The sequence below is a fragment of the Rhinopithecus roxellana genome, chromosome 13 (assembly GCF_007565055.1).
Source record: "Rhinopithecus roxellana isolate Shanxi Qingling chromosome 13, ASM756505v1, whole genome shotgun sequence".
Classification (NCBI taxonomy): domain Eukaryota; kingdom Metazoa; phylum Chordata; class Mammalia; order Primates; family Cercopithecidae; genus Rhinopithecus; species Rhinopithecus roxellana.
Window position 1 is genome coordinate 83238879 of NC_044561.1, and position 1153433 is coordinate 84392311.

General features: G+C 43.3%; 3 protein-coding genes, 1 long non-coding RNA gene and 1 other non-coding gene across 13 annotated transcripts; 3 read left to right on the top strand and 2 right to left on the bottom strand.

Moving 5' to 3' along the window:
- Positions 1–564: 564 nt before the first annotated feature.
- On the bottom strand, positions 565–251258 carry RIN2 (Ras and Rab interactor 2). Of its 6 annotated transcripts, none has more exons than XM_030915634.1 (13): positions 251127–251258; positions 213524–213649; positions 116626–116718; positions 70502–70602; positions 47535–47727; positions 43499–43610; positions 39309–39381; positions 33448–33539; positions 28632–29768; positions 13275–13580; positions 11323–11454; positions 6785–6948; positions 565–2396 (listed from the first exon to the last, which is right to left on the bottom strand). In XM_030915634.1, exons 3-13 carry the CDS (start codon positions 116680–116682, stop codon positions 2073–2075), a joined length of 2691 nt encoding a protein of 896 aa, XP_030771494.1. In that variant the 5' UTR covers positions 116683–116718; positions 213524–213649; positions 251127–251258; the 3' UTR covers positions 565–2072. The 6 variants fall into 6 exon arrangements, with proteins under 6 accessions (XP_030771494.1, XP_030771495.1, XP_030771496.1 ...); XM_030915635.1 differs by lacking the exon at positions 251127–251258 and adding an exon at positions 250739–250919; XM_030915636.1 differs by lacking the exons at positions 213524–213649; positions 251127–251258 and adding an exon at positions 119463–119714.
- LOC104667443 lies at positions 250508–251474 on the top strand (the record flags this gene model as incomplete). Its single annotated transcript, XM_010369857.2, has 2 exons — positions 250508–250760; positions 250975–251474. Coding segments are annotated over exons 1-2 (753 nt in total), but the record flags the coding sequence as incomplete, so codon positions are not given.
- Positions 251475–288747: 37273 nt separating this feature from the next.
- SLC24A3 (solute carrier family 24 member 3) lies at positions 288748–791341 on the bottom strand. Of its 4 annotated transcripts, none has more exons than XM_030915170.1 (18): positions 790990–791341; positions 727906–728034; positions 496129–496205; positions 431774–431848; positions 426790–426874; positions 426305–426408; positions 357057–357131; positions 345371–345396; positions 337410–337463; positions 331045–331178; positions 329063–329113; positions 328680–328840; positions 327653–327914; positions 319317–319483; positions 315894–316008; positions 314109–314221; positions 294058–294123; positions 288748–290652 (listed from the first exon to the last, which is right to left on the bottom strand). In XM_030915170.1, exons 1-18 carry the CDS (start codon positions 791132–791134, stop codon positions 290503–290505), a joined length of 1989 nt encoding a protein of 662 aa, XP_030771030.1. In that variant the 5' UTR covers positions 791135–791341; the 3' UTR covers positions 288748–290502. The 4 variants fall into 4 exon arrangements, with proteins under 4 accessions (XP_030771030.1, XP_030771031.1, XP_030771032.1 ...); XM_030915171.1 differs by having other exon boundaries at positions 329063–329110; positions 790990–791240; XM_030915172.1 differs by lacking the exon at positions 329063–329113 and having other exon boundaries at positions 790990–791329.
- Positions 791342–791790: 449 nt separating this feature from the next.
- LOC115892893 lies at positions 791791–795193 on the top strand. The gene is made up of 5 exons (XR_004052812.1): positions 791791–793207; positions 793575–793656; positions 794050–794086; positions 794221–794421; positions 795105–795193. It is a non-coding gene; the product is annotated as an uncharacterized LOC115892893 (long non-coding RNA).
- Positions 795194–1136972: 341779 nt separating this feature from the next.
- On the top strand, positions 1136973–1137079 carry LOC115893127. The gene has a single exon (XR_004053067.1). It is a non-coding gene; the product is annotated as a U6 spliceosomal RNA (small nuclear RNA).
- The last annotated feature ends 16354 nt before the right edge of the window (positions 1137080–1153433 follow it).

Sequence of the window (1153433 nt, forward strand, 5' to 3'; positions counted from 1 at the left end):
AATATCAAAAGCAGGCAGCCCATTCAGTCCTCATTCTGATCTTTACGGATCTCTCCAACTGATGAGTTAGAAACCCTTTTAAACTCATGTTTTCCTTCCTTCAGCCAGGAAGGATTTATTGAGCACTTACTATTAATATATGCCAGGCACCGTTCCAGGCATGGGGAGTATAGCAGCGAGGAGACCAAGCCTCTGGCTGTCAGTTTTGAAACAGCACTGAACTTTCAGCCAGGGCACTGCAGAGGCTGCGTGAGGACAGGGTGGGGCTGTCTGCAGGGCCCCAGCTAACTCCATGTTCAAATTACCTGTGATTTTCTCTAAGTCCGACTGAGCCAAGTACTGTACTAGATAACAATGGAAACACTTTCAGGCGGGAGGATGATCTTTTCCTTCTGCTCCTTAACTTTTGCCCCATATCAGGAGGAGCTTCTGAGAAATGTGAGCTTTTCTGCTTAGCCCCTCAATACATCATCTAACCACAAACCCTGGCTCATATTTCATCTGTCCATGACACTGTGTGGTGCATGAATATATTCTTACTCTAAAGAAAAAAAAAAAACCAAAGGATATTTCAAAAATTATTTTCACACATGATTATCATACAGTATTACAATGTATTATGTGCAAAATTCCATTTAAAAAATCATTTACAAAAGTACAACACAGTATGTGCTGAGGGTTCTAGTTCAACAAAAGCCAAGGCTAAAAAAGGTACAAGGTACAAAGCCAACCAAATTAGATGACTATGCATCTTTACACAGTACAATAACATGTTTTTGTAACTACCTGTGTTACATGGATACAAGACCCTCATAGTTTGTGCACCTGCAAACTGGTTTTATTTAACGTAAGTTTAACTTCACTGCAGGTTCTGATAATGTAGATTTTGTGTGTGTGTGTGCATTTTCGAATTCTTCTCCATTATACAGCATCTTATTTAACTCAACAAAAGCCACATTATACATTACTTGGTTTCTGGTCCCAATAATTTGATGCTGTTAGTTTTAATTTCTATGGAAAAGGGAGAAAAGGTGTTCTTCTTGATTTTTATTTTTCTCAAGGGGCCTTCAAAATTGTTTCTAAAAGCAAATCACACATGGAATAGATTTTGCCAAACCTCATTGCATATTTACAGTATTTGAAGCGTAGGTGGTTCCTTCTATCTCTTTTTCTACATCTTTCGAAGAGCCTGAACCAGCAGACTGCACTCCTCAGTCCTTTGTTAGAGTCCGTATTTCTCTCTCTACCTCTCACTACATTCATTTCTCTCCTTTTTCTCAGCATCATTTGTTTAAAAAACAAAACAGCAAAACACTACTAAACGTGAACAAGAGAACAGTACATCCGATTTCCAAAGGCATTCTGCGGCCAGTGTCAGGAATACGTTGCTTTAAGAAATCCAGCAGTCTCTCCCCACAAAGTTGCCAAAACATCCAGTTACAGAAGAGAGACTTTAAAAATGCAATACTCTCAAATCCAGCAAGAGATTTATTTTTGAATATTAAATGTTAAAATCACATGCATAATTATAGAATATTTTAAAGTTACAAAAATATTTTAAAAACCAATCCTGACAGTTTACCTGCAACTGCTATAAAAATTTCTATGAAATATATAAAAACATGAAGGCTCTTTGTATAAAAAAAAAAAGGAAAAAGGAAGGCAGGAAGGGATGAGGCCATCCACAGGAGTGAGAATCGCCTGACGCACTGCATCGCAAACATCTGCTGTTGAATTCAAAAGAACTTGTATCTGAAGTGTTTCTTCTGCACATATACATACATGTAAGCCAACCTAGAACCTGACTGGGGGTAGGTAGCAAACAATCTCAGGACACTTCAACCATCAAATGCAATTCTCCATTGCCAAAAGGGAATCCTACTGCTTCACAAACCTCAGCTACCTTGCGTGGCTAAAGTTGCCCTTGGCTGAGTTGGCCTGTGGATGGCTTAGTCACTAAACGGAGGGGTCCCCGAGGAGGTGACTGCTTTTCAAGCTCAAGCACATAGAAGCCAGAAGGCAAGGCTTCCAGCTCCCCTTTGGATGCACCACTGGGAAGTCCTGCCTCTCTTCTAGGAGGTGGTGAGGTCTTCTTCTCCGTTCTGGAAAATGACACCGTAAGGATCGTTCTTGATGCGTTTGTAGACAAAGTGGAAGATGTGGGGCTGTGGTCGACTATGCAGCTCCGCCTTGATTTTTTGAGGGTAAGTGTCCTCTGCCAGCTGCTGCCATGTCTCGTCAACGAAGAGAAAGAGGCTGTACTCCTCAGGGTCCCCCACCTTGAACTTCTCAGCGCAGATCTGACACACATCCTCAGTGGTGATATAAGGTCTCACAAGGAGCGTCTTTCCTGTGCAACCACTGTTGACCTCCTGAAATGCAACTCGGAGGTAATTCTGCAGGTGGAAGAGGAATGTTGAGACAGTCAGAAGAGAAAACTAGGTAGTGAGCATGATGGGGGACCGAGTGGGGGGCGGTGACTGTGAGCCACTTCCAGGCCCTGTCCTGTCATAATGCCCGATGTCAGGCCATGAGGCCTCAAATGACAAGGAAAGAGGCTGATCTGACTTTGGACAGTGGAGAGGATAACTACATGATTCATTGCAACTGTAACAAGCAGGAAGTCCAGGCAGCCCTGGTTCTGATCTTTCCATTTCCCTCATAAAGTCTGCTTAAGAAACCCCTGCTTAAGAGTGTGAACCACATCCAATGCTGGGTTTCTTCCCAGCTTGAAAAATAAACCAAATAGCACAAGAGTATGAAGGAAGTCAGCAGGAAGAGATTTAAAATATCTCCACACAACAGCACGCACTGTGCTCACATTTTGTTTTTTTCTGTTCCTTTTAAGAGATGAGATCTCACTATGTTCCCCAGGCTGGACTCATACTGCTGGGCTGAAGTGATCCTCCTGCCTCAGCCTCCTGAGTAGCTAAGTCTACAGGTGCATGCCACTGTACCTGGCTTGTGCTCACTTTTGACACACTTTTTAAATAAATCCTAATCAAGGGCAATAATTTAGGTTGAATCACACACATACAAAAAATATGCTGACATTTGACTATTTTTTGTCTCCCTCAAATGGTGATTTCAGGTAGTTCAATCTAATACAAGGCTCCTAGTGGCTCTGGGCACAATGTGGAAAAAGTCAGAAGGAAAAGAACGTTGATCTTGCCAAACACTTTGCAGATGGAGGTGATTACATGCAAGGTGGTCCTGCAGGAAATTAAACAAAGACATTTGCAGGCTCAGGCGCTGCCATCATGGCAAGTACATACTATCATGAAATATGTAAACCTGTGGTCTTACAAGATACAAAGCCCAGACCAGGCATAAGGAATCTTAAACTCACATCAGGCTCTCTTAGATTTTGTGACCCCAGACAGCTTTGCTTCTGTTTCCTTAAGAGTGGCATTATCAGATGAAATCTAGAACACCCAGTGAAATTTGAGTTTCATCTAGAAAACAAATACATTTTATCTTCTAAATCTGGCAACCCTGCTCAGCAGTGAAGGGAAGGAGGGCTCTCTGCCCAGGCGCCTGCATGGTCACCACGAGGGTTTCCTGGGATAATGGAAGGGGAAGCTCTAGGGAAGGACTGTGAGCTCTGCACATGTAAGCTATGTTTCATATCTGCTTCCAGTGGGGACTTTTGCTAGCCCAGTGACTTTGCAGGAGAGGTGAGCTAGTGGGAGGTGCCCAGATTGACACTGACACTCTTTGAACCTTTTTTTTTTTTAAGAGACAGGGTCTACATGATCCCTGTTTGACTAGTGCAGAAACTGAGGCACAAGAGAGGCTAAGTAACTTGCCCAAAGCCACACAGCTAGGACATGGCAGAGGCAGCCCCACCACCTTGACCACTAAGATGCACTGCCTCTTCCCGTGTGAGAAGACCTCTGTGCCTGTGACCTCTGATTCAGGGGTTTCAGATGGAGCTTTGGGTCTGAGGTTTTGCTTTGACCCCCGAGTCGAGTGCTGAGCATTTCCTTCTTTGGTTACACTCTGAGAAGGCATGCACCTCCAAAGTGAGCAGGGTCAATGAAGGCAGGAGGGGGCGGCTGCAGAAGAAGGCAGCTCCACGGTGTCTGGGGGTCTCCAGGTGAAGAGGTGGAGGAGGAAATATGTGTTGGCAGGTGGGCAAAGGAACAATGAACTTTTCTCACTTCCTCTGTTCTGTCTCAGCCAGCCCCTCCCTGGATGGCTGTATAATGGCACCCCAGGGGTCTGCAAACACTGAGTGGCACAGGGACCTTCTTAGTGCAACAGGATGGGGAGAGTGCAGCACATGTATTCTCATTCTTTAGGTTTATGTGCTTGAGAAGGAATTTCTGAGAATACTGAAATCTTGGAGAAGAATGAGCTGATCTCGGCTTTCAAAGATGGGCTTGCCTTGTTTTTGTTTGTTTTTGAGAAAGGGTCTTATTCTGCTGCCCAGGCTGGAGTGCAGTGGTGTGATCTTGGCTCACTGTCGCCTCAAACTCCAGGGCTCGACAGATCCTCCCACCTTAGCCTCCTGAGTAGCTGGGACTACAGGTGTGCACCACTACTCTGACTAACTTGAAAATTTTTGTTGTTGTTGTTTTGTAGAGAAGTGGGTCTCACTTTGTTGCCAAGGCTGGTCTCCAACTCCTGGCCTCAAGCGATCTTCCTGCCTCAGCCTGTGAGGTGCTGGGATTACAGGTGTGAGCCACCTCATCTGACCCTCTATTTTCAGAGCTCTTATAAAAGAAAAAAAAAAAAAAAAAAAAAAAAAAAAGGCCAGGCGCAGTGGCTCACGCCTATAATCCCAGCACTTTGGGAAGCTGAGGCGGGTGGATCAGTTTGAGGCCAGGAGTTTGAGTCCAGCCTGGCCACCAGGGTGAAATCCCGTCTCTACTACAAATACAAAATAAATTAGCCGGTTGTGGTGGTGAGCACCTGTAGTCCCAGCTACTCCGGAGGCTGAGGCAGGAGAATCGTTTGAATCTGGGAGGTGGAGGTTGCAGTAAGCAGAGATCGTGCCACCACTGCACTCCAGCCTGGGTGAGCGAGACTCCACCTAAAAAACAAAAAAAAATCGCGGTGGCTCACGCCTGTAATCCCAGCACTTTGGGAGGCCGAGACGGGCGGATCACGAGGTCAGGAGATCGAGATCATCCTGGCTAACGCTGTGAAACCCCGTCTCTACTAAAAATACAAAAAATTAGCCGGGTGCAGTGGCGGGCGCCTGTAGTCCGAGCTACACGGGAGGCTGAGGCAGGAGAATGGTGTGAACCCAGGTGGCGGAGCTTGCAGTGAGTGGAAATCGCGCCACTGCACTCCAGCCTGGGCGAGAGAGCGAGACTCCGTCTCAAAAAAAAAAAAAAAAAGAGCAGGTGAATCTGGACATGAAGGCTAATCTGTCCTGCTTTCCAGATCCCTGCTTGGAAACTCATCATGAGGAACATAGAAACAAACCACACACAGGTGTTATCATTTAATTTAAAACCTTCAAAATATTATTTGAAGACACTTGCCAACTCACTTGTTATTTCATAAACAATGAGCAACTCAGGAATTGTGTTAGATAAGGATTTCTTTTTTTCTTTTTTCTTTTTTTTTGAGACGGAGTCTCACTCTGTCGCCGAGGCTGGAGTGCAGTGGCGCGATCTCCACTCACCCGCCTTCCGGGTTCACGCCATTCTCCTGCCTCAGCCTCCCGAGTAGCTGGGACTATAGGCACCCGCCACCGGGCCCGGCTAATTTTTGTATTTTTAGTAGAGACGGGGTTTCACTGTGTTAGCCAGAGTGGTCTCAATCTCCTGACCTCGTGATCTGCCAGTCTCGGCCTCCCAAAGGGCTGGGATTACAGGCGTGAGCCACCGCGCCCGGCCTCTTCTTTTCTTTTTTGAGACTAAGTCTCACTCTGTTGCCCAGGCTGGAGTGCAGTGGTGCGATCTCGGCTCACTGCAACCTCCGCCTCCTGGGTTCAAGCGATTCTGCTGCCTCAGCCTCCCAAGTAGCTGGGATTACAGGTGCCTGCCACTACACCCAGCTAATTTTTGTATTTTTAGTAGACACAGGGTTTCACCATGTTGGCCAGGCTGGTCTCAAACTCCTGACCTCAGGTGATCTGCCCGCCTTGGCCTCCCAAAGTGCTGGGATTACAGGCGTGAGCCCTGATGCCTGGCCTTGGGTAAAGATTTCTATAGCCCTAACCCACCTCTCCATTCTAAGAAACAAGTTCATTGGGAAACCCACATTCCCAAGCAGCAGCTCATGGTCAGGAAAAACCCTGGCCAGGGAACCTGAGCAGGACTCGCTCAGATGCTTGCCTGGTCACTCTGCGCTGTGGATGGCTGCCATAGCTGTTGCTGCTGCTGCTGAGATTCTGGGGTCTTCTGTTTTGGAGAGAGGGCGAGTGAAAAGGGAAGGAGACATCACTGTTCCTCTCTCTTTTCCCAAAGAGAAACTAGGCCAATTGCATCGCGTAACACAGCGGCTGTTTCCTGATGAAACAAAATCTCCAACGCCTGTGCCAAATGCTTCCTCCTCCTTTTTGACTTATCGTCTGCTTGTTTGGGCAGAAATCCTGCCTTAATTCAACTTGGTTTTCTTAAGGACAGCAAAACTTGGGCCAAATATCCCATGCATATATAAATGTAAAGAAAACAGAGCAATGTAACAAGGCCAGAGGGTGGTTTGAGATATCCCTTTCCTGCCAACTAATTCAACACAGTGGGGACCTCTGAGCTGGGATGTGCTGGGTGAGCCAGCTCTGCGTTCCTGGAGGACGAAGGAAGCAAAGCGAGGGCCAGCTGCACACCTGGAAGTCGTCCACAGAGGGAATGGTCCGGTTGGTGGTTCTCCGTTTGTGCCACTGCCTCAGGGTGTCTCTGGTTTCTGAGCTGAGCAGTCGCGCTGCTTGTTCTTCTTGGAAATTCTTTATCAGAGAAAGTGCTCCATATGCGCTTGTCAAGTAATAGCCTCCTGAAAAGAGTAGAAAGAGTGGGTCCTCCCAGTGCCAACCTCCGCTCACAGGTGATAATGGGATGCCAGCGTTAGAGGGCATGTTTTGTATTTTTAGTATTTCTTTAACATGCATTTCCTGTAGGATCACAGAAGCCCACATCCAAGAGCATGGCACTCACTCCTCCATCCATCCCTTCACACAGCCATCCCACAGAGATTTATGGAGTGACCCAGGCCTGGGAGGGGCCGGGGAAGCACAGACAAGCCAGGCTGACAAAGTTCCTGTTTCCACTGATGGGATTTCCATTCTAGTGGGTGAGACTGACCAAGCCTCTAAAGTGTTTTTGTTGTCGTTGTTGATTTTGAGATGGAATCTCGCTTTGTCACCTAGGCTGGAGTACAGTGGCACAATCTCAGCTCACTGACACCTCCACCTCCCAGATTCAAGCAACCCTCCCACCTCAGCCTCCTGAATGGCTGGGATTCCTGACTGTCTGGGATTAAAGGCATGCGCCACCATGCTTGGCTAATTTTTGTATTTTTAGTAGAGATGGGGTTTCACTATTTTGGCCAGGCTGGTTTCGAACCCTGGCCTCAACTGATCCACCCATCCCGGCCTCTCAAAGTGTTGAGATTACATGAGCCACCATGCCTGGCCAAAATTATTAAAGTGCAATTGTGAAAAACGTTTGCTAGAAATAGTTGGGGTATTAAGGCCTGACGGGGTGGTCAGGGGAAAGTCAGGCTTGTGAGACAATCCAAGGCCAGAATCTCCTCCATCAATCCAGACTCGTGGCAACACTTGCTTTTGGCGTTTTCTTTTAGTAGTTGATATTTTCTATCTCTGATAAAGAAGAATTTGGTTTTTAAAAAAAGTAAAAAAAGAAAAAAAAAAAACAACGAAATGAATATTTTCTAAATTAAGTATACTATACACTTTGAAAGAACTGTTCGCAAAAATGTGGGTACTTCAAAAATAATTTCTCTCTCCTGATTCCCTTTCTTACCCCTTCCTTTGGGACTAACATAACATCTGGCACTTAGGATAAAATAATTTACAGGAAAGTGATGCTCCTGTGATGGTGCATTTAGGAATGATCTCTTATGTTCCTGAGGAGTGTAAAAGGGCTGACGACCCTGTAAGATGCATATGTATTCCTTCATAGTTTTTGTTGTAACATATAATTAGGTGCCTAGGGAGGAACTTACGGTCTCTGTGCTGAAGGACCACCAGGGGTCGCCCCGAATGTTTATTAAAGATTCCCTAACTGGGCACAGCACATTTTAGATTTAGAGACATTCTTTGTCAAAATGCCCACTGAATCTCTACTGCGAGCCACAGCTACAGAGGAGAAAGTAGGTTTGTAAGAAATAGAATCTGAGTCCTCACTCTCCAGAAGTTTATGAATGTGTGTTTTGTTTCGTTTTGTTTTGTTGTTTTTTAAAAAGACACTGGTAATTTATGCCAGCAGGGACCAGAAGTTAGTTTGGTGAAATGAGTTTTGTGCAGAAGTGTTACCTTTAGGGCCAAAGTATTTAACTGTTCATGTGAGACCCTGCGGAAGCCTCTCTCTGGTCAATAAGTGGCAATATGCAAGATGGCAACTGTCTCCTCCATGTGGATCAGGAGCTGTACGCCCTGCAAACTTGTGCTGGACATGAACTCGAGAAAGAAAAACACCCTTCTTGTTTTCAAGTTGCAGATAAAGACTTGAGGTTATTTTTTCCTGCAGCATAATCTGGGTCACCCTGAGCCATGCACTTTCCCTTGATCACATGTCAAGCTTTCTGTGTACAGAGTGATCTGAAAGGTTTTCCAGACCTTGCCACCTACAGTATAATCACCCTAGTTAAGAGTTTTGAGTTGTTGATTTTTACCAAATATTTGCCCCACAAACAAATCAGCAGGTGACTGTGTGTGAAACTCAGTAATCCAGAATACAGATGCTATAGGAAGAATTTCAGGAGAAATCAGTATGAATGTAAGTATTCGGGAAAGGCTGTATGGAGGGTCAGGATTTGAGCAAGGACTTGGAGAACTGTTACAATCTTTGTGGGGGTGGTGGGGGGCTCCTTTGGACTTCAAATTTTAGACTCCCTAGCTCTCATCTGTTCAGGACACTAAGGAGAAAACTCAAATGCTGGAAGCACAAAATTGACCACACTTTGAAACATGTGGATGCAATTAGAGAAGGTTTTAAATTTCAGCAAAACTATAACCCTACCACAAGAGCTGTGCAATTCTAAGGATTCTATGACGCCTTTTTGGTAAATGAGAATACCTGCTTAAACAGCAGAAAACAGACGTGGCTGCTACCCCGCAAACCAAAGAGGACTTTGGGCAGGCACGGAAAAGTCCAATCTGTATTTTTGCCACTGCTCAGTAGCCTCTTCCTCCCAGGCTGCATAGCTTCAGTTTGATGCTACGCAGGCCTGGTCTGTGATCACAGCCAACCCGACTAGGCCGCCTGCTCTCCCAAGGAAGGCAGCCAAGAAGCCCCAGACACGGTTAAGTGGAAGCAGGCTCCATTTAAGTGCGAGCTCACCAGCCGCTTTGTGTCCTCACTAGTTGTGCCCTTGTCTTTCTTGTGGGATTCGTGGAGGAGATGACAGCCACCTGTCCATTAGTCATCAACACAGGGCCTTGCCCTGGGCCAATCTGGGAAAGGGGCAGGAAGTAGCTGTCTCTATCCTTGGGCCACAAGATGTAAGCAAATGTTTGTCCTGAGTGCACATTGTCAGTAACAGAATCGACTTTCTAAGTGAAACCGGCATGTCTTTTTCCCCAAAGCCCTAAGAGCTCCACATACTTATTACTAGAATTAAACATGATTGAAGCTTGAAAAAGAACAACCAAACCCCAAACTGTATTAATAACAAACATTACAGTGGAAGGAAGGAAAGCATGCCATGTAGACTAACATGCTTCTCTTGGTCCCTGGGCAAAACCACATGTTTGGCCTTGTCTAATCCCAGGGCAGAGCAGGCAAGAAAAGCTCCAGGGAGGGCCTCAGAGGCTCATCAGGGAGTGTCTGGTTCCATGGTTAGGAATATTAATGAGGGGACAGAAGAGGCTAAAGGGTGAAAGAATGAAAGAGGCCCATTCATACCTGCCTGGGATAGGGAACAGGAGGAGAGATATTCATCCCACATCCTGAGTCAGCACTACCCATGGCCACGTGGGAAGGGCATAATTGGGCTCCAGGGAGGGTGGTCCCTCCGACAGAAAAAGTAGGACTGAAGAGACTAAGGGGCACATTCTGGGGTGGTAAAAATGCACTTCATTCCCTCCAGGGAAAATGCTGGGATGACTCATTCCTTAGGGAATCCTGTCAGAGATGGACCTTTCCACTGAAGCCCAGATTGAAACTCACTGGGGGAAAACAACAACGACAACAACAACAACAAAAACCCCATAACAATCCCCCCTAGGGCTTGTCTGGGTTTTTATCTGGTTATATTAAAATGGATTAAGAGGATTCACAGTGCACAGGCCCTGATTTGTTCTCCTTTAAAAAGATAAGCTCACACAGAGTCCCAGTTATTTCTGCTTTTCAAGGCTGTGCACTAGTGTGCCAAACATCCTCATCACTTCCATGGTAAAATACCTAAGCTATGCGTAAGGAGAAGGAATTTCTGCTAAGACATGTTGGGGTTAGGCAGACATAAGAAGGAACCCGACTGACAGGGTAAATTGAGAGCAAACTGCACGGATTCCACACCCCTGTGTTTTTATTATAAAAATGAAAAGATACTTTAAAAAAAAACTGGAAAACATTTAATACTGTTTTTACCTTAAAAGTGAAATTTTAAAAAATAAAAACAAAGCCAAGCTTTTACCCATTTCACTAATATAAGAGCAGGTTATTTTTCTGGCAATGGAAATATCCTCAACAAAAATTTATAATTTTCTCTTGGAGTCAAAGAAACCATTTCTTCAAAAAAAAAAAAAAAAATGGCATTTATTCTACTGAACGTAGTTTTTTAATTGCCATTAAGCAATCTTAGTGAAGCATAGTTAAGATGGGGTTATATTTTTTCTTTGTGTTTTTCCTGGCTTTTCCAAATTTTCTACCATGAGTGTGTATTACCTTTGCAATCAGAAAAAGCTTAGTACACTCTTTTAAATAAAAAAAAAAATTCAGTTAACACTTAAGATGTCAAAAAAGCACCCAAGTAACTGCTTAATAGGTGCAGAATTTTATTTTAGGGTGAGGAAAATAGTTTGACGCTAAATAAAGGTGGAGAATGCATGACATTGTGAATATACCAAATGCCACTGAATTATTCACTGTAAAATGATTAATGTTATGTAACATGAATTTCATCTTAATTTTAAAAAAATGAAAAAAATAGCACCCAGTTCCTTCAACTTTTCTCAAAAGCAGTTACCTTCTCCATGTAACAGCGATGGGTCTAGGAGCTCCATCATGTACTCGATTTCAGTGTCCAATTCAAGCATGTCACACTGGGCTATGACATAGGTCAGGACTGGCAAGAAGTCATCAGCGCCATACATCCTCCCTGAGAGTAGGAAGAAAGAATGAGATGAAATGTTTTTACCAACTTTTCTTTCTTTCACATCCTACTTGTTGCTTTTATTAGACAGCAAGGAGTCACTCTGGAGGACTGTGCTATTTATAAACAGAGGTGGGTGTTTCTGGAATCTTATGTAGCCTGTGACCCTCCCAGCTGCTAATGTTAGAGACCAGCCCTTACAGTTTCAGAATGAATGTCTATGAACCAATGAACACATTACAGATTTTCTCCCCACTTTTATAATTTGTATAAAATTATATGATAGAACAGAATGCTCGTTAAAATATTTTAATTTTCAGCAAACAATAAACAATATTATAAAACACAAAATATTTACTTATGCTAATTCTTTGTGTCTTATTTCCTATTTCTTGCTGTGCATATTATTCACAAACATAATGACAAGGCCAAACTCAAACCAGGAATAAGCCAACTTTGCTCTGTATTTAACGTGAGCACACAGTTAATTCGGTATATGTTGAATATACACATTGTTTAATAGAAATATATGGCAAAAAGTGTTAGTCTGTACTTCTAGTTTTCTTTACATCAGTGGTTCTCAACTGGAGATGGTTTTGTCCTCCAGGGGATATCTGGCACTGTCTGAAGACATTTTTCATTGACATAACTGGAGGGGGGGGATGCAGATGACATCTGGGATGCTGCTAAACTTCCTACAGGAAGCAAGACAGCCCCTGATTAGATTAGAAGAATTATTCTGTCTACATCAAGTCTTTAGTGTGTGTTGAGAAACTGTGCTTCAGAAGAGCAAAATCCCATGCAGATTAGTATTTGGGGAATTTTTATAAATGACTGTGAACTATAGAAAATATGTTTCCTACATGTGAAATATGCTTGCAAACTTATGAGGTGATGTTCACATGCTATCATTATCAGGCCCAGAAGCTCATATTTTAACATCTTCACTCAACAATTCCCAAAGTGCACACACATTCCTGTCTACTCAAGCAGTGGTTAATAGAGCCTGTGTTTTCTCTCTGCTGCTTCTTCATTAAGCAATTTCACTCAGAAGAAAAGTTCGTAATCGTCCTTGGAATTACAATAAGCTTACTGAAGACCTGGGACAGTGCAAGGCTCCATCACTATCCATGATTCATGGTTACCCCTGCATCTACAGGAAGCAGCAAGGCTACATCCGAGGGCTGGCTTTCCAAGTTTGTAACTCTTTGGTGAATTTCAATTATATTGATTTGGCTTGTAGCAAAGAAGGGCTAGCCAATGAAACGGCTCTAATGCGGCCTCATTATGACTGAATGCTCCGAGTTCCTTTCACATACTATAGGTCATTGACACAAACCCTCATTGGCCAAAATGTTGTAATGATACTCGCTGATATTTCCATTGCACTTGGGACTATGTGTGAGCTGTCTCAGCTGATCCCCACCTTATGAAAGAAAGGGTGACATCCAGCTAAAGACGCAGAAAACTACAGCGTGCAAGGTTGATTAAGGGGACCAAAGTCCCTCAGTTAATTTTCTTCTTCTTGGAGGGAAGATCTGAACTCAGACTCCAGAGACTGAATTTGTAACCATACTCTGAACTAAATCTTTACTTAAATCGGCCAGGTACAAAAATCTTGTTGCCCTCATCTGCTTACATTTTAATCCGTTGCATGTGGCTAATTTGCCAGATATCAGAGAATCACTTGTAGTTTTGTAAGGCACTTGGTGAAATCAAGAGACCAAAGGGAGGAGAAATTGGGAATCAGAAAGCCTGACAGGAGACAGGCCTGTCTCTGGCCCGGGAGGGTAGCAGCATGGAGCCTGGGCTTCCAGCAGCCTCACCTGAGTTGTTCTCCATGACCGTGTAAATGAGCTTGCAGACCCGCAGCAGCAGCATGACCTTCTTTTCTGGTGAATACATCTTCTGCATGGTCATAAACTTGACTTTGATTTTCTCCACATCCACAAAATCAGGGGTCGGGGCGAAGACCCCCAGCTCCTGCGGATTCCTCTGCCGCACAAGCTGCAGGTTCTCCTTGAGTTGCTTCCATGAGCCGTCGGCCATGTGAAAGTCCTTCAGCATGGCCTCCACGTGCCCCTTGAGAGGCTTCAAGATGCACTTGTGCATGGCTTTTTCCAGCACCACATCTGCCAAAGAAAGTGTAGCTACTATGACCATTGTCTGAAGAAAGAAGAAATGCAACATCTGCTTTCTTAGAATGGACGTCTGCAACTCTATGCATTCATTGCAGGCACACAAGTTGTACACCTTAACATCCAGCTAACAGACAACACCAAGCAGCACCATGACTCACATGTTAACATTTTTTTCTGAAAAGCCAGGAAGACCTAATCTTCCCCAATGATGTCTGACTTGCATATAGCCAATACAATGAAATATACTTGTTTTAATTACTTTCATGCCCTATCCCTATAAGTACAGGCAAATATGCTAGAAGACATTCTTTTGACCTAGTCCTTCAACTGGTCATCCAGTTAACAGGAGAGCAAAGATGTTATCTTAAAGGAAGGATTTTCTAATAATGAGGGTTCAACATCTCTTAGAATACTTTCTGAGGGCCTGGCGCGGTGGCTGACATTTGTAATCCCAGCAATTTGGGAGGCTAAGGCAGGCAGATCATTTGAGGTCAGGAGTTGCGGAGACCAGCCTGATCAACATGGTGAAACCCCATCTCTACTAAAAATACAAAAAAATTAGCTGGGCGTGGTGGTGCACGCCTGTAGTCCCAGCTACTGGGGAGGTTGAGGCAGGAGAACTGTTTGAACCCAAGAGGAGGAGGTTGAAGCGAGCCAAGATCGTGCCACTGCACTCCAACCTGGGCGACAGAGTGATACTCCATCTTAAAAAAAAAAAAAAAAAAAGGCCGGGCGCGGTGGCTCAAGCCTGTAATCCCAGCACTTTGGGAGGCCGAGACGGGCGGATCACGAGGTCAGGAGATCGAGACCATCCTGGCTAACACGGTGAAACCCCGTGTCTACTAAAAACTACAAAAAACTAGCCGGGCGACGTGGCGGCGCGGGCGCCTGCAGTCCCAGCTACCCGGGAGGCTGAGACAGGAGAATGGCGTGAACCCGGGAGGCGGAGCTTGCAGTGAGCTGAGATCTGGCCACAGCACTCCAGCCTGGGTGACAGAGCGAGACTCCGTCTCAAAAAAAAAAAAAAAAAAAAAAAAAAAAAAAAAAAAAGATATTTCCTGAGGAAGTAGATCCACCTAAATATAATATGTGATCTTGGATCAGATTCTGGACTAAAAAATTCTTCATTTGCTGTAAAGGACATTAGTAGGGCATTGAATACAGCCTGCAGACTAGGTTATAGTGCTAACAAGGCATCAGTGTTAATTTTCTAGGTCTGATAATTACACTGTAGTTATTAAACAGGAATAGCCTTGTTTTTAGGAAATACGCATTGAAGTATTTAGGGATGAAGGGATGCAATGTCTGCAACTTAAATGGTTCAGAAAAAATGAGAGAGAGTGTATATGCATGCATTTGTGTGCACGTATGTGTACGTGCGTATATGTGTGCCTGTGTGTGTGTGTGTGTGTGAACAGAGAGAAAAGAATGAGGCAGATGTGGCAAAGTGCTAACATTTGGGAATCTGAGTGAAGGGTAGATATTTCTTTATGCTATTTTTGCAACTTTCCTGGAAGTCTGAAATGATTTCAAAATTAAAAGTTAAAAATGTGTGAAATGTGTTTCTGTTCTGAGTTAGGAAACACCTTTGGGTGTGGGAGGCGTTATTCTTCCCTCCTTCTTTGAATGGTTGCCCAGTGGAGTAGCTTTCTTGGCTAATACCAAAATGACCAGTACCATAAATCCAGAGATGTGGGCTGAAGACTATTTATATAACAATAACTCCCCTGCTTTGTCAATAGCAGCTTTTTGATCTCACATGTTTGCACATTCTCATCTAAGCCCCCTGGGTTCTACTGCAGCATCTACACAAAAAATGATGACTCCTTAATTTGATTCCATTTGGGAAGCCAATGGATCCACTTACATATGAGATTAGAAATAGTTAAGTTAGACTGGGCATGGCGAATCATGCCCGTAATCCCAGCACTTTGGGAGGCTGGGGTGGGCAGATCACTTGAGGCCAGAGGTTCAAGACCAGGCTGGCCAACATAGCGACACCCCATCTCTACCAAAAATACAAAAAATTAGCTTGGTGTGGTGGTGCACGCCTGTAATCCCAACTACTCCGGAGGCTGAGGCATGAGAATCTCTTGAACCCTGGAGGCAAAGGTTGCAGTGAGCCTAGATCCTGCCACTGCACTCCAGCCTGAGTGACAGAACGAGACTCTGTCTCAGAAGAAAAAAGAGAAGGAAAAAGAAATAGTTGAGTTGTCTCTCTGGCCTTTGGAATTCCTGACGCTGGATCAGATCATATTGAATTCAAATGATTACCCATTATTAGAATGGCCAGGGACAAAGAGAAATCTAACCCAGAGGTATAAACAATGAAAACAATCCCTCAAGGTTAAAACTGAGGCCAAAAGTTAATGCTGACCCCACAATCATCAGATTCCCCTGCCCAAGTTGTTTTTTTTTTTTTTTTTTTCTCCTCCTCCATCTTATCCAGGAGATCTCTTTGTTTAAATACAAAGGTTTATGTAACTATAGAAATCAAGGTTGATGCCAAGGAGGTTATAAAGTAGGAAAAAAATCAGAACAACTTATTCACATCTGGCATTAAAACAAATTACTTGGTTTACATTGGTTGCTTTGTGTCAATAAGCTCATGCAACTTTATAGCATCTTTGACTTTACCTTATATCATCTTTATGGTAAAAAATTAATAAAAGCAATTAATATTTAGTGCTCACATGAGCCAGGCTCCATCTAAGCGCTTTACTTCACTATCATCTAATCCTTGCAACAATTCTATTATTTTTGCACAGTACTAATATTATGTCCATTTAACAGATGGAGAAACTGAGGCTCAGAGATGACTAGTGGCTTGATAGAAGCTACACAACTATTTTAAATAACCATTTATACAGCTTTTCAAAGTAAATAATCTTTTAATTGTAAAGTTCAAGTCACTTTATAAATACTTGCCAGTGTATTCCTCGCATCCAAACATTCTGAAAGCTACATTCATGGTTATAAGTGACCACTACTTGGTTATAATAGGGTCACCATGGGAGGACAAAGGCCATGTCCATCATTAATTAGAAATGTACATGAATGTCCATAGTAATGTTATTTATAATAGCCCCAAGTTGGAAATAACCCAAAGGCCCATTTGGACAGAAATGAATACATTGGATATATTCATTCAATGGAATACTACAATGAAATTCAGACAATTGAATGTATTTATTCAATGAAAAACCTCACATTACTGCTCCAGAACAACATGGATGAATCTCATGGACACAATGCTGTGTGAAAGAACCCAGACACAAGAGTATCTCCTACATCATTTCATTTATATGAATTTTCAACAGCAGGCAAAACTAACCTGTGGGACAGAAGTCACCATGGCAGTCCCCCCTTGGGGAGGATCCGGGCTGGGACAGGACACCAGGGATTGGAGATGTTCTGTATCTGGATCTGGGTTGTGTCTACATGGGTGTGCATGTGTGTAAAATTCTGTTGAGCTGAGCACTTAAGATTTACATGCTTTATGGATATAAGTTAAACCTCAATAAATGTATATGAATCAGAGAAACAGAAAACAACTGAAGACCTGGATGAGATTTTCACCTTGAACCCCAAGGGCAACTTTTATCATCAGAGTGAGCCCGGTCACCTCTGGGCCAGAGTGTTAGTACACATCACCCCCAAAAGGCTCCCAGCTGCACCTGGGCAGCAGAAATGTCATTACTAGCAAGTTGGACAGGCTCCCTTGTGCAACTCATCCTTGCTGCCAGGGAGGGGTGCTGGCCTTCGAGAGGAATTCCACCCTTAGGTATAAAAGGGGCTGTGGAAATCTCTTAGGAGGGTTGAAACCTAGGACCAACTGCCAAGGGGGTAGCCCATTTTCTGAAAATAAGATGAAAAAGTAATTGCTAGTGGTAGATATTAGTACATTTTTCTTTCTTTCTTTCTTTTTTTTTTTTTGTGAGACGGAGTCTCGCTCTGTCGCCCAGGCTGGAGTGCAGTGGCGTGATCTCGGCTCACTGCAAGCTCCGCCTCCCGGGTTTACGCCATTCTCCTGCCTCAGCCTCCCGAGTAGCTGGGACTACAGGCGCCGGCCATCTCGCCCGGCTAGTTTTTTGTATTTTTTAGTAGACACGGGGTTTCACCGTGTTAGCCAGGATGGTCTCGATCTCCTGACCTCGTGATCCACCCGTCTCGGCCTCCCAAAGTACTGGGATTACAGGCTTGAGCCACCGCGCCTGGCCTAGTACATTTTTCTTTAAAGACCATAATTTAAAATAAAAATAAGGAAACTGGTCCCTGCATTTTTTTTCAGAGGTTTACCCCATTCCTCCTCCCCACACTCCCCAAATCCTTAATAAACAAAAAGAGTAGGGGACAAGAGCCTAAATGAAAAGAGGGACCCAAGACCCAACTGGCTCTCTCCAGTAGGGAAAGCAAGGTTCTGCTCATAAAGCAAGAAGGAAAAAGGATTTGAGGAACCCAAGAACAGACGATCTTTCATATCGTGAACCACCTCAGACAAAAGAGGAAAGAGCAACTTGGTCACATTTCTCATAAATTACTACTCTCCATTGTTTTCTGTGATTTCTGTTTGCATTAATCGTTAATTCCTGGAAAACAAAAAAAAAATCTTTTAAGCTCTCAGAACAATGACACTATTCTAGCCACTTTACTTGCAGTGGATCTTCAAATCCTCAAACAAATCCCATCCAGGGAGGAATACTATGTTTTCATTTCACAGATGAGGAAACTGAAACCCACGGACATCTTTGTCAAGCAGCTATCAAGAGCGGGAGCCAGGACTTGAACCCACAAAATGTTTCCTGAGTTCTTGGAGTAATGTCAACTGTATTCATCCACAAGCGCGCATGCAAAACAAACACCTGAAACCTTTACAGATGAATAAGGTGAGTATATGCTTTTGAAGCTCATTACTGTTTTTTTGTTGTTGCTGTTGTTGAGATGGTGGGGGGGTCTCACTATGTTGCCCAGGTTGGTCTTGAACTCCTGGTCTCAAGGGATCCTCCCATATCAGCCTCCCAAAGCACTGGGATTACAGGCGTGAGACACCATGCCTAGCCTCACTCATTTCTTTTCTATTTTTCTAATAACAAGCAAACAGTAAAAAATCATTCAAACCACAACATTGAATTTTAGAAACGAAATGTTTCTAAATGACCGAAACTGGAAACAAGTTTTCTGAAAATATTTATCAAGATTATATCAACTGGCCCCAAAATAATCCATAAGAGGAAAGTGGTAGAGACCATAGCAATTGCTGGCTTTTCCTTGACTAAATGTCACTTACTGTAATAATTTATAGGGAGTATTCAATGTGTGGCCTCTAGACAAGAAGTGATTCACTCGTATCACTTCTCCAAGAATTGATTCACTCCTCCATTAAGGATGAGAGACAGAAACCTTGACCCTTTCCTTCATGCTGACCACCTATAGCATGGATTCCAGAGGCTGGAGACATCACAACACCAGCAATGTAGTGGCTTTGTTTGTGCACTTTCTGTGTTTCTGCTGCTGGCCAGAAGGCAGTGAGACTCTGAGAGGCAAAGCTGAAGACTGGAGAAATTGCTCATGTTAGAAAGAGCCCTGGGAGCCATGAGGAGGCCAAGTCCCTTCCCCTCTCACTGCCACTGTCTGGACGGCCATCAAAATCATTGTCCACGGAAGGCAAGACAGAGCCAGCAGTCTGAACCTAACTGAATTGGTGATTGTTAAAACAACACAAAGTAAAAATCAATATTCTCCAGGGAATCTAACCACACCCAGAGTCTAAACCACGTAATATAATCACATGCTTCATAATGATGTGTTTTGGTCAAAGATGAACCATATATGCCAGGGTGGTCCCATAAGATTCGTATTTATTTATTTATTTATTTATGTTTTGAGACAGAGTCTCGCTCTGTCACCCAGGCTGGAGTGCAGTGGCACAATTTTGGCTCACTGCAACCTCTGTCTCCCAGGTTTAAGCAATTCTCCTGCCTCAGCCTCGTGAGTAGCTGGGATTACAGGCATGCACCACCACACCCAGCTAACTTTTGTATTTTTAGTAGAGATGGGGTTTCACCATGTTGGCCAGGCTGGTCTTGAACTCCTGACCTCAGGTGATCCACCTGCCTCAGCCTCCCGAAGTGCTGGGATTACAGCCATGAGCCACCGCGCCTGGCCCCATAAGATTCTGATACCGTATTTTTACTGTTCCTTTCCTGTGTTTAGACATGTTTCGATATGAGATACTTAGCATTGTGTCAGAGTTGCCCACACTATTCAGTATAGTCACATGCTGTCCAGGTTTCTAGCCTAGGAGCAGTAGACTACACCATACAGTCTAGGTGTGTAGTAGGCTATGCCACCTAGGTTTGTGTAAGTACTCTATGATGTTCCCACAACAACAATATTCTCTAACAGTGCACTTCTCAGATGTATCCCTATCGTTAAACAACACGATTGCATTAAAAATGTACAGGTGTGTGATGTCCCCCGTTCTGTGTCCAAGTGTTTTCATTGTTCAATTCCCACCTATGAGTGAGAACATGGGGGTTTGGTTTTATGTCCTTGTGACAGTGTGCTCAGAACAATGGTTTCCAGCTTCATCAGGGCCTGTCGTTGGGTGGGGGGAATGGGGGAGGGATAGCATTAGGAGAAATACCTAATGCAAATGACGAGTTAATGGGTGCAGCAAACCAACACGGCACATGTATACATATGTAAAAAACCTGCACGCTGTGCACATGTACCCTAGAACTTAAAGTATAATCATAATTAAAAAACTGTACAGGTTACAACCTAAAGTTATTTGACAAAGATATAACATGAGGTTAGGGTGGGAGGGAGGTGAGGGTTGAAAAATTACCTATTGGGTTACAATGTTCATTATTCAGGTGATGGGTATACCAGAAGCCCAGACTTCACACTACACTACATATGCATGTTGGAATTCTGCACGTGTACCTCCTAAACACATAAACATATTTAAAATTTAAAAAGCCATGAGTTTAGATCATATGACCTCTTAACTTATTCTAGTTCTAGCATTCTGATTTTTTTTAAAAAGGTAAAGTAGTAGAATAGAAGCTAATGTTTGATAACAAGATATGGGCCTTTTCTTGTAGGGAAGTCAAATTGTGGACATGTAAACGTTTATAATTGCTAACATTTATTGGACATTTATTTCAGCATTTCCTAGTCTAATATTATATGTATTACCTCATTAACCCTCACTTCAGCCCTACAACGCTGGAATTACTGTCATTCTGTCATTCATTTTACAGATGGCCATGAGGCTTGGAAGTCAGGTGACTTTCCCAGGTGTTGGAGAAGAAATGCAACCGAGGTTACTTCTAGTCTGACAAGTCAGGAGATGGCACATAGACCTCCCTTGGTACAAAAAGGGCAAAACGGCTTGATGCTTTATTTTTTTATGTGCTAGCATATTCTCCTTTGGCTGTATTATTGGATTAAGGATCAGAACTAACACTGAGTGAAAGCTCAGTATGTCTATTAAGTACTTTACAGGTATTTAAACAATTCTTTGACTAAAATGGGTGCATAATCCCTATTTGTCTTAGTTTGGGTTCTCTCAGAAGCCAATCCTGAGACAAGGATTTGAGTGTGAGTGGTTAAATTTGGGAAGTGATCCCAGGAAGCACTGACTGGGGAGAGAAGGCAGCCAATATAGTTTGCTTTATTAAGCCAGTTATCACCACTGGCAGGTGGATCTCAGCCCTGCTGGGGAACTCCAAGAGGCGGCATTGAACATGCCTTAGAGTTGCTCCCCCTGGAGGAGAGAGGCAGCTGGGTTACGGATACACATGCTCCCTTCAGACCCTGGTTGAGGCTGCTCCTGGAGGTGGATGGGCATCAATTCCCCAGGCTTTCTAGCCCACCCTGGGCCAGAGCTCTGGTGAAAGCCCCATGCAAAATGTCACAGGTGCTAGAAGCTGGACATCAGACTGGTAAGCAAGTGTCAGTGGGCAGAGCACAATGGCGTCTACAACACCATGTTACACGTGAAGCAACTGAGGCACAGAGATATTAAGAAATATGACCAAGCACCCACAAGTCAGCCACAGCAGAGTCAGGGCTTCAGACCCGACCGAGCCCTTCCTCTGAGCCACCACTAGCCCTTGACTTTCAGTCAGGAAACTTCTCTATCTTACGTGAGCAGAGCTGATGGCTGAGGAGGGTGGAAGGAAGGATCTTGAAAATATAACACTGGGGCCGCCATGACAGCATTTTGCTAATCTTCTATTACAAACCACACAAAAAACGGCAGGCCACCTGGGGTTGCAGAGGCACTCAGGTCAGATGCAGAGTTTGAATGCGTAGCTTTCTGGTTTCTAACCATCAAAGAAGATGACCTTTCCCCGCCTCAGCTTCCTCATCTGTAAAATGGGGCCATTCACAGTTTCCCAAGGTGGTTGCTGGGAGGACTGGGAGGCGTCTCCACCAGGAGCACTTGTATGCATCTGATGCCTGGTAAGCACGCTGCTTTCTTTGTTGTCTCTGCCTTGACATAGAGTCAATTCGTCTTCTCTCTTTGAGGGGAAGCTCTCTGAAAACCATGCTTGGGTTTCTGCAGTCCCTAGTGTCAGCTGAAGTCCCCAGCACGAGGCCCTCATGCAGCACACATTCCAAAAGTGTGAAGTTTAACAGAAAATTCTTCCTTTGGGAGAAGACATGGAATTATCCCTTACCCTGCAGAATACAGGTGTGTAACTCTAGTGATGAAATCATCACCCAGGTGTGGGGCAGGCAGGTGTGGGGCACCCCATCATTCTGCAGGGATGTCCTGTAACCTGGACTGGTTTTAAGTATTGTTGGCCATGTACACTTTGACTAATAAATAATAAACAATAAAGGACACTGTATGATTTTAAGGAAGATCCCATGAGCCCAGCAAGGAAAGGGGCCGAAATAAGGATAAGAAGCACTGGGGCTTTGATCCACTTCAGTTTCCTCTCATTTTGGTGGGCTTCAGGAAAAGCCAGTCTACAAAAGTATGGGCTACATCTGTGTGATATTTGATGTTGGGACTCCATCAGACTGATTTCAGTGTCTTTTAGTAAAAGGATAGGAAAAATGAAAGCAGGGAAGAAGAGACCAGTCTCCCTTATGGAAGAATTCCAAATAATTTATGTAGATCCTCCCACCTCTGGGAGGTGGAGCTTAATTCCACTCCATCTCTTGAGTGTGGGCAGTGCTAAGTGACTTGCTTCCAAAGAACAGAGTGTGGAAAGAGGGGAATCTTTAACCTTACAGGGCAGAAACCTGGCATACACTGCCTTGGCCAGGGGATCAGGAGAACAATGGCAGTGATGAGTCATGCAGACAGCAGGACCCTCTGGTGTGATGTGCCTTCACCTCTGAGGTCACCTTCCCGCCACATAAAACCGACTGGAAGGCAGCGGTAATTCCCCACCACCAGAAGTATAGACAAGGCCTGCCAAGGGTCCGTGTCAGTCACCCTTGCATCTTGGCTTGACCTTGCTACGCTTTTGGTTTCTTCATCTATAGAAGTGAGGGCAATAAATGGAGCCTCCCAAGGCATTCGGAGGATTAAAGGGGATTCTACACATCAAAGTGCTTTGTAAACCATAAAGGGCCGCCCACGAGGAGCGATTACCAGTGCTCTCACTTGGCTCTTTTAAAAACAGGGATACATTTAATTTGCACGCTTTGACTCCACAGAGGCGGCGGCTATGACTTCCCCTGGGCCTGGACAATAACTGAGAAGCTCCAGAGTGGATACTGTGTCTGCGAGAAGAGAGTGGGGGCTGTGTCTACACCACTTGTGCCCTGTTGCTAGACTGAGCTAGTGAGACAAGGCCGTGGGTAGGACCTGAGGACCAGGGAGGGCTGCATCTATGCAGTGCTGGCCTCACAGAGGCGTCCAGTGGGAACCCTCCTTTTGGCTGGAATGGAGGGGTGGGAAAACATAGGTGTGCCCTAAAAGAGCCTGATGCTGCCACAAAATTCATGCAGCATTTTAGGTGTCCTTTGGGTGACATTCCTCAATTCCTACACGAATTCCTCTTTTACCCGGTGAGGTTTCCTGCCTGGGAGGTAGAAAGACTCTAGGAATATGGTCAGAAGATACTCTGGAGCAGACATCTTCGTGTGACTTATTTTGTGATGCCATCCCCCACCCACCTTGTGAGGAAGGTCTTTCTGAATTACTGAGCTAATAGCCCCCTTGTGCAGGCTGTCATGGAGTCAGGGGCTCCGGGGCAGAGAGTCACAACTCCAGGGGTATCAACCTTGTTTTGGTTGATGTAACATAATTGACCCCATTTTGTGCCCTAAAGTAAAAATTATTCAACAAAGGATGTCCCACAGGAGAAAAACAGGTGCTTTCTATCATGGTTTTCTATTTAAATTAATTTTTGGAAATAATACGAGTATCCTTTTGCATATCACAATCTTTCTTCTTTTTCTCTACCTCTTGTTAACTACAAGGACATTTGTTCTCTCAGGCGATAGGGTCACATGTACTAGATCAGAAGTCAGAAGATTCAAGGTTTTAATCTCTGTTTGGCACTAACATGTCTCCCTGGCTACACCTCTCAGAAGAGCTTTTTTGTTTGTTTGCTTGTTTGTTTGAAATGGAGTTTCACTCTTGTTGCCCAGGCTGGAGTGCAATGGCATGATCTTGGCTTATTGCAACCTCCACCTCCCGGGTTCAAGTGATTCTCCTGCCTCAGCCCCCCGAGTAGCTGGGATTACAGGCATCTACCACCATGCCCGGCTAATTTTTTTGTATTTTTAGTAGAGACTGGGTTTCACCATGTTGGCCAGGCTGGTCTCAAACTCCTGACCTCAGGTGATCCACCTACCTTGGCCTCCCTAAGTGCTGGGATTACAGGCGTAAGCCACACGTCTGGCCCCAGAATAGCTCTTTATCTTAAAAAATGACCCAGATAACTCAGGGGCTTGAACCAAACTGTGACCTGAAAAATTAAAAACAAACCAAGTCACACCAGATATTGACGCTAGAGCCAGCTTAAATACTCACTTGAAAAAAAAAAAAAAAAAAAAAACAACAGATCTGAACCAGAGTAGTTGTGATTGTTTAACTCCCCGGGAATCATTTCAATCCTGTTTTCTATGTGTGCTATACTCTCTGGAATCATTTCAATCCCCTTTTCTATGTGTGCTATACTCTCTGGTGTCTTTTCCCTATCATTTCTCTATTAACAAACAAAAAACACTTAGATACGTAAATCGAAGTGATCTTTGAAATATGTGGAAACTGATTTTAGGGATACTTTTTCTTCAAATCATTAAATTGCTCTTTGGAGAAACCATACATTTTGGTTTGTAGCACTTAAATAAACACAGTACTGTCTTGTTTTCCACTACTGACTTTTAAGAACATGAACAGTTGGCTCTTTTGTATCACTGCTGATAGTCTGTGGAGAGTATCTGAATGAAATAGAAACTTTAAGATTACTAACATTTTTGGAGTTGGATGAATTTTGTTTTTCTTGAAACAAGCCTTGAGTACCGAGGGATTTCCCAAGACTGACATCAAGTCAGAAATAAACTTCATTTTACCAAAATGAAAACACTAACCACACCATTGCAACAAGTTCTGCAAAATGAAGATTTCTCTACCCGAAACTTCGGATGGATTTCCCCCATGGGTTGAAAAAGACTAAAGCAAGAGTGGTGGGATGTGAACACCCACCAGTGAGGAGTGTGTGTTGGAGCAGGAAGTGATTTCACCCCATCTAGATCCTATAGCATGAATCATCAGCAATGAGCGCAGCACACTCACTGTCCATGAAGTGGTTGATCCCAAGGCTTTAAGTAGGGCCCCCAAACTGCACTCTTCTTATTAAAGCATTTGTTTGTTCTTCCACGTACCACTCTGGAGGGGTGAGAGTAGGTGATGGCTCTCTGGGTGGGAAGCCCAGTATGTGGCCTGGAATGAAGAGAGAGCTGGCGCACACAGGAACAAGCCCGTATCTTACCGCGTTGGCTTCTTCCTCCAACCAGGAGAGCCAAGCTGGCGCCAGGCAATGAACATGTATTCAGGAAACTCTGCATAGCTGGGCTTTTGGTTGGAAATGCTCCAAAGGGTGGTCTACATAGAATGCAAATTCTCCAAGAGGGGACATAATCATTTACAGGGGCGATTTCTCAGTTTTGAGATTGATTCACTGTTTATCATTTGCACTTGTCCAGAAAGTGCTAGAAGGGATAGTGACACCAGCACATGGGCAAAAGGAAAGTGAGTGAGAACTATTTGTTTTTCTCATTAGCTTTTCTCTATGCAACTGAATAACCACCCTCTGAAGAAGACAGATGAGTATTATCTCCACATACTAAAGGGATACATGTGCATGCATTCATGGGTTCATTTTCACCTAAAAAGGACTGCCCTATCATACATGGAGTAAACCAGTGTAATATCTCCTCCTACCTTCTTGACTTCAGGATGTTGCATAAATCTAGGCTTTAAATTAGAATTCTGTCTTCTAGTTCAGAGCTATCTTCTTCAGAAGCTATAGGAAATGAGGATAGAAATAGGTTTTTTTTTTTTTTTTTTTAAAGCAGACATAGACAAGTTTTTAAGCCCACCTAGACAAGTGGGCTATCTAAGTCCATGTTCTGGTCAGAGGCCTAATCCAGTCAAGTGCACCTCTATGGGGACTGGCTTTCTAATAATTAGGGTCACATCTTTTCTTCCACCTGGACTTGTGATGAGTTTCTCAGGTTGACCTCTGCTCCCACTCACCTTCTTTATTTCAAAAGTCCGACATTTTCACTATACTTTCAAAACAGAATGATGTTTTGAAAGTATAGTGCAGTTCCAATCAGCCACTCCAAAAACATTTTTGAGCCTGGCAGTTAGCACCTACTTTGAGAAACAGAATGATGTTTTGAAAGTATAGTGAAAGTTTGAACTGGTAAAGAAACAGGAGGAACTGACTGCTTTTAGTGCAAAAGTTTAAAAAAACCAAACCAGACAAACCCATGGAAAAAGCATGGCAATGCTTGTGGAGGCCATACCCATACCTCAACAGAGAGCTTTATTCTGAGCTGCCTCAACACAGGGTTGGCCCTGCGGTTACAATTCCCCTGAACTACTGATGAGAAAGTAGAAACACAAGCAGCAGCAGCAGAACAGTGAGCCCAGCAAACGTGGGCTTCTGATCCGACGGAAGCTCAAATACCGCACCTGCTAGTTTACTAGAGAGTGTGGCTATCGGACAAATGGTATGGCCTGGCACGGCCCTCCTTGCCTTTCTCCAATCCTTAAAGGATGCCGATGCCTGTTCACAGGGGTGAGGTGAGGACCCACTGGAATAGATTGGACAGGCTGCCGGGCTCGTACTCGAAGCTCCATACATCATTTTAAATTAAAAGCTGCATCCTTCTAGAGTAGTGAAGTATATAATTTTCAGCATGTTTTTGGAGAAAATGAGTGAGTCCTTGAGTTCTAAGAGCAAGTACCATATCCAAATTTAACTACAAAAGGAGCTGGCTGAAGAGCTTCCCGGGACTAACTTGGGTTGGTGCTTACAGCATCAGCAGGGAGGGAAGGCCAGGCACTGTGGGCTGGTTGGCGCCGCTGGCCACATAGCTCAGCCCTGACATCAGCGCCTGCCTGGCTGCACCCCCTCCGACCCCAGCCCCTAAGAGGAAGCTTCCCCTGCAGGTTGAGTTTCTGTTAATACTGAGTCTGATGTGGTCTCCCTTGAGAGTGGGTCTCTGGTGGGATGGGGAAAGAGGCAGCCTGCATGGATATTCTGCCGTCTCCTTGACGTCTTTTTCAATTAGAAGGCACCTCACAAGGGCACATTCCTTTAGCCACTCACTCCAGCAACACCCCAGCTTTAACCACGCCCTGATCAACCAGGCCTGGCCTCAGTCAAACCACAAGAAAACAAACAAGGCTTTGATTCCTTTGTGAGAAAATCAAAGAGCTGCTGAAAATCACTTAAAGGAGAAAAAAGGCGGGGGGGGGGGGGGGGGGCGCGGAGAGAGAGAGAAAAAGAGAGAAAGAGAAAGAGTCCTCTATCACACACTGTTTACTACTTTCAACAAATGGAACCAATCAGAAAGAAAAAATTGGGGTTTAGCTTCTGAACCGCCTGGAAATGTTTGGTAGCTCCAACTGCTCCTGCTGCCTAGTGAATAAAGTCTCTGAAATTAACCTTCAAGAGTCAACCTTCTAAAATTAAAAACAACAAACAAACAAACAACGCTTCAACATTCTCACCCTGGAAAAAAAGACTGCTTGCCAAATTCAAATCTGCCTTGGCCAAAGTAACCATTAGCAACTCATCCTTTAAATGAGATTATAAAGAATTTCCCCTTGACGTTGGAGAAAACACCTTTCATGTGACCTCCAAACTATGTTACTTATTTTAAAGGTACACAAAACAAACCTGTCTTTTTCAGTTTTTGCTTACTCTCAAGCTGTGCTGCTTACAGAAGTCTATGGGATGAGGAGCCAGCAGGATGGTTCCCTTGAGGGAGAACAGGGGTCCCAGGCTCGCTAGATGCTGGTCAGGTTCTGCTTATCCAGGGGTTGGTAGTCGTCCCACAGGTAAGCTCGCGGTGGAAACTCATTCCAATGCATACCTGAGTTTTGTACTCTCTGAACATACGCTACAGCTCAATAAAAAGTTTACTTTGCAACCAAGGCAGAACAAAATACCCACTGCCTCTCACAAGATAACAAAAACACCTTTGTATGTATGCACAGCCTGCAGAGAAGCGCACTTTCAGGAACGTCCAGCCCATGTAACACACACACGTTACCACAGCAGGCGGCAGCTGGACCCACAGAGGGCCAAACGCCATCCCTGAATAGAATCACTCTGCAGTTCCAATCTGCCACTCCAAAAACATTTTTGAGCCTGGCAGTTAGCACCTACTTTGAGAAACTGATTTTTTCTATTCAAACCAGGAGAGAAGGTGGAGTTGGGTGTTGTTTTGATGGAACAAACTTCATCAAAAATAACAAACATAGGTGGCACTGCCCGGACAGAGTTACAATAGATTTTATATTTTAAAAAAGCGGATACTTACCTATTTGGTCTTCAGGGATCAGCGACTCGATGGGGGGGTCCAGCTCCGAGCTCTGAGACAAATAGTTCTTGACCTGGGTCATGAACTGCCGGATGGTCTGCAGCATGTCGGTGCTGGACACGTGGCACTCCTTGTTCTCCTGCAGGAAGCTCACGTAGTCCTGCACTAGGCACCCGAAGTAGGTGCATTTGTCCCGGGACAGCTCGGCTATCCTGCGGACCATCCGCTTCTCCGGGGTCATGAAGGAGCTGAACACCCCGCTCACCTTCTGCAGCTGGGACTTGACGAGCTTGGGCAGCACGAAGGAGCTGCTCCTTTTCTTTTTGGACTTGATGGGGGGCGCCATGGTCTCCTGGTCACTCTCCCCCTCGTAGTCCTCCAGGCTGCTGTTGGTGTCCGCCTCGTAGCCAAACAGAGGCATGCTCCGGTCGAACTCCAGCGAGTCGGAGGAGGAAGTAGAAATGCTCATGTCGCTCAGCCGCTGCCGGCCTCCATGGCACGGGGGCCGTGATTCAGAGCTGGGCGGCGGGGCCCTTGTGCAATCCCCCGGGGCGGCCTCAGGCGGGGCCCCACCTGGGCTGCCAGCTGTGCCCAGCTCCAGCTCCGGGCCCGCGCCCGGCCGGCCGCCGCTCAAGGTCTTTGCGCCGCCCTCTGCTTCCAGAAAAGAAGCCTGCTTCTTCAGCCGGGGTGGAGGGATGGGAGTTGGTTTCGTTCCAGGCAGAGCTACGTTCCCATGTTTGTTATGGTTGACTGTTTCTGGCATGCTCGTCTGGGTTTCAGTCCTGGCCAGCCGAGGGCTTGTGTGGAGACTATTAATAGCGGGTGGCGGGGGCCTGGGTGGGGGGGACCGAGTCCGCTCCGTGCCATTCGCGTTGGGAGTCCTTGTGCTCGGCCGTTTCAGGCCTCCACTGAGGTCCTGGCTGTGCACTTTCAAGAAAAGGGGATTAATAAAGCACAGGGCCCCGTTGGTCTGGCTGCACTCCAGCTCTGAAGGCGTCCTGGTTTTGATAGAATGCACTCCATTTATAAGGCAGAGCTGACGCAGGGAGGCAGGACAGACACCGTCGTCGGAGGACAGAGGCCTATGGGGAGGTGGAGGGTTCGGGGGTTTGCTGTCAGCTGGGGAGCTCCAGAAATCTGAAAGTCATTATCAGTGAACACAAGAATGTAAATACGGTACTCTCAGACCATTCCTTCACAAATTAAAAAAAGCACACTGCATGACAACGCGAGTCTTGCGGGGTGGGGTAGGGGGTGCGTTGTACTCGGGTTTACTGCATTCCTTTACTGGAAAGGGCAGAAAGCCTGCCAGGCCCAGCTGTGGGCTCACAGGAAAGCTCCAGGGGCCTGTCACTTCAAAGCCCTGGAGAAATGGCTTGGCCAACATAGGATTCCAGCCCTGCCTTTTCACAGGTAAGTTAGAAGAAAAAAAGGAATGGAATTGTTCCAATATAAGCTCAAAAAAGGTCACTGGGGCTTCCTGACTTGCTTTACAAAAACTGAACCGACTTACAAAGCAACACCACCCTTTCCCAACAACTTCTCCTGGGATGCCCTCCACGGTGCAGCTGCCAGTCAAGGAATCGGGCCTTGAAGTTCCCCTTTAATGGGCAGGACCAGCAGCTGGGCCTGGGGGATGTTACACAATCTGCCTAGGGTTTTACACATTCAGCATTAAAACCACCAAAGGAGGAAAACTACATTCATGGGTTCCATCAGCAGAAAAACCACAGCAAGCTTAATGTGCAGTGCAGGCCCAACCATTTACCTTTGTGGTTTGGAGCCCTTCCTTCCCAAATCCTATATAACCTCCTCACCGTGCTCATAAATATGCAATGCTCTGCAAAGTAGTGCAGATTGCTTATTGATCCATACTACTTGTGTCTCCTCTTGCAGATGAGTCTCAGTGTTCCATGTAAGTTGAGGGAGGTAGTGCTGTGATCAGTGGTGCCTGTTATAATTTCCATTTGGGATAGGTTATTCTTTTTTTTTCTCTTGAGACGGAGTCTGGCTCTGTCACCCAGGCAGATGGAGTCTGGCTCTGTCGCCCGTGCAGTGGCACGATCTTGGCTCACTGCAACCACCACCTCCCAGGTTCAAGTGATTCTCCTTCCTCAGCCTCCCAAGTAGCTAGAACCGCAGGCACATACCACCATGCCTGGCTAACTTTTGTATTTTTAGGAGAGACGGGGTTTCACCATGTTGACTGGGCTGGTCTCGAACTCCTGACCTCAGGTGATCCACCTGCCTCGGCCTCCCAAAGTGCTGGGATTACAGGCGTGAGCCACTGCGCCTGGCCTGGAATGGGTATTCTCTATCTCTAGCTATGCTTTGCAGTGTGTTTCTTTCCCATGGGCCCAGAATGGCTGGGCATGGGAAGACTGAGGTGAAGCCCTTTGGGAGCCCTGCCTTATCTGTGAGGTGACAGCCGTGTCACCTGCCTTATGTAATCCGTCCTGCATCCTTCCTTCTCTCTCCCTACTCCTGCACTGTCCAAGAAAGCCAACAGCCACAGGTGACTATTGAGCACTTGCAGTCGGCTAGTGCAACTGAGGAAGTGAGTATCAAATCTCATTCAGTGTCATTCAATTTAAATTTTAGAACTGATGCTCAGTTCAGTCACTGGAAAACGTTTAAGTATCTTTGGAACTCGGTTATGAGAATCTACTTTTTAAACTGTGAATTTAATGAAATCTAAATATAAGCCATGTATTTCTGACAAACATTCAGGGCCTGAGTTGAGATGTGCTGTAAGTATAAAATATACATTGGGTTTTCAATACCTGGTATGACAAAAAGAATGTAAAACATTTCATACCTTAAAATTTTTTTAAATTGGCTACATGTAGAAATTATAATGTTTTGGATATATTAAATACAACAAAGTAAATTATTAAAATCAACTTAACCTGTGTGGCTGCTAATACAGATTAACCTTATGTTTCTATTAGCCAGGACAGCAGGTCTTTGAGAAACGACTTCCATCTCCTTTGAGTCCTCCTTAGACTTATACTGTCACAGCTGTAAAATTTTTGTAAGGCTTTGTATACTTAGTTCATGTGTGTATGTATCTCCCATATAAACTACAAATCTCATTGGCAGTGGGTAGGGTCACAAGGAGTGAGAGGGGATCTTATTAATCTTTGAGTCCTTGGTCTAGGGCACAAAGCAGACCCTCGAGAAATATTAGTTTGATGAACAGTATTTTTACCGAGGCACAGAATTTTAAAATATGCTATCTCTACACAAAATGGATAATATGCACTTTGAGAATCACAAGTCGAATACATGTTAATTAGCCCTTAGTCGCTTCTGGTTAGTAGCCACTGAAGCAAACTCTTTTCCCCTCTCTTTGGCATAGCACAAGCGTTGTCCTTGATACTCCGGTCCTTCAGACTCAGCACTATGCACACAGGACCATCAAACTGGAGCTATGTGGACAGAGGTCAGGAGAGAGAACTGAGACCTGGTGCATGTCTTCAAGAGGCCTGGAATCTAGCTGACAATATTGACTTAACTTCAGCAAGTATTTTAATCTCTCTCCAAAGGTATGCAGAACTTAGTTGCAAGAGAAGGTGCCAACTTTAAAATAGGGACATTTCTATGGCCTGAGAGTTTTACCAGGATTCTCTTTCCAAATCCCATTACCCAGTCTTGCCATCTGACAGGCCTGAAACACAGAAGGCAATCCTTCTACAGATACAATCTAAGTTTCATGGCTGAGCACGGTGGTGCATGCCTGTAATCCCAGCACTTTGGGAGACCAAAGCAGGTGGATCACCAAAAGTCAGGATTTCGAGACTTTCCTGGCCAACATGGTGAAACGCTATCTCTACTAAAAATACAAAAATTAGCTGGGCGTGGTGGCAAGTGCCTGTAACCCGAGCTACTTGGGAGGCTAAGGTGAGAGGATCACTTGGACCTGGGAGGCAGAGTCTGCAGTAAGCTGAGATCTCAACACTGCACTCCAGCCTGGGTGACAGAGCAAGACTCCCTCTCAAAAAAAAAAAAAAAAACCAGTTTCAGCAGAAGGGAATTCAAAGCCATGCCCAGGCTCCTCTCTGAAGCTTCCCTGGAAATGATACTTGCTTCAAAACAAGTTCTTTAAGAGAAAAATATGCTGGAGGAGGAAGACATACATCTTTTATTTGCTGGGTCAAGTATCATAGTGAGTGAAGTCCTAAAATCTTAAGAGAATTTCCTCTTTTGATCTAGGAGGAACATTTTTTGCAAAAGCTAAACCCACATAGATTCCCCCAGGGCAATGGGGAAAAGAGGTTAAGGTGGGTGAGTTGTATGTCTTGATCCATTGTCAACTATTGTCCGGCAGAATTGTGCGGACTTAGGGGACATCGGCAAAGGGACAGGACGGGGAAGCAAGTACCCAGCTGCCAGAGGAAGGATCCATAACAGGTTAGGACATGGCCTGGAGCAGCAGGACGAGAATTGAATGACGAGAGAGGAAGTGGGACAGATGTTACTCTAGATGTCTGTGCTGTCAAATTCCTCAAAGCACAGAAGTGCCATCAATGCCCATGTGCTTTAAAAAAAAAAAAAAAATTGTGCATGCGAGATGCACTACACTGGATTTCCCTTTCTGTCAAGTGCTGCCTCTCCCCAGCAAGATTCCTCAGAAAAGGAAGACATCAACACGTTACAGATGTTTACATGAGGACGTCAACATTTTGGGTAGCCCAAACTCATTGATGGAGAAGTTGGAGAGACTGACGAAGCAATGTAGCCTCAGTGAGCCCACCATTGACTCTGCTCCGTGGATTCATTTTTAGATAGACCTAGGCAGGGGGCACACACTTACTTAGTCCCATCTGGGCCAGTTCTTCAAGCTGAGCCTCCGACTTGGCTGTTGAAATGGCATAAGGCAACTTCAAGGTAAACGGCAGAACATCCCTGATTGTTCAGAAAAAGAGAGAATGTTTGCAATTACATGTCTGATTTCTATCTGGTGTTTATTTTCATCATAGAGACGTTTTAGCTTAAACTGTTTAAAATGTCCTAAGTAGACACCATACCATATCAACCAGAAGTAATCTTTCCTGGTGGTAAAACTTAACACTTACAATTCCTGTCTTATTACCACACTCAGCACAGGCTGAGAGAAAAGCCAGCATAGTTTCAGTATCAAAGTAGGGACCCAATTGCCCTGCTGAGTAGCTAAAAGGTATGTAGAGTTTACATCAGAATTGCTGACTCTGTTGGCAGATCTGGCATGCATATAAAACACTATGTGCCAATTTACTGCATGCCCATGTGAATGTTGGCCGGAAACTGCCTGGGCAGGAATGTGGAATCCTAAACTGAGATGAATTAGCCCATTGCCTTGCACACTGCAGGCTCTCAATGAATATCTGTTGCCTTTACTTATGAAATCTTCCCATTAGAGCCCACACATTGGCCTTGGTGTGCTAGAGACAAAACTTTCTCCTGTGTTTGGAGGCAGAGCTTCTCCAAGGTACAGATAGATACCCACGGTCTTCTTATACTGCATACTCTGATTCCAGAGGTCTGGGAGGAACTGGAGATTTGGCATTTCTGCCAAGCTCTTAGAGGAGGCTGATGCTGCTGGACCCTAGACCGGACTTTGAATAGGAAACCAAGTCTAAGGCCCCTCATGCCAATAACCCCAGCACCCAAGCAGCGTGGTGCCATGTGCAGATGAACAAACACACATGGCAGAGAGAGCAACAGATCCAACAGGAGAGAGCCAGCCAGCATCAGGGGCCTGCCACAGCCATGGGCCATGACTTGCTTGCTTGGAAAGGGCAAAGGCAGACTTAAACATTTGCTCATGTTCATACACAAAGGTTATGACCATGCTCTAAGCACTGATGAATTCCCCACAGGGCAAAGCACGACACTGTCCTGACACAGACGGCAGAAATTGCTTTTGAATGAATAAATGAATGAATGAATATTCAATAACTATGGCGACTTTATCAAAAGGGAGGGTTTGTTTTTTTTTCCAGTGGTGACAGTAGTCTTACAAAGAAATAATTATTCATTCATTTATTCCACAGATGTTTATGATCATCTGCGATGTGCCAGACATTGCATCAGGGGCTGGGAACAAAACAGACGGAAATTTCTACCTGCGTGGAGCTCCACGTCAGAGGATACCGATAGATTATAAACAAATACACAATTTACAGAATCTACAAGGAGATGCATGACATGGATAAAAGTGAAGCAGGAAAGAAGAATAAAGAGTATTTGAGTGTGAAGGTGGCCAGACAAGGCTTCATGAGCAGGCAGCATTTGACTGAAGATCTAATGGTGGCCAGGGGTTAAATCATGAGGGGAAGGAACTTCCAGGCAGCATGAGCAGCAGGTGCAAAGGCCCTGGGGTGGGGAGGGTCTGGCATGGATGAAGAACAGCAAGGAGGCCACTGTGGCTGGAAGGTGCTAGTAAGGAACAAAACTTGGAGTCCTGCCTGGATTTTGTCATCATGAGACGTGCTGAGAATTTCCACTGGCAAGAATAATGATACCAAACAACCTATTGTTTACAGTAAAATTAGGCAACATTCTTGGATAAACCAGATTAAATCTGGATGACTGGAGAATTTTGGAGCCATGGAAGCTGTTAACAATGAATGACAAATTAGTAAGTCAATGAACAGAAAAAAAAAAAACAAACCAAGAATGTTTTGACACTGTACTACTCTGCTAAGGTAAAGCCAGGAGGCTGCTCTTTCTTTGGGGTCAGGCCCAGATCACCCCTTCCTTCCACGAGACCTTCCATTTGTCCTCAAATGTTGTGAGCACCCCCTTTGCTTGGCCACTTGTGTCTGTTTGAGATGAAGCAGGCAGCACTGCAGGGGATGGCTGTGTCTTTAATAGCTGCTGCCTGACCTGGCAGGGCGGCAACCCTGATGATAATCTCAAATGAAGATTAATGGGAACCAGAACCTTGTAACACCAAACTAGCCTGTAAATATATGTTTGTATGGCCAGACCAACTTAATTAAAATCTACTTTCCTCAGACAATTTGGGGGGAAAACTGCATACAACAAAACCAACCTATGTTTATATTAAGCTTTTACCTTGCTCAATGCAGTACCTGGAGCTTAAACATCATGTGACTGGTTTTGATTTTTCTTAATGATATATGACAGGAAGCCACACCTGTCCTTGGTTAATGGATGCTTTCAGGCTTTGATCTACTAGAAAATTAGATGTTGTATATACATCCTCTCCCACTGTGCCAACCAGGGTGCATCCCAGCATCTTCACACACACGTGCACACACACAAGCATGCGAGTGCACACACACACACTCACACAGGGATGCCTTTTCACTTACATCCTATTAAAGAAGGGGGCCTCAATTCTAAAGCTTGCATAACAGACAAACAAAAGCCATCATCTTCGATATAAATGTTTCACCCAAGACTTAAAACATGTACAGTCTAGATTCATTTTGTTTAACTTTGCTCTATACATAGATTTCTAAAGGCGAGGGGACAAAGATCATCGGGCAACTACTATTAAATGACAGCAGGCACTGTAACTCGTGTGGGGCCTGGAACAGCCCTGGGAGGAAGCCGTGATTCCCCCATTCTGTGGATCAGGAGCAGATGACGACGCAGACAAGTGAGGTCCCTAGCACACCCTCGCAGAGCTAATGGAGGTGAAGTGAGGGTCGAAACCCAGATGTGTTGGGCCCTAAGGTCTGTGCAGCTGAATAGTATGGTGGGAAAATACAGGCTTTGACATTAAGGCAGGCCTGAGTTCAACTCCCACAACTGTCACTTACTGACTGAATGATTGTGGGCACGTGCTTCACTTTTTCTGCCTCAGTGCTTTCATCATCCTAATTTACAGGGTTGCCATGAGGATTAGAAATATGTATGTATGGTGCTTAGCACAGATACAGAAGACCCCTAAAATTATTATTTCCTCTATTCCTCTATTCTGGTCTGAGGACAAGCAGCATCAGCCTCATCCCCTGGGAGTTTGCTGGAAATGCAAAATCTCAGGTACCACCCCAGACCCACTGAACTGGATTCTGCATTTTAACAAGACTCCAAATGACTCTAGTACTCTCTTTATTACACTGATAACACCAAATCAACAGAGTGCTGCCAGGCATTGGGGGTGAAGGTGTGCAGTCACTATTTGTATTCTCTACAACACTTTTCAGTGAGCCTTCCCACTATGGCAAATCCTATGTTTATTGATTCGTGAATTCTCCTGTGCAATGCATATTTGCATATGCATGCTGTGTGAAACACCAGAACCAATAATCCGATCATTTTCTTTACTTGAATATATTTATATACTAACAACCAACTAAAAAATGTCACAAATATTCTTGTAAGACTGGGTAAATCAACTACCAATTGCCAAGAACATAGATGAGTAGCCTAGAAAGAGAAACAAAAACATCAAATATCTTTGCATGTTGGAACAAACGGAGAAATTAATCTTGGCCTTCCTAGCTGCAAAACATCAATGTTGGAGTTTTCCTCTAAGTACCTTATATATTGGTATCAAGCTTTATAGTTTATAAGGTTTTCATATACTTTATCTCCTTGGATCTTTAAACAGTCCTGGACAGCAGGCCCTCCAGTCTACCATGAACACTGATGGTATCTTTTCTATGCTATTGCCAAATATTGCTTTGTAGGTGTAATGATTTTTCCCAACAACTCCACAACTACCAAAAAGCAAGCTGTGAAAAGTAAGTATCAGCCGACTTCACCTCTGGCCAACATGTTAGCATTGATACTTACTCCTCCAAACTGGTTGACTTTAGGCCAGACCAGGTGTGTGCTTCCCTGGGGATGAGAGTGTGTGTGTGTGTGTGTGTGTGTCAGGGGCTGTGCTTCTGCACCAGCCTCCTCTCTTTGGGCAGCACCTTTCCTTACACAGGCTCAAGTGATCCTGCCCAAATCATGGCAGGCAGGTTGCATCCTCTTGTGAGGTGCTCCCAGGTACTGGTCCCATTCTCAGCAAAGCCCTCACTTTCCTCCTGCTGGTGAGCAGCACTGAATTCCTCCTCTGGAAGTGCCTCCCCTTCCTGAGGCCATTTATTATGTGGCTTCAGCTGACCTGGAGACTTCAGGGGTAAAGAGCTTAGTGGCTCCTGGCTGGGCACGGTGGCTCACGCCTGTAAGCACTTTGGGAGGCCGAGGCAGGCGGACTGCCTGTCAGGAGTTCGAGACCAGCCTGGCCAACATGGTGAAACCCTGTCTCTACTAAAAATACAAAAATTAGCTGGGCATGGTGGTACATGCCTGTAGTCCCAGCTACTCAGGAGACTGAAGCAGGAGAATCGCTTGAACCCAGGAGGTGGAGGTTGCAGTGAGCCAAGATCACACCATTGCACCCCAGCCTGGACAATAAAAGCAAAACTCCAGCTCAAAAAAAAAAAAAGAACATAGTGCCTCCTGCCCTCTGGCAGAGTCTAGTCAACAGGCACTTAGTCTTTGAGAAACAACCTAATCCTTAAATGAAAATAAACTGAGCCAAACTCAAATAAACTCCCCAGCCTATATGTGTGATTGCTGTGAGAAGTGATGTCTGAAAACATCCTAGTAACACATTTTCCTGTCTCTGCCATATCAGCGGCCATGCACAGACAGAGAAGGTCAAATTGAGTCCAGCCCCATAAGAGGAGGCAATGCCGATCCCTGCAAATAACAAGAATTTTGATTCTTACTGAAAAAACACGTGATGTGAAAAAACTGTTATTGCTAGAAAGAAAAAAAATGGAAAAAAAAAAAAAAAGAAGGCCTTTCACACTCTGTTTACTCTGGTTAATATTCTGATTTTGGGCCAGGTGCGGTGGCTCACACCTATAATCCCAGCACTTTGGGAGGCCAAGGCGGGTGAATCAGCTGAGTTTAGGAGTTCAAGACCAGCCTGGCCAACACGGTGAAACCCTGTCTCTACTAAAAATACAAAAAATTAGACAGGCATAGTGGCAGGCGCCTGTAATCTCAGCTATTCAGGAGGCTAAGTCGGGAGAATTGCTTGATCCCGGGAGGCAGAGGTTGTAGTGAGCTGAGATCGTGCCACTGTACTCCAGCCTCCTGGGTGACAGAGTGAGACTTCGTCTCAAAGGAAAAAAAAAGAAAAAGAAAAAAAGAATCTGATTTTGGAGTTAACGTTGTGTAGAACAAAACAGCTGCTTTGGTTATGAAAAGGACGTGGGCACCCAGTTGACCTGAAGGACAAGACTGATGGGCCGGTTTAAGGAACCCACATTTGTAGAATAAACTCCATCCCTTGCAGAGTTTTCAGAGGCATTATCATGAACCTTTCAATGTCACAGGTTTGCATGCTCAGTCCCTTTCTGTGTGTATGTGTGTGTGTGCATGTGTGTGTGCATGTGTGCACGTATGTGCATGTGTGCGTGTTTCCTGCTTGATGGGTCTGGCTGAAAGGAGCCCTGGGAGCAGCTTGAAGAAATAATCATATGAAGGAGAATTTATTGTTTGGAGGGGTTGGGGTAGTTGTTTTGACCTGAAGCCTGGCATGGTGTGAACTAGGTGAACCTGTTCACCTGGGGAACATTTTACTTAAGTAACCAGTCTTAATCCATCAACATCAAATAGGTGGCCAGCCTCCTAGGTACTTTAAGAAACCTCAGGTTAATTATATCCCACACACCAAACAGGGCCTTGAAACCATATGAGAGGAAGAGGCCTTACCTGCTGATGCAGTAGAAAGCAATGAGCCGGAATAAATCTGCAAAACTGATTCCTGAGCCTTCCAGGGAAAAGGCTGGAAAAGAGATTTCAGAAACCAGCTGATTCTCCCTGAGCACATTCTGGGATAGGAAGAGCCCCCTAACACCACGTGTGTGGGACCATCTGAGTACTCTCAAACAAACTACCATGTGGCTTATCAGAACCAGCTGTGCAGAGGAGGCATGTCAGCCAGCAGCCACCGGTAAACAGCCGATGATCTGGAAGTTCATCGCTTGACTCATTCCGAGCACATGCTCCAGTGCTTGGTAAACAGACCAGGACAGACTCAAGTTGCACAACTGTCTTTTTTTTTTTTAACTTCAGAACACAAAGGGCAGGGGACAAGGGGCCAGTCTGTCTGGATTGTATCAGCACGGGACAGGGCTTGGGGAAGACCAAGACGCCTACTCCCCTTGATCCCTTGACCCTCCTAGGACACACACTTCCCTGGTCACTCCTTTTTGTCATAACAGGGCACCTGTGATAAAAGCACAGGGGAGAAGGAATGTAGAGCTGGGAGGATACAATGAGGTTCCCCAAAATCAGCTTTTGGTTAAATTCAACATGAAAGATTCCAAAACTGGCCAGGCATAGTGGCTCATGCCTATAATCCCAGCACTTTGGGAGGCTGGGGAGGGAGGATCTCTTGAGCCCAGGAGTTTGAGACCAGCCTGGGCATTATAGTGAGACTACATCTCTTTTTTCTCTCTCTCTCACTTTTTTTTTAAAACAAAGATTCTAAAACCCATTTACTTGGAGTGTTGTTCCCCCCTCCACCCCTGCTCCAGTGTACACATTTTCTAACACAGAAGACATATTCTGGGCTGGCCGCAGTGGCTCGTGCCTGTAATCCCAGCACTTTGTGAGGCCAAGGTGGGTGGATCACCTGAGGTCAGGAGTTCAAGACCAGCCTGGCCGACATGGCAAAACCCCATCTCTACTAAAAATACAAAAATTAGCTGGATGTGGTTGTGTGCACCTGTAATTCCAGCTATTCGGGAGGCTGAGGCAGGAGAATCACTTGAACCTGGGAGGTGGAGGTTGCAGTGAGCCAACATCGAGCCACTGCACTCTAGCCTGGGTGACAGAGCAAGACTCTGTCTCAAAAAAAAAAAAAAAAAGAAGACACATAGTGGCAAGATGGTGTGGTATTTTGCTCATCTTCCAAATGCTGGAGCAGCAAGTGGTCTGACTTCAAATACTCATGAATTTGCTAGCCAGCCGTCACACAACCTCAGCTGAGCAACTCACACTGTTATTCCTCCTAACAGTGAAATATCCTCAGTTTTATGAAGATTTCCTCAATCCGATGTGTTTCTTCTCACTCCATACCCTCATTTATTTTGCTTATTTGCTTTGTTTTTTTTTTTTTGAGACAGTTTCACTGTTGTTGCCCAGGCTGGAGTGCAGTGGCGTGATCTCGGCTCACTGCAACCTCCACCTCCCGGGTTCAAGCGATTCTCCTGTCTAAGCCTCCCAAGTAGCTGGGACTACAGGCATGTACCACCAGGCCTGGCTAATTTTGTATTTTTAGTAGAGATGGGGTTTCTCCATGTCAGGCTGGTCTCGAACTGCTGACCTCAGGCAATCTGCCCACCTCAGCCTCCCAAAGAGCTGGGATTACAGGCCTGAGCCACTGCGCCCGGCCACTTATTTACTTTTTTGTATTATTTTGTTTATTTCTGTAGCACTCCCAAAAAACATCCATACCGCTACACATATACCATCACAGACACACAGAAACAACAAACACACATGTGTGCCGCCATTTGTAGAGTTAAGTAGGAGAGAACTGATTTGGAGCAGGTTAGCTTCTCCAAGCCTCGGTTTTCTCATCTGGAAAATGGACTGTAACAGTACTTTCCTTATCTCCCAGAAGGGTGGTGTGGGGAGCTGAAATTTTAAAAAATGAAAGAATGTATGTGAAAGCACTATATCCAAATATGAGGTGTTGTTCATTATTAAGCTGCACTGTCTGTAAGTGATGACAACATATCTGAATGTTTATTTATTTGAGATAGAGTATCGCTCTGTTGCCTAGGCTGGAGTGCAATGGCACGATCTCGGCTCACTGAAACCTCCGCCTCCCGGGTTCAAGGGATTCTCCTACCTCAGCCTCCTGAGCAGATAGGATTAGAGGCTTGCGCCACCACACCCGGTTAATTTTTGTGTTTTTAGTAGAGATGGGGTTTCACCATGTTGCCCAGGCTGGTCTCGAACCCCTGGCCTCAAGTGATCCGCCTACCTCAGCCTCCCTGAATGTTTTTTATAGCAAGTCCTTCCTTCACCTCAATTCACAGAGAAAATAAACAGGCCCTGGCTGGGAAGGGGCCATTGCAGTGGGACCCAGGCCTGTGATAACTAGTTATGACCAGGCTAATGCTTTATTTAAACAAGCTCTTTTAACCTCTTGAAGTCACCTGGAGAGAATTGGGGAAGTGATAGAGGCCTCGTCAAATTATGGGGGAAAAACCTTTGGCCACAAGGACCTCAATGAACAACCAGGAAGCTTCCACACACATTGCCCACACTTCTAGAAGAGGAAAGGAAGTGGCTTCCGACCAACACATCCCGTGCTCCACTTTGGACATTAGGGAGGAATTTCAAAACCAGTTAGATCTGTGGCATCTTGCCTCGTGGACTTTTACATATATATTTTTTGTTGGGCTGTTTTTTCATTTTTAAGACACAGTCTGGCTCTGTCGTCCAGGTTGGAGTGCAGTGGCACGATCACGGCTCACTGCACTTAAGTGATCCCACCTCAGCCTCCTGAGTAGCTGGGACTACAGGCGTGTGCCCCCATGCCTGGCTAATTTTTTTTTCTTTTTTTTGTAGAGATGGAATTTTGCCACGTTGCCCAGGCTGGTCTCAAACTCCTGAGCTCAAGCAACCCTCTGGCCTTGGCCTCCCAAAGTGCTAGGATTACAGGTGTGAGCCACGGTGCCCAGCCCCTCACAGACTTTCAAAAGTCAATTCAGAATTCCTTAATTAATTCACTTAATATAAATTCATTATCAATTCACCTAACACATTATTAACTCAATATGAATTCATTACCTTTCAAAGAGTGGGTTTGCAATGTACCTTGTGGTTGCATCCTAATGTATTTACATTATTGGCTGGGTTCCGCCTGCTCGTGCGCCTTTCGGGAGGAAGCTTTTCCCTGGCGTCCATGACCTTGCGGCCTTGTGAGATTGAGGTTGACAGTTGAGCTGGAGGTGGATCACAGTCAGCCCGGCAGGTTTTACCCTCCACTGACTGAGTTAAAGGTCATTTGGCTCAGCAAGATTGTGCCCTCCCGGCTGAGTAGAATCTCATCTCAGCCCTGAACTTGACCTCCATCTACAGCTTCAGCTTCTCCAAATGCAGGAGGTGAGGTGCTGGGAAATCGGGAAGCAAGAGATTGGAATCCCAGGCTCTGTCCGTCTTGCTTCTGAGCTCTCTCCTCCAGGCCTGCTCCTCCCACTCCTCCCCCTTTGATGTGCAGATCCATCTTCCGATCCTTTCTTGGAGGCTGGCAGTACATCAGAACTGCCTGTTCCCTTTTTTATTTACAACTTGGCCTCCCGACACTTCACATTTCCAATGACCAATCATGGAACAGCAGAAAGGAAACCAACGCTACTGAACACCACTCTCCCTCAAAATATTCATCAAAAGGTTGGATTCTGCCTCTGATGAGCTGCATTTCACAGAAGACTGAACACTGATTGCCTGGAGGGAACAGGTCTGCTCAGGGATTCTTTATTCACGAAGAAGTGCAGACACATGCTTTAGGATTAGATCCTGTAAAAGGGCTCTCTCACTACAGTCTCCTTGCAACTTAGTCATTGGCAAACCTGGGAACCAAATTCGTGTTCCACTTAACTGGGTAGTGGGAGAGAAAGTCAACCTACCATATGCCATGCAGTAGGCATGCACACTTAATATTCAGGTTGTTTGACTCATTAACAACTCAGAGGTTACCATCACCCCATCACACAGATGAGAAAACTGAGGCTCCTGGAGTAGGTTACCTGCCTAGTCATTCAATGCCAAGACTCAGACCCCTATCTGCCCATCTCAAAACCAGAGCTCCTTCCACTTCCACTCCCTGCAGAGCCCCGCGGCCCTCAAGTCAGTCAGGACCGGAGCATCCAATGACCACTTACTGTATGTGCTTTCCTTTATGGCAAATTCCTTGAGTGGGGCCCCAAATTCACAGGGCAGGCGGAGGGAGAGGACTTTCTTCTGCATTTTGGTAGATTTATGAACCAGGAAGATCTAGTGGAGGGAAAAGAAATAAAGCTTTAGGAAATATTTAGAACGTTGGAACCCAAGAATCTGGTTTCCCTCACACCCAGTGAATAGAGCCCCTTCATATCCACACTGCATGGCTCCATGGAAGAAACTCTCCTGCCATAGAAAGGGGTCCTCAGTGCCCAGGCTGCAGACACCTTTGTTCATTACTGGCTTCAAAAGAATCCTGTTTTCCTCTGACAAAAGCTTCTCCGTGGGGCTAAGAATTCCCCTAGTCTGCATAAGCATTTTCAGTTTGGTGACTGTTTTACTGCTGGAGTTACATTCTCCAGCCCCGTCTTATATGATGTCTTATATGAGTTATATTCTCCAGTCCCTGTCTTATATATCTTGGTTGGTGAAACCTAAATTCTAAACACAGGTAACATGGCTAAACCATAGGTGGTGAATTGGGAGTTCATTGGTTAACCTGGCTTACGAGGATATTTACAATAGAAATTCAAGTTTGTTGCCAACAGTGAAAAAGCAGAAGTTGCTTTGTTTTTCGTTTTCAAATTGAAATCTGAATTTCTAGCTCCTTCTGGAAAATGAGATGACATAGTATGACCAGGCAACAATCTACTGGAGCTGAAAAATGGCTGTTCCATTTGGGCGATGGGTGGATGCACACTCAAGTTCACTCCGGTGGACATGGAGGCTGTCCATTTATTCCTGAGTCACTTCACATTCTACCAGTTCCCTCAAGATCCTAATATTGTCTTTAGACACGTGCTTTAAAACAGCCCAATTCCTAGTGCTGATCTCAGGACACCATTCTGGCCCTCATCACTGCAGAGGTAATTATGCTGTGTACTGTTGTGCAGGCCGTGCACTGCACAACTCCAGGAAGCACCATTCACCTAGTCTACGAATGAAGTGACTCTCCCTGGAATGTGGCGTGTGGCAGCCCAGCTGAGTCCTGGTTCCCTTCTGTGGAACATGACCCTTCTCCAAGGATCTTATTCTGTCTGTCACGCTTCTTTAGCTACGTCTCTTTCCTCTGCATTTAAACACCTTACTCTCTACCTCTTCTCTCCCTACCTTTCTACAGCCTTTCATTTTTTCCCCACCTAATCTTTGCTCCTCTCTTTATCTCCAGTTAATAGCTTGTAAGATACTTTATTTAGGGGGTGCGAAGATGGGTATGGGACTTCAGTATCTGGTGAAGAATGGGGCTGGAAGACCTTGAGTTCTCTTTTCTCCTGGCACCATGGGGATGAATCCATAGGATTCATCCAGTAGCGGGTTCTGGGAGTCAGTGCCTCTGGGACACCCTAAAACTGAAGCAGATGCTTCCTAAATAGCATCCTGATGGGTAAGAGGCCGAAGCACTGCGGAGAGGCAGCTGTTGGTTGTTAGGAGAAAAGTATCACTCCCTTTTACAGGTGGAGATCCCCCTGAGCTTTGGGGTTGGGGAGTGCAACCTCTAGGCCTTATTTTTTGAGGACTGCAGGCTTACATTATATCAGGGGTTGGCAAAGTCTGGCCTGCAGATGAAATCCATCCTGCCATCTGTTTCTGAGTAAAGTTGTATTGAAACACAGCCAAGCTTGATCATTTACATATTGTCTATGGCTGCTTTTGCATGACAATAGCATAGTTGAGTAGTTGTGACAGAGACTGTATGGCCTGCAAAGCCAAAAATATTTCACTTCACCCTTTACAGAAACAGTTTTTGGACGCCTATCTTAGATTGTAGAATAATTAAGGATGGGCACCCCAAAAGCCCACTTCACACTTCACTCATGCCTCCATGGCCAGTCTCTGAAATCCTCCTCCTTCATACACTTTCAGCCACCTGCTTTTCTGTCTCTTCTTTTTTATTTTATTTTATTTTATTTTGAGATGGAGTCTGGCTCTGTCATCCAGGCTGAAGTGCAGTGGTGCAATCTCAGCTCACTGCAACCCCCACCTCCTGGGTTCAAGCGATTCTCCTGCCTCAGCCTCTGGAGTAGCTGGGGTTACAGGAGCATGCCACCATGCCTGGCTAGTTTTTGCATTTTTAGTAGAGACAAGGTTTCGCCATGTTGGCCAGGCTGGTCTCGAACTCCTGACCTCAAGCGATCTGCTTGCCTTAGCCTCCCAAAGTGCTGGGATTACAGGCCTGAGCCACCATGCCTGGCCTCTCCCTTCATTATTGTTGACTGTCCTGGTCCACATTACTCGTGTCCTGGCCCTGCCCTCAACCTGCCCCATCTCATCAGGCAGGCCCTGTGCAGGGAACAGGCAGGCGGATGGAGAGAACATGCCTGGCTTGTTTCCCACACAGGTCTCAGCAAGAGTGGACGTGACCTACCCTGGGAGGCGGAGCTGGGCAGGGTATTGCCTAGCTCTGCAGCAACTTCTGTCTTTGGAATTGTTTGCAGAAATGCAAGAGCAGACAATTCAACAGGCTGAAAGTGAGGCTTCACAGAAGGTGAGGCAATCCTGATCCTACAGAGCAAAACTAGAGGCTGCAGCTCTGTGTTATGGCCAAGGGATTCTTTGCAAAGATGAGAAAGCACCATGCCTTGTTCCCCTGAGCATGTTCTAGCAGATGTCTTAGTTCTGCCTGTTTCTGCCTGATGAGGAATAAAGAAAGATTCATATGTTTTTTAAAAATTGAGAACAGACTCTGACTGCTAGGAAATTCAAAAATGTATTTGGTGCCCAATTCTTATGACACTCCTCAGCTGGCTACTAATGGGATTTTCTCCTTGCTTCTCCATCTAGTTCTTAGTCTCTCCCCTGTGTTGTGCGTGAAGTCTTATTTTATCTGTGACTTACTGTATTTACCCTTTGGAAGTAGACACTGTACACAAGTGCTGTCCTCTATAACTTTGTACTACACTGAAAATGTTCCATATTCTGCACCATCTAATATGGTAGCCAGCCGAGGCCAGAGAGCACTTAAAATATGGCTATGATAACTGAGGGGCTGAATTTCTAATTTTATTTGCTTTAATTCTTGTAAATTTAAAGAGCCACATGGGGCAAGAAGCTACCATACTGGACAGCACAAGAGATACCAATCACTCTTTTTTTTTTTTTTTTTTGAGACAGATTCTCACTCTGTCGCCCAGACTGGAGTAGAGTGGCACAATCTCTGCTCACGGCAACCTCCATCCACCTCCTGTGTTCAAGTGATTCTCCTGCCTCAGCCTCCTGAGTAGCTGGGATTACAGGCATGTGCCACCACACCAGGCTAATTTTTGTAATTTTAGTAGAGATAGGGTGCCACTGTGTTGCCCAGGTCGGTCTTGAAATCCAGGCCTCAAGTGATCTGTCTGCCTTGGCCTCCCAAAGTGCTGGGATTACAGGCATGAGACACCGTGCCCGGCCCCAGTCGCTTTTTTGAGGACCTTCCGCAAGTCGTGGAGTGGTCTGGATGGGACAGACAGTGGTCTTGGATAGACAGTAGCTGAGGAAACCATATTAGACTTTGGTCTGTGTGGAAAGCCCAGGGTAAAGAGGACTACAGAGCAGGCAAGTCTGTGGACACAGAACTTTTGAAGGCTGGGTCCCAAGTTGGATGGCAGGACCCTGGCAGAGCTCCCAGGCTCAGAAGGAGAGGAAAGCAGCAGAGGCCACCAAGGATCCCAGACCCAGGCTCATCCTTAGTGTCTGGGCTCAAGAGGTCAGACCCAGGCTTCTGGCCAGTGGACCCTACCCGCTACCTAGATGCCCAGTTACTCTGCTGAATCCTTGTACCTCCCATGGTAACTGATCAGATAAAGACAGAAAGACATGCCGTGAAGGTCTCTGTTCCTGGGTTTCCAGAATACTTCTGCATTGAAAACCAGTTACACATCAGGAAACATGCTCCTTACAAGCTGGGAAGAACTTTCTGGAACTAACTCCAAGTGTTTTTCTTTAAGCCAGCAGCAGTCCTGCCTGCCTCAACCTGCTTCCCGAGGTTCTGAGTCTTACCCCCGGAGGCTGGGCCTGCAGGACCTCTGCTGCCTCCTCTTCACTCAGACCCAGCTGCAGCCATATGGGGTGGGTGTGGAGAAGCCGGTCCAAGATGCTGAGCCTGTTAGAGAGGCTGTCATAGCCTGAGTCCCGGGCACAGGTCTTCACGTCCTCTTCCTCGGAATAGCCACCATCCTTGTGTCTTACCATGCTAGGAGAAAGAGAAGCGGCAGGGTCAGCTGGCTACAGTACCATTTCCCTAACAAGGAGACCGTCCCTACAAGTTCATAGGCCAGGCTTGCCACCGCACATACCCCATCTTGTGATTGCCCCCTTAATCATCTTCTCTTCCAGACTGAAAGCTTTCTGAGGGCAGACACATTGTTTTATTTTACCCTATATCTTTAATATTAAAAAGAACACTTTGCACTGGACAGACCTGACCTTCTATTTCTAACCCCATTTTCAAAAGTTCTAAGCATCCGAAATGCTGTTTATTCAGGCTTTGTCTTCTGACATAAAACATGTTTTTTTTTTCTTTTTTTTTTGAGATGGAGTCTCATTCTGTTGCCCAGGCTGGAGTGCAGAGGTGCGATCTGGGCTCACTGCAACCTCCGTCTCCTGGGTTCAAGTGATTCTCCTGCCTCAGCCTCCCGAGTAGCAGGGATGACAGGCACCCGCCACCACGCCTCGGCTAATTTTTGTATTTTTAATAGAGGTGGGGTTTCGCCATGTTGGCCAGGCTGGTCTTGAACTCCTGACCTCAGATGATCCGTCCACCTCAGCCTCCCAAAGTGCTGGGATTACAGGCGTGAGCCACCCTGCCTGGCTGACATAAAACCTTTCTAACTTTGAGGACAGAACCCTAAATGCAAAATAGCATGGATGGTAACCGTCAGTTCCTAATGCTCAGTAGCATTTCTCATAAGCACAGCCATGCCCCAGTCTAAAGGCAAATGCGCTCACACAGATTTATTTTGTACCTGAATGAATGGATTTTATTTCTTCTCACAAATCTAAACATTTTTATTACTGACATTATTTATAATAAAACTTCACAGAGGAGTGATGCTGTGCTATTTGTAAAATCATGTCGACATTATTTATAATAACTAAGAAGTGGAAACAACCCAAATGTCTGTCAGTTGATGAGTGGGTGAACAAAATGTGGCTGAGCGTGGCGGCTCACGCCCGTAATCCCAGCACTTTGGGAGGTTGAGGCGGACAGATCACTTGAGCCCAGGAGTTCGAAGCCAGCCTGTGGAACACAGTGAAATCCCATTTCTACTAAAAATACAAAAATCAGCCAGGTGTGGTCAGGTGCACCTGTTGTCCCAGCTACTCAGGAGGGTGAGGTGGTAGGATCACTTGAGCCTGGGAGGTTAAGGCTGAAGTGAACCATGATCCCACCACTGCACTCCAGCCTGGACAATAGGAGTGAGACCCTGTCTCAAAAAAAGAAATCTATTTTTACAATGGAATATTATTCAGCCATAAAAAGGAATAGAGCACGGATGCATGCTGCAACATGGATAAACTTGGAAAGCATTATGTTCAGTGACAGAAGCCAGATGCATAAGGCCACATACTGAATGACTCTATTTACATGAAATATCCAGAACGGGCAAATCTACAGAGACACAAAGTAGATTAGTGGGTGCCAGAGAATGAGGGAGAGAAAAGAGAATGGAGAGTGATTGCAAACAGGTACCGGTTTCGTTCTTCTGCGGTGATGGAAATGTTCTGGTATTAGATAGTGGTAATAATTGCACAACGTGTGAATGTACTAAAAACCCATGAATCATATACTTTAAAAGGGTGAATTTTATGGTATGTGAATTATATCTTAATGACCAAACCATACTGACGTCCTTTTGGTGCCAATACCTTTTGGTTCTGTCAGTGAGTGTTTAATTCCCATTTCACCAATGAGAAGACTGAAGCCTAAGAAGTTACTGAGTTGTCCTGAGTGATAACAGCCTTGAAACAGCAGAGCTAGAAATTACACATACAGGCCGGGCGCGGTGGCTCAAGCCTGTAATCCCAGCACTTTGGGAGGCCAAGACGGGTGGATCACGAGGTCAGGAGATCGAGACCATCCTGGCTAACACGGTGAAACCCCGTCTCTACTAAAAACTACAAAAAACTAGCCGGGCGACGTGGCGGCGCCTGTAGTCCCAGCTACTCAGGAGGCTGAGGCAGGAGAATGGCGTGAACCCGAGAGGCGGAGCTTGCAGTGAGCTGAGATCCGGCCACAGCACTCCAGCCTGGGTGACAGAGCGAGACTCCGTCTCAAAAAAAAAAAAAAAAAGAAATTACACATACTCTGATATTTACCCAACTTTGTGAGTACCAAGTCAGGTCAGGGACACAGGGGTGAGGGTCACAGAGGTCAGGTCAGGTCAGGGACACAGGGGTGAGGGGCACAGAGGTCAAGGACACCGGGCAGTTTGTATCCATGTAGCGGCTGTTGTGTGCCAAGCCCTTTACCTACATTCTCTCATTTACTCCTCTCGACAGCCCTGAACCACAGGCACCATGATCCCCATTTTACAGAGGACCAGGAGGCTGAGCCCAGGTCAGGACCTTGCTCAAGGTCAAGCCCCTGGTTAGAGGGAGGGGCTGACATTCCATCCAAGGCAGCTTCGCTCTGGGTTCTCTCCCCCTTTACCAAACTCAGAACTGACGTTTCCCCTGGCTCTCAAGGAGCAGGCCATCAAGCCCTACCCTGGGGCAGCCAAGGGACACCAGACCTAACCATTCATGTCCAAACAAGCAGGTTTAGCTTGGGGTACATATGGTCTTCAATCCTCTAAACCCAAAGGAACTCAACCGTGTGATCTAGATAATGTCTTTAGCATTGAGAAGGATGGATAATGAAACCAAATGTATGATGAGAGTTATAAAAAGGAAATTAAAGAAAGGAAGTGTGATAGCTCCACATGGACAACTCTACTCCTAAGAGGTGGGACTGAATTTAGAAGAAGCCAACCTATGCCGATCATTTTTGGGTGTGCAGACTCAATAATAATACCCAGTGTTGGCATGTGGCCTGGCCAGAGACCCCATCCTAACTTCTCTCCATCACCTTCGTGACTTTCTGCAGGCCTGAGGAATCTCACTCATTCATTCAAGATTTATCTTTTTATTTCTTCTCAAACATATGAACGCTTTGCTCAATTTCTGCTACAAGTTTCTAGGTAGGAGACTGTGCCAAAAAGAATAGTTTCTCCTTCTGCAAATGCCATTCCAGCACCTGCAGGTATTAGGAAGTGAATATTTGCAGTTAAAAAAACATACTCTTCAAAGTGAAGCTGGTGTTAAAATTCCTTTCATAGAAGGCAAAAGAGCCAGCTTTAGACAAGTGATTCTAAACCCTGGCTGCTGATAAAAATCACCTAAAAAAGCCAGGTGTGGAGGGCCGTGCGCGGTAGCGCACGCCTGTAATCCCAGCACTTTGGGAGGCCGAGGCAGGTGGATCACGAGGTCAGGAGATCGAGACATCCTGGCTAACACAGTGAAACCCCGTCTCTACTAAAAATACAAAAATTAGCCAGGCGTGGCGGTTGGCACCTGTAGTCCCAGCTACTTGGGAGGCTGAGGCAGGAGAATGGCGTGAACCCAGGAGGTGGAGCTTGCAGTGAGCCGAGATCGTGCACTCCAGCCTGGGCGACAAAGCGAGACTCCGTCTCGGGGGGAAAAAAAAAGCCTGTTGTGTTGTGGCTAAAACTGTAATCCCAGCACTTTGGGAGGCTGAGGCAGGCAGATCACTTGAGACCAGGAGTTCAAGACCAGCCTGGCCAACATAGTGAATCCCCGTCTCTACTAAAATATAAAAAGTAGCTAGGAGTGGTGGTGGGCGCCTGTAGTCCCAGCTACTCAGGAGGCTAGGACGGGAGAATCGCTTGAACTTGGTGAGGTGGAGGTTGCAGTGAGTGGAGATCGCGCCACTGCACTCCAGCCTGGGCGACAGAGCAAGAGCCTGCCTCAAAAAGAAAGTAAAAAAAAAAGCCAGGTGCAGTGGCTCACGCCTGCAATCCCAGAACACTTTGGGAGGCTGAGGAGGTTGGATCACCAGAAGTCAGGAGTTCAAGATCAGCCTGGTCAACATGGTGAAACCCTGTCTCTACTAAAAATACCAAAATTAGTTGGGCATGGTGGCGCACACCTGTAGTCCCAGCTACTCGGGAGGCTGAGGCAGGAGAATAGCTTGAACTTGGGAGGTGGAGGTTGCAGTGAGCTGAGATCGTTCCACTGTACTCCAGCCTGGGCAACAAAGCAAGACTCCATCTCAAAAAAAAAAAAAAAAAAAAAATTTCCCAGGGGATCTCAATGTGCAACCAAGTTTACAACCACTACTTTGGATCAGTGTTTGTCAAACTTGAGCGCCTGTGTGAAAGTCACCTGGGGTTTGTTAAGCCACAGATTCCTGATTTCAGACTCACAGCTTCTGTAGGCGTGGCGTGAGCCAGAGACATTTCATTTCTAACAAGCTCTCAGTGACCAATCTGAGGACAACACTGTAAGGCGTGGGGTGAGCCAGAGACATTGCATTTCTAACAAGCTCTCAGTGACCAATCTGAGGACAACACTGTAAGGAGCATTTGCCTGAGGTGCAAGTGTAAAACATGCATATTAACTCAGATCCAATTAGGGGTTTGGTTTGGTTTTGTTAGGGGCTGGGGGCGAGGGATGGGTACCATGTCACTAAAATAATTCTTGGTGACTAAATGAATATTTTATCACTGCCACCTCAGGTTGGCCATATTTTGCCAAGTCCAAATTGGACAGTGTCTAACATGACAATTGTGATGCTCATGTGTGCTGAAAGTAAACATGTTGACATATCTTCCTTCCCTAGAAGGGCACATCCTGTGACTCCTCTGTGGTTTCAAGGAGCTGAAAAGCCTTTATTCTGACAAGTGACCTCAGCCTAAAAAGCAGGGACCAGACAGGAAGATGGTGAATAAAATTCATGGGGCCTCGTAAAGGAGCAACCATAAATTATCCCTTGCCTTTGCAAATGACTAAACTAACTCCCTGATTCAGCCAGCCACTTGAGGTTTATAGCATGTTATTACAGGACAAATTGGCTTTAATCAGGACCAACCTTCAGGAAAGAACTAATGTGAGGACATGGAACACGTAGGGGATGCTACTGGTGCCCCACCTAGAGCCCCTCCTCTAGGGCAGGCACCCATGCCCCAGCTGCTGCGAGTGTTGGCTGGGGAAAGCTCACAGCTGCTCCTCTTCTCCTGGAAATGCTCAGGAAGCCACATCCTCTCTCTGAGAGCAGACTCACTGCCAATGACATACTGTTATGTACTTTCTACATATGTGAGATGGAGAAGAGTGGCCTTCTAGCCTCAAGGTGCGACAACTTTGGGGGCTATTCACACTGCTGAGCTCCCTGTGGGACCAGGCAGAGCCCACATCTTTGCCTTGCCTCCTCCCTGTCCCATCCTGGATCCCTCACTCCTTGGCAGACTGTTCCTGAATCACTTGCCCAAGAAGCCCCGAATCAGGTTCTCCTTCCAGGGAACTCAACTCATGATAGAACTTGATGAGATTAATAGAAACTAATGATTGCTAAGAAAGGTGTCTGCATGCAAACAGGAGGGAAGGCAGTGAACAGAGGTTCATAAAAGGTAAAACACTGTGATACAATCCAGGAAATTCCAATAAAAACATGGCCATAGTGGAGTGGCCACAGAGCCAAGCTCAGGGCAGGAAGCATGAGGTTCCTCTCCTAGCTTGGCCGGACATGTGAGACCTTGCTCAGGTCCCTTTCTGAGCCTCGTCCTTTTGATCTGAAAATAGTAAATAACAATACCTTCACCACCAGCTAGTAATCAATGCAAGCAAAAATTGTGAGTGGATGCTAAAATCAGAAGGCAAAAGACTTAGAAAATAGGATAGTCACAGTCTTAAAATATCACCTCACAGATCACTTAACGACTTGTGAAAATGAAAAGGTACCCTGGCCATGGAGGAACCTGGTAGATGCCACCTTAATCAAGTGATCTGTGTTAGCTTCTCCAAAAATGAGCCGCCCTGACATCATGTGCCCTCGACGTGAGGCTCTGAGAAGGTACCATGTCACCCAGGTGTCTTTCCTGCCCCCAAATATGACTCACCTGAATGTATACAGGAGAAAAAAAATCAGAAAAATCCAAATTTCAGTGACTGCAAAACCAATGGCCAAAACTTCAAAAATGTCAATATCGTGAATTTTAACAGACTATAGGATTAACACAGGTTCGAGGTGAATAAAGAGATGTGATAACTACATGCAGTGCATAGCCTTGAACTCATATGGCATCAGTATAAAAAGATCTATAAAGGACAATTTCACCTGTAATCCCAGCACTATGAGAAGCCAATGTGTACGGATTGCTTGACCTCAGGAGTTTGAGGCCAGCCTGGGCAACATGGCAAAACCTGGTCTCTACAAAATATACAGAAAAGAATTAGCCAGGCATAGTGGAGCGTGCCTCTGGTCCCAACTACTCCAGAAGCTGAGGCGGGAGGATCGCTTGAGCTTGGGAGGTGGAGGTTGCAGTGAGCTGAGATGGCGCCACTGCACTTCAGCCTGGGTGACAGAGTTAGACTCTGCCTCAAGAAAAAAAAAAAAAAAAAAAAAAGGTAGCCGGGCACAGTGGTATGTGCCTATAGTCCCAGCTACAGCGACTCAGGAGGCTAAGGCAGGAGAACTGTTTGAACCTGAGAGGTGGAGGTTGCATTGAGCCAAGACCATACCATTGCACTCCAGCCTGGGTGACAGAGCAAGACCTCATCTCAATAATAAAATAAAATAAAATAAAATAAAATAAAATAAAATAAAATAAAATGGATAATTTCCTAAGCGTGATAATTTTATTATGCTTACAAGGGAAAAATGCTCTTATTCTTAAGACACGAATATTGAAAAATTTAAGGGCAAAGTGTAAACATGTTTGAAAGTGTCAAAAAGAAAGAAAGTGTCAAATGGTGAGCTCCGCCTAAAAAGAAAAAAAACATAGGGAGATAAAAAAAATGTAGCAAAATTTCAACACATAGTGAATTAAGTGACCAGTGCTATCTTTGCAACTTTTCCATAATGTTTGAAATTTCTCAAAATAATAGGTTGGAGAAGTAATAATATCTACCATCTCACTGAGTTTTTATGACTATAAAACTCATTTATTTGTGCAGCCATTCCCACTATGTCTAGGTGTCTAGGGCTGCTATCATGAGGAGATAAAACTTAGGTACAGATAAAATGAGACTCACCTGTGAATACAATAGGCAAACCACAGAATGCCCCTCAAAGTATAAGGTGCCTCTAGGGGCAGAGAACAAACACTCACCCAAAAGTCATAGCCTCCACCCATCCCAATTCCAACCAAACCTGGGCCTCATGGCTGTGAAGCAGATGGGTGGATCTTCCGTCCACTTTGGAAGGGCAGGGCTCTCCAGCACCTGTCCTGCTATTGTGAAAACCAGGTTAAGGCTCTTTGGAGTATGGGATGAGAGAGGCCTTTCCACTGGGCTGGATTTCCTTCCTTCCCACGCCCAGCGTCAGTTGCCTGAGCAGGTGGAAGAATAAGTGATTGCAGAAAGCTCGTTCTGAACAGGACAACCAGGCAGACAAGGGTTAGTTTTACTAACATTGCCAGAATCAGATTCACTTGAGCTTCCAAACGATACATGCCTTTTCTTGTCCTAATTCCAGAAGAATAGTACAGTCTACCAGCACAGCCCCTAATGACCAGTCCTAGCGACTAGGGTCTAGACAAAGCGTGCTATGAAGCCTCCCTTGCACCTCCCCCTACATCACCCGCTACCCTGAGCTCCGTCCCCAACCATACATCTGAAGTGTACCCTTTGACCTTGCAAATGAGAGACAATTAATAAGGCAAAAATACATAGAAATTTGATACGAGGTCATTTCTGTGGCAAAAAGTACTGACAGAGTAAAGTCAACAACTTTCTAGATATAAGAATCCTAGTTTGGCTGTTAAATAGCAAAAAGAAAGTTCAAGGCAAAATGCCAAATTCTTACTCTGTCAATCAAGGATGGTGTACATCCATTAGGCTATAGGTGTCAGCAGGTGTGCTCTGCTCTGTATGGCTCTGCCCTCAGTGGTAGGACATGAGGATAAACAAGTTAAACAAAAAGCCCCCTAAACCTCCTCTGTGTGTAAAACCACACCTTCACTAAGCTGAACAGATATTTATTTATTTATTTATTTTGAGACGGAGTCTGGCTCTGTCACCCAGGCTGGAGTGCAATGGTGTAATCTTGGCTCACTGCAACCTCTGCCTCCCAGGTTCAAGTGATTCTCCAGCCTCAGCCTCCTAAGTAGCTGGAATCACAGGCACGCACCACCACGCCTGGCTAATTTTTGTATTTTTTTAATAGAGACGAGGTTTCACCATGTTGGCCAGGCTGGTCTTGAACTCCTGATCTCAGGAGATCCACCAGCCTTAGCCTCCCAAAGTGTTGGGATTACAGGTGTGAGCCACAGCATCCAGCCTAGATTTTTTTTTTAAATAAAATGACGTCCTGGTGCAGTGGCCTGTACCCTAATCCCAGCATTTTGGGAGGCAGAGGGAGGTGAATCGCTTGAGTCTAGGAGGTCAAGGCTGCAGTGAGCTGTGATCATGCCACTACACTCCAGCCTGGGCAACAGAGTGAGACCTTGTCTCAATAAATAAACAAATACATAAAATTAAAATCGTTCAAGACAATCACTTTTGTCTGGGACACACTTCCAAGTTGCCTTGGAGAGTGCTCCTGAGAAACTGGAGTTTCTAAATGGACAATTTAATATCATCTATCATAAGATGTGCCTGATTTTTTTTAAGAACAAAAGTGATTTCAAACAAATATTTAAAATGTACTATGAATTTTCCACCAGGCCGGCCAACATGGTGAAACCCCGTCTTTACTAAAAGTACAAAAATTAGCCGGGTGTGGTGGCACGCTCCTGTAGTCCCAACTACTCGGGAGGCTGAGGCAGGAGAATGGCTTGAACACGGGAGGCGGAGGTTGCAGTGAGCCAGAGCACGCCACTGCACTCCAGCCTGGGCGACAGAGGGATACTGTGTCTACAAAAATATATAGATAGATAGATAGATACTTTTTCCAGTCTACAGCAGACTCTTAGATCATAATTCAGCTAAAAAAGGATTGGTTTAGTTAATTAACAATATCTGAAAACCCCTCATAGAATGAATGGCAAGTCCCCTATGGAGATAAATAAGGCAGTTGTGGCCCCTAAGTCAAGTGATGCTTTCCTAGGGGAAGTTCCATAGTTCTCCGGCTCCCTTCCGTGTGTCTGTGCCAGCGGCTGTGTCTCAGCACAGTCACTATCACATCTGCCTCAGAGCTGGAACCATTTGTGGTCTACCCTTGTGTTTTATCAAGGTAACCTGTTTTGCTTCTACTTACATGAGTCATCTGGTGACACTGGGATGACTGGGTCAGCAGTTAGTTGGAGGAAGGATTATCACAGTTTCTCAAAAGCAGCTGGGTTTCCGCTTTTATCTCAGTTCCCCAAGCCCTGGCCGTAGACATGACCTTCTTTCCCTTGTCAGGCTCCACAAGGTATGGAGAACTCTCCCCTTGGAAGGCAGACACCTGCTTGCTTTGCCGGCTTTCCCAGGCCAGTCCTGGTGGAATCTACAAGGACGGCCCCAGACCTGGGATTTGAAGGAGTGAGCGGTAGGCTCCTCCCATGTCTCTCCTTGCAAGTCTCACCTTTCTGGGCAGACACTCCCTGAAAACAGTCTTTGCGAAAAATTCCTGGCTTTTCTTGAAGCCTGAGGGCTCATTCCCTGAAGGTTTCTGGGAATCTTCTAGACTTTTATGAAAACAAAGTTTTTCATTGTTTACATGGTAAGTGTTTAATAAGTGGTTACAGAATGAAGACAATGGGCTAATTATCATTAACAGGGTGATAAGTTCTTATCAATAAAACAAAAACAACAACAAAAGCAGAGCTCAGGTTCCACATTGCTTTTGCCTCTGACTAAATTATGGTTTAAGATTCATTACATCGCTTGTCTCCCAAACATAAAGAACTGTAGTTTTGCTACTAAGTGGAAAACCCGAAAACAAAATAAAGCTCTAATGGTGGAAAAGTGTAGATTAATTTTGATATCTAAATTTTTAATTTTAAAAATTACTTTTTTAGAGATAGGGGTCTTGCTGAGTTTCCCAGGCTGGTCTCAAACTCCTGGACTTAAGTGATCCTCCTGCCTCAGCCTCAGCTTCCTGAGTAGCTGGGGCTATAGGCACAAGCCACCTCGCCTAGCCCAATTTTGATATTTTGTAATATCTCAATGTGGTTAGAAACTGACAATATTTCCCGCCGGGCGCGGTGGCTCAAGCCTGTAATCCCAGCACTTTGGGAGGCCGAGACGGGCGGATCACGAGGTCAGGAGATCGAGACCATCCTGGCTAACACGGTGAAACCCCGTCTCTACTAAAAAATACAAAAAGTTCGCCGGGCGAGGTGGCGGGCGCCTGTAGTCCCAGCTACAAGGGAGGCTGAGGCAGGAGAATGGCGTAAACTCGGGAGGCGGAGCTTGTAGTGAGCTGAGATCCGGCCACTGCACTCCAGCCCGGGCGACAGAGCGAGACTCCGTCTCAGAAAAAAAAAAAAAAGAAACTGACAATATTTCCCAAAAAGTGATGGCTATAGCAAGGTAATCCATGGAGGCATGGTTTTAATTTTAATGACCCTTACTTATTTTAATGGTTATATGTATTCAGTGTGTTTCCTAATTATGGTAAAGATACTGAATTTGGTTTTTTTTTTTTTTTTTTTTTTTTTGACAGTCTGTCACCCAGGCTGGAGTGCAGTGGTGTGATCTCGACTCACTGCAACCTCCGCCTCCTGGGTTCGAGCAATTCTCCCGTCTCAGCCTCCTGAGCAGTTGGGACTTCAGCTAATTTTTGTATTTTTAGTAGAGACGGTTTTGCCATGTTGGCCAGGCTGGTCTCGAACTCCTGATGTCAGGTGATCCACCCACCTCGGCCTCCCAAAGTGCTGGGAATACAGGTGTGAGATACCGCATCAGGCTGAATTTGCTTTTTCCTTTTTTTTTTTTTCTTTGAGATAGAATCTCGCTCTGTTGCCCAGGGCTTGAGTGCAGTGGTGACACAATCTCGGCTTACAGCAACCTCTGTCTCCCAGGTTCAGGCAATTCTTTTGCCTCAACCTCCTGAGTAGCTGGGACTACAGGCACGCGCCACCATGCCGGACTAATATTTGCATTCTTAGTAGAGATGGGGTTTCGCCATGTTGGCCAGGCCGGTCTCGAACTCCTGGCCTCAATCGATCCTCCCACCTTGGTCTCTCAAAGTGCTGGGATTCCAGGTGTGAGCCCCCGCACTGGCCTGGGGAGATCATCCTGTAGATGCATCTACATGCTGTTGCTCAGCTTCCTCCTTACTGAGTTCAAGCTACTAGGAATGTCTCCTGCCATATCTGGCTCCTACCTACTTACCTACCTGTCAAACTGAGTTCAAATCCTCATCCCTTATCTCTTTCAGCTGCAAGTAATCTATGACCCATCACATTCCTTCCTTACTGTCCCCACACCTCCAGGGAACCTATCCCATTCCACTCTGGTCAGACTTCTCTCCCTTACTAGCCTGGCCTCATCCCCAGGCCATATGCAGGCCTAGCCCTGGGCAGGCATTAATAAAAGGTCTGCTTTAGGCTTGACCAGGGGCCTGAGGAGGAGGTGATCAGCAGAGAGCAAGGTTTACGGAAGAGGTGGCGCTTAGTGGGCAGGAAGAAAGGTTCTTACGGGTACTGGGCAGTTTCTTTCTGAGGCCTCCTAACAAATACAATCCGCTGCTCAGCTCCAGCCTCAGGAGACAAAGGGTTCTTGTTTCTGTGCTTATCAGGAAATGGGCGGCAAAAATCACCACAGCTACCAAGAGCCCCCTGACCTTTGGCCATCTCTGGGGCAAGAAAAGGAGGCAGCTCCAATCCTTTCAGAAAAACAAATCCTTCCTTATTGCTCCTGAATTTCTCCCATGGACACCCCTTCTAAGCTCAAGTCAGCTAGCAAGGAGTGGGCTTTGAGTGGCTTTGGTTGTAAAAGTCAATGATGTTCTTGCAGTCTACATAGTGGAAAATAAATGATAAGAAAGATAAAAAGAAAAGTCAATGATGAGCTTTAGTTTAGAATTACAATAATTCTACGCCCACCAATACCAGACATTGGAGACCAATGCTCCATCCAAGATCTCCAAATACAGAATGCTTTATTCCAGCACGGAGAATGAGATTTAGAATTCCAACAAAAGTGGCCTGCTGAGTGCAGGAGAAAGTAGAGGGTAGACAGTCCTGGCAGGAAAGTGCCCTTGGATGAAGGCAGGTGCAGTGCACAAGGTATGACGAAATCCCAGTGGGAACCCCATGCACACAGCTTCAGGGCCTTTCGCATTCAATCCTCAATTTATCTGGAATCAAAGCCATTCACTTCCTGCCCATGTGAGTGCACTGAAATCACGATGATATTTTTGGTAAGGCATGTCATAGTTTCAATGGAATCAACCCTGATTCTAGTCTCCCTCAGTCTCCTAATCTTCAGCGGTTAGGTGGAAAGAGGACCCAAAGTCAGACTTGAATCAGAGCCTCAGCACTGCCCCTTCGTCACTGTGAGGCCTGCACCCATTACCACGCACCACTTAGCCTCAGTTTCCTGTGTCTAAAAACGGATTCTTGTTGAAAAAAGGAATCTGTTAGCAAAACAAATAAACAGAACCTGAAAAGAACTTCTGATTCGAAGTGCCTGGAATGTCTTTGAAACTATGAGTAAAGGTTCAGTTCCGTGGGAGTTTCCAGGATGACTTCTTACTGTCTCCTAATTTTTGGATAGTCACAAAAATAAAGTGAGGCAATGTGTTTCCATTCTAGGACTGACAAATACTGTTGTGTAAACACAACTCTGGAGCTTGTTTTGGCAGCATTTCGTGTGACCTGGGAGAAAGTAAAACCCCAAAGCTTCTAGAGGCTGGCTTCCAGCAGGTCCTGGAAGCAGGAGAATTCTCCATCTACCTTTAGTGTCCAGGCTCAACCTGGACTCTAGTGTCACCATCCTCAACTTTCAGATGGAAAAAGAAAAAAAAAAGCCTCTTCTTTTGATATTTTTGTGTTAAAATGTCCATGTATATCATGCTTCTCCAGGAGCCTCCCTTCAGCTGCATGCCAGATTAAAACCTTTTTCCAGGCTGTTGCCTTAACCAGCTGCAAAGGCAAGAAAGGTACACCCTGGGATGTGGCACTGCCAGAGGACCCAGGCTTCTAGTTACAAGAGGCCAATGCAGGGGTCATCTTATGAATCAAGGATGAGACAGAAGTCAGAGTCTTGTGCCCACCATGGTCCTGCTCTTGGGACAGTAGATCCTTGACCATGTATCAAAGGGAACACAAATATACATCCCAAATGTCACGCCGCGGCCGAGATGCCTGGATAGGTGGGAGATGAAGCCAGGACTTAGTGGGGCTGGGAGAAGAGAGGTGGTGGGTCTGGGATCAACAACTTCTGGAAAAATATTAGAACCAGAGGCCCCTTATGTAGAGAGACAGAAAATAATGGCTCATATCGAAGATATCTATCGACTAAAAATCTCTGACACAGGACCAATTCCAATTTGTGTTAAACACATACACACACACAGAGCAAACAAAAAATACCCAGAGACACTTCAAATTCAAAAATACCTAGAAGTTGATGTCTAATGATTTCTTAACACCTTCAGACATAAAAATATTTCTTTGGAATTTTGAAGTTCAGAACTTGAGTCTAGTTACAGGTTAAAAACAAAAAAACAAAAAAACAAAAAAAAAAAGGCCGGGCGCGGTGGCTCACACCTGTAATCCCAGCACTTTGGGAGGCCGAGACGGGTGGATCATGAGGTCAGGAGATCGAGACCATCCTGGCTAACGCTGTGAAGCCCCGTCTCTACTAAAAATACAAAAAATTAGCCAGGCGCAGTGGCGGGTGCCTGCAGTCCCAGTTACACAGGAGGCTGAGGCAGGAGAATGGCGTGAACTCGGGAGGCGGAGCTTGCAGTGAGTGGAGATCGCACCACTGCACTCCAGCCTGGGCGACAGAGCGAGACTCTGTCTCAAAAAAAAAAAAAAAAGAAAAGAAAAGAATTTTGAAATGGAATTAAACATGTCTCTGTAATATTCTATTAGTCTGGAGAAGCAGGGAAACCCCAATCCATTCTGGACACAGCAGGACCCTGGCCTGGCTAACACAGTTGACAGCATGGAAATGGCCAGGTGAGCAGAAGAAACCTGTTACCCGCCACCCAGCGTGGGAAGACTAGTGGCAGAAAGTCCTGAGGAAATGGATTGTCTTAGAAGGACCACTGCATATTTAGCCAAGTTTTAAGGGCTATCAGAGGCCATCCAGTTTATCTCCTTATTTGAGATCAAAATGCTAGAAATTGAGAAAACTGGTCCTAGGTCCAGTTTTCCAACTTATGCCGTTTCCCTAGAGCAAGCAAGTGCATACTTAATTCCTCAAGGCCTTTTTTTTTGTCCCATTAAACTCTAAAAGGAAAAAGAATCACTAGCATATTTGAGGTTACGGATTTTATTTCTCCAAGGAGAAGGGCTGCTGCTTTTTGAGGGTGGAGGCCCAACTTCCTCAAAAAAGATTTGTAAGAGCATGTCACGGGAGGACTATTCTGAAAAACTTTTAGGGCCTTTGGTAATTTTTAAGTTCTATCAACAGAGGCCCAGCAGAAGAGGACACAGAAATGGGAACAAAATCGCATGTCTGCCTCCGGGGAGACACTGCCATTTTCAGGAGGTAAGAAAAAGTGGTGGCTATTTTGCCCAGGAACTTCCTCTCGTTGACTCTCCAGCTGGAGATGAAAAGGCCAGATATGGAGTGAATGCTGGCAGAAGCTTTTATTCATTCCTGTAAAAATAAGAAAGAGGAACAAAGAACCTGTTGTCCTGGTTGCCCTTGGAGCTGAAAACAGGCAAAAGAAGGAGCCAGGCGGGCTCCAGTCTTGGTCCCGATGCCCTTTGAGCCCGGGGCATGCACCCTGCTTCACGGAAAGGCAAGCGTTCCATGGATTGGCAGTTTCTAATATTTAATTGCTTTGGGTTACACTAGTGTTATTTCCTAGCAGATGAATTCTAACTAAGCAGATATTTTATGGCAGAACCAACTGCCAATATAGCAGCAATGCAAAGCCTACAGAGCACAAAATAGCTCCAATATGCTGCTGGTGACCTTGTGTGGCCAAGGTTTACTATAAAAAGATAAGCCAGCCACTACATTGGAAGGTGCTACCCGTCAACAAAAACAGAATCAATTTCTAGGAAACTACATTTCTAGGATGATCAAAAACACCCTTGTAACTCAGTGAAAAATCATACACGATCTACCATTTAAATGGATTGTAATGCAAAAACATCAGAAGGATACACATCAAAGCAAAGAATTCAATCAGCCAACCCAACAAACAAACAATCAAAAATGGTTTTATCTTGGAATGGGGGTGGGGTCAGGGTCAGGGTGTTGTTTATTTTGATTTTCTGCATTGTGCTTTTTCCACCACATACGTGTTTTACTTTTGGCCATCAAAAAAGAAATCTTAAATGTCCCTTTTATCCCTTCCTAAAGATAACAGATATCACCAGTCAAGATAGACTGAACAGCTCTTTAGGGCATTTTTGATCTTACACTTCTTACTCATTCATTAATGAAATTAATGTACCTCTGACTTAGAGTTACCTGCTTCCCACCTGAGGTTCTCGGGACATCTGCTGTCCTCCTGTATTCATCTGACATATTCTATTATGTCCCATTTCATTACATCAGACTCACTTGTTTCCTCCTTAGGTTGTGTAAATCTTCAGGCTCCACTGTCTTTGTATTTTGATAAATAGGATCCACTGAATAAATATTTTCTTTTCTTTCTTTTTTTTTTTTTGAGACAGAATCTCACTCTGTCACCCAGGCTGAAGTGCAGTGGCTTGATCTCGGCTCACTGCAGCCTCCATCTTCCAGGTTCAAGCAATTCTCCTGCCCCATCCTGAGTAGCTGGGATTACAGGCACAAGCCACTATGCCTGGATAATTTTTGTATTTTTAGTAGAGACGGGGTTTCACCATGTTGGCCAAGCTGGTCTTGAACTCCTGACCTCGTGATCCACGCACCTCAGCCTCTCAAAGTGCTGGGATTACAGGTGTGAGCCACCACACCCGGCTAAAATATTTTCTTTAATTTGAGTTTAGTGGTTGCTACATTGGTAAGAGTGTAGCAAAGAGCTGGTCAACCCTCATAGAATTCATTGAAATCATGTTCGGGACACTCCTGATTGAGCTGAAATATGGAAATATTCTAGGGGAATGGGGGTAAATTGATAAAAGTAATCATAGTAGTGAATCCTCGGTGACATAGCCAGAAAATGTCTCACCATATACCTGTTGTTGCTACACGGCCTGCCCTGCAGCAGTAACAGGTTTGTGAGCAAAGCCATCGACATGTGATGTGTTTACTCTGTGGACATTCATCTAGCTGGATGCTTATTTGTGAATTTTGCTGAGTCATGTTTTACTTCAGTGGAAAATTATTTAAAAAGTAGCACTAAGTGAAGGTGGGCCTGGTTCCAAAAGCCACAGAGTCGCTAATGTGGTCACAACTGTCCTCCTTGAGACTTAAGGAAGTGGAGCTCTGGGCACCTTTTCCCCAGACTGCGGCCACTATTCTTTCCCTCTCATCTTCGGTTCTCACCTCTGGGCAAGTGAAGAAGTGAACGATTGTCCAAGGGAGGAGCCATCTGGGTTTCCTGTGGTTATAATGTCAATGCTGTCACATAGCCACTGAGAAGCTCAGAGCTTCCCAGAAGAGGCCGAAGGTGATGACCAGCTGCTACATTGTAGCATTGAGAAGAGCTGGCCAAGGAATTTTTGAATTCCATGTGTCATGTCTGGTTCTGTGGTGGGGCAGGAGGAGTATAGACATGGGACCGCAGGCATCCCACAGCAATCCACTTGGGCTAGAGGACACCAGCGAGGTGGCAGCAGGAGTGATGGCTACAGGAGAGTGGAGGAAGGGACGAGCCACAGCCCTCACTGACCTGCTCTAGCCAGGATCCCAGGGATCCTGAACAGGCAGCCTGGGCCCAGACAATAGCTTGGGAGGTTGTTCTGCAGATCCCTCTGTTCTGCCTGAGGACAAAGTGATCTTTAGAGACTTGTGTCAGCCTAGAGGGGATGGGTTCAAGTGATGATGAGAGTGGAACCTACCTCAGGCCTGGTGGGCCTACCCAAAAGAGGCCTGCTTCCCCTGAATGAAAATGGACTGTGAAATCATGCGGGAGGGAGAGGGGAGTGAAATGCCTTTATGTTCCCGTACTCTCCAGTCTTTGGAGGGATGCAGTGCGAAGAGAGGAAGCAGGAAACTGCATTGGGAGAGAGCAGAGGACCAGGAGCAAGAAGCCCTCAGTCTCGCCCCAGCTTATGGGCTTCTATTTGGTAGATTAGCAGAGGCATGGAGGAGATTTAATCAGCTCCTACTCTATTGACCAAAGATTAAAATAGCTCATGGTAGAACTGGTGGAGGAGGCACGACTGGAGACTGGGGGAAGGGCCTCTACCCTATTTCTTTGCTAGGGAGGAAGCTTTGGGCCTGTCACACATTTTCAACTTTTTATTTTTTTATGCACCGGTTGGTGGCCCCCTGCAAGAGGTCTCTGATGCACAAATACTTTAAAATCGCTAAGGGGCTTGGCACCTTTCCTTTATCCAGTCAACAAATACTTAGCGAGTGCATTCTCTATGAAAGATACTGTCCCTGGCACTGCAATCCCAGGGCGAAGGACAGACCCAGCCCCTGCTCTCACAGAGCTTACCTTCTAGTGGTGGGAGGCAGAAAATGCACAGATAGACCAGGTGTGGTGGCACACGCTTGTGATCCTAACTCTTTGGGAGGTCGAGGTGGGCGGATTGCCTGAGCTCAGGAGTTAAAGAGCAGCCTGGGCAACATGGTGAAATGTCTCCACTAAAAGACAAAAAATTAGCCGGGTGTGGTGGCATGTGCCTGTAGTCCCAGCTACTCAGGAGGCTGGAGGCACAAGAATTACTTAAACCTGTGGGGCGGAGGTTGCAGTGAGCCAATATCATGCCACTATTGCACTCCAGCCTGGGTGATAGAGTGAGAATCTGTTTCCAAGAAAAAAAAGAAAAAAATGGACAGGAAGCAAGTGAGTATACGTCCTGTCTGTATAAGTTCTATGAAGAAACATAAAGCCAGGTAAGGAGGCAGAAGAAAAGGAGGGCTCAAGGGTGAAGGCTTCCTGGGGAAGGATGTGCCAGGCAGAAGGAACAGCAAGTACAAAGGCCAGGAGGCAGGAGCCACATTGGCAAGGAGGTCAGTGGGACTGGAGCTGAGTGATGGGGAGAGACTGTTAGAGAAGAGATGGCGGAGGAGGGGGTGCTGGGGTGTCACATCTTGTAGGGTCTTGAAGGCCATGGTAGTGATTTTGGTTTTAGATGCAAAATTATCAAAAGGCTTTGAACAAAGGAGAGCTGTGTCTTGGACTCAGGTGAACTAAAAGGTTCACTATGCTGCTTGGCTAATAGCCTGGATGGAGAAAGTGGAACCGGTGGAAGCAGAGGCACCAGGCAGGGGCTACTGCAGTGGTGCTGGTGAGAAGTGGTTCCATCCTGTACCTATTTAAAGGTAGAGGCTAGGCACGGCAGCTCACGCCTATAATCCCAGCACTTTGGGAGGCTGAGGTGGGTGGATCACTTGAGGCCAGGAGTTTAAGATCAGACTGGCCAACATGGTGAAACCCCATCTCTACTAAAATTACAAAAATTAGCCAGGCATTTTGGCACACACCTGTAATCCCAGCTATGTTGGAAGGCGGAGGCACAAGAATTGCTTGAACCTGGGAGGCAGAGGTTGCAGGAGGCTGAGATCGTGTCACCACTGCATTCCAGCTCTGGGCAACAGAGCGAGATTTGTCTCAAAGAAAAATAAAATGTAGAGCTGCCTGGATTTGGAGATGGATGGGAGGAGGGCGGTTATGAGAGGAACAGAGGCATCATGGATGACTGCAAGGCCCAAGACGCTGGAGGCATGGTGACTGGGATGGGGAAGACCCAGGAAGGAATGCACCTGTGAAGGAACCCTGCCTGAGTGGGCAGTTGGTTACCAACCTCTGGACTCAAAGAGAGGATCAGCCAAGGGAGTATAAGTTGGGAATAACCAATGTATACATGGTATCAGAGACACAAGACTGGGTGGGATAAGCTAGGAAATTACTCCACAAACCTCCTTTTAAAACTACATATAGTGTGTCTATTACCATGTGTCAGGAACCGTGCTGAGTCCCTGATAGCTATTAACTCACTTAATCGTCCCAACAATGCTGTGAGGTAACTCTGTTATTATTCCCATTTTAATGGTAAGAACACTGAGGCACAGATATTTTTTAAAGTACCTTGTACAAAGTTAGTGGGAGAGAGGAGAGGTGTGAAGAGTGAAAAGGAGTGGCTCGGCTGGGCGCAGTGGCTCACACCTGTAATCCCAGCACTTTGGGAGGATGAGGTGGGAGGAGACTCCCTTGAGCTTAGGGGTCTGAGACCCACCTGGGCAACACAGAGAGACCCCAATCTCTACCAAAAATTAAAAAAAAAATTAGCTGGGTGTGATGGCGGGCACCTGTGATCCCAACGACTTGGGAGGCTGAGACAGGAAGATCGCTTGAGTCCAGTAGGTCAAGGCTGCTGTGAGCCAAGATTGTGCCACTGAACTCCAGCCTGGGTGACAGAGTGAGACTCTGTCTCAAAACAAACAAACAAAAAATAGAAAAGGAGAGGCTCAAAGTGTGATCTCCGGGTTCTCCAGGGCTGGAATTCAGGGAGATAAAGAAGAACCAGTCAGGGCACTGGGGGCAGCAGCAGGACAGCTAAGAGGATCCCAGGGAGGTGTGGGGTCCCAGAAGTCAAGCCAAGCAAGTGTCCCAAAAAGGAGGGCAGATGGACCATGGCAGACGACACTGACAGGAGACAGGCTGGGAGGTGGCACTGGCCACCGGGCCAAAACTGACATCTTCACTTTCCCTAGCCTCATTCTGAATGAACTTCCTTCCATTTTGATTGTAGGCAACAAACCACAGTAGTATTATCAAGACCGGTGACTTTATCACCAACAGAAACCACAGAGGTTTCACCGTCGTCACAGCTGTTACAGAGATTGTGTCATTTATGTCTATCTGTCACGTGTGAAAAAGAAGCGCCTATGCCATGAAAGCACACGCTGAAAAACACACTGAACTCTTCTGATCACTGGACTTCACTCTAATTGTTTTTCCCATGACGTCCTATAGATCTTATTTTATGCATTTAAAAGATTGTTCAGAATGGCATCAACCTGGGAGGCAGAGCTTGCAGTGAGCTGAGATCCAGCGACTGCACTCCAGCCTGGGCGACAGAGCGAGATTCCATCTCAAAAAAAAAAAAAAAAAAAAAAAAAAAAAGATTATTCAGAGAAGGAGTCCATGGCACAAGAAAAAGTTAAAGATCAAGGTCATCCCAATGTTAACCACAAAAGAGCAACCAAACACTAACACAGCTAGAGTAATAGTGATTCCTAACCTAGGGGACTAGCTTGGTGCTTAATCTGGTATTCCATCAACTAAGGAACCATAGACATTTCGTGGTGGTTGTGGTGGGATAGGCGACTCCCTGTCCCAGCTCACACTCACAGAGTACGAAGCACACAGGAAGCTGACTGCCGTGCATTTCCTGCAGCCATCAGATGTGCAGAGCCAGGGGCTGGGGGGTGCTCACTACTTCTTTCTGCAGGGGTTTTGCTGAAAGCAACTCTGCTACCTACTGGTCTGCTTTCCTCTTCCCTCCTCTCCCCTTTGGCTGCTGCTCTGTGCCAGGCTGAATTGTGGCCACAGCTATGCTTTTCCTTGATCTTGGAAATAACCGAACTGGCCCTCCTGACAGCTCCATTGGATAAAATGGAGAAATTAAAAGCAAAACCACTACTTCTTAAAAATCAGCAAGAGACTCTAGCACAGAAGTCAAAACTATGTAGCTTTTCCCCCACAGCACACAGCTTCCACATCAGTCAAATGCAGACCCAAAGAGCTTTCCCTCCTAGGAGTGTTAGGAAGATTCCATAAGTTAGTCGCTATAAGCAACTTAGAACAGTAGTTTAACATGAACAGCGTTGCCACATGGCCAACATGACCTATATTATTAAATAAAGACAACTCATCTTGCTTTTTCCTCTTTCATTTCCGTTAAAAAAAAAAAAGCCAAGTAAAGTGCCTCTGCAAATGTATCAATTCATGAATTAAGCAACATAGCATTCAAAGTGACATTCATCTGGGAAAAAAGGCTATTGTGGACTGCTTACAGTTATTCTTACATCTGAAAAGGAAAAGATGGAAGGAAATGTTAAAGATTAAGCAACCACCCGGCTCTCACTCTAATACCCACCGGAGTCAGAAAACAAGATCTCGATGGCCCCTCACATGTTCAGAACGTCCTTCTTACACCCCCAAAATCCCCTGTGCTTATATGCAGGGGAAGGGTTTCTGCCGCTCTGTGTCCGGGTGTCTGTCATCTGTGGAGCTTGGGGTTGATCTCACAGAGCCACCTTTCCTGGCTATGAGAGAAATCAGTGCTACCAAAGCTCTCTTTTCTGTTGTTATCAGCCTAGACTCCCAATTAAATTTTAGCTCAACAAGGCACAGGATAAAGAGAAATTCCCTGGCTAAAGTTCCACGATGTTTGAAACTACTCTGGAGGTGAGGCAGAGAGTCACTACCTGAAAATCATTGTGCATTTGTCTAGTTTACGGGGGAAAAATAAGACTTTCACATTGAGGCCAAGAACAATCATAGAATGCTGGGTGTGCTGAAAGGAGCAAGGGGACCATCTGGTTCACCCCTATCGTTTTGTAGAGAAGGAAAGGAAAGGGAAGGCACAGAGAATTAAGGGTGAGTGCTGTTCCCCCAGAGACATTGGGTGTCAAAGTACCACCTGCCAGCTGCGAAGTGCTGGAAGGGATGGTGCTCTCTCCCCTCAGCGTATGATGGGGAACTAGTCAGGCTGGTTTGAAACTTGCCTGGACAACCAGAACCATCTGGCTGGCCTGTCTGTTGCATGACTCGCAAGCAAAACCCACTCCATAAATCAGCCTCACACTGCTCCAGGCAGGCTCAGCCCCACTTTCTGGGAGAAAGGGGAAGCTGTTAATGAATCTGGCCTCTAAGGCATGAAGTGTCTGTGTCTTTTTACAGCCATTCTATTGTTATCTTGTTAGCATCAAAGTTGGAAGAGGTCACCTTCAACTTCCCACCACCCCCCAACCGTTGCACCCCTCTTTTCTCCAGGTACAGACTATTCCCTTGCCTCCTATTCAGACTGCGTGCAGTATGTGCACAGGTATCGGCTTCAACAGCACAGCACACCGTCTTCCCTTTGTATCTAATTTACAACCACATCCAGTTTCCAATCGCTAAATGGCTTTTCAGGTTAATGGTTTTGGAGACTGCTGGGGTTTTTTCTGACCTGAGAATGCAAAATGAGTCCATCCTCTTTAGCTGCTCCCCTGTAAGCCTTCTGGAGACTCACACGGCTACACTGAATTCTACTTTGCACACGCTGGATCTCGCTGCGTTACTGTTTCCATCATTGGGAGTAGGTGGATATGGCACAGACAATTTTAGGTTTCCGGGTTCTGGTGCCAGGAGGAATCGAGAGAGTGTACAGTTCAAGTGCCTTCAAAGTGATTAAAAGAAACAAGCAGACAACTAGTTCCTAGGCCACTCCCACCTCCTACAGAGGATTTCATCTAGAGCTGCCACCACACTCCCAGTTCCCAGACTTCTGAGGAGTGACTGCAAGTCAGCCCTTGGCAGTGCCAGGGTTCACTCGATCTCTTTCTCGTACCCATCACCTAACCGTGTCTCTGGTCACCTGTGGGTTTCAGCGGGTTCCAGGCCATTTTCCAGGCTGACATCTGTCCGCACCATCTCCTGTTTCAGTTCTCCGATCTCCGAGGCAATTGTGTCAATGAGCTATTCAAAGACAAAAATAGTATGACGTCAGGAAGTGGAGAGGCGTGGCATGCCCACAGCGCCTGGGGAGCTCAGGCTCTTCAGTAGGAACAGAGATGACCATCTTCTTCTATTTCTTTTTTTTTTTAAATCTTGGCTCTGTGAATTTCCTCTGGCCAGAGGAAAAAATAAAGGGGGAGGAGGCAGCTTCTCCTTAGAAAGGGGAAGAACTTAGGTTTCGGTATTGTAATAAGGAAAAGAATATGATATCCAGTTTGTGAGGTTTCAGTATTGTAATAAGGAAAATAATATAACACCCAGCTAGCTTTCTCAACATGAATATAGACAGAATAAATACATCCTGGCAAAACCGGGCCTCAATATCCATTTGGCAAGGGAAACAATCCAAAGGAACCCCCTTTGAAGGACTGAAATTCATACAATCATTATTTTGGTTATAGAAATGAGCTTCTTGAAAAGACATATCCAGCATAAACACTGATTTTTGAAGACATCAAAATGATTTCTTGTTCTATTTTTGCACTGCAGTGGAGAGAAGATTGTTTGGGAAAGGGAGGAGAAACGACTGAGTGAGGTTGGGGTGGGTGAGTAGGGAGCAGGGGAAGTGGGCCCCGGGGCCATCTAGGGGAAAAAGCGGCCCCATCTCAGATCCCCACCTATCCGTGCACCTGCATCTGACCCTTCAGGCTGGTCTAAATTCTTTCGCTCTCCTATTCACTCATTCAACAGAGTCTTTCCCGGCGTGCTAGGCACTGTAAGTGTAGAGTAGCTGTTCTCAAGGGTGCCACTCTGCTCACTATTTTTTGAAAACATAGTAATTTTTCATACAAATGTTATTTACATCTACAAAAACATAGTAAATTTTCATACCAATGTTATTTACATTAACATGTAATATGTCCATTATTGTTTTAAAATAAGCATTTTTAAATTTCTTCATTTAAATTTCTAATATAGCAACTATTTATAGATATGATTCACACAAACGTAAGTTCTTTAGGGTCCTCAATAATTTTTAAGAGCATTGGCCGGGCATAGTGGCTCATGCCTGGAATCCCAGCACTTTGGGAGGCCGAGGCAGGCAGATCACTCAAGGTCAGGAGGCCAAGACCAGCCTGGCCAACATGGCAAAACCCCATCTGTACATAAATACAAAAAAAATTAGCCGGGCATGGTAGTAGGTGCCTGTAAGTCCCAGCTACTCCAGAGGCTGAGGCAGGAGAATCACTTGAAACTAGGAGGTGGAGGCTGCAGGGAGCCGAGATCATGCCACCACACTCCAGCCTGGGCGACAGAGTGAAGCTCCACCTCAAAATAACAACAACAATAATAATAATTTTTAAGAGCATCAAGGGGTCCTGAGGCTAAGAAGTTTGAGAACCACTGCTCTCACTAAAGAGAAATGTTGTCTTGTCTCAAGCAGCTTTTATCCCACCCAGACTCTGGGAGGGAAACTTCATTTGTGCTTAAAGCTTGTTCTAAAATGTGACCTCATCTATTTGCTCATTATTTCCACTTCTATGGGCTTTTGCTTCATGCCAGGCACTACAAATGGGGAGTGGAGCTGAGAAGATCCCAGTTCTCCTGGAGATGAGATTCTGGTGGGGTAGAAAGACACCAGAACCAAGCACTGAGCAGTTCCAGAATGAAGACAGATGAAGGTAATGCTGTGGGAACAACGAAGGGGCCACACGGACCAGGGCGGGTGGGTCAGGGCAAGTCTTTTTTAAGTGATAGAGCCTTGAATGACAAGAATGCCATAAAAAGATCAAAGGAAGAGCCCTCCACATGGAGAGAAAGTTCTGGAGCTGAGGAAGGTGTGCAGGAGGAGAAGCAGGCAGCGATCAGATCTTGCCAACTTCTAGATCATAGTATTCATCACTTTGAGTCTTCTGTGGTAAGAACCACTGGAAGGTATTAAGTAGGGGAATGGCATTTTACAAGTGTTTTATGGTCTAAACCGATCACCTTGGCACTGAGGTGGTTGGAAAGGGTGAGACGAGAAACAGGAAGACCAGCTAGGAGCAAGTACAGTGGTCTAGGCAAGAGATGATGTAACTTGGACCAAGGTGGTAGCAGTGGAACTAGAAAGAAGGGGGGAATTTAGGAACTATTTGACATAGAAATTGATATAATTTGATGGATTGAATGTGGGGGTGCTGGAAAGAGAAGAATCAAGGGTGGCTCCCAAGTGTTTGGTTTGAGCAATTAATAAACGGCTTTGCCCTTGACTGAGATGGGAGCAATGGGGAGGAATTAGACCTGAGGAGGAAACCACGTTGAACTTTGGGCAGATTAAATTTTATTACAGTTGCTATCAGCCATCAAATAAATCTGTGAAGTAGCTTCTGACACTCTGGAAGGAGATTTTTCTACATTTGGAAGTCACTGGCACGTGTGGTTGGCATTCTAAAGCACTGTGGCAGGGAGAGATTATCTAAGGAGAGAGGTCAGTGGAGAAGGGGGCCCAGCAGATAGCTATGGATACTCTCAGGACTTAGAGGGTCAGAAGAAGGGAAGCCAGCCAAGCCCTTCATGCTTGATCCATCCCCTCGGTGCCTGTGACTGCAGTAAGGACCAGAGGGGGAGCTTCCAGAAACACTGGGGCCTTGAGAGAGAAAATGATTAGGAGATTCTATTTTATACACATCTCTGCGGCAAAGTTTCTTTTAAAAGTCTGACAATGCCAAATATTCTAGGATGTGGGAAAACAGGATCCCCTTTGTCTTTCTCTGTTTCCTGTTGCTATAACAGAATACTCCAGACTGGCTAATTTATTAAGAACAGAAGTTTATTTGGCTCATGGTTCTGGAAGCTGGAAAGTCCGAGAGCATGACTCTGGCATCTGGTAAGGGTCATCCCATGGCGGAAGGCAGAAGTGCGTGGAGACAGGGAGAGGAAATCGGCCAAGCTCATTCTTGATAGGAAACCACGTCTTTGAAAACTAACCCACTACCAAGATAATGGCATTAATTCATTTGCGAGGGCAGAGCCCTCATGACCTAATGATGTCTTAAAGATCTCACCTTTTAATATCATTACAATGGCAATGAAATTTCAAGATGAGTTTTAGAGAGCATATTCAAACCACGGCACCTCTTACACTGCTGGAGGAGTATTGACCTCAGAGTTACTTCGGAAAGCAACTTGGCAACATCTTGTAGGGTTAAAGATGCACAAACCTATATGTGTACTTTACAGACTAAACTTGCACGTGGGCACGAAAATACCTTTGCAAGAATATTTGTTGCACCATTATTTGTGAGAGCACCTAAGGGTCCATTAATAGGAGAATAGATAAATTAATTGAAGTATAAAATGCTACATGGCAGTTAAAAATTAATGAACCGGAACTGTATGTATGAACACATGCATAAACATAAAAGCTCAAAAGGCTTTTTTTGAAAGCAAAAAAAAGGCAAATCAAGAAATACTACATTCAGTATATGAAGTTTAAAACCATGCAAACATTCCCAACACAAAGAAAAAGATACATGGATGGATATCCCAGTTACCCTGATTTCATCATTACATATTGCATACATATATCAAAATATCACCTGCACACCCCAAAATATGTATAACTATGACAAAACAAATTAACAAATAAAAATGTATCTCAATAATATTTATATCGATAACATGTTGAAAGGATACTATTTTGTCTATGTTAGGTTTAAAAATATATTATTAGGCCAGATGTGGTAGCTCATGCCTGTAATCCCAGCATTTTGGGAGGCCAAGGTGGGAGAATTGCTTGAGACCAGGAGTTGGAGACCAGCCTGGACAACATAGTGAGACTGTTTCTATAAAAAAAAAATTTAAAAATAAAATACTGTTACATGTTATATTATTAAAATTGTAAAAGCATGCAAAACTGTACTGTATGTTTATAGATACATACATGGGCACAAAAGCTATCCCAATATGTATGGGGTTATAACCCTAATCCAGGATAGTGGTTACCTCTAGACAGGAGAAATGGATGAAAGTGTTCACAGGCCAAGTGGCTCGGTCACGTGTGAGATTTTATTTATGTATTTATTTTGTAGAGACACTTTCTTGCTGTGTTGCGCAGGCTGATCTTGAACTCCTGGCCTCAAGCAATCCTCCCGCCTTGGTCTCCCAAAGCTCTGGGACAGCAGACAGGCGCCACTGTGCCTGGCAAGATTTTATCTCTTAAAATGAAATGGCAAAATGATGACATTTGACAGCACTGAGTGATGGGTATTTTACAGTCATGTGTGGTTTTCTGTATGCTTAACGCGCTTTGTAACCAAAGTTTTAGGAAAACAAGACAAAGAAAGGGTGGTGTGTATGAAAATGGAAGGAGTGAAGGGGCTAAAAAGGTAGAAGCAAGGAAGGGGTTCAGGGGAGTGTGAGCAGCTCTGCTGAAGTCCCACCACCCTGGGACTAGGCCCTGCTTCATTCTGGACTCTGGCTGTGGCACCAAACAGGAGAGCCACACACCCACCAGAAGCAGAGGGCCTTGTGAGGGAGGGCCGGCCACAGCCTCTGGCAAACCTCAAAGAGAGGACTTCCACCCCAGCAGGAAGCCCTGTCACTGGGCACATTTCCCTCTCCACACTTTGGTTACCTTCACAACCACCATACTGATTTGGACATAAAAACCCCAAATGGCCTTGATTCTCATTGGAATGGGCAGCGGCTGATTCCCTTCAGCCAGGCTGTTTTTGTCTGGGTACCGCTCTTGTCGATGCTGTTGGCTGGATCTCCAGACCTCCAGGTTTCCTCCTTGATTCCTTCTCTACATCTGGCCACACATAAGAAGCTACGATCTGGCCGGACGCGGTGGCTCAAGCCTGTAATCCCAGCACTTTGGGAGGCCAAGACGGGTGGATCACGAGGTCAGGAGATCGAGACCATCCTGGCTAACACGGTGAAACCCCGTCTCTACTAAAAAATACAAAAAACTAGCCGGGCGAGGTGGCGGGCGCCTTTAGTCCCAGCTACTTGGGAGGCTGAGGCAGGAGAATGGCGTGAACCCAGGAGGCGGAGCTTGCAGTGAGCTGAGATCCGGCCACTGCACTCCAGCCCGAGCGACAGAGCGAGACTCTGTCTCAAAAAAAAAAAAAAAAAAAAAAAAAAAAAAAAAAAAAAGCTAAGATCTGTGGCTGTCACTCAGGAGCACTCCCATGCCAAGTCACCAATCATGCCATGCCACCTATCTCTAGTGCAGAGGAAGGCGCCACGACCCCAAGGCACGAGGGTGGACAAGCACAGAGGTTGCACTTGACTGGATCGCTGTGGACCCTTCCCTGCTGGATGTGGGGATTTTTTTTTTGGTCCCCGGAATCTCCCCTAGCCCCACCTCCCACCGCACCAGCTTTTCTCTCCCCTTCCATTCAGTCCTGACTCACTTGTCCCAGAGCACAGAGGGATTTAATTTCACAAATGGACCAGAGTTTAGTGTTCCAGGGCCAGTCCTCCCTTTCAGAATCATGTGTATATACCCCCTGGGCCCTCCGCCAGCAGCAGTTAGCATCACAAAACACTTCCTCCCCTCTGGGATTGGATTTTGTCCCACTGAAGGGATTTTGCGTGTTTTTTAAAGTTGTTTTTGGACAAGTTTGTGTTGATTTATTTGTTTGTTTCTAATTCTCACAGACTTTCGATCTCATCCCTTACACTTGCTTCTTCAAAATTTCCTTCTTTGAGGGCAGAAATAACTTGTCACCCAACAAAGGAGGCCAGTTTTAATGTCAGCTTTCCCATGTCAAAGCCAATAGCAGTTGGTGCTACAGGCCCCGTGTGGCGACTCACGCCTGTAATCCCAGCACTTTGGGAGACTGAGGTGGGTGGTTCACTTGAGGTCAGGAGTTTGAGACCAGCCTCGCCAACATGATAAAACCTCATCTACTAAAAATACAAAAATTTGCGGGGCATGGTGGCATGTACCTATAATCCCAGCTACTTGGGAGGCTGAGGCAGGGGAATCGCTTGAACCCGGGAGGCAGAGGTTGCAGGGAGCCAAGATTGAGCCACTGCCCTCCAGCCTGGGTGACAGAGCCAGACTCTGTCTCAAAACAAAACAAAACAAAACAAACAAACAAAAAAACCCCCAAAACAAAAACACAAAAATCTGGTGCTACTAACTGAAGTTTCTCCAGACCCACTTACACAATCCCAGCCTCCAACACATCCCTGTACCTGTGCAGAATTCCTGCAAGCAGGGGGAGGGGCTGTCTACATATCTGCAAAGCTGGTGAGTGAGTGCTGCTCGCTACAGCCAAGTGGACACCTGGGAAAGTGGTGGCAGAGCCACGTGGCTGTGATTCAGTGCAGCCAGAGGGTCAGACAGGACAAAGCTGGCAAGGCACAAAGTTGGTGAGACGATGGTTCTTACATCAAACACCCTACACAGCTGCATCATTCCCAGAAAACCCCACAAGCAGCAACAAAGACCCCAACCCAAGGGATAGCCACCTATCCTTATAGAGCACAGCAGACCTCCACTGAGAGCTTGCCAGGGCATTGCCTGTGTTTGTTTTCCCTGCAGGCATGTACAGCAGGACAGAGGGGTGATGTGCTGCCTTTAGAGGCTGGGAGAGAGTGGGTTGCTGGCCTGGCCGGGGACTTCTAGGGAAGAAAAGGGGGTGCTGGTGACCACAAGAGGGAGAGGAAGGCAGGCCAGGGGTTGGGTCCACTCCCTCGTCCTGCATTCATGCATAACACACCTTGAGAAGCCCGAGGTGTTCACCTGAGTTCTTCATAAGAGCTGGCATCCTGGCCAAGGGCGAGAGAACAACTGGAGAAGGCCCAAGTTCTTTCCCAGCCCTTTGAGGTCACACCCAGGGCTGGGGCTGGGCAAGGCTGGGCCTGCTGAGTTCCAGTCTGGTGCAGGAGTCTACAGTAATTTGTACCATTTTGTAATCATTCTGCGTAATTTCTCAGTAGGCGGGGATCTCATCCAAAGGGCCATTCTTCAGGCAGCAACCTTGTGCAATTTCGAGGCAGTCTGGCTTGCAGCTCTGACTGGTGACCTGGCAGCTGGGAGTATGGGTAGGCATACCAGCTTTTGGCTCAGAAAAACCTGTCTTCAAATGCTGTCTCGGGCCCCGGTTGGCTGGGTCACCTTGGGCGACCCATTTGGGTGCCCTCATCCTTAAACCCCCAAAGCTAGGGCTGATGATATCAAGGGAAGGTCATTGGAGGAATAAAATGGACAATGAGATTAAAATACTGCAATAGGTTGGGCACGGTGGCTCACGCCTGTAATCCCAACACTTTGGGAGGCTGAGGTGGGCAGATCACCTGAGGTCAGGAGTTCGAAACCAGCCTGGTCAACATGGTGAAACCCTATCCCTACTAAAAATACAAAAATTAGCCAGGCGTGGTGGTATGCGCCTGTATTTCCAGCTACTCCGAAGGCTGAGGCAGAAGAATCACTTGAACCCAGGCGGCAGGGGTCGCAGAGAGCTGAGGTCACACCACTACATTCCAGCCTGGGCTACAGAGCAAGACTCTATCTCAAAAACAAAATAAAACACTTCAATAGGCACCTAAATACTCTCTAATACTCTTCCTATTTAAACGATCTCTTGTCCGGGTGCAGTAGCCTACGCCTATAATCCCAGTTCTGTGGAAGTTCGAGGCAGGAGGATCACTTGAGCCCAGGAGTTTGAGACCAGCCTAAGCAACATAGAGAGACCTTGACTCGACAAAAAATTTAAAAATTGGCTGGGAGCGATGGCTCACGCCTATAATCTTAGCACTTTGGGAGGCTGAGGTGGGTAGATTGCCTGAGCTCAGGAGTTTGAGACCAGCCTGGGCAACATGGTGAAACCTCGTCTCCACTAAAATACAAAAAATTAGCTGGGCATGGCAGTGTGCACCTGTAGTCCCAGCTATTCAGGAGGCTGAGGCAAGAGAATTGCTTGAACCCAGGAGATGGAGGTTGCAGTGAACTGAGATCATGCCACTGCACTCTAGCCTGGGCAACAGAGCGAGACTCCATCTCCAAAAAAAAAAAAAAAAAAAAATTAGCCGGGCATGGTGGCGTGTGTCTTGTAGTTCCAGCTACTCAGGAGGCTGAGGTAGGTGGCTCACCTGAGCCCAGGAGTTCAAGGCAGCAGTGAGCCATGATGGTGCCACTGCACTCCAGCCTGGGCGACAGCACAAGACTCCATCTCAAAAAAATAACAATAATAAAATAAACAAACAAACAAACAAATAAATAACAAATTATCTCTTTATATTAATGGCATTTGTTATTAACCAGAGAGCTGATACTAAAAGACACTTAAAACGGATTCATATACCTCCCATCCTGGAAAGAGACCATTTAATCACCAGCAGCACAGACCTGGGACTACAAAGAAACAGTGTCTGCAGAGTCCAATCTCCTTCTGCCTGTCTGCTTAGAAGCCTCTAACCTAGAGACTTGCCTACTAGGCGTGGAATGTCCCCTAATAGAGAGAAAAGTTGTTGTATGCTTCTTCGCATGCATAGGAAGCTGCAGAGAGGAGGGTAAAGGGAGGGACCCTAAGTCTTGTTTTCTTTCTTTTAGGGTTAGAGAAAAGGAGAAAAATTATCTTGAAGGTCAAGTAAAAGTCAAATAAGAAAGTGCTTATGGCACAAGTCCTGATACAGCGCTCTTCAAATTCCAAGTCTCATTCAGGAATGTTATCAGTGGTTTGAAAAGGGATGTGTTTCTGATATGTTGAAGACTTGAAACCTAGGGTGTGGGAAAAGTCAAGTCCTTGGCTCCCAGCTATGGAATTTCCATTCCCCAAGGGCATCAACTTGGCCTTGAGGTGTGGTAAGCATTTATAATCTCGGAATCAGCTCTGCAGTATCAGACCTACCTCCAGATCTTAAAAAAACACATTACCCAAACAGTTCTCTCTACCATGTGCTTCTGCTTGGCTGAGGAACCTCCTGGTGTGGTGAGTACCTCTCATGTAAGGGTTTTTCTAAACTAGTCTGGAAAATAATGAGCTTCCTCCAAACTTTCAAATGACCTTTGCCCCAGGAACTGTCACCTGGGAAACAAAAAGGTAATGGAGGCTTTTGCCCTTCACTTGCAGAGGGGCACCTGGACAACCACGCAAGCGCAGAGGGGCACCTGGACAACGACGCAAGCGCAGAGGGGGCACCTGGACAACGACGCAAGCGCAGAGGGGCACCTGGACAACGACGCAAGCGCAGAGGGGCACCTGGACAACGACGCAAGCGCAGAGGGGCACCTGGACAACGACGCAAGCGCAGAGGGGCACCTGGACAACGACGCAAGCGCAGAGGGGCACCTGGACAACGACGCAAGCGCAGAGGGGCACCTGGACAACGACGCAAGCGCAGAGGGGCACCTGGACAAGGACGCAAGCCCAGGGGGCACCTGGACAACGACGCAAGCGCAGAGGGCCACCTGGACAATGACGCAAGCGCAGAGGGCCACCTGGACAATGACGCAAGCGCAGAGGGCCACCTGGACAATGACGCAAGCGCATCTTTGGAGAACATTGTTTCTTTTCTTTTAACTTTGTGTGTTACTCCTCCCAAGGGTGTTTGCATTTACATTTTTGAAATTGTAATTACAAACATCACAAATGAATATATTTTAATTAAAGAAAATAAATGATTGTAGTTGAAAGTAATCTCCCTTGACCATCACCCATAATCTCCTTCACTTACTCAGATGTAACCACTGTAATCAGTTTTGTGTGTATCATTCTTGAATGGTATCATCTGTGTTTTCTCCACCCAATGGAATTGTACTGGCTTACTAATTTCACGCAACAAATTGTAATGAGGTTTATCCACATTGACACATGAAGCCCTGGTTCCACTGTCGTAAGCGGGAATGGTTTTCCACCATAGGGGTATACTACAATCCACATATCCATTCTATTTCGATAGACGCTTAGTCGTTTCCAGTGTTTTGCTATCCATCACAGGCAGGGCTGTGATGGTCACCTGTGTGCGTGTTCCCTTGTGTACTGTGTGAAACCTCAGAGAAAATGTCGGGGCCTATGCATGTAGCAGGTTCTGAGCTGGTGTCACAGTGCTCCCCGGGTGGCTGTGCTCTTCTGCACTGCCCCTGCCATCTGTGAAAGTGTCCACACTGCTTGTCAATGATTGATATTATCAAACATTTAAACAGACCAATCTGATGAACAGAAATGATTTTGTTTTGTTTTCATTTGCTTCGCCTTGATTAAATTTGTATCGTTTATTTCTGTTTCCTCTTGCAGGGAATTGCCTTTCCATTGATCTGTTGCCTATTTTGTGGTTTCTTGATTTTCAAAAATTAAGTCGCATAAGTTGGTTGTGTATATGAATCCATTGTCTGATATGTTTCACATATGTTCTCTTTCACTGTTTTTCTGCCTGTAAAATTTTCTTATGCTTTTAATGATGATAGAAGCAAATTTATCCAAGTTTTCAATATGGCTGTTGCTTATTAACTCTTGCCTAGAAAGAAGTCCCTCATCTTGAAGTAATGAAGTCTCCTTTATTTTCTGCTAAGACTTATACAGTGTATACAGCTTTGCCTGTTTATATATGATGTGTTTATTTATTTGTAGGCCTTTCATTCATCCGGAATTTAGTTTTGTGCATGGTGTAAAGTCAGGACTAGGCAGCAAGGAATAACTACAACATGGCCAGAGCTGAGTTCCTCCAGCCTGTTAAGCACTACACCCTGGGTTGGCTCTGTCTGCCTAAGGCACCTTCTGCAGGCTAAGGAATGTGGCCAGAGGGTAGTTTTTTGTGTTTTGTGTTTGTTTTTTTTGCAAATTTACCCAAAGGCTGGGGAGTGGTGAGAGGAGGGGCACAAAGAGGTAGGGGTATGAAAGTAGGAGTATGGAAGGTGGGGTATAGAAGGTGGGGGTATGAAGGTGGGGAGTATGAAGAGGTGGGGTATGAAGGTCGGGGTATGGAAGATGGGGATATGAAGGTGGAGGTATGAAGGTGGGGGGTATCAAGAGGTGGGGTATGAAGGTGGGGGTATGAAGGGGTGGGGTATGAAGGTGGGAGTACGAAGGTGGATGTATGAAGAGGTGGGGTATGGAAGGTGGGGGTATGAAGGTGTGAGTATGAACATGGCGGTATGAAGGTGGGGGTATAAAGGTTGGGGTATGAAGGTGGTGGGTATCAAGAGGTGGGGTATGAAGGTGGGGGTATGAAGAGGTGGGGTATGAATGTGGGGGTATGAAGGTGGGACTATGAAGGTGGGGTATGAAGGTGGGGGTATAAAGGTGGGGGTATGAAGGTGGGAGTACAAAGGTGGGGGTATGAAGGTAGGGTATGAAGAGGTGGGGAATGAAGAGGTGGGGTATGAAGGTGGGGTTATGTAGGTGGGGTATGAAGGTGGGGGTATGAAGAGGTGGGGAATGAAGGCAGGGGTATGAAGGTGGGCGTATGAAGGTGGGGGTATGAAAGTGGGGTATGGTCGGTATGAAGGTGGGGGTATGGAAGGTGGGGATATGAAGGTGGGGGTATAAAAGTGGGGGTATGAAGAGGTGGAGGTATGAAATAGAACTCTGTCCTTCATTTTTCATTGCAAATGGAAATGAGCTCGACAGCATTTATTCAATTGTCCATCCTAGCCCTGCTGGTTCAAGACACCACCTTAGTCAAAATTGGGATGTTCTATTTACCAAAAAGCAGCATTCACTATCTTTTAATTCCATTTTTCTCCTCAAATAGCAGTATGTAGAAAAAAATGTAATAAGCCACCCACCCCTATCCTCTGAGTTAAGTGAAATGAGTATTTTGGTGTGAATAACTTTATGATTTTAGTTCAAATTAGTAAATGGTAGTATCTAAAGGAAATAAACACAATGGATAATTTAATATTATCTATTTTTAAAAACAGAGGCCAGGCGCAGTGGCTCGCGCCTGTAATCCCAGCACTTTGGGAGGCTGAGGCGGGTGGATCATGAGGTCAGGAGGTCGAGACCATCCTGGCTAATATGGTGAAACCCCATCTCTACTAAAAATACAAAAAAATTACCCGGGCATGGTGGTGGGCGCCTGTAGCCCCAGCTACTTGGGAGGCTGAGACAGAAGAATGGCATAAACCCGGGAGGCGGAGCTTGCAGTGAGCCGAGATCACGTCGCTGCACTCCGGCCTGGTGACAGAGCTAGACTCCATCAAAAAATAAAATAAAAACAAAAAATAAATAAAAATAAAAATAGAGATGGAGTCTTGCTGTGTTGCCCAAGCTGGTCTCAAACTCCTGGGCTCAAGTAATCCTCCCACCTTGGCCTCCCAAAGTGCTGGGATTACAGGTGTGAACCACACCTCTCAGCCAAATTTATTTTATTTTATTTTGTTTTATTTATTTATTTTATTTTATTTTTGAGACAGAGTCTCGCTGTCACCCAGGCTGGAGTGCAGTGGCACAATCTTAGCTCACTGCAACCTCCGCCTCCCAGGTTCAAGGGATTCTCCTGCCTCAGTCTCCCAAGTAGTTGGGACTGCAGGCGCCCGCTACCACGCCTGGTTAATTTTTGTATTTTTAGTAGAGACGGGGTTTCACCATACTGGCCAGGCTGGTCTCTAACTCCTGACTTTGTGATCCACCTGCCTCAACCTCCCACAGTGCTGGGATTACAGGCATGAGTCATGGCACCCGGCCTCTCAGCCAATTTAATATTTAAAAGCAGAATTTTGACTTAAATGCCTACTTGGAATGTTATCATCTCTGCTGCTCTAAGCAGTGTGTCCTTGAATAAATAATCCGACCCCTTAAATTTCCTCAAGCTTAAAAGGAGGACAGGATGAAGGTTGCGTCCAAGGTTGCAGAGAGTTCTCAGAAGTGATGCTGGCAGAGCCCCCAGCAGGTGAGCATCTGTAGTGTGCTGGTGGGGGGAGGGCTGAGTGACTTACACCCTCTTCCAAAGACAGAAGAGTGAGAGGTATGGTTTAAATGAGTGCTGCAGTGTGGGGTGGGGTCCGGGTGGCAGAATGCATTGGCTGATTTTATCTGCTGGGAACACTGGTCTTTGGGCACTTCCTGGGAGCAGGAGGGAGACTCCCCACCTTATGGTCCCCATGGGCACTTTCATTCCACAGGGACATGGGGTCTGAGAAACATGGATGGACTTACAGTGGACAGAATATTTGAAATTAGGAGAGCCCCAGAAAATGGAGCACCTGGTGCTCCTACTGAGTGGTGCTACCTCCTTGGGGGACCTCAAGGCATTGATGATGACGGTTTCATAGCTTTGAACCTCTTGGACTTTTTTCAGATCTGAAAATCCCTAGAAACATCAGGTTGCACAGTGGCCTCATTTGAGACCAACACTTCTGCCAGAGGGGGCCTCTCACACCTTCAGAGAGAGAGTGGTTGGGACAAGAGAACCGTATCCCACACAGCTGGTGGTTCAGGCTGTCACAGCTGGCTTTGTTTGGTGCAGAGACCTTGAAGGGTCCCCAGGATCAGTCCTTGACCAGTGAATGCTGGGTGTTGGGGTGTAAATATCCTAGCTCCACACTCCTGATTGGGATAATTGAGGTGAGACCTACACTGTCCTCAAGCTCCCTTTAAGATGGACCCAGGCCGGGAGCAGTGGCTCACACCTGTAATCCTAGCACTTTGGGAGCTGAGGCTGGTAGATCACTTGATGTCAGGAGTTCAAGACTAGCCTGGCCAATATGGTGAAACCCCATCTCTACTAAACATACAAAGATTAGCCGGGCATGGTGGCATGCACCTGTAATCGCAGGTGCTCTGGAGGCTGAGGCGGGAGAATTGCTTGAACCCAGGAGGCGGAGGTTGTGGTGAGCTGAGATCGTGCCACTGCACTCCAGCCTGGGTGACAGAGAGAGACCCTGTCACAAACAAACAAAGAAAACCCCAACAGATCCAAATTTACCCTCAGGGGACTTCACCTGATATTGGACCTCTGCTCTCTGATCTCTTTCCCTCAGGGCTCCAACCCCCACTTCACTGTGCGTTTCTCTTGGGAGCACTTCCTGAGAGCCACTTTCACACAGTTCTTCAGCTCTGGGCCTGTTTCTGGGGAACCTGACCTAGGACACCCCCCAACCTTCCTGCTTGGCCCTGCTCGGTGGGTTCTTCCTGGAGCCAGAGGTGCTCCCAAACGCCCTCACCTGGATGCAAATTCCACGGAGTAGGAATGCTGTCCTTTGGTTCACTGTGGTCTCCTCAGCTCAGAGCAGTCCCTGGCACACATTAGTTGTTGAGTGAATCAAGTGCTCTTCCCTCTCCGCCTTCCTCTTGGTGACTTCTCTGTTCATTTTTGTGCCAGGCAGGGGGTAAATCAGGACAGGGAGGAGGTGGAGCTTGGATCCAATCCATTATAACCTCAGCTGGATGGGATGGGGAACTTGCTGACGTGTGGCATCCACTAAAAAGAGACTGCTCGAGTTTTCAATTATCCACCACCAAAAAACACCAATGTGTTTGCACATCCAGGAGGCAGTGGTTCTCTTCTGATCCTGGGGGAAGTTCTCATTGAGTGTAAAACGTTTGCTTTCAAACAATTAATAACTAAATTGTAAACTGCTCCTCTCAGCCCAAGCTGAGAGGAGAATCGCTTGAACTCGGGAGGCGGAGGTTGCCAGTGAGCCATGATCATGCCACCGTGCTCCAGCCTGAGCAACACAGTGAGACTCCATCTCAAAGAAAACAAAAACAAAAACAAAAGAACTATGTTTGAAATTACACTGAAGAGCAAACACTCCAATATAATCTTCAATTTGGTGCATGCTCACAGAAAAAGAAAAGTAAGTTGTCAAAGGTGCATGTAGTATCTGTAGTTCAATGTGTGAAATACGGAAGCAGCTTGTGTGGCTGTATCTTGAAACAGTCCTCCTGCTGAGGCCTTGGTCTATTGCATCCGTTGTCTGAGGCCAGTGTTGTCTTAGATTACTCCATGACCTCTGAATTAATCAATGACCTTGGCAGTCACAGATGGCACCATACTCCTGCCTGTGGCTTTGCATTTTTAGGTTCAGTAATAAGGGAAATGACTGAAGCACCACAAGGGACGAAGTTCTTTCTCAGAGTGGTCACTAAGGCCTTCTGCAGCCCCAGTTAGTTTTAGTGTTGGTGTTTTCAGTTAGATCTTGCATCTTTTGCTTAATATTTTTAAGACGTGTTTACAGAGTACTTATTAAGCATCAGGCTTTGGGTCTACAATAGGAAATAAAAATACATAATGTGCACTTTCATATTTTTATTTATTTTATTTTTATTTTCTGAGCTCGGTTGCCCAGGCTGGAGTGCAGTGGCATGATCTTGGCTCACCGCAGCCTCCCTCTTCTGGGTTCAAGCAATCCTCCTGCCTCAACCTCCCAAGTAGCTGGAATTACAGGTGTGTGCTACCACACCTGGCTAATTTTTGTATTTTTAGTAGAGGTGGGGTTTCACCATGTTGGCCAGGCTGGTCTTGAACTCCTGAGCTCAAGTGAGCTGCCTGCCTTGACCTCCCAAGATACTGGGATTATGGTGTGAGCCACTACACCTGGCCACAAATTTAAGATACTATTAATTATAACACACACTCTTATTTTATATACCATCAGGAAAAAGAGCCCTGCCACTTTTATACATCTTTGACTATAGGATACAAATGATTTCAGGGATAACATTTTGAAAATCTTCTAACTGAAATGTGCTGACTTATGTCTTCATGGAGCTCAGGTTGAAGGGGACTGCAGCCGCATAGGTCGAATATTAGTGACTTGTTTGGTTGTATTATTAGTGACAAACACGCTGTGTGGAGACCAGCATCCTGGAATTTACAAAATAGAAACTGACAGATGACCGGCAGGCCTTCCAGCATCCTGAGCTCTCCCTGGAACCTTCTCTGGGTATAAAACCAGGACTCTCGCACGGCATCTGCCATCCCCCAGCTGGAAGGCTGACAAGAGCAGATTCCCACATGGTAAACAGGTGCTCCACCTCAGCTTCCTGGGGAAACACAAAGCCTGCAGCCCACTCCCTGGGAAATGAGAGCAACAACTGACTGTGGGGCCTTCCAGCCTCCCAGCCTTCAGAGAAACTCCACTGGAGAGTAGCTTGAGTAGGTTTGCCATGAAGATCAACCTTGTTCTCCCATACACAGTTCAGCCACAAAAGGTTGTTCTTACAGCAAATACAACTATGCTAACTTAAAATAAAGCATAAAATGTTCCCTCGAAAAGGCATGGTTGGACTCTGTGTAACACATCTACCTAAGTGTCATCCCAGATGTCATTTTGTATTTTGTCTGATTCTTTTTTTTTTTTTTTAATTAAGGCCCAGACTCTGTAAAGTCAGATGCTAACTTCTGGAAGGTCTATAAATTGCAAATGATGTTTGTCCAGTAGAAAAGAGAACCCCAAAGGTTTTGACTGTATTGCCCTTTATGTCTTTAGCCAGGTTTGTATTGGGTTCTACTTTTTGAAGTTGAGTTGTTTGAAAGTCAAAAAGTGGTTGAATGCTGACAGTAGTAAGCTTACCTCTAACCTTCAAAGGTAGAAATGCAAAAGTGGCTCATAGTAGATGACAAAGTTGGTTTAAGGTGTTGTTCTTCTGCCCACTGACTCTTTCCCAATCTTTGCCCCATTTGGAGCCAGCTTTAAAGCCCTGTTGATCTTGTTAATGAGTTAAATCAATCTTTGACACACACACACACACACACACACACACACACACACTATGTATTTGCATGAGAGTCACGTTTTTTCATTTGTCGAAAATTATCCCTGAAGTTTACAGCTATCCATCTAAGCTATGGGACCTTGGCCTTGGGTGGGAGGTTGCTTAACCTTTCCGGCCTTCAGTTTCCTTAAGCTTAAAATAGACCAACAGGTTTCCAGTGCCTCTTCTGGCTCTAACTTGGTGTCCCCCCAGCTGTCCCACTTTGCCTTTCCGGAATGCCCTGGCGTGGGTGTCACAGTCACATTCACTTCCCTTTTACCATTTCTGGCTTCTTACCACTTGTCTTCATTGGGCTTTCTACAAGCACTAGGGAAAAAAGATGACTTGCTCTTTCTAGAAGACAATCTGAATGTGTATATCAACATTTAAGTATGAAAACCATTGGATTCAGCATTTCTACTTTGAGGAATTGACCCAAAGAAATAATCAGATACATGTAAAGGAATGCTTTGGGCAGTATCACTTGTAATAGTGAACAATGGAAAAAGGGTTAAATGTCAAACAGCTGTGGACTGGGTAAATAAAGTGTGTACCCCAACATGATGGAATGCTATTCAGCCTTTGAAATGGTGATTCTGGTACATATTTCTTGAGATGTACAATATATATATCAATATATTGTATGTCAATATATCAATATAGTGATATTAAGTGGAAATAAACAAGTTGTGAAACAGTATGTGTTCTCTGAGATCACTTAAGTAATAGTTGTGGCTGCACTTATGTATGGATTTACATAATACAGTCGAATCACAGACAGAACAAAAATCTGAATGCATTAGCGTCAAGATGCTCACTAGCTTCATTTCCGAGTGGAGTGATTAGAGGTGGTACAATATAGGTCTCTTTCTTCTTTATACTTTTTAAATTTCACAGTAAAAATAACTATTATCATTTTAGGAAAAACAGAAGAAAAAGAATAATTTGATGGATGGCATTAACAGAGAGCCTGGAGTTAGCAGCACAGCAATCAGACAAGTTTCCTCTGGAGCTCCTGGGCTCAGCAATTTAGTACTCTGGACAGGTGCTTACATTTGCCAAATGGAAGTGCTGGCAACAGATCACTTGGTTGGTGCAGTTCTTGGTAAAACAAAGGAAATAAGGCATTATGTGGATGACCATGGCACAGCTATTGAATTATGTTCCTCATTCCTGAGCCCTCTCCCTTCCTGAAGCCAGGGCTTTGCCATTTGGAGTTGTATCTTACCCACTCCACCTGCCTTTTAAATTTTTTATTTTTTTTTTAATATCTGCTCAATTACACAGCAGAGGCTGACTTCAATTGGAATGGAAGTCACTTTTCATTCCAAAACATTAGCTATGTGTCAGGTGGTTTTCACTTTTTCTCGTTATAAACTCTGAGTTGTACTTTTCTTGTGCTCACTGCTTCTATGCCACTGTCTCCAAATGCCAATGAATTTCAAATGCACAGAGAGAGCCAGGATCTGTATATCAAGCAGCATCTCCCCAACTGGTTTCCACCCAACACAAGCAGTGTAGGATGTGAACAGGCACAATTTCAATAAAAAGACTACTGCTCAAACAACACTGAAAATATTCAGTGGAAGCGCATTAAACATTCGATAAAATGACATCACTGAGGACTCCTCAGAACTTTTCAGATGCTGATGTCCAGGGTTGGTCTCCAGGGAGTGAATAAAGTGTGCGGGGTTCCCCAGACCTACTGGCTTTAGGCCTTTCTGTTAATGATCATTTCTGGGGAGCAGTGGTCTGCAAAACTCTTTTTATTTTTTGGATAGGATCTCACTCTGTCGCCCAGGCTGGAGTGCAGCCTCGAGCTCCCAGGCTAAAGTGATCCTCTTAACTCAGCCTCCTGAGTAGCTGGGACCACAGGTGTGCACCACCATGCCCAGCTAATATTTTTATTTCTTGTACAGACGGAGTCTCGCTATGTTGTCCAGGATGGTCTCAAACTCCTGGCCTCAGGCAATCCTCCCGCTTTGGTCTCCCAAAGTACCAGGATTAAAGGCGTGAGCCACTACACCTGGCCCCCAAACACTTAAAGAAATACAAACTTAAAGCAATGTTCCCGGGAACAGTAACTGCTGTATTTGGAATTTCCGGTTTCTTTCTTTCTTTTTTTTTTTTTTTCAAATGGAGTCTCACTGTGTCACCAGGCTGGAGTGCAGTGGTGCTATCTCAGCTCACTGCAACCTCTGCCTCCCAGGTTCAAGCGATTCTCCTGCCTCAGCCTCCCGAGTAGCTGGGACTACAGGCACCTGCCACCACACCCAGCTAATTTTTGTATTTTCAGTAGATTCAGGGCTTCACTGTGTTGGTCAGGATGGTCTCGGTCTCTTGACCTCATGATCCACCCGCCTCAGCCTCCCAAAGTGTTGAGACTACAGGCATGAGCCACAGCGCTCCGTCAGAGTTTCAGTTTTAATTAAAAAACAAAACAGAAAAGAATGGAGTAAGGGTTCATAGTGAAAGGAACTGGAGAGGGGAGAGGAATCTGTAGCATGTAATATCAGAGGGGAAATTTTGAAATAGAACATGACAAAAAATTTTCTGTAAATTGAGCATGTCAGTGTCCTCTGAGCCCACAGAGTTGGTTTAGGGAAGGAAGAGAGCAGAGCGGGTATGAAAAGGGGATTTGGATTATAAGCAAATGTGAAGTTCAGTCATTTTTGGTCTTGTGAAGATGATTAGTTACTCTGAGGGGATGAGTCACTAAGATTTGAAATTTACTGAAATGCAAAGGTTTGTTCCTCATTTGGAACCTGGACACTGATGCGGACATCTGCTGAGACACCCTTGACTTCTTATTCCAGATAGGACACATGGAGCAGAGACTGTGAGTGTTCTGCCCACGACCCTTGGAAATCACTGTTTTTTTCTGCTGTGATGGCTCTACTGCAGGCACCTGGAAGTCTCAGCCCATGGGCTGAGGATGCTTTGTGGCTGGGAGTGAGTACAGAGCAGATCAGACCACGGTGCTGGGGAGTTAATACCCCAGGGCAGCCCTCAGCCAAGGAGGGAAGGCAGTGGGTGCACAAATACCCCAGCTGCCTCGCTCTTATGTGGAACAACTCGGACGCCCCCGCATAGTCTCCCAGAGGTCCCCAGTGGGATCGCACCATGTATTGGCTTCCTCCCCTTCCTGTCTCACTCCCCTACTCTCCCACCTGAACTTTCTGTGATCACTGATCACAGAATAGACTACTTGAATTCGTATTCTATCTCTGAGTCAGCTACTGGAGAACCCAGACAATGTTTTTCTTTTTACTATGAATTCAGAGCAGGAAATCCCTGCTAGGATTCAGTCCATCTTAGGCAGCCAGATCCCTTCAACACCCATAGGGCCTTTTCTCCCAGCCGCACTGCTGTTATCCCGAGGGTCTTAGGGAATGACCACAGAGGGGTCCCTTGTGCCGCTCTGCTCTCATTTAGGTTGTGGTAACCAGAACTGGGCACAGTTTCCCAGTGCCACCTTAGTCTCATCTCTCCCTGACACACACAAAACACCCTTTGCTATCATTTAGGATACATCTAACAGGATAGTATTCATAAGACTGGTGTTTCTTAAACTGGAATGTGCACACACACGACGTGGGGGCCTGGTGAAGGTGCAGGTTCTGATTCAGAGGCATACCACAGGGCCTGAGAGTCTGCACTTTTAGCAAACTCCATGGCTGACTGGCAGACCACACCGTGAACAAGGTTCCACCGGAGTGTGAGAGTCCCAACCACAAGACCAATTCTTTCCCAGGTCGGTATATCCAGTGTCTCATCCAACTGACTACACAGTGGGTGCTGAGTATGTATTGGTTAAATCTGGCTCTTGCAATTGATTAATACATCAATTCACTAATTTAATTCAGCTGCCCAGCTTCAAACAAGAGAGCAGCAACTATTTAATGCAAATTTTTTGATGTAATGTCCTTCTGATGCTGGGAAAGTACATACTGGGACAGTGGTGCAGGAACACCACAGAACAATGCAGAGCATGTGCAGACAGGCAAATTTGGTATGTGAGTCATTGTCAACTCACAGTTATTGACAACCTGCTACCACTACGTAGGGTAGTGGCCTAAATAGACACCAAAAGAAGCATAAGATATTATTTCTGTCCCCCAAAAGGCTTGCAATGTGACTGAAAAAATAAGACAGACAATAAAAAACAAGCATCAGGTGAGTGGTTAAAGAGAGTAGTAATGCTGACAACTAGCTTGCTTGATCTAACTCACTTGACATCTCAGTAAGCCCGTCTGATCATTGAACTGATAGTACTGTTATTAAAGCCACTTGGCTCTCCGAGACCGCAAACACTGGTAGTTGCATTTCACAAAACTCAGATTCAACTTCAGCCCTATCATGCACCCCATCACAACACATGTGTGCATATGCCTATAGGTAGATGGGCCCCCTTAATCACATAGGTTTTAATATTCTTATTCAGGGCAAGAGAAGAAAACAATCTTCCTTAAAAATAGGATCTAACCCAGGTTCACAGCAGCATTATTTACAGTAGCCAAAAGGTAGAAGCACCCAGTGTCCACTGATGGATGAATGAATAAGCAAAATGTGGTCTACCCATACAATGGAATATTATTCAGCCTTCAAAAGGAAGAAAAGTATAACATATGCTACAACAGGGATAAACTTTGAGGACATTATGTTAAGTGAAACAAGCCAGTTACAGAAGGACAAACACTGTATGATTCCACTTGTAGGAGGTACCTAGAGGAGTCAAACTCATAGAAACAGAAAGTAGAAGGGTAGTTACCAGGGGTTGAGGAAAAGGAGGAATGGGGAGTTATTTAATAGAGTTTCATTTCTGCAAGATGAAAGGAGTTCTGGAAATGGATGATGGTGATGGTTCCACAACAATGTGAATATACTTCATGCCACAGAATTGTACATTTAAACGTGCTTAAAATGTGACTGGGCATGGTGGCTCATGTCCATAATCTCAGCGCTTTCAGAGGTCAAGGCAGGAAGATGGCTTGAACCCAGGAGTTTGAGAACAGCCTGGGCCACACAGTGAGACACCATCACTAAAATGTTTAAAATGGTAAGCTTAAGAAACATGTTTAAAAATGCTTAAAATGGACCAGGCGCGGTGGCTCAAGCCTGTAATCCCAGCACGTTGGGAGGCCGAGACGGGCGGATCACGAGGTCAGGAGATCGAGACCATCCTGGCTAACACGGTGAAACCCCGTCTCTACTAAAAAATACAAAAAACGAGCCGGGCGAGGTGGCAGGCGCCTGTAGTCCCAGCTACTCCGGAGGCTGAGGCCGGAGAATGGCGTAAACCCGGGGGCCGGAGCTTGCAGTGAGCTGAGATCCGGCCACTGCACTCCAGCCTGGGCGACAGAGCGAGACTCCGTCTCAAAAAAAAAAAAAAAAAAAAAAAAATGCTTAAAATGGTAAATTTTATGTTATGTATGCTTTATCAAAATTAAAAAAACAGCATTAAGATCTGAGAGCTGCAGTGTAAACAACGACAGCAAAACAGAATCCCTAGAAAATAATTTCATAGAAAGCAAGGTAGAAGAGTTTCTTTTTGTTTATGAATATATGTCATGGAGACCTTCTCTCGAGGAAATGATCTATGCGAACCCATCTCCAGCTTCTAAATTCTGGGCTCCTCCAAGAAAATGACAGTAATCAGAGGCAAAGCCCAGGAGGGCCCTAAATGTGAAGAGGACCGCCCGCAGCACTTTCTCCGGATCCATACATGGGGACAGAGGCGCCGCCTGTGCACAGCACACTCATGGCACATCTTGATGCAGCGGACAACATGCAACTTCCTCAGCTGTGACTTTCCCACACCCCGGGGTCTTCCATTTCCTAGTGACATCAAACAGTCAGGATGGAGAAGAAAAACCTGCTGTGCACCCAAAAAGGTGGTTAGAAATGACCATCCTGGCGCGGTGGCTCACGCCTGTAATCCCAGCACTTTGGGAGGCTGAGGCGGGTGGATCACTTGAGGTCAGGAGTTTGAGACTGGCCTGGCCAACATGGCGAAACCCTGTCTCTACTAAAAATACAAAAATTAGCCAAGCATGGTGGCAGGTGCCTATAATCCTAGCTACTTGGGAGGCTGAGACAGTAGAATCACTTGAATCCTAGAGGCGGAGGTTGCAGTGAGCCGAGATGGTGCCACTGCACTCTATCCTGGGTGATGGGAGTGAGACTCCACCTCAAAAAAAAAAAAAAAAAAAAAAAAAAAAAAAAAAAAAAGAAATGACTATCCCAGCAATGGATGCGGGGGCTCTTCCTGATGGGAACAGACCTTCTGGAGCCAGGTGACCTGGCTGAGGTGCCACTGGAGAGGAGTCTGGCCTGGCAAAGAGCGTGGACCTGCAGCAGGAGAACAACCAGGTTCTGGGGTGGTGAGAGCAGGGTGGAAGCCCAGGCTTCCTTCCTTTGTGTCTTTGAGCAATGCTCATATGAAATGTGTCTATGTGAAAGTCCTTCCCCTGTTCTGGGTCACAGCATTTTGACTCAAATGAGAAACTTGTCTGGGTCCAGTTGACACGTACTTGAGGAGTCCTGGAGTTAAGGCTGAGTTTTAGAATGTGCTTTTCACGTTCAGCTTAATTCAATTATCAAAACACATCATATGCCTACTCTGAAATGGGCATGAGAGGCCACAGGAGTCCACAGGGCCAGGAAGTAAAACCTGAACTAAAAGGGAGCCCTGTGGATCCTTCCATCAAAGCCACAGACAGCCCCTGTCTTGTGGACCCACGGCCATGGCTGGCTGCACATCTGTACGCTGGGCTCACCCACGAGATTCACCTATTCTGATAACAAAGAGGTTCATTTTGTAAACAATGTCACATACAAATGCCATTCAAAGCCAGTACCAGGTATGTTGACTTTGTGGAAATTCACTAAGCTGGATATTGACGTGAGCACTTTCTGCATGTATGTGATACGGCAGCAAAAAGTTAAACACGAAACGAAATGAGTGAGACAGGACCATCTGGAGGCCAAAGAATCATGACAACTAAACGCAGTGAGGCAAAGAAATAGGAAAAGAAATAGAAAGAAATAGTATAAGGACATGACCAGAGCAATGAACAAGCTCTGAAAATGAACTGTGAGTTAGAGAGGAGTGTTCTATTAGCGTTATCAGTGTGTGTATAATAGTTTTTTGGCTTTAGTCATTTACTTACTCTTTGTGCAAGAGCATGTCCTTGTTCCTCGGAAATACACAAGGAGGATTTAGAGACACGGTGGTGGGGTCGCGGGTATGTATCCAATATACATTCAGATGGTTCAGAAAACAGAGTACATATGTAGCTACATGTAGAGAGACAAAATTATCTACTTATGTAAAATGTTGACATATTTGGGCCAGATGTGGTGGCTCAACGCCTGTAATCCTAGCACTTTGGGAGGGCAAGGTGAGCAGATCATCTGAGGTCAGGAGTTCGAGACCAGTCTGGTCAACGTGGTGAAACTCTGTCTCTACTAAAAAAATAACAAAAATTAGCTGGGCAAGGTGGTACGTGCCTATAATCCCAGCTACTCAGGAGGCTACTCAGGAGGCTGAGGCAGGAGAATCGCTTGAACCTGGGAGGCAGAGGTTGCAGTGAGTCGAGATTGTGCCACTGCACTCCAGCCTGGGCAACAAGAGTGAAACTCTGTCTCAAAAAAAAAAAAAAAAAAATTGAGATATTTATATAATTCTGCATGTGTGTGTCTGTGTGTGTAGAAAGAGAATGATAGAGCAAGGGCAGCGAAAGGTTAACCACTGGTGCATGAGGAACCAAGGTAATGGATGTATAAGCATTCCTCCAACTCTTGCAACTATTCTGGAAGTTTGGAATTATATCAATAAACTCACTTCCTGGCTGAGTGCAGCGTGTCTCACACCTATAATCCCAGCACTTTGGGAGGCTGAGGCAGGCGAATCACTTGAGGTCAGGAGTTTGTGACCAGCCTGGCCAACATGGAGAAACCCCGTCTCTACTAAAAATATAAAATTAGCTGGGTGTGGTGGTGGGTGCCTGTAATCCCAGCTCCATGGGAGGCTATGGCAGGAGAATTACTTGAACCTAGGAGACAGAGACTGCAGTGAGCCGAGATTGCGCCACTGCTCTCCATTCTGGGCGACAGAGTGAGACTCCATCTCAAAAAAAAAAAAAAAAAAAGGCTCACCTCCTCTCCCAGGGGAAAAAAATATTTCAAACAATATACATAAGAATGATTAAAAAAAAAAAAAAAAGGCCGGGTGCGGTGGCTCAAGCCTGTAATCCCAGCACTTTGGGAGGCCGAGGCGGGCGGATCACGAGGTCAGGAGATCGAGACCATCCTGGCTAACACGGTGAAACCCCGTCTCTATTAAAAACTACAAAAAACTAGCCGGGTGAGGTGGCGGGCACCTGTAGTCCCAGCTACTCGGGAGGCTGAGGCAGGAGAATGGCGTGAACCCAGGAGGCGGAGCTTGCAGTGAGCTGAGATCCGGCCACTGCACTCCAGCTTGGGCGACAGAGCGAGACTCCGTCTCAAAAAAAAAAAAAAAAAAAAAAAAAACAGAGAGAGAGAGAAAAAGAAAAAAGAGAGTATGAAGGCCAAGAGTGATGGCTCATGCCTATAATCCCAGCACTTTGGGAGGCCAAGGTGGGCGGATCACTTGAGGTCAGGAGTTCAAGACCAGCTTGGCCAACATGGTGAAACCCTGACTCTACTAAAAATACAAAAATTAGCTGGGCATGGTGGCGCAGGCGTGTCATCCCAGCTACTCAGGATTCAAGGGGAACCACCTGAACCCGGAGGCACAGGTTGCAGTGAGCCAAGATCGCGCCTCTGCACTCCAGCCTGGGTGACAGTGAGACCTTGTCTCAAAAAAAAGAAAGTATGAAAAAAATTAAAATAAATAAAAAATTAATGTACACAAGATTAAAAACCGTGTTGCAAGGAACCACTTCCTTAATTTCTCCCAGCACATCTTCAAAGCTCACTTTGCACATTCTTACAGTTGGGAAATCTCGCCTTTGAAAAGTTCGGCCAGCTCTGTACCTTGTCCTTAAAATCTGCGTCGATGGACACTTGGGACGCAAGCTGGAGGAAGTGTGCCCAGCTGCCACACAGGCTCCACCTTTTTCTGCTCAAGACTGGCTGGGCTCCCAGGCATGGCCACGCCATGGTCCCCGTTCACAGCAGCTGCACCGCACCCAGGCTGTCTGCTTAGTGCCTCTGGGGAAGCCAACGTCTCGTGGCCACCAAGGAGACCAGTTTAGCTTACTGATGAGCCCCGGAACCACACAGCCCTGGCCTGAAACTAGCTCTGCTGGCTCCTACTACCTGTGGGACCTGTGGGGCAAGCCTGTAACCTACCAGGGTCTCAATTTCCTCATCTGTAAAAGATGAGATAACTTGGTGGGATGGTGAAAGGAGATCAGCATGAGGACGCCCAGTGTACTGTGGACACAACCCAAATCATCCCATGCCAGCCGGGAGTAGGGTGCAGAGTGTGTGCCAAGCCCCAACACAGAGACGTGCACACAAGCCCACAAATGCTCATCTCAGATGAACTTGCCCAGTACTTGGCTGTTGAAAGTTCCAGAAAGGCATGATTTCAACTTCAGCATATAGGTGACTTCTGTGTCACTCGGGAGAAACTGAAATTATTTTTAGTTATGTATAAGTGGTGGTGGATCAAAACTCCTCAGTATTTGGGAACCTCTGAAGGCATTTAATCTTGCCTTGGGGGTAGGGCAGGGAAGGATGTGTGAGGTGAATGATAGGATGGAGGAGGAGATTATAAAGCTGGCTGCTCTGATGAGAGGTGTGTTTGTTTTATGGGCCTCAGTGGGTTACTAACAAAAACTGAAGAGCAGACCGGGCGTGGTGGCTCACGCCTGTAATCGCAGCACTTTGGGAGGCCGAGGTGGGTGGATCACCTGATGTCAGGAGTTTGAGACCAGCCTGGCCAACATGGCAAAACCCAGTCTCTACTAAAAATACAAAGTTAGCTGGGCATGGTGGTGGGCACCTGTAATCTCAGCTACTTGGGAGGCTGAGGCAGGAGAATCACTTGAACCTGGGAGGCGGAGGTTGCAGTGAGCTGAGATCAGGCCATTGCACTCCAGCCTGGGCAACAAGAGCAAAACTCCATCTCAAAAACAAACAACAAACAAACAAACAAATAAACCGAAGAACAGGCACGGTGTTCCCCATGTGTATTTTTTCCATGGCCCACCCCTACGCCCAGCTCTTTCCAAACAGTGGATCTTCCACAAGTGACCAGAAATCTCTGAACAGAATGGAAGGAGGGCCACCAACTTTTGCTGCCCGTGAGTAATTTCTGCCTCTTCAATTTGATTCTGAAAAGCTTTGAACTTTTAAACTCGAAACCTTAGTAAATAAATGATGATGTTTTTGGGTTACTTGGATTTTTCTTAGTCTTCATTAACCTGCATGGTGGGAATGAGAGATTGTTTCCACAGCATTATTTTACTTACCAGAGAATTATCTCCCACCCCTTTGATGTCCAACCTCTTTCTATCTTTTTTTTTGTTTTTCGAGATGGAGTCTCGCTCTGTCGCCCGGGCTGGAGTGCAGTGGCCAGATCTCAGCTCACTGCAAGCTCCGCATCCCGGGTTCACACCATTCTTCTGCCTCAGCCTCCCGAGTAGCTGGGACTACAGGAGCCCGCCACCACGCCTGGCTAATTTGTTGTATTTTGGTAGAGACGGGGTTTCACCGTATCAGCCAGGATGGTCTCGATCTCCTGGCCTCGTGATCCGCCCGCCTCGGCCTCCCAAAGTGCTGGGATTACAGGTGTGAGCCACCACACCTGGCCGATGTCCAAACTCTAAAGTTCCCATGTCCATAACACAACATAATGCTTCTAGGATGAGTCTTGTCTGGTTTTGAAGCGATGGCCCTGCAGACAGATGGGGCATGGACCTACGCTGTCCCGACCGTGGTGAAGTCTCAGAGGTCAGTGTTACAGGCATGAGGAAGGTGAAGAAATACACTTCATTAACCAGCTTCAGCCAAGAGCAGCTGCCCCTTAATGAGGGGCCTTCTTGACGGCTGGCATTGTCCCTTGTCTCACTTACTCCTCCATCGTCTTAGCACCACAGGACAGGGATTTATTAATTCCACCTTACAGATGAGGAAACTGAGGCTCTGAGAGTTCGCCTAATGTCATGCAGCTGGTAATGGTGCAACAGGGATTGGCAGCCCTTACGAACCCATGGCCTTTCCACCAGTATTTACCCAGGAGAGGTACACATATCTTTGATGCACTAAAGGGAATATTGGCTTTTACTACGTTTGAAAAGGTGAGTGTGTGGACTCTGGGCAAGGCCCTGTGGCTATACTCAGGACATATTCACCAGTTTTATCTCAGACCCTGGGGCTCTCCCAAACCCACCTCCACCCTCTTCCTCCCTGAGCTCAGCGTTCCTGCATCTCTGTATCTTCTTTGGCTCCTTGGAATTTCCTTCCTTCAAGTAGTAAGTGGACAGCTTCTGGTAATGGGTGGAACTTCCTTCCTTCCTCGCTCTGGTGATAAGTGGAGGATGAGAATGCACCCAGTGTCCAGCTGAGGGCTGCTTGGCTGGGAGCCAGGGCTCTGTCTGGTACACAGCCCAGGGCAACCCCTAGCTGCCTCCCCTAGAGCTGCCTCTCCCCTCCACGAGACCCAACCCTCTCCAGGACTATGACTGGGCTGTGTCCTCAAAGTTCATGTGTTAGAAACGTAATCCTCAATGCAACAGTGTTGAGAGGTGGGACTTTTAGGAGGTAATTAGGTCAAAGGGGTCTGCCCTCTTGAATGGATTAACACCATTATTTTGGGAGTGGGCTGGTTATCACGGGAGTGGGTTCCTGATAAAAGGATGAGTTCAGCCCCTTTTCCTTCTCTCTCCTGCCCTTTCTCTCTCTCTCCCTCCTACCCTTGCGTGCACATGTACTCTCTGCTGCCCTTCCACCACGGAATGACATAGCAAGGAGGCCCCCACAAAATGCAGTCCCCTCAACCTTGGGACTTCCCAGCCTCCAGAGTGGTATCATATACATCTCTGTTCTTTAGAAATTACCCAGGCTCAGGGATTCCGTTTTAGCAGCAGAAAACAGTCTTAAGACACTGAGGAAGGCTGTGGCAGTCACTCCAATATGTATGTCACATATCAGAGGTCATACTCCAGTGGCCTATAGGACACTCACCCATGCTTTGTCCAGTTTGCCTCACATGGGCTTGTCTTGGCTTTTAGAGTTAAACCTGTTTCAACATTTAAATATAATAATATTTCATACAAAAATCAGGAGATTTACACAAAATAATTCAGGTTTCCAGCTTTTGAAAATTAGAATCCCTGGACCATGACGGTGATGCTGCCTTGTTAGACGGGATATCCACTCTTCAGATGGTTGCAGACCCCCACCACTCCCTATGGTTCTCGTTCTCTAATACTGAGGCCAAATGTCAGGTGCCATTTATGAACTTTCGCCTGGGTTGGCTTCACTCGCCTACATTACCTTCCTGGCCCCTGTAAGCATTTGAGGTTAAGACCTCTGATGAATTCATCCCTGCTATTTTTTTCTTTTTGAGACGGAGTCTCACTCTGTCACCCAAGCTCTGGAGTGCAGTGGCATGATTATAGCTCACTACAGCCTCAACCTCCTGGGCTCAAGCAATCCTCCCATCTCAGCCTCCAGAGTAGCTAGGGCTACAGGTGCATGCCACCATGCCTGGCTAATTTTTTATTTTTAGTATAGACAAGATCTTGCTGTATTGCTCAGGCTGGTCTCCAACTCCCAAACTCATGCAATCCTCCCACTTCGGCCTCTCAAAGTGCTGGGATTACAGGTGTAATTCACCATGCCTAGCCACTATTCCAGCTGTTTCTGACAATCTATATGTATGAGGTAAGTAGTACAGTTCAGGAAAGAGAATGGAACCTGCTCTCGGAGATCAGGCTCTGAATCTTGGCTCTGCCACTTACTCTCTGGGGGTCTTTTTATAGATTCATGGCCCTGGCATGTGTGTGTTTGTTTGTGAAACCTACACTCAGGACTACCTTTGAGAATTCAGTGACAAGATGCAGTTAGTTCCTAAGTCAGAGGTCAGCAAATTTTCTCTACAGAGGGCCAGAGAATGAATATTTTAGGAATTATTTTCTAGGGGCAATACAGTCCCTTTAGCGACCAAGCTCTGCAGTTAATGGTACAGAGGCAGTTACAGACGATGCGTGAGTGAATGGCTGGGTTCCAATAGAACTTTTTGTTTGCTTGTTTCTTTTTTGTTAGAGATGGAGTTTTGCTCTGTTGTCCAGGTGGGAGTGCAGTGGCATTATCATAGCTGCAGCCTTGAACACCTGGGCTCAAGTGATCCTCCTGCCTCAGCCTCCAGGAGCAACTGGGACTACAGGCACATGCTACCACGCCCAGCTCCAATAGAACTTGACTTTCTTAGTTTATTTTATTTTTATAAATAGAGATGGGGTCTCAGTATGTTGACCAGGCTGATCTTGAACTCCTGGCCTCAAGCCATCCTCCCATCTCGGCTTCCCAAAGTGTTAGGATTACAGGTGTGAGCCACCTCGCCCAGCCAGAACTTGACTTTCAAGCACAGATGCCAGCTGGATGTGGCCTGAGTGTCATCATTTGCTTTGTCCTCAGAGCTTGTCTCATTCCCTCTCCTACCCCTCTCTTGTCCACTCCACATATGTCAGGTAGGCGAGTTATTTCAAAGAGTATGAGACGATCCTGAAAAATGCACATGACAGGAGTCTGCAATCCTCCTCTCTGTCTTACCTTCCAAATGGGGAAGGTGTGAGTTTTGAGTTTGTTCTGGTTTTTGCTGAGCAGATTCTGAATCGGGGCAGAGAAGAAAACCATGATACTAAAGACTCCAGCCAGGTCAAGGTGATCTGTACGATAAAGACCAGAAAGTGGGAACAGGATAGAGTAAACCAGAGAGGACCGTCAGGCTGGAAGAGCTTGGGAGAGATGGAGGAAGCAAATCAGAATCGGAGAAACTCACAAGTGAAGGACGGGGAGGAGGGGCACGGCTACCTCAGTTTGAGAGAGCCGCCTGGCACATGAAGAAGCATGTGTAGAGAAAGAATAGCAACTCAATGTCAAGATTTTAAGTTGTGCTGATGGGGAAGCTGGCTGTGGCATCCTTTGAGGGACTCAGGGAAGACTTGAGTTGCACTTTGGTTTTCTTGGTTGATGGATTGTAGACACAGTGTTAATGACAGGTGAGCTTTATGAGGGTGGCACATAGGTGGCACTCCTCTCCTCATACCTGTCACTGCTTCTGATAGCACTAAGAATGGAATCCCAGTGTTCACCCGGCAGGCATGACAGCCTCCGGCCCCTCAGGCCTGCCATTCATTATACTTGCCACCCTTTTTCTCCCTCAGAGCCTCAGATGTCACTCCAGGCCTTTAAACATGTGGCTTCCCTATCTGGGAATGCTCTGCCTCTTGTCTCTTTCTCTCCTGCACAGTTCAGCTTAAAGTCACCTTTTCAGGAAGACTTTCCCCACCCTCCCATGCAGGTAGCCCTGCCCCTCATCCCCATCCTTCAAGTTCAAGTTTCTCCAGTTCTGATTTGCTTCCCCCAGCACCACATACCCAGTGCCCAGGGCTGGCCTCACCATTGTAGGTGTGGAATCAATACTGGCTGAATAAATGAACCATATATAGGCAGTGCATACAGATGTGTACTACATATTTTTTATTCATCCAGCATATATATATATATATAGAGAGAGAGAGAGAGAGAGAGAGAGATTTTTTATTCATCCAGCATATATATATATATATACATATATATATATATATATATATATATAGAGAGAGAGAGAGAGAGAGAGAGAGAGAGAGAGAGAGAGAGAGAGAGAGAGATGGAGTCTCGTTCTGTCACCCAGTACAATAACATAACCTCAGCTCACCGCAACCTCCACCTGCTGGGTTCAAGCAATTCTCCTGCCTCAGCCTCCCGAGTAGCTGGGATTACAGGCATGCGCCACCACACCTGGCTAATTTTTGTATTTTTAGTAGAGACGAGATTTCATCGTATTGACCAGGCTGGTCTCGAACTCCTGACCTCAAGTGATCTACCTGCCTTGGCCTCCTAAAGTGCTGGGATTACAGGCGTGAGCCACAGTGCCCGGCCCATCCAGCATATTTGTTGAACACCTGCAATTACTGGCCAGGTATTGAGCTCAGCCCAGGTAATACAAATTCAGTAAGACACTCTCTCTGTCCTCAAGGAGCATGCAGGACACTGGGTGCTAAATACATGATCACAGTCTTCTTCCTTTCCTTTCCTTTCCTTTCCTTCTGAAATGCCTGATTCAGAGATAGTTAGAGAAACCTCAAAAAAAAAAAAAAAAAAATGTTATTTCCTAATTTACGGTACAGACCAGGATTTCTCAACCTCAGCCTTGTTAGAATTTGGGGCTAGATAATTCTTTGTTGTGGGGGCTGTCCTGGTCATTGGAGGAAGTTTGGCAGCACCTCTGTCCTCTGCCTACTGAGACCAGTAGCACCCCCACCCCAGTGGTGGCAACCAAAAATATTTCCAGAGAACCACTGGTCAAGATGGAACCAGCTGTACCGGAACAGAACCCCAAGTGACCTGCGTCTTTTTGAAACCCCGAAACAAGCCTAGAATCTGGAAGTGGAATGAGAAAGGAAGAAATGCCCCTGGCATGCTCCCAACAGAACATAAACAACACACACAGAATATAAACACCAATTATTCAAGGCCACTAGGGAACAGGTCTGAAATGACAGAACAGAAACTAGGATGCTGAAACCACAAAAACAATGAAATGGCCCCCTCTTTCGACACACATGAGTGCTGGCTGGTCCTTCACCAATGAAACCTCAAGCTCCCTTTATTTCCTCCCCTTCCAGATAAAGACCATTATCTGGCTACGCTTAGCAACAAATTACCCTCATTCCTGACAACATCCTAGCCCTCCTTTAGAGTTACCCAAGAAAATACAGGATGCTAAATTAAATTTAAATTTTAGATAAACAATGAATAAAGTTTTTGAGTATAAGTATGTGCTAAATATTGCATAGGATATACTCATGCCATATCTGGAATTCAAGTTTCGCTGGTGCCCTGTATATTTTATTTGCTAGATCTGCAACCCCACCTTCCTTATAATTATCCAGCGCAAGCAGAAACCCTTTAATGAGCTCCCCCAGCTCCCTCCGACTGAGAACCTCCGATGCCTCTGCTAGTGGACATTCTGTCTGCACAAGCTCAGAAACCTAAGTTTGAGGAAGGATGTCTTCCTGGTGGCCTTTGAGAAGAATCATCCCCAGTTTTTGCTATAGGAAACTCAGAGATGGCCATCGGAAAGGGGTAGTGGTGGGTGGCCAGCAAAGGACAGAGGTGAGGGACAGGTGCAGTGGGAAAATTCAGAGAGGCTCAGCTCACTGGCATCCAGCCCAGGGACCACTCCATGGAAGGTGGTGGGAGGAGAGACTGCCTGTGTCTAATTTCTGAGCCAGCTGAGGCACAGAGTCAGCATCTCAAGGCCCCAAGTAGAGTCGGAGGAGTCCAATGAGTGCTGGGTCCTGTCTCTATGAAATTCCTCCCAAGTTTACACACAGTCTCCATGGAGCCACCACATACTTCACAAACTGTGTGACCCTGGGCAAGTTCTTCATGCCTCAGTTTTCTTAACTGCAAAAGGGGGATAATAATATTGTAAGGATTAAATAAGTTAATGATTTTAAAGTGTTTAGAACAATGCCTGGAACAGCGTTAGTTCAATTTTTTTCTTTCTTTTTTTTTTTGTGAGATGGAGTCTCGTTCTGTCGCCCATGCTGGAGTGCAGTGGTGCAGTCTTGGCTCATCACAACCTCCACCTCTCGGGTTCAAGTGATTCTCCTGCCTCAGCCTCCTGAGCAGCTGGGATTACAGGTGCCTGCATCACACCCAGCTAATTTTTGTATCTTTAGTAGAGACCGGGTTTCACCACGTTGGCCAGGCTGGTCTCCTGACCTCAAGTGATCCGCCCGTCTTGGCCTCCCAAAGAGCTGGGATTATAGGCTTGGGCCACCGTATCTGACCTGTTTATTAGATTAAACATAAATAGTACAAAGTAATTGAATAGGGAAGAAGGCTGGGTTGTGCCTAGGGAGTGGCACCAAAATAGTTGATTTTACCTAAATGTCAAACAACAAAGTGTCTGTTTTTTCCATTTGATCGTTTGTTCCTTTGGCTAATGGCAGTGTATACCAACAATGGAGTTTGAGTGTTCATTTTCCCCAGGATTTAGTTGGCGGGGGGAAGAGTCACCCCTGAATCTTAGCACATTGATTGTGCTAGCACCCATGGATAAATGACAAAGTCAGGTGTTCGACACTGGGTGGGGCACTTTTGCCAGCGCATGTTGCAGGGTTCTGTTTGGCTGAGTCACCCTGCCTCTGAGGATCTCCACCCGTGTATCTGTGTGCAGATGCTTTTGTGAAAGCAAATAAAATGCAGGGACGGGAGTGGGGGAAAGCAGACAGAAAAAGACGCCGGTAATAAAACCAAGGCTTGCAGAGTTATTGATTGAAATCATCAAAATACTGTATCTGAACCAACAGATAGTTATAATCTAGCTGGTAAGGTGGTATCATTCCATTTTCCAGAGAAGGATATGAAGCCAGGTTGAGAATGAAGACGTTTCTGTGTTTTTTGTACAGTCCCGTTCACTCATTGAAATATAGGGTCTGGAGCAGTGGTTCTCCCACCTGGGTGAGCATCAGAATCACCAGGAGAGAGCTGGGCCCCATCCTGTAGTTTCTGATTCTTTAGGTCTGGGGTGGAATCCAAGAAGCGCATGTCTTTTTTTTTTTGAGACAGAGCTCTTGTTGCCCAAGCCAGAGTACAATGGTGTGATCTCCACTCACTGCAACCTCCACCTCCTGGGTTCAAGCGATTCTCCTGCCTCAGCCTCCCAAGTAGCTGGGATTACAGGCATATGCCACCGCGCCCGGCTAATTTTGCACTTTGAGTAGAGATGAGGTTTATCCATGTTGGTCAGGCTGGTCTGGAACTTCCCACCTCAGGTGATCCACCTGCCTCGGCCTTCCAAAGTGCTGGGCTCGCAGGCGTGAGCCTCCACACCCGGCCTCACCTTTGTTGTTGCTGTTTTTGTTTTATCTTTTCCTTTTTTTTTTTTTTTTTTTAAATTTAGTAGAGATAGGGTCTTCCCATGTTGACCAGGGCGGTCTCTAATTCCTGGGCTTAAGTGATCCTCCCACCTTGACTTCCCAAAGTGCTGAGAATACAGGTATGAGCCACTGCACCTGACTTTAGAATGGTTTTTATTTTTGAGACAGAGTCTCTCTCTGTTGCCCAGGCTGGAGTGCAGTGGCACAATCTTGGCTCACTGCAACCTCTGCCTCCTGGGTTCAAGTGATTCTCCTGCCTGGCCTCCTGAGTAACTGGGGCTACAGGCGTACACCACCAAGCCTGACTAGTTTTTGTATTTTTTGTAGAGTCAGGATTTCACCATGTTGGCCAGGCTACTCTTGAACTCCTGACCTCAAGTGATCCGCCAGCCTCAGCCTCCCAAAGTGCTGGGATTACAGGCATGAGCCATGACGCTGAGTCAGAATAGTTTTTAAATTGGGATTATTTTACATGAAAATCTAGATTTCTGGCCTCACTTGGAAAAACCGAAAAACCCACATTCATTCTTGCATGACAAGAATTGGTTGGAACTGAGTAAACAGTTTCTCCTTCTAGAAGAGACTTGTATGCTCCAGTTTTGTTACAGTCCCCACCAATCCCACCTGTCTGACACCAGGCCCACTCACTCATTTTATTTCTATTTGGCCCTGCAGGTTGTTGAGTTTGTGATGGAGCTGTTTTTCTATGTTGTGCTCTCTAAGATATTCCCAGTGTAAGCCACAGCCTGATATTCACACACTTGAGTAATTGCTCCTGAGGCTAGACTTATTGACTGGCTTCTAATGCATAGAATATAGCAGAAGTGATGGGGTACCACTTCAAGACTGTGACTTCCATCTCTCTTGCTCCCTTCTATTTAATTTGCCCTGTGAGGAAGTCATCTGCCATGTCCTGAGGTCACCCCTGTGGAGAGAACCATGTGACAATGGACCGAGACCTGCCAAATCAGTTTGTAAGTGGATTCCTCACCGGTCAAGCCTTCAGATGAGACCATGACCCTGGCCACCAACTCCTCCCAAATCTCATAGTGACCTTGAGCTTGAGGCTCTCAGCTAAACTGCATTCAGATCTCTGACCCACAGAAACTGTGAGGTATGAATGTTTGCTGTTTGAAGTCACTAAGATTTGAGGTAATTAGTTACACAGCAATAGATAGTATAGGTTCAGATTATGTTGTGGAAATGGTTTTCTACGTACCACCATAAAGACATTTGAAAGATTGTTATGCTGGGAAATTATTCTCCATCCAATTTACCTCAGATCAGTGGACATATATATATACACATCTGAGTTCAGGGATTAAAGCAACACCCAGAACATCACTGTAAGGATTTTACACCATGAAAAAGAGCCCAGGAATCCTCTACCAGTATTTAAGTCAATAAACATTGAACCAGCTTTCTCATAGTTCTTCAACCTCATTGAAGACATTTGATTTTTTTTTTTTTTTTTTTTGAGACGGAGTCTTGCTCTGCCACCCAGGCTGGAGTGCAGTGGCCGGATCTCAGCTCACTGCAAGCTCCGCCTCCCGGGTTCACGCCATTCTCCTGTCTCAGCCTCCCGAGTAGCTGGGACTACAGGCGCCCGCCTCATCACCCGGCTAGTTTTTTGTATTTTTTAGTAGAGACGGGGTTTCACCGTATTAGCCAGGATGGTCTCGATCTCCTGACCTCATGATCCGCCCGTCTCAGCCTCCCAAAGTGCTGGGATTACAGGCTTGAGCCACCGTGCCCGGCCGACATTTGATTTTTTAAGGCAAAAATCCTTGGTTAGGGATATTTGGGAACAAGGAAAGAAGAGGCATAATAGAAGTAGCTGGGAATAAACCATTTCAGCAGTAATTATTAAGAAACACTAAGACTTGAAATAGATCTAAAAAGGTGGGGCATGTTTTTTCTGATAAAAAGTGTTTATTGCTATGAATTTTCCTCTGATTGCTGCTTTAAATGTATACCATTGATTCTGATAGGTAGTGTTCTGATTATAATTTTGTATCTTTTTTTCCCATAATTCCGGTTTGTATTTCTGCTTTCGCCCCAGAGTTGTTTATTAGAGGGTTTTAAAACTTCTAGATGAAAGGGCCTTTTTGCTTATTTGAGTTTGTCCTTTCATTGCCACGCTGGCACATGATTTAACAAGTTTATCTATGGATTGGTTAATTGTCTAGAGGAATGTATCTGTGTTTGATTTATGTGCTATTAATGAAAAGGCCAGACACAGTGAGGTTATATACCAGCCTGCAGATTTCTGTTCTGAAGGGAGAACACTAAAGGTTAGTTTTACTGTCATGTAGGATGTTAGCAGTTTTAATTTTAACTCAGCAAACTTATCACAGACTGCCTTTCTAAGTTGACTACAAATACATCACTTGTCAAAGCATTTTTTGAACCAGCTTTACTATTTACTGGTTTCCTCATAAATGGGTGAGATAAAGCTTTGGCAGGTGTTCATTCTATATTGTATGAGAGTCATATTTTAACTTTTTGAAAATTTTACATTGACACATAGTCCTTCAAAACTATATTTTCCTTCTTGGTATCCTTCTAATTATGAAACTTGGAGTTACAAGGAAGCCTAGAGAAATATGTCATTGAGGGGAACCTGGGCAATCTACTTCACTCCTGATTTTTAAACAACGAAGTCCCCTGGTGAAGATGAGCATGTGTTGGAACGACATATGCTGTTAGCATCAGAAATGAATGACCACAATATACTGGAAAAACCATTTATGAAACCATGAAACCCATTGCTTTTTGAAAACATGAAGAGGAATTTCTGTTCAATAAGCTCATAGCATTCCTAGAAAGTCATGCCTTGGGGCACTGACTTGAGTCCTGGAAATGTTTGGAATAAATGGTGAGAGGCATGTGTGTGCATCCAAAAATAGCCAACAGGCTGGGCACCAAAGCTCATGCCTGTAATCCCAGCACTTTGGGAGGCTGAAGAACGAGGGTCACTTGAGTCCAAGAGTTCAAGACCAGACTGGGCAAAAACATGAGACCCTGTCTCTATAAAAACTAAAATAAAAGTTGCCAGGCTGGTGGTATGCACCTGTAGTCCTGGCTACTTGGGAGGCTGATGGGGGAAGGTAGCTTCAGCCCAGGAGTTCCAGGCTGCAGTGAGCTATGTTCATACCACAGCCTTCCAGCCGGGGCAACAGAGTAAGAATCCAACTCAAAAAAAAAAAAAAAAGCCAACAGCTCCTGCAGAGAGAAACCACCATTCCTATGACCTCTCCAGAAGGAGTTTTCTGGGAGAGGGAGCTGGTAAAGAGGGAAGACAGTCACAGAAGAACCAAAGCAGGAGGTCATGTGGGGCCAGGAAGCCACAGGGCAAGTCAGACCAGGTCTGACTCCCATCCCTGCTGTATCCTAAACTAGGCCTCAGTTTCCCCATCTGTAAAAGGAAGGGATTTAGACCAGCTAAACCTTTGCTGTCCAGTCTGGCGGCTGCCGGCCACATGTGGATACTGAACACTTAAAAATGTAGCTGGTCTGGCTGGGTGTGATGACTCACACCTGTAATCCCAGCACTTTGGGAGGCTGAGGCAGGAACACCACTTGACGTCAGGAGTTAAAGAGCAGCCTGCCAACATGGTGGAACCCCTTCTCTACTAAAAATACAAAACAAGTTAGCCGGGCATGGTGGCAGTTCATCTGTAATCCCAGCTACTCAGGAGGCTGAGGCAGGAGAATCACCTGAACCCGGGGGCAGAGGTTGTAGTGAGCAGAGATTGTGTCACTGTACTCCAGTCTGGGCGACAGAGAGAGACTCTGTCTCAAAAACAATAACAACAACAACAACAACAAAATGTAGCTGGTCTGAATTGAGACATGCTGAGTGTAAAATACACACAGTTTCAAAGACATGCAATAATACATGTTTTCAAATAACATGCAAAATAAATATATACCAATTTTGTCAATATAAAAGTGGTAAAAAAGAATGTAAAACATCTGATTAATACTTTTTTGTATCTATCATTTGTTGACATGATGGTATTTTAGATATACTAGGTCAAGTAAAATATATTATTAAAATTAATTCTACTTGTTTTCCTTTTAAAGTTTAAAATGTGACAACTAGATCACTTAAAATTGCATCTGTGGCTTACATTGTTTTCTATGGGACAGTGGTGCTGCAGGTGTCAGTGTCTTTGAAGAATTTATTTAGGGAAAACAAAAGACACATCCACATACAGGTGTATGTGGCACATACATACACAAAGTGTGTATGAGGCACACTTTGCAATACTATTACGAGTAAATTGTCACTGTGCCAATCGCTGTGACTAAATCTCTCCTCACCCTGCTGTTTCCACTGCCAGGTGCTGACAGACCTGTGGGCTGATACACTGTGGGGATGTGGACTCACTGGACAGTGGGCAGGTGACGTTCTGTCTACTCACAGTCCAGGGGATCTGCTGGGAGGCCAAGGGGCAACATTCATCTCCATGGCTTTTGAGCATCCAGAGACCCATGTAAGGATTTGCTCAATGAAATTACTGACTAGCAGGAGTTAGAGGCCAGTCTGGTCAACATGAAGAAACCCCGTCCCTCTTAAAATTACAAAAAATTAGCTGGTTGTGGTGGCGCATGCCTGTAATCCCAGTCACTCAAGAGGCTGAGGCAGGAGAATCACTTGAACCTGGGAGCCGGAGGCTGCAGTGAGTCGAGATCATGTCATTGCACTCCAGCCTGGGCAACAGAGCAAGACTTTATCTCAAAAAAAAAAAAAAAAAAAAAAGAAAAAAGAAAAAAGAAAGAAAGAAAGAAATTACTAAAATGTGGTTTTTGATTCTATCCATTATTTTTCATGCCTCTGCAATCTCTGTCCATAGTACATTGTTATTGTGCATGCAGATGAATGAATTTCCACTTATCTGGAAATAAAAAATCTGAAAACTCCATTGCTGGGAATCCCAGAGGCCTGAGATGTGCAGTTGTATCAGTTCTGGATGACTGAAAAATTTTGCTTGGCAGACAGAATTTTTGAAAATTGAATACTTTTTCAAATGCCAAGAAGAGACCAATAGTTAAGGGAACTCATCTGAGGTCCAGTGAATCATCACCCGCTGGTCCATCTATTTGGTATAGCCAGATTTCAGCAATGTGTTTTCTTCAAAGCTAGTCGCAGTTCTAGTCTTTGTGGTGTCAGAGAGCTCTTCTGCTATTCTCTGAAATATAATGACAGGTTTTCTGTTTCTGAAACACAATCATGATGCACCTTCTTATCCAACCTGTGAGACATGACCAAAGAGGGCCTCTCACGTTGGGCCTCTGCTGCTGGGCTGGGCCCTTGAATGACCCCAGTTGGTTTGTGAACCTAGGTTCAGGGACACTTCTGCAGCATGAATGGTTTTGAGGCCTGGGACAGTAGGATCCCTGTAAGCTAAAACACATTTTCTTCTTGGTCTAGTAAGAACAACTCTCACCCTGTCCCAGAGGCCAAGGGAGGTTAGAAGGCAGCCACTTAGAAAGGCGGTACTCTACACACTCGAGGCTGGTGAGAGCAGGCTTGCTCAGGAAGTCCCAAGGTATGCTGGTAAGAAACTATAACTGTTGACCAGACAGTTCACACTGGTTCTCTTCTGGCACCATTCTTTGCTGTAAGAGGATCCCTCTCAGGATCAGGGCCATGATGACAAAAGGAAAGAACAAATCCCTTATGGCAGATATATGAATTGAAGTTTATTTCCTGGCACTGCATTGAGACCACAGCTAGACCTTCATACATGACATTTTTCCTACAGTTTGATCTTCAGACAAAACTGAAGGAAGATACCAGCTCAGCCCGTATGAGCTCTGTTGTCAGTGGATAAAGTGGGTCTAAGGCCTGGAAGGGTGGTTAGGAGGCTGATGGTGGGAAGTGGTAACGGAGGGAGTGGTAGCAAGGCTGGAGGCCGGGATTGGTGGGTTTGGACCCCAGGAGAGACTCACGATGCTGCAGAGGCAGGACCGGTGGCGGAAGAGTTCGGGGAAAGTGGAAGCACAGTCTGAAAATCTTTGAATGTCAAGGTAAAGGGTTCAGACTTGGTCCTGTGCCAGCAAGGAGCCAGGGTCTTCAAGCAGGTGACATGGATCAGTAGAAACATGTACAGTGTTGGTGTGGGTGGATTATAGGCATCATTTATCATACCCACAATGGAAGAATGAGAACCAAATGAAAGAATGAGAACCCAAACTGGATGGGGAGGATAATGACAAAAAAGAGGTCCAATGATTGCCTTCCAATTATTTATGCTTTACACAAAGTCACATGAGCACTAATAGCCAAGTGGATATAGGACAGGAAAGAAGGGCAAGGACAGGATATAGGACAGGAAAGGTGGATATAGGACAGGAAAGGTGGATATAGGACAGGAAAGAAAGGCAAGGACTTTGGAGAAATGAAGAGGATTTGGGCCAGGGGTGGTGGCTCATGCCTGTAATCCCAGGGCTTTGGGAGGCCAAGGCAGGATGATTGCTTGAAGCTAGGAGTTTGAGACCAGCCTGGGCAACACAGAGAACCCATCTCTATTTTTTTAAATAGAGAAGTTATTTAAAAATAAAAATAAAAAAATTTAAAGAGGAGGATTTGCCAGCATTGGGAGCCTGGATGGTAAGGGGAGTGGGGGTGGCTTGGGGGAAGCTATGGGATTCGGGGAAAGGGGGGATCAAAGATAACTTTGAGCATCTCTGCCCCTAATTCAAGACTACCAATAGCTTTCCCAGCCTAGATGACATCTTTCTTATACAAACTCTTTCGTTCAATATACCTTTGAAATCTGACAGCAGTAGGTGTTCACATTTATTACTTAAAAGCAGGTCACTTTGGCTACCATGTCCAGGGTGTTACCCCTTCTCCCCTACCATGTGTTTTGTTGTTGTTTTTGTTGTTTTTTGAGACATAGTCTTGCTCTGTTGCCCAGGCTGGAGTGCAGTGGCACCATCTTGGCTCAGTGCAACCTCCATCTCCTGGGTTCAAGCCATTCTCCTGCCTCAGCCTCCTGAGTAGCTGGGATTACAGGCGCCCATCACCACACTTGGCTAGTTTTCGTATTTTTAGTAGAGACCGGGTTTCACTACGTTGTCCAGGCTGGTCTCAAACTCCTGACCTCAAGTGATCTGCCTGCCTTGGCCTCCCAAAATGCTACAATATACAGGCGTGAGCCATGGCACCCGGCCATGCCATGTGTTTTGTGGAGCAGGAAGATACAATTTTTCCCAGATGGTTGTGGAAAATTAACAATGGTGCTATGAGTGACTGGAAAATGGGTTGATCTGCATAGGATGGATGTGGCTGGAGCTTCCAGGATGCGATTCCACAGTAACCACGGGGCACCTCAGTGATCCCAGAATGCTCACATAATCTGTGTGTTATCCACACACCTCATGTCCTCCAGCCTATCTGAGTCATGTCCATGAGCCAGGACAGATGGGAAACCACAAATCAAGGCTCGCTACTAGTGGTTAGCAACTCTGGTTTAGAAACACAAACTGGATGGGGAGGACAATTATGAAAAAGAGGTCCAATGGTTGCCTTCCAATCATCTGTGCTTTACACAAAGTCACACGAGCACTAATAGCCAAGAGAGGTATAATACTCATGTGGAATTCAGCTGTGAGCCAAGAATGTGACCAGGAAACCTCACGCTTTATGAAAGCATCCTCTCCAGTTGTAGGGCATCACTGGTGTCTGCTGAGAAGTGCGTTGTAATAGCATCAAGAGTCACTCCAAAACTTAGCTCCAACCACCTTCCTAAATGGTATAATGTCAACCTCAGCTCTCAAGTCAAAGGCCGCTTCCTCAGGAAAGATTTCTCTGCAACCCCAGATTAGTTATATACTCTCAGCATTCCTTTTACATCTCCCATGAAGCATTTTTAAAAAACGATTTATAATTATGTGTCTGGTGCTGTGATTATTTGATTAATATCTTTATTTGCTACCAGACTGAAAGCTCCTTGAGGTTAGGGGTGGCTTCTGCTTTTTCTCTCCCTGGCCACGTACAAAGCTTGGCTACTCATGGGTGCTTAACAGGTGAGAACTGAAATAAAGCATGGTGACTCAGAGCAGGGCCAGTGGGTCCCAGAAGGTGCCCACTGGGTGACAACCCATCTCAGCACGGAACTCCCCTCCAGCTCGTTACAAATGAACCTGCAAAGAGTCAGCACTGAATATCCAAAGGGCAGTTTACTACTCCTCACAGATAATTACATGTGAATGCTGGTGACTAATCAGGGAATAGTCACAGCAAAGAATAACCATGTCTAGAAGGAAGAGGAAGGAGGTGAGTGTGATGGCTCAGGACTATAATCCCAGCACTTTGGGAGGCCAGGGTGGGAGGACTGCCTGAGCCCAGGAGTTCCAAGAAAGAAAGAAGTATAAAGTAACTATATCATTTACATGGAGCATCTGACTTAAATAAATTAAACAATTTAAACTCTGCCAAACACACAAAATTACAGACAAGTTAAATAGTGCAGGCGCCTTTGCCAGTATTTTCATGGGTATTTGACCCAGGAGAGGTTACATGACAGATCTCACCCTTGGAGGGGTCAGGCAGGCCTCTCACCTCTCACCTGATTGGTTCTTTCCTACAGCATAGCCCAGAAATACAAGTCAATGACTTAACTGCTGTCCCACTGAAAACTCAAATAAAAACAAATGTGATTTTCTTAGAACTGCAGGAAAAACTGGCTACAGTGGACTTGATGATAGGTGGTACACTGGGCCCCACAGGGCACCTTCCTAAGAAATGTTCAAAGGCAACTTTGTACTCCATTTTCTTCTTCTTCTTCTTCTTCTTTTGAGATGGAGTCTCGCTCTGTCGCCCAGGCTGGAGTGCAGGGGTGAGATCTTGCCTCACTGCAAGCTCCGCCTTCCGGGTTCACGCCATTCTCCTGCCTCAGCCTCCCAAGTAGCTGGGACTACAGGCGTCCACCACCTCGCCCGGCTAATTTTTTGTATTTTTAGTAGAGACGAGGTTTCACCGTATTAGCCAGGATGGTCTTGATCTCCTGACCTCGTGATCCTCCCACTTCGGCCTCCCAAAGTGCTGGGATTACAGGCGTGAGCCACCGCGCCCGGCCCTTTTTGTTTGTTTGTTTATAGATGGAGTCTTGCTCTGTCGCTCAGGCTGGAGTGCAGTGGTGTGATCTTGGCTCACTGCAACCTCCGTCTCCCAGGTTCAAACGATTCTCCTGCCTCAGCCTCCTAAGTAGCTGGGATTACAGGTGCAGGCCACCACACCCAGCTAAGTTTTGTATTTTTAGTAGAGACAGGGTTTTGCCATGTTGGCCAGGCTAGTCTCAAGCTCCTGACCTCAAGTGATCCGCCCACCTCGGCCTCCCAAAGTGCTGGGATTATAGGCGTGAACCACCGTGGCTGGCCTCCATTTTCTTCTTTTGCCTTGACTTTAAAATTTAACTGCTACGTAAGATACAGCTCCACTGTGCTTCCTGACCATCATAAGGTGGTAATTATGGACTAGCCAATATTTAGGCTGATCTAGACAGTGATTTGGGTTAAGGAGAGGTTTTGGATCATCCCTCTTAACAGGGGAAAATAAATATCTCAGCATCAGATGCAACCCAGGAACCTGGAGGATGACAATTGGGCAATCTGGTGGGCTTAGCTCTTGATCTACAGGGGACTTGAGGCGCTCCTTGCTCTCATCTGCCTCCTGTGGGTGGAGGTTATACAGGTTTGATCAAAACTGAGTAAATCACTTGAGAATTGAGATTGTCTGCAAAGCTTAACTATTAGGATTGATAATTGAGACCATCTGTGTCAACATAACTTAACTCTTTCTTCCAGGATCTTCTTGCCCAGAAAATTAAGGCTGTAAACCAATAAATAACTTCACTGTTTGCTGCAGGAAATGTCTACACAATAATTTGTCCTGGCAAACAATTTTGTTCACCTGGGAAAACAACTCACTTATCAAACAAGGGTTTACTTGTCAAGAGCCACTTCAATATCCTAGTCTTGCTGTATCCACCAATCCCAAGCTATTGTGTCATAGATGTCACTGAAATCAAGTTAGTTCACCACCTTGAAAAATGCAGCTTGAAGGACTTGGACCTAGATCCCCAAATCCTATAAATCTGCCTCTTAATCTCCCCTGGCTTAGGCATGAATAAGACTGTGTCCTGGTGATGTTCTTCCTTAGTTCAGTAAATCTCATGAACTTTGCTTTATCAGCAGGTTCTTCTGATGGACTTTTTTTGTAGAGTCAACAGTTGACACAATATATCAGTTTAGGTCTCTTGGAAACAGGAAACATACAAATAAGTGTTAATAGATACTTATTAACATCCCATAAAGGTTGGTTAATTGTTAAACATAGTCACTTGCCCTCAGTAATAAAATCTCCTCCATCTTCCTCCTCTGGGGACAAGACCTGGTGTTGGAACACCTGCCTATGCCAGATTTCAAGTGCATATTTTACTTCCATTTTTCTACCTTTTTAAACATAATTCTGTGTTTTCAAAATTTTCTATACTCAGGATGCCTTAATTCGAGGGCGAATGAAAGGAAACAAAGCAAAAAGCCACAAGAGGGGAACTGATTCCCAAGTGTAAATTAGAAGCGACCACCAAGTCTTCATTAAATACACACACACAGAGTACATAAAACACCCATTTAAAATCTTATCTCATTAAGCTCACAAGGTAATTTAGTCCCATTAACATCAACATGAACACAGAAGAGTTAGACAGTTGTAATCATGCTTTCTCGTTATCATAAGAAGCCTTTGGGGATGTTTGATAAAATATTCCAGAAAATAATATTTCATCATTCTAAGGTGAGACCCAGGAAGCTGTTTTTGTTTTTGTTTTTGTTTTTGTTTTGGAGCCCTTCAGTGATTCATACAAACAAGCCAAGGAGAGAACACGTGGACGACAGCACTGATTCACTGGAAAGCAAAGTCCAGCGTCCACCATAAAACCCTGCAGCTGGAAAAGGACAAACTGAGCAGCTCTCAAATAAAGACAGCCTCATCCGTCTTGCGCAGCGCGGCCCCTCTCCGTGCCCAAGTCCTCTGCCTGTATGAAAGCACTAAATCACAAACCCCGCAACCTGTTATAAGCCCTGGTAACAATCAGCGGCCGGGCTCAGGCAAGCTCCCTTAGCCGGCGCTGGCTGAGAGAGCAGACTTCCCTCAGCAGCTCCACGGAGCACTGCAGCTCCCAGGCTAAGGCAGCAAGCCGACGATTTGGGATCCCATCAAAGCTTCCTTTTACCTTAAAGAAACTTCCTCGCTTGTCCAGACCGCGGGCGCCCATGGTCCAAGCTGACATTTCCCCCAGCGGGGCTCCACTGCACGCCGGGGACTCCTGAAGGTAGAGACATTTTTAATGGTTAGTCCAGCCTGTAGGAAATTCCTTTCTAAGCCACAGAACACTCACAACAACAGTCCTGCCAAGATCTTTTTCCGTCAACAACACAGTGCCATTTATTTCTCACCAAGCCCTTACATCTCCCTTCAGCCCAATTTCCTGTCCCCACCAGCACAGTTCCTAGACGGCCCCACCTCGCCAGCCCACCTCCCACTGCTGCCGCTGACGTAGAAGGTCCTTGGGACTCCAGGAAGCATAATGATTACTTTGTGTTTGACCTCACGCTGAAATGTGAATGGAACCAATATTAGATGTGCCCGTCATCTGCTCTGAAAGCTTATAGATTGACTGTGGCTGATCACAGAGGGACAGCTGAAGAAGGAGCTTCTGTACATCCCAGGAAATCCTGCTGGAAGGGGGTGAGGTCATCCTTAGTTCTGCAGGCCTCTCCCCCAGGCAGGTCAACAGAAGGGCACTGGGAAGTAATTGCTCGATTTTTCCCTTAGAAATCAGAAATATTTGGATAAAATCTTGTCACTGTTTATAGGGATCACTTCACGGAAGAGGACAACATGTAAACAGCTTCATAATCATCCAAAAAAGAGGAGTTGAATGTAGAGGAAAACTTAGAGGCAGGGTAACACACAGTTCTGAATTCCAACTGTGGCTTTTTGGGCTTGGAATTTCCCCTGCTAGGGCATCAGATCCCAATAATTCTTCCCTTTGGGCCACAAAGCCTTTAACATTCAGTTCTAAGTTAAACATATACACACCTCTGCCAGCTGACCTGGCTCAGGCCTTTGTGCATTAAAGGGAGCACCCCCAAACCCTTCCTTACCCAGTGACTGTCCCAGGATCAAGTATAAAACCACCCTGTCTTTCCTCATTCATCCCTTCTCGCCATAACATGCACAGGATGTAACTCATGCCAACCGTGACGGACACAGAGGAGGGCCAGTGAAGGAAATAGTGAGACTGTCTCTTGCACCATCAAGGAATATTCAAAGTGGTTCAGCTGCAGGGATGGGTAGGCACCAAAGCTAAGGCAGCTGCTGCTGCAGGTTCACTGAGGCTGTTTCATTATTAGCTGAGTGGCAGAGAGCCAGCGACACAAACAGGACATTGAGGGCGACGTTTAGGGATGTTTCAACAAGTGGAAAAGCATGAATTTATAGCTGAGAAGTGCATATGAGTGAGTGAGCAAGGATCTTTGCAGAGAGGTTTGTTTTTCGGCCCCATGATTTGCCCCCTGCTTGCACTCACAGTGAGTTGTGATGACCCCTGCACGGAATCCCATCTAGAAAACAAGAATGACACAGAGCATCCCACCCCTCCTTCCAGAACCATCGTCTCTTTGTGTCATTGCTCCGTGCTGTGGCCACTTTAAAGATTCGACGGTGTCTTCCTGTGTTTCTTTCCACTTGTGATCCTGCTGGGATGAAGGCCAACGTTCCAGAAACCTCCTGAGAAGGCAGTGTGTGATTTGCTGACTCTAGAAGTTCAGGTTCGGGGTTCATCACTCATTAGCAAAGGCCACAGGTTGGAGCGACTCCAGAAAGAAATCACAGTGCCGTGCTCAGAACTAGGAGTGGAATGGAGCCACACTGTCACCTTGGGGAGCAAACCATGACCTGTTTAGACCCAGAAGCACACAAATAAAAAAGCATACCCTGCTTTAAACCAGGACTAATGTCTGGAATTCTTTTTATTTCAGACTTTTTTTCGGCAGGGGATTTGATGTCACCTGGCAGTTCAGGAATTGCTAAAAGACAGCCAAGACTTCATTCCTCATCCAGACTTAAGTTTCTTTGTTCTCTTCTGAAGTTTTCCATATACAAGCTCTTTCTGATGAGCCACGGCAGGCAGGGAATTTTACCTATAGCATTGGAGCAGTTTAAGTTCCAGAAGTGTACTAGTTTATTTTAATTAGCTGCCTGAAAACTGCATGTGCACACTTTCACCTCCAGCAGTCCTCAATTCACCATCCAGTTTGGATTCTGCTCAGGGCAGGCAGATCCATCACATTTCAAAAGATGCAGGTGGCATCTCTCCTTCATAAGCTGCTCCAAGAGGGAAATGAGAGCAGGTGACAGGAACACACCACCAGGTGCAGCAGCACGTACCTCCCACAGGATTAAATGCTGGGGGCCATCCAATAGTTCAAGCAGACAGTATATAGCTTTTATTATTTTTAAAAATAAAGTTCTTGGTCAGAAAAATAAAGTTCTTAGTGGCTCATGACCAGCATTTTGGGAAGCCAAGGTGGGAGAATCACTTGAACCCACGAGTTTGAGACTAGTCTGGGCAACATAGCGAGACCCTGTCTCTACAAAAAATTAAAAAAAAAAAATTAGATGGGTGTGGTGGCATGCTCCTGTAGCCCCAGCTACTCAGGAGGGAGGATCACTTGAGCCCAGGAGGTTGAAGCTACAGTGAGCCATGATCACACCACTGCACTTCAGCCTAGGTGACAGAGTAACACTCTGTCTCAAAAAAAAAAGAAAAGTTCTTAAGGGCCCCAAAGAAGTTCTGGTTTAAGATCTTTCCATAGTAGCTATAGTTTTCTTCCCCAAACCATAACCTTAGACACCTTGACTCAATATTGCCAGCAATTTAATACAATTTAAAACAATAACTTCTTTTCACCTGAGGTTCCCCATGCCTCCCCACAGATGTCACCCCAGCAGCTTCTTCCTAAAACCACCCCAGTAACAGGCTGGACTAAGAAACAAAAAAGGTACCGTAGTTTGAGAGGCTGTGAAATTCCTCCAGACTTGTACCGGTTGGAAGCGTGTTCTTTTCCTGGCTTCCCTGAAGGGTAAAGTGGATTCTTGAGAAAATGAGTCCAACACGTCTGGTAGATCTTTCCAGATACTAGCTAAAAGCTAGCACAAAAAAAAAAAAAAAAAGAAAGAGAAGAAGAAGGCAGCCCTCATAGGACTAAGGACACTGCAAACATTTGGGAGCTGCCAAGCCTTTTCAACAACACCACTGAAAGAATGTAAACGGAGCTGGTCGCTTTGGTCGGCGCTAATGGACAAAGGCAGGAAGTGACTATTCCTCATTCTCCCAGAGACACCAGCCTCTGTCACTTTATAGTAAACTTAGTGGTGGCTTTCCGTGTGGCCCCAAGAGCGACCGCTGTGGTAAAGCAAAGTCTGTCCTTAAAAAACAGAAAGGATTCCTGCGTCCCCTGGCTGGGCTCCAGGCTGCGCTGCCTGCTTGCTATGTGAGACCGCTGGAGGCTGGTTCTCCAACCCATTCTACCGACAGCCACTGAGGCCAGGAGCTGAGGCCGCCACCTGGACCCTGGCTGTGGGCTGGCCGACTGGAGTTGAAACACAGAGTCCCCGATTTCCAGTTCGCTGATCAATGGAACTGGGTTGAGTCACTGGCACTTTTCCAGTTTTTGCTGTGCTGGGCCACAGGCCAGATCTTGGCAAGATAGAGAGCTTGAGAAGCATTAAGGACAGGACTGTTCCCTCCTCTTCCCTCCCCTCTCGCCCCTTCCCCGCCCACCTCTACTCTCCCTTCTCCACCCTTCCCATCCCATCTCCTCCGCTCCTCTTTTCTTCTCTTAATTTCTTTAGTCCAAAGTAACGTTCCTATTTTGAGTCAAGGATTTTATTTTATTAGTTGACCAGTAAAAATTGTATATATTTATGGTATACAGCATGACATCTTGAAATACATAGGTATACATACTGCAGAATGGCTAAGTGAAGCTAATTAACATATGTATTAACTCATATGCTTTTTACTTGTCCTGAGTGCACTTGCGCACTTAAAATCTCCTCTCTTTGAAAATTTTCTTTTCTTTTCTTTTTACTTTTGGGAGGGGGTGGGGGACAGGGTCTTACTTTGTTGCCCAGGCTGCAGTGCAGTGGCATGATCTCAGCTCACTGCAGCTTCCACCTCCAGGGTTCAAGGGATTCTCCTGCCTCAGCCTCCCAAGTAGCCAGGATTACAGGCGTGCACCATCATGCCTGGCTAATTTTTGTATTTTTTGGTAGATATGGGGTTTTACCATGTTGGTCAGGCTGGTCTTGAACTCCTGACCTCAAGTGATCTGCCTGCCTCGGCCTCCCAAAGTGCTGGGATTATAGGCATGAGCCACTGCGCCCGGCCGCAATTTTCAAATATGCAATACATTGGTTTTGACTACAGTCACCGTGTTGCACAATACAGCTCTTGGACTTATTCCTCCTTCTGAACCGAAAGTTTGTATCCTTTGACCAACATCAGCCCAATCTCTTCTCCCCTTGCCCCCACCCCAGCTTTCTATTTTATCCTATTTTATTTACTTTAGGTTATAAGTGCAAACCCACAAGAGAAGCAGCAAAAGCAATTATATTGGATTCCACTACTCACAGGTCTGACTTAAAAGACATTTAGTGTACTCAAGTCCTGGATTCTCGAATCCGCACTGTCTGAGGTTGGCTACAGAAGCTTTCTAATCACAACCTTCAGTTTCTCTTTCTAGCTGTTGAATGAGGCGAGGCAGCACTGACTTCAGTCTCAGTAAACAAGACCTCGTTACTGTAATTATTTTACAGTCAAATTGACCGAAATAGGAAGAAGTGACTCGCCCTAGGGGACCTGTCAGGTCAAGTCCCAATCTAAGTAATGTATCTCACTTTTTTGCCTGGTCCCTTAATGAGCTCCCAGGGAGACAGGTCATCTCTCCTTTTAATGCTTTTTGTTTTTTTCTAAGAGAGGTAGGAGGAAGTGGAGGTGGCTGTGCGTCTGGGTCCAGGGAAGTTTTCTGAATATTTCCATAATTATCTTTGTGTTACCCAATATTTTACACATTGGACAGAAAAATGTTATTCCAGGATCGGACTTGATGATTCGAACTATGTGAATTAAAAGAAATTTTTAAAGTGTCTTGGATCACTGCTTGACACAGGTTTTCCCTCACCCAACAGTCATTTTAAAAAAAAATGTTAAGTTTGAAGGTCATGAAAACTTTTCATTGAAAAGAGAAGCTAATTTATGAGAAAGAAAGAAGTCATATGCAAAGAACTGTATTCCCAGCCCCCTTACTAAGCAACAGTGTTTTAATTTTAATTTTAATTATTGTTTTTGAGACAGGATCTCACTCTGTTGCCCAGGCTGGAGTGCACTGCTGCAGTCATGGCTCACTGCACCTCGACCTCCTGGGCTAAAGTGATTCTCCCGCCTCAGTCTCCCGAAAGCTGAGACTACCAGTGTATGCCACCACATTCAACTTACCTTTTTATTTTTATTCTGTAGAGACCAGGTCTCCCTCCCTATGTTGCCCAGGCTAGTCTCAAACTCCTGGCCTCAAGCAATCCTTCCACTTTGGCTTCCCAAAGTGCTGGGATTACAGGCGTAAACCACTACGCCTGGTCCTAATCCTATTTAAAAACTATTGTTGGCCGGGTGCTGTGGCTCATGCCTGTATCCCGATAATCCCAAGCACTTTAGGAGGCCAAGGCAGAAGGATTGCTTGAGGCCAGGAGTTTGAGACCAGCCTGGACAATATAGTGAGACCCTATCTTTAACATAAAAAATTAAAAAGTATTTAAAAAATGGAATTAGGAACAATATCCAGTGCCTCAATTTTGCTAAGAGTAACCTTTTTTTTTTTTTTTTTTTTAACAAGGTGCTGTGGAGCCGGGTGGGTAAAACTAATTTCTGCCACTTACAGGACTGGCCTGTAAATGGGGCTAATTCCATTGGAAGTCCATCCCTTCTTTCCTTGGAAAACTGGTTCACAAACTCAGAAACTCTCACCATGTCCACACTACAGAAGCCCTGCTGGTGCCCATGTAGCTACTGGCATGTGGCCACCCGAGGGCAACAGGTGGCTCCTCTGCTGGTTAGAAAGTCCTCGTTTTCTGGCTGGACATGGTGGCTCATGCCTGTAATCCCAGCACTTTGGGAGGCTGAGGTGGGAGGATCACTTGAGGTCAGGAGTTCAAGATCAGCCCAGGCAACATAGGGAGACCCTGTCTCTACAAATAATAATAAAAACATGAGCCAGGCATGTTGGTGCGTGCCTAGGGTCCCAGCTACTTGGGAAGCTGAAGCAGGAGGACTGCCTGAGCCCAGGAGGTCAAAGGTGCTGGGAGCTATTATCGCTCCACTGCACTCCAGCTTGGGTAACAGAGTGAGACCAGGGGGAAAAAAAAGTCCTCCCTTTATGGAGTAGGAAACTTCTCTCATCTCCTAGCCAATGCCCTCGTTTTCCCCCTTGGGCCATTGAAGAATTAGCCTCCTGCAGCATCCTTCTTCCCCACCCCTGCAGCCATCCCTTATTCCTCTCTTGACTGATGACTTCTCCCGCACCCGTGGCCCAGGCCTCAGAGCTGATGGACTCTACTCACTTGGAATATGACTGAGCATGGAAAGAGGGGTAGCTATCCCTTGGCTACCCGCAAGGTCATGGAGAAGTCTATATACAGTTGACCCTTGAACAACGGATGGGGTAAGGGTTCTGAGCCCCTGAGCTGTCAAAAATCTGAGTACAACTTTTAACTCCCCAAAACTCAACTACAAAGAGCCTACTATTAATCAGAAGCCTTACTGATAACATAAACAGCCAATTAACACATACGTTATGCATTCATAAGATATTTAGCATTTTCTTAATTTTTTCAGTATTTCTAGGCTACACAACTTGTGTGTTTTTTCAGATTGGTGCAAATCTCCCCCAGAAGTGTTTATTGAAAAAATTTGTGTATACATGGACTAGTGCAGTTTGAAAACCTATGTTGTTCAAGGGTCAACAACATTTCCAAACCTCCTCACTCGACAAGCTCCACGTGATCAGTGGTCACACAACAAACGCGTGCAGTAACTTCATACAATACAATGCAGAAGTGTCATAAGCCAACTCAGCTCTTAATCCACAGAGTCCCATGGACAAAGAAGCCACACACTCTGGCATTGCCTCAGGGTCTACTCATCAACCTGTTAGCACTTGAGTTTAGAGCTTTCTTTTCCAAGGTTCCCTGTCTATGATGGTAAAAGAGTCTATGTAGGTGATTATTTTTCATTAGAGGTTGTAATCTGGCAGCTTTCGGATTGAGTCCACACTGCAGACACAATATATTAAGTAATGCATTTATTTATTTATTTATTTATTTATTTATTTATTTATTTATTTATTTTGAGACAGAGTCTTGCTCTGTTGCCCAGGCTGGAGTGCAGTGGCACCATCTTGGCTCACTGCAACTTCTACCTCCTGGGTTCAAGTGATTCTTGTGCCTCAGCCTCCCAGGTAGCTGGGACTACAGGTGTGCACCACCATGTCCGGCTAATTTTTGTATTTATAGAAGAGACAGGGTTTCACCGTGTTGGCTAGACTGCTCTTGAACTCCTGGCCTCAAGTGATCTGCCAACCTTGGCCTCCCAGTGCTGGGATACCACGTGTGAACCATTGTGCCCTGCCTGCATTTAAAATGTTTTTGAATTAACTGTCTCCAGATCCCAAGACAGAGATTCATGCCCAGGTAGTTTCTCAGTGGTGACTTCAGGTATCACTTGTAGGGTATGGGATTGTGACAAAGGGAAGGGAGGGCAACGAGTACAAGGTGCATAACCAAGCAAGGAACCACTGTGAGCAGCTGGACTCTAGTCCCTCAGGGGAGCCCTGGGAGTCAGTGACAGCCATGCATCCGAATTGTCTCAAGTGAGGCAAGTGGGGAGCTGGGGTATTTGTTCATCAACTGTCCTGAGTCATTGACTGAGAGCTGCTTCCAGAGGGTCTTAGTTCACCGGAACTTCCAACAAGTCCCTGCGTGGGTAGAATGGGCTCTAGTAGCCAAAGAGAGCCCTCATATAAAGGTGGCAGCTGGCAATCAGGCTGGCGTGCATGGAGATGCTGTATCCAGGAATATGTGAAGGACTGGGTGCAGTTGCCCACTTTATAAAATTAGAACACTGCACATCAAATGTAGATGTCAGGCTTCTCTGGCCACCCTGAGTTATCCTTCCAGCATGGCCCCAGATGGCTCACTCTGAGGATTCTGTCAGGCAAAATGCAGGTCCTTCCAGTTGACCAGGGCCTGTGGACCTGCTTTCCTCACTCAGATGCCCTCACTCAGATGCCCTGTGTGAGTGAAAGGGACTCACCCCTGTGCCCGATCCGTAGCAGGTGTGATTCTGCCCGGCCCTCCGCTCAGCTGATTGGACTGGGGGTGGACAATGGCCCAGACTAGAGTTAAGAGTCACAGAGTAAGTGCTTATGCCTGAAAACTGGATTTGAAACTGAAGGAAACTAAAATATTTCACCTCAAAATATGCTTCTTTGACATCTTTCAAGACGGCTATTCAGAAGGGTTGGAAATCTAAGAATAGCTAAAAAGCTGTCTTTTCTGGGGATGCAGCCAGGTTTCCTCTGAGGTTCTCCCCTGTCCAGATGTAGGAAAGATGAACTGAGAGGCTGGCACCATCAAAGGTGGGAAAGAACCATTTCCCATCTCTTCTTTCTGAGAGCTGCTACCTGGGAGGTTTCCTCTGCCTGATGAGACCACCTTTGCTAGCCAGGCCTCCTCTTCTGCCCCTCCCATCACCTATTTTGCCACCATACAAAACCCATTCTTTCTGTAACCTCGAGATGGCATATAAGCTTCTGAGCCCCATAGCGGGGTGGGAGTGACCACTCTGTAGCTCTCCCTTGGGCATGTTAATAAATGTTTGTGCCATTTCTCCTCTTAACCTGCCTTTTGTCGGTCAGTCTTTCATCCAGCCTTCAGAAAATGAAGGGGAAATTTCTCCTTGGCTCCTACAAACTCATATGACAGCTCAATTTATGGGGAACAGATACCTTGAGTGAATAGGTATGAGAGACCACTGGACCACAGGATGTGTATTGCAGTGGTGAAGGTTAAATGTGCAATGAAGAGTCTTGAGCCATTTGGGTAGACTTATATTCCCTTCCATCAAATACATTTTGACCAGGATAGCATCCGAAAGATGAAGGACATCATGAGTTCTCAGAGGCAGGTAGAACTTTGAGATGTTTACTATCATCCAATCAGATGTTTACCTCAAAGATCTTAGAATCAACTAAAGCCCACACTGATAAAGAAGAAGCCCACCAAACCAGAACAGTACTTGGCAGCTGTCACCTCTGACGGGGTTTCTTAGATGAATACAGTAGAGGGAGACCTGTGGACCATCTGAGGGAAGATGCTTCAATTTAGGGATGAGGAAGATGGACAAGAGCCATACTTTGATCTCTCCTGTCACCCTGCAAAGGTGAGTGGAGGCTTTGCTATGTTCCCCCCTCTCTCTTTTTAAGTTTCTGACTTGAATGAAATGCAATTAAGTCTGTTTTTCTGATTGTGGGGCAGTTACGGACTGTTGTAAAAATGTTTTTACGTTGTTATTTATATCTGGTCTTTGTGACCTCAAAGGATATTTTAACTTCATGTTTAACAAACACTGATATTTAAATTGGAATTATACCAATATTAATAATTTTCATGGAGAACATATTTTCCTGAGCAAACCATCTTAACTCATTGGCCCGTTCTCTTAAACAGTACAGTTAAATTGCTTAAAACTTTTCTGAGTTCTATTTTAATTTTGTATCTTTCTTCTTTTCTAATATAAGAACTTAACGCTGTTAAGGATTCTATGTTTTGTTTTAAAAACTTTATAGTTTTAGCTTTTTCATTTTTTTGAGATAGAGTTTCACTCTTGTTGCCCAGGCTGGAGTGCAGTGGTGCGGTCTCAGCTCACCGTAACCTCCACCTCCCGAGTTCAAACGATTCTCCTACCTCAGCCTCCCGAGTAGCTGGGATTACAGGCGCCCACCACCATACCTGGCTAATTTTGTATTTTTAGTAGAGACAGGGTTTTGCCTTGTTGGTCAGGCTGGTCTTGAACTCCTGACCTCAGGTGACCTGCCTGCCTTGGCCTCCCAATGTGCTGGGATTACAGGTGTGAGCCACCGCACCCGATCAGTTTTAGCTTTTATGCATAGATCTATGATCCATCTCAAATTAATTTTTGTGTGTGGTATGAAGGTTGAGAGTCTGTTTTTTCATATAGCTATTCAGTTAATTTTAATTTTATAGAAAATAGTTTTAGGAACGAATACTTTCCTTGTAAACTTTGTAAAAGAGAAGTGATTGATCCAAAATATTTTTGTCTTCATGAAACTTGACCGTTGAAGGTTCCTGCCCTGTGAGGTGTTGGCTGTTTTCATTATTTCTATGAAGTTCCAAATTTTCTGGGTTACATTTGGAATGTCCGAATTTTGTAAGATTGATGCTTCCGTCACTTTTTAGTACATAACAAGTGTGACTTCCACAGTTAGGGACAGCTGTCATCAGGTTTTCTTCTATCAGTATCATTTTTCTCAGACCAAGTTTTTTTCACTTTCCAAAATTACAAACAAGATAGAATTCATCAATTCATGTTTGGATCTATCACAAATTCTGTTGAGTGCATCTTCACCCATTTCATTATGAAATGGCTACAATACTAGTGATTCTGTAATTCTTAGACAGTCAGTAAGGAAAGCAGAAGCAATTCCACAGAAACTCGAGGAATATTCTTTGGCCTAGCAATGGAGTATTGAAATTCTAAACATAATACTGTTTATTCTATCAATGTTTTTTGTTTTGTTTACTAACAGCCTATGTCATCAGTGGAGTAAAGAACATAAATGAAGTCCACATGGTTACATGAAAATGTCCTGGGTCTACTGGCCGGTGTGGTGGTGCATACCTGTAACTCCAGCTGCTACTTGGGAGGCTGAAGAGGGAGGATCTCTTGAGCCCAGGAGATTGAGGCTACGGTGAGCTCAGATTGCACCACTGCACTCCAGCCTGGGTAACCCTGTGAGGGGCTCTGTCTTTATTTAAAAATAAATTAATAAAATACAATGTTCTGGGTCGAAATGTTATGACAACCAGTGCTATGAAGGAAAAAGAGAGGAACATCATCCCTATATAATAAATTAGCCTCTAGGATACATCTTGCCTGGAATCTTACGTACTCATTTGCTTCTTTTCCTTCATTTTGACCATGAATATGCTGATGTCTTTCCAAACTTTCCCCTTCACCATTAGGGTGTTGACCCTTCCCTTTATTTAGTGATGTGCAGGAAAATGTTTAACAACTGGCTTTCTGGGAAATAAAAGCCCCGAGTTTTAGCATTTGGCTATTTTGTGGTGTAAATACTCCCATCATGGCTGGTTTCAAGCTACCAATGTGACATCAACAGACTTGGAAAATTCATGAAAATTTAACAAACAGCTCTAGTGAGCAGACAGAACCAATTCCAGGTCACCACTATATTTAATTCACCAATTCTAAACCACAAGGTCTCTGAAGAGGTGGCTTTTATTTAATTCTTCATACACTTAAGTAATAAAAGATAGCAAAAGTAAGAAACTAGATCTCCAGACTGAAACCAGTGCTTTATCCATGAAACCACATTATTTGTCACTAGTAGGACATAAAATATTTCTGGCTCTTATCTTAACCAAGTGAAATGCTGCCATCGGGAATAGTTGAAGGAAGCCACATGTTCGGTCTGTTATTTTAGACTTAGTGGATTCCATTTCTATGGAGGTTGAAGAGGAGAAGAAGAAAAGATCTTCCTTTATGGAACCAGACATTAGAGATCTCATCTGCTTGTTCACAGTAGTGCCTTTAATACCTTACATGCTGCCTGGTACGTATGTGCTCAGTAAATGTTTGCTGAATGAGTAAGCGCATAGGATTTTACAAAGAAGTCATCTAGGCTGAAGAGGAGGGATTTTAAAGAATGACTTTTTCAGCTAGGTGCGGCAGCTAACATCTATAATCTCAGCATTTTGGGAGACCAAGGCAGGAGGATCACTTGAGCCCAGCAACACGGCAAAATCTCATCTCTACAAAAAATTAGCCGGGCATGGTGGCATGTATCTGTGGTCCCAGCCACTCAGGAGGATGAGGTGGAAGAATTGCTTGAGGCTAGAAGGTCAAGGCTGCATTAATCATGCAACTGCACTCCTGCTTAGGTAACAGAGTGAGACACTGTCTCAAAAAAAAAAAAAAAAAAAAAAAAAAGAATGACTTCCTCTAAAGCATAAGATGATAGGAAGAACCATGCTTATCTTTAAGAATCACTAGATCAGATAAAATGCCAACAACACACATACCATGCTGTAAACCCACAAAACATGGTGGAAAAAACTTTTTTTTTTTTTTGAGACAGAGTCTCACTCTGTTGCCCAGGCTGGAGTGCAGTGGCGTGATCTCGGCTCACTGCAATCTCCACCTTCCCGGTTCAAGCAATTCTCTTGCTGCCTCAGTCACCTGAGTAGCTGAGATCACAGGTGTGCACCACCATGACCAGCTGATTTGTGTAATTTTATTAGAGACAGAATTTTGCCATGTTGGCCAGGCTGGTCTCGAACTCCTGGCCTCAAGTGATCTGACCGCCTCGGCCTCCCAAAACGCTGGAATGGCATGAGCCACTGCACCTGGCCTGGAAAAAAAATATATATTTTTTCATATCACTTTGAAATACCAAAGAAATAAAAGAGTCTAGGGAGTCCATGTGTTCTCTCTGTTGTTGGATTTTTCTTACAGAGTTCTATGATCTGAAGATCTTTCCTCTCTCTATAGCATACAAACCTACTTTGTTCCCTACAAGTCCCTAGCCAATCATGTTTCTCAACCCTTTCATTTTTACACGAATTGGAATTCTAGAGAAGTCTCTAGGTGTTTGTCCAAGACAACACATCAGCATTGAAGATCACACAATGAAAAAAGTCCACGGGAACAAGTGCAAAACTCCCAGTGAAATATATCTACCACTGAAGCAAACTGACCACACTGCATGTTTGTGCATGTCCTTGCATCCACGTGCTGTAGCATTAGAGCCTTAAAATTCCCATGCTTTCTCTTAGGAAGTGGGTTGGAGAACAGATGGCCTCCTCTCAAGAATGTCTTCCTTGTAAGCCCACAGATTCCCTGTGGACAGTCAGCGGAAGCACAGTGGCTAATATCAAAATAACAACATACCATGACACCTTCTATACATAGTAAATGTGCTAATAATATGTATTAATATTTAATACCATCACACAACCAGACTCCAGAAATTAGCAAGGGAAAAGCATAAAGAAAGAAACAGCTCTCCAAAATAACTTAGTATTTTGTGTGTCTGTGAAAGAGTCATGAAAATCCACGTAATGCTTTCAGAGATATCTGTTGCAATCACCAAAAGGTGGTTTTGGTGGCAGCAATTGTGCCTCAGAAGTTCAGGCATCTTTAAAAATCTGTCTTGGCTGACAAATGGCATTCAGGTTTTTTTTGTTAGGAGTGACAAGGACATAGGATATTTCACAAATCCAGTTTCCTATTATTCAGTTTTGCAGTATTTGCAACTACCAAAAAATTTCTGCTAGGTTCTGCAGGTTCTCTGAAGCTTAGGGTTTTCCTCTCAATGGTCTGCCTCACCCCATCCTCTTGTTCAGACGTCTGACTCCTTCCCATGGCAGTGGTGTCAGACAGGGCAGGTGTGGTTAGTGTGGAGCCCAAGGTACAGGGGAGGAAGCAGGATTACCGCTTATCCATTGAGACTATTTGAGGGTGGGTACAAACTCATGTCCGAGAGAGACTGCTTTGGGTCATAATGATAACCAAAGAGTCAGATTATGGAAAACAGAGTAAAGCATGGAGGGTCACACGGGCCCATGGATGGATGGCCTGAGTGGACAGTAGAGACAGCATCACTGCCCATGTCTGGGTTTTCATGCCACTCATGAGGATGCAGGGTGGACACTGACATTTTCAGGGACTGAGGCAAGAGGACAGATGGAAGTTCACTTATACTTTATGTCTCAATATTAAGAAATTACACATCAAGAGAACAAACTGTTAACTAAAATATGTTCTATTCTCCTACCATGACACATGTGCCTTTGTGAGGACTTGGGAAACCTGGTTTAAATTTAAAATTCTCAGACTTGTCAGTGTTTTGTCCCTGAACATGGGGACATGGGGTGACCCTGAACCTGCCTCAAGATTTGTTACCTCTCTTCTCCCTCCACTAGCTCTAGGGATACCCCATCCTTGATGTCCAAGCACTGTGCATCCTTCATTCCCTCCCACACTTTTCAGCCTACGGATGCTACTCCACGAGCAGAGTCAGCCCATGGGCCCAGGCGCTTGGGAGACAGCCTGCCAGGCAGTGGAAGCAGGCTTGGGCCACGCGTGCAGAGATTCCAGAGCTTTGGGCATTGGGAGCATGGGCGAGGCAGTGAGGGGATGTGGGCCCAAGACTGGCACAACTTGTTTGCTCCAAAAATTTCTCCTTCCACAAGGAGGGGTGAGGCTAGGATAGGAAAAAGTGCACATCTCAAGTGTTAGGGGACTACTGGGTGGCAGGTAGGACCATCTTAGGGCTCACAACAGAATGGATACAGCTTCTGCTACTATTTTTCTTTTTTGAGACAGTCTTACTCTGTCACCCAGACTAGAATGCACTGGGATAATCATGGCTCATGGCAGCCTCAACCTCCCAGGCTCAAGTGATCCTCCCACCTCAGCCTCTCCAGTAGCGGGGACTACAGGTGTACACCACCATACTTGGATAATTTTTTGACTTTTTTGTAGAGACAGGGGTCTCTACAGTTGTCCAGTCTAGTCTTGAACTCCTGGGCTCAAGTGATTCTCACACTTCAGCCTCCCAGAATGCTGAGATTACAGGCATGAACGATTGTGCCCAGCCCCACCACTGCTTTTAGTCCTCTCCCACTTCTCCATCCATTCCTGGTTTGCAGAAGTACAAGGTTCGGGCCTGTGTGGGCCTAGTTACATCCCTGTGGTACTTGCAGAAAGCAGGTGGGCTTAGGTTCAACAGCCCTATTGCAGCCTAATTTCTCTCTAGCTCTGAATTCCAGCGAAGAGGTCAGGCTCTCTCTTGAGAAGCATCCTGGCTCTTGTGCTCCTTCCTCTGCCTTACGGTTCTTTCACAGGGCGAGTCTACAACACTCTAACCCTGCACTATGAACCCACTGTCTTAGACTCCTGAAATCTCGTTCTCAATTCTAAACCAGATGCCTTTCCCCTCCAAACATTCTTGTCTTGGGAGTCAAAACGTATCCAGTAAGCACTGAAAAATACCTCTGCCTTGTGTCTGAGATATGCACACTTTCTCTGGGGCTGGGGTAATGTTATGCAATCAGCATCCATTGACCTCAAGTTACTGCAGATAATAGGAAAACAGATCACACGCCTGAGAATCACCCAGAAGCTGAGTTTCTTGGTAAAACAAGGTGTCCCTCTCTTTGGGTGGCTGTAATAGCATCTCCAGCAAGGGGGGACGGTTAGAAGTCAATGCTTTTATCTTCCTGAAGACCTTATCTTCTTACTCTTCTCCAGAAGGCTTCAAGTACTTTTGGTGAAATCAGGAAAGCAAACTGGGCCAAACTGGACTCTTTATAGTCCTCACTGGCCTAATCCAAATGGGTGGGTCTGGCTATAAAAGAAGGAATGCCCCAGTACACTTGGCATGTGTTTTTTCTTTGTTTGTTTGTTTTGTTTTTTTGTTTTTTAGACGGCGTCTCTATTGTCCGGGCTGGAGTGCAGTGGTGCGATCTCAGCTCACTGCAACCTCTGCCCTGCTGGGTTCAAGCAATTCTCCTGCCTTAGCCTCCTGAGTAGCTGGAATTATAGGCACCCACCACCACACCCAACTAATTCTTATATTTTCAGTAGAGACAGGGTTTCATCATGTTGGCCAGGCTTGTCTCTAACTCCTGGCCTCAAGTGATCTGCCTGCTTCAGCCTCCCAAAGTGCTGGGATTACAGGCATGAGCCACTGCACCCGGCCAGTATGTGGTATTTTGATTTATAAAGGGCTTTCACTCACATATCCCCTTTGGGCCTGTCATGCCATCGTAGTCTGTGTGGCACCTCTCTCTACAACATGAGCCCTCCCTACATCTGGAAGCTTCCATTTTAACCAAGGCTTTCTCCATAGACCCTATTTTCCAGCGAAGCCCTCTTCTCTTAGTTAGGAGTCTTTCCTTTTCTCTCCTCTTCCCTTTTTTTAATTATAGTCTATTCCTTTATTATCTCATTGGGGTATACACATAGAGTAGACGGAAATGAAATCTTTCAGTCAAAGGCAAAAGATTTATACGACCTGAAGATCAACCAGAGGATAGATGTCAGATCTTTCAGTGGCAAAGCTGTGCATTATTTCTGGATTGCAACTACTTATTTTGCCTGGGTCAAACAAAAATAAAACAAAAAAGCTAAGGGTTTGTGGAGTCCTCTTCCTTCTTTCCTATACTCTGAAATATCGGTCTAGAAAAAAGTACGAGAAACAGTCATTTTTGGTTTCTTTCTCTGAAATTTAGCTTCCAGTGCAGACTTTCCACTTCACATTCCGTTCCCCTGAAGTCGTCGCTCCATCTTCTGTTAATGACAACCCCAGGCTCAAAGCCTCAGAGGGAGGGACCCCGGCTGTGCTCTCACTTTCCTCCTCACATCAGTCACTCTGCGGTTCTGCTGAGTCCTCTGGTTGAAACGTCGCTCATCTTCCTTCCCATCCTCTGCACTCACTCAGACCTTGGACTGCGGCGACCCTAATGGCTTCAGCAGCTCTTTAAATGTCTATGCGTCACCACTGTCTGCCTCCGCTTCATTCCATCCTACAGGCCTGCACCAAAGGACACATTCCGCTGGGAATGTGTTGGGTGATTTAAATGTCTTGCATCACCACTGTCTGTGTCTGCTTCATTCCATCCTGCAGGCCTGCACCAGCATTCTGCTTCCCTGTTTGCAACCCATTTTTTATTTATTCAAGATTTTAAAAATTTTAATCTGTTGCTTAGGCTGGACTGCAGTGGCACAATCATAGCTCACTATAGCCTCAAACTCTTGGACTCAAGCAATCCTCCCGCCTCAGACTCCCTTGGGACTATAGGTGTGCAGTACCACATCCAGTTAACTCACTTTTTTAGAATTTAAAAATTTAGGCTAGGCGCAGTGGCTCATGCCTGTAATCCCAGAACTTTGGGAGGCCGAGGTGGGCATATCACAAGGTCAGGAGTTTGAGACCAGCCTGGCCAACATGGTGAAACTCTGTCTCTACTAAAAAAAAAAAAACAAAAAAAAAAACAAAAATTAGTCGGGCATGGTGGTGTGTGCCTGTAATCCCAGCTACTCAGGAGGCTGAAGCAGGAGAATTGCTTCAACCCAGGAGGCGGAGGTTGCAGTGAGCCAAGATCGCGCCACTGCACTCCAAACTGAGCAACAGAGCAAGACTCCATTAAAAAAAAAAAAAATTATCGACTGGGTGCGGTGGCTCACGTCTGTAATCCCAGCTCTTTGGGGGACCGAAGTGGGTGGATCACTTGAGGTCAGGAGTTGGAGATCAGACTGGACAACATAGCAAAACCCCAGCTCTACTAAAAATACAAAAATTAGCTGGGTGTGGTGGTGCTCGCCTGTAATCCTAGCTCCTCAGGAGGCTGAGGCATGAGAATTGCTTGAACCCAGGAGGCAGGGGCTTCAGTGAGCCAAGATCATGCCACTGCACTCCAGTCTGGGTAATGGAGTGAGACCTTGTCTCAAAAAATCAAAAAATAAGAAAATAAAATAATTTAAAAAATAAAAATTTATCTATATTCCCTCTTTAGGGCCCCTTCTGCTCTGCAACCAACCCAACTATTCAATCTCAGTTGCTAATTATATCTCTACTCAACTATGCCTCAACTCTCATTATGCTCCTCTGCTCAGTGTAATCTGTCTTAGTCTCCATTCCCCTGGAAGCCAACTCTGAGAGAAGCCTTGTTGTGCAAGTTGTTTCCTTGGGAGATGGTCCTAGGAAACACTGTAGGGAAGGAGACAGGTACTGTGAGGGAGTCAGGGAAGGGAAGGCAGCCAAGGAAAGGTGCATTACTGACACCAGGAAGCACTATGAGATAATGACAGGGTGTGCTGTCTTGAGCACCCTTCTGGGTTAGCTCCACCTGTCACTGTCTTTCTTTGAGCCACGATCAATTGTTGTGCTTCATGGTATTAAGTTCTATAAAGTCATCACCAACTGTGAATTAGCAAACACTGAACCATTGTTCCTAGGGGAAATACCAACTTAGGTTCCTGCTAGCCCCTGGTCACAGCATTTTCATTAACAGATCAATGCATAACCTTGCTTTATGTGTGTTTCTAGTTAAAACCACCTTATTTAATATGTATTGTTGATTCATTGACACTGAAGTCATAGTCAACAGCACTATAACTCATGCCCGAACAGAGCTTATCTAACATTCACAGTTTCTCCATCACAGCCTTCTTGCCCTTAAACAGCTCTTTGGCATTTACTTTAGGGGCCTCTTAAAGCAGCAAAATAACCAACACACACACACACACACACACACACCCCAAAATGTGAAAAAGACAGCACTAAAGAGACATCAAAAAGGACACTTGCTTACAGTATGAGAGGCAAAAAGAAGGTAGGATCCTCAGCTGGGAATGTGCCAGGTGATTTAAATTTTTTGCTCCTCTGTGTACATACACAATGACCACAAAAGCACCATGATTATTGATTGGGAGTCACAAATAAATGTCAGCAAGAAGGCAAATTTGCAAATACAGAATTCACAAATTATGAGGATCAACTGTATTTTCAATTCTGTAAATTGTAGAACACTGATAATAATGCAAATGAGTGTTGCCCACAGAGATGCAAATTCGGTTCTGTGGAGATGCACTTGATTAGTGCCCTGTGGATATTGACCAGTTTTGCATCCACTTGTAAAGTAATTTCAGTGTTCTTAATTGCCTATATCAGGGGTCTGCAAAGAAGGTCTAGTAGGCCAAATGCACTTACCATGTGCTTTTGAGAATAAAGTTTCATTGAAACACCAGTGACCACTCCTTTATTAACATATAATCTATAGCTGTTTCAGACTAAAATGGTAGAACTGAGTAGTTGCAACAGAGACTATGTGGCCTGCAAACCCTAAAATATTATCTGGTCCTTTCCAGAAAAAGTGTGTTATACAGCTGGACATGGTGGTGCACACCTGTAATTCCAGCATATTGGCAGCCTGAAGCAGGAGGATCCCTTGACCCAGGAGTTCAAGAGCAGCCTTGGCAACATAGTGAGACCCCATCTCTACAAAAAACTTAAAAAAAAAGAGCCGGGAGTGGTGGCACATGCCTGTAGTCCCAGCTACTTGGGAGGCTGAGGCATGAGGATTACCTGAGCCCAAGAGATCAAGGCTGCAGTGAGCCGAGATTGTGCCACTGCACTCCAGCCTGGGTGATAGAGCAAAACTCTGCCTCAAAAATAAAATAAAAAAATATAATAATAAAAATAATAAAACATTAAAAAAGAGAAAGCTTGTTATATATTTGTGTGTAAGTGCTATTTGAGTCCACTTTTAAATCATTTGTGACATTTTATCATTTCCCTCATTCGCTAATGAGTTAAAAAATTTTTTGAATAGTTTTTTAAAAATTTAATGAATTAACTTATTAAATATATTTAGGGGGTACAAGTGCAGGCACCTTACATGCATATTTTGTGTCGTGGTGAAGTTTGGGCTTCTGGTATACCCATCACCTGAATAGAGAGCATCGTAATCAATGGGTAATTTTTCAACCCTCACTCCCTACCCAGCGTCCCACATTTTGTAGTTCCCAATGTTCAGTATTTCACTCTGATGTAGTTTTTAAAAAAATTTCTATTAATGTCATGATTTTACCTTTAGAATACCTATCCTTTAAGACCAAACGTGTAGCTGGGGGCCACCAGAGCATGATGCTGCAGGGGAGTGCAGATGATGTGGGGTGAGTGTGCTCCAGGGGTGTCCCAGTTGAGGTCAAGGAAGCTGGGTTGTGTGGGTCACTGTTGGAGAACTGCTCTTGGGGGTATTAACTTGATGGCACCCTCAGACGGCCAGGCAGAAAGTTGCAGTGAGACGTGCACAGGAGTGTATGGTAGGAGGAAGTGAGCGAGGTACAATTGCACATGCATCTTATCCATACTTTATCCCCACTTCCACCTTTGCATTTGGATCAGTGCCCCCACACCTTCCCAGCTTCATATATCCAAATTCTGCCCATTCTTCAAAGATCAGCTCAAGCCCACCGTATTAGTCCATTCTCACACTACTATACAGAACTTCCTGAGACTGGGTCATTTATAAAGGAAAGAGGTTTAATCGACTTACAGTTCCGCATGGCTGAGGAGGTCTCAGGCAACTTACAATCATGGTGGAAGGGGAAGCAAGCACCTTCTTCACAAGGCGGCAGGAGAGAGATGAGTGAAAAAGGAGGAACTTCTGAACACTTATAAAACCATCAGATCTTGTGAGCACTCACTCACTGTCACTAGGTGTGGGGGAAACTGCCCCCATGATCCAATCACCTCCCACCAGGTCCCTCCCTCAACACCTGGGATTACAATTCAAGATGAGATTTGAGTGGGGACACGAAGCCTAACCATATCACCCACCTTGTTCATGGACTTTTCCCTAAGCACTGCCCCCATAATGATCTAACCCCATTATTGAATCAGTGAAATAACTTAATAGTCTACAATTCCTAAATCTTAGTGTCCTCCTCATAAACATCATTGAAATAAACTGGGGACCCATTTCAGCATTTTTAACTGGAAATATAGTCCCTGTTGCGCAGAGTTCCTGCCTATGATTCCTTAGAGAAGCCGTGATGTGTACATTGGTTCTACCTCCTTCAGGCTAGAGACCCCACAGAATGGAGATAGGAAGCATTTCTCACTAGCACCGATCTGTCTTTGTTGAGTATTTTGACACATGGCATTGCATGCCCTAACTCCCAGCCAAACCTAGAACAAGCCAACCTAGAACAGCTAGAACATGTGACCTAAGGTGGCAGTCTGAGGAAGAGGAAATTCTGAAACTATATAGTGCGTGATGCACTGCTATTTACTAGAAACGGTGATTTTTCTCACCTCACCCCCACTCCCTCATTTTAGTGGGATAACTCTGAGGTGTACGATCTATACTGTCTCCCAAAGATACCTCATGACATGAAGCTTCAGCTGTCCCAGTGAGGGCCAGCTTGAAAACAAACCATATATTGACTGCCATTTATTCGATTCCACAATCTCCTACGAGTATCCTTTTTTTCCTTCCAAAACACGGTTTGCATTTTAATTCTTATCTCAGGGTCTGCTTCTGAGGAGACCCAAAGCAAGACAATCGCAGATGGTTATGAACACAAACACACACACACTTGCTTGATCACACGCTTCTCTCCTGTTCCCATTTTCCTATGGGAGTGTGATGGTTAATACTAAAAGTCAACTTGATTGGATTGAAGGATACAAAGTATTGATCCTGGGTGTGTCTATGAGGGTGTTGCCAAAGGAGATTAACATTTGAGTCAGTGGACTGGGAAAGACAGACCCACCCTTCAGCTGGGTGGGCACAATCTAATCAGCTGCTAGTGTGGCTAGAACATAAAGCAGGCAGAAAAAATGTGAAAAGAGAGACTGGCCTAGCCTCCCAGCCTACATCTTTCTCCCATGCTGGATACTTCCTGCCCTTGAACTTCGGACTCCAAGTTCCTCAGTTTTGGAACCTGAACCGGCTCTCCTTGCCCCTCAGCTTGTAGACGGCCTATTGTGGGACCTTGTGATTGTGTGAGTTAATAATTAATAAACTCCCCTTTATACATATATAATCTATTCCATTAGTTCTGTCCCTTTAGAGAACCCTGATTTTTAAAATTTATTTATCTATTTATTTTTGAGATGGAGTGTCGCTCTTTCACACAGGTTGGAATGCAATGGCGAGATCTTGGCTCACTGGAACATCTGCCTGCCAGGTTCAAGCTATTCTCCTGCCTCAGCCTCCTGAGTAGCTGGGATTACAGGCATGTGCCATCTCGTCTGGCTAACATTTTTTGTATTTTTAGTAGACATGGGGTTTCATTATGTTGGCCAGGCTGGTCTCAAACTCCTAACCTCAGGGGATCCACTTGCCTTGGCCTCCCAAAGTGCTGGGATTACAGGCATGAGCCACTGCGTCCGACCTCGTTATTTGTGTGTGTGTGTGTGTGTGTATAACCTTTTATATATATATATATAATCAGCTGGGAGTTTTTATGTTGGAAGTAAGAGAAAATCCAATTCAAATTGGCTTAAAGGTAAATAATAACATCTCCTTAAACAGTGTTTGTTAGTTGCAAGGGGACCGATAGTAACTACACAGTGGAGAAATTAGGCAACACTTTGTCCAGGTGATCCAAATCAGCATCCCCAGCGAAGGCAACCAGATGCTGTGTTCCTCCAGATGTGATGCCCAAGAAGAACACAGCATCAGTTAGAGGATGTTCCAACAGGGGGTGTGTATGTGGAATCTCATCACAAAGAAACATCATACCCACCCCAGCTGAGGGACATCCCATCATAGAACTGGCCTAGATTCTTTATCAATATCAATGTCTTGAAAAACAAAGAAAGGCTGAGGAAACATTTTTTCTTTCTTTCTTTTTTTTTTTTGGAAGAGTCTGATTCTATAGCCCAGGCTGGAGTGCAGTGGTGTGATCTTGGCTCACTGCAACCTCTGCCTCCTGGGTTCAAGTGATTCTTGTGCCTCAACCTCCTGGGTAGCTAGGATTACAGACGTGCACCATCATGCCTGGCTAAGTTTTCTATTTTTAGTAGAGATGGGGTTTCACCATGTTGGCCAGGCTGGTTTTGAACTCCTGGCCTTATATGACCCACCTGCCTCAGTTTCCCAAAGTGTTGGGATTACAGGCTTGAGTTATCACACCCAGCCTGAGGAATCATTCTCAAAAGAGATTAAAGAGGCCTGACGCCTCCCCACAAAAGACGTGATCTGGACTAGTTCCTGAACTAGAGAAAGAAACATGCTACACAGGACATTATTGGGAGAATTGATAAACATTGGCATCGGAGGTTTAGATCAAAGTATCATATGATGATTAGGCTCCATTCTTGGGTCATTGAATTGTGGGAATGTAGGAGACCCTCCCTGTTCTTCAGAAGTATGTACTGGCACAGTAAGTGGTGAAGGGGCCTGATGGCTACAATCTACTCTAACCTGGTTCAGAGGCTGATAAAGGAAATGGGGCAAAATGGCACAGGGCAGTGAACCTGTGCAGATAGCACAGAGGAGTCCTCAGAACTATTCTTGCCACAATTCTGGAAGTTTGACATTATTTCAGAATAACTTGGCAGGGCGTGGTGGCTCACACCTGTAATCCCAACGCTTTGGGAAGCCCGGGTGGGAGGATTGCTTGAGTCCAGCACTGTCACCTGGGCAACATAGCGAACCCCCTTCTCTACAATAAATAAATAAAATTAGCCAGGCATGGTGGGGCACACCTGTATTCCCAGCTACTTGAGAGGCTGAGGTGGGAGCATCACTTGAGTCCAGGAGTTTGAGGCTACAGTAGCTGTGATTGCACCACTACACTCCAACTTGGGCCACAGAGTGAGACTCTGTCTCTCAAAAGAATCCCAAGAACAAAATAAAAGCTTAAAAATCTCTAAGCAGTAAAAGTGATTAAAGGATGGCCTAAAGTCCAGGGTGAGGGTGGAGGCTTCATGGAGTGGCATGGGCCAATCCAGCAGCTCCACAATTTAACCAGGCCCCATTTCCCCAGCTTTTTCTATCTCTTGGTTTGGCTCTTCCCTGGGGTCAGTGCTAACCCATCTTCAGTGGGGTCAGTGGTGACGTGGCTTTGCCTCCCCACCTCACCATGTGATAAAAGTCAGTAACCTCTGAAGGAGTAGTGAGGGTCTTGTTCCCCAGAAACCCTTCCTCTCAAGTTTGGGAAACCCCGCCTAAAACACAAAATCTAATCAAGGTGGCCCTGACACTCAGTCCAAACTCTGCCACAGCGTATATGGTCTTCATCAATTTCATTCAAACCTTTACATGCATTTCTAATTCCTCTCTTCAGTGCAGACTCATCCACACCAAGTATCTCTGTATACACCACACAGTCTCTGTTTAAAATGCCTCCCCCTCACCACCTTGTGAACATTTTTTTTTTTTTTTGAGACGGAATCTCACCCTGTCACCCAGACTGGAATGCAGTGGCGCGATCTCGGCTCACTGCAACCTCCACTTCCCAGTTCAAGCAATTCCCCTGTCTCTGCCTCGTGAGTAGCTGGAATTGGAGGCACAGACCACCACACTCAGCTACCTTTTTGCATTTTGAGTAGAGACAGGGTTTCATGATGTTGGCCAGGTTGGTCTTGAACTTCTGACCTCAGGTGATCCACTCCCCTCAGCATCCCAAAGTGCTGGGATTATAGGCATGAGCCACTGTGCCTGGCCAGTGAACACCTTTTTATCCCTCAAGACTCAGGTCAGAGGTCATCTCCTCTGTGCCAGCCTCCCTTCATTCCCTATTCCCATCATTAGGCCTCCCCCTTTCTGGGTCCCCAAGGTCCCTCTGACAGCTTGCACAACATCATGATTGTAGGTGTCTGTTTATCACACATAGGCTGTGTGCCTCTACGGGATGGAGCACGGCCTGTTGTCTGATGTTCACGGTCCACCCAGCGTATCACAAAACCTGGATGAGACCCTAAGACATGCCCTGCTCATTTCACGTGTTTCCTGGCACAGTGAAAGTCTGTGGTATGAATTCAGGAGCAAATCTGTAAGACTGCTTAACACAGTGCTGGACAGTAAATAATTTACTAAAATAAAATGTCCAATAAAATACATCTTCATTCGTTTGGGTATTTTACCACATGAAGGAAAATCACCTTGTTATTCAAGCCACATGGAATCACTAAGAAACTCATAATGTAGCCAGGCTGTGGAAAGTGCGTATGTCCCAATTTCCTGTTTTTCTCGGAGACGCTGCTGCCCCAGCCCGGGTCAGGCGATGCGTGGTTTGTGGCCCGCCACTTGGGCAGCCCTGGCTCAGAAGAAAGGCCATCTTCATTTTACATGGGAAAGTTGGAGAAACCTCAGAAAAGCCATGGTGCATAAATATCACGTCACCAAGGCAGGGAACTGGCCACACTCAGGCCTCCTTGAGGCCTGGCCTGATGTCAGCTCCTGCTACGGAGCTTAGTTCGGCTCTTTGTGCACCAGCATGCCCCACGCCAGACGTGATGACACGGATGGCTTTTGCAGCCCCAGCCACAGAGCAGGCTGCTGATGCCGCCCTTTCTTGTCCCACAAAAACGCCTTGCAGTTCAGAGAGCAGGCCAGCTCACCCAGCTGCATAGCATTTTCAGAGCAGCTTTGGGACTGTCATCCAGCAAAGTCTAAATACCCTCCCAGTTTGATTCATCTCTCATTTTTAGACAAACCACAACTCTTAAAATTCTCCCACAGCAGAGAAACTTGGTGGACATCATCTTAACTAAACCATTGGAGTTAGTGTCACCTGGAATAAAACAAACCTGCCGCATGTGCCTCCTGATATCCGGCACTGAGGAGGCCACTGCATCACTCTCGGGCATTCCTGCCAGGGGTGCAACACCTGAATCTACTGTGAGGAGCATCAGACAAACCCAGACTGAGGGTCACTCTACAAAAATGACTGGCCTGCGTGCTCTAAAAACGTCAAGGTCTTAAAAGGCAAAAAAAACTAAGGATACATTTCAGAGTGAAGGAATCTCTAAAGAGAAATGAAAACTCAATTCAATAAATGATCCTCAGTTGGATGCTGAATGGAAAAAAAATGCTGTAAATGACATTATTGGGATAATTGGAAAAACTGAAATATGGGCAATAGATTAAAGTTTTGTATCAATGTTAAATTTCCTGAATTTTGTAACTGTATTGTGATGATGTAAAAATACGTCCTTGTTCTTAAGAAGTAAACACTAAAATATTAAGTGGTAAAGGGGCATAACACATGAAACTTACCGTCAAATGGTTTCGAAAAAAGTGTGTGTGTGTGCACATGTGTTGTGTGTGGAGTGAGAGATATAAAACAGAAATAAAACAAATGTGGTAAAACGTTAAAATGTGTTAATCTGGATAACTGACATCTTACGAGTCTCTGTACTATACTTGCAAACTTTGTGTAAATTTGAAATTATTTAAAAATTTAAAAATGCATTCCATTAAACAAAACAAAAATAAAACAAGATTCTTAGTGATGGTTTAACGTTTTTGCATTACACTAACATGTGTGTTCAAAATAAATTAATCTGGCCAGGTATGGTGGCTCACACCTGTAATCCCAGCACTTTGGGGGGCCAAGGCAGGCGGATCACTTGAGGTCAGGAGTTCAAGATCAGCCTGGCCAACATAGTGAAACCCCATCTCTACTACAAATACAACAATTATCTTGGTGTGGTGGTGCCTGCCTGTAATCCCAGCTACTCAGGAGGCTGAGGCACGAGAATCGTTTGAACCTGGGAGGTGGAACTTGCAGTGAGCTGAGATCACGCTACTGCACTCCAGCCTGGGTGACACAGGGAGATTCTGTCTCAAAATAAATAAATAAATAAATAACCAAAATTAATCTAGAAACACAATTTCACATGTTAGTGTTTTTTAAACACGTGAAATTTGACACAGTAAGCATATCTGGCTATGTGTTTTGTGAATTTTGTATGCAATGTTAAAGATACAAAAAGGTTTAAAGATGTATCATGTCTCTCTGCACTCCCCAGCCCTGTGAATTCCTCTCTATCATTTATCCTTTTTCTCTCAAAGGTTACAAGGATTCTGAACTTGGAGTTCATCAGTTCTATATATCAGGGGTCCCCCACCCCCAACCCCCTGAGACTGCACAGCAGGAGGTGAGCAGTGAGTGACCAGTGAAGCTTCATCTGTATTTACAGCCATTCCCCATTGCTCGTATGATCACCTGAGCTCCGCCTCCTGTCAGATCAGCAGTGGCATTAGATTCTCATAGGAGCATGAACCCTATTGTGAAATGCACATGTGAGGGATCCATACTGCTTGCTCCTTATGAGAATCTAATGCCTGATGATCTGTCTCCCATCACCCCCAGATGGGACCATCTAGTTGCAGGAAACCAAGCTCCGGGCTCCCACTGATTCTACATTATGGTGACTTGTATAATTACTTCATTATATATTACAAAGTAATAATAATAGGAATAAACTACACAATAAATGTAATGTGCTTGAATCATCCCCAAACCATCCCCCACACAACCCCGGTCTATGGAAACATTGTCTTCCATTAAACTGGTCCCTGGTGCCAAAAAGGTTGGGGACCACTTCTACTGTATGTATGCAAATGTACCTTTATGCATTTGCTGCATATGTATATATGTGTATATTTTTATTACATTTTTGAAAAGTATAACTTTTGTCCAGGCATGGTGGCTCATGCTTGTAATCCCAGCACTTTGGGAGGCCAAAACAGGATTGCTTAAGGTCAGGAGTTTGAGACCAGGCTCGGGAACAAAGTGAGATCCCCATCTCTACAAAAATAAAAATTAGCTGGGCCTGGTGGTGTGTGCCTATAGTTTTAGCTTCTTGAGAGGCTGAGGAGGGAAGATCACTTGAACCCAGGAGTTTGAGGCTGCAGTGAGCTATGACTGCAGCCCTGCATTTGAGCCTGGGTGACAGAGCAAGACCATGTCACCAAAAAAAAAAAAAAAAAAAAAGAAAAAGAAAAAGAAAAAAAAAGAAAGTATAACTTTTAAAATGAAATTTGAATTAAAAACTGTGTAATCCCTGAAGAATCCCTCAGGGCATATATTAGAGTTCCAGGGAAAACGATTTTATTTGGCAGTTTCATTTAGCTGAACTGATCTTTCTGGCTCTTCAGAGTCATTTACCCAGTGGCCTGAGTGTACCTCCTCAGAAAGTAACCTGAATGTTGTGACTATAATGTATAGAAAATATGTCATAGCACACACCTGACGACATGCTGGAATCAAAATATGCCATCTCACAATGATGCTGCTGAGCATCTCTTCTTAACTCTGCCTAAGGACATCCTGTTGGTAATTTGAAGATGACCATGGTTGGAGTATTTATTTATACCACGGAAACTGGCAAGAGCTAAATATGAGGGAGTTGTAAACATTTACAGCAAATCGTTGTCTGTACCTTTCTCCCCAGCACCTTTGATGTAAAAGGGATAAGCTTATTCAGGTTTTTCAGGTAGTCTTTCAGATACTCAAAAAAGAAAATGAAGAAATAAAACTTGTTAAGATTTCATAGCCTAACTTGAACGCTATATAAAGTATTAAGGTGAATTTAGGTGATCTTTAAAAAAATGGTCCAAAATACCCAAATAGAATCCTCCAAATACAATTTACAAATAACATTTGTCCTGTAGAGAACAAAGATGACGGTTTGATGGCCCTGTGAGGATGGTAACCAGTTTTGTATCACAGGTAGCGAGTATATGTAGCCTATTTCAGCAGGCATTCTTTGGACTGATTACATATACACTAATCTCTTGTACCCATCCTGCTCTGAACTAGCTTTACCCACCTGCTGATGCCTTCCTAATAAGCCTTTAACCCCATACTCCTTATATGTCTATAGGAGGGCTCTATTTTTAAACTTTTAAATGATCATATTTTGACAAAGGAAAAGTGTATTGGAATTAAAGAATTTGGTCCTTTTTTCTTGTCAAATTTCATGCTGTGTGCTCTGGAGGAGGGATTTTGGTGAAGTCAGGAAGGAAGGATTCAAAGGATGTTGTGTTTCACGACCTGGTAATTTTGTTTATAGAGCCAAGCCTCATGATTTTCGAAATGTAACCATGTCTGGTGTTAATAAGAACCAGGAAGATCCTAACCACAAACAGATGAATGTTTTGCCAAAGAGCTTGTGCCCTGTACAGCAAACTTAACCAAATAACTTTATGAAAGTTCAGCTGTTAACTCCTCACTCCAGAAAAGAGGACACGAACCCTGCAAACTAAACAGTGCCATCCAGGATGGTCAAAAACCAGGGTACTGTCAATAGTAACTTCTGCCTCTTGCAAACTATTGTTTCCCAGCTTTTTCAGACCTTTTTTTCTAATTGATCCCCCCATTAAATTGTAATACCATGGATATCCATTGTATAACTGTTTATGTATCATATGGATGTCTGTGTCTCATACATTAAAAGAAAAAGTTTTTTGTTTTTGTTTTTGTTTTTACCACCCACTCCCCAGAACCAATTTTTGCCTTCTTGGGGGCAATCTAGCCCCTGTTGAGAATGCATGTTGTAAACTGACCATTATTCACTGTGCTCTCATAGCCTGGCAACACCCACATGGGATTTCTCAGAGCAGTGTGAAGATGAACACAGGATGGGAATGATCTCTCCCATCTATGGTCATCTTTGCTTTCTACTGATGAACAGCAGTTTTATAACAGCAGAAACAACAACCATTCTGAGACTTCCTAGATGCAAGGAAAAAGCTAAGTACTTTACATACTGTCAAAGTTTGCCTTCTCCCAGAAGCAAACCCCAAGGCAAGGATTCCAGGGCTGGTAATTTCTGGGAAAGTGGTCCTAAGAAATACTGGTAGGTGAATGGGAAAGTGAGGCAGGAAAGGGGAGGATGATTTTCAAGCCATTGACTCCTGTGGACAAATGGAGCTTAATCTCACAGAGTAACGCTGGCAAACAGTGTCAAACACAAGCTTCAGACTGATCCCATCTGAATGGGGTGAAGGAGCCGGGGTATTGATACAGTTGACTTCCATCAGTCATTGGTTGAAGGGTGCTTGTCGGGACATTAACTCCCCAGTACTCTCTAGACAGAGAGACGCAAATGCAAGCAGCCAGCAGTCAAGCTGGTGTGAGCCGCAATGATAAGGCCCAGGGTAGAAGGCTGAGGCACATACATGGTCTCATGTAATACACAATTTTTATGAGAGGTGAGCCCTTAATCACCGCGAATGTTACAGAAATGAGACAAAAGGTGTGAAATAATGTTCCCAAGGTCAACAGGGAGTAAGTGGAAGTGACAAGTGCTGACTCCAGAGGCCACATGTATACTGCCTTTCTCCTTGCACACACATACTGTTCCTCTTGATTTTTCCTATTCAAATCGATTTGATGAAGCAGTAAGACATATATGAGAAAGCGCTCACCTTAGGTAAACACGTAAGTTGAGAGGACAAGGGTAGGCATAGAGCAGAGGGTGAAAGAAGAGAGAAAAGCAGATGATGCCAAGAGGGAGGAACATGGCACAGGTCTGCTGGCTCCATGCTGGAGGGCAGATGTTGCCACATTAAGTCATATTACAAACCAGCTCAAAGATAAGATCTAGCAATGAGAGGGGATTCAACTCTGTAAATGTGCATTCGGCAAGGATTCAGTTCTAGGGACTGTGCTCCCAAGCACTGGGAACACCAAGGTGACTAAGACCAGCCCTGGTCCTAACTTTGAAGAACTCATAGTCTACACAGAGCATTAAAGAAAAAGTTATTCAATGATACTTGTTAATGCCTGGTAAGACAGACTTTATTCAGTCTGCGGTAATGGGTGGTTGAGGAGAAAGATTGAATTCAACTCTGAATACAGCATGGACAAGTGGGAATTTACAGCCAAGGAGCAGAGTGAAGGGACAGTGGATGGGGCCTCCATTAAATTTTAATACCATGGATATCCATTGTATAACTGTTTATGTATCATATGCATATTACCAAGAGGAAACATCAGGGTCAGGAGACTCGGGCTAAACCAACCTAACAGGATTCTTGCTGAAGACAGGCCAGGGTGGCCAGACACCACCTGGAGGATAGTGGTAGTGAAGAAATCTGATCAGATATGGAGGGTGAGCATCTGTTATGGAGGGTGAGCATCAGATATGGAGGGTGATCATTGGATACGGAGGGTGATCAGATATGGAGGGTGATCATTGGATATGGAGGTTGATCAGATATGAAGGGTGATCATTGGATATGGATGTTGATCAGATATGGAGAGTGATCATCGGATACGGAGGTTGATCAGATATGGAGGGTGATCATTGGATATGGAGGATGATCAGATATGGAGGGTGATCAGATATCGAGGGCAGGGCATTCTTGCTCAACCGACTTAGCAGGGTTCTTTGCTAAAACTAGATTTTATAAGGGGGTGCTCAGAAGCACCTAGGAAGAGGTCCAGGAGACTGACTAAAGTTTCGTCAAGCCAAGAATCTTTGTCAAGGGGAAGGGCTGCCGTGGAACATATCATAACAAAGGCTGACAATGAGAGTAGAGTGCAGTTGGGCAGAAATCAATTTTCTCTAGAGGTGGGAGGGTCAGGGAAACCTATAAGGAGGAGGGACATTTGAGAGGGGCTTTAAAGGAAGAATAAGAGTTTAGGAGGTGGACAGGATCAAGAAGGATAGAAGGAATAGTGTGATATCTGCCCAGAGACTGATCAAAGCAGGATATTTGACACTTTTTTTTTTTTTTTTTTTTTTTGAGACAGAGTCTCGCTCTTTCGCCCAGGCTGGAGCGCAGTGGCACAATCTCGGCTCACTGCAAGCTCCGCCTCCCAGGTTCACACAATTCTCCTGCCTCAGCCTCCCAAGTAGCTGGGACTACAGGCGCTCGCCACCACGCCTGGCTAATTTTTTGTATTTTTAGTAGAGACGGGGTTTCACTGTGTTAGCCGGGATGGTCTCGATCTCCCGATCTCGTGATCCACCTGCCTCAGCTTCCCGAAATGCTGGGATTACAGGCGTGGGCCACCGCGCCCGGCCAACACATTCTTGATTTGCTCTGCTGAACATTTTCTACCTCATAAGGTCATAAGGGGAACTGTTAATCCAAACTTAACAAGGAAAGACTGGCTGTGGGTTTAGACATGACGGAATCTTATCATAGGATTTGTAATAGTGAAAGAAGGGTGTTCTTTGCCTTGGCTTTAATTTGCTACTTTCCAGGATTATCTGCAAAAACTTGCAGTTGGTTACGTGCTATGCCACCTCTTTTATGGCTTTTTTCTTCTTTCATTTAGTCATTCATTAACTCAACTATGGGGATGTAAAGGTGAATTAGAGTTTGGTTTCTGTTCTGAATATGCTCATAGTCCAGTGAGGGCCATAATTAAATAAGAAACCATTAAAAGACAAGCTTATCAGTGCTAAAACAGAGAGAGAGGGGCACGCCATCCAGACTCCATGGCGGGTGAGTGTGTGAGAGTGACACAAGGGTCCCAAGAGGAGAAGACAACTAGGCAATCTGAAAATTAGCTTAGAATTACCTGGCCAGGTGCAGTGGCTCATGCCTGTAATCCCAGCACTTTGGGAGGCCGAGGCGGGCATATTGCCTGAGGTCAAGGGTTCAAGACCGGTCTGGCCAACATGGTGAAACTCTGTCTTTACTAAAAATACCAAAAAAATTAGCTGGGTGTGGTCACATGTGCCTGTAATCCCAGCTACTCAGGAGGCTGAGGCAGGGGAATTGCTTGAAGAGGTAGAGCTAGGAGTGAGCCAAGATCGTCGTGCCACTGCACTCCAGCCTGGGCAACAGAGTGAGACTCCGTCTCAGGAAAAAAAAAAAAAAAAAAAAGAATTACCCATGTAAAAGGGGAGACCAGACACAGGATGTCTCCTTGGGCACCAGTCAGGAGTCCATTTCTGGCTTCCAACCATTAGCATCTGTGCCACTTCACTTAAGGGTTTTCCCTGGTGATGGGACCTAATGCTGTCACACCTACGGAAGGCCACAAGTGCAAGGGGCAGCCAATGACAGAGAAAAGCCAATGCCTGGCAGGAGTTGGCAAATAAATACCCAGCTCCTTTGCACCTTGGGATGAGTGACTCTGAAGATTGTGCTCTCTACAGCATTTTAAGTGGGATTCTGTTCCAGTTGTCCACTGGAGTGCCAGGCTTGATAAAACACTCTATATTGGCTTCCTTTCCTTCCTTGTTTCACTTCCAAGATCCCCCAGTGATGCTTCTGGGGGTCATCTCCCAAATAAACCACTTGCACTTCAATCCATGACTCCTAAGTTTTGGGCTTGATGACTGGGTTCTCTGTATAGAGAAGGCAGGTGAGGAAGGGAAAGATTTATGGAAAAGATAATGAGTTGAATTTGGAATTGTTGAGTTTGAGCTATCAGTAGGACATCTATGTGGAAAGTTCAGGAAGCAGGTATATCAATGGATCTGGCTCATGGGAAAGAGTTATGTGCTAGAGATACTCACGTGGGAGCTGTCAGTATGTACACGGTAGCTATTGTCATGGAATAGATGGGATCTTCATGGAAGTCAAGGGAAAGTTGTATTTCAAGACCTTGTGACTATTTAATGGTGCCAGTACTTCAAAGTGGGCAAGAAAGATAAGAATTGAAAGCTATCTGTTGGAAGGAAGAGCCAAAGAAATGGGAGGAAAATGGGGAAGGTGGCATTTTATGCACAGTATCCTATTTGACCCTCTAGTCAATCTTAGGATGGAGGCATTCTTGCTTAATGTTACACAATTAATAAGTGGTAGAGTCAGGTTTAGAACCAGGAATGTGTGAATCCCAGCAGTCCTCTCTTCCTATTATGCCAGGCTCCCTTTCCCTGTGCCTGAGGGTGAACACCCAGGGGCGTCTCTGCAGCCACATCCTGCCTGCCCTCATCCAGCTCATCCCTGGAAGTTGGATGGCTCCTCCTCATCTTGTTCCTGTCAATTAGTGCCTCTAAGGAGACTCTGATTCATTAATGTAGTCCCAACATTCTTAAGTATGACCCCTGGAAGGGCCTGGCATGGAAGTATTTTCTCGCTGTAGAGCTATTTGAATTCCCAAGAAAGCTCCACGGTCTCCAGAGCCCATCTTCTGAGCCCAGGGGTCTCAACTCAGTTGCTGCTACCTAATCTGAAGCCACTTTAAGGAATGTGTTCTGTCCTCCACCGCGTTTGCAGCAGTCCCGCCTTCTCCCTGCATGTCCTGAGCCTCTTGCCAACTCCTGCTTAGTTCTGGTCCCCACTACACGGGCAGCTCAGTCCAGGCCCTGCCAGGGTCTCTTTATGAAAAGCAGACCCAAGCATTCACTCTTGATTGTAGGAAGACAGATGAGATCATGGAATTATTGACATCTTCAGTAAGTAAGGAAAACTTACGGAGAATGGGGGAGGAGTTAGAGGATTAGGAAGAAGTAAATATTATTCCAAATGGAGGTTTCATTTCCTGGATATGGTCGAGAGGGGATTATCAAGATGATAGTTTGGTTTTTGAGCACTTAGAAGGAAAATGATGGTCTCTAGACATTAGCATGATGTCCCTAAAACGCAAACTTCATTGACTTTGTCTTGTTTCTAAGCAATAGATCAGGGCTGTGAGCATGGAAGAGGTTGATTTCACAAAATCTGACAAGCTTTTCCAAACAGTCTGAGACGCAATGCAGATATTTGGGCTGGACAGCACTGAAGTCAGTTATCAGGTTACCCAGATTCAAAGGCTTTCAGGTCCCTTAAACCAAAAATCAGACAGTGTTGGGCCTCTTCCTGCTTCAATCTGTTCCACAAATTTGTTGGCCTTGTCTCCCTAATTTAACTCTGTCACCCTTCCTGCCTCACTCAGATGTAGCCTGACCTGATTCCTATTCTTCCCCACTCAAGAAAAGGGCAGGCAGTTAAACTGGCAAAAGAAACAGGGGTTATAAGACAGAAAAACAAGGAGTAGGCAAAAATTTCTTAAACAGGACATAAAAAACACAAGCCATCTTAATACATTTTTTAAAAAAGACAGACCATAAAAAGGGATGAACTGGACCTCATTAAAGTTAATGCTTTTGTTCAACAAAACACATCATTAAAAAGTGAAGGAATAAGACACAGAGCAGGAGAAGATATTTGAAATGCACATATATGACAAATAACTTATGACTAGAATATATAAGGAAGACAAAACACATTTTCAAAAGAACAAAAGACTTAAATGGAGCCTTCACTACAGAAAATAATCAAACCAAAAACATTTGAAACTGTTCAACATTATTACTCATCAGGAAAATCCAAATTACTATTATTATTATTATTATCATTATTATTATTATTAGAGACAGGGTCTCACTTTGTTGCCCAGGCTGGCTTCAAATTCCTGGGCTCAAGCGATCTTCCCACCTCAGTCTCCCAAGTAGCTGGGATTACAGATGTGCACCACCCTATCCAGGGAGGAAAATCCAAATTAAAGCCACATTGAGATACCCCCATGCGCCCTCTGGAATAAGACAAATTTAAAAGACTGATCATACCAAGTGTTAGCAACTAGAACTCTCACATGGTGCTGGTGGGAATAAAAACTGATCCAACTACCTTGGAAAGCTGGAATAATTTACTCATATCTATGCTTACTCTATAATCCAGTAATTCCACTCTTAGTTATACATCCAAAATAAATGAGTGTATATGTCTACAAAATGATACACGTACAGAAATGTTCACTGCAGCTTTATTCATTATAGTCCAGACTAGAAACAATTTAAATATCCATCAACATGAAAATAACACAATGAATCCATTGTATTGTTCATACTATGGATAAGTACCCAGGAACAAAGAGGAACAAATTACTGACATGAAGCAACATGGACGAATTTCCTCAAAACATTATGTTGAGCAAAAGAGGCCAGTTGCAAATGTGTATATATTTTGATTCCATATATATGAGATCAGTAACAGGCAAAACTAATATATATTGCTATTAATAGAAAACAGAATAATGGGTATTCTTGTTTAGGGAGGCATTGACTAGGAAAGGGACAGGAAACCATCCGGAATAATGAAAATGTTCTAGACCTTGATCTGGATGGTGGCTACAGGGGTCTATATATAAAGCTCATTTGTAAACTTAAGACTTTGCACTTTGCTGTATACAAATTATATCTCAATACAAATAAGTTTTTAAAAAATGAGGGGGGATACTGGCTAAGATATTCCAGTACGTGTATATATAAGAGCTTTAAAAAGCCACATAAAAAGTGGCCTCTCTTCCTGTTTCTTTACTACTGGCCACGTTGCAAGATTTGGAATCAGTTCACATCCAAAGCTACCTCGCTCATGGTTCTAGTTCCATTTCTAATGATCAGTCACTGGAATGCTCCAGTGGAGAAATACTAAATGTAACAGCATCTGAGTCTCCATCAATAGTAAAGGACATCGTTATTTTACATATCGTCTGATGAAACAGATATTGCCATTTAAACCACAGCAATATCTCCCTCCCTTCCTTCCTTCCTTCCTTCCTTCCTTCCTTCCTTCCTTCCTTCCTTCCTTCCTCCCTCCCTCCCTCCCTCCCTCCCTCTGTCCCTTCCTTCCTTTCCTTCCTTCCTTCCTTCCTTCCTTCCTTCCTTCCTTCCTTCCTTCCTTCCTTCCTTCCTTCCTCCCTCCCTCCCTCCCTCCCTCCCTCCCTCTGTCCCTTCCTTCCTTCCTTTCCTTCCTTCCTTCCTTCCTTCCTTCCTTCCTTCCTTCCTCCCTCCCTCCCTCTGTCCCTTCCTTCCTTCCTTTCCTTCCTTCCTTTCCTTCCTTCCTTCCTTCCTCCCTCCCTCCCTCCCTCCCTCTGTCCCTTCCTTCCTTTCCTTCCTTCCTTCCTTCCTTCCTTCCTTCCTTCCTTCCTTCCTCCCTCCTCCCTCCCTCCCTCTGTCCCTCCTTCCTTCCTTCTCCTTCCTTCCTTTCCTTCCTTCCTTCCTTCCTTCCTTCCTTCCTTCCTTCCTTCCTTCCTTCCTTCCTTCCTCCCTCCCTCCCTCCCTCTGTCCCTTCCTTCCTTCCTCTCCTTCCTTCCTTTCCTTCCTTCCTTCCTTCCTTCCTTCCTTCCTTCCTTCCTTCCTTCCTTCCTCCCTCCCTCCCTCCCTCCCTCCCTCTGTCCCTTCCTTCCTTTCCTTCCTTCCTTCCTCCCTTTCTCCCTCTCTTTCTTTTTTTTTTTTTTTTTTTTTTTTTCTGAGACAAAGTCTCACTCTGTCACCCAGGCTGGAGTACAGTGCCATGATCATGACTCATTGCAGCCTTGAACTCCTGGGCTCAAGTGATCCTCCCACCTCAGCCTCTGGAGTAGCTGGGACTACAGGCAAATGTCACCATGCCCAACTACTGCTCATTAAAATTATTTTTTAAATTTATTTTGTAGAGATGGGGTGTCACTATGTTGACCAGGCTGAATTTATTTTCTTATCTCTTAGAATTTACTTTAATCTTATTGAAATAACTCTTAAAATCCTAAAATCATATTTAGACACAGAATGTCATCATGAGTATTACAAGGAAAATAAAAGCAAAATTAATTAATTAAGATATCCCTAAAATTCCTTCATATACAGGGTATGATCTTTCAAGGACACTGATGATGTAGCGTCTCCTAAAAGACGTTCCTTTTTTTTTTTTTCGAGAAGAAGTCTTGCTGTGTCATCCAGGCTGGAGCGCAGTGGTGCGATCTCTGCTCACTGAAACCTCCACCTCCCAGGTTCAAGCAATTCTCCTGCCTCAGCCTCCTGAGTAGCTGGGATTACAGGCACCCTGCCACCGTGCCAGGCTAATTTTTTTATTTTTAGTAGAGATGGGGTCTGACCATGTTGGCCAGGCTGATCTTGAGCTCCTGACCTCATGATCCACCCACCTTGGCCTCCCAAGGTGCTGGGATTACAGGCATGAGCCACCATGCCTGGCCAAGATGTTTCATTTTTGTCTCTGGGATTTTCTTTCCCCCAAGCCTCTGGCATCAGTTTTGTGAGTCTCTTGCTGATGTTTTCTTGATTTTACAGAAGAGGTCAGTGAAAGACTCACATTCCTTTCTTAAATGCTCCTTAAATGGTTGGTTGATGGAAACTTCAGCGTGTCCAGTTGCAAGCTTGTACACACTCAGGAAATGACAGCCACTTGAAGACTATGTGGTCAGAAGGGGTTGTAAGTTGCCATCAAATTATGCAAATCAAATGATGTCCATTGCTATTTAAGAGATATTGATGAATATGTAAAGCACCTTATCCTAAGTGACAGTCCTAAGCAACTAGGTGGCTGTGGCATCTTATAGACGTTAATTCCCAATATGGCTTGTAGTCACAAAAGAATAATTTCATTATTACTTTGTATGTAAAGGACTAATGTAGATTAAGAATGATCAGAGAGGAGGCTAGCAAAGAGTATACAAAAAGTAATTTGGCACGGTCTCTACCTAAACATGGGAGCAGCCTGCCCACTACCCCTTTGGCAGGTGTTTTCCTGTAGTGGAAATGGAGGCCTCAGGCAAACAGATCTGGATAATTCAAGCCGTTATGATTGCCCAACCAATGCTTCTTGCTTCCTCTCCATGTTCATAAGCAAAGCTGGAATTATGATTTGATGTTCTATGTTAATTTCCTACTGAAAAGAATACGCTAAGTGGATGACAGGAGCTTTCTAGCCTGCAATATACTTAGATTTCTAGCTGCAAATCAATAAGGTGACTTTCTGGTTTATATATCAGTTGCATGAGCTTAATTAGTGGGAGTCTATCCGGAGCCTTCATCACCACCTGGAGACGCTGGTAGAATCACGTTGGTCATGTTACTCACCTTCAATTCTTTACCCTTCTATTTATCCACACCCTTTGCCATGTGGCTTTGCAGTTCCCCAAGTAGAGGCAGAGCATATTTCCCTGCCCTTTGATGTGGGACTTCATTGCATGACTTGCTTTGCCCGATAGAATAAATGACATGAGCACTGGCTCTAAAAAGTGTTTATGTGGTCGGGCTTGTGCTATGGTGCTTCTGCCATGGCCCTGAGAACACGTGTCAGAGATGCCAGGGAAGATGAAAGACATATGGAGTAGCCCTGAACCAATCCACGACTCGCAGCCAAGCCTAGTTGAGCCCAGATGAGCCCAGCCCGCCCAGCCTAGATCAGCTGAACTTCAGCCAGCCTGCATATGTAAGTGTGAGAAAGAAGTGCTTGTTGTTGTATACTTCTGAGTTTGGGGGTGCCTTGTTAGGTAGTTCTACTGGCAGTATAGCTAACTATACCTCTTTTCAGCCAGTCTCATGGCAGCTGCCACAGTGCCGACCACCATGTGTGGTCACTCCACCCTAGAGCTCTTGGGAGCCCAAGGTTTTGTTTTGTTTTGTTTTGTTTTTTGATATAGGGTCTTGCTCTATTGCCCAGGTTGGAGTATAGTAGCACAATGGTAACTCACTGCAGTCTCGACCCCCTGCGCTTAAGCGATCCTCCCACCTTAGCCTCTGAGTAGCTGGGACCACAGGCATGCACCACCAAGTCCAGCTAATTTTTTATTTTTGTAGAGATGGGGTATCGCTATGTTGTGCAGGCTGATCTCAAGAACTTCTGGCCTCAAGCAATCTTCCTGCCTCAGCCTCCTTAAGTGCTGGGATTATAGGCTTGAGCCATCATGCCCAGCCCCAAGACCAAGGTTCTTTGTCCCTGGCACCTGGGTTGGCCTACCCAGTGGCTAGAAACTTTTCCCAATTTCCTTCATCTGTACTTGGCTTCAAGATTCACCTGTGTCTGGAACCCCTGACACTGCAAATTCCTTCCTTTCTTATTGATTGGGTCCTCTATGCCTAGCGTCACATCCACACCACTGGGGCCTGTTCCCCCAGCGTCATCTCACCTGCCCCAAGGTTTTCTCTTTGCCACTGGCCCCTCTCCATCACCCCAGTTCCCAGCACCCAGCATGCCTGGAGATCAATGTCAGACTGCAGGTGAGGCAAATTTGCTATTTCTTTCTTTCTTCTTTTCTTTTCTTTCCTCTCTTTTTTTTTTTTGGACAGAGTCTTGCTCTTGTTGTCCAGGCTAGAGTGCAGTGGTGCGATCTTGGCTTACTGCAATCTCTGCATCCCAGGTTCAAGCGATTCTCCTGCCTCAGCCTCCTGAGTAGCTGAGATTACAGGCATGTGCCAACATTCCCGGCGAATTTTTTGGTTTTTGTTTGTGTTTTTGGGAAATAGGGTTTCACCATGTTGGTCAGGCTGGTCTTGAACTCCTGACCCCAAATGATCCACCGGCCTTGGCCTTCCAAAGTGCTGGGATTACAGATATGAGACACTGCACCCAGCTTGGTCTGCCATTTCTAACCACAACGTGCATCTCTTTAAAACAAATTTTAAAACCAAATATACTGCACCAGGGGCATGTGTTGGATGATACAAGTGTAGGTGGCGTTCCAGTTGAATTCAGGGGTCCCCAAACCTCCTCTGCTGTCCCTTGGCCCAACCTATTGCAGTGACTGCTGCAAACAGAAGGTAAGAAGCCAATAGTGGTCAAGTGGTTTGTGAGGACCATGGCTGGTGCTTCTGCGCGTTTTCTAGAGTCCAGCCAGAGTCTACTCTGATGACGGGATACACAGCATTTCTCCTGACAGATGATTCCTCTCAGGGAAAACAACAGCCTTCATGGAGGAGCGCAGACTGTGTTAGGACAACAGCTGAACCCACCCCTCCCCCGTGTCCTCCAGGGGCTCTCATGTGATTCCGTGTTGGGCAAAAGGGTGTAAATGCAAGGGAGGTTAAAAACGGCAAGACAGCACTCAGAAAAAGTATGGAGGGAGGTCTGTTACTGGTAATTCATGGGAAAAGTAATTTATGATGTTGGATTAACCGAATGTTAATGGCCTTTGTCCTCAGGACACATTTTTGCAGAGTGTCCAGGCTAAAAGCTCCTCAGGCGCGAGGCCGGCAGCCCAGCATGGACATTTTCAGAGCACTTTGAGATTTACTTTAATGAGAACAGTCACTTGTATATAACCAAAAATAGACGTAGGAGGAGGCTCAGGAGAAAGGAACTTGTTCCTTTCTGGTAAATCACAAGGAACAAAGAGGGAAAATTTCGATCTTGAAAACTGCTTTTTCTAGCCTCATCTATTAAACTTCCCATTTTCTGGAGGCTGCTGTTTTGAGGCATTAAGAGACTTGTATTTTAATATACAAACCACAAAACCCTGGCTTTTCTCTGTGCTATGCCATTATCTAGCTCTTGGCAGACTTAAAATTCTTCCTTTTAAAACTATTTCCTTTTGGAGGTCAGCTGAAAGTCCGGTTCAAGCACCACATTGATAAAACTGAACACAGGACCCCTCTTAAAAGACAGCAATTATGGGTCCCAGTAGAAAAACAGTCCGTGGTGCCAGGCTTCCGAGACACCATGCCTCAAACGTGGCTTTGTGTCAACGCAGCTGTATCCACAGGCAAAAAGTTAAAAGACTTATTTAAAAATGTTTCCACTTCTGGAAGCTCTCTCTCTGCAACTTCTCTGCCGAGCAGGAGCAGAGTCAGAGAAGAAGGATGCTCTCTCAGCTACCAGGACCCTGCTGGGTCTGGCATTTTCATGCCCTGACCTTGGGAGGCCGTGCCCATGGCCGTCCTGCTCTCTAACCTCAGCCCTGGTTTCCACACTTTCTCATTTCTGTCTGAGCAGGCCTAGCAAGTGCCTGGATAGCTGGTCAACACTGAGGTCCAGAAGGAAAACTCATACTTTTCTGTCTGTCTATATTCAGATGGCAAAATAGTAAAACCTGTTTATTCATTCTGCAGACAGGATGAGCTCATAGGGAGCCAGAATTTTTTTTTTTTTTTTTAATTTGCAAGATCTGGTGGTTTAAGTCTATACAATTTTAATACAGTTTAGGCTTTTGATATCCAGTGAATTCTATCCCCTTACTACTCTCCAAATAGCCAATAGCTTGAATTTTGTCTCAGTGCAATTCTCCCAAAGGTAGTGACCGTTGTACAGAATGGATATAGAGTAAGACAGGAGCTACAGAGACTTGAGGAAAGCCGGATGAGTTTGGACAACTAAATGGCCGACTGCTGGTAGAGAATTAGTAAAATGTTTTTAGTTTAAATAGTCACCCTTATTACTGTTGAATTTCCTCCCAAGTGGAAATCATTCTATCACGGCTGTGTCTATTATAGTATATTACAGTAACTGCAAGTGTCACAAGTGTTCTATGTCAGGCTATTATGTCAGGCTAGGATAACCTAGAGGCAGTAATTTTTTAAATGATAAAATGAATTTAATGCATATAATCGCATGATAAACCTATATTTTCCATCATCAACCTTTTCAAGTATTTAAATAAACAAATGCTCTGTACTGTGAAAAAAAAAATGGTTTCATTCTTAAACAGGGAAGAGGATTGTCACTGACTGATAAGAGCAGATGTACATCTCTGGCTTTTTTTCTTTTGGTCAGATCTTCCAGAAGAGACCCCACTCTTCTTTTTTTCTTTCCTTTCCTTTTTTTTTTTTTTTTTTTTTTTTTGAGATGGAGTCTTGCTCTGTCACCAGGCTGAAGTGCAGTGGTGCAATCTCAGCTCATTACAACTTCCAATTCCCTGGTTCAAGTGATTCTCCTACCTCAGCCTCCCCAGTAGCTGGGATTACAGGCACACACCACCACGCCCAGCTATTTTTTTTTTTTTTTTTTTTTTGTATTTTTAGTAGAGATGGAGTTTCACCATGTTGGCCAGGATGGTCTCGATCTCCTGACCACCCTGATCCACCCACCTCAGCCTCCCAAAGTGCTGGGATTACAGGCGTGAGCCACCGCGCCTGGCCGAGACCCTGCTCTTTTTAAGTCAACTTTTTACTGAAGTATAATGTATACATGGAAAGTATGCATATCATATAACTGTAACTTGATGGATTTTCAAAAAGTATACCACTTAACTAGCATTAAGATCAAGAAACAGAATGCCATCCACACCTCAATGTCCCCTCCCTCCCTCTTGCTTTTATTTTCTCATCAAGCAGGAGTCAGCAAATATGGCCCCTGCCTATCTTCGCAAATGAAGTTTTATTGGAACACAACTGTGCTCATTCTTTTACATCTCGTTCATGGTTGCTTTTGTACTGGAATGGTGGAGTGAATGTTTGCAACAAGGATAATATGGTCTGTGGAGTTTAAAACAGTTACTTTCTGGACCTCTATAGAAAAAAGTTTATGGGCCCCTCCCTGTTCTAGAGCAGAACTGATCAGTAGAATACAATTCCACTCACAGTCATAATGTTAAATTTTCCAGTAACCAGATTAAAAATTAAGATTAGACAGGTAAAATTAATTTTAATACAGTTTAATTTCCCAATACATCTAAAATGTCACTTAAACATGTAACCAATTTCAAAAATGAGATATTTTATACCTTTTTGATAATGTTTCTAAATCTAGTATGTATTTTACACTGACTGCACATCTCAGTTCACACGAGCCACACGTCAAGTGCTGGACAGTGCCATGTATTCTCGGACTACTGTGCTGGGTGCCACACTTCTAGAACCCCCTCTGGGTCTCTGGAAGCTGGAACAGCAGCACCTCTACCCTCTTGTTGATCCCACTGCCAGTCTAGGCACCTCTCTTTTAACTGCATGCATGTTTGTGCGTAAGCTTTCCTGATTCTTTAAAATGTGCATTTTCAAAACCACCCTGAGAAATCCTACAAATCCTACAACTCTTAGTTCTAACATATCCCAGGGGTGAAGAGTATGGAAGAACGGCACAAACTCACAGTTTTATGAGCAAGGGTAGAGTGAGCTGATGAGCATCAAAACTCTTTGGACTTTCACTAAGGGAAAAATAACATGAAAACTGCAACAAATGCTAAATGCTTCAGATGAAGGATAAAAAGCAAAAAAGGAGTCAATGAGCATCCCTCAAGAGTATCTTCAGCAACTCAGCTGTGCCATTATTCTATTCAGTGACAAAGCAATGTTCATTGCAGGGCAAAACGCTAATTTAATTTTGGTCTGCCCAATATTACAAAAAGAGATAAACAAAAGAAAAATGGAATAGTCGCCCACGTTCAAAAATTAAGAGATACTACTTACAAATCTGGATTTCTCTCATCTTTTGAAAAATCAGAAGGTCTGCAAACCCAGGTCCTGTATTCTCAGGTAATTACGGTAGGCTGGATGGAGTAACTGGTGCCCCCGCCCACAGAAGAAGGTGCTCTCTCTATTTATAAGAAACCCACAGCCAACATCATACTGAATGGGCAAAAGCTGGAAGCATTTCCTTTGAAAACTGGCACAAGACAAAGATGTCCTCTCTCACCACTCCCATTAAACACAGTATTGGAAGTTCTGGCCAGGCAATCAGGCAAGAGAAAGAAATAAAGCGTATTCAAACAGGAAGAGAGGAAATCAAATTGTCTGTGTTTGCAGATGACATGATTGTATATTTAGAAAACCCCACCATCTCAGCCCAAAATCACCTTCAGCTGATTAGCAACTTCAGCAAAGTGTCAGGATACAAAGTCAATGTGCAAAAATCACAAACATTCCTATACAGCAATAATAGAGAGCCAAATCATGACTGAACTCCCATTCACAGTTGATACAAAGAGAATAAAATACCTAGGAATCCAACTTACAAGGGATGTGAAGGACCTCTTCAAGGTGAACTACAAACCACTGCTCAAGGAAATAAGAGAGGACACAAACAAATGGAAAAACATTCCATGCTCATGGATAGGAAGAATCAATATTGTGAAAATGGTCATACTGCCCAAAGTAATTTATAGATTTAGTGTTATCCCCATCAAGCTACCATTGACTTTGTTCACAGAATTAGAAAGAACTATTTTAAATGTCACATGGAACCAAACAAGAGCCCGTATAGCCAAGACAATCCTAAGCAAAAAGAGCAAAGCTGGAGGCATCACGCTACCTGACTTCAAACTATACCACAAGGCTACAGTAACCAAAACAGCATAGTGATGGTACCAAAACAGGTAGATAGACCAATGGAACAGACGCCTCAGAAATAACACCACACATCTAGAACCATCTGATCTTTGACAAACCTGACAAAAACAAGCAATGGGGAAAGGATTCCCTGTTCAATAAATGATGTTGGGAAAACTGGCTAGCCATATGCAGAAAACGGAAACTGGACCCCTTTCTTACATCTTATACAGAAATTAACTCAAGATGAATTAAAGACTTAAACATAAGACCTAAAATCATGAAAATATTAGAAGAAAATCTAGGCAATACCATTCAGGACATAGGCATGGGCAAGGACTTCATGACTAAAACACCAAAAGCAATGGCAACAAAAGCCAAAATAGACAAATGGGATCTAACTAAACTAAACATCTTCTACACATAAAAAGAAACTATCATCAGAGTGAACAGGCAACTACAGAATGGGAGAAAATTTTTGCAATCTATCCATCAAATTATCCACAAAGGGCTAATATCCAGAATCTACAAGGAACTTAAACAAATTTGCCAAAAAAAAAAAAAAAAAAAAATCAAAAAGTAGGTGAAGGATATGAACAGACACTTCTCAGAAGAAGACACTTATGTGGCCAAGAAACGTATGAAAAAAAGCTCATCATCACTGTTCATTAGACAGATGCAAATCAAAACCACAATGAGATACCATCCTGCTCCAGTTAGAATGGTGATCATTAAAAAGTCAGGAAACAACAGATGCTGGAGAGGATGTGGAGAAATAGGAACGCTTTTACACTGTTGGTGGGAGTGTAAATTAGTTCAACCATTGTGGAAGACAGTGTGGCAATTCCTCACTAGAAATACTATTTGACCCAGCAATCCCATTACTGGGTATATACCCAAAGAATTATAAATCATTCTACTATAAAGACACATGCACATGTATGTTTATTGCAGCACTCTTCACAATAGCAAATACTTGGAACCAACCCAAATGCCCATCAATGATAGACTGGATAAAGAAAACGTGGCACATATACGCCATGGAATACTATGCAGCTATAAAAAAGGATGAGTTCATGTCATTTGCAGGGACATGGATGAAGCTGGAAACCATCATTCTCAGCAAACTAACACAGGAACAGAAAACCAAACATCAGATGTTCTCACTCATAAGTAGAAGTTGAACAATGAAAACACATGGACACAGAAAGGGGAACATCACACACCAGGGCCTGTTGTGGGGTGGGGGACTGCAGGGAGATAGCATTAGCAGAAATACCTAATGTAGATGGCAGGTTGATTGATGCAACAAACCAACATGGCACATGTATACCTATGTAACAAACCTGCATGTCCTGTACATGTATCCCAGAACTTAAAGTATAATTAAAAAAAAAAAAAAAAAAGGAGGAGAAGAAGACAGTGCTCTCTAGTTGCCATGTTCTCCACCATTCCCACCTGTCACACACCAGTCATGCACCCATTTGCTTGACTACCTAGTTTTTGAGTTTGTGTCCCCTGCAGTAGTCATACCTTTGGGACACTAAGACTTTTCTGAGTTACAATAGGCTAATGTTGAAAGCAATATGGTTGTATGCTATTGGCAATAGGAAAAATTGTAGCAATATTAAACATTATTATTTATCATGCTTATATTCGAGTGGTTTCAGTTTAACCTTAAGGGGCTTTGAGCCTTTAGCTTTTATCTCAGTAGAATAGTTGGTTCCAGATTCAAAGGCAAGTAATGTTTTTTATCCTTCACATATCTGAGGCAATGAAGTGCTTAATGAGGTAACTCCCACCAGCACAGGCTTGAAATTACCAACTGAGCCAAACTGGAAAAACACTCCACCAACATCATTTTTAGAGCTACTCTCCCTTAAGTTATTTTGGCATTGGAGTTTGACATACTGGAGGATTTCAATATGATTTGCCATGAGGAAATTAAAGATTTATTCTTCCCCATTGAAGGTATTTGTACTCTAAAGTTTGTTAATTTGCCTGAATCATGTTGTTTTTAAAGTTATGAATAGTTACTGAGTCAAAGAATTGCATGTTTTATAGAAGGATAAAATGTATTTTTTTATAAAGTCAATCGTTTTTATTTGAAAACATTTGGAGGACTAAAAGGTTTTTTTTTTCAGAATAATTTTTTACTTCTAATATGATTAGTTCTTTTCAAAATAAAGTAAAAAAAAAAGTGACTATATTTTTCAATATTGCTTGCCATTTGATATTCACGCATGCTGGTGGATTGTGGTAGTCCAGGCACATCTTGGAGATACTGTAGGTTTGGTTCCAGACCACCACGATAAAGCAGATATCACAATAAAGTGAATATTGCAATAAAGCGAGTCACGCAAAGTTTTTGGTTTTCCAGTACATGTAGAAGTTATGTTTAGACTCTACTATAGTCTATTAAGTATCTAATAACATTTTGTATAAAAAATGCACATATTTCTATGTAAAAATACTTTATCGCCAAAAAATGCTAACGATCATCTGAGCCTTCAGCAAGTTGTCATTTTTTGCTGGTGGAGGGTTTTGCCTTGATGTTGATGGCTGCTGGCTGATCAGGGTGGTGGTTGTTGACAGTTGGGGTGGCTGCGGCAATTTCTTAAAATAAGACGATGATGCTTGTCACATTGATTGACTTTTTTTCATCAAAGATTTCTCTGTAGCATGTGATGTTGTTTGATAGCATTTTACCCAAAGTAGAACTTGTTTCAAAATTGGAGTCATCTTCTCAAACCCTGCCGGCCACTACTTTATCAACTAAGTTTATAAAATATTCTAAATCTTTTGTTATCATTTTAACACTGTTCACAGTATCTTCACCAGGAGCAATTCCATCTCAATAAACCATTTTCTTTGCTCATTTGCAAGAAGCAACTCCTCATTCATTTGAGTTTTATCATGAGATTGCGGTAATTCAACGACATCTTCAGGCTTCACTTCTAATTCTAGTTCTCTTGCTATTTCTACCACATCTGTAGCAGATTCCTCCACAGAAGCCTTGAGCCCTTCAAAATCATTCATGAGAGTTGGCATCAACTTTTTCCAAACTCTAATTAAAATACCAGTGTATTTTGGCCTCCTCCTGTGAATCATGAATGTTCTTTGTGACATCTAGAATGCTGAATTCTTTTCAGATTTTTCAATATATTTTTCTCAGATCCATGAGAGGAATCACTATCTATGGCAGCTATAGCCTTACAAAATGTAGTTCTTAAATAATAAGACTTGAAAGTTGAAATTACTTCTTGATCCATGGGCTGCAGAATGGATGCTGTGTTAGCAGGCCTGAAAACACGAATCTCCTCTTACATTCCATTTAGAGCTCTTGGGTGGCCAGATGCATTGTCAATAAGCAGTAATATTTTTAAAGAAATATATTTTTTTCTAAGCAGTAGGTCTCAACAGTGGGCTTAAAATACTCAGTAATCCGGGGCAGAGCAAGATGGCCGAATAGGAACAGCTCCAGTCTCCAACTCCCAGCGCGAGCGACACAGAAGACCGGTGATTTCTGCATTTTCAACTGAGGTACTGGGGACATCTCACTAGGGAGTGCCGGACAATCGGTGCTGGTCAGCTGCTGCAGCCTGACCAGCGAGAGCTGAAGCAGGGCGAGGCATCGCCTCACCTGGGAAGTGCAAGGGGGAAGGGAATCCCTTTTCCTAGCCAGGGGAACTGAGACACACAACACCTGGAAAATCGGGTAACTCCCACCCCAATACCACGCTTTAAGCAACAGCCACACCAGAAGAATATATCCCTCACCTGGCCGGGAGGGTCCCACGCCCACGGAGCCTCCCTCATTGTTAACACAGCAGTCTGCGGCGATCTAACCGCAAGGCAGCAGTGAGACTGGGGGAGGGGCGCCCGCCATTGCTGAGGCTTAAGTAGGTAAACAAAGCCGCTGGGAAGCTCGAACTGGGTGGAGCTCACAGCAGCTCAAGGAAACCTGCCTGTCTCTATAGACTCCACCTCTGGGGGCAGGGCTCAGCTCAAAAACAACAGGGGAAACAGCAGAGGCCTGAGCAGACGCGAACAACTCTGTCTGACAGCTTTGAAGAGAGCAGTGGATCTCCCAACACGGAGGTTGAGATCTGAGAACGGACAGACTGCCTGCTCAAGTGGGTCACTGACCACTGAGTAGCCTAACTGGGAGACATCCCCCACTAGGGGCAGTCTGACACCCCACACCTCACAGGGTGGAGTACACCCCTGAGAGGAAGCTTCCAAAGGAAGAATCAGACAGGTACACTCGCTGTTCAGCAATATTCTATCTTCGGCAACCTCTGCTGCTGATACCCAGGGAAACAGGGTCTGGAGTGGACCTCAAGCAATCTCCAACAGACCTATAGCTGAGGGTCCTGACTGTCAGAAGGAAAACTATCAAACAAGAAGGACACCTATACCAAAACCCCATCAGTACGTCACCATCATCAAAGACCAGAGACAGATAAAACCACAAAGATGGGGAAAAAGCAGGGCAGAAAAGCTGGAAATTCAAAAAATAAGAGCGCATCTCCTCCTGCAAAGGAGTGCAGCCCATCACCAGCAACGGATCGAAGCTGGTCAGAGAATGACTTTGACGAGATGAGAGAAGAAGGCTTCAGTCCATCAAACTTCTCAGAGATAAAGGAGGAATTACGTACCCAGTGCAAAGAAACTAAAAATCTTGAAAAAAGAGTGGAAGAATTGACAGCTAGACTAATTAATGCAGAGAAGGTCATAAACGAAATGACAGAGATGAAAACCATGACACGAGAAATACGTGACAAATGCACAAGCTTCAGTAACCGACTCGATCAACTGGAAGAAAGAGTATCAGCGATTGAGGATCAAATGAATGAAATGAAGCGAGAAGAGAAACCAAAAGAAAAAAGAAGAAAAAGAACTGAACAAAGCCTGCAAGAAGTATGGGATTATGTAAAAAGACCAAATCTACGTCTGATTGGGGTGCCTGAAAGTGAGGGGGAAAATGGAACCAAGTTGGAAAACACTCTTCAGGATATCATCCAGGAGAACTTCCCCAACCTAGTAGGGCAGGCCAACATTCAAATTCAGGAAATACAGAGAACGCCACAAAGATACTCCTCGAGAAGAGCAACTCCAAGACACATAATTGCCAGATTCACCAAAGTTGAAATGAAGGAAAAAATCTTAAGGGCAGCCAGAGAGAAAGGTCGGGTTACCCACAAAGGGAAGCCCATCAGACTAACAGCAGGTCTCTCGGCAGAAACTCTACAAGCCAGAAGAGAGTGGGGGCCAATATCCAACGTTCTTAAAGAAAAGAATTTTAAACCCAGAATTTCATATCCAGCCAAACTAAGTTTCATCAGTGAAGGAGAAATAAAATCCTTTACAGATAAGCAAATGCTTAGAGATTTTGTCACCACCAGGCCTGCCTTACAAGAGACCCTGAAGGAAGCCCTAAACATGGAAAGGAACAACCGGTACCAGCCATTGCAAAAACATGCCAAAATGTAAAGACCATCAAGGCTAGGAAGAAACTGCATCAACTAACGAGCAAAATAACCAGTTAATATCATAATGGCAGGATCAAGTTCACACATAACAATATTAACCTTAAATGTAAATAGACTAAATGCTCCAATTAAAAGACACAGACTGGCAAACTGGATAAAGAGTCAAGACCCATCAGTCTGCTGTAGTCAGGAGACCCATCTCACATGCAGAGACATACATAGGCTCAAAATAAAGGGATGGAGAAAGATCTACCAAGCAAATGGAGAACGAAAAAAAGCAGGGGTTGCAATCCTAGTCTCTGATAAAACAGACTTTAAACCATCAAAGATCAAAAGAGACAAAGAAGGCCATTACATAATGGTAAAGGGATCAATTCAACAGGAAGAGCTAACTATCCTAAATATATATGCACCCAATACAGGAGCACCCAGATTCATAAAGCAAGTCCTTAGAGACTTACAAAGAGACTTAGACTCCCATACAATAATAATGGGAGACTTCAACACTCCACTGTCAACATTAGACAGATCAACGAGACAGAAAGTTAACAAGGATATCCAGGAATTGAACTCATCTCTGCACCAAGCGGACCTAATAGACATCTATAGAACTCTCCACCCCAAATCAACAGAATATACATTATTCTCAGCAACACATCGCACTTATTCCAAAATTGACCACATAATTGGAAGTGAAGCACTCCTCAGCAAATGTAAAAGAACAGAAATTATAACAAACTGTCTCTCAGACCACAGTGCAATCAAACTAGAACTCAGGACTAAGAAACTCAATCAAAACCACTCAACTACATGGAAACTGAACAACCTGCTCCTGAATGACTACTGGGTACATAATGAAATGAAGGCAGAAATAAAGATGTTCTTTGAAACCAATGAGAACAAAGATACAACATACCAGAATCTCTGGGACACATTTAAAGCAGTGTGTAGAGGGAAATTTATAGCACTAAATGCCCACAAGAGAAAGCAGGAAAGATCTAAAATTGATACTCTAACATCACAATTAAAAGAACTAGAGAGGCAAGAGCAAACACATTCAAAAGCTAGCAGAAGGCAAGAAATAACTAAGATCAGAGCAGAACTGAAGGAGATAGAGAAACAAAATACCCTCCAAAAAATCAATGAATCCAGGAGTTGGTTTTTTGAAAAGATCAACAAAATTGATAGACTGCTAGCAAGACTAATAAAGAAGAAAAGAGAGAGGAATCAAATAGATGCAATAAAAAATGATAAAGGGGATATCACCACCGACCCCACAGAAATACAAACTACCATCAGAGAATACTATAAACACCTCTACGCAAATCAACTAGAAAATCTAGAAGAAATGGATAATTTCCTGGACACTTACACTCTCCCAAGACTAAACCAGGAAGAAGTTGAATCCCTGAATAGACCAATAGCAGGCTCTGAAATTGAGGCAACAATTAATAGCCTACCCACCAAAAAAAGTCCAGGACCAGATGGATTCACAGCTGAATTCTACCAGAGGTACAAGGAGGAGCTGGTACCATTCCTTCTGAAACTATTCCAATCAAGAGAAAAAGAGGGAATCCTCCCTAACTCATTTTATGAGGCCAACATCATCCTGATACCAAAGCCTGGCAGAGACACAACAAAAAAAGAGAATTTTAGACCAATATCCCTGATGAACATTGATGCAAAAATTCTCAATAAAATACTGGCAAACCGGATTCAGCAACACATCAAAAAGCTTATCCACCATGATCAAGTGGGCTTCATCCCTGGGATGCAAGGCTGGTTCAACATTCGCAAATCAATAAACGTAATCCAGCATATAAACAGAACCAAAGTCAAGAACCACATGATTATCTCAATAGATGCAGAAAAGGCTTTTGACAAAATTCAACAGCCCTTCATGCTAAAAACGTTCAATAAATTCGGTATTGATGGAACGTACCTCAAAATAATAAGAGCTATTTATGACAAACCCACAGCTAATATCATACTGAATGGGCAAAAACTGGAAAAATTCCCTTTGAAAACTGGCACAAGACAGGGATGCCCTCTCTCACCACTCTTATTCAACATAGTGTTGGAAGTTCTGGCTAGGGCAATCAGGCAAGAGAAAGAAATCAAGGGTATCCAGTTAGGAAAAGAAGTAGTCAAATTGTCCCTGTTTGCAGATGACATGATTGTATATTTAGAAAACCCCATCGTCTCAGCCCAAAATCTCCTTAAGCTGATAAGCAACTTCAGCAAAGTCTCAGGATACAAAATTAATGTGCAAAAATCACAAGCATTCTTATACACCAGTAACAGACAAGCAGAGAGCCAATTCAGGAATGAACTTCCATTCACAATTGCTTCAAAGAGAATAAAATACCTAGGAATCCAACTTACAAGGGATGTAAAGAACCTCTTCAAGGAGAACTACAAACCACTGCTCAGTGAAATGAAAGAGGGCACAAACAAATGGAAGAACATACCATGCTCATGGATAGGAAGAATCAATATCGTGAAAATGGCCATACTGCCCAAGGTTATTTATAGATTCAATGCCATCCCCATCAAGCTACCAATGAGTTTATTCACAGAATTGGAAAAAACTGCTTTAAAGTCCATATGGAACCAAAAAAGAGCCCGCATTGCCAAGACAATCCTAAGTCAAAAGGACAAAGCTGGAGGCGTCATGCTACCTGACTTCAAACTATACTACAAGGCTACAGTAACCAAAACAGCATGGTACTGGTACCAAAACAGAGCTATAGACCAATGGAACAGAACAGAGTCCTCAGAAATAATACCGCACATCTACAGCCATCTGATCTTTGACAAATCTGAGAGAAACAAGAAATGGGGAAAGGATTCCCTATTTAACAAATGGTGCTGGGAAAATTGGCTAGCCATAAGTAGAAAGCTGAAACTGGATCCTTTCCTTACTCCTTATACGAAGATTAATTCAAGATGGATTAGAGACTTAAATGTTAGACCTAATACCATAAAAACCCTAGAAGAAAATCTAGGTAGTACCATTCAGGACATAGGCATGGGTAAGGACTTCATGTCTAAAACACCAAAAGCAATGGCAGCAAAAGCCAAAATTGACAAATGGGATCTAATTAAACTAAAGAGCTTCTGCACAGCAAAAGAAACTACCATCAGAGTGAACAGGCAACCTACAGAATGGGAGAAAATTTTTGCAATCTACTCATCTGACAAAGGGCTAATATCCAGAATCTACAAAGAACTCAAACAAATATACAAGAAAAAAACAAACAACCCCATCAAAAAGTGGGGAAAGGATATGAACAGACATTTCTCAAAAGAAGACATTCATACAGCCAACAGACACATGAAAAAATGCTCATCATCACTCGCCATCAGAGAAATGCAAATCAAAACCACAATGAGATACCATCTCACACCAGTTAGAATGGCAATCATTAAAAAATCAGGAAACAACAGTTGTTGGAGAGGATGTGGAGAAATAGGAACACTTTTACACTGTTGATGGGATTGTAAACTAGTTCAACCATTATGGAAAACAGTATGGCAATTCCTCAAGGATCTAGAACTAGATGTACCATATGACCCAGCCATCCCACTACTGGGTATATACCCAAAGGATTATAAATTAGTCCACTACAAAGACACATGCACACGTATGTTTATTGCAGCACTATTCACAATAGCAAAGACTTGGAATCAACCCAAATGTCCATCTGTGACAGACTGGATTAAGAAAATGTGGCACATATACACCATGGAATACTATGCAGCCATAAAAAAGGATGAGTTTGCGTCCTTTGTAGGGACATGGATGCAGCCGGAAACCATCATTCTTAGCAAACTATCACAAGAAGAGAAAACCAAACACCGCATGTTCTCACTCATAGGTGGGAACTGAACAATGAGATCACCTGGACTCGGGAAGGGGAACATCACACACTGGGGCCTATCATGGGGAGGGGGGAGGGGGGAGGGATTGCATTGGGGAGTTATACATGATATAAATGATGAATTGATGGGTGCTGACGAGTTGATGGGTGCAGCACACCAACATGGCACAAATATACATATGTAACAAACCTGCACGTTATGCACATGTACCCTAGAACTTAAAGTATAATAAAAAAAAAAAAAAGAAGAAGAAAAAAGAAAAAAAAGAAAAATAAACTTACTAACTAGAGCACACACACACACAAAAAAAATACTCAGTAATCCATCCTGTAAACAGATGTGCGGCTGGGCGCAGTGGCTCACGCCTGTAATCCCACCACTTTGGGAGGCTAAGGCAGGTGGATCACCTGAGGTCAGGAGTTTGAGACAGCCTGGCCAACATGGTGAAACCCCATCTCTACTAAAACTACAAAAAAAAAAAAAAAATTAGCCAGGGATAGTGGTGAGTGCCTGTAATCCCAGCTACTAGGGGATGCTGAGGAGGAGAATTGCTTTAACTCAGGAGGCAGAGGTTGCAGTGAGCCAAGATCGCACCACTACACTCCAGCCTGGGCAACAGAGCAAGACTCGGTCTCAAACAAACAAAACAAAACAAGGAAACAATAAAACAGATGTGCTGTCATCTAGGCTTTGCAGTTCTATTTGTAGAGCACAGGCAGAGTAGATTCAGCGTAATTATTATTATTATTATTTTTTTTTTTTTTTTTTTTTTTTTTTTGAGGCGGAGTCTCGCTCTGTCCCCCGGACTGGAGTGCAGTGGCCAGATCTCAGCTCACTGCAAGCTCCGCCTCCCGGGTTTACGCCATTCTCCTGCCTCAGCCTCCCGAGTAGCTGGGACTACAGGCGCCCGCCACCTCGCCCAGCTAGTTTTTTTGTATTTTTAGTAGAGACGGGGTTTCACCGTGTTAGCCAGGATGGTCTACGATCTCCTGACCTCGTGATCCGCCCGTCTCGGCCTCCCAAAGTGCTGGGATTACAGGCTTGAGCCACCGCGCCCGGCCGTCAGCGTAATTATTAAGGGCCCTAGGATTTGGGGAATGATAAATGAACCTTGGCTTCAACTTAAGGTCACCAACTGCATTAGCCCCTAACAAGAGAGTCAGCCTGTTCTTCGATGTTTTGAAGCCAAGCATTGACTTCTCTCTAGCTACGAGAGCCGTAGATGACATCTTCTTCCAACGAAAGGCTGTTTCAAGTACATTGAAAATCTGTTGTTTAGTGTAGTGAGATGCAATTATCAATTATCTTAGGTAGATCTTCTGGACAGCTTGCTGCAGATTCTCCCCCGGCACTTGCAGATGGCTTCTTTCTTTAAATCTCAGGAACTAACTTTGCCAGCTTCAAACTTTTCTTCTGCAGCTTCCTCACATGACGTAGCCTTCACACTGACAAAGCTCCCAGCAGGACCTGCACAGAGTAGGTACAAGGGCAGTCCTGCCTGCAAGCCAGCCTAGCCCCTGTGCATCCTTAAATGCTTTTTCTCATTGGTCCTAGTTCCCGTCCCTGGTTTTCAGCTGTGGGATGCTCTCACAGGTTTCGATGTTTGCAAAGGTGAGCTCCTTTTATCACATGATAAGCTCCTTTACAATGTGGATGCCTAGATCATCCCCCAAATAAACACGAACACTTTATAGTAGAGAAAGAGGAAACTCTGCCTTTATGGTTCAGATCATCATTTCAATGGTGGCCTTTTTAATTCCATAAGCTGGCGAAATCTATGGGGCTGCACTTATTACTGCCAGCTACACGCGAGGTTATAGATTTAATTCACTACAATAGAACTGAAAGAACAAAAGCCAATTCGTGTTCAAGCCAGCAGTGCCAAAAAAATCCCAGTAAAGTCCTTTTGAAGAAGTCCTTCACCGAGTAGCCACCTCACTCGGCTAAGGACTTTTTCAAAAGGATTTTACTGTCCTTGGGAGGCTGGGGTGGAAGGAACACTTGAGGCCAGGAGTTTGAGGCTGCAGTATGCTATGTTCACATCTGTGAATAGCCACTCTCACTCTCACTCTGGGCAACATAGTAAGACCCTATCTCTAAAAGAAAATAAAGTCCTTTCCTGGTAGGTAACGAGGGATTGAAAATGACCCATAGGATCAAATATTCCCTAAAGAACAGATAACTTTTGGAGAATAAGAGAGACAGAAGAAGAAAGAGAAAAGTGGGACAAAAGTTCACACTGGAGATGATGGAAACACTCTTATATGTAGGTTATGTCTCATCATCTCTCAACAGCAAGATTGATGATGAACAGTTTTCAAGATTTTAAATCTGTGAGTTCCTAGAAAGAAAAGACATTTGTTCATCAATTGCTCTGGACAACTCTAAGCACAATGAGGTATCCATGAGAGGAGCTTGTGGAACATGAATGAAAAATGCTCTACGGGACCCCAGGAAATGGAACTGTGTGGATTCAAGGCTTTGTCTCTCACTGCCCATCCCGGATGAAGATGTTCTCCCAGCACTTCAAGGCGTGACTGAACATAAAGGCATGTAAAGACATTTCCTCAATTAACAGAAGTGGTTTCTGGTTGGCTAAGGGGCATAGGGACTTACCCTTGACAGAAGCCCATGAATAGGCTATGTCAACAATGATAAGGCATTCCTGTAAACTGTGGGGAAGGGCTCTCTATGGAAAGGAAATGACGATGTGTGTTTGCGTTTTAAAAAAGAACCTAAGAACAACTCCTTTCGACTTGTGTTTCCCCAAGTTGCCTGCTCACTATCACACTGGTGAAAATCAGGCACCTTGTAAGGATAGACAACGAACCAACCCCAAACTGCTGCCCAAATACGCAGTGCTGAGCGTGGCCACTGTCTTACCAAGGCCTGGCACCGGGGAAAAGGCGTGGGGAAGGAAACCCTGAGACCCGGACTCACCCGCTTCCACTGGCAAACCTTCGTGTGACCAGGAATATTCTCTCTAAGTTTCTGTTTCTCTGTTTGTGAAATCTGAGGTTGGAGTTGGCACTGAAATACTAGTTTTTAGTTTTTTCCTTGATTATAGAAATAATAGCTACTCATTGTAGGGAATACCATAAAGCTTGAAGAAGAATATCAAAAACATCTATAATCTGGCCACCTCGAAGTAACCACGGTTATCATTTGGTATATTAATTTTAGGCAATTGTCCTCAAAGACATGTATTAATATATTTTTTTATAAATAGCTACTCTTTCAAATTCCTTGAAGTTCTAAGGCTTTACTGCTGCAGGAAATGTGGGTTTCAATTTTGCATTTACAGAAGCACTTTTGATTTAAAGATACTGCTTACTCTTACTTTAAACATGTCAGTACTGTACATTTCAAATGTCCCATTGGATTTGAAGCCAAGTGTTTTAGACAGAATTCATTCAGAGGGTGAGTGGGAAAGTGGAGGGCCTTTCTAGCCACATTGCACAAAGAAAAGTGGAGAGGGAAGGGGGACAGGGTTGCAGAGGCGCAGGAAGAAAGGCCCAGGAGAGAAACCAGAGGTAAGGGTGGAACTAGATCCTCCAGGGGAAGGTGGTAGAGAGAAGGAAGGAAAGGGTCTTCTCTAGCCAAGCAATTCTCTTAAGACACAACAGACTCTGAGCGGGTAAACAGCCCCTGGTAGAGAAAAGCATTAGGCCAGGGGCCCAGAGACATGGTGAACTCCATCACTTAGTTGGTTTTGTGACTTTGGCTGGGTTATGGAACCTCACTGAGTTTCCATGCCTTCATCTGTAAAATGTGGGCAGCAGTTCCTGCTCAGTCTCCACACTGTGGCTGGGATGATACGGCAGATCTAGCTCATGAAAGCTGTAGGCAGGTTCTAGGGCATGCCCAAGGGCAAGTTATTCTCACTGCCATGAGGAGGGAGGTCCCATCCTGGCCTTTATTCATTTTCCTTCTCAAGTATTTATGTAATTAGGTACCAACAAAAGGGACTTTGTGCACAATAGCTTTTCTCACCGGTTATTTTGTTCCTCCCTTGGAAACCACATGGTTGTCAGGCAAAGGTTAAAGTTGACCAGGGGATTGGAATAGATTCCAGGGAGCATCCATGAGGCGCTGAGCACTGGGGCTGCACAGACTCGGATTTGTGCTCTTCCCACTGCGGAAACAATCGCACCCAACAGTCCTGCTGGAATAACGTTCCCAATCATCAGGTTGGTCAGTGGACAGATTTAAAATGATCCGAGAGGCCTTCCAGGCCATCCAGGCTGACAAGCTGGTGTTGTCAGGCCACTGGGTGGAGCTTTGGGGGCTGGAGAGGAGGCTTGTGTGAAGTCTCGGGGACCCCAGTGTGTGGGGAGGCAGTGGTACCCTAAGCACCAGCCCTGCACCCAGAGTTACTTCTCACACTAGAAAAATAGACGCTGGAGCGCAGGTGTGCCGAGACCTGCCAAGCTATCCAAACAGTGCCAAACCTGTCTGCAAAAGACTCATCCAGACCATTGGTTTAGATTTCACCACGGTTGGCAGTATGATTTCCCGTAGCCATGGGGGAAAGAGACCTGACTGGAAGCAGCCACCTCCAGCCCCCAGGACGAATCCCGGTGAGAAAAGGAGTGGCTAAAGCCACACACGATCCTCCCAGTGTCACACAGCATTATTCATCATAGCCAAAAAGTGGACACAATCCAAACGTCCATAAATTAATGAATGGACAAACAGATTAGGTGTGTCCATACAATGAAATACATATGTAGTTATAAAAAGGACTGAATTACTGATACGGGTTACAACATGGATGAACCTTGAATGCTAAGTCAAAAGAGACAGACACAAAAGGCCACACATGGTGTGATTCCATGTATACAAAATGTCCAGAAGAGGTAAATGCATAGAGACAGGGAGTAGATGAGGAGTGGTTTCCGGTAGCTGAGAGAGCAGGAATGAGGAAACGACTGTAAATGGTGATGAGGTGTTTGGGGGGAAATGATGGAAATGTTCTGGATAGCTGTGATGGTTGCAAAACTTTGTGTATATACTGAAAATCATTGAATTGTATGCTTTAAAGGGGGTAAATTTTATAGTATGTAGATCATACTTTAATTTTTAGAAAGTACAAAAAGTAATAGTCTTATTAAAATTAATGCTACTATTAAACTTGATTGGGTAAATTAATTAATTAAACAGGCCATATCTCTCTTCCTCAAGACACCAAACAAATGTAAGCTTAGCTCACAATATCCTATGCAATGTAGTATGACTGATCTTAGACTTACTTATTGCAGAATCTGTTTAAAAAGAAGTCAGAATGTAACTAACAAAAGTTACTTCATGTTAAAAGAAGATGGAAATAGGCTTCCAATGAGAGAAGATATGTTTTTGTTTTTAAACTAAAATCTGAAGTATTTTTGGTTTAAAAAAAAAAACCCTCCGATTTTTGTGAAGTGATTGTTTTAGCCAGCTGAATAAATTACTTTCTTTTTCTTATCCCCTCCACTCAAAATACATTTCAGATATATTATAGTTAAGTCAATAAACAGTGAAACCAGAAGAAAATACAGGCATATATCTGTCTTATCTCTGGATTGGGAAGATCACTCTCAGCATTCCTTCCCATAAGAAAGGAAAGGAAAAGAGAGGAGAGGGGAGGGGAGGGGAGGGAAGGGAAGGGAAGGGGAGGGAAAGAAAGAGATAAGGAAAGGAAGAAAGGAAAGAAAAAAGAAAGAAAGAGAAAAAGAAGAATCAAAGAGAAAAAGGTTGACAAATTTAATTATATTAAAAATAGCATTATCTGTATATCAGCATATATCATAAACAAAAAACAAAGCGAAAGCTTGGCTTATCATTTGCTAAGAATTTGATAAAATATAATATACTTAACTTATAATGAATTTAAATACAGCAATAAAAACTCTACTATCCCAATGGTGAAATTAGAACTTCGGAATAGAAAAAACACAGCATAGAAAAGATATGTGATTAATTTGAAAATGTTGAAACTTCCTAGTAATAAAAATGCAGATTAAACTGACAACAAGAGACTATTTTTCACTTGTGAAATTAGCGAAGATTAAGAAAGAGATAATGCTTCCTTGTGGATTTCTCAGTCTTTATCTTCCCTGGAGGTATTTCAATTTTCTTTGAATAGTTCATGTGTATTGAGTTAATTCTCAAGTACATTATTTCCTTTTTGCTACTATTACATGAACAGATTCTGGGCTCAGACTGAGCTGGGTTAAAACCCAAGCTGTGTAATTCACTCTGTGCTCTGTGTGTGTGTGTGTGTGTGTGTGTGTGTGTGTGTGTGTGTGTGTGTGTGATGTTCAGTGTTACTTAATCTCTCTGAGGCTTAGTTTCCATACATATCTGCAAAATGAGGATCATTAGAGTACCCATCTCGTAGCAGTGTTGTATGGAAATTATACAGATAAAGCTTTAGGGAAGGTGTCTGCACATGATATGTAATAAATGGTAGGTAGTACAATGGTGCAGTGGCCAGGATGAGGCTCTTTCAATATCTTCCAGTTCCTCTAAAATTAATATTTGTCACTAAGACTCTCATGCATTTTTGTTACTTTTTATAATAATGTGATTATATACCTTGAATTTGGCAAAAATCAACAAAAATTTATTTAAGAAAATAGTTAAGTTCAGCAAAATTATAGGATGTTACCTATAAATGTAAAAATCAACAGAATTATTTAATGTTAGTAATGGAAGAGAAACTCATTATCTTCCTCCATCGTAACAGCTACAAAAATTAAATAGATGAGAATTACATAATTCAACAAACATAAGGGCCATCAAAATTATATAACCCTAATAGGAGAAACGTAAAAAGATTTAGATAAAAGGAGAGAGAAATACAGAGAGAGAGACAGAGAGAGAGAAAGAGATCATGGGCTCCTAACTGGTGGATTAGAAATACTATCCATGAAAATATTCTTTAACTTACTATCAATATTTAATGTAATTCCAATTAAAGTAGGCACATAACTGTGAGGGATTAAGTTAGATCTAATTAGTTCAATTTTTCTGAAGAACGAGCTGGTGATCTGTAATGAGAATTACAAATCTTTTCATGCACTAATATTTAAGTTACTAATGTGGAAATTGAGGATGAATCCTTTAGTTTTGGTGTGATGGCATAATGAGGAAATAGTCACTTATGAATTCACTCAAATTTTAGTTAATTGAAACAAGCATTTACCTGGAAGAAATGGGGGTATCTTATGTTCAGTGTTATAATTGCTGGAGCACTCAGTGCATTAATTCTCTAACCCACTTTGCCTCGAGGTCTGCAATCGACATGGATTGTGCATCATCCGATGTCACCAGATGATGCCAGTCATGGAAACAAAAGTGGCTGAGCTCAGACCAATGGTCTGTCCCTAAGTGCTTGGTGCAGAGCTCAGCTCTGCCTCTGGGGATGTAGAATAGGGGGACTTATCTGGTAGCCCAGGATACCAGATGGCCTGGCCATGCCCCAAAGGAACAAAGGCAGCCAGTCCCGGTCCTAGCACAGCGCCCAGAGCTCAGAGGAACGTGTGACAGGCAAGGACCCTGGATTCTCTCATTGACTGTCATCCTTAGAGGAGCAAGATGCAGTCTCTCCTTCTGGCCAGGAACCTTTCCTTCTGTAGCTTTTCTGCAATTAAACAAGTTCACGGAGAGGAGAGATTTTTCTGCTCATCCTGGTTCACTAAATGGAGTGCTTGAAAAAACCTTTAAAAAATTTAAGTAATTCTGAGCATCCACTCAACTTCCCATTCATATTTGCTGTGACTTAAGCAAAGCAATGTAGGCCTGAATTTCAGAGAAGACGGCTTTTGAGATAAACTGACTTATTTCTGTTAGCTAAATATTTCCTTACTATTTGCTTTCAGGTACTGATTTATTTACCTTAGAGTATAGCTTGCTAAATGCTGATCTTTTAATCAACTCAGGTAAATGATGTGAAATTCGGTTTATTTCTTTTATAACTCAGTACACATTTATTTATCTTTTTATCTGATCTTGTCTAAAGTAATATAATAATTGTTATTGAAGACTTTAAAATATTCTGCCCGCAAAAAATTTTAATGAAGTTGAAGGTAAAACCAATTACACATGAGCACTTCAAACCATAAAGAAGATTTATATACATTCCACACACATGCCTATAGATACAAACATTCACCACACACACACACACACACACATATATATGTATATAAACAAAACAAAGCAATGTGCCATAATTTACACAATTACTAGTGCAGACACGAAGATAATGACAGATGCAGTGTGGGAGTTAGTCTAGGAAAGAGGAAGCACGACCGACAATCCCTCACCAAAACTCCTAATACCGTCCTTAAGAATGGGTCGTTCCTTCCGGCTTCTTCCTGTCAGGTCCTTACTCCTTCATTCACGGCCTTCTTCCGTCCTTCGCTTCCTCCATACCCCTCCTCACTACCTTTGTTCTTCCTCCTCCTCGTTCTTTTTTCTCTCTTCTTTCTTTTTCTTGTCTTTCTCTCCTTCCTTCCATTCCTCTCCTTCCTTCCTCCTTTTCCTCCTTCCTTCCTTTCCTTTCTTCTTCTCTTTCTCCTTTCCTTCTTTCTTTCATTTTTCTCTCTCTTTCTTTCTTTCTTTTCTTCACAGGGTCTTCCTCTATTGCCCAGGCTGGAACGCAGTGGTTCGCTCTTGGCTCACTGCAGCCTTGACCTCCTGGATCCTCCTGCCTCAGTCTCTCAAAGTGGTGGGATTGCAGGTGCGAGCCACTCTGCCTGGCCTAGAGTCAAGTTTTAAAGAAAATGATGAACATTATTTATTATACAACTTAAAAGACAGAAGACTGGGGTGTCAGGTCTACATGTTACCACAAAAGATACGAATAATACAAAACAAAAGAAAAAACTAAAAAGACAGAAGATCATTCTATTTTCCTAGTTTGCATATTTATGAAATCTGAAGACTAAATACAGTCAACAGGGCCTGCCATGAGGTGCCTCCCTTCACGCCAATATTCTTGATTTGCTCCTCCACTTTCAAGGGGGCAGGAGGACAGGAGGAGGAGCCTGTCCGGAACCAGAGCATCAGTCTGGGTGGGAGGTTGCAGCTATGGGGCAGGGCTGAATGCTGCTGCTTACTAGCTGTGTGATTTGGGTTAGGCCATTTGTCCTTCCTGTGCTTAGCGAGATACCTAGCACCAAGCAAGTGCCCCATAAACATGGCTATCCCTTCTCCCTGCTATTTTCACCCACAGGCAGCCTCCACTTTGGCAAAAATGGGTCCCAGTTGCATCTTCCCCCTGAAGCAAAAAGCCGAATGAGGGGATGTGAATTTGCCCGTAGGTAATGTGCTGCTCATGCCAGTGGGTTATTTCATGCTCTTTATAGGTGGGATATTTAGGGAGCTGCCTATGGGCTGATCCATTAATTAGGCTCTGACAGCCTGTACTAAGGAGATGAGCAGGAGTCACTAAATGATCCACAACCATTACACACACTACGGGAAAACCCTGCACCCAGCACAAGGTCCCTCCACATTTCCTGTGATGCTTACATGTAGGTTACTAGGTCGCTGCGGGTCTCATTCACAGGGGATCCTTGTGCAGGCGATGTGGTGGAGGAAAGCTCTCAGGAGAAGGGGATGGGGGCAAGCAATGGGACCTCAGCAGGAGGCCAACCTCAGCCTGAGCCTGCAGGGAGCTCTGGGGTTTGAACTGCACCAGAGATTTGGTCCTGCACTGAGGCAAGGGGGCTGTGCTTTTGCACCCCTGTGCTGCCTTGCATCTCATGGGGGAGAATCTCCTGGGGAGGGAGGCCAGTTAGCAGCCACCACTCCCAACACAGTGGGGCACCAGCCCAGGCTTGATGATCTGATGGGGTCCCAAGAGCACTGCTACACTCACTACTCATATATACATACCTTCTGTTCTCTTCCTTGTGCATGTAAGACCGTAAAACCACGTACTTGAGAGCAAACTATTCTTGGCATTCTTGCTATTTTAAGAGCTCAACACATTGTAAACAGTAACTCAGAAAAGCTGAACACCAAGGGACATTTGTACTTAACTGGCTTTTAAAAAATATAGGTTTTACGTGGACACAGGAAGGGGAAAAACACACAGTGGGTCCTGTTGGGGAGTCAGGGGTGAGTGGAGGAAACGTAAAGGATGAGTCAATAGGTTCAGCAAACCACCACGGCACATGTATACCTTTGTAACAAACCTGCACGTTCTGCACGTGCCTCCCGGAACTTAAAGTAAAAAAATACATATATATACACACACATATATATGTTTACTATATATATAGGTTTACTCTATATATATAGGTTTTTATATATAGGTTTACTCTATATATATAGGTTTACTATATATAGGTCTATAGTAAACCTATCTATATCTATATCTATATTTAGGTTTTATTATGATTTTATTTTGGCAAGGCCAGCATATCAGGAGATGACTACCATTGAAAAGACAGTTTGTTACTCACAGATTCCAAGAGGAGGGGTTGCCACACTGTTGGGGGCCACACAGGGAAACACCAGGGTCTGTTAGAGGCAGAAGGTGAGGGGAAATCTGTGGGCGGGAGCTTTCGCTGTGGTTTCCGTGGGGAGCAACATGTAGGGCAGGGTAATCCGGCTTAGGACTGGGTGGTTTGAGTAAATTCGTTAGGCTCTGGAGCATAGGGGCTGCTGTGGTTTGAATGTTTGTGCCTCCTTCAAATTCATGTTAAAACTTAATCTTCAGTGCAACAGTGTTAAGAAGTGGGGCCCTTAGGAGGGGAGGAGGCCATGAGGGACCTGCCCTCATGAATAGACTAGGGTCTTACCAAAGGGCTTGAGGGGGTGAGTTGGCCCCTTCTGTTCCTTCTGCTGCATGAGGACAGAGCATTTGTCCCCTCCAGAAGATGCAGCAACACCTTCAAGCAGAGAGCAGCCCTCACCAGACACCGAACCTGCTGGTGCCTTCTTCTTGGACTGCCCAGACTCCAGAACTGTGAGAATAAATGCCTATTGTTTCTAAGTTACCCAGCCTGAGGCATTTTCTTATAGCAACACTGAGGGACTAAGCAACGGGCTGTCCCTGGTTGTCTGCTACCTGGCCTCGGGGTGATCAGGGTTGGTGGGTCATGGCCTGCAGTGTGGGAGCTCATGAAAGAGGTGGCTGGGGTATGGGCTCCGGAGTGGTTGGTTTGCCTTTGAAAGGCGTGCTTGAAGGTGAGTCTTTTTTACTATTTTCAAAAATTAGCCCTGGGAGGGACAGTGGGGAGCAAGAGGGAGGCAGTCTAGGGAGGTGGGGAGAGCCATCGAATTGCCACACAGGTCTTGTCTCTGTAAAGGAGAGTGGGGAGGAAGGAAGGTTGGGGACAGCATCCTAGATCACCATGCTGGCTGAGAAAGGCTGGCAAGGCCATCTGGGAGTCACGGAGCCAGCGATGGCTGTCAGAGGCCGCCCGTGTCTCTTGGGAGTGTGCTTCCCTTAGTATCCCTACTGGGCTCAGCCACTGGCTTAGAAATTCAGTGATGGGTTAGAGAGCACAGCAGGTGGTGCCCTCAGCTAGTCACATCCCCTTTAGTTGCAAATCTGCAGATACGTTCTCACCACCACATAGTGTAAGGATGACATGCATCAAAACAGGTGAAGCCCTCGGAACATTGCCGGGTACATGGTGAACACTGTGTAAGGTCTGCTATTATTATTATTATGATTATTATTATTATTATTATTATTCATTGCTAGAAACATTATCTGTATGGTAGAACCAATACACGCATTTGTTTTTGTTTGAGTTTTGCTTTGTAGCTGTCTCCTACAGGAAGGAGAATCCATGTATTTTAAAAGTCTACGTCTAGGGTGATATGAACTATAACTATTTAACTTTCCACATGTATTTATTGAATCCACTATAACAAACTTACCGAATACAGCTCTTATATTTCTTTATCCTCCCTGGAACACTTACTATATATTCAAGCTCATTGTACATGCTCAATAAATGTTTGCTGAATAAATAATAGGTTCAAGCATATCAGGGAAATTACACTGACATAATCTCAAGTACTTGACGGGCTTAACTTTATCGTTGAAATAAGTTCATAAAACAATCTCAGTGTACTCTTCCTATTCAGTTATACCCATTTATTTTCCCAATACTTTAAAATAAAAAGTTTCACACAGCAAAATTGAAAGAATTTTTCAGTGAACACTCATATACACACCACCAAGATTCTACCATTGATATTTTACGATACTTGTTTTATCCATATTTTTCCATCTCTACCTCCCTCTATGCACCCCCCAATCCATCTTATTTTTAGTGCATTTAAAAGAAAAACTTGGATGTCTGTACTTCCCCCTAAACACTTCTAACATACATATCACTAACTAGAATTCAATTTTTTTCAGGTTAAAAAATGTTAATATAAAAATTTATGTGAAGTTTTTAAATGAACAAAACTACTCTCAAGCACCAAGCACCAGACATCTCCTTGCTGAGAGCAGTTGGCAGCTGCACATTTCTAAAGTAAACTGGGTGCCCTGGGAGGGTGGAGCATCTACCTGGAGTGTGGCATGCTGGGGCATCTGTGTACTTCTCCAAGAGGCTGATGGTCACGGGTTGGGGTCTCCCGGAAGCAGACTTGGAGACAGAGTTTAGGGTACAGGAGGCTTATTAAGGAGCACCCATGGGATCAATGCCTGTGGAATGGGAAGGAAGCAGGAGTGGACACAGGGACATGGAGATGAGGTTCAGGATTCAGGATGAGCCAACCTTATAGGGGTGTCCCAAGGTGAGCTGAGATGACTACGCCATTGTACCCCCACCAGCATCAGTCACTGAATGTGGGTGTCCCCGGGAATGGCATGACCCTTGCCTAGGCAGCCCCCTTCAGCCCAGGTACCCCTGCAGGGGCTGCCTGGCAGCTATTGACTCCCCATGGTTAGCCCTCCCAGCAACCGGGCAACAAGTCCCTCTTTAAGGGGGATCTGGGGGCGCATCACAGTGTCTACCACACTAATGATACTGCATTCATTTTAGCGACACATCATGTGGCAGTTGTTCATGCTTTATTCCACAGCAACAGGAAATTCCAGCCCAACCTCACTGAGAGTCCTGGAGACTGAATGGCCTTGAGTAAGCTGTGATAAACATTTGCTGGTACGTTATGCACTGTGGGACGTGACATTGGAAAGGGCTGCGGCTTATGGCTGATGGTCATATTATTAAGGTATCCCTCATGTGGAAGGAGGATGCTACACCTGAGGGAGCAGGGGGTCTTCACCAAACTGCACAATAATGAAGCATGAAAGGCCAAGAAAGGATTCCAAGGTAATGCCATGTAAGTAAAAGATGATTTGAGGCCTGGCATAAAAGTTAATGAAAAGCTAGCTTGGATTTAGATAACTTGGTAAAAGAAAATGTGAAGCTAGTTAGAGAAACCAGCAGTCTCATGACCTCACACAGTCATCAGGATTGGCCTTGACTAAAAAACAAATGGTTTCATAAAAATGATATTTTAAAATGCAAATTTCATCCTATTCTCCTTCCTTTAGAAAATATGTCTTCCTGAGGTGGACACTTGTCATTTGAGTATCACCTAAATCTTTTGATCACAATCCCTATTCTGATAGTGTCTTTCAGGATAATTTCTGTCTTTTCAACATAGGATGCAAAAATAAGACAACAGAAACCTCATTTTATGGCCTCCTTGCTGCTGGGATGTGGCCATATGATGTAGACTCTACCAAGCAGATGGGCTCCTGCACGGCTTTGCTGGGAACTGAGTGATGCAGGGAATGAGACAGAGTCAGGGTCATCATTTTGTCGTCAGGGACCATGGCAGAGCTGGAGTGGCTCTGAGCAGCAGCCCCTTGGGGGTCTCCTGATTCAGCAGCTTCCTGACCCCTTCTGCAGTGGCCAACCCCTTGGTCAGCTGATTCTGGTGGGCCATTCTGAGAGTCCCTTGGGAAGCTCAGCCTAAACCCCACTGCTTGATCCATCCCATGACTCTGGGAACTTTGTTCATCAGTACCCCTCCCCGCCTAAACCAGCTAGAGGCGGTTCTCTCAGATGCATCTAAAAACCCTGACCAATACATTTTCTATCCCCACAACAGTGGATTTTGAACTTTTTAAGCTGGCGCACTTTCATCAAACACAATAGTCTATAGAAGCCCAGTATACAACGTAGATGATATACGAAATTGTTCTTCCCACCCTCCTCACTCTAGAGCTCTCTGGAGCTCCTATGAACTCACCCCTGGGAGAAAGCATGGCTATTACAGAAGGTCCTTCATATACTGGATTCAATCCACTTTTTTTTCTTTTTTTGGCTTAATCTCCTATCATGCCCCCAAACGAAGTCCTACAAATTAATATATTAATCCCATTTGCAAGCACACCATACAACTTTGGGTTTCCATAACTGCTCATCTTCTCTTCTGTCTTCCTGGGATGTCTGTCATGTGTAGATCTGCCAGGAAAAACGCTCATGTACTCTTCAAGAACCTGATCAATCAGAACCTCCATGAACCTCTCACCCAAAACGTCCCATTACATAGGTGGCAATTTCAGTATCCTCTTAACATTCATGAGCCTACTATTTCCAGAGGTAGCTCTATTCTCTGCTGAGGATCCCAGGTAATCTGCATGTTTGCTGAGGCACAAATTTGAATCATTAGTATATTAAGGGTGGTGAAATGCCCTGGCTTTTCCTTTCCTTCCACCCACCCTATCAACCAGGGCTTCACATGAGCCAAACCAAGCCTAGCAGGAAGCCAGTTAGCAAAGGGAGCCTGAGACAATGTAGCCGGATGGACCATCCCAATCATCATACAGAGCAGAACCAGCAAAAATGGACCTAGGATGATGGAGGAAATGATCAGCTCTGCAGAACTTCCTGGGAGTCAGCAAGATCACAAGGAATGGAACCCTCAGTTAGAATGCGACCAAGAGATGGCATATTTTATCATGTTCCACTCATAAGAAACATACTTTTTCTTTTCTTTTGGAGAGTGCTAAGCTGTCTCTGTTAAGTCAATGACAAATAAATCTATGCATCTACATAATGGTTTTCATGTTAGAAGATAATGGAGACGAATGGAGAAAAGAATAAAAGTGCTACTGTGCTGACAGGAAGCCACAGCCACAATCAACGCAGGAAGTGAGTGATTCATTCCTGCTGCAGAAATCAGGCAGAAAGACAGGTGGCAGGTTCAGCTGTCCACACACATTCTCATAGTGTCTCTGTGATAAAAACTGCGTAAGACACACACTTGACCTAACTAGTGGGCAGATTCAGCCCTCAGAAGGATCAGAAAGCTGTGGGTGGAGCTGCTATTCTCAACTGACTTCTGATTCACCAGGAGGAACTGATTGGGGAAGTGGAAGTGAGAGGCATTGTAAGAGAAAATTCTTATGTCATCCTTACATTCACAAAAGCTAGGAATGGGAAACTTAGTTGGGCTGATAAATTTTGTGGTTTATAAACAGAGATTTCACAAAGTTTAAAGGTGAGTTGGAGTCTATAAACAGTGCCCTCTTTCCCATCAAATAGAATGGGAAGTTCTTGAAAATGGTGTTCTGACGTCACAAATAAGTCAGTAGCTAAGAGGGAAAGGTATCACAAGCAGGTGTGTCTGCACCTTTGCAATGAACTCACAGCTGGGCAGCACAGGAATATGGGTAAGGGCTTTGGAGGCCTAAGTATACCCCAAACAGTGTGCTGGATCTGTATGAATAATGCCTAGAAGCCTACATCCCAGGAGAGGGGTATTTTACAAATAAAACAAAGCTAAATAAAACTATAAAACACTTTTTTAAAAGTACTTTTGGAACACAATGTGGTTGACTAGCAGCAAAAAAAAAAGAAAAAAAGAAAAGCAAATCTACTAAAGTCCTTGACTATGGGACCAATTAATTTACATCAGCTGAACACCTAAAGGCTGTAAAACAGACAGGAAGAGGAGACCAGCATTAAAAAGCAAGACTTGATCCTGAGGTCAATTAGGCAGTCGTAAGAGCGTACCTGGATCTTCTACAGGCATTTTCTTTTCCAATCTGGAGGACTCATGTGCCACGCTACGGTTAAAAATTAAATGAATGTGAGATTATTTGTGATCACCTTCAGGCATTCAGGAGAATTGAAGAGTGCTGGATAAAGTCGGTAGATAATGTTGGTCCTTGGCTTCAAAAACAGAGAAGGCAGTAGACTCCTCCAGCTATAAAGCTGTGGGTTCAAGGGCCATTTTAGAGATGATTGCTCTTGGATTCTTTGCAAGATGGTGTATCTCAGCCAAAACGTGGTCATCTCCAGGGTCCAGTTTGGGTTTCCCAAGACAAGCTACGTCAGTTTAGCCATACTCCTTATGTACTTGGCAGGGCTATTAGACTAGAAAATTAGAAAAAGGCGGGGTGTGGTGGCTCACACCTGCAGTCCCGGCACTTTGGTAGGCCAAGGCAAGCAGATCACCTGAGGTCAGGAGTTGGAGACCAGCTGGCCAACATGGCGAGACCCCATCTCTACTAAAAATACAAAAATTAGCTAGGTATGGTAGCACACGCCTGTACTCCCAGCTACTTGGGAGGCTGAGGCAGGAGAATCGCTCGAACCTGGGAGGTGGAGGTTGCAATGAGCTGAGATTGCACCACTGTACTCCAGCCTGGGCAATAAGAGCGAAACTCTGTCTCAAAAAAAACCCAAAAACAAATGAGAAGAAAAACCAACAACAAAAACAAAAATAAAATTAGAAAAAACTGTTGTGTGGATCTGAATTTCAAAAAGGGAGCTGACAAATAATGACATCTTTTTAGCAAGAAAAAAAATTGCATATAAGAGGATGACAAGAAAATAGTTAAATGCCTGCACACAGGAGCCACAGTTGATGGATTGCTACCAAGCAGGAGTAGGCCCCAAGATTCCCTCCATGCCTGTCCTGCGCAGGATGTTTGCTAAGAAGTTAAACCAGGACAAGGATTAAACAGAGGTTAAACTGATAGATGACTTAAAGTAGAGAGAATGACAAACCTTATAAATCAGTGTTTCCTAAACACCAGTCATTCATGTACTGCCTTCACAATGCCTGCTGCCAAGTATCACACAGGATTGTGAATTTTCCTTAAATTGACTCTCTTTTCAACTTAAATCTATAGCAGAAGAAGCTAATGGATACGATGTGCCAATTACATCCTTGCTATGGCTCCATGACTATGAAAACAGGGAAGGGCCATCCCAGGGAATCACTAAGGGCGTGACTTCGAGCAGTTACTTAGTTATCCATGCCTTAGTTTCCTCATCTGTAAAATGGGTATTGAATGCAACAGTTCATGAAAAAGCACTTCTTAGCACAATGTTCATAATATAATAAATGATTAATAAATGCTAGCTATTCTCATAATTATTATTTATTATTAGATTAGAAATTATAAGAATTTTTTAAAATCCTGGCTTACTAAGGTCAAGATAAAATGTATTCATGCAAATAGTCACTCACCTCTTTTTACAGACTACACTGTTTAGAAATTATAGCAAACTAAATAAATGCATGCAAAACACTTTGCAAGTTAAATTATTGTTAAAAATATTAACCATAATAAAGCATATATTAGCATGAGCAACAAAGAGTGACCATAAATCATACTTTGATACTATAAACTAAATTCATAAGAATTAAACAATGAAATAAAATTATTACAAAATGCTAATCTGAGTTCCAGCTAAAAATCGTCAGGGCTGTACCTACAATGGTTGTTGTAACATGCTTTGGAAAGATGGGACCAGATGAAATAATTAGGATACAAAATACAACTCAACTGGCTGAGACAACAGGCTCGCAAATGAGATGTAGCAGAAATAAATGCAAAATCCTGTGAGTGGGGTTACAGACAACATCACCTGAGGGTGCACTGAGGCAAGGTGCAGCCCACTAGAAACACAGGTGAGAGGGTCTTTGGTTTGAAGCTCAGTGATAGAGTTGTCCAAATCCCTGATGAGCATTTGGGCTTATCCAAGGCAGTATCCATATTTGTGGAAGTCCTATTCCGTGTATCCTCAACCTTCAGTGAGAATGAAGGGCTTGAGTGAGCACCCATGGTGGAATTTTGCAACACTGGATTGAGGCAAGGAAAGAACCCAGGAAGTGAGAGAACAGGAACCTGGCCACAAAAGGCCCAGCTGAAGCACCTAGAAAAGTTTAGGGTAAGAGAGGACTGGGAAGGGGAGAGGAGCGGGGCAGGAGAACTGTCTTCTGAAAGGGAGGCTCCATCTGCCTGGATCAAGCTAAGAAAGACCTGTCTAATGACCAGAGCTGCCCACACGTGGCAAGGACTGCTCTGGAGGCAGAGGGCCTCTGATCGCTGGGTGACCCTAGGACATCAACCAGGTAGCGGGGCTGCCAAGAAAGGTTTAGTCCTGGATCAGATTTCCTAGAGGCAGAGTCTGAGGTGGAGATTCAGATGCATAAGGCATATTGGGAGGGTCTTGTATGGAAGTGAGGAAGGCAGGTAGGAAAGGAGAAAGAGCAGAGTGAGTCAGTGGTTGCAGGGAAAGTCTAGCTTGGTCTCATCCCCAGGGAGCTCGAGAGCATGACTCACATCCCACAGTTATCCCACTGGCGGCGAGGCAGGGCATGCTGCCTGTTATGCTTTGGTGCCAGTCAGTGTGTCTGAGTGTGTCCTCCTGGGTGAGGAGGTTCTCGTGGCCTCGAGCAGGCCTTAGAGAAGAGGGCCACTGAGAGCCGTCACATTCAACCCCCACCATGGCCGGAGGAGGACATCTGGGTGGATCAGCATTCAAACAGTGATATAAGAGGGTGGCCTTCGAATGATCCTCTCCAGCTGGAAATGATCATCGGCAGGACCTAACCGAGTTTCTGTAACTAATGCTTTCAGTTCATTTTTCAAAAAGTCTTCTAGACCATTTTCCTTCTCCCTGGCTCCTGTTGTGTACTGCCAGCCAGAACTCATGAAAACCTCTCTTTTTGGGCTTTTAAGAAGTTCCTGCAATGGTTACACAGTCCATGTCACACACGGAGGATCCAGGTCTCAGGGGGCCTTAGAGTCATTGTATTCTGGAAGCCCCCTTAGAAAACGAAATTACTAATGCAAACTGCCCGCAGGACTGGGAGGGATGTGGGCAAAAGAAGGGCCTTGAAGGACATGAGTGTCACTAGATACACCATAAAATCTACATCTGCCTGCGTTAATTTTTGCCATATCCACAGAATAGTGTACTATTATTTAAAAACAAATATACCTAACACCCTAAATAATAATAATGATGATGAAATCACAATTTGATGTACTAGGTACATGTATTTTAAATAATCTTAAAATAAACCCCTAAGCTCAAAAAAGATGTTCCATTTAAAATTATCTCATGTTCACTCAAGGGCACAGGTGCATCTCGCTGATAAGCGGTGGTAGCAAACTGTGCGGGAAGCTTCCTTCTCTGCCGTAGGCTTATTCTTACAGCAAGGAAAGGGAAAGGCCATTGAGAGGGAGCCTAGGTGAGGCTCCTGAAATAGTATCTCACTCAGGTCCAGCATGCAAATAACTTTCATACAATTAACTCAGCACATGCGCATACCAGCCCCTGGGTAGGCACAGAAGCAGGCAGAGTAGATGTTACCACCATTCGTTCACTTTTGCTCAGAGAATGCCAAACAGCCACAAAAGAGTTAGATGAGAACTTCATTCGGTCTTCAGATTCCAGGGCATGAACACTTTCACTACCTTCTGCTTCCTCACCACATTCACTGCCAGTCAGCTTTGACATTAAGGTGAGAAACTTCAACAAGCAGCAATGTCTCCTTGCTATGGCTCTATGACTATTAAATCAGGGCTAGGCCATCCCAGGGAATCACTAAGCAGTTACTTTGAGCAGTTACTTAGTTACTCCGTGCTTTAGTTTCCTCATCTGTAAAATGGGCATTGAATAAAAACAGTCCATGAATAAGCACTTCTTAGCACAAAGTGTGTAATATAACAAATGATTAATAAATGCTAGCTATTCTAATGATTATTATTTATTATTAGAAATTATTAGAAACATTTTTAAAAATCCCGGTTTACTATGTTGCTAGGTCAAATAAAATGTATTCACGCAAATAGTCACCTCTTTTTGCAGAGTACATTGTTTAGAAATTATAGCATACTAAATAAATGCATCCAAAGCACTTTGCAAGTTAAATTATTGTTAAAATATTAATCATAATAATGCATATATTAGCATAAGCAACAAAGAGTGATCATAAATAATTAAAACTTCACTATGTTCATCCAAATAGATGTATTTGGTGCTTTAACATCTGAATTTGTAATTGTGTGTGTGTGTGTGTATGTATTTTGCTCTCAGTGTAAATAAGTAAGAACCCATCCTGCCTAGAAGAATAGGTGTCATTAGCAGAGGTCTTACCAGTGCTCTAAGTAATTCTAATACCAGATGGAATGAAGACATTTGGAGGGGATCAGGGAAAGATGGGCAAGGGAGTGTTTAAGATGAAATCAGGATACCTGTTTAGAATCTATTCGTGGCTTTTGGAGCTCCTTACTTCCTGAGTCTCTTCATACAGATAACGGGCTCTTCCATCTATTCTATCTATTCAGCCTCTGAAAATTCTTGCCATTCTTTGGATTCATCTATACTAACTTCATTTATAAGCTCTGAGAAAACACAGGAAGCCCATTCAAAAGAAAGAGTACTGCCACTCTCATTGTTCAGATGTAGGCAGTTCTCACCCCACTATCTCGGTCTTGAAGAGCTGGTCAACCTGTCCCAGGCCAGTCTTGCACCATTTCTAGTCTGCAGATCTCCCAGGAAGCTCAGACCTGTGAGCCACCTAGAAACAAATACATTTGAGTCCATTTTAAAGGCTGGAACACAGATCAGAATGGACTTCATGGGTCTGAAGATTCCGGAGACAAAAATATCTTCCAAAAAGTGGGAGGAGAATAAGCCACGTTTAACCCTGGTTTCACCTTTTCAGTTCTACCTTTTGCAGCGTAAGCAGTGAAGATGGGTAAAACTTGGCTCACAGTTCACTCAGCCATTCTTCTACTTAACAAACATGACTGAACATCTATAATGTCCCAGGCAGTCAAAGTGAGATAACAGACATATGAAAGTGCAGCCCTTTGCACCCAGACACTACCAACAAGATCACTGCTAAAACAGATCTGTGACCAGTGCAAAAATGGAAAGTGTAAGTTCTGAGGGAGGCTCGAAGAGTGTTGCAGAAAAAACAGTCTCTGAGTTGAGCCTGAAAGGACAAGTAGGCAGAGGAAGGGATTCCAGGCAGAGAGAGAGAGAGAGAGAGAGAGAGAGAAAGAGCACCATGAGGAATGGTCCCCAGAAGTGAGAAAGGAGCAAGTGCTTTGGAGAAGCTACACATCCAATACTGCCCACTCTTGCTGCAGCCTCAAGTATCCTGCAGAAGGGGAAGTGGGGCTGGACAGGGGCAATCAGATCATCCTTAGGCCATAGAGACAAACTGAGGTTTGATCCTATGGGGAATGACGAGCCCCCACTGAATACTTCTGAGTAGGACAGTGACATTGTGGATGGCCAAGCAGGTAGGGGAATGATCGTACACATGTGAGATGAATGGAAAAGGGTGGGGCACATATGGGCAATATATTTATGGGATACAGGATTTGAGTTTCCTTTAGGAAACGTGAGTGGGTGGTGGTACAATTCACCAAAGTAAGACATCTAGAAAGATAGGAGGTATGGTGGGAGAAAAATAAAATAGTTGAACTTTGGACCAGCTAAATTTGAGGAGCCTATAGGCCTCCCAAGTGGAAATGACCAAAGGATAGTTGGATAGATGAGTATGGAGCCGAGACATACAGTCAGGGGTGGAGAAACAGAGTTAGAGCAGGCAGGACCACCAGTGGATGAAAATCTCGGTGGAAAGCCAGACAACCCATCTAGACCAGCAGCATCAGCCTCACCTGCAGCAATGTTCAGCAGCCAATTCACATCAGCTCATGCCGGCCCACAAGAGCCCATTACTAAATATGCAGCAATTTTGCAGGCTGGTTGTGAAACCCTTGGTAGCTTGGTGGGAGTATTTATACCACATAGAAGTCAGCAAATGCTATAAATTAGGTCTGCTTGCTCCACAGCCCATCCTAGAGCTGGCTACCAGCCTATGGTGCACTTGAGAAGGAATTATAAATGCCAGTTATCAGCCCCCAGCCCAGATCTATTGCATCAGAAACCCTGAGGGAGTTCTCACAGCTCTCCAGGGGACTCAGATGGGAAAGTGAGAGAACACCAGCTAACCACAGGAAGTACATGGTCCACACTGGCCCAGGAAGACCAGCCTGGCCTAGAACCTGCTGGAAATGCACCTGAGGCTGGGCTGGCTCAGGGAGACCCCTGGCTTGCTTTTGGGGGACTCTAGACCACAGGACCCAGAAACAGACAATTATTGACAATTGGCCAACATCTCTCCAAGTCTGTGATAGAAGTAACACACCCAGACCCCTCGCCCACACTTCTCTAATTTCCTAAAGTAAATTATCATTTTTTGTCTGTGTTTTGAGGGGGTTTAAGGGGAAAAGTGACAATTTAAGAGTCTGTAGTGCATTACATTACTTTTTGGTGATAAATTACAATGTTAAAATCTCACTCACTGAGAAAGGCTACGATGGTGTCCCTTAAAACTGGCATCTGTTCATTTGCCATTTAAAATGGCCTTATTTAGAATCAGGCTTTGTTTTCTGGTTTCACCTTTCAAATAAATAATCATAACATTGGCCACTTGATCTTACTAGTCCTTATGACTGTCACAAAACAAGGTTAACAGCAACAGGATTACCAGTAAAAAAACCAATGTTGATGCAAAAATGGCAATAAATTGCCTAGAATATTAGAGATACATTTTGAGTTGTCTGTTTGAGCCTTTTAAATTTAATGAGAACCATATAATGTCATTGTTTTATTTTAATACTTATTTGATTACAGTAATTTGATACTCATCAGACCAGAAATCTTGAGTTTTTATTTGCATTTTTGCATTTATGTGACTTTGAGAAAGTTATTAAATCTCTTTGATTACCTATAAAAATTGAAAGTTTGGATTAGATGTCATTTCTGATCACTTATCACTCACAGCTATATGCTTTTGCTTTTTAAATAAAAGTATATTTTCAGCTGGGTGTAGTGGTTCATGCCTGTAATCCCAGCACTTTGGGAGACTGAGGCAGGAGGATTGCCTGAGCTCAGGGGTTTCAGACCAGTCCAGGCAACATAGTGAGACACATTTCTACAAAAATAAAAGAATTAGCTAGGCATAGTGGCATGTACCTGTGGTCTCAGCTACCCAGGAGGGTGAGGTGGGAAGATGGCATGAGCTTGAGAGGTTGAGGTTACAGTGAGTTGTGACTATGCCATTGCACTCCAGCCTCAGCAAGACCTTGTCTGGTACATATACAATGTCAATTGTTAAATATTTTGTAAATATTAAAACAACACAAAAGTGTATGAATAAAAGGGAAAGTCCCCTCTTGTTACGAACTGAATGTTTGTGAACACCTGTGTTAAAGCCCTAATCTCCACTGTGAAGTTATTTGGAGGTGGAACCTTTGGGAGGTATTTAGGTTTAGATGAGGTCATGAGGGTGGGGTGCTTGTGATGGGATTAGTGCCCTCAAAGAAGAGACACCAGAGAGCTTGCTGGTTCTTTTTCTCTCTGCTGTGTGAGAAGATGACTATCCACAAGTCAGGAAACGGACCCTCATCAGAGCCTGACCATGCTGGCACCTGGACCTTGGACTTCTCAGCCTTCAGAACTACAAGACATACATTTCTGTTGTTTAAACCGCGCAGCCTATGCTACTTTGTTATGGCAGCCTTCTAATCCTTTCCCACCTAGAAATAAATTTCATCAACCATTAAAGATCTGTCCTTCCAGACCCTATATGTGTGCCCATGTGCACATGCACACACACATTTTTTATATGAAGGGATCATACTGCACATACTGTCCTGAGATGTGTATTTTACATGTGATAATATAACATGGACATCTTTTCATGTTAACACAAATATATCCAGCTCATCCCTTTCACACTTGTGAAATGCATACAATAATACATTTAATCAACTGATGAACGTTTCAGTTACTTTTAATTTTTGCTGTTTTTGATATTTTAAAAAATGTTGCAACCTTTTTTTCAAATATCTTTTAATCTATGCCCAGTTACTTTCTTTTTCTTTTCTTTTTCTTTTTTTTGAGATGGAGTCTCACTCTGTCGCCCAGGCTGGAGTGCTGTGGAGCCATCTTGGCTTACTACAACCTCCGCCTTCCAGGTTCAAGAGATTCTCCTGCCTCAGCCTCCTGAGTAGTTGGGATTACAGGCATGCACCACTACGCCAGGCTAATTTTTGTATTTTTAGTAGAGACAGGGTTTCACCAGTTGGTCAGGCTGGTCTCGAACTCCTGACCTCGTGATCCGCCCATCTTGGCTTCCCAAAGTACTGGGCATGCCCAGCTATTTTCTTAAATTAAGTTCTATAAAATGAGTTACTAGAGCGAGGCATATGCAGTTTTAAGAACTTGTGATGCGAGGATGCCCATGAATTCACACTCTTGCCAACCATGAGCATTAACGATTGTTTACTTTTTTGCTCATCTGAAAAGTACAATAGAATACAGTTGTGCATTGCCCAATGACATTTCAGTTAATGATGGGCTTATATACAATGGTGGTCCCATAATATTATAATGGAGCTGCATTATACAGGTGTACTATTTTAAAAAAATCTTTTATACCATATTTTTACTGTACATTTTCTATGTTAGATATGCTTAGTACTTATTCTTATGTTACAATTGCCTAATGGTATTCAGTACAGTAACATGCTGCAGAGGTTCATAGCTTAGAAGCAATAGACTATACCATATAGCCTACCTGTGTAGTGGCTCTACCATTTTTGTGTAAGTGCACTCTACGATATTTGCACAATGGCAAAACTGCCAAATGATTCACTTCTCAGAATGTATCCCCATCATTAAGGGATGCATGACTATACTTCACTATTATGTAATTCACATTTTTTGATTCTGAATGATGAATGATGAATGAACAAACATATTTAATGTTTTTTGGAGAGGCGATATTCAATAGTGATGGAGTGCTCAGGCTCCAGAGCTGAACTGAGAGCTGTTGAATCTTGGCTTTGCCCCATTGTCAGTGGTGAACCCTAGACAAGTTATTGAACCTCAGTGGGCTTCAGTGTCTTTCTTTGTGATTCATTGATTTTATTTTAAAAAATTCTTGTGACTTTTTCAGTTTTTAGTTTCATCAAAACTATACAAAAAATCAAATAGATCCATAAAGATTATTCACATAAAAAGCATTTCTCCCCACTTCCCTCTCCTTAGAGTCAACCACTTTCAATCTTTTTAGCTAATTGTGTTGGTGCTATAATCTAAATGTTTGTGCCCCCCGCCCCCAAATTTATACATTGAAACCGAATCCCCAGTGCAACAGTATGAAGAGCTAGGGCCTTTAGGAGGTGATTAGGTCTTGAGTGAAGCTCTCATGAATGGGATTACTGCCCTTGTAAAAGAGGCCTGAGTGAGCTTGTTTGCCCCATCTGCCAAGTGAGGACACAGCTAAAAGGCTTCATCTTTGAAGCAAAGGGTGAGCCTTCCCCAGGGACTGAGTCAGCTAGCACCTTGAACTTAGGATTTCCGGGCTCCGGAACTGTGAGCAATACATTTCTATTGTTTATAAATTACTCAGTTTAAGGTATTTTGTTAGAGCAGCCGGAATGGACCAACCCAGTTGGTATTTACTTCCAAGTAATAACACATGTATTGCAACTTCTGGAATTTTCAGTTTTAGACTGTTGATTCCCTATTATGAAAGGCAAGGATTGAACTCTCGTTTACCACCTCTACTCCCATCCCAGCTCTAGCAAATGTGCACACTTCTTGTCTCCACCTTCTCTATATGACTATGTCTCCATTTTCTCTACATGATTATATTACAATCACGCCAATATTGTTATATTGTAATTATGCCAATATTGTATTCATCACTGAAATACATAGTATATTATGATAAATGTTCCTCTCTTGAACAACTTAATATTGTCTTATTTTTAGTTTTTATTTACTTTTCTCTTATTCATCCTGAAATTTACAAATTTTCTAAATCTTCTTTCAGTTATTCAGATGCATCAGGAATTGTATCAATGTCCTCTTGTCTCAACAGAATATGGCTGGCAATCCTCTTTTATGCAGAGGTTAAGGAGTTATACTTCCTATATGTTCAGGAAATATTCGATCGGGCTTTTTGTTTGTGTGACCCAGTTCTGATTGCAAGGCAACCACGTGCAACTTCTACCCGGGTGCACTGTTTTCTGTTTGCATTTCCACCTCAAGCTCTCCATGCTAACAGACACATAAAAAGCCTGAGGCCTAGCAAGGCAAAAATTGTTTCCCAAGGCTACCCAAGGATCAGACCAGAATTTGATCTTCTGACACCACGTTTGGCCTATTTAACTGGTTAACCATTTGTCCCTGCTCTTAAACTGCTCCAATTCCTTAAACTTGTAGAGCCTATACTCTGAACAGGAAAATTAGAGTTCTCATTATCGCAGACATAGCCACCAAAGCCCCTTCAGGTTAGGTGATATCAGATGGAGGTAGGGTCACATCTACACCCTTGGAACAGGTGATCACAAACTATTAATCAGCAATGCTAACTGCAAGTGGAAACTTAGGGAGAATAATTGATTATGGTTAAGGCATGACTTTAGGAATTCTTTGTCAGTCTAGCTTATAAAGAAAAATCCCTTGGTTTGAAATTTTCTAAAATTAGACTCAAAGAAGCTAGATAAAAATATATTTGAGATAAATGAATCTGTTCCAAGCTTTTCAAAGCTGCACCAATATAGTAAGGTTCAAGCTATCCACAAATATTATTTATATGCCACTGGCAAGGGGCTGTGATCAACGTTTGTTTCTTGAAGGCAGAAGTGTGACCCAAAAGCTTCTTAACCAAATAAGACGTTTATGTTTTCCAACATCAAATTTGCCCGTATGTTATCAAGATGAATCCAAGGATTGCTACAAACCATATGAACCCCTAAAGGGAACTTTCTTACTTCCCCAAAGGAAGATGCTACAGCAACTTTCATCATTGCCCAAAGACAGTTGTTTGAGCTGATGCTGACCACGGCATGCAAGGTACCTTGCTCGGCAGTGACTAATCAGTTTCCCACAGGACTCTGTGGTATAGTGGGCTCCAGAGGAAGTCAATGGCAATGAATCACAGTGCTCAGGAATGAAAAATACAGCTGTGATTCACATTAACTCAAAGAAAAGGTTGAGGGGAAACAAACCTAAAAATTAAAACCACACACACGCACGCATCAGCAAATACCACACTGAGCATGTCAGTGTAGCTTCTGCTTTTGAAAAGTCCAAAGAAGAAAAAGAAAAGCCAACTTTTCAAAACAAAGCCTAATAAATCTATTCATAGCAAGAGTGAACTTGTATAAAGCAAAATGTAGTTCCATAAAAAGAAATAAATTACTTTCAGTGAACTTGGTTTTTGCTATAAGAAAAAGGGAGCCAATGTATTGTTTTTGGCCTAATTTCAAATATTCCTATGTATACCTTCTTTAATTTTTATTGACTACTATCAAACTTTTAAATTTTAGCTTTGGTTTAAATTACTTTATCTTTGTAAACAGAATTCTTGCCTCATTATAGGCCTTCTCTTAACTAGCATAAATTGCTTTCTCAATAATGAATTATCTAGGAACACAAAATAAGAAAGTGCAAGTTGGATTCATTGTTGTTAGACTCAACAAGCAATTAAAAAATAAATAAGCAAAACACAAACCTCAAGGTTATTAGGACTGATCACTTTGAAACCTGCTGGAAATACGGCAGAAAGTCATAGAACTCAGAGCCAGTTAATAATCCACACAGATACAAATTGGAGTTTCTTTGTTGATGCTTAAATGGATAAATATTACATGACCAAGTTTATAAAACATAAAATGAAGTTAACATTTGGATAGGATTTGGTTTATTCTAGCACCAGAAATGGCCAAGTGAATTTTAAAATCAGTGTAGACCAGAGCTGGGCATGATGGCTCATACCTGTAATCCTGAGACTTTTTGGGAGGCTGAAGTGGGAGGATCACTTGAGGCCAGGAGTTCAAGACCAGATTGAGCAATATATCAAGACCATGTCTCTACCAAAAAAAAAAAAAAAAAAAAAAAATTAGCTGGGTATGGCGGCATGCACCTGTAGTCCCAGATGCTTGTGAGCCTCAGGTGGGAGGATGCTTGACCCCAGGAGTTCCAGGCTGCAGTGCGGTATGACTGTGCCACGGCACTCCAGCCTGGGTGAAAGGGCAAAACCCTGTCTCCAAAATACAAAACATAAAATTACTTTAGACCAGAGATTGAATGACTTTAATCATGTGAGAGGTGGACACTTTAGGTGGACATCTGGGGTGGGATGTTGTATGACCACACCAGTTGCTGTTAGTGATTGTTGTTGTAATCAGTGATGTTAGAAAATAAACATGTCATCTTGTTTTGGAAGGCAATGCCAATCAGTGACAAGGCAGAGTCAGACTTGTGGAAGCACTGGGGAGGGGGGTGGGAGGAGAGGAAGGAAGGGGCAAGTGTGCACCGTGACCTCCTGTCCACCTACCAAACATGGGTCCAAACACCCCAGAGAGCTGAGCCCCAGGCAAGCGGCCTGGGTTGGACCTTACTTAACATGATTTATTTTTGTCTGATTTTTCCAAGCCTGATAGTCTTGTTGGGCCAAGATAACCAAAAGCCTAAAGTCTTCACTTTATATTTTATTGTGTGACCTCATAAACACACATTTGCCCTTCATTTGCCAGTAAGCACATAACAAAACAAAGCAACATTAGAAACAGCATTTTGGGCTCAAATGCTTTCTTCTCTGTTTCGTGCATGTGATGCCACTATTTTTCTATTCTGACCTATTTAACACATTTTGCTATTTACCAAGACTGGAAGAGATTATTCATCATTTCAAATGACCCATCTGGAAGGCATTTTATAAACATGTCTAGTTTTCTATAATTTATTTATATTTCCAGATATCAAAATTCCTAAAATACGTTGAAACCACACCCCAGATAATAAAGACTATGTATTATTTTCCAGTTGAATTTTTTCAGTGTTTTTGGTAACAAAATTATGATAAAACAGGTGACACAATCATGTGGGACATTCAAACCCAGTGCTTTTTATATATTTAATGTGACTTTTTATTTTAAAAAAATACATGTTTGTTACAGAACATTTAGAAGATATAAATTTTAAAAGCTACAGGTCTATTTGTTAATCCTTTGGAGTACATCCTTCCAGAATTTTTATGCACCCATCTGTCTCTGCTTTTTTGTTGTGTTTTACTTCATTTTGTAATTCCTATTATAACCTGACATGTATTACGTATTTATTTGTCCAATTGTTTTAATCTATTTCTCCCACTCAAATGGAAGCCTCTTAGGGGAAAGTACTCTGCCACTTTTGTTCACTACCAAGCCCCACTAGCCCCACGTAGTATCTGGTACATATTAGGTGTCCATAAAAGAAAGAAAGAATGAATAGTTGATGCTCACTAAATATTTGAAGAATTGAAAGACGCCTCGAAGTACAAGCCAACTGACCCAAAGTCACAATATGGCAAATGGATGGGAACTTCCTTCTTTTCCGCCTCATATTTCTTGATTTCATCTGCTATTGGCCGATTAGCCCATTAATTTGTTTGAACTCAGTCAATTAGCTGCAGGCTTGCGGATGATTCATTATACGAGAACTAGAGAGAAGTAGTGATCTGGAGGCAAGGGAAAGAGTGGTGACCCCCACAAATGGGGCTGACTATGCGGGAGATCACTGTGGAGTGGATTAGAGAGAGGAAGTCTACTGCTGAGCTTACTGGTGCTTGTGTTCTTAATGCAGGGGTGGTGAATGAATAGCTCCCCTCAATTCCTCCATTCTCAGAATCTGACCTTGCCCTGTTAGGTGGATACAAAGCAAGTGATTCTTGATCAGCCCCAAAGGGACAGCGCTGAGGAAGCTGAGTACCTTCTGCAGTAACTGAAGAAAGGAAGATCATCATGAGTACTCTCATGTCTTTCTTTACCCAACACCTGGACGTTTTAACCACCAACTTCCCATTCACAGACAAAAAGTAATCCAGGGAGTATTGTTACCAGACAATGACTATTTTTAACAAAAGATTTAAAGTCTGATCTTGCTCTTCCTTTTGATTCTTTCAGTGAGCATGTCCACAGTATGAAACAATTCCCAAGTATACCATTCTGATGGGGGTGGGGGTGGGGGCTGCAGTGTGATGGGAGCTAGAATTGCCTCTTTAACTTTTTATTCAGAAATAATTTTGAACTTACAGAAAATAATTGCAATGATCCTTACTACTCAAGAAGGAGAAAAACAACCCAACACAAAATAAGCAAAAGATTTGAACAGGCATTTTATCAAAGAAGCTATGCAAATGGCAAATGAGCACATGAAAATATGCTTAACATCATTAGTCTGTAGGGAAAGGCTAAAACCACAATAAGATGCCACAACACATCTATCAGAATGGCTGAAATAGAAAAGAGTGATATTACCAACTGTCAGTGAGGACTCGGAGAACTGGAAGCATCATACATAATTGATGGGAACATAAAATGGTACAGTCTCTTTGGAAAACAGTTGGGTAGTTTCTTAAAGAAATAAACATAAACTTAACACATCACCCAGAAATTCCACTCATAGGTATTTAGTCAGGAGAAGTGAAAATATGTGTCTACATAAAGACTTGTATGTGGATGTTCACAGTAGCATGACCTAACAATGAAACTAAAAACAGTCCAAATGTAGAACGGATAAACAAAATGTGATAAATCCATGCAGTGAAATACTATTCAGTGTTAAGAAAAGAACAAGCTACTGATACCTGCTAAACGTGGATGACTTTAATAACATTATGTTGAGTGGGAGTAGTCAGGCACAAAAGACTGCAAATGGTATAGTTCCACCTATGCAAAATTTCTGGAAAGCTGTATACATTTACTAAAACACTATACTGGTACACTTAAAATAGGTAAATTTTATGGTATGTAAATTATACCCAAATAAAGCTTTTTTAAAACTGGGAGCATATTGTAAGTATTGTTTGTACTGTGCTTTTTTTTACTCAAAACTATAACTCAAAGGGAGTTTCATATTAGCATAGGAGATGGCCCTCATTTTTTAGTGGTTATATAATGGTTCGTTGTATGACTGTGCCCACATTTAAGTAATGTAAACAGCCATGAACAAAAAGTTCTCATTTCCCCATTCCGTCCAAAGACCTCGTAGGCATACAGTTTCTGTGTTCAGTTTTAAAAGCTACAAATTCGTTCCTTCCTTGCCTCAAAATCTCTTGAGCACCCTGTGGTGGATGCTAATGGTGCCTCCCTTGTCCCCTCCACACCCACTGTTCCCATCCATGCCAAGGGTTTCCCACTGCAGGTACCCGTGAGTCTCTTCCTGAAGTCTCTCTGGTGACGGGAGCATACCGGAATCACTCATGGGTGGCCAGAAGTGTCAGGAAGTTACTGCCTTTTGGAGCAGTCCTCACCAATGAGGGAAGGAAGCTATGGACAAACACACCAGCTCCCTCACTCTGTGGGTAAAAACACTCAGAGGTGAGGTTTCCAGCGACTCACAGAGCTCCCAGCACCACTGAACCCCCATTGCCAATGGCAGCATCTGATCTTTAACACTCGTTCTTTCCCTTCTCTGTCCCATTTCCCTACCCGTCCTCCATCCTTCCTGGAATCTAAATCCTTGTCCAAAATAAATTACTGTATCTAAATCCTTGTCCAAAATAAACCACCACCAAGAAGCGACAGTTACTAATTGGCTTATACATCTGGTACTTTCCACTTTATCCTTGTGCATTTGTTTTTTTATATTAAACAATCTTTATTTGAAGAACAGTACCTTACAATCTTAACACTAGCAAACTTCAACAAGAGCAATTTCAGCATCAATAAACAGTAGCTAAACTAATGAGAGAGCAATCAAAAGTGCTTTAAAGGGAGCAGCACTGGCTGATGTTCTGCTGAGGCTCTGGGCATTCAGAACCTGGCTAAAGGGAAAACAGAATCAAATCGGCAGGTGCTCCAGACCCAAGCTCCCACATTGTGACCCACTTCCCTCCTGGGGTCCTGGCAGTCCATAGTCTGCTTGGTACATCTTTTTTCATTTCTCTGAGATGGAGTCTTGCTCTGTCACCCAGGGTGGAGTGCAGTGGCACAATCTCAGCTCACTGCAACCTCTGCCTCCCAGGTTCAAGTGATTCTCATGCCTCAGCCTCCTGAGTAGCTGGGACTATAGGCATGCACTACCACACCTGGCTATATATATTTTTTTCGTATTATTAAGAGATGGGGTTTTGCCATGTTGGCCAGGCTGGTCTTGAACTCTGGACCTCAAGAAATCCACCTGCCTTGGCCTCCCAAAGTGCTGGGATTACAGGAGTGAGCCACCACACCTGACCCCTCTTGGCACTTCTGGGTTCCTGTGGGCTGCGGATGGTGGAGCCCTAGGAGCCAAAGGGCCACTCAGGAAAGGCTGCAACTTGGCCTTGCAGTCAGCTGGCTTCTGCCTGTTGTAGTCATTTTCTTTCTGCAGCACCTGGAGTGCTGTCTCAGTTGTTGCAGCGGCCATCTAGCTTTCCTGGGCTGTTCTCTCGTGGAAGAGGATCTCCCTCTGAAAACTGAAAGTGTCTTTCTTCAATTCCTGGGCCAGGTGTTGGGCCATCTTCTTGTAGTGGTTGTGGGTGTGACACGTAGTGCATGTACATGTGCGCCTTGTGAAGTCTCTGGTCAAGGTCCAGGCAGTAGGCGTCTCCTCTGTGGACTCCCCATGAGGCCCCATCATGTGTTCTCGGTGGAGATCAGGCAGAACGGGAAGTGTCAGCTGCAGCTTCAGGAGCTCCCTCTCCAGCTGTGCCCTTGCACCCTGCAGAGAGGCCTGCTCGCTGATCAGACTTTGGACTTGTGCTGTGAGTTCTTTATACCTTTGATTTCTTCCCACGATTGCATGTCTGCTTCTCCAGTCTCCCCCTAAGGACATTCGGAGGATGCACCTAAGTCACCATCGTCATCCACACTCTTCAGAGGGACTTGTGGCTGGGACGCTAGGGGACCACCAAATCCTGTTGCCCTGTTCTCCTCCTCTGCCAAGTTCCCGTCCTCCGCATGGTCTCTACCACCCTCTAGCAGATGTAGGACGCTGGGCGGGGTGTGGACCAGGGAGGTCAGTCGCTTCACTCCAGCGTTCATGACTGTTTCATTCCGGCCTTGGCCTGCTTCAGCTTTTCCTTCTTTGCCTGCAAGCGTTGCTTCTGTCTGACAATTTCCTGGTTGGGCAGCTCTGCAGGTTGCTGATGGTCACTGCTGTCATTCAGATCATCCACAGTTTTCCCCTCATCTTCTGCCCCAGCTGTGAAGTATATGGATATGCTTTGCATCAGTCACTTAGGGAAGTTCAGGAGGCTTCCTGTTTGGTGCTTTTTTCAGAAGCTCACCTAGTTCCTGATGGGAAGACCTGCTTATTTCACTCAGAACCCTAGGCAGAGGGTTTGGAGCAATCCAGGACTGGCCTGTGGAATGAGTGACATGAGGCCCCCCACTGGCCTAGGGTGCTGGCTGCATCGTGGCTCTGGCCTTTCGTTGGACCACACCCTGGATGACATCCCTTTGGGCTGGCTCTGCCCTTCTTGTCACTGCATGTCGTCTCCTGACCATAAAGGCCACCATAGCAGTGCATGCCCAGATCACCCAGGGTATCCCTAGGGTCGCTGGCACTAGTCCCAGGATTCTGTACATCCCTAGCACTGCCACCCACAGGGGGCCAGCAGCAGCTGAGTAGGCATTGTATAGCGAGCAGCAGGCCCTCCGTGGCTCCAGAAGGTTCTGCTGCTCTGTCTCCACTTGTCAGTGGCCTGTGGACCACAGTTAACCAGAACCCTGCGGAGTGTTTTGTCTCTGACACAAACAAGGGCCCACCAACCAGGGTAGACCATCCGTTGGGCTGGGGGAGGGGAGGCATCTTGTGCTCTAGAAAACTGTCCCTGATTTTGCTGTGCAAATAGAAAGTGACATTACTTAAATAGGGCCTTGGGGGAGTGGAAAGAGTTCATGGCAGACCCAAGCTCAGGCTACTCCAGGCCCCATCTGGCCCTACAGCATAGCTAGATGGTCAAAGCAGGGCCATGTCACAGCCCGTGTCTACAGACGATCCTCTTCTCAGCTTTCCTTCACCCGACTCGCCTTCCCCGGACTCTCAATGGGCCATGGCGGCCTCTCTGGCCCTGCTGGGGACCGGGCTCAGGGAGGAGAGGGGAGGCCTGTGACTGCCAGGTGAATTTATACAGACAGAAGCAAGCCACTAAGCATGCAGGCATCTTAACGGTATGCATAAGGCATACGATTTCATTCACAGTTTAATTAGAATGCACTGTAAGACACTAGCATCAAGGTATGGGTTCATTTCATTGCTTGCTTAGCCAATGCAAGGACACAGTATAAATAACTTATGAGTGTTTGGAAAGACATTTAATCATTTAAGGCTTAGGTTTCTTCCGCAGACCTTCTTTAGACGGCCAAGAACACAACAGCGATGCCACCCCTAGCATATGTTTTATGACTTATAACTCACAAAAAGCATAAAACAGCAAGTCTTTTCCATGCTAAGTTGGAAAAAGTACTGTAAATTTATGGCTGCAAATTCCAACCAACATAAAAGCCTTTGCCTCTTCTCCTTCCAGCTAAATTGCATCCATGCCAGATGAGAGAGCCAAGGTATTGAGAGAAGCACAGAAAAGACATTTTTGCAGAATCCAAAACCTTCTCCTAAAATTTAGGAAAACACACACATCAATACGACTGACAATTTATTCATTCTACTTGCTACTCTTATTTCATTCTGACAAGCTTGGGCAACTGGTGTGTGCTGAATCCAAGTCTAATCATTTGAGGCAGCTGCTGAGGTGTTAACAGGTTGTCACTGTGGAGGAATAAGCTCACCATCTCCAAACACTTCATGATTCTAAGGTGAACAAAGCCATCATACAAGATAAAGTAACAATTCCCAGCTCGGGTCTGAGATAAAGAGATTCCTGGAGCCTTACGGTGTGCAGCTTTTAGTATCATCTCATCTCCCATTAATAACAACTTAGAATATCATTAAAGTTTTGGGATTTTGCTGAAAGTGATAACTAAAGCTAGCAATGGTAAAGACTTAAATTTCACATCATGTTTGCCCAATTTGGCAGAAGACAGAGAAAGCATGGTAGATGGCCTTATTGGTCTTCAGTGGAAACTCCTCCAGCAAAGGCAGAATGTATTTCTCTGCCTCTTGACTTAGGTTTGGCCATGTGACTTGCTTTGGCTAATAGAATAATACAGAAATGTCAGTGTGCCATTTCCAAGCACAAGCTTTACAAGGTTTCTTGGGCTTCTACTTATACTCATGCACCTTTGCCGTTGTCACAAGGAGAGCTTTCCTCAGGTAGCCACCGCCCACCAACCTGGACTTAGAGTGTGCTAAGTGTTGCTGGCCTGAACCCAGACATCAGTGGGAAGCCAAGCCTAGCTGAACCTGTGCAGGAAGCAGCATCACCTAGCTGAGCCCAACCTAGATCAGTCAGATCCCAGCTAACCTCTGTTTGCATGAGCTAAACAGATGCTTATTATAAATTTCTTGTCTTTTTTTTTTTTTTTTTTTTTGAGACAGGATCTCACTCTGTTGCCCAGGCTGGAGTGCAGTGGTACAATCAATCATGGATCACTGCAGCCTCGAGCTCCTGGACTCAAGCGATCCTCCCACCTTAGCTTCCCTATTAGCCAGGACTACAGGTGCACACTACCATGCCTGGCTAATTTTTGTATCTTTTGTAGAAATGCAGTTTCACCATGTTGCCCAGGCTGATCTCAAACTTCTGTGCTCAGACAATCCTCCCACCTCAGCCTCCCAAAGAGCTGGGATTACAGGTGTGAGTCACTGCACCCAGCTCAGTTTTCCTACTGAGTTTGGAGATGGTTTGTTGCACATGTAAGAGCTGATGCCAGAGCAAAGGGGAAGTACAGGAAGCCAGGGGGAATAGTGTATAGTAGGTTTCACCTCTTTCCTTCCCTGGAAAAATGGGTGGCAACGTACAGGATATAATCATGATGTTCACAGTTGTTTTTTAAAAAGTCCATCTCACACCAGTTAGAATGGCAATCATTAAAATGTCAGGAAACAACAGATGCTGGAGAGGATGTAGAGAAATAGGAACGCTTTTACACAGTTGGTGGGAGTATAAATTAGTTCACCCACTCTGGAAAACAGTACGGCAATTCCTCAAGGAACTAGAACTAGAAATACCATTTGACCCAGCAATCCCATTACTAGGTATATACCCAAAGGATTATACATCATTCTACTATAAAGACACATGCACACTCATGTCTATTGCAGCACTGTTCACAATAGCAAAGACTTGGAACCAACCCAAATGCCCATCAATGATAGAATGGATAAAGAAAATGTGGCACATATACACCATAGAACACTACGCAGCCATAAAAAAGGGTGAGTTCATATCCTTTGCAGGGACATGGATGAAGATGTAAACCATCATTCTCAGCAAACTATCCCAAGGACGGAAAAACCAAACACCGCATATTCTCACTCATAAGTGGGAGTTGAACTATGAGAACACATGGACACAGGGTAGGGGAGCATCACACACTGTGGCCTGTTGGGGGTTGGGGAGCTGGGGGAGGGATAACATTAGGAGAGATACCTAATGTAGATGACGGGTTGATGGGTGCCGCAAACCACCATGGGTCGTGTATACCTATGTAACAAACCTGCACGTTCTGCACATGTACCCCAGAACTTAAAGTATAATAATTTTTTTTAAAAAGTCCCTATAATTTGGGAAGAGGGCAGTGGCTCATGCCTGTAATCCCAGCACTTTTGGAGACTGAAGCAGGCAGATCACCTGAGGTCAAGAGTTTGAGACCAGCCTGGCCAACATGGTGAAACCCTGTCTCTACTAAAAATACAAAAATTAGCTGGGTGTGGTGGCGCATGCCTGTAATCCCAGCTATCCAGGAGGCTGAGGTAGGAGAATTCTTGAACCCAGGAGGTGGAGGTTGCAGTGAGCCGAGATCGCACCACTGCACTCCAGCATGGGCGACAGAGTGAGACCTCATCTCAAAAAAAAAAAAAAAAAAGTCCCTATAACTTCTTCCAAGAATATCCTAACTTCTGAGTCCCATAGTTGGACTATTCCAAGATGAATCCTACACAGTCGGTCACAGTAATGGTGGGATTGAGGCCCAGTGCCCACAGTGGTAACCTGCTCATGTCACAGACTATATGGCCTCTTTGCCCTTCGTATCCCACTCCCCACTCCGTCATTGTGCTTCAGAGCACCCCTGCCCATATAAATACTCACATCCCAATTTCTGACCAAAGCTAAGTCTCATTGTAACAAATAGTAGCTAACACTCACTGAACACTTGAATGTGCCTGATGCCATGACACACAGGTAACTTTACTTCTCAGTGCTTCAGTTTTCTCATCTGTAAAATGAGGGTAAGAATAGTGCCTACCTAAATAAACTAGAAAAATCTAGCAGAAATGGATAAATTCCTGGACACAAAGGCCCTCCCAAGACTGAACCAGGAAGAAGCTGAATCCCTGAATAGACCAATAACAAGTTCTGAAATTTTGAGGCAGTCATAAATAGACTACCAATCAAAAACAAAGCAAAACAACAACAAAACAAAACAAAACAAAGCAAAAAAACCCAGATGGATTTACAGCTGAATTCTACCAGAGGTACAAAGAGGAGCTTGTACCATTTCTTCTGAAACTATACCAAACAATTGAAAAGGAGGGACTTCTCCCTAACTCATTTTATAAGGCCAGCATCATCCTGATACCAAAACCTGGCAGAGATACAACAAAAAAATAAAACTTCAGGCCAATATCCCTGATGAACATTGATATAAAAATGCTCAATAAAATACTGGCAAACCAAATCCAGCAGCACATCAAAAAGCTTATTCACTATGATTAAGTCAGCTTCAACCCCGGGATGCAAGGCTGGTTTGACATATGCAAATCAGTAAATGTAATTCATCATATAAACAGAACTAAAGATAAAAACCACATGATTATCTCAATGGATGTGGAAAAGGCCTCCAATAAAACTCCACATCCCTTTATGTTAAAAACTCTCAATAAACTAGGCACTGATGCAACATACTTCAAAATAATAACAGCCATTTATGACAAACCTACAGTTAATATCATAATGAATAGAGAAAAGCTGGAAGCATTCCCCTTGAAAACTGGCATAAGATAAAGATGCCTTCTCTCACCACTCCTATTCAACATAGTATTGGAAGTTCTGGTCAGGGTAATCAGGCCAGAGAAAGATATAAACGGAATCAAATAGGAAGAGAGGAAGTCAAACTGCCTTTGTTTGAAGATGACATGATGCTATATCTAGAAAACCATATTGTCTCAGCCCAAAAACTTCTTGAGCTGATAAGCAACTTCAACAAAGTCTCAGGATACAAAATTAATGTGTGAAAATCACAAACATTCCTATACACCAACAATAGACAAGCAGAGAACCAAACCATGAATGAACTCCCATTCACAATTGCTATAAAGAGAATAAAATACCTAGGAATACAGCTAACAAGAGAAGTGAAGGATCTCTTCAAGGAGAACTACAAACCACTGCTCAAGGAAATCAGAGAGGACACAAACAAATGGAAAAACATCCCATGCTCAAGGACAGGAAGAATCAATATCATGAAAATGGCCATACTGCCCAAAGCAATTTATAGATTCAATGCTATTCCCATTAAACTACCATTGCCATTCTTCACAGAATTCAAAAAAACTACTTTAAAATTCACATGGAACCAAAAAAGAGTCTGTATAGGTAAGACAATCTTAAGCAAAAAGAACAAAGATCTGATTTTTAGTTTTGGGTTTTACATTTAAGTCTTTAATCCATCTTGAGTTGATTTCTGTGTAAGGTATAAGGAAGGGGTCCAGTTTCAATTTTCTGCATACGGCCACCCAGTTTTCCCAGTACCGTTTATTAAATAGGGAATCCTTTCCCCATTGCTTGTTTTTGTCAGGTTTGTCAAAAATCAGATGTTTGCAGATGTGTGGTCTTATTTCTGAGATCTCTATTCTGTTCCTTTGGTCTATGTGCCTGTTTTTGTACCAGTGTCATGCTGTTTTGGTTACTGTAAACTTGTAGTATAGTTTGAACTCAGGTAGTGTGATGCCTCCAGCTTTGTTCTTTTTGCACACAACAAGCTTTCAATAAATGCTAGTTATTTTCCAGCAAGACTTGCTTATCCTTATTACTATCAGGCTTCTAAGCTGCATCTGCTAGGGTTAAAAGAACAGGGTAGAACTGAGGAAAATAAAGAGGTAAAAGAGAATGAAGAGAAAAGGAGTACATTTCATCTTCATTAAGCCACTTTAAAATTCTCAGCCTGCTGATGGCAGTGCTGGCTAATCAGTGAGCAGGTAGAACAAATGGAACAATAAAGCATTCTCTGTTAATTGTATTTAGTTAATGAAGTTCTATCGCACTTAGGGCAGGAGAAGCCTGGGAACAAGAGAAGATAAAAAAGGAGTCTAGGGGGAGAGGCTGGTTAGGTTGTGCTCCTTGGAGTATAGGTCTAAGGTATGGGAGGCATTTTCAAAGGACTGTGTCCAAGAGAGGATACATTGTTTGCAACAGGGCTCAGCAGGGTCTGGAAGACTTCATTTAGATGTGCAGAGGACCAGGGCTCACTTTAGATGGTGCCAGAGCACTCCTTGGGGTACCATGAAATAGGGCACGAAAACCTAGCTTTTGAGGGGGACTTCAGGACTCAGTCAAGGTGGAGAAGGGGATGGGTCACTCAGTTGGTATTAAAAACTAACCATCCCTAGCGACCCAGGTAAAAGTGGGGACTACCCAAAGGTGGCTGACGGACTGACTGCTTGCCAAGGAATTCTCCTTCAGTGATGTCATCCCTCCAGCCTGCCCTTCTATAACACAGCCTCACTCCAGACCTTCAGTCACACTGTGGCAAGGGCAAGGGAGGGAGGCCAAGCCCCAGGAGCTCTGGCTGTACCCTTTTTTGTTGTTGTTAAAGAAACTTTTGTAGAGATAGTGCCCAAGCTGATCTTGAACTCCTGTCCTCAAGCAATCCTCCTGCCTCAGCCTCCCAAAGGGCTGAGATTACAGACATGAGCCACCATACCTGGCCTGGCCATACATGGTAGAGGCAGCTATTTCTGCCAAGCATGTAGGTCACCTAAGCATGGGGTGCTCGGGACAGGGCCTTGTGAAGTCACACGGCCTGCTCCAAATTCCACCTTTGATGCTGCCTAACTGGGTGATGTAGGGCAAGTGACAACCTCGTAAGACTCAGTTTCCCCATCTGTAAAATGACAATAATAACAATCCCACCTGTATAGGGCTGTTGTGATTATTAAATATGACAGCAGATGCTGTGGTCATCAGTTCTCCAATGTTGTATATTGGCTTTTCCCCTCTTGAAAGTATTTTTTGCTTGGATAATAACCCAGTGAAATATTGTATCTCAGAGTCCTGTGGCAGTTCCTGTTATTGTTTAGTTTACAATTGCATTTTACTGAAGTAATTTATTTATGAAAGTCAAGCACAGGGATGTTTTATCTAACAGGAAGGACAGAGGAAGTGAGAAATAAATCTTTGGCCTCAAAAGACAAACCTACAGCATCATGATAAGACTTCAGTATTTATACCTGGAACGATGCACTTCTTTACTCTGTCATCATTATTCTCAAGAAAATTCACATCTAATGCTCTTTGATGTTTATTTAACATGCATTTATTAGCTGTCTGCTCAGGTAAGGGTCTTTGCTAGAAGAAAAGAGGTGAGGAATAGGAAAGACAGACCAATCCCAGGCCTTCCCAAAATAAAACAAGGGATAGAGACATTGATCACAGAATCACATAATGATGCCAGACATGGTGGCTCACACCTGTAATCCCAGCACTTTGGGAGACTGAGGCAGGTAGATCACAAGTTCAGGAGATCAAGACCATCCTGGCTACCACGGTGAAACGCTGTCTCTACTGAAAATACAAAAAATTAGCCAGGCATGGTGGCGGGAGCCTGTAGTCCCAGCTACTTGGGAGGCTGAGGCAGGAGAATGGCATGAACCCGGGAGGCAGAGCCTGCAGTGAGCTGAGATCACGTCACTGCACTTCAGCCTGGGCGACAGAGTGAGACTCCATCTCAAAAAATAATAATAATAATAAAATAAAATTTAAAAAAACATGAATCACATAATGATTATTTTACATGATAGGGAAAAGAATATTGTGTAATATGAGTAAATACCACAGGATTTAAATTCATGGAGGGAAGGTAGACAGCTTCCTGAGAGAACTCTACATTTAAGTCAGAACAGGAGGCATCCATCCAGGGTCCAAATTAAGAAATAGAGCAGCAACATATTGTGCAGAGATAGTTCTCTAACATTTTTCTCTCTTGTTCCTCTTACTCTGCAAGGGTTTGCTTTCTCTGAGAGCAGTTGTGTCTACAGGGCAGCTAAGGCCCAGATCCCAGCCCAGAAAGAATGTGTAGTTAGAGCAGTGGTGAACCTCACAAGCTTGAAATCAGGTAGCCCTGGGTTTAAACTCCAGCAACACATTCAATAGTTGTGTGGCCTTGGGTAAGTCAGTTTATCTCACTCAAATTCTGTTTTCTTACTTGTAAACAAGTGTAATGATATCTTACACTTAAACAGTGTTGCTGTGGGTTTAAATGAGATAGCTGAAAACAACAGTGTTAATTTTGCTCATGAATCTGTTATAAGGGCAGGGCTCAGCAGGGACGGTTCAGCAGGGACAGCTTATTTCTGCTCCATTCAGCATCAGTGGGGGCAGCTCAAAGGCTGGGGGCTGGAGCCAGCCTTCTAAGTTCCATGTCATGGGGCTGTCAACTGGAGCACCGACATGTAGCCTCTCTGCAGGGCCTGGCTTCCCAGAAACATGGTGGCTGGGTCTCAAGGACACGTATCCTAAGAGGTTTAGAGAGCCAGGTGGAAACCCCATCCCTTTGCTAATCAAGACTTTGCTGTCACTTGGCATCACTTTGCCACATTCTTTATGTCAAGGCAGTCACTGTGTCCTGCTCAGATTCAAGGAGAGGGAAAATAGACCTCTCCACTTGATGGAGGAGTAGCAAGGTTTTGGAGGAGCCATCACTGTGACCTATGTTGAAAAATATGATCTGCCATAGTGGCCTATACTGATATCCCGTCGATGCAATTTCCTTTCAGTGTGAAGATTTATAATTCTATGAAAAAAAATCTACGAAAAGTAGAGAAGAGGAAGCAAAGTGGTGGGAACTGAAGAGAAGTAGAATCATTACTGCCACATCCTCTTTCAGTTATTGCCAGGTTCTTTGTACTCGGAGGTGGTGTCATCCCTCAGATGGGGCAACAGCAGTGCCCACCTCATGGTGGTGTTGTGATAATTGAATGAACTACCCCATTAAAGTGCTTAAAGCTGTGCCTGGCCCATGATGAGTGCTCTGAAAATGTGAATGGTTTCCCTTTATGCTCATGGGCTCCTAACTTGTCCTGATCTTGATGTGGCCCTGCTGCCAGTGTATCATGGACAGAATCCCTCAGACAGCTGGAAAACATCCTCCCTATTGCTCTGTCAGAGCAAAGTCCCTTCCACAGCCACATACCACAACTATAGCACATGATATTCCCAATCACACTGATGAGCTTGGAAATGAAGGAAACGCTGGGGTAGTGCACACTGGGTTTATGGTCTCGCCGCTACATACCCCTTCACGCCAGCATCTCCTCTCCTCTCCCACTGTAGTTCAGCCTGACCTCCCCAGTGTTCTGAAGGGCTTGCACATTTTATCTTTTCTGGTAGAAGTTCAGAAGTCCAGATCTCTTGTCTCCATCTACAACACAAAAATTGACCATTCAGAGTTTTGTATGTATATTAACAACACAATGAACAACCACCCAGAGGACTTGCTTCCTAGCCTGGCTCTAGGAGGAGACATTGCTAAATGAGAACACAGTGATGTCCTTTCCTTCCCATTCCTGGTCCTCCACCTTTGGACCAAGAAACTGAGGAGGGAGATTTCTTTACCAGAATGCCCTGTAAATTCCTGTGCCAATGCTCAGATTTAAAAAACTCTCCATGGTCTTTCATGAATGGAACTAATCAACAAGCATCTTGTCTTCCCCACCAGTTAAGCGACATTTCATTTCTTTCCCTTATCCTTTGCATCACATCGCTTCCTACAAAAAGGATCCCAAAATCTTCCAGTCTAGGATTCTGGAGATGGGACTAATCAGAATAAGAAATTCCTATACTGCCAGGTGCAGTGACTGGCATCTATAATCCCAGCACTTTGGAAAGTGGACGCGGGTGGAACGCTTGGGCTCAGGAGTTCAAGACCAGCCTGGGCAACATGGTGAAATCTTGTTTCTACCAAAACTACAAAAAATTAGCCAGGCATAGTGACACACACCTGTGGTCCCACCTACTCGGGAGGCTGAGGTGGGAGGATCGCTTGAGCCCAGGAGGCTGAAGTTGCAGTAGCAGAGATTATGCTACTGCACTTCAGCCTGAGTGACAGAGTGAGAGTCCATCTCAAAAAAAAAAAATCCCATATTATCCTATATTTCATTTTTAACTGTTTGAATCAGTATCCTAGCCTTTTCAAAATTACCTAAGTACATGCATGAATGCAGTCACCTTGCTTGAAAATGCAAATATTAGATCAAATCTCAAGTTCCCTTTGACCATCACCATTACCTCCTACATCCTGGGCAGAAGTGGGCATTTTTATAATTTAAATTATATCTTTCCAGATTGCTTCTGTGCATTCCAATATCCAATTACACACACACACACACACACACACACACACAAACACACATGCGTGCACATGCACACACGTGTATGTGTTTCTTTTCTAAATATATGTTTCTCATGTGCTCTATTCTCCTGCTTATTCCATCCTCGGGATGTCCTATCTAACTCCCAACATCAGTATAAGAAGGTTATCTCATTCTTTTTTTCCCATTGCTTTCCCAATACTTCATAGTCTTGGCTCCTCTGTCAGGCTCTATAACTGGCCTCTGACTTCCCTGCCACCTCCTCTCCCGGAACTCTCACACACAGATGCACATACATCCCTTCCTTCACACCTGGGTCCATGTTAGCTTTCTGGCTCGGAATATCCTCCCTGTCCCTCTCCTCTTCCTTGAGAAGATTCAGCTCTTGGGCTGGGATGCAACATACTTGGGCTTCAGTCCCAGATGAGTTGCTCAGGCAAATTACTTAACCTGGGTTCTTATATAAAAAATAGGGTAATTGTAATAGAATTTATTATACTTCAAAGCATTGCTCTAAAGATTAAGTAGAATAATACATAGAAAGCATTGGTCCATTGCAGGTTATTTAGTAAATGCTCAAACAATGTGAGCTGCCACCACTGTCAATGTTAGTGATCATCATCATCACCATTTTTCAGGAATCATTTAAATCCCACTTTCCTTCTTAATCCAGATTTTCCTCTGAACCCCTGCTTCCCACACAGATAGGACTACTCCAAATCATCCCAATAAACATTAAGCGACGTTGACATCACTTCACAATGTCTTCTAATATTTACTAATAGATAGGGCTTGGATTCAATTTACTGTCCCACTTGGTATTCAGGGCGAGCTTCACAAATCACACAGAGTAAAGGGAGCCAGTGAGTAAAGTAAGGTTATCCTTTCAAGGGACAAAAATGCTAGGGGTTCTTCTGTTGCATGGTTTATATTATGGTATAAAATAAGTACGTACAAATAAAGTAACTAGGTGTAAATGGCTTATGTTCTTGTTTTTACATAGTTATAAAACCAAGCACAACTGTAAATTATATAAGAACAAGAATGCAAATTAATATAACTAAAAGTAACTCAATTAATGCAAGGGATAATGTTTTCCTGAAACTAAGTCACTCTTGCAACATAAATACGGTGGGGCTACATATTCTAAGAGAGGAAGGGCTTACATGAGAGAACAAGTCAAAAATTACCCTGACAGCTAATTTGCTGTGTGCAGAGGTTCATACTAGTGATAGGTACCTATAAACTGAGACTACCTGGGGGAAGGGCAGACTCCAGTGCTCTGCGTCATGCTGATGCTGGGACACTCACTCGCTGAGTGGAATGGCAGCTGAAATTGCTCACACAATTCAAATTATTCCAATCTGTTCTACTCTCTCTTTGAATTCTCCCACTACATTTCTCTACCTGAATTACTGGGCAGCTTTCATTCATTCACCCCCATTACACTGCATTTGGCCTTCACTAGGGGAAAACAAACAAACAAACCAACATTGACTACGTGTGAAGCCTCCTCTGGCCATCTTCATACCTTGCAACCATCTCAGTTTATGGGACGATTTGGCTCCAAGGCAAATTAAATAAACTCAAACTCAGAGGCAGGCACTGAAATTACTTGGCAGAACTTGGTCCCAAGGCTCAATTCTTTGGGGATTCTCCACCCTGGCTGCACACCTGTGAAGCTTTAAGCAAGCTCCAAGCCCAGAGTACATCCCAAATCAATTACAGCAGAGCCTCTGGGGGTGGGAACCCTATTTTTGAAGCTCCTTGTGTGATTCCAATGTGCACTGAAGGTTGAGAACAGGAATCTATTGACTCGCAGCTTTCAAACACGTTTGACTTCCATCCATGGTAATAAATATATTTCACATCATGATCCATACCCAGGCATAGACATACAAAACAGAAAGAAACATTTTGTAGAACAATACTTAACTGTTGCTACCAGCCATACGCTCTAATATTATCCATATTTTTCACTTTCATTTAAAACAACCCTGGATGTACCCAACTTCACCCCTTAATGAACCACAATTCACTAGGGGGTCATGACCTACAGCTTGAAAAACACTGCTCTAGTTAGTCCAGAATGTAATTTGATTAATTAGTAAATGTTATCCTTGACATAAAAACATACTGGATTTCAGACATTCCAAAGGAGGGTATGTGGATCCCTGAGAATAAGTCCATATAGAGGCTCATTTTGAAAATCTTTACTATGGACCAAATCCTTCATTTTACAAAACAGAAAAGGTCAAACTCCTATATACCATTCCTCCTGGATGTGTACGTGCCTGTGTGTGTTACACTTTGCCCTAACCTACCTTTCTTTTTTCTTTTTTCTTTTCTTTTCTTTTCTTTCTTTTCTTTCCTCTTCTCCTCTCCTCTTCTCTTCCTTTCTCTTCTCTTCTTTCTTTTTTTTAGAGACAGTTTCATTCTGTCGCCCAGGCTGGAGTACAATGGTGCAGTCTTGGCTCACAGCAAGATTTCAGGCTGAGCCACTGCGCCCAGCCCTTTATTTCATATTTTCTTGTGGCATTTTGTCTATTTGAAAAATCCTTAAATGATGACATTGTTGGCCGGGCGCGGTGGCTCAAGCCTGTAATCCCAGCACTTTGGGAGGCCGAGACGGGCGGATCACGAGGTCAGGAGATCGAAACCATCCTGGCTAACACGGTGAAACCCCGTCTCTACTAAAAATACAAAAAAACTAGCCGGGCGAGGTGGCGGGCACCTGTAGTCCCAGCTACTCGGGAGGCTGAGGCAGGAGAATGGCGTAAAACCCGGGAGGCGGAGCTTGCAGTGAGCCGAGATCGCGTCACTGCACTCCAGCCTGGGTGACAGAGCGAGACTCCGTCTCAAAAGAAAAAAAAAAAAATGATGACATTGTGGATCCTTAAACATAGAGCTCTTGGAGCTTAGTGATGTTGCTTCAGTGTGTGTTGTTTGTGGGTGCTGGTCTTTTTTTCCTTTGCCCATGATGCATGGGGTGGGCATGTGCATTTTAACACTTGTTGACTGAGTTTTAGCATTCTAGGATATATTTCCAATTTGGATTTGACACAATGGCACTCTAAGGAGGCTGAAAAAAATGCTCATTTGGTCTTATAGAGAAGGGGATTTGCTGTCACGTGCATCTCAATAGTTAGGCTGTTTTCCATACTAGAACCCCTTCTAACATCAGACTGTATTGTTTTAGATCTCTGACACCCTTATCTCATGGGCAAAATAGACGGTAATAAAAGCTGATCATAATATCCAACTTTCATTAATATTGCTCTGTAGCATCCACAGTTATTTAAAACTAAGTTTTCTGAGGACCTGAGGGGGGAAAAACTCACCAGGCAAAATGCTATTGGTCAACTTCCAAAGAAGTTTTTACTTTGAAAACTACAATAAATAGTCAAACTCAAACAACCTAAAAAATAGACACAAAACTGAACTTGCACTGAATATGTATGATGTATGTTATAACATCTTACAGAAATTAAGATATCACTACACAAATTAAAACACTATAGCCACTTACAAACAGTGCTTTTCCATAAGAAGAAATATAATCACCTATTAAAAACAGAAACAGACTGACTTGAGACTTCCCTGCGAGTCCGGGTTAAGCAGCTGGAACAACTTGGGATGCTGTCCTGACCTTCCTGGGCCAGTGTCACCACATGTGTACACAAGAGCATTTCCTCAGCAAAGTGCCTGTGCTTTAAATGGGTTATTGAACTTTAACAGGGTTGCGTTCCTAACAGAAATGCAAATTCATTTAAAACTTATATTGGTTTCCCAACAAACCAGAATTTCTCTAAAGACAACTAACGTGTTTCTACCTTTGAGAATTCTAAATTGTCTTAAATTTTAATTTAATTTTTCTATGGAGGAAAGCCAAATTTATGAAGGGGATTGTCTTGATCAGAATTATTCATGAATTAACCAATGTTGATCAAACACCTAGTAGGTGCGAGGCGTTGTGAGAAATTCTGAGTCGCCGTTCTCATCAGAAACCTTGAGGTCCTTATAAAGAAATTTATGAATTAAAACCTACAAGGTAATAACAGGTTGAAGAAAATGAAATACCAACTGGGTTTAATGTTTCTTAATCCAGTAGTCACAACTCTAGAAACCGAATTAGTTGCTTATTTTTCCGCATATTTTGATAGCATCATCTAGAAGGTTCATACGTACGTTATTCATCATTACCTAGTATCACTGAATCTTTTTTTTTTTTTTTTTTTTTGAGACAGGATCGCACTCTGTTGTTTAGGCTGGAGTACAGTGGTGCGATTTTGGCTCACTGCAACCTCCACCTCCAGGGTCCAAGTGATTCTCCTGACTCAGCCTCCCAAGTACCTGGGACTACAGGCACCTGCCACCACACCTGACTAATTTTTGTATTTTTACTAGAGATGGGGTTTTGCTATGTTGGCCAGGCTGGGCTCTAACTCTTGACCTCCGGTGATCCACCCGCCTTGGCCTCCCAAAGTGCTGGGATTACAGACGTGAGCCACTGCACCCAGCCCACTGAATCTTTTTGAAGATTTGCACATGCAGGCCACTTGCTGGGTGTCATTTTGAAATGCTGCTATTGGTGGAGTTCATCTCTCACTAAAGCCTTTCTTTTCTATTCTGTACGTGTTGCCTATAGATGCATTATTCTTTGGATCCTTAATTGTGATCCTGGGTATATTATTTTCCCTGATCTTCTCTTAAAGGAGGTAAAATTGGTTCAGTTCATCCTGCCTTAGTGTATCCAAGCTTCACAGGTGAAAAGATACAGTAACCAATTTGACTGATTTTCGTTAAGTACTTAATCCTGCCCATGTTATCTTCATGACAGGACCCCATCTCTGGTGTTGGCTCAGGCTAAGAATTTACTCACCCAGCTATGAGCTTTCTCCTTTCAATTCCCTGTACTTCCCTATCTAGCAACCCTAGCAATGCGTCAGTAGCTACCATGGGGAGCCCAAATCTAGGCTTGTCCAGTCTTTTCCCACAGCTTTTCCTATAAAACGATGAATTCCCAACCTTAGAAAGTGTTAAAACATTGTTCTGTAATCCTAATAACCTGGAAAATTTGGAGTTACTCAAAGTAAAATAAGCTTTTTTGTGCAAGATTTCTAGAGCATCTCTGCTAGTATAATCTAACAGGGTCAAAGAATGTTCCAGCATCTCCCTAAACCCTTTGAGCTTTTATTTGTGAAAACCTCAGGATTAGGCCAGCTGTGAAGATAGTGCCCTGGAGTACTTATTTTCTCCCTCCCTTTTTCCTTTCCTTTTTTATTTTCGTTAAATTAATTGTATTAGAGAAAGGCATTGCCATCTCCCTCTCTGGGGTACGAGAGAGAGAAAGACTAACATTCAAGGAAAACGACGCTATTATCACAGGAAAGCCCCTTTATGGCTGAGCCATCCAATACAGCAGCCACGGGCCCTGCGTGGCAATCGAGCACCTGAAATGTGGTAAGTCTGAATTGGGATGCTTTGTAAGTAGAATATATGCTCCAGGTTTTGAAGACTTAATACAAAAAAAAAAAAGTAAAATGCCTCAAAAATAAATTTTCATATTGATCATATGTTGAAATATTGAATTAAATACAATATCTTATCAAAATTAATGTTACCTATTGCTTTTAACTTGCTAAAATGTGACTACAAAAAAATTTTAAATTACATAAGCAGTTCTGTTGGACAGTGCTGCCTGATCGAATAATTCCCAAAGTCTTACTGGTCATCAGTACCTCTTGGCTGGGCTGGTGTATTTGCTGTATTCTGAACACAAAGACACACAAACACAAGGCTATATTCTGAACACCATACACACACACACACACACAGTGGCTGCTTAGCCTAAAATATCTTGCCCTCTGCAGTCATCTCCTGTTACCTTCCTGCCCAACCTTTAAGATCCATCTCAAAACGTAATACCCTTTGTCAGATTCAAGTGGTTACCTTTCAATGGTAGTTTGCTGAGATCACACTAGGTATTTTTAATCTAAATGTTAAATTCTACAATAAAAACACAATAACTTATTCGGAAATTCAAGTTAGGGAGGGGTGTAGTTCTTCACACTACTGATAGAGGGAGTCTTCCTCTATTTGGAAAAGACTATCACCTTGGACAGATGGAGTAGATCTGAAATTGTCTTGTGTAATGCATAGGGTAGTAACACGGTCGCCAGTAACACATGCTTGAGTCAAGCAATTTAATCTCTGAACTGTCTATTAGATCTATGTCTCTGGATCTGGAGTTTAAAATACAAAATCCAGAGAGCATAACATAATGATAACACTAGCTACCACTTATTGAGCGCTCAGTATATGCTTAACATTGTATTAAGCCATTCATGTCTATTATTTCATTCAATCCTTGCTATAACCATCATAACAACAGAAGAGGCAACAAAGGCATGAGAAATAAATTTAATTTACTTGCCCGTGGTCACACAGCCAGTAAGTGAGGGAGCTAGGATTCAAACCGTCTGACCGCATGACATTAATCACTACACTTTCGCCATCAGGAATAAAACCTTCTCCCTCTAGCCCCCATTTGAGGTAATTTCTCTTTTTTAAATTTTTTTAAATTTTTTTAATGATGGAGTCTTGCTCTGTCGCCCAGGCTGGAGTGCACTGGCTTACTGCAATCTCTGCCTCCTGGGTTCAAGCAATTCTCCTGCTTCAGCCTCCTGAGTAGCTAGGATTACAGGCGCATACCACCATGCCCAGCGAATTTTTGTATTTTTTAGTAGAAATGGGGTTTCACCATGTTGGCCAGGCTGGTCTCAAACTCCTGATCTTGTGACCCACCTCGGCCTCCCAAAGTGCTGGGATTACAGGCATGAGCCAACGCGCCCGGCCAGTCTTTCTCTTTATTATGGCCTAGAATGTTAAATATGTTTGCTCACCACAGAATTAGCTTGAGAGCTACCCAATGTTGGGCTTTATTAGAAATCCTTGAGACCAGCAGCCACCTTCTTAGTCCCTATGTCCTTTTAGCTTTATCCCATCCAGAAACAAAATAAACAGCTCTCTCCAGTACCCTATCCTATCATTTACTTTCACCAAAAGCAATGGATACATAAAGCTTTGCAAGTACAAAAACAGAAAATCACTGGAAAATAACTCAATTCTTTTCCACTGGAAGGGTTAGCTTGTAAGCTAAATCTAGAGAGGAATATAATTCTTCCCAAAAGAGACATGTCCTGTCCTATCAACTTCCTCTATAAAAATTATCCAAAACAACACTACCGCAAAAGGTATTAGGCACAGTCACAATGCCTTCCCTAGAAATGATGGCTTCATGCATCTTTACGCTTCAGGCATCCTCATTATCTATTGCTATATAACAAGTCACCGCAAGACTCAGTGGCTTAAAACAATAACCATTTTATTATTGCCATGGTTTCTGAGTGTCTGGAATTCAGGAAGGGCTTGGCTGGGTAGTTCTGGCTCAGAGTCTCAAATGTGGTTGCAGCCAGATGGTAACTGGAGCTGGAACAAAAGGCAGAGTGTGTGGGGGTGGGGAGCAGGAAGGTACTGCTGAAACAGCTGGAGACTGCTAGGGCATCTCTCTCTTTTTTCATGTAGCTTCAGGACTTTGTCATGTGATCTGTTTGCCTGGGCTAGTTTGGGTTTCCTCATAGTATGGTGGCCTCAGAACCTGCTTGCATGGCAGCTCAGCACTCCAGCAACAATGCACCAGACAGCAAGGTGAAAATTGCATTATCTTTTTCTTTTCAAATTGTCCTCAGAAGTAATGCGGTATTATTTTTGCTGCATTCTATTGGGTACAAGTGAGACACAAACCCACCCAGACTCAAGGGACAGGCATTCAACTTTACCTTTTGATAAGGAGGTGCCTAGGAGAAGGTGTGGGATGGGTGATGACATTGTGGTTATGTTTAGAAAAATACAATCTGTCCCACAGACTGAAGTTAGCAATGCACTGGAAATGTCACAGAGGGGAAAGCCATTCCCATTCTCATTTTTCACATGTATAAACCAAGGCAAAGCATTTCTAAGCTACTTGTGGTCACACAGAGGCAGGGAAGAAACTATCATACGTGTTACTTTGACTTATCTACAACTTTAATGATGAATATAATGTATGAAAATTACTTTTTAAAGTATAAAATACAGCATGATTTATTATAGTCATTCATTATAATTTGGAAACATCTCTGAAAAGTTTATCTCTGAAAGTTCGACATATTACCGAGGAGAATGAAGCTCTCCTTGGAAAGTTTAATCCACTCAACTTGATTTTCCCTGGGAAAGTATCTGGGTATTTCCTACAGTCTCATATAATAGAGAACTTGGCAAGTAAAAATGATAGCCAACATTGGCTTTTCACAGTGTTCCCCACTGAAATAGCCAGTACGCTTATGGATAAGAAATGCTTGCCACGGGCTGGGGTTTAGAAAACATAGGCCCGTGGATGGGAAAAGGCAACAGAGAAAAGGTGCTAAGTTCTGGTCCATTCACTTTCCGCTGGAAAGGATGTCCCATCTGGCAGCAGAAGTATCTGCAAACTGAATTTCTCCATGTCCTCTCCGGAGTTCAGTCAACTCTCATTTCACATGTTCCTGGGTTTTGCCCATTTTAGTTCTGGTTTTTTTAATTAAAGGTTGGGTTTTTTAACATATGAAAATTCTTATGTTAGGACATTTAATTAGTGTTGGAATGCCATTACAGTTTTCTTTTGCTCTGGTGTGTGTGTGTGGTGTGTGTGTGTAGAGGGGTGAGAACACTCACTAGCTGAAATGCTTAGATTCATAAACTCATTTCTTCTGATTGCAGCTCTGCTTGCACGTTGTCTGCCACTTTCTGCTCTTTTTGTCATCTGTTTTCTTTATTGGATTGTGGGTGAGAGTTGATGTAGGCAGGGGACAGTGTGTGGGTGGCTAACTAGGTTTCTTGATTCAGACGCGCCCTCTACCGTTGACAGAGTGAAGTGTAATTTCTTCATTGTGCTTACTCTAGAATAGGGGGAGCATATGTAATTTTCTGGTTTTCTTTGATCTGTAAAGCACCCTTTATTTTATTCTTTTTGTTTTCTTTCTGAATATCACCAAGTCTCCAAGGGGCAGTTCCCTTCCTAGTTTCCCTCGTCTCTCCCAGTAATCTCGCCTTTCCTACGGCTGTAGCCTCCAGTCTCACACTGTCTGGTATTCCCACTCAGGATGGGGCCTGTCTTTCCACGGGTGATGTGATCTGGGCTGCATCACCTCAGGCTCTGCACATTCCTGCCCATCTCCACTTGTCCTCTGTGGTCCCCGCCCGACGCTCTAGACAGGGGTGGGCTCCGGAGCCTGCCTGACTGGACCTGGGTGCTTCTCTCACTACTTACAGGACATTTGAAGTCTGTAGAATTTTGTCTCTTAGTAATCCTGGGGGCTTGTGTAAACAATGGTTTTATTTGCTCTATTTGTTGATTTGGGTAAATTTTTTTAAGTTAAAGTAAGAGATTTGGATGTAGGCAACCACCATTATTCTACTGAAACTCAGAGTTCCCCATGCGTTTAAATAATAATGCCATTTACTGTGCTAAAACATCCATTTACCCAAATCTATTTGCTCTTCACAATACAAGCATTTCTTAGTACAACAGTATATATAGCTTTTTAAACAAGGAACCCTTTGTAATAACTAACATGCATACACACACATACACACACACACACACACACACAATTGTTTAAATTCCTTTCTGACCGCTATAGCATACTTGAAGCTAAAATTCTTACATAGCATCAGCCATCACCAAAACAAGCAAACTTCCTACCTCAACTACATCAGCAAAGGGCACAGCGCCCTTGATAGCATCTGCTGTCCTGAATAAAACTACAGGTTGCAGGAGTTACTGGCAAAGCCACATCTGATTTTCAAGTTGCCTTGGGGTAGCAGGCAATTTGCCAATTTCAAGCAGCGCCATCCAGTGCCATGTGCCAGCCCTGCTCGGACACACTGTATCTGCCAGTGTCTCACTGTGCTAACCCGGCCTCCACCCCAGAGTAGACACTGCAGGTGCTGCTCGCGTCCCCTCTTCCACGACAGCCTGCTGGACTCCACACTGCCAGCATCCCTGTCTCCTTGCCTGAGGGTTCCTCTGGCTCTTGGAATGAGCTTTTCCCAGGGAGAGGCCTGAAATGCAGGGAATCAGTTCCCAGATCCCAGTAGCCCTCAGCCTACAACTGATGAGAGTGAATGTGAACACCTGCCCTGCACCTCCCACACCTCCACCCCTAGTGGGACAGTCAGCTCCCCGGCACAGGTAAGCTCTAGCTGTCCATGGGGTAAATGATTGATAACACTCTTCCTATTGTTGCCTCCCTCCCCTGCCTCACCTCCCCACTTCCCTAGTGGTTTCCTGGGACCACTCTCCCAATCAACTACTTGCATTCGAATCAAATCCTTGTTCAGAGCAGGCTTCAGGAGGAATTCAGATCAACACAGTTCCCCAGCTCAGGGCCTCACCTCCAGCCACCCAGAGCCTTTGCCTGGACAGGAATCACCCAGGTCAGAGACTGGAAGACAGTCTCAGCCGGGTCCCCATCCAAACAGGGCAGGAATGAGAGGGGGTTTTGGATGTGATGTCCACAAACCTGGGGGTCCAGGGAAGCCCATGAGAAGGCCTTGACGGGAGTGTGCAGAGAACCCTAGTGTGGCCATGGCTGAGACTCAAAGGGGCAGTGATGGGGAGGGCCATCTACAGTTCATGACAAAGGCCTGTGCACACAGGAACTTCTATGCCGATGTTTGTGGGATTAATAAATGAGCAGGAATTTAGTTTGAGAAAACCGTATGAAAATAAACTCTGTTAAACACGGAATGTTTTTCCAGTTACCACTCTAATGTAACACATATCTGTTGTGTTATGATCTGATACAGCAACACACGACCACCAGGATGAGCAAGAGTTGGGATTTATAGACTCCCACCCACCACCACCGTGGGGCACTCAAGAGAACCCACCATTGACGATAGGCAGCCGCTTCTTTGAATTCCTGGGTGGGGTCACATACTAAAAGGAGAGATGGAAATGGTTTGAGCTTTTCTTCATACACTCACTGTCCAAAGCTGCTAGGCATTCGGGCCCCCCCGTTGCAGGCCTGAGCTGGGCAGCCAGCACACAGATAGGCAGGAGATGCAGTCAAACGGTCAAACACCTGTTGAATGGCCGTGAAGTCAATACATCTGTGTACCAGGGAGGAAATAATTGTCTTAATAAATGTCTTAATAATTAAGACAAGGGACAGATCAACCTGGTTAATGCTTTAGAAGAGGAAGAGGCGAGACTGGCACATGAAGCTGATGAGTTTGGTTCATGCCAAGTAGGAGCAAGGGAGGCATTTAGAACACAGGAGAAGATGCACATTTACAGGCAGAATCAGGCTTTTTCCAATTCTTGGGGACATCAGTTAATTAAATCAGCAGTTATTTTTAAATTTTGTCATTCAATAATAACATTTTAATAGCTAACTGTTTTTTTTAAGACAGTCTCATTCTGTCGCCCAGGCTGGAGTCCATCTCAACTCACTGCAAGCTCTGCCTCCCAGGTTCAACTGATTCTTGTTCCTCAGCCACCCAGGTAGCTGGGACTACAGGCGTGAGTCACCAGGCCTGGATCATTTTTGTATTTTTAGTAGAAGCGGGGTTTCACCATGTTGGCCAGGCTGGTCTCAAACCCCTGGCCTCATGTGATCCACCCGCCTTGGCCTCCCAAAGTGCTGGGATTACAGGCGTGAGCCACCATGGCTGGCTAACATTTTAAAATACATATCTCATGCCTGACATTGGCTTAGGTCCTAGGCATATGGCAAGGAACATATAGACTTGATCTGGACCTTTCCTTCAAGAGTTTTAGTGGGAAAGACAGACCAATCTAGTGTGATCAATACAGTGGATATTTCATGAATAATTCTCCATTCAACTTTGTCTGATATGTTCCTGTGGATCCCGGTCATGTGCAAGCCCAGATAAGGAAGGGTTAACCATCTTGGCATTAACACCTCAAACAATAAAACAGATTTTTAAATTGGGGCTTAATTTAAAATGTAAAGCCAAATTACACTACCTTAGTAACCTATCATGGGAAATGGAACCGTTCTTTGATGACGCATGGTCATCAATAACCTTCAGTACATATGTTTTAGGTTTTGTATCCCCAGCTGTAGGGGGCACAGTAATTGCAAGCACAGAGTTAATGAAGTTTGGCCACAGATGAATACCTGGAAATACTTTTCTTGAAAAAAACAAAAAACAAGATATGATCTTCCTTCATAGCTCTTTGCCTCACTTATAAAAAGCTTGGTAAATAGGCCTTCCGCTGTGGCTCAGGCCTTTAATCTCACCACTTTGGGAGACCAAGGCAGGTGGATCACTTGAGGTCAGGAGTTCGAGACCAGCCCGGCCAACACGGTGAAACCCCGTCTCTACAAAAAATACAAAAATTAGCCAGCTGTGGTGGTGGATGCCTGTTCTTCCAGCTACTCCAGAGGCTGAGGCAGGAGAATCACTTGAACCTAGAAGACGGGGTTTATTTTCTTATTTTCTCTTTTAAGTTACTTGTAATTTCCTTATCACACTAACTCGAGCTTTGTAAGCAATACATGGTATACTTTTGAAAGCCAAGGCACGACTAGATTGTCTAACCACTGAAAGTCTTATTTTAGAAAATCTCAAAGTGTTCAAGTAAGAAAAATACTAATACTTGTTTTTCCAGTGCTTGGGTCTGGGGACATTTATCTGAGGCTCTCTGCTTGGCTGCAATTTGACAAGCATGGCCCAGAATGAATCAGTTTTTCATCCTGGGAGTCAACATGGATCCTGGAATTTGGACACATTTTCTTATTCAAATCCCAGCTTCCACATTCTCTTACTTCCTTACTTTCTTATTCAAATCTCAGCTTCCACATTGCTCATCCTAAGCAAGTTAGTTATACCCCACTGAGGTGCAGTTCTAGTGACCCGTGCCCTGAGGACTGTGCTGTAAGAATGAGTTGAGATGATCTCTCTGGAATACCCAGCCCAGGGCCTGGCCCAGAGAAGAGCACTTAGCTCAGCACCTGCGCATGGTAGCACTCAATAAATATTAACGATATTATCAATAATTAGGAGGATTTTTTTTATCTGTGCTTTGAATGCCTGTTATCACCTTGACACACAGGATACAGCATTTGCTATGTAAAACTGGCAGGATTTAGGTTAGAATTGAGCCAGAAGTCAAACACCCTTCAATCCTCTCACTGAGACACCTTTCTGAGCTGGATCTGAAATTGCAAGAATATGGCTCAGTCTCCTTTTTACAGATTTGTGATGATCCAAGAGGATGAATCCTCCCGTCACTACCATTATTGCTCTCGCTGGATCACCCACATGGCCTTATTTTCTCTTTTAAGTTACTTGTAATTTCCTTATGGACATTTCTGCCTTTTGACTTAGTGGTGTTCTTAGTTCAAACTCTACTCTGTATCAGGACCCAGATGCTCCGATGCTGGTTTTCGGCTGTGAGGATATGGAGAAGGGGAACCCCAGGAGTTGTAGCAGTCGGAAGGCTGGGAGTACAGTCCCAGGCACTAGCAAGGCAACTCAGGTGGTGTCTCTGGGACTCGGTTTCCTTCTTTGTACTCCACAGGGCCCTCCGAGGTCCCAGAAGTTCCCTAACTTCAGAATAGATGTCCTTCCTCCAACTGTCCCCAGCTCACCGTCCCATTACTTGGTATGGCCCAGTTCCTGGCCCCAAAGCTCAGGGTTTTCACTACCCAGCGTCTGCTCCAAGCTAAGAATCAGCCCATGTTTGGGATGTGTCATGGAAAGTCTATGCTGGGCTTTGCAGTCAGCACTTCTAGTTCCAAACCCCGGCTCTGGCACTACTTATTAGGTTTGTGACTTGGGACCAGTTCACTTAACTTCTCAGAGCCTTTGTTTGCCCATCTGTAAAGTGGGGATCAAGGCATTCACCCCACAAAACTGTGAGTACCCTAAATAAAGTAGATAAAGTTCCCACCACAGTGCCTCACACACAACAGTCCCAAAATAATAAATGCTCTAAGTACGAGGACCTGGGCACATAATTTGACATTTCTAGGATTTAGCGTCTCCTTCTGTAAAAGTGGGTGATATGATTCAGTGATTTTTAGGGTCTTTTGTTATCGCAAATTCTGAGTCTATGTAAATGCTCATGCAAATGGAATTCGCCATCTTGTCTGAACCCTTAACACTACTTCTTCTGTAGCACCTGGCAGGGAGCCTTATGCATGCAGGCAATTTATAAATGCCCGGGGCAACGCCCTCTGTATTTCTAAAGTTACCTCTTCAGTATCAGAGGACTTTGTTTTTCCTTCCCAAGCAAATGAAAAATATATTCAGGTGGACCCCAAACAAAGGCATGCATTTTTCCTCCTTTGAAAATACAGCTTCTGTAGCATTGTTTGCCTTTTTAGGAATTTATTTGGATTTGGAACACACCAGTAAGACTGTGGATTGTAGCATGTGTTGATTGTAATCACACATCCAAAGCCCCCCCAAATTCAATTACATTTTGGTGGCTCCTAAAAAAGTGACATTTGACTTTTTAAAACGGCAAAATTAAAAAACCAGGAAGGCCACAACACAAGCCTTTGCTCCACACCAGTGTTTTGAGTGTTTATTCACAGCATTTCACAATTCGTCTGGAACGAACACTAAACCAGAGAAATTAAAAATTCCATTTGAATAGAAAATCCCGTTTATTGTAAGGAAGATCTCTTCTCAGCCAGAAATGAATACAAACTAATATAAGAAAAATAATGGTGAATGTCTCTGCTCTGCAGCAACACAGCCCCCATTTACTTGAGGAATTAGTTTTAAATGGTTATTTCCTGGAACCATGAGGCGGCGCGGAGATCAGGTCTAATCAACAATTTATAAAAGCCTATTAAATCCTATGGGTCAGTTTTATAGTAACTAGGAGTGTGGAATTTTAATCTCCTGGCATGGAGGGGAAATGTGGAAGAATGCAGAGCTGAAGCTCTGAAACAGCATCTTTCTTTGTAAGATACATTGGGGCTCCCCCACCCTAGGCTTCTCAATAGGTGGGACCCTGCTCCAAAGGCCCTAGTGGGGCAGATGAGCATGAAGCAGAAGGGGCCTAGTGGGGTGAAGAGGGAAAGAGATTCAGGCACTTGGAGCCTCTTCCCCTGAGATTTCTATGGGTTCCACCTGTGCCCTTCCCTGTGTTCTCTGGCCCTGAGCACACAGTTCTTCTAAACCTCCTACATTTAAAAAGACCAGCACTCTACCATGAATGATGGAGGGAGAAGCCAGGATAAAACAATTCCTTCCGGGATGGACCCACCCCGAACACCTCCTCCTTCCTCCCTCACTCCTTTTCCTATTTTATCTGTCAATGAAAAGAGTCCAACTCCGTAAAACATCTGAAGAGATTTATTCTGAGCCAAATATGAGTGATCAGTGGCCTGAGACAGAGCCCAAGGAGATCCTGAGAACATGTGCCCAATGTGGTCAGGCTACAGCTTGGTTTTATACATTCTAGCGGGACATAAGACATCAATACATGTAAGACATAATTAATACATGTAATATGTACATTGGTTTTGTCTGGAAAGGCAGGAAAATTGGAAGGGAGGGGGCTTTCAGGTTGTGGGCAGATTGGAAGATTCTTTCTTTCTTTTTTATTTGAAGGGGTCTCACTCTGTCGCCCACGCTGGAGTGCGGTGGCTTGATCTCAGCTCACTGCAGCCTCTGCCTCCTGGGTTCAAGCAATTCTCCCACCTCAGCTTCCCGAGTAGTTGGGACTATAGGCACCCGCCACCATACCCAGCTAATTTTTGCATTTTTAGCAGAGATGGGGTTTCACCATGTTGGCCAGGCTAGTCTCGAACTCCTGACCTCAGGTGATCCATCTGCCTTAGCCTCCCAAAGTGCTAGGATTACAGGTGAGAGCCACAGTGCCTGGCCACATTCAAAGATTTTCTGATTGGCAATTGGTTGCAAGAGTTATTATCTAAAGACCTGGAATCAATAGGGGGTTGTGGAGAATAAAGTTTTGTCATGCAAATAAAACCTCCAGGTAGCAAGCTTCAGAGAGAAGAGATTGTAAATGTTTCTCATCAGACTTAAAGAATCTGTTCTGTCAGTCTTAAGGTTTCTGTGTTGATGTTAATGTTGGTCAGCTGTGCCTGAATTCCAAAAGGGAGGAGAGTATAATGAAGCATGTCCGACTCCCACTTCCCATCATGGCCTGAGCTAGTTTTTCTGGTTAGCTTTGGAATGCCTTTGGCCAAGGGGAGGGGTCCATCAGTTGGTTGGGGGACTTAGAATTTTATTTTTGGTTTACATACCAAGGAAATGAGAAGAAGTTAATGGTTGACTTTAGGGTACATAAAAGATTGAGGCCAGAGAACCCCTGGGTAAGTCTTTAATAAGCTATACACGTCACAAAAATATTTGTTAGTATTAGTATTTCTATTTCAGAAGGAAACTGTAAAACCAGATTGCCTGGGTATTTTTCTGCAGTTTCAGTCGGAGCGAAGCTGGAGGCTCTGACCGCCTGTGGAGGGTGAGGCTTCTGATTGCAGTTGAGTCCTACACTCAGCTAAGCAATGGAGGGCCCCGGGGCGGACATGCTTCTTAGGCTGTTGGCTTCAGGAGAAGCAGTACAGCTTGGCACTTAGGAGTCTGGGCTCTGTCAATGGACAGAGCTGGTCCAAGACCTGTTCTACCACTGATTAACATGAACTTGAGCAAATGCTTGTGTTCTCTAAGCTTCTGTCTTTCCAGTGTAAAATGGGTAGGAATACTCATCTTCAAGACCGGTATAAGTATACAATAAATAGCACATGAACTGTGGCAAGTATATGAGTGACACACACGTACTTAATAAATCTTCGGTTTCATGACGTTCATTACTGATCTCACCTCTCAGCAGTCTACCTACAGTCTCTTGTTGAAATCAGGTGGTGTCCTCAGCCCCAAACTGGAAGGGCAGGCATACCTCCACCAGTCAGAAACCCACTGCAATAGAGGGAGCCAGATGCTAACATCCAAAATACCGATTTCAATGGGGGCTCCATTTGCAGGGAAGATATGCAATTTAGCAAAATGAACCAGTAGTCAACCCTTGCATTGCCACATTTTCACCGACTTTGGAGGCCATAGTTAGCAACATAAGATTTTGCACTTATTGCCATCCTGTTACACGAGTTAATCCTAGGATAACATTTCCATATCCTTTTCTTAGACAATTTTATCCTCTTTAGGCTTTCTATATACTGAAAACTACTGACAATGCATTTGTAGCCCAAAGCTCTCTTTCAAGCTCCAGACTCCCAGATCTTTAATACCTCCTTGGGTTTTCACAGGCTCATCAAATTTAACACATACAAAGTGGAACTCTGTATTGCTTTGGCTTCTTTTCCTCCCAGATTGATCATCTCCTTAAATAATGCCTCCATGAACGTGGGTGGTCAGTAATGGGCCATCCTTGCCTCTTCTGCTCTCCTCACATCTAATTCATCACAGCTTTGCTGGGTCATTCTCCAAATTTTGCCTCCAATTCTCTCCTGGAGCCCGGGACCAGTCTCGGAATGATCACAGCCTTCCGCCATCTGGTCTCACTGAGGCCACTCTTGCTCCACTGAAACGCTGTCTGTGATCATCAGTCAGCATGAACTTTGTAACACCAAATCCTATGACATCATCCTATTCACAAGAAAGAACAATGGCTTGGAATGGGACAATGGCCATGGAGATTCAGGGAAGTACAAAAGCGGGTACCCTGCCTGTTCGATGCCTGACAACATAATTGGTACTCAATAGTGATCTGATGAGCAAATGCATGGATCCCACTCCCTTGTGTCCTTTTTCTACAATATGAATGATTTTCTCAAGGCCTTTTCAATTCCTTTACATGCCACAGTGGCAGAAGACAAGAGAGACTCATGGCTTTTTCTGACTAAAGATTCTCTTGGAATTCCTCTCTGCAATCTCTGGCTCTTAATCTTTTTCCCGCTTCTTCTCTAGTTGCAAAGATATTGCTTTTATAATATGCTACTGTAAGAAAAATACAACGTACCCAGTCCACATTTCTTTTTTTTTATTTTTTGAGACGGAGTCTTGCTCTGTCACCCAGGCTGGAGTGCAGTGGCCGGATCTCAGCTCACTGCAAGCTCCGCCTCCCGGGTTCCCGCCATTCTCCTGCCTCAGCCTCCCGAGTAGCTGGGACTACAGGCGCCACCACCTCGCCCGGCTAGTTTTTTGTATTTTTTAGTAGAGACGGGGTTTCACCGTGTTAGCCAGGATGGTCTCGATCTCCTGACCTCATGATCCGCCCGTCTCGGCCTCCCAAAGTGCTGGGATTACAGGCTTGAGCCACCGCGCCCGGCCCCCAGTCCACATTTCTATCTGACTTCCTTTGGAGAAATCAATCAGAGTTGGGTTGTGTTGAGTTCTTTATGCAACCTCATCATCCTGTCCTCTTCAGCAATCCTAGGGCTCTCTCCTGATTCAGTGAACTGGTACTTGGCTGCTCGGGGGTAAGAGGGGAGATACATTCATATTTATGTCATTTTAGATGCATTATGTAAATTGAGTTCAGAAACCTAAGCTCTGTCTTTAAAAATTCCCTGTGAGATAAAAGAGAGGAGCCTATAAAGGCCTCCACCCCCTGCCTATGGTAGCTGGTTGACAGCCCATAAACACAGTTGCTCCATGGGACAGAAGCTCCAAGGTCATGGAACTGGGTGCTGGTCAGGGGCAAATCAAGGGCACGATGGTGAATTTTATATGAAGCTAAACTTATTTCTTTTATCTTTATTATACGTATATAATATTTTATAATATTTATCATCTAGTGCATCGTATTACTTTATTTTTATTATCACAATCCATGATGTGATTTTAATAGTGATTGTAACCAGAATCACTGTATTATCAGGCATTTTGAAATTGTACTGCACATCTCCCAAATGCAGTCATTTGGCCTCTCATGCACCTCCGCCAGCAGGAAGGAGAAGTTGCAGTTCATTTAAGCATCAACACCTCTAAAGAGATGTACCTGGCACCCAGGAGTACCATCAAGAGATCACAGAAACCAGCCAGAAATCATAGACAGCACGCTACCAAACCAAAGTTCTGGAACCACCCACCTCACTTGGCCCTTTCTTTAAGCCTTCAGCTCCCATTCTCTGCTTTCACCCACCTCAGAAGGTGCTAAGGCCTCCCCAACAACAGCAGAACAAGGCAAGGAGGCAACTCATACCTGGCCCTTTGACCTGTAATAAATATTTACTGCTGAGAATGCCTGACTCTGTTTTCTGATTGCGTGCACTGGTCACACTTCCTGGATATTTGATCAGTTTCTAATTTTACACCTAGTTATGGGTTGAATTGTGTCCCTGCAAAGAGATATGTTGGCGTTCTCACCCCAATAGCATTGGATATTACCTTGTTTGGAAATAGGGTCTACGCAGATTTAACTAAATTAGATGAGGTCATCAGATGAGACCCAATCCAACAGGAAAGGGGAAACCTGGAGGACCATGTGAGGTCCTCTGGGAGAATGTTGTGTGAGCACGGAGGACTGGCGGGATGCATCTACAAGCTAAGGCATGCTTGAGGCTTCCGGAAGCCGGGAGAGAGGCCTAGAACAGCTCCTTCCCTACCACCGTCAGAGGGAGCACAGCATTGTCGACACCTTGATTTCAGACTTCTGGCCTCCAGAACTGTGAGACAATAAATTTCTATTGTTTCGAGCCATCTTGTTTGTGGTATTTTGTTACAGCAACCCTAGAATATTAATGCTTGCCTGTATTTCTACACAGATACATTCTGAGGTTATTACAGTCATTGCTACAAGTATAGGTCCTGGTGTTTGACAGACCAGGAGTGAATTGTGGCTCCCCACTTTCAAGCTCTGTGACTACAGACAAATCACTCCATCTCTCCGTGCCTCAGTTTCTATAATTTGGAAAAAAAAAAAAAAGCATAAAACGACTTCATGCGTACCGCGGAGGTGACGCACGAAGTGATCATCTCACAGGCTGGTCAGGGTTCTGAGATGAGGCCAGCCCACATGAAGTCCTGAACAGAGGTCTGGCTCAGGCGGTGCCGGGACCCTTGTAGCTGCTGGAATTATTCCTTGGGGTCTTGGAGTGCTTGGCAGTGGAAGCTCGTGTCTCTTGTGACATGAAACCCAAGATCAGCATGGTTCCAGGGCTGGCTTCGTGACACCTAAACTGTTCAGTCACACAGGGCCCTGCATTCAGAAGGGCCCCACCCTTGGTTTAATGTCAGATGCTGCTAGAAAATCACATCATATGGGGATCAAAGACTGACCACTGGATTTAAAACCGGGGGAGGCGGTCATCGGTGACCTTGTGAAAATCAGTTCCGGGGCAGTATCCTGGCTAGAGTGGTACAACAGAAGAAGCGAAGGAAGGGACCTGGGGACAGTGAGCACTGACGCTCTCGTAAAGAGTTCTATGTAGAATGAAAGCTGAGAAAAGAGGTGGGAGCTGGAAGTAAATGTGGAGTCAAGAGAAGGTTCTCTAAAGATGAGCCACACTACAGTATGAATGCACCTGGATGGAAATGACCCAGGAGACAGGGTGAGAAACTGGTGACCCAGCAAAGAGCGGGACAATTGCTGCTGTAATGCCCTTGAGTATCTCAGAGAAGCCTGGGTGGACTGCGTACCCAAGAGAGCGCATCTGTTCTATCCACGGAAGCCCGGGTGGACCGCATTACCCGAGAGCGCGCATCTGTTCCATCCACGGAAGCCCGGGTGGACCGCCTTACCCGAGAGCGCGCATCTGTTCCATCCACGGAAGCCCGGGTGGACCGCATTACCCGAGAGCGCGCATCTGTTCCATCCACGGAAGCCCGGATGGACCACATTACCCGAGAGCGCGCATCTGTTCCATCCACGGAAGCCCGGGTGGACTGCATTACCCGAGAGCGCGCATCTGCTCCATCTTCGGAAGCCCGGGTGGACTGCCTTACCCGAGAGCGCGCATCTGTTCTATCCACGGAAGCCCGGGTGGACTGCCTTACCCGAGAGTGCGCATCTGTTCTATCCACGGAAGCAGGAGGGAGCTGGAGCCTAGGGTCGGCCTGCAGGTGGCTTGGTAGTGTTTGGGAGGGGTTTGGGAGTTCTGGAAGTTCTGCGGATTAGTTCTAGTTTCTTTGCAACAGAGCAAGATCCTGTCTCAAAAAAACGAGGACAGCAGGAGGAGGCAGGAGACTTGAGAAGGGAGGGACAGAGTGGAATAATCATCCAGGGCATGTTTTTTTCAAAGCCCATTTAGTGGGTTGTGAAAGCAATTTAGAAAAGCTGCTGTCAGAGCATTTTAATGAAATGAAAGAGGATAGGATCAGAGAGAAGAAAAAAGGAAATACCAAAGTAGTAAGTGTTAGTTCCCCGAACTCTCCTTCACTCCTACACATATAAAAATGTAATTTTAAAAAACAAGTATGTCGAAGATGGAGCTGAAGAGGTGTGTGGATGGACCAAGAAAAGGGAGCTGGACCCCCTGAGACCGACAGCTGTGAATCCCTTAAGGAGGCTGTGGTCCTCCTGGCCGTGTCCGTCTGCCTGGTGCAGGCACAGCCCAGGGCAAGTGTGTTTCAGCAGGGGTTGGGGTTGAGCCCAGGGAGTGCCCTGAGAGAGACCAGGCAAGAGAATTGAGGAATACGCAAAGGAGGTGTTATGTGATATATTATGAAACATATACCTGGTCTTTAACCCTGTTTCCTGCCATACAACTCCAAAAATCCTTAGACTCTCCAAAGATGCTTCTGCATGCTAATGAGTGGATTGACGGATGGCAGTCCCTTGTTACAGGAAAGAGCAAGGCCAGATTAGGGGACTGGGACTTTAAGCCACTGTCTCACTTGCAGGGACAATAGAGGGGCTGAAGGTTAAGTTGATCACCAATGGCCAATGGTGTGACCAAGCAGACCTAGGTAATGAAGCTACCACAAACACGCCCAAGGCCTGTGTTCAGAAAGCTTCTTGGAAGCTGGCCTCCCCCTATGCTTCTCTTCATCTGTATCTTTTGCAATATCCTTTACAATAATCCAGTAAATATTTATGTTTCCCTGAGCTCTGTGAGCTACTCTAGCAAATTAATCGAACTTGAAGAAGGGGCTGTGGGAACCCTGGCTTGATGCCGGTCGGTCAGCAGATCCGGAGGCCGGGACTTGTGGGAAGGTCGGGACCGGGGGGCGGTCTTGCGAGACTCAGCCCTAGCCCTGTGGGAATTGAGCTGGAGGATGCCCAGCTGGTGTCTACTGCTTGGTGTGTGGGGAAAACCCCCACACATTTGGTCACAGAAGTTTTCCATGTTGATGATTGTTGTGACAGCAGAGGAAAAACACGTTTTTGTTTTGTTTTCCACGTACAGGTTATACGTGAAAACATGGAATTCTTGCTGGGAAGGAGGCAGCAGGAGATGGAAGAGGGACAGAGGCCAGGGGCAGAGCTATGGGTTGCAGGGCTTGGTGGTGACTGAGCGGAAGCAGCTCCTCGGGGAAAACAAAATTTCACATTTCCTCCTCCAGATGGAGGGCAGGGGAATTGTGTCCCCTTAGAAATGCTCATTTGCAGAGAGGTTCTGTTAAATGGCTGATCGGGAAATGTTCTAAGGGTCAGAGGCCTTTCTCCTTGCCTCTGCACTGGGCTTTTCACATGTCATGTAAACACTTTTGAAGTCAAATGGTATCTTAGCTGGGTCAATTTCTCCAGCACTCACCCAGCATTGTTTTCCTCAAAGGCAGTTCTGTTAAATTAAATAATCCTTCCTTCAGCTCAGTCAACCTTCAACAGCTATTTTGCTAAATTTATTACTTTTTATCTTTGCTTCGGGAATGATATTTATTTTATAAAAGCATCGTAATCCTTGTGAAATATGAAGTCTTGGTTCTTATGCCAGGCTCTTTTTGTCTCTCTAAAAAACTTGAGCATAGCTTTCTCTGGAGCCTTTTATACCTTCATTACACCATCTTCCATGAGAAATAGAAATAATTCCTCAGAATGTTAAAGACCAACTACAACCAAGAGATTTAAATGGGCTTATAGGAAAGTGTAGCTAAAATATTCACTTTTTCTTTTTTTTTTTTTTTTTTTTTTGAGACGGAGTCTCGCTCTGTCACCCAGGCTGGAGTGCTTGGAGTGCAGTGGCCAGATCTCAGCTCACTGCCAGCTCCGCCTCCCGGGTTTACGCCATTCTCCTGCCTCAGCCTCCCGAGTAGCTGGGACTACAGGTGCCCGCCACCTCGCCCGGCTAGTTTTTTGTATTTTTTAGTAGAGACGGGGTTTCACCGTGTTCGCCAGGATGGTCTCGATCTCCTGACCTCGTGATCCGCCCGTCTTGGCCTCCCAAAGTGCTGGGATTACAGGCTTGAGCCACCGCGCCCGGCCAAATATTCACTTTTTCTTTTCTGCTGTTCATTTTCTTTCGCTCTAAGGGTTGATAACTTTTTCTCTTACAATGATTATTTTTATCGTTTATCGATTCTTTTTTTTTTTTTTTTTTTGACAGAGAGTCTCACTCTGTCGCCCAGGCTGGAGTGCAGTGGCGTGATCTCGGCTCACTGTAAGCTCCTTCTCCTGGGTTCATGCCATTCTCCTGCTTCAGCCTCCCAAGCAGCTGGGACTCCAGGCACCTGCCACCATGCCCAGCTAATTTTTTGTACTTTTTAGTAGAGTGGGGGTTTCACCGTGTTGGCCAGGATGGTCTTGATCTCCTGATCTCATGATCCGCCTGCCTCCACCTCCCAAAGTGCTGGGATTACAAGCATGAGCCACCGCGCCCAGCCTATGGTTTATTGATTCTTAAGCTAAATGAAATATACCTTAGTAAAAAACTTTTAAAAGAGGTTGATTTCCACCTTCTATCAGCAGTTCAAATTAGACCTTATCATGATCTACCTCCTGAGGTCTTGAAACATAGTATTTAAAGTATCTGATTCCATATGGCCCTGTCATGTTATTCTGCTTTCTCAGCCATTACTCCAGCTGCTGCATGCTCAGAATAGCAGACACATGAAATTCTTACTAGTGGTTTGTCACTGGTAGGAGCTTCATGTTAAATTGCAGCCGCCTGGTAACAACAAAGTGCTTCATCTCTGAAATCTCTTGTGATTTGCTAGCTTGAAGTAATTTACATATCCAACCCTGTTACATTTCACTGGCAGGGCCTGTGCAACCTACCAGAGGTGGAGGGGTGATGATGATGATGACAGCACAAAAAGGATGTAGGTGGGAAGGTGCCTATGCATTCAGATACTCATGTGTATTTGAGTAAGGATTTGACAAACTACCAGCCTGGGTGGTGACGGTATGTGCTGCCGTGCCCTGACCTGGTTAGGAGATTCTTCTTCGTATCTTCACATTTTGGGTCTCCTAGACCCAAAGCTCTCAGTGTCCTCTATCCTACTCATTACTTACCCTTTAAGGAACTCAGAGCCAATAATAACAGAAACAGAAAGCTGGCTGGGAGCAGTGGCTCATGCCTATAATCCCAGCACTTTGGGAGGCCAAGGCGCGTGGATTATCTGAGGTCAGGAGTTCGAGACCAGCCTGGCCAACATGGTGAAACCCTGTCTCTACTAAAAATACAAAAATTAGCTGGGCGTGTTGGCGGGTGCCTATAATCCCAGCTACTCAGCAGGCTGAGGCAGGAGAATCACTTGAACCCAAGAGGCAGAGGTTGCGGTGAGCCGAGAGTGCACCATTGCACTCCAGCCTGAGTGACAGAGCAAGACTCAGTCTCAAAAAAAAAAAAAAAAAAAAAAAAAAACAGAAACAGAAAGCAAACTGTTTCCAAGAAGGATATATATACACACATATATATATACACACACACATATATACACACACATACACACACACACATATATATATGTATATTGTAATTATATTAAATATTTTCAATAAGGTCTAAAGGCATAAAAGTCAGCACCAGAAGTGTGAGAAATAAGCACGTATAGGACAGGTGGTTTCTGGTGGGTCAGCATAACTTCTGAGGGGCCAGTAAGCCACACTTGGCATCATGCTGTGTAATGTCAGTAAGACACTCCTGCTCCTCATACGATCAGGAGGTCACAAGAAATGACAATGAATTATTCATAACAATCCACCCTGTCTGCCTGTGTGAGGATGAGAACAGGTATCCCAGTCTGGCAAATGCTGCCAGCGCCCTGTCCCTGTGCCTTCAGAGTCCTAAACCATTTTCATTCACATTTGCACTCCACAGCCAGCACCTGGGTCTCTGTCAGAGGACAGCTCTCTATGGGACTTGCTTTGCCTGCCTGCAGAGAGAGCTGGAAGCACTTAGGGCAACCCTTAGTCTGACTGATGCAGGGGTATAGCGTCTCCAGTAAGCTGGCCTCCAATCTGGCTACTCTTTTTTTTTTTTTTTTTTTTCTTTTGAGACGGAGTCTCGCTCTGTCGGCCAGGCTGGAGTCCAGTGGCGCGATCTCGGCTCACTGCAAGCTCCGCCTCCCGGGTTCACGCCGTTCTCCTGCCTCAGCCTCCTGAGTAGCTGGGACTACAGGTGCCCGCCACCTTGCCCGGCTAGTTTTTTGTATTTTTTAGTAGAGATGGGGTTTCACCGTGTTAGCCAGGATGATCTCGATCTCCTGACCTCGTGATCTGCCCGTCTCGGCCTCCCACCAATCTGGCTACTCTTGTGGGGTCCACACTGTCTACAGAGCGTTCCCGTTTGCACCGCTGCTCAGCTTCCTTGCTTTCTGGCCCCCTTTCCCCTCTCTCCTGTTTTCCTGTGAATATTTCTTCATCCATTTTCCATGAATCTTCACCTCAGGGTCTGCTTCTAGGGAACCTGGTCTGAGACCTTCCGTCATCTCCTGTTATAGACAAGGAGCCTGAGATTCTATTTAGATCAAAACACAGGGAACACGACCAGGCAGAGCCTAAGCATTTGTTTGTGGACTATACTGTTTCCCTCACGGACTTTCTCCATCGTGACACACAGTCTGGATCATTGGGACGTGACGCTCTCCTAAGTTGCCCTCCACTTGTCCCGCAGTTACAGTTCTTGCCTGCCTCCCCGGACTGAAGCCCTCAGAGGGTCTGGGTCACATCCTCTGTCTCTCTCCATGTTTCGCAGGAGGCTTGCATTGATTTTTTTTCTTTCTTTCTTTCTTTTGAGACAGAGTTTTGCTCTGTTGCCCATGCTGGAGTGCAATGGCACGATCTCGGCTCACTGCAACCTCCGCCTCCCAGGTTCAAGTGATTCTCCTAACTCAGCCTCCTGAGTACCTGGGATTACAGGCGCCCACCACCACGTCCAGCTAATTTTTGTATTTTTAGTAGAGATGGGGTTTTACCATGTTGGCCAGGCTGGTCTTGAACTCCTGGTCTCAGGTGATCCACCCCCCACTTGGCCCCGCAGAGTGCTGGGATTACAGGTGTGAGCCACTGCATCCGGCCAGGAGCCTCGCATTCTAAGTGGTGCCATAATGAACTCGTGGGAGCTCAGAAAACAATACCCCAAAATGAGGGCCTCAGAAGCAAAAGTCATTCTCTGGCCTTCTGCCCTCTGGTCTCAGCCACATCCTCCCTGAGGCTAGCCAGAGAAACTAGAATGCTCCTTCAAAGTGGGTCATAGGACCCATAACCTCTTTTCCCCAGAGCCAGCCACAAAACCTAAACCTACTGCTCTAACTTTCCCTCCACCATTCTGTGTAAAAACTGGCCATAAAGAAACTGTCTGACCTGCTGTGACTAACTGTAGGTTATGAGTGCATTGCAGAGAGGGTCTGGCTCCATACTTGGAAGAAAGGAATCTGCTCAGAGAGACCAGGAGGAATCTAGACAGACAGGCCTTGCTGGGTCTCCCCAAGCAGTCTGTTTGCACTCAATCAGACACTCTTTGTCCAGTCACATTTCTACATGGCTGTCCATATTTGTTGAACCTAAACATAAACACAACTTCCCCTGTATTTTTGGGTCTTCATTCTGAAGGCTCCTCTGTATACACTTTAAGTAAATCTGTATGCCTTTTCCCCAGTTAACCTGCCTTTTCTGAGTTGATTTTACAGCAAACCTTCAGCAGGTGAAGGAGAACTTTTCCCTTGGCCCCTACAAACTACACGTTCCTTCCCTAGGTGCTCCAAGCCTCTCTTGTTTCTCACTCTTTTTTTCTTTTCTTTTCTTTTTTTTTTTTTTCTGAGATGGAGTCTCATGCTTTTGCCCAGGCTGGAGGGCAGTGGCGTGATCTCAGTTCATTGCAACCTCTGCCTCCTGGGTTCAAGCAATTATCCTGCCTCAACCTCCCAAGTAGCAGGGATTACAGGTGTCTGCCATGACGCCGAGCTAATTTTTGCATTTTTAGTAGAGATAGGGTTTCACCATATTGGCCAGGGTGGTTTCGAACTCATGACCTCAAGTGATTTGTCTGCCTCAGCCTCCCAAAGTGCTGGGATTACAGGTGTGACCCACCACACCCAGCTTATTTCTCACTCTTTGCACTTACCGCTCCTGCCTGGAACCCATGTGTTATTAGTTAACACTGGTGATTCCATCCACCATAGCTTAGACATCCCTTCCATTGTGAATCCTTTTCTGATGCCCAGGAAAGGATGAAGTACCCCTTCTGTATGCAACCACATTGTCCTTGAATAGAAAGCGGCCTGGGAACCAACCTTGAATCTGCCCTTTCCTAGCCCCGTTCTTTGAAATTACTCTACCTCTGATCCCAAGGTCCCATGGAAGCACAGTTTAAAACAGGGAGATTGCCTGAACCAACACTAAAGTGTAGTAGGTTATTTGTATTATTTAGATCATATATGTAGTCTAAGGTCATCCTGTAAATGGTTTAGGGAAAGACATTAGCTACAAATATTAGGGAAAACTGGGGTATGAGATGTGCCCAGAGAAAGTGTTTGTCATAGGGAACACACACCATCTGTTAAGGCAGGAATCCCGGAATACAGAGAGCATGGGTGGGTTCCCCATGACAGATGGCCAGGAGCGGGCTTCCACCATGGGGGAGGGACAGGGAGCTGTCTGACTGTCACTTCATATGTCAGACCTCACCCGACGGAGGGGATAAGAAGCTTTGAAGAAGCCACCCTAATAAAGCACCTTCGTCAACCTAGGAGGACCATTCTCCCCATCTGTGCCTAGTCCGCCCCACTGGCTGTCCCTCCTTCCCTCCCTCCCTCTGTAGGCTCCTTTGCTCAAAAGCCATGAAACCTTCCAAAGGGTCTTGCCATCCATGAGGATGAAGTCTCCTTCCTTCAGCAACATTAGTCTAGCAGAGAGCCAGAGGAATCTCCTAAACCCACTCCATCCCACCCCCAAGGTCCCTGTGCTTACTTCATAAAAGGAAGAGGGATAAATACCTTTTCTTTTTTTTGTTTTTGAGACGGAGTCTCGCTCTGTTGCCCAGGCTGGAGTGCAGTGGCCGGATCTCAGCTCACTGCAAGCTCCACCTCCCGGGTTTACGCCATTCTCCTGCCTCAGCCTCCCGAGTAGCTGGGACTATAGGCGCCCGCCACCTCACCCGGCTAGTTTTTTGTATTTTTTAGTAGAGACGGGGTTTCACCGTGTTCGCCAGGATGGTCTTGATCTCCTGACCTCATGATCCGCCCGTCTCGGCCTCCCAAAGTGCTGGGATTACAGGCTTGAGCCACCGCGCCCGGCCGATAAATACCTTTTCTAAAAAGACAAGAGCCTCTGACTTTGTGGGATCCCTAAATTGTCAAGGAGAAAAACCATTGCAAAGGACAGCAACAAAGCACTTGAATTAGGGGTTTTCCAATTCAAACTCAACACAAATATGTCTGTCTCTCGAGTCAAGCACTGACCACACTGTCCTGCCCTTCCCAGTCTAAGTATCCCCTGCTAGGCTGCGAGGTCCCTTAGGCCTGGAATCTTAAAGGAGCGCCTGCACACATGAGTGCAAATGAATCTTTGGACCAGCCAGGATCCCACACCTCCCAGCAGAGCTGAAACCAGAAGCTGGTCTTGTCCAATCTGGGTTTGTGCCTTCCTCACCAGCCACCCCAGGGATCAGTGTGCACATGTGGCCTGAACACATACAATCAATGCCCACTGGCTCTAATTCAGTGTCATGGTTTCCCGGAAAAAGAGGATTGTAAACTTTCTTTCTGGTCTTCGCAAATTAGGCTTAATATAATTCCAAACAAATACCCTGGAATACCATTTCACTGGAAGAATTAATGAGTGAATTTGCCAAAAAAATTTGGGGGTGGGGGAGAAGATAAAAGGATAGAAAGTGGCCAGGCACGGTGGCTCGCGCCTGTAATCCCAGCACTTTGGGAGGCTGAGGCAGGCGGATCACTTTAGGTCAGGAGTTCGAGACTAGCCTGGCCAACATGGTGAAACCCCGTCTCTACTAAAAATACAATCTGGTAGGCAGAGGTTGCAGTGAGCTGAGATCATGCCACTGCACTTCTGCCTGGGCAACAGAGCAAGACTCTGTCAAAAAAAAAAAAAAAAAAGAAAAGAAAAAAAGAAAAACAGAAAAGAAAGGGCAGAGAGTGAAGTGGGACTTGCCCTTCCTAGTATACTTTGTATGTATTATGGAGCTGGGGAAAGGCAGGTTTATTCACCAAATGATGCTAGACCTGGGGGAAAACTATGGGGAGAAAAGAATAAACTTCTGTTCCTACTTTATAAACTGCTTACCAAATGATCCCAAATGAATTTAAATAGTAATCTAAAAAACTGAAAGCAGAAACATTGGAGGAAAATATAAAAGGCTAGGTAATTGACTGAGGAAGTGGAAAGGTTTTCTATGCAGAGGCGCCATTAAGGAAATTTTAAGAAAAATCACAAACATTTGATGGAGCAAAAGGTTAAAGATTTTGTATAACAAAATGTATATCACTGAAGCAATAAACATTCAGCACTTAAACAAGTAAAGTCTGGACAGCAAGACAATGAGCGTTTAGGTTCCACGTCCCTTATCCGGACACGGGTGTGCTGAAGTCAGACACACCGGGACTGCTAGGTCCTGCACAGACAAGGTGGCTGGTCTCAGCACTCAACTCCTGGTGTGGGATCCTGGCTGACTTTCCGAGACTCAAAGGTTTCCATGCAATCTGACTAGTGCAGCTGCCCTCAGTTACCACACAGGACAGACATCTACCTCCATTCATGTTTTAAAAGTATTCTTATAATCAAGCCATAGTTAAAATGCAATGGGGGAGTTCAGTATTTGGGAAAAATCTGTAACAATTTCTTAACAACTAAAGTTCATCTAGCTAACTATTTAAACTAGCTATTTTTTAAATTTTGAATTCCTGATCTACCAAATAAAATCAGATACATAAAAAACAAAAAATCTCTTTATCCAACTTATTGGATTAAATTACTTAAAAAAAGACTTCACTCATTAAAAATACAAATGTTTCCAAATTTGCTTTTTAAAATGACTCAGATTTTGAGAATTTTCAGCAAGTGGGGAGTTATGTATTAATACTCCATGTACTATCACTTGGCCAGATGGCATCATCAAATAAAAATGAGATATACACTCATAGTAGGAGTTAGAACACCTCCCAGATTCATTTCTCATTTGGGTACTATAAAACCCAGCAATGTCTTTTAAATCACTCTTAGGATGATTTTTAAAACAAACCAGCATACCTTTATAGCCCTTCCTACATCAAACTGAATCAGGGGCTCTCAAGCATGGACCATCAATTTTTGGGGTAATTCAAAGTTAGTAATGGAGGTTCTTACAACCAAAGATTTTTGACCAGAATAAGATATCTCACACAGGCTGGAATGCCTACAGCCTTAAAAAAAAAATCCAATTTTATTTTCTTAGACTCTTTTACAAAATGGGTGTGCTTAAACTTTCACCTAACCATTAGTGAGTTTAAAAACCATTTCTGCTACAGAAAAACAGTGTCATTTAATCATTCATTCATTCACTCATTCATTATGTGATTATGCTATTGAGTGATTTTGCTAGTGGCTGTGTTAACTTGTGTGGTTCTAGTCACACTTTCAGCTGACATTCCACACTTCTCTGTGCTGATATACATATATATCTTTTTTATTTTTATTTTTTATTTTTTGAGACAGAGTCTCTGTTGCCCAGGCTGGAGTGCAATGGAGTGATCTTGGCTCACTGCAACCTCTGCCTCCTGGGTTCAGGGGATTCTCCTGCTTTAGCCTCTGAAGTAGCGAGGACTACAGGGGCCTGCCACCAGGTCCAGCTAATTTTTTTGGTATTTTTAGTAGAGGCGGGGTTTCACCATGTTGGTCAGGCTGGCCCTGAACTCCTAACCTCAAGTGACCTGCCATATCAGTCTCCCATAATGCTAGGATTACAGGCATAAGCCACTGCACCTGGCCAGGACTTTAAAACTCAACAGGTTAAAAATCACACTTAGGCCTGTGCACAGTGGCTCATGTCTGTAATCGCTGCATTTTGGGAGGCCGAGGTGGGTGGATCACCTGAGGTCAGGAGTTTGAGACCAGCCTGGCCAACATGATGAAACCCCGTCTCTACTAAAAATACAAAAAATTAGCCAGGTGTGGTGGCAAGCACCCGTAATCCCAGCTACTCAGGAGGCTAAGGCAGGAGACTCGCTTGAACCCGGGAGGCGGAGGTTACAGTGAGCCGAGATCACACCACTGCATTCCAGCCTGGGCAATAAGAGCGAAACTCTGTCTCAAAATAAATAAATAAATAAATCACACTCAGTATTTCCTCCCTACCTTCTCCCTTGTTCACACAGCACGATGACATGTGCATGCTCACACACACACTTGAACTCCATGGCTTGCCTAATGACTCATCAGCCTTCTAGTCTCTTCTTCAACTCCCCTTGTCACTCCCCATCCCGCCCCATCTGATAGGTCCATTTTTCTCAAAACACTCCTTCCCTTGACTTCTGTGACACCACCCTATTTAATACATATCTCCAAATGAGACTTTTTACTTTTTGTGCTTTGGAAAAATCTACGAAACAAATCTTGAGATATATTTGCTCAGCATTGGAGACCTAGAAATGTCTGCAGATGAATGTTAAATTTGCACAACCATGCCTCTTTGATCACTTTCCAAAGGCTCCTCCATTAGCCCACAATACTCCTTTGACTCCCTGAAATTCTAACTCCAACTTCCCCACTTCATCTCCTTAATTGCAATAACGCCTCAATAGCTGAGGTTATTGGTCTGTGGAAGGTGCTCTAACAGTAGATTGAAGGCAAACTCTAATTTAAAAATACCTCATTTCAAACGATGGGTGTTTGCGAACGGCGGCTGCAGCTCTTATGAGGAGGGATTGCTACTAGCAGGCCTCTGTTCCGGGTCTGAGACACCCAGAGAGTGACGGTTGCTACCTTTTCATAAGTAAATGTCCACACGCACTTAGACACCCTAGAGAATTCACTTGGCCAGCACCCAGGGAGACAGGAAGTGAGAGAACTGAAAATTCACTGAGCAGGAGTACTTTCTCACTCAATGGATGTAACTAGCCAAGATGAAATAGTGATCTCAGGACAAGAACCCTGAAGTTAGCACCCCATCTACAGAGCTGTGTTTGAGGACATTCTCAGAGTTGGGAAGGCTGGTTGAGATCTGAAGGCTTCTGGGCAGCAAAAAAGCAGTGCTCTCCAGGGGCTGGGGTTCCCTCAGATCATGTCTGATCAAACCCGAAGAACCTACTCATATTAATCGGATGCATGGAAGCTAGTTGAGTTAATTGGATACACAGATCAACAATCCACTCTAAATTTACAAGGGTGGATTATTATGCTTTTCTAGTGTCCAGAATACACATTTCTGCTATCCAAAATACCACATATTACTTGGAGTCAACATTCCTTGGAAGCTGACCCAGACATTAGAAGATTCTGGGAGAACTGAACAATTCCCAAGGTGAATTCCTTGGAACAATGGATCCAGAAGATGCTTCATGAGAAAGAGTGTTCTGTGGCCAAATAAAGTTGGCAAGCATCCCATACTATGGTGTCATTCTAGAGAGTCCCAATATATGGTATAATAATAAAGACTCCTTAAAGTCCTGCCATAAAATCAGATTAACATTAGCATTTCCCTAACATATTTTATCACTGTAACTCATTAGTGATTGTTTAGCAAAACTGCATCCTAAAACACAACTCGGTGAATCCTGCTCTGTATACACACTGCATGGAGTGTGCCTCTGGGCAGGTTCGCTTTTAGCAAGTCCACTGTGCTGTGGCAGAATGACAGACTACTTTTAGGCCTCCATTTCCTCACCTACAAAATGCAATGAATACTACAGTGGTGGGAACGGCTGAGATACTATCTGTAAAGCCATTTTATAATGTGCTACGAAAATGTTATCTGCTTTCTTCAGAGGCATTTCAGTCCTGAGGGTGTACTTCTTGCTGTGCAACTCCTCAAAATGCCTTGACAAAGGGATACTTTTGCTCATTAATTCATTCATTCAACACCCCCTCCTTTACTGGTAGGTCTTAAGGGCTATGGCCTGGTTTTGAACCCTGGGAGGCTTACAGACAGTGGGCAAGTGAGGTCCACTGCATTGCTTTAAGTGATACACACACACACACACACACAAAGAATTCTGGTGGTGGTGAGGGGGTGTCTTACCAGGGAAAGCAGGACGGGGTCAGGAAAATCTTGCTGAAACTATTAGGATTCTTGAAGGATCATTAGGAAGGTTGGATGTACAAGGGGAGTTGGGCACAAGGTCAAAACACTGTAACACGGAGAGTATGTGAAGAATGGGCCTCCCATTAATGGGTCACATGAGCATGGACCTCCCAGGGTAGCATACCCTGTGTTTCATCTGTGATACCTGATTCATCTGTGTCCTCCAAGCAGAGGAAGAGGATTTAGCTAAGCGAGGAGGTTCTTTCTGGAAAGTGGAAGTCCTGAAGTGGGTAGTGGCCCTTGACTTTGGATAAGGTATGTGGCAGGACACCTTGGGTGGGGATAAGAGTGCTGCTGTGAAGTTAACTTTAAATAAGCACGTGCCATAGCCATCCTGGGAGTCAAGCTCCCTCCCACCTGCCCTACACTAGAGGTCATGGGCTGTTTCAGTTTCCTCCTCTGCTCTGATGAACTGTCTGAAGGAGAATGTTTCCAGACAAGAGAGGTCTTGATAGCAGATTGGTTTTCCCCATGTCTCCAGCCTCCAGCTATTGAAAGCCTCCAAACCCAAAAGCTCCTGTCAACAGCCTTCTTCCCAAGTTCCAAAAGCAAGGGCCCTTCGCTGTCCCAGGACCCTACCAATCCCTAGCTTGTGATGCTCTCTCCAGAGGTGCCAAAGCATGGGAGTGCACACTTTGGGTATTCCAGAGGCAATATTAGAGCCTGAGGCAAAAAGGAAAATTAGTACCTCTATATCCACTTATGACAACATCCTCCCATATTTGAATTAGGTAAAAAGTTAATAAAAGCTCTGCAGTCAGTGAACATGACTACATCTGAAGCCAGAGTTGCTCAATCTGTTGCATGCCACTGTCAACTCTCAAACCACCAGGCAAGGGAACAGACAAATGGGGAGGGTGGGGAAGGGAAACTGGATATGATTGTTCCCATTGAACAATAAAGCAGTGGTTTTTGTTTTGTTTTGTTTTGTTTTTTTAGAGAGAGAGTTTCACTCTGTCACCCAGGCTGAGTGGAGTGGCACAATGTCGGCTCACTGCAACCTCTGCCTCCTGGGTTCAAATGATTCTCCTACCTCAGCCTCCCGAGTAGCTGGGACCACAGGCACGTGTCACCATACCCAGCTAATTTTTGTATATTTAGTAGAGATGGAGTGTCACCATGTTGGCCAGGCTGGTCTTGAACTACTGACCTCAAGTGATGTGCCCACCTCAGCCTCCCTAAGTGCTGGGATTGCAGGCGTGAGCCACTGCACTCGGCCTGTGAAGCAGGGTTCTAATAACACCCACCTTTATTTAAAATGTTGATTTTTGCTTATCATGAATTTTTTACATTCAATTTGGTTTTGTTAAAAAGATCGTATTAAAATACTATTTATCTTAATGATGGAGTGCTGCCCTGTGTGTTTCTTTTTTCCCAGTAAACCCTTTGCACTCCTAGCAAGTGTTTCTTTTTGCTTCGGTATTTACAGTCCTTTTGGTCGAAGAGTATTCTGATGTTTCCTTACTGATGACACCGTGTTCCTAAGAAACCCCAATGTGCCCAAAACCGCGCAAGGAAGGGCGGCTACGCTGCGGAATTAGGAAAACCCCAGGGATTTGAGAGCTGTGAGAAGAGAGGCGCCTCTCAGGGCCCGGGGGACCGATCTTGCCCTGTATTTCTTGGCAACATATCACAGGCTTTAAAGCTGAACTTCTGCAAATCCTGCTGTCCCCGCTCCGTCGAGGGGCGCGCCACCGCCGGTGGGTGGACGCGGAACCGGTGGGAGCCCAGGCCAAGGGTGGAGGCCAAGCCCAGAAGGGGGCGGGGAGGCCTCAAAGTGGGAAAGTGGCCCCGTCCCTTCCCGGCAGGAATCCGGGGCTCCTCCTCCGTCCGCTGTGCAGCCATCAATCACCGCAACAGCCCAAGTGCCCCCTGCCCGGACACAACACAACAACCCTCCTGCTTTTCCACCCGGGGGAGGAAATCTCCGGTCGGAGCATCTGCCCTGCACACTGGCTGGACGCACCAGTGGGGTCCGCGCTGGAGATCAAAGCTGTGAGACACCGGGTCTGGCCCGCGCGCTCAGGCGCAGGGAGCACTTGATACCCCACAGGCAGCCCTGCAGGTAGAACTCCACAAAGGTCCCTACCAAACTCCGTCCCTTGCACACGCACGCACACCCGCACCTCCCTCGAGCCATAGTGCCCTCCAGCTGCCCCTCACCCCAGCCCCGCACAGGTCAGCTGAGGACACCCGGTGACCCTGCCGGGACCAGCGGCCACCTCGCGCTCCGGAATGTCACCCTGCCCCTTGTCCCCACTCCCTGATCCCCCTCCCCGCTTCCGCCCCCACGATCCCCGAGGACGCGCTCTGGCTGTCTTCCCCAAGTCCCCTCCGGATTGGGGAGAGAGTGTGCGCGGCAGCACCCGCGTCTGGAACCCCAGAGAGCCCCGCCCGTGCCCGGAGCCTCTCCGGGCTCTGGGTGCGGGCACAGGGGGTGGGGTCTCCGCTGCCACCGCCCCTTACCTCGCGCGGGCCCTCCCCGCAGGTCCCGGAGGCGGGGGCGACCGGTGGCCCGAAAGATGAGCGCGGGGCTGGGTTTCACCGCCCGGGAGGAGCAAGAGGAGGAGGAGGAAGAGGAGGAAGGGGGAGAAAGGAGGGGAGGAGAGGGAAGAGGAGAGGAAAGAGGAGGAGGGGAGGGAAGGGCTTTGTGTTTGCCTCGGGCCGTCCCTCGGCAGTAGGGAGCCATCCCCCTCCCCCAGCCACCTTCCAGAGCTCGCAGAGGGGATGGGGCGGGGGTGATAGGATCGGAGGCAGCGACCAAGGCGCCTGCGCGACCCCAGGTCCGGCCCATCCCTCCACTCCCTCGTACCGCAAGCCCCCGCCCCTCCTGACAACCACCCGCTACGCTTACCCGGTTACAAGGAACCCAGGCTGCAACCAGGAAAAACTGCCATCGAAAAGTTTATCTAAGCAGGAGCAAACTTGGCTGGACCGGCCCCTGACCCGCCTTGACGCCGCCGCCCTCGTCTTCTGCGCTCCCCGGCCAGGCGAGGACCAGAGTTTTGTTGTCGGAGATTCTTGCCTTTCTTGTTTTAGCACAAACGCGCACGCACCCCTTTCCCATAACGAGCCCCTCCGCCCAACTACAGATCCCGGGATCTGTCGCTGTGGCTGGAAGGGCCCCCACTCCAGAAGCCTGAGCTGGCTGCGGCTCTTGGTCCCGGGGCAGGTTCTCCAGGGTTGGACACGCTCTGGACGCCTGGGCGGATTGTTTTGCTTCGGCCTAGCTGGCCGGGGGCCCGCCCACCCCGCCTGGAACGCGGTTTGGCTCGGTGCTGGGAGCCCTCTGTAACCCCACAGAAGGCCTCGCAGGCAGGCGGGGACGCGAGAGCCGCGGGGTCGGTTCCCCGCCAGGATCCAGCCTTTTCGGAATCAGGCGCGTCCCTGGTGATTCGCCGGGTTTTCCCACTTCCCACGAGGACCTCACCTTTGGGAATTAATTGCAGACAGTGTTAGAGTTACAAAGTAGTCGGTGTCACAGAGGGAACCTCAAGGAGACAAAGGGACACCTCAAAGGTGTCAGAGAGACCGTTGTTACGGGCAGAAACAGAACGGCGAAGCGGAAAGAAAGCAAACCTTATTTCTGTTCTTGTTCCACTTCAGACAGTAGCAGGGGAGACTTGGATTCATTGGTGTTGGTTTTCGTGATTCCTGCCTTCTAAAATCCCAAGACTTATTTATCATTTATCATCAGCTCAGATCCCGGGAAAACAGCCCTCTGCACTTCTGTTTCTGCTCCAAGACACCCATTAAATAAATAATTGAACGCCTGCTGGTGCCAGGCGAAGTTCTAATGCTTGGGATGTGTCCTTAACAAAGCGAAAGTCTCCCTCACCTGGGGAAGCTAAAGTCCTGCGGGCAAGAGGTGAGAGAGGGAGGGTAAACCATGGCCATCCCTAAGTCAATTATTTGGGGTGTTGGAAGAGGTCGGTGACAGGCAAAACAAGAAAAAGGATATGGGGGCCCAGAGTGCTTGTGTCTGGAGCAGGTCACAGAATTAAACAGGTCACCGGTGTGGTCAGGGTCGTCCTCGGGGAAGGTGGGATTTGAGCCTTAAGGGTTTGAGCAGAGGATGACCTGATCTGTTATTGCTGAGAACTCAGTCTGATGCTGTTTGGAGAGCCCATTGTCCAGGTAGAGGTGGAAATAAGCCAGGAGGCGATTGAAATAGTTCAGGCTAGAGATGGTGGCTGGTAGCAGGCTCAGAGCAGGGGTGGTGGAGAGAGGTAGTAGGATTCTTATTTATTTTGAAGGTTGAGCTGACAGCAATTCCTAAGAGGTTGGATACATGGGCAAAAGGGAAAGGTGGACAGAAAGGTAGACCTGGCCCCATCTTCCTTTCTCTTCTCTTCCTTTTTCAGCCGCAGAATAACCCAGTTTTATAGACAAAGGGTGCCAGGCAAATGCTGAAGACACCTGACCTCTGCTCCTTTCTTCCTGTCAAGTTTTCCTTTCTCCCCTTCCACCCACTCTCTTGAAAACATCCTTCCTCTGCCCACATTGCACCATAGATGGTCCCAGAGGCTCAGTCTCTTCCAGAACTTGGGGGCCATTTTGCTCTGCCCTTCCCCAGAAAAACATCTTTTACTGTAGAAATGAATTTGGGGGTTATTTATTCAAAACTATTTATTGAGTACCTACTATGTGCCAAGCACTGTCATAGGCACTGGAGCTACAGCAGTGAACTAAACAGAAAAATCCCCATGTTCTCTGCGAACTCACAATCTAATGTGGAGGGAGAGGCAATAAACCAGACAAACAAGGTGAATGTGTAGTACTCAAGCCGTAGAGAAAAGCTAAACCAGGAAAAGGAAGAGAGAGTGCTGGGGAGGCTGCACTTTAAAACAGCCACTCATCAAAGAAAACCGTCAGGACACATGGACTTATCTCATTTTTGACAGACTTGACCTCCCATCCCGGGGTCCCAAGAGACTTGAGTGGCTGCTTCAGTCAGCTGCAGAGAGCACAAGTGCTCGTGGGGCACTTTTGCAAGCTTGGGGACCGGCTAGCCAAGAAAATGTCATTTCTAATGAAGTTATTTGCCCTTTAAAGTAAACCAAGCTGTGTTGGTTCTGGAAGCATTGCCCAGAGCTGGCAACTCAGCAATTTGTTTCTCTCCTCTGTTGAGCAGGGCAGGTAGAGGTGAGTGTCATGTGTAAATGATTTGAAAAGTGCAATTTTTTACTGTGGGGTCTGAGCTATAAAATAATCATCATAATCATGATGGCAATTCTTGTTTATTAGTGGCTGCTGATACTGGGTAACATCACCCTGCTCAAGCCCCATAGCATAGCCATCCCAGAAGATAGTAGAGAATATCAGTAGATACTTAACTATTTCCATGTATTAGAAATTACCTGAACAGTGTTTATATAACTCTGCATCTCCCTCTCCAAAGATTTGGTTCTCAAAAGAGAGGAGGTTCTAAAAAGGAAGGGACATTGAAAAGGATACATTCTTTCTACTTTTTAACTTACATCTTTGTTTCAGAATCTAAAAGAGTCAGCGATTATCCCTGGAGTGTGGGATTATTGGGGCCTTAACATTTTTTTTTTCTTTTTTCTTTTGGAGACAGTCTTTCTCAGTCACACAGGCTGGAGTGCAGTGGTATAATTTTGGCTCATTGCAACGTCCACCACCCAGGCTTAAGCGATCCTCTTACCTCAGCCTCCCAAGTAGCTGGGACTACAGGTAAGCACCAACATGCCTGGCTAATTTTTGTATTTTTCATAGAGACAGGGTTTTATCATACTGCCCAGGCTGGTCTCAAAATCCTGGACTCGAGTAATCTACCTCCTTTGACCTCCCACAGTGCTGGGATTACAGGCGTGAGCCACTGTGCATGGCATGGGCCCTTAACTTTTCAAGTTGCATGTTTATGAATTATTTAATTATTTAAAATATTGTATGAATCCTTAGTTAATCTGAAGAAAAAGCATTACCGGAAAGGGATCCCAATCCAGGTCTCAAGAGAGGGCTCTTGGCTCTCACGCAAGAAAGAATTGGAGGCAAATCCATAGAGTAAAATGAAAGCAAAGTTTATTAGTAGCTGCCTGGGCTACTCAGCTGCTTATACTTATTGTTACTTCCTGGTTATATGCTAAACAAGGGGTGGATTATTCATGAGTTTTCCTGGAAAGCAGTAGGCAATTCCTGGAAGTGAGGGTTCCTCCCCTTTTTAGTTCATATAGGATAGTTTCCAGATGTTGCCATGGCATCTGCAAACTTTAATGGGGCTGGTGAGAGTGTCTTTTAGCATGCTAATGTATTATAATTAGCATATAATGAGCCATGAGGACAACCAGAGGTCACTTTCATCCCCATCTTAGTTTAGGTGGGATCTGGCCTGCTTCCTTACCACATGCTGTTTTATCAGCAAGGTCTTTGTGACCTGTATCTTCTGCTGACCTCCTGTCTCATCCTGTGACTAAGAATGCCTTAACCTCCTGGGCATGTCACCCAGTAGGTCTCAGCCTTATTTTACCCATCCCGTATTCAAGATGGAGTCGCTCTGGCGAGAGAATTGAAAGCACAAGTGTGAAGGCAATCTTATCTATAATTACTTAAGATTTTGGTAACCTAGCCGGGCGCGGTGGCTCAAGCCTGTAATCCCAGCACTTTGGGAGGCCGAGACGGACGGATCACGAGGTCAGGAGATCGAGACCATCCTGGCTAACATGGTGAAACCCTGTCTCTACTAAAAATACAAAAAAAACTAGCCGGGCGACCTGGCGGGCGCCTGTAGTCCCAGCTACTTGGGAGGCTGAGGCAGGAGAATGGCGGGAACCCGGGAGGCGGAGCTTGCAGTGAGCTGAGATCGCGCCACTGCACTCCAGCCTGGGTGGCAGAGCGAAACTCCGTCTCAAAAAAAAAAAAAAAGATTTTGGTAACCTCTTTGACTTTAGTATTTAAATCACTTTAAAAATTTCCAAGTGTTGAGATTTCTTTGTTGTTGCTCCTTAAATTTTTGTTATTAGTTTCCAGGTTTTTTTGCATTGTGGTGAAGAAATGTAGCTTGTTCAATTTCTGTTTTTTTTTTTTTTTTTTTTGAAATTAATTGGGGCTTTCTTTGTGATCTAGTGTATGATCAATTTTGAAAAAAGATTTCCATAGTTATCTGAACAGAAGGCATATTAAGCAAGCCCCATAATCTAGTTCTAGGCTGAGCATATAGTAGTTGTTAAAAAATTGTTTATCAGTGAACATGAGCAATAGTTAAATGTTCATTCATCTTGCATATTTATTCTAAGTCTTTACGTCATTTACTTTATTATTTCATCTTCCAGTCTTCTAGACTATACTCTGCCTTCTCCCCTACCCATCTTTGTGAAGAAAATGGATTTAGGATGGGTGTATTAACATCTTCCATTTCAATCACAATTCTGACATTTTTCTTTGACTTTCAACTGCTCTTATTCCAGCATTTTCATGCTGTGTTACACAGTACAGAAATATGTATATGTACTATCACGTCACCATGGGCTACACAGTTATTGGTGTAATAAAACTCCTTTACCCCATTCAATGTGTTTCCTTTAATCTTTTCCTTGACTGAAATTCATATCATGATCCCTGCTTTCTTTGCCTTTGCATCCACATAGTACATTTTTGTCCATCCTTTGTTTTAAGTCTCTCTGCAGCATTTTATTTTGGAGGAGTCCATTTAAAGCAACATATACCATGATTGGATTTTGTTTTTAAACCCAACTAATGAATTTGGTTTAATTTCTGCCATATTGTTTTATGCTTTTGGGTTTTATGAAACCCTGCCAATTCCTAAGTTCAATGTTTTTGGTTAAACTGACTGTGCTCTTATTTCTTTATATATTCTCCAGTCATTTGGAAAGTATTTGTTGTTTTAACCATAATGCTTTTTTTTTTTTTTTTTTTTTTTTGAGATGGAGTCTCGCTCTGTTACCAGGCTGGTGTGGAGTAGAGTGGTGCGATCTTGGCTCACTGCAACCTCCACCTTCTGGGTTCAACATTTCTCTAGCCTCAGCCTCCTGATTAGCTGGGAGTACAGGTGCTCACCACCATGCCCAGCTAATTTTTGTATTTTTAGTAGAGTCGGGGTTTCACCATGTTGGCCAGGCTGGTCTCAATCTCTTGACCTCCTGAGCCACCCGCCTCGGCCTCCCAAAGTGCTGGGATTACAGGTGTGAGCCACTGAGCCTGGCCTCATTTCTTTTTTCAATATAGAACTTTTGATTATCTGTGGGGTGGCAGGCACTGTCCTTGGTACTGTGGATATGTGATGAAACAGATCAAATCTTTCCTTTAATGTACTTATCATCTAATGGGTGGCATACAATAGACACATGAACAATTAAATATGAAGATATGCAGGGCATGATGCATACCATTAATAAAACAAAGAGAATAGTGTGAGGAAGAGTGGCTGGGGGCTGACTTAATTTGGGCTATCAGAGAAGACTTCCCTGAGAAGGTTATGCTTAAGCTGAGATAAATGACAACAAGGATGCAGACAGAGAGTACCTGAGAAATTTTCCAGTCTAGGCAGAAGGAACAACCAGAGACAAGGCCTTAAGGTGGGTGTCAGGGAATACAAAGAAGCCCACTGGCGCTGGAGCTAGAGGCTTAGGAAGAGTCCTCGGGGAGGGTCCCAGCAAGGGATGGCTCAGTCAGCTTTGTATGTTTAAAAATGGCCACAAAGAAGGCTGCTGGGGGAGAAAGGATAGCAGGGAGGAGATGAGCAATGAATGGTAGAAGGAGACAAAAGAGGTAGACTTGCAGTCCCCAGGCAAGGGATGGTAGATTGATTAGGTAGAGGGTTAGAGATGGAATAGAATGGGTGAATTCAAGGTAAGCTTTGAGGGTAGGACCCACTGGGCAAGTTATTTTACATATCCCTCCTGTAGTACATTTGAATACAATTTGGATTATACTTTAGTTGAATTTAGCTATCAATAAATTTATTAAACGTGTAGGGTGACTTAAACTACCAAATATTTGTTTACATTAACTGAAAATACATTGTCTCCCTTGAGAATGTTTACAATAAGAAGTTATAATGAGATAGTGGCATTAAAAAATGTGTGCGTGCATGTATACATGCCTGTGGGTATGTGTTTACACCTTGTGATGGTTTGAATGTTTGTCCCCTCCAAACCTCATGTTGACATTTGATTGCTACTGCAACAGTATTAAAGGTGGAGCCTTTAAGAGATAATTAGATCGTGAGGGCTCAAGGTGGGATTGAGGCCTTTATAAAAGGGTGAGTTTGCCCCATCTTGTTCTCTTTCGCCCTTCCACCTTCCGCCATGTGATGATGCAGCAAGAAGGCCCTTGCCAGATCCCAGCTTGACCTTGGGCTTCTCAGTCTCCAGAGCTGTAAAAAATAAATTTCTGTTCATTATAAATTACCCAATCTCAGGTATTCTGCTATAGCAACACAGAACAGACTAAGACATACATTAAACGTTTCCTGCAAACGTTCAAAGGATAAGGTTTCAGGGCATGTTCAGGGGAGGAAAAGAGAGATCACACATGGATTTAGGATTTCTGCTGAGTGCCTGGGTGAATCGTGGGTCCATTTATTGAGATGGGAGCAGTTTTAGGGGGTGGAAAATAGAGTTCCGGTTATCTTTAATTTATTTGAAAACTGCCTACTTTAACTACTAGGATAAAAAATACATGGCTTTGCCCATGTCAAGATGGAATCTATCATGCTTCCCAGTTCCCTACTCACAGCCTATGCCCAGCCTCTCTCTTCTTTCTTCAGTATTTTTTTATACACTCTGAGCTTTAAAACAGATATTTGGATTAATGAATCATTATTTTTAGACTATATGACTCGTCTTTCAAGAACTATTTTGTATCTACAGATTTCAATTCTATTTATAACAATTACTTAGATTTAATTATTTATTTAAACTTGTTTCAATATCTACTCCCCCCTCTTTTATATCTTGTCTTTTTTTTTTTTTTTTTTTTTATTATACTTGAAGTTCTAGGGTACATGTGCATAACGTGCAGGTTTGTTACATATGTATACTTATGCCATGTTGGTGTGCTGCACCCATCAACTCGTCAGCGCCCATCAATTCATCATTTATATCATGTATAACTCCCCAATGCAATCCCTCCCTCCTCTCCCCTCCCCCCTCCCCATGATAGGCCCCAGTGCGTGATGTTCCCCTTCCCGAGTCCAAGTGATCTCATTGTTCAGTTCCCACCTATGAGTGAGAACATGCGGTGTTTGGTTTTCTCTTCTTGTGATAGTTTGCTAAGAATGATGGTTTCCAGCTGCATCCATGTCCCTACAAAGGACACAAACTCATCCTTTTTTATGGCTGCATAGTATTCCATGGTGTATATGTGCCACATTTTCTTAATCCAGTCTGTCACAGATGGACATTTGGGTTGATTCCAAGTCTTTGCTATTGTGAATAGTGCCGCAATAAACATACGTGTGCATGTGTCTTTGTAGTAGAATAATTTATAATCCTTTGGGTATATACCCAGTAGTGGGATGGCTGGGTCATATGGTACATCTAGTTCTAGATCCTTGAGGAATTGCCATACTGTTTTCCATAATGGTTGAACTAGTTTACAATCCCACCAACAGTGTAAAAGTGTTCCTATTTCTCCACATCCTCTCCAACACCTGTTGTTTCCTGCCTTCTTAATGATTGCCATTCTAACTGGTGTGAGATGGTATCTCATTGTGGTTTTGATTTGCATTTCTCTGATGGCAAGTGACGATGAGCATTTTTTCATGTGTCTGTTGGCTGTATGAATATCTTCTTTTGAGAAATGTCTGTTCATATCCTTTGCCCACTTTTTGATGGGGTTGTTTGTTTTTTTCTTGTATATTTGTTTGAGTTCTTTGTAGATTCTGGATATTAGCCCTTTGTCAGATGAGTAGGTTGCAAAAATTTTCTCCCATTCTGTAGCTTGCCTATTCACTCTCATGGTAGTTTCTTTTGCTGTGCAGAAGCTCTTTAGTTTAATTAGATCCCATTTGTCAATTTTTGCTTTTGCTGCCGTTGCTTTTGGTGTTTTAGACATGAAGTCCTTGCCCATGCCTATGTCCTGAATGGTACTACCTAGATTTTCTTCTAGGGTTTTTACGGTATTAGGTCTAACATTTAAGTCTCTAATCCATCTTGAATTAATCTTCGTATAAGGGGTAAGGAGAGGATCCAGTTTCAGCTTTCTACTTATGGCTAGCCAATTTTCCCAGCACCATTTATTAAATAGGGAATCCTTTCCCCATTTCTTGTTTCTCTCAGGTTTGTCAAAGATCAGATGGCTGTAGATGTGCGGTATTATTTCTGAGGACTCTGTTCTGTTCCATTGGTCTATAGCTCTGTTTTGGTACCAGTACCATGCTGTTTTGGTTACTGTAGCCTTGTAGTATAGTTTGAAGTCAGGTAGTGTGACGCCTCCAGCTTTGTCCTTTTGACTTAGGATTGTCTTGGCAATGCGGGCTCTTTTTTGGTTCCATATGAACTTTAAAGCAGTTTTTTCCAATTCTGTGAAGAAACTCATTGGTAGCTTGATGGGGATGGCATTGAATCTATAAATAACCTTGGGCAGTATGGCCATTTTCACGATATTGATTCTTCCTATCCATGAGCATGGTATGTTCTTCCATTTGTTTGTGTCCTCTTTGATTTCACTGAGCAGTGGTTTGTAGTTCTCCTTGAAGAGGTCCTTTACATCCCTTGTAAGCTGGATTCCTAGGTATTTTATTCTCTTTGAAGCAATTGTGAATGGAAGTTCATTCCTGATTTGGCTCTCTGCTTGTCTGTTACTGGTGTATAAGAATGCTTGTGATTTTTGCACATTAATTTTGTATCCTGAGACTTTGCTGAAGTTGCTTATCAGCTTAAGGAGATTTTGGGCTGAGACGATGGGGTTTTCTAAATATACAATCATGTCATCTGCAAACAGGGACAATTTGACTTCTTCTTTTCCTAACTGGATACCCTTGATTTCTTTCTCTTGCCTGATTGCCCTAGCCAGAACTTCCAACACTATGTTGAATAGGAGTGGTGAGAGAGGGCATCCCTGTCTTGTGCCAGTTTTCAAAGGGAATTTTTCCAGTTTTTTCCCATTCAGTATGATATTAGCTGTGGGTTTGTCATAAATAGCTCTTATTATTTTGAGGTACGTTCCATCAATACCGAATTTATTGAGCGTTTTTAGCATGAAGGGCTGTTGAATTTTGTCAAAAGCCTTTTCTGCATCTATTGAGACAATCATGTGGTTCTTGTCTTTGGTTCTGTTTATATGCTGGATTACGTTTATTGATTTGCGAATGTTGAACCAGCCTTGCGTCCCAGGGATGAAGCCCACTTGATCATGGTGGATAAGCTTTTTGATGTGCTGCTGAATCCGGTTTGCCAGTATTTTATTGAGGATTTTTGCATCGATGTTCATCAGGGATATTGGTCTAAAATTCTCTTTTTTTGTTGTGTCTCTGCCAGGCTTTGGTATCAGGATGATGTTGGCCTCATAAAATGAGTTAGGGAGGATTCCCTCTTTTTCTATTGATTGGAATAGTTTCAGAAGGAATGGTACCAGCTCCTCCTTGTACCTCTGGTAGAATTCAGCTGTGAATCCATCTGGTCCTGGACTTTTTTTGGTGGGTAGGCTATTAATTGTTGCCTCAATTTCAGAGCCTGCTATTGGTCTATTCAGGGATTCAACTTCTTCCTGGTTTAGCCTTGGGAGAGTGTAAGTGTCCAGGAAATTATCCATTTCTTCTAGATTTTCTAGTTGATTTGCGTAGAGGCGTTTATAGTATTCTCTGATGGTAGTTTGTATTTCTGTGGGGTCAGTGGTGATATCCCCTTTATCATTTTTTATTGCATCTATTTGATTCCTCTCTCTTTTCTTCTTTATTAGCCTTGCTAGCGGTCTGTCAATTTTGTTGATCTTTTCAAAAAACCAACTCCTGGATTCATTGATTTTTTGGAGGGTTTTTTGTGTCTCTATCTCCTTCAGTTCGGCTCTGATCTTAGTTATTTCTTGCCTTCTGCTAGCTTTTGAATGTGTTTGCTCTTGCCTCTCTAGCTCTTTTAATTGTGATGTTAGAGTGTCAATTTTAGATCTTTCCTGCTTTCTCTTGTGGGCATTTAGTGCTATAAATTTCCCTCTACACACTGCTTTAAATGTGTCCCAGAGATTCTGGTATGTTGTATCTTTGTTCTCATTGGTTTCAAAGAACATCTTTATTTCCGCTTTCATTTCGTTATGTACCCAGTAGTCATTCAGGAGCAGGTTGTTCAGTTTCCATGTAGTTGAGCGGTTTTGATTGAGTTTCTTAGTCCTGAGTTCTAGTTTGATTGCACTGTGGTCTGAGAGACAGTTTGTTATAATTTCTGTTCTTTTACATTTGCTGAGGAGTGCTTTACTTCCAATTATGTGGTCAATTTTGGAATAAGTGCGATGTGGTGCTGAGAAGAATGTATATTCTGTTGACTTGGGGTGGAGAGTTCTATAGATGTCTATTAGGTCCGCTTGGTGCAGAGATGAGTTCAATTCCTGGATATCCTTGTTAACTTTCTGTCTCGTTGATCTGTCTAATGTTGACAGCGGAGTGTTGAAGTCTCCCATTATTATTGTATGGGAGTCTAAGTCTCTTTGTAAGTCTCTAAGGACTTGCTTTATGAATCTGGGTGCTCCTGTATTGGGTGCATATATATTTAGGATAGTTAGCTCTTCCTGTTGAATTGATCCCTTTACCATTATGTAATGGCCTTCTTTGTCTCTTTTGATCTTTGATGGTTTAAAGTCTGTTTTATCAGAGACTAGGATTGCAACCCCTGCTTTTTTTTGTTCTCCATTTGCTTGGTAGATCTTCCTCCATCCCTTTATTTTGAGCCTATGTATGTCTCTGCATGTGAGATGTGTCTCCTGAATACAGCAGACTGATGGGTCTTGACTCTTTATCCAGTTTGCCAGTCTGTGTCTTTTAATTGGAGCATTTAGTCCATTAACATTTAAGGTTAATATTGTTATGTGTGAACTTGATCCTGCCATTATGATATTAACTGGTTATTTTGCTCGTTAGTTGATGCAGTTTCTTCCTAGCCTCGATGGTCTTTACATTTTGGCATGTTTTTGCGATGGCTGGTACCGGTTGTTCCTTTCCATGTTTAGGGCTTCCTTCAGGGTCTCTTGTAAGGCAGGCCTGGTGGTGACAAAATCTCTAAGCATTTGCTTATCTGTAAAGGATTTTATTTCTCCTTCACTTATGAAACTTAGTTTGGCTGGATATGAAATTCTGGGTTTAAAATTCTTTTCTTTAAGAACGTTGAATATTGGCCCCCACTCTCTTCTGGCTTGTAGAGTTTCTGCCGAGAGATCTGCTGTTAGTCTGATGGGCTTCCCTTTGTGGGTAACCCGACCTTTCTCTCTTGCTGCCCTTAAGATTTTTTCCTTCATTTCAACTTTGGTGAATCTGGCAATTATGTGTCTTGGAGTTGCTCTTCTCGAGGAGTATCTTTGTGGCGTTCTCTGTATTTCCTGAATTTGAATGTTGGCCTGCCCTACTAGGTTGGGGAAGTTCTCCTGGATGATATCCTGAAGAGTGTTTTCCAACTTGGTTCCATTTTCCCCCTCACTTTCAGGCACCCCAATCAGACGTAGATTTGGTCTTTTTACGTAATCCCATACTTCTTGCAGGCTTTGCTCATTTCTTTTTCTTCTTTTTTCTTTTGGTTTCTCTTCTCGCTTCATTTCATTCATTTGATCTTCAATCGCTGATACTCTTTCTTCCAGTTGATCGAGTCGGTTACTGAAGCTTGTGCATTTGTCATGTATTTCTCGTGTCATGGTTTTCATCTCTGTCATTTCGTTTATGATCTTCTCTGCATTAATTAGTCTAGCTGTCAATTCTTCCACTCTTTTTTCAAGATTTTTAGTTTCTTTGCGCTGGGTACGTAATTCCTCCTTTAGCTCTGATAAGTTTGATGGACTGAAGCCTTCTTCTCTCCTCTCGTCCAAGTCATTCTCTGACCAGCTTTGATCCGTTGCTGGCGATGGGCTGCGCTCCTTTGCAGGGGGAGATGCGCTCTTATTTTTTGAATTTTCAGCTTTTCTGCCCTGCTTCTTCCCCATCTTTGTGGTTTTATCTGTCTCTGGTCTTTGATGGTGGTGACGTACTGATGGGGTTTTGGTATAGGTGTCCTTCCTGTTTGATAGTTTTCCTTCTGACAGTCAGAAGGACTGTCTGTTGGTCTGTTGGAGATTGCTTGAGGTCCACTCCAGACCCTGTTTGCCTGGGTATCAGCAGCAGAGGTTGCCGAAGATAGAATATTTCTGAACAGCGAGTGTACCTGTCTGATTCTTCCTTTGGAAGTTTCCTCTCAGGGGTGTACTCCACCCTGTGAGGTGTGGGGTGTCAGACTGCCCCTAGTGGGGGATTTCTCCCAGCTAGGCTACTCAGGGGTCAGGGACACACCTGAGCAGGCAGTCTGTCCGTTCTCAGATCTCAACCTCCGTGTTGGGAGATCCACGGCTCTCCCCAAAGCTGTCAGACAGAGTCGTTCGCGTCTGCACCGGCTCCCGCTACTTCCCCTGTTGGTCTTCAGCTGTGCGCTGTCCCCAGAGGTGGAGACTACAGAGACAGGCAGGCTTCCTTGAGCTGCTGTGAGCTCCACCCAGTTCGAGCTTCCCAGCGGCTTTGTTTACCTACTTAAGCCTCAGCAATGGCGGGCGCCCCTCCCCCAGCCTCGCTGCTGCCTTGCGGATAGATCGCGGCAGACTGCTGTGTTAGCAGTGAGGGAGGCTTCGTGGGCGTGGGACCCTCCCGGCCAGGTGTGGGATATATTCTCCTGGTGTGCCTGTATGCTTACAGCGCAGTATTGGGGTGGGAGTTACCCGATTTTCCAGGTGTTGTGTGTCTCAGTTCCCCTGGCTAGGAAAACGGATCCCCTTCCCCCTTGCGCTTCCAGGTGAGGCGATGCCTCGCCCTGCTTCAGCTCTCGCTGGTCAGGCTGCAGCAGCTGACCAGCACCGATTGTCCGGCACTCCCTCGTGAGATGACCCCAGTACCTCAGTTGAAAATGCAGAAATCACCGGTCTTCTGTGTCGCTCGCGCTGGGAGTTGGAGACTGGAGCTGTTCCTATTCGGCCATCTTGCTCCGCCCCGTCTTTGCCATTCTTAATGATATTCCTTTTCATCAGAATAGAAAGAATATAACAAAATACTTTTTCAAGAAGAACATAAAGATCATAAGTTTTCTAAGCATATGTGTTTCTGAAAAAGTTTTTCTTATCTCTTTACACACAAATGTGTATGGAATTCTTGTTTTCTGTGGTAGATTTTCTGTAAAAATGGTCCTGACAGTTTTTCCCATCCTGGTATATGCACATCTACCACTTTTCTCATTAAGAGGTTGGTTTATTTCCCCTCTATTTGAATCTAGTCTTATTTTCTGAATTGCTTTGACCAAGAGAATGTGGCAAAAATTATGCTGTGATACTTTTTTGCCTTGGGACTTTAAAGCTTTGGCTACTCCAATTTTTGTCATCATAGGATCCAAAACGAAGTAAAGAAACTTGGGAAAGACTGCTGAATGATAAGATACCATGTAGGCAGAGAGAATGCTAGACAGCTTTCTCTGTCTAGCCATCTGGTTGCCCTAGTTGAGGATCTAGACATCTTGGATGATCCAACCCTCAGATGGAAACCCTCAACTGAGTTTCCAGCTGAATGCAGCCATGTCAGTGACTCCAACAGACAACACAGGATGCAGAAGAAGCACCAGCTGAGCTCAGCCAACCTGTATAATGATGAAAAATAAGTAATTGTTGTTTTAAGCCACTAACTTTGGGGTAGTTTGTTACACAGCAATAGATAACTGATACCATTCCCTTCAAAACTCATTAGACGCTGCTTTATTACTTTGTAATGTTTAATCTCAGTGACAAGTTTGGGTTCAACCTGATGGTCTTTCCTCATTATTATAGACACTAATTTTACATACTTTAAAAATTTGTTGGCCGGGCACGGTGGCTCAAGCCTGTAATCCCAGCACTTTGGGAGGCCGAGACGGGCGGATCACGAGGTCAGGAGATCGAGACCATCCTGGCTAACATGGTGAAACCCCGTCTCCACTAAAAAATACAAAAAAACCAGCCGAGCGAGGTGTTGGGCGCCTGCAGTCCCAGCTACTTGGGAGGCTGAGGCAGGAGAATGGCGTGAACCTAGGAGGCGGAGCTTGCAGTGAGGTGAGATCTGGCCACTGCACTCCAGCCTGGGCGACAGAGCCAGACTCCGTCTCAAAAAAAAAAAAAAAGAAAGAAGAAAAAAAAAAAGAATTTGTTTTGTTTTCCTACTTTTACCTGTTTCCCAGTATGTGTTGGAGTATGAATACTTCTTCATTGATTTGGTATAAAATAGAGTTAAATTTTTGATATTATTTCAAGGATTTCTTTTTCAGCTCTAAAACATTTTCTTTAGGGAAACCTTTGATTACTGCATCGGTTCTAATTGTAAGATTCTTTCATCTAGACATGGGTGAGCAACTGCAGCCTGCATGAAGCCTGGCCTGCCACCTGTTTTCATCAACACAATTTTACTGGGGCCCAGTCATACCCATTCATTTATATATTGTCTATGGCTGCTTTCACACTTCAACAGCAGAGTTAAGTAGCTGCAACAGAGAACATCTGTATTAAGCATGTTTTTCTTTTTTTTATTCTGAGGCTTTGACATACAGGGCTTTGCAGACACTGGAAGGGACTGCCTCTCTCAGAGTTAGCTAATTCCTAGAGATAGCAAACAACTCTGTCCAGGAATGCTGCTTTCTAATGCAAATCAACCCATCTGAAACCCATACCCACCACCTCTTTTGTTGGGCTCTCAGAGTTGGACCACTATCCACCCGCCCTAATCACCCCAGGGCCAGGCACCAGACAACTAGGGACAGTCACTGTGCCCCAGAGCCCACCGAAATTATTCAAACCAGCTTGTCCTGAGTCTGTTTACCTTGACTTGCCCATTCACCGAAATTATTCAAACCAGCTTGTCCTAAGCCTGTTTACCTTGACTTGCCTATTCCTACGGAACCACACACACACAAACACACACACACACACACACACACACACAAACACACACACACACACGAGGCTCCTGCCCACGTTTTCCCCTCACGTCCTCGGCCTCCTGACCAACCCTGATGCTTCACAGTGTGACCTCCTTCAATGGCATGATGTGCTCCTCCTCTTGGGAACTGTAACAAACTATCTTTTCAATGGCAATCATCTCATTCAATGACTTGTTGGCTTCACCATACATGAATAATAATTAAACCTACATTAAAAAAAAATCATCTGGGGCTGGGTGCGCTGGCTCATGCCTATAATCGCAGCACTTTGGGAGGCCGAGGTAGGCAGATCACTTGAGTCCAGGAGTTCAAGACCAACCTGACCAACATGACAAAACTTATCTCTACTAAAAATATAAAAAATTAGCTAGGCGTGGTGGTATGCACCTGTAGTCCCAGCTACTCAGGAGGCTGAGGCAGGAGAACCGCTTGAATCTGGGAGGTGGAGGTTGCAGTGAGCCAAAATTGTGCCACTGCACTCCAGCCTGGGCGACAGAGCATGACTCCATTTCAGTAAAATAAAATAAAATCATCTGGCTCACAAAGGCTAAAATATACTATTTGGCTGTTTACAAAAAGTTTGTTCACTGCTGCTCTAGATCACCTATAATTCTTAGACTGTGTTACTCTTGTCTATGTTATTTGTCTTGGCTTCCTCATCTACCATTTGCTCTTCAGCCTGCTCCAGTCTGTCCCCAGTACTAGACTAAAATGGCTTTTGTCGAAGTCACTACTGTCCAAGATGCTGCTAATTCTGACTCCCAGGTGGAGGAGTTGGAAAACTTTATCCAGGAAGAAAGGGAAGGCTTCAGGTGGGCCTTGATAGAGGCTGTTGTGATGAGGAATCTGTAGGTGGGCTAAGGGAAGAAGGTTGTCCCATGTGGTTGGTTAGAAGTGCATATTTAGTTCTCTCTGGTGTGTCCTTAGTTGGAAATTAGCAATAAAATGAGGGAAGCTGTCTGTGACTAATCAAGTCCTGGCAGTGTGAGACTGACTGTTACAGGGGTTATCGTTTGGCTCCTTGGACCAGTTGTTAGATTTGGTGGTCTGACTTCCTACATAAGATTGACTTGGAAGTAGCAGACTGGCTTCCTGGGCTGGCTCCTACAGATAATTGGTTGATTTCCTGGGCTAGCTGCTGCAGGTTGCTGGTTAGAGTTCTATTTTTACAGATGGTCTGGCCGTTGTCCCTTTATATGTTCAGACTTGCAGCTCCCTAGGAGACCTGCAGTCCCGTACCAGGTAGCTATCTACATGGGCGCTTCTTCAGGGTCAGCAGAAGAGCATCTCTCACTCTTATGCATTCTGGGAAGATGGCATTTTATGACATGCCATTACATAATCACGGGAGTGACATCCCATCACTGTTAACACATTCTGTTGGTTAGAAGCAAGTCACAAGTCCTGCCCACACTGAAGAGGGAGGATTCTTTGGAGTATAACTCTGGGGCTGGAGATCATCAGGCATTTTGCTTACTACTTAGGGTAGTGCCTAACACGAGAGGAGAGAGAATGAACCCACAAGGAGAGCCCAGGTCCTGGAGAACAACTGTTGGTCACTGCCATTCATCGGTTTTCCACCAGATGACATCCGTGCTTGGGATTTCACCTTTAAACTTGTAGAAGAAGGAGCACTGACAAGAAGCCAGTTCCACTAGTGCTGTGCCGGCTCTCATTTCAATGGTCCTCCAGCACAGGGGGTTGTGTGCTGCCCTGAGAGCCTCACTCTGACACCTGCAGCTCGGTGGCTGTGGCTGATTTCTGTGTGAAAGAGGCCAGGAGCAGAAATTAGAAGATTCCTTTCAAACTCTTCTCTCAGTGCCCTACCTGGACCCGTCTATCCAGTTAGCAAGAATTAATCTCTGATTCACTCCCTGGTTCTCTAGCTCTCTAATACTCTAAGTGAAAAACTCACGCTCCCAAAAATGTCATTGTTTGCCTCCGTGGCTTTCCATGTCTCTTCTACTATCTCCTAAGTGTGGGGTCCTTCAACTCCTGGTACAGAGCCCGTCCCCTTTAGTGCTCTGTTCTATTGTGGGGCAGTGGGCTCAACGCTGGCTGTATATTACAGTCACCTGGGGAGTCTTAAAATCCTGATGCCCAGGTCACACCCTAATTAGAGCCTCTAAAATGGGACCCAGGCATAAGAAATTCTGTAGCTTCCAGGTGGTTCTAATATGTATCTAAGGTTCTGGAAGTGTCACTATTTAAAAGCTGTAGCCTTGCTGGGCGCGGTGGCTCACGCCTGTAATCCCAACACTTTGGGAGGCTGAGGAGGGCGGATCACAAGGTCAGGAGATCGAGACCATCCTGGCTACCACGGTGAAACCCGGTCTCTACTGAAAATACAAAAAATTAGCCGGGTGCGGTGGCGGGCGGCTGTGGTCCCAGCTACTTGGGAGGCTGAGGCAGGAGAATGGCGTGAACCCGGGAGGTGGAGCTTGCAGTGAGCCGAGATCGCGCCACTGCACTCCAGCCTGGGCGACAGAGCAAGACTCCGTGTCAAAAAAAAAATAATAATAATAATAATAAAAGCTGTAGCCTTTAAGCAATTCTTGATCACTGGAATCACCCCAGAGGCTCTAAAAGACACTGGTGCCTGGGCCTCACCCGTGGAGATTTTGATGTAATTGGTCTGGCATGTGGCCTGGGTGTCAGGACATTTAAAAGCTCTCTAGGTGACGCTAGCACACCCTGGCTTGACATCCAGGTAGCAAAACGCTCACAGGAACTGAGTCTCATTTTTCTGCTCTGCTCAATAAGGAAAGAGGCAGGTGTTCAAGTTTAAATGTCATTAATAAAATGGTGGTCAGAAAATAAGGCTCCAGATTGCTTTTGCTCTGAAAGTTGAAATCATCGAGAATATTAATTCAAGCATAGATCAGATTCCCTGCTTTCAGGAAAGTTTTCCAAACAAGCATTTGAAATTTCCCTTTGATACTAAATTTTGCATGTGTTTTGATTTTCATAAGCAGTATTAAGAGCACATTATTCAGATTCTCCATCTGGTATGTCAGTTTGAGTTTGTGAAGCAGTCCCAAAGCATCCTTTTGGTTTCAGCAATGAGATCACTGTAGACTGGGTTGTCAAAGGAGAGAGCATGGAGAAGCTGGCCCTGAGCTGGAGCCTGAGGGTAGGCTTAGCTAGGCTGGGGGAAAAGGCTGAAGTTCAAGGTCAAATGTGTGAAGGTGGGATTGTGCATGACTGTTGAACAAACAGTATAACTTAAAGGATACAAGAGAGGAGAAAATTTATGGAGAACAAATGTTTTCTGACTACCTTAATTGATAGAACTCTTTCTTCCTATTCTCTCTGTCAGCTTCAGATTTACTATAACAGGCACAATCTGCCCTATAATCCCAATTCTGTTTTCTAGACCTTCTTTACAGGTTGATTCTGTTTTCTAGACTTTGTTTACAGATGGTGTTCAATAAGCCATCATATTAACATCATTGTAACTGGTGTTCACTATAAAGCCTTGTAGTGGGCTAAAATTCATTTTTTTGCTCTGTGAATTATACATTACTATTTCTGTAACATTTAAAGGGAAATGTTCCTAGCATCAAGGTCAAATAAATTCTCTTTTCTTGCCATCCTTCAATTCCTCAAAATCACAACCATGCTATATTTCAGCTTGCTTCATGTTTTAACCATCGTTTTCTTAAATGGGACCTCTGCTAAAGTCCCTCCTTCCCTCCCTCCTTTCCTCCTTCCCCCCTCCCCCCTCCCTCCCTCCCTTCCTTCCTTCCTTACTTCCTTCCATTTATATTGTCAACAGAGGACATTTATCATTACACATCTTCAAAAATATCCAGTTATTTAATCACACTAACTAAGGGATTTACTTGCTGTTTAAAGATATGTTCCCAGAGACTCCTGCATTTCTGCTCCAATCTAAATTGGCTGTTGTCTACACCTGCTGGGAGTTATAACCCCAAGGCATTTTTTTCCCTTAGTACTTCTGGGGGTAAATCTGTTGTTTTCTAGAATCTCAAGTCTTCCTCTTTTGTTTTGTTTTCACTCTCATTTTATTGCAGAAAAGGCTTTCAGAGGCTCTGTATATCTGAGAATATATATTATTCGCGTTCAGTAGTTATTTTGGCTAACAATGACATTTTAGTTCAAAATATTTTTCCCTCTTAATTTGAAGGCGTTTCTCCACTGTGCTTTACTGACTGGTGTTGATGAAAGAAATCTAATCAATGTTAGTCTGAATCTCCTTCTCCTTAGAGCTGATCCGATTTTCTTTTCCTCTGGAGAATTTTTTTTTTTTTTTTTTTTTTTAAATACCCCCAAGTTGTAAAATTCACAAGAATCTGTCTGGACTTGATCTTTCATTCATTGCTTTGTTTTATCCATCATTATCCTCATATCTGCTTGTGTTGTCATTTAATTTACCGTAGTTTCACAGTTCTTGAGGAGCCGTATACAGATCCCATTATTGTTATGGATTTAATTCCTCTTGCAGCTCTTTACTTTCATTCTAAGGGATTTGGGGAGGGGAGGGAGGCAAATGCAGGTGACTAGTCTACCATTTTGAACTCTACTTCTTCAGACATTTTATTTGGATATTAAAGGAAAGGATGATCCCAGAAGACTGAAGGACTCAGAGATCCTTCAATGACCTCCTGGGGAAACTCTGGCTCTGTCAGTGGTGACCTGAAGAAGTGACATCAAGGGGACTTCCATGTGCTCTGCCCTTAAGCAAACTATGACATCACTTTTTAACTGAATAGAAAAGAATATTTCTATTGGAATATCTTCTGGGCAATTTCCACTAGTCCTGTGCTTATATTTATGCAGAATGGAAATTATATGGGCAGCTTACTGCCTAAACTCTACATGTCCAGTACTTCTGGAAGGCACCTGAAGCTGGTCCAGGCATGCATTTCAGTTCTTCCATTTCAGTGCAATTTGTAGTTGGCACTTGAGTTGCATCCTAAACTTAAACATTATGTTACTTATTCAAGTGTGAAATAATAAAAAATTAACATGGGATGGTTTTGACCAGACACTGTGTAAGTTTAAGCCCTCTGGAGAAAAGCCTTAGGTGCCCTTTACCCTGGTAAGTCCTGATTGTGATCAGGAGGAATTACAGATTCCCTACAGAGAATGAGGAACTGAAACTAGCAGGGCATCTGCGTCTCCTTTCCAGGCTGGTGCCCAGTGATGTGGGAAGACTGTGGTGCTCTCTTTCATTTAGCATGGTGTGGGGTCAGAAGAACTATGGATGAGGGGTATTGAGGCACACAGGCCTAAGACAGTGCCATAGGATTGCCACTCCCTCTGGATGGCTGAAGAAACCTACATGAACCAATGAGGAAAGGGCGGAGGAAAAAAGGGCATCTCTGCAGAGTGAATAAATAATGATAACCACCAGTAGGATGCCTCCCAGGATGTGGACTGGGGCCACTATGGGAGAAATGGAATTGACTGATATGTAGTCTTCTCCATGGGTCTCCTATGTGGGCGGGTCCAACACACTTATGTTTTGGAGAATCATACCCTGGTCTCCAAAACCACAGCTCATTGGGCAAATGAATGCTGAGAACAATGGCTCTCTCAAGCTAGAAGCCCCCTTGGGGGAACATTTGATGCCTACACAGCAGAGTTGGAAATGGGCCACTGTCTGTCCCAGTTCCCACATGCTTTGCATCCTTACTTGCCTTCCAGATATCCAAAGGCTGGAACCGTGATCGTCCTATCCATCTGGGTGTCTGTCCCTGTCTCACCCTGGCTCCGGTTCCTTCCAAAGGAGCTCAGTACCCCTTGGAGCTCATGTTTCCTAGAGAGAGCCCACTCCCCTGTCTGTCTGCCTGCTGGCCAGTGCCCTTAGCTCTCTTACGTAAGAGTGCATGGCAGCAGAAGTTGCAGAAGCTTTCATCTCTCTTATGCATCCCATCCCCCACTAGATGGTGATCCTGCCGCCTCGTCTCAGCCCCATCCCACAAACCCATGGCCAGCCTCAGCCTTTGGCAGAATCACAGAGGGATCTGATCCCATCCTAGGGGTTGGAGGGCATATGTGTGTGTAACGCCGGGCAGTAGTTTTGTGGTCCTGGCATCTCCAGGTGCTATCTAGTATGGATCTCCCACAGAAATGCTACTTCAATAGTAGCAAAAGCAGAGAGTTCTGTTTGTCCTGTTTATACCATGGCCCTGCCCTGAAAATAGATACAGAGGGCTTAAACAGGATTGTAAAATATTCTCAGCTTTATCGATAGTCACAACTCTTTCCTGTAAGTAGTCAAGCTCAAATTACAAAGACTTGGTGCATCCATCAACTTGGGATGGTTTCAGGGTAGGATCTGAATCACCACTGTGCTTGTTTTCCCAGGGCTGCTGTCACGAATTACCACAAACTTGATGGCTTAAAACAACAGAGCCATTTTCGCTTACAGCTCTGGAGGCCAGAAGTCCATAATCAGTCCGTGTTGTTTTCTTCTTGGGGCTCACGGGGAGAACCTGTTCCATTCTCTCCTAGCTTCTGGTGATGGCTGGCAGTCCTTAGCATTCCTCAGCTTGTGGCAGCATTACTCCACTCTCGGCCTCTGAGGTCACCTGGCGTTCTCTCTCTGTGTCTGTGGCCACATTTCCCTCTTCTTTTTATTATTTACTTCTTTCTATTTATTTATTTATTTTGAGACGGAGTTTCTCTCTTGTCGCCCAGGCTGGCAGATAATGACACGATCTTAGCTCACTGCAACCTCTGCCTCCCAGGTTCAAGCGCTGCCCTGCCTCAGCCTCTCGAGTAGCTGGGATTACAGGCACATGCCACCAGGCCCAGCCACCAGGTCCAGCTAATTTTTGTATTTTTAGTAGAGATGGGGTTTCACCATGTTGGCCAGGCTGGTCTTGAACTTCTAACCTCAGCTGATCCACCTGCTCCAGCCTCCCAAAGTGCTGGGATTACAGGTGTGAGCCACCATGCCCAGCCCACGTTTCCCTCTTCTCGAAGGGGCATCAGTCATCCAATTAGCACTTACCCCAATCCCCTAACACCTCATCTTAACTTGATCATATTTGCAAAGCCCTTATTTCCAAAGAAGGTCACATTCACAGGTTCTGAGGGATAGGACTTTAACATATATTTTTTTTTTGGAGGGGGGACAATTCAACCCAGAATAATTATCAAAGTAAATTAAAAGATAATTAAACACTAAAATAAGATACATCTTATTCTTTCAACAACAGTGTTGTGAAATTTTCTTAGGCTCCCAAATAGCCACTTCTTCACATACACAAACACTGGTTTATAAATACTCAGATTACTGAAAAATGGAAAAATAAGTGCTTTCACCTCTCTTAAACTACTAATTAGTGCATACAAGAAGAAGAAGAGTTATAAAGGCAAATACTCCTCTATAATAAATGGCAAAACAAATATAGAGAAATCAGTTTCATATAAGCATGAAACAAATCAGTTTACATCGCTTTAAAAATAATAACTAAAGTTTGTCCTTGCTGCATCTACTTTAAAGATTAAAAAATCTCATTAAGAAGAAAGATAATATTTGAAGATAACTTTTACTTTCAAAATTCTTTAATTTCTTTTTTTTTTAAACTGTGGAGTTCCAAAGAACAGAGATGGACAATATAGCATGTGAATTTTGGTTTTTTTTTTTCTATTTTACATTGTTTTGTATATGCATGACACTTAGAGAAACATCAGAGAACTTTTAATTCTACTGATAAATGAAACAAAACTTTTAATTCAGCACAGGAAAACATGCCTGCTTCAGCCTGACCTATTTCCAGAACACACTCAGCTCATTTTTCCTGCTATGCTTTCCTGCAGCTTTGAGTGAAATGTAGCACCAAGGGGAAAGAAGAAAGGCATGTTTAGATGAAAGGAATTTAGCTGCTTGCATTAAGTTTCTTTGAATTAATATCTTATCCTGTACATAAGTATACAGTATAAGGCTGATACTTTGAAGTATAGGATTTCAAAAGGGGACATTTCAGGAAGGACAAAGGCTTGTAATGAAATTTCCAGGACACTAGAGGCATTTCAGGCCCGCTTAGCTGAAGCACTTATGAACATGCATGTATGAGGAATGATTTCAATTGAAACCAGTAGTAGTTTCACATAATTACCCAGCACTTGGAAATAAGGACAAGAGAGGATTAAGGTTAGGGTTAAGGTTAGTTTCTCCTTTCAGTGGCATACTGAAACATTGCTCAACAGACACACCCAAGGGTTGTTGTGAGAACTAGGAGAGTGCACCTCTGACTCACTCTTTACTGTCGATCGAGGACTCACACTTTATGAAGTTACACTTCAACATGTGTATCTTGTCTGGGAAAGGCAAATCATTTCTATCAGATAACGAAGATTGTGAGGGGTTATGAGTGTGGTTGCATTGGAGATCATTAATTAGTCTGAAATCTTGCACTCTTCACAGTCTTTGTATATACCTATACATCCTGACGTCCTCAACACGCTTTTTGAGCTACATTTACCACCTTACTGATTACTGTGTTAATAAACTAAGAAATCTCAAACCTTTACTTATTTTATTTTTCCATGAGAGTAGTCTTGGAAAGATTTTTGAGTTTTGTGCTTTCACATAATTTTGGACTTTTAATCCGTATCCTTGTTTTGCTGGTGGACTACAAGAGGTTATTCTATTTTTTATTTCTTGTTCATTTCTTTTTTTAGAGATAGGGTCTCACACTGTCACCCAGGCTGGAATGCAGTGGTGCAACCATAGCTCACTGCAACCTCGAACTCCTGAGCTTAAGTGATCCTTCTGCCTGAGTCTCCCAAGTAGCCAGAACTACACTACAGGTGCGTGCCACCATGGCTGGCTAGTTTTTAAATTTTCTGTAGAGTGGGGTCTTGCTATGTTGCCCAGGCTGGTCTCCAACGCCTGATCTCAAATAATCCTCTGACTTTGGCCTCCCAGAGCACTGGGATTACAAAGGTGAGCCACCTAGAGAGTTAGTTTTTCCTCTGCCCCATCAGCTTAATACATTAATTTAATAAAAGGTTATTAAGGCCAAGTGTGGTGTCTCACGCCTATAATCCCAGCACTTTGGGAGGATGAGGTGGGCAGATCACCTGAGGTCAGGAGTTCGAGACCATCCTGGCCAACATGGTGAAACCCTGTCTACTAAAAATACAAAAATTAGCTGGGCATGGTGGCAGGCACCTGTAATCCCAGCTACTCAGGAGGCTGAGGCAGAAGAATCACTTGAACCCGGGAGGCAGAGGTTGCAGTGAGCCGAGATCGAGCCACTGCACTTCAGCTTGGCGACAGAGCGAGACTCCATCTCAAAAAAAAAAAAAAAGAGATTATTAATAAAAGCACCAAGGGTGCGTTTTCTTGTGTCAGGCCCTTGTTAGTCCTGGGAAGAGGCCACAGACCAAAACTCCTCACTGCCCTGTCGTTATCTGTATGTAGAATAGAAAGAAATGCCAGAATAAAATGCCTTATTTGTTTTCATCTTGAATTTTTTTTTGCAAATGAAATTCTGTAATGATGGCCTGAGCAGATGTGAAAGAAGCATTTAGAACCAATTCCCAGTTGTTTGGTTTTATATTTGGATTAGGGGTGCAAAATGGGCAAGAGAGGGTTGGGGTGTAGTAAAGGTAACAGGAGGTCCCAAGGAAAGGAAAATTTAACTTGAAGGAAAATTCAGGGACTGTCTGAGCTAAATATCCAAAATTTGTCATGCAGAGAGCTGTGATTAATTTCTTTCACAAGCTGCAAAAGAACAGATTTCCATTCTCGCTCACACAATTGAACTTGGTAATGCCTACACAACAGATGACTATTGCTACTCCCCTGGGCAAAGAAATTATCCCGCCTCTGGTGCCCTGTGGGCTGAGTCATCTGCTCCTCCACTTCCTGGCTGTGTTTGCTCCTGGCGTCAAACCTTGCTGCTATCCAGCTGGGTTCCAATGATCATTTCAAAATTAACAGCCTAATGTCGTCCCGATGGGACCTGTCCCCACACTTATTACAAAAAATTGCTGTTACATAAACCACTTTTTTCTTTGTCCTATTTTCTGCCCCCTTTTCTAAATGTGTTGAATTTCTGGGTTGAGGCTTTTTTGTTTTTTGTCCCCCCTCCCTTAGCCCCAAAAGAGAAATCTAGCTTGCTAGTGAGACACGGTGTCACAGGGCTACGGGCCTGTTTTGTTTGTCAGCACAGCTCAGGAACTTTCTATGCTAGCAAGATATCTGATGTGAGTCCCCTTCTAAAGAAACAACTGGAATGAATTTGAAAATCAAGTAGGAAACACCTTGAGTCAGATCTTTATCTTTCAACTGAGCTCTCTAGCGTCTTCTCTGCCCCATCAAAACAAAGGCTTATTGGAACTAAAAGATAACCCTTTTGCCCTTTAAACTGTACCAGTCTGTCCCCAATTTCAAATGTGTTGCTCTCCATAACTCTTGTCTGTCCACATTTGGCAAGTCTTGTAATACACACGGATACCCGTGACTTAATATAGAGTGACCTCCTGGACAAGGCTTCTGTGCAACCGGCTTCTTGTCTTCTGAAGAGCAGAGCAGACAGCTATTGGCAGCTCATTTCAGACTTGACTATTCTCAGAAATCACCTGGGGATCTTGTTAAAATGCAGGCTCTAATTCAGGCGGTCTGGATGGGGCCTGAGAGTCCGCATTTCTAACAAGTTCCCTGGTGATGTTGTTGCTCACGCTGCTGGCTCTGGGACTATCCTCTGAGAACCATTGCTCTGAAGCATCCCGTCTGTTTCAGGGCAGATGGCCTCACGACCTTTGCCAAAGGCAGAAGCAATGTTCTCTCTACACCACGGAAGAAAGTCTAGGGCCTTTGTTGGCCAAGTCGGCCCCTCAGTACACTCGGTCTGCTCTGCGAATATCGGAGCCCCTAATCGCATATGGTTCTTTAAATGCAGATTTAAATTAAAGATAAACAAGGTTAAACATTTTGTTCCTCAGTTGCATGAGCCACACTGCAAGTGCTCAACGGCAACAAGCCTCTAGTGGCTACTGTACCAAGCAGCAGAAGTAAAGAATATTTCCATCATCATGGGAAGTCCTGCCGGATAGTGCTGTTCTCCTGGAACTCCAAAAATCATTTCTCCCTCTCTGTCTCTCTCTCATCAAAGCGGCTGGGTTAAGACCCACTCACACTGAATAGCAAAGACCTGCAGGACACAGGGCGTTCCTTTTGGAATCTACACAATGAAAGACCCCAAATGGTGTGATTATGCTTCCTTAAGCCAGTGGTTCTGAACCGTGGATACATGTCAGAAATACCTGGGAGTCCCAAACAAAAGCTGAGGTCCTGTGGTATGTCAGACACCAAAGAACCCAAATCAGGATGGGCTGGGGGTTGGTGGCTGGGCCTTGGTATTCTTAAACGCATCCTAGGTGGTTCTGATGTGGACCCAAAGTGAGGAATCAGTGCTTTCCACCTGAATTTAGTGCCATGCCCAGAACTGACACATGGTGTGAGGAGGGCTAGGAAACATTTTCTGAGCTTCTCAAAATACTCCGCTTGTTTTTAGCACCTCATGGCTTTTTCAGTGCCTCCATTTTCAGGTGAAGTCTCCGAGAAACTGGACTGAAGCTTTTAAAGATAATCACAATTTTAAATTTCTAATAGAGACTAAGAAACGGAGACAGCTTCACTGTGACATTCTCACACGAGAAGAGGTGTTTGGCAGGCGTTGAAGGAACACTGAGATTCATTTGATCTTTCTTTGCTTTCAAGCGTCCCCGTATTGAAACCTGCCTCATTTATGAAAGTCAAGAAGGGAAAATAAAACATTTTTATGTTAACACATTTCTTACACCCATCAATATTCCCATTAATGCTCCAGTCACTGGGAAAAGAATAGTGCCTGGGCCAGGCAGGCCCACGAAAATCATGCAAATAGTTACAGGTGAGGAATTTCATCTTTGGTTGGATTTGACTCTCCATGTGATGAGTATCTGTGGATATAAGGGACACATTAAGGGTTTCTCCTGAGATTTTGAACTCTCTGTGCTAGATGCATACATTAAGAAAATACATTTTGGCTGGGCCTGGTGGCTCACGCCTGTAATCCCAGCACTTTGGGAGGCCAAGGTAAGTGGATCATGAGGTCAGGAGTTAGAGACCAGCTTGGTCAATGTAGTGAAACCCCATCTCTACTAAAAATACAAACATTAGCTGGGCGTGGTGGTGCGTGCCTGTAATCCCAGCTATTCAGGAGGCTGAGGCAGGAAAATCGCTTGAACCTGGGAGACGGAGGTTGCAATGAGCCAAGATCGCACCACTGTACTCCAGCCTGGGCAACACAGTGAGAGACTCCATCTGAAACAAAAATAAAAAATAAAAATAAAAATAAAGAAAGGAAAATAATACATTTTATAAAGATTTAAAAGCAAAGTTTCCTGGCTTCTGCCTTATGCTCATGTAACTGCATTCAGAAAAATGGACAGGGAGGATAGAAAGACCTGTTTAGAAGCAGCACCAATTACAGCAAAGACAGTGTAGGCTTTTCAGCTGAACTGGCATTTGTACTGCAATAATGACATGGTCCAGATGATGGACCACATCACTGTGAGTACCTGAGCTGTCATAGGTCCACATACACTTGACATGCTTCCAAAGTGTCTTCTGTTTTGTTAGTAATCACTTCAGGTCTTTTCTTGGCAGTTGGCCACAGAGATTCCTTTTGCTGGATTGAAAAATATACTGAGGACCAGGCCTATTTGACATTGTGCCTGTGTATAATCCACACATCAATTTAAAAATCAGGCCTATAAACAGGCATATGAAAACCTGCTCAACATCACTGACCATCAGGAAATGCAAATCAAAACTACAATGAGATATCATCTCAACTCCATTTAAAATGGTTTTTATCCAAAAGGCAGGCTATAACAAATGCTGGTGAGGATGTGGAGAAAAGAGAGCCTTCATACACTGTTGATGGGAATGGAAATGAGTATTAATACAACTGCTATGGAGAACAGTTTGGAGGTTCCTCAAAAAACAACAAATAAAGCTACCAGCTATCCCACTGCTAGGTCAATACCAAAAAAAAAAAAAAAAAAAAAAAAGGAAATCAGGATATTGAGATATCTGCACTCCCACGTTTGTTGCAGCTCTGTTCACAATAGCCAGGATTTGGAAGCAACCGAAGTGTCCAACAACAGATGACTGGAAAAGGAAAATGTGGTACATAGACTGGGCATCGTGCCTCACGCCTGTAATCCCAGCACTTTGGGAGGCCAAGGCGGTGGATCACGAGGTCAGGAGTTCAAGACCAGCCTGGCCAAGATGGTGAAACCCCGCCTCTACTAAAAATACAAAAATTAGCCAGGAGTGGTGGTGGGTGTCTGTAATCCCAGCTATTTGGGAGGCTGAGGCAAAGAATTGCTTGAACCTGGAAGGCGGAGTTTGCAGTGAGCCGAGATCACACCACTACACTCCAGCCTGGGCAACAGAGTGGGACTCCATCTCAAAAAAAGAAAAAAAAGAAAAGAAAAGAAAATGTGGTATATATACATCATGGAGTACTGTTCAGCCACAAAAAAAGAATGAGATCTTGTCATTTGCAACAACATGGATGAAGCTGGAGGTCATTATGTTAAGTGAAATATACCAGGCACACAAAGACTAACTTTACATGCTCTCACTTAATTGTGGGAGATAAAAATTAAAACAATTGAACTCATGGAGATGGAGAGTGGAAGAATTGTTTGTTACTAGAGGCTGGGAAGGGTAGTGTGGAGGTTGGGAAGGGAAGTGGGCATGGTTATTGGGTACAAAAAAATAGAAAGAATGAAAAAGACCTAGTAGTTGCTAGCATAACAGGGGGACTATAGTCAATAATAATTTAATTGTACATTTTAAATAACTAAGAGTATAACTGAATTATTTGTAACACAAAGTGTAGATGCATGAGGTGACAGATACCTCATTTACCCTCATGAGATTATCACACTTTGTAGGCCTGTATCAAATATCTCAGGTACCTTATACATTTATATTTCTACTATGTGCCCATAAAAATAAAAAATAATAAAAATAGAAATAAAGGAAAGACAAAACCTAAGACATGTCAAAGGACCCCTGGTCAAGGGTGACTTCCATGCCTGATAGGTGTGGATAGGTTTTCCAATTGCAGGCATCACTGCTGTTTATCCCTCGTCAGGCCAGGCCATTCAGGCATGGTTCATAGTTTACGTTGAAAAAATGCACTGAGGTCTCCTGAGAAGCTGCTAGCACGATACTTTACTAATGTATTGTACAGATTTTACCATTCGTGACTCTGATTTTCACTGGGGGAAAATTCCTCCCAATTTAGTAAGTGTTCAAGAAAACACTGTCTTTTTTTTCTCCCCCATGGCTGACATTGTCTAAATAGAAAGCATGGTGGACAGATAGCTATTTTCCACATCTCAAGCCCTGCAACTGTTATTTACAAATATTTATAACATTAAGCATATTTTGCCTTGAGGGACAAAATTGTCCCTCATTTTGTCATTGTACTACATGAAATAGTAAATTTTAAGTGTAAGCAAAGAAAAAAGTAACTTAGCTTCTGGTGAGCCTAAGACACACAGAGCACTGTAGGAAAACAGGTGACCTGTAACCAGCAGGGACAGCAGCATTTTCTCTGCTTTATGCATTATCCATATTTGAAATACTTTTTGTCTGTCCCTAAAGTGACTTACATGCACAAAGGGAGTGAACTGAGAGGTTCTTGACCTTGCACGCGTGTCAACATGGCTTGCGGTGCGCATTTAGGCTGCCTGGCTTCCTGTCCACACCACCAGCTCTGCTGGAACATTCTGATGCCCCGTGCCAGCCCAGCTCCAGCCATCTCTGCCTCTTGGGAAGCTTCCTGTCCCCAAGATGACCAGTTCTTGGAGATTTTTTTTTTTTTTCCAGAGGCCCAGAACTCAAACTGTGTATGATGATGGAAAGGATACATGTAGCCATTGCCAGGCAACAAGCACACACTCTACATCTCCTTTAAAATAAATGCATGTTTGGTCTCCAGAACCCCAACGATGCTTCCCGAGAAGGACAAAGGGATGGGACTTTACAAACAGGTTGTTTTTCTTATAGATGATGTCCAAAATTATAGACATTACAAAACCCCAACTACAATAAAGATGGAATTTCAGTCACAGAGCAAATGACCAGAAGAACTTGTGAAGTATTTTATATCAAAACTCATGCCAGTCTTGCTGTATTTACATACCATAATATATTATTATTTTTGATTTCTGGAGGGAAATCATCTTCTCTCTTCTAAGTTAATACACTGTTCAAGCTGGCAGGGACCTCGGTGACCATGTGTCCCGATGCATTCTTCCAGGACTGGCCAGGGTTCCTGCCCTTGAACCCAGAGCCTACTGGCCCCCTGATTATGGCTTTCACGAGAAGCAGGATCATATCATGGCCACTGCGTATTTATCTAGAGTTCAAAAGTTGGGTTAGAAATATTCCCTGTTTTCATTTCATGCGTCATAGAACCTGGGTAAGCCATGACCCCAGCTTTCCCCATTTTGGGGTCTCTTGATGGTGGGAGTAAGCTTTGCAGTTCAGCTGATGATGAGAACCCTTGAGGATCCTACATCTGGCCACTGCCAGGCCAGCAAAAGTGAGAGAAGTCACATCAGACTGCCCGAGACCTGTGAAAAGGGGCCATGTGGGAACTCTCAGGACGGTGACGGAGGTAAAGCGAGTGAGAAATGAGCAAGCAAGCAGGATTTAGGACCTCCTGGCTTCCTACACCACTGAGTCACAGAGGGAGCTCTTAGAAGATACAGCAAAGCCAGCGTGGTTCCCCGATGAGGGCCAGGGAAGAGCTTGTCACTTACCTTCAAAGGCTGCCTGGTCCCAGAATTCATACATATAAATTGTGAAACTTTCGGCCAGGCACAGTGGCTCATGCCTGTAATCCCAGCACTTTGGGAGGCCATGGCAGGCAGATCACCTGAGATCGGGAGTTCAAGACCAGCCTGACCAACATGGAGAAACCCTGTCGCTACTAGAAATACAAAATTAGCCAGGTGTGGTGGCACATGCCTGTAGTCCCAGCTACTCAGGAGGCTAAGGCAGGAGAATCGCTTGAATCCAGGAGGCAGAGGTTGCAGTGAGCTGAGATTGCACCATTGCACTCCAGCCTGGGCAACAAGAGCAAAACTCCATCTCAAAAATTAAATAAATAAATAAATAAATAAATAAATAAATAAATAAATAAATAAAAGAATTGTGAAACTTTCTGTGTAGCCAGTCAACCGATGTTAAAATATTAAAAGGACTATTATTAGTCCATTTTTACACTGCTGATAAAGACATACCCAAGACTGGGTAATTTATAAAGGAAAAGAGGTATAATGGACTCACAGTTCCACGTGGCTGGGGAGGCCTCACAATCATGGCAGAAGGTGAAAGCCACGTCTTACCTTGGCAAAGAAGGAATCAGAGAGTCAAGTGAAAGGGGTTTCCCCTTATAAAACCACCAGATCTCGTGAGACTTAATAATTCCCTGAGAACAGTATGGGGGAAACTACTCCCATGATTCAATGATCTCCCACCGGGTCCCTCCCACAACACTTGGAATTGACCAGTGTTCAAGACGAGATTTGGGTGGGGATACAGTCAAAACATATCAGGGACATAATTCCTAATGAAACAAATAATAAAGTTGAAAATTTGGAATTGTATTAGATTCCCTTTGAGAGCAACACAAGTAACTCTGTTAATGCCCATCCAAGGCACAGTACGTACCAACACCTTCGAATAATTGATCTGCCTTATGTATGATAGACTTGCCTCATTTTTAACAGATGAGTGAATTTCTTGGCATGGATCTCTTCTGTGTTTTCAAACTTATTGGTTTCCTCCTAAGAAGTGCCAACAGTTAACATTTAGGTGACAGATTAGATTCTGTCTAGAAGTGTAAGCAGGCTGCCTCCATCACAGAGGGTTTTATTTATTTATTTATTTATTTATTTATTTATTTATTTATTGAGACAAGGTCTTCCTTTGTCACCCAGACTGGAGTACAGTAGTGTGATCTCGGATCACTGCAATTTCTGCCTCCTGGGCTCAAGTGATCCTCCCACCTCAGCCTCCCAAGTAGCTGGGACTGCAGGTGCAAGCCACCATGCCTGGCTAATTTTAGTATTGTTTTTTTTTTTTTTTTGAAGAGACAGGGCTCTCGCCATGTTGCCCAGGCTGATCTCAAATTCCTGAGCTCAAGTGATCAGGCTGCCTAGGCCTCCCAAAGCGCTGGGATTATAGGCTTGAGCCACTGCACCTGGCCCACAGGGGGGTTTAGAAATAGGAAGAAATATCTTGCATTCCATTGTACAGTGGCAAAGGGGTCTCACAGTAACAATGCTACCACAGAAGAGTGGGCTTTTTTGTTTGTTTTGTTTTGGAGACAGGATCTTGCTCTGTTGCTCAGGCTGGAGTGCAGTGGTGCCATCATAGCTTACTGTAGCCTTGAGCTCCTTGGCTCAAGTGATCCCCTTGCCTCAGCCTCCAGAGTAGCTGAGACTACAGGTGCATACCACCACACCTTGCTAATTTTAAAAATTTTGTAGAGATGGGATCTTGCTATGTTGCCCAGGCTGGTCTTAAATTCCTGGGCTCAAGCAGTCCTCCCACCTTGGCTTCCCAAAGTGCTGGGACTATAGGCATGATCTCCTACTGCTGGCCCACGTTTCTTGATTGGCAATACCACCACTAAGAAGAGAGCCACACTGTGGTTTTTCGGAGCATCCAGAGATTTGAGGGTGAGGTCTCACACCTCTTTGCCTTTGGGCTGATTACCCCTTTGCTGGCTCAGGCCAAGCGTGAAATGTTCTATTTCTAGAGAGAAACACTTTACCCATCCTCATTGCCTGGCCCACCCTGGGTTCTGCTTGCCAATATCTATACCACTTCCTGACTCAGAGCAAAACTTTTAGTGAACTCTATAAAACTGTGGCTTTTACCAGGTCATTTTGAGCCCAGTGCATCCTCTGAGTTCTTGTGGATAATGCAAGAGCCCACGCCCAAGTTAAGGTCTGGCCATAGACACAAGCCTGCCTGTCTCTGTCTCTCAACTGGGAGTCTCAATCATTTTCCACTTGGGAGCTGACCCTTGGTCACAGCCTGTCCATGGAGGTTTCTGAGTCCTGGGCAAGAGACACGTGGCAGGGTGTGTGTTGCTCTCATTTCGTGTGATGATCTGAAGCACTTGGTGGCTCACTCTTGTGCAGGACTATTATTTGTTTTCTAAACCATGACATATTTCCTGGATTGATGTGGATCAAAATAACACATTTAGATGAGAAGGTTAGCTACACATAGTTGTAATATGCAAATATGAGTTCATGTGCAGAAAATTTCTCCTATATGCAGCATTACTTTTTCTCATAGTTTATAATGAAATCCTTTTTACCATAAATGAAATTGGTAGTCACCTGCTTCCATCTCTGCAGAGTGAATATCCCACACAGAATCTTGGCTTTCCTGTGTCTTTATCTTAAATCATTTACTTTCATCTGATTTGGTTTTAATTTAAAAGTTCTTTGGGGATGGGAACAGACTGCAGAATGGTAGAAAATGGAGATTATGAAGAATTAAACATACTATTTTCCCACTTTCAGCTATTTGTAGCTCTCAGTGGAAGTAGAAGGAAAAAAAAATTCTGAAAAATGAAAGAAATAGTATCTGTGTGCATGTGTGTATGCTTTTCATAAGTTGTAAACCTATGATACTGGTAGGGGCTGGTGTAAGAAAAATGTGGGTTTATGGGCAAATGATTTGGACCAGTGGTTCTCAAAGTCAGTTCTAGACCCAATAGTGGTAATGTGTGGGCACTGGTGAGAAATGAAAATTCTTGGACTTATCCTTGAGTCTACTGAGTTAGAAACTCTGGGATGAGGCCCAGAAGTCTCCAGATAATTCTGACGTATGCATCAGTTTGGGAAACATTGATTCAGATAATATGATGAATAAATGCAGGTAAACATGTTTTTCACATGTGACGTTGGATTGAATATTTAAGCAACTGTAAGAAACAGTTCCACCTGCTATGACATTACATTTTTAGAAAAGCTAGAACTGGTATATCAGAAATCTGTAACCAGCAGACAAAATCCATTCTCCTAAGAAAAAAGCACTAGTCATTTGGTGGTGACAGCAATGACGACCAAACACAGTACAGATTTAGTATGTAGTATTTCAAAAATTAATCATCATTCATTAATCATGGGAGAGGGATGGAATGTCTAACTTGGCATATAAAAAATAAAGATGTAAAACTGAGTGGAGTATACTTTATTCTGCAAGAATTAAAAAGCATTCATTTTGTACTGGAAGCACCTTCACACACAAGCATCTCTCTTTTAAGCAATGATCTATAAACATGGCTCAGAAGCACTGAAAAAAGCAATTGCAAGGATTCTGAAATTCCTCATCACATTTCATTCCAAGTTTTGTGTGTAGTTTTCTTGAATCAGTTACTGGATTGATTGTCCCAACAAACCAAAAGATGTGACATCACCAAATTCAGCTTTTGATAAATAGGGTAAGTTGGAAGTTATATAAATAAGAAACATAATTTATGTATACATGCATATGTTTATGTAAATTCGTTCAAGTAGAAAAAGCCTTAAGTGGCATCTGTGAAAGCCAAAATTGTAGCTTTAAATCTTCCCTTTCCTCCCTCTTATTGCAAAAACAAAGACCAAGGCCAAAATGAGTATTAACTGTGGCTGCTCACTAGGTTTAAATCTCTGTAATGTAGCAAGAATGTTTGCTACATTAAGGTTTAGTAAGAATTTCTTAAATTCATGGGACTACTGGGTACTCATTTTTAAAGAAATAAATGGTCTGAGTGTAACAGTAAGCCATCTGAAAGTCTTTGGTGGAGTTTTATTACTCTGCCCTGTGTTGTAAGCATAAAGTTCAATGTGAAATCAATTCTGGGGCCTGGCATTATCTATCTCATGTACATTGCTAATCTTCTCTGCTCTCCACAGCCCAGCTCCTCACTTTTCAGCATCTCAGCAGGGCCCACATCTCTGGATGAGGAGACAATGAACATAGAGCTTTTTCTTTATCAGAGAAAAGTTTGCTGAATCTGCCTCTATTATTCTTGCATAATAATAGACAGATGGAAGAACTTTTCTGAAAAAATTGCAATGATCCACTGGCTTGTCTTCATACATAGTTTTGGTATCAGATAGATAGATGGTGTGTGTGTGTATGTGTGTGCACACGTGTGTGTGTATGGAGAGTCATTGCACAAAATAACAAAATAAATGAGACTCATTAATTAGTATGAGACTACAAAATCCAATATGAAAATACCTATTTCAAAACAGTTGATGGAAATGGGTCAGAATAACTGGATAATTATTCTGTTAATGGGATAATTATTCTGTATTTAAAAAGTGAAAATAAATAAATCTTGGAAAAAGCACCATCGTCATTATCAGTTTCTCACTTCTAATTTTTCCCAACAATCTGAATATTTTTAAGAACAATTAGGTAAAATTCTAGGACACTCTTTTGTTACATTTATTCTAAGTTGGATATTCTTATTTTTATACACCACAGCTTAAAATGGTCTGGATTTTACAATGTTATCACTCCTTATCTTTTTCTGAACATTCATTTCTTTGAAGCTGGAATGGTTAAAATGAGTTCAAATTTGCTGCTTGAGTTACACGGCGTCTCGGATCCCTAGTACGCAAATCTATGACTGTAAACTATAAGGGTCTGCAGCAAAAGACCTAGGAAAATATCAATGGCTTATATCCACTCACCCTGCATGCCAGATATCTTTTGGAGGTGAATACAAAACATGTGCCTACAAAAGTGAACTATTACTAAAAAGGTAGGGCCAGCAGTTTTCTGTAGAAGGGGCGGATGCTATCTTTCCATTGTGCCGGGAAATATCCCCTCGTAGTGACCTCTCTGTGTATCTGAGGCCACTTGAGGGCCTCAATGACTCCTCCTGGTAGTGACTCTCAGCAAGGTGGGAAAAGAATCTCCAGGAACAGAGGGTCTTCTCCAGGTGCCAGCTGGTGGGGCCACTAGGATGCACTCAGGAGGAAGTGTGAGCCCCAGTGCCCATCTTCCCTTGGCCAGGGAGACGTCCCACTTGTGCACAGCTGCAGCCTGGGGAGTTCAGCCTGCTCAGAAAATTGCCGTGAGGGTTTCTCTAGTAGACATTGTCAGGTTTGGGGATATTGACCTATCCCAGCCCCATCTTAAGTCCCAGCTCAGCAGAAACTGTGAAAAAAGCAATCCGGCATCACTGAACAGCCGGCTCATTTCAAACCCCATTCTCAACTCACGACCCGAGACAGCTGTGCATGCCTCAGATCTAGGCAGAAATAGTCTAAATTCTCATTTCAGAAGGGAAACCCCCACAGTTTCTGGGCTGGCAATCATTATGCATGGAAACGTGAAAACTCTACGTAGTCCCAGAATTCTCACTTCGAGAAATTCAGCCATGAATTACAGTTTCTAAAGATTTCACAGAAAACGTATTTTTTTTTTTTTTTTTTTTATAAATCAAGCTTCTGACTAAATGTCTTTGCTTAATGTTAAAAGTAAAACTAATCAAGACTAGTCTAACAAGATACTTAACATGAAAGTATCTAATGCTTTGTGGGCACTGATCAGCATAATGAAAATACCCTGCCCTGTGTCCAAGGTATATTTGTAAAATACACAAATATAGTAACAAAACATTTGTAGATAGAAACACTGAAAACATGTTAAGTACCTAGTATCCCTCCCACCCCAGGAATATATAGTTTTCAACAGTTAAAAAAAGTTGGTGCTGTGGATTAGTGGTTATTTTTCTTCTGCCTCTTATAAACGAATTTGCTGCATTTCTGGTGGAAGCTTAGCTGCCTGTGTTTACTAATTCAGATCTGGGTAGTTATTTCTTGAGCATCACCTAGCATCAGAACACAGCTTATTACAACTATGTTATTGTCACTTTTAAGGAATCAGCTTTGGAGAAATCTTCATTTTCACAATTAAGAACTATTAAAATCAGACAGAATGGAGAACTTGGCCACTCCAGAATGTCATCGTCAGTCCTGTGATGCTCCTTCTCTCATGTTCAACGGAAAGAATGAATTCCTAACTAATGTATTCTAGGACAGGTAGAGTTCTAGAATTCTATGACAGGATGATAGGCCTAAAGTCCCTTCAAGATTTAGAGGGGACCCACAGCTGGCCACTTCCTTCTCGTAATCTGCCACACATACGCCAGCTTTCCAGGTGAGGCAACGCAGAAACAGCAGGTGGCAAATACCTGGACACATAGTGACTGCAAACATTTTACCTTGCATCCATTTTCCTCAACGAAAAACACACAGCCTTCCAGGGGAGAAAGTAATGCACTCTGCTCTGGGAAGGATAGAGAACAGAGAAGTTTATTTTACACTATCCGTCCAAGAAAACAATTGCCATAAACCAGTGCAAAATGTGCAACAGAATCAATAAGTGTGTCTTAGCTCTGAGAGCCCAAATTGGTGATTTCTTCTCCTGTTCCTCAGTCGGGCACGTGCCCTGTTCGTTAATGCTGGCTCGCATCATAGACAGAAACATTCAACCAATTTGTAGCAGGTTATTTTTTACAAATTCATACCAGAATGTGTACAAGGGACAGGGAAAACCATACCGAATGAATGATAAGTGATCAGTGCTTAAAGTAAATACAAGGGACAGCACGGGCAAGAATCCACAGTTTCAATAAATACAAGTGAACAAGCATGGGTGTGTCTTGACTGGGTGGAATTAGTCTGCGTAATAATTCAGCATCATACAAAATCTAGCAGGGCTGTTGAGCAGTGATTGGCAAAAACGTTCACAATAACTTACGCCCTTGAGCGAGTCTGCATGTAACACATTCTGTGGTTTCAAAGGTGTCAGTTCTCTGTTTTCTTCTTCCCTGGCCATCCCTCCAGGAAGGGAGGGGTGCAGCTGGGCCGGCTTGGTGGAGGCGCCCCGTGAGGAAGGACGTTTGCCCAAGAGCCAGCGGTCAGGGTCCAGTGTACTCAATACCAAGTGGCAAACTGGGACTTAATTGACGATGTCTGTGCAAAGTGCGCTTCTCTCCATTTTCCAAGAAACCAGTGTCTGTAACTCCTGCATGAAAAGCAGTGGTGGCCTCTGGGTCACTCCCTGTCACCCCAAATGCCAAACAACAAGAGCGCATCTCAGGGACTCACAAGTCGGGGAAGCTTCTGTTGTTGACTGCCTGGCACCTCATGGATGGGTAGTTTAACTGGGGCCCCCTTGTCCAAGGCAGGCTAGAACTATTGCTTGAAAACTAGAAAGAACCTAGTGAGAAAGAGATGGTGATGATGGACATGAGGGAAGTTGTCTTCTTCCTCCAAAACCTTGTGACCCCCAACCCCAGGGGACGCCCATAAGACTTTAGCGAGGCATCCTTGGCTATAAAATGTCATGCATTTGTTCTCGGTGGCCTTGCCCAGTGGCTCCTCTAAAAAGCTCTACATCCATGCATACTCCAACACGTCTGGGACGCAGGCCCAGACAACACGGCAGGTGCAACCTTTGGGTCATTGATTAATCCGGAGCCCAGTAGAAGAAGATGCAAGAGTAGTTCTTGATCTCTGGAAGAAAAGGAGTAAAAGGGGAAGGCCCCCAAAAGAAAACAATCCCCCCAAATCCAGTAACCTAGGCATCATCTCCAAACCAAACAAAATCCCAGACACTCTCTGTAATCAACGGACCCCCTCCTCTCTATTTCTTCAACAGTCTCAGGTCACAAATTAGGTGAGTCTTCCATCAAATAACTTAAAAAGGAGGAGGAATTGGAATCAGTGTTGCCTGGCTCGGGCCAGTTAGCAGCCAGTTTTTCTGGAATCTCAGTCACTGTTCCAAAATTGAGCTGGAAAAGTCACGTGGATGCTGGATGTCTTCACACAGAGGAGGCAGGAAAGGGTAGGTGGGCATGACCCTAGGATTGGGGAAGTGACGATGGGGCAAGGGAGAGCCTGGGCCACCAAAACAGGAGTGGAGGCCTGAGGACAGCACAGGAGAGACGAACGCCGTGGCCCCGTGGTCCTGTGTGACTCGGGGTGCGGCCAGGTCTCGTATTGCACAGAAAAGAAGGAGCTGAGCCTCTGCGGGCACCCAGCGGCTCAGTGGTCCCCGCACATGGGCAGGTTCACGAAGGTGAACACGTTGAACTCAGTCATGATGGAGAAGCACAGGAACACGCCATACAGGAGGAGGCACCCACAGCCCAGCTTCTTGTCCAGCTGCCACTTGTTCAGGTGGACGCCGAACACCTGCAGGGCACAGAACAGGTTCAGAGGGCACCAGGAGGAGGCAGCAGCCTCTGGGGGGTTGGTAGGGGAACCCAGGGGACCCAGGGAAGGACTGCTGACTGTGGGCCTCGGGCAAGGTTCTGATCCTCTTTGAGCCTGCAAAATCCACCTCTCGTCTTGGACTGTGGGAGGTGAGAACATCAACATCAGGAAGAAAGGAAGCCAGAAGCTGCTGGTTGTAGAAAAATAACTAAAACAAATGGCAGGACTCACAAGCACATCCCAGCAGCCAACCCTCTTCCATGGAGCTCCAACACCACACCCCTGTGGGCCCTGCATCTGTTCTGGGCCTTCCCCATCTTGCTGTAAGCAGACCCCTGCTCCCCTGGGCACACTGATCCCTCAGTCCTCAGGCGGTGGTGGCTGCATCTCTTCCCATGGCTGTTCTGGAGGTAAGGAAGTTGCTCCCTCCCCACAGCTCCTCATGGCTGCTTCCAGACCATTTTCCTTCTCTCCTCCCTAAAAACACTGAGCCTGGAATCTTGGTTCTTCCCACAGTTACTCTTGGTTCCTCCTGTTGTAGCCAACAATGTAACCCCGGCCACTGCCCATCCTTGAAGCTTTCTGCCCCAGCTCTTGCCAGTCTCCTCTGTACTCCTGCTGACTTTCTCTGTGATTTCAATGCCCCCGGAGGGGAGAGGGTCTTTCCAACACCCTGCCCCATCAAGTCCTCATCCTTCATCTGGCCTCAGCCACTCACACCCACCAGCCCATGTGCTACCCAAATATAAATGAAATAAAATTAAAACACAGCTCCACATTTCAAGTGCTACAGCCAACCGTAGCCAGTGGTATTGTCCAGCCCAAGTGCAGGCCATTTCACTGCAGAAAGGTCTGCGGGGTGGCACTGGGGCCTAGATGTTGCTATTGGCACTGACAGAAGCATCTGTGTTATCTTAGTGTCACACATCCCACTTTCTGACTCCAATCTCTTCCTTTCTAGTTTACTCCTCCCGATTCCCCAGCTCCCACAACTCTGCAAATGCCCAGAGTCCACACCTAATTGATACCATCACCACTTCTCTAGGCTTCACCCACTTTGCCCCTTTCCTTCTCTCCTTCCTCTGCTTCAATTTCACCCACACTCGCTAGAGTCACTCCGGGGCATCCACCCTGATTCCCTCGCCTCTCTCTTGCTCGGTTGTCCTTGCTTGGTCAAGCCACAGCCCTCCAGTTCAAGCCAGGTCCCAATCTGGTTCATGCCGCATCCATGCAGCTGACCATCAGGGCTGGAGGAAGTCAGCCAGCCATGCTGATGGGTCTTATTTTACAAATCGAGACCACTGACATTAAGTGGGTCATTCATGCTCTTCAGCAGGCATCTCATCCTTCCCTAGTCCCTTGTCTCTCCCTTCCCCAGATGGCTACTTCACACCTCTCCCCTCTCTTCCAATCTCCGACACTCGCTTCTCCGTCCTCACTTATCCCCACGGCACAGAGCTCCCAACCCCACCTCCCTGCCTTCTCTCCTGGCAGGGAGCTCAACTCCACCCTGCATGCCCCAGATCCCATCTCCCACCCTGCTTAAGGACCTGGTTCCAGCAACTCCGTCTCTTCTAGCCACATGCCCCAGCTCCATCCCTGGATTATTCTAATTGGCATACAAAGATTCTGTTATCTCACTCATCTTAAAATAACACTTTTTTCTGAATTTCCATTTTTCTCCTTTCTTTACAGTCAGATAACATGAAAGAGTTGTGAATGTCTGCTCACAGTCTCCAATCTCACTCCTTCCATTCTTTATTAACTTATTCCACTCAACTGCACAGCACTACCCTCTCATCAGCACCAACGGTTTTGCATTGCTAACTCCAATGACCAATCCTCAGGGCTCCTCTCCCTGACTCAGTCGATAGCTCCCTCCACCTGGAAAACCCTCCAGCAGGTGGCTTCCAGGACCCCGCATTCTCCTGGTTTTATTCCTGCATCTCCAAACTGTTCCTTCTCTGTTTCTTTCGGTGTTTCTTCCTTATCGACCTGACCTGTGAGTGTCAGACTGCCTCAACACTGAGATATTGGGCCTCTTCTCTCTTTTGTGTGCACTCACTCCCTTGGTGATCTCTCCCAACTGTAGGGCTTTAAATACCATCTACACTATGGTGTCTCCAGACTGAACATCTCTCGTGAACTTAGGCTTATATTTCCAATGGCTTTCTTGACCTCTTCCCTTGGATGTCAAAGAGGCATTGCAAACTTAAGATGTTTAAAATTGCTTTTCCTCCCCCAAACTTGCCTCTCTTCAGCATTTTGGCAACCTCATTTTGACAGCCCAGTTAGTAGTTAGCCAGGTCTCCTGTAGATGGTGTAACTATAGCATAGCCTAAAAAGACACACGGTAGCTATGAGTGTGCACCTTGGTGCCAGCTGGCTTGTTCCTCCATTCACTCGGTGTCAATAAAAATGAGTCAATTAGTTTCTCTAGGCCTCAGTCGCTCATCTGTATAATAGGCTGACATTAGTGACACCTCATGGGGGGCATGATGAGCTCCAAATGGGAAAATATGTATACAAAACATTAAGTATATGGTGTGTGGCTACTACAGCTGTCACCACTCCAAGTCATAGAAGAACTGCAGGACCTCCTAAACCATAAGAGCACGAATGATGTCGATTTTCACTTTTGCATAAGGCAGTATTTGCTTTGGTGAAATCTTGGCATTCAATTCACACCCGGATCCTATAAACTACTTATTTTGCTTCCTGCCTGTCCTTCTGAATTCCCATTCTCTGGCATATTTATGCTAACAACATGCCAGGTGTAACTCAATGACTATTTCCTTGAAAAATTAAGGAAAAAACATATTGTGTCTCAATGCTTATTAATGCCAACAGCATATTTGTATGTTAATGGATGCTTCATGTGGATGAGTCTATGCATTGGTGTGAACTTGTTCCAAACACATCAGTTGAGTTGGGAATATTAAAGTGCACAAGTGGGCGTAATGGCTGAGACAGCAGTGGAATGGCCTCAAAATGTACTGTCAATAAAATATATTTTTAGTTTCCAAGTATTAGTCAAATTCATGGATTCATGTGGAAACCTGGAACAATCAATGAATTGGAATCTACCTTTCCAAGACTAATATTGCAGGCAAAGTGGCATCTCCTCTTTGCATTTGGGAAAACAGTATGTGTTCTACTTAAGATAGGGTCATGCCTCTGAGAGGAAGGCCGGCTTCTTTCAGAAAGGGAGAAGGTATTCTAGTGGGTTGCTAGGACTCACTTCTAGAAGAAAGAGCCAGGAGATGGGACACGGTGGTTGCTTGTCTCCAGTCACCAGGAGGCCAAGCTCATCTGGTCTCCAAAGAACCCAAGGGGAGGAAAGAACAGGCAAACACAAGTATGAGGAGACAGCTGCCAACTTACCGTGACAAAAACAGAGGCCAGGAGCAAGCCCACGGAGTAGATCAGCCCCCTGCTATTCAGCCGGATCTGTAAGAGAGGGTTAGAGTTAGACTTCTGACAAGCTAGGCTTCCAAAGCAGAGTTAGGCTTTGGAAAAGGCATCTGCCCACACGACTCTGAGTAGCAGTGATTCCACGTCTCCCCTCTAGAATGAAAAACCAACAGAGAGCTTCAGCAATGAAAAACCAACAGACAGCTTCAGCAGCCAGCTCCGCAGCCTACACTTGAGACATGTGCTCTTCTGGAAACCCAAGGCTTGTCTTTGTCTTGTCCACTCTCAGTTCCATCCTGGCCTTACCCTCAACAGCAGGGCCCTGGCTGGAGTGCCCCACGGCCACCTGAACTCTCCATCTGGGACTGTGAGATTCTTGTGGCCCACAACATATCCCTGTCCACACGTTCCTTTACCTCCAGGGAACTTTTGCTTTCTTAAACCCGTACTGCTTTTAGGATGAATTTCATGACATGGGCAATGGAAAAATATGAATAAACTTTTCATCTCTTTTGTACCAAAATGTCTCTGTCCTTACCCTAACTTGATGGGAAGAAGTGGAGGAGGGTTGCTGTTGTGGGCAAACAAAACAGAAGAAAAAGTTAAAATTCCATTTCTGATGTTAGTAAAGGGATTTTGGGAGGTTTGTTTTTCACAGAATGGGGAAAACAGCCAATGAAGGGAAAGAGAGAAACGTATTTGGAGTTCCTTCTTCTTTTTTTTTTTGAGACAGGGTTTCACTTTGTTACCCAAGCTGGGGTGCAGAGGTGTGATCTTGGTTCACTACAGCCTCAACCTCCCAGCCACAAGTTATCCTCCCACCTCAGCCTCCTGAGGACTATAGGCACACACCATCACACCTGGCTAATTTTTGATTTTTTTGTAGAGGCTAGGTCTCACTATGTTGCCCAGGCTGGTCTTGAACTCCTGGAAGCAAGTGATCCTCCCACCTTGGCCTCTCAAAGTGCTCATTAAAAGCATCCCAAAGTGCTCTCAAAATTTCCAGCCTTGGAGTTTCTACAGAATAGCACTGACCAGCAGAACTTTCTGTGGTGATGGAAAGGTTCTGTATCTGTGCTCTCCAACATGGGAGCTATTAAATACATGTGGCTGTTGGGCATTTGAAATGTGGCTCATGCAACTGAATAAAAAAAAGCAGTTTTAATCTCATCCTTAACCAAATTTACATTTAAAGAGCCACATGTGACTGTGGCTACAATATCAAGCAGAGCAGGTAGAGAGTACTGGAGTGCTGACTTGGCTGACAAAAGTCAAATAGTTTCTTTCATGATGTAGAGAAGACACTGCTTCTGCCTTTGACCAAAGTCACGAGGCCGGCTGCCCCAAAATAGAAGAGATTCCTTAGAGCAGTGGTTCTCAGAGGGTGGTTTTGGGGCCAGTAGCAGCAGCAGCAGCATGCGGGAACTTGTTAGAAATGCAGGATCTCAGGCCCCACCCAGAACTCCTGAATCAGAAACCCTGGGGCAGGGCCCATGAATCTGTGCTTTAACTGCAGGTGGTTCTGATGCACAGGAAAGTTTAAGAACCACTGATTTAGAGAAAGTATAAAGCTCAGATCCACTTCTTCTGGTCTCCAAGGGTTCTGGGGAAGGGATCTTGATATTCATTTTTCACATGCTCTCTTGGAAACCCTTGTGTGCATTCAGGTTTGAGGACTACAGGCCCCAACCAATATACACTATCCTGCAGGGAGTGAAAAGCTTCTCTGTGTCCATGGGAAGGGAAAGTGAGGCTGGCTGACTTCTGCATTGTTTTCATTAAACACCTAAGTGGTGATTATCGAGTAAGAGTGGTTCTGGGCCCTTCTGACACGGTTTAAGGTACCTCTTGCCATGATAGCACCAGTTCACTATTGGAGTGTGCATATGGGAAGGTGTATCCATAGATGGGTGTGTCGGGTTTATTTTCTGACAGGACAGAAAATATGGACACCATATGCCCTAAACAGCCAACCCTTTCTGTGAAGATGTGACTTAGGGATGTCCTGTCACGGAGGGATTTAGCTGGACTCTTTCTCCAGTGATCTGCAATCCCTGCGAGTCAGCCATTGGCTGGCCCCCAGCTGGAACATGCTTCCCCGCCACCAAATGCCTTCCTGCGAGTAAGGAAAGACTCAAGTCCTATCTCTATGACACTAGAGCAATGGCTTAACCTGGTTAATTCGGTGTGGAAAAATGGCAGATTGACCCCATCGCAGTCCAGCTGGTGACTTCACTTCATGTACACACTCAACCTGACTGTGGGTAGACTGTCCTACTTTCATCAGCCGGGTTGGTGTAAAGAGGCCAACACACAGGACTGCATCACAAACGTGTTGTATTGAAGGAGATTTTCTTCCTCCAAGTATTCTGTCCACACTGACTATGATAATCCCCTGTGTTCTGGTCACTGTTGAAGGGGAGAGGTGGGCTCCTCACAGCAAGATGGCAACCCCTAGGAGAGAGAAAGAGGCTCTTGGAGCTATCCTCAGTCACCCTTGGGTAGATGTGAAACTGTAGATAAACACTCAGGAATCCTTTTGAGCTCTTAACTTTCAGCACTGCACACACAGATGTCTTCTATGAGGGGCAAAGCATTTCCAGCACGGCTTGCCCTCTGAGCTCCAGGGTCAAATCCTTGTCAGCAACAAGAACTTAGTAAAGTGATTTCACGCCCTTAAGAAACCAAGAGACAGTGACAGCGAAGCTCCTAGCAGGAAAATTCTCTTTGGCCAAACATTTTCAAAAGGAATCCTGTTAAACCAAAGTTTTTCAACTTTACTCTTCCTGTGTTCACATGAAAACTCGAACAGTGTGGCTGAAATTCTAAATTTGGCTCCAGAGGCCAAAGGCAGCTCACTATTTTGTGGAGTTTCTTTGTGTTTTTAACTTCTCACCTTTTTCTCTATAGCCTTCCTTTGGTCATGAACTGCTACATGCACCCACGGGTGTATTTTTGTGTTTTCACTGTTAGAGACCTGGGCTCTCAAAGCCTGTATTTACTCCTTGCTGTCTGACCCTTGTACTTCCACAAGGATGTGACAGGCAGGAATGAGGGCTCCTTCAGCTGCCTTCTGGCCCAGCTCGAACATCTCCCAGCTGCTGCAGCTATGGATGGTTTGGGGCAGGAGTCACTGCCTCTTTTTGTTTTTTTTTTAGAGACTGGGTCTCATTGTGTTGTCCAGGCTAGAGTGCAAAGGTGAAATCACTGCTCACTGTAGCTTTGAACTCCTATGCCCAAGTGATCCTCCCGCCTCAGCCTCCCAAGTAGCTGGGACTATAGGCACACATCACTACGCCCAGCTTATTTGTTGTTGTTGTTGTTTGTAAAGATAGGATCTTGCTATGTTGCTCAGGCTGGTCTCAAACTCCTGGCCTCAAGCAATCCTCCAGCACTGGCCTCCCAAAGTGCTGGGATTACAAGCATGAGCCACTGCATCTGGCTTCAGCCTGTCTTTGTAAACACAATTTTATTGGAACTCAGTTCATTCATTTATGTATCATCAATGGCTATTTTCACATGACAGCAGCTGAGCTGAGTGGTTTTGATGGAGACAGTATGATCCACAGGGCTTAAAATATTTCCTCTCTGGCCTCTTATAGAAAATGTTTGCAACCCTCTGATTTAAGGCATGGACTCCAGAGCTAACTTCCTGGGTTTTGAATCTCTGCTTGGTCACTCACTTGCTGTATCATCGTGGACAGGTAACTGAACTTCCCTAAGCCCCAGTTTTTCAAAGTGTAAAATGGGGATAATACAGTTCCTGCTTTGTCGGTGCTTATGAGGTTGAACTGAATTAATCCATGTTAAAACGGTTGAAGAGGGCCTGGGGTGTAATACATTCTCAATTACTGGGGACTGGGTCCACTTCCTTGCACCCGAGGCTGCTTCTTTTCTAAACCTATCACTGAACAATAGCTTACTAGATTGCAGACACTGCAAGGGTAGGAACCACATCTGACTTTACCCTCCACCTGGCACAGGGCTGGGCCCAGACCACGTGCTTAAAATGTAATTGATGAATGAATAATACATGTCCATGAGATCTCATTTTGAATATGCATTATAAGGAGGCCAGTGTTCTGTGGGGCAGCGGGGACTGGTCAGAGTGAGGCTGGAAGCAGAGAGACCCCAGATGCCACTCCCTGGATAATGTTCCAGAAGCAATGTGGTCTCTGCCCAATGTTCTCTCTCTCCTTTCCCCACCTTACTTAATTTATTTTGAGTCTATGTAGTGTTTTTAAACCCAGCATGCTGCTATGAAAGTTTTCAAGCATTTAGGAAAGTTGCAAGAATTATACCTTTTTTTTTTTTTTTTTTTAAAGCAGGGCATGTCCACATGTGCTTGTGGGGACTTCAAAGTAAACTGCAGAGACCAGGCCATTTCACCCCTGAGCACTCCTGCCTGCATCTCATTAAGTAGAGATCATTCACAGTTCATGGGTCTTTTATTCTTAGATGCCATTTTTATATGGTAAAATTCCCACAACAAAATTGTACCATTCAACAGGTTCTGAGAAACGCATACACCCATGCAACCCAAACTCTACCATGACACAGAACACTTCCGTCATTCCAGAAAGTTCTCGGATGCCCTCCTGCAAACCTCGCCCAAGGCAGGCACTGCACTGTTTCTTCACCACAGGGCAGTTCAGCCTGTCCTAGAGCTTCATAGCAACGGAATCCTGCAGCGTGTACTCTTTTATGTCTGCATCATTTTAAAAGACTCTTTCAATGTTTTCATTGCATCAACAGCTCATTTATTTTTACAACAGTGTAAATATGCCATGGTGTGTTTAATTATGCTCCTGTTGATGGACATCTGGGCTGCTTCCAATTTTGGGCTATTAATATATATTACTTTTATAACTCAAAAACAAAATGAAAAGAGGCCTGTAGAGCTCCTCCTTCCTGAGAGGCTAGCCATTAAGGAAGATGCGAGGAGGGCCAGGAGCTCTGTTAAGGACCTCATGTCACTCTCTCACATCCTAGCACCCCTTCTCTGTAGCTGGCACCTTAAGCACACTCCTGAGCCCTCTTTGAGACTTTCGGTCTAGCTAGGTGGGGGTCTCACCTCCTTCCCACCTCTACTCTGCTCACCCCGCCCTAAGTCCTTCTGCCTCTTCCAAGTTCACCATTGTCCATATGGTGCTGATGTCATCCTGCTTGTGCTTGAGTTGGGGCACGTTCTTACCAGACCAGCAGGTCCAAATGATCAGAAGGCAGATGCCTGGCTTGTGAGTTTTTCCTCACTCTAGCACCTAATTCCCTCACCCCTCCAGTCCCTGGCTCCACATACTGTATGTTTAAATGAGCATCTGGGCCAGGTGTGATAACTTATGCCTGTAATTCTAGCACTTTGGGAAGGTGTTGTGGGTGGACTGCCTGAATCTAGGAGTTAAAGACCAGCCTGGGCAACATAGCGAGATCCCATCTCTACAAAAAAATAAAAATAAAAATTAGCCAATTCTGTTGGCATGTGCCTGTAGTCCCAGTCACTTGAAAGACCGAGGTGGGAGGATCACTTGAGCTGGGGAGGTCGAGGCTACAGTGAGCTGTGATCCCACCACTGCACTCCAGCCTGGGTGACAGCAAAACCCTTTCCCAAACAAACAAAAAAATGAGCATCTGCTGCCAGGTGCGGTGGCTCACACCTGCAACCCCAGCACTTTGGGAGGCCAAGGCGGGTGGATCATGAGGTCAAGAGATCGAGACCATCCTGGCCAACATGGTGAAAACCTGTCTCTACTCAAAATACAAAAATTAGCTGGGCATGGTGGTGCATACCTGTAGTTCCAGCTACTCGGGAGGCTGAGGCAGGAGAATTGCTTGAACCTCGGAGGCGGAGGTTGCAGTGAGCCAAGATCACGCCACTGCACTCCAGCCTGGCGACAGAGTGAAACTCTTGTCAAAAAAAAAAAAAAGCATCTGCTGGTGATTCTTAGCATGCGTGTGTGTGTATGTGCATGTGTTTGCATGTGAGCATGCACGTGTGTGCGTTTGCCTGTGTGTGTTCGCATGTGTGGATGTGTGTGTTTTCTTGCATGTGTGCATGCATGTGTGGCATGTTTGCATATATGCATGCATGTGTGCACATTTGCATGTGCTTGCATGTGTGTGTACGCACATTTGCCTGCATGTTTTTGCATGTGTGCATGTGTGCATGTGTGCGTGTTTGCCTGCGTGTCTGCATGTGTGTGTGTTTGCCTGTGTGTGTCTGCATGTGTGTGCATTTGCCTGTGTGTGTCTGCATGTGTGTGCGTTTGCCTGTGTGTGTCTGCATGTGGGTGTGTGTGTGCATTTGCCTGTGTGTTTGCATGTGTGGATGCATGTGTGTGTGTTTGCCAGCATGTGTTTGCACGTGTGTGTATGTGTGTGTGCCTTAGCCTGCGTGTGTCTGCATGTGTGCATGCATGTGCATACTGGGAGGCAATGAGGCTGCATAGCAAAGGGCAAGAGTGGAGAGTTGATTGGGAGACAGGCCATGGTGAGGGTTGGCTTTAAGCTGATCTCTGCAAGTAACAAAGCAAGAGGGCACCAAACTGTTTTTTAATTGAGGCATAATTTGCATAGAGTAAAATGCACAGATCTTAAGTGTTCTTACTATTGGATGAGTTTTGACAAATGCATATACTAATGGAACCCACACTTCAACAAAAATATAAAACATTTTCATCATCCCAGTAACTTTTCCTGAAGGCAGCAAAACACTTTCTTGTGGTATGCTAAGCCAAATGATATCACCAAACCCTTCTCATCCGTGAATGACCTTTGGAAAGGCCTGCACAGTGTTGAACTAGATCATCTCCCTCCTCCCTGCCTCACAGACACAAGGAACATTAAGTGCCAGTGCAAAAATCTTCAAGGCAATACTGATCTGAGAGCATGTGAAGCACATCTTGGATTGTTCAGTCCTGACATTTAATGCTGTTTTCATTGCTTGCCTTAAGAAGCATGCATTTTCATTCTCTAATTCCCTCCTGGCAGTTGTTGTGCAGGAAACAGGAGGGTGGCTATTTCCAAAGTCAACAGGAATTTAGCCCACAGTGCATGTATATTTTTTAGTACGGATGCGGGCATAGATACTCATTCATACCAAGTTTCATGCAGCAAGTTTCATTGCTGTTCATAAAATAGTTCTTTGAACCCTATTACCTTTGGAGAGCCAACACCCCCACCCTAAAAGATTCTGATTTCCCCAGTACTACAGTTTAAAATCTCTCTATGGCTTGTGGTCAGCTCGACTCAACCAACAAATTCTTTTAGGAAAAATAAGAAGCCCCGGGATTTTTCCTAATTTATTTCTAACTTGGAACATATGTGGCATGTCATTTCACATTTTCTTATTTGGGTAGTTTTACACTTGTTTGGGTGTAGTTTCCAAATGGACGTTCCCAGCTGTGGCTTTACATTGTATAATATCACTTGGGTGGGAATCTCTTTGTTTGAACAATTAAATGAGGTAAGACAGTGACCAAGCCCACAGAAAAGAAGCAATTTCATGACAGTTGCATCCCTAAGTCCTTTAGTCATTTAGTACAACAGTGCGTTTAGTTCTAGTGGCCACTCATGAAGTATGCAGAGTGGGTTTTGTTCTCCCCATTTGAAAGACGAGACAACTGAGGCTCAGAGAGGTTAAACCACTTTGTCAAGTTTATGAAGTTGGTGAGGGGTCAGGTCTGCACTTAGAGTTGGGCTTTGCACCCTAAATTCTCAATTCTGTTGTACTCTGCCAGGCACAGCAGAAAGCCAGGGTAAAGCCTTCCTTTACTCTCTAAGAGCCCTCAGAAGTGCATCTGGACCTTTTCTGCCTAGCAATTTTTTTTTTTTTTTTTTTTTTTTGAGATGAAGTCTTGCTGTGTCACCCAGGTTGGAGCGCAGTGGCATGATCTCAGCTCACTGCGACCTCCGCCTCCTGGGTTCAAGTGATTCTCCTGCCTCAGCTCCCCAAGAAGCTGGGACTATAGGTGTGTGCCACCACACTTGGCTAATTTTTGTATTTTTAGTAGGGACAGGGTTTTACCATGTCTGCCTACCATGTTTGTAAGAGTCCTGAATGAACTTTAAGAATCACAGATGCCCCTGCAGCAGTTGCCATCAGTACTCACCTATGTCTCCCCATCTCCTGAGGTGTCATTTTGGTGGGTGCCAGCTGCCTCCCAATAGCCATTCCTGCCTCTGTGCCTTAGGACTTTCTCCTGAACCACAGAAGTGCCAAGAAATGAACAATCCTAGAAGCTGTTCTCCGTCAATGACTCTGAGGAGTGGGTGCAAGCTCCCTTGCCTCTCGGATGGAGTCATTCTGAGACAGAGGCTGTCCCCTATTTCCCAGACTCTCACTGTGGGAGTCAGCCCTGGTTGCCCACTGTGGTAATAGTCTTGCTAGAACAGCTGCTGTGGGCTGCCTTCCCTCTTTCTCCCTCTCCACTGTCATACTGCTCCCCCTCAATAAACTCTTTACCCTGGATCCTCATCTTAAAAATGAACAGTTTCTGAGGGACCTAAACTGTGATGAACAAAGAGACTGATTCGGCTTTCTAGGTAAGCCCTTCCACAGTAGGATCTGGAAGAACCCTTCCTTCCTCCGGGCATCACCTAATTTTCCTAACATAGAGCCTGAAACTCAATGGTCAATATTAAGGGGATTGGGTGGTGATACTTTTGCTCCCATGAGCTATGTTTGAATAACCTTGAGAGGCCTCATTCATTAAGACATCACCACACAATCCCCAAGTTACCTATCTGGTTCCTGTGGGGATAGTTTGTGGAAGACCCTAGCAGTGGCCTTCTGACATGGTCCTGTTTCTGTGGTGTAAATACTGCCATCACGGCTGATTTCAGACTACCAACGTGGCATTACCAGAGGAACCTACGAAGAGCTGCACTTCGTATGATGTCTTCTCTGGAGGCTGTATGAGGTGGCTCCAGCACCCTACTGTCCCTGGGGGAGAGGGAAGGAATTTGCAGAAAAGGGAAGACTGGTTCTAGCAGAGAGAGCAGTGTCCTGGTGCTGGGAGCCTGAACTGGGGATGGTTGCCATACAAGGTGAGAATGAAAGACATGGGAGACATCAATAACTAATGGGTTCATTGATTCATTCCACAGAAAGCCCTCTGCTAGGTGTTAAGGAGCACGAGTTGAGTAAGATACAGTTCCTGCCCTCAGGGAGTTAAGGGGGAGGCACACACATCACAGAATATACCCCCATGCAGGGTACTAAATTTGGCGGAAGGTAGGCTTCTTGGAGGAGGTGATGGTTGGTTGAAAGTGCTGGCCTTAGAAGGAGGACCTTGGACGAGGTCTGATAAACTTGGCTGCTCCAACCTCCTTATAACTTTCTTCTGGCTCTGTGGCCCCCTTTCTTCTGATTCTCCACATCTCTGGCTGGCCCTTCCTCAGTCTCCTTCAGTGAATGTTTGTTTCCTCCCCCATCCAACATCACAACATGTTCTAGGCCCTCTCCTCTATCTACACTTACCTTCTTACTTTGTTACTTGCAATTAATGCTCTTGACTCCCAAGTTCATATCTGCAACCAAGACCTTGCCTCTGAACTTCAGACTCATCATTTCCACTACCTGCTTGACATCTCCATTCCGATGACCCGCAAACATATCAAACTTTATTTGTCCTAAATGGAACATTTGGTATTTCATCTTAAATGTGTTCCTCATCTCCCAGCTTGTCTCCCCATCTCCATGAATGGCACCACAATACACTTGGTTGCCCAAGCAAAGAATCATATGTTACTTAAGATTCTTCTCCTTCTTATCCTCTCCATACATGTCAGAAAACCTTATTAATGCTTCCTTAAAAAGAATCTATTTTTGTCATCAGCTCCTTGACCTGTCTCCCCTCATCCATTCTCGCCTCCTATGCATTTACAAACAGCATCAAATGGAATCTTAAAATGTAAAGTGAATCATGCCCTTGCCTTGCTAAAATCCTCAACTGTAGTTATAATAGCACCCGGAAATTTTGCAATAGTTTACAAAATCCTTGCCTCTCCTGACTCACCTCCGCATGAACAGCTGTTGAGGGGCTAAAGTTAAACCAATGACCAGGTCCTGTTATTTTTTTCTGTAGTCTCTTGCTTAGCTTTCCACTGATCTCCAGTTTTACAGCTACTGTGGAGGCAGAGCAAACTGCTGGTCTCACTTCCTCTCCCCATAATAGGTTTTATGTCCACACACTTTCCATAACCTCATGGTGGGTGGATGCACTTTTTCTGCTTCCTGATTTGGGGCTTGGCTGTGTGATACTCTTTGGCCAATGGTGTTAGCTGACCTGATATGAGCCTGAATCCAAAATGTGTTTCTGAAGCTGGGTGCGTCTTCTTGTGTTCTTGCTTTGAGAAGAGCAAAACAGGATGTGTGTCTTCTTTGAGACACATCATGAGAAGACTGTCTTGAGAAGCCAGTGGTCCAAAGAGAATGAGAGGCACATGGAGCAGACTCATATGAAGCCTGCAGCCAAGCCCAGATCAGCCACACACTTGTCAGCCACAAAGGTATGACTGAGAAATATATGCTAATGGATGCATGCCTTTTGTTACTGAGCATCATGGTAACCATGGCTAAGAGATACAACTATCCTAATCCAATCACCCTATTTTCTCCTGCAAATGCCTTATAACTGATCTTGTTGCCATCAGTCTCGTCAGGCTCCAATGCTTTCTCTATGGAATTGTCAGAATCTCCTTTCTAAAAGGCACGCATGACCATACCTCTCCTTCTCATATACGCTTCATTCTTTCCATTACCATGGCCTTTACCATGCAGCTTCTCTCTGTCTCTAGTTTCATTTCTGCCACTTTGTTTCAGTTCCCCAACTCCTCACCCTTCCCATACTCCTCCCAGCCACAGAAGCAGCCCTTGGGTCCTTCAGCGCAACAAATTTTCCCATATCTTGGTGTTCTACAAGCTCTTATTTCTATTTGGAAAAAAATTTTCTCTCTCCACCTGCTTGTTCTGATAATCTTGGATTCTTAGAATAACTGTCATTTCCTCCCCAGCATTCCAGATCCCCTGATCACTGGCACACACTGCCTAAACTTCTGTATAAGCAGCCCTTAGGAAAGCAGGCATCACATCTTGTTTTGGAATTGCTTGTGCAATTCTCTCCTTCCATAGCTGTATGTCCAGGAGCATAGGCTTCTGCCTGTCTTGCTTGCTGCACCATCTCCAGTGGTTACTAGTGTAGTACACAGAAGGCACTCGATTAATGCTTGGTCAAAGAAAGAATAAACCAGGCAGACAGTGTGGGGTGAGAATATTTCTGGACAGCTCTTCTCTTTGTGTCTGTTGTTTCTGTACTCTGGTGGTCTTGCTTGGAGAGAGAGAGACAGACACCCTCCCTCCATTGCATCTCAGATTTATTTTACATTTCTAAGCCCTAGCTTAGAAGTATGTGCTTTGCCCTGGCTTCCTGGAGCCTGTATGAGACTTTCTCAGCTCTCTTAAAGCTTGTGGAACAGACGTTTATCACCATAATGGAACAAGAAGTGCTCATTTTCCAAGATTTGACTTTTAGAAAGATGTCTTACTTTGGGCACTTAGGTAACTAGCTGCCTTCTGAGCAAGCCTCAAGGTGCTAAGAAATGTCAAAATCTGTAAAACTGCATTCATCCTTCCCTGTCAAATGCTTAAACCTAATGCCATGCACAAAACAGCTGTCCGGATGGTAATTATCAGATAATTATGACTTGGAAATCCCATCTAGATGAGATGGAAAAATTGCTTCAAAATTGTTGGCAGGTTCCTTTTGAGGTTAGGAGAGGCCATTAAACCCACAGTGGCTGCTCAGTTCTGATGTCAGAGATGCAGAAAGATGTCATGTGGTTGCTACCATGCTACCTGAAAGGAGGCTTTCGAGTGTCTTTTTGGAAATAAAGCCTCTCCTAGGAAAAGCTTGTGGTGGAGAAGAGGGCAGATCAAAATGCTCTCAGCAAATAAGCCCTAGATTTGCTTTTCCATGAACCTGGGATTATTTTTCCAAATAACATCTGTATTTCGGCATGAGCTTCATGGTGATGTCCCCCAACCCTGCCCAGTGTGGCTGAGCACGAGGAATTGGCCACTTGAAGGCACCCAAAGAGAGCCAGGGAGGGACCAGGGACTGAACAAAGGATCCAGAGCAGTTCCTCCAACCATTAGACAGAAACTCCCTGTAGAAATATCAGTTACCATGGCCCAGGGCAGCAATGAGGGCAGCCCCCATGATGCCTGTTGGTACTTTTGAGATAGAAAACCGAGGATCAGAATTTGCTCCCCTTCTAGCTCCTCGCTTCTTTATATGAAGTTGAAGAGGCCACCTAAGCACTAATAAGCAGATCCTGCCCTGTCTTTTAGCAAAGATACCAACTCAGGGATGGATCTGGTCTGAAATGTCTCCTCTGAGCCCAGAGTTACGCAAGGGTGAGCGCTGTGGCATGATTTGCTTTGGCAGTAGTTGTCAGTGCTTTGAGGAAAGCACTCCTTTCTGCCTCTTTCTGGCTGTGTGATTTAACCTTTGCCACTTGGTTTCCTAATCAGCAAAATTGAGGTAAGAACTATACTGGATTTAGCATGAAACCTGAGCCCTGTGGCCAGTCTTGGTGGCCCAGTATGACCCCTGCCTACCTTACTCCACACTACCCCTGCCCAGCATGCCTCTCGTTCTAGGACACATCCTGCCTCAATGCCTCTGCAAGTACAGTTCCTTCTCAGAATGTTCCCCTGCTCTCCACACACCCCTCTCTTCCCGTGGCTGGCTCTTGTCATTCATGACTCCACACAGAACTTAATCTCCTGTTCAATAAATACAGAGTGACACCTACACCTCACTCTCTAAAACATCACTTCATCTCATCATCTGCATAAGGCTTTTGTCCTCTGAAGTTAGTGCAATCAGGCATTTGTTCATGTATGTACTGTCTATCCTTTCCCACTCAATGTATACTCTAAGAGGAAAGGTTCTGTCTACCTTGTTCACTTCTGAATCCCTATTGCCTTGACAAGTTCCTGGCATATAGTGGGTGCATAATAAGCCCTGGTTGAAAGAATAATCATTTCCTTATGTAGCCGTTGGAAGGATTAGATGAGACCATGCGAACAGTGTCCCTACAGTACCCGGTGCAGACTAGATGCTCAGCGAATTCTAGCTATTCTTTTTGCTATTGTGCTTGCCCCCTGCTCTCTTCTCAAGTCACCCTACTGCTTTGCTCTTCTTTGCTCACACATGTCCATCCATCCATCCATCCATCCATCCATCCATCCATCCATCTCTCCATCTATCCATCCATCCATCCATCCATCCATCCATCCATCCATCCATCCCTCCATTCTTCTCTCCATCCATCCATCCATCCATCCATCCATCCATCCATCCATCTCTCCATCTATCCCTCCATTCTTCTCTCCATCCTTCCATCCATCCATCCATCCACCCATCTCTCCATCTATCCATCCATCCATCCATCTGTCCATCCATCCCTCCATTCTTCTCTCCATCCATCCATCCATCCATTCATCCATCTCTTCATCCATCCATCCATCCATCCATCCATCCATCCATCCATCCATCCATCCAATATTTTTGGAATATGTTACAAGTGCCAGGCAATGTGCTAGGCATAGAGGAAATAAAAAATGCATAAGATGAGCACAGTTCTTGTCTTCAGGGAGGTCACTTCTCCAGGGGGAGACTCAGCTCAAGGGGTAAAGGTAAACACTCTGATGAGAACTGCTGAACACAGGCATGACACCTAGTCCAGGCTTGGGAAATCCCAGTTCAACATCTGTATTGATACCTGAAGGACGAGCTAGAGAAAGAAAGAAGCCCCTGGTGGGGGCCCCTGTAACCAGGTAGTCTGAGTTCAGAGGGCCATTTTCTGGGACCCCCAGCTTCCAAGAAAACCAAAAGGCATAGTTTGGTTGGGCCAAATACTGTTACTATTTTGACCTAACATTATTAGTCAAAGAGGCATAGTCTGTACAAGCAAAAGCTTCTGGAAAATTTAAGTCTACCTCTCTATAGGCTAATTCCTTAACTATTTTTGATGAAATATTTCACTCTGAAATAGATCATACACTTGATGCTTATCCTAGAGGATATGACATACAACTTAACTTTTGCTTGAATGACTCAGGATCACCACCATTAATATAAATTATTTAACTGGGCTGACACATGGCAAAGATCTCAGAAGCTATTGATGTACAAAGGGATTGCTTACTGCTGCAATTGAAAAAATAAAATTTATTCTCTATTTAAACAAATAAAATGTCCTTCTATGTGTGTGGGCGGCAAGCCACCCACGTGCCGAGGCAAGAGACCGAGGGCACGAGCTGTTCCAGTATAATAAAATATATAAAATAAGAATAGTTATACTAGATATAGATAATAGATATGATTATATATGAATATCATTCATCATTAGTTTGTAGCAATTACTCTTTATTCCAATATTATAATAATCCTCACTCTATAATCATAACCTAGGAAAAACCAGGCCATTACAGAGATAGGAGCTGAAGGGACATAGTGAGAAGTGACCAGAAGGTAAGAGTGCGAGCCTTGTGTTATGCCCGGACATGGCCACCAGAGGGCTCTTTGGTCTAGCGGTAACACCAGCATCTGGGAAGATGCCCATTACCAAGCGGACCGGGGTCTAGTGGTAGCGTCAGTGTCAAGGAAAAACACCCTCTACTTAGCAGACTGGGGAAGGGAGTCTCCCTTTCCCCGGAGGAGTTTAGAGAAGACTCTACTCCTCCACCTCTCGTGGAGGGCCTGACATCATTCAGGCCCACTCGCAGTTATCCGGAGGCCTAACTGTCTCCCTGTGATGCTGTGCTTCAGTGGTCACGCTCCTAGTCCGCTTTCATGTTCCATCCTATACACCTGGTTCTGCCTTTTAGATAACAGTAGCAAAATGAGTGAAAGTACTAAAAGTCTCTGATATGCAGAAATAATGGTGTAAGCTGTCTCTCTCCCTCTGCCGCGGCTGCCAGGCAGGGAAGGGCCCCTTGTTGAGTGGACATGTGACCCACATGACCTTACCTATTACTGGAGATGGCTCACACTCCTTACCCTGCCCCTTTGTCTTGTATCCAAGAAATATCAGTGCTGCTTGGCATTCGGGGCCACTACCAGTCTCTATGTCTTGGTGGTTGCGGTCCCCTGGGCCCAGCTGTTTTTTCTTTTATCTCTTTTTCTTGTGTCTTTATTTCTACAATCTCTCGTCTCCGCACATGGGGAGCAAAACCCACCGATCCTGTGGGGCTGGACCCTACATATGTGTAAGATGGATATTGGTGCAGTGTGGGTGGCAGACATGAAGTGGATGAGGCCTTAAACTCAGACTCTAACAGCAGAGAGAGATGTGGTAAATAATTGTGAAACAAGGAGGAACGTGGATGGGTCAACAGGGATGTGGAAAGAGATTATGTGCAGTGTGAGGATGCATTTGGGGAGAGCTTAGAAGGATTAGAGGATTTAGGATGTGGGGAGCATTTGGGGTTCTTCTGTTCATAGGGATTCTTCCCTTATTAAATGCCCTCTCAAGGAAAGAAGTGAACTACTTGAATAGAAGAAGAAGAAAGCAAAATATTAAAGCATGCCACTAGGATCCAGGGCTGATTTTATGACTCTCACCTCCCTGATTCAGTTCACCAGGTTAATCTGTCCCTGTTTCTTGTTCATTTACATTTTAGTCTTGACTCAGGATAAAAACTTTTCCAATAGTGGAAGTTAGCATTACTTATGAAATGCAACATTCACAGCTTTAACCAAATCATGGCTTCCTAGTAGTTCCTAGGTTGTGATTATTACTGAAAAATAAGCTAACCAGAAATTTTTCCATTGAATTTTTAAAGCTCAAAATGAAATCTCCTTTTCAACAGAGGGTGCTGAAACAACTATATATCCATGTGCCAAATAATAAAATTGAATCCCTACCTCATACCATATATCAAATGGAATCTCCTTGACTTCCCTGGAGTTCATAAACAGTTTATTGATTATATTACTGATTTTCTACTTTCAAAAGAGTGGTCTACATTGGATGTTTGTATCCCCAGAATAAAACGATCTTTTTTGTTTGTTTGTTTTTTGCACTGATTACGGAAACAGCAGCATTTGGATGGAAACACAACATGACACACATTTCTCTAGAGTCTTCCTAACCAAGTCTCCCCCAAGAGGACTCTTGTGTGTGTCATGGCTATTGATCATAATAAGCCAGAGTGGTTTCTGCTCCTGCATTTCCCTCTTGACTCCAAGGATGAAGTAGATCTTCAATTTCAAGACTTAATGTGGCTCTTGTACAATTCCAGCAGAATGACCACAGTGATCCAATTATGTCATCTTCAGATGAAAAACATGAATTTGGGCCAAACATCCACTAAAGCCTGAATTTTTGTTTTCATGATGTCACCGTGTCAGTAGACATTGAGATCTGGAAAGAGTATGCTTTCATAGCTCTGGGAATTACTGATAGAAGAGTAACGTTTAGTTTGTTTGTTCTCTAAAGAGTATTGGGGGAATGTCAGAAGGAGAGGAAAGGAGGAGAGATCATTAGGGGAATGATTTACGGTGTGCTGAATCGAGTTGGAATTTCAGGCCTGATATCCATGTCTAGTCAGGAAGATTTCAAAGTTGGTAAGAGAAACTAGTTTGCTTCTGGGGTGAGTTTTCATTTTGTTTTGAAAGTTTTTGATTTCACCTTCTATGTTTGTCCCCTTTAATCAAAGTAAAATAAGAAATAATATCATGGATCTGAAGGCCATTGAAAGTTTCTCATTCTCTGGTCCTGCCTGTCTCTCTTTCACTGGAGAGTCATCCTGGTAAAAATATATTATGCAGGGATGAGTTTATCAAGTTGTTTAGAGCCCAGTTTTTTCTTCTTCTTTTTGATGTCATTTTTTAACCACTGTCTTCTAGTCCTCAACAGAGGGACACAAAGCAGTTAAAATTGAGATAGGTCTGATTTTTAATTCCTCATAACTTTGATAAGAGGTAAATTGGGAAGTGAAACAAGCTGAGGAATAAACCAGATGGACTGCCAATGAGTTCATCAGACCCCTGTATGCAGCACTCTGAATCTGGCTAAAGAGCATCTTTATTGGCTTCCTTGTCAAGTATGACCAAGTAGGAACAGAAAGTCACTAAATGTTTTTAAGGAAGTTAGGTTGTGTTAACTGCAAAGCGTTTGTTCAGAGCATGATATACAAGTTTGAGTTCAGAGCTAAACTGCTTGATAACAAGGGAAGACTGCATTACTGAAGAAACCAGTAATCTCCTATCTCCACCCTTTGCTCATGAAACATTTTATCACATCTTGAAAATAAATGCTGAAATATTTTTTTAAATAAAAATATGTTTTGGGGGGCACCAAATTACAAGGTTATTCATGCCCTCATGTCTCAGCCTGGACCTGAAGTGTCCCTCTAATTCATGAAAGGTAACTTTCACTGCTGGTGAAAGTGAATGCAAAGGCCATGGAGGAGCTAAACATGGATTCCCATTTATTCAACAGGCTTTTCATGGCTTGAATATGTGCCTGCCCCATACTCTGTGCCATGAAGAAGACAGACAAGTGAAAGGTTCAATGTCAGCCTTTGTGGAGCTTCCTGTGGTCAGGATACGAGGGTGTCATCAAGCTGTTCCAAAACTTCATGAATGAATCTGGACAAATAACCACGTAAAAAATATTGTCATTCTGGAATGTCAATCTGTCATTCTTTTATATAAGTTTTCCAACACTGAGAAAAATCATCTAAAAAAACTTGAAACGTAAACTTGAAAAGTATAGATCTATGTACAACTCTAAAACCTATAGATCAATGTACAAAGATGTCTGTGGTGTCACTACTTGAAACAGTGAAAGATTTGAATCAACATAAGTGTCCAAGATCAGCAGCATGATTACATAAATTCTGGAATATACTGTAGCAATAGGTCACCTTGAAGATGATGTTTCCCATGAGATTTTGAGGAAAACATGTTTGATATAACAGGAAGTATAAAAAGCAATGTATAAAATTGCCTTTATAGGATCATCTTAGCTATACAAAGTAACCTAGAGAAAGAAAAATACGCTGAAATGTTAACAATAGTTATCTATGGATTAGACTCTGGGGGATTGTCATTTAATCCTCTACAGCCACAGGGTCCAACAGTCACCCACAAGCTACATGTGGCTATATGAATTTCAGGCACAACACTAAACTAATTACCTGGATCCTTCTTGCATCCAAGTGGGTACATGTAACTTATGTGGACAATGGGATGGGAACAGTTGGGACAGATACCACTTCTGGGCGTCATCAGAAAATGATCTACATAATATTCCATGCCCTTGCCTTCTCTGCTTTCTGTGTAGCTGTGGAAGAAGGACTTTAAGATGGTAGAACCACTGGATAGACTGTGCCACAAACCCTGAATTTCTGCTTGAAAGAGCCCATGGGAGCTGCCAGGATGGGAATATTTACAGTGGAATTTGAGTAAAAAACCAAACCCTTGTTGGGCTACTCCAGTGGAATTTTGGGGTTTTTGGTAACATAGTAGCTAGCAACATTTACTCTGAAAAATAAAACAATAATTTGATCTTCTGTGTGAAAGTTGTTGACACAGCAGGCCTGGTTATCTAATCCTTGTATACCTCCAGGAGAGTCCAGAACCATGGTTGACCTTTGGCCAACTCCTATGAATGTGACCCTTGGGATGTTACAATTGATGACACTGGTTTGTACCCCAGAAGCAATAGGCCATGCTGTACCAACTTGTCAGGATCATTTGGCAAACTTTATAATGTCTACCTGGTATCTATGCTGTGGTTCTGAGATTCAGGCATCATGGCTGCTCGTGCAGCAGAAATGCACCTACCAGACCAGCCCTCCCCAAAAGCCTCAGCCTCCAGTGGACTTCCCTGGACAGAGACATCTCATGCATGTTCCCTGCAAGGGAGAAAGCATGTTCTGTGTGACTCATTAGGGAAGGAATTAGAGACCTGCAGCTGACCACGGTGGGCTTCTCCTGATGCATTTCACTTTCCAGCTCCTTTTATCCCATATCCTGTGCTATAATAAACCTTAGCCATGAATGTAATCTGTGAGTACTCCTGAAACACTGAATTAGAGGATGGTCATAGGATGCCCAAAATAACTCCCACATTAGGTATTTCTCCAGGAATATAGAGAACATATCATCCAAAATAAGCATATGCTTTCTGCACAGCCCTTATATATCTTACCATCTGTTACTACCATCTGTTGACATTCTATCCTAGACATCAAACTCTTGTGAATTTGGCTGATGTGAGTCAATTCGTAAAAGCCTGATTGCAAAAGTCTCACCCTCTGGGCTGCAGAACTTAGAAGCGTTATTTGGAATTCTGTGACCCCCCGTAGTGGGCGATGCCCTTTCAGTGGCCAACCTGGATGGCATCTCTCCAATGTGTCTCTGACATGCATCACTTAGCCTGTAATAAGGTGAAGCAAGTCTAAATACACTAAAGTAGGAGTTGGCAAGTTATGACCCATGGGCCAAATTTGGCCCACCAATTGTTTCTACATAGTCCATTAGTGAGGAATGGTTTTTACATATTTAAATGGCTGGAACAAAAATCAAAAGAAGTGTAATATATCATGACATATAAAAATGATATAAAATTCAAACTTCAGTTTCTATTAGGAAAGTTGTATTGAAACAGACATGTCCGTTTGGTTATTTGTTGTCTATGGCCATTTTTCTGCTACAGCAGCAAAGCTGAATAGCTGTATAAACATCCTCTGGCCCACAAAGCTTAAAATATTTAGTATTTGCCCCTTGACAGAAAAAGTTTGCTGGCCCCTGCTCTAAAGTCCTGAATGTCCCTACAAGCCTGACTTAGGAAGGCCTTTGACAAGGAGAATTTGTTTTCCCCTCAATATTACGATTTCTACACCCACTTTGCCCCTAGACAAAGACCCTGTGGCCAAGGCTGTTAAAACAGAGTCCACGTAGCCCTGGATTTCAGGAGAAGTCCTGGAGAAAACCACTTACGTAGGATCCGTAATCCACAGCCAGTGTCTGTAGAGCCCAGGGGAGACCGAGGCCAATCAGAATGTCAAACACGTTGCTCCCAATGGAGTTGGACACGGCCATGTCTCCCATCCCTGCAGGGACAAGAGGTCACTTAAGTGAGGGAAGGGAACCCAGGAGAGTGCAGGGGCCCCACATAGGACGCTCCCAAACCTTTAATCTCACAGCCAAAATGTGGTTCTGCAAGCTCACATATGTGCTTCTCTTTCAAGGCCATCACCCATGTGAAAGGATGACACCAATTATCAAGCATAGAAACACGTTTTATTGAATGGTTGACCTTTACTTCAAACATGATCACTGATTGAATATAAGTGATTCAAAAAACCAAATACAGTGATATGCTTTGTGTCTGTGTCCCCACAAAATCTCATGTGGATTGTAGTCCTCAGTGTTGGAGGTGAGGTTTGGCAGGAGGTGATTGGATGATGGGGGTGGTTTCTTATGAGTGGTTTAGCACCATCCCCCATTGCACCAGCTTTGTGACAGTGAGTGAGATCTCGTGAGATCTCGTTGTTTAAACGTGTGTAGCACCTCCCCCCACCCTCTTGCTCCTGCCATGTAAGGCATGCCTGCTCCCCGTTCACCTGCCACCATGACTGAAGTTTCCTGAGGCCTCCCCAGAAGCCGAGCAGATGCTGCCATGCTTCCTGTACAGCCTGCAGAACTGTCAGCCAGTTAGAGCTCTTTTTTGATAAATTACTCAGCCTCAGGTATTTCTTTACAGCAATGTGAGACACACTAATACAGATGATTTCAATGATTCTGGAGATTCTGAGACATCCTTATGGAAAGGAATAAACTCAACCGTTCTAGAAAGTGACTCCCGAGATCACACCTGCACACTGGGTCATCTTCCAACTGCCCTGCACTGTCTCCAGGCCTTCCTCAGAATAATTGAACAATAGTGTAGACAACAGTAGAGCTTCGTGAGGATGTCTATGGGACACTGGGCTAAGTTTTGTAGCTCAACACACATTTGTTTGAAACAAATGCCCTCCAGCATAAATCAGGCAGATGCATCAGAATGAGTGCTGCAGAAGGGTGTGGCCATCTGGGGCATCTGTCTGGGAAGGTGAGCTGTGAGCCTGTGAGCTTGGCTTTGAAGGAGGGAAGCATCTGTCACACTCTGAAAACTGACCTCTGGGACCTGTCACTCAGAGGACACTGCAGGTGGGTCAGCCTTAGGGATGGGGTCTGTCCTCTCTAAGCCTCAATTTTCTTGTCCATAAAATGGGAGTATGATTGTGCTTACTTCACAGAGCTGTTGTTTAAATCAAATAAGATAGTGCATGCGATGCTTTACTCAGCAAAGGTTAGCTGTCAGTACATTTCCCACTACTTTGAATAATAGAAGGATGGTGATACAGCCTCCAGAAGGGGCTACGGGTGCTACCTAGGAAATGTCTTTGCTTTCCTCAGGGGTGGGACCTTCTGGATCATTTCTCTGTTCTTCTGATCCCAGGAAACCTTTCAACCAACATGGCATCACCCTCCCTCCTTCCAAACCTTGTTAATTGCCAGGTGGGTACCCCAGGTAGAGAGGCCCTCCCTTCCTTCCTCCCTCCCTCTCTCCCTCCCTTCCTTCCCTCTTTCCTTCCTTCACTCCCTCCCTCCCTCTTTTCTTCTCTTCTCCCTCCTTCCTTTCTCTTCTCCCTCCTGCCTTCCTTCCTTCCCTCCCTCCCTCCCTTCCTCCCTCCCTCGTTTCCTCCCTCCCTCCTTCCCCATTGCCACTGGAAGTCCCACCTTGTCTGGCCACAATGAGGCTGGCCATGCAGTCAGGCACGCTGGTCCCGGCAGCCAGGAAGGTGATCCCCATGATGACATCAGGAATCCCCAGGGTGTAACCAATGATTGTGACCTAGAAGGAGCAGGAGGAGATGGTGAGCTGAGGGTCACCTCAAGCCCCACGTGCCTGTGGTTCTTCTGATGGAGACTCACAACAGGGTACCGTCTGGGCTATCTCTGTGGGGTGCAATGTCTGCTCTCTGTATCAATACTATGTGGATGCCAGCTGGGGGCTGCAGGTCAGGGGACGGTGTTATAATAAGACCCATGCTTTCCAACAAAACACTGGTCTTTTCACTTGTTCTTTTCAGGTGAGGTGGGTGGTTTGAGAAGAGAAAAGAGAATTTCTTAATATTGGGACAGAATATTTGAACTACGGGTGGCCCTCAGGAATCCAGAATGGATGGATGCTTTGCTTGGAATTTGAGTGCCCATGTCAGGGGGGATGCATAATGGGAATTTAGAAGAAGTGCAAAGGGGCTGGATTTGACAGTATCCATGCTTGTCAGAAAAGGCATAACTCTAAGGTTGGGCACAGTGGCTCATGCTTGTAATCCTATCACTTTGAGAAGCCAAGTTGAGAGGACTGCTTAAGTTCAAAAGTTCTAGACCAGCCTGAGCAACATAGTGAGACCTTGTCTCTACAAAATTTTAAAAATTAGCTGGGCATGGTGGTGTATGCCTGTGGTCCCAGCTCCTTGAGAGGCTGAGGCAGGAGGATGGCTTGAGCCCAGGAGGTTCAGGCTGCGATGAGCTGTGATAGTGCCATTGTACTCCAGCCTGGGCAACAGAGTGAGACCCTGTCTCAAAAAAAAAAAAAAAAAAAGGGGAAAGCCGTAACTAGCATTTCCTTTTCTCTGTTCCTTGAAGCTTGGTAGCAATTCGCTGTCCTTGTCAACATCTTCATCATAATAGCTTCTGGGGACCGTTATCTTAAGTGAAACAGCTCAGACACAGAAAGTCAAACTCCACATGTTCTCACTCATAAGTGGGTGTTACGTAATGTGTACACTTGGACATGGGTGTGGAATGATAGGCAATGGAGCCTCAGAAGGGTCAGGCGCAGAAATGTTGTGTTTCTGCATCTCATTTTCCTCCCTGGAGACTGAAAGTCAGGAAGGCCAGAGGCCACCCCAGTTTAAATTCAGCACAGAATGAAGTGGGGTGGGTGATGACAAATTACTTAATGGGTACAATGCACATTATCTCAGTCATGGATACATTAAAGTCAGGACTTCGTCACTTCCGTCACACAATATGTCCATGTAACAAATTGCACTTGTACCGCTTAAACTTATGCAAATATAGAAAAGGCAAACGTAAGCATGCTTAAAAAAACAAAAGCAGTTGATGAGGCAGATGATGAGGGAGCTGGTGGCAAAAAAAGAGGTAAGTGGAAAAAGAGACACATTCCCTGCACGTGGGCCCAAGGAGAAGATAACTCACAAGAGTTGAAACTGTTAGATCATTTTAGGATGCCACTTTCCATAAAACTACAGGAAATGCAAACCACATGTTGTGAGGAGCGCGTTCTTCTCACAGTTCCTCCTGGGTCAGCCCTTGAGAGACACCTACACCCGGAACCCTGACTTCACTCCAAAGGCCACAATCCCTCCTTCCCTGTTCAAAGACTGGGGGGATGTGAATGAAATCCATAGAGATGCCTGCCTTGCCTCCTTTCAAACCAGAGAATGCAGCTCATTTCTGTTGAGTACTGAGCAGAACTGAACAGAATTGAACCTGGGGTGGCCACAGGGCTTTCTGACTTCCAGTCTCCAGGGAGGAAAGTGAGCTGCAGAAACACATGCTATTTCTATTTTGTTGCTTTGGAGCAAATGGAGCTACCAGCATCCTGGCCAAACCTTGTTTTTCCTTTTTAACCCTCAGCTCAGTCCCTGTAGGAATCTGGTTTGGCTCAGCCAGCCTTGGCCTCCGGCTCGTCGTTTTCATGATCATATTTGTGGCTCGGTCTGGAGTTCAGGGGAGCAGACTGCTCAGGTGGCTGGGACCAGGTCTCTGACTTCTCCTAGTTTTCTCCCTTAGTCCTGGGCATTGATTGGGACTTATTAGAACCTCCGCTGGAGGGAAAGGAAGCAAACAGAAGGAGGTTGAACCTCAGATGAGTCAGGTCAGTTAGACTGCTGGTTATGGGACTGCACAGAAAATCACGTAACACCTTAAGGTCAGAGACAGCCATCACTGTCCCCCAAACCCAGATAGGAGGCAGCACTTGGTGCATATGTCAGATAAAAACATTAGTGAATGCAGGATGAGGGAGAAACCCCGGCTATAAACCTTGGGTTTTAAAAAAAGTTTGTGATATTGAGGAAAGAGATGATTATGAATTAGTTGTGTCAGGTTTACCAATTTGCAATCCATGTAACAAGATTTTTCTGGGTATTTTTGGTCCTACCAAAATACCTTTTTCAGAATCGTCTTTTTAGCTCTTGAGTTTAATTTTCCAGATTTATATTGCATTTCTGTCCAACACTCAAGGCAAGATTAATTTGGATTTGCATCATTTTGCCGTGCCTTTTAATTTCTGGCCAATTCTAATGATTTGGAATTGCTCCCCCGTTAAAAAGTATAGCCATAAATGGGCAATGCATTCTGGAAGGCTGGGTTTCCTAAAATGGCTTTGTTAATGTCAAAGCCACTGAATCAATGTCAATCAACTAATGTCAGTCAATGTCAATCAACCAATGTGAATCACTGACTCATTATTTTAGCCTCAGAAGGGACCCTTGAGTGATCACCTAATGCAATGCCTCATTGTCTGGTTGAAGAAACTAAGATGCTGATAGGGATTCATCACCATTTCCCAATTCTTCGTGCCTTTCCTCCATGTCCTTTGCCCTGCGACATGGCTGTTCTTCCCACTGGAGCAGGTGGAGTACATTTCCCCTATGCCATTGATGTGGGGCTTGGCCAGTAAATGTGAGTGGACGTGATGGTAAGTCAGGGCCAGGAGAAGACCAGGGAGGCATCTCGTGTTTTCATGTACTCTCTTGCATTCTAATGGTGCACTGTGAGAAGAGAATATCCCAGGTAGCTAGCCTCTAGTACCAAGAAAATGAGCAGACACATGGAGTAGACATGGACCCCACCTGCTGCCTGAATCAAGCATGAGCACCCTGAAGCCTGAGAGAGAGCTGCATAGCAAGTCCCAGCTAAGATTAATAAATTTACAGTCAACCTGAAGAGGTGTGAGCAGGAGAATCGATGCCAGCAATTCTAAACTACTAAGTTTAGGAGTGGTTCATTGTGCAGCTTATTGTAGCAATAGCTGACTGGTACAGTTATAGGCTGAAACCCTGCCTCATTCCCTTCATTTTCCTCTAAAGAGGTTTAACAGTGCCATGGGGTCCCGATTGCACTCACCATCCACACCATCATGTAGGAGAAGGCTGCGATCCACAGCGTGGAGGAAGCAAACGTCACCATGAACCATTTCTCCCAGCGCGGCTTGTTGCAGTTGGGTACAGTGAAGTATAAGACGAAACTCAGTGGCCAGGTGAACGCCCATTTCACTGTTTCCAGTTTACCCGCTGGAAAAATGAAAACGGCCAAAAAGAAATAAAAAGAAAAAAAAAATAACGAACCCCAGTTAGCTTTATTTCCCTGCGCTGCTAAGTGTCTGTACCGCTTTCCCCAGAATTAAACCTTATTATATTGCTCTTTTCCTAAAACATTCAAATGACTTTCCATCACCAACGAAACCTGACATACAACACCAAGCAGAATTTAAAAAATATTATCCACTGCCCACCTGCTACTTAGGTCTCCGAAATGACAGGGTGAATCGCTTCTTAGTAACACCAGACTTGGGGGATGGTTTGGCAGATGGCCAGGTGGGAAAAAAGAGGAGAATACTCAGGACAAAAAAGAGGCGGAATGTGTGTAGGTGTAGGGGGTCGAAATGGGGGTGGGGAGCTAGGAAGACCACCAGTGGGCTTCTGTTTTCCACGTTTTCGCCCGATAATACAGCGTCAGCAGACGCAGCGCCACCTGGTGGAATTTCTCAGCATGGTCTGTCAGCGCGCCGGAATCTTCAAAGAGGATTTGAAGGCTCTCCCTAGACTTGTATTACTGTTCTGATTAACTGCTAATTCACCTCTAGAAAGAAATACGCATACATATTTCCATGTACTCCTCAATGCAATCTAGATACACAGTGTCTCTACCTTCCAGAAAGTTTCCCGTGCCTCTTTCTAGTCAACTCCTCACCCTCTACCACCATAGATATTGTTTTAACTGTTCTCCAACTTCAAATAAATAAAACCATATAGGATGTTTCGTGCCTACCTTCTTCTGTTCAACCTAATGTGACTGAGATTCATGTTGCATGATCCATTCCTTTTAATTGCTGTGTAGTATTCCATCCTATGAGTGTGCTACGATTTGTTATCCATATGGCAGTGGGTGAGCATTTGTTTGTTGCCAGTGTGAGGGTATTACAAGCCAGATGACTACGAACACTGTTGTACAAGTCTTTTTGTGGGGCATGTTTCACCTCTCTTGGATGAAGACCCAGGAGAACTGCTGAGTCATAGGGTGGGTATTTATTTAACTTTATAAGAAACTGCCAGTTTTCCAAAATGACTGAACTATTTTATATTCCCACCAGAGTTAAGGAAGAATTTTTATAACATTTAACAGTAATTAAATGTTTAATAAAATGTATCTTATAATTTTAGACCAGTATCCAGTATTTGTTTCATATATCCTACCAATCTCCCAATAGTTTCTAAAAACTGCATAGATAGAACAATGATCTAACATTATTTTGGGCACCCTCTGGCCTCTCCTAAATGGCCGAGGTACAGTGTCTATGGGAGGCAGAGGGGTTTCTCATCAGATGGTGCTGGGCTCTGGTCCCTGCTCTGTGGCTGATGAGCTGAATGACTCAGTTATTTAAATTCTCTACACCTCAGTTTCTTCATCTATGAAAACATGTATACAGCAGCACTGAGCTGACAGAGTTGCTTGGAGAATTAAATAAGATGATATTAGGACGACGGCTGGGACAACATGAGCTTGCAAGTCGTTCCAGTCAAAATCCTGGGAGTCATTCTTGATTCTTCCCTTTCTTGTATCCCCCACAGCCAACCCTGGCAACCTGACAGGGTATTCCCACCATCTCATTATTCCCACCGCCTCCGCTGGGGCCAGGTTCACCAAGCCTGGCTGACAACCTGGCTTCCTAAGGGGACTACTGCTCCAATGCCTGTCCTATCTCCATCTGTTTGCTACCGGTAGCCAGAGGAAAGAGTCTCAAAAAGCAAATTGTTCTAGAACCTTCCATTGGTCTCCACTGCCCTTACAGTAAAACCAGGTCTCCCCACCATGGTCTGTAAGGCACTGCCTGATTTTGCCCCAACTGCCACTCTCCCTGCTCACATACTCCCTGGTCTTGGCTTGCTTTCTGTCCTCAGACACTCCAAGCCTTTTCCTGCCTCAAGGCCTTTGCCCTCGCAGGTCTTCTGCCTGGATCTTCTCATGGCAGAGTCTGCCCTGTCACGCAGACCACTTCACTGCTCAAATGTCATCGGGCCCTCAGAGAAATCTAAATATAACCCTTATCATCTCAGTCCTGCTTTTCTATACCCATTTTTATTTGTTTCATCCAAATATTTCCTGTCTTAAACCATCAGGGTTGTTTGTTTCTTAATTTATTTTCAGTCTCCATCAAATTAGAATAAAGTCTATGAGAACAGGGGTCTTCTCACTTGTTTAGCACCTGATTTTGAAAGGCAGGAATAGTCCTGAGCTTATATCACATTTTCAGTAAATATCAATAACAGTTGTAGTAACAATGTTATTATGAACAATCTAATCAGACAGACCAAAGAAAATTACTTGTTTTTGAGAATCTAAGGCTATCCAAAATACAAGTACAGAGTAAAGCAAGCAAACAAAAAAGTACTAAGAAAGGAGAAGTATTTTCCTATGAGCTGCTATGAATCTTGTTAGATTTAAGATTTGGAGATGGTCAAGTGAATGATGAGAACATAGAGACTGTGCTTGCTTTGTAAACCAGGAAGCCTGGCTGAGAGTTGTTTGGAGGGGGGCTTCCAAATGTTGCAGAATCCAGGATATGGGCAGCTCTTTGGATCCCAAATGCATCCTGGAATTCTGCACATTCCTAAATCCTGCAATGTGCTGATAAGGCATTCACCCATGTGGAACTCCTAGAATCTCCTCAATGGCCTTCCATATGGCTGATGCCCTCACACGGACAGAGAGACTTGGTTTAGTTTAAAATGCACACCCAATCAAAGATTACAAAGAAACACATGAAGAGGAGGAGAAATAATCCCAACTTGGCTCTTTTACATTTTTCAGAAAATAAATAAATAGAGGGAAGAAAAAATGAAGTCAGAACTTACAAGTGCAAGAGCTTGGAAAATGATATTGATTAGACAAAGTTGCAAGAAGTGTGAGTACCAGTGAATGTTGAGTTCTCATCAACTGTTTTAAAAATTTCTGACTGGACACTGGGAGGGTATTATATCTGGAAAATGTCATTTTCAATGATATATATGCTTGCTTTAAGTTACTGTCCCTTTGTAACAACCACCATCTTAAAACTAGAAATTCAATGAACATTATCTGAATCATATATTTAAAAGTGACACGGCAAATATGACAAATATAAGGTACAAATATAAGGTGTCTTTTAAAAATGATTTTGAGGAACAAAGACAGTCAAATAAAGATTACCCACATTTTAGCTGGTCTTAATTTTCCTTCTTCTTTTTTTTTTTTTTTTGAGACAGAGTCTCACTCTTTTGCCCAGGCTGGAGTGCAGTGGCGCGATCTCAGCTCACTGCAACCTTCGCCTCCCAGGTTCAAGTGATTTTCCTGCCTCAGCCTCCCGAGTAGCTGGGATTACAGGCATGCGCCACCATGCCTGGCTAATTTTTGTATTTTTTTTTTTTTTTGAGACAGAATCTGGCTCTGTAGCCCAGGCTGGAGTACGGTGGCCGGATCTCAGCTCACTGCAAGCTCCGCCTCCCGGGTTTACGCCATTCTCCTGCCTCAGCCTCCCGAGTAGCTGGGACTACAGGCGCCCGCCTCGTCGCCCGGCTAGTTTTTGTATTCTTTAGTAGAGACGGGGTTTCACCGTATTAGCCAGGGTGGTCTCGATCTCCTGACCTTGTGATCCGCCCGTCTCGGCCTCCCAAAGTGCTGGGATTACAGGTTTGAGCCACTGCTCCCGGCCTAATTTTTGTATTTTTAGTAGAGATGGGGTTTCGCCAGGTTGGCCAGGCTGGTCTTGAACTCCTGAACTCAGGTGATCCGCATCCTCCGTTTGCCTCCCAAAGTTCTGGGATTACAGGTGTGAGCCACCGCGCCCAGCCCTTAATTTCCATTTCTGAATAAAGGGGTTAGAAACGTTTCCTTTCCTCTTTTGAGTTAACAACATTTCTGGACATTTTTTCCACCTTCTGCTCTATTACCATTGGGTCAAAATAGAGCAGCAAGGGGGATAGGTTTACTCGTCATTCATTCATTTAATACATATTTGTTGAATGCCCTCTATGGCATTTTGTGCCGGGCACTGCTGCAGGTGCTGGGGGTACAGCAATGAATTAAGGGATAAAACTTCCCTGCACATGGACCTGATGTGCTGGTGATTACCTGATTTCACAAAAGTCAGCCAGCAACTGAGAGCTGAAGCCAGGGGCCTGAGCATGATAGTATCCCTTTGGGTTGGACTTGGCTTTAGCGAGCAAAAAGACTTGTTTGTAAATTATGTTCCTCAGTCAGCTTTAAGAAAGCTGAATTCTATCAGAGAGAGAAAAAGTTATTGCACAGTATTTTAGACCTAGACCTAAATATATACATTTGTTCTGATAATATAGACAATAAAAATGTACACTGTTTTAAGGTAAAAAATACATAAAAAATATAATTTTGCTTTGGAAAACTCTACTTATATTTTGGTGTATTTCCTTCTAGTTTTTCTTTCCCATGGAAATGTGTTTACCTATATACACAAGAAAAGGTTTCTTTTGCTGTCTGTCAACCATAAGGCCTTCTTCACCCAAGAGATAACAACAGCTGCACGTTTATATGCATGTATGTGCATATACCAAGTGTAGGAGTATATATGTATATTATGTGCATATAACCTATAATATAGTATATACATATATAAACATAAATATGTTAATATCTATGCACATATTATATATGTATACAATATATTAAGTGTATACAGTACACATGTGCATGTTAATATGTTATATCAATCTTAAATTGCACACTGTACATATATGTACATATATGAACTCACAAACAGTATTCACATACTCCTAAATAATTACTTTCTTGGTAATCATCATACCCACTCTAGTCAAGTCCTGAGAGAAGAAAGCGCTGCGGCTGGGTGCCGGAAACACAGGGTACTCACGCCTTGCAGGGTGATTAGGAGAGTGAAAAATGTCCTCATCGTGTGGGCGGACCCTTTTCAGGCCACAGGAACTTGACTTGATAGGAACCCATCGTGGGGCTCCCAGAACTGGCTCCCTGGCTTCTCGATGCCCTCTGCTGGCCAGAATCACCCCTCAGGCTTCTCACCCATAAGCAGAGGCCTGTCTGCCCCTGCAAGGGGCCTGGTTGGGCATTCAGTCCCCTTGCCTTAAAATGGAGTTCCTAATTCTGGGCCCGGGATTCCTTAGCAGCTGGTAGAGGGGAAGAGATAGTCGTAATTGGGGGAGTTCACTCTTTTCAAAGGCAGACTCGGGCTCTGAACAGGCTTTCCTGCATCTTAGAAGAACTGGGATGATCGCTGAGTGCCTCTAGGTCTCTAGCCCCTCGGTGCTCCAAGTGTGGCACACAGACCAGCAGCGTCAGTGTCGCAGGATGCGGGGGGTTCTTGATTAGCAATGCAGACTCGGGCCTCACCCTAGACCTCCTGAATCAGAACGTGCATTTCATTAAGGAAGCCCAGGTGAGAAGGGCTGGTAGAGAAGAACTTGGAATTCCGCTTTCTATCTTGGCAGCTGGGGGTCCTTGAATAACATGGAGACCCCACAGGATGGTATGACCACACAGAATATCATCTCCTCTCTCTTGCCTATGCTTCAAGAAGGACACGGGAGGGGATGTGGGGTTCCTGAGCCTCGGGTGCAGCATTTGTTGGGGTGAGATGCCTGCAGCCATGTCTCCTAATACACAGGAGCCCAGAAGGTGTGGCTGGAAGGTCTGAGGCCTCCATCATCTGCAACCTAATCGCAGTGAGACCAACGGTTGGGAGCAGGAGTTTCAAAGACCTTGAAACCACACAGTGAACTCTCATCTAGAAGAGAAATATGGAACCAAGGATCTGAAGGGGGTTCTGGGTCCCAGTCAGTAACGAGGCCCAGGCACTGGGCCAGAATTGGTCTCATCTCACACATGCATCTTTCATTGGGAGGGGTGCACTTGGGGATTCTGGGCTCCCAAGATGGTAACATAGAACTTGGCCACTTACAGATCTTCCACTGGCTCGACTGTTTCTTTAATTAGTGAAAGAGTTTAGCAAAATAAGCATTACTGGAGCTTGGTTATGGCCAGTCAATGGTAGACTCTGAAAACAGGGGCTGAGTAGGCGGAATTCTAGACATGGGTCCCTAAGATTCTCAGGGTCTGTGAGTGGGATGAGCTAACAGCCTTGTGACTCTGCTGTGCTGTATGGCACAGTTGACCTTTAGGTAGAGAGATTGTGCAGGTACCTGATCTAGTTGCAAAGAGTTCTCAAAAGCAAAAAGGGAGCCAGAGAGATTAGGAGTGATGGTGGGAAGAGGTCCACAGATCCAGGTGAAGGTGGAGGGGCTCTGTGGCTTTTAGGAACAGTGGGACATCCCCAGGTGACAGCCATCAAGGAGCTATACAGCCACAGTGAACCGGTGCCTGGTAATGATTTCTCCCAGGGCCTCTGCAAAGGGATGTAGCCCTGGCTACACCTTCATTATGGCCTGTGAGACTAAGAATCCAGCTGGACTTCTGACCTACAGAACTGTAAGCTAATCAGTGGGTCTTGTTTTGAGCTGCAAAATATGTGGCATTTTGTTAGGCGGCAACAGAAAATGAATGGAAGGGTTTAAAAGGGAGGAAAGGAGTGTTTTGTCATTTAATTCTTAAGATGTTTCTGTCTTGGTTGATGGGAAAGGTTGCCAAGAAATATATCCGATGGTGGCAAAATGGATAAATTACGAGTGTACATTTTTTCTATGAAGATAATGTACTAACAAGTGATGATTCAGCTTTGGGTGGGAGGTGAGGGAATGGGGGTGTATAGGAATGTGGATGAATATTTTCTGATTCGTTTTGGTAAGTTCTTGATGAGGTTGACATCTTGGGTGCCCTGAGTGGGCACAGGGCAGCTCTGATTCAAGTTTTACTTGCTGTCCTCTGGACAGAAAGGAGCTCCCCTGGAGCACAGCCAGACCCTGCATCTGAAATTAAGACAGGACTCTGACACTCGGCACCATGTCCTACCACTAAATGGGCTTTCAAGTGGATCAAACGTTTCCTCAGATAATCCTGCACATTCAAACATCCCAAAGAGGTTGCTGCACATGTATACTGAGCCTCACACACTTGACAGTCAATGTGAATCAGACTAGCGTACTCTTCCCTGAAACACAGAAGCTTCTGGAAGGTCCAGCAAATAGGTAGAATTCTTTGGGCTTGGTCCACCTGCTCCGATAATGGGTGGGGTGGGGTGAAACAGTTTCTGGAACAACCAAGTGCTTGTTGGAGGCAGCAGTTGGGAGAGGAGGACACTGCCCTGGCGGCTGAGGTCCTGAAAGCTTCTTCAGGCCTTGGCGTCCACCAGGGCTGACCTTGGCAGGACAGCTCTCCTGGCGAGGTGCAATGGGATGGGTGGAGGTGAGTGATGTGCCTCTCCTTTTGTGTACCAAACTGCCTTGCCCACAAGGGTCATGGGCATTTCCTCCTTCATACCAAAAGTTCCTGCAGAACAGCTAAGTAAGATAAGACCATCCCCTGAAACCAGTCCAACTGTCCCATAGAATTGATGTTTATAGTTTCTTTTGAATTAATATAAAAACTGACTCTCAGTTTTAAAACTTGAGAAACGTTCATTTGTCTTCTCTGAGCTCTTTTCTCAGGAAACGGACCATTAGGCCTCCCAGATGGCATCAAGGAACTGAAACTCACCAGATCATTGTGTCTGGACAATGAGGAGTCAGATCTCTCCTTCATCGTGATGCCTGATGGACTGCCTACTTCCTGCGGAGCAACTCCTCTTCCTTACTTCTCCCTAATTCCTATTTGCCGGAAGTTGTCTACCTTCCTTCCCTGCTATATAAATCCACGAGATGGATTTGAGACTGATCTCCTATATCCTCAGCTGCAGCACCTGATTAAAGCCTTTTTCCCTGGCAATATTCGTTGTTTCAGTGACTGGCTTTCTATGCACTGATGAGCAGGACCTAGACCAAATCCCCGGCATTTCAGTAACACTTCCACAAAATACAGCTGATTAAAGAGCTCACATTTCAACCAAAGATCATGGACCCCCATCTTGGCCATCTTTGAACTTCTACAACAAAGTCCTGCCCAAAGAAGACTTGATATACATATTCTCATGTTCATACAGAGATTTAAAAAAATTGAATGGTAAAAAGATCATTCAAGTCAGGGGCATCTACTCAGTGGCTCAAAATAGCTCCCAACCCCAGCCCAGACATAGAACCTCTTACAGGGGGGGTCGAATGGTGTGTATGGTCCTTCATCATCATCTTCGTCCTCCTCTTCCTCCTCATCATTCTCATTGTCCTCATTTTCATTCTCTGTTTCGTTGCCAGCCTCAGCCACAACATCGTCCCTCCGTGTCCCATTCACGCCCCTGTCTGGGGCACTGCTGGGCCCTGTCCCATTCTCCACGGTGTGCTTAATTGGGATTTTGATGGCCACCTCAGATTCCCCGTTGGTATAAGCCCTGCTGTTTATCAGTCTTTGTCTCTGGAAAGAGAAAGGCGCACTTTTACCACTGTCAGCGGGATTGCAAATACCTTACACTCAGAACACGAACTGTTGAGATTTTTTCCTGGCAGCTGACGAGATGCTTCCAGAAGACCCTGGAGTGAAGTTTTAAGGGGCCTCTCAATGTGATAACCAATCCCAGACAACTTCCTTCTGGGAGGAAAGATTAGTCTTTTATGACCCACTAGAATTTGCAGATCCCCTTAGAGGAAAATTCTTGTGTCTGGGATGTGCAGTTCCTTGACACTCTGAGTACTGTGGTGTCATCTTTCTTCCCCAGACTGCAGGAGTTCCTGGGTCTCTATGTGAGAAAGCTGAACAACTGTGTTTGGACTAGTGTATCAATAAGGCTACACTCCAGAAAACGAATGCACAGCAAACTTCAAGTTAGGGACTCTGTATTACTTTAAACTAAGGTAACCCTTAGTTAGTAACAATTTCTGTGCAAGTTCACATCAGGAAGCTTTATTAAAATGGAACAATAGAAGAAAAATATGGGTGAAAGGGAGAAAGAACAGAGGAGTTTTCTATATAAATGGGAATTAGTCCATGTCTCAACACGTGGAGGGAACAGCAAGGGCCAGATACACAGCTGGTCCAGGGAACTAAGATTGGGAAATGGCTGAGGGATGCTGTGGTGTTAAACTTTGAGTTAGGTGCTTCTTCTTTCAAACAAGAAACGTTCTCTCTTTCCCAGAGTTTCCCACCCCGTCCAGTGTCAGTGGACAGTGCTTTCCAAGGTACCTCATTGATCAACATGCGACTGGCCATGGAGAGCCGGGTCTTGGGGGGAAAGTGGCTGGTGATCATGATTCGAAGGCCAGCCTCAGAGAAGGAAAGTTGATGTGGGTAGGCCGACAGCAGCTCGTCCACCATGATCACTGATGCTTTGCGGTGGAAATTTGCTAGGGAAATGGAAAACATAAGGTAAAATAACATTGAGGCCAGGAGCAGGAAAGAGGCATTCATTTCTTCTTCCTTCCCTTCCTTTCTCTTCCTCCCTTCTTTCCTCCCATGCATTCGCCCATCCATCCATCCATCCATTCTTCATCCACTCTTCTTTCCGTATTTCTTCCTTCCTTCCACCGATCAATCCATTCATTCTTCTTTCCCTCCATTCAACTCACCTATCCACCCATCCATCCACTCTTCTTTCCTTATTCCTTCTTTCCTTCCTTCTTTCCATTCATCCAGCCAGCCAGGAAGGGTTGCAGTGAGCAAATTTTGAACAAGAGTCAAAATCTCCTTTCCATGGGTGTTAACGTTAAATCTTTTGAAAGGACTTGAAACAATTTAAGCATCATTCATTGACACGGTAAGAATTAATGATACCATAAGAGAATTCCTCCTTGTCCACAAAGGATTCTTTTCCCACCACTCAGATCTGGGGCACAGAGAAGACTCTAAGAACTTTCTACCCTATACGCCCTTCAAATGTCAGCAATATTCATACTGAGCTGTTAAATGCTACTGGATTGACGTTAGTGCAGTTCTGCACTGGGGGACATGGTGGTGAAATGTACACATTCCCTCAGTGCAGTCCATGAGCAGAGCTGACAAGGGGTTGGTGAGTTGTTCATGTTACAGAGAAACGAGGTCAGAAGGGTGCTTGGGACAAATCCTGTGTGATAACTCACCAGAAGGCCTAAAAAAATGTTGCACGAAGGGTCCAGCTCCCTCTCTGTGAATGAGCAGTATATGCACACAGCTCAAGGGTACTTGGCTGCAGCCTCTTGTAGTACTAGCTCCTGTTTTCCAAGCCACTAAAGCATGAAGGGATCTCTGGAAACACTGGCTAATCCTAGGTAGCTCTCTTTGGCATATTCCTTTTATGATTATAAACTACCCAGAAGAAAATAAACTCAATAAAATCCTCATGTGAAATGGTACTAAATCACTTAAGTCATTTGTTAAACATATGTATAATCATTCATAAAAATATATCAAATATTTAATTTTGAAAATCTAATAATGATGCAGTGATGTCAGAGATATATTCGAAAATAACCCATAGATGTATTTGAAAATAACCTTTCTAATTTCTTTTTTTTTTCCTTCCTGCAAAGCAACCATATGGGAACAAGAAAAAATAAACTCTTACATTTCAAGAGAAAAGTTTAAAAAGTTAAATAAAAAACACATTCCAGGCAAAATTCAAGGATAATTTTCTGAGTTCCTCTAAGAAAAAATATTATATATTTGAGAGCGTCATATTATTTCCCTTAGTATCTCAGCTGTTTTGTAAGACTCGACTGAACATAAGAATTACTTTGAAGGGGAAGGTACTTTTCTATTTCTATTTGCAGCTTGAAAACTGAGTTAGTGTAGCCTTAAAGTGAATTTGGATCTAGTAATACACTAATAACACCTGTCATTTATAGAGCATTGCACTAAACTCTTATACATATTTATCTGCTTTGCTTATCACAAAAATGATTCTCATATTTCAGAAGAGAAAATTGAGGCTTAAGAGGTTATATAACCCGCTTCATGGTCACACAGCCAAAATAGGACAGAACCGGTATCTCAGAACCTAGGATCCCCTTTCCTTTGCCATCCTGTTCTCTGCAGCACTCCCAGCAAATGTGTTGCCTGGAAATTTCCAGGGGGCTTTTTGAGCTCCAAGGGGCTTACCAGGTATGAGATGGCTCCATGACATTGTAGTGAAAGGGAGGGTTGGAGGACTGGAAACTTCTGCTCCATCTTGGGGCAGGGAGTGTCCTCTCAAGGCCAGCTGGGACTCCCCATGTGTGGCTCTGACAGTGGGCAGATGGGCTCATATTCTAGCACTTTCTTCTCGCACACAGTATCCCCTTGGTTACCTTTCTTTTCTTTTCTTTTTTTTTGAGATAGGGTGTGGCTCTGTTGTCCTGACTGGACTGCAGTAGAGCAATCTCGGCTCCCTGCAACCTCTGCCTCCTGAGTTCAAGTGATTCTCATGCCTCGGCCTCTCATGCAGCTTGGATTACAGGCTTGGGCCACCACTCCCGGTTAATTTTGTTGTATTTTTAGTAAATATGGGGTTTTGCCATGTTGGCCAGGCTGCTCTTGAATTCCTGGCCTCAAGTGATCCTGCTGCCTTGGCCCCCACAGTGCTCTCCTTGGTTACCTTTCTTAAGTAGCACCACAGTTGCGTCGCAGTTGCTGCTGTCATCAATTTCAGCATTGTTGGCCAATCCGTTGACCATGTTCCCGGCACCTTTTGTCCTCCTCTCAAAGCACTGATGTATGCAAGCGTTATATCTGAGCAAAGTAACAAGTGGGCAGAGTCCATCAGTGTTTGCCATTCTCCCATGTCTCAGCTCCCACCGAGTGCTCCTGGGAGCTCTCCCAGTCTGCGCGTACAGTCCCCAGGGCTCAAGTTGTTATTGTTCTAATTTTCTCAACCCATTCCCCCTTAGAATATACAACCTGTCCCATTTCCCAATTTATGAACAAATGGTAGGTGAAAAGAAAACCACCATTATAGAAATAAACCAGATCACATTGCTTACTTTGCAACCTCTTTCATGCCAGTGGAGGCCTCTCTGGGATTGAGCTCCCCTTCTCAGTCTGCACATGGAAGGATTGTGCTAAGACTCAGTGGGATGGTCAAGGTCTACCTCCTCTGGGTCACATCTCCAGGGCCTTTGTAATCAGGGACCAGTTTTTGGAAGAAGGAGAAGCTGCCTCATCCACACCACTCCCCAGGAGCAGTGGCTGTGTGTCACGGTCTATGTGCTACAGGTCGGTTGGCCATCTAGGTCTCTATGTCTTCGGTTTCCTGAGGTCACGGATTGGGATTCTGTAAATTTCTATGACTATAGTGCCTAAGTTCCAGATCCAGTGGGCCCTTGGCTTTATGAAAACTTCTAGGCTAGGATCCTCCAGATTGATCAAGTGAATACATTGTGCAGTGTTCCTTACATGCCCCAGCAGGCTCAGGTGGGAAGGGAAGAAGTTTGCACAAGTTCCAAGGATGGTTTTTTGCGAGTAAATGTTCCAGTCTCCCTAGCTTTAGTATGAGAAGATTCCCACAGAGGAATTCTAGAAAACTCATAAAAACTCATGGGCAAAGACAGCCAGGGACAGTTTCCAGGTCACAGAAGGCTGCTATTGCTTTTTCCCACTCCATCGTTTACTGGCCATGGGACAGCTCACTGGGGGCCTCCAGTTTGACCTCCAGCCTCCCATAGGAATGGCAGCTAGGCATGGTGACCTTAAGTTGACAGCTGGAAGGCCACTCAACCTGGCCGTGGGACAGCTCACTGGGGACCTCCAGTTTGACCTCCAGCCTCCCATAGGAATGGCAGCTAAGCATGGTGACCCTAAGTTGCCAGCTGGAAGGTCACTCAACCTATGTTTCTCTTCCCCTCCTCATCTCTTTCGCTGCTACAAACATGAAGCTCTCTGAGTTCCCTCCCAGCTATCTCCCTTGCGCCTGATTCTTCAGTGGGGGCAGCTCTAGGGTGGCTGGCTTATGGCAACAAGACCTCAGAGAGACGAAGAGGCCCTCTGTAGCTGGACCGTCTCATCCATGAGTTCTTTCCTATACTCTCTAGGAATATGCAGTTACTACATTGCATAAGAGAGAACAGAAAACTAGTCAAAGTGACGGGTGCCATTTGTAGTTTATAAGACACGAAGCATAGAATTAGAACAGCACTATTTCGCAACCCAAATGAAATAATGGATCCAGATACTGAGCACTGATGGCTGCCAACATTACAGAGAGAGAAAGGCAGACGTCGCCATGCTTCCTGATGATGGAACTCACCACCACTTGAGACATAGTCTAGCCCGAATCAGATCAATTACAGACATACAGGAAACACAGAGGCCAAGGGAACAGACTGCACCACAGCATGGGATATAATCAACACTTTTCAACTGTGGGCAACTCTGCAGAGCAAACAGCCAAACTTCATCAAAGAACAAAGTGCAAGGAAAATGCACACAGACATGCACATACAGACACACAGAGACACACAGACACAGAGACACACAGACACACAAAGAGACACACACACAGACACACACAGACACAGAGACACACACAGACACACACACACACACCCCAAACACACAGACACAGACACACACACAGACACACACAGATGCACAGAGACACACACACACACAGACACACACAGACACATACACAGACACAGAGGCCAAGGGAACAGACTGTGCCACATCATGGGATGTAATCAACACTTTCCAACCCTGGGCAACTCTGCAGAGCAAACAGCCAAACTTCATTAAAGAACAAAGTGCAAGGAAAATGCACACACACACACATGCACACACACATATGCACACACACATATATGCACACACACACAGACACAGCAACCAGTCAAGGGCCACCAATTCTAATGAGTGGAATTTATTTGAATTCTCATCTTTTAAAAATTTATGATATTCATGAAACTAAAAGAAAACAATCAAAAAGACATTTGTGAGGCCACTGAAAATTTGAACACTGGGTATTTTATGACATTAAGGAATTAGTATTAATTTTAGGTGTGATGATAATGTTGTGGTTATGTTACAGAAAACAGTCCTTTTGGAATCCTAAAAGAGTATCCAGCTATGTCTAGAGAAGTCCAGATGTATACTGGAATTTTTGTGGATGAACTAGTATGATGTCTGGGACTTCAAAATTATAGAAGAAAAGGGAAGTGAATATAGTGCGGATGGGGCAACTGTGGGTTGATGGTTTCTGGGGCTGGTGATGAGTGCATGGGGTTCATCATACTATTCTGTTGACTCTTGTGTATATTCAAAATTCTCATTAGTGAAAAGACCTCCACACTTTATAGACTCAACAAGGATGCCTTGCCCCACAGAGCGACAGGGAAAGAGGCAGTGTTTCTGTCATCTTGACTTAGAATCCATTTCCCTGAAAGAAATATTGACTTGCATAAAGGTTTGCTTTTTTTTTTTTTTTTTTTTTTTTGGAAACAGGGTCTTGCTATGCTGCTGAGGTTAGTCTCAAACTCCTGGCCTTGAGCAATCCTCTCACTCTGGCTTCCTGAATAGTTGGGATCATAGGCATGCACCACAGTGCCCAGTGATTAGGTTTTGCTTTTAAAGTACAAAAGCAAACCCATGTATTATACATTTATCAGGGTTTAGAGAACAGGATAATAATACTATATAGTGAGGACTTTCTTGAAACTGGATGCAGAGTTAAACTAAGCTTATCTTAGCTTGACAGCTTAACTAAGCTGTCGCATTCCGTTCTCATGGAATATATATAATAATAGTAGAAATTATTATTAATCTTTTTTTGCAGAAGAGGAAACTGAGATTCAAGATGGCTGAATAACTTGGCTGAGGTCCCACGGCTGTCAGTGGCGGGGGGCTCCGCTGTCAGGGCTGAATGTGAGGCACTGGTTCTTAACCACCAGCACACGTAACCCATCTAGGGAACAAATCCCAGAGCGGTGACCTGGGATGTACAGAAATCAATCCTTGACAAGACCAGGCATGCTTCATGCTCCCTGAAGGTTTCTACCAACCTGGACAATCTGAAATTGCTTTCTGACCTTCAGATAGAACGTTTAAAGTCATTTAAAAACTCTCCACCTAGGAGGCAGCTGACGATTTTAATATATGCTGTTTTTTTTTAACTACTGTTGCTGTTTTATATTTTTAATTGAATGTTTTAAATTTTGTGCTTGCACCCTGAAGCTATTTTATTGTGAAGCATGCAATTTTATAAATCAGATTTGATAAAACCCAATGATTAAAGCCTCTGATTGCAGAGGGGGATGGCTAAAGAGCAGAGATTTCAATTTAGAACTTAGGACCAGAATTTATGCAGAAAATTTCATGAGCACAGTAGCTTCCATTCCCGGTTTTGTTTGTATCCTGCTGGTTTGAACAGCTGGAATGTTGGTAAAAGTGAGGCATCAGCAGAAACACACCTCATTAGCTTCCACATTTGGTATGGTTTGGGGAAGAGGAGAGGATGTGTTCGCTGTTCTATCTTATTGTCCACGTGTTCCGCCAGCAACTCATGGGCTTCAGGTGGCTTAGAAAGGGGAGCAGGGGCCATAGGATGCATGACAGCAAAATTCCTCAACTCTCCTTCCCTCTGGTCACATCTGTTTTTGAAGAATAGTTAACTCTGTGAAGCCCCTAGTGAATTCATTTTGAAACATACTTTCATGAAAATTAAGATTCAAGACCCAAGATTAATGTTGGGCATAGAGCAGACACTATACAGCGATTCTTCCAGAATAATCAACTAATCCACTTTTGGGAGCTCACTCAGACCCTCAAAATGTTAAAAAATTGGAACAATGCACTAGGAAACAACAAAGGAAGATGTGTGAGTACACACACAGACAGCAGTTTGAGGCTTCCCCACTTGGCACTGATTTGCTATATAGCTTTGCTGTTTGAGGCAAAGAGGCATAAGATGGGTGCTCTGATCTTTAAAGGCTTTTCCTTCAGGGGCTGGAAACTGGAAAGGCTTTGGGTCAACTCTGGCTTTCATGAGAGCTTATCTGTCGGTATGTGACTTCATGGTCACTAATGAAGAAACTTCTGGTTTCTTCATTAGTTACCTTATGGTACCAGGACATGTATGAGTGAGGTCCTACTCTAGGAATGCCCTTCTCCACTAAGCTCCAGATGTGCTTGCTCCTGTGATATTTGCCAATGTCCACACTGATTTCTCTCAACAAGTGTCCCAGTCACTGGTCACCAGAATTAACTTTTGTCAGGCCTCAACAATAAAAAACCTTAATGTGTCAGTTCCAGACTGCTACCTGATATGTCCAAACTGGCCATTGTTGATGGATTTCTACTTTCTTGCCCCTAGAGAAGGCAGTCACTCCTACAGCTACATATGCTGGGGAAACATGGGCTAATTTAGAGGAAAAGAAGCCACTCCCACAGGGGTGGGCAGCTGTAGCACAGAACATCTCTGCATTATTTATAATCTCCTCATCCCAGTGGTGCCTGGCAAAAACATCAACCAGCAGGCTCACAACCATGGTGCTTACATGGTACTTACAACTTAGAGCATGGGAAACATTGGCCACATAATTTTTTTTTTCCAACGAGATGGAGTCTCACTCTGTCACCCAGGCTGGCATGGTGGCGTGATCTCAGCTCACTGCAACCTCTGCCTCCTGGGTTCCAGAGATTCTCCTGCTTCCTCCCAAGTAGCTGGGATTACAGGCACACACCACCACACCTAGCTAATTTTTGTATTTTTAGTAAAGACGGGATTTCACCATGTTGGCCAAGTTGGTCACGAACTCCTGATTTCAAGTGATCTGCTCACCTTGGCCTCCCAAAGTGCTGAGATTACAGGCATGAGCCACTGCGCCTGGCAAATTCTTGATATAAATAAGCTACCCCAACTCCAGGAGGGAAAAGAACATATGACTTGGTGGTTTTAAAATATATCAACAGTTCTTTGATACTCTTACCTTCACTAGGTGATGCCAGCCCCTTGAGTGTGGACTGAACTTAGTGACTTGCTTCTAATAAACAGAATACGGTAGAAGTAATGGCATGTGACTTCTGGGATATTATAAAAGGTGTTGCAGGGCCCTTCTTGCTCTCTGCTTGAATCACTTGCTCTGGAGGAAGCCACTCAAGCAGCTCTAAGGAGGAGCCCACGTGGTGAGAAACTGAGCCCGCCAGTCAAGAGCCAGCATCACTTGAAGGCAGGTTCTCCCACACCTGTCCGGTACATGATGGCAGCTCTGGCTGACTTCTTACCTGCAACCTCATGAGAGACTCTGAGCTAGAACCTTGCAGTTAAGCTGCTCCCGGATTCCTAACTCTCAGATAATGTGTGAGATAATACATGTTTGTGCTTTTAAGCCATTAAGTTTTGGGATAGTTTGTTATGCAGCAGTGGATGACTAATACCACACAAATAATGGAAGTCCACAGATATTTGATCCATGATTTCAGTTGTCTCTTAACTAACTCTTCATCAGTTACCTCACAATAATTCCGTGCCAGGATATGTTTGATGAAGGTCCTACCCTAGGAATTCCTTCCACAAGCAAGCCCTAGATACTGGGTCTACACAGACCACTGGAGGCTGGCTCACGTTGGCTGCCACATTGAGTAGACTGGCAGCAGACTACCTTGCATCTTCCCTCACCCTCTATTGCAGTGTAACGTATTGAGTTGTATCTCCTTTGTGTTAAGAAAGAGAGTGAAGAAACCTCCCAGAGCTAGGCTGCCAGATCCTGAAGAGAGATTAGGGGTTCTAGAGAGTTCTCAAGTGAAACATTGAAGCTTTGAGTTTATCATTGTATATGGGCTGGAAGGGTGACTACAATTGATACTAATCAAAATTATAGTGACTCACAACAGTCTGGCAGGGAGCCAAGTGACTGTGATGATACACACTGAAAAACCAGTCAGATACCCACCCCAACCCTCTTCCCATGTCATCACATAATGTGGAATGCAAGGAACAGTTTTGGGAAAGAAATGAATAATTTTACTTACTTCATGATGACAATGTAGATAAGATACATCAGCACAAGGACTAAAGACTCCCACCTGCATGTAAACCAAGAACAGTTAAAGACAGTCATAGACATCTGTGAAACTCACCTGCCCCCTTTTAAAAGACACATTTGATGCAAACAGCCAGGATAGTAAGGAGAAGGCAGACGTCGCCAGTGATGGATACTTCCTGGTCTAGAGACATTCTCTATGCTGCATAAGGCTGTCAACCATCTTTCTCTTCTCTCCTCATCTAAAGGGAAAATGCCCCTTCCTCTCTGTTATTTGTCACTCAAAAGAGCTCTTCGAAAGCAACAAGCCTGTCATACATGTTGCTGAATATAGGTCAATATGTATACATCTGGCCTCAGCTTAATCATTCACTGAAACTATTCAGATATATTTACAAGGGGAAACTAAAATGAGAGGAATTGACGGGGGTGCCTGAGGGATTGTTGGATATACAGGAGCCAGGCCAAAAGGGTAGAAGGGAAGAGAGAGGCAGGCAGACAGACAGATGGAACCTGGGCAGGGAAGGTACCAGCCGAAGAGTAAGAAGGAATAAGTGGGAAGACATTCCACAGGAAGGAAGAAAAGAAAAACCTACTGGAATGCGCCTTGAGCCTCCAATAGTCTGAATACTTCTGTTTTCTTTATCTTAGTGGCTAACAACTAAAAACCAGGAACTTGTTTTCCCGGTTTCGCTTTAGCTACAGAATTAAATTGGCTCATTGAGGGAGTAATTTTGGCTTCAACGGTAGGTTACTGGAGAACGGTCGGATGAGGAAACTCCAGGTTATATCCATCCTTCCTTTTCTCTTTTCAAATTCCATGTCTAGAAGCTGATTCTAGAGAAATATTTGGTCAAATGTGAAAAGGATACATACACAAGGGTTTTTCTTGCAGCAGTGTTTATAAAAAAGTGAAAAGCTGGAAAGAGGCCAGATGGTTATAAAATGGGGCACTGGGTACATAAATGATAAGTATGTTCATCTATTCATTAAGAATGATTATGCAGCCTGGGCATGGTGACCCGCTCCTGTAATATCAGCACTTTGGGAAGCCGAGGGGAAAGGATCACTTAAGTCCCAAGTTCCAGAACAGTCTGAGCAACATAACAAGATCCAGTCTCCAGAAAAATAATTTAAAAATTAGCCAGGTGTGGTGGTGTGCCCCAGGAGTCTCAGCTACTTGGGGAGGCTGAGGCGGGAGGATTGCTTGAGCTCAGGAGATGAAGGCTGCATGCAGTGAGCTATGATCACACCACTGTACTGCAGCCTGGGTGACAGAGTAAAACCCTTTCTTCCTTGTCCCCTCCAAAACAAATTATGCAAAGACGTATGTATTTATTCTAGAAAGTGCTCAGGATGCACTATCGAGAGAGGAAATCAGGGTATCCAAGCCCTTTCAATTTCCGCCACATTTCTCAGCTTCTTGCGTAGCAAAACTTCTTAAAGGGCTGTGCACACTGCATTTCAGTGCCTCTCATTCAGCTGGCAAATTTCTGTAGCCTAACTTCCACACCCACCGATCTCTTGAATCTCCTGTCAAGGGCACCAGTGATTTCCATCCACACCAATCCAAGAATGAGTGGGTGGTTGTCCGTCATCCTGTTTCATTTCTTGGTAGCATCTGAAAGGAGATCATCTGCCCCACTTCATAAAACCCTCTCTTCTGACTTCTGAGAGGCCACACCCCTGGCTTCCTTCCTGCCCCCAGCTTCTCCTTCTCCATCTCCTTTGCCTCCTCCACTCCTTCAGTTCATCCTTTCATTATTAGGCCATCTTTATTGCCTATGTTTTCTCCCTAGGTGACCTCATCCTGACCGATTGCTATAAAAACCAAATACGTGATAATGACCCCCAATTTACACATCCACGCCACACCTCTCTCCAGCCCCAGATTCATATATCTGGCCTCTGCACCTGGGAGTCTAAACGTCTATCAGAACAGAATTCTTCATTCTTACTTCCTAGCCTCCTTAAAAAACAAAAACAAACCTGGGTTTTGTCATTTCAGTCAACTGTACCACTCCCTGCCCAGTCAAGCCCAGAATCTGGAAATCAATAAGGAGCACTCCCTTTTCCTCACTCCCATATTCATCGGACTCTGTGACTCAAGTATTTCATCAGTCATCGATTCTTTCCTCTCCACTGCGCCCTCCCTAGGTCATTTTCACTTCAACCTCTGAACTGGTTTCCTTGATACTATGGGAGCATGTCACTGTACTTCTTAAAATCTTTACTTACTTCCCAAAACGCTTAAGAAAAAATGGAAAGTTTCCTTTTACCTTGCAAATCCTGGCCTTTTCTTGTGTTTCCAAGTTGTCTTGTGTCCTGTAAGTGCCCCACCTCACTGGCCTTTCATTTGCACACAGCCATCTCCTTCCCTCTCCCAGAGCCTTTGCACTGAATGTTCCTTGGACCAGGAATACCTTTCTCTTCACTCCTTTGCTGGCCCCTTTTATCCTGCAGATACCAACTTTTAAATATCACCTCCTCCAAGCAATCTTCCCTGCCTGCCCCTGCCCGACTTTCTCTCACATGACCCTGTTTATGTTCTTTAAACCTCTAAGCAGTCTGTGATTATCTTGTTTATATATTTATTACTCATTTATTATCTAACACAAACCTGTTTCTAGCAGTCACTTGACACCACTCCTCACACCTGACACCTTCCCTGGTATCTGGTGTCTCATTTTCCAGAGATTTAAAATGCCGACAGCTGATTTCTCCCCATGCAGACACCCTCGGGTCTTGCCCACTCGCCTCTTCTCCCCAGCACAAAGCAACCCTCAGCTCATCTGTGCAGGTGACACTCCCTCCAAACATCAATTTTCGGTTGCAAAATGCCTCCAGTGGCCTGAACATGGTTCTTATCTCATCGAAACCAATGTACACGTAGCATACACTTCATGGTGAAAAGTAAGATTCATTCACAGCCCATTCATTTGGAAGGAACAGACTCCCAGGATCTGAAGGGGTGTCATGTTATTGCTTAGATGCATTTTAATAGATTCAGTGAGAAGTCACCAGAAAATGAATCAACTTTAATGAAATATTGTAGTCAGACTGAATTAAGTCCAGCACTTTCTAAACATGTCTATGTATGCTGTTCTAATTCTTTTAGATCTTTTCAATTTTTAACTCATCAAAAGCCCTTCTGTTGCAATATTCAAACCAGGTTCTCTTTGGCCATTTTGCAGAGATGCCTGTAGGATGAGATTCCTTGCTTTTGTTGACATTTCAAGTTTGCTCTGTTGGCATTCAGACACAGGACTCACCAGGCTTTCTCCCCAGTGAACCCAGTGGGCTCTAGGAGGCCTCTGTGCACCCCACCTACTGTTCCTTGTGCATTTTTGACCTGACTGAGTTTGGATCATCAAGCCTTGGCCTAATGCTCTTCAGGACCCCTTCCCCCCACCCCCTCTCCCCAGTGTGGTGAGCCTCTCCATGTGGCCCCATAGTTACACATCAAGGGTCTGCATCCCTCCAGCCTGAGAGAGCTCCAGGTCAGGCCAGCTCTGGTTTTGTATGACATGTTTCCCTGGTGTAGAGGAGGTGCTTAGGAAGCATCCAGACCTCGGAAGTCACTTAGCTTTCCTTGGTCCCCTTTCTCGCCCTTTCACCTAGGACGCTGTGCACCTTCTCCCCTTTCCTCCTGAGCACACCTCACCCGCTGTCCTCTGAGGATCCTGTTCTGTGGCTGATCTGGGTTTGTTTCTTCCCTCCCCAAGCTTCCATTTTGAATCATTTTCAATGGATCACTGATTCTCACCAAAGACAGTTCCTTCTCAGATGTGAGGACTGCTCCTCTCCTCACCTGGGTACACCATTTGCTCAGGTTTCCTGAGCACAGCCCTGAACAGCAAAAGCTGTTCTCCAGCCCCATCGGGAAGAGTTTCCAGGTTGCAATCCCACGGTCTCTTTTCTCTCCCAAAGTCACAGCTTTGGACTCAAAAGAAGAAACCAAACCATCGCCCTGCATTCTTTAGTTTTCTTGTTGGGTCTTCAGACTCCCTGGAGGCACATTCCAAATTCCTTCCAGCAATATTATGGGCTTTGCTCTGTGAGTCGAGCATACATCCTAATAGGTGGGCCTCTGACACTATTTTTTTCTTTTTTTTGAGACGGAGTCTTGCTCTGTCGCCCAGGCTGGAGTGCAATGGCACAATCTTGGCTCACAGCAACCTCCGCCTCCAGGGTTCACGCCATTCTCCTGCCTCAGCCTCCCAAGCAGCTGGGACTACAGGCATGCATCACCACACCTGCCTAATTTTTGTATTTTTAGTAGAGACGGGTTTTCACCATATTGGCCAGACTGGTCTCAAACTCCTAACCTCAAGTGATCCGCCTGCCTCAGCCTCCCAAAGAGCTGGGATTACAGGCTTGAGCCACCATGCCTGGCCGATGCTTCCTATTTCAATGTCTTTTAGCGCATAGGCACCTAACCGAAAAGTACTCACCACTGTTTCCCTGCCTTTTCCCTGCTAAGGGAACCCCAACCACTAGTTCGAGAAAGGATATGGAGCCCTTCTGACCTCAAAGAGGGTGCGCCTTGCCCCTAGGCCCTGAGGATGAATCATGATTGGTCTAAAGTGGTCATTCTAATCTCCCTGGCTGCTCAGTGGTCAAGGCAGACCCTGCAGTGACCAAAGACATGCAAGGTGGAAGTGTGCCAAAAAGAACAACAGTGCTCCCTTCTTCCTCCCTCCTGCCTTCAGGATGAACTTGGTGGCTGGGACTGCAGCAGCCATCTTGGGACCATTAAGCAAAGGTCAGGGGAAATGCAGAGCCATGGCACCACGTACATCCGGGGCATCGATATGTAAGAAAAATACACCACTATGTTTTCAATACGCTGTAGCTGGTTCTTCTAGTACCTGCTACTAAAATCATTCCTGACTAACTGTCAACTGCCATTTTTTGACTGAATGTGACTTCCTGCAGACGGCTGCTTCAGGAATGGTGAAATAATCTGAACTGTATGACAGGGGTCCTTTGTCCTGGTGTATTTGTATTTGACAAAGCTCACTTCCTCCTAAAGAGTACTGTAGTTTCAAAATAAACACAACTGAAATTTGTTTCCTTTTGCGGATTTTGGGGGTTGAACTGGTTACCTGCCTTGAAATGGCCATGCTGGAATGTTTTATAACAAGGAATGGAACTCTCTGTTAAAGGTATTTTCAAAATGTTACTGTGCTTTAATTGCACAGACCGAAGACTCTGATTTTAAAGAGAGAAATCAGCACCTAGACGTACCATTTCAGCAAAATGAATGGTCATGATTGGCTTGGTAAGAAGATAGAAGAAGTGAACAGTAAAAAATTCTTAAACTTCCATATATTTTTCATCTACTAAATGAGAAGTTGAAATCCCTGGGAGTCCGAAGGTAGATAAGGGCCAGTGGCACAGACTTTAATTTCTCAGCCTCACTCATGTGCAAAATGCTCTTCATCAGCCCATGTGTGTAATAACAAGTTACACGACAGGCCAGTGCTCTGGGAAGAATGGCGCTCTGGTGCCACCAAGGCCTCCCAGGCCAGTTCTTCCCTGGAATCCACAACTGTGCATGACTTATGATTCCAACACCCCCCAGATAGATCAAGACACTCCTGGGGATTCGCAACTCATGTATCCATGGCCCTCCCAGCCTCTCACTCCTAACTGGATGTGAGGGAGCCTCAATGCTCAGGGCAAGGGCTCTGATGACTTGTGCCTTCCAGAATCTAGACCCATCTGCTGCAGGCTTGGGCACCTACCCTAGGATGGGGTTACCTAACATCACTGGAAAAGTCTTAGGAATGAAGATGAAATAGACACTCCTTTCCTTGCTCCAAACCATCTGAACTATCCCGAGATGCTTTGAGGATATGGAGTGAAATGGGCTGATGGTGAAGCCTGCTTTCTTCACTTGCCACGGCTTTCATACAGCAATGCCACGGGGGTAGTAGAAAAGACAGCTCCCTCCAAGGCTGACAGCAAATCATCCTGGGTAGCCTTTCCTAACATGTTTCTGCACAACAGCAGCACACACATTTCTGAGATCAACTGTGATCACAACTTGTTTGTCTTTTGGGGAGTGTCATTAGCAAAGACTAGCAACACTGAGCAATGCTGAAGCACCTACTGTTTGCTAAGGCAGAGCAGTGGTTGTGCTAACTATGCCATCGGCTTCTGGAAGTTTTCTTGTGCGGTGCTTTATCCCCAAGGACATGGGGGAAAAATACTCCACACTGCATTTGGCAGCCACCTCCAGGATGATATAACAAGGAGGCTCCCTGATCTGGGGTGCTCCTGGGGAGGTCAATTCCTTTCAGCCTATTGGTCACGATCATTCAAAGAAGATCTCCTTCTTATTTTCTCCTAGCTGTCTCTCCTCCTCTTCCTTCTTGCACAGAGGACAGAGAGTTAGCAAAAGTATCTTAATACCCTGACATAGCACGTAACATGTATTATCAATGTGATGGGTTCTCCACCTCCCCCTAATCCTGAAAATCAGAGATGTCCTCAGACACAGAGAGGCTCACTCCAACAAAAGAGTTAGCAGTCATTTTGCAGAAAGTGAAGCCTGGTGGACTCTACTTTTTCTGGCTTATTCCTAGCTTTCAATAATAGGGAAATTTTCTACCTACGTGTATTCCTAAGATGTTATTTCACATTGGTTACCTCTGTAGATCAAATAGTAGAAAATATGCAACAAAAATGCACAATACACTCAACTTCCATTTCCATTTAAAACATGTTTGACTTGCTCAGAACCCATCTCAAAAACGGGGATTTGAACGGTTGGCCCAAATGAAAATGTCTTCTCATATATTTAATTTGGGCAAGAGTTTCTATCTATCAAAATAAAAAATCCCCAACAACACCAATTTTCAGAGCTCTAAGATCTTTTGAAAGTCAGAAGGAACTTTAATGGGTTAATGGTCACTGAAGTGCCTGGGTCCTAATTCTTAAAATAAACATGGGATTGGAAACATGGAGCTTGGTTTGGACACAATTTTAAAAGATCAGTCAAATCTTTTTTTTATTTGAGACGGAGTCTTGCTCTGTTGCCCAGGCTGGAGTGCAGTGGCGTGATCTCGGCTCACTGCAAGCTCCACGTCCCCGGTTCACGCCATTCTCCTGCCTCAGCCTCCGGAGTAGCTGGGACCACAGGCGCCCACCACCACGCCCGGCTAATTTTTCTTGTATTTTTAGTAGAGATGGGGTTTCGCCGTGTAAGCCAGGAAGGTCTCGATCTCCTGACCTCGTGATCTGCCTGCCTCGGCCTCTTGAGTAGTGTTGGAATTATAGGCGTGAGCCACCGCACCAGGCCTTTCTTTTCTTTCTTTCTTTCTTTTTTTTTTTTTTGAGATGGAGTCTCGCTCTGTCCCCCAGGCTGGAGTGCAGTGGCACGATCTCGGCTCACTGCAAGCTCCGCCTCCCGGGTTCACACCATTCTCCTGCCTCAGCCTCTTGAGTAGCTGGGGCTATAGGCACCCGCCAGCGCATCTGGCTAATTTTTTGTATTTTTGGTTTCACCGTGTTAGCCAGGATGATCTCGATCTCCTGACCTCATGATCCACCCGCCTGGGCCTCTCAAAGTGCTGGGATTACAGGCGTGAGCCACTGCACCGGGTCAAAAGATCAGTCAGATCTTCACTCCGCCCTAGCACATGGCTGACTGTAGAAAGACACAGCTAAGCCATGATGTCCAGACACAGGATGATAAAGACATTTAGATATTAGCATCTCAAATGGAACCCCGTCACTCTAGCCCAAGAGAAAAGGTCTTTACTCTGTGAAAATGAATTTAATTTCTCTCCTGGGGTGTGCAGAGGGTTCTCAGGAAATTCTCCTCATTATAAGCTGTCATGACATTTCCCTTTCTTTCTTGAATCCTAACTCTGGTCTTCAATTTATTTGGCTCTACAACACAACATTCGGAAATGAGAAGGGGGAAAAAGAGGTACTTACCAGGAAACTTTTTCATCATAAATGAACTGTGAAAAAATAAAAAGAATAGAAGATTAGACACACACACACACACACACACACACACACACACACACACACACACACCATACTCTTTAAGGCTGCACACAGTGTCCACCTTGTTCCTGGCATGGTATAATCAGGACTGGGTTGTCCTGAGACCTGGAGTCCCTGTGAGTAAACTCCCCTCTGTACTGGTTTTGCCTTTGGCCAGTGTTAGTGGAAGGAGGTGCTGGCAGATCAGGGTGGCATGTGTGGAAAGGAGCAGCCTCAGGTAATTCCCTTCTTCCTGCAATTTCTGTACAACATCAGAGTGACAGGGAAGTGTGACTAACCTGCTTTGTAAAGCAAGGCTCATTGTAGAATCTTAGATCTGCAAGGGGATGTAGGAGCTCAGCAGATACTTCCAAATATTAGTCTCTGTAAGATTTCTGCATGTCTGTGCATCTTCAGTTTTTATGTAAGTGCTTGGACTTCTATGGGCTCAATTTTTTCTTTTAATAGATTTTTTTTGGTTTCCTTAAAATAATTTATTTTCAAAGGAAACTTCACATCACAACCAGAAGTAGGGGATCAACACCCCTTGCCATCGCCCTGAAAAATAAGTGCAATAACAACAAATGGTGTTTGCAAATCCCAGTTGGACACTGTTGGCTGCCCAAGCCCTGGGTACGGTCTGCCCTGTCAGTAAGGAAGATTGTTAGGGGTCAGAAGCAGTCAAAGGCACACTGGCATCCCACTGAGGTTTACTCACCAGTTGGGACTTGAAAGAGAATACAGAGAGAATACACGGCAGGATTTAATCTACTTAAGTCCCGGTCTGCATGCCATCTAAAATCATTTCCCACCTTGTGGGGTGGAGGTGGGGAATCTAGTGTAATCCTTTGATTATACAGGGAAACCGAGTCACAGAGAACATAAATAATTTTCCTGGGGTTGCTCCATCTGCTGCAGAATTGGCTCGAAAACTCAGCCCCAGCTCCGAATTTGGTTTCCTTTTCAGGACACATATGGCTAATGACATGTTGCCGAAACCGAATGAGTACACCTGTATCTCATAGAAGCAGGAGGCTGAGGACATGGTTCGTAGCTCTTTCTTCCCACACTCCTGAAGGACGACTGCTTTGAGTATGGTCGTCTCAGAGTGGCCTTTCCTTTAGAGGCAGCAGCCCTCTGCAGACTGAAGCAGACACTTGCAGGACATTCTGGGTGTCAACCGCCATCACAGCTTGGAGATGGGAAACTCAGTTAACAAAGTGGGCATGGCATCAGCCCTCAGCCAGGGCAGTAACCATCAGCTGGGTAGAGACGTAGAGAACACCTTAGGGCACAGATCACGAAGCGCATAAAAGGAACTCTTTCCAATTATCTTGAAGGTCAAAATGAGGATGAGGAGGAAGGAGCTGTGCTCATTTGTAACTCATTCTTCCTAACAAGCCATTGGATACGTGGGCTTCATCATTTTTGTTACTTTCATCTTTGTTATCAGGTTCAACAAACTGACATTGGGATGACAATGTCAAACTAGAATGGTCAGAGAATTAAAGAAATATAGGCAACAATCTCATAATCCACGTTGAATGGCATGGAAGCCATCTCCTAGAAGGCACTGACAGCTCTTTTGTATAACCCCCTTTCTTTTTATGAAAAAAGATTGTTGTCAAAAAATCATGGAGCAGATCAAATTATTTAAGATAGAAAACATTTTCTATTAATTGAAGTTAATTCAATATCAGTCCTCGCAGCAGGCTGGAACAATCAATTTGTAGCCACTTAAGAGAACAGAAGATATTGAGAAAGAGTTTATTAGACCAGGCCAGTTTAATTTTCTTCTATCGGGGAAGGCAGGCAATACCGTAGAATATGAAAGCAGCTTTCAGAAAGCCCTGATTCTGTGTGATCCTCCCCATAGCTGGGGCACAGATTCTGCAAAGGAAAAGCTTGGAGATCACTCACCCTGGAAGAAAGTGATCTTCCTGTCTGCTAGCAGTCAGCCATGAGATTCATAGGACTTTAGCTACTCATCATTTCAATGATCATAGCAAAGAAAAAATGAGATTGGGCTTAGTTGTATGAGGGACCCCAAATAGGCACACAACAATCAGAGAAACAGAGAAACAGTGGGTGAGATTGGACAAAACGGGTGAGACTGGACAAAATATGCTGTTAAGGCCAGAGCTTCATGACCCTGGAGTCAAGAGAATGGTTGTGGCTTGAGGAGCTGTGGTTGGGGATATGGTTCAGGGAGGCAGACAGGGAAAGAGAAATGCAGGTGATCTCACTACAAGTACTAACTAATGGTGGAGATCTGGAAACATGCAAATAACTGATACAGTTTCCCCTTTAATCTCTGCCTGGTGTGAAGATGCCCCATCACTCAGAATGCATAAGTATAGAGGAGGAGAAGGAGGAGGAGGAGGAGGCGGAGGAGGAGGAGGAGGAGGGGGAGGCCTCCACAAAGCCAGGTCTTCTTTACCCTGTGCCTGACGGCAAACATCATTCTGGTTTATCCCTCTCCTTTAAGAGGATTGTGCGGAGGAATGAGAGGACTTAGAAAAGAACAACGAAATGAACAAAAGGGACTAGAAGATCTAAATTGGCTTGTCACAGTGGCTCATGCCTGTAATCCTAGCACCTTGGGAGATCAAGGTGGGAGAATCACTTGAACCAGGAGTTTGAGGCTGTAGTGAGCTATGATCTGACCACTGCATTCCAGCCTTGGGGAGACAGCAAGACCCTGTCTCTAAAAACACTCTAAACAGAAGCAGGGCTTCCTCATCCCGAGAAAGGAATTGGAGATGAGCTATGAACTGCCTGTGAGCATTCCATGCTGTTATTTGGAGAACAAACAGCTGATCATCGCCTCTTTGGAAGACTGGAAATGAGGACTGGTACTGTTTGCAGAACGTTCCATCGGGAGGGTACCTTGCTGGACCATCTTGATGGAGCATTTGAATCGCTCTCTTGGAAAACTCTTCAAACAAGGATGAGGTTCCTTTCACTCGAGTTTGCTGAAGGTTAGGAAATGAATTTGTTATTCCTTAAAGATTTAATGTTATTCAATACTCTTAATACACATGTTGTCTATCCCTCTGTAGTTTATGCTCTACTGGCTGAGAGTAAAAGAAATCAAAGCAACATCCCCCATCCCTTAGATCAGTGTTACCAGTGTAGAAGAAAACTTGAAATCATTTTTTTCTAGACTAGAAGTTGCACCCACAGTTCCCCCCAATGACCACTAGGTGATGCTCACGTTCCAGTCCTCCCTCCATGTCCAGCCTGCCAAGGTAGTGAAGTTGAAATGAAGTCAGTTCAAGTCCATTTTCGCAGCTCTATTAAATCTCCTGGAAGGAAGGGAAGCACCTCAAGGCAGGCAGCCTACTGAAGGCGGCTTCAGCTGCTGCTGTCATGGGGCAAGGTGGTGTTCCAGGGGCAGGTCCTGCCTGGTGCTGTGTCCTGCGGTCAACACTCAGTCCTCACGATGAGTTGCACTTGAGGGACCTCCTGTTGTGGGTTTTGGAACTGACTCAGCTTCTTCCCCATCAGATTTGTGAAAGCAAGCCATGGGTAAGCAGTTCTCTCTGTGCCCTGTTGGTTCTGTTTGGGGGCCAGGCACTGTGATAGCCCAGAGACCACCAAGGGTGATACTGATAGCTGGGTCTCAGATCTGCTGAGCACCAGCTGATCAGGGGGCCTCTGCCCTCTGACCCACATGTGGCTCATCCAAAGTCGCCCTTGGCTTCACCCTAAGGTTTCCACGTGTTCTGCCGCTGAGCGAAATGTTAAACAGGAATGAATTTGAAAAAAGCACTCATTTCCTCCAGGCTTCAGAGAAACGGCTGGGTACCATGGAAACCGGCATTTCATTCCTGGTGTCTGCTCCAGAATTCTTCCAAGCAAAACGGGCTTACATCAGGCTGGCGAATCCCTGGATATCAGAATAACCCAGATAGCTGCCAAGGGAATGGAGTGCTCAACATGGAGAAGCAGGGGAGGAAGAGCCAGGAGCCCCTAGTATATGCGGGAGAAAAGAGCTGGCTGAGCTGGGAGGCAGGTGGCTGTCTCAACATCGCCATGTCAGCCCCTGGGTTTGCTTACTGTAAATTGTAACCATGAAGCAGGAGAGGCCGCATTGCTGAAGCCAAGACTTCATAGCATGTATTGTAATCACTGGCACCATGAGAATTTTAAGCAGTGAAAATAATAGGAGAAAATCAACATCATCATTTTCTTTCAAGAGACTGAAACCTGACACTCTTTCCTTCCTTGCTGTAAAGAAAACAGTCCCCCGTAGATTTTTCCCACTCAACATCACGGGGAATTCCCTTGAGTGGGTGTAGTTCTCACTTCTTCAGCTCTCGGGTGGGGGTACAGACAGCTTAGCTAAGGCCATGGTGATTTCATCTGAGGAGAGGGATCTGATGGAATACGTTGGGAAGCTGGCTGTTAGGCACCAGTAGTGCTTATATTTCAAAGTTAAGCGGGAATTCCTACTTCAGGATGTCTTGTAGGCTGGCTTGATTGATGAAGGCTGTGGTTGCAGGAGGACAGGGAATAAATGACCTAAGGGCAGGGCTTTAGCAGAGCTAATCATGTTGCATAAATACATAAAGGCAGGCTACAGGGAAGAAAAAAGGATAAGTACTGAGGATATAGGAGATGGGGGTAGTTAAACCAAAAAGACTATGTTTGCTAGGCAGGGAAAACCAAAATTAAACATGTAGCTAAAGTTTCCAAGTTGTTCTTGTTAGAGGTGAGAGGCTTCCCTCTGGCGTCTCCAGGCCAGCGGATGCACTTCTCTGTTCAAGCAGCACATGAGAGTGTAACCGATCTCCTAGTTTACCCAGTGTCATTAAAGCAGGCCTTTCCTTCCTCCTGTCGACAGCAGGCGACCTTTGTAAGACCATAGTTGATTTGTTTAAGGATCTTAAAATTCTGTCAAAGTCAGAATTCAAAGTGAGGATCTTCTAGCTACCACAGACATTCCGACTTTGCCAGAAAGAGAGCTGAAATGTAATGAAGGCACAATGAGCTGAAGGACCTCAAGTTTTCTAGTATGAGAATTTCTTAAAGAACTGAAAGTAGATCTACCCTTCGATCCAGCAATCCCACTGCTGGGTATCTACCCAGAAGAAAAGAAATCATTCTATCAAAAAGACACCTGCGTGAGTATGTTTGTCACAGCTCAATTCACAGTTGCAAAGATAGGAAACCAACCTGAGTGCTCATCAGCTGATGAGTGGATAAGGAAAATGTGGTTTATATACACCATGGAATACTACTGAGTCACATAAATAAGCTAAATAATGTCTTTTGCAGCAACTTGGATGGAGCTGGAGGCCATTATTCTAAGTGAAGTAACCCAGGAATGGAAAATCAAATACTGTATGTTCTCACTTATAAATGGGAGTTAAGCTTTACGTATGCAACGACATACGCAGTGGTATTATGGACTTTGGGGACTTAGAAGAGGGGGTGGGAGGAGGGACAAGGGATAAAAAAACTACATATTGAGTATACTGTACACTACTCGGGTGAAGGGCATGCTAAAATCCGAGACCTCACCACTATATAATTCATCCATGCAACCAAAAACCACACGTACCTCAAAAACCATTGAAATAAAAAAATGAGAACCCCAAGTTTTCTAAATTGGAGAGAGAAAAGCTTAATTCCCATGAAAAATGTGTGCAGGAGGGGAGGGTGATGGCTCAGAGGGGCAGGGCCTTGGAGGCCAGCCAGCTGCCGGTGAAGGACAGCCTTCCACACGACCTCTGAGATGTCTTTTCTCTCACAGAAAGGGCAAGATACAATCATTTCCAGATTATTTCAGATTAGTTATTTTAATGAAAGAATTCTAGCAGGGGGGTGGCTGAAGCTGTTTCCTTCTGCCGAAAAACTAGACCGCAAAGTTAGTGAAGGTGACGCTCATCTCTAACAGGGGGAGTGGACGGTGGGGTAAGGATGATTTTAAAGACTGTAAGAGGAGGATTTTACTGGAGGGAAAGTCCAAATTCTATATTGGGGCAGTAGAGCTGCACCATGTCAGACACCTGCTCTGGCAAACTCGAGGTATTACGAGTCCCTGACCTTGGGTGAACCATTTAACCACCGGAGCCCTGGTGATGCCATCTCTAAGGTGGGACTCACAAAATAGCTTTCATGCATAGTCACAAGTATGAAACTAAAAAGTCATTATCAGTAGATCCAACACAGTCCCCTCTTGAGGATCAAGTCTATGCTTGTTAAAAATTAAAATTAATAACATAAAAAGTGTAGTTCCTTGGTTCCACTAGTTGTCTGTCAGTAGCCACGTGTGACTAGTGGCTACCACATTGGACAGCACAGATTGCAGGCTATTTCTATCACCATGTAAATTCTGCTAGAAGTACTGGGCACCTGTGGCAGGTGAGTCAGCTGAGCTCTCTCATATCCCCCCTGGGTTCCATCCACTTGGGGCCATGATAATGAATGTCCCAAGGAGGGAAGGAGATGTGTTGGCATGAAGGAACCTCGCTGCTGTGCCAGTGCTCGGGCTGCCCTGAAGAGCCCCAAACTGCTGCCAAGGGCTCACCTGGCCCATCAGCAGATAGGCAACACTTGTGAATTTGGAGTTTCAAGCCGGTCCACCTTACCTGGGATCTGTCCCATAGGCCTATCTGTTTCCCCTGGGGGCTGCCCTCCTCTCCACGTTCACAATCCCCATCCTCCGGAAGAGACGAAGGGTAAAAATAAAGTATTTCTTTTAGAGCAGCTGTTAGACTGCCTATGTAATGAATCATTTGCATTTATGTAAATTACCTGATTATGTAAATTACAGTAACATTTCAATACAAAAAACTGTCGGCCTGCTGGAATTTGGAGAAAAGAGAGGACTGGGAGGCCGGAGATACCCGTAGTTGAAGTGCTCACTGGGGGCAGAGGAGAAGCAGCGACGAATCTGCAATGACTTGCACTTGGCTGTTGGGTGGATGGGCACAAGGAAGGGCTCTAAAGAACCTAGAACTCTTTCAGGACTTAAAAGGTGATGCCTGTCTTGCAAAAAGAGACTGAAGGCATTGGGGGAGCCTCCTCAATGCTTTCAGCACCACTGTCCAGCCTCTCCACGGCTGGCCAGATGTTTCAAAGTATGAAATGTCACCGGGGCTAAGCGAACGTTGACTGGGGCCAGGGAAGGGCCCCGAGAAGCACACACTTTATGTTTTTGAAACTATAATTGCTTTGGACACTGACAAAATTCATTTCTTTTGCTTCTCCTTCAAACAAACAAACTAGAAAATAGCACAGAGGAAAGTTTAGGTGAAACACCCGAATAGGGAAGTGGATGGCCCCGCGTCTCCCTCTGAATGAACTGTGGTGAGCTCTGTTGGTTTTGGAATGCACGTGTGCTTCCTGCTCCTGTGGTTTTGCTTGTCAGCCCCCACCATGTCCCGCCCGCATCAGCTGACATTTCAGCCATTTTGAATCCAGGTCATAAGGACTCTATTAGCACTTTCCTGGCCTCCTCTGAACCCTCGGCCCCTCAGCAGCCATCAGCGTCTCTGGAGAAGTCGAGGTGCCTCTCTGTGGGTGTCCAGGCCCCGCGGTTTGTCTCCAGGGCTCCTCTGCTGAGGTCTGAAGAACCCCTTGGTGGGCATGTACACAGAACAGCATCTGGTCCTGCTTAATCCTGACTTGCCCTCTGGGTGAAGGAGATCTTTATTGCACAACCTCAGGACACTGACAGTTACGCCTTCTGAACATTTCAGTGCTGTATAGTAGGGAGGGGGGTTTGAAAAAGCCCGAATAGTTGAATGCATTGTTTGGGAAGGTTGGTAATTATTTGGTGGGTAGGAGAAAGGGCCTTTAAATAAAGGAATTTCAAGTCCTCATTGCAAAGTCCTATGGAGAAGCTTAGTATTACCTAAGGGAAACCAGAGGAAAAATGATTTTGTTACCATGATATTAGGGGAAATAGAAAGAGGAGAATAAGAAAAAAGACACAGAGTGTGTGTGAGCTGTAGCCTCTGGCTGGGGGCATGGAATAGATGTGGAGACATTGTGAGAGGTACTTTGTGAACTGCAGCACTTTTGGGTGTGAAACTCTGTTTTAACCCTCATGGACAGTTTCAAATCTCACGTAAAAATGACCCTGGGAGTCTGGCCACCACTTAACAAGAGTTAAGAGTCTACTCAGACTAGCAACAGTCAGAAATCCAGGCAACTAAAGTTACTTAGGCTGCTATGATTCCTTTCCTTTGGGAATCTCAAAACTGACTCTAGAAATTGTCATTTCTATGCCACAGATGAATACCCCAAGGAAACAGTTTCCAGCCATATTTACAGTTGTGTTTCTCAAGATGCAGTGTGGTGCTACTGGCATCAGAATCACCTGCGGTTGAGGGAAGATGTTGGTTAAAATGCAATTTCCCAGGTCCTAACCAAGAGGCTGTTGAACTAAATAGGCATCCTGGGTGTTTCCAGTGCAGACTGAAGTTGGAGGAACATCAGTTAAAGTAAAAAGAACCAAGACCTAACCTTGAGGGCTCAAACTTTATCTTTTCTATTTCTTCTTAAGAGTGGAGAGATGTAGTTTTTCTCAAATCACAAAACTCTAGCTTTGACACCTGGTCTGTAAATGTACAGTCCACATCTTCAGGTAACAGCAAAGAATCATTTGCTTGTGTGGCTTGTTGCTGTCTGAATGAAATATGGAGCTGTCCTGGCAGCCTGCGTGTTCAGCTAGCTCAGCTCTGGGGTTTATATGCTGCACCCTGAGGACAGATGATTGCTTTGCCCAAAGACCAGACTCGGTGAGAGAGTTACTCAAAGCCCAAAGAAGAAAAACCTCTTTACTTCTTCACACGTCATTAACAACAATTATATTCATTTTATCTTGGATATATCCAGATACACTGAACAGAAGACAAGTGATTTCACACATAGTCCAGTTAGTGTCTATGCGGAAAACAGGGAAAGAAGCCAATACCAGCAGAACTGCTGTTGGGAATGTGTGGTTAAGTCTGTGCTCCAAGGAGATCCGAATCTGCTCTGTTCCGTTCCACCACTTTGTTTTCATGAGCACAGTCATCTCCTTCTGGAATTCAGCAAAGTAGAGGGCTGTGTTCATTGACACTGTTTCCTAACCATGTCTTTTTTTAAAAAATAATTTTCAAAAATCATCCCAACATTCCGTAATGGCAGAAGAGCAGAGGGCACACAGTCAGTGTGGGTTTGTGCATAGAAGGATAAAGCTCACTGGAAGGGGTATTAGAGAAGTCTGGGAAGAGTCTTTGGGTTCCAGGTGATCATACCCTTTTCATGGGTAGTAACTGAGAATAAGAACATAGTTCATGTATGCCTTAAATCTCCTAACCAGAAGTTTAAAAGATGAAGCATGTCTTCAGTTCCAGCATGACATTCCGAACCTCTCTGCTCTGTGGGGTGGGTTCCAACCCTCCCAATGATAAAGGGCCCCTGGAATTAGGGGAGCATGGCAGGTCCAGTTCTCTTCCTGTTTTAATCTGGGGATGCTGGAGGACAAGGTTGAGAGCACATTTTAAGGGAACATTGACCTCCTGGCAAACCTTGTGATGGTTTGTAAACTCAAGATTTTCAATGTCAGAAACTGCCGTTCACCGAAGTACCTGTCTGGTTCCTCAGGGAAAATCTCACGTCAACCTTCGTGTTCATTTTATTTATATAAAGATTTACAATAAAATAATCTACTGTTAAGAGCTTTGTCAAACAAGTGAGTAGACCCTTTAGTTGATCTATCCCCATTGTGTAGGTAAGAAAACTGAAACCTAGAGAGATTGATTTCTCCAAGGTCATGAGAGCCAGTGAAGGCTGCATTAGTCAGGGCTCTTCAGAGACACCGAACCAACAGAAGACATACATATAATGGAGATTTGCTGTGAGGGATTGGCTCACAGTACCATGGATCTGAGATGTCTCATGATCTTCCATCTACAAAGCCTGTGGTGTGGTGCAAGTTTAAGCCCGAAGGCCTGAGAACCAGGGAAGCCAGTACAGTAGATCCCAGTTTGAATCCAAAGGCCCAAGAACCTGGAGCACTGATGTCACTGATGTCTGAGGACAGGAGAAGATTCATAGCCCAGCTCAAGCAGAAAGGGCAGATTCACCCTTCTTCTGCCTTTTTGTTCTATTCGGGCCCTCAGTGAATTGAATCATGCTCATCCACTGTGGGGAGGGTGATCTTTTAGGATTCAGACACTGATCTCTTCTGAAAAGCACTCTCACAGACAGCCAGAAATACGTTCACCAGCCCATCTGGACACAACTTAGCCCAGTCAAGTTGACACATAAAATTAACCATGATGGTAAAGGGGCAAGCAGAACTAGGAGTCAGATCTCCCGACTCCTATTTCAATCTTCTTTCCAATTTTTCACCCTTTTTGTGGACAGCCCAGCTTGCCACGCTAAAGAGTATGAGTTTTTCCCCATAGATGACACAGAGCCACTAAGCAGTTGAACAAGGGATAGAAGCATTTGCAGGGGTTCTTTGTGGAGACGCCACTTGGATGGTCGTGAGGACTGGCTGGGGGTAGAGAGAAGCGGGGAGTAAGCGGTGGAGATGCACTGCACAGAAACACTGACCCGCCATGAACTGCAGCAGCTGCTGCATCAGGCCCGCAATGCAGAGAGCCTCAGCTGAAGTGAGCTCCGGAGGAATGCACTGGGGAGATTGTGGTAAGCGGAAATCCACAGTACAATTAAGCCACATGGGTATGCTGGGAGTTGAGGGAAAGGTCAGTTTAATCTCATTCCCAGTTTGTGGCTAAGATAGGAATGGGGACTGAAATATATGGAAAGGCAAGTCCTGGGGAAAACATCAAAAGTCTATTTAGGGGCCGGGTGCAGTGGCTCACACCTGTAAATCCAGCAGTTTGGGAGGCTGAGGCAGGCAGATCGCTTGAGGTCAGGAGTTGGAGACCACCCGGCCAACATGGTGAAACCCTGTCTCTACTAAAATACAAAAATTAGCCACGCATGGTGGTGCATGCCTGTAGTCCCAGGTACTCAGGAGGCTGAGGCAGGAGAATCACTTGGACCTGGGAGGCAGAGTTGCAATGAGCCAAGATCATGCCACTGCACTCCAGCCTGGGCAACAGAGCAAGACTCCATCTCAAAAAAAAAAAAAAAAAAAAAAGAAGGATTCTATTTAGGGACGTGTTGAGTTGGGGCATGGAGATGTTTAGTAGAGAGTTCTTTATCCACCACGGGACCTCAGGGAGGTGTCACTGCTAAGTAGCTAAGTATACGGGTGTTGGTGTTGGCACAAAGCTGGCCACGGTAACGGGCTCTGTGGGAGGGCAGGGAGTCCTGGCAGAGCATACAGAGTGAGAAGGGGGAGAAGTGATGTCCAAAGCTAGGGACGCCAATGAAGTGACAGAAGAGTCATGCTCAGCAGGGTCTCAAGAGAACAGCCATGGACTCTCACAGACCCAGATAACCCAAGTCTAAATGCCGGTCCTGACCAGCAATTGGTCAGGCTGAGTTCTGGGTGATCAAAGTAGCTGAAAGAAAGAAATCTGCCTCCTAGCAAAGACATGTATCACGCACTCGCCACCGGTGACCTCTAGTGAATTCCACACGGAGGAGCTGCACACCACCCCTGGTGCTTAAAAGAGCACTGATGGGAGCTGAAATGGCCAGAGCGACTCACCACGATGAGCGCGATCACAGACAGCGTGTAGTAAATCGAATCCCTCAGCAGGCACCAGGAGGAAAGAGCCACAACCTGCAGGAGAAGGGAAACAAAGTCAAACAAGATATAGACTGTACAAATGAGACGGCGGGACTCCTGCAGGCTCAGCCAGCTTCCTGTCTAGGCCTCCTGTCCTGCACCCAATCAATCTGCCAATCAGTAGGAATTTATTCAAGTATTTAGGCATATTAGTCTGGATCTTCTGAGAGGCAGACATGAAGATGGACTTAAACCTGCAACAATTTTGTTAGGGGGAAACAGCTGGTGATAGAAAGTGGGGCATTGGGGGAGCTGGGCATGCAGCCTGTCCAATGGTGATGCGTGTCTGACCCCCGCAAAGGAGACAGGGATGGTTGGGTGCACTGTCCCAGCTGCCAGGCAGTCTGAGGAAGGTGCAGCGAGGCCCAGGGAATCCTTAATGCAAAGTTGCCTGTCAGAGGAGACTCACGTGCCCCAGGAACAGGCCTGCCTTGACATCCATCACGTCCAGGGGATAGGAGGAGCAATCCTAACCTGTGCCTTTGTCATGACTCTGCTGCAGCCTGTCCCGCCCCGTAGAGTGAGCAACTTGTGCTGGGCTGCCGCTGCCGTCCTTCAGAAGGGGTGTGGACAAGCCTGTCTCTGCCAGACCTTCTTCCCTCATCTCTATTATATGCCTGGTCTTGCTGGCATTTGACCCCTGGTTTAATCAGAATCTTTGAAAGATTGATTTGCACACTGATCCAGGGGAAAATGTTCTTCTTGGCATTTGGAGATGTCCCTTTTTAAAGAGATGCTGGCTCTGCTGAGACGAGGCTGATAGGCACATTGCTGGAGGCTAAATAGCCTTGCCCTGCAAGAGGAGGGGGCTGCCAGGTCCAAAGGAGGGCAGAGGAGCCAGGGCTAGAAGTGGTGGGGAAAGTCTGAGGGGAGGGGAGAGAGCTCTGGATGTCAGGTTCAGGCTTCTGTTCTGGAGAAAGAATCATTTCTCCCTGGAAAGTTCTTCGAAGTCTCTTATTAAGGAATATTTAGTATTTTTCTGTCTTTACAGTGTAGGTTCACTTTGGCAGACCTTACAAATAAGTCGGGGAGAGTTCACACACCTTGTCCCAAGGGTTGTCACTGGCAAGTCCCTTTTCCTTCCCTAGAAGAGTACCAACTACTCCATGGACACAGGATGTTTGCCTGGCTACCTTTGCCCTTGGCCTAGTAAGTGAAAAATGACACGGCACAAGTCAACACTCTCAGCAGGGGTAATGACAGGCGCATGCTACACCAAACACAGTGGGAAAGACGAACCCCAGGGACATGCAGTCCCTGAGCCTCTACCCTCCCTGACTGCTGTGCAAGTCTGTAAAGATCAGACCCAGTCAAACTGGAGGTTTTCTGGATTCAAATAACATGAAAGGCATGACTTACATAGGACCATAAATGAATAATGAGGCCAGTCTCTTTCCATTAACGCATTCTCCACTTCTTATATGAACACTTAGTTATTTCCTGTAGCTAATTTTGCCTTATTAGGTGAAGCATTTGCAGATCTAAGTCACACATGACAAAGTTGTCAAGAAGAGAACTCACATCAGAAAAATCATGTTAGAATAAATATAAAGTATTCTTTATCCTTTTATCATTCTCTCTCAGTAGTGTAAACTCTTAGAATCTGTGGCCATCACTCACCATTTATGCAATAGATTAAATTGGACTAAATTGTTCATTTTCCAGCAGGTCACAAAAGGTTGTATTTATCCACTTCATTATAATCAGACAAATGGGCTTAAAACGTGGCAAATACCCATTTTGAATTTCTTTAACACATTACTTGGGCTTTTAGTTAACAACAGCAGATTGAACACACACCATTACCGTTCTTGTTATACCATAACAAGATAATACTAAAGGGTTTTTTACAAACAGGTCATAAACCCACAATGCAAAAGGAACAGAAGAGCTGATCAGAACAACAAAATCTTGGAAGCTGGAAAGCAGAAGAATAATTGGGAATGTTCTAAAAGTTAGAATAAAGATGGGCCTGAAAACAGAACAATCAAAAGACTGTTTAAGAATTTATTCTCCAAACCTACTTCCTTACTTCATACAGCCCAGTTAATGCTCATTCTTTACCTTAATAGAAAATAAGATATCCAGTATTTGAAGAATTGAAGTTCCAGAAAACAGAGAACACAGAGGGAAGAAATGATCAAATAAATAATTCAGAAACCATTCCAGAAGTTAAGGACATGCATTTTCATAGCAAAAGGGTTCTCTGAGTTTATCTCACCGAGTGCACAATAAACAAAACAAGACGTACATCAAGGCAGAAAATCATAAATCTTCAGAACACTGGAACAAATAATAGACCCTAGAAATTACCAGACAGAGGAAAGCAGGTTTATATACAAAAAATAAAAACCAGAGTGACATTTTGTACTAACAAAGACATGGAAAGCTAGCAAAAAATGGAGTAATGCTCTCAAAATTAGAAAGGAAAACAACTGCATTTCTATGCCCAATCAAATTATTAATTAAAAATGAGAAAAGAATAAAAATAAAATTTTAGTTGTCTCAGAAAATTTGCCTCCTATGTGTCCTTTCTGAAAAAGCTACTGGAGAATGTACTCCACCAAAATAAGGGAGTAAAGCACTTGTTACATATAATTATGTTACAATAAAACATAATACCAAGCAACCAGAATCTATGATGATAATTAAAGGAGATTTCTAGAATGACAGTGAAGGGAGAATTTAGAAGGATGATAAAAGGAAATTCCAAAATGAAATTTTTACAGCAGGCTTAGAGAACAACCTAGCCAGATTTGAGTGACTCAGAAGACTACAGAAAAAATGTTGCCAGAAGGACAAAATTGATGGAACAGTTGATAATTTTGAACCTACAGAAAGAAGATTAGAGAGCTCTAAGAAGAGAACATAGAAAACTAAGCAAGCAAACAATAAAAAAGACAATTATAAGCCACAAGTTAAACATAGGACTGTGCCCCAAAGAAGATGAACCATGTGTATTAATGGCTCAACTATGAAGAGTGGTCATAAAGTGATAATAAACTAAGCAGAATATTGTCTAACCAAACTTATAACTCTTTAGGGGAAGATGGGGGCTGGGTAGTGAGATGGGTGGGGCTAAAAGAGATGCAAACCCTCCTCTTCTATACTGTGAAATAAATGGAGAACACCTGTAACTGAAAAAATCAAGTAGCTGCCATCTAAGTAGGTTATTTAGAGATACTGAGCAAATATCAGGAACAGGAAAATTAATGGAAAGTAGTTACCTTAGGAGAATGGGGAAATGGTGATGGTGGGAGTGGAGGATGGCTGTTTTCCATAATAAGCTTTCTAGAATGGGTTGCCTCTTTAAGCTCTGTGCCCATATAACTTTAATAAAAATAAAGATAGGAAAGCATATCATAAATTATCCACTTAGTTTTACTTCTGCAAGAAATATATCTTGCACTAGGTCTAGATGTCAAATGTGGGTGGATAGTGATATCCTTTTTCTTCTTTATAAATAGAATAGTTTTCAATGTCAGGATTGTAATCAAGTTTCAGCCCCATATTCAGAGCCTACCCTTAGCAAAATCTTTTTTTTTTTTTTTTTTTTTTTTTTTTTTTTTTGCATAGAGGTGACAAACTGGAGCACAGGTAAGAAGGCATCAAACCAAAGAATTCTTTCCACACTCCAGAAGGAATTTAGAAAGGCATACACCCAAATAATTTACAATTCTATGTTACTTAACAGTGAGAACTGTGATCATGAACTCATGTCCACCTCTGACTTACCTTTCTGACACCATCACTCACCACAAAAGCAATATTTATCTGACCCTTCCTGCAAAGAAGAAGGTTTAGAAGGGTTCTGTATCCTTGCAGAGGCCAATACCATTTGACTTACTCTCATTTCCCAGCAACCTGGGCTTGATGAATTTGAGTACTAAGCCAGGTTGGTAATACTAGCAGTGGGAAAGAGTTTGGGATTTGAATCCAGGAAGCCTGGGCCTTGGGTCCGTGTTCCCAGACACTATACTGTAATGCTTCACTACAGGCAAAGGTGAAAAGCAGGCACTCACTTGCGATTGTCTCCCATGGGGATTTTCCTTTCTCCCTCACTGTAGCCATTAAAACAAATATAATAGAAATTGTAGCCAAAAAAGAGAATAGTTCAAGGCTGAGAGACAAAAAAAAAAAAAAGCAAACAAACAAACAAACAAAAAAACAAACCAGTGACCACAGCTACATTTTAAAATAAACTGCTTTCAAGAGAATTGAGGTAAGTGATCAAAGCAAAAAAAGAGTTACTATAAAAACTGTAGATAGGAATGTAGATATGGAAGGCATATATTGTAGATATGGATATATTCTAGGAGGAAGAAAATCAGTTAAATAAACACTGAAACTACCTGTCCATTTGACCTGTTTAATTTACAAAAATAAAACACCACTACAGCTCATTGTGGGTTGAGTGTTTCACTGTTTCACAAACATGAATACCCTGGTCTTCTGGACTCCATGTGGTTCCCTTTGCCTCTCAGTGAAGGATCACTTATCTCTAGATGAAGGCCAGAAGCCATGTGACTCAGCCCTGAACACATCTCCTGGCAGAGGGAGACATGTTAGCATCTCTGCATCAAATGGGAGTCTCTTTGCATCTGTTGGCAGGTGTCCCCCAAGCCACAGCAGGCTGATGAGAAGACAGGTTACCTTCTGTAGCCCTTTGCAAAATGATTGCATGGAAGAAAGACAAATCACTCTGGCAAAGAGACCAGATTAGAGGTCCCAGGAGAAAACCAACAGTGAGTAATTCTGTCCTTGACCTCACTGATCAATAACGTAGATGGTGCAGATTACAGAAGTCCATCCACTCCTCCACAGATTCAGCCAGAGGCTCTGTTTTCCCCCTATAGTTCTAGGAATCCCACCCAGCTGGAATTTCATCCTGATATTTCTTTTTCTGTTTATGGAATGCATTTCACACATTCTCCATTGAATATGCAGCTTCAGTTTCCTTCTTACACTTTCATTTAGTTTCAGAGCGGCATAATGCAAAAAATAATTCACACTTTCAAAACAACACATTCTCTTCTGAACTTCTGGCTCCCTCTAGGAGGTTAAAAGTAATTGTTTATGATAAAACCATACACTTTCTGGGTACAGATATGCATTGTGAATCTATATACAACTATTTGTATATATGATAATACACATATAGTATATATGAAGATAGACTGTGTATCTGTAATATGATACAATATTTATGAGAACTTTTCCTGATGAGCAATATCACCTGACACTGCAGGCACCTTTTAAAAGGCACAAATACTCTCAATTGGTGAGCACTTGCTTTTAAAAAAGAATTGTTGAAGCAAACAAAACAACGTAATAGTTAACATAACATAAAACATAAAGCTGTTACTTTCTATGACGAGTGTTGTTATTTCACACAAATTTCATGGAAAAGGGATTTGAGAAATCATAACATGAGTTTTGTTCCAAGCTTTTGAGCTGACACAATTTCTGCAGCCAATTCTCATCTCAGGAAACACAGCCACCTGATCTGCAGTGAGGATGGGGCTCTGGGGTGTCCCTGAAACCACCCGAGGACACCAAGTGCTGCTGAAGTTCAGACAGGCCTGATGTGGGTTTTTCCTCCCACAGAGAAACCTCAGTGCTACTGTCTGCTCATGAAGTACACTTTTAAAAAACTTCTATGCTGGGAAAAATCACTGAAATACAAATGACTCTTGTTTTCTAGAAGGTCACTATCGAAAATGGACAGTAAAATTGGGCTATGTAAAAAGACAATAACATGCTTTTGCAAAATACAGTGAACTGCTGCTTATTAATCTTCCCAACCAGGCACACAAATAAATTCACATTTTTAATTTAATGTTTTAAAGAAAACGCATTTTGAGTTCTAGTTTTGTGTAAGAAAAACAAATGACAAATAAACAAGCTTCTAGTGGAGACAGATTTAAATAAAAATAAGGCCACATCAGGACAGTGCAGACATAGAATAATCTCTTGAGTGCTCTTCATTGATCTTGCTGAACAATAACCACGGATGCTCATAATGACCTGGAGATGCCTCGGGACTCAGACATGCCTTCTCAATCATCCACAAAATTATATGCAGTTTTCATGTTAAGTGTAAGTTATTGCCTGTTAGGCCTTCAAAATTTGGTAGCTCAGAGTGTTCCCCTACACATCAGAATTCACAGGGAGTCAGCTCTGCCGTAGGGAAGAAAATGCTGGACTTGAGGCCACAGGGCTGTTCCCTGCAGTGCCCCTGGCTCCCTTTGCCCATTCTGGGTACCGGGTGTAAGGACATCTGCATTCACTGCCAGGCATTGATGTGCCAGCACCCGGCACAGCATTTGGCAGTACTAGGTACTTGATACAAATTTATTGAATAAATGTAGGGCATTTAGGGTAATTTAATTTAACCAAATATATTAGCTTGGATTCACCCAGAAATAGACCCAGATTTGAGTGCAAATAGTTTATCTGGGGAGGTGATTCTAGGATAATTGTTAGGAGAGTGGGAAGTGAGGCAGGTGGTGGAAGGAAGATAATAACCAAGTCATGGCAGTGGGCAACTGGGGCTCCATTTTAGTGGGGACCCTGGGAGACCATGTGGATGGAACCTGCCTCTGAGCGGAGAGGGAGCCAGGGTATTGATCCACCCACTCCCATTGGTCATTGGTTGAGAGATGCACCTAGGAGTGTAAATTCTCTGGCACTTCCTATCCCAAGGGCAGAAAATATGGGCTTTTGTGACCAGGAGGAGCCCCCAGACAAAGAAATGCAGGTTTTGGCTATTGGAAGTCAGGCCAGTGGGAACTGAACTGGTAAGGGTGAGAGGCCACGGGTGGGGCATGAGCACTGTCTACTGTAGCCAAAAACATGGACTGACACAGTAATCCAATATTCAGAGAAAGCATAAACACAAACACACACACACACAGACACACACGCAGAGAATTTTGTAATTTTTAAAGTACAACCCAATCACGTTTGTATGAGACGCAAAAGCAGTCCACACTAATTCATGGTATTTTAAGTCAGGAGTAGTGTTCCCCTGGAGGCAAGGCTAGTATCTGAAAGAGGCCACAAGGGGCTCTCAGAGGCCATGACTGTTCTTCCTCTTGATCAGGGTGCTGGTTACCGGGTGTACCCACTTTGTGAAATGCCATGGAGCTGGATTAGGACAGGTGCACTTTCTTAAGTGTATGTGGTGCTTCAACAAAAACGCTATTCAAACAAAACACAAATGTAATTACAGTGTTAACTGTTATTGTTAATATTGCACATTAATTTTAATAGTAATTACTCCATCACAACGTGGGGTTGGCTTATTAGAAAAGTTGCCAGGTAAAATACAGGAAGCCCAGCAAAATCAGAATTTCAGGAAAATACCAAGTCGTTTTTTAATACAAATAAAAATATCTTGGATATTTGAGATAAGCATATCTCAAATATCACATGGAACATACAGTACACTAAAAATAGTATAGTTGCTTATCTAAAATTAAAATTTAATGTAATATACTGTATTCTGGTTTGCTAAATCTAGTAACCATACTTATTAGATTTTGGATGTTCATTAAAATAACTATTTTGACTTTCTTTGGATAAGCACAAGATTGGAAGTTTAGTGATTTTGAACTAAATATTCTTAGGACAAAGGGCAAGTTGAACCCGTTCTACGTTGCCTATTTATCTTATGCTGGATATTAACCACTATTTTTTTTTTTTTTTTTTTTTTTTGAGACAGGGTCTTACTCTCGTTGCCTAGGCTGGAGTGCAGTGATGCAATCTCGGCTCACTGCAGCCTCAACTTCCCAAGCTCAGGTAATCCCCCCATCTCAGTCTCCCAGGTAGCTGAACTACAGGCACATGCCACCATGCCCAGCTGATTTTTTGTATTTTTAGTAGAGATGGAGTTTTGCCATGTTGCCCAGGCTGATCTGGAACTCCTGGGCTCAAGCAATCCATCTGCTTTGGCCTCTCACAGTGCTGGGATTACAGGTGTGAGCCACTGTCCTCAGCCTTAGCCCCTATTTTATTTTGGTTGTTTGGCCCGATTAGAATTTTTTCTTTGTTTCTTGTTAGTTGAAATAGTTGCTAAAGTGCACATTGCATTTTTTTTTAAGGAGGGACGTCCACAACATCAAGACTTTTGGTTTCTCTTGGAAAAATCTGAAGACCAGGCAACTTGTGTCACTGTGGAGCTGCTCAGCGGTGCCCTCTTTAGATGGGATGTGCGTTCATCTGCCTGCATGGGTCACCTACCTCTTCATTGCCCCCAACTCCTAAGGCCAAGAGTCAGATGTCATATACTACTCTCTTTCTGCTATTATTGTCACTAGACCCAACCACTCCACTTATTTATTCTATACAGCTGAGGCTTGCAGGAATATGCATTTGTGATCCCTGATCTAAAACAATTATATTAATTAGCATCAACAATGTTGAACACAATCAGTTGCCATCTCTTCCACATTTGACATGGTGCTCTGGGGTTCTTAAATATTTTCTGTGCTATGCACCCCTTGACACGCTGTGGATCCCTTTGCAGAATAGTGTGTTAAAAGGCATAAAATAAATAACAGAATTACTAGGAAACTGATTTATTGAAATCTAGTTATCAAAACATTGAAAAATAGAGATTCATAAATATATGTGTTTCCTTATTAACAAGAGCCAGTAAATTTCTTTATTTTTTTTCTTTATTTTTTTTTGGGGGGGACGGAGTCCTGCTCTGTTGCCCAGGCTGGAGTGCAGTGGCCGGATCTCAGCTCAATGCAAGCTCCGCCTCCCGGGTTTACGCCATTCTCCTGCCTCAGCCTCCGAGTAGCTGGGACTACAGGCGCCCGCCACCTCGCCCGGCTAGTTTTTTTTGTATTTTTTAGTAGAGACGGGGTTTCACCATGTTAGCCAGGATGGTCTCAATCTCCTGACCTCGTGATCCGCCCGTCTCGGCCTCCCAAAGTGCTGGGATTACAGGCTTGAGCCACCGCGCCCGGCCCAAATTTCTTTATTATAAGAAGAGTTAGTCATTCACTCAGAAGTAGTGATGAATGAGAAGAGCTCTGAGATAACTGCAGTGACTGTAATCCAGCACATGATTGCTCACATTTCTATCGGAGACAACATCACAGATACAGCTGATGTGACTATGGTTGTTGCCTCATATATAATGAGACCAAATGCTAGATAAAAGTGCTTAGTGAAAATAAAGATGTATGTATTTTTTCTCATTCATGCTCACCCACCCACTAATCTAGTTTTCAGAGATGGAAGCCCTGAGGTACTACTACTTTTTAGTTCCTGGCATTTGGTCATCTAATTGTCTTCTGGAGAAGGGGACAGGAGGAAATGGGCTCTCAGCCCATTCTGGCTGTGTTGATAAAAATTCAGGTGGAGGAGGTTAAACTAATGGCAAAAACACTATTTGGGGTTATCTGTAGATTTTGATTAAGAGTGCTGTCTGTTAAATTCATTATCATAGAGAGAAACCTGGTTATATTTACAGTTTTGCAGGAAGAATGAAAGTGGGTCACAATATTCATTCTGTTATCTCAGACTGGTGAGTGCAGAACTGGAGTCATTTCTGTGAGGACTGAATAGACACTCTCCTCACAGCTAAGTGTGTGCCTCCTGCTGTTTATCCCAAAACAAATGGGCACAGTGGTGTCGGCATCGCCCGGAAGCTGGTTAGAAAAGCAACTCTCAGGCCTCCCTCCAGACCTGCTGCATCAGAACCTGCAGGCCACCGAGGTGCCCAGGTGGCTCAGGTGCTTATTGTAGTGTGAGTCCTGCTGCCTTAGAGAACAGATAATTCAGGGTCTGAGTCACACCCATGAAACTGGAAATGCAGAGTGAGAGGCTGAGGAGGAGGTCCCTGGCCCTCCCCATGAGAAGTGGGATCTGGACGCGATGCAGCAGGCACAGAGAGTCATCTGGGACCTTTGGGACACCTTGCGACTCCTTGCACAGGCTGAAGTTGCAAGTTAGAAGCACCACTTGTATGGGGCTTCATACTTCATCTATTTTGAGCAGCAACCCTGTTGAAGATGCTGGGGGAAATCATCCTTTTGTACAATGGATAGAACCATGTTAGAAAATTCCTGCTCCCCCCAACCCTTCCTATTCTTTCCACTCAAAAGACGGTATAAAGAACTCCAAACCAGAGGGGTGCTGAATTTATCTTAAAATGTATACCTGCCAGATTAGTGGCTAGATCTATGTGGGGAGCAAATATTTATTTCCTTGTTTTATGAATTACAAAACCTAAGAGCAATCTCTAGCTTGAGGAATCCTTTTGGTGTCCTGATCTGAATCCACCATCATAGTACTTGATCTCCAAAATAGTGTGGAGTTCACTCAACATGACATTTGAAGTGCTGACAAAAATGGAAGTGAATACATACCAGGTGAGTTCAGAAATCAGACAGTTAAGACTATGCATTTGAGTTTAAGCTTTTGGAAGTAAGACCCTGCCTAAAATTACATACATCATTACACTAGCATTTGATGTCTATAATATTATCGGAATGCAGAAGCTGATATTTTTCATGGTGTTAGGAGAGCCAGTAATAGAATCACACGGGACAGATGCTCCATTTTTCTCTCATCCCTCTAAAAATCAAAATGTTAAAAACAAAGAGAATAGAAAGACAGAAGAGCCAGCTATTTTTCAATTCACAGGCTTGGACGTGGATTTAGAAGTTTCTGGTTCATATCTGAAAGGATCCAAGGTTTTCTGGTTTCATCAATTAACAACCAAGAAGAAAAGTTGATTCTGCTTTTAAAATTAAGATTTCTACCTGGTGTTTGGCAGTGAAGGGGACTTTCACAGTATCAGGAGCTATTCTGGCTTAAAATGGAGCATGTGTTTTAAAATGTGGGTGACTCCTCCCAACCCCCCAAGTAAAACCCTTCCGCATATTTGGTGTGAGCTCTAGGTTGGAAGGGAAACACCTGTCCCCCTCAGATGCAGATGCCGGCTGCCCTCTTCTCTTAGGGGCGAACGCTGATATTTTTATACTAAAGGATATTGATTGCTAGGACTGTGTGGCTCATCTGGCCCCAGCTGATCTTCAGATGATCTATTTTAAGTAATTTCTATGACTCAGGGTAGGGAAAGCAGGTGACACTCATGAATCAATTCTGCAACCAGGGCAAATTGAACACAAGAACATTTCTTTAATGTGTGCTTGGAAGATATTTCCCCCTTGCATTAAAGAAATTGAGAATTAAAACAAAGTACCACATCAATAACACATCTAGGTTTGATCTGTGTTGGACAATAAAGAAGAGAGCTGAGGGAATCGGGTGACTAAGGCAGCCAATAAGTCAACCAGCCAACAAAGAACCCTTCCTTAAGGAGTTGAATATTTTTTAGCCAAAAACATAGGGGAAGATTGTGTTATCAAAGTATTTATGTGGATTTTCAGTTTGCAAATGCAGACCATCTGAGCAGAGTGTAGTTAGCACTTTAGCTGTTCATGGGATCAGAAAGGTAATCAATTTGCAGCCTGGGAAGTACAGTGATAAAAATATGTGCTTATATTGTGCAGAGAAGGCTGAGACAAGGGAGAATGGGTTCCATCTGCAGCCTCACCTCCTTCCTTTATTTTCCTCCACATTTTAGGGTGTATGTGGGGGGCCTGGAGGCCTGAGCTTCTCTTCACCTTCACCCTTCATGTACTGTGTGATCAAGAGTGCTGCCTATGCACTTCCTCACTTCAGTTTTCCACCTGGAACGATAATATTTACCCATACCAGATGCTCAGCAATGTGTAAGAATCCATGCAAAAATGTATGAGAAGATTCTAAGATTTCAGAATGAAAGGATTACTGTGCATATACACATAAGGAACAGCAAACATTTGCAAATAGTGGCCTTGACTATAGCACCTTATCTCATTCCTAGGGAAGAAAAGACCTCCCTGAATGATTTGGGGCTGTCAGGAACCTCTTGTTTTCCAGGAGGTCATGGACCGTGCTGAAGCCTCTCCCTGCAAGAGCCAACATTTAACAATTGGTTCTTAAGTGTCAAACACTGTGCTCAGCACTTTACATGCCTTTGTTTTTCTTGCAAACTTTTAATATTCCCATTTCGCAGATGAGAAATCTAAGACTTGGTGAGGTTCGTAGTTTGAAAGTGATAGGACTACATTTTGAGCCAGGTCTGAATTACTGCAGAGTGCACATGGTTAGCCTCTTGTTGAGGTAAGACTCTAACTTACATCATTGTAAGAATGACCTGGGTCTCTTTGATAAGTACAGATTCCCAGGCCCACCTACCCCAGACCTTCTGAATCAAACTGTTTCAGGGAGGCCCTGGTTTTCAACTTTGGCTGTACATTGGAATCACCTAGAAGCTTTATGAAATACTCATGCCTGGGTCCTACTCCCGGAGATTCTGATTTAGCTGAGCTGTGCTGTGGCCCAGCCACTAGGGTTTTTAAAATACCCCCAAGTAATTCTAACATGAGATAGAGACTGAGACCACTGCTCCCTACTGCTACACTCTGTGAGGCTAATAGATGTGAGACAATTAAAAAATGAGAAATACCCTAACACTCGCCAGTCCCACACAACAGTGAAGGAAGCCCCATCTATGTGGATGAGATTTCGAGAAGTCACAGTGCATTTTGTACATGCTTCAGGATTATCTCAGAGTCCACACACCAGCAGCACTGCTATCCATCACTCTGCCTCTGAGGCAGATCTGTTTTAATATCCCTTTTATGTTTATAATAAAAATTTGAGAGTTCCATCAGCATAAAACAAGATGTGTGGAATTGCTGGGTTTAATTTTATAGCTGGGAAGACTCAGAGGCTTGGGGCTGAAATCGTCTGAAGGTTTGTTTGCCAGAATGACGACGGGTGGCTGACACTGACTGTGGACAGGGATCTCAGATGGGTCTATCGGCTGAACTTGCGGCCAGAGTTTCCTTACAGTAGGGCAGCCTCAGGGTAGTCAGACAACTTAAATGGGGGCTCAGGCTCCAAATGCAAGTGTCCCAAGAGAACAGGCAGAAGCCATATAGTCTTTTATGGTGTGGCCTCAAGGGTCAGATAGTCTCACTTTGTACCTGATGCACAAGACTGGTAAAATCTAATTACTGGCCTTTAAAAACTGAATAGAAGTACTGGCAAGAAAATTTAAATATGTTTTCCTTCAAAAGAAACAAACAGCTAACATAATAAAATATTTAAGTCAAATTTCCTAAGGGTGCATTTGGTTGCAAAAATCATGCACCCATACAAATTATATCTCCAATCTTAGGAGACAAAAGGGTCATAAACGGAGTTTTCATCAATTTCTTCCTATTTCTGTCTGATTTTAACTTAAAAGTTCAGTGATAATTGTAAGTTTTGTATGACACAAAAATAAAAAAAATATATATTTTCTGAAACAGATTCTCGCTGTGTCACCTAGGCTGGAGTGTAGTGGCGTGATCTCAGCTCACTGCAACCTTCGCCTCCTGGGTTGAAGTGATTCTCCTGCCTGAGACTCCCAAGTAGCTGGGATTACAGGCACCCGCCACCACACCTGGCTAATTTTTGTCTTTTTAGTAGAGATGGGGTTTCACCATGTTGGGCAGGCTGGCATTGAACTCCTGACCTCAAGTGATCCGCCCTCCTTGGCCTCCCAAAGTGCTAGAATTACAGGTGTGACAAAAATATTTTTATTTAAAAATAATATTGATGTCCTTTGTAGGGACATAGGTGAAGCTGGAAACCATCACTCTCAGCAAACTATCGCAAGGACAAAAACCCAAACACCGCATGTTCTCACTCATAGGTGGGAATTGAACAGTGAGAACACTTGGACACAGGAAGGGGAACATCACACACTGGGGCCTGTTGTGGGGTGGGGGGAGGGGGGAGGGATAGCATTAGGTTTATACCTAATGTAAATGACAAGTTAATGGGTGCAGCACACCAACATGGCACATGTATACATATGTAACAAACCTGCACGTTGTGCACATGTACCCTAGAACTTAAAGTATAATAATAACAAAACAAAACAACAACAAAAGAAAACAATACTACCTATACTGTACTTTCGATCCTCATACTACTAGTACTTCCTATGACCAGCTTCTCTTCTTCCAACAGATCCTTAAGAAGAATCGTACAATGCCTAGCTGACTTAGTTGTGAGATCACTTGAAAGCTGAAAGACTGCTGTTACTCCAACCGAGGAAATTTACAGATCTTTGTGGATCCTGTCACAAAGGTTAGAATCTTTCCCTGAGATCAGGAGTTGGAGACCAGCCTGGCCAACGCGGCGAAACTCCATCTCCACTGAAACTATAAATATTAGCTGGGCATGGTGGTGGGTGCTTGTAGCCCCAGCTACTTGAGGGGCTGAAACAGGAGAATCACTTGAACCCTGGTAGTGGAGATGGCAGTGAGCAGAGATGGCACCACTGCCCTCCAGCCTAGGTGACAGAGTGAGATTCCATCTCATTAAAAAAAAAAAAAAGATTGGAATCTTCAAGGACTGGCGAATTAAGTCCTGTTTTCTGCTTCATTTTTGCCACAGATCTGGACTCTGTTCAGATTATAAGAAAGCTTTCAAGTAGTAAAACTCTGAATATCTTCAGGGAAAAAAATGATATTGATGATTATGGTTAAAAAAATCAAGCAGGACAACTGAGTATAAAATAAAAGTAAAAAATCTCTGGCCCCTCCTTGCCTCACCTCAGCCTTCCTCACTGGGGTCAGCATTCTTAAAATTTCTGCTTTTCCTTATTTCAGGTGCCAATAAACTAACCCTAGTATTTTGCTTCTACATCTTATCTTGTTTTCTATTGATGTCTTGTTAGAAAAGACAAAAAAAATGACACACTTGTGCCTGCATTACTGCTACTACTTGTCTGGCCTTGAGCAAGCTATTAATTATGTCTCTGTGCCTGTTTCCTCATCTTCAAAATAGGGATAATAGCACCCCCTTAAGGTCTTTATGAGGATCAAATGCACTGACAGATGAAACAGATTTAGAACACTGCCTGGCGTGTACTAAAGTTTATATGATAAGTGACAGCTGCTCTCATTGCTTCTCCTCTCCCTCACCCCACTCCTCCTTTCTTGGGTATTTGAAATTGACTTCCTCAAGTGGTTATCTTAAGGACTTTATTCCCATATTAAATAAAATTAAATTGCACATATTACAAAATCAAATAATACTTAAGGGTTGATAATGAAAAACAACTGTTCCTCATCGCATCCCTCCTATATCGCAGCAGTATGCACTTTTATTTATTTTCATTTTGGGGTCTTTGAGTTCTTATTTATATAATGCCAAATAAAAAGAATCATAATAGGCCTTTCTAGATTTATCTACTTTTAGTATCATCTATTGAATCCCACTATGAAAAATAAGCCATCGTCCTCAGCAAACTAACACAGGAACAGAAAACCAAACACTGCGTGTTCTCACTCCTAAGTGGGAGTTGAACAATGAGAACACATGGACACAGTGAGAGGTATATCACGCACCGGGGTCTGTCAGGGAGTGGGAGTTGAGGGGAGGGAACTTAGAGGAAGGGTCTATAGGTGCAGCAAACCACCACAGCACACTTATGCCTATGTAACAAACCTGCACGTGCTGCACATGTAAATAAAATAAAAAGAAAAATGAAGATTTAGCTAATTTATATTATGCACTACATTCTCTTATACTCCTAATCTATTTGATAGTTATAATTATTAGGGTTATATCTTTGAAGCTTTCTCCTCTGTATCACATACTATTAGCTTTCAGGAATATCTTTTGATTCTATATTAGGTAGAACAAAAATGTTCACATTCTTATCTTCCAGCCACCTCCTCTCTTCATCTTCGCTCTTAATCTTTTCTTAGATATAACTTGATTCTTACATTGTCAACATTGAAAACATTTACATTCCAGTCTGTCACCTTCTTTCAGTTGTCTATGCCTTATCTAAGGATTGGCTTCAAATGTGGATTAAACAATAAATAGCAGTTACATTATTGCTACTAGTAAGCGAATATGGCTCACAGTGGAGCCAAATAGTGTGCTAGGAACATAATTTTTTTGTATGGATTCAACATGCTGGCCTACTCCCTATTCAAAAGATTATGTTCTTATGTTAAGATAAAACAGAACCTGTTATCTGAAACATCATCTTTAAAAAAATATTCTGTTTGTCTCTCAAGTCTCTATTTTGGTCATCACCATATCAATTCCACTATTTTGGTCCTTTTCGTGATATTTTACATTTTGGAAGTCACACTTAAACATTTTAAGAACAATTTTTTTTTTTTTTTTGAGACAGAGTCTCCCTCTGTTGCCCAGGCTGGAGTGCAGTGGCATGATCTCAGCTCACTGCAACCTTTGCCTCCTGGGTTCAAGTGATTCACCTGCCTCAGCCTCCCAAAAAGCTGGGATTACAGGCATGCGCTGCCACATCTGGCCAATTTTTGTGTTTTTTTTAGTAGAGACAGGGTTTCGTCATGTTGGCTAGGCTGATCTTGAACTCCTGACCTCAGGTGATCCACAGTCTCGGCTTCCCAAAGTGCTGGGATTACAGGCGTGAGCCACCACGCCCGGCCAACAATTTCTTTTTTACTGCTTACTCCTTCTGCCGTCTTCTTTTTTTTTAAATAGCAGCTTGTTCTTGTTTTATGGCTTCAATATCCCTGTGAAGCCCTGTGAGGATACTAATGAAAACTTTTAAGAAGTTGATTTCTATTACTGGAATTATCTTCGGTTACTTGGTAGACAGCTGCTCTGTTTACCCATTTTGGTCTTTCCTTTGGGAAGGATCCTTAAACGCCTGGTAGCCTGAGGAAGCAGCCTCATACGTATGGATTAGTGGCGAGGATGAGTGACGTGGCAGCTAGCGTGAGTTTTCTTTGCAGGTGTATAGGTCTATTTGCCCAAATTCCTCCAAACAGGAAGGCTGATTGCTGGCTCTGTGGAGGTAAATAGGATGTGTAGACTGGCAAGCTTCATTGTAGCATGTGTGGTCAGTGTGGTAGGCTCAAAAGCCAAAATAAAGAAAAATGTAATACTTAAGTGTGCTTGGCTCCTGGTTAGACCCCTGCAATATTGAACATTGTGAAAGTTCAAAGATACCCCTTTTTTCTCTCTCAGTTACAAACCTCTTCAGACAGATCTTCATTTGCCTTAAAGAGCATCTTTCTGGTATTGTCTTGGGAAAGCCATTAGTCTGTTGATAGTGACGAGCAAGGACCAACTGATCCATTTCCTCGATGGATGGAGGTTTTCAAATATGGCACACATTCTTCGACACTCCTCTCATCAAGACTTGGGGATCTATGTCTCCTCCTCTTGAATAAAGGTGGACTTGTGGCGTTTTGACCAATAGAGCATGACAGAAGTGGTGTTATGTCACTCTTGAGGCTAGATCATAAAAGGCCTTGGGAGATCTTTCTTATTTTCTGGAATATTCACTCTCAGAGCCCTAAGCTGCCATGAAAGTAATCTGATAACCTGAGGCTGCCATGATGTAAGGAGGTCCCAGCCACATAGAGTGAACATACAAAGGTGCTCCAGGTGACAGTCCTAGGGGAGCCCAGTCTTCAAGTCACCCCAATCCAGGTGCCAAACATGTAAGTGAAGAATCTTCCAGATGATTCCCGCTCCAGCCATTCATGTCTCTTCTGGCTATTCCCGTATTTCCAGTGGAACAGACGCAAGCCATCCCTGCTATGATTTGTCCAAAGTCTTGGACCACAGAGTCACTGAGAAGAATTATGTGGTGGTTGTTTTACATCACTAAGTTTGGGGTTGCTAGGTACGCAGCAATAGATACCTGATGCACAAAGATTTGTTTAATTAATTAATTAACCTGATTACTCCTTGTCCATCAATCTACTGACACACCAAATCTTCTGATTCTGTGCTTTAAGTTCAGAGAGACCCTCTAGGATCCCCATTTCAGCTTTTTCCTGTGTGTGTTTTAGTTTAAGGATTTTCATACTCCAGATCAATACAACCACATCTTATTTCTATTCTCTGGAAATCCATTAAAAAATTCTAGACTAGTCTTTCTATGCATTCTTGGTATGTGGGCAGTGATGAACTCATCCTTCCCCTTTGTGTATCAGGCTGTTATTTCAACGAGCTTGTAGACCAGGGAGGTAAGTGTCCGTTCTGAGAACCAGCAGTGAGATTCTTTGCAGAAAGAGATAGATCCTCTACTCAAGTTGGGTACATTTCACAGCCATCAGTGAGTTAGAAGTAGGCTGTGTCTATGACATAACATGCACAAATATGAAAAATGTAGTCAAATGTCTTTTTCCTAAACATACACACTGTGAAGATAATTAGATTAATTTTCTTCTATCTTGGTTGGATGGTGTTTTATTTGTTGATTGGTTTTTAAATAAAATTTTTGCGGTATCATTTATAAGCAACAAAATTTATGCATATAAGATATTGCATGCCCCTGTAACCACCACCTCAGTCAAGACATAGAACATTTCTACCATGCAGAAAAGTGTCCCCGAGTGGCTTCCAGTCAATCACCTCATTTATCCCCACCCAGCTAACCACAGATTGGATTTCTGTCACTGTAGATTAGTTTTCACTGTTCTAGAACTTCATATAAGTGGAATCATACGGTACACTTTTGTGCTTGCTTCTTTCACTCAGCATATTTTTGAGCTTCATTTAAGTTGTGTGTAGCAGCAATTTTTTCTTTTATTGTTGAGCACTGTTAGATTTGTTCACTGATTTCTCTATTGATAGATATTTGGGATATTATTGGTTTTGGGGTATTCTTTTTAAAGTTGATATAAACATTTTGGGATAAGCCTTTTGATGAACACTGTAGGACTGCTTCAGATCTATATATTTTAAAGCCCTTTGTTTCCTCCTTAAATGAACTAGAGTCTCCCCAGCAGAATTTCTGGTGGCAGCTGGGCAACCAGCATCTGTAAGTGAGAAGATGCTGGCTCCCAGGAGCGGGAGAGAACGAGCTAATCATATCAAAAGCGGTCTGTGAAAATCAAAGCCAGCATTACTGCACTGGAAAAGTTGACTCAGGCATGCTTTGATAATAAGCATTTCAAAGAGATAGGCAGCTTCCCTTTAAGTAGCACATCAACACCACCACTACGGAGCACAAGCTGACAGTGCTTCCCCTTTGACTGCTGATGTCTCAGTATTTAGGAATGGCCATGCCTATAAAAACAAATGCTGAGTAGGGAACTTGAAAAGAAACGGAAGGCATAAGAATCTTTTTTTCTTAGAAACATGAGAACTATTTTATGGCAGATATAGAAAGAGGTGGGAGGGGGTGTTGGACAACTTCCTTTACAAACAATAACAGCAGCAGCATTTTTTTGAATATTTATGAATGCCAGGCATCATCCTTGGGACTTTCCTCTGCATGCTTTAATTAATTTAATTCTCACACAACTCCTTAAGACGTGTGCTTGTCATGGGGGCATCTGTGCCTTTCCCCCAGCCCAATTCATGAGTTGTAGTCCTAACCCTCACTACCTCAGAACGTGACTGTATTTGGAGACAGTCTTTAAAGAGGGAACTAACTTAAAATGAGGTCATTAGGTGGACCCTAATCCAATATGACTGGCATTCTTACAAGAATGAATTTGGACACAGATATGTACAAGGTGAAGAACATGTGAAGACACAGGGAGAAGACAGCTATCTACAAGGCAAGGAGGAAGTCTTCGGAAGAAATAAACTCTGCCAATACATTGAGCTTGAACTTCTAGCTTTTAGAAATGTGAAAGAATAAATTTTCGTTATTTAAACCACCCAGTTTGTGGTATTTTATTATGTCAGCCCTGGCTGACTAAGAATATGCTACATAAGGTTGTCTCCATTTTACAGATGTGGAAAGCCAAAGATCACGGTAAATTGATAAATCTGCGTATGCCCAGGAATGGAGCCAGCTGAATGACTCAAAAGTCTATGCTTACATGCATTTTATAAAAAAACTATTTTTCTCAAGTAGTAAAAATAAAATGGAAGGTTGTCCGCTTCTTGTAGGAGCTTACAACTTACTGTGAAGGCAAATTTCTGCATGGGAGGCAAAGTATACATGGTCCAGTTCTCGAATTCAAACAGCCCGAAGAGTTGCAGGACCAGGCCTAGCATTGTTTAAAAGACTCTCTAGGATGGGGTGCCTAGAGCCTTTCAGCACGCCAGAGCTGTTGTCAGGGACACCTATCCTGTAGCAGAGTTGTTCTTTTTCCCTTGTGCTGAGCTCAGTGGTGATGTAAACAATCTCTTTGATGGTCTCTTATAAAAACAGAGTGCCTGGTATGACCAGTTGAATAAGGGGCCTGCAAAGATGTCTGTATCCTACTCCCTGGAATCTGAGGATATGTTAGCTTACCTTGTAAGTGAGACTTTGCAGAAGTGAGTAAGGATGTTGGGATAGAGAGGTTAGTCTGGATTATCTGGGTGAGCTTTATGTAATCACAAGGGTCCTTTACAAGAGGAAAGAAGGAGGATCAGAGGGATGATGAGTGAGAGATGTGATGATGGAAACAAGAGGGTGGAGTGATACAAGGAGGAGGTCGCAAGTCAAAGAAGGTAAGTGGCCGCTACAAGTTGAGAAAAGCAAAGAAATGAATTCTCTCCAAAAGCTTCCAGAAGGATTGCAGTCTTACTGACACCTCAGTTTTAGACTTATAACATCCAGAACTGTAAGAGAGTCAATCTGGGTTGTTTTAAGCCACCAAGTTTGTGGTAATTTGTGATAGAAGCAATAGGAAGCTAATACACCTACGCTGCAGTGGAACTTCGCATGTGAGTTACCAAGTGCTTCTGACTCCACCTACTCCACGCACAGCTAGTGTTCTAAAGGAGGCGTTCCAAATCTTCTCCTGAGAGAAGAAAGGCTTGCTTTCTTTAGGCCAGCTGGTGCCCCCAAACCCTGCACTTGAGGCTGTGCATGGGGAGTGAGTGTCCTTAATGAGCCTGACAAATTTAACTCTTCCAAAAATCCTGTGTAGGTTCATGTGGTTACTCCCATTCTCTAGAGAAGGAAGCAGAGGATTAGGACACCAGAAAGGCTTGCCCAAGGTCCCACAGTTGAGAACAGCGGAGTCAGAGCCAGACTCACATTTCCCAGAGTCTGAAGCCCACATTTTAGAAAAACTTTTAAAAAATTGTGGTTACACACACACGTGCACACACACACACACTCGAACACACAGATACAGAGATAGTTCCCAGCTTACGATGGTTTAAGATTGTTTTACTTTACTAGGGCGAGAAAGTGATATGCATTCAGTAGGAAGGATACCTCAAAATTTGAATTTTGATCTTTTCCTGGGCTAGCAACGTGCAGTACAATGCTCTCGTGATGCTGGGCAGTGGCAGTGAGCCACAACTCTCAGTCAGTCACGTGACCATGAGGGTAAACAACTGATAGGGTAAGTGTAGAAAATGCATTTTTAACTTAAACTATTTTCAACTTACAATAGATGTATTGGAATGTAATCTCATGATAAGTCAAGGAGCACCTATACTTAAAAATAACGGAGTTGATGTATTTTGGCTTTATTTTAGATATTCCATGATGGATATGTCCTTATAACACTTTGCAAAACATTCACAATGTCTTTTTAATTTTAGTTTTGAGACAGGGTCTGACTCTGTCACCCAGGCTGGAGCACAGTGGTGTGATCTAAGTTTCCTGCAACCTCCATCTCCATGACTTAACTGCAGTCTCCCAAGTAGCTGGGTCTATATATGGTACTACCATGCTTCACTAATTTGTTTATTTATTTATTTATTTATTTATTTATTTATTTATTTATTTATTTTTTGTAGAGAGTCAATTTCGCCATGTTGCCCAGGCTGGTCTCGAACTCCTGGGCTCAAGTGATCTGTCTACCTCAGCCTCCCAAAGTGCTGCGATTACAGGCATGAGCCACTGTGCCCAACACACAGTAACACAATACTTTTATAATAAAATACTTAAAATCCATATTCCACACACATATTGCCATGGTCATGGTGATTATGTCTTACATAATGAGGGTGGTTGTTAATATAATTGGTTTTTATTCTGAAGCAGCTAATGTGTTCCACCCACACAATTAGTTCAAGGGCCAGCACCTAAATTTCAAGAGGCTGTTTTCAGAGCACCATCCATTGAAAGCCATCCCTCCTTGCTGTTCTGGTCCTAGGGTATGTTTTCATCCTGGCCTGCACTAGGTACAAAGTCAGTCCTTTGCCACTGTAGTCTTTTCCAGTATAGACACTTTTAAAATCCTTTTGGATTAAATGGAGTTTAGCTTATGTCAGAGCTATGAAAATAAAGTTAAATAATAAAATGAGGCGATATATTGTTGAGTCAATTGGAAAAGAATGACTGCAATCCTGTTGTAGAAAAGGAAAACTTTTAGCTAAAGAATAATTGGGGTCAGTTATATGTTATGTCTGGGATCCCATTCTAGAACTAGAATTTGGATCCTTTTCTTTCTCAAATGGTCTCCTTGATCCTAGCTTGTTACTTAATTTCACCATCAGATCTTCTTTCAAAACAAAGCTAGAGTTACCTGGTCAGTGTAAGTGGCAGATGACCTGAAGATTACAGAAATAGACTTGGCAAATTCATTTCGTATATCTCAAGTCATTTCAATCATTTAAGTCAAACATAGAGGGATCTCATGAGTATTTGGGTGGCTTCTTCTTGTCCCCAAACTTACTGTTACTAATGTGATTATTGAACAGAAATCTTCAAAATTACTAGCTATCTTAATCTTATTTTCCAACTTTGTATAACGTTTTAACCTTTGACAATCTCCCTCATCTCCATCTGGGCAACTACTCAAAATGAAATCTCTTATGAGAATAAACCATAGCGGCTTTTCACAGGATCTTTTGTGCCCTAAGCCTCTAAGATGATTTCTCTGTACTCATCAATAATTTATAGTTATTGCTTATACCTATGTCTTTATAATTCTATACCAGAATTAAGTGATTTTGCACTAACATCACAATACTATGGGACTCTATAATATATTTGTGTATGTATTTACCTTTACCAGAGAGCTTCCTATTTTTGTATACTTTTGTGTTGCTTTCTAGAATCCTTTTGTTTCTGTGCATGGGGAGTGAGCGTCTTTAATGAGCCCGACAAATTTAACTCTTCCAACAATCCTGTGTAGGTTCATGTGGTTACTCCCATTCTCTAGAGAAGGAAATGGAGGCTTAGGACAGCAGAAAGGCTTGCCCAAGGTCCCACAGTTGAGAACAGTGGAGTCAGAGCCAGACTCACATTTCCCAGAGTCTGAAGTCCACATTTTAGAAAAATTTTTAGAAATACTTGAAGGTGTCTCTTCAAGTATTTCTTGTAGGGCAGGCCTACTGGTGATAACTCTCGCAGCTTTTATTTATATAAGAAAATCTTAATTAATGGCAGTTTTTCTGCACAGTGTTCTTGGTCGTTAGTTTTTTTTTTTTTTTTTTTTTTTTTTTTTTTTTTTTTTTTTAGCGCTTTGAATATATCATCCCAATCCATTCTGGCCTGCAAGTCTTCTTCTGAGAAATCCATTGATAATCTTATGGATTTTCTCTTGTATGAGACAAGTCAGTTTTCTCTTGCTGCTTTCAAGATTCATGTCTTTACTTTTGACAGTTTGATGACTGTGTTTGATGGCAAGGTCTCTTTGGATTAATTATATTTGGAGTTATATGAGCTCCTTGAATTTGTATGTCCATTTCCTTCCTCAAATTTGGGGAGTTATTGGCTATTATTTCTTCAAATAGGCTCTCTGTTCTTTCTCTCATCTCCTTCTGAACTCCCATAATGTGTACATTGGTCCACTTGATGGTATCCTATATGTCTCTTAATAGCTCTTTGCTTTTCTTCATCTTTTTATTTTTTTCCCCTATGACTTGATAATTTCAAATAACCTGTCTTGAAGTTTGCTGATTCTTTCTTTTGCTTGACACAGTATACTGTTGATCCCTTCTGGTGAATTTTTGAATTCAGTTGTTATTCTTTAGCCCTAGAATTTCTGTTTAGTTCTTTTTTATAGTTTCTTTTTACTGATGCTCTCATTTTGTTTGTATATGGTTTTCCTGATTTCATTTAGTTGTCTGTGTGTGTGTGTGTGTTTTATAGCTCATTGGGCGTTTTTATGATAGTTATTCTTAATTCTTTTTCAGGTAATTCATAAATCTTTATTTCTTTTGGGTCATTTACTGGAGATTTATTAATTTATCTTTTCCTTTTATTGTGACGTGTTTTCTTTTGTTGTTGTTATTATATGTCTTATGATATTATTTTGTTGATATGTGGACATTTGAAAAAACAACCATTTCTCCCAGTCTCTATGGACTGTCTTCAGACAGGGAACATCTTCTGCAATTAGCCCCACTAGAGATTCTGCAGGTCTCTCAAATCTTCCCTGGGGTTGCACCATCTCTGGACCTACCGGTATAATTTCCCAGGTGAAGTGGTGTGCCTGTTTCTACTCAGTAGCTCCCCCTAGTGTCTGTCTGTGATGCTTTAATTTCTCTGGTAGTGATGTGGCAAGCAGAAGTGCTGCCTTGGATCTCAGTGGCCCCCAGGTGTTCAAAGCCTGCTGTTTCACCACCCGCATTCTAAGTCAGGCAAGAAAGAAACCAGTCCCCTGAAAAGCACCCCCAAAATCCAGACATTGGGTGCATGTTCTACCTTTTTCTTTTACTCCTGAAGAAGAAGCCATGAGTTGGGAGGATGGAATATAGTAGGTAAGTCCAACAAACTTTCTTCCCTCCTCCAATGTGTCTCTTCTTGGTGTTGTACTCACCTGGGGTCCTGTAACCTGTCAACTGGTTTCTGACGTTCTCACAAAGGCAATGTGGTTTATACATTGTTGTTAAGTTATGTCTCCATGGGGGAAGGATCTGGGGCTTCCTGTTCCACCACCTTTCTGAAATCACTGATGCTCTCTCTACTCATCAATGATATGAGTGCTCTCACTTCTGCAGGTTGAGGGTATTTTCTTTTCTTTTTCTTTTTTCCTTTTTTTTTTTTTTTTTTTTTGAGATGGAGTTTTGCTCTGTCACCAGGTTGGAGTGCAGTGGCGCGATATTGTCTCACTGCAACCTTCATCTCCTGGGTTCAAGTGATTCTCCTGCCTCAGCCTCCCAAGTAGCTGGGACTACAGGTGTGCACCACCATGCCCAGATACTTTTTTAAAAAAATTTTAATAGAGACAGAATTTCATCATGTTGGCCAAGAGGGTCTTAATCTCTTGACCTCATGATCCGTCTGCCTTAGCCTCCCAAAGTCCTGGGATTACAGGAGAAAGCCACAACTCCCAGCAGAGGGTATTTTCTTAAGGTGATCTTCTTGGTGACTGATTTACATTTTCCTCAAAATTACTTCAAATTTGTTCCCACCTGTGCTAATATACATCTCTTTATAGAATCCTTGTCACTTATTACTACTTTGTGTTTATACTTGTTCAATGAATGTGATAGTTAAATGTTTCACAAATCACTCAACAGAACATTCTTCTCAAGGGTGGGCACCATGGTGTTCCTCCCTCCACTAATTCATGTAGTGGAACAATTAAAATAATGTTGATCGGGGTGACTTATTCTTTTCTTTTCTTCTTACAGCTTGTTGTTCCTTTATTTATTTTATCATAATCTCCCTGACTCCCCAGAATATTTACTTGTTTTCATTCTGTGCCTTTTTTCCCCCCATCCTCAGTCCATCTGCCAAGTAAGTATAAGAATCAAGGTTCCTTTGTGTCCATGGAAAGTGTAAGTGGACTTCCATGTAGAATGGTCAAGAATCATGTTAGGTTAATGAGTGCTGAAACAAATGAAAGGAATTCTCTTTTTTCTCACAAAAGCCCACATCTTACACGTGGAAATACTATGGAGATAGTGGGAGAGTCAAGAAAATGGAGAATTTAGACAAAATGGAATAACAATATTTTTACATGTTAAAATGAAGGAGATGGTGGTTGGGAAGAATGGCTCATGTGCAGTTGTACCACTTCTAAGAAACAACACAGACAGATACATTCATCTTAAGGGTAGGCACATATTTGAATAGAATGGGTCCCAAATGGATACTTTCAATTCGTCAGATCTTTCCTAAGTGCCTGTTGCACGCCGACAGCTCAATGAAATGACTCACTCCTGCTTTGCAGATAACAAGAGAATCTGATATGCTCTAAGGGGCTTCACTCCTGATCAATCTGCAGATCTCCAGTAGGTCAGCCATTTCCTGCCAGTTCGTGTAACCTTGTAGGACGTTCTCAATTAGAAGCAGGAATCCAGGTTCTTGTCCAAGGTCTCCTTTAAGACTTTCCACTGTGATCTTTTCACAGGATTCAACTGGCTGTACGTGACAGCCCATATTCATTTTGAAACGGATGAGGAATGATCAGATAGGCATACTGCCAGTAATCAAAATACCCAAGGCCTTCTCAGTAGAACTGGGGGACTAAGATCATGAAAACAAATGTTTTTTCTCCACATCTACACTGCTCATTCTTACTCCTGGTACTTGATGATTAGGATGCTTATGAGATGGAGTAAGGCCACTAGTGTTATTTTATATGTGTCAGGCTGTGGTATAAACAGAGTGCCAGCATTAAGGACTATATATTTACAAGGAAGCAGTAACTGCTTAAACTTAATCTCTCTTATGTTTTCCTGGGAAGAACTACTTAGAATCCAGGAGAATAGGACCAAGAAATATTCACCTATTCTTGAAATAAGTTGCGTAGTTACTCCGAAGGTGGATTTTATTCTGTTCAACTCAACATCCTTTTTTGTCACCTTCTATAACAATGTACAAAAATAAGTGTCTTTTAGAAAAAATTGGAATTTCTTTCTCTATATGTAACTTACATCACAGTTTCATCATCAGGAAGTGATAAGAATATTCTTGCTCTGCTTCATGCCTATCCTGGAACATAGAAAAGGTACTTCCCTGATCTAAGCCTCAGATTTCTCAGCTGAAACATGGAAGTAATAATGCATTTCCTTCTGGACTGACATGAGGATGAACAGGATCGTGTCAAGTCTTATTGTAGAGCTTGGAATGTGGTTTCCTTTCTATCTGAATTCTGATGGATTTTGATTGGACTTATTGACTATTATAAGTTGAAAATTAATGTTTTATGAATCCAAATATATTAAAATACAATAATTATTACTAAAAAAAATTCACAAATAGGCTATAAAGCTATAGCCAGGTGGGCTAAACCCAGGAAAAATGAATAAACTATGGCCCTAGATAAATAGGAAGAAAAACAGAATTCAATAAAGGTGGAGAAAGGAACAATCCAAAAGAAACATGAACTAGACGAATAGATTTACAATGCCTGAAGTAAAAGAAAGTGTCGCATTAACACTCTTGATGGGATGAAATGGGAAACTGGGACTTCAGGAAGATATATATATATATATTTAGGGAGTTACTACTTGCATTCACTTGTGCCCAACTGTTTCTGAATAAATATACCTCAGTAGGAATAAATGACAAAATACATGCTTGCAGTCATTTTGGCTCCCAGAAAGAATGAAACTATAGAAACTTGGATTTAGGGTTATGATTGCAGCTGCTATTGACAGCTGTTATTAGCAGCTGCAACTCCATCCCTTAGAAAAGAACTGACAGGTGGTAATACTGATGATGAAGATACATGGGGATTTTCTTAGTAAATTCAGACCCAGTGAATTTCCCCAGTGAACTGCTGGTGTGACACTGAGTTGGTAATAACTGGCTGCCATTATAGTATATTATATAACTTCAACATACTTTTGACATTGTCTCATCAAGACAGCGCATGCAAAGATATCCCACTGTATAGGGAGCAACTGAGGAAAGAAATACATCTTCCAAACTCTATCTGCACTTAATATATGTCACTCAAGTTGCCTCTATATGGTAAATTCTGGATGGGGACCAAGCCTTATAATGTTATTTCCAGTAATGAAATATATATCCTGGATGCATCTAGTAGATTGCAAAACAAGAATCTGAGACTCTTTGATGATCATTCCATCAAGAGGTGGAGTCTATTCCCCAATTCCTCTTTTGAATCTGATCTCTTGCTTTAATTCATAAGATGCAGCAGATGCTTTGGGGCTTCAGTTCCAAGCCTAGGTTTTAACAGGGCTTGAGCATCCACTCTCATGACAAGAACTTTTCAACTACTATGTGAACAAGCCTGGGACAGCCTGCTGGGGAATGTGAGGTGCGGCCTTCCCAGGGTGAAACATTTAAACAAACCCAGCCAGGATCAGCCCAGATCATAAGAACCATTCCACTGGGTTGAGCTCAAATTGTTGACCCAAAAAATTATGAGCTGTATAAAATTTGTTGTTTTAAGTCAATAAATCTTGGGATAGTTTGTGACATAGCAATACATAAATGATACTATGTAGAACTCATCCACAGAATCAGAACTCAATGAGTGGGAACTGTATGATTGACTGCCTGCTCACGTCCTCTTCCCAAGATCTAGATAAGTGGTCATGCACAATGTGAACTCACACCCTATTTCAGTAACTATGTAATTTTCTCCTGTGAAACGTAGAATGTGATTCCCACCCCCTTGAATTTGTGCATGGTGATGTGACTTACTTTGGACACTGAATGAGATTGGAAGTGATGGTTTGCTAGCTCTGAGCCTAGAATTAAGAGGCCTGGTATATTTTACTTTTCCTTTTGTATTTTTGCCATCACCATGAGAAGACTTCCCCCTGAGTACCTGCTGCTATTTTGTCTTGGGCCCCAGAATGACAGATATGTGAGAAATAAATGTTTGTTCTTGTGTACAACTGAGATTTAGGTGCTTTTTGTTACACAGCAATAGCTGTTTCATACATACAACTTTATTTTGATACTGCCACTATGCATGCATTTCCTTCCCAGATAAGTGAGTGTCTCAGGTACTGTTCTAGGCCTGAGTTCCAGAATGCTGGGTTCCAGGATACTTGCCTACAGAGCTGTCACTGAGTGACTTTGGAAAAATGACCTTTACAGGCCAAGGCAAGATCAAACCAAACACGGAGTCCAATCAAAACATCAGAGAGAAGGAACTGGGAAGAAATGCAGGTGACAGGTAAAATACTTGAAAACAGTAGCTTAGAGGTACTTGGGCAAAGCAAGTAAGTTCTTGAAGCAAAGTATAATAATAGGAGGTGAGATCTGAAAAGATTTCTGGAGGCCTTGGCTCTTTTGAGAAAGGGGTGTGCTCTGGCTTGTGATAAGAGGGGGAGTTGTCAGGCTAGTTCAGGAAAAAGAGGCTTTTGTGGAGAAGAAAGCATGCTCTTCAACTCTCCCTCTTCTTCCTGAATCACAGGGATGTGGCTGGCCACCAGGTGTTTGTGCTGTTGGTATGTAGCTTAGTCGACCTGGCATCATACTGGTGCAGTCTTTCTTCCTAAGGACACATATTTGCTCTTCTTCCATAAATGTTTTGCTCCTACCCTGGTAGGCCCATTTTCCACCCACCACTAGATATTAAGGCAATGTATGTGATTAGTTTCTAGAGCAGCTGCTCAACAGAACTTTCTGTGATGATGAAAATAGTCCTGTGCTGTCCAATATGGTAGCCACTAAGCAAATGTGGTTATTGAGCACTTGAAATATAACTGGTGTGACTGAGGAAATTAATTTTTAATTAAAAAATAATTAACTTAAGTTTGGGTGGCCATATGTGGCTAGTGGCTACCATTCTGGACAGCAGAATTCTAGATGGCATTGTGCTGGCCAACCCCAATACATTCTGAACCTCTAATAGATATTACTAATGTAAAATCTAAAGCTACTGGAAAGCTAAGCCTTTGCAAGCTAGTCACAGCCTTGATGGTCCTTTGCAGCTCCTGTTTCAGAGCTGAGCATGCTTGATGCTGGTGGTGAGCACACAAAGTTCTCAACTGCCAAGAGCCGTTCATTTTGAGAAAGCATTTATGGCATTAGACTTGCCGCCATCTTGATAACTGGACAACAGAAACATGGGTCTGTGGTGCTGGCTTCTTCAGTGTCCAGAGCCCATGGGAACCACTTGTTCAATTAAAGACTCTGAATTCAAGTCACTGTATTTGATAGCTTTTCTTGTTTAAAAAATAAAACCAAACAAAAAACAGAACTTGTTGTGGTTTGGATATTTGTCTCCTCTAAATCTCATGTTGAAATTTGATCTCCAGTGTTGGAGGTGGGACCAAGTGGGAGGTGTTTGGGTCATAGGGGCAGATGGCTTGGTACCACTCCCAATAATGAGTGAGTCTCACTCTATTAGTTCACACGATAGCCGACTGTTTAAAGAGCCTGGCATCTTCCTTCTTTCTCTCTTGTTCCCTCTCTCAACATGGGATATGCCTGCTCCTCCTTCTCCTTCCTCCATGAGTGGAAGTTCCTTGAAGCCCTCACCACAAGCAGATGCTAATGCCATGCTGCTTGTATAGCCTGCAGAACTGAGAGCCAAACAAATTTGTTTTCTTTGTAAATTACCCAGCCTTGGGTATTTCTTTTATAGCAACACAAATGGGCTAACACACAACTGAACTCATCTGAACTCACCTGTATGCTCCAGGGTTGGAAAATAATTTAGCATGGTTGGAATGTTAAGTTTATTTTCAGATACTCTATTCCCCAGTTTAGCCCAAAGCATGGTGTGCTGTGAATGACCTTCTCAAAAGTCAACACAGGCTCCAAGAATGAGAGTGGAAATGTGTTGAACCATGCTCCCTGAAAAAGTTTTTCCTTTTTCAGCTCTTTCTGATCAGAAACCCAGCCTCAAAGGGTGTGAATTATAGCACTGTTTGATGACAAGCAGAGAACTATCATTAACCACTTTTACCAGCTCACTAAAGGACACTCTGGACATGACCTGGCCATAATATCTTGGTTTTTCTCCTTCTCCATAGACTTTGAGCTCTCTGCAGGTTAGCCCTTAATGGCCCCATGCTCATTCCTCCAGTGAGCCTGAGTTCACTCTGGTCTCCACATTGCTTCCTTCTGGATACATCTTAGAACCCAGCTCCAGTTTCTTTTTCTGCAGTAAGCCTCTGATTGTTCCATCTCCAGGCTCCTTTCAAGTTCCCGAAGGTTCGTGGCACTGGTTTAGTGCAATCATGCACTGAAGTCCTTTATTTCTTGCTCTCTCATCTGGTTTTCTTTCTGGGTCCCTGACTCTGCAAATGCACAGAAACTCCCTGAGGAGAGCTCCTCAGAACCCATCACCTCCCTGCATGTTGCCTGATGTTGGCAGAGGGGATGAGCTCAATCCACATTCAAAGTGGGGTGGACAGGGGCTGATGAGCATGACAGATCTGCATTGGCAACCAGGAGGTTTGGCATTTCTGGACTTTAATGCCTCCTGGTAATGATTTTTCATAAACATACCAGCTAAGATGAGTGTTTCTGAAGAGAAGTGGGTGGAGCCAGTGGTTCCAGGGAAGATGGAAAGAGCAGAAGACCGGATATGTCCAACAGGCTGTTCTTTCATGTAGTTCTGGGTATGGCAGCGGCAGCAGAGCCCAGGAGCTGCCACACCTGGAACCATGCAGAATCTCAGGCCCCATCCCAGTCCTTTCGAATTAGAATCTGCATTTTAACCAGATCCCCAGTGATCCATGTGCATGATAAAATGGGAGAAACATTGGTCTAAAAGTAAATAGATATCAGGGACATACCTAAGGGACATGAATTCTACTAAGAAGGGACATCTACTGAATGTGTTTGGAAATTCCCGAGCGGACCAGAACCAACACACTCTGACCAAGAGGGTCAAGAGGGTACCTAGGCGAACAATATTAAGTATCTTTAGTTAAAAACAACTAAACAAACCAACCAACAACCCCCCTACTAATCTACTTCTGAGGCAGTTAGGTCTAAGGGCTAAGGGGTTACTGGTGAGGGGATGAGTCAGGGCAACCATCAAGGAGCTGAGAGACATAAGGAGAAATGAGCCTGTTTTGAGTCATTGATTTGATAATGTAAGTCTCTGGAGATCCACTCAAGCATCCTGCATGACTGCTGCACAAAAAGGAAGGCACAGATGGGGAGATGTCAATCAGGAAGAATCCTTAAGAACAGGAAGTTCAGTGGTTTACTTTTGTGCTTGCTGAAAATTATGCTATTGGCCTCCTTTTGTTACCTGCAAATGGTGTGGGTGCAGAGTCTAGAAAATGAACTCTCTGTGGCCGTTAAAGAGAGAACAGATGATCTTAAAGTCACCTTTCACATCAAACCCATTCCAAAAAGAATCTGGCAACTTGGAGAGTTTTACTTTTCTAGTAAGAAGCCTTTTCAGAGTAATATTTTCATTCTGCAGAAAATATGAAGGTCCCTTGAAAAATGTCTGGGCTTTGCAAACATTTTCTCTGGCAAATGCAACGAGAGCTGGTGAGTCCCATCATTCTCTCCCTCTCTGTCTTTGCAAAGCAGACTGCAAACGAGGCCAGAGCTATTGCTTCCTCCAGCCCCACAAATATTCTCTCCTTTCTCATCTCTCTCCCAGGACGGAAGCTCAAATTTCATTTCTCAGGTAAGCAACACATGCATTAGCTATCCAGCCGTTCTGTAAACACAAGGCAAGACCTGATAATGTCCCAGCAGGTGGGGCCTTATCTGGGTTTCCCCAAGAATGTCCTAGTGTCCCAGTGACAGCAAGGACAACTGGCGTGAATATTCCAGCCGCTTACTCCCTGATGAACTTCTGCTTTGTTGCCAAGCTTTAAAGTCAAACTGCTGAGGGGCTGGCAAGGTCAAGTTTCCCTCTTCCAGCTTCTTTCTCTTAATCATGCCTAATCTCTCACCCTCTGTAATGTTTCTCCTTGCAGAGCACTGCAGAATATACTGGTTTTGAATGAGTCTTGAATTTGAGATGCTTGAGTGCAATTGTTACCTCTTCAAGCTTCCCCTGCCAAAAAAGATTGACAACACACAGACACTTAAGACTCCCCAATCATTATTTCTTTTATTCCAAAGGGAAAAGAGTAATCGTTTAATCTTATTTCTAACATGCTGGACACTGCCCTGATAAAAAGATCTGCCTAACTAGTAAAGGTGTCATGGGCGGATTTGCAGGATTATAGCCTCTTTGTGCTGGGAGACCCTCAGGCTAGATAGACTGATGGGATGTCCAGCTCCTAAATGAACATTGGAGACTGCGGAGTGAGTCAGCCAAGGAAAAAAGTGGTCCAGTTTCTCTGAAAATGCAAAATAGGGCTGAAGGACCAAGGGGGGTGGTCTTGTGACCCTTTTGGTGAGTCATAGGGGATTTTTTCCTGCAGAATAAAGTATCCCAAAACCATGGGTATGTCCCAAACCTTTTTCTTGATAAACTTTCCCCTCAGCCAAGATTTTCCCTTGTCATAGTTTAATCTGTACCCATCGCTTTTTACCTGCACGGCTGTTATATAACTAGACTTGGTCTTCTTTTAAGACCCTATCAACTGTCATTCACCAGCAAACAAAAGTTCCTTCTGGAGGTTTTTAATAACATACACACAACACATACTAACAAAAAAGGATGTAGAGCTCATTAGCATAGATCCACAACTCAATGCACCAAAGCGAGGAGCTGGAGCCACTTCCTTGTTTAGAGGCCTTGAGAAACACCCACAATGCCTTGTCTGAAAGTGGCTGGATTTTATCTATGTATCTATGCTCCAGTAATATCAGTTGCTTAAAAAGTTACTCCAAAATGCGGTAGCATAAAACAACCATTCTTGTGATCACAGATCCTATGGATCCATGGTAAAGCTCATCTCTGCGTTAGCTGGCATCGACTGGGGTGGCTTGAGGATTGCAGGCTGAAACCATACGCATATTACATATTATCAGTCTGGCTTCCCAGTTGGAAACATTCAAACAGTTGGGGAGAGAACAATCTGAGGCTCCTTGAGCATCTCTCTCCATGTATGGTCTCCAGCATGGTCCCTTCAGGTAGCTGGTAGCTGGGTTTGCTTCATGGTGTCTACCAGCTCCGAAGATCAATGTCCCAAGAAAGGGAGAGAGAGAGAGCAAGTCAAAGGGAAAGCCATAATGCTTTTTCTGACCTAGACTGGGAGCCATGCAAGGTCACTTCTGTCTCATATTTGCTGTAAGGGAATTGCTGGGCTGGCTCCTTATCAAGGGAAGGGTAATTAGATGCCACTTTTTGGTGGGAGGAGAATAAAATAATTTGCTGTCACATTTTAAGCCTCTGTAATTAGGCAGGGTGAGATGTGGGGCACTGGGGGAGCAAAGTGGGGTAGCTGACTGGAGCTCTGGGCTGTCCTGGTGGTTCACCCTGCCGTGGTTTTACAGTTTGGTTTGTGGGAATCTGAACAATTCAGCACTTTCCAACAGTAAAAATAACTGGTCACACAAGCTTTCTGGATCTGAGGACAAAGTTGGGCATGCCTCGACCCCATGGATCATAAGAATGAAAGGGCTATGCCTTGAGAATTTGCTCAACTTTCATCTGAAATAACAGTTCCCAACACTGTTTTAACTCCTACCTAACTCATGAGGTATTAACTCATTTAATATTTACAACCCCACTAGGTAGGCACTATCACTGTGCCCATTTTTCATATGTGGGAACAGAGGCACAGAGGCTTGAAAAGCACTTCTTAAGATCACCTAGTTAGTACATGATTGTCATGGGCTGAGTTCTGTCTCCCCCAACATTCATATGTTGAAGTCTTACCCCCTAGTATGCCAGAAGGCAACTGTATTTGGAGCAAGGGCCTTTAAAGAGGTAATTAAAGTTAAAATGAGGTCATAGGGGTGGGCCCTAATCCCATCTGACTGGTGTCCTTACAAGAAGAGGAAATTAGGATACAGACATGCACAGAGGGAAGAGCCTGTGAAGACATAGGGAGGTGGAAGACGGCACCTGCAAGGTGAGGAGGGAAAGCCAGAAGAAAGCAACCCTCCTGACACCTTGATCTCAGATTTCCAGCCTCCGGAAGTGTGAGAAAATAAATTTCTGTTGGGTAAGCCACCCACTCTGCTGTGCTTTGCTATGGCAGCCCAAGTAGACTAACAAAGCAGTGATGTTGGAACCTGCGTGTAGACAGCCTGACTCTTACCCATCCCACTGCTGGGGCTGGAAAGTGGGGTCCCCACTAGTGACCTTCTTCCCCATCTTTCCCCACCACTAGTACCAAACATGTTTTAGGACAGGCTGACACTCCTTTCCTTCAAATTTCCAGGTAGATGCTCCGTGGGAATGCTAGGAGGAGAAGTCAATTTAAAGCGAAGAAGGAAAACAAACAAACAAACAAACAAACAAAAAAACAAAAACACAACAGAACCTGATATGAGATCACTTAAAATAAGATGAGAGGCATTTTAAAGCTCCCTGGGATCCAGCTTGGAAGTTGGAGATCAAAAAGAAAGTCCCAGGGCCCTTCAGTCTTTTCATTATGTAACATGCCGCCTCATCTGAACCGCAGACTGGAAATTCCTGCTGGGACACCACCATTCTTTTTTATTAAATCCCTCTTTTTATAATCGCTGCTGTGACAGGCAGAAAGCTTATGGGCTAGGGGTGGAATCTGGGAATATGTGGTTTGGGATAGAGATTGTGGGCAGCAAACTTCCCCACTGGGGACAGTCCCTGGCTCCAGACCTCAGAGAGGAAGCCCAAGCCGCCCTCCTGCAGGCAGTCTTGGTTTGCAACAGCAGAGGTTTCACGACTATTTGCCTCCCCAGATCTTCCCTGAAACAAAAGTTATGTACAGTGTCTCCTGAACCTGTGTGAGAAGAAAAGACTGTGCTATCAAGGCCAGCTCCACCAGGCACCTCTAAGCCCTCTAAGTCCCAGGGTGCTGCTCCCTTTCTCGCTGGCCAGTGCTAGAGGCAGCGGGAGAAGGGCCTGGATATATGTCTGTGGCTTCCACAGTCCTGGGAGCTTCGTGCCCAGCACCTCCAGGTGACACTCAGAGGTGCTTTAGGGGCATACTGTCCTTGTCCTTCTAACTACCGGCAGGGGTGGGTGGCACAGCACAGATGCGCTGGCTTGTAGGCCACCAGGCAGGCTCCATGGCCTTGTCTAGATTCTCATACTTCATCAGACTTGAGAGTCCAGGGAAGATGAATTCAAAGGATCTGCTCAAGAGGAGCCCTATGAAGTCAGATTCATTTTGAGCTTTGACTCATAAGATTGTTTGCTTTCAAGGCTGGGATCATTCCATTTGACTTTACATGTAATCTCCAGCATCGTGACTGATGTACCACGTATTCCACGGAATGTAAAGCCCATGAAGGCAGGGACTTCATCTGCTTGGTTCACTACAAACAGGCACTCAGCAAACATTGAATGGATGAAAGAAAGAGTAGGTGTTTGGCCCATGGTTCTTCTGCCCAATGGGGAACTCGGGGCATCTGCAGGAAATGGTTTGCTTCTTTCCTTCCTCCTATTTATCAAACAGGCCCTAAGGGGGGTCCTCAGCTGCCTAAGTAGCACCTTGGACAGAAGTAGGTTAGGGCTCTTGGCTGAAGACATCTTTAGGGGGAATGAGAGGTGGGAGGCATACTGACATCCCTAAGGGGGTGGCTCATCATTGCTGGTCAAAACTCCTAAATGGCCCCTAGATCTTCCAGTGTCCTCCAGATGATTCGACACTTTCTGGAACCCATTTTCTTGGAGATGATTTTGGCCATGGAAACTTCATTCATAGTCCAAGTGCCTACTGTTTGGGTGGCCCCAGCATTGGTGGGCAGACCTAGGTCAGCCATCTCAGATGGACAGTTGGCCTGAGAACTGGGAGGTCACAGCATTTGTTAAAAAATTGTCAAATGCTCACCCCACCTCCCTTAACATGCTGTCCCCTGCCTAAGTGTTTGTGAGTGTTCGAGGTCCTGAATGACTCTGTCTAGAGGGCTGTAAAACACAGGTGGCAGGCATGGAGAGGTGACACACAAACTCCCTACAAGGAAGGGTCTGCTGTCCAGCTGCTGATGGATGTGGCCATCAGGTGGCTTCAAGCTGTTGGCTCCACTGGGCTGGGTCAACCTCAGCCGCAGAGAGCTACCTCACCCACACCACGCCCTTCCTGGAAGGCCCACCTCCACTGACACAGAGGCAGTGGCATACATTCCTGGCAATTTGGGCCCAGTATGAACCACATTTGTTCCAGAACTCTTTGTCAGTAAGCCTGCATCACTGCTTGACTTCATTTTCCTCTCCTTTCCTTTCATAGGCATTGTATTAGTTAGGGGTCTCAGAGGGACAGCACCAATAGGATATATGTACCTATAGAAGGAGTTTACTAGGGAGAATTGGCTCAGATAATTACAAGGCAAAGTCCCACCACAGGCTGTCTGCAAGCTGGGGAAGAGAGAAGCCAGTAGTGGCTCAGTCTGAGTCCAAAAGCCTCAAAAGCAGGAAGGCCAACAGTGTAGCCTTCAGTCTGTGGGCAAAGGTCCAAGAGGCCCCAGGAAGCCACTAGTTCAAGTCCCAGAGTCCAAAGGCCAAAGAACCTGGAGTCTGATGTCCAAGGGCAGGAGGAACAGAAGCAAGGGTCCAGTGTGGGAAGAAGAAGAGAGCCAGAAGACTCACCAAGCAAAGCTATCCCCTCTTGTACTGCCTGCTTTGTTCTGGTGTTGGTAGCTCAATGGATCATGGGGGTGGATTTCTCATGAATGGTTTAGCATCATCCCCTTGGTGCTGTTCTCAGGATAGTGAGTGAATTCTTGAGAGATCTGATTGTTTGAAAGTGTGTAGCACCTCCTGCCTTGCTCTCTTGCTCCTGCTCTGGTCATGTGATATGCCTGTTCTCCCTTCACCTTCCGTCATGATTGTAAGCTTCCTGAGGCCTCTCCAGAAACCGAATGGATGCCAGCATTATGTTTCCTGTACAGTCTGCAAAATGTGAGCCAATTAAAACTATTTTCTTTGTAAATTACCCAGTCTCAGCTATTTCTTTATAGCAATTTGAGAATGGACTATAACATAGGTATTGATTTAAAAACTTCTTGCACTCAAAACTCCATCTTAGTGTCTGCTTCCAGACAACCCAACTGTTGACAGCATTTAATTAATTCATTTACAACTTCTGGACTCTGATTTGATCTTTCCATGACAGATTTTTTTTTTTTTTAAATGACTCTCTCCTTCCCCCACCAAAAACGTAAGAAAGTCTGAACCAAATAACAACAAAACCAACTGGAGAAGGAATTAAACCACTTGGTGGTTAAGATGCTTTATCCCTTAGAGATCTGTTTAAGGATGAAGCTAAAGACGACATAGTCTGTAAAATTAAAGCTTAAAAGACTATGGCTTTAACAAAAAGATTATGGTTTGGATGATGAGCAAACAGAAGAGATTCACTAATCACAGTGCACACACACACACACACATGTCCCACCAGCAAATTTCAATTTGAGTTGTTAAACGCTAACCCAGTGGATCATTGATCTTCCTTCTAATTCAGTCTCATTATTCGTTACCAGTCTTAGTGTTCTTAGCAGAGTGATCCAGGTCAGGGATCTACCTAGGAAAAGAGGCAAAATCACAGCAGCTGCAGAGTCAGTGGCATTTTAACTTGAATCCACATGGCACCAACAGAGGCCTCAGTGTCACCGAGTGCACTCTCCCAACTCTACAATTTGGGCTGCGTCTTTGGCTCATAAGAACCTGCTGTGCAATGGCACTTGCTCTCCCCATGCCCACAGTCCATCTTCGTGGCCCAGAATAACATGTGCTAAGTGGGCAAGAAAGGCAGAATGGGATCTGAACAGATCTTTGCCAGGTTCTGGGGTAAAAACTAATGTCTGGAGAAAGGAGAATCAATGGGCCTGTGGCACTAAGGGACAGCTTCCAGGAGCGGATGGGCTTGGGCCCAGCCCTGCAGGAAGCACATTCTAGGAGAAAGATGTTGCATGTCCAAGAACATAGTAACAGGTCATTTTTACTGAGCACTTTCTATATACCTGGTGCCATTCTAAGTACTCTGAGTGTATTAACTCATTTAATTAATGCAATTACTCCATGTGGTATAGCTATTATTATTAATCCATCTTACAGTTGAGGAAACTGAGGCACAGAGAATTTAATTAATTTGCTCAATGTCATACAGATAGCAAATGGTAAAGATGGATTTTAGTCCCAACAGTCTGGCTGTAAATCTCAAGCTCTTAATCACACTCTCAATTGCAATCTCTTAAAGATTCCAGATGCAAACTGGTCCACCCTCATCACACTGTTGAAACTGCTTATCAGATCTGTGGATATACACAACTGGGAGGCAGAGCCAGCCCCCGCATAAGAGAATCAAGATTTAAAAAGATGTCAACAGCCTGAGCCAGGACAAACAAGAGTGGTGTAAGTGGGTTGAACACAAAGAATCTCACATCTTAATATAGAACAGGGTGGTGCACGGGAAAAATACATGGAGACTGGAGCTGCTCAGACATTCCCATGAGTCAAGGGTGAGCATCAACAGCTACATAAACCAAGGCAGGCTTCATCTGTGTGAAAAGGTTTTTCATGTGATGGGGAAGAGGTGGGCATCTCTCCATGCTCAGCATTGTTCACTACACTTCTAGAGAATAATATCCTCCAGGTCTGTATCCCACTCTGCAAGGGAGACATTGGCCATGCGTGAACATCCCAAGGAGGAACAGATGTCTTGAGGCCAAGAGGCAGAGAACAGTTTCCATCATAGGTGGAGGTGATGCCCAGGAATTGATCTGAGATTATTGTGATTAAAACGGGGAATAGATGTATTTTGTTTTGGCACAGAATGCAGAAAAGGAACCAACTGCCACACATTCCAGGGAGAATTCAGCATGATATTCTAAAAAGGAACTCTTTTAAAAATTAATAGAAATGCCTTGTAACATGGTAGGCTCTTTATCCCTGAACAATAAGCCATTGGGGATAGGTACTTGATTATGGTGTTTGTTCAGCCATCAGTCAGCCACCAAGTGGATCTTGGGCACTGTTCAGATATTTAGGACACAGCAAGAAACAAAACTGATAAACCTGTCTGCTCCATAATACTCACATCCCATTGGAGGAAGGTGTATAATACACAAATAGATTGTAAATTATGCAGCATGTTCATGATGATACATAGGATGGAGAATTAAAGCTTAAAAGACAGAGAAGGGGAACTGGGGGTTCTGGGTGGGGACATGTGTGAACATGTGAGTAGGGTGACCACAAAAGACCTTACCAAGATGGTGACATTTGGAAAGGCATGAGGGAGCGAACATGTGGAAATCTGGGGCACGGATATCCATGAACAAAGGCAGAGCAGGTGCCAAGGCAGGACCGTGTGGGAAACAGCAAGGTGGTCAGGGAGACTGGAGGGGCCTGAGGAAGTGGTGGGCTATAGGTGAGGAAGTCTGAGGGCTAATGGGGCCTCAGGGCCCTGGAGTTTGCCTTCTACTCTGAGTGCGATGGGGTCCTGGTAGAGGGTGTAAGTGGAGTGGCTCTACTCAGACCTTCCGACATGATTCTGACTGCTTGGTGGGGCACACAGCACCCACCAGGAGATGAGGAAAGAAACAGGGAGAGCCCTGAGGTTTGCCTCCTGCAGACATCCCAAGGAGGGATGATGGCAGCTCAGCCAGGTGGCAGCAGAGGGGTGATCACAGTGGTCAGATTCTGGATGTATTTTTAAAAACATTTATTTTACACACACACACACACATGCGCACATGCACACACACACATATACACACACACTTTTCTTAAGGGTTCTTAAGTTTTATGTTTTTCCTTTTACTTTTCATTGACATGTGATATTAAATAACTGTGCATATTTGTAGGATACAGAGTGATATTTCGATACATGTATACAATGCTTAACGATCACATCAGGGTAGACAGCAGATCCAGCACCTTGAACATTGATCATTTCTTTGTGTTGTGCACATTAAAAATCCTCTCTTCTAACTTCTTGAAAGTATACACTAAATCACTGTCAACCATATTTACCCTGCGGTGCTACAGAACGCCAGAGCTTCTTCCTCCCATCTAGCAGTAACTTTGCATCTGGATGTATTTTGAAGGTAGAGCCGCAGGATTTCCTGTTAGCTTTGACATGGGATATGGGGCATAGGGTCAACCAAGGATGGCCCCAAGGTTTGTTGGAGCTGCTGGAAAGATGGAGACACCATTTACTTAGAAGATTTGATGTTGGGAGGAGGGCCAGGAGTGTAGGTCTGGACATATTTGAGAATGTCAAGTAGACAACTAGGGACAGGTGGCTAGCCTCATCAGCACATGGAAGATATTGAAAGCCATAAGACTGAAAGCGAGTGTGGAGAGAGAAAGAACATTGTCAGAAGACAGAACACCTCAGTAGGGAGGAGAGAAAAAGCAACCAAGGTGGGCAGCCAGGGGAGGTAAGAGGATGGCCAGGGCAACGGGGAGCCTGGAGACTGCGGGAAGCAATGTTTCCAGGAGGAGTCAACAAGTGCGCCAAAGGCTGCTTTATGTAAAGGAGGAAGAGGTCAAGGGTCAGTGTTAGACTCAGCCATGCAGGGACCTCTTGCTAAGGGCAGTGATTGTGAAGCAAAGGGACACAACCCGATGGGTGTGGGACCAAGAGCTCCTTCAAGGAGTACTGTATTGGGAGAAAATTTGAACTGAATAGTCCCTAATGTCCTCTTGGAACCCTGAGATTTTTCTGCACTCTTATGATTTCCATTCTGGTCTGGTTAGTGGAAGGGCAGGTGAAGGAAAAAACCATCTCAATTCCTGAAAGTCAAAAAAGGCTCTGGAAAAGTTCTGGACTTGGTCAAAGGCTCTGCTGCAGTCAGGTATATTTTCTCATTTCCATCCATTTGTCCAGTGGCTTTATGGATGGAAATGAAGACAATCATGTATGGGCTACTCTGCTTAGAGAGTCCTGAGTGGGGATCAAGAATCTTGGTTGAGCTATCAGACTGACTCCTGTATTCAAAAAGTCTTTCAACGGGTTACAGCCACTTCTTTTCTTCTCTGTCCCAAGAACCACTTCAGTGATAGATTTGACCTTCACTCTAATGACTGAGAAAAAGACAGAGAAGTGAGGAATCTTGCAATGGAGGCGGGTGGAATGATATCCATCTTCTACTCTAAGCTGAATCCGCCCGCCTGTTGAATCTGCATCGTTGAGCGCGTTGATGAGACCTTCCCCACGGGGTTCCTTCTGGGAGGGAGTCACTTGGATCTAGGTCTGTCCTGGCCTTCTAGGACCCGTTCCTGCCATCCTTGTTGAGAAGGGAATTTAGCATCCGTGAAGCCAGCATCTTCCTACCTGAGTGTAGAAGAGTCGACGCTCTGCCCTCTGCAGTGTGTTTCTGTGATGTGGTGTGTGGCAGATACAGCTGGTTCCTGCCTGTGTATCGTACCAGCCCTTTCCATGCATGGGAGCTGGACTTTCAGCTTCCAGTGCCCACAACTCTGTCCAAGTGCTCTGGTGGCCTGAGCCCACTCTGCTCTCACATGGGCAGGCTGGATGTGCTTAGGGGTGATACCCTCAAGGGGCAGCACTGACTAGTGGGAGCTGGTGTACAAATGTCCCCTCTCTCCGATCCCTCAGGGTCACTCTGACGTATGTGTCCCCCACCATCTTCCAGGATTTCCCCATGGGGTCGAACCTTGGTGTCCAGAGCAGTGACTTGCTTAATACACACCTTTGGTTGCCTTCATTCTCTCCTTTGTCTTTCTCTCTCACTCCCCACTCAGTGTTTCCTAGGATCCTATTCCAAATAAATTAACTGCTCTAGAATCTTTATCTGAGGCCCTACTTCTGGGGAATACAAAACTGGATGCGGATAAAAGGCTCCAAGATTTGATATCCCTAGATTCTTGTCAATTCCCTCTGTGGCTATCCCTCAAGAGGCAGGGCAGGCAGCTGCCTAAGGACGTGGCTTGGGGCTGTGCATTTGTAGGACCCCAGCCCAGCCCCACTGTTCTGTCTCTAGGCCAAAGTGGGGTAGACCACCTCATCTCTCGGGTTTATTTTAGCATTAATGTTGTACACATTGGAGAAGAGAAATTATATCTAGGAGATCCCAATGTTTTCCTTTGTAACTGAAACAACAATTTGGTACAAACCAGAATGAAAACCAAAAAGAAAAATAAAAGAAGGGGAGAATGAAGAGAATGATAAGAAGGAAGTGGAAGGAAAAGGAGAAGAAGAAAGCCAAGGAAGAGAAAAGAAACAGGAAAGAAAAACAAGAAAGAAGTACCAACCATCACGAAAAGTTTTATTTCACTGGAATTGGGGTGATGGACTGTAGTTAGCTCATGAAAAAAAAAACTAAACAAATGAGCAGCTTTCCACCTGAGTTTCTTGGTCTGCGATTCAAGATGTATTGACTCAGTAAGTAGAAATGGAGGATTTGTGGTTAAGCCTAAGATGAATGAAAGCCTGTTCAATTTGTTGGCAAACACTACAAAGTTCCAGTTACTGCTATCACTTCTACCTGACCCACAGGCACACAGCTCCAAACCAAACTCTTTGTGGTCTCAAAGTCCTTTTTCAGAGAAAGACACTTTTCCCATTATTTAAACTTAATAACCATGAGGATAGCTGGTAAAAAAGACACGGTCAGGTAAACTACCTGAAATGGGAATAAGCTGCATAAGTAAAGAATGGTTGCATTGAGATTTTATCTTGAAAAGCAAAACATGTGAACCTAACGTTTCCTTAAAAATTTAGGTTGTAATGAAAACACATGGACACAGGGAGGGGAACAACACACACCGGGGCCTCTTGGAGGTTGGGGGCAAGGGGAGGAAGAGCATTAGGATAAATACCTAATGCATGCGGGACTTAAAACCTGGGTGACGGGTTGATAGGTGCAGCAAACCACCATGGCACATGTATACCTGTGTAACAAATCTGCACATTCTGCACATGTATCTTGAAAGTTAAAGTAAAATTAAAAAATAAATATATCCATACAAAAAATAAATCTAAAAAATTTAAGATTTCTCTATGGTGGTAGGACGGAAATAAAAGTCTTTGTAACTGGGGGAAAAAAAAAAACCAATCAGGTTATAATAGCAACCATGCCCTGCCACCAACTTAATTGTTCCTTGGTGTAATTTCCCCATAAAATGGTAGAAGAACATAAGATAATAACCTCCTCGTTCATATTTCATTTTCCCACATGGTCATAAAGAGAGTTTGGGGAAAAATATTCAAGAGTTTCATCAAGTTTTCCAAGTCTCGATCCTAATCCTTTAATATTAGAATCATTTTCTTTGGAGGAATATAGAACCTGGGTCATCATCCTTGACTTTTTTCTTCCTCGATTGCAGTAGCCTCCTTCATTAATGCCTTTGTACATGGGACGGGGCCATCATTCAACATGTCCGCTTCATGAAACCCTCTATCTCTGCCAGATTTTCAGTTTCAGTTTGCGGTCAGTTTGTATTTTTATGGGAATGTTATAATTTCCAACAGATGCCCAAAACTGGCCTATGTAATGATTAGGAAGAGATGCTATTATTAAGAAGGAAAAGAAGTAGGAGGGGGCCTAGGTTTTTAAAGTGGTTAGTTCATTAGTGAATATTGTGTGTTTTGACAAGTTCACTTTCCTATGCAACCTGCCAACAGCAGCGATTCAGATAATGAATGCTGAACTTAGATCAATGAAGAACCCCTGCCCCCGTTATACATCACACCCTCCTTTTTGACAACTTAAAAAACATATTGTTATTCTTTTTAAAAGGCTTATTGTGACATAGTCATTCTATAGAAACAACCAAAGCATACATGAAAAATGGAGCAAGTATTGCTAATCTGCAAAGTTATTTACCTAGTTATGCTTCTTATAGAGCTGTGTGTCCTAAATGAGAAGACACCAGCAAATGGCACAGATATTAAAGGACTGACTTTAACTCATGTTGTAGAATGATGCATTGGGATCTTGAAGTCTGTACAATCCATTTGATAATCATTGTAACTTCACATTTCTTGTGGTCTTTAATATGTATTTAAATCTTATGTTGCTAATTAACAGTCACCTGTGTATGTATTTTTCTGTACACTCTTACTCCATATCATCATCACCAAAGAAAGCAAATACCAGAACAATCAATTCAGACGAACAAGTTTAGGAGTCTATTAAAGATTATCATAGGCCCACACCAACAACAAGATAAATCCGAAAGATTGCTATGGAAGTTCAAAGAAGAGAAGATTGTGTCCACCTGGGGAAATCAGGGAAGGCTTCTTGCAGGAGGTGACACAGACTATAGCTCTGAAGGACAAAAATGACTTGCACTTTTAAAATTGGGAGATGGGTTGAAGTGAACAGAGATGAAAAAGGGCATTCTGGTTAGGAAGAACAACATAAGCACAAGCACACAGGTAAGACAATGAAGGTAAGACACAATAAGCAGTTCAATTCTGCTGTAGGTATGGACAGAGGAAAGCCAGCCAGACATGGGAAAGGGCTACTGGGATGTGACCATCAAAGGGGGACTTTCAGGCAAGAGGCAAGGTCAGAATAGAGGCTCAGGAAACCTTATCAGTATGAAAATGAATTTGATGGAGCAGAGGATAAAGGACAGACAGACAGGGGTGAGGGGACTTTGGTAGTCCAGGTGACCAAGAGTGGAGGTCTGGATTGGATGGTGCAGTGGACTTGGAAAGCAAGGGGCAGGATGAGAAATGCTACGATGGAAGAATTGATTAGATTTGACAGCAGTCTGGATGTGGACAGTCGACGATGAGGCTGAGGCTTAAAGGCTGAGTGACAGAAACCACAAAAGTGCACCCAATGCACCAGAAGAACTCAGGTGAAATGGTACATTAATGAGCAAGTAATTTAGTTCATAGTTTAGACCCTCAATTGGAGACTACCTCAGAAGGCCCAGGCTGGAAAGATCTGGCACCCATTTGCAAACTACGCCCTGAGGATGGGAGAAAAATCAAGAATAAGGATGAGGAGTGGGGTGCCAGAGGAGGGGACTGATGTCATGACAGCAGATGAGATCATCCATTTTGAAGGAGGTGTGGCCAAGAGCAGCTCTGTTGGGGAAGGAATGCTACCATTTGGGGTGAGAAAAGAGGGGTTTCAGGAGGAAGAAAGCATTTTGTAGACTAGAGCAGGTGGAGAGGGTGCACAATGAGATTGTTCACTGGATTGGGGTCCAGGAAAAAGATCTATGGGGAGTCTAAAGAATCAGTTTAAATTGAGGATCAGACAGCAGGAGGCAAGTCCCATGTTATGGGATCTCAAAGGATATCTGTGAACTGACTCATATTTCTGGTGGCTTCCTTGAAGATAACCAACTGAACTCATTCACACGTCCAACCCTCTTCTAAGCCTACATTCTCTTCCTTAATTCACAGAGGAGCCTCAGGGGCTGCAGAGGGACAAGGGTTGATAGGTGTACCAAGTGCGAGGCATGGCTTGGTCGCACACTGTCCACATATACACTGGAAGGACCAAAGCAGAACAGTGGGGTTCAAGTCCTAGTTTGACAGTTCTTCACTGTGTGGACTTGCACAGGCCACACCCACTTCTGAACACCAGTTCATTCACCTGCAAAATGAGGGACTGGACCTCCTGGTTTCTGACATCCTTCTATGCCACGGGCATTCTCCTCTGGTTCATGACCTTTCCCGGCCTTCTTCCCTCTGCATCCTCAGTCCTATAAGTCCCTGCTTTTCTCATCTCCCTCCTACATATGAGGGATTCACAAATGCTTCCTATTTATATTTATGCACAAAGAAGCGGTTACTTCTCTGAGTTTAAAAATTCACTCATCAAAGTCAGATGAATATCATTTGCAAAGCAGTCATCCAGATTCAAATTTAGTGAGAGGTTTTAGAGCTTTACTGGAGCTTAAAATCCCCTGCAAAAATTTTGTTTTTGCATTTCAGCACCAAACATTTTTAAACACCCTGAGCTATAAAATAAAAAATAAAATCAATACCAACTGCTATTATTTCTATGGGCACCGCCTGAGCCAATGTCAACCAGAATCATTCCTGCCATAAAAGGAGCTAATTTAAATATGTCATCCTTCCCCATATTGGAAGCCTCCAGCACTCAGGAAGCAGTAACTAGAACATGACAAGGCTATGCACACTGGCGAGTGGTGTGTTCACGTGGAACAGTCAGGCAGGCAGGTCTGTCTCACCTGCACCCCTGGGTAATTTTCAGGGAGAGGAATCTATTGAGCACAGCTTAGGGCGTGCTGCCACAGACCCTGACGGAGAGGAAGACTGGGAAACTGGCAGTTTGGCCAACTTTCTTTTGCTCCGCCGCTCATGCTCGCCAAATAGCAAGTCCGGCTGGGGGATATCATGAGACCTAAGCTGAGGATGTTTCTAGGCTTTCAGAATATCTGTTCCCAGACTAGAAATTCAGGGCTGGGTGTCAGAATTGGCTTCAGAAGTGGGCACAGTCATTCAGAGCAGGGAGGACAAGAGAAGTGTAGCCTCTTTCCTTCCCATCTCCCCAAACCTCCTCAGTGGAGGAGTTAGGAAAAAAAAAAGCAGTCTGATAGGTATAATTTGTTTTTCTTTTCAATGCTATTAAATTTTATTAGTTTTCTTTTGGTTTGGCACATTCGATGGGTTGATTCAAGGGGCAAACTCAAGCTTAAAAATGCAGTGGTTGTAACTTTCTGGGGAAGATGTTGAAAAATCAGGTCACTAAACAGAGACTTGATGGGTAGATGTACGAAGGCCTATGCTGAATTAAAAAGAAGACAGCGTTACAGCTCTGAATGAACAAATACAGGGATAACTGATATGGCAGGCTTGTGGGGTTGACGTTAATCTCTTAGTGGCAGCCAATATAAATTCTAAGAATCCTAAGAATCAGTTGATTTTAGCTTCAGAAACTCATATGTTGCTATTATGTTCTAATACCAAGGATGCGATTTATAAAGAAAAGAAAAACCTCTTTCGTAGAGAAAGTTTAGTAGAAGTCTTAATTGGAAACAGATTATTTAGCCAGTAGATATAAGTGATTTAAAAAAATCACAGGAGAAAGAACTGGAAATAAACACAGTGTAAAAGCCTTTAGACATCAGACAGCTGTGGTTAAACTGGGTGATGATGGAGCTTTAAGTAAATCTGATCAATCATACACTTTATACAAATGGTGAAAGTAATCTCTTTGCTTGATCTTTGACCATCCCACACTCTCGGGGAGTTCCCCAAATCTAGGACCATTCCAGGATTGAGATGAGGCCAGCATGTTTTTTTTCCTAATTTAACTCTTTTTTTTTTCTTTTTTTAATTATACTTTAAGTTCTAGGGTACATGTGCATAACGTGCAGGTTTGTTACATATGTATATTTGTGCCATGTTGGTGTGCTGCACCCATCAACTCGTCAGCACCCATCAATTCATCATTTATATCATGTATAACTCCCCAATGCAATCCCTCCCCCCTCCCCCCTACCCATGATAGGCCCCAGTGTGTGATGTTCCCCTTCCCGAGTCCAAGTGATCTCATTGTTCAGTTCCCACCTATGAGTGAGAACATGCGGTGTTTGGTTTTCTGTTCTTGTGATAGTTTGCTAAGAATGATGGTTTCCAGCTGCATACATGTCCCTACAAAGGACGCAAACTCATCCTTTTTTATGGCTGCATAGTATTCCATGGTATATATGTGCCACATTTTCTTAATCCAGTCTGTCACAGATGGACATTTGGATTGATTCCAAGTCTTTGCTATTGTGAATAGTGCTGCAATAAACATACGTGTGCATGTGTCTTTGTAGTAGAATAATTTATAATCCTTTGGGTATATACCCAGTAGTGGGATGGCTGGGTCATATGGTACATCTAGTTCTAGATCCTTGAGGAATTGCCATACTGTTTTCCATAATGGTTGAACTAGTTTACAATCCCAACTTTAAAATAGCATAAACCATGCTCAGACCGAGTGTTCCAACACAAAAATGGGATGGAAGGGAAATGGTCCCCAGAGTGAGGGTGGCAAATGCTAAAGCCTGGGACCCATTAATCAAAATGGTCACCTGTAAGAGGGGAATGCTCACAGCCTGCGGAAAAAGAATGAGATTTAGAACAAGACAATGAAGAGAAGGCAGTTAAGCCTGACCACCTGCATAGTCTCTCAGGAATGGAACCAAGACTGAGGGAAGGTGAAGTGCTTTGAACTGGGGATGCAGAGCTCCTGAAAGAGGAGGATAGGCAGAGGGTAATGGTGGAAATTCCTCAGAGCCTGCAGTCGGAGGATTTGAGCCAACACTCAAAGGCATCCAGGACTCTGGTGGAGGCTCACACTTGGGGTCGTGTTATTAATGCTTGGTCCATGACAATAAGCTGGTTTAGAACCACTGAGCACCTTCAGAGATTTAGGTTAACACCTGGAGTTCTGACTCCTTTCCACTCTCTGTGATTTCTCACTGCTCCCAAGGACTGCAAGTTCCTAGATCACTGGCCTAATTGTAGCTAAACTCCTCACCAGGGCCCCAGGACACCCCCCACCCAGCCCTGCCTAGCCCCTGGCTTCCCCCAGGACCCTGCTCTCCAGCAGCAGGGTCTTCTTTCTGTTCCTCTAACCGAGTCACTCTGTTCCTGCCTCATGGCTTTGGAGTGGGAGTTCACTCTTCCTGGAATGTTCTAGGTCTTCACATGGATCCTCCTTCACACCATTAGGGTCTCAGCCCCAAGATTCCCTCTTCATAGAGGCCTTCGTTCCCTTCCCATCTGTGGTGGCTCTTGCCAGCCCCTCACTCCTACTAGGCCCTGACGTCCCCCTATTTTACTCTCTTCAGACCATTCTTACCAGAGATTACCTTGTTGATTTATTTTTCCTTATTGATCATCTACCTTCCCTCTGGCAGCACAGAGAGCATGGGCCTTTCCTGTCTTGATCACCATCATATCCCCAAGCCCTAAAACTGTCACTCAAAAGATACTCACCGATGGAGTAAGTGACTGGACCACACTGTGCTGTCTGGGGATTGCAGACACCTCTGCTGCCTTTCATGATGTAGTAGCATGGGAACCTTGAGCTTCCTTTCGAACTCCTTACAGAGACATGTGAATGACAGGGCTCAGCACAGACCCAGGGGTAACAGATGCTACCATTGCTCAGTTGCTGTCATATGCACCACCTTGGTGTGCACCAGGATGCCAGGACTGCTGCAGGTGGCACCCCTGGAACTCATAGCCTTTTTTTTTTTTTTTTGAGTATGTGCATAATGTGGCTCCAAGGCCAGCAATAGACAGCACACTTAGTTCTAAAATGAACAATGAATTTAAGGAATATTAAAAAGGAACTGAAGGGAAAATATGTACCCGAACTCTGATAGTTATGGGAAACCTCTTCTTTCTTCTGATAGAGAAAAGACTTCCTGCTTTCAAACAACTGCCAAGTGGTTTGACAACAGCCAGCCTGCTGGGCGAACAGGTGTTCAGACTCAGGAGGGATTTGGTCACAATTAGGAAGTCATTCCGGACTATTTACGGAGTCCATTGATTCTTTCTCTGATGGGCCCACTTGATAGGTGAGCACCAAGAGCAGGCAAACAACCTCAGAAATATCCACCACCAGCCCCCATCCCACACGGAGCTCTTTTCTCTGGAAAAGGAGAGAAATTAGGGTACACAAAGTTGAAGATGCCAAAATTCAGCATATGCCATCACCCCCTGCTGGGCTGCCTGACTCCACAGCTGCGTCTGTTCAGCAGGCAGATGCTGTGGTGTGGCCAGGACTGCCCAGACCAAAACCCCCACAAAAGTTAAGCCAGGACTAGGGAATTCCTGAGTCAGGTCCAACTCTGGTCATATCAGGGCCAGAGACTCAATTATGTGTGAGGATTCGTTTACTTCTAAATGCCACTTGGGGCTTTGGTAGATGAACTTTGGTTCCATGACTAGTGCCACGCTGTGTGATTTCAGGACTTTAAACGGGGTGACAATTCCAGAGAGACTGAAACCCTGACTTGTTTTACTAGAACTTAACTCCCCATGCACCGTGAACGTGCCAGGCTGTTCCTAAGCAATCTTGCGTGGTTGAACCACGGTGTGGGTGTGATAAGCCCACCTCAGCTGGCTGATGCCTCCAGTGGTAGCAGAGAGGGGTCTGCTTGCAGGACATGTGGCTGAGTTTCAACTCCCCACACACCTGCCTGCTGATTCATTAGCACAGAGAGAGAACCAGGGACTCCCGTGCCTTCGCCATCTGGTTTGGACAGGCCTCCTCTGGACAGAGCCATAAGCAGGGATTTCGTGAATGTGATGAGAGACTCTTTTAGGTATTGGTGCTTGTGAAGAGGGAGTTCTCAAGTCAAGCAATGCTTAGCATGGGGACTCTCTTGATATATACATATGTCTTTTGGTAAATATATAATAGCATACAGTGTGGTACGGCTTGTATCCTAGAGTTGGCCAGACCTGGGTTGGAAGTGTGGATTGGACATTTCCTACCTGGATGAAACTGAAAACCAGCTGTGGTTTCAAAGTTTTAAAGAAGAGGCCCAGGGCATCTGTCTGGGTAAAGGAGAAGGTAGAGGGTTTTTTTTTTTTTTTTTTTTTTTGAAGTCATATCTTTATAGCAAGGACAGTGTGGGGGCTTGTGTGTGGAGTAGGTGGGCAAAAGCCCTCCCGAGCCATCCACTGGCACCAACACTGATGAGCTACATCTCTGATTTTTCATCTGTAAAATGGGGACAATGATAGCACTTTTTTCAGGGGACTCTAGAAAGGATTAAATAAAATAATGTTTATAAAGCCCAAAGCATGGTGCCCAGGAGCCATCAATACGTGTTAGGTATAATAATAACAATAATAACTTATTTATTTATTTATTGAGACACAGTTTTGCTCTTGTCTCCCAGGCTGGAGTGCAGTAGTACAATCTTGGCTCACTGCAACTTCTGCCTCCCATGTTCAAGCAATTCTCCTGCCTCAGCCTCCCAAGTAGTTGGGATTACAGGCACCCACCAACCATACCTGGTTAATTTTTGTATTTTCAGTAGAGACAGGGTTTCACCATGTTGTCCAGGCTGGTTTCGAACTCCTGACCTCAGGTGATCCACCTGCCTTAGCCTCCCAAAATGCTGGGATTACAGGTGTGAGCCAGCACGCCTGGCCAATAATAATAACTTTAATGCTACTACTACTCCGATTACTATTTCAATTATTATTAGTAATAGGAGTCTTAAACATTAACTTACACCCCTATTTTATGGAAAACACTAGCACTGCAGACCACAGCCAGCCGAGAGGCCATGCATGGAGGGACTGGAGAGATCAGACTTGCAGGACTGTCAGATTCACACTTGCAGCTTGTAGCATGGCCGCAAACATTCTCAAGTCTCAGGAGCCCTTGCATGAATCATGTGTCAACACCATTCTGAGAAAGGGCTACATCTAACCACAGCTCTCTGTGGAACAAGTAGGATGGTATTGGTGACTTCCCTGGTTTTGTCAATTGGGCAGGAGTCAGAAGGGGGAAGCATGGGTTTACCCTGCATCTGTGATCTCCACAAGTGGAGGAGGGATGATGCATATACAGAGGTTGTGGGTGTATGCTTTTTTATTCTTTTCGAAGTGTGGATCCCCACATAAAGGGAATTCCAACTCCTTGAGCTCTTGCTGGCCAGAACAGACCAGGAGACTGGGGCACCAAAGAAACAGGAGATTTCTGAGAGGGCAGCTACAGAGGCTGAAAATAGACCTGGAGCCTCTGGGCAAGAGGGCCCCATAAAAAAGTGGATTGGGACCACTCCCCAGAGAAGCTTCTGTGCTGGACAGAAAGCCCAAGCCACGGTCTTGCTGGCAAGAGAGGTAGAGGAAAAGGCGAAAGGGTTTTCTGGGTGTTTGACATATATAAACATATATGAACACCACAACAACCCTTTTAGGTAGATATTATTATTACTTCCATTTAGTAGATGAGAAAACTTAGGCAAAGCAAGGTTAAGTAACTTCTGAAGTTCATGTATTCAAGATGTGGGGAGGCCAAGATTTGAATATGGGCAGTTAGCCTCCAGAACCATATAAAAAACTTAGCCTTGGCCAGGTGCAGTGGCTCACACCTGCAATCTCAGTGCTTTGGAAGGCAGAAGTGGGAGGATCACTTGAGGCCAGGACTTCGAGACCAGCCTAAGCAACATAGGGAGACCCTGTCACCACAAAAACATTTTAAAAAATTAGTCAGGTGTGGTGGTACCTGCCTGTAGTCCTAGCTACTCAGGAGGCTGAGGTGGGAGGATCACTGGAGCCCAGGAGTTTGAAGCTGCAGTGGGCTATGATTATGCCACTGCACTCCAGCCTCAGTGACAAGACAAGAACTCATTTCTAAAATATTTTTAAGAAAGCACACACACACAAAACCCACTTAGCTTAGTGCTTGTGCATAATAACACAATATGACTAATATTTACAATTACTCTCTCTGCCTAGGGCCAGAATTGGAGCTGCACATTTTATATTAAACATTTTTCTTCAGTTCAAACTTGTAGAGTAGCACTTCATTAAAATCCATTTTTATTTATGTGAGATGACAGATGTGCAAAATTCTCTTATTTTATTGTCATAGAAATTAAGGAGATATATTTGATCATGATATTCTTGTTTTTTTTTTTATATGAAATTGCAGAGCTGACTTTTTTGATGGCATTTAAAATGGCTCTCAGAGGCCCTCCTGAAGGCTTCATATGAATATGCTGACTCATAGTAGGTGTTCTGGGCTTAACTGCTGGGCAGAATTTATGAGTCCAGGGAGAAATGGTGCCTCCTAATGGGGTTTGTCTAGGCCAAGCCGGGAGGGTCTGGAGTTGGAGCTGGGGCCGAAGGGAGGCTGGGAGCGCTGGTTGGGATCTCCCAACCCCTGCTTGGGAGATCAACCCCTGTTTGGCAGAAAGCCACATGTTTTCCACCCTGACCTGATTCTCAACTCTGTACCAAGGGCACTGAGGCCTTCCCTCAGAAAGACCCCCACAGGCCTTCAACCTGGTCCCTGGACCTTCACAGGTAGAACAAGCCAAGCCAAGCCCTCCAAGGACCCCAACACCAACATGTTTCCAAAACAGGAAAGCACACATTTATCAAGAACATGGCTGAGCTTTGACTCCGTGGGTCATAGAAGAATCTCTTAGCTGCTCCCCTCTCAAGTTTTCCTCCTCATCCCTGAAACAGAGTCAATTCTTCCCAAAGAGAGTAGATGCCAGGAACAGAATGGGCTGAACAAACTCATCAGGATGAGAGAAGGTGAGTCTTCCCATGCTTTGTTCTGCAGAGCGTCCCAGCACCAGAGCGTATTGGTATCAGGAAATGGTATCAGAAAGGCCTCAAATTCCATTTAGTCCCACACTACATTTCAATCCCTGCTAAACTCCATAATGAGCGCATGCATAAACGTAGCTCGGGATAGAGTCTCAGTGTCTAACAGGAGGCAGCATCTTGTGTTCCACTCAAAGACGAGCACCTGGGTAGCCGGGCTCAGCACTGTCTATCACGTGTTCTAAATCAAAAAGGCCCAGGGACGCATCATACATGCAGTTCTCCAGATGCGCGGGAGGGTCTGCATCATACACGCAGGCCCCCAGGTGCGCAGGAGGGATCATACCATACACACAGTACCCCAGATGCGCGGGAGGGACCGCGTCATACACACAATCCTCCAGATGCATGAGAGGGATCACATCATACACGCAGTTCTCCAGATGCGCGGGAGGGACCGCATCACACACGCAGTTCTCCAGACGCGCAGGAGGGACCACATCACACACACAGTCCTCCAGACGCGCGTGAGGGATCGCATCACACACAGTCCTCCAGAGGCTCGGGAGGGTATGTATCATACACGCAGTCCTCCAGACGCTCGAGAGGGATCACAACACACATGCAGTTCTCCAGACGCGCGGGAGGGACCGCATCACACACACAGTCCTCCAGATGCGCGGGAAGGACCGCATCACACACACAGTCCCCCAGATGCGCAGGAGGGACACATCATACACACAGTCCTCCAGATGTGCGGAGGGATCGCATCACACATGCAGTCCTCCAGACACGCGGGAGAGACAGTAGCACACACGCAGTCCTCCAGAGGCGCGGGAGGAATCGCATCACGCACGCAGTCCTCCAGACGCGCGGGAGGCACCAGATCACGCACGCAGTCCTTTAGATGCGCGGGAGGGACTGCATCACACACACAGTCCTCCAGATGCGCGGGAGAGATCACATCGCACACACAGTCCTCCAGACGTGCGGGAGGGATCGCATCATACACGTAGTCCTCCAGATGCGCGGGAGGGACCGCATCACACACACAGTCCTCCAGACTCGAGGGAGGGACCACATCATACACGCAGTCCGCCAAGTGTGCAGGAGGGACCGCAAAATAATCTAGGACGCCCTCCTCCTCCATTTGTGAGACGTGTTCTACAACCTCCAGGACAGGAGCCCCTCTGTCCTGTTTTGCTCCACTGACTCATGTGTGCCCCACAGAGATCAAGAACACAAATTCTGGAACCAAAGTGCCTTGTTCTGTGTTGCTGCTCTTGGCTGTGTGGCCTGGAGTATGTTCCTCAACCTCCCTCTCAGGGCTCTATTTTCTCATCCCTACAATGAAGAAAGCAGAATCTACACCATGGGGTTGATACAAAGATTAAACGAGTTCATGCGTATAATTTTACATTGACTCAACCGAATTCCCAGTAAAGATTAGCTATTCATATGAAAACTGTTTTTAATTTAAAAATAAAAATAGTAACTGGGAGTAGAAGGTGTGTGTGTGTGTATATATATATGTGTGTGTGTATATATATATATTTATATATATACACACACATTTTTATTTATTTTAAGAAAAAGGTCAAGCACAAAGATGCTATGGGGAGGCCAGGACACATGTATTTAGAAGCTGCATGTTGCAGTAATCAAAGACAGAGCAAGAGAGTGGAAAAAGTAAAGTTTCCTGTATAATGACCAAGATCTTACAATGAAAAAGGGTAGGGGTTTAATGTTATCTAACAGCTGTACCCACGTCTTGAGTCTCCCAGCTGCTGGTACCTCACCAAGTGCCCTAATTCTAATTCTCCATGCCCCAACTGCAGCCACAATTTCATTGTGGGAAAAAGTCACAAGTAAATAAAGCACCCTGAGGCCAGTGTGCTTTATTCTTTCTCATCTCCCAAGGAATGGCAGCTCATGTGTATTCACTATAGGGAAGGGAAGAAGGAACTCATCTTCTCTGTCACACACGACATAAGTCACCCCCTTGGTCGGGTCGGGGAGGGAGAGCCCCCAGCCAACTGCAACACAATCTTACTTTGCCAATGAAAGCCAGACACGTGGTGTGTGAGCCCTCCCATTGCCCTAGATGGTTTGCACACCATCTGGAAAGGTTAATGGCATTTGTTTCTTTCTCACTTGGAGATTCAGGCTCAGGTCCAGGCTCCAGGTTTCCATTCAAATGCAGGGTGAGATTTCCCCTGCAGGAAAGAGCAGCTGCAGCAGGAGGCCACAAATGTCTTACTTCACAAAAAATAAAAGGAGATTGGCCTAGAAGATAAAAGGATTTGACTAGAGAAGCATTTTGTCATATTAAAAAAACCCCAAAACACCCCTCAAACTTTCCTTTGGTTGTGTCCCTCACTTCTCCATTTTAAGACTGCAAACTCAATATTGAAGGAATACGCTGCACTGCCATTTGTTGCAGCTCTGTTCACAATAGCAAAAGTATGGAATCAACCTAAGGGTCCACCAACGGATGAATGGGTAAAAATGTGGCATCTACATGCAAGGGAATACTATTTGGCCATAACTAAGAATGAAATCTTGTCATTTGCAGCAACGTGGATGGAACTGGACATCATCATGTTCAGTGAAAATAAGCCAGGCACAGAAAGATAAATATCTCATGTTCTCATTCATATGTAGGAGCTAAAAAAGTTAATCTCATGGAGGCAGAAATTAGAATGATGGATACCAGCAACTAGGAAGGATGGATACCAGCAACTGGAGGGGAGATGAAGACAGGTTGGTTAATGGGTACAAATGTACCACTAGGTAAAAAGAATAAGTTGTAATATTTGATGGCAGAGTAGGGTGACCACAATGAACAACAACGTATTGTATATTTCCAAGTAGCTAGAAGAGAGGACTTGAAATGTTCTCAACATGTAGAAATGATAAATACTGAAGATGACAGACACTCTAAATACCCGGATTTGATTATTATATATTGCATGCATGTGGCAAAATATCACATGTACCTCATAAATATGCAAAAATATGTATCCCATATGTGTTTTCTAAAATTACATGTATTTTATTTTATTTTTGGGGTTATTTTTATTTTTGGGTTATTTCACTCTGTTGCCCAGGCTGGAGTGCAGTGGTGTGATAAAAGCTCACTGCAGCCTTGACCACCCAGGATCAAGGGATCCTCCCACCTTAGCCTCCCAAGTAGCGGGGAATATAGGTGTGAACCACCACACCTAGCTAATTCTTAAATTTTTTTTTAGAAATGGGGTTTCACTATGCTGCCCAGGCTGGTGTGGAACTCCTAGGCTCAAGCAATTCTCCCGCCTCGGCCTTCCAAAGTGCTGGGGTTACAGGTGTGAGCCACTGTGCCTAGCAAAAATTATATTTATTAAAAAATAAAATAAAATTGCAAGCTGAGTCCTTCTTGCCTGATGGATTAATAAGTACAGATAAGGCTTGTCAGGAGCTCAGGGAACACAGAATAAAGACTGCAGCCTAGCAGAGTCTGATAAAATATCCAAACTCTAGCTGGACCTAGGATGGGCAGGGAAAGGGGGTGTGAGAAAGCAGAGGACAGAGAAGAAGATGGGTCAATCCACACTGTAGCAAATGCTGTGTATTTCACCTGTTCACATCTTGCTCCACCATATGCAAAAGCATGGCCACCAGGGGTCTATGGAGCTCGTAGGTGCCAATTTCAAATTCATAAAGACTGAGGTTGACCTGGAGATGGGCAGTACTATCCAGGACATAGGTGTCATTGTATCTGAAGTCCTAGAAGGAGCCAATCAGGGCTTTCGCTACAAGTGCCACCAAGGGAAGCTGTGACTGTAAGAGGGTTGGGCGGCTCAGGAGGTTGGGCAGGGCCAGTGAATAACATCAACAACTTTTAATTAAAATCTCACCATTTACTCAGGGACCCTACCAACTTTCTGGATCTGACACACAATGGTCGACCTCAGAATGTGTTGGATAACAGGATGCCTACTTTCTGAACATAAGCTGCTAATTGCTCGTAGCGATTTGTACTCATTTGCACAGTCAACATATATTCCTTAACCCATTTATACTGCTTAGGACAAAAATCCTGGACTCTTCCATGATTTTCTCCATCTCATCACTCCTATTTCCAACTGACCTGCAAACCCTCTTGGCATCACCTTCAAAAAATATTCTAAAGACAGCAACCACTTCTTATCTTTACTCCTGACAACGCCACACAAGTCTTACCACAGGCTTCCTACCTGGTCTCCTGGTCACCATCATGCCCACGTAGGATCCTTTCTCCACCAAGCAGTTGGGGTGATATTCCCAGAATATACATTGCATAATGGTAGTCAACAACTTAAAACTCTCCAGTAGCTTCCCAATGCACCCGCATCCTTAGCATGACCCAAGGCTGGACATGATCTGCCCCTGGCTACCACCTCTCTGAGCACTCCCAGCCATATTCCCCTTCTTCACCAGGCTCCAAACTGGCCTATTCCATGATCCTCAAACATGTCAAGCTTTCTTCTGTATGAACATTTACTCTTCTTCCCATCTGGAAGTTTCTTCTCCCAGATCTTGGTTGGAGTTGCTGTCATGATTTGGGGTTTCTTTGAGACACTTCCCTTGATCACCCTCGCTAAAGCTGTTCCTCCACCTTCTCCACTGTTCACCACCCATCCCATTGTCCAATACATTTCTATCAATAACTTTTGTCTTCTATTATCTGACCATCGATTGGTTCAGATGCTCCTTGCCTGTGTTCTCCCATGGGTCTGTGAGCTCTAGGAGGGAAGGAACCTTTCCTGTCTTGTTCACCTCAGTATGCTTTATGCCTGCCCCTAATAAGCACTGAATGGAAGTCCACATGAAACCAACAATTCTGTTTCATGACTGTGTCTCAAATGCTACCCATACAGTTTGTGCTGTTTCAACTCACTTTGTCTTTGGTGTATCTGGTGGCAACTTATGATATTCATTCATCTATGCACCCATCTGACTACCCGGGCACCCCTAGAATAGTCCCTGAGCACGTCTGTGCCAGCTGATGGGCTCTGTGAACTGATCATATACCTATCCTCCCCTGCCCTGTGTCAAGGGCAGGATATCAGTTAGCCAGACCTTTATCGAAGATGCTTGAGACCTTACCATGTACCACACTACTCTTGGTGCTGCAGATGCATGAGGAACAGGCAGAGACGGGCTGGGTTCTTAGGGAACTCATAGCCTAGCACAGTGATTCCCTCAGCAGAAAAAGTGCATGATGTGTTTAAGCAGACACAACATCCATTTCACTGTTGTCAGGGATGGGGATGGTCGATGGATATGCCTCTTCCTATTGCCCTTGGCCTTGCTGTTTTCTTACTCTAGCTTGTGAGCCTAGAAGACCAGCATTTTACACTGTTCCTGGGGGCAATGGCTGGCAGTTTGCTGGGATGGCACATTCCTTCTGCTCAGAGAGTGACTCATGTTCAAAACTGCACCAAATCAGAGTCTACATTTTAAATGGTGCAATTTTCTTCACAGAGTGGAATGTCTTAATATTTTTTCACGGCATTATGCTATCAGTGCTTGCAGAGGTGTCTTCCCTGAAAACTCTTTATAACACAGTAACTTCTCTCTTATTGGTTTCATGTGGACTTCCATTCACTGCTTATTAGGGGCAGGCACAAAGCATACCTAGGTGAACAAGACAGAAAAGGTTCCTTCCCTCCTAGAGCTCACAGACCCATGGGAGAACACAGGCAAGGAGCATCTGAACCAATCGATGATCAGATAATAGAAGACAAAAGTTATTGATGGAAATGCACTGGACAATGGGATGGGTGGTGAACAGTGGAGAAGGTGGAGGAACAGCTTTAGCGAGGGTGAAGTACTTTCTTTAACTCTTACCATGGTGTATTGCTTTTTCATAGCATTGGCCACCACCTGACTCCATATATCTTCTCCCTATCTTACTATCCCACTATATTAATATCTTACTCTCTCTCTCTCTCTCCATCAATCGGTCCATCCATCCACTCACCCACCCACCCACTCACCTACCTACCAATCTATCATCTCTGTTGAGTATTTAACATTTCGAAGCCTGCTACTACAATGTAATTTTTTCTCTAGTGTCTCTTCAGTGCATGCAACTGTGCCTGGCACATAGTAAGCTCTCAGTAAATATTTGTTAAATCAGTGAATGAACTTACTGCCCAAAGAAGACTATAATACAAATTTCTCCCTAGAACACAATCAGTGGACTACGACCCTGGCTTTAAATTCACAAATAATTATGAGACAAACCACCTTTAATTCACATTATTGTGTAAAGACGGGCCTGCATTTTTAGATTCTAGGTGGTCTCAGGCCTCAGGTGCTGGCGTGGTTCATGCCATAGTTACCTGGACTGTAGCTTCTTGGACCTAGGGCATGAAGTCTGGTCTGCTCTGTCACTGCCCACACAGTGTCCTATATAGGGGATTGATAGGAGGGGAGACCAGGGAGTCCTCAGTGGACACTGGCTGAAGGAACACAGGTGGAAGCCTTCCCTGCCTGCTACACATACATTTTTGTGACTTGCTAATGTCCTGTGTGCCCTTTTATCAGTTGAAGCTTTCCAGTGCCTCTTTGCCCTGGGGTGGAGTTTGAAGGCCATGACTGGAATCCTTGGCCTCCCCTCACTTGGCGTGCAGGCTGGCTCTGCCTGTGCAGAAAGGACAGGTGTGGAGATGAGAGGTCTCTGTGCTAAGGCTGGGGGTGCCTGGGCCCACCCGGCAGTTGTGGGGTTCAGGAGTGAACGGCTGGGGTCCAGCAGGAGAATGCAAGCTCAGCAGATGACACATGTTGCAGCAGTGGAGAAGGAGGCATTTGCTGTGCCGCCAGTCCCTTTGCACCCAAGTGTGCCCCTCTGATTACTCGCTGAGGTGGGTTCATGGTGATAAGAGGGCACTGAGCTGTGAAGGAATATTGAGGACAGCCACACTGTGGAGGGAGGATTAGGGCATGAGGCCCCTGGTCTAAGTTGACTCTGGGAGCCAGGCTTGAGGAAGCAGTTACCCTGTCTTGCCTATGTTGTTTAGCTGGACCCCTGTAGCCCTCAACGTCTCCCAACTCACTGGTTCTGTGGCTGACACATTACTCAGCCTCTCTGAGCCTTGGTTTTCTCTTTTCTCAACAGTGTCTTTCTCCAGGAGTTATTAAAAGGATCAAAATGAGTTCACATATGTGATGCTGCGAGACAGTGCCTGCCACAAAGTAAGTACTGTAGATGTGCTTGTTAAAGGGAAGTATACATAAAACAAGCATCTGCCCCTCTGACTGGCTTTTGTCCTCACTATACTTAACCTTCAACTCAGGTTCAGCTACTTGCCAGGTTCAGCTATTTGCCTGGCTGCCCAGTCTCTACCTCTTTCTGTGATTTTGCTAACTGGTGACCTGGCTTTGGTTCAACTAGCCATGGGCTCATGTGGCAGATTCTTGCTAAGAGCCCCACTTGCCTGTGATAGGAGGCAGTGTGGGGAATATGGTGTCATGGAAAGAAATGACATTTGTGCCCCAAAGATGGACTCTCATCTTGGGACAGTGCTCAGCTGCGATGGTGGTAAGACTCTGGGCTCCTTGTACATTGGAAGTCTTTGCCAGCCAGGTGCGGTGGCTCATGCCTGTAAGTCCAGCACTTATAGGCAGGCGGATCATCTGAGGTCAGGAGTTGGAGACCAGCCTGACCAACATGGTGAAACCCCATCTCTACTAAAAGTCCAAAAATTAGCCAGGCATGGTGGCGGGCACCTGTAATCTCAGCTACTCAGGAGGCTGAGGCAGGAGAATCATTTGAACTCGGGAGGTGGAGGCTGTAGTGAGCCAAGATCGTGCCACTGCATTCCAGCGTGGGCAACAGAATGAGACTCTGTCTCTCAAAAAAAAAAAAAAAAAAAAAGAAAGTCTTTGCCAAGGATGTAGGCAGTGAATTTCAGGAGGTGAATGTTCCTTACAGTAATTTTCATGGTGCTCCTTGAAAGTGAGTTTCAAAAGAAACATGAACATTACTCACTTTCAAGGAGCATCATGAAAACTACATGGAAGGAGTCCTCAATGCTGGCTATGAGAGGTTCCTGCTTTTCTCTTCACATTTCTGGAATGATGCATCTCAGATACACCCAGGTGTGCCATACTAAAGGGAAATGATTGCTTCATTTTCTTTCCCCCATTGCACAGTGCTGATTATGAGTACCTCTCTTGCAAACCCAAGTCCAAGCAACAGAACTAATAAAACATTGCCATAATCAGTCTAAATCATTTCCAATGGCTCTACCCACTATTGATTTGGCCATGGAAATAAATTAGACGGAAGGACTCAGAGGAGTGCTTAGTCGTGTGTGATGATTTAGAGACTGCCTGGACAATAGAATAAGAAGAGGACAAAACCCCTGACTAACAAATGGGCAATGATTTAAACAGACTTTTCACCAAAGAAGATGGCAAAGAAGTCTGTTAAAAAATGCCCAACATTATGACTCGTCAGGGCAAGGCAAATTAAAACCGTAGTGAGGTGCCACTCATGCTCAATAGAATGGCTAAAATGAAAACAAAACAGAACAGTACTGATAATACTAAGTGCTGGTGATGATGTGGGGCACCTGGAATCCCACATGTAGGTGGTGGAAATACAAATGGCTTAGCCACTTTGCAAAGCTGTTGGTGGTTTCTTACAAACATACTTAGCACACAACCCAGTAATCCCATTCCTAGGTTATTTACCTGAAAGAAATGAGAGCATATGTCCACACCAAGACCTACAGTGGATCTATGTGCATATTTTCCTTTGTGTTCTACCAGCCCAGGGAAAGCAGACATTGAGGCAGCACATGATATTGCATAGGCTTTGTCCTGTAGTCATTTATGTCTGCTTTTTATAATAAACCAGAAACTGTGTATTTGGGGTGGAAGTGATTAGATTCTTAGCTCTGGAGGGAAGGGAGAAATGGGTATGTGGTTCTTGATTAACCTAAACCAATTGAGTAACTAGTTCCTTTGCCACAATGATTGGTTCAGGGATGGTCAGGTGACCTAAGTTGGCCCAATCAGATTTTTGTTTGATGATGCTATGGGGGGATGGGGAATGAGGTGTGGCGGCCAAGGAGACATCCTCTTTCTCTTTCCTTGCCAATGTGGTATGTGTATATGAGGCCTGAAAATGCTACAGTTATTTTCTGCCATACAAAAAACTAGTCTGAGGAAGGAAACAGAGGAGAGTAGAGATAAAAGAATCACAACAATGGGACTGGAAGTCCTGATCAAGCCATACTTGATGTTCATTTTCCTTTGTGCTTTTCAGAGACACCAATAAATTTATTTCATTTAAGAAACCAATTAGAGTTGGGATTTTTTTGTTGTTGTTACCTGAGACTGAAAGCTTCTAATTAATGTAGATGTGGGTCTGAGAATGAATCTGATTTCAGGAGATCATATCAAAGAAGTAGAACAAGCAAGACACAAATTTTGTGAGCCAAGGTCAAAGCTAACACAGAGATCTGGGGTGAAGTTGTAGAGGCAATGAAAACAGAGCAGCACAGAGCCAGCTGGGTGGCCTTGGTAGAACTCTCGGCCTCGAACCAACAGCATCTGTCAGGGGGAGATCAGGTGTGGGGCCCTGTCAGGACCTGGCCTTGAGGGGGTTGGAGTGGGGATGACCAAGGAAAGAAACTACGAGGGGACAGTGCAAGAGACAGCCTCAGGCAGATGGTCAGTCATAGGACTGGGGCCTTAGCAGGACTGTCTACCCTGCCTGGACCAACTGCTGGAGGCTGCCTCTCATCCAGGGCCACGCTTTGTCTAGGACGAGCCTGCAGATGGAGCTGAAGCAGGTGAGCTGCTTTTCTGATTCAGTTGGCCTGGGGCTAGGGCCAGGGCTCTGTTTCTAACAGGAGTCTACCTCCTGATGCCACAGTCTGCAGAAGATGCCGGGAGAAACCCAGTTTTACTGGGTGTGATGGAATTCACTGGCTGCCTCAGCTGGACCTGACCTTGGCCTTGGTCTACTCCTGCACCACACATTCTGCTCTCTGCTACTCACAGGATCCTGTATGGAAGCACCCTGGCTCCCGGGTGAGGCCTTCTCCCACACCTGCCCCCTTGGTTTCTCGACAGATCACTCATTCTCTTCTTTGCAATTTCATCTCCCTCCTTGGAGTGGATGTTAGGCCTCCAGCCCCTATTTTTAGGTTTGGCAAAACTATTGGCGTATGGTTTTTGGCCTCCTCTGTCCTCTGTCTCCAGCTTCTTGGAAAATCTGGATGTGTCTCAGGATTGGAACAGGGGAGATGATGTGCTGGGTTTTGTCTGGGGAACAATAAGTTAGAAATCAAGGCATATGGGTAAGCTGGGGTAGCCTGTGGGTCTCCTGCTGTGTTTATTAGCCTGAGTCCTCCATCTGTGGTGGAAGCAAAAGCCCAGCTGTGGGAGATGCCATCTGAGTATAAGAGAAACTTCTAGCTGCACATTGTTTGGGTTAAGTACAATATTAGGTTGGTGCAAAAGTAATTGAAAGTAATGGCAAAAACCGCAATTACTTTTGCACCAACCTAATACTTCCATTGTTGATCATGAACTACCACCATTTTGCTAATGTGTCTGTTTTTTTGGCATTGACCCCAGCTCCTACGCCCCAAACTTCCAAAGAACACATAAAATCCAAGGCTAATCATAAGAATGCAAAGATAACATCTGGAGATTTTAAAATCATAGATCCCCCATTTGGAAGGAGAACGGAATTTATAACCAACTGATGTGAGCTCAAATTCAGTCTTAACTACCTCACAATAGACCCTTTGCCATCTGGGGGGTACTGAATTCCCCAGTATCAATTTTCTTGCCTGTAAAGAAGGATGATAACTATCTTAAAACTCAGTGGGTGTATTTCTGCAAATATTTATACAGAATCTAGTGTGGTGCCTGAATGTTAGAGAAGCTTAATAAACAGTAGCTGTTATTTTTAACATTAGAGGAAATTCTTTAAATGCAACATGTCCTGGCCCTAGACACTTTATAGTCTGCCTAGTACTAAAGCTTCTGGTTCATCTAAGGGAGCTGAAGATGAGACCCACCAAGTGGATTGTTTTAAAGCCTTTGTCTTGAGTTCGCAGCAAATGCTTTATTATGAGCTCATTCATATTTCCCCACCTTTACTATTTCAGGCCCTTTCCATTGCTGTCCCTAGATCTCTTTGCCTGGGGGTTTCCCCTAGGCCCCAAAGTCCACTCTGCCTGGGCCCAGCAAGCTTGAATGCTGGGGAATTAATATCCCTTAAGAGCAGTCTTGAAGCAATGAATGATGGAAGCTGGTGGATAAATACTCTAGCTCCCCTGCCTCCTTACGTGAGATAACTTAGTGGCTCTCCTGTTAAACTGTCTCCCAGTTCCCACAGAAGAATTAGATCTCAGTTGCCCATAGTGATAACTGGCTTGCTAACACACTTTCCTCCGCTCCTTTCTCTTCCCTGCCTTCCTTCCACACTGTCCCACAAGCACTTCCTGGGATCACCTTTCAAATCAACTGTTTGCACTTGAGTCCTTGCTTAGAGTCTCCCTGGGAAACCCAAACGCAGGAGGATTTCAATTCAGAGGTGCAACCTCTGGGTGCTGCTAGGGTTTGTTTAAACGAGCCAGTATTATTTGAAGAAAGGCAAATCCAGCCAAGATGAGACGGGCCTTGCCAAAGAACATCAGGCACATTTTGACGATGCCAGTAGGGCTGATGTTGGAGCTCTTTATTATAAACTGGAGCCATCTGCCGGCCTGTAATAACCTGAATATGAAAGTCCTAACCTGGGATGCAGTTAAACTGAATAATTTCTGTTTGTGGTTATGCATTTAAATCTTCACATGCTCTGAACGGCAGATTGAAATTCATAAGTACGTTGTTTTACAAAACTGGCATGAAGTCCTTTCAATACAATGCGCAAAATTCATTAGTATGTTGCATCCAGAGCTCAGTGTTTTCTCTTTCTTGTTATTATGCTTCGTTTTTAAATAAAGGAAACTTGTAGGACCACAGCCTTGTAAATGTCTTGCAGTGATGCCAAGAACCTCTCTGTAAGCCACTTTCTAAGCAGCAATTTCCTTTTTGTCCCATAAAACTCCCCAAAGCACCTGAGGCGAACACTGAAGCGAGGGCTATGTTTGCAAACTGCAAATACAGCAGACATTTAATTACACGGAATTCATCAAAACCCTAATTGAGACAGGAACTCAAACCTTATAGCTTAATTACTTTAATTTCAGATGGATAACAGACTTGGTCATGTGCAACCCTCCATGCTGAAATTCGTAGAGGGAGGCCCACGGGCACTTGCTGGTAATTCTCCCAGCCAAATGAAAGTGCAGATCAACATAAATAAAATGCTAAGTGAGACCCATGATTGGATTTATTAATCGCTTCAATTCCCAATATCCAGCCTTTGCCATAACATTCCACTGCACCAACTCCACCACTTGGGAGAGCTTCTCCCTGTGTGAGGCTGGGAAGCTGCCATTTCTTTTTTTTTCCCTCCTACTGATAGACAGCACAGAAGTAAGTAACAGTCTTTTGAGATTGTTTTTCTATGAACATCTCCTTACTTTGATTTCTACTTAGAAGACCTTCTCCCTGACTATCTCTTCCCTTCCCATTGAGTATCCTGTGTCTGTTAATTAAGCTGTAGACACCCTTGACCGTTAGATAAGTTCTATCAATGAGTTGGTCAAATTATCACAGTGACCTTGGTGGAATTTGGAGGTGAGAATCCCAGGGATGCATATTCTGAGCATTGCTAATGGTGTCTAACTGAGACTGACTTACCATGTAGAACAGGTGCTATTACCATGTAGAACAGGTGCTATATTTCATCCTGATGGCAACACTAGGAAGTAGGTGTGCTTATACCCACTCTATAGATGAGAAAAATGAGGCTTTGAGAACATAAGTAACTTCTCCAAGGTCTCACAGCCAGAAAATGGCAGAATCAAGATTCAAACCCAGACCCGCCTGATTCCCCAGCCCATGTTCTTCCAAAACATAATTTTGCTTTCTCTGCAAAGACTTGAAGGATCCTACACAACCCTGAGCTGGATGGCCTTGAAAATCTCCAAGTGGGCACAGGACAGGAAAGTCAGAAGGAAACGTTGGCATCCAGTGTCATCGCATGGACTGCTTCTCCCAACAGTCATGGTTGTTAATTCTGTCCATGGCTATGGGGTTGTGAGGCGAGCCAGCAAAGACCTTCTGGAGTGAGTGAAGGGACAAACACCAGCATTTTTTGGAGTTCAGAGAGCCCTTTGCCTTTGATGCAGGTGTTCCAACCAAGCTGGGATGAGCCACGTTGCTAATGAGTGATGAGCCACACATGCATCCAAGCCATTTCATGAGTAATTAGTTGTGGGGCACTGACTAGATGCTCCCCCAGTCATTTGTTTCATTTCTCTACATTATCTCTCCTCCTCTGGGCTTGCTTTTGAATCAAGCTTCAGGTACAAATGATGAATGAACTAATGACAACATTAATAACAGCTAGACTAATAACCATACTGCTGATGGTGACAATGCCAATTAGGAGAGTGCTAACAGCGACAGACTCTTCTGCTGTTCATCTCTGGAAGGCCACGGGCAGGTGTCCAAGGCAAAGGAGAGCCAGGGAAGTGCAAATAGCACCAAAGGCAAAGGCAGAGACACATTTTTTAAAAAATACTAACTACATTTATGGGAGATTTAGAAAGCACATATTGTGGGTCCACAAAATCTAAGACATGAGCTCACTGACCGAAAGGATGACAAGAGGGAAATCATTCAGTCTAGGGAGTTGAGCAGAGCTCAGTCACCATGTACTGGGAGCCCCTTCTCCTGAAAGAAGGAACCCGTCCACCTGTGGGCCCTGGAGCTGAGTCCCGATGAGATCCAGGTATCCCTCTGCATGTCACCTGAAAGCAACTGACACACCAGGCAATCCAGACAAATCAACAGACATGAGGATGACGGAAGTAAAAATGGGCAGTGGAGAATGCAGTGGGGGACCAGGGGTGTCCTGCATGGAGACCCTTGAGTCTACATCAGCGGAACGGGCAGCATGGGGTGCCCCTTGCCGCTGTTGTGAGGTGAGGGGCCTGGCAAAGGGTGTGGGGAAGGCTGCCCCGGGGCTTTCCTTAGCCCCCTGACCCAATCAGCTGCTTCTAGTAGAACAGCGCACTGTTCATATCAAGGCTGCTGATCAAGTGATTACGATCAACAGTTTCCTTGATATTATAAGTGGAGTAACCTCCATGAGCTTTTAGAAGTGACTTTTACTGGAAGATACACAAAGTTGTGGGTATTTGGGAAGAGACTTCAAGGTTGTGTTGTCTCTGAATAAAATTCCTATGGAGAAATTTAGGATATCAGAGTTGGCAAAGCAGTTGCAAACCCTGCAAACAAACCTCCAGGTGCTGCTGCAGTGTCCTGTAGTCTCAGTCGCCCAGAGCCTCCCATGCAGTGGCTTCTGAGCACCTTCCCCAAGCTTTCCAAAACAGACACCAGTATTCATAAAGAACACAGATACCAGGACACCACCTGGAAGTGGCATCAACTCCATAGGTAAACTGCAGGCTTGAAAAGCCCTTCATGACCCCAAAGGCACGCTAAAACAGAGAAATGAAATGCTCTACTATAGTCGAAAAAAGTTAGACTGTGTCCTAAACCATGATGACTGCACATTTTGTTTAGCAGATTCTCACGTATTTTACTTCCACTGAGCAAAAATCATACCTAAAAGTGTTCTAGGCTATTCTAGTTCAGATCAGTAGCATACCAAAATGAGCGTGGAACCCTTCAGATTGTAACCTACATCTTTCAGGCTGGTTAATTATTTATGTGGACCTGAGCATTCTATATTCCATCAACATGGAGACCAACTAATGGTGGCTTACCAGTTTCCACTTCCAGCTGGGCCAGCCTCCTGGGATGTGAGGTCCCAAATCACTGCTGCCCAAACCACTGGGCCCTGATACAAGTTGTGTTCCAGCAAGACAATCTCCTGCCTAAACTCCAGGACTCCCCTTTCCCCAATATCACATTTGCCATCACAAAGAAGCCGCCAGTCTTACCTGCCCAGCAAAGAGCCCACAGACACCAATGATACACAGGATGTTGAATACCGCTGAGCCCACGATGGTGCCAACTCCCACGTCGCCTTTGGTGATGAAGACCCCTGAAACACAGATCCCACATCAGCCTGGCTGCTGTGGCCCTGTTGCATTCCAAAGTGGGCATGGAGAACCTTTCATAAGCATTAGATTGTTCTCAGAATCTATAGGAAACAGCTGAGGGTGGAGAGAGCTTTCTAATCTACAGAGGGATGACTGCTGCACAGGAGTGTGGGGGACTCGGGGTCTGGGACAAGTTCATGCACAGTAAAAGCATCACTTAAATAAAACAACAGCAGATGGGAGGCTGATGTTCTACTCATTGGGGCCCCTGGATTATCATTTTCTATGAGGGGCAGACAGTCTCTGTCTGGGGGCCATCTCTTCCCAGAGCCCCTTTCCTTCAGACAGTGAAGGGCTGAGGTGTCCCTCAATCTGTCACCTACCTATGACCGATGTGAACAGCTCTGGGGCCGAACTGCCCGCCGCCATGAATGTGGCCCCAGCCACATCTTCACTGAGGTGCAGGCGCTACAGAGGAGCAAAGACAAACCACAGGTGAGTTGGGATTCCATCTGGGAAGAGAGGTGACTGTGACAACAAGTTCAAGCTCTGAGAAGCAAAGCCTGGGGCTTCACCAGGAGCAGGAACGATGGAACCTGGGGCTGGTACTTAGTCCCTCTCAGCCCCCTTCTCCTTCTCACAGAGCCCAGCCACTGTTGCCAAACCCCTGCTGAGCCAGAGCTCCTCCTCAAGGGACAGGTTTGGGGAGGGAACTGCATGTCCTTATGAGCTAAAGCCTCTTGGGAAGATCTAGGATTCCCCCAGGGGCTGTGCAGATGACAGTCAGGAGTGGAGGTGGGCCCATGGGAGGCCACAGCAGATGGTATGTCTGAGGCTATGATGGGGGCATTCACCTCTTTTCTATGGGAGCATTGCCCAGTTCCCTCAGTGTGGCCAGATACTCTGATTTTTAAGAGATGCCAATAATCCAAACTTTTATACAAAACTTCCTGATTTTTGTGATACTATGCTGATCTCAGGCTAAATGAGGCTCATGGTAACCAGTTTGTGAGTCTTTAGGAGGTTATGGAGGCATGTTGGGGTATGGATGTGGGGATCACCCTCCTGAAACCCACTCCCCTTCCTTGAGGCAGTCTGGAAACCCTGGAATCAGAGAGTGGGAGGGGGGCTTAAAGCTAAGAAGAAGGTAATGAGGCATCAGCCCTGCCAAGATGGTTTATACAATGAGTTCTCCAAGTTACCCTGTTTCTTAAACCAAAAGGTGATTTGCAAGAAGACAAGGCAATTATACATTAGAGGCTGGTTACCAGATTTTGCATTTCTGCATTCAGTCATGACCCAGAAAGTATGCTGCTGGCTGCCAGCATTCTTGGAGTATGACAGTTCCCTCCTGGTAGTCAAGCTTGAGTGACATCCTCCTCTTCCAGTGGCACCAACAGCTGCACTTCCTTGCTCAGCCAGAGAGGGGCAGTGTGGCCCTGGTGTAGGTCACTGGCCTCCATTGACTGACTCACAATAGTTTGCAGGAGGAGTCCTATTTGAGGATTTTGATCTAGGATCCTGGGTCGCTTCGCTGTCTGCTGGACAGCGAAGCTTCACATGGGATGCTGAGCAGACCCTAAGATGGAGGGACAGATACTGCAAAGTTGCAAGGTGAGGCTGTGAGGGGTGCCCAAGCACTCCCGTCCCATGGAGCTAAGAGTTTGTGAGTGAGATAGCCTGACCCACAGCTCGCAGCAACCTGTATGCTTTGCCAAGACCTGCCAGGAGGCGGGAGCCGTGTGTTGCTGTGGTTCTGTCCTGCTGGGGTATTAGTTGTAGTATCCAAACCTTGGGTTCATGTCCAGTTCCCCTCTCTCTTTCATCCAGCCAGTTTGTTTCTTCCTCTGTATCTTCTTACACCCCTCCATCATCCTCAGTCCACTTCAGCCCTGGCAACATCTCACAGGACTCTAGTCTTCTTGACTCTGGACTCCTATCTACCATGACAGAGCCCTCAAAAGCCCTCCCCAGCTCCTTCCAGAGCTTGGAATAATTCCTAATGCCCAGCCTGGCGTGCAGGGCTGCCGGTGTGCTGGTGCAAAACCCCATCTTGGTTTTGCGGCTCAGATGTTCTCTCACCAAATACCCTTCCTCAAAATACTTGGCCACTAACACCTTCCCTCTAAGGGCTGCTCTAATCCTGCCCCTTGCACGAGCCCTTTCTTGATCTCCTCCCAACTCTATCCCTCACAGCATCAATCTCTCCTTCCCCCACTCTCTCTCTGCACTTCTGCACTTGCCAATTCCCCGCCACTTCCTCCAGGCCCCTGTGGGTATTACCCTGGAGCTGCTCTGCAGCTAGGAGCCCTGGGATGGGATGGGACACACTGTGTGTGATCTAGTTTCCTCCCAGCCCCTGGTATAGAGCTTGGTCCAGGCAGAGCCCAGCTTAGTGCTGACATCAGAGGGGTGAGTAGTGTTCCAGGCCTATTGTCACATCCTCCGCTGCTCAAATGTCCCACTGCTGTCCTGGAAGCCTCCACATGGGTCCCAAAGCCTCCCACCCTCCCCATCCGACTTCATCTTTCCTAGATGAGCCTCTGCTCCGCCCAGGGCTGCCACCTCATGGTCCTTGGGGATGCCAGGCCCTTCCCCTCACTGAGCTTTGGTTAATGTTCACTCTTCTTCTTGAAATGCCTCTCTCCCTTTCCACCTCAATGCAGCCGAGTCTGTCTACTGTGGCTTATAGGATTTCTCTAAACTCTGGAGACCCTCTCTGCATGTCCTGCCATGATATCTCTTGGCTGTTCAAAATCTAGGCGCTGCCATTTCACACAAGCAGAAAGTGAGGTCCAGACACAAGGAGAAAGTGAGGTCCAGACAGGGGAAGCGGGTGGCATGGAGCAGGTGCTTTGCAAGCACCAGGGCTGGACCCCAGTTTCGGATCCTGGATCACTGCCTTTATCTCCTTCTCTTTCTCGCAGTTTCTCTTCTTTGCCTTTTCCAGAACTCCACATTTTTCTGCTTTTAACTTTAAAGTATTTGAGACTGAGTGAGAATCTGCCCTGACCTCCAAGCAATGATTTGTTGAATCGTGTGGATTTCTCTCCCTACTCATCTTTCACAAAAGCTGGAAACAACATCCTTCTGTGTTTTTCTGCCTTACTCCCAGTTTTAGTCTACGAGCAACCATGAAACACACAATATCGAATCATTAAAAGGTGATCAGGGAAAGCACAGGCAGTAAACAGAGCCCAGGGCCGAGAGGCCCTCTAGGCCACTGCTGGTGGACCCACACCACGATCCTCTCATCTTGTGAGAAAGTGTAACTGCAGGGAGAATTGATCCCACGACTCTTAGAAGATGTAAACACGTCAGGATCTCTATCTCTAAATACATGTAAGCTCTGACCTCAGCCCACCCACCATTCACAGACATAACGTTTCCCCAGCAATTAAGGCTGTTTAAGGTCCATGGAGCCAACACTGTCTTTACAGGAGACAGGCACGGGGCACCTACTCTTGTTATATGAATCTTGCTTATAAGACCAGATTCGGGGTGGAAGCAGGGAGAGCCCAGGAAAAGGTGGTTGCTCTTCTGTGCCCACTCGTCCAGTATCGCTGTGGGTCCAGGCAGTGCAGCCAGTTCTAACAACACCATGACCTGATCCAGGCTCATCTCTGGATAGGGGAGCAGCAAAAAGTCTGAAGACTTGGGACTCAGGCTGACTTGGGCTCAAACAGTGACTCTATCCCTTGATGCAGGGCAAGTTGCTCAGCTTCTCTAAGCTCTGGTTTCCTTGTTTGTAAAGAGGGGATAATATCAGTCACCTGACAGAATTCTTGAGATGATTAAAGACAAGTAGACATAGTCACACACACTGTTTAGCGACTGAACCATATCAGGGACCTAGTAAAATAATACCCCCCATTTAAACATTTTCTTTCCTTTTCCTCTCCTTAAAAGTTTTTTTGTTAAAAGACTCACCCCGCCCTCTTTTTCTGCCATTTTCTGGCTCATTGATTGCCTCCCCCTACAAGGGCATGGGTATTCACAGGTTCTGTGGATTTCCTTAACTGAGTAGAACACGTGCTAACAGCTGTACTGACATTTCCAGAATATAATTTTGATGTTCACACCAAAAAATTTGCACGGGAAAGAGAGAGAGTGGTTTTGCTCTGCATGAACAGTAAAGCACCCAATGGTGGTATTTCAGAGATCACAGAGGACCCCAGTTACAGGTGAGGAACACCTCCTCCCCTTCAACATAAGGTGACCCCACTCCCAGGTGGAAGTCCTCGGACAAAGGGCCTCCCCACCTGGCCACTGTGCATTTCAGATGCCACCTCACTTATTCTGTGCTACCGTGGAACGGAGCCCCTCCTGTGGCTCTCTACATATTCTTACTGTGGGACACTTTTCATTTATTTAAGTATCCAACACTAACTTCCAGGATGTAGAAGTAACTGTTTAGGGTATGTAGTTCGCTAAGTCTGTGGTTCCTGGACCAGGCAGCAGCCTCAGCATCACCTGAAAAATGTATTAGAAATGCAAGTTCTACCCCCTCCCACTCTCCCAAGACCTACTGGATCAGGTACTCACGGGAGAGAGAAGGAAAGGGAAGACACAACCAGTTTTGAGAACTACTGGCATACAGAAACCGAGTTCCGGACAGATGTGTCTGAGGGAGATGCCTTCTGGAAACAGGGATTCTGAATTTAAAAATAAATAAATAAATAAAATGGAAAGCTTTCAGATAAAGGAAACTACATTTCCAAACAGACAAAGAGTTGAAAGAGGCAAGAGAATGAAAGAGTTCTAGATCTGCTGAATATTTTTTGATGAAAGGGGTTTAACTTGCTGTTCAGCCTGGCATGCACCGTGATGATTTCTAACAGGGACACTTTCCTGATCTCTGTGGCCAATTCTTTCATGTCAGTGCTTCCACTTGGAGAATTTCTGTATATATACAGAGAGAGGAAGCATGGCAGAGGTATGCGGTTGGAGGTTTTTAATCCTGTGAGGACCCCAAGGATCATCAAAGGAGAGTTATAGAGGCAGAAGGAAACGCAGGAGACAAGGGTAGAGGAAATGACAGAGAGAAAGGAAGAGTGAGTTTAAAAAGAAAAGAAAATGGGGAAGGAAAATACAAATAGCACCATTAGTTAGGTCTAAATGGAGTTGGGGAGGTTGGTCCTGTGGGCTTTCGTCTGATTATTGATGGGTGTCATGAAATGCTCAGTGGACTGATGGCACTTTTGTGCTAATAATGACCATCGCTCTCAAACATGCTGATGCCTGGTGTTTCCACCGCAGCTGCCCTGCAAGGGCTCCCCAGGACCTTGGTGAGGAGGCTGGAACAGTACAGGGCACAGGTTTAGTCCCCAGTCTGGCTCACACATACCAAGAATATGAGGCACGTACCTCACAGATCTTTTCCAAGGAAGGGACGAAGAAGTCATCACACACAATGGCCAGTGCATAGAACATGTATATGGCCTGGAAGAGAGGAGATAAAAGGGGTTAAAGTTAGAGCGAGGCAGAGCCAGGAAGATGAGGGTCCAACCACCTTCTGCTTTGATAATGTCTTCTGTCATCGTGAATTCAACATCTTAAATACCAAGTCTTTGCAATGCCCACAACACTCCCCTGTGACCTGGTCCCAGCTTCCTCTCTGATGTTATCACCTGCCACTCTCCTTTTGCCCACCTCCCTTTCCATGAAACATGCCATGGATTCCTGTCTCAGGGCCTTTGCACTTGTTTTTGCCTCTGCCTGGAACACTCTCCCGCAAGATAGCCCACTGGATCACGCCATCACACCCTTCAGGTCCCTGCTCAGATGGCAACCTCTTTCGCCCACTCCCATTTCTCTCTATCTCATTTATCTCTTTGGTTTTTCCTGATATATTATATGTGAAATTAATTCACCTGTTGTCTGTCTCCTCCACCAGAAGTTCATGAGGATACGATGTCATATAATTAATTTAATGTAATTATTGCCATATCCCCAGCAGTCAGCACAGGGCCTGGTATATAGTAGGTCCTCCATAAACGTATGTGAAATGAGGGAATAAATAAATGGACACTTCCAACTGAACCTGTTCACTCACCAGATCCCTGCAGGAAAGCTTTGCAAACTTGCTTCTGCATCTTGGTCAGCTATGACCAGGGTATCACCTGGAATTCCACCTTCTGGCCAGAAATTGCCTCTCCACTCTATCCAACCCCACGTTTCCTCTCTAACTAATGAAATCTTACTAGGATTTCAGTGTTGATTGACCACTCAACATCCTTTTCTCACTCTTTCCTAAGGAGACCCCAGTTTTGTCCAAATATCCACCATGCCGCATGTGGAAGGTGACCCTATCCTTTTCTCCAGGAGTGAATGCTGATTGGTCAGTCAGTATGTAGTATTCCTTAGCTGTGGCTATTGGTTCAGAGGTGAGCACATGACCTAGGCTGGCCCAAGTGGAGAGCAGGAAAGGCTTTTAGTTTTCGCCAAAGGGAGCCATTTCTTACCCTCTGTTGCTGGTTGTGGAGGAGGAAGCTGGGAGCCCTCATTGCCGCTGACAGTCATATTGAAGGAATCTGACTTGAGAGGAAGTTGACCCTGAGTCAAAAAAAACCTAAGCCCTTGATAACATCCCTGAGTCCTTGATCAAGTGCCCACCCTACCTCTTGACTTCATAGCATACCATGAGCACTGTTGAGGCCAGTTTGATTTAGAACATCTCTGTTACTTGCTTCTCAAAGCATCTAATAGGTGTGGTTCAAGTTCCAGCAACCTCAGCAGTGACATTGCGTTCATTTATTGACCTCCCAGTCTCTTTTCCTTTTGAGAAGTGCTCCTCAGGATGGGAGTCATACATCCTCTCCAACTCACACGGGGCGCAGACACATGACCCAGGATAGCCATAGATCATCCATACCCTGTCACACAGTGGAGAGTCAGGGACAGGTCTGTAAGGGGCCAAGCAGAGATAAATGGAGAAGCTGAGGGAGAGACACCCTCTTTTTATGGATATAAGCACCCCACATCTGGAGCTGCTAGAGGCAGCTGTCATATAGAGAAAACTTGCCTGAGAAGAATGCTGCTCTCACAGTGAGAAGCCGACACAAGAGATGGGACAGGCACACGCACACACACACACAGGCACACACACATCCCAAATGACACCATGTGACCCCTGACCCCAGCTCCAGTCTAAAATCAAAGTGGACTTTCCAATTTCATGAGCCAATAATAGGCCTTTTACACTTAAGCACTTTTAAGTTTCTGCCACTTGCAACCGTCCTTTATGAAGCCTTCTGTGGCAGCCCAAGCATGAAATGATCTCTCTTGCCTTTGACTCTTGGCAGTTGCACTAATGTACCCCCAGGGTCCCTGCTTTGCATGAGCTTGTTCGCTTTTTCACATATATGTTTGGTCTCTTCCATGAGATTGTAAGATTCTAAAGTATACCTTAATGCTAGATCCTGTGGAAATATCAGACAAATGCACAAAGACATATGCACTAGTATTTTCATTCCACAATTGCTGACTACAATAAGTTATCAAACCTAGCAAAATATGCCTTGGGTACGGGTTATATAAACTGTGGTTCCTCATTCAATAAGACGTCCTTAAAAGGGATTGTGTAAATCCAATATGAAGTGACAGGGAAAGGCATTCACAATACATTGCTAAATGAAAACCAGCATTGCAATCTCTTTTTTATTGCATAATCTATGTATATGTGCACATACACACATTATATATTTGCATATAAGAGTTTGTAAAGCCATTGATCAAAACGGCGGCTACATTTCTCTCTCGGTGTGACTCTCTCTGTATTTTATAATCCCTATCAATATTTTCACTCTGAAATAGTATTTCTTCTGTAACTTTTGTAGGTGATGGGAAATTTTAGAGGTAAGAACTCTGTCTTATACTTCTTTAATTTCTGAGGAGCCTGGGATGCTTGGCATGGAGAAAAAATCTCAAAAATAACTCATTAATAGATCCATTCATAATCCGTACAAAATTATTTGCCAATGGGCTTTTTATTGAAAACGTCAATTAAGAATAATTCTTGCTGTATTTTGTAGTCTGGGAAAAATCGTAAAACACATTCCCAAATTGCAATGGACTCAAACCCTCTTTTGCTGTATGACTTGACTGATTCAATGATATGCAAGTTTTAAGATTAGCTTTGAAAGGACACTCACATTTGGTAATAAGTTTACAGAATTGCACATCTGTAGGTTAATCAAGATCTAAATAAGCTGTCCATAGCTGACATATTCAACTCCCTGAAACAGCCAACACTGCCTAGAAGTCCATAAACCATCTCACCAAGAATATGTTCCAGTATTACGTATTGATCTGGTTTTGTGGCAAGAAGTTCCATCTAAAACACTGTTATATCCATGCTTGGAGGGGGGTGAGAAATGAGATCTGCTAAGCACTCAGGACTTTTGAGGATAATGACTGTCGAAAGCTGTGTGAGTTCTCATGAGCTGGGCAGCATGAGGCGGGGATGCTCACTGTTAACTGGATGCCCTTTGACATAGCACCTCTGGGCACCCAGAGAGGCCTGGAAGGCGATAAGCCCTTGTCAGCTGCAGAGCCCTTCCTGGCAGCTGAGGGTGGGACTGCCATTCTGGCTACAAAACACTCTGCTCTAACTCTCTCTCATGTTACCCACTGGAAAACAGGTTCCTGCAGCACAAGCAAAGAGAACAAAGGAAGAAAACATAGGTTCAAAGTCAAATTTTAAGATGCAAAAAACCTACTGGGAGTGTGACGTTGATGGTATTATCAATACAACTAGCACAAATAGCTTTAATAGAGTAAGGCATCTTTAGGTTACTTTGACCATTCTTTTATTTTCAAAGGATATATTAATATCATTGACAATAATAATAATAATCACATTTGCCACTGTTTGTTGAGACAGGAATTCCAGGCATGCTCCAGGTATATCACCTGGACTTTCTCAGTTCTTCTAAATCTTGTATGAGGCAGGGAGTTACTGGTCGCATTTCCCAAATGATGCAGAGCGTGTAGGAACTTGCCCAAGTACACATGGCCAGCAAACGGCAGGGCTTAAATGTGACCCCAGGACTCCCTCCAAGCCTTCCCGCAGAGCCCAGCTATTTCCCTGTATAAAGATCATTTTTGGTTCACCACCCCATCTCCACTTTTTCTGATGTTCAGCTCATCTACTAGTGAGCTGTCTTCTCCAACTGCAGACAGCGAGGGATATTTTTAGAATTCCAGCCATCCACTTTTTGGGGCTGTCTGTCAGAGCCATTGAAGTTCTTTACCAATATTATTATTTTTACCAGATGCACTACAAAATATGAGACAGATTTGAACTCTCGAAAATGCTTGGGCTGGCCCAACACCCTGAGGCAGCCCAAACATGCTATAACTCACCCTGGAACCCAAGCCCATGGCTTGGCTACAGTAGCCGGTACAAGTGAATGTGGGGTGCCTTCTGGAAATGATGAATGATGGGCATCTAGAGAAGATAGGGGGTCTTTTGGAATTTCAGTTTTACTCTCATGACCACAAGGCTTCTCTTACCAGGGAATTTTTCAGAACCCTCTGAGTGGGAATCTGCTTTGGCATTGATCGTGTGTAGCCTGGACTGTGAGCCGTGTTTTATGTTCATGTCTCTGGCCTCCCTTTTGTTTTATGTTCATGTATCTGGCCTACCTTCTACTGAGGGCAGCATCTGTGTCCTCACATATTAATATCCACCCCACCCAAGCGTGGGCTCTCTATATATGAAGTGATGGATCCCAAGGAGGGTAGTGTTCATGGAGTAGCCGGTGTTGCCTTTTTTTTTTTTAGAGTGTCTCACTCTGTCACCCAGGCTGGAGTATAGTGATGCACTGCACTCATGGTTCACTGCAGCCTTGTTCCACCTGACGCAAGAAATCCTCCTACCTCAGCCGCCTGAGTAGCTGGGACTATAGGTGCATGCCACCATGCATGGCTTTTTTTTTTTTTTTTTTTTTTTGTATTTTTTTTAAGAGTCAGAGTTTCACCATGTTGCCCAGGCTGGTCTCAAACTCCTGAACGCAAGTGATTCACCCACTTGGGCCTCCCAAAGTGCTGGGATTGCAGCTGTGAGCCACCGCACCTGGCTTGGTGTAATCTAGCAAGGGAAATGCCCAGGTAGCATGGACAGGGTACAAGCAGTTGCTAAAAGCAACACAGCCTGGAGCCTTGGAGGAAGCCCGGGGCATGGTGTGGGATCTCCCATCAGGTCCTAGACTTGAAATTTCCAAGCTGTGTGACTTCGTGTGACTCTTCTTACCTTGCTTACCGTTCAACATGGGCCTCATCACCGCATGCTCCCTGGTGCTTATAAGGCTGTTGTGAGAAGTAAATGAAAAGCAATGAGCAAAGGGGCTTAGACATAGCACAGCCCCTCATGCACTGGCATTGTTGTGGCAACAAGAAGGATGCCATGAGAACATGCCCAGGCTAGCCTGCTGGAGGAAAAGAGACATGCAGGGTAGAGACAGGTCACTTCAGTTGTCCCGGCTAAGGCTGTCAGAGATTAGCTGGCAAGCAGCTAGTCCCTAGACGTGGGTGAGCCCAACTGAGACAGGCCCAGCCCAGCCCAAGTTCAACAGTTCAGCTGAACCAGAAAAACCCATGAACCAATGAATTGTTTATTGTATGTCATTGAAGTTGTGAGGCCATTTGTTACGCAGCATTATTGAGGCAGTCAGTATGTTGATAGTGTCCTTTGACGTACAGGTAACAGATACAGCCCAGATAATTAAAAGAGCCACAGTGAAAAAAACAATATTGAGTAACTTCCAAGAAGCAGACTTGAAAAATTCCTAACAGACAAAATGACAAAGTAGAACTTTCAGGGATAGCTCCACTCAGCTGAAATAATATTTATACGTTTAAAGCATACACTATTCAGAGGCCACCAAGGAAAATGATGATTCTATTCTGAGGCAGGCCTGCCTTAGGATTTGAAGAGTTATTTACTTATTAATTCAACAACATTGTGTGCAGCGCCAACTCAAAGCCAGATGCACTGTTTGGTGGGAAGGGTCTAAGACTTAATAAGTTACTGTCCTTCAACAAAGAAGAATGGCCTGAGGTCCAGTTGGAAGTACCCAACATAAGAAGTTCACCTTAACTCAGTGTGGAGATCTTAGGATAGAGTTCTGTAATGTCGCAGATGCTGTTGGTGACCTATTTGTTACTTATTAAACCTTTTATTTTGCAAACACAACTTCAGTTTTGTTCTGAGTAACGATATGATCAGCTCTTCCGGCCTTCTTGGATCTAGTCATGGCCATGTGACACAGTTTTGGCCAATGAGAAGAAAGCACACATTCAGCTAAAGTCACCTTATCTTCCAGCCTGCAACTTGGATGTGATGTCTGGAATGGCAGCAGCCATTTATGACTATGAGATAACAAGCCTGAGGATACACACCAACATGCTGAGGGCAGCAGGGCACTGAGGACATCATGCACCATCTGGACTCATGCCTGAAATCAGCTGCTTCTGTATTTCTAACTATGTGAGAAAATGACTTCCTTACTTGCTTCACTCACCATTAGCCGGGGGCTCTGTACTTGAAGCCATGTGCTTCCCTAACTGATGTGGGCCACAAAAGATATGCTGGGTAGAGGTAGTGCAAGGAGAAGAGAGAGGAAGTGGCTGTTGACCCAGGATTCTGAGAAATAATTAGTACCTCATCAGGTAATTTCAAAGGTTGATTGGGACTAATAAAACTAAAGAACTTTGTCTACAGTGGTTAAACGGAAAAACACCTAAGATAACAGGAAATCATCATGGCGCATGACATAATAGAGGTGAGCAGGCTCTAGCTGGAATGTTGATCTACATAAGGGCTTCTGAATACTGAGGGCAAATGTATTTGAAAAGCAGGACTTTAACCCTGCTGTTTTATGTTGCATCGACAGTCAGCGGTTTTCACAGACAATTTCTTTTTACTACATCATCTGCACTCCTGTCTCTTTGTCTTTAATTTCAGTGAAGGTATTGTGGAGAAGCAATTTTTAGGGAAGCACTACAGAACTGTGGCCTTGGTGGAAATTGTTCTAAATCTTAAATCTCCCAGGGAACATGGCTGGAATAATAATAATAATAAAACCTTCCTTTTCCTCCTCTTTTTCATAGCTTCAAGTGATTGCATATAATTAAGCTTAGAATAGAAAAGTTACTTTTTAAAATTTATTTTCCCCGATCACAGGCTCCGTATCTAATAGCCCCACGAGGACAAGGTGGAACTGACCATGGGTCTACTGTAGGGTGCTGCTACCAGTGTGGATATCATTGTTCTGGAACCATTCATTGATTCTAGTCACTAGAGAGAAATGCTCAGTCTCACAGTCCAGGTTCTGAACAAGAGGATTTGGGGTGGGAGTTTGCAGGGAAGAGGAATGTAGCAGAAGGCTGTTGGTGCCCCTTCCCTTCACCATATTCTTCAGGCCGCATTAATTTAGAGAGCTCCATTGACTTTCAAAGACCAGAGTATTCCTGAATTTGTTTGAAGACTTTTGATTTAACCACACGAAGAAGTCAAGAAATGCTTGAAAATTAACACCCATGGGAACCCTCAAATGTTGAGAGTTGGCATATCAGTACCCCTGACTGGGCTAACTCTATGCTGTCTCCAGAGTTTCCCAGCTGAATTAAGTTTCAGGTGCCCAGAATATTATGTTGCATTGCTGGCTTGGTTATGGACCTGTTTTTTTTTTTTTTCTTTTTTTCTTTTTTTAGAGATGGGGTCATGCTCTGTTGCCCAGCCTGGAGTGCAGTGGCATGATCATAACTTACTGTAGCCTCAAATTCCTGGGCTCAAGGGATCCTCCCACTTCAGCCTCCTGAGTAGCTGGGGCTACAGGCATGCCTTGCTAATTTTTTTTTACACAACATTTTTAGAGGTGGGGGGCTCCTCCCCATGTTGCCAAGGCTGGTCTTGAATTCCTGGGCTCAAGCGATCCTCCCCTCTAAGCCTTCTGAGTTGCTAGGATTAGAGGCGTGAGCCACTGCACCTGGTTCAGGTCATGTACCTTTTATTAGTAGCTTTTACTTTCCTGTCTCACTTCCTATTCCCCTACTGATGTTTTCTTCCTCTTTTCCAATATCACTTACATTTAAATCCTTGTTTCAGGGTCTGCTTCTGAGAGAGCCCACATTAAAACAAGAGGGAAGTGAGTTAAGGAAGATTGTGAAGGGAATGAAATAAAATTTTAAATCACAATGGGCCACTCTCAGAAACAACTGCCTTCCTAAGGTATATGGGACCCTCTCCTGAGTCCCACCCTACGGTTATTTAGTCATTTGGCATGGGGAAACTCTTTGGGAGCCATTACCAGCTGAATTAGTTATCTTGCAGGGGCTCAAATTCCAAGGGAAATGAGCATATGTGAATGTACCTGCACCATTAACATAAATCCTTGGATTATTTTACTTTAAAGGAGTTTAAGGTGCCCAGATGTGTCCTTGGCCATTTAGTGTTCTTCAAGGTCACCATACTGGGGTCCCTGTTTTGGAGTCTTGGGAATGAGAGGTTTGCCATCTCTGGAGAAATGTTTCAGCAGGAAAAGATTCTTCCACTTTCCCCACTTGGTTCTCCTTCCTTTTCTCCTCTCTCTCCCTCTTCCTCATTGAAGATGCCTTTTTCACAGTGTCCGCTTGCTGAGATATTGACTCCTGTGTTACTGAGGAAGTCATTTATTTCTTTTGGTTGTCAGTTTCTTGGATGATCATCGCTGCTTCCCCTCGAAACCCACTGAAGGAAGGCTCTGGGAACAAGGTTTGTGCAGCTGGGCTGATGCTGATGTACCCCCTACAGGGCTATACTGTGAGTCCAGTACACACCTTCTCCATTTACCTCCCCACCTGCAGCAGGGGACAATGGGCCTCATCTAGCCTCACAGGTGGGAATCTGGGGCACAGAGAAGTCCAGCAGCTCAGGCCACATGACTAGTAAGTGATAGAGGCAGCATTTGAACCCAGGTGACCCACTGGGTTCAAATCCTGACCACCACACCACACCACACAGCATTCCAGGAAGAGGACAGCCTACTTTCTATTTGAGGAACGTCTACAGCTCTAACCTCCACCAGGCCTCAAATCCCCTTCTGTGGAGACTGAGGCTCTTACCCTGGGGTCCATAAGCCCCTCTATCCTCCAAAGAGCACTCAGAAAGAATTTGTGAGTTTGCTAAGGATGTGAACAAATTACATCTTTGTTCTCACTAACCTGTAATTGGAATTCAGCACTTCCTTCCACTATGAATACAGGCAATATGCCACAGTAATACTGGCAAAACCTGGGAATATGTCCCCAGCAGAAGTCACAGATCTTTCATATCACATTACCCATGTTTCAGAGACCTCAAACTATCATTTGTGTTCATCATTACTTCAAAAATAAGTAGCTATGAGACCTAATGCTACATCTTCATCTAATGTATTAACAAGGTATCCTATGTTACCATATCACTTTATTTATCCCAGAGTCACCAGGAAATGCAGATAAAATGGGGGTCCCTAGCATCACTCCAGAAGATCTATTTAGTAATCTGGGTTGGGCCCAGGGATCTCCATTTCTAACCAGCACCAGGTGGTGCATGGATTCACATTGGGGACATTCTTGGACATTTCCTGGTCTGTTTCCATAAAACTCCTTGAGAAGGGGTCAGTGATATGGTTTGGCTCTGTGTCCCCACCCAAATCTCATGTTGAAGTGTGATCCTGAATGTTGGAGGAGGGGCCTGGTGGGAGGTGACTGAATCATAGGGGCAGCTTCTCCAACGCTATTCTTCTGATAGAGTTCTCCCAAGATCTGCTCGTTAAAAATTGTGTAACACTTTCCCCTGCTCTCTCTCCTGCTGGCCATGTGAAGATGTGCCTGATTCCCCTTCACCTTCTGCCATGATTGTAAGGTTCCTGAGGTCTCCCCAGAAGCAGAAGCCTGTACAACCCGCAGAACTGTGAGCCAATTACACCTCCTTTCTTTATAAATTTCCCAGTGACAGGTAGGTCTTTACAGCAGTGTGAGAACAGACTAATGCATCCAGAATAGTGGGGAGGTCTAGTGTACCTGTCAGGGTCTGGGCAGAAAGCAGAAGACAATTCAAAAGTGTTTGACCAAAGAGAACTCTTTTCTGACTGAAGAGAATTTAATGAAGGACTTATTTGCAGCCGTGCAGTCAGGATCAGGGGAACCAGCAAAGATGGCGGAGACCCCCAGAGCCTAGCAAAAATAGGAACCTTTGGCCTGAAGGTGCAAGAGGACATGGAGTTGCTGCAGCATGGTAAGTGTGGGGAAGGGGGTTAAGAGCACGTAGATGATCACAGGAGTGGAGGGAAGCAGCTGCTGCCAGACCCTGGAGAGCCAGGAGGGAGCAAAAAGAAGTGCCCGGGCCTCTCATTCCTCCTGCCCTCCCCTCTCCTGTCGCAGCTTCCCATCAATTGAGGTGAAAGCTAGAGGTGTGGGAGCCCTGGGGCTAAGGTTCTTAGAGGCTGATCACCCTGTCCAGAGCAGGGCAGAGAAGAATGGAGAATGGGAGAGAGGTTGGAGCAGAGAATAACCACCCAGGAAGCTTGAGAAAGGATGGAAAAGAAACAGGAGGCACAGGTGGGACAGGAGGGCCACAGGAGTGGAAGGATGAGGAAAGGGACATGAACAAGTCCTTAAGTCTAACTCAACATAAAGACATCAGGTCTTTATCACTCCCTTGCCTTCACTGCCGATTTACTAAGGCCCTCAAATAAGTACATACATGATGAAATCATTGTACAAAACAAGTACGTGCAAAGCATCAGGACACAGGAAACATAAAAATACAAGTAGTGTGTCAAGAGGAAGAAACAGAAGAACACTGATATGACATCTTGCACTTCACATCCCATGTGAATTTTTGCCGCCCAGAAGTGCTGGGGGCTGGCCAGGGAAGGGCAGATCCATTACAGCTGGGCAGGTCTGACCTCCCACAGGGGTTCCCTGACCCACTCTTTCTTGGGTTCCTGAGCTGGACTGCTTCTTGGGATTTGTGAACCATTTCCATTTCTAAGTCAGCCTATGTATCGGTTTTCTTAAGTAAGACAGAGGAGAGCAAACCTGGTTGGGGAACGGGAAGGACCAATATCTCTGGGAGGGGCTGCATCACTAAAAAAGCCTCTATGTATCTCTCTGTCTATTTTAGTCACTGTTCATATATACGTAGTATATATTGGATGTATCAACACATACAAATATTGTACATATTCCCACATATCTATTACTTTGGATTAAATGTTTTAAACTATTTTTATTGTGGTAAAATAGGCATAACATAATCTACCATTTTAATAATTTTTAAATCTACAGTTCAGTGGTGCATTCATACCATGAAACCATCATCACCATCCATCTTCAAAGCTTTTTTCATTTTCCCAGATTGAAACTCAGTCCTTATTAAACAATAACTCCCCATTTCCCCTTCTCCTTAGTCTCTGGTAACCATCATTTTCCTTTCTATGAATTTGACTGTGCTAGGTACTTCATACAAGTAGAATCATATGATATTTCCTCCTTTGGAATAGGTTTATTTCACCTAGCGTAATATATTCAGGGTTCATCCCTGTTGCAGCATGTGTTAGAATTTCCCTCCTTTATAAGGCTGAATAATATTTTATTATATGTCTATACCAAATGTGCTTATCCATTTATCTGTCTACGGACAGTCTGTTTCCACCTTTTAGCTATTGTGAATGATGCAATATTCTTTGAGTCCCTGATTTCAATTCTTTTGGGTATAATCTCAGAAGTGGAATTGCTGGATCATATGGAATTCTGTTTTTAATCATTTGAGAAACTGCCATACTATTTTCCACAGCAGCTGCACCATTTCACATTCCTAACTATAGTGTCAATGGGTTCCAATTTCTCCACATCCTTGACAACACCAATTATTTTCTGATATTTTGATAGTAGTCATCCTAATGGGTGTGAAGTGGTATCTCACTGTGGTTTTAATCTGCATTTCCCTAATGATTAGTGATTTTGAGCATCTTTTTATATATTTATTGGCTATTTATAGATCATTTTTGCAGAAAAGTCTACTCAAGTCTTTTGTCCATTTTGAAATCAAGTCGTTTGTTTTTTGGTTGTTGACTTGTAAGGGCTCTTTATATATTCTGGATATTAACCCCTTATCAGATACATGATTTGCAAATATTTTCTCCCATTCTGTGAGTTGCCTTTTCACTCTATTGACTGTGTACTTTGATGGACAAAAGTTTTAATTTTTGATATATTCCAATTTATTTTTTCAGCCACTCTAATGCATGTGTGGTGATCCATGTATCTATTTTCCTGCTGCAAAGAGAAGGTGATTGAGACATGGTTTTGGAGTTGGTTAAAAGTTTATTTTTTTCTTCTCAACTTTTAGGTTTCAGGGATAGATGTGTGGGTTGTTACATGGGTAAACTGCATGTTGCGGGAGTTTGCTGTATAGACCATTTAGTCACCAAGACGATAAGCATAGTACCTGATAGGTAGTTTTCCAATCCTCACCTTCCTCCCTCCCCCTACCCTCAAGCAGGCCCCAGTGTCTGTTGTTCCCAGCTTTGTGTCCAGGTGTACTCCATGTTTAACTCCCACTTATAAATGAGAATATGCAGTATTTGACTTTCTGTTTATTAATTTGCTCCAGCTCCATCCATGTTGCTACAAAGGACATGACCTCATTCCTTTTTATGGCTGTGTAGAATTCCATTGTGCATATGTACCACGTTTTAAAAAATCTAGTCTACTGTTGATGAACATTTAAGTTGATTCCATGTCTTTGCTTTTTGTGAACAGTGCTGCCTGCAATGTCTTTATGGTAGGATGATTTATATTCTTTTGGATGATTTGTAAAATATTCTATATACTAGGTATATACTCAGTAATAGGATTGCTAGGTCAAATGATAAATTCTGTTTTGAGTTCTTCAGGAAACTCCAAATGGCTTTCCACAGTGGCTGAACTAATTTACATTCCCAGCAGCAATGTATAAGCATTCTCTTTTCTCCTCAACCTTGTCAGCAACTATTATTTTTTGACTTTTTAATAATAGCCATTCTATCTGGTGTGAGAAGGCATCTAATTGTGGTCTTAATTTGCATTTCTCTAACGATTAGTGATGTTGAACATTTTTCATGTGCTTGTTGGCTGTGTTTTTATGTCTTTAAGAAAGTTCATTTTTGAAAAAGTGAAATCCCCTCTCACTGCCATCCTCCTGAAGCCCTGCTGCCAAGTATGATGGAGAAGCAGAAATGTTCCCTGGTTTTCCTGGCAACCCTCCCCTGGCAAGCACACACATACTCTGTGAAGCATGATTCTAGAGGAAGATGCCTTCCTGGTTTGAGTCCATTAATTATTTTCCAAGGAAAGGCCTCTCTTGTAGCATAAGGAATGTTAATTCCTCCTACATCTATATGGGTTTCCTTCCTTTTCAAAGTATTACCCAGTAGAAGTCTTCATTTGGTTTATACAAGAACAGGCACAGATGATTGAGGTTCTTTATTCCCATTCTGTGGTTGAGGGAAAGAATGACAGGCACAGGGTGGAGGCAGTGAGCAATGAGAAGTATGGGAGTCCCTGGTGTTGTCAGAGGCTACTGCCTGGGCCATGACCTCAGCTGCCCACGGGAAACAGCAGGGTGGGGGAATGTAGAAATGAATGAGGTAGGGCCCACTGCTCACTAAACAGTGGAGGCCCATCTTTGACTCAGCCAGTTGTTGCAAGAGAATATGTGTTTGGTGTGGGCAAAGCTTCTGATTCTTCAAGAAAAGCTGCAAAACTGGGCTTCTAGATACAATCTCTTGATTTTGAGTAATGGACACTAAGTAGCCACTCTGTTCTCAGATCCTTATCCCTTGCTGCTGCTGCCTCTGTGCCAGGCACACTGGCCTCTTGGCTGTTGCTTGAATGATCTTGGGACAGTTTAGTTTACTTTTGTATCCTTAGTTCCAGAGCAGTACCTGGTACTCTTTCTGGAATTTGAATGAATAAATGAATGAACGAGTGAATGAGCTTTCAGTGGACCAAGCCCTGGGCTCAGTGCTTGATGTGCATTAGCTCATTTCATCTTTCCAATAACCAACGTGCAGAGGTTGGGCCTACTGAATCTGTGATTCACAAATGAGTAAACTTACATTTGGAGGAAATAAGAAAGATGCCCGATTTACAGAGTCAGCATTCATCCAAATTTAGTGCCACATGACTTCAAAGTCCCTTATCTGAATCACACAGCCTACACTCTCAGTAGACGCCAGGCACTGAAGAGTAGAATTCCCTACCTGTCTGGTCACCATCCCATTCATTCATTTCAAGGTGCCATTTAGTGTGAGAGGGAAATTGGCTTTCAGTTGATAGGAATCAATACAAGGAAAAAGGCTCTGAGGTCTTGGTTGGGTTCCTCGGAAGTAGACTCTCAGATAAGAATCCATATGCATTGGGAGACCAATAAGGTAGTGACAAAGGCAAGACAAGGAAGCAGCCAATGAGGGGTATGATGCCAGGTGACACCACAGCCTTAGTCTCACCCTGCACAGAATGTGGATTGCACCACAGAACTTGTCTCACCTTAAGGCAAAGCAGCTGGAGTTTCCTACTACTATAGCAATCAGTCATTGGTTATTGATCCCCCTGAGAATGCAAATTCCCAGGTGCTTCCCACTCTCAGTGCATCCAGGTGAAGTGGCTCCAGTAGCCTAAGGTAGTTCATTGAAGGTTGTAGGGGGGAAGCATTAGTAGCAAAGCACACAGAGCTGCTGGATAGACACACAAACAAGTAAAGAGAATTCATTTGGATCTATTGGAACCCCAACATGTCTTCTACATATGTAAGTGGAGCCTTTGAAATTAAAGCTAAATCTAGACTTACTCACTGGATTCCACATATGCACAGAGGAGGGACACCTAACCTAGGTTTTAGAGAGTGAGAGGATGGAGGCCGGGTGCGTTGGCACACGATGTAATCCCAGCACTTTGGAAGGCTGAGGAGGGTGGATCACCTGAGGTCAGGAGTTCAAGACTAGCCTGGGCAACATGGTGAAACCCCATCTCTACTAAAACACAAAAATTAGCCGGGCGGGGTGGCGCATGCCTGTAACACCAGCTACTTGGGAGGCTGAGACAGGACAATTGCTTGAACCCGGGAGGTAAAGGTTGCAGTGAGCTGAGAGTGAGAGGATAATATGGTAGGATTATCTGGAAGAACTGATACTTACATAACATCTGAGAAGATGAACAGGCATTAGCCAAGCAAAGTAGTTAAGAAGGAAGTAGCAAGGGAACAGAATGAGTAAGAGCATGGTGTCAAAAATTAATGCGGTTTATCTTGAAAACTACAAATTATTCACTGTTGCTGGTATATAGATTGTGAGTGAGGGAGCACAAGCAGATGAGACTGGAGGAACAGGTAAAGTTCATTCTGGGAAGAACCACGCTATTTGGATGCATAAGTTCAGGTTGTCTGTCTTGAAAAGGAATCACTGCTGACTCCACTAGATGAATCTTATCTGATGGTGATAATGAATGAGATTTTGACAGTAGTGGTGATGATGATGGTGATGATAGTGATTGTGGTGTGATGATGGTTGGGATAATGATGATGATGATGATGATGATGGTAATGGTGATGAGGAGGAGATGGTGATGATGATGACAAAGATGCTGGTGATGGTGATAGTGATGATGGTGGTATTGATGATGGGACTTCAATCCTGTTTGTGTGATCCCAATCCAAGCCAGAACCCATGGATCTAACCCTGATTGCTTTGAGCAATATGAGAGGAAGCTCAGAATGCCCGTGACCTCTCCTGGTTCATCGGATTCTTTCTTTCCTTTTATCCTCTTCCACTTTTCAATGATACTCCCTCCCCACTACTCCTCTAAACCCCAGTGGCATACCCTGTGGGAGTTCTGCTGATCCCAGGTAAAGACTGGCTGGCTAGAGGCCCTGTTTGCCAACACTGGGATCTTCCTCTTCAGGCTTACTTGAGAAGTGAGAACAATGACTTCTATCTAGGTATCTATTGTAAATATTAGATCATTTAAATTTTCTAGAGGCCTTTGAAATTTCAAAACTCATTCGACAGTTTACAAGATGACACAAGATGACAGAGTTCTTTACTTCACGGTTGGTAAGAAACCTGCTTCTTGCCTAAAGGTTCTTATTAGTAACCTGAGCCTTTCTGAGGGTTATCACAATAAGGTAGGAATTTTCGTGCCAGAGTTAGAGCAATGTTTATTGCCCAACATTGTGCTTTTAAAAGATACAAGACTGGTTAAATTTATCAAGATTTTTGCATTCTTGCCTTTCTGTCACTTTCTTGTTCTCTCTGCAAACTCAGACTCGGGAGCTGATGGACATTGCCGCTACCAGATAACATCAGACAGTGGAACTGCTGGCCAGTCAAGGGCAAGCAACCAGGACTTCCAAAAACAGAATAGGTCTGGGACACGGGACGCCAGCAGGCTCGTAATCTGGCGCCTCTTCAAGCCCATATTCTTTAAATATTTATTCAACATTTATTCTGTGTAGGAGGGAGGAGAAAACTAATCTTCTATTAATAAAAAAATGTGTATAGAAATAAAGCCTCTTGCTAATTCATTTCCCCTGGCACAAGCAGTCAATATTCTGCAAACAATTCTGCAAAATTTCTCCCATTTTCTTTTCATTGTTATTCTCTTTCAAGTTTCTTTTGTATATTTCTCAAGCAGGCAACTTCTTGTGGGTGAATTTGAAGTTTTAATATTTAATATTTAGATAGTGAACACATTTTATGTAACACGGGTAGCTACCATACACTGCTCAATTTTAAAATCTCAGCTGGCGGGGACAATGTGAGCACCTATGAGATATACGTAATATGTATATTTAAGCTAGTAACAGTAGAAGAAAAAACGATCCTTCAAGTGGAGGGGATGGGTTTTTGTCTTCAGTTGTGTGGATTAATTTGTCTTCAGTTGTGTAATGACTTCTGTGACGTGGTGATCCAAGTTAAGCAACACCATCTTTCCAGTTTATTATAACTATGTTTGAGTGCCCATTGTAGATCAGCACCCTGAGAAGGTGCTCAGGGGTCACCATGCAATCTAGCTTTGTGCACCCAGCAGCTAAAAGCCATGGTAAGATTCCCAGGTTGGGATCATTTCTTTAACCGCCTCTCTATACTGTATCCTACTGCCAGAACTGACCTAATCCCACAAGATGTGTTTCTGGGGTGGAATATGATTTCTCATTAGTGGTGATGGGCCAACTAGGTCATCCTAGGGTCTCTAGCCTGATCATTCTCATGATAGGTACAAAGAGCTAACAAGCTGGATGGCAGTGGGTAGGGGTCCAATCTGAGGCTGTGTATGTAAATGAACAAAGCCAATAGACTTGTGTGGGGTTTAAACTCTGACCTTCGGTTTTATTGCTTAAGATTTAGTACAGCTAATGAAGCCAGACTGAACCTTCTTATTACAGCACTTTCAACTTCACACTTCAATGACAACCCATTAAAATAATTACCAGATGATTACGATGGACTTTTAACTAGGAAGTTCAAAACCTCTCTTGTTAGACAATTAGCTTAGTTAGGCACATGGGCTCCTTTGTCTCTGGCTGATATAGGCCAGCTTGAAATGCAGGGGTATTCCAGGGAAACCTTGGTACTTGGACATCAGTACAAATGACTCCTGGTCTCAGCATGTCCTTCTTGCAATCCGTTCACCCAGTGTGCCCTTAGAGAGCAATCAGAACTCGAGAGAAAGATGTTCTCAGACAACATTTTGGTTCTACTGTTGTTAGAAGAACAATGTGAGATATTCTCATTGTTACTGAGAAGGATCTACACTTGCAGTTTGCAGATGCTAACACCAATGTTAGGAGCCATGGCTGCAAAGCAGAGAGCTAAAATTTAATCATGCTTCCAGTTACCTTCCCCAGGGCTCAGAAAAAGCAAGAAGCAGAGTCGCAAATGGGAATCCAGGAGATCGTGTAAAGGCACACTGGGGTAAGGCATGCTGAAGCATGAGATAAATAAATTCCCTTGAGGTCATAAAGAGACTGAAGTATAGTGGTAACTTTGAGTTTTTGCCGTTCTCTTCTGCACCTTACAAAATAGGAATGGAAGAAATTTGCTAGCTGGTTACCCTTGCTCTCCCCAGATGTAAATAAGTCAGTGAAGGTAGTAACAATACTGTGGTTACGAAGCAGGAATCAGACAGCCTGGGTCCATATTTCAGCTGTGTGACTCGAGGTATTTTAACCTCACTAAGCCTTCAGTTTCCTTTGTGTGTAAAATGGGAAAAATAATAGTGCCAACCTCATATGGTTGTTTTGAAAGTGGATAATGCGTGCAAAATTCTTAGCACAATAGCTGGAATGCTTCAAGCATTCAGTAAGTGCTAGATAGTTTTATTGTTGCTGGGGTCATTATTATTTTAAACAACTTGTTCAAAAAGTGGGACCTACTGAGCAGAAGTGGACTTGGGGAAGTTTTGCATATGTTCTTCTTTACAAAATCACCAGGAATGGTCAGCAGGCTTATTCTTCGACTGCATCTGTGGGGCCACTTCCATAGAAACAGACACATAGGAATGGTGTGCTGAAGAGGTTGGTTTATTTTTCTTCCTTTGACTCCTAAGAGCTTTTACCCATCCAAAGAAACCCAACCCATATTTCATGTTCTAACAAACACATGATTTAGGATTCCCTAGCGGTCAAAAGGGATGACCAACGCAATGGTAAAAATCCAATCTTCCCCTGGATCCGATGTTAATTACAACTGAAAAGCAGATGGTATCTAAATCTAGGCCCATCTGTTCCACATCTGTGGGACATTTCCCCAGCGGAGAAGACAGAGCCATAGCCAATTTCTTTTTGCCCCAAGAAAGACTGGGATTTTGCATTTAAGAAAATATCTTATTATTTGTCATGATAAGATTCTCTCTGATCTACATAACCACAGAAACATTAGGTCAGACATCCAAACAAGGAAAGGTCAGCGGAAATACTCCCGGAATGTAGACGGCTTACTGGAGCTCAAGATGCTACCACAGTGAGACAGTCTGGAGATAAAAAAAATACTTGAATCCGACTTGCCTATCAGTTTGTGAGACAGCCCTCCTCCCCATCCACACATACAAATAATTCTAATTATTAAGTGGCCTGGATGGAGAAATTATTTGATTGGATTCCACTAATTATACTTACATATATTTTAAGGACTGACAAAGAACTACCCCTTCTTCGAAGAATACAAAATGTAGTAATTGAACAGAAGGATGAAAGTCATGCTCCTGTAGGGAATGCCAGTGCCACTAGGGTCTGGTTAGGTGGGGACTTTGAATCCACTGACATCAGCCAATAAAGAAAGCAATATTTAATGGACACCGAAGGTCCATCTTCTTGGTTTTATTTTATCATCAACTTTGCACCAGACAGGGAATTATACTTCTGACTGTGGATCTAATGGGAGGTGTTGTGGAGTAGCAGTGATCCAGTGTTTAAAATGTCTGGTACATGGAGCAGATGTACCCTTCTGCCCACTTCTGACAATGGACAATGTAAGATACACTGGCAGCTTCCTACCCACGACAGCTTCCTACCCACACCTCACCCTGTGACTTTCTACTTTTCTGCCTGCGCTCCTACCAGTGCTAGAGAACTTTTCTCAGTCCATGTGCAGAGCACCCTGAAAATGTCCAGGTTTTGACAACCCAAGAACAATGATCAACAACAGAGAGACAGGAGTAGGAATCGGTGCCTCAGTGACCTGGTCTTCTCTACCCTCCTTGGGACAATTTTGAGTTGTGGTCTGCACAGTTCATCTGAGACTCTTCCATAGGATCAAGCCCCAGTTGTCCTCAGTGTTAGCAGCTCTTTAATTCCCCCTTTGTTGGCTTCCTCTTTTTCTGTCTCATTTCTCTCATTCCCTCACTTTTGGTTCCTGGGGATCACTCAAATAAATTGCCTGCACCTGGGGCTGTGCTGGAGTAGGCTTATATCTCATGAACTGTCGTGAGAGACAATTATTAAAAATTCAGGACTGTTGTAAATCAGTTGATGTAACACTAGTAGTTGAAAATTTGCCATGTGAGTATTTACACTACAGAAATCTGCAAATGCTACATGTCAGGGTATTTATTTATTTATTTATTTGAGGAGAGCCAGTTGTCAAATATTTATGAGCACACTGCTGTTTTCACCCAAGTCCTCAGCTAGGATTTGCTTTTGGGAGCACAGAAACCACAAGTGTGAGCAGCAAGTGCTCACAGAAGCCAACACATGAATATTTATGGTAACAAAAGAATCAAAATTTCTCATAATCATTACAAATATTTCTTTGCTGAACAAAGGACTAATGATTCTCAGGGCACTTAACTGGTGGAAGATTATCTGTTACTAGATTTAGAGTTAAGGGAATAGGTAGAGAAACTAAAAGGAAAATATAGCAGGAGCTGTTGTCACTTGAAAGTCCTCTAGAAGAAAATATAGGAGAAAATCTTTGTGACCTTGGGTTACACAATGATTTATTAGACAGAACACACAAAAGGAAAATGAAAAACTAGGAAAGAAAAAAGATTGATAAAATGAGCCACATCAAACGAAACCAAACAAACAAAACTTAACAATAAAAATACTTTGCTCTTCAAAAGATGCTGCTAAGAAAATGAAAATGCAGGCCATAGACTGGGAGAAAATAATCACAAACTAGATATCTTATGAAGTACATGTATTCAAGATGTATAAAGAATACATACAACACAAAAACAAAATAAATAATCAAATTAAAAATGAAAAAAAATTTGAGTAAACACTTCATCCAAAAAGATAATGAACAAGAAGGTGATGAAAAGATGCTTATATTATTTGTCATTAAGGAAACAAATAGAAGCCACAATGAGATACCTCCACACACTCACTAGAATGACTAAAGTAAAGAAAGCTGACAACATCAAGTGCTAGTGAGAGCACAGAGCAGCTGGAACCTCAGATATTGCTGGTGGGAATGTGAAAGGTAAAGTCATGTTGTAAAACAGTTTGGTAGTTCCTTATAAAATTCAACCTATACTTACATACCACTCCCAGATATTTACCCAAGAGAAATGAAAAATCTGCAGACACTAACTATTGTACATAAATGTTCATAGCATCTTTATTCGTAATACCCCCAAACCAGAAGCAACCCAGATGTTTATCACTCAGTGAATGGATGAATGAACTTTAGTACTTCCATACAATGGAGTTCTTCTTGTTAATAAAAAGGAATAAACTGCCTCTTTACACACAGCACATACATACAACTATACGGATGGATCTCAAAAGCATTATACTAAGTGGTGAAGGTTAACATTATTAGTAATAAGGCATATCAACACCATTTACTGATATGATATGCTGACAGCTTGTACAACATCACTGTGGTATTCCTGCTGAAAATCTATAACTTCAATCAAATCATGAGGAAATAGATGACAAACCTAAACTGGCCCAAGCTCTTCAAAACTTTGAAGGTCCTAAAAATAAGCAAAGACCAAAGATCTGACATGGAAAGGAGGCCACTAAAGAGACAACAACCAAATGCACTGTGGGATCTTGGTTGGACCAGACAAAGAGCTTGGTGGGAAAACTGGTGACATTTAAAAATGTCTGTAGATGTCAACTTTGTGATCTTGATAACTGTACTGTGATTACGTAAGATGTCAACATTAGGGGAAGCTGGGTGAAGGGTACAAGAGAATTCTCTGTGCTATTTTGCAGCTTTTCTGTATATCTAAAATTATTTCAAAATAAAAAGTTACTTATGCCACTGCACCCCCAGCCTGGGTGACAGAGCAAGACTCTGTCTCAAAACAAATAAATAAATAAATAAAAAGTTTATAAAAATGATATTTTTTTTTGCATAAAATTATATGTCAATAAAGCTGATTTAAAAGCTTAGTAAGCCCGTGTTTCTCAAACTGTGACTTAGAAAGCCTGATGTTTCTTCAAGGGCCCTGAAATGAGGACACAGTAAAGAGGGGAAGCCCCATCCTCATTTCCCTCCCCCATCCTCGATTGCAGGTTATAGTTCAACCCATTTAGTTCTATTTTAACATCATCCATCCATCCATCCATCCATCCATCCATCCATCCATCCATCCATGCATACACACCCATACACACATAAATATATTTATTCTGTTATGACTCCATTAAAAATGGGGGATATTATTGCTAACAACTATTTGAAAATTTCAATAACTTTATATTTCAAAACATTCCATTTAGGTCTAACTTTCAGAAACTTGCCTTTGAGAAAAATGAAAGTGGTCAAGTTCAGCTTGGTGGCTCAAACAACACAGATTTAAGTCACTGTTACAATAGGTTTGTCATACTTGATTGGGACACATTTGGCCAAGATTCTCAAGTGATTAGTTTTGTACAATTCTTCCACTAAGTGGTATTTTCTGTCTTAATGCACAGACAGAACTGTGCTGCATTCTTACTGACCTCAAAACCCAAAGTAATAGAGAAAAGAAGTCTAACTAGAAAACACCACCAGGCAATCATGAAGTCTGCAGACGGCTTATGGGAGCTGAATATTCCCCACACTTGGGGTGGTTTTGGAGACAGCTACTGAGTTTGAGGAAGTGATTTGTCAATAGATGGACACAGGGGTGAGCTTGCAAATGTTTAGTAACTGATCCTGGGGGACGGAACCTTGATTTGTAGCATTTTCTGATGTTCATGGTGCAAATGCTACCACCATGGTTGATTGGAGGTTACCCCTGTGATGTCAAAGTCGGGAAGAGTTGTGCATAATTGCAGGTCAGCACAGGCCATCTCCAGCACACCACTGCACAGACATGCTGGGGGCAGGACTCAGTATACTGATAATTGGGAGAGGATCTCACAAGTGTTTGGAGGTGGAAAAGACCTCTTTATCTGGCTGATAAAAGCCATAGAAAAGTCAAGATATCACTAGGACAAAAGAACCAAGATGATAGGAGGAGTAAACAACCACAGTTTGTCCTGCTGAGTGTATGAGCTGCAGACTTCTAAATCCTGCAGGAACCTGAGCCCCACTGGGAAAGACCTCCAAAGGGCTGGGGCTGTGGACAAGCTCAGAGAACCTTGGGCATCTCATTGGCAGCACATAGCAGAGGCCCAAGGAGCAGTCAGACCATGGAGAAGACCTTACATTTTAGGCCACTGGAAATGAAGTGAAGACTTTTTTTTTTTAAAAAATGGGTTTTGTTTTGAGAAGGGTAAGGAATATTCAGCTTCCACAAGCCATCTGCAGATGGCTTGCAATCTCATGATTGCCTGGTGCTGTTTTCTAGTTAGACTTATTTTCTCTCTTACTTTGGGTTTTGAGGTCAGTAAGGATGTGGCACAGTCCTGTCTCTGCATTAAGAGAGAAAATACCACTTAGTGGAAGAATTACATGAAACTAATCACTTGAGAATCTTGGGCAAAGGTGTCCCAACCAGGGACAACCAGTCGTTTGTAGCAGTGACTTAAATCCGAGTTGTTTGAGCCACCAAGCTAAAATTGCCTTTTCTTTTTTTTCACACACTGGCCACTACAGTGACATTTTTACACTCTAGCTAAAAACAACATCTTTTTCTTGATTCAACATAAGTATTTAGGGTTTGCTGGAAGAAAACCCACACTTATTAAATGACTTAACTCAATGGTGAAATTATTCAGCTGACTGTAAATTCTCTACTAATTTGGATGATAGGGGTGGGAGAGAGGACAATTTAATAAGACAAATAGATTATTAACACCATGACTGATTTTCCCACTAGAATACTTTGCTAGCAAGAAAATAATTGTATTTTTGGATTTTCCTTATGCCTAAGGCACATAGAGAAGGAGATGAGAAACAGGCAACTCTGGATATCGGTGGTGCTAATGGTCTGAATATGTGTGTCCCCCCCGCAATTTATATGTTGAAACCTAATAACCAATAGGAAGGTATTCGGAGGTGGGGCCTTTGGGAGGTGATTAGGTGATGAGGGAAGATCCCTCATGAAGGGGATTAATATCCTTATAAAAGAGGCTCCAGAGAGCCGCCTTGCCCCTTCCACTATGTGAGGACATGGCAGAAAGGTGCCGTCTCTGAACCAGAAAGGCCTGACCAGACACCAAATCTCCTGGCTCCTTGATCTTAGAACTTCCAGCTTTCACAACTGTGAGAAATAAACTTCTGTTGTTTATAAGGCACCAGTCTAAGCTATTTTGTTAATTATTACAGCCTGAATTGACTGAGACACATTCCATGTCCTTTTGCACATCTTTGTGACTACCAGCATTTACTTGACTTGGGTTTTTGAAACCCTCGGTGTGGTGTATTTGTCATAGAGAGGAGAGGGGTCCTTCAAAACTCAGAGTAATTTACAATATTCTTCAGTCATGTACAAAGAAGGGGCTTCTTTTGAATGCATAAAATAAGGGAACTGGTTTTACGATGCCCTGTTCTCTGTTAATGGTCTTCAAATCAAGAAACTGAGGTCCATAGAAGAGAGACTCAATTTTCTCAGTGGGGAAGGAACAAGTCACTGGTGCCATTACAGCAGAAGCAGATCTCTTTAAGTCTCTGTTGACCAGTGGTTTTTGTAATACTTCCTGGAGTAATTTGGTGATTATCTACCATTCTAGGATAGTCATGCACCTATTTTTCTTTCCCATTGTTGAGACTAATGGAAGAAGAAATATGGCCATTCTTGAAGTATAAATCCAGTAGATTGGAACTGGATGAATTTCTCATTCATCAGCATTCCTTGGCCTCAGTATCATTCCTTTAAGAAGTGTCAAATCATGACCTGGGGCCTCTGAAACAATCTGCTTTTGCTGCCACCACTGAGCCTCTTCAGGATCCTGGGACATTCACTGGTATCTGGTGTCCCTTGGTGGGTGGCTTATTTATGAGTAGCAAGTACATAAGTTCTTCTCTTTGTGAGTCTCTTAGCTCAACGCTAAGCATGAGTTTTGGCATCTTTCTCAGGGTTGCTAAGTTCTATCTGAAGTTGCATTATTGCTGCAAGTTGCTGAGGCTATGGCTAACTCAGAGTTGGCTTTACAAAACCACGAAGAATTAGAAAATCATACTCCTTTACCTAATAGGAAACCTATCTGCTTAATCCAATTGTATCTGACAGAAGCTTTTAGCAAAACCGGACAGGGCACTTCTTTTATTATTATTATTATACTTTAAGTTCTAGGGTACGTGTGCACAATGTGCAGGTTTGTTACATATGTATACATGTGCCATGTTGGTGTGCTGCGCCCATTAACTCATCATTTACATTAGTTATATCTCCTAATGCTATCTCTCCCCCCCTCCCCACCCCATGACAGGCCCCAGTGTGTGATGTTCCCCACCCTGTGTCCAAGTGTTCTCTTTGTTCAGTTCCCACCTACGAGTGAGAACATGTGGTGTTTGGTTTTTTGTCCTTGTGATAGTTTACTCAGAATGATGGTTTCCAGCTTCATCTATGTCCCTACAAAGGACGTGAACTCATCCTTTTTTATGGCTACATAGTATTCCATGGTGTATATGTGCCACATTTTCTTAATCCAGTCTATCATTGATGGACATTTGGGTTGGTTCCAAGTCTTTGCTATTGTGAAGAGTGCCACAATAAACATACGTGTGCATTTGTCTTTATAGCAGCATGATTTATAATCCTTTGGGTATATACCCAGTAATGGGATGGCTGGGTCAAATGGTATTTCTAGTTCTATCTAGATCATTGAGGAATCACCACACTGTCTTCCATAATGGTTGAACTAGTTTATAGTCCCACCAACAGTGTAAAAGTGTTCCTATTTCTCCACATCCTCTCTAGCACCTGGACAGGGCACTTCTAAGCCCTGCCTGCTACCCATCAGGGCTTGTTCTCTGTTGCCATTCTATGCTCCCTTTAAATTGGTGGGTGGCTTTGTCATTGCAGACTGGCTGCAGTCCTTGCTAAACTCTGACTTCTCCACTGAGCTTTCTACTCCTCTTTCACTTGTCCCATCTCCTGCAATCCAATGCATTTAGAAACCTGGCACATTCAGAACTAATTAAGGTTATTTCAGCTCTGCCTGCTGCCTCTGGAGCCCCTGATGTGCTACTCTGGGTGGGGGAAAGGAAGAGAAGAAAAGAACTACTCTTTGAGGACCTTCTGCAACATGCAAGGTATCCCATTAGAGGCTTTGCATGGTTTCCTATTTAGGCTTAATGACAACTCCATCAAACAGACATTATTAGCAAGCATCATATTTTACAGATGAGGAAACTGAGGTTTTCTGAAATTATGTAACACTCAATAACCTATACCCAGGAAGTGAACTCTAAGCCCAGTGTAATTTCTACCATCACAATATTATCTCTCTTCCACCTTTTCTCTTCTCTCCACAAACTGTGTTGGAAGTACTTCCGGAGCAAGGCCATCAAAGAGAACTATCATGTGAGCTACATATGCAATGAAAAAACTTCTACTTCTTAAGTAAAATGTTTAGTTCAAAAAGGCTAAAAAAAGATGAAATTAATGTTAATAATGTTTTATTTAACTGAATGTATCCAAATATTATCATTCACTATGGAATCCATATAAAAATATTAATGTGACCTTTTACCTTCTTTATCCTCCTGTTTGCCATCTCATGTGTTCTACATTTACAGCGATTCTCAGTTTAAACTTGGCACTTTCACATGTGCCTAAGCCATCCATGCCTGCTGGCCACCATACTGGATAGAGGATACCCAATTTCCAGTCTCTGGGTTATTTCTTCTTAGACTGCATTGTTGCCATTGGATTCATTCTTCTTGATTTGCATTCAATGCCTTAGAGTCACTTTCTGCCTTTCCTGAATCATTTTCCTCCTTTTCACAAACTCTGCCTACTACCCTCTTGGTATTCTCAGATTGTCTACTCTGCCAACGTAAGTTATCTACAACTTCACCCCAAAAATGCACAGGCTGGCCTATGTCTTTATATGCTCCCTCTTTTTTGCACTCGAATATTTTATGTTTCCCTTGGGGTACATTTTGGAAACATTCTCAGGCACACCACACCTGTACACTCCAATGCATGTCCTCCTGCTCCTCAGTCTTCGGAGTCACCTTCAACTTCACAATGTCATTTACAAGGCTTGTGGTTGTCATATCAGTCAGCTGACATGGACAGCATTGGTGCTACCAAGTGCTTTTGTCAGCATTAGTTTTACACACTTCGCCAGTCATTCTGCTATTATTTACTGAGTACCATGCTGGACCTTTCATCATATGAAAGACACGTTCTGAGGGAGAAAGAAGGATTATTCCAATTTGAACTGTGACCTCTTGAAGTGTACACAGTTGTGTTACAGAGAGGCCATTCTACCCTTCCATACATGAGATTTCTCATTTCCTGAATTGAGTGTATCCCACTCACCATGAAAGTCACCTTACTTCTTTGGTGACGCAGCAAGTCACATACAGAAACTGTGGTCTGTGTACTATTTCCCCATGGTTTTTAAGTGTACTGTGAATACTGGTCATCACCTACATTGATCACACACACAGAAGTGCACACACAAAAAGTGCACACACATACAGAGGTGTACACACAGGTGCACACATACCTAGAGATGTGCACACAGAGGTGTGCACATGGACATACAGGTGCACACAAAGGTGCGGACGCTGCCCTGTGTTCTGTAAGCTGCTTGTGATTTGTCAGAATAACTTTAGAAGGACAAGAAGGAAGGAAGGAAGGAAGGAAGGAAGGAAGGAAGGAGGGAAGGAAGGAGGGAAGGAGGGAAGGAGGGAAGGAGGGAGGGAGGGAGGGAGGGAGGGAGGGAGGGAGGGAGGGAAGGAAGGAAGGAAGGAAGGAAGGAAGGAAGGAAGGAAAGAAGGAAGGGAAAAAGAAAGAGGCTGGGTGCGGTAGCTCACACTTGTAATCCCAGCACTTTGGGAGGCTGAGGTGGGCGAATCATTTGAGTTCAGGAGTTCAAGACCAGCCTGGCAAACATGATGAAACCCCGTCTCCAGTAAAAATACAAAAATTAGCTGGGGTAGTGGTGCGTGCCTGTAGTCCCAGCTACTCAGGAGGCTGAGGCAGGAGAATTACTTGTACCTGGGAGGCAGAAGTTGCAGTGAGCCGAGATCGAGCCACTGCACTCCAGCCTGGGTGACAGGGTGAGACTCCACATCAAAAAAAAAAAAAAAAAAAAAAAAAAAAAAAAAAGAAGAAGAAGAAAGAAAAAGAAAGAAAGAAAGACAGACAGAAAAAAAGAAAAAGAGAAAGAAAGAAAGAAAAAGAAAGAAAGAAAGAAGAAAGAAAACGACAAGAAGGAAAGAAGGAGGGAGGGAAGGAAGGAAGGAAGGAAGGAAGGGAGGAAGGGAGGGAAAGGCAAGCCAGTCTGGGGACCTTGCAAGCCTTGACACTGGCAGGCCCGCACTGCCCAGGACAAATTCCTGCTGGTTGTGGTCTACAGATCGTGGCCCCCTCCCCTTTCCTGTGATGAAGCAAGATGACGCAGACGTAGGCTGTCACCTAGTTCTGTCCATATTTGTCATAGAAACTGACACTGGAGGAGTCAAGGGAGGGAGCCTTTGTGTCTGTGAGATTACAGGCCAGGGAGAGTGCAGGCAGCTGAGAAACGCCAAACAGGGAGTTTAAAGAGGGGCCAGAAAGAACGAAAAAAAAAAAAAGAATCCTTTGAAGTGTTTTACCTCAAAGTGAAAAGTGAATGGGATCAGCTGAAATCAGGTGCTGTTTCATAATGAAATTAGATTCAGCCTCCTTGCTGGAGCCCAGAGAACCAGCTGGTAAACAGTAAAGGAATGGTTTCTGTTGTCAACCAAATAATGGCAAGAAATGTCTTAACTTGGGGAAATAGGAAGATTCATTTACTTTTCTGAACTTCTATGTAGATGGCCACACAGGAGCAGCTATATTCTAAAGACCTGGACAATTCAAAGCTGAGGTAAAGTCGGAGTCAGCAGAATGCATTTGCTGGTCTCTCCCCTAGCTGTCGGGCAGCTGTGTAGACAGCAATGTGAGAGGGAGGAGCTCTGCTTGCACAGGCAGGAGGCAGGCTGGGCTGTCCTTGGCGATTTGGGAATGTGGGAGGGGAGCTGTTCAGGGCCCTTTTGTCTCTGCTGGAGAGAGGCTTAGAAGAACCAGCTCACCTGCCCATTTCTGGCTGATGCCTGAGAACCAGAGGACCCTGCACAATGTTTACATTTTGTAAGGGGACAGAAATACTTCTAGGAATGTACTAATAATGAAAGATTCAAAGAGGGGGGAAACGTTTTCCTAAAGGTAGGGAAACTAAACTCTTTTAGGTGGGAGGTAACTAAACTGAGAAAATAGCTTCCAGGCAAATAAAAGAGCAAGCAGTGGCGATGTGAGTAGCCCCACATATAATCAGCGAAAGACAAGTTTTGGGTTTTTGGTTTTCTTTTCTTTTCTTTTTTTTTTTTTTAATGTTTTGGCTTTTAAGAGAGTTTGATGTATTTTGAGCTCCGATAATGGATCAGGCAGCTGAGGGCAGCCTGTCTGGTCCTCTAGGCAGTGGAGGGAAGGAGGAGGAAGGTAATGAAGGAGATTCTTGTAGCTGATTCTAGGACTTGGGAGGAGAGCTGAGAGCATGTCCTATGGGAGGAAAGGAGGGAAGAGCCTTCTGCTGGAGTGTGTCAGTCGGCAGGAGCCAAGGAGCATGGCAGCCCAGGCTAAAGGGCGCACTCTCTCCAACACAGGACAATATACGGTCTGTAGAAGAGGCTAGGAGGAAACCGCACATGAAGAAAAACAAGCGACTCATGGCATGTTATAGCAACTCCACCAAGGCATTTATTTTTCTACACCCATCATGAAGACAATGGAAGGTTACAGGATGTGGGATGGGGAGTGGGGAGTCATAATTCATTGAAAATACCACTTCTGTTTTAATACTTGGAGGTATCAGTGTACCTGTAGATGATCTTTTAAATACCTGCTTCTCCGTTTCTTGACTTCTTCTCCAAGGTTCTTGTGGTCCACCCAACCTCACTCACCCCCATTATCATACCATATCATTATGAATACCTACGGTACATTCCTCAACTTCAAATTCATGCATTCCATTCTCATCTCCACCGCCTGCCTTCCTGGTTTATTCCATGTGAGGTCCTGACTCCCACAATCCTTTCACTTCCATCTTGAAACTATGAGGACCAAAGAGAAGCTCTGTTAAGTGAAAAGATGGAAGGGGCTTGATGCATTAATGTAACTGCAAAGGCACTCCACTAGCTTTTGAAGTGGCTCCTCTGAATCCATTCCCTTCGGAGAAACAGGCCTCTAGGAGTTAGGCCACTCTTAGTTGGCTTTTCTTCTCCCTGTGGTCAAACAGCACTCTAAAGATGCAGAGTCCATGTGGTCCATGCCTTACTTTCTCATCCTCTTTCCTCACCATTCTCATTTGCTCTCAGATTTCACTGCCCACTTGGGTCCAATTTATTTACCATGCTCACCTCTGGCCTCATTTGCTCTTAATTACTGCCTGGCTTTACATTTTTTCAATATGGTTCCTTAATGGGTCACAGCCTTCAAGGCACTTTGCCTCTCAACTAGACTTAGAGGTTTCCTTTCTACACACGTACAATATAAGGGTTGAGCAGGTCACAGATATGCAAAGGCAAAAGGAAAATATATTGGCCAAAAACCTGGTTTCATTATGACACCAAGTAGAAATGCATTTTCCATTTTCCTTGTACACATGCACACCTTCTCTCTCTCTCTCTCTCTCTCTCTCTCACACACACACACACACATATCTTTCTCTAATTGTGATTTAGTTGCTACACATAAGTCAAGAAGGTAGAATTATTCTTTTTAATTTCTGATTGTTCATTGGCCTCACCCCATGAAAGTCTCTTAACACTACTGTCTGCCTCTCTCATTGGGTCTCCCCTTCTTTCTTTGTGAGAAGTGCTAAGTTCTATGGGCTACAACACATTTTAGCTCAATGATACTATGTATTGCCTGGGATTCTCAAGTGACACATTAGTAGAACAAATGTTTTTCCTCTAATTTTTTAAATCTGTTGCCTTTTAAAGAGCCAAAAAGAAATACATAAAGTAGAAAAATTAAGAGTGGAGAAAAAAGGAAATTTCTGTAATTCTTGAGCTGCATCTAGAACAGCATATGGAACATACTTTTTTTTTTTTTTTTTTTTTTTTTTTTTTTTTTTTTTTTTGAGATGGAGTCTCGCTCTGTTGCCCAGGCTGGAGTGCAGTGGTGCGATCTTGGCTCACTGCAAGCTCTGCCTGCCGGGTTCATGCCATTATCCTGCCTCAGCCTCCTGAGTAGCTGGGACTACAGGCACCCGCCAGCACTCCCAGCTAATTTTTTGTATTTTTAGTAGAGACGGGGTTTCACTGTGTTAGCCAGGATGGTCTCGATATCCTGATCTTGTGATCCGCCCGCCTTGGCCTCCCAAAGTGCTAGGATTACAGGCGTGAATCACCGCACCCGGCCCCAGAACATTTTTTAAGACCAAATTTAGTAAATGCTATCTTGGCAACTCAAAGCTTTTATTTGTATTTCTCCCAAACACACTTTTCTCTGATAGGAAGGACTGATCATGATGAAGTGTGACTCAACATAAGATCCTTTAAATAAAATGCCTGGAAGTTTTATTTTCAAATAAATGTCACAATTCAAAATAATGGTTTTGGAAGGGTATGTAGTTTTTCTTATGTTTTCTATTGTTCAAAACATATTTGGAACTCAGATTTTGATGACGTGCATTATGTTCTTTGGGACAATCTCAATTGTTTAACCACTCATCAGTTGGAAGTGGATACAACTTTTTCAAGAGTCAAAGGTTTTCTGTTTGTTTTGTTTTGTTTTGTTTTTGAGACAGAGTCTTGCATTGTTGCCCCAACTGGAGTGCAATGGCATGATCTTGGCTCAGTGCAACTTCCACTTCCCAGGTTCAAGCAATTCTCGTGCCTCAGCCTCCCAAGTAGCTGGGATTACAGGTGCCCGCCACCACACCTGGCTAATTTTTGTATTTTCAGTAGGCACGGAGTTTCAGCATGTTGGCCAAGCTGATCTTGAACTCCTGACCTCAAGTAATCCGCCTGCCTTGGCCTCCAAAATGCTGGGATTGCAGGCATGAGCCACTGCACCTGGCCAAGTCAAAGTTTTTTGAGGTTGAATCTAGTAAATACATTGAGCAATTAAATTATGAGTAATATAAATGTTGACATTTTTAAAATGATCTGTCTTTTGGTCAGACTTGAGATATTGATTCTCCAATATCAACTTTTAATCTTGGAGGACAATATACCTCATTTACATGTATTCCTTCCGGATTGTTTCCCTAAAATTCAGTCATGGTAGAGGTATGTCTAGCTATCTACCAAAAACTGATGCTCTTTTAATCATGGTGTAAAGCCATCACAGAGAAGTGGCTACCCAGCTAAAGACAGCATGTCCCAGCACCCCTTGCAGTTAGGTGCCATCACGTGACTGAGTTCTATTTAATTCAATGTGAGCAGGCAAAGTGACAGGCACCACTCTCAGGCTTGGCCCATAAAGAACTTTTGTCTCATGTGCCTCTGTTTTATTCTTGCTGGCTGGCCGTTAAGGCTCAGAAAGATCTTGAAAGCCACTTGTTGAAAATAGCAGGGCCTTCACCAGTCTGTGCCCTTGATTGACTCTATGGAAAGAGCTAACCCTATGCCCTGACCTGCAACTACCTTGGAATATTTGTGTGAGGAAGAAATAATCCCTTATTAGATTCATGCCATGATGCATTGAGGCATTTGTGGTAGGCAGAACTCTAAGATAACCTTCGATATACTCACACCAAGATGTTGTTCAAATATGAATATAGGTGCTGCTGAAAACAGATATTGCAAGTGTAATCAAGGTCTCTCATCAGTTGACCTTAAAAGAGGAAGATTATTCTTGGTGGGTCCAACCTAGTCAGGGGAGTCCTCAAAAGAGGCTGCACTCTCTCTGTTGAAAGAGATTCCAAGGGTAAGAAGCATTTGCCTTGATGGATATTCTCCTTTGATGGCTGAAACCTTGGCGTTAGCCTTGTGAGACCCTCAGCAGAGAACCCCACCATGCTGTGTCTGACATCCGAGATGATAAATGGGTGCTGTTTTAAGCTTCTAAGTTTGTGGCAATCCATTCCATAGCAATAGAAAACTAACATAGGATTTATCTGTTACTGCAATTAACCTACCATACTAGTACACAGACCTATTTAGAGTCAAATGTCACGTAACATCTCACTGTTAAATTAAAAAAACTGCTATAGGCCGGGCACGGTGGCTCAAGCCTGTAATCCCAGCACTTTGGGAGGCCGAGACGGGCGGATCACGAGGTCAGGAGATCGAGACCATCCTGGCTAACACGGTGAAACCCCGTCTCTACTAAAAATACAAAAAACTAGCCGGGCGAGGTGGCGACGCCTGTAGTCCCAGCTACTCGGGAGGCTGAGGCAGGAGAATGGCGTGAACCCGGGAGGCGGAGCTTGCAGTGAGCTGAGATCTGGCCACTGCACTCCAGCCTGGGTGACAGAGTGAGATTCCGTCTCAAAAAACAAAACAAAACAAAAAACTGCTATAGTGAAAATTCCTAATTAATGACAGCTCTTCCAGGGCCATTATTTACAGTGTTAGCATATGGGAAAACAAAAAAACTTACATTGGAGGCCAAGTCTTCTGATTTTGACAAGTGTGCTACTTGTAAGCAGAGGGGTCATCCAAATACATAATACCGGGTAAGGTATGAGCACCAACACCTCAGGATAGATGCCGGCCCAATAAGAGCTGAGAAGCACGGAACGTCAGCCGTGCTTGCAAATCAGCCCCTTTTCATACCAGGCCCACATTCTTCATGCACTGGGACTGAACTATTCTGCATGCTGACTGAGAAGACCATGTTAATTCAGAGGAGAAAATAATGCAGTCAGAATAAGAACTCTAAAAATAACAAAACTTGGCCGGGCATTTTTGATCTGGGGGAAAAAAATCCTGGACTGTACCACAGTTCCCAATACTTGGTTATTTTGCTAAACTCTGCAGTGATAGCTGCGAAGATGTCCTGATTTCTGGGCTGTGCCCAAAGGAGATCTCTCTAATTAGAGAGAGGACAGAGCTGCAACCAGAGATGAGGGTTATTAGACATCATGAATCTTTCTCTTGCCCTGGCTCTGGAATACCATCAAAGGAACTGCAGTTTCAGCATCTGCATCTGAGCTGGGCTCAGGGCAAGGGGAGGGTGGGAAAGGCAGTTTTTTTTGGCTTGGCCATTCACTCAGCTTCTGCTGATAGTGCACATCTCTTTGCTGGACAAAGGAGAGAGGGAAATGTGACAGCAGCCGAGTGAATGCAGTCACCTGTGAGATACAGCTTCATTTCATTTCATTTTCTGAACAGCTTTATTGAGGTATAATTTACATATCACGAAATCCACCCATTGTAGGTGTACAGTTATCATTTTGAGCAAATTTATGAAATCATGCAACTATCACCACAGCCCAGTTTTAGAACACTTCCATCACCCCAAAATATTTCCCCATGTCCATTTGCAGCCAGTCCTTACTCCTATCCCCATCTTCAGGCCACCAATGATTAGCATTTTGCCTCATTAATTTGCCTTTTCTAGAAATTTCATATCACTAAAATCATACAGCATCTAGACGTTTAGACCTAGCCTCTTGCACTTAGCTGAACGCTTATGGGACATTCATGGTGTGTCAGGCACTGAATTAGGCCCTATGGATGGAATGATGAGTGAAATTGACATGGTCCTACCCTTATGGAGATTAAGACTAAGAGGAAGAAAGATGCTAATCAAGTAATCCCACAGTGTATAATTACATGTTGTGATAATAGCTACCACAGGAATGGTGCAGAGGGAGACTAGCTCATGCGGACAGGACACAGGATCTGACCTGGGTGGTCATAAACACCTTCAGAGAGGGGGACCTCTCAGCTGAGACCTCAGGGAGGAGCACTAGTTAATTTTCCAAAGAGATTAGTCGTCTGAAGAAATGGAAGCAGGTCAGAGTTGTTGGAGCACCCTGTGGGCATGCAGTGGGTGGGTGGAAAGGGAAGGCGTGGAGGGTGCTGCCTCAGTCTGACCCCAGGGTGGACTCTGGAGTGTGAATGCACCAGAGCTGCCCCTCCTGGAGGCAGGGTGACTGCAGTGGTCTAGGCAGAAACCAGGCTGTGAAGGCAAGGCCTGGGTTTACTCCCATGAGCAGATGGCTTGAGGGTATTATGTGACTATGCTGCAGGGAATCAGAGAAACTCCAAATTGGAAAGGACCTTAAAAATCACTAGTGTGCCTGCCACCCCCTTCCCCCTCAAAAAAAGGAGGCAGCATTTTCAAGCTGTGCTGTCCGGTTAACAACATTCTATGCAGCTGCCTTGCAGGGAGGAGGTGAAGAGGGGGACAGACATGAGAGTGATGGGGTTCAGGGAGCAGGGCTCCGGTCCTTCCAGCCCACTTCTGTCAAGCAGCTCTGTTTTAGGCATTGATGAAATTTGGTTTGTAATCTATTACTTTAAAAGATGGGAGAAGGCAGGAAAGTGTTTGGGTGTCACAGGAATGTGGCCTGCTTTCTGGCAGTCACTGCAAACCCTTCTCTCATCTTTTGGCTGCGGGTTCCCATACATGCTCAGAGGTGTAGGCAGGGACGACGAAGAGTCATCACAGCATCAAGATGCTCCTCTCAGCCACGTCCTGGGGAAGGGAGTGCTAAGAAGGCTCAGGTCGATGACCTGTTTTATGGGTTCTTATAAGGAATGGTGTTTATGTCCAAAGAAATGAAAACACTATTCTAATCAATCCCTTTACATCAGGAAAAGTAAAAACAAAACTTACACAGTTCTTTGACTCCAGGAACCTGAAAAGGTACATGCCTCCAAACCAGTCATTGCATTTTGTCCCAGTCCTGGGCAAATACTGCAGGATATGCTCCAGTGGGAGGCAGGTGGTCTCGTGATTAGACCAGAAGATAGGGGTGAGGGGCGGCAACACAGCAGGGCCCAGACCCCTCATGTCCCCATGCCTGTCTCAGAGGGACCTGCTAACATCACTCTCTTCCCAGGGCCAGAGGGTGTGGCTGACCTAGTTGTTTGATTTCTTTCAACTCCACGTGGGAGCAAGAGTCAGAAAAAAGGCAGCCATTTAATCTGGTCTTAATTAAACCCAATCTGCATACAGGGAGCAACTCTGTCCAAGTGTGGATTGCCAGGCCAGCTGACTCCAGGGGGAGCACCTCTGAAGAGGAGTCTTGCAAAAGCCAAGCGTTGGGAGATCCATATGGAAACGGGGAATTCCTCTCCTCCTGAGCTGCGTTTGTCCACACTTGCTGTCTGGACTGCTCACGAACTCATATCTGCTCTTGCAGAGCTGGCTAATTGCATGTAATTACGTGCTGCCTTCCCACCTACATTGTGAGCATCTTGAGTTAAGAGCCACTTCATGCATTTCCCATGTTTATTTCCCACTTCTCCTTCTCACCACTTGGAGCCTAGTAAACACTGGAAGCAAAACAATAGAGCTGCATTGTTTTTAAACCCCATGTGATCTATCTTCTACTAGGTCTTTAAAAAAACTATGAATATGCCCATATAGCATATTCTTCCTTAATCCTTGGATCTGGTGCTAGGAGGAGGCCGCATTTCCTTTCCATGCTTCTATTTCCCTGCTCATTTCCCTTACTGGCTCCGACAAGGAAGCTAATCTGAGGTCAGAGTTCAAGTTCATGGTGGCCATGCTTTACTATTGCTTAGGGTTGCTTCATTCAAGCTACCTTGGGTTCCTGTTCACTCCCTTTCTTTCTGTCCCATCCGAGTTGTCAGGTCCATTTTGCCCACTGCCATCTTGGATCCAATGCAGAGAGAGAAAGAGGAATCACTTGAACCTCAGGCTTGAGTGTATAAATCCAGTTTTTATCGGAATTTTGCACTGGTGGCTATCAGATGCGTATCAAATTTCTAATTTTCTATTGTCCTTTGCTAAGAAATGCCCCAAAGAGGAAGAGTGGGTGTTATGATTAACAATCTCCCTTCCCACAATCTTTAACCCTGTGAATTTTAGTCTGGTGCAAAAATGGTATCACTCAGTCAGGCTTCCCCTTCCACATCTGTACACAAGCACCAGAATTTCACATGTTCCTTATGTGCTTATTTTGTTTTTTCTTTCGATCTCTCTGTTGAGTCTATTGCTGTGTAACATCTGGACAGCTGGAATCTCTCAGAATGAAGGCAGAGAATGAAAAGGGTGTATCTTTCACGCTGATCTATTTCTCACTTTTCAAGGGTTTCTACAGGGCCACGTGCACACTGGGCATCTCTCAGGGGTCCTTGAGGAAGGATTTCTGTAGTGTTGCTCCTGTTCTTGGGAATTGCTTTTACAGCCTGTGGCTTATCCTTTCTAACAACTTCAAATGTGGCAAACTAGGTCCTTAGAGGGTGTTTTGAATTTGGAAAATGGTCTAAAAACCCTGCGGAGGTAAAATATGTGAATCAAGTGGACAGCCAGGCTAGGGAATAATATTTTTGGTTAGAAATGAAGTACGACTGCAGTAACAAATTGAGTCCGACTTTCTGGTAGGACCTGTAAACATTAAAACTCTTCACCTGATGAAGAAGAAGAGTTCCAAAACCGTTTGGGAGAATGGCAAAATCACAGGAACAAATGTGTCGTCACTCAGGACTCTGTTCCAAAGCGGGCAGCACTCATTTCATGGTGTACCTTATGGAATGTCTGTTAAGATAAACCTCATTCTTTACAGCCATAAATTGTACCCGAGGCAGGACTGGATTCTGATGTTCAGAGTTTCGCTACCCTTTTTGCAGATAAGGGTACCACCACCTTTAGGAAACCTAGTTTATTCAGCAATTCAACCAGTATTTACTGGGGGTTGGCTATGCACACAGCATGGTGACTGTTTTCATCCCAGAGCCCAACATGCCGTGCTTCCTCTGTGGCCTACGTGAAGATTTCCCTCCCACCCAGTGGGAATGGGCTCCTCCCTCCCTCTGCTGCTGCAGGAGACCTCTCATGCACCACCACAGGTTGGCCTCCCTCCCCGGTCTGGCAGCTGCATTCTGCTTCAGTGTGGGAGTTTCACTCACTTTTGCATCACCAACACTAGCACCACCTTGGCACACCATAGGACGTCAGTAAGTACTCACTGAATAAATGCTACATAGTTCAGGCCCTCCGGAGGCTCAAAAATTTACAGCCTAACATCCTTAGCTTTGCCAACATTGTCTGTGACACATCGTTTCAAAACAAAGCTCGCTCTCTCTGCAAAAAGCCAGTGGTATCCGGTTTTTTCTTTCCTTGCCATAGGCTCATCTCCAGGGGTAGAAACACCCACGTGAGGATTAGACACGCATGTGGCCACTTCCTGGTACTGTCACTCACTGGATGTATAACCTTGAAGAAGCGATTTCATCTCATGGAGCTTTCAATCTTTATAAAGTTCTTTTTGACTCTCCTGTATAATGGGGACAGTGAGACGAGCCTCCGTGGCTCATCTGAAGAATAAACAAGGCCATGATCATTATAATAAAAATCCCATGTGTACTGAGCACTTACTATGTGTTAGGCCTCCTCATTCTCCCCATTGTACAGATGCTAAAACTGAACCTGTGGGACAGTGGTAACCTCCCCAGGTCACTCTGTTAAGGAGAATTAGGTCAGCCTGAACTCCATAGACCATCCTGGAGATTCTGAATAAATGTCCAAACATGTCTGGTGTATGGTTGTCTTCTGAAGGAGGCTCCTCCTTCTCTCTCATGGGCTTATGACCTCAGGGGGCTTTTTGATCCCTCCCTCTCCATAGCCCCCATCCATACTCAATCTCTTGGGTATATTCCTTTTATTTTTCCCTAGGCACAGCCTGAGTCTAGGCTGAACACTTACGAAATTACAGTAGCAAAGATGTGTCAGCTGGCATCTATATACTGAAACATTTCTCTCTCATTTTGGGAGGCAGCTCTCATTCTGGGGTGACTATCAGCCCTCAGACCCAGATTCTACCAATACTCTAATGTTCATCTTGCAGTCATAAGCAACAACAACAACACAGCAGGAAGAAAATAAACCTTGGCAACTTCAAAAACAAAGCACAGGTGATTTGACCTGCAAGTCCTGGGCCTGGTTTCCAGTCAATTTACCGCCCTGATGCGGCAGCTCTGCCCTGAGGTTTGCATTCTAACGAAGAGGAAGTCCAGAGACAAAGATTTCAAAATGATGACCAGCAGCTTATTTCAATCTCAAACACATTAATTACTCATCTATACAATTTCAGTACCTGGTAAACATATGCATGCACAGGCTCCCAACTTCACATTCTCTAGGTGAAGATTGGACTACATAAATTGAACTGCAATTTTCACCTTGACCTCAACATTCAACATCAACTCAAGGGTGTTTTCTTCTCTGGGCATTGCCTCTGAACACTGCTCCACCTGCTATCTCTCCCCTCTCAATGCCACCTTCCAGCCTGGCTGCAGGTCCCCCTTCATTTGATTTGATAATACTCTGTGGAGTGAGATATCTTGGATTCTCATTTGGTATTGCGTTGGTTTGGAAAACCTGGAAGGGCAGGAGCTGAGGCTATTTCCTCTCCCTGTTCCTTGCTTCCCTTACTCACAGGCTGACTGGTAGTGCACACAGTAGGAGCACCACAGTGTGTTCTGACTACTTACGGGTAAGGACGTGCAAACCTCGAGAAAGTGTGAGAGGAGAGATGGACCCACAGCCGCACACACCGCCCAAACCCAAAAGGGTGGCTAACTAAAATGCCAACTGGGAAGCACATTTCCCTGACTTTTTTCAAAATAGTGCAAACATTTTTACAATCTCAGATAGAATTTTTATAGTTTAATAGGAGCATTCTGGAAATGGCAACTGAGTTCTCTAGCAATGGCTTCGATAGAAGTGAGACTATGAATCCTGAGACCCTTCCCAATTCTAAGATGGTAGGGATTTGGGATTCCAAGTGGATGGGGGTGGGGGGCGCGGGGGTGATCCTCAGACTACATCAATCCTCTTCCTTCAGCACCTGTTCTAACCCAGGGACAGCACTTAATGGTACGTATAAATAGACACACACATGCTAATACAGAGGGCTTGCAGGAGGAAACAAAAGGGAGGCTGATCCTGGACACGGGCTTTCCTAAAAGTGGGAAAAGAGAGAAGAGAAGGGAGCCAGGCTTCAGGGATGAGCAGATCGCAGTGAATGGGGATGGAGGGGTGTTAGGATAGCTCCAACATCTTCCAGAGACATCTCCCCGCTGCAGCTGCTGCCATTATTCTTATTATTCTTGTTATTACCATTACTATTAAGACTTCCATACAAGCCATTCTTTTCTGCCTGAAAGGTTTCCACATGGGTTTTATCCTGAAAGGTACATCTTGCTGTAAGGTTTAAGCTCAATACGTCCACTACAAAGGTAGACTAGAGTAAAAAGCTGCTTTTAAATCAGAAGAACACATGAGCTGTGGTATGGGGTTTTCTTAAAGCAGTTGCCTTTCAAGTCTTCATTTGACATTCCCACCAAGGATCGTTGTGCCGGGTTACCCACAAAAAGTAGGGCTGGGAGAGGGGGAGGATTATTAGTATCAAAATTGCTCCAACATTTAGACATTTCAAATACATCTAAAGTGACGTTGTTATCAAAACAGATTTTCTTTTCACTGACATTTGCAATGAATCTTTGGTGATGTAATGAGTGGGCTAACACTGCCCTATATAAAGGGACGGAAGATGGGAGATGTTTTGTTTTTTTCCTCTCAACTTCCCTTTCCATTGCTGAAAATAATTTTGGAAATAAAGCAAATCAAATGCACACTTACCCATGAATGCAGCACTGACTAAAACGTAGAAGCAGAATGCCAGGAAATGGGCCTTCCCCGGGCTTCATGCAGTACTAACCGCCCACGTGTGGCGTGTGTGATGTTTACTCCTCACCGTGGCGCTGGCTCTGTCCCTCACACACTGTTTGGAATTTATGATGTGGGGGAGTGGGTGTTACTGGCCTCTGAGAGCCTGCTGGTTTCGTCTTTGTGTAAAAGAACAGCTTTTGCATTTCCAAGGCAGACTGAAGAATTAGTTTGCATTTAAAAATGGGTGCTCAGGCAGAGCCCTTGTGTGGAGGGCTTCTGGGGGCTTCTAGCTGTTCCAGCGGTGGCAGAGAGAGCAGGTCTGTCGTGAGGAGCACCACTCCCTAAATCCCTTTTCTCCCCTTCCTGGCCAAAGGGCTAAATCCTTCAGAACACAAGTTCTGGAGTCAAGGAGATGCTGGTCCAAGTTGCAGCTCTGCACTGAACATGTTTTACTGCATGAATTGGGATGGGTCATACTGGGACTCAGAGCATCATATCCCGAAGTGTGGCACCTTGGTATGCTGTGTACTTTGAGCTGAAGGATGCTGGAAGGGGCTCAGAAGCTAGTTCTCTCTGACCTTCTGTCCTCCTGTCTCCCATCCCTCTTCTCCCCCAGAGTGAATCACAGAAAACCAGAATTCCTTTTCCCCAAAACAGGTCTCTCCCAAAAGCAAGCCATACAACCTAGAAAGGTTACTTTCTCCCTTCTCCCATCTCCCTTGAAGACTTTCATTCCAGAAGAGTCTCGCCTCCTACCCAGGTGGAAAAAATCCCAGTCAGAGAGGCTAAGAAGAAGCTAAACAGACAGGCATGCTAGGTTTCCCCCTTAATCTTTTGCCATTAGATTACACCCTTTTTGTCCAATCGCGTTTTTATATAGCTGTCCATTTTTCACCAAACATAAGTGTCAAAACAGACACTTTTCCCTGCGTCTTCGGGTCCTCATTTCTGAAGATTCCTGTGTCATATGAAACTTGATTAAATAAATTTGTTACGCTTTTCTCTTGTTAACCTGTAGTTTGTTGTAGAAGTGTCAGCTGTGACCCTTATGATGGGGAGGAAAGGCATCTCCCCTTTCTTCCTCTAAAGTCACCTGTCCGGTCTGAATCTGAGTTTTTTAAATCTGTAAAATGGGGTAGAAAACAACGGCCAAAATGAATATGGCACTTACTGTGTCTCAGTGTTATGAGGACAGATGTTTATTAGTCGGAGAATTGCAGGCAGCCTGGCTCCAGAGACTAAGCTCACGACCCCACACAAGGCCACGAGGCTCACAGCTGTGTCCCTGACGACTTGGAAGGTGTGAAGGAGCCCTGTCCCCAGCTGAAATCCAGCATGGGGTTTCACCCTGAGCTGCTGCCCAGAGGTGGGGAGAGCAGAGTGACCAGAGCTGCCGTGTCACCAGCAACACAAGGATTCCGATGTTATGTTGCCTTCTAATTGGAGTGGACATATTAGAAGTGAATAGCTTGAGTGAATTTTTACACAGTGAATATAACTTTGTAATCTGTAATTAGCCCAAGAAACAACAGAATGTGACTGGCACTCCAGAAACTCTTGCACATCCCCACAGTCTCTAACCATCATCCTCACTTCTATCACCACTGGCTAGTTATGCCTGTTTTTGTGCCTTAATAGAAGTGGGATCATACAGCTCATATTTTTTTGTGTCAGACTCGTATTATATTGTGTTCACGGATTCAACTATGTTGTTGCACGCAGTTGTGGGTCATGGTAAATTATTACCATTGTTGCATAGTATTCTGTTGTTTGAACACAGCATAATTTATTTATCCTTTCTGTTATTGAGAGACAGCTGGGTAGTTTCCAGTGCTTGGCATGAACAGTGCTGCCGTGGACATTCTAGTACCTTTGGTGCATGTATATACACATTTCTGCTGATTCGGGGAGTGGCGGTGTTGGATCATGGAGCATGCATATGTTCAGCTCTACTACTTAGTACCAAGCAGTTTTACAGAATAAGTGCATCAATTTATGTTCCTCCAGAAGCAGATGAGAGTTCCAGTTGCTTTGTTTAGATCCTTGTCAACACTTGGTTTTGCTCATCTTTCTTTAGCGATGTTGGTGGGTGTATAGTGGTACTACACTGTGATTTTAATTTGAATTTCCCTAATGAATAATGAAGTCAAACAAGTTTTCATGTTTATTGGCCATTTGAACATTCTCACCTATGAAGTTCAAGTCTTTTTGCTTTTTTCCTTAAATGGGGTTGTCTGTCATTTTCTTATTGATTTTTAACAGTTTTTAAAAATACATATTCTGGGTATGCATCCTATGTTGGATGTCTCTATCTCTATCTATAGTAAAGTCTCTTGCTGACCAACTTGCATCCTGGTGTGTGATGAAACAATAATCTACCACTGACAATCAAATCACACTATTTCCAAGAGAATTTAGATGTTTCTATACAGGCCAGCGGATCCTGAGAAATGTGTCTAGCAGGATATAGACAAGGCTGAACCGCAACCCCGAAATGGCCAACATCTTGCTTTTGAGTGACTGTTGCCACCTTCTTACCAATGGAAACCACACCATGGCTTAACATGTACTGCATCTCGGATAGACACCATGGAGATATCCAATTACCAGACTACCCCCACTTTTTAGCAGCATCCAACCCAGACCTGCCCCACTCCATCATCTGTCCTTAGAGTCATGCATCCCAAAGCCAACCCTCCCCTTACAGAAAAACTCCCAAAGTTCCTCTGGGCAGGTCTAACCTTGCTGCCGCTTGCTAAAAAATCTAACTTTGTACTGTGTGTGACTACAAATATGTTCCCAGTCATCTTCAGTTGGTGGCCTTTGGGTATATTATTTATTGAGAGAGAGAAATTTAGACTCACTTCCAGCGAGAGTACTGAGGGATGGATTGAGGGGTCATTTTAGCCCTACATAATCTCCATCAGCAGCATATCTCCCTGCTATGATTTGAGTTCATCCCCCAAAGTTCATGTGTTGGAAACTTGATCCTCAATGTGAAAAATTAAGAGGTGGTTAATGCCATTATTGTGAGGGTGGGCTCCTTAAAACAAATGAACAAGTTCAGCCTCCCTAGCTTCTCTCTCCCTTTCCCTCCCTTTCCCTCTCTTTGCCCTTCTGCCATGGGATGACACAGCAAGAAGGACCTTGCCAGACACCAGGCTCTTGATTTTGGACTTACCAGACTCTAGAACCATGAGTAATAAACTTATATTGTTTATAAATTCCTTAGTCTGTGATATTATGTTATAGCATCACAAAATGGACTGAGACACCCCTCCCAGCACCCTAAAGAAACATACAATCTAGGTCCAAGATTCTTTTTGTTTATTATGCAGGCACTACTTCAAAAATAACCCCAGTCCTACTCTCTCAAGCAAATCACCTCCCCTAAGACTCTCTTATATAAAAATGTGGAAGCCCCTATTTCTCAAGTTAATTTCTCTTTGACTTGAAAATCATAGCAGCTGGTCTTTTGAATTGCTTTGATCAATAGAATGTACTGGAGGGCAAATTGTATCAGTTTTAAGCCTAGGTCTCAGTATGACCTTCAGCTTCTAATTGATCTCTGGGAACTCTGTTTGTCTGCCATGTGAATAAACCTGGCTAACCTGGTGAAGGATGACAGAGCATGTGACTCAGTTACTCTCATTGACCAAGCTGACAGCCAACTAACTGTCCAAAATCAAATTGGTCTAACTGCTGACAGCTGACTATAGAAACATGAGAAAGGCAGCCAAGACCAGAAGAACCACCCAGTTGAGTCCAGCCCAAATTACTGACCAAGGGAATCATGAGTTAAATAAACAGCTATTGGTTTAAGCTACTAAATTGTAGCATCATTTGTTATACAGCCAAAGCTAACTGATACAATATCTCTTCTTTGAGAGCTGAGTTGAGATCAATTAATGAGGCCTGAGGATGGTTAGTCATCATTATTCAAAGTAGAATTCTTTTCAAACTCCTGTAAAATACTCTATTAAAAAGAGTTCTGTGGTCAATTTTGATAGGCCAGCTATTATACTTCCTTTGTGCAGAGTCATGGCCCAAATTAGCATATTTAAAGTTTGTGAGAAACCCTGCATTTAGAAAATACATAGTAAGTTAGCATTTCCTAAACACTTGATTAAGAGATCCTCATTGTCTATACAATACCTATGAGTATCATTCTTTCACTAGTGTCCTAAGAAAACAATTTGGGAAATGCTGGTCTAGATCTACAAATGAGCCTTGGTTTCCAATCTGTACCTTGTACACCTGCTAAGGAGCCTCAACTTACCAAGGCGGTCAGGAGTTTTTACACATAGATGTAGGAATAGTCAAAAATACTTTTTGGGGCCAGGCATGGTGGCTGAGGCCTATAATTCCAGTACTTTGGGAGGTGGGCAGATCACAAGGTCAAGAGTTCAAGACCAGCCTGACCAACATGGTGAAACCTTGTCTCTACTAAAAATATGAAAAAATTAGCCAGGCATGGTGGCACGTGCCTGTAATCCCAACTACTCGGAAGGCTGAGGCACCAGAATCGCTTGAGCCCTGGAGTCAGAAGCTGCAGTGAGCTGAGACTGTGCCACTGAATTCCAGCCTGGGCAACAGACCAAGATCCTGTCTCAAACAAACAAACAATCTAATTAGAAAATGGAAGGCTGAGGCAGGAGGATCACTTGACCTCCAGCCTGGGTGACAGAGTAAGACTCCGTCTCAAAAAAAAAAAAAAAAAAAAAACCCAAAACTTTTTGGATGTCAAACAGGACTCTCTACACTTAAAAGGGATTGTCTCTCTTAGTCTCAGATTGCCTGTTGCTTTTTGCAATTGTACCTGTGAGGCCAGTAGACTGGCCACAGGTAGGCAGGGTATAAACCCCTCCCTGGAAAGGGTTGTAATAAAACCAGTGCTGGCTCCAGAGAGTAGACAAGCCACATAGCAGTAACTGCCAACATTCTATATTTACAGAAAACTGGCACTTCACAAATACCAAGCTTTGCTATTTATGTAGCTGTTTCTCATCAATGTATGTGGGGATTCTGTAATTATCACAAGTGCTATTCAAAGGCTTCTGGAATTTCAGACAAATGAGCATAACAGATAGAGTCAACTGAACCCTGCAAACACCACTGCCCCAGGGCTTCTGTTCTTTTATGCAGCCTCATTGCTCAGATAAGAATGAAGAACTAGGACAGGGCCAAGGCCAAAGCTACAAAAAGGCTTTATCCTGGTAGCTCTTCTTTTGAGATGTGGGACAGCTGGGGAAGGCAGCTGGTCTACCTGTCTTCATCTACGCCATCTTATAGACAGCAAAATCTTTCCAAGATATAGATTGGTTGAGTCAACTCCTTGCTTGATCAAATCCCCTTAATGGCCTTCAATGCTGCTGGGATAAAATCTAAACTCCTTAGGCATTGGAGACCCTCAAAGATCTAGGCCACAGTGAGTGCCTTATATTTATAAGCACAGGTGCTCGGTGTTCTCTCTCCCCTTTGCCTCTGCACACACTGTCTTGCTGCCTGGAATACCCTTCCCTGTCCCCTTCACCTGGCTCCACATAGGTATTGCCTCTTCTTCTAAGGTTGCTATGGGAGATGGTTTTCAAAGATGGCCATGGAATTATCACTGCATTCCACCTGCTCTTCTGCAGTGTGACCTTGCCACTCCTCACATCCGGGCAGACAGGAGTGATGGTGGGCCAGTTTCAGGGGTAGCCACGAAGTACCCAGCAGCCCCTGCTTTCTGCCTCTTGGAGATCCAAGCTTCTGTGTAAACCATTCAGCCTCCTCTCTTAGAGAGAAGCCAACTGAAGCAACATAGAGACACTAGCTGTGTGAATGGGGCCATCATGGATGTTCAGCCCCATAGAGCATTCACATGACTTTAGCTCCAGCTGTCGTCTGACTGCAAGTACATGAGAGACCTCAAGCAGGAGCCACCCAGCTGAGCGCAGTCAACCAATAGACCCAGGATTGATAACAAATTGTTTTAAGCCATTAAATACTGCGTGTTTTGTAATGCAGCAGTAGATATCCAGAAAGGTAGCTCACGCTGTGCCCAAGAAGAATCAGGCAGTTCTGAAATTCAGCTAATATGTGTTGGTTTGGCTGAACCGGCTGTTGACAGCTGATATCTGTCTGCTTGATCAGCGTCTCTGTTGCCTCCAGTTATTAAATATCTTGAATAACATCCCAATCAGGGGGCTGCCAATGTGCTCTCTCAATAGCCTGTGCTGACCAATTAATATCCTACCTTTCAGCTGTGGCAAGTTACCCTACTTCTGAGACCTTCAGATCTCTATGGTACCTAGCTCTGAGGGTTGCCAGAGTGGAATAAGACAGTGTGTGGAACACCTAGCATGGTGTCTGCTGCAAGTGCTCCCTGGGTGGAACCTTTCAGCTCTGAACATGTCACCTACCACTGAGATCCCCATTCTGCAGACGCTCAGGAGTACTTGTCAAAGGTAGCAAAATGGATGCTTGGTTTTGGTCCTCTGTTGTCTGCCTTTTTTCCAGAAGATGAACTCAGGTGAATCGCTTGGTGGGAGGCTCTGCCATAGCTACCCCAGGAATTCTCCTCCAGGATAGACAGCTGGGCTTATTTCCAAGATGGGGCCCTAGTGTGGTGCTGACTCCATGAACCACAGTGGACTTGAGCACCAGAGGCTGGGACGGTCTTGGGGATGCAATGCCCCTTGAGGATGAGGGAGCAGTGAGGACAGACCCAGGCACTCAGGGGTCTAGACATGGAGGGCTATGGGGTCTGTCAACAAGTATGTGGCCCTGCTTTGTGCCTGACTTGAGGCTGGCTGATTGGGCGCTGAGAGCAGAGCCATAGTCTCTGTCTCTACCCATGGCCTCCTGGGTCCCCTGGCTGCATATATGAATCAAAGAACGTTGTTCTTAGATCCATGGTCTAGATCAAAAGCTGAGAAAACTGATCAAACAACATGTTCACTGCTCAAGCCTGGACTTCCTTCTAAGCTGTTGCCATGGGAAGGGGGCTGCCCTCCCCACCACTGGAACATTGGAGCCCCATGGCCTGGAGTCAACCCCCAGTTCCACCATTCGTGAGTTGCATGCCCTGGGAAAGTTGCTTAATTTCTCTGTGCCTCAGTTTCCTCACCTCTAACATGGAGAAGATAATACTTCTGTCACAGGAGGGAAATGCATTTAACCTTTCTGAGCCTTAATTATCCATCTGCAAAATGGACGTGAGAACAGGCACGTGTCGGGACACTCTGATCTCCATGCAGGGGCTTGCAAAGCTGCTTTCACTTTTTGCTGTGGTCTAATGTTTCCCAGTTCATACTTTGGGAGATACCAGGCTCCTTAGAGGTGGGGGCCATGTCTTATTTATCCCTCCCTGTCTCCATTCTGCATCACTCATTTACAAAGCTCTTCATAATACTTCTTCATTTGATTGAACCTGAGGTATTTACACATACACTGGCTAACCACAATATAAAAAGTTTGTTTCCTTGGACTAATTCCTTCTCCAAGCCTTACTTTACTGATTTATAAAATAGGGAGGATTGTACGTTCTTGGATGGATTTCAATCCACACTCTAGAGAGTATGGGGAAGGCCCCAGACACCTCTTGCCACACAGTGGGCCCCGGTCAATGCCGGTTCTCCTCCTCTTAATGGCCTGGGAGCAAAACAACTGAACTGCTGTATTTGTACTTGACATATTTCCACTTGCCATGTTTCTTTTATCTCACTCTTCCTTGTAAGCAACTTAGTAGGACAGAACACTTCCTAATTACTTGATTGACTACTTTTTCACTTTGTTTTGTTTTTTGGAACTTCTAGGAAAACTTCTGATGCACTCAGTACCCACTTCTGGTTCCATTTGTGACTGAAAAATAAACTGGGTGACCAGTGGCCTGTTAACCTGGTGGCTGGGCTTACAGCAGAGCAGCAATAAACATCAGAGGGCCTTTCTGCTCAGCTCCCATCCTGATGCATGTGGACAGGTTCAGAATTGGCATGACTACAGCACATGGACAGGCTGAACCACAGCCAACCTAAGTCAGGCGCTGGCTAGCGTCTTGCCCTTACCTTTAAGATTATTATCTTGAGGACAATGGCTCTTATTTGTGATAGAGTCCTATTCCTTCTATGGAGCAGCTATGGGCCTTTGTTCCACCCGCACTGGTACATGACTCTGTCTAACCCCAGGGCATGGAGCCATACCTGTTTACTCAGGACAGGTAGGTATGGAGCCTTTTTCCCTGGAGTGCCTGATTAGACCCCAGTGCTCAAGCTAGCAGCTACTGTCTAGGGACTTTTCATCAGGCAGTATCAAGCCTTCTGTTGTTTCCTGGAACTTCAAGCTCATCAGAAGTGGTTGCATTCTGGGGAATCAGACAACGTCCCTGCTGTCTAGGGATGGATGCTTCAGGTCACCCAGGAGCTCCTTCCTCTTTCACTATATAAATCATAGATCTTGGACCTTGAGAACCTTTAGGCTGGACCTTAAGAAGCTTTTCCTCATTCTAAAGATGAAGAAGCCAAAACCCTGAAGGGCAAGTGACATATTCAAGGTCGTAGAGCTGGTCAGTGGTGGCTCTGTGACAGAATGACCCGCCACCATTGAGCTATCATGGAAATCAACAAGTTGTTGCTACTGACATCCTCACCCATCCAGACTCTCCGTCCTTTAACCACTGAACCAGTTCCATCACCACCTTCCCCCAAAAGACAAAGAGAGAGGCCCTCAGCACTCAGTTCATTTCAAGACACTCAGAGTAGCACGGTGATTCTGTTGCTGCCCAGTGAGTATGGTTTCTCTATGTCGTGTTATTAGAGGGATCACAGTAGAAAACAAAAGTCTCTGCCCATGTCTTACAGTGCAGGAAACCCATTTCCTTCCCCTTTCATGCTGTGTCTCCACGCCAACGCCATCACTGAATCAAGTATATATGAATACATTCACAGAGAAGGTTTTTACTTCCTCTTCAACAATCTTTTTTAAAAATAAATAAATAAATAAATAAATAAATAAATAAATAAAGGCCAGCTGGTTTTATAAGGAATGACAGTCAGTCCATCTCTTTAGTCATGCTGAGCCCTTTTTAGTTTGAACAAATTCCTCTCTGAGCTGACTCAGTCTATCTACTCTACAGTCTATCTACTATAGGAAGGGAGACAAGAAGATTCAATTCTTGCCATTTTTGGTATAGAAAGGTCAGATTCATTTGCCAGCAGCGCAAAGAGTGGAATCAAATTTTCAGGTGGCAGGCTGTTGGTGAGGGTTCACACGCAAGTACGAACTGGGACGTGTATAACAAACGGCACAGGCAGCAGGGCGTAAGGTCAGAGTGATATCAAAAAAAGGGGCTGTACTCAGCCAGGTACCTAGGATGAGATGAGCCTGGATTATCTGACAAATAGGAGGAAGGTCTGAGGCCCAAGTGCCATGAGGGTAGAGGGGAGGAGGGGATGAACTTGGAAAGATAGTTGGGACCAGATTGTGCAGTCTTGATCCTCATGTATGTTTCTAAAGTATCACATGGTATATGAATGTGAGGGTGAATGTGAGGGTGAGATCCATGAGCTCTTGCCATGGGCAGTGGCCTGATCAAGGGCCATGCCTGTGGAGACGGAGAGAGGAGAGAAGGAGATAGGATGGAGACCCAGGTTGAAAGTGGCCAGACCTCACTGATGGGTGGGGTTACAGAAAGAGAAATCAAAGTTGATTTCTAGGATTCCAGCATGTGCAGCTCAATGCATGGTGGTGACAATTATTGACATGGCACAGCTAAGAGATGAACAGGTTTGCAAGGAGAATGAAACAATCTTGTCTTTTAAAACCTCATAGCTCCATTTGAAACTGCATTCAGACTCCATGTAAACCCAAGAAGTGTTGTATGGGTTGCCATGGGAGACACAAATTTATATGTGTGTGTGTGTATACATATATACACACACATATATACACACATACATGCATATGTCACGTGCATACAAATGTACATTTATTTATCCAGAATCACACTTTAAATAGCTGTGCCTAATATGTTAAAAATTAGTGTCTATTATATTTTACGAAAGAGTTGGAGTACCATAAATATATATTGTGTGTGTGTAATGCGTGCACTGAGATCTGAGCAAGGGGATATAAGTATCCTCCAGGGTTGGCCCTCTATAAAGAAGAGTAATGGGTCTCGCCCCAAGCTAACTCTGAAAAACCAAAGGCATGAAGTCAAATGAATTTAGGCTTGTGTCCAGGAGAGAATGAGAGGCCCACAAACAGTCAAACTACTGGTCCCATGAAAGCTTCCGATGGCAAAAAGCATTACGCTAACTGCCAAAAATACCCCTCTGCCTAATTTCTGTGGTCCACAGTACAGAGGAAAAGACAGCTGGAACAAGTTCAATATGGGGAAAAAATAAATCCTCAGGCTTCTACCTTGGTGCATAAAACAGTAGCAATCACAGTGCTAATGAAATAGCTGAAAAGGCAGGTTTCATGACTGCCTTTGGAATCCACTCACGGGCAAGCAGCAGGGAATCTTTCAGTATTCTCAGAATACATCACGAGAATCAGTAAAAAGCATCCAAACCAGGCCGGGCGCGGTGGCTCAAGCCTGTAATCCCAGCACTTTGGGAGGCCGAGACGGGCGGATCACGAGGTCAGGAGATCGAGACCATCCTGGCTAACACGGTGAAACCCCGTCTCTACTAAAAAATACAAAAAACTAGCCAGGCGAAGTGGTGGGCGCCTGTAGTCCCAGCTACTCGGGAGGCTGAGGCAGGAGAATGGCGTAAACCGAGGAGGCGGAGCTTGCAGTGAGCTGAGATCCGGCCACTGCGCTCCAGCCCGGGCGACAGAGCAAGGCTCTGTCTCAAAAAAAAAAAAAAAAAAAAAAAAAAGCATCCAAACCAAAGTCCCAATAGTGAGGGCCACGTGTAGACCTAATTTTCCTACGTGCTTGGCGATTTCCAAGTAAAAGGACATGTCATCAAAAAATCTATTTGCAAATAGCTTCTGGGATTCTCGGGAGAAATGGTGAAGCATCTTAGGAAATAAGGATGGGTTAAGGGCACCAAAGGTAAAGAGATGGGAAAATGGGCACCAACCTGTGTCCCCAGCTTATGGCGAGTGGGAGGGTTGATGGCTGACAGTTTATTACAAATGTTCCCTAAACCAGCACTTTGAGATCTGGTTCCAAATTCCTCAATAAGTTGTTCAAACTGAAAGGGCAAGTTATCTTTGGGACCCTTGAGTTTCTTTAAACTATGAGAACAAAGAAGCACCAGAAATTGGAACAGCTTGGGAGAATTTTCAGGAGCCTTTAAAGAGGACAAATAGGATTTAGAATATCGGGGAAACAAAGGGGTCTTAAAGAGCTTGGACTCCTGGGTACTTACTAGGTGACATCTTGGAGCTGGGGACAAACAGGACTGCTTACTTTCTGGTAGCTGCCTCTCAGGCTGAATGGGGTTAGAAAACCAAAGTCACATTTACAAACTTCACTCCAGCCACCCTTAGTTGGTGACATGTTTGGGTACCTTTCATATGTGGGACAGTGAATTTGACTGCTGAAATAATATCTCAGTAGATAGAGACCAATCCTTTAGGGAAAGAATTTAATTCAATAAAAGTTGGAGAACATTGTGATCCTCAGTAATGATGATGTTTGTTTAGACACTCTGTCTTTGTGCAAACGTTCAGAAAGGGCTCTGAGTCACTGTTAAACTGTGAAATGCACATGTCTTTGCAGGGCAGGGTCTCTGCTGTCCCTGGATCTTTGCAATGCCCAAGCTATCTGTACCTCTTGGAGAGAAAGGGCATGCCACTAGCATAAGAGACTTGTGTGTTCTTACTTCAGCTTGCTCTCTCCTGCCTCATGAGCAGGGGTTTCCTGAGTATTTAACTTAGTCCACATCTCTTAAGAAGGTCTGGCCCCCTAAAGCTCATCTTATTATACTTAGGACTGATGAAACCCCCAGACCTTATGAAACCACAGCTAAATCATTCACTTACCAGCTTAGTGGACAGACCCTATACTCAGCCACCAAGATCTTAAGCACAGTTCATTCATTCATTCACCCTCACACTACACATTCAGTGAGTACTTCTTCCATACAAGGTGCCATGCTGGGCATGATGAGGACATAAAGATGACTCAGGCATGGTCCCAGGTCTCCAACATCATTCTGGGAAGAGGGGAAGGACATGGCACAGGAAAGCAACAAAGGAAAGTGGGAATTTAGAGTAGAGGGAGATCTATGCTAGTGTAAAATCCCACTCTTCCTTATAGGACGTAAAAGAAAGCTTCAAGGAGGCAATAACTTCTAGCTGGACTTTGTAGTTGAATTTCAGGGAGACCAAAGGTTTTGGAGGCCTAGGCAGGAACTGGGAGCAGGAAGGCCCTCGGATTTCTTGGTGGGTGGTGAATAATCAATTTTTGCTAGACCATGATACATGGGGTTTATGAGAAGAGAAAAGCAAGACTGCAAAAATAGTCGTCACATGGATTATGGGCTTACTGAAATAACAATAACGACAATGGCCAACAATTACTGAGTCCTTACTAAATGCCCTGCTGTGCTCAAAGCATTTGGCATGGATTGATTAATTCTCATGCAGAGAGCCCCATGAAGTAGATACTGTCATTATCCTCATTTTATAGAAAAACCAAGATACAGAGAAAGAGAATAACTTATACTCTTACTTTAGGTAGTATGTACCTAAAAAGTGGTGAGGCTGGGGTTTGAACCCAGGAAGTCTAACTCTAAAAATCCACTCTCCTCACCGTGCCATGTGGACCCTCTGATAGTGGGGGAGAAGGAGGAAGGGTAGTTCCGAGCAAAGTTGCGACCTGGACGTCGCTCTCAAGAGGTTGATCTGGTGTTGGTAGAGCTAAATTTTGATTGGAAGAGAACAGATTGAATCCAAGCAGGTCAATTAGATGGTCACTTTCTGCACAAAAAGTGACCATAGCCTGATCCAGCATAGAAGAGATGAAAATAATATAAGAGCTAACATTTCCTTGTGCTTATTGCGAGCGGGGCACTAGATTAAACATGTTACACACTTCATCGTCTTTATCTCCATGAGGTAGGTGCTAGCCTCATCCATATACACAGATGGAGACATTGAGGTCCAGAATATTAGAGGTCACACAGGCAGTACGTGGCATAGCCAGGGCTTGCACTCTTGACCGCCACACTAATCCTGGGAAGTGGTGGGAGGGCCAACAGGACTTGTGAAGTCCAAAATCAGAGCCAGCACTGGTGGAAATGCACTGAAGAGAACAAGTGTGCTTTGGGACCAGTCAAGATGCTTGCTCTTCATGGCTCAGCGGGTAGGAAGGGAAACATGCGGGCTGAATAGAAAGAAAAGCTGTCGGGGAGAGGGGCAGCAGGGTGACACAGCACACCTACGGAGGGTGTGACCATTCCAGGTGGAATGTCGAAGCTGGGTAGCTGGATGAGAGGCAGGGCATCCTCTCCCACTCCCCTACCTCCAAGTTCGTTCAGAAGAACTGCAGAAACTCAAGGAGAATCTGCCAGAGCCACCTGCCTCAGGAGACTCCCAGAGGACCCTCATGCGGCATCCGAATCCTCACTGCACAGCCGTGCCTGTGGGATGTGGGGTTGAGGAGAAGACTCAGGGGGAGTCTGCAGGCCGGGAGCTTCAGCTGAAGCCCAGAGGTGGGCACAGGTGCAAGTCTACCCCTCTTTTCGTGGCCCAGCTGGGTGGGACCTGGTGTGTGTTGTCACAGGCACTGTCGGTGCCCATCCTCGTCCTCGACCACTCACTTTCTGAGTATGTTAACCCCACGACGTCCATTTGTGCAAGGGCTTTGGTGGGGCCAACTGGAAATGCTATGAGTCTGGGACCCGTAAGTAGCCCTGGACAGACGATAGACAGGAGCTGGTGGATAAATGCCCCTCCTCCTCTGCCCTGCTTGGGATCATCAGCTGTGGATGTTCTCCATGACCTGCCAGTTCCCCAGTGGGATGAAGCTCCAGCTTCCTTCTCCCCAGAGGTCGCTGGCTCTCCCACAGACCCTCGGGGCTGCCTTCCTTCTCTGCCTCACGCCCCATAGTGGGCTTCCTGGGACCATCCTCCAAACGAAGTCCCTGCCCTGGCCTCCTTGTCTGAGGGTTGGCTTCCGGGGGAGTCAGCCTGAGACAGCTGTCTTGGCTCCCATAGCTCTTCTGGTGTGGATCCTCAGGAGGAAGTGACTCCTCAAGACACTGACTACAGAACATACTGTACCAGGTTCCTGGGACAGGGCAACTTCTCTGCTGTAAGATCAGGGTTCTTGTTAAGCTTCAAACCCCTATCTGGAGTCTCTATTATATAAGGGGGGCTGGCTCGAGAGAGAAAGAGGAAGGATGGTATAAAAACAAAGCTCCCACTTTGTTTATGCTGAAGTCTCACGTCATGATAAGCAGCAGGTCTTGTTCTGCAGTTTTCCCAGGTACAAAATTGTCAGAAAACTATTGACAAAGAGACAAAACCATTGAACACCAACATGGAGTCTGTCCTGATAAATTAGAGCAATTGGTTGGCTATTTTATCCAGATCGATTTGCTGAATATTTGCTAAGACCAGTTCTTTAAGTTATGACATATGATCATTCCAAATAGTAGTACCTCATTATTTACTTAGCTTTTGTACTTATGTTTTTCAGAGGAAAAAATACTCCTGTAAATTGTAGACATAGTCAACACATAACTGTGTTATGCAGATCTGTGACTGCTGCAATGTCAGCCCAGAAGAACAAATAAATAAAGCTTATTTACTGTAAAAATAAATATATAAAAAGGAAATACATGAAGTGGGGGACAGGTGGATCAAGTAATAAACAAATAAGATGAAGAGGAGCATACAGCAGGCTGCATGTATCTAATCTCCACATGTAAACATTTGGTATCTAAGCAATGTGCATAAGCTCTCTATTGCAGGGCAGGGATGAGCTAAAACACAAAATTATGTCTCCCCTATCACCATTTGGTGCCACCATAAAATCAAATTGGAAATTGTCTACTTCAAAGCTCATTCCCCAAACATCTTTCTATTTTGCCCAGGCTCAAGACATTAACCAAACTGGTTGCAAATCAACTAGGATTGTTGATATCCTGATTCTGTATGTCCTGAAGTCTTCGTGGGTTTTGCATAATAATAATGGTAGTTGACATCTATGGAGGCTGTGCCTCAGTAGCAGCTCCATTTCAGTGCATGTCATTTAATTTGGATCCCAGGAAGTTCCAGGAGAGGAGCAGGGAAGTGAGTCATGGCAGGAAGAGCAGCTAATAAAGGCGTGTTACCAAGTGGGGCACTGGGGCAGGCAGGGAGGGCTTATTCCTTTGGGGGTACTTTGGGGGGCAGGCTAGAACATGCATTTCCATTAGCCCAGCTGAAGCAAGAGGGAACAGGCATTAATCCACCACCAATCCCCTGTCTGTCTGAGGCCTTCTACTCGAGGATGCTGATTTCCTGGCACTTCTTGCCTGTCCAATATTCAGGTAGAATAGGATATGGGGGTCCAGAAAATGCCCAGAGTTGCAGGGGCTAGAACTTGAAAGTTGGGTGGGCATGCACAGGTAGCAAGATCTAAGAGGGGGGACAGGTAGGGTATGGTCTACTAAGTGCCAGACACTCTGCCAAGAGCTTCATCCACCTGTTTTCATGTGTTCCTCAAGGCAGCCTGATGAGGGGGGTGTTGTGTTTATCTCCAGTGACAGATGAGGAAACTGAGGCTCAGGAAGGCAAAACAGCTTTCCCATGGCTACACGCTAAAGTGGAAAATTCAGGACTACAACTCAGATGGGTTTCACTGCAAGGGCATATGCTCTAAACCGTCATGCTTTATATCCAGCTCAGGTCCTAGGGTATCAACCCACCAGCAAGCCGTGGGGCCTGTGGGGCTGAATGATTAGACCCGGGCCTTCTGAATTAAGTCTCATGACCAAGGGGATGAGGCAGTGATTTAAATCACTGATGTATGGAAACATAATTTACTCTCTTTGTGCTAATCCTCTCTGGACACCAGTTTTAGCTTTGTGTTGACACTGACAAATTAAGGACATGCTCAGCACTTTTCCAAGAGTAAACAGCAAATTCCACAAGCTATTCTAATGATTTTTCTCTTCCAGAATAAAATCCCTTAACTAAACACGTCTGCCCTAAAAGTGAGTTGTTGCTGGGACCTTTCTGACCAGATCATGTAGGTCTCCTGAAATTTTAAACCCCCCTGGTTTAAATGTACTCCTATTTTATTTTTAATCCCATGGTAGATGAATTTGTTTTCTTAATTTCTTCTGAAGATAGTTTGTTTTTAGTGTACAGAAATGCTATCGATTTTTGTATGTTGATTTTGTACCCTGCAACTTTATACTGAATTTGTTCATCAGTTCTAACAGTCTTTTGGTAGCGTTTTTAAGGGTTTCCACATACAAGATCATGTCATTAGTAGACAATTTCACTTCCCCTTTTCTATTTTATAGTTAATAATAAAATGTTTTTCAAAATATTTAAAAGAGATTTTAAATGTTTTCATCACAAGTAAATAAGAATGTGAGATGATAAATATATTAATTAGCCTGATTTGCTTATTCTGCAATGTAATTGCAACATCACATTATACCCCAAAAATATATATGATTAGTGTTTTTCAGTAAAAAACAAAAACAAACAAACAAACAAAACAAAACCAAAAAAAAAAAAACTGCAGGAGCAGCCTCTCCTGGAGCCCTGGGCACGGCGGGAACACCAGTTGCAGAGAGGCCTCCTGCGCCACCACGTCCTGTTGCTCACAAGGAGGGCAACTGCATCTGAAAGGACTGGGCTCTGGCCCTGTGACAGGAGGTGCTTTGTGGTGGGGTTGGCAAGCACAGCTGAGCTGCGTTTGGTGGCATTTGCGGGGGAAGAGACGGTGAAGATCGAAAACCGAAACACTGATTGAGCACCTACCATGCGTTCCCACTTTACTGATGTGGATATTGAGGTCAGGAGAAGTTCTGGGACTTGTTCCAAAGCAGGAAGCTTGTTGGTCATATACATGTTTTTCTGACTGTTAACTTGGGTGTCCTTCCTCCTTACCAGAACATCTCATCCTGCCCTTGTTTTGGTAAGCCCGGTGGCCTGGCAGTGTCTTCTATACATCCTGCTTGTTTGGATGGCTAAAGCCACGCCAGCCCTTGAGAGGACTGAGTAAAACAGCAGTGTCTCTTTGCTGACAACCTTTTCTCCAGCCACCTCTGCTTCTTAATTTCAAGTTGATGACATAAACGACGAAGGGAAGCTGCTGAATTAGAATTCATCGCTAGGCCTTCTAGGGTGATTCCTAGACACATGTGGCTATCTACACTTATGTTAATTAAAAAAAAAAAGTTAGCTCCTCATTCACACTAGCCACATTTCAAGTGCTCAACAGCTCCTATGGCCAGTGGCTACCATGTTAGAAGCACAGATCTAGACTATTGGACAGCGGGGGAAGGTCTGATAGACAGCGATGGAAAAGTTGAGTCTTAGGGCCAAAAAAGTGAAAAGACATCCTTGAAAGACCAAAGAAAAAAAAAAAAAAAAAACCCCTGGGAGTGAGGTGGCTTAAATATGCAAAATGCTGGAGGAGATGGGGGCTGGGGATGGGGCCTTCTGCACCTCCTGCTGGGACCCTGGTCTTCCGTCCCCTAAGAACTGGCTACTGCATCATTATTCTCTGGCTCTGAACAAAAGCAATCTGGGCTTGGGAAAGTGTATCTAGGGAAATCATTCTTTCAGATATTAAAATTAAACAGCAGAAATAACTGGAAGGACCTCAGACCCCAGGAAACGACATCCATTTGGTGAGGCTCCTTCCAGAAAGAAGAGCTTCCTCCCCCTCTCCTCCCCCAGGCCTAAAAGAGGAGCAGTCAGCTGGGAGGAAGAGGCCCCTTTCCACTTGGCACCTGGACTCTCCCAGGAGGTGTCCCAGCCTCAGGCTCCTTCAAGAACACATCCACATCAGTCTCCACTCTTGCTGAGGAGGGGAGGGTGGAGTTGTGGAGCTGAGACTCCTCTCCCTCCAGGCCTCCTAAGCAAACCTGTATGATTCAGTCACACTGACTGGTTAAGACCTGAACCAGGGGGAGTCAACCCATAGGGGACGGTCACCCCATGGCCAGGCAGGAAAAGTATGACCTGGGCCAATAATTAGAGACTTCTGGGGACTATAAATTAGGAAACTGACCAGTGCAGGGAGGTACTGAAGAAGCAGGGCAGGTGCACAAAAGGTGACACCAGCTAGAGCCAGGGCCAGAGTGGAGGCTGAGACACACTTCTTCTGAGAGAATAGGGATTGTGTGGGGAGGGACAGAGGCAAAGAGGGAAGGAGGGAAGGAGAACATGGTCCAGGTCACTGAGGTACTCTGCTAGGCTAGGAATACCACAAAATCCAGAAATAGACAATGGACCTGAAAACTACAAAGACAGAGGGAGGAGAAGATGTGACTAGCCTCCCTCCTTCCCCAGTACTCCAATCACTTTCATCACTTCTGTACCAAAGGCCGCCCTCCAATGCCAATCAGCTTCCTCTGCAGTTTTCGGGAGCAAGGAGGTCACCATGGGATTATGAGACAGAAAGCACATTCTTAAGTTTAAAAGCTGATCTAGGAATAAGAGAGAATTTGGATGTAAGTTCATAAGTGAGATTCCCCAATTCCCAGACCAGATAAAAGTCCCTGGGTCCAGGGGCGGAAGAAAGAAGTGTGGACAGGTGTTGAGGTGGGGGACAGGGGAGACCACCAATCTTGAGATCATGCCCTGGACACCCTCACCATGGGGACACCAAAAGGAGTGATGTTAACGGTCCTCTTCCTCATTGTTGGAGAACCTCCACTTGTAGGGAGTGCCAGCTTGAGGGGTCAGCTCAGCACAAGAATCCTGCTTGGATTCTTGGATTCCAGAATGACCCGCGCTGTAGAGAGCCTATCTCCTTTAATACACATGAGCCCTTAATGGGCACTGGACACAGGAGTGTGAAGATGGAGATGTGCACAAGGGAGTCCCTACCACTAAACAGAAGGGGCCTAAGGCAGATGGCCAGGGACCTCCCACGTGGCCAGAACATCCCTTTTGCTGCTCTGAGCAGCCTGAGGATGTCCAGATGGCAGCAACCCCAACAGCTCAGTGGAGGGAAAAGTCCCCTCTGCCTGAATTCCCAAGTTTCCTACGGGACATCTCAGGGCATGCCTAGGGTTTAGAAACTGAAGATGCACATCAAAAATATTCTCCTTGATATGTCTTTCCCCAGCACATCTATTGACAGGTCTGGGTTGCTGGACTAATTAGCAGCCCTCCTACCAAACAGACTCACTTAACAAGAGCTTGCCTTGGTATGGGATACAGAATCATTTTCAAATGTGTGACACCTTCTACTCTCATACACACAGGCATATAGAAATATCTGCCTGCCAGAAGAGAGGAATTACATTAAAAATTGGAAAGCAAGGCTCAAAGCTTAGGAAGAATACTTCTGAAAGCTGGCAGGGCATGCAGAGAGTATTTATTCCTGCTGTGGAGTTTGATCTCTTAAAAGATAGACAGCCACCCACACCAACTTCAAGAAAGAATTCCAAATATTGATTATTTAAAACCTCTTACTGGAAGAGAAGTGTGTAGCTTGGCTTATAATCTCCAAGATTCAGCTATTTGTGTCATGGGGATAATGAGCAAAATTTCACAAGATCTTGATAAATCACAAACAAACTACAATTCTAGAAAATTATTCACAGCCTTCTTCTTTTACTTGGGGCAGCCTCAATGAATCTATAGGGTGCAAATTTCCTCACAGACAGGAAATCCTGCTTTTAGTGTTTCAGTGTTATATAAAAGATCAGATGTAAAGCGAGTTCTAAGACAAGTGTTTTCTTGGGGCTATCTTTTGTTGAAAAAGTTGTCAAGATCATGAATTTCCCCACTAGTAAGGAAACCATACATGACAAACAGCCAGAAGGAACAGAAACCTTTTTAAAAAGTGCACTCTCAGGCTCGGGATTTTTGAAATACACGAAACATGGAAAATCCAAGGGAACATTCAGAAAGTTGAACGATTCAGGTGTTCGATTCTACAAAGCACACACACAAACAGGGAAGTATCTACGAGGAAAAAAAAAAAAGAATGCAAGCTTTGTCATTCAAAGTTTAAAAGAGTGTATCAAGGGGTCAGAACCATCTGTGTCGCCAGAGCTCTACCCAAACTGAGGCTGAAGGCTGCAAGTCTCAGGAGCAAAGCAAACTCGTGGGACCCAGGTGAAAAGGGGCAGGTTGAGTGTAGGTGCCAATGCTGAGTGTGATCAGGTTTCAGATCAAACTGGAGCAGCAAGGACTAGGCCCTCTGGTCCAGATCCATGACTAAGAGCAGTGAACCCCAGGAAAAGACAGCCCTATGGCTTTCTCTCAGGGGAAGCCTGGGGTGGCAGGACACCCCGCGGGGACCCTCCAGCAGAAGGCCATCACTCCCCTGCCTGGATAAGGCAGTCCCAGCTCTTCAGGAGCCTAGAGACAATCTCCTGGGGATGTTCTGTCCTCCACATCCCCTCCTGGATATTCCCCAGGGACCCTGGGACTCTGGGATCACCTGCCCAAATGGCCCTGAGCCTTTTTCTGTGTCCTGCCTGGGTCTTTCTCAACTGACGATAGGGCAGATGACTCTGGGTCACTTCTGGTGAAGCCTGAGCTAATGCAGCACTAACCCTAGGCAAGGAGGGACGGTGAGGTCAAGAATCTCCCACCACTCCAACGCAGCAGCTAAATCACGTGTGGTGCCTCCCATGTGAGATCCCACTGGTTTCTCCACGCTACATTCGCTCACTCTCCACCACCCACACCCTTGGTTTCTGCTCTCTCTAGACTCCCTGACTCTCACCTCTCTGTGTCTCTGACCACGAGGCTTCCCATTCCTGTGTGGAGTCCCTTTTCTCCATGCTCCTTTGGAATCTGCCTGCCCACTCTTCAAGAACACCACCACCTGACCTTGCTAGCACCGAGGTGCCTCCTCTAAGCTCCCACAGCATAGCAGGCTGTATAGACCCTCGTCAGCATTTAGTGCATGGCAGGTGCTGATCATAAGTGCTTCTCTTCACAAGACAGCAGGTTCCTTCAGAGTGAGGCCATGTCCTGAGCATCTAGAAGGACTCAGCCCAGCACCACTCTGCAGGGGCTCAAGAAATGCTTTCTAGATGGCCAAGTGCAGGAAGTCTATATTTCGCTTCTTGCAGCTTTGAGCCGTGCATTCATCTGTTTCCTGCTGGCCAGTCAAATGCCAGATGTTACTCTTCCAGCAGTTCTCACATCCAGTGATGTTTGTTTAACAATTTCTGAGCATCTTAAATGTGCCGCATAACATGGAAGGTAAAGGGGATAGAAGGAATAATTTACTCTTGCCCTGAACAAAAAGTGACTGTGCGACTCCAGGCATTCAATGACTGGACACAGTATGAAGGGGCTTCTTTCTTGGGGCTTACATTCTGGTGGTGGGGGCTGGTATTCTAGTGGATAGGATAACAAGATTTGGTCTTGGGCCTTGGGGATGGCACCAGCAGGTCCACCCTAATATTTGTCTCTGTCCTGCTGCTCTGCCCACCTGGCCTCACACTGGACTACAGTCATGTATGTTGTGTGTTGAAGCTTGCCCCACTTGGGTCTCTTCCCTCCAAGAGGTGGAGCCAGGGAGGAGACGTGCACAGGCCTTGGCAGCAGGCTCACGGCTATTTGGGTGGAGAATTCTGGGCTTCTGTGTGCTTGGAACATAATCTTGAAGGGGTGGGCACTGGTCTTGGTCCATGAACTCCTTGCCCTGTGGATTCTAAAGTGTAGAGCCCCGGGCAGGGGCTAACAGTGGCACTGGATTCCAGTGATTACAAAGTACTAACCTGTAGGCTCATGCCCACTCTTAGGGAAGTGTTTAAGGAGGATAGTATGCATTTGTGCCCAAGTTGCCTTTATGCCAGCCTGGAAATGCACTACCACAGACAGCAGAAACCTTCCTGGGTATCCTGGGCTCATGAAGAGCAAGAAAAATGAACCCCCTCCACCTCCAGTTGATGACTCAGTGAGTCCAGAGGGGAGATGGAGGTGGGGAGAAAGGGCCACGCAGCTGCAGGCGACAACATCTCTTCAGGAGGCCGAAAGCACCCAGTGTTTGGGTCCAGAGTGGAAATCTCATATCTCAGATGTCAAAGCATCAGGATGCTAATGTCTGCCAGGGAATTCCGGATCCAACTCAGTGCCTGGGGCTCCTCAGCCTTGTGACAGAGTAGCCTCCTTGGTGCCGAAGGTGACATCCATATTAATGGCTCAGTGCACGCAACTTCCCTGAAAGGCAGGGAGGGCTGGGGAGTTGCAAAGGCTCTCCTTACTCATTTGGTATTTTTAGAGAACGTCCTTGTAGAAAAGAGACTTTTCATGCTCCCTTTTTGGGGAGTGGGAGACCAGTTGAAGAGTTGATTGATTTTACCCAGAAAAGGAGTCAAGATCGAGGTGGCCTGTGAGTCTTAAGAGGTCAAGTGTCCTCCCGGAAGTGACACATAAAGCAAAGCCAGCAGAAGTGGGCTTCAAGCCCATGTCTGCTCTGACTCCAGAGCCCAGGCTGTGCCTGCTGACCTGCTCCAGCTGTGGGTTGAAAGTAAGGTCTCTGACCCCTCTGTTGAATCACAGTGGGCTGTGACTGTAACGGTGGAAATTACACTGCGGGACTTCAAGGTTCAGTCACCCTCCCTTTCTGAGCTCTCTGGACTGCCTGAGGCTGCCACACTGTAGAGGTCACTGTAGGTGTTCTTCTCAATAGCCATAGCTGAGCCAGTCCCTCAGCCATCCCACTCCACATACCAGGCATGGGAGAGAGAAACCCTTTAGGACCAGTGGCCCAGCCACGGCCACGGGAGTCGGTCCATCTGAGGCCCTGGATTCCGGGGAGCAGCATTCCCACCCTGCTCCTTCTGAGCACTCACCACAAACAACCCAAAGCAAAACGACACAGTGACTGGGCATGCCACTACACGTGGGGAGTTCGTGCCACAGCAGTAAATACCTAGAATAGAATTCAGGGGAGAGGGAATTCTGGGGGAGAGGGAACGCCACAGAGATGGGGGAGCAGTAATGTACCTAGTCCAGAACTTGGCTCAGAGATTTCTTGCTGGACAGCTGTCCACTCCTTAGACATTGTCACATGCATGCCTTCCCCCAAACCCTCCAAATGGGGACAAGGGGACCACAGACTTTAGAGCCACTGGCTCTGTGGCAGAAGATGCTAGGGCAGTGATGGACAGTAAGAGGCCAGATGGGAAGAGAACAAGCTTTTCTTGTTCGCCTTCTATGTGTCAGACATGGTGCCAGATGACATTACATAGAATCCACTCAGTGAGCAAATGTTCTGTCCCTACCACATGCCAAGAAGGGGTCTGGGAATGACGTCGTGTACAAAACCAAGTCCCTGTTCTCAGGGGCTTACGTGTGAGTGAGGGTGAAAAGTTGAAAAGCAAATAACTATGCAATGGCAGGTAGCATGGAGGAAAACAAAGCAGGGTAAGAGGAAATACGGCGGCATTTCAGAAAGGCTGGTTAGGAAAGGGCTCCCCCAAGAGGGTGGTGTTTGAGCAGAGAGTAGGGTTAAGTCACGGAGAGTGGGGCTGTTTGACTTTAGAGCCCACACTCTGGGCACTAACATGAAGGGAAAGTGCATAACAGATGGCTCCACCTTCGAAAGCTACAGTCTTTCGTCTCCATTTGGTGATGGTCCCCTATAGGGCTCGGGGGACCCCCACCAGGCGTGTGAACAGGAGGGCAGAGAGACTCCACTGGGGGCCTCAGGTGCCTCACCCCACACCCCTAGGCCTGGCCTATGGACCCTCCAGGCAGAGGCACAGAGGGGTACTTACACAGAGCACATGGAGGACCACCGCGCCTTGTCTTCTATCCTCGTTGGTGAAGATGTCATTGGGGAATTCATGCAGGGCTAAAGAATAGAGAAAGAAAATCGTCTCAGCACAGGTGACCACATTTTCAGTGCTGTAGGTCTGGGACAGCATTACCAGCCCCTTTTTAGAGTCTTGGTTTTAACATGGGGTCCATGAACTTGGATGAGGAAAAAACCCTACATCTTTAAGTTCACAAAACCAACCAGAATTGAGTGTTTCCTTCAGATAAGAACGTGGGCAACCAACCACAGTAGTGTTAGCAGAACCTGGGACTCGGCCCCACAGATATTTTCATAACACATCATACCATCATACTTGTGCAGCTCTCACCCACTGCTTCAATCTTATGGTGGTTGTGAGGTCACCACCTGCGATTTAAAAGTGTTAATGAGGAAGCACGTGAACTACTATGTTGAAAATCTGTTTTCTAACATTTTGACAGCTTCATTTCCACACAGTCAGTTTCCATGTGTAACCTTATGTACTTTGCTGCACGCACGCGCTGAAAACTGCTTTTCTGAGCAGGGGCTGTAGGCTTCATTGGATCATCAAAGGGGTCTGTGGCTCAGACAGATTTGAGGCCCCTGCTCTAAGTGGGTCTTCATTTTGCTCCTTTTCCACTTTGCCTGACCTGGCTTAGCATGTGGGCCCCGTGTGCTATTAGAACAACCCCCTCCCTGCTCCCTCCCACTGCTCCCCTTTCTAAGTTGACCTCAATTTGTGGCTGGACTGGAATGCCAACCACAGGGATGTTCATGCCTTCTCAATGTTCCAAAACCTCTCTGCCATGAGATGAAAACTGGAGTCCGTGAACTGACCAAGAAGGTCCTCCACCACTGACCGGGCCTCCTGTCTCTCATAAAATCCAATTAACTTTCTGGGCTAGGTTCTCACATCTCCTCTCCTTTATGAAGCCTCCTGTGGTCCCTCCGATAGGAATCCATGGCTCCTTTGCTGGAGGATGTGCCCATCAGGCGTGGTAGGAGCAGCACACACTACCCCCACCCACAGCCCCACATGGGCAGACATCACTGGCTGTTGAAAGAAGTCTTTTCCTCTGAGCTTGATGAGGTCTCCAAGTCTTTCTCTAGTGAGTTCTTAGAGAAACCACCACCATTTGATGGGGGAGGATGTGCTAGATGTTAGTTGCTTGCCTCTTGTCTTATTTTGGATTCCCCTAAAAGCAGACCCTCCGACAAGGATGTGGAGGTATGTGGTTTATCTGGGAGGTGACTCCAGGATGCACTGTGCATGAGAGAGGCAGTGCAGCCAGGAAGGGGAGAAGAGACAGAGACAGTGGTGCTAAGGAGTGAGTGGAAAACCTCTGAGACACCCAGGCCCAATTCTGCTGGCAACCCCTGGCTTGCCCAGAGGATTTGTGCAAGACACAAGCCATTGGTCACTGCTCGAAAAGGCTCTGCTCTCTGCATCCAAGGCAGCATTGCTTAAGGCATTGTGCAGGTCTTGGGTTGGAGCCACATGAGGTGTTTGGGCCAAAGGGTACATTTAGTATATAAAGCAAGGCTCACCTTCCAATGTACAGCAAGTGGGGGAGAGTTAAAAATACTACATTATATACTTGAAACTTGCAAAGAGGGTGGATCTAAATCTTGTCACCACACACACACACAAACACACACACACACACATAAATGGTAACTACGTAGAGGTAATGGATATGTTAAGGAACTGAAATGCGGTTAACATTTCACAATGCATCTGCATATCAAAAGCTCGAGTTGTATACCTTAAGCATATACAATTTTTATATGTCAGTAATATCTCAATAAAGTTGTTTTTTGTTTTTAGAAAGCAAGATCCACCTGTATGTCCAGCTAATCACACTCTCTAGTTTTGTATGGTCCTTTAAATATAAAAAGGAGACAAGAAAAGACAGGAATGTCAAGATTATGCAAGGATTTTTCTAAGCTGAAGTTGCTCTAAACAGGCTGCACGGCGCCCCACTGACCAATGAATAAATAAACTGGGAGAAGCCTGGAGGAGTTTCCCTTGGGGACCATAATGAAGCCACGATCTGGAAATTAATGTGAGGGGCAGAGGGATGACAACAGCGAGCATTTATTGAGCACCTGCTCCCGGCAAGCCTTGTACTTTGCACTTTGCCCCTGTGATCCCATCTTATCCTCACAAGCAGGTTATTATTCCAATTCTGTACGTGAGGAACCCAAGGGGAAGACAGATGGGACAACATGCTTGGGTTCCATGGCTGGGAAGTGGGAATAGGGCTGCACACCCGGCAAACCCAGGGCTGGAGATGCCCCTCACACATGCCACCCCTCTCCTGCATGGATCTGCAATTTCATTCTGCCCTCTGACCTCTTCCTTCCATGACCTCCTCCCAAAAGAGGATTTGATCTGATCTTCATTCAGCTGCCATACTCCTGGAGGGGAAGCAATGGGCTTTTTTTTTTATCTTTGCATTTTTCAGTGTAGCTGCCACAGGGTGTTTTGGCACTCCCGGTCCTAGGGTTCAAAGGTCACCTCTCCTATTGTTCTCTTAGTCCCAGAGCTGGAAGCTAGAGATGGGATGCTGAGTTAATTTATCAATCACAACAGCCATCACCCACGGGAAACAAGCCAGTCATATGCCCTGGGGCAGTGCCAAGCAAAAGAATCACACGTGGAAACCGCTTGAGGTCCCCAATCATCAATGAGGGGTAGAGGGGGTACAGGTATGTGGCATCCAGTTACCTCTTTACTTCCTGCCTCACAAGCTTCCTCCGCGATCAATAATAAGGGACGGAGGGTGCACAGGAAGGGAGTGAAAGGCACCCCATGAGCATCATCTGCATCTGCACTGGGTTCTCTCCAGCCCAGCTCCTTTCTCCTGCCTCACTGACGCCCCATGCATGAGGCCACCGAGGGCCAGGGAGCGCACCTGTTCCACCAAGGGCACCACGTCAGTAAGTGACAGGCTCGGGTTCTGAATCCAGGCATTCTGATTTTCAGTTCTCCATAACATGAATATCAATTGGCTGAATGAAGCAACGCGGATACATGGATCCCACTGGGCCTGGCTCTCTGGTGGAGGTGGTTTCTTGTCAGGGGTCTCCATGCTAGCCCACATGGTGGCCCCAGCTGGGCCCCTGGGGAAGACACACTGGAGGCTTAGCCCTGGATGGGGCAGGACCCAAAGGGCCCCGTGCTGGCTCAGGGCAGTCCATCTAGAAGCTGCCCAAAGTTCTGGCCAGGCAGGGGTGAGCCAAGGAGAAACCACAGGAGCTTCTTCAGGGTCCTCCTTCCTTGGAGGCTCAGCAACCCTCTCTTCCCTCCCTTCAGGCAGTGGGCAGCTTACCAGTGACCTGATCTTGGTCTGCTCTCCAGGGCCTGCTCTCTGATCCATGCCCAGTTGGGAGCTCCTCTATCAAAAGTGCGCCCCCCGTCAGCAGTCACAGCTGGCCATGAGGAAGTGTGTGAAAATTCTCCATGGGGCAATGACAGCCTCCAGTTTGGCACAGTCCGTGGCAGAGCCTGTGAATGGAGTGGCCGGCACTGTGGGCCTCCTCACCGAGTTGAATGTCGGTGGAAGGTGGGAGCTCCAGGGTCAGGGTGGGGAAGGCAGAGGACAGTCAGTCTCAGGGTATTGAATCACCGTTCTTCAAGAACAATAAAAAGTCTTATTTGGTGGCCAATAGCAATGTGGAAAGAATGACCAGGTTAAATACTCACCTAACAAACTTCACCTGACATCCAACCACTCTGACCACTTTTTCATTACGGCTCCTCTCAGGAAACACGTATCAGGAAAATAACGAAATTGGAAAAATGGTTTCAAAGGACTCATTCACAACTTACAAAGAATACTACATGTATTTTATTTTCCCTTTTATACATGCATTATCATTTGAAAAAAAAAGTCACAAGGAGAGATTTCATCTAAAAATTGAGCTAAGCCCTCTTCTCCTGCCCTGCAAGAAGTGAGTCTTCCCTCATAGGTTCCAAATGCCCATGCCTTAGACTGGGGCCCTCAAGAGCAGACCCTGAGAGAAAGATTTGAATGACAGCTGTATGTTTGGGAGGTGATCCCAGGAAGCATCGGGAGCAGGGTGGAGAGATGAGGCAGGGAGGGGAAGGGGCTGGCAGAGTGGCCTCAAGCTTGCTGGGAGACAGAGGAAAGCAGGTCTCAGAGTTGTCTACTGCCAGGTCAGCAGTAGGGTGGGGGGCTCCGTTCACTGATGCCTGCCTGTCACTGTTTAGGGCTGTCCCAAAGGCACTAACTCTTCAATACTTCTGCTGAGCCCTGCACTGGCCAAGCCAAGCATGCTTCCAGGGCTAGAGAAGGCCCTAGAAAGAGTCACAGGTGATATATCAAGAAACCATCCACATGTCTGGGTGTAGGAATGCCCGTGTCTGCCCTAGCCTGATACAACAGAATACCGTAGACTTGGGGGTTTAACCAACAGACATTTCTCTCTCACAGCTCTGGAGGCTAGAAGTCTGAGATAAAGGTGCCAGTATGGTTGGGTTCTGGTGAGGGCTGTCTTCTGGCTGGCAGAGGCCACCTTCTTCTTTGCAGTATCTACATGTCATGGTACGAATAACCTCTGGTCTCTTCATTCTCTTATTTGGACACTAATCCCATCATCGGAGTCCCACTCTTATACCTTTATCTGACCCTAATGACCTCCCAAAGGTCCCATCTCCAAATACCATCATTTTGGGGGTTAGGGCTTCAACATATGAATCTGGGAAGTGGGAACAAACACTCAGTCCACAGCATCTCCCAAGCCTCCTTTGCTGAAGAGGAAAGAACTGAAGAGGAGATGCAAGGTATCTTATGTCCAGGAAAGGAGAAACCATAACTTACATACACATAATTAGCTTCAGCACACAGCAGTGGGGCATGGGGTGGAGGTGGCAGAAGGGAGTCCCTCTGCACAAGCATAAAATCAGGATAAACTGTCATTAAGACTTGCATTCTGAATCTAGCATGGTAGGACCCCAATGTTAAGACTTAGGGTTGTAACATGTTCTTATATTACACAACCAATTCCACCATGTTAGAAGCTTCTTTGACTAATCTGCAAAGGGCATTCATTGCCAGATGATCCTGTAGAACAGAATGTAAATCAGGAAGAATCCTATTCTAGAGACCCACTGGCAAAGCAGCTTCGTTTAGGGAGGCCATAAGACTTCTCATTGATCTCTGTCAGCTCCTATGTGTGTGTTATGTACACAGCCTACTATTAACATCGCTATTTCACTCAGTGTTGCCTTGCTGTGGTTCTAAAGTAATTTGGTATTGCAGTGTTTAGTCTTCCTAAGGAAGGGATCAGCCTGGAGTCAAGAAAAGTGTCCTCAATTGGGAATCTGGAAATCTGAGGCTCAATGCCAACATGCCCAAAGTGTGGCTTTGGTCACCTGTCATTTCATCTCTCTGGGCCTCAATTTGCCTTTTGACCATCTGAAAAATGGCCTCTGAGGATCCTTCTTCCCATTCCCTCTGGTCCAAACACAGCACACTGCAGTGCACACAGCAGATGCCTGATAAGTCTCAGTGGGATGAAGAACTGAGAACAGACCTCGGGCATGGATGGGGTAAATCCACTCTGCCCAGTTGACCCAGTGGTTCAAGAAAAGAGTCGCAACAGCAGCTGTGCTTGCCTCCTGGAGACTGCAACAGCCCTTCAATTGGCGACCCACTCCAGTGCCTTGCAGGTGTGGGTGGGGCATGCGCTTTTCTGAATAGCTGCAGCTTTCCAAGAAAAGTATGCAGACAGTGTGGTGCACTGGACTGGAAGGCTCTGCCAAGTGCTTCTTGGCCTCAGTTGCTTCACTTCTGGAACAAGAGGTAAGACAATGTGGGACCTCTAGTGCCTCCCACAGCTGATGGCTGGTGCTGATGCCACCCTCTCCAGGTGTGTGTCCTTGCGCCAAATCCAAAAGTACTCAGCGCGTTTTTTAAAGATTGAGCTAGGATGCTTGTTGAATTTGGGAACTAACATTTTCCTTGGGTGATCAGTTAGATTTTGCATAAGATCCCACAGTGGGGAATCAGACTCAGGTCCAGATCTTCTTCTGTGCCACACGGGGCCTCATTTCCTTCATTTGTAGATGGGTGTGTTGATGTCATCCCTGCAGAGTTGTTATGAAGAGTGCAGATAGTGAATGTGAAATACCTACCGCCGTGCTTCTTGGGGTCACATATCAATATTCTAAATTATAACAACGACATGCTGGCCTGGTGTGGGTAGAGGGCACATTCATCTCTGGCCTTGATGTTGAAATCCACATATTGCCAGTTCCTTCCTTCCTTGCATTGGCATCTGTTTCTCTGGATGGTGGTTAGTCCATGACAGCTGCATGTGCCTCTAGGTAGGTGCTTCCGGTACTCAGCCTGTTGGGGCCACGTGGCCCACGTGGCCTGTTAAGAGCAGCTACCTATGCAGGGAGAACAGAGCAGCCTCATCCAGCTGAGAGTCATTCCCCAAATACCTTCAAGGTCCTCAAAGTCTCTTTCTGCTCCTCTCTTTCATCCCCCAATTTTCCTTTCAGTACATCTGGCCAGCCCTGGGGGCCTGCAGAAACAAGCAGTGCTGTTCCCATGGAAACCACAGGGACCTGAGTGGAGTGGATTCCCCTTACCAAGGCAACAGCAATCAGCTTCCCTGCTTCTCCCTCCTGGCTGCTTTCATGAGGCCCGAGTTTGATGAGTCTAAATGGAGGTTCGCAGAGGCAGAGTCTTTTCTCCTTTGCTTGAAAAAAATGCAGCAGGAACATTCATTCCATCTTTAGACATATTCACCAAATGTTGATCAAATGGAGCAGCCCAAAATGAAGATTAACACATCCTAAAAAGCCTGGCTCCCTTAACATGTCTGAGCAAAAGGAACATGGGCTGCTGCAGCCATCAGAACACCAGTCTGCCATCCCAGTGACCTTCTCTTGACAAAATACTCATTGCAGCTTGATGGATTAGTCTGTCAGGAATTGCACCAAAAAATGGCGGTCTGGATGCTACCCAGCTTCCCCCTGCAGTGATGAGTGGCTTCAAGCTTCTGTTTCAGATGCTTTCATCTGTCTTAGTAAAGCCTGTTGCTCCCACTTTTCCTGGGGCATTGTAAAAACTTTGTTTTCCGGGTGCGGTACCTCCTCTGCCTCTCACAAAACCTTTCCTGCCTCTCTTTCTGTGGCCCCATCACATTGTCCCAGTGCTCATCAAATTATTTTCCAACCACACTGTAGGCATTTGCTTGTCCATGTGTACCATGGACTCAGTGGCACCATGAGCTCAGTTCCCTGAGGACAGGAGCCCTGTTGTTTCTCTCTCTGTCATCAGCACCCACCAGGCTGGGATACATGAAAGAGGACAACAAATACCAAGTGTGACTGAAGCAGAGGGACTTTCTCTCAGGAGGTGGTTTTGTATAAACACAAGACAGACTTATTGGCTGAGAAATGGCATTGGGAGGGACAGCTCAGTCAAACTCCCAACTACTAGATCCCAACTCTGGTGGCAATGCCCCATTTCTCATTGTTCCAAAGACCTAGGAGGAGTACTGCTACATCCCTTTCAAAGTTAGGTTAAGGCCATGCAGCTTGCTTTGATTAGTGAAATGTGAGCAAAATGATGTGGATTGCATGTGGCTTTCAAACCAGTGCCTGGCTCACCATTTTGCATTTTCTTGTCTCAGCATTTCTTGAAAAATACATCAGGATGCAATGTGCATCTCCCGTCAGCCTGGATTGCTGAGTGACTGATACCAGAATCCCCAACCCCCAATACATGCATTTTGTGCATGCAGCATGAGTAAAAATAACATTGTTATATTTGGTAGCCACTGATCTTTGGGGGCTGTTTGTTACCCAGCATATCCTAACTCCTTGTAAGAAATGCACATGGTCCTTGCTCCTTGGCATCCCTACAGCCTTTTGCATGTCAGGTCTTGCCTTGCAGCAATTTTTGGTTGTTTTCTCTCTTCTCCAATAGACTGGGGGAGGGAGGTTAAGGTTGTAGGATACTTATTCTTCTCTGTAGCCCTGGTATCTAACAAAATATCTGGCACACAAATCACTTAATAAGTGTTGGTTGAGGCAGTTAACACATCTGTCATAACTAAAAGGCCACTGAACAAAATTATCCACAGAAGAATCTGTGTGAAAGTACATAAATGCATAACTTAATTTTCTAAATATTTAGTCTTTGGAAATGTTTTGGAGACATTCAATGCATGCTTACACTCAACGAGGTCAAGCAAACCTCAGGCAGGCATGGGAGAAGGCATCTGGCAACAGGAGGTGCTGGGTGTTCCAGGGAACCAGTCTGTTCTAAGATCATCTTTTGAATTTTTGTCTGGTTCTAAAGACCATATCTTAATAACACTGGAAAATTTATTAAATCAATACTGTGCCAAAACATCTCTACTTTTAGCCCTTACCATCTGCTGGATACCATACTCAACACTAGTTAAAGGTACACAGCTCTTATCACTGGGGAGTTAACAGTTGAGGTTAGCTTGAGAGCAGGGGGACTCTCTTTGAAATCATCCTAATACCTTAAGTACTCTGAATTTAAGAATGGAAATAACCTTTATCAAGTATTACAAATATATTTATTACTTTTTCATTGCTTCTATATGATAGGAAGCATTATCCCAATTTATATAATGTACAGATAGGTAAGCTGAGGTCCAAAGAGGGCAAGTAACCAGCCCAAGTTTCAGACATTAGTGGAAGAGCTGAGATCAAACTAGGGTCCAACTTTCTAATATGTTAATTCTACTGTCCTAGAAAGAACAAACTACCCCGTTTTTTCTTAGTTTTTAAGGGCATAAGTCCTTCCCTTCAAAAACCAGAAACGTTCAGATTCAAATGGATTGATGTGTGAATGAAAACAAGGTCATGAGAAGCATCTCTGTGAAGGAAGATGCAACCACAAGTCATGGAAACAGATGGCCTAGAGGGATCATCAAACTGTCAATCAAAATGGCATTGCCAATCACATTTGCTAAGAAAAGCTGGATCAGCCAAATGCTTATGTGGTAACATTTGCTTACCACAGGCAACCAGCATTTTGCAAAAGCCTGAAGGCCTGGATTTGAATCCCTCCTTTACTACTCATAAGTTCTGTGGCTTTGGGAAAATTCTTTAACCTCTTTGAGTCTTAATTGTTAATGTGCAAAATGGGAGAATGAAAACAAGACTCATTTATGCAGTTAATTATGAGGACTGATGGTGATGATGCTTATGAAATACGCAATATCTAAAATTGGGCAAGTACCTATCAAATGATAGCTCTGTTTGTTTCTAATTTATTAAAAAATGGAGAGGGAGAAATATGGATAGGGGCGTTTCCCAAGACATCAATACCAGGCCCACAGTCCTGGGGCTCTACCTCTTTTGTACTAAGCACCTGCATCTCTTTACCTGAAAGCTTTCTCCAGAGCTGAGAAAGGATCTCCTGCCCAGGCACTGCAGGCTGGATATGCTGGAGAATTAATACCACTCTTTTTCTCAGGAGAAGCTGTCAACCAAAGTCTGATGAAAGGTGGGTGTATAAATACCCCAGCTCCCTCACTACCTGGATGAGATAACGCTGAGGTGTGTTCTACACTGTTACCAGCAAAATTAAGCTCTGGTTGCTCACAGTGGTAACATGCCTTTGATTGGTTGTCTATCTGTCATTGTCTCGCTGTCTCACTTCCCAACTCCTATACTTGGGATCATCTCAGAAACAAACAACTTGTACTTGCGTCTGTTTCTGGGACTACTTCTGGAAAACCCACATTTAGAAAAGGAGAGTTAGGAATTTTGCACTTTTTCCTCTCTCTATTTCAACAAAGATTTGTTTTTCCAGAAAAGAACTTAAACACATTTGGATGAATTTTTCCCTAAATCATGGCAATAGTCTGTATGGACAATTTGTGGTGGAGTTGCAATCTAGATAGCATTATGGAACTGCTCACTCCTGAATGCAGGTTGGGGAACTGACTTTGCTCCTTGTTCATGATGCTGAAGTTGATCCAACATCATGAGAAGCCCCTTGGTTCCCACTTAAGAGCTCTTTTTCTCATGTCCGTATTGGCAGAAGATTTTAAACAATCAGCCCACAAACTTTTCTCCTGGAAGAGAACAGACATTCTTTGGAACTAAAGAACTCCAATCATTAGTTACATAGACTATTGGCCTAGCAGAGCACTGAAATGTAATTTGACAAACTAGAAACATATTTCTTTATCAATAATAAAAAACCATGGCATCAGCGCTGCTCATGTCTTTCAGCCAGCAGCTACTGTAGAAAATACAGCAATCTCATGAATAATGTAGTTTTCTCAGGCCACAAACATGGCAGCAGATAGGAGGTCTGTTTGCAAGGGCAAGAGCCTATGGCATGCATTTGTTGCTCACATGTGATTTTCAAGGCTGTGCCACTAATGAATTAAAGAAAGTGAAATATTTATGGTAAATTCCCTGTGGTGTTCAGAACTTGATGCTCTTCTTGGACTCCTTTGTTTCTCAGAGTGTCCCTTGGTGCCAACGTCAGAGACAGAATGTTTGAATGGATGACCTAGGGTCTGACCCAAGTGATGCATCTCTCATGTTATGTCTGCTGTTGATCCAGATGAACAGGCTGATGTACACAGGAACCCACTAAGTAGTTCCTCAACAGGACCCATGGAGGTTACAAGGAATGCCCATTCTTGTTCAATGCCCTCAGAAAGGATGAGATTGCATGAAAAACACTTCTAGAAAAAAATGCACTTGAAGTAGTGCTTTTGGAAAGTAGTAATTCCCTACAAGAATCTACATGGAATGTTTTAAATCTTTAAGCATTTATTTTATAGAAGGTGAAGTGTGCATGCTAAATGGCTGGAGGTTTCAAAACCAGTGACATTTTTTAATGTTAACTCATCAAATTTCAGAGCTGGAAATAACCTTTATGGCTCTGTTGGTCTATAGATGGGAGGATAATAACAGAATTTCACGAAAAGCACAAAAGTTTCCCTCTGCTTCCCCTCTTAAAAACTGCTCGTTTTCTTTTCTCCTGGTGTTGTTATTCCACGACTGCCAATTTTAAGGATAGAAGACTGGTCTCATTCATGTTCATTGCTTGACTGCTAATGATTGACTGATAGGCTGAGTCTTGGATGGGGCTCAGTGTGCCAGAGCATCTCCATCTATTAGCAATGTCTACGATGGTTAGGGGAATGGGAACAGGGACACGTGTGTTCCTTATCTCCCTATACTGAAGCTTTGCTAACCAGGTCCTAAAACGAAAGAATAACTGGCACTCCTTGGTCCTGGTAATAGTGATTCCTGACATCATTTTGTGTGATCTGCACCTATTTTAGAATATAATCCATTTAAAAGGGGGAGAATTACTACTAATCCATCTGCTTGAATGTATTTGGTATCCTCAGGGAATTTATCGAGACACCTTTAATCTTTAGCTTGAATTCTAGTTTATGATAATGAAATAAATATCTAAGAATATGCGTAGCCGTTGTAGGAAGACGTAAATATGCACACAAAATATTGATTAGCTCAGCTGGAAAAAATACAAGCTGTGTTTACTACTTAGTTTTGGTCTCGGCCACCACTGGCCCCTCCTTAAGGGGAAAATACAGATGTTAACTGCAGGAAATCATTTTTCCTTTTATGTTACCATATATTCAATATTTTTTGACCACTTATCTATAATTTTAGGTCAAAGCACTAAAGAATCTGCAAATTACACCTGAAACTCTTTTAAGGATAGATTTGAACTCAATAATTTTTTGTTAGATCGCTAAGTTTGTGCATCCAAAGTTTAGAATCCAAATATCAAGGCTCCATCTCTTGGACAACATCTGCCTCTGAATATGAACAGAAATTAAGAAAAGAGCATAATTAATTCAAACCAAAAAAGTAATTCAGTTGTTCACTTTTCTCTATTTCCTTGAACTGTCACAGGGCTCTGGTGATGGCACATTATAGCTCTGAATGAAACATACTAAGTGCCTTTTGCTTCAACAATGCGCTTTGGTGTCCAGCTAGGATTTTGGGTTACAGATCAAGAACAGGAACTGATGACATGAGAGGTATCTTAGGAAGGGCACTGTGCTGCTTTGTAGATAGCAGAAGAAGACCCGTCAGAGTTTAGAGCAAGCAAGATCAAAGCAAGAGAATTTAGAATCTACTTGATGTGTATCTAGTATATATATATATTTTTTTCTGAGACAGGGTATCACTCTGTTGCCAAGGCTGGAGAGTAGCAGCACTATCATGGCTCACTGCAGCCTCCAACTCCTGGGCTTAAGCAATCCTCCCACCTTAGCCTCCCAACAGGTGTGCATAAACATGCCCAGCTATTTTTCTTTTCCTTTTTGGTAGAGACAGGGTCTTGCTATGTCATGTAAGTTGGTCTCAAACTCCTAGCCTCAAGCTATCCTCCCACTTCAGCCTCCCAAAGTGCTGAGATTACAAGCATAAGCCACTGCACCCGGTCTTCTAAAAATATTTTTACTATATATTTGACTTCATGGATGATGGCTGAGGAGATTCTGGATTCCGTCATCTTCCTCTGAAAAGTGTTGAGTTTTGGTCTAATAGGAAGCTGAATTATTGGAGGATTGTAATTACCAGCCACAAAACCAGAGGTGGTTGTAGGTTTTAAGCTTTGATTGAATTACTGGAGGGTCATCATTTGTGGTAATTTTAGGCCTGTTTTAAGTGTGCCCTTAGTCCCGAGATGTGGTCCCTATATATAGGCTTTCAATGGAACATCTGAACTGTTTATCAAGCCCCTTTAACTTTAGAGGCTTGCACTTCTCAGTTTGTCTCCCCAGTGCCAGACAGCAGCTGACATACCTGCTTTAAGCCTTTCAGCTGTTGTTTTCCCTGGGCCGCGTGGCGTCATCCCCAAGCATGTGAGGGTCAGTGGTCAGTCATGGACCTGAGGGAAATTTATATGTCTATTATAGGGCTCTCCCTCTTTGACTCCTTTCTTTCTGAGATTTCCCCCAATTTTCAGCTGCTCTGGGATCCAAGCTCTAATCTCTGATGCCTCAACTGAATAAGACTGCTGCTTCTGCCTGAGTTCTATCTCCCATATGCTGCACACCTGGGGGAGGTTTCAGAGGAGAAAAGCTAACTGCTACAGCCCACTGCCAGTGTAGTTTTCTTCTGAGGTTCATATCCTCTCCAGTCTCTGCTTGCTTTCTTCACTTTCCTCTGGAATATATTCTACATCATAAGCGGCTGCAAATCGAATTCACATTAAAGATTCCCCAAACTCGCCCTTAGCCACATTAAGTCCTTCATGGAACTTATGCTGCCTGGAGTCACGGTGTGGCCTGGTGGTAAATAACAGCCTAGGGAAAGTAAAGGTCGTTGGGATGGGCTGACAAGCTAGGATGGAAGGCGTGGGAGGTGACCTAATTGCATGCCAACTTACATGGATAAACCCAAAATCAGACAGAAAGAGCAATCAGAACAGTAGGAGATTACAGCAAGAGATGCTGCAGCCTTCCAAAGCTCTCAACTATAAATATTTCAAGGCCAAGTCATCCCAAACAAGCATCTGTGGCGGTTCTAATGTCTCTGACAGGTGATGCCCCAAGGCTCAGAGGCAAGAACGTGTGTTCAAGGCAAAATGATATTGGAAATCAGTTACAGCCAAGAAGGTGAAATTGTGTTCTACTTTCCTTTAGAATCTGTGGGATCTCTTAGATGTTTCCTGTAAGTGTCAGATTTTGATGTCCCATGTGAAGTTGCCAAATTGAAATTCATGGCAGCAGCAAGGTAGGTGTTTAATAAATGCTTTTTGAGTCTAGAGCAACTTGTGAAGCTTTATGAAGAGGAAAGAAAAGTGGGCAGAAAATAAAACTTTTGACCAAGTCTGGCCATTACATAAAGTACCTGAGTATCAACATTTACTTTCTTTATGGAAGAAAGTGAAAATTTGACTTAGTTGTTGAGTTAGTTAAGACCAAAATGATAAATACCATAATTTATGTTCCAAGCAAGGAGGAAAAGTGGACATGAAGTAGGAGGAAAAGGTTTCACTTTGTTTTTATGTTAGAATGCCATCATATCACCCATCGTAATTCAATTACTCCTTGCTCCCCCTCAGAACCTACGAGTTTGTGTCATCGGCACAAAGATTGTCATCTTTGTCTTTCCATGTACTTATATATGATTGCAGGGTTGGTTGGAGTTGAAAACAGATTAAAAGAGATCCATAAAATACAATTATTACAAGACAAAATAATGCAAGAGGTAGTGGTAGCAACATCCACTCTGTGATGTAATAACCTTGGTCATGATGTCACAGAGGCCTCATGCAAACGTATACATTTACAGTCGTGCGCTAGGACAAATTTCAGGCCCACTTGAGTCAAAGGCTGATCAAAGATACCAACACCCACTCTCCAGCCTTCCCAGCTGAGGAGTGGTTCACCAGGTACTTGAAGAATCTGCGTTGCACCTCACCGGGCTGTTTGAGTTCTTGTAACGATGTTTGAGTTCATGTAGTGGGTGGGGTAAAATAACTTAGCAGAATTTTCAAGGATGGAAAGGAATTTAATATCATTACTTCCTTTGATCTTTTCTCCTATATTATATAACTTTGAATTTCAGGGCATTTCATGTAGATTTATGGAGGAAAATTTATTAAAATAAATTCTTTTAGAAAACGACCCTTTCAATGTTTGAGACAATTTTTTATCCAAATAATATTGTATTCGATGAGAGACTCCAATATTTAACTTTTCTTGCCTAGCTCACATAAATATGATCAGACTGTCAATCCTAACTCATAAAATCTCTGATCTCCTAGGTAACGCTAAGATGAGGAGAGAAGCAAAAGAGCTGCTTTTGAATCTGAAGATGGAAGCGGCAAATCCCATGGGGATCCTGAACGAGGAGAGGAGGCCCAGCCTAATAACTTCCAAGGCGGTGGCCGAGTATCCACAGCTAGAAGACTGGTGAGAGAAGCATTTCCTTCCACCAAGTCTATGACACAGAAGCAAATCGAGCAACTTATTCTCAACAATTTCAGGTAAATGGTTCTTTCCAAGGATACAGGTTCCTTTGAGAAAGATTCAAGGACCCAAGTGACTCTGATCCCACTTGCATCATGTAATGAGCTTTTCAGGGACACAGGTGTGCACCACACATTTCTCTATCAATATAACTCAAGGGTTCAGGGCAGAGTTGCTACATCCACCATGTCGTTCTTCAACTGGCGGAGGGTAACAGGGACTATTCAGCACAGTCTTGATCTCAGGAGTTTACAGCCCAGCTGGGAAGCCAGCTTCCAGCACACACACACACAAATGCACAAACTGGAGGATGATTGAAGGAATCAAGCTATATCCCTAAACATTTATGTATGTATGTATACATCCATGTGTATACATGTGTGTAAATATGGGTATGCATGCATCTATGTGTGTGTGCATACGTATAAACATACGCATATGTAAGCATATAGGTGTATATGTGTAATGGACTGAATGCCCTCCTCCCCAAATTCATATGTTGAAATCCTAATCCCTAGTGCGATGGGGTCTTTGGGAGGGTGGAGCCCTCACCGATAAGATTAGTATGCTTATAAAAGTCATGAAAAATTAGCTTGGCATAGTGGTATGCAACTGTATTCCCAGCTGCTCAGGAGGCTACAGTGGGAGGATAAAACCACTGCACTCCAGCCTGGGTGATGGAGCGAGACCTTGTCTCTAGAAGAGTCACGAGAGAGTTTGTTTCCCCTCTCTGCTCTCTGCCACGTGAGAATACAAGGAGAAGTCAGAGGTCTGTCACCCAGAAAAAGGCTCTTGCCAGAACTTAACCATGCTGCCACCCAGGTTCTCAGACTCCCAGCTTCCAGAACTGTGTGAAATAAATTCCCGTGTTTATAAACCACCCAGTATGGTATTTTCTTAAAGCTGCCAGAACTAAGATAGTATGTATGTATATGTATCTGCATAATAACCATCCTAAGCATAGTGGCTTAAGACAACTGTGACATTTTATTGTTATGTCTCACATTTTTAAGGGCTGACTGGCCTCAGGTAGGTGGTCCTTACAATTGCAATCATATGCTGGCTGGACCTGGAAACATGAACACTCAAACACTCACTGCCTCTCTGGCCTCTGGGCTAGGGGATCTCAAACACCTGGGAGCTGGAACAGCTGGGACTCCCTGGCCTCTCCAAGTCTGTGGTCTTGCCATGTGGTCTTCTCAGCTTGGAGACTTCTCACATAGTGGCTCAGGGCTGCACGTGCACATGTCAAGAGAGTGCCAGGAGGAAATCATACAGCTTTTTATGATCTGGCATAGGAAGTCACGCAGAACATTTCCACTGCCTTCTGCTGGTCACGGCAGTTACAAAGATCTAACCATTCTTAAAGGGAGGGGAAATGGACCCTATCTCTTCATTTTTGGTGGGGGAGGACAAGATTCTAGAAGAGTATGTTGTCTTGGAGTTCTTGCTATGGTCATTTGGGAAGATGCAATCTGCCACTATTTCTCTCTACCTGAACTGATAACCATAGCTATAATCATATTGATAACAATTGATAGCTATTAATATGGATCAAATAGTGAGTGGGAAGTGAGGTCAGGAAGGAAGGTGTCAGTGTGAGCCAGCACAGTGAGTGAAGGCTGCATGGGGCAAGTCAGGCTTGAGTGGAACCTTAGAGAAGGACTGCAGGAGGCAGTCCAGGTGGACAGGGAAGCAGAGACAAGGTGTGGGGGTGGGGGAGGAGCAGAGCCATCCAGAGTTTGAATGAGATGGTGGCTCTTTAACGCTGCGGTCTCCAACCTTTTTGGCGTAGGGACCCGTTTTGTGGAAGACAATTTTTCCATGAACTGGTGGGGAAGGAGGGGGTTGGGGATGATTCAAGCACTTACATTTATTGTGCACTTAATTTCTGGTATTATTACATTGTACTATATAATGAAATAATTATACAACTCACCTCCATGTAGAATCAGTGGGAGCCCTGAGCTGTTTTTCCTGCAACTAGACTGTCCCATCTAGGGGTGATGGGAGACAGTGACAGATCATCAGGCATTAGAATTTCATGAGGAGTGTGCAAGCTAGATCCCTTGCATGTGCAGTTCACAATAGGGTTCATACTCCTATGAGACTCTAATGCCACCACTGATCTGACAGGAGGCACAGCTCAGGTGATAATGTGAGCCATGGGGAGTGGCTGTAAATACAGATGAAGCTTTGCTCGCTCATCCACCACTCACCTCCTGCTGTGTGGCCCAGTTCCTAACAGGCTAAGGATTGGTACTGGTCCATGGCCTGGGGAATGGGGACCTCTGCTTTAATGCATTTCTGCTTGAACAAACAGCCAAGTTCTCCAGCAGAAACAGTAGCATCTCTTAATATGTTAATATCGTTGTTCCCATTGCATGCTCTTTCCTGATCCTCATGAGAACTCGAGAGCTCTGTGTTTCACAGAGTGGGAAACTGAGGCCCAGTTCACAAAGTAAGAAGATCCACTTGATCTTCTGAGGCAAGTGTCCTTCCTTCTACACCACAGCAGCCTCTTGAGAATCAACATTAGACATGGTTTAGCTCACATTTCTCCCCAGGCTCAAAGGGGAAAAAATGTGCCTATGCAAACCCTAACTTTGTTTTTATCCAAAAGAAATGACTGCACCTTGCAAGCATCTGCAAGACCACGTGGAATTGCATTAAATTTCACAGTACATTAGAACCCAAAATGGGACCCAAGACTAAAATTGGCCAACTTCCTAATTAGCCTTTTACTAAGCCTCGGGCTGGAGAAACATGACCCTGGAGGACGTAGCGTCTGGGATTCTGCTCCTCACTGCAGGCCTTGTGGTAAGTATCTTTCTCCAACTAGAGCTTCCTATTCAGATGAAATGGTCCTAGCCCCTTCTACCCAAAAAGGGACTGGTTTGGAGTTCTTGCCTTATTTAAGTGCCGGAAATGTCTACTTGTGTCCCAACATTTGTCATGGGCTAAGAATGAGCTAGGAGCTGACTCAGATTCTCCTGTTGCCTGAGATACATCCTGATGGAAAGCATGTTGGCACCTTTTGTAGGGACTCTTTCTATGCCCCAGGGCCCCTTTTTCACATGTGTACATTTTAAGGCCATGGGGTAAATGACCGTACCCCATGGGGTAAATGGCTGGTACCCCAATGTCTGCTTGGTGTGTTGGAACCCACAAGAAGGCAGAAAGAGTTGATACTGGGGCTTGCAAAAGAGCCCAACTTACAACAGAAAGCAGTTTAGACACTGGGGAAGAATAGGCCTGATGCTATTATTGCTCCCATAAACTCCTCTGAAAGTTGCTATAATGGAACAGAAGCTGGCAGTCAGGGTTCTGTCCACCTTGCTGGAAAGCCCTTTCCCATTTTGCTAAGTCCAGCTCCCAGACTGCTTCCACACCCAGGAACCAGCACCCAGGGCTCCGTTGTGCTGAAGTTCCCCTCTGCGGGATTCTGCTTGACACCATGCCCTTCTTGACCTCCTACCTTTTCCTGGTCACACTGTGTGCTCTCTCACCAGTTTTTCCAAGGAGCACTTCCAACACGGCTTTCACAGGAATGCTCATGCCAGGCTCAGCTTCTGGCAACCCAGGCTAACTCAGGAGCCACATAAATGCTGCTTCTTCCACAAACATTCTCTTGATCATTCCAAAGGAATCCTGCAATAAATTGCTGTAGAGATTGGGAATCCAACCATGTGAGTGCAGGTGGGAGGGTGGGCGATGGACGGCAACTTGTTCCCCACACCCCTGGGCTATGTGGGGATATGGCTTCATATGCTCCTTTAATGTGACAGGGTCCTGAGTGAACCACACATATAACTCCACAGACCGTCAGCTCCTGAGTGTCTGTTTTTGCTCAGTGGAAAAGCACATTTCCTGTTGAGACTCCAGCATGCCTATGGGGCCTTGCTGCATGGAGACCGGCTGGCTGGTGTTGAGGATGGATTGATGCTAGATTAGGCTTACTCTGGGAAATCATCAGTGAGAAGCGGGTGAGGCCAGGAGTAGAAAAGCCGCAGAAACAACCACCCGTGGCCAAAGTTTCCATTCCCTGTGCCAGCCAAAGGGAGCCGGGGTGTCCCAGAGGCATGTCTGACTCGTCTGCACTGAGAGGCGGCAAGGAGAGAGTCTTCTCAGTGTTTTCACTGGCTTGAACACGTTCCAGACATTTCTATGTTCTTCTGTCACATCATTTTTTAAAAAAATCTTGTTTTCACCGGAAGCTCAGATCCAAAGAGCCAAACAGAATCCACTGCGTGGCTATGTATTGGTGTGTTGGAAGGAGGCACAGACTCAGGTGACAACAGAATGCCCAGCCCAAAATCTGGAGTGCTGTGGAGGATGTGGATATTAGAACCACATGGTATGGAAGAAAATGGCAAGTTGGGTTTGAGAATGGAAAAGATTGTACTTTTTTGTGACCATTTCCAAATAACAGAAAGGGAAGTTCTAGAGAAAAGGCAAGAGGTGAAGTGAATGGTCAGGGCAAGATTGGGCACAGCTGAGGGAGTCAAGTCTTGCAACTATTATCCACTCGAAAGGTATGGACCACACACATTTTGGCCAGACTTGCCTTTCCTGGGGGAAGCTGTACTGCCATAAAACGAATGAAATCAGCTCTTTTTATGCTCTCATATTTTAACAAGCCTGGATGAATAGCTCAGTGGCTACATCCACAGCTGGCGATGCTCTACAGAGTGAGGCGTTCATGTCTGACGAGCTACATTCGCTTATGTATCCACCCCTTCCCCTACTTTTACAAAACATGTCTACAAGCTGAGAGGGAAAGGGCTGGAAAGGAAAGTGAGTTCTCATAGACAGATGAATGATGTCCCCTTGTAAAGGTGACAAGAACTTGTACATCCAGCCCAATGTGAAGTACAGGCAGGACAACCACATGACTATGTCTTGTAGATGCTGTTGGTGCCCACTCAGAAACCCTTTCTGGGGCTGATGCATCTGCCTCCTGATAAAGGCTAAGAGTAACTTCTCCAGAGTTACACTTGGCCGGTGCATGCAACCTCACCCAGAAATGCCTAGAAGATTAAGTCCTCACTCCAAGATGGGTGGTAGACACTAGGGTCCAAAGGCCAGCTCCTGCCTCAAGGCATGACAGCTCTGTGGTGCCATTCACACTCCATGGTCTCCTGGGATCCGCTTAGGCTGATCTGCAGCCAAGACCACTCCTTTGCTGCCTCCTTTCCTGCCTGATCCTGTTTCTCTCGCTCCCCTTCTCTGGAGATCTCTCCAGCGAGAAATGGCTTGCACAAGAATCTCTGTCTCGGGGACCCAACCTGAGATAACCTCTTCAGTTGGCTATTGTTCTAAGTTTCCAAAGGAATGGGGCATCTCTTTGAATTGTAAAATGCATCAGAGGTGAGTCCTCTAGCCTTTTAGGAATGGCCAGAGCAAACTTTGCCTCTTAATCCCTGTAAGTCACTGTAGCCCAGAGCTGGATGACTGGGTCTAGCTCTTTCTGTCCCAAATTCCAGGTCCAGCAAAACCCTAGTCCAGGCTGTGCACCCTGGAAACTGACCTACAACACAGAACCAAATTTGGATTAGACACCAAAAAACAATATGCACCCCCAAACTCCCAAACCAAACATCCTTGCAATCGTTAAGATGGGGTAGTATTTCCTTCCCCAAAATCTCCCTTTGAAGCCTGAAGAGGGATTCTGGAAGGGTTTTATATTTTAATAAGTTTGTTTCCCAGATGATTTCATCATTTGGAAGGCAATGAGTCTGGACAGAACCAAGCATCCTCATTGAGATGCTCTAAAGATTCGTGTTTGCAAAGTTTCTCTCCACTAATTTTGTAGCTCTGCTAGATGGAGCCAGTTTACTGCAAGAGTACTTCTCTGTTGAAACATTTTCAATTCTGGAGAAAGATTTTGCTCTCCTTCATCACAAGGACTAAAACTGTCTAAAAAGTTTTCCACAGGCATGATTTATTTGGGTGGTATGGGCTACAGATGGGCAAACCCATGGTCTAAGTACTCAGATAACACAGGCAGCATGCCTGCTGGGGACATGGGGGCCTGGGGCCGAGGCTGAGCCTCACAGAGAGATACCCATCAAAAGAAGGATCTCCAGTCACAGACCCTCTCACCCTCCATGCAGATCTATGCACCCCAGGCCCTGGGGAGCTGCCCAGAAAGAGCCTGAGCTATTTTGACTTGGAATGCGGCAAGCTAGGCCAAGGAAGTTGGAGCCAAGAGATACAGTGTCTAGCAAGCACACCCGAGAGAGAGCATTTCCCTCCAAACCAGGTCTGTGAGGAGCCAAAGAGGCAAGCAGCATAGTGGACCATCTGCAGCACGACCCTAGAAAGTCTGCCTCATTGCAGTGTTTCTGGAGTGTGGAGGGCTCAGCCATTCTCTCAGGGCAGGGGATGAGCGGGCCATTGGCTTGAGAAGTGTTTCCCTGACTTGCCCTTAGCCTAACTGATCCCCCCAACTAAGATTCTTACCCTCCAGCTCCAGTGTTCCCATTTTATGATCCATCCTCTTTCCCTAAGAAAGCACCCAGATACTCTCCTCTTACCCACCCTCTGACATCCCATGATTGCTTCACATTTTCAGGCTATTCTACCCTTTTATCCTCAGCCTGGTCCTAAGAATGAAGAAAATAGTCAATAAAAGGTGGTTGAAGAAGCGTACATATGATTATTATTATAGTACGGTGTTAGTACTTGGTTTATTCATTCACTTAATTAAAATTTTGGAGTACCAACTCTATAACAGGTGTGGTGTTCATCAGTAAATAAACAGACAATGTTCACCCGGTTTGCTTATCTTTCTTACTCTTTTAAAAACACATCACTGAATTGTGTGTATTTTCCAAGGTATGCATTCTAGACCAACTTCCAAGGTCTTCAGGCCCTCCCACCGGCTATGTCAGAGATAAGATCTGAGATGGTGACTGCTCATGTGACCAATTCAAGGGGATGGAAATGACAGTGAGATAACTGACAAAGAAATGGCCCACACCTGCGATGCTTCCCCATCCAGCTGGTCACCTGGTCGGCTTGTGCTGATTCCTGTCACCATAGCAACGAGGCCAGGCCAACCATTTAATTCAGAGAGCTACACACCAGCCTCACCAGCAACCTCAGGGTCCAGAAATAATTCCATGCCCAGAGTCAGATATCGGCAGTCTGACATATAAAACATTACTGGAAAGATTAGAAATACCATACTCTGAACTGCTTCTAAACCCCTAGGGCTGTTGAAATCCCATCGCTATGGCTGGATAGCTCTTAAGGTATGAGAAGTACACACAGGATGACTGGAAGCTGCTTGGTGTGCTTCCAGGGATGTGTAGAAGAGGATAGGCCATATGAGAACAAACTTTGTAAATGTTAATAGTTATATAATGATCATTTTAATATTATTATAAAAATATCCATACTTATTTATGAAACAGATATAATAAAATTAGCTTTAAAAAGAAATATAGTTTTTGAAAGTGAGTTTAAGGAAAGCATAAAGGAAATAAAAATTCTCCAGGGAGTATGTGGATATGGTGAACATGTAAACATGAGATGCAGGCAACTAAAGCACCAGATCGCTGGCCTCAGGAGTAAAGGGCTAAAAGTCCATAGTGAGTGGGATCCTACCACAGTATTAACTTCCCAGAATCCTCTGCTTCTAGGATGGGAAAAATGAATACCTGTAAGAACTCCCACGAACTGAGCAGGTGTGGTGGGCTGGACGCTGGTGCCAATGCTATGCAAGCATTGTCCCAAATGGCCCTTGGAACACACTGGCAGCTAAGTGGAGTTGTCACCATTGTACAGATGTGGAGATTTCATTCAGAAAGGAAAATAATCTGCCCAAGGCCACAAGACTCAAGTGGCAGAGACAAATCTAAAACCCAGTTTTCTTGGACTCCAGAGCCCAGGCTTTTAACCACAATGTTGTCCTGATTACTATAAAGCAAGCATGTGGCCTAGAGGATAATGAAGAATATGCATGACCTTGTCAAAGCCAGAAGGCTCTGTTTGAAATACTTGCAAAGTTTCCTATCAAAAAGTAGATAACATTCAGATCTAGTGTGCAGTGAACAACCTGGGTATCTGGTTTTCATCTGCACCCCGCTTCAGTGTGCCTCTAGTTTGTAACAGCCAGCACCTGTGCCTTATCTTTGAAGAGCGGTGAAGAGGAGTGCCCTTGAGCACTTCTGGAAAAGCCTGGGCAATAATGACACTGCTGTCCTGCCCAGGTCCCCTGTGTCCCCTGTGACACCCTCAATTTGGTTCCTCCTCTTCCTCTTTCCTCTCCCACTCCTTTACCAGCATGTCCTTAGTGATTTGCACACAAGTCCTCCTCTTGAAAGCACTTTCGGAGAGCCCATCCTCACTGGGAACAGAGGAGGGGCAGGGGTGTCTGACACATGAGCAGGAGGGTAGAGGAGGTGTGGGGGGTGCCAGAATGTGATGGCAGTGCCACTCAGTGCCTGGGGTGACAGGGCCTGGAAAGGCCTAAGCCAGGGTGACTGGAAGCTCAGGCCACCTTTGTCTGAGGACAAGGGTTGGTCATTTCTGCCCTGAGGTCATTGTGCTAAGGAGCATGGAAGACAGATGACACTTCTGTTCAATCAACTCAGGAACACAGCAGACAACACAGATAGGTACTGGGGAACCAAGCATGTTGAAAGAACCATCTTTGAAGAGGTTAGTTACAGACTAGACAGCTAACAAGGAAGGAGGATTCAATGTGCAGGAAACACAATGACCAGGAGGAACCAGAATGAGAAGCATACTCAGAGGACAGGGAGGCGTGCACAGTCCTTCCCCTCTCTGGACAACTCCTACGAGCTCAGGTGAGGGACCTGGGGAAAGAAGGTTGGTGCTGCTATCCCTGGCATCTAAATGCAAGGACGGCAGTGAGGACCCCTCCCCTCTAAGGAATGAAAGGTGGGAAAGGAGGAAAAGGCAAAGTTGAGTTTTGTGACTGTCCCATATTTTAAAATATGAATAAATTACTTTCTGCTCGCTGAGAAGAAACAGAGAAACAATCAGGGATTAGAAAGTGGCAGTAGTACAGATTGCCATGACGGAGGAGCAGGGAGAAAGAATTGTTTGCTGCAAGCCAGTCATTCATTCCATGCAAGGGCTACAGATGCATATTTTTAAAACTTTCAATGGATGGCAAAGAGCAAGGATGGGGGATATAAGTCCCCATTTGCCCCCTAGGCAGTTCTCTAGGATTTTGTATGTGTGTACCAAGAGCACATGAAATCCCACATCCCTCAGGAAGGTGGGTCTGAGGTGTGAAACTACCAAACTGAGGAGTGGTGTTCATTTTTTTTTTTTTTTTTTTTTTTTTTTTGAGACGGAGTCTTGCTCTGCCGCCCAGGCTGGAGTGCTGTGGCCGGCTCTCAGCTCACTGCAAGCTCCGCCTCCCGGGTTCACGCCATTCTCCTGTCTCAGCCTCCGGAGTAGCTGGGACTACAGGCGCCCGCCACCTCGCCCAGCTAGTTTTTTGTATTTTTTAGTAGAGACGGGGTTTTAGCGTATTAGCCAGGATGGTCTCGATCTCCTGACCTCGTGATCCGCCAGTCTCGGCCTCCCAAAGTGCTGGGATTACAGGCTTGAGCCACCGCGCCCGGCCGTGGTGTTCATTTTTAACACTAGAGTGTCTTTGGCAAAATCTTCACCCTAACATCCCAATCTTAATAATAGCCCTAACTATACCAATTACTGAGTCATAATTGTTGTCTTTTAGCAGACATCCAGGTCAGGATTTTTCAGTAGTTCAAATACCACTGCACCTAAAGCTGCTATTTAAGGTGGTTAATGATATACATGGTAACTTGGGAGACTCCTGGGCATCCCTCGCTCCAGAAAGTCAGGGGATTCGGTAACAAAGGAGGCCAGTGGGACTCTTGGGTGCCCACTGCCTCTCTCAGCTTTCTGAATGAAGCGTATGGCAGGAGACATTTTTCAACTGCCAGATTTCTCACGAGCCTGAGAGAATTTCTGTTTTGGGAAAGTAAACCAGGAGCCATTTTTTCAATTCCTTAGGGGCCATGGGCTGTGCATTGGAGGGATGCTACCCCTGGGCTCAAGATTGGTTTCCATCTCATTGCCATCCAGAGTGAGAGATGGGAGGACAAGTGGCCTTGGATCAAAAGGACAATCTGAATGAACTGGCAACAGTTCTGATGGCCAATCTGGCCAAAAACGAGTGACAAGGAAGATCTGTGGGATCCAGGGGAGTATTTGGAAGTTTACAAACATAGAGACAGGTGAGCAGTTCAGGATCCCCCCAACCACATACACAAAGGACACAAACTTTCCACATTTCCAAAGACAGTTTCTATTTCCTCCTACCCAGAGCCTCTAAATCTAGTGCTGGATTCAGAAAGAAAATGCGGCAACATTCAACTCCATTCTTCAGAACAGTGAAGGACAGCACATTCCAGAGGGAGAGGCACCCACCATATGTTAACATATGGGCCATCAATTAAAAAGGCCACTTGCTATACTATACACTTAGTGCTCACTTTTTCCTGAACATATATAATTTGTCTTTGATGTTCTAAAGACAATTCAGGACCCACAGATCCTCAGGGCCACTAGGAAGCTCTCAGCAATGGTTAAAATTCTCCTGATCAGCCCCTCTGTGCCCCCGAATTGTAGTTCCTGGCTGGTCATACAGCGGAATGTCCCAAAGGCCCTTGAGCTCATTTGAGAAAGTAAACTGGGAAACAAATCCATAAAAGAGAGAAATATGAAAATGTTTAGAATAGTGTTTATCAAATTGCAGGCATTTAGTAAATGTAAATTGTGAACCAAGAACAAATGATTCATCAACTATAAACAAAGCCTACTTCAAATATATTACTATGATGTTTATATTTCTGAGTCACGTGCTGCTTTAACCTGCAATGTTAATTAAAATAAAATAACACACAATAAAATGAGATGCTTGCCATTAAAACCTGTGATCTGAACTCAGGATTCTAAGACATGAAAACCCACATACACTGAGAATATAAAAACCTCATATAGCCAATGAGTCAATCATACCTACAAGGGGTTTGAGATAATCCCTGTGATAGAGATTGAGAGTCTAGTAATTCTCCATATTATCATGGGACAAAGCCCTCTTCTCTTGAGAAATTATAGGCAGTAGGAGTTTTGAATGCATAGACAGAATTAGGCTAGGTGACTTCCCCAGAAATTCCAAGGGCGGCTTTCTTTTCCTGGGTGCATTAAAGAAAAAAGCAAAGAAGATGTATGCGGGTTTCTGCTCTGTGACTGATCTCAGTAAATACAATTCAAAAAATCCACAGGTTGAACATCCCTAATCCGAAAATCCCAAATCCCAACTGCTCCAAAATCTGACTTTGGAGCAGTGACATAATGCCACATTGGTGGGCTGAGATAGGGAAACTTTTGCTTGCTCATTGTTCAACGTACACTAACTTTATCTCATGTGCAAAATTATTAAAATATTGTATAAAATTACCCTCAGGGCCAGTGTATAAGGTGTATATAAAATGTAATTAAATTTTGTATTTAGATTGGGTCCCACCCCCAAGATATCTCATTATGTATATGCAAATATTTCAAAATAAAAAAAAAATCTGAAACACTTCTGGTCCTGTGTATTTCAGATAACGGATGCTCAACCTGTACTTGTGGCCACTGTTAACTAGGTTGAAATGTAATTTGGCTAATTTTCCAACTGAAGCATCTCTTGGTGGTAACAGTAACAGAGACCTGAGAGTCCCAGCGTGTTTTATCCCTCTAGAAGGTTGTTAGGCTGGATGGAGGTGGGCTCTCATTCTCATTTCTTTCTAGAAAGCAATTCCTAGATCTCAGTCTGAGGGAGAACAGAACCTCACACATAAGGCTCTATAATGAAGCACTGCCCTGATCTTGTTTTGTTTTCCAGTATGAAGAATTCCCATCCTAACTTGTCAGTCCAGGTTATGAAGTAGTAAGTCAGGCAGGAGGAGGTGCAATCCTGATGTGCTCAGCGGGCAAGCAGAGCTGAGATGAGAGGGCCAGGTCCCTTCCAAAGCACTTGCCCTCTGGTCTCTGCCTAGCACTGCTGAGGGGACTGAGCACTGCCTGAGGTCCCATGATTACAGCTGCAATGGGGGGAAAATGCCAGAGTCAGTAACAAGTCATGCTACCCAGTGCATGCCAATTCTCTTCTTGTTTGGTATGAGAAAATCTCTCCTGACCAGCCCCATCAGTTTTCTGCGGAAGGAGGTCCATAAGGGTCTATCTGGGATGTGGTGACATCAACATGCAGAGATGGTCATTGATACATCTATCAGTCTGGCCACACATTGAAGAAGAAAACAACCCACATATATTGGTTCATCAGGACAAAACAAAACAAAATTCTGTAGGAATTTTGACAATAAAACGGAAGCAGTAGCTAATCATAAACAAGCCTCATTTTAAGAAGGCTTGGAATAAAGCTTCATGACCTCCAAGTGGCATCAGTATCTTGGGGATCAGCAAATAGTAGCTATGTCTTGCTCTATAAATTCACTGGGATATTAGTATGGCATACAGACCTTTGTCTTCACCTCAGCTCACAGTGACTGACTAGGTGTAGTGGCTGTGATTGAGTCAAGATGGAATTTCTTGATATCATCTAGTACTGATATTATTGTGCAATAAGCTGGGATTCAGTTCTTCAGAGAGCTTTGGGTCCACCAAATATGTATTAGCTTGGGGACCACAGATGTGTCAGGTGCCTCCTCTGAACCCTGGTTTCCTACCAAATCAGGCAAAAGGCATTTTGCTATGGAAATCTGTATGGTGCTGTTGTTGTTGTTATTATTATTATTTAGAAGCACTGATCTGGTACAGGAAAAGGCAATCAGATTTAGTTAAGGTACAGGGAGGAAAATGGAATAGTAAATATGAAAACAATGAAATATGAAGGGAAAAAGAGAATGAAGGTGGTAAGAAAACAGAAAAGTCTCTTTGTGCTCCCGAAAGGAAACAAAGAGTCCTAATGCATGGGGTCTCCCGCCTCTGAGTCCTTCCTTATCATATTACAGGGCATTTAATTCAATTCAAGAGGCATCAATTTGGCATCTCATGTGTTCTGAGCACTCAGCTCTATGGGAGATGCTAAAGAAGGGTCATAAGTGTACAGTTGATGCTCCACATTCACCTAACAGATCTTTCAAACTCTCCCATGAAGATATGATTATCCCCACTTTATAGACAAACAAACTGAGGTTTAGGACATTTAAATAACTGTGTTCAAGGACTTGGAGCCAGAACTCAATCCCAGGTTTGATGGGCTCCAGTGTCTGTACCTCTAACTGTACTCCAGAGAAGCGGGGCTCCATGGCAGACAGGGAACTTGACCACGGTTGTGTCCAAGCCCATGGGAGCAGTATCTGATGCATTTAATTCCCAGGCTTCCTATGCAGTAGCATGTCTTTATTGATTCTGCAGGGCCTGGGCGCCTGGCAGAAGATAAGTGGAATCCACTTCCTTCCACATCAGCCACAACATGAGACATACCTCATCACCTCTTTCCTTAGATACTTATAGTCCCCATGATTAAGCCATTGGGTTGACGAGGCATACAAGGATAAAACAGGAGACAAGAATAACCCTCGTGAAGTGGAGGTCAGTGCTGTTGATGGAGTTGGGTATGCAGACAGGAGATAAATGAGAACCACAAACTTTTGTTCCTAAAGTTGAGCTTGTGGGTTGGGTGTGGGGCCATGGCCCCCAGATGGCGGGTTGTGACCCTGAGCCGACACTAGTCACATGACAACAGTTATTTTCCTTATTTATCTCACCAGCAGGCAGATACTTTCTTTTGGAAATTTTCATTTACTTTTTAAATACATACATTCAATAAATTTTACCACTTTTGGTGCACAGTTCTAGGAGTTTTGACAAAGGCTTTCATTTCTTCATTCAACTACCATCACCATCAAGATACAGAGCAGTTCCATCACCCCCTAATTCTCTGGTAGTCAACTCCTAATCCTTGGCAAACACTGATCAGTTTTTCTGTTCTTACAATTTAGGAACAGAATTTACTATGGTAATACTTATTTCTAGTCTTTACAAATTCTGCTTCCCTACTTAGTGCCATGGACTAGAAGGGATACTTTTCTCCCCTGGGTCGGCAAGGACTTGCTAAGCTAAGTCTAGGGACGTGGTGGGGGCATGCATGGTGGCGAGTGAGCCTGAGGCAGGGCTGTGAGATGGAGCTGCAACCCCCTCCACCTACCCTCCAGCCCACTTACCTCCCACACCCCCACACTGCAGCAGACCCTGCACCTGCTTACACCAGAGCCCCTGCAGGTAAAGTGCCCACTGATGGCCTCCTCCAAAACCCTCAATGGACCACGTAGGCTAACCCCAGAAATGGAAGGCAGTCAGGTTTTCAGAACAACAGAATGATAGACAACGGGTAATTGTTCCCACTGCCTAGAGGGGGATCTCTTTCTCCCATGGGGCGGCACTTTCTTTCTGCTGAGATTCTAGCAATGTGAGTTAGATCCTTGGAGCAGGTGGGTTTTGGGAGTGGGTGAATCTTGGTGGTTTGGTCCTTAGGAGCTGTGGATCAGAGGCCTTGCAAGGAGCTGTGAGGTCAGTACGACTGGGACCTTCATCATCACGGCCAACTCTAAAAAAGTGTACATATGTTTGAATAAATATATTACATATGCATGTGTTTATTACAAATAAGTAACACATGCTTTCAAAAAGTAGCCATCAAAGGGATAAGAAGGAATGAAGTCCCCAGTCACTCAGCTCCTGGCCCAGATACAACCAGTATACTCAGTCTCTCGAGGCCCTAGCAGGTGTTTTTGTATGAGAATTGTGCACTTAGGCATAAATACAGCCTCCTTTGTTTTTACACAAATGGTAGCTAATTACACACAATGGTATGTATACTGCAATTTTCACTTAACATGTCTTGGAAATCTTTCCATGTGGACTCATCAGCCCAGCTGCCTCATTCACTGACTGGATGTCAAGGAATGACTCCCTTACCCAGGGCCCCATGACAGACATCAAGGCCGCTGCCAGTGTTGGCAAACTGGGCTACAGCATCATCCTATGCACACTTCTTTGTGTATCTGGACAAGAATATTTAGAAGATAAATTCTTAGAAGGGAAATTGATGGGTAAAAGTGCTGCACATTTAAAAAAATTTGACAGAAATAAAATACTATCCAAAGGGCTTACACCAGTTTCACACCCACCAGTCATGCATGAGAGTGAGTGCCTGAGTCCCATGCTATTGCCAACACATTTAATTATGTAACTTTTTGATCCTCTGCCACTATGGCCCAAGAAAAATGCTGTCCACGGTAGCTCTAATTTGCACATTTGCTTATAACAGAGGAGACTGAGTATCTTTCAGTCTCCTGAAAAAAATACATACCTATTTTTAAAGTTAGTTTTAATTTTTTCTTTTTAATTGTGGTAAAAATGTACACAACATAAAATTTTTCATCATAACCCTTTTTAAATGAACAGCTCAGTAGTGTAAAGTATATTGATGTTTTTTGTGCAGCCACTAGGCAGAACATTTTCGTCCTGGAAGACTGAAACTCTTAACCTATTGATCAACAACTCTCCATTCCCACCACCCCCAAGACCCTGACAATCCTACTCTACTTTCTGTCTCTATGCATTTGACTACTCTAGAGACCTCACCCAAGTAGACTCTTATAGCATTTGCCTTTTTGTGGCTGGTTTATTTCACTTAGCATAATGTCTTCAAGGCTCATCCGTTGTGTAACATACATCAGAATTTCCTTCCTTTTTAAGGCTGAGTAATACTCCTTGTACAGATATACAAGTTGAGCATCCTTAATCCAAAAATCTGAAATCTGAAATGCTTCCAAATCTGAAATATTTATGTCAACATGATGTCACAAGTGGAAAATCTCACACCTGACCTCCTGTGACAGGTCACAGTCAAAATGCAATCAAAACTTTGTTTCATGCTCAAAATCATTAAAAATTTGTATAAAATAATCTTTAGGCTACGTGTATAAGGTGCATATAAAACGTAAATGAATTTTGTGTTTAGCATCGGGACCCATCTCTAAGATATCTCATTATGCATATGCAAATATTCCCAAATTTGAAAAAATCCAAAATTCAGAACACTTCTGGTCCTAAGCATTTGGGAAAAGGGATACTCAACCCTTACCACATTTTATTTATCCATTTATTTTTCAGTGGACATTTGAGCCCACCTCTTGGCTAGTGTGACTAATGCTGCCATTCACATAGGTGTGCAAATATCTCTTCAAGACCCTGCTTTTGGATATATACATTCTTTTGGATATATACCTCAAAGTGGAATTGCTGGGTAATTCTATTTTGATTTTTTTCAATAAGTTTTAATGCCATTTTATTTCCAGCTAACCCTTAAACACCAGCCAGACCTCAGTTACTGGAAGTCTCTTTCGTGGATACGCAAGCCCATCACAGAATTTGTTCGTAGGTTCCTCAGCTCTCTTTGGTACTCTGGGATTTTGACTTCCAGTGTGACCCATGAAGAAAGCCAGAAACCAGAAGCATGGACCCAACCTGGCCCCATAGTTTCAAGAAGCTGGGCTCTTAGCACAGTAACTCCACACAGGCTTAGTCCTCAGGACCCTTAGCTGAGCCTCCTTGGCCATGTAGATCCAGCAGCCTTTTTCCTGTTCACAGTTGCCCTGACTCTGTTATCCACAGCAAATGAGGCACCTCCATTTAGAACATCAGTAAACCTCAGGGCAAGAAAAACAGCTGACACAGCTGGTAAAAATGCCACCTATCCTTAAGAACTTGCCAAATATTCTAAACTCTGAATTTAGTTTTAGTTAACGCATACACACACAATTACTCCACAACCCCACAATCCACTGAAATGTGATAGCCAAATTCTGTGTCCAGTGTCCCAGGCTGGCTGCTGTCAAAATGTATTTTCCATTTATTTCAATTGCAGATAACTTTTCTCAAAAGGGATGCCACTTGTTTGGAAAGCCAAGCTCAGTAAAAAATCTGCCAAGAAGTTATTGTTTGTTAAATAGCAACTTCCCCAGGGATAGGGTGGGTAGGAGGAAAACTATTGGTGACCAAGTGCAGCTGCCTTCTGGAGTCCATGGACAGTGGGACAGTCTGATCAATGAATGAGGACTGATCATTGCCCCTGATGTGCCTGGCCTTAGCAGCCATTAATTACAAGCAAACAAGCTAATCATTAGTAGGTTACTTATTGCTGTCAAGCCTATATCCCTGCAGTGGAGCTAGAAAGTGTGTTGGCACGTAAGCAGAGCCAGCAAAACTACATCATGCACTGAGAGGGAAAGACCACAGCAGCACCATGGGCCATTTCTGTGATTCACCACCTTCCCATCTGCTAAGCTGGTCTTCACACTGAATCATAAACCCTGCAATTGATTCAGCGCACACAGGTGCAGAGCCTCCTATTGACTGAACCATGTGCTTGTGGTGTCCTCAAACTATCTCCAAGAGTTCTTCTCTGAGATCCCACCAAGTGAGGAGCTAAAGGAAAATCTCAGCAGAAGGGTTCTCACTGTCCAGAATATTTCAGCAAGGTATAGATTCTGTCCTCATAGAAGCAAGAACAATCCTCCAATGGGAAAGGAAATGAGGCTATCTCGGGCTTGCTCCTTTTATTTAATCATTCACTCATTCATTCAAATAATATTTCCTGAGCACCTGTTATATGCCTGCCAATGGCTGGACACTGGGGACACAGAGAGATTACTGTGCATTGGGAAAGCAAGTAGCGATTTAATTTCACTAATGAATGCAAAGTTTCAACTTGATAAGCACCAGGAAGACGCCCCCAGAGAGTCTAAGACCTGTGCAAGGATGGCTGTGATTCCCCCGGCCTACGTGGCAGAGGGGCAAGAAGATTTGGAGTAAAGTAGGGAGATGTGGAGGACCACTGTTCCAGGAAGAGGAAAAGCCCAGAGAAGCCTGGGGGAGGGAGAACAACATGGTGCTGACATGGCTGAAGAAGGAGAATGAGGCTTGAGGAAAGAGAACAAGGAACGAGGGTGAGAAGGTGCAGTGCAGAGGGTGCCAGACAATGCAGGCCAGGTGGGCCAGGTGGGCTGAGAGGGTCAGGTTGAAGTATTGGTCTTCACCCTTAGAGCAATGGGAAGCCATTTGCATTTCTAAAAAGGTGGTGCACAACCAGGTTGAATTTCTTGAAGGATCATTCTGGCTGTCATGTGTAGAGAGTATTGGAGGCAAATGAAGCAACAAGGGCCATGGCAGAGTCCAGGTGAGAGGAAGAAGTGCTTGGCTCTACAGTGGAAGTGTGTGCACAGAGAGTGGGAACCTGGGAGGAAGACTGGGTCTGGGAGATGGGTCTAGAGGTCAGTTGGACATGTAGCGTTTGAAAAGCCTATGGCTTTTCCAGAAGGAGGTGTCTGCTGGTTCTAGAGCCTGAGATTATGGAGCTAGAGGTCAAAGGAGAACCCTAAGGGTAGGGGCCAACGAGGGGAAGCCCTTGCACTCACTCCACAGAAAAGGGTCCTCTGTAGGAAGGTGACTCGGGGAGCACTCCCCGGGCTCTCTGTAGGGGAATGAAATGCTGATCTGGCTTTCCTGACTTCCTCAGGGAATCCCCCTGGACAATCTCCCAAGCTGTTCTGCCAACATCAAACTCTGCTTATTCCAAATCAGACTCACTCTGCTCTCCCCCAGCTTGGAGACCCACTACTCCTTTCATAGACTTGTGGGACCACCCTTTCTCTAGGCAGCAGCTGGAGTCAGAGTCATTGTGAAATTTCCTGAATCCCTGCCAGATTCTTCTGCTATTCATGGGATGGCATTTCTGTTGGGTCTAAAGCCAGCCTTCCAGATTTCCACCGTGACTCCACCACTTACCAGCTGGACAACCTTAGACCAAATATGCCTCAATTTCCTCTTCTAAGACGGTGGCTGTGGCCTCATACACTTCACAGGACCATATAAACTAAGCACTAGTACATGTGAAGTGCTAAAATGGGTGTCCAGCACACAGTCACTGCTCAATACTTATTATTATTACCACTTTAATATTTTCTTCAACATACTTTGTGCACACTGACAACCAGGACGTAGCAATGTAGCACCTTCTCTTGAGAGTGTTGCCTATGCTATCTATTTCTTCCTCTGGACTGGAAACTTGTTGTGGGCAGAGGCTGTTTCTCATTACTGTTTGGTTCCCAAGTTCCTGTCACAATGCCCTGAATGTGCTCCATAATGACCACTACTTCCATGAACGTGGAGCCACAACAAATTTTATAAGTCCAAGCATGTAGTGGGCAGTGAGAAAAACAAGCATTAATAATGTTCCCGTCAATAAACCAAAGTATTTTTAGAGGTTTTATATTAAATAGGGTAGTCGATATGTATTTGTTGAATGCTATTGGATTTTTCTTGGCTTACTAAACTCAGTTCTGCTGTTTCAGCCTTTCAGGAGGACAATAAAACCAGTAAGGGTCGGTGTCCCAGGACCTAAATATTCATGAACAATAAACCCAGCTCTTAGATTGAGTCCACTGAACAAGGGAACTCAGATAAGCCAATTAGTCTTTGGGGGACTTCCCCCTTTCTGGAAGATCAGCACACAGAGTTGCTCTCCCAACCAGAGAAGAAGGGACATGGAGTCTACAGAACACTCTGGTCTCCTCTGTGAGCAGGGTTCCAGGAACTGAATGGGCTAGTTGTCAGACAAAGGCATAGAACCAAGTCCAGGGCAGAGGATGCCACCGCATGTCAGGTAGGCAACATGGTGGGCAAGACCCCAACTAGTTTCTGCAGTAGTGCACCTCAAATTGGACACAACTTTTTAACTCCCAATTCGGTCAGCTGTGTGTCTAATGATGTAATATAGTCCCAAAGGCAGGATGGCTCATCTGGGTAAGAGTGGGTTTGGGAAGCCAAGATAACAATGTAGAACATGATATTCATATGTAAGAGTGACCATTTCACAGAATCATCAATGATCAGAGCCTCTCCTCTGGTCCAGAGGAGAAAACAGCACCAGGGAAGTGAAATTACTTCTCTTAGCTCACTCATCTTAAGACCAGACACCCAAGTGCTCTGTCTTCTAGGAACTGCAACTTTCTGCTGCATGTAGCAGACACCTCATCACACCACACTGAACACCCTTCAGTCCAAAAAAGGTAGGAAAAAACGAGTATGATTATAACGCTGTTAATAAATCTAATGTCTTCGTGCTTTCTTAGCCAGGCCAGCACTAAGCACCTCATATACATTTCCTGGATTTTGCAACCACTATATGATATATGCATCATAACAGTCCCTTTTGATAGAGGGAAGGACTGAGTCTCACTGAGTTTCAGCAGCTTGTTCAAGTCCCTGGAATGAGCGGGTATTGAGGTCAAACCCCTTTAACATTTTCTTTCAAGGTTCTCAAAACCTGAGTGTAGCTGGGGCTGTCAGTGTCCCAACCACGTGCCTTGAGCATTGATGTTCCTCACGCAAGTGTCGAGGTCCTTTCCTCACCCAACATGTGGGACAATGGGACAGACCAGAGCTAGGGGTTAATGCCCCTGATGCAGCTCCAGCCAATGACTGATGGGAGATGGAGGGTAAAACCCACAGCCTTCCCCTCCCCTACTGTCTCCCGGAGCTCTCCAGCTGGAGAGAGCTTTGGTTGCCCACAAAAGCAATCGCTCACTCACTCACACAACTAATCTTATTCCCTTCCCTCTCTTGTCTCTCTTCCCCACTCACACACCAAACTTCCTGGGATCACCTCCCAAATAAACCACTGACACTTGATTCTTCACTCAGGGGTTTGCTCCTTGGGGAAGCCATTCCAAGCCAGCATAAGTAAAGAGGACAGTTTCCATTCTGTACCTGTGAGAAGGGAGAAGAGAAGATCTGTATGAAACACTTACAGGAGATGTCAGGAAAGCCAGTCTAGAGGTACAAGCTTCGCTCGTAAATACAGATGTGGAGCAATTACAAAGCCAAGAAGAACTGTGTGCAAAACAGGTAAAGTAGAAGATGGGCAATGAGTAATTAACCTGTGGCTTGCCCACAGTCGGATATTCCTAGTGAAGGTGCTGAAACTAAGTGGGCACTGGCAGGAAGGAAGCATATGGAGATGTCTTAGCCATGAAAGACTAAGACAACTGGTACTCCATGACTCTCTGGATGCACTGATCTTTCAACTTAGGGGTAGTCAGTCACCGAGCATGGCATGGGCCTGTCAGAAGCCTGGGAGAATCCCACACCATCCTCAGGGACCTGCAACATGCTAAGGGACAGCAGAGCAGCTTTTTGTGGAGAAGGAAAGAGAAAGTTCCACAGTCCATGCATGAACAATGCTTTGCTTTTGAAGGAGACCTGCCAATGACAAGCAAGACCATCTATTGGTTTGTTCTGTCAACAGGAGTTGATTGACACTGGGGTGACTGCCAGACATTTGGCTTTATTTTGGAGATGCAGATGAACTTGAGACAACTCCTGTCCTCAAAGTGCGCTTGGTTTGTAGTTCCTCATCATATAACATGAATGAGATGGGCAGAGTTTGAATGGCCTGGTGAGACTAGACTTATCTATTGGACACAGAAGGCATGCAGGGTTCTTTTACAGCATAAAAGCTCTCGAGTGAGGCCGTGGGCCTAGACTCCTCCTGCTGGTGGAAATGTTCACCCTTCCCCCATAAGGGGCTGAGAAACACTGCTGGTGACTGGGAAGACAGCCACACATGGGCACACTGTAGCTTTGTAAGCTGGACTAGTCAAGCCACAATGGATGGTGGGCTGTGGTTCTTTCATTCCACTTTTAACAACTGTCTTTGAGGTTATACCTCAGAAAAGCTCCCCTCAAAAGAAGGAGATGTACCTAAACCCCAAGGAGACACTCCATGTCAAACATAAGAAAAAACCATAGCATAAAAGATCATGCTGAGAACAACAGCAGCAAACATTTTATCAGCTCATTTACAGATCTGATCGGGTCAGATGGCCACTTTGGAAATAAAAATAGAGCCCTAAAGATCCATCAGTTGTTATGGGAAATCAATAAGGCCCTGAGCCTGTACTTCATTTCTTCCAGAGAGTAGAGGGAGGGGGATGCCAGTTATCAATTTCAGGAAGGCTGAGACAGGACCAGAACCAGGGACACAAGGTCATCTCCTGGCTCCTGACTTTGATGGACAATCTCTGGATTCAGATCACTAAATGAAATCCCTGCAAATAACCAAGGTGACAGATGGCAATAAATGAGAATGACTGAGGACCTCTTGCTAGCAGCAAGGATGGGATTCCTGATGGCTTTCCAAAGGGGGAATTGATGTCCAGGGATCTGGTCATTCTACTTCTTGATAGTTTCCTATCCTCCAGTATAGACTGTACTTTGTGAAAATGAGAACCACATTCTTTTATTCACTTCTAATACCTGCAAAACCCAACAGTAGTCGTTTTGTTCCTTTTTGGATCAATTCTTAATGGTTTTATATCACACACAGTAGAAGCAGTAGGTACAGTGTATACTATATTCATGTGTAAGGCTGGCAAATGGGAGAAATTGTCAGAGAAGCAAGACCATAATCAAGCCATTTACCTTAATTGGGATGTCACTGACACTTTAGGTACATGGCACGAGGCACCTTCATGCCAAGAGAGCACTGCCAGGAGGAGCCAGAGTTGAATCAAAAGCCAAAAAACACTCTGCCTGTCCAAGGACTGTGGTGCCTGTGATGCTTAACTCTGGAGGAAGCACTGATCTCTCTCTGTTGAGTTCCTTCCACGCACATATACTGTGGAAGAGAAATTTTGTAGCTCAAAAATACTTCTGGGTAATGACTTTATCTGCTATTAAAATCTCACCTTTTTTGGACTTAGCTTGCCTCCAAATAAATTGGCGATCTACTCCCTGCAGGATCTACCAGCTGCAAACACCTGCCTTTCTCCTGGATTTGTTATTCCTGTAAATGTTAGTGGCATCCACACAAGCTCAGAACAGAGGATCTGGAATCTCTTGGCCTCCTCAGCCTTGACCCAGCCCAGGGTCCAGCCAGTTTCCAAATTTGGAGGCCCATCTCCTGCTGGCTTCGGCAGCACCTCCACTCTTCCTCACCTCATTGCCATCTCCAGGTCCTAGGAAGTCCACCTGCTGGATCCATTATAAAGAAGGAGTACTTCCTTTCCTAGTCTCTTCTGCCTGGGTAACAGTCCTGTGTCAGCTCAGCTGTCAGCAGAGTGAGGACCACAGTCCTTACTATGGCTGGGCACCAGTTCTTATCTTGCCTTTATCCCACCCCAGCTCAGCTGACACCCTTAGGATTTACCCACAGGAAGGAAAATGAGCCCTTAGCTTCCTTGCATTATTACTTGTGTCTAAGTCGTTCAAATGCCCTTATAGTACCCAGAAGAGACAGGAAGGCAAAAGAGTCAGAGGAAGAGAGGATTAATGAGCAAGCAGACATTGCTATGCTATCATTCCTCCTCTGGTGGATGCCTCTGGAATTTTTTGTGCTTTGGGAGAGGAGCCCTCTCTGGGTTCCCATAACTATGGACACTGACATCCTTGCTAGGGAAGGCCCCATACTTTCAACTGGGTTTCCCTCCTTTCTGAAGCAACCATCTTCAAGCATTCACCTAACTCTCTCCAACAATATCTTGTATAGTTTTACATATTTCGAATGCTAGTCCTTTATCAGATATGTACTTTGCAAAGACTTATTTCCTAGTCTGTGGCATGTCTTTTTATTTTCTGCATGGTATCTTTCACAGAGCAGAGGTTTTGAATTTCAATGAAAGCCAGCTTAATAAATTTTCCCTTCATGGATCATGTTTTTGCTATTGATCTAAAAAGTTATCACCAAACCCAAAGTCACCTAATTTTCTCCTATGTTATCTTCCAGAAATTTTATGGTTTTGCATTTTACATTGAGGCCTACATTTAATACTGCACAGCAGGAAGAAAAGTCATTTGCTAACCAGTAAGAACACCAGGGATGCCCTTCCTTCTGTTTTTCATCAAGTCCAGGATTTGCACCTGAGGCAAGCTCAGACTTATTACTTTTAACCACAACAGCTCAGATTAATATCAATTGCTCATCAAAATGAATCTCTGGAGGCATTTATATAACCGGCTGCAAGACCAGCAAGGAAGAGGGTGGGCAGGCAGAGGACTCAAGCTCTCCAGCCTGGGAGTGGATCGCATGGGTCTGACAGAGGAATGGGAGATCAAGGAGGATGTTACATACATGGTGAGTTTTCCGAAGTCATTTGCCTATTTTCCCACATGCTTTGCTAAACTGTCCTTCTGTCTGACTTGGCCGAGGTTATTTCCCTTGTTATAGATTAGGCTCAAGTCCTAATGTCAGTTCTGGGCTATCTCCTCCACACCACTCATTGGTCTGGTTTAATGCTGTAGTTTTAATAAAGCACAAAACACATTTCCCAGTATGGAGTAGGAAGAAAATATTTCTTTGTTGTTCTCCATCAAAATATTTTCAGGTCTTTAGGTAAATCTAAAAATAAATCTTTGGGATTTTTAAATTAAACTGAAAAAATCATTTAAAAATAAGTTTCCATCTTTCACCAAACCAAGAACACGTACTAATTAAAATAGTTTTCTTTATGTAGGTTATGCAAGATTAAAGTCAATTCCTATTTTATTATTTCTCTTCTTGTTGTTATAATCCAAATAAAAGATTTAGTGTATCTTTTAATGGTCACGTCCAGTCATTGGAAGAACTATTGGTTTCTGCATATTTATCTTGTGTTCAATCATTTAAAACTTGCTTATTAATTTTAAGAGATTATCACTAGATTCTCATGATTTTCTGTGTCTATCATATTATCTGCAAATTATAGCAGTTATCTTTGTATTTACAATAGCCATCTATTGGACCCTTTAAAATGTTACATAGAAATGGGAATAGTGGCCATTCTCTGCCTTAGATGTGATTTTTTTTTTTTTTTTTTTTTTTTTTTTTGAGACAGAGTCTCGCTCTGTGGCCTATGCTGGAGCGCAGTGGCGCGATCTCCACTCACTGCAAGCTCTGCCTCCCGGGTCCACGCCATTCTCCTGCCTCAGCCTCCCAAGTAGCTGGGACTACAAGCGCCCATCACCATGCTCGGCTAATTTTGTTGTATTTTTAGTAGAGATGGGGTTTCACCGTGTTAGCCAGGATGGTCTTGATCTCCTGACCTTGTGATCCGCCTGCCTCGGCCTCCCAAAGTGCTGGGATTACAGGCATGAGCCATTGTGCCTGGCCTGGAAGTAATTTTTTTGGGGTGTGTGTATTTCCTGGTCACCTCTATAGTGAACTGTTAGTGTCAGAGAGCCTTTTTCATATCAGGAGATACCCCTTCCTTCCACATCAAACAATTTTTCAAAAGTTGAATTCACAGAAGCAGAGAATAGAACAGTGGTTACCAGGGGTTGGGGGAGAGAGAAATGGTTAGCGCAATGTTGGTCAAAGGGTAGTTTCAGTTAAGAGGAATATGTTCTAAAGATCTGTTGTAGAGCATGGTAGTAATGAGGTTCTGTACACTCGAAAATTGTTAAGAGAGTAGATTTTAAATGTTCTCACCACACACACACACAAATTCCAACATGAGGTGATGAATATGTTAATTAGCTTGATTTAATCATCCCCTAATATACACATATATCAAAACATCATGTTGCACCCCCCCTACATACATACAATACAGAAAAAATAAAAATGTTCCTAAAATATTTTTCTTTCATATAGTGTTTTTCTCCACGGAGACCCAGCTCTATGATGGATGGCACTGGTAGATATTCTATCATTAATCAGTCTTGGTATCACTGGGATAGACCCCTAACTGCCCATGAGAGATGATTCTTTTAACGTACTGCCAAATGTAGCCAGTATTTTCCTTAACAATTCTGAATTTTTAATAATTTTCTTTTTGGGTGCTCGCTATCAGATTTTAAAATCTGGGTTGTGCAGTCTTCTTGTGTTGGGAATTAAAAGCCTCCCTCCACCATTCTCTGGATACCAGGCACAGGGAAGTGGGGGAGCCCCGGGGGACACAGGGCCTTCTTGATCACCTGAAACCATGTAACATGCACACTGGCCTGCTGTGCCTTGCTTCAGGCTGGTGCCGCTGGAGACCAGACCGGGAATTTTAGAAGTAGCTGACACCAAATCCATCCTGACTTCAAAAGAAAAGCTAGACTGGAATTGCCACTGCGGCTGACAGCCTTTATGAAGCGAGCTCCCTCAGGGGCCCATGTTGAGTAAGACAAGTAGAAAATCTCCTCCGACAGTTTAATTAAGTTGAGTGACTTTCACTGTTCTGGAAAATAAACCAAACCATTTTCTCTATTAGCAAAAATGACAATTCAGCATCCAGACAGATTGCTGAATTAATAAAAGTTCATTAGAAAACCCATCTTTTAATTAGAAGTCTCTGCAGACCAAACCACAGAATTAAGGACTGATCTGATTGTAAAGGACAGTGAGAGGTCACTGGGGCAAGGGCCTGGGCCAGCCCAGTCTCACCTACACGGCCTTGAAGGGGTGCTTACCGGAGCCCTTCGTCAGCCTCTGCATAGCAGTGGCCAGACCCTCTGCAGACAGCATTGTCCCTAAGAGAGTCTGGCATGAACTACACAGACCATACTAGGAGGTGGTTCATGAAGCCAGAGAGAGCTCAGAGGTTGGAATTCAGCTTCTGGGGTTCAGATCCTGGCTCCCCAATTCCCCAGTTACATGACCTCAGAAATGGTAATACAGTACTTAATTACGTCACAGATTGTTGTAGGATAAAAAAAAGAAAGTCACGGAAAGGGCTTAACATAATTCCACTAAGTGCTCAAGGAGGGTTACCTGCCATTGCTGCTGTTATTACCACCGCCACCACCACTACTGCTATTTCATCATTGTTATTATCTCTCCTGGGCAGGCAGTGTGGTGGATTGTGAGTTAGAAATCTCGAGTTCTGATCTCAGCCAATTCCATAACCCCCAAGCCTCTGTTTTCTTACCTTTATAACGTAAATAAATAATCTCTATCTTGTTTTACAGAGTTCTAAAGAATATGTGCTTTAAAATCCTGAAGAGCCACACAGATACAAGCTTCACGTTCTGCTGAATGGATAACAACAGGAAACATGTAAAAGAACCCTAAGCCTCCGAGTCTCAGGAGCAAAGTCTTTGACTTTGAAAGTGGCAACGCTAGGGTTCTGCGGGTTCAGGAAGGAGGGGAGAGGCCAGAAATACTAACTCTGGTATCAGATGCATAGCGGCCTCTGTATGTCTGATCCAGCTTTGATCAGTGGCCCCCAAACCCCAGCTAGCAACCACAGTGCCCAGTGGCCAACAAGTGTGCTGTTCAATGGGCTAAACGCCCCTTGCTCCCTTCCCAGCCTCGTTCTTACAAGCAGCTCCCACCACTGCTGATGCAGGCTCTGTACAGACATATGCGGCCACAGGGGAACCCAGGAAGGGGCCCAGGAAGTCTGCATGCCCAAGGGTGTGAACGTGGATGATTGAAAATGGGGTGGTTTTTCTTCCTACTCACTCACCATAGCACACCCCTATATTTCAGGCAATGGTAGTGGGGACGTCCACAATCCCGTTCATCCAACAGAAAATCCTGTAGTTCCCAAGAAACCCAGTGTAGGAGGCCTTGGCTCCCCTAGTTAACCAGGAGATTTAGATAAACTATTCCAGAGTCCCCAGGAAGGTCTGGTAAAGGAAACAGGTATGACCCCAGAGATTCATAGATGAAAATGAGGCAGAGCGTCCTCTTGGCTGGAGGAGGGAAGTAACACAGCTGGCTTCTGGGTGGGTTCCCTTCCCCACATGTGTGAAGCTGAAGTGTCCTCATCATTGGCACTGTCATCATCAAAAATCTGTGGCAGAGGCTTGCTAGCAAAGCCCACGTCCTACCCGCCATCCCAGGGCAAGCCCAGTTTCTCTGGAATGTAAAGAAGGCCATTATATAGACTAAATCTGCACCAACTTTAAACGTGCCTTCAGTTTCAAAACATCTCACTGGACCCTTAGAGCTGGCCTCCCATGCATTTTTTATGTGCATAACACAGGGCCCCAGGCAGGTGACATAAGTCATTACCTTTTAAGTGAGGGATCTATTTAAAAATACGTTGAAAGCTACCCACCGTTTCCATAGGGAAAGCACAAGTGCACCACTTCACGGCGTTCACCAGGTTCCTAAACTCCCATCCCAAGGAATCCTTCCAGGGATCCATGGACCCCAAATTAAGAACTTCTACTCTACACAAGAGGAATTTTGAAAGAAACAGTACATTAAATATTTGTAAAATTGAATAATTTTAAAATCCAGGAGAACTTGGGATTTAAAGAACTACATGGCAAATTCCTTTGTAAAGCAATAATCTCTCTGTCATGCAGAGATTTGCAGACTATTCCTTTCATATTTTCGATTTTCAAATGTTGCTCTTTTTTAAAGGAACAGTTCGAAATTTGGGTGTAGGGAGATAAATTGGCTGCATCCATTCGGTTAAAACTTTTTCTTTTTAATTAGAAAAGCAACTAATTATAGACAATGCTGCAGGGGACATCAGGGTATGGAGGGAAGGAAACTTTGCCACCTCTATCTACTGCACACTTTCCTTTCTTCATCCCCACTCTTCCCCCACACGCTGATGGGCTGAGCCATCCTGAACCAGCTTCTGAGGGCCAAGTAGAAACATGCAGGGATGTTACGGGCTAGTTGTTAAATGTCCTTGTCTTGACATTGGCCATTACGAGGGTATTTATACCACAGAAAAAGGGACTTCTCCCACCCAGCCATTTTATCTGGACACCCCTGCCCCCACTCCCTTGAACACACATGCAGTCAACATTTAGAAACATTCACAGAGATGGCATCTGGCTTTCCAGCTTCCAGTTCCAAAAGAGAAATGCATTAGCAATGAACCCTAAGGAAGAAATCGGTGCCACGTTGATCTTGATAATATATTCATTAAGGTTGAAATCCTTCAGGACCATATTCATGGACTGACCAAAACAGCAGTTGAGAGTGAAGACTGGGCAAATCTGGGGATCTCTCATGGACAAGAGCTGCACAGCAACGCCAGACACTGAAGGGGCTCTTCCACTAGCTCATCACTCACAGCCCCAGCATGGGGGCTCCCCTCTTACTCCGCTTCTTCTTCAAACCATCAACACATCTCTACCCAGAAACATCAAAATACTACACAGCGACCTGAGAACCCCAGATGTGCTCTCCAAGCCCCTGACACCCCCTCTGCTGGGGACTTGTCCTTTCCCAGTCTCTGCTGGCTTGAATCTTAGATGCTCAACCTCGTGCCATCTCCCTCTGAGGCCCTCCTGATGCCTTCTAGGAGAAATCTATCCTGCTCTGAACCCCCACGGTGTTCTGTTGCCATCTCTCTTATGTCATTTACCACACTTGTGTTACAGCTATTGTGTGTGTTTTGCACCTCAGCTAGACTGCACCTCCCTAAATGTCTGGGTCTATGTGAGTTTCACATCACTAACGTGAGTGGGGATGAACTGACAGGTATGAACTGGCATGCATGCGTATGTGATCTACTTGGTGCCAAATCCTGTGTTATGCACAGACAACACAGAAATGAGCGGGTCAAAGTCTTTTTCCGTGTCTAATTTCTGGCATTTTGCATTGTTAATGTCAGCACATTAGCCAATAGTAGTCATGTCTATGTGTGTATGTGCGTGTACATACATGTGTGCACATGTACCTGAGTGTATGTGCAAAGCAGGGGGAGAAGTTCAGTGTACAGACTTAATGCTGTGCATCTGAATGACCATTCCCCAGACTCTAATGTCATCCATATCTTAAGGTCGGAGCAAACCATACTTGGGAGAGAGAAGAACACTCTCTTGATACTCAGGCAGCGCAGCCTGGCCTCCCAGTTTCAGCTCTCCCCCGTTTCAGAGAAAAAAAGTTCACCCTAAAATCCTACACCTGGAGTTGCTGAGATAACAGCCCTGCTCAGGGACCTGTGCAGCCTCCTGTCTCTAATTTGGGCATGGTCATCTCTGAGCCACGTTTGAGGCTGTTTCACTGTTGGGAACCAGACACATTGGGTAGTTGTACAGCAGATGGAAAAGAAAGGATATTTGCACGAACATTTGTGGGTAGGACTTTGGTCTCTAGTGTGAATCTCTAACTGGCTGACAAGACAGGTAGAGCTGAACTGCCAAGGAACTGATCAGGAACATTGGTGATGGGGCATCTTCACACACTCGTGTACAGTTCTAAAACTGTGGGAATGACCTGAGCTTGCCGGTGGTTCTCAAGCAAGGGTCCCTGGCTGGCCCTAGAGCACCTATAAGTTTGCAGGGAGGAGGTCTACGTGGGCAGACCCCCTACCTTAGTATGAACATGGGTGTCACTCTTGCCTGGCAATAATTTTAGGCTTGAAGAGTCGAGGTTGGCAAGGTGACATGCTTGAATGGGCATGTGACCACAGCCATTTCCTTTGCCAAGATTCTTAAAGTGATGGTGTACTTGCTAGTTTTTCCCAAGGCTTGATGGAGAGAGACCTCAGGCCACTCTTCCCTGACCCAGACATGAAACATCCTGGAAGACTAGCCCAAAGGGGCACCAGCAGAGCTGGACAATCAGATCACAATGTCTTAGTATGTTTGCTCCCTGCTCTTAGAGGTGACAGCTTCATGCTTTCTTCTCTCATCTTGAGTGTGCCATCTCCATCGACTCAGGATTATATCTGGAAGAAAACAGGAGTGACGAGACTTTCATCTTCTCCACCAAATCTCCCAGCCTCCTGGTCTCTATACCCATACTCTCTCCCGCTTGCCGTTAAAATGGAAATGTCCCTGCTGCTTTAGAAAACGGACTGGTGAACTCGAATTCTGAGGCCAGTCCCCGCTTGGATTTTTGACAGCTTTACTCTGACAGCTCCCTCATCCTTGCCACATCAACATCTCCCTTTCTACTCCATCATTTCCATCAGCAAACAAATATGCTACGGAATCTCTATTCAAAAATATCACTTATCTTACAAACAGATCCCTTTCTTGTTCAGTATCCACTATCTAGCTACCATCCTGTATCTGTGCTCTAGTTTTCAAAGACAAAATTGAAAAAGCGTAACTCTACTTGCTCATTACAGTCACTCTTGACTCATCCAATCCATTTTCCACTCTAAAACTTCCCTCTAAGACTGCTCTTGTCTGCTCCATGGTGCTGAACATCGCAACGATGCTTCTCCAACCTCATGCTCCCTGGTGATCACTCCTTCCTATAGAAACTCTCTCTCCTCCTGGTTTCCAGGACATACCTCACTGGCTGCTCCATCTTGGTTACCTCTGCTCCTGGATGCTGCAGGGTGAAGAATCAGATGGCTTTTTCTTTTCTTTTCTTTTCTTTTTTTTTTTGAGACAGTCATCCAGTCTGGAGTGCAGTGGCATGATCTCGGCTCACTGCAACCTCCACCTCCCAGGTTCAAGCTATTCTCGTGTCTCAGCTTCCCAAGTAGCTGGGCTTACAGGTGTGCACCACCACACCCAGCTAATTTTTGTATTTTTAGTGGAGATGGGGTTTCACCATGTTGGCCAGGCTGGTCTCTAACCCACCTCAGGTGACCCGCCCTCCTCGGGCTCCCAAAGTGCTGGGATTACAGGCATAAGCCACCACGTCCGGGCTCAAAGGGGTCATTTTCTAACTGAGTTGTCTTTCCAGGTCAGCTCTAGCTTTCAGTACCACTTACAAGCTTATGTCTCCCAAGTGAGTATCTCTAGGCTTAACCTCTAGCCAGACTCTAGGCATATCTACACTTAGATAACAGCCATACTTAGATAATTTAGATAATTGTACACTTGAAATTTCCCCCAAACCTATTCCTTATACATACAACCCAGTCTTCTCTGTCTCAGGAAATGTTATCACAATCCACCAAGTGGTTAAGCCACCCATTTGGAGTTTTTCTTGCTTCTTTTCTTTCTGCTATTCTGTCCCAATCACCAGCACGTTCTCTTTTACTCTCAAATACATGTAGAAACACCTGCTCTCTTCTCAGACCACCACCATCTCTTCTTTGGGCCACTCAATGCCTTCTTAATTGGTGTCCTGGCTTTTGCTTTTGTCCCCCTACAATCCATTTTTCCCATCCAAGAGCTACAGTGATTTTTCAAAATGCAAATAAGCTCATGTCACTGCTGTGCTTAAACGATGTCCAATTGCTTTGCTTATTCTTTTCATAGCAATTGCCCTGGACGGTCATTACCTTGATTATTTGTTTTCTTATTTAGTGCCTGTATCCAATAACTAGAATGCAAGCTCAGAGGTCAGGGACCCTGTCTTATTCCTCAGTGTGCCCAAAATAAGCCCTGATATGTAGGGGATGATCCAGACCATATTTTTAAATAAATTAATAAACACTTTCTGAGTGGGAGGTCTTTTCATCTAATTTCAGGCCCAAGAAAGTTTGTTGTTGTCAGCAGAATCTCTGTACATTCGAAAGACGAGAGGTGCTTTAAATAGACACCGGTCCTGGCAGAAGCCAGTGTGCTAGGAGAATAGCATCTCTGCAGACCTTTTATCACCCTCAGAAACTGAAAGCCCCTAAATATAGGCCAGCCATTAAAGATTCATGAGATCCTGCAGCGACTTATCAGAGCCATGGAAATCGGACACTTCCATCATGGTGGATGCTTTGACATTTGTTCCTAATCAGTGACTGCACATATTTTATTACCCTTTCAGGGAAGTATGGGGCACAATTCCAGAAGCATAAGAGGCTTCCCTTAGCACTGGGATTACGCTTTGCTCTCCAATCCAAACATGGAACACCCACGAGTCACTTCCACTGCACATTGGCTGCAAAAAGAGGTGGCTCAGACCTGACTCCCTTTCCAGTGTTGCTTCAGGCAACTTAGTTGCTCACTGTCCTCATTTCTTTGGTGCATTTCACTTAATCACCACTCAGGAGAGGTCTGCAGCATCCTTTCGTGTGGCAACCAGACGGTGTGGCTGAAAGAACTATTGCAGAGAATAGGTATGGGTGGAATCAACCTGAAATAACGACATTATTTGACACTTTACAGAAATTCTATTCAGATTTATTATTTAGACTCCTACATTCAAGAAAGGCCAAACTTTTATATATAGTGAAAATACATTTGTACTTTGTCTAATAAACACAATATAGAATTTTATTTAAGGTTTATCCCAGTCTACTTCTAAATGGACCTTTGGGGAATTCACAAGAAAATAAAATACAAAATAAGACAGCTGGGGAGACAAGGAGAAAGGCTACCTAAAGAGGATTGGCTTGCCCTGGATACACAGAAGAAGCTCCTGGAGAGCTTTAAAAGATGTCATTTCTCAGGCTGCATGCAGAGATTCTGGTTTAATTATCCTCGGATGAGGCCTGGGTTTCACTGTGTTATTTGGAAAGCTCTCCAGTGATTCTAATGTGCTTCCAGTGGTAGAAGCACAAGCCCAGAGAAAGTAGGGTGAGATTCTATTACATCACACAGAGGAACTGCTGAGTGCAACTGGGCAGCAACTTTGCCTGTACATTTTCTGACATCTATGACAAAGGGGAACCTGCTGAGCCACATCAATTTCGTCTGCTAAGAGGAGACCACAGTTGGTCTGCAGAGATAAGATATCTTGTTTTCCTGGAAGCCCCTAGACTCATGCATGAATTGATTACATGGATCCTGTTCTATAGAATCAATAATACAATGGCACATCATCAACTCTGGTTTTTGCAGAAAGCATCTTAAATAAATTTCATTGTTCATTGGCTGGATTGCAGCAAACACACGTGCATTCTAACAAACCATGTGAAAGAACATTAGTAACAAGTCTCTTGTGTTTTTGTGTTTTGATTAAAAAAAAAAAAAAAAATTCCCCAACCCTGCTGGGGAGACGCTTCCAAATGGGAAGTTTCTGTCAGAGGACTGGGCACTGTGCCCACTTCCTTGGCTGTCAATGATGCCCTCAGACCCCCGGGCCTCCCAGGAGTTCCCAGCCCTCCACACCCCCCAACTTGCTGCCCTGATGGCATCTCCAATGTAAACGAGCCGAGGACAGCTGGCTATCGCTCCGTGAAATCTGCCCTGGTAAGGACTTTTTCCTTCTCATGCGCTCTGCCTGTGGTCTGTCCAATGTGGTAGCTACTGGCCACCTGCGGCTACCTAAATTTAAATGAGTTAAAGTAAAATTTAAACATAAAGACTTCAGTTGCACCAACCACATTTCAAGTGCTCCACAGCCACACACATGGCAAGTGCTACTACACTGGACGGTACAGGCACAGAGTGCTTTTATCATTCCAGAAAGAGCCACCAGACTGCGCGGCTCTCGGCCTGCAGTATCCTGCCAACTGATGCTAGACAATACTGACTAGGGCTGGAGACATGAAGGAAAATCAAATGTCTAAGTGTACCCATGATCATACTCTGGGGAAAGGGGGAATCATGGTGCATTTATAGACCTCAGTTTCTTAACCTGTATAATGGGCATACTCACTCCTTTTTTCTCTTGACCTCAATATACTTAAAGGAGGGAGTTTAAATTGCTGAGAAAAATGTACTCTGTATGTAGGTTGTGCTATGATTGTTGCTAATTTCAACATTAAGTACTAACAAACAGCCCCCAGACACCAGGCCCAGGAAGAAAAAAATCACTGAGAGCAAATGAGTGAGAATACGAAGAGTTCACTATTTGGTGATCTAAACCAGAGAGAGTTTTATGTGATCACTCCTTTCTCAACTGACTCTAGCTCTCTCTTCGGTCCTGGCTTTGTGAGCACGCATGTGAATGAGCTCAAATCCACAATCCCTCTTACTGGCTTTGTGTGTGTGTGTGTGCATGTATGTGTGCGTATGCACATGTGCATATGCATGTGTGTGGTATGAATGCATTAATATGCACACATGTACTCTTGAACTGAGAGCCTCAGGAGTCCTGAGGGGCAGTCACAAAGGAAGGCAAGGAAGTCATGAACCAGAGCCCAGAAGTCAAAGAGCCGGAGCTGTGTGGCAGGAGTGGCCGAGCCAGACACTGGTCCAGCCCTAAGAAGACACAGGAAAGCCATTTCTGGCAGCCAGTGTTGGCCAGAAGGCTGGGCAGGGCCTGACAGCCCCTGTGATGAAGAGCCTTTCATGACACCTTTCTCCAGGTTCTACTGATCTTTTCACTGGTGAGGCAAAACTACTAACTTCCCAATGGCCTAGGTGGCAGTGCACTGCGATTTTGTTCTTGGTGTTTTACAAGTGTTCAGCGCTGGGCTGCTCTGTATGAAAGGCCTTTTATTTTCAACAGGGCTTTAAGAGTAGGCAGAGAAAGCACCAGGGCCACTTCCCACATACTACCAGGGCTGCCCCCCCCCCCCCCCCAGCAATCTTGGGAAAGCCCTGTGGGTGACAAGGAGAGTGCAACCTGTGCTGAACCCTTCCCAAGAGGCCTCAGCATAGCCAGGGGGAGCCCCTTACATCCTGTCCCTGCTTTCCCAGCCCTCATCCCATTTTCTGGCCACCTTCGCAAGTCAGGTTTCCCCCTGAATTTCTCAATCTGCACATGTGGCCTGGGAGAGTGCTCCTGTGTGCACATCCTGGCTCTTCAGCAGGGCGGTCAGGGCTGCAAGGACTCTCTGCCCTTGAGTCCTGGCCAGCCCACCACAGTTCCCAGTGTGACTGACCGACGGCCCAGGCTCCAACTCTATCCACATCCTGAGACAATCTCAAATTCATGCTCTGCATTCACTCGGGGACCTGTCTTGAAACAAGTCATGGAAAAGACGTCGAAAGCCCTCCTGTGCCTCGATACTTGCTAATAGAAAAACACAGTGGTGAGGAATAAGTGCTTCAGTGGAGGGATTCTGGGAACCTGTGACATTATTTCACCAAGACTGAAATGTTAACGGATCGAGAGACTGGTGGGCACCTGCAACCTTGAGTATCTCTCTAGGGAAATACTGTCATTACTGGACCCACTGAATACACTCCCAGGAATCTGTTATAAGGAAAGATGAATGTACAAGGATGCAGTGTGTTTAGGATACAGAGAAAACAGGAGTCACCTGAGCGCCTCGTAAGAGAAGTCTAAGTAAACAAAGTTGAAGGGTCCACACAGGTAAATGTCACACCGTTACTGAAAGCTATGGAATATTTCTCTTTATTTACAAGAAAAGAGGTTAATAATATGTTGCTAACTGAACAAAGAAACTTACATGGAAGTCCTTGGGAAACTTGAAAGAGGGGGCAGGACCAGACCCCGGGCAGTGAAGAGATGGGAGGTGGATAAGACACATTTTCTTAAGGCAGGGTGAGTCAGGCACTTAGAAACAGAATCTCAAACTATGACCTGTAAAAATGTGATACATTTGAATTCAAATTCCAAACTGCCAGGGATAGATAGTCCAGCGCCACCTTTTCTAAGTGGGAAAGCATTGCTAAGGATGTGGAAGGCAGGGCTGGGGTCTATGGTGCTCCCTCCAGGCTAATGCATTTCCATCTGCACTCACCACCTTCCAGCTCTGGTCTCATTGACTTCATGGTGATGGCAATGAGAAGCCTCAGTGGTGTCCTGGGCCTCTCTCTGGCTGGACGGAAGCCCAAAGCTCCACTCAGGATGGACTCCCAGGTGATCACCAAGCCAGCAGTGCACAAGCACATGTGACCAGAGACAAAGGGACGCCTCTCCCAGGCTCATCCCAGTGGGGACTCAAGTCTCACCATGTCTGTTAAGTTGCTCACTGAGTTTTGGGGCCTTCTCCCAAGTTTGGGTTGTGTCCAGGGCAGTGGTTCTCAAGTGTGTGTCCTGCCCCACCCCCATGCAGCAGCAGCCCCTGGGAGCCCGTTAGAAAGCCACCTGCCGTCCGCCTCCCCATACCCACTGAATCAGAAGCTCTGAGGACAGCATTCCAGTCATCTGGGTTTCACAGTCCCTCCAGGGGGCTCTGAGCGGAACTACAGTTTGAGAACTACTGCTTTAATGGTTAAGATTTAAGACACGAGATAATGTGTACACCAAACTCCTGCAACATGCACTTATCCATGTAACAAACCTGCACATGTACTGCCTGAACCTAGAATAAAACTTGGAAAGAAAAAATGATTTAAGACTCTGGAGTCAGAACGACTGAATTTAAATCCTTAACCAACCATTGAATATTTGTTTAACCTGAGATACTTTACTTAGCCTCTTATAAATGGGGAAAAATGCTTGTACTTTCCCTTAAGATTGCTTCTAGGCATAAACAAAACAGGTAGATAAGGTACTTGGAGGCCAGGCACGATGACTCACTCCTGTAACTTCAGCACTTAGGGAGGCAGAAGCAGGCAGATGGCTTGAGGTCAGGAGTTTGAGACTAGCTTGGCCAACATGGTGAAACCCCGTCTCTACTAAAAATACAAAAATTAGCCAGGTGTGGTGGTATGCACCTGTTATCCCAGCTACTTGGGAGGCTGAGGTAGAAGAATTACTTGGGCCCAGGGGGTGAAGGGTGCAGTGCAGTGAGCACTCTAGCCTGGGTGACAGAGTAAGACCCTGTCTCAAAAAAAAAAAAGGAAAGCAAGCAAGCAAGGGATGTAGAAGACAAGTATCTGGCAAATAATAAGTGCCCAGTGCATGCATATTATATACAGACTATACATACATAATATGTGTGAACATATATGTATATGTGTGTACATATATGTGTACATGTATATATGTTCACATATGTGTATGTATACTAGTGTGTATATTTATTTTTCTTTTTCTTTTCCCATTTTTCTTCTGGTAGAGGAAATAAGAATCAAATCTTTCTTGGGACAAAATCCGAACTTAAGGTGGAGGACAGGGACTTATCCAAGACCATCTAGAGAACATGCAGTGAACTCAGGCTTGGCATCTTACGCTCCTCCCTGGAGGCTTGTTTAGCTTTTTTAAAGCCAACAAACACAGGGTGAGCTGAGAAGCAGCCTCTGAAAAGGCAGATGATCAGGGGCGTTCTCCAGATATGGAAGTCCATCAGACTCAACTTGATCTCTTCCGGAAACTGGAGACCCCAATGTGCTATGGGAAGATACCCCCAAACGCTCTGCTGGCTAAGAAAAATGCTTAGCTTTAAAACAACCAAAGCCTGGTCTTCCCTAGGACATGACTCTACCAGGGAAATTAAAACCCTTCCCCTCACTCATGGGGACCCTCCCAGAAAGTCCACAACTGGAGGAGGCCTGGTCAATTGTTGACTAACAACTCTTTTTTTTTTTTTTTTCCCTGTAACCTAATTTTACTAAATACCAATAGACTTACAAAGAGGAGAGGAAAAGTAGGTAAAAGAACAAGGGAAGGCCTGCGGTATGAGGCTTTGCAGTCTCTCCTTCCACACAGCTAGCATGCTGAAGAGAACATGATTATCCACCATAAACACCCTGGAGGGAAAAACATCCAAATAAAGCAGTTGAGTAGAGTGGTTAAGACACAGCCAGTCAGGGGACTGCCTGGGTTCAAGTCATGGCCCCACTGCTAATTCACTCTGCATCCTTTCTGCTTGCTGCCACAGGACACCATGAACATTGCACCACAAAGCATGCAGAAGAAATCATGCTAAAAGTCTTTTTTTAAAAAACATTGCACTATCTGGGCAGCCACAGGGACCCAGCTGTGAGAGAATCCTGCCCACATCTGATTAGGCTGTGGGGGTCGTTTACATGAGCCCATGTCTTTGTCTACAGATGGCTCAGGGAGCAGGAAAGACTGGGTATAGTTGGTCAAACAGGCAGATGTTTCTACTGCACTGGCCTCCAAGGTAACTCAGGTCAAACAGCACAACAGACTTCAAATCCCAGGACCAAAATCTTTCTTTCAGAGCCAGGACTAGTGAGAAGTGCCTGAGAGCTTGTTAGAAATGCAGGGCCTTGGGTTTAGCTCCAGACCTACTATGTCATAATCTGCAGAGTGACAAGACCTCCAGGCGATTTACAGTGGCACAGTTGATGTTTGAGAGGTAGCAGAGGCAAGGAAGGGCAGAAACCCCAGGCTCATCTACCATTTGCCATCTCAGCCTTGGTCCAAATGGGGGAGGGAGGTGATCGAGTGATACCAGCAGAAGGAAGATTCCCCAAGGGTTTCCCTGAGTCTCTCTCAGGCCACCTGGAGATCATAAACCTATATTCAGATTCCAGAGAGACATTACACTGATTATATTAAAAGAAGTATTTATTGACCATTTATGAAATATTTAGCAAAGCTCACACACTATATTTGGATGGAGGAACAACCATCCCATAAGGTTCCATAGTACGAAGATTCTATTTCATATTGCATTATGTCAATAGAGTCTGTGCAATGAAAATCAATAAACATTTACATGATGTCTCAAAGACATCCAGAACTTGAAAGCAAAATGTGTCAGGCACATGTCCAAGTTCCTGTTCCTTCCACAACCGGAAGATGTGAAGAACAGTAGTGAGCCAGTTACTAACAAGGGAGGTCAAGAGACCACAGGCAATCCACATATACTGGATAGTTTTATCTGATGGAGGCTTAGATTGCAAGGGGGTTGGAGGCACGTGGTGGCAGGTGAAATGTTAGGGAAGCACTAAATGGAGACCAGAAGATACTGGTGAATATAACAAGACCGGCCAAGATGTTTAGGGTTATGCTAAATATCTCTTTAAAATATATCTGTACGTATATATTTTCAATTGAAAGCAACTCAGTAAACCGGGTATATCAACCAATTCAAGTCAACCAAGAAGGATGTATCACACATATCAATCTTGCAGTCCCCACAGGTAGGTGCTGAGACTCAAGTCCTCCAAAATCTCAGAATATTTCAATGATCCCAGGGCTCATGCTGGAGCGGGGAAGTGAGTTCTAAGCAAATCTGACTATAACACTTAACCACTCCAATGGGCCAAAACAAGTGTGTTAACCAGTCCTAAGTTCTCCAGTTTTACTGGTTATAATTCTTAAGTCCATCAAAGTAAGGGACTTGAGAATGCTCGCACAGTGAAAAAGAATAATCACTTTTCCTGCTGCTTCTACAGAATTAAATATAATTCTTATTTAAAAAATGGATGGCCATAGGGTATATATTAACAACAAAAAAGAGACTGCTCAGTCAACTGTGAAAAATACAGTCTGGGATAAAGAAAATGTGGGATATTTATAAAATAGAATATTCTTCTTTAGAAAGAAAGGACTTGCTGAGACATGCTACAATATGGATAAAACTTAAAGCCAGTCACAAAAAGACTAATACTGTATGATTCCACTTATGTGAGGTACCTAGAGTAGTCAAATTCATACACACAGAAAATGGAATGGTGGTTGCCAGGGGCTAGGGAGGAGGGAGAAATGGAAAGTTATTGTTTAACATTGTTTGATAAGTTTCAGTTTTGCAAGATGAAAAGGGTTCTGGAGATAGCGGATGGTTGGCTGCACAGACAATGTGAATGTACTCAATGCAGCTGAACTGTACACTTAAAACTGTTAAGAAGGCAAATTTTGTATTTACGACCATTTTAAAAACCAGGTCTGTTGAAACTTTTAAAAACACAATCTGCTAAAAAATAAGTTTTATATACCTACCCTTAAGGGCTTGGGTGCAAAGCCTGCCTCTGACACTATTCAAGTGAAACCAACAATAAAAAGAATACGGAAATACACATATGCACATAGACGTACGTGTGTGTGTGTGTGTGTGTGTGTGTGTGCATGTGAGGGAGGATCTTGAAGTCATCTTTTTTGCAGGATATAGAATAAGTCCAGAACACATTCTCGAGCAGAACTTCCAACTTACAAAGCACTGTAGCTCCCACCCCGCCCTGCCAACCTAGGCTTGCAGAAGTCATGGATGAAAGAGCCATTATGAAACGGCAGAGTAAGTTTAACCTGAAATTTCTGGAGGAAAAAGGTGGGGAAGGAATTCATCAACGGTTCTCCAGATGCTCTGTGATTCGCCTGGGGCCACCTAATCCCAAGGCTTTGCCACCTCTGAACCTCATAGCTGGAGCTGCCACTCTCGATTACCACAGGTTGAAGGTAATTCCTGCAGAAGCCACGTGTAGTTCTTTCTCTGGGGACTGCTCAGTTCTCACAGCTGACTCCCTCAACCTCTTCCAGATGGGATTCACAGCAGGCCAGAACCACAGACCCAGGGAATGTGAGTCCTCAAATGGAACTCGAGGTTGGGGCCTTAGTCCCATGAGTGATTTGTGGCTGTCAGGATGTACAGGATTTACTTGGCTTCATAAGACAGCCCAGAGATCCAGTTTTAAGGCAGAACGTTAGAAAGCTTCCACCACCGTACCACTTCTCAAATACGCGCAGCTAATGAACGCTTCAGAGGCTAAAAAGGAGTGTTGACTTTGTCACTGGCATTTTCCTGTTCAGTAGAGTAAACCATCTAAATAGTAAAAATACATATTTTCTTTTATGGAATTCAATAAAGCATTTTCATCTTGAGTGAAAATTAAGTAGGCTATAAATAATTTTTGTTTTAGTCTGAATTTGTTTCATGCAAAAAGAAAACATTGCTTGAAAATGACCCAACCTAATTCCTTCATTTTAAAGTTATAGCTCAGGGTGGTAACATGATTTGCCCCAGGTTATGCAGCAAATTAGATGCAGAGCTGAAAGCAAGACTCTGTCCTCCTCCATAGTCTCCCCTACCACGACTAGAAAGTCTGGTCATAAAATACGAGACTCCACAGTTGATGGATCTGGGATTATGCCATTAGGGTTTCCCTTTACATCCCAGGCCATAGGTCAGTAAGTACTACATTATTCATTTTTTTCTTGGGTCCAGGCATTTTTCTGGATGCCCTTTGCAGTTTTTCTTTTTATAGCATCAGATAGCTCATGGAGGAGCCATGTCTGGCACACGCCTCCTCTTATATTAATCCCAGGAGAAAGCTCAGGCTCTAATATTTAAGCTTCTAAGACATTAACAGAGGTTCTGGACAAAGTCACAGTATCATCTTTTATCTCTGTGAACACACTGTACACTGTGCCTGCCAGAATGAGTACTGGGGTGTATAATAAGCCCAGAGTGGTGACTGGTGTGTTGCACTGACTCCCAGGTCAAAGTTGCCCAAGGCAGGAAGTCACCACCCACAGTCACTTCCTTGCCCTGTCAGCCTGTCTTGCCCAGTGACTAGGGTTTGGGATTCATGAGTTGACAGTGGATGTCTGAGCCATTGCTAGCTGCAGAGGGGCAGTGCAGTGACAGCCTGGTCACCGACATCCTGGCCATCTCATGGCAATGTGGAAGGATTTAAAGAATGGGTTGTGTATTAGTCCATTTTCACCCTGCCAATAAAGACACACCAGAGACTGGGCAATTTACAAAATGAAGAGGTTTAATTGGACTTACAGTTCCACATGACTGGGGAAGCCTCACAATCATGGTGGAAGGCAAGGAGAACCAAGTCCTGTCTTACATGGATGGCAGCAGGCAAACAGAAAATGAGGAACACGCAAAACTGGAAACCCCTGATAAAACCATCAGATCTCATGAGACTTATTCACTACCATGAGAACAGTATGGGGGAAACCACCACCATGATTCAATTCTCTCCCCCCAGGTCCCTCCCACAACACATGGGAATTATGGGAATACAATTAAAGATGAGATTTGGGTGGAGACATAGCCAAACCATATCTGGTTGTGTGTCTCCTCCTGGAAGGAATAAAAGATCTTTCTCTTGCCATAAGTGTTCCTCCAAAGACTACTCTAACTCTGGGGCCCAAATCTCTTTTTCTAAAGGGTCTTTCCTTCAACTTTAAGAAACATGTTACAGATACAGATAAAAAAAAAGGGGGGGGCAAACACGGGACTTGTGGAGATTTCACTGCCTGGCAGCACAGAGGACTTCCTGGGTGGGATGTACTTACTTTACCTTCCCCAGTACATTACAAATTCATAGCTCATTCATCTATGTAGAAATATCCAACACTGGGTGTAGTTCCTTGTATACAATAGTTGCCTAATAAATGTTACTTAAGGAACCAATGATATATTATAGCGACACAATTTTAGCCTCTCAACCAAGTAGTTCTAATTATTTAGCTCCATCTTCATTTGACTTCCCCCAGAAAGTGACTGTGAAATTAAGGTGGTGATCACAGGAAGCACCATAAGGGAGTGAGGAAGTGAGACAGAGCTCAGAAGGTGGCCCATACATTCATGAGCATGTTACCTCCATCAGCTAGGGCTTGATCCCCCTGGGGATGCTCTGAGAGAGGATGCTGAACTACCTTTTATTGCTCCATGAAGAGGTGAAGAGGCTGGGGTTTATCTGCTATACTCTTATCTCTTGCTGATTAAAGATTGATCCTAGGGTATTGGTTTCCACACATTCTCGGCTCTGCCTATGTTTATGCTGAGCATACTTCTATGATCGAAAGATAACATGAGGGAGACAGACGCAAGAATCCGTTTACATACATTTATGAAAAGTATCTACAGGTGACCTCTGGGGTAGGCTGAGGCAACATGGGAAGAGCACTGATAGCATCTAACACAACTTCACATCTCATCCATCTAACCATTAGGTTTATCTGGTTACCTAATAGTGATGATAAGAAATGAGTGTCATAAGATCAGTCAACCCACCAATGACTCAACACTATATCAGGGTCTATGGAAAAAGAAAACAAAAACCGTTCAGTTGCTGTAGAAGACCCATCTGTCCCCTTCCTCCTTTCTAACAGGGTTCCGCTTTTGCTCACAGGATCTGTTCTCCTCCGAGCCTGGTACTCATCAACCAATAATGGTGACTCCATTCTACTTGCAAATGCTTAGCTTGGGAATGGGCATGAAATACGAGGGTCAGGTATTGGGGGGCACTAAAAGTCTGCCTTGCTGATAAAAAAACAAAAAAAAGGCATAGAACAAGAGACAGGGAAGGAAGGGAGCGGGAAGGAGCTCTGAGAGTGACACTATCACCTAGACTCAGTGTCTATAATTCTCAGTGGCTGAGAATGTGTATTCATTGTGTATTCAATTTCTAGAGGAACTGCTCTTTAGACAGAGTTCACCCATCCTGCACTTACATTGTTGGTTCCGGGAACTTACATGAGGGACTTTGCATTTAACCTGATTACATTTCATCTCATTCATCTGCAGGTTGTGCAGATAGCCTAAAATCCCGGTTCTTCATTATACTTTGTGGTTACTCCTACAACCCTTGGGTCTTTTGCAAATGTGATAATTACGCCTTTTATGTCTTCACTGAAGTTCTTTATGGCTTGACTTTTCTAATTCTCTATCATTTGTAAAAATGTCAAACTTGTTAGGATCAAGTTCAGACATGGCATTATAGAGAGTCCCCCAAAGCCTGGGCCAGGAACACATTTTTGAAGTGGTTTTCCACCAGTTGCTAACATAGCAGCTGTATACCATCCATAGCAGAGTCTGACCTAAAATGACAGCATAACAGATTCTGCAAGTCCTACCACGAAATCAAGACCAAATATCTATTTCATTGTCCTGAATTACTAGCTTGAAAAACCTATCAAAAATCAGGAAATAAATTATCAGTGCAAAAGATGCCCTCAATGAATCTTAAATTCATTATGGATCAGAGGTTTAGAGGCTGGGGAACACAACATTGACGGGTCTTCCCCTCGCTACTCTGATGACAGTTTGACTCCTTAGATGGGCAGGAAGCAGGCAAGGCCAGCTGCCCAGCCTCTCCCCACACCATGGCCATAAATATTCAATTACATCAGACCCGCCTCAAAATCACTGGCTCTGAGCACTGCTTCTTAACCTCCAGCATGTCTGCCTCCTGAACTCTGAGACGGGAATATCTCTAGGCTGGTCAGCCTTCAAGGAATAATTCATCAGCATCTGAAGATAGCAGCTTGTAAAATGGAAAAATGGCTCTGTCAGCGGTGTTGGTGCTCTTTAGCTCATACGCTTGCAGTCAATGAAGACTGCACGTGTATTTTTAGTCACTTTTAAGGCAGTCTGGGAACACCCTAAGCCCCCAAAGCCCTCTCCTGTGCCTCTGTGTTTTGATGTCCTCGTTGTTCTCACAGTGGGCAGGCCCCGCAAGTGATCTGGGGAGAGGGAGCCAGCTCCAATGGGGGTGAGGCCATGCTAGAGTGCTGCAGAAAAGAAAGGTGGGGCAGGCGCACAGGTCTGAGCAGAGCCTATGGCAATAGAAGGACATAGGGAGTATCTAAAGCAAATCTTGCGAATATGCCTCAAGCAGAACTTCAACATCGACCATCTGTCTCCAGGCTCCATCGGCCACTCCCGCCCCACTTCTCATGTGTCTTTGGAAAGTTGGCAAATATTCTCCTGAGGCCAGAAGTCAAGGACCTCCAGAGCTTGGTCAGGCTCCCAAGAGACTCTGGTGGTTAACAGCATGTTCCTTGTCTCCACCAATACATCAAAGAGCCTGATCAGGGTGTTGTTGGGGTCAAGTGCAGACATGCCATTACAGAGAGTCCCCCAACAAAGCCATAAATCACCCTTTTTTTGAGGGACAGGCTCTGACTCTGCCACCCAGGCTGGAGGCAGTGGCATGATCATGATCATAGCTTACTGTAGCCTCAAACTCCTGGGCTCAAGCAATCCTCCTGTCTCAGTCACCTGAGTAGCTGGGAGTACAGGCCTGCACCATCACACCTGGGTATTTTTTCTTTTTTTTTTTTTTGAGACAGAGTCTTGCTCTGTCACCCAGGCTGGAGTGCAGTGGTGCCATCTCGGCTCACTGAAACCTCTGCCTCCTGGGTTCAAGCAATTCTCTGCCTCAGTCTCCTGAGTAGCTGGGATTACAGGCGCCTACCACCACGCTGGCAAATTTTTGTATTTTTAGTAGAGACAGTGTTTCACCATCTTGGCCACACTGGTCTTGAACTCCTGACCTTGTGATCCACCCACCTCGGCCTCCCAAAGTGCTGGGATTATAGGCGTAAGCCACTGCACCTGGCACACCTGGCTAATATTTTTATTTTTATTTATATTATTCTTATTATTATTATTATTTGTGGAGATGGGGTCTTGTTATGTTGCTCAGGCTGGGTTTAAACTCCTGGCCGCAACTGATCCTCCTGCCTTTGTCTCCCAAAGTGCTGAGATTACAGCACTTTGAGCCACTGTGCCCAACCACAAATCACCTTTCTGAAGCTGTTTTCAATCAGTTGCTAATATACCAGCTGTATCCCATCCACAGCATAATTACCTCTCTGGCCTAGAATGATTCACCCAGGACCCCTGTATGATGCTCTATGAAGGGTGGAACATAATGTCCCCACAGACCTCTTATAGAAGGGTCAATTCTTCCCTCTGACTATTTCCAACTCCACCAAGTGCCTCAGTCTTTCCCAGTTAAGGGCCCCAGCGTACCCCATCACTCTCACATTCTCCTTTCCTTTCTCTAAGGACACTCCTCCCCACCACCTTACTTCCCCCAGGCACGTACACACACACACACATCCCCCCCTCACAGGATCCCACATGGGCCACCTACTGTTCATTTTCTAAATTTGTCACTAACAAGTTACAACAATTAGGACAGGAATACTGCTGGGAGCCCAATGGCTAGATAGTAGATTTTGATGTGAACCTAACCTCTCCGCCTTGGTAAATTCTAGCCCTGTTCTTTAAAAAGTACACCATGTCTTCCTCTTGGCTTCTCAAATGTTGGTCTGTGGTTGAAAAAGCACTACTGCACTTGTGGGATAAGCCTTAAGCGCCTCATCTATCACACGCAATGTTTCCCAGGAGTGGAGCTGGGCTTCTTTTGAATTATGTTCTCACGCTGTAATGAGATGTGGTCTGAGCTTCTGAAAATAGCCACAGAGAGAATCCTGTCTTATAACATGTGGACAGACTGAAGCAAGTCAAGGAAAGTAAACGGGATGGGGAGGGAGGCTCTTGGTAAACATTTCCTTCTTTTGCTTTACTGGGGCTGAAAGCTCATTTCTAGCACTGCTAGGGGAAAAAAAAACTAGCGGAAAAAAAAAAAACAGAGACCAAGTTTATTCGCTTTGGTTGGCCTGGGATCTGAGGTGCCAGTGCATGACATGACTGTGTGGTGCACTCCCTAAGGCAGGTGTGCAGAGAAGAAGTGAGAGGAACACAGCACCAGAAAGGGACAGAGTCTATGAGAAACCACTTGAAGGTTATTTATCGGCAGCTGAAAATGTGAACTTTCTGATGATCCTGAGGATCTTCCAGTCCTACCTCCCTTTGCAGCCAACATTCAAAACGTCTCCACGACAGGGAGCTGCCAGCCAAACTTTCATTCATTCACTCTTGCAAAAGCAAGGGATTAGTTGAAGTAACAAAACTCTTGAGTTGGCACAAGTCACCTCTGCACTGTGCCACACAGCAGACTTATCATCAGCAATGAAGGAGATAAAGATTGACTCCACTCAAAGGGCTACAGAGGCTCAACATGATGATGAACGAACCAAGTGGACAGCCACTGAGAAGAAAGCCTGCCGAGGCCAAGAACTGTTACAAAAACCCCAACCCCAGAGACATAAGATGTTGATTCAGGCAAGAATAGTCATGCACAGTTGTGTAGGATGTGCAATGCACAAGGACCTTTGACTGAAGAGGCAACTGGGTGCTGATATCCTGCCACTAGCTCCTCTTGCCAAGCCAAGCTGGAGGAAGGAGTACTTCAAAAATATGTGTTTTCTTTTACCTTTGATCTTTTTGTAAATTTCACTGAAGTATTACATACATACAAGAAAAGTACATAAATCATAAGTTCCACAAATTTTCGCAAACTGAACACAACCATGTACTCAGCACCTGGGTCACGTAATGGAGCATTAACAAAACTCCAGAAGTAGTCTTACAAATTTGTTTTCTTCTTTTTTTTTTTTTTGGAACAGTGTCTCGCTCTGTCACCCAGGCTGAAGTGCAGTGGTGCCATCTCAGCTCACTGCAAACCTCCACCTCCTGGGTTCAAGTGATTCTTCTGCCTCAGCCTCCTTAGTAGCTGGGGCTACAGGCGTGCGCCACCATGCCCGGCTAATTTTTGTATTTTTAGTAGAGATGGGGTTTCACCATGTTGGCTAGGCTAGTCTCAAGCTCCTGACCTTGTGATCCACCTGTCTCGGCTTCCCAAAGTGCTGGGATTACAGGTGTGAGCCATTGCACCTAGCCCATTGTTTTACAAATTTGAATAAAGGTATCATCTATTCACTAAGCCAGTGCCCACAAGGCTGTGATGATCATAAGGGGGCACTTTCTAAGTCTGCACAAAAGCACTCTATGAGCTGGTGATGTCTCGAGAAAGGCGGCCACTATCCTTAAGAAATTAGCATATGGTGAGGGGGACTGGGCAGGTGCAAAGGTGACAAGTGTGTGATGAGAACATCACAAGTGACGTTGCACAGAGGGAAGGCTTCCTCTGCCCACAACTCCTTCAACCTCCCTCCCCTCTGCCACTTCCTCCTCCCCACAGTAAATATCGTAGTATCTCATGATCAGGGCTGGGGAGATGAAACCAGAAGGAGAATCTCACTGGCAATGAGAACAGAAAGAAAGTGTAACAAGTGCCAGGGATGCAACCCTGTCCTACATGAGAGCTGTTTGGAGTCTGAAAGTTGCTGGTTCGTCACTGTCTGACTGCTAGAAGCAAGTCCAGTTTACTGTTTGTGGAGAGGACTGCCATCATGTTGTCTGAAGCTTTCTCACCTAACTTGTTATGAGCCAAAGAAAAGAAGTATGCTATGACCACATTAACTTGTAGAGACCCAACTCCTCTGAACCACCATGCTCTCACTTGGCACCTATGGTTAATGTTTTGTGTTGACCCTTTCCAAAGTGGCACACATCTTCTGCTTCTCTTTCCCCAGACTGTCAATGCCTTGAGGTCTGGACACCACAGTTCTGTTTCTTGAAAAAAATGAGAATACTGAATGAATGAATAAATGAGGGCAAAGGTCATTAAAAAAGAAAGGTATTTTATTTTGCCTTATTTTCTACTTAATGCTCCTTTCTAAAAAGTTTTAAGATAAAGTGCATCTGGAATGAACACTCTACTGGCAGCCCTTCAAGGGCTGGGGTTTGGACCCCTAGATACAGAACAGTGGGGAAGATGAGGTTCCTATCAGAGAACTTACTGTAGCAAGTTATTCATCCCCTTCCCCTGAAACTCCAAGGCATGTGGTTTAAGTCCAAGACTTGCAAACATGACTGCCCAGGAAGAAGTTCTCATTCATTTCATCTGCCAACCCCTTCTGAATTAGTGGTATGTTCAAACTCAAAGAGAGGAAACGATGGAGGAGCCCAGCTGAAGAGCCATGGGCCTGGACAGCCCACCGGGCTGAGCACTGTGGCTGGCAAGACCTGACAACTTTTATTTTCCTGCCAGAGGTCAAGGCATTTTCCAAATTCCTGATTCAAGCCCCAGCCCAGAACTCTGTCAGATTGATCTTCCTGGAAATGTGTGTCTTCGGCCCCAAAGCCTGGGCCCCATGTGGGGCAGGAAGACCCTTTATTTCACTGTGGCTGAGGCACATCCCACGTCTATGGCAGAATCCCACTGTCAGTGCTGGCAGCACCTCTCAGCTTTCCTGCCTCTGAGCTCTCTCCAAAGCCTGGCAAAGCTGCTCAGTCCCTGGAAATGCAGGGGAGCTGACCCTCAGCCACCAAGGTTTGGGGGTGGTGGAGAACTCTGCCTGCAGCCACCTCTGCAGAGACATAACTCTGAGAGGCATTTCACCCAGTTCTACTGCCATGGAGGCCCTGGATGTTGGCCCTTGATGGGTCCTTCCCATTTCCCACTTCCCTCTCCCTCCCCACTCGCTTCTTTTTCTTGCCCACTTCATTAATAAATGACTCCTGAACAAAACAGGCAGGTCCCTCTATGTGTCCATCCCAGGGTGCACACCCAGGAGGGGCTGAGTGGCTGCTGTTCAATTGCGCTCTCCCTGCCCACGAAGTGTGGTTTTCTCTCCTTTATTAGTAGGAGAGGAGAAAACGGCTTTACAGCCTTCTGCTTTCTCTCAAATCCTAATAATTTATGGAGCGTTGAGTAGGCACCAGGTCTGTGCTAAGTGGCTTTGCATGATTTCTCTCATTGATGCTTTGACGACTTTCTGGGAAGACTGGCACAAGTGTCATCCACACTGTACAAAGGGGACAACAGGGATTTCAGAACAATATGCTATTGAATGGTGTGGCCCAGGTTTGACCCAAAGGTAGCCTGAACCCAGTCTCACACCTCCAGCCACGACTGGGAGCCTCACCCTATTCACCATGGACACACACACTGGGATACAATGTTGACAAGGGAAACCACTCAAGACTGCTTCTGGGAGAAAAGGAAAATGGTAACTGTCGGACGCCGTGATTCGAGGATTCAGAGAAATCGTGTGACACCTGGGAAAACACGGTGTTGAAGTTAGGCGGATGAGGCTTGCATTTGGAATCAGCCATTGACCTTCTCTGAACCTCAAGGTTTTGTTTGCACATTGAAAAATGTGAATTATAAAGACTGTCTTACTATTGGTTACTGGAATTAAAAGACAGAGTATACAAAGTAACCACTTCCTTGTGTATGTAAATACTCGATACATAGTAGCTATTAATAATATCAACAATGTTCTTACTAATAATCGCAGATCATGGGGCCCAGCACTGTGTCTGGCTCTGAACTACCGCTGAAGGTTTGTAGACCAGGTCTAGCAATCCTGGCATGTGCAAGAGGGGCAGTGAAAACCCTGGATCCTGCATTTTGGGAGGAAGGGACGACTGGAAGTGTGGGGTTCCCCCAGAACCTAGAACCAACTAAGGCTGGAAAAGCTAAATCCACAGGTCAGTTCTGGGAAGAGTGAGCTCATTTTGTTCAGGAAACAATGAAATGCTGGGGTCAGAGGGACCTAAGAAGTCATATGTACCTACCTCCCAACCCTACATTCATTCACGCATGTATGCATTCATTCATTAATTACAGCCTTCACTAAGTACCCACTCTGTGATAATCACTGGAGATCTGAAGGTGGATTAAGTCTACCCCAGAAATTAAGTTCACTAAGGTGTCCCAAGTGCAGAAACAGGGCTCTTCCAAGAGCATAGTGGGGCTAAAGGAGCAAGCGGACCATCTACCTATGGGGCATCCTGGTACAGCTTCACAGAGGAACAACCATCATTGCACCCCACCAAGATGTGCTTGAATTCTCTCAACACCACTGCCAGAAAACTGTGCCTGGCATAACCTAAATACTTCCACTGATGGTAAATCTGCCATCTTCCTGTCTCTGTCTCTATTTATTTACTTGTTTTATTTTACTTTACTTCATGTGTGTGTGTGTGTGTGTCTCCATTTTTTTAGGGCAAAAAAAGCACTTGATTCTATTGAACAAAACTTTGCCTCCCATAACTGCACCTGTTCAGGCTCTGAAACCCTGTCCATTCAGTCTTCCCTTCCTTCCAATAGACGGACTAGCCACCTAAATGCTCATTCTCCAGAGCAAACAACACTAGGCACCCTTCTTTCCCTCCAGGACAGGAATTTGACACCATGCCCATCCCTCACCACTGAGCCTGCTCCCTTCCCCATTTGCCAGAGGAGGGCATTGAGAACTGACAACATTGGTCCAAAGGATGTCTGTCTAGCAGGGAGGTGAGCAGCATCAGCTAACTCTGCCCTGGTTCAGAAAGTCATTCCTATACAAAGAAATGGAACCTGGACAAACCCAAGATAGATTTGAATATCACCTGCCCCACACCAGCCTTGTGACCTTGACCAAATTCATTTGATCTCCTTGAGTGTCAGATTCTTTATCTGTGAAATGCAGAGCTGGGAATACTTACCTAGGAGGGCGGGTGTAAAAATGAAATGAGATAATGAATCCAAATGCAAGAAAATGCCCAGGACATGCCGTCACATAGAAAGCACTTGGCAAACACTAACTACTGCTTCAGTACATTAAATGCAGACCCAAGCTCATAGTTACTGATAGGTGTGATATTCTTAAGCCACATCCTCCTTGTCCAATGCTTCTGCAAAAGGGCTTTCATCAAACCCAGAGCCCGATTTCATTTTTTTTCCACCAAATTTTTTCTTTTAACATGTGTCCCCTCATACAGGCTGCCAGACCTCTGTGAACCCCATTTCTACTCTCTTACAATTAAGGCAGAGTCAGCTCTGATTCCACCAAAACCCATGCACTCTACATCCAGGGAATATTGAGCACTGGTCAATAATACATGGGCAGAAATGATACGCGCCACTTCTCAGCCTGGCCCTTTCAATTCTCCCTTGTGATCATCCATTCTCTCTCTTCATCTTCTAAGCAGAAGGGAATGCTTGAAGTCTCAGCAGATAATGAGCAGAAAATTGTAGGCTCCTGGCTTCCACTACATGGAAGGCTGAATGCAGCATCAGACTTTGCAAGAGTGAGAAATAAACTTCTTTGGTGTTAAGCCATTGAAATGTGGGGCCCTACCTATTACACCAGCTAGGGCTACCTTAAGTGATTCAACAAGGTACTTTCTGCTCATTGCTCCAGCTTTGTGGGATCCATAAAGTGGATGTGTATGCTTTTAGTGACCTCATCCAAGTCATATGAGAGATGCTGGGGACCGCAGTGAAGTGTCAGGCCTAATGCCAAGGGGAAACCCATTTAATGACACAAAGTGAGATAAGCTGGTGGCAGAAGTGGGCTGTAGCTGACAATGAGCACCGCAGGTGCATGCGAAAGCCTTTTGGCAAAGCCTCCATTGCCCACATGTTCACTGGCTGCCATGTACAATTAACAGAGCTGAACAGGAGCTCACCAAAAGTCACTCTAAATCTAGAGAAGTCTATAGACTTGTCCAAAGTCCCACAGCTGGCTAGTGGCAAAGCCGAGGTCTCTTTGTTTTCAGCCTAGGTGTTTTCCTTGTAGGCAGACATTCTGGAAGAATGAGTCAAGGTCACATAAAGAGCACTTTCCCTTTCTGACACTCACTGCCCAAACATCTAATCCAAGTCACCTGCATACAGAGAATAAGAGTAATGCCATCCTTTGCAGAACAATTTCCCCGAACGCTTGCTTCCATTAAAAAGTGCAAAGATAAATCCCTTGACAACAGGCTTCAGCCAGTGGCCATATCCAAGACCTGCTTAAATGCAATCCATGGATGGAGAATTAACCTCTTTTTCCTTATTGCTAGGAAACAGAAATTCAGTAATTATATCACACCTAATGAGAGACCTGGATTTTCAGACTTTTACATGGTTTTAAAATCTGTAAATATTAGCTTTCCCATTTAAGCAGCTTGCTTTCAACCTCTCGTGCTTTTCCATGTTTAATTAAAAGGCTCCCAGAACTCATTATACATTGCCCTCTAAAAGTTGACTCAAAATAAGCTTTCTTTGCCATTACAGACTTTTCCTTCCTGAACGTTCTTAAGGGTTACTGAAGCCACACTCTCTGAGCAGCAACTTGGGGTCCTGGGCAGATGAGTCAGAGTTCCAGTGCTGGCACTGGCTACTGGTAAGCACTGAACCCCTATGGGCCTCATTTGGACAATGAAGATAAAGGTAACAACAGTTTCCTGAAGGGTTATTGTAAGGATAGAATGAGATGTCAGGACCTGGTACACAGCACGTAGTCAGTAAGGGTAGTGTTCTTACTTTTTATTCTTTTTATATACCTACTAAATAAGCTAAACCTCAGAAAAAGAATTTTTAATAAGAGGTTTGGGCAGATGCTGTTGGTGGACTGTCCACATCTCCTCAATTTGACCATGTCAGCACCCATCTGTCTGATTTCTGCATGTGAGGACCTACATCTCCCCTCTCAAGGGCAATTTCTGGCTGTCAGAGTTGACTTTGTCTACGTCCAGAAGTACCAGGGGTTCAACGCACCTGGGGGCTGCTCTTAACTAACGGCTGATGGGTGTTGCGGATGAATATCCCACTTCCCCAGCGTGCTCTACGTAGCCTCCCAGAGTTTCTAGAGGGATTAAACTCCAGTTGTCCAAAGTGATAACTTCCTTGATAATGTACTTTTTCTCAGAGTTCTTCCCTTCTTTTTCTTACATTCCAATTCCCTGTTCTGCACTGCCAAATAAACTATTTGCCTTTGAATCCTTGACCCTGAGTCTGCTTCTAAGAGATTTCAAACTAAGACAGATGCATTGTTCATAAATACATATCCTTGCATTCCAGACTAGATATCGATAAATTCTGCTGCTATTATCTTTTATTATACTGCTATCCTTTCCAGCTTCCTGAGGTCCACATTGTTGATGCAGGAGTAATCAAAGTTGTCACCCAAATTAGTAGAAGTAATTGGGTTGAAAAGAACACACTAACTTCAAGCCAGTGGTTATATTTAGAAATAAGGGTGAGGAATGATGCAGACTAGTGATGGTGAGAAGACAAGATCCATATTATGTGTAGCTCTGTACTGGATTTTATTGTAAAGAGATAAAGCAGATATAAGGTCATGAAAAAGGTCAATTCTGGTTGGTGGTTATACAGAGTGTGTTAACTTATCTTTGTATTTTTAAAACTGTCTCAAATAAAATAAAAATAAAAGTAAAATGTATCAAAATATGTGGGACACAGAAAGTAGTGCTCACAGTGAATGCAGGTATTAGGAAAAAGAGATCTAAAAATCAATAACCTAAGCATCTACCTTAGGAAAGTAAAAAAAAAAAAAAAAAAAAAAAAAAAAAAAAAAAAAAGGCAGATTAGACCCAAAGTAAGCAGAAGAAAAGAAACAATAAAAATTAGAACAGAAATCAATGAAACTAAAAAGGGGAAAAGTAGATAAAATCAGCAAAAATCAGCAAAACAAAAAGGTGGTTCTTTTGAAAGGACGATAAAATTGATCAAGTCAGGTAAAAAGAAAAATAAAAGAAGACACAAATTACTAAAATCAGAAATGAAAGAGGGACCATCATTACCTATTGCATTGACATTGAAAGGATAATAAAGGAATATGATGACAACCCTATGCCCAGAAATTTGAGAACCTAGACGATATGGGAGAATTCTTTGACAGACGAAGTCTACCAAATTCAAATAAGGAGAAATATATAACCTGAATAAGCCTGTGTCATTAAATAAATTGAATTAGCAATTAGTAATTTACTGAAAGAAAACCAGGCCCAGATGAGTTCACTAGTAAATTATACCAAGCCTTTAAGGAAGAAATTATATCAATTCTCTACAATGTCTTCCAGAAGATGAAGCAGGGGGAATACGTCCTAATTCATTCTATAAGGCCAACACTACTTCAATACCAAACCAGATAAATTACATGAAAGGAAAACTAAAGACTAACATCTCTCATGAACATAGATGCAAAAAAATCCTCAATAAAATATCAGCAAATCAAATCCAATAAGGGATATAAAAAATTATATGCCATGACCAGGTGGTATTTTTCTAGTTATGCAAGGTAGGATTGACATTTGAAATCAATTAATGTAATTCATCACATCCACAGGCTAAAGAAGAAAAATCACATAAACTTATCAAAAGATGCAGAAAAAGCATTTAACAAAATCTAACACTGATTTATGATTTTAAAAAACTCTCAGAAAACTAAGGATAGAGGGGGAACCTGGCAGAAAACACCTATCAAAAGCCTACAGTAACATTGATGGTAAAGAACAAGATGCTTTATTAAATCTCAAGCACTCCTGGCTTTCTCCACATTATGGGCTGGGCCTTATCCATGGCCAGAGAAAGGCCTTAAACAAAAAGAGTGGATGCCAAGGCAATTATGGCTAGAGCACTCCCCAATTATGGGGAGGGTTTGACAGTAAAAGGAAAGGTGAGAAACCAGGTATTATTCCCCTAAGATCAGGAATAAGGCAATGATGTTTCCTCTCACTCCTCCTGTTCAACATCATAATAAAAGTCCTATCCAATGTAATAGGACAAGAAAAATAAATGAAAGGCATGGAGGTTGGGGAAGAAAAAAATAAAACTCTCTTTTTACAGGTTTCAAAATTGTCTATATAGAAAATTCCAAACAATCCACAGCAACAACAAAAAACTCCTGAAAGTAATTACAGCAAGGTTGTAGGATACAAGGTTAATTTACAAAAGTCAATTGCTTTCCTACCTACCAATAATGAGAGATTGAAATTTGAAAGTAAAATCACAATACCATTTATATTAGCACCAAATAACAAAAAATTAAGTTTAAATATAATAAACTATGTATAAGATCTATATAAAAATATAAAACTCAGATAAGACAGGCATTCCATGCTAATGAATAGGAAGACTCATATTATTAGGATATCAGTTTTTCCTGAATTGCTCTATGGATTCAATGCAATCTAAAATCAAAATCATGGCAAGTAATTTTGTGGATATGAACAAACTGATTCCAGAGTTTATATGGTAAGGCAAAAGACCCAGAATAGCCAACACATTATTGGAGAAAAATAATGTTAGAGGATTAAAACTACCTGACTTCACCTCTTCTTACAAAGCTGTAGTAATCAAGATAATGTAATATTTCTGAAAGCAAAGACAGATGAATGGAACACAACAGAAAACTTAAAAACAGACCCATGCAAACATAGTCAATTGATCTCTGACAAGGTATCAAAGGTAATGCAATAGAGAAAAGACACTCTTTAATAAATAGTACTGGGAAAGTTAGACATCCATATGCAAAAGAAAATGAACATAGACATTGACATTACACCTTTCCCAAAAATTAACTCAAAATGGATCATAGACTAAAAGTAAAATGCAAAACTATAAAACCTCTAGAAGACAACATAAGAGAAAATGTAGGTAACCATGGGTTTGGTGATTTTTGAGATGCAGCCATACAAAATAAAACAAATTAAAAAATAGATAAATTGAACTTCATTAAAATTAGCCGTTTTGTGAAAGACACTGCTCTGAGAATGAAAAGACAAGCCACAGACTAGGAAAATACATTTGCAAAACAGAGATGTGATAAAGAACTAGTAAGCAATCTATACGAATAATTCTTTAAACTCAACAATAAGCAAACAACCCAATTAAAAAGTGAGCAAAAGATCTGAACAGACACTTTGACAAAGAAGATGTACAGATGACAAATTAGCATATGAAAAAATGTTCCAAATCATATGTCATTAGGAAAATGCAAATTTAAAAAAACAATGAGATACAAGTATGTACCTATTACAGTGGCCAAAATCCAAAAGACTGACACCACCAAATGCTGGTAAAGATGTGGAGTAACAGAAACTCGTATTCATTACTGGTGGGAATGAAAAATGGTACAACCATATTGGAAGATAGCTTAGCAGATTTTCACAAAACTAGGCATACTTTTACCATATGATTGATCAGGCGATTGTGTCCCTTGATAATTACCTAAATGAGCTGAAAACTTACCTCCACATAACAACCTGCACATAAATGTTCACAGCAGCCTTATTCTTAATTGCCAAAACTTGGAAGCACCCAAGATGTTCTTCAGTAGGTGAATGAATAAACAAACTGTGGTACATTCAGACAATGGAATATTATTCAGCGATGAAAAGAAATGAGCTATCAAGCCTCAAAATGATATACAGGAACTTTAAACACATATTCCTAAGTGAAAGAAGCCAACTTGAAAAGCTGCATACTGTATAATGCCAACTATGTGACATTCTGGAAGAAATAAACTATGAGAGAGAAAAAAGATCAGTGGTTTCCAGGGGTTGGTGAGAGGAAGGGATGGATCAGCAGAGCACTGGGGATTTTTAGGGCAATTAAACAATTTTGTAGGATAGAGGAATGATGGATATAGGACATTACACATTTGGCAAGCCCCACAGAACTATACACCAAGAATAAACCCTAATATAAACTATAAAATTGAGTTAATAATAATGCATCATTATTTGTCATCAATCACAATAAATGTACCACACTAATATAAGACGTTTACAGGGTAAACGGGGGTAGATGGGTAAGTGATAGGGATATGAGACTTTTCGTAGTTTCCACTCACTTTTCTGTAACTCTAAAACTACTCTTAAAAATAAAGTATATTAACTTAAAGTATCTCAAATAAACATTAAATATATTTCTGTTCCCTGGAGGTCTAAGAAGTGATGATCTGATTAGCAGAGTGGGGACTGTGTGTTGAGTCCATGCTAACTGCAGCCCTAACCACACTTCCTTCCTTTGCTTTCAGATGCACAGGACCCGTGCCTAGCGAGTCAACAGCAGGCTATGCTAGCCCTGTGTGTGACTGTGAGGTGTGAACTGTCATTACTTCCGGCCCCTAGATGTGACACCGGGGCCCAGGAAGATGAGAGATGAGATAACGTAACCAACATAACCGAGTTTGTCAGTGTCAGAATGTGAATTAGAAATGGGCTTCTACAGCCAGGTGCGGTGGCTCATGCCTGTAATCCCAGTGCCTTTGGAGGCCGAGGCAGGCGGATCATGAGGTCAGGCAGATCACGGATCATGAGGTCACCTGGCTAACATGGTGAAACCCCGTCTCTACTGAAAATACAAAACATTAGCCAGGCGTGGTGGTGGGCGCCTGTAGTCCCAGCTACTCGGGAGGCTGAGGCAGGAGAATGGTGTGAACCCAGGAGGCAGAGCTTGCAGTGAGCTGAGATCACACCACTGCACTCCAGCCTGGGGGACAGAGCGAGACATTGTCTCAAAAACAACAACAACAACAACAACAACAACAACAAAAACAGAAATGGGCTCCTATGGTGCAAGGAAGGGAAGGTCCCATACAGAGGTCAGCCCATCCTTGGCTTGATGAGACAGCAGGAAGGCTAAAGGCTTCCAGCTTGGTTTCCAAAGCTGCCTCACCCAGGAGTGGGTCCACAGTCTTGTCTGAAACGTGGCTGCAGGTATGCGATATGAAATCCCAATGATGTGAAATCCCAATGATTGTGGACTCTCAGAATCCAGCCTGCTTTCCACTCAGAGAACACATGGCTTTGCTTTTAACCCATCCATTTAAACCCCCCTGTCACTCATATGAGATGAAAACACAGTCCCTTGGTATCCAAACGCAGCCTGAGGCTGCTGTCCGCCCAGTGCTGAGCCCTCACCCAGTGCCCTCCACCCGGGCCCTTAAGTTCATCTTCCATCCATCCCTCCAGATGCCTGGTAGAGTCCTGGACACTCTCATTGTTCTTCTTCCTCTGCTAACACAGTTCCTTGGAGCTGGACTTACCTCTAGTAGCTGAAATTCTACTAAATTCACTCATTCTACTAAATAAATTCATTCTTAAAAAAACAAAAACAGAAACAAAAAAAAACCTCAGTGAGGCCTCCCCTCTGGCAACTATTTCTAGATGTTTTCCAAGTAATGAAATCTCTTCTAGTTAGAAAAGTAAGGAAATGTTCATTGTCGCCACCCTCTCTCTCTTACCTCGTGGTTTGGAAGCCAGGTTTACAGATCAAACGTAGCTTGTCCCTTGCTGCGAAACACTGTAGGGGCTGGGGTGTCAGCCCAAGCTAAGCCATCATATCCCCTGTGACCTGCACTTACGCATCCAGATGGCCTAAAGCAACTGAAGATCCACAAAAGAAGTGAAAATAGCTTAACTGATGAAATTCCACCATTGTGATTTGTTTCTGCCCCACCCTCACTGATCAATGTACTTTGTAATCTCCCCCACACTTAAGAAACTTCTTTGTAATTCTCCCCACCCTTGAGAATGTACTTTGTGAGATCCACCCCCTGCCCGCAAAACATTGTTCCTAACTTCACTGCCTATCCTAAAACCTATAAGAAGTAATGATAATCCCATCACGCTTTGCTGACTCTCTTTTCGGACTCAGCCCGCCTGCACCCAGGTGAAATAGACAGCTTTGTTGCTCACACAAAGCCTGTTTGGTGGTCTCTTCACAGGGATGCGCGTGACATGGGGTATTACTTTTCTGCCTATCTCTGCAGCATTCAACTTGTAAGGCACTTACTACAGTCAGAGACAAAACAGATCTTTGGACACTCATCCCATTCTGTCTCTCCAGCTGTCTTGCCAGCTCCTTCTGAGATTACATATAGAACCTTCCTACCTAAACACCACACAGCACCTAACTTGACAACTAGGTGTTTGACAGATAAGGTGAGTGGATGCATGGTCAGGTGGAACTAACATGATCAAAGTGAAGTATAAGCTGTGGTGCTGCTCTTAAACTTACACTGGGTATCTCTGAGCTTTGAAATAAGTTAAATTTACCCAGATAAGAAAACGCAAATTCTAGAGTGATGTCTGTTTTCAGTGCTCGCGGATTCTCATGTCACTGTATTTCAGCAAAGACAAATTGTTAAGGTTAAGTTTGATTTTTTTCCCCATATTTGAAAAAGAGAAATATAATAAATCCATAGGAATATGTTTTTCTTGTGTTGAACTAAAACCCCAACACCCCTTCAGAAACCCAGTCACTAACATCCCCCTTCCACCCAAAGCTGGCCACATGCAAAACCAACAGCGCTCTCAGTTTAAGACTGAATTCAACCTCTTTCTCCCCTTCTTACCCTCAGCAAGAGTTAACAATGTCTACACGGAGAGACCGTGTCATTGCCAAATCAATCACTCGGATCAGTGAGGCATTCCGTTGTTTTTCATCCACAGACCTCTGAACTTGCCCACTACACAGATCCAAACCATCAGTTGTTCTGACTTTATACAGACATGCTTTATGGATAAATGACCTGGAAGTCTCTTGCTTGGAAGGAAATAAGTTTTGCTTTGTTTTTGGTGAATTAGGCTATTATTAGTAATCATTTCGGTGGGGTGCTAAGAAGTTACTCACATGTGCCAACAAAATTTGTGTGGAGTTATATGTGTTTCACAAATATACTTCTGAGACAGCAACAGCCAAATCTATCTGAGGTTTTGTTTTGTTTTTTGGCAAGGAAGGGCAGGCTTATGTCCCAATATATAATTTTTGTTTACGTGTGTGCTTGTTTTCCACAGAAGAAAAAAAAAATTTAAAACCAAGCAAAAATACAAAGACAAAAATTTCGTGCCATGTTCCTACAAAGTTTTGAAAGTAAAGGAACATTTCTCAAGATGAGGGAGGCCCAATCCTTAGACCTGGGATAGCTGCCCAGAGCATCCCATGCTCCACTGAATGTGGGTCTGGGGTCACCAACAGGACAGCTGTCACAGAGGGCTAAGGGGGCAGCAGGCTGGTGGAGGGACAAGGAAGATGTGGCAGTGGAGACAAGCACAGCAGTGGAATGGAAACATCTGTACAGGGTGTGGGGTGCCAGCCTGGAGGCAATCAGCCTTATTTCCTGGGAGGCCACGCTGCATCCCAGAAAGCCACAGCCAAAGGCTTCTTCCCCTAGGTTATGCACTCGTCTCACTGTGCGCTTGTTTCTGGGCATGATTTACCATGCCTCAGGCAACCACAAGTTGAGGACTGGAGAGGGAGGATGCAGAGGCCAAATGCAGCTTGTTGTCTACACTGCCTACCCTATGGGGGTGCCAGGTGCAGATGCCAATGAGTGGCTTAGTGTCTACACCACCTGCCATGTCGGGTGCCAGGTGCAGAGGCCAATGAGCAGCTTACTGTCCACATTACCTACCCTGTGGGGATGCTGGGTGCAGAGGCCAATGAGTGACTTGGTGTCTACACTACCTACCATATGGGAGTGCCAGGTGGGGAGGCCAATGAGCAGCTTGCTGTTCATACTGCCTACCATGTAGGGGTGCTAGGTGCAGAGACCAATGAGTGACTTGGTGTCTACACTACCTACTGTACAGGGGTGCCAGGTGCAGAGGCCAATGGGCAGCTTGTTGTCCATACTACCTACCATGTAGGGATGTCCTGTATAGAGGCCAGCAAGCAGCTTGCTGTCTACACTACCTACCACCCCCTAAGCAGGTGACAGGCCAGGAGCTAGACATTGAAGATCTCCAAGACCATCTTTATATCACTCAGAAATGACGGCTGTCCAAATCAGTCCTCCCAGAATAAAAGGTGCCCTTTTCAAAGTTCAATTTACTGCCCTGAAGTGGTGAAAAACCCCTTCATTCTAATTCTGTCAGATGACTTTTGTGTGCTCAAAGGCCAGCATTTTCTTTTCACAGCTGAGTGCCTGGTGCCCAGACACCAAGGATGCCAAAACTTGATTCACTTCGTTTTCTCAATGATAATTTCATGTTTTCAAAAACACAGGGGACCTTGAGGCAGTGAGAGTGCTTGGGCACTAATGCCAGAGCCTTTCAGGGAAAGCCATGGTGTTCTCCATCAGCTCACTTGGCAGTTAGACTCATGTGCAGAGTTCTGCTCCGAAAATGCAGCAGGCCTTACAATGACCTCATTAATGTCCCTTCACCAGCTTGTGGCAAAATCGTGGTGGAGAATTTTCTGGAATTTTGCTAGAGGGAAGCATGGCCAACCGCTGTGCCCCAAATAGCAGGAGGAACAGGGTGGAGGAGGATGAAGACAGGATCAGGACGCACTTGAGGAGCGCAGGAGCTCGCCGGCATTCCTACCAGCTGTCTTGAAAACCATCTCCCGTCAGGCACATGGGTTTGCTATAGAGAACTGTGGGGCAGGGCCAGGCTGTGGAAACCCAGATGCCCACTGGAATTATCCTGTCCCGGCTGTTTGGGTCAATTGTCCTGGATAAGCCTCATCCCAAAGGTGGGAAGCCCCAGCTTTCTTCCCACCTCCTCATGGGACTCTTGAGGGCGTGACGTTGGCTCCAGCACTTCTTGCTCTGTCTTCTGACTTCTACTAATTCTGACTATATTAGTCCATTCTCACATTGCTATAAGGAAGTACCCAAGGCTGGGTAATTTATAAAAGAGGTTTCAGTGACTCACAGTTCCACATGGCTGGGGAGGCCTCAGAAAACTTACAATCACGGTGGAAGGCATCACTTCACAGGGAATCGGGAGGAGAATGAGTGCCAGCAGGGGAAATGCCAGATGCTTATAAAACCATCGGATCTTGTGAGACTCACTCATTATCACGAGAACAGCATGGGGAAAACTGCCCCCATGATTCAATTACCTCCACCCGGTCCTGCCCTTGACACGTGGGGATTACGGGGATTACAATTCAAGGTGAGACTTGGGTGGGGATACAGAGCCAAACCGCATCACCGACTCTCATGTCGTTCCTCTTATGTATTCTCTCTCCCCTCTACACTGACACAATCCATTTGCTTTTGATGTCCCCACAAGGCCATTTCATTGCTCCTCCAACATTTACATGTCTCATCATGTTATTCTGTTCACTCATTTATCTGTTCTGTCTTTTGGAACCTGATCTCTCTTGTCATGGGTACACCTAGCCCCCACTGCCCTTCTAGCTCTCTCATCAATGGGGGCCGCTGTCCTCTGATGTGACCCCAATCCCCTGGCTGCAGAAATTTGTGAAAAGTGGAGACATGGCCTGTGCTGAACCAAAAATGGTCCTTCACTTTCTTGGCCATTGTGATTGGTCCAGGGAAGGACACGGGTGCCAGATGTAACCAATCAGAGCCCTTCTTTGGGGTTTTCCTAAGTAGAGATGGGGAAAGAGTCCCTTTCTCCCTAGAGGCTGAGATGTGAAGATTGGGTCCAGGTATAGTGGTGACCCTGGACCCGGCTACCTGTGAAAGCAGATATGTGAATACACACCTGGAAAGCAGTAAAAGAGAAGAAGACTGATATGATGAGAGAGGCAGCCAGAAGACCTCCTGGGCTCCTTTGCTCTAGTGCTGTCTACAAAGCTGCCACAAAGCTCCTGCCAGCATCCAGTCAGACACTAGGGTTGAGGTGGGGAAGACATCCCCTGAAGAGGCCCCTGAAAGTACTGGGGTCAGTAAATCTATATGAGCATCCTGGACCTTTTCAGCAGGTAAAGCAGGACTTCTTTCTCCTATCTATCTGTGAAGTCCAAGAGACATGCATCTGAGCGTCATGCTAATAACACCAAGATCATGAGCTGAAATTCCACTTGGGTCCTTTTACATGGCTTTTTTAAAGGAAGTCAGAGGAGAGTACTCCCAACCTTTGAGAAAGGACGGGTCAATTAGAAGTTCCGTTAGTGGCTCAGTGCAAACCAATCTCTGCTGCTTCCTCTCCCTAGCCCTGTAACTCTTGGGCTAGGCAGAGAATTCCTCAGGGCCTCAGTTTCCCCAGCTAGGAAAGCATAAGTACTATTATATTAGTATAGGATATAAAAACAGTGGTCCTCACCTCAGGGTATAAGGACTGAATCAACTGATATGTACCAAGTTCTGGACACTATCTGATGCATGATAAATACTCAACATCTGTTAGCTATTAGTATCTCCACTATTTACATCTGAACTGAGGAAGATCTTTAACCAGTCCCCCTACCAAGCACAAGTCAGCACTTGTAGGAAGGACATGCCAGCAGGTCACTTGGTACAGAGAGTTTCAAGTGATTAAGCTGCAGACCCAAGAGACAAGAAAATGAGTGTCTGCATCATTACATCATTCATTCTTGGAACCAGTTTGGGCATCCACTACAATGTGAGGTGTAGGCAGGTCAGCAGGGTAGACTTTTCTCTGTTCTATGTTTCTCCTCTAACCATGAACTGTTATAGGACTATTCCAACTGGAAGAGACTTTAAAGATAAGGAAAGCTATCACAGACTCTCACTAGACAGATGAGAAAACTGCAGTCACCTTTGGATTCTGAGTCTACAGGTCAGTGCTTGCCAGGGGTGGATGCTCCAGCTGGGTCACTCTTTGCCTGGGGAGAAAGCTCCAAAGGTGACCATGAGTACTTCAAGCACATACTAATTGTCCTGGGATACCTCTAACTGTCCAGTACCAAACTGGGAGCACACGATCTAGCCAAGTAGATCATTCTGGATTCCTAACATTTTAGTGGGCAGATGAATCTCCTTCCAAAACATTTCTCCTTGAAATTGTACTTAATGCTATGGTATAGATTATAAGTGGTGACAATGAATGTCTTTTTTACTAAAATCCTTTTCTATGTTGTTTGGTGTAGAAATGTAAAACATAGACTGAAGATAAGTCCATTAGATGGCAGGTTCTTGCATGGGCAGTACCATTTAATCATGTCAGTGAAGTGATGGGGTGGGTGCTGTTATGCTCATTTTACAGAGGAGAAAGCTCAAGTTCTAGAGAGTTAAGTTCCCAACTTTCTGCAGCTGGTAATTGGCTCTGCCAGGATTTAAACCTGACCTTGCCTTACTTGGAAGCCTGTTCACTCTCCATTGTGCATTGTCTCAAAATAGAGAATGCAGCATTTGTAAATAATTTTGGCAAAATCCAAAGCTGGAGTAATTGGATCAGTTGATCAACAAGTATCTGTCCAAAGACATGCAGAGCACCTTAAGCTAGTGGGAAGGCTAAGGAAAGATAGCCCTTGGCTGTTGCCAAGATAATTCTCAATTGTTAAGTGGCTTACAAAAGTAAGAGACAGAATCTCTGTATGATGCCAGCAAGAAGGAAAGAGTTCCTTCCCTTCAGGTTAGGAGTCACCATTCCCTGGCCCTGCACACGTGACTCTCCCTAATTAGGCATGAAATGAGCTCCATTTCTTTCTAGAAAAAAAAAAAGAAAAACCATCCTATCTGTAAGTTCCCATCTGTAAGACTGTAAAATCCGTTTACTTTGTAATTAGCCAAGAATAAATAACCACCCAGAGGCAGCTGTGCTGCCTATTGGACGGATGTAGAGAAAAAAGGAGAATGGTAGATAGCACGCCTCACTGTAGGTATTATTTGTTTCCTTCTGAGCAAAAATGACAAATTCTCAAAAAAAAAAAAAAAATCATTTGTCACCAATGCACCAATGGTAAAAGTGCAGACCAGGGTTCTATAAAGTCTTCCATTTTTTCCAGAATTGAAATGTTCTTCCTGCAGTGTACACTTTGTTGAGCTGAGGTCACCTGAAGAATGTTTTCCCATTTGTTCCCACCATGTGCTCAGACTCAAAGTGATGCTCCTTCTCTCTTGCACCTTGTTCAGCTGCCTGCTTCTCTCTAGAGAGCTTTCCCAAGCCCTCGCTGCAGAGTGATCAAAAGGGGCTGATAGATGCCAGGTTTAGGAAATTCCATGGGAGAATACAGCTCAGCGGTTCCTTGGTTTCACTGCCCATGAAAATTTCCCATATATGGGGGTTTCTGTGAGCACAAATGTAGTCCTAAATCTTTACTTATCTTGTTTGATAAACCACTGGCATTTCAGCTCAGTGATGTGTATTAATCATCTTTCATTTCCTGTATTCCGATGCTCTGATACTGCATCTTGCTGACCCTGAGGGACTGCCCCTCCCAGGGTTAACCAGTTCCTAGAGATAGGGAACCCAAGAATGTGCTTTCCAAATACAAACCAATCAATCCAGAGCTCACACCCCAACCATCTCCTTTATTAGACTCTCACTCTCCACTTTGGGACCACTATCCACTGTTCAGATCACCCCAGGGCCAGATGCCAAAAACCTAGTGAGAAAAGAAAAGAACCTTTATGTGAAGAATGTGAGCCCTTTTAAACTATGGGGCCCAGAGAGACATTAAAATGAGACAGTAGTCAGTCCTACTTCCCCTTGGAGCTATGTACTCATCTTTTGAAATTGCTTGCTGTTGCTACAAACTATTTTTTCAGTGGCAGTTGTCTTCTAATTTGTTGGCCTTACCATACTTCACATTTTCTATTAATACTTCATAGTTTTTCAAAGTGAGAGTCTCCACTGAGTCACGTTTACCAAATTCCATGGCCCACCACAAGGCAGCAGAAGAATTTTGGTGGCCTTATCCTTATCTTGCTTTTCAAAGAGAAAAACTAACAACTGTGATTTTAAAAAGGAAGCAAAACAATCAAAGAGATGCAGATGCAAGTTTCATACTCTGCATCTTGGAGAAAACTTACCTGAAGTGACCTGAGTTTAGGCATTGCCTTATTCAAACAAAAAGTCTTGGTGCGTTTTCCCTGCGGAACATTCATTAAAACCACTGCATGATTTCTGAGGATCTGGATTTTGTAAGCTCATTAGTTTGTGTAAGAGCTCTCTGTGATTTGACCCAGTTTCAATCCCCAAACTCTAGAAATAAAATATAAATTTTTATGTACGACAATTTGGTCATCTATCATTAGTCTATTAATAAATAACAGGGTGATACTGCCCCACATATAACCTGAAATGCCTTGGATGATACATTGCAGAGAAAGGGCATATTCCATTAAATCCTGAGTGAGGAGAACTTCCTAGAGAGAGAGCTATTTGCACAAGATAAAACATCTATATCATAATTGGAACTACCTGAATAATGAACTATAGTCCTTCTAATGTTATTTAACCCATTTACGCTTGAGGTTGCAATTTTTTGAATTTTTGCAATCAGACCGTGGCAATGACCTTGAGCAACAGGATATAAATAACTGCCACATGCTGATGTTCCAATAATGGAACACTAGGCATAAGTAAAAAGCAGACAGTTACAACCACCATCATCCACTGAAAGTTCCTCAAAAAAACTGGAAGCATTCACATGAATTTCTACTTTTCATAATTACAGCACTAAGTCAGTGTTTTAAGATGCTTCGGTAAACACGAGGTACGTAATATATCTGGCTACAAAGAGCAAGCAAAGCATTCCCCTTATTAGCCGAGACAACACAGCTGAACCAGTCTCTGCAGGGCAATATTGCCTGAGTCTCACCCAGGTGACAAGAGAGACCCCAAGCTTCTGACTGAAGACTTTCTTTAGCTGCTGACTTTGGTTGCTTCCCCCCGCCCACCCCCGTTTATGAATGTCCTGGGGCTTTAGATAGGCAGAGAGTGGTAGAATCAGACTTCAGCTTGGAATTCTCCATGGGGTCATCTGCCTTTAGGTGAATTATTGTGGACAGTGAGAGAAAGCTTAAGAGGCGAACTGAAAGATGGTCAGAGAAAAAGAGCAACCTAATACTCTCAAATCAATCAGGCAATTTTTCTTCTCTTCTTTGATTGATTCAACTTTTTAAATTTTAACTCTGAGTATTGTTTATTAGGATGAAAATTGTTTGTTAGGATGATTATGATTATATATATAATCTTATATATATATATAAAACATATATATCTCTCTTTGATTCTGTAACAATGATAGTAGCCAACTATCTCCTCCTCTAGGATACCCGCCTTGGGGACTGGCTTTTGCTAAGTACTGTGTTTGCATCGACATTCTGCGTATTTTGTTGGCCTCAAAGCAAAGACCTCTCTCTGCTGTCACTTCATTGGTGCCTTTGATGACCTCAGCCAGATGCTGAGAGGATTCAGGTAGTTTGCAAAGCTAGGACTTCAAAGCATCTTCCCTCAGATAGAGTCACTCAACTTACCTTAAAACGGTAAGATTTAAACCGGATTTTTAAGGATTCTAAAAAAAAATAATTCTATGACCCTTTGCAATGTTTAAAGCTCCCCTCACCATCCAGAAAGTCTTTCTTATTTTCAAGCTAAATGCTCCCTGTGGCAGCTCAAAACCCTGACATTTCTCAGTGCTGATAACAGCCGTGCCTCTGTGTTGCCCAGTTGGACGTGGAGAGAGAACTCCTCAAATTCAGATAGAGAAAACACCTTGTTAACAAGTTATTACTTGAATAAATTTACCTTTTTTTTTCTTTTTTGAAGTGAATCTATTTCTTGAGTGAATTGTTGATTTTCTGTTTCAACTCAGTATGAAGTTGACTGGGGCTACTGCTTCTGACTCCAGGCTAAGTTTTCAATCTATCTCTTCCATTTGCTCAGTAGTAGTTTGGAAGGCAGCTGGGAGGGGAGGCTCTGGGTGCTCAACTGGCCAGTGACAGGCTCCTCACCACTGACCAAAGGGTGACTGAGACCCACGGCCCCATGGAGGGGCTGCTCCCAGCCTGTGACTGAGCACAGCAGGAACATCAAGGACTCAGTGACGCCCTGCTGGTCTTGCTGAACCTTGTCTGTACTGCACGGCCATCCACACATGGACGCTTTCACACAATCTTGCCTCCCTCTCTCCCTCCTTCACTTGGGTCAGATGGTGCAGGGGTCCACCGCCCCTCCCAACCCTCCCGCAGCTCCCTTGCCCTCTTTATAGGCATTTCTCTAAAAAACCCCTTGCATCCTTCATTCTGTCTTGGCATCTGTTTCTCGGAGGACCCAGGCTTGCCCTAGGGATGACCTTAGTATGTCACATGGGGCTGGGTTGAGGGCAGAACCAAAGTCCTCACGGTACTGCTCATCAACATTCCCTTCCCATTGGCCAACCAGCCAGTTAGCATCTTCCCAGGGTGCATAAAAGCTGCTTTACTGCCCTGACCCCAAATCCTGGGTGCTCCTTTTGCCCCCAGCAGAGATATCTGTCTGTGCTGGGGTCCTGAGGGCAGGCAGAGGATGGAGGACATGACCTTGTGCAGACTCCACCACTGATCAGTCATCAACAACCTCAAAGGCCAAGATTCAAAACAGGCAAGATGGAGTAGGGTGTGACTGTGTCTGCGTGTGTGTGTGCATGTGTCCCTAGGTGACTGTGTACCTGCATGTGTGTGCATGTGTGTGTGTGTGTCTGTGAGTGCAAGTGCCTGTGTGTGTGTGTGCATGCATGCAAGTGTGTGAGTCTACCTAGCTGTGCTTGTGCATAGGCCTGTATGCATGTGTGAATTTGTGAGTGTGCACATACACAAATGTGTATGTGTGTGAGAGTATATGGTCACAGGCTGGGGCAGGAGCATCTCAAGGGAGAAGGGCTGCTAGTGTGGATCAGCTGCATTTCTATGCACTATTTTCCCCATCAGCACTTTCCCCGAAGATTACAGAAATCCTATGGTCCACGTTCTGTTTTTAATTTCCACATAAATAAACTGGGAGAATGGCCTTTCCTTCCCCCTTGCTCTCCTTCCCTCCCTGGTCCTTTTCCTCCTTTTCCTCCCTCCCTGTTTTTTCTCTTTCCCACCCAGCTTCCCTCCTTCCTTTATTTTCTTTCTTTTGGCATCAAGACCCTGGGTCGGGCTGGAGACTGCACCTGCCTGAGCGGTGAGCCAAGGGAAAACTCTCTTTTGATTATTGATCTTCTCTGCTTTAATCATCGTTTGTCTTCAGTGAGCCCAGAAAACAGAAGAACAATGATGCCTTTGGCCATGTCAGTAAGATCAGTGCCAGCAGAGATGATGGCCCCAAGGAGTCAAACCCTAAAGGTTGGCTTTACCCCAGCAAGAGCCAAATCTTAACTCAAAGAAAGACATAGGATTAGGGTGGGGTCAGGGGCTGGGGAAGAAAGATCAAACCAAATCCCTTCCTCCTTCCTTCTCTCTCTCCCTTGGGACTCAGTTCCCAGGGCCTTCCCCAGAGATGCCTTTGTGCAGCCCCTAGGGTGGCTGCCTCCCTACCCTTCATCCTATTAAATCACAGCCCAGGCCTTCCTCTTTTTTTCTCAGCTGTGCAGACAGGCTTTCCCACTGAAGCTCTGGATTAAAAATGAGAGATTTATTGTGAGGAAATTCTCCTTGCTTTAGGGTGACATAACTCCAAATCAAATGACGAGAGCATAATCAGCAACACTGAAGATGCCTTTTATGGGTCAGTCAGAAATAAAAATGGAACAACTGAACTCCTGCTCCCCTAGGAGCACAGATTTATGGCCCTCTCGAATGACCATACATAGAGTCGGCCGGCCCAGAACATTATTTATTTAGCAGATCATCAGGGCTTTGAAGACAATCCTGGAAGAACCTCATTGTCAAGTAGATGAAGCAGTCTATTAAAATGACACAGTAAATTCAAGTCCAACTCCCTCATCTTCCACGTAAATACGTGTCCTTCCCGAGCTAAGCTCGACGCAAGAAAGAACAGTGTCTGCTGAATGAGCGGCAGACACAAAGTATTAGAGATAGTGTGTGTATTACTTCTGCATTTACTCACACCCTTTCCACAGGCTTCTTTTCAGACTTTGTACTATAAAAATGAGAGTTTCATCATTATGCTGCAATGCTGCCTGGATAACCCTGAACTGAGGGTGTAATTTCTTTTCTCAGAAATAATTAGGTTAAGCATACAAAAATGACATGCCAGAAGTGATCAAATATCAGCAGCCTCCTCTGGGTCAACCCAATACATCAATTCTTTTCTCAATGATAAGAGACGTAAAGGTGAGAACAGTGGAGGATGGTTGAGTGATCTGTGAGGATAGCTGAGTTGCTTGCTTTTGTTTTGTTAAACACAGTTCATACCTCTTTTGCATTAGAACCTTCAAAGGAATGAAAGTTTCTGGCTGCTAATAGTGTATGGGGGGACATTATTTCTGATTTCTAAAAAATAGCATTATATTTCTGTTTTGAATTTCTGGGGGGAAACACTGGAGGGGAAGGGAAGAACCTGAAGACGGAAAGAAGGCATCCCACGCTTGCTGTAGCTGACAAAACCACAATTCACAACTTGTCTGTTACACATTTGCCATATCCCCAACTTGCAAATAAGGATTTCGATACTGATGAAGACAGTTTATGTTTGTAGATTGCATCGCTTGTATAAAGCCTCTTCACACCCACCTCCTGGGCAGGGCAGGTTAAACAGCTACAATTTTAGAGAAAAGGAAGGTGTAGATAAGGAAGCTACAACTTACCCAACACTACATGGCCAAGAAGTGATGGAATCTGGAGTGGGTAAGAACTCAGAACTACAATCTAGGGCTGCTTCTCATCTGCCTCCCAAATGAGGATTAAGGATGGCCCACGCCATACCTCGCCCACTCAAAGGAGAGAACTCACATGAGCAATGAAACTGTAGCTTACTTTGGTCAGTGGCTCTGGCAGTTTTATCATTTGGGGGAAAATAATGTTTGTTGCAAGTGCCAGTGGTTAGACCCCGCCACGCAAATGTGGAACTTCCTCCACATTCTTGTTCTCACCTTAGAATTTCACAGCCCTTGCCGACAGTGCCCTGAACCCCAGTCAGATATTTATTTTTGGGAAGTTCCTCAGAGTCTAATGACTCCTACTTAACACACAGTATTAACACGGTATGGATTGAGTGTTGTGTCCAAGCTCAGTGAATGTTTAAGCCAGCAAACAAGAAGTACAGTGATTGAATTTTACCGGTGTGAAATGAGCTGGCTGAGGCAAACCAGAAGGTAGCAGAAGTAGAAGCTGAAAGCCACCTGTGAAAGGAACAAACAGCAACTGCAATACCCACAACGAGACCAGGCTCATGCTGCTGCTACTGCATGGAGAGACGGCTGAGGAATGTGCATGAGACACAGCGCAAGGTGGCAAGAATGTATTTTCAAAAGACTGCACTGAAATAAGTCCAAACCAAACGGCGCTGTGTTTTATCGTCATTAAACTGGTGTTTGAGGAAATTTTCCAATTATCTGAGTAATTCAAATAGGAGGAGCACAGCAATGCAAGATCCCCAGTGTGTTGCTGCAAATGTGCTGTTTTGTTATATGTGTGCAGAGAGCAGAATTATTGATAAGCTTCTAAAACTGTGGATTAATCCACTGATATTAAAGTTGTGCATGAATACACAGAGTGAAACATAAACTACCCTCTGGAAATGAAGAGCCTGTTCCCTGACGGGAGATAAAAAGCCCCTTTCCAGACAACCTCTACAGGTCCCACTGGTTCCCACTGCCTGGAGTCCCTCCTTCCAGCCTCCAGCAAATACTTTTTTCCAGGAGAGATCTTTATCCTCCCTGGGTCAGCCCAGCACAGGCCTGGGAGGAGGACATGTCGGAGGGCGGGGCCTGTAACAGGCAGAGGCACCGCAGTGGGAATGGACTCGGAGTTCCCGACAGCAGCTTGTTTCACACCTCATTTTTGGGGCCAAGGCTGCATCCACCTGCCTTTTCCCCCAGCACCTAGCGGAACACTAAAGTGTCAATGGTATTTGAAAAGCCGAGAAACATAAAATCAATTTCTTTCTAAACAGTAGTTATTTACATTTTTACATAATAAGCTCAATATATTTTTCTTCAGCCTTCAGATGCCTCTTCAGATGAAATACCTTGAAATTTAAAGCAATGAGTTCACTTGTTCACCTGAGAAAAGTAAAGCAGATGCACCATTTTCCCTGTGTGTCCCAAGCCTGGGGACACTGTGACGTGTGTACTGATCTGATCCATGATCATGGCTTTTGTTGCCTTCTTCATGCCGGTGTCTCACTGCTGCCAGCCCCACCTCCCCTGGTGTTCCAGGCTTCCTGGGCATCTGCTTCCCAAACTCCATGTGTTCAGATGGCATTCATTTCTGTGCATGCACGCACACACATCTACACATTTGCACACATATGCATACACATGCAGAGAGACACACGCACAGACACACACATGCACACACAGGCATATACACATACATGTATGTCTTCTTCACCCTTGTATTTCCTGTCCTGGTGTGGACACCAAACTGCCTGCTTCCCCTTCATCTAATCACCTGGCAATCTTTTTATCTGGGAATCTTTTTATTCCTTTGTTCTCTGTTCTTTTTATGCCCTTGCTGCCCATGTCCAATCAAGGGCCAAACCTCTAACCTGGCCTCTCCTCTCACTCCCCAGTCCCACTGCTGCAGTTCAGGTATTCATCATCACCCACCTGGATGTCCGCAGTAGCCTCCTGACCCATGCTCCTATGTCCAACCTCATTTCCTCTCAAATCCGTTCTCCAACAGAACCAATACAAACTCAAATGGTATAGCCGGTAGTGAGTGGAATGTGGCAACATTTCACAAAATGACACACATTTGCCCTTCAATGCAGCAATCTTATTTTCAGGAGTTTATCACGAAAATACATCCATGAATCAAAATAACTGACCACAGCATTATTTGTGATAGCAAAGTGTTGGAAACAATCCAAGTGCCTATCCCTAGCACACTGGCTAAACAATTTTATATAGTGTTGACTTTCGAAATGTAAGCATTTCGCATATCCAAAAAATAAATTGAAAGGTAAACAAGCATAAAGTTGTATATAAACAATTGACTCTAACCACAAATAATATATTTAAGTGATTTTAAACACAGTCCTCTGAGTGTATGCCCATAGTGGGACATGTTCTAAGCAGGAAAATATCTCCAAGAAATCTTATATTTTACCTGGTAAGTTTGCATTGTTGGTGATGTTACCTATATAGTAACCTGGGAACAATGTTGTGCATATTGTAATATAGAGCACAAATAAGTAAATACATTCATATATTTGAGAACCAATGTAGGGATATGGAATGGCAGGAAGTGAGGAAGAATCTCATGTTGAATCGGTGTTATCGGCATAAGCTAGTAAGTTGGGAAAATAGATATTTCTAAGCACTTCCACTTGAAGGGCCTAGAAGCAGCAACATTTCTGTAGCAATAAAGCACAGTCAGCACGCAGACCTCGGTTTCTAGTGATTATTCCTCACTAAAAGGAACTAGGGCTCCCTGGAGAAGTGATCATTCCAAGTTCAGGACAAGAAAGTACAAAGTTAGGCAGGAAGCCTGGAAGTGCGCAAAATTGAGTAAGGACTATCAAGGCACACGAGCTGGCTTGAAGGAGCAACCACTGGCCCAATTTGGGACAATCTGAGCACCAACATGCATAATGAATGACACTAATGAATTATAATGCATTGAATAAAAAAATGAATCCCAGGAGTCTACAGTGATGAGTTAAAGCAGTGTGTGGTGGGAGTTTTTCTTCAGAGAAGAATGCCAAGCTACAAACGGAGAATGAAAGATAGAACTGTAAAATCACCCTTAATTATGAGGAGTAAGATACATCTTTAAAATGGAAAAACTGTAGAGACACGAAGTGGACAACTTAGGACAGCGATACTGGGATAAGCTGGCACCATGAGCCTCTGGAATCGAGGCAATGGGAAGGCCACCACCTTTCCCCATGTGGTACTTTTGCCAAAAGTGTTCGACCTTAATCTAATAATGAGAGAACAACTGCACAAACCTCACACTGAGGGACTTTCTACAAAGTGACTGGCCTGCACTCTTAACGGATGATAATGTCAAGAAAAACAAACAACTACAACCAAAAGGCCTGGGCTGGTCATTAAAAGAGACAAAAGAGTCAATGTCCCTGGTAATTCATTTTTTTTTTTTTTTTTTTTTTTTTTTTTTTTTTAGATAGGGTCTCACTCTATCACCTAGGCTGGAGTCCAGCGGCGCAATCTCGGCTCACTGCAACCTCCGCCTCCCAGGTTCAAGCAATTCTCCTGCCTCAGCCTCCTGAGTAGCTGGGATTACAGGCACCCGCCACCACGCCCGGCTAATTTTTGTGTTTTTAGTAGAGACGGGGTTTCACCATGTTGGTCAGGCTGGTCTCAAACTCCTGACCTCATGATCCGCCCACCTTGGCCTCCCAAAGTGCTGGGATTACAGGTGTGAGCCACGGCACCTGGCCCCCAAATTTTTATTAGCAGGTGTGTTTTGCAGGTATTGGCCATTAGTGTTCTTATGTCTTCCTTGATCAGACTCTCGATAAGGAACAGTAGACCTATCAAGTTCCTTTGTGGGATAATTCAGAAAATTTAACTATAGAATGAGTGTCAGATAATAAATTCAATATATTTTCAATGTTCAATTCCATAGTATAGCAGTGACATTGTGGTTATGTAACATAATATCCTTTGCTCCTAGAGACCCGTGCTCAAGTTGTTGTTGTTGTTGTTTTGTTGTTTGAGAAAGGGTCTCACTCTGTCACCCAGGCTGGAGTGCTGTGGCACAACCTTGGCTCACCACAACCTCTGCCTCCCAGGCTCAAGCGATTCTCCTGCCTCAGCCTCCCGAGTAGCTGGGATAACAGGCACACACCACTACCACTCAGCTAATTTTTGTATTTTTGGTAGAGATGGGGTTTCATCGTGTTGGCCAGGCTGGTCTTGAACTCCTGACCTCAAATGATCCACCCGCCTCTGCCTCCCAAAATGCTGGGATTACCGGCATGAGCCACTGCACCCAGCCCCATGCTCAATTATTTGGTCATCATGTCTATAACCTATTTTCAAAGTTTTGGCAAAAATATACAGAGAGGAAGAGAAGACCAATGTGGCACCTGTTAACAAGTTGGGAATCCATGGGTAGAATGTACAGTTATTTATGGTACTATTCTTGAAACTTTTCTGTAGGTTTGTAAGTTTCAAAATGAAAAGCTGGAAGGAGCTGGAGTCAAGTCTATGCTCCTGGACCCAGGAAATTGTCTTGGGTATTTGGTTTCTGCTTAATCTCTCAGCTTTGTATCTTGTCACCCCTGGCCTCCCTTGCATCAGCCACCCCCACTTGTCTACTGTTTCTAGATCACACCATGCCTTTCCTCTCTGCTCTGCTATGGCTCATGTGGTCCCTCCTACCACTAAGGGATTCCTTCTTTTTCATGCTATAACTTTGGAATTTCCCTTAAATGTATCTCAGACAAGACTCTTTATGAGAGAAATTCCTTTTCTGCACACCCCTCCCTTATGCCTCCAGGCTTGGGTGTTTACCTCCATCATATCATGCACTCTGTTGTGGGACATGAACTGCTGACTGCTGACAAACCTGGCATCCTGCACTAAACAGTAAGCTCCCCAGGCAGACCTGGCTTCAAATCCTGAGTGCACTATCAGGACCTGGCACCCTCAGTGTCCACAGAACCGACCTACTGTGGGGGCTGGGTAGGGATGTCTCTAAACACGCAGCCCTCTCTAAATATCAGGATTCCTGCTTCCTTGCTGCCTGCCTTTGCTCAAGCTCTGGATGATGCTGTGTTATTAATAACAACAAATGGGGCTCTGGAAAACCAATAAGTTCAGTGCCTATACCAAAACAGAAACAGAACCCCTGGGAGCAGAGAAAACAATTCTGCAAACCCTCCTGCTGCTTAGCCCCATTAAAAACACCTCCCGGGGGCTCCTGCTTAGCTCATTCTTTGGGAAGGAAAGCATCCTGCAAAGATTTTAAATGGCCTAGCTACATTTTATTTTGTCCTAATTACCACAGCCATCTTTTTCAGACTGAGCAAAGGCTCCTTATCACTTTGCACTCACCCTGCTGCTAGGGTTCAGTTTCTGCAGTTGGGGCTGAGTGGGCAAGCAGGAAAAGTTACAGGAAGGGAGATGGCCCCTCCTCAGCTCGGCCCCTCAAATGTCTCCCTCTCATGACATCTGGATGACCAGCAGGGCTGAGAAAATCGAACATTCCCTGTTCTGCTAAAGCAGTTTAGTTGTGGTCCAGAACACTGAACCACTCTTGGCCAGACCGGCTGGACGCAGGGCAAGAGCTGCCTGTGTGTCTACCCTGAGCTTGCCAGGTGCCCAGCCATAGGAGTTTGCGCAGGTCACATGAATATGCTCATTTTATAAATGTAAAAACTGAAGTTTGGGAATTAAAGTAGCATCACTGATCAGCAGAGTTTTATGGCCAGGAGGTAACACTGAAAAGGGACTTCCTAACTTTATCAGTTACTAATCAATTACACTCGTGTAACTCTCTTATTCCATCAGAGTCCTGCAGGCAAAAGGGCTCACTCACACATCCCTCTACGGGGGCTCTTTCTTCCCCCAACTCAGTGGGTGGGGTTTTGTAAAGAGGTGAGAAATTCCTTCCTGATTGCTAAAATAATACTTTCTTGCAATAGAGACTTCCTGCTTAAGCTTTTAGAACTTTCTTATAAGCGGTGGCTGCTCATTGGAAACACCTGGGGAGATTTTTAAAGCTCCCCCTGCCAGGACTCACTGCAGACCAATTACTTACCTCACTCTGGGGAAGGAACAGAGGCATCAGTATTTTTTAAAATTCTCCAGGCGACCTTAATGTGCAGCCAGGGTTGAGAACTACCGTCAGCATTTTCAACAAAGCTACAGAAGATGTTGAGAGCAAGACAGCCCAGGTCAGAAGCCAGGTTCCTGACAGCCCACTGATCACAAGAGTCCTCAGTTCTTTCTGGGATGCATTATGCCAGAACCATGGAGGTGCAGCCCTACTCCCATAACTGCTTGCTCTCCCAACACACAATACCTGTGTCACTACCTGCTTGACATAGGCACGTCTAGCCAGTAGCAGCCTGCCCTCTCTCTCCAAGTAACAGATCTGAGCTTTATTTAAAAACCCCAAGACCTGTTTAGTGTGGTGGCTACAAGCACAGCACTATGGCCAGGATAGTCTGGTTCTGCTCTGAGCTCTGCCATTTGCCAGCTGTGTGGGGGAGACTTAGATTCCCTCAGAGATTACCTGCAGACAGCTCTACCCAGTCTGTTCTCTGGCCAGAGAACACGCTCAGTAGGATCGACCAGAAGTGCCAGAGAGTCAGCACCCCAGGAGTGACTCTCAAGCACTGAGGGAAAGAGACTCCCACGTCTTTGTCCCCCGGATGAGACAACTCCGAGGCATGTTCCTCAGAGTCTCCAGGAGGTTCCCAGTGGGACTGAGCTCCAGCTGGCCGCAGTGATAACTCACCCCCTGACACATCCTGTATTGAGACAGTCAGGTGGGAAGGGCTCCCTGGCAAAACTCTAACCGAGCTGGGCCACTGGGGTGGAGCCTCCGGAAGTCCATGCATTTTGCAGAAAGGAGAAGCCTGGCCCCTTTTCTTGCTGTGTGGAACCTGGAATTCAAGCTGTGAGGCGCGAAGCCCATGGCCAAGAAGCACACTCTCTTGCTTCGCTAAGAGTCTCCATCCCTCCATTTTTTTTTTCCTTTTTGCCCAATAAATCCCATTTTTCTCACTCTTCACATCATCTGCAAGTCTAAATTTTCATGGGCGTGTGATAAGGACCCCCATCTTTAGCTGAACTAAGGAAAAAGTCCTGCAACAATATTGGCTCTCCTGTCTCATTTCCTTACCTTGCTTCCTGTCTCCTCCTCCTAAACTGAGCCCTTGTTCAGGCTCAGCTGTTGAAGCAACTCAAAACTCACAACTTGGCTGTCGAAGACACGGCGAGACCTGGGATTAATGTCTCTGAGCCCATGTGGCCTCCATCTCTGAAAGCCCTCGGAAGTGAAAGGAGATGGTGTGCAGCTTCCAGCACTGCCTCCCAAGGGAAGGCAGGAAAGGGCAGCTGCTGCAAAGATCCTACCCAGGAGGCTGTACCCCCTTTTCCCAGCCCCTTCACATCCCTCCCCTCAGGATCTGCCTGAGGGACTGCAGAGATAGTCCATATGATAGATGGACAGCTGGGTTAAACCTCCAACATTCCTTCTGGGCAGAGATTCAGGAACTTTTGCTTAGAGGCTCTGTATCGGTCATTAAGTATTGAATCCATCACTTGCAAAAACCTTTAAACCAGATCCCTGGTCCTTGCATTCAGTGTAAACTGAGCCTCTGCAAAACATACTCTCTTCTGGCTTAAATGCCTGGGAAAAAGATAATGAGAAGCTAGCTGTTTACTGCCTGATTTGTGCCAGCAGGAGAGGGAGTTTGGCAACAGGGCCTCACAGGTGGTGGTGTGTACTTCCACTAGGAAGCACAAATGTCTGCTTGTCACTCCTTTTGGTGTTAGCAATAATCAGTGATCTTGGCCCAGATCCTTTATTTCACTGGGAGATGCAATGTGGTGAAGTTCACAATTGCTTTCATTCCTTCTTTGTTTATGAGTTGAAATACTTGCATAAAGAGAAACCTTCTCTCATCAACTGTTTGGTTACTTGAACTATAGTTTTACATGAAAGACAAAATAAATACTTGATTCTTTCTTGTTATTTATCAGCTTTCAAAATAATGAGTTGATTTCCTAGCATCTTCCAAAGGTGGCCAATGACTTCTTCTTTTTTTAGGCATCATAATAGACTCGTGGTTTGAAACATATCTGATGCATTACAGTCGTTATTCTAAGTGACGCTCAAATCATTACACCTCTGGCCAGTGGGAATCTCTCCAAATTGGCTCCTGAGTCCCACTGACATGACCCACACAGACTTATTTCCACGACTGTTTTGCTGTTTGGTTTGATATAATGTTCCATCTTGTGCATTTCCTGCCCCAGACTTAGAATTATCCACTTCTCCAAGAATCTCATTCTTCTCAAGAGGAATGATATTTAGATTAGGGTCTTTTAAAATTCATGGTGGTGGGCACTCAATGAGCCCTTTCAAAGTAGTCAACTCATATCTATGAGCTGGATATTTTCTTGTATATTTTCTTTGATAATTTCATCTCCTCTTCCATTTACTGTTTTTTTGTTTTGTTTTGTTTCTGTAACTTTTATTTATCTGGGTTTTAGATTGCATAGATCAGACCACTAATTTTCTCATTTTTTCCCCCACTTTATTCCATCCACTGTAGTTTTATTCTATTTTCTGGGAGATTTCCTCGGCTTTATGTTGGCACTATTTTTTTGGACTTTTTGTTTCTGCTATTACATATTTTTATTTCCAAAAGCTCTATTGTGTTCTCTGAATGTTCTTTTTACATAGCATGCTGTTCTTGTTCCATGGGTGCAGTAGCTTCTCTTAGACTTGAGGCTATCACTTATCCTTTTCTTGATGTTTCATATGTGCTCCACGCTGTCTCTGTTTGTTTCATGTTCCTTTTTGTCCTGCTTTTCCACTTTGGTTTCTGCCATTCCCTTTCAAGTGTCTAATGATCCCTTGTCATTTTTTCATATTTGAGTGAGGAGCTAAAATGCTGTCTGAAAGCTCTGTTTCTGTAAAGGATGAGACTGTTTCCTTCAGGATTTCACTGCAGAGTGGGCAGGCAGGAATCTAGCAATCTCTCGGGGACCTCCAATGTCAACATTACGTAGGCCTTTTATTTTGAGCAGATCGGTTTCTCCCAAAAGGATTCTTCCACTCCTCCAACTTCCCACTTACAGAACAGGTCTGGCTTTCATTTCTGGGTGCCAGGCAGGGGTCTCACCATTCAGTATATAGAGTTTCACTTACTCCCACCATTGTAATGTGATGCCTCATCCAGCACCTTCACTCTCGGCTGATGCCTCAGTCAGAATGTTTCTAGTTCAACTCAGAAAATGTGCCTTCAGAGTTATGCTAGGTTTGGGGTGCAGGCCAGTTTCCTGACTGTGTGGTACGGGAAAAGAGCATATCTAGAAGTTTATGTAATTGTTCCTAATAAACAACTTATTCTTCTGTTTTCAGCCCTTCCCCGAGTCTGTACGTTTATGGATACCTGCCATCTTGATTTCTGAACCTTTCAAGGTTTCTCAATGTGAATCAGCTTGCTTCTAGTTGGTGTCTCACCTTTCCCATCCTGCAGAAGCAGGGATCCCACTGTCTCTAGTTCACTGATGAGGTATCACCCTTCCATCCACTTGACATTTTGTAGAACTGAGTTGACATCTCTCATCTGCCCGCTATTGTTCCATTCTGACTGTACTTGTAGAGCAATGCTTTTTTATTTATGTTATTATCATTTCCATGGGTTTTTGGAGAGAACAAAGATAATCACATATATAATGCACTGTGTTTAACCAACAGTTGTCTCCAATCTATTTTCTACACTGCTGCAAATCTGATCATGTTACTTCCTGTTGACCATTCCTTACTGTCTTCAGGATAAAATTAAATTTTTAATGCTAAAGGTTGTTCATGGGTCTTGTTTTTTTCCTACCTACCTCACTGGTCTAATACACCCCAAATTACTTGCATTTCCTCAAACACCTACATTTATCCTGCCATCGGCCTTTGTGTATGTGGCCTCTGCAGTCTATCTTGTCCTTTCTGTCTCCCTTCATTTGTCTAATTCCTCTTTATTCTTAAAAAATTAAACTGAAGTGCCACCTGCTTCAAGAAGTTATCCAAGATTGTTCCTGTTGGTTCTAGGTTAACAGCTCCCCTTCTGTGCTCCCATAGTACTTTATGCGAGTTTTGCTATAGCACTGGTGGCATTTTATTGTATCTGCATGTTTCCCCCACAGACAGGAAGCTTCTTAAAAGACTCCTTATATCCATATCTCAAGTACTTAGCACAGAGCCCAGGAAGTGGTAAACACTCAGTCTTAATGAAATGACCAAGTAAGGGAATGAGTGAAGGTTCTTGGTTCCAAACCTAAAATTCCTACTCAACTCTCCTATTTAAGTTACAGGCTCTCTTTGGTGAACTGTTAAAACTCCATCTTTTCCTTGAATCTCTCTTGTACTATATCAGTTTACTCCAAACAAGGAAGTGTCAAGCAAAGAGCACTGATTGGGAACCAGCAGGACAGGGCACGAGCTTGCAGGTGTCCTTGGGCAGAGCCATTCTCCTCACTGGTGTCCTTGTCTGTGAGGGAGAAGGACCCTTATCAGTCAAAGGTCTTCGTTATAAGAGAAAGAAGCCCCTCTGCCTGAGTACAGCAGGACAACTTATTATAAGGATTTTATTTAGCTGGTGAGCCATAAAACAAAAATCTACTACGAGGCTGGAGTTGTCTTCCCAAAGCTAATATGCTAGAGGCTTGACAACTCAGGAAAGGGCTTACATATGTGAGATTATGTAAAATAAGGTCGAAAACTAGGACCTGAAATGGGATGATATGGAGGTCTTAAGAAAGTCTCAAAGCCAGGGTGTCTAAGGCAGAATCTCATTTGACCAGAGGATCAGTGAGGCAGCGTTCGGGTCCAGCCTCAGCTGTGTTAGTTTCTAGGGTCTCAAAGCAAGAACGGACCTCAGTAATCACTGAGCCCTCTGTGACCTATCATTTTACAGATAAGAATCTAAGGTCCTGGGAACTTTCCAGGAACCAATGGGGTATCTGTGGCTGAGCTGGGCCGTGCGACAGGCTCTTGACTCTCTGGGACAGCTCTGCCCTCAGAGTCAAATCATCCGCTTTCCCTGAATTCCTTCAGTACTGGTGTTTGTTTCTCATTCTCAAGCACTTGTCTTGGAACATTATTCAAGTTACAACATTTCCTGCCCTAAGGGTGACTTCCTTGGGATGCCACTGTCTGGAGTTGAGAACATCATCATTCCCCTGATCCTTAGGTGATCCTTTGATGCAAATGTTACCAGCCAGGGTGGTTACGAACGCAGGCTCAAGGGGCAAGTTTCCTGAGTTGGAATCTGGGCTCTGCCACTTACAAGCTCACACAGAACTTTAGCAAATGCTTGTGTTGTTTTTGTTGTTGTGTTTTGTGCCTTGGTTTCCCCATTTGCCATGGTAGTCCACGGAGCACCCACCTTGGTGAGGTGGTGGGGGACGGGATGAGTCAGTACATGCAAAGTACTCAGCCCAGTGCTTGGCACACAGTGAACATGTAACACATTAACTATCCTTACTGGGTTTATTTACAAATGAGAAAACTGAGGCTCGGTGGAGTTAAATATCACTGCCAAACTCACAGAGCTAATAAGCAGGAGAGAAGTAATTCAAATCCAGGTGCGTCTGACCCCCTGGCCTTTGCTTAGCTACCATGATGTGCCTACCACCTTTCACATCGAGAGAAAAAGCTCTTTCAAGGGCAAGAGAGCCTTGGTGGGTTTTCCTTTTAATTTAAGACATTATTTGGAAGTCTAAAATCATGACTTCAGGTTTACTGTATACCTTAGCTTTCCCTTCCTGGAATTGGAATATAATCAGATGAGATAATTCACCTGACAGAACAAATTCTCTGAAATGCGTGCAAATTTTGAACAATGCCTCACCCTAAGAGAAAGCCGAAATCCCTGACCAGGGACCTAGATTAAGTTTTTTTTTTTTTTTTTTTTTTTTTTTTTTTTTTTTTTGCTTTACTGAGGTATAACTGATACACAAAATCTTGTACACATTTAAGGTATACATTCTGGTGAGCCCAGAGTTAGTTTGGAAACGTTGTTTTATCTCATTTTTTTTTAAACAGTGGAACTTAGAACACTAACTTAGGGTTTCTTTAGGAAAAATGAATGGTATGGCTGGAAGCAGTTGTTTCCACCTCAACTTTTGTATAGACATGCAGGAGACTGGACTTGAGGGTTTGTAATAAAGTTCTGCCTCACTTTGGTGAGGTGGCTTCTGTCATTCAGGTCACACCGTGCACTGCACAATCAAGACACAGGAGCCTACACAGTTCTGGAATAACATGCAGGCATGAAAAGGTGCAGCCCTGAGGCTTATATTCTACAAATGAACATGAAGGATGAGCAGGTATGTCAGCGGTGTGCACATACCTGTGTATCCATAAGCGTGTCCACTCTCAACACCACTAGGATCCTTATATCACTTCCCAAAGACCCCTGCTGCTGGACAACACATCAAAACTAAATATAGTCAATGCTTTTTACCGACTCTAAAGTTCAATATATACATTTGTAGGTATTATAATGAGACAGCCAACTACACTTAAAAGAAAAAGAATCTGAGGTGGTTTCTAACTAAAGATACACACTACAAGGCTATAAAAATAAATATAAAATTCATGAAGTGATATAAAAAGAGGTGGGAGAAAACTCAATGCAAAGTCAAGATAATTATTTATTTTGGTTGAACATTATAATTGGCCTTAGGTCCTTGACAGCCAACATAGAAAGGGAAACGTGATATGATGCATTATGTAATTTACAGGTTATTTGTCCACAGATTGAGTTCATACTCTAAGATGACACTAAACCATGAGGTCATTGATCTTGACTGAGGGCCTCTCTGAGAGAGTGCTATTCTTTCTTCTATTTTAAGAGGAAAAGATACCCTTTCTGGAAAATCTGGAGAAAAAAATGTTTAAAAAGAAAATAATAGTTCCTTGTAATTGCATTGTCCTGAGATAAATGATGTCAGGATTTAGAGTATTTTCTTCCAGTCTCTTTACAGTTTTAGAAATATATAAAATGATATATAGTGATATTTTCCTATTTTGTTCTACTAATGTTATATCTTAAAAGTTTTTCCATGCCACAAAAAACTCTTTACACACATACCATATTTAACAGCTCTACATTCCATGGAATGGATAAGCCATATTCATTGAGCCAGTCTCACGATTTGGTGCACTTTGATTCTTTGATAATTAATATTTAAATAAACCAAATGTCTATAATTAATATCTTTGTATATAAATGAGTTCCCATATTTCTGATGACCTCCTCACGATACATTTCTAGAAGCTGAATTCCTAGGTCGAAGCGTATCCACCTATTTCAAGGCTCTTGATTTATAATGGACTAGTTATTTTCCAGAAAATCTGTGCCTCTCCTGAGTAGCACATGACATTCTACTTCACTGCCCCCTTTCTTGGACCATCATTTTAGAATATTTCTTAATTTGATAGGGCAAATGAGGTTCTTCTGCTGTTTCAATTTGCATTTTGTTCAATACCAAGGAGGGCTGGACATTGTATCATATGCTGATTTGCCATTTGCAATTCCTCTTCAGAGATTTGTTTGTCCTTTACCTGGGTATCTATTTTGGGTCTTAATGTTTTTCTTATTGATTTGTATGCATTCTTTATATATTAGGAATATTAATATTTTTTCTCCAACATATTGGTTTCAAACATTTCCCAGCTTGATGCTTGTCTGTTGATTTTGCTCATGAGATAACATTATAAAGAGAAATTTTAAAATGTTATCAAGTCTAACCTATTGATTGATTCCATCATGATTTCTTTCAATACATTTACTTTAAGCCATTCTAGCAAAGAGCTTGAATAAAATATTCCTGTCCTAGGGAACTATGGTAGAATGTCACAGAGACATTTGTTTTTCCTTCTGCTTACCTGTTTTAGAACAAGAAGTTGCAAATCAAAATGTAATCATCAGTCAGCTGCAAAGGTGAGGTTGAGGGGAAAGTGAAAGGTCACTACTGGGTGTTCTTGATAGAAACCAAACAAGCAACCTGGAGGGTGGCGGGGGCAATCAATGCAGCTAGAACATTCAGCATTAGGCATCTTCCCAGACAGGCTCCTTTAAAGAACTGGGCAGCTCAAAGGGCCCACCTGAAACAGTAATCCTTGCTTGAAGAGAAGTTAGAAAATTTTTCTAACTCTTCAGCATTTTCTCCAATTCCTCTGCTCTTTTCCACTGTCCTATAGAGACCAGGGACCCAAGTGTCTGGTACCATTTATTTATTTATACAACAAATATTCATTGTATCTTGGTTTTGCTCAAGATACTCCATGAAGCATCATAAACCACATAATGATGCAAGTTTTCATTTCTCCCTTTTCTTTCTGTTTTCAGAAAATGGTCTGACTTATGAAAATGTAACTACCTATAGGTCCAGTCCAATTCTGGAAGACTTCCAGTCCTGGCCCTATACTTCTGGGTTTGGTCTTTCTCAATGACTAAGTAGGTAGCCCAAAGGCAAAAGGGCTGAAAATTACTTCAGGAGCTAATAGATCCTAGAAGTGTCCCAGTTGGGCATCAGAAATCTCCAATTAGAGCATTCATACCAAGATGATGCATTCTGATAGCAAGCATCAGTTAGGATGTTCTTCGCAATTTAAGTCACTCTTCCCACTTCAGACTATCTTTTATATTTAGCCCCAAAACATTGTGGTGTTTTTAATAGAGATACATCAAAGAGAAAGAGGCCTCCAAAATAATATCAATTGGGTGGTTACCGGGAGTTTAGGGACTGAATGCAAGCTATTCAGCTGTTACTGCACATATGAAGAAGTCTAAGGGATTCAGGCCATGAGAAAACAGCCCATTTTCTCTTTTCTTAAAAGATATTCAGTCAAAGTGGCACCCAAAATATGCACCCTATACTATTCTGTGGGAGATCTTGAAAGAATTTCATCAGGGTGTGCTGCTGTCTTCGGATGCTCCTCCTCCTCCTCCTCCTGCTCTTCCTCCTCTTGCTCCTCCTTATCTTTCTCTTCTTGCCCTCCTTTCTCCTCCTCCTGCCCCCCCTCCTTCTCCCTCTTCCTCTTTTCCTCCTTCTCCTCCTGCTTCCTCATGCCCTCTTCTTTTTCTTCTCTTCCTATTCTCCCTCCTCCTCCTCTCTTCCTCTTCTACCTCCTCATTTCCTCTTCCTCCTCCTCCTCCTTTTCTTTTCTTCTTCAATTTGACATTTCACTCATAGGGGAACCTGAATGGTCACAATCTTCTTCATGACTTTCCCATCTTTATCCTATCAAAAGGTTTTTTCCATGAATTTCCAGTTCTGTCTTGCCACCCCAACCAAGCCCGTCTTTCTTTGTCTGGGTCACTCCTGCCTGAATAATTTTATTAAGGCTTAATTTTATTAGGCTTGAAACAAAATGCACAGGATGGATTTGAAGAAAAATAGTAAGAGGTAAATTTGCTGGCCAAATGCACTGAATTCCTAGAATATTGGAGTTTGGAATTTGCCTAGTGGTATACTCAATAATACTGTAATTTCATATCTTCAAGAATTTTCCCTAGCTTGTTGTGGAAGAAGAGGCTGTGACCCTGACCCCATGTACTCACAATTAAAAATACAGTGAAGAAGAAGTAAGGGCTGGGGTTAGGGACTATCATGGAGCTTTTCTTTAGCTCACATTGTGAATTTCTGACACGCTGACAGTCCTGAGATGAACACAAAGGAAGTTCACCAAATATGTAAGAAAAAATCCTCAACTATTTTGGAAGTGTCAAGGGAAATTCAGTGTCCTCATGCCCAAAGCTATAATGTGCTACTGGAGATTGACTGCGTCAGAGGTTGCTCAAGTGGAACATTTGTGTTTCTGCTCTTCAAAAGCATAACCTACAATTATTCGAACTGACTGAAAGGTGGCCAAAGCTCTGAGGGGAAGCCAGTGAGACCCTCCTCCAAGTGATACCCTGTTGCTCCGTATTTGTTTCGCTCAAATCACTCAAGCTTACTTGACTCACTCATGCATCAGAGCAAGATTGTTTCAACAGTCGGAGTTTTCAGCTGCCTGGGAAATTCAACTCCCTTCTTGCTGCTGGCTTGGATGCACTTGGATCCAGGTCCTAGACTTGGGAGGAAGAAACATCAATCTGCTTGGTGATGTCCAAAGCAAAGTCCAAACATGTCTTGACATTTCCAAAATATTGACATTACTGTCTTGCCAACTAACAGGATATCATAGGTTTCTGAAGACTTGTGTTAGAAAAAGTAAAGTCCATGTCACTGTCCCCTAAAGAAAAACCCAACACTTTCTTTTTGAAGCAGGAATTCAAAGAAAGACCAATTCAGACCCAAGATGGGTAACACCTATTTGGGAACATGGGGAGATTCAGCTCCTAAGGAAGGGGTAATGGGAACCCTGATGCAAAAGTGTGCTCAGGGGGTCACAGATCACACCATTCAGACTGTGATCACCTTGGGTCCAAGCAGGCATCTTCCACAGCAGCCAGCCCATGGGCCATCGGTGTCCAAAATGGCAGAGGGGAACATGACCTGGAAAGCAGGGACCCAGAAACCAAATCGTAAATGCGTGGCCATTCTTAGGCACCAAGGAATGCAGAACAGCGTTATGTGGCCTCTCCCTAGACTTCTACTCAAAAGGCTGGGATGTTTCCAGAAAAAACTCCCACCACAGCTCCCTGTCACAATTGAGTGTAGGCCCACTGAGCTCATCAAATTTGTTGTGAGCCAGTTTTTATTTTAAAGACGGTGTCTTTCACAGGAAAATGTTCAATACATGTTTGTAGACAAAATGAATGAATTGGTAAATGAAGATGTTGCTAGTGTCACCACTTGAGATACCTTCAAATCATGGTTCATTGGATTCTTTCATTCACTTATTTTCAGGGTTTACTGAGCACCTATTATGTGCCAGGCAATGTTCTTGGTGCTGGGGCTATGACCAAAACCAAAATTAGATGTGGTTTCAGCTTTTTGGAATCCAGAGACCTCCCCGAGAGAACCACGCTTGTTTTTTAACCCAACCAGGGATGAAGAGGCGTATTTCTTCCAGTTCTGCCATTTTGTTTTCTCATGATCTGATACATGCTTATTGTTCCTGAGTGTTCTCTTTCTCTGACCACCTTTCTTGCAGTGAGATAGCCTGAGAGAGCCTAGCAACCCAGGCCAGAGCACAGCACCTTCTGTTTCTCCTCTAAATGTGTCCTCAGATGCATGACAATGAGGCTGCTTCCTTTTTTCTTTTCTTTCTCTTCTATTTTTTGGAGGCCATGACCGCACACTGGGTTCGCTTCCTCAAGGACACTGTCTAATGCCTTTTTTTGTTAAAACGATAATTTATTTTTCCCCCTCTGGGTGCCACATTGCTTGCTTCTTTGTAGGTATTTTTTCTAGGCCTCTAATGAGGAGTTTGATAAAGTCTCCTGCTTCTTGGGAGGAACTTGCTTCATTACATGGTTCCTTCCAACGTTTTTCTAGCTAATGCCTCTATTCTTTCTGCAGTTCCTTGTTCTGTAATTGAATAACTGTGCGATGAATTTCGTCTGAATTCTGGTATTCAAAAAACTGTTGACATACTTTATTTTTTAGATTTTAGATGTGATGCATGTATCATTAAAAATTTGAAAGGTGCAAAAAAGGATAAACATAAAAATTAAAGATAACCACAATTCTATCACTCAAAGACGTCCACTAACAACATTTTGGACCACTCTACGCCAGGACATTTTTTGAATATATGTGTGTGTATATATATACATACACACACACACATACACACATTATATATATATTCAAACTATACATAATAGCACAGTTATATAACTGTGTATAGTTTTATGTATAGTTTTAGATTTTTTAAAATTTAAGATAGTAGTGTTAGTATTTTCCTATGTTATTAAAATTCTCCACAAGCATGATTTTAAATAGTCACGTAATATTTTATACTTCAGGTCTATCATAATTTATTGCATCATTTTCCTAGCTTGACACTTGGGTTATTCTTCCTTGCTTGTTACAATCATATAAGAAATGTATCTCCCCTACTCCTTCTCCAGTGAGACATTTGAGCATAATTGCGCTGCAATCTTTCTGACTCAGTGGCTCATCCACAAAGGTGTTCAGAACCTTTTCTAGTTCACTTGTCTGATCAGGCACAGAACATTCTCCTCCTTCTCAGGGCATGCATACTGTCCAAAAGCTGCACACCCTGGTCTTCACCTAATGGGAAACATCCTGCCTCTAGACCCTTCAGTGTCAACATCTGCACTCATGTGTTGCTTCCTGAACCCACCATCCCTGCAGCTGTTTCTACTTCCCCTTGTCCATGCACAGAGATCCCCTCCAGGGCCTCTGCTCCTGCTGCGCCTCTTCGTGGGAAAGGCTCCTCCTTCTCCCTGGTCTTCGTAGGGTGTCTCCTTGTGATTCAGTCCCAGCCTATGAGTCATCTTCTCAGAGAGGCCTCCTGGATCTACAATCTGAAGAAGCTCTAAGTCTCCCTCCCCACCAGTCACACTCAATAACATAACCCAAGAACACTGAGCTCTTCACGGAACTCTCCCGGAAAATATCTGGTGCTTTGATGTGTTTTCGGGTCGTCTTCTCCCTTTAGCCAAACCCAGTTTCTCATGTGCATCCCTGTGTCTCTTGTGCCCAGAACAGTGAAAGCATAAAGCAGGAGCTCAATAAATGTTTCCTGAATGAACAAATGAATGAAAGAAAGCATGAAGGTAAATCTCATTTCCCTGGTGAAATGCTTTGTACATTATTTGCCACATTATATGGATGTCCCTTACTCCCAGAGGAGTTTTAAATTGTCCATAACCCCTTGACCAGTATTTTGCTTCTAGGAATCTCTCCTAATGACATAGACAAAAATGGAGATGCCAATTTTGGCACAAGGAAGGTCATCAGAACAGAATTTTTAGGCTGGGTGCGTTGGCTGACACCTTTAATCCTAGCAGTTTGGGAGGCTGAGGTGGGCAGATCACTTTAGGCCAGAAGTTCAAGACCAGCTTGGCCAACATGGTGAAACCCTTTCTCTATCAAAAATATAAAAATCAGCCAGGAGTGGTGGTGTGCACCTGTAATCCCAGCTATTCAGGAGGCTGAGGCAGGAGAATCGCCTGAACCTGGGAATTGGAGGCTGCAGTGAGCCGAGATTGCGCCACTGCACTCCAGGCTGGGTGACAGAGCGAGACTGTCTCAAAAAAAAAAAAAAAAAAAGTATTTTTAATGTCAAAAATAAACCCTCACATAGAAAAAGGGGGAAATTATTATACAGGTTAATCTCTTAGGAATGGCAAAGCATTATGTAGACTTTAAAAAATGTTTATAGAATTTTTAATGACAGCAGATGTACTAAATGTTAATGGTATATCTGAATGATATAATTAGTATTTTTTACTTGGTACTTCAGTGTTTTACGACTTTTCTCCAGTGAACATGCATGTGTTTCACAGACAAAAGTAAAATATTACAAATTCTCCAGTTTCTGAGTTCAAAGGCATTTGTACTCAACATTTTATTCTCACATTTTATTGAGGTACAGGAAGGCTTCTTTTCTATTCTTAGAAGTGTTTTGCAAACTGTAGGTATTTTTTTAAGTGTTACAGAAAGAATGTTCAAAGAAGGAACCAGTTTTACAGGTTTACTCCCATAAAGCCACAAGGTTTCCTTAGAACTGTTAGCAGCCTTCATCCTTGGTATGTCCCAACCACCACGAATGCAGAAAGAAGTAGGACTTACTTCTATTTCAGTGACACCTTCTGCCAAATTCTTTTGTGGTGGTTTCATGGTTAGCGTGCAGACACCATGATAGAAACCGACCATTGCCAATATGTCCTTGCTAAAATATAAAAGATTCAGCCATCAATATAATGGAGAAAGGGAACCTATATAACATGGAAAAGAAGAGCACGTTTAAATGACAACTATCATTACTATTGTTGTTCTTGGCTACTTGTTTTCCTTTCTTTTCTTTCTATGTCTGAGATTAGTCAAGAGTAAAGATTCCTAAAATAGACACTTCCGTGATTCATTTATTCTCCATGAAGAGCTTTCTCTGCTGCATCTTTCCTGCAGTTCTCTTCTAAAGCCAGGAAAACTTTGTTGTTATTTTCCCTCCTCTATGTCCAACATGAAAGGTAGCTCTGCTCTGCCAGGTGCCCCTTCATGCTGGAAGCAGCAGGAGTTGCAGCATCAGAGCACGACCTGCCCCGTTCTCAACTCCCGGGAGGAAGACAGGAATGAGGACACAGCACTGGGACACAGAAAATCTCAAGATGGTGAATGCTTTCCATCTGAAGGGCATTTCCAACTATCCAAAGGTCTCCTACCACCATCCTCTCAGTGCTGCTGCTGCCAAACACACTCCTAGAATGCTCAACCACGCTGCTTGCGGACTCTGTGACAAGGAGGAGCTCCAGTCCTTGGATGCCTCCATCGTCTCTGGATTAATACATCCAACAAGCCCCCACCTTCTTACTCAGTTTCCAGAAACGGATCCTCTGGTAATTGTCCATCAATATCCTCTGGATCCCAAACTCATGGATTGGTAGAAACTGCCTGGTTCACCATGTTGTCAGAGATCAACAGAAAAGAGTGCCATGATTGGTGAGTGATACATGTCTGTGCTAGTCACAGAGACCTGGCAGTACCATATGTCTGTCAACTGCCATCTCTTACTGGATCCCTCTCTTCACCTCACCAGGGATTGTACTTGTGTCTTGGAAACTTAGGACCTCATAAATGGGGTGCGATATTTCTCTAACTTACAATAGAAGAAACAAACAAATAATCTCACCATGCTTTGGGATGGCAAGGTCATGGCACTGTCTCATTCCAGTTAGGGTGCTGAACTGGCCACCGAGGGCATGGAGCACGCTGTGATGTCTACTGCATCTCCAGGTCCCCAAATATAATGATTTCCCCCTCTGTGCTACCTTTCACTCTTTCTGTCAGGCTCCTGTAGCTCACTCCACTTTTCTCACTGCATTCATCACTCTGTATTGCAATAAATGTGTCAACATGTGTCTTGAGCCCCAGCTAGACTGTAAATTTCTTTAAGGTAGAAATCACATCCTGTTTGTTCAGAGTGGACTGGCAATAAACATTTTTGAATTGAATTGGACTGACTCTCTGGATAAAGATCTAAAAGTCAATCATGTTAGTCTCTGCATGGACATTAAAGAAAAAAGAGGTAGAAAAGCTGTAAAATTGCACTCCAAACCCCTCAAATTCTAAATAAACTTTGCTAATTCTCTTTAATTTCACAATTGCCTTCATATATACGTACAAAAATTCTTACGTGGAATTTCAGAAAATTGAATCTTTCCAATGGGGTATGATTTGGTACCAACATTTAGATATGCTTTCTTTCTCTCTCTCTCTCTCTCTCTCTCTCTCTCTTTCTCTCTCTCTCTCTCTCTCTCTCTCTCTCTCTCTCTCTCTCACACACACACACACACACACACACCATCTTTAAGAGCACTAGATGTTCTAATGTACTAAGCACTTCGGGATGGGCTGCTACAATATTCTTGAAGGCAGTTAAGCCTCTTAGACTGAATTCTAAGGACTTTCTAAAGCAATTAAATAAGAAGGAAGGGCAGGCCCAAGACTCCAGCAAGTTTCATGAGGCAATTCAAAATCATATTTTCAGAAGCTCCTTTTAGAAATTCCATTTGCTAGCAGAATGTTTATTAACACAATCCTTCAGCAGAGAAAATCATTCATGAAATAAACACGAATACATTTCCAAATCCGTGTGTTAAAAGCATTTCATTATTTTACCCAAAGTTCCTTCTACACCTGCCAAAAATAAGACACCTTCATTTTATACTGTCCAGTGTGTGGCCGTCAGCCCAGGAAGCTATACCTTTCAATAATTTTCCCTAGTAGAAATAAAATTTAAATTCTTCAAATTCTTCAAGGCTTGTGATTTTGTTTTAAACTGGTTGGAAACAGCACTGAAACCAAATGCACTATTGGGAATCAGGTTATTTCAGTCAGGATGGTTTTCAATGAAAATGTAGAGGGGCAGTGATTGTGAAGATAGATGTGGCTGAAATTACGCTTCTCCCTTGTGATCTAACCCAAGTTGCTATTCTGCCTTTGGCTTCCATACATGTGGCCAGGGTACTGAAGACATTTTGGTCGTTTATTCCCTGACTCAAAATGAAAATAAATTTGAGGCAGCTAAAATGCCACTGACAGAAGGCACACCAACATGTTGTTTTTTAAAACACTAATCTTTTTTCCTAACAGTAACTTTTACTTTCCAGAAGAAATGGGAAGACAAACTTGAGACTGACGTGCTTGTAGTTCCTGGTTTTCTCAAAGAGCTAATGGAAGAAGCACCAACATGGGAATCCCAAGTCCTGGTTCAGTCACACCAACTAACCTCTCACTCAAGCCACTGTACAGAGGGGATGCTAGGAGTGGGCCCAGGCCCTCCGGAGTCCTGGGGACTAGGGACTATGGAAAAATGCACTGCACCTTGGAATTAAGATTCCAGAGAAGGTGGGGATTGGGGCAGGGGCAGTTGAAAAGATATGATTTTTGTCTTTCAGAGAAAGTCGTGTTTAGCAAGAACCCACCCTGTGGACCCAGGACCTCCTGGGGCACTGGCTAGTGGTCACTGGGGAAGGATGACTTTGGGGTGTGTCATACTGTCTGCTCTCTCTGTCCTAAGTACCCCGAGAGAGAGTGGAAAAAAACTGACTGGCCTCTTAAAAATAGAACCATTTCAATCCTAATACGCTTGAAAGAAACAAGGAATGCAAGACCATCTTGCTTGGGCACCAGGTGAAAGAACTGCCACTTAAATAGGGAAAGAGCCAGCCTCCTGGGGAAGAGCCCGTTCAGTCCTTCAGCCATGGCCAAGCTCTTGTGAGGAGCTGCATGTATCACGCAGTTGCAAGGGGACATGATTGCACTCTGAACAGACCACACCCGACAGGAGTGTCCAGCCGGACCTCTGCGCCCCATTAGCAACCACACTGTATCACATTGAAGAATGCATGGAACTGGATTAAAACTCATGCCCAAATCATCAGCTAGGTGCATGTGAACAAATACAGAGAAAGGAGAAAGGCTGATGGAAGGCCAAGGAAGACACTGGGGTAAAACTAGACCCTTTCAGCTCCAGGGGATTTCTTGTTTCCTGGTAATTCCTTTGCAAGCCCTACTTAGAAAGTACCAACTGTGGCTGTCATTGCCTATTTGCTTTTCCACTTTTACCTACAGCCCCATGACAAGTGGGTAAGGGAATTTTTATTTGTCCACAGTGCTGTCATAAGAACCTAAGGATTTCTGCAACTAGAAAGGCTATTGGCTTATCCAGCCCCATAGTTCATTGTATTTCATTGTCTAAATACGAACTCCCCAAAATTTAGCTCCACCACGTGCCATGGTCTGTTTTGTTAACTGAGATATTCCCAGCTCCCAGGAGAGTAGCTGGCACACATAGTAGGCACTCAAAAATATTTGCTGAGTAAAATTGAATTTTAAAGGAGTGACAAGAAATCCCTGGTAGCAGGTTCAGAATTACTGCTTTACAGTAAAGCAGAAGTATCCTTTGGCAGTGGGGCCAGATGACCACAATGCTGATTCCCCCTTGCTCTTATCAAGATATGTGACCTTCACCAAGTCCCAAAGCTTAGCGAAGGCACTTCCTGCAGGAGTACACAGGAGACCTGAGCACAGCTGCTTTTACCTGTTTTATCATGAGGTTACCCATTTTATTTTGTTTGACTAAAGGATTCCCCTGCTAATCATAAGTGGTTGGGAAAACCACTGGGCTCTATTGCCCCAAAAGGCTCTACCATTTGAGGATATTTCAAATTCCATTCTGGCTACACTGCATTCTTATGATTCCTGAAATATATCCAAGTCCTTCCTTCCCCCAGGCCAGTCGGCATGCTGTTCCCTCTACCTGGAATGCCCTTTCTCACCCAGCTGCTGCTACATACCTGCTGGACTAACTCCTGCTTAAGTGCTATTTCCCCGGAAGAGCCATCCCTGCTGTCTTCAGCTATGTCCGAGGCCCTTGTTATTTGTTCCCACAGTACTTTGTCCTCTTTCATGACAGTACCTTTTATAGTTATACTATAATGAAATACATCAATGTGATTATTGGTCAGAGGTCTGTTCTTTTTGCCAGAGGAACATTTCCATGAGATGAAGGCAGAGATGGGGTCTGTTTGTTCACCACGTGGCTCCCAGAGTTGACCTCCTGTGTATTACTCAATAACTATTTCTTTAAAAAAAAAAAATCATTGACTTTTATTTGTGATCCTAGAATCAGGCAAAACGTCATTCTCCAGAACAGAATAAGCATTCTCCGATTTCCTGAAGGGATAATGAATCACAAGTTTAACAGGCATGAAGAAGATGCATAACAGTTCGTTACTAGGGAGTTAAAATCTCATGTACCTTAAGATATTGAACAAACCTGTAGTTTCCAGTGGTCACATTTCTCTTAGAAAAGTACAACAATGACACTGGCCCTTCCCCAGTTCTCTGGCTCATTCTCTGTCCTTGGTGATGTCTCAAAATGGGAGGCCAGTGGCTCCTCCATGACATCTCCCATTACCTGGGGGAATACATTCCAGGCCTGGGATGTCTAATATGGAAGCCCTCACATACACATGACTAATTATAATTACAGTGATTAAAAGTTAATAAAATTTAAAAATTCAGTTCTTTGGGTACAGTAGTAACATTTCCAGTGCTCAAGAGCCATCTGTGGCTAGTGGCCACTGTCCTGGACACCACTGGGGCAGGCCATGCCCACCCATGCAGAAAGTCCTTTTGGATAGCACTGTGTGGGCCCTGCTAAGCTCAATGCATCCCATATTTCTGGGTCATCTTGAACTACATCACTCCCTATCTAGTGTTTGCCTTCTTTCCTAATGTCATAACTAGAACTTGCTGCAGCCAAATGTTCACTGCTGATCTTTTCTGAAAGGACAGAAGTGAGAAAGATTTTTAAAACTTTCATCTGTCAAAAAAACAACGTCTCTGATCTTTCCTTCTGCCCAATAGATTTTAAATGTTCTGTTTGTTTTCATTATTTTTACGCCCTTTGCTGGTAACAACTTCTTTCAATGTTGGCCCGCTTAATATTGCTGGACTGTCTCATTCTACTTCTCTTTGAGGACATGGCCTCATTTCCAATGTGCTCTAACTACATGGCGTCTGCAGTGAGGCCTTGGTTGGTTTCTCGTCATTTTTGTCCTTCTGAGACCCTGGTTAGTTTGCTAAAGAATAGTTCCAATATCTCCATTCATCCTTCACTCACATTCCTGTAATAGTTAGGGGAAAAAGGTTGGAGAGAAAATCTAAGCAAATCTGTTTTCGTAAACTGAACTCTCTTCATTTTCTGGCTTATTCCTACTGAGATCATCAAGGATTTGATTATTTTGTGATCATTTCCTCCAGGGCTTCTATCTAATCTTTAGATTAGAGCTTCAGAGCAGTAATTCTTTCTTTCCTCTTTCATAACATTACATTAAAAAGGGATTTCTGTCTTAGTTGTTTCTTCCTTTCCTGAAACTTGTAAATTGTCCCCATGTAGCCCCTGCCTTATTTTGGGTTCTTCTGAGAAGCAGACAACAAGACAAGGATTCAAGGGCAAGGATTTTTGGGATGTGAGCCCAAGAAACACCAGTAGGAAGTAGAGAAATGAGACAATGAAGTGAAGGTGGTCAATAAAAGGCGTGTTATCAAACCAGCTACCACTGTAGACAACTGGAGCTCAATCCCACGAGTGAATTCCAGGAAGCAGTGTAAAGCATTTGCTCCTGAGGAATGAAGCTGGGGTACTTATACACCAATTCCTGCAGTCGTCATTTGACAGTGGTTCTTGAACAAGGGCATTATTTCCCTACACTTTCACACTTCCACTTGACAGGCAAAACATGCTTTGTGAGTCAAAGAAAGCCCTTGGACAAAGAAGTGAAGTCAGAACTTGATGTGGTAAGGGTGAGAAGCTTCAGGCAGGGTCCTGACAGCAGCTGCTCCACTTGCCAGGCAGGTTCCTAATCAATCTCTATTGGGAAATCCTTTGAGACAAGTCACTTAACCTTTCCATTGTTCAGTATTCTCATCAGCCCAAGAATGGGTCCAAAGGAGATGATCCCCAAAGTTCCAGAAACATTTGTTGATTATTTGAGGCTATGAACTACTTTCCAATACATATCTGAGTGGATGCCTTTTATCATCCCCAAGACGGACAGCAGACTATCAGATGCAACAATCATTTCTATCTAGAAGTCTTTCATTGGTTCCTCTGCCACTCATGCCAGTTTGATGCATGAGCTCTTCTTACTCTCCAAGAATACCCTTGAGAGATGAGAGAGGCTGGTCACTGGCAGCGCCATCCTACTTCTGTGGACTCGTGCTTCAGCCACTGTCTGACTTCAGAGGTTTGCCTAACATTCTAGAAACTGTCTCATTATTCTTTTGACAATCTCAGGAAGAGCAGTTGGGGCCATTGTCTCTTTTGGACCTCAGTCATTTTCCCTCCTGAAATGGAGGGGGGCTTACCAAATGCCAGGCATGCTCTAAGCACTTTACGTTGAACAGCTCACACACTTGATGACAGCCTTATGAAACATGGGTGAAAATTGAGAAAATCGAGGAACTGGGATTTAAACATTTCCCCCAGATTAAGCTTCTGATCAAGATGGAGTAATGGAATGGATTTACCCTCCTACATTAAACAACCAAAAATAAATAAATAAGCAAAATACATAAAACAGTTTTTAAGACAATAGATATCAGGCATAAAAGGGCAGTGATCCCCAAAAGATGGGAAATGAGTAGCATGAGCCCAAGAAATGCCTCCGCTTACTGCCTTGAGAGAGAGTCCAAGATGCTACCGCATGGGGAGGGAAACACAGAAGCAGGCTGGCAGGATCCTTGAACTGAGGAAATGGAGTTGAGAGTCTAAGGAGACCAAGACAGCTAGAGTCCTCACGGAAGGGCACTAGTGAGAAGACAGCCGCTCAGACACAGAATTCTAGATGGTTGCAGAGGGTCCCACGGGAGCATTCAGCTGAGCACTGATCAGCACATACAGATGAAGAGCCTACCCGAGAAAGAATCACTCAAAGAGGTTAGAGTCACAGCACTCGGCACTCACACAGGGCTAGGAATAGTGCCTGTTCTCAACAGCAAGACTGGAAAATGGAAAGATTCCTGGGGCAGTGGGTAGAGCAAATGGAAAGGTCTTGCCTCAGAAGTGGGTAATAATTAGCCCTGGTGAGCGCTGCTGTGATCCTGCCCAACAAGTTAAAAAAGTAAGATCCAAAAGAATCAAACTGTGTCCAAGTAACTTAACTGAATCTCAGAACAAAACTCAAGAATATTTACAAGAATACAAACATATCCAGCACATAATAAGGTAAAATCCACAATGTCTGTATATCCAATCAAAAATGACCAACTGTACAGAGAAGCAGAAAAACAGGAACCATAAAGAGGAGACAAATCAATCAATCAAAACTAACCAAGAACTGATACAGATGATAGAATTAGAGCAAAGACGTTGGAAAACTTGTTATAACGATCTGTTCTGTGTTCCAAAAGTCATGTAGAGACATGGAAGATATAAAAAAGATTTAAATTGAGCATCTCTAAGTGAAAACCACACTATCTGAGAAAAATATGCTGGACGAGATTAACAGCAGATGAGATATTTCATCTAATAAAAGATTAGTGACATCGAAGATATACCAATAGAAACTATCCAAAATAAAAGAGAACAAAAAGATATTTCAACATCTTCCTCTCAATCACTGATATAACAAGTAGATAGAAAGCCAGTATGTAGATAGTAGATTTAAACAACTCTACCAACCAACTTGACCAAATTGACATTTATGAAACACTCCATCCAACAACAGCAGAAAGCATCTTCTTTTCAGGTGCACACAGAACAGTTGTCAAAACAAACCATATTCTGGGCCATAAAAATTAGCCTCAATTATAATAACTTCAAAGGATTCAGGTGATACAAAGTTTGCTCCCTGTCCATAGTGGAATTATACTAGAAATCAATCACAAAGGGATAATTGAAAAATCTCTCAAATATTTGGAAACAAAATAATATATTTCTAACTAATCAATATGTCAAAGAAGAATTCTGAGAGAAATTAGAAATATTTTTGAAATGAATGAAAATAAAAACATACCATATCAAACATTGCCAGATGTCATCAAGTAAGGGGAAAAATATAGACCTTATCTATATTGAAAAAGAAAAAAGGTTTCAAATCAGTGATCTCAGCTCCCACCCTAAGAAACTAGAAAAAGAAGAGTGAATAAAACTCAAAGTAAGTGGAAGATAGAAAATAATAACGATCAGAGTGTGATCAACAAAATACAAAATAAACAAACAAAGAACACAACAATTAAGAAAATCAATGAAACCAAAAGCTGATTCTTGAGATGGTCATAAAAAATGATAACTATTCAGACAGTTTAGGAATGAGGGAGGTGACATCAACATAGATTCTATATGTACATGTAAAGGATGCTAAGTAGATATTTGAACAACCTTATGTCAATAAATTTGACAACATGGATGAAATGAACAAATTCCTGAACAAACTACCAAATAAACAGATAATTTGAATAGCTCTCATCTACTAAAGAAATTGAATTTATAGTTAAAAACGTTGATGCAAATAAAACTCTAGGCCGAGATGGCTTCACTGGTAAGTTCTACCAACTAAGAAATAAATAATATCAATTGCACACAAAACTTGTTTAGCTCCCATGTAACTTATTTTATGAAGCCAGAATTATTCTGAAGACTAAAACAGAATAATTAATCTAATAGTGAAAGATTAAATGCATTTTCCAGATATGGGGCAAAACAAGGATAGCTACTCTCCTCACTTCTGTTCAAAATTACAGAAGTTCTAGCCAGTGCAATAAGGCAAGAAAAATAAATAAAATGTCTTTCTTTACATTGGAAAGACAAAAGTAAAACTGTCTTCATTTGCAAATGTTATGACCCTCTGTGGAAAATTTAATGTTGTAGACTATAAGGTATTAGAACAAATACGTGAGTTTCACAAGGTTGCAAGATACAAAATCAATATGCAAAAATCCATCATATTTTTAAATGTTAACAATGAACAATTAAAAGTTGAAATTAAAACAACATATCAAAAATGTAAAAAGCAACACACTTTTTAACATCAAAAATGGGATAAATCTCACAAAAGATGTGTAAGACCTGCACAATGCAAATTACAAAACATTGCTGAGAGAAATTGAACACTGAAGTAAATGGAGCGATATACCATATTCATGTGTTGGAAGATTCATTATTATTAAGATATCAATTCTCCCCAGTTTGAGCTATAGATTCAACACAATCTCAGTCAAAATCCCAACAGTCTTTTTTAAAGAAGAAGAAAAAAGTTACAGAGCCTTTAAGTAAAGTAACAAAGGTATATCAATGGGGAGTTACACAAGTGAAATCATAAGTCAAAAGGAAATGATTACCAATAGAAGAGAGAAGACTTTAATTCCTGAGATGAGTAAAAAGTAATAATTAAAGAGAAAGAAGCCAAGATAGAAAAAAGTAGAAAACATCCATAATCTCATAAGGTAGGTTATTATTTCTCTAGAGCAGTGTTTTAAGAAAATGGTGTTGGTTTTCTCCATAGAGCTTCTTCCTTGCTCAAGTGGCAGATGAATAGCCAGCTTTCTCATCTCTGTGAGCCTCTCACTTCCTACTGGAATCTCACTTCCTGTTGCCCGAGAGCTCCTCCTCCTTCAGACTCTCACACAACTGCATCAAGAACTAACAGCCCTTTCAACATCACAACAACAGTTCCAAATTATGTTATTTCCTGGAAGCTTCCAACGTATTTAATAGATGCAGACTCTGACTACTTTAACAGTCTCAAACTTTAGAATCTTTACCTTGTTCTCTTTATCTGTTTAATTACCACTCAAAAAAAAAAAAAAAAAAAAAGAAAGAAAGAAAAGAAAAAAAAGGCACAACCTTTTCCTTTATAAGCACATTTGAAAAAAGCTAACATTTTTAAGGCAAAATGAAATAAGAGATATGGAAAAACCATTTCTGCTTTTGAAGACAACAAATGTCTGTTATCCATAATAAGTTGTTTTTAGGATTCTGTTTTCCTTCAAAGTTTGAAAACACTACTCAACTCCTGGGCTCAAGTCTTGTTTCCTTTCCAACTGTTGTGGTTTCCAACTACTTTCTTATCTTGATTGGAGGGCTTGGCATCAAGAGAACGCCATCTCAAAAAATTATTTCATACCTTTGGCAAGAACCTAACTGGTTATGATGTAAAACAAATCACGTGTATATTGAGAGGAGAAAAAATACGGATTGTGGAAGAAATTTTGCTAATGAGAAAAAGATAATGTATGATTTAAGAGTTTCAAATCTGTATCTTAAAAATATGCAAGACATGGAACAAGGGAAAATTTGAAAAGTGGGTATGATATGCTTACATTGAGACCAAAAGAATGAATTCTATTGAGTTGGGTTGAAATGCAAACGCATATACAAACACATTTATCAGTGTCTAGTGTATGCTCATGCGTTTTCTACCTCCAGTATTTAGCGATGTTAAAGATCACTTTCTCATTTACCCTTCAGGCCAAGTTCTGTTCTAAATTCAGTCCCACCTATACTAGCACAGGCTATGTGTACATATCCTGAAGCAGAATTCAGTACTGTTGACTGAGATGAAAATGCAAAAGAACATTCACACACAAGGTTGGCAAGTGGAGATGTTAGAGTCTGCATGCATGCTTTGACACATTTTTTTTTTTCTGGCACTAATTACCGTGATTTGACATGACTGCATATTTTTTAGACACCATATGATCCTGGCAAAGGAAAGTGTCAGTGAAAATTATACTCCATCAGCTTAAACCTTCCTAAATGCCAGAGAAGTAATTTGATCTGCACTATGAACAAAGTCTTAAAACAGTGCTGATACTGATCATGTTTCATTCCAACCAAAGGCTTTGAACAATGTGTGGCTATTATTTATTGCATTTAAACCACTGCATGTTCTAGACCTGTTGTATTCGATAGGATAGCCACTGACAACATGGCTGTTGAGCATTCAAAATGTGAATAGTCTGAATTGAGATGTTCTATAAGTGTAAAATGTACACCAGATTTTGAAGAATTACTATTAAAAGAGAATTTAAATAACTCATTAATAATTTGTATCCTGACTTCATGTTGATGATATTGTCTCAATACTAAAATGGGTAAAATAAAATATATTATTAAAGTCAAGTTTACCTGCTCATTTTTACTTTATTTAATGTAGCTATTAGAAAATTTAAAAGTTTATTATGTCTTGCTTTATTGTTATTGTAAACAGCAAAGATTAATAAACCTTGTTTACTCATTGTTTGGTCTGTTTTAAAGTGCACCAATTTGAAAGGCAACAACAAGAGCACATCAACCTTTGTGAGCCAACTCGTATACCCATTAGAAGTTTAAACATCTGGGAACCAGGATATTGGTAATTTCCTTTTGCAGAGCCATAAAAGATCATCTTTTCAAGGGTTATCATACAAATTCTACAATGACAAGTAATTCCTAGTAATCATTTTTGTGTCATGTTGTAGCCAAAATATCATTCTCGTTATTAAAATCAATCAAACCAACCATCTCAGGGTTTGGAGGGTGTGGGACCTGTTGACTCAGAGCTAGAAGACCAAAGCCTCAAATAGCCCCAAACCGTCTTCTCCAGGCTCATGACCTGCCACTACCTACTCCACTCCAATTCTTGAAACACAGGCATGAACTCTTCATTATTCCCCAAATACACACAACCTTTTACAACCCCATGCCTTTTCACATGCTATTCTCCTTCCTGGAGTGCTATGATCCCCTTTTTCTGCCTACAAAATTTCTACTCATACTTTAAAACCCAACTGGGATGCCTCCTTCTTTGCAGGTCATCCCCCTCTGGCTCCCGCAGTGTTTCGACATTTTCAACATTTAGTTACTAGAGCACAACTAGGTTTCACTGTAATTATTTGAGTATCTCTCTGCTCATGTGAGCAGGAATCATCTTGTCTAATTTGTAGTTCTCTGCATGCCTACAGAACTGTCAGACCAACAGACCTAATTTTGTGTTGGTATGTGTGTATGCACACACACATTTGCAAACACATACACCTAGGAAAGAAAAATCTACAAACTGGATAGAGTTATACACCAAAATGCTAACATTGGTCAGTTCTGATGTTGAGATCATGTGGATCATAAGTGACTTTTAAAAATTGTGGTAAAATGCATATGACATAAAATTTACCATTTTAATCATTTCTAAGTGTACAGTCTGTAGTGTTAAGTATATGCACATTTTTGTGCAACCAGTCCCCTGAACTTTTTCATCTTGCAAACCTGAAACTCTATGACCATTACACAATAGTTCCCCTTATTTCTCCCCCCATTACCTGGCAACCACCATCCAACTTCTTGTTTCTGTGAGTCGGCCTGCCTCACATAAGTCGGCCTGCCTCACATAAGTGACACCATATTGTGTTTGTCTCTTAATAACTGACTTATTTCATCCATATTGTAACTTGGGTCAGAATTGTATTCTTTTTTAAGGTTAAATAATGTTGGATGTATACATCACATTTTGTTTATCCATTCATCAATCATTAGACATTTGGATTGCTCCTACATTTTGACTGCTGTAAATAATGCTGCTGTGAACATATGCTGTGAATAATTGCTGGCAATTCCATTTATATGGAATTCTACTTATGTGGCAATTCTACTTTAAATTTTTTGAGGAATCACCATACTGTTTTCCACTGTGGCTGCACCATTTTACATTCCCTCCAAGAGTACACAAAGGTTCCAATTTCTCCACAGACTTATCAACACTTGCTATTTTCTGTTTTGTTTGTTTTTTATAGCAGCCATCTTACTAGGTAGGAGGTGATATCTCATTGCAGTTTTGATGTGCATTTCCCTAGTGACTGGTGACATGGAGTATTTTTTCATACACTTGTGGGCCACCTGTACATCTTCTTTGAAGGAATATCTATTCAAGTCCTTTATTGATTTTTTTGGGTTATTTGGGTTTTTTTATTTGCTTTGAGATATAGGACTTTCTTTATATATCCTGGGTATTAACTTATTATCAGATATATAATTTGCAAGTATTTTCTCCCATTCAGTAGGTTGCCTTTTCACTGTGTTGACAGTGTTCTTTAATTGGTGAAAGTTTTTCATTTGGATGTAGTCCAATTTATATATTTCTACTTTTGTTGCCTATGGTTTTGGTGTCATATCTGAGAAATCCCTGCAAAATCCAACAGCAGGAAGATTTACTTATAGGTTTTCTTCTAAGAATTTTATATTTTTAGATATTATATTTAGATCTTTGATCCATTTGACTTAATTTTTGTCTACGGTGTAAGGTAAGAGCTCAGCTTCATCCTTTTGAATGCAGATAGCAAGTTAACCCAAAAACATTTGTTGAAGAGACTGTCCTTTCCCCATTGAATAGTCTTGGAACTCTTGTTGCAAATAATTTGACCACATATGTGAGGGTTAATGTATGGGCTACCTATTCTATTCCACTCATCTATGTCTGTCTTTACACAAGTACCACACTGTTTAGATCACTGTAGCTTTGTGACATATTCTGAAGTCAGTAAGTGTGAGACTTCCAACTTCATTCTTTTTCAAGATTGTTTTGGCTATTTGAGGTCCCTTAAGATTCTATATGAATTTTAGGGTGGATTTTTCTAATTCTTCAAAAAGCACTGTTACAATTTTGATGAGTATTATATTAAATATGTAGATCATTTTGTGTAATCTTGACATCTTAACAATATTAACTATTCTAATTACATAAACATGGGATGTCTTTTCATATATTTACATTTTAAAAAAATTTATTTCATCAACATTTTGTAGTTTTGAATGTACAAATCTTTTGCCTCCCTCCTTGGTTAAGTTTATTCCTAAGTATTTTATTCTTTTTGACAACGTTATAAATAAAATTGTTTTCTTAGTTTCATTTTCAGCTTATTCATTGCTATTTTATAAAAATTCAACTGAGTTTTGTATGTTGATCCTGTATGCAGCAACTGGGCTAAATTTCTTTGTTAGTTACAACAGTTTGTTTTCTACATATAAGATCATGTTATATGTAGAACAGAGCCTATGAACAGAGATAATTTTACTACTTCCTTTCCAATACCTTTTATTTATTTTTCTTGCCTAATTGCTCTGGTTAGGATTTCCAGTGATATGTTGAGCAAACCAGCAAAAGTGGGCATCCTCATTTCTAGGGGTTGGTGTGAGTGTGCTTTGTTTCTTTCAGTCTCTATCATACTCTCGAGTACCCTGAATGGCCATCCTGATTTTAGGAAAAACGCTTTCAGTCTTTCATCATAAAGAATGATATCAGGCTACGGGTATCAGTGATTTTTATGTTTTCTGTGTATATTTCTATATTTCATAAGTTATCTGTAAGAGATTATGCATATTTTTAATAATCAGGTTAAAGGTTATTTAACAATAATTTGTTGGCCAGATCATGATTGAACTACTTCACTGAAAAATGTACTCTTTGCTTGAGGATAACTAGGTGTGATCAGAGATAAGAGATAGACAGAAGGTGAGGTATATTTTTGTTCTGGCCATAAAGATGGACAAGATAAGAGGATCTTTCCCCTTTTGACTGCAAGCTCTCCTTTCCCTGCAAGAAGGGAAAGGCTCACTCAATTACTGTCAACAAACTAAACATGTGATCACCTGCCTTTGTTGTGGTCTTTTCTCTGGTAAAGATTTACCCACAAGTCATACTCATATTTGTCATTTGAAATGAAGAAGCATGACAGATCTGTATGTTACAGGGCAATAGTTGATACACTTTCACTCTGGCTTAATGAGGTCATCCAGCTAGGGTAACAGGAGGACCACTGCTTGGCAAATGGGAGATCATCAATCTCAGTGGCACATAAAATAATCTTACAATATCATTACCATGGGAGCCAGGGCACGTCCTCAGTTTTGTATTTGGTTCTAGTTCTTATTGAGAGAAATCTTGCTTGGTCAGCACCCCCCCAAAAACAGCTGAAGAAGCCACAGCAAAGCTCACAGCCAACCCAGAAGTATCCAGGCCCAGCCCTGGGAGCTATGCTGGAACATTTCTCATCATTCCATAAGTCTTCTCTAAAACTTTAAATACTGAGAAGGCTCCTATATCCTCCACTCTCAAGAAACGCTAATAGAACATGCTGGAATCCATGTGCTTTGGGGCATTTGAGGCAGACTAAGGCATTTTAATGAATTATGTCCCTCCATGACCTCCTTCTGCCCACCTGTACCCTCAGGTGATCAGAGGGCTAAATACAAGGGACTTTCAGATGCAACTGTTGCTTGTTTACCCCTTAGAATTACAACTCAGGCTCAGGAAACTGTTAAGATAGAACTCTTAATTCCTCACCTGACCTCTAACATCTGTGCTCTAAGGACCTTTCTTTTTTTAAATCAACAAACATTAATTGCATACCTACTGTGTGCCTCTGACACCTAGGCAAACAGCAAGACTCTATCTCTGGTCTCATGAAGTTAGATTTCTGAAAGGAAGATGGACAATAAACGAAGGATCACTAGTACCCAGAACATTTGTTCCCTTCTCCAGGCACAAGATTTGGAGACACTTCTTGCTACCCGCCTACTGACACAAAGTCAATGTAGCAGGGACAGAAGCCAAATCCTCAGAATGTCTCTTTACAGACACAGACCTCAAGAGGCCAAAGGAGTGAGTCTTCTTAGCTGAGGGAAAACCTCTGCATTTTTCTGTGAGACTTTTCCAGATATAGAGGCCATGTAAACTCTCTTGGGGTCAGCCAAGGGCCCTCTCAAAGACTGAAGACTCCCAAAGACTATGCTCTCTCTGGCAAAATAGCTAAAAATGCAGTATTCTGGGCCAGTGGTTCTTGCACTTGAGAGTGCCTCCAAATTTCCTGGAGGCTAGTTATAGCATACACTGCATGGTCCCCTCCCAGAGGTTCTGATTCAGGAAGTCTAGATGGGCCCTGAGAATTTGCATTCCCAAGTTCCTAAGTGGTGTGGCCTGCTGGATGTGGGACACCAGTCTGAGATCCACTGGCTTAGATTTTGTATTTGTGCCCTCAAGAAAAACTGGGCTACAGGAAGCTTCACCTTGGAGATATGAAAAGCCTACCCTCAGACCAGATACTCCTCTACATTCTTTAGGAACACACATCTAGACTCACACCTAGGGACTATGAGACATATTCATTAACCCACGGTTACTCAGTTATCAAGAAGTCATCAAGACGCTACTGGTGGTTCACTATGGCCCAGAGCTTGGCTAGTAGCCTTGGAAAATATGAAAAGAAGAAAATTCTCTTGAGGTCTAACCTAAGGCATCAAGAACCGGTTTAGTGGGGTTAGGGGTAAAAAGGCTTCCTTGAATCAGTTAAACATCAGAACAAGACAGCTTGGGTTAAATGCCACATGAGTAGTGATGACAAGCCATTCTGGCTCCAGGATGGTCCTACAGCCCCTGATCTCAGACCTGCCCTAGCACCAAGGTGGCTTTGCAACCCAGGGCTTAGAGCTCACACTGGAGACAGGCTAGCCTCTAGAGCCCAAGGTTATAGTCTGGCTCCCAAAGACTCAGCCCTCAGACCTACTACACTTCCAGGCAAGCCCCTGCAGCCTCAGAATTCAGGACCACCCAGTGCAAGGCTGGCCTCTGCAGCCCCAAGCTACAACTCTGCACCTGCAGACCCAGTCTTCAGGCCTCCCCAGGCTCAATGTCAGTCCCTTTGGCCTAAGGTACCAGCCCAATACCTGCAGATGCAGCCTCCCTGCCAGGCCTATGCTGCAAATTCCCATGTTGGAAATCCAGCAATTATAGCTGATACAGGAAATTCAGCAAATGTAGGCTCCAGGTCTAGCCAGTCCCTGTGACTCCAAGCAACAGGTCATTCCCCACAGCTCCATGGTCCAGCAAACTCAGCTCTGCCCTGTAGATCCTCACACTGGGTCAACCTCTGTGGACCCAGCCTCTAGGCCTTCTCCAGTGCCAGGCCATTCCTCATGGTCCTATACTACAGGCCAGACACATGGACCTAACCTCCAAGCCAGTCCCTGTGAACCCAGGCCCTAGGCCTGCTGAACTGATGAATGAGGCACCAGGCAAGCCTATCAAGGACTTTAGTGGCAAGCTCACCCATGGACCATACCAGGTGGTCCATTGAGCATCTCTGGATCGGCTGACTGGTGTAGGGCTTTTCCAAATGGGCAGATACCAACACGTGGCCACAAGGATCACAAATAATCAGGGAAACATGACACCAATAAAGGAACGAAATGAAAAACATTAACTGACCTCAAAATATAGAAATTAATAAACTTCCTGGCCAAAGAATTCAAAATAATAATCTTAAAGAAACTCAGTGAGCTGCAAGAGATAACAGACAACTAAATAAAAATCAGGAAACAAAAAACCAAAATGATAAGTTCAACAAAGAGCTAGAAACCATAAAAAGGAACCAACAAAATTTCTAGAGCTAAAGAACACGAGGACTGAACTGAAAGTTTTTCACAACAAACTCAATCAAACATAAGAAAGAATAAGTGAGCTTAAAGAAAGGTCTTTTGAGATTACCCAGTCAGAACAACAACAACAACAACAAAAATTTAAAGAGTGAAGAAAGGATATGGGAATTATGGAACACAATCAAGCATACCAATAAGAAAGTTCCAGAAGGAACAGAGAAAGAGAAAAGGGCTAAAAGCATATTAAACAAAAAATGACAGAAAATCTTCCAAATCTGGAAAGGGAAATTAATATTCAGGTATATAAATTCCAAAGAGCTCCAAATATATTAAAAATAAAGAGATCTTCACCAAGACACAACTGTAACAAAATTCTCAAAAGTCAAAGACAAAAAGTAATAATTCTGAAAACAGTAAAAGAAAAGCAAATTGCCACTTACAAGGGAATGTCTGTTAGACTATCAGAAGATTTCTCACCAGAAACTTTGGAGGACAGAAAAGAGTACAGTGATATAATCACAAGTGTTGGGGGGGGGGGGGTGGAAAAAAAACCCAGCCAACCAAGAATATTATACCCAGCAAGACTGTCCTTCAGAAATTAAGGAGAGATAAGGACTTTCCCTGACAGACAAAAGGTATGAGAGTTAATCACCACTAGATTTGCATTATAAGAAATGCTAAAGGGAGTTCTTCAAGTTGAAACAAAAGAACACTAACACCATGAAAGCATATAAAAGTATAAAACTCAATTTAAAGGTAAGAATATAGTCAAATTGAGAGTATTCTAATACTGTACTAATGGTGACTAAACCACTTTTAATTCCAGTATAACAGTTAAAAGACAAAAGTATAAAAATAACTATATATACAATAATTTAATAAAGATATAAAATATATAAATTATGACACTAATAACACAGAGTTTGAGGGGAAGAGAAGTTAAAATGTAGAGGTAAGCTGTTATCAGATTAAAATATACTGTAATAACTATAAGATGTTTTATTTAAGCTTCATGGTAACAATAAAGATCAATACAAAAGATAAAGAGAAAAGAACCAAAGCATATCACTGCAAAAATAATCAAATCACAAAGGAAGACAGCAAGATTGGAAGAATTGAACAAAGGAACTGCAAAAGAGTCACAAAACAATTTTAAAATGATAGTACTTTAGATTTAAATGGCTTAAATTATCCAATTAAAAGAGAGAGGCTGAATGGATTAAAAAAACAAGAGCTGACCATATGCTAACTACAAAAGATTCACTTTAGTTTTAAGAACACGCATAGGCTGAAAGTGAAAAGATTGTAAAAGAAATTCCATGCAAACAGGAACTAAAAACAAGCAAGAGAGGATAGCTATATTTATATCAGACAAAATAGAATTTAAGTTAAAAACTGTCACAAGAGACAAAGAAGGTCATTATATAATGATAAAGGGGGTAAATTCATCAAGAAGATACAGCAATTTTAAATACATTTGCATCCAACACCAAAACACCTAAATATATGAAGCAAATATCAACAGAAGTAAAGGGAGAAATAGAAAGCAATACAATAGTAGGGATAGTTAGAAAAAATAAAGAAAGCCTACTATTTTATAGTACAACAGGGTGACTAGTCAATAATAACTTAATTGTACATTGTAAAATAACTAAGACCATAATTGGATTAAGAGTATACAAAGGATAAATGCTTGAGGGGATGGATACCTCATTCTCCATGATGAGATTATTATGCATTGCATGCCTGTATCAAAACATCTCTTGTACCCCATAGATATATATACCACTATGAACACACAAAAGTTAAAAATTAAAAAAAATTAAAAACAATAATATTAGAGGACTTCAATACTCTACTTTCAACAAAAGATAGATTATCCAGACTGAAAATCAATAACGAAACAGCAGACTTGAATAATACCATAAACCAAATGGCCCTAACAGACATATACAGAATATTCCATCCAACAACAGCAGAATACACATTCTTTTCAAGCACACAAGAAATGTTCCCCAGGATAGATCATGTTAGGCCACAAAACGAGTCTTAACAAATTCAAGAAGACTGAAATCATATCAAGTGTCTTTTCCAACCACAATGGTATGAAACCAGAAATTCAAAAACAGGAAAAAATGGAAAATTCATAAATATGTGGAATTAAACAGCACACTTCTGAACAACCAACTGGTCAAAGAAGAAATCAAAAAGAAAATTAAAAAATAACTTGAGACAAATGAAAATGGAAACACAACATACCAAAAATTATGTGATGCAGTAAAAGCAGTTTTAAGAGGGATGTTTATAGTGATAAATGCCTACAGAAGTGGAAAGAAAGATCTCAAATAGACTAACTTTACACACCAAGGAATTAGAAAAAAAGAATGAAGCCCAAAGTCAGCAGAAGAAAGGAAGAGTAAAATCAGAGCAGAAATAAATGAAATAGAGAAAAAAGCAATGAAAAGATAAATAAAGCTAAAAGCTGGCTTTTCAAAAAGATAAATGAAATTGACAAACCACAATTAAAGAAAAAAGAAAGAAAATTCAAATAAACACAATTATAAATAAAAGAGGAAACAATACAATAGATTCTACAGAAATACTAAGGATCATAAGAGACTACGGTGAACAATTACACAACAACAAATGGGATGACCTAGAATAAATGGATAAATTCCTAGAAACATACAATCTACCAACACTAAATTATGAAGAAATAGAAAATCTCAACAGACCAATTATGAGTAAGGAGATTGAATCGGTAATCAAAAAATTCCCCAATAAAGAAAAGCCCAGATCCAGGTAGCTTCATGGGTGAACTTTAACAAACATTTAAAGAAGAATACACACCAATCTTTCTTAAATTCTTCCAAAGGCAAAGACATCACAAGAGAGAATACTACAGGCCAATATATCTGATGAAGATAGATGCAGAAATCCTAAATAAAATACTATCAAGCTGAATTCAACAACACATCAAAAAGATTATGTAACATGACCAAGTGGGATTTATCTCTGCTATACAAGTTTGGTTAACCATATGCAAATCAATTAACATGACAAATCACGTTGATAGAATGAATAATAAAAACCACATCATCATCTCAATAGATGCCAAAAAGCATTTGACAAAGTTTGACATCTTTTCAGAATAAAAACTTCCAGAAAATTAGGTATAGAGCAAAATTTCCTCAACATAACAAAGATCATTTATGAGAAACCCACAGCTAACCTCACAATCAATGGGGAAAATGGAAAGCTTATACTCTAAGAGCTAGTACAAGGCAAGGATGCCCACTCTCACTACTTCTATTCAATATAGTAGTGGGAGTTCTAGCTAGAGCAACCAGATAAGACACAAAAAGGCATACAGATTGAAAAAGAAGAAGTTAAATTGTCTCTGTTTGCAGATGCCATGATTTCAGATACAGGAAACTCTAAACACTACACCAAAAAACCCTGTTAGAACTAATAAATAAATTCAGTAAAGTTTCAGAATACAAAATCAACGTACAAAAAATCAACAGTGTTTCTGTACACCAACAACAAACTATCTGAGAAAGAAACCAAGAAAACAATCCTATAATATTTAGAGTAGTATCAAACCAAAATACTTGGAATAAATTTAACCTAAGAGAGAAAAAATCCATACACTAGAAAGTACGAAGCATTGTTGAAAAAATGAAAAATACACACATAAATGGAAAGATATCCTGTGTTCATGCATTGGAAGAATGAATACTGTTAAAATGTCCATACTAGTCAAAGTGATCTACAGATTCAGTGTAATCCCTATCAAGATTCCAATGTTATTTTTCACAGAAATAGAAAAATAGGCCAGTGGTTCCTGCCTATAATCCCAACACTTTGGAAGGCTGAGGCAGGAGGATTGCTCGAGCTCAGGAGTTTGAGACCAGCCTGGGCAACAGAGTTTGAGACTTTGTCTCTACAAAAAGAAGATCCTGGCATGGTGGTGTGTGCCTCTAGTCTCAGCTACTTGGAAGGCTGAGGTAAGAGGATCGTTGGAGTCCAGAAGGTTGAGGCTGCAATGAGCTATGACTGCAACACTGCACTACAACCTGGGTGACACAGTGAGACCCTATCTCAGAAAAAAAGAAGCCAGTTCTAAAATTCATATGAAACCACAAAGACCTCGAATAGCCAAATCAATCTTGAGCAAAAAGAACAAAGCTGGAGGCATCATGCTACCTGACTTCAAAACATACTGGAAAGCTCCAATAAGCAAAAGAGCAAGGTACTGGCATAAAAACAGACGTACAGGTCAATGGAACAGAACAGAAAGCCCAGAAATAAATCTGTTCATTTACAGTTGATTGATCTTCAATGAAGTACCAAGAACACACAATGGGGAAAGAACAGTCTCTTCAATAAGGGAAACATGCTTAATAATGAAATTGGACCATTATCTCACACCATAGGCAAAAATCAATTCTAAATTAATTAAAAACTTACCATAAGAGCTGAGACTATTTTACAACTACTAGAAGAAAATACAGAGTAAAAGCTTCTTGACATAGGTCTGGACAATGATTTTGGTTTTTTGGGTATGACCCCAAAATTATAGGTAGCAATAGTAAATATAGACACATGGGATTGCGAAATAACTAAAAACCTTCTGCCCAGTAAAGGAAACAACCAACAGAGTGAAGACGCAACCTAACAAATGAGAAAAAATATTTGCAAGCCATGCATCTGATAAGGCATTAATATCTAGAATGTATAAGGTATTCAAACAATTTCATAGCGAGAAAACAAATAACCTGATTAAAAAATGATCAAGGGACCTGATAAAAATGGCCAGCAGGTATACAAGAAAAATGCCTAATCATCAGAGAAATGCAAACTAAGAGGTATTACCTCACACCTGTTAGGATGATTATTCACAAAAAGATAAAAGAAAACAAGTGTTGGCAAGGATGTGGAGAAAAAGAAACTCTTGTACACTTTTGGTGGCGATATAATTACTACAGCCATTATGGAAAAGAGTATGATGATTCTTCAAAGAATTAAAATGAGAACTGCTTTATGATTCCCACACCCCATTTTGGGGTATGTATCCAAAGGAAAGGAAATCAGTATGTTGAAGTGATTGCTGCACTCACATGTTCATTGCAGCAGTATTCACAATAGCCAAGATTCTGAATCAACCTAAGGGTCCATCTACCAACAGATGAATAGATAAAGAAAAGGTGGTATACACACACAATGGAATACTATTCAGCCTTAAAAAAGCAGGAAATTCTTTGTTTGCTAAAACATGGGTGAACCTACTGGGCACTATGCTAAGTGAAATAAGCCAAGCTCAGAAAGACAAACCCAAATGATAGGACTTCTATATGGAATCTAAAAAAGTCAAGCTCCTCGAAGCAGAGAGTGAAATGGTGGTTGCCAGGGTCTGGGAGGCGGAGGAGATGTTGAGATGTTGTTCAGAGAGCACAAAGTTTCAGCTTTGCAGAATGAATAAGTTCTGGAAATTTAACGTACAGCCTGATGACTATAGTTAATAATACTGTGTTGTGTAATTGAAATTTGACAAGAGAGTAGATGTTAAAGATTATTAACAAGAAACAAAAATGTTGACTATGTGCGGCAACGGATATGTTAATTGTCTTGACTGTGGTAATTATTTCACAATGTTTATGTAAGTGAAGATATCATACTGTACAACTTAAACATATATAATTTTATTTGCCAATTATACCTTGACAAAGCTAGAGAAATAAAATTATTTCAAAATAAAAAGAATAGCAAAAGATAAAACTAAAAGCTGCTTTGGACTGAATGTTTGTGTCCTCCCCAAATTCACAATGGAATCGCTAATCCCCAGTGTGATGGTGTTAGGAGATGGGCGTTTGGGAGGTAATTAGCTTAAGAGGGTGGCATGCTCATGATGGAATCAGTGCCTTTATAAGCAGAGACACAACAGAGTCTCCCTTGCCTCTCCCGTCTGGGGACTCAGTGAGAAGAAGCCTGTCTACAAGCCTCACGGAAACTGAATCTGTCAGCACCTTGATCTCAGACTCCAGATTGAGAAAGAAATTTCTGTTGTTTGGAAGCCACCCAGTCTATGCTATTTGTTATAGCAGTCCCAATTGACCAAGACGAAAGTGGAACAGATAAATCACACACTATGGCAACTCAGAGGCTGGGCCCCCAAATCCACATTCCTCAGTCCTCTCACGGTGAAGCAGGACAGGCAGAAGGACAACCCAAGGCTTGATGGGTCTGACGGATGAACACAGAACATCGGCAGAAGAATGCAGATGATTACTATGTATATACTATACGTAGCTTCAGGACATTTCACAGGATAAATGGTCATTCAGTTTTTGCCTGGGGGTAGTGGGAAAAAAAATTAACTTCCACAGAAAAATGTTAAAGGAAACAGTTTGCCTCCCCTGTCTTTTCTGGCAATTCTTCTGCATTCGAAAAGCCAACAGATTTCTCTTCTTGAAGTACGGGATTAAATAAAAAAATCCAAGACCAGTGATAGAACAGCAGCTGTCTTAAGTGATAATATCTATGGAAAATGGACTGGATGAGCCAAGCAGCATCCAAAGAAATATGCATATCATCATGATGACCTCCCATTTGTAGTCCAGTCTCTTGGGAGGGTACAGATCAGGGCTGCCAAAGAGGATAAGTCAATTCATTCCAATTAGTCTTGGTGACTTTACCACTTGCACTTTGAGAATCAGACTGGAATCACTTTTAAAAGTGATCATCTCTATTCTTCTCTCTATTTAGACAGAAGCCTCTGTCAAAAATGGATGGAAAACACGTTTTGGCAGCCGAGTCAGGGGTAATTGTACAGAGTTGAATGCTCACAATTTTGCAGGCTTTGCCATAGAGACATGGAGCGGCCAGACTCGACTGAATATATCGGAGCAAACTGCAACCCCATCATCTATCCTGGCCACAACTAAACAACCTCCCGCTTGAATCCTCTTCAAACCCCAATATGCTATGTTTGTTTACAAATTAATTTTGGGGTGGGAGAAGACAGGCAATGAAGGGAAACTGTAATTAAACCTCGTTCTCTCCCCTCAACATTTGTGCAGTTTGGTTATCCAGTCTTAATGCCCTCCGGAGGTTTTGGTGTTGCCTGGCAAGGCTGGAGAGACAGGAGCCAAGCAGAGAGACAGATGCTCGTTACACCCAGGGCTTGAGCAGCTCCCAAATCAGGAAGGACAAGTAAATTCACATTGCATGTCTGCCAGCCGCCAGGCCCCTGGAACAAAGATAACAGCATCTCTAGGTTGTCTTTTAAAAAGATGAGGAAGTTGCTTAATTTCAATCACTATGATTCTCACGACTATAAAAATAAATTTTTTTTTCTTCCTCCCACTGCAGTAAATTAGACTAATTCTGATATGGCTCCAATTACTCAGATCATCATCATCAACAGTAATCGAGTCTCCAAAACTTTTCACACACTCAGATCATGCATTGTGCACTATCACGCTGGTTTTTGCATTTCCACCCACAGATAAGAAGTGCGATTTTCCTCCACATTTGTAGGCCCTGGCATATGAATTGATCAGCCAAACTCCTAGCATTTATTCACGTGTAGTGAATCATACAAATTGGTGACATGTTTATCAAGACGCTGACACCTTGAAGAATGCTTCCTAGTCCCCAGCTGAGAACTGACACTTGGCAAACGTCTGCATAAATATCAGAAAGGATGCCGGCGGCAGAGAACATCATCTATCGAATGCAGAGCAGACATTTCAAATGCCATGTGAGTGGCTCCAGTTTATCCAAAGCTGTATTTCCTTCAATTGCTACTTCAGCACTTCAACTCCCACTGCTTATTTCTGTTCTGTGTCGAACAGAATGCCTGCCTCTCCAGTCACCACGTTGCTAGACAAACGCAGATTTTTGTCAATGTGGAAAGTTGTCAGAAGAGACACACGATAATACTATGCCTTACTTAAAATCTCAAGACATTTATTCTGGGAACCTTCACCTAGTAGATAAATAGCTGCCCACCTAACCTGTGCTGAAACTGTAGTTGGGAGGTGGGAATAAGAGCCTTAAGAAATAAAGCAAGAAAACTGACAGTGGATGCTACGGTGTCAGAGCTGCTCATCTCCTCCCCCTGGAAGAGGGGCCACTCCTGTTACTAAGGGTTAGTAGTTATAGAATAACAGAAGCTCTGGGCACACAGTGGAGGGCACTTCGTCTCAACTCCTGCAAGCATCTTCTGCTGTGGGGCCTTTGCACCTGTTCCATCTTTCCAGTCATCTACATAGTTCAATCCCTCTATTCAGAGCTTGGCTCACAGTGCCTCCTCAAAGAGGCCCTCTCAGATCATTTTATCCATCATTCTCCATCTCTTTATCCTGCTTTGTGTTTCTCTTCTCAGCTCTTATCACCATCTGCCAGATAATGCATTCATTTATTTAATTTTATTTGTTTATTCTCTCCCAACCAGAACGTGAGCTCCATGGTGGCTGGAACTTAGTTTTTGACACCGTTGAGTCCCCACCTCCTGTAACAATGCATAGTATAGTGGGTGTTCAATAAACGTTCACTGAAACAATGAATTGAATGAATGAATAAATGAATCAATATTTTAAAAGACGAGAGAGCAATACAGTATATTTCTATTGGTAGTAGTGGTGTGTATATTAGTAATAGTCATTATGCTAATAGCTACCATCTATGCAGGACACTGAGTTAAGCATTTTTATACTTGTCCTACCACCCTTTGCCCCCTGACCCTTAGGCTGTTGGTCACCAGGTGTCTTACCTATGTATCCTGGCCTAGCTAATTATTATAAAGGGTCAGAAATCATTCCCCAAGGCTCCATCATTTAAGATTTGCAGCCAAGGAAAACTTCTTACACGTTATTCTGGATAAACTAGGTTTATACTCCCATTTATGAAAAAGGAACTTCACTCTCGTGGCCAAGGTTGGTGAATGGAATCATTTCGGACATCAGTTTACCTCTTAGCACCATAACTCCCATTTTGCCCATTGCTGCTGGCATATGATACTCCCTCTCACTCCAGATTTCAAAGAATGTCCCTCCAAATAATCCATCATGCTTCCTTTAATAAATACCCCATGACCAGTGCTTTTCCTCAGAGGCTAGCAGAGACTAAATCAGCCAAGAGCCCCCAAACCCAGAAGAAAAGTGAAAGAAGGAAAACAAATCAGCAGAAAGCCATCATCAGAGGTTGAATCTTCCCCCTTCTAGTCCACAGCAGCACAGCAGCCAGAGAGATATTTCCAAAATGTAAATCCAAATGTGCGTCTTCCAAATGTAAATCCATCCTTATTAAAGCACTGCAGCAGCCTCCTGCTGTTCTTCAAATCAGACCCGGCCTCCTTAGCACAACCCACAAGGACTGGTATTGCCAGGTCTCTGCCAGTGTCTCCAGCCCTGTCTCACACCGCACTCTCCTTTTCTGCTTCTCTGCAGTCTTCCTTCAATTCCTCTACTGTGCCTGGCTTCTTTGCACCAACGGGCATTCCCCCGACCTTCACCTGGTCAATACGCTTCCTGTGGATTCCAGACCCAGTGTCACTTTCTTCTCCGCAAAACTTCTCCTGATCCCCAGACCTGTTGTGCCATCTCATCATATTGCATCACTTACAGTCCTTTTCTAAACGTGCAAGCATAGATTTGAATATTATTTGATTGTTATCTGCCCCCATTATTAAGCTGTAAGTTCCCTGTAGACAGGAACTGGGTTCACTTTTGTTCACTATTTATTCCCAAGCACCAAGTAGGGTATTTGCCATACAGCAATGTGCTTCATATATAAGAGTTAATAAATGAATGAATGCATAGACAATGCTAGCCAGCCCATGTCTGGGTCATAGGTTTATTTTAGCAATTCTGTAAGAATACATATAGAACAAACACTTTACACTTGATGAAAGTATGGACAATCATGTTCTCCTTCAATCCCAAATCTATAGATGAAACAAGCTAGAAGGGGGAAATCAGATAGTGGTGTGGTGTTTGTCATTGTTGTTGTTGTAAGATACAGTGGCCTGGAGGGAGGAGGGGAGGTTTTTACAGAGATTTAATCATTTTTGACACTATTATGCAGTGGAAACAGCCACTGGCTTAATTCTGCTCACCCCTGACTAACTTCTGGTTAACAAAGGTAACTGGGAGTATTCACCTGTGAGCACAGGTCGCCATGGTCCATGGAGAGCCCTTCCCCAGGACCACTGCCAGCACAAATAACAACATGTCCCAGCTCAGATTCACTACAAATCTAGTGAGACTTGGACTTATCAAACCCCCTCATTCCTAAAACAGTAAAAAATGGCACCCCACTGACCATAGGCTTAAATAACAAACTCAGCAAAACCCTGATCCCACGTGGCTGGCATCTTGGCCTTCCAGCCTTATCTCCAATTATTCTCCACCCCCACCATCCCACTCCAGACTGAAGATCTCTGAAGGCAGAAACACATGGGTGGTTCTCACAAGGGTGCCCCCAGCTCCTAGTACAGTGCCAGACTTAGGGGAGGCTCTGAACATATGTGACTGAGTAAATGAATGAATTCTCACCCAAGATGCCCAGGACATATGATGAAATCAGCAATAATCACATTCCGTAGAGCACATTTTTACCACTCACAGTTCATCTGCTTGTTTAGGAAATCCTCTTGGTTAAATGGTAATTTTCCATTTCTAGCAATTATTCCTCATCTGCTCACAGTCACTGTAACCTGGGGTCATTAAGGAACAGTCCAATATAATACAAGCCACTGCCTTGACTTTTTAAGACTCCCCAATTAGGTGGACTCTTGGGGTCTATAATTACCCCCACTGCATCCTTTTGGTTTTTATTTTATTTATTTATTTTTTTTAAAGACAGTAGAGATCTACTTCTCAAGCCTTAGGTGACACCAATTGCATTTTTCTCCTTTCATTAAAAAAGCTATTGATCACTCTTCCCCAAGATCTAACTCTTTAATTCCAGTAACTGCGGAATGGGAAAGCAGACAGATGAAGGAAATAAATACTTGAAAAATGAAGAAAGACTGAGCTTTGGGACCTGTGTGTCTCGTTAGCAAATCCTCCAGAGACTTCCTGCTTGGTCACGTGCATTCATGTTGGGTGGAAGGTAAAGGAGAGAAGGGAAACTTAAACCTTACTGAAGAAACCAGCAGCACAGGGTACCTTCAACAAAATGGCTCATTTAGCCCCAAATTCAAAACCAAATTGTTACATCAGTTCCATTTGTTCCTTCATTGACTTAACAAACATTGCCAACCATGTCGACCCAATTCAACCAGATCATATTTACTTTTATCAAAATCAATTAGCTTAGTTTTATTTTCCATGCAGGGCTAATTTATAGCCAGTGGCTCAGAGTTTAAAACAGGAGTCTAGCTTTGGCCACTGATAGCTTCCAGGCCTTATTTATTCCTCTTCTCTTTACAGTGGCTTGGATAATTTTTTAAACTTAAAAAAAAAAAAAAAACTCTACAAAGGCCAAGCTCTGTGTGCTGTTGTAGATCCATGACAGCATGCATGCCCAGTGAACTCCACAGGATGAACGACAGCTTATCCAAATTGTGACCATGCTTAACCTCAGTACCTGGCTCTACAGGGCTCTCGCTCCCGGAGAACATTCTCCATCCAAAACCTCCACCCACACAGATCTGAAGGGAGAAGTTCCAAAAACAAAGATTATTTAGACCAAGGATCAGGAAACCTTTTCTGTAAAGGGATAGAGAGTAAACACTTTAGGTGGTGGATCAGTCTCTGTAGAAGCTCCTCGGCTGTCTCTGTGGCATGAAAGCAGCCACAGAAGACACATCAATGACTGGCCACATGGCTGTGTCCCAATACAACTTTACTTACAAAAATGTGATTGAGCAGATTTGGCCCAAAAGCTGTAGTGGGCCACCCTGTTTTCAATTCTGCTTCCTTGGAATGAAAGTCTTTTCTGAACAGGTCTGTGAACCGGAAAAGGCTGGGTGGTCAGGAAGGACCACAAACAGATTAATCCGTACCACCCTTTGAAATGAACTGACCAGGGTTCAAAATTCATGGAAGGTCAAAACATGGGAAGATCCTTTCACATTTATTTCACTGAGGGACAATTTCCATGCAAGAATGTGCAGACCTTAAGTGTGCATTCAACAGATTTTGAAAAATATTTACATTCATATGCCCTTTAGCCCAAGAAAGAAAACATTCCCGTTACCTCATAAAGTTCCCTCATGCAGTCACAGACCTGACATCCACCTCCATAGCTTAGTTTAACCTGTTCTAGAATGTCACCAAAATAAATTCATGCAGAATGGGTCTTGAGGTCTGGCTTCTTTCATTCATTCAACTGTGCTTGTAACGCAGTCATGCTGCTGTTGCACTACTGGGTCCTCTCCTTTTGATTACTGTGCTCTACTCCATTGTCTGAACACGCCACCATTTATTCCCTCCATCTTCACAACAGGGACACATCGCCTCTGACCCCTAAAATCAAATTCATTTCAAATCAGAAAGAGAATAAATATTCCTAAGAGCCTAAATTGCAAGCAACACACTCAACCGTTCAAATTTTTATGTGGATCAAAGTTAATCCCCCACACACCCAATACCCATCAAATGCCCACCTTGGCTGAGTGGAAAATGGGGAAAATGTACACACTCCAACTAATAAATAATCTCTGCTTCACCAGAATCCCAAGTAGGCAGCCCTGGCAAATTCTCTAGAAACCATGAATGTGTCCTTCCCAAGCTTTTCAACGGCCACGTGATGGACAGGCCAGTGGCATTTCCTCTGCTAACACTGAACTGCATAATTAACACCCAGGGTTATTTTTCAATGCCTGCACCTGGCACTTTTAATTTAATTATCTCTCCATTTCTACAATCCACTGCACGCTGGTGACGGCTCCACCTGGCCATCCTTGCCCCGAATCTCCACTCGCCTGCAGGACTTTTCATCCAGAAATAATGAGGAACACAGGGTTCTCTGTCTCGTGGCCAACTCAGCCGTGAACGCTACTGGACCAAGAGGGAAGTTTTATCTCAGACAAATGGAGTCAGCTCACAGCAGCGTTAAAGGGACAGGGTTGACTTCCAAGTGTTTCTGCTTTGCTGGAAGCTACCGGAAAAAAAAAAAAGTGGCAATGACCTTTCAGAAAACTTGGAACACTCTGGTTCCGGGAATATCCTTTTCCCTTGGCTGGCTCATGCTGGGGAATGAAATAATGAATTGGAATCTGCCTCCCAGCAGGGCTAGAACGACAGCCTGCCACAAGTATCCATGCTACGGTACAGATACAGCAGCGCACACGGTAATCTGGAGATGACTCGAAAGTCTCACTTTGTTCAATAGGTTCCATTAATCCTTTCTTATCCTTTAGTTACTGTTCTTCACCAGGACGACCAGCAGGCAGCCATCTTGAACACTGAGAGCCCTCCATTTGTCCTTTCGCTCTTTGGGTTCTTGGTGAATGTGGTGCCTAGCACCTAAAACGTTATTCCCAAGTTGGCAGTTTCTTTAATAATAAATAAAATTACAAACAAAATAATAAACAAAAGTATAGGAAGCATTAGTTGAGGTACACAATGTATTCTATGAAACAGTTCTATTTTCCTCTTTCCTTCATCCTTATTTTCTTTCAATGTGTACCCCCACAAGCAAACACACGCTCACACGGTTGCACATATACTTCTCATATTGGTTTAGGATGATCCTATTTTCATAAGTAGTTTCAAAGAACAAAGCCTGGCTGCCCTTGACTTCTGTTTATTTCAGTCTCTCTCAAGACATGCAGGAGAACCTTCTAAGCAGCTGCGGGAATTGTGGAGCTCTTGCCTCATTAAAAAAAGTCCTCCTCACTCACATGGCAAATTCTAGTTCACCTTTGCCAAGTGCAGCAAAGAAACTCCTCAGGAAATTTTGACGTGGTTTCTTCAGCTTCTCTGATTTTCGAGGGTGTTCAATAAAGTAGAAACACACTCCACCATGGATGCCTGGGGAGCTCACCTCAGCCACTGGCCAGAGGCACAGCCCAGGTGAGTAAGGACTGGGCGGGCGCCCGGCCCCTGGTTTGACAGACGGCTTCATTTGCAAGCCACAGTGCAGAGATGGCCGCAGCACACTTCCCAAGATTTACAACATCTGTCATGGAGTTTGATATGGCACTTCCTCCTCTCACATAACATAAGGCAATGTGCAGAAGAAATGTAGTCACTCCATGAACCCTTTAACCTATCTGGGTCCAATCTGTCTTCCCAGGCCAGCAGCTCTGACACTGGGGTTTCCTCCTGGGTCACTGCCAGCCAAGTTCTCTTTATGATAAGAAACACAGTGCTGATCTGTGTGGTTCACGAGGGAGTGTATAAGGGAGGGCCAGTTTTCTTTCTCCCAGAGTAAAAGAAAGAAAGAAAAACCATCAACTTTAACTACACGCTATGTACCACAGTATTGAGACAGGGTGTTCTGAGCATCGGGACACAGCCTGCCTTCTCCCTAAGGAGCCTGGTGAAGCTTTATGCCCAGAGGGAAGATGAGAAAAGCCAGGATTTGGTGCCCAGGAATCTGGGGTATAGTGTAGGTTCTCCCAGAAGCAAACCCTGAGGCAAGGATTTCAATACAAGTGATTGATCTGTGAGGTGAAGCAAGGCCAGCTGGGGAGTGAGGAGGTCATACTGGGAAAAGACACCAGCCAGTGAGGCACGAGTGGTTGCATCAGTTATCCCTGGGAGTACCTGGGGCTTCCTACTAGCAGAAACTCTGGGGAAAAATAAAAACACAGACTCAGTATTACCCTGCCCAAGGGGTAAGGGAGCTGGGGTATTTATACACCAACTCCCATCATCAACCATGGGTGGCTCCAGAAAGCATTCATTCCTCTGACTTCTGGTCTACCACAAAGGCTGGCAAGCTACACTTAGGTGACCAGAGAAAGATCTTTGACAAAAGAATGCAGGTGTGCTGATAAGAATGGGTGAAGGATGCGATCACGGCCATGAGAGCCTATGAATCCATGCTCTGCTGCTGATCAGAGCTGTGACTCAGACATATCCTTTAACTTCTCTGATCCATACCTGAGCTTCACATTGAGAAAACAGTGTCATCATGCCTACCCCATAGGCTTGGGGTGAGAATTAAGTCAGGTAATACTGTGAAAGCACAGTGCAAATTACAAAGGGCAATTAAACCATAAACTCATGGGGATGGGTGGGAGCCCACCAGTGCCCAGAACTCCAGGAGAGACAGGAAAGGTGTGCAGGCTTAGTCTCCCCATGTTTTATAATTGAGTAGCAAAGGGGAGGCTCATTCAACAGTCAGGATTCTGCTCATCTGAGCGCTTAGCAGGCAGGCACTCTGCCTAATTTTCAGGGTCACAAATCCAGCTTGCTTCACCAGTGTCCCAGCTCAGGGGAAACATTTGTCATTTTAACAGGGCTATGGTTACTCATGCAAGACCAGAAAGAAATGGCAACTTGAGCATGTGGAGGAGTGACGGCCCACCCTGTCACTGAGAGGGTGGTGATATTTGAGTTATATCTAAGGGTCAGGTAAGCAGAGGAACTGGGAAACTTTCTCATGTTTGAAGCATGATGGAAATTCCTTGCTTTGCCGTCAGACCACAAGATAAACCATTCCTCTACACTTCCCCGATCTGAGGCTCATTCTTTACCGGATCTCAAGCAAAGGCATTTGGCATTAAAGCACCTATGCTACATTACAAAATGATGCTGTGAAAAACTGACATTAGTAGCCAAGTGATAACTACTTGGATAAGGAATCCTTCATTCAGTTATTCAACCCATCCAAGGAAAACCTGAAAGAAACTGTGATTAACCCTACCAGGGATCTAGCGTTCATAGATAGACACACACTCCTCCCTGCCCACCCTGCTCCCACCGCTGATCTCAGCTTCATTTTGTTTTGACTTAAAAACAGGTCATGCTCTTAGTAGACGCCTCCAAATTCAGAAGCCCACCCACTCCAGGAAGATGGTGCTTAGCAGCAGCTGAAGCTCCTCCTCCACTAAATTTCTTCTCCCACCTACATCGGTCTGGACAAAATCTCCTTAACTAGGATCCAGGAACTAGGAATCTATAGGGTGGCCTAGACTGTCTTCAAAATCTGTGCAAAATCTAAGTCAGAATGAATAGCCACTATAAGCAGAGCCTCCATGGGCTCAGTGTCCCTCAAGAATTAGGAAAATCATCCCAGACAAAAACATCCTTGAAAAAGGCATGGAGATGGCAAGGATCTGCCTGCTGAGTGCTCGCTCAGGCAGCACGTGGGCTGCTCTGACCACCAAAGGGTAGAGAAAAGGGGTGGCCTCTCGAAAGTTCTACCAGGTCTCCCTGATCATTGGAACTTCCCACCCTGACCTCAGTCCATTCCAAGGCTCTGCCTTTGCAGAGGTGGTGACCATGCGGCTGGTGCTGGTCAGAACAAGGAGGGGCCTCCGAGAGAGGCCTTGATTTCCCTTGGGGTCTGCTGAAGGAAAAATTAGTTTGCAGAAATCAGATCATCTCTCAGGAACTAAACACCAGCAACAAACACAAACCAGACATAAAAGCTTCGGTATGAATAGACAAAGTGAGACAGTCACAGGATTCCGCCTGCAGGCCCCGGCCAGAGCACATTGCCAGGATCTCTCTTTAATACAAATGGGTCCAAAAATCCCAAAGCTAAAGAAGTTCTTCCTTTATTTCTCTTTCGGTAACTAAGACAGGCATGTGTCTTTCTGTGCAATTCATTTCACTTTTGGTCCCATCCAGCCCTGGGGCCACCACAGGAAATTGTGGATCAGAAGAACTTTCCATAGACAGGTCCAAATATTTGCCTTCTGATGCCACCTGATTAAATCTGTAATTCTGGCAGCCACAGAGAAAGATGAAATGTGCTGCTTGTACCCGTGTTCTTTGCTCAGTGGTGCTGAGCTCAGGGAGGGAAAACCCGGCATTTTCCTGTGTTTTCTGTTTCTCCCTGGGGACCCTTTCTTCGGGCTCCGTCATTCTTGATAACTAAGGTGACCAGCAGGGCTTGGATAAAGGAATCCGAGTTTTCTCACTCCAGCAGGATTTGGTTCCTAGTAAACAGATAAGAAGCTTCTCCAAGGTTTGGTTAGTCTGTTTGTTGATGTGTTCCTTTTTCTGTTTCACCATTTTCCTAAGAAACAATTGAACGACACACTGAGCCTGCTCCCAGATAGTGCTAATAACAAGGTCACGGCCTTTATTCCCACATAAACCATTTTTTCCTTGTTTTTCAATTTGCTCGTTGCCCTGCAAGAGCATCCCTTACCCTCAGAAAGTGGGTGTGGCTGAGCCGGACGGTGAGTGAGAGCATCAGTGAGCTATGGATGTTCCTGTCTTTCTTGTGTGCCTCATGAGGCTTCACTTGTCTTGAAATGATTCCTCTGTGGTCTCTTTACATTCATTCCTGCCTTCCCTCAACTTCTGCTTCTTTCCCTGAGTTAGAAGATTCCAAGCCAATACAGATATAGCACATGAGGAATTCTGGACACAAGGTATGGAAGCTAAAGCAACTCCACTTTGGATGAAAATCCACCATATTGACTTCTGAGCAACCACAGTTCTAAGGTTTCCAGTTTATTTACTGTCCCTTGTGCAAGAGCATGTCCTTATCATAAATCCTGCCCTTAAGTAATTGTCCTACACAACCCTTCCAAGGCACGTGTACCTTTTCCCTATGATATAAAAGCCCTGGGTCTGGTCTGGGGCTGACGGCATGGGGATCTACCATCTTGCCTCACTACTGCCTGAGACATCTCCAGGAAGATGGTGCTTAGCAGCAGCTGAGACAGCCTCCACAGAGAAGTCTGAGGAAGCTGATGGGCTGAAGAAAAGGCTGGCATACCCACCTAAGATATGGATCCACATCCGTATGCCAGCCTTTTTATTCAGCCTATTAGCTTCCTCAGACTCTGGGGTAGGTTTGCATAGACCTGTACACTGCAGAACACAGGGAGTCTACAGACTTTGCTCAGCTTCACATGGCCGGGGGGGTCCAGATATGAGATCAGAACTGGGTCTGGGGTCCCACCCCAAAAAAGGTGGGGAAATATATCACTAAAAAACATGGACAACCAAAAGCTTTCCCCCGTATGGAGAGTGTGGAGTGTGGGGATGTTGTCCCTGTATGTGGGAGATGGTGGGGTTTATTACCCATGGTAGGAACCTGGGGCATCCAAACCCCCTTTTCAGAAACTAGCTAGAGAACTACCTGTGTCTTCCCAGCACTGGTTCCCAGGCAGTGTGATTCTAGTCCAAGGCCAGGCTTGGGGTCTTGTCCATAATGCTCTGCTCATTTCCTTCTCTGCTCCCGGCTGTTCCACACACAGGGCCACCTAAACAGTGGCGGAGCAGACTCTGCTCGGTGATTCCCAGACCTCCTGGGCCTTTACCCTCCCAGGGCCTGCATTCTCATCTCTCACACAAAAACATTAGTATCTCTTTGCTGAAATGAGTGATGGACAGAAGTGCCTGGAATTAGCTTCCTCCCCTACCGCCCAGTAGTTGGCCTATATGTACCCTGCTCCTTCCCCAGTTGGGGAGGAAATGCTGAGATGCATGTTCTACAGTGCTTTCCAGATCCCATGGAGGACAAACTTCAGCCCAGTTGCCCCCAGAACTCCTGTCCTCATTCACCTCCCAGAGAGATGCACTGCACCCAAATCCTTGCTCAGGAGCTGCTTCTGGGAAGACCCACACCAAGATGGGCAAGAGCCCTGGAAAAGAGAGAAGAAAGCCCAGGTTCTAGTGAGTTAAAATCTCTGATCCTCCATTTCATCATCTTCCAATGAGGGTCCAAATACTGTACTAAAGGATGAGAACCACCACCGGGACCCATCAGGCTGCTGACAGCCCAGTGCCAGCCTAACCAGAGGTTGCGTTTCTTTCCTTGAGCAACCAGAGCCACAATACTGTGAGAACTCCCATGATGAAGTCTTCAACCTGTTTCCTTGGCCTGAACTCTAGTCCTCAGTTGAAAGATCTGACAATGTGCTCAAACCTCCTATTTCTCTTGCTGGGATAGGTTGGCAGGAAATTTTCACTCTCTCTGATTTGAAGGCAGAGGGATTACTGTGTCTAGAAGCTTCCTGGCACAGGAGGGTGATATAAAAAGCAACAAATACATTCTCCAACCTTTTCAAAACAAATACATTCTCCAACCTTTTCAAAACAAGGCAGGGAGCCGGCTGGGGTCCATTAAATGGGTACTCCAATCAATGGACTGTCCAACTTCAAGTCATAGGACTATGAGGCTTGCCACTTTCATGCATTAGATGGCAGGAACATTTCTTAGGGTGGAAAATGTTCCCATAGAGGCTGTGGGTGCCTGAAAGTTCTGACCTGGGTCATCTGCTTCTCCCTGAAAACACGAATGTCATTCCAGTCTGTCAGGTCTCAAAGAAGATGAAATGTACTTTACAGTCAATGACATCACTTATCAAACAACAGACAAACATTTATGTTCCACATGATGCAAAATGCTACGAAGGAAATGATGTGTGAGCAGAAAGTAGTGAATCATAAAAAAAAAAACCCAAAAAACAAAAAAACAAAACAATATGCTTAGTTCAGGGATACTTTGGAATTTCAAAGTAGCTATTGTGGACAAATTTACACCCACTTCCATGGCTTTGCACACAGCGATTTTGGAATTATCTTTTTTTAAGAATTTAATTTGCTCTAATTTAACTTTTCTTTGAGGTACAATTTATACATGGGAAAAAGCTTAGATATCTAGCACAGTTTAATGAGTTTTAACAAATGTGAATCCCCTTGTAATCCACATCCCAATCAAGATACAGAACACTTCTGTCAGGTGTGGGGGCTCATGCTTGTAACCTCAGCACTTTGAGAGGTCGAGGTGGGAGGACTGCTTGAGCCCAGAGTGAAACTCTCAACTCTACAACAAATTTTTTAAAAAGACACGGAGCATTTCCATTATTTTGGACAGTTCCTTTGAGGCCCCAATCCAGGTATTGTGCCCCTGTATACCTAAGTATTTTAGTGTATTTCCTAAGAACAAGGACATTCTATCTCATAATCACTGTGAAATTATCAAAAAAATGGAAATTCACAAGGATAACACTACTATTATCTAATCTATATTAGACTTTATTCATGTTGCTCATTATCATAACATCTTTACAAGAAAAGTAAAAAAAATTGTGGTCCAGGATTCAACAAAGGGTCCCACACTGCATTTAACCATCCTATCTCCTTTGTCTCCCCTAATCTGGGACAATTCCTCCGTCTTGCCTTGTCTTTGACGCCCTTGGCATTTTGGAAGAGTACAGACCAGTTATTTTGTAGAATACCCCTCAATTTGGGTTTGCCTGATGATTTCTCAAAATGATAGTCAAGCTCTGCGTTTTTGACAGGACGCTGTGCTACGCCCTTCAACAGGAGGCAGAATGCAGGTGCCTTCACTGGTGATGCTAACTGCAAGCACTTGGTTAGGGGAGGCGGCCAGGTTCCTCCACTGCAAAGTTACTACTTTTTTCCTTTGTAATTTGTAAGTATCCTATGGGGATACAGTTTGAAACTATGTAAACATCCTGTTTATCAAGCACTTATCCACTAGTTTTTGTGTTAGTTTAGAATTTTTGCTTGAAACAATTATTATTATGATGATTGGCAAATGGCAATTTTTCTAATTCCATCATGTCTCCTGCTCAAAGGAAGAAATTTTCTCATCTTGTTCATTCATTCATTCACATTGGACCCACAGATTCTTATTTTACTCTATGGATCATAACCTGTTATTGTCATTATTTATTTTGATGCCCAAATTGTCCCAGCTTTGGTCAGTGGGATCTTCCTCAAGCTGGCTCCTGTGTCCTTTTGATATGTCAGAACTGGAAAATTCTCCCGGATGCTGAGATACCACGGACCCCATTTTTGTTTCAGAATAGATGTAATGTTTGTTAAATGCTTGTCTAAATAATGCGTCATTTGGCTACACTGCTGGGTATTGGGGCCAATGGTTGTCATGGCTGCCTGCCCCAGGGAGAGAGGTGAAGCAGATGTACCAGAGACTGCAGATGGAATGGGGGTGGTGCCCCTGAGCACACAGGAAGGAGAACCAAGGCCCAGACCTCAGTTGAATGCAGTGGCCTGCTGCTGGAGGTGCCAGCCAAAAGTATGAATAGAGGGCACACACCAGCCTCTGAAGCCAAGCCAGGCTGGACAGTGCTGCTGGTGGAGATGCAGGGCTGATAGCATGTGCTAAGGAGGACCGTGACGTGACACCATCATCAAGCGGAGTAAAATGCAACTGATCAGGCCAGTAGGGGCACGAGGGACCCAGGGCAGTCTTGGGATCTTGGTTTGCTGCTTTTAACTCTGTCTGTCCCATGTTCTCTCTGGCTGTACTTTGCCTGTCTTAAAGTGTCAGTGTTACTCATTTCCAATTACTGGCCTGTCTTCAGTAGAGATACCAGCCATCCAGCCATGATAGTTCTAAGGTTAAAAGAAGCCCAATATCCCTCTAAATTCTGTCCCACTGACTGCCCCCAACATGTTAACTAAATGTGCATGCACATGGACACACACACACATACACACACTCACATTCATACACACCCTCAAAGCCCTATTCTTTACTTAAAAATTAACACTTCAATAACTACCTTTACTACCATCTACTCCAAGAGAGTGTATTTCATCTTTCCAACGCTATAGGTTATACTCTGCTAATACATCATGTTTCTTTTGAATCTCATAGCATAAAACATGGAGCCTGTTACTCAGCAGATACCCAGTGATGGCTTCTGGTTGATCATCACTAAGGAACATTCTAGATCAGAACTAACTTTCTCAGACAAACACGGCCAATGCACCAATGCCAAGTGGAACTGGGCCCGGGGCTATCTGTGATCTTCCAGACTTTGTCTGTGGCATTTCATGAGCCTCCTCAACAGATCCTCTCATTAACCTGGCCAACAAGGAAGAAATTAACTAACGTTCATTCCCATCTTCTTCTATCTTCCCAACTAAGGTGTGGCTTAGCAGATGGTAAACAGAAAGCAGGGAGACCACAGCTAGTCTGAGAACCTGGGCATCTAATTAGACAACCGTGACTCTGCCTCTTTCCAAGGCAAGGGGAGCCCTTGAACACTCACAGGTTTCTGGGATTCATACCTATGCAGGGTTTTAAAGAAAAGGCAGGGCTTCTTTTTTTTTTTTTTTTTTTTTTTTTTTTTTTTTTTTTTTTTTAGCTCTCTGCTTTCATCCCAAGCCTGTTTGTTAATAATGAAGGCTCTGTTTCACCTCAGTGAAAATTTCAAGCCTTGGTTATCTTTGTTTCTTTGCCAAACAATTGTCTTTTCCTCCCTTAGCTTCCATATTTAAAACTGGTAAGGAACTCCTCTTTGGGGAGCCAGTCTGCTCCTGTGACCACTGTCCAGAGGAATTTTCTGGTAGCTGAGGAAGAGAGGACATTGCTCAGGCAACTCCACTTCCTTCTATCCACCTCTGTGCTGTCCAACTTGGGAGCTACTAGCTACATGTGGCCATTTAAATGTAAATGTGAATTAAAGTCAAATTAACTAAAATTCAAAATTTAGTTCTTCCATCATACTAGCCACTTGCCAACTGCTCAGTACACACATTGGCAAGTGGCTGTGGTACCAACAGGACAGAGAATATTTCCACCATCACAATAAGTTATTTTGGATATCAGGGCTGGCCAATTGGTGCATCTGTTTCAAAGTAGAAGGAGCTTGGGGTTGAGTCACTCAAGGACTTCCCAGAATGCTGTCTCCATGTGTACCCATGAATGGTGATCAGGTGCAGGGTATGTAGATCTGGCGGTGGGGAGGAGGGAACGGAAGATCATTTGGCACTTACCCTTCTTTTACTGATCTCTTACCTTCCAAATATTTTCCATGCTACATTTCTCAGCAAGTTGAAACGTTCCCCTCAATATGGGGCCTAATTGCTAGCCCCTATTTTTTTTCTTAACTTTTAATAAAGTAAATTTGATTTTACCAAAGATCCCTCTGTGATCAAAGATTCCCACTCATCATTACTCGGGGTCCCATGAAGAGAGATGCATGGTGGTAGGAGGCCCCTTCAGGGGATGAAGAGTTTTGATTACTGCAGTGGTTTACAGGGACAGAAAAACATGTCAGGGTAAGGGCTGGTCATTAGGGATAGATGAGAAGCAGTGGGAGACGAGAGACTGGAACTCACAAATGTGCTCAAAAGCCCATTACGTGGAGGAACTACAAGAAAAGAGAACTCTTTAGAGGCCTCCTTTCAGTATAGAAGTAATTCACGCTGGAGATAATTATCAATGACATTTAAAGGTCGTTTTTTAAAATAGTCATAGTTGCTTTCACTTCCAGAAGGCTGGGATAACTTTTAGGAACAAGTAGATAAAGATGAACTCATTCAAGGTGTGAATATTCATGAGAGGCCGTAATGCCTGTTTTGCTTTTACAGAAGTGAATCTTCACCACTAAAAATCAAGACCCTTGGCAATGGAAGGAAAAGCAGGACCCCACTCTCCCCTACCACCACCACCAAAAACAATGACCTTGTCAAATTGTAGCATAATACCTTGAAAAAGTAAGAAAAGATCATGGGGCAATTTAATCATGAAGGTTGGGCAGGTAGAAAGAGATGGATTTCCTGTTCCAGGGAAGCCCCTGCCAAACCTGGAAGGGGTTAGCAAAGGCAGAGTTATTTTTAAGACTTGTAAAGTTTGAATTGGCTTAAATATAGTCCTTGCCTGGAGGCAGAGAAAAAAAAAAAACGGATAATAAAGGACCCACATGTCAGGAAAAAATCAGAAATCAAATAAAAGGTTTTGGGCGGGGAGGCTTTATTTTCAGAGGGCAGTGTCCTGAACCAGAAAGCAGGAGAGTTTTGCAATTGGATATGTTAATTATGGAGCCTCAGAGAGGAGCTGGGGGTAATGAGGCTGGAGGTAGCTCTGCCCTCCACAGACAACAGTCATAACCATTGAAATGAACCATGGACATTTACTCACTCTTACGTAAAGTGTGAACAAAGGCATCATTTAAAACATTTTAGCATTTTTTATTGATCTACAACATATCATTTAAGTAATAACCATGTGCTTTTCTGTATAGCAACTTCAAAAAAAGAAAAAAAATCCCCTAGTGTCCCTTATCAGCCAGATCACTGCCTCAAATGTTCCTAATGCATTCCCATATAGAAACTCTGCTAAAGCCAACAGAAAGGGTGTAGAATGTGAAAGAGATTAAAGAAACGCCCCACAGTGGAATCCCCACCCCATCTGTTTTCTGCAGGAGCTATCATGGTACCTCTACAGTTGTGCATCTAGAACCAGGTCCACCTGCAGGGCTCGGGAAAACTCAGACCAGAGTTCCTGATTCAGTGGGTGTGGGGCGGGGCCTGAGAACGTGCGTTTTTCACAAGCTTCTCCCAGGGGAACCTCACTGTTGGTACTGGAAACTCTTTGAGAAACTCTGCTTTAAAGATTCCTACCAACCCCAGAAGCTGGCTTGAGGGAAAGTCAAGCTGAAGGGGCCGGTAGGGGAACATCATTCTCCTTGTATAATGGTACAAAGTGCAAGGCCTCATGGGAGAGCATCAGTCATCCTGGCACAGCTGCATGGCTCCATGGAGGAGGGCCTCAACGGATGACGTGCACAAGGTTCTGGGAGACCCTCTCTGTGGTCCATATGGAGGCTGCCTGATGCAGCCCTGGGTGAACTTACTTAGTTCTTAGAACTTACTTTTCTGGCTTTCTTCCTTTCATTTCTCTTGCTGCTCCTCTGTGCCTGCTTTCCTGGTAGGGCCTAGTTTCTTGGCCCTGCAGATAATGGCACTGCCCAGAGAAAACCTGAGGTCTGGGTGGGTTTCCCAACCCAGCCTTGGGGACGCTGAGGCAAGGTGAGCTTTGAAAGTTAACCACTCTTGGCCAGGTACGGTGGCTCATGCCTGTAATCCCAGCACCTTGGGAGGTCAAGGCAGGAGGATAGCTTGAGTCCAGGAGTTTGAGACCGGTCTGGGCAACATGCCAAAACCCCGTCTCTACAAAAAATACAGAAATTAACCAGGCATGATGGTGCACACTTGTATTCCTAGCTACTCGGGAGGTTAAGGTAGGAGGATCAACTGAGGGGAGTTTGGGGCTGCAGTGAAACATGACTGCACCACTGCCCTGAAGCCTGGGTGACAGAGTGAGACCCTGTTTCAAGAAAAAAAAAAGTTAACTGTTCTTGAGGAACCCAGAGCCGTATGTGGACACCTTATTCCTGAACTGGAATTTCCACTGATCTCAGGGCAACCTTATTTTTGCCCTGAGACCAACGGAGATTCCAGTTCAGGCCATATTTGTACCCCCCATTCTGTTTTCATGACTGTTCCATCAGAATCGGGGAAGGGGAGTGGCTGGCTGCAGTGGAAGCAGCAGGGGATTCAGAAACATGGCTTCAAGTCCTCCATCTACTTTGGGAGACCCACACGTTTGGTGGTCTGCAGGTAACTGAACTTCTCCAAACCCCAGCCATCTCCTTTCAGAAATGATAAAATCCACCACCCCAGGCTGTGGGACAGCTCAGTTCTGTTTCCCATTAGGTTTAAATCTGGAAACCAGTTTTTCAGGAGCCTACGTTCCTACTGGCCAGGGGCAAGGTCATTACTGTACCTGCAGTTCCCACCAAAGACCTGACTGGGCCCTCCCTAAAGACAGCCAATCATCTGACATCAAGCCCACCTGCCTGACCCAGTCTGTCTCCCTGCAGACACTCAGCCTCATTGCTTCAGAGAAAATGGCATCTTTGCAATTGGACCCAAAAGCCCCTCTCAAGTTGCAAACTGACCCTCATGTTGTTTTCATTCTGCAGGAACTATTTTTCCTGGCATACATGTAACATACAAAGAAAAAAATCCTTTGCTTTTTTAAAACATCCAATACAAAATAAGCGATTGTTAAGGCTCCAAACAGTCTGTTGTAGTTCTCTAGCATGCTCTAAAAACAATAAGCCACATGAGGGTGTGTGTTCCTTGGCCACAGCGTCTCTCCCAGGGTTGGTGTGAGTATATTTTCTTCCTCTCATGGCCTCTATCTTGCCATAGAGCACCCTGAATGGGCATCCCCCGCAGACACACGCTGGGCTCCAGGGCTCTCCCTTTCAGCATTGATAGAGCACTCAAACAGCAGACATGGTTTTCCAATGGATATGTGTTTTCTTCTTTTATTCTAAAACAAGCCTGGTGGCCAGTTCTGGATAATGAACTTAAGAAGATGGGAAAGTCTTCATTAGAACTTAGATATCTGCATAAAGCTGTCCAATGACCAGGTCTGGGGCAGATTTGATGTCCTGGGAGAATGGTCTGGCAAGTAATACAGCTACTCTTCCTTATTGTGTGTGGGAACTCCACAGCTTTGGCCAAAGAAGGGGAAGAAAAGGGCCCACGGCCCTTCAAAAGACCATTGTTGCCCTACTGATCCATGCTTGTGCACTCAACCCATGCCCCAATCTTCCTCGCCAGTGCTTGGTGTCAGGTGGAAAGTGAGGGGCCTCGGGGGACGGAGTGACAAGCAGCAGGACGTGCAAACATGGAGCCTCTCCACCTGGGGAGCTCACAGGCCAGGAAAACATCTGTCAGTTCCTGTACTGTGATTTCAAAGTTTTGGCAGTTGTAGCCCTAAGCCAAGCTTCCCCAGTGACATATGGGAAGCCCAAATGGACTTAACCATGTTTGAAAACGGCACAGCAAGTTTGCAGAGTGATTTCAGCTGCATTTTCATTGTTCAATCATGGATATTAATAATTTTCAACAAAACTCTCTGTGACATCCAACAGCATGAGGCAATCTTAATTTTGCCCCGAGACCAATGGAGATTCCAGCTCAATTATCTTTGTACCCCTCTCTCTGTTTTTGTGACTGTCCCATCAGACTCAGGGGTGCAGGGAGGCTGGCTGAAATATAAACAGCAGGGGACATAGAGATGTGGGTTCAAGTCCTCCATCTACTTTGGGAGACCCACATGGTTAGTGGTCTGCAGGTAAGTGAACTTCTCCAAGCACCAGCTATCTCATCTGTGAAATGATAAAACAATATTCATTCTCCTCCTTCACAGAAACTTCATGGCGACTGCATCAAAATAACTGAAGCCGAGAACACCATCTGATTAAGAACCTATGGCCGATCAGGCCCTTTAATGTGGTTTGCCTGAATTATGTATTTCCTATAAGAAGCCTGCAGTTTAGATATTACCGTTTCCACTTGTCACAAAAAAGCGATGAGCTCAAACAAATCAAGAAGTGACTTCACGGTCACACACCCAGCAAGTGGTCACACTAGAGTTCAAACTCAGGCAGCTGTAACTCAAAAACCCTTTCTCTAAAACTCTGAGGTGATACATGTAAAAATGCCCTGGAAATGATAAAGCCAGGATAAAGGTAAGCTGATGGGATCACCCACTAACTAGAAATGCTAATGAAAATAACATCTCCTGTGTCTGTGTTGTCAGGGAATGCGAGATTTCACTTAAGTGGGATTTTCCAAGTATCTAAGGTTTACCCCTAATTAAGAATCCACTTTTTTTTAAATGCAGATATTTTTAATGGAAAATTTCCAGAAGTAATTATATGCATTTTTGCTGTCTTAACTACACATGAACCAGAATTTAAGATTTCTAAAAATAACCCAGCTCATTAATGAGTATGAGGCATGAAAATGAGATACGACTGAGAGGCATTCTCAGAGTCTATGATGTGGGTAGAGCAGCCCCCAAAGGCTGGACTTGTTAGTTTTCCCAGCCTACTTTTTCTTTTGGAATATTGTATTAGGAAAATTTTAAGATATGCGTAAAAGTTGAAAAAATGTTACCCACCACCTAGATTCTATGATAACATTGTAAAATACTTGTTTTTTCACACATATATTTAACTACCTAGCCATCAGTCTTTCTTAAAATACATTTCAAAATACATTGCAAACATCAACACACTTTTCCCTGAATACTTCAGCAAGCATATCATATCAATATTTGTTTACAGTATTTTTCTGCTGAGATACCATTTAAAAACATACAATAAAATGTACAAATCTGAGGTGAACATTCACCTAGTTTTGACAAGGAGGGCACCTGTGTAACCAAAAGCCCTATCAAAACAAAGAGTATCGCTGTGTCCCAGGAAGTTCCCTGGGACTAATCCTAGTCAATCCCACTCTCACTCCCTTGGGATCCTACTTTCTACAGCTTTTCCTTTTCTTTCCTCTGCAGTCAACTGTCTCTTTACAAGTGTTGGAGGTTCTGTTTCTAATCTATAGCCTCATTTTATCTGCAACTATCCGGGTGGGATTGTGAGAGGGATTCTAAAGCCACCATCAGGAAAGTGGATGGGTCTCAGGGTGGCCTTTTCCCAGCAAGGATCTGGAAGCATCTGAGATATCCAGCAACCTCACTTCCATATAAATGCAGTGCAGTGCTGATGGATTGTTGCAAAGCTTCAGCAGATATCTCTCCACATGTGAGATCCAGTGCTGATCTGCAAAAGAGCAGAATGTCTACAAAAGTTAACATTTCTGTGTGCTAGTATTTCAATAGGGTTTTGAGGAATTGGATTGAGAAGAAAGATAAGGACTCACTCAACCTTTTGGAGTTGTGGTGTTGTCACATATGCTGTGATGTCAAGACACTGTTGAGATGTTGACAATCACATGTTGAGACGTCAAGACATTTGCATGTTGTTATGCGCAGACATTCACAGGTTCAGATGTTGTAATATCCACATGTTAAGATACCAAGACATTTACATATTGAAGCTTTGAGGTATCCATAGATTCAGATGCCATAACATTTCCATGTTGAGACATTTTCACGTTGAGAAGTTGACATATTATTCACAGGTGGCATCTGCATGTTGAAATGCTGAAGTATTCACATGCTGAGATATTGAGACATTCACAGATTCAGCTGTTGATGTGATATCCACATGTTAAGATGTAGAGACATTCTCACATTGAGATATTGGGTCATTTGCATGTTAAAGTTTTGAGATATTCACAAGCCCAGATGTTGAGGCATTTGAAGATTTGGCTACGGAGATTTTTGCATGTCGACATGTACAGACATCGACAGGATCAGCTGACTCATTCACATGTTGAGATGTTAAGACCTTCTCATTCATGTCTGACTTCAAACATAAGACGGTGTCAGCCAAACCCAAGATATAGATACTGATCATTTCTGTGCAATATCTGTCAAATTCTTCCTCCACACCTCTTCCCTGTTAGCACGGTGTTAGCACTGTTGGAGGTCTCCCCAGTTTCCATCCGTGCCTATGGCTTCCTGCATCTTTCTGCCTGAGGATGTTCTCTGACCCTAGGAGTGTGCTAAGCCTTCACATGTGAAGACTGGAGTGACAGACCTCAGGAGTGACCCTCAACCAAGGTAGGATGAGATTTGGAGGATAAATACCCCACCTTCTTCACCTATCAGTGCCTCAACACCGAGGGTTCTACACTGTGTCCCAGAGGGTAGTCACTGAAACTGAGACCATGTTGTCCTCAGTGGTAACACTCCCTATGGGTGTCTCTTGGGATTACCTCCCAAACAATCTTGGACCCCAAGCCATCCCCAAAGGACCAGTCCTGTCTCCAAACAGTCAGAAAGCAGAGCCAGAATACCCATCCCTGCTAAAAGAGACATATTTCTCTCTGCAGGCTGTCGTATAACCATCTACAATCCGTAAGGGTGGCTGAGGCACCTGGGGCTAGGATAGAAATCTATGGAGGTGCGTTAATCTCTATCAACATCCTTCTCAGATTGGGGACATGCTCATTTTCCCCTGACTTTACCCACCTCTCATCACACAGGGACCTGGAAGGGCTGCTTCTCACCCTCTGCACCCAGATGATGTGGGTGACAGGGGCTGGCAGCGCTCTGTTGGGGCAGCCTCCAGTATGGCTCTTCAGTGGGGAGAAAAGGTACTGAAAAGCTACACAGGTCATTCACAGAAAATGTTTGCTGGAATCTCTGGGTGGGAATAAATGAAGGATTCTTTTAGGAACAGAGGAATCTTAAACATGGGAAATTTGAAAGAACAAAAACTTTTTTTTTTTTTTTTTAATTGGGGAAACAATGCATCAAGAAAAACACAAATGGTGCAGCTGTCATGGAAAACAGTTTGGCAGTTCCTCAACAAATCAAACATAAAATTACTATACTGCCCCACAGTTCCATTCCTGGGAATATACCTAAAATAAGTAAGTTCAGGTGTTCAAACCAAAACCTGTACACAAATGTTCACAGTAGCACTATTTACTACAGGCATAAGGTGGAAACACCCAAATGTCCACCAATGAATGAATAGATTAACAAAATGTGATATATCCACACAGTGGACTATTATTCAGTTATAAAAGTGAATGAAGTACTGACACATGCTACAAAATGGATGAACCCTGAAAACATGATAAGCCAGACACAAAAGGCCATAAATAAGCCAGACACAAAAGGCCATAAATTGTATGATTCCATTTATATGAAATATCCAATCTAGACTAATCCACAGAGAAAGAACACAGATTGGTGATTGCCAGGGGCCTGGTGGCTGGGGAAGTGGGGAGTGACTGTTAATGGATACAGGATATCCTTTGGGATGGTGAAAGTTCTGTAACTAGATAGAGGTGATGGTTGTACAGCAACGTAAATGTACTAAATAATACTAAACTGTACACCTTAAGATGAGTAACACAGTAAGTTTTATGTTATGTATACTTTACCATGTTTTTTTAAAAGGAAGATACAAGTCTGTGAAACTGGATACCTTTGGATTTCTTAAGTGTCACTGGACACTTTTTAGGAGCTGGAAGGGGCCTTCAAAATGCACTTGTAATCCCATTTGAAAGCTCAAGAAAGATGCAGGGCAGTTAATGACTTGGTCAGGGTTGCAAAAAGTATCAAGAGGGGTCATTTCCTCTGCTAGAGGCTCTAGTCTCCTTTTTCCCAAAATGAGATCAAAGTTTCCACGGTGGAGGTCTATAACAGGCCATCCAGCAAGGAGCCCAGGGCCCAGGTGTGGCGCAGGTGGATGTGTGAGTTCAATCTGAGACCTCAGGGGCTTGCCCTCCGCTGCTGTCCCTAAGGTCACTCATTCACCTCCTTGCTCTTGTATCACCTGCCTCAGCCCAAAGGCACCCCAGATCATGGCCTGCAATCTGGATTTTTGACAGGAAAATACTAAACAAAACTGTCAGGACTGGAATTTTAGGTGCTGCAAATAATAAACTACATGAAGATGACGACACCCTTGGAGCATGAGGGAAAACCTGACAACCTATAGCTGAGCTGGAGGGCACATCTGCCTTCATTGGACCTATGGTGGTGGTAACTGAACTGAAAAGTGGTAAATGGTATAAGTGATGACTAAAAAGCACATGTTAGCAACAGAGAAGTCAGTATCTACAAAAACTCAACATCAAAATCATTAGCATGGCCATTTGGCAAAATGAAGGTTTGAAAGAGCCAACACCTGCTTCCAGTCCAGCGTGCTCTGGCAGGCTCTCCGGGATATCTGCATGGCTTTGCCCATTATCTGAAGGGCAAGGCAACCCCTTCCCAGCTGGGGTCTCTCACCCAAGAGGCAGGGACTGGCCACACCCCGACACAGCAGGAGATACTTAGCAGACAATAACACGTTATGTATGTATCTCCAATTTCAGGACAGTGAGGACTTTTCAGTCAACACATGACACAAATCAACAAGGAGAAGAAATGACACATTTGACTACGTTAAAGTTTAAAACTTCTGTATATAAAAAAAAACCACCACCAAAAACAGAAAAGACAAGCCATAGGCAAAACACAATAACAAGAAAGAATTAATATCCAGAATACATCAAGTTCTCTTACAGTTAATAAGGAAAAATAGGCAATGTTGATGAATAATCAATCCATAGAAGAGGCCATCCCTATGCCCTATAGACTTGTGAACAGAAGCTGAACTTGATCCATGAATTTGCTTCCTAGGCTACTGGAACAAATTACCCCAAACTGTGTCCCTTAAAATATCAGAAATTTAGCCTCTCACAGTTCTGGAGGCCAGAAGTCCAAACTGAAGGTGTCAGCAGGGCTGTGCTCCCTGTAGAAGCTCTATGAAGGAATCCATTCCTTGCCTTTCTCAGCTTCTGGGGGCTGCCAACATCCCTTGGCTTGTGACTGCATCACCCCAATCTCTGCCTCCACCTTCATATCATCTTCTTCTCTGTGTGTCTAATCTCCCACTGCCTCTCTCTTATAAGGACGTTTGTGATCACATTTAGGGCCCACCCAGATAATCCAAGATAATCTCTTCATTTCAAGGTCCTTAACCAAACCATACCTGCAAAATAATTTACCAAAGTAATATTCACAGGTTCCAGGGATTAGGACCTTCTCTATTTGTGGGTACAATTTGTATTATTACTACTGGTAACCACGGAAGGCAAATTAAAACCACATTGAGATACCATCTCATATCATCAGACTGCAGGAATTATTATTATTATTAATACAAAGTCTGAGAATATGAAGTACTGATGACTATGTAGAGCACAGGAACTTACATTCCCTGCTAGTCAGAGTGTAAATCTATCAGAAGAACCATGCTGGAGAATCTGTAGCCACCAAGGATGCACATACCTTATTCCCCAGCCATTCCACTGATAGACAAATTCATCCCACCAGGAGACACCCAAAAGAATGTTCTGAGGAGCACTGTCATTTTGAAGAACTGGAAACAATCCAAACGTCAATCAACAGCAGAATAGCTAGCTTACCTGTGGTAGAGCCACACTATAGGACACCATGCAACATTGAGACTAAGTGAACTGGGGTCCCATACAGTGACACAGATAAACTTCACAAAAAGAATGTCAAGAGGCAAAAGCACATTGCAGGAGAATATACATAGCATGATCTCATTCACTCCAAGTTTAAAAATATGCAGCTGATACTTGGCATTGTTCACGGGTATGTACATTTGTGGAAAAAGCATAAGGATACATACAGGAATCACAAAAGACAATTCTAAATAGTGGTTGCCCTTGGGAGAAAGGAACAGATTGGAACTGTGAGCAGTGGCAAGTCTGCAGAGGATTTCAAAATATATTTGCAAACAGTTTATGTCTTAGGTGAATGATGAGTATATGGATATTCATTGTGTTACTCCCTATATGTTTTTATATCTGAAGTGTTTTATCACTTTTTAAAAATAATTTAGGAGGTGGCGTATGCTGCTGGCAGGAGTGGTGACAGGTCACTCATCTCAGTGAGGATACCTGGCAGGTGGGAGAATTTGGTCCTAACCCCAAGGGTTCTTAATCTGGGGTCTATAGACCCCCTAGGTAACTATGGGTAGAATTTAGGAGGTCTCTAAAGTGAACTCAGCTACATATATAAATAACTTCTAACCCAAATGTAGCATTTCCTTCTGATATGAATGTAGGCAGCACACCACACAGTGTTAGCAATTTCTATGACTTTATCACAAATGGCAGTCAGGTATTTTACAGCTCATTACAATGTAGCAGGCATCTCAAAATAGCATTTATGCTCATCAACAATTCAAACTGACAGGAGTTATTAGGCCCACTACCAGATATTGCTACTAACGTGTGGATAAAGAAGCATATACATTCCTTCACCTCCACGTTGTTTATTCACTATAGGATGGAAATACCTTCTGTTGTTCTATTTTAAGCTATGCTTTTAAAAACAAAATTCTTCACCAGAATGTCATGGAGTTAGAAACCCCTGCATATTCCAGAGGGGCTGCGGATTCTCAAAGGGTCCAGTGGTCAGGTCAGTGGCTAACTAAAGTCCCTGGGGGTCCCTACAGCTCCAGGTGGAGAGGCCAGAGAGAAGAATCAAATCATAAGGCAAGGAAGCAAAGGAAGTTGCACTTGTTCATCTTAGAAGATGGAGAATGCCAAGCCCAGGAATTAAGATCACTTATTTTCGAATGTGTCATCCTTCTTATCCTGTCTTCTTTCTGTCTCATGTTTTGGATTTTAATCAGTGGCTATCATGTGAAGTGTTCTGAACCCAGACATAAATTTAACACAAGAACTGAGCTAGTGGATAAAGTCTGTGAGGGGGCCTCCAAACCAAACAGAATGGAGGGCATAGAGGCTGAATCTGTAATGCAGTGATTGGAACCACATGTAGCTTCCTCCCTTCTGATGCCATGTGGAGGACAGGCATGGAGAGCCAGCTGAGTTCCTGACTCAGCCCAGTCTGAGGAGTGGCACACAGGCCTGATAAAGTCTGACTGGGGTCATAAGGAAGCCAAGACGAAACAGAGAACACGATTGCTTCTGCCAGGAAGCAGCCTTCTCTGATGCTAAGAGGCCACCAAGAAGGTGAGCTGAAGTTGGCATTTTTGCCTTACGGGGATGAGCTTGGAGTTTCTGTACCTTGCTGCTGCCCAAAGGAGGAGAAGGGACTTATCTGAGGGGAGAGGCTGGCAAGAACCTAGCATGCAGTGGGAAAACCCCAAACTGTTTTCCAAGGTGGCTGTACCATCGTACATTTCTATCAATATACTAGAGCCCAGTTGCTTCACATCCTTGACAAGACTTGGTACTGTCAGCTTTTAAACTTAAGCCACTCTAGTGCAGTACTATCGCCTGATCAATTGTAGTTTTAATCTTCATTTCCTAATGGCTAATGATGTTGAACATCATTCTATGAGCTTACTGGGTCATACATACACACAAACACACACACATAAATTTTTAATGAAGTCCACCATTTATTGACCATTTGCTATGTGTTAGGCATGTTTCTAGATGCTTTTTGAAAAAAAATGAACTTTATTGAGGTAAAATTTATATACAATAAACTGTGACCACTTAAAGTGTACAATTCTGCCACCCCTGGAAGTTTCTTGTCCTCCTCTGTAGGCCAAGCCCCCTGCACCTGACCCCCACACCATTACTGAGCTGCGTTCTGCTCCTATTGCCTCATTTGCATTTCCTAGACTCTTACACAACTAGAGTCACAAAGCATGTATTCTTTTGTGCCTGGTTCCTTTCATTTGGCATGTTTTTAAATTGTTTATTTTTTTCTGTTTTCGAATTGCTTATTTCTAGTTTTTTTTAGTTTAATTTTATTTTTACCTTGCAGCGTCAGCTCAAGAGTAGTATGATGTCTGTGAGGTCCGTTCACGTGGTTGTGAGTTTCAGTGGTGCATTCTTTGAAACTGTTGAGTAGCTTTCCATTGCATGGACGTGCCTCTATCTGTTAATCCATTTACCAGTTGGAGGACATCCGGATTTTTCTGGTTTGGAGCTATTAGAATAAAACTGCTATCAACATTCATGTGCACATCTTTTTGGTGACCACACATTTTCATTTATCTTGGTTAAAAACCTGAGGGTGGAATGGCTGGTTCATACATCTCATAAGAAACTCCAAAGTGTTTTCCAAGGTAGCTGCACCATCTTACATTTCCATCAACCATATATTAGAGTCCAGAGTCTCCACATCCTTGACGAGACTTGGTATTGTCAGCTTTTAAACTTGAGCCACTCTAGTGCAGTACTATCTCATGGCAATTTTAATTTTCATTTCCCAATGACTAATGATGTTGAACATCCTTTTATAAGCATATCAGGTCATGCCTTTTTATTAGTCTGGCTAATGTGATAAAGAACCCTGCTCAGGGGAGGTGCTGACTCTGTCTCTTGCTTCCTCTGCAGCCTCCCTGTGTCCAAGAAGTTTTTAAGATGTAAACTTTTTATGCACAAGAATCACGTCTTAATAGTTATCGCATCTCTAGCACAGTTTCTGACACACTGAAGGTACTCAATAAGTCTACTGAAAAAAGATGAGCAAACAGATTCCAGTTAATTCTAGGATGTATTCTGATGACATACTTGGGACCTACTAAAGAGTGTGAAGCAGCAGCTTTCTCTAACTGAATGGCCCAAGGCTACTATTTTTTAAAATAGCTATGATTAAACTGTCTCTCCTTTCACATCAAATCCTCAGCTTCCCCTGCCTGTAGATGACCTACCTTCCAAACCGGTGATTTGAATCTACTGTGGGTTTGTTTGGGAAGCTGACAAAGAAGTTTGTTTTGACTTCTAAATTTACAACTGTATAAATACAGTCATGCATCACTTAATGATGAAGATATGTTCTGAAAAATGCATCTTTTGATGATTTCATGGTTGTCGAACATCATACAGCGTACTTACACAAACCTAGATAGTATAGCCTACTACACACCTAGGCTATAAGGAATAGCCTATTGCCCCTAGGCTACAAACCTGTAGAGCACAACACTGCACTGAATACTTCAGGCAACTGGAACACCATGGCAAGTATTTTGTGTATCTAAGTGTATCTCAACATAGAAAAGACAATGCATTACACTATGACATTACAACAGCTGTGAGGTCACTAGGTGATAAGGTTTTCTCAGCTCCATTATAATCTTACAGGACCATCATTGCATAAGTGGTCCATCATTGACAAAATGTTGGTACACGACACATGACAATAAAAGCAAATAGGCCTGCGTGATGACCTTAAAGACTTTAACAGATGATTGTACAGGAAATTCCTACAGAATGTCTCTTCCCCGCCAACAGCTGAGGCTTCACATGTTGCAACAAGTGTCTCTGGTCCAGGCAGCAATTTAACCTTAAGGTTCAATGCAGACTCGTGCTTTGGGAAGAGACACCAAGAAAGAGGGATCTGAGTTCAAATTCCATCTCTTCTGCTTACAATTTGACCTTAGGAAGTTCCTGAATCCCTGAGGCTCAGAGTCTTCATTTGAAAATCAGGAAAAAGAATAACATGTTTATGGATTGTTTCAATAATCAAATGAGGAAATGGGTGTAGAAGCTCTCCACACTGTACCTACTCACAGCAGCCGTTAATATTGTTAGTTTCCTTTGTCGTGAGACAAGAAGGCTTGGGCAGTTGCTGCCATTGGTGCTGGCCCAGGTCTCTCTTAGTGGTTGGTACCACAGTGCCAGCTGCTGTGAGTGCAGGGCTAAAGCTGGGACTCTCTGCAGAACTGCCCTTCATCAATAGGGCCCCTGGATAGGGCCTCATGGAAGACTGTACCCCCACTCTGCCCCTGGGGGTTTTCAACGACCAACCACTTTAAGTACAAATGCTAAGGCCCTTGACTCAAGAAGGGCAACTCTGGGTGTGATTTAAGCCAGAGAACTACCCCTCCCCACCTCTCCCACCGACAATGGTTCAGGCCAAGGCTGAGCTGCCCTGCTACCCCTTCATCCTCCCTTTGCAGCCCCTCCCCTGCCCTGTCCTGCTTTCCTCCCTCCTTCATAGATATCCCCTGAGAGCTCTCCCCCAACAAAACACAGGCTCCGGAGTCCTAATCTCAGGCTCTGCTTCTAGGAGCCCCACCTATGACACCCAGGAACTTGAGGGGCACCATTTCCTTCACCATGCATTAAAGGCACAAAGGATAACTTTTTTTTTTTTTTTTTGAAGCTGTGCTCTCTAACCATTGGAGTCTGAAAGCATCCCAGATGAAGGCATTTTCTACACATTCTGTGTTTGATTAAACCTATGGAGTCTCTCGATACTACTGTATTCAGCCTGCTTCAAACTAACCACCTGGTGGAAACTGAGGTGAAATCCATGAAGCTTTGGGGAGTGTTCAGAAGAGAGCTGACAAAGCCAAACCTCCAGTCCAACTATTGATAAAAGATGCTAACAGATACCCCAGTAAAGGAGTCCTAGGGGAGGCTGGGAGAGGAAAATGTTACTAACGCTGCTGTTGTACATACAAGGGCCCATGGGAAGCTTAATCACTTAGTTGAGGTTCCACAACAAAAATTGGAAGGGCTCTCCAAGTTGACTCGCAGGCCAGGACATAAGGACAAGAGGGAAGGAGAAGCTGGGGAGGGGGATGGTCACAAAGTCAGAGGGAAGAGCTCATGTTTCAACGCACATCCAGACCGAGAGAAAAGCAGCTAAGCCCACAGGTAGACGATGATACTGTCTGCTGATGATGTGAAGGTGAGATAGAGAGGAAATAATGAGCTTCAGCTTTGCAAAAGTATGCAGGAGTGGGAGATGATCCCCACATTTGGGTGTATGAGGAAATCCAACAGTCTGAAAGGCAAATGAGAACTTCAGACTGCACCAGTGACAAGGCCAAGGTTCTGGGGAGGACTGAGATAAGATGTTGTCATAGGGAACTGTCTCCTCTCTGTCACCCTCCCAAGAGACCCTATGGAGGCCAGCCCTGGGTCTGGGCCATTGGCCACCATCACAAAGAGAGGCAAACATCAAAGCATCTAAGGACAGGCAATGTCAATAATGGAGGCTGGACCACGGGGAAAGCCAGTGGCACTAATATGTATAAAGTCCACAGGAGGAGAGAAAAGGTAAGCATCCCATCTGTCCATAATGAGAATTAAACTGCCACTGGGGCCTGGATAGAGGTGAGTGGAAAATCCAGCTTGTGGTTCTACTCTCTTTTGGAGTTCTCCAAGACAGATGGGAAACAGCACAGTCTGTACCCAAGACAGACTCACAACCCATGGAACTCAAGAAGTTGTCCAAGAATCTCTCTTCTTCTGAAGTAATCATTCAGCCTCCTTCCCCTAACAAAGGACAAATGAAAGAAAAAGAATATCAAGTATCTGCCTACATTGGTCTACCTAATCTAATCATTTCCATTAGATCATAGCAGTTTCCTCTCCTATGCTAATACCCATCAATTACCATGGTGCCCTGGAGCTCAAGATTGAGAATGACGCTACAATTGACTATTGATATCTGGCAGGCAAAGTGGCAAAGAGATAGCAACACATGTCTTTTTGTTTAGAATCTTCCAATAGATTCAAAAGCTAAATCAGTAAATGACATCATGTGTATATGCATTTCAAAAAGAAAATACCTTATTTCCTAAATGCAATAGCACAAAAAATCATCATAAAAAAAGAGGCAGAAGGAAAAGGAAGGAGAATAATGAAAAGAAAGAACAGGAGAGTCAGAATTAAGAAAAGTAGCAGCAAATTCAGACAGAAATAAATTTGTAAAAGTAATTTTTCAAGGTAACTTTGATCTCATCTACCAAATTCTATTTTAATGAAGTGCTCTTTTTACCAACTACAGAACAAAATGAAATAGCCCATAAAAAGTTATTTCCCATTATTCATATATAAACTCCCTAGCTATGAATTCAGTCCTTATAAATAGCAGAATGGGTAACTCTCAGTAATCCCTGGCTTAAGGTAGAGCTACTGCAGCCAAGCGCTTCTCTGTACCGTCTTCTCCAGAACTCCTGGAGGCCTTCAATGGTGCCCGTGCTGTCAAGGTTTGCTTCTCACCCTGCTGGGTCCCTGGTTGGACACACCATTTACAGGGATTAGTCTTGTGACATGAGTGAGACAATAATTTCAGCTGAAGTTTAGAAACATATGCGACGCAGTGGTAACCTGTGTAGGCAAAATACCAACCAGAGACTATCAAAGGATGACAAAATCCAAAGCAGCCAGAGAGTTGGAAAGGAAGATTGCTTGGGAGTCATTCAATCTGAATTTGGGTTCCCCAGAAGTAGAGCTCAAGACAAAGATATATGGCAAGTAGTTTCTTGTGAGGAGAAAGGGATAGGGAAGAAAGGAGCCCACAAAGGAGTCAGCAAAGTAATTTATCAAGCCAGTTACTGCTGTGGGCAACTGACGCTTCATCCTGCTGGGGGCCTCCAGAAAACCACACAGAGCATGCACCTCAGAGTCATCCCACTGAATAGGCAAGGGAACTGGGATATTTACACACTGACTCATCAGTTCCTGGTCAAGGACTTTTCTCAGGGGTCTTTATTCTCCTGGAACTTCTGGTCTGCTTTGAGGGGCAGATGGTGTGGTCCTCTTAGGAACTGGAGAATCTCCCAGACAAAGAAATTCAGGTTCAGGCAATGGGAGGCTCCGGTAATACATACTAAGTAGCAAGGCCTGAGAGATACGAACTAGGTGTGGACAGTGTCTGCTACACAACCCAATCTTCCTAGTCTGCAGAAGGGGACACTCAGCTAGTATGGCTGAATGTTAGTCTGGAGGCACAGAGACAGGAGACTGATGCAAGGAGAGAGGATTGTTTGAGGGAGCGATTCTGTAGTCTCCCAATGTGGAGTCAATGCAAGAATGCTGGCTTGTTCCTATGGAAGTTTAGGAAAGAACTTCTTAGAGAAGAAATTTGGAAATTGTGTCTTGGAAAAGGGGTCTTACAATTTACCAAGTATGTATTGCTTGGCAAGGCACTGGGCTAGCCTACACAGAGGAAGGCCCAGAGCACCTGTTCCTAAGGGAACAAGTACTCCAGGCAGAAGCGAGGCTGGGGGATGCAGACAGACAAACTGCATATGAAGCAAGATGTGCTGGGTGTCACGTGGAAGGGAAACGTAAAGTGTTCAGGTGTTTACCTGAGGGAGAAATTGTCTCTGGTGATATATAAGAAGGATGATACACAATGGAGAAGAGTTTGACCAGGGCAGACGGCAAGTGGATTGTGAAACAGACCTAGCACAGACTGACAAGCTTACTCAATAAACAGCAAGCAGTTTGTGTGTGCACCCCATGCACTCCTGGGCATACCCTGGAGGATGGAGACTGTAAGGTGACACAGGCCATCGGGGCCCCAGTGAGGCCTCAAGTACCAAGCAGAGGAGTAGCTCTGCCATTTGAGAGGCCGGAGATACAACATGATGTTAGACCTGCTAAAACACAACCCTATCGATCTATCAGGATGTTATTAGGCATTGGGGGCTGGAACTGGGGTGGGGGCGGCACAAACAGCAAGGAGGAATGCAAGCAGGAGATAAACACGGTGGCTAGGGGGAGAGGCCAAATATGCTTTAGATGCTCTGACCAACAGAACTTTCTATGATGACAGAAATGCCCTATGCCTGGACTGTCCGATTCAGCAACAGTTCACTGCCTGTTACCGACTGATAATGGACCTCCAGCTATGACTGTGTTTGCCACATGTGGGAGAATCTATCGGAGGTGCTAAAACGAGAGTACAGAACCTTCCAATCATCTGAGAATTCTCAATTCTCCTTGAAGAAAGCAAATCATCCTCCTGGGGCCCATCTGAAGTGTGAAACGCCTTTTGCCAGCCCATAAAGAATGTTCAGAGTGCCGCAGTGTAAAACCAAAACCCCACATCAGGGAGCCCTTGGCTTCTAGCAGAACCCGAACAGACATCCTCGGGGAGGAAGGTCAATTGCCACCTTGTTGTGACCTGCTTGGGGAACTGCCTGTCATCGGCTGGCAGCCCAGCCACAGAACACTAGCCAAAAATGGCTCAACTGTTGACTGAATCAGAGAAAAACATTCAGGTCAGCACCAGGAAGGGTTTGGAAGCAGGGCGAGGCACTGAGCTCCACGTGCTGGGTGTTGTCTAATTGCTTTGACAGACTTCCTCTCTCTTCACCTTCACAACAACCCCACCAGGTAGGTCTCCCTATCCTCACTTTGCAGATGTGAAGTCTGAAGCTTATTTGTAATTTGAAGTCCCAGTATTTCTCAGAAACAGGCCGGAGGGGACTCAAACACAGTGACCAAGCCCTGAACCGTGCCACGCATGACCTCAAACACAGTATTTTCCATTTCTACAATGTCGCCCTTTTGTCTTTCAAACGGAACTCACTTTTTTAACAAGCAAACAATGGATTCTGTTCCAATTTATTTTGTAAGTTAACTCACACATACTAATTTTTAAAACTCCAGTCTACGTAATTTTTTTGTCATTTGTCAATAGACCTTAAAATAAGGTCCTAACAAATTTAGAGTGGTTTTGGGAAAAGCTGAACAGAATGTACAGAGTTCCCAAATGCTCCCAGGATAACCAGTTTCCCCGATTACTAACATCTTGCATTGGTGAGGTACATTTGTAACAATTGATTAACCAATATTGATACATTATTATTGACTGAGGTGCAGGGCTAACATTAGGGTCAGTTTTTGATGTTTGACATTTTACGAGTTTTGAAAATATGTAATGTCATGTATCCATCATTACAGTATCATAAGAGAATAGTTTTGCCACCTTAAAAACCCTCTACACTGCACCGTTATCCCTCCTTCCTCCCTCCCCCCTGGAGCCCCAAGCAACTACTTATCTTTCTACTGTCTCTACAGTTTTATCTTTTCCAAAATGTCATGTAGTTGGAATCATACAGTAAGTAACCCTTTCAAATTGGCTTCTTTTGCTGAGCAATATGCATTAAAAGTTCCTAATTTTTTTTTTTTTTTTTGTGGCTTGATGACTCATTTCTTCATATCACTGAATAGCATTCCATTGGACGTCTGTACCATAGTTTACTTATGTATCTATTGAAGGACATCTTGGTTGCTTCCAAATTTGGGGTTGTCTATCCTGTTCCATTAGCCTATTTGTCTATTCTTTTATTGTTTGTGTGTTTAAACAGGGATCTTTATATAATTACTCCTTTTTTTTCTTTTTCTTTCTTTTTTTTCTTACTTTTTATTTCAATAGGTTTTGGGAATCAGGTGGTGTTTGGTTACATGAATAAGTTCTTCAGTGGTGATTTCTGAGATTTCAGTGCACCCATCACCTGAGCAGTGTACACCATACCCCATGTGTAGTCTTTTATCCCTTGACAACCTCCACCCTTTCCCCTGAGTTCCCAAAGTCCAATGTATCATTCTTATGCCTTTGCATTCTCATAGCTTAGCTCCCACATATGAGTGAGAACATACGATGTTTGCTTTTCCATTCCTGAATTACTTCACTTTGAATAATAGTCTCTAATTCCACACAGGTTGCAGCAAATACCATTATGCCATTATTCATTCCTTTTTATTATGCCATTATTTCATTCCTTTTTATGGCTAAGTAGTATTCCATGGTATATAGTAGATACACATTGTTTTCTTTTCTTCTTTTTTTTTTTTTTGAGACAGAGTCTCACTCTGTTGCCCAGGCTGGAGTGCAGTGGCCGGATCTCAGCTCACTGCAACCTCCGCCTCCCGGGTTTACACCATTCTCCTGCCTCAGCCTCCCGAGTAGCTGCGACTACAGGCACCTGCCACCTCGCCCAGCTAGTTTTTTTTTTTTTTTTGTATTTTTTAGTAGAGACGGGGTTTCACCGTGTTAGCCAGGATGGTCTCGATCTCCTGACCTCGTGATCCACCTGTCTCGGCCTCCCAAAGTGCTGGGATTACAGGCTTGAGCCACTGCGCCCGGCCATATATCATTTTCTTTATCCACTCATTGATTATGGGCATTTGGGCTGGGTCCATACTTTTGCAATTGCAAATTGTGCTGCTATAAACATGCACGTGCAAGTATCTTTTTTGTATAATGACTTCCTCTGGATAGATAACCTAGTAGTGAGATTTCTGGATCAAACACCAGATCTACTTTTAGTTCTTTAAGGACTCTCCACACTGTTTTCCACAGTGGTGGTACTATTTATACCGCCACTATGGAAGAGTTATAATTATACTCTTCCAATTCTCCATTCCTGGTATACAGGAAAGCAATCAACTCTCGTGTCTTTGTATCCTGCAACCTTGTTATAATTACTTATTAGTTCCAACAGTGTAAACATGTTCCCTTTTCACTGCATCCATGCCAATGTCTACTATATATACATATATATATTTTTTTATTATGGTCATTCTTGCAGGAGTGAGGTGGTATTGCATTGTGGTTTTGATTTGCATTTCCCTGATAATTAGTGATGTTGAGCATTTTTCTAAATACTTGTTGGCCATTTGTATATCTTCTTTTGAGAACTGTCTATTCATGTCCTTAGCCCATTTTTTGATGGGATTGTTCGTTTTTTTTCTTGCTCATTTGTTTGAGTTCTTTGTAGAGTCTGGATATTAGTCCTTCTTTTACCAATACCACATTGTCTTGATTACTGTAGCTTTATAGTGAGTGTTGAAGTCTCATAGTGTCAGTCCTCTGATTTTGTTCTTCTTCAGTATTGTTTTGGTTATTCTGGGCCTTTTGCCTTTCAATATACACTTTAGAATCACTTTGTGGATATCCACAAACTAAACTGCTGCGATATTTATTACAATTGCATTGAAAGTATAGAACAAGTTGGGAAGAACTTGACTCCGACTCTTCCTATTCATGAACATGGAATATCCATTTAGATCTTTTTTTGATTTCTTTCATCAGAGTTTGGCAGCTTTTTCATATCAATCTTGTATATATTTTGTTATAATTATACTCTTCCAATTCTCCATTCCTGGCATATAGGAAAGCAATCAACTCTTGTGTCTTTGTATCCTGCAACCTTGTTATAATTACTTATTAGTTCCAGGAGATTTTTATCGATTCTTTGAGATGCTCTACAGGCAATCGTGTCAGCTGTGAACAAAACTAGTTTATTTCTTTCTTCCAAATCAGTGTGTCTTTTCTTTCCTTCTCTGGTCTCATTACATTGTCTAGGGCTTCCAGTATGTTGTCAAATAAGAATGATGAGAATGGACATTTTTGCCTTATTTCTGATCTTAGGGGTAAGGTACCCAGTTTCTTACCATTACTTTCACTGTTAAGCCCTCCATGTGACGTGGAGTAGCAGGTGTTCTACCCATTTTCCCTTGGCATTCAATCTTCCTTGTCTGGGAGCTTTCTCTGGCCACAGATCAGGCCCCATCAATTATGTGGAGAAGCCAGGAGTGCCCGGGAGTTAATTTATCCGGAAGCAACCATCAACCAATAGCAGACAGGAGTTGGTAAGTAAATGCTCCACAGTATTCTCACCTGTTTTAGGAGACAAGCCTGTGGTATACCCAACCCAAGACCAAGCCATGTACATATGCAGTTATGGTTTCACTTTATCTATGGTGTAAAAGGTTAGGATTCAGAATTCTCTCAAGTACTGCTCTGAGACAGAGTATCATATCTACTGGAAACCCAGCTAGTCATGTATCTCAACCACATTATTAAACTTCAAAAATAACGTGGTAGTAAAAAATTAAGGAAAGTAAGAAGGCAAACACATTTTTAAAAATGAATTAGCAATACACTTTATTGTGGCTTCAACATGTTCACTGCTCTTTCCATCATCCAACATTGTTCTCTTTATTCACTGAAGGAGGAGATGTTCACAGATAATCATCTGCTTTCCCCAAACCAGAAACCAAAATTCAGAAGAAAAGTCTACCATGGTTCTTCCTAGGTGCAGAAACCAGGGTCTATTACTAAGGCTGTGGCGAGGTGGAGGTCCGAAATAGTTCCAGATCATTACTGGCTACAGGTGAGGTCCACAGGAAATATCACCCAATGGCTTTAGAAAACAAGTCTGAGGCCAGGCCCTTTATGCTCTAACATTTCCACCAGGCATATATCACCTGTAAAAATCACGTGCTAATCCCCTTTTCCTTTTTGTGAGTGAGACACCTACCGACCGGTCCACAAGGTCCTCCATAATCTGGCTTCACTGAATGCATCCAACATTATTTCCTAACACTTGCCAGTCCCTCTTTCTGCTCCAATTAGAACTGGCTTTAAATCTTGAGCTCAGAAGAATTGCTCTCACTTGGTGCCACTCTCCCACGGCAATGCTCTCCGGTCTTCCCTCTGTCTGCACAATTCCAAACAGTCCCACAGAGACCCTGTCCTCCGTGAAGTATTACTTCCAACTCGCCATTATTTTTTCTCTTTCAACTCTCAGAGAAGTAAGGCTGTACATTTCTATTGGGTGCAAAACAATATCTGCCATAATGATGAGATATGATAGACTAAATTATACCACTGTTGGCATTTGCTAAGCACTCACTATGCTCCAGGTGAGGGGTCTAATGGCTTCACGTGTGTTACCTCATTTAACCTTCCTCTATACCTTGGTCCTTTTATTATCCGCATATTACAGATGAAAACACGTAGAGTAGGTGATGTAAACTGACTTGCCCAAGGTCACACAATTGAAATGGTAAAGCCAAGACTCAAACTCAGGTTGTGTGGGTTAAGCATACTGCTCTCAATCTCAGTGGTACACAGCCTTGATAACCAGTCAGTCATCTGAATGTGGTCCAGCTGAAACAGCCAACCAGTTCCAGAACAAACTATGGGTTTTCACTATTCCATGCCTCCACAAATGCTACTCTCATTCCTCTGGATGAAGCTTCTGCCTTTTCTAATTTTTTTTTTTTTCTTCTGAAATGGAGTCTTGTTCTGTCGCCCAGGCTGGAGTGCAGTGGCGCAATCTCAGCTCACTGCAAGCTCCGCCTCCCAGGTTCATGCCATTCTCCTGCCTCAGCCTCCCGAGTAGCTGGAACTACAAGCACCCGCCACCATGCCTGGCTACTTTTTTGTATTTTAGTAGAGATGGGGTTTCACCATGTTAGCCAGGACGGTCTCAATCTCCTGACCTTGTGATCCTCCTGCCTCGGCCTCCCAAAGGCGCTGGGATTACAGGCGTGAGCCACCGCGCCCGGCACTTCTGCCTTTCCAAACTCTTACACATCCATCAAGACCCACCTTCGATGTTATCTCTTCCGTCAAGACACTTCATCTGGCAGAATTAGCATTTCTTTAAAAAATGTCAAGAGATACAAAGATGAAAATAAAAAGACACTCCTTCTTCCACTAGAAACTCATTCTTAACATTTGGCACATACATTTCCATGTTGCAGCTTGCTTTTTGCACCTAAAACAGTTGTCATAAATAAATTTCCATGTCATTCAATATTCAACAACTTAATTTATAATGAGTTCCCCATATTCCAATGTATGATTACTGTATAATTGAATATGATCTTAAACATCTTATCTGTCCAAAGATTAACATGGCCAACTCAGCAGAAATTTGTCATGATGAACGCCTAAGACCTGATTTTTGGAACACTGGCAGAGTATAGGTCTCATAGTTCTGTTCCAGTTTCCCACAGTGCTTGGGCAAGACATAAAGATGGATTTATCAATGGATCCACTCTGGCCAATGGCCCAGTCATCTTTGCCACTGCCAGTATTTTCTGTCTTGGCTTTAAGCTCCAGAAGAACAGAGAGCTAATCAGCTTAACTCACTGTGTAGGCATTACATTAGGAAACTTTTAAATGACTGGCAAAAGGGAATCGGATCCACAAACAACATTGTTACATGACTATTCTTACAGGTACAAATCAAAATTGGTGCCCCATCTTAAGTTTCCATATCAACCTAATGCAAACTGACATTTCAACAGTAACAACAACTAGTATTCTATAAAGTGTTAAAGTGCTTTTAATGCTATCTCATTTACTCTTCCAAAACACGTCAAAAATAGATATTGTATCTACAAGTGTGGCCAGTGAATTGCAGCCAGATGAGTCCAGGGTCAGAAACACATAGGGACAATGATAAGGACACAGCAGCTGGCACTAGGAGCTGCCCATTGTAGAGGGTATCCTAGATCTGCCAGTCACAGAGATTAGATGACCATACCTTCATTGGCTTCAACTTCTTCATTTGCAGAATGAAGAACTCAGACAGATGATATCAAAAAGGCTGTATTCTGTGGGTCTATGGAATGGGAAACTGCTGCTCTTTGGGGGACTTCTGCAAGTCTCTGTTTAGTTCCAAATGAGCGTTCCTGGGTGGCTGGGAGTTGTACCCAGCTGCTGAGTGAAAAAGTGTTTACTCTGTCTTGAGTCCTGAGTCCTTCCCAATGTGACACTATATTTACCCCTGGAATCTTTGAAGTAAGCAGATGACCTTGTTTCCTGGGTAAGGTGTTAAAACACAGGCTTTAAGTGAAGACAACAGAGTGCTTTACTGCCTAGAATCCCTCCAGAACACACTCCACAGGCACAGTGGATGGACTACGTCCAGTTCCCAAACCGATGTGATCCTCAGATGACCTCTGGGCCTTTTGTAAAATACAGATCCCTGAATTCCACTCCTGGAAATTCTGATCTGGTATGTCTGGGCAGGGCCCAGTAATCTGTATTTTAGGAATGGCTTCCCCAGGGATTGTCACAAGCCACTGAGAACTTCTGAATAGCTAACTTCTCCAGGCTGCTGTCAACCTAAAATCCTTTGCTGGTTTGCCTACTGTTGTGGGTCTCCACCTGGAAGACTCAAAAACTCCCCCTACCCAGACCACATCCCAGACCAATTAGTTCAGCCCCTCTGGGGATGGTTCAGGCATTTGTACTTTCAGAACTCTCTGGGTCATCCCGGCCAGACCTTGGTGCACTCATCCTACAGGTAGGAGGCAAGAGCTTACATGCAAGCAAGTCAAGAGTCCTGAACTTGAACTGTGGTTCTATCATTCACCTTGTACAAGTCACTGCCTCCTGCACAAGTCAGCTGCTTCACAAAAGGGGCCCAATGAGACCCCTTTCATTCCGTGGTGGTGGGGATAACATGTGTTCTGCACACAAATTACCCTGTGCAACTGTGCTGCTCCCTCAACAAATCACATCATACAACTGTACTTTCCATATTACCATTGTTGTTATAAACAGAAAAACTAGATGACAAGATAAGAGGCAGAAATCTGAACTCGTCATGTTATTTCTGGATGTTTATTTGAAATACAGGAATCTAAGTTGCCAAGTGGTTCCCAAACTCATTTTGGAGGACCTGGGAATGCCTGGTCCTCAAATTTTGTCACTGACCTCTCTCCACCTCACTCTTCCTCCCTGCCCAGGCTGTGGGGATGGTGGAAACAGGAAAGTGGGGTGATGCAGTGAGAATATCCATGCCTTTTATCATGACACCATCTGTATTTGTTTGCTAGGGATGCTGTCAAAAACTACCACAGACTGATTGGCTTAAACCGTGGAAATGTGTTCTCTGACAGTTCTGGAGGCTAGAAGTCCTAGATCAAGGTGTTGGCAGAGCTGGTTCCTTCTGAGGTTGTTAGGCAGAATTTGTTTCATGCCTCTCTCCAGCTTCTCATGGTTTGCTGCTAAGCTTTGGTTTTCCTCATCTTGCAGGCAGAGCCTCCCAACATCTGCCTTTATCTTCACATGGAGTGCTTCCTGTGTGCATGTCTGTGTCCAAATGTCCTCATTTTATCAGGATGCCTGGCATGCTGAATTAATACGACACTAATAAACTCATTTTAACTTAATTACCTCTGTAAAAACCTTATCTCTAAATAAGGTCATATTGTGAATTACTGGGAGTTAGGACTAAGATGCCAAGATATCTTTTTTTAAGGGACACAATTCAATCCACAACACCATCCCAAACCTGAACACCTGAGTCCACCCCTTGGATCTCCCACATTCCCCAAGTCCCAGAGACAGAAGACAGGCTGCCAAGGTGCAATGTCCTGGTTAGAATGTTACTTCATCAAATATCTCTTGTTTCACAAACTGCCAGAAGGAACTCTTTTGCAGATTATATGGAACTCACTCAATTTCCTTCTAGAATTCCTCTGCCTTCCTCCCCTCTTCCCTCTACCCAATGTGCTGTTGGTTAAGCCTGATTAGTCAAACATGCTTAATAAAATGTTACTGGATTGGAGAGGTGTCCATGTGCATTGGACGAGGGTTGTCTCCAGGTTACCTTGGTACCCCATCTCCTGGTTGGTTTCTGGCCCTTAGTCCCCAAGTCTTGGCAAGCTTTGAAGCTCTGGGTTAAGGACAAACTTCTCCCCAGCAGGTAGATCAGGGTGGTAGCTCTCTAAAACACCACGTGGGATGCAACGTGAAATGCAACTCCAGCATTTACTTAACAATTTCTGTTTCTTTTAGCACTGTCATACTTCGGGTTTAGTTTTCCTAACCTGTTTCTTCTACTTTTTCTTATAAAATGAGAAATATTAGAATTCTTGAACAGCTAAATCAGTGAAATGACATTTTCCTCTTTTACAAATGGTTATATAGACTGAGTGATAATTTAGGAATTAATATTCTTATGGATTCTTCATCAAGTGCATTTATTTACATGCTTCCCTCTGCGGTACAAATACCCACAGATGCTGCACAAGGAAAAAAAAAAAAAAAAAAAAACAGATACCTGGAGGCAAAAAATAACTGCCCTCTACTCAAATGTAGCCCAGATGGTAAGAATAAGGACTGAATGCAATGATCTGAACTGCAGCTCCGGCCCGAGGAACTCCCCATGGAATTACAACAGGGAGCGTATAAAAGGAAGCTCTGGAAGCATTCAAATTAATTACAAACAGAGTCAGCCTTGTTGGGAGCTGTGTGTCCAAGAATCCTTCTCCACGATTCAGTGAGTTCACAGCTCTTCCGAAGCTTGGCAGTGTCCCTTTGCTGAGGACCAGCTATCCCATTCAAAGTGTGGAACGTCCCTGTGTGAATCAAAAATGACATCTCTGTGACAACCCATGGATGTGCTAAAACTAAGCCTTCCCAGCCTTAAGAAAAGGTGGTGGAGACTCATTTGAAGAGGTGAAACTCGTCATATACGGTGGGGTCAGAGTCATAAAAATAATCGTGATAATAACCGCTATCATCGAGTGAGTACTTATTCCACACACACAAGTAAGGTGCTTCTCAAGCCCATGCAATCTTTGCAGCCCCATATCACAAGCACTCTTATTACTCCCATTTTATTGATGTAAAACCTGAAGTCCCTTGAGGTCAGCATCTTGCCCAAGGTCACACCTGCATGTAAAGGAGCCAGGTTTCCACGTTGCATTTGACTCCAGAGCCAAGCTCTTAAATGCCTCATACATCTCAACAGTTCATCCAAACAACTGGCTGAAATAGAACAGGTATTGTAATCATATGGGCAGGTTGCCTAGGAGGCCTTGATCCCAGAGGCCAAGACAGTACACTGAGCAGACGCGATTCTCACTTCTCAAGTGGTCTCCGTGGCAATCTGCAGAGACAGCCTCAGGGAGTTCCACACATCTAAGAAGTGGAGGACTTGAGGGCTCCTTCATAAACCAATCCAAGGGCTGTGGAACTTGTGAGAATGTCAGAGGAAGAAATCCGATATGCCACCAGCCAACAGGCCCTGAGGTTTGCCGACCCTGTCACGCGAGAGACAAACCCTGGGAGGCAGGACCCAAATTAACCTCCTGCCATGTCAGGGGCTCCGCTGACCAAAGCCAGTGCAAGAGTGACAGGGCAGGGGAGAGCTTGAGTTTGCCACGCAAAACTTCCTAATGAAAAGCTTTATTTCATAGTTTCTTTCTATTAAAGGAAAAGAGTATATTTTCTATTATCTTGGTGAAGGGGTCAATGTGATAGGTAATTACAACATTTTTTTTCTCCCCAGTTCTCCATTAATCCCTGTATCTACACCCTTGGCAATTGGATTTTTCTCCTCCCATCCTGTGGTGCCTCTATCCCCTGAAGACAGGCCATCTTTGTGACTTGATATGGGCAAGATAATTGAAGGAAGTGACGCTGTGCCATTTTCCAGCCTTGCCCTCAAGAGGCCTCACACACCTCCACACCCCTACCACCAGCCTGTGAACAAGTCTCAGCTGGCTACTGAGTAATGAGAGGCAAGTGCCAGCCAAAAGCCAGCCAAACACAAGACATGCAAGGCCATCCTAATCCAGCCAGCCCCAAGCTGACCACCAGATGATCACAGATGCATGAACAAGCTCAGCAACCATCAGCTGATCCTGGCCCAGAGCAACATAATTGCCCTGCTGACCTATGGACTCATGAGCCATAGTAAATGCTTAGTGTTAGAAACAACCATGTTTTAGGGTAGTTTGTTACACAGCTGTGTAGCTAACTGATACAATAGGGTTCTCAAGGCATAAACAGAGAATCTTTCCCCAAGACACATGGCAAATATGAGTTTGTTCTGAGTGCATAATAAGTCCATCATCTTATTTACTAAAACATGCTGCTTCAAGAAGAACTACCATGTGTGGACTTTTATTTTATTTTATTTTATTTTATTTATTTATCTTGAGATAGAGTTTCACTCTTGTTGCCCAGGCTGGAGTGCAAAAGTATGATTTCGGCTCACCGCAACCTCCACCTCCCAGGTTCAAGTGATTCTCCTGTCTCAGCCTCCTGAGTACCTGGGATTACAGGCATGTGCCACCACACCTGGCTAATTTTGTATTTTTGGTAGAGATGAAGCTTCTCCATTTTGGTGAGGCTGGTCTCAAACTCCCAACCTCAGGTGATCTGCTCACCTCAGCCTCCCGAAGTGCTGGGATTGCAAGCGTGAGCCACTGCGCCTGGCCAATGTGTGAACCGTTAATATGTATGAGGTACTAGGAAAAGCACTTTTAGTCCCTTTGTAATTTAATCTTCACAGCAACATTATCTCAACAGTCACACACAACGAGTTGAGATTTAATATTCTCAGATGAAGAAACAGACTCAGAGAGGCTAACATGAACCCAAGGGCAACTTATCCCAAGCTCACATGCTTACAGAGTATGCTTGAGAAGTTCTCTCTCTGTAATCAATTAATATGACGGGCTGGGATTTAAAAGTTTCCATCATGGCCACATAGCAGCTTCATGTACATTTTACAAAGAGGAAGTTTTGTAAGTAGTAAGCCCTACCGGTTTTACCCAGTCTAGGAGAGGACAAGCATAGGCGAATCTAACATGGCTCTCTGTGCCAACAGGAAAGAGTGCTTTTCTTTTCTCCCTGCATAAAAGTCAAAATAAGAGTCCAGGATGGGGCAGGTGGGGCGGAGTATGGCGGGGGGTGCGGCACAGTGGCTCATGCCTCTAATCCCAGCACTGTGGGATGCCAAGTGGGCGCAAATTGAGGTCAGGAGTTCAAGACCAGTCTGGTCAACATGGTGAAACCTGGCCTCTACCAAAAATACAAAAATTATCCAGGTGTGGTGGCAAGCACCTATAATTCCAGGTACTCGGGAAGCTGAGGCACGAGAATCGCTTGAACCTGGGAGGCAGAGGTTGCAGTGAGCCACCACATTCCAGCCTGGGTGACAGAGTGAGACTCCATCTCAAAAAAAAAAAAAAAAATGTCCAGGGCAGGAGTCAGAAAACTTTTTCTATAAATGGCAAGGTAGTAAATCTTTCAGCCTTGGCAGGTCAAACAGTCTTGAATGCACCATTCTACTACAAAAACAGCCACAGATAACACACAAACCAACAGGTGCGGCTATGTCCAGTAAACCTTTATTTACCAAGTTTCCTGAGCCCTGGCCTAAGGGACAGACAGAGAAGAGGGGAAATATACAGTAATGCTGGTGCCCTCACTCCCTGGAGTTAAGAAACAACAAGTAGTCTATTAAAGTCTCTTACTTCTAAGTGATATCTGAATCACCCATTGTTTTCTGTAAGTTATGACAGAAGTGACTAATTATCTCTTACTGAACATATTCATCTCGATGGACTTGCAATTATGTACCAGGGATGCTGTGTTAAGAAAGACCCAGGGGCTATATGGTGGGTCCACATGAAAGGGCACTGTGATTGATTAGCAATGTCTGTATTGGGCAAAAGAAGGGAGAAAGATGGCATGAAATGAGTCAAACATCCCACACACTGGTCATGTATGTTCTAATCATCATTACCCATTTTCAATACAAATTAATTGACGCTAACTCAATTTAAAATGAATTGTTGATCATTCAGGCTGCTTTTCAGAAACAGGTGTGAATAACCTTCTGAATACCCTTGATCCAGTGATCTGGTTGCCAGCTTCAATCATTTCACCTTAAACGTCAAGAGCTGGTCAATACACTGAAGCTAGAAAGGACTAGGTAAAATTCCCTAACCACTACTATCTTCAAATATGGGCACTGAACTGGAGGCACAGTTCCAGTAACCCCCTCGCAACAATATTTACCTGAGCAGCCTTTATCTAGGCTAAGTCAAGCACTTGGGCAGTCCTGCAGGAATGGATTCCTTATCACTGAAGGCTCCAGCAATTACTCTTCTCTGCGTGCAGAGCTAGGACGCAGGGCCACAGCAATTTCCTACAGTGGTCCTCGAAAACCCTGTTGAATTTCATTAATTAGCAATTATCTTCAGCTGAGCACACAAAGTCCTATCTGTGGGCTAAGAGAAGCTGGAAACCCATCCAGCTAAAGTAGAAAAGACAAGATTTAAGGGGCAGTGGAAATATATCCGTGGATGCCACTCACTTCATTCTAGCCCTCTTAATTCCTAACTTTGAGACTATGAGACTTTGAGGGATTCATTTTCTAATATTCTATTTAGACTTGCACTATCCATGATGGTAGCTGATAACCATATGTAGCGATTTAAAATTAAACTAAAATTAAATAATATTAAAAATTTAGTTCTTCAGTCATATTCCAGTCCTATTTCAAGCTATATTACTGTACAGTGCAGAGGGAGAATATGTCCATCATCAAAGAAAGTTCTGATTCAGACTAAAGTACCAGGCGCTGCAGCGCTCTGTGCCTATCTCCTGCATATGGCACAGCAGAGGCTGTTCACTACTGACAAGCTAACCTTGTGTCTGCATGCAGTTTCTGGCTGGGAGGGGACATTCAGCCCACATGCAGGAGAGGTCAAGCCAGCAGTGCCAACAAATACCCCTAGAAGCAGGGCTCAGCGAGTGGCAGGTGGGAATCTGCAGATGAGCCTCCCAGCGTCCATGTTCCCTGGCTTACAGAGCTCCGAGGCATGTCCTACAGAGGCTCCCAGAGTTGCCAAATTGCAATGAGTCCCAGCTGCCCACAGCAATCACGTGCTTGCTGAAATTCCCTTAACTGGCTTGACTTGGGTTGCCTTCTATAGGAACCCACCTGAGACAATGAACTTCATTGGTAGTTCACAACTTGTAAGATAGTCACATTGATGTTGGCACTGAATCTTGGTGTTTGAAAACTAGCCAACTTTACCAGTGAAAAAGATGATCATTTATGGAATCAATATATGAGAGCTCAGAAAAAAATTAAGTCTGTTGCCTTACTTTACAGAATTCTTTTTTTTTTTTTTACTGTGGTGATTTACTTTATATACTTTTGTATGCTTTATAGCACTCTTTATTTTTTTTTTACTGTGTTGGCATTTCTCAGTTTGATCATTTCATTTAATTACCAAACCCACTTTTGAATTATTTTAGCTATCTCCAAAAATCAAGCCACTCTCCAGGGACAACATTTGACCCCATTGAGAATACTGAAGGGAACACATCCCAGGCTCTGAAAGCTATTCCCACAGTCTGGCTCTCAGGACCGTTGGCCAATAACAAGTCATTAGGACAAGCAGACCATACTCATGGAGACAACGACCACACATTTACATGTTTTGTTTCCTGTGTAACTTTTACAACCTGATTTCTTCATGGTCGCACTTGTCTATTTCTCTTTGCTGTCTTTTTTGTTCTTAACAGCTTTTCTTCCGATATAATTCGCCTGTCGTACATTTTACCCACTGAAAATGTACAATTTCACCTTTTTATTTTTTAGTATACGCACAGGATGTGCAGCCATGTTTTTTCTTGTCTTCTTTCACCATAAATGGAAACAGGCAGTTCGACCTCACACATTATTCCTGCTTAAGAACCTTATGGCTACATTCAAAAATCAAAACCCAAGCCATATGCAGTGGAGGACAATTTCCTGCCACTGAGGCTAGGCAACAGAATATGCAATAGTTATACCAAGGTTGCTCCTTCCCCTCCATTTTTCAGAATTACCATTTCAGTCATCAGTTCACCTAATCCCCGGGGCAGTGATATCATCAGTTATACTGCACACACACACATGCACACACACACACACACACTAGTAAGACTGGACTCACCAGTAACATATTGTTTGCTCAACAAAATACAAATTCCCACACAAAAATGTATTCTTTTAAAAAATTCCATTTCTCCCTAGTTCTCTGATTCTTACTGATACCAAAAACCACTTTGGTGAAAGATTCCCTCCTCTTCCCACATCGCTCTTGCAACAGGTCAAATCTGTCACTTCCCCCTGAGACTCCTGCATCTGTTGGGGCCACTTAAGCTCCCACCAGAATCTGCTTCTCAGTTCCTAGTTTGAGCACCCTGGTTGTAGTGGACAGATGCATTAAAGCAGATAAATATTAAATCCGGGGGGAAGATAAAAGGGTACCACTCTTTATAACCAACTGAATGACCACAACTACTGATGTCAGGGATAAATTTCTTTCCAGGGATACCCACTGTCTCACTACATATCCCCTCACTCCTCAGACAGATGACAGATAGACAGATACATGGCTTGAAGTGTGAAGGGTTTACAACTGCTGCCCCTCTTTAAAGAATCACTCACAGTTTTGAAGGACATTTCCCTGGCCCTCCCGGTTTCTGGCAGGATGATGGCACAACAGAACAGCCCTCTATTAGCCACAAAAACCCAGCCACAGCCCCTTCAGCCTGCTAAAGAAAAACTTCAGTTCATCTGACCCTGGGAGGAGCCAAAACCAGAAAGCTATTTAGAGCATCCTCCCTAAATTGTCCTGGCTTCCCTAGACTTCAGAATTCCAAATTCTTGATGACAGTGGCTGGCAACACAGGGTAGAGGCAGAGAACAGAATCCACCAACAGGCAGGAAAAGCCACAGCCTCTGTGCCCTCAGAGCATCCCATGTAGTACTGGAGTATCCATGGGACCAGGGTCCTCTTGCCACCCTCCTATTTTAGAGAGCCCTGGTACCCCCCTCACCAAATGCCCCTCTGAAACCTCGAGGTGGTTTGCTCCCTGCAGAACTGGGTCTCCTCAGTCCTGTTCTGGGTTTCTATTTATTCTTCTCCAGTGCTTAAGACTGAAGGCAGCTCAACAGCAGAAAGAAGTCAGTTGGAGAGAGATGCATTTTTGTCATTCTTGGCATGTGTCAAAGTCATGTTGGAAAAAGAAACCTGGTCAATTTTTAGAGTTGCTGAAAGGCATTGAGTGACTGCACTAAAGACATGTGTTGTATAAAAGAAATAGAAAGAGATGGTGTGCCAGAATCATGCTGTACTCCTAAAGACATCAACCTCATGAAGGTGAGGGCTGGTGAGGGGAAACAAGACTAGGGGGCTCAGGGAGCTGCCCTGCTCCCTGTTGAGGGGTGGCTGTGTCCCCAGAGAGGCTACAGTGGTGGCCCACTGGGTTCTGTTCCTGCTCAATGTCCCACTACAATTCAAGCTCCACACAATAATCAGAGTGATATGTGGAGACATGAATTCATCAATGTCACTTCATTCTTCCAACTTTCCATGGACTCCCTCTGCTACTCAGAATAAAATCCAAACTCCTTACCAAGGCACACAAGACCTTAGATGGTCCAGCCCTGCAAGAAGCTCCAATTCTTCTCCCTCTCTCCCTAATCCCCAGCTGCAATGTCCTTCTCTGTTCCTTAAGAGACTCTGTCTCCCTCCTGCTTGGGTGCCTTTGCAGTTGCTGGTCTCTCTGCCTGGAATGTTCTTCCTTGGCTGGTTATAGGAATGACTCTTTCCCTCAATCAGATTCCTTTTTCCCATGGCTCCTGATCCAAAGGACCCCTCCCATTGATCCCCATCAGACCTATTCCTCGTTCCTTTTTTCCGTAACACTGATCAAAATCAGATGCTTTCGAATTGTTCTTTGTTTATTCCTTAATTCTGACACCTCCCCCTAGAATGGAAGCTTCACGAGAATCAGGAGCTTGTCTGTGTGTCTCACAGCATGAAAGATGGGGCCTGAGACGGACCAACAACCAATCAATCCTGCAAGAAGTCATCAATCAGTCAATAAAAAAGGGGGTCTTACTTCTTCTATTTTTTTTGCAGATAAGTAATTTCAAACTTGTGGAAAAATTACAACAATCTTACAAGGAACTCCCCATAAACCCTTTACCCTGATTCACCTATTGTCAATATTGTACTCATTTTTGTTAGCATTCTGTTTATCTATCTATATCATTTCTATCTCTATCTATTTTCTCTATCTATCTATCTATCTATCTATCTACGCATTCATCCATCTATCCTATGTATCCATCTATCAATCGTAGCTATTCTAATATATCTACCTACTTACCTATCCATCTGCCACTCATCCATCCATCTATCTATACCATTTTTCCTCAACTATTCTAGAGTAGGTAGCAAGCATCATTGCCCCCACCCTTAAATACTTATTTCCCAGGAATAAAGGAATTCCCTAACACAACCACAGCACACTCATCAATTCCAGTATATTTATCACTGATACAATTCTTTTATCTAAACTTCTGTCCATTTTCAAACTGTCAGTTGACCTGATAATGTGCACTAAAGCACTTCTCCCTCCAGTACAGGATCTGATCCAGGTGTGGTTAATTAGCTGTCCCACCTCCCTGGTCTCCTCTAATGTGGAACTATTCCTCAGCCTTCCTGTCTTTCACAACTTCAGCATTTTCGAAGAACACAGTCTCTTGCTTCAATAGAATGTTCCTCGTTGGGGGTTTTTCTGGTGCTTCCTCATAACTAGATTCAAGTCATGCCTTCCTTGCCAGAATACTGCAGGAGGTCAGGTGCATCACATGTGGCGGGCACCATGACCATCTGGTCTCCTTGGCGATGTTAACTTTAACAAGGAAGTTTCAGTCAAGGTGCTGTCATATTTCTCACTGTACACTTACGAGAGGCATTTGAAGACCATGCAAATATCCTCTTCCTCATCCAAACTTTCCCATGGATTTTGCGTCTACTGATGACTTTTATCAGACCAATCTTTACTGTGATCGCTACAAAATTATGAGTTTCCAACTCAGCACCTTCTCCACATTTAGCAGTTAATAGTCAGTGTTCTACTGAAATCAAGAGCCCTCCTCCTTCCACATTTGATTCTCCACTGCTTTATTTATTATAGGTAAGAAATTATGGATTCTTACTTCTCAAGATTTATATTTTATCTCCTCTCCTGAAATTTCCTACATTTGATCAGTGAGATCCCTTTCAAATGGCTTTGGTATAAAAGGGGATAATTTTTAAGTATATCCATAAAATCCTGGTTGCTTCAAAGATGCCCTTTTTCCTCTTTAATGGGGAAACAAGCGTTTCTCCCACATCAAGGCTCTGGACAGCTGGGGGTCATTCAACTGGCTCAGCCACAGCTCTTCACTGTCCCTGACCACCTCCTTTGGGACAAAGAGAAACCAGCCCTGAAGAGTCTGAGTGAGTCCAGACCCAGTGCCTGGAGGCCCTCCTCAGCCCAACCCTGACCAGGGAAATCTCCGGCTAGGAGACAACAGCACCGCATCCCTGCAAGCAACTAAGATGGTTCCGTCCTAAGGCATGATTTTGTTTCAGAAGATGAGTGTGTCATCTGGTTAGCCCCAAACTCTTGCTGCAATAAACATGGTGTGAAATGGTCTGTGATGTGTGCTAAGGAGCCCTTCTGAGTTAAAATCATGTGTAGAGACTGCAGATGATGAAAACTAATTCCAACTAGCTCGAGGGGTGTCCAGTGACATGGCAGGCCTCTAACCTGGAACAAGCAAAATTTCACATACATCAGATCACAGAGGGTACCCACATGTTGCCAAGGTCAAAGCCTTGACCTTCGAAAAACACAGGTAAGAGGCTAGCACTCACTGTGTATTAAGTAGATGAGACGAAGCAAACAGCAAACTCCGAACCAAGGAATATGTTTTCAACCACAAACTCACTCACTTGAGTCACTTAGCTATGAAGGGGAAAAAATATTTCTGGGGCAGAAGATTCAGAAGGAGGGATCTTATCTGTTCCCAGAAGAATAAATCCACAATATATCTCACTGCCCTGTAAGCTAGGCAACAAATTCAATAACACTGCATACAAAATAGCCTTCATAGCTTTATGATAGAATATAACAATCAGATATTATAATGACCAAAGTAATGTGACAAACTTCTTTCTTGAGCATATGAAATGATTTATAAGTGCCCAAGGAATAGATGAACTAAAACTGGACTCGAGAGCATCTCATTGTGTTGCCTATAGGAATAATGACTGGCTCTACTGATGGGAGGGAAGGTACGCTCATGGAATGAAGGAGTGCAAGACATGAATTCAGATCAGTTAATACGAAAAGAAAAATGACTCTGTAAAGCCAGTACATTCAGGTAAACAGGACACCATTTCATTAGCATAAAAACAAGCTTTTTTTTCTAACCAGTAAAAAAACAATCTTATTCCCATTTTTCTTACGAACTAACATACTACTTCACCTTTCTGTAGCAAAACTAAAAAAGAGTTATCAGTCTGCTTTGCTTCCAATCCTTCCCCTCCCATCCTCTTTTGGACCCATTACAATCAGAATTTTGTTCCCACCAGCACCACAACTCTTCCCGTCCATGTCACTATGGCCTTGGGGTTGCCTGATGCATCCACAGCCTGCAACCCATCACTCACTCCCGCCTCCCTGGTGCCCAACTTCCAGGCCACCTCTTCTGATCCTCCTCCCACCTCGATGGCTGCTCCTCCCAGCCTCCTCTGCGGGCTCCTCGCAGAGCTTGGGCTGGGCCCTTGGTCCCCTCTCTGCTCACGCTTGCTCCTGTGGGGAATCCCCTCCACCTCGTGGCTATCAGTACAAGCTTCTGTCTCCCTCCCAGTTCCCTCTTGGTATCTCCAGGCTTGACCTGCAGCCTGAACTCCAGATGCACACACTCTCATTATCATCCTACTCATGATCTCAACTGGGATACCCAGGACACATCTCAAAATGAGCACTTCCAACACAGGACAGCCGGTCTCCTACGAAGCTCACTCCACCCACCCCTCACCTTCGCCTACAACTGCTCAGGCCAGGAATTGCAGTCTTCTATTGCTCTCTCTCACCCACATCCACTCCTTCAGGGTGTTGTCACTGATTCAAACCATTTCCAATCAATCCTGCAGGAAGGCAAACCATGCCCAGAATCAGATACCTTCTCACCCCGCCCCTGTTACTGCTCTGAACTGAGCCCCAATTATTTTAATACTCTCTGGAGTCTTTCACTTTCCACTCTTGCCCACTGCATTTTACTATCAATCCAACACTCTGGTTGATCCTTTAACAATGTACACCTGGTCACAGGGAGCAAGAGGCGGCTCTCCACTCCATAGTGAATAAAGAAGATCTCCATCAGCCCCCAAGACCCTAAGAGACCTGGTTCCCCACGACCTCTGACTTCCCTCCTACTCCCCTCCTCCTCCCTCATTCTGCTCCAGCCACACTGACCCTCCGTGCCATCCTCTGGACACACCAAGCGTGCTTCCATCCCTGGCCTTTGCTGTCCTTCTGCCTGGATGCTGCTCCTCAGAACTCTCCAGGGCTCCCTCTCTCCCTCCTTCAGAGATTGCTCAAATGTCACCTTCACAAAGACCTCAACCTTGGCCTTAAATTGCAAGCCCTCCAAACTCCCGCAACTCATGGTCCCTCTCACCTTGTTCATTTTTTTCTGTATCACTTTCGAGCATACTTTACATTTATTTATGTATGTTTTTTGTTTGTCTTCACCTCCAGCCCCCGCCACCCCAATGGAAACTCCATGCATGTAAGGACTTTCCCTTCTTTGTTTCTTGTCCTTATGTCCCAGAACACATATGAGCGACACACAGTGGGTGTCCCATAAATATATATTGAATGAATGAATGCATTTCTACACAATCTTGTGGAAATGTAGACAAAACAAGAAGGATGCACCCATGCATCAGACCATGAAAGTCGGGGAAACCAAGAAAGCCACAGGCGTCCTGAGGCTGGGAGAAGACAAGCTCACATCAGTAACATCCAACAATGATATGATGACAAAGACCACATGCAAATGGAACAGAGAGTCATCAGAGCAGAACCATATGTTCTGGACCAGCTCCACTTGAGGGAAAGATATGGAGACCTTGTACAACCCTTGTCAGAAGGGTTGTAATGTGTGAAGTCTCATCCTGAGATTCCAGAGGGCGTTCTCGGTAGAGCACTCACTGCCACTTCTCTTGTTTATTCTGGCAGGAGTCTGTGAAGTTAACAAATTATTTGTTGCTCATATGTTCCATCCATTGGCATCTCTACCTGGGGGCGTCTTGCATGGGGAAATGAAAGAAGGATTTTTTCTTGACAACCCTGTGCCTTGACATTTGGGAACAAAGCAGTTGTGGCTGCCTGCTGCTCTGTCTACCCCGCCATGGAGTGAGGACACACAGGAGTCAACAGTGACCTTCTCAGTAGCTGGAGAAGCTCAAGGCATTTCCAATAATCTACCACTCCAGTAATCACCAGAGAAAAGAGCTTTAGAAATTACCTTCCTGGTGGATGAAACAGAACAGGACAAAATGATCCAATACTTCGTAGCTAAATATTAGTAAGATTTTTTAAATTAAAGAAATAAAAAAGTTAAATTAAATGTAGAGAACAGTAAACCTCCCTAAAATGGGAAGGCCGCAACTCTTTCCTAGAGCAAAGTCTCCTTCTAATGAGTTTCTAAACAGGACCTAATTATTGGCAGGATTTACATTTCCTGGATTTCCAAATAATCTATTTCTGTAAAACAGAAACAAGCTTTATTCTGTATTTTAAAAAGGAAAACATACTTTAGGAGGCTGAGGCAGGAGGATCACTTGAGGCCAGGAGCTTGAGGGAAGCCTAGGCAACACAGTGAGACCTTGTTGCTACAAAAAATGAAAGTACAAACATTAGCTGCTGTGGTGGCATGTGCCTGTAGTCCCAGCTACTCCAGAGACTGAAGCAGGAGAATCTCTGGAGCCTGGAAGGTCGAGGGTACAGTGAGTTATGATCGTATCACTGCACTCCAGCCTGGGAGACCAAGGGAGACACTATCTCAAGAAAAAAAAAAAGAAAAAAAATGAAAGAAACGAAAAGAAAGAAAGGGAAGAAAGGACTGAATGTGCTAGAAATTCTCCTTGTTACCCTGATCCAGCTCTACATACCCTCTGCCCCTAGTTTGTGCCCCAGGGGGCCGAACCTGGCTCCCTTCCCCTCTGGCTTCCAGGTGGATTTGGCCAATGGTAGGAAGTTAAAGAGTGAAAGAAGAGAATAGTCAGGATTCTCATTCTCACAGTTCTCTCCCAGCCCATAGTCCCCATCAAGTTCCCAGCGTCCACAGCTCGTCCCTGTCCTCCTTTGCTCCCTTGGGCAGACAGTGGTGATGGCCCCTCACTGTGGCTCCTCTGGGTGCTTCACCATCTGCTCTTGGCTCCCTCGTCCTGCCCACATCTTGGCTCCCTCGTCCTGCCCACATGAAGGGGGCCCTTCATGAAGTATTACTCCCTTTGCATATCCCATCTGTTGCTTACAGATCCTGGATGCCGAAGGAAGAATGTAAGTTCCAGGCAGAACACCACACTCGGAGAGAAATATAGGCTCAAATATAGGTCCCTAATCCTAAAATACAATACCCAAAATGCTCCAGAATCCAAAACTTTCTGAGCACCAACATGAAGGCACCAGTGGAAAATACCACACCTGACCTCATGTGACCGGTTGCAGTCAAACTGTTGTTTTGTGTGTAAAATTCTTTGAAATATTGTACAAAATTACCCTCAGACTATGTGTATAAGGTGTATGAGATCTGGCCACTGCACTCTAGCCTGGGCGACAGAGCGAGACTCCGTCTCAAAAAATAAATAAATAAATAAATAAATAAATAAATAAATAAATAAATTTCATGTTTACATTTGGGTCCCCCTCCTCAAGATGTTTCTCTCTCTCTCTCTCTATACATATATATATATATACACACACACACGCATATATATGTTATGCACACACATATATACATATGTCTCTCTCTATATAAACACACATGTATATATACATATATATGTATATTTGCAAATATTCCAAAATCCAAAAAAAAAAAAAAAAAAACTCCAAATCCCAAACACTTCTGGTCTGAAATACTTCAGATAAGGAACACTCAACCTGGACATCACTAGGGCCCTGGTAGCTGCCTCCTCTTCCATGGAGGTGGTCAGGAAGGAGCATGGCACTGGAAGAAACTACCATCATTTCTAAGAACAGAAAGGACTATTCATCCAACGCAGCACCCAAGGCTGTGATCTGGATTCCCTTTTTAGTTTGTTTGTTTATTTTTTCAGGCAGGGTCTCACTGTCATCACCTAGGCTGGAGTGCAGTGGTGCCATTACAGCACACTGCAGCTTTGAACTCCTGGGCTCAAGGGAACCTCCTGCCTCAGCCTCCCCAGTAGCTGGGACTACAGGGATGCACCACCATGCCCAGGTAATTATTATTAGTAGTAGCATTTTGTAGTACAGACAAGGTCTCACCATGTTGCCCAGGCTGGAACTTCTGGCCTCAAGTGATCCCCCTGTCTCAACCTCCCAAAGTATTGGGGTTACAGATGCCAGCCATTGTACCCAGCCTGGGTTCCTTCTCTCCTAAGGGGGTTACCCCACTCTGACTGAAAAGCAACCTAAAGTATTTTAGGAGTGCAAGAGAATGACAAGCATGAGTAAGAATGAGATGGTGTCATCTCAAAAAAAAAAAAAAAAGGCTCTACCATCCATTCACCTTCTGAGGCTGTCATAACAGCAGAATTCTTGATGTCATGTTCAAGAAACAACAGCTTCTTGAATGTCAACTGCCAGGGTGACGATTGAAAAGTGAAGATAGCAAGAGGATTAACTCGCTAAACAAAAGTCTGAGACATTTCTTAGGAGGGCATGTGTCACAATATTAATCCAAATCTCAGATTGTGTTAAACTCTTTGGGAAAAATAAGATAATTGACTTATCCCAATTTCCAGCCATATAATTGGTATTCTATAGACACAGCCTAAGGGAACCTCAGTAATAAAGCAATAACTTGATTTCCTTTGATTATGCGGATGGGTAAAAATGTCAAACCCTCATGGTGCAGAGTCAGGAGAAGCAGTGAGAAGCGTGGCCAGAGAGCACAGTGAACCCCAAGGCCAGGACAATCCTGGGGGACATGGGATTGTGACACCACTTAGTGCCAACCTGTGAAAGATACGTTCTTAAAAGCAGAACTTCCCACTCATCTGTTAGAGCAGTGAAAATGTCTTGTGATAAATGCCACAGGATATATAATTTAGACACGATAATATCTGTGTGACCCAATCTCACTGCGGTTAAGAAAAATATTCAAATTAAAAAAGGTTACAAACCAATCCAGTGAAGTTTTAGCACCAAGGAAAGCAGCATTCTGGCTAATTTCCCCTTCTCTAATGAGGGGAAAGGACAGTCAAATTTGCCTCCCAACATCTACTTGTGACTTATCATCCACCACAGTGAGCAGCCAGGAGATTTCACATGACTGAAACAGGAAGAATTATTTAATGGCTTGGGAAGAGCATTTTTAATTCTGAAGTGTTCCCAGGCCAGATCATGGCAGCAACCAAACTTGTTCAGTCATCACCAGCAGTGTTTTCTGGGCTCCCAGTGATGAACGCTCCCTGTGTGTGATCTCGTGTACCAATCAATGACCTTGCGAGGCAGGTATTCTTCTTATCTATGACAGACTAGAAAGCAAATATTCTTAATTTAGCGGACTTTTTTGAAATGCTAAAGATGCTGCTGATGATAATAACATCAATTAAATGGTTTGCAGAGCTACCAAAAAAAAAAAATTTTAAAACTGAGTAGTGGAAAGGAGCAATTTTCCAGCTAAAGCTTATTCTTCTGCCATCTCAGCAAATGAAGTTCCAGCTTTCACTTTTCCTCATGGGTCAGTGTGGCTTCCAGCACCTCTCTGATGGAAGGTTCCATAAAATGTATAAATGGTAGCTAAAGTTCCCCTTAGGTCTCGGCCTCCCATATTAACCTCTGGTGAACTCGCTGGATGTGGAGTTCACAGGGGGAAAACTGACAGTGAAGACATCCCCGCAGCAGGCTAGGGATGCGCTGGATGGACAGCTGTCTGGATGTGAAGGTTTCGTCCTGTTGGCTCCACAAGGCCTTATTCCATTGGTTCTCGAGGTACCATTACATTTTAAAATATCTTACATATAAAAGAAATGACCAATCTTGCCAGAAACAACCACTCTAGTTGAAACCTCTGTGTCCTAGGATAAATCTGGAACATTTTCAGGCTGGACCATCCAAAAGCTTATGTGGCATGGACCTGCTCGCACTCTAACTTCCGCTAGTCCATGCATAAACTTTGTTCCAGGTCATTCTGCTTATAATTATAAAGCTCTATTCTCAATGCTCTAATAGCTTGAAGAATAAAGAAGGTTATATTTCTTCTTAATGGAAAATTTCTTTATCCAAAATGTGTTCCTTCCAGCCCCACTGTCTTTATGCCTACCATCTTTTTGCCAGCTCCAGCTGATAAGGAGAGTTCATCCTGACAAGCTCAGAGAAGGGCTTAACCACAGGCCCTGGGTTTGCTGCATTCCAGGAGTTTGTGGCAGTGGGCCAAGGTCTGATGTGCAAATTGCATCTCTTGTGTGTGCAGAGTGAACATGAGGGAGCACTATGTGTTTAAGACCAGGGCTCAATAATTACAAGATAGATTGCTATAACCTAACTAAATTTCACAGAACAGGTACATGTAGGACAGAGGGAAATTCCAAGCCTTTGAAAGTCAAAAATGCCCCCGCAGGAAAGAACAAGGTGAGTTTTGGAAATTCTGTTAGGACCATGTCAGTTTAAATGGGCTTTTATGTCCAAAATTGGGACAATTTGAGAATCAAAAAGACCAATGAAGACAATGGGTTGAAAAGGGAAGGAAGGAAGGAAGGAAGGAAGGAAGGAAGGAAGGAAGGAAGGAAGGAAGGAAAGAAGGAAGGCAGGCAGGCTGGCTCAATTTGGGAACCCATAATGATACTAAAAGGGGAAGGGGTATTTTTAGACAGGAATACCAGCTAAAGTAGAAAAAATTACTGAATAGGAAAATCACCATTTTGCACACCTTTCTATAATAACAGATCTAGGAGAGAATGATCCAAGGATCCTAAAGCCACAGGGGGAAAGGCTGTTGAGAAGCAGGAGCACCTTACATAGACAAACCATCAACCTGGCAGACACTTCATAACCAAGCAGTCAGAGCTAACAAACATGAGAGACACTGGCATCGTGTGGCTCCTGATGTGACGCACTGGGAAGGGCACCACACCCCTGATGTCAAAGATGTTCATCCTGCATCTAATCAGAGAGAGGCAATCAGTTAATCAGACAAGTTCAGAGCATGGGGCATTCTGCAAGTCAACAGGCCTGGATGCATCCAAATCTCAGTGGGTGGAAGAAAAAGAAAAATGGCAGGAGATTTTCTAAAATGCAATGTGGGAACCTTGACTAGATTCTAAATTTAAAAAGTAAAACTATAGACTTTTGGGGGCGATTGGGAGAAATAAGAATATAGGAATATATTAGATATTATTGACATTATTTTGACCAGAAAATGGAACTGTATTTATTCAATGTCTTGGAAGGTAACTATACAAAACTTTACAGCACCTTCTATCCACTGTCCCTTAACAAATGGTTTTAATTATTTTAAGCCCATTTAAATATAACAAGTGTCTTAGAGACCTAAGACATAAGATAATCTTAAGATGATTTGTATTGATTTCTGGATGATCTGACAGTCTAGAGACAGAAGTGGCTTTTAATTTTCTAAGATTTTCCAAGATTGAAGTCATGTAGCATGAGCTTCTCTACATTTCCTTTTCTTTCCTTCACATATTTTCATTGTCTTCACCAATTCATGTTTTCCCTCTGCCTGTTGCCTCCTTAGTGCTAAGTGCAGTGTTCAGCCTATGCCAAGGACTCGGGAAACGCCTAGTCCATAATAAGCCATCGTTGTGCTCGCTCCACCACTCAAGTCCTTAATGTGACAAAAGCCTTATTTGTATTGTTTTCAAACTTCTTAAGGTTACTGCTCCAATGTCTTGAGTGTGATAATGACACCGTGGTTATGAATAGGAATATAATGGCCTTGTTTCTAGATCAGGCTGAAGTATTTAGAGCCAAAGGGTCATGATGTCTGTCTGCAGCTTACTTTCAAATGTTTTTACAAAAAAACAAGTAAATTATATACATAAATACATATATATACACACACAGTGAACCGTCTATATCTGTGGATTCCAAATTCACCATGGATACAGAGGACTAACTGTATATACACATAATACATGCATATGTATGTATACATATACATCCACATATTCAATACATTTATATGTGTGTGTACATGTATACACATTCTGTATACAGTCAGTCTTCTGTATTCATGCATTCCACATCTACAGAGTCAACCAACTTCAGATTGAAAATATCTTAAAAATTGCATTTGTACTGAACATGTAGACTTTTTTCTCGTAATTATTCCCTAAACAACATAGTAAAACAACTACTTAGACAGCATTTACATTGTAATAGGTATTATAATTAATCTGGAGATGAGTTAAAGTATATGGGAGGATTATATCAGGGATTTGGGTACCCTCCCTCAGATTTTGGCAACTGTGAGGGGTCCTGGAACAAATCCCCTGAAGACTCCAAGAGACAACTGAATAGTAATAAAATATGTGCAACATAATGTAACACACATGTGTGTGTCCATAATGCATAAAAGAGAGAGACCAAGCAGATGTGATAAAGCTCCTGCATCGGATGTGGACATAAAGCCAGACATGAGCTGTGTTCATGAGGCCAGCACACTCCAAGCAGAATGACCATCCTATGAACAAAGCAAGGGACAACATCTGTCCCAGAAAAAATGAGCAGGTGTCCAAACCCAAGAGCTCCAGAACAGCAATTCAGCATCAATCTCTTAAATAAGGTGGAAATAATCTTTTAGGTTCCACTCAGGCATCTCCTCATGTTAATTTCATAACTCGACCTTTATGATGTTAGTAAATTACCATATTTTGAGTGAAACAAAAACACATGCACACCACTTCCCCAAATGACAAAGCCTGGCCCGTCTGCACCCGACAGAAAACAAAGCCACGAAACAGCTACAGAGCAGGACTAGGGACACTGGCACATCTTCAGCTCAGCTTTTATTTAAACACACTGGGCTCCAGGCACAGCCTTGATCTGCCAACAGATTTAAGCAAACATAATTAGAGGTGAGCAAGCTACATGGACCCAGCTTTCCCAATCCATGCTGCAGCTGCCGAGAAGTAGAGCAGATCTAGAAGAGCTGCCCCAGGAGTTTTAGGAGGAAGCTCTGTGACCTCCCTGTGCCTGGCGGGGAGCCACCCACCCTTTGACAAACCCAGTGCACTGATTCCTTAGGTGTGCGTCCCATGACCCCTTGGTCAAATGGGCACAGGCCAGCTGGGGTACACATGTACACGTGTACCAGCTGTTAAAATACCGAGATGCTCTGTACCAGTTGGTAAATAACCGCCCTCCAAATGCCTCCAGTGCCCCCTCCTGTGCTTTCGTGCTGCCTCCTCCACCAGCACCCCTCATGATCGCCTCCCCCATGACCCATTAACTCCAAGAGCTAAAATCTCACTACATCCAACCTAGGGCCAAGTGCTCTGTCATTGTTGAGTATTTTAAACAGCACTCTGCCTCCTAGACTCTGGTGCTTCCAGGGCAAGGAGTCTATTTTATTCATTTCTGCATCTCTAGCATGTCTTGAAGCCACACCCACAGAAGTACCAGTTCAATGCATCCACCAAGGACCCAAGAGGAGCTTGCCATGAGGCAGGGCTGCTTGTGAGTGAGAGAGAGTGAGCAGCAGCGAGTTGCTGTGGTGGGTATCACACTACTGCATTTGAGCCACATCTGAGTTTCAGGTGCAGGGCTTATGAACCACAATAGGTTTGAGGCACTGATTTATGTATAAGGCAGTTCTGCTGGAAAATGCTTACTTGAGATACACTTCTTAAGTAATAAACACACACACATATTTATGGAGCAAAAATTAAGCCCAGCCAGTGACACCCCTACCAGTGTCATGCTCATGGGACAGTAGAGTCCATGGTTCCTTTAGATTCACTTTGATCTTCTATCTCTACTTCCTTAAACGAAATAGAGCCTCACCCTGGAAAACCAGTCATAAAGTCTAGAGTGGGAAGAGGCAAAGAACAGCAGTGCAGTGAACTCACTGGTAGGCAAAAAGAAACAGAGGCTCTAAAACGTGGCACAAGAGAGCTCTCACATCACCAAGACCAGGATCCTTCTCGAACTTTCTTCTGAGGTCTGGAAAATGCTGGTAACAAGGGCAAGAACTGTGTGGAAGTAAAGACGCTGTCTCAAAAGGAGAAAAAAAAGGCATCATTTAGACCAAGGCAGCCATTCAGCATGGAACAAGACAGAATATTTATCTTTCCTTGCAGGCAGGCTGTAACCCTGCAAGTGACAGGGCAGGAGTTCTGGGGACATGACTGCCCCGCCCCCATCAGCCTCTCTTCCAGCCCTGACGAGCATCCCACATGTCCCTGTGCTGTCTTTTCCCACTAAAACGAAGCGTCTCAGGTGCACAGCAGTATTCCCTCCCTACACCTACCCTTCTACCTGTGGGATGAGCAAGAGACCAGGACTGGGGATTGCAAGGGGGCCTCTTCATGGCAAAGGAGCACACATGGTGTCTCCCACTCTTGATTTCATACCTGATAATAAGAGCAGCTTAGTCTCAGGAAATGAGCATGAGGAGAGCTAACTTGGCTTTTCTGGAAAAGTCGTGAATATCAGTACTAGGGATGAGGAAGTAGCACAGCCTCCCCAGGCAGAGGTGCCAGTGTTTCCCCTGGCTCTGGTTTTTCTGGGGTCTTGTCTCTCAGCCTCCTCATCATGGCTAATTCTTCCCTAGGTCTACCATCACCCACCTACAAAAGGATCCAAGTAAATGTCTTGGCTTTCAGTCCCACCGAACAGACACTGAAAGTAATGTATTTGGGAGGTGACGAAAGAGGAAGAAGGAATAGAGAAGAGGAAAGGCTGCTCATAAAGCTTGTGTTATCCAGCAGGCTACGGCTGCAGGCAAGTGGAGCATAATCCTATTGGACAACTCTAGGAGACAGTGCAGACTCACGTCTCAGAGCCAGCCCCCTGTAGGGATGAGGGAGCTGGGGTATTTATACACCACCTCCCATCAGCCATTGGTTGAGGGCTGCTCCAGAAGTTATTAAGTCTCTGACATTTCCAGCCTGCCATGCACAAAGCAGTGTGGACTCTGGCATCCAAAGAAAGCCTTTGGGCAAAGGAAAGCAGGTGTGAGCAGGTGGAATGTGGCCAGTGTGCACCAACATGGTAAGAGCAAGGAACCATGGGCAGGCAGGGTGGTGTCTGCTTCCTGAAAGACTCAGAGAATGCAGCTATTACTATACCAGCTGGGATGCCCAAGGGCACCTTTATGTAAAAGGCTTACACTCCTCATGAGAGAGGTGTCCTGTAAACACAAGGCATGCTTATCCACCCAGGCAAGCAATTCTATTTCCCTGGCAAGAAGGGGTGAGCTGGTGAAGGGCAGAACAAAAGAGACCCCTCCCCAAAGGTGAGTGTACCTGTCTACAGCAACTCAAAGGAAGAACAGATCTTCCTCATTAGCTTTCTAAACAGGTGTCCTGAGGGGGGATGGGAAGCTGTTTTACGCTTTGGGCTCACAGGAGTGAGGGGTGGCCCGAGAAGCCATGGCCCATGGGCCTTGCTGTGGCGGCTTTGTCCTGAAGTGATCTTTTTCCTTTTGCCTCTTTTCTGTGAATGCAGGAGGTCACAGGGGAGTCATCTTGCAGAGCAGAGTGGAAATAAAAGTAATACTTGGCAATTGAGGAGAAACAGAAATGAGATGATTCTAAGACCTTGAATGCATGTGTCTGCCCGGCCACCTGGCAGCTCACTTAGAAATCAAGGAGACTCAATTTTTGCTTTCCTTGCAATTGCTTTTGGCATTTTTGTCATGAAGTCTTTGCCCGTGCCTATGTCCTGAACGGTACTGCCTGGGTTTTCTGCTAGGGTTTTTTATAGTTTTGGGTTTTGCATTTAAGTTTTTAATCCAACTGGAATTGACTTTTGTTTATGGTGTAAGGAAGGAATGCAGTTTTTAATTTTCTGCATACAGCTAGCCAGTTCTCTCAGCACCATTTATTAAATAGGGGATCCTTTCCCCATTGCTTGTTTTTGTCAGGTTTGTCAAAGGTCAGATGGTTGTAGGTGTGTGGCCTTTTTTCAGGGGTGGGAGGAGGAAGAGCACCAGGAAGAATAGCTAAAGGATGTTGGGCTTAATACTTGAGTGATGGGATAATCTGTGCAGCAAACCACCACGGCACACGTTTACCTATGTCACAAACCTGCACAACCTGCACAGGTACCCCTGAACTTAAAAGTTGGAAATTAAAAAAAAAAAAAATCAAGAGATTCTATTTTTAAAAAAATTTGCAAAGAGAGTTAATTGGGAACACTTAAAGAAGTCTGCCTCCTCAGCAAAGACACAGAGATCACTCTCATTTTCTCCTCAGCAAAGTCCACTTCAGGTCAGGTGATCTCTCTCCAGTCCCTAGGGCCAACCTGGCCTGGACCCCTGGCTCCTGCCCAGGGAGTTTCGCCATGACTTGGTGTCTGGCTGATTTATGGCTCCCATTGTCTTCGCTGAATCCCAGAGTTTTGGAAAACGCTAGACATTTTCAAGTTTAGTTTTTTTTTTGTTTGACTGATTTACGAGCCATAGCTCGGATTAAACAGGGAAACCCTGTCGTGTCAAAGGAACCATTGTACTTGCTCCCCGCGCGGTGGAGCAAACCCTGATGTTTTTCAGCCCAGCCCCTGACCCAGTGGCCATAGGCACACTGCCTTCCTTGGCTTTTTATGTAAACCCTGGGGACTTGCTTACCTCCTCCGGGTGCTTCTGAGCCTTTATCTCACCCCTCTCACTCCAGCTCCACAGAAGCACCAAGAGTAGGAACTGTGCGGCCTTGTCTTTGCTCAAACCCCCACTTAACTGGAGCTTCCTTAGTACAGGTGGCCCCTGATTTTCGATGGTTCATCTTGGGATTTCTCCACTTTATGATGGTGAAAAGTGATGCACATTTAGTAGAAAGTGTATTTCAAATTTTGAATTGTGGTCTTTTCCTGAGCTAGCAATACATGGTTCAATAGGCTTTGGTGATGCTGGGCAGCTGCAGTGAGCTGCCGCCCCCAGCCATGCCATCACCAGTGTACTCTGCAGCATATTGTACTCAATAGATCTGTGAGACATTCAAAACTCTGTAATAAAAAGCTTTGTGTTAGATGATTCTGCCCAACTGTAAGCTAATGTAAGTGTTCTGAGCATGTCTAATGTAGGTTAGGCTAAGTGACGATGCTCACTAGGTTAGGTATATTAGATGCATTTTCAACTTATGATATTTTCAGTTGATATTTTCAGGTTATTGGCATATAATCCCATTTTAAATTGAGGATCACCTATATTTATGTACACGAGTGAACAAAAGAACTGTGAACTCTGGTTACAGTGCTGTAATGTTCCAGCAGGGTGATGACCCTCCTACCAGAAGAGCCACTGGATCCACAGTAATAGATCATGAAAGTCACCAGCACATGTGTTCTTGGTCATGACCTGAGCACAGCAGTGCACCCTTCCATGTAATCTCTATGACCACAACCAGGAGGGAGGGACATCAGCATTTTGTAGAAAGAATCCATAGCCCAGGGAGGTTGAGGGATCTGCCCCAAGCCATATGACCCACTTAGCTTTCTAAGACTTTCTAAGACCATGACCCCAAGATTTCAGCACAAATCTTGCCTCTTTCCAGAAAACTCCATCCCATTCCTATTTGGTGCTGGGTGGAAAATCCCTCAACCGTACACTTCCTTCTTTGCATCTGAGTGGGGTCTCTGGCACCCCAGCCCCAGTGATCTGGTCCTAACAGCATCATGTTCTGGAAAACCTGCCCTGGGGCCACTGCCAGGCTGTTGCCGCAGCCTCCTTTCCATTTCCCATTTAAAACGTGCCTAGGTTGATGGAGACGAGGGAAATCAGGTCTGCCCAGCACAGAGGAAACCAACCTACCCTGCGTGAACTGTAGAGACAGGTGTGGGTGCAACGACAGGTGAATCTGAGCACAGTAACGCCAAGGACCCTTTCTTTGCAAAAATAGCAAAAACAGAGCAGATGGAACAGAATGCGGGTGTCCCAGAAGCAAGTGACCTGATTGCCAGCACACTGGCACTACCACCTAGAAAATCAAAGCGAATTTCTTCTTCAGCACTTTTATATGTGGCCTTCGACCAAATGCCAAAACATGCAGTTAATGATGTCAGATGACAGGGTGATACTGCAATTCTTTGCATTTCAGACACCATGTGTAAATTACACATCTGAAACATCAGACTTCCTCCCCGCAGTCGGTAACTCTTGTCCAGACACATTGACAGGCCAAGGCCTGGTAACCACTAAGGTGTGTTATGACAAGCTTTGCTGACACTCCTTCTAGAAGACTGTGAGTACGGATGGGCAGTGTGCCGGCATGGCAGGAGTTATAGGCTGCCTGACAACAGAGAACCTTCCGCAGCAACTCCCTTCATACTGCAGACAAGGAATGAGAATGCTCAAGCATCTAGAACTCCAGTAAAGAAGATTTAAAGGCAGGGTGCAGTGGCTCACATCTGTAATCCCAGAGCTTTGGGAGGCAGAGGTGGGCAGATGGCACGAGCCCAAGGGTACAAGAACAGTCTGGGTAACATGGTGAAATCCCACCTCTATAAAAAATACAAAAATTAGCTGGGCATTGTGGTGCATGCCTATAGCCCCAGCTACTCAGGAGGCTGAGGTGGGAGGATCACTTGAGCCAGGGGAAGTCAAAGTTGCAGTGAGCCAAGATTGCGCCACTGCACTCCAGCCTGGGCAGCAGAGTGAGACCCTGTCTCAAAAAAACAAAAAGAGGGTTTAGAATAGAACTAGGGATCAGTGCATCTTTACTCCAACCTTCCTCAAAAAATACTGGCCCATGGAAGAACACCTGTCTTCAGGCCTGGGACCTTACAGCAAAACCACAGACGAAGTTGGGGACAGAATACGTTCACAGGTGAAGGCTTTTGTTGTTTATCAACGGTCCCTGGATTCTGTAAACATGAGCTGGATAAATGACCAGAGTGACCAGTCTGTGAATTTCATCAGGGGATGCCTATAGCATTAATTTTCTCCTTCCCACACCTCAAGACCTGAAGTTCTATAGTTCAGCTCATGTTTCTGGCATCACCTTCTCCCTCTGCCCATCCTTTGAAATGTATCATCTCTTCATGGGGTTGAAGTGGAGTAGCACAACAAGTTTCTAAAGCCTCAGAGAGATTAAACTTGTCAACGTGGTACCTCCCTGTTATTAGTTTGAAAAGGGTAGAAGAAAAGGTTCAAGCACAAGAGAAACTTGCCCTATATCACCGTCATCCCCAGGACCTGCTCTGAAAGCAGGAGCTGTTCCATGTCCACATGGAATCAGCAGCCAGATTACCGTAGCTGAGCTAGGTTTTAACGCCTCGTATTCTTAGTTAAATCTCAAAATCTGACTTGCTAAGTCAACTAAGAAAAGAAAGACCTAGGAGTGGCAGGAGAGGCAAGTTCAGACCTCAGAGCTGAAATGGGCCACTGACCCACAATGGGCTGGGTTCCAGCCTAGCTCAGGTTCCCTGGCCCTACTCAATGCCACTCAGGTACACAGCCCGGAGCAAACAGGGGAGGAACCAGACACCCCACTGCTTTTCCTTGGAAGGCTCTGATTTAATTCCACCTCTGGGTGGAGGGGCAGCTCTGAAATAACATGCTTCATTTCTTCTCCCTTGCCTATAAAGAATAAGTCATAAAAAAACAAGAGAGGCCGGGTGTGTTGACTCATGACTGTAATCCCAGCACTTTGGGAGGCCAAGGCGGGCGGATCACCTGAGGTCAGGAGTTCAAGACCCAGCCTGGCCAACACGGTGAAACCCTGTCTCCATAAAAATACAAAAATTAGCCAGGCATGGTGGAGGGGGTGCCTGTAATCCCAGCTACTCGGGAGGCCGAGGAGGAAGAATCACTTGAACCTGGGAGGCGGAGGTTACAGAGAGCCGAGATCCTGCCATTGCACTCAAGCCTGGGCAACAGAGCAAGACTCCATCTCAAAAAAAAAAAAAAAAAAAATAGAAAAGGAAGAATACATGAAAACCCTGGAGAACATTTCTGTTTTCCCTCATCTTGTTGGTCCTGACACTGTTATAAAGTAAACAGGGGAACTGTGCGATACAATGGCCAGGGAAACCCAAGTGGTTAGGCTGTGCCAGCATCACCATTGCTACCAATATCCAGGCTGCTGCCACATAAAGCACACCAGGCCAGTGAAACTCTGAGCTTTGAGCAACCTCAGAAGCACAGGGGAACTCCCTGGTTCCATTTAAGTCCTGGGATAAAACTCACAACCCCAAGGCCCTTCTCCATCACACTTGTCAACATAAAGTCCAGACAAAAGGTATGTGGGCAACAAAACAAAACAACAAAACATCAAAGCAGCAGTTTAGCAAGTCCCAAAATAAAGTGTAAAGTGTATCTCACTGGTGTATTAATAACCTATATACATACTTGTGAGTGAATAGGAAGAGGTCATGAAGAATCCCACCCTCTTGGCCTCCTTGTTCACAATGGTCAGTTACCCTTGTGCAGAGTGGCTGGAGGAGGTAAGCTGTAAGTGGAGAATGATTTTAACTGTATAGTTCAGTACTGTTTGGGTTCTCTACGATATGTATGCATTCTTAAATGATTCCCCAAGTTTAAAAAAAATCGACTATATAAATATAAAAACTACATAGACCTATACTGTTCTAACTTACAAATTCCTAGAGCTTTGACCAGTTCCCTGGAACATTGTCCCCTGCACCCTGGGCTACCCACCGATGAAGTCTGGCACACCTGTAAGAGTTTTCCTACATGCAAGAATGAAGTCCTTCACTAAAGGGAAACTGGAACCCTGTGTTTCACACCCCTGAAGAGCTCTTCCAATGCTGGGATCTCACTGAGGGACACCCACTGCCACTTAAAAAAGTGTTTTCACCTTAACGAATTAATCAAGTGCCATTTTGGTTCACAAGGCAATTTTCAACCCAGGCAGTGACCTACCTCTGAGTTCATTGTTCTTATATTAGAGGCTCATTTCCTGTGTTTGAAACATGAAGTAGAACAAGAGCAGCAAATGGATGCATACAACAGAGGAAAGAAGGAAGGAAACCCTCATGCTACACACAGAGTACTGGCAGCCGTGTTCCTCGGTAGGCCTCGATCCCATTGGGAGACTTCATCCCTGTTTCCTCCACGCCACCCTTTAGGAAAGTAAGTGTGGCAGATGAATTCCCTGCTGGCCATAGGGAGAAAAGACAGCTGCATACTATTGTTGCTAACAGGCTATCTTGATTTCATGGCTTCCACCTCCTCAAATGAGTACCATCATCCTCCCTGGTGAAATCTAATTTGACTGTTGTCCTTTGGAGACACTTGTTGACTCAAACACTGCCTCCTCCGGGAAGCCTTCCTTTACCCTACACTTTCCCATCCATCCTGGCCCTCCGCGGGGGCCAACATGCACACCTGTAGTAGAGCACTGATCACTCTGAGTGGATGTAGCTGGATTCCTTTCCCCGCTACCTTCCGCATGTGATCCCTGATGGCTGGGACTGCATCTCTTCTTTCTCCAAACCTTCCTACCACTAGCAGAATGCCTGGACCAGCATGAAAGCTCAAGGAGCACAGGTCTGTTGAGTGACCTCATCCTGATTTCCTGTGTGTGGCCCCGGAATGATCCACCGCATACAGAGAACCCACCAGCGGAACCTGCTGGCCAAAAGATGCTGACTGCAAGCCTGGGGTTCTCTTGAAGCTGTAAGCCCTTGAATATAGGGTTTAGATTCATGCCCAAATTCCTCACTGATCTGAACTCAAGTCTCTACACATATATAAGTAACCAAAGCCCAAGCTCCAGTGGCCCAAATCTGTGCTTCTCCATTAGAGGAAGAAAGGAAGGAAAAAAAGGAAGGTAAGGCAAGGAAGTGAGGAAAGAAGGAAGGAAGGAAGGAAGGAAGGAAGGAGAGGGAAGGAGGGATGGAAACAAGGAAGGAGAGGGAAGGAGGGATGGAAACAAGGAAGGAAGAAAGGAAGGAAGGAAGATTATATAGAGGAAAAAAAAAGAAAGAAATGAAAAACTTTCAGAAAGACTCCAGCAAAGTAAATAAACATGATTTTTAATAAGCTCCAAAAAGGTTTTCAGATTTAAAGTACCCTGGCTGTCCTTGGAGCTTGTCTTTTGGCCTTTCCCCCAAAAGTTGAATGTGGCTAAAGAAACAGGTAGTGCAAGAAGGGAGCATGTCCACACATAACATCTGGAAAGTATGACTCCAAAGTGAGGTTATGTGACTGGAAGCTGAAGGCAGTATCAAGCTCTGTTTGCATGCTTGCTGCCCTGAATGACTGCAGCACAGAAAATGACTGTCCCAGCAAGACTTAAGAGGCTGCAGACATCTATAAGGAAGAACAGTGGCTGGAGCAGTAAGTTTCCTTCCTAGGTAGCTGCAGGTCAGTCTTGAAGCAACCCTGACCTTCCAGAGAACTGGCCTGGACTAGAGAAGAGACAGTCCTCATGGAATTCCTGCCCTGATATTGAGCTCCTCATTTCTCAAGCCCTCATGCAGAGCCGTATTGATTTTTATTTCATACACCAGGTTTAACAAAGGAAGAGAAAATTAATATTTACTGAACATACACTACTAGTTCAGCACTTCTCCAAGTCTTCTGTGCACACGACCACTTGGGAACTTTTGAAATTCACTGTCAGACTCAGTGCATTTTCCTAGTGGGGGCTGAGCTTCTGTGTGGCCAATAAGCTCCCAGTCATGCTGATGCCTCTGAGCCTGAGACCACACTCTGAGTAGCAAGGGTTTAGAATGTGGCAGAAACATGTTAGAAGTGGCAATGTGAAAGCAAGGGTCTGTTGGTTCAAGAAAATGAAAAATCAGTTATTGGATGTCATGACACCTAGATGAAGTACCCAGAAGAAGGAATGAACTCCACAAAGAGGCCAGGCACCATCTCCCAGGGCTGCCTCCAATGTCAAGCCCGGCTCTGCTCAGGCCCACTGTGCCTGCTGGACTCTTCACTATGCAGGATGGGGACTCAGGCTGTTCGGACACTGATAGCAGGAAGAATGTGATGCTCTGCCTCCCTGACCTGTCCCAATGACCCAGAGTCACTCCTGGGGCATGAAAGCATGGAGCACAGACTGGAAGCCCAGCTCTCCTAGGGTGTAAGGAGAAGTCCCTCGTCTTCGCGTCCCCCAAATGATGCTTCTGTGTCGGTATGTGGATGGGTAAGAAACGAACAATAAAGGGTCATCTCAAATTAACCTGCCACACAGAGAAGAAGCTTGCAAAAAGTTTCAGCTCTCTTTTCGAAGGCCACTTCTCATGATGCTTAGAACCCCTCATCCTTCCAGAAAACTGAAGCTTTGACAAACTAAAGTTAACATCTTGTTCTCTCTCCCAAAGAGGAGAAAAAACACAAGCTCCAGGCCAGCATTTTCCAAAATTCAGTGTGCATAGGAACCACATGGGGAGCTAGTTAATATGCAGATTCTAATTCCATAGGTCTGGTAGGTTTGGGTGGAGTATGAGATTCTACATTTCTAACAAGCTTCCAAGAGGTGTTGATGCTTCCAGGCTGGTCCCTGGACCACACTGAGTAGCAGAAGGCAAGAGAACATGCTAACCACCTGGTTAGGCCCTTAATAAACATTAGCTAATTTAATGAACTGGTAATGTCATCAGGTCAAGCACAGATCCTTTATCTGATAGATGAGGAAGCCCATATTCAGCGAAGTTAGGAAAGCTGATAAAGTTCTGCAGCAAGAAAATGAGAGGAACTGGATTTCAAGTCTGATCTGCCTAACACCAAAGTTTATGTTCTATCCATAGATCTGCTGTCAGGATGAAACTGTAGAAGATCTGAGGGTGTGAAAATTTTAAAGGTAGACAAACCTAGGATGTAGTGGAAGTGACAGCAGACACAGTGGCAACAAAAAAGGAGGCCCTGGTCTGAATTACAAGATGGTAAAATAACATATGTCCTCTACGAATCCATGGCTTCAGTTTTTCACTAGAATGTCCAATCCACATTCCGTGCACTGTGACTCACAGACAAGAACGTATTAAATTTACTTAGAAAGATATCAATCAAATGCTTATCACTTTTCAAAATGGCCTGGCATTTGCAGAGATGTTTCATTTAGTTCATTCAACCACATTCTGCAGACATTTGTCGAGTTCCTAGATGTGGAAGGAACTGCACCCTCAGCAGCAGCCACTTAGGCAGAAACGATTTCCCAACGATGCCAGATAAATGAGGTACTTAAGTCATAATACAGGCTCCTTAACAATGAAATAAAGCCCCTCCTGCAACCCTGTTTAGGATTTCTCCATCCCGAGTTGCAAATGACACAGCTGATTTCAGACACTTTAATAAAAAATCGCTCAATAAAGGTTTGCAAAGTGCATCAAGTATAGAATCTATCCTGATAAGCCCTCAGACAAATTCACAGTAAATGAATGGGGGACTCGGCATGATTCAGCTCTCCAACACCAGCTTTCAGAAGACATCGCAAATGTCCCCTCGCCTCAGCTGGTTGCCTGAGGACGGCGAAGGCAGACTCACACGTTTAATTTCTGCACCCTCCAAACAAAATGCATAACAAAATGAAAGTCATTTCAGTCTTTTGCAGTTTCAGAATGAAGCCACTCCCTGTCTAGCTAGAAGCTTTCCTTCTGCAAGGTCCATTTGAGCAAACTTTACAGCTGTAGAGTTGAAGAAACTAAAAGTCAAGAAGTTGGTGACACCAAAGTTGGTCAATATACCACTAGAGACCTTTTCCTTTCAACGCATTGCTTTATGAGTCCATTAGAAAACCTCATAGCACCGAATTAACATATGATAAATAGGATACCTCCTTAAACAATGGCCAGGTCGAAGGGAAGGATTTACCTGGTTCACCCTCCCACAACCATTTCCTAAGGGCCCTCTGTGTTCTGGTGGAGGGGACCTCTGTGTCATGTGTCATGTAGACATGAGGTCAAGTATGGTTGATAAAGATAACATTTCACTTTAAAAAATTCTTTGCTTCCGTAAATATCAGGCACAAGAAAAATGTAAATCTTCCTGTGCTGAGTTGGCTTATGCAAATCGCTGTCTGCTTGGTCACCACAGAGGCAGGGTTGGTCCCAAGGTGGACTCCTCAGTTTCCCTGCCATGTGTATTCCTGTGTAAAGGGCTTTACAAACAAGACATTTTTTTTTTTGGTTGGCAAAACTTTATTTTTATTTTTATTTTACTTGCGTTCTGGGATACACGTGCTGAACATGCAGGTTTGTTCCATAGGTATACATGTGCCATGATGGTTTGCCGCACCTATCAACCCATCATCGAGGTTTCAAGCCCCACATGCATTAGGTATTTGTCCTAATGCTCTCCCTCCTCTTTCTACCCACCTCCCGACAGGCCCTGGTGTGTGATGTTCCTCTCCCCGTGTCCATGTGTTCTCACTGTTCAGCTCCCACTTAGGAGTGAGAACATGTGGTGTTTGGTTTTCTGTTCCTGTGTTAGTTTTCTGAGGATGAAAGACACTTTTTTAAAACGTTTTATCTTTTCTCATCTACATGAAGCTTTTCATCTACATCAAAACAGATTTTAAAAGATCCCTCTTAAAAGATAAAATCATTCTATTTTGGTGCCAGTAGGAGCCTTAAAGATAATCTAGTCAGTCTGTGCATTTGATATACAAAATCCAAGGATTTTGATATACATTTGATATACACAATCAAAAGGGGGTGACCATTGATTGATCATTGATCATACACCCAGTACTATAAATATTAGGCATGATTGCAAATATTATCTCATTTACTCTTCATGATAACATAGTGATGTAGTTCATATCCCCATTTTGAGACGAGAAGATGGATGTTTTCATTCAACTGATCAATGGAAAGGCAATGACCAAAATTTAGTCTACAGATTCCCAGTTCATTGCTGTTTCAGTTTCACCTAGAACGCTGATCCCACTCCAACCAAAATCCTCACCAGGGAAGAGAACAGCCAGAGCCTTCAGAAGGCTCAGAAGACCTCAAGTCCTTGGGAGACCCAGATCTCACTCAGAGGAAAGGTCAGTGAAAGGTAAACTTCTACTGATAGAAAAACTATGCAGTGTCACGTGAGAGGTTTTTTTTTTTTTTTTTTTCTTTTTTAATCTTTTAGTTTAGACTCTGCAGGTACATGTGCAGGTTTATTACATGGGTTAATTGTGTGTTGCTGAGGTTTGGTGTATGAATGATACTATCACCAAGGTAGTGAACAGAGTACCTGACAGGCAGTTTTTCATCCCTCACCCCCTCCCCACCTTCCCCCTCTAGCAGTTTGCAGTGTCTATTGTTCCCATCTTTATGTCCATGTGTACTCAATATTTAGCTCCCACTTATAAGTGAGAACATGTAGCATTTGGTTTACTGTTCTTGCGATAATTCACTTAGGATCATGGCCTTCAGCTCCATTCATACTGCTGCAAAGAACATAATTTCATTCTTTTTTATGGCTGTGTATTATTCCGTGGTACATATGCACCACAGTTTCTTTATCCAGTCCACTTTATCCAGACACCTAGGTTGATTTCATGTCATTACTACTGTGAATAGTGCTGCAATGAACATATGAGTACCTATGTCTTTTGAATATATACCTAGTAATGAGATTGCTGGATTGAATGGTAGCTCTGTATTAAGTTCTTTGAGAAATCTCCAAATTACTTTCTACAGTGGCTGAACTAATTTACATTCCCACAAACAGTAGATAAGCATTCTGTTTTCTCTACAACTTTGCCAACATCTATTCTTTTCTATCTTTTTATTAATAACCATTCTGACTGATGTGAGATGGTATCTCATTGTAGCTTTGATTTGCATTTCTCTAATCATTAGTGATGTTGAACACTTTTTCATATATTTGTTGGCCACATGTATGTCTTCTTTTGAGAAGTGTCTGTTTATGTCCTTTATCCGTTTTTAACGGGTTATTTGTTTTGTGCTTATTGAATTAAGTTCCTTGTAGATTCTAGATATTAGACCTCTGTCAGATGCATAGTTTGCAAATATTTTCTCCCGTTCTGTAGGCTGTCTGTTTACTCTGTTGATAGTTTATTTTGCTATGCAGAAAGTCTTTAGTTTAATTGGATCTCACTTGTCAACTTTTGTTTTTGTTGCCATTGCTTTTAAGGACTTAGTCATAAATTCTTTGCCAACGTCAATGTCCAGAATGATATTTCCTTTTCTAGGTTTTCTTCTAGGATTTTTATAGTTTGAGGTCTTCGTTAATTTTTGTACATGGTGAAAGAATGGGGTCTAGTTTCATTCTTCTGCATGTGGCTGGCCGCTTACCCCAGCACCGTTTATTGTGTAAGGAGTCCTTTCCCCATTGCTTGTTAATGTTGACTTTTTTGAAGACCAGATGTGGCTTTATTTCTGGGTTCTCTATCCTGTTCCATTGGTCTATGTATCATGAGATCATTCTTAACCCCACAACTCATACCTGGTGTAAACATCCTAAGTATAAACACTCAAGCAAGGCAAGAATGGAGGTCTAAGCAGAAGCAGCACCCTAACTCTACTCTCCTTCAGGGTGTGGTATTCACTCTTAGCATGTGATGCACCTTTGGCCAAATCCCTTACCCTCCTGGTGGTTCGGGTGCCTCAATTACAAACAGCCTGGGTCTCCAGGGCATGGTGAATGCTGAGAAGGCATTCAAAGAGGTTAGAAACTGCAAGAAGATCCCATAGATGGCTTTCAGAACTACACAGGAAACAACCATCCTCCCACACTTCCTCATGAAAGAGACAATGCTGGGGATTCCTGGGGAGGCTGAGGAATATGATGTCAAGGAAACTAACTCTGGGGAAAAAATGTCACTGCACAGAAAGAATGGCGACATCCAAGAGCCACTCATCCCTCAGGGCCCTTGAGACCATTTTTCCCCAGGGATGTGACAGCCCATGGCAGAGTTGATCCTTCATGGGGAGCCGCTCATATCCCACTTGGGCCTGACGTGAGCAAAAAGTCCAAGCAGCTAACAAGAAAAGTTAAATTTGGAAGCACAACTGTCACTTTGCATTCAAAAAAGAAAGGAAAACACTCATCAGGTCTTAGAGTTCAGACAGGGCCAAAATAGTCTGGTTCAAGTTTTCAGGGTGAAGATTATTTAAGAAGCCAGGCATTGAGGATGCTCAAGAATAGACATTACGTGTCCTTTCCTCTCTTGTACAATTTCATCTTTTCTAGGAACAATTTTTTCTCTGCTTTTGTCGGTAATCAGCATTTTCTCATACGCTTTTTCGCCCTTGTAAAATGTTTTACCATTGGCTTTTAGTTGAAAAATTTTCATACTCATGTTCTTTTAAGAAGGGGAAAAAATTAACCTAACCACAGCTAACAATTACCGGGCATGAATGACGCCACAGGCACAGCGAGGGGTGCATCCTCCTTACAAAAACCCAATGTACAAGGAGGTGGAGCCAGGGCTTAGGGAGCAGAGCTTATTAACTCAGGGGACCCTCTTTATAAAAAAGTCTACCAAATTAACAAATAGGAAATGAGATGAAACGTCTTGGAAGGGCCATTGCAAGTAAGGACTCCCAGGCTCAGGCTTTCTGGTAAATGTGTTCTGGCAATGAGGCAGGTATCAACAACATCTGCTTTGAAAGATGAGGAAACTATGGGAAGTTACGCAAATTGCCCCTGAGCCTCTCAATAGCAAGGAACAGAGCCAGGTGGCTTAAAGACCACGGTGCCATCCCATCCCTAGAAAAGGGAAAATAAGGTCTTTATTGTAGCAGAAATTAGACTATCTTTTGGTAAATTTGTAAAACTTGACTAATGTTATTCAAAGTCTTATGTATTCAAGACAAGCTAGAAGAAGTTAACTTGTTTAAACTTGCTCTACGGGGACATTATATTCCATTGAAATTTAAGAAGGATGCTAACCAAAGACAGAAATGGCTGCATCCTCCAGGGATTTGTTAGTTTTGGATCCTTGAAGCTGGGAAGTAAGGTCACCCATGGCCTCCTGGTTTTTGTGAAACACAGGATGACCTCAAGGTGGTTGTAACACTTGGTCTGTCTCTTGCTCAGAAGCCATGGGTGAATAGTCAGCAGCCACACAGTAGGGTGACTTGGTAACAATGCTCTTCACACCTAATGGTGACAACAAAAATGGGAGATAGGAAGGCAAGGCCTAGCATCAGGGATAACCTCCTATCATACATGAGTTTTTTCTCATCCTTGGAACACATCATGGTGACTTCCTTTTGCATAAAACATTTACAGTCTCCTCTAAAAATGATCATTTTCTTTCTGGAGCTTTTAGAAGATAAAGCAGTCCAACATTTCCTTCAATTCACTCCCTTTCCTGAAGGGAGACAACTAATACAGTGAGAAAGACCATTGGTGGAAAGTAGTACGGTGATTCCTCAAAGAAATTAACAGTGATCCAGTGATTCCATTATTGGGTATACACCCAAAGGAACATAAATCTTTCTACCATAAAGACACATGCACGCATAGGTTCACTGCAGCACTATTCACAATAGCAAGGGCATGGAATCAACCTAAATGCCCATCAACAGTAGATTGGATAAAGAAAATGTGGCACATATACACTATGGAATACTATGCAGCCATAAGAAAAGAACGAGAGCATGTCCTTTGCGCAACATGGATGGAGCTGGAGACCATTTTCCAAAGCAAACTACCACAGGGACAAAAAACCAAATACTGCATATTCTCACTTATGAGTGAGAGCTATACAAGGAGAACACACAGATACTAAGACTGGGGTCTACTTGAGGTGGGGAGTGGGAGGAGAGGAAGGATCAGAAAAACTACCTATTAGGTACTATGCTTATCACCTCGGTGATGAAATAATCTGTACACAAAACCCCCATGACATGCAGTTTACTCATGTAACAAACTCACACATGCACCACTGAAACTAAGATAAAAGTTAAAAAAAAAAAAATCACTAAGTTCATTATCAGGTTCTACAACCTATTAAAACTGATACCTTAAATGGGTCATTTAACTGATGACTCTACGTTTCCTTGCTTGAAAACTTAGGGTGAGGATAATACTAACTACCCACAACAGGGAACTGAAAATAATCCATATATTGATTACTGGGGGGGTGGATAAGGAAATGGCAATCAAGTGATAAGGTAGAATACTAGACAGCAGTTAAATGAAGTAGAGTGTACATAGATCTCAAAAATACATCAGTGGAATGAACATCACAAATACTAATACAGTAAAACAACATTTACTTAAATGTGAAAACACATACAATTATTTAGTACTTATGCATATTTATACATGAAGTAAAAATATTAAACACAGGCCAGACACTCCCCAAGTAAAGATGATGGTTGTTTCTGGAGGAGAAGACATGACAAAGCAAATAAAAAGGATGTCAACTTGATGTGCAATGTTTTATTTCTTATAAATGGAAAAAGATTAGAAACAAGTATAAAAATGTTAGCTAACCAAAGACAGAAATGGCTGCATCCTCTAGGGATCTGTTAATTTTGGATCCTCGATCCTTGACTTTTAGTTGAGAAATTTTCATATTCACGTTCTTTTAAGAAGGTGAAAAATGTATTAATTTGGTGAATAAATACACTGGAGTTTGTAATGTTTTCCTTTACAGTTTTCTGTATTAATTTTTGTTGTTTCAAGGTAAAATACTAAAAAATTGTCACAGAGAAGTTACATAGATTCATTCAATCAATCGTTCATTCATTCACCAAAGATTTAATGCCATTACCATTATAGATAGTATCAAGTATTCTCTACAGCCTGGCGATCTGATAGTGAGCAAAACAGCCCCAGCCCCTGCCCACACAGGGCTTAGTACATGCAGGGCAAAGACCACTCCTTATGGAAATATAGTCCATCAGCTTGAGGGTCTTCCTTGAAGTTCCGTTTAGGAAGGTGGTTAGAAGGAGCACTTAGGTGTAGCTGAGTTTTAACTCCTGTATGCCCTGCCCTTTCTGGGTGTTCCTGGAATGCCTGACTCATGGGCATGTTACTAGAATTAAGGTGATTCTGCAGCTAGAGCCCTTAGCCCCGCCCTGGCTCCAAGGAGGCATTCAATGCCCGGTTCTTTACTTCGTCCCTTGAGAGAATGCCCGGTTCCTTTACTTCGTCCCTTGAGAGAATGCAGGGCTTTAAGTGCTAGTTTAGGAATGCTGGGTTTGCATCTGAAATAATTATATCCAACAGCTAAACATGGGCTGAGTGAGGTCCAATTTTTTCACATCTTGTTCAAACATAATAACAGGAGGCTGATTTTTAAGAGCTGAAGAGGAGATAAGCATTTGGCCCAGAAGGTAACTAGAAGGGAGACGGTGAGGGGGGTCATCAAAACATGTCACTTAAGGGGGCTGCTAAAAACTGAAGAGAGAGAAGCCTGAACAAGGAAGAACTTAATAGCTGGCCTCAAAAGTATGCCATGAGGAACAGAAATACAATTTACTTTATAGAACTCAAGATAACTCAAAGGAAAATGAGTTTGGCTCGCTACAACGAAGACAATGTTAATAATTCCAGTTGCCCATGGAATAAAATACCTCTAAAAGGAGGTGGTAAGTGAGCTCCCCATCACTGAGGATAACCAAGGACATGACAGAAGAGCACTTTGCAGTGATGCTGCAAAGAAAATCCAAGCATTCTACTGATTTCTGGGCTGCATGCTTTTTTAAAATCTCTGAATGTTGAGAGTTTATGACTAACTCATGGTCTTAAGAGGAGCTGAAACAGCTGGATAGGTGTCCTGCTCCAGCCTGACACAGTAATTGCTCACTAATCCCTTAACAGTAGCTTCCATTTTTGCAACATATTTGGAGATTTTCAAAGTCCTTTCACACGCATTTTCACATTTCTCCCCAAGAGCCCATGAAGAAATGGCAGATCCAATCCTAGGCTGAACAGGGAGAGGTGCAGGGGAGAAAGTGAGAAGAAAGGCCTGTGATCGGGCATACAGGGACCTGCTTTCCACAGAACCAAAGCATTGTAAAGGACACTGGGGCCAATTGCCATGCACCCTGAAACTGACTACTTCCTAAGGTCAGAGGCTCCGTGTGGAAGTAACAACCTAAAAGCAAGTTAGGTATGCTATGTTGGCCAGAGGCCCAGCACATGGGGACAACATGGAGAACTGTTCCCTGCAGCTGCCACCACCGCTGTGATCTCATCTGGAGGAAGAAAGGCAGCAGCTGCCACCCCCACTTCTCACAGCCAGACAGTGAACAGTCCCTCAACTCCTAACCTGTTGAGGGCAAAACAGCTGGAAACCTCCTGCCTACCTTTAGGTCACAAAACTTGGCAGCAAGCTGAAGATTTCAGGAACCAGAGAGAGACACCCCTCCTTATCTCTTCTCCCCAGACACTGATTTCCTGAGAGTCAAGAAGCCAGTCAGTCATTGAACCAAAGGAAGGAAGTGAATGATGGACAGTGGAGATCCTTTATGAGCCCCGGAAGCTCTTTAGCTGTGTGACAATGAGTGTATGGGTGTATCAGTCACTGTGGCTGCATAACAAACCAGCCTGCACTGGCAGCACAAAACAGCAGCATTCTTTTCTTGTCATTACATCTCCTGGTTCTGGGTGTGACTAGCCTCAGTTAGATAGTTCTCACTCAGAAATTCTCAAGTGGTTGCAGTCAGGTAGTGACTGGGGATAGGGTCACCTAGGAAGTATCTTCACTCACACCTCTGGTTGATGCTGCCTGTCAGCTAGGACCTCAGCTGAGGTCATCCATGATGCCTGAGCTTCCTCCCAACATGGCGGCTGGGTTCAAAGGGAGAGAGCTGGGTGGAAACTGTATTGTTTTTATGACCCAGTTTTGGAAGGCACATGACTTCTGCTAAAATCTATCAGTTAGAGGGGACTCACAAAGGCCAGCCATATTCAAGGAAAGGGGAATCAGAGTTAGTTCACATCAAGAGAAATATCAAAGCACTTGTGAGTATGTTTTAGAAGACCACAGGTGCAACCCTTCCTCTAGAAACTGTACTCCATCACCTTTGAGGAATCCACACATCACTCCCAGGGCAGGAATTACCTCTTATTGTGCCTGTCTTTGGGCTAAGGAGCGTCATTGAGTTGAATGTGCCCACATTTGGGAAACTCTGGAAATAAGAAATCATGGAAGACCTGAATGCCAGGGCCACAGCATTCCTGGCTTTAAACATATTGAGTCACTTTCAAAGATTGTGTGTGAAATACAAATTCCATTTCACACAAGGTAGAGCCCAGTGAGGGATTACCCAGTTGCCTGTGGATATAGTTCCACTTTCTTTTGACTCTGAAGCCAGGAAAGCTAGTGTATGCCCCTAAAATAACACACAGGTCAAAGCCTCCAGAACAGACTGTGCTTCTGTGCTGATACCACATCTCCTAACTTCTACTCAGGGCTCAAATGGAGTCTCCTCTCTGCGTTTACGTAAGTTCCAGGCCCCAGGCCCCAGCAACACTTCTAGAAATAACTCTTTTACTTTTGTATTGCAGAATAAAAAGATCAGTCCAGGTGAAGGGAACCCTTGTGAGTAAAGCCTCTATTTTCTTGTAGAAGGAGTTCAGGCAAAATTTTCTTATTGGCTCTCTTTTTAAAAAAAAATTGACCTGTTTTGAGCTTCCCTGGAGTCCTCAGAAGTCTGACACATGGATGGAGGTGGTAAAAGATGAATGAGGAAAGAAGAAGAAATGTTTTTCCTCTAATTCTAGACCTAGGCCTGAAATGCCTCCTCAGATCACCCGTTCGGCTGAGCCCACTGCTGTGGCAGGATGGCTTGCCAGCAGTCAGCACTTGTACAAACACATGTTATGAGGCAGTGAAAAATAATGGGCTGAGGTTGAGTGCTGGGACTTAGCAAGATGAAAACACACACACACACACACACGCACACACACGAAGGGGAAGAACTATTATGTGGTCTTCTTGGTCGGGATGAGCTTTCCACCCCATTCAACAACATTGAAATCATGTAGTTGGGGGAATGTGGGAGCTTAGCAATGACTGTCAGTGCCGGCTTTTCTCCTCTCACCCACAGTGACCCAACTTCCAACTGCCAGCACCTGCACTCTTTTACTTGAAGGCTGTCTTCAGCCATGGGGACTGCTTTTCCTGTGTGAGGGGCAGGCTGGACATGCCAAGTCATTGACACTTCTGGGAACAGCCCCTAGCCCATGACTGATGGAAGTGGTGTATAAATACCCCAGCTCTCTCACCCCTTGAAGGGAGAGCTCTGAGGTATGTGTTCTACATTGTATCCTGGGGCCCCCAGCCAGATTTAAACTGAGTTGCTCACAGTGGTAATCGGGAATGATGCCAACTATTTCATCAATTTGCAAAATAAAAAGGTCTGCCCCTGGCAAAGGGAACCCTTGTGAGTAAAGCTTCTATTTTCCTGCAGAAGGAGCTTAGGCAGAATTTTCTTTTCAGTACCATTTTTTTTTTTTTCTTTTTCTTTCTTTTTTGACCTGTTTTGAGCTTCATCTTTCCTTCCTGGTCTCACTTCCCCATCCCCTACTGTTGTTTCCTGGGATCAACTCCTAAATAAACTACACACACCCACATCTTTGTCTTAGAATCTGCTTCTGGGGAACAAGAACTTAGCAGGGCACTTGACGGGCAGAGCAATATATTAATGGTCACCAAGGGTGTGCCACTGCTGTACATGTCATTTATGCATCTCAAGTTACCCACCCCAAATCAACTTGTGTGTCAGGAACCAACACATAAAAAAGAATCACAAAGAAACAAATGAGGATCCACACCAATGAAGAGTTCTGCTGGGACAGAGTTTGTTGGAAAAAATGATGATTGCATTCCTTCCAAAGAGCCTGACACATGCAACTTCCGTGTTCATGCAGAGGGCCTCGTATCCCTACAACTATTCCAGGCATCCATTTCCCAATAAACGTCCTTGAAGAAGGAATTACTTTCTCTCTCTGATGCTGTGTTTGTAATGAGGACGTGGCTGGCCACTGGAAGCAGCTTCCACTACAGAATAACATGGCTGTTTACTCAACAAATCAGACCATTCCCCCACCCTCTTAGCTTCTCTCCTCCCACTTACTGTCACAGCTGAATGTGCAGTGTTACACCTGAAAGATGTGACTGGTTATAAGACTCAAGGACTAGGGACACCTCCTCCTCCCTTCCTTCTTCCCTTCCCTTCCTAGCACAAGATTTCTGGTTCAGTTCATGGTTCTGCTTTGGAGGGAAGTGAGAGGGATATTAGGGATAATTGGCCCTTGTTAAGTTACTTTCCGTGGTCAACCAAAGCTCTAAGTTTCCATTTATCACAAAAGTCTCTTTAAAAGTTGACTTGAATAAGTATCTCAGAAAAATGACTAAAATCTACAAGGCATTTCCTGAAGAGAAATATATGCAACAAATTAACATTTACCTGGAAAGTCTGTCATGGTGTATATATCATCAATATGTATAGATGTGTATCTACATGTATGTATATGAGGATGTGTTTGTGTCCAGAATGTGACTACACACAAATACATGGATGAATCTCAAAAACAGAGTGCTAGGAAGCCTTACATCCAAAAGCACATATAGTGGGAATCATGCACATAAAGTTCTAGAACAGGCACAAACTAATCTATGGTGATGGAATCAGAAGAGTAGTTGTATGGGGTATGCTGAGCTGGGGTTCCTGAGAAGGGGCAAGAGAGAACTTCCTGGGATGATGGCATGTCCTATACCTTGACAGAGGCAGGGTGCAAAGGTTTACTATATGTCAGAACTCATGGATGCAACTCAAAACTTGTGCACATCCTGTGTATAAACGTAACCCAAAGTAGAAGGGTAACGAGTGGTAAACTTTAGCTAATGATATACATGACCTAACAACACGTGTGAGAGGGAATGGGTTGACTTCTGAAACTACTTTGAAGTCTACTAAAATAGCATGGATTGATGGATGGCCACAGGGTTGGGTAGAGGGATAAATGTGATAATAGCCAGTATAGTAAAATGTAAACTATAGAACCTAGGTGCTGGGTCTATATGCATTCACTATAAAATTCATTCTAGTTTTCTGTATGTTTCCAAATGTTCATAATAAAATGCTGGAGAAGAAAATAGAGTTGGTGCTCTGTATTCATGGGTTCTGCATCTGTGAATTCAACCAACTGTAGATAAAAAATATTTGGAAAATGTAAGCCATGGTCTGAGAGACTGTTTGTTATGTTTTCAGTTCTCTTGCATTTGCTGAGGAGTGTTTTACTTCCAATTATGTGATCAATTTTGCAAGAAGAAAGTATAATCTGTTGTTTTTAGGTGGCAAGCTCTGTAGGTATCTGTCAGGTCCACTTGATCCAGAGCTGAGTTCAGGTCCTGAATATCCTTGTTGATTTTCTGTCTCAATGGCCTAATACTGACAGTGGGGTATTAAAGTTTCCCACTATTATTGTGTGGGAGTCTAAGTCTCTTTGTAGGTCTCTTAGAACTTGTTTTATGAATCTGGGTGCTCCTGTATTGGGTGCGTATGTATTTAGGATAGTTAGTTCTTCTTGTTGAATTGATTCCTTAACTAAAGTAGTGTTAAGAGGGAAATATATAGCACTAAATGCCCATGTCAAAAGGCTAGAAAGACCTCAAATCAACACCCCAACATCATAACTAAAAGAACTAGGGAACCAAGAGTAAACAAACCCCAAAGCTAGCAGAAGACAAGAAATAACCAAGATCACAGTGGAACTGAAGGAGACAGAGACATGAGAAATCCTTCAAAAAATCCATGAATCCAGGAGCTGTTTTTTTTTTTTTGAAAAAATAAAAATGAAAAAGGCCACTAACTAGGCTAATAAAGACAGAAGAATCAAATAGACACAATAAAAAATGGGGATATCACCACTAACCCCACAGAAATACAAACAACTGTCAGAGAATACTATAAACACTTCTATGTAAATAAACTAGAAAATCTAGAAGAAATTGATAAATTGTTGGACACATACACCATCCCAAGATTGAACCAGGAATAATTTGAACCCCTGAATAGACCAATAACAAGTCCTGAAATTGAGACAGTAATGAATAGCCTACCAACCAAAAAAAGCCCAGGACCAGACAGATTTATAGCTGAATTCTACCAGAGGTACTAAGAGGAGCTGGTACCATTTCTTTGGAAACTATTCCAAACAATTGAGAAGGAGGGACTTCTCCCTAACTCATTCTATGAGGCCAGCATCATCCTGATACCAAAACCTGGTAAAGATACAACAACGACGAAAAAAACTTCAGGCCAATATCCCTGATGAACATCGATGCAAAAATCCTCAATAAAATACTGGCAAACTGAATCCAGCAGCACATCAAAAAGTTTATCCACCACGATCAATTCAGCTTCATCCCTGATGCAAGGCTGGTTCAACATATGCAAATCAATAAATGTAATTCATCACATAAACAGAAAAAAAGTCAGAAACCACATGATTACCTCAATAGACACAGAAAGACCTTCAATAAAATTCAACATCCCTTCATGTTAAAAACTCTCAATAAACTAGGTATTGATGGAACATACCTTAAAATAATAAGAGCCATTTATGACAAACCCACAGCCTGAATGGGCATTCATACTGAATGGGCAAAAACTGGAAGCATTCCCCTTAAAAACTGGCACAAGGCAAGGATACCCTGTCTCACCACCTCTATTCGACATAGTATTGGAAGTTCTGGCCAGGGCGAAGAGGAAGAAATAGAGGGTATTCGAATAGGAGAAGAGGAAGTCAAACTGTCTCTGTTTGCAGATTACATGAACCCATATCTAGAAAACCCCATGGACTCAGCCCAAAAGCTTCTTAAGCTGACAAGCAACATCAGCAAAGTCTCAGGAAATGATTCTAACATCCAGAACCTACAGGGAACTTAAAAAATTTTACAAGAAAAAAACAACCCCATTAAAAATTGGGCAAGGGACACAGACACTTCTCAAAAGAAGACATTTGTGTAGCCAACAAACATATGAACAAAAGCTCAACATTACTGATCATTAGAGAAATGCAAATAAAAACTACAGTGAGATACAATCTCAAGTCAGTCAGAATGGCAATTATTAAAAAGTTCAGAAACAACAGCTATTTATTGTTAAAACAGATGCTGGCAAGGCTATGGAGAAATAGAAACACTTCCACATTGTTGGTGGGAATGTAAATTAGTTCAACCATTGTGGAAGAGAGTGTGACGGTTCCTCAAAGACCTAAAAACAGAAATACCATTTGACCCAGCAATCCCATTACTAGGTATATACCCAAAGGAATATACATCATTCTACAATAAAGACACATGCATGCATATGTTCATTGCAGCACTATTCACAATAGCAACAACATGGAATCAATCCAAATGCCAATCAGTGACAGGCTGGATAAAGAAAACGTGGTACATGTACACCATGGAATACTATGCAGCCATAAAAAGGAATGAGATCGTGTCCTTTGCATGGATATGAATGGAGCTGGAAGCCATTATCCTCAGCAAACTAATGCAAGAACAGAAAACCAAACACTGCATGTTCTCACATATAAGTGGGAGCTGAACAATGAGAACACATGAAACCGGGAAGGGAACACCACACACTGGGGCCTGTTGGTGGGAAGGAGGAGAAAGATCATCAGGATAAATAGCTAATGCATGGGACGTAATACCTAGGTGATGGGTTGACAGGTACAGCAAACCACTATGGCACAAACTTGCATATCCTACACATGTACTCCAGAACTTAAAATAAAATACAATTAAATTTCTTCTTTAAAGAAAAAGAAGTGTTTATTGACTAAAAGTAATTTTGGCTAGAGTAATCAATTAAAATGGTTCGATTTCCATTTATAGATTTTATGAATAAATGCTAGAGTTTTCTGTTAAAAAAAAATTGGAAAAAAAATTTCACAAAGTTCCAAAAAGCAAAACTTAAATTTGCCACTTCCCAAGTACTACACTGAATCCATGTAAATGAAGTGGTGTATAGGCATTGTATTAGGTATTAGGTATTATAAGCAACCTAGAGACGATTTAAAGTGTATAGGAGGATGTGCATACGTTATGTGCAAATGCTATGCCATTTTATATCAGGGACTTGAGGATCCATGCATTCTGATATCTGAGGTGGAGGGGTGTCCTAGAACCAATCCCCTGTGGATACCAAGGGACCACTGGACCTAAAGGCAAGATTCTTAAGACTGAATGAGGAGACAGAGGAAGCAAAATTTTAAATAAACAGTACATCAAATTGTGGCACTGATGGGACGATAATTCTATATTTATAATGGGAATTACTGAGGAATTCTGTCCCCCTGAGAACCACTAAGCAGAGCCAGGCACCAAGTAATTTTGCTTGGGCATCCTTAAAGGAAATATCCTTTTTTTTTTTTTTTTGATGAAGTTTCGTTTTTGTCGCTCAGGCTGGAGTGCATGGCGCCATCTCAGCTCACTGCAATCTCCACCTCCAGGGTTCAAGCGATTCTCAAACCTCAGCCTCCCAAGTAGCTGGGATTATAGGCACCCGCCACCACGCCCAGCTAATCTTTGTATTTTTAGTAGAGATGGGGTTTCACCATGTTGGCCAGGCTGGTCTTGAACTCCTGACTTCAGGTGATCCACCTGCCTCAGCCTTCCAAAGTGCTGGGATTTCAGACATGAGCCACTGTGCCTAGCCAGGAAACATCCTTTTCCGAGCCACAGACAGAAAATGATTCCACAAAGGGGTCAATGTCCTGCATGAAACCAGGGCAACTGGGTAAAAATGGCTGACAGTGGGGAGGTGCAGCTGCATTACAACTTTCCTTCCTTTAAAGTCAGTATCAAATAACTCAATTTAATAAATTGGCCTAGTATTTGTGGTTAAAATGGAGCAGGCAGTGGGGAAACTGTGTTGCTGGAATGTGGAAATACATTGTCCAAAGGGCAGCCTCCCACCTCAACGGTCCTATGGATGCAAGAGTGCTATGGTCTTTATGCTTATGTTCCCTCTAAATTCTCATGTTAAATTCCTAACCCCCAAGGCAGGGGGTAGGACCTTTGGCAAGGTGATTAGGAATAGGATTCCTAAGTCTATCAAAGAGACTCCAAAGGGCTCCCTTGCCCCTTCCTCAGTGTGAGGATAGAGTGAGACGGCACTAACTACGAACCAGGAAACAGGTCCTCACCAGACACTGAATCTGCCAGTGCCTTGGCTTTGGACTTCCAGCTACCAGAACTGTAAGAAACAAATTTCTGTTGTTTAGATGACATTCAGTCTATGGCATTTTGTTTTAGCAGCCCGGGTAGACTATGACAAAAAGGTCAGAATCAAGTGCAGATCAAGCCCTCCTTTTCCACATGCTTCTGCCTCTCCACCTCATCCCTATGACCACTGCTATCCATTCTACACACCCAGCCTGCAAACTTGGTCTAAAGATCAAAACCCCCATCATCCGTGATTTTTCTATAAATTCGTCCAGGGCAAGTCAACAAGATTTCAGCAGAAGTGGAATTCCCATTCCCCAGGAAAAGCTCCAAGGGGAGGCTCATCTTGATACTGACAGGCTGTTCCTGTGACTGGCTCCTATGCTTTGACAACTAAGACTATTTTTACTTCCCGCCTGGGTTTTTGTAGTATTAGTGCCTGTCAGATTCATTTTACCTGCCTCCCATGGTAGAAAACTCCCATGTCCTAAAAACCAGAGAAAGAAATCAGCAGCATGAATAATAACCACAATCTCCTAAGTGTGACAAACTGAGACTCTGTTTGCAGGACTCCTCAGGACTGTCGCAAAGTGGGTGCTTGGAAAATGGACACCCACTCAGGGACCGAGCACTGGCTGTGTGTTAAAGACTTAACACGCTTTATTCCACCGACCCATGAATGATCCCCACTTCTCAGGGAAGGAAACCAAGGCTTTGAGAGATTACGTGGCCGGTCCAGGGTCCCATAGCCCATGGGTCCTCCCCAGGCCTGTGGTGCCCAGGCCCTACATCTCTCACTCTGCTCAGAAGTACCTACAATTACAAAATGTGGCCTCTCCTTCTCTGTCTGGAAGGTTTCCTCACGACCCCAAGACAGGGTGGGTACTGTGAGTTCCCATTTATCAACTGAGGTCACAGTCCAGCCTGCTCTTTGGACCCAGTCTTTTGCTCCTTCCAGAATGACCTGTCCCAAGGGTCAGCAGCTTGTCGTCTTTTTTTTTTTTTTTCCATACCAGTGTGCCTGATCCCAACAACGTGGACACTGAGTGGGCCCTGAGGTCTCCTGCAGGCCCAGGGCTGGGGAGCCAGGCTGAACTCCTGGCACAAAGGTTTTGACAGGGATGGATGAGCCACTGGGCTGGGCCCAAATCCATTTTGTTCTGAGTCAGCTTCTAAAAAAGACTGCTAATCTTTAATTCAAAGATTTTATTGTTCTATTACAGACATTTCAGCCAAGCAAAATGGGATTCACACTCTATCAGGAACCTCAGAAGCGCCCATAGCATAGCCTAGACATGTACCTATTTAAACTTACTCTCCAGGTGGCATGTGAACACAGTCCTAGGCCTCAGTGGGGCCTACCCCAAGGCACACAAACTGAGACATGGCGCTGGCCCACTAGCCAGGGATAGACTGTGCTCGGTGCCTCTGTCCAAACCAAAGCGCGCTCACTGGAGTAGCTCAGACCATCCCTGACCTTCACAGCCCTTAGCCAGGCCACCCCTATCGTTCATGGAGCCTGCTAAGAAACATGTCAGGCTGGGAGAGCCTTTGGGGAGAAAGACCAGGCCTACCTGGGCCTCCCTGGGCCTCGTTCCACCCCAAAGCACCAGAGTCCACCCAGACCTGGGAGTGTCAGAGAGCAGCCGGGAGATGCGCCCCAAGGCCCTGCCCTCAGTCCCATGGGCACCTTGCCCTGTACCTCGGCCAGCCCTGGCTTCTGAGTGGGTGGGAGTGGCAAATGCTGAGGCAACTGAGGACCAGACGGAAAGATTAGACCCACAAATAGGACAAGGCAGGAACATTCCCTCTCGACTTTGATACAAAGTGATTTTAAAATGCAGCTAGGGTGAAACACACCCTGGTGTTTCCCAGGGCGAGAAAGCTTAGAAACAAAACCTGTGGTCTCCAAGACAGAGTAAAAAAACAAATGTTCACAGGGCTTGGGAGGAGTGCTGAACATACATGGACCCTGCTGGAAGACAAGTTTGGTATCTTACATGTGGCTGGAGGTCTCCCTTTATTCATCTGTTTGCCAGCTTGTTGAAGACTCTAGGCCTTGCAAGCCCAGCTATTCTCCCCTGAGCCAGCTTGACAGAGACCACCCATGCACAGAGGTGGGTCACAGGCCAGCATTCTCACCTGCTGTTCAGGCTGCTATAACAGAACACCATCGACCGGGTGGCTTATAAACAACAGAAACTTATTTCTCACAGCTCTGAAGGCTGGGAAGTCCAAGAGCAAGATGCCGGCAGGCTTGGTGTCTGGTGGAGGGCCTGCATTCTGGTTCATAGATGACACTTTCTCGCTCTAGCTTCACATGGTGGAAGGGGTGAGGGCCTTCTCTCGGGCCTCCTTTATAAGAACACTAAATCCCATTCCTGAGGGGACTGATCTCATGACCTAATCGACCCCCCAAAAGCTCTACCTTCTAACACTATCACCTTGGGAGTTAGAATTTCAACAAATGAATACTGGGGGGACACAAACACTCAGACCATAACTCCCTGGAAGCTTGAAAACCTCTGACACCTGCCTCCCAGTTCCAGAGGCTGAGATTTTCCTGGCCTGGGGTGGACCTGGGTTTAAAATCCCCACAGGTGCCTCCAATGAGCTAAGCCAGGGGTCCTCACACTTGAGTGTGCCTCACAAGCCCCTGGAGGGCTTGTTACAACCCAGATGTCTGGGTCTGCCTTTCAGAGGTTCCAATCCAGTAGGGCTCAGGTGCAGCTCAAGGATGAGCATTTGTAACAAGCACCCAGGTGCTGCTGCTGCTGCTGGTCCTAAGACATCTGAGAGCACTTAGATGGGGACAGAACAGAGCCCACGTGGCAACCCAGATTATGTGACCTAAGGCTGACCACATACAAACAAGGCTTTGGGAGACAGGCAACCTCAGAGTCCTGGTCCTTGCTCCAGTGCCAACTAGCAGGGAACCCTGGAGATGCCTCTCATGTCTCTAAACCTGAAGCTTCATCTGCAAAATGAGATTATCTGTGTAACAATCTCAGTAAGAGATTGAAGAAAAGAGCCCCAAGTCCCCCGGGCACACTGCTGCTCCAGAAATGACTGAGGAATGGGGAGCCAGGTGGGGCGGAGTGAACCCCAGAGGGCTTGAGACATGCAAGGCCACATGTGCTCCTAGGCCAGGAGGAAGCAGCACTATGTGGCTTATCACTGTCACAGGCCACAGTGCAGCCAAGAGGTGTATTGGGACCAGGAGGGGACTTCCCTTGCAGGCTCTCCACTGCCCCAAGGTGGGTGTTCCCAGCACCCCACTATAATACCGATGGCCTCTATACACAGTTGAGTGCATTGCTCACCATTCCGGGGGTGCCTGTGAGATGAGCCCTGGGGAAAGTGTCCTCGTGCAGAACAAGCCAGGAGTACAGGTGTGCAGCCCTAAGTGGCTGCTTTACTGTGGAACCCCAGAGGAAAGCAATTCCAAGGTAGAATGAGTACTAGACATGTGGTCTGGAGACCCAGATGCTCTGGAGCAAGGGGTATTCCAGGCCTGTGGTTTCAAGCTCTTTTAGGAGGTAAAATTTTACTCTTCAAATAAAATTGTAAACAGATCCCTAACCTATGAAAGGAAAAATATTGGAGTTTTTTGATTGTGAGAAAGTGGGTAGGGGCAGGAGGAGGAGACAGTATCTGAATCACAGACCCCCCAGCCCAGGGATGACATTAAAAATATGCAATATGGCACAGGCACTACCCGGGGGAAGGATCAGGGAAAGCAGAGAGGACCTTGGAAATGTCATCCCTGCCTCAACCTCCCCTGCAGAGCACACGAGGCAACTGTCACAGAGCCTGGAACCAGGGGCAGCAGCAAACATTTCTGTAAAGGACCAAGAATAAATATTTTATGCTTTTCAAGCCCTGTGGTCTGTGTTGCAACTATTCAACTCAGCCTTCATAGAGCAAAAGCTGCCACAGAGACACATAAATGGATGTGTGTGGTTGTGTTAAAATAAAACTTTATTCACAAAGACAGTTGACAGTCCCCCTGTGGCCAAGGGCTCTTGTTTGTTGAGCCCTGGCTTAGAGGAAAAGGGTTTAGAAGCCACCAGAAACAATAATCACTGTGCTTGTTTTTGCATGTATGACTGAATTCTCAATTCTTAAACTCAACTTGCTTTGCTCTCAGACTAACTAATCTATCAACTGGGCATCATAATACCGTTTTTTCTGACCTTGAGGTATTTGTTCCAAGGGCCAAATGTGTCCCAATGAGCTAACGAATGTGAAAATGCTTTGAAATGTCTACAGTACTTTACAAATAGATTCACAAAATCTCTGCATCTAAGGGCAGAGTTTTATCATCCTTTACCTGTGTATCAGAAAGATTCCAGACACCACTCACCAAATTAGGCTGCCTGGGCTGCTTTTAAAGAACAGTGTTTAAAAAAAATGCCCTAAAGGGATGTCAAAGCTAGAAAAAACAAATAGTGTCTGGCCCTTTCTCCTAGAGCCTGAGACTTTTAAACTCTTCATTAGTATAAAGTAGAAAATCCTCTACTCCCTATTTCATCCTGTTTGTTGACACAGTGGACTCTTAGGCCAGAAACTTATTAGTCAGAAGCCTTGTAGTTAATACCACTGGATGTCTCCTACACGCAGCCCAACCTGTAAGAATGTGGTATTGCTGCTGAATGACACTAAATAATCTCTTCATCATTAAAACAATCTTAATCCCACAGAGTTCTAACGTGCCTGAAGAGAGGTAAAGTCCCCATAAATGATCTCCATCAGTCTACCTTCCACTGTATTTCTGGTAGCAAAGATAATGTGGTTACAATTTGTTAAGCACATATTACGATTGAGGGCACAGCTGCTCTGCAAAGCTTACTTTGCTGAATGATTACCACAAGCTTGGCAAGAAGGCATCTTAATTTGCATTTTACCAGAGGGTGGAAATGAGGTCCAAAGAGCTTAGGAAGCCACTTGCCATCACATAGGTCGAAAGTGATGGAATTGGGATTTAGGATTTACTCCAGAACCCAAGCTCTTTCCACACAATTGCCAAATGACTTCATCTATACAAAAGCATTCATTATTTTCCCCAGGGTTCTTTCATTACCAAAGAAAAGATGCAATTTGCAAATGGCACCACTGGGACAATTTCTACCTCACTGATGACCCCCACAAGGTAAAAAGAGAATCAAATTGTTTCACTTGATGAGGCAAGAATTATGAAGATTAAAGCAAGAGGTATAGTCAGCCTTGGCAGACATAAATTTGGATTATGATTTTTCTATAATGGTGGTATTTGGCTTTTGAAAATGGTATAAGCATAAAGAAAAATTGGGAAATTTGCTTTTTCAAAAGAAACAAGTTTGGGGAAAATTAACGTAGCAGAGACTAGCTAGAAGTTCACCAAACCTGTTTCCTCTTCTGCTTTCTACATTCCACTAATGTACATGGCCCAGCCTTCCTTGAGGTCAGAAGTTGTCACGTGACTGAGCTCTGCCAATGGAATGTGAGCATCAGTGAGCATCTAGTCCCTAAAAACCTGCTACCCCAAATCCTCCATGCCCTTTCCTCTTAATGCAAAGAAGCCCAGCAACCTTGGAAGCCAAGTTGAGGAGGGAAAAGCCTAAAGATAGAAGGATCTGGAGTCCATAGACTCCTTCTTGCAACAGGTGCAACTATAGACTAGAATATTCCATGAGAAAGAAATAAACTTCCCTTGCGTTAACATAGAAATCTGGAGGACTTCTCTGTTACAGCAGCTATTATTACCCTATCTAAGTAATTCAGTAAACAATTTGATACAAATTAAAAAGCAGATTACATTAGTTCCAAATCTGTTCCATTTAAGAATGTCAACAACTATGATTTGAATCATTATGAGAATTACAACTTCAGAAAGAAGTTCAAGTTATGTGAGCTAGTGAAATAATGTCCAGATGAATATTAAGTCTTTAAACTTAGTTCTTTCTTGGGTTCAAACCCAGCAATAACCACACTAACCTGATTGCAATTTGTCACTTCTAGTATTTTGGAAACATTTGGTTAAATAAAATATATTATTAAAATTAATTTCACCTGTTTCTTCGTACTTTTGTAATGTAGCCAATAGAAAATTTAAAATTACACTGTAGGTCACATTATGTTCCTATTGGACAGTGCTACTCTAGATTGTGCAGACCTCAGATTTTCTATTCAATTATTAACGGGTATTGAGCACTGCACGGGTGTTGGGTGGCCCTACTTCACTTCTGACAAGCCCTGTGACCTTGGGCAGGTTGTTTATCCCCTCTGGTTCTTGTCTTTTTCATGTAAAAGATGAGAATGTTGGCCCTATCATGCTTTGTAGACTGGTCATGTCCAGCCCTGTGATTTTAAACTAGCCCACTCAGATGTTACAGTTCAAACCCCAAACAGCAGGATCCTGACACTGTTCATGGCCAGTACCATGAACATATTTTCTGCTTGTTGGTCTGTGCCTGGGCTCCAATTCTTGTTTATGGACCACAAGCACCCTTTGAACCTCCCCTCCTGTTGCTTCTCTCACATAGACTTCCTGGTTTCCCTCGTCGACTGAAGCTCACATTTAACTGTTAAACGTGGGCTTCTGGCCATTCCAGTCAACACCTGACCTGTAGGCACTCCTGACCATCCCCACAGGGCAGTGCCCAGCCAGCCTGACTTTGTTCTTGGAACACAGGCCAAGCGTCCTCTTCACCTTCTGAGGCCTTAGGCCCAGCTAAGCCAGACAGAGTGGGATGATCCTTTATCAAGGTAAATCCAGTGATCTCACAGTGAAGCCCACACCAAAGGCCATCATTTTAAATATTTTCCTTCTTCCAAAGTTTATTTGAAAAAAGCACACTGAGGAAAAGCTCATTTCCTTAAAATATCAAAGAACCAAAAACCAAAAGATGATATATTTTTCTGGAGACAGACTGCAAAGTGCAGAATAAATAAAATTCTGCGAGTGTACAAATAAATATTACAAAGAATTCATTTCTGCTACAGTTGTCTACCATCTTCAATACTACATTTAGCTAACTTAATTTTTGGTGGATCAAATTTATTCAAAGTTAAATTTCTCTTAATAGGTCATCTGAGTAAACAAGTTCAAGTGTTACTTGCCAAAAGGAAAAAAAAAAAATGTTTCCAGGCTTCAGATGAAATCGGCAGTGTCAGGCTAAGAAAACAACCTTAAAAATTCACAGAGAGCTGGAACAATTGCAAAGAAAAGTTGGAGCCCAGAGGTCAGTCTTATTCATGCAGTTCTGAAGGTAAAAAAAAAAAAAAAAAAAAAAAAAAAAAAAAAAAAATCACAAATTTCCACCAAAACTGGGTCTTCAAGGGGCAAAGGAAAAATGCCTTTTTTTTTTTTTTTTTTTTTTTTGAGACAGAGTCTCATTCTGTCACCTAGGCTGGAGTGTAGAGGTGTGATGTCAGCTCACTGCAACCTCCATCTCCCAAGCTCAATCGATCCTTCCATCTCAACCCCTCAAGTAGCTCAGACCACAGACTCACACCACCACACTTGGCTAACTTTTGTATATTTTATAGAGACGGGGTTTCACCATGTTGCCAAGGCTGGTCTCGAACTCCTGACCTCAAGTAATCCACCCGCCTTGGGCTCTCAAAGTGCGGGATTATAGGCATGAGTCATAGCGCCCAGCATCATTTTTTTGAAAGCAGAAAATGTTTAAAGTAATATATCCTTAAAGTAGCAGCTGTCATAAGAAGATAGCACCCTGGGCTTTCTCTGGCACCAAAACTGGGCACTCTGTGCTCCTGGTTTTCAGACAGAGAGAAAGGGAGAAGGCAGGGGAGAGGGAAGGGGAGGAGGGGAGAGGGAGTAGAGGAAGGCTTGAGGTATGGCATGAAATTCTGCAAACACAGCAGTTATTAAGGGAAATGGGAGAGTGTCTAGGGGAAGAAGTTTTCTTGAATTTCTATTCTTGAAATTTCTTGGAATAAGTGGATTTGTGCAAGGGCAGGGATAAATGTAGTTGAAGATCTATTTTATAGGTGAGGAAATGGTCATCTGAGAGGCAAACCAGCCTTACGCCCCAACAGGGAATATAACCAGAATAGAGGTAACTCTGTCTGCAGTCTCCGAATCTACAGCCTTCCTCTAACAACATCTAAAGCCAGGGTTTCTGACAGCACAGTCCGAGAAGCCTCATGACATCACAAGTGGCAGCTGGGTGTACTTTATGACAAACGCTAAATTAACTCCTGCCTGTGACCTTGCCACCATAACTCAGACAGCCAGGACACACACTGCACCCCAAACACTCAAGTCCCTATGCACTCACTCCTCCAAGCACAGAGGGAAGCCTGCTCCGCAGGCTCTGTTAAGCGTACTGCTGCCGCTGACATCATTGCAAATAAAAAGGGAGAGAGTCCAGGAACCACAGGGCTCACTTCCTAGCCTCTCTATTTAAGATTTTCGAGGACAGACAGCACTATGTTTAACCGGCACAAGTAATATTCATCGTGCCCAGGGCCTCTTAAGGAAAACTGAACAATGTTTTAGATTGAACCTGTCCTCACCTCACTCCTGCTCAATCATTTCACCTAACAACAAGTTAGAGGTAGAGAAGATGAATATTATTAAAATGATGCTTCTAAATCAGGACCTTATGGGTGCTTTGGCTCTCAACTTTTATCATAAAATATCTGTCCAGTCCAGACCGAGAAGCCATCTTCGACAGCATTCTGGTAAGGGCATGGAGGTAACCAGGGCTCACAGGTGTCTACGGCAATGTTCTGACCCTGTTGTTAGAAATAGTCGATGCAGCAGAGGTGATGGCACTCATTGCCATGCCTGAGGTCTTCAGGGCTTGCCTACATGGGTAGATGGTACTGAAGCCTCCTGTCTAGATGACGATCTGTTCAGACCTGGGCTACCTGCAGTGTGTCCTGTTGACAGACTTGCTCTTGCAGGGAGTAGCTGGAGAATATTGCTCTAGGAATCTTGCACTGTGCCCCACCCATAATGATGCCCCAGGACAGAAGGTGGGAAATTCACGAATACACTCCTACTATGGTGCCATCAAACCCAGGACACTAAGCTGTTCACACTTTATTACTAATTCTCACAGCAATCATGAAAGGTCAGAATGATTATGTCAACTTCCAGAGAAGCACACAGAAACTCAGAGAACCTGGCTATTTGGTCAAAGTTCACAGCTTCAGGTGAGTGTGACTCTAAGACCCCAGTTAAAGATAAGGCCCTCAGATTTACATATTTGCTCTACACCCTTGAGATGTTTGCAATTGGGCTGGAAAGACAGGAGATACATCCAAAGACAACTGCAAGTTCTGACCACCCTGTCCAATAGCTCTTTCTGTGATGATGGAAATGTTCTGGGACCTGTGCTGTCATCTGTGATCCAACTATCGAGTATTTGACATGTAGTTGGTGCAATTGAGAATCTGAATATTTAATTTTAGTTGGTTTGAATTCATTTGAATTGAAATAGCCATTGAATGTCCACATTTAACAGCACATGTGGAGACATTTTATACCAGCAGTAGTCAGAAAAGAATGCTGCAGTCTGGGGTGGTCCAAGCGAGCTTCATGAAGCACATGGGCTCTGAGCCAGCCCTTGATGTGTTAGGATTTGAACAGAACTTCTGTTTCGGGCATGATCATCTTCCCTGTGGAATTTGGTTCTGAATCAAGGGCCCCAGAAACCAAGCCCAGTCCTTTTGGTCTGCAGGTGAGGAAATCAAGATTGTCCCTCCTGGTTCCATATTCCCTTTGGACCTGCTCTTTGCAACATGACTCAGCTTGCTTTTGCTTCCTTCCAGGTTTCTCCTGAAGCCTTTCCTCTCTTCCCTTTCCCTGTGTGCCCCCTGCCAACACGGGCAGGTCGTGGGTTTGCGTTCTTTTTATCTACCTAGACATTTTCTTTTTTGTCTGTGAGGCTGAGTCATTTCCTCTCTTGGAATGACTTTTAATGCGCTTTATGCTTCTACATCTGTCACTCTGAGAAAGGCATTTCCCAATACAGAGAGCAATGCCACTCACAGAGAGACCAATCACCTGCCCCCAAAACACACCCCAGAAACAGGGAACAGAATCCCCTCATCCTTGCTGGGTCTGCATATGGCTGAACCTAATGCTCAGAACTGGTCACCATGTCCTGTCTGATTCCATTCTTTTCCATATCAGGAGTGACAACTGGGCTTTCTAATACTATTAGCTGATTAATACTAATCAGCTTATTAGTTGGACAAAGATGTTGAAAACTGACTACAGGACCAGATCTGTTCTTGGCACAGAACCTGTGCCTTCCCTGCCATGCCTTTTTAGGCTAGCCCTTGGAAATCTCTGTTTTTTAGACTACACGTGGCTCAGTCCCTCAGTGGGGCATTTGACCCCTTCATATCCATTTTCATTTCTAGCTCACGTAGCTGCCCTTGTGCTGCTTCACTTTCAAGTGAAAAATGTTCCTTGTGAGCATGGGACAACAGCCACAGTAACTTTTGGATTCCCCAGCTTGAGGAACACAGACTATGCAGGATTTTTTTGGTGGTGGAGATGGAACAGATAACCTATTTTGAATTATTTTCAGCTTTGCTTGAAAGCTGATTGTTAAGAGTCTAAGTATGGCGGGAAGGGCACTTCCACCCATCTTCCCAACAGATCACAGACCTGCAATTCTCTGACATGTCTTCTGTACTCAACAACCTGTAGTTCTTTGGGCTGCAGCGGAGATTGTTTATATCCTTCCATGCTGACACTAAAGATGAGACAGGCCTTTGGATGGAAGATCAGCATGTCACTGAGCTCCTGGGCCCTGGACAGTGGCACACATGAAGTCAATCCCCACCAGGTAAGGACAGAAAGCCCCAGAGGGCCTCGAGGTCCAAGTCAAAGTGGCAAAACATGGCTACAGATCTACTCCATCCCACCGCCTGTTTTGGTACAACCTGTGAGCTAAGAATGATTTTTAAATTGATAAAGCATTATAAAAAATTTGTTTAAGAATACACTACAGATGCAATACGTGGCCTGCAAAGCCTACAGTGTTTACCATCTGGCCCTTTCCAGAACAAGTTTACCAACTCCGGTCTAAACTTTCAGGGACCTCATTCATCCAGAGGGGTGCCTGTCATATCCCTGAGGCTTGGTGGGCTGGGTTCTCACAGCTCCTCGTTCCCTTTGATCTGCTTTGTGTTTGTTTTCTTTTTCAGTTCAGTAACCTCAGAGACAAAATGCTTCATATATCTTTCCAGGGAATGATGCAATAGATATCAAATCTAACAAACAATAAATGAAAATCCACCTCTTCCAAGAAGTTCAACATCGTGGGTGAGGATCTGGCCCGATCCCGGTGTCTCTACTGTGATAGGACAAGGTTCCTGATGAAGAACCAGCCAGAAAGGACCCAAGCGACTAAAGCAAAGGTAACCACAAAACATCCTCACCCATCCTGCTCCTGCCTTAGTCTCTCACTTGGCAGCACCAGTCTCCACATCCGACCTCAGTACCACATCAGGTGTGTCACTGTCTCTGACTCAGCCCCAGCTCCAGTAGAAAACGAACACAGAGGTCAAAACACACCTTAATAGTCCCTCAGGTTGTCACCTGAAAGTTTCTTAGGCTCCCGTCCTAAACATCCTTAGAAGCTCTCTGGATTAATATTCTAAGAAAACACACAGCAGCTGCCTCTTCCTTAGCCACAAGAGAAAATGACAGCTGCTGCCCGTGAGCAGCCAGCACTGTTACCTGGTTCGGTGCAGTTCTTGCCGTTCCGGAGTCCAGCATCTTCGGAAGTCAGAGTGTCGTTCACCTGCATCAGCTTCCTCCCCATCATCCACTTTCTGTCTTCCCCTATGAGGTCCATGAGGTCAAGCTCTGGGGAGACAAAGACAATAACCACAAGTCATTCACAGCTGGGTTTCAGCTTCTGCTGACTCTGCGTGCCTGGTGCCCCAACCAGCCATCACTTGCTCAACCCTGCCTGCACTCCCGGCCACCCTGCCTCTAGCTGCCTGATGGCTTCCTCGCCGCACCAGTGGGATGACTTTGAGGTGTGTGTTCTAAACTGGATTCTAGGTTCTTCCCAGTGGGATCAAGCTCCAGTTGTCTACTGTGTAACTCTCTTGATAAAGCACACTTGATCAACTGCTCCCCCTTCCCTGTCTCAATTCCCTGCTCCCAGTGACATCCTGAGAAATGTTTAACAACCAACTCTCGAAGGGGAAGAAAAGCCCTGTTTTGTAGCCACTGGCCAATTTCTGTGGTGTCAATATTCCCACTGTAGCCAATGCCTAGCTACCCACATGACATCATTGAAAATGGGGTTCAGAAGAGATGGACACAATCAGCTCCACTGAGTCAATAACAGCTGGCTCCAGCCTATCGAGATCTAGCCCTTGCCAGTATCTCCTGAAACCAGCCCCCAAATGAACCACCCACCATTGAACATACTTCAGAATCTGCTTCTGGGGGTTATCAAGCGAAGACATAATTTGCCATTCCCAGAGCATAGATTCATGAGTGCCACACAGCATGTTTCCAATGAACAAGAGATGAAGGCATGAACTAGGAAACAGTAGGTTGGGAGAGCAGGTAACAGGGCTCAGGGCTGCAATGACTGTGGGGGTGGAGGTGCCAGAAGAAAGAACACAGGCTAAAGAGCACACTGAAGCGGCCAGTGCAGTACATTCTGTTTGGGGCACGCTGAGTTTGAAGAGTCTGCAGAGCACGGAAAGGGAGGTATGCCACCCGTGCAAATGTGAGTGGAGGAACCTCAGGGTGAAAAGCAGAGCCACAGCAAACCTCAGGGAAATCATCAGCAACAGGGAAGGGTGAGAGGCACATGTATGGATGGGGTCTCCCGGTGGAGAAGAGGGGGCACTGGGGAGAAGGAATGGAAGAACACAATATCCTTCAGAGAGGAGACAGAGCAAAAGGATTCAGGAAGGGATCATGAATGGAAGGAAAAGAGCAAGGAAAGCAGGTGTCGTGGAAGGTAAGCAGAAAGAGAATTTCAGGACGGAAGGAATAGCCAACAGCCTTGAACTCCATGGACAGATCAGGTAAGATGAAGGCAGAAGCATGACAGGTGGTACCTGGCATCATGGGGCCCTGGAGAGACACAGAGAGCAAGCCAAGCTGCCAAAGTAGCTCTTTCCAGGGGCTTGGCACTGAAGAAGGGACCTGAGGCAATGCTGCCTCTTGAGTGTCCAAAGTTGCCGCGGGCAGGAAATGGATCGAAACACAAGACGTGGGCCTAACCCACGGGCCCAGTGGCCTTCACAGAAGGCCAGATGGTGCACCCAACCCCACCAACACAGTGGCTGAAGTGGTCACTGAAGAGCTGGAGGGCATCCTGCCCTCTCCTCTACTTCCACAGCGATTCCGTTTCCCAAATGATTTCTCCTTTGTTACTGAATTCAAACCTCACAACCCTGCTCAAGAAAGAAAGAGAGAGTGTGGACATTGCCTCTTCAGCACCTGCTCACTGCTGGCTCAGGGTAGGTGCTCAGTAGGTATGCGTTGAAATAATTATTCCCACTTTATAGGTGGAGAAAGTGAGACTCATGGAAGTGACTGGAAATCACAATGCCTGTGGGCACCTCACCTAAGCTAACATGATGCACATAATATCAGTAGCTCATGAACTGAGGTCTTCCTCAAACACAGACCCTGCTTCCACACGTAAGTTTAGCAAGATATCAAATTACAGTTTATGCATACCATCCAGGAGAGACCCCAGGTTTTTTTCCCCCCAAAATGGAGGAAAAATGTGGAGTCTAATGAAAAGAAACAATAATTTCAGACTCTTGAAATACAAAATTCTACATGGTGGCCACATGTATCAGCTTAGCCCAAATTATGAGGACAAAATCGAAGATAATTCAAGGTTGAAGCAAGGCATTTGTGGAGTCTGGATAACCTGAATGGTGGATTCTCATGATTAAGAATAGTGATGAATAGAGGCAAAAACATCTCAAAGCCTCATGAAGAAACGATAAGGTTAGTAGCCTTAAACTCCCATATTATCACAAACAATCTGAAAGTGTGGAGAAGGGCATCCCCTCTGTCTCAGGCTGGGTTTCCCTAGAAGCAGTCCCTGAGAGAAGGATTTGAGAGCAGGTGGTTTGTACAGGAAGTGATCCCAAGAAGAATCAGTAGAAGAGCAGAGTAGGACAGGAAACGCTAATAGTAGGTGCATTTTAAGTCAGTTGCCAATATGAATAACTAGAAACTGACCTCTCTGGAAAGCTCTGGGGACCAGTGTAGACATGCATCTCGGACACCTAAGAGGTGAGGAAGCTTGGGTATTCATCCAGCTACTCCTGGTCTAACACTGGTTGAAGCTGATGAAAGAGGACATAATCCCCCAGCATTTCCAATCTGCCACATGGAGGTCCAAGGTGATGCCCAGAAGAAGGCCTTGGGCAATGAGAGGCAGGTGCTAGAAGCTGCACTGTGCCAGCTGGCACTGAAGAGGTCAGAACCGAGTAATATACGTTGAGCACCACGACATCTGCCCATCTACACAGTACCTAAAGAGAGAGTCATGCTGTGGCCAGCAGCGTGGCTATTCCACTGTTCTTATAATCTGGGTCAAGGAGACATGCTTTGTGGTACTGTAATCTTAATGTCCAGGAAGACCCCAAAGATTTAAAAAGAAGCAGGAGTATCCCTTCCAATGACTTCCAAGTTCCTTCATATGCCAAGTTTCCATGGTTCCGTAACTCTGAGAGAAAAGCTGATACCAATTAAGAGATGTAAAAATAAAGCCAGCTATTGTAGCAGAAAATTAGAGGATTTTTAAACATAATGATTCAATATCTTCAGGAATTAGACTCTTAAGGCAGCACCTCTGGATTCCAAAATGTGCAAACTTTTATCTCAATAAAAATGTATTTGACCACTGAGGGCTGACATAATAACACAGAGACCAGAGTCTGAGAAAAAAATGATGAAGCAATGCATTGCATCCGTTTCCTTCCCACAGAGAACCAAGTTTGACAATATTACAGCACAGTTCATCCGTCCTCGCAAAACTCCTGCTGAGCTAGGAAGAGGCAGTCGGTTCTGGGGTCACTTTACCTTTAGAGTACATAAGTCAGAGGATAAGCGATTTGCTAAGATCAGAGTCAATCCATGGCTACATCAACTATCATTTCGTAGTTAGCATGGCTTCTATTCACTGAATGTCCGTGATGTGCAGAAACCTTTCCATTCTTCACCATGTTTCATCTTCATGGACGAAAGCCCTACATGGAAATACTAGTTCCTTTTTGTAAATAAGGAAATGGATGGACAGAGAGGTTAAATATCTTGCCCAAGGTCACACAGTGAGGAAGTAGCAGAAAGAGGATTTGAACCCAGGCCTAGTGAGCTCAAAGGACAAATTCTTGGTAGATCCTGGGACAGGATGAAATCCATCCTGTTTTCATTATACAGCTATAGTAAAGTAGCTCAATAATGCAGCCTGTACCTTATAATAGGTTAGCAATGAAGAGGTAAATAAGTCTCACTGGACTTATTTCAAAGATGGTTGTTTCCCTAGAAGTTACAGTCATGCACCGCAAAATGACACTTCTGTCAGTGTTGGAAGGCATATATGATAGTGGGCAACTTTTTTTTTTTTTTTTTTTGGTCTGGCTCTGTTGCCCAGGCTGGAGTGCAATGGTGCACTGCAGCCTCAAACTCTGAGGCTCACATGATCCTCCTGCCTCAGCCTCCTCAGTATCTAGGACTACAGGTGCATGCCACCACATTCGGCTAATTTTATTATTTTTTGTAGAGACAGAGTCCCCTATGTTGCCCAGGCTGGTCTCAAACTCCTGGCCTCAAGTGATCCTCCCACCTTGACCTCCCAAAGTGCTGGGATTATACACATGAGCCACCACAGTCAGCCCCATAAGATTTTAACACCGTATTTTTCCTGTCCCTTTGCTGTATTTAGATATGTTTAAATATACAAATACCACTGTGTTACAATTGCCACAGTATTCAGTACAGTCAGTCAAGTGCTGTACAGGTTTGCAGCCTAGGAGCAATAGGCTATATCATCCAGGTTTATGTAAATACACTCTATGGTGTTGGTACAAGAACAAAATCACCTAACAATGCATTTCTCAGAACATATCCCCACTGTTAAGGGACATGTGATTGAATTAGGAACAGCAGTGAGGCAGGAGCCTCCCCCATGAAAGGTTCACAAACGAAGGACTGAGACACTTCTAAAGTCCCACTGGATGCAACTCACTCTGCTCAGTGTGATTTCCTAGAGACCAGGCTGGTCGCACACATTATGACATGGAGGGCTATCTTCTTGCACTTAGGGAGGAGGGGCACAGGGTGGGCAGCTGGGAAGGCTTGGAGGGTGGGAAGGTGAAGGGGATACGGAGAGGCGCCCACACTGGCTGTCCTCCCTGCTCTCCCCTCGCTCACCTCCCCAGCTTCCTTGGACTTCTCTGCTACAGCAAAGAGGCCGCTCTGCAAAGCTACACTTGAGCAATGTCAACAAAAACACTTGGCCCCTGTCCATGGCATTCTTGGCTCCTCATCTGCCAGGCCCTGGAAGTTGCATGTTGGCCTAATTAGTCAGGGGAGGGGCAGGGGATGAAGAGGGGAGGCAGCAGGCTCACATGTCACATGTCACAAGTGGAGGCAGCCTGCAGGACTGCAGGCTCTGAGAAGAGGGGACAGGAGTGGGCTGTCGGGATAGCATGGGATGCTGGCTGGAAGGGGAGGAAATCAAGCTCTCAACTCAAGAAGCAAGCGCATGCACTAAGGAAGGACACAAAGTGAGGCTGGACGCCAAGTTTCCATTACAGAGCTATGTGCTCACCCTTTTGTGCTCTCTTCCCTCCCCTTCCCCTACCTCCCTCCTCCCCACAACTGGGGCTTAGAGAGCCCAAGGATTTCTGACACCAAGAATGGATCTCCCTGCGTGCCCCCTGACAAACAGCCTTGACTCGCAGCCTTCACCCTAACACTGTCTCTTATGTGAACCTTGTCCCATAGGGCTTGCAACCTTCCAAACACCAGCCCCAGGCCTGGTGGAGAGGTAGGGCTGCCTGCTCTCTGATGGGAGAATTAACTCCTTCAGACACCTTGGCAGCAGCAGATGAGGAAGTTTGCTGCGTCACCAGCAATATTATCTTTTATGCCCCTCATTATGTGCCAAGCACCCTTCCTGTACCATCTCACTCCATCCTCTTGCAGGAATGCTGATGGGGATAAGCAGCCAAGCCAGAACCCTAGGCCACAGCTGACTGCAAAGCTCAGGTATGTGTTTCTCACCTGTCCCAGAGCTCCAGGAGCCCAGGGAAGTGGTCTTAGGGGCATAGCAGCTCCTTTGGAGGGGAGGTATTAACTCTCCCCTCCCTGTAAACTGGAATACTGCTTTTCTTTTTGGAAACTGGGATGCAGAGAACCATCCAGCTGAAACACTCAGACAGCCATGGCAACAGCTTCCCATTTGCAGATGAAGAAACTGAGTCTTGTAAAGCCGCATACAACACTGGAGAAAGAATGTCTAGAACACTCAGTTAACGGCACAAGAAACCGCCAAGGGCAGCAGCACTAACTCAGGCTCTCTATGCTGGTTTGGTGCTCTTCACTAAGGCTATAAATACCCCACCCTACAGTTTACACAGCTGCCTCCACTCTGTACACCCCAGGTCTTCACCCCGGGGTTGGAGGTCAGGTTTGCATAAGCCCGCAGCAAGCGGACGCCTTCTGCAGACTCAAGTGAGCAGCACTGCTCTCCAAATGACCCCTTTCCTGCCCCTCCCCCTAAAGTCTCAGAAGGATGAGCCTGGTGTCCTCACCCTCTGTGGGTGAAGAGGGGAGCAGTAGAGGCCCTGGCTTCGTACAGGTGGATTTTTCTCATGGGTTTTCCAGCTGAAGCAAGAACTTCCCTGTGCTTTTGTTCATGGTCCTTGGAAAGGAGCACCAATTGTGGAGAGGTTGCAGTCCTCCAAACGAAGCTCTCCTAACCCAGCAGGACAGGAGGAAGCTGGAGGCTAAAAGGACCATACATTCATTCCCCTCAATGGCCTCAAAGCTTCCAGAAAGTCAGAGAAGGGAAGATCCAGAGAAGGTGTCTGGGAGAAGATCTCCAAGCCATGGGAGGTGATAGGTTCTGTTTAAATTCTCTTCCATGAACTGTTTCCACAGCCTGTCCAATGGGCAGGAGGATGCTGAGAACACCCCCTTGGGCTGGGTTGAGGTCTCCCACTAATGTCCCCAACTCAGCGACGGCAATCACAGGCATCAACTCTTACCTGGATGTAAATTTCTTGCCAGTGTCAAGGCGCTACACCTCCACTCCAAGAGGAAACTCAGGTTGAAAGTTGAGCCTTTTCAGTCCCTCCAATAGGACAGGCTTCCCTTTAACCCAGAGGAGAAGAGGGAAGAAGGCAACCCTAGTCACCTGCCCACTTGAGGCAGGGCACTTCGTGCCTAAGGTCAGGGCACCAGCATGGTCAGGTTCTGGTGAGGGTCCTCTTCTGAATTGCATACTGATGTATTCTTGTATCCTTACATGGCAGAAAAAGAGCTACAGAGCTCACTAGGGTCCCTTTAGCAAGGGTACTAATCCCATTCTTGGGATGTGGTGGATGTATTCTGGTCTTATGAACTAATTACTTCTCAATTGGGAGTTAGGATTTCGATATATGAATTTGACACCAACATTCCATACTTTGTAACAAAAAAACCCATATTGGACATTATATATGTGTGAGCGTGGGAGAGAGATAGAGTTAGAGGGGAAGGGGGAGAAAAAGGGGTGGAAGAAGAGGGACATGATCATGCAATCTTTTTATACCATGCATGTGTCCATTGACTGTCTTTTGGCAAAGAAGTTTTTAAAACTGTTGAACTTAGAGATGAATTATGCATTTCTCTCTCATAAAAAGACAAGTGCTATAAATATGCTAACCTTTTCTGGGAAGACATGGTCACCAGCTAACTAAGTGTGCACCTAGCAGATATTTTCAGAAAACACACTGCCCCTCATGTCTACCTTTGCTCCACATCCCTCAAGGTGACTTTTAACAACCAGTGAAAGAGTAGAAGCTTTCCTAAAGAAATCTGCTCTATGGACAGAGCATTTTGAAAACAAATATCAAAACTTTGTATGTCTTCATATGATAAATTATATCAAGAAAACGATAAAAATCAGTACATTCTAAAAACATGTATATGTTCCACTTAAAAATTTGGAATCAAAATTATATAACTTGATTTTAAAATTCCAAAACAAAGAGTTTCAATGACTTTTATCAGAAATTTGAAATTAAAATTCAACGACTTTTATTTAAAAAATGGATTTTTATAAATCCTTTTATTAGAAATACGTAAATGCAACACCTTCTGAAAAGTTGCAATTAAACTACTGAAGTCAGAAAAGATGGGAAGATATTAACAACAGTCTGGGTAATTGGTGAATGAAATTGAAAATTTAGTATCTTGATTTAGTAGTTACAGCCCATAATGCTTTTCTTCCATTTGGATCTATATATCTTGGGGAATTATCTATTACAAGTAGGACAGCCATTAAACTTCAAAATTAAAATAAACTGAACCTTAAATTAAAATAAGCAGACCTTCTGTTAGCTGTATCTCAAAGTGTGGAACTAATATTTTCAAAAATGGTTAAGTATATTCTATCATGTTTTCTCAATAAGATACTACTCATAAAGATAACAACATTAACATCATCATAGTTTAGAAAACTCCACGTTTTGTTCTGTTAAAATATAAGTAATATATTTTAAATGGTTTATTTCATCGTTATTTTATTCCTATTACATTTATTTTTCATTGTATTCAAAAATCTGGGGCAGATCCAGGTTTTATGGAATCTGAAGTTTATGTAATATTGAGACCACTCTGGCCGGGCGCGGTGGCTCAAGCCTGTAATCCCAGCACTTTGGGAGGCCGAGACGGGCGGATCACGAGGTCAGGAGATCGAGACCATCCTGGCTAACACAGTGAAACCCCGTCTCTACTAAAAACTACAAAAAACTAGCCGGGCGAGGTGGCAGGCGCCTGTAGTCCCAGCTACTCGGGAGGCTGAGGCAGGAGAATGGCGTAAACCCGGGAGGCGGAGCTTTCAGTGAGCTGAGATCCGGCCACTGTACTCCAGCCTGGGCGACAGAGCGAGACTCCGTCTCAAAAAAAAAAAAAAAAAAAAAAAAAAAAAAAAAAAAAAAAGAGACCACTCTTTTAAATATAAAATTTTATGAATACAATGATAGGTATAAGGCTTAAAAATAATATCTCATTATGCATATATATACATAATATATATTACAGTATTTCTTAAACATAATTTCTAAAAAAATATATACTTTCCTAAGGATCACAGTTTTAGATGACATAGTTCATTCCAGCTGTGCATATGCCTTGCCTCGGGCTCTGTTGATATACTCTGAACACTTGTATTTTTCACACATCTAATATACTTGCCCCTGCAAACCTGCCCGATGTGTTTCTTCAGTTCTCTTTAAAATTCACTTTTTTGTTTCCAATTGAGTACAACTTGACAACTCTACATCACTTGGCTCCTCAAAATCACTGCCATTTCCATCCTTTGTGATTGGATAAACAGTCCAATTTATTCGTGAGTATGAGTATAAAATTGTCTACTGCTTTCTCTCAGGCTGTCTTGTCTCTGCCATTATAGAACAGGGCAGGAAACTAGTCTTTCCTTAATTCTGGGCTTTTCTTAATTCATGCCTAGAGTATAAATATCACCAGTGAGTCAGGCAGAGGGAAGAGAAATGCAGTGATTTCTTCTCTACAATCCTGACTGGAACACCTTTCTTCAAAGATACCAAGTATCAGGACTCTCTAGGAGGCGAGGAGAAGAAGGAGGAGCTACCATGTGAACAGTGAGAAAGCACATTTCATCTGCACACAGAGTAATAAGAAATGTGTCTCCAAACAATTATTACATTGCAGTTATCCAAGTATGATTTTTATTTCCCCCATTAGACTATAAGCTTCCTGATAACATCATTTTTTTTTTCTTATCGGCCCCAGTACTTGCACAGAGAGATTCAATAAAGCTCCACTGGGAAATTTAAAGTGTTAACTACACTGCAAGTTTGGTGCCGGCACTTCCGCCTCCCAGCATCCCTTCTCCCTTAGTTAGAACCAACCTCAGATTTTCATTTTAGGAGAGACTCCTCCCTTCTGCCAAGCATACCTGTTCTAGGAGGAAGCTCCACCCACCCATTGCACCACCAGCAAAGATGCTGCCTGAACTAAAGGCCCAAGTCCAATATCCTGTAGGCCATAATGATTGGTTCTGAGAGGTGCCTGTAACTGAACCAGGCCAATCAAAGCAGAGCCCCCAGAAAGAGACTCACCCACTCTGTCCCAGTGACCTTGAACCTGGAAGTAGGAGAACCTGCAGGCTGAGAGTCTGCAGATAGCACATAAAGGTGAGTACACCCAGACCAAAGGGCAGAGATAGGCAAGGTCCTGATGTCATCACATTTCAGCCCCTGATACCTGAAGCCAGACTAATCATAAACTTTTCGATTCCATGTTGCAATGTATTCCCTTTTTAGCCTGAGCCAGATTGGGTTGGCTTTTTTCTAAGAGCAACTGAGAAGCTCATAGCTGATACATGCTTCTACTTTTTTAAAAAATCCCATCCCATGTAAAGTCTGATGAAATCCCAGACAGAACCCCAGTAACGTCTTCCCCAGCCCTTCCTGGCTTCATCCTGTGTTCATCATAGTGCACTGCTGAGCAGAGAGCTATTTCTTTTCTTTGCACGAATGTCCCTCGCCATGCCATGAACACAGAGCCTTTCAAGTGGTTTCTATGAATCAGAGTAATAAAGCTCTAAGAGCCCTGGGGAAATTGTGAATTAAGATGGCTATGGGACAAAAAAGGTTCAAGTACAAGCTACAAGGGGAGAAGGCTGGCCACTGATGGTGGAGCAAGATAGTTGACACCCAGCCTCCCAAAATACCTGGCTAGCCTGGGCCAACTGACAGCACAGGTTGACTCAGCCACACAAACAAAAGCCTCAAATGTCATTGTAGTAGTGCAGTAATGCTTTACGTTGTAACATAGTGTTTGCAACCTTGAAAGGTGTCCTGGTTTGGGTTTTCCAAAAGCCAAGTCTGAGACAAAGACTTGGGTGCAAGTCGTTTATTCTGGAGAGAATCCCAGGAAACAGTGAAAGAAAGTGGAAAGCAAGACAAGGAAAGGGGAAAATGTATTACAGAGGTTGCTGCCACTCGTAACAAGAGCAGGATCCCTCTGGAAGCTCAGACACACATTCGGAATGCTTCCCCAAATTGTCCACGTGAAGAATGAGGCTGTGGCTTCCATTCCTCACTAGATGAGGCTTGCTCCAAGAGAACAAACTCCCCAGAGTGCAGGCTGCATTTTTTTTTTTTTTTTAAGGTGGAGTCTCGCTCTGTCACCCAGGCTGGAGTCAGTGGCATGATCTCAGCTCACTGCAACCTCTGCCTCCCGGGTTCAAGCAATTCTCCTGCCTCAGCCTCTTGAGTAGCTGGGACTACAGGTGCATGCCACCACACCTAACTAATTTTTCTTTTGTGTTTTAGTAGAGACAGGTTTTCACCATGTTGCCCAGGCTGGTCACGAACTCCTGAGCTCAGGCAATCCACCCGCCTCGGCTTCCCAAAGTGCTGGGCAGACTGCACTTTTGAGTGAGTCAGGCTGGCTCCCACCTCTCAGGAAGACCCTGAGCCAGGAAGCAGGGAGACACATAGCCTATGCTTGGGGCAATGCTGTATTGCAACGGGAGTCTAAGCTCACACTGAACTGCCCATGGCACCTGAGGCTGGCACCAGAGGAGAGCCGAGGGGCTGCCTTGAGGGACACCAAGTGATACCAGCCCTGAAGGTAACCTTGACCTCATCTTGGAAACAATGTCTCTTAAAACAAGTGGGAAGATGTGTTTGGTCTAGAGCCATAGAAGTAAGAATTTTTTTGGGGGGGGGTCTTGCTTTGTCACTCAGGCTGGAGTGTAGTGGTGGAAATTAGCTAGCTGGAACTACAGACATGCACCACCACACTAAGTTTTTTTTTTTTTTTAAGAGACGGAATTTCACGATGTTGCCCAGGCTAGTCTTGAACTCCTGTCTTAACCTCCCAAGTCGCTGGGATTAACCACCACCCCTGGCCCATAGATTTTCTGCTAATGTTTCTCTCTTCTCCTTTCACCATTGGAACTTGACACCAGAACTAAAATATCCTCTCAGTGCCTCACAGTGAGAAAGACAGAACTGAGGGGAGGACAGGCAGTGAAGCTTTCATTTAAACACAAAGCCACTTTATTCTTCTCACTTTTTCCTATTCTTTGGCCCATTGCTTGCAACTTTCCAAGTTGGAAACTGAAACCAGCAATAGGAGAATAGCAAGGTTGAATGGAAAGAAAGACAGATCCATGCTCTCTCAGTTTCAGCCTAGAGTCTGAGATCCACTGATAGGTAAGGGAAGGCAGGGAAAGGAGAGAGGATGTGGCTCAGTCAGACCAGGATAAGCTGATGCAAGCAGAACTTTCCTGGCCACCACCTGCTCCTGAGAAACAAGGAGGCTTGCTTTGCATATTTCAGCCAGAGAGCAATGCCTCTCTCACTCTCATCCCTAGTGAACCCCTATATTTCTAATTGACTAGGCATTTGCCTAAATAATTAGGCTTTGTTTATTTTTCAGACTCCTGACAAGGAGCACTGGTAAACCTAAGTGCAGGCTTCCAATAACTTTCCCCCTTGAAAACAAGCAATATTCAGCATGTAGGTTTGGCTGTGTGCCCCTAGCTGAGGGCTCCTGTCCCACTCTCCACAGTTTGCTCCTTGCATAGCTTTCTGTGTCCTTCTCTCCAGCCCATATTCTCTCTCCAAAGCCACATGAGACTGTTGCCTTCTCAATGCTGTGAGCTACCCTGCTCATCACAGCCACTACCAGCCAAGGTCAGCATGTCCTCTGATGGGAAGCCAGAAAGAAAATCCTTTTCCATTGTTTCTAAAAGTGAAGGAAACAGTAACAAAGATGGGGGGATCAACAGAAGAACACACACACAAAGTGTGGGGTGGGTGATGGAGCGAGGGATTCTAGGAACAAAGGAGCGTGTCCGTCTCTTCTGGAATCCCATATGGTCACTCCATGGCAGAAGGATGAGGGGGTGGTGAAAGGGCAAATGGCTCAGGGCAAATATTGTGACTATAAAGACTATAAAGACACACACAGCTTTGTCAGTGCCCAGTACACAATCTCACAAAGGGTAGACATCTCTGAAGTTAGAGCTGTATTACATTCAGAAATAATTGTAGTAGCAAGAGCAGTAGTTATTGTAAAGTGAGTGAGATTAGTAAATGTCCCCATCATAGATACCACAGACATTGTACTTTTCTCAAGATCCCTTCCGCCAGTCCCCACTGAGTAGCAGCAGAAAGTTATGGAGAAAGGGGAGAAGGGGTGGCCTGACTTTACCTTCGTTCCAGGGATGGGCCATCATCATTGTAGCATAATTGGGGGTATTAGCATACGGCATCTCCCTGGCCAAAGGGACTGGTTCAGGAAGAGGTAAGTGGCCAATGAGATGGTAGGGGAGGTTTGCTGGTGGCTTCTGAGAATAAAGGCCTCTCACTCTTCAGAGGGAGCTACTGATGTCCTATTTCTCCTTCTCTTTCTGTGTATAGAGGCAATGCTTGCAACTGCTGCAGTCATTTTGCCACCACGGAGGAAGCTGCTTTGGGAATGATGCTAACATAAGGAAGGGAGGGAAGGAGAAAACAACACTGGGTCCTTCACATCACTGTCCCATTGATCCTACCTGCCTTGACACCCACACTCCCTGCAGAAACAGCTGCTGATAAATCTCCCAATGCATCAAGCATTTTGCATTGTTTTTTATTTTTGACAGCATGAAGCCTCATGACTTATATGTCAGATTAAGCCTTTTGTTAAGAAGATATAATCACTGTCATGAGAAACACCAGACTTTGGTTGAAATTACTGCTCTGCAACTTTCTGACCCATGTGGCCTCATGAATGCATAAACTTCTTCCTGGAAGCAGGCTCTAGGAGTGGACTATTCCATAGACGAGCCTGCTTGGACACAAAGATTTTTATGAAGGTCAATGAGGCAGGGCACAATGCCTCACGCCTGTAATCCCAGCACTCTGGGAGGCTGAGGTGGAAGGATCACTTGAGGCCAGGAGTTCAAGACCAGCCTGGACAATACAGCAAAACACCATCTTTACAAAAAATAATAATAAAAAAATAGCTGGACATGGTGATGCACACCAGCTACTCAGGAGGCTGAAGGGGAAGGCCACTTGAGCCCAGGAGTTCAAAGCTACAGTGAGCCGTGATCACGTCACACCACTGCACTCTAGCCTGGATGAGAGTGACACCTTGTCTTTAAAAGTGAAGTAAAACATAAAACTGGGACAATGAATGCTCACCACAAAGTCCCCGTCCTCCTTCTCAGGGGTCCACTGTCCATCACATCACATCATGTCTCCATCAGGGCAGCCTGTCAGCCAGGTCTAGTGCCCCTCAGCTCTAAACTGCAGTAGAGACAGAGGACAGACCAGAATGAGGAGTCTCTGGAATAAATTCCCATCTTTCCAAGGGGATTCCTTGCCTCAGAGGTTCAGTGAAGCCAGGAAAGGCACTGTGAATGGTGGTGTCTGGTTTGCAAGGCAGCTTGAAGCAAGGGTTGAGCCTCATGAGGAGGGCCTGGGACTTCTGAGGGGCTGTAGAAAGTCTTCATTGCCATCTTCTGCTTCCAAGGCCACCCTGATTCGGTTTCCAATTAGAAACACATTGAATCTGTGACTCGAGCTAATCCCATCCTCTCCAGTGACAGGCTGTCTACCACCAGATGATAAACAGGAAGTCACTGAGTAAGAGGAGCGTGTCTGTCCATGCCGGAGGGGGTTACCTAACTTGGGCAGGCAGAGCTCCAGTAACCACATCTCATACTGCAAATGATGCCTACGGCAATGATGCCTCACAGGCCTTCTGCAAAGGGTGGCAGAGGAGGACACCAGTCTCATAGCCTCAACCTTTTTTGGGAAACAGTAAACCAAAACATGCTCTTCTATAGAGACAAGTGCAGCAGCTCTTTTCATAAATTCATGCAGACGATGCATACGTTGAGAATGGACAAATTGTATCTCGAGTTCTTTCATTTTCAGTTCAGTTTTACTTTACAATAACTGCTGCTCTTGCTACTATTATTATTTCTAAATACAACACAGCTCTAACTTCAGCAGTGCTTACCCTCAGGGAGATTATGTGCTGGACAATGGCAAGGGAACATGTGTACTAGGAGTCATAATACTTGACATCCTGGGTATGCTGACCTCATACCAGGCACGGTTTTGAGTACTTTTTTTTTTTCATCTCAACACTTTATTTACTTTTACAACAGGTTTGAGAGCTGGGTGTTGTTATCCTCACTTCTGAAATAAGAAATCAATAGCTCAGAACTGAGTCCAGCAACTTGCCAAAGGTCACAGGCTACTTGTCATCTCTGCATAGGACTACACTGCAGGCAACAATTAGCCCAATGTCAGCCTTCGGACCATCCTAGCAAAATAAAGGTGATCTTGAATATAATGGGGAAAAAAGAGAAAAGAAAAAATAACAATGATGAAGGTGATTATCTCAGGTTCACAGGCTGTGCAGCAGGAGAGCTGGGCCTGGCATCCACCTTCCAGCTCCCACTCCAGAGATCTTCCCTGAATATTTTGCTACCTTAATCTCAGGGCACACAGATTTTTTCCTTGGCTTCACTAACATGCTATTTATCTGGCATGATCTTCCCCTCAATGTTTCCATCTGAGACATGGGAGGGAGAGACCCACTTTGTTAAAAGGAAAACACAACAGGAACATCAAAAAGAGATTTTCCCATGGCAAAGGGGGGAAAAACTATAAATACAGTGAAATGTTAACGGCGAAATCCTGGTGGTGGGTATCTGAGTGTTCACCATCTAATTGTTTTGATGTTTCTGTATGGTTGAACATTTTCATATACAATGTTGGGGGAGAAACAGTGTTTCCAATATCTCAGTGGTACATTAATATTGATAACAACCTCTTGTAGTATCTGAGGGTGATAAGAAGAAAGATCAATGCAACAGCAAGGGCTATGGTCAAGCTCGATGTGTTCCAAGAACCCCTCCCGGGGTGGCCGTGACTGACTGCCGTGTAGCCACTGTGTGGTCACATCACCTCGCCTGGTCACCAACCTTCAGGTGTTGCTGCACTCAGCAGTGCTCTGCTTCTGAAACTGTTTCTACTGTGATTAAAGGCCTCTGGGCCTGAACTGTCACCAGCAGAGTGACATGGTGCCAACACAGTGGCCAAGCACATGACAAACATCCATTGTTGACGAGACAACATCCTGGGGGTGTCAGGCGGGTGGAAACAGCCCATTCCAGAAGGAAGGCTCCTGTGTGCTGGCTCCTTTACTCCCGAGACATCTGTACAGCAGAGTCAGAGCATCCCAGCACCTCAGTGTCTCTCAAGCTGCACACTCGTTTCATTTCCTCTTCCAGAGCTGCAGTGTGACTTATCTTCTCATCAGAGGGGCTGGGAGGGCTTCTCCTACATAGCAAAGCCATACCAGCAAGATGTCCTCCTGGAAGATCCATGAAATAACTTGGCTCAGGAGCAAATTATCTCTGAGCGGCTCTATTTTCAATCCTTCCTCGATATATCGCTATTACTAGAAAACTTACCTGGCTCTAATTTAATTGTGAAACAAGGCTTGTCCCTGCGCTAATATTAAAATGGAAATCTTCTAGTGAAATGGCTCATTTCTCTGGTGAATTATTGCCAGAAGGAGATAGGGCCTGAATGCAATTTGCTTAAGTGTCTCACAAACCACTCTGATTCCTGAAGACACTGACCTTATCTTGTGCTTGATCGACCCTGCGCAAGCTCCCTGTCTGCTGCTTGTTCTCTGAAAAGTCAGTGCTTAGTGGAAAAGCCACAGGAAAACGTTCACTCTTATATCTGCTTCATCATTATAGTTTCTTTCTTCCTTTCTTTCTTTTTTGAGACAGAGTCTTACTCTGTCACCCAGGCTGGAGTGCAGTGGCACCATCTCAGCTCACTGCAACCTCCACCTCCTGGATTCAAGCAATTCTTCCACCTCAGCCTCCCAAGTAGCTGGGTAAAATGGGTGCTTGCACCACAACCAGCTAATTTTGTATTTTTAGTAGAGATAGGGTTTCACCATATTGGTCACGTTGGTCTTGAACTGCTGACCTCATGATTCGCCCACCTCAGCCTCCCAAAGTGCTAGGATTACAGGCGTGAGCCACCGCGCCCCGCCATCATTATAGTTTCTATCACCATTCCTCTGCATTTCTAATTATCATCTAAAAAGATGCCCAGTACCCAAAGAAGTTTGCTTTTGCCCAGTTTTCTGGAAAAATGTTCAGGGTGGCTTTTTACCAGAAGCCCTCTTCCCCTTGCCTTTGCCCAAACCCTGAAATGGGGAAGAAGAGTTCATGGGGTGGGTAGAAGAGCTGGGAGGGCAGAGGCAGCAAAGGCGCCAGCCTCCAGGAGCTTGCAGCTGGGCCTCCCCAGGATGGCAGTGCTTATATCAGTTGTTTAAATGAAAACAGGTGAAAAGGGAGGTAAGCCAGTTTAGGAACAGCATTCCAAACAGGAAACTACCTAAGTGCAGGTGCTGCAGAATACAGAGGTGGATAACGGCTCACAGCCCCAGGACTGAGACTCTTACCAGCCTTTAAGAAGCAGGTGAGCTGGGCACAGTGGCACGTGTGCCTGTAGTTCCAGCTACTCAGGAGACTGAGGTGAGAGGATGGCTTGTGTGCAGGAGTTTGAGGCTGCTGTTAGCTATGATCTCCCCACTGCATTTTAGCCTGGACAACAGAAGGAGACCCTATCTCTGAAAATATAAAAATAAAAAGAAGCAGAAGAAGGAGTAAACAGGAAAGACTCAACCTCCCAAAGGAAATACACACCATATCCAGGAGTTTGGGAGATGTTTTGGTTGGATTTGATTTTTACGGACATGAACACACTCTGGTTCTTGCAGGGGTCAAGCTGCTCTGAAAAGAGATATAAGTGAGACTTCTGAATTTCCCTCCAGCACCCAGAAAAAGGTAGGAAACATAACAGGCATTCTTAATTAATTCCTGCAGGAGAACTAAGGTAAAAAGATGCTTCTTGACATCATCCTCAGCCCCGCTTGGAGGTACAACTGGAGGCCAAGATTTGTGTTTTGACATTGAGCATTTTGGTGATCCAAAGGCACTTCCCTGGTCTCCCATTGGACCATAAAGATATGAGAAACCCAAGCACCTGGTCTTGGCTGACCCCAACTGGGAATTTACTGCCCATTCTCCTGGGCATGATGCTCAGCAGGGCCAGTCTCAGTGGAGTCAACCGTCCAAGAGGAGGATCGACTAAGGAAACCGCTGTTCAGGCTCAGACTATAAATTTTTTGAAACAGCCCCATCCACAGCTGTAGATGGCTCCAGGCTGCTCACGGAGGCAGGAGAAAGTGATGGTCCCAGCTCTTGGGCTTACCTTATGTGACTCTGTGCCTCCTTTCAGGATTTCTCTTTATAAACCTATTTTTGCAAATGGTTTTTTAAAAGACCCAAATGAACTTTTTTCAAGTTGGGTCATAGCCATGATACCAGATGAGTCATCAGAAGTCCAAACCTGGGGATCGTTTTGTGAAAGAATATAATTTTGGAACTAGGAAGGTCCTTAGAGAGGGTTCGGTGCAGCACTCCAACAGAAATATAATGCGAGCCATGCAGGCAATTCCAGATTTTCTAGCAGACGTATTAAAAAGTAAAACCAAATAGGTGACATTAATTTCAATAATATATTCTGCCTAACCTGATATATCCAAAATATTATCATTTCAACATGTAATAATTATAAAATTATTTTATCAGCTTTATCAATACATAGCTTAAGTACCATAAAATTCCTTTTTTTTTTCTTTTTTTTTTTTTTTTTTTGAGACAACATCTTGCTCTGTTACCTAGGCTGGAGTGCAGTGGCGCGATCTCAGCTCACTGCAACTTCCGCTTTCTAGGTTCAAGTGATTCTCATGCCTCAGCCTCCTAAGCAGCTGGGACTACAGGCGTGTGCCACCATGCCCAGCTAATTTTTGTATTTTTTGTAAAGATGAGGTTTCACCATGTTGCCCAGGCTGGTCTTGAACTCCTGGCCTCAAGTGATCTGCCCACCTCGGCCTCCCAAAGTGCTGGATTTACAAACAACCAGCTAGTACCATAAAAATTCACCCATGTGGAGTGTACAATTAAATGGTTTTTCATATATTTACAGAGTTGTGTAACCATCACCATCATCTAATTTTAGAATATATTCATCACCCCAAGAAGACACTTTGCATCCATTAGTAGCCACTCCCTGTTACCCTCTTGCCCAGCCCCAGGCAACCATGAAACTGCTTTCTGTCTCTATGGAGCTGCCTGTTCTGAACACGTCATATGAATGGAATTGTACAGTATGTGGTCTTTGCTGAATTGCTTATGAATTCAGCATAATGTTTTCAAGACTCATCCGTGTTATAGCAAGCATTGGTGCTCCATTCCTTTCCATTGCTATTGTGTAGGTAAAAAATTCTTCTTCTTCTTCTTCATCTTCTTCTTCTTCTTCTTATTAGAGACAGGGTCTCATTCTATCACCCAGGCTGGAGTGCAGTACCACCATCATAGGTCACTGCAGCCTGGAACTGCTGGGCTCAAGTGATCCTCCAGCCTTAGCCTCCCAAGTAGGTAGGACTACAGGCATGTGCCACCATGCCCAGCTAATTCTTATTTTTATTTTTTGTACAGATGGGGTCTCACTATGTTGCTCAGGATGTCTCAAACTTTTGGCCTCAAGTAATCCTCCCTCGTTGGGCTCTTAAAGTGCTAGGATTATAGGCATGAACCACTGCACTTGGCCAATAAAAAATTACTAATGAGGTATTTTTCATTCTTTTTTGTACTAAGCCCTCAAAAGCCACTGTGCATTTTATACTCAGAGCACATCTCATCTAGCAAGCGACACTGCAAGTGCTCGGTTGCCACTTGTGGCTCGTGGCTCCAGTACTGGACAGCATAGATCTAGTCCACCTCTTTTTAAGAAACTAAGTATGGCCACTGGAAGGACAATGACTTGCCCAAGGCCACATGCCAGTCAATGGCTCCATCTGAGCTTGAACCCAAGCATTCCTGGGACCATCCAGGGGCACCATGCTTCCTCCTCACCCATCTTTGGGCCACCTAGAGAGGACAAAGATGGAAATCCGTCTGGCTAAACAGACATCCGTAGAAGTCTACGCTTCTCTCTCAAAACACTCCAAATCTTAATCATCTTTGATTTTCAACCAGGGCGCAGGCCCAGTGGGACAAGAATTGGGGCAGCCCAGCCACAATCATGCTAAAGAGAGCACCTTTCCATCCTATTGGGGAGGGAATTCTCAGCGGTAGCCACCATTGACAGGCAGCAAGAGTTAAACTGATGGGTCACCATGACAAGCCACTCAACTCCCCTGGGGCCCCTTGGCAGAGGAATAATACATACATCTCCTGCTATGCAGGGTAGCCCTGGAGATGATGTACAAACACGCCTGGGTAGATGAGGTCTGCTGAGTAATGACAGTCAATGAACTTCTATCCCTTATAAATAACATTGCCACATGGATCCCCACCCAGTGGATCAAAAGCATTTACTACTTCTGGGAAAGGGCAAGGCAGATGCATGCTTCCTTTCGTATATAGTAATGGAAGTAGCTTTAGTCCTAACAACGCTGTGTGAGAGGTATTATTACCTGCATTTAAAGATGAAAGAAGTATGGCACAGAGAGTTTACATAACTTTCTCAAGGTCACAGAGCTAGTAAGTGGTGCAGCCAGCATTTCAACCCAGACAATCTGGCTCTAGGATGCAGGTTCCTGACCACCATGCTGCCCTGGAGAAACCTGGAACTCCAGGAAACCCTTCCCTGTGAAGTCTCCTCTTCCTCAGTGGAAGCAAAAGACCTCCCAGCCCATGCTGTGTGTCCTCTGGAATCTCGCCTTCCAGCTCCAGGGAACATGTGTGGCCACCCTGACCAGATTTCCCACACTACAGGCATGAGTCAGAAAGACGAAAAAAGTTTTCTTCCTTTCGTTCGTGAGTTATCATTACTTGTCATCACGCATGTTATACAAGCCACAAGGGTCTGGATTTATTAAATTGGAAGGAAAGCTGCTGAGTTTGTTGCTGAGGAATGGCAGACTCTACAACACGTGGACTCACTGCTTTTGTCCCCAAAACGTGCCTACCCAACCTGAGTGCAGCCTCAGAAATCTGAGCCTGAAATGCAGCCTCAGAAATCTTCGCTTGAGGTGGCAAGCAACATAGTGAGCATGGGGAGGTTGCTTCCCGGCAGATGAGCTCCCCTCCCCAGCCTCTATTCACTGAACATTCAGTGGAGCCCAAGGCCTGTGAGGGAACCCCTGGACCATGTGAGGTGACCTCACAAATGCAGCCAGACTCTGGGATCCAGCTGGCGGTAGATGGACATCAGGCTGCCTGGGCAATGTCACTCTGTGGGAGCACACTAGAATGGCACAGCCCAGAGGCTATAGTCTGGATGAAGATGGGCACAGGCATGCTTAGTTTGTTCATACAATGCTATAAAAGATCCCCAATTTCATATAAAAAGCCAAATGTACAGTTTCTCTTAAAAACCAGAAGACCTGGCAACATGGCCAGAGTTCATGCCATGTAAGCCCTGAGGGGGAACGTCTATCCCATGTTGGACAGGAAAACCTCCTTTGTGCTCACCACGAGCTCCACTATTCCCTACTGTCTCCCACTGGGTCCTCTGATTCAGACATGGAACATGCACACTGGACTGGGCTATGGAAGAAGACGGTGTGGCCTGGCTAATCAGGCCTATCAAGCTTATCATGTCTTGCTATGGTGTTTTCATCTCACATGTGAATGCCTCCTTTCTCCATCTCCTCCAGAAGCTCTTTAAGGACAGGACTATTCCTTGCACTTCCCTTCTCTCCTTTTCCTGACAGACTGGGTTAGGCCCACAACAGGTTCTCATGCAACATGAGAAGAGTCTATGGGAAACCTGTGAGGACACAGGTAACAATGGGGTGACTTTACACAGCCCCTCACTGGTCAACCCATGCCAAGACCTCAGAAGACCACGGAGGGTGTACAGATGTGGATCCTACAGGCAAAGATGCTGATGATTCAAAATTAACCAGGAAACAATCCGAGAAGCAAATGTCAGAAGCAAATACAACATGGAAAGGGTTCAGGAAGTCTAGAGGATTCCAACTTGAAAGCTCAGAAGAGCTCAGCCCCTGAGAGGAACAGGGGTAACGCCTGGCAAGGGCAACATGAACCTGTGCTGTGCATACCTTCATCAGACCCCAGAGTCTAAAACAATTTCATGCCTCTCTTGAAGCGAAAATGCCCTGAAAATGACAGACTCCTGCAACCAAGCATGGCAGGTCATTTGCACTCCCTTGTTGAAATTTCCAGGATGTGCCAGCACCCTGGCACACATTAGGCTTTAAGTCTGTCCCCTCCTGTACCTACTCTTATAGGGATCAGCAGATGAGACCATGGGTCCAAAGCTGGATGCCTTCTATAAATGATACCATCCTGTCTGTTGCCTGGGGGCACTTAGGAGCAGCAGGATTGCCTAAGCCCGTGGGAAGCCCAAGCATCCAAGAATTGCTCCACAAGTTGCCACATGACCTTGCTTCACTCCAACAGGCGAAGCACCCATTGCATAATTACATAAATCTAAACGTACCCAAAGCTCTACCATGAGATTGTGAAATCAAGCACCACCTCTTCTGTGTGTCTCTTTAGAATTTAGTACAGGGCCAGTGACCCATTCATTCTAAACATGCTGACCCCTCCCCCATACTGGAGGCTCCACTGGAGGATCCCAACAAGTTTATATCACGGGAGTTGTTGAGTAAGATCTGCGGAGTTATTCTTTGCCTAGTTTACACAATCCAGTGAGACAAAGTCACATACAAATGAATATACCAAGACGACTGAAGGGCGATTGCAAGGGGTTTCTGGAACAGGCACCCCCCGTCCATTCCAATTTTAGGCTTTTTTTTTTTAAGCTGAAAGAAGAGAGAAAAGAGAAAAGCTTTGAATATTCACTTATTGGAAAAGATGAAACTGAACCCCTCTGTCAGCTAGCTGATTGCAACAGATGACAGCAATGATTAAAGTCATCTGTCTGCGTTAATTAGCGCCTATGACCACAAGTATATTGTTACTCTGTCACCACCATGATTTTTTCTCTTACTCCAAGCCTTGGTGGCAAAGATTTTGCTACCAGCAACTGCTTGGACCCTCACACAGCAAAGGGTCTCTTCAGCACAAAGGTTGTCTGAGTTCACCCTGCCTCCTATCTGCCCCTTCTGCTGTTGAAAGACTGTTTGGCTGCATTTCCAAGCTAGTTATTTTGGCCGCAACACCTCTTTCATCTTCAATTCACGGTTGTCTGGGGGTAACATTTGCTCTGGCTAACATGGCCCACTGTGTCAAGAGGAACAATATTTGCCTGAGATGGTTGTAAAAGATAACAAGGAATTTACTGGGAGCTACACACAACACTCTGTGTTGTCTGGTGGAATCAACCACCACCATAAATTTCAAATCCAGGCTGCTGGGCTGAAACCACTGAGAATGTAGCCGGGCCACAAAGAAAGGCCATCTGTGGTCTATATATCCCATTAGATGGCATTCAGGATATACAGAATCTCAGCGACTTTCTAAAGTTACGATAGTGGGATCAACTTAACTCTGCTCACCATCAGGGAAAGTTACCCAACAGAGCCAGCTAGAGAGCACACAGACACTGGAGGAGTCCCCTTATGCCCCCTTGGGGACCCCTGCTGCCCTGGTGCAGCGTCCTGATGATAGCTCCTCAACTCTAGGGCTGGAGTCTCCCAGCTCCTCCTGGAGGGCTTTCTGCAGGACCAGCACAGACAAACTGAGAAGTAGATAAGATTTAATTCTAGGAGAGAGGAGGGATGTGGGCAACCCTCAACCTGTAGATCAATACCCTGGCTTTCTTGCCCCTCTCGTGGGACAATTCTGAGGCCTATTCCACAGACTCTCTGAGACCCCCGCTAGGGCTGGGCCCTCGTTGTCCCCTGCAGTGTTCTGCTTAAGAATGCACCTTTATCAGCCCTTCCCCTCACTCTGTTTCATTACCTCATTCTCTCTCTTGTGCTTCTTAGGGCACCTCCTTGCACCCAAGTCCTTGTCTGAATGTGTGCTTCTAGGGGAACCCAAACCAAGACACTGGCGAAACAGACAGAATTTAAATTAATAAGTTCTTACTTTTCTTCCCTGTCTGTGGCTTCTTCCACAGCGAATGCTTTAGTGCTCTCTTACTATCCCTAATATAGAAATAGAGGGCATAAGAAAATGCCAGTATGAAGGAGGGGCACCTTGAATCCAACAGCAGTGAATGGCTACACTGGCCTAAAAGCTGCCCACCAGCATCAGTCTACTCTAAAATCTCTTTGCTTACATTATCTTCCATTCAGAGGGTGAGCTGGGTTTTCCATTCTGAGCAGTGTTCATGGGCAGCAGCATGACAAAAGGCAGGGTGAATACCTAGGTTATCAATTAGTGATGTCTGTAACGGTACCAGGATAGAAGAGTGGTGATCGGCACGTCAGGCATTTTCAATCACTTATATATGGAAAAGTATAACGATTTTGGAATCAGACAAACTAAAAAGTCAAAATTCAGCTCTAACATCAAACAGAAGTAAGACCTTGGGCATCTTAATTTACCTGTGTAGGCCTCAGTTTCCTCAGCTGTGAAAATGCAGATAACAATTTCCATCCTATAAGGCCATTATGAGGACTGCAGATGACATGTGAAAGTCCCTGGCACACTCCCAGATCCATAAACGTTTGGTTCCCTTCACCAGTGGGAGCCAGGGAGCTGCCTTATAAAAAGTGTTTTGGATTTCTTAAGCAAACACATTATTTGCCAAAACTACTTAATACATTTAATGGCAAAGAATCTCAAAAGGATTAAAAAATTTTTTAAAGGCTCTAAGACTATGAACCTCTCTCTCTGGCCATACCTCTCTTCTGGTTGAAGTAGTTTTTCAGTGGAATTTAATGCTCCAGGCAAAGACATCTGATTCTAAATAAACTCTAACATACCCTTCAGAGTATGGTAATTCTCAGGTCAATTAAAAACACTGAAGAAAGAAGATGCTGAGAAATGGGACTGGCTTTACTGAAACATGCTTTGAATAATTAACCAGCAACTATGCAAGTTTAGACTCTGCCCATTAGCTGATTGTTCTGTTTAGAAAAGGGACTGTCCCATTTGGCATGCCAGGACGGAGACTGTATCCCAACCGGAGGAACCTGATGCTCCTGACAGTATGTGTATCCCAGCAATCAAGATAGTGGAAATTTGTGCAAGTAAGAAGTAACTCTAAAACCTTGTGCAAATTGTATAAGCAGTGGTTTAGAAAATATGCTGGAAAGTTAGCTGCCAAAAGCCAAAAATGACAGCAATTTAAGGCACTGGAAATTGCCAGCAAATATGCCAGCACCCAGCACTGAACTCAGCACAGCATGGACACTGTACACATGGCTGTTGAATGACTGAATGACTGCCGACCCCTGCACATCTCCTGTGCACACTTGGAATACTCAGAAGACAGCATGTGAGGACTGCAAATAGGAAAGATGGTCTTTCAGATCACTCAAAAGACAAGAGACAAAGATTCCTCCAAGGAACAACTTTCTGAACATACTGAGCATAGGCAGTCTTCACTTGGCATAGTTCTGATAGGCATTAATTTAGTGCCCCAATAACACTGTCCAAGTTTCAGTCAGCACGGTATATTAACTGTGAGTAATTGCTAAAAGTGTAAATTTCGCCCCAATGCTTCAGTCCGCAAATCAGCATGCAATTAACATGTGCACCATGATCCATGACTAATACGCTGATTTTTTTTCAAAGTGAGTCACCAGGGGTCACTGTGCATCCGTTACTCAGTCCGCCAACAGATAGCAAATCGTGAAGTTGTGTTGCCTTCCTGTCTCCCAGGGATAAACCCATTTTACAAAGATAGATGACCAAAAGAAACAACTAGCCAACAAGATGAGATGAAAGTGAAGCAAAGAAGTGAAACGTGTTCATGCTGGAAATGAAATGTGAATGGAACATAAATGGAGCTAGAGAAGAAGCAGCTGACCCTGGGGATGTTGACACTCCTGAGGTACAGACACTCTAGATTTGGAGCCACAGGAATTAGTCAAGACAAACTTAACACAAATGAAGAAAGTAGTCTTGAGGAAAAGGAGGATGTCTTAAAGAAATGCTTGAAGATATTTCATGACATGGAGAGCACAGAAGATAAGATGTTGGAAGCTGAGCCAAACTTAGAAAGGAGTACGGATGCGTGCCAGGGCTTAGGAAAGATACTCGCTCCACATCATAAACACTGTTCAAACTACTCTTGGTAAGTTTGTTTTACAAATAAATAAAACACTTTGGTTCTCAAAACTATAATGGCTTTTCAACTGGACATTGACAAATTATAATTGGATCTATTTGTGAGATACAAAGTGATGCTGTGATCTACCTCTACAATGTGGAATGATTGGATCAAGCTAATTGACATATTCATTATCTCAAACACATCATTTATTCCTCCTGTCCAACTGAAGCCTTCATATCCTCGGACCAACATCTGCCCATTCCTTCCACTCCCCAGCCTCTGGAAACCATTATTCTGTTCCCTGCTTCTACGTGTCTGGTTATTTTAGATTCCACATACGAGATCATGCGGTATTTGTCTTTCTGTGCCTGGCTAATTTCACTTAGCACAGTATCCTCTAGGTTCATCCATGTTGTCACAACTGACATCGTCTTTCAAGTCTGAACAGTACTCCATTGTGTATACACACCACCTTCTCTTTATCCATTCCTCTGTTGATGGATGCTTCGGTTGCTTCCGTATCGTGGCTATTGCGAATAGTGCTGCAACAGGCAGGGGAATGGGGATACATCCCTTCAACATACCAATTTCAAAGTCTTTGGATGTATACCCAGAAGTGGAGTTGCTGGATCATATAGTAACTCTACTTTTAGTTTTCTGAGGAACCTCCATACTGTTTTCCATAATGGCTGTATTAATTTACATTTCCACCAAAAGGGTACTAGGGTTCCCTTTTCTCCATGTCAACATTTCTAATGTTCTGTTAAATGTACTGACTAAATATTAGTTTTACTACTTTCCATTTTACTATGCTTCATAACCAATACGAAGAGTTTTTAATGATTTGAGGAAAAAATGCTAAAGTTTACAAAACCATCATAATTTTTTAAATAAATTATTTAGATCATATTGCATAGCTGCAGCTTACATGGTAATATTTACAATTCTCTACTACTGCAGCATGATGAACGGGACATGGGGCACACAGAATTCTCTTTGAAAGTAGAAGCTAGTAAGGAAGACAAATGGCAAAACCTTGCCTAGAGGTTGGTTCTGATGTCTGGCTCCAACAAAGAGGCAACGTGCCAGCAACGCGGTAGATTTTCTCTACTCCCCCCCAACTCCCCCCCCGCTTTTTTCTATTTCTGGAACTGTGTCATGCTGTGGAACAAAAATGGACTGAAAAATAAGAAACAAGAAACCTATGTAGGTTTTATAAAACTTTACCATTTAGCAAGTTGTCTTTTAAAGGATGGGTTTCTCCATGGAATACTCTCAACCATCTAAGGTAGAGGACACACTTATCACACTTATTTACAAAGGAGAAAACTGAGGCTGAGAAAAAATTAAGCACTAACCCCAAACCACACAATTAGGAATTGGAGGACCTACAACAGTGTCATCAAGTAGAAATAAAATGTCTAAAAAGCAAACCACATATGTAACTTTAAATTTTCTAGTGTTCACATGTTAGAAGTTTTCTAAAAGAAATTAAGTGTAGTAACTTTTAATTAACCCAATATATCAAAAATATCAATGCAGCACATTCTCAATATAAAATTAATAAGGAAATAGTCACATTCTTTTCTACTAAGTCTTCAAAATCTGATGAATATTTATACCTATAGCAAATGTCAATTCCACATTTCAAGTTGCTCCATCAGCTACACGTGATTGTTGGCTACCAAACCAGAGAGAATTGGGAACTGTCTTCTGCCTCTAGAAATGAGCATTTCAGTGGCTATGAGCCTCATACTTTTATCCACAACATTATTACCTCAGGATTACACCCTTTCCTCCTAAAGAGTTTTCTGAGAAAGTCATAGATCACTAAAAAGAGCTGAAGACATTTCAGAAATTGGAGTTAAATTTTTTTCTCCATAATTTTCTTTTAGTCAAAAAAAATATTATGCAAAGCAACTGGGGTTGCAAGTAACTTTGGCGAAGGTAGGTAGGAGGGTGGGCATAAGGTGCACACAGAATTGTTTCTGTACCTAAAGAGGAAGGCTCGCTCACCAGGCAATGCCCCACTGAGCCATCAGAGAACCCAGAGGGGTCACTGGCCCTGCTTTCTAAATGCTATGTACTTTTCTATTCATGACTGATGTGGACATATGAAACTGATTTTTGTTTCTAACTCTACTAATTGAATTTATATTCTCTTTTTTATTTAAAAAACATATTTATAAACAAATATACTTCTTATGTTGAGATGCTTTTAACTTCCTTTTTTGACTTATTACACTGATTATAACCACAAATAAAATATTGATTAAAAGGGATGATAATGATCACTCTTGTCTATTCCTGATTTTAAAGGAAATGCTTTTATTATTTCTTAATTGATAATTATATTTGCTTTCAGGTTTTGATAAATGCTCTTTACTCCCTACTAACCCTGCTTTGCAGACAACAAGATAGAGACAGAGACAGAGATAGAGATAGAGATAGAGACAGAGACAGAGATAGAGATAGAGATAGATGAAGAGGCAAATAATAGGTTCAAATTTTAAAGATATTTTTCTGCATCTATTGAAATAATCCTGTTCTTTGTTCTTTAACTGTTTACGAGATAAATTACACTATAGATTTAAATAAACATATTTTAAACTACCGATCAAAATTTTTCGTGTTATACATCTCTCCATATTTTGGATTTCTTGTTCAGTCATGTTGTTATATTTCTCTAGAAAAATTGTCAATCTCATCTGAGTTGCCTAATATGTTGGTAAGAGTCACTTTATCTTTTTAATAATCTCTGCTATAGTTGTACCTATGTCCTCCTCCTTTTTGTGCCTAACATTAGTCATTTTTGCTGATCAAGCTTGTCAAAGACTCTGTGTATTTTACCGTTCTTCATAATGAACAAAACTTCAGTTTTGACCATTCTCCTGATAATAGCTGTTGTCTATTTCATTGATTCTACTCATATATATTATTTCCTTCCTTCCAATTTGTTTAGGTTTATTATTCTTCCTTCTAACTTATCACACTGAACAATTAGTGTATTTAATTTTAGTCTTCCTTTATTGTGATATAATAAAGCAGAAAATGATATATACAATATGCAACATAAGGCTATAAATGTCTCTCTGGACTCAAATAATTTAACTGGTGTGATGTGATTGATGTTGATTCGGTGACTGTTTTTTTTTTTTTTTTTTTTTTTTTTTGAGACTGTCGCCCAGGCTGGAGTGCAGTGGTGTGATCTCGGCTCACTGCAAGCTTCGCCTCCCAGGTTCACGCCATTCTCCTGCCTCAGCCTCCCAAGTAGCTGGGACTACTACAAGCACCAGCCACCAGTCCCGGTTAATTTTTTGTATTTTTTATAGAGACAGAGTTTCACTGTGATTAGCCAGGATGGTCTCGATCTCTTGACCTCGTGATCCACACGCCTCGGCCTCCCAAAGTGTTGGGATAACAGGTGTGAGCCACTGCGCCCGGCCAATTTAATGACATTTTTTGAGACTTGAGTTATGGCCAGGTACAAGGTGAATTCTCATACCTGTCTTACTGCTTATATATTTTGAAAAATATTATGCTATATTGCTGAGAGTGAAGTTCTATATAGGTCCATCAAATCAAACCGTTGTTCAAATCTTCTATACCTTAATACTTTTATTATTTGATCTTTTAGTTACCAAAAAATTGTATTAAAATCTCTCAGTCTGATTATAAATTTGTCATTTTTAAAAATTTCTTGTTTCTTCTTATATCTTCAGTTTCTGGTGACGTTTTTTTATTTTAGCACGTTGAGACTATGTTATTAAATGGTTAGAAGTTTTAAATTGTTTTATCTTCCCAGCAAACTATACCATTTACCATTAAAATTACCATTAGCATTAAAATTGTCTCAAATAATAATGTTTTGCTCTTAAATCTACTTTATTGGATAGTAATATCCAACCTAATCCAATGGTGTCTTTTAGTTAGTGTTTGCCTACTACATATTTTTCCATTCTTTTATTTTCAACCATTTGTGCCTTTGTGTTGTGAATGTATTATCTTAGTAATTCCCCATTAATTTTAACATACACATTTCATTTAATAAAATTAAATTTCACTCTATATTGACTCTCTTCTTCAAAAATACAAGGACTTAAAATGTTATAATTCTGATCACCAACTTAAATTGATCATACTTACGTAGTCATTACTGCTTTATACAGTCTGAAATACTTAAAATATCTTTTATATAAATATATATGAATATTACTATTTGAAGTTACTTAGAGTTTATTTCTACTGACAGTTTCAGAGAAAATTTCCATTCTTCTTTTAGGAATCCTATGGTGATGACCAGTGTGAAACCCATTACTATAATATGTTAATTTCTTGGTATGAGGTTTCCAGGACCATGAAAGCAGTGTAAAGAACTCCAAATCCACTTGGGGCAAGTCCACAATAACATATTTTTAAAGAAGACTCCCCCAGCCCCACCTAGAGCCCAGATCAAAAGAGACAAACTTTCTAGCATTTTATTTTGTGGGAAGTGGATTTACCGTACAGTCCCGTTTACTCATCAAAAGCCTCCTCTTTCTTGGCAGGGTCACAGATCCAATTCCCCAACTCACTTACACCCCCAGCCTTGTCTTCTGTCCCTGTGCAGTCATTAAAAGAGACATATCTTGTTTACTGAGATGGGCAAATGCCACCAGGGGAGATGCAGTAGTGAGTGACAACATGATCCTTGGGTATTCAGCTTCCTCTTTATTTACATCTCCAAGGATATCTCTCACCTGCTTCTAAGTTCAGCTCTGCTGTGATATTATCCAGCATTTCCTGTTGCTTTGGATCAGGAGGATTTTCAGGTTATCTTGTCTATTGGACATCACAAAGCAGTCACAATGACCTTCAGAAAAGGCTTACCTGATCGTGTCATTCCCTTCCTGCTTAAACCCTTCAAAGACTCACCTCTGCCCTGAGGTAGACACCTGAATTCCTACTGCAACTTCACATTGCTGGCCTGCTGCCTCCTTCTCCTACTCCAACTCCTCCAGTGTTGCTCCGCCCCTCCTCACCTCACTCTAGCAACAGGCCTTTCATGCTCAGTCTCTCTGACGTGCCATGCCTCTAACCACCCCATAGGCTTGACCACTGCTGGGTCTTTGCCTAGTAAATTCTCCCCTCCACCTCACCTTGATGTATGTCACACCTCTTCATTCCTCAGATGTTGCGGGAATTCAGGGACCCCGAACGAAGGGACCGGCTGAAGCCGCAGCAGAAGAACATAAATTGTGAAGATGTCATGGACATTTATTAGTTCCCCAAATTAATGTTTTTATAATTTCTTAAACCTGTCTTTACTGTAATCTCTGAACATAAATTGTGAACATTTCACAGACACTTATCACTTCCCCAGTCAATACCCTTGTGATTTCCTATGCCTGTCTTTACTTTAATCTCTTAATCCCATCATCTTCTTTGTAAGCTGAGGAGGATGAATGTCACCTCAGGACCCTGTGAGGATTGCATGAACTGCACAAATTGTTTGTAGAGCATGTGTGTTTGAACAATATGAAATTTGGGCCTCTTGAAAAAAGAAGAGGATAACAGCAATGTTCAGGGGAACATCAGAGATAAGACTTCTGGCCACCGGTGAGCTGGACGGAACAGAGCCATATTTCTCCTCTTTCAAAAGCAAATAGGAGAAATATTGCTGAATTCTTTTTCTCAGCAAGGAACATCCCTGAGAAAGAGAATGCACCCTGAGGGTAGGTTTATAGACGGCCCCGTCAAGACGTACTGTCTTTTATGGTCACCCCAGTCTCCTGTAGCTCTCCCAGGCTTATTAGGATGAGGAAAATTCCCGCCTAATAAATTTTGGTCAGATAGGTTGGCTGCTCTCAAACCCTGTTTCCTGATAAGATGTTATCAATGACAGTGAGTGCCCAAAACTTCATTAGCAATTTTAATTTTGCCCCATCCTGTGGTCCTGTGATCTTGCCCTGCCTCCACTTGCTTTGTGATATTTTATTACCTTGTGAAGTATGTGATCTCTGTGACCCACACCCTATTCGTGCACTCCTTCCCCCTTTGAAAATCACTAATAAAAACTTCCTGGTTTTACGACTCTGGGAACATCACAGATCCTGCCAACATGTGATGTCTCCATCAGACACCCAGCTTTAAATTTCTCTCTCTTGTACTCTTTCCCTTTATTGCTCAAACCAGCCGAGACACCTAGGAAATAGAAAAGAACACATGTAACCATCGGGAGTAGGTTCTCCCAATACTCAGATGTTGTGTCTGGCCCTAGAGGCTAATGTCCAGTTGCCCACTGCATGTTCTCACCACACCTTCTTTCTAACACTTATTGCAGTTTATGATTAGATGCTTAACAGTATGAGTATCTAATGGATATCTGTCTTCCCAGCATCTTCTTGGCACTGTAGCCCTACCAGGCGGGTCAGCGCCCGGCTCACAGCATCTACTCATAAGTCACTAAAGGAATGCTTATTGAATCAAGATGAATGCAGAAGCTATTAGGATGACCCCTTGATGAAGGGATAAAGGCCTGGATTATGGCCTGACAATGGAACAAGTGGAAAGGTCAGATAGGAGAGAGATGGAGAAGAAAGAATTGACAATGTTTGGTAATTGTCAAACAGTTGGATGACAGAATACATTTAAAAGGGAGCTATATTTCATTGGAGGATATTTGATTATCTACATTTCAGCTGCTCTGAGTATTGAGTGTAAGAACATTCAGGTGGGAACCTCCAGTGGTCATGGGGAATACTGGAATCATGCTGGGGAGCAGAATGAAGGTCACAGTCATCTGAATCAAGGTGGGGACTGATTTTCCACATGGGGGTTCAGTTCTTGGGGAAGGCTCTGGGGAAAGAGGAACGTGGTGCCTGGGGCTATGTCCTCGGAACCAAGGGGAGGAAACAAGAAAGAGCCAGAGAAAGACATAGGAAGCAGCCCTAGCAGATGAGAAACAGAGACTGTAAGAGGGGTTAAGGAAATGAGGCATAGGTTTCCAGCAGGAGAGCTGAGTCTACAATGTCAAAGGCTGCAGAAAGGTCAAGAAGAACTATTTCCACATTACACCAGAAGAAGCTATGCAAGTTCAATTCTGTCACGAATTACCTACTCCTTTCCATGTTCTCCTGTACATCTTTTCAGGATAAACTTTAGAAAGGCAGACAAGATAGAGGTATCTACCCTTTGGGGACCTTCTGAACTAGGAAAAATGTTAACTTCCATTAAATCACTCTAAAAGTTCTCAGAGATTCAAAAATGATGCATGAAGAAATTCGTTATTTTGAGGAAGTTGCAGTTCTGAAACTATCTAGATGTTTCTGAATGTGTCCTATTCCCTCACCTCCCACAGCCCACCCTGTAACAGTTGTGCTTTGAAAACTTCTGTGTTGTTTGAGCTATTGTATTCTGGTCACAGATTCATTATTCCAATGTTATTCATATCCCCAGTATCTTACAAATAATATACATCAATCTTATAAATCACACTTTCTAATCATTAATACAGGTCTCAGGAAATCACGTGGGAAAATTTCAGTAACTCTTAGAGTTATTTGGAGAGTAAAAGCCCCACCTAAAATTTAATATCATACAAACAGACATAAAGCACCACAAATAAAAAAGAAACTTTTACTATTGCTTACATATTTTAAAGAGACAGACACTTTCTGAGCAAGTTTAATGATAAAAAATATTGAACTTTACTAAGACTAGTAAAGGAAAAAAAATTGTGTATCAATAGGAAATTATGCATTGTATAGAGCACATCTTTCCAGATTATTCTTACTTTTCATTGCATTTGAGCTCTTTTATGACTATGTAAATTGACAGTGATGCAAAATAATTATCTATACATGCAAATTTTGTCTAGTAGGTTCAACTGACTTCTCTCCCCTACTATGAAAGAAACCAATTTTGCCTCCATTTGCACATTCATTTCAATATTCCTGATCTATATTTGTGTCTGTTCTTTGGATTCTCCTTTGAAATGTCTATAACATCTTACCAGTTTCCTCATTCATAATGAGTTAAAGAAAATCTTCAACACATGTTTATTTTATATCTGTAGGAAGGTCATGATTAACCATTTCTTTAAATGGTTACTTAACTAGGGATGCAAACTTGCCCCATGAATTTAGAGACAACTGACAACTGCCCTGTACTTTCAGATTACAGCCATGTGTGGAAAACATCAGCTGCAATCCCAGCTGCTTTCAGTACAGTCTTGGGAAAAGAGTAAAGAATTGCTTTCTCCCACAACCCAAACCTCTATCGTCCAAACCTTAATCTACGTGGGACATCTCAAATGCCATACAAGCAAAACTGACCTAATCCCACAGCTGCCCGTTGACTGAATGAATAAAGGAATGAGGTTGAAACACCTACAAAACCTGGGGCTGCTATTTATTCCCATCAGGGCCCAAGCAGTCCGGCTCCAGCTTAAGCCAAGGCCCCTCCCTCTGAGTTGTAAACTAATCTTCCTCTTGGAGCTGGATCTCCAGTGTGCCCATTCACAATCCCACCCCTCACCTCACCTCTTCTGCCTTTTCCAGGAAATTCTTTGAGTTATTATTCTCAAAACTTAACATTCTATTGAAATGAGAGTCCACGATGGAGATCTGATAGCATTGAGGCACAGGGAGATGAGCTGGAGCCAATCTCTTTTTCCAAAGCACCAGTCCTGGGACCTTGAAGGTATAACTGGGTCAACCAAAGGGAACCATTCAGACTCACTGCCCGATGGGATCAAGTTCACTTATTATTCAGCATTTCTACAGCCCTCAACATTCATTTCTCAGCACCCTTTTCCCAGAGACACAAAGGGCAGCCATTTTGCAGTAAAATGACCCCCATGGTCAGGGGAAGCTGATTCATTATTCATCACGATTGCCCTCAATGACAGCTGAGTATGCCAGAGTTCTTGAATTCAGAGCCACCAGCCTGGAAGGAGCATCTCCAATTCAGCCAAGAAGAAATCGAGCCGAAGACACCGTTATCTGTCCACAAGCACCACTGACGCAGACTGAAGTGCTAGTTATAAATCATTCTTATCTACTTGTCAATGCTGGCTTTGGGAAACGCCCCTGGGCATGCACAGTTAATCTACTTACAAGTACTTTTCAATTTTTGAAAATAATTCAGATGTGGTAGGGCTACCCCAGCCGAGAGACTGGGTGAGATTCTCCTAATCAATAGGCCCACCACAAGAATGGGGAAATGGAGAAATGGAGTAACGGAGTGGCCTGAAAAGGGCCAGGACATCCTGAGAAAAGCATCTTCGGCCTGAGAGGAAATGCCTGGGGAGCGGGGAGTGGACAGCTCTGAGCTACATGGGGAGCTCCCAAGCCCCATGTATTGTGTGCACAAACCCTGGGGCCTCAAAGTACATGGACAAAGCAGGAACACATGGCTGAGCAGAAATGCCTTCCAGAAAGAATCTTGGACAGGTCTGAGACAGGCACGCCTTCCCACACCTCTGGATCCTCCCATCCGTGTCCTACCCTGACAGCCACATCTCCACTTCCCCACTTCGCCCACTGGCATGGTCTTTTTGGACATGATTGGTTTGCTTTCCCCCAATCTACTACAAGATCCCTGCAGGGCTGCAGAGACTTATTCAAACAGTAGGATACAATCCTACACCAATCCTCTTCACAGGGACAGGCTGAGACAGGTGGTAGCCCGTGGCCAGCCAGGCTCACAGGTGGCAGGTGCGGCACTTGTTGCAGGTACCTGCAGATACCCTCGCTGGCCATGCACCCTGCTGCTGTGAGCTCTGGCTGCTCCCAGCTCTCAGCTGCCCCCATGTCCAGAGAAGCCGCTTGCTTAGGAGTCACACATTTCTCCTGCCCCATGCAAGAAGCAGCCAGGGGCTAGTGAGTGGCTGACTGGGTCTACAAAGAGTGGTCCCTTTGACCCAAGATAAGATCAACTGTGTGATGTTGCTTGTGCTCCAGAGAACACTATGGGATCAGCCAAACCCAAGCAGAGACAACATCCCAACCTGACCTTCATCCCCAGCCTATCCTTCTTTCCTCCCTCAATTACTCACCTGCCCACAAATCAGGCTCGCTAAACAGAAATAGTGGGTGACCCACAGAAGGAGGTTTAGATTCCTTTTTCATTTCCACCTTCACAAAAGAGATCAGTTACTGCAGCAGCACCTCCTCCGGCTTCCCTGGCTTCATGAGCCTGTCTGCACATACAGAGTTTGGTCCACTCTGAAGACAGTTTTACTATCCCTAGAGTTCCCTGTCACTTAGAATTTGGAAACTCTTGGAAGGAGAAAACTGCTTTAACAATGCAAACTCACATTCAGAACTACTTCTCTTTCTAGAAGTAGGACAGTGTGGTATTGACGGTCTGCATGTTATTTCAAAGCAACAGGAACCTCAGATGTACACCGCCGAGGCGGCAATGACTCACAAGAACATCACGCGCCTCTAGTTTCAGACACCATTAGATAAACTCCAGTAGGCACAGCAGTTGTTGCAGTGTGACCCGAAGCCCCCACTGGCAGTCGTGTGCATCTGTGATGATTTTCAGGGGGGAAAGGAAACAATGAATGCTTTATTAATAAAGCTTTACTGGTCAACAAGATTTTCCAAGACACTGGAGGAAACTAACAGAAGAAGGCATCAAAACCACCATGTTCAACCTGGCTAAACTGATCATCTCTGCTAGGCCCTTGGGGTTGGGCAGCCTGAAGGAAGACAGAAGAGACTTAGGACAACCACAGATTGTGCTTCTCCCACACCACAGACCATGGGACCCCATACAGTCCAATGAGGGCTATAGGACCTAGAGGGCAGCTTCCCAGCCTTGGACTAGTGCCAAGGCTGCTCACAGGGTCCCCAGGTTGTATCCAGGCAGTTTCCTCACCCATGCCTCCATTCTCCCCAGTTCCCAAAGGCAAGGCCATCGAGGGGGATCTTTGAGATCCCTCAGGCTGGCAGCCTGGACCCTTGGGGTGAAAACAATGTGACAGGGTTGTGTGGATCAAATCAGTTACCTGCTAACATGGCACACCTCTCCGGCCCGGCAGACACGCAACTGATGCGTATCCAAGCTCCTCGGCCACGCCCGGCTGAACTGAATGGAGGAAGGAAGGGTCAGCCACCCTGGGGTCACCATCCTCTGATGGGCTAACAAATGTCCCAAGGAAGCGCCCTCTTCTCCAACAGCGCCCAGTGCCTCTTGCGTCCAGCTGGCCCCTTCCAGTTGCTCATGCAGGTCCTCAGGTGAGCAACGAGCTAGGAGTTACCCATCTCCTAGCCCAGCTTTGGGAGACAGCCTTGGGGGTGCTTGGAGAGGCTGCTGGCAGTGGGATCCCCAGTTGCAGGAGGTGGCACTAGAAAGGCAAGGTCCTATTTAGAAAACACACAACCTGTTGCTTTTATCTGAGGGTACTGGGGCTGCTTCTCCCGTTGTGCTTCATTTGGGTTTAGTGTATCTCAAACACTGCACAAGGAGCATAAGAGACAGACAGGGCTGTCTCCAGGTCTGACCCCAGACACTGTAATTTTGGAAAGACTCATTCTTACTCTGTGTTTTTTTTTTTTTTTTTTTTTTTAATAAGCTTTTCTCAGAGAGCTCCAGTGATTGCATCACACTTCCTCCGGTGTGATTAACACTTTTCCCCACACTGTGATTCCCAACTGCGTCCCAACCTCAGGAGTGGGTCCTCCCACGAATTTGGCGGGTGTGTGCGTGCGTGTGTGTGTGCGCGCACACGTGCACGCATGCACCCGTGTGTGTGCTGGTTGAAGGATGGGAATAAAACTCCTTTTTTGGGTGAAGTGGAGGGGAGAAGGGAAAGAGAAGGAGAGGAGGAGGAGCAAGATCAATAATAATACTGATGATCATTGACGTCCTTGTTGAAACAATCAGCGTCCCAAGGACAGGAGGTGTGCCTTCCGTGTGTCTTGTCTGGCCACCCCCTTTGCATGCTGTAGAGACCCAATACCAGACCAGAGTGGGGACCAGGACACCAGGGCACTGGCGACTGCTCCCTCCCCATGGTTAGGATTCTCTCTTGGCCTCTTGGCTGTGGGTTGCCAATGAGCCCTTTCAATCCAATAAATCTGACTATGAAGTTCAAACCCAAGCACCCACTTTGCTTTAAAATCCAAGTTACATTTTAAATAGGTACCATCCATATTGGAAAACTGTTTATTGGGATCTGCTGCAGCCGAACATAGCAACCCCTCAGACCCTGCCATTCCACTCTGGAGTAAAAGCCAGATCAAAATGCATGCAAGTGATGGCGGAAAGGCACAAACAAGAACGTTCTGAGCTGCACAGCTCATTATAGATGAACACTGGAAATCACATAAATGTCCGTCAGTTCTCACAATAAAACTGTGAACGGCAACAATAATGAATAACCTACAACTAGACATGACCACATGGATGTATCTCACAAGCATAACACTCAGCCAGAGAACAGACACACAGATGACAAACGGCACAAGAACAGGCAGAGCTGCTTTCTGCTATTAGAAGCTAGGACAGCGGTCACTCTTGCGGGGGGTGACTAGGAAGGACCACGTGCAGGTTTCAGGGATGCAGTTCCTGCTCTCTTTCTTAATCTGGCGGCTGCTGTCTAGTTAGTGAAAATTCATCAAGCTATATATACGTATGATAGATACCCTTTTCTGTACATATATTGAACTTTAAAAAAAGTTTTAAATAAAGTAACAAAATGAATCACATTCTCTCTGCACCAAAACCATCTTTGTCACTTCCTATTTGGGTTGAAAATAGAAAAGGCAGCAGGAAAATGTTACAGCCGCTCAGGCACCCATAAAATCGACTGAAAGCAAAACCGACAGACACGAAACTCGGGCCCAGGCTTAAATCAGAAGGCGAGGTGGAAGCTGCGAGGAAAGTGGGGGAGCAGGCTGCAATTTGGTGAGAAGGAGGCCAAACCAAGAGCCCCTCATGAGAGCTGCATATCTCTCCTGTTCAGTCTCCCTCTCACCAAGAGCGAATCTCAATCCAGCTGAATTCAGCCACAGGTCAATGCCCATGCTGTTGTCCATTCAATGACAAGATGCAGGAGAAGAGACAGGTACTATGCATGGAGAGCAGGGGAAGGATCAGCTTAGAGCCCAGATTCCAGCCTGGCCCTGCTGGTGTTTGGTTGTTTCAGAGAGACTGGACCCAAGTGGAGCTAGCACATGACGGGAACAGATGCTGAACCCAGAAAGCACAGATTCCCGTGACTTGAAAGGGACACCACACCAGGCCTTCTCAGAAGGTAATTCTCATGAAATCCCTTCTCAGGATGACTTACAGATGGCAAAGTGGGTGAAGATGGGCAGCTGAGGCAGGGGAAGAGCAGATGGCCAGCCGGCTAACCAAATCCAGATGCACAACCCCGCCATCCACACCAGACACTGACACCTGACTGCAGGCCCAGGAGCACCAGGTGCTGAAATTCCTCCCAACTTCTCTTTTCATGGCAGAAAGAACTTCAGAAGGAAAGTGAAATGGATGAATATCTGCAGCTCCTGAAACCTAGAGGATCTTTAAACTCAAAATGTGAAGAATCCTAGTGAAACAGAGCTAATCAAATGTTTGTTGTGTTGCCATAATTTCTCATCATCATTATTTCAGGCCAAGTGCTACATAGTGTAATGAATATCACATTTTAAAGTTCGTCGCAAGGCTTGGAAGTGTCCAGAGCGTAGGTAGTTCCTTGGAGAATAACAGCCCAGAAAAGAAGAGGGAAACTCTATCAAAAAATAAAGAGTGAGGTTTATAAACATGAGCCACCATCCCCAAGGGACACTTCCTCTCTCCATCTCCACACTTGCATCCCTCTCTCTCTGCGGGTCTCTGTCACAGCTGTTGACCTTTCATTATGCCCTTGGTGCTTATGTTAAGTTTGTTTGTTTTTTGTTTGTTTTGTTTTGCTTTTGAGACAGGGTCTCACTTTGTCACCCAGGCTGGAGTGAAGTGGTGCAATCATAGTTTACTGCAGCCTCAAACGCCTGGGCTCAAATGATGCCCCATCCTCAGCCTCCCCAGTGGCTGGGAATACAGGCATGCACCACCATGCCTGGCCAATTTTTGCATTCTTTTGGAGAGTTGGGGTCTTGCTATGTTGCAAAGGCTGGTCTCAAGCTCTTGGCCTCAAGCAATCCTCCCACCCCGGCCTTCCAAAGTGCCAGGATTACAGGCATGAGCCACCATGACAAGCCTGCTTATTTTTTCTCTAAAACTAGTGTAGAATGGAGGATAGAAGCATACTATGACATATAGGCCGGTCTATCAACCCCCTGGGAGGGATGGAGACTCCAAGCTTCTCCAGGAAAGCACTGCTGGCTTCCCCCTGAGCTCTCTTGTGGAATGAACCCATATCACTCACTATCGACAGCCCCTGCACACTCCCATGCTGTTTTTTAAGGACACTTCACAGGTGGCATGAGAGTCTTTTGATTGTACATGCCTGTTCTCCCTACTGGACTCTAGGTGCCTTCAAAGCAAGGACTGTGTCCCATATGCTATTTAGACCCATATGCTACCAACAGAGCATGGCTCCCCAATAAAAGTTGGTTGAATTATATCAAATTAAATTATGAATAAATTCAAAAAAAGAAAAGTTCGCCATGAGATAGAAGAAGGGGTCAGGACATTGGAGTTAAATTAGGCCTTGAAATTTGACTCATACGTGAGCACTTCATAAGTGTTCAAAGAAAGAGTGAAACTATTTCTTCATTGAGTTTGTCACCCAGCGTTCATGCTGTTAAATGCATTTATGATCAATATGCACCTTGACCCTGAAGACTATGGGCTGGCTCTTCATCTTCAAGTTAGGCTGGAGCAGAAATCTGGAGGCTCCAGGTACAGGCTGCAGGGCTCAGTTGCACCTTGTAGGTAATGGAAAAACTGGGACATATGAATGGATGTTCTGCAGGGGATGCATCTGTTAGCATCTCAAAGCTACTGCAGGAAGCCCAGTCCACGAGATGTGCTGGAACAGTCAGGAGGAAGGGGTTGGGGTCTAGAGGGCCAGACAGGTAAGGAGCCAGAAGGTGCAACTACAAGGTGTCAAGAATCTGGACTTGAGGGGAGATGAGATGGCAGTCCAGATGAGGGGCCATGGGAGAGATGCTGTGAAGGAGCTGGTACAGAGACTCAGCTTCCCAGACGCTGCTCTGATGAAGACACAGGAATTCAGGAGGCTCAGGTATTCATCCTAGGTGTGTAAATAGGAAGGGACCCTAGTGTAGGAGGTAAGTCCATGAATTTTGCTTTAGATCAAGGCAGAGCACCTGAGTGAAAATAAATGTTTCTTCTTGCACCATACAGGGACCCAGAGCCGCAGCTAGTCCTTTTCACAAACTGGAGAGAGCACCACCCTACCTCACCTTACTCCCACAATGGGTAGGGGCATAGGCAGGGAAGATGAGTGGGTAGCACCTTCACGCACATTTGAAAAAGGCAGCTCTTGCTCCAAGCAGCTACAGCTCCAGGCCAGGGTCTCAGTCCCACTCAAACAGAAGCAGACGTCCTATGCAGGGCATGCCTTGTGCCACCACATTAAATGGCCCCAATAGAGCACTATTGAGATTTAAAGGACAGTAGTGGATATAAGAAATGAGTCAAGTATTCTTGGGTAGAAAATAGCCGGAGTGGACATGTTAACTCGGCAGCATTTAACTCAGTGTGTGTGAGTTTACAAAGCGGAAACAATGCCAACAGCTTCTACACAGTCACACCGTATTCCAGGCCAGTGCCAGCTAAGGCTGGAGGAACAGAGAGACTTCATGACACCCTCTCCTGGGAACAGATGATTATAAGGAGTGTCTGTGACCACAGGGCTGGAAATTAAAGCCCAGGGCCAACCATCAAAATAATAAGTACTGTGCAACAGAAATGATATTCATTATCATAGGTGCTGTTCCTCTTCCCAGACCCTTTAGAAATACCTTCTGTTCACCTTCTGTTCATGGCCTCATTTCTTCAGAGCACGCCAATGACATGGTGCTCCTGTGCACCTGCAGCTCCCTCTGAAGTCAGCAAAGCCACCATCCGTGGGAGACTCAGGAGTTAAGTCTGGAGTAGTGAGGACGCTGGATCCCATCTCATAAAGAAAGGAAACCCATCCTCCTTTCTACCCCAAGAATGTCTGCATTTTTCTCTCTCGATATTGCTAGGCTCTCAATAAAGTAGCCCGTGCTTCACTAACATAAAAGGGTCTCAATCTTGGCATTTCATCTGAAGTGCAGTCATGCAAGGAGCGAACCACATGCTTGGGTGTGTGACCATGTGCAGAGGGCAAAATCACAGCACCTGCTGGCTGCCCTGTTTCACAGCAGTGCTTCTCAAACTTCTCTTTCATAGGCAATACATGTCAACTGAGTTAAGTAAACTTTCCTGGGTCTCATCCTCAGAGGCTCCCATTCAGCAGGTTGGGGTGGGGCCCATGACTGCATTTCTAACAAGCTCACAGGGGACCTAGGCGATGCTGAGGCTGCTATTTCAAGGCTCTCGCTTTGAAAAACATGGGTTTATACTATTAGCAAAACTTATGACATGCAGAAGAAATCTGAGTTGTGCAATCTCAATGGCTCTGTGAAACCAATAGAAAATAACATTTACAAAAGTAACTCTCATGAAATAAGAACAAATAATGATACAGGGCATGCTCAGAGCAAAACCATATTACTCTGGCTATAAATTAGCCTTAGAAGGTAGCGTCTTTCAGGAGGCTAGCGGTTTAAAATCAATGATCAAATTGGAGAGAAATTAGTGTTATGTAACAATATAAAGACAACTTAGCATAAATGCTCCCATTCTACAGATAAGGAAACTGAGAACAGAAGAGGACATGCAGAAAGTTAACAGCTGAAGTGAGATTAGAACCCCTGTCTCTAGACTCACTGTCCAGCACTCCTGTTGTAGACAATGCCCTTCATTCTTGTGAACCTAATTTCCCGTCCCTGAATGATTTCATGACAGGAACTACAAAGATGCAGGAGCATCATGAAGTTATACTGTCCTTCATAGCAGAAAATACAGATTAGTCCTGCACAATATCAACATAAAAGATTTCATTCCTGGTGTCTTCTAAAATAAACCCTCACGGTGTGCTGACACTCAGAACATTAATCAGAAAAGTGCATGTGCAGGCAAGTATATTTCTTGTCCCCCCTTCCTCCTCCTTTCCTTCCTACACTACTTTCCAATGGACTTAGAAAACTTTGGAAAACAAACCCCAAGGTGAAAGAGCCATCATGGGACACTTATGGTACCCCAGAAGCCTGCAGGAGGATGCCTTCCCACGCAGGACAAGATGTGTCCATGTATGGTTTCCTTGGCTCAAGATGCAAGGATGATGTTCTTGCCATCTTAGGCAAAACAACTGTCCTGAGTTGCCTGGAGCAGACGTCCTTCTCCTCCCAGGCTTGGAGCTGCTGCGTGCAATTCGGTTAACACTGCTGGCTTGTACAACCATGGGGAGCCTGGGGAGATCCCCTCCCCACCCTGGACTACTCATCGCTCTTGCGAAACTCGGTTGACAGTTAAAATTTTGTTTTTCCTTCTCAGTTTGTTATCAGAGCAACAGTCAGTATGTAGGAAAACCGAAGCAACTGTCAAGAAGAGAAGATAAGAAAAACAAGATGTCTGTTTAAAAAGTAAAGGTCATGATGTGACGCAGTTAAACGAGATAATTTAATCTGATACTAATAGCCCTCTTGGGGGTTGATTCATTTTCCAAATTGGTAGCTCCTCCTTTGCCATCACTGTCCCATTCATACTGTGCTTTTGCCTACACTTGTCATAGAGGTTCTGGGCTTTTCTGATGAGGAATGAGTTTCCGTAGAAGAAGCACAAGCTGAGGTTGAAGAGGCAAGGTGAGGACACCTGATGCCAGGTGGAGAATTCCCTCTAAATAGATTTAGACAAAAATTATAAAAGCATGCAACAAGCCTAAAGGCAGGTAGCTTAGCTGACAGAGTTCTCTATCAACATGCAAAAGCTCTCTAGCTCCAGAGGCCTTGTCAGTGGCTTTCCCAGGTAGTGCAGCCTACTGGACTACCTCGGTGATGCCTGGAGAGTTAACATGACTGACAGCAAATTCATGCACAAAGTTGTTCAGTTAACAGTATTCAAATATCTCAAGTAAACTATAATATTTTAAATAACCAGCAAGAAATAAGTATGACCTATACAGTCAACAGAATGCCAACCCGACTGTGAGATGATAATTATTAAAAAATTCAGTGACCTTTATTTCAAATATGTTGTCACAAAAGTGCAACATGAAACATTCTATTTAAAAGTCAAAAATACAACATACAACATTACATTTATTTTGTGATGACCATCTCTTATTTTATTCATAAAAATATTCATAGAATAAAGAGAGTTGAACATCACAAAATAAATAGAATGTCGTATGTTGCATGTTTGACCCTTAAATAGGAATATTTACTACCTACGTGAATAATATTTACACATATGACCAAATGCTAGAACACTGAAAATAAATATTTTGATTGTCAAGCACAGCATAATTTTAACTCAATTTCTTCTATTTCTTATTATTACTTATATAATCTTATTATTACTTATATAATCTGCAGTATTCCACCACAAGATGTAAGTTAGCTTCCATTTAGTTGGTAAAATGTCACCTTGGAAAAAGTAATCATCCAATAAATACTTGAGCCTCTCCTCTATACGAGGCACTGGGCATACAACCATGAATGCCCCAGACCAAGTTCCTGCTCTTAGGGAGCTGATATTCTAGCTAGGGGAGGGTGACAACAATAACATGAGCTAAAAAATATATAATCAAGTGATAATAAGTTACAATGTTAATGTAAATGTCCACGTGGTGGGTGTGCACACACAGCCAATCACTCCAGGACTTCCTGTTCCTGCTCTGCAGAGAGTTAGACCATGGCCAATATTCAACACACTGGGTGCATGGGTTTCCTATTGCTGCTGTAATAAATTACCACAAACTTAGTGGCTTTCAACAGCCCCATACAGTTCTGGAAGTCAGAATCCTAAAGAAGGCTTGCTAAGCTAAATTTAATGTGTCAGCAGGACTGCATTCCTACTGGAAGCTCTTGGGAAGAATCTGCAGCCTTGCCTTGTCCAGCTCCTGGAGGCACCCCCCCCCCCCCATTCCTTGGCTCATGGCCTCTTCCATCTTCAAGCCAGTAATGACATCATTCTGACCTCGGCTTCTGTTGGCACATCACCTTCTCTGGCTGACTCTCCTGCCTCCCTGTTTCACAGGAACCATGTGATAGCACGGAGCCCACCCTGATAAGCCAGGATCATCTCACGATTCCAAAGTCAGCTAACTTGCAACCTGAATTCCATCAGCAACTTGAACTCCTCCTTACTGTGTAACATAACAAACTCACAGGTCCCAGGGATTCTGACATAAACATCTTTCGGGAGCACTATTCTGCCAATCACACTGGGGTAACTCTTTGTCCAACTTCCTGGCAGAAATATCCAGAAATGTCTTTCCTCAGAGATGTTTACCATGGGGAAAATAGTATGAGTGTTTTCTCAGAAAGTATAAGTTCAAAACTATCCTGTCTACCTGTTTTTCACTTTGGGCAAGTTACTTTAATTTAAATGAGGATAATAATACCTAATCCATGGTTCTGCAGAGATAATTATGTGGGGTAAACCATAGAAACAGGTGTGAGCCTAAAAAATGCTAAGACAGAGTAGTTAATATCGGATAGCTTTAGTTGTTCCCAAATCCCAATTTCTTTTTCTTTGTAACAAACTAAAAATTTCAAGCTAAAATCTGAACAGGTATTCTGGGATACATGGTAATTAGCCAATGGCATGTGATTCACCCTTTCCCACATTCCCATTGAAGGAAATGTAGAGATGCATAAAAGAAGCTGAGTGTGGATGAGTGCCTAACACACAAGGGATTGTGACACATGGAGTGTGGAAGGGCCCATGGGTCCCCAGGTGTGAATCCCAGCTCAGAAACATGAGGCATTTGCTGCGGAAAGGAACTGTTGTAAAGGGCACCCCCCATCAATATGTCTTTCTATACCCATCCATTCAGAGACCCCAGTTCCTGGAAAGGCAACTCAACCAGGCAAAGAAGCAAAAGGAAGGTGGTATGCAGCCTTCTGGAGGGTAACGGAATAGAGGGGCGATGGAAAGAGCCACAAGAGGGATCAAACCAGGAGGGCAGACTTTCACCCACTGTCTCTAGATATAAGAACTAGGAAGAAGTATCGCTGATCAAAATTATAATGAATAAGGCTCCACCTCGGTATTCTAATTACAAGGCAGCAGGAGCAGGAGATCCCCTCTCAGGCAAGCTGAGTCACCCTAGAAAAGTCAACATAAACACTGGAAGGTTGACCAGGGAGCATGCACATCAACCACCCCTTCAGCATAAGTGATGCTCACAGCAAGCTGACCCTCGTGGCCAGGTGAGAGTGGCGAGGGTGCTGAAGGGACAGGAGCGTCTGTTCACAGGCACACCCCTGGCCTGGACCTTCTCTTTCAAAGGTTGATAACTCAAGACAACTTTGAAAATTCTCTGCAACATCTGAAGTAAAACACTATTCTTCTAAAAAGAAAAAAATACATATTACGGGAAGAAGATGTAAATTTTAGAATCCATTTTTTTATCTTGATATCAAATAAACATAGGCTATATGAAAGAAAAACCACTAAATGGAAAAGGCTACGATTACAAGGGGAGTCAGCTAAGATGGACATGACAAGACATAAAATGGTTTAAAAAAACCCAGAAATGCAAGCTCAAAACATAAATGGGAATAAGATGCAGCAGACAGCAGACCCAATAGTGCTGAAAATCAAATCACCAAGGGGAAAAAAATCATAGGCTCTTACAGAATGAAGAGGAAAAGACAACACGATGAAGACACAGCCAAATAACTACCCAAATTACAAACAGTTCATGTTCCAAGGGAAACAACCAAAACCAAAACCAACAAGAAGCCACAATTAAAGGTCATATTCTCTGGGCAAAATGAAGTAAAATTAAAACTTGGTGTGTGTGTGTGTGTATACACTTTGACAACTTAGAAGTTAAAATTCAGTCTCTCAAATAATTGCAGAAAAAATAAAAACTATAATTACAAGACTATTTTAAATGTACCAATAATGACTGCATGACATTTTATAATTTATAGTGTGGGTCTAAAGCTACACTAAACATCAAATGCATTATAAAGCAAGAAATAATAAAAAGGAAATAAAGCATTTAATGCAAGATATTTGAAAATAAATGCGGGTATTAAGAGGATATTTTGAATAAATATTAAAGCTTTATTGACTCAGGGAAAAGGGAAAAAAGAAAAATCAATGAAGAAATACGAGACACAAATTTTCACAAATAGATAAAATACACCAAATACAGTCAGATTTTATCAAGAAAAAAATAAGTGAATAAGTTAGTACTGAGGAAAGTTTATATAATCACAATTACAGAACAAATTAAATCAAAAAAAGTACTTCATAATTTTGTTCATTTCTAAAATCTTAATGAAATTAACACTTCTCTAGGAAAACGTAAATTACCCACACAGAAAAGTATCAATGAAAGAAATTAAAGTTTGTTCAAAAGTATCTTCATAGAAGACTGTAAGTCAGGCAGCACTGTAAGTGCTTTCGTCAAATTTTCAATATACAAAATTTCCATGCTTCATAAGATATTGCAGAACATGGAGGAACACAGAAATTATCTATTCATTTTGTAAAGTTAGTGTGATCCTGACTGTGATCCGCCCGCCTCAGCCTCCCAAAGTGCTGGGACTACAGGCTCCCACCACCACACCCAGCTAATTTTTTGTATTTTTAGTAGAGATGGGGTTTCACCATGTTAGCCAGGATGGTCTCGATCTCCTGACCTTGTGATCCGCCCGCCTCAGCCTCCCAAAGTGCTGGGATTACAGGTGTGAGCCACCGCACCCGGCCTTGATTTTTTTCTAATGTAGAAAACCACAAATAAAAGGAAACCTCCACAGCATAATGAAAAATAACCAGTGTCACTAACAGCCAACAGGATCTATACCCCAATGGACAGCACATGCGCTTCCAACAGTAAAAAAACTCCTCAGCTACAGAATCAGTCTAAAGATATTGGTTGATAAAATAAGTTTATTTTCAGTATTGTATAATTTCACGTTTTTAAGAAAAAAATAAAGAAGCAATATTTTAAAAGACTATTAAGGAACGAAACAAGAGCAGCAACAAATAATAAATACCAGAGTAACCTTCATCAGCAAATGTAAGAAAGAAATAGAGAAATAATCACGAATCTTGACAAATTTTTTAAAAGCCTTTATCAAATGAAGAAGCACACTACGAATAAGAAGAATCAACATTATAAAATGCCATTTCCCATAAATTATTTATAGATTTATCAAAACCTAGAATGATTTGGAGAAAATGTAAAGGATTATAAATTCATCTGGAAAGATAAATGAGTGATAATAATAAATAGTTTTCTTCAAAACAAGAGGAAAGATGTCTTGACCTATCAGATAATTAACATGCTAATAAGTTACAATTAATTAATGAGTAAATATAACAAAATAAATATCATAAAATATTTGCCTCTGGTACATAAGAGAATAGGCATGAAATAAAAGTGATACCACAAATGTGGAGGTGGAGGAAACAGTAGTCAAGAAACAATTCTGGAATTAACTATTAAATATGTTAATCCATTTAAACTAAATTTTAGTCTTATGCTAAAATAAATTCCAAATGAAGAGTTAAATTTTTAAAAAAGTAAACCATACAAATGGAGGTGGGGCAACATAAAGAATTATGTGGAATAAATACATGACTGAGAGCCTGAATCTAAGAATAGGAGGATGAAAAAATACAAGGGAAAGAGATACGGTGTGTGGGCCAGATAACATGAGGATCTTCTCTATGCCAAAAAAAAAAAGAATGAACAAGACTTTTAAATAGGGCAAAGTAAAATAAAATATGTAAAAGCTCTTACAAAACATTAAGAAAAAACGCTATCATCCCATTAGAAAAAAATGAAGACTGGATATGAACAAACCCTTCTCATAAGAAAATAAATATAAAAGTTCAATAAACATGTAAAATGTTGAAACTGATAGGTAAAGAAGGAAGGCAAATTAAACCAACAGGACACGATCTTTCTGCAATCAAATTGAATTAAAAATATATAAAAATAATTCTGGCAACAGAACATTGAATTGAGCACTCTTAAATACTGCTGTTGGGATTTCAAATTTGTTCCAGTTCATGGAAAGTTACATGGTAGTACGTGTTAGCCTTTACAATGGGCATGCCTTTTGACGCTGAAATACCACCTTTAGAAATCCAGCCTAAAGAAACTGGCAGAGATTGTCAAAGACTTCTGACAAGAACAGTCATCAAAGTGAAGGCATGGAAAATCTCAAAATATGGATCTCAAATAGAACCCTGAAGAAATAAGTTATGATATAATCAAAGGATACAATGTAATAGTTAAGACCACAGGATGTAGAATCAGACTGCCTGGATTCAAATTATACTTGACCACAAACTTTGTGACCTTGAGCAAGTTATTTAAACTGTTTGTGTCTTATTTTTCTTCACATGTAAATTGGAGATAATAATGGTGTCTACTCTATAGACTTATTGTGGAGATTAAAGGAGTCAGTACAGGTAAAGCACTTAGAACAGTCCTCAGTCACACTAAATGCTCAATAAACATTACATGCTGCAACATGAAGAAAAATACTGTGATTATTATTACTATTAAGCAGACATTAAAACTAGTTTTTAAGATTAATTCCATGGAGGGATGCCCATGATAAGTTAAAAAGCATGACCCACCAATTATACACAATTTCTTCCAGAAACTAAGAGGAAGCATCTCCTAATTCATTTTATGGGGCCAATATTACCCTGGTAGCAAAACCAGACAGTGATAGTACAAATGAAGAAAATTACAGGTCCGTATCTTGTGTGATCCTAGACACAAAAGCCCTCGACCAAATATGATCAATCAAATCCAGGAAATACAAAATGAAGAACACACCATGATCAAGTAGGTCTTATACAAGGTATGCAAGGCTGATTCTGTATTTGAAAATCAATCCATGCAATCCACCATATTAACTGTCTAAAGAATTAAAACCACCTCAGCATATCAATTGATACACGAAAAATATTTGTTAAACCAATTCTACCCTTGATAAAAACTTTCAGAAAACTAACATGAGACGGGAACTTACTCAATTTGATAAAGGCAATCGATGAAAAACCTACAGCAAATAGCATACTTAACAGGGAAGGACTAAATGTTTTCCCCCTAAGATCAGGGACACAAGACAAGGATGTCCATTCAAACTCAATATTGTACTAGAAGTCTTAGCCATTGCAATAAGTCAAGAAAAAGGAATTACAAACCCTGGATCTGAGTGTTTTTAGCAACTCTGTTCATAAATTAACAAAACTAAAAACAACCCAAATGTTCTTCAACATTAAATGGATAGACAAACTATTGTACATCTGTATAGTGGAATACTACTCAGCCATAAAAAGGAATGAACTACTGATGTGCAAAACAACTTAGATGAAGTTGAGAAGCATTGTACTGAGTGAAAGAACCCTGTCTCAAAAGATTACAAACTATAGAACTCCATGTATGATGTTCTCAAAAAGATAAAACTATAGTAACAGAGAACAAATCAGGGTTCAGAGATGGAAGAAGTGTATAAATACAAAGGGGTAGCTTGAGGGAGTTTTCGGAGCGTGATACATTGCTCTGCACTCTGTCAGTCAATTTTAAGCGTTTTTCATTTTAAAAGCCGGATCCAAAACATTATATGTAGTATGATATCAATTTAACATATGTAAGGGAAGAAATATTCCACAACCCTTGGGAAATACTGGAATTGACCTGTCCTCATGCCCAGATTTACTCAAAGTAGGTACAATGAGTTTTCTTTCTGCACATGGCCCAACAACCACCTGTGATTTCAAACAACCAAACTGCAGAATGCCATTCAAAAGGCCCTTAATATCACGCTTATGAAGCCTGGGTTCTGAAGGTCCTAGGAAAATTTTATTTCTTTGGAAGTATCTTCAAATCACAACCCAGAATTCCAACAACAAGGATGAAAAAAGTTGAAAACCCGAAAGCTCAAAGACCCCTAACAAAACGAATTAATGGCCACTCATTTTCAAAATGGTCAATCATCCTAATAGTCATATGAGGTTACAACCCAGGTAGAAGGTGGTGAACCAACGATGCAAACTCTCTCCTGAGGCAACCTAGGAGCATTCCAACAGCCAGTGTTTCTGATTAAGCAAATCTCTTTTTTGTCACAAGAAGTGGCTCACTCTGAAAATTCCTAATTTTTCCCATGTACTAACTACACTAAACGCCAAAACATTCCCAGAAAGATTCCAGCATTTCAGAAGAATTTAAGAATTTGAAAAAAACTTTTACCAAGAGTTAGTTTGCATTGAATATTTTTTATAACCTTAAGTTTCTGGAGTTTTTAAAGAATTTACTAAGCAAGGAATCAGAAAGCCTGGGTTCTGGCCCCAATTCCAATTTCCTTCGACATTTTACTCAAAAGTAAAATAGGATGTTAAGATTGAATGGTCCCCAAGAGTTTCTCCATCTCTAATACTCTAGGAAACAGATAATGGTGAAAGTAATATTGCAAGGGCCATGGCTAAGCTGCTTGAATGAACAAACTACTCAAATAAGCTATTTTCATGAAGCATTCATTCAGAAATACTGTGCAAATGACAGAAAAAAATTCATTATTCAAAGATACTGTTAACAAGCCATGCATGGCCTTTATCCAGCACGTAGCTCAGGTTACCGTACCTGACAGTAATAAAAGTGCATCCATGGAGAAAATCCTTCATGGTTCAATTTTACTAATGTAGACTGACCTGCCCCAAATTGCAAGAAATCCTTTATGTAGAGTGCAAAATTATTTGGGGTAGAATTTCCTTAATTCTTGATGTTATACTTTTTAATTGGCTTTTTTGGGGAATAAGTGACATAAATTACTGGACTGCTCCTTTTGTACTAAAAGACACATGGGTGTGCAGCATAAGGGATCCTTGTGGTGTTGGATCTGCACAGTATCTTGACTGTGATAACGAATACACAAACCTACACAGGTGATAAAACTGTGTGTAACTCAATACCTCACACATACACACACACACACACACACACACACACACACACCCCGTGGGTACAGTAGTCCCCTCATTCATCCTCAGTTTCACTTTCTGCTGTTTCAGTTACCTGCAGTCAACCATGGTCCAAAAATATTAAATGGAAAAATCCAGAAGTAAGCAATACCTAAGTTTTAAATTGCCACTGTTCTGAGTAATGTGATAAAATCTCAAGCTGTCCTGCTCTGTCCTGCCTGGGACATAAATCATCCCTTTGTCCAGCTGATCCACTCTGCAGCCACTTAGTCACTCAGTAGCCAGCGTGGTTATCAGATCAACTGTCACAGTGTGGCAGTGCCTGGGTTCAAGGTGAACAGTAGCCTAACACTATGTCACAGGCCTACGTCATGCACCTGACTTCATCTCTTTATGTAGGCCCTGTATCATCTCACATCATCACCAGAAGGGTGAGCACAGTATAAGAAGACATTTTGAGAGAGAAGGAGAGACCATATTTTCATAATCTTTCTTACAGTATATTATAATTGTTCTATTTTATTGCTAGTTATTGTCAATCTCTTACTGTGCCTAATTTCTAAATTAAACTTTATCATAGTGATATAGGTATAGGACAAGGCATAGTGTATGTAGCATTCAGTACTATCCATAGTTTCAGGCATTCACTGGGAGGTCTTGAATCGTATCCTCCATGGATATTGAGGAACTACCACAAAAATAACACTGGAGAAATCTGAATAAAGTTAGTGGATTTTATCAATGTTATTATCCTGGTTATGATATTATACTATAGTTTTGCAAAATGTTACCATTAAAGGAAATGGGAAAATGTGTAAGAGATGTCTCTGTATTACTTCTCCCCCACCCTGCCAGGTGGAGCTTGGCTCTTGTTGCCCAGGCTGGAGTGCAGTGGCAGCAATCTCAGCTCACGGCAACCTCTGCCTCCTGGGTTCAAGGCTCACCGAAACCTCTGCCTCCTAGGTTCAAGTGATCCTCCTGCTTCAGCCTCCTGAGTACCTGGGATTACAGGCATGCACCACTTCGCCCGGCTAATTTTGTATTGTCAGTAGAGATGGGGTTTCACCACGTTGGACAGGCTGATCTCGAACTTCTGACCTCAGATGATCCACCCACCTCGGCCTCCCAAAGTGCTGAGATTACAGGCGTGAGCCACTGTGCCCGGCCCTCTGAATTACTTCTCACAACTGTGTATGAATCTGAAATTCTCAAAAAAAAAATTTCAATTTATAAAAAGGGGGTATGGGAAAGATTAAGCCTTCTCTCTACTTCTGACCATTAGTTCTACCAAGAGGCAGTAGCTCTTCCCAGCTTCATGTGTACAGTAGTTAAAAGAGAAGGAAGGAAGGAAAGGAATGGAACGGAACGGAAAGGAAAGGAAAGGAAAGGAGTTAAATAATTTGGGATGGCCCTGCTATATATCTAAATAAATAATTTAGCGCTTTCTTACTCATAGTTGTAAGGCCTGAATACATCTTGAGTCTAGGAGACTGTTTCTGTTGAAAAAACCTTCCCCATTCCCAGATTCCTCTCCTATTGGATTCTCAGAAGTAACCAGGTCTTTTCCCTCAAGACGGGATACTGAGTGATCTTTCTCTGGGAAAACTGACTACCCCCGATAGAGATCTAAAACTTGAGATACGAAGCATTGCCCAATAAAATAGCCCAGTTAGATAGCCTTACAGAGATATCACAATCAACGAGACCCTCTTTGCACAATTTCCGGTCATCTTTTCAACAGCACCACCTAAATATGAGTAGTTGCCAAAGATCCCCTGACATCTGAAGAAAGCATATACAACATGAAAAACAAGACAAAACAAAGGAACAACAGCAACTTGAAAAAACAGAGTCCATATGGGGAAAAGAAAACCTCAATACTACTATGAATCTACTTAGGGATATGGGAGATGATATTGTACCACTGAAGCGGAACAGGATGCTACTAAAAATAGCTTCCACAGGAAGAAGAGCTCTTGGAAATTAAAAATATGACAGCAGAAATTAAACACCCAGTATAAGAGTTGGAAGACACGGTTTAAAAAAATCTATAGAAATTAAAGCAAAAGGATGAGAGAAACTGGAGAGAAAAGATAAGAAAATTAGAAGGTTAATCCAGGAAGTCAAACACCCAAATAACAGACAATCCAGAAAGAGAAAAGGGAGTACTTAGGATGGAGAATATTACGAAAGGGAAGTTCCCAGACCTGAAGAAGACAAGCTTCCAAAGAGAACCTGGTGAAAGATCCAAGAAAATGAATGAAAATAGATCCACCCCAATCATATAATTGTGACATGACTGAAGATGAGGAAAAAACAGACCATTAGGAGCAAAGCAAAGAATAGACATGTTCTTGGGTGGGGGATACAGGCTTCCAAAATGATTAACCAAAGACAGCATCAGATTTCTCAGAGGCAACAATGGAAGCTAGAAGACATTCAAGCAATGCCTTGAAAATTCCAAGGCAAATGAGTTTCAACCTAAATTCTTGACCCAGCCTATCTTCTAAGTGTAGAGGTAGAAGGAATATATTTTAAAACACATACAGTCTTGAATCTTTACTTTCCACACTCCCTATTGTAGGAGGCACCTGGAGGGTATGACCCTCAAAAAATGTACACTGAAAATCCAGGAATAAGCCAAGAAAGATGCATACCTGGGTTCCAGGGAGCAGGGCTTTCATTCCAAGGGAAAGTTAAAAGAAATATGCAGGATGAAACTGAAGGGTGATGGCAATATGACAGCTGGCAACAGACTTTACAAGTGACCTGTCCAGATTAGAGTAGGCCAGAGGAATCTGGTAAAGACTTCCTCCAAAGAAGATGTGCTGGAATACTTAGTGTCCCTGCACATATTGAGAGGAGATGGAAGAGCCAGGTGTGAGGGCTCACACCTGTAATCCCAGCAACTCAGGAGGCTGAGGCAGGAGGACTGCTTGAACCCAGGAGTTTGAGGCTGCAGTGAGCTATGTTCATGCTACTACACTCCAGCCTGGGCAACAGAGCAAGATCCTGTCTCTAAAAAGAAAAGGAAATCTAGGTAACTGGAGAGAAGTTTAAGTTTAAATTTGTGGTGAAGGCTTAGAAAATGAAGCTTTTTCTACACATATTCATTCACATTCAGGACAGGAAATTTAAGTACAGTGTATTTCGTAGCTCAATGATGAACAGCAAAATGTGCTTGTGATAAGGTGAATACTGATCTTCAACCCTTTGGTTCTTAGCTTTGGCTGCTGAGATACACTAGCACCAACTGTATCGCTTTTGTATAAAATCCCAATGCCCAGGCCACAACTGGGAGCATGACAACAGAATTTCTGGGAGGTGGGACTCGGATATGAGTAATTATTAAAGTTCCCTAAGTGATTACGATGTGCAGACGAGACTGAGAAGCACGGAGCTAACCATAGATGCAATGTTTACCCTCATGCATACTATTCCAACATCTTTATCTGCAGCCGCAAATGCTTATCATCTTGACTTTCAACTGTCAACTCTATATTCCACCTGGATGCTCTCAAAGTACAAATCTTCAGAAATAAATGTTTCATATTCTGTTTTAAACATGGCATTATTGACTTGCTGAGGTCGCCAATCCCTTCTCCCACTCTTTTTGTTCTATCGTCAAAGTCCTAATCCAGAAACCTGCTCCTTTCTCTGTCCTCTGTGGGTTCAATTCCATGGCAGACTGGCTGACTAAAGTGAAAATGACATTTGCTGAGATCAAACAATGCAGAAATGCAAAGTGAGAAAGGAAGAGAAATATTTGTTGCAAATATTGCAAATGTAAAAGTTGCAAATGTGAAAATCCCTAAACTAGGTTACAGATGAGCTGACTTTATTTGTTCACTTTCTCCTAAAAATAAATCGCTATTGACAAGCCAACGGTTGCTAGATTTCATGATTTAAATAAGTGATGTTTATTGGTTCAGACAGTTCCAAGAATGATGCAGGTCTTTCCTTGTTCCCTGGAGTTCCCACCTAAGCAACTAAACGTGAAAAAGTCATGACCAACATGCTCCATGGTCCATGGATGGGTCCAGCTAAGGTGAGTTTCTACCCAAGCCTCCAATATCTATGTATAGCCATTCTAATCCCACCCACCTCCCTTTCTACATGTCAATCACATTAAATGGCCAAGGCTTCATTTGGGGTCTATTCCTACAGCCAGGTCCCCTGATGGTGGTCCCCCACAGTGTCTGGAGTACCATCTGACATCCTCCTCTGAAGTGAACTAAAGCAGCTGTGTCTCCAGCACCTGCACAAACCCTTGATGTGAGCTCATGTTTTAATTGACTTTAATCTACCAATCTGATATTGAGAAATGGTATTTTATTATTTTTAATTTGATTTTCTTGTTAAAACTGAGATGAAGTTTGTTGTTTGTGTCTGTTGGTCATCTGCAATTGCTTTATTGTAAATTGCCCAACTGCATCTTTTGCCCATTTTTCTATGTTTGCCTTTGTATCCTCCATTCTTCCTTAATCTTATTCCCTTTATTTTTCAGGTTCCAACTTTTCCTGACCACCACAGCCTCCTCCATGCCATGCTGTATTTCTCATCCCGATCTCTCATAATTCATGAAAATTACTTATTCAGCACCTCTCTTCTCAGTCAAGCTTGAACACCACGAGGATGAACATCAGGGTGTCCCTCAAAGACAACATGGCCACCCTAGCATCTAGCAAAGAGCCTGCCATTTGTTGAATGAACAAACGGGTGAAGGTCCCTGTGTCTTACGCAACTGGGGTCCAGGCAGGAACTCCCTCAAGAGATCCCACTGAGAGAGTTTCATAAAGGAACAGTCTACAAGGGTAAGTGTAGGTCTGGGAAACCAACAAGGGATAGTGTGGCCCATCCAGGACTAGCAACAGCAAGGAGCATTGCCTTTCCAGGTTGGAAGTGGAACAAGAAGAGAACAGCAGGGTGAATCTTAGGACACCTGGAGCCCATCACCACTTGGTTCATACAAAGCCTTCTTCCATTTGGGTCTTTAATACTTCACATTCTCAAATCCTACAGGATAATCCCGTTTGTGAAACCATTGCAAGCAATAAATATAAATAATTGCCAAACAAGCTCTACAGAAAAAGCAGGCAAAAATGGGCCAGAAAAAAAATCCAAATTACCTTCCTGGCAGCACAACCCATTTGCTTTGCAACTTCGGGAACATTTTCTAACCACCCCATACCTCAGTTTCCCCATTATGAAAGTCCGTGTACTATTATGCCTCCAAAAAGTTCTTTTGCTCAAAGAAAAGAAACCTCCATACAGAAAAAGAAAATTGCCAAAATTTTGTCCTATCAGCCAACTTCCACCAGGCCTTGGAATTCTCAGCAAATAGCTAGTTTTGCAATTCTTTTAGCTTCGCCAACCCTCCAGGGTGAAGCAAAAAAAAAAAAAAAAAAAAAAAAAAAAAAAAAAAAAAAAAAAAAAAAAAAAAAAAAAAAAACTTCCCACAAGGATTTGAGGCTTGCAAGTGGAGGAAATCTTTGAGAAAAATCTGGGTTGATGAGAAGCTAAGAAAAGCCAAGAGGAAAGAGACATATCTATATATGTTTATGCAAAAAATAGAAAAGGTTGAAAAGCAATGTGTTTCTAAAATACTGCTTCTATGAAACCAACCTTCTGTTACTCCTTACTCCTCAGTTAACTGAAAAAGGCAGGGTGATTCCCCGTCTTCTATTCATGTCCTCCTCCGCAGAGGCTGGAAAATGCAGCAGCACGCAGCCCTGACGTAGGTGGACTTGGGTTCAAACCCCACCACTTAACAGACACTAGGCACTGCACTCCCCCTTTCTTCAGCTCAGTGCTATCCCATGAGAAATGGGTAATGATACTGAATCTGCTGGACTGAGAGCAGAAATATGTTATCAATGGCAAAACCTTCAGTTACTTTTGCTCATGACAATAAAACCCATGTCAGCCAATGGGCTCCTAACACAAGATGACTAGTTTTTATCACAGGCACTGTAGTTCAGCGATCAAAAGAACGTCTTTCTTTAACAAATACCTTTCACACTTGCCTCTATGTTTAAGATATTTATATATCTTCTGAGCTCCTACTATGGGGCCAGTGACTGGGGTACAGAGGTGAGGAAAGTTCATAGGGTCCCTGACCTCCTGGAGCCTAGAATCTGGGGAAGAGGAGATATCAAGCAAATCATGACCAAATAAACACACAATTACTAATGGTGATAAATGCTATGAAGGGAACATATGGTGTATTCAGAGAGAGAAATGGAGGGACCCAGTCAGGAAGATCTCAAGCCAGGTAGTGAGGAATTCACTAGCCATGGTGGACAAAGCAGTCCAGACAGTGGGACCAGCATGCGCCAGGAATCTGAGATCAGAAGAATCATAGACCTTTTGAGGAGGAGAGGAAAAGCCAGAGTGGGGATGTGTGGAAATAGAAGGGGGAAACAAAGCTGGAGATTCCAGCAACCCTCACACCGGGCCATAAGAAGGATTAAACAGCTGTGGTCATCGCCATAGGAGAAAAGGGCAGCCACAAGGGCAAAGATGGGCTCTCAGCTCTGTAATTTAAATTTGCAGTTCAAATACCCACTGCAACCTCTTTTCCAAATACCACTTCTAGATCCCACGCCAGCTAAAATAAGCAGCAATATTTTCATGAGTAGAAGATATTTCAAAGATAATATACGCATACATACATATGTCTGTGTGTATGTCTGTCTGTATATGTTTGTATGTATGCACATACGTGATATTCACCTTCGCCACCTTGGGAAATGTCTACATTCACTGCTAAGTTACGATCCCTTCGAATCCTCGGGTTTTTAAAAAGGCAGCCACAACAGTATCTCCCACAGCAGAGGCTCTTATAATGTGACCCTACACTCCTCCACTGAATGACTGCTGGTATCTATGCCTTTCTCCTTCAACGTGGGCTGACATATCACACTGCTTTGACTAACGGAAAATAGTGAAAATGACATTCTGTGACTGTCACTTCTGAGGCTAGGATATAAACATGCCATACACTTTCACCTTGTCCTTTTGGGATACCTGCTCTCGCGACCCAGATGTCATGCTCTTGGGGAGTTCAAAGTGAGCCACGTAAAGAGATCACATGGAGAGACCATGTGTGGGTGTTGTGGTTGGCAGCCCAGCTCTGAGGGTCCAGCGAACAGCCACGTCGACCCCAGGTGTGGGAGAGGTGTTGCTTCGGATGACTCCAGATGCAGCTGTCAAGCCACCCAGCTTTGCAATCTTCCCAGCTGAGGTCCCAGATGTAATGGAGCAGGGACAAGTCATCCCCATTACCCCTAACCAATTCCTGATCCAAAGTATCCATAAGCAAAAAATTTAAATGGCTGTTTTACACCACTAAGTTTTGGGGTGATATGGTATGCAGCAACTAGTATAGAAAGTATCTCAAAGTATATACATACATACATGCACATATGTTTATGTACATATGTGTATGTATATGTAGTGTATATGCATGTGTGTGTATTTTTTCTTTTTTTCCTTTTTTTCTGTTTTTAAGACAGGGTCGCACTCTGTTGCTCAGGCTGGAGTACAGTGGCACAATGATGGCTCACTGCAGCCTCAATCTTCTGGGCTCAAACAACTCTGCCACCTCAGATCCCGAGTAGCTGGATTACAGGAATGCACCACCACACCCAGCTAACTAAAAAAAAATTTTTTTAGAGACGGGGTCTCACTCTGTTGCCTAGGCTGGCGTATATTTTTTTCTTAATTACTAATGACCTCCCTGAGAACCTTCTAGAGAGAAAGTCTAGAATTACTCCTCAGTTAGAATCCCTGGGCTTTATCCACACTACTTCTGGAAAAAAAATGGCTGGGTAGTTGACGTCAAAGAAAAATATAACACTTTTAAACCACTCAAAATATCCAAAAGTAATCTATTCTCATTGCAAAAAGGAAAGAAAATCCTCCTCAGCAAATCTAACACCTTATTTTAATTGGCTTTGAAAAAAGAGATCAAAATGAGATCTTCATCCACAACAACTAAATAGGGCAACTAGAGCTCATTGCTTTCCACCACTGAAGGCTCATGTCTCTGAAAAGAGTGTCTGCAGATTAAATAAAATAATACCTATAAGGTGGGCATAGCGCACTGCCTGGCACATAAGAGCCCACCAAATTCCAGTTATTATTATTGCTTTTGTTGTTGTTAGAATTAACATTTTTCTTGATTCCAGCACTAATTCTTCCTGACCTAAATTAAGCAGACCTCATGTTACACCTCAGCAGAAAAGAATCAATGTAGATTCTTACTGCATTTAACCAAATACTGAATATATAGAAAACGTTTTCAGTATATAACCAAAACTTTTCAGTACATAGCCAAATCTGAGTTTCGTTAGATGTCTAGAAAGGGATCTCAAATTCCATATGATTAGAAATGTTATGAAACATTATATAAGATAAGTATCACACATCTCTATTTTGCTTTGGTAAAAGAACTGTCCTTTAAAGAAGGAAAGAAGAAAGTAAGGAAGGGAGCAGGAAGGAAGAAAGAATGAAGGCAGGCGAGAGGGAGGAAGATCCAACAGAAGGAGGGAGGGAGGGAAAAGTCAATATGTGTTAGAAAACAAGCTTCTGAAAAGTTACATTTGACAATCATTACATGGCTTTCAAAGTGACTAAATGAAAATATTACCTTTGACCATTATGAAGGTACCCCCTACGGGATTATGTAAATATTACAAAGCTACACCCAAATGGTGGTTTGAATACAAGAGGACAGAGTTGGGAACAAAGAACCAGGTTATCTCAGGTTGGTTTTTTCCTCTACTCTTCGAATGCTGTGTGACTTTAAGCTAATCACTCAGCCTCTCTAAGCCACAGGGTCTTCAAAACAATGCTTCATTCCAAACTTCAGTATCTGTACCCAAAGGACCGCTAGGTAGTGTGTGGCCCAAGTTTCCAGGCTAAAAGTCACCATTCAAATGCTTAGGTGTGCCAAATGACAATTCCCCATGCAAGATTATCATTTGCAGATTCACTACTAATTAATATGTTAAAAATTATCTCGAAAAACCCGTGTCTTGCTGCAAAATACTACCGTGCATCACATACTGAAATCATCAATACCTAATGGAAGAAAAGTGATTGGAGACCATTTCAACTCACATGTCATTCGGGGGCAACACAGGGAGGCTGGCTGGCATCCTCCTTAACACTGTTGGCTTTTGCCTGTTAGATCTTCAGTTACTGGGGTGTGGAGGGGTCCTCAGACCAACAGAGATGAGAAGGGAGGAAGAGGAAGTGAGAGGAAAAAAGAATATGAAAGGTAGAAAGGAGAAAGGGACAGAGGGAGGGATGGGGAAAGGGCTGTGCTATAGAACTAAATCTGAGTCAGTGGCACCTAAACAGAAATGTCACTGCCAGGGAAACCATTTCAAAATGACATTCCGGTCCCCAGGTTTCAAGCTTGCAGAGTGTCTGGCCCCCTCTCCCCCAGCCCCCAAATCCCAGCTTTTCAGGGCCCAGGCAGCCCCCTGTCATTGACTGACTTAAGGTCCACCCTTCACCCAGAAAAAAATGTCTTTTACGTTCTTGAAAGTGGTGGGAACTCCACGTCTTACAGAGCCCCAAAATACCAGAAAAAAAGTGGCCAGCGTGTAATCCACTTGGAATAGCCCTTTCCAAAGGTGGCATGAACTATAAACTGGTATTTCACTAGAAAAGAAAAAAGGAAAATAAAAAGGGGATTAGCGAAAACCCCCTTAGTGAGACTCTCAGTGGACTGATGTCTGGCAGATGTGAATCTGCCCTGGGAGAGATTCTGCTTCCCTCACACCGGCACAGCCCCTTTCCTGATGTCAGAACCCAAGGCTACGGGATCTGAGATCCAGGAGAGCAATGGAGAGAGCCGTGGGGTCTTCAACAGCTTCACTGAAGACCAAGACAGACTCTCTGCTATTACCACATATGATGAAGTCCGTCAAGCGGTCTGCTAAGACCTGAACGAAGACTGACGCCTGTTCAGCTTCCCCATCAAGCAGGAGACCAGCCAAGCTGGGGGAGACCCCTTTTTAAATTCATGGCACCTTTGAAAATATTTTATGGTGACTATCAAAATGTCTTTATTCTGCACCTCATAACACCTTGCATTAGAGCTACGTCGACCTTAACACCACAGCACATACTTGACTGTTTTTGTTTTGTTTTGTTTCTTTCCTCACAATCCTTTACATGGTTGTTTCCCCACGAATCGTGCCACTTCCACAGGCAGAATATAAAACCATTTTACAACAGTTAGTCTCTCATGTCTTTCCTTCGTTTTTTAGACAGCTGAATCACAGGGTAGAAACTGTTTCAGCAGACAACTGTTCTGAGCACACAAGATCTATTTCAGCTCAAGAAAGGCCAAGGACAAAGACAAGACGAAAGTTGTGGGTGAAAGGGCAGACCCTGCGCAGAGAAGCGGGAGAGGAGAGGACAGTGTGATGCGTGGTCCACTGCAAACCATTTCTTCCACAGCCGCAGCTCTGCAAAAGGGACTGCTGGGGAATAAGTCCCTGTCTTCCCAGTGAGTGGTCATTTTAGGGGAACAAGTCCTCTACTAGCCCGTAGCTGGAGGGCCAACACTTTTTCCCTCCCCGAAGTTCCTGGCACCTGTTCTGAAAGGGGGGTGAAGAGCTCTCTACTCGTGCCGTCCCGCCAGCTCTCTGTATGGAGAACATACGGACAACTGTATGTTAAGCAGTCACCTTGAATCCTTCAGCAAGCCGAGGAGTGTACAGGTGGTCACCTGCACAGGTGCCGGGTCTACCAGCACAACTTTATCCCTGGCCTTGGGGGCTGATGGAGGGTAAGACTCCCCACCACCGCCACCAGCAGTCCCTCCAGCTCGCGAGTAAGCAGCGCACAGGCGGGCACAGGTAAATGTTTCCAGGGCGGCCAGGTGGCCAAGCCTGCCGGCTGCTGGCGCTCAGGGTCCCCACCTCCCATGCCTCTGCGTGGAGCAGGGGGAGTCCTCGTGCCCGGCACCCCACTCCCCCCGCCAACCCAGCCCGCTTACCCCGGGGCTCCGGCCGGGCCGCCCGCAGCAGCCCCGCGCCCGGCCCCGGGAGCCCCGAGCCGCCGGAGCCGCAGCGCCCACTCGGGGCAGGCAGTGTGTACTCACCCTTCTGCTCTCGCAGGCTCGACAGCGACCAGAGCAGCAGCGCCACCGAGGCCAGGAAGCAGAGCTGGCTCAGCAGAAGGTCCCTCCGGCGGCGGCGGCGGCGGCGGCGGCGACTCGCGCGGTCCTCGTCTCCGGGCGGCCGCATCCTCGGGCGGCCGGGCGGCGGCCTCGGCGGGCGGCGGCCGCTCCTATGGCGGGCGGCCGCGGCGGGGACGGCGGCAGGAGGCAGCCCTGCGCGCAGCAGCCGCGCGTCCTCGCTGCGCTCCCACCCGGCCGCCGCCTCCGCCTCCTCTTCCTCCTCCTCGCCGCTGCCAGTCTCCTCGTCGTCGCCCTCGTCGTAGCTATCGCCCAGTCCCTCCTCCCCTCCCTCCTCCTCCTCCTCCTCCTCGCCGCTCGCCCGCGCCGCCGCCTCCCGGCTCTCGGGGTCCCGCTCCTCCTCGCGCGCCATGGCTCCCACGCTCCGCGCCCGCGCTCGGCCTGGGGCGGCGGCGCGGCGGGGGCGGCGGGGGCGGCCGGGAGGCGGGGGCGGCGGGGCCAGAGGAGGAGGAGCGGGGGAGGACCGACGGGAGGAGGGCCCGCCGCTGGCCAACTCTGCCGGTTGGCGAAGCCACCCTGGGCTGGCTCTTGCCTCGCCGGCTGCAGGAGCGCCTCGCGGGGACGTCCGCCTACTCCATGGTCCGCGTGCTTGGGACCGGGTCCGGGCCGGAGCGAACAGGGAGCACCGAGAGAGCTGGGAGCATGAGCTAGCACAGCTCCGGGCAGCCTGCAGCGGCGAAGCTGGTCGGGCCGCGGTTGGCGGGGGACAGTGCCTGGGACACAGCCCGGCGCTGGCCGGCACGGCGGGGAGGGGGCGCGCGGGGAGGAGACTGGGCTGGGGAGGGATCCCTGCGTGCAGTCCTTCAACCCTTCCGTGCCAGAGGAAGGGGGACGGCGCAGGGTCCCCCTCTCGGGAAGCACACACGCTGCCTCCCAGAGGCCGATCTTCACCAAGAAGGATTCGCTGGAAACTTTCGGAAAAACCGAGGAGCTCTTCAGCCTCCTCTCTACTTGCTACCTGGAGTCGGGGCGCCGCGAGTGCACTTGGCTGCCCGAGCCCAGCCGCTGGCATCGCCTCTTCTCGCGGGCCTCCCGGGTTTCCCTCTGCCCCCTTGCGGGGATCCCCCTGTGCGCCCGACTCGGGATCTGGAACAGGCCTCCCCAGTGGCTGTTGGTTCCATAAGGGTGTCCGGGCTCCCCCCTCTGGCCTGGGCTCACACTTCGCTTTCTGTGCGTGCTGGACGAAGCCCAACACTGTGGCTGATCGAAGTGGGGACAGCGGGCACGGTCCCTGGAGAGGCGGCCTGAAGAGGCTCCTGGCCTTGTGCAGGTAACACCAGCCTGCCCTATCTCCGACGTTAGAGCCTTAGTCCTCCCATTTTCCCCATTCCAGGTCTCCTGCGTCTCCTTGCTGAAGGTGTGGGCTGTCTTAGAGATGGCTGGGCTCTCAACCCTGCAGAAGGTGCCCATTTGAAGGGGACCCCTGGCCATCCCAGACACAGCCCACTCTCCCTCATTGGGCTTCCCTGGACTCTTCCCAGATGCTACCCTGGGGCTGCTGGCTGGGCTGAGGAGGAGATGCCCTTGTGGTAGGGCTGAAAACAAAAGTCCTTGTTGAGAAAGGGATCACCTGAAACCAGGTGTCTGTCTGGGTGACTATCTCCATGGAATGCATTCAGATCAGGAAATCTGGCTTCATACCCTAAGGAGGTGGGAAGGAAGCAGAGAACCTCTGTACAGGGCTCCCCACTCTAGGTCCGGGAGGGCCTGCAGAGTTCAAAGGTGTCCCCACCTGTGACTGACCTTCTACACCCCCGCCACCCCGATCTCCTCCCAGACAATTCCTGACAGCATCTGGAGCCAGCAAGGTCACAGCAAAAGGCAAAGGAAGTGGTCATAGGTGGCCTCCTTTCCACAGAAAGGCCATTTCACCCAGGAAGACCAGAGACTTTTCCTTTCTGGGTGTATCATTTATTACTGCTGTTCTCAGCCTGGCATCTTCCAGACACTCAGGGTACCCCCCCCCCCAACAATGCCTGAGTGGTTTTCCCTTTGCTTTGGCTGCAGATACTAAAGAGGATGTAAAAATATGAGTTCATCCATGCTGGAGCGTGTGGGGAGAATTCTCTAGTTATGTTATCTCCATCAAGCTTTTGGAGACACAGAAAAGAAAGTTTAGTAGGTGAGAAGAATTCAGCTAACCAGGAAAGACACTCAAATAGTGTTTTCTAGTGAAAACAAGGGAAAATAAAAGGTGAGAGAGGGAATCTGGAATTAATTGAGTTAGAAAATGAACACTAGCTCCAGGGCAAAATACCATAGGCTCAAGGAATTGTGTAATCTGGTGATGGAGGGGGAGTTAGGAAGGGAGCCAGGAGGAAGGAGAATAACCAGGAATTGGCAATTTCTTGGAAATTATCTCAGCACCAGGAGAGAGAGAGAGAGAGAGAGAGAGAGAGAGAGAGAGGTGGGGTGGGGGGTGGGGGGTGGGGGGAGAGCACTCCTGTGGCACATAGAAATGACGATTGGGTTTCTATTCATTCTGACAGATTTTGGAGTGAAGGGCACCGTTAAAAAGTAAAGCACAAAGAGCAATTCCTTGGGCGACCAGGCACCACCTAGGGAAGAAAGGTGAGGATCCTGGTCCCTAGGCTGGCAGCAGCTGAGACCTGGTAGGTTCCTCAGCCCACCAGGTGATGGCCAAGTGAGACAGGCTTCAGGGGCTCCTCTCCAAAGAAAACAGTCATTTTTCTTCCTACCTGTCTCTTCCAGTGTTTGAAAGCTCCCCCCAGAAACTGAACTGTGAAAGGAGCAAGAGTGGGAATGAAGAATGTGCTCTGATACTTCAGTCTGAGAGTATTTCTTGCCTGGAAAGAGAGGCATCACTCCCAGATGTGTGGGGGTCTTCACCCTTTCAGGAATAAGACAGGGTGTATTTACAGAGCACCTCCCCACCTTGGGCTGGGTGCCAGGGTCACTGTCTACTGCCCCTGATTTGACCTCCCATAAACATTCTATTTTCAGGTCCATGCAGAGACCTTGACTGAGGTGGTGAATAAAGGTGGGTAGCCTTTCTCACAGTTCTGCCTTTAGGACAAAGAATGGAAAGCCTCCCGTGACTATATTCGCTAACTCTCAGCCCAGTCCAGATCACCCACCAGCCAGTGAATGGGACCTCATCTGTGCCCAAACTAGGTGCAGCTCGGTGCCCTCCTGTGGTATTTCCAGCTCTCCAGCCTCCTCCTGCCCCCAGCGCCCAGACCTTGTGGAGCAGTTTCCAGGACAAAGCAAGGTTATGTCTCCATAACACCAAACATTCCCAGGTGTGGCAGGCAAGCCATTGATTTACAAGAGAGGAGGAGAGAGGAAGAGAAAATCAGAAAAGCCACTTTCTTGGTAAAGAGACGTCAACTTTCTCACCATTGCTGTTCCATAACACAAGGAGACCTGGCCCATGCTCAGAGGGGAAAGACCCCTGGGTGTTCATGGAAAACCTTTAAGCACAGTGAGACCTAATGTTAGCAGATGGGGGGATGAAAGAGAGAAATTCCCCCATGGAGTATGCCTAGAACAGGCCTTGTATACAGCATCCCCCTCTTGCCTAGAGACTTGAAGGGCCAGGTTTCCTGTCATTGCCTCACGCAAACATAGCCCAGGAAGCCACTACACTGATAGCACTGATCACCTCCAGACAAATCCGCCTGCACCTGCACAGTCACATAGACTTGGACAAAACCCCATCCTCACTAAGGAAGACCTAACAACTTGTATCTTCTCACCCCCATTCTTGTCCACTGTCTTTATCAAAAAGCCAGGAAAGCTGCTTCTTCAGACACTTTCTGAGCTGGCTATATTTTGAAGGACAAAAAAATATATATATTACTCTTTTGAGAGTATTGTGTCTGCAAGGTAGGCTCACATTATTTTCGATGTTCAGTTTATGACTGGAGTTCAAATAGACTGCTTATTTTAGAAGAGTTTTCAATTTTGAATTTTCTTTTTTGCCCAACTGTGTGCATTTGTTTGGTTTTTAACTCACCACATGAATATGACTATAGATTTTTTTTTTTTTTTCCTAGTGGACCATTGTCAGATTCACAGTTGCCTTTAAAAAATATTTGTTGGCCAGGCACGGTGGCTCACGCCTGTAATCCCAACACTTTAGGAGGCTGAAGCGGGTGGATCACCTGAGGTCAGAAGTTCGAGACCACCCTGGCCAACATGGTGAAACTCTGTCTCTACTAAAAATACAAAAAGTAGCCAGGCGTGGTGGCACACGCCTGTAATCCCAGCTACTCAGGAGGCTGAGGCAGGAGAATCGCTTGAACCTGGAAGGTGGAGGTTGTAGTGAACCGAGATCACGCCACTGCATTCCAGCCTGGGTGACAGAGTGAGACTCCGTGTCAGGAAAAAAAAAAAAGAAAAAAGAAGAAGAAAATGTGTTGAGGTATAACATACATAAGGCAAAATGTACATAGCTTAAGCATTAACTCAATGACTCTGTATATGTGTATACATCCTCATAGGTTCCAGACCAAGACATGGAACATTTCCTGCTCTCCCTGGAAGTCTCCCTTGTGCCAGCCCCTCACCAGGCAGTAATTCCCCAGAGATAGTGCCTCTTCCCAACCCTGTACCCTAGATCATTGTTGCCTGTCCTTGAGCCTCAGATAAAGGGAGGCTGCTTTTGCCCATCTTTGTTTTTGTGATGTCTGTCCACTGCGGGGTGCGTGGCTGTGATTTGTTCTTTTTCATGCTGTGAAGGTGTACGTCGTTTTTACCTAATGCTTCAGTTCCCTTCCAAGTTTAGTATAAGCCAAGAATAATCAAACCACTGCGTATGGATCAGAGACAAATAGCCTCCCAGATTAGCTGGTTTTATAAGGAACTCCAGTTGAAATTGAAACAGTCATCAGCTGCTTCTCAAATCAGCTACACTACATAAGGAGGAGCCCAAGGGAAACTGCAGGACAACAGGTCCACTGGGAAACTTCAGGGGGCCCAAGCTGTCAAAGACAAGCACAGAAGAATTCCTGCAATGTACATTAGACTTTGAGGAAACTTTTAATGGCAAAAGTCAGTACAACCCATTTCCTTTTTCTTCCAAATCAGAGGAAAGTAGAATAGGTTCCATCAGGAAAGATTCACACCCGGCCATGACAAACTCATGGAGGATCCTGTCAATCAAATTCCTTTCTGCTGGGCAGAAAAAGTTCGTGGGAGCTTCTTAGTAATGTGCATTCCCAACCCTATCCTGAGGATGTGGGACTCGGGAAGCTCAACAATCTGCACTATTTACAAGGTCCCAAGTATCTTTTCATATTAAGGTTTGAGACCTACTATTTCAGAGAAAGGGACAGCTTGGCATATATTTTTTTGGAAAACTCTGTAGGGAAAGTCTAAAAAGCAAAAATATACCACCCAGCTCCTGTTTGTCGATATTTTTAATTGACTTGTTTGGGGTGTTTGGAAGAAATAAAGACAGAGTATGCAAACACACCCTGTAGCTATGTTTATATGTATTTCGTTTTTCACACGAGTACTATGTTTCTTAAAGACTCCTGTAAGAAATAATTCAGAACCCCATAAATAATAAAGAGATTAAAATTTTTAATCCACAGAGGACAAACATTAAGTATTCACAATTTGAGGAATTTGTTCATTCTATCAGGATCATTCAGAAAGAAAACATATACATGCCACTAATTTAATTTTGCCCTTGTAAGCTTGGGCAGACAAGGTGCTGAGTGTGGCAGAGGAGCCTGGGGAGAGCCCTGAAGGGTTATTTTTGTGAACATACAATTATTAGGCTTAGGAATCCCATGTTTTTAATCAAGACAATAGATCTAAAAAATGTTTTAGCATTTTTAAATTTCAAAACTTCATCCTAGTAGACCATGATATACAGTATATCTTAAGTGAAAAAAAAATAAACTACAGTAAGAATTGTATAATCCCATTTTTGTAAAGTTAAGCAAAATCATCTCTCTCTCTCACTCAATCTCTGATTACTTTGGGATGTGGGATTACAAGATTTGGGTTGGGGGTCAGTGAATGAAGAGGGACTTTCACTTTTTATTTTATACTCTTCTATAGCTTTAAAATTATTTTTCTTACATCAGTATGTCCAATTTTTTTAATTAGAAAAATAAAGAAGAAAGAATCTGTTCATGTGTAAGCAGTTAAGACAAGTTGACTTAAATGAAAGAAATTGACATGGTTTGACTTTGGCAGAGTTGAGCATGAGGCTAGGCTGGGCCTCCAGGCCTGCCTTCCAAGGAGCCACTCCTCCCAGCCTTGGCTGGCAGCTCTATGCCCGAGGCTCATTCAGAGGAACCCTGAGATGGCAGGGGGAGGGCTGCCCACCGAGGTGGTCTGCTGTGGTTGGCTGGAGCAAGAAGTTGGAATTCTGATTCTGATTTGGCCACAGATCTAAAGTGTAGTCCATTCCTCCCCTGTGCCTCAGTTTCCTCAATGGTAAAAGATGATGCCAACCCTTCCACAGAAGGGTGCTTTGTGGCAATGTAGCATTTTGAAAATATAGAACATTCAGAGGAAAGAAATGCCAATGTCAGTTGGCTCTTTGTACGTTAGACAGCCCTGTGTTATTCTGATGGGGATAATCACAGCAAACCCCTCTTGCCCAAGGCCTCAAATCTGACTGCGGAATCCACTTCAAGCCCAGCTCAGCTGTCCAGTGCAAAAACTTGAGTGGTAAATACACGACCCATCACCAAGCCGTCATCCCCAGAGAGACCTGAGGCTAATGGGATGGTCTCACATTATACAGTGCTGTGTCCATCTCATCTCAGTTCATCGCCCAGGTTTCCAGCCCCAGAATTGCAGAATGACTGGGTCCAGACGCTCTTCCTGGGATCGCTGTGGCGGTGCGCCCCCTGGTGGCAGCGGTAAATCTCCTCCTGGGGGATTTCTGTGTGCCTGAAGGAGGTATTTCCTACCTGCCCTTGACTGGTTCAGCTTAATCTTTGACTTCACAGCCTCGTTTCTTTCCACATTTCCACTCAGGTGACATGTGACGTTAAGATGACTGGTGTGTCGCATGCAGCTCTTCCTGTCTCCCGAGTTTGTTTCACTGGCAAGAGTTTCTCAAATTAAAGAGTTCCTTTAGGTACTTAAATATTTCACTTTTAAAAAATTAAGTCCCTTTCTTTGAAAGTTTATGCCAGAAATAGACAGGACTCATGCATAGCATTTTCTTTCCGGTCATTTAAGTTCTTGGTACTCCAAATGTTTTCCCTGGACCAGCAGGCACTAGGAATTGGTGGCATGACCTGGGAGTTGGTTAGAAAGGTAGACTACTAGGACCACTGCGTTAGAACTTGCATTTTAACAAAATCCACAGATTGAAAAGCATAGATTTGGTTGATATTTCCTCATAAATGAGATGACTAGGAATTCATAACTACCCGTATTTACAGCTGACTATATGTTACAGCACTCAAGATTACACATACCTTTTCATTTTTTCAACTTTCCGTGTTTCATTTGCTTTTAAACACCTCTTAAATATGGAAAACCACCGGAACCAAATTCCCAACGTTTAAGCATTTAAAGTAATCTACAAGCAATAGCTTCTAAAGTCTCCAAGGAATAAGAATTCCAGCTACAGCATTAGTAATTCCAGCTTACATCATTTAGCTGTGAATAGCAAGACACCCTATTCCATATAAAATAGAAAAGAAAAATTTCAAAGTTAAATCCCACATCATTGTAAACTATGTTAGTTCAACAACACCAGTGCATATAATGCATTTTAAACACAAAACAGGGTTTTAAACTTAAACTCTGATGAAAAAGTATCATGAGAATTTGAGAACACCTTGGTGAAATCATTTTTAATTTTTCAGAGTGTTCCTACCCGTAGTCAGCATTAGTCATGTTCTCATTAAAATACCAAGTCCAAAAATATCAAGTTTTTGAACAAGATGACAAAAATTATTAAAGGAGTAAAAATTAGTCCTTTAAGATGCTAAAAACTGGGTACAACAATTTTTTTTTTTTTTTTTTGAGATGGGGCCTCACTCTGTTGCCCAGGCTGGAGTGCAGTGGCACAATCTTGGCTCACTGCAACCTCTGCCTCCCAGGTTCAAGCCATTCTCCTGCCTCAGTCTCCCAAGTAGCTGAGACTAAGGATACATGCCACCATGTCTGTCTAATTTTTGTATTTTTAGTAGAGATGCAGTTTCACTATGTTGGTCAGGCTGGCCTGGAACTCCCAATCTCAAGTGATCCTCCCACCTTGGGTACAACAATTTTTGTTTAACTTTTTATTTTGAGCTAATTTGGGCCTTACAGAAGTCATAAAAGTAGTACAGAGAATCCCAAGGGGCCCTTCATGGATCTCATCCTAATGTTATCACTTTGTGTATGTATGGTAAAATAATGAGAGCTACAAATTAACATAGCAACAATACTACTAACTAAACTACAGACCTTATTCAAGTTTCATAATTTTTTCCCCAGTCTTTCCTTAATGACTTTGACACTTTTGAGTACGGATGATTTATTTCACAAATGCCCCTTAATTTACTTTTGACTAATATGTTCTTATTATCTGGATGAGGTTATGCATCATGGCAATGGCATTATGCCATGTCCTCCTCATTGCCTCATACCATGGGATTTCTGACGTCAATATGTCTTATTACTCGTGTTAACCTTGATAACATGGAGTTAATATTTTGGGAAAGGTACTTTGAAGCTATGCAAATTTTATTTGTCTTCAAAATTTCACCCACTAATTTTAACATCCATTGATGAATTTTATCTGCAACAATGATTACCACGGTATTCAAGTGTCGTGTAAACAGTTATTTGCCATTTTTTCTGAAGCATTGAATGACAACTAGGAAAGAGAGCTGTGCTCAAACAATGAACAATGAGGAATGGCTAGAGGAAAACAGAAGGACCCCTCTACAAGTTGTATTTCCTTTTCTGTTCTTTGCAGAGACAGGATCTTGCTAGGCTGATCTTGCACTCCTGATCTCAAGCAGTCCTCCTGCCTCAGCCTCCCAAAGTGCTGGGATTATAGGCATGAGCCACCATGCCTGGCCCAGGTTGTATTAATAGCAACAACAGCAAACCCTAAGGAAGAGGAAGAATATGATTTTCAGACTTGTTGTGTTATGTTATTGGAGATGTTCAGTTGTCAATGAAAAATTTTTAGACATGTAAAGAAACAAGAAAGTATGACCCATAGCAACAACCACCACCAGAAGTTAACATCCATTGTCTCTAAGGAAGCCCAGATATTGGACATACTAGACAAATACTTTACTTTTTTTTATTTCAGTAGGTTTTTGGGGAACTGGTAGTGTTTGGTTACATGAATAAGTTTTTAATTGGTGTTTTCTGAGATTTTGGTGGACCCATCATCACCTGAGCAGCATACACTGTACCCAATGTGTACTCTTGACAAAGATTTTAAGTCAACTATTTTAAATATGTTTGAATAATTAAGGAAACCATGTCTTTAAAAGTCTTACAAAATAGAAACTTTCAATAAAGAGATAGAAACTGCTTTTAAAAATAAGGCAAATAGAAATTCTGAAGTTGATGAGTGCAATAACTGAAATAAAAAATTCACTGGAGGTTTTCAGCAGCAGATCTGAGCAAGCAGAAGAAAGCATCAGCAAACTTGAAGACAGATCAATTGAGACTGTGTAGTTTGAAAAAGAAAAAGAAAAGAGAATGAATAAAAATGAATAGAGCCTCATACCTGTGGTGCAACATATGCATCATAGGAGTCCCAAATAGAGAACAGAGAAATAGCTTGAAAGAATATTTACAGAAGTAAAGCCCCAAAACGTTCCAACTTTGATTAAAACGTTATGCACCCAAGAAGTCCAGTAAACTTCAAGTAATATAATGCAATCCACATCTAGACACATTTAAATCAAAGTGGTGAAATACAGAGAGAATATTGAAAGCAGCAAGAAATAAGATATTCTTTATATACAGTGGAGGCTTAATAGTGTTAACAACTGACTTCTCATCACAAACCATGAAATTCAGAAGGCAGTGAAATGACATATTCACAGTGCTTAAAGAAAAGAACTGTCAACCAAGAATTCTACACCAGTAAAGCTATTCTTCAAAATTAAAGAAGAGGTTAGACATTTCCATATTTTTTTAAAGCAGAACTAGCAGACTTGTCAACAGATGAAGAGATAAACAAACCTGTCTTGTCAACACAAAGACACACACACAGGAATATCATTCAGCATTAAAAAGATAGCTCCTGCTATTTGCCACAATGTAGATGAACCCAGAGGACATTTGGCTAAGTGAAATTAGCCAAACACAGAAAGAAACATATCGCATGATCTCGCTTATATATAGCATCTTCTTAAAAATTTTAAATATACAGAGATAGGGAGTTAAACAATGGTTTATTGGTCAAAGAGGGAAGGAAATGAGAAGGTATAGGTCAAAGGATACAAAGTAGCAGATATGTGGGATAAATGAGTCTAGATCTAATGTCCAACATGAGGACTATCATTAATAAAATTGCATTGTATTTGAGATTTTTGTTAAATAAGTAGATATTTACCCACTCTTGTTACAATAAAAAGTAACTATATGAGTTGATATGTTAATTTGCTTCACTATAGTAAGCTTTCTACTATTTATATGTAACCCTTACATCATATTGTAAACCTCAAATATAAACAATAAAATCCATTTTTTAAGTAAAGATATACTGAAGGGAGTCATTCAGCCTGAAATGAATGGACACTAGAGAGCAACTCAAATCTACATGAAGAAATAACACTCGTAAAGGTAACTACATGGATAAATATAAAAACAGTGTAACTATCTTTTTATTTGCAACTTTTTATACTATCTAATTTTAAAGACTATTGCATGAAGCTATAATTACAAATCTGTGTTGATGGGTATACTATGTATAAAGATGTAATCTTGATGACAATAACAGCATGAAAGAGGGGAAGGAAATGGAGTTATATCAGAGTAAAATTTGTATACACTCTTATTATTAAGGTGGTGTTAGTTGGAAACACAGTGTTAAGATGTTCTTTGTGATCCCCAGTTTAAACTAAGTTTAAACACTAGTAAAATAAATGACAATAGAATTAAAATGATATGCTATGAAAATTTCTACTTAACACAAAATAAACTAACAATGGAAAAATAGAGGACCAAAAATGACATAGAGCGTATAGAAAACAAATAACAAACGGCAAGTATAAATCCTACCTTATCAATACTTACATTATGTGGGAATTGATTTAAAACTTCAAGCCAAATGCAGAGATTTGCACAATGGGTAGGCAAAAATGTAAGATTCAAGTATATATGATCTACAAGGGCCACACTTTAGGTTAAAAGATATAAATAAGCAGAGAGTGAAAAGATGGGAAACAATGAACCACACAAACAGTAACCAAGAGTGACCTGAGTGGGTTAAAAATATCAATCAAACAGACTTTAAGAGTTATTACTGAAGACAAATGACATTTTATAATGATAAAAGTGTCAATCCATCAAGAAAATATAATTATTCCAAACATATATGTGTCTAACAACAGAGCTTCAAAATACATGATGCAAAAACTAATGTGATTGAATGGAGAAATGGTCAAAAACAATAGTTGGAGACCCCTATAGGCTACTTTCTTTTTTTTTTTTTTTATTATACTTTAACTTCTAGGGTACATGTGCATAACGTGCAGGTTTGTTACATATGTATACTTGTGCCATGTTGGTGTGCTGCACCCATCAACTCATCAGCACCCATCAATTCATTATTTATATCATGTATAACTCCCAATGCAATCCCTCCCCCCTCCCCCCTCCCCATGATAGGCCCCAGTGTGTGATGTTCCCCTTCCCGAGTCCAAGTGATCTCATTGTTCAATTCCCACCTATGAGTGAGAACATGCGGTGTTTGGTTTTCAGTTCTTGTGACAGTTTGCTAAGAATGATGGTTTCCAGCTGCATCCATGTCCCTACAAAGGATGCAAACTCATCCTTTTTTATGGCTGCATAGTATTCCATGGTGTATATGTGCCACATTTTCTTAATCCAGTCTGTCACAGATGGACATTTGGGTTGATTCCAAGTCTTTGCTGTTGTGAATAGTGCCGCAATAAACATACGTGTGCATGGGTCTTTGTAGTAGAATAATTTATAATCCTTTGGATATATACCCAGTAGTGGGATGGCTGGGTCATATGGTACATCTAGTTCTAGATCCTTGAGGAATTGCCATACTGTTTTCCATAATGGTTGAACTAGTTTACAATCCCACCAACAGTGTAAAAGTGTTCCTATTTCTCCACATCCTCTCCAACACCTGTTGTTTCCTGATTTTTTAATGATTGCCGTTCTAACTGGTGTGAGATGGTATCTCATTGTGGTTTTGATTTGCATTTCTCTGATGGCGAGTGATGATGAGCATTTTTTCATGTGTCTGTTGGCTGTATGAATGTCTTCTTTTGAGAAATGTCTGTTCATATCCTTTCCCCACTTTTTGATGGGGTTGTTTGTTTTTTTCTTGTATATTTGTTTGAGTTCTTTGTAGATTCTGGATATTAGCCCTTTGTCAGATGAGTAGATTGCAAAAATTTTCTCCCATTCTGTAGGTTGCCTGTTCACTCTGATGGTAGTTTCTTTTGCTGTGCAGAAGCTCTTTAGTTTAATTAGATCCCATTTGTCAATTTTGGCTTTGGTTGCCATTGCTTTTGGTGTTTTAGACATGAAGTCCTTGCCCATGCCTATTTCCTGAATGGTACTACCTAGATTTTCTTCTAGGGTTTTTATGGTATTAGGTCTAACATTTAAGTCTCTAATCCATCTTGAATTAATTTTCGTATAAGGAGTAAGGAAAGGATCCAGTTTCAGCTTTCTACTTATGGCTAGCCAATTTTCCCAGCACCATTTATTAAATAGGGAATCCTTTCCCCATTTCTTGTTTCTCTCAGGTTTGTCAAAGATCAGATGGCTGTAGATGTGTGGTATTATTTCTGAGGACTCTGTTCTGTTCCATTGGTCTATAGCTCTGTTTTGGTACCAGTACCATGCTGTTTTGGTTACTGTAGCCTTGTATAGTATAGTTTGAAGTCAGGTAGCATGACTCCTCCAGCTTTGTCCTTTTGACTTAGGATTGTCTTGGCAATGCGGGCTCTTTTTTGGTTCCATATGAACTTTAAAGCAGTTTTTTCCAATTCTGTGAAGAAACTCATTGGTAGCTTAATGGGGATGGCATTGAATCTATAAATAACCTTGGGCAGTATGGCCATTTTCACGATATTGATTCTTCCTATCCATGAGCATGGTATGTTCTTCCATTTGTTTGTGTCCTCTTTTATTTCACTGAGCAGTGGTTTGTAGTTCTCCTCAAAGAGGTCCTTTACATCCCTTGTAAGTTGGATTCCTAGGTATTTTATTCTCTTTGAAGCAATTGTGAATGGAATTTCATTCATGATTTGGCTCTCTGTTTGTCTGTTACTGGTGTATAAGAATGCTTGTGATTTTTGCACATTAATTTTGTATCCTGAGACTTTGCTGAAGTTGCTTATCAGCTTAAGGAGATTGTGGGCTGAGACAATGGGGCTTTCTAAATATACAATCATGTCATCTGCAAACAGGGACAATTTGACTTCTTCTTTTCCTAACTGGATACGCTTTATTTCTTTCTCTTGCCTGATTGCCCTAGCCAGAACTTCCAACACTATGTTGAATAGGAGTGGTGAGAGAGGGCATCCCTGTCTTGTGCCAGTTTTCAAAGGGAATGTTTCCAGTTTTTGCCCATTCAGTAATGATATTAGCTGTGGGTTTGTCATAAATAGCTCTTATTATTTTGAGGTATGTTCCATCAATACCGAATTTATTGAGTGTTTTTAGCATGAAGGGCTGTTGAATTTTGTCAAAAGCCTTTTCTGCATCTATTGAGATAATCATGTGGTTCTTGTCTTTGGTTCTGTTTATATGCTGGATTACATTTATTGGTTTGCGAATGTTGAACCAGCCTTGCATCCCAGGGATGAAGCCCACTTGATCATGGCGGATAAGCTTTTTGATGTGCTGCTGAATCCGGTTTGCCAGTATTTTATTGAGAATTTTTGCATCGATGTTCATCAGGGATATTGGTCTAAAATTCTCTTTTTTTGTTGTGTCTCTGCCAGGCTTTGGTATCAGGATGATGTTGGCCTCATAAAAAGAGTAAGGGAGGATTCCCTCTTTTTCTGTTGATTGGAATAGTTTCAGAAGGAATGGTACCAGCTCCTCCTTGTACCTCTGGTAGAATTCAGCTGTGAATCCATCTGGTCCTGGACTTTTTCTGGTGGGTAGGCTATTAATTATTGCCTCAATTTCAGAGCCTGCTATTGGTGTATTCAGGGATTCAGCTTCTTCCTGGTTTAGTCTTGGGAGAGTGTAAGTGTCCGGGAAATTATCCATTTCTTCTAGATTTTCTAGTTGATTTGCGTAGAGGTGTTTATAGTATTCTCTGATGGTAGTTTGTATTTCTGTGAGGTCGGTGGTGATATCCCCTTTATCATTTTTTATTGCGTCTATTTGATTCCTCTCTCTTTTCTTCTTTATTAGTCTTGCTAGCGGTCTGTCAATTTTGTTGATCTTTTCAAAAAACCAACTCCTGGATTCACTGATTTTTTGGAGGGTTTTTTGTTTCTCTATCTCCTTCAGTTCTGCTCTGATCTTAGTTATTTCTTGCCTTCTGCTAGCTTTTGAATGTGTTTGCTCTTGCCTCTCTAGTTCTTTTAATTGTGATGTTAGAGTGTCAATTTTAGATCTTTCCTGCTTTTTCTTGTGGGCATTTAGTACTATAAATTTCCCTCTACACACTGCTTTAAATGTGTCCCAGAGATTCTGGTATGTTGTATCTTTGTTCTCATTGGTTTCAAAGAACACCTTTATTTCTGCCTTCTTTTCGTTATGTACCCAGTAGTCATTCAGGAGCAGGTTGCTCAGTTTCCATGTAGTTGAGCGGTTTTGATTGAGTTTCTTAGTCCTGAGTTCTAGTTTGATTGCACTGTGGTCTGAGAGACAGTTTGTTATAATTTCTGTTCTTTTGCATTTGCTGAGGAGTGCTTTACTTCCAATTATGTGGTCAATTTTGGAATAAGTGCGATGTGGTGCTGAGAAAAATGTATATTCTGTTGATTTGGGGTGGAGAGTTCTATAGATGTCTAATAGGTCCGTTTGGTGCAGAGATGAGTTCAATTCCTGGATATCCTTGTTAACTTTCTGTCTCGTTGATCTGTCTAATATTGACAGTGGAGTGTTGAAGTCTCCCATTATTATTGTATGGGAGTCTAAGTCTCTTTTTTAAGTCTCTAAGGACTTGCTTTATGAATCTGGGTGCTCCTGTATTGGGTGCATATATATTTAGGATAGTTAGCTCTTCCTGTTGAATTGATCCCTTTACCATTCTGTAATGGCCTTGTCTCTTTTGATCTTTGATGGTTTAAAGTCTGTTTTATCAGACACTAGGATTGCAACCCCTGCTTTTTTTTGTTCTCCATTTGCTTGGTAGATCTTCCTCCATCCCTTTATTTTGAGCCTATATATGTCTCTGCATGTGAGATGGGTCTCCTGAACACAGCAGACTGATGGGTCTTGACTCTTTATCCAGTTTGCCAGTCTGTGTCTTTTAATTGGAGCATTTAGTCCATTTACATTTAAGGTTAATATTGTTATGTGTGAACTTGATCCTGCCATTATGATATTAACTGGTTATTTTGCTCGTTAGTTGATGCAGTTTCTTCCTAGCCTCGATGGTCTTTACATTTGGCATGTTTTTGCAATGGCTGGTACTGGTTGTTCCTTTCCATGTTTAGTGCTTCCTTCAGGGTCTCTTGTAAGGCAGGCCTGGTGGTGACAAAATCTCTAATAATTTGCTTATCTGTAAAGGATTTTATTTCTCCTTCACTGATGAAACTTAGTTTGGCTGGATATGAAATTCTGGGTTGAAAATTCTTTTCTTTAAGAACGTTGAATATTGGCCCCCACTCTCTTCTGGCTTGTAGAGTTTCTGCCGAGAGATCTGCTGTTAGTCTGATGGGCTTCCCTTTGTGGGTAACCCGACCTTTCTCTCTGGCTGCCCTTAAGATTTTTTCCTTCATTTCAACTTTGGTGAATCTGGCAATTATGTGTCTTGGAGTTGCTCTTCTGGAGGAGTATCTTTGTGGCGTTCTCTGTATTTCCTGAATTTGAATGTTGGCCTGCCCTACTAGGTTGGGGAAGTTCTCCTGGATGATATCCTGAAGAGTGTTTTCCAACTTGGTTCCATTTTCCCCCTCACTTTCAGGCACCCCAATCAGACGCAGATTTGGTCTTTTTACATAATCCCATACTTCTTGCAGGCTTTGGTCATTTCTTTTTCTTCTTTTTTCTTTTGGTTTCTCTTCTCGCTTCATTTCATTCATTTGATCCTCAATCGCTGATACTCTTTCTTCCAGTTGATCGAGTCGGTTACTGAAGCTTGTGCATTTGTCACGTATTTCTCGTGTCATGGTTTTCATCTCTGTCATTTCGTTTATGATCTTCTCTGCATTAATTAGTCTAGCTGTCAATTCTTCCACTCTTTTTTCAAGATTTTTAGTTTCTTTGCACTGGGTACGTAATTCCTCCTTTAGCTCTGAGAAGTTTGATGGACTGAAGCCTTCTTCTCTCATCTCGTCAAAGTCATTCTCTGACCAGCTTTGATCCGTTGCTGGCGATGGGCTGCGCTCCTTTGCAGGGGGAGATGTGCTCTTATTTTTTGAATTTCCAGCTTTTCTGCCCTGCTTTTTCCCCATCTTTGTGGTTTTATCTGTCTCTGGTCTTTGATGATGGTGACGTACTGATGGGGTTTTGGTATAGGTGTCCTTCCTGTTTGATAGTTTTCCTTCTGACAGTCAGGACCCTCAGCTGTAGGTCTGTTGGAGATTGCTTGAGGTCCACTCCAGACCCTGTTTGCCTGGGTATCAGCAGCAGACGTTGCCGAAGATAGAATATTGCTGAACAGCGAGTGTACCTGTCTGATTCTTCCTTTGGAAGCTTCCTCTCAGGGGTGTACTCCACCCTGTGAGGTGTGGGGTGTCAGACTGCCCCTGGTGGGGGATGTCTCCCAGTTAGGCTACTCAGGGGTCAGGGACCCGCTTGAGCAGGCAGTCTGTCCGTTCTCAGATCTCAACCTCCATGTTGGGAGATCCACTGCTCTCTTCAAAGCTGTCAGACAGAGTCGTTTGCGTCTGCAGAGGTTCTGCTGCTTTTTTGTTGTTGTTTTTTATCTGTGCCCTGTCCCCAGAGGTGGAGTCTACAGAGACAGGCAGGTTTCCTTGAGCTGCTGTGAGCTCCACCCAGTTCGAGCTTCCCAGCGGCTTTGTTTACCTACTTAAGCCTCAGCAATGGCGGGCGCCCCTCCCCCAGCCTCGCTGCTGCCGTTTCGGTTAGATCGCAGACGGCTGTGTTAGCAATGAGGGAGGCTCCGTGGGCGTGGGACCTTCCCGGGCAGGTGTGGGATATATTCTCCTGGTGTGCCCGTTTGCTTAAAGCGCAGTATTGGGGTGGGAGTTACCCGATTTTCCAGGTGTTGTGTGTCTCAGTTCCCCTGGCTAGGAAAAGGGATTCCCTTCCCCCTTGCGCTTCGCAGGTGAGGCGATGCCTCGCCCTGCTTCAGCTCTCGCTGGTCGGGCTGCAGCAGCTGACCAGCACCGATTGTCCGGCACTCCCTAGTGAGATGACCCCAGTACCTCAGTTTGAAATGCAGAAATCACCGGTCTTCTGTGTCGCTCGCGCTGGGAGTTGGAGACTGGAGCTGTTCCTATTTGGCCATCTTGCTCCCAGATCTAGGCTACTTTCAATAACAGATAGAATAACTAGGATGAAGATCAACAAGGAAATAAATTACTTTAATACTTTAACAACACTATAAACAAACTCTACCTAATAGATATCTAAAGAGCAGTCTTCCCAAGAATGGCAGAAAAAATATATTCTTCAAAAGTGTACATGAAACATTCCACAGGTCAGACCGTATATTAGACATCCCCCAGAAAAACAAAAAACAAAAAAAAAGGATTGAAATAATGCTAAATACATTCTCCAACCAGAATAGACTGACACTAGGAATCAATATCAGAAGGAAAATGAGGGAAATTCACAAATCCATGAAAATTAAACACAGATAAATAAATGGGCCAAAGATGAAATCAGAAAAAAATTTAAAAAAATATTTTGAGATGAAAATACAAACAAATGCAACAAACCAAAATGTATGAGGTGTAACTTAAACAGTGCTCAGACACAAACATACTCTAAGATCCATTACATGGCTGGTCATAAAGCAAGTCTCTACAAATTAAAAAAAAATTGTAATTATACCAGCTCAGACTACAGTGGAACGGAATTAGAAATCAATATCAAGAGGAACTCTCAAAACCATACAAATACATGGAAACTAAACAAATTGCTTCTGAATGACTTTTGGATAAACAAAAATATAAGACAGAAAATTATTTGAAACAAATTTAAATACAGGCAAAATGTACCAAAACCTCTGAGATGCAGCAAAAACAGTATTAGGAGAAAAGTTTATAGCATATAGCGATAAACACCTATATCAAGAAGATATAAAGGTCTCAAATTAACAACCTAATGTTACATTTAAGGAGCTAAAAAAAAACAAGAACTGAATCCAAACTTAGCAGAAGAAAATAAATTACTAAAATAACAGCAGAACTGAACAAAACTGAGCCCCCCAAAAACTTACAAAGGATCAGCAAAATGAAAAATTGTTTTTTGAAAGATAAACAAGATTGATAGACCACTAGCTAGACAGATAAAAAAATCTAAATAAGAACAATCAGAAATAACAAAGGTGATGTTACAATCAATCCCACAGAAATACAAAAGATCCTCAGTGACAAAAAAAATCCTGCAACCTTCTCTATGCACATAAACTGGAAAATTTAGAGAAAATGGACAAATTCCTGGAAACACAAAACCTCCCAAGATTGAACCAGAAGGAAACTGAAATCCTGAAAATACCAACAATAAACTATGAAATTGAATCACCAATATAAAAACTTACCAACCAAAAAAAGCCCTTGAACAGATGGATTCACAGCTGAATTCTACCAGACATACAAAGAAGAGATGGTACCAATCCTGCTGAAACTATTCTGAAAAATAGAGAAGAGATTCCTTCTTGACTCATTCTACAAAACCAGTATCATCCTGATATCAAAATCTAGCAAATACAACAACAAAATAAAACTATAAGCCAATATCCCCAATTAACATAGATGCAAAAATCCTCAACAAAATACTAGCAAGGCAAATCCAGTAGTACTTCAAAAATATAACCCATTACTATCAGTTAGGTTTTATTAATGGAATGCAAGGATGGCTCAACATACACAAATCAATAAATTGATTAACCATATAAACAGAATTAAAAACAAAAAAAAATGATCATCTCAATAGACACAGAAAAAGCACTCAACAAAATCCCAAATCCCCACATGTTAAAAACTCTTAACAAACTGGGCATCAAAGGAACACAATTCAAAATAACAAGAGCCATCTATGTCAAATCCACAGCCAACATTATACTGAATGAGCAAAAGATGAAAACATTCCCCTAATAACTGGAACAAGACAAAGATGTTCACTTTCATCACTCCTATTCAACATAGTACTGGGAGCTTTAGCCAGAGCAATCAGACAAGAGAAAAAAATAAAAGTTTGTCAAATAGGAAAAAGGAAGTCAGATTATCACTCTTGACTGACAATATGATTCTATATCTAGAAAACCTTAAACATTTCACCAAATAACTGCTAGTGCTGACAAACAACTTCGGTAAAGTATCAGGGTATACAATCAAGGTACAAAAATTAGTAGCATTTCTGTACACCAATAATTTTCAAGCTGAGAACCAAGTCGAGAATACAATCCCATTTACAACAGCCACAAAATAAACTAAAATACCTGAGAATACATCTAACCTAGCATATGAAAGATCTCTGCAAAGAGAACTACAAAACACTGCTGAAAGAAATTACAAACAAAAGGAAAAATATTCCATGCTCATAAATTGAAAGAAGCAATATCATCAAAATGTCCATGCTGCCCGACATGATCTGCAGATTTAGGGCAATTCCTATCAAATTATCAACATCATTTTTCACGTAATTAGAAATAACTATTCTAAAATTCATATGGAACCAAAAAAGAGCCCAAATAGCCAAAGCAATCCTAAGAAAAAGAACAAAAACAGAAGCCAGATTACATTACCTGACTTCAAACTATACTACAAAGCCACAGTAACCAAAACAGCATGGTACTGGTAGAAAAATAGAACCCAAATATAAAGCTGTGTACCTACAACCAACTAATCTTTGACAGAGTTGACAAAAAGAAACTATAGGAAAAGGACACCTTATTGAATAAATGGTGCTAGGAAAACTGGCTAGCTACATGCAGAAGAGTGAAACTCCACCTCTATCTCTTACCACAAACAAAAACCTAGGAAATACTCTTCTGGACATTGGCCTAGACAAAGAATTAAGAATTATGTCTTCAAAAGCAATTGCAACAAAAACAAAAAGTGAAAACTGGTACCTAATTAAACTAAAGACCTACTGCACAGCAAAAGAAACTATCAACAGAGTAAACAGACAACCTACAGAATGGGAGAAAATACTTGCAAACTATGCATCCAACAAGGTACGAATATCCTGAATTTATAAGAAGTTTAAACAATTCAATAAGAAAAAAAAAAAAAAAAAACCAAGCAGCCCCATTAAAAACTGTGCAAAGGACATAAATATACACTTCTCAAAAAAACACATACAAGTGGCCAACAAACATTTAAAAAAGTGTTCAGTATCACTAAACATCAGAGAAATGCAAATCAAAATCATAATGAGATACCATCTCACACTAATCAGAATGACTGTTTTTAAAATGTCAAGACCAGGCGTGGTGGCTGACACCTGTAATCCCAACACTTTGGGAGGCCAAGGTGGGTGGATCATGACGTCAGGAAATTGAGACCATTCTGGCCAACATGGTAAAACTCCGTCTCTACTGAAAATACAAAAATTAGCGGGGTGCGGTGGTAGGCACTGGTAGTCCAAGCTACTCAGGAGGCTGAGGCAGGAGAATTGCTTGAACCAGAAGACGGAGGTTGCAGGGAGCTGAGATCACGCCACTGCACTCCAGCCTGGGTGACAGAGCAAGACTCCATCTCAAAAAAGAGAAAACGAAAAAAAAATGTCACAGACATTGGCAAGGTTGCAGAGAAAAGGAAATGCCTACATATTGTTGGTGGGATTGTAAATTAGTTCAACCACTATGGAAAGCAGTTTGAAGATTTCTCAAAGAACTATAAATAGAATTAATATTCTATCCAGAAATTCCATTACTCAGTATATACCCAAAGGATAATAAATCATTCTATCAAAAAGACACCTATACTTCCATGTTTATTATAGTGCTATATAATAGCAAAGACATGGAATCAACCTAGGTGCACATCAAGAGTGGATTGGATAAAGAAAATGAAGTACATACACAGCATGGAATACTATGCAGCCATAAAAAGACACCAAAATCCTGTCTTTTGCAGCAACATGAATAATACTGGAGGCCATTATCCTAAGTGAATTAATGTAGAAATGGAAAACCAAACACTGCATGTTCTGACTTACAAGTGGGAGCTAAACATTGGGTGCGCATGGACATAAGGATAGGAAGAACAGACACTCCAAATAGACAGTCCTTTGGGGTACTCCAAAAGGGGGACAGATAGAGGTGAGCAAGAGTTGAAAAACTACCAATTGAGTACTATGTTCACTACCTGGATGACAGTTTCAATTGAAACCCAAACCTCAGCATCACACAGTATATCCATGTAACAAACCTGTACATGTACCCCTTGAATCTAAAATTTTTTTAAAAATTTAAACCAGATTACATGTTTAGAAGAAAACCATCCCAAAGTCAGTAATCTTGCCAGGAATCAAAGTGCCTAAGAGTAAGACTTTAGAGTCAGAATGTCTGGGTACAGATCCAGGTACTGCTGCTTACTAACTTTGTGACTTTGGCCAAATAACTTAATCTCTATGTACTCAAGAGTCTCCATTTGTAAAATGTAAATAAAAGCTTTGTACATCTTATAGGGTGGTTATGAACATTAAGTGAGATAACACAAGTAGAGTGCTTGGCAAGATACCTAGCAAATAATTCTAAGTACTCAGTAAACGTTAGCTGTGATTATAATACTGATTTACTGTCTCAGGGTTCGAGAACCTATGAAAAAAAGGGGAGCTTCAAAAAAATTTCAAAAGATGCTTCTAAAGACAATATACTAGAAAGAAGGTCCTTTAAAAAACACATTGCATTCCCAGAATTCACATGACCACCACCTACAGATTTGACCCTAAATCTTAGACAAAGGAGTCAGACGCATCTTTGTGAATAATATTTACAAATTGTCAATATTTGAACACACTATCCATTAGAAACATGCTATCATTTTCTTTTTAAACGTTTCATTATAGAATCAAATAAATGAAAAGTAAAGCAATGAGACACAACGTTTTTACCAAGTTAATAAGACTTAAAAAAAAAAAAAAGGTTATTCTAAATGGTGGCAAGAGTATAGTGAGAAAATTGATATGAGTGTGAAGCAGTACAATCTTTCAGGAAAGTTGTATATTCAGAACGTAAAAATAACTGCACTCTTTGTGACTCAGTCATTCATAAAGCCTAAGGAAATATATAGGGGAAAAAATGACACAGGTTTATTTTTTTTAATGCTCACTACTATAGTATTATTTACTGCAGAGGCAGAAAACAATCTAAATGCCTAAAAGTAAGAGAATGATTACATAAATTAAGGAATATCTGTTAGGAACTGAATGTTTGTGTTCCTCCCAAATTCTTATGTTGAAATCTTAATTTCCAATTCATGGTATTAGGAAGTAGAGTCTTTGAGATCTTGAGGATGGAGCCCTCATGAATGGGATTAGAACCCTTGTAAAAAAAAAATCCCAGAGAGCTCTCACCTCCTCTTTCTGCTATGTGAGGATACAAAAAGAAGTGTTTCCATCGTAATTAAAACAAACAAAAAAAAGAAAACAGCAATCTGCAACCTAGAAGAGGTCCTCACCAGAGCACAACCATGCATTGCACCCTGATCTTGGATGTTTAGCCTCCAGAACTGTAGAAATACATTTCTGTTTAAATAAATAAATAAATAAAATCCCACGTGACTTGCCTTCACAGAAAGCTACAAAGCCTTTCCCAACCTGTTAATGCAGCTATGAAACAACCCACATTCTGCTGTATATAGAAGTAAACTTCAGGCACTTTGCCCCCACAGAACTAAAAAAAAAAAAAGAAAAGAAAAGAAAAGAAAGAAAGAAAGGTAGTGCTTTGAGAAAAATGACAAAATAAATACTTATTTTTTAAAAAATCAAATAAACAACCTAATCTTCCACTTTAGTAAGCTACAAAAAGAAGAGCAAAATACACCAAAACCTAGCACAGTGGGGGAAGAATAAAGATTGGAGTAAAAATAGTCAAATAGAGAATAGGGGAAAGAAATCAATGAGACCAAAAGTTGAGTCTTTGAAAAGATCAACAAAACCAACAAATCTTTAGTGAGACTGACCCAGAAAATAAGACGGAAGACTCAAATTAGAAATTTTAGTAATTCAAAAATAAGAATTATAAGAATATTATAAAAATTATTTACAAAAAATTAGATAACCTAGATGAAATGGACAAATTCATGAAATGCACAAATTACCAAAACTGACTCAAGAAGAAAGATCATATCTGAACATACCTATAACAAGAGATTAAATTAGTAACCAAAAAACTTCTCATAAAGAAAATCTCAGGACTAGATGGCTTATCCAATGAGTTATGTCAAATGTTTATGGAAGAATTAACACCAATCCTTCATAGACTCTTCTAAAATTAGAAGAGAAGGGAATACTTTCCTACTCATTCTATAAGACCAGCATTTTTTTCTGATTCCAAAACCAATAACATCACAAGAAAAGAAAACTATAAACTGACATTCCTTTAAATGTAGATAAAATGTCCTCAACAAAATATTTACAAACTGAATCCAGCAACACATAAAAATAGTTTTTAATACCATGAGCAAGTGGAAATTATCACAGGTGTGCAAGGTTAGTTCAACATACAAAAATCAACCAATGAAACTGCATATCAATTGAGTAAAGGGCAAAAAACACATGATCACCTTTAAGTGGGGCCAAAAAAAGCAGTTGACTAAATTCAACATCCTACATGATAAAAATACTCAACAGAGTTATAAATAGAAGAAAATATTCTCAATGAAAATAAAATTAAGAAAGTCATTCCAGTTACAATACTATCAAAAAGAATAAAACATTTATGAATACATTTAACAAAAAGTGCACTGAAATCTATAAAACATCATTGAAAGAAACTAAGGGAAACCTAAAAAGTGAAAAGACATCCTGTATTTATGGATTGGAATTGAGATATAATATTCTTTAAATGCATTTACAGTTTAAATGTAATACTGATAAAATTCTAGGTGCTCTTTTGCATATACTAACAAGCTGATCTTCAAATTCATGTAGAAATGAACTTCCAGTTTGTGATCCAGCATATAAAGAGCTTGGAAGTCATTGCTCTGTCTTAGCAAGTAAAAACCTAAACCAATTGAAAAATCAACAACTCTTCTTAGATCCATTAGAGCTAGGCAAACTACTGTGCTTAAAATTAGGGAAACAGGCAAATACAGAAAATCACAACTTATCAGAGTGGAAACCTCTGAGCAGACATTTACAAGGGAATCAATACCAGGATAGGAAACAAGTTTCTGGAACTGCTAGAGACTCAGAATGGACAAACCTGAGTGTTAATCACTTTTGGGACGGGGTAGTCATAGAAACCCACTCCACTACACTTTTGTAAATGCTCCTCTCAAATGCTCCACCAGATTCTCTTGGTGAATATCAGAGAAAAATTCCTTCATACTTCTAATAGGAGAGGGTGAAAAACAACCATTCTGAAATATGCCAGGGAACTGTTTTTAACAAGTCCTGCTTTCAAAGGAAACTATTTTACCAGAGCCTGAAATAATGGAGTTTTTGTAACAGACTAACTGATCTGACAGAAGGGAACTATCAAACTCAAGTTAACTGTAAATATTTGGTCCCAGCAAAGGTGCAGAGGGTGGGGAGAACTGCGATGCTCTGTGAAGTTCACAGGGCAGAGGGATAGGCTCATTACAGTGCTGAGACCTCATCATAAAACCGGAGATTTCTTTCCTCCCACTTCACACCTCATCATCACGTCACAGAAGGCCTGTTACTACAGTTCCACTTAACCAGTACATCATGTCCAAGTATGAAAAAAGAGTTAGATGGCATACTAAAAGAAAAAACAACAACAAAGTTTGAAGAGACAGTGCAAGCACTGGACCCAGACATAGATATGGTAGAGCTATTGGGATTATCAGACAGTGAATTTAAAACGACTGTAATTAATATGGTAAGGCTTCCAACAGATAAAGTAGACAACATGTAAGAACAGATGGGCAATGTAAGCAGAGAGATAGAAATTCTAATAAGCAATCCAAAGTGAAAGGCTAGAGATAATTTGATAAGCCCATTAATAGACTGAACATAGCTCACAGATGAAGGAGTCTCTGAGCTTGAAGATATGTTAGTAGAAAATCACAAATGAAAAGCAAAAAGAAAAAACACTGAAAAAAGATAGAACAGAATATCCAAGAATTGTGGAACAACTAAAAAAGGTGTAAACAGGCTTAAAATGGCAATATCAGAAAAAGAGAAAGGAAGACAAAAATCTTGAGGAGAAAATAATGACTGGAAATTTCCCCCAAATTAATGTCAGACACCAAACCACAGATCTAGCAAGATCGAAGAACACTACCCAGGTTAAGTGCCAAAAAAACTACACCTAGAATATATTCGAGAACAAATCTTGAAAAAAAAAAAAAAAAAAAAAAACAGGGAGTAGGGAGATACCTATAAAGGAGCAAAGATAAGAATTACATCACGCTTCTCAGAAACTATGCAAGCAAGAAGAGAGTGGAGGGAAATAAAAGTGTTCGTTAAAAAAAACATCAAACTAGACTTCTGCACCCTATGGAATTATCTTTTAAATGTGAAAGAGAAGTAAAGACTCTCAGACAAACAAAAACTGAAGAAATGTGTTGCAAGTAGACCTGCCTTGCAAGAAATGTTGAAATCCTGTAAAAGAGAAGGAAAATGATATACATCAGAAACTTGGATCTACATAAAGAAAGGGAAAGCAACAAAGAAGAATTGGTTAAGGTAAAATGAAAATTATTAATTTTCTTATTCTTAGTTGACATAATAGAAAATAATCTGTTCCAAATAACAGCAATCCTCCTTATATATATATCCATATATATATACACTTATATATAAATGCTTATATATATAAAATGGACAAGTGAAATAAATGACATTAATGATATCAGGAACAGGAGATAGAAATAGTAATGTTGTGTTATTATAGGGTACTTGCACTGCACATGAAGCAGTATCGTGTTATTTGAAAGTGGACTTGGATTCATTGTAAGTGTACAATGAATTTGCCTTTGTCTGAGGCAAGGTTTGCCTTTTTCTAAGGCAAACACTAAAATAAAAAGAAATATAATTGATAAGCTAAGGAGAAAATGTAATTATATAAAATCCTCAAACACAACCATAAAAAGCCAGAAAAAGAGTGGAAGAAAAAAATTAAAACAGATCACAAGAGTAATAAACAGAAAACTGTAACAAGTATGGTAGACATCAATCCAACTATATCAATAATCACTTCAAATGTCAATGGTCTGGATAAACCACTTAAAAGACAGATATTGTCAGAGTGGAACAAAAAACAAGACCTAGTGATATGGTGTCTACAGGAAATGTACTTTATTTTTTATTTTATTTATTATTATTATTATACTTTAAGTTCTAGGGTACATGTGCACAATGTGCAGGTTTGTTACGTATGTATACATGTGCCAAGTTGGTGTGCTGCACCCATTAACTCATCATTTACATTAGGTATATCTCCTAATGCTATCCCTCCCACCTCCCCTCTCCCCATGATAAGCTCCGGTGTGTGATGCTCCCCTTCCTCTGTCCAAGTGATCTCATTGTTCAATTCCCACCTATGAGTGAGAACATGTGGTGTTTGGTTTTCTGTTCTTGCGATAGTTTGCTGAGAATGATGGTTTCCAACTGCATCCATGTCCCTACAAAGGACATGAACTCATCCTTTTTTATGGCTGCATAGTATTCCATGGTGTATATGTGCCACATTTTCTTAATCCAGTCTGTCACTGATGGACATTTGGGTTGGTTCCAAGTCTTTGCTATTGTGAATAGTGCTGCAAGTAAACATACGTGTGCATGTGTCTTCATAGCAGCATGATTTGTAATCCTTTGGGTATATACCCTGTAATGGGATGGCTGGGTCAAATGGTATTTCTAGTTCTAGATCCTTGAGGAATCGCCACATTGTTTTCCACAATGGTTGAACTAGTTTACAGTCCCACCAACAGTGTAAAAGTGTTCCTATTTCTCCACATCCTCTCCAGCACCTGTTGTTTCCTGATTTTTTAATGATCGCCATTCTAACTGGTGTGAGATGGTATCTCATTGTGGTTTTGATTTGCATTTCTCTGACGGCAAGGGATGATGAGCATTTTTTCATGTGTCTATTGGCTGTATGAATGTCTTCTTTTGAGAAGTGACTGTTCATATCCTTTGCCCACTTTTTGATGGGGTTGTTTGTTTTTTTCTTGTAAATTTGTTTGAGTTCTTTGTAGGTTCTGGATATTAGCCCTTTGTCAGATGAGTAGATTGCAAAAATTTTCTCCCATTCTGTAGGTTGCCTGTTCACTCTGATGGCAGTTTCTTTTGCTGTGCAGAAGCTCTTTAGTTTAATTAGATCCCATTTGTCAATTTTGGCTTTTGTTGCCGTTGCTTTTGGTGTTTTAGACATGAAGTCCTTGCCCATGCCTATGTCCTGAATGGTATTACCTAGGCTTTCTTCTAGGGTTTTTATGGTATTAGGTCTAACATTTAAGTCTCCAATCCATCTTGAATTAATTTTCATATAAGGAGTAAGGAAAGGATCCAGTTTCAGCTTTCTACTTATGGCTAGCCAATTTTCCCAGCACTGTTTATTAAATAGGGAATCCTTTCCCCATTTCTTGTTTTTGTCAGTATTGTCAAAGATCAGATGGCTGTAGATGTGTGGTATTATTTCTGAGGGCTCTGTTCTGTTCCATTGGTCCATATCTCTGTTTTGGTACCAGTACCATGCTGTTTTGGTTACTGTAGCCTTGTATAGTATAGTTTGAAGTCAGGTAGCGTGATGCCTCCAGCTTTGTTCTTTTGGCTTAGGATTGTCTTGGCAATGCGGGGTCTTTTTTGGTTCCATATGAACTTTAAAGCAGCTTTTTCCAATTCTGTGAAGAAAGTCATTGGTAGCTTGATGGGGATGGCATTGAATCTATAAATAACCTTGGGCAGTATGGCCATTTTAATGATATTGATTCTTCCTATCCATAAGCATGGTATATTCTTCCATTTATTTGTGTCCTCTTTTATTTCACTGAGCAGTGGTTTGTAGTTCTCCTCAAAGAGGTCCTTTACATCCCTTGTAAGTTGGATTCCTAGGTATTTTGTTGTCTTTGAAGCTATTGTGAATGGGAGTTCATTCATGATTTGGCTCTCTGTTTGTCTGTTTTTGGTGTATAAGAATGCTTGTGACTTTTGCACATTGATTTTGTACCCTGAGACTTTGCTGAAGTTGCTTATCAGCTTAAGGAGATTTTGGGCAAAGATGATGGGGTTTTCTAAATATACAATCATGTCATCTGCAAACAGGGACAATTTGACTTCTTCTTTTCCTAACTGGATACCCTTGATTTCTTTCTCTTGCCTGATTGCCCTAGCCAGAACTTCCCACACTATGTTGAATAGGAGTGGTGAGAGAGGGCATCCCTGTCTTGTGCCAGTTTTCAAAGGGAATGCTTTCCAGTTTTTGCCCATTCAGTATGATATTGGCTGTGGGTTTGTCATAAATAGCTCTTATTATTATGAGATACATTCCATCAATACCGAATTTATTGAGAGTTTTTAGCATGAAGGGCTGTTGAATTTTGTCAAAGGCCTTTTCTGCATCTATTGAGATAATCATATGGTTTTTGTCTTTGGATCTGTTTATATGCTGGATTACATTTATTGATTCACATATGTTGAACCAGCCTTGCATCACAGGGATGAAGCCAACTTGATCATGGTGGATAAACTTTTTGATATGCTGCTGGATTCGGTTTGCCAGTATTTTATTGAGGATTTTTGCATCGATGTTCATCAGGGATATTAGTCTAAAATTCTCTTTTTTTGTTGTGTCTCTGCCAGGCTTTGGTATCAGGATGATGTTGGCCTCATAAAATGAGTTAGGGAGGACTCCCTCTTTTTCTATTCATTGGAATAGTTTCAGAAGAAATGGTACTAGCTCCTCCTTGTACCTCTGGTAGAATTCAGCTGTGAATCCATCTGGTCCTGGACTTTTTTTAGTTGGTAGGCTATTAATTATTGCCTCAATTTCAGAACCTGCTATTGGTCTATTCAGGGATTCAGCTTCTTCCTGGTTTAGTCTTGGGAGAGTGTAAGTGTCCAGGAAATTATCCATTTCTTCTAGATTTTCTAGTTGATTTGCATAGAGGTGTTTACAGTATTCTCTGATAGTAGTTTGTATTTCTGTGGGGTCGGTGGTGATATCCCCTTTATCATTTTTTATTGCATCTATTTGATTCTTCTCTCTTTTCTTCTTTATTAGTCTTGCTAGCAGTCTATCAATTTTGTTGATCTTTTCAAAAAACCAGCTCCTGGATTCATTGATTTTTTGGAGGGTTTTTTTGTTTCTCTGTCTCCTTCAGTTCTGCTCTGACTTTAGTTATTTCTTGCCTTCTGCTTGCTTTTGAATGTATTTGCTCTTGCTTCTCTAGTTCTTTTAATTGTGATGTTAGAGTATTAAATTTAGATCTTTCCTTCTTTATCTTGTGGGCATTTAGTGCTGTAAATATCCCTCTACACACTGCTTTAAATGTGTCCCAGAGATTCTGGTATGTTGTATCTTTGTTCTCATTGGTTTCAAAAAACATCTTTATTTCTGCCTTCTTTTCGTTATGTACCCAGTAGTCATTCAGGAGCAGGTTGTTCAGTTTCCATGTTGTTGAGTGGTTTTGATTGAGTTTCTTAGTCCTGAGTTCTAGTTTGATTGCACTGTGGTCTGAGAGACAGTTTGTTATAATTTCTGTTCTTTTACATTTGCTGAGAGGAGTGCTTTACTTCCAACTATGTGGTCAATTTTGGAATAAGTGCGATGTGGTGCTGAGAAGAATGTACATTCTGTTGATTTGGGGTGGAGAGTTCTGTAGATATCTATTATGTCTGCTTGGTGCAGAGTTGAATTCAATTCCTGGACATCCTTGTTAACTTTCTGCCTCATTGATCTGTCTAATGGTGACAGTGGGGTGTTAAAGTCTCCCATTATTATTGTATGGGAGTCTAAGTCTCTTTTTAAGTCTCTAAGGACTTGCTTTATGAATCTGGGTGCTCCTGTATTGGGTGCATATATATTTAGGATAGTTAGTTCTTCCTGATTAATTGATCCCTTTACCATTATGTAATGGCCTTCTTTGTCTTTTGATCTTTGATAGTTTAAAGTCTGCTTTATCAGAGACTAGGATTGCAACTCCTGCTTTTTTGTGTTTTCCATTTGCTTGGTAGATCTTCCTCCATCCCTTTATTTTGAGCCTAAGGGTGTCTCTGCATGTGAGATGGGTCTCCTGAACACAGCAAACTGATGGGTCTTGACTCTTTATCCAATTTGCCAGTCTGTGTCTTTTAATTGGACCATTTAGTCCATTTACATTTAAGGTTAATATTGTTATGTGTGAACTTGATCCTGTCATTATGATATTAGCTGGTTATTTTGCTCGTCAGTTGATGCAGTTTCTTCCTAGCATCAATGGTCTTTTCATTTTGGCATGTTTTTGCAAAGGCTGGTACAGTTGTTACTTTCTATGTTTAGTGCTTCCTTCAAGATCTCTTGTAGGGCAGGCCTGGTGGTGACAAAATCTCTCAGCATTTGCTTGTCTGTAAAGGAATTTATTTCTCCTTCACTTACGAAACTTAATTTGGCTGGACATGAAATTCTGGGTTGAAAATTCTTTTCTTTAAGAATGTTGAATATTGGCCCCTACTCCCTTCTAGCTTGTAGCATTTCTGCTGAGAGATCTGCTGTTAGTCTGATGGGTTTCCCTTTCTCTCTGGCTACCCTTAAGATTTTTTCCTTCATTTCAACTTTGGTGAATCTGACAACTATGTGTCTTGGAGTTGCTCTTCTCGAGGAGTATCTTCGTGGCATTCTCTATATTTCCTGAATTTGAATGTTGGCCTGCCTTATTAGGTTGGGGAAGTTCTCCTGGATGGTATCCTGCAGAGTGTTTTCCAACTTGGTTCCATTTTCCCCATCACTTTCAGGCACACCAATCAGATGTAGATTTGGTCTTTTCACATAATCCCATATTTCTTGGAGGCTTTGTTCATTTCTTTTTATTCTTTTTTCTCTACACTTCTCTTCTCACTTCATTTCATTCATTTGATCTTCAATCATTGATACTCTTTCTTCCAGTTGCTCGAGTTGGTTACTGAAGCTTGTGCATGTGTCACGTAGTTCTCGTGTCATGGTTTTCATCTCTATCAGTTCTTTTATGGTCTTCTCTGCATTGATTATATTAGTTATCCATTCATCCATTCTTTTTTCAAGGTTTTTAGTTTCTTTGCACTGGGTACATAGTTCCTCCTTTAGCTCTGAGAAGTTTGATTGACTGAAGACTTCTTCTCTCAACTCGTCAAAGTCATTCTCCATCCAGCTTTGTTCCGTTGCTGGTGATGAGCTGCAATCCTCTGGAGGGGAAGAGGTGCTCTGATTTTTTGAATTTCCAACTTTTCTGCACTGCTTTTTCCCCATATTTGTGGTTTTATCTGCCTTTGGTCTTTGATGATGGTGACGTACTGATGGGGTTTTGGTGTGGGTGTCCTTCCTGTTTGTTAGTTTTCCTTCTAACAGTCAGGACCCTCAGTTGCAGGTATGTTGGAGTTTGCTTGACGTCCACTCCAGACCCTGTTTGCCTGGGTATCAGCAGCGGAGGCTGCAGAAGATAGAATATTGCTGAACAGTGAGTGCTGCTGTCTGATTCTTGCTCTGGAAGCTTCGTCTCAGAGGTGTACCCAGCCATGTGAGGTGTGAGGTGTCAGTCTGCACCTAGTGGGGGATGTCTCCCAGTTAGCCTACTCAGGGGTCAGGGACCCACTTGAGCAGGCAGCCTGTCCGTTCTCTGATCTCAGCCTCCATGCTGGGAGAACCACTGCTCTCTTCAAAGCTGTCAGACAGGGACATTTACATCTGCAGAGGCTTCTGCTGTTTTTTTTTTTTTTTTTTTAGCTATGTCCTGTTCCCAGAGGTGGAGTCTACAGAGGCAGGCAGGCCTCCTTGAGCTGCGGTGGGCTCCACCCAATTCGAGCTTGGCAGCTTTGTTTACCTACTTAAGCCTCAGCAATGGTGGGTGTCCCTCCCCCAGTCCCACTGCTGCCTTGCAGTTAGATCTCAGACTGCTGTGCTAGCGATGAGGGAGGCTCTGTGGGCATGGGACCCTCTGGGCCAGGTATGGGATGTAATCTCCTGATGTGTCGTTTGCTAAGAACCTTGGTAAAGTGTAGTATTAGGGTGGGAGTTACCCGATTTTCCAGGTGTTGTGTGTCTCAGTTTCCCTTGGCTAGGAAAAGGAATTCCCTTCCCCCTTGCACTTCCCAGGTGAGGCAATGCCTCGCCCTGCTTCAGCTCTTGCTGGTCAGGCTGCATCTGCTAACCAGCACTGACTGTCCTACATACCCCTGTGAGATGAACCTGGTACCTCAGTTGAAAATGCAGAAATCACCCGTCTTCTGTGTCACTCATGCTGGGAGCTGGAGGCTGGAGCTGTTCCTATTTGGTCATCTTTGGTGTCCCCCAGGGAATGCACTTTAAATATAAAGACAAATACAGGTTAAAAGTAATGTAGTTGGTAACTTCAACAACCCTCTATGAAAATGGACAGATACAGCAGGTAGAAATTCAGCAAGGGCACAATTAAACTCAACAGTGCCATCAAACAATGGGATATAATTGACATCTATATCAAATACTTCATTCAACAGCAAAAGAATACACATTAATTTCAGGTTCACATAAACATTCTCAAAACAAATCATATTCTTGGCCATAGAATATGTCCTAACAAATTCAAAAGAATGAAAATCAAACAATGTCTGCTCTCAGACTGCAATAGAGTTAAAATAGAATAAATAACAGAAAGACATGTGGAAAACCCCCAAATACTTGGAGGTTAAATAACACACTTCCAAATACACACAAATCAAAGAAGATATCGCCAGAGAAATTTTACAATATTTTGAACTAAATAAAAATAAAACATCAAAATTTATGAGACATAGCAAAAGCAGTGCTAAGAGGAAAATTTATAACATTGAGTGCATTTATTATAAAAGAAGAAAGATCTGAGATGAGTAGTGTGAGGTTCTTCCTTAGTAAACTGAAAAATAAGAGTAATTAATTCAAACCAAACAGAAGAAAGTAAATAATAATAATTAACGTCAAAATTAATAAAATTAAAAATAGGAAATCTATAGAGAAGATCAGAAACTCAAATTTGGTTCTTTTAAAAATGGGTGAAATTGATAAGATTCTAGCCTACCTAATTAAGCAAAAAGAGAAGACACAAATTATTAATATCAGATATTAAAGAGGGGACATCACTACAGATTCCATGAACAGTAAAAGAATAATAAATAAATAGTGTGAACAACTACATGCCTATGAATTAGACAGCCTAGATAACATGGACCAATCTCTTTAAAGACACAGCTTATCACAATTCATACAGGAAAGGTAGATAATCTCAATACGCATATATGTATCGAAGAAATTGAATCAATTAGTAATAACCTTTCAACACACAAAGTACCAGACCTAGATGGGTTCATTGGTTAATTCTACCAAATATTTGAGTAATAAATTATACCAAGTCTCTACAATTTCATTGGTACAGTAGAAGCAGAGAAATTACTTTCTAATACATTATATGAGGCAAACTGACAATTAAGCCACAGACACTGCTAGGAAAGAAAAATACAGGCCAATGTCTCTCATGAACATGTATTCAAAAATTCTCAATAAAATATTAGCAGATTGAATGCAACAATGTTTAAAAAAAACTATACACCAAGACCAAGAGGAATTTATCACCACCTCAAGTGGGGGTATGCAAGGCTGATTCAACATTTGAAAATCAATTAATGTAAGCCATCACATTGACAGGCTAATGAAGAAAAATAACATGGTCATATAAACAGATACAGAAAAAGCATTTGACAAAATCTAACTTTTTTATGATAAAAACCCTCAGCGAACTATGGATAGAGACCTTCTTCAGCTTGATAAGGAGCATCTATAAGAAACCTACAGCTAAAATCATACCTATTGGTGAGAAACTAAAATCTTTTTTTAAATAAAATCTGGAACATGATAAAGATGTCCTTTCTCATCATTTCAACCCCATGCTTGAAATCAAAGCTAATGCAATATGAAAAACAAATAAAAAGTATACTGATTGAAAAATAAGACATAAAACATTTTTTCAGTGATGATATAATGGTCTATGTAGAAAATTCAAAAAATTGATAAAAAAAAATAAACACAAACTCCCAGAACTTATAGATAATTATGGCAAAGTTACAGGATATGAGATAAATATTCAAAAGCCAATTGCTTTCCTCTTTACCATCAACAAGCAATTGGAATTTGAAATTTAAAACACAATACTATTTACATTAGTGTTAAAAAATAAAATGCTTACATAAAAACTTAACAAAATATGTATAACAACTTTATGAGGAAAACTACAAAACTTTGAAAGGTCAAAGAAGTACTAAATAAATGGAGATATATTTCTTGTTTATGAATATAAAGACTCAACAGTTTCAAGATGTCAGCTCTTCCCAACTTCATCTATATTTCAGTGCAATACAAATCTAAATCCCAGAAAGTTATTTGTGAATATAAATTATTTCTGTATTAGTCCATTTTCATGATGCTGATAAAGACATATCCAAGACTGGGCAATTCCAAAAGAAAGAGGTTTAATGGATTTATATTCCACGTGGCTGGGGAGGCCTCACAATCATGGCAGAAGGCAAGGAGGAGCAAGTCATGTCTTACATGGATGACAGCAGGCAAAGAGAGAGAGGTTGTGGAGGAAAACTTCCATTTTTAAAAGCATCAGATCTTGTGAGACTTATTCAATAATGAGAACAGCATGAGAAACACCTGCCCCCATTTTTCAATTACCTCTCCAAGAATTCCTCCCACAATACTTGGAAATTGTGGGAGTTATGATTCAAGATGAGATTTGGGTCAGGACACAGCCAAACCATATCAAATTCTAAAATATTTTGGAGAGGCAAAAGACCCAGAATAACCAAAACATATTAAAGAACAACAAACTCTAGGAATCCAACTTACAAGGATAGGAAGAATCAATATCATGAAAATGGCCATACTGCCCAACATAATTTATAGATTCACTGCCATCCCCATCAAGCTACCAATGACTTCCTTCAAAGAATTGGAAAAAACTACTTTAAAGTTCATATGGAACCAAAAAAGAGCCTGCATTGTCAAGACAATCCTAAGCAAAAAGAACAAAGCTGGAGGCATCACACTACTTGACTTCAAACTATACTACAAGGCTACAGTAACCAAAACAGCACGGTACTGGTACCAGAGATATAGACCAATGGAACAGAACAGAGCCCTCAGAAATAATACCATACATCTACAACCATCTGATCTTTGACAAACCAGACAAAAACAAGAAATAGGGAAAGGATTCCCTATTTAATAAGTGGTGCTGGGAAAACTGGCTAGCCATATGTAGAAAGCTGAAACTGGATCCCTTCCTTATTTACACCTTATACAAAAATTAATTCAAGATGGGTTAAAGACTTAAATGTTACACCTAAAACCATAAAAACCCTAGAAGAAAACCTAGGCAATACCATTCAGGACACAGGCATGGGTAAGGACTTCATGAGTAAAACACCAAAAGTAATGGCAACCAAAGCCAAAATTGACAAATGGGATCTAATTAAACTAAAGAGCTTCTGCACAGCAAAAGGGACTACCATCAGAGTGAACAGGCAACCTACAGAATGGGAGAAAATTTTTACAATCTACTCATCTGACAAAGGGTTAATATCCAGAATCTACAAAGAACTTAAACGAATTTACAAGAAAAAATCAAACAACCCCATCAAAAAGTGGGCAAAGGATATGAACAGACACTTCTCAAAAGATATTTATGCAGCCAACAGACACATGAAAAAATGCTTGTCATCACTGGCCATCAGAGAAATGCAAATCAAAACCACAATGAGATACCATCTCACACCAGTTAGAATGGCGATCATTAAAAAGTCAGGAAACAACAGGTGCTGGAGAGGATGTGGAGAAATAAGAACACTTTTACACTGTTGGTGGGATTGTAAACTAGTTCAACCATTATGGAAGATAGTGTGGCAATTCCTCAAGGATCTAGAACTAGAAATACCATTTGACCCAGCCATCCCATTACTGGGTATATACCCAAAAGATTACAAATCATGCTACTACAAAGACACATGCACACGTATGTTTATTGAGGCACTATTCACAATAGCAAAGACTTGGAACCAACCCAAATGTCCATCAGTGACAGACTGGATTAAGAAAATGTGGCACATATACACCATGGAATACTATGCGGCCATAAAAAAAGGATGAGTTCATGTCCTTTGTGGGGACATGGATGCAGCTGGAAACCATTATTCTGAGCAAACTATCACAAAGACAGAAAACCAAACACCGCATGTTCTCACTCATAGGTAGGAATTGAACAATGAGAACACTTGGACACAGGATGGTGAACATCACACACCAGGGCCTGTTGTGGAGTGGGGGGAGTGGGGAGGGATAGCATTAGCAGATATACCTGATGTAAATGACGAGTTACTGGGTGCAGCACACCAACATGGCACATGTATACATATGTAACAAACCTGCAAGTTGTGCACATGTACCCTAGAACTTAAAGTATAATAATAAAAATATTAATAATAAAGAACAACAAGATCAGGAGGATTGACAGTTTCTGACTTTAAAACAATATAAGCCTTGGCAAAGGATTTGCAAAAGAATAGGCAAGTAGCTCAATGGAGTGGAATAGAGGGCCCTGGAATATACCCACATAAATATAGTCAATTGATCTTTGACAAAAATGCAAGGGCAATTCAATGGAGAAAAGATAGCATTTTCAACAAATGATGCTAGAATAACTGGACATCTACTTTAAATAAATAAATCTAGACAGACCTTACACAAAGATTAACTTACACCTTTCACAAAGATTAACTCAAACTTGATCATTACCTAAATGTAACAAACTATAAAACTCCTAGAAGATAATATAGGATAAAATCTTGGTGACCTTGGGTATGATATATATTTTACAAATATTGCAAATTAGCATGATTAAACATTATGTTGCTTAGGGATACATTCATATATGATTATGGTTTTGAAAAAAGTAAAAAGTAACCACAAGATAGGGATGCTTGTTATTGGTAGGGTGAAGTCAGAGTGAGGTGAGGGTGAGATAGAAATGGAACTAAACATTAGTAGTATCCTTGTTAAACGGTAGCTTATTGTTGCTCTTTTTTGACATTTTTTAAATTTCAATAGGTTTTGAGGGAACAGGTGGTGTTTGATTAAACAAATAAGTTCTTTAGTGGTGATTTCTGTGATTTTGGTGCACCCATCACCTAAGCAGTGTACACTGTACACAATGTATAGCCTTTTATTCCTCACCCCCTCCCTCTCTTTCCTCTGAGTCCCCAAAGTCCATTGTATCATTCTTATGTCTTTGAATCTTCATAGCTTAGCTCCCACTTATGAGTGAGAACATGAGATGTTTGGTTTTCCATTCCTGAGTTACTTCACTTGGAAGAATGGTCCCCAATTCCATCCAGGCTCCTGCAAATGCCATTATTTTATTCCTTTTTATGACTGGGTAGTATTCCATGGTGTGTGTGTGTGTGTGTGTGTGTGTGTGTGTGTGTGTGTGTGTGTATTTATATATATGTCACATTTTCTTTATCCACTCATTGATTGGTGGGCATTTGGGCTGGTTCCATATTTTTGCAGTTGTGAATTGTGTTGCTATAAACCTCCATGTGCAAGTGTCTTTTTCATATGACTTCTTTTCCTCTGGGTAGATACCCAGTAGTGGGATTGCTGGATCAAATGGTAGCTCTACTTTTAGTTCTTTAAGAAATATCCACACTGTTTTCCATAGTGATTGTACTAGTCTACATTCCCACCAGCAGTGTAAAAGTGTTCCCTTTTCACTACATCCATGCCAACATCTATTTTTTTTTATTTTTTAATTATGGCCATTCTTGCAGGAGTAAGGTGGTATCACATTGTGGCTTTGATTTGCATTTCCCTGATCATTAGGGGTGTTGAGCATTTTGAAAAAACTATATTCTGTGTGATTCCAGTCATGGGCTGGGGGAGAGAGAAATGAGTAAGTGGAACACAGAGGATTTTTAGGGCAGATAAACTATTTTGTTTGATATTATAATAGTGAAATATTTATCATTTTACACTTGTCAAAACCCATAAAACCAATAACACCAACAGTGAAACCTCATCTATGCTGTGTACTTTGGGTGATAATAATGTGCCAGTGTAGATTCCTTGAATGTAATAAATGTACTGCTCTGGTGTAAAACTTGGATGGGGAAAGCTATGTGTGGTTGGGGATATGCGGGAATTCCGTGTACCTTCTGCCCAATTTTTCTGTGAGTGCACTAAATATATAAAGTATTTTTGTAATTGACATGGTAATGAAAGAGATAAAAATAGTAAAAACAAACTTTAAAAAAGAATAAAGTTAGAGAATTCACACTTCCAGTTTCAAAACTTACTACAAAGCTCCAGGAATCAATACTGTGTGGTATGGATGTAATAATGGCAGACACATAGATCAATGCAATATAATTGAAAGTCCAGAAATAAATTCATACTTTATGATGAATTAATTTTTGACGGGGGTGATAAAAAAATTTAATGGAGGAAAATATAGCCTTTGCAGCAAATGGTATCGGAACAACTATGTATCTACCTGAAAAAGAATGAGTTTGGAGTCAAATCTCTGAATATACAAGAATTAAGTTAAAATGAATCAAAGACCTAAATGTAAGAGTGAAAATGATAAAACTCTTAGAAGAAATCATAGTCGTAAGTCATTTGACCATGTATTAGCCAATAGTTTTTTAGATATGATACCAACAACACAAGCAATGAAATATTGATTAATTGGACTTCATAAAAATCAAAAGTAATTATGCTTCAAAGGACACTATTAATAAAGTAACATAAACCCTACATAATGGGAAAAATATCTGCAAATCATATAGCTGATAAGAGACTAATGTTTATAATATATAAGGAACTTGTAATTCTACACTAAAAAGACAAATAACCCAATTTTAAAATCGGCAAAGGTTCGAATAGACATTACTTCAAAGAAAGTATACTAATGGCCAATAAGACCACATCATTAACCATAGGAAGGTGCAAATCACAACCAAAATGATGACCTACCACTTTACATCCACTGGAATAGTTATAATCAAAACACAGACAATAACAAGTGTTGGTGAGGATGTGGAAAAATTAGTCTTCTTACATTGTTGGCGGGAATGTTAGTTATTAGACAATGTAGTTGCTTTGGAAAAGAGCTTTGCAGTACACACACACACACACACACACACATATGTGTATATATATACTCCAGAAATTCTATTCCTAGATACATATATAAACTTGTACCTGAAGTTTCATAGTAGCCTATTTATAATTGCCAAGATGTAGAAAAAGTCTAATTGTACAACGACTCATGAATGGATAAACAAAATATATAAAAAGTAATGAACTTACTTTTATACGTGCTGCAACATGGAAAAACCTTGCAAATATTATGCTAAGTGAAGGAAACCAGACACAAAGACCACATATTGTGTGATCTAGTTTATATAAAATTTCCAGAAAAAGACAATCCATACAGACAAAAAGTAGATTTGTAGTTGGCAGGGTCTTGGGAGAGAGGAAAATGAGGAGTGAGTGCTAGTGAGTATGAGGTTTCTTTTTGGGGGCGATGAAAGATTCTAGAATTAGATAGTTGTGATGCCAGCATATCTTCATTAATATACTGGAAACCACTGAATTGTACATTTTACTAAGGTGAATTTTAAGGTATATAAATTATATCTAAATTGAAAATTTTTCTGAAAGAATATATATTGCCAGTTCAGCCATTTGCTAATTGTGTGACTTTTGGAGAGTTGCTCAGCCTATTCCATAGGATTGCTGTGAGAAAAAAAAGATTGATGTATGAAAAACACCTTAAACAGTGTCTTCCACATAATAAGCATTCAATAAACATTAGCTATTACAGGTTGAGTATTTCTTATCTGAAATGATTGGGACCAGAAGTGTTTTGGATTTTTGATATTTCTAGATTTTCTGAATATTTGCATTATTAGATATCTTGGGGATAGGACTGAAACCTAAATATGAAACTCACTCATGTTTCACGTACATCTTATACACATAGCCAGAAGGTAATTTTATACAATATTGTTAGTAACTTTGTGCATGAAACAAAGTTTCTGTACACAACATCAATTGTGGAATTTTCCACTTGTGGCATCATGGTCAGTGCTCAAAAAGTTTTGAATTTTAGAGCATTTTGGGTTTGGGATTTTTGGATTAGGGATGCTCAAGCTATATTTTCAACTGTATTTATATCATGTTTCATTATCATAATAGGACAAAAAGAGGTTTTTAATAAACATATAACTTCGTCAGTTTTCTGAAAGCCCCATTTCATCCCTTGATATTAAAATCATCCTTTTCTGAGGCATGGCTTCTGTCATCCACCCCGTCAGTTTTCCGTTCCTCAGCCGTTAACCATGACCCACTCTGCCAGGTTTTCATTTGTCAGTCGTCTTGTAGGTGCCCCCAGAAGTTCTCCAGTACTGCTTTCATTGACTTCTTAAAAGCATACATCTTTGGCTAGGTTTGCAGTTTCACTTAGCAATTGAATTGTGCTGTATCTGTCTCAAATTGTTGGGGGTTTACAAAAATGAGTCAATTGGCCAAAATGCAAACAGACTTAAAAATTAGTCAGATGGGCAAAGATAGATGACGAATTTTCAGTGGGGTAAGATGCTTAGGGGAAAACACAATTTTTAAACAGTTTATTCATGGATATTTTCATGTTGTGATGATTTTTGCTCTTTTAGTCAAACTCCTGCCTCCAAGGATGTTAATACTAAACACACAGAAAACTATGGCCCCTTATACCTCCTCACTTAATGCTTTACACTCTCAATGTGTATGAAATGGAGGGGCATCAAATAACACATGGGGCCAAATGCAATATGGCTGGATGCTAAATCAGTATTTGGGTGAAACCAAGACAGAAAGCCAATATCACATCATTTAGAATGAACTTCTGGAATACCAAAATAAATCTAAAATGTTATCAAAAAGAAATTCTACTGTCATTATAATCTTATTAATTAGAATTTTGAGTGGTCACATTTTAAAATTTTGATGACACAGTGCCAGAATATCATCTACCAGAGTACATTGTGCTTGCCATACATATGCCTTAGTGATATTAAATTGATGTTCACTGTTAATTGATGGGCAAAATGTTTTTGGCTGGATCTATCAGCCTAGGTGACATTTACACCAAATAATTAAGTTTTGTTTTTTCTTTTAACTCCTGAACTTAAAGATTTCAATGGTGATAAAAATTTTACTAAAACATGACACTTTTTCAGCTTTAAGAAGATACTTTTCAAATATTTTCAAAGCCAGAGTTAAGGTGATACCTATATCTAGATATAAATAAGGACACTTATACAAGCAGCAGTATTATTTTTATGTGGACTTGCTGTAACACACAATTACTTGAGAAAATTTTGTTCCTTAGTTCAAATGTAGAAACATAGTAACAGTGATATAATTAACTTTCAGGATAACAAAATTATTTCCGACTTTCCATCAGCATCTTCCTTTTCAGGACATTGTCTGAACTAAATTAATATGAAGACCTCTATGACAGATAACATTTTTTTTTTTTTCAAATTGTAGTTTCGAGATACCACATTTTGGTAACTTTTCAGTAGTTTCCAGCAAATGAACTATTTTCTCTGATAGTATGCATTCTTGTTAGTAATTCCTTCTGTAAGTTTTGCATACTGCACAATGCAGTGTTAAATATTTTTATTTATTTATTTATTTGTCCATGCAGTCCATTTAAACATGTAACAGCTGCTCTGTATCTGGTGTGTATGTCTGGTGCAAACACCTGGCAAGACAGCTCCAGAATCTCCTGGATTCTGTGAAGAACGTGGCTCACAATTTATCTACTTCTGGCCAGTAATTTTCTTTCATGACCTTCTGCTTTATTTTGAACACATGACTGGAAGATATACAAAACATGGCATGCTTGTGAGCTCCTCATTCATTCCTGGCCTTCACAATGTATGTTTCATTGTCAATTGCATGGGTCTTTCCTTTACTGAATTTCCATGCCAAGAATGCTTCTTTAGCAGATTCATGTCTTACTAGCTAAGAGAAACCAAAGTAATTAATAGTAAGACATCCACCATGCTGTCAAAGATAAAAAAGACCTCTTCTTTTCCATGTCCAAAGGCCTGACTCAAGCTACAAAAACAGCACATTAAGTAAGATTATTACCCTTTTCGAGTATAGCATTGTAGAATTCAGTAAAATACCCTTGTAACATTTTTAGAACAAACTTTTCACGTAGGATTCATAACTTTATTTAAAACTGCTGAGATGATTGCAATCTAAAGCTCTTATTTTGACATATTTTTATTTAAAAACCAAGTGCCTGTTAACACTATGAAGAAGTTTCTTATTAAAACACTTTGAATTCTTTCATTTTGAATTTATACTACTGAGAACAAAATGTTTATTTTTACATAGTTTTCAAATTTTTTTTTCTTCATTCTTTTTTATCGTATTTGGACTGAAGATGTTTTATCACAGAATTTTAGGGTTTTTTTCTCTTCTCCATGGAATCTTGAGGTAGCAAAGTTGAGGTCCTGATTTTAATTTGTCCTTCTTCATAAGATATGAAAAAGTTTTCATAAGATGTTTTCTTAAAAGATTTAGAGATTAAATGGCATTAAATAACTAAAAATTAATACAGTTCTTAAATGTTATTTAATGCTATAGATGTTGGTATACCAAATAATGGTATTATTATTACTGTTTTACCTTACGTTTTTGTTATGAATTGAATTGTATCGCACCCAAATTCATATGTTGAAGCCCAAAATCACAATATGACTGCATTTGGAGATAGAAGATAATAGGGGTTAAATGTCATCATGAGGTAGGACCCTAATCCAATAGGCTGCCTGCAAGTCAGTAAGAGGCTTCGCCAGAAGCCAACCATGCTAGATCCTTGATCTTGGACTTCCAGCTTCCAGAATTGTGAGAAAATAAATTTCCATTGTTTAAGCCATCCAGTCAGTGGTATTCTGTTATGCAGCTTAAGCAGACTAATACAATTATTATTCAATTTTTGATAAACATTTGTTTGTTCAGAAAGGATGAAATAGCTGGTCTTATTGAAGTTATTTAGGTAATGCTCTCAGTTTTAAAAATTTATATTATAACAATTATCGATCTCTTCGTTAAAATATTTGAAAATGCTACTTACTTTTATACATAAATTTAATGATTCACAATCATTATTAATTAGCACAACCCTCTACTCTTACAATGATAAATATATATCTATACTTTGATATAATGTCAACATTTGCAGACTTGTTACCTCACGTTACCTCTAGAATGCTTGCCTGTAGAGCTGGTCTTTTGTATCCACTGGTTTTGCATCCATGGATTCACCCAACAGTGGATCAAAAATATTCAGAAGAAAAATTTCACAAAGCAAAACTTGAACTTGCTGTGCACTGAGTACTACATTGAATCCATGCTAATGAAGTGATGTGTGGCATTGCATTAGGTATTATAAGTAATAGAGATAATTTAAAATTTACAGGGGGATGTGCATGAGTTACATGCAAACACTATGCCATTTTATATAAGGGACTCCATGGGTATAGAGAGGAGGTCTCCATGGGGATAGGGAGGTGGCCTGGAAACAATCCCCCATGGACAAGGAGGGATGATTATATTTGAAGATAAATATTCAGATATTGAAATCTAAAGGCCATATTTTATTCTTGTTATTGGCATTGTCTCTCATTGGATATGTTACCTATGCAATCACTTGATCATTCATGAAATACAATATAGGGCTGTTGCAAAATAGAGTGGTGAAAGAGGCAAATTAGGCTATTTCTACTGCTAAAGACTGAGGTCAGGCAAAGGCAAATGGCAGATCAGAGTGCAATATTGAGGCCAAAGCTAAACTTTGATACATCCCTAAATTTGGTGCCAGCACTTCCTATTAAACATGATTAAATTCAAAATGCCTAAGTGATCACTAACAGACCAGAGACTCAGATCTTGTTTGGGAATGCAAATGTTATTTTTTGAATAACTTTAATTTATGATGTGAAAACTTTTGCAGCTTTGTTGAGGTGTCTATAATCAAAACCAGACAGCATTTGAACATTCTGTACAGAATGAACTAAATGGATGAGTTCTTTCACTCTCCAACAGCTTATTCTCTGAAGCTTTCAATCACAGTGTGCCTGCCCCTCAGACCTAATGAAGCCCATCTGAATGCCCCAGATGCCTCGGAATGGAGCTAGTCATTTGAGCAATTGAAGCAGATCCTTAGGTAATAGCTTCACTGAAGAAGGGCCCTTATTCCCAGAATAGCACAAGCAATTCTCTGGCAGTCTGACTTGATGGGTGTGTTGGTGAAGAGTATGTATTTAATAAGTTGTGTTTTCTTTTTCATTTAGTTCAAAATATTTGTACATTTCTCTTGAGACTTCTTCTTTGACCCATGTTTATTTTAAAGTGTGTTTTTAATACCCGAATATTTCAGAATTTTCTAGCTCTCTTTCTGTTATTGACTTCTAGTTTAATTCCATTGTGGTTTGAGAACATGCTTTACATAATTTATATTCTTTTAAATTCATTAAGGTGTATTTTATAATCCAGAATGTGGTCAATCTTAGTGAAAGTATCATGTGAGCTTGAGAAGAATGTTTATTCTGTTGTTGTTGGATGGAATAGTCTATAAATGTCAAGTTGACTGATAGTGCTGTTCAAATCAACTATATTCTTACTGATTTTCTGCCTGCTTCATCAATCATAAACTGAAAGTGGGTGTTGAATTCACCAATAATAATAGTGATGTTTTTCTGTTTCTCTTTGTGGTTTTATTAGTTTTTGTTTCATGTATTTGGATGCTCTGTTATTAGGTGCATATGCATTTAGGATTGTTATGCCTTCTTAGATAATTCACCCCTTAATCACTTTGTAATACCCTTTTGGTCTCTGATTTTTTTTTGTCCTGAAGTCAGCTTTGTCTGAAATTAATTTAGTCACTCCAGTTTTCTTGATTAGTGTTAGCATGGTATACTTTCTCTATCTCTTCACTTTTAACCTACCTGGATCTTTATATTCAAAGATGGTTTCTGACAGACACTGTAATTTGGGTTTTGTTTTTTAATCCACTCTGACAATTCTTGTCTTTTAATTGGTGGATTTAGACCATTTGCATGAGTTAAGTATTGATACAATTAGATTGATATCTACTGATTTGGGGCAAGCAAGCCCCAAAGTTGGAGTTCAGCCTAGGAGGGTTCTTGGCTTACCGCCGGAAAGAATTCAAGGGTGAGCCAGTGGTGTTAGACAGCAACTTTTATCGAAGCGGCTGTGTACAGCAGTGACAGAGGAACTGCTCCTTGCAGAGCAGGGCTACCCCACAGGCAGTGTGCCCAGAGAAGTCACCCAGAAGCAGTTCTGTAGTCATATTTGTACCCACTCATAATTATATGCAAATTAAAAGGTCAATTATGCAGACATTTCTAGAAAAACAGTGGTAACTTCTGGGTTGTCAGGTTGTTGCCATGGAAAGGGGCAGTCACTTCTGGGTGTTGCCATGGCAATGGTAAGCTGACATGGCACACAGTGGGTGTGTCTTATGGAAAACTGCTTCTGCGCCATCCCTGTTTCTGCTAGTCCTCAATTTGGCCCAGTGTCCAAGCCCCACCAGCTCGATTGAGTACTACCTCCTACTTCACTGCCATATTTCTTACTGTTTTCTATTAATTTCACTTGCTCTCTTTCCCTTCTTTTTTTTCTTCCTTTTCTAGTTTTAATTGAGCATTTTATATGATTTCATTTTTTCTCCTCTCTTAGCATAAAATCTATACTTCCTTTTAAAAATTACTTAGTGGTTGGCCTAGAATTTGTAATATACGTTTACAACTTATCTGAGTCTGCTTTCAAATAACATGATACCACATCACATGTAATGTAGCTACCTGATAACAACAGAGTATTCTCAATTCTTCCTTCTCATCCTTTATGACATTGCTGTCATTCACTGCATTTATCCATATGCTATAATCACCCAGTACATTGTTATAGCACATAAAATACTACTGTAATTTTAAACAAAGTTATCTTTTAGATCAATAAAAATAAAAATAACAATTTTTATTTTACTTTCATTTATTTCTTTTCCAGTGGTCTTCCTTTATGTAGATCCAAGCTTCTGACCTATTTAATTGTTTTTTTCCATGAAGAACTTTTTTTTAGCATTTCTTGCAGGGCAAGTGTGCTAGCAATGGATTTCCTCAGTTTCTATTTTACTGAGAAAATCCTTTATTTCTCCTTTTGTTAGGATAATTTCACTGAACATGAAATTCCATATTTTTCTTTTTCACTGCTTTACATATTTCAGTCCACTCTCTGCTTGCTTTCATGGTTTCTGATGAGAAGTCCTCTGAAATTCTTATCCTGTTTCTCTATAGATACTCTTTTTTTTCTCCTTTGTCTTTTCAGAGTTTATCATTGGGCTGGCTGCAGTGGCTCATGCCTGTAATTCCAGCACTTTGGGAGGCTGAGGTAGGTGGATCGCCTGAGGTCACGAGTTCAAGACCAGCCTGACCAACATGGTGAAATGCCATCTCTACTAAAAATACAAAAATCAGCCAGGCATGGTGCCACAAGCCTGTATTCCCAGCTACTCTGGAGACTGAGACAGGAGAATCTCTTGAACCCGGGAGGCAGAGGTTGCAGTGAGCCAAGAGCATGTTATATTAAATAACAGCTTAAAATTAGCAAAAAAGAAAATTAGATAAATGGGAGAAAGAAATGAAGAAATTACACAGATTGAAGCACAGAGAAAAAGAAAGTTCAAGTAGCCCATTAAATCCCAAACATGATCAATAAAAAGAAATGTAACATAGATACATAGTAGTGGAAAGGCAAAACCCAAACATAGAAAATGTGAAACAGTCAGAGATGAAAGTCAGAAACTTCAAAATATCATTCCAATACTGGATAGAACATCTAGACAGAAGACCAATAACAAAATAGAGGACTCGAATAACACTAAAAAGCAACTAGACACAACAGACATACATAAAACACTCCACCAAACCATAGCAGAATATACATTCTTTTCAAGTGCACATAGAACAGTCTCCAGGATAGAAAATACAAGGCCTCAAAAATAATCTCAAAAAATGTAAAAGATTAAAATAATACATAGTATATTCTATGAACACAATGGATTGAAGTTAGGCATCAATAGTGAAAAGAAAACTAGAAAATTCACAAATATGTGAAAATTAAACAGCACTCTTAAATGACCATTGAGATAAAGAAAAAAAAAAAACCACAAAGAAATCTAAAACCTACTTATAGAGGAAAGAAATGGAAGCACAACATGCCATAACTTACAGAATGCAGTGAAGTAAATGCTCAGAGGAAAATTTATAGCTGTAAATGCATATATTGTAAAGGAAGCCAAATCTCAAATCAATAAACTAACTTTGCACCTTGAGGAATTATAAACACACACACACACACAAACTAAACCCAAAGCGAGGAGAAAGAATGAAGATTAAAGAGAAATAAAATAGAGAATAAAAAGAATAGAGAGAATCAATAAAACCAAAAGTAGGTTCTTAAAAGGACGTATATACAAGATATAAATGATGAATTGATGGGTGCTAACGAGTTGATGGGTACAGCACACCAACATGGCATAAGTATACATATGTAACAAACCTGCACGTTATGCACATGTACCCTAGAACTTAAAGTATAATAAAAAAAAAAAAAAAAAAAGAACTGATTGAAGGTTCCAAGATGGCCTAATAGGAACAGCTCCAGTCTACAGCTCCCAGCACGAACGATGTAGTAGATGGGTGATTTCTGCACTTCCAACTGAGGTACTGGGTTCATCTCACTGGAACTGGTTGTACAGTGGGTACAGCCCACAGAATGTGAGCCAAAGCAGGGTGGGGCATCACCTCACCTGGGAAGCGCAAGGGGTAGGGGAATTCCCTTTTCTAGCCGAGGGAAGCCATGACAGATGGTACCTGGAAAATTGGGACACTCCTGCCCAAATACTGTGCTTTTCCAACAGTCTGAGCAAACAGCACACCAGGAGATTATATCCTGCACCTGACTCAGCTGGTCCCACACCCACAGAGCCTTGCTTACTGCTAGCACAGCAGTCTGAGATCAAACTGCAAGGTGGCAGCAAGTCTGGGGGAGGGGCATCCACCACTGCTAAGGCTTGACTAGGTAAACAAAGCAGCTGGGAAGCTCGAACTGAGTGGAGCCCACCGCAGCTCAATGAGGCCTGCCTGCCTCTGTAGACTCCAACTCCAGGGGCAGGGGCATAGCTGAACAAAAGGCTGCAGAAACTTCTGCAGACTTAAACATCCCTGTCTGACAGCTTTGAAGAGAGCAGTGGTTCTCTCATGACAGAGTTTGAGATCTGAGAACAGACAGACTGCCTCCTCAAATGGGTCCCTGACCACTGAGTAGCCTAACTGGGTGACACCTCCCAGTAGGGGCCGACTGACACCTCATTTAGCTGGGTGCCCCTCTGAGACGAAGCTTCCAGAGGAAGGATCAGGCAGCAACATTTGCTGTTCTGCAATATTTGCGGTTCTGCAGCCTCTGCTGGTGATACCCAGGCAAACAGGGTCTGGATTGGACCTCCAGCAAACTCCAACAGGCATGCAGCTGAGGGTCCTGACTGTTAGAAGGAAAGCAAACAAACAGAAAGGACATCCACACCAAAACCCCATCTGTATGTCACCATCATCAAAGACCAAAGGTAGATAAAACCACAAAGATGGGGAGAAACCAGAGCAGACAAGCTGAAAATTCTAAAAATCAGAGCACCTCTTCTCCTCCAAAGGAACACAGCTCCTCACCAGCAATGGAACAAAGCTGGACGAAGAATGACTTTGACAAGTTGAGAGAAGATGGCTTCAGAAGATCAGTAATAACAAACTTCTCTGAGCTAAAGGAGGATGTTCGAACCCATAGCAAAGAAGTTAAAACCTTGAAAAAAGATTGGACGAATGGCTAACTGAATAAACAGCATAGAGAAGACCTTAAATGACCTGATGGAGCTGAAAACCATGGCACGAGAACTACGTGATGCATGCACTAGCTTCAGAGGCTGATTCAATCAACTGGATAAAAGGGTATCAGTGATTGAAAATCAAATGAATGAAACGAAGTGAGAAGAGAAGTTTAGAGAAAAAAGAGTAAAAAGAAATGAATAAAGCCTCCAAGAAATATGGGACTATGTGAAAAGACCAAATCTACGTCTGATTGGTGTAACTGAAAGTGACGGGGAGAACGGAATCAAGTTGGAAAACACTCTTCAGGATATTATCCAGGAGAACTTCCCCAACCTAGCAAGGCAGGCCAACATTCAAATTCAGGAAATACAGAGAACACCACAAAGATACTCCTCAAGAAGAGCAACTCCAAGACATGTAATTGTCAGATTCACCAAAGTTGAAGTGAAGGAAAAAATGTTAAGGGTAGCCAGAGAGAAAGGTCAGGTTACCCACAAAGGGAAGTCCATCAGACTAACAGCAGATCTCTCTGCAGAAACTCTACAAGCCAGAAGAGAGTGGGGGCCAATATTCAACATTCTTAAAGAAAAGAATTTTCAACCCAGAATTTCATATCCAGCCAAACTATGCTTCATAAGTGAAGGATAAATAAAATCCTTTACAGACAAGCAAATGCTGAGAGATTTTGTCATCCCCAGGCCTGCCTTACAAGAGCTCCTGAAAGAAGCATTAAACATGGAAAGGAACAACCAGTACCAGCCACTGCAGAAACATGCCAAATTGTAAAGACTATCGATGCTAGGAAGAAACTGCATCAACTAACGAGCAAAATAACCAGCTAACATCATAACGACAGGATCAAATTCACACATAACAATATTAACCTTAAACGTAAATGGGCCAAATGCCCCAATAAAAAGACACAGAGTAGTAAATTGGATAAAAAGTCAAGACCCATCAGTTTGTTGTGTTTAGGAGACCCATCTCATGTGCAGAGACACATATAGGCTCAAAATAAAGGGATGGAAGAAGATCTACCAAGGAAATGGAAAACACAAGAAAGCAGAGGATGCATTCCTAGTCTCTGACAAAACAGACTTTAAACCAACAAAGATCAAAAGAGACAAAGAAGGCCATTACCTAATGGTAAAGGGATCAATGCGACAAGAAGAGCTAACTATCCTAAATATATATGCAACCAATACAGGAGCACCCAGATTCATAAAGCAGGCCCTTAGAGACCTACAAAGAGACTTAGACTCCAACACAATAATAATGGGAGACTTTAACACCCCACTGTCAACATTAGACAGATCAACAAGACAGAAAGTTAACAAGGATATCCAGGACTTGAACTCAGCACTGCACCAAGCAGACCTAATAGACATCTACAGAACTCTCCACCCCAAACCAACAGAATATGCATTTTTCTCAACACCACATCACACTTATTCCAAAATTGACCACATAGTTGGAAGTAAAGCACTCCTCAGCAAATGTAAAAGAACATAAATCATAACAAACTGTCTCTCAGACCACAGTGCAATCAAATTAGAACTCAGGATTAGGAAACTCACTCAAAACTACACAACTACATGGAAACTGAACAACCTGCTCCTGAATGACTACTGGGTACATAGGAAATGAAGGCAGAAATAAAGATATTCTTTGAAACCAATGAGAACAAAGACACAACATACCAGAATGTCTGGGACACATTTAAAGCAGTGTGTAGAGGGAAATTTATAGCACTAAATGCCCACTAGAGAAAGCAGGAAAGATCTAAAATTGACACCCTAACATCACAATTAAAAGAACTAGAGAAGCAAGTGCAAACACACTCAAAAGCTAGCAAAAGGCAAGAAATAACTAAGATCAGAGCAGAACTGAAGGAGATACAGACAAAAAAAAAACACCTTCAAAAAATCAATGAATCCAGGAGTTGGTTTTTTGAAAAGATCAACAAAATTGATAGACCGCTAGCAAGACTAATAAAGAAGAAAAGAGAGAAGAATCAAATAGATGCAATAAAAAATGATAAAGGGAATATCAACACTGATCCCACAGAAATACAAACTACCATCAGAGAACACTATAAACACCTCTACGCAAATAAGTTAGAAAATCTAGAAGAAGTTTGTAAATTCCTGGACACACACTCTCCCAAGACTAAATCAGGAAGAAGTTGAATCCCTGAATAGATCAATAACAGGCTCTGAAATTAAGACAATAATTAATAGCCTCCCAACCAAAAAAAGTCCAGGACCAGACAGATTCACAGCCGAATTCTACCAGAGGTACAAAGAGGAACTGATACTATTCCTTCTGAAACTATTCCAATCAATAGAAAAAGAGGGGATCCTCCCTAATTCATTTTATGAGGCCAGCATCATGCTGATACCAAAGCCTGGCAGAGGCCCAACAAAAAAAGAGAATTTTAGACCAATATCCCTGATGAACATTGATGCAAAAATCCTCAATAAAATACTGGCAAACTGAATCCAGCAGCACATCAAAAAGTTTATCCACCATGATCAAGTTGGCTTCATCCCTGGGATGCAAGGCTGATTCAACATACACAAATCAATAAACATAATCCATCACATAAACAGAACTAAAGACAAAATGACATGATTATCTCTATAGATGCAGAAAAGGCCTTTGATAAAATTCTACATTGCTTCATGTTAAAAACTCTCAATAAACTAGGTATTGATGGGACGTATCTCAAAATATTAAGAGCTATTTATGACAAACCCACAGCCAATATCATACCGAATGGGCAAAAACTGGAAATTCCCTTTGAAAACTGGCACAAGACAGGGATGCCTTCTCTCACCACTCCTATTCAGCATCGTGTTGGAAATTCTGGCCAGGGCATTCAGGCAGGAGAAAGAAATAAAGGGTATTCAATTAGCAAAAGAGAAAGTCACGCAAATTCATGAAGCATTCCATATTAAAAAAAAACAAACAAACAAACAAAGAAAGAAAAGAGGAAGTCAAATTGCCCCTGTTTGCAGAGGACATGATTTCATTTTTAGAAAACCCCATTGTCTCAGACCCAAATCCCCTTAAGTAACTTCAGCAAAGTCTCAGGATACAAAATCAATGTGTAAAAATCACAAGCATTCCTATATTTCAATAACACACAAACAGAGAGCCAAATCATGAGTGAACTCCCATTCACAATTGCTTAAAAGAGAATAAAATACCTAGGAATCCAACTTACAAGGGATGTGAAGGACCTCTACAAGGAGAACTACAAACCACTGCTCAACAAAATAAAAGAGGATACAAACAAATGGAAGAACATTCCTTGTTCATGGATAGGAAGAATTAATGGCCATACTGCCCAACATAATTTATAGATTCAATGCCATCCCCATCAAGCTACCAATGACTTCCTTCAAAGAATTGGAAAAAACTACTTTAAAGTTCATATGGAACCAAAAAAGAGCCTGCATAGCCAAGACAATCCTAAGCAAAAAGAACAAAGCTGGAGGCATCACACTACCTGACTTCAAACTACACTACAAGTCTACAGTAACCAAAACATCGTGGCTCTGGTACCAAAACAGAGATATGGACCAATGGAACAGAACAGAGTCCTCAGAAATAATACCATAAATCTACAACCATCTGATCTTTGACAAAACTGACAAAAACAAGAAATGGGGAAACGATTCCCTATTTAATAAGTGGTGCTGGAAAAACTGGCTAGCCATATGTAGAAAGCTGAAACTGGATCCCTTCCTTACACTTTACACAAAAATTAATTCAAGATGGATTAAACACTTAAATTTTAGACCTAAAACCATAAAAACCCTAGAAGAAAACCAAGGCAATACCATTCAAGATAGGCGTAGGCAAGGACTTCATGAATAAAACACCAAAAGCAATGGCAACAAAAGCCAAAATAGACAAATGGGATCTAAGTAAACTAAAGAGCCTCTGCACAGCAAAAGAGACTACCATCAGACTGAACAGACAACCTACAGAATGGGAGAAAAATTTTGCAATCTACCAATCTGACAAAGGGCTAATATCCAGAATCTGCAAATAACTTAAACAAATTTACAAGAAAAAATCAAACAACCTCCTCAAAAAGTAGGTGAAGGATATGAACAGACACTTCTCAAAAGAAGACATTTATGCAGCCAACAGACACATGAAAAAATGCTCAGCATCACTGACCATCAGAGAAATGCAAATCAAAACCACAATGAGATACCATCTCACACCAGTTAGAATGGTGATCATTAAAAAGTCAGGAAACAACAGGTACTGGAGAGGATGTGGAGAAATAGGAACACTTTTACACTGTTGGTGGGAGTGTAAACTAGTTCAACCATTGTGGAAAACAATGTGGCGATTCCTCAAGGATCTAGAACTAGAAATACCATTTGACCCAGCGATCTCATTACTGGGCATATCCCCAAAGAATTATAAATCATGCTGCTCTAAAGACACATGCACATGTATGTTTATTGCAGCACTGTTCACAATAGCAAAGACTTGGAACAAACCCAAATGTCCATCAATGATAGACTGGATTAAGAAAATGTGGCCATGGAATACTATGCAGCCATAAAAAAGGATGAGTTCACGTCCTTTGCAGGGACATGGGTGAAGCTGGAAACCATCATTCTGAGCAAACTATCACAAGGACAGAAAACCAAACACCGCATGTTCTCACTCATAGGTGGGAATTGAACAATGAGAACACGTGGACACAGGGTGGGGAACATCACTCGTAGGGTCTGTTGTGGGGTGGGGGGAGGGGGGAAGGATAGCAATAGAAGAAATACCTAATGTAAATGCCGAATTAATGGGTGCAGCACACCAACATGGCACATGTATACATATGTAACAAACCTGCACATTGTGCACATGTACTGTAGAACTTAAAGTATAATAAAAATAAATAAATAAATGACGATAAAAAGAGTTGACAAACTTCTGGATGAGCTGACAGACTAAAAAGGGGGAAGTCGTAGATAAAACTAAAAGGAGAAATGAAAGTGAGGTCATTACTACCAACCTTACAAAAATACAAAAGGTCATAATAATATATTGCAAACAATTTGTGCACCAACAAGTTAGACAACCTAGTTGAAATGGAACATTCCTAGAATCATACAAATTACCTGAACTGACTCAAGAAGAAATAGAAAATCTCAACAGACCTCTAACAAGCAACAAGCAAAGAGGTTGAATCATAAAAAAAACAAAAAAACAAAACAAAAAAAAAACAAAAACAAAAACAAAAACTAACAACAACAACAACAACAACAAAAAAAAACACTTCCCAACAAAGAAAAGTCTAGGATCAGATAGCTTCACAACTAGTAAATTGTATCAAATATTTTAAAAAGAATTAACACCATTTTGTCTCATTCTCTTCCAAAAAATAGAAGAGGAAGTAACACTTCTCATTCATTGTATGAAGGTAACATTACAAAGCCAAGAAAAAAAATCATAAAAAAATTACATATGGTACTATATACCTTAGGAATATAGATGTAGAGAAATTCTCAACAAAATACTAGAAAACTGAATCTAACAGCATATCAAAAGGATAACACACTATGATCAAATGGGATCTATCTAAGGAATGCAAGGGTGATCCACCATATAAAAATCTATCAATATAATATAAGACACTGAGAAAACTCAACATAAAATAAAACTTTCTCAACATGATGAAGGGCATTTGTGAAAATCTCACAGCTTCACACTCAGTGATGAAAGACTGAAATATTTCTTCCTAAGATCAGGAATAAAGAAGGAATACCAACTTCTTGGTATCCTTGATACCAAGAAAGAATCACTACTTCTTTTCAACATTGTAAACATTGTATTGGAGTTTTTTCCAAAGAAATTTAAAAAGAAACAAAAGGCAACTAAATTAAAAAAGAAGAAGTAAAGCTATATCTATTAGCAAATGGCATGATCCTATATATAGAAAATACCAAAGAATCTGCAAAAAAGCTGCTAGAGCTAATAAATGAATTCATCAAAATTGCATGATATAAGATAAACAAAAATAACATATGTCTGTAATAAACAATTCAAAAATAAAATTAAAAAAGGAATTCCAATTATAATAGCATCTAAAAAAATAAAATCCCAGGAATAAATTTATCCAAGGAAGTGAAATACTTGAAAATTTTAAAATATTACTGAAATAAATGAAGATCTAAATAGATGGAAAAACATCCTGCATTTATGAATAAGAGGACTTAATATTATTAAGATATCAATACCTACAGATTCAACGTAATTTCTGTCAAAATTCCAACAACTCTTTTTTCAGAAATAGATTTTAAGAGTCCACAGATAACTAAAAGAGTCTTTTAAAAAATAATTTTAAAAATGTTGGAGAACTTACACTTCTTGATTTCAAACTTACTACAAAGGTACAGTAATCAAAACAGTATGGTCCTAGCATGAGGATAGACATATAGACCAATGGAATAAAATTGAGAGTCCAAAAATAAACCCATATGTGGAGAAAGAATTGTCTTTTCAACAAATCGTGCTGGGAAAACTGGATATCTATATGCAAAAAAGTAAAGATGGGCCTATCCCTCATACCACATACAGAAAATAACTCAAAATAGATCAATAATAGAAATAGAATAGCTAAAACTATAAACACTCTTAGAAGAAAACATAGGGGCAAACCTGCATGACTCTGGTTTTGGTCATGGTTTCTCATACATGTCACCAAAAGCACAGGCAACAAAAGAAAAATAGATAAATTGCACTTTGTCAACATTAAAAACTGTCGTGCATAAAAGGATATTATCAAGAGACTGAAAAACCACAGAATGGGAGAAAATAGAAATTTGAAGATGCACATAGAGGGAAAAATTAGGTTAAGGAATTTTTGGATCATTGTATTATCTGAGAAGATCATAAAGCTGCTGATTAATATTGGTTATTATTAGGTTAAATATGCTGGTTAAAATTTCCTGTGTATTCACTAAAAAAATAAAAACTGGCTGGACACATTGGCTCCCACCTGTAATCCCGGCACTTTGGGAGGCTGAAACGGGTGGATCACCTGAGGTCAGGAATTGGAGACCAGCCTGGCCAATATGGTGAAACCCTGTCTCTACTAAAAACACAAAAATTAACCATGTGAGGTGGCAGGCGCCTGTAATCCCAGTTATTGGGGAGGCTGAGGCTGGAGAATTGCTTGAGCCAAGATGGTGCCACTGCACTCCAGCCTGGGCAACAAGAGTAAAATCCTGTCTCAAAAAAAGCACACACACACACACACACACACACACACACACACACACACAGCTAATTATGTATCTTCTAGTCTAGTACAATAAAAAATGCTAGAAATTTTAAAAAGGGACAAAGAGAGAAAAGACTGAAAAATGAGACAGTAAAAACTAAGACGACTGAAAATAATCACGGTGATCATAACCGGTGTAAATGAACTACACAGAAAAAGTACTTTTTTATACCGTTATTATGCTTTAGCCTAGTTTCTTATTGTGAAAATGACACACCTAAAACATGAAAACATGGAAAAATTGAAAGTAAAAAAAAAAAAAAAAAAGGAGAGGAAATATACCAGCAAATACTAACCCAAAGAGAGCTGGTTAGGTGTATTACGTTCCAGTAAAATAAATTCAAAGCTAAAGGCTCATGACATGTAGGTTAAAATATCAATGTCCCAGGAAGATATAACAATTTTAAACTTAGACCATCTAAAACATAACTTTACATTTAACATTTTTAATCCATTATCCAATCTAACACTGTTAGATTTTACTACACTTCTCCCAATAATCAATACATCAAGTGTACTAACAGCTGACAAAATCAGAGAAGGTTTGAACAGAGTAATTATCACACTTGATCTATGAATAACATGTGTTTACCAGATAACCCGTTCGTCAAGGGTAAATAAAAATTAAAAAATAGTTTTAACACTAATGAAATGTTGCTTATTAAAACTCTTGGGCCATTACAAAAGTGGTACAGTGGCATTTCTAAAGCTACAGCCTTACCAAGAAAAACCCATATTTTATAAGAAACAATTGTGAAAAGAAATGAACATAGCATCCAATTCAAGAAGTTAGTAAAAGAACAATAAACTGAAGTGAAATAGAAGAAAATAAAAAGGATAAGAACAAAATGAGTGAAATGCAAAGATACAATCGAGACAATCAATTTCGCCAAAAGTAGGTTTTCTGAACAGACTAGTAAAATTCACAAACCTCTGGCAAGATTGATCAGAAAGAAAGAAAAATAAGAATGAGAGAGAGGGAAGTAAGGAGAGAGAGGTGGGGGAGGAGGGAGGGAGGAATGCAAAGGCACCTGTGACTAAAGTCTAATATCAGGAAAGAAAAAGGACATCTCACTACAAATGCTGTAAACATTAAGAGGAATGAGAGGATATTATGACCATGCCAATACATTTTGATGAAACGGATACATTCTTAGAAATAGATAATTTACCAAAGCTGACTCAACAAATAAATAGAAACATCTGAATGCTGTTAAAAAAAAAAAAACTAATAAAACTTAATCATTAATTTAAAATGTTCCACAAATATAATATCAGGGCCAGACAGTTTAACAGTTGGATTCATTTGTGCATTCAAGGAATAGGCGATTGTAGTCCTGTAAAACTCTTTCAGAGCCCCAAAGAAGCGTAACTTTGATAGAAAAGCCAGACAGGGACAGGGAAGGGGAAATTAGAAACAACCTCAGCATGACCAGAAATGCACAAAGTGCTAAACAGAAGATTAGACACTGAATCCAGACAGGAAAATAATATGTATAATATGACTAAGGTGGATTTATTCCTGGAACGCAAGGTTAAATCAACAGTAGAAACTCTATCAATGAAATTACTGAAGGGCATCCAAGTTTATATGGAATTTCCCAACAGAAATAATACTGAATCAGAACTTGTGCTGATGGGATGTGATCTGGGGCACCAAAAGCATCTTCTATGGAACAAAAATTATTTAAACACAAACAGGCAAAAATCAGACAATAAAAGACAGGAAACGTTATATGAAAATTGAGAACTTCTGTTCAATAAAATATTTTGATAAATAAAAAGGCAGGCCACAAATTAAGCGACACCTGCCATACATATACAATGTAAAGAATTTCAGTCAAAAGTATATAAATACCTTTTATAAATCCATAAAAGATAAATAGCATTAATAGAAAAATTAGTAAACCTGAAGAGAGACTTCAAAGAGGAATGCAATGGACTGAATATTTATGTTTCCCCAAAATTTCTGCATTGAAATCCTAACCCCCAAGGTGATGGTATCAGGAGGTGAAGACTTTGGGAGATAATTAGATCGTGAAGGTGGAGCCTTCATTCATGGGATCAATGTTGTAAAAGGGCCCCTAGAGAGCACTCTCATCATCCTCCTGCCATGCCAGAGTACAGCCAAAGTCAGCAGTCTGCAGCCTGGCAGACGGCCCTCACCAGAACCCGACCACACTGGCACCTGGATCTCAGACTTTGAGAAATAAATTACTTTTGTTTGTAAGCCACCCAGTCTATGATAGATTGCTATAAAAGCCCAAACTGATCAAGATAAGAAGTAAAAGCAAATGACCAATATACATACAAAAACATCCTCAAGCTGATTAGTAACCAGGGAAAAATGCAAATGAAAAACATCAAAGGTCTGATGATTCCAGGTGGCAGTGAGGACTTAGAGAAGTGGAAATGCTCATACCTAATTATGGTGTATAATTGGCTTAAAACTATTTTGGAAAATAATTTGTCTTTAAGCAGAAAACCCGACTCTCTCTCCCTTTCCCAATGTATATATACAGTCATGTGGTCCATAATGACATTTCAGTTACTGATGGGCCACATACATAATGGTGGTCCCATAAAATTATACTGAAACTGAAAAATGCTTATTGCCTAGTGATGTCATAGACTTCATAACATAATAGTAGAATGCATTATTCATGTGTTTGTGGGGATGCTGGTGTAAACAAACCTACTGTGCTGCCAGTCATATAAAAGTCTAGCACATAAAATCATTGTATGTACAGTTCCTATTTGATAATGACAATAAATTACTGTTACTGATTTATATATTTACTCTACTATAATTCCTATATTTGTCTAGAGTTTACTTCTACTTGTTTTTAAAAGTTAACTGTAAAACAGCCTCAGACAGGTCCTTTAGGAGGTACCATAACAGAAGGCATTGTTTTCACAGGCGATGACAGCTCCATGCCTGTTAGTGCCCCCTGAAAGACCTTGCAGTGGGATGAGATTTGGAGGCAGAAGACAGTGACATTGATGATTCTGACCCTGTGTAGGCCCTAGGCTAATGTGTGTGTTTGTGTCTTCATTTTTAACAAACAAACAAAAAAAAAAACTTTTAAAAAGTGAAAAAAAGAATTTAATAGGAAAAAGTTTCTAGAATAAGGATATAAATATTTTGTATAGCTGGACAATGTGTTTGTATTGTAAGCTAAGTATTACAAAAGAGTTCAAGAGTTTAAAAAATGTAAACGTTTATAAAGTAAAAAAGTTACAGTAAGCTAAGGTTAATTTAGTATTGAAGAAAGAAAACTATTTTTTAAGAAATTTACGGTAGCATAAGTATACAGTGTTTATAAAGTCTACAGTAGTGTACAGTAATATCCCAGGCCTTCACCTTCACTCACCACTCATCACTGACTCACCCAGAGCAACTTCCAGTCCTGTAAGCAACATTCACGGAAGTGCCCTATACAGGTGTACCAATTTTTAGCTTTTTTACAGTATTTTACTGTAACTTTCATATGTTTAGATACACAAATACTCCCCATTGTGTTATAGTTGCCTACAGTATTCAGTACAGCAACATGCTGTACCGGTTATAGCCTAGGACCAATAGGTTATACCATATAGCCAAGGTGTGTAGAACACTATCCCATCTCGGTTTGTATAAGTACACTCTATAATGATTGCACAAAAATGAAATCACCTAATAACGCATGTCTCAGAACATATCCCTGGGGTTAAGTGACACAAGACTCTGTGTGTGTGTGCACAATGATTGAGCATTCCTACCCTAACATATTTGCCTTATTGGCCCTAGAAAAACAATGGTGTGCACCAAGTGAAAGGCACAAAATTTTTCCATGGCATCATTGTGGTATCAAAAAAATCTAGAAATAACCTTATTGTCTATTGAAAGTAGACGGAATCAATAAGTTCAGTATATTTCACAATGGAGCAGGAAGAAGTGAAAAACATTACAGTTGAAAACATAAATATTTTTGAAGTTCAAGAAGATAATGCTGGATGGAAAAAGAAAATAACTTTTAGAAAGATGTCTGATATGTTTTGGCTGTGTCCCCACCCAAATCTCATCTTGAAATGTAGCTCTCATAATTCCCATGTGTTGTGGGAGGGACCTGGTGGGAGATAATTGAATCATGGGGGCAGTTCCCCCATACTGTTCTCATAGTAGTGAATAAGTCTCACGAGATCTGATGGTTTTATAAGGGGTTTCCCCTTTCACTTGGCTCTCATTCTCTCTTGTCTGCTGCCATGTAAAACATGCCTTTCACCTTCTGCCATGATTGTGAGGCCTCCCCAGCCACATGGAACAGTGAATCCATTAAACCTCTTTTTCTTTTGCTCACAAGCTCCTTACATGGCAGCCTGGAAAGCAAAAGTCTCACTATGAGACTTTTAAAACTACACATCAGTCTTATCTCTTATCTGGATTAAAGCTCCATAATGACAGTGACCATATCTTATTAGTAGTATTATATAATACTTTTGAGTGCTCATTACATACTAAACACTGCACTAATAAGTACATTAAATATACATCATTTTTAAACTAATAATAACATTAGTTAGAAACTATGCTAAAAACTTTCTCAGATTTATTCCACTTAACCTTACTAAAAAAGAACAAAACCAAATTTAAAAATAATTTAAAAACAAGCAAAAAAATCAAAGCCTGGTAGGTAAGAACTATTGTTATAGATGAAGAACTGAGGTTCATGGAAGTAGTATAATTAGCTAAAGTCCCACAGCTGGTGAATGCTGGTCCAGGGACCCAAACCCAATCATGTCAGACTAAATCCCAAGCGTCTAACCACGAGACAATACTGCATGCAGGTGGATTTTGTTCTATGCTCCACACGGTGTCTTCTGTATGACAAGCAACCAAAAAGTGTCTTGAGAGAGTGACTCTGGAAAAAATGCTTTAAGTTGTTCTACAACTTTTAAATAGCACTATTTAGTAAAAGAATATCTCTGATAGCTTCGTTAAACCCAGTAAATTCTCTGTCATAGGTCAATAGCATCTGAGTATGATATGCTACATAAAATCATGAAAAGAAAAGAAACAAAAGAAAAGAAAGAAAAGAAAAGGAGCAGATATGGTTTCTGCCTTCAAAAAGATCATGGTTATTATGAGTAGTTAGAATATACAAAGAGAAGAATAGATTCTGTTTTCATAGAGCAACTCATGAACCCAGGAAAATGAAAATAAATAATACATTTACAGACTTGGGATTGGAAATTATTTCTGCTACAACTACTCATAAAACTTGAGAGAACTTCTTAGCCTCTCTGAGCCTTGGTTTTCTAATCCATCTAATATATATAATTGATGTCTTCATCATAAGCCTCAAATGAAACACTATATGTAAAGAATCTGGGACACTGGAAACTGAATACATGTATGCACTCTTGCTTTTATATGCATGTACTATAATTTTGGGGCTTATACCTTGTAATGGAAAGTATATGACCTTTATTTGGATAGGTAGGTTTTGATTTAGAACCATATTGTCCCCTGATCCTGAGAAAGTTGTATAACCTCCTTGAACATCCTTTTCTTTATTTGATAAATCTTTATTGAGAATCTACCATGTTTTAGGCACTGGATTAGGCCATGGTATAGGCCAGCAGAGTTAAGGCCAATACAGTACCACCCCCCCCCCCCCCCCCCCCCCCCCGCTGCAAGGGTTTACAGTATTTGTTAGTGAGAGGTATAATCATAGCCTGCTTCTGAGTGCTGAGGGATGAGACACCATATGTAGTACTATGTCCGGCACATAGTAGTTCAACTTGCATCACAATCTCAGGCCATGAATGATGAAAGGGTGCCAAATACAGGGATACTACTAGGTCTTTACTAGTTTCCTATTGCTGCTATAACAAATGACCATCAAGTCTGTGGCTAAATAACACAAACTTATTATCTTACAGTTCTGTAGGTCATTATTTTGACATGGGTCCCACTGAGATAAAATCAAGATGTTGGAGGGCTACGTTTCTTTCTGGAGACTCCATGGGAGAATTCATTTTCTTTCCTTTTCTACCTTTTAGAGGCTGCCTGCATTTGTTGGGTCATGGCCCTTCCTCTGGAGCTTCAAAGCCAGCAATGCTGCATCTCTCTGACCACAATTAGACAAGATTCCCTGCTTTCAAGGATTTGTGTGATTAGATTGGGCTGACTGGTATAATCAAAGATAATTTACCCATGTCAAGGTTATCAACCTTAATCACATCTAAAAGCCTGTTTTGTCATGTAAGGTAATATCCCCAGTCTCCAGGGATTAAGTTGTGGACATCTTTAGGGAAGGGAGTGTCATTATCTCGCCTGTTTAGAGTAGAGCACAGGCTCTCTGGCGGAACATCTGAGAAATGCACAGAAAAAGAGATGGAGAATGAGTGAGTCATGCCGTGTATTTTTGGTTCCGTTGTTGAGTAGCTTCTCATGTCCCACAGGAAACCCATTAAGCCAAACAGAAGGAATGGAGGCGGTTCAACCACACATTTCCTCCTGTGGACATGGTTGTGTAGTACGTGGTCCCAAAATACGTCAAGTTTGTAACTCCAATTTTCCAGATTTCTTTCTGTAGTATATACACTTGATTCTGTTCATTGGCAAAAGATTGTACTATGCTTTTTAAAAATCCAACTTCTTTTCTCCCTCTTTTACCTCATTAACAAAAAAGCATTACTTTTATAATGGTGTTTTAATTTCCTTGACTTCTCCAGGGGAAAGTAAAATTTTCTAAACACATGTTATGAGACAGTCTCAAGCCCTGCATTTTTCTGGAGTCACACTGTCTAGTGTCCCAATAAAGTGGCTCTGATCCTAAATTGTGTGTAATGGGAATTCCAATAATTTTCCTGGGATTGTCATCAGCTCCTACAAATTCTCCTCTGCCCGAATTCTCTCTCACCTTCCTCACTGAGTCAGCTGCCAAAGAAACCTTAAACATTTCTATTATACTGTAGACTATTATCCATAACTGTAATTTTTAAAGACTATTTTTTTAAAATTAGAAATTTAAATTTAAATTTAATTTAATTTAAAATTAATTTAACAGGAAGTTAAATTTAAATTTAAAAATTATTTAAAAACTATTATCAAGGGTTTCTCATCGTTCAAAATCAAATGCACCATATTAGTTTTACAGGGCTGCTGCAACATATCACCAGAAACTGGTGGCATAAAACAAGATAAATTTATTTTCTCACAGCTCTGAAGGCTAGAAATCTGGTATCAAAGTACTGGCAGGGCCACGCTCCCTCTGGCTTATGGGGGAAGGATTCTTCCTTGCCTATTCTAGCTTCTGCGGGGTGCCACAGTGATCTGTGGCATTCCTTGGTCGGTAGACACATCACTCCAATTGTCACATGATGTTCTTCCTGTGTGTCTCTGCTTTCTCTTCTCATAATGTCATCAGTTGTTAAAGTAAGACCCACTCTAATCTAAAATGACCTCATATTAATAAACTGTATCTGCAAAGACCCTATTTTCCAATAAGGTCACATTTTGAGGTTCTGAATGGACATGAGTTTGGGGATGGATAATATTCAACCCAGTATACAACCATTATAATTACTTAACTAAATTACAGAACACCTGTCCCCCTAAAGGGGTTCTGCCTTTTTCCTAAGCTATGCGAGAATAACACTTTTCTTCTCCCCATGACTGTAAAAAGCGACTTAAAGGTCTTGGTCATTCTCTAACTCAAAAGAAGTAGGATCTGTTTTACTCTTAGGAGAAAATCAACACAATGACCTTTTATAAATCAAGGGCACACCCAGTGTTCTTTGAGGGAACCACTGTTAACTTCAGTGTTCTTTGTGAGGAATCATGTAATTGGGAGTGAGGCATTGGATTTTTTGGGGGAATGTAAAGTTGTCGTGTGTTCTACCAGAGTTATGCCTAGAGAATTTGTTGCTTAAATGGGAAAAATGTATATAGTCCCAGTATGAATTTACACTGCCATGTTATTGCTTGTACTTAACGACTTATGCGTAAATTTTGTGAGCAGACTAGAAGTTGAATGTAGTGATAGAGGCTGGTTTGTGCCTCATGTTGAGGACAAAATTGGAAATTAACTGAGCTGGAAGCCCAACACATTCTGGGTAGTTTTTCTATCCCTGGGTATTTCAAAGCCTGGATAATTCAATGTGTTCAGATCCTGGTCTCCTTTGTTCTGGAATAATTGACTTGTGAGAGCCAGACAGCAAACACACTCCCACAAGTAGAGAGAGAGTTTTATCTAAGCCACTGGGAAGACATCTACAGTGGTTGCAATATATTGCCTGGGAAAACAGGCCTTACACTGGGATGAGTAGAAGAATGTCTTCCCCTTCTGGAGCCATGTGGTTGCTTGTGCCTGAAGACTGAGCAGAGGCTAGAGGCATTCCCAAAAGGGAAAAATGAGCTGGCTCCTTAAGATTGGCAGCAGATGGGAAGCAAGGCAGGGAACACCCATCAGAGTCCCTAACGGTGGACATACACTGGACCCAGATGTCTCTAGGTGTTGACTCACATAGGAGTGTAAGTGCAAGCACCTTGCTCATCCCTCCTTTACCTCTGGATGCTCATCTTATCAATTATGACCCAGTCATAATTGATAGTCAGGAGACGGTTTTCATTACAAAGAGAACTTAGTGTAAAGAATTGTTACCTAGGGATTAGAGCCAGGAAAAGGCAAAAAGAGAACACAAAGTCATCATGGACACAGCAACAGTAGGAAGTAGTGCCCACTTCTAGGACTGGAGGAGCACCAAGAAGAGGTAGAATTATTAAAACATAGATGCTTAGAGGAAGGGTCCCATGTAGGTAAAACTATCAGTATCACCACTGAGGAGGGAACATCAGGCAGCTTGTGTTGATGCCTCTGAGCTCAGAGGCATGGCCCTGTGGGGCTGGATAAAGACATCTGAGGAGGCTGCACAGGCCAGCTGGTGCTGGTGTCTGGAATGGAACATGAGAAAGCTAGTTTTGTTACTGCTGGGAAAATGGCAAACTAGATTCAGCTGCTGCTGTAGGGGCAGTCACCACTTGTGTGGAGAAGCAAGGCATGAGAACTGCAGACAGGAACAAGGAGCAAATGAGAAAGAGCAGGTCCTTTTTCCCTCCTTGTGGTCTTCCTCTATGCCCCTACTGATGGGCACCTGCAGAGCAGGCGGCAGAGCATACATGAATCCCAGCCCCAGCCCATGAGGAAGAGTACAGAAGAATGAGTGGGGAGTGGAGAAACAACACGTTCCTGGCATGTTCAACTCTCCAGCTACTCATCACCCATATACATCCTCCTGCACACACTCCCTGAATCAATTCAATACCTCTATGTCTCCAGCTAAGAAGATGCAACTGCTCTTCACATAACCCAGATAGTCTAAACTTCTCTTTAAAGAGGAAGAGCCCAAAGTCTCAAGAGTCATTGTGTCCATCTCTGAGCAGTTTGAAACCTGGGTCTTGACAGCCCACAGAGCTCAAGGCAACCTTGGTGGGGGGAAAAAGCATGTTGGTATTTGCCAGTTGGTCTCTCTGATCTTGAGAGCCTTTTATACACAATTCTAATGTTTTTCTTGGTGATTATCTTTCTGCCTTTTATTGCATTCAGGAATCAACAGAGGAACACTGTAATTTAATACCTGTAAAAAAGTCTCATGGCCCACATTTCCTGGTAAATAAAAATGCTGGACTGAAATTTCAGGCTGTGAACTCTTCTCTCTTTTGAAGGGACTTTTAATATTGACTGATTCTTTCCTAAGATAATCTGAGGTTCTTATGGCCCCCAAGCCTCTTGGAGTTTCAAAATGGCTTATAAAAAAATACGAAAAGAAGTCATTCCCTAACAGCAAATAGTTTTAAAAATTGTTTCTATATTATATGCCTTTAAAATTCTAAACTATTAACAGTAAAAGTCAGGCTGCTTGCAGGTCTTACACAGCTGTGGCTCCCGTGGCCTCCTTGGAGAGGCCCTCATCTGTCTGTTCTCAAGGTGCCTGTTTTTTCAGAAGCGGCAGTTGTGGCTGGGAAACTTGTGGTCCAGATTCTTGGCCCCATCAGAACCTGGAATCCTCTATTTTAACTTGGCCTCCCATCCCAACACTGTGGTGCAGAAATCTTGGTACTCACATCTAGCTCCAGCCTGGGTGCCATTCTTTGTAGCTTTTGGATGCACCAAGCCACTTTGCCCCAACACTGCAACCCCTCTGTCAGTCTCCCAGGCTTCACCTCTGGTTCTCCCTTCTCAGATCCCCAAGGTGTACCTGGATTCTGACCATGCCACATGTGAATCAACAGGCCATGGAAGTGCTAACTTAAATTTTCTTCCCCTTCTTTGCCTAATCAGAGGACTTAAAACTCCAAGTGGAACACAGGACCAGTGATACGGTTCAGCTCTGTGTCCCCACCCAAATCTCACCTTGAGAATTGTAATCCCCATAGTCCCCATGTGTTAAGGGCAGGAACAGGTGGAGGTAATCAGATCATTAGGGTGATTTCCCCTATGCTGTTTCTGTAATAGTGAGTCTCACGAGATCTGATGGTTTTATAAGCACCTGGCAGTTCTCCTGCTTGCACTCACTCCACCCTGCCACCCTGTAAAGAAGGTGCCTATTTCTCCTTTGCCTTCCAACACTCTTGTAAGTTTCCTGAGGCCTCCCCAGCAATGCAGAATGGTGAGTCAATTAAACCTCTTTCCTTTATAAATTATCCAGTTCCAGGTATTTCTTTACAGCAGTGTGAGAATGGACTATTACAGTAAATTGGTACCACAGAGAGTGGGATGATACCCAAAACTTTGGAAGCAACTTTGGAACTGGGTAGCAGGCAGAGGTTGGAACAGTTTAGAGGACTCAGAAGACGACAGGAAAATGTGGGAAAGTTTGGAACTTTCTAGAGACTTGTTGAATGGCTTTGACCAAAATGCTGATAGTGATACGGATAATGAAGTTCAGGCTGAGTGGTCTGAGATGGAGATGAGGAACTTGTTGAGAACTGGAGTAAAGGTCACTCTTGCTATGCAAAGAGACTGGCAGCCTTTTGCCCCTGTCCTAGAGATCTGTGGAACTTTAAACTTGAGAGAGATGATTCAGGGTATCTGGTGGAAGAAATTTCTAAGCAGCAAAGCATTCAAGAAGAAGCAGAGCATAGAAGTTTGAAAAATTTGCAGCCTGAGGATGTGATAGAAAAGAAAGTCCCATTTTTCCGGGGAGAAATTCAAGCCAGCTGCAGAAATTTGCACAAGTAACAAGGAGCCAAATGTTAATCGCCAAGACAATGGGAAAATATCTCCAGGGCATGTCAGAGACCTTCATGGCAGCCTCTCCCATCACAGGCCTGGAGGCCTAGGAAGGAAAAATGGTTTCCCCGGGCCAAACCCAGGGCCCCCCCACTGCTCTATGCAGCCTGGAGACACTGTGCCCAGCATCCCAGCTGCTTCAGCTCCAGCCTTGGCTAAAAGGGGCCAAGGTATAGCTTAGGCCGTGACTTCAGAGGGTGTAAGCCACAAGCCTTGGCAACTTCCACGTGGTGTTGGGCCTGTGGGTACACAGAAGACAAGAACTGAGGTTTGGGAACCTCCCCCTAGATTTCAGAGGATATGTAGAAAGGTCTGAATGTTCAGGCAGAGTTTGCTGCAGGAGCAAAACCTTCATGGAGAACCTCTGCTAGGGCAGTATGGATGAGAAATGTGGGGTTAAAGTCCCCACACAGTGTCCCCACTGTGGCATTGCCGAGTGGAGCTGTGAGAAGAGCGCCACCATCCTCCAGACCTCAGAATGGCAGATCCACTTACAGCTTGGATGGTGAACCTGGTAAAGCCACAGACACTCAAGGCCAGCTGTGAAAGCATCCAGGAGGGGCACTGCACCCTGCAAAGCCACAGGAGCAAAGCTGCCCAAGAACATGGGAGCCTACCCCTTGCATCAGCATGACCTGGATGTGAGACATGGAGTCAAAGGAGATCATTTTGAAATTTTAAGGTTTAATGACTGCCCTATTGCAGTTTGGACTTGCATGCGGCCTGTAGCCCCTTCCTTTTGGTCAATTTCTCCCATTTAGAATGAGTGTACCTACCCAATTCCTGTATCCCCATTGTACATAGGAAGTAACTAACTTGCTTTTGATTTTACCCGCTCATAGGCAGAAGGGACTTACCTTGTCTCAGATGAGACTTTGGACTTGGACTTTTGGGTTAATGCTGGAATGAGTTAAGACTTTGTGGGACTATTGGAAAGGCTTGGTTGTGTTTTAAATGTGAGGTCATGAGATTTGGGAGGTGTCAGGGGTGGAATGATATGGTTTGGCTCTGTGTCCCCACCCAAATCTCACCTTAAATTGTAATCCCCATAATCCCCACGTGTCAAGGGTGGGACCAGGTGGAGGGAACTGAATCATGGGGGCGGTTTCCCCCACGCTGTTCTCATGATAGTGGGTGAGTCTCATGAGATCTGGTGGTTTTATAAGTGTCTGGCATTTCCCTTGCTTGTACTCACTCTGTCTTGCCATGCTGTGAAGAAGGTGCCTGTTTCTCCTTTGCCTTCCACCATGATTGTAAGTTTCCTGAGGCGTCCCCAGCAATAAAGAACTGTGAGTCAATTAAACCTCTTTCCTTTATAAATTAGCCCATCTTGGGTATTTCTTCATAGCAGCATGAGAACAGACTAATACAGCTGGTGTCCCTCTGACTCTATGTTTCCCCTGACCCAGGTTGGAGAGGATCAGGACATACATCTCACCATCTTCCCCATCACTACTCCGCCTCCCCACAGTTCCCTGGGGCTTTCATTTCCACTTCCTGTCATCCAGGACTTCCTTTTCATGAAAGCCTCTTTCCTGAGAGGGCATCTCCACCTCCCCCTTCACCTGGCAATTTTTGCAAAATGGCTGCTGTGTAACATACAAGGGATAGAAATAAAAATCATGTGGATTTTCTTATACTTTCAAATTATTATTCTACCAAAAGCATGAAGATAACAATAAATCTTGGACAGAAGACCGTATTTTACTACAGAAAGAATTATTTATTCCTCTCAATACTTTACTTTGATAAATATAACATTTCTTAGCATGCCACCACAAATACACATTGACCCCTAACACATTCACCACTGCCCTTGACCAGGCAGTGCTACAGGAGCTGCACCTGTGCAGCCACTTCAGGTGGTGCTGCAGTCCCAGCAGCTGGGCTGTCTCCACCTGCTCACCCCCTCCTCAGAGGACCCTGCTGTGCTGCCTTCAGGGTTGTAGGCACAGAGCCCAGTGGTGGTCAAGCCAGTCATGTTCCCAGAGTGATGGCTCATCTCCATGTTGGGGAAAGAGTAAACAAGAGAGCCTGCGGAGTAGTACACTGAAGTGTTTGCAGATATTTTCCAGGTGTCCCCAAAGCCCAGAGCATCTGATGGTTATAAAGGTCAGCATTTCATGAGTACAATTAAATCAGTCTGATGTTCAACTATGCCTTCTTTCATTTTGTCAGTAGGTGGCACAGGAAAGGACCACCACCCCTCAATAGTTCTGAATTTTCAGCTGACCCATGTTCCATTTTCCCAGACTACAATTTTTAATGTATTTTTCACAAGACTAAAACTGAATAAAACATTCATCCTCCCTTTCTCTCTCTAGCCATGTGTGTGTCTGTAGAATGTTCCCAGTGTCACCCTGCTGGGCATCACTGCCCTCTCCCATCATTCACCCTAAGAAGCATCCCCCTGTGGCATCAGGTTCAGTCGTTTATATTTTCTCCCACACGGGCCCCTGTGCCCTGAGCCTGCCTGCCTTTTACTGTAATTATACATAAAAAAATCACCTAGTCAAAGATTTTTTTTGAGACAGTCTCAGTCACCCAGGCTGGAGTGCAATGATCTCAGCTTACTGCAACCTCTACTCTCGAGTCCAAGCAACTCTTGTGTCTCAGCTGTTGAGTAGCTGGGACCACAGGCATGTGCCACTATGCTCAGCTGATTTTTGTATGTTTTTAGTACAGACAGGGTTTTGCTATGTTGGCCAGGCTGATCTTGAACTCCTGGCCTCAAGCACTCCACCCACCTCAGCCTCCCAAAGTGCTGGAATTACAGGCTTAAGTCACCACACCTGGCCTCAAAGACTTTTGACCTGCAATTTCCTTCTTCTTAACTCCAGGTATTAATAGCTTATAACATAGGATATGGGGATGGGAAAAGTGTAGACTTTGGGATGAGGCAGACCTGAATTTAAATTCTGACTTCACTCTTTTCCAGCTGTGCAACTTTGGGCAAGTGACTTAACTTCTCTCACTCTTAGGTTTCTCAGCTATAAACAGCAATGTGGGGAGATAGAACTCTTCTCTTCCTGTAGAGGGGCTGGAACCTCACTGAGGCTGGGAGTAGAGATCCCACAGGAATGAGAGAAGGCCACTGTGGCCCAAATGAGCCTGATCCCAGTAAGGCTCGGGATGTTAGCAAGGAGGGAGGAGCTGACATCTCCCAAGAGAAGGAGATGTGACACAAGGACTGTGTGGTTTGACTGGTGGGACTGCAAGGTGGAGGGGAGGTTGAGAGAGGAGCAGCCATATGTGTAGCCTTGCCTAAAGGTTGGGTCTGCAAGGCTCTAGTGTAGGGTGAGGGAGAGGAGAAGCCCCCTCTGTTCTCCCAAACTGCCCTATTATAGCTTCTTTACAACCCTTCAGTTCACAAAGTCAGACAACGGCAGCATGACCCACTGTGGGTTTCTCTGAGGAAATCATGCAAAGAGAGAAGTAGTAGGTAAAGAAATATCAACTCATGGAGCCTCCAGCAAAGACAGGGGTCTGTGATTCTCTGCCCCACCACGCTAAGAGCTATGAGGTGGAGTTCCCATCTTAGCAGCAGTGGAGAGACCTGTGGACCTGCAGAGATAGAAAACATCTCCCATGACGTGAGAAAATAAAACTGAATGATCATTGTCCCCAACAAATTGGTAATGGAACATTTTCACAGGCAGAAATATAGGCTCCTCCTATGCCTGAACTGTAGGATGAAAAATGTGGGGATTGGAAGGAGTGGAGAGCTCTGTGTGATCACAGGCCCAGCTCAGGATTAATTTTATCCAGTTCATTCCTCAAACCCTAGTGAACTAATGGATCTAAGCAGTGACCATTAGTGACTCCTTAAATCACATAAATAGAGATTCCAGGTAGCAGGACTCCCCCAAGGGAGTGGATACCACCACATATGAAGTAGTCCTGCCTAAACCAATTGAACATGAATCTGGTTGAGTCTTTAGAACCAGCTGCCAATTTACAAAGAAATACAGGGAACAGAGGAACATGTTAAAACACACCATGGGGAGGCCATCAGTGAAATCCAGATTGTGGAAAATTCTACAGATTAAGCAACCAGTTTATTTAATAAAATAAATGGCAGGGAAAAGGTATGAAGGGGGATCCTATAGAATAAGATATTTTAAATTTATGTCAACTAATCAACTAACATGCAAAGCTTATTTGGATTCCAATTCAAACAACAAACAGAGAAACAGTTAACCATATGACACGAAATGAGTGGAAATTTGAACACTGACTAGATGCTTGATGACATTAAGAAATTATTGAAATATTTTAGGTGTGATAATTGTATAGTAGTTATGCTTATTAAAATGGTTCTATTTATTCAGAGATATTGTGTAGTAGAGAACCTAACTTTGCCCTAAGAGAGGGTCTGGCTTTTGCCTCAAGCTTCTAGGAGGTAATCTAAACCCTTGGAATGTCATGCCTAATAGGAGGGTCTTAGTGTGAGGTTGATACTAACCACTCCGAAAGTCTAAAATTGTGGTTTATGGTTGGGGCCTTGAGTCATGTGATATCAATTTGATCTCTGGAGGGGCTGAGTCTGAGGTTAGTCACGTGGGCATTTGACCATGGAGCCCCAGTAAAGAAAGCGGACACCAAAGCTCAGGTGAGCTTCTCAGGTTGTCAATACTCTGTGCATATTGTTACATATTGTATTAGTGTGCTTGGGCTTCTGTATAAAATATCAGATTGGGTAGCATATACAATGGAAATTTGTTTCTCATGGTTCTGGAGGCTGGAAGTTTGACATCCGTGTGCCAGCATGATCTGGTTCTGGTGAGGGCTGTCTTCCCGACTTGCAGACAGCTGCTTTCTTGCTGAGTTTCACACTGTGGAGAAAGAGTGGCTCTGGTCTCTTCCTCTTCTTATGAAGACACTAATACCATCAAGGCTTCACCCTCATTAGCTCATCTAACTTAATTTTCTCCCAAAGGCTTTATCTCCTAATATCATCATATTGGGGGTTAGGGCTTCAACATATGCACTGAGAAGGGGAACAAACATTCAGTCCACAGCACACACCAATACCAGGAAAGTAGTGCTGCCCATGGCTCCATGGGGAGAAGACAACAGAAGCTCTCCCACACCACGCCCTAGGCGCTCCTTCCCTTAGTTGAATTTAATCTGTATCCTTTGCATGTAATAAACCATAACCATTAGCATAATAGCCACCATTGAGTTATTTGAGTCCTTCTAATGAATTATCTAACCTGAGAGTGGTTTGTGGAGCACCCTCATCTCTAATTTTGCAGTAAGCGTCAGAAGTGAGAATGGTCGTGTGTGTATTGTGTGACCTCAAACACCACAGATACACACTGAAGTATTTATAAGTGAAATGAATTGACGGGATACCTGGGGTATATAGAAGTGGGTGTGGAAAGAGCACAATTATTCATGGATTGGAAGCCATTGTATGTTCAAGATTCTCTATAATAAAAAGTTAAAAGATTTTAGCTAGTCTGTTCAGGCAAATCTCCCTGATTCAGATGAAAGAGATTCACCTTCTCATTAGCACTTCTTCATTAGGACTTCTAGGCCCCACTGCCTTCTCTTGAGTTTAGAGGTGGAGACAGGGCCACATGGCCTAAGTTATGTGGGCACTGAGAAGAACTTCAGCCATAGCAGTCATCAGTCCCTATCAACAGTGCCTGGCCAGCAGTTGCTGAAGGAAAGCCCTTGCTGGATACCTAAGGACAGATGACAAAGCCATGAGGCAGTTGATGGATGTTACCTGTTGAATGGAGTCAGGTATATGTAGTTACTGAGGTGACGGCACAATGAATCCTGGTGAACAAGCCCCCCTGTGGGTGACTGTGCTGGGCATCAGGGTGCTTCACTCTGGCCAGTATCTGCCCCTCCTCACTCTGCTTAGAAACTGCACGATGTGAGCCTTTCAAGGAGACAGCACTTGTCTTCACTAGATAAATTATAGAAGACCAGATCCCCACTGTCTCCAGCAAGTGGAATGTGGGCTTGGCCTCAGAAAAGCCTGTCCTAGAATCTGGAACTAGTGGATCAGGAGGCAGGGACTGTTTAGAATCTGTTCTGGAAGCGGGGGAGGGAATAGTGTTCAACATGATTATAATGCTAGTGGCAGTTCAAGATAAGAGCTACAGCATCCAGAGCCTCAGAGTGGTTGGCCAGGGTGGTACTAGCCTCAGTGTTCAGGGTTTGGAGATGGCAGTCGACTTGACATCAGCTCCTGCATCCAGAGTCCTCAACATGACAATGTGACAGTTTCAGCTTCTACATCCAATCTCTAGTGGCAAGAGTGGCAGTGTTGCCTAAAGCATTCAAGGTCTAGAGTGGCTATGGCTGTGGTGTCATCTGTAGCATTCGGGGTCTATGGTGGTTGCGGCTATGGTATCATCTGCACATTCAAGGTCTAGGGTGACCTTGCTGTGGTGTCATCTGCTGCATTCATGACCCACATCTCATCCTAACCTGGCTACTCCTTCACCATGACCTTGTTTACTCTTCTAACTTGCTCAGTTCCTTAAACTTCTTCCTATTTTTTGATCGTGGTTTCATAGCTTTTCTCTTGATTATATCAGCCACCTTTTACCCAGTCAATACATTCCTCCACCGCTTAATTTAACTGAACCTAGTTTCTGTTCGTAACCAAGACTCTGAGCCAGTTACATGGCCCTTTGCTCACATTTCTCTCATTCCTGGCCCTGAAGTCTTGTCTGTCTTCCCTGGGGTCCTCTGACCTCATGACTGTGTCTCTCCCCCTCCATCTCTCTTCACCAAGTCTATCCAAGAGAGTCTTTGGTAGTCTGGACAGAAGTCCTGTCTCCTCTAAGCCTCAAACATTTCAGGATGCCACTTTGTAAAAACACGGACTATTGAAATTAATCATAAAACTCCCCGTCCTCTGCCTTAAAGTTGTCAAAAAATAGCTCCAAGTACAAAATAAAGTGGATGCCTAAATGCGGTGGATCAGAGAGGAGGAAAGAATATCTGCAAGAAAATATTTGTTCTATAGAAAGACTTGTACATAAATGCTCATAGCAGTTTTATTCATAGTAGCTCCAAACTTAAACAACCTAAGTGTCCATTAACAGAGGAATGGATAAACAAACTGTATTCGTAGGACAGAATACTATCCAGCAACAAGAATGATGGAATTATTGCTACACACAACATAATGCTGAAGGAAAAGTATACACAAAAGAGTACATAATTATGATTCTAGTTACATCAAGTTCTGAAATGGGCAAAATTAAATGATGTTAATATAAATCAGCAAGTGGTTGTTTGTGGTCTTGGAGGGGTCAGAATTAATTGGGAAGAGGTCCAAAGAAACTTCTGGTGATGGAAATGTTCATTATCTTGATAGGGGTGGGAGTTACACAGGTATATACATCAGCCAAAGCTCAAGGCTTGCAGGTTGCACTCAATATAAATTGCATAGGAGGCTGAGGCAGGAAAATCACTTGAACTCAGGAGGCAGAGGTTGCAGTGAGCCGAGGTCATACCACTGCACTCCAGCCTGGGCAACAGAGAGAGACTCCATGGCAAAAATATATAGCTAGCTAGCTAGATAGATAGATAGATAGATAGATAGATAGATAGATAGATAGATAGATAGACAGATAGATAGAGAGATAGATAGATATAGATATCTATACAGATATAGATATAGATATATATCTCAACAGCTTAAAAGCCAAGGGAGAGTGAAAGGAGTAGAAACCTCTTCCAAACTTGGCTTCTCACTGCACTGGCTTCTTGTCAAACCTACCCATTTATTGTTAGTTTGATTTCAAAATAAAATGCATTCTCCAAGGACTTCTAGGTCTCCAAGTGCAGACAGAGTGTGTCCCAGAGGCCTGAAGTCCATCCTCCAACAGAGACACGAGGGCTGGCTGTTGGAAGCAAATGCACGCTGGGTATGCACAAAAATGGTGATAAAATCCTACCGGCCACGGTGAAGTACTGACAGCAGCGTCTGCTACAGTGACTCCTCAGATATCTCCTGCCACCAATGCCTGCTCTGTAGGTCTGCTGTGAAGATTCCAACCACTGATGTAAAGCTCCCAGCATGTGGCAGAGTCTCTGTAAGTAACTGTCAGCATAAATGTTTTTCAGAGGCCGACCTGAAACCCTTAAGGAGCAACAGAGAGGGAGGGAGGGAGAGCAAGAGGGAGAGAGAGATAGAAGGAGAGTAGGAGAAAATGAGAAAAAAGGAAAATAAACTAAACAAGAAGTCCCCAAACCTGAAAGACAGAACTACCACAACTGAATGCCAATATTGAGTCCATGCAATCCCAAGCCAGGATGTCCCTGCAAAGCACAGAAGAGTCTTTCTGCCTCTGCACATGACTTGACTGAAACAAACACCATTTGGAGACAGGCACCATATGTGCACAGCTGCACACACACACGGACACACATACACACCACACACACATGTTCATTATCTGATAGCCTAGTTTAAAACTAGTGCAGCCGGGTGAAGCCTTCCCTGGTGACCCTCTTGGAAGCACTTGCACATGCCCCAGTGCACAAGCAGCACTGTGAGAATCGAGGTAGGAGGATTCCCTGGGGTTGTTACTGCTACTTGTTCAATGGACAAGTTCTATTTTCAGAAGAAAGGGGAAGACGCTGGTTAAAGGCTATTATATACTGCAAATCGTGAGAATTGCCCCCACACTCCCCACGGAGACTGAGTTCTGTTCTTTAGCTTGATGAAAGCTTTAACCACTTTTGGGTGAACTACTACACATCACAAAATGAGTTTGGGAGAGGGAGTGGGGTCCCCTCATTGGCAGACTTTTAAAACAATAAAATCTCTCTGGAAGCATTTCAGTGTGATTGGGAAAGGGAAAATACATTGGGTAACCTCCCAAATGTCTTACTGTTCCTAAATGAATGCCCTCTGAGATCCATTGCTCTATGCACAATCCTATAATGCCCTACAGATAAGCCTAAGTTTTGCTTTTTCTGTGAAAGTGTTTTTGTACCTTAAATCACACAGTGTTAAGAATCTCAAGCTTGTATGTGCCCTATCCATACCCCCTCCTATAAGGATTCCTGCTCCCAGTCCCTGGGTGGGCCAGTAGACCTCCTAACACACCTTCCCTCCACCTCACTTGGATTGGTATGGACACACAAGGTGTGGGGATGATCTGTTAGAGTGGGGAAGCCTGGATGCCAGGTCAAGGTACGAGGAGGTGAATTAATTTTCTGGCTATAGAATGGATTCAATCTATACCTTAATCAAAGCAACTCTGCCAGTGCTCACCATCATCCTGGTCCACCGCAAGACTCCTGTGTGAATGTGTGAAATTCAACTTGGCGAGAATGCAGAGCCCTAGCTGGAGAGGGTAACTGACACATGGCAAGGGAGTAGGGATGGGGGAGAATTAGACACTTTGGTGAAACAGTACCATTGGCCTCTCTCCAGTTATATCATGTGAGCTGCACCTGCAGCCAGGAGGGTGTGCTCAGGTCTAGTTCTCTATCTTCTAAGTTTGTTGAACAAAGGGTTTGGCACGCCACTCGGGGTCATATAAATGCTTCCATCAGCAGAAGATCAAAGGTCTCCATGTCCTTAACATAGCTTGCCATCTTAAATAAACAACACAGAAAAAAGTGGTTTTACTTTAGCTCTCATGACCACATGTCTTTGCCTTCAACTGAAAAGCTGGTACAAATAGTCTAAAACAAACAGACTTGTTAAAGAAAGGCAGACTCTTGTTGGCATTCACAGTGGAAAACTCCCTACAGGTCTTCCTGATGGCAGAGATGTCTGTGTGCCAGGTCAGCTGGTGCCCAGCCGGTGAGGGTACTGGCAGCGCCGGCAGGAGGCTGGCTGTCTGGCTCAGCAGGGTGTCTCATCTCCCTTCTCTGTCCCTAGCCCAGAGTGAATTTATCTTCTCTGAAAGATCAGTTCTCCCTAGTTCAAGTTCTGATTCTCTTCAAAAGAAGGGGATAAGGCAGGTTGCAGCTAAACGGAAAAGAAAAAAGGAAAAGCAGGGAATTTTTTTTTTCGGTGGCCATAAATGTGAAACCTAAAATTCAAAGACATTTTAAAAAGGGAAACAATGGCAATGTACCATGCTAACAAAGGGGTAAGCTGGATAGTGAGGGACATGTGGGAACTTATCTCTATTGCATTTCTGCACATTTAAAATTGTTTCAAAGCAAGATGGCAGAATAGGAGATTTCAAAGTTCATCCCTTCATAGAAAATCAATTTGAAACACTATCCACACACACAAAACAATTTTCAGTAGAATTAAAGAATTCAGGTTAAAGATTATAGCACCTGTGGTGGGCGCCTGTAATCCCAGCTACTCGGGAGGCTGAGGCAGGCGAATGTCATGAACCCAGGAGGCGGAGCTTGCAGTGAGCCAAGATCGCATCACTGCACTCCAGCCTGGGCAACAGAGCGAAACTCCATCTCAAAAAAAAAAAAAAAAAAAAAAAAAAAAAAGATTATAGCACCTGGATAGCAGAAATAGAAAAAGATACACTGAAGAGGGTAGGATGGACAATTTCCCATTAACTAAGCAACGCCTCCCCCACGCCTGCCCAGTGCTGACAGAGATACCTTCACTGAGCTCAGATAAGCGATGAGCACCCAGTTTCACCAAGGACCCCAGCACCAGGCCTTTCTGAGTGAATCCAGCCCTGACAGACCCAGACTCCAGGCCCTCTCCTGAGGACCCAGGTTCCATGGACCCCAGCACGAGGCCAGCCCCTGTGACCCCTGCAACTCCACTCCTGAAAACACTCCTGAACAGTGAATGAGTCAAAGACGAATTCAAAAGGAAAATAAATAAATATCTTGAAAAAATGAAAATAAAAACACAACTTACCAAAATTTATGGGATACAGCAAAAGTAGTTCTAAGAGGGAATTTTACGGAAATAAACATCTACATTAAGAAAAAAAGATCTCAAATAAACAACCAAATTTTACACCACAACAAACTAGAAATAGCAGAACAAACTAAGCCCAAAGTTAGAGGAAGGAAGCAAACAATGAAAATAAGAGCAGAAATCAATGAAATAGAGACCAGAAAAACAATGAAAAAGACCAATAGAAATAAATGTTTTTTTTAAAAACGATAAAGTTGACAAGCTTTTAGTTAGACTAACTAAGAAAAACAGAGAAGACTCCAGTAAGTAAAATTATAAATGAAAGAGAAAACATTACAATTGCTACCACAGAAATACAAAGGGTCATAAGAAATTCCTATGAACAATTATATGCGACCAATAGTATGACCTAGAAGAAATGGATAATTTCCTAGAAACATACAACCTACCAATACTGAATCGTGAAGAAATAAATAACCTGAACCGACTATTAACACATAAGAAGATTAAGGCCGGGCGCGGTGGCTCAAGCCTGTAATCCCAGCACTTTGGGAGGCCGAGACGGACGGATCACGAGGTCAGGAGATCGAGACCATCCTGGCTAACACGGTGAAACCCCGTCTCTACTAAAAAATACAAAACAAAAAAAACTAGCCGGGCGAGGTGGCAGGCGCCTGTAGTCCCAGCTACTCAGGAGGCTGAGGCAGGAGAATGGCGTGAACCCGGAAGGCGGAGCTTGCAGTGAGCTGAGATCCGGCCACTGCACTCCAGCCTGGGAGACAGAGCGAGACTTTGTCTCAAAAAAAAAAAAAAAAAAGAAGATTAAATTGGTAATCAAAAGCCACCCAACAAAGAAAAGCTCAGGACCTGATGATTTTACTTGTAAATTCTATCAGACCCTGAGCTGAAATAAAACTTAAGGCCGATTCTTCTCAAACTCTTTCAAAAACTTAAAGAGGAGAGAACACTTCCAATCTCATTTTACAAAGCCAGCGTTACCCTGATACCAAAGCCAGACAAGGATACTACAAGAAATCAAAATTACAGGCAAATACCCCTGATGAACATACATGCAAAAATCCTTAACAGAATGGTAGCAAACCAAATTCAGTAGCACATTAAAAGGATCATACACTATGATCAAGTGGGATTTATTCCTGGCACGCAGTGTTTGTTCAACATATACAAATCAGTAAATATGATCCATCACATTATAGAATGAAGACTAAAAATAATATCATCTCAATAGACACAGAAAAAGCACCTGACAAAATGAAACTCTCAATAAATTAGGTCCAAAAGGAACATACCTCAGTGTAACAAAGGTGATAAATCAATAGTCCGCAGCTAACATCATAGTCAACAACAACAACAAAAAAGCTGGAAGTTTTTTCTCCAAGATTAGGAACAAGGTAAGGATGCCCAGTCTCGCCTCTTCTATTCACCATAGCAATGGAAGTCCTAGCCAGAGTAATTAAGTAAGAAAGAGAAATAAAAAGCATCCAAATTGGAAAGGAAGAAGTAAAATTTTCTCTGGTTGTAGATGACAAGATCTTATATGTAGAAAACCCTAAAAACTGGTGAAAAAACTATTAAAATTATTAAATAAATGCAGTAAAGTTGCAGAATACAGAAATCAACATTCAAAAATCAGTTGCATTTCTATACACTAATAACAAATTATCAGAAAAAGAAGTTAAGGAAGCAATCCCATTTACAATGGCATCAAAGAAAATAAAATATTTAGAAATAAATGTAATCAAGGAGGTTAAAGATCTGTACCTTAAAGTCAGAACTTTTACTTTGGGTTATTACACTATTAAAGTATATTGTTTATTAATTGCCTCATTTACATATTAAAGATTTGACTTTGTAAGAATATTGCTTTTTCTCAAAACTGAAACAATAGGTCTCAGATTTGTTTTTTGGACTGTGAAAAAAAGGTGTGCTTTGGTAGATGTTACTACCATAACATCTTAAGATAACTCAAGGATGAATTATTATTTAAACTTTTCTTATTTTTGTATTTTATCACATATGCTTCTAGTAGCAACAGCACAGAGTTGTAACTGAAATAGATTCTGGGGAAATAGCATTAATCTGTAGCTTTTACTGTTTCATATACCAAATTTTTAAAAATTTTGTATCTGATTACCTATAATGAGATACCATTACCAAAATAATAAAAATCAGTTTTTTTAAGAAAGGAAATTGAAGAAAGCACAAGTAAATGGAAAGATATTTCACACTCATGGGTTGGAAGAGTTAATATTGTCAAAATGTTCATACTACCCACAGCAATCTACGAACTCAATGCAATCCCTATGAAAATTCCAATGCTATTTTTCCTAGAAACAGAAAAAACAACAGTCGAATTCATATTGAACCAGAGAAGACCTTGAATAGCCAAAGCAATCTTGAGCAAGAACAAAACTGAAGGCATCACACTTCCTGATTTCATACTATAAAACAAACCTATGGTAATCAAGAGAGCATGGCCTTTAAAAAAGACATATAGACCATTGGAACACATGGAAATAAGCCCATACATTTAGGGCCAATTGATCTTCAACAAAGATCAATTGTTGATCTTCAACAAAGGTGCCAAGAATATACAATGGAGAAAGGACAGTCTCTTCAATAAATAGTGTTAGGAAAACTGGATATCTTCATGCAGGAGAATAAAATTTGACTCTTATCTAATGCCACATGTGAAAACCAACTCAGGATTGATTAAAGATTTAAAATAAGGTACGGTCCTGTAAAACTTCTAGAAGAACACACAGGGAAGAAGTTTCTTGACATTGGTCTGGGCAACGATTTTTTAGATATGACCCCAAAAGCACAGGCAACAAAAACAAAAGTAAACAAATGAGATTACATAAAACTAAAAATTTCTGTACGGCAAAGGAAACAATCAACAAAGTGAAGAGATAATCTATGAAGCTGAAGAATATATTTACAAATCATCCAGTCACCCATCTGATAAGGGGTTAATACCCAAAATATACAAGGAAATCATACAATCCAATAGCAAAAACAAAAACAAAAACAAAAAACAAAAAACATGAATAAACTGATTGAGAACTAGGAAAGACAAATTGTCATTTGTCCACAAAAGACATGCAAATGGCTACATGAGGCATATGAAAAGGTACTCAATGTCATTAGTCATCGGAGAAATGCAAAGCAAAACCGTGATGAGGTATCACCTTGCACCTGCTAGAATGACTATTATCAAAAGTCTAAAGACAAGAAACTTTGGCAAAAACGTGGAGAAAGGGGAATCCTTGTTCACTGTTGGTGGAAATGTAGATTGGTACAGCCATTATGGAAAATAGTATGGAGCTTAAAAATTAAAACTAGAATTACCATATGATCCAGCAATCCCACTTGTGAGTATACTTCCAAAGGTAACGAAATCAGTATCTCAAAGAGATATCTGTACACCCATGTTCATTGCAGCATTATTCACATGGCTAAAATGTGAAATCAACCCAAGCATCCAGGTGAAAGATTACAGCACCTGGGTAGTGCAAAGGAATAAGAAAAGACACATTGAAGAGGGTAGGATGGACAATTTTGCATTAACTGAGTCACAACTTCCCCAAACCCACCCAGTGTTGACAGACACATCTTCACTGAGCTCAGTAAAGTGGTGAATAAATGAATGAATTTGTAAAAAGAAAACATAAGGTATATTCACATATATATATACACACACACACATATGCACAATGAAATATTATTCAGCTTTCAAAAGAAAGAAATCTCATTTGTGACAACATGGATCAACTTGAAGGCCATTATGCTAATTGAAATAAGCCAGGCACAGAAAGCTGAATACTGCCTGATCTCACTTACATGTGGAATCTAAAAAAAGTCTAGCTCCTGGAAGCACAGAGTGGAATGGTGGTTGCCAGGGCTGGGGAATAGGGAAGTGAGGAGGTGTTGTTCAAAGGGCACAAAGTTTCAGTTTTGCAGGATGAATAAGTCCTGGAGATTTAATGTACAGCATGATGACTACAGTTAATGATACCGTACATTTAAAATTTGCTAAGAGAGTAGGTTTTAAGTGTTCTTAACACAAAACAAAAATGGTAACTATGTAAGTCAATAGATATGTTAATTAACTTGATTGGGGTAATTATATCACTAATATGTGTATTAAAACATCATGTTGTACACCTTAAATATATTTATAATTTTATTTGCCTTGATAAAGCTGGAGAAAATACATTATTCCAAAATAAAAAGTAAATAAAAGCTGCTATGGACTGAATGTTTGTGTCCTCCCAAAATTCACAGCTGAATCACCAATCCCCAATGTGATCGTATTAGAAGATGGGCGTTTGGGAGGTAATTAGGTCAAGAGTGGGCTATCTTCATGATGGAATCAGTGCCTTTATAAGAAGAGACAGAAGAGAGCCCCCGCCCCCCTACCTCTCCCATGTGGGGACTCAGTGAGAAGAAGCCTGTCCACAAGCCTCACCAGGAACTGAATCTGTCAGCACCTTGATCTTGGACTTCCCAGCCTCCAGAACTGTGAGAAAGAAGTTTCTGTTGTTTATAAGCCACCCAGTCTATGGCATTTTGTTATAGCAGCCCCTACGGACCAAGACAAAAGTGGAACAGGTAAGTCACACACCATGGCAATTAAGAGGCTTTGGAGTCAGACTCACTGGGTTGGGGTCCCTCCACCCATGGCTAGCTCCATGACCTGGACGAGAGAACTTACCCTTTCTGGGATCCAAGCCCCTCAGCACAGAACAGTGCTTTCTGTGGGGGTGCTTATGCAGAGTCCCTGGGATCACAGTGCCTGGCACAGAGTAGGTGCTCAGGAAAAGTCAGCTATTATCACTATCACTAAAAGGCAGGGGCTGTGAGGCCATCAGCTTCAGGAGTCACACAGAGCCTGCCTTCCGACATCACCATGCCTGCGATGAGGACTCATCAACAAATAGAGTTAAAGCTGGTCCCATGGAGGGAGCAGAGCCCCTCAACCCCACATTCCTCAATACTCTCAGGATTCCTCTAATCCTGAAACCGGAGGTGTCTCCTACCATGCCTGTGCCCAGAAATTAGACTGGATTTTTTGAAGTGTAGAATTAGGAGAAGTAGATACATAATCCATAAAGAACTTATAAAACTGCAAATCTTCACTCTAAAAGAATCTCATACATTGATAGCTCTGTAATTTACTATATGCAAAGTGAAAGCTGAGTTAAGTAATGTCTAAAGTTGTATGGACCCCTGAATGTGTTTCTCTTTCAAAACACAACAACTTTGGGAGGCCGAGGCGGGTGGATCACCTGAAGTCAGGAGTTTGAGACCATTCTGGCCAACAAGGCCAAACCCCGTCTCTACTAAAAATACAAAAATTAGCCGGGCGCAGTGGCGGGCGCCTGTAATCTCAGCTACTCAGGAGGCTGAGGCAGGAGACTCACTTGACCCCAGGAGGCGGAGTCAGTTAGCCGAGATCGTGCCACTGCACTCCAACCTGGGCGACAGAGCCAGACTGTCTCAAATTAAACACACACACACACACACACACACACACACACACACACACACACACACAATTATGAAGCTCTATTTAAGAAAATACTAGAAGCCGAGGTGGGCGGATCACGAGGTCAGGAGATCGAGACCATCCTGGCTAACACGGTGTCTCTACTAAAAATGAAAAAAAAAATTAGCCAGGCCTGTTGGCGGGAGCCTGTAGTCCCAGCTACTCAGGAGGCTGAGGCAGGAGAATGGCGTGAACCTGCGCGGCGGAGCTTGCAGTGAGCTGAGATCGTGCCACTGCACTCCAGCCTGGGTGACGAGAGAGACTCAGTCTCAAAAAAAAAGAAAAAAAAAAAAGAAAATACTGGTTTTTCCTCTTCTTTTAAGAACACCCTTTTGATTCCCTTCATAATTTATCAGAGCCAAGAACTGGAATGTCTCCCTACTTCCTTTCTTTGAATCCAAATTACCTTTCCCTCCATACACACTGAATAGCCAATCAGGGAGCAAATTCATTTAAAATTTAAGTTCATTTAAAAATTTAAAATATGTGTCCAAAAAATTATCTTACTAGTTTATTTTAACATACATATACACACACACATATATATATAATTGTAGTAATATAACTTATATAATGTATACTGGATTTAAATCAATTCTCTCTTCTAAATAAGTGCCCTGATTCATGACAGGATGAATTTATGTTAAATTCATCATGACAGGATCAGTTTATGTTAAAACTGGGAAATAAAGATGCAAAAAGTGAGTGATGAAATAATCTGTACAATAACCCCCCATGACATGACACAAGTTTACCTATACAACCAACCTGCACATACATCCCTGACCTAAAAATAAAAATTAAAAAAAGACAGATGAAATGCGAAAAAAAAAGAGTGCTAACTTTCTCTAGAAAACAAAGTGTGAGGAAATTTTTGAGCAGTTGGTCAGGGGAGGGCTGGGCATAGAAGATAAGGAAAGTAGTTTGAAGCTGGACCCCACACCAGGAGAAATAGCCAGGGACTCATGTAACAAAACATGAAATCGAATCTTCAGTTTTTGTTATCATGTTTCTGTCTTCATGGTAGGGCAGCATTTGACTCAGGCCTAAACAGATAGAGCATTTGTTTTTTCTCTCACCTGACAATAAATCCAAAGTTGGCAATTCAGGCATGATCTGGCTGTTCTATAATGTAATGAAGAACAAAGAGTCTTTCTGTTTTCCTCAGCATGTGCCTTTTTTCATTATGGTCACGAGGTGGCTGCTGTTTCTCCAAGCATCACATTTACCTTCCAGATAGGAATAAGACAACATAGCAAAGGAGAAAGGAGGTATTGTCTGTATTAGGAAAGCAAAGGCTTACCCTGTTAGACAAAATCACGTCACACTTCTAGCTACAAGAAAGTCTGCAGGAGTGACTATTTTTAACTAAGCCTGTGGCCATCACAAACAAAATTGGGGTTCTGTAACTAACAAAAAAGAGGAAGTGGCAGTTGAATAGGAATAAAGTGAATCTGCCACAGTGCTGCTGTGGCATGGACCCCCTAAACCACTAAGAACCTTCAGTAAAGTCTGCATCCAAAAACCTGGTATGAGTGGTAGAGTGTTGGAAACTGATATGAAAGGATTGAGCCCCATGTCTACATTGATGTATAGCCAATGAAGGAAGGTAAGCTATAACTGGGCTCAAAATTCCTTCAGAAGCAACAGCATAGAGGCAGATGCGAAGATAAAACCATAAAGCTTCAGGCAGGAGATGAACAGGAAGCCATGTTTGTTGGTCATGAATGCGTTGTTATCGTTGATGGAGATGATACATAGATAGATAGATAGATAGATAGATAGATAGATAGATACATACATACATACATACATACGTACATACATACATTAGATAGGATGTATAGATAGATGACAGATGAGATAGATAGACAGATAGATAGATAGATAGATAGATAAATAGATAAGATAGGATGGATAGATAGATAGATAAGATAGACAGGTAGAGAGTAAAGATGGGATAAAAGATAGATGATAGGATGGATGGACAGATAGATGATAGGATGGATGGATAGATGGATAAAGAGATAGATAGATGATAGATACACAGATAATATCTACTCAGCACATACTGCATTCTTGGCAGTGCTCTATGTGCTTTTTCTATTTTATCCTAATTAATCTTTCCAAACAATAAAAAAGAAATGAAAATTATTTCAATTTTACTAATAAATGCATGGCGGCAGAGAAAAGTTATTTCCTTGGCTTAATAACATTCAAGTTCTCCGCCTTGTTTGCATATGCACTGCCCAAGCACAAACTGTAATTATCTGCCTGTCTTGTCTGTCCTTGCCCTGTGGGAAAGCCATGCCTTCCTCCACCAGCCAGCAGGTAGCCCTAGCGTGTTGTACTTTGACTTCAGCTTATGTTCTTCTTGAATCATCAAAGAGGCCAACTTCCCTTTCTCCCTCTGAGCATTTAATCTCTAATGAACTAAACCTCACCATAGGGTAGTTTGCTCACATACTTTATTTAATTTATCCTCAGAATTGCCTCCACCAAGATGGGAAGAGGACCAGGCCAGAGAATTTAAGCGTGCCAGCTCCCAGCCATCTCTTCTCTCTGTATCTGACATCCCAAAATATTATATTAGGATCCCATAACAATTCATTGTAGTTGATTGGCAATATTCTTAGGTAATTTATCAGTCTTTTCTGAAGTACACAGTCCTGACCAATCTAAAATCTAGAAACTAAAAGACCCAGAAAAGCCATAATGGGTGAAATTACTACCAAGCACTCAGTGGCCAATAAGAGTAAGAGATCAAATCCTACCCCCAGGAGCCTGATCTGGCACTTAGAATAAATCGCTGAATTATAGAACCAGTGTCCTTCATCAGCCAACCAGAATGGGTCACCAAACAACCTTGTGCATAGGCGACTTCATGGGACGAGATGGTGGAGTTTCACTCCAGCTCCACATCAAGTTGACTGGGAGACCTTGGGTCTCAATTTCCTCAACCACAAAATAAACAATTTGTGATTCTAGTTCTAAAAGTCTTTGTTTCTTCTCCAGCAACTAAGATCCAGAACTCTGTTGCTACCTGCTTGACACCAATAAATGAATATTTATGTGCCTGGTAGACTGATGTTGCTACCAAATAGTGGTCACAGGTCTCCATGAAGTTAGCAATTCTATTTTGGGAAAGATAATCCCCAGCCAAGGTGTCAAAAATAAAGGACAAATTGTCAACAAATAACTCAGCCTGAGGTATTTCAAACACATCATAAAACGATTTGTGAGGGGTTTTATAGGCTTGTCGGGTTGATGGAATTTTGCCTTGTATGCAGAAGAACTCAAACGCGTCATAAAAAAATTTGTAAAAACTTGCCAAACTCATAAATAAACATCTCTGAGTTCTGATATCATGTTTTCATGGTACATTCTTCAATTCCTTTCGCCATACTGGGTTAATGTTGAAACCTGGATTTCACGTCTTTTGCTTTGAATATTCCCAGAGTCACCAGGCAGGGTCAGCATTTTAAATGAACACTCAAGCATTTGACAGGGGACAGGATAACACCAAGCCCAGTCACAGGATTTCCTTTATGGACCTTCTATATCCCTACCATTCCTGCTCCCTTCCCACCACAGTCCCAGCCCCACCAGGACAGAATCATTGGTAAGATTGGTGGGGTGGTGCTTAACAAGAAAAGCAGAATGCTATGGCAGTGGATGTTGTTGGTACCTGGCCCGTATCCCCTCAACCCTCATCACGCTTCTGTGTGTCAACCTGGTGCCTTCTGATGGCAAGAGCTGTGTGGTTCTGGCAAGGTAAAGAGCTTTTCAGGTACCTGGAGCCTGCTCGGCCTGGGCATGGAGGCTGGAAGTGCCAAAGAGTTGACACATTCTCTGATCATCCTTAAACCAATAGCAGATGGAAGTGGTGGAGAAATATCCCCAGCTTCCTTGCTTCTCAGGGAGAATAATGCTGCAGTGTGTCCCTCTTTCTCTCAGAGGTCCCAGTGGGATGAAGCCCCCATTGCCCAGTAGCAGCTTTCTTCCACTCTCTGTCTCATTTACCTCCTCTCAGATTGGTGCTTCCTGGGATCACTTCTCAAATAAAGAGAGCACAACCTAAGACAGCCACTCAATGTAATGAGACAGGTATTCACGTCTCTCCATGGTCACATATGCAGACAGGGACACCTGTGCATTTATACACATCCTCTCCACACAGGATTTAAGGGAGCCAAAAATTATTTCTTGAGCCTTTTATACATGCTTAGTGCAGCGGGATCTAAAAAAAGGAAATTACATCCTTGCATTACATTTTAGAGTTTTTTTCTAGTAAAATTTCTTTCTTTTTTTGTTATAAAAGTGATAGATGCTTATTGCAGAAAATTTAGAAGTTATAGCTTGAAAAACAGGATAACATTTACATCATCACTAACCTTGCCCCCCAGGCTGTATCACTGCTGATATTTTGGTAAGATCTTTTCCAAATACAAGGATGAATATGTGTTTGTGTGCTCAAAAACAGAATCATAATGTGTATACTACTTGGAATTCACTTTTTCCATTTAGCAATGTCTTAAACATCTTGCCACATAAATATTCTGCTACAACTTCATTTAATGATGAAATAGTGTTCCCTTGCACAGTTATGTCATTGTTGAATCAATTGCCCATCACTGGACGCTCAAGCTAACATCTGGTTTTTAAAGCACCATCACAGACATCGGTTCTTTTGATCCTCCCAACAAGAAGTTGTTGGAGAAGTTGGTCAAACAGGAATTGTTTGACAGATGGGCCACCAGAGGCCCATCTCATAAAGGAGACAAGATTCAAACACCTGAAGCACCAAAAGGACAATTAAGTATTAAGCTCTGTGGGAATGAACATAAGTTGTGTTAAAGATGCCAATTTTTTCTTTGTTCTGCCAACATGCCTTTAACGAGGCCTCCATTCATACACCCCAGTGGAATGGGCATCATAGGATGTCACCCTACCTCATTTGTAAAAATACAAATCCTTTATTGTTACAATAAGATAATCAACTGAACCTCTTTCTTTAGCTCCACTTAAGTGGGTGTAATTCTGCTTTGTTTTTATAAATTCATAGATCTTTAGAGCAGAAAACTTCTGCTTCTAGGAAGAGGTTTTTGAGCTCTCTCTATATTTTTGAAGTATATATATATAACTATATATGTATTTTTATTTTATACATATAGAGAAAATTATATAAATATATAAAAATATATATATCTATAAATGGGGTTTTGCCATATTGTTAAGGCTGGTCTCAAACTCCTGAGTTCAAGAAATCTGCCTGCCCCAGTCTCTCAAAGTGCTGGGATTACAGGCATGAGCCACCATGCCCGGCCCGACCCTGTCTCATCTTCTCAATCACAGTTGGTTGGGCCATGGTGGACACGAGGCCCAAGGAAAGTTCACCCATTGGTTAGCTAGACCTATGGTTCATGTGTCATGGTTCAAAATGGTGAATGGGTCTACCAAAGTCTTCTTGGCACAGGAATTAGAACTAAGAGACAGAGAGGGAAGGTTTGGGTCAGCTGTGGGTACCAGTGGGCATAGAGAGTGGAGGACAGGAGAGCCATTTGGGGCCATTTGGAACACCAAAGGAAGAAAGGCTCAGAGGACACAGGTTGGGAAGGAAAGATTGGATAAAAGTAACAGAGAAAAGCAAAGAAGGAGATAGATGGACAGCGACAAAGAGAATGATTATGCTAGCTCGAGATGCAGCAGAAGACAACTCCATTCCTGGAAGTGACCAATTTATCCTATCCAGAAGCCTAGTTGTTCCGTCATTCTAGACCTTTCTCTATTCCTGAGTAAATTTCCCATACACTACCTTCATTTGGTTTTCCTAACTTGAACTCCTCTGTCAGTCAATAATTTACAAATAAAAGATTCCCACCTTGGATTGGGAATCCGAGGCTACAATAATTGGTCAGTCCAATTAAAGGCTACAGAAACGTACAGATTCTGTACAGGTTATAGAAATGTATAGATTCTGTACAGGATATAGAAATGTAAAGGCTATAGAAATGTATATATTCTGTACAAGCTATAGAAATGTAAAGGCTACAGAAATGTATAGATAAGAGGGCTTGGTATATGCCAAAATCGTCAGAGAAATAATCTCAGGAAGCAAGAAGTGTCCAGGCCTTAGAAGATGTGTGAGATTAGGATGATGGTGGTGAGAGGAGGATGATGGAAAATGGGGCAGTAAGCCTGGCAAGTTTGAGGGAAGATCCTGGTGAATTCCCATATCAAGTCCCTTTCTGAAGAGAAAGGAGAATCGACACTCAAGGAGGAAAACCTCAAGGAAGACCAAGAGAGCTTTCATGTCATCAGATAATTCCTAAAGAGTGGCCACAGAACATGAGGAAATGAAATGCCCAAGGAAGCACCCATTAGTACCACCACCAGCTCTCCTGGACCACTAGCTAAGGCCTGGAGGTCACTGGCCTCTCTGAAGTTAGGTAAGGGATAGCAGAGGAAGTGAGGTGGTGGGAGAAAAGAATAGGGGTACAGGCTAGGCACAGTGGCTCATGCATATAATCCCAGCACTTTGGGAGGCCGAGGTTGGTGGATCACTTGAGGTCAGGAGTTTGAGACCAGCCTGGTCAATATGGTGAAACCCCATTTCTACTAAAAGTACAAAAATTAGCCGGGTGTGGTGGTGCATGATTGTAGTCCCAGCTACTCGGGAGGCCAAGGCAGGAGAATCTCTTGAACCCAGGAGTCAGAGGTTGCCATGAGCCGAGATCACTCCACTGCACTCCAGCCTGGGCGACAGAGTAAGACTCTGTCTCAAAAAAAAAAAAAAAAGAATATGGGTGCTGGGGGCGGAGCAAGATGGCCGAATAGGAACAGCTCCAGTCTCCAACTCCCAGCACGAGCGACACAGAAGACTGGTGATTTCTGCATTTTCAACTGAGGTACTGGGGTCATCTCACTAGGGAGTGCCGGACAATCGGTGCTGGTCAGCTGCTGCAGCCTGACCAGCGAGAGCTGAAGCAGGGCGAGGCATCGCCTCACCTGGAAGTGCAAGGGGGAAGGGAATCCGTTTTCCTAGCCAGGGGAACTGAGACACACAACACCAGAAAATCGGGTAACTCCCACCCCAATACTGCGCTTTAAGCAAACAGGCACACCAGGAGAGTGTATCCCACACCTGGCCGGGAGGGTCCCACGCCCACGGAGCCTCCCTCACTGCTAACACAGCAGTCTGCAGCGATCTATCCGCAGGGCAGCGGTGAGGCTGGGGGAGGGGCGCCCGCCATTGCTGAGGCTTAAGTAGGTAAACAAAGCCGCTGGGAAGCTCAAACTGGGTGGAGCTCACAGCAGCTCAAGGAAGCCTGCCTGTCTCTGTAGTCTCCACCTCTGGGGATAGCGCACAGCTGAAGACCAACAGGGGAAGCAGCGGGGGCCGGTGCAGACACGAACGACTCTGTCTGACAGCTTTGGGGAGAGCCGTGGATCTCCCAACGCGGAAGGGTGAGATCTGAGAACGGACAGACTGCCTGCTCAGGTGGGTCCCTGACCCCTGAGTAGCCTAGCTGGGAGACATCCCCGACTAGGGGCAGTCTGACACCCCACACCTCACAGGGTGGAGTACACCCCTGAGAGGAAGCTTCCAAAGGCGGAATCAGACAGGTACACTCGCTGTTCAGCAATATTCTATCTTCGGCAACCTCTGCTGCTGATACCCAGGCAAACAGGGTCTGGAGTGGACCTCAAGCAATCTCCAACAGACCAACAGACAGTCCTTCTGACTGTCAGAAGGAAAACTATCAAACAGGAAGGACACCTATACCAAAACCCCATCAGTACGTCACCATCATCAAAGACCAGAGACAGATAAAACCACAAAGATGGGGAAGAAGCAGGGCAGAAAAGCTGGAAATTCAAAAAATAAGAGCGCATCTCCCCCTGCAAAGGAGCGCAGCCCATCGCCAGCAACGGATCAAAGCTGGTCAGAGAATGACTTTGACGAGATGAGAGAAGAAGGCTTCAGTCCATCAAACTTCTCAGAGCTAAAGGAGGAATTACGTACCCACCGCAAAGAAACTAAAAATCTTGAAAAAAGAGTGGAAGAACTGACAGCTAGACTAATTAATGCAGAGAAGATCATAAACGAAATGACAGAGATGAAAACCATGACACGAGAAATACATGACAAATGCACAAGCTTCAGTAACCGACTCGATCAACTGGAAGAAAGAGTATCAGCGATTGAGGATCAAATGAATGAAATGAAGCGAGAAGAGAAACCAAAAGAAAAAAGAAGAAAAAGAAATGAACAAAGCCTGCAAGAAGTATGGGATTATGTAAAAAGACCAAATCTACGTCTGATTGGGGTGCCTGAAAGTGAGGGGGAAAATGGAACCAAGTTGGAAAACACTCTTCAGGATATCATCCAGGAGAACTTCCCCAACCTAGTAGGGCAGGCCAACATTCAAATTCAGGAAATACAGAGAACGCCACAAAGATACTCCTCCAGAAGAGCAACTCCAAGACACATAATTGCCAGATTCACCAAAGTTGAAATGAAGGAAAAAATCTTAAGGGCAGCCAGAGAGAAAGGTCGGGTTACCCACAAAGGGAAGCCCATCAGACTAACAGCAGATCTCTCGGCAGAAACTCTACAAGCCAGAAGAGAGTGGGGGCCAATTTTCAACGTTCTTAAAGAAAAGAATTTTCAACCCAGAATTTCATATCCAGCCAAACTAAGTTTCATCAGTGAAGGAGAAATAAAATCCTTTACAGATAAGCAAATGCTTAGAGATTTTGTCACCACCAGGCCTGCCTTACAAGAGACCCTGAAGGAAGCCCTAAACATGGAAAGGAACAACCGGTACCAGCCATTGCAAAAACATGCCAAAATGTAAAGACCATTGAGGCTAGGAAGAAACTGGATCAACTAACGAGCAAAATAACCAGTTAATATCATAATGACAGGATCAAGTTCACACATAACAATATTAACCTTAAATGTAAATGGACTAAATGCTCCAATTAAAAGACACAGACTGGCAAACTGGATAAAGAGTCAAGACCCATCAGTCTGCTGTATTCAGGAGACCCATCTCACATGCAGAGACATACATAGGCTCAAAATAAAGGGATGGAGGAAGATCTACCAAGCAAATGGAGAACAAAAAAAAGCAGGGGTTGCAATCCTAGTCTCTGATAAAACAGACTTTAAACCATCAAAGATCAAAAGAGACAAAGAAGGCCATTACATAATGGTAAAGGGATCAATTCAACAGGAAGAGCTAACTCTCCTAAATATATATGCACCCAATACAGGAGCACCCAGATTCATAAAGCAAGTCCTTAGAGACTTACAAAGAGACTTAGACTCCCATACAATAATAATGGGAGACTTCAACACTCCACTGTCAACATTAGACAGATCAACGAGACAGAAAGTTAACAAGGATATCCAGGAATTGAACTCATCTCTGCACCAAGCGGACCTATTAGACATCTATAGAACTCTCCACCCCAAATCAACAGAATATACATTCTTCTCAGCACCACATCACACTTATTCCAAAATTGACCACATAATTGGAAGTAAAGCACTCCTCAGCAAATGTAAAAGAACAGAAATTATAACAAACTGTCTCTCAGACCACAGTGCAATCAAACTAGAACTCAGGACTAAGAAACTCAATCAAAACCGCTCAACTACATGGAAACTGAACAACCTGCTCCTGAATGACTACTGGGTACATAACGAAATGAAAGCAGAAATAAAGATGTTCTTTGAAACCAATGAGAACAAAGATACAACATACCAGAATCTCTGGGACACATTTAAAGCAGTGTGTAGAGGGAAATTTATAGCACTAAATGCCCACAAGAGAAAGCAGGAAAGATCTAAAATTGACACTCTAACATCACAATTAAAAGAACTAGAGAGGCAAGAGCAAACACATGCAAAAGCTAGCAGAAGGCAAGAAATAACTAAGATCAGAGCAGAACTGAAGGAGATAGAGACACAAAAAACCCTCCAAAAAATCAATGAATCCAGGAGTTGGTTTTTTGAAAAGATCAACAAAATTGACAGACCACTAGCAAGACTAATAAAGAAGAAAAGAGAGAGGAATCAAATAGACGCAATAAAAAATGATAAAGGGGATATCACCACCGACCCCACAGAAATACAAACAACCATCAGAGAATATTATAAACGCCTCTACGCAAATCAACTAGAAAATCTAGAAGAAATGGGTAATTTCCTGGACACTTACACTCTCCCAAGGCTAAACCAGGAAGAAGTTGAATCCCTGAATAGACCAATAGCAGGCTCTGAAATTGAGGCAACAATTAATAGCCTACCCACCAAAAAAAGTCCAGGACCAGATGGATTCACAGCTGAATTCTACCAGAGGTACAAGGAGGAGCTGGTACCATTCCTTCTGAAACTATTCCAATCAATAGAAAAAGAGGGAATCCTCCCTAACTCATTTTATGAGGCCAACATCATCCTGATACCAAAGCCTGGCAGAGACACAACAAAAAAAGAGAATTTTAGACCAATATCCCTGATGAACATCGATGCAAAAATTCTCAATAAAATACTGGCAAACCGGATTCAGCAGCACATCAAGAAGCTTATCCACCATGATCAAGTGGGCTTCATCCCTGGGATGCAAGGCTGGTTCAACATTCGCAAATCAATAAACGTAATCCAGCATATAAACAGAACGAAAGACAAGAACCACATGATTATCTCAATAGATGCAGAAAAGGCTTTTGACAAAATTCAACAGCCCTTCATGCTAAAAAAGCTCAAGAAATTCGGTATTGATGGAACGTACCTCAAAATGATAAGAGCTATTTATGACAAACCCACAGCTAATATCATTCTGAATGGGCAAAAACTGGAAAAATTCCCTTTGAAAACTGGCACAAGACAGGGATGCCCTCTCTCACCACTCCTATTCAACATAGTCTTGGAAGTTCTGGCTAGGGCAATCAGGCAAGAGAAAGAAATCAAGGGTATCCAGTTAGGAAAAGAAGAAGTCAAATTGTCCCTGTTTGCAGATGACATGATTGTATATTTAGAAAACCCCATTGTCTCAGCCCAAAATCTCCTTAAGCTGATAAGCAACTTCAGCAAAGTCTCAGGATACAAAATTAATGTGCAAAAATCACAAGCATTTTTATACACCAGTAACAGACAAGCAGAGAGCCAAATCAGGAATGAACTTCCATTCACAATTGCTTCAAAGAGAATAAAATACCTAGGAATCCAGCTTACAAGGGATGTAAAGGACCTCTTCAAGGAGAACTACAAACCACTGCTCAGTGAAATAAAAGAGGACACAAACAAATGGAAGAACATACCATGCTCATGGATAGGAAGAATCAATATTGTGAAAATGGCCATACTGCCCAAGGTTATTTATAGATTCAATGCCATCCCCATCAAGCTACCAATGAGTTTCTTCACAGAATTGGAAAAAACTGCTTTAAAGTTCATATGGAACCAAAAAAGAGCCCGCATTGCCAAGACAATCCTAAGTCAAAAGGACAAAGCTGGAGGCATCACGCTACCTGACTTCAAACTATACTACAAGGCTACAGTAACCAAAACAGCATGGTACTGGTACCAAAACAGAGCTATAGACCAATGGAACAGAACAGAGTCCTCAGAAATAATACCGCACATCTACAGCCATCTGATCTTTGACAAACCTGAGAGAAACAAGAAATGGGGAAAGGATTCCCTATTTAATAAATGGTGCTGGGAAAATTGGCTAGCCATAAGTAGAAAGCTGAAACTGGATCCTTTCCTTACCCCTTATACGAAGATTAATTCAAGATGGATTAGAGACTTAAATGTTAGACCTAATACCATAAAAACCCTAGAAGAAAAGCTAGGTAGCACCATGCAGGACATAGGCATGGGCAAGGACTTCATGTCTAAAACACCAAAAGCAACAGCAGCAAAAGCCAAAATTGACAAATGGGATCTAATTAAACTAAAGAGCTTTTGCACAGCAAAAGAAACTACCATCAGAGTGAACAGGCAACCTACAGAATGGGAGAAAATTTTTGCAACCTACTCATCTGACAAAGGGCTAATATCCAGAATCTACAAAGAACTCAAACAAATATACAAGAAAAAAGCAAACAACCCCATCAAAAAGTGGGCAAAGGATATGAACAGAGATTTCTCAAAAGAAGATATTCATACAGCCAACAGACACATGAAAAAATGCTCATCATCACTCGCCATCAGAGAAATGCAAATCAAAACCACAATGAGATACCATCTCACACCAGTTAGAATGGCAATCATTAAGAAGTCAGGAAACAACAGGTGTTGGAGAGGATGTGGAGAAATAGGAACACTTTTACACTGTTGGTGGGATTGTAAACTAGTTCAACCATTATGGAAAACAGTATGGCAATTCCTCAAGGATCTAGAACTAGATGTACCATATGACCCAGCCATCCCACTACTGGGTATATACCCAAAGGATTATAAATTATTCTACTACAAAGACACATGCACACGTATGTTTATTGCGGCACTATTCACAATAGCAAAGACTTGGAATCAACCCAAATGTCCATCTGTGACAGACTGGATTAAGAAAATGTGGCACATATACACCATGGAATACTATGCAGCCATAAAAAAGGATGAGTTTGCATCCTTTGTAGGGACATGGATGCAGCTGGAAACCATCATTCTTAGCAAACTATCACAAGAAGAGAAAACCAAACACCGCATGTTCTCACTCATAGTTGGGAACTGAACAATGAGATCACTTGGACTCGGGAAGGGGATCATCACACACTGGGGCCTATCATGGGGAGGGGGGAGGAGGGAGGGATTGCATTGGGGAGTTATACATGATATAAATGATGAATTGATGGGTGCTGACGAGTTGATGGGTGCAGCACACCAACATGGCATAAGTATACATATGTAACAAACCTGCACGTTATGCACATGTACCCTAGAACTTAAAGTATAAAAAAAAAAAAAAAAAAAAAAAAGAATATGGGTATAATACATTAAGTCTGAGCCATACGGGGAAACCTGAACTCTATTGTGCTACCGTGTACCCCTCCCCCTGGCCTCAGTTTCCTTCTCTGTAGAATAGAGCCAGTGTTGTTTCTCTTACACCATGTGCAGGTCAACTGGAGTTCCTTCACTGCTTACGTATTAGCCCTGTTAAAACCTCATCCCAATACCAAGAAAAAGCTTCCCAGAATTGCTGAGGAATCAAAGGGAGGTCAGAGAGGGCAGGACCATTTTGTCCTCAGAAGCATTCGAAAGTCAAGGACTCAAAAATTTCTGGGTAGCAATAATGTCGCAATAAAAAATTTCCAGTGTACACGCAAAGAAGTTCATGATGCTTGTGAACACATTGGTAGGAAAAATGATGAGTTCTTTAAATCCCTTCCATGTGGGTATTGTTAAGTATCTAAGAACGTAAGGCATCTACTCCCCAAGAGATTGAAAACATGTGCTTTCATCTACTGCCAATCAATCAATCATATATTAGACTTTGTTTCCAGTCCCAGCTTTGCCACTGTGAACGTATTCCCATACAATACTATAACACGTCATAACACAACACAGCATTCCCCTCCAGGGTGAGGGGAGATGAGGGAGTGGTGAAGGTGCCTCCTAAGACCATCCTCACGTTTCTCCTAGTCTGCCTCTGAGTGCTGCGCTAGACCCTGGTGCAACTTGAGAGAAGATGGGTTAAGTCGTTGGAGGAAACCCATTTCCCATCCTCGAGCTTCCCTGGGGCACTTCACTCATTGGACCACAGCAGGCAGTATAGGAGAGAACGGTGCCCTCTCCTTCTCCTGTGTTGCTCTTCTGCAATCCAACTCCACCATTAAGGAAGCAATGCTATATTTTACTCCCTCTATTGTGTTCCATTCAAACTGCTTACTATTAGGCCCCAGGTGACCGAGCTTTCATGGCTTTCTCTCCTCCCCACTTCTGGGACCTCTGCCACGTTCAGATGGTCACACAGTTTCTCAGACACATTATTTTAGTCTGTTTTCATGCTGCTGACAGAGACATACCTGAGATTGAAAAGAAAAAGAGGTTTAATAGACTCACAGTTCCACATGGCTGGGGAGGCCTCACAATCATGGAAGGTGGAAGCAGAGGTTGGAAAACAGGAGGCAGAAGGTAGAAGGTGAAAGGCATGTCTTACATCACAGCAGACAGGAGAGAATGTAGCAGCAGGGGAAATCCCAGATGCTTATAAAATCATCATGTCTCGTGAAAACTCATTCACTATCACTAGAACAGTATGGGGGAAACCGCCCCTATGACTCAATTATCTCCACCTGGCCCTTGATATGTGGGGACCGTGTCAAGGTAATAATCTTACTTTATTACAATTCAAGGTGAGATTTGGGTGGGGACACACAACCAAACCGTATCACACATGGAGCTCATTTCTGCCTCTGAGATGGTACACTCGTTGTTCCAAGATCTTCATGGGATCATGCACAGTCTGTTGTAAAACACGAGCTACGTGTTTCTAAAAATCACCATGCTATGCAAAATCATGCAATAAAAATGACAGGGCTCATAAGGAAAATGGCGATACGGGCCCAGCATTCAAAAACGTACGTGACACAATTAAAAAAAAAAAAAAAAAAAAAAAAAAAAAAAAAAAAAAAGATGAGAACCTAATAAAAATGGTAGCAGTATTTTATTCAGGTGAATGGATAAGAAATAGATAAATATGAAAATAAATGTGCCACTTGACCTTGAAAAAGGCATTAAACTTACTTGTGGAAGTGGACATCTGAGGGGCGGCAGCTTGTGAATTATTATGAATGCAACAGTAGGAGGTGATCTGAAGTTAGGCGAAAGCTGTGTCACTAGAGGCATAGGTGTGTCTCATAACACTTGTGGTGAGCTGAGGTCACGGATAGATATTTAAGGCCCTGCATGTGTCTTTTGTGTATTTCTAAACAGCTCAGTTCAGCTGGGTGCAGTTTTCTGTTTACCTAGTGTTTTTACAGATAAAATCATGCATAAGCAAATGCAAAACTTGTTTCCTAACATAGCAATCTCCTTGGAACAAATTCACATTTTCAAAACAAGCATGAGAGCAGAACTGACTGTAATTCAGATTTCAGCTGCTACCTCTTTAGACAGGACTCACTTGGCACCAGTCAAGAGTAGCCTCTCTTCTACCACCACTGGGCTTGACCTCAATGCCCTGTTTTATTTTCCTCTTAAGAGTTATCTTTATCTAAAATGATTTTGCACATGTACATGTTTGGAGTTCACTGTCTTTAGCCTCTAAGCTCCACAAAAGGAGAGATGTTATCCCCTTATTCGGCACCCATGTCCCCAGCATTCAGCCTAGTGTTTTGCACAGGGTACGTAAAAATAATAAATGTTTTTAGAATTAATTTGGTGCCTGGTGTTTTTCATCACCTATTAGAACTCCTCGTGGGCAGGGGTGGTTAGCAGGCCCCACCATCTCACCTGTATCTGAGACCTTCAAAAAATAATGAGAAAATGTTCATTCTTTTTTACCTTCAAATTTGTCTCAGTTACTATTGCTCATAACAGATTATCTCCAAATGTAGAGGCCTAGACAATCATATTATTATATTCTCCAGTTCATGCGTTGGGAATTTGAACAGGGAAGGCACAATGGGAATGGCTTATTTCCCATTCTGTGACTGGGCCTTCAGCTGGAAGACTTGAAGACTGGGAGTGACCCCACATCCGGGGCTAGAATCATCTAAGGCCAGTTCACTCCCAGGTCTGGAGTCTGGTCAGGGCTGGCTAAGAGTGTAGGACTGACAACCACAGTGCCTGTCTGTGGCTGCTATGTGCATCTGGGCTTCCTCACAGCATGGTGGCGTCAGAGTAATTGACTTCTTCTATGGCATGGTGGGGCTCCAAGCAGTAGTGTTCGTCCCAGTGCACAAACATGTGTCACCTGTTACGACCCAGCCTAAGAATCTCCAGAGTCATTCCTACCATATTCTATCAAACTGTCACAAGCACTCCAAGGTTCTCCACTCTAATCCACAGAACATGTGAGTGTCCATGATTATGTGCTGTTCTATATCACATGTGACCTTAAGATCTGAAGATTATCCAGGTGAGCATGATTTAATCACATAGGTCCTTCAAAGCAGAGAGCCTTCTCTGGCTGATGGAAAAAGAGGTAGTCACGGAAATCTGAAGAACAAGGGAGATTCAATGCACAATTGCTGGCTTGAAGATGGATGAAGCCACATGAAGAAAGGAATGCTGTGGTCTTTGGTATCTGAAAGAAGTCCCCAGCTCACAGCCAATATGCAGAGAGAAACCCCAGTCCTGCAACCACAAGGAACTGAATTCTATGAAAGCCTGAATTCAGTTCAGAAATTCAAACTGATTGGATTTCTTGGAAGCAGATTTCTCCCCAGAGCTTTCAAACAAGAATTCATTCTGGCCAACATCTTGATTTTAGTCCTGTGATACCCTGAGCAGAAAATCTAGCCAGGCAGTGCTGAACTTCAGACTGACAGACCTAAGACCTACCAAATGGTTATTGCTTTAAGTTGCTGAGTTGGTGGTAATTTGTTTCATACCAATAGAAAGGAAACTCACCCAGGAGCCTACCGAGATTCAAGGGCAGGAAACATAGATCCCCATCTCTCAATGGGAGGAGTGGCAATTAATTTTGTAGCCTTTTTGCAAAACTACCACAAGATAATTTTCAGAAGTCTCTGCCCCTTATGTTAATCAATCTATACCATAACAGCAGCCTAGTGACTTCAGAAAACCAGGCCTGAACTCAGCTATCTGTATCCCTAGAGGAGCACCCAGGCAATGGCACTCCTTTCCCCATCACCTCACATGCAGCACAGCTGAGGACTACAGCACCTGCTTGGCACCTAGTGCCAGCCCTGGACTTTCCTCTGCCAACTGGCAGGACTCACTGCAACTATTTATAAAAACCAAACACAGGGACTTGGAGAGTCATCCAACGTTATCTAAACTAATGGTAGAATATATTCTGTAAAAAAGAAAAATCTCGGAGATGCTACAGTTACGATTTTCACCAAAGCAGTATAAATGCCAAAGTCACAGCAGATCTTCAGGTAATTTTGGGTGGCAGACGTAGAAGCAATAAAAGAAACAATAACTACTTCCTAAAAGAACATATAATATATAAAGTTATTATCATAGCTTTGTTAAATGAGGATACAGTAACAACTTTGTAAGAGCCTGAGGCCAGAAAATCAGAATTTCAGGAATATTGCTTCCACTGCCTGAAACAGGCAGAAATGCTATGTGCTCCAGAGACAAGCACTGCCCAATTGAACTTTATGTTATGATGATATGTTCCATATCTGCACTGTCCAATATGGTAGGCACCGGCCACAGGTGACTGCTGAGGACTTAAAAAGTGGCTAGTGCTACTCAGGAACTGAATGTTGAATTATACTTAAATTTAAATAGCTGTATGTCGCTAGTGACCACAGTATCAGAGAAGACATATCTAGACTTTTTTCAATGTAATATTTTAATTAGGCAACCCAGCTCTAGACCTGACAAGCACTAGGTAAGGTAGATTAAGAAATTCAAGTGGACCTGTTTTCAGTGTCGGGGTGAATAACATCCCTTACCATCCTATCATTTTGCTTGAAGAACTAATTGAAGAGACCTGGATATGAATTATAATCACTTAGAGCACATATCACTGGTAATTTCTCCCAACCACTTTCCCACTAGGAGCTACAGGTTAACTTTTCAAAGTGTAGCAGTCTAGAAATTATCTAAAGCAACTGCTACCTGAAACTGTGCTTCTCTTCTTAGTAAGGCGAAAAAGTTGAAGGGAAGTTTGTTTGCATATTTGTAGCTAACAATATAAAATCTTAGACTGTGGGAGCTTATTTGGAAGATCCAGAAGCAATAGGAGGGGTCCACTTGACCAAAACTCACAACAGTTTCTCTGAAACTTGGACCTGTGTCCAGAGATGGTATTCTCCTTCTGTGCAGTAGTACCTTCCTCTCTCCCCACCCACTGGCTTCTGAATTCCTAATGCATACAAAGCATCTCATAAACCATTAATCTCACAAGGAAAAAATAAAAGCTAAAGTATTATCCTTGGTCTGGGGGTTGGTGGAACGTTCTTTCCAAGTCAGTAGTAAAATGGTGAGCCACTACCTAACTCTAGCAGTTTCTAGTCATCTATGGTGCATACATCAGTGACCACAAAAGATATGGCTGAAGATTTCGTGTAAGCTGTGGTTCACATGATTTCCCAATATGGGAGGAATACTCCCACAGAACCAAGTGCCAAGAAGGCTAATAGTTGACTGTTTTGTACAAACATCCCTAGAGTCTTAGAACAGGGGGTATTGAAGATAATCTGTGCAAAGTTGACTGTCCCCCCCACACACATGAACCGATAAATTTGGTAACTGAGACATAATAGAGAGTTGTTCTTCTGAGACCACACGAAAGATTTTTACGGGAACGTAAACCTCGGGGATCACATTTCCACTCAAGCGGCCAGCAAAGCGCTTTGCTTCTCATCAAAGAGTTACGCTGAAGGAGATACCTGGCAGTCAATTTCAAGCTAGGCCTCCGGGGAACTCCAGTTAGACTAGGCATACAGCTACTAAAACAAAATAATAGGACTTATAGAAAAAAGGGTAAATTAATGAGTACGATTATCTCAATTTTAGGGTTTTCTCTTAGAAATGTTTCTTAAATGGGTGATATATGTCATGTTTATTTAAACTGGAATCTAATATAAGATGGCATTGGATTCAGGACCAAAGGGTAAAGTAATAGTACAACATGTTATAGTAAGCCACGAAGACTGGTAGTTTCCTAGTGCCGTGCCCCGTGATAGCTCTGAGAACAAGTGACCTGACATAAACACAGTTCCCACATGTCATATCCCTGCTCAACAGCTCAACACCCAGACATAGCTCATTCACCCTGGTGGGCATGTCACTCCTCCAACATTTGCCTGGCCCAAGGGTCCTGATGTGGCCTCACCTCCTATAGAGATTTTGGTCAGAAGATGAGAATATTGGTTTCAGTAAGTGAGATATAATTGGAAAAGCCTCTCCTAAGAAGAAAACATCAGAATTCTAGGCCTAACTCTGCCTGTAACCAGCGGAAGAGATTTAAACAAATCTAACTATGCTTCATCTTCATCACATCATTACTACTATTTTAAAATGTAAACTTCTGCAATGGAAAATAACACTGAATAGAGAAAACACAATCTGGAAAGGAAAAATCTGCACCCATATACAGACTTTTATGTATTTTTTAATGGTTAATGGTCTTAATAGAAATATTTTTGATGAGTTTGCTTCTGTTAGAACTAGAAAAGAAAAAAATTCTGACTTTGGTATAAATGAAACATTTAAACTTAAAATAATGTCAAGTTTTAATATACCTACTTTCAATTTTTTATATTTTTCAAGTACTTTAATGTTCTAGAAAATTACTAAAGTTCTAGAAAAAAAAATCATAGGAGTGCAGATTTTCCTTTTGCCTCAGGCTCTAAATATCTCAACATGGCATGGCCAGATCCTATCTTTATTGAAAATTTTGATATTTTGTTGGCCACAAGTTTCTTTGCATTAGATTTTGTTTTAACAAATATTTAAAATACTGTATTAAAATATGATTTATCTCTATTACTGAGTTTTTTGGCTACTCCTCAATTCTGTGCCCAAAACAAGTGCTCATAGTCTCAGCCACGACAGCTTAATCTCAGCCCTGCTATGGGAGGACAGGGAAGACGTAATGGAACATTTCCAGAATCCATGAAGAAAACCAAGAATGGAGAATAAATTCCAAGCAGGATTAATAACAAGAAAATCACTGACCAGGTGTGGTGGCTCACGCCTGTATTCCCAGCACTTTGGGAGGCCAAGATGGGCGAATCATGAGGTCAGGAAATCAAAACCACCCTGGTCAACATGGTGAAACCCCATCTCTACTAAAAATACAAAAATTAGCTTGGTGTGGTGGCTCGTGCCTGTAATCCCATCTACTCGGGAGGCTGAGGCAGGAGAATCGCTTGAACCTGGGAGGCAGAGGTTGCAGTGAGCCGAGATCACACCACTGCACTCCAGCCTGGCAACAGAGCTAGACTCTGTCTCAAAAATAAAAGAAAAAAAAAAGGGGAAAGCTGCAGAAGCATCAAAGACATAAAAAAGAAAATAAACTATTCAGGAAGAAAAGACAAATTGCCTGTAAGTTTAACTTCACATCATCAACCACATGATTTAAAAAAAAAAAAAAAAAAAAACCTTTTACATATGCCTAGGAAAAAAAAAACTTCTACCTAAAATTGTATGTATAGTGAAGCAATTGTTCAAGAATAAGTTCCAAATAAAGACATTTTCAGGACCACAGGCACACAGTAGTAAACATTCACTGAAAGAAATTCTGAAGGGTATACTCTACACAGAAGATTCCAGAAGGAAGTTCTGGAGTATAAAAAGGAATAGTGGACAAATGTGATGAAAATGTGGGTAAATAAAATCAAACATTGCATGAAATAATGTTTTGTTTTCAAATCGCTAATTTTAGAGGACTAAAAATCAAGACTGAATTAAAATACTAGAAATTAAGTGCATCTAAGAGATAATGGGATAAGCAGGGTTAACATGTTTAAAATCTAGTGTTGCTCCAGAAGAAGTAAAGATATCGATTAATTTCAGACATTTTAAAGTTCATTAAGTATATTAATTAACATTTCTATGATACGCACTGAAGTGAGAAGAAATAGAGTGCAAAACTTACACAGCAATTGAAAGAATTTTTAAAAAGACAAAGAAAAGCAATCCAGGAAAAAATGCAAGAAAGATCAAGAAAGAAAGACTGGACAAACAGAATCCATAATGTTAGGTGATATTTGGCATTGGCAACAACAGACAACTACACAGCCACACAAATGAATGAACTGTGGCCACTCAAACAAAATGGGAGAATCTCAAAACCAGTGCTGAGGGGGAAAAGTAAGACTCGAAGCATATGTAGAGTGTGAGTCAAATGTTAAAGTTAGAAAGCTTGCCCCTCCTCTGTACACAGCAAGACCTCATAGATGATATTCTGCCTATTGTAGTCAGCCCTTCAGGGGTACGGTTAGGATGCATTGGCACTGAACTGAACAGAACTGCATATACTAACAAGAAACCCAACATATGTAAACAAACTATAAATAAAAGCAAGATCATAATAAACACAAAGTCCAAGGCAGTAGTTAACTCTCGGTAGAAGTAGATCCTGGGATCACATCAAGGAGTGGAGGCCCACAGGGGCTGTCATGGAAATGGTAATATTCCAATTCTGAAACTGGGTGCTGAGTATAGGATCTCATGCATTTGTCATTCTTCTTATTGTAAAAATTATTTTGCATTTATTTACACTTAAAATTTAAAAATTAAGAAAGACATGGGTATTGAACAACAGGTGCTCCCAAGCCCCTCCTTGTAACTAGGTTCAGAGGCCTAAATTTAGAAATTTGTTCTTCCCAAGGACACCCAGGGAATGAGGCATCACCACAATCAGGACTCAGGGACCCCAGCTTCCAGAACGTTGTGACGATGCACAGTGCTTCACGGCAGATCCTAAATGTCTGCCAAGTGTTTGTGTAGATGTGTGAGGCCAATTAAAATAAAAAGTGTTGAAATCATATTTTAATACCTAAAACTTTATTATATTTGTGTTAAAATAGTTGGGATTCCCTATTCAGGTTTTTAAACATCTCAGAGCTGCAAAATTCTCTGCATAAATGTTGGTGGAATCATCTCACTCCTTACAATAATGAAGCCTGGTGTGCACGGGTGAGAAAGTAGCAGAGGAAGATAAAATGTGGAGAATATTGACCAGTGTGGGGAACATCTATGGCATTATGTGGACCAAGAGAGGGGATCGCCCCTCCTCTGTACACAGCACAACCTCATGGATGGCTGTCCGCTTGTTGCAGGATCAGCCCTCCCCGAGTATGATTAGGATGCGTTGGCATTAATGCCCCATGTTACAATGACTTCAGGCCCATGTTTGCTAGCTCTGCAGAAAATCCAACCTTTCTCCAGAATTTCCCCCTCCAAAACTTTTTAGAATTCTTAGTGGCATTCACACATCTCTCAGAATAGGCCCCCATCCCCCATAAAATCTGATGCAGTGCAGAAGATGTTGCTGCTGCAGGCACCCCACTTGCTTCCCTTCAGCATTCCCCATGCTCATGCACACCCAGCAGCAGCAGGTGACTCTGCCTGGGGGCCCTCTGGCCCCAGAGTCTGCTGAAGCCTGAGCATGCTACAAAACAACAGTCCTGACAACAGTGACAACACAAAAACTTCGATCTCATGGGTCATCTCATGTTAAACCTCACAATAACCAGATGAGGTGGGTTCTATTCTATTCCCAATTGACAGATGGGAAAACTGAGACTCATAAAGGTTAAGCAAATGGCTAAAGCCCATGAGGGGTGATGCTAGAACTGCAACCCAGACCCACTGAATCTGGAGGCCCAGCTCTTAAGCATGAGGCCAGAGAAAATCATCCAGGTCTAAATGTGTGAGTCCTTTATAACTGCCATGTTAAACCACCAGCCAGGTGCTGCAACCCTGTGAAACTTGCAGAGGATTTGAACTAACTTCTGAGTAAACCAGCCCAAACTTGATCCAATCTTTTATATATTCTAGCACAACGAGAAGTTCTTCAGAACCCTCTTCTCGTTAAGGTAGAATGGGAAAAGATTAGGAATTGGGGTAAAGCACCAGTGTTTTGATTCTGGCTCTGCCACATCCCAGGTTCCCCCAAGTGTGCAAGAGGCACAACCTGCCTAAAGCTCAGTTTCCTCACCTGTACAACAGGGTCAGAGACACGTACGCAACAGGGTGGTTGTGAGTATTCAAACAATTGATCAGATGATGACATATTAAACAATAAAGCACTCTGTGAACAATAATGTTTCATAGTGTGGTTCCTTAAGAACCATTTTGTAATATGAAAGTTTAAAATGCAAGCAAGCTTTGGATTAAACCAAACATCACTGGGAGGTCTCAGGAGACCTTGGGAAATAACTTAATCTCTGATCCTGCGTTTTTATCTGAGGAAATCCCCAGCCCCTATTAGGTGAGATGATGTGTGTAAAGGCGTGTGGCACAGTTGACATGTAGTTAGTCCCAAGTGGAAGGTAGTTTTAGTAGCAGTACCTGTAGGATGAGGATTTTCTTCACATTGGAACACCCAGGCCCATCCTGTGTACCTCTGTGGCTTTATACACATTCTATCTCCCCACTTTAATAATGCTTCATCCCAGAAGTGCTGTGAATAAATCAAGTCTCACTCTTTCATTGTCCAGGTGAATTAATTTAAAGCGGTACCTACTTTGATTACTGGCATTTAGAGGCATTATATAAGTACAATGTCTAGCATCCAGGCACCCAGAGTGATACTCTGGGTAAATGAGAAAAGTCAACTTCTCCCTCCTGTGCGCTGCTGCACTGGGATTCTGTGTTCCTAACCCGAGTGGTGATGTCCATTCCTGTCCACCCCACCCTGCCATCCAGCCTGGTAATAGCACAATAACTTCATCATCGCACGTCTCAATAAATGCTTTTAAAAAATTATACCATGAAGAAATAATAATTCCCTCCAGCTTGCCCATGACTCTGAATCCCAAGAATGTAGCAACGTTAGCTCCAGCTGCCTGGCCCAAGCTGACACCTGCATCTGTATGTATACAGCCACTTGCAGAGCTCCATTAGCTGTTGGCACATTGCAAAGCATTGCATGTCATTCTATCTCCCCACCTTAATAATGCTTCATCCCAGACGTGCTGTGAATAAATCAAGTCTCGCTCTTTCATTGTCCAGGTGAATTAATTTAAAGCGGTGCCTACTGATGCATAAATCTGATCTGTAACAATTATTTATGCATAACCCTGCAGGCTTTAACCTGATGGAGGTGGGTAAAGAGCAGGTAATGCACAGTTATCATGCTGATGAATGCTCAGCTGAATACGAGGGACTTCTGAAGAGCTCTGAAGTGTTCTGTCTGAGCAGCTGTCTCTCCTCTGATACTCCGCTGTGATGCTATGGCCACTTTAGTCTCTCCAGACTTCCAGCCTCATCTCCTCAACTCTGGGAGTCTAACCGGACTCTCTGTCTGTCTCCCAACTTTCCAGCCATCCCCCATTCTTCAAAGTGACCCCCTCCTTTGTTTTGCTGCCTTGAAGCTTTCTCCAGGCAGTAAGCTGGGGTAAGAATGGATCTCACTTTATCTATTTTCAGTCTTTCCTGGTGTCCAATGACTTGAGAGCCATTTTTCACATTCTATCCTTTTTTCATTGTTTCAGGTGGCAGGGTAAATCTAGTTCATCTTGGCTGAAAGTGAAAGTTGCTTTCATTGATTTTTCTCTAACTCTTGTAGCCAGCCTGTGATTGCAGTTGACAAATGCGTATACTTCCCCCATGAATGTTACTTGGTATTTTTGTTTCATCAACATTAAGAACCATTTTGTAATATGAAAGTTTAAAATGCAAGCAAGCTTTGGATTAAACCAAACATCACTGGGAGGTCTCAGGACCAGGTCACTGGGAGACAAAAGTGACACAAAGTTGAATATTGGCATATCCATTTGTTCATCACTGAGGGATTTCTTTGCTCAATTGAACCATAGTTTTAAAATATTGGGAATATGTTTATTTAAGTTTTGTGCTATTTACAACGTAACATATACGGACATGGCAGACGTCTAAGTTTGATATGCCTCACTGATATTTTCTTGTGTCTAGCCAATCAACAAAACAATACACCAAAACCTGTTTTGCAGCATTTGCTGATTTTTGTGATATAAATAGTCCCACCATGATGATTTCAAACTTCTGATGTGATGGAGTCAGGAAGAGAAGCTCAGTGGCCACCATCACATAGATATTTCCACTATACAGATGCCATCGACATAAATAACCGCAAGAGCACAGATTATAGTAGAATAATTAGGAAGTAGTGAGTGGTGAGTATTTATGTCCTTTACTTTTTAATATGAGAGATTTAGTTTTAAGTTCTTATAATTTAATTTTTAATAATGACTTGCAAAATTCTTGAAGATGTTTTTAAACAACTTTTAACCAGTAAAATCCGGGTTTGCACACCACTGGATGGAGCCTCTGACTGGGGCACAGGTAAGTGGGACACAGCTGTGAGGACGGGGATGCTTGTTGCTGCATCTTGCAGAGGATTTATTTGCAAATGGAAAATGTGTATAAGAACAAACTATTCGGGGGACCTGTTCATATGGGAGTGAGTAGGGATATCGGACCCAATTTTAAACTCCCCTGGTTCTGAGTGGGTATCAGGATAGTTTCATGACTTTGAAGTCATGGACTCTCAGCCAAAACATCTGGGTTCAAATCTCAGTCTCACTATTTAACTAGAGTAGCCCAAAGCTCACTATTTAACTATTCATGCCAATAGAGCCTATGTCATAGAGTTTTGGTAAGAAGTAATTATGTTAATGCATGTTAAATACTGAAAAAAGTCCCTGGTATGGAGTAACCATAGGGCAGGGAAAAGTAGCTAGTGCTATTGTTACTTTTAAACAGCACCGTCCCAGAGAAAGTCCTTTCCATAAGCACTTTGGGTTCATCCTGATTGATCCGGTGCTGACTTGAACTTCTAAGAAACTCCACATAGCACATAAATGCCATGTCCTGTTCCCTAGGAACAGCCAGCAAGTGACTCCATCTCAACAGGACAGCAGCATGAGCAGCAAGGTGGTAGAGCAGGCTCATATAAGTGCACTCCTTCTGAACCTTCATTTGGGACATCATCACATTGGCAGCTTAAAGTCTGCCACGTAGGAGTGCTTATACCATGGAAATTCTCAAATACTACAAATCAAGACATTTTCTTCCAGAGAGCTGGTTGTTGAACATTTATCAGCACACCACTGCTCCTTCTTGTAGCCTTCTCGACCTAAGTAGTTTAATTTGTTTAATAGAAGGGATGCATTGTACTTCACATGGAGAAAATCAATCTTACTCTAGCAAGGATTTAAAGGAAAATGCCATAGCTTGTTGAATCCTATTACCAGAACATGTTCCTACAAAAGGAATGAACAAAATTAGCCTAATGCAAACAGTTTCTCAGGGTGGTTTCGGGAACAAGTACACAAATTAGAGATAACCTCATTCCTAATGCATTGCCATTAATATTGGTTTCCCTGGAACTTAGAAATTTGCAGAGTGCAACTTGGAATGATACGGAGCCTTGCCTCCAGAGAGCTCATGAATAGAGCACATCATTAAGGTACCAACTCCAACTTTCTGGGCCCTTCCAAAGACAGATGGCCCCTGTCATGCACTCCATTTGAGGAAAGTGAGGTCCAGAGGGGAGAAAGCCATGGTGAGATCCCCAAGTCTAGCTGAGCAACCCAAAACAGAAGTAGAAGTCATCTTTAAGATAGTGATTGCTTCTCGTGTTTAGCTAGAGTGGATTTCTAGAAGGTGGATCTAAGGCCAATGCATGATGTAGAAGATTGCATTATTGACCCCGATTCTTCACTCCTCTTTGTATTCATGTCTTTTACTACATGACTTTGCAATCTCTCAAAGTAAAGAGGCAATGGTTTCCTTGCCCCTTTGACTTTGGGCTTGTCCGTGTGACTTGCTTTAGCCAACAGAATGAGGTGGAAATGAGCCTGTGCCTTAGGAGACTTCACATATTTCCTTTTGCCTTGCTGCAGCTCCACTATTAGTATGAGAAGAGCATGCCTGGCTAGCCCACTGGTAATAAGGAGTGGCACAGATACTTCAGCATCGCAATCTGATGCTACCCCATCTCAGCCAAACTGCACACAGGGAGCAAGAAGCCAAGCCACCCAGCCATATCCAGTCCAGATCAGCCAAACCCCAGCCAACCCCAGACCTGACAGTGAGCCCAGCTGAGGCCCTCTGAGCCACCCAGCCCAACTGCAAGCTCTTGTATGCCACAGAGACTTTTTAGTTGTTTGTTACATAGCATTATTATAACAAAAGCTGAGTGAAAGAAAAGCTAAGAAGAAAGTTATTTTTCCCCTGTTAAAAGGAATACTTTCTTTAAAGTTGAAAAGAATTTAAACCATGAAACCACTGAAGATTTAGACTGTCATATGCATTTGTAATCTCCAAAGCCCACTCAGTGCCTGAGCCACTGTTGGTGTTTAACGAATGTTTCTGTATGTCTGTGTGTCAGGAAAGTGTTTTAACAAAAGCTGTATTCTGTAAAGTGCTTCACTAGATGAAGAATTTTCTGTCATTGGAAATAAGGTGGCATCAGCGGTATTTCATTTCTAGAATACAATAAAAGACTTTTTTATGGAACAAATAAGTTAATTAGAACTCGTTCACATGGAAGTGGCAAAAAGGTGACTCCAATTGGCTTGGTTTGCTAGCTCACAAATTTAGAATGTCTGAGGCTAGAACAGGGTTGGACCAAGGGGTCAGGACTCAGACCCTGGCTCCCCACCCCCATCCCTTGCCCCTGGCTCTGGATTGCTCTGTGTTGGGATCAGAGGCTTGCAAGAATTTAACCCTGTATTTCCTCCAGGACAGTGGTCTAACATTAACTAATTCAGTGTTTGCAGTGACTTTATAGAACATAAGGACCTTGAATAATAAGAATCAACTCTGTGTGTGTGTGTGTGTTTGTGTGTGTGTGTGTGTGTGTGTGTGTGTGTGTGTGTGGTATTTGTGTGTACATACTCAATTTCGGTTTTGATTTATTGATTTCTTGCCTATGCCAACATTGAAGACACAAATTAGAAAGCCATAAATTAAGCAAGCACTAATAAGAGCAAAACTTGACAACTTACAGCAACGCAAAGAAGGAAGCCGCTAAAAGTCCTATACACCAACTCAAAGACCCAGAACGTGCAGCATTAGAGGGAACACACTGTTGATCACACATTATTGACTTTCTACTGTGTGCAAGGCTCTTGGCTAAGTTTCCTAAGTGGTGTTACAGCACACACCTGTCCTTGGGAAGGGTATAGTCTAACAGGAAAGATAAGTCACCTGTTACAGATACTCACTGCTGCCAAGAGAGGTCAGTGCTGCAAGAATATCAACCCCAAATTAAGCATTACCAGAGAACAGAGAGATGGAGAGCAAGACCACTTTGCTAGTTCCCTGTGTGACCCTGGGAGAGTCACCCTTTATCTCTGGGCTTTGTTTACTCACTCACTCAATCATTCATTCATTTATTCATTCAAGTATTTATTGAGAACCTGCTATGTGTCACGTAGGCCATGTGGTTGGCACTGTGATTTTTAAAAATCTAGATTTGTTATTAAAATTTGAATTACAGTTGCATGAAAAGATCTCCAAGGTTGAGATTTAGGGGCCAAGTTTGCAAAAGGCGACCTGAAGCTTGAGCTATTTAAGACCCAGGTGACAGCGCCTGTGTCACCAATGTACAATGCCAGTGATACCTCCATAGAGCTGTTCAGTGCGATGGTTCTGACCAGCTCCCCACAGTGCCCAACAACAATGACCTCTCCAACAGTAAGCGCCACACTCAGTGGGATTTTTTACTTGGAGAAGTTTAAAATATATCCAGGTTTTGCTTCTGGCTTTGTCAAAGAAACTGGACACTAAGAACTTAGGTGCCTTTTATTGGGAAAGGATAGAGAATGAGGCACGGGGATTGGGCTATAAATGATTTTGTGCTCCTGAAAATACTCCCCTAGTGAGGAACACACCTCTGATCTGCCCAGTGGGATAACTCAGAAAATGCAGTTCTGCCTTAAGCTGCTTTCTTTTACGCTCTGGGCTGGACCTTCTTTCCCTGCTCATGTGTGTGGGTTAGCGGGCTGATCTGGTGTCATCTGCTCTGCTTAGCTCAGTGTGTCTTAACACTGAGCTAATGGCACTGATGGCACTAATCAGGGCAGTGGCACTAATAACATTTGGAGCTGGATCATTCCCTGTGGTGGGGCTACTATGTGCATTGTAGGATGTTTCTTTATGTCAGTGTCTACCCACATGTAGGATGTCTCTTTGTGTCAGTGTCTACCCACAAAATGCTAGTAGCATCCCCAGAAAATGCCTCCAGACATTTTAAAATGTCCTCTTGGGGGTAAAATCATCCCAAGTTGAAAGGGACTAGCTTAAGATGACACAAAGAGGCCAGGGCAGTGTGCAGGGTCTTAACAAGTTAGGACCAGTCAAAGCATTCACAGAGCACACAGGCCCAGCTTACTGATGTTGGCCACATGGCATGGTCACTGACTCTTCTCGTGAACCTGTTCCCTAGTTTAGATAATTGCCTTCCTGCTGGATTTGCTGTGTGCAGGGTTGATGGCTGTTTTCATCTTTCCCACAAGCCAGGGAAACTTTGAGCTGCTGGACATGCAGGCCTGGTTTGTGATTCAGGAGCCCCAGTTCTTCCTTAGCAAATGGCACCTCCTCCCTGTGTCTCTGTCCTCCCATCCCTATAGAGCCGCTGCCTTATCATTGTCATGGGAGATTACCCAGTGTCATCCCAAAAAACTAACTCATTGAAAACTCAGTTTCTTTTTCATCCAGTAAGCAAAATAAGAACCACTGTCAGTGGTTTTAGGTGAGGGCTCAGAGATAGGATGTCCAGGCAGTTGCCTGGCCAAAACCCCAACACGTAAACTTCAGCCCACCATGGGGGCCGCAGGAGCAAGGACTCTGAAGAGACAGAGCTGAGTTAAAATACAAACTCTGCCATTTCCAAGCTGCCTGACCTTAACCTCTAAGCCTCAGCTTCCTCATCCATAAAACAGAGATTAAAATATTACTTACCTTCTTATCTCATTAACCAAGATGATTCAAATAAAGTGTGCAGGAACACGGGAAAGGCACACACCCCGCCCGAAAGTAGAAATGTTCTTGGGAAGTGAGTTGTAATCTGACTCTGTGCTTCCTCTCCTACCAAGCCCCACATTTCTGGATGCCCTCCCTAGGCCCCTGGTGCCTCCCTTAGCAGTTGCTCTGGTGTCAGCAAAGATGGGCAAAGGAGCTAAGGCCAAACTCACTGAAAGATTGTGCCCACCAAGCACTGCCACTATGGACATTTCTGAAATTTGTGCCTGATTCTTCGTGAGAGATGAGAACTAACAAAAGTCCTCAGTTAGCATATGAGAGAGGGTTCTGAAGTCTCAGGCCACAGCAGACAGCAGAGGATTCTGAAGTCACAGGCAATGTGGAATTTCTCTTAATTTGAGTGTAAGTCACTCTAAAGCCAGGAAATGCTGCCCCTGGAACCTCAGCCTTCAGGGAAGCTTTTGTTTTTGACATTCTGTGAGCACATGCTCCTCATTCAGTCGGCATCTAATGCACACTTACCCTGAGCTAGGGCCCGTGCAGGGACAGAAGGTGAGCTGTGGCCCCTGCCCACAGTGAGCTCAGAGACCAGCTGGCAGAAGGCAGAATGCCTTCCATCTGTCTTGGCCTCAGCCAGCCTTTAGGAACTCGAAACATACAGCCACCTGCCCCAAAGGCAGCAGGCTGTGGCTGGTCAGAGACCTACTGTGTGCCACCTCTGAGAACTTCCTGTCTCTCAGAACTTGAAGGGTATGGAAAGGCCACTTGGGAAGGCCAAAGGTCAGGTTTGAGTTCTGTCTCTGCCACAGTCATCTGTGCAACACTAAGACCTTCAGTTTCCTTCTCTGCAACACTGAGAACTTCAGTTTCCTCCTCTGCAAAACGGAGGCCACACCTGGCCTGCTCACTGCCAGGCTGTTATCAGGGTCAAAGGAGATGGTAGAAGAGCAGTGGCTTTGCAAACTGACGATCTGGGCCAATGTAGAAGCTTTAAAGATAGTATTTTTTTTAACGCAAGTGGTTTAAAACTAAAAAAATTTAAAAAAAGAAATAAGCAAACAAATAATTGCCCAAAGCCTATTATAAAAAGTGCCAAGGTGCTTCCTTCCTGCCTACTTGCAAATTAGCAGACAGAAGTTTCACAGACCAGACCTTGAAGTTTGTTGAAATCCATGATATTTCACAGAGCCAGCACCCCAGGGCTGGTGAAAGAGGATATCTTCCATGCCGGGACATCGAGAAACCCTCAGAAGCTCCCTTTGTGACCCAAAATATCTTTTCTCACCTCCCTCACGCACTGCCTGCAAGCCTCGGATTCCATATTAAATAGCAGCTTATCTATTTTTTTAACTCAGTAGGTGATATAGTATATATGGAGGATTTGTCAACGTTTAACACAGTTAATCACTCATCATTGCATTAGGGAAATTTGTTAAGAGTCCCTCCCTCCCCAGGATAAATTCTGAATCCCATGTTCCAGCTTCCTTTGCAGCTAAGGTCTGTGATTGGGCCCCATAGACCAGACTCGCGCTCCTGGGACTTTGGGTTGAATGACAGCCACAGAGAGAATCAGACTGTGCTTGGTACTCGTGCTTGCAAGAGCAAAGGCAAATATGTCCATTTCCAGGAGAGTCAGCAGCAGACATCTCGGGGTAGAGCCCAGGGCTGGCACTCCCACAAAAGTGTGTCTGCATGGCAGTGGGGCCGTGGTGCCACTTGGGTGTCCTCCTCAGGGAGGTGCCCCAAGCCTTGTTCTCCTCTGTGTGTAGCCTATGGGAACATCCACTTCGTCTAATAAATTCTTTTTCTGCTTAAGTCGCTGGAGTGGGCTTTGATTTAATTGTGGCCAAGGACCACCCCCCCCCCACCAAATCAAGCATGGGATGCAGCTACCACCTTGGTGTACAAGGATTATCAGAGTAACTTTCCTGACTGACAAGAGGAGTGGAAAAGACTACAAGCCTTCACAGGGCAAAGCAAACTGAAATAAGAGAAAATTGCAGAAGCAAAAGACCGGAAGCTGGTGGGGAGCAAAGAAAGGCAGGTATTTGTGGTTGTGTCCATGTGTAAAGAAAGCAGCTCATGCTGAGTAACTGCCAAATCTCTGCTGTACCCATCTTCTGCCCATGCTCTGATCCACTCTGTATTGCTAGGAACAGGTAGATTTTGCCACTGAGCGCCCTGGTGGAAGATCAGAAGAGAGAAGGAAGACAAGGTAAGGTGCCTTTCTCTCCTCTCCTTTTCTCCTCTCTCCCTCTTTTCACTCTGTCTCTGTCTCTGTCTCTGTCTCTCTCTCTCTCTCCCTCCCACCATCCTGGTATCTCCTTCATGGTCCCACCACCCATGGGCAGTCTCAGCTTCTGGGTTCTGACCTTCTCCTCCTCTCTCCTGCAGCACGGGGGGGCCCCACCTTCCTCCAGGCTGTCTCACAGGCCCCTCTGTTGTCTCTTGGCCTCTATCATATGTGCCACTAATTCCCTGTACTAAATATTCTTTCACTGAAAGACTTAGAATGATTTCTGATTTGAGGACTGACCCCTGACTTATATAAAAGTTTGGGCAATTTGCCAGTGACGGTTCTGCTTCAGCCTGGCTCTGGTTACTTAAACGCCATTTTGATCATTACTATCAATGGTAATGATGCTAAATTTATGTATATCCCAATATATCCAAAAACAATGTGTGCAAGAACACAGCACAAAAAGACAGCAACAACCTAACTGAAATCCATGAAAAGAAGAATCATAGAATAAGATTATGTATGGTAACACACACTGAGACATTTTCTGAGTCACGATGCACATTCCCACCAGGCCACTGCTCAGCGAGTCAGCTTGGATTCTGCAGATGTGGAACTGAGCCAGGCACAACTCCATGGGAGAAACAGACACCCTGTTTATGGCAAAGGCAACAGTCCTCTGAGACACACTATTTATCACTAGTCCTTTCAACCAAATTTTAAAAATATATACATATATACATACACACATAAATACACACAAGTGTGTGTATATATAATACACTATATAATAGTATATATAAACATTATATACTACATAATATAGATACCATATATAATGTATATATAGATAGTATTGTATATATTATACTATATATTATATACTGTACTATACTATACAATTATATATTATATATTATCCTATACTATATATGCCACATATACCATATATTACATACTATACATATGATATATAGTATATATTGTTATATAGTATGCAATATGTATATATGTACATACACGTGTATATATATTTTATACATAAAAATTACATGCACATGTATATATACAAAATATATACACAATGTATATATACACGTGTGTGTATATAAGAAGAAGATGAAGGCATAGTATCTCTGGGCCTGCATTTATCCATTTTCTGTTTAACAATTGAATTCTTGTGGCAATTAGCAGATCCTTAGTTTACAAAAACCTGGTGCCTCTGCAGGAGATAAACAGAACAATCAGATATTTTTGAAGTGCTGTTTCTCTAAATATACAGCCTGTCACCAGCAAGCAACACTGTGAACTGCTGAAACAGCCGAAGAATCAAATAACTGCACAGGGCTCTCAATTGGGGAGAGTGATTCTAGGTGAAGCAAACAAAGGAGTGGTGCCTTTACCTCCTGGTGAACTGCAAGTTTGCAATGGGCCAGGATTTCAGGATGGGCACCTCCCCCACTTACCAAGTGAAATGCCCCCTGCAGGGCTTGTGAGCGAGGCTTTTCCCAGAGCGTGGGACAGGGTGGCTCCATGTCTGCATCTGCTCATGCCTGCTCTCCCAACCATTGTCCCAGGACACATCAGCAGACCTGCCCTGCATCTTCTAGCCAGCCGTGCCCTAGCCAGCCATGCCAGGAGGGACCCTGGCCTCAACAGGAGCAGGTAAGATTTTTCCTGGTCTTGCTAAGACAAAGATTTGAGTGCAAATGCTTTATTTGAAGTGTAAACCCAGAAAACACCAATGGGTGAGTGGGGAAGTGCAACAACAAGAAGAAAACCAATCAAAAGTCTGTTAGTGAACAGGTTACAGGAATGGACAATGAGGCTCTGTCTTGCTGGATATATCAGATATTTTTGAAGTGCTGTTTCTCTAAATATACAGCCAGGGAACCCTGAGAAGATGGTGGAACTCATCTCAGATACCGCACCAAAGTGAGGGTGTTTATCCTCCAACTCTTGTCCATCACCAGCCAATACCAAGGACACTAACTTCCTGGCACTTCCAGGTGAAGGCTGCGGGTACTCATAGCAGGATGGGTCAGCACCTGTAGGACAGTGGGCATTGGGCAGACATGGGAGGGGTGCCCACAGCATCACATCAGCCACAGTTGTCTTGGCTGGAGGCCTCCCAGGGGTGAGCGCTTTTGATTGGCTGTCCTTCTGACTGGTTTTTGATCTCCTTTTTTGCTTTGACCTAGACCCTCTGCACACTTTCTGACTGCTTGGTTTCTGATCTTACGCCAGGCTTAGACATAAACTGCTACCTGCTTCTGTAGTCTCCCACTGCTCATAAGGCCAGGCCACTGTGTCATACAGACCCCAGTCATGGGTATTTCCCAAGTGTGCACTTGGAACAACTAAGCACCCCAACTCAGTTTAACAACCAGCACCCTGAAAGGACAAAAATACCTTGATTTGTAGCATTTCCCATTTTCATGTGTAACTTCTGCCACCATGGTGAATTTCAAGATGCAAAAGTGATGTCACAGTTGGGAGGAGGAGTGTAGTGGCACACCATATACTGTGTAGTACTTCCACTCTATAGAGGCGTAGACAATAAATAATCAGAGAAAACAGGAAGATGTAGTAAAATAACAAGGAAGTGATGAATCATGCTATTTATTTATTTATAGTACAATGTATTTAATTATAACTAACTTTATGTAATTTAATGAATAATAATGACTGTGTTTAACAACTAGCTCATGATTCCTGAATATTTAACAGTTGGTTCTCACGAGCTGGTACATGCCCACTTCAGCAGTTAGAATCATGCCCAGCAACTGGGTCTTGAGAAGCTGGACATTGTGGGTAAGCCCTAAGTGGGCTATGCCAACCAGCTGGGAACTGCAAAACTGGGAAACAAGGCAAGTGTGAAAACTACAGCCTGTAACCCAGGGTAGCATCCTAAGACGATTGGGGACTGAGCTTCATCAAGCATTAGCTGGGTTTGCCTTTAGGAGATCATATCCCCAGCTCTCTCTCTCTCTCTCTCTGTCTTACTTGAAGCAGGCAGTATTACCACCTTTCAGTCAGAGCGAACCGAGCCTAATCTTTAGGTTTTGTTAGAATCTTAGATCTTCTGTTCCCAGGGCCTGCCTTTCAAGAAATGGGATGAAGTATGAAATGAGGGTGGAATAGCAAAAATTTATAGTTCTCTGACAGCACTATCCTGATGGCCATGTCTTAAGGTAATATTATTTTAAAAATCCATTCTCAAACCAGAGTTAAAGATCAGTCATTTACATACTAGCAAAACTTAGAGCAACTAGATTTCTTCGTCTGGGGATATACATACGCTATCATTGCCTTGGTTTAATAAGTCCCCTGGTTGCTAATAATCTGGGTCACCATCACTCTTTGGTTAACTGCTTGGAGCTCTGTGAGAGGCCAGGGCAGAGTCTCTTCTGAAAACTGGGTCATTGTGAGCTTCTTTTCTGTAAGTACAGGCCTCTGTGTGGCCAGCCAGAAGAGAATGGAAACTCTTAAGATTCCAGAAGTTCATCTGGTGGGAGAAGGGTTAGGGGGATGTGGTAGGCGCTCCTAGAAACTCAGGTCTAAACCATTTCTTCCAGGACAACTTTGACCACACATCTTGGCATTCAAGCGTCATCAGGGACTTGAAAGCCATTAACAAAGTGGTAATGGGATTCCAAGCTGCCTAAAGTCTCTCCCCACCTAAAGTCAAAAGCTGCCCTCAAAGCCATGTAGCATAGGAAGTCCCACTTCTTTCTTTGAAGATGTAGTCTCACTCTGTCTCCCAGTCTGGAGTGCAATGGCATGATCTCGGCTCACTATAACCTCTGCCTCATGGTTCAAGCAATTCTCCCACCTCCTGAGCTGCTGGGATTATAGGCATGTGCCACCATGCCTGGTTAATTTTTGCATTTTCAGTAGAGATGGGATTTCACTATGTTGGCCAGGCTGGTCTCAAACTCCTGACCTCAAGTGATCTGCCCAGTTCGGCCTCCCAAAGTGCTGGGATTACAGGCATGAGCCACCGCACCCAGCCAAAGCCTCACTTCTTAATAGTATCCCATGAGTTCTCCTTAAAATCTGAAAATTCCAAGCCCCTGGCCAACCCTAGACCATTCAAACCATAGTCTCTGGAGGTGGGACTCCACATTAGCACTGTCTGAAGGCCCTTGGGATGCCATTGTGCAGCCAAATATGGAACCATGGACTCAGCCATATTAGGGATTGTGAGAAATCCATGAATTCCCCACAGCCAGTAATTCTACCATGAAGAGATGAACATAAGGATTACATAAAAATATGGTCAGTTATGACCAGGTGGCTCACCCTGTAATCCCAGCATTTTGGGAGGCCAAGGCAGGTGGATTGCCTGAGGTCAGGAGTTCAAGACAAGCCTGGCCAACACAGTGGAACCCCGTCTCTACTAAAAAATTACCAAAAATTAGCTGGATTTGTTGGTGGGTGCTTGTAATCCCAACTACTCGGGAGGCTGAGGCAGAAGAATAGCTTGAACCTGGGAGGTGGAGGTTGCAGTGAGCAGAGATTGTGCCATTGCACTCCAGCCTGGGCAACGAGAGTAAAACTTCATATCAAAAAAAAAAAAAAAAGTATGGTTAGTTATGTACTTGAAGAGTATTTTAGGGCAAGAGAAAATGTCCATGATATATAATATATAACCCCCATTTTGTAAAATATATTCATGAATAGCCATATACATTTTTAATGATTGTTAGCAGGTTCTATAGTGCTATTTTTGAGGTCTAGAATTATGTGAGGGTTGTTTCTTCATATTCTTCTTTGTACCAGTTGAGCTTTTTTAGGTCATAAGGAACACAGCCCTGTTAGTTGGGGAGAAGGGAGAGTTATGTGAAATGTACAAAGAAAAGAGGACAGAGAATGATTCCAAGCTCCATGCAGCCAGCCTTCAGCATCTTGCAAGGACATGCAGGAACGAGGTTATTCAGGCTGAAATAAGCTCAAAAGGTGTAAAGCTTGTCCATTCTCCACTGACCAATGGCTCCCTAGTCTAACGCTTCACCATTTTCATGAGACAGCTGTTTTCCATTGCTGCGTCTGCTTTTCCTGGGGTCACCAAATAATTGTGTAGCTCCAATTTCAATTGAGTAAGAGGGGATATGATTGGGGTAACCAGGTAATATCTAAGATCAGAACCATTAGGCAGACCTCAGTCAGTCATCTACTGTTGGCTGCTTTGAGTCTAACCCTCATCCTTGCTCTAATCAGCTGTGGCCAGAGCAGTAGAGTCTTGTGTTTCTGCCCATGAGAATGTTTCTCCACCCGTCCTCAGTGGTCTATGGGTTTATGTTTAAGTGATTTTCTAGGAAGTTGTAGTAGCCTGTTTTTATGCTGCTGATAAAGACATACCCAAGACAGCGCTATTTACAGAAGAAAGAGGTTTAACGGACTCACAGATCCAAGTGGCTGAGGAGGCCTCACAATCATGGTGGAAGGCATAAGGCACATCTCACACGGAGGCAGACAAGAGAACTGGTGCAGGGAAACACCCCTTTATAAAACCATCAGATCTCATGAGACTTTTTCACTATCATGAGAATAGCATGTGAAAGACCTACCCCCATGATTCAAGTATCTTCCACCAGGTCCCTGGTTTCCTCCCACAGCACATGGGAATTATAGGAGCCACAATTCAAGATGACATTTGGGTGGGGACACAGTCAAACCATGTCAGAAGTGTCCTTGTAAAATCTGGTAGGGGAATAGAAAGTGGGATCAGGAAGCCACTGTGTGGTATCCAGCAAAATCCTATGGAGGGACTTTGGCTCAGTGCCACTGGGGAGCTCAGGTGAGGCATCAGAGCTGTCTAAGTTGTACATGTTGCAGAGGCAGGAGTACAGCAAGGTAAGAGAGCTGGAACTATTTACACCACTACACACATCAGTCGTTGGTCAAGAAAGCCCCTGGAGCAGTTAAATCCCCAGGGCCTTCTGGATCTTTTTGTGCCATTGACCACTGGTGGTAGCCTACCACGAGAGAGGCACAGGTGCTGGCTGCTGGGAATGAAAGCCCATGAGGATGGGAGGGCGTGCAGGTAAAGCACTGCATGGCTGCTGCAATGCGCACAGCCCAGCCCAACTGAACTTGAGCCAGTCGTAAAGGCCGTGGTGATACCTTGCACAGAATTAAACTTAATTCTTTGCCATAGGATGCTGAATGCTTGCTGAGCTTGTCTCACTGTGTTGAAGCTTTTGACAGAAGATCACTCAGGACACCAATGCTAGTTCAGAGGGGAAAATGATGATGCAGTTGTTCAATGATGTCCCATCACCAATGAATGGACAAGGGAGACCCCATGCGCCAGGCCTTTGAAGTCTCACTCACACAATAGCAACTCCCCTCTCTCCTTCCTATCCTAAGGCAGTTCCAACACCACCTTCCCTTCCCTCCTCCCTAAATCCTCCCCTCAACTCATGTTTCTGTTGGAACAACATTACTCACAATGCACAGGTGGCTGTTCATTGAACCCTCTCTTCCATTTTCTGTTCTAAGCACAGATAATTATGCACGTCAAGTTAACATGCAGAGGTAAACATTGTAATTTGGCTTCAGGGATATTACACATAATGTGATTTTTGTTTCTTCTGCCTCACCAGCAAAACAGAGACCATAGTGTTTCCTCCTAAAGGGGCTGGATTGCTCTGGAGGACATATAAATAAGGTTTTTAATTTAAAAAATCACTTTTGAGCCCTGCTGCTAGCATCCCCCCTCTTTTGAAGAGAGGCAGGCAAAGGCAGCCTGTGAGCCATAAGCCAGAAGACACATGCTCCACTACCCTTACAAAGCAAGGGCCAGCCCCCATCAAACACAGAAAGCTTTATTTGCAGATTAAACAGGAAGCTTTCTCCTGAGGCTCCTACCTCAGTGCTGCAACTGCTTTTTGCTGATTAGTGTTTTTACCTGAAAAATGCCAGCAGTCATTTCCACGTGAATTCTCACCTGGCCCCCCAGGGGAGATCGAAGGTCCAGATGGCAGCACACTGGCTTCTCCCTTTGCCATCGGACACCCTTCAGACCAAGAGAGTTAATGGAGTTAACTCATTAACTAATGTAACCCAGCAGGTGGCTTCCATAGACAGAATGCGAACTTGGAACCAGCCCCATGTTTCAGAACACCTCCTAAATGGTGATTTATATTTACCAGGATTGAACTCTGGTCCCTAAGGAATGGCTGCTGATTCTCTCTGACTCTGAGATGCAGCGTGGGTGTCTTCCTCACTCTTGCTCTGAGAGTAACGTGAATAGAACCCTAGAACTATGAATAATTCAAAAACTGGCTTCAGTTCCCTACCTGCCAAGGAACTAGGGCGAGGGTGACTGAGCCGCCAGGAACTGTGGATGAATGTAATGATAAATAAATATTCATCCACTGGAACATTGCGGGATGCCCAGGAGCTGTGCACACACAAGGGTTATCCACCCACAGAGGACTGGAAATGGGAAATAAGAAGTGTACCCTTTCCTGTCAACCTTGAAGATTAGTTTCCGGGGCACAGCAGTGAGGAGACCCCGACAGGCGACCTGGGTTGGAGAATGTCTTTACAACTACACTGCCGTGTGCTGGCACCCATGACATCTCTTTCCATTCCCAAAGCCCTGCCTTTCCAGTTCCTAGAGAAAGGCAGCCTTGGCTTCATTCCCAAAGGCAGAATGAAGCCAAGGCTGCGTTTCTCTAGGAATTGGCTCCATAAAGAGCAGAGGACATTTACATTTGAGTTTAACAAAAACTATGATTTAAAAAGAAAAATTAGGGCACGTGGGAAGAGAAATAAACACATTATTTTAAAGTTAATTAAATATGTTTTATTTAGTACCTGTCAGGTGAAATGTATTGAAGGAAATATAAAGCTTAATAAATGCTTAACTTCAGAGGATTTGTGATCCAGAGGGTAAAGAAGTTTGCAATGAAGCAGATAAAAGGTAGAATGTGGGGAGAACTGAGAGGCCAGACACAGCCTCAGTTACACAGTCACAGAGCATAGTCCCCCACGGTGGGACTGACAGGGGAAGCAGCATTTGAGAGAGAGCATCAAGTAGTTAGAACAAATTACAATTATAGCTAACTTACAGTGAACTCAAGTCATCTTGACTTCAGCCCCATAAGGAGGTACTATTATTCTTCCCATGTCACAGATGAATAAAGGGAGGCACAGCGAGGTAAAGCAGAACACTCACGTCCTGTGTGCACATCGCCTTCTTCAGATCGACTTCTCAGCTCTTTTTTATCTCTCCATTTTTATTCCTGCTGTGGTCCTTCATGTCAGACCTGGGCAGCGCACTGCAGCTCAACTCAACAAGAGTTCGTCAGATTCCAAGTGTGTACAAGGCAGGGGGTCAGGAAGAACCAAGACTCGGGCCCACCATTAAGGAGCCCACATCCAGCACTGAAGAGGAATCCAGATGCAGGCTCAACTGTAACTCACAGTGGAATGCTCCATGTGCCACAGGGAGAGAGGACAGTTTCAAAATGATGATCAGGGATTGTGCTGCTTTTTTCCTATTTTTTTAAATGTCTTTTTTTCCTGATCATGAAAGTAAAAGTTCATTGGAAAATACAGTAAGGATAAAAAACAGGCTGGGTATGGTGACTCACACCTATAATCCTAGCACTTTGGGAGGACGAGCCAGATGGATCACCTGAGGTCATGAGTTCGAGACCAACCTGGAGCCAGGCCAACATGGTGAAATCCCATCTCTCCTAAAAATATAAAAAATTAGCCAGGCATGGTGGTAGGTGCCTATAATCCTAGCTCCTCAGGAGGCTGAGGCAAGAGAATCGCTTGAACCCGGTAGGCGGAGGCTGCAGTGAGCTGGATCACACCATTGCACTCCAGCCTGGGCAACAAGAGTAAGACTCTGTCTCAAAACAAAACTAAACAAAACAAAACCAATTTTTTGTAAAAGGACTTAGAAGAAAAGAGATTAGTATATGAAGGGTCAAGTTGATTCTTTTGTGATCCATTAGACAATCTCTTTCCAGATCTTTAGTAACACCTCACAGCATTTTGCTTGAAGATAACTTTTAAACTGAACCAGAGATTGAGTTTCTCATCTGGAAACACACATAGAGGAAAAATACTTTATGCAACAAAGCAATTGACCCCAGACCAGGGAGGTCATCAGCATTGAGCATGCCTGGAACTCACAGACATCTTAGGGTAGGCTTGTGACTTCAGCAAGCCATGGATTTGAGATTCAAGGCAATTTCACATCTGTTTGAAGGGTCAAAAGGCCCTAGCTGATGTAAGGTTTATGTGTGATGAAGAGATGACCATTTACTTCAATAACTGCACACTCGCCCCACAAAAGACATTACATGTGAGCAGATAACCCATGTTACAGACAAATGTTTCTATTTACTGAGTGACTTTTTTTTTTTTTTTCTGAGATGGAGTCTCACTTTGTTGTCCAGGCTGGAGTGCAGTGGCGCGATCTCGGCTCACTGTAAGCTCCGCCTCCCGGGTTCATGCCATTCTCCTGCCTCAGCCTCCCGAGTAGCTGGGACTACAGGCGCCCACCACCACGCCTGGCTAATTTTTTGTATTTTTAGTAGAGACGAGGTTTCACCACGTTAGCCAGGATGATCTCGATCTCCTGACCTCGTGATCCACCTGCTTCAGCCTCCCAAAGTGCTGGGATTACGGGCGTGAGTCACCACACCCAGCCTACTGACTATCTTTATCAGATGTTCTCCAGTCTAAACAAAGAAGTGACAGACAACAAGATGGAAGTTACAAGAGAAACATTAAGGAACTTGTAGGACAGATGTAGGAGGAATAACATTGCTCTGATAGGATTTCCAAAAGGAAGGATCAGGAAAAATGGGAAGGCAGAAATAATCAAAGATATGTGAATTTATCTGTGCTGAAGAAAGTCATGCATCTTGAGATTAAAAAAACTAGTAAACATAACGTAAAATCACATACAGACCTATGTTGATAAATTTCTAAACTATAAAATAAAGAGGAAAAACTCCAAAAGCACTCAATTTCTAAAACATATTTAAAAAATGAGAATATAAAGACTATAAGGATCTTCTTATGCAAGACACAAATCTCCAGTGCCATGAAGGAAATAATCAATATATTTGACTACATAAAGACTAAAAGTCCTGTAGTATGCCATTGATTAAGTCTAAAATGGAACAAAATTCATTTGTGACGTATGTAATTAAATAAAAACTCTCAAAAAATGGTAGCAAACTTAACAGAAAGTGCCTCTGGGAAAAGGATGGGGAGAGCATAAAAATAATCTTTACTTTTATGTTTGTTTTTGAAACAGAGTGTCACTCTGTTGCCCAGGCTGGAGTGCAGCAGTGCAATCATAGTTCACTGCAGTCTTGACCTCCTGAGTTCAAGAGATCCTCTCACCTCAGCCTCCCAAATAGCTCGACCACAGCTGTACATCACCGTGCCCAGTTATACTTTTTGTATTATACTTTAATTTCTGGGATACATGTTCAGAACACGCACGCTTTCTACATAGGTATTCACGTGCCATGGTGGTTTGCTGCACCCATTAACCCATCATATACATTAGGTGTTTCTCCTAATGCTCTCCCTCCCCCCTCCTCCCACTCCCCTGACAGGCCCCACTGTGTAACGTTCCCCTCCCTGTGTCCATGTGTTCTCGTTGTTCAGCTCCCACTTATGAGCAAGAACATGCAGTATTTGGTTTTCTGTTCCTGTGTTAGTTTGCTGAGAATCATGGTTTCCAGCTTCATCTATGTCCCTTCAAAGAACACTAACTCATTCTTTTTTATGGCTGCCTAGTATTCCATAGTGTATATGTACCACATTTTCTTTATCCAGTCTATCACTACAATAAACATACATGTATTGTGCATTTTTCTGAATTGTTTTGAGTTTTAATTAGAATGTTCTACTCTATTACTTGAAGTTTTTAAAAGCATGAAAAACACATCATAAAAGTAGACTTTTATTTTCAAAGTAATAGAGAAGGGACTGTCTACTTCTTACTTTTTATCGTTCATTTATTCCCCACATATTAATGAGCACCTACTAAGTAACAGGCATTATTTCAGGCATTAAGAATTCAGTAATGAACAAAACAGACAAAATTATCTGCCCTCATGAGAGTATTTTATACTCTAATGAGTAGGAATAGACCATACAGATATAATAATATTAATCAATACTTACATAACACTATTTACATCTATCAATTCACTATGAGGCAGGCACTACCAGTATCTCCGTTTTACAAATGAGGAAATTGAGACACAGATCGTTAAGCCACTTTCCCAAGGTCACTCAGCCACTACACTGGTTTACCTCCAGGGTCCATGCTGCTAATCAGTGCTCCCCAACATTTTGGGCACCAAGCACCGGTTCTGAGGAAGACAATTTCTCCACGGACTAGTGGGATGGGGGATTATTTCAGGTTTCGGGATGATTCAAGTGCATTACATTTATTGTGCACTTTATTTCTATTATTATTACCTTGTAATATATAATGAAGTAATTATACAAGTCACCATAATGTAGACTCAGTGGGAGCCCTGAGCTTGTTTTCCTGCAACTAGACAGTCCCATCTTGGGGTGATGGAGACAGTGACACCCAAAGTGTGTTGCTTATGTCCAGTCTACTTTGTAATCTCATTTTGGTTGCAGTCACTGCAGAAAATCCTGCTTCACAAAGATAAGATGTTGGAAATGGAAGCAGGGTTTTCAGTGCTTTTGTGGTCATCTCGGAATATTTTGCCTTGACTTTAATCAAGAACGTATGGAAATCTGAAGTTTTCTCAAACATACTTTTAAGACCACCATCATTTGCAATCACAAGCAGATGACCCTCTTCCATCACAGACAAAGTCGATTCCCCTGGCTTATTCACAAATGGGTCATGGATCCATTCCTTCCCAATTTGAGGGTCTTTTGTGGTTGGGTACTAATGCTCTAGCTCTTTAGAAAGCTGAGATAGGTGATCATGCATCAGCTGGGAGAAAGAAGCCCTGTCTTACTCTCTTTCAAAATCTCTGCTAATGTTTGAAACATGTCAGAAATCACAATGTTCATTTGTCACCCCCATAATTCCAGTTTGGCTTTGAAGGCAGCCACTTCATCTGGTGACTGGAACACAGCTGTCATTCTCCCCTGAAGTGACAGATTGGGTTCATTGAGCAGGTCGAATACATACATCACACCACTAAGCAAGTTTTGTGACCCATTCTGTGTCAGTGAAATGTGCTGCCAGTGGTGATCGTTTTTGTAAAAGAAATCTCTGGAGCAGCTCCCGTAACTCAAAAACTTTGGGCAGTGATCTACCTTTAAAAAGCCATCTCACTTCTAGGTACAACAGAATACGTGTGTGCTCTGCGTCCATCTCCTCACAGAGCTGCTGAGTAGATGTGAGTTAAGGGCATGTATTTTAATATGGTTGATAATTTTAATCACATCCTGCAAAACTTTATTAAGTTCAGGTGACACTTTTTGGCTAGTGAGCTTTTCTCTATGGATGACACAGTGCATAGACTCACATTCAGAAGTGAACACTTTGACTCGAGTAGTGAAACCAGAAAGCCATCCAGTCATGACCAATTCAGTTTTCCTCATATGGAATCATTCAAAGACTTCAATAGTTCTGCAGCTGTGGTGTTGGTTGTTGGTTGGTGACAAAAGTGCACATAACATATCCTCATGCACAACCTCCTGGAAAATATATTGCACAAAAGCAAGCATTGTGGCCTTGCTGTCAGCATTGGTAGACTCATCAACCTGGATTGCATACCACAGTGACTCATTAATCCTCTTTTACAATTGTGTCTCAATATCTTCATCAATTCATCTAGTTATAGTGCTAGCAGAAAGAGGAGCATGTGCCACTTTTGAACTGCAGCCTCTCCTAAAAGTTCACAACATGTCCTTAGCAGCAGGCAGGATAAACTCTTCACCGATAGTAAAGGGCTTCTTAGCTTTAGCAATGTGGTTGGCCACTACGAATGATGCTGCCAATGCGGATACAGTGGATGAAGTGGTGGCCTTCAATAATTGCTTCTGTTCTTCATGTTCGAATTTTTTTAAATCCAAAGGTTTGTCTTTTAATGCAGGGTTCTTGGTCTCCACGTGGTGAAGCAGTTTTGAAAGTTTCATGACTTCGTTGGATAGCTGGTCACCACATATCATACAAAGTGAGCTTGGAGAATGTGAATCACCTGTTGCATTGAGCCCATAATTTAAGTAAGACTTGGTATTTTCTTTTAAATGCAGCTTTCTTTTTGTTGGCAGTCTTAGAGTCTTCTGCTGTCTCATTACTGGGTCTTTCACCCTTTGCAAAGAAGCTTTCCAATAACATTTGTTTTTTACTCGTTTCTGCTAGAGTTAGCTTTGGGCTTACCAAAACTGTGACTGAGACAAGTGCACAGTGCAGGAAAGAGGCACAGATGGAAGTGGTAAGTAAAATAATGGGTGGGCCACATGCAGACTAAAATAAACATCGAATTTGACTTAAAGCCTGCCACTAGATGCAACTGTACAATTGAAATATATTGACTCACCTGCCACTATAAAGCCTGCCACCAGATGCAGCTTAATTATCACTTGCCACTCATTGATAGGGTTTTGATATGAATCTGCAAACAATTGATTTATTATGGACTCTGTGCAGCCAAACCTCTCTGCTAATATTAATCTGTATTTGCAGCCACACCTGGCTCTAGCGTCACTGCCTCAGCTGCATCTCAGATCATCAGGCATTAGATTCTCATAAGGAGAACACAACCTAGATCCCTCACATGTGCAGTTCACAATAGGGTTTGTGTTCCTATGAAAATCTAATGCTACTGCTAATCCAGCAGGAGGTGGAGCTCAGGTGGTAATACGAGCAATGGGGAGCAGCATAAATACAGATGAAGGTTTGCTTGCTTGCCCACCTCTCACCTCCTGCTGTGCACCCTGTTTCCTAACAGGCCACGACTGGTACTGGTCCATGGCCTGGTGGTTGGGGACCCCTGCTGTTAATGATTTTGCTCTATGCGACAGAATGTCAAATGAGTGTCAGTCCCATAGAGGAAAATAAAGCAGGGAGATGAAAGGAGTACAGGTGGTAAGGAGAAGGGGTCCAGGAGGCTAGATTTTACTGTGAGTAGTAAGGGAAGTCCTTACTGAGAAGATGGCACTGGAAGAAAGGGAGAGAGCCACTGGAATACTGGGGAAGAATTCCCCAGAAACGAGTGGCAGGAGCAGAGGTCCCAAGGCTGGATGTGCTTGACATTCTCCAAGAATACTAAAGAGGCCAGGGCAGCCAGGGAGGAAAGGGGAAGAGACCGAGGGTAGGGAGTAAGGGGGTCAGATGGTGCAGGGCCTTGAGGCCAGGCTGAGGACTTTGGATGCTGTCTGAGTGAGATGAGAGTTACCAGGGAGTTCTGAGCAGGGAATGGGTATGACCTGTTATATTGGGAGGACTCACTCCTGCTTCTGAAAATAGACTATGGCGGGCAGTGGGGGACAGTCACAAGGGTGAAAGGTAGGAGAGCAGTCATCATTCCACCAAAAGTTCCATCTGAGAGAGGAAGGCAGCCTAGACCCAGCAGTAAGAGGGGGTCTTGAGAAATGATTGGATTATGGATTTATTTTGTGGGATAGAAAAATGATAAAGGAGTCAAAATTTGACTCAAAGGTTTGGTGTATGAGCCAATGAAAAGATGACATTGCCATTTACTGAGCCAGGGATTGCTGCAGAAAGAGAGTTTTGGGGGTAGGGGAGATCATGAGTTTGGTTTCAGACAGTGTTATTGACTAAATGTTTACATCCCCTTCAAAATTTATATGTTGAAACATGATCCCCCATGTGATCATATTTGGAGGTGAGGCCTTTCAGAGGTGATTAGGCTATGAGGTCGGAGCTCTCATGAATGAGATCAGTGCCCTCATAAAAGAGGCTCTGGAGAGCTCCCTCAGCCATGTAAAGACACAGCAATAAGGCACTAGCTATGAACCAGGAAGGGGTCCCTCACCAGACACTAAATTTGCTGGCACCTTGATTTTCAACTTCCCAGCCTCCAGAACAGTGAGAAATAAATTTCTGTTGCTTATAAGCCACCCAGTCTATGGTTTGTTTTTTAATAGAAGCCTGAACTTAGTAAGACAAACATGTCTCTGCTTTGAGATGATTATTTAACATCCAAGTTGGGATGTCTAGCAAGTATTTAGATATTAAGTGGCATTTAGTGAGAGGTCCAGGCATTTTGAAGGTTCATTTTATGTGCAGGAGGCACATGTGAGCAGATAAACAACACAAAACTTCTCTTTGTTGCAACACTGGGTTCCAGTCAGTCGATGTTTCTGTCCCTCTGTCTCAAAAAACTAAGTTCTATCACAGCCAACTTTTAATTAGCCACTCAGCGTATGGTTCATCTCTGAGGGCTGTATTCAAGAGTCCAGGTGTCACATCTTCTTCCAGGCTATCCCAGGACTCCAGGTGAATATGAGCTATATCTGTCTTCTTTGTCCTCAGAGTGCACTAATGGAGATGCTGCCAAGCACAGGTGGTGGCTAGAACACTGGCTGGAGAGAACAGAGAGAGTCAAGCAGGGAAGTGTGTAGTATTCAAAAGAAAACAGCAGTAATGTTAGGTCACACCCTCATACCATGGTTCTGCCTACTGCTCCAGACAGGTAGAAATAAGGGGCCATCGGCTGTCCATTCTCTGTACCTGTAGGTGTGAGGCATCAGGAGCAACTTCCACCAATGTAAACAAGGGACTTAGACCCTCAGAGGGGCATTGCAGCTGGAGTATTTGTGTGATATGTGTCATTGACACCTGGGTATTTTTTGTCAGGGTTACACATAGGGCTAAACTTTCTCCTCTCCCTTATTCCCCAGCTTTGTCAATATCCTCAAATAAATGAACTTATTCATCTAGCAGGAAAAATCAGAGCTGAGAGGATGTGGCTGAGGAAAAAAGCAAAAATATAAGTGCACTTGGCAGTTTACCAAGGTGAGTGCGTCATCACTGCCTTCGTTACAAAACTAAAAGAGGGTGAGAATATGCTCACATGATGCCTTTACATAACAGGACATAAATGGGTTAAACAACAACATCCTAGAAGGCAGAAAACAAGTTCTTTAAACATCAGCAGCTGCACTTAGAGTGGAGTGGGCTAGTGAGAGGGTGCAACATGAAACTGGAAATAATCACCACAAAGAAAAAAATCAAAATCCTTCTCTCCTGCTTAAAAATGTAGAAAGATTTTTAATCAGCTGCCTGAGAGCCAGCAGCCCTCTGATATCCCAAGGCTTGTAAATAATAAGTAATATTTTCATATTGATAGTTATAACATTAATATTAAGAACAATAAAATAAATTAATCAATACTGGTGATGGTAGTGATTATTGCATTGAGTGCTCATGGGGCCAGGCCCTGTTCTAGGCACACTAATGCCTTTCATCTACAGAAGTCCCTTGGCCAGTTCCCCACTGTATCCTTCCCAACTCGACAGCTCATACAGCACAGAGATCGCACCTTCCTCCCCATGAGGTACTTTCCTTCCTGGCTTCCAGGACTGCACGCTCTCCTGGCTGCCCCTTCTAGGTTGCCGGATTGATTGGTTTCTCCCCACCTTCCTAATTCTCTAATGGGTAGTCTCCTTGTCTTAGTCTGCTTAGGCTGCTTTAACAAAGTGCCACAGAGTGGGGACCTAAACAACAGAAATGTATGTCTCACAGTACTGGAGTCTGGCAGTCTGAGGCCCGGGTGCCAGGTTGGCTGGGCTCTGGTGCGGGTCCTCTTGCAGGCTGAGACTCCTGGCTTTGGGTATCCTCACACAGCAGAAAGAGCTAGGGAGCTCTCTTGGGTGTCTTTTCTAAAGACATGAGGGCCCCACTCTCGTGACCTAATCACCTCCCAGGAGCCTTACCTCCTAATGCCATCCAATCAGGGGTCAGGATTGTGACATAGGAATTGTGCTGTACACAAACACTCAGTCCATTCCACACTCCATCAAACCCCAGGCTCCTCATTCTTCTCATCACTTCCAAGATGACCTCAGCTGGTCTCAGGGTTTTAAATACAATGTACACACGGACAACTGCTGAATTCTTACCTTCCACCCAGATCTCTCCCTGCTGGGATGCCAATAGGCACTTCAAACCAGGTGCATCAAACTGAGCTTGCGATTTCTTTCTAAACCTGCTCCTCTCCAGCACTCCCCAGATGCCAACACAAAACTCTTACAGGTGGTCATCCTTAACCATTCATTCTGTCTCTCTGCCTCTGTCTTTCTCACTCTCTCTCTCTCTCTCTCTCTCTCTCTCTCTCTCTCTCTCTCTCACACACACACACACACACACACACACACACACACATATATATATATATATATTTATATATTCCAGCAGCCCAGCTGACTCTCCCTGAATCTTACCACTTCTCCCACCTTCCTGATTAGTGCCTGGTCCAAGCCACCTCCATTTCTCACTTGGGTTGCTGACATGTTGCCAAGAATGCTCTCCCGTAGCTGCCCTTGCCTGCTCCCTATCCTACCATAAATCTATCTTTGATTCAGCAATCAGATTGATTCCACTAAGACATTTCAGAGCTTGTCCTTCCTCTGCTCAAATTGGAGCCCCCAATGAGTCCACATCATCCTTAGAGTAGCATTCAGCATCCCCACTGTGCCAGCAAGGCCCTGTCCTCCTGACCCATCCCTGTTCCTGACTCTCTGTCCTCCTCCTCTCTGCTTTCACCCTGGTCCAGACACATCAGCCTCTCCTCAGGGCTTCAGCCCTCTGCACCCTCAGCCTGGGCCTCTGTTTACCTGGAGGTCTGCTTGGCTCACTCCTCCACTTCCTCCAGGTCTCTGCTCGCAGGTCACTTTTTCAGGGAGGCCTTTCCTGACCATCCATATGACACTGTCCTCTCCACCTCTCTGTCCTCCCTAACCTGTATTATTAGTCTCCAGAGCACCTGTCACTCCCTGACATAGGACACAATTATTTATTTTCTCTGCTCCCCTCCTTAAAACATAAGCTCCATGAGGTCAAGCAGTCTGCTTTGTTCACTACCCCGCCCCCCAGCTTCATTGTCGGGAGTGCTGCCCTACACATGGTTGTGCTTAGCAAGTATTTTTGAATGACTCCAGAGCAGCCCGAGGGAGGAGCAGAGTGGCAGAAAGAGGGACGTGGAGCACTCCACCCGGAGTGCAGAAAGTCAGCAGATGCATTGTCAGTAAGAAAACCAATGAGAAGTTCACCTCCTTCTTCAATTATTACCAGTAATCAGAAATTTTAAACAACATCAGTGATAAAATACTCCTTACCAAACATTGGACTATGTTAAAAATAATTACTTACTTCATTTTAGCAATACACAAGTAAGCTTTAAATTGGTATGTTTTCCTTACTTCCCCACTAATAACCATTATATTCTACATGGAAGTTAATTTGGAGAATTCCCGATAACAGAGGTGGCCTCAGACACATGCAGAATCAGCAAGACAGGTTCACTCCGGGAGTTAGGTCATAATTACTCAGAATCCTTCCTCGTGCTTGGGCCTTGGAGCTCGGTGTGTGTCTCCCATGCCTGCACATAAACAAAGGATTTAAAATATATATGGATAGCACAGTGATTGTGAAGACCAAGAAAGAATTTGAGTCACTTCAATCCCATGTGACCACTTGGAGGTTTTGTGTTTAAGAGTTAAAACAGCAAAACTGAATGCAAAGGACAGGGCACACCGATTTTACTTAATAAGTGAAAGTTTTAATTCATGCATAAAGTGTTTCACTAAACTTGAACAACACCCTTAAAATTGCATTTTAAGTCTTCTTTTTGGCTGGGCGCGGTGGCTCACACCTGTAATCCCAGCACTTTGGGAAGCTGAGGCAGGCAGATCACAGGGTCAGGAGATCGAGACCATCCTGGCTAACACAGTGAAACCCCGTCTCTACTAAAAATACAAAAAAATCAGCCAGACTTGGTGGCGGGCACCTGTAGCCGCAGCTACTCGAGAGGCTGAGGCAGGAGAATGGCACGAACCCAGGACGCAGAGCTTGCAGTGAGCAGAGATTGTGCCCCAGCCTAGATGCAAGTGCGAGGCTCCATCTAAAAAAAGAAAGAAAGAAAGAAAGAAAGAAAGAAAGAAAGAAAGAAAGAAAGAAAGAAAGAAAGAAAGAAAGAAAGAAAGAAAGAAAGAAAGAAAGAAAGATTCTTCAAAATTAATGAACAAATAAAGAAAGTTGTTATTTTTTATTACTATGCAGTTAATATTGAATCATTTTGTCCTATAGAGGAGGACGTATTGAAATAATCTCTGGGTGTCAGATAGGCGCCCCTGCTGCTAGGAAATAGGTACTACCATAGCATCAGCATTTTACAGATGAGGAAACTGACACATAGTGGGCTGATGTGGTCTTCCCCAGTGGCAGAGCAGGGAAGTGGCAGAGCAAAGATTCAAAGCCAGGCAATCAGTCGCCGTCACCTTTCCCTGACATGACATGAATACGCTTCCATTTGGTAGTGTGATTGATTGAAACCTGGGGCACTCGCTTATACTTTATTTATCGCTACTTTTATTTATAGCTGTGTTATTTGTTGTGCTAACTCGCAAACGCTTAAGTTAACATAATCAAAATACATTATTCGGACCTATAGCCTGGGGATTCTACTCTTAGCATGCACCCAAGAGAAAGAATTCATGTCATACAAAAGGATATACAAGAGTGTTCATAGTAGCACAGAAGCCAGACACAAAAGGGTATATATGGCATGATTCCATTCATACGATGACAAAAACAGGAAAAACTAATTGATGAAAATAGAGGTCAGAATGATAGTTGCCTGTGGAGTTATTGACTGAAAGAGGAAAATAAGGAACCTTCTGAAATACTAGTAGAGTTCTAAATCTTGATCTGGGTGCTATTTATACAGGTGTAGTAGGACCGTACACTCCTAAGTTCATTTTAGGCATTTTATGCATGTTACATCTCAATAGAAAAAGTAAAGAATAAAATTTAAAAAAAAATCCTTCCAGGCATTGCAAAGGAGAAATCCTGAACCGAGAAAACAGTTGACATTTCTGGTCCCTCTCTTATACCCGGACTTGATGTACCACATGAGCAACTCCCATGAAGACATGGCACCAGGCTCGCTGGGGGCTTTTTTCAACCTCCTAGAAGGACACTGGGCTGGGGAGGATACCCAGGCAGGCAGGGAATCCCACTGCCAAGAGTCAACCAGCCCTTCCTTTGACCTTGGACAATGGAGAACAGAAGAAGTGCCCAGACTTGAAGGGCACAGCAGGACAGGGCAGGAGATACTGTCTATACTCTTGGCCATGCCAGTTGTCACAGTCCAGCAGTTGGTGACACCACACCCAGTTCCCACACTGCAGGAAGGTGAGTCCTGCTCAAAAGGCAGCATTTGCCAACAGCTGGCAGGAAGAAACCTCTCAGGATCCAGCCAGTGCTGCAAGGTGCCACTCAGCGCTGAGGGCAACGTGGCTGACAGACATGGAGACCTGTCTGAGGGCTTCTGAGTTGGGCAACTGTGAGAGGGGACAGGAAGTGCAGGGGGATGTGGAGTTAACACAAAGGACAAAGTGACCACAGCAGGACACTTCCAGCACATCCTGTTCCTACAAAGAATCACAGCTCATCTTTCCTGTTCTGCTCACTTCAGAATCTTGGTGTATTTCATTTTTCTTGCCCCACCCTGACCATATAACACCATTTTCTACTTGAAATAGCTTTCCGGGGAAATTTTTTTAGCAATCATACTAAAATTTTCTATCTATACTTTCCACATCTCTCTCACTTCCTCTAAAAAGATGAAGTGATTTCCAATGGAGGAACACATTTCTGACTGCAGAAATAAACTTAAGGTTTTTCTCAAGTATTCCCATTGCCCTGCACCCTATACAGACCACATCCACATAGTCTAACTCCACACTGTTAACCAACACACATTCCGCTTCTCCCAGGATCTAGACAATGGGCAGCACTTGGTGACTAAGCAACAAGTGGTTGGAGATAAGCAGTTTTCAATGTTGTGCATTGCTTGGACATTTTTCTAAAATATCTAGGATATAATTCCAAAGTAATGTAGCAAGTCGTTCATGCCAGTAATTCCATGGGAAGTTTAAAGAGTCACCTTAGTTGTGAGGTCTCACATAAATAAGACTACAGGACATTTAACCTTTTCTCTGACTCTTTGAAGCTCATTCTGAGAAGCCTCAGATCTCAACTTTCTCCTGACGCAAATGCCAGCAAGTCCCCCATAGCATGCAGGTGCTCCAGGAATCTCTGCCAGTTAGTCCCTGGTGGTAAACTTGGCTCACTCCATGGCAGATAGAAATCCCCTCTCGAGAGGGAAAACAGAGACTCAGATTTTTCTTATTCATGAGGAACAACCATGCTTAGAGGTTAATCAACGTAAAAGGACGAGAAAATTGAGAAGGAGATAAAGGTATATGGCTATTTCTCAATACCCAAAGCTGTTCAATTAGCTACTCAACCACAATTGCCCAAGGGCGAAAAAACTGCCACAGTCTGAAGCTCTGGTTCGTATGTGATGTAGATTTTCCTCACCATCTCCATTATCTAAGGAAAATCCAGTCATTTTATAATTAGATCAAGTCGAGTGTAGGGCAGCCTACCCATGAGAAACCAACTATTCCATTTTCTTGGGAACCCCCTGGTGTGTTCTTATGCTGCTAAAAGATGTTCATTACTGTAAAAGAAGACATTTTACAGCTCAAAAGGCAATGTTCCCCAGAGCACAGGCACTGCAGTAATTTGACTGAGGTCTCACGCTGTCACAATTAGCATGACTGAATGATTTTCCAGTTTGCAGAATGCCTTAGGAAGAAAAAAAAAACCACCCCCAAGAACAGCACTCAGAAATAATCATAAGGAGCACTTTTCCCATCCCTGCCTCCCTCTTAGGTCTCAGGTCTCTAGAGCCTGGTCTCACACTCCAGGTGCCAACCCTCTGGGGATGTTAAAGGCTCAGGAAAAGGGCCCCTTCTTCTGCCCTCTAGTGATTGACACAGATCAGCAGAGAAGCATCCCCCTGGGTACAACCCCAAGGGTTATGGGGTAGCTTACATCAACTCACACAAGCCTCCTTTAGGCAGACATCCATTGCTGTATCCCAGTGTCTGGCATGGTGCCTGGGGCACAGCATGATCTCAACATATATTTATTGAATTAAAATTAAAAATCAACTATTTGATGCTTGCACACAGGAACATCAGAGAAATGTAACAAACCATTGGTGCTTTCAAGGTGCTTAAAAACGATTACAAAAGCCGCAATAACTTTTGCACCAACCTAATAGCTGGTGAGATGGGGGTAAACATGAGCATCTATCATTTTCCCAAGCCACATCATCCTGATGGTACAATCCAGGGCTACGGAACTGGGTGATAAAACAGTCACTGACTTCTTTCACCAGCAAATTACTGAAATTTACCTGTATTTTCCCCTTCTACTTTCCAAAAGTAGCTGTATCCAGCTTTTTGTGGGGGCAACAGCTGCCTCCCCTCTCCTACCACTCATGATGCAGCCCCAGGTCTCTAGGTGTCCGGGCCCCAGCCCTGGCTCTGCTGAAGCCCCTGTCTTCGTGGCTTGGTCACTCCAGGAGGGCAAGATCCACAGCCCTAGATTTTCCCAACTGGGACATCTCCCCTTCCCTGTGCCACATCTCATGGCCAGATCACAGTCCCAGGCTGCCTGGGGATTCAGAGCCTTACAAAGCACTTAATCAAAGGACCAGTTCTCTCACTTGAGTGGATATTTTGGTCCAGTCCAATTCCCGCTTGCTCTCTAAAGACATGAGATGCAGCCCCCCCATTTTTTTAGACTGGAAAATAAATCTGCATCACTCTTAAAACCTACCTTGGCCAACCCCTGCCAGGGCCCTGGGTCTAAGCTTGAACACTTCAAAATCCCTTTAGCAGGAAAATGTCCACCCATGGCTAAAAATTAAATACTACTAAATGGCTTTTATTGAAAATCCCACATGCAAGTGCTTCAGGGATGAGCTCAAAGAAAGATGCCTCCTCTATAGTTTTCTTTTCATCTTCTTCTGATCCTAAGAAAGCAGCCACGTCCTCAGCAACTTGTCCTCATACGCTGTTTTCAAAGGGGAAGAGTCGGGCAGAACCTTTATTCTCACAAAGCTCTCTCTCATTAGGGCAGAGGAGTCTTTCCCACGGTCCTCCAGAGGGCTTCTCCTTACATCCCTGCATCCAGGATGGTTGGATAGTAGCATAAAGGCTGAGCCCATCTCCCTCAAGGGTAGAGGATCTCCTCCCAGACTAATTGAATTGGGATTCCTTTAGCACAGAATATGGAGGAATTTGTTTGCATAGGTAAACGACGGTGTCTGCAACCATCACCTGAAAGTACCTGCAATAAAGGGCACTGATTATCTCATAAAACAGGAAGTTCAGAGGTGGGCAGCTTCAGGGCCCATTAGTTCACTAACTAAACTGGTGTGGTTTCTCTGTGATTCTCTCGGCTTTGCTCCCTTGGTCACTAGATTGCTGACATTGCATTCTCATATATGCTGTCCAAATACAGGTACAGTATGTTCCTCCTCTGTGTTACTCTTTTAATATAGAAGAAAACGCTTTCCATGAGCCCTCAGCTGACTTCCCCTCTAGTTCTTTTCGTCAAGATTGGCCACGTGCTCGTTTCTTAGCTGAAAGGGTGTCTGGGAAAGCTAGAATCCAGTCTGTTTCAGAGTAGGAGGTATCCTTCGGCCAGAAAGGAAGAAAGTCAAGGACGGCTGTTGAACAGGAATATAGCAATTATTAATCTACTATGTAAGTATTATAAAGATTCAGATAAACAGCTCTCCATGTGGCTGTGCCAGTTGGAAAGAGGTTCATGAAAAAGCCAGTTTGCAATCATGTACCCCTTGGATGGGATACAAAACCAATCCTCTTGGTACATTATTAAACTCGGTGGGTGATGCACAAGGATGGCTCAGTTCAAGCCACCAGTCTTTATTCCTGAGGAACACCAGTTCCTTGCCTTTGATCTTCACCTTGGCTTGTTTTTCTTGCTGAAAGAGGCAAACCCATCCCTTAGCTATAAGCCAGGATGCCTATGATAGTAAATCACTAAACAATTCCCCTTGAAATGAATTTAGGAAACACATATACAGACTGAATATGCATGGCCAAGCTTGGGAGTGAGATGAATAGACACAAGCAGTGGGTGGTTTTCACCCTAGCCCTGAAAGCTTTATTAAGAATCATTGCTCACAAGCGCCTGCCAGGTCATTAAGACTAATTGCATCATCCTGAGAATAATGAACCGCGTCTTCACAGATGGATGTGGTGGGTTTTCCTGGTAAAAAGCTACAGCTTTATCCATGTAACATCTCAATTTTTGTAATACTCAACTTCCTCTTTGAGGCTCAGAACTTGAGATCCCCTAGCAAAATACATGATTATTGACTCTGTGGATTGCTGAAGGGGCAAGGGGTGATGCAGAGATTACTGGGGGCCTGGTGGATCACAGGCAATGTGTGGGACCAAATCCTCTTGGTACATTATTACTATTCCCTGGAACCTCATTGTGTTACAACCCGCACAGACATATTTAACTTCCTTAAAGCCCTGAGGGATAGTCACTCTGGTTCCTAGCTTACAGAAGAGGAAAGTTGAATCTCCCCAAGAGTTTGCAACATCCCCAAAGTTACCCTTTAGAACCTCTCAAAGCAAAGCCTTGACTTAAACCCAGTATTTTCTGACCCTGGAGTCATGCTCTTTCTCCTTTGTTCATTCTATGAAAATTAGCTGAGAATTGCTGTAAATCAATCTTCCCCAAAATGCCTCTGTGACCAGCAACCCCAGGTGTTTGTGGTTTTTAAGAGTCAAGATGTCAAATCAAATAACACTCTCTGCTCCCAAGGGTCCAACTTTGTGGCCACATAGGAATGAGCCAGACTTTAGGCAGTAGCACTTTAAGTGGTAAAGCTAAAATGCAAACTCTTCCAGAAACAGCATGGGGCTCCCTACATCCCACCAAGATGGAAGAGATCCTCAAGAGGGTTCCATTTTGACAGAGGGAGAAGAGGCAGCCACAAGGGCCTGAAAGTTCAAAAACGTCACAAACTTGTGGAGGTCTCAAAGCAGGAGCCTTAAATTTGGGAATTTCCTGAACCAATGTGTAGGCTCTCCACCTCTCTCCATTCGGCTCTCCACCAGAAGGTTGGCATGTGTGGGCAGCATCAACCAGCAACTTTACCCTCTGTCTTCTGCTCGGTTTCTGCCAGTGCTATAATAAATATGGCAGCAGTCAGCTATCTGGTGACAAATTGAATACATTGGCCCCTTCCATCATGGCAGGAACAGCACTTTGTCCTTACAGGGACACACACATATTGTGGCTAGGGATGTGCCCTCCCTGCCAGCAGCATATCTGCCAGAGTAACTGTTCTTGGACTTAGAAAACACACAATCCATTGCCATGGTTTCCCACACAATGTTGCTTCTGCTCAGGGAACATTTTTCTGCAAAGGGGCTGTGGCAATGGGCCCACACATGTAGAATTCACTAGTCTTTCCATGTGTCCCATCACCCAGAGGCTGGCTTGCTGTGTGCTGGAATGAGCTGCTGAAGGCTCAGGCATGGCACCAGCTGGAAGCCAACACTTTATGCGATTGGGGTGTTGCCCTAAACAACATGCTTTCAACCAGCATTCAAATGGAGTGTTCTCTTTACCATAGCCAGTAAGCAAAAATCCAAGAATGGTCCCTCTTACTGTTGCTTCTAATATCCTACTTGAAGAACTTTTGCTTCCTGTTACCATGTTCTTGGGCAGGTTTAGAAACACTCAAAGGAGGAATGATTACTCTAGAAATTCAGTACTGTTTCTACTGAATTGGAAATCGAGACACCAGTAGTGGCTAACGTTTCAGATTTCTCCTGGAAATGTAACCTCATTGATATTGTCTCATAATGATGTAGTTTCTGATGGGACTTGGTGTATTCTGTGAATTTTTTCCCAGATGAAGGGAAGGGATGTGAGCGGCAAAAGAATGGACTCTGCAGATGCCTTCTGTTTGACGCCTTCTAGACCTTTCTTGTCTTAGTTGCTGCTGCAACAACAAAAATGCCATAGATTGGGTGGCTTAAACAACAAACATTTATTTCTCAGTTCTGGAGGCTGAGAAGAAAGAGATCAAGGCACTGGCAGATTCAGTGTCAGGCAAAGGCCTTCTTCCTGGTTCATAGATGGCAACTTCTCATTGTTTGCACATGGCAGAAAGAGGGTGAGACTGCTCTCTGGGGTCCCCTTTTTTTGAGATGGAGTCTCGCTCTGTCTCGCTCAGGCTTCAGTGAAATGGCATGATCTTGGCTCACTATAACCTCCCCCTCCCAGGTTCAAGCAATTCTCCTGCCTCAGCCTCCCGAGTAGCTGGGACTGTAGGCCCACACCACCACTCCCAGTTAATTTTTGTATTTTTAGTAGAGCCAGGGTTTCGCCACGTTGGCCAGGATAGTCTCTATCACTTGACCTCGTGATCTGCCTGCCTTGGCCTCCCAAAGTTTTGGGATTACAGGCTTGAACCACCATGCCTGGCCTCTGGAGTCCCTTTTACAAGGGCTCTAATCCCATTTCTAACAGCTCCACCCTCATGACCTAATTACTTCCCAAAGGCCCAATCTTCTAATGTCATCGCATTGGGGATGAGGATCTCAACATACGCATTTTGTGGGGACACAGTCAGTCCATATCACTTCTCCTCCATGATCTTTGCCCCAGGAGGTCAACCTGTGTGGACCACATCCAACAGTTCCCTTGGCTTCTGACTTCTTGTTGCATTTGACCAGCAGGTCTACTCAGCAACAGCTTAGAGGGAAGAAGAGGCAGGAGTTGGAGTAGTTACTCCTAGGCTCCCTCCCTGCAAGGTCTCTGCAGGCTGGTGATGTCTTTCTGTGGATAATCAAGGGTGTCCTTTAGGGTGGCCCTCTCCACAAGACTCTCTCCTTTCAATTTCCAGAAACTTCCCTTCCCTTTACCACTCAGGCCAAGTGTTGATAACAGGGCCCAGCTTTCTAGTGCCAGGGTACTATACTCTCTTGTGGCTTTTCCCACCCCTGGCATGTCTTTGTAAATAGTCTCTTTATTAAACTGTCCTCAAGTCATCCTAATTTGAGTGATTGATGTTATCAGTAAATTAAAAATAAATTGCAAAAATAGCTTAGAGTTGTAAACTAATTTTTTACAAAACAGTTATTAAGGTAATTATTTCATTAAAAATAATTGAATATATTTTGTTTGATGTAAGACTCAGTGCATCCTCCTTTCTATCTCATTACTAAGGACCAGTCCCATGGATTGAACGTTTGTGTCCCTCTTCAAATTCATATGTTGGAAACCCTAATGCTCAATGTGATGGTATTTGGAGATGGAACTTTTGGGAGATAGTTAGATCATGAGGGTTGAGCCTTTGTGATGAGATTAGTGCCCTTGTAAGAACAGAATGGAAAGAGCTTGCTTCCTCTCTCTCTCTCTCTCATATGAGAACACAGCCACTTGCAAACCAAGAAGAGAGCCCCATCCAGAATCCAACCACGCTGGCACCCTGAGCTCAGGCTTTTAGCCTCCAGAAAAGCGAGAAATAAATTTCTTTTGTTTAAGCCACCCAGTCTACGGTATTTTTGTTATAGCAGCCCAAACTAAGATAACAAATGGTATTGTCATCATGGACAGACACCCTTCTATGAACCAGCTTTTGCGAATCAACACCTTAGATGTCACCTAGTCCAACAGCTCACATGAAAAGAGAAAAAAAGGATGCTATGGACACAAATTTCTCCCCCCTTCACATTTTTATCTCAGGTACTTCCTAATTCAGCTCTGTGAGACTGACCAACTCCTGCTTTTCTAGTTCTGCACAAAATCCATCATAACAGCTCCATTAAAAACTACTTTAAAAGAGGTATTTTATGAAATCTCAAAGTCCTTTTGGAAAATCCCAGAGATCCTGGCCCTGCCACATCTGAAGCTCTGTGTCAGAACATCCAAGGGAGTGAGCAAGCCCATCCAATGCTTGGGAACCAGCAACATGGTGCCACATGGCACATCCGTGTAGAGGACCTCTTCCTTTACACCAGGATGTGACCTCCTTCAGCTAAGTCCCAGCCATGCAGGGTGCTAGGGCTGAGAATCAGTGAGGTGAGAAACCACACAAAGAGGTGGAAGAGAAAAAGATCTTCCCTACTCTTCTGTCTCATCCCTCCTGAGCTAGAGTTGACTAGAATAGTGTGTCAGTTCACTCTGAAAGTGTAAAGAAACAAACTAATTTTAAGTAATTTAGTGGGAAAAGTAAGTATGTTTTTAGAAGAAGCATGGAGACCTCACTAACATGAAGGAATGGCTCAACAACAAAGGCTTCAATAAGGAGCCTTGGACAATCTGCTTGCAGACCTGCCCCAGGAATGATTCAGCTCAACTCACCTTCCCTGCCCTTCTCACTCAGCTCAAGACGAAAATTCTAAAGCGGTGGCTCATGTTGGTGCCACCCATGCCCCTCAGCCTACCTGCAGGTAACCTGAACTCAAGGAAGGCCTCAGGGTTACCAGCCTGAGAGCTCTCTCTAGTCACAGGAACAGGCTGGGCTTAAGCAGTCTCTTAGTCTATTTTTTACTGCTACAACAAAATACCACAGACTGGGTAATTTATAAAGAACAGAAATTTATTTCCTCACAGTTCCAGAGGCTGGAAAGTTTCCAAGATCAAGGTTCTGGCATCTGGTGAGGGCCCTCTTGCTGCATCCTCACATGGCAGAAGATCAGAAGACAGCAAATCCACTCCAGCAAGTCCTTTCTTGTCGAGGCATTAACCTATTCATGAGGGCAGAAACTTCATGACCTGAACACCTTCCATTTGGCCCCACCTTCCAACACTGTTGCATTGAGGAAAAAACTTCCAATACATGAATTTGCGGGGAACACATGAATTCAGACCATAGCAAGAAAGCAGGAAGTGTTGGAGCTGATACCCCAGCTGAGACCCTTACTCAGTGAGGGAGGGATATGAGCTAGTGCAGCAGTCTCCAACCTTTTTGACACCAGAGACAAGTTTCATAGAATATAATTTTTCCACAGACCATGGGTGGGGGAAGGGGGATGCTCAGACTTCAGTTAGATTCTCATAAGGAGCACACAACCTAAATCCCTTGCTTGCACAGTTCACAATAGGATTTGCAATTCTATGAGAATCGAATGTTACTGCTGATCTGACAAGAAGTGGAGTTCAGGCAGTAAGGCTCACTCACCTGCTGTTCATCTCCTGCTCTGCGTCCCAGTTCCTAACAGGTCACAAACTGGTACTAGTCTATGCCTTGGGGTTTGGGGACCCCTAAGTTAGTGGGTGAACACCCAGTCCTTGAGCTAGTCCATGAGTTAGTGGATGAATATCCAGCAACTATGAGAGGCATGCTCTCCAGTTCTTAAGATAGCTTGTGTATTAGTCCATTTTCACACTGCTGAAAAAGACATACCTGAGACTGGGTAATTTATAAAGAAAAAGAAGTTTAATATATTTACAGTTCCACGTGGCTGGGGAGGCCTCACAATCATGGCAGAAGGCGAAAGGCATGTCTTACATGGTGGCAAGCAAGAGAGAATGAAGGTGGCAGGCAAGAGAGAACCAAGCAAAAGGGGTTTCCCCTTATCAAACCATCAGATCTCCTGAGACTTATTCACCACCATGAGAACAGTATGAGGAAAACTGCCCCCATGATTTAATTATTTCCCACTGGGTCCCTCCTACAACACATGGGAATTATGGGAACTATAATTCAAGATGAGATTTGGGTGGGGACACAGCCAAACCATATCATTCTACCCCCAGGCCCTCCCAAATCTCTTATTTTCACATTTCAAAATCAATCACGCCTTGCCAACAGTCCCCCAAGTTTTAACTCATTTCAGCATTAACTCAGAAGTCCACAGTCCAAAGTCTCATCTGAGACAAGGTAAGTCCCTTCTGCCTATCAGCCTATAAAATCAAAAGCAAATTAGTTACTTCCTAAATACAATGGAGGTACAGGCATTGGATAAATATACCTATTCCAAATGGGAGAAATTGGCCAAAATGAAGGGGCTACAGGCCCCATACAAGTCTGAAATCCAGTGGGACAGTCAAATCTTAAAGCTCCAGAATAATCTCTTTTTACTCCAGGTCTCACATCCAGGTCATGCTGATGCAAGAGGTGGTCTCCCATGGCCTTGTGTAGCTCTGCCCCTGTGGCTTTACTGGGTACAGCCTCCCTCCTGGTTGCTTTCATGGGCTGGTGTCAAGTGTCTGCAGCTTTTCCAGGCACATGGTGCAAGCTGTCAGTGGATCTATCATTCTGGGGTCTGGAGGATGGTGGCCTTCTTCTCATAGCTCCACTAGGCAGTGCCCCAGTGGGGACTCTGTGTGGAGGCTTCAACACCACTTCTTCCTTCCACACTGCTCTAGCAGAGTTTCCCCATGAGGGCCCCACCCCTGAGCAAATTTCTGTTTGAACATCCAGTCATTTTCAAACATTTTCTATAATCTATGTAGTGGTTCCTAAACCTCAATTCTTGACTTCTGTGCACCCACAGGTTCAACACCATGTGGAAGCTGCCAAAGCTTGGGGCTTGCACCCTTTGAAGCCATGGCCTGAGCTATACCTTGGCCCCTTTTAGCCATGGCTGGAGTAGCTGGGATGCAGGGCACCGAATCCCTAGGCTGCATGCAGCAGGGGAACCCTGGTGGGTGGGCCAGGCCCATGAAACCATTTCTTCCTCCTAGACCTCAGGGCCTGTGATGGGAGGGGCTGCTTTGAAGGTCTCTGACATGCCCTGGAGACATTTTCTCCATTGTCTTGGGAATTAACATTTGACTCCTCGTTACCTATGCAAATTTCTGCAGCAGGTTTGAATTTCTTCTCAGACAATGGGTTTTTCTTTTCTATCACATCATCAGGCTGCAAATTTTCCAAACTTTTATGCTCTGTATCCCTTTTAAAAGTGAATGCTCTTAACAGTACCCAAATCACCTCTTGAATGCTTTGCTGTTTAGAAATTTCTTCCACCAGACACCCTAAATCATCTCCCTCAAGTTCGAAGTTCCACAAATCTTTAGGGCAGGGGCAAAATGCCACCAGTCTTTTTGCTAAAACATAGCAAGAGCCACCTTTGCTCCTGTTCCCAACAATTTATTCATCTCCATCTGAGACCACCTCACACTGGATTTTATTGTCCATATCACTACCAGCATTTTGGTCAATGCCAGTCTACAAGTCTCTAGGAAGTTCCAAACATTCTCACATTTTCCTGACTTCTTCTAAGTCTTCCAAACTGTTCCAACCTCTGCCTGTTACCCAGTTCCAAAGCCACTTCCACATTTTTTTGTATCTTTAAAGCAGCACACCACTATCTGATACCAATTTACTTTATTAGTCTGTTTTCACACTGCTGATAAAGACATACCCAAGACTGGGTAATTTATGAAGAAAAAGAGGTTTAATGGACTCACAGTTCCACATGGCTTAGTAGACTCACAGTTCTTACATGGTGGCAGACAAGAGAGAGAATCATAGCCAAGAAAAAGGGGTTTCCCCTTATCAAACCATCAGATCTTCTGAGATTTATTCACTACCACAAGAACAGTATGGGGGAAACTGCCCCCATGATTCAATTCTCCCCTTGGTCCCTCCCACAACACATGGGAATTGTAGGAGCTACAATTTAAGATGAGATTTGGGTGGGGACACAGCCAAACTGTTTCACCTTGATTGACTCTCTTCCTAATTCCCAAAAGACCCTGATTCACAAATATTTAACAAATACAGCTTGTAAAACTTCCTCAAGTATTTTTTCCTGTTCACTCCTTGAGTCTTGCCTTGATTAAACAAGGAGTGTTCCACTTCTGTCTGATGAACCTCTGTACTCCTCCTCCTCTGTCCTGGGAGAGAGGTTTGTCTCCCCAACAACCATCAAACTCCTTTTCCACACACATGCCAGAACTGCAGGGGAGATTAAGTTTGTGCTAAAGACACTTATTGTAGGCAACATGTGTGTTAAGGCCTTCTGCTTTCAGGTACTAGCAGCTGTATAATTGATGGCCACAGTACCAGGTTTCCATCACACTTCACATGTACAGTACAATAGGCAAGAGTTCACTGACTGGGTACTCTCGGCATGTCTAATTGATATGCCTGTACATGTTCTCACTGGGCTATTGGTGTAATATAAGCCACAATCCCAGTGGCCTTCCAGCTCCAGTTCCTACCTTCACACAATCCAGTGATACTTCTCTGCACCCTCTCCATCCCACTTAATATGAGTTGCCTTACACGCTAGGATCCAGAAATGTGCCCAGCTACCCCAGAATGGATAACTGGATTAGAAAATATAGCTAAAGCTGAACTGTTAATAACCCCAGGCAGCAAGATGATGTTCAAAGACAGACTTAGTAAGTCTGGGTGGGCCAAAGCAGAGGCAGCTGCCCTAAGAACCATCTAGAGAATGCCTTGAGCAGGTCACACACTCCACCTAGGGAATCGAGAGAGACTTCAATATCAAAATGGTTTTTTTTAATTTGTATATATTAAGGTTCATTCTCTGCGCTGTAATGTTCTATGGGTTTGAAGAAACGGATAATGTCACTGTAATGTATCTGCCATTACATTACCATACAGAATAGTTTCTCTGCCCTAATAATTCCCTGTACTTTACATATTTATCCCTTTTCTGTCTCCCTGAAACTCTGAAAATCACTATGTCTCCATAGTTTTGTCTTTTTCAAATCATCGTATAGTTGGAATCATACAGTGTATAGTCTTTTCAGACTGGTTTCTTTCACTTAGTCAACACATTAAAGTTTCTCCATCATTTTTCATGGCTTGAATAATAATCCATTGTATGGGTGTACTAGTTTACTTATCCATACACCTATTGAAGGACATCTGTGTTGCTTCCAATTTAGGGCAATTATGCATAAAGCTGCTGTCATCATTCATATGCAGGTTTTTGTGTGGACATAAGTTTTCAGCTCATTTGGGTAAATACTAAGTAGCATAATTTCAAAATTAATGGTAAGACTATGTTTAGCTTTGTAAGAAACTGACAAACTGTCTTTAAAGTAGCTGTAACATTTTGCATATCCACTAGCAATGAATGAGAGGTTTATTTTTTATTTTTAAATTTCAATAGGTTTTGGGAAAACAGGTGGTGCTTGGTTACATAAATGTTAGTGGTGATTTCTGAGATTTCGGTTCACCCATCACCCAAGCAGTGTACACTGTATGCAGTGTGCAGTCTTGTATTCCTCACCATCCCCCACCCTTTCTCCCAAATCCCCAAAGTCCAATGTGTTATTCTTATGCCTTTGTGTCTCATAGCTTAGCTCCCACATATGAGTGAGAACATATGATGTTTGGTTTTCCACTCCTGAGTTATTTCACTTAGAATCTAATTCTATCCAGGTTGCTGCAAATGTTCCTTTTTATGGCTGAGGAGTATTCCATGGTATACATATACCATATTTTCTTTATTCATTCATTGATTGATGGGCATTTGGGCTGATTCCATGTTTCTCCAATTGCAAATTGTGCTGCTATAAACATGCGTGTGCAAGTATATTTTCTGTATAGTGACTTTTTTTCCTCTTGGTAGATACCCAGTAGTAGGATTGCTGGATCAAAGAGTAGATCTACTTTAAGTTCTTTAAGGAATCTCCACACTGTTTTCCATAGTGGTTGTATTTGTTTACATTCATACCAACAGTGTAAAAGTGTTCTCTTTTCACCACATCCATGCCAACATCTATTATTTTTTATTAAGGCCATTCTTGCAGGAGTGAAGTGGCATCATATTGTGGTTTTAATTTGCAGTTCCCTGATAATTAGTGATGTTGAGCATTTTTCCACATGTTTGTTGGCCATTTGCATATCTTCTTTTGAGAATTTTCTGTTCGTGTTCTTAGCCCACTTTTTGATGGGATTGTTTGTTTTCTCCTTGCTCATTTGTTTGAGTTCTTTGTAGATTCTGGTTTATTAGTCCTCTGTCAGATGTATAGATTGTGAAGATTTTCTCCCACTCTGTGGGTTGATTAAACAATTGTCTGATTACTCTACTAATTATTTCTTTTGCTGTGCAGAAGCTTTTTAGTTTAATTAAGTCCCATCTATTTATTTTTGGTTTTTACTGCATTTGCTTTTGGATTTTTGGTCATGAAGTCTTTGCCTAAGCCAACGACTAGAAGGGTTTTCAGATGTTATCTTCCAGAATCTTTATGATTTCAGGTCTTACATTTAAGTCTTTGATCCATCTTGAGTTGATTTTTGTATGAGGTGAGAGATGAGGATCAAGTTTCATCTTCTACACGTGGCTTGCCAATTATCCCAGCACCTATTGTTGAATAGGGCATCCTTTCCTCACTTTATGTTTTTGTTTGCTTTGTCAAATATCAGTTGGCTGTAAGCATTTGGCTTTATTTCTGGGTTCTCTTTTCTGTTCCATTGATCTATGTGCCTATTTTTTATACCAGTACCATACTGTTTTGGTGACTATGGCTTTATAGTATAGTTTGAAATTGGGTAATGTGATGCCACTAGATTTGTTCTTTTTGCTTAGTCTTGCTTTTGGTATGCAGGCTCTTTTTTTTTTTTTTTTTTTTGGTTCACAAATTCATAAATAAATTCATAAAATTTGTGAATTTTAGGATAGTTTTTCTAGTTCTGTGAAGAATGATGTTGGTATTTTGGTGGGAATTGCATTGAATTTATAAATTGCTTTTGGCAGTATGGTCATTTCCACAATATTGATTATACCTATCCATGAACATGGGATATGTCTCCATTTGTTTGTGTTGTCTACGTTTTTTTTCAGCAGTGTTTTGTGGTTTTCCTTATAGAGGTATTTCAGGTCCTTGGTTAGGTATAGTCCTAAGTATTTTGATTTGCTTTTTTTTGTTTGTCTCTTTCTTTGTTTTACAGCTATTGCAAAAGGGGTTGAGTTCTTGATTTGATTCTCAGCTTGGCTGCTGTTGGTGTATAGCAGAGCTACTAATTTGTGTGCATTAATTTTATATCCTGAAACTTTACTGAATTCATTTACCAGTTCTAGGAGCTTTTTGGACGAATCCTTAGGGTTTCTAGGCATAAAATCATGTCATCAGCAAACAGCAACAGTTTGATTTCTCTTCATTTATTTTGATGCCGTTTATTTCTTTCTCTTGTCTGATTGCTCTGGCTAGGACTTCAAGTACTATGTTGAATAGAAGTGGTGAAAGTGGGCATCCTTGTCTTATTCTAGTTCTCAGGGGGAATGCTTTCAACTTTTCACTGTTCAGTATAATGTTGGCTGTGGGCTTGTCATACATAGCTTTTATTACCTTAAGGTATGTCCCTACTATGCCAGTTTTCCTGAGGGTTTTAATCATAAAGAGATGCTGTACTTTGTCACATGCTTTTTCAGCACCTATTGAGATGATTATGTGATTGTTGTTTTTAATTCTGTTTATGTAGTGTATCACATATATTGACTTATGTAGGTTAAACCATCCTTGCATCCCTGGTATGAAACCCACTTGATCATAGTGGATTATCTTTTTTATGTGCTATTGGATTCAGTTTACTAATAATTTTGTTGAGGATGTTTGCATCTATGTTCATCAGGGATATTGGTCTGTAGTTTTATGTTTTGTATGTGTCTTTCCCTGATTTTGGTATCAGGGTAATACTGGCTTCATAGAATAATTTAGGGAGGAGTCCTTCTTTCTCTATCTTTTGGAATAATGTCAATAGGATTGGTACCAATTCTTCTTTGAATGTCTGGTAGAATTCAGCTGTGAATAGATCTGGTCCTGGACATTTTTTTCTTGGCAATTTTTTAAATTATCATTTTAATCTCTTTGCTTCTTATTGGTCTGTTCAGAGATTCTATATTTTCCTGGCTTAATCTAGGATGGTTGCATATTTCCAGGAATGTATCTATCTCCTCTATGTTTTCTAGTTCATGTGTATAAAGGTGTTCCTAGTAGCCTTGAATAATCTTTTGTATTTCTGTGGTATCAGTTGTAATATCTCGTTTCATTTTTAATTGAGTTTATTTGGATCTTCTCTCTTCTTTTCTTGGTTAATCTCCATTTTGGTCTATCAGGTTTTTTTTTTTTAATCTTTTCAAAGAACCAGCACTTTGTCCCACTTATCTTTTGTATTTTGTTTGTTTGTTTGTTTCAATTTCATTTAGTTCTGCTCTGATCTTTGTTATTTCTTTTCTTCTTTTGGGTTTGGATTGTTCTTGTTTCTCTAGCTCCGTGAGGTGTGACCTTAGATTGTGTATTTCTGCTCTTCCAGACATTTTCGATGTAGGCATATAATGCTATGAACTTTCCTCTTAGCACTGCTTTTGCTATATCCACGAGATTTTGATAGGTTCTGTCATTATTATAGCTCAATTCAAAGAATTTTTAAATTTCCATCTTGATTTCATTGTTGATCCAACAATCATTCAGGAGCAGGTTATTTAATTTCCATGTATTTCCATTATTTTGAGGGCTCCTTTTGGAGTTGATTTCTAATTTTATTCCTCTGCAGTCTGAGAGAGTACTTGATTTAATTTCAATTTTTCAAAATTTAATGAGACTTGTTTTCTGGCCTATCATACGCTCTACCTTGGAGAATGTTCTGTATGCTGATGAATAGAATGTATATTCTGCAGTTGTTGGGTAGGATGTTCTGTAAATATCTCTTAAGTCCATTTGTTGTAGGGTATCATTTAAGTCCGTTGTTTCTTTTTTGACTTTCTGTCTCAATGACCTGTCTAGTGCTGCCAGTGGAGTATTAAAGTCCCCCACTATTATTGTGTTGCCATCAATCTCATTTCTTAGGTCTAGTAGTAATTGTTTCATAAATTTGGGACCTCCAGTGTTAGATGCATATATATTTAGAATTGTGACATTTTCCTGTTGAAGTAGTCCTTTTATCATTATCTAATGTCCCTCTTTGTCTTTTTTAACTGTTGTTGCTTTAAAATTTGCTTTTTCTGATATAAGAATAACTACTCCTGCTCACTTTTGGTGCCCGTTTGAATTGAATATCTTTTTCCACCCTTTTACCTTAAGTTTATGTGAGTCCTTATGTGTTAGGTGAGTCTCCTGAGGACAGGAGAAACTTGATTGGTGAATTCTTATCCACTCTGTATCTTTTAATTGGAGCATTTAGGCCATTTATATTCAATGTTTTGTTATTTGTTACCTGAATATCTTGTGTTTTTTTCATTGTTATTGTCATATAGCTCCTTGAGATTTATGCTTTAAGGAAGTTCTATTTTGGTGTATTTCAAGGCTTTGTTTTAAGATTTAGAGCTCCTTTTAGCAGTTCTTGTAGTGCTGGCTTGGTAGTGGTGAATTCTCTCAGCATTTGTCTGGAGAAGACTCTATCTTTCCTTCATTTATGAACCTTATTTTTGCTGGATGCAAAATTATTGGCTGATAACTGTTTTAAGGAGGTTAAAAATAGAACCCCAATCCCTTCTAGTTTGTAGGGTTTCTGCTGATAAATCTGCTGTTAATCTGATAGGTTTTCCTTTATAGGATACCTGATGCTTTTGCCTTATAGCTCTTAAGATTCTTTTCTTCATCTTGACTTTAGATAATCTGATGACTATGTTCCTAGGTGATTATCTTTTTGCAGTGACTTTCCCAGGTGTTCTTTGAGTTTCTTGTATTTGGGTGTCTAGATCTTTAGCAAGGCTGATGAAGTTTTCCTTGATTATTCCTCCAAATATATTTTCCAAACTTTTAGATTTCTCTTCTTTCTCAGGAACAACAATTATTCTTAGGTTCGGACATTTACCATAATCCCAAACTTCTTGGAGGCTTTGTTCGTTTTTTTATTCTTTTTTCTTTGTCTTTGTTGGATTGGGTTAATTCAAAAGCCTTGTCTTCAAGCTCTGAAGTTCTTTCTTCTGCTTATTTGGTTCTTTTGCTAAGACTTTCCAGTTCATTTTGCATTTCTCTAAGTGTGCCCTTGAGTTCCAGAAGTTGTGATTGTTTTTTATTTATGCTATTTCACTGAACTTTTTTTTTTAATATCCTGTATCCTGTTTTTTATTTTCTTAAGTTGGACTTCACCCTTCTCTGGTGCCTCCTGGATTAGCTTAATAGTTGATCTTCTGAATTCTTTTTCTTGCAATTCAGAGATTTTTGTCTTGGTTTGGGTTCATTGCTGGTGAGCTGGTATGATCTTTTGGATGTATTAAAGAACCTTGTTTTGTCATATTACCAGAATTGTTTTTCTGGGTCCTTCTCATTTGGGTAGACTATGTCACAGGGAAGACCTGGGATTCAAGAGCTGCTTTTCAGATTATTTTGTTCCATGGAATCCTCCCTTGATGTGGTATTCTCCTCCTTTCCCTGGGAATGCGGCTTCCTGGGAGCTGAACCAGTGATTGTTTTTGCCTTTTGGGGTCTAGCCACCCAGTGGGCTACCAGGCTCCAGGCTGGTACTGGGGAGTGTCTGTAAAGACTCCTGTGATGCGATCCATCTTCAGGTATTTCAGCCATGGGTACCAGCACCTGGTCTGGTGGAGGCAGCAGGGGAGTGAAGTGGACTCTGTGATGTTTCTTGGTTATGCTTTTTAGTGTGCTGGTTTTATGTTGTTTGGCCTCCAGCCAGGAGGTGGCGCTTTCAAGTGCACATTAGCTGTGGTCCTCTGGGGAGGATGCAAACTTGCCCTAGGGACACTTCGCTAAGTATTCAGGATTCTCAGCCAGTGAGCAGGGCCATAGAGCTCCCAAGAGATTATGACCTTCGTCTTCAGCTACCAGGGCAGGTAAAGAAAGAACACCAGGTCAGGGTAGGTGTGTTTGAGCTCAGCCTCTCCTTAGGAATGGCTTTCTGCGGTTATTGTTGGGGAATGGGGGTGTGGTTCTCAGTCCAATGGAATTATGTTCCCAGGGTGATTATGGCTGCCACTGTTGAGTCACACAGGTCACCAGGGACGTGAGGGAAAGCCAGCAGTCACTGGCCTCACCCAGCTCCCATGCAGCCGGCAGTCCTAAAGGCCAGTCTCCCTTCCACTGTGCCCCCGCAACAGCACCGAGTCTGTTTCTGGTCAGCCAGTGACCAGGGCAGAAAACTTGTCCCAGACCACGAGCCACCCTGTTGAGAAAGCAAGCTGATTTGGCAGTTTTTCAGCATCTCAGGGAGCCTGCAGCAGTGATCCAGTGCCATCAAAGGGTCTGTGGATTCTCTTGGCTTTCCTGGTATGTTCCTGCAGCAGTTCTTAGATCAAAAGTTCACGATGTGTCTCCATGCGGTGCTCTGTTCATCCAAGCAGGAGCTGCAAGCTAGTTCTGCCTCCTATCTGCCATCTTACCCTGACCCTCTGAGAGTTGTTGCTCCACATCGACACTGGCATTTAGTATTGTCAGATTTCTGGACTTTGGCTATTCCAGTATATATGTAGTGGTATCTCACTGTTGTTTTAATTTGCAATTCCCTAATGGCATATTATGTTGAACATTTTTTCATATGCTTATTTGCCATCTGTACATCTTCTTTGGTGATGGATCTATTCAGATCTTTTGCTCATTTAAATTGGACAAAAATCCCAATTTCCAGATGGGCCCACATGAGTTTTTCTTGTTGTTGTTGTTGAGTTTTAAGACTTCTTTTTATATTTTGGATATAAGTCCATTACCAAGTATTTGTCTGGCAAATATTTTCTCCCAGTCTGTGACTTGTCTTTTCATTCTCTTAACAGTGTCTTCTGCAGTGCAAAAGATTTTTATTTTAATAAAGTCCAATTTAAACAAGTGTTTTCTTTCATAGATTCATGCTTTTTGTATTTTGTCTAAAAACTCATCACCCCACCCAAGGTCACTTTGATTTCTCCTATGGTTTGTCCTGCATGTTTGTAGGTTTATGCTTTACATTGAGGTCTATGATCCATTTTGAGTTAATTTTTATGGAAGGTTGAGGATCTGTGTCCAGATATATATATATATATATATATATATTTTTGCTTCTGGGCATTCAATTGTTCCAGCATCATTTATGAAAAAGACTGTCTTTGCTCCATTGATTGCTCTTGCTCCATTGTCAAATATTAGTTGAGTATATTTGTGTGGGTCTATTTCTGGGCTTTCTATTCTGTTCCATTGGTCTATGTATCTGTTCCTTCACTAATAACACACTGTCTTGATCATTTAATTTCTGTCTTGATTCCTATAAAGTTGGGTAATGTCAGTCCTCCAGCTTTGCTCTTCTTGTTTATTATTGTGTTGGCTATACTGGTTTTTGCCTTTCCATGTAAACTTTAGAATCAATTTGTCAACACCCACAAAATACCTTACTGGGATTTTCATTGGAATTGCATTAAACCTGTACATCAAGTTGAGAAATGCACACATCTTAACAATATTGAATCTTGTAATACCTGAACACAGAACATCCTTCCATTATCAGTAATAGATCTTCTTTGATTTCTTTCAACAGTTTTGTAGTTTTCTGCATAGACTATGTATAGATCTTGTGCACATTTTATTCACTTTATACCTTACCTAAGAACTTTTTTTGGTGTTAATATAAATGGTGACACTTTGGTTTTCACAAAAAGGATTAAACGAATGCCTTTTTAAAAATTAAATTAGCTAAAATAATTAAATTAACTAAAATAGCTAATTTGTTTAGCTGTAGAATAATGCCGTTTGGTGCATTGTGCTTGGTTAACCAAAAGAAGGAGGTTTAGGCCGAAAAACAGTGATTCTGGGTGTAAGTGCTCAGCCTGAAGCTTTTAGAGGAGAGAGAAGGACCACTGGGTTGGACAGGTCGTAAGATGGCAAGTCTGAGGTGGCCTTAAGAATCCCTTAAGGAACCTAAATAAGCCCAAGACACTGGGAAACTTGGCAGGGAAAAGTGAAAACAGGGTTATTTTTACCAGTAATCCGTAACTTCTCAAAACCAACGAGAAAGTCACTTTGGTTTCCCAGCTAGCCAGTAAACTCCATTTCTTTCTGTGCCTGCTTCCTAATTCCAGAAACCCCAGGGCTGACACAGAGTACTTTGTAAAACTTCTTGCAGCAAATCCAAGCTAAGACCATTTTCCACAGACATCTTCAGCTTTGACCATACTTTTGTTAGACAATGGAATAGCCCTAAAGGGCAACTCCCAGGTTCTGTCATAAGCCTGGAGACATGATATCTTCAGGTCTCTTAGGGTCTGGGATTGGATAGGAAAACCCACAAAGAACCCAGGTGTGGGGGATACCCACAAGGTAGTCCCCCGTTGAGACCTGCAGCTTCTCACAGCCACTTGTCATGGCTTTTCATCCTCAGAGCAAGAAGATGGACTAAACACCCTTAACTGTGAACTATGCTCCAAAGCGAGGCACATACCTAGAGGACTACCTCCACTCATGTGTTAAGGGAAACCCTGCCATCCCACAGCAAGTGGTTCTCAACCTTGAGTAGCATCAGAACCCACACAGTGCTTCTTTTATTTTTTATTTGTTTTATTCTTTTATTTTTTTGAGATGGAGTCTCGCTCTGTCTCCCAGTCTGGAGTGCAGTAATGTGATCGCGGCTCACTGCAAGCTCCACCTTCCGGGTTCACACCATTCTCCTGCCTCAGCCTCCTGAGTACCTGGGACTACAGGCACATGCCACCACACCTGGCTAATTTTTTGTATTTGTATTTTTTTTTGTATTTGTATTTTTTATTTTATTTTGTATTTGTATTTTTAGTGGTGACAGGGTTTCACCATGTTAGCCAGGATGATGTTGATCTCCACATGATCAACCCACCTTGGCCTCCCAAAGTGCTGGGATTACAGGTGTGAGCCACCTCGCCTGTCCCTACACAGTGCTTCTTATAGCTCAGATTCCTGGGCTGCACTCCTGGAGTTTCTGATTCCTTAGGTCTCCAGCGAGGTCTGAGAGTTTGCACGTCTAACAAGCTCTAGCTGCTGGTCTGGAGACCATACTTTTAGAACACTGGTTTACAGCTCTCCTGTCTTGTCCTTTCTAGTCTAGAAATCACACTTGTTTGCTCATGGGTTCTAAGTGACTGTCAATCACCACCTTCCTTCACTTTAGTGGGAAATGAAAGAGACAAATTTCTCCTTAACTCTTTAGCCAAAACTCTTCCAGAGGCTAATAGCTTCTCATCTCTTCCCCTCTGCTCATTTGCATCCTCTGTCACTGAGTACAGGTCTCATCTCCTCTCAGCACTTGGTGGGAAGAGTTCAGCCTCATCCCTCATGGCAGCTCCAGTCAATGCCCAACAGAGACCAAGAAAAGCCAAGTTCCCTGGAAAAGAACTCTGAGTGGCCAGTTTGGGTCACGTGACTCCATTGCCCATAGGAGCTTCTTCTCTAAGAAGAAACAGAGTCAGAGCAGGTATATAAACAGCATTCCTGCCTGAGTCATAGGCCCCAGTGTTCTCCACTGTCCATCAATAAGCCAGGCTTGCTTGTCCTGCACATCTCACTGACACCAACAGTGGAAGGGCTGATTTCTTCCTGCTGGTAAGTTGCAATTGGCTTTGATGAAGTACTCATGTATGCAATCTCCCCAAGTACATTGACATTCAGTGACCATCTCTGGAGTATCTGCCAAGTACCAGGAAGCAGAGTACAACTGTCACAGCCGGGCTTAGGCATCAGAACGCTCTGCCACAAATCCTGGCCACGTAATCCTAGTCCCTACCTCAGGATGGCTGCGGGGACCGACGGGATTAACCCACATGTGTGTTCATTGTGCTTATCATTTTGCATGCATACATCCATTCACTTCTCATGGTAGACATATATCATCGGTATTACCATCCCTATTTTATGGATGAGAAAATTGAAACTTAGATGAAGAAATCTACTTAAGGGATTAGAACCCCAGATCTGTCTGATTCCAAAGCTCATGCTACTAAACTCGATGTGAGATTTTCTCTCCAGATTGTATATGCCAGACACACGTTTGATACTTGCAAATACACTATATCATTTAGTAATATGTCCACATTGCACAAATATGAATATGGATATGGATACAATATAACTATGAGTGTATGTGGTTAACAAACAGCCATAACAGCTGACCTCAAACAGCAAACAGCCTGTAGTGCTGCCTACTGAGTTTAAACAACTTTCACAGAATGTAAGTATTCAGACAAGGACACTCAGTGACCAGGATGAAACAAGACAGATACAAGACCCCTCTATAATCATGTCTAAACCTAATTAGAGGCAAGGGCACACTGCAATCACAAAATTAACTAATAATTAGCTTCTGTTTCTTTACCAAGTGATAACTTTAGCCCCGTTTTAATCCTCCAGCTTCCTAGATAACAATTACGAAGATACTCAACAACAGAATTGTTTCTGCTTCCTAATAAGACCCAACTCAGAAGTAGCCTCCACTTCTCCAAACCCTCCTTAGAATCACCCAACAAGCCCACATCCTATCAGAAGCCCCGTCCCAGTGTCCTGTTTCTGAGATACCCAGTTCCCCCGGGGTGTGCTTTCCTCTTCTGCAGAAAGTTAAATGAAGCTAACCTTGCTTGACAAGTGTGTTCCTAGAGTCTTTGACTGGTGTGGCTTCGGCAATTCATATGCAACATACACACATACACACCATTGTAAGGCATTAAATAGTGTGTTCAGTGCCTGATTGTGTCCACCAAATTCAACAACCTCATATGCAACTAATTCAGCACATGGCCAGCTGAAGGACTCTTCCAGATTCCAAGCTCAGTTGGCCCTTGGTTGTCTCTCTGTGCAGAACCCACTCCATGCTCCCTTAACCTGGAAGCCAAGTCTCAGATTCCTTAGGGAAAGCCCCAGGACCCAGACTTATTTTCCAGCAACTTCCACTAGCACAAACCTGCAGACTTAAATCAGGGATTATGAGTGTCTAAGATGGACTTTGAGTCTTGAGAATGCAAGCACACACCACAGTCAAAATGTGCACAATGTGAGGAGAGATCTCATGAGGAAGCAGAGAAGGGAATGCTAATTGCAAAGTTGAAGTGAGATGGAAAGCCAGAATTCTTTCTAGGACGGAGAGGAAAGAGCCCTGGTTTTGGAGGGAGAGTCTTTGCCTGGCTCTGGAGTGTGGCCAGGGTGACCTGCAGCGGACACTGTAAAATAAAGAGATTGGACAAGTTACCTGATGCTCTGACCTGAGGCCCTGCGGGCCCCCATACTGACCTGTGTGGGGACACTGGGAAGGAGCTGAGAGGGCCCTGGAAAGCCCCTCCCCTGCTGCCCAACAGCTTTGCTCTAATCTCTCATAAGCGTCTATTCTCATTTAGACAGTGTTAAAAGAAGGGCTTTAGCAGATAACACAAGTGGTTTTGGGATTAAAAATATCGTTGATAGCCACAACTTTATGTCAAGTAAGGACGGTATACAATTACTAAATACAAAGGGAAAACAGAATGTTCAGACCATTCTTCAAAACTTGAAGGTCAGAAGTCTGATGGCCACTTTCAAGCGGGTATTGACGGAAGGTTCTCTAGCTCACAGGGAACCTGAATGCGAAGTTGGACTGATGGATGGATTTGAAGATAGTATGAGCATGCTACTTCCATTTTAACATTTAAATGGGAATATATAATGTCATAATCTGAAAAAACTAAGCAATATGGAGGTTGCAGATACCGCAGAGAAACGGAGAGAAGGCAGTCTTGCTTTGAATCACTCAATATGCACTATGAGCTGCTGGAACATAAGGCTAGCCCTGTTGAGGCCCTGCACTGCAGGGCACAGCAGTTAGAGCCATGGGTTGAGGCTTAGGGATGCTGGGAGGCAAGCAAAGTGGGAGAAGGGGCTGGTGGTGGGATTAGAGAGAAGAGAAAAGTCTGGGATTTGAGCTTGGTATTGGGGACCGGGGAATGGGGTAGGACTCGCTAGGCTGTAGATCTTACCAAACACAGTGAGCAAGTAGGGTGCCTGTTAACAACCTCTCTGTCCACTCATCGCCAATATGCAAAAAAGATGCAGAGAACTATACTCTGCCATATGGGCTTTATATTTTTATTTTGCATATTTTTAATATTATCGAAGTATGACATCTTTACAGGCAATTGCACAAATGCATATGAACTTACATGAAATGAACACACACATAGCCAGCCCCCAGAACCAGAAGTAAAACACTGCCACCACCCTGTACCCCCAAAACCTCCTTATGCCCCAACTACCTCCCCACACCCTGCCTTCCAACACCATACATTAATGTTTCTTATTCTTGAACTTCACGTAATGGAGTCAGACACAAAAATATGCACTCTTTTGTGCCTGGCTTCTTATGTTCAACATTATACTTGTGAGGTCCATTCATGGTGCTGCAGGTTGTTCATTTTGTTCATTCTCATTGCTGTAGGAAATATAGCGCAAATTGTTCAGCAGTTCTACTGTGGATAGACATTTGTATTATTTCCAGTTTGGAGTTACTATGAATAATGCCACTAAGACCATTCTAGTGCATGCCTTTTGATGCACAATTGCATGCATTTCTATTGGGTTTATTTCTAGGAGTGAGATTGTTGTGTCATAGTGTGTGTGTGTATATATATATATTTGGCTTTATGAGATGTAACAGTGTATCAAAATGGTCATACTAATCATATTCCCATCAGAGTCTGTGGACTTTTTAGTTTTTAATACATATGTCATGGAGAAAAAAGAGGAAGAAGAGGAGAATGGAGAAGAGGAAAAGAGAACGAATAGAATTGGCCCCATGAAAATGACCTCTCTCCCTTTTCTAGGTCATCAGAGGATGCAAGTGAGAGTAACACAAGCTTTGGCCTCTCTTGAGGGCTGTGAGAGAAAAGCACACACACAGGCTTTTGCTGCAGGGGCCTGCACTCTGAGCAGGGTGTGGTGGGTGGGGTGGTATGCTGAAATGTCTGACCCTGCTGGGCTGCGCACCTCCCACTCCAGCAAGCGACACCGCCCCTGATGCCCAAGGCAGATGCGCCCCTGCCCTCAGGGTTGCCAACAATTCTCCTGACATGTGCTTCAGGCAGAAGCCCAGATGCACCAGTGATGCGATTTGCAGAAATGATTTTTCCAATGACTGTGCCAATGTAACTGCTGCCAAACCACCCCAGGGACCAACGGGAGCTGGTGATGACTGTGCCATGTTCAGGAGGTCACATGAGGCCAGCAGAGGATGGAAGAGACCAGCAAAGAGTAAGGTTGTATTTTTGATTTCTCCCTCCTGTAAACTTGTCATAGAATAGTTACCCCTGGTAGAGTCAGCAAACAGGGCTGGACCAGCAGCCCAGCTAGTGACGACCGGGTGGCCTGGCTGGGCCCAGTGTCTACGGAGCAGGAAAACATTAGTGATCGTTCTGATCAACGGGACTTAACAGTCATGGGGATTCACAGTAGAGTCTCGGTAGCTGCTGCCGCACATAGGGGCGGTAGGAGCCAGAGCCAACGTAAAACATTTCAGTTTGCCGGGTGTGTATACATTCTATTTCCTCCTCAAGATTAAACACGCTCACTCCCTGAGCGCCGCTGCTGGCAGCCTTCTGGGTGTAAATGTATGAGATGTCTGCATTCTATGTCCATTTCAAGTTGAAAAGAGAGCAAAAATAAGATTATATTTTTAGAAGCTAAGAGATACAGGCTGGCTGGGGTTGAGAGGGAAAGCAAATTCCAGCAACCAAGCTAACAGATGCTGTTCTGAAATGCAAATATTTCATCCAGTCACTGGGAAGTTCTATGCTGTTTGAGAATGGACTGGTCTGGCTTCCCTTTTCTTCATATTCCTGAGCAAATTCAGGAGAGAGAGCAAAAAATCTTTAAATTAACTAAATAATTAGAAGGTAAATTAAATAAAAGATTATCTTCCATCTGATTGGAATGGAACCCTGGCTGGAGTCAAGGAGACAAAGCAGATAAAATCCTCTCAAGGAAATGGCTTTGGTGAGGATGGCGAGATTTCCTGTTTCAAAATATACTTAACCTAAATGACAAGAAGAAAGATATGTATTGGTGAGTACAATTTGGTGAGCATCTCCTTGGCTCTTTGTTTCTAGAGCTAAACACTTTAATTTTTAAAAATGTTATTAAATTCTGGCTGAGTGCAGTGGCTCACACCCATAATTCCAGCACTTTGGGAGGCTGAGGTGGGAGGATCACTTGAGGCCAGGAGTTCAAAACCAGCCTGGGAACATAGTGAGACCCCATCTCTAAAAAAAGAAAAAATTAAATTAGCCAGGCAGGGTGGCATACACCTGTAGGCCCAGCTACACAGGATGCTGAGGTGGGAGGATCCCTTGAGCCCAGGAGTTTGAGGCTGCAGTGAGCTATGGTTGCACCACTACACTCCATCCAGCCTAGGCAACAGAATGAGACCTTGTCTATAAACAAAAAAAGAAAAAAGAAGCCAAAGAAGTATTGAATTCTTTTCATATGCAGATGCTATACTAAAGTGTACAAAAATTCTGCTTAATTGAAGAAACAAAGATGCATAAGAGAGATCCCCTCTCTAAGGAACCTGAAGTCTAGAGGAGAAAACAGATGGATAACCCCCAGCCACACGGTCAGGAAAGAACTAAGCAGGAAGACCATAGGCTTTAGAACTCCAGTCCTGTCTTGTCCACTTAGCAGCTGTGTACCTGGAGGAGCTTTTATTCCTCAACAGTGTTGCAGAAATCAAACAGACTCAGGTACGTAAAGCCCTAGATTGGTAAACACACACAAATGTCAGTCCTCCTGCTGAATCACCTGTTGTCAACGGGGCACCTCCAGGAGTCCCACCTGAGACTTGGAGCCACTTCCTAGCACTTCCTTCTCAGAGAGGTTCCAGGTTTGAACACGAATCTTATTACCAATGAGAAGCCTGTGGTGGAAAGGCAGGAGGAAAGCTCGTGGGCGGTCATGTTGGCTCATGCAGCAGTTTTGTGGAGCATGTGGTTTAGCAAGCCTCACTGGGCACTCCCACTCTGGCAGGCAGGCACAGCAGCTTCTCAGACACCCCCAAGAGTTCCAGTCTTTCCAGTTCTGAGTTGTAGGTGACTGTTTCTCCCACCCTTTAACTGCAGCCTTCAGACCATGACTCTCCCAGCCCCTCCCATGTTTGGGTAAGCCCCAATCCTTTATGAAACCCTTTATTTCTTTAATACATTTAGTGACTCTGTTCTTACCAACCAGGCTGATATATTTTTCATCCCAAAGACATAAATGATGAGAAATAATGAGGTGTATTTAGGGACTGGCTGATAGTCTGACATAGCTGCCAAACACCAACATATTTTGAGAATAAAGTCATAGCCAGGTAATTCTGAGCAGACCTGCTCAGAGAACGGCATGTGCATGTAACTGTCTCTGTGTGAAGAACTCTTCGCAGGACTTAGGATTGGAGACAGCAAAAGTCCTTGATGCTGGACTCAATACTGAGCACGCTCACAACTTTATGTGCAAAAGTCTGTCATGTACCATTATTTTGCTGTGATACTACTCCTGGATCTGCAGATCAGCCGTAGCTCTGTTGGATTCAGCTGAGCTTGGATCCACGCTACAGGGCAAGTTTCGTTCTGCTCTGTGTAACTTACACATTCTGTAACCTAGGAAGACGAAGCTACCTGGGGCATCCTCTGCAGGATAAGTAGGGTTCCGCTGCAATAGTGCTGCATAACAAAGAACATAAACTACCACGGACTCCTGGGATCCCGTGTACATCCAGCCTTTTTCTATTATAGAAACTGGACTTTATTTTTATCCCCCTTTCACTGTTTCTCAGTTCTCAATGCAAAAGTTTTACGGGCATGATTATTCAATAAACAAATAAATAAATAATAAAGATAAAGAACAGTGATACCTTGTGCCCCTAAACTTGTGATCTCTGGAATGAGGTGTCCACATTCCAGGGAATAGGGCAGGTACTTCTTTGGGGGTACAGAAAGAAAATATGTATCGAATTAAATATTTAAGCTCATATTTATATTTTTTTAAACAAAAGCAACCTTAGCCTTCTGAGAGTTAATGTATGGAATGACCTGGCATCGCCAAAGGATCTGTGTGCTAGTCATGTCCCCAGGGATCCTGAAGGAAGGAAGAGAATTCTGTGATGCAAAGGGATTGACAGTGATTTTTTAAAAATTTTAAATATTCCTTGATATGGTTTGGCTCTGTGTCCCCACCCAAATCTCACCTTGAACTGTAATCCCCATAATCCCCACATGTCAAGAACAGGACCACGTGGAGGTAATTGGATCATGGGGGTGGTTTCCCCCATGCTGTTCTTATGATAATGAGTGAGTCTCAGGAGATCTGATGGTTTTATAAGTAGCTGGCATTTCCCCTGCTTGCACTCACTCCATCCTGCCCCACCACCTTGTGAAGAATGTGCCTGCTACCCCTTCACCTTCCGCCATGATTGTAAGTTTACTGAGGCCTCCCCAGCCATGTTGAACTGTGAGTCAATCAAACCTCTCTTTCCTTTGTAAGTTAGCCCATCTTAGGTAGTTCTCTATAGCAGTATGAAAATAGACTAATACAGTAGGTTTCTCAATTGAAATTCCAGGAAATTAAGTTCTAATGACCTAAGACATCCACTGAATGTAAGAGAATAGCTTCATCTTGTGCATCTAGAATAGTACTAGCTGGCCATACATCTTCCTCGGAGAAATACAGAGAAATTAAAATCGCTTTCTGTAAGTCATAATTCAGTTGAGAATGGCTGGATAAAACCATCATGTTCAGAGACAATTTTTTGAAAAGCATCAAAAACAAGAAGGCAAACCTTGACTTTTTTCAATGATGTTTAACTGAAACTACTTTACTACCTTACAAAATTTCAAAAAAATTATTTATTGTTGGACAAAAAGCCACCTTACCTTTGAAAAAACACTTGTCTTTCTTCAACAATAAAAGATGACTAAAAGAATCCACAGAAAACAATATGGCAACAAATGAAAACACATCCCTTCATCAGCAAACACTGTTGGAATACTCACAGAAAATGCCACTGAGGAAATAAGCATTTGAGCAAGCATTCAGTGCAGAAGACTGTAAACAGACCAAGTACAGATGTTTCTAACAAGTTTTAGCTTATGGAATTTGCCAGTTTGGTTCCAATAATCCACAAAGAAGTATTTTAGGAGATCACTATAGTAAAGACGTGCAAAGAAAGATATAATCTTAACAACTGATTTCCTTAAATAAATGCAAGTTCTTAAAAGATTAAAAAGCCATTTTGGGGTAGGGCTGCTGAGATGGTATGACACATGCCACGTCACACATCATCTCATGCATAGGCACACTCTTGTGGCAAATACATTACAGTCAGAAGTACCAAGGACTACAGGGTGTCAATGATGTTGGAAAACTTATACAATTAGGACCTTTAAGATCAGGTAGAATTTCTATAACACTTCATAATAGAAGGGGACTTAAAACTTTTTTGTGACATATTAAGATTTGTATGTTATCTCACAGCAAAGTACGTAAAAGATTTGTCAGACTTAAAGATGTGTTCTACACTTTTCTTTTACAAAAAGACAAGTGTTTCAAATTTGCCGATCTCTTCTGTGATGACAACTGGTTGTCACTGCTTTGCTATCTAACAAATGTTTTCTTTTTAAAAGAAGTGCCTCACTGTCCACTCAAGGTAAATATGACATTTAAACAAAGAGGAGAAAGACGCTGTTTTTCAAAGAAATGTGTATTATGAAGAGAACATTTTTGAAAGAGATGTTTGGGTATGTGACATGGATTTTTTTCCCCCAAAATCATGTGTGTTGCCTATAAAAATGCTGCTATTTTCACACTTTAAAAATTTAGGACCTTTTCTAGCCTGTTAGACAATCTTCCAAATGAAGGGGTTTTAAAATACTTTGCTCAAAATGTGCAAGCACAAAACCTTCTGATTAGTTTGCAAAAACAACTAAAGGTTACCAAGGAAGAATAAAATATGCTGGAAGAATTCTAACAAAAACCTTTGCAGCTGGGCACGGTTGCTCACACCTGTGATCCCAGCACTTTGAGAGGCCGAGGCTGGCAGATCACTTAAGCTCAGGAGTTCAAGACCAGGCTGGGCAACATGGCCAAACTCCGTCTCTGCAAAAAATACAAAAATTAGCCAGGAGTGGTAGTGCAAGTCTGTGGTCTCAGCTAGTCAGGAAGCTGAGAGATGAAAGGATCACTGGAGCCTGGGAGGACAAGGCTATAGTGAGCTGTGATGGAGCCATGGTATTACTGTAGCCTGAGTGACAGAGCAAGACCCTATCTCCAAAAAAAAAAAAAAAAAAAAAAAAAAAAAAACCCTTTGCAAAGTTGAGGAACAGATTGAGGAATGTGTATCATAATTTGGTATGTATAGCTCACAATGTATAAAGTTGCTATTATTGAACCAGATCTAACAAAAAAAATTGACAATTTTATACGATTCAACCTAATCTATATGTTTGTGTGGCGTATGGTAACCTAGACTCTCACAGCTGCCCTGAGAAAGGGACTTGTATCCCAAGCCCACCCATCTCCAACTCCAATAAAGTAGAAAGTTGGGGTAGTAACTGGAACTCCAGGGAACCAAGAACCTGCCACCTCACTGAAATCCTGAAATGAAAGACAGAAAGTCTCCACCACTGAGGCAAATGCAAAGAGAAATCAGTTCTGTTAAGGACAAGTTGAGAAAGTGGCATTTCTTGCTCACCTGAGGGTGTGGCCTGAGATGGACATTTCTGTGGAGTTTGGTTATCAGGGGAGGTGAAGGCCCATTCTCTCAATGCAGGTGGTCTATCCTCCATCTTGAATGAGAATTCCCTGAAAGTATAGATTAAGAGAAATCTGGGGGCATTTCCCAACTACACTAAGAGCTTTCACAAGATGCCCTTGGCTTGGGATCTGTAGGAAAAGAAATGCAATTCTGAATCAGAGGTGGATGTATGGCTCCTTTTTTGTTCAGATACAACAGCTTTACAACAAGTGCCTCAAAGTTATCATTTCTCTCCTCTTACCCTAAACCCCTGCCTTCAAAATTCTTCAAAATAAATGCAGCAATTGATTAGAACAGACAGATTCTTGAGAGCTAAAATATCAGGAGATATGGAGCTTCCATGTATCTTCCCATCTTCCCCAGCAATGTTTTCACTGGGGAGAGATGAGCACAAAAGCAGCCGTAATCAGAAGTATTGATTCTAGTGCTGAAAACATCTTTCACCAGTCTCTGAAATTATATTGTCAAACAAGGAAAGCAAATAGGATGAGCATTCTTGTCGATTGCAGCTATAAAAATGGATGAGGCATTATGGACCGTGGATTTTCAGGGAACTCACTTCCATCTTCTCAAAATATCTTCCTCTAGGTACCCACCTCTCAGGTTTGTAAACTCAGTGGTGCCACAGGCAAGTATGTCTGCTCTAGTGCAAGGATTTTGCGAGTAATTTCTGGGATATTTCTTAATTTTTAGGAGCTTCCAGGGAGGTTTCTGAAAACAGAAAGTCCTGGTGACTATGCTGGAGAGTAGCCACTTTACCCTTGCAAGTTATAGATTACGAGATACTTAGCAAGACTGAGGTAGGTGATAAGAGGAATACAATGATGATAAACAAGATGAAATCCCTACTTTTACTGATCCTACAGTCTAGCAGAGAACACAAACACAGACACACACCTCAACACCACACAAAGGGGGCTGGCATAGCAAAGAAACACCAAGAATAGTCATGCAGAAAAACGGAAGGCTTCCCAGAGGACGTAGCATCTAATCCAAGTCCTAACGATTAAATGAAAATTTCTTGGCAGAGAAAATAGAGTAGACAAAGACTGACAAGCCTAAGAGAGATGTGGGGGGATCTGCAGAGAGTTCAGTATAATGGAGAAGACACGTGATTCTTTTTCCAAAAGGGTTTATTGAGGTATAATTTAAATGTAATACAACCCAGCATTTTTAGTGCTCAGTTCTGTGAGTTTTGGCAGAAGCATATAATGATGTAACCAACACCACAATCAAGATATAGAAGAATTCGATCACACCCAATTCCCTCCAGTGCTCCTCTGTAGCCAGTTCCCTCCCCTGACTCTTTGCCCCTGGTCACCACCGATCTGTGTTCTATCCCTCTGGTTTGTCTTTTCCAGAATGGCATATACATGAGTCAAAGGGTGTTCAGCCTCATGCATCTGGCTTCTTTCACTTATCATGATGCATTTGAGATTAGTCCATGTTGTTGCATGGATTACATGCAATTCTTGATGCACCTAATTGGAGGCTGTGGACATTTTACATTCACACTGATCATCTGATCATACAAATCTAAATGGTAATAAAGTTTTAATTATCAGGCGAAATCTTAGAGGGGATTCTGGAAATTCAGGTGTTTACATGCACAGCTGTTTACCTCCATCTGGAACCAGCAAGGCACAACCAACAATCACCTTTGAAGGGAAAGCTCTTGCCGGCCCCTGCTCCATTTTGCATGTGGTCCTTAGAAGGCCTGCCTAGTCCACAGACTTTTGTAAAGCTGGATATCTGCTGAATACTGAAGTGCACTGACACCAGGTTCTGTAGATGAGGGAGTGCGGTCACTTGCCCCCAAAAAGACCTAATGACAGAGAGGCTCCTCCCATAATCCAGCAAAGTGAACCCAGTTTTCTGGGTTTTACCACCTAATGAGAGCAAAAACGTTTGTCCCTTATACCGTCTGCCAGTTGCAATACCAAAGCTATAACCTGTAAAAATTCTAAGGGAATATACACCCCTGAGAAGATAAATAAAATAAGGCCCATTTAAGAAAGTAATGCTTATTCTTAGCTGATTCACTGGAATCACCTGGGGAGCTTTAAAAGCTACTGATGCCTTTGTTCCACCATCAGAAAGTCTTTATTAATTGGTTTCACTGTGTCCTGAGCATTGGGACTTTTAAAACCTCCCTAGAGGGATTCTCATGTGTGGCCAGTGTTGAGAACTGCCAGATTAAGGAACTCCAGCAGCCGAGGGAGAACACTAAGTTTAAAAGGAGAGCAGATGACAATTGTTTAAATAAAGCTAATGGAAAAGACAGATGAACTTAACAACAACAACAAAAAACAAATGAGAACTCCCAAAGGGCATTAACTTTAGCACAGAACAAAAGATTTTCTAGAACCAGAATACTTATTTTTGAAATCACAAGTTCAATAGATGGAGAAGACACTTTTCTTTGCTGAGGACCATATGACTGTTTTGGAAGCTCAACTGGAAGAAGTATTTTATAAATGATGTGGAATTCATGAGGAATTAAGAAACTTGGAGGACAGATCCAGGATATCTGAATGTGACTAATAAAAGTTCACTAGAAAGGGAAAAGAGAACAGATGGAGAAGTAATAAATAGCGTAATCATAAGAGAAAATATGTCTTGAAAAAAAAAGGTTTGAGTTTTCAGGTTACAAAAAGCAATTGAGTCCCAAGTAAAGTTAATTATAATTTTTTAAAAACCTAGACTTCCAGTAACATGTCCTGATAAAATTTTTGAATTCCAATTATGGAAAAGAAAATATTACATACTTATAGAAAGAAATGATAGATTACTTACAATGGAAAAAGAATGGGCTACCATCAGACAACTTGTGTGCGACACTAGAGGTAAGACTGGAAAAACATTTAAAAATGATTGAATGGGGACAGTATTCTAAGAATCCTATATATCCAGCCACAATATCAATCATCTGTCATAGCAAAAGATATATTTAGACATGCAGAGACTCCAAAAGTCTATAGAAAAACATAGATAATTCCTATATTAAACTATTTCAGACCGTAGGAAAAGATTAAACACTTTTCAAATCTGTTCAATGAAAGTTGTGTAACCATACTGGAAAAACTTTATGTAGGATTTATTTTTTTAAAAAAGAGAAAGCAAAGAACAAACAAATGAAATAAAACCCACTACTCTAGACCAACTTTATTTATGACTATAGATGCAAAATATAAATGAAGCACTGGCAAATTGAATCCATCACTGTATTAAAAGGATGATATACTATGACTAGGGAGAGTTTATTCCGCAAATGTAGATGGCTCAATTCCCAGAAGAATACTTTTTTTTTTGATAAGTTGATGTCTTATGAAATTTAGGAAATGTAAATCATAATTCCAACAGAATTTTTCATAGATACAGTCAAGCTGATTCTAAAATATATATACATAGAATGGCAAAGGAATTAGAATAGCTAAGATGACTTTTTAAAAGAAGTGTGAAGTTAGAGAAATCACACTACTTGATGTTAAGACTTACGCTTAATAAAGCTATAGTAATTAAGACAATAGACTAAAATGAGAGTCCAAAAATAGATCCACACAAATATGATCAACTGATTTTGTTTGTTTGTTTGTTTGTTTGTTTGTTTGTTTGTTTGAGACGGCGTCGCTCCCTGTCGCCCTGGCTGGAGCGCAGCAACGCGATCTCGGCTCACCACAACCTCCACCTCCTGGGTTCAAGCTATTCTCCTGCCTCAGCCTCCTGAGTAGCTGGGACTACAGGCGCATGCCACCATGCCCGTCTAATTTTTTGTGTTTTTAATAGAGACGGGGTTTCACCATGTTAGCCAGGATGGTCTCCATCTCCTGACCTCGTGATCCACTCACCTCAGCCTTTCAAGACCAACTGATTTTTAAGAAAGATACAAAATAAATTTATTGGATGAAGAGTAGTCTTTTCAAAAAATGACAATTTGGCATTCATATGCAAAACAATTAATCCATCTAAGCACACACCTTATTAAAAAATAACTCAAAATGGATCAGAATTACAAATACACATGTAAAAACATGAAACTGTTAGAAAAAAATATTCATGACTTTTGAGTTAAGCAAAGAGTTCATAGACATGGTGCCAAAAAATAAAAAATAAAAAAAAGTAATGAGAGTTCTCAAGGATATGCAATTCAACACAATAACTCATGAATTAAATGTATTAAATTATGGTACCTAGATATTATGTCACCATACACAGTTATTTTTTTTTTCTTTTTTAAATTATACTTTAAGTTCTAGGGTACATGTGCACAACTTGCAGGTTTGTTACATATGTATACATGTGCCATGATGGTGTGCTGCACCCATTAATTTGTCATTTACATTAGGTATTTCTCCTAATGCTACACCTCTCCCAGTCCCCCACCCCACAACAGGCCTTGCTGTGTTTGTTGTTCCCCGCCCTGTGTCCAAGTGTTTTCATTCTTCAATTCCCACTTATGAGTGAGAACATGCAGTGTTTAGTTTTCTGTCCTTGCAAATAGTTTGCTGAGAATGATGGTTTCCAGCTGCATCCATGTCCCTACAAAGGACATGAACTCATCCTTTTATATGGCTGCATAGTATTCCATGGTGTATATGTGCCACATTTTCTTAAACCAGTCTGTCATTGATGGACATTTGGGTTGGTTCCAAGTCTTTGCTATTGTGAATAGTGCCACAATAAAAATATGTGTGCGTGTGTCTTTATAGTAGCATGATTTACAATCCTTTGGGTGTATATCCAGTAATGAGATTGCTGGGTCAAATGGTATTTCTAGTTCTAGATCCTTGAGGAATCGCCACACTGTCTTCTACAATGGTTGAACGAGTTTACAGTCCCACCATACAGGGGATATGGAGAAGCATTCCTATTTCTCTATGTCCCCTCCAGCATCTGTTATTTCCTGACTTTTTAACGATCCGCATTCTAACTGGTGTGAGATGGTATCTCATTGTGGTTTTGATTTGCATTTCTCTGATGACCAGTGATGATGAGCATTTTTTCATGTGTCTGTTGGCTGCATAAATGTCTTCTTTTGAGAAGTATCTGTTCATATCCTTTGCCCACGTTTTGATGGGGTTGTTTGTTTTTTTTCTTGTAAATTTGTTTGAATTCTTTGTAGATTCTGGATATTAGCCCTTTGTCAGATGGGTAGATTGTAAAAAGTTTCTCCCATTCTGTAGGTTGCTTGTTCACACTGATTGTGGTTTCTTTTGCTGTGCAGAAGCTCTTTAGTGTAATTAGATCCCATTTGTCTATTCTGGCTTTTGATGACTATTTGAATATATTTTTGTAATGGTGTACAAAATAGGTATTCGTTAGTAGTTTGGGGGGGAAATGTTTCCTTTCATTTTTTATACCTCCTTATTTCAATTATGATTAGAACTTTCATAAAGATTGAATGTGGAATTTTTGTAAAATGCCTTTTTAGCATTTGCTAAGTGTTATTTGCTATAATAGCATTTTTTTCTCTTTTATGTTGTTCACATCATAAATTATGTTAAAGATTCTCTAATAGAAAAGGATTGTATTATATATCACTACTGCTATCACAACATTGTTTGGGAATCATTTTCTGCTGCAAGACAAATCACTCAAGATTAATATTATAGAAGTCAAAGAAAGAGACTATAAAGAGAAAAGACTAACATTAAAGATGAAAGGGCAAAATTAACTTCATTTGAAGATTGTATGCTTGCATACTTAGAAAATCCAAAACACTGCTAAAAACAACCTACTAAAATGAATGAAGATTGAACAGTGTGGTAATATAAAAGATAAATATATGTTACTGGTAGAGTTGGGTTTTTTGTTTGGTTGGTTGGTTTGGTTTTTAGACAGAATCTGGCTCTGTTGCCCAGGCTGGAGTGCAGTGGCACGATCTCGGCGCACTGCAGGCTCCGCCTCCCGGGTTCACGCCATTCTCGTGCCTCAGCCTCCCGTGTAGCTGGGACTACAGGCTTTCGCCACCACGCCCGGCTAATTTTTTGTATTTTTTTGGTAGAGATGGGGTTTCACCGTGTTAGCCAGCATGGTTTCAATCTCCTGACCTCGTGATCCGCCCGTCTCGGCCTCCCAAAGTGCTGGGATTACAGGCGTGAGCCACCACGCCCGACCTGAGTTGGGCTTTTTTTAACATGCTAGGTGGAGTACAAATATAAAGCGTTTTCATTTTTATATCATGATGGGCTTTAATAAATACTCTGTTAAAGCTTTCTTTCCTGTCCCTTTCATTTGGGTAGCATCCTTCTTATTTCAGGAACAAAAAGCATCTGGTCTAGCTAAGTGTCAAAATTACACAGCAAGAAAAGTGATCCGTCATTATACTATAAACATTTTTGTTTGCTCCTACATATATTTAAAATAATTATTTTAAATTGCCATATTGCATAACATAGTATTTATGTACCATGTTTAATGAAATGTTCTCTAGTTTTATTAGAGATAATCCTTTAATAATGACTTTTTTTTTTTTTTAATGAGACAGCGTCTCACTTTGTCACTCAGGCTGGAGTGCAGTGGCGTGATCTTGGCTCACTGCAGCCTTGACCTCCCAGATTCAAGTGATCCTCCTGCCTCAGTCTCCACAAGTAGCTGGCAAGACAACTGCACACCACCATGCCTAGCCAAGTTCTGTATTTTTTGTAGGGATGGAGTTTCACCATGTTGTCCAGACAGGTCTCGAACTCCTGAGCTCAAGCAATCTGCCCATCATGGCTTCCCAAAGTGCTAGGACCTATTACAGGTGTGAGCCACCATGCCCAGACAATAATGACATTTTAATTACATGACTACATTCTTAGAATTATTTCCTTAGCATAAATTCCCAAGTATGTATAAATGATTTAATGCTTCTTGGGTTTTCATTTTCCAAGTTCTTTTCCAAGAAGGCTGTACCAATGTGCACTGTTATTAATTTCGCAAATATTGGTTGACTACTTCTCTCTTACCGTTGTGATTGGGCAGAATATTTAATTGTATTTTATCATCATCTTTATCCTGTTCCTATTATCTGTATTTTATGTAGATATATCTTTTTAAGATACAAAAACACCAGGTGATCAACAAGGGCTGCAACTTTAGTATCCTACCAGTTATATAATTCTTGTTCAATACATGTTTGGTTTAGAATCTTGTCTGACAAGTGATCACAGGGGAAAGGGGCCTGGATCTTTTGTTCCATCCTAAGCAGAGGAGTTTCTATGGCTGACCATTGTTTCCATTGAACTTAACAATAGATTTTGTACTGGAATTTAACAGTTGTTGGAGGATGTTTTAGGAATAGATAAAAGAGCAGTACAGAGGGAAGGAGTCAAGTGTACTTTTCAGTAATGAGGGAGGTATGAGAATGACCCCAAAAAGGCCTAAAAAGGATCCAGGAGAGGTTCTGGATTGGGGTAAGATGCAGTAAGTACACTCAAGCCTGTTGCTTCCAAATCCCTGTAAAGGATGCACTGAGCAGCCATGTGAAGAGCCGAAAAACAAGGAGTGACAGGCAGATGAGCAAGGAGACTAGAATTCAAGTGCCGTTGAACTGGCAGTGGTGCCGTTTCATTTCCCTCCAGTACAACAGGTCCTTGAATTACCTTGCTTTGTTCAAAGTCATTTCATATAACCCCAATGAGGAAAAACATTGATTCCCAACTGGGACCACTGTCTGTGTGGAGTTTGCATGTTCTCTGTGTTTCTTTGGGTTGTGGGTTTTTTCTGGGTTCTCTGGTTTCCCAAAGCTGTGCACATTCAGTTAATTGCATGTCTGAATTGTCCCAACATAAGTTAGCATAGTATGAGCATCCCTGTGATGAGAGGGCGTCCTGTCCAGGGTTGGTGCCTGACTTGTTCTGAGTTCCTGGATAGGGAGGCTCTGATCACCCGTGACCCTGCTCTGGAATAAGTAGATAGGAAAATGAATGAAAGAAAGAGAGAAAAGAAAAGAAAGAGAAAGAAAGAAAAAGAGAGAGAGAAAGAGAGAAAGAGAGAAAGAGAGAAAGAGAGAAAGAAAGAAAGAAAGAAAGAAAGAAAGAAAGAAAGAAAGAAAGAAAGAAAGAAAGGAAGGAAGGAAGGAAGGAAGGAAGGAAGGAAGGAAGGAAGGAAGGAAGGAAGGAAGGAAGGAAGGAAGGAAGGAAAGAAAGAGAAAGAAAGAAGGAAAGAAAGAAAGGAAAAAGAAAGAAAATTATTGTAAAATATTCATAAACTCTACAATAATCATACCAATGCAGGACAATAAATGCATCATGAAAGTGCTCAGGGAGCCACCACATTTGTTATTCCTTGTTTTTGAACTGTGGGATGGTGAGAGGGGCTTCTTACTATTTTCACTTTGCAAACATTTATTCCTTGATTTAACCCACCACCGCTATGACTGCCATCACTCACTGATTCACCAAAAATTGGGTAAATAATGATCTTACTTGTTTTTATTAATCTTTCTTAAGTGTATATATAGCTCACATTTATTTCAATGTTTAATATTCGAGGTGTTTTGGGTCTTTATTTATAAGTTTAGTGATGCTTTTGTGACCAGAAATATTCCTTAGGAACTTCACTCTTGTTGATATCAAGTAACCTGTAGTAAAATTGGTTTCATCATACATTGTTTCATTTAAAGTCACAGTTTCATTTCATTTAAAGTCACAGTTTCCAAAAACCTATTGACAACATTAGGTGAGAACTTACTGTATTCCCTGGCCTGAACTCAGTGCTGCCCAAAACTTGGATGGATAGAGACCATGGATAGAGACCATGGATAGAGACCATGGATAGAGACAGCTCCAGCCCTCTAGTCTGACTTGTAGAGTGTGGAAGGGTCTTCTCATACTCAGAGAGCAAGGTGTAGAAATCTTCACCCCCTTATTTTTGTTTTCCTCTTCTCTCACACTCTGGCTTCCAAACAATCTACTGCCAGTGGTGGTACCAGCAAAAACAACAATGGGGCCCACAGGAGCTTAAAACTCTGATGAAGAAAACTTTTCTCACTTATTGGAGGAGCTGTGATCCCCCCTGGGAAGGATAGAATCCTGTTTTTCTTTTCTCTTTCTTCCTGCTGCTTGACCCTAGACATTGGTACACTTGCAAAGGTGTGTGGCAGATCAGAATCAATAGGCTGCCATGTTTCTGTCTGGAGGACTGAAAAGGGAAGCCTCTGAGGGAATCAGAAAGTACTAAGGAAGTCACAGACAGGATGGGGCTCAGGAAAGCAGCCACATAAGTTCATTAGGAATCTACAGCTCAGCAGCAAGCTGTGCATTCATGGATCTCCCCATGAGCAGCATGCCATAAACTTCAAGAACTGAACTATGGGACAGATCGCCGTCAAGATACCAGATGGAACTGGGTGAGACACATGGGACACATACTAATACCACTAAAACCACAAGGATTTGAAAACGTAACTAACATTGAAATCACAACCTAAAAAGACTAGTCAGAACTTGTGGTCTCAAAAGATTGATTGCCTTGTAAAACAAAAATATCAACATCCTACAGATGATTAAAATAAAATCCAGAGTTTTACAATGCAAGTATTTAAAATGGCTGGTATACAATCCCAAATTACTTGTCCTGTGAATAACCAAGAAAATGACAATTCTTAGTGGAAGAGACAGTCAGCATATCAATACCAAGATGACACAGAAGTTACAATTATCTGACAAAGACTTTTAACAGCTGTTACAAAAATGCTCCAACAAGTTTGAACATCCTTGAAAACCACGGAAAGATAGAAAATGTCAGCAAAGAAATGAAAACCAGAAAGAAGAATAAAATGTAAATTTTATAATTAAAAAATACAATAAATGAAATTTTAAAAAAGGATATGCTACATAGAAAAATGGAGATGATGGAGGAAAGAATCAATAACCTTGAAGATGGAGCAATAAAAATTATGAAAATGAAACATTAAAGATTATGAAATATATAAAAAGATTGGGGGAAAATGGAAAGAGCTTCAGGGACCTGTAGGACAATACCCCCAACAAAGCCCCCAGAAGAAAGCAGAAAGAGGGCAGTACAGAAAGAATACTTGAAGAAATATTGGCTGAAAACATTGTCAAATTTGATGGGAGACAAGAATCTACACAATCAAAAAACTCAACAAGCCCCAAATAAGTTAAATATGAAAAGATCTACACTGAGACACATTAAAATCAAACTGTGAAAAATCAGACAAAGAGAGCACCTTGAAAGCAGTAAGAAAAAGGCTGGGCGCAGTGGCTCAAGCCTGTAATCCCAGCACTTTGGGAGGCCGAGACGGGCGGATCACGAGGTCAGGAGATCGAGACCATCCTGGCTAACCCGGTGAGACCCCCATCTCTACTAAAAAATACAAAAAACTAGCCAGGCGAGGTGGCGGCGCCTGCAGTCCCAGCTACTCGGGAGGCTGAGGCAGGAGAATGGCATAAACCCGGGAGGCGGAGCTTGCAGTGAGCTGAGATCGGGCCACTGCACTCCAGCCTGGGCCACAGAGCGAAACTCCGTCTCAAAAAAAAAAAAAGAAAGCAGTAAGAAAGAAGCAACTCATCACATACTAAACATTCTCAATAAGATTAGCTGCCAATTTCTTATCAAAAACCATGGGCACCATAAGACTCTGAAATGACATATTCAAAGTACTGAAAGAAAACTACTGTCAACTGAATATTCCATATCTATCAAAATTATCTTTCAAAGCTGAAGGAGAAATGTTTTAATTTAATTAATAAAATTTAATTTAATTAATAAAACATTCCTAGATAGCAAAATCTGAAAGAGTTTATCTCTCAAAGACCTGCCTAACAAGAAATGCTTCAGGTCGAAATGAAAAGACACTAGATGGTAAATTAAAGCCAAAAGAAATAAAGAGCAGTGGTAAAGTTTACCACATGGGTAAATATAAGTGTCCTACTGTTTGGGGATGCAGTGTTGTATTAGGTATTTTTGGAAAATAATAATTATAAATTTACATTAATGGGCAATGTATAAATATGTAATTTGTGACAATAACAACATATTAAAGGAAGAAAAACACCATATGAATAGAGGATTTATATACTATTGAAGCTAAATGGGTATTGATTCAAATTAGTTTCTTATAAATTTAAGGTATCAGTTTTAATCCCCATAATAATCAATGAGAAGGTCGCTTTTAAAATACACAGAAAAATAAGTGAGAGGTAAATCAAAATGGTATACTATGAAAACTCAGTTGAACCAAAAAGAAGGTAATAATGGAGGAATAGAGGAACAAAGAATAATATATGGAGAGGCACAATAGCAAAATGGCGTAAGTCCTTCCTTACTAATTACTGTAAATGTAAATGAATTTAAATCTCCAATTAAAAGGCAGAGTTTGGAAGAACAGATTTTTTCTTATCTATTTTTTTGTTTTACTTTAAGTTCTGGGATACACGTGCAGAACATGCAGGTTTGTTACATAAGTATACATGTGCTATGGTGGTTTGCTGCACCTATCAACCTGTCATCTAGGTTTTAAGCTCTGCATGCATTAGGTATTTGTCCTAATGCTCTCCCTCCCATTTCCCTCCACCCCCTGACAGGCCCCAGTGTGTGATGTTCCTGGGATTTCTTGTGTCCACGTGCTCTCATTGTTCAACTCCCACTTATAAGTGAGAACATGCAGTGTCTGGTTTTCTGCTCCTGTGTTAGTTTGCTGAGGATGATGGTTTCCAGCTTCATCCATGTCCCTGCAAAGGACATGAACTCCTGCTTTTTTATGGCTGCATAGTATTCCATGTTGTATATGTGCCATATTTCTTTTAGCCAGTCTATCATTGATGATCATTTGGGTTGGTTCCAAGTCTTTGCTATTGTGAATAGTGCCACAATAAACATACATGTGCGTGTGTCTTTATAGTAGAATGATTTATAATCCTTTGGGTATATATCCAGTAATGGGATTGCTGGGTCAGATGGTATTTCTGGTTCTAGATCCTTGAGGAATCGCCACACTGTCTTCCACAATTGTTGAACTAATTTACACTCCCACTAACTGTGTAAAAGCATTCCTATTTCTCCACATCCTTGCCAGCATCTGTTGTTTCCAGACTTTTTCATGATCGCCATTCTAACTTGCGTGAGATGTTATCTCACTGTGGTTTTGATTTGCATTTCTCTAATGACACATTCAGGTCCAAAGTGCAGGGGGCACTGATGTAATTTGTTTTCTTCAACAATACAACTGAATCACTATTTTGTACCCCCCCATTCCTCCTGATGGGGATGAGAAGGCTTAATCTATCTCAATGTCAGGATAACCTGAGTCATCTTGGATTTAATCTGATTTTCCCCTTGCCTTCCTTCTCCCTGGTAAAAGCGGTGGCTGGCTGGTTGCGGTGGCTCATGCCTGTAATCCCAGCACTTCAGGAGGCCGAGGCAGGCGGATCACGAGGTCAGGAGATCGAGACCATCCTGGCTAACACGGAGAAACCCAATCTCTACTAAAGATACAAAAAATTAGCCAGGCATGGTGATGGGCGCCTGTAGTCCCAGCTACTAGGGAGGCTGAGGCAGGAGAATGGTGTGAACCCGGGAGGCGGAGCTTGCAGCAAGCTGAGATTGCGCCACTGCACTCCAGGTGACAGAATGAGACCCCATCTCAAAAAAAAAAGCTGTGGCTGAGGGAGTGGGGAGGTGGGCATGCATGAGATGCAGGCATCCACAGGAGCTCTCCACATCGGTGTCTGCTGAGCTGCATACCCCCTACCTGGTTCTCAGCATTGCCACACTACCATCAGGCTTGAGTTGATGACCCACATCGTCTGTGTCCTCCCTCATGAGGACGTCGTGAAATCTGAGTGCATCTCAGGACCCAGGAAAGCTCCAGGAGCCTGGGAGGGTCACATGGGAATCTTCCCAGAGCCTCCTTGCCTGCTCCAGGGTCTTGCAAGTGAGTGGGGAAGCCCCCACCCGGGCTGCCTGTTGGGGCTCTCTTGCCCTAGGATTCTCTAACTCTTCCTGGGCTTCAAAGTTTATTTAGAAACTTAAAACCTGAGTGTTAACCCGCTTATTCTTTCCGCATTTCTGGGTGAATATGTGCCAGGAAGGGGCATACCCGGTTGATCTTTCCATGCAAGCAGCCCACCCCAAGGTCCAATACTGCAGACTCCGTCCTCTCTCTGTTTGAGGAAGTTCCTCAGCACACTGAGCCCTTGCCCGAGAAAAAAACACTGCTTATTAAGCACTTTGCCAACCACTGAGTCAAATTCTTTGTATAAGATGATTCACTTAGTACTCACAACAAAATATGTGCTAGTCATATTTCCATTTTACAGTGGAGGAAACTGAGTCACAGATGATCATGTAGCTCTCCAAACTCCCACAGGTAGTAAGCACCGAGGGGGATTCAAGCCCAGGTACTTCCTGCCTTGATCTTAACGGCCACACTGGCTCTGCTGCTTTATTGCTACATGGCTGCTCAGCCCAACCCCACTCTCAGCTGGCCTGGACTGGCCTTGGCTAGTTGGCATGTGACCGTGGTGGGTGCCACATACCCTTCCAGACACCGATCAGGCCAGGGGATGTATTTCCCTCCGTGCCCCTCCCCAGCCCGGTCTACACCCTCAGCAGGGGAAGCCTCCGCCTAGTGGACACAGGACTGTGAAAGCCCGGCTGCCCTGCTTCCATTCACGGTAGCCCAGGGCCCCGGGGTCACTGTCCAAGGCTTCTGTTGACTATTGACTATGTGGAAGCTCAGCTCCCCTCTGACCAACTCCACGCCCCACAGGTGCTGTAACTGTGAGCACACCTCAGAGCCAGTGTCCTAGGTACAGCCCGGAGACAATGAGCACGCGAGCAGATGGCCGCTCTGTCGGGGTGGCTGGAAAGCAAGCCATCTGAACAGACTGGGCCTGTGGAAGCCCTTGGCAAAGATCTGGACCTGGGGAAAGGACCTGTCTGCTGCCCACTGCCAGGAGCCTGGGCAGCCCACACGATGCTGCTGGGTGCCACATCCCCACATCTCAAAACACGTTTTGCAAACACAGCTCCTGGCATCTTAGGCAGCAGCAGGGGCCTCCTGTCACCTGGCAGTGTGTGTCTCCTCACCTTGAATCTGGAATAAATCCCTGCAGGTGGCAGACTGCTAGCCTGAAAGGGAGGACTGTGGAGAAGCTCAAGAGGCCTCCTCTCAAACACAGTGTGGGGGACAATGAGCCCGAAGTACCCAGAGATTTTTATTTGAGACCTGGAGCTCTCCCGCATGAGCTGTGTGAGTTTGGGCCACTGGTTTGCCCTGTCTGGAGGCCACCCTGTCACATGGAATAACGGGCGATGAAGCTTACATGTTCCCAAGGAGACATTCCTGTCAGGGCAGGGGACACTCAAGGCCATTTCCTCTCTTCCCCAACCCCTGCACCCCATTAGGCCTCAACTAGGAGGGGAAGAAACAGACAAGAGATCTCTCCCATGGACTCGGGTCCCAGACAGTCCTAGATAAGCTGAGAAACCTGACCCTTGGCAGCCCCGAAGGACTCCAAAGTGAAGTCTGTGCCACATAATGGAAAATATTATTCAGTTGAGCTTTAAATAGCTGATGTGATGTGTCTGGGGCTGGAAGGTGGCCCGTGGAAGCTGCCAGAGCAGCCGGTCCCCACATGTGGGGCTTGAGAAGGACCCTGAGTCACTTCGAGGTTCAGAGCTTTGCAGGGTCCCAGGGGCCTCCCCAGGAGCACCTGGTTTTACTCAGGGCTCCCAGGAAACCACAGCTGTTCCCCACCGCCCACACACCTCAGCGGTGGTCAGGAGGTTACAGACAAGCATTATGCACATCAGCGTCCTAAGAAAGCGGTTCTCAAACTCAAGGAGGGGGCGGGTCAGAATCATATAGAGCACTTGTGGGCTCACAGGCTGCTGGGCTCCAGCCCTGAGTTCCTGATTTAGGAAGCCTGGGGGCCTGAGAAGCTGCACTTCCAACGAGTTCCCAGATGCCATGCTGCTGCTGGTCTGAGGTACACTTTGAGACTCCCGGCTTGAGACCAGCTGTACTAGAATCACCTGGGAATCTCTAGCAATCCCAATACCCAGATGATACCGCAGATGATTAAATCCGGTTCTATGGGGTTGGGGCCCAGGCATTAGCATTTTCTAAAGCTCCTCAGGTGATTCTAAGGTGAACCCAAGTTTGCAAGCCTTTGCTCCAGGGAGTCAAGATACTACAGGGAGAAAACCAGAAACAGCTCCAAGCAGCATACCATCAGGGACGAACTGGGAAGTGGGATAACAGGTGCCTCTAATGCCTCCAGGAGCCACTGGAATCCCAGCTAGAAGGGGCCTACTGAGCCGCACAAGACTTTTGGGAAGAGCCTGATGCTGGTGGACTGCTCACATGGACCACATTTGGGCTCCTCACTGCTTAAAATGGGCCTGGGGACCAACAGCATCACTAGGAGCTTGTGAGCAGTGGAGAATCTCAGGCTCCACTCCAGAGCTAGCAAGTCTGAATCTGCACTTGAACAACATCCCTGGGCAATTATTGTGCACTTTAAAGTCTGAGAAGCACTGATGGGTGAGGTAGGTGAGATCTGTCAGCACCTGAGTAGGGGGTGGAGGCAAAGCTCAAGGGTGTCCCCAGGGCTATCTAGTCAGCTCCGCAAATCCAGATAATGCTGAAAAGCTGAGGTGCTCTTGTTTATATGCTAATCGCCTGGAGACCTGGGTGTGTGTATCTACATCTGTATCTTCAGAACTCCCAAAGAAACTCCCAATGTGCCAAGACTACAATTCTAAGAGGTCCTCTCCCCCTCTAATGATCTGACTGAACTCTTTAACCTGAGACCATCAAACCTGGATGGAGTTATAACCTATTCTAACCAGAACCTAGCGATCTTGAACATGGCCAACACATTAGAATTACCCAGTTTGCTTTAAAATATCTTCTGTGTCTGAGTACATCAGAAGCTGTGGGGGTGGGGCCCAAGTGGGAGGGCTTTGAAACTCCCCAGGTGACTCCAATTAGAACCAGGAAGTGCCCTACTGTAATCTTCAATATTCTGTCCACTGACCTCCCTCCCACAGCCTTCACCTCTGCGTAGAGCATGCTGTTAACTTGGACACCAGATTCTCCTGATGGAAAGATACTGTGATCTTCCTTCCAGAGAGGGAATGACATTCTGCACACAAAGCAATTTTGCTTATCTTTGCTGAGCTTGCAAAACTGTGAGAGAGCTACAGTCCTTGGATTGGTTTACTCATATCTATCTGATTTCTCAGCAAAACATTCATCAGTTCAAGCAGCTGCCATCAGAGCATGCCTGTGGCACCGACAGAGGCTGCTGGACCAGCAACATCCAGGGAACTGAGGCCAGAACGAATTTCCCTTGTGCCATCCGTATTTCAGTGATGACACACAAGCATGCCCACTTGGCAGTGCAAGCACTCACTTTTGATTTTTATTTTATTTATTTATTTATTTATTTGAGACAGGGTCTCACTCTGTCACCCAGGCTGGAGTGCAGTGGGGAGAGTATAGCTCACTGCAGTGCCAAACACCTGGGCTCAAGCAACTCTCTGCCTCAGCCTCCCAAGTAGCTGGGACTATAGCATGTGCCACCACACCCCATTACTTTTTTTTATTATTTTGTAGAGATGGAATTTTGTTATGTTTACCAGGCTGGTTTCAAACTCCTGACCTCAAGCAATCCTCCTGCCACAGCCTCCCTGAGTGCTGTTGCATGCTACTGTACCCAGCCAGAACTCACTTTTATGTTACCTTTTGCATTCTTCTAGAAGTCACTAAGAACAAAGATTGAGAGGAAACTGTTCCATTTCCATACAGCATCCTGTTGCACACCTCCTTAGATCTTGTCAACAATTATTGCAATGAGCCAGGCAGATGTTGTGCTTCCCAACTGTAGTGAGCTAAGTAGTGGGAATGGTGGCCCCAAAGATATGTCCCTCCAGATCCCTGGAACTTGTGGATATTATATGGAAAACAGTGTGATTAAGTGAAGGATCTTGAGAGGAGTTACTTATTCTGGATTATCCTGGTGGATCCTAGAATGTAATCTTTGTAAGAAGAGACAGAGGGAGTTTTGAAACAGATCCACACCGAGAAGGTGACGTGTAGATGGAGGCAGAGATTGGAATGACGCAGGTCCAAGTCAAGGAACACTAGCAGCCATCAAGAGCTGGAAGACGCAAAGAACAGATTCTCCTCTAGAGCCCTTGGCGGGAGTGTGGTGCCTCACAGAGCACCTTTTTATTCTACGCAGCAAATTTTGGGCTTCTGGACTCCAGAACTGAGAAAAGAGGCTTGTTTAAAGCCACCAAGTTTGTGCTTATTTATTGCAGCAGCCCCAGGAAACTAGTACACCAGCTTACAGATGTGAAAAATGAAGGATAAGCATTGAATGCTCCTTCCAAGATCGCATAGCTCGTAGGAAAATGGGTTTGTCGTCCCTTCCCCAATTTGGAGTTGGCTGGTTTTCTAAGGAATTCAACAGACAGCAGGATATATGGATCATGTGGAACTAGTCTGAGATTGGGAGGCAGCACCTGAAAGCAAGCATCCCGCACACTCCTTCCCCATGTTCCCCTTGCTCTGTGTATTGTGAGGAATGAATGTGGGAATATTAAGCATTGCATGGCGCTTCTGATTTGGAAGAGCAGTCACCCCCTTCCTTGACACCTACCCCTAGGAGAAAAGGTGATTCCTAACTCGGTCCCCGGTTCCCTCACTCCCCGCCATGCCCCTGCTTAGGGTGAAGGTGGCAGCAGGAAAAAGTCTACTGGGGTTCCTGGAGAGGTCTCTGGAAACTGAAGCTCACCTACCCAAAGAGCACCCACACCGTGGGGCACAAAGAATGGCAGCTAGCACAGAGCATTGTATCTGCACCAGTCAGGGCTGAGTCTCCCAAGCCTTTTGTCTCCAAACTCAACATTTGCTCCACCCACAGTCACAGGGTGCCAGCCACAGGTGAGGTTGCTGGGACCCAGGTAGGAATCAGCCAAAATCAGTCAGGTGACATTTTATGGGGTCACGAGGACCCTCCCTGGGGAGATGACATTTGAACTCAGACCCAAATGAGACAAAGAGTCCAGGCATGGAAAGATGAGCACAACAACAACAGAGGGGGAGGGAATGGGAATGGCCACAGGGAGCCCTGAGTGGGAGGGGCTGGTATGCTGGAGACCTGCGGCCAGCAGGGAAATGAGCCCCTAAGCAGGGGCATGATGGGGAGTGAGGGAGCCGGGGACCGAGTTAGGAGTCACCTTTTCTCCTAGGGGTAGGTGGCAAGGAAGGGGGTGACTGCTCTTCCAAGGTGCCACAGGTGGCTGGTGCCATCCCCAGAGTGCCTGCGCCCATGGGTCTGGGAGGGACCTGAGAATGTGCATTTCAAACACACTCCCACATTTGGCTGATGCTGTTGGTCCAAGGACCACACAGTGAAAGCCACTGGAACAACAGAAGCTCAGAGAAGGAAGAGCTGGCCGTGCACTGGACCTGGCTGGAATATTAGGGAACTTTGATTCCTTCCTCGCTGCTGTTAAGTATAAAATCAGGGGCGTGCAGCTGGTGGGGGCTTCCTGGGAGTGGTTCACTTGCTGGGTCCATGAAAAGCACGTGGTTTCTACCTCAGTGTTCCCTCTCTGTAGTGATGGACCCATTTTATTTTTGTCCCAATCCATTGTGGACTATTCTTCTGTAAAATACAGGATCAGCCGGGTGCGATGGCTCACGCCTGTAATCCTAACACTTTGGGAAGCTGAGGTGGGTGGATCACCTGAGGTCAGGAGTTCAAGACCAGCCTGGCCAACATGGTGAAACCCCGTCTCTGCTAAAAAAAAAAAAAAAAGGAAAAAAAAATAGTAAAAATTAGCCAGGCGTGGTGGTGGGCACCTGTAATCCCAGCTACTCAGGAGGTTGAGGCAGGAGAATTGCTTGAACCTGGGAAGAGGAGGTTGCAGTGAGCTAGGATTGCACCATTGCACTCCAGCCTGGGCAATAAGAGAGAAACTCTGTTTCAAAAAAAAAAAAAAAAAAAAGAATACGGTATCATAGGTGTGGGTGTCCCAGCTCTGTTGAAGCTCCACGAATGTTTCTGAATGTTCATCCTGTCACTGACTGGCAACAAGGAGCTCATGAACCAGTGCCAGCCACGCCATGGCCACTCTGAGGGACCCCACCATGGAGCCTCCGTGTCCCCTAGACATCTTCACACATGCACCCTGAAAGCAGCCCAGGGTCCAGCATGAGCCAAGCACAGGGAGTGGCTGCCATTCTCTCTGGGTCTGTGCCCTGACATGGGGTGTGAGCCCACCAGAAAAGCATGAAGGAAACCGCAGGATGGCGACCACTCGCATGAAGGCAGGCTCACCCCTCCCTACCCGAAGCCCAGCCCCAGGGCACCCTTCCTCTGTAGCTAAGGAGAGATGGTTCTGGAGGCCACAGCAGCTGCTGGGGGTTGACAGAGGATCCCCTGAGAGGAACTAAAGCAGACATGGCCACACCTCTCTCCAGCTCCAAGGCCTGTACCCCCAAACTGTACCCATGTCCCAAAAAAGTGTCAGGCCTGACTGGCCAGGAGCTGCTGCCCCCAAAGGCCTCTGTGACTGCAAAATCTGGCTGCGGACCCCAGGACATCCCCTGACCTCTCCTGCCAGCTCCCTTCCTGGGCTGCCTTGAAGTGCCAGACCCCATCCTGACATCTTTGGCAATGACAGGTGAGTCACAGAACCACAGGAACCTGAATCACCATAGGGACGGCCATGGGAAGTCAGGCTGTGCCCCCCAGTGCCTTGCTAGGAGTGGCCTGAAGCCATTTGCTGCCCACTGTCCACTGCTTCAAGTATTTGGTCTGTGCCTGGAAGCTGGAGCCATGGGGAGAGCAGAAAGTGGACGCAAGAAATGGCAGGCAGGGTCAGCGAGGCCAACACAAATCCAGGTGCTCCATCTTGGTATGGAGAGGAGCCCTTTCCATTTCGCTGTGGTCTTTGTTGAACATATTTCCGAACGATGACTCTCCACTCCCTGCCTTCCATTGGCCTGGACAGCACTGCACTTTTCGCTTTGGCCTTTACCTGGCATTTAGTATTTCTCCAACCTTCTCCAAATTCCCACTGAAGTGTAGGGGTTGCAAAAGGGCACCAATACAGGTCCCACTCTCAAGGCAGTGAAAGAAGTCCTGTGGGTTGTATCAGCTAGCTATTGCTGCATAAGAAATCTCCCCAAGCTTCCTGACTTACAAACAACAACCATTTGGCCTAAACGTTACAATTCATGCTGCTGTGAGTCAGGGATTCAGGCAGTGCTGGGCAGGGACAGCTCACCTCTGCTCCACAGAGTGTTGGCTGGGGCAGTTGGCCAGGGGCTGGAGGGCCAAGATGGTCTCACTCATTGTGTGCGAGCTCTCAGCTGGCATGGCTCATGTCTGGGCCTCAGGTCACCTCCCAGTGGCCTCTCTTTCCACACAGCATCTCCTCCTCAGTCCAGCTCAGGTGGCACCTTGCCCTTGATGTCCCCGACACAGGGACTTGGCTGCACGCCCCCTTCTGGCTTCCATAAAATCCCAGTGCTTGCCTCTACAACTGCATCATCCAATATGGATGCCACACTTCAAGTGTGGAACAGCTGCATGCTTGAAATGGACTAGTCCTAGTTGAGATGCGCTGAATGTAAAATGCACCAAATTTCAATGTTACATAAAAAAGAATATAAAATAATTCACTAATAATATTAATATTGATTTACACATTTCTGTGATAATATGTTGGATATAATGGGTTAAATAAAATACTTATTGAAATTAATTTCACTTTTTTTCACTATTTTTAATGTAGCTGCTAGAAAATTTACAATTTCTCCTGTGGTTCATTTTATTTCTGTCAGACTGTGCTGGTCTCATAGATTATTCTGCCAGAACCCCTCTTGACTTAGCTATAACCTAAAGCAAATTATTTAATTTTTCCAAAACTGTTTCCTTCTCTATAAAATGAGAATAAGGTTTATCTTTTAAGGTAACAGTGAGGAAAAAAGAACATGCATCAGCGTGTTGGAAAATCTCTGTTAGTATAACCGTTACATTCATTGTATCACATAGAATTAACTGTCACAATGACCTTAGTGGTCTGAAGGGTCGTATTCATTTGAGATACCTAGATTCTCAGACAGTACCTGACACAGAACAAATGTTTTAGGCACAGACTATAAAATGCAAGTGGGGGATGTGAGTAGCAGATGACAGGCTGGCTGATTTGCGAGAGCCCTAGCTCTAGTGGGTCCATTAGGGCAGGCATTCCTCCCTCCCTCCCTCCCTCCCCTGCAGCAGTCTGTGTCTGAAATCCATCACCATCCCCCTGGTGTCTACCTTCCTGGCCAGTGCACCTGCAGCCTTCAGCACCTCCAAGACCTTTACTCCCAAATTCCCTCTACAACACTTCTTACTTCTAATTCCCAACCTTTTATAGACACCTGGACCCTGGCAAATGCTTTTGGAGAGGTGCTGCCCAGGCAGAATACTGCAGGGAGCAGAGCTGTCTCTCCTCAGGAGCGATGAATCATTCCACTTGCTTCTATTGTTGCAGGAGAGCAAACAAACAGATTATTTTCTCCAGCTATTTCTGGGCCTTTTTCAGAAACATTCTTGTCCCTAAATATGAACTTCTAAACCAGCAGCAAATTATTCTGGATAAATGCTGGTCGATGTGATTCCTGAGAAAGAAAATCCTAGGGTTTGTCTGTAAAAAATTAAAGGCCACATTATTCTGATGCTCATGTGGGCGTAGCAGAGGTGGGTATAAGCCCTGGGAGCCAGTATCAGGGTCTGCTTCATTATCAAAGCCCTGTACCTTTACGGTTATCCTGAATTTGCCCTGGGAACATTGTTAGAATTTGATTTAATTTGACTTGAGTTTGCAGCATGGCATTTATGTTCTAGAAATACCTTCTCCCACTCCAGCAAAGGTGAGCAGAATTGCAGGTGGGGCAATTCTGTCCAGGCATGGCCCAGTCCACGTTGAGCTCTCTACGAATAGACCTTCTGGAAAAAGCAGACCCTAAGAAGTAGACTCCCTCTTTGTGGGAGTCTGGGAGTCAGTTTCTTTGGCAGAGAACAAGGATCGGAGGTTGGAAAGGTTTGAAGAGACAAGGACCAGAAAGCAGGACACATCCCACCAAGATCAACTGCTGGTCTCACTCAGGGACAGAGTGAGGACTCTGAACCACAGCGTCTCAAAGGCATCAGAGGCATGGGAACCATCAACCTAACCACCTACTCTGCACTTGTTTAGCACACGAGAACACTGAAGCCCAGAGATGGGAAGAAGCTTGTCTAATGGTGATCCATGAAGAGCAGGTCCCCACCCCAAGTCTCCTGGCTCCTACACTACACCCCTAACAGGGCTCCTTCCAGCCAGCACACGTCACTCACAGGACTCACGTAGGAATCGTTCTTGGCCCCAGCTCCTGTTTATCAATACACAGGTAGGATAGATGGAGCCCCGAAAGAGCTGTCATGCTGCCTAAAATACCATCATTAAGGACTCCCTGATGTGTGTAAACAGGGTCCTGGTTTAGCCTGCAGTTATCTCAGATGGATTCACAGAGTTAATTCTCAGAGACTCGTACTTTAGGCAGTCCCTTCCTTGAAGCAGAGACGGAATGGTGATATTCTCAGGCAGCGTGGTGTTGGGGACAGGGAGGAAGAGCCCATTATGAATATAGGATGCTGTCCAAGCGGGAGAAACTTCAGGTGCCGATGGGGAGCCTCTGGGACGCCAGAGGACCAACAGCTGAGCCTCTAAGAGAGGAGGGGGAAGGGGACTGAGAGTGGAATCCTAAACTTCCTCATCAGTGGTGGATTCAGTCATGGGCTCCAATGAAACATTGGAACCCTCCCTGAACCCATGCCCTTAGTCCTGTAACTTTGCAGTCCCTCCCGCTAAAGACAGAACGAACTCCTCCTCCTCCACCACCCCACCACCATGCTTTGCTTGGCCAGTGTGATGTGGGAAGAAGTGTCATGTGCCTGCTCCTAGTCACGCGATGTGGAACAGAGGCTGCAGCCAGTCACCTGACGGGGCAGGGCTGTGGGACAGGAGGTGCGGGGCCCATGCTGGTCAGGCCCAGGGGGCACCACCCTTTCCAGATGGCTGGTGAGATTTTGGGAGTGGACAGTCCGCTCAGGTGAAAGGAAGACCATGAACAAAGGTATAGAGGAAGGAAAAGAAAACAAATATTTCTAGAGGAAAGAACAGCTCCAAGCAGTGGGCGCAGCATTGTCCAAAAGAACTTGCTTCGATGATGGAAATGGCCGACGCCTGTGTTGTGCAGTGAGGGAGAAGCCAGCCTTGTGGGCATGAGCACTTGAAATGTGCCACTGCTACCCAGGAACAGAATTTGTCACTTTATTTAATTTTAAGCAATCAACATTTAAAGGGCTGCACGTGACCAGTAGCTCCTGACTGGACAGTACAGATCTAGAGTGCTGTGTCCTGGGAGTGCTGAAGTAAGGCTAGACTGGAGATCCCTTTTGCACTCAGTAGAATTTCTGAGCTAAAGGGGCCCAGTAATTAAGACAACATTTGCCGCCTCTCCTGATCTGTGCACAAGCACTTGTCATACACAGTCTCATTTAATCTTCCCAGCATCCTCGCAGGGTAGAACAGGTCATTATTGCCATTTTATAGACAGGTGGACTGAGGCACAAGAGGAGCTAAGTGCTGGTGAAAATCACCTGAGAGGCAGAGCTAGGTGCAAATCAAACTCTGACTGCCAGGCCCCTTCCACATCCATAGGGGCCCAAACAGCCACTTACAAAGTCTGCAAAGTCGTTTTCTGGGTGTTTTCCTCTCTTAGGCACTGGCTTAATTTGCTCCATCCCCAATAAAAGGCAGAATCTGAGATAGGACTTGCATACGAGAAGCAATTTTTGCTACTTTTCATGCTATGGTTTGGGGAGGCAGTGCTGGTGATCTCATGGAACAGGATTGACATGCATGAGTGGGAAGAAAGTCAACCCAAAGAGGCTTGATTGAGCTGGTCCAGCAGCTCCTTCCCGATGGGCTCCTTGGAGAACCTGTGCACATTGCACCTGTGAATCGGCTACCTGAGATGGAGAGGAGAGGAGCACCATCCTCCCCAGCTCTGTCCCCCATTAGTCAAGGACTGTCCCATCTCTCAGAGGGACACAGATACAGCAAGGGGACCTGCAGCCAGATTACCCCTGCCCTGAGATGGCTGTCACACCCACATAAGGAGCAAAAATGTGGCTGACACATATTGTATGATTCCACTTACAGGAAATGCTCAGAATAGGCAGGTCCAAAGAGCCAGCAGGTGGCCAGGGCTGACGGCCAGGAGGTGTGCAGAGTGAGTGTTAGTGAGTACAGCGTTCCTTTATGGAGTAAGGAAAATGTTCTAGGATTAGATGACAGTAATGGTTAATGGTGAATTTTGTTACGTGAATTTTGTTCTAATTTTTTAAAAGTGGGCTGGCAGGAACCAGGATGACAGCAAAGAAATGCAGCCAAGTTCCAGGCTCTGAGCTTAATTGCAGGCCCAGTCCCATAAATCCATAAATGCAGCCTCATCACAGGAAAGGCCTGTCTCTGCACTCAGACCGACCTCCACCCCTGGAGCTCTGACTCAGTGTCGGGCTGATATGGAGCCCGGGAAGCCAGGATTAGCTGTCCCAGCCCTTTCCAACTCCTCAATGCTGCCTCTCTCTGATGGACTCAGACACAACGAGGTCACTGCGTTTGTCCAAGGCTATGATGTGAGCGACTGCCAGGACTGAGCACGAGCACAGAGCCCTCACCTGCCCCTCCCCAGCAGAGTCATGGAGGAGGCACACAGGCATCTGCCTCCAGCCCCCACTCCTGAGGTTGCAGCAGGATATGCAGCTGATGTCTTAGCACTGTCCTTCCCCATCCCCATCATGCAATCTCGTCACTGTGAAAGGCTTTCTGTTCCTCCGCTGCACCCCACACCAGGCTTCTTCCCTTGCCTGAAGGCAGACAGAGCCTGAAGGGCACCCTGTCCTCTAGTGCCCGCAAGTCCCTCGTGGGGACACCTGGGCCTCCTTTCCTCCTGCTGGCCTGATGAGCCTCAGATGCTGCTCCAGGAAGGGTCCTAATGGCACTCCATGGAACACAATTTAGATTCAGCTGAATTAATCTACTCCAATTTGCCTGCCAGGGATGCTAGCACAGTGGAAACCCCATCCCTCCATTTTGAGGTGGAGTCTACGTCTGGGTGGGCTTGTGACTCACTTATAGCCAGGGGAACGTGGTACTGGTGACATCAGCTGACTTCTAAGGTAGGGTCCAAAAAGCCCATGCAGCTTCCATTATCAAGTCTGTAGGGGCCCTTGACTTTGAGGCCCTGAGCTGTCACCTGAGGAGCCTAATTACCCCAAGACCTTCATATTGTGAGGAAGCCCAGACCTCATGGGGAGGCCACGTGTAGATGTTCTAGTTGACAGCCTGATATGGCTTGTCAGTGTCCCCACCCAAATATCATCTTGAATTGTAGCTCCCATAATTCCCACGTGTTATGGGAGGGATCTGGTGGGAGATCATTGAATCGTAGGGGAGATTGCCCCCATACTGTTCTTGTGATAGTGAAAAAGTCTTACGAGATCTGATGATTTTGTAAGAGGCTTCCCCTTTCACTTGGCTCTCATTTTCTCTTGTCTGCCACCATGCAAGATGTGCCTTTGACCTTCCACCATGATTATGAGGCTTCCCTGGCCACGTGGAACCGTGAGTCCATTAAACCTCTTTTTCCTTACGAATTACCCAGTCTTGAGTACGTCTTTATCAGCAGTATGAAAATGGACTAACACACAGCCCTAGCTAAGCTCCCAGCCAACAGTCGGCATCAACAGCCACACGGGTGAAGGAAGACCCTCCAGATAATTCCAGTTCCCAGCCACTGAACCTTATCTAGACATGGATTCTTCTTTTCAGCCAAGGCCCTGAATATCACAAAGCAGACACATGCCACTCTTGCTAGGCACTGTCTGAATTCCTGAGCTCCAGGATCTGTGAGCAGGAGAAAACGGTTGTCTTAGGCTGCTAAGCTTTATAATGCAGCCATAATCCCTGAAACACCCTTCATTCATAATTATTTACTGCACATATATGATGTGCCTGGCCCTATTCTGGGCATTGGGGATGCAAAGATGAAGAAACACCCAGCCCTTTCTTTAAGGACAGAATGGGTTAGTGGTGCTGTGCATGTGCAGCATTCAGTGCAGAATTCTGCAGTGGGTCATTTTAGCAGGGAAATCCAGAGGGACTTCCTGGAAGAGGCTTCCAGAAGTATCAAAGGGTGGGCACAGAAGTGTTTTCTCCATAGATAGTCAGAAACTGCACAACATATTTAAGAAGTTATTGGGTTATGGACTACTGCACCCTTAAAACCTGACTAAGGTGCCACTCTGCCAGGAGCCCCCACTCTTGCCTATAATATCTGCCTCTCCCTAAAGCCTTGGCTCAATTTCTTAAACATGCCAAACTCTTATCACCATCACAGCCATCTCAAGTGCCTTTTCCTCTGAAAGAACACTGTTCTCCCACCCCTCTTAGTTTTCCCCGGGACAGAAGGCCTCCCCTGAGGCACCCCTCCCATTTCTGTCTCATGCACATCACATGTGCAATTGTATATGTATCTGTCAGCCTGTTTCCCCATGGCCTCTGCTACTAGATTTTACCACGAGGTGAAGAGCATGACTATTTGGCTCATCCCTGTATTCTCAAAGCCAGCACAATGTGGAGCACACTTTACACACTCAGCAAATATTGCTGGGAGAATAAGTCCACGAATGAACTAGTCTTGTCCTGGGACCTCAGATCTGTTTTAATCCCTGATCCTACGGTTACCTTCTTCTAGTTCCTAACCTAATTGTGCCTCCAATCATTGGTTTTCTGGATCCCACCCTCCACCTTAAAATATCTTTCTGCTACCTTCCACGAATTGTCTTTGCTAATCCAGCTATGACACTACCCCACTAAGCCATGATTTCCATCATCCACCTGGAATCACCCAGCTCTCCTTTGCCAAGCCCATTCGCCCAAAGTTCCAGTATCACCAACTGGAAACACCACTTCAAAGTCAGACCACACAGAAGGCTGCAGCATTGTAGTAAAGAATCCAGTGAGGGAAGGGTATCCCAGAGCTAGAGAGAAGGAGAAACAGATGACAAACTGCAGAGAACTTCTCCAACTGCCAGGATGTTGACCCTCCCTCCTGAAGGAAATCACATGCACCCAAATACGTTTAGAGGGAAAAGATCTCAAGGTAATATGAGGTCATTTCACTGAAGTGACTCCAGAGACAATAAAATAAAAGTGTCCAGGGAGGTTAGCTTCTCCTTGGAGATGCTGGGAAGCTTGACATTTGCAATGGGAGAAGAGGGGGTGGGGCGACAGAAAAGGTATGACTGCAGATGTCAAGTTCTGCCTGCATGGGGTGGCTTCAGAGACAGGTCCCCTGGGTTGTGCCATCTCCTTAGCAAACATAGAGACCATGAATTGCTTCTAAATACAGCCAGGAGGACAGCACATAGAATTATTCAACAGGAATGCAGAAAGCTGATTTGCTGCTGATCCCCATTTGGCCTGGCTTGATTTCACAATCAAACGAAGAACCTTTTTTTACTTCCAAGAGTCCTATATTGTCTCTTGGTGCCATCAGCACTGAGAGAGAAGCAACAAGCTCACCCCTACTCGATCTTCCACAGCAATCCAACAATCCCACATTTGCTTTCTCCCTCCACATCGTTCTGGGGAAAAAAATAAAACGCAAAGCCAGTGTGTGAGATAAGTCATAAGTCATTTCAAGGGAGAACCATGGATCCAGGGCCAAGAAGAGGCCACAATCACAGGTTTTTGCTTGTTCTTTCCTCTGCTGAATTTATTATTAGTTTGATCTATAAAACTACATCAGAGAGATCTGAGCTCAAATTCTGCCACTCACCAGCTATGCGACTGGGAACAAGTGATTTAACCTCTCTGTACCTCAGTTTCTTATCTGTAAAATGGAGATAATAAGCTTCCTCAAAGGGTAGTGAGAGGACTAAATGAAATTCATTCAACATTGGACAATTATTTATTGATCACCTACCATGTTCTTTTTTTTTTTTTTCTTCTTTAACTTTTATTTTAAGTTCAGGGGTACGTAAGCAGGATGTGCAGGTTTGTGACATAGGTAACTGTGTGCCATGGTGGTTTACTGCACAGATCATCCCATCACCCATGTATTAAGCCCAGCATGCATTAGCTATTCTTCCTGGTGCTCTACCTCCCCCGACCCCCCATGACAGGTCCCAGTGTGTGCTGTTCCCCCATATGTCCATGTGTTCTCCTCACTCAGCTCTCACTTATAAGTGAGAACATGAGGTGTTTCGTTTTCTGCTCCTGCATTAGTTTGCTGAGGATGATGGCTTCCAGCTCCACCTATGTACCTGCAAGGGACATGACCTCATTCCTTTTTATGGCTGCATAGTATTCCATCGTGTATGTGTACCGCATTTTCTTTATCCAGTCTGTCATTGACGGGCATTTGGGTTGACTCCATGTCTTTGCTATTGTGAATAGTGCTGCAGTGAACATACACTTGCATACATATTTATAATAGAATGATTTATACTCCTTTGGGTATATACCCAGTAATGGGATTGCTGGGTCAAATGGTAGTTCTGCTTCTAGATCTTTAAGGAATTGCCACGCTGCCAGACGCTATTTCTAGGTGTTTAAGATACAATAGTGAATAATATAGACACTGATCCTTGTCCTCATGTAGCTTATATTCAAATATGAACAGATTAACAATAAGCAGTAAATTTACAGTAAGTTGGGTTATACATGATACAGGAAAGAGAATATAAAGCAAAGAGAATATAAAGGTAGAGGATGGTGGCCACATATTATTTCCTCCTCATTTTACTCCTTCTGTTGGGACGTGGGACCTAATTCCCATCTCCTGATATCAAGGCTTCTTTTGTGACTTGCTTGACCAAGAGAATGTGCCAGAGAAATGTGGGAATTTCAGGACAATGCCAGAGGACTCACAGTTTTCTTCTGCAGCTCTTGGAACATTCTTTCTGGGAGTCCAGAGCCCCTGAGGAAGAAGTCTGACTTCCCTGAGGCCACCTGTTGGAAAGACCGCGTGTAGGTTCTCTGGGTGACCATCCAGCTGTGCCCAGCCTTCCAGTCGTCCCTGCCAAGGGACCAAGCGTGTGACAAAGCCATGTGGGCCCTCCACAGGAGTCCATCCACCAGCTGAGTGGGACCAAATGACATGGAGTGACAGGTGTGATGCAGAAGAATCACCAGCTGAGCCTGGTCTGAATTTCTGACCCACAAATAATGAGCTATAAGGCAGTAATCATTTTTAGCCACTAAGTCTTGGGATGGTTTGTTACACAGCAGTAGGTAACACAGCAGTTACACAGTAGGTTACACAGCAGTAGGACGGTAAGGGAGGCTTGAGTATAATGCATATAAAACCCCTAGGCCAGCCACCAAATGACATCAGATATTGTTATCCTCATTAATAGTTTTCACTTGCCTTCCCTCCTTTCAGCAGGAAGGATTTCAGAGCCACAGCTTTCTGCTTGGCACCACTCAAAAGATGTTTGTGCTTTCACGCATGGGGAGCAGATTCTGTTTCTGTGCTTGGAGATAATGTCCTAAGGAAGAAGCAAGTGTAGAGAGGCTCAGACTTCAGAACTCTAAGGATGACTGGGTGAGAAAATGGCCTCAGACGGCCCTGTGGGTAAACACAGACTTCTGCACTTACACTTTACCCACCCCCCTCACACACATATGTTACACACACACCTCACCCCCAAAACTTGGAAGGTTGTACTTTGAAGGGCAGAGAGGTTTTCCTGGTAATCATAATCTTATATCACATTTTAGAAAATAATTACAATTGTGTCTCATGAACCCACACAAAGCTGTCCTGAGAGCACTGTGAGGAAACCAGTGTCACACTCATTTTGAAGTTCTCTCTCCAGCTCCATTTTGCTCAGTGCCAATGTTAGGAAAGGTAAACAGCCTCCCAGTGGAGAATGGCTGTAGCTTTCAGACCAGCAAATTCTGCAGTTTTCTTGGGAAAAAAAAAAGAAAGACTGCTACTGGATTGATTAATTAAGCATTTATTCCACAGCAAGCAGAATCTTAGTAAATGATTCATGAAACTAAAAGGAGAGGGGAAAGCTTCCCACCCTAAAAGGTAAGGGCACTCAGGTGAGCATTCTAACAAGAAAGTGAGAGTCATGGACTAGGAAGAGCTATTTGGATATGTGAGTAGAATGTAAATGAAGAAAAGGGTGCAGTGATGTCATTTAAAATAACAAGCAGCGGGCAGAAAAAGACTGGGCAGAGAAATCAGAGAAGATGCAGTTAACTGATGATTAGCTAAATGTTTTACAAGGTAGTTTTGGTAAAGGGTCTTTTTCCTCTGTAGCAGGTCAAGTGGATAGTATTGTATCAGTCCCTATGCCTGATGAGGAGCCACACAAGTTCAGTGGCATTCCGCAGTACCACACCGTCATCTAACGACAGCTATTCCATTTGCAGGCATAGGATCTGAGAGAACGTATTCCATTTCTAGGGGCATATACCTTGCATATTCAATCCTGTTTGAGGGGTTGTAGTTATCACTGGAAGAATAATTGAAATAGATTCTATTTATTGAGCAACTATAATGTGCCCAGAAGGATGCTTAGAAACTATGAGGTAATGCTGTCCCCACCCTCAAAAGAGCTTAGCCAAAAAAGCAGCAAATACATAAGGAGAAAAATAATGATACTTATTATGTGTTACTGGAGTTTACAGAAAGGAAATATCCAAAGCAAGCAACAGGATCCATGGTTTACTGTGACAGGAAAGAGGAAGGAATGACCAAGCCGAGTGGAAACCCAAATAGTTCTTGATGTTCAGTCTCGTCTGCTGGACTCATCTTTCAACTTGGGGGAGGAAGGGAGAAAGGGGAGGGGAACCAATCACTGCTGAGTGCCTAAGAGATGCTGGGGGTATGCGAGCTGTTATTTCATTTATGCTTCACCCCCTACCATACAAGGAGGTGCTACTGTCAAAGAACTGAGGATTTCTAGAGGTTAAGGATCCAGCCAGGGTTTCCTGAGCTTAGATCAGAATGCAGGCCTGAAAGGGTCAAAGACTCATGCCCTTTGCTCTCTGGCAGGTCACACTGCTTTCTGCACCAAGCCGCTCCCCTGATTCCAAAACTACCGTGATTTTTGAGAGAGCTGCATGTAAGCTTGTGTTTTTCCAACCATAGATCAGTCATCCTTCAAATAACTGCCCTGGGCAGGGAAGGACATTCTCCTTCTCCAAGAGATCATGAGTTGGAGGTGGAACGGAAACTGGACCTGTAAGAAGTGTGCCTGGCAAGAACTTGTGTGTCCTGTCACGGGCAGCTTTCTGTAGAAGCCTGGCTGCGCGTATCAGGAGACGTATCAACCTCCAGAGGAACTTCTTTAAATTGGCAGTTTCTGACCCAAGTCAGAGAATTTGATTCAGCTGTTTTGCAGTGGCAGCCAGCAATTGCTTCCCAGGTGAGTTGGATGCAGGCAGGCCATGGTCCACCTATTAAAAGTTTTGTTCCAGGCCTGGCGCATGGCTCACGCCTGTAATCCCAGCACTTTGGGAGGCCGAGGTGGGTGGATCACAAGGTCAGAAGATCAAGACCATCCTGGCTAACACGGTGAAACTCCATCTCTACTGAAAAATACAAAAAAAAAAAAAAATTAGCCAGGTGTGGTGGCGGGCACCTGTAGTCCCAGCTACGCGGAAGGCTGAGGCAGGAGAATGGCGTGAACCCAGGAGGCGGAGCTTGCAGTGAGCTGAGATTGTGCCACACCACGCCAGCCTGATCACAGAGCGAGACTCCGTCTCAAAAAAAAAAAAAAAAAAGTTCTGTTCTGGATGCTTCAGATGCAGGAAGTGAACATCCTTTTCCCAGCAACCTTGGTCTCTGCCTCCCTGTACACCACAGACACCATCTCACAAGAGATGGGGAAGTGCCGCTTTACAGAGGCCTTTCATTATGTTTCACGTTATATCAGTCAGGATCGCGTCAGGAAAACAGAAGTCACCCCAGACATTTCAAACAGAGGGAATTCATGAAAGAGGATTGTTTACACAGGTGATAGAACCACTGAGAAGCCACATAAAGATTAGTGACAGCTGGAGGCCACTCCACCTGCAGGGCTGGAAGGACAAAGAGAGGAAATGGTGTCACTGGTGGTGCAGAAGTTGAAGCCACAGCTGGCATGAGCAGTGGGTCTCGGGCTATGAAGGAAGGAGCTGTCCAGCAGCAAGAGAGCCAGGGAGGAAGTGTTGCCCAGAGCAAAGACGGAAAGTCAGCTATTTTTCCTGCCCCCACATCGGGGGGCTAGGGTGCAGTTCTGAAGACCCAAATAATACCAATGCTTAGAGAGTATTCTTTCTCAGTGGTTCCAGAGCCTGGAGGATTTAACCTGAGAAAGCTAATTTTTAAAAAATTTAAAAATAAAAAATAAAGCCTAGAGGAGCCTCAGAATCTGCTGGATCCCCAGATCAGAGTTCTGATGCAATAAGTCAGAGACAAGGACTGGGCAGGGGGACTTTGAAGGGACTGTGATGTGCAGGTCGGGTTAAGAACTGGTGTATCAGGCCGGGCGCGGTGGCTCAAGCCTGTAATCCCAGCACTTTGGGAGGCCGAGACGGGCGGATCACGAGGTCAGGAGATCAAGACCATCCTGGCTAACACGGTGAAACCCCATCTCTACAAAAAAATACAAAAAAAAAAAACTAGCCGGGCGAGGTGGCGGGCGCCTGTAGTCCCAACTACTTGGGAGGCTGAGGCAGGAGAATGGCGTGAACCCGGGAGGCAGAGCTTGCAGTGAGCTGAGATCCGGCCACTGCACTCCAGCCTGGGCAACAGAGCGAGACTCCGTCTCAAAAAAAAAAAAAAAAAAAGAACTGGTGTATCAGAGCATAAGCCCCAAAAGAGCAGCAATGCTTCCTCAGTAGTACCACAGTGTCCGGCTCAACAGGGTTGTGTAGATAGTTAATATATAGGTATTCAATGAATGAATGAGTAGATACTTAATCTATAGGTATTCAATGAATGAATGAATAAAAGAACGAATGCAGAACAGTGATGCCCCAGAACTCTTGGTGATCCAGGTAGACCAGAGGGACACCATAGCTGGGAAGGGGGAACATGAAGAGGGTCAAGGTCAGAAGTAAGGTGGTGCTAAAAAAAAAGATGAATCTGGACACTAAGGCTAATCCCAAACAAAACATATTTTAACCTGAAATGAACCAAATGCCAAGAGACAGGCAGATTCCCAAAGGAGATGCAAACTACTGAATCCAAAAGATGAGAGGTTAGCTGCGGATCCACTTTGTCTACAGAGAGTTGCCATCCCCTGTGTTCATCAAGGCAGTGAGTCTGATTCTGGCTTTACCATGGTTTTACTTCAGCCCTTTTCCTGACACGCAGGGTGCCCCACACCTCTCCTCCCATTTTGCCTCCTGACATCTAGGTATTATATGTGGCAGGCAAGGTTCAAAGCAGTTTCCACAACAATCCAGCTCTTCAGTGGCACCGTTGGAACTGCATCTACCCCACGGGATGGAGGAAACTATCCCACCTGGATATGAAGTCTTGAGCAAGCCACAGGTGCCCTTTGCCTCTCGCTTTTCTAGCCTCTATGCTTCTTCCCTTTCTGTCTTCTCCATTTCTCTCTCCCTCTCATTCTTCCACATCCCTTTCTTCTCATCACAGCTCTCTCCTTCCTTTTGCTCTCCCTTCCCAGTTCCCAATACTCTGGGAGCAAAGCCTTCCTCAGTCTACCTTTCTACTTTCTTCAGAATAAAATAGGACTAGTGTACTCATGTCCATGATACTAGGCTTTCTAGAAGAAAAGAGAACGGGTTGCCTTGATTAATCCCCTGACAAACTTGAAAACTTGGGACATTTCAAATTGCCATGAAAGAACTGCAGGCAAGGTCCCTGGCGGCTATTTAATCCAATCTGCACTTTAACCAGCTCTTCTGTCGCCATCTCTGGAAGTTTCTGTCAGAGAACACTGCCCTTTTCCCTGCATTGCTAGTACAAGTGTTGCTGTGTCTTCCAGCCCCGGGAGTTGCAGGGGGCACCACAGCTGGTTGTACCACAGCTTTCAAGATGTCAGAACTGGCCACAGGGGCTCTTGCTGTGAATGACCTACAAACAAGACCAACACACCCCAACATGTGATGATTCCCAAGTCTGGCTACATGTCAAAATAACCTAAGGAGCATGTAAAAGGCATCCAGATGCCAAGACCCACCCCCAGACATACTGAATTAGACTCTGCAGGGACAGAGTCCAGGCAGCCAGCTCAATACCTCCCCACTCATCTCTTAGAACCACCACGCTGGAGGAACTTCGGACCTAGGAAGGTGATGCTTTCACATAGAGGTCACTGGCCAGGTATTTTCAAATCCATTCACATTGTTTATGTTATGTAATCCCACACCACAGATAACGAAGAGCTTCTGTGGTTGATCCCAGGGGTCTTCGTTGTCCACTCTCCTCCTTTACCCTACAGCAACTCTTCAACCCCCGCAAGGACCTCTGGGCTCCCACAAAACCCATGTGTGTATTTTTAGGCCTACTATGGGCATTTCAAAATAAGCAAAAACAACAACAACAACAACAACAATCCACCATGGCAAAGTATCAACCCTTTTCTGCCTTATGGGTTCAGACTTTTCCTAAATCCTAATTCAGACAGCGTGGTGCATTTTTGTGACTTCTATCCCCCTTCTTTATTACCCCTGATGGAAGTTCTAACCTGGTTTCAGATGAACAAGAATGCTCCAGAGAGCATGTGATTCGCTCTTGGCCTCACCCAGCAGGGATAGCGGGCATGGAGTATGACTACCGTGGGGACCAGAGCCTTCTCTCCAGCTCCATCCCAGGGAATGGGAGAACATCTTGAAGCTAAGAGCCTCAACTTCCCATCTGTGCCCCCAGGATGGTGCATCCCACCTCCTCCTGCCAAGAAAGGCACAAACACAGAACAGACACATGGGAGAAGAGTGTTGCTTACATCCCTTTGTTGAAAAGCATTCACTCCTGTTAAGACATGCATTAGGCCCTAACCCAGTGGCTCTGGGACATTTTTTAGCAGCAAAATCATGTGTTTCATAAAGCTTCTTTCTTAGGAATCCCACACCACAAATAGATAACAAAGAGCTTCTGTGGTTGATGCCAGGGGTCTTCATTGTCCACTCTCCTCCCCAACCCTACAGCAGCTCTTCAATCGTTGCATGGACCTCTAGGCTCCCACAAAACCCAGTTCAAACTATTGTCCTAATGTTTGGTGCCCTCTTCTCTCAATCAGTACTTTTTGTACGGTTCAGGGATACATCTGGAGATCTGCTGATGGCCCCACAGAATGGAGGGTCGTGGCGATTTGCCATCCTATGGTCACCCAGAAGAGACCAAGCAAATCATGTCACTCATCTCAGTTTGGGCTCTTCCAAAAGTAAGGACTTTTCAGATAAGGACTTGTGTACAGGTAATTTTTTTAGGAGAGTGATTGAAAAAAAAAAAAAAAACTGAGACAGGGAGAAGAGGCACTCCCCTGAAAGGGTGCATTACTGAGGCCTCTGCTGAGCAACAGAGGTTCAGCTCCACTGGGAAGTGTACACAGTACTCCCAGAAGTATCTGCCTGAAGGAAGGACAGCTGGCTATTTATCACTAGCTCTGGACGTCCTTGAAAAAGATTTGCCCCAGGGCATTAACTCCCCGCACATAAGTGCACACATACACACATCTGGATTGCACTTACACTCTTGCTGCTTGGATGGACTGTCCCCCTCGGAGTGGCTGAAATCAGACATGAGCACTTATGGACCCAACAGTGTCCTTGGGGATGCCATGAGGCGCTCTTTCAAAGGCAGGACATCTTAAAAATCGTATGTTTATTATCAAAAACCACACAGAAAATGGAGGTGCGACTCTTCCAGGACTTTCCTCATGCAGAAACACCCATCCCTTGTGGATGTACTTTGAAATCCAAGGAGGAGTTCCTTATATTCACACCCACGTCTCTGTGCTTCTGCCTGAAGTTCGGCATGGAGGCTGCCCTCCAGCTCCTCCACGCTCCAAGAACAGGGGTTGTAGCATCCAGGCTGACCCTGCCCACCCAGACTGCAGAAGCGCTCCCTTGATGGGCATCTGCCAGCTGCATCTTGGGCCCTGGCTGTCCTTGTGAGTAGCTAAGCTCATCCACAGCAAGGCATTCAGCTGGAGCACATTCCAGCCATCAAGCGGGGCTGTGCCTTGTCCTGAGCTCAGCTGAGTGTCACCAGGATAAAGCAAGTGTAGCTTTTTCAGTTGAAACTCTTGGACCCACTTACCACAAATTCCTCCACTTTGTTCAGAGAAAGCAAAATCCTTTTTTTCCCATTAACACTGACCTCAAGTGAGATTTAGCTTTTTAGAGCTGGTCTGCACCTGGGCTTAGAGAATATTCACCACAGGGAAATATTCCCATGGGTCTGAGAGGTTAAACCAACAGAATATAAAACTGTGTGTGCAGCATGATGCCAATTCTACTAAAGAAAAAAAGGAAAGCGCGAGAAACGCTAGCGGAATAAACCACAAGATGTCATTTGATCAAGGGTTCATGCTTGACTTAGGATCCTGGTTCTCAAAGTGTGACCCCTGGCCAACAGCATCAGCATCACCTGGGAACCTATTAGAAATTCAAATTCTCAGTCCTCATCTCTGCCTAGACTTACCAAATCAGAAGTTCTTGGGCGTGGAGCCCAGCAACCCACCAGATTCCAGTGCATGTTAAAATAGGAAGACCACTGACCTAGGCTCATTAATTAGGCACCCCTTACTCCCAGTCCTAGGAGCTGGGAGGAAGCAGAGCTTCTGTCCTTCAGGAGTCCCTGATGTGGGAGAAAGGAGAAAGCAAGTGCTTGCAACAGTAAAACACCAGAGAGAATAGCCACATGGGCAATCCAGACAAAAGTAAGGGGTTGTAGGGAGGTGAGCACTAGAAGCATGCACGACAAAGAAAAAACAAGGCAAGGGGGAAACAAAAGTGAAAAAGAAAGGCAACCAAAGAATAAAATAATCAAAACAAAGCAGGAAAAGGAAGAAAGAAATTGTGGTTGGGACAGAAGCCCAGCTCCTTAAAGCCCTTAGTGGTTCACTAGCTCATTTATCTGCTAGTCTGGCCAGCTTTCTAACAAGCACCAGGCATGTGGGCGGGTGCTAATTTGCAAGGCTGATTTAGCACGCAAGTGCCAGTGGTAGAAAGTTGGAACCTCCTGTGGTCCTTGAAGTCTCCACACAAATAAAAAAAATGAAAACCTCAATATTTCAGTTAAATGTCTCTGTCAGGAACAGGCAGCAAACAGCTTCTCAACACCTCTGCACCATCAGTAGAGAGGTTGTGATGCCTAGGAATGCTAGAATTTTGACTGCTTATAAATAGCAAAGCCTTGAGTCAGATAGGCAGAGATTTCCTAAGCAGGCATCATTTTAAAAGATTATGAACCACTCCTTCACCCTGTTCAATGGCACATTTTACTGATGCTCATATATGGTGTATTTTTGTCAGGGTGGGTCTTTTTTTGTTTTTATCCATCACTTCAAGCATTTATACTTGTATTACAAACAATCCAATTGTATTCTTTTAGTTATTTTTAAATGTATGATTAAATTATTTTTGACTATAGTTACCCTGTTGTGCTAGCAAACACTAGGTATTACATTCTTTCTATTTTTCCGTAGCCATTAACCATCCCCATTTGGTATAGTTTTTAATCCTCCACCAAGTTCCTCTCCAGGCTCCTCACTTTGCAGTACATTAGTTGCTATGGAAACAAGGAAGCCCCAGTGTGATGGGTATAGCTCAATGACTGCAGAAAGTTATTTTGTACAATGATTGGATATTATATAAATATTCACATATATTACTAATATATGATATATACATATATGTGTATAGTATATATAGTATATACATATGTATATACACACATGTATATACGATATATGTTACATATATATAATATACACTTGTATATGTATATCTAATATATGTATATATTATACACATATATAATATACAACACATATAATATATATGTATATACTATACACACGTGTGTGTGTGCGTGTGTGTAGGTATATATGTAAAATCCAGGACTTTAGGAAAATGCTGATAAAGAACTTCCCAAAGGTAACAGTACGCACATTAAAGTTAAAATGCTATACGTGTGGGACCAGCCCCGCCCACCAGCTGGGCTACACATTGTAACCTGGCATATAAGAAGGTGAGGAACCAGCAGGCCAGAGCAGGGGAAATTGTGGCATAGCAGATGGGAGAGCTGGATTCCTGCCCTGGGCCCCTTTCTAAGTCTGCACATTATCACCTGGGTGACCCAGGACAAGCTCTTTCATCTGTCCAAGACTATTTCCTCCTCGATGAGAGAATTGAACAAAGTGCTTCCTAAAGTGCCTTTCTGTGTGCACATTCTAAGAGTTTTACCATGCTTAATCAATGGTCTCTGTTTACAAAGACTACCATCTCGTGGCAAGGATTAATTCATTCATTTATACACTCAATTATTCATCCAACAGCCATTCAATAAGTGTCTGTGTTCAGCCATGCTCTGACACTGATTGAATTCTATAGGAAGTTGAAGAGTTGGGACTTCTGTTGAACAAGATTTTTGGAATGAAGCGTCCTCATAGGATGGAAACATAGTGGGATGTAGTAGAAACGCAACTGTATTTCTCATGGTCAGCTCTCTTATCTCTTAGCCTGGAATGCAAACACAGACCCAACCCAAAAGGACAGTTCCATAATTCCATCAACCAAGCACTGGGCCCCAGATGATCAATTCCTCATATCTATTTCAAAAAAACCTATTGAGGCAGTGGAATTTATCTTCCGAAACTATGTTATTCTCCATCCCCGACTCACATGTCTTTGCTTAAGAGACAATCAACTGGTCCTGCCTGGATATCCAAAAGTTCAGGATTAAAGAGACTAACTCAGTCTGGAAATGTCTCTAGATTTCTTTGGTCTCTACTTTATCCTCACTTCAATATGAAAAATGAAAACTAAGGCCAAAATTCAAATTCAAAGTTTATTTCTTGGCAGTAAAATTCATACTATTCTCCAAGCAGGACATCCCAGGACTTTCCCTCTGAGTGAGTTTATAATTGGGTCTCTGAAACCCAAAGACTTTGAACAAAAGGGTCTATAAAATCCACACTGGTGCAAACATCAGCTGCCTTACTCTCTCTGTTTGCTACCCATAAAGATGAAGGCAGGGCAATAGTAGCCTCTTTATTAAGGGGGCTATTTATTAATTGTCCAGTGATAATTAATATCTACTTGCTCAACAATCCTGCCTGATAGGAATTGTTTTCTTCATATTTCAGGTGGGGAAAGTGGCAATCAAAGGGATTAAGCGGCATGCTCCTTGTAGTATGCTATGAAGCTAGGGTGAAGCTGGTCCATTTGATTTCAGAGCACAGGGCAGTGTACACAGCAATGTATCAGTTGTAAATGGCCACAATCATGCTCTGTAACAAAACACCCTGAAATTCAGGAGCTGACAACAGTTATTTCTCATTGCTCCTGAGTTTGTGGATCATCTGGGCCTTCTGCTGGTCTTGGTCAGTCCTCCCCATGCAGTTGGTTAGCCATAGGTTTGGGACTACTCTCAGTGGGGTGCTCATGTCTGTCAGCTGGTTCACGATGGCCTTGGCTGGGATCAGGGAAAATGGGACTCTGTTTCATGTGTAACACTCTAACAAGCTAGCTCAAGCATGTTCTTGTGGTTATCACAAGAGCAGCAGGAGAACAAGCCCCAACATAGAAGCATTGTTCACGCTTATATGTCACACATCACATGTGCTAACATCCCACTGCCAAATCAAACCACATGGCTGAGCCAGGAGTCAACTGAGGCCATTGATGTAAGCAAATCTACCCTAGACACATGGATCTCATATGCCCAATGACCTTTCTTCCTCCATGGGTGCAGGAAACATCGGTGGCAAGACTTTCATTTTTTTTTTTTAAGGGAAATATTTAACATTATGGCATCCATTTGCAAACAGCATTGAAAATAAACCCATATTCTAAGGAATATGAAAAATATTTTTTGGGTTAACATGTTAACCCAAAAAGATGAAAGAACTAAATAAGATCTAGCTTTAAAAAAACTAATCTTGAAAACAATTTATTTTCTTTTTTCTTTAAGGTAAATTCAGAATTTCCTTTGGAACAAGTCTGGTTGAAATAAGGAGCCAACATCCAAATCTGAATCCTTATAAAGTCATCTTTTTTTTATAATTTATAAGAATCTTAGCCAGCCCCTGCAAATCAACTAATTTCAAAGCAATCTTCTTTTTAACCTCCTGGAGTGAGGATGAAAATTCAAATTTTCCTAAAGAAGAGGGAAAAAAATGAGTTAAACCACAACACCAGGGTTATTTCTCCTGGGTAACTGGATTAAAGCCAAAGATCCCAATGGCAGGGCCAGTTGACTTTATGACACTCACATGCTTAGATGGCACCTTACTCTCCCAACACCAAATGTCTGAATGTTTTGAGTGTTTTATAGACCAAACATTTGGATGCTTGACCACATTTTTCCATTTTCCATCTGGAAAAGAATGAATACTGTCTGAGATGTGTCTCTTAGACTTCCTAAGAAGATGACCTTGAATGCCTTAGAACCGGCATCAGTTCAACCCAGCACAAACTGCAGTGACTGTCCTTACCATCAGCTGCCTAAAGGGCATCTGTGTCAGGTAATCCAGAGCATTTGAATGAAAATTAAGGTTGATGGAATTAAGATGGAATTGGGAGTTTATTATGTGTTCACTACATGCTGGGCCCTTTTCAACATATTAACATTACCTAGGATACCATTGGCCTTCACTTTGCACTTAAGAAATGAAGTTCCATGTGCTTAAATGATTCACTCAAAGTCACACGGCTGGTCAAGAATCTAGCGCCCTGTCATGCCCTTGAGAAGCTTGCAAGCACAGTGTCTGCCACACAGATGTCTTTCAGGCATCTGTTTAGACACACACACAAATCAAGTTTGAAGAGTTATGAAAAGGGAACCGCTCTCTGCCATGTCTGTGATGTGTGTGCCCGCACACGTACACATGCCTGCCTCTCCTCCCAGCCTGCTCGGTCTCGTCCACCTAACAGTCCTCTAGGTAACAGTCCTCTAGGTAAGTCGGTGGCACCAGACACAATCCCTGTCCAGAGCAAGAGAGAGCTGAGTGTTGAGAGAATAAAAGAAAAGCCTTTGATCCAAACACCAGCTTTTATCCCTCACACCAGGGCAGAGACAGCTGCTATTTAGACTTTGAGGTCTGGTTCACAATGAAGATCCCAAGAGCAAAAACTCTCCCATCCAAAAGGAAAAGCAATCAACTTGAGCAAGTTCACTATTCCATTGCTGCTGGCAAAGCTGGGAAAACACGGAAAGAGGATCAAGTGAAGGGCCTTGAAAGGGAAGAACCAGTGTTTGCGCCCAGCCAGAGGAACTCACTGTATCCTTCAGCTCAGGAGTTGACTAAAAGTTGCATAAACCCAGGCCAAATAAAGTGCCAGGTCCACACCTTGAGTCAACCAAGGTAAAAAAAACTTGACCTTTCCCAATCGGTTTTATTTTCAACATAAGCATTTCACTTTCAACCTGATGCAACGAACCTTGACTACTGTGCTTTCTACACAGGACCTTCTCCTCATGTTGGTGAGAGAATTCTTAGGAGTTGCTTTCCTTTTTGCAGACAGTGTCTGACCTGAGCGATCACAGCTTGTCTGTCTGACCTCAGTGGAGCTTCTTAAACACAGTTGGCCTCTACCTGCCTGGATGTCAGAAAGGCGGCTGTGATGAAAACGGCTTCCACCTTCATCAAGGACATAACAAGCACCAGGCAACCGGCAGTGCCCAAGAGACAGAGGCGGCTCTGTGCTTCATCTCCACTGACTGGTCAAAAGAGCAGCTACATTCAAGGTGGAATCTGCACAGTGACTAAAACTGATGCTGCGCACATTCCTTGAGTCAAATGGACCACTAACCATTGTGAGATGGCAGAAATGTCGCCTTTCCTCTCCAAACCCCAGTTTCCTGAATGGTTAAATGGAAAAGATACACCTAACTTACAGCAGCACAGGGAGAAATAAACTCAAAACTAACAAAATGTGACTTATCTGCCATTTCATTATTTTTGTTTTATTTATTTCATTAAGAGACGGGAATGGCCTTGCTCTGTCGCCCAGGCTGGAGTACAGTGGCGCAGCTGTGACTGGTGGTGAATCCCTGCAGGTCTGCAGCAGCCTCGATTCTTGCCTCCTCAGAAGGAAGAATTCAAATGAGGGGCATAAGGCAGAAGGAGAGAACAAGGCAAGTTTTAGAGCAGGAATGAAAGTTTATTAAAAAGTTTTAGGGCGGGAATGAAAAGAAATAAAGTACACTTGAAAGAGAGCCAAGTGGGTGACATGAGAGATCGTGGTTTGACCTTTGGACTTGGGGTTTTATATGTTGGTGTGCTTCCAGCTCTTGCCTTACTTCTCCCCGATTCTTCTCTTGGGGTGGGTTGCCAGCATGCACCACGGCCTTCCAGCACTTTGGAGGGGCCTCATGTGTAGTGTGTTTACTGAAGTTGTGTGTATGCTCACTTGAGGTGTTCCCTTAACAGTGTTTTTAGAGAAAGGTTATACCAGTTAAGCTCCACCATTTTGCCTCTTAGTGTGCATGCGTGAGCTCACTCGCCCACCTCCTGAGATCTTATCCAGAAGCTGCTGATCACCAGTTTTATGTTTTTCTATCTATTGGGAGACTGCCTTTCCCTGGTGCTGGGTGTGACCAATTATTACTTTAGAGAGACAATGTAACAACCACCCGATCATCACCTGATGGTCACTTGATATTCCTGGTGGTGACGGGAGCCCTCTCCTGCTGGGCTCATGCCTGACTAGCTACCTACTGTAACACAGTCAAGAATCACAGTAGCCTTGATTTCCTGGGCTCAAGAGATCCTCCAACCTCAGCCTCCCAAGCAGCTAGGACTACAGGCATGCACGACCACATCTGCCAAGTTTTCTATTTTTTGTAGGTAGGGACAGGGTCTCCCTGTGTTGCCCAGATTGGTCTCAAACTCCTGGCCTCAAGCGATCCTCCTGAGTAGGCCTCCCAAATGCTGGGATTATAGGCATGAGCCACCACACGCAGCCTCATGTTATTCTTGAATGGATGAGACCAGGCAACACTGATGAGTGATGGACTTACTCACAGTAACAGGCACCATTTTTGAGGGGCAACTCTGTGCCAGGCACTGCACTAGTTGCCAACCACCCATTCTCTCCTTCAGTCTTCACAACACAGATTTTTAAAGCAATGTCCACAAGGTTGCTTGGTCTATTATCTGAAGACAACAAAGATTTACTCAGGTTGGGCCCACGCCAAGAGAAACTTATCAACAGAGGTTATTAGCATGGATGCTGTAGTAAATATTGGTGGACGATCCTCCAGAAAATATAACCCATTCTTGGGGCAACAGACTTCTTCTGGATTCAGATATTTTCAAGTCAACTATCCACTTTCTTCGATTAAAAAGTATTACTGACTTCCAAATGGCAATATAGCTGGATGAAAACCAACTTCCTGAGAGTATTAGCATTAGATACCTACTTTGTGCTTGGCAGTGTATCAGACATTAGAGGGCTTCAGATAAATAGAAACTCTGCCCTTGAGTTCTCCAATTCCACCCAGCCAGTCACCCAGCACGTCAATCATTCATTCATTCAAAGGTACGTATTGAGCTCCCGTTCATGTTATGTAAAGTCAGAGAGAACTGCTGCCTTTCCGGAGCTAACATTCTGGGTGACTTACTCTCAGAATATTGTTACAATGCAAAGGAAGATAGTTTAGAATCAATAGGTGAGGAACTCTACTCATACTGGGAGAAGAGTTAGTTAAGTTTTCTGTAAGACAGTCCAGCAATGAGTATTAAAAATTATAATATTTTATAATCCCTTTGGCTCAGTAAATCCACTTTAAGAAATGTATCCAAAGGAAGTCATTCTATATGTAAATCATCACACATGTGCATGAAGATTTTTTATAAGGTTATTCATCATTAGTATATTGCTTAGAATCATACCAAAAAAGGGACTGAAGAAAAAAGAAACAAGCCCAATCATCAATGAAAAATGAATTAAATAAATTATAGTACATTATTTTATGCACTGGAATGCTATGTGGCCATTAAAGGTTATGTTCTACGCATGTTGTTAAGTAAAAATGGCAGGTCAGAATACACAGAATAAGATCTTACTTTGATTTTTTAATAGTATTAAATTATACAGATGGATATAAATACACCAAATACAACTGGGTCGTCTTCAGGCTTTAATACAACTCCAATCATCAAGCCAGAACTGAAGAGTAATGTATGTTAATAAGTTTTCTGATGGTGTATGATAACAAATATTTATTTATTTATTTATTTTGAGATGGAGTTTTTTGCTCTTGTGCCCAGACTGGTGTGCAATGGTGCAATCTTGGCTCACTGCAATCTCTGCCTCCCGGGTTCAAGCGATTCTCCTGCCTCAGCCTCCTGAGTAGCTGGGATCACAGGCTTGCACCACCAGGCTCAGCTAATTTTGCATTTTTAGTAGAGGGGGGCGGTTTCACCATGTTGGTGAGGCTGGTCTCGAACTCCTGACCCTGTGATCTGCCCTCCTCAGCCTCCCCAAGTACTGCGATTACAGGCATGAGCCACCGCGCCTAGTCACAAATATTTCTTTAATAATTATATTTTGCCATATTTTCCTTAAAATTCTACTCAATACTACAGCTATTGGGATATCCTCCTATTCTCTTTCTTATCTCTCCCATCCCCCAAAACTCCCAGCTTTTCTACCTTTCTTCCTCACTACTCTCTCCTCTTCCTTCTCCTCTTCTCTCTCTCCCTGCACCCCTCCCCCTTCTCTTCCAAATTCCTCCCCTTCCTTATTTTTCCTCCTTCTGGTATCTCCATGCCCTTTCCTGTATAGATCAACTTAGTCTCTCTCAGTTTGTCCAGATTTCTTTTCCACCAGTCTCTACCCAGAATAATAAAGACATCCCTTCTCAGAAAAGGAGGAGAGAAATGCAAGCACTTTTGATTTATTATTTTGTGTCTTTTATGTATATATACTATTAATATTGGATATATCTGAGTGTTAAGATGTAAAGGGATTTTGTCTTATTTGCTTACTCAAATTTTTCTCTGCTTTTTCAAAAGTCAACATGCATTTTGCTAAATGAGAAAAAAATGTTTTTTGAATGATAAAAATATATTGGACACAGTAGCATTTAGAAGTCTCATAATTTTCCCTGAAGGAATTATAAATTTCCTGTGAATGTTGTTAAAAAATCATGCCACGAAATGGTGAGCACCTTCTGGAGAGGTCCAGGAGTGCTACGATGTCCCCACGATGTCTCTAGGAGACATCTTCCTTATTGAAACACTGAAGCCATATGGCCAGTTTTCAGTTAAAAATTCCCAATTCCTCTTCTCCTGCTGAGATTCAAATCCCAGCCACAGAAATGACAGGATTCTCAGTGTAGCAGACATGCCATGGAAGAGTGGTCTTTTTTTTTTTTAATCAACAAGGCTGTGTGGTGGGCCACCTGCTTCAGAATGACTCAGGTACTTAGTGCAAATGTCATTCTCACCCACTCACCCACTCAACTTTTGTCTTTCACTTTTTAGCCACACACACACACACACAGACATGACTGCCACTGCAATTTACCAAAAATGGCTATGATTGTGACTGTATCTTTAACCTTCTATTACCCTCCCCAAACACCCATGACTATGAACACAATGAGGACATACTCACATCATATACCTGTGCCAACTCCGAGGATGGGATGCACCTGACGATACAGGGACACAGGTCCTCCCTCATTTCCTCCCACTATTTTGGAATGTTCCCAGGTGGTGTTTTACAAATGTAAAGGCACAGATACTCCCATGTTCTGTTGCAGGCCCTTGTCATGGTCCTTGCCCATCACTTTCAGTGCTCTCCATGAGCACACCCATGTAAATCCCTGCTCCCAGAGCTGCCCAAACCCTGGTCCCCAAGGTGCTGGAACAGAACGGGATTCCTTGCTCCCCCATTCTGTGTTGCACGTCTTTGCCTGGACCCTGAAGTATGGCTGTTTGCACTCAGCATCTCAAAAGCACCTTGTGTAAACAAGCTCTATTGCCTTTTGTCTCTGGCTCTCCCACTGGGAATTTCTTTTTTTTTTTTTTTTTTTTTTTTTTTTTTTTTTTTTTTGAGACGGAGTCTTGCTCTGTCGCCCAGGCCGGAGTGCAGTGGCCAGATCTCAGCTCACTGCAAGCTCTGCCTCCCGGGTTTACGCCATTCTCCCACCTCAGCCTCCCGAGTAGCTGGGACTACAGGCGCCTGCCACCTCGCCCGGCTAGTTTTTTGTATTTTTTTTAGTAGAGACGGGGTTTCACCGTGTTAGCCAGGATGGTCTCGATCTCCTGACCTCGTGATCCGCCCGTCTCGGTCCCACTGGGAATTTCAAGCAGTCTCAGAGACTGGGCAGGGAACCACCCTTTGCCATCCCTCCCTTCATTTCATCTCTCTTCTTTTACTACCAAAAGTCTTCCTCTCTCTCAACAACAGCATCAGCAAGCCATGTGTATAACTCATGCAGACACTTGGCCTGGGAAATCGCCCGATCCCCTGGCAGAAGGAAGTGGGTCCCAGCTCAAACCCAGCCACGATCCCCTGCTACATTAGCTTCAGCTAATGCCTCTTTGGGTCTGCGTGGGTATTTTCACTGCAGTCTAGATGCTTTGGGCCATGAGGAACATCACACCATCAGACTCCAAAGCAAAGATCCATGTGGCAGATTATATTTACCAAACATGGCCAAATAAGGATGAAGCTTTATAACTCCTTCCCACAGAATGTGCCAGAACTGATGCTGTTTAATTTTCTAGGCTAAATCATAAAAAGTCACACAGCTTCCACCAGGCTCTCTCTCACTCAGGACATGTAGCTTTGGAGCTCTGAGCTACTGTGTAAGAAGTCTGGCTGCTCTAAAGTCATCATGCTAAAGAGATCCCATGGAGAGACCACTGAGAGCAGAGAGAGATTCTTGTAGACCCCTGCTGTCCCAGCTCTGGCTGCTCACATTTTCCCAGCACCAGCTCCCAGACACATGGATGAGTGAAGATTTCAGCCCTCGACCTTTGAGGTGCTCCAGTTGATGCCATGGGTGCAGAGATGAACTACTGCCAAGCCCTGATCAAACTGCAGATTTACGAGCAAAATAAGTGTTGTCATTGTTTTAAGCCACTAGGTTTAAGGTGGTTTGCTTTACAGCCACAGTTACCAGGACAGTCTGAAAAAGCTGGGCTCTGAAGCTCCAAGGTCTCATAGGAACTAAGGTTGACTTTCCCTTCCACCTGGATGATCAAAGCTTAAATCACTACCACCAGCAATGATGGTCCATTGGCATGTGAGAGAGGAACAGAACAGGACTGCAGGAACATGCAGACACTTGGCCTGGGAAATCGCCCAACCTCCTGGCAGAAGAAAGTGGGTCCCAGTTCAAGCCCAGCCACGATCCCCTGCTACATCAACTTCAGCCAGCACCTCTTTGGGTCTGCATGGGTATTTTCACTGCAGACTAGATGCTTTGGGTCATGAGGAACACACGTGGAACCACAGCAGGACTGCTTTCTTGGCCTCCAAGATGTATCTGCTTTTATATTTTTGAGACCTACAGTCATTTGCCCATGTAGAAGTCATGAACAATAGCTGCTTTAGGAAAAAGGGACTTTGCACACTGAGCTTTGAGTCACAAGGAGATAGGGTCTTGGCTACTTGGTTGCCTCCCTAGATAGCTGTCACACCAGCAGAGTCTTGAAGCTCAAAAGCAGACTCTGAGATGAGTATTTGAAAGCAGGTAATTTATTTGGAAGATGATCCAAGTAAATACATAGGAAAGTGGGGAAGGGAAGGAAGCCAATAACACATGTGCTATCAGGTCAGTTAACACTATGGGCAGTGAAGATTCTGCTGGGGAACTCTGGGAGACCATGTTAAACGTGCTTCAGAATTGTCCCAACCAATGGACAAGGAAGGAATTGTAATTTCGAAATCCCACCTAGCCTGTACCATGCAAGCCATGAGCACACTATGTAGAGAGTGGCAGGTGCTTCCAGAAGGATGCCATTGACACACATGAGAAAGACGAGCACTGAGGGCTATGGACAGGCATCAGCAGTGTCTATCTGAGCCACCTTAAAGATAGACAAAGTGCCAAGGCATCTACCGTAGTAGAGCTGGTGGAAGCCATCACCTGACTGCCCCGAAATATAATCACCCAATGGGTTCTTCCTGCCTGCTACACAGACAAAATCAATTCACTAAGACCATGTCACTGCCTTAAAAAGAAAAGAAAAAAAATAAAAGCAAAAAGAGTTTATGTCCTGGTGTGGCAGCTTATGTCTGTAATCCCAGCATTTTGGGAGGCCAAGGTTGGGGAGGATTGCTTGAGCTCAGGAGTTCAAGACCCGCCTGGGCAGCATAGTAAGACCTCATCTCTACAAAAAAAAATTAGCCAGGTGTGGTGGTGCACATCTGTAGTCTCAGCTACTTGGGAGGCTGAGGTGGTAGGATCACTTGAGCCCAGGAGATGGAGGCTGCAGTGAGCCATGATCACAGCACTGCACTCCAACCTAGATGACAAAGTGAGACCCTTTCTCAAAAAAAAAATAAAATAAAATAAAAGTTTAATTGGTGAGTAGGAGATGAAGTTCTCAATCAAATTAGTCTGGAAGGCTTGGAGGTTAGGGTTTTTCAAGGATAGTTTGTTGGGCAGGGGGCTAGGGAATGGGGAATGTTGATTGGTTGGGGATGAAATCATAGGAGTGTGGGAATTGTTCCTTGTGCGTTCCTGGGTAGGGGTCACGGGACTCACTGAGTCATGGGTCATTGGTCTGGGTGGAGTCAGCCAGTTATCAGGAATGCAGAAGTCCAAAAAACATCTCAAGAGACCAATCTTAGGTTCTACAGTAGTGATGTTATCTATAGGAGCAATCTGGGACGTTGCAAGACTTGTGACCACCAAAACAATGGCTGGTTATTGGTTAACTAAGCCTATGTCTTAGAGAATTCAGGCTCTCCTCTCAAAATACTAACCTTGTGGCCTTTCATTAGTTTTTCAAAGGCAGTTTAGTTTTGGGAAGGGCTATCAGCATCTTTTTTTTTTTTTTTTTTTTTTAGATAGGGTCTAGCTTTGTTGCCCAGGCTGAAGTTCAGTGGCACAATCACTGTTCACTGTAGTCTCAACCTGCCATGCTCAAGCAATCCCCTACCTCAGTCTCCCAAAAAGCTGGGACTACAAGGGCATGCCACCACTCCCAGCTATTATATTTTCATTTTCTTTTCTTTTCTTTTCTTTTTTTTTTTTTTTTTTAGAGAGATGGGATTTCCCTGTGTTGCTCAGGCAGATCTCAAACTCCTGGGCTCAAGTAATCCTCACACCTCAGCTTACCAAAGTGCTGGGATTAGAGGCATGAGCCACCATACCTGACCAAGCATCTTTGTTTTAAGATTAAACTGTAAACTAAATCTCTCCCAAAGTTAGCTTGGCCTATGACCAGGAGTGATCAAGGACAGCTTGGAGGTTAGAAGCAAGATGGAGGCAACTCTGTCAGATTTCTCTCACTATTACCATTTTGCAAAGGTGCTTTCAATGATGGCTACCTCAACGAGAGGTGTGCAGCAAGCACAAAGGTCCTGAGGAAGGAATGAGGGAAGCAGATTGGGAAATGAGGTCAGAGAGAGGGTGGCAGCCCAGAGTATGCAGGCCTTCTAGGCCACAGTCAGAACTTTGGATTTTAGTCTGAGTACACTGCGAAGCAGAGCAGCATAATCCAACCTGTTTTTAAGAGAATTCCTCCAGCCGCTATGCTGAGGAAGGATGGTAAGGGGTGACCAGATGGGAGACTGCCACAATACTGCACACAACAGGTAACAGTGTTCCGGACCAGGATGGGGACTGTGGAGGCTGTAAGAAATGGGCAGTTTCAGCATATTTTGAAGGTCAAGCCACCGGGAACATGTACAGTGTGAACAAAGGGAAGCATCAAGGGTGCCTGGAAAATAGTTTGCCTACATTCCTGGAAGGGTAGACTTGCCATTAACTGAGATGAGAAAGACCAGGAAGAGGAGGTGTGGATGGGGAAGAGTCCGGAGCTTGCTTTGGACATGTGAAATGGGAGATGCCTGCTGGGCATCTGATTGGAGATGCCAAATAGGCAGTTGGATAGATAGATGTGAATTTCAGGGCAGAGATCTGGGCTAGACTGCTCTATGCAGACCTAACCCCTCAAAAGTTCAAGGAAGCTGAGAGGCTGAAGAAAGAGGCTGACACAAGCAGTTTCTCAGAAAGAAACATTTAACAGGGGCCTTATGAGCAGAAGCCATGTCTGTGTCTCGGGGGACAGTGAGATAAGATGGTGGATCCCTGTGCCATCACCCCCAGATCCAGGGCTTATATGCCATAGGGAAGTAATGTGTAGGACAATTAAAGCCAAGCCCCCCTTCCCCACCAGGGAAGGGCGAGAATGCTATGTGGACCTGCCTAAGGACAGGACCTATGGTCAAGCTTGATTTGACCTAAGGGTAGGATTTATGGTATTAGTAGATAAAGTGGAAATCTTAGAGGCATTCCCAGAACAGAGGTTCATCAGAAGTCAACATGGCAGATTAGCACTCAAGATGGAGATGCTTTGGCCTCCACATGAACATATAAAGGCTTTGAGGTCAAAAATGAATAATAACCCCATTAAACTGGAGGGTACCTGTAACTTCTCTACTGATTATTGCTGGGCTCAGACAGTTGTTTTGGAAGTTGACAATGAATCCTTCTGACAACCCTGTAGGATTCCCTTCTTGGTCTTCAGACAACCCAGTAGACTCCCTTTAGTAGGGAAACATTTCCAACATTTATGTGGCTCCCAAATTCTCAGGGCATAGGGCTGGGCTTTCACTCATGTCCAGGTCTCTCCTTTGCTCATCCCTATAGGCCTCTTCTCCCCAGGCTTGCCTCTTGGTAGCTGTCTCTTGGGTGATTGACAGCTCTGAGAGGTGTCTCTGAATCACCCCTTTATGTCCTTCCACTGATACCATTGGAGAATCAGTGCCCCTTTGGCTTCAGGCACTGGCTGTTGACATTAAAGCCAAGGATGCTGGGGGAGGCAAGTTGAGCAGACACTGTCCTTGTGCAATACGGGCCCCAATGCACAGATCCGGTTACAATCTGGGATGCTCTGGCAGGGGTGGATTAGCCTCCCCTTCTGCTAGGTCCCTGGGAGGGAGGCTGAGGGGAAACCCACTGCCCCATAAATGAAATCCAGAGCATCTCCCGTGAAGGAGTGTTGTGTGGAGCTGAGCCCTTTTGGAGGTGCAGCCCCAGGCCGGTGGGGTGACATCACCAGCCCCGTGTGGACTGGACTAGGGAAGACCTCTGCAGGCCACCCTCCTAGCATCCGAAAGCAACACGCCTTTTCCAGCGGGTCGTCTGGACATGTTCTGAAGCATACTGGAAAAGGACCCAGATCTGCAACTTCTCTGATACTTGGAACTGCTGAACTTTCATGTTTTATGTGAGATGTTCTCATCCAAGAAGTCCCGAGTTTCCTAATAGGAACATGGTGTGTCTGCCTGAAACATTTGGCCCTTGGAAACGCTCCACATCTCCAGCCAATAAACCGTGATCTAAAACAGCCTGGCTGCTCACGGCTGCTTCCAGCAAGATGGAAAACAAGCAGTTGGATGACGGTGTCTGAGAAATGACAGTACCAAATATGTGCTGTGGAAACATCGCCCCCAAACGCCACAGAGACTGAGTCCTGCCATGTTGCTTTCCTTGTCTTTTATATTGTAAACTGATTTATTAAAAGTCTATCTGGAGGGCTTTGGTTCTCCCTTAACCAATTTGACCCCATGCCTCCTGGCAGTTTTTGTCTTTATAAAATTGTAAAATCCTTTCCTCTTTTGCTAAAAGTGTTTTAGGGTCCACGTATATGCTTTGCTTCAGGAGTACTCAAGTTAATCCCTGCACTTTAGGAAGCCAAGGTAGGAGCATTGCTTGAGCCCAGGAGTTCAAGACCAGCCTGGGTAATACAGTAAGATTTGGTCTTTATTTTAAAAAATTAATTAATTAATTAAAATTTTAATTTCAAAATAAAAAATAAAATATGATCAAATTGTGTTTGGTGAAGAAACGCCATCTTGCTCACCCTCTTAAGATATATGGGGACAGGATGGTATGGTGGGATGAGGTGGGAGGTGGGAGGTGGGGGTCTCACATTGGTTCTGGGGCCCTGGGCAAATTTCTAACATCTCTGCGGCTCCATTTCCTCACTTGTAAGACCTGGGGGTGCAAATTCAAACGCCCTATGTAAGAGGTCTTGTGATTCCCTGAGTGGCAAGTCCCACACGGGACACTCACACAGCCTCCCCATCTCTGGTTCTCTGGCACAGATTACAGCTACTGACTTTCTAGTCCTAATGGTCTATGTTCCAGACCCAGGATGGGAGGAACACCAGAAGCCAAGGCCTCCAAACACCTTCCAACACTCAGGCCCCGCACCCACTCCCTCCTGCCTCTGCCTCCAGGTGAGGCCTGGCTCTGAGGGAAATGGGGATTTTATCATCTCTCTGAGACTCAAGAGAAAATTCTTGCCATGTAAATGGACTTGGGGGAAGATGTGCCTTCATAGGAGGAGGCTCCATTCCATCAACACAGCTTCCATCCACAGAGCAAGCACAGGGGGCCGTGAACGGGGTGCAGGCCAGGCTGGCCAGCAAAGAGAAACAACCACAGCGAAAAATGCCAGTGAGGGGGCTTCATTGACGGAAGAACTATTCATAAGGACCCACTGTGCAGCAGGCCCTGAGGATCCCGAAGTGGACAGTACAGACAGGAGTCCATCCGTGGAGCTTACGTTCTTGTGGAAGAGAGCGGGTCAGTGAACAAATACACAGAGAAACTCTGCATCAGATGGTGGTAAGGAGGGAAAATAAAGCAGGCAAGTGGAGGGGGTGACAGGGAGGATTTCAACAGGAGGCTGAACTGGAGTCAAAGATAAAAGGAAGGGGGAACCGCTGAGTGCCTCTCCCTGCTTTCACCTGACGGTTGGGACAGCTGGGATGAAAATGGGGGTCTGCGTGGGGTGATGTGGACCCTCATTCTGGGACCACTGACCTTTCTTACAGTCTGTGAAAGAGTCACCATAGAGCTGCGCCCACCAGGGTTGCCAGCTTACAGCCACATGCCACTCGGACCCAAGACTGGGCCTGGTCAGCACGTGGCAAAACTGAATTTGAGCTCCTTCCACTGTGGACTGCAAAGCTGAATTTGAGCTCCTTCCACTGTGGACTGCCTGGGTTTACCAGGCTGAGCACTCCGGCTCACCTCGCACCGGACACTTCAGGCACCTACATTACTTGTAAGTTTTTGAGTTCTAACTCATGATGATGTTACAAATAAGAAGTGGGAACCCCAGCCAGTCACTGTTTGCAGTGGTCCCCAATTGACTTTCTGTGGTGCAGCTGTGTGAGAACCACCCAGGAAATGGGCTAAAAGTAGAGTCAAAGCATCCCCAGAGCCTGGCTCCGTTCTAGCCTGGAGTAGAGATCCAGTGAATGACAGCAGCCATGCTCCAATTTGTCCACACCTCTCTGTATTCATGGCCCTGGGTCCCATCCCACATGACTCTGGGTCCCACCCCACGTGACTCTGGGCTTGTCCGAATGACAGGCTTTGACCTCCTGCAATAAACCCACAGAACTGTGAGCTAAATAAACGGCTGGTGTTTTAAGCTATTAAGTGTTTTCTTCTAGTTGTGTATATTCAAGGTATACAACATAATGTTTTGACGTACATCTACATAGTGAAATGATTCCCACAGTCAAGCAAATTAACAGATCCATCTCCTCACATCCTTTTCTTTGGTGGAGGAAGTGGGTGGTATCTACTTTCTTGGCAAATTAAGTCATCCAGTTTTGAAAGAGTTTGTTATGCAGGAAAAGCTAACTGATGTAAGACCAAGGTTTGATCATTTCTCTAAGCGCTCCAGGCACATGTGCTGATGCAGTCTGGTCTGGGACCCCATGCTGTGTTTACCTCCATCACCACCACCCCCACTACCTTTCCTCCAGTGTCACTATGTGAACATGGCTGTGGCCTTGCTGAGGGAGTGGGACGTGGAGAAAGAGGCCTCTGGGGGGCCTTCCACCCACTCCCTCTCAGTTCCCACAGAGAATGGGGCCTGCCTGACAATGTTGGACCCCACCCCAGAATCTGATGGAAAAGTTTGGCATTTTCTAGGTTAATTCTAGAGACAGGTGATATTGGGGAACAGTCATGATAAATAACCACAGCCTAGTTCCACGTTGGATGTGGACAAATAGAAGATATAGAAATGGGACTCACGGGTTTTCTGTCTCTTGGAAACCTGGGCCTGAGGGAGGATGAGTTGGACAGGACAGAGATACAACATTCCAGGGCCTTGAAGGAGAAGGTTGACCCTGGGCCCTCCCAAGCCAACAGCAGAGAGGAGCGCGTGGGAGGGAGAGGGAGGCCTGGCAGAAGAGTGATGGTGACCCAGTGGGAAAAGCACTGCTCTCACTTTTCACAACTGGAAATGAAACTCATCCAAAAATCCCAGGAAGAAACATGCCTTTTCAGCAATAGTCAAAATCATTCTCCTAGACAATGACCTGGTGTTGGAATAAGGATGTGGGGTTTTTGAATCCGGGGAAAGAGACAAAGCAAGCCTCTAAGGCCATTGCCCAGCCCTGCCCTTAGGCCCGATCCATCTCAGCGCCAGGCAGCTGAGGACACTTGAGGAGAGGGCTGCCTCAGTTTCCTTCGGTGCTTTTTCCCAAGGTTCAGCCCTTGCTCTGGTCACAAAGCTCTTCTTACTAGCCACAAGACTCTAGCCAAAAACTGGCCTTTTCTCCTAGACTAAACGTTGCATGACAATCCCATAAGTCATCCACTTACCCACCAAAAAAAAAAAAAAAGTTATTCATCTGAGAAAATACAGCCCAGAAAATGGGCTACCTAAGCCAAATTATTTTAGGAACTGTCTTTGATCTGCAGCAGAGGGAGTGTGGAGGAATAACCACAGCTCTACCCATGGAGACCATAGAGGGGGCTGCTAGGCCAAGCTCTGTGACCTTGCAAAAGGCGTTTTCTGGCTGTGAAATGAGGGCCGAGCTCAATGAGAGCTGGAGTCCTGTCCACTTGTGCCCTCACATAGTGCAAGGATCCTGCTCAGAGTTCACCCCGGCATGACCAGCCTGGGTTTGGGAAAGGCTGTGCATTCACAGTACCAGGCAAGGAAGAGGTAAGTATCCTACATGCAGCTGGTTTCAGAGAAGAGGTCCAAGAGAAACTGAGTCCTTGGGCAAAAGTTTTCCTCATCTGTACAGTGGGGATACTTCCAGGACCTAGCTAGGAGGGTAATGGAGATGGAATGAGAGAATGTACGTGAGCATTAGAGCACCGTGCCTGCCGGGCAGAAAGCCCTCTGTGGTCAGCTGATGTTAAGATGGCTGCTGCGGCTCTTTACCGGGGGCTCACGTGCGGTGGGCATTCCCACCTGGGATACAGGTCACTGATGGTGGCCTCAGGGCCTTCAAGTGAGCAGTTGGTCCCCTCTCCTCTCTGACCCTCCCCAAATGGATTTTAGTTCTGTTCAACCAGTAGTTCCAAAGGATCATCTACGCAGCAGGCCCGGGGGACAGGGGTATGCAGAGGAGCCAGGTAGGGTCTCTGCACAAGTGACTCAGTCCAGGGTGAGTCCCGGCAGCCGCTGCCTGCAGAAGCAGCCACATGCAGAGCCATGAGGTGGAAGTGTGTTAGCAGCCTGCTCAAGTGCGCTCACAGCCTCATGACGATGTGTGGCTGCTCCAAACCAGCCTTCAGGTCTGATAATCCAGGGATGAGTGTTTACATTGAAGCTTGTAGCAGGTTAGCCCTCAGGCCTGATGAATCCAGTGCACACTAGCCCAGCCTCCCACTGCCAGCACCCCCATCTCTGTCTGAGGGTCTCCTCTGGTGCTAAAGTCACTTTAGAGGGAGAATAAGTCAATGTCTTTGGAGACCAGCTCTCAAAGAGTGCCTGATGGGACGTGGTGGGTAAATGCCCCAGCTCCCTCACTCCTCAGGTGGGGCAATCCTGATATGTTCCACCCTGGCTTCCTGAGCTCCCAGCAGGACAGAGCCCCAGCTACCCACAGTAGTCACTCATTCCATAACGCACCTCAGCAGCCTTCCCTTTCCTGGTCACTGCCTCACTCTCCCACCATTTCCTTCACCTCCCAAATAAGCCACTTGACCTGGAGTCCTTGTCACAGCATCTGCTTCATGGAAAACCCAGCCTAATAAAAGCTTTTGCTTTTTTCCTCGCTGGCTCCACTTGGACCCTGGAACCCCTCTATTGGTATCGTCTCCCACCTCCAGGGCCTGGCTCCTGCACTCCACATCCCCAAGCCCCAGATAAATACTGCTGTGAATTAAACTCACCTGGTATGCAGTATCTCACCTGCCTGACTGTTGGAGCTTCTGTTTCCAAGCCACTCCCGGGTTTGCCACACTCTCTGGGCCAGTGCTGTGGAGGCCAGGCACACCTCAGGGTGGGCTTCTAGAACCAGCTTAAGACTCTTCATGGCCAGTGTTAAGCCTTTGGCCCATCCCAGCACCATGAAACCCCTGCCTGCCCCTCCTGATCCTCAGCCAGCAGCCCCGGAGTGAGTCCTGGGCACCCTGGCACAGTTCACTGCTGCCATCTGGAACTCCAGCCACCAGGAATTTTACTCCAAGGCCTGGTCTCCACCCCCGCAGCTCCTGCCTGCCTGCCTCTCCTCACTGCACCTTCACTGTGCCACTGGCTTGAAGAGGACTCTTGCTTTTCTGACCCTTGAACTCTGGGAATCTGCTCTTTGAGTCTTGTGTCTTTGGCCATTTCAGAGCCAGCTCAGCTCTGTTCATCCTGGTCCAGGTTGTGAGGACAGCAACGCTGCAGCTATTTCTTATCTCGTGGAGGACTTAGATAAATGCATGGGCCATTACAACCCACTCTGATCAGTTCTCCGATGAGGAGAGTGCAGGGTGCTGCAGGAGCATGGGAGGAGCAGCTAGAGAGTGACGTCAAACCCCTGACTAAGGTCAGCCAGGAAGAGTGGGAGGGAGAAGCCAGCTCCTGGCTCAGGGAGCAGTGCACACAAAGGCCGGAGGGGGATAAAACACTCTCCGATGAACCCCATGTTACTGCTATGGGAATAAACACAGGAGCCTGACAATATTTAATGACACATTCTCCTCTCCACTGAAGCTATAATTTAAATACTTAAACTTGGGGATGGTTAGTTCACTGGTGAGCTTTGTTTACTCACGGAATCCTGCCTTTGAGTTCTTCCCTCTGTGTCACCCCATCTCTACAGGGGATAAACACCATTATCCACAGAACCATTTAGAAGATGTCAGCCAAGGTGCACAAAGCTTAATTTAGCCCTCCATGTGTGGGTTACAGCAAACCGAAGCTCCAGGGGATCATGGGATTTCACTGCTGAGTTGTTTGCTCTAGGTAAAAGGCAAAATGCTTGAGTCAATAGATGACAAAACCAGCAGTGAGAAACCTCCACCTGATTGCCAGCCCTGCCAGCTAACCACCTCCACCCCTGTGTAGTCATCACTGCAAAGACGGATGGCATGTGTAGAGAGATTCGAAAAAGAAGGCCAGGGACCTCACCTGGTCCACCATCTCTGACAGTTCCAGCTCATCTTTTCAAGGGACTGCCTCGCAGAGCCGTGGCATAAGCCCCATTCCGCAGGTGTGGGGCCTGGAACGGGCTCAGGTGCATCCTGCGTGTTGAAGAATTTCAGTCAGTTGTGTCTCTTCCTTGTTGTCATGCCTTCTCTGATCTCTGTTGAACGAATGGGGCTGGGATAGGAGTAGGGAGTGTGCTTGTCGGAGGGAAATACAAAGAGGGCTGTCCTAATCTGGAGAGGTGGGCAACAAGAAGCAAGCAGGGTGGTGGGAGAGGACAGTGGTAGCACCGGACTCATCCACACTGGGTGGAATTGACAGAATTTAAGTGGGCACTGAGATTTGCAAGAGTATTTTCTTTTGTTTCCTTTTTTTTTTTTTTTTTGAGATGGATTCTTGAACTGTCGCCAGGCTGGAGTGCAGTGGCATGATCTCGGCTCACTGCAACCTCCACCCTCTGGGGTCAAGCCATTCTCCTTCCTCAGCCTCCCAAGTAGCTGGGATTACAAGTGCGTGCCACCACACCCTGCTAATTTTTGTATTTTTAGTAGAGATGGGGTTTCACCCTGTTGGCAAGGATGGTCTTGATCTCCTGACCTCGTGATCCACCTACCTCGGCCTCCCAAAGTGCTGGCATTACAGGCGTGAGCCACTGTGCCGGCCTTGCAACAGTATTTTCTATGCCAGTTTGACATTTGTGAAAAGGGAAAGTTTCTCCATTCCCTCCACCACACACACACACACACACATAGACACACACACACAAGTGATTCGCTCTTTGCCTCTTCCTGTAATCCCTCCTACTCCCTGCAAATGATGGGCCTTGTACCAGAGGAACTTACAGAGTCCTCAGGGCAGGCACCTCCTAAAGGGTACCTTCAAAGTTGTTGGAGAAAGAGATTGTACAGATGCCTTATGCAGAAATGGTAAAAAGTAGACTAGATGTCAGTAGTCATGGTGAATCTGAATGCAGTGCTATTGGAAGGACAGGAAATGGCCTAGGGCAAGGGTTTTACAAACAACTGTTTTTACCTGAGCCTTTTTAAAACTGTCATTTATTCCATTAATCCTACTTCCTCTAGTTATCTCAGGGAACAAGCTGGGTGGGCTATTTTCACCCTATCAGCCTTGCCTATATCCCATTCCGGCCCCATCTTTGGGAAAAGGTCGAACCCTTTGACAGTCCCTGATTTCGTATTTTTCAAAACGGTCCATTTTTGTGACTCTGCCTTCCACTGTGCCTCCAAATGCCTCACAGCGTTTTGTCCTTGAGCCCACTGGAGGGACCCCGCCCAACACATACTTCACACTCCTTGTAAGAGAGTGTCATAGGGTGCTATAGGGTGAGGAAGATGGGCCTTTGGGTTTAGCACCCGCAAACACCCACTGGAGACAGAGCATCAATGCTGTGTGTCCACTCACCAAGGAAGGGGCACCACACCTGCGGAGAGGGCAGAGAGGCAAGGGGCACCTTGGGATGAGAAGTGAGGCCAGTCTCAGGCCTTGCTGCCTCTGACAGCAAAGGACAACAGCAGTCTTCTAGGAAATGGGACACTGTTTTCCCCGGGCTGGCCACAGTCAGTGTGTGTGCCAACAACCCAACTTCTCACACTGCTCAAAAACCCTGTGTGTGTGTATCAACACATACACTGACCTATCTGTTAGTAAGTAAGTTCATATCAGAGCTAAAAGACCATGGAGGACACGGGTCAGTAAACTACAGTACATTAGCCAAATCCATCCAGTAGCTGCTTTTTCGCAGCCAGCAAACTAAGGATGATTTTCACATTTTTATTTTTATTTTAGTTTATTTTATAATTTTTTTTTCTTTTAATGAGATGGGCGTCTCACTATGTCACCCAGGCTGGTCTCATACTCCTGTGTTCAAGTGATCCTCCCACCTCAGCGTCCTAAAGTGCTGGGATTACAGGCATGAGCCACCACACCCAGCTTATTTTCACATTTCACATTTTTTAATAGTTACATTTTAAATATTCTCTATACATAATTTTCTCCATTTTAACTCTTGTCCAGCAAGGCCTGGGATATTTACTTTTTGGCTCTTTAAGAAAACATTTATCAACCCACAGTTACAGTCTGCATTCACCATCCATTGCCCACATTCCCAAGACAACATTCACAGTCCATAGCTGGGACTCTCAACTGAGCCAAAGTAACCGAAGGGGAAGATGCGAGTATCACAATCTTCGGCCGAGAATTGGGATGTACTTGTGTAGTTGGGAAAGCGTATTCTAGCTCCATAAAACAGGAATTTCAATTGTAAGTTTCACCTAGAGAAATGCTGCTGCATGTGCAGGGAAGGTCATAGCCACGGGGTACTGACAACAAGAAGAAAAGGGAAATTGAAAACTAGGTTGTGATATATTAGTAGGATGGAAATCTACACAACAGTAAAAGGTTAAAAAAATTACCAAGACCTAGACACATACCATGATGAGTAGATCTCAAAAATGTTGATTAGAAAAAAGCAAATTGCAGAATGAGCTGTATACTCTGAGACTGATTGCATAAATTTACAAACAAAAGTTCAAAATAATACGTTGCTTTTAGGAGTGTTTGTGTCTGTGTGTGTGTGCACGTGTGTGTGTGTGTGTGTGTGTGTGTGTGAAAAAATGTCAACAAATAGACTGGAGGAATGAAGGTACAGGATACTTTTATATTGTTCCCTCCACGGGGAGAAAGGAGAGAGAAGGAAAGAAAGAGGGAAGAAAAAGGAGGGAGGACAAAATGAGACAGAGATGAAATGGTGGTAGCCAAAGAGAACTTCAAATATATCAATAATACTTTATCCTTACACAGAAACACACAGACACACACACACACAAATGAAAGTTTAAAAAGTGCAAATACAGGGAGGGGAAAATGACACACCAGGGTCTGTCAGGGGTGACAGGGGGTGCAGGGCAAGGGGAGGGAGAACATTAGGACAAATACCTAATGCATGCAAAGCTTAAAACCTAGATGACGGGTTGATAGGTGGAGCAAACCACCATGGCATGCGTATACCTATGTAACAAACCTGCACGTTCTACACATGTATCCCAGAACTTAAAGTAAAATTTAAAAAATGAAAAATAAAAAAACAAAGTAAATAAACTAAAAGTTGCACAAAGATTCTACAGAGGAACCCTTGAAAGTTCAGACAACCAGGTCCCCTGTGTTGTTTTAAGTGTGGGATAGTACAGTAGAAATTAAAAGTAAAGATTCTGTATGTATCTGAGTTCAAATCCCAGTGCACCTACTTACCAACTGTGTGACTCTGGGCAAACTGCATGACCTCTCTGGGACTCAGTTTCTTATTTGCCAAGTGGAGATTATAACAATAGTCTATCTGTTACCAGCATAAGATCAACTGAATTAATTTCTATAAACTGTTTAAAACTCAGAGTAGGCATCAATAAATGTTTATGATTAATATGATTATATAGTTATCAAAACAGTTTTAGTTATCAAAGTTATCTGAAACTTCCCAGATTAGCACCTCCCAGAGTCCTGAAAGCATCCTTCATACTAAAAAAAAAAAAAAAAGAGTGCAAATACAAATTCTGAATAATTCAAAACTGGGTACCTGCTTTATTATTCTTGTCTCCAAATCAACAGAGCATATTCTAAAATTCCCATCGTTTTATTTAATCTTTCCCACTACAATTAATTCATTTCAAAATTCTCAGTAACTAAAAAAAAGTGAGGTTTTTAGTCTAATCTAACGGAGCATGGATATTTAAAAGTTTGAGAAACACTGGTCTGAAACAGTGGCTTTCAATTCTCAAATCAACTGAAGTATGATTTACATAAAACACACTTAACCCATCTGAACATATAGTTCAATGAGTTTTCACAAAAATTCATACTCCTGTAACAACCACCATATTCAAGATGCAGAATACCCCCGCCCCCCAAAAATCTCTCACCTCCTTGAAGCCCGTGCTCCTACTCCCTTCTCCCAGGCAACCACTGACCTGATTTCTGAGTGGATTTTTTTTTCACAAAATCTTTTCTTCAAACAGACATTTGAGGGGAACACAAGAAATAAGCTATGTGAAGTCTGCGCTTGTCCTGGATGAAATGGGGCAGATCTAGAAACCCTGTTTGAAAACCATAGAAGCTCAGCAGGTATTTCCTTCTTCCCAAACCTGAGCACACAGAACATTTCTCCTAACCCCACATAACAGCAGTTCCCTTTCAATGCCTCTTGAGTGAGAAAATGCATATGTGCAGATAGAATCCACAACCCCAGGAACTACTGGCACACCATGGTCTGAGGGCCATCCATTCCAAGAGAATTTAGTACAACCTCTAATTCTACAGACAAGAAAACTGCGACCCGGGGTTCAGGAGACTTGCTTAAACTGGAGAAGAGGGATCTACCACAAGCTGAAAGGTACATCTGACCTGGTTCATGCCCTCATGGAGTTGATGGTTCTGACAACATAACTGATCTCCCCCTCTACCACACTGCCCTTAGATGGCAAATTAGATGTGTCCACTGTCTCTCCCAGGCAAGTGCTGCTGGGTTAAGGTGAGGGGTGGCAGTAGCCCAGAATGTCAGGCACAGAAGTGGAGTGGTACCTTGTTTTCCCCAAGACTGTGGTGCTTACAGTTGAGGGATAAATCCAGGTGGTGGCTTCTCCACAAATCAGAAAGGTGGCCAAAGAGTTGTCCAAATGATGGGGATTAGTCAAAAGGGACAAGTCATGGTGCAAACTCAACCACCAGGGCCTGTCCCAATTTTCTGCATTTCATAGACATTCAGATAAGAGTTCCCCCACTTCTGCTTAGGATGTGGAAAGCCACAAGAGAATACTCCCCATGACACCAATGAGGAAAAACCAGGAAATCTACAAAATCCAACTTTTTTGAGCCCATCAGCGTTGAGGTCACAAGGCAACCAAATGAACTAAATTCTAAACGGTGAAAAGCCCTTCTGAGGAGAGATGGGACGCACCACGTGTTTCACCTTTATCAGAGCACAGGAAGAAGAAGCACCCACCACAAAAGTAGACAAGAAGATATCATTTAAAATATTAATGAAACATCATGTCTGGGCCAGCATATCAGTTTGCACGTATGGGATTCCTGGACACCAGGAGGGTTCACAGTCACTCACACATTCTTTGCCACGGGCCCTCACCAGGAACTCACGAGAAAAGAGACTGGAACAACATCCCCAGAGTGGTGCAGGGGTGCAGGTGGTGCCACTGAAATACAGGTACACATCCTGCCCTCTTCCCAGACCCTACGCATTCAGATGAAGCAACAGCTTTAAGTTGCTAGATTAGGGGAAGAAAACGCTCTTGAGCTCAGAATCCTGCATGCAGCACCAAGACAAAGCAGAGGTTTGCTACTGCTGGGTAAGGGGCAGGAAACTCTTTCCCAACCAAGACACAGCACAGAGACAGAACAGAGTTTGGCTTCCATGGCGGGAGCGGGGATACACTGATAAAACTCTATCCTCAAGACTCGGGTACAGAATCCCTACCTAAGTCTGAGGCTAGACAAGGAAAGGTGAGACGCTTTCTACCCCCAGTCTCCATCATGAATACCAAGTAAAAAGCAACAGAGACTGTTAATGGGGAGGGTCAAAACCTTGGAGAAATTGGCCACACAGGTACTGTTGTTAAGAGCTGTGTGTAAATTAGGAAAACTGAAACAACCCCTGTAACACTCCAATCTCCACACTAACAAAAGTCCACTGATAGTATGAAGACTGTGATGTACTGAAGGAAGTGAGAGCAACAACAAAATCAAAATCCAGCCTAATTGCTGACTAGATTGGTTGAACCATCCATGCTGACGGCCTGACAGAAGAGGCATGCTCATTTCTTGTGTAAATACTATTTATTTCAGTCTCTACTGTTTTTCTACAATCAATGTCTGGCATGCAATTAAAAATTTTAAGACACAAAAAAGCAAGAAAGAACAACACATTGTAGAAAGATATAACAGTCAAAAGAACCAGACTTAGAGATAACTTACACGTTAGAACTACCAGACACAGACTTAAAATAACTATGATTAAGATGTTAAAAATCTAATGGAAAAAGTTAACAACATGCACCAGCAGACAGATAGGGAATTTCAGCAGAGTCAAAACAAGAGTCAAATGTAAATGCGACACACAATTTCGGAGGTATATTCCTTCTATGGTCTTATTAGCAGACCAAACCCAACTAAGCAAGGATCCAGTGAATCTGAAGATAAGTCAATAAAAACCATAATACTGAAACACAAAAGGAAAAAAAAAAGGTATGCAAAATCTGTGGGACAATATCAAGTTGTCTTATATACATGTAATTTAAGTCTTAAGAGGAGAAAAGAGAGAGAATTAGAAGAAATACATTGAAAAGATCATAGCCAATAATTTTCTAAAATTAATGAAAGACTATAAACTACAGATGTGAGAGGCTCTGTGTACCCCAATCAGGGTAAAGTTAGACAGACATAGACACACAGGCACACATACACACACACACACAAACACAAACACACACACAAGTACAGAATAGTCAAACTGCTGAAATCCAAAGATAAAAATCTGAAGGCAGCTAGATAAAAAATAAACATTACATAAAGAGGAATAATGAGAATAATTATGGCAGAGTATTCATCGAAAGCCAGGTGAGCAGAAAGACAGTGGAGTGATGTCTTTAAAATACTAAATGAAAGTAACTGTCAAATCAGATTGAAGGCAAAATGAAGACTTTTTCAAATACATGAAATTTGAAATAATTTACTGTAATTAGACTTTCACTACAAGAAATATTAAAGAAAGTTCCTCAGGCAGAGGAAATATGTTACCAGGTGGAAATTTGAATCTAGTTTTAAAAATAGAGAGTAAAAAATGGTAAAAATGAGGAGAAATATAAAACACATTGTTATTTTCAGTAACTTTAAAGATCATTGGCTATGTAAATCCAAAATAGTAACAACATATTTGAGGTTTATAAAATATGTATTAGTAAAATATATGGCAGCAATACACAGAGGATGAGAGAGAACATGGAAATATACTGTTTTAACATTCTTATACTGTATTTGTAGTGCTATAATATTTTTTAAGGTAGACTGTGATGAAATAAAGATGTGCATTGTAAAAACTAGAGCAACCACTGTATACAAATAGATACACAAAATAAGCCAATAGTGGAGATACACTAGCATCATGAAAAATATCCAACACATCCAAAAGAAAGCAAGAAAATGAAAAAAATATCAAAACAAAACAAAGAACAAATAGGACAGATAGAAAATAACTAGAAAGGTGATAGATTTAAGTGAACTATACCAATAATTACATTAAATTTGTCTAAATTGTTTAAAACATCCCAAGTGAAATACAGAGATTGTCAAATTGGCATGCTTTCAACAGGAAATCCACAATAATATAAAGACAAAATAGATCACCAATAAAAGCATGGGAAAAATGTACACCATACAAACACTAACCAAAAGAAAGCTAGAATGCTGTATCAGCATCAGACAAGGAATAAGACCTCCTAGACTTCAGAACAAGGACAATTGCCAGGGATAAAGGGTATCCCTACGTAATGATACAGAGAACAATTCACCAAGAAGATATAACAATACTAAGTGTGTAGGTGCCTAACAACATAACTTCAAAATGTATCAAACAGAAGTTGGTAAAAGGGAATGGAGAACAGACAAATCCACAATTATAGTTTCGGAGAAACTATCTCTCCTCTCTCAGTAATCAACAGAGCAAGTAAACAGAAAAGCAGTTAGGGATAGGGGAGATACGTACAATACTTTGAACCAAGTTAACCTTATTTAACTTTAAAGAACCTCCACTATCCAGATTGAGACCATCCTGGCTAACACGGTGAAACCCTGTCTCTACTGAAAATACAAAAAAATTAGCCGGGCATTGTTGGGGGCATCTGTAGTCCCAGCTACTTGGGAGGCTGAGGCAGGAGAATGGCGTGAACATGGGAGGCGGAGCTTGCAGTGAGCCGAGATCGCGCCACCGCACTCCAGCCTGGGCGACAGAGCAAGACTCCGTCCGTCTCAAAAAAAAAAAAAAAAAAGAAAGAAAAGAAAAACCTCTACTCTCCAACAACAGCAGAATACACATTATTTTCAAGTACAAATGAAACATTCACCAAAAGTAACCATACTCTGGGCCATAAACAAATCACAGCAAATTTAAAATCATTCAATTCATATAAAATATGTACTCTACGTACAAAATATACCCTCTATCCAATGGAATTAAACTCGAAATTTATAACAAAGAAATCTTGAAAATCTTTAAGTATTTGAATATTAAAGAATAATTGTTGAAATACAGGGAGAAAAAGAGGGAGAGGGAGGAAGGAAGGAGAGGGAAATTGAAGAAATGGAAGGACAGAGGGAGGACAAATGGAAGAGAAAGAGAAAGACAAGAGAGCAAACAAGTGTGTGTATGAAAGAAGGAAGTAGAGAGGGAGGGAAAAAAAAGAGTAGGCATGACCTGGAATATTTTTTAACCCAAAGAAGGGGCCATAGGTGGCCTTTTGGTCTCAGATGAGAAACTACCTTAAGTTGGTCAAAGAAGAGCCAGGAGGAAACAATAGTGATGGGTCTTCGGTGTGGTAACAATTCTGTCCTAAACATTGCAGAATTAATCAAGCCCAGCGCCTAACCCATTGCTCCTGTTCCCTTTCATAGAGTAGGTCCTAGGGACCTATGCCTCCTTATGGTTGAAGACATCATCAGAGGTTTTCCCCACTTGAAAGTAAAAGATGCTCTACACCCTATCTGCTCAACCCACCTCTGACTCCAGCCAGAGTGGTGGACATTTCCTTAGGAGCTCAGACTCACTCAGCACTGATAGCTTCTCTCCTCAAGCACATGCACATGCCCCCTGTTCTTCTGCTCTCTCTCCCCAGGGTCTGCTTCTACAGTGCAGCAGACCCTTTCAGGTCCAGCAGCAGAGCAGCCAGATGAGAGGGAGGCCAGCATCCGGGGGGCTACCACAACCAGCTGGGGAGCCAGGCCCATGGGTAAGTGTCCCAGCCTCTCATCCTGCTTCTCAGAGGTCTGAGCAAAATCAAGTCCAGCTGCTCAAAGCAACACATTCTCAACTTGATTCTTTTTTCTTCTCTGTCTCATTCTACCTGCTCTTCCCACCTGACTCCTGGGTTCACCTCCCGGAAAACTACTTGCACTCAACTTTCTATTCTCAGGTTCTACTTTTGGAGGGAAACTCAAACTAAGACAGATTCCATTACTGAAGGCTCAGGATCTCAGAATTGTCTGGCTTTGTTGACCCAGAAAGAGTCATTCCGATTGCTCCTGAGCCCCCATCATGGAACTACACACTGGGAAGAATCATTCAAGTCGGTCATTCTTAAAAGATGAACCAACCAGCTAGGCATGGTGGCCCACGCCTGTAATCCCAACACTTTGAGAGGCCAAGGCAGACAGATCACTTGAGACCAGGAGTTTGAGACCAGCTTGGCCAACATGGCAAAACCATCTGTACTGAAAATACAAAAATTAGCTGGGCATGGTAGTGCATGCCTGTAGACCCAGCTACTCAGGAGGCTGAGGTGGGAGAATATCTTGAATCTAGAAGGCCAAGGTTGTGGTGAGCTGTGATCGCACCACTGCACTCCAGCCTGGGTGATAGAGTGAGACTCTGTCTCCAAAAAAAAAAAAAAAAGAGATGAACCAACCACTCACTCCAGGGAGACGGAAGAGGCAGAGTGAAGACTGCCCTTACAGGGACCAGTTATTGCTTTTGCGTTTTATCCAGTAACATTAATTCCAGAGGAGCCAAGAACATGTGGTCAGACAGCCAACTGTCCCTGAGTTATCTAATTCCCAGGCCTTCATCAAGCACCTATAAATATACATACACAGTGCAGGGCCTAAAAAGTGAAATCAAATCATGACAAATTTATGACATTTTGGACTTGGATTGTCCTCAGCCAATCTTTCTATGCTTCTACGAGGAGACAGTCAGAGCCATGTGCCACAGAGCCTAATGACCCCGATGACTAAAAGCAGGCAAGGAGTATGACAAGCCCAGACTTGGAGCAGTTCCCCAAGAAGCATGGCCAGCCAAGGCCTCCTTGCCTCCCTGTCCACCCTGACCTCTGCAGTGAGTAACCTCTTCTCCCTCCAGCTCAGCCACCAATCCATCAAAAGAGAAAAGGCATCCCTCTCCCTTTTAGGAGCAAAACATCCTCAAAGCAGTGATGTTAGAACCGTTCAGAGGCTCCTGGAGGGATTCCCAAGGAAACTGTCAGTGGGACAGTGTGGAGCTCTTTAACTCCTTCGACCCAGGTCTAAACTTTATGGAGAGCCTCTTGTGTGCAAATAAGACACCAAGCAGGACACAGAGCTGGAGAAAACCCCTTGCCCACCTGCAACAAGATTGTGGAGGGAAACGCAAACTAAGAGAGATTCCAGGTAGAATGGCAACAAACAGTCCAGAAAGATGAGACTCTCGGACTTTCACAAAAAGTACTTCCTGTTAGCAGCTCCTTCTACAGTTTGTGATACAGCAGAGGATAGAAATGTGACAAGTGCTCCAGTTTGTGTGTGTACACCCAATTTCCAAGTGGAAAACTGAGTTAACAAGATGCTGAGGGATTTATAGCCCAGTGAGAAATTTAACAAAGTTCCAAATAGGGAAAGGGAGTCCCGGAGCTCTGCCTACTAAGGAAGTAGCTCCTATAAGGCCAGGCCGAGCCTGCATCTGTGTCTTCTGCTCTAGGCACTTACCTTGGCCTAGGGGCACCCAAGGAGAAACTCACTCAGCATACATTTGTTTGCTAAGGCTGTGTGTGCACACCTAACCCTAGCCATGACATCACCCTTAGAAGCCACGGAATTCTTCTTTTAATAGCATCTGAAGCTGAACCTCAGAGAGATGCTCTGATTCAAGATGGGATAAGACATAGAGCCTCTCCACCAGCCTTGAGGATAGACCTCAAAGCACCCGAAAATATTTAGAGCTATTCATCTGGCCTTTTTTTAGTCTTAATTTATTTCCAAATTCCAAGATTCTTAGCACATTTCCATGCTGAGGCAAGGAAAGATGGCTGCAAATTCTTCAGCATTCTCCCATCAGGAGGGGGAGTCTGAGTCCCCACCCTTAAATCTGGGCTGGCCTTAGTGACTTGCTTGTCCAAAACAATGTGGCAAAATTGTTCTGAGATTTCTGAGGCTAGGTCATCAGAAATCTTGCAAGAAGTGTCAACCCGGCTTCTGCCTAGGTCACTGGGAACCCTCAGCCTTAGGACACTCCCACTCAGAACACAGCCATCTCATTGTGAGAGGCCCAAGCCACACACAGAGGCCACACACAAGTGCTCTGGTGACAGCCCCAGCCAACAGCCCTTATTACTGCCAGCTGTGTAGATGAGACACCAGGTACTCAGCCCAGTCAGGCTCCCCAATAACTCCAGCCCTACAGCTGCATAGAAGACTGTGAGTGAAACCTACCCAGATAAGCCCATACAACCTACAAAAGCATGAGAAATAATAAAAAAAAATTACTGTCTTAAGCCATTAAGTTTGGGTGTCATTTCTGCCCAGCAAATAGATAACAAGAGCAATTGTATGGGAGAGGTTGGTGAAAACCAAGTCCCCTGAACACAGTAAGGGGCAGGTTCCCCTAATCGCATTGTGAGAGGCCCTTTCCTTCTGGCTCTTCACTTCTCCTGTTCCAAACTCCTACAGAATGCAACAACTAGACATCAGAGTCAACAGGAGCTGGGCTGACTCTCAAATCTACATGCTTCATCGTACAAAGAATGTGAAACTCAAAGAGATAAGGGTAAGTTGGGGACAGTGCCAGAGCTGCAGGCTGGCTCTCAACTTTCAGTCCCGTGTTCCCACTATGGCACTATGCCACTCACCATCTGCCCTGGAGCAGGGCAGGTAAGTCTTCAACACACCTAACTCGTTTCCTGGCAGAGTTACTCTAAGAACCACAGCAACACAGCTTGCAATGTGAACTCTGAATAATCTGCTCTCCACAAGCTCACTGCATTGCCTAGAAAGGCAGGCTGCCAAATGATGCCCCTTAAAATTACTCATTTACCTGTTTTGAGCATCTGTTGTGTGCCAGGACATGAGCTGGCCATAGATGTAAGGAATACACGCATGAATAATGTAGAATCACTTCCCTGAAGCTATTGAGCTAGGCCAGGTCATAGACACAATCTGCTACAGTGCATTGAAATGAGTACTCTAACAGCATTATTATGGGGATAGCAAGGGGCCGCTTTTGGGAGAGCAAAGTAAGGCTTCAGAGTGGTGGCATTTGAGCAGGCTTTGAAGAATGAGCAGGAATTGATGAGGCAGGAAGCAGATATGAGGTAAGAGTCCAGGCAGAGAGAAAGAGAAGGCAAAGGTTTAGAGTGGTCAAAGACCAAAGCCTGCTTCAGTCCTTCAAGTATTCTGAATGTTAAATGAGTCAGAGTCATGACAGAATGAGACAGGAACGATAGACTGAGGTTGAGCAAGGTGGGCTTACATGCAGGGCAGGGTAAACATTTGGGAGTTAATCCTGTGGAATAAAGTGGACATCGTATACCAGTAACAGGATAGATCTGTTTCACAACGGTGACTCTGGCAGTGGAGAGAGTAAATTAGGACTGTATGTTAGTCAGCTTTTGCTAAGTAACAAACACGTTAAAAACAATGATTAAGCATTTATTTTTCATTCTTGCACCTGCATTTGGGCTAAGCATGGCTGACCTGGGCTGATACTGGGTGGGCTTGGCTCTGGACAACAAGTGGGGTGCAGGTCTGCTTCACATATCTCTCATGCTTCTTGCACCAAAAACTGTCTAGGGCATTTTCCTGCTTGCAGCCGTGTAAGAGGGCAAGCCCAACTGTGCGAGCACACTTCAAGCCTCTGCTCAGATCACACTTGTGAACATTTCAATCTGACAAATCAAGTCACATTATCAAGCACCAGGCCAAGGACCATCCATCATAAGGTCATGGCAACAGGATGGATGAACAATTCTCTTACAGAGGGGTGAAGAATTGGGACCAATAATCCAAACTACAAGCTAGGAAACGCAGAAAGAAAGAAGACTCATGAGGAAGACCCTTGCACAGGTCCAGACAGGAGGTGATGAGCATCAGAACAGAGCAGTGGCAGGAGGAAAGACAACAGGAATGAGAATCTACAGAAGTAGGAGAGAAAGCAGGCAGGACCATCCCTGTGACTTCTAGCTCAGCAACCAGGCAGTACGGTAATCAGGTGGGTGAGGTTAGGAAGCCAGGAAAAGCTCAGCTTGGAATGTGGTTAATAAGGAGTTCTAGATGGAACCTAGTTGGTCATTGGAGTCGGCAAGTAAGTTCAAGAATTAGCTGAAAATTCACGTGGGGGCTTAACTGGGCTGGAGGCAGATCTCACAAGGCAACCAGACTTGCTGTGTAAAATGTGGTAATTTGAATCTGCATTTTAAAAAGTTTATCAGGTGATTCATGTGCACAATAAAGTTGATTTGAGAATAGGCATTGACTCCAGACTGCCTGGGTTCAAAGCCTGGCTCTGCAACTTGCTAGTTACAACCACAAGGAAATGAGTTACGGTAAGAACCAGTGAGCTTGGAACAAGATCCCAAGCCTTAGGAGAGAAGGCAGTCCCAGTCACCTAGATTTCAGCCTGAAAGACCCAGAGCAGAAGACCGGGATTACCTATACCCAGACTCCTGAACCACAGAGACTGTGACACAATGAATGTATGTCATACTAAACTGCTAAATGTGTAGTGATTTGTCACACAGCAATGAAGAACTATTACAGATCCTGATCCCAGAGGTTGGCAGTGTACAGCAGATACAAAGTTGTGGTATACAGTTGTGGTATAAAGCCACTGAGAACCTAGGTTCCTTAGCTCTCTCTGTTCCTCCTGTCTTATCATATGACTTCCCTCTTCATACAGCTTACCCAAATAGGCCAAGATGGCTGCTGAATCTCCAGCCATTCCAGCTACATTCCAGGCACAGGAAAGATGAAGAAGGGAAAGGTCAGAGAGGCATACCCTGTCAGTCTTTCTCTCAATTTAAGAAAATATTCTAGAAGTCCTATTTCACAGTTACTGCTTATTTCTTGTTAGCCAGAACTTATTCACATGGTCATACCTAGCTGATAGGAGACTAGAAAAAGTAGCTGGGTACAACTGCTGCTCTTAAAAAGAAACAACATACTTGGAAGACTGAGGCAGGAGGATCACTGGAGCTCACGAGGTCAAGGCTGCAGTGAGCCATTATTACACCACTGCACTCTAGACTGAATGATAGAGCAAGACTCAGTTTCATTATTCTGAGATATGTTCCATCAATACCTAGTTTATTGAGAGTTTTTAGCATGAGGCAATGTTGAATTTTGTCAAAGATGAGATAATCATGTGGGTTTTGTCATTGATTCTGTTTATGTGATGGATTATGTTTGTTACTTTGCATATGTTGAACCAGCCTTGCAACCCAGGGATGAAGTGGACTTGATGGTGGTGGATAAGTTTTTTGATGAGCTGCTGGATTCGGTTTGCCAATATTTTATTAAGGGTTTTCGCATCAATGTTCATCAGGGATATCAGGGATATTGGCCTGCAGTTTTCTTTTTATGTTGTGTCTCTGCCAAGTTTTGGTATCAGGATGATGCTAGCCTCATAAAAGGAGTTAGGGAGGAGTACCTCCTTTTCAATTGTTTGGAATGGTTTCAATTGTTTGGAACTATTCCAAAGTTCCTTCTGGTAGAATTCAGCTGTGAATCTGTCTGGTCCTGGGCTTTTTTTGGTTGGTAGGCTATTAATTACTGCCTCAGTTTCAGAACTTGATGTGAGTCTATTCAGGGATTCAACTTCTTCCTGTTTTAGTCTTAGGAGGGTATATGTGTCCAGGAATTTATCCATTTTTTCTAGATTTTCTAATTTATTTGCAAACAGGTGTTTATAGTATTCTCTGATGGTAGTTTATATTTCTGTGGGATCAGGGTGATATCCCCTTTATCATTTTCTATTGTGTCTATTTGATGCTTCCCTCTTTTCTTCTTTATTAGTCTAGCTAGTGGTCTACTTTATTAATTTTTTCAAAAAATCAGCTCCTGGATTTATTGCTTTTGAAGGGTTTTTCATGTCTCCATCTCCTTCAGATCTGCTCTGATCTTAGTTATTTCTTGACTTCTGCTAGTTTTTGGATTTGTTTGCTCTTGCTTCTCTAGTTCTTTTAATTCTCATATCCAGGTGTCGATCTGAGATCTTTTTAGCTTTCTGATGTGGGCATTTAGTGCTATAAATTTTCTTCTTAATACTGCTTTAGCTGTGTCCCAGAGATTCTGCAATCCTTCCAGAGGCTTTAGAGCAAATCCATTTTCTTGCCTTTTAGCTTCTAAAGGCTGTCTTCATTCCTTGGATGATAGCCCCTTCCTCACATCACTCCAATATCTTGCTTCCATTACATCTCTAAATCCTAACTCTGTCTCCTTCTTGTAATTACATTGGGTCCACTCAGATAATCAAGGATAGTCTCTCCAACTCAAAATCCTTCACTTATCTGAAAAGTGAAATCCATCACATCTAAAAATGCCCTTTTCCCATGTAAAGTAATATATTCATAGGTCCCATGTAAAGTAATATATTTATAGGTTCATAGTAATATATTCATTAGGACATGCACATTTTTGGAGGAGTCATTCAGCCAACGAAAATATTGTGATGGTGAATACATGGCACTGTGCATTTGCCAAAACCCATAGAACTTTATGGCACAATGAATGACCCTCAATGTATGCAATGTAAAAAAAAAAAAATCATTTAGGATGTCAGGAGATCCCAGGATGGGATGCAAAATGTGATAAAACAATCTAACTGTATTAAAAATGTATGCAACAACCTGAATGAAGAAGTTGTAGAAAACAAGTGTTTACCTAAGTAGCTTTGGAAATAAAGAGGAAACCAAGGAACCTTGGAAAAAAGACTGGGACACGAAAGATACGAGAGGAACCTAACCTGGAGTATCCTGTACCACCAGAAATAAGAAGTGCTCAAAAAACTTCCACAACGGTAGGCTTATGTCAAAGAGACACAAGAGCCCACTGAAAGAGCTCCAAATGGCCAAAGCTGGAATAGTTTGAACAACAAAATAGACCAGCACTGAATTATAACTAAAAGTATAAAATAGGCGGGGCACCACCAGTGGCTCATGCCTGTAATCCCAGCACTTTGGTATGCCAAGGTGGGAAGATCACTTGAGTCCAGGAATTGAAGACCGCAACATAGGGAGACCCTATCTCTATAAAAAATCAAAAAAATAGCTGGGTGTGTTGGTGTGTGCCTGTATTTCCAGCTACTTGGGAGGCTGAGGTGGGAGAATTGCCCGAGCCCCAGAGGTCAAGGCTGCAGTGAGCTATGATCACACCACTGCACCCCAATCTGGGAGACAGATCAAAACTCTGTCAAAAACAATACAAAGTATAAAATAAATATCTATGAGTCCGTAATAACACACATAAATGTTTGAATAACTCAAAATAAGGATAGAAGAGACAAAGCTTCATGCAGAAGGATTTCAAATGATTTGTGTAGATACTCCACCCTCAAGGAGACAGAGCAAAACTTGCCACTCCTTTAGTGGGTGCTGCTGATGATAAGTTCCTTTCTAAGAGGAAAGAGGAGTAACTTCATAGTGGAGAGAGCCAACAAAGACTACTTCAGCCAGGTGATGAAGGTTGATGTCAGCAGTGATAGGTAATTTTGATAGTGTGAACCCTTGATTTGAGGGTGAGGAAAATGTCACTTGACCTCTGTGGTCTTCCTCCAAAAAACACATCACTGCAGTCTAATCATGAGGGGTAAGAAATCGGACAAATCTCATTAGAGGGGCAGTCTACAAAATACTAATACTCCTCAACACTGCCAAGGTTGTTGAAAACAAGAAAAGTCTGGGAAACTATCTCAGCTGACAGAAGCTGATATGCCTGCTAAATTCAATGTAGTATCCTGGTGGGATCCTGGAACAGAACAAGGACTTTAGTTTTAGGTTAAAACTCAGAAAATCTTAATAATGCATAGACTTCAATTAACAACAATGTATAAGTATTGGTCCATTATCATAACAAACGTCTTACACTATATTGAATATTATTAAAGGGAAAACTGGGTTTGGAGTATATGGAAACGCTCTCCTATCTTTGCACTTTCCCTGTAAATTTAAAACCATTATAAAATAAAAATTTCATTTCAAAAAATGCTAATAGGGAGATATTAAAGTGTTTAGCCTGGGGAAGACTGTGACAGTCCTAGGGTTTGTGAAGACAGTGCTGTTGGGTTGAAAGAGGAAATGGCGAGGGCGGAGCAAGATGGCCGAATAGGAACAACTCCAGTCTCCAACTCCCAGCGCGAGCGACACAGAAGACCGGTGATTTCTGCATTTTCAACTGAGGTACTGGGGTCATCTCACTAGGGAGTGCCGGACAATCGGTGCTGGTCAGCTGCTGCAGCCTGACCAGCGAGAGCTGAAGCAGGGCGAGGCATCGCCTCACCTGGAAGCGCAAGGGAGAAGGGGATCCGTTTTCCTAGCCAGGGGAACTGAGACACACAACACCTGGAAAATCGGGTAACTCCCACCCCAATACTGCGCTGTAAGCATACAGGCATTCCAGGAGAATATATCCCACACCTGGCCGGGAGGGTCCCACGCCCACGAAGCCTCCCTCACTGCTAACACAGCAGTCTGCCGCGATCTATCCGCAAGGCAGCAGCGAGGCTGGGGGAGGGGCGCCCGCCATTGCTGAGGCTTAAGTAGGTAAACAAAGCCGCTGGGAAGCTCGAACTGGGTGGAGCTCACAGCAGCTCAAGGAAGCCTGCCTGTCTCTGTAGTCTCCACCTCTGGGGACAGCGCACAGCTGAAGACCAACAGGGGAAGTAGCGGGAGCCGGTGCAGACGCGAACGACTCTGTCTGACAGCTTTGGGGAGAGCCGCGGATCTCCCAACGCGGAGGTTGAGATCTGAGAACGGACAGACTGCCTGCTCAGGTGTGTCCCTGACCCCTGAGTAGCCTAGCTGGGAGAAATCCCCCACTAGGGGCAGTCTGACACCCCACACCTCACAGGGTGGAGTACACCCCTGAGAGGACACTTCCAAAGGAAGAATCAGACAGGTACACTCGCTGTTCAGCAATATTCTATCTTCGGCAACCTCTGCTGCTGATACCCAGGCAAACAGGGTCTGGAGTGGACCTCAAGCAATCTCCAACAGACCAACAGAGAGTCCTTCTGACTGTCAGAAGGAAAACTATCAAACAGGAAGGACACCTATACCAAAACCCCATCAGTTCGTCACCACCATCAAAGACCAGAGACAGATAAAACCACAAAGATGGGGAAGAAGCAGGGCAGAAAAGCTGGAAATTCAAAAAATAAGAGCGCATCTCCCCCTGCAAAGGAGCGCAGCCCATCACCAGCAACGGATCAAAGCTGGTCAGAGAATGACTTGGACGAGAGGAGAGAAGAAGGCTTCAGTCCATCAAACTTATCAGAGCTAAAGGAGGAATTACGTACCCAGCGCAAAGAAACTAAAAATCTTGAAAAAAGAGTGGAAGAATTGACAGCTAGACTCATTAATGCAGAGAAGATCATAAACGAAATGACAGAGATGAAAACCATGACACGAGAAATACGTGACAAATGCACAAGCTTCAGTAACCGACTCGATCAACTGGAAGAAAGAGTATCAGCGATTGAAGATCAAATGAATGAAATGAAGCGAGAAGAGAAACCAAAAGAAAAAAGAAGAAAAAGAAATGAGCAAAGCCTGCAAGAAGTATGGGATTATGTAAAAAGACCAAATCTACGTCTGATTGGGGTGCCTGAAAGTGAGGGGGAAAATGGAACCAAGTTGGAAAACACTCTTCAGGATATCATCCAGGAGAACTTCCCCAACCTAGTAGGGCAGGCCAACATTCAAATTCAGGAAATACAGAGAACGCCACAAAGATACTCCTCGAGAAGAGCAACTCCAAGACACATAATTGCCAGATTCACCAAAGTTGAAATGAAGGAAAAAATCTTAAGGGCAGCCAGAGAGAAAGGTCGGGTCACCCACAAAGGGAAGCCCATCAGACTAACAGCAGATCTCTCGGCAGAAACTCTACAAGCCAGAAGAGAGTGGGGGCCAATATTCAACGTTCTTAAAGAAAAGAATTTTCAACCCAGAATTTCATATCCAGCCAAACTAAGTTTCATAAGTGAAGGAGAAATAAAATCCTTTACAGATAAGCAAATGCTTAGAGATTTTGTCACCACCAGGCCTGCCTTACAAGAGACCCTGAAGGAAGCCCTAAACATGGAAAGGAACAACCGGTACCAGCCATCGCAAAAACTTGGCAAAATGTAAAGACCATCGAGGCTAGGAAGAAACTGCATCAACTAACGAGCAAAATAACCAGTTAATATCATAATGGCAGGATCAAGTTCACACATAACAATATTAACCTTAAATGTTAATGGACTAAATGCTCCAATTAAAAGACACAGACTGGCAAACTGGATAAAGAGTCAAGACCCATCAGTCTGCTGTATTCAGGAGACCCATCTCACATGCAGAGACATACATAGGCTCAAAATAAAGGGATGGAGGAAGATCTACCAAGCAAATGGAGAACAAAAAAAAGCAGGGGTTGCAATCCTAGTCTCTGATAAAACAGACTTTAAACCATCAAAGATCAAAAGAGACAAAGAAGGCCATTACATAATGGTAAAGGGATCAATTCAACAGGAAGAGCTAACTCTCCTAAATATATATGCACCCAATACAGGAGCACCCAGATTCATAAAGCAAGTCCTTAGAGACTTACAAAGAGACTTAGGCTCCCGTACAATAATAATGGGGGACTTCAACACTCCGCTGTCAACATTAGACAGATCAACGAGACAGAAAGTTAACAAGGATATCCAGGAATTGAACTCATTTCTGCACCAAGCGGACCTAATAGACATCTACAGAACTCTCCACCCCAAATCAACAGAATATACATTCTTCTCAGCACCACATCGCACTTATTCCAAAATTGACCACATAATTGGAAGTAAAGTACTCCTCAGCAAATGTAAAAGAACAGAAATTATAACAAACTGTCTCTCAGACCACAGGGCAATCAAACTAGAACTCAGGACTAAGAAACTCAATCAAAACCGCTCAACTACATGGAAACTGAACAACCTGCTCCTGAATGACTACTGGGTACATAACGAAATGAAAGCGGAAATAAAGATGTTCTTTGAAACCAATGAGAACAAAGATACAACATACCAGAATCTCTGGGACACATTTAAAGCAGTGTGTAGAGGGAAATTTATAGCACTAAATGCCCACAAGAGAAAGCAGGAAAGATCTAAAATTGACACTCTAACATCACAATTAAAAGAACTAGAGAGGCAAGAGCAATCACATTCAAAAGCTAGCAGAAGGCAAGAAATAACTAAGATCAGAGCAGAACTGAAGGAGATAGAGACACAAAAAACCCTCCAAAAAATCAATGAATCCAGGAGTTGGTTTTTTGAAAAGATCAACAAAATTGACAGACCGCTAGCAAGGCTAATAAAGAAAAAAAGAGAGAGGAATCAAATAGAAGCAATAAAAAATGATAAAGGGGATATCACCACTGACCCCACAGAAATACAAACTACCATCAGAGAATACTATAAACGCCTCTACGCAAATCAACTAGAAAATCTAGAAGAAATGGATAATTTCCTGGACACTTACACTCTCCCAAGGCTAAACCAGGAAGAAGTTGAATCCCTGAATAGACCAATAGCAGGCTCTGAAATTGAGGCAACAATTAATAGCCTACCCACCAAAAAAAGTCCAGGACCAGATGGATTCACAGCTGAATTCTACCAGAGGTACAAGGAGGAGCTGGTACCATTCCTTCTGAAACTATTCCAATCAATAGAAAAAGAGGGAATCCTCCCTAACTCATTTTATGAGGCCAACATCATCCTGATACCAAAGCCTGGCAGAGACACAACAAAAAAGGAGAATTTTAGACCAATATCCCTGATGAACATTGATGCAAAAATCCTCAATAAAATACTGGCAAACCGGATTCAGCAGCACATCAAAAAGCTTATCCACCATGATCAAGTGGGCTTCATCCCTGGGATGCAAGGCTGGTTCAACATTCGCAAATCAATAAACGTAATCCAGCATATAAACAGAACCAAAGACAAGAACCACATGATTGTCTCAATAGATGCAGAAAAGGCTTTTGACAAAATTCAACAGCCCTTCATGCTAAAAACGCTCAATAAATTCGGTATTGATGGAACGTACCTCAAAATAATAAGAGCTATTTATGACAAACCCACAGCTAATATCATACTGAATGGGCAAAAACTGGAAAAATTCCCTTTGAAAACTGGCACAAGACAGGGATGCCCTCTCTCACCACTCCTATTCAACATAGTGTTGGAAGTTCTGGCTAGGGCAATCAGGCAAGAGAAAGAAATCAAGGGTATCCAGTTAGGAAAAGAAGAAGTCAAATTGTCCCTGTTTGCAGATGACATGATTGTATATTTAGAAAACCCCATCGTCTCAGCCCAAAATCTCCTTAAGCTGATAAGCAACTTCAGCAAAGTCTCAGGATACAAAATTAATGTGCAAAAATCACAAGCATTCTTATACACCAGCAACAGACAAGCAGAGAGCCAAATCAGGAATGAACTTCCATTCACAATTGCTTCAAAGAGAATAAAATACCTAGGAATCCAGCTTACAAGGGATGTAAAGGACCTCTTCAAGGAGAACTACAAACCACTGCTCAGTGAAATCAAAGAGGACACAAACAAATGGAAGAACATACCATGCTCATGGATAGGAAGAATCAATATCGTGAAAATGGCCATACTCCCCAAGGTTATTTATAGATTCAATGCCATCCCCATCAAGCTACCAATGACTTTCTTCACGGAATTGGAAAAAACTGCTTTAAAGTTCATATGGAACCAAAAAAGAGCCCGCATTGCCAAGACAATCCTAAGTCAAAAGGACAAAGCTGGAGGCGTCACGCTACCTGACTTCAAACTATACTACAAGGGTACAGTAACCAAAACAGCATGGTACTGGTACCAAAACAGAGATATAGACCAATGGAACAGAACAGAGTCCTCAGAAATAATACCGCACATCTACAGCCATCTGATCTTTGACAAACCTGAGAGAAACAAGAAATGGGGAAAGGATTCCCTATTTAATAAATGGTGCTGGGAAAATTGGTTAGCCATAAGTAGAAAGCTGAAACTGGATCCTTTCCTTACCCCTTATACGAAGATTAATTCAAGATGGATTAGAGACTTAAATGTTAGACCTAATACCATCAAAACCCTAGAAGAAAATCTAGGTAGTACCATTCAGGACATAGGCATGGGCAAGGACTTCATGTCTAAAACACCAAAAGCAACGGCAGCAAAAGCCATAATTGACAAATGGGATCTAATTAAAGTAAAGAGCTTTTGCACAGCAAAAGAAACTACCATCAGAGTGAACAGGCAACCTACAGAATGGGAGAAAATTTTTGCAACCTACTCATCTGACAAAGGGCTAATATCCAGAATCTACAAAGAACTCAAACAAATATACGAGAAAAAAACAAACAACCCCATCAAAAAGTGGGGAAAGGATATGAACAGACATTTCTCAAAAGAAGATATTCATACAGCCAACAGACACATGAAAAAATGCTCATCATCACTGGCCATCAGAGAAATGCAAATCAAAACCACAATGAGATACCATCTCACACCAGTTAGAATGGCAATCATTAAGAAGTCAGGAAACAACAGGTGTTGGAGAGGATGTGGAGAAATAGGAACACTTTTACACTGTTGGTGGGATTGTAAACTAGTTCAACCATTATGGAAAACAGTATGGCAATTCCTCAAGGATCTAGAACTAGATGTACCATATGACCCAGCCATCCCACTACTGGGTATATACCCAAAGGATTATAAATTAGTCTACTACAAAGACACATGTACACGTATGTTTATTGCGACACTATTCACAATAGCAAAGACTTGGAATCAACCCAAATGTCCATCTGTGACAGACTGGATTAAGAAAATGTGGCACATATACACCATGGAATACTATGCAGCCATAAAAAAGGATGAGTTTGCGTCCTTTGTAGGGACATGGATGCAGCTGGAAACCATCATTCTTAGCAAACTATCACAAGAAGAGAAAACCAAACACCGCATGTTCTCACTCATAGGTGGGAACTGAACAATGAGATCACTTGGACTCGGGAAGGGGAACATCACACACTGGGGTCTATCATGGGGAGGGGGGAGGGGGGAGGAGGGAGGGATTGCATTGGGGAGTTATACATGATATAAATGATGAATTGATGGGTGCTGACGAGTTGATGGGTGCAGCACACCAACATGGCATAAGTATACATATGTAACAAACCTGCACGTTATGCACATGTACCCTAGAACTTAAAGTATAATAAAAAAATAAAAAATAAAAAAAAAATAAAAAAAAAAAAAAAAAAAAAAAAAAAAGAAAGAGGAAATGGCTGGAGTCCAAGATGGGGATGGCTTAGACAACAGTCTGTAAGAACAATCAGGAGATTCTAAATCCCTGGGTTTTACCAGTTTACCTCATTAAAAAACCACATTATCCATGATGACAGGTGCCTGTAATCCCAGCTACTCAGGAGGTTGAGGCAGGAGAATTGTTTGAACCTGGAAGGCAGAGGTCGCAGTGAGCCGAGATTGCACCACTGCATTCCAGCCTGGGCAACAGTGTGAGACTCCAACTCAAAAATAAGAACAAACAAACAAACAAACAAAAACACATTACTCCAGCACTATCAAGCCCATGGGGCCATACCTCACTTTGGATACCAGTGTCCTAAGTTAGATGAATTAAACGGGTATGAGATTCAAGCTAAAAACAAACGGCAAGGTGAACAGAAAGTCAAAAGACAAGATCTAATTGTTCAAAGGTACGTGGTTTTACGAATTTAGAAACTTGGTCTCGGCCAGGTGTGGTGACACACACCTATAATCCCAGTTATTTGGGAGGCTGAGGCAGGAGAACTGCTTGAACCCGGGAGGTGGAGGTTGCAGTGAGCCGAGATCACACCATTGCACTCCAGCCTGAGTGACAGAGTGAGACTCTGTCTCAAAAAGAAAAAGAAAAGAAAAGAAAAGAAAAAAACCTGGTCTCAATAGGTGCTCTTCAAAGAAGACCAGAAGGTGAATAGCTAATAGCTTAGGACAAATAACCTGAGATTGCATCCAACTCTAAAACTCTCTTTACTGTGATTCTAGCTTGTACCATTCTTCTCAAATAATACTCTCATCCCTCTTATAAAGCATGTCCGAGGCTGCTCCGAAGAAACTGAAGGAATTCTGCAAAGCAAGTTTTGGTCAAATTCATTTGGCTTTAGTGTTCTGCTCCCCAGCAGAAAACCAGGTCAGTCAATCAGAGTGCAATTTGCTGAAAGCCCGCTTTTTGGACATGAGCATTAAGCCAACACCAGGAGAGAGGAAAAAATATGAGGCATGATAGCGGAGCCTTGCATTCGCAGAAGGGAGCGGCCATGCACTTGCCTAAGATGGGGTATTTTGAAGTAAACACCTGAAATTGAGCAGTTTTCTCGTTTCTGTCAACGGAAGATTGGGAGGCAGAAGTTAAATGCAGGCATTTTTCCTCTCCACAAATGAAATGCTGTGTTCAGAAAGCTCTTTGTAAAGTGTTTCCTGGATGCCTGTGATTTGTAGACTGTGTCCCTGAACCTAGAAAACAGAGAGCTCTTTTGGACACATTAATAGGGCATGAAGCTCTAATAATCTCCAGCTCAAGAAATCCACAGGTGGTCACCCCTCTGCCCCCAAAAAAACTTCCATGTAAGAGAAATCAGTAACAAAATTAGCTGCTTATATTGCAGGAGGGAGGAGGGAAGGAATGGGGGGGATGGTGGCTGTTGTTTTTTTTTTTTTTTTCTGTTTTCTTGGTTTTCTATTTTGGTTGGTTGGCTGTGGGGGTAGGTGGCTATGCTGTCTGGTTTTGCTTTTGTCTTGCTTGTTGTTGATGTTGTTGTCTGGTTTTGGTTTTGTCTTGTTTTTTGTTGTTCTTGTTGTTGTTGTTTCAGGCATCACTCTTGTTTATCTAACCAAACTGTAAGCTCCCTGAAGGATGGTGCCATGGATGTTATGCATCTCAAGCCCAGCCCAAGAACAGGGTCTTACTTACAATGAGATGCACCATAGACTATATCAGTAACGGGAGTAAAGGTTCATGGACAGTTTACACGACACAGGCTTAGGCAACAGCCTCCGCTGCAGGACAGATGGAGTGCTTGTCCCTTGGGTCTAAGTGAAAAACAAAGGAAAAAAGAGAGTCTTTAGACCATAAATTTCCCTTCAAGTCAAAGCCACCAGCCCAAGACAGCTCTGCTTTTTTCCACATTTGGGAAAAGCATGCCTGGACCTGGCACAGATGGTCTCATTCTATTCAGTCCACGTCTGTTGTATTTGTAGCTCACGGAACCAATTACCACAGAAATACAGAGGAAGAGGCTGAAGCGGTTTCAGTTTGATGTGACACAGACAATCTTTGACCTTTCTCTTTAAAAAAGAAAAATTACCTGCATATGTGTATAAGTAGATACAAAATAATTATATATTTCCCCAAAAAAAGGACAAAACAGCAGGCAAACTGCAGACACTTTCTTGGTTCATCTCTCCTCTGTTTTGGTTCAAAAGGCAGCCCTGAACCTTCCCACCTACACTTTGGGTATCTGGCCTGTCAGCAGAAACTTGTCTGTGTGCCACCTGCAATTTTACTGTTGCAGGATGAACTGCTGCGGAAGATAAGCATGTCCGTCACAGCACACTAGAAACAGCCCTCTGATTGCCAGGATCCAGGGACTGGAAGAAAGACACCATTTATTTCTTAATGTAAATGACTGCATCAAATGCTTCTTGTCACAAATTCTGGAGCAAGGGAGCCATTACACATCACAGGGAGGTAGCAAGACCTCTAGAAGATTCTATGATGTAACCTTCCCAAGAGCCAGGTCCATGTTAACACACAAACGGGCTCTAGGAGAACATTCAACACAGTACAGCTGTGCCTGTTTGCCCCAGAGCTCCCCATCAGCATCCACCTATTTACGATCACTTGCAGCATGGCCCCCATGGTGGGGACTGGTGACCCAGGTCTCACTGACACTATTTTACATACTAGGGAGACCCTGGTCTACTGCAGTCAAATTTCCTCCTTTGGCTTCTGCTTGGATAACCCAGAAGGCATCTCACCTTTCTCATTCTGACTCCTTTTCATTCTTTTGGCCTCCCAGATGTTAAGGATGCTTTTTATGGGTGAGGAGAAATACTAAGTTTTTGTATCGATAAGTAATACAGATGTGTAGGGGAGTCACATTCAGTGTACATGACTCAGATGAACAGAAAAACAGAGATATAGCTTCTGGAGACTCTGAGACTTCTACGTCCAGTAAACGCAGGCCAGAAAACTAACTGAACAACAACTAGGCAAAACCTCTCTCATGGAAGAACCATCTTCTTAAAAGCACCAGTTTTCTAACAAGAAACAGTGCTGTGGTAGGTGACCCTAGCTTGCTTGTACTTTGCCCCTGGGTGCCATTACTAAGTGTTAATGACGTAAAACACTCTAAGGGGGGCCTAGTTCTCCAAAGAGAAAACAAGAGAATGAGGAATTTGCACAATAGTCTGATTCACAGAGCTTGAAGTCCCTGTGTCACTGCATTACAGCATGAAGTGGTAATTGACAATCATAATGATGAACAGGAGGCTTCAAGGAAAGTTTAAACCATGCAGATCCTCTGCTTCAGGGTCTCGCTTGCTATAGAAAGCCTTCTCTCCCAACTGCTCAAAATGTTTCATGACATAAAATTTGCCTTGACATTTAAAGGCTTACGTGAAAAATGCATTTACATGGAATGTTGTATTCTCAAAGAATACTGGATAAATAAGATGTTAGTGTGGTCATATTTTCTTTTAAGTCACCGAATAAAAATCATATGTTGAATAATTCACAAAATATGGACCACAGTAACAACCTCAGCATCGGACTGGAAATCCCTGTGAGTGAGTCTCCCTGTGGCAGCTCCTATTCTGTATGCATCAGAAGACGTTATCAGTTATCCACAGGCTAAGCCACCTGCAGGCCAGAGTCCTTGGAAGGTTATTCTCCAAGCCCACTCCTGGCAAATGCACACACCAAGCCTGGGGAGATGGCATGGGAAAGGTGAATGTTTCCTGACCCATGCCACAGGTTTCATCACCCAATTCAAGCAGTGAGAATCCCACAGACACACACCAGTAATTGCTACTCACATCCACACACAGGAATGAGGAGGTAATGGGGTGATCTCCATTCTTACTCATGCTTGGCCCTTATCTTCCTAAGCTCATGGGGCTGCAGTCAGAGGATTATGCTTCATCTTCTTAGACTGTCTTGAGTGTTACCTCCTCAGCCACCCATCCAATTAAGGGGCCACCACTTATCTAGTACATCCTATATACATAATTCTGAAACAGGCAGATCAACCAGTGTGATAAGACATGAGCAGACATAAATATAAAGGATTCTAGTCTACTTTGCTTAAAAATGGTAGAGTTAATGGTCTATTTTGTTGTTAGAATTTGCCATACTCTCTCAACCAGGACAATCTGCTATTCCTCCACACTACCTCCCAAATCTGGCCACTTCCATTCCAAGCCATGGTATCTGGTACCTGGGACTCTTTGAACATTTTCCCAGTGCATTTTCCTGCTTCCAGTCTCTATACAGCAGTGAGTGATCTTTTTAAAGCAGAAATTAGACCAGTCACTCCCTGCTTTAAGCCTCCAAAGGATTCCCATCACTCAGAATGAAATCCGAAATGTTTGCTTAGCCTAAAACTTGATCTGGCCCCTGCCTGTCTGCCTTTCAACACATACTCTCTCACTCTGGCCTCATTCACGTTGCTCCAGCCACATCAGCCCTCTTACCAGGCAGGCCTTCAACACCTCAAATCTGTTCCCAACTCAATATCTTTGCAATTGTTGTCCCCTCTGCCCAGGTAGTTACATGGCTGGGTTCACCATCCACCTTATTGATACCTTCTCAATGAGGCCCTCTCTAATCCCCCAGTCAGAAAGCAGTCTCTTCCCACCCAACACCCTCCACCCACATAATTTCCTTCTCAAAGAATGATCTTGCTTACCTGGCCGGGCGCGGTGGCTCACGCCTGTAATCCCATCACTTTGGAAGGCCGAGACGGGTGGATCACGAGGTTAAGAGATCGAGACCATTCCGGCTAACACGGTGAAACCCCGTCTCTACTAAAAATATAAAAAAGTTAGACAGGTGTGGTGGCAGGCGCCTGTAGTCCCAGCTACTCCGGAGGCTGAGACAGGAGAATGGCCTGTACCCAGGAGGCGGAGCTTGCAGGTGAGCCAAAATCAAGCCACTGCACTCCAGCCTGGGCGACAGAGCGAGACTCTGTCTCAAAAAAAAAAAAAAAAAAAAAAGGATTATCTTGCTTACCTAAGGCACTAACTTGGGTTTTTCTATTTCTTCCTCCTAAAACATTGAGATCAGGGTCTTTATCTACCTTGTTCGATGCTGCACAACCAAAACCCGGCATAGTGCTTGGCACATCATAGGTACTTAGTAAGTATTTATTGAATGAACTAACCAGTTTTTTAGACTTCAGAAGATATGTCATTTGAGCAGTTGTATTGGCTGCCATTTTGTTTCAAGAGAAAAAACTGAGCCATAATTTAGTCCTAATTTATTTGAATGTCTATGAACAGTTAACCAAAGCAGGCCAAATCCAGAAGAAAAAAAAAAAAAAATTGAGGCCGGGCGCGGTGGCTCAAGCCTGTAATCCCAGCACTTTGGGAGGCCGAGACGGGCGGATCACGAGGTCAGGAGATCGAGACCATCCTGGCTAACACTGTGAAACCCCGTCTCTACTAAAAAATACAAAAAACTAGCCGGGCGAGGTGGCGGGCGCCTGTAGTCCCAGCTACTCGGGAGGCTGAGGCAGGAGAATGGCGTAAACCCGGGAGGCGGAGCTTGCAGTGAGCTGAGATCCGGCCACTGCACTCCAGCCTGGGCGACAGAGGGAGACTCCGTCTCAAAAAAAAAAAAAAAAAAAATCAAAGATCTAAAATTAAAACCTTTTCTCATTCCTCTGTTCTCCTTTAGATACACTTCCTTCTTTCCCCACTGTCTTCAGTGTGAACTTGCTTAAACATTTGAGTATAGCATTTGGTTGGCCAGACATAGAGCATGTAGTACCAGTTAAGTGTAGCTACATGCATTCCTTGTCCTCACCATCTGCTTAAGCAGTGGTTCACAAAATTTCGCATCATCAGAATCACGTGGAAGGCTTGTTAAAACACAGATTTGTGGGCCCAATTCATACCAGCTTATGAGGGCCATTGTTAAATTTTCAGGAACTCTGCAAGTCAATTGTGAAACACAAGCCATCATTAAAAAAATAAATTATAAAAATGTGTAGATAAATAAATTATGTGAAAAACAAATTGCATTAGAAGCAACTTCCTAATTATTGTACTACATATTTCCATTATCCGTGGAGGATATTTACATCTACTATGTCTGTACAATGGACATAGTACATAATGGTGTGGGGCCACACATCTCTTTCTAACCCCTTGTTCAGTAGTGTCATGTTGTAGCTTGAAATTGGCCATGATAGAAATATTTACACCACAGGAATGAGCAAGTGGGCTTGATTTATTATTTTGTTGATTGCCTAGACTTAAGAAAGTAATGGAGAAAATTGTAAAAATGCAGATTAAGCTTCAAAATATGTTAGCCTGGAGCTATTACATTGTGAATAGAAAAAAAGTTGAGAAAATAGTCTTCCAACATTTAATTCAGCAAAGAAATTGTTCACATCACTGATAAACAGGAGACATTGTGACATACGTCTTCATTTTGTTTCCCTTTCATCTTACTCCTTAATGTAAGCAAAAATATCAACATTCATGTTGGAACTACACTCATTCATCAGTTGCAACTCTCGGTTGTCTCTGACACAAGAGTTTGACAAAAAAGCAATGAATGAAAGCATTCTGCGAAAGTCAATTGGCTACATAACATTTATAGTAAAGAATATTGAATATTTTATTATTTGTAAATTATGTGCTACACATTCAAAGTATCAGCAAAATTTACGTACATGAAGATCTGTATTTTTTTTCAAAGAACCACTTGTTAAACATTTGCCAGCACACCACTGGTGGGGTTGGACCTCGCCCCAATCTCTTTGGATTCAGTAGGACGGAGGCAAGGCCCAGGAATTTGCATTTCTAAAAATTTCCCAAAGGATGTTAGTCCTACTGTTCTAGAAACTACTCTCTGAGAACCTCTGCCTTAAAGCAAAAGGAGGCCTCCATGCTAGGTCTTGTTGATGGGTAGACTAGCCACCTCACCACACTTAGTCACCAGGTGTCATCAAACAAATATTGATTTCTGTTGCAAGAGGCATTACAATTTCATTTAAGAAGTCAATATTTGCTTAATAGATGATAAATATTGAGGCAAAACAGAAAACGGCACTAACTCCATCTAGCCAGCAGCCACATTACCAGCATGATACTAAAAGAGCTCAAAGACTCATGCAGTCAATAGATGGTCTCCCATCAGTCTGCCATGTCACCCAAAATCCCCACTATTAGAGTCAACCCAGTAAGGCCTTGCTAAAGTGTAAGTATTTTGCCTGGGAGGGTGGAGATGGTAACCAACCAACACATTAGTCTAAACAAAACCACCAGCTTTCCTCCCAGACTAAGGCCACACATCCTCCTTTCCTGCATGCTCTACTTGCTTCTTGTAGAAACCAGTTCCTTCAGGTAACTTGTTCCTCTTTTTTAATGAACCTTGGGTTCACAGAAGTACCTCATTCACAACATTGGTGGTTAAGAGAGTAGAACTCTGGAGACACGCAGCCAGGGTTAAGATTCCCACTCAGCTATGTAGTATTGGGCTAGTTACTTGATCTCTCTGTGCCTCCGTTTCCCCATGGAAATAGAAATAATAATTATCCCACCTTATAGGACTGTTTTAAGGATTCAGTGAGTCGATGGTATATATAAAGTGCTTAGAACACTACCTGGCATATGAATAAGTGCTAACTAGATCGATAACTCATTTTTGTAATTGGTCTGAACAATTTCATTTCTATCAGTAGAATCTATATTATTTTAATAATCTAATATAATAAATATCTATGAATATATTATGAACACAAAACCCAAAATACTAGGAATAATTTATATCTACATACACACTTCTCTTCCACACTCTCCCCTACCTCTTCAAAACTAACTTAACCAAAAGTTTAACATTTTTTTTTCTTTTTTTCCTCTCTTTTCTTTCTTCTTCTTCTTCTTCTTTTTTTTTTTTTTTTTTTTTTTTTTTTTTTTTTGACAGGCTCTTGCTGTTTTGCCCAGGCTAGCCTCAAACTCCTGGGCTCAAGTAATCCTCCTGCCTCAGCCTCCCAAGTAGCTGGGACTATAGGCCACGCCACCACACCTGGATTACCATTTTCTTTTTCATTTTGCGTATAGCCTTAGCACATATTTTTCTAAAAATATGTTGTTTCATTTTAGTTGCTTTTAATTGTATTAAAAGTGTTTCATAGGGTATATAATTTTCTAAGACATTTTAAAACTCAGTGTTTCATCGAGTTGTATGTAACTGTAATTTAAATGAACCGTTTAGTACTTTTATGTAAATTACATATGCTTGACCCAATGAAGTGGGCGCCATCACTCTAAACCGATGCTCTAAAAATTCTAAAGTTTTAAAACATGTCCAAATCAGGAAGACTCAGCTGGAAAATACAATCAAGATCCTGGTGCTCCCACCTTCCCCTCATAGAGAAGAGCTTCTGATACAAGCACCATGGTCTGAGTGGGGCAGCCTCCTGCACCCTCACTTCAGTTGTCCTTCATGTCTTACTCTTCCGCTTAGACCAGAAATGATGTCCACTTCAGGGGTGGTCGCCCTGGGAGAGTTGCTGGACAAAAGCAGCCTAGACCCAGACCATGGCAGGCCTCATTCTCCCCATCCTCACATTGGCTCCCCCATCTGCTGTTCCTGGCTCAATGTCCTTGCACTGAGGCTGAGGTGCCAGGGGTTGATGCCAGTCAGGGGCAGAGGACGGACAGGGCATGGCAGGGGCATGCTTAGGGAGGACAGGGAGAGTGGTCACACTGGTCCTCAGGTCACACCGGTCGACAGCATGGAAGCCCAGGATGCTGGAGAAGAACTGGGTGTAGGACACGAGGTTGAGATGCTGCAAAGACACCCAGCTGCAATCACAGCCTTGCTTCCCAGTCATCCTGCGGTGGAGTCAGGGGGAAGGCAGGGGGTTAGATTTATCCAACGACATCCCAAAATGTATTTGGAAATGTCTTTCATAACACCTCTAGAATCACAAACTGCCTAAAATTACTATATTTTCTCTCAAGCCAAGATGGTGTGGAAGATTCACAGAGAAAAAATTTGGGTCCTCAATAAGGGTCTTCAATAGAGAAGAAATCAATCAATAGAGAAGAAACAATTCCTGGGACTCCATGGGCTGGCAAAACAGCCCTGAATCTTGGATGCCTCCTTGGAAAGTAATTGATATGTCCTCCTCAATATGATAATCTCTCAGGAAATTGACCACAGGGAGCACAGTGACTCACCTGGTTCTGGACTTCAAGACAAAACAGGCACCCACTCCTTCTTGTATTAAATTGGGTTTCAGAAGCACTGATGTGTTAATATTTTGAATGTCCTCTGAGCCTAGCATCAGAAGGAGATCCCCAAAAGACAAACGTTAGCATCACTGTTACTCAGAGAACAGAGGTTTTAAATGCCAAGGTGGGAAGTGAAAGTATAGAGAAGCAGAGAAGGGCAGGAGAGAAGCGTGGCACTAGGCTAGAGTAAAGGAAGAATAGCCGAATCTTCCAGTAGAGGAGCCTCCTCCCAGGACCACTCCCTCATTTCTTTGCTAAACATCTTCACTGGATTACACCCAAATTCAAGAAGGGAGGAGACGAGACCTGCCAGCAGTAGTGGGACCTTAGGTTGCTTGATGAAGCACTGACATCACTTTCCTCATCAACAAAATGAGCAATGGGACCACAGAGTCTGCAGTATTCCTATCGGTTCTTTTGCCAGACTCATTACCTACCGACATGCACACGTGCGTGAGCACACAGACACACAAAAATACATGCAATCAGATCTGTTTCTAGTCCTAGTATCAACAGGATTCACAATTTCTATGTTATTTTCACTATCTCCCTATTAACCTCAGTATCAGTGGCATCAAATGGATTCTAATAAGAAAGACAATGATAATAATTCCTTTTACAGTAATCATATATACAGAATCTACACTAGCAGTACCTGCAATCATATAGTATTTGATATATAATAATACATATTACTAAACACATTATACATAATATACACTGTATTATATATCATATATTATTTTAAATCATGTGTCACATATTATTTAAATATATTATAAATATTACAAACATCTGCTAATATACTAATATATATGAGTAATATTTACTATAATAATAGCATATGTAACATATATAATAGAAGCAGATAGTACTTATTGTATGTTGTTATAGACTGAATGTTTATATCTCCTCCAAAATTCATAATTTTGGAATCCTAACCCCCAATGTGATTGTATTAGGAGGTGGGACGTTTGGGGGTAATTATGTCATGAAGGTGGAGCCCTCATGATGGGATAAGATGAAGAGACAAAAGAAAGGTCTCTCTCTCTCTCTCTCTCTTCTCTGCCAAGTGAGGATATGAGGAAAAGGTAGCTGAGTGCAAACTAGGTATCAAGCCCTCACCAGACACCTGATCTGCCTATACCTTGATCTTGGACTGCCCAGCCTCCAGAACTGTGAGAAATAAATGTCTGTTGTTTAAGCCTCCCAGTCTATCTTATTTTGTTTTAGCAGCCCAAACTAACACATATACACACTATAGTATATGTACTATATATATATTTAGATACCATACGTACACTCTACAATAAAATACCATATGTAATGTAATAATAGCACTTTTGACACAGTACTTACCATGTATCGAGTCATAACTGACATTTACCAATTTGCTTTTTCCTCATTACAACCCTTAAGGTACATATTCCTTTTGCAGATGAGGAAACTGAGGCACAGAAAAGTTAAGTGATTTGCCCAAGGTCACGAAGCCATCAAGTGGCAGAGCTAGGAACTGAACCCAGACACTGTGGCTCTAGAATTGTGGGCCCCTACCTCAAGTAGTGTACACTTGGGGCCCTTCTCTAGTCCCTGTGTTCAGACCGCAACAGCCACTCCCACACCATTTCCCTCCAGCCATCCTCCCACCATGGCCAGACTGACAGTCCAGGCTCTGACCCCGTCGCTCCCCTGTAGTTTGGCACTGAAGCTCCTCCACACACTCCTCCAGCCCATTGTTCCCTCTCCTTGCCTGGCCCAGGCCTCCACCCGCTGCCCCTCGCCTAGGTCCCACCGTGGGCACCTCTCCCACCACTCACCACAAGACTGTGAGTGTCCCAGAGTCCTGTCCTCACTCCCTCCTCGTTCTACACACTCCTGCCCTGTGGACTAGGATGTGGATGCTGTTTAGCCCCTCGGTCAATGTGCCCAAAGCCAAGACCAGATGCCCCACAAACCGCAGCCTAATCCTGCTTTCCCACCTGTACTGCAGACCCCACCGTCTGCTCGTCTCCAACTACAAACCTGAGAATCACCCTCGGCCCTTCCTGCCCTCTCACCTGCTACGTCCAAACTCTCACCCTTTGCCTTCCAAATTTCTTCTTGTTTCTGTCCTATACTTCTCTCCTCTTCTCCCCTTGCCCAGTGCATTCCCACGTGTCCCTGGGTAACTGTGTGGACAGGACAAGTCTACCTGTATCCCTTTCTGCTGAAACCCCCCTGAGATTCCCCACAGGCCACATTCTGAACTCCCTGGCATGACCAACAAGACTTTCCGTGGAAGCTTGTTTCTTTGGTCTATCTCCCATCACTCCTTTCTTTATATTTTATGCTCAAATAATACTTTCCTTGACCACCCCCTTTTTCCTACCTTTTCTCAGACCATTTTCCCTCTGCCCGGAAGAGGCTGTCAGCCCCTGGTTCCCTCAATAATGTCATACATCCAGCTCACCTCTGGCCTCACCCTCTCCCAGACAGTCTTCTTTAACTCCCATTGGCCCTTTTTCTGTCTCCTGAAATCTCCCAGTGCAAACCTCCGGACTGCCCTCACCCCACTGCTGTCAATGTTCCGTTACATGAGCCTAAAGGGTGTTGACTGCATCATGCATCTTTACAGCTTTGTTAAACTGCCCATGGCCATGCCTGGCCCCAATGGCTCTTCCAGCTCAGGAACCCATGAGTTTGGGATTCTAAGGTAACTTGCAGCTCCCCATCTCTTCTCTCTCCTTATGTCCTCCCTCTTTTCTCTATCGCTGACTCATCAGGGGGCATCTCCAATGCCAGCCTTTCCAGGGACAATTTCCTCATTGTCCACAAGCAGATGGGACCTCTCCCTTTCTTGATCCCTGGAGATTTGGAAGATTAATTATAGAGCAACATTCCTTGAGGGTTGGGAGGAAAAAAAGAGAGAAAGAAAAGAGCAGAGGACTGGCATGACAGAGCATCAGGAGTTTGGAAAGCAATTGCAGGGCATGAAACAGTAAAAGGGGAGCAGAGGAGATTTTTAAAAATTACTCTGGCTAAGAATTAGTTCCCCTTTAATGTTCTTTGGGAGATATTTGCAAAGAGTATAATAGCATGTGCTATTTAGTCGCCTTTGTTGGCTAGACTGTTTCTTTGAATGTGACACAGTACTGAGACTGAGCCATTGAAGGGGCTGGATTTCATGTGAGTTATATAAAATTAAATGACTCCTATGTTGTCATGTATACCACATGTCTCTGCATGTATATGTGCACATGAGTGTGCATGTGTGTGCACCTGGTGTATGTGTATGTATGGGAACAGAGCCTTAGGATTCTTTACTATCCTTCTGTGCTTTGCAGGAGGTGGTGGGTGTGTAGGGTTCAAGTACAGGTCAGAGGAAGCAGGTCTGTGCATCTTGGACTGTGAGTTGTCCATGGTTGGTTGGCCTTCACCCAGGCACCCACACAGGATGGTTATGCTTATCAGATTATCAGCATTCAGGTTGTCTTCTCCCCGGCACAATCTCTTCTGTCTGCCACAAACCAGGCACAGAATTTTGATAGAAATCTACATTTTTCCTTTTTGCAGGTAGGCAGATGAGGAGACACACCTTTACTTAACTACCTGGAATCCTGTGTCACACAGGGGCCTCTGGAAGGAGCCCCTCAAGGGCACACCCTAACTTCCTAACTCTCTGTCCTCCAACCTTCCTTGTGCTCTTCTCATAGGTCTCCCTCAAGACCTCCTCCATCTGCTGCTGGGCCACTTACCAAGGACCCCTCTCCACAGGGCAGTAGAGTCTCATCCCCTCTCCTTTTGTACCTACAGATTCTGCTGCTTCAAGCTTCAGCTGGACGTCCAAGGAGTCTTCTGCTTCTTCCACGGAAAAGCAGGGTGGCTCGATTCTGTGGGTGGGTTCACTGGGGTGGGATGAAAAAGTGGGAGGAAACCATTGTCCTTGAATTTGGTTCTGTGTTTCTCTACCTGAAATGAGTGCAACTCAGTTGCCAAAACCAAAATTCTTTGCTGGTTTGAGAACTTCCTAGCAGGGCTTGTGCATTACAGCTGCACGAGGAACACATGTTCCTCCTATAGCACAACTTGGCCCCTTCCATTTGTAAATTAATAATAATAACCATTGACTTTTTTATGCAAAAGCCGCAGTCATCTTCCTTCCAGGCCTGCATTCCATTGTAAAGATCCTTCATGTTAACTGCAAGTCCTTCTGCTCGGGCTGTATGTGTTGAAGGGCACCATTCTCAAGCAGGTTCTTTTTGATCCCCATATTTTTCCCTAATAGACAGCAGAAGGTTTCAGTCCAATCTTGTGTATATTCCATATGGCAATTTAAGCCTATAAGACCCCTTGGAGACATAGATGAACTCAGCTCCAAACTCTTAATTTACCACTTGATGAATCCAATATATTACCTGTGATCACCCTACTGTCTGCTCCTGTGTCATCAGAGCTCACTCTTCACCCTAACTCCACTCTCTCTTCTCTTCCCACCATCGCCAAGATGTCCCCTAATGGCGTCCCAGCATTCACACCCTTGTGCAGTGCCCGCCCACATTGTGTTAGGGTTAATCTCTCCGTCTAGTAGCATACGGCAGAAGAACAGGATGTCACTTCTGAAAGTAGCTCGTAAAGACTGTGGCTTTTGTCCTGTGTACCCAATCCCTCTCTCTCTCTCTCTCTCTCTCTCTCTCTCTGCTGTGGTGGGCATCATGCTGTGAGCAGCCCAGTGGAGAGACCCCTATGGTAAGGAATGAAAGTCGCTTGGAAGCAGAACCTCCCACCCCAGTCAAGCCTGACGTTTGAGACCCTGAACCAGCACCATCAAGCTAAGTCAATCCCAGACTCCTAACCCTCAGAAACTGTGTAAGATAATAAATAGTGTGAGATAAAACCTACTAACTTTGGGGATAATTTGTTGCACAGCAATAAATAACTGACACTCTCCTCTGTCCACAGTGATAGTGCAAAATTCAGTCCCGTGCACCTTCCACAAGAAATCCAACCACGGGAAGTGTGTTTCACTAAAGACATGTGGAGCCATAGGGGAGAACTATGCACGTAAGTGTAGCTATCCTTTTCCCGGGCTCTGTCTCTATGTGTTTCCTCTCAGAACTGCCACCTTCTGAAGACCCACGTTGCAGACACATGGCCTCTATGCCGGATGACACCCCCGGAACACCTAGTCCAGTCTTTCTCCCAAATCTGCCCACTGTCACATCGTGTCTGCTTTAAAATGAGGTCACTCTGTACCTACTACTGAGAAAACTGCTTTTTCATTTATCATATTATATAAGTCCTTCCAAACCAACAAATATCCTTGTAACAAGCATCTTTTCAATAATTGCAAACTATTCCATTGTTTATGAATAGAACAGAATTTATTTACCTTATCCATTTTGTGCAACATTTCAATTATTTCCTGGATTTATAAAAAAATACTCCAGTGCATATCCTTGGAACTAAGTCTTTGAAGAGATCTTTAGTAATTTTCATGGGATAAATTTCTTGACAGATAAAGGCAAGGAAATGAAGAGTTTTAGGCTGTTATGGCATTTGGTACTCATTGCCTTACAGAGTTCCAAAAATGATTACACCACGTTTGTTATTATTGATATTAGTGTTCTGAGGGGGCCTGCACTCCCACTTACATTGTGGATTATTTAAATGTATTTCTGAAATGTTTGTCCTCTGTCAAATGCTGTTATTTTCAAACATGATCCTATATACTATTTCTTTCAATCATGAATGAACTCATTTTCCATCATATTTTATAACTGATTATTTCCTCTGTTATACAGAAAAATTACAGATTTTTTCTTATATTTTATTTCTAGCCATATTCCTGAACTCTCTTACTGTTTCAGCTGATTATTTGTCAACAGAAAATTGTATAATTGGTAAATAATGATAATATCATCCTTTCCAAAGTCTTCCTTTCCAAAAATTATGCTTTTGTATGTTCTAGCTAAGGCTGAGTTCACAGTGTGAGTTCTAACTAAGGCTAGAACATATAAAACAATATTCAGTTGTAGAAAGAACCACAGCAATTTTTTCTTATTTCTGACCTCAATGAAAATGTCTCTGTTTTTCCATTAAATGTGGTGGAGTTAGTTTAAGGTCAGTGTTTTAATCAGTTAGCAATCTTCCAGCTGTTTTCAGTAACAGAAAACTCAATGTAAACTGGCTTATAACATGAAATATAAGTTCCACAGCAAGTCTAAGCAAAGCTCGATGTAGCCAACCAGCTCTCTGCTCAGCCTGTGTCTAAGACCATGTTCCCTCCTGGTTCCACAGTGGCTGCCAGAGACCACTCAATGCTGTGTATTTTCTAGTTCACATACAACAGAAGGAGACCGTCCCTCTAGGGAGCTGTTTTCCCAGGAGCCAGAGGAAATATCCTTGTGCCATACTGGCCCAACTCACAGTCACTTACCCATTCCTGAACAAATCATGATGACCAAGTTGAATATATAATGCTGCTCAGCTTCAGTCAATTTAAAAATAGATATAGAGAGGGCATCCTGGGAAGTTGGTGGATAGGAGGCAGGACTAGCTTGCAGCTCCCACTCAGACAAATAGAGCAGCATGTGGAGACCCACACTGTGAACTTTTGCTACTAAGAACTACCAGAGGAACACACCAGGAAAGCCAAGAGAATCCACAGAACCTTTGAAGAAACTGGATCACTGCTGCAGGCTCCCTGAGATGCCAAAAAACTGTGAGTCAGCTTGCTTTCTCAAGAGGGAGGCTCGTAGTCAGGGACAAGTTCTCAGCCCTGGCCACTGGCTGCCTGGAAATAGAGTTGGTGCTATTGGCAGGGCACAGTGAGAGTGAGACCAGCCTTTAGGACTACCAGCTGCATTAGAGTAAGGTGAGGCTAGTGACCACCAGCTTTCCCCTACTTCCCTGGAAACCTGCATGACTCAGCAAAGGCAGCCATAATACCCCAGGGAATATAACTCCACTGGACTAGGAACCACACCCCCATCCCCCACAGCAGCCACAGCAAGCCACGCCCAAGGAGAGGCTGAGTTCAGACATGCCTATCCCTGCCCCTACCTGGTGGTCTTTCTCTACCCACCCTGGTAGCTGAAGAAAAATGTCATAATCTCTTGGGAGCCCTATGGCCCTGCCCTGCCCACCACATGAGAATCCTGAATACTTAACCAGGTGTCCCTATGGCAAGTTTGCATCCTCCCTTTAGAACTGCAGTTGATGTGCTCTTGAAAGCATCACCTTCTGGCTGGAGGCCAATCAACACAAAACCAGCACAGTAAACAAAAATACAACCAAGGACCCTCACAGAGTCCACATCACTCCCCTGCTACCTCCACTGGAGCAGGTGCTGGTATCCATGGTTACAAGATCTGAAGATGGATCACATCACAGGACTCTTTGCAGACACTGCCCAGTACCAACCTGAAGCCTGGTAGCTCCACTGGGTGGTGAAACCCAGAAGAGCAAAACTAATCACTACAGTTTGGCTCTCAGGAAGTCCCATTCCTAGGGTGGGGAGGAGAACATCACATCAAGAGAGCACCCCATGAGACAAAAAAATCTGAACAGCAGCCCTTGAGTTCCAGATCTTCTCTCTGACATAGTCTACCCAAATGAGAAGGAACCAGAAAAACAATTCTAGTAATATGACAAAACAAGGTTCTTTAACACCTCCAAAAGATCATATAAGCTCACCAGCAATGGATCCAAACCAAGATAAAATTTCTAAATTGCAAGAAAAAGAATTCAGGAGGTCAATTATTAAGTTAATCTTGGAGTCACCGAAGAAAGGTGAAGTCCAACTTAAAGAAATCAAAACTGTGGTACAGGATATGAAAGGAAAATTCTTCAGTGAAATTGAGAGCATAAACCAAAAACAATTCACAACTTTTAGAAATCAAGGACACACTTAGATAAATGCAAAGTGCACTGGAAAGCCTTAGCAATAGAATTGAAAAAGCAGAAGAAAAACACCTCAGAGCTCAAAGACAAGACTTTCAAATTAGCCCAATCCATCAAAGACAAAGAAAAAATAATTTTTAAAAATAAATGAAGCCCGCAAGAAGTTTGGACTAAATGTCAAAACCTAAGAATAATTGGTGTTCCCAAGGAAAAGGAGAAATCTAAAACTTTGGAAAACGTATTTGAGAGAATAACTGAGGAAAACCTCCCTGGCCTTGCTAGAGACCTAGACATCCAAACACAAGAAATTCAAAGAGCACCTGGGAAATTCATCACAAAAAGATCATCATTTAACACACAATCATCAAGATATCTAAAGTCAAGATGAAGGAAAGAATATTAAAAGAATATTAAAGCTGTGAGAGAAAAGCATCAGCTTTACCCATAAAGGAAAACCTACCAGGAAGAAGGCAAGATGACCAAATAGAAACAGCTCCCATCTGCAGCTCCCAGCAAGACCAAGGCAGAGGAGAGGTGATTTCTGCACTTCCAACTAAGGTACCTGGTTCATCTCATTGGGACTGGTTGGGCAGTGGGTGAGCCCGTGGAGGTTGAGCTGAAGCAGGGTGGGGCATTGCCTCACCTGGAAAGCGTAAGGGGTTGGGGAATTCTCTCTCCTAGCCAAGGGAAACCGTGAGGGACTGTGCTGTGAGGGATGGTGCTATCTGGCCCAGATACTATGCTTTTCTCACAGTCTTTCCAACCCACAGACCAGGAGATTCCATCGGGTGCCTACACCACCAGGGCCCTGGGTTTCAAGCACAAAACTGGGCAGTCATTTAGGCAGTTATTTGGGCAGACACCAAGCTAGCTGCAGGGGTTTTCTTTTCATCCCCAGTGGCACTTGGAATGCCAGAGAGACAGAACCATTCACTTCCCTGGAAAGGGGGCTGAAGCCAGGGAGCCAAGTGGTCTTGCTCAGCAGATCCCACTCCCATGGAGCCCAACAAGCTAACATCCACTGGCTTGAAATTCTTGCTGCCAGCACAGCAGTCTGAGGTTGACCTGGGATGCTCAAGCTTGGTGGGGGGAGGGACATCCGCCATTACTGAGGCTTGAGTAGGTGGTTTTCCCGTCATAGTGTAAACAAAGACACTGGGAAGTTCAATCTGGGTGTGAAACCCACCACCGTGCAGCAAAGCTGCTGAAGCCAGACTGCCTCTCTAGATTCTTCCTCTCTGGGCAGGGCATCTCTGAAAGAAAGGCAGCAGCCCCAGTCAGGGGCTTATACATAAAACCCCCATCTCCCTGCGACAGAACACACTGGGGAAGAAACAGCTGTAGGGGCAGCTTCAGCAGACTTAAATATTCCTGCCTGCCAGCTCTGAAGAGAGCAGCAAATCTCCCAGCACAGCACAGCACCTGAGCTCTGCTAAAGAGAGAGACTGCCTCCTTAAGTGGGGACCTGGCCCCTGTGCCTTCTGACTGGGAGAAACTTCCCAGCAGGGGTTGACAGACACCTCATACAAGAGAGCTCCAGCTATCATCTGGCAGGGGTCCCTCTGGGACAAAGCTTCCAGAGGAAGGAACAGACAGCAATCTTTGTTGTTCTTCATCCTCCACTGGTGAAATCCAAGCAAACAGGGTCTGTAATGAACCTCCAGCAAACTCCAGCAGACCTGCAGCAAAGGGGCCTGACTGTTAGAAGGAAAATTAACAAACAGAAAGAAATAGCATCAAGATCAACAAAAAGGACACCCGTGCAAAAACACCATCTGAAGGCCACCAACATCAAAGACCAAAAGTAGATAAATCCACAAAGATGAGGAAAAGCCAGTGCAAAAAGGCTGAAAATTCCTAAAACCAGAATGCCTCTTCTCCTCCAAAAAATCATAATTCCTTGCCAGAAAGGGAACAAAACTGGACAGAGAATAAGTTTGACAAATTGACAGAAGTAGGCTTCAGAAGGTGGGTAATAACAAACTCTTCCAAGTAAGGAGTATGCTCTAACCCAATGCAAGGAAGCTAAGAACTTTGATAAAACATTATAGGAACTGCTAACTAGAGTAACCAGTTTAGAGAAGAACATAAATGACCTGATGGAGCTGAAAAACACAGCACAAGAACTTTGTGAAGCATACACAAGTATCAACAGCCGAACCCATCAAGTAAAAGAAAGGATATCAGAGATTGAAGATCAACTTAATGAAATAAAGCATGAAGACAAGATTAGAGAAAAAAGAATGAAAAGGAACAAACAAAGCCTCTAAGAAATAAGGGATTATGTGAAAAGACCAAACCTATGTTTGATTGGTGTACCTGAATGGAACCAAGAGTGGAACCATGTTGGAAAACATACTTCAGGTTATTATCCAGGAGAACTTCCCCAACCTAGCAAGACAGGCCAACATTCAAATTCAGGAAATACAGAGGACACCACAAAGATACTCCTCAAGAAGAGCAACCACAAGACACATAATCTTCACATTCACCAAGGTTGAAATGAAGGAAAATATGTTAAGGGCAGCCAGAGAGAAAGGGTGGGTTACCCACAAAGAGAAGCCCATCAGAATAACAGTGGATCTTTCTGCAGAAATCCTACAAGCCAGAAAAGAGTGGGGGCCAATATTCAAACTTCTTAAGGAAAAGAATTTTCAACCCAGAATTTCATATCCAGCCAAACTGAGCTTCATAAGTGAAGAGGAAATAAAATCCTTTACAGACAAGCAAATGCTAAGGGATTTTGTCACCACCAGGCCTGCCTTACAAGAGCTCCTGAAGGAAGCACTAAATATGGAAAGGAAAAACAGATACCAGCCACTGCAAAAACATACTAAAATGTAAAGACCTTTGACACTATGAAGAAACTGCATCAACTAATGGGCAAAATAACCAGCTATCATCATAATAACAGGATCAAATTCACACATAACAATATTAATCTTAAATATAAATGGGTTAATGCCCCAATTAAAAGACACAGACTGGCAAATTGGATAAAGAATGAAGACCCATCAGTGTGCTGTATTCAGGAGACCCATCTCATGTGCAAAGACACACATAGGCTCAAAATAAAGGGATAGAGGAATATCTAACGAGAAAATGGAAAGCAAAAAAAAAAAAAAAAAAAAAAAGCCGGGGTTGTAATTTTAGTCTCTGATAAAACAGACTTTAAAGCAACAAAGATCAAAAGAGACAAAGAAGGCCATTACATAATGGTAAAGGGATCAGTGCAACAAGAAGAGCTAACTCTCCTAAATATATATGCACCCAATACAGGAGCAACCAGATTCATAAAGCAAGTTCTTAGAGACCTACAAAGAGACTTAGGCTCCCACACAATTATAGTGGGAAACTTTAACACCCCACTGTCAATATTAGACAGATCAATGAGACAGAAAATTAACAAGGATATTCAGAACTTGAACTCAGCTCTGGACCAAGCAGACATAATAGATGTTTACAGAACTTTCCACCCCAAATCAACAGAATATACATGCTTCTCAACACCACATGGCACTTATTCTAAAATTGACCACATACTTGGAAGTAAAACACTCCTCAGCAAATGCAAAAGAACAGATATCATAACAAACAGTCTCTCAGACCACAGTGCAATCAAATTAGAACTCAGGATTAAGAAATTCACTCAAAGCCTCACAACTACATGGAAACTGAACAACCTGCTCCTGAATGACGACTGGGCACATAACGAAATAAAGGCAGAAATAAAGATGTTCTTTGAAACCAATAAGAACAAAGACACAACATACCAGAAACTCTGAGACACAGCTGAAGCAGTGTTTAGAGGGAAATTTATAGCACTAAATGCCCACATCAGAAAGTGGGAAAGATGTAAAATTGACACCCTAACATCACAATTAAAAGAGCTAGAGAAGCAAGAGCAAACAAATTCAAAAGCTAGCAGTAGACAAGAAATGACTAAGATCAGAGCAGAACTGAAGAAGATAAAGACACGAAAAATCCTTCAAAAAATTAACAAATCCAGGAGCTGGTTTTTTGAAAAGATTAACAAAAGAGATAGACCTCTAGCCAGACTAATAAAGAAGAAAAGAGAGAAGAATCAAATAGACACAATAAAAAATGATAAAGGGGATACCACCACAGATCCCACAGAGATACAAACTACCATCGGAGAATACTATAAACACCTCTATGCAAATAAACCAGAAAATCTAGAAGAAGTGGATAAATTCCTGGACACATACACCCTCCCAAGACTAAACCAGGAAGATGTCGAATCCCTGAATAGACCAATAACATGTTCTGAAACTGAAGCAGTAATTAGCCTACCAACCAAAAAAGGCCCAGGACCAGACTGATTCACACCTGAATTCTACCAGAAGTACAAAGAGGAGCTGGTACCATTCCTTCTGAAACTATTCCAAACAATAGAATAAGAGAGGCTTCTCCCTAACTCATTTTATGAGGCCAGCATCATCCTGACACCAAAACCGGGCACAGACACGACAAAAAAAGAAAATTTCCGGCTAATATCCCTGCTGAACATCAATGTGAAAATCCCCAATCAAATACTGGCAAGCTAAATCCAGCAGCACATCAAAAAGCTTATCCACCACGATCAAGTGGGCTTCATCCCTGGGATGCAAGGCTGGTTCAACATATGCAAATCAATAAATGTAATCCATTACATAAACAGAAACAATAACAAAAACCACATGATTGTCTCAATAGATGCAGAAAAGGCCTTTGATAAAATTCAACACCGCTTCATGCTAAAAACAATAAATTAGGTATTGATGGAACATATATCAAAACAATAAGAGCTATTTATAACAAACCCATAGCCCATATCATATTGAACCAGCAAAAGCTAGAAGCATTCCCTTTGAAAACTGGCACAAGACCAGTATGCCCTCTCTCACCACTCCTATTTAACATAGTATTGGAAGTTCTAGTCAGGGCAATCAGGCAAGAGAAAGAAATAAAGTGTATTCAAATAGGCAGAGAGGAAGTCAAATTGTTTCTGTTTGCAGATGACATTATTGTATATTTAGTAAACCCCATTGTCTCAGCCCAAAAACTCCTTAAGTTGATAAGCAACTTCAACAAAGTCTCAGGATACAAAAATCAACGTGCAAAAATGACAAGCACTCCTATACACCAATAATAGACAAACAGAGAGCCAAATCATGAGTGAACTCCCAATCACAATTGCAACAAAGAGAATAAAATACCGAGGAATACAACTTATAAGGGATGTGAATGACCTCTTCAAGGAGAACTACAAACACTGCTCAAAAAAATAAAAGAGGACACAAACAAATGGAAAAACATTCTATGCTTATGGATAGAAATAATCAATATCATGAAAATAGCCATAATGCCCAAAGTAATTTATAGATTCAGTGCTATTTCCGTCAAGCTACCACTGATTTTCCTCACAGAATTAGAAAAAAACTACTTTAAATTTTATATGGAACCAAAAAAGAGCCTGCATACCCAAGACAATCCTGAGCAAAAAGAACAAAGCTGGAGGCATCACGCTACCTGACTTCAAATTATACTACAAGACCACAGTGATCAAAACACCACAGTGCTGGTAACAAAACAGATATATAGACCAAGGGAACAGACCAGAGGCTGCAGAAGTAACACCACACATCTACAACCATCTGACCTTTGATAAACCTGACAAAAACAAGCAATGAGGAAAGGATTCCCTATTTAACAAATGATGTTGGGAAAACTGGCTAGCCATATGCAGAAAACTGAAACTGGACCCCTTCTTTTACCTTATACAAAAAGTAACTCAAGATGGATTAAATATGTAAACATAAGAACTAAAACCATAAAAACCCTAGAAGAAAACCCAGGCAGTACCATTCAGGGCATAGGCATGGGCAAAGACTTCACAACTAAAACACCAAAAGCAATAGGAACAAAAGTCAACATTGACAAATGGGATCTAATTAAACTAAAGAGCTTCTGCACAGCAAAAGAAACTATCATCAGAGTGAACAGGCAACCTACAGAATGGGAGAAAAATTTTACAATCTATCCATCTGATAAAGGGCCAGTATCCAGAATCTACAAAGAACTTAAACAAATTGATGAGAAAAAAACAAACAACCCCATCCAAAAGTGGACAAAGGATATGAACAGACACTTCTCAAAAGAAGCCATTTATGTGGGCAACAAGCATATGAAAAAAAGCTCATCATCACTGGTCATCAGAGAAATGGAAATCAAAATCACAGTGAGATACCATCTCACAACAGTTAGAAAGGCAATCATTAAAAAATCAGGAAACAACATATGTTGGAGAGGATGTGGAGAAATAAGAACACTTTTACACTGTTGGTGGGAGTATAAATTAGTTCAACCATTGTGGAAGACAGTGTGGTGATTCCTCAAGGATCTAGAACCAGAAATACCAATTTGACCCAGCAATCCCATTACTGAGTATATACCCAAAGGATTATAAATCATTCTACTGTAAAGACACACATACATGTATGTTTATTGCAGCACTATTCATAATAGCAAAGACATGGAACCAGCACAAATGCTCATCAATGATAGACCGGCTAAAAAAAATGTGACACATATATATCATGGAATACTATGCAGCCATAAAAAAAAATGAGTTCCTGTCCTTTGCAGGTACATGGATGAAGCTGGAAACCATCATTCTCAGGAAACTAACACAGGAACAGAAAACCAAACACCACATGTTCTCACTCACAAATGGGAGTTGAACAATGAGAACACATGGACACAGGGAGGGGAACATCACACACTGGGGTCTGTTGGGGGATGAGGAGCAAAGGGAGGGGTAGCATTAGGAGAAATACCTAATGTAGATGATGGGTTGATGGGTGCAGAAAACCACCATGGCATGTGTATACCTATGTAACAAACCTGCATGTTCTGCACATGTATACTAGAACTTAAAGTATGATTAAAAAACAAAAAGAAAACCTATCAGATTGACAGCAGATTTCTCAGCAGAAACCCTATGAGCTAGAGGGGATTGAGGTTCTATTTTTAGCCTCCATAAACAAAATGATTATCAGCCAAGAATTTTGTATCCAGTGAACCTAAGCTTCATAAATGAAAGAAAGATACAGTCTTTTCCAGACAAACAAATGCTGAGAAAATTTGCCACTACCAAGCCAGCACTATAAGAACTACTAAAAGGACCTCTAAATCTTGAAACAAATCCTCAGAATACACCAAAACAGCATCTTCTTAAAGCATAAATCACACCTATATAACAATTACACAGTGAAAAAAAACAAGGTATTCAGACAACAAACAGCACAAAGAAAAGAATAGTACCTCACATCTCAATTCTAACATTGAATGTAAATGGCCTAAATGCTCCCCTTAAAAGATACAGAATGGCAGAATCAATAAGAATTCATCAACCCAGTACTTGCTGTCTTCAGGAGACTCACCTAATACCTGACGACTCACATAAACTTAAGGTAAGGGATGGAAAAAGATATTCCATGCAAATGGACACCAAAAGCGAGCAGGAGTATTCTTATATCAGACAAAACACACATTAAGCAACAGCAGTTTTAAAAAACAAAGAGGGACATTATATAATGATAAAAAGACTAGTCCAACAGGAAAATATCACAATTCTAAATATATATGCATCTAACACTAGAGCTCCCAAATTTATAAAACAATTTCTACTAGAGATAGACAGCAACACAATAATAGTGGGGGACTTAAAAACTCCACTGACAGCACTCAACAGGTAATTAAGACAGAAAGTTAATAAAGAAACAATGGACTTAAATGATACCCTACAACAAATGGAAATAACAGATATTTACAGAACATTCTACCCAACAACTACAGAATATACATTTTATTAATCAGCATAGGGAACATTCTTCAAGGTAGACCATATTATAGGCCACAAAACAATTCTCAGTAAATTTAAGAAAATCGAAATTACATCAAGTACTCTCTCAGACCACAGTGGAATAAAATTGGAAATCAACTCCAAAAGGAATCCTCAAAACAATGCAAATATATGGAAATTAAATAACATACTCTTGAATGATTGTTGGGTCAAAAATGAAATCAAAATGGAAATTTAAAAATTATTTGAACGGAACGATAATAATGACAGAACCTAGCAAAACCTCTAGGATATGGCAAAAGCAGTGCTAATAGGAAATTTCATAGCATTAAATGCCTACATCAAAAAATCTGGAAGAGCACAAATATACAACCTAAAGTCACACCTCACAGAACTGGAGAAACAAGAACAACCCAACCCAAAAGAAGGAAAGAAATAACAAACATCAGAACAGACCTAAATGAAATTGAGACCAAAAAAAAAAAAAAAAATACAAAAGATAAATGGAACAAGAAGCTGGTTCTTTGAAAAGATTTTTAAAAATTGATAGACCATTAGCAAGATTAGCCAAGAAAAGAAGAGAGAAAATCCAAATAAGCTCAATTAGAAATGAAACAATAGATATTACAACTGACACCACAGAAATACAAAGGATTATTCAAGGCTGCTATGAACACCTTTATGCACATAAACTAGAAAACCTAGAGGAGATGGATAAATTCCCAGAAATATACAGCCATTTTATGGATAAATTCCCATAAATATACAACAATTCTAGATTAAATCAGGAAGATGTAGAATCTCTGAACAGACCAATAACAAGCAGCAAGATTGAAACAGTAATTTTTTAAAATGCCAAGGAAAAAAAAAAAGTCCAGGACCAGAAATATTCACATCCTAATTCTATCAGACATTCAAAGAAGAATTGGTACCAATCCTACTGACATTATTCCAAAAGATAGAGAAAGAAGGAATCCTCCCTGAATTATTCTATGAAGCCAGTATCACCCTAATACCAAAACCGGGGAAGGGCACAATGAAAAAAGATACCTACAGACCAACATCTCTGGAGAACATAGATGCAAAAATCCTCAACAAAATTCTAGCAAACTGAATCCAACAGCGTATAAAAAAGATAATCTGCCATGATCAAGTGGGTTTCATACCAGGGATTCAGGGATGGTTTAACATATGTAAGTCAATAAATGTGATGCACGACATAAACAGAATTTAAAACAAAAATCACATGATCATCTCAATAGACACAGGAAAATCATTTGACAAAATCTAGCATCCTTTATGATTAAAACCCTCAGTTTGGCATAGAAAGGACACACCTTAAGGTAATAGAAGCCATCTATGACAAAACCATAGCCAACCTTATACTGAATGGGGAAAAGCTGAAAGCATTCCTCCTGAGAACTGGAACAAGATGAGGATGAACCACTTTCACCACTTGTATTCTACATAATACTGGAAGTCATAGCCAGAGCAATCAGACAAGAGAAAGAAATTGGTAAAAAGGAAGTTAAACTGTCACTGCAGATGATATGATCATGTATCTAGAAAACCCTGAAGACTCATCCGAAAAGTTCCTAGAACTGGTAAATGAATTCAGCAAAAGTTCAGGACACAAAATTAATGCAAACAAATCAGTAGCTCTGCTATACACCAACAGTCACCAAGCTGAAAATTGAAACAAGAACTTAACCCCTTTCACAATAGCTGCATAAAAAAAAAATGGAATATTCAGGAATATACCTAAGAAAGGTTGTGAAGGACCTCTACAAAGAAAACTATAAAACACTGCTGAAAGAAATCAGCAACAAATGGAAACACATCCCACGTTCATGGATGGGTGGAATCAGTATTGTGAAAATGACCATACTCCCTAAAGCAATCTACAAATTCAATGCAATTCCTCTCAAAATACCGTGATCATTCTTCACAAACCAGAAAAAAAAAATCTTAAAATTAATATGGGACTGGGCACGGTGGCTTACGCCTGTAATCCCAGCACTTTGGGAGGCCAAGGCGGGTGGATCACAAGGTCAGGAGTTTGAGACCAGCCTGGCCAACATAGTGAAACCCCGTCTCTAGTAAAAATACAAAAAAAAAAAAAAAGGCCAGGCATGGTGGCAGGTGCCTGTAATCCCAGCTACTCAGGAGGCTGAGGCAGGAGAATTGCTTGAACCTGGGAGGTGGAGGTTATAGTGAGCCAAGATACACCATTGCACTCCAGCCCAGGTGACAGTGTGAGACTCTGTCTCAAAAAACAAAACAGTTAATATGGAACCACAAAAGAGCTCACATAGCCAAAGTAAGACTAATCAAATGGAACAAATCTGGAGGCATCACATTACCTGACTTCAAACTATACCATAAGACCACACTCACCAAAACAGCATAGTATTGGTGTGAAAAAAGGCACATAGACCAGTGGTACAGAATAGAGAAATAAAGCCAAATACTTAAATGCCAAATACTTACAGCCAACTGATGTTTGACAAAGCAAATAAAAACATAAAGTTGGGAAAGGATACCCTGTTCAACAAATGAAGCTGGGATAATTGGCTAGCCATATGTAGAAAGAATGAAACCATATCTTCATCTCTTACCTTATACAAAAATCAACTCAAGATGGATCAAAGACTTACATCTAAGACCTGAAACCACAAATATTCTAGAAGATAACATCTGAAAAATCCTTTTAGTTATTGGCTTAGGCAAAGACTTCATGACCAAAAACCCAAAAGCAAACGCAACAAAAACAAAGATAAATAGATGACACTTAATTAAACTAAAAACCTTCTGCACAGCAAAATAAATAATCAGCAGAGTTAACAGACAACCCACAGAGTGGGAGAACATCTTCACAATCTATACATCTGGCAAAGGACTAATACCCAGAATCTACAAAAAACTCAAACAAATCAGCAAGTAAAAAACAAACAATCCCATCAAAAAATGTGCTAAGGACATGAATAAACCATTAACCATTCTCAAAAGAAGATATACAAATGTCCGAAAAGCATATGGAAAAATGCTCGACATCACTAATTATCAGGGAAATGCAAATCAAACCACAATGCAATACCACCTCACTCCTGCAAGAATGGTCATATTGAAAAAAATAAAAATAATAATAGATGTTGGTGTGGATGCAATGAAAATGGAACACTTTTACACTGTTCGTGGGAATGTAAACTAGTACTACCATTATGAAAAACATCGTGAATGTTTTTTAAAGGACTAAAAGTAGATCTACTGTTTGATCCAGCTATCCTACTACTAGGTATCTACCCAGAAAAAAAGAAGTCATTAAACAAAAAAATACTTGCACACACATGTTTATAGAAGCACAATTTGCAATTGTAAAAATATGGAACCAGCCCAAATGCCCATCAATTGAGTGGATAAAATGTGATAGATAGATAGATAGATAGATAGATAGATAGATAGATAGATAGATGGATAGATAGATAGATAGATACATAGACACATAGATACATAGATACATAGATAGATACATAGATATACACCATGGAATACTACTCAGCCATAAAAAGGAATGAAATAATGGCATTCACAGCAATCTGGATGGATTGGAGACTATCATTCTAAGTGAAGTAACTCAGGGAATGGAAAACCAAACATTGTATGTTCTCACTCATATGTGGGAGCTAAACTATGAGGACACAAAAGCATAAGAATGATATACTGGACTTTGGGGATTTGGAGGAAAAGGTAGGGGGTGACAAGGGCTAAAAGGCTACACACTGGATATAGTGTATACTGCTTGGGTGATGGGTACCAAAATCTCAGAAATTGCCACTAAAGAACTTATTCATGCAACCAAGCACCACCTGTTCCCCAAAAACCTATTGAAATAACAAGCTACAAAACAATTTTTAAATATATAGAATGATCCAAAATAGTGAATGCCCCCCATAATTATCCTTTATCAAATTGAAGACCCATCCTTCTCTTTCTAGTTCAAAGAGTTTTATTATAAAAGAAACAGATACTGACATTCACCAAATGCCCCTTCAGCATCTATTTTGTCTTTCCTTGGACCTCTGTTAAGATACTTATAATTGTTTCTACACTTCAAGATTCTCAAAAGTGATTCTTTTTAGCATCTTTTTTTAGGCCTTGTAGAATACTTTTACACAGGTGTTCAATAAGTATCTCCAAACTACTGAAAGACAATCCAGCTGGGATATGGCCTCCTGGGGACCTCCTGACTACCAGGGGCCTCCAACAGTCCAGAAGCTCTATATGATAGGTCAGTGTGTTCGCTTTCAAAAGGTTAATGTCATTCCAGCCTGTGGTAACAAAAGCATCGTGAGCTGCTTCTGACTCCAGTCTATTCTTTCAACCCAGTTTCCAACCAAGCTAAGCTTACAGTTTCCTGTGCACATCTAGCATTTTCCACCATTGTTCCACGGCTCTATGCCAAGACCAACTCAGCTGGGGAGACCCTAACCTAGGGGTGCTAGAGGAATTAAAGACACACACACACAGAAATACAGAGGTGTGAAGTGGGAAATCAGGGGTCTCACAGCCTTCAGAGCTGAAAGCCCCGAACAGAGATTTACCCACATGTTTATTAACAGCAAACCAGTCATTAGCATTGTTGCTATAGATACTAAATTAACTAAAAGTTTCCCTTATGGGAAACGTAAGGGATGGGCCGAATTAAATGACTAGGTTGGGCTAGTTAACTGCAGCAGGAACACGCCCTTAAGACATAAATCGCTCATGCTATTGTTTGTGGTTTAAGAATGCCTTCAAGCAGTTTTCCGCCCTGGGCGGGCCAGGTGTTCCTTGCCCTCATTCCTGTAAACCCACAACCTTCCAGCTTGGGCGTTAGGGCCATTATGGACATGTTACAGTGCTGCAGAGATTTGTTTATGGCCAGTTTGGGGGCCAGTTTATGGTCAGATTTTGGGGGGCTTGCTCCAAACAGCTCCGGCTCTTTCCTCCCTCTCAAATAATCCTACCCATAGCACTACATGTTCTGGTTACTTATGAAATCATCTCCCCCTTAAGCTCATTTATGATAGAATATCTCTACCTGATTTGCATTTGTGTCCTGCTTAGTACAATGCTTATGTTTGACAATAATATTTACTGAAAATTATTTTACTCAGAAACATTTTGATGCACCACCTTTCTAGCCAAAAATTTCTCAGGTCACTGACTGGGTCTAAGCAAAACTTTCACTACATGAGGGATAAGATGACTGCATTTATTTTCAGTTGGATGTCTTCTTATTGTTCTGTACTCTGCCCTCCTTAGTCCCATTGGTAAATGCTTATAAATGGTGCCTTCTGTTGGATCACAGTTTGAATGGGGTCACTGTAAATTTTATCCATCAAAAATATTTCTGGGGCTCAAATCCGAGTTTGCTGGTAGACACTTCAAGTGAAGACACTCAGCTTTTGCTGAATCACCACTGAGCCAGGATTGCTTCAGGTTTTGGAAACAGTAAATTATCAAATTAGAGCTGGGAGGAACATGCACATAATTGGCAAGACTGATGGAGGTTGCTTAAACTGCTGAGCAACATCTGCAAATGAAAATCACTCCACATGTCTGCCACTCAGGCTCTAATCTAGAGCCACTTAGAAAATAGTATTTCTCTAGCTTAGGACCTTGTGCCTTGTCCCTGAGGGCAGGAGTTGAGTGAATCTGAATCCTCCCAGGAAATATAAGCATAAAATTTACTTCATAGTTGTCCAAAGTACACCTGTTACTTCAGATCACTGCCATGAGTGAAGGAGACAGTGCCCTGGGGCCAACCAATGAGGGTAGAAGTCAAAATGTGATGCTAATTAATATATGTGTTTATGCTTCTTTCTTATTCTGGGGATCAATTCAAATTTGCTTGCCTGGTAGAGACAAAGATATGTGGGAAATTATACAATCATTTGATATTTTCAGAAACGCCTACTTGAACATCTCAGATAGCGAATTAAGATCATTGTCCCAAAATTTTTAAAAATCAACCATTGTTTGAGACCTAAATAGGTGCAACCCCCAACTCATAGTACAATTTTCTTGTCACTTGCTCTTTTTGCCAACATTTAAGGCCATTTGTTCTCTCTAAGACTTTTTCAGAGTCACTCAAATTTGTGCAGCCAATAGACTCATGGAAGTCAAAGCTGCTCTTAGGGAGACTCTTTCTACAGATAAGAACCCAGACAGGCATCCAGCCAGACCAGGTGACTTCTCTATGTTTACACACCTGATTGGTGCCCAATACAGCTCCAGAACCCTGGCCTCTCCATTCCAAGGGTAACATTCTTTCCAAAGGACATCAAAACTATCATTTTACTTTGCAATGACCCCATCAGTTACTATCAACATCTGATCAATCAAGCTGGAACCAGTGTTTTTGCCACTGATCCCCTAATAGCCCAACATGGATTCTTTGGAGATTCATCTGTGTGATTTTGCCAATTACCCATGAGCCATATTCACTGGCAAAGACAATAAGCCATTCATTGGGGGAAATTAAGCTAATGTGTCATTTTATATTCACAGCTATCCCTGAGACTACATGCAGTATTGTTTCTACAATATTTATTGATCTAACCTTCTGAGAACGTACAACAGATTAAAGTTCTCCCCACTGAGTGTCTATCAAGACAAAATTTGCTTAACATTCTAAAAACCCAATTCATTTGAGGTCCAGGAAGAAAAGATATGCAGGCTTTAAAGAAAATTGTTCCCTGTCTTAGAGCATAAGATGAAGAACTTTGATTTATATGGAATATTTTCCAGAGTGGGTAGAGGTTGGCTCTATAATAAAACATGATCCTAAATGTTGGGATGCTATTCCTATTGGAGTTGTGTTTTGAGTTGATTATCAGTGCAGGTTGACCCACCTTGAAAAAAAGAATCATTCTTGGAGTAAATCACCCAAGGAAGGAAGCTGGAGAGAGTTTCCATCCACTGACTCTTGCTTTCTTGCTTTTTCTTTCTTGTCTTTGAATAGTGGAGATGACCAGGTACATGGGATTCAGTTACAGGGACTAAGATGCATATAACTAAATGTCTATAACTAAGAAACCTAAAATATCTTTGTATTTTGGGAATACAAAAGCATCTCTGAGAATATCATGAAGGCTATGAACTCTATTCCCCAAAAATAAATAGACACGTAGGCATTCAGTTACAATCTCGGGGGATCCATTGACCTTGGTAAAATTCATCCACGGACTTCCCAACCTCTATCCAGGATCCAATATAGCAGTAAGCCAGGGCCTAAGAAGAGTCCACCCTCTGTCAAACATCCCAAACCAATAATTAAAAATGTTTTAAAAATTAAAAAGTGTTATACCTTACAGTCAGATTTTCTAATTTATGGTTCTTTTTGGTGTGTACTTCCATTTTGTAACCCAGAAACCTTTAGGAAGGTCAGTCTTTTCTCAATTACACTATTAAGAGAAAGGGCTATATGCCCTTTTCAGCCAGAACATAGGTGAGAAAGCTCCAAGAAGGTTAGTTTTGGGAGAACAAGACCTGGGCCATATGATCCAGCTACCCAACACAGGAAAGAGTCTCCTTAGATAATCTGTGTTTTGTTTTTCTATTTAGGAAGGTGGACAGTTTCACAGTTGACTATACAATCTCATGATATTGGTGAGGATATTTGGCAGTACCATGCCCATCATCAGAGGCTATAAGACTACCCTTGTAATTTTATTTACTTTCCTGAATGATCTTCCTTTCATGCAAGGAGATCTATCTCTTCTTCTGAATCTTGTTGTTTCAATCTCACTCACACAGAGTGAACACAAGTTGGTGTCACTGGAAGCTACCCGAGAAGGTCCACTTTTCAACTTGCACCAGCTTCTGGGTAGCAGTCACTTGAGTTAGTCAGTGTCATCTCCTGGATCTGAAGAGTGGAGATGAGTCATCTAAAAGGCATCTTCTTAAGGAGGAGTATCTCTCTGCAGCTGTCCTCAGGATAGGCTGAATTTCGTAAATGCAGCCATTTCATTCTGGGGCCCAGAATGAAAGAACACATGTGGTGACCATTCTATGCACCTTCCCACCAGAAAGGAATAGGAGGTGGGTTAGACTTAGAAGTGGTTGGCACCTCAAAGGCCTACCCTTGGGTTTCAGGGCAGGCTTAAATATCTGGCAGGGATCCTGAAAGAGCAGAGTAGGTTTCCAGGTTTAAGAGTGTGCAGGGGTACACATCAGGTCACCAGAGCAGAAAATTCATGACAGGAAACATGGCAGAACTTGTCATAATAACTTATATACACAGGTTCTGGGCTTCAAATGAGAAAGGCAGTGCCTTAACCAGAACTGGTCAGACAGACAGCAAGGGGAATGTGAGAATGAGCCCAGGAAGGTAAGAGGAGCTGGTGAACCCCTTGTGAGTGCAGAGGAGGAGAGAGGCAAGGAAATGGCAGTCTTACCAAACCAAGTAAAAAGTGGTTGAGTCTCAAAGCTGAACTATCTCATATATAACATCCTACTTAGCAAACACTTCTGTTCCCAAAACAGTTCAAGGCCACATGATAAACACCAGCCCCACTTGATATATGGACTGACATCAGCTACTAATCAGAAAAGATCAGAAAGCAATAAAGGCTCAATCTGGAGATTCGCTTTGAGTGTGGATGTCTCTGAGATTGTTAGGGTCAGCAAACACCAAGAGGATTCACTGAGTCCACACCCCAAGCAAAACCAATATTTTATTTTGAGTTTTGAGACAATTTCTAGTAAAAGAAGTCTGCACTTGACTCATCTTCTGATGTAGAGTAAATATTTATAGGATGCCAGTTGTTAAGGGCTCTGCAAGGCCTCATAAAATATTGACGCTTGGAAATAAGCAATACCCTTGCCTTTGTTTCTGTCACAAATGGATACGTTGAATGGTATTTAATATACATCACACTTCATTGGCTTCTGCTCAGCAGTCACTCCGCATGTTATTTAACTTCAAGATGGCTTTGGGGATAGCCAGCATGAACAGATAAGCTAGACAAGATGATCCTGAAAACATGTCCCCCTATGGGCACTCCTCTTCTGATAAGGTTTGGAAATCCTAGTTGTAGGTTGTTTTCATTGACTATCCTCCAAGCAAGAGCCTTGAAGGCTGCATTCACACAAGATTCCTCTGAGCCTTAACAGCAATTGTCAAGTTCTAAAGGAAACCAAAGCTGTTTGCATCTTTAGCAAACTTGAACTCTCTATATTGATCTGATTCTTTGCAGCAGTTCATTTCTAAACGTCTGCAGTTATAATTGGATTCATGATAAACGTTCGTTTTCTCTTACTCTTGTTTGCAAAAGACATGCTTAGTATTATAAAAAACATTCAACTGTGCTCCCTAACCTGTGACTGAAGGTGGGAATTTAATATGAGAACCACTTACGTCTCAGTTCCTTTGAAGATTCCTTGGCACGTGAAGTCTTAGTGAGTGGTTGGCTGCAGTTTTCTTGTATTTTGAATAGAATTTCACCTCGTTCTGAGAGCATCAGTGGCAACCTATGCATTTATAAGGAAAAGCAAATGAAACTAAATAGGTGAGACAAAGAGACTTAAGATAGGGAATGTCAGTTTGAGAGTGAGATTTGGGGGGTTTTGAATTTTATATTCACCATTTTATGGTTTTTTTTTTTTTTTTTTTTTTTTTTCTAATCTCGTTCCATGTAGAAACTTTTTAAGGTATGAGAAATCAGGGGACGGTGGGGGGAGGGAAACACACAGAAACATAAGTCTGTTATAATTCTACCACCCAAAACTGATGCAGTTCATTTTGACCTATTTCTTCCCTGCCATTATTCTGTGCATTTTGAGCACAGTTGATATAAAACTGTGTGTAACTTTGCCTATCCTGTGAACCTTTACATAATAAACAGTTTTCTATGTCATTAGCAGTATAACATAAACACGATCCTTAGAGGTCATATAACATGTCACTGTATGAATGTTCCATGATTTACTCACCAATTACCTTAATGACAGGCATTTAAATTTTTAATTTCCTACTTTTATAAATACCTCTGAAGAAACCATCTTCTAATATTTGGCCATAAACCTGGGCTGTGCTGAAGATTATGTGTTTAGGGAAGTTTCTTAGGAGGAAATGTACAGGGTCAAAGGAAGAGGATGCTGTTAAGGCCCTTGACACGGGTCGTGAAACTGATGAGCTACTTCATTTGGAAATAGGCAGATTAAGCAAGCAGCTTCACAACCTGGAATCTCACAGGCCTGCTCAGAGGTCTGTTATCCAAGTAGGAGGGCAGAACCGTACCACCTGTCCATGAGGGAAAATCAGTTGGACATAGAAATTATTCAGTAAGCAGAAGTTACAATTATTATTTCTCATATTTTCCAAGATTTATACAGAAATTTTATAATCAGAGAAAAGGTAGTAGGAAGAGGTGTATAATGAAGGGATGATTATGGCTGGGTTTGGTGACCGATGCCTGTAATTCCAGCATTTTGGGAGACTGAGGCAGGAGGATTGCTTGACCCCAGGGTTTCAAGAACAATCTGGGCAACAGAGAGAGACTCCTCTCTGGGAAAAAAAAAAAAAAAAAAAAAATGCAGCTGAAAGCTCAGGATCCAGAATGAAATAATGGATGTGGTGACCACGCCATGGACCCCCCCAGCAGTAAGGAATAAGGAGGTAGGTTAGACTTAGAAGTGAGTTAGGCTGTCCAGCTGCAGTGGCTCACACCTGTAATTCCCCTGACACTTTGGGAGGCCAAAGCCGGCAGATAACTTGAGGCCAGGAGTTTGAGCCAGGCCAACATGGTGAAACCATGTCTCTACCAAAAATACAAAATTTAGCCAGGCGTGGTGACACATGCCTGTGGTCCCAGCTACTCCAGAGACTAAGGCAGGAGAATCACTTGAACCCAGGAGCTTGCAGTGAGCCAAGATCATGCCACTACATTCCAGACTTCATGCCACTACATTCCAGACTGGGTGACAGATCAAGACTCCATCTCAAAAAAAAGAAAAAAAAAAGAAAAAAGCTGGGGGATGGAGGTTAGTCTTAGAAAGAAAAAAGAAAGAAAAATTAGCCAGGAGTGGTGGGGTATGCCTATAGTCCCAGCAACTTGGAAAAGCTAAGTTAGGAGGATCATTTGAGCATAAGAATTTGAGACCGCAGTGAATCATGATTGAGCCATTACATTCACCTCTGTTTAGGGCAGTTTATAAATTTTACAAAGCCCTTTGTAAGCATTCCCTTACCTGATCCTCTCCACAACTGTGTATGCTCAGCTACTCAGGTATCATTATCATCCCCATTTTACCAGTGAGAAGATTGAGATTTTCCAGAACTTAAATATTTTTACTAAGGGAATGGACAAGAAAGCCTGTGAACCACCAGATCCTAAGAGAACCACCAGTGTTTGCTCCCAGGTCCTTTAATTTAATCTTTTCTCTTGCTCTCATTCATCTGAAATGTATGTGCTGCCGTGGAAAGAGAGCCTGGGTAGCCATCAGTGTGGTACAAAGCTGGAGAGAAAAAGAACAAGTGTATCTCTGCTTAATGTCCCACTTGAACGTTGCCTGGTGAGGGGTCAGCTGTGTTCCTGTGAGTCTTTTCTCTGAGCCTGAATAGCATGTGGGTGGGCTGCTTTTGTAACGTGTTACTCTCTCCACCCGTAAGGGGAGAAGCATTGTTGGCATTGGCATTGGGGCAGTGGTTGCCAGTGGTTACAGTTAGGATAGCTCAGGGAAGGAGCAATGGCCTATCATTGTTCATCATTTATGGGGCCCCTGGACTGTGGAGGAAAAGTGTCTCGGGCATCTTTTTCTGATGCGAAATACCATAATACCTAAAATGTGTATAGTCCATTCAGCTTCATCAGAGATAAGACAACTTCCTATAATTTGATCTTCATAGCAAGCCTGGGGAGGTTGACATCATTATTATTCTCATCTAAAGAGAGGAAATTGAGGCATGGTGTGGCAGAAACTGGCCAGACACCCACCACTCTTGTGTCCTCTACCTGGGTACTCAAAAATACTACATTTCCCAGATTCCCTTGCAGTTGGGAGGGGGCCATATGTTTGTATCTGCCACACTGGATTGTGGGCAGAAGTGATGTAGTTCATATAAGGCCAAGCCATATTATTTCCCACGTGATTTTTTCATGCCCTCTTTTTCCACTCATAGGCCAGCCAAATGATGAGAATACAATAAAGGATTCCAAGGAAGTTCTCAAAGATAGAAGAGCCACCACATAGAAGGAAACTGGATCTCTAAGTTATGATAGGAAAGAGAGACGCCTGACTCTCATTGGATTGCAATGAGAGTGAGAAATAAACGTGTATGTTGTGAAGTTGGGAGATATGAAGATTTGTTTGCTCTTGCAGTGTTGCCTAGACTAGCTAAACTAACACATAGTGATTGGCTCAAGATCACCCATGAATGACACACAGGTTATACCATCCTCCTGTAACTCCTGCTGTGAGCCCTTAAATGGGATCAGGACATTCTGTCTCCAATTCCTTTGCAGTTCATCTGTGCTCTATGGTGGACTGACCTTAAGGCTGGAGGCTGGAATCATCTCAAGTTTGTTCCTCACATTTCCCAAAGTTGATGCTGACTATTGTCTTGGACTTCATCTAGGGCTGTTGGCTAGAAAACCTAAACATGGCTTCTCCATGTGGTCTCTCTACATCCTCACAGCATGGCAGCTGGGCTCTTGAGCAAGGATGCCAAGAGGACCAGGTGGTAGTTGTATTACTTTTCATGATTTAACCTCAAAAGTCACGTAGTATCACTTCCAACATAGTTTAAAGCCCACCCAGATTCAATGTGAGGGGTGGCAGGGGCTTGGGAAATGGTAGATCTCAGGGTAAAAATACACTTTTCCATACATGGCTAACCAAGACACACAGTAATAAGAAAAAACCTGGTACAAACAGTTTGGTCACATTTCCCCTACTTTTACAAAGAAAAAATACGTAGGGGTGTGTGTGTGTGTGTGTGTGTGCGTGTGTGTACCTAGAAATTTTCTGGAAATATTGATAAGACACTGTTAACAAAAATTTCCTCCAAAGAATGAGACTGGAAGTCCGAAATAGAAGAAAGGCTCACTTTTCATTGCATACCTTTTTACTGTTTGAATTGTTTTCTATCTGCTTGTGCTGTTTTCATAATACTAAATAGAATTTTAAAGTGATGAATAGGGATATTCTGAAATGATTATACACATTTTCCTTTTTGTCTGTTGAAATCATTAAATTTTTGGAAGTCAACCAAATGATGCCAACAAGAAAAAAGACATTTTTTTATTTTCATTTGAGATGCCAATTTCCATTTTGTACTGACTAGATGACAATTTGGCCACAACTAGAATCAGATTTGCATATGTAAGAAAGTCTCTATTTTTCCATATCATTGGTTACCCATCCCAGCTGCACATCCAAATCACCAGTGAACTTAAAAAAAAAAAAAAAAAAGCAAGATTCCTAGGGCCCTCTTCTGACCTACTAAATCACAAACTCTGAGGTAGACACCCAGGAATCTGTAACTTAAAGCTCTCCCATGTGACTGATACACATGTGACTGATACCATCAACTCAGCCCTGGGTTTTTGAACTTGACTTTGGAAAGAAAACAACTGGTGAGGCCAGGTGTGGTGGCTCATGCCTGTAATCCCAGCACTTAGGGAGGCCAAGGCCAGCAGATGACTTGAGGTCAGGAGTTCAAGACCAGCCTGGCCCACATGGTGAAACCCTGTCTCTACTAAAAGTACAAAAATTAGCAAGGCATGGTGGCTCACGCCTATAATATCAGCTACTCAGGAAGCTGAGGCAGGAGAATTGTTTGAAGCTGGAAGGTGGAGGTTATAGTGAGCCAAGATTGTGCCACTGCACCCCAGCCTGAGTGACAGGGCAAGACTCCATCTCAAAAAAAAAAAAAAAAGAAAAAGAAAAAAGAAAACAACTAGTGTTCCTGCCTCTGGGCTTGAAACCAAATGGTCTTCAGCCTTGCTGTTCCACATCACTGTGAGACACAGCAGGGACTCCTGTTAGAGGCCTAAGGGCCTTCCAAGCATGGAAATAAAAGAAAATCTTGAGTTCCTTCAAGGGAAATTCCAGGCACCTGGCTAGCCCTGAGAGCAACTTGATATGCAAGAAGGTAATAATAGCTTGAAACAATAGCCAAGGACATTAGAGTCACTAGATGTTTGATTCCCTATAGAAACTAAAGATAACATCCTAACATGTGCGTATTACCTTGTTCTCACACTGCTATAAAGAAATATCTGAGAAGGGGTAATTTATAAAGAAAAGAAGTTTAATTGACTCATGGTTCCACAGTCTGTACAAGAAAGATAATGCTGGCATCTGCTCAGCTTCTGGGGTGACCTCAGGAAACTTACAATCATGGCAGAAGGTGAAGGGGGGCTGGCACATCATATGGTTGGAGCAGGAGGAAGTAGAGACAGGTGTCACACTCTTTGAAACAACCAGATTTCATGAGAACCCACTATCGTGACAACAGTACCAAGGGGGATGCTGTTAAACCATGAGAAAAAACTGCCCCCATGATACAATCACCTCCCACAAGGCCCCATTTTCAGCATTGAGGATTACATTTCAACATGAGATTTGGGTGGGGGCACAGAGCCAAACCATATCATTCTGTCCCTGGCCCCTCCCAAAACTCATGTCTTTCTCACATTTCAAAATAAAATCGTGCCTTCCCAACAGTCCCCCAAAGTCTTAACTCATTTCAGCATTAACTCAAAAGTCCAAAGTCCAGTCTTATCTAGGACAAGGCTAGCCCCTTCCACCTATGAGCCTGTAAAACCAAAAACAAGTTAGTTACTCCCAAGATACAATGGGGGTATAGGCATTGGGTAAATACTCCCATTCCAAAAGGGAGAAATCAGCTGAAAGAAGGGAGCTATAGGCCCCCAAGCAAGTCTGAAACCCAGCAGCACAGTCATTAAACCTTAAAGCTCTAAAATAATATGCTTTGATTCCATGTCTCAAATCCAGGGCATACTGGTGCACAGGGTGGGCTCCCAAGGCATTGCGCAGCTCTGCCCCTCTGATTTTGCAGGGTTCAGTACCCACAGTTGATCTCAAGGGCTGCCATTGAGTGCCTGCAGCTTTTCCAAGTACACAATGCAAGCTGCTGGTGGATCTACCATTCAAGGGTTTGGAGGATGGTGGCTGTCTTCTCACAGCTCCACCAGGCAGTGCCCCAGTGAGGATTCTGTGAGGGGGTGCCAACTTCACATTTCCCTTCCACATTGCCCTTGTAGAGGTTCTCTGTAAGGGCTCTGCCTCTGCAGCAGGCTTCTGCCCAGACATCCAGACTTTTCCGTACATCCTCTGAAATCTTGGTTGGGGCTCCCAAACCTCAATTCTTGCATTCTGTGCACTCACAGGCCTAACACCACATGGAAGCCACCAAGACTTATGGCTTGCACCCTCTGAAGCAGTGACCCAAGTTGTACCTGGGTCCCTTTTAGCCATGGCTAGAGCTAGAGCAGCTGGGACTCAGGAAACAGTGTCCCAAGGCTGCACAGGGCATCAGGGCCCTGGACCTGGCCCAGGAAACCATTATTCCCTCTTAGGCCTCCAGGCCTGTGATAAGAGGGGTTGCCATGAAGGTCTCTGAAATGCCTTCAAGACCTTTTCCCCATTGTCTTAGATGCCAGCAGTTTGCTCCTCTTTACTTATGCAAATTTCTGCAGCCTGCTTGAAGTTTTCCCCTGAAAATGGGCTTTTCTTTTTCTACCACATAGTCAGGCTGCAAATTTTCCAAACTTTTATTCTCTGTCTCCCTTTTAAATCTTAGTTCCAGTTTCAGGTCATTTCTTTGCTAGCACATATAAACACAGGTTGTTAAAAGCAGGCAGGCCACATCTTGAATGCTGTGCTGCTTAGAAATTTCTTCTACCAGATACCCTAAATCATCACTTTCAAGTTCAAAGTTTCACAGATCTCTAAAGCAGGGACACAATGCAGGCAGGCTCTTTGCTAGAGCATAGCAAAAGTGACCTTTATCTAGTTCCCAGTGTAACCTCACAGTGTATGTCTTGCCCACTGCTTTGACAGAGCTGATTTATCAAGACAGGGAATTGCAATAAAGAAAGAGTTTTCATGCAGAGCCACCTCTGTGGGAGACCAGAGTTTTATAATTACTCAAATCAGTCTCCCTGAGAATTTAGGGATTGAAATTTTTAAGGATAATTTGGTACATAGGGGCCAGTGAGTTGAGAGTGCTGATTGGTTGGGTTGGAGATGGGTCAAAGGGAATCAAAGCTGTCCTCTTGTGCTGAGTCAGTTCCTAGGTGGGGACTACAAGATCAGATGAGCCAGTTTATCAATCTAGGTAGTTCCAGCTGATCTATCAATATCTCAAGCACTGATCATAGGTTTTACAATAGTGATGTTATTCCCAGGAGCAATTTGGGGAGGGTCAGAATCTTGTAGCCTCCAGCTGTATGACTCTTAAACCATAGTTTCTAATCTTGTAGCTAATTTGTTAGTCCTACAAAGGCAGTCTAGTCCCCAGGCAGAAAGGGGGTTTGTTTTGGGAAAGGGCTGTTATTATCTTTGCCTCAAAGTTAAACTATAAGTTCCTCCCATAATTAGCTTGGCCTATGCCCAGGAGTGAACAAGGACAGCTTGGAGGTTAGAAGCAAGATGAAGTTGGTTAGGTCAGATCTATTTTACTGTAATAATTTTCTCAGTTATAATTTTGCAATGGTTGCTTCAATCATAAGTTCCTCATTTCTACCCGAGTCCTCCTCATCCTAGATTTTACTGCCCATATCACTATGAGCATTGTGGTCACAACTATTGAACAAGTGTCTAGAAAGTTCCAAACATTCCCTCAACTTCCTGTCTTCTTAGCCCTCCAAGCTGTTCCAACCTCTGCTGGCTACCCAGTTTCAAAGCTGCTTCCACATTTTCAGGCATCTTTATAACAATGCCCCCACTTCTTGGTACCAATTTCTGTATTAACCCATTCTTGTATTCCTATAAGGAAATACCTGAGACTGAGTAATGTATAAAGAAAAGATGTTTAATTGACTCATGGTTCTATAGACTGCACAGAAAGGATGATGCTGGCACCTGCTCAGCTTCTGGTTAGGCCTCAGAAAATCATGGCAGAAGGCAAAGTGGGAGCCAGCACTCCACATGGTCACAGCAGGAGAGAGAGAGAGGAGAGGAGAGGCCGCACACTGTTAAACAATCGGATCTCACGAGAACTCACTATCACTATGACAGCACCAAGTGGAGATGGTGTTAAACAATGAGAAACCACCCCCATGATCCAATCACCTCCCACCAGGGTCCACCTCCAGCACTGGGGATTACATTTCAATACAAGATTTGGGTGGGGACACAGATCCAAACCATATCAGTATGTACCTGAGTTGTTTTTCAGAAAGGTGAACTTACACCAAACAGATTTACTGGCACACAGACCTCAGATAAGGAGAAACTGAGGACTGGAAACTGTCACTGTCACTGCTGTCCTTTGTTCTAAATTTCTTCCTAAAAGGCCTGGAGGAGGTCACATCCATGAGCCAGAGCTAACATTCTTTTCTGCTGATCCTAAACTTTTTACACAAAGCTTCGCCTCCTTAACCAATTGCAAATCAGAAAATCTTTGACTCCACCTATGACCTTTGGGCCCCTGCTTCAAGATGTCCTGCCTTTTTAGGTCAAAGCAATGTGTAGCCTCCATGTATTGACTCGTGACTTTGCCTGTGACCTCTGCCTCCCCGCCTTTAGAAACCCTTATCTGTAAGCCATCAGGGAATTTGGGTCTTAAGCTTTAGCAGTCCCATTCTCCTTGCTTAGCACCCTACCATAAATGCCCCATTTTCTCTCACTGCAATCCCGATATCAGTGTTTGAGTATGCTGCATTGGGCGGGCAGATCCCAGATTCGTTCAATAACAAGTATCATCTGAGAGCTCGTTGGAGCTGCAAATTCTCAGTTCTCATCCCAAAGCTATCAATTAGAATCTACATTTTAAAAGGACCCCCAGGGGATTCCTGGGCATATTAAAGTTGGAGAAGCCCTGACCTAAAGGATACAGTCCCAAAAGTAGGGAACAAAGATGGGAAAATTCCCATCTTCATGGGGCATATTTTCACTTGGGAGAGATAAACGGTAAATAATAACAATAATGTTACATGTATTATTTATTTATTTAACTAGAGATAGGAAACTGGTGCTTTTGGAAGTAACCAGTGGATTTTTTTTGCTTTAAATTTTGAAAATTGCATGTAAGACATTGATAAGTGCTATGAAAAAGGAAAGAGAATGTGGAAGATAAGTTTGCATCTTCAGATAGGAAGACAGGAAAGATCCCCATTGAAAAGACAGTATTCGAATAATGGCCTAAGAAGGGGAGAGGGAGAGGCCTGCAGAAATCTGGTGAAGAATATTACGGGCAGAAGGAACAGCCAGAGCCAAGGCCCTTCCAGGTAATGTGGGCCAGGAGGGTGGACAGAAAAGTACCTGGGGCAGACTGCCTGAGCCCATTTGGCATTGGAAAGACTTTGTCTTCTACTCAGAGTGTGAGCTGAAGCTGGGTTACCTAAAACAGTGATGTAATCTAATATGTTTTTAAAAGATTACTCTGGCTGCTGATTTCAAAATACACCATGGGGGCAGAAACAGGGAGAACCAGTCCCAAAGTCATTGCAATCATCCAGGGGAGAGGCGGTGGTGGCTCAGAGCAGGGTGGCAGCAGAGAAGGCCATGAGAACTGGTGAGATGTCCACATCCTGCTCTAAACTGGCCATTTGTGAGTGCCCCTCCCCCACCTCCAACAGGGAGGGACAAAGCTGGCATTGTCTGTGACTCTTAAAAGTGTCACCCGGGCCTCAGGGGCATAAGTTATATAAAGCAATCTGTACCAAAGCTGTGTCTCACTTCCCCATGTTTACATCAGAGCCCACTGCTGACGAAGGCACCTTCTGACTGTGTCATTCACAAAGGTTAATGTGCCATGTTGTTTTACTGTTCTATATAAAGCACTGTAATTGTCGCCGATGGGGGAAATTAGAGTCCCTGCAAAGCACAGAAGTCATAAAAAACCACAGCTTAGTTTCCAGTGAGGTTTGGAAGAAGACCGTGGGTGACTCACATGAAATTTCTCTTTTCACTCATTCAGGAGCTGAATGATTGCCATTTATCAGCAAAGATAATTAAATAGCACAATTCTGGTGGGGAGCCAGCCTTGAGGGGAAGGGAGAAGGAAGGGGAGGGAGCAGGAAGCATTAAGTTCTACCTGTCATCACATGGATCATCTCACTGCCCACATTAAACTCATTAAAATGTTCTTTTCCTCAGATTCACTCTACCCCAAGCTCTGAATCTTCAACCACCATGGCCCATCCTGGTCATCACTAGTCTCTACTTTCTTAGGAGCCTGAGGTTGGAAGATGAGTCAACAGGAGGACCTCTGCCAGAAAGATCATGGGAGCTGAGAGAAGACAAGGGCCAGTTGCCATCTTGAAGGACTGCAAAGACGCATACAGTCACCCAGGTGAAAGGGAGTGAGGCTGCCCCAGACAAGGGCAGAGCACAGATCTCCCTTCTCAACAACTCTAATTTTATAAACACATGGGGGCTTACAAATGGACCAATTCCAATTCCATTCATTCATTTACCCACTGATAAGGAAAGTGAAGCCCAGAAATGCAACTGATTTGCTCAAGGCCACATGACTAACCAGAACCAGAGCAATACATTAAATGCAGAGACCCTTTTCTTATAACACGGAGTTCATCTTTTGTGTGTTCATAGTTCAAGACTAGCTTCTTTGGGGACTAAAAAAGGGCTCTCCATTCTATCATGGGTCAAAATTGGTGCTTCCCTGGGGAAGCCCAAAGACTAATTCCAATACCTAATGCTATACCCTGATGTGGATTAGGACACACTATCCCAAAATATAGTACCTTGGCATTTAGCAAAACAGAAGGAGCAGGATGGGTCTCTAGCTTTCTCTCGCTGTTCTCCCTGAAGCAGGCCATAAAAGAATTCTCCGACCTTTATTTAAAGTAGGTTATAAAACCCTAATCCCAGAGGGGTCCTATGCCTGGAAGAAAGACACAGATATGCCAAGAAGAATCTGAACAAACAAGCCTTGCTCAGCTCCTCCCAGCTTGTTACCACTAGATCACACTCCCTTTGTCCAATTCTGCTTCTGCATGACTGTCTACTCACCATCAAATCCAAGCATAAAAATACACAGCGTCCCTGTTTCTTTGGGTCATCATTTCTGAAGCCGTCTATCATACACAAAACTTATATTACATAAATTTGTATGACTTTCTCTCATTAATCGGTTGTCATAGGGGTCTTGGTCATGAACATTGTGAGGAGTCAGGAAAAAGATATTACTTCCCCTACCTTCAACCTCATTTTTTTATCAAGAGGCACTATGAGGAAAGTACATATCACGTCCAGATTCCCACTCATTTTCTCTGACTCAGCCTTCTTCTCCTACCCTCAAAACAAGTGGAGTTTTTTTTTCTTCTGCTCAGCTTACTTTACCCTTTTCAAGACAACTGGCTTACTAGTATCCTATTCTTGCTATTTTCTCTCTCTGTTTTCCAATTCTGCCTGGTGGGCTAGTGTGGAGAGAGATGGGAGGAGGAACCATGGTCCTTCATAAATATGTCATTTGTCCCCATTGCATTGTCCAGGACTCTCCTTGCCCAAACTTCAGGCAGGCTCCTCTGAGCGCTCTTCTCAATGAGGCCTCAGCCTTGGTCCCATCACACTTGGTATCTGATCACACTCAATATCTGATCAAATTCCTCATTCTCCACCCATGATATTGGATCACCCTCGCCTGTCTTCAGCAAGGACCCTGTCAGCTTTGAATCCCCCATCCTTGATGTCTCCGCCTGTAATTTTCCATCCACCGACCACTTCATTTTGCTCATTGACCATTAAATACCCACTTGTCCTTGCTGTATTCAGAGTTGAGCTCCATCTCTCCTCTATTGTGAGTCTTGACACTGATCACAATAGGCCTGAATAAGGCTGTCCTTAGCATTTTAATGAATGCCAGAATAACATTTTCTTTAACAGCATGTACATGGGAGAGAGGTTGGAAGGAAATAAACCAAACATGAATGATAATTACCTCTGGATGATACTTGACTGTATACTTTATTGTATATCAGTACAACAAATTGATTTTTATAATCAAAAAATTAAATGAAAATATTATAATTTGAAGTTTTCAAAAGCCATGCCTATCAAATATTTTTTAAGTTTATTCTTGGCTTCTTTTTTTTTTTTTTTTTTTTTTTTTTTTTTTTTTTTTTGAGACGGAGTCTCGCTGTGTCGCCCAGGCTGGAGTGCAGTGGCGCGATCTCGGCTCACTGCAAGCTCCGCCTCCTGGGTTTCCGCCATTCTCCCGCCTCAGCCTCCGAGTAGCTGGGACTACAGGCGCCCGCCACCGCGCCAGGCTAGTTTTTTGTATTTTTAGTAGAGACGGGGTTTCACCGTGTTAGCCAGGAGGGTCTCGATCTCCTGACCTCGTGATCCACCCGCCTCGGCCTCCCAAAGTGCTGGGATTACAGGCTTGAGCCACCGCGCCCGGCCTTATTCTTAGCTTCTTAAAATAAATTCCACTTTGTTTTAATGAAGCAAGAAATGCCTTACCCACCATGAGTCATCCTAAAGGGCATTGGTATGTGGAAGGGAGTGTCTAGTGGAAACAGATTCACCTTCAGAATCATGCCCTGTCCAAACCTTCTTTTCAAACATCCAACCAGCCAGTGATTAGGGACTGGTAACCTGATCAGAGAGCTAAGGAGTGCACAAGGAGTGGCTGTAAGGAGACAGAAGAAATAGTCAGGAAGAGAGTGGCACAGCAGGTCTTTGGCTATTTGAATATGTGTAAGGGTTTATGTCAGAAAAACCACTCTATCTCACCATGTTTTTCCTCTACTGTCACATCACAACAATCATTAACAAACAGGAAGACTTGTGACTAAATGTATGGGGGTTTATTCACAACAGACACCAGCTGTGTGTCCTCCAATATAGTGTCAGATCCCACAGGTTGGGGACTCAGACCCCAATTCTGCCCCCCAGACACTAGTCATAAGTCCAGGCCACCAGAAGTTCTGACCAGCTGGCTGAATTCAAGCTGGGGTTCCTATGACCCCCTCTTTGGGTTTGATTAATTAGCTGGAAAAAAATTCACAAATGTGCATTTACCAGTTTATTAAGAGAATATTACAAAGGGTGCAGATGAAGAGATGCACAGGGCGAGCCATGGGGGAAGGGGCCTGGAGCTTCCATGCCCTCCCGGGGTGCCACCCTCCAGGAACCTCCATGTGTTCAGCTATCTGGAAGCTCTCTGAACCCAGTCCTCTTGGGTCTTTATAAAAGCTTCATTAAGTAGGAACGATTGGTTAAACAATTGGCCATTGGTGATTAGCTTTCAGCCCCCACGCCACTCCCCAGAGATGGGGGGAGGTGGCTGAAAGTCCAACCGTCTAATCTTGCCTTGATCTTTCTGGTGACCAGCCCCCACTGTGCACCTGTCAGTCAAAAGTCATTTGGAGATCTTAAGCATTTTAGGAGTTATAAACCAGGAAACCATGGACAAAACTCATGTATATAAAATACCACAGGTTGGTCAACCATGTAAAGTAAAAAGAAAACATTTCCTAAGGAAACCCCAAGGCTTCAACTACCCAGTCATGAGACTACTGTCTGACTTGAACTTGATGGTGAGCACCACACATGTCACTGTCTCCTTCTAAGAGACCACATTGACAGGTGTGAACTTTCTAGGCAGCCACTTGCTTTAAATCCTGTCTGAAATTCAACTGAAAGCCAATGTACATCCAAGTTTTAGTCATACTTCAAAGCGATCCCCCAACTTTATAAGGGGGAAAAGCCAAATTCTGTCCTTCTCTGGTCACAACCAGGTGTGAGTTTACAAAAAGAGTAAACACACCTTGGCTTCAAACCGAGAAGAATCTGGTTCACCTGATGTAACACAGCACAGATTCCTCAAGGCAGAAGGACCTTGCAGGCCACTTTATAGATGAGGACACCAGCCAAGATGAGACAAGGTTTTTTTTTTATCATTCTCTTTTGTTTTCTATGGATTAAATTTAAATTTTATGAGCATTACCTAAAAGCTGATTATGTTAGAAATCTATGGAAGCTGAAAGTGTATCATTTCTGATACCTATCCACGTCGCTATGGATATAAAAGTCTACAATTCTGTTTGTGTTGTCATTGGGGTGTGCAGATGAATGAGGTAGTATTGAACATTGTTTTTTCTGTAATGCTGTGCCTTGGAGATCTTCTGCTGGAGCCCAGAAACCAATACCCCAATAGACAGCACTTTGACGTGCTGAACTGAAGCAGAGGCTTCATGTCCTCTCTGACCTCCTGCCACCCTCAATCCTCTGTTTCCCCTAAAGCACAGGATGGAGTCGTTTCCTGAAGTTCCCTGATCCATCTAAAGTCTTGACCTGACAAAGAAGAAAACAATCACCTTCGGTTCCTTCCCTGAGTTTTCATTCATTGAATTCATGTCGCAGTAAGAAAGATTGAAATCTCTCAACTCACCCGGACAGACTTTTGTCTCAAATCATTGTCTACTCTGCAGGCTCAACAAACTTTGTCTCAGGCCACTTTGTGTTCTTTAACACCACTGAATTCGGCTAAAAATCATTTACTACCCCCACTTTCCCCTAAGAAGAAGGTATGCAGCCATTTCTACCCCATTGCACAAGGGGGAGATCACTCTGTGGCCCTGCCCCATGCGTGATAACACATTTGCATGCCCTTCCTCCTGTTAACCTGTCTTTTGTCAGTTCATCATCAGTGAACCTTCAGAGGGCAAAGGGGATGTTCTTCTTTGGCCCCTATACTGGCGATACTGAAAAATGGACCTACTGTATTCTGTACAGCCTTAGTTTACATAATCATTGCCCTTTTGATGATCTCTTAAGTTGTTTTTGGTTTCTAGCTATTATCAAAAAAATACTTTATTTCTAACCTCTTTTCTATAAAACTCAGCTCCTGATGATGTGCCCCCACCAACCAGAAAGGAGCCTTACTCCACCCTCAGCCTCCCAGAAGCTGACAGACAACTCCTTCCTTCCAGATTGTTCAGGTCAAAAACCCAGGAGTTCGCCTTGATTCTCAATGATTCACATGATGGAAAATCATTTGGGTTCTACCTTCGAAACACTTGCAGAAAGATACGGAAACAATCTAAGTGTCTGTTAACAGATAAGTGAATAAAGAAACTGTGGTGTGTATGTGTATATGTATATATTTTTATGTGTGTGTATACACACGCACACACACTATATATATATATGTGTATATATATATATATGTGTGTGTATATATATATATATATATGTGTATATATATATATATATATAGAGAGAGAGAGAGAGAGAGAGAGAGAATGAAATATTATTCAGCCTTAAAAAAGAAGAAAATCAGCCAGGTGCAGTGGCTCATGCCTGTAATCCCAGCACTTTGGGAGGCCAAGGCAGGAAGATTGCTTAAGCCTGGGAGTTCAAGATCAGCCTAGTAAATCAACGTGGAGACAGGGTCAACAAAGTAAGAATTCATCTATACAAAAAACAAAAAATTAGCCAGATGTGGTGGTACACACCTGTAGTCCCAGCTACTTGGGGGACTGAGGCAAGAGGATCTCTTGAGCCCAGGAGATCAAGGCCACAGCAAGCCGTGATCACGCCACTGCACTCCAACCTGTATGATAGAGCAAGATCCTGTCTCAAAAAAAAAAAAAAAAAAAAAAAAAAGGAGGAAATTCCTGCCATTTGCCATAACATGGATGAAACCAGAGGACATTAGGACATTATGCTAAATGAAATAATCCAAACACAGAGAGAAAAATATTGCAGTATCACTTATACATGGAATCTAAAAAGAGGAAAAAAAAAGTCAAATATACAGAGAAAGAGAATAAAACAGTGGGTACAAGGGTAGTGGGGAGGAAATGAGGAGCTGTAAGTAGCAGATGTGTAGAATGAACAAGCCTCAAGATCTAATGTATAACATGAGGACTACAGGTTGTCCACAAAAAGAGTCAAACTCCATAAAATGCTTGAAGAGATTTGTTCTGAGCCAAATATGAGTGACCATGGTCTGTGACACAGCCCCAGGAGATCCTGAGAACATGTGTCCAAGGTGCTCAGGCTACAGCTTGGTTTTATACATTTTAGGGAGACATAAGACATCAATCAATACATGTAAGATGTACGTTCAGTACAGAAAGGCAGGACAACTTGAAGCAGGAGCCTCCAGGTTGCAGGTGGATTCAAAGATTTTCTGACCAGCAATTGACTGAAAGAGTTTATTTAAAGACCTAAAATCAATATGAGGGAGTGTCTGGGTTAAGATAAAGGGTTGTGGAGACCAAGGTTCTTATTATGCAAATGAAGCCTCCAGGTACCAGGCTTCAGAGAGAATACATTGTAAAGGTTTCTTATTATTGTACCAGGCTTCAGAGAGAATACATTGTAAAGGTTTCTTATCAGATTTTAAAAGGTGCCAAACACTCAGTTAACTCTCTCCTGGATCAGGAAAAAGACCTGGAAAGGAAAGAGAATTCTCTACATAATGTAGATTTTCCCCACAAGAGACAACTTTGCAAGGCCATTTCAAAATACGTCAAAGAAATATATTTTGAGGTAAATACTTTGATTTCTTTCAGAGCCTGCTATCTCATGTTGCTATCTTATTGCTGCAAAGAGTCCGTTTCGCAAGTCTTAAGTTTTAGAGTTAGTGCTGGTGAGCTCTGCCTGAATTCCAAAGGAAGTGAGGCATGTCCGATCAGTCATTCCCAACATGGTGTGAACTAGTGTTTCAGGTTTACTTCAGAAAGCCCTTGGCAGAGAGGAGGATCCGGGGCTTAGAATTTTATTTTTGGTTTACAAGGTAATAAAATTTTACTTTATTTGAGATTCCTGCTAAATGAGAAGATTTAAGCTGCCCTCGTCACCAAAAAAAAGTGTGGGTAACTATGTGATATGTTAATGGTGAATGCATTAACTTGCTTTACTATAGCAATTATTCAATTTATATGTAGCCCATAACATCATGTTGTATATACACAATAAAATTTGTTTAAAACATACACACATACTTGCAGAAGCTGACCACGTTTAACTCCTCGACTGCTGCCCCATTAGGCTAGTCTAAGCCAGGAGCAACACTCCTGGACTGGTCCTGTGTCCACCCTCCTGCTTCTACCATATATGTATTATCTACACAGCAACCTTGGGGGATTCGGGGAACATGACACTCAGATGGTGTAACTTCCCTGCTCAAAACCTTACCAACTCCCCACTTCATTGACAGAGATTGCTGAAGTCCTTACAAAGTCCAGTGAGGCCCCTCAAGGTGGGTGTCCTGTTATCCACACCGACTTCCTTTCCTGCTACCCTCCCCTGGATCCAACAGACACTGGCTTCCCTGATTTTTCTCCAACATGCTAAGCACACTCCCACCTCAGGGTCCTTGCCTTTGCTCTTCCCTCAAACACCTACATGACTCACTCCCACACTCCTTTCAAGCCTTCTTTCAAGTTTCACCTTCTCCACGAGGTCTACCCTGACTGCCATATTTAATACCCAAACCAGTGCCCCCACTCCCACCCCAACTCTCAGCGCTACAAATTCTTCCTTCCCCTAATCTACTTACTCTTTTTTTCTTTATTTATTTTCTTCCAAAAAACTAGGGGATTTACATATTCCTTATATTTTTTATTGTCTATCTGCACCTGTGAGAATACACATTCCAGCAAACAGGAGCTTTGGCTGGTTTGTTCACTGGTATGTCCCAAACATCTCTGAGCTTGACACAAAGTAGGTACTTAATGAATATTTGGTAAGTGAATTAGTGATGCTTTCACCATTATTCACTTGCATGCTTGTTACTATTTGTCTAGAAGAGATATCTATAAGTGGAATTGCGTACAGATGCCCACATTTAAAATTTCAATAGACACTACCAAATCGTGCTCCAGAAAAGATGTAACCAATTTATACTTCCAACATCAATGCATTGAAGTCTCTGTCTTTCCATCCGGGATATTAACTGACAAAAACTCTTATGTTGTTTTAATATGTTTCCCATGAATAGGATGGTGAGGTTGAGCATTTAATCTTATATTTGTCAGCCACTTATAGTTCCTCTTCTTTGAATTTATTATCTTTTCATATTGTAACAGGATAAAAAAATTTTTTTGAGATTATACTTTGTCAGGAAAAAATTGTCCAAGATGTGGAAATGGGCAAAAGAGATTCCCTGAGGATTCTTTCAGTAGAGTTTTGGGCGTTGCCTAGGGGACCTTTGGGATGATCTGAGTCTAGAGAGGCCTCTGCCTTTGGATTGACTTTCCATTATTAGTCTATTTTACATGCCTGTAGGGGCAGCAGTTAAAGTGAAGACAACTGGTAGCAATGTAAATGGTTCCTGTCCTTAACAATGCAAATGAATTTTGTCCCAAAGAGAATATAACTCTTTGTAACTCAAATTCTGATTTGAATCTCTTCTAACAACTGACTTGCCCCTTCAATAATTAATGAGCTAAGTAAAATCTTTGACACCTGTTCACTTTATATTTGAATAAAAGTCATGTTTCCAACTTCTAGGAAATTATATTCTAGCAGCCTTTCCCCTAATCAGCCTAAGGAATTTGAGTGCCCTTGCAGTTGAGGACCAGGGAGGGATTTTAGAATTATCTATAGCAGTGATACCAAGAATTAATATTCAGCTACTGACATTCAAAGTAGGGCTTGAATTCACAGCAAGATAATGGGCTCTAAATCCAGGCTTTGTGGAGAAAGAAGAGATTTTCTAAATTCGTTTATCTCCCTCCTTGAACATATTAAGAGCCTAGAGGACCTAAGGAAAGTCCGCACAGAGAGGAAGATAGGGGGAGGTCCCAGTAGCCTGTGCAAAGAGACTGTCTTAGTTTAATTGCTCTGGATTGAAGGCATAGAGGAGATAAATTGAGGAAAAATAAAAAAGCAGCAGAACCTCAACCTCACTTTCTATCCAGACAGAGGAAGGAGGCAGCCTTATGCTCAGCCCCCCAGCCTAACTGGAGTGGGCACAACCAAGTCAACCCAGTGTGCCAGGTGGCCAGACAAAAGAAGGAAGGCCTCCAGTTCAACTCTTCCAAGCAGGCTTTGGCTCCCACATGGCTAGTGTTGACAGACTTCACAAAGAAAAATACAAGATGCCCAGTTAGATAAGAACTTTAGAAAAACAATCAATGTTCATTTTAGTATAACTAATATACTAATATAATGTAATATTTGAGACCTGCAATATTTGGAATGCACTTATGCTAAACTATTATTTGCTGTTTATCTGAAATTCTAATTTAACTGGGCATCCTGTATTTTATCTGACACTCCCTACATGAGGCTCTAAGGGAACCCAGAGTTCCCTGTAGCCCTGAGCAGGTACAGAGGTACCCAGATGGCTAGACAGGAGCACTCCAAACAGCCCGTGAGATGACGGGAAGCAGCTTCCAGGTGAGGGCTGCAGGATGGGCCACAGGGTCTGGGGACACACATAGACCTCAGGCAAGGTCATAGTGAGGGCAGTAGTGGGGCTGGGTCAGCCAGAAAGTATTACCGTAAAGGGGTCCTGATCCAGACCCCAAGAGAAGGTTCTTGGATCTCACACAAGATAGAATTCAGGGTGAGTCCACAGAGTAAAGTGAAAGCAAGTTTATTAAGAAAGTGTGGGAATAAAGCACGGCTACTCCACAGACAGAGCAGGGTGTTTCCAAAAGTAAGAGGAGGAACGCGTCTACCCTAGGTACAATACTCATTTATATAGAATAAAAAAAGATCATAGGAGATGTGCTCTACTACAAGGGTGTGTGATAAATGATTAATTTTCTTGATTACTATATTTTGCAAGAATCAATATTATCTTTAAAGCAAAATTAGGACTGCTTCTGTTCTCGAGATATTGGGATATTAGGACACTCTCAAGTCTGGGTCTGTTTAGTAAATGTTATCAGTCTGTTCCCTTAACCATAACATCTAGAGGCTAGGAATACACTTAACATTCTGGGAATGCAGCCCAATAAGTCCCAGCCTCATTTTCCTAGCCCTCATTCAAGATGGAGTCACTCTGATTTGAATGCTTCTGACAAAAGGGCCATAGGCATTGGCCAAGCTAGGAACGGAACCAGAAACAAAAACATCAACGTGAACCTCAGCCCCAAGTGCCTCCAGAAATTAAGCAGCCAGGCATGACACCGGTTGCACCTGGGCAGTCACTAATCCATGAACTGAAGTGGACATGAGGGGAAATCCAGAAGACAAGAAATGAATCCTCCATTGTGCTTAGCATCGCAAGGCCACACAAGCCACAGCCTCATTCCTACACCCCCTGCATCTTAAGGAGGAAGTCTGGGCATTTCATCCAAACGAGATCTGCATTGTCTAAAGAAACTTTTGGATGCATTGGTTCATATTACACTTACTAGAGTGGACAAAATTATGGAGGCCTTATAGAGGAGATGAAATCAAACGCAAGGAAATAGAGTAGAAGATACTTTATCTGCACTTTGGAGTGTATGGTAATTTTGTGATTCGGTCACACTCATTTTTATAATCCTTTAACTCCCATACGTGGCAAATATTTTCTGGTTATTTAAGTTGTCTTAATGTGTGGTTTTATACCATCTTGTCTTACACAGAAGTTTTCGTTTTGATGCAGTCTATCAAAATCTATCAATTATGCCTTCTGTATTTTGTGCCTTGCTTAAGAAAATTTCCCTATCTCAAGATCACTAACAAGTGTTCCTGTATTTTCTTCTGATACTTTTATAGTTACAACTTACACATCTGACTGTTAATTTGTTGTATGTAGCTTCATGATATGTTTCATATCTTATAAGACAAGAACCCTGTCATGCTCTTCATAAATAGAAATTGGCTGACTTACTCTACGTATTATATGCTTTCTTAAAATTCCACTGGTATTTTATGGATTAATTTAGTGAGAATTGAGAAATATACAATACAGAAACATAGTATAGGTTTTCACTTACTCAGATTTCTTTTTTTTTTTTTGAGACGGATTCTCGCTCTGCCGCCCAGGCTGAAGTGCAGTGGCCAGATCTCAGCTCACTGCAAGCTCCGCCTCCCGGGTTCACGCCATTCTCCTGCCTCAGCCTCCTGAGTAGCTGGGACTACAGGCGCCCGCCACCACGCCTGGCTAGTCTTTTGTATTTTTTTTTAGTAGAGACGGAGTTTCACTGGGTTAGCCAGGATGGTCTCGATCTCCTGACCTCGTGATCCGCCTGCCTCGGCCTCCCAAAGTGCTGGGATTACAGACTTGAGCCACCGGCCTACACTTACTCAGATTTCTATTGGTGATGCTTGATAAGGATTCACAATTTTTTATGTAGATCTTTCACATTTGTCATCATGTTTGTTAGGTATTTTACAGTTTTGTGGTCATGGAATCCTATTTGGTATTACATTGTCTAATTTATTATTGCTGATGTTTAAGTCTTTTGACTTTTTAATGTTGATTTTATATTGGACTCCTTTGTAGAAATCTAAGTTCTAATAATTTGTCATTTGATTTTCTTAGATGTTCTAAATTATCATATCATCTTCAAATATCTCATTTTCACCTCTCTTATTGCACTGGCTTTTACCATAATGTTGAATGGCAGTGATGATTGTGCTATCTTTTTTCCAGGTTTGACAGAAATGCTATAGTGTTTGGTAGATACTTTGTATCGACATGTTATCTTAAACGTATGTGTCAATAGTTTGTCAACTCCTAATATCAGCAGCTACCTGGTACCTGCCTGTCTTTCCCAAGTCCTCATGGTTTCTGCTCACACCTGGCAGAAAATGCCTCCGTCTGCTGCTGCTTGACACAGATAGGTGGCAAGCCACCAGGAATCACCGGGACAGATGACCTCAGGCAACCCCCTCACCCTCTGCATCCACAAACTCAAGTCGGGAGCTCTCCTGGGGCTCTTGTGCAGCACCTCTGGACTACTTCAGCCTTTTTAAAAAACTCACCTCCATGTGTTTTGATCAGTGAACTCCACTTTCAACTTCATTTCCTCTCGCTTCTAGCTTACATAATTTCACATCCAAGAAAAGTAAGATCTAATTTTCTCCACTGTAATGGATGTGTTTTATGTCTTTTCTGTAATTTCTAGGGATCTAATGCAGAAGGGAGTACGATTCGCAAGTATGCTCATTCTGGTACCTTTATCCAACTCCCTTCCTCTTCCAGATCAGTCTTTTTACACCTTCATCAAAGGTTCCCACCACCCTAAGGAAAGTATCTTCATCTCCTCTGCATGTTACCGAGAACAGTTGGTGATGGATACCTTCTCTGATTCCTCTGGGCTCTCTAGGATGCAAAAGGCTGTCAGGACCCCCTGGACCCAGAGTGAAAGCTAATTACAGACGGAATGTTATTTATGTTGCTGCTGTAAATTTGTCCTCAAAATCACCTTTTCAATAGGCATAGTTCCAGAGGGAACATAAAAAGAAATAGAGAAGATTTCGTGATGTCTGTAGTCACAAAGGTCCACTTTAGACACTCAAGATGAAATTCGAGCTTGACTATGACCTTGCAAAGAGGCTTCAAAATATTATTGGCACTAAATTTGCCTAAGAAAAGTGCCCCTATGGGTCTTTCGGTCGTCGACTGTGTTTCCTGAATGATGACAATACTAATGCTTCTGGTTACTTAGAATTACTTTTTGATCTTCAAAATCCATATTTACATGTTGTCTGACTTCTCTGATACCCATTTAGTGTTTGACAGTTTCTCTGGCCCGGGCTACATTGCCTACTTTGGGACCCGCTATTAGTAACCATTTCAGTCCCATTGACTTCCCTCTCCAAAGAACCATAGTTGAGTCAGGCTCAGAAAGGGGGTAAAAAAGAGACAAAGTGAGGTAACAAATTACTTTTACGCACATGCACTAGCAATTATTAGTCTCAGATGTGCGGATGAGTGGATTTGTAAGACGTAAAAGTGCTCTTCAATTTTTCTTTTATAGGAGTCATCCCCCTGCTGGCTTTTCATTTTCAAACTTAACTTTGAACAATTACGGAAACAATATGGTTATGAAAGGTGCTAGGTTCACGGGCAGGGATGTCAGTTTGTTGGAAAACTCAGTCAGGACTAGTAAAAGACTTTCAAACTCTGGAGTAGAGAGACTGAAATTTATCTCCAACACTTTGAGGAAAGGATAACAAGTTCCAGCTGAGATGACCAGGACTTTGCTGCCACCTATCCTCCATCCCTAGATCTGGCCTTGCCTCCAAATGCCACACAGCAACCACGTACCCTCTTCCATCAACGGAGCTACCAAACAGTGCAAAGCTGATTCTCACAGCATGTCCCCGAATGTCCTGATTTACAGAAACCTGAAGACAGCACAACACTCAAAGGAAAGCAGTGGCCCAGAAGGGGTAGAGGACTTGTGAGACGTCATACAGCAAACCATCAGAAACCTGTATACATCTGGACAAGTAAATCCAGAGAACTCCTCCCCTAAAAGGACAAAGAACTGAAGCTCACAGGTCAAAGAGCAGTGATGGTAATTTGTCTAATGTTAAAGGAGAATGTCTAGATGCAAAATACCAGCACGTCTGATTTTAATCTGTCTTAGATTAGGATCCTCCAGAAACAGACCCTGAAATAAGAATTTGAATATACGTAGCTTATTTGGGAGGTGATCCCAAAAACCACCACTGGCGGAGGGAAATGTGAGGCCAGGAAGGGAAGGCAGCCAATGCCTGGGATTGATTGGGTTACCACTGCGGGCCACTGACATCAATCATGCTGGGCACTGTGGGAGACAGTGTACAACACAGCTCAGAGCTGTCCCCACCTTGGGACAATGATGAGGAAGTGGGGGTATTTATCCATCAAACAGCATCATTATTGGGGTCCTATCTCCCAGCCTGCCCAGCTTTGACCAAGCATACCTTGGATGGAGATAAAGGGCAAGTGCTGGGTGCAGATGGACCAGGCAGCAACCACATCTGCAACACTGCTCTTTCCCCTTGGTGAGCTTGGACAACTGGGTTTTCTGACCCTCGTCTCTTCTCTTGGGTGGTTATATCTCAACATCATTTCTTGGACACTGCAGGGACTCACTCAGGCTAGGGTCACTCTCTGTTCCACAGCCTCCTGAGTCATGCCCTTTCTCACTGGGATGTCCATAAATTCCAGTCTGCAGGGCTCTGCCCATTCTATCAACTCCTGAAGGAAAACACTTTCTGGAACAATGTTTTGTATGTGCCACTCCTTATTCCAAAACATTTCATGGCTTACCGTTCCCTGCAAGGCAATAGCCAGTCCTCTTAACCTTCTGGGTCTCCACAGGTCACACTCAGCCTGGCCTCTCAGTCTAGGGATCCAGCCAACCTAGACCCTAAGACAGGAATGACTGGGTCACCTACACCTTTACTTTCCCTTTAGTCTTCTGCCATCCCCTCAGCCATCCACAGAACTGTTATAGAAGGGAAAACAGGGAACGGAGTATCCCTTAGGCTACAAGCAAGTCTACGGAGAAAATGGCTATAGAGAGGCAGAGGTGGCGACACCCAGGAAACCAAACGCCTAGGCCTCCAGCTGAACTGTAAAGAAGAGGCAGCATGGTGAGCACAATTAATACAATGTACTTGATGTAGTTAGGCTTTGTATCCCCACCCAAATCTCACTTTGACTTGTAATCCCCAGGTGTTTAGGGCGAGACCTGGTAAGAAGTGATTGGATTAAGGGGGCCATTTCCCCATGCTGTTCTCTCAATAGTGAGTGAGTTCTCACGAGATCTGATGGTTTTATAAGGCAGTTTTCCCCACTCGTGCTAACACTGTCTCTCCTGCCGCCATGTGAAATGATCCAAGTTCCTTTCCCCTTTGCCGTCCACTCTAGTTGTAAGTTTCCTGAGGCCTTCCCAGCCATGTGGAACTGTGAGTCAATTAAACCTCTTTCCTTTATAAATTACCCATCTCAGGTAGTAACTTTATAGCAGTGTGAAAATGAACTAATACAATACTATGTATTTCCAAATTAATAAAACAGTAGATTTTAAATATTCTTATAAAAAATAAGTAGATGAGGTGATGGACAGATAATCTTGATTTAATTATTTCATAAGTATACACATATCAAAACATCACACTGTACCTCAAATATATATATAATTATTATTTGTCAGTTAAAATTTTTAAAATAGGGTCTGCCAAGGTGTAATGGGCCTTCATTCCAACGAGATTTCTCTTCTTGGCCTAAAAATAGAGTGACCTACCAGACTGAGGGAACTTTCAGGATATAGAATTTTGACTTTTAAAACCAGAAGCATCCCAGGCAAACAAGGACCAGTTGGTTCCACAGGCCATTTGCTTTGGCCAGCTGGATCAAGGGAGAAAAGATGACTCTGCTGAGATGAAATAGCTCCATGCCTACCAGACAGAGTCTGCCATAAACCATAGCCAGATGCATATGTTGCTTATTGCACACATTGCTTCTTTGAAGAGGGTAGCTTGTGCCAAGCCCCAGGCTAAGTGTGAGCTGGCTGGGTAAGTAAACAGATTGCTCAAGAGAATTTCTTCAGGGTGGCCTGTGAGTGAGCTGCTGACCCTCTCCCATTTTCTGCAGGTGGCTCATTCAATCGCCAAATCTTCCCCCACCCACCATCCCAAAAACCTGACCGCCAGTGACCTCCCAGCTGAAAGACATTGTGTGAAAGAGGAAAACACATTCCAGCTTGGCCACTCAGCAGTCTTAATTAAGATAAGCCTGCTTATAAATATTCAACCTGTCACAAAGCTCCATAAGCTCCTATTTGCTTATGGAACGTCTTAATTGCAAAGTCTGGGTCTTGAGCGCCTGTTGGTGTCTCAGACTGATGTAAATACCATTAACCCTGAGAAAAAGGTTGCACCCCTGGCAGCCAGAAGAGAATATGCAAATCTGATGGGGGAAAACAGCTACACGTTCCTTTGCACATAAAAAAGAAGCATCATCCAGTGAAAGCTAGGTCTTTCTCCCCTGCTCAGTCTGGAGGCCTGGACAGTGAGCCCAACTCTGCCATGAGGACACCAACTTCCAGGGAGGCATTTGACTTTCCCCAGCCTTATTTTCTTCCATCTGCAAAATGAAGCCATGGATTCAGCTCTTTCAGAGATCTTTTCAGCGCTAGGGGAGTGCTCCATCCCTGAAGATGGGTAAAGACCAAGAGCATGGCTATGGTCAACTGTATAGGTATAGGCTAGAGACAGCTCTGGGGTTGAGGATTTGGGTAACAGAACACTTACTATGAGCCCACAATGTGAAGTGGTCACTAAAGAAGGTTTTGTGAGGCCTCAGCTTAAAGTGTCTGCATAGATACTGTTGGGACTCCACCCAGATGACCTCAGAGCCTTCTCACCATTTGTCATGGACTGAATGTGTCCCATCAAATTCATAGGTTGAAGTTCTAACCCCCAATGTGGCTGTATTTGGAGATAACTCCTTTAAAGAGGTAATTAAGGTTAAATAAAGCTGTTAGATTCTCAGGTAAAGGCAAAAGGAAAAAAAAAAGAGGCTGTTAGGGTGGAACTCTAATCCAATGTGACTAATGTCCTCATAGGAACAGGAAGAGAACCAGGGATGTGCAGGCACAGAAGAAAGGCCAAACGAGGACACCATTTGGGAAGGTGGCCACCTGCAGGCCAAGGAGAGAAACCCTCACCAGAAATCAACCCAGTGGCACCTTGATATTGGATTTCCAGCCTCCAGGATGGTGAGAAAAATACGTTGCTCAAAGTACCCAATCTGTGGTATTTTGTCATAGCAGCCCAACAAGACTAAGGCACCCCTGGGTGCCCAGCCCTCTTCTGTGCACTTCACATTTTTTTTATATATGTTTTGAGTCAGGTTCTTGCTCTGTTGCCCAAGCTGGACAGCAATGGTGTGATCTCAGCTCACTGCCCTCTCAATCTCCTGGGCTCAAGCGATCCATCCACATCAGCCTCCTAAGTAGCTGGGACCACAGGCACACACCGAAATATCTGTATCCAACTAATTATTTATTTTTTGTAAAGAGGAGGTCTTTCTATGTTGCCCAGGATGGTTTCTAACTCCTGGCCTCGAGCGACTCTCCCACCTCAGCCCCCCAAAGTGTTGAAATTAGATGCAGGAGCCACCACACCCAGCCTTCACTCCTACCACTCACACCTGCAACCCATTTCAATGTCCTTGCACTGCTGAAACTATGACCCAGAACAAAGAAAGCAAGAAGTGCCTTGGAGTTGATGGCCCTGCCCTCCCAGGTGCAGGGTATGAAAACCCCACTCCCTGGCCTTGAGGTGGAGTGAACTCTTGGTGCAATTCACACTCCAGAACTGCCCACACTATCACCTGAAATTACTCCCTTGCTTGCTGCTGCTGCTTCTCTCTCCTACCTGCTATACTGCCTTTTCAATTTCTCTCCAGAGTCCTGCCTTAATGAAACACATGCACACAGATTGTCATCATAGGTCCTGCTTCAAGGAAGCCCCTCCTGAGATGCTAGCTCAAAAGATGTGTGCACCCCAACATTGTAGCTTCAAACCAACTTCATATTTCACACTCCTCTTATCACTTGCTCCTAAAGGGAGATGGGAAGGGCTACTGCTGGTTGCAGTGAGTGCAGGCCTCCAGTTCTGGCACATGCGTGTTCTCAACCATGTCTCTGACTATACAATCGGATCCAGCCTCCGATTTGGAAGACTCCAGCTCGCTGGAGTTGAGCAAGGGAATATGTTCCTCTGATTACCCTTCAAGTGCCCTCCTGAGAACTCAGCAGGCTCCAGCCTAGCCTGCTCAAACTCCACCTCAGGGCTGTGCTCATTTTGGGGCTTATGACTTTTGAGAGACACTGATAGGGAGCTCACAGGGGGGACCAGAATGGAGAGGAAACACAAAACTTCACAAAGAGCCTTAGTTTATATTTTCCTAGAGTCAAGTCTAAGAAAAGGATTCACATGCTTTAGTTAGGAGGTGATCCCAGAACTAATGGGGACGGGTGATATGGGGATGTGAAGGAAACCAATGAGAGTACATCACTCGAGCAGGTCCTGTGGTGGGCACTGCAGCTTCCTCCTGCCGGGACCTTCTGGGAAACCATGTACAGCACACACCTCAGAGCTTCCCACACGATGGGCAAGGTTGCTGAGGAATGTCTACAGCAACTCCGGATTGGTATGAGGGTTCACTGACTAGTCCAGGGCTGCTCCCAGGGGGTGCCACCTCTGATGGGCGCAGGGTGGCAGAGCTGGGACTGTGACCATGCTAAGCCCTCGGATTCTGCCCCCATAAGCAAGGTTCAAATGTAAGAGTTAAGGGAATGTGAGGCATGGCAGATCTGCCACACAAAGATTGGTTTAGAAACTGACATTATTAAGCCAGGAATAGAGATCACTCACGGGTAAGTGAAGAGGTCTGACCTACAGTCACAAAATTCTAACTTGAGTTTTGCTTGCTGATCTTGCGAGCCCGGCAAGTTGCTTCACCTCTCTGAGCATCAGTTTCCTCACCTGTGAAGTATGGGTTAAGAGTAAACACCTCAGGGTAGAAGTTTGAGGAATAATAGGTTATTTACCTAGTCTCAAGTTATCTCCCCATGAGGCACTTATAAATGGCAAAGGGAAAAAACAAAAGAAATTGGCAGATACCGCCTTAACCAAGTGATCAAAGCTATCACCCTCATAATGGACATGTCAACACCACATACTTCCGCACATGCCCTGAGAAGACACAACACACCTCTATGTGTTTCTGCCAAAAATAATCACCTGAATCTAGTCATAGGAGACATGAGACAAACTCAAGTGGAGAGAGATTCTGCAACACAATGGGCCTGTGCACTTCAAATATATCAAAAAGTATATATATGAAAAAAGTATATATGTATACAATAAATATATGAAAAAGTATATATATATATACACACACACACACGCACACGCACACACACGAGATGAAAGACAAAGAGTCTAGGTACTGTTCCTGATTGTAGGAGGCTAAAGAAACATAACAACTGAACTCAATGCAGCAGTCACGAATTTTGTTTCATTTCTTGGTTTATTTATTTATTTGTTTATTTATTTTTGCTATAAGGGACCAACATCTAAATCATGTCTATAGTTTATATAATAGTATTTTATAAATATTTAATTTCCTGGTTTTTATAATTGTGCAATGGTTATATAAGAGAATTTATGTTTAAGGGAAAAACAATAACTAAAAATGCAAAGGGTTATTGTTTCAGTCTATTTTGGCTTCTATAACAAATATTATAGACCGGGTGGCTTATGAAAAACAGAAATTTGTTCCTCACAGTCCTGGAGGCTGAGATTCCAAGATCAAGGCACCAGCAGAGTTGGTCTTACGTTTGAGATGGTGCCTTCTTGCTGGCTGTGTCTTTGCATGGTGGACAGAGCAGGGGCACTCTCTGAGGCCTATTTTATAAGGCCACTAATCTCATTAATGAGGGCTCCGCTCTCTGACCTAATCACTTACCAAAGGCCCCACCTCCTAATCACAGTAGGGGTTAGCATTTAAACACATGGATTTGGGGGACACATTCGGTCTACAGTAGACATCACATCTGCAACTTATTTTCAAACAGGAAAAGAAAATCTCACACCTTTTCTGAAAGTCTGAAACTGCATCAAAATTTAAAAGTTAAGAGAAGTTAACAACCACCTCACAGCATAGCTACTGTTGCTGAAATAGGAGTTAACACCATCTCAACTTCCTCTCTCTCTGGAGCTCCTTTATCTCATGAATCCTGCGTGTTCCCTCCCAGCGCTCCCTTATCACCCTCAGCTCTTCCCAGAGCCTTCTGCCACCTCTCTGCCTCTCTGCGCACTCTACCCCAACCACCACCCCACCGTGGCCCTAAGTCAGCTTCCACACTGGCCAAAATGGTCTTCTTAAAATGCAAATCCGACCTTATTTGAAACACTTCCATGCCACCTCCTTGCTTATAGAACAAAATCCAGACAAATAAGATCCTCTGTGGTCTTATCTGGCTGTGGTCCATCCCTCCATCCCTACCTCCCCACCGACTCCCTGACCCATCTCAAACCCAGGCTTCCACAGCACTAGAAGACCAGGTGATCAGAGGACCAGATGGGGTACTGTCCCCTTGACTCACTATGCTGTTTCCCACATCCATGCCTTTTCACATTCTACTTATTCTGTTTGGAAATCCCTTCCTCTCTTGACCCCAAAACTTTCACCACAACCCCTCTTCAATATCATCTCCTTTGTGAAGCCTTCCATGACCTACCCTGCCATACCCCAGACAAAGCTAATTAATCATTCCTTCTTCCCTACAATCATTATGCCATTTCTATCTCCACAAACACACCTGAAGCAGGTAGGAATCTCAACCCCCAACTCAGACAAGTGTTAAAGGATAAATTTTTCTTTTATCCCAGCTCCCTTGCCCTTGTGAAATCTGATCATACAAATTGAGTCATTCTTGTCATACCCAACTAAAACAGAATGAAGAGGCCAGGGGGAAAAGTACTCAGGGCACAAAACATTGCTTCAAAAATGTAATTCTCTGCAAGCCTGGCAGATGAACTACCTGCCATAACCTGAAACCAATTTTATCTAATGGCTGCTGATATGACCTGCTGCAACTAAGACTACTTTTTTTTTTTTTTTTTTTTTTTTTTTTTGAGACAGAGTCTCGCTTTGTCACCCAGGCTGGAGTGCAGTGGCGCGATATCGGCTCACTGCAAGCTCCGCTGCCGGGTTCATGCCATTCTCCTGCCTCAGCCTCCCCAGTAGCTGGGATTACAGGTGCCCGCCACCACGCCTGGCTAATTTTTTGTATTATTAGTAGATACGCGGTTTCACCATGTTAGCCAGGATGGTCTCAAAACCATACAGCTACTGTGGTGTGGCAGCAATGGAGGCAAAGGAGATTGTACCCATGGCTGCCATGAGTCATAGACGGGCAGCCTCACCATCTGTCTGGTGAGAGGTCCCATCCAGCGGCAGTGAACTGCAAAGGGCACAGATACCAGAAACCAGGGGGTGTGAGCCCTGAAGCGCACACCTGTATCTGGAGAGGTCAATTTGTGACACTGTAAAGTTGGGGCCCTGACCAACATGAATTACAAAGGGAGCAAGATAGTGAGTTATCATCAACAGCAAGATGGGAACTAAAACTAGGGCACTGGAGCTCAAGCTTCGGCTGGCATCAGAATCACCTGGAAGGCTCACTGAACCACATCATACCGAGCGCACCCCCAGGAGTTTCTGATTCCATAGGTCTGGGGTGTAGGGTGTAGGGTTACTAGATTTACAAATAAAAATACAGGATTCCCAGTCAAGTTTGAATTTCAGTTGAACAACATTATTTTTGGTATTTAGTCCCAAATATTGCATAGGACATACTTACTTTTTTAAAAAGTCATTATTGCTTATCTGAAGCTCAAGTTTCACTGAGCATCCTGTGTGTTTTCTGACAACCTTACCAGAGTGGATCCCAAACATTCCCATTTCTAACAAGTTCCCACTTCATGCTGATGCTGCTTGACCAGAAACCGCACTTAGAGAACCACCGGCCAACTCAGACACCACTTCAGCAATTTCCAATTCAATTCTGAGTGCTAAAGGTTGGAGTTTTCCATCCTGGAGATAAATACCTAAGTACCTTCATATAGTGCCTGAGGACCAGGTAAGCTGGGTGCCTTTGACAGCTCTGTCTGCCTTGGTAAAGGAGAAGCGGTTCTTAAAAACTCACCCCTTAAATTGAGTGACTATAATAATTTCAACAACAGAGCTAACCTTCTTGGGACAGTGGAAATTTGATTTTCTTGGCTAAATTTGTGCAGACTACCATAGAAGTTGGCCCTGCTAATTTTGTGAGTAGGAGATACTGATTTCCTGATGACAAGGAGCTGTTCCTTTGCATTTGGCGATCAATCATCACCTTTGTTTCCCATTGCAGTGTCTTTCTGATTACTACACAGACATATCCTCCCTCCCTTTGCTCAGAATCATAGGCGATGATGAATGTTCATATGTCCGGTAGGTGATTCTTTCTGTTTACCAAGCCATTGTTTGTTCTTTATAATTAAGCCCAAGTCTGTGCAGTAAGAGTTCCACCTTGGTATGAGGGTAGTTCCTGTCATTTATTTTCCAGGCAAGAGATTGCTTTTTCTATTGATTGTATGTTTTTATGTGCATGAACCATCCATAAAAAGAAGAGAGTAAAAGGCTGAATAAAAAGAAACCAAAGAGAGCATACTTAAGTAAAACTGATAATTTTTTATTGAGTGACAGCTTTATGCACAGGCTGCACTCTGTTGTGATTGCCCTGTCTTCTCTCCCTATATTTCGACCCGTGATGGTCAACATCAGCCATAGAGTGGGTCCACTTGAGCAGTTTGAAGGCTCCTACCCTGGGGTCCTCCAACAGAAATGCTAATTTAATTGGTCTAGGCGTAGCCTGACCAAGGGTAGTTTTTAAAGCTCCCTAGATTATACAATCATGTTAGTAAACTGTTAGCCATTAAAATTGAACATATAGTATATTATTATTCGCAGCAGTATATGTTCTATAAAGTCACAGTGAATACTGAATTGGTGAATACTGAACCACTGCTCCTAGGGGAACTGCAGGATTAGATGCCTGCCAGCCCTTGATCACAAGATTTTGGTCAGCTAGCCAGGTGCGGTGGCTCATGGCTGTAATCCCAGTATTTTGGGAGGTTGATGTAGGAGAATTGCTTGAGTTCAGGAGTTCAAGACCAGCCTGGGCAACATACAGATCCCCATCTCTACCAAAAATTTTTTAGAAAATTAGCCAGATGCAGTTATATATGCCTCTAGTCCCAGCTACCCGGGAGGCTGAGATGGGAGGAGCTCTTGAGCCCGGGAGGCTGAGGCTGCAGTGAGTAGTGATTTCAGAACTGCACTCTAGCAGCAACAGAGTGAGACACTGTCTAAAAAAAAAAAAAAAGATTTTACTCAGCCAATCAATACATAACCTTATTTTATGTGTGTTTCTGTTTAAAGACCCCTTACTTAATGCATGTTGTTGCTACATTCATATTAACCTCATGCCTGGAACAAAGTTTATCTAGCCCATGTATTTTCTCCAAAAGGCACATCCCAGCCTTCTTATGCTTAGGAACACTACATAACACTTCAGCACTACAGTTGGTACTGGAATTTAAAACAGTGAAATCACTCTTCAAAAACATACAGAAGTGCAAAATACAGGGCACTAGCTACACAGCAGTTTGCAGTATGAGGACGGGGCCTTGCCACGTTCAGCCTTACTGGGAATGTGCATATCAGTTGACTCAAATTTTTCACCTCTCTGCACATGTCCGTCAATGACTGTGAAAGTGCCATGAGTATTGATTTTTGAGGCTACAAATATATTTTAGCAAATAGGCAAATTCACGAATACAGTATCCATGAATAATGAGGATTGACTGTACATGCACTCATAGACCCATGCAATTTCATTCTTAGAGAAGTGAGAACATAGGTCTACAAAATGATAAGTGTAAGAACGTTCAGAGAAGCTTTACTCGTAATAGTCCAAATCTGGGAGTGACTCAGTCATCCATCAACAGAGGAATGGATAAATTGTAACATATTCAAACAATGAAATACTAAGCAGCAATATAAAAGAACTATCAATGCACTCAACAACACACATGAATCTCAAAAACATTAGGTTGAGCCAAAGATGCCAGACACAAAAGACCACACGTGTTATACAGAACTGAAAATCAGGTGAAATTAATCTGTGGTGACAGAAAACAGAACAATGGTTACCTTCAAGTGTTGAGAGAAAGGAACATAAGGTCTCCTCCTGGAGTGTTGGAAATATTCTATATCTTGATTAAGGTAGTGGTTACGCAGATGTTATGTACATAAAAATCTATCAAACTCTACACCTAAAATTAGAATGTTCCACTTGGTCATATGTATGATATCTTTTTACTTGAATTTCTGAAAAAACTGCCAATGTGACTCTGCTGTGCAGCCAAACTTAGGACAGCTAAGAAATGTTTAGAGAAATTTCTGAGCCCCATGAATGCTCTGGTCATTCCAAGTTATGTTGCCAGTTCCACCTTTGGGATCATCCTCAAGTAACAGCCTGCAGGATGAGATCCATGCAACCCAGCTTTTAAAACCAGAAAACCATAGAATAGCAGAGCTGGAAGGAAACTTGAATGTCATCTAGTGCCAAGGTGACTAACTAGTTTCATCTTGAGCGCTAATCCTGGCTAGTTTGTAATGGCTGCCTGGAATTCTGTATTCAGAAAGAGTCTAAGACTGTATCCAAATACAGTGAGAAGGACATTACATGACCAATTAGCAACGTCTGGCTTGTGCACGATGAGGAGAGATGTCTGTGCTTTCCTCGTATTTGCCCACCAGTCTAGTCTAGCTCTCTCCTTTTTCATGCACAGATATTGAAACCCAGAGAAATGACTTGCTAAAGTTCACCTTGGTAGTCAGTGGCAAAAGCAGTATTAAAACCAAGTGTTTTCTGAGTGGCCTTATCACTCCATGAGATGAGGTTGGTTGCTAGAAAGGATGGATGTGGGAGTGAGGAACTAAGGTATAATTTTGTGTGGACTGGAGATGCAAGATACCCATGGGAAAAGACCATAAAACCGGTCCCCTGAATATTCAGGGAGTTTGAAAAGGACACTAGCGCAAACACCCAAATTCTATTTCAAAACTGTATGTGTCCATTCATTTATTCATAATTTTTGCAAGCATTTTAATAGAAAAAGAGTGGACCTGAATGTTCTTTGTAAACCATAAGATACTTTACAAATACTTGCCATGTTTTATAAAATGCTTTTTATAAATTATAATAAATATCCACTGTATGCCCAGTCCTGTACTAGAAGTGGAAAATACCACAAAAGTTGGAGATGCAAGTACTTTGGTAACCTGTAGTAGTAGGACCTCGATTTGTGCATAAAGTCACTCAGCAATTAGTGAAGTTTATTCACTCACCTGAGTCTCAGTTTTCCCAATTGCAAAGTGAGTTTTACATGAGTCTTCACCTTATAGAATCATTATTGGGATCAAATAAAATGTGAAATAACTTTGAGTACCAGAGCCATGCTTTTATAGACAGAATGTTTCAAAGTTAAGTCAAAAGGGCAAATCATGTAGGGTCAAAACTGGCTAAAGGCTGATAAATGTTAGCTACTATTTTGCAATGCTCTTAAAGGGGTTGTCTTGCTTTTCTATCACACTGGTCCCCTGGTTAACCAGTCGGTTAAATTACAGCCACCTCTTGACCTGCAGGAAGATCCAAGTCCACATAAGGAAGATTATCTCTGAGTTCCCACAATACTAAAATTCTGACTCACATAGAGTGGTGGTTCTCAATCTTTAAACACTGGGGCAGCTTTAAAGGCCAAACATGTAATCCCAGCACTTTGGGAGGCCAAGGCAGGAGGACTGCTTGAGCCCAAGAGTTTGAGACCAGCCTGGACAACATAGTGAGACTCTTTCTCTACAAAAAATTTTAAAAATTAGCCTTATGTGGTGGTGCATACTCATAGTCCAAGCTACTCTGGAGGCTGAGGTGGGAAGATCACTTGAGCCTGGGAGGTGGAAGCTGCAGTGAGCTATGATAGTGCCACTGCACTCCAGCCTGGGCAACAAAGCAAGACCCTGTCTCAAAAAAAAAAAAAAAAAAAAAAAAAAAAGACCCATATCAGACTTCTGGTTTCCAGCCCAGCATGTAAGAACCTGGAAGTCACCACTCCATCCTAATAACAAGTGAAAAGCTGGACAACTCTTTATGACATCCTTTCTTTTTCTAATTTTGGGCTTATTTTGTCCTTTTTCTAGTGTACAGTTAGGTTGCTTGAAATCTTTCTTCTTTTTTAATGTAGGTATGTATTGTTTTACATTTCTCTCTTAGCACTGTTTTTGCTGCATCTCGTAAGTTTGGTATGTTGTATTTTCATTTCTCTTTCTCTCAAGATACTTTTTAAATTCCCTTTTGATTTCCTCTTTGACCCAATGGCTGTTCAAGAATGTACTGTTTAGTTTCATGTATTTGTGAATTTTTCTACTTCCTTACTGTCATTGATTTCTAGTTTCATTCCATTGTGATTAGAAAAGACACTTGGAATGATTTTAGCCCTCTTAAATTAGTTAAGATTTGTTTTGTGACCTAACATGTGACCTATCCTAAAGAATGTTCCATGTGTGCTTAAGAAGAATGTACATCTTCTGCTGGGTAGAAAGGTCTGTATATGTCTGTTAGGTTCATTTAGTCTAAAATGTTTAGTTCTTCTGTTTTCTTACTGATTTTTCAGTCTAGAATAGCCGAAACAATCTTGAGAAAAAACAAAGCCGTAGGCATTTCACTTACTGATTTCAAAATACATTACAAAGATAAAGTAATCAAAACAACATGAGACTGGCATAAACCCTGACATATAGACCAATGGAACAAAAAAGAGAGACTAGAAATAAATTCATGCCACTGTAGTCAAATGATCTTTGACAAGAATGTCAAGAACTATGGGGATAGGATGGTCTCTTCAATAAATGGTGCTGGGGAAACTATATATCCACATGCAGAATAATGAAATTAGACCTTTCTCTCACACCATATACAAACTCAACCCAAAATTAATAAAGACTTAACTGTAAAATCTGAAGTCTTAAAACTACTGTAAGAAAATGTAAGGGAAAGTCTTCCTGACACTGGTCTGGGGAATAATTTTTTTGACATGACAACAAAAGCAGAGGCAACAAAAGCAAAAATAGACAAGTGAGACTGCATCAAACTAAGAAGATTCTGCACTACAAAGGAAATAATCAACAGGGCAAAAAGGCAGTCTACAGGATGAGAGAAAATATTTGTAAATCACATATATGATAAAGGCCTAATATTCAAAATATATAAAGAACTCAAAAAACTCAATAGCAAAAAGCAAATAACCTGATTTAAAAATAAATGAGCTAAAGATCTGAGTAGACATTTCTCAAAAGAAAACATGCAAATACCCAACAGATGTAGAAAAAGACAGTCAACATCACTAATCATCCTGAAAATGCAAAACAAAGCCACAATGAGATATATCATGTCACACCTGTTAGAATGTCTATTATCAAAAAGACAAAAGGTAACAAGTGTTGGTGAAGATATGGAGAAAAGGAACCCTTGTACACTGTCGGAGGGAATGTAAATTGGTACAACTGTTGTGGAAAACAGTATGGTGATTCCTCAAACAATTAAAAATAGAATTCTATATGATCTAGTTAATCTCACTTCTCAGTATATATTCAAAGGAAATAAAGTCAGGACCTCATATCTGCAAACCATGTTCATTGCAGCATTATTCACAATAGCCAAGATAGTGAAAACAACTTAAGCATTCCTTGATGGACAAATGGATAAAGAAACTGTGAGATACACACACACACAAACGAAATCAAGATGAAAATTTAAAAATTCTTCAAACTGAATGACAATAATAACACAACCTATCAAAACCTCTGGGATGCAGCAAAGGTGGTGCTGAGAGGAAAGTTCATAACCCTAAATGTCTACATCAAAAAGACTGAAAAAACACAAACTGACATTCTAAGGTTACACCTCAAGGAACTAGAGAAACAAGAACAAACCAAACCCAAACCCAGTAGAAAAAAAGGAAATAACCAAGACCAGAGCAGAACTAAATGAAACTGAAAAAATAACAACAACAAAATACAACAGATAAATTAAGAAATGAAACAGGAACTATTACAACTGACACCACTGAAATACAAAAGATCATTCAAGGCTACTATGAACACTTTTACACACATAAACTAGAAAACCTAGAAAACATGGATAAACTTCTGGAAAAACACAACCTCCTAGCTTAAATCAGGAAGAATTAGATACCCTGAACAGACCAATAACAAGCAGTGAGATTAAAATGATAATTTAAAAATTACAGAAAAAAAAAAAAAAAGTCCAGGACCAGACAGATTTACAGCAGATTTCTACCAGTCATTCAAAGAAGAATTTGTACCAATCTTTTTGACACTATTCCATAAGATACAGAAAGAAGGAACCCTCCCTAATTAGTTCTAGGAAGCCAGCATCACCCTAATACCAAAACCAGGAAAGGATATAACCAAAAAAGAAAACTACAGACCGATATCCTTGATGAACATAGATGCGAAAATCCTTAACAAAATATTAACTAACCAAATCTAACAACATATCAGAAAGATAATTCATCATGATCACGTGGGTTTCATACCAGGGATGCAGGGATAGATGAACACACATGAGTCAATAAATGTGATACACCACATAAACAGAATTAAAAATAAAAATTCACATGATTATCTCAGATGCAGGAAAAGCATTTGACAAAATCCAGCATCCTTTATGATTAAAGCTCTCATCTGAATCGGCATACAAGGGACATACCTCAATGTAATAAAAGTCATCTATGACAAACCCACAGCCAATATAATACTGAATGGGGAAAAGTTGAAAGCATTCTCTCTGAGAATTGGAACGAAACAAAGATGCCCACTCTCACCACTCCTCTTCAATATATTACTGAAAGTCCCAGCCAGAGGACTTGTCCCAATCAGACAAGAGAAAGAAATAAAGGGCATCCAAATTGCTAAAGAGGAAGTCAAACTGTCACTGTTTGCTGATGATGTAATCGTTTACTTTGAAAGCCCTAAACACTCCTCCAGAAAGCTCCAAGAACTGATAAAAGAATTCAGCAGTTTCTGGATACAAGATTTATGTACACAAATCAGTAGCTCTTCTATACACCAACAGCGACCAAGCTGAGAATCAAATCAAGAACTCAATCCCTTTTACAATAGCTGCAAAAAATAAAATAAAATACTTAGGAATACACCTAACCAAGGAGGCAAAAGACGGCTACAAGGAAAACTACAAAACACTGGTGAAAGAAATTAGAGATGACAAAAATGAACGGAAATACATCCCATGATCATGGAAGGGTAGATTCAATATTGTGAAAATGACCATACTGTCAAAACCAATCTACAAATTCAATGCAGTCCCCATCAAAATACCATCATTCTTCACTGAATTAGAAAAAACAATTCTAAAATACATATGGAACCAAAAAAGAGCCCTCATGGCCAAAGCAATGCTAAGCAAAAAAAAAAAAAAAAAAATCAAATATGGAGGCATCACATTACCTAATTTCACACTATACTGTAAGGCCATAGTATAAAAATAGGCACATAGGCCAGTGGAATGGGATAGAGAACCCAGAAATAAACCCAAATGCTTACAGCCAAAGATCTTCAACAAAGCAAACAAAAACATCAAGTGGGAAAAGGACACCTTTTTCAACAAATGGTGCTGGGACAATTGGCTAGCCACATGTAGGAGAATAAAACTGGATCCTCATCTCTCACCTTGTATAAAAATCAACTCAAGATGGATTAAGGACTTAAATCTAAGACCTGAAACTATAAAAATTCTGAAGATAACATTGTAAAAACCCTTCTAGACATTGGCTTAGGCAAGGATTTCATGACCAGGAACCCAAAAGCAAATGCAATAAAAACAAAGATAAATAGTTGGGACTTAATTAAACTAAACAGCTTTTGCACAGCAAAAGGAAGAGTCAGCAGAGTAAACAGACAACCCACAGAGTGGGAGAAAATCTTCAAAATCTATACATCTGACAAAGGACTAATATCCAGAATCTAAAATAAACTCAAACAAATCAGTAATAAAAAAAATTCATCAAAAAGTGGGTTAAAGACATGAATAGACAATTCTCAGAGGAAGATATACAAATGGCCAAGAAACATGAAAAAATGCTCAACATCACTAATGATCAGGGAAATGCAAATCAAAACCACAGTGAGATACCACCTTACTCCTGCAAGAATTGCCATAATCAAAAAATCAAAAAACCAGTAGATGTTGGTGTGGATGTGGTGAACAGGGAACACACACACACTGCTGGTGGGAATGTAAACTAGTACAACCACTATGGAAAACAGTGTGGAGGCTTCTTTCTTTTTTTTTTTGAGACGGAGTCTCGCTCTGTCGCCCAGGCTGGAGTGCAGTGGGCGCTCAGCTCACTGCAAGCTCCGCCTCCCAGGCCCACGCCATTCTCCTGCCTCAGCCTCCAGAGCAACTGGGACTACAGGCGCCCGCCACCTCGCCTGGCTAGTCCCCGGTATTTTTTAGTAGAGGCTTCTTAAAGAACTAAAAGTAGAACTGCCATTTGATCCAGCAATCCCACTACTCCCTATTTACCCAGAGGAAAAGAAGTCATTATATGAAAAAGATACTTGCACACACATGTTTATAGCAGCACAATTTGCAATTGCAAAATCATGGAACTAACCCAAATGCCTATCAATCAGTGAGTTGATAAATGATATTGATACAATGGAATAATACTCAGCCATAAAAAATGAATTAATGGCATTTGCAGCAACCAGGGTGAGATTGGAGACTATTCTAAATAAAGTAATCCAGGAATGGAAAACCAAACACGGTATGTTCTTACTTATATGTGGAAGCTAAGCTATGAGAATTCAAAGGCATAAGAATGATATAATGGGGATTTGAAGAAAGATGGCCAAATAGGAACAGCTCTGGTCTTCAGCTCCCCCATGAGATCAACACAGAAGGTGGGTGATTTCTGCATTTCCAACTGAGGTACCCAGCTCATCTCACTGGAACTGTTTAGACAGCAGATGCAGCCCACAGAGGGCAAGCCAAAGCAGGGTGGAGCATCATCTCACCCAGGAAGCACAGGGGTCAGGGAACTCCCTCCCCTAGCCAAGGGAAGCTGAGAGGGACTGTGCCAAGAGGAATGGTGCATTCTGGCCCAGATACTATGCTTTTCCCATGGTCTTCACAAACCACAGACCAGGAGATTCCCTCAGGTGCCTACACCACAAGGGCCCTGGGTTTTAAGCACAAAACTGGGCGGCCCTTTGGACAGACACTGAGCTAGCTGCAGGAGTTTTTTTTTCATACCCCAGTGGCACCTAGAATGCCAGTGAGAACTGTTCACTCCCCTGGAAAGGGGGCTGAAGCCAGGGAGCCAAGTGGTCTAGCTGAACTGATCACACCCCCACAGAGCCAAGCAAGCTAAAATCAACTGGCTTGAAATTCTCACTGACAGCACAGCAGTCTGAAGTCAACCTGGGACACTCAAGCTTGGTCAGAACACCCAGGGAGGGGTGTTCACCATTACTGACACTTGAGTAGGTGGTTTTCCCCTCATAGTGTAAACAAAGCCGCAGGGACATTTGAACTGAGCAGAGTCCACCATAGCTCAGTAAAGCCGCTGTAGCCAGATTGCCTCTCTAGATTCCTCCTCTCTGGATAGGGCATCTCTGAAAGAAGGGCAGCAACCCTAGTCAGGGGCTTATAGGTAAAACTCCTATCACCCTGGGACAGAGCACCTGGGGGAAGGTGTGGCTGTGGGTGCATCTTCAGCAGAATTAAATGTTTCATAGCCTTATGAAGAGAGCAGTGGATCACCTAGCACAGTGCTCGAGCTCTGCTAAGGGATAGGCTTCCTCCTTAAGTGGGTCCCTGACCCTGGTGCCTCCTGACTGGGAGACACCTCCCAGCAAGTGTCAACAGACACCTCACATAGGAGAGCTCCAGCTGATATCTGATGGATGTCCCTCTGGGACAAAACTTCCAAAGGAAGGAACAGGCAACAACCTTTGCTGTTCTGCAGCCTTCCCTGGTGATACCCAGGCAAACAGAGTCTGTAGTGGACCTCTAGCAAACCCCAGCAGACCTGCAGAAGAGAGGCATGACTGTTAGAAGGAAAACTAACCAACAGAAAGTAATAGCATCATCAACAAAAAGGACGTTCACACAAAAACCCCATCTGAGGTCACCAACATCAAAGACCAAAGGTAGATAAATCCACGAAGATGAGGAAAATCCAGTGCAAAAAGGCTGAGAATTCCAAAAACCAGAATGCCTCTTCTCCTCAAAAGGATCACAACTCCTTGACAGCAAGGGAACACAACTGGATGGAGAATGAGTTTGACAAATTGACAGAAGTAGGCTTTAGAAGGTGGATAATAGTAAACTCCTCCAAGCTAAAGGAGCATGTTCTAACCCAATGCAAGGAAGCTAAGAACCTTGAAAAAAGGTTAGAGGAATTGCTAACTAGAATAACCAGTTTAGAGAAGAACATAAATGACCGGATGGAACTGAAAAACACAGCACAAGAACTTCGTGAAGCGTGCACAAGTGTCAATAGCCGAATTGATCAAGCAGAAGAGAGTATATCAGAGATTGAAGATCAACTTAATGAAATAAAGCATGAAGACAAGATTAGAGAAAAAAGAATAAAAAGGAACGAACAAAGTCTCCAAGAAATATGGGATTATGTGAAAAGACCAAACCTACATTTGACTGGTGTACCAGACAGCGACTGGGAGAATGAAACCAAGTTGGAAAACACACTTCAGGATATTATCCAGGAGAACTTCCCCAACCTAGCAAGACAGGCCAACATTCAAATTCAGGAAATATGAGAACACCAGAAAGATACTCCTCAAGAAGAGAAACCTCAAGACACATAATCATCAGATTCACCAAGGTTGAAATGAAGAAAATAATGTTAAGGGCATCCAGAGAGAAAGGTTGGGTTACCCACAAATGGAAGCCCATTAGACTAACAGTGAATCTCTCTGCAGAAACCCTACAATCCAGAAGACAGTGGGAGCCAATATTCAACATTCTTAAAGAAATAATTTTCAACCCAGAATTTCATATCCAACCAAACTAACTTTCATAAACGACAGAGAAACAAAATCCTTTACAGACAAGCAAATGCTGAGAGATTTTGTCATGACCAGGCCTGCCTTATGAGAGCTCCTGAAAGAAGCACTAAATATGGAAAGGAAAAACTGGTACCAGCCACTACAAAAACATACCAAATTGTAAAGACCATTGACACTATAAAGAAACTGCATCAACAGGCAAAATAACCAGCTAGCATCATATAATGACAGGATCAAATTCACACACAACAATATTAACCTTAAATGTAAACGGGCTAAGTGCTCCAATTAAATGACACAGACTGGCAAATTGGATAAAGAGTCAAGACCCATCTGTCTTGTATTCAGGAGATCGATCGGTGTGCTGTATTCAGGAGATCCATCTCATGTGCAAAGACACACATAGGCTCAAAATAAAGAAATGTGGGAATATTTACCAAGCAAATGAAAAGAAAAAAAAAAGCAGGGTTTGCAATCCTAGTCTCTGATAAAACAGACTTTAAACCAACAAAGATCAAAAGAGACAAAGAAGGACATTACATAATGGCAAAGGGGTCAATGCAACAAGAAGAGCTAACTATCCTAAATATATATACACCCAGTACAGGAGCACCCAGATTCATAAATTAAGTTATTTGAGATGTACAAAGAAACTTAGACTCCCACACAATAATAGTGGGAGATTTTAACACCCCACTGTCAATATTAGACAGATCAACAAGACAGAAAATTAACAAGGATATTCAGGACTTGAACTCAGCTCTAGACCAAGCAGACCTAATAGACATCTATAGAACTCTCCACCCAAAATCAACAGAATATACATTCTTTTCACACCACATCACACTTTTTCTAAAATTGACCACATACTTTGAAGTAAAACACTCCTCAGCAAATGCAAAAGAACAGAAATCATAACAGTCTCTCAGACCACACAGCAATCAAATTAGAAATCAAGATTAAGAAACTCACTCAAAACTGCACAACTATATGGAAACTAAGCAACCTGCTCCTGAATGACTACTGGGTAAATAATGAAATTAAGGCAGAAACAAAGAAGTTCTTTGAAACTAATGAGAACAAAGACACAATGTACTAGAATCTCTTTGACACAGCTAAAGCAGTGTTTAGAGGTAAATTTATAGTGCCAAATATCCACAGGAGAAAGCAGGAGAGATCTAAAATTGATACCCTGAAATTACAATTAAAAGAGCTAGAGAAACAAGAGCAAACAAATTCAAAAGCTAGCAGAAGACAATAAATAATTAACATCAGAGCAGAACTGAAAGAGAAAGAGACACGAAGAACATTTCAAAAAACCAACTGAACCCAGAAGCTGGTTTTTGAAAAAAATTAGCAAAATAGATATACTGTTAGCCAGACTAATAAAGAAGAAAAGAGAGAAAAATCAAATAAACACCATAAAAATGATAAAGAAGATGTCACCACTAATCCCACAGAAATGCAAACTACCGTCAGAGAATACGATAAACACCTCTATGCGAATAAACTAGAAAATCTAGAAGTGGATAAATTCCTGGACTCATACACCCTCTCAAGGCTAAACCAGGAAGAAGACAAGTCTCTGAATAGACCAATAACAAGTTCTGAAATTGAGGCTGTAATTAACAGCCTACCAACCAAAAAAGCCCAGGACCAGATGGATTCACAGCTGAATTCTCCCAGAGGTACAGAGAAGAGCTGATACCATTCCTTCTGAAACTACTCCAAACAATAGAAAAAGAGGGACTCCTCCATAACTCATTTTATGAGGCCAGCATCATCCTGATAGCAAAACCTGGCAGGCACACAACAAAAAAAGAAAATTTCAGGCCAATATCCCTGATGAACATCAATACGAAAATCCTCAATAAAATACTGGCAACCCAAATCCAGCAGCACATCAGAAAGCTTATCCACCACAATCGAGTTGGCTTCATCCCCAGGATGCAAGGCTGGTTCAACATATGCAAATCAATAATCATAATCCATCACATAAACAGACTCAATGACAAAAACCACACGATTATCTCATTAGATGCAGAAAAGGCCTTCAATAAAAGTCAACACCCCTTCACCCTAAAAGCTCTCAATAAACTAGGTATTGATAGAACATATCTCAAAATAATAAGAGCTATTTATGACAAACTCACAGCCAGTATCATACTGAATGGGCAAAAGATGGAAGCATTCCCTTTGAAAACCAAAACAAGACAAGGATGTCCTCTCTCAACACTCCTATTTAACATAGTATTGGAAGTTCTGGCCCAGGCAATCAGGTAACAGAAATCAACAAAGCATATTCAAATAGGAAGAGAGGAATTCAAATTGATCTGAATTCAAATTGAATGAATTCATCTGAATGAATGAAACAGAACAGAGGCCTCAGAAATAACACCACACATCTACAACAATCTGATCTTCGACAACCCTGTCAAAAACAAGCAATGGGGAAAGGATTCCCTATTTAATAAATGGTGTTGGGAAAACTGGCTAGCCATATGCAAGAAACTGAAACTGGACTGTTTCTTACATCTTATACAAAAAATTAACTCAAGATGGGCTAAAGACTTAAACCTAAGACCTAAAACCATAAAAACCCTAGAAGAAAACCTAGGCAATACCATTCAGGACATAGGCATGGGCAAAGACTTCATGACTATAACACCAAAAACAATGGCAACAAAAGCCAAATTTGACAAATGGGATCTAATTAAACTAAAGAGCTTCTGCACAGCAAATGAAACTATCATCAGAGTGATGAACAGGCAACCTACAGAATGGGAGAAAATTTTTGCAATCTATCCATCAGACAAAGGGCTAATATCCAGAATCTACGAGAAACTTAAACAAATTTAAAGAACAAAAGAACCCCATCAAAAAGTGGGCAAGGGATATGAGCAGACACTTCTCAAAAGAAGACATTTATGTGGCCAAAAAACATATGAAAAAGAGCTCATCATCACTAGTCATTAGAGAAATGCAAATCAAAACCACAATGAGATACCATCTAACCCCCATTAGAATGGCGATCATTAAAAAGTCAGGAAACAACAGATGCTAGAGAGGATGTGGAGAAATAGGAATACTTTTACACTGTTGGTGGGAATGTAAATTAGTTCAACCATTGTGGAAGACAGTGGGGCAATTCCTCAAAGATCTAGAACCAGAAATACCATTTGATCCAGCAATCCCATTACTGGGTATATACCCAAAGGATTATAAACAATTCTACTATAAAGACACACGCACATGTATGTTTATTGCAGCACTATTCATAATAGCAAAGACTTGGAACCAACCCAAATGCTCATCAATGATAGACTGGATAAAGAAAATGTGGCATATGTACACCATGGAATACTACGCAGCCATAAAAAAAGGTGAGTTCATGTCCTTTGCAGGGACATGGATGAAGCTGGAAACCATCATTCTCAGCAAACTAATACAGGAATAGAACACCAAACACTGAATGTTCTCACTCATAAGTAGGAGCTGAACAATGAGAACACATGGACACAGGGAGGGGAACATCACACACCAGGGCCTGTCAGGGGATGGGGGCTGTGGGAGGGATAGCATTAGGATAAATACCTAATATAGATGATGGGTTGATGGGTGCAGCAAAGCACCATGGCACGTGTATACCCATGTGACAAACTTGCACATTCTGCACATGTATCCCAGAACTTAAAGTATAATAATAATAAAAAAAGATACAATGGACTTTGGGGACTTGGGGGGAAGGGTGGGAGGGGGGCGAGGGATTAAAGACTACAAATATGTTGTACTGTATACTGGTGATGGGTGCACCAAAATCTCACAAATCACCGCTAAAGAACTTACTCATGTAACCAAATACCACTTGTGCCCCAATAACTTCTGAAAAATTTTTTGTAAAAGATATGTATTAAATTTTTTTTAAGTTTAAGGGATATAGAAATAAATATTATGATAACTCTCATCAACAAAAAGCTGGAGTGGTTATATTAATTTCAGACAAAGTAGACCTCAGGCCAGGAAAAGTTATCAGAAATAAAGAGCAGCATTACGTAATGACAAAGTGGCCAATCCTCCAAGTGGACATAAAATTTTTTAACATATATGCACCTAACAACAGAGCATCAAAGTATGTGAGGCAAAACTGGACAGAACTGTAAAGAGAAACAAATTCATTCACTAGTATAGTTGGAAATTAAACACTCCTTGTGTTAGTCTATTTGCACTGCTATAAAAAAAAATGTGAGAGGCCGGGCGCGGTGGCTCAAGCCTGTAATCCCAGCACTTTGGGAGGCCGAGACGGGCGAATCACGAGGTCAGGAGATCGAGACCATCCCGGCTAACACGGTGAAACCCCGTCTCTACTAAAAAATACAAAAAACTAGCCAGGCGAGGTGGCGGGTGCCTGTAGTCCCAGCTACTCAGAGGCTGAGGCTGGAGAATGGCATAAACCCGGGAGGTGGAGCTTGCAGTGAGCTGAGAACTGGCCACTGCACTCCAGCCCGGGCAACAGAGCAAGACTCCGTCTCAAAAAAAAAAAAAAAAAAAAAAAAAAAAAAAAAGTGAGACTGGGTAATTCATAAAGAAAAGAGGTTTATTTTGATGTATGTTGCTGCAGGCTATACAGGAAATATGGTGCTGGTATCTGCTTCTGGTGATAGCCTCAGGGAGCACATTATAGCAGAAGACAAAGAAGGAGCTGGAATATCACATGGCAAGAGAGAAGAAATGCTGGGGGAAGGTGTCACTCTCTTTTAAACAACCACATCTCATGTGAACTCAGAGCAAAAATTCACTAATTACATTGAGGAGAGTATCAAGCCATTCATGAGGAATCTACCCCTATGATTTAAACACCTCCCACCTGGCCCCACCTCCAACATTGGGGATTACATCTCTACATGAGATTTGGAGGGAACAAACATCCGAAGTATCTGATTCAGCCCCTTTCCCCCCACCCCTCCACCAAATCTCATGTCCTTCTCTCATTGCAAAATACAGTCACCCCTCCAAGTAGTCCCCAAAAGTCTCAACTCATTCCAGCATCAACTCAAGGGTCCCAAAGTCCAAAGTCTCATCTGAGACTCAAGTAAAGCTGCTTCCACCTATAGGCCTTTAAGACAGGCAAACTATTTACTTCCAAGATACAATGGTTGTACAGGGATTGAGTCAACATTCCAATTTCAAAAGGGAGAAATCAAGCAAAAGCAAGGAGCAACAGGTCTCACACAAATTCAACACCCTAGCAAGACAGACGTTAAATCCTAGAACTCCAGCATAATCCTTGACTCAGTGTCCCACATCCAGGGCACACTGTGCAAGTGGTCGGCTCCAAAGGCATTGGGCAGCTCCACCCCTGTGGTTTTGCAGGTTCCAGCTCCCATGATTGCTCTCACGGATTGGAGTTGAGTGCCTGTGTCTTTTCCAGGTACAAGGTGGAAGTTGCCAGTGGCTCTACCATTCTTGAGTCTAGAGGATGGTGGCCCCCTTCCCATAGCTCCATTATTCAGTTCCCTGGTGGGAACTCTGTGTGGGGTCTCCAGCCCTACATTTACCCTCAGCCCTGACCTAGTACAGGTTCTCTGCAAGGGCTCTGCCCCTGCATTAGGCTTCTGCCTAGATACCCAGGCTTTCCCATACATCCTCTGAAATCTAAGTAAATGCTTATCAAGCCTCGTTCACTTTTGCATTCTGTGCACCTGAAGGCTTAACACCACATGGAAGCCACCTTGGCTTATGGTTTACATTCTCCAAAGCAGCAGCCCCAGGTATACCTGGGGCCCTTTGAGCTATGGCTGGAGCTGGAGCAACAGGGATCAGGGCAGTAGTCTCCCACTGTGACTGGTAGCGCAGGGCAGTGGTGCCCTGGGCCTGGTCCCAAAACCATTCTTTCCTCCTAGGCCTCAAGTTCTGTGATGGTAGGAGTTGCCCTAAAGTTTTCTAAAATGACTTTGAGAACTTGTTTTCATTGTCTTGGATATTAGCACCTGACTCCCTTTCAGTCACGTAAATCTCTCTAGCAAGTGGTTGTTTTGCAGCCACAGCCTGCTTGTATTCCTCTCCTGAAAATGCTCTTTCCTTCTCTACCATGTGACCAGGCTGTGAATTTTCCAAATTAATATACTATGCTTTCCTTTTAGCTATAAGTTTCAACTTTAAATCATTCATTTCCTCCCATATCTGACCATAGGTTGTTAGATGCAGCCAGGCAACTTCTTTTTTTTTTTGAGACAAGGTCTCACTGTCACCCAGGTTAGAGTGCAGTGGTTCTACCATGAGTCACTGCAGTCAGACCACTTCTGAAATGCTTTGCTGCTTAGAAATTTCTTCTGCCAGATACCTTAAATCACCACTCTTAAATTCAAACTTCCACTGATACCCTGGGCATGGATATAATGCAGCCAAGTTCTTTGCTAGGGCGTAACATAGGTGATCTTTACTTTAATTCCCAATAACTACCTCGTTTCCATTTGAGACTTCATCAGCCTGGCTTTTACTGTCGATATCACTATCAGTATTTTAATCACAACCAATTAACAAGTCCCTAAGAAGTTCTAAATTTTCCCTCATCTTTCTATCATCTTCTGGGCCCTCTAAACTCTTCCAACCTTCCAACCCTGTGACTGAGCCCTCTAAACTCTTCCAACTTCTGTCCATTACCCAGTCCCAAAGCCAATCCACATTTTCAAGTATCCTTACAGCAACGCTCCATTCCTTGGCACCAATTTTCTGTGTTAGTCTCTTTGCATTGCCATAAAGGAATACTTAAGACTGGATAATTTATAAAGAAAAGAGGTTTAATTGGCTCACAGTTCTGCAGGATGTACAGGAAGCATGGTGCCAGCATCTCATTCTGGTAAGGGCCTCAGGAAACTTACAATTATGGTTTAGAAGTTGAAGGGAGAGCAGGCAAGAGTAAGCAAGAGAGCAAGCAAGGAAACAATAGAGCAACGAGGAACAGCCAGACTTCTTTAAACTACCAGCTCTCACATGAACTACCAGAGCAAGAACTCACTCGTTACCATGGGGATGGCATCAAGCTATTCATGAGGGACCCACTCCCATGATTCTAACACCTCCTACTATGCCCACCTCTAACATTGGAGGTCACTTTTTAACATGAGATTTGGAGGGGACAAAACATCCAAGCCATATCGCCCCTCTATCAAAAATGAATAGATTCGGCAGGCAGAAAATCATAAGAACGTAGTTGATTTTAAGAACACCATCAATCAACTGGATATAATGGACATTTATAGACTATTTAATCTGAAAAAAGCAAAGTATACATTCTTCTCAAGCTCACATAGAAAATTAAACATAGACAACATTCTGAGTCATAAAATACACCATAACAAATTTAAAAGGATATAAATTACACATGTCTGCTCTCAGACCAAAATGGAATTAAACTAGAAATCAGTAACAGAAAACTGGAAAATCCCAGAATGACTCATCTGGGTTCCAGTCTGGTATTTGTCAAAGAATCAGATATGATGGCCAATTTTATGTGTTCACTTGGCTACACTCTAGTGCCCAGTTGTTTGGTCAGACACCAATCTAAATGTTGCTTGCTGTGGAAGTATTTTTTAGATGTAATTAACCTTTGAACCAGTAAACAAGGATTAAGGCAAATTACCTTCCATAATGTGAGTGGGTTCCATCCAACCAGTTAAAGGCCTTAACGATAAAGACTAAGGTTTCCAAAGGAAGAAAGAATTTGGTCTCAAGATTGCAATATATAAATTCTCCCTCAGTTTTCAGCTTGGTAGCCTGTTCTGTGAATTTGGGACTCAAGACTACATCAACTCTTACGTGAACTTCCAGCCTATTGGCATGTTCTTATAGAGTTTGGACTTGCTAGCCACCACAGCCACATGAACCAATTATTTAAATAAAACAACCTCTGTCTCTCATATATGTGTGTGTGTGTGTGTGTGTGTGTGTGTGTGTGTGTGTGTAATTCCACAGAAAGAGAACCATAAATATATATGAACTCTAACTAACACATCAAGTGATAGCCAATGTGCAGCCGAGGTTGAGAACAACTCGTACAATGGATCTGTAAGAAATTGTGATGAAACCTAACAATATCAACTACACAGATGAGAGGGTTCTTCCCCATCTCATGGTCAGCAGAATGATGTGAGTAGTGTCAGTGGTAGAGCTCCGCAGGGCCTAGGGGCCCCACATGGCCTAGCAGCCTTCCACATGGGCAATGAGACTGTAGAGGCACAACACCACAGCAGGCAGGCTATTCAGCCACTAAGGGGATAGGAACCACCAAAGGCATTCCAAGGGTCATTCTGGGGCCAGACTTAAAAGACAGTCAGGATCTATGGGAGGGACAAGGCAGGAAATGTAAGTTTCCCTGGTGGGTCGTAGAGCCAGTGGTCATTTCCAGCCCCATTGCTATGAGCTAAATGCAGACAATTTTCATGGATGTGCAGCCCAGCATGGTATAGAGATGGAACGTAAGTGTCCACTCATATTTACAAAATTCTTCCACTGTACAAATGGCTTTCACACATATGAGACCACCTTGTCCTTCCAACAATCCAAGGTGTAGCTAGGAACAATATTATTACCCTCAATTTACGGACAAGAAAACCAAAGCTCAGAGATTAGATGATTGACCAAATTCACTAAGCCAGGGAGTACTTAAGTTGAAATTCAAACTCAGGTTCCTTAACTCACAGTGCAGACTTCTCTTTAGTTACTACCATTAACATTAACAGATAATATTTATTGAACATTTATGTATTCCAGGTGCTTACCACATTTTATATCAATTATAACATTTAATTCTCATAATTACACTAGGAAGTATTAGGATCACCACTTTACAGATGAAGAAACTAGGATTTAATGGTTTAAGAAACTTATAAAACCTTGCATGATATTCATCTAAGAGTATTTATGGGCAGCACTGCATTAGTAAACCACAAACACACAACATGGCAGCTGGAATGCCTAGTCTATGGTCAAAGAAGCTAAAACCTACATAGATAGGCATAGATCCCACTGGATTTGTTAACCCATGTCTCAATCAGAACTGGGTAAAACAGACTATGCTGGAGGGACATTACTGTCCCTATCCCATCTTCCCATTTCCCAACTTCCTCTGAATCCAAGGAGCTGGGCAGAAGAGCAGAATCCTCATCTTATACAATTTCTGAGGCCAGAGCTCAGGTCTGACATGTAGGTGTATCCATCACTTCTCACTTGCATAATCCTTCCCTCAAGGCACAAATAATGTAAATGGGGGATAGGAATGAAGAATGTCTAAGGGAAATCTGATTCCACCAGCCACATGAATCCTCATTTTTAAGAACAGAGCTCCTACTTGATGATTTCCTCTTAAGTTTTTCACTTTGAAAAAACAGTTGGTGTTAACATCACCAATTGTAGAACAAGTAGGCATCATCTCCTTCCTGATATGATATACTGAGAAAGATGTATGCACATCATTTCTGGGATATTACTGCCAAAAGTATATCAACTAAATCTAATCAGGAGGGATATCAGACAAAACAAAATTGAGGGACATTCTACAAAATAACTGTCTTATGCTCTTCAAATATGTCAAAGTCATGAAAATCAAAGAAAGTCTGAAAAATAAGTTCCAGATTAAAGGAGAAGAAAGAAATGGTAACTAATGCAATTCATAACCTTGGATGGACTCTTTGGATCAGGAAATGTTTTGTTATAAAGGATTCTATTGACACTTGACACAATTTGAAGAAGGCCTGTAGATATGGTATTGTATCTATGCTAATTTCCTGATTTTGAAGATTGTACTGTGGTTATGCAAGAGGATGTCCTTGTCCTTTAAGAAACTGAAGCTTGGGGCATGGAGAAAAGAGAAAAAGTCAGATAGACAGAAAGAATAATAAAGCAAACATGATAAATGTTAATGTTTGAGGCATCTGGGAAAAGAGTAAAAGAATTCCATAGTACTCTTCTCAAAAGTTTTCTCTAAGTCTGAAACTATTTCAAAATAAAACCCATTATTATTTAGACACATTGAGCCTTTATGAGTAAACATGACAGAATCTTCAATCTTGGTGGGAAACCATGATCAAAGTCTGTACAAAACAAGTCTTAATATTGTATCATTGAGGCAGGAGGAAGCAGGGGCATTAATCCACCAACTCTTATTCCTCTTTGGTTGAGAATTGTCTCTGAGGCATTAAATCTCCAACACTTTCATGCTGCCCTGTTCACAGACAGAGCACATGCCTACCACCAGAACCCCTAAGGTAGAGAGATTCAAGAAGCCATGATGTGTACAAAATGGCCTGCAGATAAACTCTGGTACAAGATTAGAGGATATGGACAGAGTAGCTGCAGTGTCTATCAAGTGACACAACCTAACTCCTACCCACTAGCATAGCATCCTCCATCCAGTCATCTGTCACCCAAAGGGCTTTTAGGCAGAAAAACTTCAAAAAACATGTATGCCTGAAGTTGAGTTGATATCCATCCTCTGGAAAACAAAGAATCAGGTGCTGTGGAATGAACAATCAGAAAACCCTAAGTGAACACAAAGGAAGTATGTATTTTCTGTGTGGATTTTCTCAGGAACAGGTCAGTTTGGTTCTTTTCAGCTAGGGTAATTGGAATAAAGGTGTTCCATTTTGAGACAAGAGGGCAAGCCAGGGCCACTGCTTGCAGCCAGGAGCTAAGATGAGGCTTCAGTGAAGACTGGCAAAAAGGAAGTAAACTGCTGCTGCCTAAGATTATGACATTTATGGCCAAGGAATGTAGAAGGACTTTAATGAAGCTTGATTCCAGGAGCTGAATCAAGGCACCTGCTATCTTAAAAACAGAGTTTGCCAAAGAGAAAATACAAATGGCAAAAATATATATATATATGAAAAGATTTTCAACATCATTAGTCATCAGGAAATGCTAATTGAAACTACAGAGAGACGTCACTACATACCTATCAAAATGTCTAAAATAAAAAGTAGTGATTAAACCAAATGCTGGTAATAATGTAGAGAAATGGGATTGTTCATTCATTGCTTGCAGAATGTGAAATGACATATCCATGCGGGAAACCCATTTGAAAGTTTCTTATAAAACTAAATATGCAGAGTGACAACAGGAAGATTGGCAAAGTAAAAAGCACAGGAATCTATCTCCCCACCAATACAAAAAATACACTGGCAGGATCTGTCTGATGTAACTATTTTGAAACTCATCTATTTGAAGGCTTTCAACTTCCAGGGGAAAGCTTGAATGGAAAGTTGCAATTAATTTCAGTCCATTTAAACTCTTAACACAGTACAACAATTTTTTTTTGAAAAAAGGAAACCACGTGGAAAGGGAAGAATCTGATTTTCCGAGTTACCAAATTATAAGATTCAAACATTAAAAATCAAAAAGCATACAAAGAAAGAGGAAAGTATGACCCAGTCAAATGAAAACAAATCAACAGAAACTCCCTAAGAAAGAACAGCTGGCAGATTTATTAGACAAAGACTTTAAAATGACTGTTTTAAAGATTCTCAAATACCTAAAAGAAAACATAGACAAATCATTACATGAAGAAAATGATGTATGAACAAACAGAAATATAAAGACAGTATAACAGGAATATGATGTACAGAAAACATAAAACATTAGGATACAAAACAAAAAGGAACCAAAAATAAATTCTAGAGCTGAAAGGTACAATAACTAAAATGAAAAATTGACTACAATGATTCAAAGCAGATTTCACAGGCATAAGAAGAAATCAGCAAGCTTCAAGATAGGACAATTGAAATTACTGAATCTGAAAAACAGAAAGGAAAACTGAAGAAAAGTGAACAGACTCTAAGGGACCTATAGAACACCATCAAGCTGACCAACATATGCATTGTGGGAGTACCAAAAGGAGAAGAGAGAGAGGAAGGGGAAGAAAGATTATTTGAGGAAATATTGACTAAAAGTCTTCCAAATTTCACAAAAGACATGAGTAAAGACATCCAAGAAGCAATAAATTTCAAGCAGGATAAACTCAAAACACCACACACCAAGACAATATAATGAAATTTTCAAAAGACAAAGACAAAAAGAAAATCTTGAAAGCTGCAAGAGAGAAAAAATTCATATTTACAAGAGGTCCCAATAAGATTGGTAACACATTTCTCACAGAAACTTTGGAGGGCAGAAGGCAGTGGATTGACAAATTCAAAATGTTGAAGGAAAAAACCATCAATCGAGAATTTTATATCTAGCAAAATTATCCTTCAAAAATGATGGAAAAATTAAGACATCGCCAGATAAACAAAAGCTGAGATGATTCTTTACCACTAGACTTACTGTGCAAGAAATGCTAAAGGGAATCCTTCAGGTTGAAACAAAAACCACTGGAGAGTAACTCATAGCTGTTCAAAGAAATAAATATCTCTGTTAAAGGTAAATGTATGAAAAATTATAAAAGCTAGTATTATTATAATTTTAACTAGTAACTCTACTTTTTGTTTTTTGTATGATTTAAGAGAGCAATGCATTAAAATATTATTAGTCTATGTTTGGACACAAATACATAAAGCTGTAACATTGTGACATCAATAACTGAAAGAAGATATGGACAGAGCTGTAAAGAAATAGCATTTTGGTATGCTTCTGAACTTGCTATAAGTTCAAATTAGAGTGTTATAACTTTAGGATGTTAAATGTAATCTCCATGGTAGCCATAGAGAAAGTAGCTATAGAATATACAAATGAAAATGAGAATGAAACAAAAAAATGTCACTACAAAAAATCAACTAAATGCAAAAAAGACAAATTCAAGAAATGAGGAACAAAAAGTTATAAATCATATACAAAACAAATAACAAAATAACAGAAGTAAGTTTCTCTTTATGAGTAATTACTTTAAATATAAATAGATTAAAGCCTACAAATTCTGATTTGGCAGAATAGATTTAAAAAACAACAACAACATCATCCAAATATATGCTGCCTTCAAGAGACTCCTTTATCTCCAAAATTTGAAAGTGAAAGTAAAAGAATGAGAAAAGAAACTCCATGCAAATAGTAATCAAACGAGAGGAAGGGCAGCTATATTAATATCAGATAAAATAAACTTTAAGTAGAAAAACTTTATAATTGACAAAAGGGACATTATATACTAATAAAATGTTCAATATAGCAAGAAGATACAACAATTATAAACATTTATACATCTAACAGACTATCAAAGTTTATGAAGCAAAAATTGAAGAATTGAAGGGAGAAATACATATTCTACAATAATAGTCAGAGATGTAAATATCTCAGTCCCAATATGAATAGAACAACCAGACAAAAGATAAATAAGGAAATAGAGGTCTTGAACAACACAATAAACTAGCTAAATCTAACATACATACATATACAGAACACTCTCTCCAACAATAACAGAATACACATTGTTCTCAAGTACACATGAGACATTCTCCAGGATATGTTAGGCCACAAATTAAGCCTCAATAGATCTTACAAGACTAAGATATTAAGCAAACTATCTTTTCCAATCACAATAGAATAAAGTTAGAAATTAATAACAGAAGTTAAAAATCAATCAAATGAATGAAGTTAGAACTTTTTAAAAATTGCAAATGGGTGAAAATTAAACAATATACTTAAGCAACCAATTGATCAAAGAAGAAATCACAAGGGTAATTATAAAATATTTAGAGATGAATGAAAACAAAAACTTATAAGATCCAGCAAAAGCTGCGCCAAAGGGGAAATTTATAGCTATAAACACTTACATTCAAAAAGGATAATTATAGCTGTAACAGCTTTAAGCAAAAGAAATAAGAAATAAAATGAAGAAATATCTCAAATAAACAACTTAACCTTACAAATTAAGTAGCTAGAAAAAGAATAAACTAAACTCAAAGCTAGTAGAAGAAATTAACTAATAAAAATAAGAGCAGAGATAAGTAAAATAAATCATAGGAAATAGAGAAAATTAACACAATCAAAAGTTGATTCTTCTAAATAACTAATGAAATTGACAAACCATTAGCTAGATCGACCACAAGAAAAGAAAGAAGATTCAAATAATTAAACCAGGAATGAAAGTGAAGACATTACTACCAATTTTACAGAAATAAAAGGATTATAAAAAAATACAATGAACAATTGTATGAAAAAATGAATAATTTAAATGAAATAAGCAAATATATAGAAATGCAAAATCGACCAAAACTGAGTCACTAAAATTTGAATAGACCCATAGCTAGTAAGGAGATCGAATAAGTAATCAACAAAGAAAACAGCTGGACCAGGTGGCTTTACAGGTTAATTCTACCAAACATTTTAGAAATAATTAACATTAATCCTTCTCAAGCTCTTCCAAACAACTGAAGAAGAGGAACCATCCTAACACATTCTATGAGGTCAGCATTGTCCTGATACCAAACTAAACAAAGATGCTATAAGAAACTATAGGCTATTACCCTTATGAACATTAATACAAAAATCCTCAACAAAATACTAGCAAACCAAATTCAGCAGCATATTAAAAGGATGATACACCATGACAACATGAGATTTAGTCCTGGAATGCAAGGATGGTTCAACATATGAGACTCTATCAATGTAATTAATACACTTGTAATTGTTAAAGTTATGTGTCTACTTGGCTGAATCATGCTGCTCAGGTATGTGGTCAAACGTTATTCTGGATATTTCTGCAAGGGTGTTTTTGGATGAGATTAACATTTAAGTTGATGGGCTTTTAATAAAGCAGATTGTCTTTCATAATGTGTGTGAGTTTTACCCAACCAACTGAAGGCCTGAATAGAACAAAAAATAAACCTCCCCCAAACAAAAGGAAATTCTGTAGCGGACAGCCTTCAGACTTGAACTACAACATTAGTTCTTTCTTGAGTCCTGAGCCTGACAGCCTGCAGACTTGAACTGTAGTACTGGTTCTTCTCTCGGTCTCTAACTTACAAGCCCACCCCATAGATTTTGGACGTATTTGCCTTCATAATCACACCAGCCAGTTTCTTAAAATAAATCTTCTTCCATGTTTAGACATATCCTATCGATTCTGTTCTTCTGGAGAATCCCAACTATTGTAACATAACATTAACAGAATGAAGGAAAAAAAACATATGATCGGCCGGGCGCGGTGGCTCAAGCCTGTAATCCCAGCACTTTGGGAGGCCGAGACGGGCAGATCACGAGGTCAGGAGATCAAGACCATCCTGGCTAACACGGTGAAACCCTGTCTCTACTAAAAACTACAAAAAACTAGCCGGGCGAGGTGGCAGGCGCCTGTAGTCCCAGCTACTCGGGAGGCTGAGGCAGGAGAATGGCGTGAGCCTGGGAAGCGGAGCTTGCAGTGAGCTGAGATCCGGCCACTGCACTCCAGCCTGGGCGACAGAGCCAGACTCCGTCTCAAAAAAAAAAAATAAAAAAACATATGATCATTTCAATTAATGCAGAAAAATATTTTAATAAAATATAATACCCTTTTGATGATTCAAACACACTCAAAAAACAAGAAATAGAAGAAAACTGCCTCAATATGATAAAAGTCATATATGAAAAATGTGGGCTGGGTGCAGTGGCTCACTCCTGTAATCCCAGAAATTTGGGAAGCTGAGGTGGGTGGATCACGAGGTTAGGAAATCAAGACCATCCTGGCAAACATGGTGAAACCCCATCTCTACTAAAAAATACAAAAAAGTTAGCCAAGTGTAGTGGCGGGTGCCTGTAGTCTCAGCTACTTGGGAGGCTGAGGCAGGAGAATGGCGTGAACCCAGGAGGCGGAGCTTTCAGCTAGCCGAGATCACATCACTGCACTCCAGCTTGGGCAACAGAGCGAGACTCCATCAAATAAAAAAAGAAAAGAAAAGAAAAATGTGCAGCTATTATATTTAATAGTAGAAGACTTAAAGCTTTTCCTCTTATATAAGGAACAAGAGAAAGATGTCCACTTATACCATTTCTATTCAACATAGTACTTAAAGTCCTAGCCAGATCAATTAAGCAAAAATTAAAAAAAAAAAAAAGAAAAGGCAACCAAATTCAAAAGAAAGAAGTAAAATTGTCTCATAGATAATTTTAATTCTACATCTCATAGAAAAGACATAAATTATCTCATGGATAATATATTCTATGTATCATAGAAAAGACATAAATAAATGGAAAAACAACCTACGTTCCTCTATTGGATGACTTAATATTGCTAAGGTGTCAATACTATCCAATGTGATCTACGTATTCAATGCAATCCTGTCAATGCCAACAGTGTTTTTATGCAAAAATAGATAAACCTTAAAATTCATATGAAATCTCAAGGGACCATACGACTAGCCAAAATGATGTTAAAAAAGAAGGAAAGGAAAAATTGAAAGACACGCAATTCTTGGTGTCAAAATTTACTTCAAAGCTACAATAATCAAAACTGTGTTCCTGGCATAACAACAGACATAAAGAGCAGTGAAATAGAACAGATAGTGCAGAAATAAACAATCTCATTTACGGTCACATAATTTTCAACGAAAGTTCCAAGACCACCTGTGAGGAAAGGACAATCTTTTTAACAAATGCTGTTGCAAAAACTGGATATCCACATGCAAAAGACTGAAGTTGAACACATACCTTACACTATATAGAACAATTAACTCAAAATGGATCAACAACTTAGACCTAAAACTATGAAACTCATAGAAGAAAACATCAGGGAAAGCTTCATGTCATTGGATTTGACAATGATTTTCTGGATGTGAACCCAAAGGCACAGGTCACCAAAGAAAAAATAGACATATTGGACTTTAACAAAATTTTAAATGCTTCTGTGCCAAAGGACACAACCAATAGGATAAAAAGTCATCCCAGAGATTAGGAGAAAATATTTGCAAGTTACTTAACTAATAAAGGATTAATGTCCAAAACATAAAGAGCACTCCTAAAACTCAACAACAACAACACAACCCAATAACAAAATGGGAAGAGATTTGAATAGACATTTTTCTGCAGAAGATGCACTGTACTAAATGTTAAGTACAGTATTCATGATGCTCAACATCATGAATCATTAGGAAAATGCAAATCAAAACCACAATAAGATACCACTTCACATGTATTCAGATGGCCATTACTAACAAACAAACAAAAGAAAAATAACACGTGTGGGTGATGATGTAGAGAAATTGTACACTGCCGATAGAAATGTAAAATGGTGCAGCCAAAACAAAAAGTTAAAAAAATAGAATTTGCCAAAAATTTAAAAAAAGAATTACTATATGATCCAGCAATTCTACTTCTGGATATATACCTCCAAAGAAATGAAAGCAGGGACTCAAACAGATATTTATACACCCATATGCAAAGCAGCATTATTCACAATAGTCAAAAGGTGGAAACAACTCAAGTGTCCATCAATACATGAACAGGTAATAATTTGTAAAAAGGAAGGAAATTCTGACATATGCTACAACATGGATGAAGCTTGAAGACATTATGTTAACTGAGATAAGCCGATCACAAAAGGACAAATGCTGTATGTACAGTTTAATTTCTATTAGGTATTTAGAGTAGTCAAATTTGTAGAGACAGAAAGTAAAAATGGTGGTTGCTGGGGCTGGGGATAGGAAGAAACAGGGAGTTACTGTTTAATGGGTAGAGTTTCAGTTTCACAAGATGAAAAATGTTCTGGAGATATTAATAGATGTTGGCATTGGTTGCACAACAATGTGAATATACTTACTGCCATTGCAATATATAGTTAAAATAATTAAAACAGTAATGGCAAATTTTATGTGGCATACCTTACTACAATTAAAAACATAAAAAATAAACTAAATGCACAATTACCATATGACTGAGGAAGTGCACTCTTGGGCACTTATCCCAAAGAAATAAAAGTTTTTGTTTATACAAAAATCTGCACGGAAATGTTTATAGCAGCCTTATTCATAATAGCCAAACACTGGAAACAGCCCAAATGTCTTTCAACAGGTAAATGGTTAAATAAACTGTGGTCCATTCATACTACGGCATACTACTCCGCACTATTGATACACACATCAACTTGGATGAATCTCCAGGGAATTATGCTGATTGAGAAAAGTCAATCCCAAGGTTACATATTATATGATTCTATTATAGAAATGGAAAACAGATTAGTGGTTGCCAGAGTAAGGATGGAGGGGAGAGGCAGAGCATAAGGAAAATGGGTGTGACTACAAAAGGACAACAGAAGGGATTTTCATGGTGATGGAAATGTTCTGTATCATATCTGTGGTAGTGAATACACAAACCTAGACATGTGATAACAATGCATAGAACTAAACACACATACATGAAAGGGTGTGTGCGCACACACACACACACAAATGAACACAGGTAAAACTAGTGGAATCTAAACAAGAAGGGTTATATCAATGTATATATCCTGGTTGTAATATTGTACTATAATTTTGCAAAATGTTGTCATTAAGGGGAACTAAGATAAAGGTTACATGAGATCTCCCTATTATTTCTAATAACTGCATGTGAATCTACAGTTACCTCAAAATTAAAATTTTAATTAAAAATGATACAAGAAAAGAAGAGATGTATATGAAAAGACTCATACAAAATCTTGGAAATTAAAAAATACAGCCATGGGAAGAAGCACAATGGATGGGGTAACCTTGGCTGGATGGAGTCAAGAAAATACTCAGAATGGAAGCAGCCAGGAAAATAAAGATGGTCCAGGCCAGGATCTGAAGGCTCAGATGTCTTCAGGAGTGAGAAGTCTCACAAATGAGCGAAGTGGGATGACCAGGGGACCAGAGAGGATGCATCCCATCTAAAGAGGAATCTACTACTCACCTCCAATGAAGCAGTCCCAGTGTCACTAATTTTTTAATTTTTCTAGAAAACTATTGACTTTAATAAGAAATCTTCCCATTTTTAAATGTTGCCAACTAACTTAACAATTCTAAAACACTGTGAAGATCAAACAAAACACAACTGTGAATTATATTTTTAAAAAATTCAAGTCTCGTGCTCGCTTCGGCAGCACATATACTAAAATTGGAACGATACAGAGAAGATTAGCATGGCCCCTGGGCAAGGATGACACGCAAATTCGTGAAGCGTTCCATATTTTTAGGCAGCAGCGAGGCTGGGGGAGGGGCGCCCGCCATTGCTGAAGCTTAAGTAGGTAAACAAAGCCGCTGGGAAGCTCAAACTGGGTGGAGCTCACAGCAGCTCAAGGAAGCCTGCCTGTCTCTGTAGTCTCCACCTCTGGGGACAGCGCACAGCTGAAGACCAACAGGGGAAGTAGCGGGAGCCAGTGCAGACGCGAACGACTCTGTCTGACAGCTTTGGGGAGAGCCGTGGATCTCCCAACGTGGAGGTTGAGATCTGAGAACGGACAGACTGCCTGCTCAGGTGTGTCCCTGACCCCTGAGTAGCCTAGCTGGGAGACATCCCCGACTAGGGGCAGTCTGACACCCCACACCTCACAGGGTGGAGTACACCCCTGAGAGGAAACTTCCAAAGGAAGAATCAGACAGGTACACTCGCTGTTCAGCAATATTCTATCTTCGGCAACCTCTGCTGCTGATACCCAGGCAAACAGGGTCTGGAGTGGACCTCAAGCAATCTCCAACAGACCAACAGACAGTCCTTCTGACTGTCAGAAGGAAAACTATCAAACAGGAAGGACACCTATACCAAAACCCCATCAGTACGTCACCACCATCAAAGACCAGAGACAGATAAAACCACAAAGATGGGGAAGAAGCAGGGCAGAAAAGCTGGAAATTCAAAAAATAAGAGCGCATCTCCCCCTGCAAAGGAGCGCAGCCCATCGCCAGCAACGGATCAAAGCTGGTCAGAGAATGACTTGAACGAGAGGAGAGAAGAAGGCTTCAGTCCATCAAACTTATCACAGCTAAAGGAGGAATTACGTACCCAGTGCAAAGAAACTAAAAATCTTGAAAAAAGAGTGGAAGAATTGACAGCTAGACTAATTAATGCAGAGAAGATCATAAACGAAATGACAGAGATGAAAACCATGACATGAGAAATACGTGACAAATGCACAAGCTTCAGTAACCGACTCGATCAACTGGAAGAAAGAGTATCAGCGATTGAAGATCAAATGAATGAAATGAAGCGAGAAGAGAAACCAAAAGAAAAAAGAAGAAAAAGAAATGAGCAAAGCCTGCAAGAAGTATGGGATTACGTAAAAAGACCAAATCTACGTCTGATTGGGGTGCCTGAAAGTGAGGGGGAAAATGGAACCAAGTTGGAAAACACTCTTCAGGAAATCATCCAGGAGAACTTCCCCAACCTAGTAGGGCAGGCCAACATTCAAATTCAGGAAATACAGAGAACGCCACAAAGATACTCCTCCAGAAGAGCAACTCCAAGACACATAATTGCCAGATTCACCAAAGTTGAAATGAAGGAAAAAATCTTAAGGGCAGCCAGAGAGAAAGGTCGGGTTACCCACAAAGGGAAGCCCATCAGACTAACAGCAGATCTCTCGGCAGAAACTCTACAAGCCAGAAGAGAGTGGGGGCCAATATTCAACGTTCTTGAAGAAAAGAATTTTAAACCCAGAATTTCATATCCAGCCAAACTAAGTTTCATAAGTGAAGGAGAAATAAAATCCTTTACAGATAAGCAAATGCTTAGAGATTTTGTCACCACCAGGCCTGCCTTACAAGAGACCCTGAAGGAAGCCCTAAACATGGAAAGGAACAACCGGTACCAGCCATCGCAAAAACATGCCAAAATGTAAAGACCATCGAGGCTAGGAAGAAACTGCATCAACTAACGAGCAAAATAACCAGTTAATATCATAATGGCAGGATCAAGTTCACACATAACAATATTAACCTTAAATGTAATGGACTAAATGCTCCAATTAAAAGACACAGACTGGCAAACTGGATAAAGAGTCAAGACCCATCAGTCTGCTGTATTCAGGAGACCCATCTCACATGCAGAGACATACATAGGCTCAAAATAAAGGGATGGAGGAAGATCTACCAAGCAAATGGAGAACAAAAAAAAGCAGGGGTTGCAATCCTTGTCTCTGATAAAACAGACTTTAAACCATCAAAGATCAAAAGAGACAAAGAAGGCCATTACATAATGGTAAAGGGATCAATTCAACAGGAAGAGCTAACTCTCCTAAATATATATGCACCCAATACAGGAGCACCCAGATTCATAAAGCAAGTCCTTAGAGACTTACAAAGAGACTTAGACTCCCATACAATAATAATGGGAGACTTCAACACTCCACTGTCAACATTAGACAGATCAACGAGACAGAAAGTTAACAAGGATATCCAGGAATTGAACTCATCTCTGCACCAAGCGGACCTAATAGACATCTATAGAACTCTCCACCCCAAATCAACAGAATATACATTCTTCTCAGCACCACATCGCACTTATTCCAAAATTGACCACATAATTGGAAGTAAAGCACTCCTCAGCAAATGTAAAAGAACAGAAATGATAACAAACTGTCTCTCAGACCACAGTGCAATCAAACTAGAACTCAGGACTAAGAAACTCAATCAAAACCGCTCAACTACATGGAAACTGAACAACCTGCTCCTGAATGACTACTGGGTACATAACGAAATGAAAGCAGAAATAAAGATGTTCTTTGAAACCAATGAGAACAAAGATACAACATACCAGAATCTCTGGGACACATTTAAAGCAGTGTGTAGAGGGAAATTTATAGCACTAAATGCCCACAAGAGAAAGCAGGAAAGATCTAAAATTGACACTCTAACATCACAATTAAAAGAACTAGAGAGACAAGAGCAAACACATTCAAAAGCTAGCAGAAGGCAAGAAATAACTAAGATCAGAGCCAAACTGAAGGAGATAGAGACACAAAAAACCCTCCAAAAAATCAATGAATCCAGGAGTTGGTTTTTTGAAAAGATCAACAAAATTGACAGACCGCTAGCAAGGCTAATAAAGAAGAAAAGAGAGAAGAATCAAATAGAAGCAATAAAAAATGATAAAGGGGATATCACCACTGACCCCACAGAAATACAAACTACCATCAGAGAATACTATAAATGCCTCTACGCAAATCAACTAGAAAATCTAGAAGAAATGGATAATTTCCTGGACACTTACACTCTCCCAAGGCTAAACCAGGAAGAAGGTGAATCCCTGAATAGACCAATAGCAGGCTCTGAAATTGAGGCAACAATTAATAGCCTACCCACCAAAAAAAGTCCAGGACCAGATGGATTCACAGCTGAATTCTACCAGAGGTACAAGGAGGAGCTGGTACCATTCCTTCTGAAACTATTCCAATCAATAGAAAAAGAGGGAATCCTCCCTAACTCATTTTATGAGGCCAACATCATCCTGATACCAAAGCCTGGCAGAGACACAACAAAAAAAGAGAATTTTAGACCAATATCCCTGATGAACATTGATGCAAAAATTCTCAATAAAATACTGGCAAACCGGATTCAGCAGCACATCAAAACTTATCCACCATGATCAAGTGGGCTTCATCCCTGGGATGCAAGGCTGGTTCAACATTCGCAAATCAATAAACGTAATCCAGCATATAAACAGAACCAAAGACAAGAACCACATGATTGTCTCAATAGATGCAGAAAAGGCTTTTGACAAAATTCAACAGCCCTTCATGCTAAAAAACGCTCCATAAATTCGGTATTGATGGAACGTACCTCAAAATAATAAGAGCTATTTATGACAAACCCACAGCTAATATCATACTGAATGGGCAAAAACTGGAAAAATTCCCTTTGAAAACTGGCACAAGACAGGGATGCCCTCTCTCACCACTCCTATTCAACATAGTGTGGGAAGTTCTGGCTAGGGCAATCAGGCAAGAGAAAGAAATCAAGGGTATCCAGTTAGGAAAAGAAGAAGTCAAATTGTCCCTGTTTGCAGATGACATGATTGTATATTTAGAAAACCCCATTGTCTCAGCCCAAAATCTCCTTAAGCTGATAAGCAACTTCAGCAAAGTCTCAGGATACAAAATTAATGTGCAAAAATCACAAGCATTCTTATACACCAGTAACAGACAAGCAGAGAGCCAAATCAGGAATGAACTTCCATTCACAATTGCTTCAAAGAGAATAAAATACCTAGGAATCCAGCTTACAAGGGATGTCAAGGACCTCTTCAAGGAGAACTACAAACCACTGCTCAGTGAAATAAAAGAGGACACAAACAAATGGAAGAACATACCATGCTCATGGATAGGAAGAATCAATATCGTGAAAATGGCCATACTCCCCAAGGTTATTTATAGATTCAATGCCATCCCCATCAAGCTACCAATGAGTTTCTTCACAGAATTGGAAAAAACTGCTTTAAAGTTCATATGGAACCAAAAAAGAGCCCGCATTGCCAAGACAATCCTAAGTCAAAAGGACAAAGCTGGAGGCGTCACGCTACCTGACTTCAAACTATACTACAAGGCTACAGTAACCAAAACAGCATGGTACTGGTACCAAAACAGAGATATAGACCAATGGAACAGAACAGAGTCCTCAGAAATAATACCGCACATCTACAGCCATCTGATCTTTGACAAACCTGAGAGAAACAAGAAATGGGGAAAGGATTCCCTATTTAATAAATGGTGCTGGGAAAATTGGCTAGCCATAAGTAGAAAGCTGAAACTGGATCCTTTCCTTACCCCTTATACGAAGATTAATTCAAGATGGATTAGAGACTTAAATGTTAGACCTAATACCATAAAAACCCTAGAAGAAAATCTAGGTAGTACCATTCAGGACATAGGCATGGGCAAGGACTTCATGTCTAAAACACCAAAAGCAATGGCAGCAAAAGCAAAAATTGACAAATGGGATCTAATTAAACTAAAGAGCTTTTGCACAGCAAAAGAAACTACCATCAGAGTGAACAGGCAACCTACAGAATGGGAGAAAATTTTTGCAACCTACTCATCTGACAAAGGGCTAATATCCAGAATCTACAAAGAACTCAAACAAATATACGAGAAAAAAACAAACAACCCCATCAAAAAGTGGGGAAAGGATATGAACAGACATTTCTCAAAAGAAGATATTCATACAGCCAACAGACACATGAAAAAATGCTCATCGTCACTCGCCATCAGAGAAATGCAAATCAAAACCACAATGAGATACCATCTCACACCAGTTAGAATGGCAATCATTAAGAAGTCAGGAAACAACAGGTGTTGGAGAGGATGTGGAGAAATAGGAACACTTTTACACTGTTGGTGGGATTGTAAACTAGTTCAACCATTATGGAAAACAGTATGGCAATTCCTCAAGGATCTAGAACTAGATGTACCATATGACCCAGCCATCCCACTACTGGGTATATACCCAAAGGATTATAAATTATTCTACTACAAAGACACATGCACACGTATGTTTATTGCGGCACTATTCACAATAGCAAAGACTTGGAATCAACCCAAATGTCCATCTGTGACAGACTGGATTAAGAAAATGTGGCACATATACACCATGGAATACTATGCAGCCATAAAAAAGGATGAGTTTGCGTCCTTTGTAGGGACATGGATGCAGCTGGAAACCATCATTCTTAGCAAACTATCACAAGAACAGAAAACCAAACACCGCATGTTCTCACTCATAGGTGGGAACTGAACAATGAGATCACTTGGACTTGGGAAGGGGAACATCACGCACTGGGGCCTATCATGGGGAGGGGGGAGGGGGGAGGAGGGAGGGATTGCATTGGGGAGTTATACATGATATAAATGATAAATTGATGGGTGCTGACGAGTTGATGGGTGCAGCACACCAACATGGCATAAGTATACATATGTAACAAACCTGCACGTTATGCACATGTACCCTAGAACTTACAGTATAATAAAAAAAAAAAAAAAAAAAAAATTCAAGTCTCTAGTTCTTGCTCCTTAGTCTAGCCCAACACCCCTTTCCTCCACCTCATCTGATTAAGTTCTACTCATCATTAGGACTTAGTGACGGCTTTGTCTTTTTCTTGACCCTTCCCCAAGCCCCAGACTGGGCTAAGTGCCTTTCTCTGTACTTAAATTGCCCACCTCCATCTCCCCACCATCCTCTGCTTACCTCTATCAGAGTATTCATCTCCCTGTATGGAAATGTCTGAGTGCCTGGGCACTCTCTGCAGCTAACTATGACCACAGTAGTGCCACATACAAACAGGTCAGCCAGTAATTGGTTGATCTGGGCTGAGTGGCTCTGCTAATCTGAGCTTGACTTGTTTATGTGTCTATGAGTTGACTGGGGTCAGCAGATATAGGTTAGCCTCAACTGGCATGGCTCTGCTCCATGTGTCTCTCATCCTCCTGTGGAACCAGTGGGCTAACCTGGACATGTATTTTTCATGGCAGTAGCAGAGACACAAGCAGAAAATATGTCAAGTTTTCTTAAGGCATAGGCTCAGAATTGGCAGTTACTTCCACCTCATTTTATGACCCCAAGCAAGTAACATAGTCTAACCCCAAGTCAAGGATTGGAGAAATAGACTCCACCTCTTTAGTAGGAGATGCTGAAAAATCAAATGCAAGGGGGATAGACTAGATACAGGGTGGAATAGAGAACTAGGGCAGTGATGCCATCTTCCCCAAGCTCCTGTGGTAGGAGTCCTATCTTACTCATTTGTATCCTAGAAGCTCATCATTGTGCCAGCCATGAAGTGGTTAATAGTCATGAACAGAGCTCGGAAGAGAATGAATGAATAAACAAACAACTTTTTCTTTTACAGATGAAGAAACAGTTCCATGAGATGCAGTAACTTGCCCAAAGTCACATAGCTAGTTCATAACGGATTCATAAACAGAATTCAGATCTCTGTTTCTTTCCACCGTGGCTTGGTGATGAAACAGTCATGGCATGGCACCACCACTATGCACACTCTGTCTGCTGAGGACTGGTGTCTGGGGTGAACACCTGCAGGCCAGCTCACAGCCCTTCACAACAGGGCCCTGTGGGTTGCAGCTGCCATGCTGCAAATCCATCTAAGGTGGGGTATGGCTGGTCCTTTGCTGACTTCTTGCATAGAATGAGGAGAGAGGCTTTCTCTGCCAACAGACAGAACACAGAGCCAAATGCCTCCCTGCATCACTGTCATCTTTCTCCCTTACATGCTAATATCCCCATCAGGGGTTGGAGGAGGCTGCTATTTCTGGGCAGTTTCCTGCAGTTTGATGCTTGTGTTTCTAATCGCTATTGCCACTTGCTGGCATCCTCTCTGGTGTATTAACAGTTTAACCCATGGGAATTTTGTGTGTGTTTGCATCCCAAGGCTGCTTAAAGTGAACGATGGAATTTTATTTGCCTGAAAAGCTAAAGACCCTTTCTTCCTTCTGGGGAACTGATGGCAATTGCTTCATCAGCAAGGGGCAAGGTTGAGGTCTAAAACAATACAAAACTCCCCTTGCCAAAGAAAAGGGCATTGGGCCAAATCTTTCGCTGTCCCCACCTGAGGATCAAGGAGGAGGTGGGAGTGCTGCTCTGTCTAATTTCCTTTTTCTTGGCTGCTGGTTAAGAGAATCAGGTTCTCAGTTGGGTACGGTGGCCCACACTTGTAATTCCAGACTTTAGGAAGCTGAGGTGGGAGGATTGCTTGAGGCCAAGAGTTTGAGACCAGCCTAGGCAACATAGTGAGACCACCATCTCTACAGAAAATGTAAAAATTGGCTGGGCATGTTGGTGCACGCCTGTAGTCCCAGCTACTTAGGAGGCTGAAGTGGGAGGATCACTTGAGCCCAGGAGTCTCAGGCTGCAGTGAGCTACGATTGCGCCGCTGCACTCCAGCCTGGGTGACAGAGGAAGACTTTGTCTCTAAAATAGAGAAAGGAAAAAAAGAAAGAAAGAAAGCAAATTAGGTTGAAGTAATTGGCTTTCTCATTAGATAGCTGTGTGACCTTACAAAGGCCACTTCATTTCTCTGCATCTGAGTGACAATCAGTAAAACAAAATGGGTTACTAGATCTATGCTTCAGAAGAACAGGCTTAAATCCATCAGATGTACACCTCAGAAGAGAAGGGCTGTGTGGGCAGTTGGTGGAGGGGGATAACAGGGTTGAAAGCCATGGGATGAAGCTGTAGAATCTTTATGGGAACTCCAACTCCATGGTTAATACTTTTAAGTATATAGTGTATCTACACCATGGAGTAGAATGCAAGCTTCCATGAACCTTTAGTATAAACAATGGTTAAATGCATCAGGCTACACTCTCCATTCCCAAACTATGCTTTTCTCCTCTTCTGACGTCAGAGGCACTTGGTAGAAAAACATGAGAAGCTCCAAGAGAGTTAATATTCTCTTCAGAAAATGGCTATTGGCATGGGTTCTTTCCAATTAAGACTTGAGCTGATGTGACTTCTACATCTAATTTGGGGAACGAAGGAGGGAACTTTCCACAGGTCTGTAAAAGTTAAGGCTGCCCTGGTTAACTTTTGTCTTCAACTGTGTGTAAATGTTGATCTTTCAAGCAGGGTGAAGTGCCAACTCTTCATAAAAATTTAGGTCAGGGAGAGTGGGGTTTGCGCTAAAAGAGATGAGAAAGTTATTGCTATAAGTTAATTTTGGAGACTGTGGTGGGCTTTGTGATTATGAGATGTATAGATCCGCCTTATGAAAATCCAGCTTCTGAGAGTGCTGCTGGTAGACATCTGTCAGCCGTTAGCCCATTTGGGAACTGGCCGGCTCAGGGTTATACCTCCTTCCAGGGGCAGCCTGCATCCAGTGATCAGTTGATGTGGGGTAAGAAGGCATGATCCCTCCATGCTCAGGAGTCATTTCTTTTAGCGCAAACCCCACTCTCCCATTACGTGGCATGGGTGGCCAATCCACTTGCGATAAAGCCCCAATACAAGGTTTCCCCCCCGTCTGAAAGATGACTGGCGAAGACAATGTGGGTCTCTAACTGAAAAGGCGGATGGAATCCCTGTTGTGACCAAAGCAAATAATAACCTCAGTTTCCCCCTGGCAATGGGTGTTGGCTGGTTGTTAGTCAAGTTACTTCTCTCAGTCTCTTCCTTTAGGAATTTGAGAAAACATCACTTATATGATGCATATCTGCTTCTTCCTTCTTTAGCCATGTTCTGCCAGGGACACCAATTCCTGAATTAGTCCTGAACAAGAGCATGTGTTTTTGTTTTGGTTTTCTTGAAAGCAGAGCCAGAGACAAGGACTTAGTTGCAGGTGGCTTATCTAGGAGGTGGTTCTGAAAAGCCAGGGAGAAAGAGTGAAGAGAGCAGGACAGGCAAGGACAAGCCAGAAAAAAAAAGCATTTTACTGAGTTGATCATTGCTGTGGACAATTGCAGCTCATTCTTGCTGGGAACCCTCTGAGAACTCTGCAGAACACACCTCAGCATTGTCCCTCCATTGGTTGAGGGCTGACGCCAGTAGAATCACAGACCCACAGCTGTGAGTGGCACCCACGGACAGGTTGGGCTATTTCCTGCAACTTCAGAGAAGGTCCTGACCTGCAGAAGACATGGGAGGACACTGCTAAGATCCCCTTCAAAATGGGACATGCTGTGAGGTACAAACAATGGTCAGCTGGCAGCCAGGGCTGGGATAGGTGAGATTCATGCAGTCTCACAGGGTCCCATAGTTAGAAGGGCCCCACACTTGGCTTAATAATCTGCTGGCATCATCTTGATTGACATCCTTAATATTTTTAACAAGAGACCCCCATTTTCATTTTTCCCTGGGCCTTGCAAATTATGTTGCTGGTCCTGCTGATATCCTCCAGCTGTTAACTCTTAGGATCCACCTTGATCATCAAACCAAGTTCAGGTTCTTCTCAGGGCAGTGCCCCACCAATGACTGAGCAAGGCAGCAATATAAAGAAGGGCCGAGACCTCTCCGTCCAACACAGGACTCCTCTCTTGCACAATCTCGATGGGTGCAGATTTTGTGAGGTCTGTATCAGGGACTGACAGCTCCCCCTGTGCAATCCTGCTTTCTCCTTTATCCTTTCTCAGTAAACCTTTTGCATTCCTAGCACTGACCCCGCATTTGCTTTCCAGGAAACACAACCTACTACTGCAGCCGAAGTGAGAGGTGGAGCAAGCAAATATGATGGTAGGTAACAAGAACACCTCATAGGTCACCTCTGCTGCTGCCCAGCCTTGGAAAACTCCCACTCCCACAACCCAGCAGGTGAGAGCAGCAATTTGTCATGGTATTGCAGGCCTGGAATGTGTCCAATCAGGGGCAGCCCTTCATCTTAATGTCCACCAACCTTCACCTAATTTTTACCACAAGCTTAGACAAGACAACTGGGCTTTCACCTCAGTTTTTCACATGGCACTTGCTATCGTGTGGGTATTTTATCCTCCAGACCTCAGGTTGAAACTTGATGCCCAGTGTCAAAGGTGAGGCCTAATGAGAGGTGTTTGGGTCATGGGGGGTGAATCTGTAATGAATGGCCTGTTGCCCTCTTCGGGGTACAAATGGAGTCTCATTCTATTAGTTCCTAAGAGTGCTGGTTGTTGAAAAGACCTTGACGCCTGCCTGCTCTCCTGCCTCCTCTTGCCAGGTGATCTCTGCACAAGTTGGCTCCCTTTCACCTTCCACCATGAGTGGAAGCAGCCTGAGGCCCTCTCCAGAAGTAGATGCTGGTACCATGCTTCTTGTACAGCCTGCAGAACTGTGAGCCAAATAAACCTCTTTTCTTTATAAAGTGCCAAGCTTCAGGTATCTCTTTCTAGCAACAAAAATGGACTAAGACAGCACTTCAGTTCTACTGCAATGAGGGATATGCATTGTACCCCAGCTCTCTCAGCTGGGACCCTGTCTAGTTCTTGCCAGCCCCTTTTCCCATGTTACACTGGGAGAATCAATAAAAACAATTAAGGACACAGGCCAGTAGACTTTGACATTTGGAAAAGCCATAGTCCAACACCTTCATGCCACCCAGCACCCCAAATTCCTCATAAAGGGGTCCATTGCCTATTGTTTCTCCAATAACATTTTTCTTTTAGCTAAGAATTTTTGCCTTCTCTCCACATATATGACTTAACCTGAACTGATGACTTTCTTGAATCACTTTTCACAGAAAAATCAATTTTGTGTCTCTCCATATAAGCTACAGTATGAGTGACAAGGCAAAATTATGTTATTACATACCACATGACTGGTAAATCCATGGATGTGAAAACAGTACCCTTGTGTTAGGTCGTTTTTGCATCACTATGAAGAAATACCTAAGGCTGGGTAATTTATAAAGAAAAGAGGTTTAATTGGCTCACAGTTCTACAGGCTGTACAAGCATAGCACTGGCATAAGCACAGCTTCTGGTGAGGCCTCAGGGAGCTTTTAAGCATGGCAGAAGGTGAAACAGGAGCAAGCACTTCACCTGGTGAGAGTGGGAGCAAGAGTGAGGGGGAGGGTCTTAGACTTTTAAACAAACAGATCTTGCATGAACTAACTGAGCAAGAACTCACTTATCAACAAGGGGACGATGCTAAGCCATTCATGATCCAATCATCTCCCATCAGGCCCCACCTCCAACATTGGGGATTACATTACAATATGAGATTTGGAGGGGACAATATCCAAACTATATCAACTCTGTACTGATTTAAATATGCAAAGGCCCTAAGTATCCCCTCCACATCTACCTTAGCCTTAACCATATGTTTAATGAATATATATGTAGGCACCTCTACATATGCACCTCTATTTGCAAATATGGATCAATGTCCCCAAATTCTTAGCCTGTGTAGTAGATTCTGTTGCTTTCCCACCCAAGCCCCTCGGCTAATCTCTTGGATTCACCTGCAGCTGTGACGGAGAATTCCTGTGTACACCAGCGGTATCCACACTGAAGCACCTCCTCCTTTCAGCTTCTCTGCCTGAGAGCTTTCTCTAACACCAGGAAACCTTGCTCAGACCATGCACAGAGCAGCCCAGTGTGCTGAGGAATCCATGTTCCCAAGCAACCTCAGCCCATAAGGGAGGAGAGTTTGCAGATTATCACTCCAGCTTCCTCATCCCTCAACCACTCAGTGGGACAATTCTGTGGCATGTTCTGTACCAGTGGTTTTCAAACTTTAGTATGCATCAGAATCACCAAGAAGGCTTGCATGACATGGATTGCTGAAGCTCATGATAGAGCTCCCGGGGAGGAGACTCAAGATTTTGCATTTCTAATAAGCTCCCAGATGATGCCACGTGTCTGATCTTGGAATTACCCTTTGAGAAGCAGTTCTTCAGGAAGACTCCAGCGGAACGGAGTCCCTACTGCCCGCAGAGGCCACCCTGACCACTAGTGCACACTTCCTTGGCTGCTTCTTTTTCCAATCTCATTTTCTCACCCCTTCATTTGGATTACCTTGGAATCACCTCCCAAATAAACTCCCCCTACTCAAGCTTTCGTCTTGGGGTCTGCTTTTGGCAGAATACAAGTAGGAGGCCATGGCTTCTTATATGATCTCTGAATTACATTACATGTATATATTCTTTCAGTTAAAAAAGATACAACTACTAGTGTGGGAGTCTTCAAGGAGGCCCCAAACTATCTGAAAACCATTGATTTAGTTAAACTCTCATTTTACAAATGGTCTACAAATGTTTGGGGTCTTTAAAAAAGAGATTCAGACCAAAATCCAAAGCTCCCAGATTTTCACTCTGTCACACTGCCTATTTAGAAAGTAATCTCTTCCTGATGTCATATATTGAATAATGACTATGGGTCCACCTGCATGATCAAAAGGTGCCACATACGGGGTTGGGGGCCAGTTTTTCTGGTATTTCCTTCTTTTGGGCACCACATTGAGTCTTAATGTCCAAGGTCTTGGAGACTTACTTCCTATCCAAACCACTTCTCTTATTTTTTCTGTCCAGGCAGGGTTTGGAATTTCTTGTCTCATTCTGAAATATCAGGCCTTCCAGGTTCTCTCCATTAAGGCAGACATCTGCCCTGTCCCTCCTCCTTGGTCATCCCCTGAGCCTGCAAGCATCGGTGGCATAGAAGGACTCAGCCTGCTGTCTTCATCTATTCTGCTAACTGTAAACTAAACAGAGGCTACTGTGAAATTCTCACCTATATGACTTATACGAAACCTCCTACATATTTACAGACAGTGGAGCAAGTGATGAAATGCAAGAAGATACTCTGGTGCTCTAAGCTAGAGGAAAAAACAACCACTCAGCACCTCTGAAAACCCCACTGTCTGTATCCTGCAAGAAGCAGCAAGTCTCCCTCAACCCTTGCCCTCCTTAGCTCTGTAAGCCTCCATCTGGTTGCCTTCTATACACTGTGTTTCATTTTTCCACTGCCTCCCCACGATCTGTAGTTGGTATGATATTTTGGAGTCTGCTTTTGGAAACATTCTTTCAAACATGTCACCCCATGATGCCATCTGCTGTGTACGTGCCCTCCACCTCCATCAATATGTCCCTTGGCATTTGAAAGTGCTTGGCATTTTAGAAGCTGGTGAGGAGCACTGCTTGGGGGATTTGCTGTCAAAATCAAACATGTCACCTCTGTCCTGGCAGAGGTGTTTCGTGTGGAGCCATTGGCCTTGATTGAATTTAGAATTCATTTTCTGAAAGGCATCTCAAGTGACCCAGTGGTAGGCTGAACTCCCAGTATGTCCATATTTTAATCCCCGGAACCTGTGAATGTTACCTTCCATGGGAAAGGGACTTCGCAGGTGTGATTAAGTTAAGGACCCTGCGATGGTGATATGGTTTGGATGCTGTCCCCTCTAAATCTCATGTTGAATTGTAATCCCCAGTGTTGGAAGTGGGGCCTGGAAGGAGGTGTTTGGGTCATGGGGGCAGATCCCTCATGGTTCAGTGCTGTCCTTATGATAATGAGTTCTCATGAGATCTGATTGTTTAAAGAGTGCGGCACCTCCTCCACTGTCTCTCTTGCTCTTACTCTCCCCATGTGAGTAAGAGTCCCGTTTTGCCTTCTGCCATTATTGAAAGCTCCCTGAGGCCTCCCCAGAAGCTGAGCAGATTCCAGTGCCATCCTTCCTGTGCAGCCTGCAGAACTGTGAGCCAGTTAAACCTCTTTTCTTTATAAATTACCCAGTCTCAAGTACTTCTTTATAACAATGCAAGAATGAACTAACACAGATGGGGAGATTATCTTGGATTATCTGGTGGATTCAGATGTAATCACAGGGTCTATAAAGGAAGTCTATAAGGTGTTGCTTTTAGCCACTAAGGCTGTGATGATTTGTCACAGAAAGGTGTCTTTTAACTATCTGCTGATGAAGTGATTTGTTTTCAAAGCAGGAACCTGTTCCCAGAGCATGATTCTGTTTTCAAGATACCCCAGTCATGGTGATAAGTTATCGCCACCACTTCTTCCCCTCATGAAGTAGTGGGGACCCCATGACACATCCAAGGAATTGGTAGCAAACTTTCTGCAGAGCAAGTAAAATAGGCATGTTGCTCCTCAAGCCTGAAGGTTGGCAACAGACTGTGATATTGTTTGAATTTCCTTCAAGAGCCAATCCAATATCTACACTTGTGGCTGCTGTGCTCTAGCACTGAAAAAGGGGAGAAAGGAGAAACAGGAAGATCTTTGTGACTGTCATGTCTCTTTAGAAAACCATTCAGACCATCCTTTTCCTAGAAAATGAAGTCACTCTTGTTCCAGGAAATTAATTCCTGTTCTCAGAACTAGCAGAGATCCATGGATATGCAAATTCTCCTTTAAAATGCCCATCAGTCTCCTATGTAACTGATGCCCAACCAGCATCCCTTCCAAAGGCAACGTGTTTTCAGTCCCTTCTTCTCTCAGGAATAATGCACATCCTAATGGAAACATGTTGATTTCTCTTCACTTCTTTCCTGTTCCTGTTTCCTCTCTGGAAAAAGACATACTATTTGTCCAAGGATCTGACTAGTCAACTTTTGCTCACCCAGAAGCTGGTCTCTAGTAATACGAGCTGCCATGAGGCAACTTTCCCTGCACAGAGAGATGTCAATCCTCAGTCCTTAGAGGAGGGAAAGTCAGTCTTCTGTAGGGTGGGATAACAAAATATTCCAGCTGGACTGCGGAAAACCCCAGTTTATGCCTGTAGTCCTTGTGTAATTATAAATGATGTCCTTTTCACTCTCAAAAGTGTCCTGGCTGGATGATAAATGTATGACCATCCTGCCTGGAGTTTTTCCTGAGGTCTTGGTCTGGGGAAATGGTCTAGGAAGGCAGCATGTTGTCAGTTAATAGCTGAATATCCTTCTGGCCCCTAGCCCAGGGTATGCTCTGCCTCCATGCCACACAGAGTTTAATTTCATTCAGGATGCCAGCCGTGCATGGGGACTGCCTCTTCCTGATATCTACTCAGGAGGTTTTGAACTGTGGCATATTGAGATGCCCATCAAGGCATCTAAATACCATTTTCTAAAAGTAAGTTAGGTCTCTACCTTAGAGTAAACCCAAAAATAAACTTTGGATGCCTGAATGAGTTAGATGTAAGAGATAAAATGACAATAGAATTAGTAGAGACCCATGTAATCTGGGTTGGAGAAGCTTTTTCTATGCACTAAAAGGAGGAAACTTTGAAAGAAAAGATTGATCTCATTACAACAAATTTAAGTTTTCTGAATGGCAAAAACACACCTATCCACTCAAACTTAAAAGTAAAATTCAATCTAGAAAAAAAAAAAGTGTGCCATATAGGAAAGACAACTGCTTGATAAACTTAATAACTAGATGTAATTCACCTAACCAGAGTTTCCTATTATATTGGACTAGGAAATGTGGCAATGCCAATTAGATGTAGCCTGAAGTATAAAAATAATAGCTCATACATAATGAACTTTCAAAAATCAATTTGTAAAACTTCAAAGGAAAAAAAAACAAATAATTTGAGCAATTTACAAAAGAAATACAAATATCAAATTAAGCATATTTATTCTCTCTCTTTGGTAGTAAAGCAACACAAATTAATATGGCATATTTTTCACCTACCATTTCCATGACAACTCCTGGTGCTGATGAAGAGATGGGCCACAGCACTCTCACACATGCCTAGATGTCAAGTCAACCTTTCTGGAGAACAGTTTGAGTATACATCAAAAGCCTTATGTGTTTACAAACCCCTTGACTGCTCATTTGAGTCCTGAGAGCAAAGTCAGATGGTCATCCCAAAGTCAGTCAGACAAACCTCCAGGTTTCCAGGCCTCCCCTCAAAGTTACTATTAGCATATCAGTAATTGCCTCTTGGGAATCTAATTCTGTCTTTGAAAAGTCATTCAATTCAGGACTCCGCAAATACAGGAACTCACCAAAAAGATAACTCCTCACAGTCTGGTTTCCAATTCCACTGCTTTCTGGTTGTAGACGCCCCTATTCCTCTCTTAGGGTTAAGGTTAAAAACAAGTTCGCTAGTCACCAGTTTAATAGATGACAAGGGCTGAGAAACACTAACCTAAGTTATTCCCCTGCCCTTGAATCCACGCTAAGAATACCTTGTAGAGGCCAAGCGCAGTGGCT

What these genes read in the sequence shown, in the direction of transcription:
- SLC24A3 (XM_030915170.1), bottom strand. Translation starts at nt 791,134, where the DNA reads ATGCGGCCGCCCGGAGACGAGGACCGCGCGAGTCGCCGCCGCCGCCGC. An exon ending in CCTTGGAAAAGATCTGTGAG is followed by an intron (nt 426,875 to 431,773) that starts GTACGTGCCTCA and finishes GCTCCTCTGTAG; the next exon opens with CGCCTGCACCTCAGTGAAGA. An exon ending in CCTCATTGTGGCCAGACAAG is followed by an intron (nt 314,222 to 315,893) that starts GTGGGACTTCCA and finishes TTGTCCCTGCAG; the next exon opens with GGATGGGAGACATGGCCGTG.
- RIN2 (XM_030915634.1), bottom strand. Translation starts at nt 116,682, where the DNA reads ATGTCAGCTTGGACCATGGGCGCCCGCGGTCTGGACAAGCGAGGAAGT. An exon ending in CATAAAGGAAAGCACATACA is followed by an intron (nt 39,382 to 43,498) that starts GTAAGTGGTCAT and finishes TCTCTTTTCCAG; the next exon opens with CCTTTTCCCTGGAAGGCTCA. An exon ending in CCTCTGTGGACGACTTCCAG is followed by an intron (nt 2,397 to 6,784) that starts GTGTGCAGCTGG and finishes TTCCACCTGCAG; the next exon opens with AATTACCTCCGAGTTGCATT.